General features: G+C 38.6%; 2 protein-coding genes, 1 non-coding gene and 1 pseudogene across 5 annotated transcripts; all 4 read left to right on the forward strand.

The window, feature by feature from the left end:
• The first annotated feature begins 139,275 nt into the window (after window positions 1–139,275).
• Window positions 139,276–695,647, forward strand: SAMD12 (sterile alpha motif domain containing 12). Of its 3 annotated transcripts, none has more exons than XM_044005137.1 (5): window positions 139,276–139,429; window positions 207,267–207,445; window positions 373,513–373,642; window positions 481,152–481,292; window positions 686,748–695,647. In XM_044005137.1, the coding sequence occupies exons 1-5, from the start codon at window positions 139,417–139,419 to the stop codon at window positions 686,768–686,770; spliced, it is 486 nt and encodes a 161-aa protein (XP_043861072.1). In that variant the 5' UTR covers window positions 139,276–139,416; the 3' UTR covers window positions 686,771–695,647. The 3 variants fall into 3 exon arrangements, with proteins under 3 accessions (XP_043861072.1, XP_043861062.1, XP_043861080.1); XM_044005127.1 differs by lacking the exon at window positions 686,748–695,647 and adding an exon at window positions 483,910–483,969; XM_044005145.1 differs by lacking the exon at window positions 686,748–695,647 and adding an exon at window positions 483,910–483,969 and having other exon boundaries at window positions 373,513–373,612.
• Window positions 695,648–765,925: 70,278 nt separating this feature from the next.
• Window positions 765,926–766,031, forward strand: LOC122737676. The gene has a single exon (XR_006354482.1). It is a non-coding gene; the product is annotated as a U6 spliceosomal RNA (small nuclear RNA).
• Window positions 766,032–781,409: 15,378 nt separating this feature from the next.
• EXT1 (exostosin glycosyltransferase 1) lies at window positions 781,410–1,144,202 on the forward strand. Its single transcript, XM_044004472.1, has 11 exons — window positions 781,410–782,371; window positions 1,093,449–1,093,542; window positions 1,097,813–1,097,920; window positions 1,106,022–1,106,141; window positions 1,115,573–1,115,705; window positions 1,118,278–1,118,396; window positions 1,120,416–1,120,511; window positions 1,124,773–1,124,862; window positions 1,131,350–1,131,510; window positions 1,133,112–1,133,283; window positions 1,143,618–1,144,202. The coding sequence occupies exons 1-11, from the start codon at window positions 781,410–781,412 to the stop codon at window positions 1,143,801–1,143,803; spliced, it is 2,241 nt and encodes a 746-aa protein (XP_043860407.1). The 3' UTR covers window positions 1,143,804–1,144,202.
• LOC122736744 lies at window positions 1,004,442–1,005,248 on the forward strand (annotated as a pseudogene).
• Window positions 1,144,203–1,153,433: the final 9,231 nt, after the last annotated feature.

The following is a 1,153,433-nucleotide window of genomic DNA, read 5'->3' on the forward strand; positions in this document are numbered from 1 at the left end:
ATATGATTGTACATATATAACCTATACCAGATTGCTTGCTGTCTTGGGAAGGGGGGAGGAAAGAGAAGGAAGGAGAAAGATTTGGAACTAGAAATCTTATAAAAACAAATGCTGAAAACTATCTCTACATGTAACCAGAAATAATAAAATACTTTTATTTTTTAAAATAATTTTTATAAGATTTATAAAGCATTCTTGCAAATGTTATATCATTTTATCCTCATGACAATACTGGGAGGTAGGTACTATTATGGAATGCATTTTACATATGAGGAAGAGACAAGGAGGGTTAAGTGACTTGTTCAGGGTCATACTTTTAAGTTTCTGAGGCTGGATTTGTATTCAGGTCTTCCTGACTATAGGTCACATGTTCTGTACATTATACCATCTAACTGACATTATTATTGGTAGTCTTAATAATTAAATAATTATTATACTTAATAATTTAATAATAATTAACATTTCTATAGTACTTCAAGGATTGAAAAAGTGAAAAAAACAGTTTGTCAGAAAGTAGGTTTAGACCAGAACCCTATACTATATAAGCTCTCAATAGTTACACTATCTTAATATATAAGGTTGCATCTTTTAAAATGTTAAAGAAAAAAGATGCAGTCACTGGAGGAAGGGAGGGGAGGGATGGAGAAAAATGTGTAACTAGAAATCATATCAAAACAAATGTTGAAAATTATCTCTAAATGTAACTGGAAAATAATAAAATATTTATATGGGAAAAAAGATGCAGTAGCTTCTACAACTATAAATAGTCGGAAGATTCTTAACTAAAGTTGGAACAGAAGTGATCATAACAAACAAAACAGACTTTTTTATTATATTAAATTAAAAAACACTTTCATGAAAAAATCTATTTTAAAAGAAAAAGAAGAAAAATCATTTAGCATCAGAATTTTGAATCAAATATCACTGATGAAAGTCTGATATGGAAATATATAGGACATTATAACAATTATATAGGGCAGATCTATTCCCCACTAGATCAGTGATTAACGGTTATGAACTCTCTCTTTTGCTGAGGAAGCATATAATAGTGTACACTACACCAAGAGACTGGAGACCTAGATTAAAAAAACACACACCGATTGCCATTTATTAGCCTTGTACTCCAGCAAGTCATTTATCCATTCTGAACCTCAACTTACTTATCCGTAAAAAGGGAAAATAGTAGCTGGATTGCAAGTTCAGATGGTTTATTTGAGAAAGATTGTTTTATAAATCCTAATACACTGTACAATTTGAATTCTTAATGGCCTGGGAACATGGGTATTGTCCCTCCCCTTCCAATATTTATAATACATTTCTGAGGCTTAGCTGAGCCTCACAGAAATTTGCAGAGCTCCTATAAACACTGTTTATCCTGGAGCTTTGTATTATCTCCGTACTTACAGTAAATATTTCCTGGCTTTTCTTTACCCCCTATTAGTAGGCATGTGCTCAGGAAATAAACTCATTTTAATATTGCACAAAGTCAAACATAAATAAGAAAGATTTGCTACTTCTAAAAAAGTCATAAAATGTAATGTAATATAAAATATAAAGCCAAATGTAGTCAATTTGGGGGTTATTTGGTCTTTCAAATTATACACATGATTGTTCCCTTCCAATAGCATTGGTGAGTAAACTATACAGTACAAGAAAGAATTTCTCACAATCACATTTGATTATCCCAAAAAGGAAGGTGATTAAGATTATAGGATTAGAGATTTAGGGTAGAAAGTTCCTTAAAGATGATCATTTTATAGGTGAGGTCCAAAGAGGTAGTCATTTACCCAAGGTCACCCATATGGGAAGTAGCAAAGATGGGATTTAAATTGAGTTCTTGGGTCCTGACTTCAAATCCATTGTTCTTTTAAGCATGCCCCCATTGAGGGGAAAGGGCATCAATTTAAAACAGTCTCAATTGTGTAGCTTGGTGGAAAGAGCAATTTGGGATTGAGATTCTAAAGACCTGGTTCAAATCTCAGCTGTTTCTGACTATGTATGGGAGCTTGGTCAACTCACTTTTACCCATTTATGTCTCAGTTTCCTATAAAATGAGGATGTTAGATTGAAAAACCTATAAATATCTTCTAGCTATAATCCTTATGAGTCTGGCTATTTTTGGCTACCTGGACAAAAGCAATATTCTGCTTTAATTTTGAATAATGGATCTAAATCCAAATGCTACCAGACCAATACTGTTGGAAGAACCTTTCTTAAGTATTTAATAAGTAAGTTATTTATTTTCAAAGAAACCTCTCCTCATTTTATTGCTTTATGAGACTTGAACACAAGCAAAATCTGCTGCGGCCAGGGGTTGAAGGTGGGGAGCTGTTTTATAGCAATTCACACTTTGACACCTTTGACTAGTGTGGATCCAAACATTGTTTCAATTGCCTCATTTATAATACTACTACTAATAAAAGCTACCATTTATGTAGTACTTACTATGTGCCAGGAATTGTGCTAAGAGCTTGTAATTATTATAATTGTAGTTATTATCTCATTATCCCCAAGCAACCCTGGGAAATAGGTCCTATTGTTATCCCCATTTTAGAGAAAACAGGAAAACAGAAGTTAAGTGACTTGCCTAGGGTCACACGGCTAGTAAGTATCTTGGTCCATATTTGAATTCAGATCTTTAAGTCTCCAGGCCCAGTACTCTATCCACTGTACCACCTTCATGTTTATGCCTACATAAAGCTTGATAAGGAAGGATGGTTAGACTTATTATGTTTAACTCAGGAGGAGGAACTGGGATCAATGCTTGGAAGTTGGAAAGAAGCATATTTAAGCTTAAATTCAAGGGGAAAAAACTCCCTAATGATTAGAGTTATTCCAAAATGAAATGGAATGCCTAGGGAGGCAGTAGGGTTCCTCTCATTCAAACAGGTGCTGAATAACCACTTGCTGGCTTCACCACACAGGAGGATCTTTATTAAAAATGTGTTAAACTCTAGAGTTCCTGATCTTGTGACTACAAAGCCCTCTCTTATCACATTTTACATTTTCCCCTCTTAACAGTCCCGCGAGGAAGCCAGTTGAAGTCAAACTTCATAGTACAAATGAGGTAATCCAGATTCAGCAAGGTTAAATGATTTCTCTGGTGTCACACAGCGAGTAAGTAGTAGGTTTGGAATTTGAATTAGTACCTTTTGCTTCTGCATCTAGCGTTTTCCCTGTTATGCTACGGGGTCTCAAATATGCATGGGATCATAACCCTTACCATTAGGACTACACAATAGTTAATAGTAGTAGATGCTGGATATGGAGAGTAGTAACTAATCAAAGCAATTGTAAAAACTTAATACAAAACTATAAAGTATTAGATAAGAGTCAAATAATGTCAGATACATTTCACTGCATTTTATAAGCATAAAGTAATAAGACATAACAGAAGCACCAATAAAGATACCAATCCAGTTTGGGGAAAACAGGAATTACAGAGATCACTCTTTCAAGGATCCCTAGAGGACAGCAAAGGTGAAGGAAAGATTATATGATTACTACAGGCTCAGTAAAAATGAATTCCTACCCCTCCCCTACATTTAAAAAAATATGGTCAAGTGAAACAGAACTAGAAGAGACAGATGTGACTAAAATCAAAAGAAGGGATGGGAAGATAAAAAGGGAAATTAACCAGAGACTGAGAAATCTAAGATCCCCAGGGAAGCTGGTCACCTTATGAAGCTCTGTCAATATTTGGTCTTCAAATGAAATGTGGATTTGAAGAATGAAATTGGGAATGTGACTAAATTTAAAGGGAGAAGACTATTCCCGCCCAGGTAAAAAGTCTTTATGTGTGAAAAGCACCTCAGGCTGAGTTAACAAAGAAAGTGAAATGCAGACCCTGACATCAGGGTGCCTCCTTTATTGTAGCCTTGCATTCTGACTTTTGTCTTTGCCCCTGGGTTTCTATGACTCTAGAAGAGAGAGTGAAGCTGATGACTTTGCGCAGTTTCTTGCCTCACTTAAATCCAGTCATGGGCAGGTCACGACATCACCTCATGATGTCATCAAACAAACAAAAACCAAGCCTTGCAGGTAAATGCCCCCAATTTATTAACCCCTAAATTACTTAGACTATATGCCCTTCCTCCCCCACCTCAGCCATAGAGCCTGTTACTACTTAAATGCTCCAGAAAATGCTTTATTTTATAAGTGTGGGTGTCAGTGAGGCAGATTCTATCCTGTTAGTGGTTTCATAGATAATTTCATGAATTGTTGCCACTATAAATCTCTATCTATATCACCTATATCTATATCCATATCTGCATAGGCATGGATATGAATATAGATATAGATGATATAAATTATATAGCTACAGATATAAGAAAAGAGGGAGGAGAGAGACAGAGACAGAGAGACCTCATGACCAACCTCATGGTAGCATCCCTCTTTCTGCTTAGCTTATGAGTATTTTGTTTTCAGTTTTTCTTCTTCACTTATTGTGAAGTAGCCACATAGTATAGTGGAAAACATCCTAGGTTGGGCATCAGAAGACCCCCCCCCCCAGGTCAAATCTCATCTCCAGCATTTACTAGCTCTCTCATAGAAGCAAGCCGCTTAAAATACCTGAATGTCAGTATCTTCCTCAGAAATAAAAATAGCTGTAGTGTCTCCAATGCAGGTTTATTCTGAGGATCAGCTGAAGTAATATATGTTAAATGCTTTGCAAGGCTTTAAAAAGTGCTTCATGAAAGTCATCTGATTAGATAGGTAATAGATAGATAGATGATAGATTAATGACAGATATATGTGTGTGTGTGTGTGTGTATATATATATATAATATATATATATATATAAAATCTCCTTCTACTATGAACCCCATGAGGGCAGGGACCATACTTAAACTACTCAGCTTCCAAGGTTTCTTCTAGTTATAAATCTGCGATTTACAGTTCGTATTTCCACCAGCATCATGTGAGAGGTAAGAGGATCTGCTTGCACTCAAGAGATCTTAATGAATATTTGGTGAATTAATTCATGATTCCATTAATGAAGGCAGTCCTTAGAGAACTGCCCGTAGTCCATTACCAAGCCTATATTCTAATCCATTCAAGTTTAATAGAACCTGAGCCACTTTGTGTGCTATTGGTACAGCCTTCCCATGCTAAGGTAAGTCATCATAATAAGACTTTGATAGAGGCCAGTTGAGATTATAGTTTCAAATTCAAACAAATAGACATTTTCCCCTGCCACTGGACCACTTTAAGTAAATTGGTTTTGGCTAATGTAAATCTGTTGTAGTGGTTCATATAGGTATGTTCCATGCTAGATTATCTCAGAAGATACATCCAATGTTAATACACCACGAATCTTTAAATAAATATATATATATATATATGGAATATTATAGATTAAGCCTCCCACCTCAAAACCAAACAACCATAGCAGGAACTAAGCTGGTCAGCCTTATGAGCAAAGGTCTTGGACAATATAGGTGATATTTTCTTTATTTCTATTTTTATTATTTTCATTCTCCCTTTTTTTCTCTTTTTCTTCCCTCCACAGTGATAAAAGGACTTAGGCATTACAGTGAAAGGTACTCTCCATCTCTGAAGATGGATGAATACAGAGCCATACCTATCTAGGAATATTTCACCTGTGGCAAAAACAATCAAGTGGAGTTGAGGTGAGAGAATAGCCATTTTGCAAAGAGGGGGTTGGGGCATACCACAGGAACAGGAACTTGACAGTGGAACAATGGAAGCTGTGCCCCGTTTAAGCATGGGCCAGGGGACAGATGTTAAGTGAGGTGCAAGGATGGCAGGGGAAGGGATGGGAATAAGGATTTAATATAGTGCTTACTATGTCCCAGGCACCGTGCTGGGTACTTTACAAATATCTCAGTTGATTTTCATAAAAACCCTGCAATGTAGGTGCCATTATCATCTCTATTTTAAGATTGAGGAAATTGAGGAAAACAGAGGCTAAATGACCTGTCCAGAATCATACAGCTAATAAGTGTCTGAGGTCAGATTTGAAGTCATCTTCCTGAGCTTCAGGCCCAGGGTTCCATCTACTTCATCATTTAGCTGTGTCAGGAAAGTAGTAATCACCACAGGAAAGGAATATGCCCCCCTTAAGAAAGAAACACACCAAATCAGGGAAGAAATAGGCCCTAGTGGATGTTGGCACCCTGGGACAAAGCCTTGTTCATTTCATATTAGTTACAGTTTTGAATGAGTGTGTCTGAGCTTTAGACAAATGGCAACAAAGATAGTTTTCATGAAGCTCTGACTTTTATTTAGACTCTGCTCTCTCCTTCAAATCATGTTAGTTCTAGCTTTTGGTTTATAGATTTTATGTTTGGTATTCAAGGTTAACTTCCCACTTGATTAGACATGAACCAGTATTAACAGGAGCATGTGCCACTGTGGAAATGAGATGCTACACTGTGTTTGGTCTTAAAAGTCAAGAACCTGAAAGTTAACTAGATGATCCAATCTTGTTTTAAATTAGCCGCATTAAAATAAATTAAATGATCTTTCCCTTTTATGTTACAAAATATAAAAATGTCATACTTTGTAATTTGAGGATGATTGTCCTCATTTCATGCAGGAGATGGCATTGCCTCTCTAATTACTTTATCAATATTATCCCAGACCAACAGATGGAAGTTCAGGCAATTAAGAAGGAATGAGTGTGTTCTGTACTTATCATGTTTCTTTCATAAGCCTGAATATTGGAAGCCCTTTTGTTCTACATAAAAGGAAAGCAGAGAAAGTGCCAGGAAATTCCAAAGAAAAACAAGAACCATGTCTAGATCTTGAGACAATTTGGCTTGGGGAAAGAAGGGAAGACAAATGCTAATACTATGCATTCTTTTGCCACCCCCTAGAAGACTATAAGCTCTTCGAAGGTAGGGACTACTTCATTTTTGTGTTGACATACCCCAGAACTCAAATATTTGTTGATCTCTTGATTATTAGTGCATTCCTGTGCAGCATGGCACACATTGGAGAAGATACTTACCTAATCTATGACTCCATTTCCACACATAGAAAATGAGGATACAAATATTAACCACTTACCCACTGGAAAATTTTAAAAATTAACACTTAGAGTAAATATCATCCACTATTTGCTGTGTTCCATGTGTAGAGATCAATGTACTGGGAAATTAAAAGTTTCCAAGAAAGTATCAGGCATAATTCCAGATCTAAAGTCGTTTGTGACCTTAAAAGATAGCACTTAAACATTCTCATGTGAAAAATACATTCTTACATGCAAAAATTGGTTGTTACCACTACTTACAACATGTATCTTAGTGTCACTTCTTTCCTTTTCATGTCTCCATCAATGTAGGTATCATTTGTAGGATTATAAAAGGAAAAGGAAAGGAGGGAAAAGGAAGGGAGGGAAGGAGGAGGGAAAGAAGGCCAGAGAAGGGAACAGAGAGGAGGGAGAGGGAGGGATCTAATCCATCCCAGAGGCCTGGAGACTTAACAACAATAGCTTCCTGGTATGTTAGTTTTAATCACTATGGTTCATCAAAATAATATATCTATGTATATATGATGCTATTTTCAGGGGATGTGGGAGGATCCCTTTCCTTCTTGCTTTATAAAAGCATAGCATGAGATACTATGGGAAGAGTTAAAATGAGGAAGAACAGGGTTCAAATACTGCATCTGATACATACTTTTTCATGACTTGTGAGGTGATGGTCATTGAGAGATTGAGGGGTTTGGACATTAGTTGTGATGATGTCTTATTGTGGGAGCAGGAGAGCTGAAACCCATTTTTCCCGTTTCCAAAGCCAGTTCTCTATTCATTAGGGAGCATAGCCCATCTATTATTCATTTTGGGGTAAAATTATCTTTTACCTTAGAAAAATGAATATTTATCAAATATCCTCTCATCTTCCTTTTTTGTTTTATTAAGACTAAAAGAATGCATAAGCCCAAAGGGAAGTGTAAAATAAAATTTTAAGTGCTTAAGACAAATCATCACTAATTGCTTAATAGAGCCATAAAAAGAGGTCCCTGAAGCAAAAATGCATCATGCATTTACCTGTGTATGAGGAGAGAGAGGGAGAGAGAGAGAGAGAGAGAGAGAGAGAGAGAGAGAGAGAGAGAGAACCAAAATTTTGTAAAGTAAATTATTCTTCAGGAAGGCAGGAGAACCCATTTTCCTTTTCTCTCATTACAGCATAGTATGTTTTTCTTTGTGACAGGGAGCTGGTGAGGGCAGTAATGATATGGCTATATGCCATGGAGAGAGCTTGGGAAAGGGAGAACATGGCCTTACTATGTTTATAAGAGGCAAGATAGACCAATAAAAATTGAAAAATATAATCCAAAGAGTCCAGGTGTTTCCAAATGTCCCAAGGCCTGCAGCAGTACAGATAACACATCTGGATTTTTTGACAGTTTTTCCCCATATTTTTTTGTGGGGGGAGGAGGGGTTCATCTGAATAGATGGTATTCTTCAGATCTAGCTAAGAATACCCAAACAAGAATAAAATAGAATACATAATACTCACCTAGAAAGAGTAAAGGTTGATAACATCATATTTTTCTGTATTTCTATTCTTTATTCCATTCTCTTATATTTCAAATGTTTAAAAGTTTCACCACTAAAACAGCAAGCTAGGCCACATAGGAAAAAGACAAAAGGAAACAGTGGGAAGGCATTACACCCTGAAAGATGAAAAGCCAGGGGAACACATTTGCTTTCAAAAGTTTAAATAGAGGCTTGTTGAAGTTAGAATCCCCTGAACTGACAAATTTCTTAGATCATTTTACAGATGATTTTCCAAGCACCAGCCTTTGCATTTCTGCTAATGATGATAAACGGTTGCCGCAGGACAGGCAGCCATGGCTTTCCTGGGCATAAAGGTTTATCAGACTTATCCCAGAACAACAGATGGCAATTAAGGGACTGTGGGCATGTGCTGATCTGTATCACACTCACAGGTGGGCCCCCCAGCTGTGTTGTTTCTATGTGACATGCATACCTGATTAAAGGTGTTTCTTCCTTGAGGCCAGGTATCTTAAGGAAAATGGAAGGACACAATGTCATAAACAGCTAAAAGAAAATTTTTGAAAAGAGAAGGGATGTCCCTATTCATAAATACAAGCTGACAATACATTTCCCAATACCTAATACCCCCAGAAAGCCTATAGAAATGATGCTGGTCTCTAAACTCTCTAATACAAGTGGGGGGGGGTGATGTTCAAGAACTTCTTTTGGTCAAATGTAATCCTCCATTCTTTGAAGCATACACAAAATGTTCCATGCATACAGTCAGATGAGTGAGACTGAGGCAGGAAGGGGAATGACGGATCCTTTTCATTACCACACCAGCACATAGGGAAAGGATAATCCAAAAAGCCACCATGACAAGATCAAAGCTTTAGGATTACAGGTCAATGCAGAAAAGTGGTAAGTTCCCCCATTTAGTATTGATATTCTGATTTAAATTTCTTCACCTATGTATCGTCTTCCCAGTAATCTGGGAGGATCAAATGAGCTAATAATTATAAAGCACTCAGCACAGTACCTGGCATATAGTAAGTACTGTATTAATGTTAGTTATTATTGTTATTATTAATTATCATCCAATCTCCTTGGATTTTGGTGATCCAAAAATATCCAGGTACCAATCGATTCTGTCATTTTTTCACTTATCTTTTGATAAGCATCACCTTTGCTCTTGACCCCAAGGCAGGACTGTCATATGGAGAACATTGTTCTGTTTGGCTCCAGAGTATGGAAACAGGGGCATGGTTGGGAGTTGCAATGAGATAACTTTAGACTTGATGTCAGAAACAACATCTTCAAACAATTAGAGATGTCCAAAAGTATAATGGGATGCCTCAAGGGATAGTAGGATCCCCCTTCTTAAAGTTCTTCAAGCAGAGACTGAATGACTACTTACCTGTGTTAGAGTGGAAAATTATTTTGAGTACAGATTAGTTTCAACAGCCCAACTTGTGTTTGCCAATGACCAGATTCTAGCCTTGCCTATGGGGATGTGAAGCAGGAGTCTTCACTTTCCTTTATTTTTTCCTTATTCCCCCATCTGATCATCTCATTTATCTCACTTTTCCTTTTGTCTTATCTTCCTTTTCACATCCCTTCCTTTTCTGCTTCCTCTTCCCCATTTCCAAAGTAAAAAGGAGAATACAGGGAAAGGAAGTACATACTCAGGATTGATGGAGATGACCCCGCTCAAGCTTTAAGGATAGCTTTGTATGTTGGATGCTGGATATTCTCTCCTCTCTGGGTATTCATGAAGTTGAATTTTATCTTTTGGTTGACCTCCTACTTGTTTGATTACTCCTTTTAATTCTTCATTGCTGTATTAACATCTACATTCTACTCTTTAAATCAGAGTATACATCAATTATCTGTCCTGATCTCTCTCCCTCATCTACTCCCTCTCATTGATGTCATCAGTCCATCAACATACATTTATTAAGTTTCTGCTTTGTGTCAGGCATTGTGCTATACTCTGAGTCTATCAGAACAAAAAGCAAAGCAGTTCCTAATCTCAAGGTGTTTACATTCTAATAGAGAGATAATATACATTTGTGTAGGTACATATACACAATATAACTTCAGGGGGAAAGCACTAGGAGAAAGGGAAAAGGGACACCAAGAAAGACCACATGCAGAAGGTGGCACTTGAACCAGAGAACTGAAGCAAATCAGTTACCATCAATTAAATGATCAGTTCTCTCTTGTTGACTCACAGATCTATATATCTAGCCTTGGTGTTTCTTCTGAGCTCTACTTCTATATCAACAATTACCTATTAGGTCTTGTGAAGTGGACACTCCATGAACATCTCAAATTTACAATATCTAAAACCAGAACTTATTATCTTTGAGGTGGCTTTGCAAAGACCAAACATGAAAGAAGTTGCTCGTTGGTTTCATTCATTTGAATCACCTTCTGACAGGATATTGGGAAGATGGCGACACTATGAAGCAGGAGGTGGTGACAATTCCAAATCTACAGTGTAGGATATTCCATAGCACTGCAAGTTCTTTCCTTGGGGCAAAGTAGTATTCATAGAAAATCTCCTCTCCATAAATACTCCTGACAGAAAAACCCTGTTAGTTTTCATACTAATGAAAAGTGAGGTTTAAATTTCTTTCTACTGTTCAATAGAGCTCCTATTGCTACACACATCAAGATGGGAAGTTCTGCTTTCCTGCCAGAAAAATGCATATATGTCTGTTCCATTCCCTCTTCCTGACATTCATGAAATATCATAATAGAATTGTGGTCTCTGCTACAAAAATTAAAAATAATTAGTGTAGGATGGAATGGTTCTCAGCCCCAAGAAACTAGAGGACTAAGGCACTTTGCTTTTTGGAGAAGAGACTCCTCAGTATTTGATATTATCTAGGTTTCTCAATGTAAAGATCACCTAAGAGCCATTTGAGAAAAGGACACCAGTTTTTCCTAGGAGGTTATAAGAACCTCTGTTGCCTCCCTAACTCAATCAACAAGGAACCACTGAGGAAGCTCAAATATCGTCATCCAGGTGGTCAAAGTAAGGTCTGCAGTAAAAGCTGAAATTCCTTTTTCCTACCAATAAAATATTTAAATATCAACCAGATTGCCAACTTCCCAAGCATTTATTTCCCCACCATGAATTAGTGCCATTCTCCAAACCTTGAATGGCACACCATGTATAATCTCCTTGCTCATTTCTCTCAATTACTTGTTCTTGAACCTCCCCAAGCCCTATAAAAACCCACCAGGTTTTACCAGTTTGGGTGCCTCTTTTGACTGGAACTCCATCAGGACCTGACCTGAGTCCACCTTCCTTGACTACCCCTTATATTGTGAATATATCCCCAGAATAAAGGCTGCTTTCTTTACTTTCTGCTGGCTCCCATCTCATACTATGCACTGTCTTAAGGTGCTCTTCATCCTCACTCAAATTACATCAAGGCAGTTGTGAATGATAATTAACCTTAGAGTCTGCTTAACATTTCCTTCAGTTTAATAAATTTGGGCTTGTTTAGCCAGAAAATGGGAGAATTTAAGGAGGCATGGAAATGTTCTTCTATGGTCCAGCTTGGTCATAACGGGCAGAACCAGGAACAACATTTATAGTTGCAAAGAGGCAAACTTCAAAACCTCCATTTAAAGAGCAGGCCAAGGACAGGCAGCATCTCATTTCTCACCAGCTACACTGCTTTTGGATTTCTTTGTACTCCTTTCTCATGCCCTTACTGAGTATCTTCTCCCATGACACCCCAATTTTTTTTTGGTGAGGCAATTGGGGTTAAGTGACTTGCCCAGGGTCACACAGCTAGTAAGTGTTAAGTGTCTGGGGCCGGATTTGAACTCAGGTACTCCTGAATCCAGGGCTGGTGCTCTATCCACTGTGCCACCTAGCTGCCCTGACACCCCAATTTTTAAGCTTTCATTTGTGTGTTGTCTTCCCTCATTGAACTGTGAGCTCCATGAGGGCAGGGACTATCTATTTTTATTTGTATCCTCAGTGCTTAGCACAGTGCCTGGAACATAGTACCTGATAAATAAATGTTTATTGTCCAAATAAAGCACTGAATAAAGGGAATCAAGGGAATGAGTTAGAGAAAAACTTCTAGCAAGATAAAAATTCATATCTAAGATTTTCTACTCTCTATTGTCACCTCAAAATAGCAAAGAATAACAAGAAAGAAGGGAAAGGAAAAAATAATCATGAGGAAAATAAAACATTCATCAGAGAGCTTTCCAAACTAGATCCTATTTCAATGAAAAAAAATTACAATGTAAAAAAAGTGAGATGAAACACCCAGAAGAGGGAAATAAAATAGTCAGTCAAGAAACATCTATTAAGCACCCACTTTATGCCATAATAATATAACTATTTGTCATTATAATACTGCGACACCCAGCACTCCAGAAGTGGGACATACATTAGATTCTCCAAATGGGTTTAAAAGGTCAATAAAGAGAAGAAAAGAAGTAACAAAAATGGAAAGTAGGACAGAAATTGCCATCCTCAAAAAAAGAATTTTAAAAGACACGTGAAAACAAACTTTTTAGAACAAATACTAAGAAATCTAACTAAAGAAATGGACACTCTAAAAAAGAGTTTGCAGTTTCAGAACTGAAAAATGCAGAGATGAGAAAAAAAGAATGCTAAAATATTTTTAAATGGCATATTGGAAGGATAATAAAATTTCTACAAACCAAAGTATTTGACCTTGAAGACCCAATGCTATGAGATAATGAGAATTATTGGTGTCCCATACAAGCATTCTTAAATATATCTGTGATCTCATTCATTTGAAATTTCCTCAAAAGCTAAACTAAACCATGATGTCTCTCCTTAATGACCCTCATCTATGTTCTCTCATAATTTTGCCTTAGCAGTTTGGATGAAGCAAGGATGTCCATTATCACCTCTATTATTCAATATTACAATATAAAAATGAGCTATGACAATAAAACAAGAAAAATAAATTGAAGGAATAATAATAGGCAACAAAGACATAAACCATCACTCTTTGTAGAACATATAATTATGTACTTAGAAAATTCTAGATAATCAATTAAAAACTAGTTGGAAACAATTCACAACTTTAGTAAAATTTCAGGATAAATAAACCCACTTAAACCATCATCGTTTCTATATATTACCAAAAATGTCCTTGCAAGAAAAGAGGGAAAGAGAAAAATATAAAGTAGTTGAGAATCTATCTGCCAAGACACAATTACAAAAATACATTTCACACAAAGACAGATCTAAACAATTAGAGAAATATTAATTGCTCATGAAAAAAATATGAAATAAGGCTGACTAGCAGTACTAGATTTCAAACTATTTTACAAACAGTAAGAGCAGAGTTTTTGACCAAACCAAAGTTAGAAAGGATCAGAGGAAGTAAAATGAATAATTTTAATTACATGAAAAAAAATTTAAGTTCTGAACAAACAAAACTGATGCAGCCAAAGTTAAAATGAAAGCAGGAAACTGGGAAATAATTTTTACAGCAATTTTCTCTAATAAAGGCCTCATTTCTCAAATGTCTAGAGAATTGAGCCAAATTTATAAAAATTAAATATGAGCCATTACCCAATTTTAAATGGTCAAAGGATATGAATAAGTTTTCAGAAGAAGAAAACAAAGTTATTAGTAATAACATAAAAATGCTCTAAATCACTATGTATTAAAGAAATGCAAATTAATACAACTCTGAAGCACCACTTCAAACTTATCAGATTGCTAATGACAAAGAAATGGATGAATATTAAAGAGGACATCAAAAAATAGGGACACTAAAGCACTGCTGGTGAAATTGTAAACTAGTCCAACCATTCTGGAAAATAATTTTTAGCTATGCCCACAAGACTGTCCATAACCTTTGACTCAGCAATATCACCTCTAGTTCTGTACCCTAAAGAGATCAAAGGAAAAGAAAAAAAGACCCATATGTTCAAAAATATTTTCAGCCATTGTTTTTGTAGTGGCAAAGAATTAGAAATTGAGGAGATGCTCATCAATTTAGGAATGACTGGATATATTGTGGTATATGATTGTGAAGGTGTACAATTGTGCTATAAGAAATAATGAGAGGGATCATTTCAGAAAAACCTGGGAAGCCTTATATGAACTGATGCAAGGGAAAATGAGCAGAATCAGAAGAACATTGTACATAGTAACAGCAATATCATAACAGTGATAAACAAGACAATATTCCAAGACAATTTCAAAGGACCCATGCAGAAAAATGCTATCCACTTCCAGAGGGAGAACTGATGAACTCTGAGTGCAGATTGAAACATACTTTTTCACACTTTCTGCATGTTTATTTCACTTTTCTTTGTAACATGACTAATGTGAAAATAATTTTGCATGATTTCCCATGTATAATTTTATTTTATTTTTAAGTGCCTGAGGCTGGATTTGAACTCAAGTCCTCCTGACTCCAGGGCTGGTGCTCTACCCACTGCACCATCTAGCTGCCCCTCCCATGTATAATTTATATCATATTGTTTGCTTTCTCAATGGATGGAGGAGGGAACGAATTGGAAACTCAAAATTTTTTAAATGAATGTCAATCCTGTTCTTCTTGGCTATTTCTTGCAGTTTGCTGACACCTACTAAGTTTCTTTTTCCATTGATTGCTGTGTAATATGTATTTTTTTAATTCTTTGGAATTTGTCTTATTCCATATATTGCTATCCTACAGCAACACTGATGGGAAACTAGATTTTTTTTAATAGACCTTTCTTTTCATAGAAAACTTGTGGTCATTGAAGGAGACTTATAAATTCCTAAAGGCAATTCAGCCTACACTCCTCCTATAGTTTAACTCTAGAACTAATTTCTTGTCCCTGTCTATTGTCTGACAAGATATATGTTGATGAACAAGTTCTATAGATTGTCTATACAATCATGGGAAAATGCTGTCATTGAAATCAGAAAAATGGATTCATATTCTAGCTTTGCCACTTACAATGAATGTGATCTTGGTCAAGTCAACAGCTCTCTGGACTCTATATGTAAAATGTATATACGTAAAATGAGGGAGTTAGGCTAAATGGCTTCTAAGGTCCCTTCTAGCTATAAATCCATGATCCTATGTTGCAACATGGGCAATAGAAGAAGATATTCTTTATCCACTTATTCTTTTTTTGTTCCAAGTCAAACACCTTTGTGATTATAAATATCTTCCAGGAGGCTGCACAGTCTTCCAAGACTTAATTACTTAATGCAATCATCACAATGTTATCCATAAAAAAAAAATTACCTGGAGGACCTCATTAGTCATAGGGAATTCCTCTTTAACTTACACTCTCTCCTGAATCTCCTCTATCACATTGATGAACGCCTTTGGAGAACACACATCTCTGTATTTCATGTTTTACCTTGTGTTTATAAAAGGTTCATTAGAAAGTGTTATTTCTGTTGTCCCATCTTTCAGTGAATTTTAAATGACTCTGATGTATGACTGACAGATACCTTATTATAAAAGAGCCTGAATGGCAATGTTTTGCTCTTCTAAATCTGATAGCTTTTCACAAACAATAACTAATAAACACAGTGGGATCTTATATTCTCAACATCCTTCAGTCAATTGTGAAATGGTAAAAGATCAAACATCATAATTCATAAAATTATGCAAAGAAATTGCCTAGTAGTATTAGAGAGGACAAAATACATATTGAATCCATAGAATTAAATCCATAGAATAAAAGGTGGAGTATCCCCAAATTTGACTCCCAAAGTCCCAAAGCTATACCATTAAAGAAAGACTTGGAAACCACCAGGAAGTGTACCTTCACATAACAAGAGACAGCAGTCTTAACTGTCTAAAACTATTCATAGGCCCCAAGAAATGAAGGAATAGCTTAGAGTATGACATCCTGAAAAACAAAAGAAAATCAGTTTACATACCAAAATAGCATATTCCTTAAAGGGGAGCTCAACTGTCAGAGAAAAAAAAAAGATGAATTTATAGTAGGATTGAGGACTTTTAATTTTGATTTCCTTAGTTCCTACTAATAGAAAGTTAGGGAAGGTAAACAAATCCATATAGCATAAAAAGACCAAACAAATAGATCTGTCTGTATGCTGGAAGATGGAAACAAGACTATAATTTTTCAGGAGCCTCAACTTGTCTGAGAGTTGTTAAGAGAAAAAAAGAAAGAATATTTATGGGGCAAATTGACAAAGGAATTCAAATGAGAATATTCTGAAGAAGGAAAGAAGGGTGCAGGAGGGTAGGAAGAATAAACAGGAAGGAGTAACAACTTGGAAGATGTCCTTACTGAAGGGAAAATAACCCTGAAACAAAGAACAAAGGCATCATCTATATTTGGTCATTGCCTTGAAAATTGTTTCTGTGTCTTGGGGACCAGCATCCATTTTTTTCTCCAGAACAGTAGCATAATAATACAATAAATGTACAATGTATGCCGACCTGGTCCCTATGCCATACTTCTTCATCTCCACCTTCTGCTATACCGATGAGAAAAGAAAAAGTAATAATAACAAAATAACTTACATTTTAGAGCACTTTATGATTTATAGAGGACTTCAGAGAGTATATTCCTTTTGATCCTCACAATCCTATGAAAAATCACATATATATGCATACATACGTATAGAAGGATTATTAATATCACCAATTACTATGGTTACCAGAAACCTCTCTACAACACTCAATTCACACAGTTGCGTTTCTAAATTTTAGATTATTGGGCCAGACTTGATGTCAGTGTGAGATTCGCAGAAAGATTTTCTCCTTTTCTCCTGCCCCACCCTCCTGCATGTGATATAACTTAAATATTAGTTACAATACCCAGCTAAGTCCAAGTGAAGATCTTTCATAGGTGCTGACAGGATTTAGAAGTGCCAATATTAAAAGGTTTAAGTCCTTATCAAGGTCAATGATCAGAGTCATTTATGAAATTCCTGTTAACAGTTTTCAATGGTTTGCTTTTCAAGACATGAAAATTAATGTCCATAATTTATTTTATGGTCTCATAGGGAGGGGATGAGAAAGAGAGAATAAAAACACCTACTCTATCCATAAAGGTGTAGCAGGAATTGATCTAGTCAATGGAAATTCAGAATAGAATTAATGCTAGTCAGAAGTATGGAGAAAAAAAATGAAAGATAAAGAGTTTTCACAAATCTACCAAGGGAGAAATATAGACTCTACAGAAAATAAGCCTGCTAATAATGAAGATGGGGCACTAAATTATTATGGCTCTAAACTTGGCTGAGCAATCGTACTCATTTTTCAAACCGTGTTTACCAAGTCAAATTAGAAAAATAAATTTGCACAATAAGAAAGTAATGGAGACATTGCAAAAATAACTATTGGCAAAATGCAGGTGAGGGAATACTTAGAATTAATGGGAACATAAACAATTTGGTCTGGATGATATGCATCCTAAGCTAATAAGGGAATTAGCAAGTGTCTACTGAATTGGTTATAATTGTTTTCAAACATAGCACTCAAGACATATTATAAGATTAGTAGAAAAGCAGATGTGGTATCATTCTTCAGAGAAAGTAAGAAGGCTGAGCCCAGCTATTGTAATTCAGGAACACTGCCTTGGTAAAATAATGAAAGAAATATAGTAAGATGGAAAATCTTTAAACACAATGGGATCATATACAAAAGATAAGATGGGTTTATAAAGAAAATATTCTATCAGACGGAAATAATAGATTTTTGCCAATAAATTAGAAAATCAATGGTTTGAGGAAATGAAGTAGATGCTTTATAATTGGCCTTTGGTGAAGCCTATGACACAAACTCATAAAATTATATTTGTTAAACTGATCCATATTGGTTTAGAGAGTAGCATAGTCATCTAGGTTCATGTAACTTAGAGTGTGGGACCTTGAGTCAGGAACAGTCAGCTTCAAATCCACCTCCTCAGACACTTAGGATCATCAAGTCACTTAATTTCTCTCCTCCTCATCTGCAAAAGGAAATAATTGGTACCTATTGCATTTGCCTCATAGGGTTTTTGTGAAGCTCCAGTGAAATAATGTATATCAAGCACCTTGTGACCTTTGAAGCGCTATGTAAATGACAATTATCTTTATTACACATAAAATTAAAGAAAAATGCCTAGAAGAGACATGAGTTTGACCATGCTACCCCACCTCCACCCAATAGTTTACTCAATAGTTCTGGTGGTTTGCTATGACATTCAGGATCTAATTTTGAAAGCACGCTATTTTACTTTAAAGCCCATCATAATCTGCCTCCTTTCCACCCTTCCTGTTTTCTTACACTTTACTCTCCTCCCTATACTCTGTGATTTGGCTACACCGGTCTGCTTGGTCTTCCTTGAACATAATATTCCATCTCTGATTTGCAGTCTTTTCATTGGCCGTTTGGAATGGCTCCCCCTTCACCTCCTCCTCCTGGTTTCTCTGACTTTCCTCAAAACTCAGTTCAAATCCCACCTTCTACAAGAGGCCTTTGAGGCCTCTCCAGGGCTACTGCTCTTATATATACATAGCTAACTGCATAGTGCATCCTCCATTTGAAGGTGAGTTTCTCAAGGGCAGAAAGTATATTTTTGTCTTTCTTTGTATCTCCAGATCTTAGCACTCAGCATGGCATAAACCAATGGCTTAATAAATGCGTGTTAATTGACTGATTGATAGAAGTTAGGATTTATTTTGCTTTTTCAGAATATGCCTGTGACCTTGTGGGGTCTCTGGAAAAAAGATTGCCTCTCCCAGAGGTAGACTTCTACATCCATTTTTAACCATCTGGGTAAATCAAGTACAAGTACATTGAATGGAGGTTGGAAAAAATAAAGTACTTTAGATGAAAGAAAGACATGTAAAATATGTCAGTCTGCTGCTACTGAGAATTTCTATTTTAATAGAAGTTCAGCTTAAACATCAGCTTCTACATGTACTCTGTCCCCTGCCCCCATCCCCAACAGCTTCTGTCTTCTGTCCCCCACCAAGTAAACTTTGGCTTTTTATTTTTGGCATATATGTTGTATATACTTATATTGTATGTCTCCACTGAGAGACATTAGGACAGAGGCTGTTGGTCTTTGTATTCCCAACATCTAACACAACACTTGGCATATACTAAAAGTCACTTTAGACACTATCCAGTCCAACCCTCGCATTGCAAATGAAGAAGCTGAGATAATAGGGGATTAATAGTCAGCGATTAACAAATGTTTTGTCATTTTTGTTCAGTTGTTTCAGTCATGTCCAGCTCTTCATGACACCATTTTGGGGCTTCTTGGCAAAGATACTGGAGTGGTTTACCACTTCCTTCCCCAGCTCATTTTACAGATAAGTAACTGAGGCAAACAGGGTTCAATGACTTCCCAAGGTCACACAGCTTCTAAGTGTCTGAGGCCAGATTTGAACTTGGTAAGATGAGTCTCCTTGACTCTAGGCCTAGCACTCTACCCATTGCACCACCTAGACTATTAACTTATTGATTCTGTCCATTTCAGTAAGTCACCTTAGGCAGAATGCTATTATATATGATGAGCAGAGGTGAGCCCAACCCAACATCCCTAGGCCAATTGAAAGCCAATTGATAAAAATTATCTTCAAAGATACTTTAAACAATATACACAATAAGTAAAATAAAACAATAACCACTAAGCAATCAACAGTGAACGTTATGAAATTATAATGACCAAACTTAGAAGCATCTCAATAGCATTTTTGCAGAGGTAGGGACCCATGACTATGAAACAGTGAGAATCAGGGTGCCAACCCTCCTACTGAGAAAGACATTGTGAGAACCAGGGCAGTGTCACCCTGAGGAGAACCGCCTGTAAGTCATGTCAATCAATGCTACCAGCCAATTTGTTTGGAGCTGTGTGTGGGGACTGCCTCCTCTTGCTATCCCTCAGGGAGCTTCAGCTGGAGGAGAATGGGGGATCTTTCTTTTTGGTTGGAAGTCCCGGCAGAATCATGAGGGTAGCTAGGCTTCTTCTTTCTGAACTCTATGTGTTCCTCCTCTCTCTTTTGCTAACTTCTAAATACTTTAATAAATACCTAATGCCCAAAGACTGGTGCTATAAGCTTCTAATTTAAGGTGACCACACATTAGATTTTGGTCACATGGTTAGATTTTAAATATCACAAAACACCGCATAAAATGTCAGATTTCTTCAGTGTTGGTTAATTTTAAGAAACTGGCTTTTTTCCCTGTCTTTCTTTCTATTCCTTGTTATAAAGTATTTCTACAGGGGGCAGGGGGAGGGAAGGAGGATGAGAGAGATATTTTGGAAATGATATCTGATCCTCTTTAAAAAAAAAATAGATTGTTGTTATCCTGGGCAAGTCACTTAACCCCAATTGCCTCACACAAATAAAAATTGATTGTTGGAGGCAGCTAGGTGGCACAGTGGATAAAGCACCAGCCCTGGATTCAGGAGGACCTAAATTCAAATCCAGACTCAGACACTTGACACTTACTAACTGTGTGACCCTGGACAAGTCACTTAACCCTCATTGCCCCTGCAAAAAATTAATTAATTAAAAAGTAAAAAGTAAAAAAAATAGATTGCTGATAAAAATTTATTTTAAAAAGCAGCAAACACAAAAGAAGCCAGTTTAGGAGTGGCCAAAGGCCTAGGAAGACCACCAGATGGGGACGGTGCCCTGTAAATTATATTTACAAAAGGTATGATGGAATAATCAGTGATCATAAATTGCATCATGGATGGGAAAATGTTATCACTAACTTTGACAGGCATCATCCCCAAGGATTGGAGAAAATGGAAGACAGATTGAAGACGATCCACATTAGTAAGCTATTAATGCCATCTATGTGCAAACTATAGCATGAAATGGCCAGATGGACTCCCCAGCAATGTGGACCTGGAGCAGAGCCAATCCTGCAGCATTGATGAAATAAGGCTGAGCCAGAAACAGCAACACACCCTTCCAAGAAATGAATACAGCTGCTGACCAGCCCACAGGCCACCCCGCCCCCCCATTCCCTAGGCAAAATATATGATTCATGAGTAGAACTTAACAGACACACCTCTATGGGCATATAAAGCTCTTAATTGTATCACTTTCAAAGGGAAAAAGAGAATATTTAGAGTTGAAGGACTCACAGATGAGAAAAGTAAGTCCTAGGGAGATCGAAATGACTTGTCCACAATCACACAGGTTATAAATGGCAGATCTAGGATTCAAACCCAGGTGTTATGATTCCAAATCTTGAACCTTTTCCACTGGATCATTTTGTCTCTCAAATTAAGGAACATCCATTGGAAGCTTCAGTTAACCGGAACAATTTTTCTGCTATACATTTTTAGAGTTGGATATTCTCTCTCTCTCTCTCTCTCTCTCTCTCTCTCTCTCTCTCTCTCTCTCACACACACACACACACACACACACACACACACACACACACACACACACACACTCACAAAATCAACATGATTTTTTTTAAATACAGACATACAAAGTTAATATCAGGAATAGATCATTCACTCTAACTTCTAGTGTATATTATTAATGGATTTAATCTTCCTAAAACTCCTTTTTTCTCATTATGTCTCTCCCCTATATTGCTTATCATAATTGAACTTCAATCTATGTTTTCAGTATTACTTTCACTACCTTCCTATATGAACCTTCATCCTTAGTTTGATGAGTGTATAATCACTCTCCACGCAAAGAAGTTTTGCATTTTCCACACTCTATGCATTTTGCTTATGTGACTTTCCTCCCCAGGCCACCTATAATAACCCTCATGACCACCACTACCATTTTATGCCTATCCAGCCAATTCTTCTAAGTTTTGCCCAAAGTCCTCCTTTTCTAATTACCCCTGTCTAATGTGAATTCTTCTTCCTTTGAAAACTTAAATCACATACTATCTGCCACACTTGTTTGTCATATTTCATCTATGGCTTTGTATCACTAGTACCATTTTGGCAATTTAGCTTGTCTGAGACACGCACAGTGAATGATGGAAAGGCTCACCATCCAATGGCTACCACCAGGTGTTGAAGGTCTGGGTCCAGATGAACCAGGAAATAGATGAAGAACACAATATTGTCCATGTTCTCTTCAGCCCCTCTTCTGTTTCTATAATAGTAGCAGTGTAGCACAAAAAGAGGGAGAGGGTACTAAGAATTCCACTTCCTTGATAATCTACATATATTCAACTATGTGTCACTACACAATGAAAATCATCTAGCTGCTAAGTGGATATACTAACCTATGAGGCTAATAACAAAAATAGCTAACATTTTTATGACTCTGTAAGGTTTGTAAAGCAATTTTTATATATTGGGTCATTTCATGCTCATGACAACCCTATAAGGTAGGTGCTACAGGTGTTTCCCCAGTTTACTAATGAAGAAGCTGAGCTTCAGAGAAATTAAGTGACTTAACCATTAGTCACACAGCTAGTAAAGCTTTCAGACAGAATTAGAATTCAGGTCCTAGGAAGATCTAGTTCAGAGAACAAATGATAGTGTAACTTTTTTACTAGAATATAGCCTTCATGAAGGGGATCTCTATGAAAGGTCTACAAAGGTAGATTATATTTATTTTTAGAACACCTCACATCTACCCAAATGTTTACAGTGAGAATAGATATGGGTGGGGTGATCAGAACAAGGGACTTTAGAGACCACCACATCATATCCATGTCCTTACAACACTGGGATTATCACATGACCAGAATCATTCTCCCTGCCAAAGTTACCCCCTAGCTCACCCAATTCAGGAAGGGTATCTCTAAATATGATCCCCATACATATTTATCACATCTTTTTGTTTCCAGACCCAAGAAGGAAAAGCCAAATGCTTGACTTTTAAGAAGATTGATTCAGAACAACTCAAAGACTAAATGCAAATTCTTATATAATGTAAGGAAACAGTCCATGTTAGGAAGCCACATATTGGTCTAATAAACATTTTGTGCTGATTATATACATTCCATTCTTTGCCTCTTTCTCTCACCTTAAAATTTGCTGTGCACATGATATCTTTTTACCTTTTTGCTACTTTAATATCTGAAATAATAAGTCTAACATCTTAAATCATATTCCATGAATGCTTAGTCATTTGTATTTTATCAAAGGCAAATGGAAACAACTGAGAGGTTTTGAGCTGGTGAATGACAAGGACAAATCTATGCCTTATAAAGATCACTTTGGCATCTATGTCTTTGACAAGACTGAATAAGGGAAAGAGGAAAGAGTAGTGGATATCAATTAGGTGGTTATAATAATAGTCTAGGCCAGAGATGACTAGAGCGTGATCTAGGGTGATGGCTTAGTGCATAAAGAGAAGATGAGGGGATAGATGAGAGATAAGGAGGGTAGAATCAACAAGGAAATTAATAGGATGTGGGACTGATGGAAAAAGGCTAAAGGATGTTGCTAAAGTTATGAATCTGCATAACTGGGAGCAGTGTTTTAACAAGATACTGACTCAAAAATGGGAAATTTGGACAAAATAAAGATATGAATGCTAGCAATGTTTTTTAGAGAATTTTAACTCAAGTCAAATGCTTGGCATACCAAGGAGGCTAAAAGAACTCAGAAAATTTCTTATCTAGGAATCATTTAATATTTTTCCTAGTGAGAGCTACATCCAAGAACAGCATCCATTAAGAGTTCAAGTATGTTTGCAAAATATTACTGAACATGATAATGGAAGATTGTGTTATCATCTCCACCAAATATTGAAAAATAGTATGATCAAAATAAGCATGCAAAGATCTTGGTATTATATTCATTGAGCCATATCACTGCAAGACAATTTGAAGTTGAAATAGGAAGCAGAATAGTAAACAGATGTAAATGGATTTTAAAATTAAAATGCAACTAGTATTTATTGAATGACTCCTTATACAAAGAATGGTTCTTTTTATTGGGAGAGATACAAAGTTGGTTTGAGACACAACTTACTCTAAAGAAGCTTAGATTCTGGGGAGAGGGAATGATAAAACAGAGAATAAGTACAATATTGCCTTGTTACATGACAAAGTATTGTATAAACTCGGGGGGGGGGGGAATTTGTTACCAACCAAAGATGAAGAAAGAAATCAGAGTAGGAGTTGGCATTTGAGTTGGGATTTAAAGGGCAAATAGTAATTCATTGGGGGAAGAGAATTAGAGAAGGGAATTTCAGGTGTAGAGAACAACTCTAGATCTCTAGAATACCAAGCTGAGGACAGAAACATGATGTAGACTGTCAGCTCTTCTTGTGTTGCCTTTTTACTGGAGTCTTTTCCTTTCATCATTGTGAAGCAGGGTTGACATCTTCCGTCTTATCTTGAAGTTGGAAACCAAAAGCACCTGAAGCAACTGCAGAAACCAAAGAGACTGAAGAAACTGATTAGAATGAAAGAGTAAAGAAATTGAAGAGACTGAAGCTTCATCATGTAGGCACAGAGCATTGATCTCACCAATGGAGGAAGAATCTCATATCAGTAGGCTTTGGGAATCATGTTTATATATATATATGCTAAGGTTACAAAATATTTTACAAATATCTTATTTTATCCTTAAAACAACTCTAAAATGTGCATGACACATGATAAGTGCCTCATAAATATTTACTGACTATACATATCAAATGCATTATAGTTGGTTGTATATAATTATTTGTATATTGTCTCTTCCATTAGATTTTGAATTCTACAAAGACATGAACTGTATTCTAACTTTACTTGTATTCCCAGTATATAGCATAGGGCCTGGCATGTACTAGGTACTTAATAAATGTTTACTGACTGGTCGAAATAAATGGATTGCCACAATCTTAAAAGTCCTTGCAAATAGTATTCATTAAATCAAAGAGGAAAATTCCAATAGATCTTTTAAAAAATCCAATACTATTACAGAAAGGAAGGAAGAAAGGAAGGAAAGAAGGAAGGAAGGAAGGAAAGAGGAAGGGAGGGAGGGAGAAATAAAGAAAGTAAAGAGATATCAGCAACTACAAAAATGTATTTCTACATCTTAATCTCAATAAATTATTAATGAGGATGGTCTGTTCTTGCATCAAGGGTATCCTTGATTAAAATATGAGAAGGTGATAGATGTGTTTTTACAGATGAATTTCTACAATAGACCACATCTTCACAGTTATCAATTGAGTAAGAAATGTAGAGAAAATAAATTTCATTCTAGTTTCTGTTCATAATAAAAAGTACCAGTCTTGCTAATGAAAAATATGGCTTTATGCAGACTCCTTAAACATGCATCTCTTATACCATTAAAATTATACAATATTGTTTGATGAATTCACCATGGAGAGCTTTAGTCAAAACTACACTTGTTAAAATTAAGTGAGAGCTAAGGTAGAGAGATATGGGATGGTGAAGGGCCCCAGCTGATCATGGTTAGAGGTGACCAAATAGAAACATTACTAGGACTTTTTGTGCCTGGAGCAAACACAACAATCCACAACCAGAGCAAGTGGCTAGAAAACAACCTCAATGTGTGTATTATAGAGGGAAGGGAAGTACAGAGGACACAGACTTTTCAAGAAAGGAACATTATGACTCTGCTAATGAGGAGGCCATCCATAGGAAAAGGAAATATCATTTAGTCACTTCCTATTTTGAATAATCATTTTTCTCTTATTTTTGTATATAAATACACACACACACACACACACACACACACATATATATGTTTTGTTTTGTGGGGCAATGAGGGTTAAGTGACTTGCCCAGGGTCACAGAGCTAGTAAGTGTCAAGTGTCTGAAGCCAGATTTGAACTCAGGTCCTCCTGAATCCAGGGCTGGTGCTTTATCCATTATGCCACTTAGCTGCCCCCCTGATATATATATATATATAATTTTTTTGCAGGGCAATGAGGATTAAGTGACTTTCCCAAGGTCACACAGCTAGTAAGTGTCAAGTGTCTGAATCCAGATTTGAACTCAGGTCCTCCTGAATCCAGGGCCACCATACCACGTAGCTGCCCCCCCTTACTGATATATTTTGACATCACCCTCATTTCCAAATATGTCTTTCTCCCTCCTACACAAATTGAGCCTATCCTCATGGGAAAGATTTTTGTTTAATTAAAAAATAGTTCAGTAAAATCAACCAACATATCAATTGTATAACAACATCTAACAATATATACAACATTCTGAATCCCTAACTCCCCACTTCTGAAAAAGAGAAGAGGTATATTTTCCCAACTCATTTTGAGTCCAAGCCTTGTCATTAAAATTATTCAGTTAATTAATTATATCTGATGACCAAGGTTAAGATCAGTTGTTTCTTCACACTTAGCATACAAGTAGCGTGATTATTAGGCAGTGGAAATGGAGTAATAACCCTTTAGCAAACAGATAGATGATTTGAAGGAAACAACTTAAAGAGATCTTAAAACCAACTTTTCATCCTCTCTAAAAAACCTTTAAATTTCATAGAATGATAAGCCTAGAGCTAGAAGGGACCTTAAAGATCATCCATTCCCCTCATCTTACAATTGAGGAAACTTGACTCTGGATTCAGGAGGACCTGAGTTCAAATCCAGCCTCAGACACTTGACACTTACTAGCTGTGTAATCCTGGGCAAGTCATTTAACCGACATTGCTCCACCAAGAAAGAAAGAAAAAAAGAAAGAAAGAAAGAAAGAAAGAAAGAAAGAAAGAAAGAAAGAAAGAAAGAAAGAAAGAAAGAAAGAAAGAAAGGAAAAAAAGAAAAGAAAAAAAGAAAAGAAAAAAAGAAATAGAAATGTGATCTTCAGTGATATGGCTTGATTGGGCGTATATGAGGTTAGGAAGGTAACATCAAGTCCTAGTTTCATCACTCTAGATGAGGGAGAAAGGAGTTTCTCAGTCCTTCCCAGGTGTACCCTGGTTCTATACTCTTCTACTTAAAGGACAGTAGACCTGTCCCAGGGGAAGCTGTGGCAGGTCAGAATCTCATTATGATGGGTTAGATTTTGGAAAACATGTTTGTACACTCACTAATTCCCCCTACTTTTCCCATGCAACATTGAAGGGATTAACTCAACAGAGTACCAGAATCAGGCATCCCTTCCCACCTGTAGGCTCCACTGAAACTCAGAGACCACTAACTATAATCTCCACATTCTCTTCCCTTTATCTGGGGGAGTGGATGGATATTAGTTTGAATCATATCTGGGATGCTGTGCAGTGCTTTCAGAGAACCCAAGTAGGTCAGCACCACAAAAGACCAATTTTTAATTCTCCCAGTGATGATGTATTGCTTTGAATCATGGAGCACCACTATCTCAGAAAAATCATAATCACAGATGCCCTGAAAGCCAATAGAAAAATATCAGTAGATAGAAATAGGTTACCACATATTACCAACAGTTACTTGTGTGTGTGAAGTTGTATAAAATATGTCAAGGCTACGTATGACTCTAAAGTGGGTTGGGCCAACATGAGGGATGGTCAGTCTGAGTTCTGCTCTGGTATCTACAACATCTACATATACTTATGTGTGTATGTTTATATATGTATATGTATATACACACAAACATATATATACATACATAATGTATATATTTTATGTATGCAAAATATTGTGTGTATGTGGACTAGTAATGGCCCAGTGGATACAGTAGATGACCTTGACCTTTCTAAATTAAGATCTTGCTCAGGTCTCAGTTTGTGTGAGGCAATAAAAGATGGCCCCATTTACCATCACAGAACTATCAGTTTGGAAGGAGAAGACCCTTAGAGTTTCTGGCAAGAATAATAACAATTGCTATCTACACTAATTCTAAGCCATCAAAACCTAAACAATGAACCATGGAAGCTTGGGTTGGGGGCTATAGATAATTGGCTATGCAAAGAGAGAGCCAAAATGATTCAAGAAATTATAAATGGAAACTGTACAAGACAAAAAAAAATTTTCCTAGCTTTTTGAAAAAGAAAAAAATAGTATGTAAATAAATAGAAATTAATTTTTTAAAAAATTATACACCAAACCTCAAAATGTCTTACAAAATATAAGTTCAAATCTGACCTCAGACACTTAGTAGGTATGTGACCCTGGGTAAGTCACTTAACCCTGTTTGCCTCAGTTCCTCATATATAAAATAAGCTGGAGAAGGAAATGGCAAACCACTCCAGTGTCTGGCCATTTCCTTCTCCAGCTCATTTTATATATGAGTCATGAAGAGTTGTAGAAGAGTTGTACACAAATGAAACGACTAAACTAGTCATATTTTATGTTGTCTCCCATGCTAGAATATAAGATCCTTGAGAACAGGGACTGTTTTAGTCTTTGTTTCTCCAACACTTAGCCTAGTGTCTGGTAAGTACTTTGAAAATGCTTGCTGACATGTTATAATGCCCTTCAATCCCTCTCTCTCAACAGAGCTAATTTGGTACCATTGTTTCTGTGTCTCTTAATTCTAACCCGAGCTAGGGGTGGTGCTCCATATTCCCAACAGAAAACGGGGACTAATCCAAGATGAGTATTAAGATGTCCCTTATCTGCTCTCAGGGCTGAGTTCTACTGTGAGCTCTCTAGAATACAGTAAAAATATCATATCTAGAGTTAGAGGACCCGGGTTCAAATCTCACCTCCAATGTCATGGACTTCAGTTTCCTCGTCTGTAAAATCAGTTGTTTGGACCAGATGGCTTCCAAAGTCCCTTCAAATTCGAGATTTATAAGGTTTTTGATTACAGATGAGCTGCTCTACTAAATGAGTAACAAAACCCTATCGAAAATAGGATCACTAATCTCAAGCTCAAAGGGGCCAGAGAGGCACTCTAATCCAACCCCTTTATTTTAGCAATAAGGAGAGGGAAGCCTGGATAAGTTAAATAAATTGCAGCATGTCACACAAATATTAAGCATACAAAGCAGCAATTTGAATCAAACTTTCCTTACTCCAAGACCTAGAATCTTTCTTCTATATCACCTTAATCACAGTACGTTGTCCATGATCCTGTTCTGTTTACAGGTTTGCATTGTTGACATTTTTTAAAACTATTTAATCTATTGAATTAATCTATTTAATCTATTAATTTTCATCTATTGTGTACAACTTGCTATTCCTTTTACATATATAATAAAATTTTCATGTCAATGTCTTTTTTTTCCTTTTTTTCTCCCCTCTCCCTCCAAATCCAGGGCAGTTAACCATCCCTTTTACTGCCAAATCAACTAGCCTCTGACCACAAGGCCCTATAACATCTTCAGTCATCAAAGAAAGAAAGGTTCTAGTCGTGTATAATCTAATCGCATTTAAGAGCGATTTTCAACAGTAAATGTCAAAAATCTTAGGGATCTCATAAACACAAAGTTAAATTAACCAGAAGCCTTCTGTTTCTCAAGGTTCATTAGCAAGGTTTTATTGTAGCAGCCTGATAATTTGTGTACTTTTCAAAGCAATAACTGAACCAGTGAGAGAGTTTGCTCTCCCAGTCCTGTCCTAAGCAATCCCATTCATTCCAGCCAAGAAGTTTGATTCAGAGCATTATGAGTAGAAGGGAGACAAAGTCTGGGAGAAGAGGTTTCAGAAGGGGATTCATATTGCCCTGCCTGTTCAACTGAAAAGCCCAGTCTCTGCTTTAGACATGAAATCAGGAACTGATTGGAAAAACACTTTGTGCTGGGGTGTAACTGAGCTCTTCTCTCCTACCAGTTAGGGGGCTTATTGCAGGAGAGTATAAACCTTTCACTGGGAATTAACAGTTGGAAAAAGTCAAGGAAAAAAGTGTTTTCAAACAGTATGATGTGAAAATCAGACCCAATCTTTGGTTTTAATATGGAAAAAAAGAGAGAGAAAGAGTAGATGCCTTTCAGGGGAAAAATATGTATTTAACACGTGGAAAAGACACGAATAAAAAAGTGAATTACTTTTTTTATTATCGAGATGATGCCTGTAGTTTTCATTTAAATCTTCAGTAGGCCACTGAGGAAGGGCCTCACTACCAGGACACATTTTTTTTTCCACTCTACAATTCAGCTCTTATCTGTGCCTCTGCTTTCTTTAATGGAGAACTTAAACAGGTCTCTGCTAATGGCTTTTCTCTTATAAACTTAAAAAAACCCTTCAGCAGTCTTCACTCATTCCAGTGTTAAAGATTCTCATTTTCTATGAAATTGGAGATCAGGCATTTTTATATTTACTCTCAATATAGTTGGAGTTATACCAGCATGAACTTAGGCCTGAAATAATTAAAATTGGGGAGCTTCATAATAGGAAGTACCAGTATCTAAATCAAGCAAAGACCCCTCTCTATGGCTCCAAGCCCAGGGTAAATTATCCATACTGTAAGAAGAACCCAGCTCCTTTTAAACTTGTAAGAAACAATTTTGTCTTTGTAAGAGTTTTATAACTACAACTGATAGCCCATAAACAGACTGTCCCTAAACAGTTCCCATGGCAACAGGACATAATATATGTGTCCATTAAATTGAGAAATGTAATGAAGTGTAATAAAATATGCTTTAGGAAAAAATAGGCTTCTCAGCATATTTTTATTAATTAAAATATCACATAGAGCATTTTTCATGTATATATTCCTGACAGCAAATAAAAGTCTTACAACAGATTAACTATGGCTCTGGAGTTCCATCCAATATTAATTGGAACAAAATAGGAGAGGCATTTTCACAGAGAAAATGTTTTGACTAGTGGCCCCTAAGTGATTAATGAGCAAAGAGTTATATCCTTTATTTGCCGAACTGTGTATACAGCATTGCAAATACCACCAGCCACTCTAGTCTTGGGATAGGAAATCACAGGGTTAGGGATAAACTGGACAATAGATGTCATCCTCAAGCCTCTGCAAGGAAGGGCAGGTGAGGGCTAAGGTCAAACAGGTATTCTTGTGTTCAGGTTGGCCACTCATATTTTTGCTTGCTCATCTGAGCAACAGTTGTCACTTCCACCAAGAGGGAAGCCTAGTAATAAAAATGCAGTTGGAGCTGGTGCCTACTTATTAAAGAGATTAATTAATTAATCCAGTGAAAACACTGGATCTGGAGTCAAAGGATTTGGGTTTAAATCTTGGCTCTTCCACTTACTACCTGATATAGAGGTTTCAACCTCTTTAGGTCACTGTTTCCTTATCTGTAAAATGAGGGGTTTGGTCAAGATATCTTTTATGCAGGGGCAGCTAGGTGGCGCAGTGGATAGAGCACTTGCCCTGGAATCGGGAGGACCTGAGTTCAAATCCTGCCTCAGACGCTTAACACTTACTAGCTGTGTGACCCTGGGCAAGTCACTTAACCCCAATTGCCTCACCAAAAAAAAAAAAAAAACTGTCTTTTATGCTCTTTTTAAGATCCTCATTTATAAGCCATTGGATTCCTGAACAACCCAGGCATACCAAGGTACCGGTTTACTTTCCACAAGTCCAACCCCTGGGCAGGCCTGAGATATCTTAATATGACATCAGAGGAAAACCCAAAGTATTAACTAAAGAAGCTTCTTACTTTGTTTTTTTAATCATAAAAGTATTTTATATTTTTCCAGTTACATGTAAAGATAGTTTTCAACATTTGTTTTTGTAATATTTTTAGTTCCAAATTTCTCAGGATCATGTCTTTTTTTAAAAAAACTAAATTAGGGGTGGGGGCAGCTAGGTGGTACAGTGGATAAAGCACCAGCCCTGGATTCAGGAGGACCTGAGTCCAAGTACGGCCTCAGACACTAGACACTTACTAGCTGTGTGACCCTAGAAAAGTCACTTAACCCCTATTACCTTAAACATCCAGGGCCATCACCAGTTTTGATATGTATCTTGCCATTGGACCCAGATGGCTCTGGAGGAGAGAGTGAGGTTGGTGACCTTGCACAGACCTCCTTCACTTAAATCCAATTCTGGGCAAGTCATGACATTACCTCCTGACATCATGGTTCTCTAAGAATGAAGGACAAACAATAACAATAACCAGTGTGGAATGAAAACCAGCATCTGAATCTAACAGATATATTGGGAAATGCTTGAGAAAAATACTTTATAGCACCTGCTCTACAAAATGTCCAGGTAGCTAGGTGGTATAGTGGATAAAGGACCAGGCCTGGAATGTAGAGAACTCGGGTTCAAATACAGTCTCAGACACTTAAGAACTATGCGACCTTGGGCCAGGCACTTACCCCTGTTTGCCTCAGTTCCTTGTCTATAAAGGAAAATGGAGAAGGAAATGGCAAACCCCTGCAGTATCTTTGCCAATAAAACCATTACCAGGTCAGGAAGAGTCAGACACAACTGAAAACAACTAAACAACAACCACTACAAATTATAGAACAATGTAGGGGAAAGAGTATTAAATTGAAAGACAATTCAATTCAATTAAGCACCCTCCATGTCAGGGACTCAGGGATAAAAATCAAACTGTGCCTGTCCTCAAGGAGTTTATATTCTACTAAAGTTCAGAGATCATGGTTTCAGTCTTAGCTTAGCCCTTTACTTGGTGTGACCTTGACAAGGCATTTGGATCCTCTGGATCTTAGATTCTTCATTTGTAAATTGAGGGAGCTGGAAAAGATGATTGCTGGGCCTTCTTGACAGAACCAAAAGCATCTTGGGGAAATCTGCAAGTGTACAGAAGCTACCCTTCCAATCAGTTTGCTTCTCATCTGTTGGCTCATAAAGCTTCTGAGAGTAAGGGTCTCCAAAAGTTAAGGTAAGGGTGGAAAATGGAAAACAGTGGCAAAGAGTGGAAGGGGTGGATGGGGGATAAGCCCAGGGTTAGGAGACCTGGGTTCAAGTACCATTTCTAGTATGTCTTATATGATTTTTGATCATGATGAAATAACATTCACATGGTACTTTACAATTTACAAAATGCTTTACAAATATTACCACATTTTATTCTCACAAACAACCTATTATGATCCCCATTTTTACAAATGAGAAAACTGAGGTAGGCATTGACTGGGTCACAGAGTTAATAAGTGTCTGAGGCTGGAGTTGAACTCAGGTCTTTCTGCATCCAAGTCTAATGCTCCATCCACTGTACCTCCCAGATGCATCTGATGAGTCTATTGACTTCTAGGAGCTTCTAATTACCTATCTATAAAATATCTAGATGATCTGAAGGGCTCTTCCAGCTTTAGTATCCTATACTTTCATATAAAATGGCAGGAGCAGAAAAATAATAACCCGCTTACAGATTACTTTTCTGATCACAATACTATAAGGCAGGCAAGACAGATATTATTATTCCCATTTTAGAAATGAAGAAACTGAGAGCCAAAGACATTAGTTAACATAGCTACTAAACAGCTGATCCAGGACTTGGGTAAAGGCTCCTGATTCCACGTCTAACAAACTTTGTACTATACCAGTCTTATAGCTGACGAATCTTGTGCTCCAGCTGGAACTCTAGACCCATTTGGTGAGGATGTCTGCTTCCCTTGACCACAATGACTCAATCAAATATCTTTTGGAGTGTGGGGAGGAGAACTTGGGTCTTCATGCATTAAAGTCCTGTGGGGATATGATATGTGCTTTGCAATATCTGAAGGGCTTTCATGTGGAATAGTTATTAGACTAGTCCTGTCCAGCCCCTGAGGAAAGAACTAGAAATAATGAATGGGCAGAACCTACAAAGAAGTAAATTTAGGCCTGCAAAGAGGATAAACTTCCTAACAACTAGAGCTATCCATAAGGGGGTAGCCCCAGAAGATAGTGACTGACCCTTTACTACAGATCTTCAAGCAGGGTTTGAATGACCATTTGCTAGGTATATTTTAGTAGGGATTCTTTTGCAAACATATATTGGACTAGCTGGTTGTTAAAGTCTCTTCCAATTCAGGAAGTCTGTGAACCTTTGAAAGAAAAAGACCCCTAAGAATTATTCCAAAGAATCATTTTGCAGGTGCATTCGTGCAAATTCTCAAATATTTTGTGCAGACATCTATGTTTCACTGAGTGTACAGACAGACGCCAAAGTATAACAAGGAGGGGTTTCACCCCAGGGTAACAGAGTTTATACTTCCTCTCCCATCATACCACACCCAAGGTGAGTTCTTCCTGGCCTGCCCAGACCTGTTCCCCACCTCCCCCTCCCAGTAATGAGTGACCTTCCCAGGAACCTCCACTCTCCCAAATGAATGGCCTCGGGTGACAAAACTGTTAGTTACAGCTCTGATAGACTCATACATATCATCATCCTTTATACTCAGTTAATTATGTGTATATTCTCATTTTGCCTATGGACAAATGGAGCTGAAAACATTCGCTGGTACCTCAGAGCCCTTTGGATAAGGGCAGAATCTACTGTTGGCTACATCCACTATTTGCATTGCTACCTCCCTGATTTCTGTATTACATGTGTGATAGAACAAACAAAAGATACAAAAGGAAAGATACAGGCAAGTGATGTGGTCCTGTAAACACTTTATCTATAATAGATTCCAAACCTAGGGCCATTGCTGTGATAGATTATCATTGCCTCTTTATTCCAAGAGCAAAGAATCCTAACTTTGGATTTAGACTGACCTTCTTTTAATTATGCATTAAATTCTCAACAAGGTGACCCTCATGGGCATAGAATACACAATTATTTTTCATTTTTCTCTAATTAAACTAAATGACATTCCATTTAGATTATATTTTATTAACACTTTTAAAATCCCTTAAACTAATGGAAGTTTTTGTCCTTGAATATAGCTTCCTTTCAATAAGTTAGTAATTTGCCATTCAGCAATTTGAGTGTTTGATTAATTAGTGACCAGTCCTGAGATTGCTCTTTGTAACCACATCTGAACCCTGATTCATTAATAAACCTAAGCTCAGCATCAAAATCGCAAAATAGAATTTGCTGTCAGATAAGGAAAGAGAATTTTTTTCTTCAGGAAGATGATTACATGACAATTGCCAGGGAAAACTTCAGTGCTACCAGTGAATCTTGGAAAATTCTAGTGTCCCTTTCAATTGGGCCCTTGGGATTCCTTTGCTAGTTTTCAAAGGATACTTGACTCACAATGAACATCTGTTTGGCTTTTTATACTGCTGTAGAATGAGTACTGAACACAAGTACTGATGATACTAACAGAGAAAAGGCACTAGTTAGAGAAGGCATTTTAAAAAATTCTTAGCAGCCATGTTTTGTTCTCCACCTGAGTCCTAAACCATGAAAGTGGCTGAAGCAGGTGCTGTAAAGCACTTAGACCCTAGTCCGACATCAAAGATGCCAAGGTCATCCACTGAATGCCGGGCCATCACCAGGCATCTTGGCTTTTGTCCTGCTCCTGGATGTCTATGACTCTAGAAGAGAGAGTGAGGCTGATGAATTTATGCAACTCTGCCTTACTAAAATCCAATTCATGTGTAAGAAAAGACATCACCTTCTCATTGGTACTCTTTGATAATAAGGATGAGGGGCAGCTAGGTGGCACAGTAGATAGAGCACCGTCCCTGGATTCAGGAGGACCTGAGTTCAAATCCGGTCTCAGACACCTAACACTTACTAGCTGTGTGACCCTGGGCAAGTCACTTAACCCCAACTGCCTCACCAAGAAAAGAAAAGAAAAGAAAAGAAAAGAAAAGAAAAGAAAAGAAAAGAAAAGAAAAGAAAAGAAAGGATGAATGACAACAACAACAATAACTCCAATACTTCAAGACATGAGGGTGACCCTGGGTTCTCAAAAGCAAACACTTCCAAGTACTGCCAAGCAAGAAAGCCTCCTAAGTAGGGTTGTGGCAAAATACTATGCCCTCTCCAAGGACAAGCCTAGCTAATCAATCAATCATCAGACACTTATTAAGGACCTGCTATGTGTGAGAAATAGTAGGACTGTTGCTAGAGATAAAAGCACAAAACAAGAAGCATGCCATGCCTGACCCTGAGGTGTTTACATTCTTCCAGGGAAATATTTTTTATAAATAAGCATAAAATATACTTATACAAATATATATATACATATAAATAAAATATACAAAATATAGGGACAAGAGATAGTAACTAGATGAGTAATTTCACTGATATAGAATTCCCAGACAAAGAAAATCCTTCTACCAATGCAGGTTGGAATATTTTTGCAATTCATCATCTTAGACAGTTGCCTCAAAGTACAGCCTCTAAACTTTTTGATTGTTCACAACTACCAATACAAAATTTTGAACATATTTCCTATCAGTACAATGTTTTGAGTGCACACCTCTAATATGTATATATTCATTTGTAAAGTATAAACAACAGCAATAATACACAGGTACTATAGAACAACAATTGTGCATAGTACAAAAATTATATAAAAACAAACAAACAAATTAGATAAAGATGAAATTATATTTGATCTTTTAATCCTATGTGATCCATTGGGAAGCCACTGGAATTGACTGAGTAATGGAGTGAAATGGTTAGACTTGCACGTTAGGAAAATCCCTTTGGTAGCTATGTTCTGAAAAAATTGAAGAAGGAGGAAACTTGAAGCAGGGAGATTAATTAAGAGACTATTGCAGTAGCCTAAGTTAGAGTGATAAGAAGTAGAATGATGAGGATAAATGTGAGAGATTTAGTGGTCAAACTGACAAAATATGGCAACTATGTATATTTGGCAAATATGTCAGCTGCCTATATGTGTGTGTGTGTGTGTGTTTGTGTGTGTACATACCCAATATATACATATATATGGAAAATGAGGAGTCAAAAATTGTGAGACTCTGAGTGACTGGATGGATGATGGTATCTTCAAAAGTAATAGTACAAGGGCAGCTAGGTGGCACAGTGGATAAAGCACCAGCCCAGGATTCAGGAGCACCTGAGTTCAAATCTGGCCTCAGACACTGTGTCAGACACTGTGTGACCCTGGACAAGTCACTTAACCCTCATTGACTCACAAAAAAATTAATAGTGCTTAATTTTTTTAATTTAAAATTTTTTAATTTTTAAAACTTAAAATTTTAATTTTTTTTTAAAAAAGTAATAGTGCTTAGCAGACTATCTGGTACATAGTAGGTGCTTAATAAATGTTTATTGAATTGGATTAGTAGAGAAATTTGAAAGAAGGGTGGATTTAGCAGAAAATATAAGGTAATAATAATATCTCAATTTAAATCACAATCCATTGCTCCCTATTTTTATTCCTTGTGACTCATTCTATCCTGATATCTAGTCCACATATGGGGAACTTAGGAACTTGTACAAAAGAGAGAGAGAAATAACAAGTAGAATACTAAATGAACAGGGGTATGTGTGGTTATATTAAAAAACAAGCCTCACAATTGACCAGCATAGATGCCATTCCCTCTTGCTACCCTCTGATTGGTTGACTACATGCCTTCTGGGGTCAAGTAATGGTCCCCACTTTCGTTTTGTTTTGTTTTTTGTTTGTTTGTTTGTTTTTTTGTGGGGCAATGAGGGTTAAGTGACTTGCCCAGGGTCACACAGCTAGTAAGTGTAAAGTGTCTGAGGCCGGATTTGAACTCAGGTACTCCTGAATCCAGGGCCGGTGCTTTATCCACTGCGCCATCTAGCTGCCCCTGGTCCCCACTTTCAAGTCCAATGTCCTAGAGCACCAAGAGATTTAGTCACTTGGCAAGGATCATACAGACAGCATGGATCTTAGGAAATATTGGAACTGAGGTCTTATTAGTGCCAAGGATGTGTCTCAATATAATTAATATACTGCCTCTCATGCAAAAATAAATACATGTAATTATTGAGAAGGGGGCATATGAAGCTGAAGAAAGAAGCAGAAGGGGACGTTTAAGATACTAGTCTTAAAGGAAATCAGAGATTCCAAGAGCAAATGTGAGGTAAGAGTGGATAGCCAATACAAATGCAAAAAGGTGGAGTGTCTTGTGTGATTAAAAACTAAGAGGGATAATTTTGTCACTGAGTATGAAAAGTGGAATAAGGCTGAAAAGATAGGTTTGGGACAGGTTGTGAAATACTTTTTTAAAAAAATTTTTAAATGAAGCTAAGTGTGGATGGACTCATTGGAAATAGTTTGACTGCCAAGTAATTAACCCTTTAGTTGTGGCAACTCATAAAACAAATAAAAGTAATAATGTATGACCTTCAGCAGAGCTATAAATATCACTAGGCAATCAGGTCTATGTCCTAGAATGCCAACTTGGAATGGGAATATTTCCTCCCTTGTAACACCAATATCTAGAAGGGGCATGCTTTCTCCCTGAATTAATCATGGTGGGGACCAAGTTCACTAGAGGACCACAAAATAGAGGATAACCACAGGAAGAAAGTACTTCCTTACTCTACTCTCCCCCCACTCCACCTCAAGCTACTGGCCTAGTGAGAAGAAGCAGATCTTCTCCATGTAGAGGATTTCAGGGCACCATTATCCAAAGATAATACAGCCATTACACTCCTTTCCCATAGTACCTCATTAACCACATTTAACATAAATATATGAGGCAGAGACAATATGGAGGAGTAAAGGCAAAGACTCTCTTGAACTCTCCCAAATTCCCCTCCAAACAACGTTAAAATATTACCTCAAAATGGATTCTGGAAAGGCAGAACACAGAAAAGGACAGGGGAAAGCAATCCTCAAGCCAAAGACAACTTTGAAGGTCAACAGGAAATCACCACTGATCAGAGGAATACAAATTTAAATAACTCTAAGGTTCTACCTCACACCTATCAGATTGGCTAATATGCCAGAAAAGGAAAATGATGGTGAAAAGGATGTGGGGAAAATTGGGATTAATGTACTGTACATGGAGTTGTGAACTGATCCAACCCTTCTGGGGAGCAATTTGGAACTACACCCAAAAGGCTATAAAGCTTTGAATACCCTTTGTTCCAGAAATACTACTTATAGGTCTGTATCCCAAAGAGATTTTTTTTAATATAAAAAGGATCTATATGTAAAAGCATGTTTATAGCAACTTAGCTCTTTTTGTGGTGGAAAAAAAATTGGAGATGGAAGGGAAACCCATTAATTGAGGAATAGATTCAAGATAATTCTGAAGTATTTATAATGAAAAATGCTATCCAACTACAAAGGAAGAATTAGTGGAGTCTGAATATAGATCAAAGCATACTATTTTTTTAACTTTCTTTATTTTTTCATGTTTTTTCTGTTTCTTTTGACAACATGACTAATATGGAAATATGTCTTACATGACTATCCATGCATAACCTATACCAAATTGCTTGCCATATCAGGTAGTGGTAAGAGAAGAAAGAAGAGAGAATTTGGAACTCAGTTTTTTAAAAAATGTTAAAAATTGTTTTTACACATAATAGGAAAAAATAAAATATTAGAAATGTGGAAGTAGAACAAAAAAATGAATACATGACAAAGACCACATGACAGAGCCTGTAGTGGAAGAAGCAGACAAATATCATGAAGTACTTGTCAAGACCCTCCAAACCAAGTCAGGGTGTGTCTTAGTACCCAGGAATTTCAAGACAAAGTTGGGTACAGGGAAGGTAATGCAATGGAAACAGCAAAGGATTTGGAGTCAGAAGACCTAAATTCAGATCCCAACTCTTTAATATGTGGTGACTCAAATACAGTGCTCTTGAACACCCTTATTTCTTATTGAATACAATGTAAAATATTTAGCTTGTAAAATTACATTCATCCCAATAACATCTCCTGTCATTGCAAATGTAGAGCACGTAGTTTAGCACTATTTCCCATCAATAAGTAAGTGGGCAGTAAGAATTTTCTTGATATTTTGAGCAGGATGATCTAGATAAAACACACATGGGGAAAAGGGGAGCTTAACATTTATTAATAAAGTTCTAGTGGCAAATATTGAAAAACAGATATATAGACAAAGAGAGCAGAATATTAGCTTTGACATGTAATATTTAAGGGCAGAAAGTTATTATTAATATTTATATATCTAATATGTACAATCTGGGATTCTTTGATTGCTTTCTGGCCTGCAAGAGAGAATCATTTTTTTCTCTTGTTAATGTGAGGATAGGCATGACCACCATCCAAACAATGGTAGTCAAAAGGAGGGGGCCCCTAAGGTCAGTGGGTCAATCAACCAGCATTTATTAAGCTCTTAATGTGAGCCTGGCACTGGGCTGGTCAAAGGCATTTCCAGCCTTTATAAAGGTTTTCTTGTTTGTTTTGTTTTGTTGTGTTGTGTTTTTTGTTTTTGTTTTCATTTTTGGTGGGGCAATGAGGGTTAAGTGATTTGCCCAAGGTCACACAGCTGGTAAGTGTCAAGTGTCTGAGGCCAAACTTGAACTGAGGTCCTCCTGAATCCAGGGCTGGTGCTTTATCTACTGTGCCACCTAGCTGCCCCCCTGCCCCCATTTATAAAGTTTTTTTCTTGGGGAATGTAAAGACCCCGGTTTCCTTTAATCCCTCTCCAGACCCTCTTTATTTTATTACCTAAAGTACCAAGTATTTGGTCAGTGTGGATATTGGCTCTACCAATACAGACCCCAATTGAGTCACACTTTCTTAGGAAGCTGTGAGTTCCTGCAGGTGAAAAATATCCAGCAGCTGCAGGTCCACTTTCTAGTGAAGAATCATTTTAAGTTTAGCTTAAAGGACCAGGCTTAGGTCCTTGCAACTTGCTACTTGCCAATCACACTCAGCATTTTTGACTTGGTAGAACTTATCAGAGCTTACAGGGTACTGACAAAGATTTTCAGAATGATAATGATAGTTTAGCACTTTAAGATTTGCAAGACATTTGGGCAAATATTTTGTTTTCTTCTCCAAAAAATGCTGAGAGGTAGGTGGTATTATTAGCTTTGTTTTACAGACGAGGAAATTGAGGCTAGAAGTTAAGTGACTTGCCCAGGATTACACAGCTACTAAGTGTCTGAGGTGGGATTTGAACCGAGATCTGTCCTGATTCAGGTCTAGTGGCATATCTACCTCACTAGCTGGCTGCCTATATGACCTATGTTTATATGTCATGAAGAGAAGTGAGATCATAGTAGACCTTTAGTAAAGGCAAGAGTTTATCACAAACAGGTAGACAGATCATGATGCAAAAATGTCTTGAAATACTGCACCAAAAAAATGGCAAATAGAAACACAGGAGAGCTTATATGAAGTGATATAGAGTCAAGTAATATGAACCAGGAAAAGAATATACACACTGGCAATATGATATCATAGACAGAATGAACACCAAAATGAAATTGAACATTATACAATTAATATTAATCAGCATTGGCCCCATAAGAGAGAAGAGAAAATGTTATCTCTTCCCTTTCACTGAAGAGCTATGGAATCATGGGGGGAGGGGGGGGGGACAAGGTGGAACAGTGGATAGAACACTGGCCCTGGAGTCAGGATGACCTGAGTTCAAATTCAGCCTCAGATACTTGACACTTACTAGCTGTGTGACCCTGGGCAAGTTGTTTAACTCCAATTGCCTCAAACATCCAGGGTTGTCCAGATGGCTCTGGAGGAGAGAGAAAGGTTGGTTACCTTTCACAGCCCTCCCTCACTTAATCCAATTAAGTGCAAGTCATGACATCACCCTGATGTCATGGTCCTCTTCAAGAATGAAGGACATATAGCTCTAACTGCTTACATGAATAAAAAAAGAGAAAGAGGAGATCAATGAATTGGCCATGCAACTTAAAAAGCTAGAAAAAGAACAAATTAGAAATCCCCAATTAAATACAAAATTAGAAATCCTGAAAATTAAAGGAGAAATTAATAAAATTGAAAGCAAAAAAACTATAGAATTAATCAATAAAACTAAGAGCTGGTTTTATGAAAAAACAATAAAACAGATAAACCACTGGTTAATTTGATTTAAAAAAAGGAAGAAGAAAACCTAATTATCAATATCAAAAATGAAAAGGGTGATCTTACCACCAATGAAGTGGAAATTAAAGCAATAATTAGGAACTATTTTCCCCAAATGTATGCCAATAAATTTAACAATCTAAATGAAATAGATAAATATTCACAAAAATAAAACTCCCCAGGTTAACTAAAGAGGAAATAAAATCCTTAAATAAGTCTATATTAGAAAAAGAAATTGAAAAAGCCATTAATGAACTCCCTAAGAAAAAATCCCCAGGGCCAGATGGGTTTACAGGTGAATTCTACCAAACATTTAAAGAACAATTAATTCCAATATTATACAAATTATTTGGAAAAATAGGTGAAGGAGTTCTACCAAATTTGTTTTATGACACAAATATGGTGGTGATACCAAAACCAGGCAAAGCAAAAACAGAGAAAGAAAATTATAGAACAATTTTCCTAATGAATATTGATGCAAAAATCTTAAATAAGATATTAGCAAGGAGATTACAGCAAGTGATCACCAGGATAATACTATGACCAGGTGGGATTTCTACCAGGAATGCAGGGCTGGTTCAACATTAGGAAAACTATGAACATAATCAACCACATCAAAAAGAAAACTAACCAAAATCTTATGATCATCTCAATAGACGCAGAGAATGATTTTGACAAAATACAGCACCTATTCCTAATAAAAACACTAGAGAGTTTAGGAATAGGTGAAGCTTTCCTTAAAATAACAAGCAGTATCTAGCTAAAACCATCCGCAAGCATTATATGTAATGGAGATAAGTTAGAGGCCTTCCCAATAAGATCAGGGATGAAACAGGGATTTCCATTATCACCTCTATTATTTAATATTGTACTAGAAATGTTAGCTTTAGCAACAAGAGAAGAAAAAGGAATTAAAGGAATCAGAATAGGCAAGGAGGAAACAAAACTATCACTCTTTGAAGATGAAATGATGGTGTGATGTTTAAAATCTAAACTGTGGTCGCCTTAAATCAGAAGCTTCAGCTCCAGTCTAGCCTAGAGTTCCAGCCTGGTTGGGTTCTTCCTGAAGTCCTCCTCCACGAGCCTGCTTTAATCAGGAACACCCTTCCCAAGCTGTTTGTGGAAGCTTTTTTATAGGTCTGGAACAGAGGCGGTCCTTACACACTGCTTCAAGGTGATTGGTTGGCATCATCCAAATCCATTGTCTTTGAAGGTGTTCTCAAGTTGAGTTCACAGTCTAGTTTCTGAGAACAATACCTTCTTAAGGGATAGCCAGGTGTGATTACAATCCAATTAACTTGAAGTAGGCTTAATCAGCAGTCAATCACTCTCACTTAATTCAATCAGTATAGATTAATCTCCAGGTGGGTCTTTGAGTATCTGCTAAATCCCATTATTTCATCACAATGGTATACCTAGAGAATCCTAGAGAATCAACTCAAAAATTACTTGAAACAATTAACAACTTTAGCAAAGTAGCAGGATATAAAATAAATCCACATAAATCATCAGCATTTCTATACATAACCAACAAAGTCCAGCAGCAAGAGATAGAAAGAGAAATTTCATTTAAAGTAACGGTAGACAATATAAAATACTTGGGAGTCTACTTGCCAAGACAAACCCAGGAACTATAGGAACACAATTACAAAACACTTTTCACACAAATCAAATCAGATCTAAATAATTGGAAAGATATCAATTACTCATGGATAGGCAGAGCTAACATAATAAAAATGACAAGTCTACCTGAATTAGTATACTTATTCAGTACCATACCAATCAGACTACCTAAACATTATTTTATAGAGCTAGAAAAAATAATAACAAAATTCATCTGGAAAAACAAAAAGTCAAGAATATCAAGGGAAATAATGAAAAAAAAAATGCAGAGGGGGTGGCTAGGTGGTGCAGTGGATAGAGCACTGGCCCTGGATTCAGGAGTGCCTGAGTTCAAATCTGGCCTCAGACACTTAACACTTACTAGCTGTGTGACCCTGGGCAAGTCACTTAACCCCCATTGCCCTGCAAAAAAAAAAATGCACAGGAAAGTGCGTTAACTGTACCAAATCTGGAGCTCTACTATAAAGTGGCAGTCATCAAAACTATCTGGTACTGGCTAAGAAAGAGAGTAGAAGAACAATGGAATAACCTAGGCACAGGAGACACAGTAGTAAATGACATTAGCAATGTACTGTTTGATAAACCCAACGACCCCAGCTTATGGGATAGGAATTCAGTATTTGACAAAACCTGGTGGGAAAACTGGAAGATAGTATGGCAGAAATTAGGCAAAGACCAACATCTGACACCTTATACTAAAATAAGGTCAAAATGGGTACATAATTTAGACATGAGGTGATACCATAGGTAAATTAGGAGAAGAAGGAATAGTCTACCTTTCAGATCTTTGGAAAGGAGAGCAGTTTATGACCAAACAAGAGATAGAGAATTTTATGAAATGCAAAATGGATGATTTTAATTACATTAAATTAAAAAGGTTTTGTACAAACAGAAGCAATGCATCCAAAATTAGAAGAGAAGCAGAAAGCTGGGAAACAATTTTTATGGCCAGTACTTATGATAAAGACCTCATTTCTAAAATATATAGGGAACTAAATCAAATTTATAAGAATCCAAGTCATTCCCCAATTGAGAAATAGTCAACAGGCAGTTTTCTGATGAAGAAATCAAAGCTATCTTATTGCCATATGAAAAAATGCTCTAAATCACTACTGATTAGAGAGATGCAAATTAAAACAACTCTGAGGTACCACCTGACACCTATGAGATTGGCTAATATGACAAAAAAGGAAAATAATAAATGTTGGAGAAGCTGTGGAAAAATTGGAACACTAATACATTGTTGGTGGAACTGGTCCAACCATTCTGGAGAGCAATTTGGAATTATGCCCAAAGGGCTATAAAGCTGTGTATACACTTTGACCCAGCAATACCACTTTTGGATCTTTTTCCCAAAGAGATCATAAAAAAGGGAAAAGGACCTACATGTACAAAAATATTTATAGCTGCTCTTTTTGTGGTGGCAAGGAATTGGAAATTGAGGGGATGTCCATCAATTGGGGAATAGCTGAACAAGTTGTGGCATATGAATATAATGGAATTCTATTGTGCTGTAAGAAACGATGAGTGGGAGGAGTTCAGAGAAAGCTGGAAGGACTTGCATGATCTGATGATGAGTGAGATGAGCAGAACCAGAAGAACATTATACACAGTATCATCAACATTATGTGTTGATCAGCTGTGATAGACTGGATTCTTCTCACCAATCCAATGATACAAGAAAGTTCCAAAGGACTCATGATGGAAAAGTCCAAATCCAGAAAAAAGGAACTGTGGAATATGGATGCTGATTGGACCATACTATTTCTTTTGATTTTGGTGCTGTTGGTTTTCTGTTTTGAAGTTTTTCCTTTTTGCTCTGATTCTTCTCTTATAACATGACTAATGTAGAAATATGTTTAATGTTATTATGTATATATAACCTATATCAGATTACCTGATGTCTAGGGGAGGGAGGGGGGAAGGGAGGGGAGGGAGGGAGAAAAATTTGAAATTGGAACTCATATAAAAAAATGTTGAAAACTATTTCTACATGTAACTGGAAAATAATAAAATAACTTTATTAAACAAAAAGAATGAAGGACAAACAACAACAAAAAATGGGACTATGGGTATGAAATGCCCTATATGATATTAGCCACAATTAATATGTTGGTTTTGATAAACTGTTAAAGTTTTTCATGTTTTCATCTTTCTTACAAGAGCAGATTCACTGGGAGGAAGGTGTTTAGTCAGAAATGAATATAATATGAAATCTTAAAATAACATCTTACTCCCTGGGATAAATTTAACAACAGGGCCCCAAGAACATGATGGGAATGAGATCCCTGGGGCCTAGAGAACCTTCTAGTTACTTTGAAGATGTGCTTCTCTCCTACTTGCCTTGCACTTGGAAAATGCTCAAGGCAAAGAAGTTAAAAATATCACACTAACATATCTTGAAGGCTTTCAGTTAGACAACATTTCCTAACCAAGCTGGTCTTGGCTAACAACCACCTGGAAAGCAGGAACCTCCATAAGACCTTCTCTTACTCCTCCATACTTATTTAAATATGACCTACTTTACTGATCATGATCCTGTCTATCAATTGTCAATCCTAATCGTTCCTTATCAATGATATCCTTGAGAGTAGAGCCAAAATGGCAGAGCAATGAAGCACTCAGCTGAGCTCTCCTGACATGTCCCTCCAAACAACTTTAAAATAATGGTTCAAACCGAATTCTGGAGTGACAGAGCCAGCAAAAGATCAGAGACATTCTTCCAGCCAAAGACAATATAGGAGGTCAGAAAGAGAGATTTGTGACCCAGAGGAGGATACTGATTTGGAGCTCATGTGGATGAAACACCATTCAGTGAGACTAAACTGTGGTGAAAGAAGCAGGAGAAGAGCTCTCAGGTCAGAGATGGTAAGGGGATCTGGCAACTACTCAGAAAGAGATTACAGGGTACCCTTGTACTAGCATTGGATGCAGGACCAGATGCTGTCTGTCAACTCCTATTTTCTAGATCATAGTTCCCTCTTTGATCAAGAGGGAGTGGAAGTCTTGAAGGGCAGTTTCACTTTTGGTCCCAAGGATCAGGGACCCTGAGGAACATTGTTGTTTCTGGTATCAAGGGAAGAAGGGCCCTGAGGGGTAGTATTATTTGCAATCCTAAGGGATCAAGGGCCCTTCCTAATAAAGGACCAGAATGAAGATCAAGAGAACAGTGACTGGGGCAACTAGGTGGCACAGTGGATAGAGCACTGGCCCTGGATTCAGGAGGACCTGAGTTCAAATCCTGCCTCACACACTTAACAATTACTAGCTGTGTGACCCTGGGCAAGTCACTTAATCCCAATTGCCTCACCAAAGAGAGAGAGAAAGAGAGAGAGAGAGAGAGAGAGAGAGAGAGAGAGAGAGAGAGAGAGAGAGAGAGAGAGCGCAGTGACCACAGCTCTCCCCACATTGCATCACTCTGGAAACACCCAAAACTTCTGAATCTCCAGAACTAGCTCTGAAAGCAACAGTGCAAAAAAGCATGAAGCTTGAGAGAGAGCCCCTACACACACACACACACACACACACACACACACACACACACACACACACACACACACACACATATGTGCACGGGAATATAAGCCCACTTTAACAATTAAGAAATATAGTGGGAAAGTGAGCAAACAAGCAAACAAAAATAACCTGATCATAAAAAAAGGTGACAGGGAAGGTGAAGATAAAAACTCAGAAGAAGATAATGAAGCTACAAGCAAAGAAAGGCTCAAAACGTGAACTGGAGAAAAGCCTAACAAGAATCCCTGGAAGAACTTTTTCCTTTCCAAAGTCTCTTTGGGATACAAACCTAGTAATTCTAGTGCTGAGTCAAAGGGTATGTACAGTTTTATAGCCCTTTGGGCATAGTTTCAAGTTGTTCTCCAGAATGGTTTGACTAGTTCACAACTCCACCAAAAATGCATTACTGTACCAATTTTTCTATATCCCCTCCATCATTTGTTGTTTTCCTTTTCTGTCATGTCAGCCAATCTGAAAGGTGTGAGGCCATACCTCAGAATTGTTTTAATTTTAACTTCTCTGAACAGTAGTCATTTAGAGCATTTTGGGGTGATGTCTTTTTTTTTTTAGTGAGGCAATTGGGGTTAAGTGACTTGCCCAGGGTCACACAGCTAGTAAGTGTGTGTTAAGTGTCTGAGGCCAGATTTGAACTCAGGTACTCCTGACTCCAGGGCCAGTGCTCCATCCACTGCACCACCTAGCTGCCCCCTATTTAGAGCATTTTTAATATGATTATTGACAATTTTGATTCCTTCTTCTGAAAATTGCCTATTTATCTCCCTTTACCATTTATCAAATGGGAATGTCTCTTATTTTTAAAAGTTTGACTCAGTTCTACATATATTTGAGAAATAAGGACTTTTTCAGAAAAATTTTTTGCAAATGTTTCCTCAAGTTTCCCATTTTCCTTGTAATTTGGGGTGCATTAGTTTTGTTTGTACAAAAGCTTTTTTAAATTTCACATAATCAAAATTTTTTTTTTACCTTCCATGATGCCTTATCAAGCCTAGTCTTACAAGAACAAATTACCATAATGATAGGTGACCTCATCTGACATCCCTGGGGAAGTCAGAGAGATCTGTGGGAATGCTATCCTCTTTAGTTCAGTAGAAGGCCTAACATTTAAACTTGCCTAAAAGAGTTGTGGTAAAATAATGGAACTTGGCAGACACCCAGGGTTCCAACTTAATTGACTTAGTAGTGTTTTGGCAAATTATGTACTGAAACCCATTTGAAATGGCCTGATGTTCTACCATTGGCATTATTCTATCTATGCAGTAGACCAAGAGGAGAACTTCATATTTCTCCTTATGAGATGCTTTTTGGCCACCCTCCTATCCAGGCCAAAACTTTTTCCCCAGTTTATACATCACTGGTGGGAGGCTATACTTCTGTTGCCTCCTATACACAAGAATTACAAACTAGGCTATGTGAACTCCATGAGGCGATTTTGGCACACAGACCATCTCAAACACAGACAAGAAACTACTAATTTTATGCTCAATCATAAAAAAGACTTTAAGCCTTTTAGAGGGATGATATTCCCTTTGAAAAATATGTTGCCAACTTAAAAAAACCTAGTACCTATGGGGACAACGATATGATTGTAGCCTTTGCAAAACATAACCAATTGAATGTAATCATTCATCAGTTGAATAAACCCCTATGGCAAATTTGTGGTACAGACAAAGCCAATGCTAAAGAACTTCATATTTTCTACCATAAAAAAAAACATTATGACAGCATTAGAGGAATCAATGATAATTCGGAAACCCCTGCTACTTTGGGATGCAGAGAATTGGGGAACCAGTTTTAAAATGTGGTATACCCCAAACTCTAGCAATATAAGTTCTTACCGGGGGGGGGCAGCTAGGTGGCGCAGTGGATAAAGCACCGGCCTTGGATTCAGGAGTACCTGGGTTCAAATCCAGCCTCAGACACTTGACACTTACTAGCTGTGTAACCCTGGGCAAGTCACTTAACCCCCATTGCCCTGCAAAAAAAAAAAAAAATATATATATATATATATATATATATATATATATATATATATATATATATAAGTTCTTACCTTTAACAAGATTTTCCTTCTATAGGTAAACCACTAAGAGCACATGGCTCTGCTTTCTGGCCTACTTCAACCTCCCCCAGTCCTTCCCTTTCCCCTACTTAACTCTTGTTCCTTAAAGCCATCTCTTTTTTGTTTTTTGAAAGCCATTGAAAAGGCCCGGAATTCACCACATATTTAAGTTTTCTCATGAACACAAATAAGTACTTAGCAAAACTTTTGATTTTTTGTTTTTGTTTTTATTTTGTTTTTGACTTTTGTTTCTTTTGATTTCTTTTTAACTCAATTTTGTAAACTGAATGAATTTCAAGGACATTTTAAGTATATACCATTCAGCTCTGATGACTTCAAAATTCTATTACTTTGACTGGGCTAAGGATATAGATGGGGTCATTGGGCCTCAGAAACTGAAGCTATCACAATTTTTTTTGAAAGAACCATGGGTTTTTCTGAGTTTTTAAATAGGATTATGTTTTTTTAAAAAAGGGTTATTGAACCCTACTGCTTAGTTTATAAAGCAACCAATGAATGTATTGAGGCTTGCTGATTGAGGTTTTATTTCTTTTTGATAAATTGGTTATCACTTCAAGTATCTTTTTGATAGATTATCACTTCAAGTATCTATTATTGTCATACTAGATAGAGAATTCATGTACAAAGTGATGTGGTTTACTTGCTCAAAGAAGATTATGTAATAATGTTGAATATTATCAGCCATTTACATTCATTTATCATTTATATGTCATTGTGACTATGTATACTGTGGATATGGTTTGGAATTATTGTATATATTACATGTCCTGAGTTATGCAGCATAACACTAATTTTTACCATCATATTGTCTTTGGTGAAATTAATATGAGATTTATGAATTATGGAAACTTATTTCAGAGCCTAATCGCTCTTACAATGAGCTTGATGCAGGCCCTAGAGAAAATATATGTACAACAGAAGAAGAGACAGGTACACATAAGATGCCTTGATAGAGGCTGAGAGAACAGCCAAATACATTCAGGAAGTCCATAGTTTGCTTATGATGGAGACTCTGTAGACCACAATTGCTGGATATAGTCCAGTTTCTTTCTCTCTCTCTCCAAAAATGTCCTGGTGTCATGGAAGCTCCAATACATGCGCCTGGTTTAACTTAACTTAGTTTCCTTTTTCTTTCACTCAGTCTGATGGCATGGTCACAATCCATCTACCTGGAGCCTATCACAATTATTGGATATCTCAGAACCATGAGATGTGGTATGGTAACATTTCCATAACATTTTCAGGTATCAACACGGACACATTACTAAATTTGGCCTTCATCCAGACACATGGTGCTAAGAAGTGTTAGAGATTGCATGATGCCACAACTCTGTATTGCATATGGGTATAAGTATCCTCCAAAAGGGGGGAATGTAATATGCTGTATATATCAAGTTTAAATATGAGTTATATTTTGAAGAACTCTCACTGTTTAATTTGATCAACAATGCTATACTGAGGATTAGTAAAAATCCAGCAGTTCAACAGCTAAAGAAGTAAGAGAGTCCAGAGACAACCAGAGTCCAGAGCAGAGTGCAGTTTCTCTGATGACATCTCAACACTCAAGGAAGACAAGATTTCAAAGACTTTAAATGAACAGTTTTGTTTTTCTCCTTCTGTTATTATATACACCATCTGTAGTATGTATTCTCTGCAGAGGCCCTCCCTCTGTAGACATTGTCAAAGCTTGGGTTCATGAGGGACTGCCCCTCTGGACAAAATTTCCCCTTTTTCCCTTTCCTATATTGTTAGTAACATATTGTTTGTTAGCATAGGGTATTACATTCTGTAATTTTTTACTGTTTCATCAAGGAAACACTCCATGTGTTCCTCAAAGAAACAAAGGGGGCAATGTGGTAAAATAATGAAACTTGGCAGACTCAGATGTCTGACTTGATTGACTTAGTTGAGTGTGAATTAGGTGTGAATGAGAAACTAGTAAGTACCCACTTAAGACAATTAGATTTTTAGCCACCTAGTTTAAACTTGGCCAACCCTAAGAAAGAGTGTCCTCAGAGGCTGTGGACTGCGTCCTCAACAGGGAATCAGTCTCAACCACACTACTTGAAGGACCTCCCCTTTGGGGGGGGGGAGGGAGAAAAAGGTAGAAAAAGGGACCCCCAACAGGAAGTGGCACACACTCTCTCGCACTCTCACTCTGGCCTTGGAGGAGCATTTGGAGAGAATTAGAGACTGGCTGCTGACTCCCATAGAAATTACGGAACCCTTGTGGTGAGTTAAATCCAGCCCTTTGAATTAGCTGAGCTGAAAGTGAGTCTGGGTTTTGAGACAGCCCTTGCTAGAGCCAGGGAGATTATATATTTTCCTTTTTCCCTATTCCCTTGTCCTTAACTTTATTAATTTCACCTTTGCTGTGTATTTTATTCCCATTAAGTAAAACCTGATTTGTTTGTGGAAAAGAGACTGTTAATCTCCTTTCTTATTGGCCTGGGAGAAATAACTAAAAAAAGGCAGTTTGGAGGGGAGGAAACTTTGAACCTAGAGGTCCCTCATTATTTTCTGAACCCCAATATTATGGTAAACCACCCAATTAACTCTCCCCATATTAAATTTGGCCCCTACAGGGGGTAAAACTTTTGTTTTCTACGTGGTCATTAAAAAGTGTGTAATTACATAGGTACAAATAAATTTTGTGACGGCAAAGCATTAGAAACTGAGCATCAATTGAGGAATGGCTGAATATGTTATGTTATTTGACTCTTATAGAATACTACTGTACTATAAGAAATGATGAAAGGGAAGGTTTCAGAGAAACCTAAGAAGGCTTATGTGAACTGTAGCAATTAAAAAGTTCAAGAGACATAATTTCTGGGTAATTAAATCTTTTATTAATAATGTCAACATTTTAATAAAAAGATGGTAGTTTGAAGGTCTCTCATAGATCAAAGACAATCATGGCAGTAGGCTCATGGCTTATATGCCCATTGGGAGAGGGGTGTTTTCAAGGGTGGCAATCAACTTTGATTGGTTAACAATAAAAGAATGAATATAACAACGAGAAGTTGAACTTATACAAATGAACTTTGATTATGTCATTTACTTCTAAGTTACCCCTAGCTTTGGGCAATCTATTCAAAGAATTTATGTTTACCAAAATATGAGTAGAGCACAATAGCTTCCCCACATGGGTGGGGTGCAAATAAAAAAGTTAGTCCAATCTCATTATCAGCAATGTCCTTCAAGAGACTTAACTTTTGAAATCAGGACTTTAGAAAAAAGGGGGGAACTCTGAATCTCCCCAAACAATTGGTTATTAATAATAATTCCCTAAGAATTGATGCAAAGTGAAGTGAATAGAATCAGATAAATAACTTATACAATAACCACAGTATTATAAAGACAATCTTTGAAAGACTTCATAATTGATCAACATAATAATCAACCACAATTGGAGAGAAATCATGATGAGACATACTACCCCCCTCCTGATAGAAAGTTGATTGAGTGAAAATGGAAACATATTTAGGGGAGACTATGGTAAAAACAGAAGTTTTAGCTTAATCATTTGAGAGTTGAGCGCATGCTACTGAAGTGGCTTTTGAAGGACCGCCCTTTTGGGGAGGAGACCACGATGAAAGGCGGTGCGCCTGCTGCTGCCCTGAGAGCTGGCCAAGCACGCTGTACTTCCAAGATGCCAACTTAAAACTGAGTGTGGAATGGAAGTTCTTGCTCACTCTGGCTTCTCAGCTTAGTGGTGGCAGCTTAGCCGTGGAGGCACACGTGTTTAGCAGTGGTTGGCTCTGTTTCTCGGCCTGGCAGGCAGTTTTGAGATTCGGTGAGTTTTATAATGGAATATAGACTAAGCTTAGATCTAAGATTATTCATTTTTATTTCTACTTTCCTTTTTCCCTAATTGGTATCACCTTTTTGTTATCTAATTAACTCCCAAACAATAAAAGCTAATCCCTTACTGATTAAAGCTCAGAGACTTCTTTTTCTTAGTGGTCTGGGAGATATAAAAGGGAAAAGTTAAAGGGGGAGTTTAATGCTCTTATATCCAATTTTAAATCTCATAAGACATAGACAATGAGGGAGTTTGTTTTACTTGACTCTACATGTTTGTAATGGTAAAAAAAAGTGGTAAGTTCACTCAATCAAATCAATCCATATGATTTCTAATTTTCTCTTAGAAGAAGCATCTTGTGGCATGATGTAGTGGAATGTGTACCTGAGTCAGAAGGCTCGGGATGTAGTTGTGATTTTGCAATTAGTTGGCTATGTGACCTGAAGCAGTCACTTGATTTCCCAAGCCTTCGGTTTCTTTATTGACTCAATCATTTACCAGACTTCTCCTCCCTGACAACTGCCTTCCTGTCCAGAAGAAAATTCCACCCTAAGACTCCACTTTCCTGATTGATGACTGACTCAATGGGACCAATGTTTCTGAAATGACTCTAGCCTAGTTTTACCTCATTTATGCTTCGACTCACTTTCCAGACTTCTCCTCCTCCTCCTCCTCCTCCTTACTTTCTGACTTTCCCCTGCACTCATTCCCTTTCCAGGTCCTTTTTATTCACTTTCCTTCTCCATTAGAAGATATGTTTCTTAGTGGTTGGGATTATTTTGTTTGCTGTTTTTTATCTCCTGCTTAGAAGAGTGCCTAGCATATAATAAGCACTTAAAGCTCTAGCCATCAGCAAACTGAGAATAATATTTTTTTCAATAAAAAATATTTTTATTTAAAGTTTTGAGTTCCAAATTCATTTCCTCCTTCCCTCCCCCCTCCTTGAGATGGTAAGCAATCAGATAAAGGTTACACATGTGCAATTATGTAAAACATTGCCATATTAGTCATTTTGTATAAGAAAATTTGAATAAAAGAAAAAATGAACAAAAGTGAAAAATAGCATGCTTCAGTTTTTGTTCAGTCCATACCAGTTCTTTCTTTGGAGGTGGATAGTATGCTTTATCATTAGTCCTTTGTGGTTATGTTGGATCATTATATTGCTAAGAACAGTTAAGTCATTCACAGAGCTTCATCAAACAATATTGCTGTCACTGTGCACAATGTTCTCGTGGTTCTGCTCACTTCACTATAGATCTGTTCATATAAGTCTTTCCTGGCCTTTCTGAACTCATCCCGTTTGTCATTTCTTTCAGCACAATAGTATCCCATCACAATCGCAAACACAGTTTATTTAGCCATTGGACTTGATTTGATGGACATCCCTTTGATTTCCAATTCTTAGCCAACACAAAAACAAGCTGCTATAAATATTTTTATACAAATAGGTCTTTGAGGAAATGTGCAGGAATTTTTCAGATGAAGAAATCAAAGCTATCTATTATCATATGAAAAATCCTCTAAATCACTATTGATTAGAGAAATGCAAATTAAAACATCTCTGCGGTACCAGCTCACCCATATCATATTGGCTAATATGATTGAAAGGAAAATAATAAATGTTGGAGAAATTGTGGGAAAATTGAAACATTAAAGCATTGTTGGTGAAGTTGTGAACTGATCCAGCCATTCTAGAGAGCAGTTTGGAACTATGCCCAAAGGGCTATGGGACTATGCATACCCTTTGACCCATAACTAGGTCTATATCCCAAAGATACCATAAAAAAGGGAAAAGGACTGACATGTACAAAAATATTTATAGCAGCTCTCTTTGTGGTGGCAAAGAAATAGAAGTCAAGAGAATGTCCATCAACTGGGGAATGGCTGAACAAGTTGTGGTATGTGATTATCGTGGAATACTATTGTGCTATAAGAAATGATGAGCAAGCAGATTTCAGAAAAACCTGGAAAGATTTAAGTGGACTGATACTGAGTGAAGTGAACAGAACCAGAAGAACATTTTACACAGTAACAGCAACATTGTGCAATGATCAGCCATGATAGACTTAGCTCTTCTCAGCAGTGCAATGATTAAAGACAATTCCAAAGAATGCATGATGGAAAATGTTCTCCATATCCAGAAAAAAGAACTGTGGGTTCTGAATGCAGATTTAACCATACTGTTTCTATTTTTGTTTTTGTTTGTTTTTTTTCCTTTTTTGAGGTTTTCCCCTTTTTTCTGATTCTTCTTTCACAATATAACTAATGCAGAAATATGTTTAATGTGATTGTACATATATAACCTATATCGGATTGTTTTCTGTCTTGAAGAGGGGGGAGGGAAAGGAGGGAGGGAGAAAAATCTGGAACTAAAAATCTTATGAAGACAAATGTTGAAAACCATCTTTACATGCAATTGGAAAATAATAAAATACTTTTATGATTTTAAAAAATACAAATAGGTCTTCAAGAATAATAATTATAATACCCGCTCTACTTACTTCATAGAGTTGTTATGAATGTTAATAGTAATAGTAAGAACAACTCACATTTCTATAGTACTTGCAGGTTTTCCCTCACCACAATCATGTAAAGTAATTCAAAGATTACCTTCATTTTACAGACAAGGAAACTGAAGCTCAGAGCTTGTCCATGATGTCCAAGGTGGGATATAAGTCAGGTGAACCTGGTCCAATTCTAGCCTTCTTTCTGCAAGGCCATACTACAATAATGTACATCAAATGCTTTGAAAACTGTAACATATTTTACAAAAATGTAAGGTATTAAAACTGGAAGTAGACTAAATCTGTCAACTAACCACTGTTCAACACAGTATATGAAAACTCCATGTAAAGAATTTTTCTTTAAATTCATATTTATAAAAAAATCAAAGTTAGGACTTTGAATGTATAGGCATTTACTAAATTAGAAGAGACTGAGCAGACTTCATATCCAATAAGAAGAATGGGAAATACTAGAAATAGTAAAAGTGGCAAATTATTTGTAGTATATTCAATAGAAAGCAGCAGACTATGTTTGAGAGGTTGAGAAGTGTTGGTTGACAAAGATGGCTTTTAAAACATAAATCAAACTAGGGAGAATATATCTCATAAGCTCCAGATATTTCCCAAGCAGTAATGTCAGCTAAAAGTTTTTAAAATATACATTTTAATTGCTAATAACTATATATTTCAGACTAACAGAAAACATGAAAGCTGAATATAAGCTCAGAAATAATTTTGCATCTCATCCTTGAAATTGAAAAAGTTTGTGATAAGGTACCCACACTATTTATCTCTATTGTTAAAGAGGGTCCAATTTCAAGCTGATTATCTAATATCAGCTATCTGATCTAAGCATCACAATCTCTTTTTTCTAATCCAATTTCCTTTGTATTTGCATTTCTAATGGCTGCTTTGATTAAGGAACTAAGGATAGAGATGATAATGCTTCATAATTACGTATCTGGGCTAGAAGTTTGGCTTTTATTGTTATATACTATTCAGAGACCCAGATCACAAATCTAGATAATATGCAAAATTACAAATTATATTATTGATATGTTAGAGGATTACTGAATTAGGCAAAAGTTCACATTTTGTCCATGCCCAATGCTTGCTAGTCAGTAAAATTTCTTAAATAAAAGCTTCAGTAGACTACAATGAGTCCAGTTCATTGAGTTATATAAGAATTTGGGCAAACAGTTACAAAGTTACCAAAAGATACATTTAATGAAATATACTATATGATTTCAACATGGATCCAGTGAACTTAAATTCTCTAAGAGAAAGCAAGTATCTCAAGGAAGTATTAAAAAAAACCTAAAAATTACAGTCTGAATAATCTGCTGGAAGTACTATGGATATGGGGGTGGGGGTAGCAGAATCTATTAAAGGCTTTCCTGATTTTTTTTTCCATTTGTTTTAAATTAATACTTCCAGACAATATTGAGACACTGAAAGTGAAGGGAAAAAACTGAGCTGCTTCTACTCTCAAAACTGTATATCAGAACCATGATTTGGATATTTCAGGGGACAAAATAACTCAGGGCTTGAAGCATCTGTTTAATTCCAGCTTTACTCTGCTCATGCAGAAATAGTCTTTGAATCTCATCAACTGAAAGCTCATGTTGACCATAAAACAAAACAAACAAATAAACAAAAACAAAAAACAAAAACCTTAATACTAATCAAAATTTAACCCTTGACTATTAATCATTTGAAAGGTCTGTGATTTCGTCAATTTGATGCACTGATCACAACCTCTTTACATCTCAGTAGATAGTTTCATAGTTGTTGCTCTGACCCCTCCAAAATGACATTATTTGTTGGTCATCCTTGTAGTGATGAACCACCGTATGTTTAACTGGGTAAAAATAGGTCCAGAGTCCACTAAGTCCATGGCCAAGTGGAGTCAAAAGACCTAAATTCAAATCCTGCCTATAGCACATACTGACTATGTGATCATGGGTGAATCAATCTCCCTGAACCTGTGAATTCTCATTTATAATATAATGAGGTTGGGTGGCATTTGATATCACTCTAGATTTATTCAATTTTTTGCACTCTTTTTTGTTTGTTTGTGAAACAATTGGGGTTAAGTGACTTGCCCAGGGTCACACAGCTAGTAAGTGTCAAGTGTCTGAGGCCAGATTTGAACTCAGGTCCTCCTGAATCCAGGGCCGGTGCTTTATCCACTGCACCACCTAGCTGCCGATATCACTCTAGACATGCTAGCAATAACAAGAAGAAAAGAAAAAAAGAAGCTGTGAGAGTAAGCATAGGCAAAGAAGAAACAAAATCCCCACCTTTTGTAGATGACATGATGGTTTACTTAGAGAACATAAGATATTCAACTAAAATAATTAAAATACATTCAGTAAACTAACAGAACATATATAAAGTCATAAAAACCATTAGCTCTTTTGTATGTTGCTAGCAAAACTCAGAAGAAAAAAATTTTTTAAAAAAAGAAATTTCAGTCAATTTAGCTACAGAATGCATATAAAGCATCTGGGAATTCAGCTTCCAAGATACACAAAGGAATTATATGAATACACATACATAATACCCTTTGAAGAAATAGAAACAGACCACTAAAATTAGATATTAATGGCAATGTGGCTCTATAATTAAAATGACATTGCATCAATTTACAGATTTAGAACTCTACCAATCAAACTATCAAAGAGTTACTTTATAAAGGTAGAAAACAATTTTTAAAAATCATCTAGAGGAACAATAAGTCAATAGTTTCAAGGGTAATTTTACAAAAAGGTGGGAAGGAAATGATGGAAAGGAAGGAGGCCTATCAGTAGCAGACCTCAAACTATACCTTTAACACTTAACCCAATTATTACATTCTGCAGAAATTCTTTCCCAGTCCCTCTCACCCACCTCTATTAATCCCCTTCCTTTGATATTCCCTTCCATTTTCACTGTCCATAACTTGTATGCACCTAATTATTTGCATATTGTCCACCCTATTAGAATGTGAGCTCATTGAGGACAGGGACAGTGATTAACTTTCTATCAGTATGTGGGAGGCATAATTCCCCTCTCTTTAACCTGGACTGTGAGGAATGGGATAGAGGTATTTGTTTTTGTTCTGTATCATTTCCTTCTCAGTTTTAGGTGCTATGTGGAAATTGATACCCACCAGATTGGAAATTCAAAGTCATGGCAACCTTAGCATCAGGATTGCAGGCAGGATGTTATAGCCAGCCAGCCCAGCAGGAAAGTCTAGAGAAACCAGGATGCCTGATAGTCAAGCCAGACATGGGGAGGTGGGGTGAGAAGGAATAGTAGATTTGGAAGTAGAACTATGCTCTTAAGGAACTGAACTAAAAACTATCAACCTAATGACCCATGCCCTGTGAGGTGGTACAGAGGGCAGAGGAATTATGCTTCCCACATATTGGGAGCGTAAGTTTGTATATTGGTGATTATAGCTTTAAAGTAAATATTTCTTTGGAAAACGTAATCTTCTGTTAGTAGCTAAATGGAAAAGGGCTTCAATGTGTAGGGACATGCACCTACAATTGGGGAACTACTCCTACACTTGAGAGAACACCCCTGGTGGAAGATCTACACACCCAAAAGTCCCCTAAGAGTACCGAAGAACCCTGGGGCCTTAATACAGTGGGAGATAATAATAATAATAAATGCAAATGAGAATTCCAAAGATCCAAATCATACCTATGAGATTGGCAAAGATGATAAAAAATGGAACATTTAAGATCTTAGATGTTTTTTAGGAGGATAGGCAAATTTAATGTACTGTTGATGGAGCTGTAAAGTGAGTGATTCATCAATTTTAAGAATCAATTTGATGAAAGCATACAAAAAAAATTACTAACAAATACATGCCCTTTCACCCAACGATACCACTACTAGGCTTATGCTCCAAAAAGATGAAAGAAAGGGAGCAAGGACTCCTTTGGACAAAAATATTTATAGCAACATTGTTTGTTGTACATAAGAGCTGGAAATGAAATTTTATGCCCACCAATTAGAAATAGCTGAACAATTTATGGTATATGTATATAATGGAATATTAATGAACTATAAGACATGATAGAAGATTGTTGTTCATCCTTCATTTCTGAAGAGGACCAATGACATCATGGGTGATGTTTTGACTTGCATGTGAATTGGACTTTGGTGAGGTAGAGTTATACAAAGTCACCAACCTCACTCTCTCCCGCTGTGTCATTGAAGTCCAACGGCAGGACAAAAGTCAAGATGACCGGTGATGGCCCAGGATATAGTTGACAACCTTGCCATCTTCAACTCCTGACCAAGCTCTAAGCTCTTCACAATGCCATGATCTTTGGAACAAATTGTTCTTATCCACCCATTCCACCAGGGAAAGTCTTTACATGCTTGAGGCAGACAACATCCTGACTCACCTGTAGGTTTGAGGCCTGTTGGTTACCCTCAATCTGTTTTCAGCTGTCTGCTGAAACAGTTCTTACCAAGGTGTAGCCACTGTGCATGCTACAGCTTCTTGGAGTCATAGGAGTTGGGTGAAGATGAATACCAAACCTGGATGAGCAGCCCAGAAAAGGGCTTGACAAGATATAGGTACAGAAAAACCTGGGATATCTTGAATGACCTGATACGGACCGTGTAAGCAAAAATAGGAAATCAGTTTATACAGTGACTGTTGTTCAATTGTTCCCAACTCTTCATGACCCCATTTGGGGTTTTCTTGGCAAAAATACTGGAGTAGTTTACCATTTCCTTCTTCAGCCCATTTTATAAATGAGGAAACTGAGGTAAAGTGCCTGAAGTGACTTGCCTGGGGTCACACAGTTAGCAAGTCTTTGAGGCCAGATTTGAACTCAGGAGGATGAGTATTCCTGACTTCAGTCCTGTCACTCCATTCACTGTACTACCTAGCTGCCTTATAGAGTGATGACAATATTGTAATAATCAACATATAAGAAACAGCATGAACTCAAGTTGACAATTAAGTTTTGATATATAAGAGCCATGGTGATTATATCAGAATCCCATGCAACAAACCACACTGTCTCCATTATTGGAACAAACTACTTTTTTTGTTTGCATCTCTGTTAATAGCTAAAATTTATATAATACTATAAGGTTTGTAAAGCATTTTTTCTATGTTATCTTTTATAATATATTGCAACATTGTCCTTATAAACACTGTCAGAGACTGACAGGATCTTCCAGCAACAATCAATCAACCAGTAATCACTGAATACCTATTCCCAAGCCACAATATTACAAACCACAGTTGTCTTCATTTAAATGCTATAACTGAGAGGTAAATGATTCTGCCAACATAGAATGCCTTAGAAAATGACTCAAGACCTTAAAAACAACCCAACTGAAGCATCATGTGTCTTACAGGAGTATTAAAAACCTTCTGCCAACCACTGCCATGTTATAACTTGGAGTTCAAGTAAATGCATTTTCCTGCCTCTGGATTCCTTTGGTAGCAGGGCAAACCACACCCAATGTGAAATTCAATTCCTTGCTTAGGGAGGTGAATTTCTGGGACCAGGCCAAAGGGAGGGTGGAGAAATTAAGTGCAGTCTGAGTCCTGCTCCTCCAGGCTAAAACCAGACATAAAAGTAAGCAAAACTAGCAGGATCAGAGGCAGCTTTACTTGGAGACACAACTAGTTTGGGCTAGTTCTGTTTCTGGGGCTTAGGGCAAGATAAAGAACCTCACAAGTCACAAGATTTCTGTTTCATTGTTCTTTGGGTAGATTCATTTTTCTCAGTATACCTGGATATACACAGTGTCTATCCTTATTATTATTTTTTTTGGTTGTTGTTACTCCAAACCTATGGGTTCATCCATGTAGGGATCTCTGAGCACAGAAATTCCTTTCACCATTAGAGATGAGCAACTCATACCAACATCTAAGTTTCTTGGTACATGAAGAGGTTAATGTACTTAGCAACCATCATCCACATATTGTATTATATTATGTTTTATTGAATTATGTTATATCATATAATATTCTTATGTTATATTATGTTAATTATAGTCTGACACAGAAAATGAGCTTAAATCTTCCTGACTCCAACCAAGGTAAAGTCTCCATTACACACCGCCTCTTGTCTATCCATACTATAGGTACATAACATATATTTGTATATTTCTCTGTGTGTTAAATATATTTTATGTGTGTATAACAGAGAGAGTAAAAATCTGGCCTTAGAGTCAAAACTTGGGTTCAAGTGTTTGTTTCTGATACTTATTGTCTTGGCTTGGTGGCTCCTGACAAGACACTTAAATCATCAGTGCTTCAGGAAATTCTCTAACACTATAAAGTGTAGAAAAGGTGATAACTTACACAGATAAAATAACTTCCAGGAGTTCCCTACATTGATAAATCATAAGAATGATTTTTAAAATGATATCTATGCCGGGGCAGCTAGGTGGCGCAGTAGATAAAGCACTGGCCCTGGAGTCAGGAGTACCTGAGTTCAAATCTGGCCTCAGACACTTAACACTTACTAGCTGTGTGACCCTGGGCAAGTCACTTAACCCCCATTGCCTCACTAAAAAAAAAAAAATTAAATTAAATTAAATTAAATTAAATTAAATTAAAAAATTATATCTATGCCTATATTTGTTACAGAAGAGATTTTTTGTTACAATTTTTGTCATGCAAATAAAAAAAGGCTCTTCCTCTCCCACTGCCCCCACCCCACCCCCCATAGTCCCTATTGGGGTTTATTGAGAAAAGCATTCAAACTATCCTATTCTTTTCATCTTCCTCCAAGTCATTAGGCCATCTGAAAGAGCTATAGTGGCATGAATAATTAAACTTGGGAAAGTTTCCTTTCACAGTGCCTGGTTCCTCTGCATTCCCATAATTTTCTGTGTCTCCAACTATGCTGAACACTCATTTAGAATCATCCATTTACTCCAAAGCTGACTGGCTCTGAGACCTTTTCTCACCCTAATTTTCCATCAAATTCAATCAGCAGTCAATAAATGTGGATGTGCCATCAGGAGACATCTGGAAGAAGTGGACAAATGCACTCTTACATTGATGGACACACAGAGTTGATTAACTGAAAGTTCTGATTAGAACAATGTTCAAAACCATTTTGTTGTTATGCAAGTGAGTTTACCCTCTGACTTTTTTCCTTTTAATTCATTTGAGATTTCAAAGATGAGATCAGATAAGCAGTCAGCTTCTTATATCCTCAAGGAAGCAAAGCAAGGTCACCATGCATATTTTACGGTTGAGAATCAAAGTAATACATGGAATATTTTTTGCCTAAATATGATGAACAATAATCAACATTTATACAACCCTTTAACATTTGCAAAGCACTTTATAATACACTCTCATTCAAATTTCACAGCAACTCTGTGAAATTTATACTACATGTATTATCATTCCTGGGCTAAGAGAAGCTGTGACTTAGTGGTGACAAGGCCAGTAAGTGTCAGAGGCAGGATTCAAACCCAGGGCTTCCTAATTCAGGTGTTGAGGACTCCATCCAGTATACCACACTGGCTCCCTGAACTTTGTTGGCTTTTCTTGACTCTGTGAATTCTGAGAATTCAAATCCTTTTGAACACAGAGGTTGAGAAACTTCAGCAGAAATGTGAAGCAACCAACCCAAGCACCTGAGGCACTGGACATTCTGCTCTGTGGCTGTGACATATATGTTTCTCCTAGCTTATCATTTGGACAGCATAAAAGCTTAAGCTGAGCATCTAAAAGTGTAGCAAGAATGGGACATCTGAGAGCAATCATATTTTTTCTAAGTTGGCATCACCTCCACGTGAACATGCAACAAACCTATATATTCCTGACTCCATGACATTGAAACAATTACAATGTTCCCCGTTAGGAATCACTTTAGTCTTCCTAAAATCCTTATTCATCAAGACCTGTGTAGAGTAGTATTTCTACATTGGTGCAGTCAAAAGGATCCCTGAACACTACAGATTGACTTAGAAAACTACACATTAACGTTATCTATCCTGTATAGTATGATTATTATTTATTTTGCTAAACATTTCCCAATTACATTTTAATCTGGGCCAGAACCACACTTGGGAGTTTTGCGCAGACCCTGAGTTTGACACCTCTTCTCTAAGTCATCTCTGATACCTTGCAATGGCTTCAAGGATGCTTGTGAATTTTTTTAAATTTTAAAACAAATTTCATTGATGCAATTTGTGTTTGTATCATTGCTGTTTCCAAATGTGACTGTGACCTGTACTACCTCCCTAACTCCTTCCATTAGAACATTTTAAAAGGAATTTTTTCATTATTCTTAATAAACATGAACATTTCCATATGCAAAGAATAGGAAAAGAATAAAATGCACACAACTTGGCTTTGTGTGTATATGTTTTATTTTAATAAACCAAAAAAAAATTAAAGTTGTTTTATCAGTGGAGTCCTTCTACTCATAAATCCTTGACAGAAAGATTGATATACATTCAGCAATGTATTGAAGCTAGTTTTTACTGATTTGAAGATTTGGCTGTTAAATGTTCAATGTGAGGATTTATACCTCAGAAATTAGTAAATGCTACAAACCAGAGTTTGATTTATCATTTTGTTAATTGTTTGGACTTAAGTGATCAAGAAAATGTTAATAATGAAAATGAAATTTTGAAAACCATCCTCTATACATATTTCCAGAGATCTAGTTGTTAAATATTGACCAGTATATCCATGATGCATCTATCCATTACATATTCTCTTCCATTGAGTCCAGCTTGTGACAGAAGCACATGGAGTATTTAGGGAGGAAGGGGACACCCAGCTGGCCAGCCATATAAACTGAATCAACCCTGACAATTAAAAGTAATAGGTATCACAGTCAGATTATTCTCACATGACAAATTCAAGGAGAAGGAACATAGTGTAGTGGATAGAGTACTGACCATGAAGACTTAGGTTCAAGTCTTACCTCTGACACATACTGGTTGTGTGACCCTGAGCCCCTCGGCAAGTCATTTAATGTTAAGGTACTTTAGGCACCTCTTTTTGACTGTTATTTATAGAGAAGGTGACAACCTTCATTGGCAGAGGAAGTTTCCTCCTTTGGTCATTTTCTACTGATGAAATCACTTTCAGTTTCTATCTGAAAATAAATGCAATAAGATGGTTCCACCCTTATTCTACTTGTCTCTGTCTCCCTCTGAACTCCCTTCTGTTCTCTTATGTGCATTTAAAAACAATGGTCTATTGGCATTCTTTACTTTCTTTTCTTTTCTTTTCTCTCTCTCTCTCTCTCTCTCTCTCTCTCTCTCTCTCTCTCTCTCTCTCTCTTCTTCCCTCTCTCTTCTATCACTATCACTGGCTCCTTTGTTTCCTCCAAACCAGTGAAGCAAATAAAATCCACTAATTGACCATGACTGAACATATATCTCATTCTTCATAAAAAAATATAATAATCTGTCCCTTTTAGAATACTGTACAACTTTTTCCACTGAAGTATTTTCACAATTTCCCCAAAACTTCAACTGTTTATTTAATTGGGAAAAGCTGAATTCTAAAAGAGGTAAATTGAATGACTTACCTCTTTTATGAATGGTCAGAATTTTCTATAGCCTTCAGTCTTGTGTGGAAGGGGGAGAAAAAGGCAAAAGAAAAATCATGGAATCTCAAAGTTGAAAAGGACACCCAAGGCCATCCTGTCCAACCCATACATGAAAAAGCATCTACTATACAACTTATCCCAAAATATCCAGACTTTGCTGGAAAATCTTCAAGTAAAGGGAAGCCACTATGTGGGAGGGAACCCATTGTACCATTAGGATGATTTTTTTTTCTAACATTATGTTTTCAAGTTATCTCACTGTAACTTCTATTCATTAGTCTTAGCTCAATTCTGCCCTCTGCAGAGAAGCCGTGCAAACCAAATATCGCCTATTTTTCAAGTGACAGCCCTTAAAATAATTGAAGGTACCCATCATGCTTCACCCCTTTGAGACTTTTCTTCTCCAGTTAGTTATATGTCTAGTTCCTTCAACAGATCCTCATATGGCAAGAATATTGCAAGCTCTTCACCATTCTCTCTCCCTATTTCTGAACATTTGCCAGCTTAATACTGAAAAGAGATTAGGGGAAACTGAAGAGTGTGAGCAACTGAGCTCTAGACTATCTTTTTTATACTTTAGAAATCAATAAACTAATTGAGCAAAGAAAGCACAAACAATATGCCCCTTTTAGAGGACTTATATTGTTTAACTGGGCTTAATCCAATTATATGAGTCTTTACATCACCATTTAAGCATTTCTTTGGACATTTTGGAGTTAGTGAGGTATGGTGAATGAAGTGTTGGACTTAGAGTCAGGAAGGCCTATGGGTTTTATTCCATGTCATAATTTGCTAGATATGTGACATAGAGAGAGACAGAGACAGAGCGACAGAGAGAGAGAGAGAGAGAGAGAAACATTTGTGTACTTACTATGTGGTAGGCACTGTGCTAAGTGATGGGAATACAAATAAAAGTAAAAAAGACAGTCACTACCTCCAAGAAGCTTACATTCTAAAGAGAAAAGACAACATCTAAATGGAATGTGGACAGGGAGAGAACAAGGAGGGAGCAAGGCAGCAAAATTGAGTCAGGAGTGGATTAAGAATGAAATGAGCATGTATGGCTTGGTCACTTCTTGAAATGATATTCACCAGATACTCACCAATCAGAGGAAGGCAGAGCAGAGGCATCTCTAAGGGAAAAACACCACTGGCTAGAAGGAAAAGTCCAGAGTCAAGGGTAGAGTTATTTTCCTTCACCTGCTCTGCTTGGTTTTGATTCCATTAATATCATGGCTCCTCCAGGATAAGCTCATCAACATGCAGATTGACTCACCTTTGTCATTCAACATCTTAGCACCTACAGTTGCCTCTCCCCTCTGATTGGAGGGGATGGGGGCAGGTAGAGCAATATACTCCTCCCAAAGCCTTCCTTTATAGAAGACTCAGAACTTTCCAGGTAACTTCATTTTCCATAAGTAGCTATGCTTGGTTTCAACTCTACAAATATCATGCCCTCCCTCTAGCACCTGCTTACCCCCATTTTTCAGCTTCCTTTTTTTTTGCAGGACAATAGGGGTTAATTGACTTGCCCAGGGTCACACAGCTAGTAAGTGTCAAGTGTCTGAGGCTGGATTTGAACTCAGGTACTCCTGAATCATGGGCCAGTACTTTATCCACTGTACCACCTAGCTGCCCCCTCAGCTTCCTTTTTTATATTGTCTTCCCCCTTAAATTGTAAGCTCCTTGAAGGCATGAATTGTCTTTCCTTTTCTTGTTTTTATCCCTAATACTTAGTATAGTGAACAGCAGATGTAGTAGATGTTTAATAAATGTTTATCAACTGACTTACATAAATGAAGTGAGCATGGATAGCCCAGGCACTTTCTTAAATGGTGTCCAGATCAGAGACTTACCAAGAGAAGACAAAACTGACAAATCACTCAATCTCTCTGGGCCTTAATTGTCTCATCAAACTTAGTTTCAATTGCCTCTACAATCCCTTCTAGTTCTAATATATGTAATCTTATGAGCCTATGACCATAGAAATTACTTAAGGTGACAGCTAGGTGGTTCAGTGGATAAAGCACCAGCCCTGGATTCAAAAGGACCTGAGTTCAAATTGGCACTTAGTAGCTGTGTGACCCTGGGCAAGTCACTTAACCTCAATTGCCTCACAAAAAAGAAAAGAAAGAGAGAGAGAGAGAGAAAAAGAAAGAAAGAGAGAAAGAAAGAGAGAAAGAGAGAGAGAGAAAGAAAGAGAGAAAGAAAGAGAGAAAGAAAGAGAGAAAGAAAGAAAGAAAGAAAGAAAGAAAGAAAGAAAGAAAGAAAGAAAGAAAGAAAGAAAGAAAGAAAGAAAGAAAGAAAGAAAGAAAGAAAGAAAGAAAGAAAGAGAAAAAAGTAATCACAAATATAACAAGGTTCACCTGCAGTGAAGTCGCTAATGGAATAACCTCAGGCATCTGTGCTTGACCTTGTGCTCTTTCCCATTCTTAGCAATGACATGGAAAAAGGCAAAGATGGAATGCTTGTCAAATGATAAAGCTAGGAAAGATAGATAGATAAGATCTTCTTCTGCATTTCCCCACTTCCTCAATGTCACTATATTTTTGTCAAAGTAGTGCCATTCATCCATTCTCCTAAGTGTACAACCTCAGTCATCCTTCCACCTTCATTAAGTGAATAATGAAAAAGCATACATCCTTCCTGCTCCGCCCCCCAACCAATCAGTTGCAGGTCTTGTTGATTTGCTTTCTACATCTCTCATATCCATCCCCTTTTCTCTGCTCCCGTGGCAATTGCCTTCATTACCCTCATACCCCTGGATTACTCTTGATTGATTTCCTTGCCTTCAGTCTTTCTCCTCTTCAGTCCATTCTCCACACATCTGCCAAATTGATTTTCACGGATCTAACCATGTTATTCTCTGGCAAGCTTCACTGGCTCCCTATTGCCTCTAAGATTAAATATGAACTCATCTATTTGTCATTTCACAATCTGCCTCCAGTTTCACAAAAATATAAGCCACCTCTGCCATCCCTGCTCCTCATGGACTCTATGTTTCAACTAAACCGTACCCTTTGCAATTGCACAAACACACTGTTCCATTTCCCATTCTCACGCCTTTGCTTATGTCTGTAATGCTCACACTATTGTCACTGACTTTTGATCTTCTTGGCTCCCTTCAAGGCTTCTCCCAGGTGCTGAAGGCCTTTCCTATTTCCCCACTTGGTGCTCTCTCTCTAGCCTCTTCTCCCACCACATTAATTACTCTGTATTCTGTTTGCATTCATTTGGTATTTCCTTATCTGTTTATATATTGCCCCCCCCACCTCCCTGTTAAAATGTAAGCCCCTCAAGAGCTGAAACAAACACATGTGACTTAGTCTTCTGAGTACCTACCACAGTTCCTGGTACTTAGCTGGTTACTAAAAATGCTTTTTGTATTATAATTGTTAGTTATGGGTTGAACTAGATAGGTCCCTTAAAAGTGTGAAATTCTGTGATTCTCCAATCTAGCACTCAAAACTTTTATAATATCCTTATCTTTCCAACCTCAACAGAAAACTTCAGAGCCAAAAAATCAGAGATATTTTCTGTCTCCAACATATATCATGGTCATTTTCCCCTCTATTCCCTTCACACATAGTATTCCTTATGCCTTTGTTTCTCTCTGTCTCTGTGGTTTTCTCTTTCTCTGTCTCTGTCTGTCTTTGTCCCAGTCCCTATCTCTGTTTCTGTGTCTCTGTTTCTCTCTGTCTCTGTCTCTGTCTGTCTTTGTCCCAGTCTCTATCTCTGTTTCTGTGTCTCTGTTTCTCTCTGTCTCTGTCTCTGTCTGTCTTTGTCCCAGTCTCTATCTCTGTTTCTGTGTCTCTGTTTCTCTCTGTCTCTGTCTCTCTCTTTTTCTTTCTCTGTTTCTCTCTCTCTCCCATTCGATTCTCTTTCCCTTCACTTATCCAAATTCTTCCCATCCCTCAAGGCCCATATCCAATCCCAAGTCCTTCACAAAAACTCTGTTGATGATTCCTGCTCACACTGATTGTACTTGTCTCTGATCTATAATAGCACTTGTCAGCTATATCATCCATCTTAGCACCTGGATATGTGCTCAATGATTTCTATTATATTCACATGTGAAAAATCTCATTTCTCCAATAACATTGTAAGCCCCTTAGGGTACATGAAATCTGATTTGGTGAATAAGTATATATTGCACCTGTGTTCACCTCCCCCCCTTCCCCTTCCGACACCATGTGAATCCTGCAGAAAAAGAAACCTTGGGTTCAAGGTATTCTATGAGTGTTTATTTACTCGAAACCAAGATCGTAGTTCTTAAGTCCCTATAGATATGCTTAGGGCAACTAGAAGGGGCTGTGGTTACAGTGCCAGGTCTGGGGTCAGGAAGATTCATCTTCTTGAATTCAAATATGGCCTCAGATACCTAATTTACTAGTTGTGTGACTGTGGACAAGTCACTTTTCCACAGTTTCTTTTCCACAGTTCCCTCATCCATAAAATGAGCCAGAGAAGGAAATGGCAAACCATTACCTTAGCTTTGCCAAGAAAATCCCAAATGGTGTCATGAAGAATTAGACATGACTAAAATGACTACACAACAAATAGATAACACTTAGTTCTATGATTCAGTCATTGGGCATTATTAGCTCAAAGGAAAGGCTTTTTTCTTTGCAGGGCAATGGAGGTTAAATGACTTGCCCAGGGTCACATGGAAAGGAAAGACTTTTAATGAAATAGCATATTAATTACTCAAATAATCAATAAGTATATATTAAGCATTTGTTATGTGCTGACCACTGTGCCTGGTGCTGGAAAGACAAATTTTTAAAAAGAGGGGCAGCTAGGTGGTGCAGTAGATAAAGCACCAGCCCTGGATTCATGAGAACCTGAGTTCGAATCTGACCTCAGACACTTGACACTTACTAGCTGTGTGACCCTGGGCAAGTCACTTAACCCTCATTGCCCCTCCCCCCAAAATATTAAAAAATAATTAAAATGAGACATTCTTTGCCCCAAGGAGCTTACATTGTATTAGAGGAGACAACAGCTACATAAATAAGCATAGTAAGAAAAGTAAGTCTTCCTCCTATTCCTAACACAAAACTTCTCATAAATCCACACCATCTGTGGGGAAGAGTAGACACATGTAAGGGAAACTCATGAACATGTAGGGAATAAGTGTTTCCAGGATAACTCTGGAAGGGCGCACACACAGAGTAGACATGTTTGACTAAGACATAGATCCATGGAGAGGTAGGTATTTAAGAAAGGTGTGTACAGAACAACTTGTGTCCCTATTGCTTCAAAGCCATAAATATCTCCTGATGATGCAATCACGCTGCTACCACAAGGCCTGCCACTGCTGGTCTTGAGTAGAATGTAGTCTATGCAAAATATGTAATTGCTGTTGGTCAAGTAGTCCCTACTAGAAATTACTCTGTGCATTTTTCCCTTGTCCAACTCCTGAGAGTGTTCCACTGTCTCTTATGTTCAGTGCTGGTCACCATGAGACCCTGGGAATTAGATTGTAGAGTTTCTGTTTCTATCATCTGTCTTCATCTGGTGTTCTCACCTAGAAACTGCCACTTCCCCATTAGAAGAGTGGGTTCTGCTCTCTTTTTAGCTTAAAGCTCAGAAGTGTTTTGCTACAACTCTTTTAAAAAGGCAGGTCCTCTCATACCCAGTCATTAGAATGGGGAACAAAATCCTAAGTATTTTTTCTCCCCAAAGAAGGTCTGTTATTAGAACCTTGGCTGAAATAGGCAGTTCTATAATAGGTTTTCTCATCTCAGTTTATAAGACATAATAGACCCAGCTAAATTGAGCCTAAACTCTAACATCTATTTTTTAACCTTAAATTCTTTCTCCCAAAGGGAAGTTTATCAGAAACTTCACTCAGACTTACGGTTGATGATGTTTTGTGCCTCTCTACTTAAGTCTTGATTACCCAATTATATCATAATAGTTACCAGTTTAGAGCAGGGTTCTTAAGGTAACTGGAGCTCAAGGGCTCTGTGGATATATTTCAAAGAGGCTATGAACTTGGAATTTTCAAAACTTCAATAACTATATTTCACTATGATTGTTTTCCTTTGTAATCCCATGTATTTTATTTTATGCATTGAAAACTTTCTTCTGAGAATGGGTAGACAGTAGAAAGGAGTCCATGACACAAACAAAGGTTACAGAACCTATTTTAGAGGCTGCTCATCTTACAAACCACCATACTGGTTTCTGTGATCAAGGTAGCTAGAATTTCTACAGAGGAAAACAACCAGAATAGCAATGGTCCTCAAGTTCATGCCACACCAAGATTAGTGGTGGGATCTGTGGGTGTTAAGCCTGGAGAAAATTTAGGGAATACAAGATCATTACCTTCAAATATTCTGACTAGAATGAAAATTAGAAGTATTCTTCCAAGTGACAGAAAACAAAACTAGAAATAATATGTTAATATCTGTCAATCAATAAGCATTGATTAAGTTCTTATTATATACCAGGCACTATGCTAAATACAAATGAACAAATTTAGACTTGAAGCAAAAACTTATTTATAATTAGAGCTATTCTAAAAGTAGTGGGCTGGTGAAGGCTCTTAAGGAAAGGCTGGATGACTTCTGGCTGGGTATCTTGCAGATGGGATTTTTTTTCCAGGTATAGGTTGAACTAGATAGCCTCTAGGTACTTTCCAACCCTGACATTCTGTGATTTTTGAAAAGAATGTTCTTTTAAGCAAACATTCCCCTTGTTTCTTATTTTCATTCTTAATTTGCTTGGTGAACTATTTAAAATAATAATATAACAAACTTAATAGAGAACTTTAAAATTTCTTTTTTTTGTTTGTTTTTTTGTGAGGCAATTGGGGTTAAGTGACTTGCCCAGGGTCACACAGCTAGTAAGTGTTAAGTGTCTGAGGCTGGATTTGAACTCAGGTCCTCCTGACTCCAGGGCCGGTGCTCTATCCACTGTGCCACCTAGCCGCCCCACTTTAAAATTTCTTATTGCACCTTCATATATTTTCCATGTAATTTGATCCTTACAAGAACCTCACAAGGTAAATAAATACTATGGGCATTATTATCCCCATTTTGCAGATAAGTAAATAGAGGTTGAAAGAGGTTAAATCACTTTCCCATGGTCATGTGAGAAAATAATTAAGAGAATTAATAATTAAGGGTGGTTAAATCAAGACCACACCTGGCCGGCCCTGAGTGGGGTGTTGTTCTCAGAGGCTGTGGACTATGACATCAACACAAGACCCCCCTCAAGTCCAGTGAACCAATGGATTTGGATGACACTAACCAATCAGCTTGAAACAGTGTGTAAGGACTGCCTCTCCTCTGGACCTATAAAAAGTTTCCACATGCAGTTTGCTCTAGGAATTCAGGGCTGAAGAAGCAGGCTAGTGGTGGAGGACTTGAGAAAGAACCAGACCAGTCTGAAATTCTAGGCTAGATAGGCCTTCTCTTAACTTTATGAACTTGGCACGTTCTATTTTTACTAATATCTGGTATGCTTTAATAAATGCTTAATGCCCAAAGACTGATGCTAAAGCTTCTAATTTAAGGCAACCACACATTTAGTTTTAAACCTCACAGTTATAATGGCTAAACCATGGGAACAGAACTTGAACCTGTATCTTTTTGGCTCAATATCCAGCATTCTTTCCTCTAGTATACTGACTTTAAACTTTCACATCATATGTTTTAGGGGACTACATTATGAAAGTTTTGTTATATATCCATGAGCACACATGCATACACACACACACACACACACGTGTGCACGCACATTTTTATATAAGAAGCTATGGCTTGTTTTCCCTAGCCTCCATCCCTGAATGTACTTGTTATGATTGAGTTATGCAGAATTCTCCCTTTATTAACCCCAGAACCAAATCATGAGCCTTGATTAGGGTTCCTGGAGGTCCAACAACTAGCCAGAAGGGAACTCACCTTTTTATATGCTGTGTGGCATAAATATATGAGATAAACTGGCAGCATGGGCACAAAAGAAGTTAAATATTAATGATCTCTCTAGCCCAAAGACATTTGGGTTAAGTTTAGAAATTTGAAGTGGGTTCTAACACTGGGCAAAATCCATTAGCCCATCCCTGATTTAGAGTTTATAGATTTTCTTCTTCCAAGGATCTGTAATATAGATATCTCAATTAAAGCCTCTTGGGGAAATCTGCAATAAACTGCACAGAATGTTAGGAATCCAAATGGGAAATTCCTAACTCCTTAATTAAAGTTGCAGGGATAATGGGTTCTACATGAAGCAGATTCATAAAAACAGAGTAACAATCACAGATTTACAGCCGGACAGCAGATACTCGTCACCCTCTGAGTGATCGCTGAGAATGGAGTTTGTTAAGTCTGAATGATGGCAATGCCTACGACTGGAAAAATGCATGCATAAAATATCGGATGCCATGCGCACTTAGAATACCCAGCTGAATAATAAAGATTGCTTCTTTTAAAGGTTATAAATTAAGATTGTTGCCCTTAGAATGAATTACAAATTAACACTTTCTTTAGAAAAAAGAAGCTAAGAATGTTTTGAGTACTCCTGTCTCATACAGGAAAAGTATATGTTTCATCTTAAGATTTTGCTTATTTAACTCCCTTTAAGAGGCCTGCACCACATGCCCAAAGCTACTATAAAAATGAAGGGAAAATGCTACCAACCTATCAAATAGGTGAAAAGGATTTAATTATTATAGTCTCAGCCAAGCCACTTCTCTAGGCCCTTTGAATCAATGGGCAGGTTTACCAGTGTTCAAAGCACCTTTATTTCTTTTTATTTTAAGAAAGTCAAGGTATCACGCTCTTATACAGTAAATATTTCCTTGATACCTACCCTGAAGACATAGCTCTGCCTCCAAGCCAGAAAGTGCGGGCAGAAAAAATTTTCAAAGCATTTGGAGGTACATTTTCATTAGGAAACTTGGGGATTCGAGCTCATAACTCACACCTCCACTAATAGGAGGTCCTTGGGTACAATAAATCACTCCCCTGCATGGAGGGATAGCCTATCGTGTTGTTGGAAGGGAATCTAATGAATTTCAGTTCCCCCAAGTTGTCAGGTTTGCTGTAATACTTAGCCTTTGCAAATTACTTTCTCCCCTCCGATGGATATCAGTCTGCAGTTTATATTTTCCAGAAATCTGGTTTTTGCACCTAATGGTCTGTTCACTTGAGTGATTGCCAAGTTTATCCAAGAGTCAATTGGCTTTGGCTTCATCACCTCCTGGCCAGAGCATTTTTCTTTGATGATTCTTCTCATAAAGGGAAAAATTCATCTTATTTGCTGCCCACTTAAAAGACACTCTGTGGTTAATTAGAGCTTAAAAGATCTACTTGCTTTAAAAGTTAGTATCCTTTAAGGGCACTTGGGATTCCTCCCAGAGTTCTTTTGAAAATCCAATAAGATAGTGCATGAAAAGTCCTTTGTAAAATATAATAGAACCATATAAATGCTAGCTATTATTTTTAATAATTGTCTATTCTTTTATTCAATTACCATTTTTTACGTATGAGAGGTAGAATAGTGGAGAGAGAATAGATCTCAAAGCCAGAAAGAACAGAATTCAAGTTCTAGCTCTGACAAAGACTGATTGTGGGACAGTGAACATGTTCCTGAACCTTTCAGTACTCTCTCTAAACAGCTCTCTAAAACTAAGCCTGCAGAGAAGGCATCTACTTCTATTGATAGTTTCCTCACCTGAGTATTCCATATACCTGTATTCTAGATATTCTAGAAAGTAATACTGTTCCTCTTACTTTTCTTCTAGTGTGGTATTTTTAATGCTTTTCTGTTGTAACTCTAGTATAACTGTTTTCTGCTAGTTCCAATTTGTTTACAAAAATGCAGTTAAGCCACCTTGGTTTCATTCCATATGAGCATTACAAATGACAAAATGTCAAACTTCACAAAATTATGATCTTATCTTTAATAATGTGCCACTAATGCTTCAGTTGTTGTCTTTACCATATTAAAGGAAAATTCTGAAATAAAAATCAAATAAATTGGGGAAAAATATCCCAAGTGTAGTCATCTATAAGCCAAGCACTCTGCTAGGTTCAGAGAGTACAAAGACAAAGCATTGTCCTTGCCGTTAAGGATTTTAAAGGATATTTAGAGAAAGCATCCTAGATATGCACACACACACACACACACACACACACACACACACACACAAATAAAAGATACATATACCACAGATATAAAGTAATTTCCAGGGAAAGGTTACTAACAACTAATGGAGATCATAATAGATTTCCTGTAGAAGTTGGCTCTTGACCTGAGAGTTGAAGGAGGCTAGGAACTCTACAAGGAAGAGGTGAGGAAAGAGTGTATTCTAGGCCTGAGGTGCAGCATCTGCAGAGGTACAGAGATGTAATGCCATGTATATAATGAGCAACAAATGATCTAAAATTTATCTGGACTTTAGAGTGTGTGAAGGAGAGTATATATGAAATAAGTCTGCAAAGACAGGAGGCAGCAAGATTGTGAAGGGTTTTAAAAGCTAAACAGAGGAGTCTGTACTTTCTGAAATGTCAATAGCCAGCCTCCAAAGCAAGGGAATGACATGGTCAGACCTGTGCTTTATTTGTCAACTAATTAATAATAAATAGCCATTATTATTCGTGCTCTTCTGACATCTCTGAAAGGCAGTCTGGCCCGGTGGATAGAATGCAGGTCTCAGAGTAACGAAGACCTGAGTTCAAGCCCCTCTCATACATATTAGCTGCACAAAAATGAATAAGTATATCAGTTTGTCCTTGGCCCAGGCAACTCTATAAGATTGTAAGTTATATACAAGTCTGTAAGCTATCTTCAAGTCAATCTGCATTGATAGAGGAAATGTTTACATCGGAGATTGCCTATACTGATAAAATCTGTTATGGACCCTCCCCCCAAACATCGAAACAAACCCAAGCCCTAACAACTTTATGCTGGCTACCTGCTTGGTACTATAGGAATATAATAAGGAGCTGTAACATCCATTCCTTCAGGGAGCTTAATATCACTGAGAAGATAAGGTACATATGAAACAACATGAGACTATATAGGGTTATTTTGTTTTGTAATAAAACTATTTGTGAGTTTCTCTTATCTCCCCCCAGAAGATTTCATCTCTGCTCTCTAGTTTCCTTCAACCTTCTACAAGAAGTCTTGCCTTCCCTTTGTGGATTATTTTCAATTTATCTTGTATGTAGCTTTCTTGTACATAGTTATTTTCCCGATTAGATTGTGAGCTTCTTGTGAGCAAGGACTGTCTTTTGCCTTTCTTTGCATTTCTAGCATTTAGCATAATGCCAGGAACATGGTAGGCACTTAATAAATGTTTACTGATTGACTGACTAGCCAGAGGCTGTGTTTTCCTTCACTATCCAAACCCTGACAGAACTAATGCAGAGAGTTATCAATAATGGTACTCAATAATATTATTTCAGGACAAGGGAGACATCAGTCTGGAATGTAATAGTAAAAAGTTTTCGGAAAGAGAGGCTTGTGATACAGAACCCTGAAGTTGGTGAGACATTTTCCTTCATTTAACAGGATTAGCTCTCCAAGGCACAGCCTCTACTCAGAAGCTGGCTAGGCATTAACCCACCGGATCTCCATGTTATGCCTACAATTCACAGAGATGCCACCAGGTGGCACAGTGGTGCCTGATTCCCTTAGCAGCTCTATTCCTAGGTAAGCATAACAAAGGCCTAAGTGAAAACATAAAATCCAGATAATATTTATTTTCAATATTTATATGTAAAAATTATCTTTTTTAAAATGGAAGGATTCAATTTACTTCCTAATTACTATTTAATTATCCATATGTGTGTGCATGTTTATATAACATTTGAGTAAGATTAAAAGGGATGGAATATGTAGGTCTAAAAAGTGCTGCCAACTCTCCAAAATGCTTTAAATCGTGTCTTAATTGAACTGTGGCTTTCTTTTTGACTTTGAGGAAGGTTTTTAACCCCATTGAAGTTTATAAAGTGTTTTTGGCCTGTCTACCAACCCTGCTTCTTGAAACTTTAGTGTAAAAAACCCTTAGACATTTTCTCCCATTTCTACATTTACTTGTCCATAAAATGGTTCCTTGGGTCAACCAGGGTTCATTGCTCATTAATTCATTTCAAAGAAGTTCTCAACTCCACCCTCCCCTTGACACATATTCACATACCCACATAGATACCCCCTTTTATACTCCCTATTTTTTGGTCTTTCCTAGGTCAATATCAGAGGGGGGGGGAAGCCAGAAATATGACACTATTCTTTTCTTTCCCCAGTTTAAGACTTTATAACTCTTCCCTTTCAACCAGGATAGGGTTATCTGAGTAACTAATTTACCAAAGGAGTAGATCTCATAGTTACATCTTTAACCAATTTGCTCTTCTGGTTTCCCCTCCTTTCTAATCAAAAGGATATGGATATGGAGAAGGAGAAGGATAAGGAGATACACACACACACACACACACACACACACACACACACACACATTGTATACCTATATACATTGTATACATATATATATATATATATACACACACACACACATTGTGTGTGTGTGTGTGTATGTATGAAAGGTATTTTTAAAATTAAAGTGTATTTTTTAGTCTTTTTTCCTCAAAATCAAACAGCTTTTTACGGGGAGTTTGTCCTTAAAAATTTTTTTCTCCATTTTTAAAAGAGTTCATACGGTGATTTCCTCATATGTTAACATTGTTCAGATAGGTTAAAAGCACATTCTAGCTCTAAATCACTAGTGATTAGAGAGATGCAAATTAAAACAACTCTGAGGTACCACCTGACACCTATCAGATTGGCCGATATGACAAAAAAGGAAAATAATAAATGTTGGAGAAGCTGCGGAAAAATTGGAACACTAATGCATTGTTGGTGGGGCTGTGAACTGATCCAACCAATCTGGAGAGCAATTTGGAATTATGCCCAAATAGCTATAAAGCTATGCATACCCTTTGATTCAGCAATACCATTTTTGGGTCTTTTTCCCAAAGAGATCATAAAAAAGGGAAAAGGACCTACATGTACAAAAATATTTATAGCTGCTCTTTTTGTCATGGCAAGGAATTGGAAGGTGAGGGGATCCCCATCAATTGAGGAATGGCTGAACAAGTTGTGGTATTTGAATGTATTGGAATTCTATTGTGCTGTAAGAAACAATGAGCAGGAGGAGTTCAGAGAAACCTAGAAGGACTTGCATGAACTGATGATGAGTGAGATGAGCAGAACCAGAAGAACATTGTACACAGTATCATCAACATTGTGTGTTGATTAACTGTGATGGACTAGATTCTTCTCACCAATGCAGTGGTACAGAAGAGTTCCAGGGGACTCATGATGGAAGAGGATCTCCAAATCCAGAAAAAAAAAACTGTGGAATAGAGATGCTGATTGAACCATACTATTTCTTTTGGTTTTGGTGCTGTTGTTTTTCTATTTTAAGGTTTTTCCTCATTGCTCTGATTCTTCTCTTATAATATGACTAATGCAGAAATACGCTTAATGTCACATATATATAACCTATATCAGATTACCTGCTGTCTAGGAGAGGGGGGAGTGAGGGGAGGAGGGAGGGAGAAAAATTTGAAAGTGGAAATCTTATGAAGATAGATGTTGAAAACTATCTCTACATGTAACTGGAATTAACTGGAAAATAATAAAATACTTTTATTTTTAAAAAGAGCATTCAATGTGATGAGAATAACATAAATAAAAACTATGAAGGAGGAAATGAGGAAGTGTTGTACAGTGTAAAGAATTAATTGTTATGCGGAGAATGTAAAGAAATCTACTAGGTTAATCAACTCCTAGTTGACTTGCCAAAAACTGTGGGGACCAATTTTTAATTGGGGAGTGTTAGCTAAGCGGCTCGCTGCAATACTGGGGCAAGGAAGGAGACTGGCAGCCTCCCTCAAAACAGAACAAGATTTATTTTAGCAAGAACGAACTTAAAAAAAACACACAAACAGGATCAGTAGCATCAAGGGAAAGGAAATAAAATGAGGAAAGGGAAATTATACAACCTCAAAAGATACCACTGCCCAGAAATCAGCTGAGAATACCCAGCAGAAGGCCTGTCACTTTCCAGCGTCCAGCTAGAATGCCCAATTCTCCTCCCCCAATCCCAGAAACACCCCACACAGCCCCAGCCAATGGGATGGCTACTCTGACAGTCATATGACTGCCCTCACTAGGTTTCCAATCATTATAATTTTGTCAGGCCCATGTAGGCAGCGAGTGATGATGACGTGAGGTGCCAGAGCCATGGCAATGGCTACAACCAGTGGGTGGAGCACTGTGAGGTTTGAGGAGTCCCACCCCAGGCCAGTGTGCTCAGAGGCATAAAAACCTCAAATAACAATTCATTCTTTACAACAGGTATAGCCATTTAAATGCTTGATGAATGAACAAATGAAATAAAATTGGGTAGGGTCTATGTTGTGGTCACCTATGCCTAATGCTAGGCTGAAGGGATGAAGGGATGAATAAGAAGGGATGTAGCTATCACCTATAAGACCTTAGGCAATTCACTTAGTTTCTTTGGACATCCATTTCTATACTTATAAAATGAGAGAGAGGGATTAGATCATCTCTAAATTTCCTTCCAGCTTTAATCCTAAATTCTTATTTCAGACTCTAGAGGGATATAGTCAGTGATCAGAAAGTATTGATGAACCTCAATCGCCAGTAGCAGCTCTGTTCTCCTGATCTCTATTCCTTAGTCTCTATACTCAGTTCAATCCTATTAAATCCTCCTGAACAGAAGCACTAGTCCCCTTTCTGTCCCAGTAAAATGGTCCTAATGCCATAGTTCTTTTAAGGAAACACCCAAAGTTATTTTCTGAGAAGAAGAAGAAAAAAAAAAGAACTAGAAGCAACGGATAACAGTTGTAAAGAAGTAAACCAAGACTTGGTTTAAAGAAATTCTCCTAACAATTAGGACAATCCTAAAGGGAAATAGCTCCCTCTCATTGTAGGTCATCAAGCAAAGGGTGGTTGATTACTTGTTGGGTATGTTGTGAAAGGAACAACAAGTATGAGTTCAAGTATGAATTGGTTGAAATGGCCACTGATAGTCCCTCTAGTTCTAATACTTTGGAATTCTGTGATCTTCATAACAGACACGTGTCCTAATGAGATCTATACATAAATGAAACTATTTAGCAGCAGTGTCAAAGACAGATTTCAGTGGGAGATGGGAAACCAGTTAGGAGGCTGTTCCAGGTGGTAATGAGGGCTTCCCCTAGAATGGTGGTAGTGGAAAGAGAAAAGAGGACATCCATGCGAGAGATATTTCAGAAGTAGAATTGATGGACAAGTGAAGTTGAGAACAAAGGTAACAATGAGATTTTGAGTCTGGGTGACTAAGTATCTTTACAGAAATAAGGAAGTCAGGAGTCTTTGGGGGGAGTCCATAGAGAAGATGATAAGTTCTATTTCTGATGAGAAAGGTTTTGGTTGATTCCAGGAATCAAGCAGAAATATGTGAGAACATAAGATAGTAAAAGAAAAACAATAATCACAACAATGATTAATAATAGCAATAGCTAGCATTTCTATCATATTTTAGGGATGGCAAGTCACTTATAGATGTTATCTCATTGGATGCAAGTAAATAGTATCTGGGTCTGATCAGAATGGAGAGGTGAGAAAAGGAAATGACTAGAAATTCGTTTTCTTCTGATGAACTTATCATACATAGTATCTGAGAGAAGCTGGTATTTGCATTATGGTAACAACTGCTATTCCAAGATCAAAGGTACCAGCTAAATTAGCTTCAGATGTTGAGAAAAGGCAAGAGAGTGTCTCAGACAACCATCATAAATAAAGATCTGCTTTAGAGCCCACTGAATCAGAGGACCAGGGACAGAAACTTCTTTTACAGCGAACAGATGTGGCACATAGGCAGAGTATTAAAACAATTACCTATGTGAGTTACCAGCATGAATGGCCAAGGATAGAATTTCTCAGTTTTATCAAGTATAGAGGGTGAGGGGGAGAGTCCAATGACATGCAGATATTGCTGTATTGGTGTTGTACCACCACCAAATAACAGGTAGGAGGGCATGGCATTCAGATTGGTCTTTCCCCTAGAGGAGAAGATCCCAAGCCTTGGGGAATGCCTTTCTACTTTCTAGATTACTGTGTTACTAAAAAGTCAAGGAGGAGGGGCAGCTAGGTGGTACAGTGGGTAGAGCACTCGCCTTGGAGTCAGGAAGACCTGAGTTCAAATCCGGCCTCAGACACTTGATATTTACTAGCTGTGTGACCCTGGGAAAGTCACTTAACCCCAATTGCCTCACCAAAAAAAAGGGGGGGGAGGGGGAGTGATTCGTCAAGGAGAAAATAAAGAGCCAAGGAAGTGGATTGTGTCCTGAAGTTAAAGGGTAAGAAAATGTGACACAGAAGAAGCCAGGGAACCACAGAAGTAAGTTGCTTAATATCTCAGTTTCCCAGTTTCTTCCTCTATAAAACAAGGCCAGTTAGCTGGTGTAGGTAGATAGAGGGCCAGGTCTGAAGTCAGGAAAACTCATCTTCCTGTATTCAAATCTGGCCTCAAATACTTACTAACAATGTGACCCTGAGCAAGTCACTTCACCCTTTTGCCTCAGTTTCCTCATCTATAAAATGAGTTGGAGAAGGAAATGGAAAACCACTCAGGTATCTTTGCCAAGAAAACCCCCAAACTGAGTTACAAAGAGTCAAATACACTGAACAACAAAAACAAGGGCATTAGATTTAATGAACTCTCTGGCCCTTCCTGACTTTAGTTTTTTCTGACTTTTAACATTTGATAAGTCCAACATTTTAAGTAGAAAACGAAAATAAGAAGTTTACTGTGGAATGTCAGAGGCAGAAAAGAGGCATAAGATGGAGATGAATTGGCATAAGAGGTGGACAAGAGGATGTGTAAAAAGCGTCCCAGGGCATTTTACGGGGAACATTTTGTCCGTCCTTCTGTTCCCACTTGTGATTCTAAAACAAGAGATTCCACTTAAATCTTAAATTCGCATCTGTAGTTCTGTATTTCTAATGGCACTAGGGAGGCCTCTGGAAATTGCATGAATTCCCCAAGAAGAATGGCAGGAGTTTACACAGCATCTGAGCCAGTGATACTTCTGGAATTGGAACAAACCCATAACTTCAGGATCTTCTGTCATAAGGATCAGGACCTAAGATAGAATTTACTTATTTTTTCATCCCCACAGAGTTTTCCTAATAAATATTTTAAATCAATTTTATTGATAAAGCTATTTATGTATTGTATAGTGTTTGTTTTTAGATTCACAAATTATAATGTCTCTCCTGTGAACAACAGCAGCAGCCATAGTAGTATGCAGCTATATGGCACAGTGAATACAGTGTCAAGCCTGGAGTCAGGAGGACTCATCTTCCTGAGTTCAAATCCAGCTCTAGACACTTACTAGTTCTGTGACCCTGGGCAAGTCACTTAACCCTGTTTGCTTCAGTTTCCTCATCTGTAAAATGAGCTTGACAAGGGAGTAGCCAACCATTCCAGTATCTTCGCCAAGAAAACCCCAAATTGGGTCACAAAGAGTTGGACATAACTTAAACAAAAGCAATAAAAGCAGTAGTAGTGATGGTGGTGGTGGTGATGGTAGGAGTGGTAGTAGTAGTAGTAGTAATAGGAGTAGGAGTAGGAGCAGCACCAACAGCAGCAGCAATAATAGTAGCAGCAGTACTAACAATAGTAGAGATTAGCTTGTTAGCTATTATTGTAGTAGGAGGAAGAAAAGAAGCAACAGCAGTTACATCTTTTACAAACATTATCTTATTTGATCCTTACAACAACCCTGAAAGGTAAGTGCTATTATTATCATCCTCATTTTAAAATTGAGAAAACTGAGGCAGACAGAGGTTAAATGATTTTCCCAAGGTCACACAGCTAGTAAGTGTCTTTGAATGGATTCGAACTCAAGTCTTCCTGACTCCAGTCTCAGTGTTCAGAGAGTGTTTACTCCCATCAATAAGTACTCACTTAACAAGTGTTTATTAGGTATCTTCTACGTGCCAGGCACTGTGCTAGGCACTGGGGACAGAAAGACAAAATAAAACAGTCCCTACCCTTAAGGAGTTTATATTCTAATAGGGGAGACAATATACACACATATAAGTCTGCATAATGTATATAAAACTTCCTGGGGACAGCTAAGTGGCGCAGTGGATAAAGCACTGGCCCTGGATTCAAGAAGACTTGAGTTCAAATTCAGTCTCAGACACTTGACTCATACTAGCTGTGTGACCCTGGGAAAGTCACTTAACCCTCATTGCCCCACCAAAAACAAAACAAAACAAAGTCTTTTAACAACCTTTGGAGAGAAAAAAAAAACAGGCATGGAAAAGTTGCCTTCCTTATTAAAGAAAGAGGCAGCTTTAATATTGGGACTGCCAATCTGGAAGTACCTCTGAAAAGTAAACCCCACCAGTGGTACTTACTGTCTGTGTGATCTTAGATAGATCACTTAAGTCCTCTGTGCCTTGATTTCCTCATCTGCAAAATGAAGGAGTTGGACTACATGACCCATAAAGCCCTTTTCAACTTCAGATCTATGACTTTATTATCTGTATATAATGCAACCTGTACTACTAAAGTTTGAAAGATAAGAGGAGTGTCTTTCTTTTTTCTGTAGAGCACGGAGTATTTCAGGATTGGCCCAAGAAATGAAAAGGAACTGAAAGCTTTGTGTGGTGCTAACTCTGAGGAAAATCCCTAAAAAACAGAGGTCATTCAGACAAAGAAGGGTTATAAAAGATGAAAGCCTAGGTTCATATGTTTGCTTGTAAGACCAGTGACTCTCAAATCTTTTATTTTTCTCAATCTATATGTACTGATTTGGAGGAGCAGCAGAAAAGGCAATATCCTGCTGTCTTAGAATAGGCATTTGATTCAGAGTCAGAAGGCCTGCCACTAACTACCTGTTTGACCTTGTTTGACCTATTTGATGTATTTAACTTATCTGAGCCTCATTTTCCTCACCTGTAAAAAAAAAAAAATGGATGTTACACTAGATAATCTCTGTAATATATTTCAACTCTAAAACCTATGATTTTGTGAAATTATTATGGGCTCTCCAACTGGGAACTGGGCTGGCGAGAGCCCCCATATTAATAGGAGAGAGGCAGTGAGAAACCAGTAGGGGGAGTCATTGAGCCAAAACCTGGTTCTTATTGTGAAATATAAATGATGGTGGTTGAGGGGAGGGAGATGTTGTAAGGGACTGGAGGAAGGCTAGAAGCTCTGAAAGATAATGGGGTCACCAGACAATTCCAAAAGAAAAGTCCGTGGGTATTAAAATGGCACTTCAGGAAATAGTCTTCAAGATCCTCTTCCATCAGGAGGTATTATTTGTCTCCTACTAAACTTCTTCCATCAGCTCCAGCAGTATTTTTTCTTCTTTGGTTTTCATAATAAAGAAACAGGCACATTAATTTTTAAAGCTGGGAAATGATAGGGCAAAGACTCTGTAAACTGCTGAAATGTTAATCACACAAAGGCCCCCAAAGCAATTTTAGCTCCTGATTCGTCATGCATATGCATGACAATGGGGGCTGTCCTCAGAGCAACAGCCACTGATGTGGCCTGCTGCTTGCCAAAGGACTCGATGCAGCAGTCAAAATACCCCCTCTTTGTAGTTCTGTAGAAGGGGCCGTGAGCAAGAAGCCTCGCATGTAACTAACAGAGGCATTAAGGTCCATCTCAGACAAACTAAGGAGTTGATCCTATCTCCCAGGGTACTCTGAGTAAGGTATAAGGCAAGGTAGTAGTCAAGTCCCACCAAGTCATGTCAACAGAAGCTGTGCTAAATTCTGAGAATACACAATGAATAAATAAATAAATACATACATACATACATAAATAGATAGATAAACACATACATACATACTTACTTACATAAAACAGTGCCTGCTCTCTAGGAGCTTACATTCTTTTTTTTTTTTGGTGGGGCAATTGGGATTAAGTGACTTGCCCAGGGTCACACAGCTAGTATTAGGTGTCTGAGACTGGATTTGAACTCAGGTCCTCCTGAATCCAGGGCCGGTGCTCTATCCACTGTGCCACCTAGCTGCCCCAGGAGCTTACATTCTAATAGAGGTCTCCATCAATTGGAAGTTTGTTCCAGGGTCTGGGATAGAATCATCAAGCAATGAACAAAAATTTATTAAGTATGTAATAAATGCCAGGCACTGTGCCAAGATTTAAGTACTCCTTCAAAGACTCAGTGGATAAAGAGGCCAGGAAAAATTCTTTGAGGAATTAATCTCCCTATGGGATTTAAAAGTTCAGACTAACAATCTACAAACAGAAATCAAATGAATGAAGAAAGCCTATTCTCCAGACCAGGACAGTAGACTTGGATATAATTTGGTTAGTTCATTAATACATCTCTTTTAAAAAAAAATTTGGGGCAGCTAGGTGGCGCAGTGGATAAGGCACCAGCTTTGGATTCAGGAGGACCTGAGTTCAAACCCAGCCTCAGATACTTACTAGCTGTGTGACCCTGGGCAAGTCACTTAACCCCCATTGCCCTGAAAAAAGAAAAGAAAAACAAAAAAAAAAACTTATTTTATTTTTAATTTTTGGGATAAAACATTTCTATAACACAGTATAATAAAAAGGTGATTGCACATGAAACTGCAAGTCTATTATGTACAACTTGCTATGCCTTTAAAATATATAATAAAGTTATCCTATAAATTTCTTTTTTTCTCCTTTTTTCTTTCCCTCCCTCCCCCCATCCTATTATCAATGCCTATCTCTTGGCCAGCCAATGCAGATGGGCAATGAGCTTGGCCCAGAACTGAATAGGAGGAGGAAAGATGATTAGGTTGGATTTGGGAAGTTACAAAGTAGTTTTAAGGCTGCCAAGATTCTCCCTAAAACAAAGACTCATATTTTTAACACAAATATCCTTCAGGTGAAGTTATATGACTGCATGTCAGATGGCATCTTCAAATTTCCTAGTAATCAAAATGCAAGTGACATAAAAAGCTATCCTTCATAAAACATTTGAGCAAGAAAGGAAGTCAGCGGGTCATGTAACAAGAGAAAGAGATAACAGATGGACAGTGCTACTCTGGTACTCAGGGAATTATTTGGCTTCAAATTGTATGGAGGATTTAAGAAAGGACCTGGTCAAGAGTGCCAAAGATGACAAGGCGCTAAGATCTTCAGTAGCTTGGTTTGGGACCTGTACCAATGTGGTGCATACCAATATCAATCAAATCAAAGCTCAACTGAGAATCTGTGCTTGAACTTTCATCTTCATTTAAATATATGCTCTCTACATTCAGTCAAGAAATATTTGAAGTGCTTACTATGTGCCAGGTACTCTGTTAAGTTCTAGGGATACAAAGAAAGGCTTAAAATAATCCCTACCCTGAAGGAACTCACATTTTAATGGGGAGATAACATATAAGGAACGAGGCACATAAATGATCTATGCAGAGTCAATGGAAGATTGTTGTTGTTCCTTGTCCTGTGTTCTCAAAGAGGATCGTGACAGATCTCATGACTTGCAATGAATTGGATTTAAGTGACACAAGGCTGTGCAAAGTCACCAGCCTCACTTTCTCCTCTAGAGCCATCTGTGCTCAGTGGCAAGATATATGTTGGAACAACTGGAGATGGCCCTGGATGTTTGAGGCAATCAGAGTTAAGTGGCTTGCCCAGGGTCGAATACCTAGTAAGGGTCAAGTGTCTGAAGTCGGATTTAAACTCAGGTCCTCCTGACTCCAAGGTCAGTGCTCTACCTACTGTGCCACCGGGCTGTAATGGAAGATAATCAGAGGGGAAGGACTCCTATAGTACCTTGACTTGATCTCTCTTACCTTGATGCAGTCAAATAGACCTTCTTCCATATCTGGAATGTTCTTCCTTCATATCCTCACCAACTGAAATCCTTCAAGACACAATGGTACTAGTAACATCTGCAGCATCTGTTCCCTAAAGCCTTTCCTGATTGCCTCAGCTAGAAGTACACTCTCCCTCTTCATTTTTCATGGCATTTGGGACTTCTCCATTGCACTTACTGCATTCTGTCCTTTATCAGGTTTCTCTGTACATGAACATTCTCCTATTTGTCATCACATACCCCACTCTCCTTAGATTATTAATTCTTTGAGGGCAGAGACAGTGGCACTTTCTTTATTTGCTTTCTCAGCATCTAACAGTGTTTTTTCACAGTACAGATGATTAATGAATACTGGATTTTATTGATTTGAATTGAATTGGATTAAAAATAATGCTAACTTGAAGGTGCTCATAAAAGGTCATTTGGGAGACATCATGGATTAATATGCTTTTGTGCCCTGTATGTATAGACATTTAGAATTAGAAGAAACCTTAAGAACCATATAGTGTGATGTCTTCATTTTGCATATGATGACACTATGGTCCAGGGAGATATGGGATTGCCCATATACATAACTAGTTGAAACATGGATGATCAGAGTGCTCAAGTAAACTACTTAATGGTTATGAAGACACTTTCAAGTAACATACAGACCACCAATCATATTGATCAATCCCAGAGTCTAGTAATCACACCTGAGATTGTCAATAGCTCCTGTATGAGTAGTTTCATAATGGGCAATTTTTCCAATCAGGACGAGTGGCATAAGATGGATTGGGTCAAGTAACATTCCTTCAAGTGCAGCTACGTCAGCCCTAGCATGCGGTAAATAGGGTTGTTGTTGTTGTTGTTGTCGTCATCCTGGAAAAGGACCATGACATCAGGAAGTGTTGTCATGACTTTCAGTGTATTGGATTTAAGTGAAGGAGGGCTGTCCAAACTCACTCTTTCCTCCAGAGTCATATGGGTACGGTGACAAGATATATATATATATATATATATATCAGGACAACTGGAGATGGCCCTAGACGTTTAAGGCAGTTGGGATTAAGTGACTTGCCCAGAGTCACACAGCTAGTCGGTGTCTGAGGTGAGATTTGAACTCAGGTCCTCTTGACTCTAGGGTCAATGCTCTATCCACTGTACCACCTAGCTGCCCTGGTAAGTAGGGTCATTTGGAAAAGAACTCACAGTGATATGTGATCACTATGCTTCATCTGGTAGCTTCCCATTTTAACTAATTATTCTTGCTATTTTCTAAGTTATTGTTACTATGTCGCCAAAGGATTGCAAGTGTCATAGGTGCCTTCTAAATTTTGACACCCTGCTGCAGAGCCCTACTGTCACTGCCCTAGTTATGGCTATAGTGTAATCAACAATATCATCTGTGTTACATTGTAAGTTACACTTACATTGTGCTAATGTACTCTGTAGTGGACTACAATCATGCCTTTCTCAGATCTATTCTTTCCTGCTATGTTGAGAAAGACTGTAATTATGCTCAGTCCTTTGCTTGTTTTATAGCTATGTACTGACATAGTGAGAGTATCCACAATATAAATGTCTATGGGGCATTGTTTGCCTTTGTATAAACACATTGTCTGGAATCTACCAGCCACATGTCTTGGTGATTTATCAGAATTAGTCCATTTAGGAAATAGTGTTTTGTGCAACTGGGCTCTATTCTGTTTGGTTTTTTGTGGACTCTGTTATTGTCAGGTAGTTTAAACTGAGCTCCTATTTCTTTTTTAAAATGAAATAATTCTTGGCCCTCAGTCAATCCTTATCCTAGAAACCCTAAATTCTCCTCTTTATTAGACTTAAAGGCTAAATAATGAATAGTATTTCTTCATCATAGTTTTCCTTTTCACTGACATCCCACCTAATCTCACCCTACATAATCTAATGTCCTTATTGCTGGGAATTGAACAAATCTTGTAAAAGGTGGAATATTTTATGGCCCTGAAATGGTAGTGCATAATGGGAAAAAATTAATCTTGTATTTCTTCCTTTGGTCACCAATTCTTTTTTGGGGGGGGGCAGGGCAATGAGGGTTAAGTGACTTGCCCAGGGTCACACAGCTAGTCAGTGTCAAGTGTCTGAGGCCGGATTTGAACTCAGTTCCTCCTGAATCCAGGGCTGGTACTTTATCCACTGTGCCACCTAACTGCCCTGACCAATTCTTAATATCAACATAGGGATGCCTTCAGTACCTCAATTCCTCTACTCATAAAATGGTGATTTAAATGATTCCTAAAATGGAGGGATCTCAGAGAAGCAGTCAGGGAACTAGAATTGGCATCGAGAAGAACTAGGTTTAAATCTTGCCTCAAACATATATTAAGTTGTGTCACCCTAGAAAATTCATTTAACATGCCTGTGCCTCAGTTTCCTTATCTGTAAAATGAAAGGATTAGACTCAGTAGCTTCAGGTCCCTTCCAGCTCTCAATCTATATCCAAGATCCCATGAAGTAATTCTCAAATAATCAGGGGAAAGGTCAAAGATAATGAACTATGACAGCAACCTCTGGTTTACCCTTTAAGATGGGTCTCATTACTTTAGAGTATAATAACAGCAAAAATAGTAAAGATACCTAATAAGCATATAGCATTTTGAAGTTTACAAAGTGCTTTACAATGTTATTTCCCTTTATCGTTACAACAACTCTGGGAGGAAGGCACTATTAATATCTTCATTTTACAGAGGAGAAAATGAAACAGAGGTTAAGTGACTTGACCAGGGTCACATGGCGGCAGCGGCTGCTGCTGCTGCTACTACTACTACTACAACTACTACTACTACTACTACTACTACTACTACTACTACTACTACTACTACCACCACCACCACCATTACTACTACTACCACTGCTACTATTAATACTAATACTAATAATAACTAACATTTGAATCTAAACTTATTGCCAGACACTGTGCTAAGTGTTTTACAATCATTATCTCATTTGATCCTCAAACAACCCTGGCAAGTAGGTGCTATTTTTGTACCCATCTTACAGATGAAGAAATGGAGGCAAATAGAGGTTAAGTGCCCAATATCACACAGCTAGGAAGCACCAGAGGCCATTTGAACTTGTATCTTCCTGACTCCTGGTCCATTGCTCTTTCTACTACATCACCTAGCTGTCTCAAAATACAAAACCATAAAACAATAAATGACATGAGAAGTAAAGATTAAGTGACTTTAGACATGATTTATATCAATGTGAATTGTCTAGGGACCCTTCTAGCTTTGCCCTCTTGAAGCTAGCTTTTGTCCTCACCCCTAGGAGTTCTAATACTACATAGCAAATGGGACAGGCCAGTTACTCAGAAATGCCTGACCTAACAAGTGAGCTCTCCCTTCTTGCCAACAGACTTTGAAGATTTCCTGTGGAATTCAGGGAAACTTTCAATGACCCACTTTGAGTTGAATCTACCAACCAATGGCTCCACCATCTTGAACAAGGGAAAAGTTCCTTGCTGTTTATGTTGATACCTTCCATATGCTAAAGTAAACCTACATGGAATGGGACTAGTTATCCTTGATAACTTCCTTCTGTAGAGGAATTAGCAAGACTGGTCCAGCCCTGAAGACACTGTGCTACGTGTTGGAGCTACAAAGACAAAAAGGAAATAATACAGTCACCTGGGTAGAACAGTGACTAAAACAACAGGCTTAGATTCAAGACCTCAGATACTTAACCAGCAGCATGAGCCTGGGCAAGTCAAGAAATAATCTCTCTCAGAACCAGCAGATCCAGGCAGTGTGATTGAAACAAAGGTGTTGTCTCTACACAGATCTTAGCATTTGTGTGGTTAATTTGATTCCTTGATTTGACTCCCATGCCCGTAAGTTACATTCATTCAGTGACCATATCTGAGAATGAAATGCTACAGAAAGGTTTGTAAGTCATTCATATGACTTTCGATCTCCCTCTCCCCAACACCATCATCCCCTGACAAGGGCCCTGACCTTGTTAACGAAGACAAAGAATAAGAATTGAATGCTCTGCTGTGATTATAAGGTCTTCAATGACTTTATGTTTTGGTATTGTTTACCCTCTCTTCTAATGCTTGACTTGTAGTAAAGCCGTAGTTTCACCTATCTTGGGAGGGGGAGGAGAAAGAGAGAGAATCTGATTTGAATTAGGGAGGAAGATGAGTGAAAGACAATGTTTCAGACCAGCCAAGGGCCTTTCAAGTATAGAGTTATATCATTTGGGTTGTGAAACAGTCCTGCTCTTTTCCAGTGATTCATGAGCGCAGTCTTTCAAAACCTGCTAGATTGGAGGTTAGTAGTTTGTCTCAGTGACATTTTGATCTACTAGTGGTTCCCTGGCCAACCTGTCACCTTGGTAAAGACCATCCTCCAGCACCAGCACCAGAATTACCAGTTAATGAAGTGGAGAAATTGTCCATTTAAGTAAGAGAAGTCTGAATTCTGGAATCATAAAATGAGCTGTTGGGGGAGTATACATGAACCTATAAAAGATAGAAATGACATTGCGGGGCAGGGGAGGGCAGAGAAGGACAGGAGAAAATCAGGAACCTTCAATATATCTCACAGATCCCTAAATAATTTGTAATATAATCAAGTAAATACCCTAAGACTCCAGGGCAGTTAGTTGGCACAATGGATAGAGCACTGGCCCTGAGGTTGGGAGGACCTGAGTTAAAATCTTACCTCAGACACTTACTAACTGTGTGAACCTGTGCAAGTCACTTAATCCCAATTGCATCAAAACATCCAGGGTCAAATCTAGTCATCCTAATATATATCTTGACACTGGACCCAGATGTTTCTGGAGGAGAGAGTGATGTTGGTCACCTTGCATGGCCCTCCCTCACTTAAATCCAGTTCAGTGGATAACATCACCCCAATGTCATGGTTCTCTTTGAGAATGAAGGGCAAACAACAACCCTAAGATTCTATAATCACTCAAATAGTAGAAACTACTATTGGGACCTGAATTGGCAATTCACAAGATACTAAACCTTTGCAATAAAATCACAGGACCCCAAACTTTTGTAATACAAGCAAGTTAATGTCCTAATACTCTATAATGCACTCAAATAGGAGAAAGTATTAATAGGGACCTGAAATGGCAATTCACCCCCTCTCCTGTACTAAGGCATCTAATCCATCAAAAGCCATCCACAAGGGGAAAATGTCTCTAATGTGACAATAATGACTGCCTTTCCCACAGCTGCCAACTTCTTCCCCACCTCCAAAAAGCCCAAATCAAAAAACAAAAACAAACAAAAAAAACAAACACCCTAAACTTTTCTCCGTGTATATTTTTTGAAGAATCTAACAGCAGCTAAAGAAATTCTACAGCCTGCCAGCAGCCAAGACAGCTTTTGAGGCTTGGCACCATCCCTTGGAAGGGATCCAGCAGCCCGTAGTGGTCCAGGCAGACCATTAAACCTGAAACTCCTCCAGTATAACTTTAAACTAGTGGCAGATAAGGTGGATGTGTTTTCCCTCCATCTGGCTCGACTTTTCCATTGTATATGTTCCAGGGTGTCACAATCAGCAATAAGATTAGGCCTTCTATAGCTCCTCCAACATTAGTAAGCTTAAAGATGCATATTCCCAGATGTAGCCCACCATTCAAACAGTAAAGACTATTTGGCTTTTGATACAGGTTCTACAGACCCCTTGAGGCAGCTCGATGAGCACGACTATGACAGTGCCATTACAGCTCAAAGCAGGACAAATGAGGATATTTAACATAGCGTATGCCCTTGAAGTAGAATCCTATTGGCTGCCTCGCTTCCAGCATGATGTCAGCCTGTATTTCTGACCCTGAGGGAAATCTACACTTTATGAAGGATTCCCCATTCTGTCTCCTGCACAGCTAAGAAGAAGATATTCAGTGATTCCTGGTTGCTTTGTACTGATCATGCTCCAATTGGTGCCCTATCTAATCTTTTAAGATAAAAGTCTTTTTTTTTTTTTTTTTGGTGAGGCAATTAGAGTTAAGTGACTTGCCCAAGGTCACACAGCTAGTAAGTAAAAGTCTTTTTTAAGGATGGGCATCTTCAAGCAGTGGCTGAACAACCATTTGTCTGTTATAGGATAGGGGTGATTCCTTTCCTGAATAGGTGATGGAAAATTCAATGAATGAGGTTCCTTCCAAAACTCAGATTCTGTGAAGCCGTGATGCTGGCTTTCTTGATGTTCCTCACACGTGTCATTCCATCTTTTGTCTCCCTCCTCATATCCACCCCTTAGAATCCCTAGGTTGTTTTTGTTTTCCAAACTCACTGTGTGAGGCTTTTCCAGACCCTCAAATCCTCTGCCTTACTATAATGCTCTCCCCATAAACATACACTTATTTTGTTTATAATTGCATGTGTAGATATTGTGTTTCCCTATAGCTTTTAATCTCCTTGGTGCCTGTCACAAAATAAGGGCTTGTTGATTCATTGAGTGTTGATTCATTTATTCTTGCAATTGCTTCCTTCTTCTGGCTCCTTTAAAATGGTGTATACTAACACAGAATTCAGACTGTCCTCCTCTCATCCTTTAGCCTCATTACACAGCTTGCCTATCTCCTTTCCCATCTCACATGATCCCAATGTCTTTTACAACTTTTCTCATTCACAAGTAACTATTGGTCATAAGCTTCAAAGTAATTATAGGGGGCAGCTAGGTGGCACAGTGGATAAAGCACTGGCCCTGGATTCAGGAGGACCTCAGTTCAAATACGGCCTTAGACACTTGACATATACTAGCTGTGTGACCCTGGGCAAGTCAGTTAGCCCTCATTGCCCTGCAAAAAAAAGAAAGAAAAGAAAAGAAAAAAGTAATTCTAGACTCTGGATATTTGTTTGTTTGTTTTTACTTTCCCTTTGGGTCATCTGCAATCTTCAATTCTTTTGAGACCATGATGTTCTATAACTCATTATTATATCAATCAACAAGCACTTGCTAAGTGCCAGGCACTATGCCAAGGGCCAGGGATATAAATAAGGGCAAAAAATAGTCCCTGCCCTCAAGGATCTTACATTCCAATATAAAGAAAGAGGTAAATGCAAATGAGGCAGTGTGTAAAGAAAGCCAAACTCAAAATCAGGAAGACCTGGATTCAGAGCTTGCCTCTTATATATGCACCTCTGTGACCTTGAGTAAATCACCCAACCTCTTTAATAGTCCAGGAAATGCTTTAGAATTACAGAGAAGGGGCCAATCTCTATATTCATAGAGAGAGTTTTCTTCCACAGAAGTGTTTGATACCAAGGAAATCATAGGGACAGTCCCTATGATTCACATTTGTTGTTGTTCTTCATTCTCCAAGAGGATCAAAATGACATCAGCATGTTGATGTCAAGGTACAGTGTGTCTGATTGTGTCTGATCAGACCAATATGAACTTGGAAGCCTCTCCCACAGACAAGGCACAGATAGTGCATATGAACACTTGGGGTGGTGATGATTCTTAGCTTGTACATCTCGCATTTCTTTTGAGCTATTGCAGTGCTGCTATGTTCATAGAGCGGCCTTTTCTGATACAAGTGTGGCATGCTGGGAGGTCCTTTGCCAGTATCTCCTATTTTCCAAAGTTATTCAGAGAGAGTCATAAAGCATCCTTGTCCTTGTCTTTCACCTACAAGGTATGCAGAGACTAGAAGGAAGGTAACCTTAGAGAGGAAGGCACTAGGAACTGACAGGGGTAAGGAGGTAGTGCCAGGATATAACTCCTACAGAAGGGGGTGTTTGAATTTAGACTTGAAGGAAATCAGAGATTTTAGGAAGTGGAGGCACAGAAATGAGAGGGAGCATAGTATAAGGAAGGAGACCAGTTTGCCTGGGCTTTAGGGTACTTGGAGGGAGCTAATAATATACAAAAAGACTAGAAAGCAAAGAATAGATAATATTGAGATGGGCTTTAAGTGTTAAATGAAGGAATTTATACTTTTTCCAACAAGTAATAGGGAGCCACTAATGATTATAGACTTCGTGTGGGAGAGGGTAACAAACATACACTTTCTTCCCCTCCCCCTCCCACCAATTAACAAGCATTTATTTTCTCTCCCTTCCACCTCCCCCATCCCTGTTGGAAAAAAGAAAATCAAATCCCCCTTAACAAATATGCATGGTTAGCAAAACAAATCACCACACTGGCTATGTGGGAATTTGTTAGACCTCTGTGGAGAGCAGATGAGAATTGCAGAGATTTCAAGGTAGGTAGATCATATAAAAGGCTGTTGTAATAGTCTAAAATCAGGGAAATGGGGATTTGAACTAGAATAATGGCTGTGCCTAGAGAGAATAGGACAGATATGAGAGACATTTGGAAGGCAAGAAACCACAAGATTTGGCAAGTACTTGTGTAAATGGGGCAAGTGAAAGTGAAAAGTTGAAGGTAATACTGAGGATCCAAAGCTCAGTGACTGGAAGGATGGTGTGATGCCCTCAGTAGTAATAGGGAATTTCAGAAAAGGGGTAGGTTTGGGGGAAGAACTGAGTTCAAAACCTGCCTCTGATACATGCTAGTTGTTGGACCATAAGCAAAGCATTTAACATACCAATAATCTCTGATGTCTCTCTAAGACTATACATTACAGAGATGTGCTTCATCTGCATAAGTGGAGGAAGTTTTCACACCAGGAATTCTCACATTAATGAAGTCACAAGTCTGCCCACCCCTCTAAAACAAACAATTGAACAAATGATAAAGGCAATGTCATTAGATTTTTTTTAAAGTAATTTTAGTTACATGAAATTGAAAACGTATTACACTAAATATCAATCCAACATGGACAGGAAGGAAAACATTCAATTGGAAAAATGTCTTTTGTGTCAAATATCTCTGACAATGGCATGATATTCAAGATAAATAGAAAGTTAACATAGATATAAATAGATACAGATAGAGAAAACCTTAAGTCATCCCCCAATGAATTGTTGTTTGTCCTTCATTATTGAAGAGGACCATGACATTGGGGTAATGTCATGACTTGCACTGAATTGAATTTAAGTGAGGGAGGGCTATGCAAAGTCACCAACCTCACTCTCTCCTCCAGAGTCATCTGGGTCCAGTGGCAAGATATACATCAGGATGACTGGAGGTGGCCCCAGATGTTTAAGGCAATTGTGGTTAAGTGACTTGCCCAGGGTCACACAGATAGTCTGAGGTGAAGTTTGAATTCTGGTCCTCATGACTCCTGGTCCAGTATTTTATTCACTTTGCCACCTAGGTCAAAGTATATCAATACATGGGTCTTTAAAATAAAAAACAAACTATTAACTTATGAAAGATTGCTCCAAATCATGAATAATAAATGAAATGGAAATCAAAACAATTCTGAGGTTTCACCTCACATCCAGCAAAGGATCAAAGATGACAAAAAGCTGGGAAGTCTATATTGGAAGATTTTTAGAAAGAAGGGCATTTGAACACAGTCTTGATGTATCTGTGAAGAAGTCCAATCAATCTAAAAAGAAATTTAGGATTCTGCTGGAAAAGAAAAAATGAATATAATTACTATGCCCTCTAATCACCAAGATCCCACTGCTAGGCATAAACCCCAAAGAGGTCAAAAACAAAAAGCTCTTGTATATACCAAGTGCTTTTTGTTTTGGTGTAAGAAACTTTCCGGTGAGAAAACTCCTGCCAATTCAAGTTGGTACCTTCTCTGCAAATTATAGTCTTAAAGAATTGCCTGAGAGCTCACAACTAGGTCAGAGTCATGTAGCTGATATGTATTAATTACTATGATTCTCTGTCTCTCTAGAGTAGTACAGAACTTGAAATTAAGTGTTAGTCCATCAATTGGGGAATGTCTAAACATATTCTGGTATATGGATATAATGGAAAATTACCATGTTATAAAGAAAATTGAACATGAAGAATATGGCAAAGAATGGGATGATTTATATGAACTGATGAAAAGTGAATTAAGGAGAAACAGATATATATGTGCATATATACATACAAACATATATATGCATGATGACTACAACAATGTAAATGGGGGAAAAATAAAATGAAAATGAAATGAAATGATCATAATCAAGATTTGTCTCCAAAGAAATAGGGGACTATGATATTCTAGTGAGTTTTAATAAACTGATTTTTTCCTCTTTTATATATATATATATATATTATATAATAAGGGATGACTCTTGAAGGGAGAGGAAAACATTATGTTGGACAATGATATTAAAATAAAAGATATTAATAATTTTAAAAAGACAGATTTTAAAAATTTTTCATTGGGGGCAGCTAGGTGGCACAGTGGATAGAGCACTGGCCCTGGATTCAGGAGGTTTTGAGTTCAAATCCAGCCTCAGACACTTATGTCTTACTAGCTGTGCAACCCTAGGCAAGTCACTTAACCCTCATTGCCTTGCAAAAAGAAAGAAAAAAGATTTCATGAGTTCCTAAGAGTATAAGCTTGTGTCATACACTCACTCTCTTGGTTTGACTAAAGAATGCCTAACTCCCTCCACCTCTCTCACCCCACCAGGTAGCAGCAGCAAAAACCCCAGAGATCAGAGATGTTAGAAACCTGAAAGAGAAGGCAAACGTAATGCAAAATAGTGAATCAAGTTGGGGACAGAAACAGGAGATGAAGTGTCCAGTGCTTGGGAGGAGGGTGGCGTGGAAACTGTGGTTATTGTTATTGGTGGTGGTGGTGGTCCTTTGTTTTTGAACCAGTGACATCACAGGTGATGTCTTGAATTGGGTGTGAATTGGATTTAAATGAGACAAAGTTGGGGAAAGTTGTCAACCTCATTCTCCCAGTCATCGAAATCCAGCATCAATATAAAAGTCGAAATGACTGGCAATTGCCCAGCATGCAGTGGATGATCTTAGTGTCTTCAATGTCAGATTAAGCTCTAAGCTTGGCTGGACCCTGGAAGAAGATACCAAAATAGACCCTCCAGCCTACTAATGTCAGGGTTTTTTTTCCTAGTGACTAGGCTGGCAGTGAATGCTTTGGTGAGTAGAGGGACTAATTAATGAGAAATCAGGAGGGAGCAGGCTGTAGAGACTCTCATGAGAGGGTAGTGGATACACCTAATTATATTAGAAGCAGTATGGAAGACTTAAGGATAGGCAAGGTTTATGCTTTGTCCTTAAAAACCTAGGTCTTCATTCTCTTTGTTCTGGCAGGGAAGCAGCTACACTTTACTTCCATTTCTTTTCTAGTGGACACATGAGAAGTATATCTGATTATATTCTCTGATGGATGAAGGTTTCCTCTCCTTAGAAGGTTGGCTAGTCTCAGGTCAAGGCATGCCCAACTTGGCTTAGTACAGATGTTTATGATCTCATCCTCTCTTTTTTACAGGAAAAAAAAGTGTATGCCCTTTTTGTTGCTAATAAGTCAGAAAATACAGGCATAGAGTTTTAATATATAGCATCGCAAATGAACCTGTCACTTGTATGTTTTTATCTTTAAGAATATTGTTATTATATTCTCAACTTAAAGGAGTCTTTTAAAAATGGATTTGCAAATTGGTTTTGAGCCAGCTATTTTCCTAAAAGTTCATGTGCTTGCAAGTCCCCATTAAATCTTTCTCTTTCTCTATTAAGAAAAGTTGTCTTTGACTGAGCAAGGTTCAGAGAGAGTCCTACATATTTATCTGACATGTTTTTTGTCCAAACTTGTCATTTCATGAGAGGTAGTATTGTTTAGAGGCTAGAGCACCATTCTTAGAGTCAGGAAGATGTAGTTTCAAGTCAAGCCTCTGAGTCATATTAGCTGTGTGACCACGTAAAATTATTTAACCTCTCATAGGTTCATACATTTATAGCTAGAAAGAACCATACTATCCATATAGTCTAATCCCCTCATTTTATAAGTAAGGAAACTGAAGCCTAGAAAAGATGAGGGACTTCTGCAAGGTCACATGAGGAGTAAGTGACAGAAAATTTCAACCCAGGTCTTCTGATTCTAAGTCTTTCTTATTTTAATTTTTAATTTATGGAATAAAACAAACATTTCCATAACACAGTATAATAAAAAGGATGATTGCCCATGGAACTGAAAATCCATTATGTACAATTTGCTATTCCTTTTAAATATGTAATAAAGTTATCATGTAAATTTCTTTTTTCTGCTCTGTCCACAGAATCACACTGCCTTCCTCTCAGTTCCCCAGGCAATTCTCTAAGACTATAAATAACTATAAAATGAGGAGATTGGGCTGCACGGCCTCTTAAGGCCTTTTCAATGTGAATGATTTGATGTTCAGCATTAGTGGACAGAGTTTCCATACCAGGATGAAACAAGTCAGTCAGTCAACTGGCATTTATTAAGCACCTAATATGTGCCAGGCACTGTGCTAACATATAAAGATAGACAAGAAACAGTCCCTGATCTCAAGGAGCTCACAGTCTAATAGAGGATACAACATGCAAACAACTATGCACAAAAAGACACATATATAGACATCCATGTTGGGTACACACATGCATATTGTAAATTGAAGAAAATCTTTTAGGGAAGGCACTAAGATTAAGGAGGACTGGAAAATGCTTTCTATGGAAGATAGAAAGAATTTTAGCTGAGATTTGAAGGAAACCTGGAAATCTGGAATTAGAGATGAGATGTGAGAACATGAGGGACTGCCAGTGAAAACAGAGTTGGGACAGGACATGTCTTTAGCAAAGAAGAGCAAGGAGGTCAGTGTCACTGGAAATTATATTATTAGACATAAAGAAAACAACATTGCTAAGCAGGGAAAAGAGCCAAAAAAAATTAAGCAGATTAGTTAATTCTCTGGTATCTTGCTTTTAAGTTGTTTGGAAATAGTAAAAGTCCTGGTATTAACTTATGGTGCTGGTCTATACCATTAAACTTGATTTCTATTTATTCATGGCAATGTTCAAAAACACATTATTAAAGGCCTGGGATTCTGAACAGCAGGGAGAAGAAGTGAGGGCCACAGAACCTATTAGGTGGTTCTTTCTTGATGATGACCTTGAGTAATGATTTGCTATCATATTAAAAAAGAGTCTTCTTAGGGTCAGATCACCTATTGTCTTTATCATGCTTTGGATTTATATCCCTAGCACCGAACAGTGCTGGGCACATAGTAGGCACTTATATGAGCTTGTTGACTGATTGATTGAACATAATCTTCCCTATGGTAAATGTATTATATAACATCCCCCTCCCCCAAGCTTCAGCATTTTCATTAAAACTACAAATGACAGGGGAATAACTTTCAAATACTACATTTTTTAAACCATGGGACTCACTGACAGAAATATGAAGGTCAGAAGAGGAAGCACAAGGCAACTCTGTGCTGATGGGTTTTTTTTAGGATAAAAGGGATATCTTGTGTACCCTTGAATTCTTTTAAGCCCAGATCTATTCTAAATCATCTCGTTTAAGGTGTTGCCTTTCCTTACTCCTTTGACTTTGTCAGGCATTAAGATTAAGTCTTATATCATGCCTTCAAGTTTGTGAAGATAGTAATCTGTCATAAGCACCTGTGGTTCTTGGAATAATTTTCACTGAAATACTTTTTGCAGAACTTTGTTCTCTATGAAAGGGTTTCTTTTCCCCATTTCTTGACATACCTGGTTAGATTTTCCTTGCATTTGATATCTCTGACCATATAGCCCCAAGTCCATTCCTTTCCCTTTAAAAGCAACAAAATTCATATATCACACTTTTTACTCTAACCAAGACTTTAGGTTTCTTTAAAAAAAAAACTGTTCAGGTTACCTACATTACATTCAGCAGCACTCCATCAATAGCAACCTTCAAGTTGAGATTTCTTGACCACTTGTTGGGCATGTGGTAAAGACAATTTCACTTGGGTATGGGTTGGATTAGATAACCTCTGAGGTTTTCCAATTGAATTTCTCTGATTCTGTAATCTAAGACCCATTATACTCAAGGACAAGTCCATCAAAGAAAAATAATATTCCATTCTATGGGATGGCTATTGTCAGCTATCTTCAGTATACACACAGAGTTTTTAGTTCTGTAGACATCACTTCCAGAAAGCTCCATATCCTTGTGGCCCAATCACCTTCACAGGCAGGGCAAACATGGCATCTTGAGATTCAGGATAATTTCTAGGGTTGACCATAGTAAAAATTATGAAATAGTTTGGGTTTTTTGTATTCTTTGTCCCTTTTTACTAGCTCCACATACTCAGAACTCCCTATCCCCATGCCCCTTACCCCCTTTCTAGTTTGCTAGGTAGTCATTTTGTATAAACTAATAAAAAAGGTTTTAGTGATCTGTGCATACTCAGACTACCTACTTATTAGAGCAAAGAATCCTTACTTGAGGTCCATGGACCTTTTTGTTTGTTTTTTTAATCGATATTAGTATTTCAATATAATTGGTTTCCTTTGTAATCTTATGAATTTTATTTCTGTGCATTTAAAAACTTCATTCAAGAAAGGGATCCATAGATTCAACCAAAGGGATCAATGATATAAACAAGGTTAGAAACTTTTATTTTAGGCCCAAAATCATAATTAATACAAAACCAAAAGAATAATAAAAACCCACGGTTGAAACAAATCAAACCTGACCTATATAAATAAGTATTTGATGCTGGAAAATGGGGAACAGATGATTATGGCAAATTTATATAGAAATTTAAATGATGTAAAATAATTGTCATAATAAAGATTCCAAAAGAGCCTAAAAGCTGTCTTAGTTAGAAAACATTTGATCTACTTGCTAAGTACAAAGATATGGAAGTCAAAGAAAATACTAGTTTAAAATATAAATGTATATATTTATATATTTTTATAAAGAGGAGTAGATTATGAATAGTGATATAACATAAAAAATGAAAATAGTGGAATTTAAAACATTTTTTAAAAATCTTATGAGAGACCCAACAAGGCAAAAACATACTAAGTATTTAAAGATAAAAGTGGAAGAAAAACAACCAAAAAAAGAGGTTTGTTTTTTAAAATCGGCAAAGATTTTTGTTTTGTTTTGTTTTTGTGGGGCAATGAGAGTTAAGTGACTTGCCCACGGTCACACAGCTAGTAAATGTCAAGTGTCTGAGGCTGGATTTGAACTCAGGTCCTCCTGAATCCAGGGTCAGTGCTTTTATCCACTGTGCCACTTAGCTGCCCCCAGCAAAGATTTTTATAAAGAACTCTTTTCAGGAAAGGAAAAGAAAAATACTAAAAAATATCAAACATAAAAAGAGACACACAAGGAAGAGCATTTACAGGAGAGGGGGAAATGGGAGCAAAGGCAGACAACATTACTCACACCCAAATTGGTTCAAAGAGGGAAAATAGAGAGATAGATAGGTAAATAGATATTTCCAATACTTCTTCTAAAAATAAGTGCCCAAGGCCTATATACTCTGCAAAGTTTGAGATAATGGCAATTCTAAATACTCAGCAATAATAATATCATTTATTTTATATAATTTTTAATAAATATAATAATATTTTATAATCATATGGTATTATCACTGACGGAAAATATCTGAGGACTAGGCTGTTTATTCAAATTGAGTTCCTGACATAAGAATAGGAAATTAAATTCACAACAGAAACTGCGACGTGATGTTATTTGACTTGCTCAGTTACATAGTGGATAAATTTCATGTCAAGGACTCAAATCCAGGTCTTCTTTTTTTTTAATAAATATTTTGTATTTAAAAAAATAAATAAATAAAGAACTCTTTTCACTATCAAGGCAGGTAACATACATATTGGAACTGAAGTATAGTATTACATTCCTATATGTGCTTCTGGAGGAAGTAAAATTTACATTGAAGAAAACAGAGATGGGAAAAACAGCTAGACTAGACCAAGTATATACAAAGGGATCTATTTCATAGGTGATGCAATTTTGAGGATATTAATATAATTTGATTCTCAACTTAACCTACAGAGAGGAAGAAACCAGAAGCATAGAAGGCAGTATTGGACCTTGTCATTCCCTAACCCCCACAAAAAAAGGACAAAGAGGATATCAATAACTATCAACCTATGAGCCTAAAGTTTATTTTATATTTTTTGTTTTGATATCAACTACATTTCCCGATATAGCTATTTGCTGTCTCAGATTCATACCTTAGACAAAAAATTTAAAAGGGAGGGAAAAAGTTTAACAAAATTAATGAACACATCAATCAAATCTCATCTCTGCAAAGAAGGGAGGAAGGGACCTTCTCATATTTCTTATTTGTGGCCAGATTTGGTCATTATAATTTCCCAGCACTGTTTCATTTGGTTTGCTTTTGTTATTTTCCTTAATATTTATATAGTTGTAGTCCTTGCACACATTGTTATTCTGCTTCTGTGTAATCTACTTTATGTAAAGTTTTATGGGAATGATCTAAACATGCACTGATGTATACCTTGATGACAACATTAGGAAAGACAGGCAAATATTCACAAGTGATATGCCATAGGACACCTTAATCTTTCTCTCTACTCACTTGAAAATTGTTGTCAATGCAGAACTCCAACGTGTTTGCTGTTTATTGGTTATAAGGGAAGCTAGGAGGCAGTTTATAAAGTACTAGGCCTAGAGTTAAGAACATCTAAGTTCAAATCTAGTTTTACACACTTATATTTCTAGGCTGTTTGACTCTTTTTGCTTCAGTTTCCTCAGCTATAAAATGAGAATAATAATAGCACCTCTCTCCCAAGATTTTTGTGAAGATTAACTGATTTATTTTGATCATTGTTTTGATTTTTCAGTCTTAATAGCATTTTATTTTTTCCAGTCACATGTAAAAATAGTTTTCAACATTTGGGTTTTTGTTTTTTGGGTTTTTTTGTGAGGCAATTGGGGTTGAGTGACTTGCCCAGGGTCACACAGCTAAGTGTCAAGCGTCTGAATCCGGATTTGAACTCAGGTCCTCCTGAATCCAGGGCCGGTGCTTTATCCATTGCACCACCTAGCTGCCCCTCAACATTTGTTTTTATAAGACTTTGAGTTCCAAATTTTTCTCCCTCCCTCCCTTCCCTCCCTTCCCTCCCCCTCCCCAAGACAGAAAGCAATCTGAAATATATATGTATAATCATATTAAATGCATTTTTCCATTAGTCATGCTGTGAAATAAGAATCAGAACAAAAGAGAAAAACCTCAAAAAGAGTAGAAATAGGGGCAGCTAGGTGGTGCAGTAGATAAAGCACTGGCCCGGGATTCAGGACCACCTGAGTTCAAATCCAGCCTCAGACACTTGACACTTAACTAGCTGTGTTACCCTGGGCAAGTAACTTAACCCTCATTGCCCTGCAAAAACAAAACAAAACAAAAAAGTAGAAACAGTAAGGTTCAATCTGCATTCAGATGCCTCAGTTCTTTTTTCTGGATGTGGAGAACATTTTCCATCTTGAGTCCTTTGGAATTGTCTTGGATGATTATATTGATAAGACCTACGTCTCTCACAATTGATCATCACACAACGTTGCTGTTACTGTGTACGATGTTCTCCTGGTTCTGCTCACTTCACTAAGCATCAGTCCACTTAAGTCTTTCCGTGTTTTTCTGAAATCTGCCTGCTCATCATTTCTTATAGCACAAGAGTATTCCATTACATTCATATACCACAACTTGTTCAGCCATTCCCCAACTAATTGGCATTCCCTCGATTTCCAATGCTTTGCCACCACAAAAAGAGCTGCTATAAATATTTTTGTACATGTGGGTACAAAAATGGTCTCTCTGGGATACAGATCTAGGAGTGGTATTACTGGGTCAAAGTGTATGCACAGCCCCATAGCCCTTTGGGCATAGTTCCAAATTGCTCTCCAGAATGGTGGGGTCAGTTCACAGCTCCACCAACAATGCATTAGTGTTCCGATTTTTCCACAACTTCTCCAACATTTATTCTTTTCCTTTTTTATCATATTAGCCAATCGGATAGGGGTGAAGTGGTAACTCAGAGTTATTTGCATTTCTTTAATCAATAGTGATTTGGAGCATTTTTTCATATGACAATAGATAGCTTTGATTTCTTCATCTGAAAACTGCCTATTCATATCCTTTAACCATTTCTCAATTGGAGAATCAGTTGCATTCTTATAAATTTGATTTAGTTCCCATTATATTTTAGAAAGAAGGCCTTTATCAGAAATACTGGCTGTAAAAGTTGTTTCCCAGCTTTCTGCTTTTCTTCTAATATTGGCTGCATTGCTTCTGTTTGTATAAAACCTTTTTCATTGAAATTAATCAAAATGATCCATTTTGCATTTCAAAATATTATCTATTTCTTGTTTGGTCATAAACTGCTCTCCTTTCCATAGATCTGAGAGGTAAATCTTTCCTTCCTCTCCTAATTTGCCTATAGTATCACCCTTTATGTCTAAATCATGTACCCATTTTGACCTTGTTTAGGTATATGGTGTAAGATGTTGGTCTATGCCTAGTTTCTGCCATACTATCTTCCAGTTCCCCAGCCAGTTTTGTCAAATAGTGAGTTCTTATGCCAGAAGTTGTAGTCTTTGGATTTATCAAACAGTAGATTATTATAGTCATTTACTGCTGTGTGTCCTGTGCCTAGCCTATTCGACTCATCCACCACTTTGATGACTGCCACTTTACAGTGTAGCTTTAGATTTGGTATGGCTAGCTCACTTTCCTGAGCATTTTTTCATTAGTTTCCTTGATATTCTTGACCTTTTGTTCTTCCAGATGAATTTTGTTATTATTTTTTCTAGTTCTATAAAATAATTTCAGGTAGTGTGAGAAAATAATGAGTTTTTGGAGAGGCTACCCCACTTGAGGGAGCCTTGGCTGACCTCTTTTAAGGCCAGCCCAGAGTCAATAGAATTGCAAAAGAAATGTAGTTTGACCTTCAGGACTACCTAAAGGAAGTTTACTCACCTAAATGACCACCAATCATGCCAACCAATGGATTTGAATGTTATTGGCCAATTATTTTGGATCAATGTACTGTGACACACCTCTACCTGAGAGAGGATAAAAACTCTTGGGGCGAGAGGCAGTCCTCTTCTCTCCCCCTCACCTCTTTTCTCTCCCCTGCTCTTCTCACTATGCCTCTCCCCATCCTGGGATTTTATGCTGAGCCTGGGATGCAGGCAGAGGCAGCCACGTGGTCCCCACTCTCTCACTTTTCTATCTAGGTATGTCGGACTTCTGAACTCTAATTCTGAGCAATGTGTTCTCTCTCTTTACTAATATTTAATATATTTTAATAAATGCTTAATGACCAAAACTGGTACTATAGCCTCTAACTTATAAGTAGCAATATATTAGAAACCCCAGCTAAGTTCCCTAAAACTTAGAACAGAGATAGGCATCCCCATTTATTTTCAAATGACACAGTAGTCTGATTGGTATGGCATTGAATAAATAAATCAATTTAGGTAGAAGTGTCATTTTTATTATATTAGCTCGACCAATCCATCAATGAATAATATTTTTCCAATTATTTAGATCTGAGTTTATTTGTGTGAAAAATGTTTTGTGATTGTGTTCATATAGTTCCTGGGTTTGTGTTGGCTGGTAGACTCCCAAATATTTTATATTGTCTACCATTATTTAAAATGAAATAACTCTTTCTATCTCTTGCCACTGAGATTTATTGGCCATGTATAGAAATTCTGATGATTTATGTGGATTTACTTTACATCCTGCAACTTTACTAAAGTTGTTGTTTCAATTAGTTTTTTAGCTGATTGTCTAGGATTCTCTAAATATTCCATCAGATCAACTACAAAGAATGATAGTTTTGTTTCTTCCTTGCCTATTCTAATTCCTTCAATTCCTTTTTCTTCTCATACCTAAAGCTAACATTTCTAGTATAATATTAAATAATGGAGGTGATAATAGACATCCCTCTTTCAACCCTGATCTTATTGGGAATGCCTCTAACTTATCCCCATTACATATATTTGCTGATGGTTTGGGGGTAGATACTGCTTATAATTTCAAGAAAAGTTTCATTTATTCCTATGTTCTCTAGTGGGTTTTTGTTTGTTTTTTGCTGGGCAATGAGGGTTAAGTGACTTGCCCAGGGTGACACAGCTAGTAAGTGTCAAGTGTCTGAGGTCACATTGGAACTCAGGTCCTCCTGAATCCAGGGCCAGTGCTTTACCACTGGGCCACCTAGCTGCCTGTCAAGTGTTTTTTGTGGGTTTTTTGAGGCAATTGGGGTTAAGAGACTTGCCCAGGGTCACACAACTAGTAAGTGTTAAGTGTCTGAGGTCAGATTTGAACTCAGGCCCTCCTGACTCCAGGGCTATTGCTCTATCCACTGCACCACCTAGCTGCACCCCCCTCAAGTGTTTTTTTTTCTTTTTCTTTTTCTTTTTTTTTTGGTGAGGCAATTGGGGTGAAGTGACTTGCCCAGGGTCACACAGCTAGTAAGTGTTAAGTGTCTGAGGCTGGATTTGAACTCAGGTCCTCCTGAATCCAGGACTGGTGTTCTATCCACTGCAGCACCTAGCTGCCCCTCAAGTGTTTTTAATAGGAATAAGTGCTGTATTTTGTTAAAAGATTTTTCTACATCTATTGAGATAATCATATGATTTTGGTTAACTTTGTTATTGATGTGGTGATTATATTGATAGTTTTCCTAATGTTGAACCAGCCCTGAATTCTTGGTATAAATCCTACCTCAGAATAGTGTATTATCCTGGTGATAAATTGCTGTAATCTCCTTGCTAATATTTTATTTTATTCATTAGGGAAATTTGTCTATAATTTTCTTTCTCTGTTTTGACTCTTCCTGGTATAGGTATCAACACCATATATGTGTCATAAAAGGAATTTGGTAGAACTCCTTTTTCACCTATTTTTCCAAACAATTTATATAGTATTAGAAATAATTGTTCTTTAAATGTTTGGTAGAATTTACTTGTAAATCCATCTGGCTCTGGAGATTTTTTTCTTAGGGAGTTCATTGATGGCTTGTTCAATTTCTTTTTCTAAAATGGGACTAGTCAAGTCTTCAGTTTCCCCTTCTCTTAATCTGGGCAATATTTATTTTTGGAAATATTCACCCATTTCCCTTAGAGAGTCAAATTTACTGGCATACAGTTGGGCAAAATAGCCAGTAATTATTTCTTTCATATCCACTTTATTGGTGGTGAATTCACCTCTTTCATTTTTGATACTGATAATTTGGTTTTCTCCTTTTTTTGTTAAAATCAAATTAACCAAAGGTTAATTTTCATAAAAACATTTCTTGGCTTAATTTATTAAATCCTATAGTTTTCTTACTTTCAATTTCATTAATCTCTCCATTATTTCCAGAATTTAATATTTAGTAGGGGATTTTAATTTTATTCTTTTTCTAGCATTTAATATTTTCTTTTTTTTTTATTCTTTTGATTCTGTTTGCCTAGTGTCTCATGGAGTCATTAGCTTCCATCTGCCCAATTCTAATTTTTAAGGCATTATTTTCTTCTGTAAGCTTGTATACCTCCTTTTCCATTTGGCTGATTTTTTTTTCACATTTGGTCAAATGTATTTTTTAAGGAATTGTTTTCTTCTGTCAGTTTTTGTGCTTCCTTTTCTAAGCTATTGACTCTTTCATAATGTTCTTGTGTAACTCTCATTTCTCTAATTTCTTTTCCCATTTTTTCTACCTCTCTCATTTTTTTTTTGAGCTTCAGAGTTCTTTATCTTGGGGAATACCTAAATCCCAGAGAGGCACTGATTTTTAAAATCCTTTTTGACCTCTTCCAAGAATGATTTTTTGTTTTGAGACAAATTTATCTTCCTCCTTGAGGCTTCTCACTTGGCATTTTGACAGTATTGTCCACATATGTGTTTTGGTCTTCCCTGTCACCATAGAGGTTCTCTATGGTAAGGGTCCTTTTCTGTTTCTCACTCATATTTTACCCTATTTTGTGACTTTTATATTTGAGATCTATTCCTGGGGCACAGGGACCACTGTTGCAAGCTTCTTGTGCTGGGGGATAGGAGCCTGGTCAATGGCTTTCTGCTCTGAGACCTCTGTGGTTTGTGGATTCCTTACCACTCTGGACTTGCTCCCTCTGCTGGGATGGCTTGACCCAGTTGTGACTGTCCTATGGGTGGTTCTCTAGCTGGCAGTTTGCCCTCTCAGCAGGGCCTGGGGCTGTTGTGCCACCAACTTGCTGAGCCAGAACCAATGAGTCTCAGCTGCTGATCTGTGCTGTGGCCAACAGTCTCCTGCTAATTTACCCAGACAATCTCCAGGCTATGCTGAGCTGCAATGCACTCCCCTTTTGACCCAGTGAGACAGACCTTTCCTGAAGTCTTCTAAATTATATCAAGTTGGAAAATTTTATCTCTCTCTGTCTTTTTGTAGGTTCTGTAGCTGCAGAATCCATTTAGAGGCTTGATTTAATGTTGTTTCTGAGGGAAACTCAGGATAGCTCAAGGAACTTCCTGGCTTCTCTCTACCACCTTGATTCCACCTGTAATGATTGGAATGACACCACCTACTGGAGACTTGCTGTGGAGAGCTCCACCATGAGGAAAATGCCTCAGAGGCATTGTGGCTTTTCCTTGGCGTCAGGAAATGACGCTTGCTCATGGGTGCTGTCTATCAAGTCTACCAGCCAATCAACTGGAGGAGCCTCCTATGGTCTGGGAGGAGACAGGAAGGAGGAAAGGGAGCCTGCGCAGAGAGCGCTGGCCTTTTTGGCTTCCGGACTTGATGGTGGTGGCGGCAGAGGACTTCACAGGAAATTTGAGGAAAGATAGGAATGCCAGGCTGTTAGAATTCTGTTCTCAATCTTTTTCTTTCTATTTTCCAATAAACCCTTAAAAACCTAAACTCGTTTTATCAGTGATTTTTAGTCAGTTTCCCCCAAACTGGGGGAACACATTAGAATCCACATTTAGAATCTTAAATTACACAGTTTGGCGACCACGAAGAGGAAAACCGAACGTTCATCTTCTGATCTTCTGATTGGGTAAGATTTCCCCTCCCTTGTCCCCTTAAATTGGAAAGAACTACCAAGTATAGGCTATTTTAAATTTCAAATGGATCTTTTAAACACCCTAAGTACCCCTTTTCTAGCTTTACCTTCACTAATCAAAGATGTTGGCCAGCTTGAACTTGAATATATTTTTATTACTCTTTGTGGTTTTGTGGGGCTTTTTGGTGTGGTATGGAGAATTTGGCATGTCCTAGATAATGTTAGAATAAAGATGATTCCCTGGGATTCCCCATTAGGAAAGCTACTTATGAATTGGAATGAGGGAAAACTTAGACTAAATACAACCATGACCAGAGGAGAGCTTATCAGACTGTGTTTTATGTGGCATGAGGAATTACAGGAAGAATGGCCCAAATATGGGTCATTTGATCCCCAAACATTGAGGCATTTGCAAAGAACCCTAAGTAGATGTCCACCTGAACATTTACGTTATTGGAAAATCTGGGCCAGAGCAAGTGAAAATTATCATACTAAAAATATAAAACGAGGAAAATCCAGGCCCCAGTTTACATCTGAGTCTGCCACCCAAACTGAAACGATAGACTGGCAGACAGACATGGCCTGCCTAACCAAAACGCCCAACAGAACAACTAAATCCAAGGCCATTCAGACTGAAATTCCAAATGACCCAACTCTTATTCCCTCACCCTCTACTTCCTCCATGCCAAACAAACAAATAAAGAAAGAAAGAAATGATTCCCCTGTAGAGGAGACAGAGAAAGTAAAAATTTTTCCCCTTCAAGAGATCCTCGCCCATGGTCAAAAAGGTACTATACGTAAGCTCAGACAATACACACCTTTTACACCCAAGGATTTGGCTTTATGGGGACAAAGCACTCCTAAATTTGATGAAGATCCCACAGCAGTTATCAGGCAGTTTAGAGCAATTTTTAGAGCATATCAGCCCACTTGGAATGATGTTACTGACCTTATGGAAATAATATTGTCCCCAGGAGAAAGAGCAGATATAGTAGCTGCAGCAAACAGCCTGGAAGCCACGGGAAAGGTTGATATTGGGTGGCCTATTCAAGACCCTGACTGGGACCCCAATAACCCTGAGCATTTTGATATGTTGAAAGATGCAAGGGAAACATTGCTGAAGGCAATGGAATCCTGTATTAGAAAGACTGATAACTGGCAAAAATTTATAGATATAGTTCAGGGACCTGATGAGAGACAGGTATATGTAAGTCCATGGTTTGCTTATGATGGTGACTATGTAGAGCACAATTACTAGGCACAGTCCAGTATTCATCCTCTCTCCCTCCTAATTTAACCTAATTTAACTGAACTTAATTATCTTTTTATCTCACTCAGTTGAACTCACCTGTGGCCTAGCACAATCACTGGCTGTCTCGGAACCATGAGATATGGTATGATAACCTTTCCATAACATTTTCAGGTGTCATGAACACATACTAAATTTGGCTTTGATCCAGACACATGGTGGTAAAAAGTGTTACACATTGCATAACTACCTCAACCCTCTATTACAAGTCTAACCATATAAAGGAAGGAATGTAATGGAATTTATTAATTTGATCATTGACAATGCTATGCTAAGGTTTAGTAAAAATACAGCAATTCAAACAGTTAAAGAAGAGAATCCAGCTTTCCAGACCAGAGTCCAGAATCCAGTTTTCCAGACCAGAATCCAGTTTCCTCCTGATGACATCTTACCACTTCAAGAAGACAAGAGAACTCAGAGACTTTATATGAACTGTTTTGCTTCGTTAGTTTTTACTATCTCCTTTCTGTTATAATATACATCATCTGTAACATGTACCCTCTGCAGAGGCCCTCCCTTTGCAAGACTAATGTCAAAGCGTCGGTTCATGAGGACAAAAAAAAAAATCGCCCCTCTGGACAAAACTTTCCTCTCTTCCTTTTCTATATTATTGTTCACATATTATTAGTTAGCAATAGTTATTATATTCTTTTTACTGTTCCGTCAAGGAAACATTTTGTTTCTTGAGGAACAACAGGGGGGACTGTAATGATTGGAATGACGCCACCTACTGGAGACTTGCTGTGGAGAGCTCCACCATGAGGAAAATGCCTCAGAGGCATTGTGGCTTTTCCTTGGCGTCAGGAAATGACGCTTGCTCATGGGTGCTGTCTATCAAGTCTACCAGCCAATCAACTGGAGGAGCCTCCTATGGTCTGGGAGGAGATAGGAAGGAGGAAAGGGAGCCTGCGCAGAGAGCGCTGGCCTTTTTGGCTTCCGGACTTGATGGTGGTGGCGGCAGAGGACTTCACAGGAAATTTGAGGAAAGATAGGAATGCCAGGCTGTTAGAATTCTGTTCTCAATCTTTTTCTTTCTATTTTCCAATAAACCCTTAAAAACCTAAACTCGTTTTATCAGTGATTTTTAGTCAGTTTCCCCCAAACTGGGGGAACACATTAGAATCCACATTTAGAATCTTAAATTGCACACACCTCAACTGTGATATTTTTAAAGCACTTAGCATGGTGACTAGCTCATAGCAGGTACTTAATACATACTCGCCTCCTTCCCCTATAAAGAAATTGACGTGATGTATCAAAATATCACTTTAAAGTCATTTCTTTAGCAAGATGTCTGCCATGTCTCCAAAGACAAAATGTGTAATATTTCTTAAGGGCAGCAAGGTAGTGCAGTAGACAGAACACTGGTCCTGAAGTTGGCAGGGCCTGAGTTCAAATCTCACCTTAGATACTTGCTATCTGTGTGATCCTAGGCAAGTCACTTAATCCCAGTTGCCTTAAACAGCCAGGGCCATCTCCAGTTATCTTGATATCTATCTTGCCACTGAACCCAGATGGCTCTGGAGGAGAGAGAAAGGTTGGTGATTTTGCATGGTTCTCCCTAAATTAAAGCCAATTCCTTGCAAGTCATGACATCACCCCAATGTCATGGTCGTCTTCAAGAATGAAGGACAAACAACAACAATATAAGATTCTTAAAGAATATATCATCATAGGGGCAGCTAGGTGGCACAGTGGATAAAGCACCAGCCCTGGATTCAGGAGGACCTGAGTTCAAATCTGGCCTCAGACAGTTGACACTTACTAGCTGTGTGACCCTGGGCAAGTCACTTAACCCTCACTGCCCTGCAATATATATATGTCTGTGCGTATATAATCAGAAACAATCTTGCTGAATGATCCTATAACAGTTAATATCAATCAAATCATAAAAAAGAGAAACATGTTTACTCAAAATATTGAATATCATGGAGGAAATCCAACATAAAGTCTACCTTGAAAAAGCATACTTTAGAGATGAGAAGTTCTTTCGGATACTCATTATTACAGGTAGCATTGTTTTGATTTCATCTAGCTAAAAGAACAATGCAGAGCCTAATAAATGAGATCCATAATCACTTCAAAAAATTGGGCCTACCTATCCACATGGGAAAATACAAGTAGATGAAGAATGCACATTATTAAGATGATGATATTCATTCGGTTGGAAGGGCAACCTATAGAGCTTATCCATTAATGTGGGAATATTGGACAAATACTATATAAGTTAAATGAATTGGGCACAGAATTGAGCAGGAAGAGAACAGGCTAAATTGCTTTAGGAAATTACAAAGTTATCTAAGTACTTCAAGCCTCTATTTGAACCAATGGCCCATTCTTTCTTTCTTTCTTTCTTTCTTTCTTTCTCTCTTTCTTTCTTTCTTTCTTTCTTTCTTTCTTTCTTTTTTTTGTGGGGAAATGGGGATTAAGTGACTTGCCCAGGGTCACACAGCCAGTAAGTGTCAAGTGTCTGAGGCCGGATTTGAACTTAGGAATTCCTGAATCCAGGGCCGGTGCTTTATCCACTGCGCCACCTAGCCGAACCCCCTTACTTTCAATACTAACATTCTTCTAGTGACATTGTACTGCTCTGAGTCTTGGAACACTCAAATCTTTGAAGAATACTAGTTGAGCATCATCCTCTGAAGGAAAAGGCTAGTGGTTGACCTAAGCAGATTGCAAAACATTGCCAACAAAAAGTTTAAAAGCCTTTGTAAAAAAGATGTCATCAAAAAAAAAAATGTTTGGCACCATGTGCTCCCTTGATATCATGGGTCCTTTCAGTCAGTCAAGAAGCATTTATGAAGCACTTATACCATGAGGCACTGTGCTAAGTACTAGGGATACAAATGCAAGTTTAAAAAAAACAAACCTTTCCCTGAAGGAGCTTACATTCTCGTAGGAGAAGACAACACCTAAAAGAAACCTGAAAAGAAGTGGGGCATGGTAACAAGTCTGGAGAAGAATGAGAAATGAGTCCCCTTCCACAAAAATACAATTGGCTGGGACAGCTAGGTGGCACAGTGGATAGAGCACCAGCCCTGGATTCAGGAGGACCTGAGTTCAAATCTGACCTCAAACACTTGACACTTACTAGCTGTGTAACCCTGGGCAAGTCACTTAACCCCAGTTGCCTCACCAAAGAACAAAAAAACAAAACAAAACAAAAAATACAATTGGCTTTTGGGTATAGGACAGTTTTTTGCTCTGACACTGAAACTTCATAAGACACAAGGGATTCAGGACATGCATGAATAAATATAGAAAGAAACAAGCATCAAATAATCCATTATTATTGTCATACTCTCTCCTAACCTTAGAAAGTAGTTTTATATGATAAAGAAACAAACTTTCTCATTATCTTAGATCTGCACTATTCATTCAATTCATAGCAATTAACTTCATGTGTTATAGGAGAAATATCTCCTTTCTACATTTATGTTATGGGCAATTGCACCAAATATATATTTACCACAATGTAGAAATTATGCACATAAAAAACAAGGTTTGATTATTATGCTTTAGCATACATTCAGGCCGCAGAGAAAACTTAATAATAAGTTTCTGACAAGGCTTCTTACAGGCAAAATTGAGTCAGTGACAAAGAAATAATTATTTTGAGTATTGCATTTTTGTACTTTCTTAGGCCATAAAAGTTAAAGAGAAGATAGAACCATAATCCCATACTTCCTTCAATGTCATAAAAGTTGGACAAACGGAGTTAAGCAGAGGTATAATTTCATACATCCCCTAAGGAAACAAACCTCATCAAGCAAACTGTATAGGTAAACTAAGTGAATTTATAGATTAAGCTAAATTTAGAGGATTCACAAATAGACTAATTGAAGAGTAGGTTTTATATGTTGCCAAGGAGTTGGGGACAGTTGGGATTCTAACTCTGGATTCTTGTCTAAGAAATATCTAAGACTCTTTTTTTAAGTGAGGTAATTGAGGTTAAGTGACTTGCCCAGGGTCACACAGCTAGTAAGTGTTAAGTATCTGAGGCCAGATTTGAACTTGGGTACTCCTGACTCCAGAGCCGATGCTCTATCCACTGTGCCACCTAGCTGCCCCAAAATATCTAAGACTCTTAAATAAATTTTCAGATCCCTTTTTTTTAGGTGAGGTTAACATTAAAATAGATTCCTAGCTAACCAAAAATTGTAGGAGATATGGCCCTGAGTCCCAACTAATAAAGGGAAATCAAAAATTCCTGTAACAGTTGGTAAGCAAGTTGTAGATCTCTTGGAAAATAATGGCATAGCTTTAGTTCTTCAGCTATAGGATGATGCAGTTGCTGATCTTTTTCTCCCCCGAGAAACATGCCATAATGGACATCTCCCTCCATGCAGTGGGTGCCCGATGTTTGCTTTCAGGAGGTATTAAAAGAAAGATTAAACATTCAATATCACTCAATTCTAGAAATGTTTATCCTCAGGATTATTAATCATTGGCTTGTGATCAGAAAAGAACAAAAAATGGCAGAAGAAAAGAACCAGATATTTTGAGGTCTGAGAACTTCTAGTTTCAGGCTTACTTCTGGGCAACCGAATCTCTCACTGGCATGTTTTTCTGATTTAAGTTACCATTCCTGACGGTTTCATGGAATAGTGGTTACTGAGGAGGATAATGAAAGAAATCCGTTCTTCCATTTTAGGAAATCCAAGAGAAAAAAAAACTTAAAAATAGAGAAGGGTCTAAAAGAGTAAAGCTTTTCCTGAGTTAATTCTTACAGACTATGAAAGAAGGATTCTTCTGAAATATTTCATCTACTTTTACTCTATCACCAATAATCAAGGCATCCCCCTGTTAGGAAAACTCATCTTCCAGGAGGCATGAAGAGGCAATTTCACACCAAATCATTCATCTTTGAGGCAGTCCTAATTACCAAGGATTACTTCTCCCCTCAAAAAAGGAGCCAACAGGCATCTCCATTTAGTTCCATGAAAGATACCCCTATCTAACAAAGACCTGTACCCTGTAATCTCATCAAATGCATAGGGGAAAGTCATTAACTTGATCAGGTATTTTTATGGTCACCCATGCCATACAAGAGAAAATGAAGAATACTTTTAGCAAATTGGTTGGAATCTGTGAATTTAACATTAAGGAGGGCATGGATAAGATTGGCATAGAATGGGTAAGCGTGTATGGTTTGAGATAGTCATCACTGAAGGGAATAACTGCATTGAGGAAATCATAGATCAGTTGGAATATTGGAACAAATATTCTCTTTTAAAAATTTAATTTTATTGGGGTTTTTTGAGGGGCAATTGGGGTTGTGACTTGCCCAGGGTCACACAGATAGTAAGTGTCAAGGGTCTGAGGCCGGATTTGATCTCAGGTCCTCCTGAATCCAGGGGCGGTGCTCTATCCACTGCACCACCTAGCTGCCCCACAAATATTCTTTTAATTACAAAATAAGAAAATGATACTTTTCATATTGCTGTTTTTTAAGGAAGTGGTTGGATTTTTGTTATAAATTTAGTATATGACAATGTCTTTGGGGGCAAAATGAATAAATATCAAAACATTAGAACAAATATTGAATATCCTTAAATTCTTCTTCTAATATTTTAAGATATGAATGTATTTCTTATTAATGTTTCACAGGTGCTATTCACATTAGATATTTGCCGTGGATGTAAGTATGACTTTGAGTGAGATTTACACATTCTTTCCCAGATTTTCAAGTATTAATAAGGGCTCATTGAATACCAACAATATATTTATGGTTTCTAAGATATAGATGGTGAAATAATTCCAGTACTCCTTGGTCTTCACAAAGAAAAGAGAATTCTCCACAACCTTTTCTAGGATCAGTTGTATAACTAAATTGGACCCCTCACAGTGAACATATCCAACACTCTGAATATCCTTTGGACAAGCTGTAGTCAGTAGAGGCTATCACCTACCCCTTGGTAATTATCCTTGCTTTCTCTCAGGCCAGACTGATCCATATTCACCCTGAACCCTTCTCCACATTACAATATGCCCAACCCATGAAGAAAGGTCAGAATCTCCAAAAAAGCCCTGCTCTTAGGCTTAGTTGTGCTGAGGTATCTAACCCTAGGTTCTGAGAATATAAGTCCTGGCAGAATCTACCAAGATAAAAAGGCTTCAAACATAACCTTGACAACAGATTTTGTCTACTTTCCAAGATTCAGCCAAAGTGTCTGGAGGTTCATGCCTAGAGGATTTGGCCAGTATTTTGACATTTAAGGAACAAAATGGCCCTCAGCCCAGGACAAATAACTTCTGCTTCAATAGTGATGATGACAGGCAGTCAACAAGCATTTATTAATTGCTTACTATGTCCAGGTGCTGTGCTAAGCACCAGTGTTGTTGTTTATCCTTTGTTTTCAAAGAAGACCAATGACATAAAAAATGAGAGATGTTTTGACTTATGGATGAATTGGATTTAAGTGAGCAGAGCGGCGAAAAGTCATCAGCCTCACTCCCTCTCACAGTCATCAAAATCTACTGGCAAGATGAAAGTCAAGATGCCTGGAAACAGCCCAGGATGCAGTGGATGAACTTGGCATCTTCAATATCTTACTAAGTCATAAGTGTTCCATAGCACCTGTGTAATTTGATGGCCATTGAAACAGATTGTTCTCATCTGCCCATTCCGTCAGGGAAGTCTTCATATGTTTGGGGTAGACATCCCCCTAACTCACCAAAAACCTCAACCTGGTTTAGCCCATCTGTGGATATGGTTTATTAGGGTGTGGATGTTCCTTCTTGGAGCCACAGGTGAGAGTTCAGTGAAAGCTAGATACCAAAGGTGAATGAGCAGCCCTGAAAAAGGCTTGGCAAGCTTTCCCACCAGAGGCGCTAGTCCTCATTTAAAAACCCATACACTAAGAACTATTGATACAAAGAAAGACAAAACCAGCTCCTGCCCTCAAGGAGCTTAAATTCGAATGGTAGAGGGGGCAGCTAGGTGGCACAGTAGATAAAGCACTGGCCCTGGATTCAGGAGGACCTGAGTTCAAATCTGGCCTCAGACATTTGACGCTTACCAGCTGTGTGACCTCAGGCAAGTCACTTAACCCTCATTGCCCTGCAAAAAAAAAAAAAACCTTCAAAAATAGCATTGAGTAAAATTTGAATGGTAGAGAAACCATGAGAAACAATTATGTACGTACAACATATTTATGTGTTTGTTTTATAACCTATATATATTCCTATTTAGCCAATTATATATATATATATATATTCTATTTTTACATATCCCATATATATCCATATTTTTCAAATTTGAGAATTTGTTAGGAACAGAAAAATTGCCACATAAAATGATACCGTTTCATTACAATCTCTATCTTGTCTCTTGATCACTATACTACAAAATAGCATTGTCAGGGTCCAAGATAAAATGGTATCTACTCTCAACTTCCGCTGCTTCAATCACATATTATAAATTTATCCTTGAGGTAGCTAACATGAACAAACACACAAAGCTAACTAAGTTAGATTCTCTTTTTACCAGATTAGAAATTCTAATCCAGTTCATGCTTTTTACCAGCACTTCAATCATTCAGAATCTGCTTCTGAATATACATATGGGGTATACATACATACATAGATACACATATGCCCAATTTAATTAACATATACATATGTGTGTGTGGTAGATCTAATCACTGAGGGCAGAGTGACAGAAAAAGGAGAAAGGATGCTAAGGATCTCACAGTTCTTAGGCCAGCTACAGAAATGAGTATAACTGTTGGCACTATTAATGTTTAATTGCTATATAACAACCAGTGAGGGGATATACTATCCTGGAAACCTAACCACAGTGACATATACATTCTCACAATAAGTGAAAGAAGAAATCATAAAGAAGTTGTACCTAAATGTACCTCAGAGAGGTGAATAAAGGAATTGTGGGTTGGAGGAGGTGATATCAGGAACATCATTTCATGGAATGCTTTACTGTCTCATGTTATTCACCTTATCGTGATGGGCAATGTGGCAGCTTTCTTGTAGAGAGACCATGACACAGACTACAGTCTAGGAAGTTACTTACTTGGAAGACTAAAAGATGTGTATCTTGGGAAGTGATATTATTCTACTCAGCCACGACTAGAGCAAGTTCTAGAATGGGTAGAGTAAATGTGTCTTACAAAAGACATAAAAGTCATGGTCTCCCACTGCATTCAGGGTCATTGTTAGTTGTCTTGACTTTTGTCTTGCCACTGAACCCAGATGGCTCTGGAGGAGAGGGTGAGGCTGGTGACTTTGCACAGCCCTACTTCACTTAAATCCATTTCATGGAAAGTCAACACCTCACCCTTCTGATGTCATTGGTCCTCTCTGAAAACCTAGCTTTGAAAACATAGAACAAACAGCAGCAGAAATGACAACAACAAGATACAGTACCTGGAGACCAAAATAGAAATGAATTTTTGGATAAAACCTTGTATTGTTAATTATACTACCAGTGGATCACTCACCTCTGGCTTATGTCCTAGTTGTCAAACTGTGCTGCTCTTACCACTGAGTCAGGACTCCTGGAATCTGGGGAGGCTGTTTGTCTGGAAGTAAGGATCTACAATGAAAAAATTGTCATACAGTATGGTTTAGGATTAAGAAATGAAAGGTCTATAGACATTTTGAACCCTCACATTTGTATTTCATGAATACTTTATTTAAAAAGAGAATCAGAGGACAGTGGACCTGTCAAGCACTCAAGATGGCCATAAAGAATGGGTGGAAGCAACTATATCTAAAAACAGATACAACTGGTCATAGGTGTGGAAGTCATTTTGAAATCAGTTGTCTATGTGCAGTTAGATCATTGACCATTTAGAGCAAAGGTCAAAGTCAATATTGAATTAGTAAAAAGAATAAAGATGAGAAGACACTATATGTGATTACAAATACTCAAGCATGAGCTATTTAAATAAGCTATCAACTTTGAAAAATGGGAAATAGAAAAAAATGGAAATATTGACATTAACTATCATGGACTATAATGGATCAGCATGGTATATCTGATAGATTGGTGGATTTACAGTTAGGAATTGAACTTTGCCTCTGATACTTAATAGGTGTATCACCATGGGCAAGTTAATTCAACTCTCTGAATCTCATTTTTTTCAACTGCAAATGGAGACAATAATACCTACAGGATCCACCTTATAGAGAGTTGTTCTGACGTTCAAAAATGAATAATGTATCTAAAATTCTTTGAAAAATTTAAAGTGCTTCAAAAATGCAAGTTGTTGTCATCATATTCACTTCACCATTTCATAGGGAATTTTAATCAGTACAAACTAGTGGTCACAAAAAGATGTCAAAAATAATGCTAAAATTGCGTTGGTTAGCAATTACTTGACCTTTTTCTAAGAAGATAGACATGGTAGCCAAGGTTAACAGCATAAGCTTATTTGAAAACCATGGAAATGATGTAATCAAAGATCTTAAACAATATGATCTAACACTGTAAAAAGAAGTTGATGGAAAAATAAACCTAGAAGGAGTCAAATAATCCTAAGAACATTTGTAGATGGTATGTGAATATAATTGTCAACATAAATTTATTAAACACATTTTACATACCAGTCACTGGGCTAAGCCCTGGAGATAAAAAGAAAAGTTAACACATTGCCTTCCCTTGAGAAACATATATCTAATGGGAAAGACAATGGATAAGTCACTAGGTGCATATAAGATACATACAGAGTAAATGGAAGGTATTCAGCAAAAAATGATTAATGTAAGGAATTTTTAAAAGGAAACATTTGTATGAACTTAAAATGAAATTTTTAAAAAACAGAACAAAATACATAGTGACTCATAAAGTAAAGTAAAGGAACATTAAAAGGAACTGAGCTCTAAGTAATTGTAAAATATAATCTTGGTTCTGAAGAAAAGATAACCAAATTTATATCCCTCTTCTTGGCAGAGATGCAGAGGACTTCAGGGGAAAATGTTACATACACAATAAGAAAAAGTCAATGCACAAGTTATTTTTGCTTTATGCATTTTCTTCGTTATAATGGAGGACTACATTGTAGAGTAGAGTAGGGGCACAGAATATCCAGAAATTATAGGAATGTAAAAGTGAAAGGCATCATTAAAACTCATTAAACATACATACAGACACACAGAGATTGTCATAGAAGAAACTGGAAGCATAACAACAAATGGATATGAAATTGAACATGTCTGATGAAAACCTAATCTAATCAACAAGAGTAGAACCAATGCATTTGGATTCCATCACTCTAATACCTGTTGTACTTTGCAAATATGCTTTATGTGAAGTGTTTGCTAATGTCCTTTAGAAAAGATGAAGTATGAAAATATGGTTGGACCTGGATAAACATAAACAGGAGAAATTTGTGGGAAAAGCAAAATAACTTTCAAGACATCTCAAAGAAGAGGATTCCGGGGGCAACTAGGTGGCACAGTGGATAAAACACCAGCACTGGATTCAGGAGAACCTAAGTTCAAATCCGGCCTCAGACTCTTGGCACTTACTAGCTGTGTGACCCTGAGCAAGTCACTTAACCCTCATTATCCCACAAAAAAAAAAAAGAAGAAGAGGATTCCCCAAAAAAATAAAGCAAATTGTGGACAGGATTATTATAAATAATAAGAAGAATTATGACTGAGAAGGTATTAGCAACTACCAATTTAGCTTCTCAAGTATAAATTTTTGAAATCATCTATGCAAATATCAATGATATTGATAGTGAAAATATTAACAAAAGTAGGCTTGCAGGGAATTTTCTGAAGCATACTATATATTTCTAGACATACAATTATCTGAGAGATATTGAAGGGAAAAAAATCTTTCTTATACTGTGATTCTATATAGCCCTAATCTCTTTTCCATCTATTCTCTCTCCTTCTTCTCCTTCTCCTCCTTCTCCTTCTCCTTCTCCTTCTCCTTCTTCTTCTTCTTCTTCTTCTTCTTCTTCTTCTTCTTCTTCTTCATCTTTATGTAGGTGATTCCCATATCTATCTAGCCCTATTCTCTCTTCTGAACTACTCTGTCATCCTGAAATTTCCTTTGGACATGTCCAACTGGATGTCCTATAGACATTTCAAACTCAACATATCCAAAACAAGAACTAATAATCTTTCCCCCAAAACTATCCTTCAGCCAAACTTCTCTATTATTGTTAAGCCAACCACTATCCTCCCAGAATCCAGATTCATAAAGTAATTCTCATCCTCAGCTTCTCACACAGCCTACATATTTGACTCATAACCAAATTATGTCATTTTGACTACACAACATCTCATGTATATGTTCCCTTCCCTCCACTCCGACAGTCATCAACTTAGTTCATGCCTTCATCAGCCCTCACCAGGACTATTGTAATAGGCTTCTAATTGTCTCCCCTACTTAAAGTTATTTTATTAAAGCATATATCTGACTATGTCACCATCCTATCCAATAAACCATAGTGCAGGTATTTAAAAAAAACATTTTTATGCCAGGAACTCTTTTCTTAATTTTGGTGAAGCCTATGAGCCCCCTTTCAGAATAATATTTTTTTCTTAAAAAAATTGAAAGAAATGCTAAATATCAGTTAGAGAAAACAAAAAAATGTAAGATTTTCTCCTATCCAAGTTCACAGACCCCCTGAAATCTCTCCACAGACCCCTTCAGGGTTCATGGACCCCAGGATTAAAATATCCATAAACTTTTGACTCCCAGTAACCTCCAGAATGGAGTATAGTCTTGCTTAACATTTAAAACTTTTATAATTACACAAATTAAAAATAAAGGACCTATAAAGAAAGATGCTATCTGCATCCAGAGAAAGAACTGATAAATAAAATTATGTATAGAATAATTTTACATATATTTGTGTCTAATGGTAGCCATCTCTAAAGTGGGGGGTGGCAGGAACAAAAACGAAATTTCAATGATGACTTTGTTTTAAATTTGGAGTGGATAGCAAGTTGTAGATGGTAGATTTGCAATTTCATATACAACCATCTTTTTCATTGTACTGTGTTATGGAAATGATTGTTTTGTTTCATGAATTGAACATAGGATGTTGTGAGCATAAAATGTAAAGTATATTAATTTATAATTTCACTAGGCAAAACAGTGACTTTCTTTGCTATATCCAGATGAGAAGAGTCTAGTAGTTATATACAATTGTACCCAGATAAGCACACTTTTAAAACTCTACTGTAGAAGTTGGCAGAGAGAAGCCAGGAAGTTGCCTGAGCTCCACTGAGTTTCCCTCAGGAAAGAAATGAACAACAAAATATTAAATCAAGCCTCTAAACAGATTCTGGAGCTACACAACTTACAAAAAGACAGTGAGACACAATGTTCCAACTTGAGATAATTTAGAAGACTTCAGGAAAGATCTGTCTCAATTGGTTGAAAAGGGAGTGCAGCACAGCTCAGCACAGCACTGAGGGTGCCTGGACAAGTCAACAGGAGGCTCTTGGCCACAACATAGATCAGTAGCTAAGTCCCCTTGGTCCAGGCTCAGCAAGCTGGTGGCACAGCAAGCCAGTTGTGAGACCTGCCAGCCCCAGCTTGAGAGGGCAAACTGCCAGCTAGAGAACCACCCACAGGACAGACACAGCTGAGTCAAGCACAGGGAACAAGCCCAGGGTGGTGAGGAATCCACAAGCCACAGAGGCCTCAAAGCAGAAAGCCAATGACCATGACCTTATCTCCCAGCACAAGAAGCTTGTGACAATGTCCCCTGTGCCCCAGGAGTAGATCTCATATTGAAAAGTTACTAAAAAGGCTAAAATATGAGTAAGAAACATAAAAGGACTCTCACCATAGAGAACTTCTGTGGTGATAGGGAAGACCAAAACACAAACTCAGATGAGGACAACACTTTCAAAATGTCCACATGTGAAGCTTCAAGGGGGGAAGATGAATTGGTCTCAGGACCAAAAAGCCTTCTTGGAAGAGCTCAAAAAGAATTTTAAAAATCAAATAAGAGAGGCAGGAAAAAATGGGAAAAGAAATGAGAGAAATGAGAGTTACATAAGAAAATTATGAAAAAAAAAGAGTCAACAGCTTAAAAAAAGGAAGCACAAAAAATGAATGAAGAAAACAATTCCTTTAAAAATACATTGGCCTAATGAGGGAAAAATTGGCCAAATGGAAAAGGAAGTACAAAAGCTTATAGAAGAAAATAATGCCTTAAAAATTAGATTAGGCGGATGGAAGCCAATGACTTCATGAGACATCAGGAATCAGTCAAACAGAATCAAAAGAGTTAAAAAATAGAAGAAAATGTGAAATGCCTCATCAGAAAGACAACTGACCCAGAAAATAGATCCAGGAGAGATAATTTAAGAATTATTGGACTACCTGAAAGCCATGATCAAAAAAACAGTCTAGACACCATATCCCAGGAAATTATCCAAAAGAATTGCTCTGATATTGTAAAATCAGAGGATAAAATAATCATTAAAAGAATATACCAATCATCTCCTGAAAGAGATTCCAAAAAGAAAATTCCAAGGAGCATTGTGGCCAAATCCCAGAATTATCAGGTGAAGGGGAAAATATAGAAAACAGCCAGAAATAATTTAAACATCATGGAGCCACAGTCAGAATTTTAAAGGACTTGGCAGCTTCAACATTAAAGGATCAAAAGGATTGGAATATGATATTCTGGAAGACAAAGGAGCTTGGACTGCAACCAAGAATCAACTACCCAGTAAAATTGATCATTATCTTTCAGGGGAAAAGATGGACATTCAATGAAATAGGGGACTTTCAAGGTTTCCTGATGAAAAGACCAGAACAGAACAGAAAATTTGATCTTCAAACACAAGACTCAAGGGAAGTATAAAAATGTAAGCAGGAAAAAAGTTATTCAATAAGGTTAAACTATTTACATCCCTACATGGGAAGATAATACTCATAACTCTGAGGATCTTTAGCTCTAGTTGGGCAGATAGAATGAATATACATAGAGGATATAGGTATACACTGACTTTGATGTGATGATATATAGAAAATTAAGGGGAGAAAAATGAGTATACAGGGAGAAGAGGATAGGGGAGATGGAATGGGGTAAATTATATCACATGAAGAGGCACAAAATCCCTATTAATAGAGGGAAAGAAGAGAGGGATAAGTATTGTTTCAACCTTACTCTCATTGGATTTAGTTCAAAGAGAGAATAAATATACACCAATTTGGATAAAGAAATTTAGCTTACCCTTTAGGAAAGTAGAAGGGTAAGGGGAAAGGAGAGACACTAACAGAAGGGAGGGCAGAATCAGGGGAAGAAAGGGAAAAGAAAAGGGAGAGAGCTAATAAAAGGGTGGGGAGATTGAGGGAGGCAGGGGTCAGAAACAAAAATGCTGCTGAGGAGGAACAGGATGAAAGAAGTGGTGCAGTGGATAGAGCACCGGCCCTGGAGTCAGGAGTACCTGAGTTCAAATCCGGCCTCAGACACTTAACGCTTACTAGCTGTGTGACCCTGGGCAAGTCACTTTACCCCAATTGCCTCACTTAAAAAAAATAGAAAAAAAAGAAAATACACAGTTGATAATCATAACTGTGAATGTGAATGGGATAAACTCTCCCATAAAACAGAAACAAATAGCAGAGTAGATTAAAAAACAAAAATCCTACAATATGTTGTTTACAAGGAACACATTGGTAGCAGAGAGATACACACAGAGTAAACATAAAAAGTTGGAACAGAATATATCATACTTCAGCTGGCATCCAAAAAGCATGGGTAGCAATCCTTATCTCAGACAAAGCAAAAGCAAAAACAGATCTAATTAAAAGAGATAAGGAAGGAAACAAAATCTTGCTAAAAGGTGCCATAGATTGAATAATATCAACACTAAACATATATGCATCAAGTGCTATAGCATCCAAATTCTTAGAGAAGTTAAATTAGTTATATGAGTAAATAGACAATAAAACTACACTAATGGGGGATATTAACTTTTCCCTCTCAGAACAAGATAAATCTGAACACAAAATAAATAAGAAAGATTTTAAAGTGGTAAATAGAATTTTAGAAAAGTTAGATATGCTAGATCTCTGGAGAAAACTGAATGGGGATAGAAAGGAATATAACTTTTGCTCACTGATACGTGGCACATTAAGTCACAAAAACCTCACAGTCAAATGTGGAAAGGCAGAAATAGTTAATGCATCTTTTTCTGATCATGATACAATAAAAATAATGTGTAATAAATGGCTATGGAAAAAGAGAATATAAGTTAATTGGAAACTAAATAATCTCATCCTAAAGAATGAGTTGGTCAGACAACAAATCATAGAAATTACCAATAACTTCATCAAAGAAAATGACAATAATGAGACAACATACCAAAACTTATGAGATGCAGCCAAAGCAGTTCTTAGGGGAAATTTTATATCTTTAAATGCTTGCATGAATAAAATAGAGAAAGAGGAGATCAATGAATTGGACTTCCAACTAAGAAAGCTATAAAAAGAATAAATTAAAAATCCTCAATTAAATACTAAATTAGAAATAATGAAAATCAAAGGAGAAATTAATACATTGTAAAGTAAGGAAATGATAGCATTAAGAAATAAAACTAAGAATAGGAATGAAAAATCAATAAAATAGATAAACCTTTGGTTAATTTGATTAAAAAAAGAAAAAAAAACAAATTACCAGTATCAAAAATGAAAGGGGTGAATTCACCACCAATGAAGTAGAAATTAAAGCAACAATTAGGAGCTATTTTGACCAACTGTATGCCAGTAAATTTGACAATCTAAAGGAAATGGATAGATATTTACAAAAATATAAATTATTCAGATTAAGAAAAGAGGAAATAAAAGACCTGAATAACTCTGTTTTAGAAAAAGAAATTGAACAAGTCATCAATGAACTCCCTAAGAAAAAATTTCCAGGACCAGATGGATTTACTACCAAATTCTACCAAACATTTAAAAACAATTAATTCCAATACTATATAAATCATTTGGGAAAATGGGTGAAAGAGTTCTACCAAATTCCTTTTATGACACATATATGGTGTTGATACCTAAACCAGGCAGAGACAAAATAGAAAAAAAAATTATAAACCAATTTCCCTAATGAATATCGATGCAAATATTTCAGATAAAATATTAGCAAGGTGATTACAGCAATTTATCACCAGAATAATATACTATTCTGAGGTGGGATTTATGGCAGGAATTCAGGGCTGGTTCAACATTAGGAAAACTATCAATATAATCAACCACATAAGTAACAAAGCTTACCAAAATCATGATTATCTCAATAGATGCATAAAAAGCTTTTGACAAAATACAGCTCTCATTCCTATTGAAAACACTAGAGAGCATAGGAATAAATGGAGCTTTCCTTAAAATGATAAGCAGTATTTGCCTAAAACCATCAGCAAACATTATATATAATGGGGATAAGTTAGAGGCATTCCCAATAAGAGCAGGGTTGAAACAGGGATGCCCATTATCACCTCTATTATTTAATATTGTACTAGAAATGTTGGCTTTAGGGATAAGAGAAGAAAAAGGAATGGAAGGAATTAGAATAGGCAAGGATGAAATAAAACTATTACTCTTTGTAGATGATATAATGGTATACTTAGAGAATCCTAGAGAATCAACTAAAAAACTTGAAACAACTTTAGCAAAGTTGCAGGATATAAAATAAAACAACATAAATCATCAATATTTCTATACATGACCAAGAAGAGATAGAAAGAGAAATGCTATTTAAAATAACTGTAGACAATATAAAATATCTGGGAGTCTACTGCCAAGACAAATACAGGAACTATATGAAAAAAATTACAAAACACTTTTCATACAAATTAAATCAGATCTAAATAATTGGAAAAATATCAATTGCTCATGCATAGGCTGAGCTAATATAATAAAATGACAATTCTACCTAAATTAATTTACTTATTCAGTGCCATACTAATCAGATTACCTAAAATTATTTTATAGAGCTAGAAAAAATAATAACAAAATTCATTTGGAAGAACAAAAGGTCAAGAATATCAAGGGAACTAATGAAAAATAAAATGCACTGAAAAATGGCCTAACCATACCAAATCTAAAGCTACACTGTAAAGTGGCAGTCATCAAAACTATTTGGTACTGGCTAAGAAATAGAGTAGTGGATCAATAGAATAGATTAAGGACAGGAGACACAGTAGTAATTGACTATAGTAATCTACTGTTTGATAAACCCAAAGACTCTAGCTTCTGGGATAAGAGCTCACTATTTGACAAAAGTTGCTGGGAAAACTGGAAGATAGTATGGCAGAAACTAGGCATAGATCAACATCTTATACCATATACTTAAACAAGGTCAAAATGGGTATATGATTTAGACATAAAGGCTGATACCATAGGCAAATTAGGAGAGGAAAGAATAGTTTACTTCTCAGATCTATGGAAAAGAGAAGAATTTATGACCAAAGGAGAGATATATAATATTGTGTAAAGAATTGTTATTTGAGGTTTTTATGACCCCATCTTTTGGCTAGAATTAAAAAAAAAAAAAAATCCTTGATGTGCGAACTGGCTGTGTCGTCACCACTCCCCTACGCCTACATGAGCCTGGCAAAATTATAATGATTGAAAGCCTAGTGAGGGAAGTCATGTGACTATCATAGTGGCCAGCCAATTGGCTGGGGAGAATTCGCCAGCTGGAAGCGAGAAGGTGACAGGAGTGCTGCTGTGTACTCTCAGCAGATTCCTGGGTGGTGGTGTTATTCAGGTTGCATAATTTATCTTTCCCCATTTTATTTCTTTTCACTTGATCCTACTGATCCTGTTCGTGGGTTTTTTTTTTTTAAGTTCATTCTTGTTAAATAAATCCTGCTCTGTTTTGAGGGAGGCTGCCAGTCTCCTTCCTTGCCCCAATGTTGCGGTGAGCTGCTTAGCTAGCACTCCCCAATTAAAAATTGGTCCCCACAATTGTGAAATGCAAAATGGATCATTTTTATTACATTAAATTAAAAAGGGGTTGTGCAAACAGAAGCAATCTAGCCAAAATTAGAAGGAAAGGAGAAAGCTGGGAAACAATTTTTACAGACAATATTTCTGATAAAGGCCTCATTTCTAAAATACATAGGGAGCTAAATCAAATTTTTAAGAATGTAACTCATTCCCCAATTGAGAAATGGTCAAAGAATATGAACAGACAGTTTTCAGATGAAGAAGTCAAAGCTTTCTATTCATATGAAAAAAATGTGGTAAATCACTATTCTTTTTTTTTTTGGCGGGGCAATGGGGGTTAAGTGACTTGCCCAGGGTCACACAGCTAGTAAGTGTCAAGTGTCTGAGGTCGGATTTGAACTCAGGATCTCCTGAATCCAGGGCCGGTGCTTTATCCACTGCGCCATCTAGCTGCCCCGTAAATCACTATTGATTAGAGAATTACAAATTAAAACAACTCTGAGGTACAACCTCACACCTATCAGCTGGGCTAATATGACAAAAAAAAAAAAAGGAAAATAATAAATGTTGTTGGAGAGGCTGTGGAAAAATGCATTGTTGGTGGAATTGTGAACTGATCCAAACATTCTGGAGAGCAATTTGGAACTATGCCATGAATGCCCTTTGACCCAATAATACCACTATATCTCAAAAAGATCATAAAAAAGAGAAAAGGACCCACATGTATAAAAAATATTTATAGCAGCTCTCTTTGTGGTGGCAAAGAATTGGAAATCAAGGGTATGCCCATCAATTGGGGAATGGCTGAACAAGTTGTGGTATATTAATGTAATGGAACATTATTGTGCTGTAAGAAATAATGAGCAGGCAGATTTCAGAAAAACCTGGAACAACTTAAGTGGACTGATGCTAAGTGAAGTGAGCAGAACCAGGAGAACATTGTACACAGTATCAACAACATGGTGTGTTAATCAACTGTGATAGACTTAGCTCTTCTCAGCAATACAATGATCCAAGAAAGGACTCATGATGTAAAATGCTCTTCGCATCCAAAAAAACCACAAAAAACACAAAAAACAAAACGTGAACTGTGGAATCAGAATGCAGATTGAACCATACTGTTTCTACTTTTTTTTGTTTTTTTCCTTTTCTTCTGATTCTTCTTTCACAACATGACTAATTCAGAAATATGTTTAATGTGATTGCACATATATAACCTATATCAGATTGCTTTCTGTCTTGGGGAGGGGGGAGGGAAGGGAGGAAGAAAAATTTTGAACTCAAAATCTTATTAAATAAATGTTGAAAACTCTTTCCATGTAACTGGAAAAAATAAAATAGTTTTAAGATTGAAAAAAAAAGTCTATTGTAAGTGATTTCACTTAAACTCCATCAAACAAAAAGCTTGATTTATAGCTAGGGAATAGCTGTCTTTCTGGTATAATTTGACAAGTGTCACAAATAAATAAATCAGTATTTCTACAACACTAGAGTTAGATTTTCATCCTACTATACATTTTCCTTGGGATGGAGCATTGACATTCACCTTATATACTTTATAAATCAGTCAAAAAGTTTGTCCATATCTTTTATTCATAGACTTTAGAGTAGGAAAGAACCTTAGAGATCATCTAATCTAACTCCTTCATTTTACAGAAGAGGAGATTGAGGTCCAAAGAGGTTGTGTCTTGCCCATGGTAACACAACTATGAGGCAATAGAGCTGGGGCTTCTAATCCCAAATCCAGTTCTCTTTACATTTGACCCCAATGGATCTCTGTTTCGGTCTGGTTATGTAGGTAGCAATTTCAAACAACCAGACCTACCATTGTAAGTTGTCCATGACTGTTTATGATTGCAAGTTTCATGGTCACCATGCTATGAAAAGTTGTTGCAAATATATCACAGAGAAGCAGCACCACAGAGGTCTCTAAAGTTTGCTCCAAAATGCCCTTTTGAGTCTCAAAATAATCCCTTATTATTTCTAACAACAGCACAGTCAACCCCGCTGGAAGGCTACATTTCTACCCCTAGGACAGCTCAATGCAACAAAGCAATGTTCTCACACCAGTGTGGTAAGGCACCACTCAAACCAATTTAAGATCATTCTGTTACTAGCATGACATGAAATCAAACTGTGCTTGTTTGCTCCTGGTATTTCTTGTACCAATTTGCAAAATGGCACTTGAAGTTCATGGAGCCATCATCCTGAAATATGTCCAGGTTTGTGGGGTATGGTTTTCTTTTTGGAAGTCATTTAACATAAATCATTTCAGTCTTAAGGCTACTGTAACTTAATGCATTTAATAGAAAATGATATTGTCTACTTTTTCAACAGACCATTATGCTTCTTCTTGACTCAGAATAAAGAGACAATCCTGAACCATAGAAAATATATTTTTCTCTAATACAGCACAACCCTGTTATGACCCAGCTTATTATCACATAGATTTGAATAGCCTACTGATGGAACTACATCCCCTGAAACATAATAACTTTATTCAACAGAAGCCTTACAAAACATGGCTATTCATTCCCCCCCTCTTTTTTCAGTAATAGAAATAGTTTGAGAGAGAGAGAGAGAGAGAGAGAGAGAGAGAGAGAGAGAGAGAGAGAGAGAGAGAGAGAGAGAGAGAGAGAGATTCTATTTTAGAGGATTGAAGTGCTTTGGTATGAACTCCCTCTATTGATTTCTTCTTTCATTCCTCAAAATTTCTCAGAATCATCATGTTCTCACTCCTTATTCTCTTTGGCTACAGAAGAAATAATGTGCCTATACCTCACTAAATCTAATCCTTTATACCTATATCACTAGTTCACATCCTACCACTTCTTTAGGGTCAGTATACTCCCAACAGTGGCTTTTCCAAAACTCTTCTCAGTTTACCTTTTGTACTTTCCCTCTCATCAGAGAGCCTGGTTTCCAACTTACTAAGAAAACAGAGTATCCATTATAAGTTGCTACTGCACTCTTGTTTTACCCTTTAGAGTCCTTCTGTATCATTCTCTATTCTTTTCTCTCTAAATACAGATGCAGTCTCTGAACAAGAGGTAGCCTTTCTCCTTGCCAAAGCCAAATCCACTACTTTTGTTCTTGATCCCACTCTTACCCCTGCTTTCTAGGAGCTTGGCCTATAATCATTTCATGTCTTTCTGTCATCTTCAACCTCTTCTCATCCATTTACTCCTTCCCTTCTACCTACAAATATATCCATTCTTAAGTAACCTTCACTTGATACTATAATTCCCTCATATTAATATGTGATATCTCTTCTCCTTTTCAGTCAAATTCCTAGAAAGGATCATTTCTGCTTGGTTGTCTTTATTTCTGTACCTTCTACTCATTTTTAATTTCCTTGCAATCAGACTAATGAGTCTACTACCACTGGACTGAAATTTTTCTCATCTGGGTTTCTAATGTTTTTTTTAACTGATAAACTCAATGACCATTTGTAGTCCTCTTTCTATTTGATATCTCTTGCATCTTTTAACACTTGACCAACCCATCTTCCTTGATGTTCTTCCCCACTTTGGCTTCAATGATACTCTGCTCTTTTGACTCTCATCCTTTCTACTGACTGGCCACTCTTCAGTCTACTTTGCTAGATAAAAATCTTCCACCTACTAACTCTAAGCTCTGTCCTGAGTCCTCTTTTCTTCCCTGTACTCTCTTTTAATGATCTCACCAGCTCCCATGAGCATAATTACTATATCTATAGGAATCATTTCCAAGTCTATATATTCAGTCCTGATCTCTTTCCTTATCTCAAGTCCTAATCTCTCAACTGCCTGCTAGACATTGCTATCTTTCTATCCCTGCTGGTCATTGCTTTCTGTCATAAGTATCTTAAATTCAACATGTGCAAAAGATAACTCAAAATTTTCCTAAAGCCCATCCCCCTATCCAAGTTTCCCTATTCCTTCTGAGTACCACAATTCTTTTAGTCACCCTGGTTCTTAACTTGGGAGTCATTGTGTACTCTTGCAGTCCTCTCGCTTCCCCATAACTAGTCAGTTGCCAAATCCTCTTAATCCTTCCTACACATCTCTTACAACAGCCCTCTTCTCTCTAATCTGTGGGAGACCAGATTTGAATTCAGAACTTCCTGACTCCCTTCCTGTGTCCCTTAGCTAATTGCTTCTTTTCTTTAGTGACTTAAAAAGGAATATTATGGGAAACTTCCTTTGATTTACCTAGTTGGTAATGACCTTTCCCTTTAGACTTCATATAACATGTTGTTTTTTCTTTCACTTATCTTATCTATTTCAGCTATCTGGGTTTATATCTTACTATACAATAGACCATGAGTTTCTTTGAGAACCAGAATAGTGCCTTATATAAACATTTTTTCTTCCCTGTTGCCCAAGACAACTTATTGAACAAAACAGAGGCTTAATAAATATTGTGTTTTAGGCTTTGCTCTTGCTCTTCAGTAGTTTTCAATATAGTGGGAGTGACTTGAACACAGATAAGCATACACACATTAGAAAAGGCAATGTGAATGAGCAAAGTAGATGAATTTTGAGGGGAGCATGGAGATGACTTCCACCTAAGAGTAAATGGCATCTGAAAGACAAGAAGGACTTTAATAGGTAAGGATGGTGATTGGAAAGGGATAACGGAGTAGGGAGATTGGATTATTGCATAGGAGGAAGGCATTGGGGGTGAATTTGAGTTTGGTCCAGCTTAAACTAGTGACTGAAAAAAAGTAACTAACTTGAGATGAGGCTGGAAAGGGAAGTTGGAGGCTAGTTAGGAGAGTGTTGAATATCAGACAGCTTTCAAATTTATTCAGTAATAAAATGGATTGTAAATGAAATTTTTTCCCCTATATTTCTTTTCTTTTCTTTTTTGCAGGGCAGTTGGGGTTAAGTTACTTGCCCAGGGTCACACAGCTAGTAAGTGTCAAGTGACTGAGGCTGGATTTGAACTCAGGTCCTCCTGAATCCAAGGCCGGTGCTCTATCCACTGCGTCACCTAGCTGTCCCTAAATGAAATTTTTGAAAGAGCTGAAACAATAACAGCTCATATATATATATATATATATATATATATGTGTGTGTGTGTGTGTGTGTGTGTGTATATGTATGTATATATGTATCATATTATCTACAAAAGGCATTACAAAACCTCTCTGGGGTAGGCAGTATATCTTCCAACTTAGTATCTCCCCAGAAGTGCTCAACACACAGAAGGTGCTTTAGAAAGGTATTTTTTTAATTAATTTTTACTATTATTTCACAAAGTAAGAAACTGAGGCTCAGATAGATTAGATGATTGGTTCAGGGTCATATAATGAATAAAGATCAAGACTTGTGCTAAAAACTCGGGCTTCTAGATTTTAATTATAGACATCTGCTATTTCTTTTCATATTGCCTAACTCTTGTTTGCTCCATAGATAATCTTACAGCTGTTTTCTTTTGCATTTACTTTTCATTCAGCCCCTTTTTTCTTACCCCTTTGTGACTTTTCATGTAGTGCATGTTGTGGGCCAAGCCTAAATTTGGCCTGGCCTAACAGGTCCAAGGTTTTTCTTGTTTAAAACTCAGTAGGCAACTATGAACCATAATAATGCAATTAAATTACTTTGTTCTTGCAAAATCAACTAAATCAATTGGGTACCTATGATGGGCATTTATTTTTTTTAAGTAAGGGGTACACTTGGCCCCATACTGATGAATTCCCTCTACTTCTAGTTACTGAAAGAAAAGCAACAAGAGAGGGGGCGAAATATTTTATAGAGATAGGTTTGAGATTGAATTTATTCTCCTCAAGAAGACCCCCTTTCCCACTCTTTTGACCAGCTTTCTTAAAATGGGATTAGCCATTTCTTTTGGTTGAAGCTCCCTACCACAATAGTGTCATGCCCTAGTACTCTGGGTCTTTACCACCAGACCATCTAATAAGCCTGTGCAGATCAAAAAAAAAATAAAAGAGTAACATATCAGGATAGCCCCATTAGCTGGTCCGATAAAGTGAACTGTCTACATGTAGAGGAGTTCTGGAGATTATGGGAAGGTGATCATCCTGACCACCATATTACATAGGCAGAAGGCAATGATATTCTCTCCCCATAATAAACTTTGAATATGGCTCTTATAACATGATGTACAAGAAGAGGATTGATAAATAGCTTACAAAGGTGTTAGTAAAATTGTATACTACAGTCAGTATCAGAGTAGTAGGGGCCCTGCTGTCCCACCAAAATTTTGAACATCCCAGAAAACCTGTACCTAACTTCATCAGTTTCCACCCCACCTACTTTTTCACAGATGCACAAGTCTTTAATACACAAGTCCTGGCTTGAGGGATCATCAGAATTCAGAGGGCCAAGGTTTTCCCAAAGTTCTGGCTTTTTTAAACTGCTGGATCTTTGGGGGACTTGGAGGCCATATGCCCAAGTTACTGTGGCATGGACAGAAAGTGGGATTCCAAACATATAAAGAACTTCATAGGAGAGCCCTGGTTTCTGTTGGAGGTTCTAGGGTCTAAACCACCAATGGAAGAATTATCTTTGCTTAGGTAGAGGTGGGTAAAAGACTCCACCCCCCCTGCTTTAGTTTTAACTATGGTGACTGATTAGGGGCAGTATATTGTAGTCATGGAGCTCTTGAGAGTCTTTACTTATCCAAATACTTTACAATAGCTTGTATTATTGTGGGTAGAACCTTTCTTGGGAGTTTCTGAACCATGCTATGCAGTTAATATTAAATACTATCGTTCTGATCAGATGTCAACATTTTTTGACTCTCTCAACCCATAACTTAAAGGAAGTATGTCTACGTGAACTTTGTTAAAAGTCAGGGTCACTATAAATCCTGCCAGACATTCAGAAAAATTACATCTCTGGAAAGCTAGCTAATTCAGAACAAAAAGGCAATCTCATGGCCCTAAGTGAAGAGAACCTGAGAGACTTCTGCAAACATCCAGGGATTTAGGATATCATGGGTTCTTGGGATCTGGGATAGCTTTCTGAGGATGGCTATCTTCATGTAGTCAAGGAATGACCCTAATATTTCTACAGACCTGAATGTGGAACTACTAAGGCCAGTGGATTTTTGGCTCTCCCTTCTCAGGATGAACATTATCTTATTCAGGCTGTCACATCTGTGGGACCACGATTTATGCCCAGAAGTGCATCTTTCTGATCCTATCAATTAGGATTTTATTATGAACCAAACTATGGTGGCCAGTATTTGGTCCATGACACCTTGATAGTGGAATACAGATTTGAAGGAGAAAACAAGGATGGATAGAAATATAGAACTGTCAAAAACAGCTGAGGTGAGAAAAAGAAAAACCCAGGTTCCATCCTTACAGAAAAGGACAATGGTTATGCCATTGCTACTAGTTTCAGTTTCTCTTTAGTGTATTGGATCAGGGAGATCACTCCCAATATTTGGAATCTATGACCCATAGGAGAAGACATCCCTCCTATAAGTGTTTAGGTGGGATGAAGACACTGATATTTGGGACTAAGTGTCCCCATCATAACTGTGCACCATCATTGCATGGGATTTTGGTTTTCCACAAATGTTGGATTCAGATCTTAGCCGGATATGCTAAAACTTTAAATAACCAAATGAATAATTAAAAAAAAACCAATATCTAGGGAAAGAGATTTTTCTTCTCTAGTAATGATAACAAAGGAGGTTAGAATACTTGCTTAATGAAATGAGGTGGGAATACGCATCTTTAATAACCTTGTGTGGCCAGGAAAGAATGTGGATGGTACCTGGAGATTAATAATAGTCTACAGTGAGTGGAATAAAGTTGTTACACCCATTTTTGCCGCTTTTCTTTATCTTTCCAGTGTGGTTCAATGAACCAGATAGTTCAGGCCTCAGGTGAGTTTTATGGAATTATTGATTTTGCCAGTGCTTTCTTTTCCATAGCACTCAGAAGGCAATTCAAACTCAGTAAAATGTTCTTACCATCAGGCCAATCCTTTTATATTTCAAGCCACTAGGCCTGAAAAGCATCAGGTGGGGCTAAGGCAAGGGCAGGAAAGAGGATGGATTGTCTGTGGCCACAACATCGCCATGGCCCTAGGAGTCAGCTCAAACTTCCCCCTATAGAGCAGGACAGGTAAGGAGGTAGATCTGGATGGATTTTTTTAGGACTAAGAATCTTTATTAGCTGCTCATAATTTGGATGATGGCAACAGGAAACACACCCTGGAAGCTTCTCTCCACTCTCATAACAAAACTTGTGGATTGATCTGTTTTTGTATGTTGAATGCTCCTCTGCTACTCAGCCCTCCCTCTAATCTAGGAATAGAGAATAAAGGGGTTGAGTGTTGTCATGGTGACTTAATAGTTAAAAAATACATTTAAAAGGATTCAGATTTGTTCTCTTCTACTATCACTTGCCCATATCAGTTTACCACTTCTACACAACAAAAGGAGGTACAAAGTCATTATTGTTATTACTACAATTAATAAATCATTAGAGAATAAAATAATGGAAAAGGACCTTTGAGATCCAGAAATTTGGACTACATCTGCCTGTAGTCAGAGGACTTGGGTTCCAATCCTGACTTTGCTAACCACTAGTGGCCTTTGTGACCTTGGGCAAATCATTTTACTTCCCCAGGCCTCCATCTCCTTAAATTTTCTGTAAAATAAGCTGGAGATGTCCTAGATAATCTCTAACATTTGTTCCAACCACAATTTTTTGATCCCATCATATTTTATTCATTATTCCAGAGTACAACCCAAATGATTACTTCTCCCTCCCCCAGAGTGATTTTTCTTTGTAGGGAGTCACCTTTACCAGTTCAGTTGGTGAAAAATTATAATTGACCCATCAAGCCTTTGATAAGCATTTTCTGTGTGTCAGGCACTATGCCAGATACTGGGAATACAAAACAAAACAGAACAAAAAATAGTTCTTGTCCTCAAGAAGCTTACATTCTATGATGGGAAGGAAATATATATATATATATATATATATACATATATATATATACACATATTCATAAATATACTGTGTACATCCATGTGTGTTTATATAGTTATGAAAAATTTTCAACTTCACTACGATTTGGGGGATATCATGCATATAAAATCTAATACACATATATATGTGTATATGCATACAATTATATATTATCACACAATATATACACATATACACACATGTGTGTAGATATACCTACATGTATTATGGGATTACATACATATGTATGAATGCACACAAAGTAACTAGCAATTTGGGGGCACAGGCATTGGGAACAGCCTACGCAAAAGCAGGGAGATAGAAGATGGAATCTAATGTGTGGGGAACAGCAAGAAGGCCAGTTTGACTGGACCACAGAATGTGTTAAAGCATAATAAACCTCCAACTACTTGGCTGGCCTAATATGTGTGTGTGTGTGTGTATACACATATATATGTATACACACATGTATACATATACACACATTATATACATGCATACGTATACATTATATACATTATATATATTTGGTTGTTGAAATTCTGCAGGAATTTCGCACCTTCACAACCTCTCTGGCTGGAGGTCCCTAGGCTGGGTTTGCTTCCAGGCCTCAGACGTCCTTGCAATGCACAATAAAAGGGTAACTTTGCTTTGGCCCCATTTGGTGCAACCATTTCACAACTGACATTGGAGGTCAGGCATCAAACAGGATGCCCTGCTCTTTGAAGCCAAGGGTCTCTGGGTTAGCTTGGAGGAGGTGGAGGAAGGTCAGGTCGAGAGCTTAGGAGACAACGCGGGATGAGTAAATTGTGGAATGACACACAGCTATCATAAAAGCTAGGAGCCTCCCGCCCCTAACACCAGACCCTTGCCCTCGTACCTGTCCCCTTCTAATTTGACAGGGAAGTTCTCAATCACTAATCCCTACTCCAAATCGCTTGCTAAACCCTGAAGCATTGCATTTCGGGAAGTGTAGTTCTGATCACAGCCCAGGGTTCCAGGTCCTCCTCTCCAGTTCCTGGGGATGCACTCCACTGCCTAGCCCAGTCCGCACCCCGAGCCGACTCTGAAAGCGGGGAAAGGGAGGTGCAACAGCGCGCTCAGAGGGTGGATTCTGGGGGCATTTGCTGGGGCTGAGAGAGGGGGAAGGGAGACTACATTTCCCAGACTGCTCGGTTTGTGCAGGGAGTCGGCTCCTCCAGTTTGCGTGAGGGCTGCAGGTTGATCTTGGTTGCAGATGAGCGCAGAATTTATAAGCGAGAGCAAGTGAAGTGGGGGGGGAGTCCTGGGCAGGAGAAGTACCCAGGCCAGGCGAATTATGCATACGTTAGGCAAACACTGAGAGAATGGCTGTGGAAGGTAAGAGACATCTAAGTCCTATTTCCTGCAGCAGCAGCAGCAACAGCTGCATCGACACGCGCACCCCAATGCACCCACTGATGAGGATTGAGGGGATCGTAGGGGGAAGGGAGAGGGATGAGATGGGAAGGAAGGTGAGGGGGAGGGAATGGAGTTCTGCCGCCTCCTTCTCCTCACCTGGGCCACTCAGGAGAAGACATTGGGGTTATCACTCGGGAGAGGTAGCCCAGAGGGGCGACGGTGTGCAAAGGAATTAAGGTCTGGAGGTGGGGAGAGGATAAAAATCCCATTATGCAAATTGTTACACCGGGAATTGGAGGGAAGCCTTAGCTATCCGGCCCGAAGTGCCAGCCCCCACATTGATCTTCTTGGCCCTCCCCAGCCTCCCCTGGCCGGCCACTGGGTGGGTGATGAGCCCTTTTCGTGCCCCCACGTGGGGAGGGGGACCCTTGCCAGGTGCGTCATCCCCCCAGTGCTCGGGATCTCGGATTGCGATTGGGCTGGAAACCCCTCCCTCCGACGCTGGGCTCAGAGCTGGGCGCGCAGGAGCAGCTGCGGCGCCTGTGCTGGGGGCGGAGAGGTGTCACTACACCTGTCTCCCTAGTTCCCGCAGCCGCACTCGGGCTCTTGGGAAAGTTTGTGGGAACGGAATTCGTGCGGGGTGTGGGGCTGCGGGGGAACCACTCGAATCCCTCTAAAGTGCTGGCGGGGTGGGGATGGTAGTGATTCTATCTTTTTTCCTTTTGGCATTTGGATCTCCGTACCCAGTTTCCGAGTTTTGTTTGGCAATTATATCTGTAAATTACAGCATCCACTGAGCTTCCTGGTTGGAGGCATGGCTGGGGATGCGAATATTTGACTTGTAGGGTTACAAGGCCTGGGGTCATAAGAGCATAGATCTAGGTTAGAAAGCTCCTTAGAAGCTATCCAGTACAGATGAGGAAATTAAAACCTGTAGTGACTTGGCCAAGGTCTCAAAACTAGTTAAGTGGCGCACTTAGTTTTTGAACTTGGTTCCTAGCACTCTCAAGTTCAGCAGGGCGGTTTTTTGAGTCCAAATCCAGTGCTCTGGCTGTAAGATTCCTTTACCAGATACTTACAAAAATTAGGGGTTAATGATGAACCCCATTAATATTTATGATGTCAAATTGTGTAATGAGTGTTGTCAGTCAGGAAATGATTACGTGATAATGACTAAAGGTAGCATTCACATTCTCATATCTACAGAATAACTTATGGTATAGAAGGGCTGCACTGGTCTGAAGCCTTTCCCAGGCATCAAGGGCAAGGGAGAAGGCAACACCCCAGCAGTAGAACTGGGCTCAATGCCACCGGGAAATGAGTCTATTCCTTGTGGGCAAGAGACAAGGATCTATCTCTGAGGGCCTCTTTCTTTTGGAATGGAAAGGAAGATGACTACTCCAACTTAAACATTAACTTCGTCCTCCTAATAGTTCTTATTCCCAGCAGCCAGGTGCTTACCTTCTGCTTGTCAACCTTTTGAACAGGAAACATTTATTTCCCATTTACTATCCATCCATTGTCACCAACTTCTATAGTAATGTACATTTTTACCCACGCATGTTTGTATCTATATCTCAATAATGCAATAAATTAATACTAATTAAATGCCTACCATGTATCAGGCACTGTGCTAAGCACTGGGGATACAATAGAGGCAAAAGACAGTCCTTGCCCTCAAGGAGCTTACAATCTAATGGGGAGCTTCCAATCTAACCTGCAAACAAATATATACAAAGCAAGCTACATACACGGGATACAGAGGAAATAACAGAGGGAAGATAGTTGAATTAAAAAGGGATGGGAGGGGGCAGCTAAGTGGTGCAGTGGATAGAGCACCAGCCCTGGAGTCAGGAGTACCTGAGTTCAAATCCAGCCTCAGGCACTTAACACTTACTAGCTGTGTGACTGTGGGCAAGTCACTTAACCCCAATTGCCTCTTTAAAAAAAAAAATAGGGATGGGAAAGCCTTCCGGGAAAATCAGGGATTTTAGTTGGGCCTTAAAGTAAACCATGGAGATCAGTAGGCAGAGTGGAGGAAGGGGAACATTCCAGGCCTGGAGGGAGGGCCAGAGAAAATGTCTGGAAGCAAGAGATGGAGTGTCTTGATTGTGGAACAGCCAGGAGTCCACTGTGATGTAATGGGGAGTAAAAAGCCTTAGAAGGTAGAAGGGACTATGTTATGTTGGGCTTCGAATGCCCAAAAGAGCATTTTGTATTTTGTTCTGAAAACATTAGGGAGTCACTGGTTTTTGTTTGTTTTTGGTGGGGTGACCTGATCACACCTGCACTTTAGGAAAATCACTTTAGTGACTGAATGGAAGTTGGATTGGAGTGGGGAGTGACTTCAGGGAACCCTGTTTCCCCCATCTCTCTCTCTCTCTCTCTCTCTCTCTCTCTCTCTCTCTCTCTCTCTCTCTCTCTCTCTCTCTCTCTCTCTCTCTCTCTCTCTCTCTCTCTCTCTCTTGCTCTCTCTCTCTTTCTCTCTTATATCTATCTTCTACTGAATTCCTATTCTTATACCCCATGAGATCACGGAAACCACTCTGGATTCTTGAATTACAGTGCAAACTCTGTCAGATTCTACATGCTGGGAACACTTCAAATGAGGCCCTGGCCTAGCTGACTTCATAATAGCTTGTATTCCTAAAGATTAGACGGTAAGGGATGCAAAGCCATTCAGATGAGGTGTAGAGACAAGGGTTGCAATTGGTGTCAGTTGGAATAGGATGAGAATTGGACTTATGATTTCTCTGTTAAAGGGAACTCCTGAAGAAGGAAACTCTCTCTACCAATGAAGGTTGGCATATTCTCTTCAATTTCTTTCTTTTTTTTTTTTGTAAGGCAACTGGGGTTAAGTGACTTGCCCAAGATCACACAGCTAGTAAGTGTTAAGTGTCTGAGGCTGGATTTGAACTCAGGTACTCCTGACTTCAGGGCTGGTGCTCTATCCACTGTGCCATCTAGCTGCCTCCAATTTCTTTCTTAGTTACCTAGAAAAATGGTAAGTTAAGGGATTTACTTAGAATCTCATGATCAGTATTTGGGAAAGGTAATACTTAAACCCAGGTCTTGCTGGTTTTGAGGCATCACCTGTCCATCTACTACTTATGAGAAAGAGAGTGGATCATAGGAATATAAATGTAAGGGTAGAAGGAACCCAAGAAGCCTTATAGTCTAGTGGTGTCAAACTCAAATAGAAACAGATCCCTGCAGGGACATATGTCTGAAAACCAGGAACTGATGTTATGTTGCATTTCCTGTGTTTTGTTAAACATTTCCCAGTTATATTTTAATCTGGTTCTAGCTACCCCTCCTCATTTTATAGAGAACTCAAGCTGAAGGAAGTTAACTGACTTGTCCAAGATCTCACAGGTCATGCATGGGATTTGACTCCAACGTTGGTGCCCTTTCCCCCATTGAAGTTCTCCTCTGTGTCTCATCTTGGCTTTTAAGTGATGTTAGATACTCAAAGACCATCTATGCTATGCTACCAAGTTAGAAAATCTTGTATACATCTGGTAACATCAGTCTATCTAAGTCTGAAGAGGCTCATGGTCATGTTGGCCAAAGGGTAAGGAAATGTGGAGCCACAGTTAGTCTTAGAGACCATCAACTAAGTCACAAAAGGGTTACTGGGTTTGTAAAGAGAATACCCACATTGTGAACAGAGATCTTTGACATACGGGAGCCAGTATGTTTGTGTGTGTGTATACACACAAATATATACATACATATATAGTATATATTAACATATAGTATATAATATGTATGCAAAATTGGTCATGATTCCCTTCTTATAGTTTTCCTCTCTTAGTGAAGCAAGATTTTTACCCAAACAAGAGGTTGGACCCAAGCACACTTAAAAGGAAGTAGGAGGGCTTTTTAAAAGGAGCCAGTTAGTTTTCAGTTAGTATCATCCCTTGTCACCCAAGTTGTTTGGGGTTTCTACATTTCTCAATTTCACTTAGGTGGCATTTGAGGAATTTGAAGGAAAGAAAGTTAAGAGGTAAGCCATTTGTTCTCCTCTAGAGGAATTGGTTCTCCTTTTAACATTTTGTTGCAGTTTCCTAGAAGAAACACAGTGGTGTATGGAAGACCTGGGTTCTGCCTCTGCCACGTTTGTTATGTTACCCTGGGAAAATCTTTTAACACCACACTGTGGTTTGTCATTCTCTTAAGACTCTCAAGTAACATATGAGTTATAGAGATCTGCCTCAATTTCCACATTTGGAATTTCTCATATAGACAATCACAAGCTTGGGGCACCTCCTCTCCCCCAAAAAACAAATCCCCAAAGAATATCTTTTGGATGTAGAAAACTTTGTCATAGGGACAAGAATTTGAAGTAGAGTAAAACTTAGAAAAACATTTTTTGTACTTCACTAATTCAGAATACCTAAAAATGTTTTAGCACATTAAAAAGGGGTTGCCAAGACAATGTAAAGTGTAAACAAAATTTTGAGGGAGATGAGATGTTTTGAGAGAAAGTTTGTTCTCAAGCATTACATATGTATTTATTTTTGGGGAAAAATAATATGTTTTGTTTTATATCACTTTTATTTTCCATTATACTATTATCCCCTGCCATAACCAGAGAAACATCCCTTATGCTAAAGAATAAAAAAGAGGTAGTAAAGGCTATAGCCTACATTTCAATTAGGAATGACAGTGTATGTAGTGTTTTACACCCATGATGCCCCCACCTTTTCAAAGAATGGAAAAAGGTGCATTTCTCTTCTTTTTTGTGACCAATCTTGATCATCATAATTACATAATATTCGGTTTTTATTATTATTGTTCTTTCTGTGTATATTATAGTAATAATGTGGGTACTGTTTTATCATGGTGCTGTTTACTTTGTATCAGTTCATATAAGTCTTCTCATGTTTCTCTGTATAAGAAATGATTGGTATTATTATTACAGATTTCTTCCCTATATTCAACAAAATGTATCTCTAGGTCCTTTTGGTGGGAAAACTTTGTTATGCTATTCCAGTTAGCATATATACTTACTTCAAAGTGATAAAGTTTCATTTCTTCTATTCTTTTTCTCTTTATCTATTTATTTATTTACTAGTTCTGACCAACTTTCCTCTCCTAATTCATATGAATTAGTGAGGTTTTACTGTATAGATATCATGGCTTCTAAGTAAATTTGATAATATAGCCTTTTGGGGCTTACAGAATTGCCCTGTATTATGTTTTTAGGTAGGATGGTGACAAATTGGAGTATCCTAGAGGAAGATAACCAGCTTGGTGGGGGAATTTGGTTGTGCCATATGAGGATCAGTTGAAGTTCTTGGGACTGTTGAGACTAGAGAAGAGATACTCAGTCCAAGTATTTGAAGGCTTGTCAGGTTAGAGTTGTTATGTTTGACCCCCCCAGAGGAGAATTAGGAGCAGTGGGTGGAGGTTGCTTAAAATTTGATGTCAGTTGAAATTCCCTAACAATTAAAATTATCTTAAGGTAGAGAGGGCTGCTTGGGAGAACTTGCTAGAAAGCTTTAAGCAAAGGCTAGATAACCACTTATTGGAGATATTACAAATCTCCCCATTGGTCGAGTCCAAAATAATATATCTTATTATGTATCTTGAGTCATCACTTCTCTGTCAGGAGGTGGGCAGCATACTTCATCACTGGTCCTTTGGAATTGTAGTTGGTCATTGGATTCTAAGAATTCAGATATCCTTCAAAGCTGTTTTTCTTTATAATGTTGCCATTGTATAAATTGTTCTTTTGATTCTGCTCACTTTTCTCTACATCAGTTCATATGAGTTTTTTTTTTTTCTGGAAAAATATCTTTCATCATGCCTTATGACAAAATAATATTCCAATAATGTATATACCACAATTTGCATATTACTAATTGATAGGCACCTTCAGTTTCAGTTCTTTGTTTTTCTATTTAACCAATTCAATTTTCAAATGTATTTGTAATTTCATTGATTTGGGTATCCCCTGCAATGATGCAGATGATAACCCATGTATTTCCTTAAGCTCATGCCAAAGAATCTACCATATGTACCATGGGACTTCTTACACTGCAAGCATCCCAATGTAGCATTTAAGCTGAGTATCTGTTATCCCTTGCTCTTCTTTTTTTGATCATCCATTTCCTTGATGACAGCCTTTTCTCCTGATCTTCTTTGAAGTTCCTTATGTTGCAGCCTGTTCACACCTATTATGTGCCTCTCAACTGTCCTTTGTGCGACATTATTTTTAATTCCCTGGATATTATAGTGTTCTATGGCATAGTCATATGTGTCTTTGTTTATGGGAGAATTGGGGGATTGTTCAGAAAATTTTGCAGTTTCCTGAAGGCAACTCAATTCACTGCTTTGTTTAATTTTAGTCCAACTCAGTATCCATTTGTGCAGATTGATAAATAGGTGGATACAGATGAACAACCTATAGAGTACATCTGTCTAACTTCATCATAAATATAGACAATTGACATCTTTCATCCACTTGGTGTTTTACTTGAATAGTTAGACCAGATTTGCTTTTGAGTGGCTTGAAACAAATAAAACAATCAGAGGTATAATCAGTATTTAGTATATTATAGGGTTTTGAGATAGCAGTAAGCTGATGAAGTATGATGTTTAGATATTAAATACCCCAATAAAAAGAAGGAAGGGGGGAAAGTTCTAAGGATATTTGAATGTAGAGTCAGGATTAGTAAGAGGAATGATTGTGAAACTGTTTAGACCAAGGAGCAGGATGGACTGTGTAGGCTGGTGGTAAGAGATACTACGGAAAAGTGCTGAAAGTAGGTGAAAACTGCAAATCATAGATGTCAAAACCATTCTTGATGTGCAATGGGTCTGGTCACCCAAAATTTGGAAACAAAATGGTAGGTAACATGTTGTTTATGTTTGTCTGCATCTAGTAGATTGTAAGTCCCTTAAGGGCAGGGACTCTGGTTATCCTCTGTATCCCTAGCATCCAAAAGACACCCATACAAGTGATTTTCACGGAAGAGGAGAAACTCTCAGTTCCTTATCCTTTTCTTTACCTTAGAGCAGAGATGGTCAACTTTTTGTCTCAGGGCCAAATTACCTTCTTAAAGATTACTGAAGACCTCTCAAAGAGCTTTCGTGGATTACATCTATAGATATTTACTATATTAGAAATTGAAATATCTTGGTATTATTATGAAAATATGAAAATAATTTTGATACCATGGCCTTCCTGAAAAGGTCTTTGGTAGTCCCAGGACTACACTTTGAAAGCCAGTGTCCCAGAGTTTTGCCTGTTAAGTATAAAAATGGAATGAAGTAGTCAGGATGAGATTAGTTTGAGGATTCAGTCATAGGATGGGAGGTGATTGTGCAAAGAGGAATTTGGGTCATAAGCTTTGTGGCTGGATTTGGAAAATTAGAGGACAGGTGCTGTCCATTTATCCCAAGGTAAAAGCTCCAATTCGGTTAGATGATGGGGGACCCTGAACATCAGTGTCTCATATGCATTTCATCTAGAAAGTGTGTGTGTGTGTGTGTGTGTGTGTGTGTGTGTGTGTGTGTCACACATATATCCACAAATTTTCTGCCAACATCTCCCCTCTGTCTGACCCATAGTAACACTTGGCTATATTCATAAAGATCCATTTTGTGTGTGTGTGTGTGTGCAAGCTCAGAAAAAGGTCTATTAAAAATAATAACTTTTTAAAATAAATTGTTCTCAATATCTCTTTTGGGGGGGGCAGGGCAATGAGGGTTAAATGACTTGCCTAGGGTCACACAGCTAGTAATTGTCAAGTGTCTGAGGCCAGGTGAGCCCTGACTCTAGGGCTGGTGCTTTATCCACTGTATCACCTAGCTGCCCCCAATATCTGCTATTTTTACATTGCCTAGCATTCCCCTCTAACTTACTTCTCCTGTCCTTCCTGAGTCATGCCTTGTAATAAAGGTGTTTTTTGTTTTGTTTTTAAGAAAGAGAAAGAAGAGGGAAAAAAATCAGCATGGCTAATCAATCATTGAAAAAAAAATCTGTGGTTTTGCACAATGTTGCATACCTTTCCACCCTTCCCTCAAAGTCAGCAAAGAACTTGGGGGAGATGTCTTCTCCTATCTCTTCTCTGGGGTCTGGTGAAAGGGTTATTTATTAATGGGAGGGAGGAGATTCATTTAGTATTTTATTTAGGTCCTTCTCCTTCCTTATCTTTGGAATTCCTACTAATCTTTTCAAAGCCCAACTCAAAGGCCTTCTCTGATTTCTACCTCCACCCAACCTAATACAGTACTTTGTTTTTACACCTCTCTAATGTGCTTATTTTGGAGTATTTGTGTATTCTAGTTATCAGTGTTTGTATCTTGCCCCCCCACTAAGTAGTAAGTAAGCTCCATGAATGAGGACTGAAGCCAAGTCTTAATCAAAGCTTAACTTTGTGTCTTCCCTAGCACCTAGCCCAGTGCTTTTGTAAGCATCTAATAAATATATAATACATATTTGTTCAATTAATCAATTGATCTAACTTTTAGAAGTTTTCTGTAAAGAACTCTGAAGAAATATGAGAGATAGAAAGGAGGGGGTTGGATTAGATAGTCTTTGAAGTTCTTCCCAGCTCTAAGTCCTATAGTTGGTAAGTCAGACCATTCTTAAAATCATGGCACAAGCCAAACTCTCTTGCTTCCTGATGCCAAAGTATGCCATTGACTGATGAGAACACACAATTTGGAGGAAGGTGGCTTCTCTTATTAAAGCACTATCACTTGGGGAATTGGATTTAGCAGAGGAGAATGATATGCCCATCTTATTTTGATTGACTTCTTTATTTTGGAGGAGAGATACCCCAGAATGGCGGGTAAAATTTTACATAATCATTTTGTGGTATATTTGAGAGGAATAGCAAGTTGTGCATAGTAATTGGTAGTTTCATGCACAGTTGTCTTTTTTGTTGTGCTACGTTATGGAAATGCTTGTTTTATTCCATAAATTAAAATAAAATTTAAAAAATAAGATGAGAATGTATATTTTTAAGCTACTTTTGAATTTACTCATTCATTTCTACTTAGGGGGAAAGGGCATGTTTTCTCCTTGACCTTTTTATGATTGTTCCTACACATTAAACACACATTCTTAAATGAAAAAAAAAATCTTTCTTGCTCTCTTCAAGATAAGTTCTGAAAACCACCCTTGATACCTCTCATCAGTTCCAGTTGGGTGCTGCTTAAGCTCTTCCCAAGGCCACATTTCTTCCCATCTGGATGCCGCCTTTGTAAAACTACAGGTGCCAATGCTGAAGCTTAATTGTTATTCAGACTGGCTTTCCCACCATGTTCTGGTGTGTAATGCAGTAGTGACACCCTCTTTAGCCTGTGCAGCATGGAGATGAAAGCAAACCTGGCTATATTTAGTCTGATTTTTCTAAAGTGTGGGTGCCAGATGATTCCAGTACAGCCCACTTCAACAAGTGAAAGCCAGCTCAGGCAGAGCAGTCATTTGAAGGGATCCTCTCTTCCTCTCTGCCTTTAAGACACACTCTTAGAGATGGGCCAAGAGAGAACACTTCAGTTGTGAGCTGGTGGTGGGGGTGGGGGATGTTATCCCTTTCCTCCCCTTTTATTGCTCTTCTTTTGTAACAATGGAAGGTATCTTCAGCTATTTGTCAAGAATGTACACATGGGTTACATTGTTTAACACGCAACCGGGGCTTGGAAGGCCTCTTACAGAACTTACTTTGTCTTTCTCAATGAGTTTATGCTCTAAAAGTGAAGATAGGACAGGCCTATAGAAAAATATGAATTCAAGCATTAGAAAAATGAAAGAAAGGAGGAGAGTGAAAACTATGCTAGCATATTAGAGAGTGGGTGGAGTTAATGGGGTTGGGGGGAGGGGTGGTGTGAAACATGCTGGTCTTTAAAGAGGCTTTTCCAGTACCAAGTGGTATAGTGTGAAGATCACTACACTTGAAGTCAGGAGGTGCCTAGTTTTCACTCTTGTGAAGCTTACTAGTTGTATGGCCCTAGGCAAGTTACATAACTTCCTTCTTCCTCAGCCTTCTCATTTGTGTTCCAGATTACATTTTCCTAAGTAAGCTTCTTAGGGGCAGGGACTTTTGCTTTTTGTTTATGTGTTCTTTGGTTTGGTACATAGTAGGTACTTAATAAATGCTTATTGGTGAAGTAGAGATTATAATATCTAAAACCTCACGGAATTCTTATAGGAATAATGAGATAATATACACAGACACAAATATTACTGTTTACATACACACAGGTACCTATGTCTACATATACTATGTATGTATGTATGTGCATATTTATGTATGTATTTTACAGAGAGATCACACGAGGCAAACACTCACATGGAGGTTGGATACAAGGACACTCTCAGTATTTCTCTGAAGAACTTTGGAATTGATTGAATGACATGGGACATGTTGGCACAGGACTGCCCAGCATGGCATGCCCTCATCAGAGAAGGTGCTATGCCCTATGAAAGCAGAATTGAAGTAGCTCAAAAGAAATTCAAGATAAGCAAATTTAGAGATCCCACCCCAAGGGTTCATATGACCTATTAGTGCCCAACCTGTGCTGAGAATTCCAAGCTCATACTGGTCTGATTAGGCACAATCAGACACACTGTAACTTGACTCTAACATAGTGATGTCATTTTGGTTGTCTTTGATAATGAAGGACAACAAACATATATAGATGTGTGTATGTATATGTGCATGTATATGTATGTATATATCGTACACACGTAAATAGCTAGCTAACTAGATATAGATAGATACACAGAGATATATACATATATACACACACACACACACGTGTTCATGGTGCTTTGTAAACTTTCAAGTGTTATATAAATGTCTTTGTCATTACATATTATGTACGTGGGACATTTGGAAAGAGACAGGGTCAAGTCAAAAGAGACTGGGTTTAGTGTTAGCTTCAGTAGCAGACAAGACTTGGATCTCCTATTCCCGTAAGACATGGGTACATACTTTTAAGGGTGGTAAGAATTTTCTGAAGAATTTGAATAAAATGCAACTTTGTTTCTAGTATATTTAAAATCTTTTGGTGCTAAGGGAAAGAAACCTATCTGGACTCTTTCTAGCCCTAGGTGAATCAGAGATAATATCACATAGCTTATCTTTTTTTCATCAACTTGAAGAGAACAGCAAGGCCTTAGTGATAAGAGTGCTAGACCTGAAGTCAAAAGCCTTGAGTTCAAATATCACCTCTGTCACTCACTAGTTGTGTGACCATGGGGGAATCACAATGTCTCCTAACTTTAGTTCTTTTCCTGTGTAAAATTAAGGAGTTGTTCTTTATTGTTTCTAAAGACCATTCTAGTTTTTATCTATGACCTTCATTTTCAGCATATGGTGTTGGACTCTGATTTATGAACATGAAGTTGCTGCCCCAAAGACAGCAGGACACATGTTTTCTTTTTCTTTTTTTTTGGTGGGGGGGGCATTAAGTATTCATCAAAGCATAGCAAATATTAGTAAAGAGAGCACACATGACTCTGAGAGATAAGAAAGCCTAGCTTGGAAAGAGAAGAGAGCAAAATGGACACTTCCTGTGTCCTTGAGTGTCCCAGGGCCAAGAGAGAGCTTGAGAGAGTGTGTGTGAGCAAAAGCTTCCTGCAGATGGGGAGGAGAGGCAGTCCTTCCACACTGCTCAAAGCCAATTGGCTAGCATCACTCAAATCCACTGGTTCCCTTGACTTGAGGGTGGTCCTTGAGCAGTACATGCTGAGGGGAAAAAGCCTTCAGACAGGTATGGTTTTTAGTGAGGTAACTTCTATTGTCTGTATTCACAGTCCAAAGTCCAACTACATTTCCTTTGAAATTCTTCTGACTCTGGGCTGGCCTTAAGAAAGGTCTGGCCAGGCTTTCTGGGTCTCATAGAACCCCATTATTTTCTCACAGAACAAATCACTCAACTTCTCTGGGCCTCAGTTTCCTTATCTGTAAAATGAGGGGGATGACCTGTAAGGTCCCTTTTAGCTCTAGACCTATGAGCCTATGCCTATTAAGATTTTAATAAATTTTAGGAATCCTAATTTTCCGCAATGTCTCCATAGCATCTTGTACTTTCTATCTCTTCCTCCTCCTCTTCTCCTCCTCCTCTTCCAGTAAATTCTTCTTTGACTCTGCTCCCTCAGATTCTGAGGACACATGTTTTCTTTTGTGTTTTTTTTTTTTTTACTCAGTCCTGGTAATCGAAACACATTATCTTAACTCACATCCTTCGTGATTAATGTCATAAATTTGCACTTGGCTTCACAGGGCTAATTGACATCTCTGCTAGAATGCTGAATGGCTCTGTCTTTAGATCTGTCTTGGTAAACCTTTTTAATTAATTGAATTTAAAAAATATAAGTATGGGCTGTCCCCAAAGTCTTAGTACAATTAAAAAAACTTTAATAGCATATGCTATGGGCCATACTATGAGGCCCTAGGGATACCAGGTCTTGCCCTTAGGGAGCTTACATTTCCCTCATAGAGAAATAACATGCATGCAGATACGTAAATTCAAAATAGATAAAAAGTAGCAAAACCTGAGCTCCCTTCTTTAAGAAACTTGCATAACAAATGAAGCTAGCCTGAATAGTGGATATACTGGATGATAAAGCTCAACATTAGTCAGACCCTGAGTCAATCATCTGCTAAAGCCCTACTCTCATTGTAAGGCAGAAGCAACTCTTGCTTTGCCACAGCCTTACAAGGCTTGGTAGGGCCTCCTATGCTGGGAAAGGCTCTGAGTAATGCATGGTGATGGGTTGTTTCTGTCAGAGGTCCAGTCTAACTAAGTTAGGAAGGCTTTATGCCAGAAAAAATTGATTTTCTCTTTGACCATGGCAATTCACAAAGAACTACCTACTCACTAAGGCAGGGAGAGGTAGTGATCTGTGTTGGGGGTGGGAAGTCTCCATACCACTGAAATCATGAACCCTTCAAAGAATGTGAGTCAAGCTCAGCATGAGTTGGCAGCATGATATGGCAGTCAAATGAGCTAATTAATGTTGGCTTGAGCTTCATTAATGGAAGTATGGTGTGTCCAGAGAAAAGGAGGCAATGGTGTCATGGTACCCACATGTGGTGGATTGTCTCTTCTTAGGTTGGACACATTTCCTTAGCATCATTGTCATATTTCTATGGATACTTGTCAATGTCTTCTTTTTTTTTTTTTTCAAATGTGGCAGTCCCAAGCATTGGTGAAAAGACATGGAAATGTTTAACATGGGGGAGGGGGAGATTTGGGGTGAGAGTGACATGGTTGAGATTTTTAGGTATTTGAAGGGCTCCCATCATAAGAATCCATTTTTTTCTGCTTCGCTTTGGAAGGTAGAAAATGGAGCAACTAAATTCATTAAGAATCTATTGAATCGGGGTAGCTAGGTGGCACAGTGGATAGAGCATCATCCCTGGATTCAGGAGGACCTGAGTTCAAATCTGGCCTCAGACACTTGATACTTACCAGTTGTGTGACCCTGGGCAAATCACTTAACCCTCATTGCTCTGCCCTCAATAAATAAATACACAAATGAATGAATGAATGAATGAATAAATGAAAAATTGAGAAAAAAAAAGAATCCATTAAATCCCTACTTTGTGCCAAGCACTGGGCTAGGAGCTTGGGACAGAAAGACAAAAACCAAAACAGTCTCTGTCCCTCAAGTAGCATATATTCTACTGGTGGTGAAGGTGGAGTAGGTGACAACATGTACATTCAAAATAAAAATAATTTTGGAAGCAGAGGTGATGGGAGAACTAACAAATGGAAGAATCATGAAGGACTTCTTATAGAATACAGCATGTGAGCTTGAAGGAACTGGGATTTCCTCCGATGATAGCTGGTGTTGATGGAATGTCTCCTAGCAGGTAGGCGAGTTAGGCTAGTACATTGTGCAGGAGGGGGAATAATATGTAAGTTACTCTGTAAAGATTATTTGGAATCATATTGAGACAGCTAAGTGGCACAGTAAAGAGAATGTTGGACTTGGAGTCAAGAAGACCCATGGAAGTGCTGAAACTTCTGGAGCAGGGTATAGTACTTTCCCTTGACCTTTGCTTTAGGGATATCAATTTGGCATATGGGTAGAAGATGGCTTAGAGAGGGGTCTGGATAAAACATGATGAGGGCTGGAATTAGGGAGGTTATGATATAAAAGAACGGAAGGGGATGGATTCAAGAGGTGTTGCAGAGATAGAATCAACTGGGTTTGACAACTAATTGGGGACAGGAGGCAGTAAATGAGAATAAAGAATCAAAGAGGATCTCTAGGTTCTGAACCAGTGTCACTGGAAGAGTGGTGACCCCTTTTTTAGAAATAAAGATGTTAACAAGGTGGGAAGGTTAAGGGGCAAAAGATATACACTTCTGTTTTGAACATGTTGAAGTTGAGAAGTGATTGGGGATTTCTAGTTAGAAATGGGGTTTGCTAGGTGGTGCAATGGATAGAACACTAGGCTTGGAATCAGAAAGACTCATCTTCATGAGTTCAAATGTGACCTCAGACATTTATTATTTCTGTGACCCTGGGCAAGTCACTTAACCCTGTTTACCTCAGTTTTCTCATGTGTAAAATGAGTCGGAGAGGGCAATGACAAAACACTCCAGTGTCTTTGGCAAGAAAACTCCAAATGGGGTCGTGATGAATTGGATATGGGTTGTATGTAAATGTTTTTAGTATCATATACATAAAGATGGTAGCTGAATCTATGGAATTTACTGACAAGAACACCAAGAACGGCACCATAGAGAAAGAGGTAAAAAGGGGGTCTAGGAAAGCACCTTGGTGTAGTTCCACAAATAGAGGGCTGGATGTTCTTGAAGATCCAGCAAAGGATCCTGAGAAGCATTGCTTAGGTAGATAATAGGAGAACCAGGAGAGAGCAATGTTACAAATACCTAGGGAAGGGAGAGTTATGTTTAGCAGTGGCTTTATTTGTTTGTTTGTTTATTTATTTATTTGGGCCAGGGCAAGGAGGGTTAAGTGACCTGCCCAGGGTCACACAGCTAGTAAATGTCAAGTGTTTGAGGTCAGATTTGACCTCAGGTCCTCCTGAATCCAGGGCTGGTGCTTTATCCACTGCACCATCTAGCTGCCCCCTAGCAGTGGCTTTATAAAGAAAAACAAAGGATCCCCACCTTCAAATAAATGAAAGCTGGAAAGTTGAAGGACGAGGAGAAAGGGAAGGTTATGCCGGAGAAGAGTTGGAGCAGAAATGTTATGGAGGTCGAATTGAGTTGGAGGTGAAGTGAAAATCCCTGGGGCTTATCCTGAAACAGTGCCTTGGGCAAAGGAATCACCAGTCTGGAGACCTGGCTTTCAGGGTGGAGAGTTCTCCAAGATTTAGAAAGTGGCTTAGAGGACAGGTTAGTTCTACAGTATCCAATGTTATAGAGAGGTCAAGAGTGATAACTGAGAAAAAGTCATTGTAAAATTTTGCAGTAAAGAGATTTTCAATGACTTTAGAGAGGTTTTAGTTTAATGGTGAGGAAGCCAGATTTCAAAGGATTGAAAAATAAGTGTAAGTGGAGAAAATGGAGGGAGTTAAGTATAGGCAACTTTTTCTCCTGGTGAGTTTGACTGTGAAAGAGAGGAGAGAGATTGGACAATAGCTTGAAGAGACTGGGATTAAGTAAAGATTTCTGAAGGATGAAAGAGGTCTTGGAATACTTTAAGGTAGCAAAGAGAGCCAGTGGATATGGAGAGAGATTAAAAATTAGGAAGAGGGAGTGAATAAAAGATCAAGGTCTTGGAGGACATAGGAGGGTAGGGGATGGAATTGAGGGCACAAGTATAGGGGTTACCTCAGGAAGAAGAAAGGCCACCCACTTTTTGAAGCTGGAAAGAATTGATCACAATATCGAGGGCATTTGTGTTGCAGAATCATGATGAAGAGGGAGCTAATGATAAAGGGTCATCACCTGATCAGCCTAGTAAGCCTCTAGTTCAAAGATAGTAAGGTCTTCAGACCTCTGAAGTGTATGAGATCCTTCTTTTGTCAGGTGGAAAGGTGAAGGAGGCTGAAATTGAGCTTCAGGCTCTGCTACTTCTTTCTCTCCCATCCAATAAATTCCTTCTCAGAGGTTAGCTGTAAGTCTTTCTCCTCTTCACTTGCACACATTTCTTAGGGCTGAATCAGCCTCATTTTTCTTATCTGGAAAATGGTTATAATAAGAACACCTATATCACAGGGTTCCTTTGAGGATCAAATGAGATAACAAATGCAAAATAAGCCTTAAAGTACTATAAAATGTAAGGGTTTTTTTTTTTCAGTAAAGTATGAGGTAAAGTACTCCAGAGAGAGGGCAAGAGAAGGGAATGGTGTAGATGGCTTTGAGGAGATATAAGTGAATTTAGGACAAATGCCTTAGGGAATCTGACAGACTCAGTCAGGAAAGAATAAATATAATTGATGTGCCAGAGGGAAGATTAAATAACATAAATTTCTAGTTGGCTCAATTAACACAGTCATGTGACTTCTATCAGTGTTCAGCTGTACCTGAGTAGGATCAAAGATGGTGGGTGTTGGAGGCAATACAGGATTAGGATTTCTTGTTCTCTTTGGACAAAGGGGCAAGAAATTCAAGAACATAGCATAAAAGAACTCAGAACCATAGGGTCAAGATTTTGAAGGGAGGAAAATTAAACCAGAGCACGTCATGGGTTGGCATGGGAGGGGGTAAATGGAGTGATAGGAAGTTAAAGTGATGACAGAGACCAGTTTTAGTAGGGAGGAATGAGGTTCAGGGAGACGTGGAAGGATAGGAGGTTATGGTTAGAGGAATTTTTGCATGGTGATGGAACATTGGTGAGTTTAATACTTACTGTGTGTGGATGAAGTAGAGTGAAGGTATAGGTACTGGGAGTTGAGGAGGTTGATAAATTGGGATGCAAGAGTATTTGAAGGGATATAAGTGTGTAAATAGAAGTCCCTAGATGATAAGATCAGGAGTTGGGGTGGAGAGGAAGCCAGTGAGCTAGATACTAAATGCCTTGAAAAAGTAGGAGTCACCTGGGGACTAGTAGAGAACACAATCTGGATGGAGTTAACTTCAAAGGAGGAGAGGTTACTGAGTGATGGTAACAGGGAAAGGTTTCGAGAAGTAAAAGTGAGGAGCAAGAAGCATGCTTATTTATTTTCTTGTTGTAGTCTGTTGGGGGTTGGGCTTAGTACATGCAGTACTAGAGAGGATGGCCAAGGATTGGATACAGTGTCTTCTGGAGGTAGCCAGGACTACAGGGTTACACAATGATGAAAGACACATGGAAAGAAAAGGTTTGGTTTGAGGGAAAGTGGATGAATCTTGTATAAAAGTAGATTGCATCTCAAATAAGAAAAGTTCCTAACTTCCTAACCATTAGAACTATTTAATAATAATAATAATAATATAGCACTAACTATGTGCAAGGCATAGTGCCAGGTGCTTCAAATTATTGTTTCATTTGTTCCTCATCACAACCTTGGGAGGTACCCTTGGGAGGGATATGGTGAATTCCTCTGCACTAGAGGTGTTTGAGTAGAAATTGTATTTGCATTTGAGGAGCCATTTGAAAGATATCATTTGGGTACAATTTTGATTAGTCCATTCAGACTTCTGTAACCTCTCAGATTTCTTCCAACTTTTGAGATTCTAGTTTTTGACAAGTAAAATTAACTAGCACGTTGTAATCAGCTTACCTCAGCAAAACTACAATGGCTCTGTAATATCTATTATCCATGTGGATATTCTCTCCAAGATGTGGTTTACAACTCATCTGTGCCTGCCCATTTCTTGTTACTCTAGTAAAATCCTTCCATAAATCTGCCACGGGGGAGGGGGGGGTTGGGGGAGAAGGGGGGGGGCTGCCAAATAGACTGAGGATCTTCTCTGAGATTTCCTGATGTCATGTGAAGCAATGGAGGAAGTAGGCAATTTTGCTACGCAGCTGACACATTTTTCTTTTGGTCCTCTAGCTCTCTGATAATATTATTTATGTCAGTTCTCCTGTCCTTTTCCTTATTTATAATGTGTTTAGGCTTCTCACACCCACCACACACATCTCTGTTGCTTTTTGGATAACCCTTACTGTCATTTCTCTGGAGGCTGTGGTATTCCATGGCTCACAGTCAAGAAGAATCACTGGGAAAATATTAGTGTTAAGAAGGCAGGAAGAAGCTTGTTTCAGGCAGGCAGAAACTTGGAGTCATTAAAAGAACTCATTGTCTTTTTCCAGAAATCTATACCTCCTCCTGATTCTCCTACTTTTGTCCAGTATACCACAATTCTTCCAGCCATCCAGATAAAAAAATCTAGGAGGTCTCCTACTACTATATTTTTACTGTCTATTTTCTCCTGGAACTCATTTAACTTTTCCTTCAAGAATTTAGATGCTAGGCTACTTGGCACATATATGTTCACTATTGATAATACTTCATTGTCCATAATATCTTTTGGCAAAAGCCTGATTATTCCCTGGCTATCTCTTCTAATTAGATATATTTTGGCTTTTGCTTTGTCTGAGATCATGATTGCTACCCTTACCTTTTTTTTTTTTTTTACTTCAGCTGAAGCATGACTGATTCTGCTCTAACCCTTTATTTTAACTTTGTGTGTGTTTTTATATATCAAGTGTGTTGCATATTGTTGGATTCTAGTTTTCAATCCATTCTGCTATATACTTCTGTTTTCTAGGTGAGTTTATGCCATTTACATTCACAATTATTATTGCTGTGTATTTTCCTCCATCTTAATTTCTTCTATTTATCCTTCTCTGTCCCCACCTCAAAAATCTTTTTAGCATTTAATCATAGCCTCCCTTAATCTACCTTCGCTCTTACCACTACCCCCACTTACACACACACACACACACACACACACACACACACACACCCCTCTTAGCTTGTTTACCTTCTGTTTCCCTGTTGGGTAAGGTGAATTTATCTGTGTGTATGTATGTATGTATGTATGTATGTATGTATGTATGTATGTATGTATGTGTATAAATATGTGCACATATACATATATGTATTTCCATTTTTGAACCAGTTCAGATGAGAGTGAGGTTTATGAGTTGCCTAAAAATCCCTCCCATTTCTCCCACCATTGTAAAAATTCTTCCTTATATGTCTCTTTTATGTGAGATAATTTCCTACATTTTCCTTTCCCTTCCTCCCTCTCCTAGTGAACCCTTCCATTTGTTTTTTTTAGTTCATTCCAATAGACTCACACCCATGCTCTCTGTCTATGTGGATTCCTCTCTCCCCTAGTAATACATTCTTAGGAGTTATATGTATCATCTTTTCATGTAGGAACATATTTTTGTTTAACTTTATTAAGTCCCTTATGATTTATTCTTTCATGTTTACCTTTTTATGCTTCTCTCAAGTCTTGTGTTTGAATGTGAAATTTTCTATTCAACTCTGGTCTTTTCTTTAGAAATGCTTGAAAGTCATCTATTTCATTAAATGTCAATTTACTCCTGAAGGATTATACTCAGTTTTTCTATGTAGGGTATTCTTGGTTGTATTCTAAGCTCCTTTGTCTTCTGGAATATTGTATTCTAAGCCCCCCACTTCTCTATAGTTGTATTTGATAAACTTTGTATGATACTGAATTGTATCTTTCTGGATGTTTGCCATATTTTCTTCTTGACCTGGGAACTCTGGAATTTACTATAATATTCCTGGGAGTTAAATCTTCTCTCAGGATGCAATTGGTGAATTCTTTTGATCTCTGTTTTGCCCTCTGGTTCTAGGTTGTTGCTCTTTAGATTTTTTTTGAAATATAAAGTCTAGACCCTTTTTTATTGTGGTTTTCAGGTAGTCCAGAATTCTTAAATTATCTCTCCTCAATCTATTTTCCAGGTCAATTAGCTCTGCATATAGTGGACCAGCTCTATACATAATGGGCACTTCAAAAATAATGATAACCTGATGACTTTTAAGATGACTTTTAATCCTGGGATTATCAAAAAAGTTTTGCTCTAAAAAGCTTTGACAAAATGCAGCACCCATTCCTATTGAAAACACTAGAGAGCATAGGAATAAATGGAGTTTACCTTAAAATGATAAGTAATATTTATCTACAACCATCAGCCAACATTATTTGTAATGGGAATAAGCTAGAAGCCTTCCCAATGAAATCAGGGATGAAGCAAGGATTCTCATTATCACCTCTATTTTTAAATATTGTGCTAGATACATTAGCTATAGCAATAAGAGAACAAAAAGAAATGAACGGAATTAGAAAAGGTAATGAGGAAACAAAACTATCAAATGATATGATGTTATACTTAGAAAATCTTAGAGAATCAATTAAAAAACTACTTATAATTAACAACTTCAGCAAAGTTGCAGGATAAAAAATAAACCCACACAAATCATCAGCATTTCTATATATTACCAACAAAGTCCAGCTGCAAAAGAAAGAGAAATTCCATTTAAAATAACTGTAGACAATATGAAATACTTGGGAGTCTACCCACCTAGACAAACCCAGGAACTATATGAACACAATTATAAAAGCCCTCACATAAATAAAGTTAAATCTAAACAGTTGGAAAAATATTAATTGCTCATGGGTAGGCTGAACCAATATAATAAAAAAGACAATCCTACCTAAATTAATCTATCTATTTAGTATCATACCAAATTATCAAAAATTATTTTATAGATCTAGAAAAAATAATGACAAAATTAATTTGGAAAAAAAAAGCTCAAGGATATCAAAGGAATCAATAAAGATGCAAAAGAAGTTGGTCTAGCCATACCAGATGTAAGGGGTTAAAATTCTAGCTAGTCTGTCAAAAATATCTAATGAGTGGTCACCAGTAAATTACAAGCTTTAGCAAGAGTTAGACTTTAAAGCATTTATTAAGGAGAATAAGAATTTGGTGAAGAGAGAGAAAAGGCCTAGATTCATCTATCTATCAAAGGGAAAAAGAGCGAGAGCACCAGCCTTGCCCCCTCTTCCTCCCACAAGCAAACATCACTTCCTGACGGCAAAGGAAAGCCACATGTCTTGCCCTCAGGCTCCTTCTCCTCATGGCAGAGCTTTCCTACAGTAAGTCTCCAGCAGGCAGCATCATTCCAATCATTACACAGATCTCAAACTGTATTATAAAATGGTAATTACAAAAAAAAAAAATCTGGTACTGACTGGCAAATACAGTGGTGGATCAGTGGACCAGAACAGGTATGAATTGTACTAGAGTAAATGACTAAACTAATATATAATAAGCCCAAAGATCAAAGCTTTTGGAACAAAAATTCATTATTTGACAAAAACTGCTGAGAAAACTGGCAAACAGTATGGCAGAAACTAGGTATAGATCAACATCTCATGCAATATACTAAAATAAAGTCAAAATGGATACATGGTTTATATATATAAGATGATACCATAAGCAAATTAAGAGAGCATGGAATAGTTTATCTGTCATATTTATGTATAAGGAAATAATTTAGGACCAAAGAAGATATAGAAAGCAGTATAAAAAATAAAATAGATAATTTTGATTATATAAAATTTAAAATATTTTGCACAAACAAAATCAATGCAACCAAAATTATGAGGAAAGCAAAAAGTTGGGAAAAATTTTTTGTAGCAAATACCTTTGATAAAGGCCTCAGTATTCAACTATATAGAGAACTGAGTCAAATTTATAAAAATACAAGGCATTTCCCAATTGATAAATGGTCAAAGGATATGAACAGGCAATTTTCAGACCAAAGCTATCTATATTCATATAAAAAAGTACTCAATCACTATTGATTAGAGAAATGTAAATTAAAACAATTCAGGTATCACTTCATACTGATCAGAGAGCCTAATATGACTATCCATATATATATATATATATATATATATATATATATATGTATATATATATATATGTATATATATATATACACACACACACACACACACACACATACACACATACACACACACATATGTATATATATAAAATGTTGGAGTGGATGTGGGAAAACTAGGACACTAATCCACTGCTGGAGTTGTGAACTGATCCAACCCTTCTGTGAAACTATGCCCAAAGGGCTATAAAACTGCATACTCTTTGATCTAGCAATTCCACTGCTAGGTTTATATCCTAAAGACATCCAAAAAAGAGAAAAAAGGACCTATTTGTACAAAAATATTTATAGTAGCTCTTTTTGTAGTGGCTAAGAATTGGAAGTCAACGGTTTGCCCATCAGTTGGGGAATGGTTAAACAAGCCATTAAACAAGCCATAAACAAGTATATGATTGTGATGAAATATTATTGTGTTATAAAAAATGACAAGCAGCATGATTTAAAAAAATATTGGAAAGACTTAAATGAACTGATATATAGTGAAGTGAATAGAACCTGGAGAATATTGTACACAGTAACAGCAATATTGTTTGATAAAGAATTATGAATGACAGTTACTCTCAGCAATACAATGATCCAAGACAATCTCAAAGGATTAATGATGAAGCATACTATCCTCCTCCAGAGAAAGAACTAATTTTGATTGAACAGAGACTGAAGAATGCTGTTTTTCACTTTCTTTCATTTTTCTTCTTTTATTCATCTTCTTATACAAAATGACTAATATGGAAATATTTTACTTAATTGTATGTGTATAACCTATATCTGCTTACCACCTCAGGGGATGGGGGTGGGGGGAGGAATAGAATTTGGAAATCAAAATTTTCAATAAAATATTTATTTAAAAAGTTTTCCTCTAATCTTTTCATATATATAGGTGCTCTGTTTTTCAAAGCTTCCCATCACAACTTTCTCTTATTGTAGAAACACACTCTGATTTGTTACTCTATGAAAACTGAATGGTATTTGCTACCAGGTACAGTTTCTCTATATTGTATTGTATTGTATTGTATTGTATTGTATTGTATTGTATTGTATTGTATTGTATTGTATTGTATTGTATTGTATTGCATTGTATTGCATTGCATTGCATTGCATTGCATTGCATTGCATTATATTATATTATATTATATTATATTATATTATATTATATTATATTATATTATATTATATTATATTATATTATATTATTACCTTGGGTGACTGCATTACCTTTCCCTTATGTTTCTTTTTTCTTCAAAAAGGCAAGTACTCATATGAAGATACCATATTAATATGTTATTTTTTACTCATATTTTGGCATGAATTGTTTTATCATATGCTTCTCTATATGACAACAAGGCTTCCAGGGAATAGAATAGAAGGAGGTATCTATCTATCTATCTGTCTCTGTTTCTATCTCTATCATCTATCTCATCTATCTCTATATCCTCTATCTCCATAACATCTAGAGCTATATCTGTCTATATAGGTTTTTTCTCATTTAATTTATTTATTTGGAATTTTTCTCCACCTTACATGTAAAAACAAATTTTAACACCAATTTTTATAACTTTGTGTGTAATAAATCTCTAATAAGAGAATTTCAGACACTGTGGCAGGTAGGTTAATAAGGGGGATATTTTGGATGCTGTGTGGGAGTAGGGAAGGAGAAAGATTCCTAGAATTTCTCAAATAACACCAGATAGACAACCCTTCCTCCTACTATGCTGAAAGGAAACACTGCCCTGCCTATCACCATCCCCTAAAGCAACCAACCCTAAAAAGTTATGCTATTCTTCCTTCTCTACACCACCTCATGTGTAAAATGGGGATAATAATAGTACTGACTCTACAGAGTTGTTGTAAGGATCAAATAAGATAACATTTGTAAAGTGCTCAAGCACAGTGCCTGACATAGTAAAGGCTTACTAAATGTTTATTAATCTAAAATCTAAATCTAATAGAGAAATCTGTCTGACCAGAGTAGAATTTAAGAATTTAAATTTCTGATTTGTAGCTTCTAAGGTTTTTCTCAGTTATAAATCCTTTCATCATTGCAGATCTACCAGTAAGGAATGGGGTTGGTAGAATAAAAGTACCTTAAGGGAAGAGGGGCAGTTTTATTTTTATTCTCAAAGCTTAACACAGAGCCTGGCGTATATTGGGTGCTTCATAAATGTTTGCTAAATTTAGAATTAATCTAGTTGGATTGGAAAAAGATGCCTTGAGGCTGATACAGCATCTTGGAGGAAGTGGCAATAATTTAGGTATGACACAATGAAAGCCTAGACTATATGGCTACAATGCAGAGTATATGGAACAAATTTAAGAGAGATTTCAAAGAAGAAATGACAGGATGCGAAATAACAGATTGCCCCCATTGTGCTTTGCTAATGCGGTATAATGGAAAGAATATTGCGTTTGGATTCAGAGGACTTAGATTCAACTCCAAGTTCTTACTCTTTTTAGCTGTGTTCCCTTTGGCTTATCACTTTTCTCCCACTGTCTCTTGGTCCAGAAAATGGCAATAATACCAGTTGAAGGGTTGTTGTGAAGTTCAAATGAGAAAATTGCTGTATAGGCCTTTACAGATTCTAAAGCGCTGTGTTATTTTGTCTTCTTCTTATTGCACTGATCAGTGATCTAACTTTTGTTTATGTCACACCTAGTTGAATCCACTTAATGTCCACTGATCTTACTTCCACCGCAGATTAGGAGATTTGAAATGTGCTCTGGAGGCAGTGGACCTTAGCTGCCTTCAGGGGTTGTTCAGCACTTGGGAAACCAGTGTTGCTGTGAATTAGCTCTTTCAATTAGAACTTCCCTTATTAACCTCTCAATTTATGTCAGTTCAGTTTAATATGGACACTGCTCACAAAAGCAGGGGACTACTCTGATACCTTAATAAAGGCCACTGTTGTTATTTGAGCATAACATTTTGGATCTGAAGAGAGCAGGGGCAAATGAGGTCTGGGACAGAATCTGTGAATTGAACATTGCTCCTTAGTAGATCCCTCTGTGGTCTGGCTTACTGGTTTGCTTAGGGCCAGGGTCCCCTGCCAGTAAGTCTGGATCTACCAGTATGTTTTAATGGTTTCAGTTATAGATCACTATCCGTGATCTGCCAGGATGTTTATTGGAAGCTAGTGCCTGATTCAGTTAGGGCCTTGCCAATAGCCCATTCCCCCACTGCAATTCACTAATTCCCCCCACTTCTAGTGGTTTTCTCTTTCCCTGGATTTGAGCATAGGAAGAAAGGAAAATGAGGCTGAAAGTTTTATTTGGAATTTAGGAAAGAGCTATTTCAATATAATCATGGAAGGGACTTTCAGGGTCGTCTAAGTGCAACGCCTCTCATTTTATGGATGAGGAAAGAGACCCAGAGGGGCTAAGTGAATTGTCTAGCATCATATAGGTAATAAATATCGTTGACTAAGTTTACTAGATTCAGAAAAAAGTGATTAGCTTTCTACTTAAAGAAGAGCCTTCTCCAACTCATTTCTGTTAACTCTCAAAGTGCTTTTATGTTTCATAGAGTGCTGCATTTATTTCTAAGCTGCATTTGAGATGAAAGATCCAGTCCTATGTCCTCTGAACTCAAATTTTGCTGTGATACATCATGCCCTACAGACTATATCTAGAATAGTTGCTATGCATGATCTGTTTTTTAAGCTAGTACCTTAACATTATTTCTCCTGCATGTCTACAAACATTTGTTTCTTCATTTTAAGATTGAAAGGAGCAGGTCATGTGTTGGTATTTGGCTGTCTCTGTGCGCATGTGTTTCTTTTGAAGAAGCAGCTGTTCTTTTGATCTCTCAGCTATTATATTTTCTAATAGCCAGAGGAGTTAGCCAAGATTCTTCTCCATATCTTTCTTCTGATAGGGTTGACTTATGCAAGTTACTGGAGATTTTTGCCTATGAGTCCCATATGTAGACCTAGGGTTAGAGTGGAAGTGGTGGGTGTAGAGAAGGAAGAATAGCATAACTTTTTAGGGTTGGTTGCTTTAGGGGATGTTGATAGGCAGGGCAGTGTTTCCTTTCAGCATAGTAGGAGGAAGGGTTGTCTACCTGGTGTGATTTGAGAAATTCTAGGAATCTTTCTCCTTCCCTACTCCCACACAGCATCCAAAATATCCCCCTTATTAACCTACCTGCCACAGTGTCTGAAATTCTCTTATTAGAGATTTATTACCTTGGATGACTGCATTACCTTTCCCTTGTTTCTTTTTTCTTCAAAAAGGTAAGTACTCATATGAAGATACCATATTAATATGTTATTTTTTACTCAAATTTTGGCATGAATTGTTTTATCATATGCTTCTCTATATGACAACAAGGCTTCCAGGGAATAGAATAGAAGGAGGTATCTATCTATCTATCTATCTCTGTTTCTATCTCTATCATCTATCTCATCTATCTCTATATCCTCTATCTCTATAACATCTAGAGCTATATCTGTCTATATAGGTTTTTTCTCATTTAATTTATTTATTTGGAATTTTTCTCCACCTTAAATGTAAAAACAAATTTTAACACCAATTTTTATAACTTTGTGTTCCAAATTCTCTTCCTCCCTCCCTACACCTCCCTTAAGAACTCAAGCAATTTAACATAAGCTATACATGTGCAGTTGTACAAAACATATCATACAAAAAAACCCTTTAAAAATAGGAATTAACAACAACAAAATATACTTCCATCTGTATTCAGATACCATCAGTTCTTTCTCTATAGATGAATTGCATTTTTTTCATAAGTCCTTCAGAGTTGTCTTGGATCATGGCACCACTGAAAATAACTTAAGTCATTCTCAGCAGATCATCCTATAATATTGCTGTTATTTTGTATATCATACATTTCACTTTGCTTCAGCTCATGTAAGTCTTTCCAGGTTTTTTTCCAGTAGCATCCTGCTCATGTTTTTTTTAAATAGTAGACTACATTTATATAGTACTTTAAAGGGAGATTTCCTTACAAAACACCCATGAGGTTGATTATTGCAACAACAATAATAGCCAACATCTAGATATTACCTTATACCTGACAAAGAATTTTCTTCATAATAGCCCAGCAAAGTAAGTACCATCATCATCATCATCCTATCTATATAGTTTTTATATTACCTTCCTTTCCAAATATGCCCCCTCCTTCTACTTTGTTCAGGAAGATAGCCCTTGTAATAAAAAAAAAAACAGCAAAACTAATAAATTGACTTGGTGTGATAATATATGCAAAATTTCATACTCATAATCCCCCATTCTTCTAAATAAGGGATGGAACTATATTTTCTTTGTACTTTGCCTGTTACCTAGTAGATACTTCATAAATACCTGTTGATTTGAGTTATTTTGCCCAAGTTTGGTCATTGTAATTACAGAGTATTCAGGGGTTGTTTTGTTTGTTTTATACATTTATATTGTTATTCTCATTCTATTATATTGTTTTCATAGTTCTGCTTACTTCACTTAATTCATGTGTCTTTCCATGTTTTTCTGAATTCTTCATGTTCATCCATTTTCATGGCTCGGTATGATTACAGTATATAATTAAGTACCATAATTTGTTTAGCCTTTTCCTATAATTGAGACTCTCTTTTATTTCCAGTTATTTAATACTACAAAAAGCCTTGGTATGAATATTTTGACATATATGAGACCTCTGTTTTTTTTTGACCAATTAAGGATGTGGTCACAGCTTTGAGTTGCCTGGATCATAGGGCATAGACATCATAGTCACTTTCTTAGTAGAATTCCAAGTTGTTTTCTGAAAGGACTGTACTAGTTCACAGGGAAGGTGGGAATTTTGTCTGTGGGGAGAATTTTGATTTTGAAAAATTGCTCAGATTCAGAAACATGCTGCAAGTAAGAGACTGCCAGCTGAGATCAGAGTGTGAGGTCCCTCTGTCCCTAGAAGTTGGGGTACAGCTACAGGGAAGAGAGGGGTAGAGGACAGCACTAAAGACAAAATTCACTCACCCTTTGGTCTAGGGGAGGTACATGTCAACCTCTGTCTACTGCCCCATACCTACTTTCATGGTGCTTCCCATGATTAGCTTGGGGAATGTCAGGGGAGGCGGCGTTAAGAGATTCACCTCTCACTGACTGACAGAGAGAAAGTAAGGTGCTGGGTATGCTCAGAAAAGTTGGCTTTGCCTGATCTGCTTTGTGGCCAGGATTTCCAAAGGAAGACACACAATGATCGGTAGCTTTGGTGTAAACATGAACAATGGATTCAATATGAGGAGTGGTTGTAATAACTTTAATTTAGGATCATAGGCTTTATTACTAGAAGGAGTGTTAGATTTAACCTCTTTCAACTACCCACTCCCCCTCTTATTGTACAGTATCACACAGATAGTAAGAAGCAGGGATTTCAGCCTCAGTACTCTCATAACAAATTGTTTTCTCTTTTTCCTAAAATACTTCTCTTTCTCAGGTATTCTTTTTGTTTTCTTTTTTTCAGAGTACCCTCAGTCATCAATTGATCCTCATAACAACCTTATGAGATAGGTGAGTCAGGAAGGAAAGCAATCAATAAACATTAGTAGTACGTGCCAGGCTCTCAGGTAAACACAAGGGATAAAAAGAAAGAGAAGATGGCCTGCCCTCCTGGGCCCTTCCCTCAAATGGGGGCCTCAGGAGGAACTCACCTAGGGAAAAAGGGCACCAAAGGGGTGGAGGGATGTTCCAGAGTGAGGAGGCCCCAAGGAAAGAGGGATTTTCCATGGAAAGTCCCAAAGGACAAAAGGATATTTAAGGACTGGAAGGCCACAGGGTACAAAGGTGCTAAATTCTGGGGAAAGTTCCACAATTAGAATACAGGTAACAAATGATAGGGAAGTCCTAAGAGTCAGAAACAGAGCTAGGAGGGGAATAATTCCCTTTTGAAAATAGATAACATTATATAGCACTTTGAGGTTTGCAAAGCACTTTATACGTATGTAGACACAAAGGTCATACTTTATTACAAGTCACAGAACTAGTTAATGATAGAGCTGGGATTAAAACTCGGGTTTCCTGATTCTTAGTTCATTCTTATTCTTACTTTCTATAATTCTTGCTGTGCTGTTGCTTTTGAATAGAATACCTACATTTTGAGATGAACATCTGGAACCCTAGGTGACCAAGCTGTAACTGGGCTTTGTCATTAAAGGAAGCAAGAACTCTAGGTTTTGCTTTTGTCTAAAGCTATGCCCTGCACGGTGATACAGAGCATTGTACAGGCAGCATCCTATTTGTTGCTGATTGATTGACTAGCCATTTTGAAAATCTACAGAAGAGTAAGAACTGATGTTTATCACAATGACAAAGATAAAATGCCTCTGAATAACTCTTTAAAAACCACACAATTTAGTTGTAGTGTTGTATTTTTTATTTAATTTTGAGAATCTAGTAGCCCACTAGGGTACACATGAAAATCCTCACCTAAACAATTATTCCAATACTGTGCCCAAAGAAGTATGGGGCTGTGCATACCCTTTGACTAATATCACTACTAGATCTATATCCCAAAGAGATCATAAAAAAGGGACCAGGACCCACATGTACAAAAATATTTATAGCAACTCTCTTTGTGGTGCCAAAGAATTGGAAATCCAGAGCATGCCTATCAATTGGGGAATGGCTGAACAAGTTGTGGTGTGTGAATGTAATGAAATACTATTGTGCTCTAAGAAATGATGAGTAAGCAGATTTCAGAAAAACCTGGAAAGATTTACATGAAATGATGCTGACTGAAGTGAGAGGAACCAGGAGAACTTTGTAGGCAGTAACAGCAACACTGTGTGATGATCAACTGTAATAGACTTAAATCTTCTTGTAAATACAATGATCCAAGAAAGGACTCATGATGGAAAATACTTTCCACATCCAGAAAAAAGGATTGTGGAATCTGAATGCAGGTTCACTTTTTTTTCTTTTTTGAGGTTTTCTCCCCCTTTTTTATTCTTCTTTCATAACATGACTAATGCAGAAATATGTTTAATGTGATTGCACATATATAACCTATATCAGATTGCTTTCTGTCTTGGGGAGGAGGGAGGGATAGGAGGGAGGGAGAAAAATTTGGAACTCAAAATCTTATAAAACAAATGCTGAAAACTATCTTTACATGTAACTGGAAAAAAAATATTTATAAGATTGAAAAAAATGGAAGTGAATAACTCAAAAAATCCAAACAATTATTCGTGTTACCCTCTTTCTAACTATGCTATATAATAGAGAGTTTGCTTATATAAGTAGTCATGAGATTTTATTCTACATCTAAGTATGGCATGGTAGAAAGAAGGCTGGTTTCAGAGTCAGGGGTTCTGGGTTCAAATTTTGGCTTTGCCCCACATAGATAGCTAGTTCTATAACTTTAGACATGCTATTTTATTTCTCTGTGTCTCAGTTGCCTCATCTGTAAAGTGAGTACTTTGTATTTTATGACCCCTAAGGTCTCTTTAAGCTGATTTAATGACCCTATCATTCTCCCACTTTAGCCATCTAATTTGTTTATGCATGTACATTTAGGGAGGCTGGTTATGAATTACTAACGAACTATTGTAAAGTCATCTTCTTTATGGAATTTTTTGAGATCTTCATGTTGCAAGGCATAATTAGAAGTATCAGTTATTCTAATTGGGCCAAGGAGATAGTAATGAAATGTCACCAGCCATCTGTTGACCTGCAATGAGCTTTTTGGATGGGGTTGATAGGGAACACACCTATTTGCCTAGAAACTTTGGACCCATATATTGCATTAAAGGGCCTAATTTAAGAACCTTTTCTTGTTTACTGTCTTATGGTGACATCCCCATCTGCTCTTTTCTGCTGGCTACATCTGCGTAACATGGAGGGGAGAAATGCCTTGATGGCTCACCCACTACTGTCTCCCTCCCACTCCCTTCACCCACTCTCAGATCTTCCCCTTTCTACTGGCTTCTTCTTATCATGGTGGTGATGGGGACACTGACATTGAGGGCAGAGCTGATCTTTCTGGGTGAGCCATCTGTCAGACTGCCTAGGCTGCAGATGGTGCAAGGATCATCAGTGACAAATTCTATCAAAACCAGTCCCCATCCACTGCAGACTCCCACTCTTAGGGAGGGGGAAATGAGTCAGTGACTCCATATGAAGGACCCTAAAGAAAAGTCAGGAAAATATAGCTAGATAGCAGATTTTCTTTGAAAAATAATCCATTTTGAGATTGCAGTATTCCCCTAGACCTGCTAACACCTCTTCAAGTGCTAAACCACAAGGAACTTAAATCTTCACACAATCAGATATTGGTTAAATTGCTTTTATGAGATGAGTGAAATTCAGTGTTCTTGAGTTTTATTCTAATTTTTGGATTGTACATTTTAGGAAGGACTTTGACAGCCTGACATGAGACCAGGGGAATATTACCAGGGTAGTGGGAGGATTAGAACCTTTGCCATACAAATAGTAGTTGAAAGAACAGGGAAAATTTAATGTTTGGACAGAGAAGACTTGGGTTGGGGAAAGACTTAAGCAAACTACCACTGTTTTCTAATATTTAAAGGATTTCATGTAGAAAAGAGATTAGATTTATTCTGTTTGGTCATAGAGAACAAACCTAGGCCCAATGAATAGCAGCTATAAAAAGGCAGAACAATATGAAGATGAACTATCTACCAATTTGTCCAAAAATGAAATGAGCTCACTGTGATATAAATTCCCAAGCAATGGATGTTCAGGAGGAAACTGGATGATCATTCATGTGAGTTTCCTCTTTTCCACAGTTCTATACCTCAACATCACCCTTAGCCCCATTGATTCTTTCTTTATTTCAGTCTCAAAAAAAAAAAGGTTTGCTCTTCTTCTTGTCAAACCTAACCCTATTATTCAAACCCTTTATCCCATTCCCTCCTGTTTCCCCTGAGAATCAACACCCATCTCTTCCTACAAAGATGGCCAGATATAACCTATCCTTAAAAAATGGTCACTTGACTCTACAGTCCACTCAATCTTATATCTCTCCTTTCCCAGGCAAACTCTAGAAAAAAAAAATCTGTCTATACTTATTGCTTCTATTTTCTAACCTATTCACTTCTCATTTTCCTTGCAGTCTGACTTTTATCTTTACTATGTGACTGAAATTGCTCCTTCTAAGATCACTAATGATCCCTTCATTACTAAATCATATGTCTTTTCTCATTTTGAATCACTTGACACTGTTGACCATCTCATCCTCCTGAATGCTCCCTCATATATGGGTGTGGTTTTGTTGTTGTTGGGTGACACTGATCACTTTTGGTTTTCCTCCCATCTCTCTGACTTCTCAATCTCTTTTCCAGGCTTATCAAGCTATATCTCCCCCTTTCTCATGTAAAGAATTAATTGCTATTTGAGGTTTTTATGCCTCAGCGCGCACTGGCCTGGGGCTCCCCAAACCACACAGTGCTCCACCCATTGGATGTAGCTGTTGCCAGGGCTCTGGCACCTCACTTCATCACCACTTTCCCACGCCTATGTGGGCCTGGCAAAATTATAATGATTGGAAGCCTAGTGAGGGCAGTCATGTGACTGTCAGAGCAGCCATCCCATTGCCTGGGGCTGTGTGGGGTGTTTCTAGGTTTGGGGGAGGAGAATTGGGCATTCTAGGTGGAAGCTGGAAAGCGACAGGCCTTCTGCTGTGTATTTTCAGCTTATTCCTGGGCGGTGGTATTTTTTCAGGTATTATAATTTCCCTTTCCCCATTTTATTTCCTTTCCCTTGATCCTACTGATCCTGTTTGTGTTTTTTTAAAGTTCGTTCTTGTTAAAATAAATCTTGTTCTGTTTTGAGGGAGGTTGCTGGTCTCCTTCCTTGCCCCAATATTGCGGGGAGCCGCTTAGCTGGCACTCCCCAATTAAAAATTGGTCCCCACACTCAACTTCATATGATGTCATCCCTCAACTGAAATGACTCTCTCTTTAAAGTTACCAATGATCTCTTAATTTCTAGATCTGATGGTGATATTTTCTGAGTCCTCATCCTTCTTGACCTTTGTTCTTCATTTGAGAGTGTACACCACTCTGTCCTTCTCATACTCTTTCTCCTCTGGGTTTTCATGACATTATCTCTTCGAGCTTCACCTACTACCTGACTGCTCCTTCTCAGTCTCCTTTGTTGGATCATCGTTCACATCATGCCCCATAAATGTGGGTATTCCCAAAGATCTGCTAGGGCCTTCTTATCTTCTTCTACAGTGTCTCTTCGTAGCCTGATCAGGTCCCACAAGTTTAATGATCATCTTTATTCTCTAACTCAAATTCTTTATGTCTAGCCTCAGTCTCTCCTTTGAGCTTCAGTATCTCATCACCAATTGTTATTGGATGTATCAACCTGGCAGCGAACTGATGCAATGGATAGAGTACTGTGCTTAAAATCAAGAAATCTTCATGAATAAATCCAGCCTCAGACATTTACTAGCTATGTACTCTATCCATTGCACACTCTAGTATCTTTTTGTTTGTTTGTTTGATTTTTGCTTCTTGTGGGGCAATGAGGGTTAAGTGACTTGCCCAGGGTCACAGAGCCAGTAAGTGTCAAGTGTCTGAGGCCAGATTTGAACTCAGGCCCTCCCAAATCTAGGGCTGGTGCTTTATCCACTGTGCTACCTAGTTGCCCCTCACACTCTAGTATGTTTGCCAAGAAAACCCCAAATGGGGTCATAGAAAGTCAGACATGACAGAAAGCTACTAAACGACAACAATTTCAACCTGGATGTCCCAGAGGCATTTTAATTCAACGTGTTCAAAATTAAGCTCATTGTCTTTCCTCCCAAATCCTTCCCTCTTACAAATTTCCCTATGTCTGTTGAAGATCCCCCCCATCCTTCCAGTTTTCTAGGTTCATATCAATGACATTGTCCTGAGATTTTTCACTCCCTCATCCTTCCCATATAATCATTTACCAAATCTTGAAGCTTCTTCCTTCACAACATCTCTTAAAATTGACTCTACATTCACATTGCTACCATCTTTGTTTAGACCATTATTACCTTGCCTAGATTATTACAACAGCCTTCTAATTGATCTTTCTACCACAAACCTCTCATCACTCCTGTCCATCCAAGCCACTTTGCTGCCAAAGTATTCTTCTTTAAGTGCAGATTTGACCATATGACTCCTATACCCAGTCAAAAGCTGTGACTTCCTCTTGCCTCTAAGATAAACTTAATTCAATAAATAATCAATAAACATTTATTAAGCACCTACTGTGTTCCTGGCACTGTGCTAAATGCTTGGGATACAAAAAGAGGCAAAAAAACAGCCCTTGCCTTTAAGAAGCTTAGATGTAGGAGTCAACATGCAAATATACACAAGGCAATCTATGCACAGGATAAGTACAAAATAATTAACAAAGGCAAGATACTTTGCCTCAATGTATCTTTCTGGCCTTATTGGACATGACTCTCCCTGTTACACTTGGAGATCCAGCCAAACTGGCCTTCTCTCTGTTCTCACATATAGTACTTCATTTCCCATATCTGTGCCTTTGCATTGGATATTCTAAATGCCCAGAATGCACTCCTTTCCTGCCTTTGTCTCAAAGAGCACCTCTCTTTTAAAATGCAGCTCTGATGCCAACTTTAGCATGAAACTTTTTCTTATCCTCCCAATTGTTAGTGCCTTCCCTCCTACACTACTTTATATTTAATTTGTAGATATTTGTAGTTGTTCATTTTATATTTATAGTGTATAAATTAATATGTGTACTTGTGACCTTCACTGGAATGTAAACTTCTTGTAAGTATGGATTATTTCATTCTTTGTAATTGTATTCCCAGCTTCTAGCGCAGTGCCTGGCAGATAGTGGCCAAATAATTATTGGCTGATTATATTTATACTTATCTTTATATATGTTCTTTTTGCCCACTACAATATAGTTACTTGGGGTCAAGGACTATTTTTATTTTTGTCTTTGTATTTATTACCCAGGATATACCACATAGTAAATGCATAATAAAGGCTTGTTGAATTAAAAGTTGAAGAGATGATTAATGTTTCAGATAAGGGGTGACCTAGTTCTCTCTTAAATTCTCTAACAGTGGAATTCTATAATCTTAAAAGGAAGTTTTATACAAGAACAGAAATTTGTCTAGGCAATACTAATGGCTTCTTCCCACTATCTATTAGGACTTTAATGACATTCTGAGCAAGGAAGATTCTGCATCATAGGTGAGAAAATATAAATTATAGAATTAGCTCTAGAAGGGTTTTGGATCTGAGAGTGAGGTCTGAAACCCTGATATATCCCAAACTTATGGTGATATTGTTCAAAGTTAGTTCAGCATTCAGTAAGCATTTTTAAAAATATTAATTTATTTTTATTTTTAATTTATGAACTAAAACAAGCATTTCCACAAACATAGAATAAAAAAAAAGATGATTGCACATGAAATGGCAAATCTGTTATGTACAACTTGCTATTCCTTTTAAATATAAAATAAAATTTTCATGTAAATTTTTTTCTTTTTTTCTTCCCTCCCTTCTTCCCCCTCCCTCGAGATTCAATAAGCATTTATTAAGCACCTGCTTTGTGCCAAGCGCTGTGCTAATTTACACTTAGGATATAAAGAAAAAAGTGAAATAGTCCCTGCCCATGAACAGCTTACATTCTACTCAGGGGCTAGAAGAAGGAAGAAGCAACATGACACCGATAAATAAATTCAAATTATATATGTGTGTGTGTGTGTGTGTGTGTGTATTTATATATATTGAGCTCAAGAGGATACAAAAGGATGTTAGCTACTGAGGGGATTAAGGAAGACCTTGTGTACTTGAACTAAGTTTTGAAGGAAATTAGGGGCACCAAAGAACTGAGGTAAAGAGGAATAGCCAGGCTTTCTGTCTAGGCAAAAGCATGGAGACAGAAGAGACTGTGCCATGTATAGCACAGCAAGTAGACCAGTTAGGCTCAAAGAATATAATATCATTTTTGAAAGAAGTTGGAGTTAGATTGGAGAACCTTGAAATAACAGAAGAGTTTTTGTTTTTATCCTAGAAACAACCGGAGGTATCTTAAGCTTCTTAAGCAGGGAAGTGACTGACATGGTCAGATCTATGATCTATAAATACCAATTTTGTAGTTGAAATGAGAAATTTGATGTTATACCATTAATTAACATGGCAGATTTCCTGTGACTTTAAAAAAAATTTTTTTTGGTTGCTATTAGAAGTGGATCATGGTTTATATTAGTTATAGCTCATGTCTGTGATTTGTTCTTTGAATCCATGGGGTTAAACAAATAGTGACTCAATCAGTTCTTGATCTATAGGACTTGCCATATAGTTTTGAATAGACAATATTTAAATGAGAAAGTAAATAATTCTTAGTCCTCAGAGCAGTCAGCTGAAAAATACATTTCATGAATACTTAAAAATTATTTTGCGATGGAAAACTTCCAAAATATTTGTATATGTATATAAGGTATATGCTTATGATATTTGTGTATACATACATAAATTCACAATACATGCAATACATAATCCAGACCTGTCATTTCATCAGTATAGGTCATTCCCTCCAGGGATACTTCTTTGTTGAGAACTCCCAAAGCTAAAACTTCCACTTGTGCAGACTGGCAACTTGGCAATGACTTAAGAGCACTGAAAGATAAGTGACTTGTCCATGGTCATATGAATGGCAAGTATAAGAAGCAGGATTTAAGTGCAATTTTTCCTCTTCACAAGGTGGACCTTCTACTGATCATGCCACAGTTTCTCTTTAGTGGTATAGAGATAGAACATGGGAAGCTACCTTTTCTTAAAGTATGTGACTGTTCTTGAAACAGTTTCTGGTATTCAGCATTCTTTTTAGCACATATATTGTGGTTAAAGGTAACAGCATATACAATTTGGTTATGTAAGATTTTTAATATATAGTAAATATTTATTGAGAGTATTGATAAATCCTGGGAAGACAGATGGTATGCTGTAATAAAAAGGTCTCTGAACTAGGAATACGCAAAATTTTGAGATCTATTCCTGCTTTTGCCCATTGAACTAGACTAGCTGTCATTGTCAGGTAAGTCCCTGATTTACCTCTCTAGATATGAGTTTCTTCGTCTGCAAAATGAGGAGGGTAAAGTGGATGAAAGGTATGCTTTTCCAGCTCTAACAATCTATGATTCTAAAATGAAGGTCTGAGAATTAAAGTTTTCCCCCAGTTTTTGGCTTTCCTCATAATTTTGGTTGCATTGGTTTTGTTTGTGCATAAAACTTTTAATTGTATATAATCGAAATCATCTATTTTACATTTTGTAATTCTGTCTATATTTTCTTTGGTCCTATATTCTTTCCTTTTCCATTGTTCTGACAGATAAACTATTCCTTGCTCTCCCAATTTTCTTATGGTATTACCATTTATGTGTAAATTTTGTTCCCATTTTTGACCTTATCTTGGTATATGGTGCGAGATGTTGTTTGAATATATACTAAAGCATGCTAAGAAAAAAATGTGGTTTACAGGTTTTAGGAAAACCAAGGGAGCAGGCATTGGCTATTGAGATGGAGGCAAGATGGAGAGTTGGGAGATAAATCAGCATAATTAACCAAAGGAGTAGTAAAACAGTAAGAGCATAGAGGGTACTAACAAGTGAATTTTACATAACATGGATATGCAAAAGTAGATATTCAAGCAAAAGAGTGATATGCTGGATGCCACAACTATATGGAGAACTTTGGATAGCAAGTCTTTGATCAGTCATAATGACAGGCATATGACTAACTAATGTGTTTGAGGAAGTGATATTTATTACAAATCACGCATGCTTCTGTTTCATCTATAACCTCACACACAAATTTTGATGAACATCTATTCCCTTCAGCCTGTGTGGTCCACTTTTATGGTCCTTCTTAAAACTCAGTTTTGATGAATGAGGACTTTGAATGGTAACTTTCCTGATCTGGCTCATTTTGCCCTCACCTTTTTTGAAATAGGGAACTTCTCAATTCAAATTAGATCTAAATATTAAGTTGCTCACCAGGAAAAGAATAGCATTGATAAGAGTAAAGCATTTAATTCATTTAAAAACAAATAATTACAATATTCTATAGTACACAATCCCCACTCCCCTCCTTTTTTTCCCACTACCCCAGCAAGCAATTTGGGAAACAAGCTTTTCTCTCATACCATTGGCAATCAAATGAGGGCAAAATGTAATCAAGGTACTATCAGCCTGATTGTGCTCCTCAGACAGGTCTTGGATTGGCTTGATGTCAATAAAGAGCCAAGTGTTTCTTTCTAGTTGCCTCAGAGTAGCTCCTTACATGTGGCAGCAGTTCACCAAGATGTCTCATCTTCTTTGCTTCATGTCAACTCCATTAGTAACAACACTACTAATACTGGGCTTATTCCCTCCGAGATTCTTCTTTTGTTCCCTTTGTCAGAAATCCAGCCATGCCTTCCATTTTTTCCATCCTCCCACCTTCTCAGATATCATCAAACTATGCACAGGTACCCATGTCTTGTGGTAATTGGAGTTCTTAATTTTCTTTCAATGAATATTCATGCTCTAGGCCAAAAGTTCTTAATTTGGGTTCCATGAATTTGTCTTTTTAGTGTGTGTGTGTGTGTGTGAGGCAGTTGGGGTTAAGTGACTTGACCAGGGTGACACAGCTAGGTGTTAAGTGTCTGAGATCAGATTTGAACTCAGATCCTCCTGAATCCAAGGTCAGTGCTCTATTCACTGCGCCACCTAGCTGCCCTCTAAAAAAAATTTCTGTACTTTAGTGTACTTTAATATATTTCAATATAATTTTAAAAAATCCTATGTATTTAATTTTATTCATTTAAAATATTCTGAAGAGGGTCCATAGGTATCATTAGATTGCTAGAGGGGTCCATTGCACAAAAAATAGTTAGGGACCCCTGCTGTAAGCCCAGAAATCCTTAGAAATGTAGCTCTTTACCCCACCTCACTCACAAAAACCATAGGATCATAGATTTCAAGCTGAAGGGAAACTTTTGAATCATCTAGTTCAACCATCTCTACTGTTGAAATAAGTAGTCTAAGCATTAATATCCTCATTGTATAAATGAGAAAAAATGCCCAATTTCATGTGATTACAGAGTAGAAATTGGACTTGTCACCTAGGCTTCCTGATTCCAAATCTAGCGTTCTTTCAGCTACATTCATGAGTCATAGAAATAGTCTTGCTGTGCCTCAGCATCTCCATTTAATTCAACACACAATCATTAGATGTCTATTATGTGGATGAAACTGTGCTAATTACTAGTGATACTTAAAAAACAATAGTCCCTTGGCCTCAAGGAGCTTACCCCAACCCCCACACTGGGCAATACAAATAATGTGTAGACAGACAAATCAATACAATGAGTGTGTGTGTATAACATACCTATATGTATGCATAGATAATGCATACCTGTATATATTACATACCTGTATACATTACACATATGTACATGCATGCATATGTTACTTATGTGTTTATTTTATTTTTTTTTTCCCCAGTGACAGAGCAGTCACAGCTGAGGGGATCAGGAAGGGTCTCAGATGGGTACTTCTTAGATTTTCTGAGTGAGCACACAAAGGCACCTTTCCTTCTTCGGTTTGTGTTCCTCTACAGCTCACTACTTAAGGGGACTGACTGATTTAGAAATGTAAATTGGGCCAGTTTCCTTGTTTTGGATGCTACCTCCTATCCTATCTTGCTTCTAAGAATTCTACCATTTTAAGTCAGGAAGGTGTGAAAGTCACGACCTACCTCAAAGGACCAAGAAATTAGTGTTATCAAACATTTCAGTAGTAATGCAGAGTCCTGTAAAGTCTGGGTAATGACTTTTTGTTAGTTCTATCACATTTACATGTGGTTAAAAGTAATTATCTCCCATTGTTAATACAAATGGGAAAATGGAGGACAATGAAGCCCTATAGTGCATGCATGAGCTCAGATTAAATGGCTTCTGAGTTTGGGTTTTGATGTTGGATCTTGGTTTTCACATTTGTAAAGTGAGGGAATGATGATAATACATTTTTAAAAAAAGAGAGAGATGGAGTTAGATTCAATGTTTGAGGTCCCTCAGAAATAAGTTTTCATAATAGAACAATAAAATACTGAGAAGTGAATGATGTCTGAGATTAGAATTATCCATGGATATTAATTCTTATCTTATTTTTTCTTGCCAAGAATTTCAGCTGTGCCTTAAAAGATTTTCTAATTCTTAGCAGAATTTTCTCTTCAACCTAACATTTGAGCCACTTCTAAGCATAAGGTAATAAGATTATTATATCTCCTATTAGCTTATACTTTTGTAGAGTACTCAGATAAATGGTGGGTTGAATTCTGAAAATTCTGAGGTGATGGGAACATTATGCCAACAGCACTTGGGTTTGGAGTCAGCAGGATTGAGTACAATTTACCCATCCTACCTTTTACCTGTTTGATCTTAGTCTGTTGGCTCAGCCTTTCTGGACTTCAATTTCCTTATCTGTAAAATGAAGTTGTACTAGATCAGGAATTCTTAACTTGGAATTCATGGACCCTCAATGAGTCTGTAGATATATTTCTGGGCCCTATTAACTTGAGGAAAGATACATCTTTATTTTCACTACTCTTTGGTTTCCTTTGTAATCTTATTTTATTTTATGCATTTCAAAATGCTATTCTGAGGTTTCCATTGACAGTTCAATAGACTTTCAAAGGTGTCCATGACCCAAAAAAAGCCAAGAATTTCTGGACTAGATAATTGGCAATTTCCCTTTGAGCTCAAAATCCAGTGATGTATGCCTGGGTGTTAACTAGGGGTAAAGAAGAGAAGAATTTCACATTTTTTGTGTCAAACCTAAGCATGAGAATCTTGCTAAGGAGAAGCTAAGAGATTTTCAATGATGTCCAAAGCTTTCTGAATGATCTTCTTGCAGGCTAAGGAACTTTTTCTTTTTTGGCAGGGCAATGAGGGTTAAGTGACTTGCCCAGGGTCATACAGATAGTAAGTATCAAATGTCTGAGGCTGTATTTGAACTCAGGTCCTCCTGAATCCAGGGCCGGTGCTTTATAAACTGTGTCACCTAGATGCCCCCTAAGGAAAGGATGCTCACTTTACTTAATATTTGAAAACATGCTGTTGCAGAGGCAGCTTGGTATTTGGGAAAGGGCTCTTGATGTACAGTCAGAAAACTCACCTTTGAATCCTAGCTCTTTCACTGACTACCTATAATACCTGGAGCAAGTCACAACCTCTCCAGGTCTCGGTTTCATTTCATATAAAATAAAGACATTAGATGGATAATCTTTGAAGTCTGGATCAGAAGAGCAGCAAAATGGGAAGAAAAAAAAGAGAAGTCAAGTCAGATAGGGGAAAGTAAATAATAGCAAGCTTTTAATTATCTCTGGTAAAGGGAGATGGGATTAATGTATGTAGGTGAACACTACAGATAAACCTTTGAGATCCAGCCAAACTGGCTTTCTCCCAAACTGCCTTAGATTTATATACTTTGTAATTATTTTCTTTCTATTTATTCTGCTTATACTTATATATGTGCTTGTTTTCTCCCCTGTTAGATTGTAAGTAGAAGTTGTTTCATTCTAATATTTTATTCCCAGCACCTAACACAATGCCTGGCCCAGGGCCTGTGCTTAAATAAATGTTAGTTGATTGATTGAAACCAAGCTACCTGTGTGATTGGGGGCAGCTAGTCAATTAATCTGTTTCTTCTTCTTTAAAGTGGGGATAATGATACCTGTAGTACATATCTCACAAGGTTGTAATGAAAATTGAATGAGATAAGGTATGTAAAGTGCTTTGCCAACCTTAGGGCACTATATAAATGTCAGCCATTATTATTATTTGCAGTTCCTTCCAGTTCTAAATCCCATAATCTTAGGAGAGGGGTCCAAACTGCTATAACTATTTCTATGGACTGGTAAATATTATAGGATGCTTTAGCCATGTGGTCTTTTCTTCTCGTGTTAGAGATAGTGAGGAAAAAAGCAAAGAACTGAAAGGGGAGAGAGCTACATCCTAGTCTTGGTTCTGTAGCTGACTTACTGGGTGACCAGGGGCAGGCATGTCATTTAGTTTTTCAGCCTGAATTTGCAAAGATACCCTGATTGGATTATCTGTGTGGGGCCCATTTATCTTGGTAAATCCAGTCCTCCTTTATCAGAGACATTCAAAAGTCAGCTGTACTTTACAGGTGTATTTATTTTCCCTTCCCGTATGTCTGATCAGAGTTTTGTACTTTAGATTTTTCTTACTTTTTCCATTTTTTCTAAACTTCATTAAAGTTATAACAGTTGTTGTTTACAATGTTTAAATGGCAATCATATTGGGAGCTGACTGAAAGCATCTTTAGAAATAATTTCCAGCAGTATATATGAATTTCTAATCTTTTACAGTAGATTTCTGAAGAACTTTTTTGGCCTATTTTTGTTATGTACAACAGCCAAGAAGATCTAGTCCAATATGGAAACTGTTAAAATATTTTAGAAGCATTTTCTAATTTGAAAACACAAGTATGAAAATAAATCCCATCTCCAATTATTTTGCTACTTTTTAACTTAGTACTGGTTGTCTTTGGTTGCCTTTTGAAAATAGAAGTTTTGCATTTATGAGGTTAAGAGAGCTGCAGGATATTGATGGCATTAGTCCCAACATTCCTTCACTTATGTTTCCTACCAGCATTCAGTAATGGGACTTGTGGGTGGAAACGCTGAATACTGTTTGGTATTTCTAAGGCTTCAACAAAGCAGCGACTGTCCATTGAGCAGAAGCACTATGCTAATAGTCCTTGGGCAACTAAAAAAAGAGTATAAAACACAGACAGGTATAGTAGGTAGAGTGCTGGGCCTGGAGTCAGGAAGATTTGAGCTCAAATCTAACATAAGACACTTACTGTGTGACCCTGGGCAAATCATTTAATATCTGTTTGCCTCAGTTTCCTCATCTGTAAATAATGTGGACAATGATAGCATCTACCCTGCAGAGTTTTCAGCCTGAGTGCAGGAGAAGGTTTCTATTGAGGACACTATACACAAACCTGGAAAAGTAAGGCCAGATTATGGAGGGCCTCAAATGCCAGACTGAATTGCTTGAATTTGGGACTATTCAGTTTGGAGTTGGAAGGGACCTTTGATATCATCTAATACAACCATGCCATTGCAGGGCTGAGGAAACTGAGATCCAGAAAGACCAGATGATTTACTCATGGTCATACAGGTGGAAGAACTGGTATTTGAAGCCTAGTCTTCTGCTTTGGGGAGCAGTTAGGTATACAGTAGATAGAGCACCAAGCCTGGGGTCAGGAAGACCCTGAGTTCAAATATGGCCTCGGAACCTTCTAGCTGTGTGACCTTGGGCAAGTCTGTTTACCTCAGTTTCCTCATCTGCTAAATGAGCTGCAGAAGGAAATGGCAAACCACTCTAGCATCTTTACCAAGAAAACCCCAAATGGGATCATGAAAAGTTGTACATAACTAAACAACAAGCATGTTTATTAATAGTAAAAATATGTTTTTGTTGTTGTCTTTTGGTTTTTTACATCATCATAATTTTTCCCAGTGCCCCTCCCCTTCCCAGAGAGCCATCTGATATAGCAAACATTATTTTTAAAGGAAACAAAAGGGGAAAAATAAGTAACACTGATCAGTCAATAAAAAAATCTGAAAATATTTGCAATGTACAATGTTTATCAACCTCTGACCTCTGCAAATAGATGAGGTGGGACTGTCTTTTCATAACTCTTCCTTTGAGCCACGTTTGTTTTTTTTGCTTACCATAGACATAGATAAAAATTGCTTTATCTCTTACACATAATTCCTATTTTAGAAAGGTTTGAGGAGTCATGAAGATGGGAGAAAATATCTAGTCTTTTATCTTTTTGTTCACAGGACCTGCAAGTCTCCAATGCCTTTACTACAATTTACTCCAGTACTCCACCCCTTGCTACAAGATCTGAAAAGCTTTTCTAGAGTTCCTATACAACTTTTGTGGTTTTTTTGTGAGGCAATTGGCGTTAAGTGACTTGCCCAGGGTCACACAGCTAGTAAGTATTAAGTGTCTGAGGCCGGATTTGAACTCAGGTACTCCTGACTCCAGGGCTGGTGCTCTATCCACTGCGCCACCTAGCTGCCCCTCCTACACAACTTTTAAACCATAGCTTTAGTCATACAGTTAATTAAAAAGTATAGCTGACCCAAGAGTCTGCTGTGTTTTGTCATTCAGTCAATTAGCGTTTATTAAATACCAATTTTCTGGCAAAGGGGACAGAAAGACATTAGGAAAGCAGCCCTTGCCCTTACAGTGCTTACATTGTTGATTATAATAAACATTTGACTTGGTCGAACAAAATGCAGTCTTGAGGGAACTTTCTCTAATAAAGAGTCTCCAATATATAGGTTAAGATAATATATCTAATATAACTTATATAATATATAGGTTAATAGAATATCTCTGATAGACACAGTCATGGCAATAACATTGTTCAATGATCCTTTGAGTATCCATATCGAATGAGGTATAAAACTGCTTCTTAGAGGTATTTTCCACTGTCATGGAAGATAATGTACATAAGATAAAATAAAGAAAGCCTATTAACTAGAATATGTTCTACAATTGGATAGATTGTACAATAAGTTACTTATCAGTACCTCTATCTAGGACAGTCACTGAAGATGGTAAGTGGGGCCAAAATGGGACAGGAGAAGGAAATAATAATAATAATAATAATAATAATAATAATAATAATAAGAAGAAGAAGAAGAAGAAGTAGCATTTTTATAATGTTTACTATGAATGAGATAGTATGCTAATCATTTTATAATAAGGATTATCTCATTTGATCCTCACAACTACCCTGGGAGGTACATGTTATTATTATCTCCTTTTTTAAGATGAACAAACTGAGGCAAACAAGTTAAATGACTTGTTTGGGGTCACATAGCTAGTATATGTCTGAGGCTGGATTTGAACTCAGGTATTCCTGATTCTAGGCTCAGACTTCTATACAGTCTGCCAGTAGAAGAAAATCTTGCTGAATTTCATTTGGCTTATAATGGAGCACTTTGAACAGTTGGAATCCACTTGTTAACATGTCCCCAGAATTCTTTTTTGAGTATTTTCCTGAGGATCTTCTCTGGTTGTGGATCATGGAATCCCATATTCTATGAAAAATCAAAATAGTGGAAGACACAGAGGGCAGTAAAGAAATTCATAGAATATTAAAGATGACTATAGTGTATTGCCCAGGTTGAAATTTTGGCACAAATGATGACATACAGTATATGTATGATTGGAAAGAGAAGTGAGCCAGTCATGTAGTAAGAATAAGGTATGACAGATGGATAGCCAGATTGCTTCAGTGATGCCCAGAGAATGGTGTTAAAAGACATAAAGGAAAACATTTTCAGTGGATCTTCTGTGGAAAGTTTATAGGAAGACATGGATAATTTATACTCCTTAGGCATAGACTTTTTTTCCTTTTATCTTTGTATCCTGAATGTAATGCCTAATACAGTGAAGGCTTTTAATAAATGCTTGCTTGTGGAATGAATGACAATAGTCTTCCTAGATAAGAAGCCATAGGTTGCGATCTTCATCAGTTGAAGTGGTACCCATATTGATGGTCCTATTGACTTTTTGAAATGTACTTTATCTGGCTTTTCCCTTTGCCTCAATCACTTTCTTCCGCATAGTATAATTATGTGTTTATTGTTATTGTTCATCCTTCATTCTCAAAGAGGACCAGTGACATCAGGAAGGTGATATCTTGACTTCTAAGTGAATTGGATTTAAGTGAGGCAGGGCTGTGCAGTCAATAGCCTCATTCTCTCCTTCAGAAACATTAGAATCCAGTGGGAATACATAGTTCAGGATGACTGGCGATGGCCATGATGTAGTGGGGGACCATGGCTTTTTAAGCTAAGGTCTTTCCCAGGTCTCAGTTTGTCTGAGGCAACACCCATTCAGTGATTAAAGACTAGGTGAGAACTGAGGTAAAAGGTGGCCTTGTTTGCCTTCACAAAAGAATCAGTCTGGGAGGGGAAGACCCTCACAATTTCTGGCCAGAATATAAATAATTGCTATTTATGCTCAATAATTATGTATATGCATTTCATAGTACCCCCATCTCCTAGAAAGCAAACTTCTTGAACGTAGGAAAGACATCATGCTTTATCTTTGTAAGACGCACTCAATAAACACTTTGTTGAGTTGAATGGAACCAAGGTAGCAAAGCTTGGGTGATAATTTTTGTTTCTACATAAATTCTGTATGCTGCTATAGTCCTATAGCTTTTTCTTATTGTGCCATGGGCTGGCAGTGAAGAAAGCATTGAACTGGGAATCTAGATAGATTTACCACTGTTTATCAGTGCAAATGAGGGGGAAGTTAATCATTTCAGGTCTTAGTTTCATCAAATGAGTTGGTGGGTATGAGAGGGTGAATAGAGAGTCATTCAGTTTTTTTTTTTGAAACCTAAAAATTTGATTCCCCATTGAAATTATTAGTAATCTGCTAATTTTTGTAATCTAAAAACAAAACATAAATAAAACTTTTTAGAAGCTACATATAAGAAGACTAAATTATATAGGTATATACATATATGTCTATATATGAAATTATTAGAGTTTAGAAGGAAATGGAAATGAGTAGGATAGTTTTGAAAGTTATATATTAAATTTATTAAGACGATATTTAAAATGTACAAAATAGCATCATATATAATCTTTTTTGTGTGCTGCTTTGTATATGGACATGATATTTTGTGTTCAGTTCAGAATTAGAAAAAACTTTAAAAAAAAAAGAAATCATAGACCTTTAGCACTTATGATGTAATCTTCTTGGGTCTGTTTAATCTTGGAGCTGGAAAATAACAGCTTGATTTGTTTCCCTGGATTTTCTGGGGAGGAAAAGGGCAGGATTATTTAATGACTCAACAGCTTTATTTTCTCAGAGATGATTTTAACAAAAAGCCCCACTAAGTCACTTTAAGATACACATAAAGAGGCAAAAGGTATTTGATTAGAAAAATAAAAGTTCTTCATTTGACCGTAATGAGACTGAAATATAACCCCAAATGACTAAGATCTGATGGGGGAAAAGGGAAAAAAGTATTACTCCTCTAGAATATTAGTTTGCCTCTTGAAATATAATGAAATATGTGTTGGAGGAGATTCCCAGCATTTTTAGGGCAAGCCATGAATCTCTCTCTTTGGTTATTTACTGGTACAGAAGATGCTAACATGAGCATAGCAGTCAAAAGAACTTTTGCTTTATGCAGATCCCTGTTTTCTTGTTTTCCACTGCACCTTTTTTGTTTGTTTATTTCTTACAAGGTTGTTGCATATTTGAAGAAGTCTCTGTTTTGTTCCTTTCTTTACTTTGCCTCAGTTTGCCAAAATTGCTTAGAATAGCCATCTTTTTGGGGGGGAGGGAGTATGGTGGGGCGTCAAGGAAAGGTCTGGGCTATGTATATACTTTTAAAGCAATCCTCTATGTTCTTTTCCCACTTTACTTTCCAGTTTGAGTCTGAATATTCTAGTTTTCAGATTTGGACATAAAGCAGCTATGTAATCTTATGTAAGGGGAATGTGATACAGTGTAGAATCAATCACTGGACCTGGGGTCAAGAGGCTAGGGTCAAAATCAGTCTCTCTAGCATTTTGATGAATGATGATTCCTTTAATTTCTTTTGCTTCCCATTTCCTGGGAATAATACTTGTGGATGTTTTGGGAGAGAAGTCCCCTGTAAACCTTTAAAACATCAAGTCAATAGTCAATTGTCAATAAATAGTTATTGAGTGCCTGTTACATGCCAGGCACTGTGCTAAGGACAGAAAAAAGGCAAAAGACAGTCCTTGCCCTGAAGGAGCTCACAGTCTAATAGGGAAAGAAAACACACAAAACCAAAGTGGAATATGAAGGATTGGGGCAAAGTGGGGTTTATGATGAAGTCTTGTAACTAAGTTGACATTGATGAGGTGACTGCCTTGGACTCCTTAAATGGAGGATCTGGAAGGAACGGTTCAATGTCCACCCTCCACCCTCTTCCATCAGAGAGTGGGAGGGGCCCCAGGGTCAAGGAGTACTAAGGAGATGTGTTTCAAAGTTGATGTCATCTTGTAGGATGATAAGTTTCTAGAGATCATGAAGTCCAACTATCAGTATTATTACTTGTCTTAGAAATGAATGGGAATGGGAGAGAAAAAGGTTTATTGTGTTAGGGTTAACTATCCATCATAATGACAGAAAAAAATTACAAGGTCTTTTGATATAGGTTGTAGTATATTTTATTTTGATAACATCTCTGCCACCATGTTCTTTTTTGTGTGTTTTAGTGATGCCTTTTTCCCCCAGTCCAATCATATCTTGATATTTGACTCCCTCACCTCCTCTGCAACACTCACTTATAACAAAGAGAAATAATTAAGCAAAACCAATAGACCCAGCAGCTGTGCCTGTCAGTATATACAACATTCTATGCCCTTAGACCTCTGTCACTCTGCTGAGAGGAGGGAATGTTATTTTATCATGTGCTTTTCCAGTAACAAAATTGGTCATTATGTTAAGACGTGCTGGTTGTTCTCTCTGCCTCAAGTCCCTCCACTTAGTTGCCATTGACCTTTCCAAAGCTCAGGTATGATGACCATGTCATCCCCCTACTCAGTGAACTTAAATTACTTCCTATTATGTCTAGGATCAAATATAAAATCCTCTGATTCAGTCCCTTCTTGCCTTTCTAGTCTCCTTTTATTTTCCTCCCCTCTATGTACTCTCTGGTTCAGTGACAGTAGCCTCCTTGCTGCTCCTCACAGATGATACACCATCTTTCAACTGTGTATTTTCTTCCTTCCTTCCTTCCTTCCTTCCTTCCTTCCTTCCTTCCTTCCTTCCTTCCTTCCTTCCTTCCTTCCTTCCTTCCTTCCTTCCTTCCTTTCTTTCTTTCTTCCTTTCTTCCTTTCTTCCTTTCTTCCTTTCTTCCTTTCTTCCTTTCTTCCTTTCTTCCTTTCTTCCTTTCTTCCTTCCTTTCTTTCTTTCTTTCTTTCTTTCTTTCTTTCTTTCTTTCTTTCTTTCTTTCTTTCTTTCTTTCTTTCTTTCTTTCTTTCTTTCTTTCTTTCTTTCTTTCTTTCTTTCTTTCTTTCTTTCTTTCTTTCTTTCTTTCTTTCTTGGTGGGGCAATGAGGGTTAAGTGACTTGCCCAGGGTCACACAGTTAGTAAGTGTCAAGTGTCTGAGGTAAAATTTGAACTTTGTCCTCCTGAGTCCAGGGCCATTGCTTTATTCACTATGCCACCTAGCTACCCCTGCAACGGTGTATTTTCACTGGCTATCCCCCATGCCTGGAATAATGCGCTTCTTGTCTTCATATCTTGGCTTCCATCAAATCTCAGTTGCAGTCCTATCTTCTGTAAGAAACTTTTTGAGATATCTACTCCCAACTCAGTGCTCTTGTACATATAGAGTTGTTTGTAGATTGTCTCCCCCATGAGAATGTGAGCTTCGTGAGAGCAGGGACTGTGTTTTTGCCTTTCATTTTATCCACAGTGCTTAGCATAGTATCTGGTACACAATAAGCATTTAAATGCTTGATGATGACTTGCCTCCATTTTCTTCATTATTGATATAATACAGCTAATATTTATGAGTTGTAAGGATTGTGTGTAATCTTTCTCTTCAGTATTAAAATTGAAGGCCAGAGTCTGAACATTGTTTTTGTATCTTGGACAAGGTGGGCAAATATTAACTCATATGTCTCTGAGGCTTTAAACTTTCATTATACTACAAAACATATGCCTATATACCATGAAAGACAGAATCTTGTTGACAAAAATACAGTCAATCCTCAACATCCATATGTTTAACTTTCCCAGCTTCAAGTATTTGTGTGATTTTATTAGTAACCTCATTTTCACTTTCCCATTAGCGACTAAGTATATTTCTGGCTATGCCCAGTAGACAACAAAATGAAAGGCTATCCTACTAGGTGCTTCACTGGTCTTGTTCACCCTACTGTTGTAAAGAAGCCCTCTATGCATTCTTCTTGCATATTTCATTTTTTGCCTTTAAGATTTGAGTTTTGTGTTACAATTATGCCCTCAAAGCACAGTGCAAGTACTTTAGGCTCTAAGCTCAAGTGTGCAAAGTCAGTGATGCAGCTATTTAAGAAAACAAAGGTGTTAGATAAATTTCGTCCTGGAATGTCTGCAAGTGCTGTCAGCTATGAATTTGGTGTTAACAGATCAACCACTTGTTATATCTGCAAAAAAGAGAAAAGCACATCTGATACTGTTTATTTCATGTGTGATAAAAATGAATATTTTTCTGAAATCAATTTTTAAAATTGAGCTGTTAGTACAAAAGGTCACAGAATTCTAGGGAATTACTAGTGAGAAAAATGTTTCACATGTTACCAATTTTATTCTGTATACTGCATTTTTTATAAATTATTTCATGGTTACTGTGTTAGGGAAAGTATGTATCAGAATTAATGTTTTATCATAAAGAATTATATGCAGAAAAGTATATTTTCAGTGATAACTTGCAAAAGATTATAGTGTTTGGTGGTCACAAGAACTTAATTTCTTATTTCCCATAGGTTCAATGTATTAACATTAATGTTTCTATTTTTGTGACATTTAGTAGGAATATTACCCCTACAAAAGTTGAGGATTGACTCTATATACATTTGTGGAGCCCTTCTATGAGTCATATGCCTGACAGTCATAGCTGCTTATTTTATCTACTTATTTGAGTCAGTTTTATTTTATATTAACTAATAATATTTAGAATCCTAGGATTTTAATCAGTCAATCAATAAACATTTATGATATGCCTTCCGTGTCAGGCACTGTGCTAAAGTGCTCAGAATACAAAAAGAGGCAAACACCGTCCCTGTTTTCAAGGATTATATAGTCTTATAGGGGAGATAACAAACAAATATATGCAAAAAAGTTATATAAGGGGAAAATAGGAAATAATCAATAGAAGGAAGACATTAGAATTAAGAGGGATTGGGAAAGGCTTCCTGTAGACGGTAGAATTTTAGTTGGAACTTAGAGGAAGCCATAGTTTTACAGCTGGAATGGACCTCAAATGCTGTGTAATCCAACCCCCTCATTTTAGAGATGAGGCAATTTAGTCCCATGTGTGAAGGGCTAAAATTCTAGCTTGTCTGTCTAAACTATCTAATGAGTGGTCGCCAATAAATTATAAGCTTTAGCAAGAGTTTAGACTTTTAAGCATTTATTAAGGAGAATAAGAATTTGGTGAAGAAAGAGAGAAAGGCCTACATTCATCTATCTTGGGGAGCTACAGTTCTCCTGCTCTGCTCTCCATGAGAGTCCTGGCGAAAGAGAGCTAGAGAGCCTGCCTTGCTCCTTCTTCCTCCCACAAGCAAATGTCACTTCCTGACACCAAAGAAAAGCCACATGGCTTGCCCTCAGGCGCCTTCTCCTCGTGGCAGAGCTTTCTTACAGTAGCTCTCCAGGAGGTGGCATCATTCCAATAGTTACACATGGAAATTGTCATTTGTCCAAGGTCATACAGGTATATAGGTGTGTATATGTGTGTGTATACACACATATATGTACACATATATACACATGCTCACATATATACACATATTCATATAGACACATTTTATTTAATTATTTATACACATATATATGTGTGTGTCTGTGTACATCTATTTATCTGTCTATAATCTATCTATCAAATGTCAGAAGCCAATTATGAAACCAAATCTTCTAACTCAAGATCCAGTCGTCTCTCTCTTTTTTTTTTTTTCCCCCAATACCATCCTCTGTCTTCTGTTGTTCTCTCAATTAAAGGAAAGGTCAACAGCAGCAAGGCTATATGCCTTGATCACCCAAAGGAAAGGGAGAATATAGGCTGCAGGCAGGAATAAAAGGCCTGGGAACCCCACTGTTCAGCCTTCTTTTGGATCATCTCAAGGAAACCAAATAAGTATAGAGCTTCTGGTTAGTCTGTTTTAGTTAATGACTGTTGAGTAATGTCAAGCTATCTCTCTAGGTGGTAAAATCCTAGTCTGGCTTTTACTTCCTTATAACGACGTTATGAATTGAATCCAGCTTTAGCCCAACAAGCTCATCTCTTATTGAGAATAGCCTATATTTCCACTGAGGCTCTGAAGTCATCTTATCCTGCTGGGGCTTAATTGCTATCGATATTTTGTTTTAAAAATAAAAAAGCATGCTAATGATAAATCGTAGTGAGAATCATTGAAAAAGAACCTTGCTTTTTAAATATTGATATCTTTTATTTTTTAAATCACCAAGATTTCTTTAAAGAGCCTTTCTCTTCTTCCTTCCAGAAAGCCATCCAATATCCCCACCTCCCCCACTCCCCCAAAAAAAAGAAAAAAGAGGAAAAAAAGTCAGGAAAACAAATCAACTCACCTCAAAAGTCTGAAAATATATGTAATATTCCACACCCATAGACCTACAACCTTTGCAAAGGAGAGGCATGGTAGTATCTTCTCTTATCTCTTCTTTGGAGCCATGCTAGGGCCAGGTAGATGTCACAGTGGATAGCTTGTTAGACCTGGATCTGAGTTCAAATGCAGCCTCCGATATGTGTGATCATAGACAAGTCAGTTTTCTCATTTGTAAAATGGGGATATACTAGGATTTACCTTCCAGGTTTGTTGTGCAGATCAAATGAGATAGAAATTATAAAGTGTTTAGCAGAATGCTTGACACATGGTAAGTGCAATATAAATGTTGGCTATTATTCTTATCTATTATTTTGCTTGTTCTTTGTAATTGTACATTTTGTCTTGATTATTGTGTGTGTGTGTGTGTGTGTGTGTATTCTTAAGCCAGCAATATACATTCTTTGGAGAATTTGGTACCCAGACCTTGTTTGCTGAGGAAGACTATAATAAAATTTTTTTTTTACATTTCCGTGTGTTAAAAAAATCATATGTATACATGTGTGTATATACATATATACGCATATATCTTTATCTATACACAAAAATACATATAGCCACATACACACACACACACACACACACACACACACATATATATATATATATAAACATATCTTTTTGCACAGTGAGACACTGGGAATGCATCCATCTCAAATGGCATTTCAAGAAATGCTAAAAGGAGCACACTGATACTGGGAATTTTCCCTGTTTAATTTTTAAAATAGCAATATCTGTGAGATTCATTCAGTCTTAACTCCTTCATTTCAAAGAACTCAAAATTAGGGGCATTAAAATTTAATTAAACATGAAAGCCTCAGCATTTCAGGTAAATGCCATAGGGACTAACTGAGTTAGAAATGCCTGCTTGAGCAGGAAGAAGCCCAGAAATCTTCTAAAAGGAGAGCCTGGGTGCATGGGAATGGCCCTTAAGCTGATAGTCCCTTATATTGGGTAAATAACTGTCCTCAGTATAAGAAAGGATGATAATGAAAAAGAATGAATATAAACAAACAGGTTATCATTTATAGGACAAGCCCAGAGTTGAAGGTCATTGTATCAAACAGGTCACTTAAAATTTTTCTGACTTGTAAAGGTTAGAAATATGAAGTTACTAGTGCTGTGTGTGTGTTAAAAAGCCTGCATTTGTGTCACTTCTTAATTTAATGGAGAGTGCTTTAAGGGCAAAAGGGAGGTATTGATGATGGAGAAATGGAGGATTAAAATATATGTGTGTGAAGAATAAGACTACGTGTACAGAAAATCAAAAACCTTTTTTTCTCGTGTTTATAGATATTTTACATTTTGAGCACAAGATATTTACATCCAGAGAAAATCTTCCATCTGATTTATGAGCAGATATTTCTAAGAATGGGAAGCATGGTTTCTAGCTAGCTGTATTTTTTCTGTACTTCTTAAAAGTGGATAGAAACCCACATTTTCAGTGGTAGTTTTTAAAAATATATATATTTTAACTGTCTTCTTATGCCTTTTCAGTAGGTGCCTCTATGGAGAGGGGGTTAAAGTTTAGTTTTAAGGAGAGTTTCCCTTGTTTGGCAAAAAAGGACTGGGTACCAAGTTCTTTCCAGCACAGTTTTTGACAGTGGTAGATAATTCCTTTCATTCTTTCCAACACACATACATTCCTTAAACCTGGGGAGAAATGAGAGAAATTCTTCCAGTGTGGTAGGCCGCATGAGCATGTCAAATTCAGTCTATAGGGGGCTGCTATTTCTCTTCCCCTCCTCTCCTTCCCTCTCCCTGCTCCATGTCCTCACCTTTTTAGACTTCTGGTGTCCCCATAGATCTATAACTATAAATGTATGGAAAGACAGTATTTCCATTTATCTTAACAAGGACAACATTTATTGTATGCCTACTATACTCAAGGAGAATACACACACAAAAAAGCTGGAATTGTCCTTCCCTTAATATATTAATAGGGGCAGCAAGGTAGCCAGGTGAATAGAGTGCTGGGCCAGGAGTCAGGAATACTTGTCTTCCAGAGTTCAAATCTGGTCTCAGACATTTTCTTGCTGTGTGACCCAGGGTAAGTCACTTAACCTTGTTTTCCTCAGTTTCCTCATCTGTAAAATGAGTTGGAAAGGGCAAATCATTGCAGTGTCTTTGCTAAGAAAACCCCAAATGGGGTAATGAAGAGTCAGACACGACTGAAAAATGACTGAACAACAGCAGCAAAAATGACTGGAAAAAGAGCCACAGGAAGAAAGGTTGTTTGACTGATAGTGACAAACTAACTTTCTGAAAGTGGGATTGAGGATAATAATGATAGTTATGATGCTGAGGAAATTAATAACAATAATAATAATAATAATATTTACTATGTGCCAAGCACTGTGCTTTACAAATGTTATCTCATTTGATCCTCACAACCTCACAACAACCCTAGGCATAATTATTATCTCCATTTTATAGGTGAGGAAACTAAGGTAAATAGAAGTTAAGTGATTTGCTTAGAGTAGCACAGGTACTGGGTATCTGAGGCCAGATTTGAACTCATGATCATAGTCTCAGTGCTCTATCCACTGTACCACCTAGCTTTCATGTAAATTTAATGTCTATATCACCTTTTATCCCAGAGCTTTGGGGTACAAGGTACAGTAAGGAGGGTAAGCATGGAAGAATGAGCATGTAGGGCAAGAGAGAGTGTCCAAGGATGCAGTGTCTTTTGGGGAGAGCCAGTTTTTTATCAGTATAAGATGGAAAGAACACAAAGTAAAGAAATCTAGGATAAAGGGACATAGCACAATTCAGCAGAGGTTCTACAGAGCATACTGGAATGTGGTGGTGGTGGTAGATATGGACTGTGGACAGAAGATTCGGATACTATAAATAGGGAGGGAAGAAGATTTTTGCACCAGTAGAGGTAGACTCTTGGTCACTGGATAAGGAGAGAATGACAGCTAGGAATTTGTCCTCCATAGGATAAGGAATAGCCAATTGATGGGGGCTCCAGTAGTATATGTGGGCATTTCTAAAGCTTCTTTGCAACATGGACTCCTTTGACAGCCTGATAAAGTCTATGAACCCATTCTCACAATAATGTTTCAAAATTAATAAAACAAAACACATGGGATTACAAAGGAAATCAAAGCTTAGTAAAAATAAATAAAGATATAGATGGAAGGAATATGAGAGGAGGAGGTCACGAATGAAGGAATGGTTGTTAATTTTAGAAACAAGATTTCCTGATGGCACAGTTGGAGGGGTGGGTAAAGATGGAGGAGTACATGGATAGAGTTGGTTTAAAGAGAATTGGGATGGGGCAGCTAGGTGGCACAGTGGATAAAGTACCAGCCCTGGATTCAGGAGGACCTGAGTTCAAATTTGACCTCAGACACTTGACACTTTTTGGTGAGTTTTATACGGAATATAGACTAAGCCTAGACTTAAGACGATTTGTATTGTATTTCTACTTTCCTATCCTTCTAATCAATATCACCTTGTGACTACCATACAATAAAAGCTCTATCTAGAAAACCAGAAGCTTCTTCCATTTACTAGTCTGGGAGATAAATTAAGGGAAAGGTTAAGTAGGGTAGATTTATGACCTAATATCCAATTTTAATCTCACACACTTACTAGCTGTATGACCCTGAGCAAGTCATTTAACCCTCATTGCCCCACAAAAAAAAGAATCGGGATGACAAATCAGGAGGCTGGGGTTGGGGATAACTGACTTCTTGGAAGTTAGTGACTAAGTAATATAGGAATAGTGGGGAAAAGGTGATAGGATTGTGCTAGCCATAGAACAGTAATGGGTGACAGATGAATTATAAGGATCACAGTTTACTCAGGATTTTGTTATGGAACAAAGGTCAGTGGCACTAGGCCTTAGTCATATTGCCTGCTCCTATAGACTTGGTGGGGGTTGGGGACATGATGTTGCAAAAGCCAGCCAAGGGTCTGGTGGAAGGGTGTCCTGAGGTCTCGTTCAGTTCTGTGGTCTTGGTGCAATTAGCTCAACGTTATCCTATCACCTCACCATCTGCACAACTGGTTTTTTGTTATGCATAGCTTTGACTGTCTGAGAGAGCCTACAAAGCCCTTCTCCAAATAATGTTTGTTGCTTATAATCATAATTAAATTGTTGCCTACATTCATAAATTTTAGTTAGATGTTAGTTAAAATAAAGATGTATTTTTTTCCATCTAACCTACTGATGCTTTGGGTGTCTGTGGCTACCGAGTTAAGAATCTCTGATTTGTAGTCCAACTTCATTTTAGAGATAAGTGGATTGAGGCCCAGAAAGGTTTAGTGAGTGCATACCAGGTAGCGAACTGAACTTTGAACCCTCAGACATCTATTCCAGGTAATGAAGAAGAGAAATTCTCTAACAAACCTGACAAGATCCTTCAAATCAAATTGCTATATACCTTGATAGTCCCAAATCAGGGGAAGAGCATGGAGGAAAATATATTGGAAACTATGTTTGGGGGTTTAGAAGTAAGAGATGCTAAAAGCTTGTAGTCACTGGCTTTGCGTCTTCATATTATGAATACTTTCTTTCCTGAACTAAATCGAACTATGACAGAAAATGAAATTGATTATGCCTACAGACAGGAAAGACTGGTTTCCGACAGGTAATTTCAGAATCGGCAGTTTGTGTGCAATCAGACTACTGGTGGTTAGAAGCAAAGGTCAGCCATTGAATCATCTTATCAAGTTGAGATACATGGCAGCCAAGGGCCAATGCAAGATTTCAAGTTAGGAAGTCCTGTATTCTTCCCCAGTCTATGAATTTTCCTGGCTGCGATGAACAAATCACTTAATTTCTCTGAACTTTGGATTCCTTAGGGGACTTGGATCTGATGACCTGTATGTTCCCAGTCTAAACCCAAGATCCTAAATTCCTCCGAAGACTGATTAAGAGTACAGATATTATGTTGAAACTGGTCAGGGCAAGCCAAAATATTCTAGGTGTTCAGGACAGGGAGATCTGTATGTGTTAGACTAGTTAAGAAAGCCATTGTAGTAGAAATGGATCTTGAACTAGTAACTTGAGTGGTAGCTTGTCAAAGAGTGTGGAATGGGGAAAAAAAGGATTCCATGAGGTTATGTAAAAATAATCATTGTATCTCTGGGTGATTGTGAGGAGACTACCTGACTTGAAAGTTCATGTTAGGGAATAGTGAAACGTAAATTTGTCTAGGTAGAGGAATAGGACAGTTGATAGAACACTTGAATGTCAGCCTGAGAAGATTAGACTTGATTAGACAGGCAATAATAGGGAGCTAGTCTGGGTTTTAAAAGGATATGATGAAAAGCTTTAATTTTTCTAAAGTAAACACAGGTAAAGCTTTATCATATTCTTATAAGCCTTGTTAGTAATATTCAGTGAAGTTGAGGTACAGGTATGATAATTTTCTGTAGCAGAGATCAATAACCACTCACTGCTGTGAAAAAATAGAGCATATTGGTGCTTGACCTCTTGGTGCCTGTGCCATCAGTCTAGCAAAAATCCTAGTCTTTTGCATTCACAACTTCTATCCCAAGGTCATAGATTCTTTTTTCCCTTAGAAGCACATTGTTTTTTCCTCTTGGGCAGCAGCAGGAGCCTTGTGAAAGGCATTTCATTATTTAAATGCTATATGTTTCTTGGGCATGACCTGACATTGGGGCAAAAAGATTGGCACTATCCATTCTAGGAGTCTTTGGTCCCCTCTAGAGGGTCTCTGGGATGTTCTGGCCAATGACATATAGGGAAATGGGTGGGAGCAGGGTTCTTGTACTGTGAATTTGTCTAATTATTTTGACTTCTGTTTCTGACAAAATTCTAGAACACTTTATATTATGTAAAGAGTATTTTAAATAAAATACGAATTACATGTAAAATTTTAATTACATGTAAAGATAGTTTTCAACATTCATTTTTAAAAGATTATGAGTTCCAAATTTTTCTTCCTCCTCCCTCCCCACCTTCTTCCTAAAAGGGTAAGCAATTTGATATCGGTACTATATGTGGAATCATACAAAACATATTTCCATATTAGTCATATTATGAAAGAAGAAACAGAACAAAAGGGAAAAACCATAAAAACCCAAACCAAAAATAAGTGAAAGTAGTATGCTTTGATCTGAATTCAGGCTCCATAGTTCTTTCTCTGATAAGGATAGCATTTTTGATCATGAGTCCTTTGAAATTGTTTTGGATCATTGGATTGCTGAGAAGATCTAAGTTATTCATAGTTGATCATCCCACAATGTTGCTATTACTATGTACAATATTTTCCTGGTTCTTCTCACTTCACGCAGCATCAGTTCATGTAAGTCTTTCTAGGTTTTTCTGAAACTATCCTGCTCATCATTTCTTATAGGACAATAGTATTACATTATTCAGTCAATCCCCAATTGATGGGCATTCCCTCAATATGCAATTATTTGCCACCACAAAAAGAGCTGCTATAAATATTTTTGTACATGTGGGTCCTTTTCCCTTTTTTATGATTTCTTTGGGATACAGACCTAATAATGGTATTGCTGGGTCAAAGGGTATGCACAGTTTGATTGCCCTTTGGACATAGTTACAAATTACTCTCCAGAATGGTTGGATCAGTTCTGGAACACTTTATAAACAATGTGGTTTGTAAGCATATAGAAAAGGAATCAGTGCTATATAAAAGACAGTATGGTTCTATGTGCTACAGATTATGACAGGGCAAACTAAACTTCCTCTTTTCCTCCTTCCCTCCCTCCCTCCTTCCTTTTATTTAGCTCAGGCTAGAAGTCCAATGACTACTCATTAGCCTAATCCTATGGGAATTTTGAGCTGCTCCATTTCCAATCTGGGCTTTTGGACTGCTTTATGGAGTTTGGCACCATCCTCTCCCCCCACCCCCTACTCCCCACTCCTCCTACTGGCAGTGGGTGCTATATTGGTACTTGACGTAGTGTGGATATTTGATTGGTTTAGCCCACTATAGTTCAGGGCTCCTCTGCTCAAGAAATGAGCCATATCCTCCCTGATAGTAGAGATTATAGGCAGGTGCCATCATACCTAGCTCATATCTTTCTTTTATTCATTTGTTCTCGACAAAGTAACTAGATTGGGTGATGTCAACCTAAGTTACTGAAACCTCAGCAAATCGTTTGATATTCTGAAATAATTTGGCAGGAAGACTGATGCACTAGAAAATGCTTAATTTGGAGTCAGGGAAATCCCAGGATTGCCACCTATGTGAACTTGGTCAGGTCATTTAACTTAATCTCTAAATGGCTGTAAAGTGTAAAATGAGAGAATTGGAGTAGATGAACTTCTAAAATTTTTTCCCAGTTCTAAATCTGTGACTTTATGATCCTTCTATCCTTAGGAAAAAAGATGAAGAAATATGAAATATGTAACATATTACAGTTGGGTATATTTGAAATTAGATGACTGACTAGACCCCCCACACACACAAACACACCAAAATCAGCCCATTAATGTGGTCAGTGTCATCTGTGAGGCAGGTGCCTAGTGGGGTTCCCAAGGGATTACATGGTCCTGTACTTTTTAACATTTTTATTGTTGATTTGGATGAAACCATAGATGAAATACTTATCAAATTTGTAGATGACATGAAATTATGAGTGATGAATAACATAATAGATGACAACATAGATTGAAAATAAAGCTTAAGATTTTAGAACAATGGGCTAAAGCTAAAAATATAAAATTTAATAGGAATAAAGGTAAAGTTCTGCACTCAGGCTCAAAAAGTCAACTTCAAAATTGAAACATGGGGTAGTCCTAACTAGACAGATGTCCCTGTGGAATAGGTCTGTCACATTATAGATGCTTTAATAGATTCTTGTTGATTGATTGAAAATTTTGGTGAACTACAAGCTCAATGTGAGACAATTCATGGCAGCCGAAAATGTTGATGCACCGCAGCCTAGAAGAGGAAAGTCATAGGGTCCTTAACAAGGGAAGTAATAATTCTTTTAAATTATCTTGTGGTCAGGGCTCTTGTAGTGTAGTGTGTTTATTTTGCTGTGCCACATTTTGGAAAAGATGCTTATGGTAGAGCATTTCCAGAAGAGGGCGTCTAGGATGCTAAGAGTACTGGAATATTTATCTTCCAAGGGGCAGATGGGGATGTTCAGGCATGATTAGTCTAGAGAAGACTTAAAAGGAATATGATAGCTGGCATTTGAAGGGTTTTTATATAAAAGACATGAAAATTAGTTTTCTTCTACATGACCACCTGAGGGGCAGGTAGAGCAGGGAGCAAAGGGTTTAAGATAAGAAAAATATGTCCTTAATTTGAAAAAAAATCATGTTGAACCGTATAAACATTTTCTTGTACAAAGGTGGCTTGGAAATGGGGGTGCTAAATGAAGCCATAGAACTGTTATAGGATCGTTTAAAGCTACAAGGGTGCTTAGAAGCTGCCAAGTCCAACCCCCTTATTTACAAATGAAGAAACTAAAACTGAAAAAAGTTAAATGACTATTCTGGGGACATAGAATTATTGTTTCTAGGGCAGGATTTGAACTCGTCTTCTTGACTCTTAAGACCAGCATTTTATTGACAATGTTCAATTGAGAGACCTAACTAACCCGATTGTACGTGTATGCACATTCATAAATCTATATATGTATGTATGTATCTATCTATCATCTATCCATTTATGTATGTCTCTGTCTGTGTGTATTTCAAAATGGTAAATATGAACATTACCCTGCGTCTCTGTCTCCAGAGAGGACAATTTCTGTGAAAAAATCTTCCTGACAACAAGCATTATCCAAAAGTAGAATGACATGCCTCTGAGATTACCTTTTAAATTTCTTAATTTATTTTATTTTTAATTTATGGAATAAACAAACATTTCCTTAACATAGTATAATTTTTAAAAGATGATTGCACATGAAACTTCAAGTCTATTATGTACAATTTGTTATTCTTTTAAAATATATAATAAAGTTATCATGTAAATTTCTTTTTTTCATTCCTTCCCCACCCTCCACCCTAGAGAAAGCTACCATTGGATACAAATATGTGTGTATGTAAACCATTCTATACATCCTTCTATTTATCATTTCTTTTTCTGGATTCAGATAGCATCTTCCTTCATATGTACTTTGTAGTTAATTTGGCTGTTTATAATAGTCAATAGGACTTAGTTGCTCAAAGCTGATATCTTCCTTTAAAAGAGTCTGTAAGGCAACATGTTATTCTAGCATTGTGTGTGTATGTATTCTTTTTGAAGGACAGTACTAGGAATATTAGGCCTTGTGTGGGACATGACACTTGAGCTGAATATCAAAGTAAACAAAAAATTATGAGGCTGATGTGAAGAACTTTATTCCAGATATGGGGAATAGTGTATACAAAGGCTTGAAGGTAGAATATGGAATACTACTTACAGGAAGCTGTAAGTTGGCTAGTTTGGTGGGAATTGCACCTCTGGAAGGTGAATAATGAGAAATAATTATAGAAGGATAGACTGGAGCCTTCAGAAAAGGACTTCAAATGCCAAATAAAGGAGTTCTTATTTAGAGGCAACAGTAAAATCCCTAAAGCTTCTTGAGTAAGGCAGTGGTATGATTTTTGTATTCCCGGCAATTAGCATAGTGCCGGGCACATAAGTGCTTAATAAATAATTGCTTGACTGAGCATCCGTCAGAATCAAGCCTTGGGGAATTCTCAGAATCAAACCTTGGGAAATTCCCAGAGCCTGGGTTTAGAACATGAATGAGAATACCGCAAAGAAAACTGAGAAAGAGTGGTTGGACAATTAGGATGACAACCAAGAGAAAAGTCACAAAAACCTAGGGAGGGGAGAGAATAGGGAGTAATTAACCATGTCAGATGAGGTGGGTGGGGAGGAGATAGGAATCAATCAATCAATCAATCAATCAATCAGCATGTATTAAGTGCTTATTATGTGTCAAGCATGAAAACTGAGAAAATATCAACAGATTTCACAATTAACAACTCATTGATAACCTTAGAGAGGACAGTTTCAGTTATGAAACAGGAAGCCAGATTACAAAGTAGAATTTCCCAACCTGTAGGATTTACCTCTTCCTCAACCCACTTCCATGATAAGGTGGAGTGTCAAGAGTGCTCAAAGTAATGGTAAAAACCATTGGATAGTTTTATGTACAACTCCTACATAAATACATCTTACTCTGATAATTTTTTTCCAAACATAGGTTAAAATCAATAAAGGCAAGAATAATGGGGAGAATTCATTCCAATTGAGAGTGAATGCTGGACAATATTCATAGTTTTCAAAGGGGATCAGATGTCAGATGTAGAATTTTTTTTTGTTGTTGTTTTTTTTGGTTTGTTTTTTTGGTTTGTTTTTGCAGGCTATGAGGGTTAAGTGACTTGCCCAGAGTCACACAGCTAGTAAGTGTCAAGTGTCTGAGGCTGGATTTGAACTCAGGTACTCCTAAATCCAGGGCCGGTGCTTTAACCACTGCGCCGTCTAGCTGCCCCCCAGATGTAGAATTTTAAAATAGTCATGATCTGCCACCATCAATATAGGTTCATGAGATAGATGAAGCCTGTTGTTGCATTTGAAAATGCAGTCAGGAAACTTAAGTGGTTTTTGCATAAAAGTTAAAAGTATCATAATATCTGTTATCATTTTTGGTAAATTTATAATAAACTGTTTTCTCAAAATACCTAACGTTTGAAATATTTTTATAACTAGATAGCAATTTTAGGTAATTATTTGAAATTTTCAACAATTAAATTTATATAATGTCTTAATTTTTATTGCCTAGTTTTTAAAGTGAAATATCCATTCATGATACATAAATATATTACCTGTTTGAAGAGAAAATTTACTAGAGCAGCTAAAATTAGTATAAATAAAGGGAATGGAGGATGTTTAAGTCATAGAACAACAAAAAGTCAAAGTAAAATTCTCAAATCCCCAAAATAAAATCTGATTTCTTTATTGATGGGATTCATAAGACCTGTTATTGATGGAGAGAGAACATCATTATGTTTGCTGTGTGTCAGTACTTTAGCTACAGACAGTGTGAAATCTAGTAAATTGAAAAGATGTCTTAAATGTGTACATGCAGAATATATTGACAAATTAAAATAATTTTCCAGAGTAAATTAGATGCTTTCAATAAGCAAAACAAATAAAAAACTCCACTATATGCATGACATTAAAAGAGTTGCTTACATTGCATAAGGGTGCTAACAAAATTACTAAGTATAAAAAGCCTCATCTAATAGGAGAACTATGAGTGCTACCTTCAGCTGTAAGGTCAGAACAATGCTGGCTAAATCACTTGCAGGACAACTGTGAATGGTTCTGTTCACTGGTAAGATGGTGAAAAGGAAAATTACCTATATGTCTAATGACTTTTGTAATCAAATAATTAAGAAGCAAATCTTTCAATTTTTGCATTACAATTTAGGGCAGCTAGGTGGCTCAGTGGATAGACTGCCAGCCTGAGAGTCAGAAATATGAGTTTTGCTCAGTTCAAATCTGGCCTCAGACATTTGGGCAGGTCACTTAACCCTGTTTCCCTCAGTTCTTCATCTTAAAATGAGCTGAGAAGGAAATGGGGAACCATTTCAGTATCTTTGCCAAGAAAACTCTAAATGGGGTCGTGAAGAGTTGAACAGTACTGAACAACAACAAAAGTATGAAGGTGGTTAGAGATATTATTACTTATGCTGTTAATACTAATGTTGAGAATTTTTTTTAACTTTGCAAACTTGTTGATAACAATGCCACAACTTTTTCAATGAAAATTATATAATGCGGTAAAATTCTATTGGATTCTGTACTGAAAGAGGCCAGTTAATGTCCAGATGAAATATGTCTATACGGGGGCAGCTAGGTGGCGCAGTGGATAAAGCACTGGCTCTGGATTCAGGAGGACCTGAGTTCAAATCCTACCTCAGATACTTGACACTTACTAGCTGTGTGACCCTGGGCAAGTCACTTAACCTTCTCTGCCCCGCAGCAAAAAAAAAAAAAAAAGAACAAGAAATATGTCTATACATGCTAGTTAAAAATATAGCTTCTCTTAGTAATTTGGGCACATTTAATGCTTCATAATTGTCTGCATCAAGAAATATGAGGAGTAACGTATTTTTTCAAGTTACTACAAGAATAATGAACTACATAAAAAAATCAATCCATAAAAGGAAGGCTCTTTGCAAAATTGTGTAATGATATGAGGAAAGAACAGAGGCCACATTTAGTATTGTGAAGCACAATGTCTTTCTCATGCCAAAGTATGTTAAATAATCAATAAGTCAATAAACACTTATTAAGTATATACTATATGCCAGGTGGTGTGCTAAGCTCTGGAACATAAAGAGAGTCAAAAGGCAATCTCTGCCCTCAAGGAGCTCACAACCTAAGAGGGGAGACAACAAGCAAACAGATATGTACAAACAAGCTATATGCAAAATAAATACAAAATGGAGAGAGAGGACACATGAAAGAAGAGTGGTAGAGAAAGACTTCTTGTAGAAAATGGGATGGTCGTTGGGACTTAAAGGAATCCAGGGAAACCAGGGAATTCAAATAAGGAAGGGCAACATTCCAAGAATGTGGACCAGCCACAGAAAATGCCGAGAGTTAAGAGATGGAATTTTTTATTTGTGGAGCAGCAAGGAGGCCAGCGTCACTGGATATTGTTGTTCAGTCATATCCGACTCTTTGTGACCCTAGCTGGGATTTTCGTGGCAGAGATACTGGAGCGGTTTGCCATTTCCTTCTCCAGTTCATTTTACAGATGAGGAAACTGAAACAAACAAGGGTTAAGTGACTTGCCCACAGTCACAGAACTAGTAAGTTCCTGAGGTTAGATTTGGACTCAGGAAGAGGGGTCTTCCTGCCTCCAGGCCTGGCAATCTATCCATTGTGCCACCTATCTGCCTGACCTAGCATAGTACCTGGAATATAATAAATAATTGATTCCCAGAATCTGGATTGATAGAGCCCTGGGATGTTGAGTGCACTGAGAGGCATGACCCATAGCCTCAGTAATCTTTCCAAGGTACCACTGTGATCATGTTTTTCTTCTAATTAACATTCACTGGCTACCTGTTGCCTACCAAATGAAGTATAAACTCTACACCTTGGAATTTAAGGCCTTCTATAGTCCAGCCTAATTGTTACCTCTCCTTTTCAATAAGTCAACCAACAAGCATTTCTTTTTCTTTTCTTTTTTTTTTTTTTCGGTAGGGCAATGAGGGTTAAGTGACTTTTGCCCAGGGTCGCACAGCTAGTGAGAGTTAAGTGTCTGAGGCTGGTTTTGAACTTAGGTCCTCCTGAATCCAGGTCCAGTGCTTTATCCACTGGGCCACCTAGCTGCCCCCAACAAGCATTTCTTAAGGAGCTGATATGTGCCGGGTATTCTGCTAGGTAGTCACTGGGGATATAAAGATAAAAGTAAAAACAGTTCCTGCCATCATGCAGCTTAAAATCTAAACATTAGAGATAACCCATCCATCTGTGGATAAATGCAGACATTTTCAATATAGATATTGGATGACTTGGAGGGGAAAGAACTAGCAGAAGGGAAGGGAAGAAATCAGGAAAGGCCTCATGTAGAAGGTGCCTTTTTTTTACAATTAGTATTTTATTTTTTTCAATGACATATAAAGACAATTTTAACATTCATTTTTCAAAATTTTGAGTTCCAAATTTTCTCTGTTTCCCCTCTCAATCCCCCTCCCTAAAACAGTAAGAAATTTTATATTTGCAATCATGTAAACATATTTCCATATTAGTCATGTTGTGAGAGAAGAAACAGATCAAAAGAAAAAAACATGAAAAAATAAAGTAAAAATAATATGTTTTGGTCTTCATTCAGACTACATCAGTTCTTTCTCTGAATGTTGATAGCATTTTCTAGCATGAGCCCTTTGGAATTGTCTTGGATCATTGTATTGCTGAGAAGAGCTAAGTTATTCATGGTCGATCATCCCACAATGTTGCTATTACTATGTACGATATTCTCCCAGTTCTGCTCACTTCACTCAGCATCAGTTCATGTAAATCTTTCCAGTTTTTTTTCTGAAACCATCCTGCTCATCATTTCTTATACCACAACTTGTTCAACCATTCCCCACAATTTATGGGCATTCCCTCAATTTGCAATTCTTTGCCAACACAAAAAGAGCTGCTATAAATATTTTTGTACATGTGGGTCCTTTTCCCTTTTTATGATCTGTTTGGGATACAGACATAGTAGTGGTATTACTGTGTCAAAGGGTATGTACAGTCCCACAACTCTTTGAGCATAGTTCCAAATTGTTCTCCAGAATGGTTAAATAAGTTCACAACTCTAAAGAAGGTGACTCAAACTCAATATTGAAAGATAGTTGGGATCCCAAGGGATAGAGGTGAGAAGGAAGTGCATTCCAAGTGTGGGGTACAGTCTGAGAAAATGCACAGTGACAGAGATTGAGTCTTTTGAGTTTGAGGAATAGTAAGGAGATAAATTTATCAGAATTAGTGTGGATAACAGAGTACTTATGTATAATAAACATGGAAAGAGGCTGGGATCAGGTTGTTAAAGTCTTTAAATCCTGAAGAGAGAACTTTAATTTGATTTTGAAGGGAATAGAAAGCCAATGAAGTTCATTGAATAGGGGGAGTGAGATCCTGGAGCATTCTCTCTGTTTTTGTGTTGACTTTGCTCCCAGTCACCAGCATATTGACCGGTCTTTCCACATCCCCAGTTTCATCCATTTAAGTCTTGAGACAGATGTTAACTCCTCCAAGAAGTCTTTCCTGGCCCTGCCCTTCTGCCATCCCCATTTGCCCCTCTCCATCTCTTAGAACATTTGTCTTACATGTCTTTTTTTGGGGTTTTTTGCACTTATTCCACTTCCCTTTCCATCATAGTCATGGATTTCTGGTCCCTCCTCACTTCACATTCTATTATAAACTTCTGGAGAAAAGGATCTGTCATATTGTAGCTTTAGAGCCAGAAGGGATCGCAGATACCATCATTCAACCTCTCCTCATTTAGAGCTGAGGACATGGAGGCCCAAAGAGATTAAGTGACTTGCCCTTTGTCAGACAGCTAGGATTTGAACTGAGGTCTTCTGACTCTAAAATGCATCATTCTTTCTCCTTTGCTACATGTGGCCGTGCTCATCATTTATCCCAGATCTTTTCATGCAGTAGATACTTAATATGGACTCGTCTAATTGAATGGGTTACGCTGGAATGAAAAGCTGAGTTTTTGTCCAGGCTAGGAAAGAAATGAACATTTCATAATTCCAAAATAAGGGCAGAGGGGGAAATGCCCTAACAGTTAGAACAGTCCGTAATAGTAATGACTTGCTTTGAGATTCCATCTCGTTAGTCTGCAAGCAGAGCCTGGGTGGCCGCTTGTTAGGTAGTCTGTAGAGAGTATTCCTCTTCCGAAATAAGTGGGACAAATGGCCTTTAAAGTCCTCTAAAAAGCCTCTGTTATGCCAGGTATGCTTAAAGTTTATGCCAAGTACAGTTTCTTAGGTTCTTTTAGCTTCTCAGCTCCCACCTGGGCACCTTCCGGCTGCTGCTGCTTGATGAAACGCTCTTTGTCTCTAGAGACTCTCCTGATATGATTCGTTTACTGAGCTATATCTGTCATTTTTCCTCCCAGCTATCCATTGCAGTCTGAATCCAAATGGTATTGATCACTCTGTCCATGCAGAAGGTATTAACCAGCAAATTGAAGGTGAAGGCATTGAATCTCAAGCCGTTAAGAACAAAACTACCCAGAAGTCACCTGACCTGAAAGAAACACCCAAACGACAACAGATTGAGGCAGAAGCATCTAAGGTAAGGAATAATCCAACTTACTGAGGTAGTTCATCAACTGCAGTTTTCTAAAACATGTATGTCAGTTCAGCAGTAGGGAAGGACAATTGGAATGTTGACAAGCTAGTATCTTGTTTGGGTGTTATTATGAAAGATAGTTCTCTTTATAGTTCGATGATTAGCCTACATTTGCAATATTTTTGTTCAAAAAGCATTTTATTTACATTATCTCATTTGATCCTTATAACAGACCCTGTGAGGTAGGTAAATGCAAGCATCCCATTTTAAGGATGAAGAAACTGAAAGGTTTAGTGATTTACTGAAGGTCATACTGTTTACAAATGGCAGAAGTGGAACAAGTGTTCATTCTTTAAAAACAAATATTTTATTACAATACAATAAAAACAAATAGTATTTGCCTTTTATATATTATTATCATTTACTGAGATATATATACATATATATATACATACTTATGTATGCAAATATATACACATATATCTATATCTATTTATATCTATCTATCTATCCATCTATCACCTTCCCACCCCATTGTTCTTTTTCTTTTAACAACAACCTGAGAAGCAAAACTGGCTAACTGACCAACTAAACAATTGCTACTAACAGCATATTGCCACATTCTGCCCCTGTAACCCTTCACTTTTCTTCCAAGAGGAGGGAAATATATTTCATCATCTATTTTCTTGGACAGGATTGGTCATTGCAATTAATTTGAGTTTATCTGATTTATAGAGGTTTTCTATTTACAGTATTGGGCAGTGTGCATAATATTCTCCTAATTATTCTCTTTCCTGATTATGCTTCAGTTTGTCCTTTAGTATTCTTTCCATGAGACCTTTGATTCATTGATCAGTTTAAAATACTATACCTTGATTGTAAGTAATACGAAAATGTTGACCAAAGGTGGAGTTTGACTAGGAAGTAGTAAGGAATTTAAACATTTATGTTAATTCAAATACTTTATCATTTAATAATAGGAATCAGTAAAAGTTGAAAATCAAACAATAACTGGCATATTGTTTGATTTGAATGTGCCATTGTATTATAATGGAGACTTAGACAAGTAGGCCCTGGTTAATTTTTGAGTTTAGATATAGATCCAGTGAAACCTACTTGAAGGATGCTGTTTGAGAGTTTGAGAGAAAAATAGGACTTGTAAGGTCAAACGATCCTTGAACAAAGGAAGCATCCAGACAGGCTATACTTCAGCATTATTTCTGTCAGTTTTCCACAGTAGCCATGGCTCTGTAAAGAACCTAATTGTCTCTCTGAAATAATTGAAGCTGTTGGTAGGATGTAAAGATAAACATCCCAACTTCTGGGTACTCATTCTCAAACAGATCTGTGATCTCACTGATTAAGGAATTCCTTTCAATAATGTATGTGATAATCTATCTGTGCCTGACCATCCTTTGTGAATCTCACCTGTGTTCTCCTAAAAGTTCCCCACAGGAGCCAACCAACATGCTGGGAACCTTTTTTTTTTCCATTTCTCTCAACATTGCAGTGGTCCCTGTGAACACTTTGGCTATCCACCCTTACCATATGCCTAGTCCATCTTCTTATTCTGTCAAACTGAATGATAATATCCTTTACTTTTGCTCTTCTTTGGAGTTCCTCATTGGTTACATGTTGCACCCTGCTCACACCTACCATGGGCCTTTCTACTTCCCCCTGTGCAGTACTACTCTTTAGTACTTTGGAGGAAGTGGTATCTGAAGTCTTCCTGCTGTAAAAAAACCCCAGTAAAATCTTTGTATTAAAAGGCTAGACCTTTGCTGCTATGGAGAGGTTGAAGTTAGTAAATGTGCTTTTTCAGTTGCCCAAAAGCAATCCAACCTACTCTCTTCATTTTCAACTCTGGGTCCATCTATTTTATTTGTCCCAGAAAAAAACAACATACTATTGGAAAAGCTCTATAGGGTGTTAGTGATGATAAATTGCTACAGTCTAGCCTTGATTATTTTCATGTGGATTATCACAAGGGATTAGAATCTACAGAATGATTTTTTGCCTATCTGGATAGCTTCTTCAGAAGAGATAATATTTGTAAAGCTGTTTGCACAATGCCTAGCACACAGGTGATATAAATGCTTATTCCTCTCTCTGTCTCTTCTTGGTCACCTTTTCCCCATTGTCAGTTGGTATCATTTGGTCAATTGAACAGATAAGCTAATGATTAGTATTTGTGTAGATAGAGAACAAAAATCAGAAGGTCATTCTGCTGCCAAATTAATTTATTGAGTTGACAGTTTTCCAAACCTAACAAATTATTTTTGTATCCGTAATTGTTTTGAGATATTAGCACTAATATTCAAGTGTATTAGCTTTGATAATTGAAAATGGGCTATATTAAAATTTTAGTTTCTCGTTCATAAGAAATGGAACTGGCTAGCCAATAGGAGTAGATAGTCATACATGATACCTTAGATGTAAAAAAAAATGAGCAATATAAGATATTAGCTAGTGGTCCTTCAAGTTTTTTTAAGCAGAGTACAATATAAAAGCCTTGCCTCCCTCCTTCTTTCAAAATTTTTGTGGCATAAAGAATTAATCACGTTTTAATATAATAGGACTTATAATCTTCTTTTACTTAAGAGCCTTTTGCCACGAGGAAGATGGATGGCGTTTTGTCCAAATGGCATCTTTAAGATGAGCAGCTAAAATAGATTAAAATGATAATGGATGAATAAATTAGCTATTGATTAATTCTTCATTTTTATAATCCCATTCTAAAATTAAATGTATTCACATTACTAGTAGTTTTATTAGTAGCCAGAAATTTGATTGAGGTTTGATATGATGTTATTTATAAATTATTGAATACTTTCTATGTGGTTGCTATGTTAAATTTTTCTTAAATTTGATATTTAGACAGTGTTTTTGTTTTCCAGGTACTTTCATGTTCATTCTGTTTAAATTGAAGCTCACTTAGAATTTAGTAGACTTTTATCCAGAAGCAAAAATATTGGTACCAAACTTTTTTCATGATGTACATAAACTAGAAAAATCCTCTCAGAAAATGATTCCATCATGCCCTCCAGGATGGAGAAAGTAATTTTTAATACTGCCTGAAATTCCAAGGTAGTTTTTATTAGAAGACCTAACTAGGGGGGGGGGGCAGCTAGGTGGCGCAGTGGATAAAGCACCGGCCCTGGATTCAGGAGGACCTGAGTTTAAATCCGGCCTGAGACACTTGACACTTACTAGCTATGTGACCCTCCCTGGTCAAGTCACTTGACCCCAATTGCTTCACCAAAAAACCAAAACCAAAACAGAACAAAAAACAGAAGACCTAACTAGAACTCACAGCAGAAAGCATAAACTTCCCACCTCTGTTGAATTTGTGTATGGTTACTACAGTCAAGGATGCTCAGGTTAATATAAGGAACATCACATTTTGGACGCTGAGAAGTATACATGTGCCAGTTAATACGCTATATGAGCAGATCCTATGCCAAGGTCAATATGGACTTACTTTGTTCTTGGACTTGGTACATCTTAAATCTTTTTTTTTTTTCTTTTGTATATATACCACTTTCAGGGTAGTTTGTAACCTTAATAAATAACTAATTCTCAAGTGATATAAGTTGAGCTGACTTGAGCAGCTATAAACTTGCCTAGAGATCATTTAAATAAAGTTTCTGGCCATCAATTTGTATGTTTTAAAATTGCTTTATGCTTTCTGGGCTAGAAAGTAATTTTAGTTCCCTTAACCTCATGTCAGTGCTCAAAGGAATAGAGTCCAATCCTAATAAAATTTAAGAAGCATCATGGTATAATGGAAAATGCACTGAATTTGGTGTCAGAAAGTATGTTTTTCAATGACAGTAAGTCACTAAGTCCTTCTGGACCTCATTTTCTTCAACTATAATTTTCCTAAATCAATGATAAATGTAAGTATTCTACATCTTTGAAAGCACAAGATGACTTAGGGCATATAGTGGATATAAGATTGATCAAATCAAGAGCTCTGAATTTGGATCTGAGTGTATCACACTAGCTGTGTCACTCAGGATAAATTACTTAATCTCCCTTATCCTCAGTTTCCTGATAAATGGGGATAATAGTAGCACCTACTTCACAGGATTGTTGTGAAAATAAGATAATACAGTGCTTAGCAAATTTTAAAATGCTATTCAATGGGGCAGCTAGGTGGCTCAGTGGATAGAGCACTGGCCCTGGATTCAGGAGGACCCGAGTTCAAATGTGGCCTCAGATCCTTGACACTTCCTAGCTATGTGACCCTGGGCAAGTCACTTAACCCCAACTGCCTCACCAAAAAAAAAAATGCTATTCAATGTTTAGTTGTTGGTATTATTGTTATAATTTGCCATTCATGAAATTATTGATAAGGTAGTTATAACCTCCCTTTCTTCAAGTCCGTCATCTGTAAATTGAGGAGGTTGCAATTGAGGAAGGAAATTGAGGAAGGAAAATCATGAGAGTCTTCATAGGACTTGACTTGAGCCTTGAACATGTAAGATTCATAAGGGAAAAAGGGAGGATAAAAGGCATCCCAGCTTGGTACAGTATATGCAAAGGCAAGAAGATGAGAATTTTCAAGGCAATTTTTAGGAATGGTGAAGAAACCCTTCTGTGTAACAGGAGTTACTGCCAGTGGAGGATCTTGAGTGTCAGGCTTAAGAATTGTTCTAACTCTTTTTGTCTTCTTGGGAATGTGATTGGTTGTACAACTTCCCTTTCTAAATGGAGTCTAAGCGCACAATTATCTAGTCCCATAAGTGGTTTTGCTGAAGGTTCTTGTGATTGAGACTTGAGTTGGGAAATTGAATCGAGTTCTGCTCTGGAGCCATAGATTGAGTGTTCATTTATATGAACACACAGCAGAGCTCCTCTGCATATTTCCCAACATGCAAAAGTGATTGTTAGTTAATAATACTCACTTTCTCCATTATGTTTCTGTGTTTTTCGAAGCCCATGAATATTATAGAGAAGGAAGTGGTGGTGAAGGTGAAGTCAATGGGTTATGTGTGTGCCTGCCTTTGAATGTGGACACTTGTGCCTATTTGACCCAAATAGTGCAAATAGTAACATGTAGGTATAGTACAAAGAATCTCATTACTTATTGAAAAAGAAACCTAGATCCTAAGCCACTATTGTTAAGCTAAGAACTAAGTAACTATGTAGCCAAAGGAGGTCATTACAGTTTTGCAGGAATGTTTTTATTTTCTCAAATAAAAGCAGGTAATTTCTTATTTTATTCATTTAGGGAAAATGTGGTGATGCGAATAATGTTTAAAACAGTAGATAATTAAGCAATTTTAGTTTGAGCTGCCTTTTCTAACTCTTTGGGAACATTTTTAATTAGCATTAATTAAACATTCTTAATTAGCCTCATCCTGAATTTAAATTATATGGATATGATTGCAGGGATTGGAGGATAAAGCAGCCTGGGATAAGAGTTTTGCCATAGATAATCCACATAGGGATAATTGAGAGTTGACTGCAAGGAAGCTCGTCTGTGCCTACCTTTATTTTCTCAGGTATCATTCCCTTGTGTTACAAATAGCTGGAGCCTTAGGGATGTACTCTTAGACAAAAGTTTAACTAGCACATTCTGACACTATATTTAATCATTGGCTCTCCACTCAAGCCACTGGACCAACCTCGCCAGGCCCAACCAATGATTCCTATTGATTGTCCACAGCTATACAGAGAACAGAATTTCCCACCCAGGTAGGACATCTTTTCATGAGACCAGATCAGCTCATATGATCCATAGAGAAGAGATTTAAAAACTCATACAGAAGGTAGACAAGAACAGGGTTCTAGGTGTTATAAAGACTTTCACCTTTTGCCATCTTTCTTTTTTTAAAAATAATTTTTATTAAAATATTTTGCTTTTATATACTTAAATCTCCTGCTTTCCCTTTTCCACAGAGCCATCTTTTATAATAATAATTTTTAAAGGAAAAGAGAAAAATATAATTAGGAAAACTTATTAATATGTAGGAGGAAATCCTAAAATATATTCAGTGTTCCCAACTTGTAAGCCTCCCACCTCTACAAAGGAGTGAGAATATTGTCATCTCATATTTCTTCTTTAGGGGTATGCCTTGTAATTTTACAATATTCATTTTTCAATTGTTTTATTATTGTTCTTTTCTTCATTTATGTTGCTTTAGTTGTGCATGTTTCTTTTGCTTGGCTTTGCTATGTAAGTCTTTTCCATTTTTCTCTATATTTATCATATTCAATATTTCTTTTAGCAAGGTAACATTAAATTGTATTCCTATGCTAAAATTTATTGAACCATTCCTCAATTGGTGGAATTCTATCTTGTTTCCAGATTTATGCTACCACAAAAAGTGGTAAATATTTTGATGTACATGAGGAAAAGTGATATTTTTCTTTTTTTAACTTTTACAATGTATATTTACTTAAAATATATGAGCAAGGGGGCAGCTAGGTGGTGCAGTGGATAAAACACCGGCCCTGGATTCAGGAGGACCTGAATTCAAATCCAGTCTCAGACACTTGACACTTACTAGCTGTGTGACCCTGGGCAAGTCACTTAACCCTCATTTCCCTGCAAAAACAAACAAATAAACAAATAAATAAGATATATGAGCAAGGAAAAAAGTACAAATATGTGGGGCAGGTAGGTAGCACAGTGGATAAAGTACCAGGCTTGGATTCAGGAGGACCTAAATTCAAATTCAGCCTCAGACACTTGACACTTACTAGCTGTGTGACCCTAGGCAAGTCACTTAACCCTCATTGCCCGCCCCCCCCCAAAAAAAAGTACAAATATTTTCCCCCATGCCTTTGGTGTATACTCTCTCCCATCTCATCTTGGTCCTTGGGGAGAGTTGGGTCACCATTAGCCCATCATCTATATAACATTGTTTCCCATCCTTGTTGCTACATAAATCCTTGTCTCAGTGACTTCTGGTCTGGTTCCTAAAGGTCACTCCTTACTTCTTGGGGCATTAATGCTAGACTTGCTGCAAAATTCACCATGGACTCCATTTCTCAGCTTCTTGAAGGCTCACTCTCCTAACCTTTTGAAATCTGAAGCCTCCAAAATCTGAGCCTACAGATAGAGCTCTTTTACTTAGAACAAGTGGTAAGGCAGACAAAAGAACTTAGAGTCATTCTTGTGGGGGCACGTAGTCTTGGACCTCTCCCTTTATAGCATCTTCTTTTACACTGTCAGTAAAGGAGTGAAACTGCAAGCACCCCAAAATGCAAAATGGTCGACATGCATTCTTTCACCAAATGAGCATAGCTTCTGGTGTGCAAGGCCTCATAACACCAGTAGCCAGTTCAAATTTTGATATTAGCTTTTTTTGTGCCATGGACCCTTTTAACAGTGGCTCAAAACCTATGAATTCCTTCTTAGAATTAGTGCAATTAGTTAAATGCTGATAGTAAAATACATAAACTTGCCATGTAAATGAATTATAAAATGTTAAAAATATAAAATAGTAAAGATCATAGATTCCAGGTTAAGAACCTCTGATCTATAGATGATAGATAGACAGACAGACAGACGGACAGATGGATGATGGATTTGTTAAGTTCTATCTATATGCTAAAGGGCCACCAGGTCACCATGGCATGTATGGCTATGACACACTAGGCTGGTGGTCACCTGGAAAGGCTCCACCTGCCCCTATTCCTTTCATAGTAGGGCTCTATGTTTTTACTGTTCTTGTTCTAGCAACTATGACAGTGGCCTTTGTTACCTCACCATTTAGGGCAGGCAAGTGTGGCTTCTACAGCATAACTGCAGTCTTTTTGTTTCTCTTGTGCTATTCTTGCTTCTGAGGTAGGCATTGCTTACACTACCTGCAGGGTATCCTGTTTAGTCTCTGACACTTATCTTGTATCTATGGCTGGCAGTTTATAATAGTGAATAGGAGACATTAGCCTAGTTACTTTCTATATGTCCTGGGGTAAAGCATTTAACATTTCTGAGTTGCCTGTAAAATGGAGACACTCATGTTTGCCTGACTTCATTCATGGGGTTGTTGGGAGAACCAGATATAATAATGCATGCAAAAGTGTTTTTAAAAGTGCACCAAGTGTTTGCTAAATTAGATTAAGCCAGAATTAAGAAGAGATTAATGTAAATTCAGAGTCAAAGGAATAGGAGCTTAGGTGAAAAGTTGGGAAAATGCAATTTGACCTTGATTGGATTAGATTGCTCCACTGATTTCAGGAAGATTCTAGGGAAATTTGAGGTTAGCATGATCTAATTCTTGGCTATGTGTAACCCTCAGCTTTGGGATTGATCATGTTCCCTTCTGTCCACCCAATATAATGTCACCAAAGAGATGAAAGAATATAATGTATGAAAACTGTAATGAGCACATACTTTGTTAGAACCATCAGGGGAATAAGAACAGAATGCTGGCAAAAAGAGCCACGGTAGAATGACTTCACGCTGTGTGCATTCCAGGGCCCAAGTGTTTGAACATCAAGCACTGTGACAGATTTAGTAAGACAATACAGTAAACCCAATTTCTTTTTTTAAAGAGATGCATTGATGAACTACAGTATTAGGCTATAAACGGTATCATAAGTAGAAAAGGATAGCTTTGCTTCAAAAGCCTCCAAATGGTCCTTTTACATCTAAAATCCATCTAAGCTAGATTCTCCATTTTACAGGTGACAAAATCAAGGCCCAGAGAGATTGTATCCTGCCAAGGATGAAAGAGATAGTATAAGAGCCCAGAAAAAACCTGATTCGTGGATAGGTGGTACAATGGATAGAGTACTGGACTGGAGTCAGGAAGACCTGACTTCAAATCTAGCCTCAGACAATTGTCTGGATTGCTTAAAAAAAAAAAATCTGTTTGCCTCAGTTTCCTTGTTTGTAAAATGGGGATAATAATATCATTTATCTCCCATGGTTGGTGTGAGAATCAAATGAGATAATTGTAAAATGTTTAACACAGTACCTGGCACATTGTAAATACTATATAAAAGTTAGCTATTATCATTAATCTTATTTTTTCTACCATACCATACTAAGGAGTTTTCTTTACTTGGGATTGTTTTTCTGATGTCTCTTTTTCCTGGGTTTTCCCTGATACCTGGAAGGCATTCCATACTTACCACTATCTTTTAGGATTTATAGTTTCTTTCAGATTTCAAATCAGTTGCCAGCTCCTGCATGCCCCAAGATGTTAGTGCTTCCTATTGTCCCAAAATATGCTTCCTTTGGCTCTGTATGTTTTTACCCATACATATGTTGTCTTCCCTATAGAAAGTAGGCTTCTTGAGGACAGGGACAGTTTCATTTCTTTGCTGTTTGTATCACTCATGCTTAGCACATAGTAGGTGCTAAACGGATGCATGTCATTTGATTGTTAGAGTTGTGGGTGAAAATACAGTTTTTACAGAATAAAATAAGAAAATGATCTGTCAAGTAAGGAAGTATAACCAATATTATTTAAAGGAAAGTTGGCTGCCAGAAACTTCAGATCATTAAAAATCATCCCAAAGGGCCAGTTAGCTAATTATTTTCTCTTTCATTTTACCTTTAAGTCCCTGAATGAGAACAGATTTTACTTTTATGTGGGGTTTTTGCCAAGGTTTTGTAGCTTGAAGGAGAAAAAGAGTTCTAGACCCCTGTATTACCCAGAAAGATTTATAGATGTTATATCGTTACTGAGTTGTAGTCAAATTTGTCTTATTGATGCAATTAGATGAGAGTATATATGATAACTGTGGGGTTAGTGGAAAGAGCACTGGGCTGGGGGAAGCTAGGTGGCACAATGGATAAAGAAAGCATCGGCCCTGGATTCAGGAGGAGCTGAGTTCAAATCTGGCCATAGACACTTGATACTTACTAGCTGTGTGACCCTGAGCAAGTCACTTAACCCTCATTGTTCCACAAAAAAAAAGAAAAAAAAAGAACGAACACTGGGTTTTGAATTCAGAAGACGTGGGTCCAAGTGCTATATCTGCTAAATCTCTGGTCCTTGATTTCCTCTTCTGCAAAATCAGGGGGTTGGGTTAGTTAATCTGATCTCTAAGGTTCCTCATAGCCTGAACAGTCTCTGATTCTGGGAGTTCCTAGACCTATGCACATGCTAGTCATTTTGGTTGTTCAATTATGTCTGACTCTTTGTGATCTCACTTAGGGTTTTCTTAGCAAAGATGCTGGAGTAATTTGCCATTTTCTTCTCCAGCTCATTTTACAGATGAGGAAATTGAGGCAAACAGGGTTAAGTGACTTACCCAGGGTCACATAGCTATTAAATGTATGAGTCCAGATTTGAACTCAGGGAAATGAGTCTTCCTGACTCCAAGCCTGGTGCTAAATCTACTACACCACCTAACTACTAGTCATTTAATACACTTAATACAAATGATATGACTACATTACTACACTCCTGACTCTCCTCAGGGACTTTATCTACAAGAGCCCCTCAATGGGTACCTTGATTCCTTTCCTCCCTCTGCCCTATCCAGCTTCCTTTTATGTGTTACCTTCCCTCATTAGAAACTAATCTTTTTTTTGTTTTGTTTTGTTTTGTTTTGTTTTGTTTTGTTTTGTTTTGCGGGGCAATGAGGATTAAGTGACTTGCCAGGGTCACACAGCTAGTAAGTATCTAAGGCTAGATTTGAACTTAGGTCCTTCTGAGTTCAGAACTGTTACTTTATCCACTGTGCCACCTATCTGCCCCCTAGAAACTAATCTTCTTGAGGGTAGGGTCTGTTATTCTTTGTGCTTATATTTGTATTCACAGTACATCACAAAATAAAATGGTAAACATTTAGCAAATGTATATTGATCTGACTTTACTACCTTTTCTGTTATTTAAGATAAGAGTTCTTAACCTTGGATCCATGAATCCCCATTGAGATCCATGAAGGATGACAAAAATATTTGATAATTGTATTTCAGTCTAATTGATATATTTTATTTTATGCATTTAAAAATCATTATTCTGAGAAGAGGTGCATAGGCTTTATCATATTGACAAATGGGGCCATGACACAAGAAAGGTTAAGAATCCTTCTGTAGAAGAAATATCACTAGATTTGGTGTCTGAAGAACCAGGTTTAAATATTGGGTTTCTAATTTATGATCCATGTGATCTTGGGCAAGTCACTTTAACCCTATGGGCTTCAGTTCCCTTATTTACAGAATGGGAAGGGTGAGTGTGTGTGTGTGTGTGTGTGTGTGTGTGTGTGTGTGTGTGACTGGATTGCATGATCCATGGGCTCCATTTCATATCTGAATCCTATTAGCCTATCACCTTCACTTAACCTTATATTCAACTCAAGTAAATTGTATTCTCAGGGTTCAGGAAAAGAAGGAAAGTAGCTTTATTCCTTAACAAGGCTACGGACCTTCAACTCAAAACATATTAATGATTTAATATGTTACTTAAATATGATCCCAATGTACCAAAAATTGTGACTTTGTTTTTTCTAGGTCTGACAATTTGGAGATGATATTCAAATGGCAATTTTCAGTTTTATAGCCTCCTTTTTTTTTCTTTTTATATTTATATACAATCTAACAGCTTAGTTATTAAATGTTTTAAATGTAACAAACTGGAATCTTCTATTTTAGTAGTGATCTCTGGCTCCAGTTCAACTCAGCAAATGTGAATCAGGTGCCTTATGGGCACAGAGCACTAAGATAGATGTTGGGAGCTACAGAGTTTATATAAGGCGTGATCCTTGCTGTCCTAGACTATAATGATGACAATAGTTGACAATTATATACAGTTTGAAGGTTTACAAAATGCTTTTGATATATTATCCCATGTAGCCTAGTGGGAAGATATTACCAATTGATAACTAAAATACATTTTTCCCCTTGAACTTGAGCTGTGATTTCAGAGGTATGAGGAGCCTCTCTTTTTTTCATACATATACACAGTTGCTTTGAAGCTCATTCAGAGAGTTGGCTGGGAGCACTGAGAAATGATATGACTTACCCAGGGTCAAACAGCCAATGTATATCAGAAGCAAGCTCTCTATATAGTCTGCCATGCTGTCTTTTTCCCATACCAAATAATAGGCGTATGAGAGAGGTGAAAAACAGTGATTCCAAGTACCATAGCACTGGGAGGAGTTTACCAATCATTTGGGGTATGAATCAGCCAACACTTTATAGAAAAGGCAAAATTTGCCTAGGCCTTCAAGCAAATTGGAGGAAACAGAATGTCTCAAGTATGGAGAACAGCCTCAGCCAAGGAAGAAATGCTTATTAAGTGCTTACCATGTGCCCAGCCCAATGCTAGTTAGGTGCGGGTGGGGTGGGGGGTGGATATAGAGACAAAAATGAAAGTATCCTGGAATTTATGTTCTAAGGGCGGGGGTGGGATGGCAGGGCACCGACAAATGAAAACTTATATAAGATACATACAAAGTAGATAGAAAAGTGTAAAGCACAGGGACCAAGAAAGGCCTTCTGAAGAAGGCAGAACTTTTGGTGAATGATAAAAGGAAGCCATGATCATAAAATGTAGTGGTGAGGGAAAACAACATTCCAGGGAGGGCAGGACCCAAGGGCAAAGAGGCAGAAAAGAGAGATAACATACTATGTGTGAAGACCAGCAGAAAGACCAGTTTGTCTAGACTAAACATTTTGGAGGGGAGTGGATGTGATTGCCAAGGGCAGGAGTACATAGTGAGGAAAGGGCCAAGGACAGAGCCTTGATGATCACTCACAAGAGAAAGGAGCCTCTGGCAGAGAAGGAGTGGTTAGTGAAGTAGGGGGTGAACCAGAAACAGAGGGGGGGTGGGGAGCAGTCAGTAATGTAAAAATCTTTAAAGAAGTCAAGGAAGGGGCAGCTAGGTGGCACAGTGAATAAAGTACCAGCTCTGGATTCAGGAGGACCTGAGCTCAAATCTGGCCTCAGACACTTGACACTAACTAGCTGTGTGACCCTGGGCAAGTCACTTAACCCTTATTGTCCTGCAAAAAAAAGAAGAAGAAGGAGAAGGAGAAGGAGAAGGAGAAGGAGAAGGAGTAGTTCTCGTCGTCATCGTCGTCAAGGAAGATAGGGCCAAAAAGAGCCCTCAATTTGTTCATTAGGTTATTGCACTTGATAGGTCATTTTGAGAGCATGATTTCAATATTGTGGTAGCAATGGAGGTCAGATTGCTAGAGTATTGAGGAGAAAATGAATAGTGAGTAAGTAAAAGCAATGGGCATAAATTAATTTTTTTTCAAGCATTTTGACAATGAAGAGGAAGAGAGAGAGAGATGAGGTTTGCACCTGGATGGGATGGAAGGGTTTTTTGTTGGTTGTTGTTTTGGTTTAGGGGGTGGGGAGAGACTTGAACAAAGCTCTCTCCACCATGCCACGTAGTAGGAGTGAAGTATCTAGAGGGAGTGAGTGGACAGCAGCATCCAAACTATAAACTGCTATAGGAAGATGAAAATTGAGAAAAGACCATCAGATTTAACAATTAAGGAATTTTCAGTAACCTTGGATACGACAGTTTCTGCAGAGTGGTAGGGCAGCAAGCCAGAATACCAGGGGTTGAGAAGTATGTGGGTGGTGAGGCAGTCAAGGCAGAGAGTATAGCTAAATATTTCCAGGAGCTTGACTGTAAAAAGAAGGGCACATCTAAAGAGAGAGGAAAAAATGACATTGTCAAGAAAAGGCTTTAAAAACCCAATAGACCTGATTATGTTTATTGGCAGGAAGAAGCAGCCAGAAGATGGGGAGACAGAGACAGAGAGACAGAGAGAGAGAGAGAGAGAGAGAGAGAGAGAGAGAGAGAGAGAGAGAGAGAGAGAGAGAGAGAGAGAGAGAAACAGAGAGACAGAAAAAAGAGAGAGAAACAGAAACAGAAACAGAGAGAGGAGGGGAAGAGAAGGGAAGGGAAGGGAAGGGAAGGGAAGGGAAGGGAAGGGAAGGGAAGGGAAGGGAAGGGAAGGGAAGGGAAGGGAAGGGAAGGGAAGGGAAGGGAAGGGAAGGGAAGGGAAGGGAAGGGAAGGGAAGGGAAGGGAAGGGAAGGGAAGGGAAGGGAAGGGAAGGGAAGGGAAGGGAAGGGAAGGGAAGGAAAGGAAAGGAAAGGAAAGGAAAGGAAAGGAAAGGAAAGGAAAGGAAAGGAAAGGAAAGGAAAGGAAAGGAAAGGAAAGGAAAGGAAAGGAAAGGAAAGGAAAGGAAAGGAAAGGGGGCAAACTCTTACAGGAGACAAAGGGAGTTGGTATCAAGGGTGCAATTAGAGGGGTTGACTTTGACTAGGAAAAGACATTTATCTTCCTCATAGGCTGGAGCAGAATAAGAGAATAAGTGAGGCTATAGGAAGGATTTTGAAGGGCAGAATTTGAGAGAGAAAGGAACTCACCTTGAACAGTCTGTATTTTCTTAATAAATGAGGAGGTAAGGTCATTTTTTGAGATAGAGATGGTGAAGTGATATTGGGAGTTTGAGAAGAAAAAATTTGAGACAGCCTCTGAGGGGCATATTATAGAGAATCAATTAAGGAATAAAAAAATATTTCTTTATGGTAGACAAAACTGAACTGAGTTTTGTAAACCCAATACTTTGTGATCCCAGAATGTAATACCTGACCCACAACCAAAACTCAAATATAGATTTATTGTACTATCCTTGTACTCTCCCAAAAGGGAGAATACTCACAGTCTCTAGAAATTAACCTTTCTCCTTCTGGTGGGTCCAACCTTGCACAAAATTATGTTAATTATACTCTAGTAAGGACTTTAATCTGTTCTCTTTATTGTGCCTCTCTCTAGAATTTTTTCAGCTCTCTCTGTCCCTACTTTCCATTTGAAAGGTCAAGTCTAAGATGTTGCTCAGGTAGCTGATTTCTTTGAGTATAAGGACACAAAAAGAGAATGGAAAGAAGAGATTTAGGATAAAGGGAAATTTAATTATAGAATGTGTGGGTAGGAGTACAGAGGTCAAAATGGAGAGGTCCATGGTGGGTGGGAGCAGTCAGCAACACAAGAATCTTTGAAGAAGAATTAGAGTAATGGATATCATTAAATAAATGTGTGATAAACAAAAAGATGATGGGTTTGGCTAATCATGTAGTAAGAGCAAGGAATAATTTAGGAGTAATCTATGTGCTCTATTGTTATCCTTGGAATATCAAGAGGAAGTGAGGAGGGAAGACCCATGTTGATGAGATCACAGACTCATTTGACTATTTGAGTGAGAAGGGGCTAGTACATTGGTAGCAGAACAGGGCCACTGCTATTAAGGATAAGTGCTTTTGTGGACAGACCTACTCTGAAAATCCAGTGGTAAAAGTAATCATTTCTTGCTTATTGTGGGTTGTACTGTATATTCCCCAAAGGCACGTGCCTTCTCTATTCAACTCTGCAGAAGGTGAGGCTGAATCCTGTACAAAGATGTGTATGTAACAAATACTTTTGGAGGGTAATGTGATTCTTTTGCTTGTTAGCAGATGGAAACACTAGTTCAGTTCTGAACTACTCTAGCAAAATTAAGCTGGTGTTTGAAGGCTTTTAAGTTCTTCCCTCGCAGCAACCAATGCCATACAGTCAGTATCAGAAAATACCTTTGTGCTTACCTCCCTCATGCTTGTTTTGTGTTTGAAATTGGCAGCAATTAGCTGCGCGAGCTACCATCTCATTTTGATGATGCCTTTTCCCTTTCATATGGCTTGCCTTCTTTCCTACTAAGTAGCGCTGAATGCTTGTGTCTGTAACCGGTCTAAATTGTAGGACTTTCAAAGTTTGGGAGGGACTTTGTTTTCCTGCATCAGTGTATTCGTGGTGTTGAGATCCACTTGAATAATTATTCTGTTTTGGAGAAGCTGACCTATTTTTTTTCTCAATAGAATGCAAATAACAGAGCCTGTATTCCATCATTTTACACATTAGCCTTCTGAAAATGGAGCATTTCTCCTTGGATTGATTCCCCTCCCTTCACATGGCTAATATAGATCAGCAACAACTAGTATTTTGGAACAATAAAGGTGTTTATAGCCCTGCTGATTGTCGTAGTTTTATGAGTCATATCCTTGTGCTAGGCTGGGGAGAAGAACCCAAGACTAGAAGGTTACAACTATTTATTGGCAAGTAGACTTGTGTGCATTGAAGACAAATCATGGGAGAGGGAGGGTGGGGAAAGAGTATTACATTTTATTGCTGGAAGGGACTTTAGGGAGCAATGCAGTATAGTGGAAAGATCACTGGCTTTGGAGTCAGATGACCTGGGTCCTAATTAATCAGTGGTCTTGCTAAAGTGCTACCTACCTTTGTTTCTTGGAGGAGCACAAATATACTCATATGCTGTTGGAGGAACTAGGAAATGGTCTGCCTTGGGAAACTATTTGGAATCATTTAAGAGATCTCCAAGGAGGTGAAACATAGAAAGAAAGAAGTGCCATATACTCCAAAATACTCATGGTAGCACTTTTGTGGTAACAGAGTTGGAAACAAAGTGGAGAATGGCAAAACAAATTATGGTTCATGAATACAATGGAACTCTATTAAACCACAATAAACAAGGATTTTGAAAAATTCAATGAGACATGGAATTACTTGTCTGGAATAATACAGAATGAAGTAAACAGAACCAGGAAAATAATATATACAACAGCCACAAAAATATACATGAAATAAATTACCGTATTGTTATAATGACTAATCTTGGTCCTAGAGAAGTCCTGTACGAATCTCTCACTTCCCTACCTTTGAGAGATGGGGTTGGGGCTGGGCTTATGGGTGTGGGATGTTGCATACTCTGTCAAAAGAAAAAGAAAGGGGCAGTATGTGGCACAGTAGATAAAGCAATGGCCCTGGATTCAGGAGGATCTGAGTTCAAATCTGGCCTCAGACACTTGACGTGTACTAGCTGTGTGACCCTGGGCAAGTCACTTAACTCTCATTGCCCCACAAAAATAAAATAAAATAAATTTAAAAAAAAAGAAAAAGAGGGGGCAGCTAGGTGGCACAGTAGATAAAGGAATGGCCCTGGATTCAGGAGGATCTGAGTTCAAATCCAGCCTCAGACGCTTAACACTTACTATCTGTGTGACCTTGGGCAAGTCCTTTAACCCCAATTGCCTCACCAAAAAAAAAAAAAAAAAAAAAAAAAGAAAAAAATCACTATGTGACCAGCCATTTGGTAAAGTGTCTCTAAGTAGTTAGCTAGGTTGCTTGTCAGGAAAATAGACTCAGTCTAATATTAGAGCTATTCTTAAATCCTTTTTGGTGTTCTAGAAGCTGCTAGGGTGTAGGTTTCACTAGCATAGTCTTCCAGAATCTAGGGTTAGCTAGGGTTAGTATGATAAAACAGCAAAATAAGAGTTGGAGGTTTTACTTTATGTTAAGCCTAAATTTGTCTTTTTACAATTTTCACCCATCATTCCTAGTTCTGACTTCTGGGGCTAAACATAACATGGTCAGTCTATCTTCTACTTGCTAGGACTTCCAGTACTTGAATACTGCTCTCTTCTCTCTCCTATGGCTTCTTTCTCCAGGTTAAATATTCTGAGTTCCTTCAACAAATACTCCTATGTTTTTCTGGTAGCTAAGAATTGGAAATCAAGGGGATACCTATCACTTAGGGAATGGGTGAACAAGTTGTGGTATATGGTGGTGATGGAATATTATTGTGCTATAAGAAATGACAAGCAGGATGATTTCAGAAAAAACCTGTAAAGACTTACATGAATTGATGTAAAATGAAATGAGCAGAACCAGGAGAACATTGTACATAGTAACAGCAACATTGTACAATGAACAACTGTGAATGACAACCTTTCTCAGCAATGCAGTGATCTGAGACAATCCCAAAGGATTCATGCTGAAACATGCTATCTGCCTCCAGAAAAATAACTGATGATGTCTACAGATTGAACCATACTATATTTACTTTCTTTATTTTCTTCATATTTTCTTATAAAAATTAATAACATGGAAATGTTTTTTAAAAATTATAAATGTATCTTATTATTTTCCAGTTACATGTAGAGATAGTTTTCAATATTTGTTTTTATAAGATTTCTAGTTTCAAATTTTTCTCCCTCCCTCCCCAAGACAGCAAGTAATCTGATATAGGTTATATATGTACAATCACATTAAACATGAAATGTTTTATATGACAGTACATGTATACCCTATATTGTATTGCTTACTGTCTAAGGGAGGTGGGAGGAGAGAGGGGAAGTGAGGGAGCAATGGAATTTGGAACTCAAGACTTTAAAAAAACCCAAATATTAAAAATAGTTTTAAGATATAAATTGAGGGAAATATTATTATTAAAAAACCCCAATACTCCTATGATGTGATCTGAAAGTGCTTCATCATCCTAGCAGTCTTAGTTGGATTTTTTTGAGTTTATCAATGATTTCCCTAAAATGAGATTTGTGGAACTTGAAATGTGGTCCGACCAGGATGAGGGGTACAGCAGTATTATCATCTTCCTAGTCTTGGACATTGTGGATCTCTTAATGTAGTCTAAAATTATAATACCTTCTTTCTTGCCATATCACACAATCTTTCATATTGAACTTGCAGTTCACCAAAGTTTCCATGTTTTTTTCAGTCATTGGTGCCCAGCTACACCTCCCCTCCATTTTGTACCTGTGGTGTTAATATTTTTTCAGGCCAGGGGTATGAATCCTGTTTATCCCTATCATTAGATTCTGCCTATTATCTGGATTCTGACTCTATTATCTAAGGTATTAGCTAACCTTTCCTGTGGGCAGCTATATGGCACAGTAGATAGGGTGCTGGGCCTGGAGTCATCTTGATTTCAAATCTGGCCTCAGACACTTATGGGCCATATGCCCCTGAGCAAGTCCCCTAACCCTGTTTATCTCAGTTTCCTCATCTGTAAAATGAGCTGGAGAAGGAAAGGGCAAACCACTCCAGTATCTTTGCCAAGAAAACCCCAAATGGCATTATAAAACATCAAACACAACTGAAAGGACTGAACAACAACAACAGTCCTTTCCAGCATCTGTAAATTTGATAATCATAGCTTTATCTAAATTACTGGTAACAGTGTTAACTAGCACAAGGTCCAACACAGATTCCTGGAGTACTCCACAAAAGACCTGCACAACCTTTTCAGTCTGACTGTTCAATCAGTTTTAAAATTAGCAGTGCATCTTTACCTTTTCCAAAAAGAATAGTGAAAAATTCTAACAAAAGCATTTCTAAATTCTAGGCAAATGATTAAACTAGTAGCTATAGGGAATACTGTAAATCTTAACCTGAAATAAAAAGGGAAATGAGGTTAGTTTTATCTAATCCATCCTTGATGGAATCATTCTGTTTCTTTGTGATCATTGCTTCCTATTCTATATATCTAGTAACCATCTTTTTTATTAATATATCCTAGGATTTTTAGTAATCAAAATTAAGTTCCCTGGACTAGCATTTAACCATTCCATTCTCCTTTTATTGAAAATTGGAATCATATTTCCCCCTTTCCAAACCTGTGGTTCCTTTCCCATTTTCTGTAATCTTTAAAAGATAACAAATAATTCTTTCGGCAGTCATGCCAGCCAGTTCTGTCTTGATGTATTAAGGGCAACTGAATGCTCTCTTACTTTCTTCCTACTTATCTTGGAAACCTGCTTTCCGTTAGCCATTCTTGTTCTTCCCAGTCAAAAGGATAATTTTTCTTGAGAGAGAAAACCAAAACAATAAAAGATTTGAATAGTCCTGCCTTCTCCCCTGTGTACATTATAATCATGCCTCCCCTCCCCACCCCCAATCCCCAAACAATAGCCCTATTCAGGGCTATGCTGGAGCCAGTACTGAACCAATTATTATATTTCCAGCATTGAGCATTTACACCTCAGCAATCAGCAAACACTACAAATCAAGGCATAACTTATTGTTTTGTTGATCGTCTAGACTTAAGAAAGCCATAGAGAAAATGTTAATAATGCAAATTAAACTTAAAAGTGTGTTTGTACATTTCTTTTATAAAGCCATTTGTTAAACATTTACTAACACACCCTTCTTTGATTCTACTCTTTTCCCAGAATAGCATAGAACAAAGCTAGACAAAACCCTTTGGTTGTCCTCAGCCTTCCTCAACAGTGACAGTTCATTTTGACATTACGGAAACTATTATCACACATTTATGCCATACTTTTATCCTCTGTGACCTCCCCTTGCTTCCATAGTTTATATGGAACTGTTACGAATTTAAGTTAGTTTCCTACATCCACACTGGTCTTTTTAGACAACACTCCCCTTTTTCCTATTTATTGGAATTGTTTCTCTTTGTATTTTAAGAATTTAATTCTTGAGACCTTCTCATCCTTCCACAGCTAATTCACCTTGTAGAATTTTAAGCCATGAGATGCTACTGTTCCTTTCTCAGAACCTTTTGAAATCTCTCACAAAGTATTGAATGCATGCCCACACCATGTTCTCTTCTTTTTAAAAAATCTATTTATTTATTTATTTTTGGGCGGGGCAATGGGGGTTAAGTGACTTGCCCAGGGTCACACAACTAGTGTCAAGTGTCTGAGGCTAGATTTGAACTCAGGTACTCCTGAATTCAGGGCCAGTGCTTTATCCACTGCGCCACCTAGCTGCCCTATGTTCTCTTCTTTTTGTTCTAATTTGTTTTTGTAACATTTTTACTCTAATAACTTGTCCCAACTCATATGCAGAAATTTGACTTTTAAATGATTACCACACTGGTATCTAGTTGTCCATAGACATTTATTGGATTAAATTGTTAAAATATCATTTTAGTTATAAGATTGGGTATTTATCACATCCAGGGCCATCTAACTATCTTCTTGAACAAAATATCCATAATTTATAAGTATGAGGCTTTCCTACAAAGTCTGTAATCCTCTAAACTCTGTAATTTCTTATTCTTGAACTGTATTTTCCAATTTTTTTTTGCTACCTCTCCTATGCCCATCTTTGCATTAAAGTCATCAAACGTTAAAGAGTATGTGTATGCATGTGTGGATAATATATGGAATTAGCAGTAAAAAAAATGGATTTTTAACTTCCTCATGCTCTGCAGAATGTATTGGCACATAAGCTTTAATTATCTTCATTTATCTTCATGACACAGCACTGCAGTACAAGATGACCAAGGGTCCCATGAAATGTTTTTGTTTTAGGATAATGATAAAGCACACCCCACCAAATCCTTTATTTGTATCTCTAAGAACTTGTGAGGTAGTCTTCTATTTCCTAGGAACTAGGGGGAATACAATGATAAGCCTTATGAAGTTATAGGTAAGGAGCAAGATATTAAGTAAAATGTGGTATAATATAAAAGAATACACTACACCTACATTATAGAAGTGCAGCACGTTTCTGAGATTAGTCAGCAAAACACAATGTTGCTGACTTGAACATGTCTATGACAAGCTAAGTCTTCAGCCATTAGTGTCGGGACTGGGAGTGAGAAAAGGAGGAATTTGGTGTAATCACTGTGGAGAATGATATGTAGGGTAGATAATTTACATTTGTAATGTTTTATATTCTTTACATTGATTTCCTTAGAATAACTGTGAAACAGGCAGTTCAAACATTATTATGCCACTTTTACAGATGAGAAGATCTTGCACCCAGAGAGGGTGTCCTGCCTTGCCTGGCATCACACAGATAGGAAGCATTAGATTCTGGACTTTAATTCTCACGTTCTTTTGATTCAGTCAGTCAGTCAAGAAAAAATATATTGAACACCTACTATGTTCCCAGAATTGTGCTAAGTGCTGAGAATACAATGAAAAGCCAAAGACAGCTTGTTATTAAAGAAGCCCCAGTCTAATGGGAGAGAAAACAAATATATACAGACAAGCTACATCCAGCATAAATTTGGAGATAATCAACAGAGGAAAGGCACTAGAATTAAGGGTGATCAGGAAAGGCTTCCTGTAGAAGGTCGGAATTTTATCTGGTACGTGAAAGAAGTCAAGAGGAAGAGAACACTAGGTATGGAAGACAGCCAATGAAAACACTCAGAGTTGAGAGAGAGAATATCTTGCGTGAAGAACAGCAAGAAGGCCAGTGTTGCTAGATTCCAGGGTATGTAAGACAACTATAAAGCATGGAAAGGCAGGTTGTGAAGGCCTTTGAACACCAGATAAAAGATTTTATTTTTGGTAGGGTGGGTCAGAGGTAGCCACTGGAGTTTATTGAGTAAGGAGGTGACGTGGTCAGACCTGTGCTTTAAGAAGATCACTTTGGAGCATAATCAGGAGAACATCATACACAGTAACAGCAACATTGTGCAGTGATCAGCTCTGATGGACTTAGCAATACAATGATCCAAGACAATTCCAAAAGAATTATGATAGTACTTTCTCTCCACATTCAGAGAAAGAACTATGATGTCTGTATGTAGATCAAGGCATGCTATTTTCACTTTTTTTTTCTTTTTTTGTCGTTCTTTCCTTTTGTTTTGATTTTTTCTTTCACAAGATGACTAATGTGGAAATATGTTTAATGTGATTGTACATGTATAACATATCAGATTTCTTGCTGTCTTAGGAAGGAGGAAGGAAGGAAGGGAAGGTAGAGAAAAATTTGGAACTCAAAATCTTACAAAAATGATGTTGAAAACTATCTTTATATGTAATTGGGAAAAAATAAAATACTATTAAGTGGAAAAAGAACACTTGGTATCTACACTGAATCACTCCTTAGTGCAGAATTCCTTAATGTCATCCTTAGTAGACAAAAGTTTACTAAATTAAAGATTATTTTATTCTAGTGTTTAAAAAAAGATTGCTTCAGCACCTCAGCAGAAGATGAACTGGAGTGAGGAGAGACTTGAAGCAGGGAGACCAACCAGCAGGTTATCGCAGTAGTCAAGGCATAAAGTAATGAAGGCTTGCACTAGAAAAGAAGGGGGTGGGGGCAGCTAGATGGTGCAGTGGATAGAGCATTGGCCCTGGATTCAGGAGTACCTGAGTTCAAATCCGGCCTCAGACACTTAACACTTACTAGCTGTGTGACCCTGGGCAAGTCACTTAACCCCAATTGCCTCACTTAAAAAAAAAGAAGAAGAAAGAAAAGAAGGGGGTGTATCTTGACAGTTGTAGCAAAGGTAAAAGCAACAGGTTTTTGTAATGGATTGGATATAGGGAGGGTGAAAGAGAGTTGGGGATGATACTTAGTATGTAAGCTTGGGTGACTAGGAGGTTAACAGTACCCTCAATAGTAATAGAAAGTTAGGAACAGGGGAGTTCTTTGGGGGTTAAGATAATGGGTTCAGTTTTGAAGATGTTGAATTTAAGATGGTTTCAAGGCATTCAATTCAAGATGCATAAATGGCCATTGGAGAAGCAAAACCAGAGGTTAGCAAAGAGGTTAAAGCTGGTTAAGTAGATTTGAAAATCATTGGCATAGAGATCATGACTGAATCCATGGGAATTTATGAGATCACCAAGTGAAATATCATAAAGGAAATGAGAAAAGAACCCAAGGTAGAGCCCTGTGGGACACTTATGGTTAGGAGGCATTACCTGGGTGAGTATCCAATCAAAGAAGACTGAGAAGAAGTGATCACATAGGTAGGAGGAGAATTAGGAGAGAGGAGAATAGCAAGGAAAAGACTTAGATGAGCAGTGTCAAATGCTGGAGAGCTATCAAGAAGGATGAGGATTGAGAACAATTAAGAGATCATTAGTAACTCCTGAGAATAGTTTCAGCTGAAGGATGAGGCCAGAAGCCAGACTGTAGAAAATTGAGAGAGTGAGAAATGGAGGCACCGGTTGTGTTTAGCTCCCAAAGGGAGGAGAGAGATGGGAAGACAGCTAGGAGGATGAATGGATCAAGTTGGGTATTTTTGAGGATGGAGGAGATTTGGTCATATTCATAGGCAGTAGGGAAGCAGTCAGTAGAAAAGGAAAGATTAAAAATAAGTAAGAGTAGGGATGATGGAAGGAGCAGTCTGCTGGAGAAGACCAGATGACATGTTATCATTTGTGCATTTAGAGGGCTTTGCCTTGATAAAAGAGAAAGACCACCTCATTATGTGAGTCAGGGGTGAAGGAGAGAGTGACAGAAGGCATCTGGAAGATGTGAGATGATGAGGAGGGATACAGCTTTAATTTTTTCAATGAAATAGGAGGTAAGGCAAAAATCTTGTTTCTGTATTCTTTCTGCCACACCACACTGCCTTTCGCATATTATGCTGCAAGAGTCAAATACAGGAAACTGAATGATAACCCCACTGATTACAACCCATGAAGCCAAAGTAATGATGATGATGATTAAGAAGAGCATTTATAGAGTGTTTTAAGGTTTGCAGTGTCTTAGCATACATTCTCATTTGACCCTTTTGACAGCCCTGTGAAATAAGTGCTATAGATACTATTCCCGTTTTTACAGATGAGTTCGAGAGTGGTTAAGTGACTTATCCATGGCTACATATCTAGCAAGTACATGAGGATGAATTTGAACCCAGATCTTCCAGACTTTTTGTTCAGCGTCCTATCCATTCAGAATGGGCTGGTTGAGGGAAAGATAAAAAGTTCAGTTTGAAACTATTGAGTTTTAAGTGGTGGAAGGACATATATAAATGAATGGGTGCTGTCTGAAGCTGAGACTGTAGCTCTGTAGACTGGGAGAGAGAATTAGGGGAAAGAAACAGCTTTTTAATTCATCTGCATAGATATTGTAGTTGAAGCAATGGGATTAAATAAGATGCAGAGTGGCAGCAGCACAGCTAGGTAGTGCAATTTATAGAGTGCTGGGCATGGAGTTAGAAGTTGATGTTCAGTTATGTCCTACTCTTCATCATCCCATTTAGGGTTTTCTTGGCAAAGATTCTGGAGTGGCTTGTCATTTCTTTCTCCAGCTTCTTTTATAGATGAGTTCCTCATCTGAGGCAAATAGGGTTCAATAACTTGTCTAGGCTCATCTTCATAGTCTTCCTAATTCAGTAAGGAAGACCTAAGTTCAAATCTGGCCTCAGACACTTTAACTGTGTGACCCTGGGCAAGTCTAGGATTTGATCTGGGTTCAAATGTTGAACTGTTATTTTATGTGACCTTAAGCTAGTTATTTAACATCCCTGGGCCTCAGTTTCCTCCTGTGTAAAATGAAGAAGTGGGACTAGATGAACTCCAGGGTCCCCTCCAGCCATAAGCCTATGAACTTACCTATATGCCAAGGCAGAGACTATAGAGAATAAAGCCCAGGATAGAACCTGGGGAAGCATCCACATATAAAAACCCTGTAGAAGAGAACCAGTGCAGTAGAGAGACCAAAAAGCTTCAGGTGCCAGTAGGAGACCCCGAAGAACTGTTACCTCTGAAGCTATAAGTCCACAAAAGTCACTGGATTTAAAACTGGAAGGGATCTCAATTTATTAATTAGAAAATCGAGGCTCAGGGACATTAGGTGATTTGTCCACTGTCACATCGGTAGTAATGAATGGCAGAAGCATGATTGCATCCTGGACCCTCCGACTCCATCTACAGTGAAACCCTACTGGTATGGGTTCACATGACAAGCTAGCCCACTTCTCTTCTATTATTTTTCATTGTAAAGACAGATAATTTCCTTTCTGAAGCTAGTCTTAGAGCTAAATCATTTGCTTATCAGTCACTCTGACCTTCTCCCTTTGTCACATGTTTCTCCCAGGGGATGTGTTTCCTTGTCTGTTGTCTGTTGGATAGGAAGTCACCTGCTCTAAGTTTTACAGCTACCAAAGCATGATTCATGAATTAGACAGTCTCATGAGCCATAAACTCCACTCCCAACACACCTACTATTTCTTCTTTCTCTAAATCATGTAAGGGATAGCTGGTTAACATTTTCCTTTTTATTGAATGGAATAATGTCTTAAGTGTTAATGTCACATCTTCTCATACATAAGTAAGCACTAATTCTTATCGTGAATTAACCCTGTAGAGATATACCACAGATATGTCTTTTTATGTAGAAATTCAGTATACAAAGATAATTGGTATTATAAAATGACCATACCCTGGATCTGATTTGCTATACATTCTTGGACTGACTAACTTTTTGGAATTTTCAGATTGAATGAATATAGACTAGTATATTCAATGTGGTCCTTATTCCCCTTTCTATTCCAAATAAGGTCCGTCACTTTATTTCTTTTTGTTAATTCAGACTATTAGTTTTTGAAACAATAAACTATTTTAAAAGAAACAAAGTGAGAGCCCACATCCTCATACTATTGCCTGTGAAAATTTTTGCCTGATTGTTATATCATTTAATATAATTAATTTATATCAAACAGGCAAAGAATAGACTTATACATATGTGTATAAATCTGTATTATCTGTATACAAATATATGTAGAGAAAGAAAGGAAGAGAGAAGAGAAGAAGAAAGGAAAGGAGGGGAGAAGAGAGTAAAGAATAGAAAAGTTAAGAGGGGAAGAGAAGAGAGAAGAGAAGAAAAACAGGGTTAAATAGCTAACCTTGGAGTCAAAGACTAGGTCAGAGACCTGCTTCTGATGGGTACTGGATATATGATCCTGGGTAAACCACTTAACCTCTCATTGCCCCAGGAAAATCTGTAAGACTGTAGATTAGAGATCTTGCTGTGAGACTGAATTTCTTGAGACCGATTTGTATCCTTAGAGCTTAGCACATTGCCTGGCATATTACTAAATGCTTAATGAATTGATGGGTGTAATGGTTAGCATCAATGGTGGGAATTTCTCTCTGTATACCAATGAAATCACAGGTACTGTTATTTATTTATTTATTTATTTATTTATTTATTTAAGTGAGGCAATTGGGGTTAAGTGACTTGCCCAGGGTCTCATAGCTAGTAAGTGTTAAGTGTCTGAGACTGGATTTGAACTAAGGTACTCCTGACTCCAGGGCCGGTGCTTTATCCACTGCACCACCTAGCTGCCCCAGGTACTGTTATTTAAAAAATTACATTGGGGGCAGCTAAGTGGCACAGTGGATAAAGAGCAGTGGTTCTGGATTCAGGAGGGCCTGAGTTCAAATCCGGCCTCAGACACTTGACCCTCATGGCCCTGTAAAACAAACAAACAAACAAACAAACAAAACCCCCCCAAAATCCCCCAAAATTATATTAGAAAGAGGTTTCATAAAAGCTGTATTGTGAAATTTTGATCAGTTTTTGTTTCCTCTAAATATTTAAACTATTGCAATGGAGTAATACATTTTGAAATTAGTTTCACACAGAGGGCAATGGAGAGTCAATCAACAGACATTTATTAAGTGCCTACTATGGGCCAGGCACTCTGCTAAGCATTAGAGTTATGAAGAAAGGCAAGACAATTCTTTCTCTCAAGGAGCTCACAGTCTGATAGATACATAACAAATGTGAAAAAGCTCCAACAGATAACAAATAAAGAACTGGAGTAAGGAATTCATTAGGAAAAGCCATCTTTTTTTTACAAACAAACAAAAAAACCCCAAAAAACAACAATGTGCTTATTGCATAGTTAGAGCAAGGTATGGTTAACCTGAGTATTTTCTAGTGGCATACTTACAATATTACAAGAGTTCTAGGAAGGTCCCAACATGTTGGTTGTATCACTTGTGGGAGACTTAGGAGGATGAGAATCACATAGCATATAGGTAAGCATGAATAGGTTGTTATCTGTATCACTATAATGAAATCTAAATTAGTGAGATCAGTTAGGTAATAAGAATTTAGTAGTAAGCACCTGGTATATGCCAGGTATATGTTAACTGGAGATCCAAAGAAAGGCAAAATCACAGTCTCTGCTCTCAAGAACCCGGATCTATTTGAGTATATCAATTATATCAAGAATAATAAAAGCTATCTTGATTTATGAATAATACTTTGTTTTTAGTTTACAGGTCAACATTTTTTCCCCTGAGAAGTAGAATTTTCGGGGCAGCTAGGTGGCGCAGTGGATAAAGCACCGGCCCTGGATTCAGGAGTACCTGAGTTCAAATCCAGCCTCAGACACTTGACACTTACTAGCTGTGTGACCCTGGGCAAATCACTTAGCCCCCTTGCCCCTCGCAAAAAAAAAAAAAAGAAAGAAGTAGAATTTTCTTTAAAATTTTTTTTATTCTTAAGTATGATTTTTTTGTGTCCTACAGGCAAAGTTTTGAAGGCATAGCTGAAATTCAGACTGGCTACCATCATTATCTGAGGTCTAGTTAGAAGAATTTAGAAGCCCAGCAAATAATAGCTTTAAGGTTTGCAACGTACTTTCCTCGTGGTAACCCCATAAGGATTAGTAGGATGAGTGTTTTTAGAGTCACAGGGTCATGTATTTGGAACTGATGGGGACTTTAGAGGACAACTAATCCAACCTCTTCATGTTAGAGTTGAGGAAGCTGAATTCCAGAGAGGTTAAGTGCTTTGTCGCTGGGTCACACAGGTAAGAAGCAGAAGATCTGGGATTCAGACTCAAATATAGTATTCTTTTCACTGTACTTCCTTGTCCCTATTTTTCAGGTGAGGAAACTAAAGCTAAGAGAAATTGTGATTTTCCTAGTGGCACAGAATAGCCAGACCTTGAGTCCAGGATCTTTTGATCCCATGTCTAGTACATTTTTTGTTGACACCTTAGTTTCTTATGCCTGCCACGTGCAAGAAGAACAAGAGAGCATGATTTTATCACCTGTCTCTCGGAAATGTACTAGTAAATGACAGTTATTCTGAAATTCAACCAAACTTTATTATTTGGAAGGCACCTGAGGGACAAGATATGCAAAGAAAAGTCATACATGGCCCTTTTTCAAGGAAACACAGGATAGACATTCATTATATCTCAAGAGATGAAACAACACAATGATTTGACCATTTCAAAATGTCAGTAAGGATGTGTGAATTCTATTTTTTTCAGATGATAATTTGAGTATAAAATGTATACCCAGGCAAACAAAAGAAAGCATTTTTTAAAAAATCCACTAGACAAGGTATGCCCAAACCAACCAGACATTCTCAGCGGGTTCTGGGATGAGTATTGTGACAAGTAAAAATATGACAGACATGCTATCTGGGAAATGTAATCATTTTTTTAATATGCTCAGAGGGTTGTTAATAAAATGAGGTCTATGGCCATCTCTCTCAGACCAAAGACCTCTTCCTTGTAGTTGGGTTTTGATTCTTATACCCTTTCTACTATAGGAGGTCCATCATATAACAATCAAATTTATTTGGTTAAAATCATTCAGATCTAATTGGTTGACATGATTTGGAGGTGAATTATATTAAGATGGAGTCAGGGATACAGACTTAAGAAAAGGTGACATCAGGAAGAAGTATAGAGACCCTCACCCAAGTTGACAGTTGCACAGTGGTTCCCACTAGAACTGGTTCACACAGACCAAATCTCATCAGTACAGTCCTTCAGCTTATTTAGACAAAAGAATCTGTTTCCATCTAAGGCTCCTTTTGTTAGCTTTGGTTTGGGTTGGGTTTGACCTAGATGAGATTTGATGAAATCTCTCAAGAAGATTTTGCCTTTGAGGGGGGGGATAAAGGACTTGAGAAAGGAAGGGAGATCACCGGGTCCCCCAAGATACCAATTATTAATAATTAATTCTCACAGTATAGTTGCTTAATGAAGTGCTAAAATTCAAACCTGAATATTAGCTCTTCAGAGTTCTATAGCCAGGACAGTCAGCTTGATGCAGTGGGAAGGTGCCTTTATTTGGAATCAGAGGATCTAAATTCTAATCCAGCTGTGTTACTTCCTGTGTGTTCTTGGGCAAGAAGTTACTTCACCTCTTATCAAAAAGACAAGTGGATTTGACTAAATGGTCTTTAATATCAATCAACCAACCAACAACCATTTATTAAAGCCCAACCATGGGTTAGGCACTAGGGATACAAGACAAATCCAAAAAAGGTTCCTATCCTTAAATAACTTTCCAGCTTACAAATATTGTGATGCTATGAATATCTTGGTAAATTGTGCTTCAAAAGCCTGGAGGAAAAAACAAAAACACTTCACACTAGACATCATCTGGAAGTTTCTCACAGATCAACACCATCTTATCACCATTTCTCTGGGACCAAAGGGGATAGGCTTCAGATCATGGAACATCAAGGTTCCTGGAAACATTCATGACTCCTTTTATATTGTGCTATATAATGGATGCATTTTAATAATGAAATTTCCCCAGTGTCTGGTAAGTAATTGTGCCACAATTTTACAGAGGAATAAACTGATTTTTTCTTAATACCAATTACATGCAGGGTACTGTGCTAGACACTAGTGATAGAAAGAAGGAAAGAAAAAAGAACAAAATTCCCTGTCCTCAAGGAAAGTGGTGGGGAAACAAAATTCACAATTGCATAAATGTCAATGGGAATTCCTAGTCTTAATGTTGTGCCCTTCTCAAGTAACCAAGTGCCACTATTATTTTCTTGTTATGCATTCTGTTTATGTGTGTGCAATATTAGGCCAATTGCAGCAGAACATCACTAATGACTGAGAGACGGATTAGAAATCAGTAAATGTGGTAGATTAGTACTTATGCCAAAAAAGTAATTAAAAATCAATGTAATAAGCAAGGAGTTAACAAAAAAGCCAAGGCTCCAGCTGTATCAATTAAGCTGCTTTATGATACAATGAGAAGCAGGCATCATTTGTGACTGGTATGTCACCTAACAGTGTAATAAATGTTTTCTGATGCTTTATTTGCTGGTTTTGGAAACATGATGATGGCCCCAGCATAACTGAGCATTTCAGGACTGACTTCATTGCAATGCTTTTCATTGAGGACCTGTGAAGTCAGGATTTGCTGAGTTTCATGCTAAGTGGAGGAGAGAGCTTGGATCTTGCTGTATAAATCTTATGAAGCTTTTAACATTTTTGAATATTGATTTCATTGTCTTGTTGGGCTATAAGAACCTATCCACTTGATTAGTTAAAAAATAAACCAATTAGAAACCAACAAATTTTCATGTATGCATTTATGAGTTAATGTGGAAGAAGTCAACCCTCATGCATGTAGAAGCAAGTACTGAGAATTATTGGGTGACTAGTTTCTTTTCTTTTTTTCAATAAAGTTAGGGTTGGGGCTGGGAATGGCATTGCATTCAGAAATCAATTATCTCCCTGTTTACTGGCACAGATTCAAGTGAAGAGACAGACTTAAAACTGTGAGAAGGGGGGTGGATATTGTAGTTTTATTAGTGATTTGAACAAAACATAGGATGGAAAGATAAATAACACCAGGAAAAGAATTTGTAATCAGAAAAGGAAGAATATTTAAATGGAAGTTAATTTAAATTACAGCTAGTAAGAAACTGGAAGGGCATCTAGCTCCTCTCCTCATCAAAGACATTCATGGGAAGTGACCATCAGTTTTATCAAGCATCAACCTAAAACCTGAAATGAGAAGGGATTCATTGCCTTGGGAAGCAATTTGGTCCATTTTTTTCAGCAACTCTAATTATTAGAAAGTCACCTGACCCTATTCCTGCATTCTGCATCCATGTAGCATATTGATAGTTCTGATAATTATTGATACCTATCTCATTCCCCCTTCCTCCCCTTCTTCCAGTTTCCCCTTCACCTAGCTGAAAATATCCATTTTCTTCGACTATTTATTCTTTCAGTTCAGTCATGACAATCAATTTCATTATGGCTTTACTCATCATATCCCTTTGACATCCTTGACCATAACATACCTCCCTCACCACCACTATCCCATATCTATTGCCTTTCCCTATTCAAATTTAAGATCCATTAGGACAGGAACTATCCTATCTTTTTATCCCAAAAGGTTAGCAGTGCCTGGTGTATAGTAAGGATTTAATAAATATTTTTCATTATTCTTTCCCTAAAAATTCAATTTTATTTTCATTTATGAATTTTCTCTTTCCCACCCCTCTTCTACCCATTGAGAAGGCAAAAAATCCCAGAACTTTTACAAATATGTGTCGTCAAGCCAAAAAAATTTCCACATTAGGCATATCTAAAAAAAAAAGAAAATGAAAATATACTTCATTCTGCCCTCTGATTTCATCAGCTCTATCTGAACATGGCTATCATGTTTAATCATGAGTCTTTTCAATTTATTATTTCAGCCCTGCCCGACTTTTTGTGACCACATTTGGGGTTTTCATGGCAAAGATACTGGAGTGGTTTTGCCATTTCCTTCTCCAGCCCATTTAATAGATGAGGAACTGAGGTAAACAGGTTTAAGTGATTTTCCCAGAGTCAGGCAGTTAGTAAGTTTCTAAGGACAGATTTAAACCCATGTCCTCCTGACTCTAGGGCCAGCATTCTATCTACTGTGCTACTTAGCTGCCTTTTGAATTTGTAGGTGGTCATTGTGTTGATCAGAGCTTCTTAGTCTTTCCAAGTCATTCATTCATTTTGATAAGCAAAAGCTACTACTATGTGCCAGGCATTGGGCTTTGGGGATACAAGGACAATTTAAAAAAATTATATCCTGGGAGCAGCTAGGTGGCACAGTGGATAAAGCACCAGCCCTGGATTCAGGAGTACCTGAGTTCAAATCCGTCCTCAGACACTTGATATTTACTAGCTGTGTGACCCTGGGCAAATCACTTAACCCTCATTGTCCTGCCAAATATATATATATATATATATATATTTTTTTTTTTTCTTTAGGGTTTTCCTTTCCATTGGACTCACATGAAATGATTTAGAAGCTTCTTATTCAGGGAGAATGCTTATAGATTGTACCAGCTTGTCAATATCCATACTCTTCTTAAAATGTACTCAACACTGACCACAGTACTTTAGATGTGGTCTTACCAGGACACTGAAAGTGTCACATTCCTTGCTCTCCACCAAGTATTCTTATTAATGTAGCTGACAACTATATTAGTTTGTTTTGACTGCCATTGCACTAGTGAATCATTCTGAATTTGTAGTCCACTTTAACCCCGCCCCCACTCTGCTATTCTGACAATAATAAGAGTTATATTATTTAGAGCATGTAACATGATAGTGACACTTGGACCTGGTCAGATCATATTTCGAGCAATGAATTCAGTTGTGAGATGCCACAATTTAAGAAGATCATGAACAAGCTGTGGTACCTCTAGAAGAGGGTAACTAGGATGGTGAGAGGATTAGAAAAACATGCTACATAATGATTGATTTTTTAAAAATGGGTGTTGGTTGACATAGAAAGGGAAGAGGTAGGGGAGGATAAGAGAGCTATTTTTAAGCATTTGACCTGTTCTCTTTTGGAAAAGGGATTAGACTTGTTCCATTTGATCCTGGGGCTAGATGTTTTTTGGTATAGGTAGAAAGGTACAAAGAGTAAGATTTCAGTGTGATATCAGGATAGAATCCTTAATAAGCAGAGCTCTTTGAAGTAAGAGACCATCATATTTTTATCTCCAGTGCCAAACAATGATTGTTGACTTATTGAAAAGTAAACTAGATTGCCCCAGGAGTTGTGTTGGGTTTCTTATTCCTTGAAATATTAAAGCAGACAGTGAATGACCACTTGCCAGTGCAAATTTTAGGGCATAACATGGCTGGATCTAGGTTAGTCCCTAAGATCTTAGATTCTGTAACTCTAAGTCTTTTTCACTAGAACTATTGTCTAACCATGTGTATTGGAAATTTATTGGAGATTATACCCACATCTACTATCTTGATTAAAACGTTGGGTGAAAGAGATGAATACAGCCTTGAGGAAAACCAATAATAAATTTTCTTGATGAGATATTCAGTGTTTTGTAATAATTAATAATAATAATAATAATAAGTTACAGAAGGGTTAACTGAGGAGCCCAGAGTTTCTGGTTAATGTATAAGGGAATAGTAGGAACTGAACCCCATTAGCTACACTGTAGGTTGCAAAAATTTTAGCACTTCTTAAAAATCTTGCAATATATAGCTTAATTGCTAGAATTATATATCAGAAGCTCACTATCTTTCATGGACTAACAGACAAGAAATCCACATACATCCATATTACTAGTGGTTTGCCTCAAGTATATGTCTTCATCTGTTTTATTCAACATTTTTATCTATGATATGGATGAAAACATTTACCACTGACATGAATCTAGGGGTAATAGGTAACACAATGGACCTGAAAAGGTACTACAAATATAGATTTTAAAATAGCATAAAGACATCAACCAATAAACTGTACTAGAATTAGAATATTATCTCAGACTGAATTGTGCCTATCATCACCTGGACACAACAATGACCCATAAAAAGTTAAAAACAAGACTTTTAATAGATGTTTAGATAATCTCCAAGCTCTGGAGATAAGAAGCTTTCAAAATATAGAGACCTGGCAAGGAGATTAAAATTTTTAGAACAAGATGACGGTGCATAGCAGCTCTGTTGTCTTATTTGCTTCTGGAGTTGTATGGAAAATGGTTTCAGTGAACCTGCAGAGGGCTTATATTCTGATTCTTTTTTAAACTGAAAAAACAATTATTTTATCTGTTTGTACAATAGTATGTAGAATGTTAAATAGAAAAGAATAATAGCAAGAAAGAGACTTGTGTGAGGATCATTTCTAGCTAAACCATTGCAAAAAAATGAGAATGAGATGATGATGAGCATGACAAATAAGAGCTAAAGTTTTATATATAGTGCTTTAAAATGTACAAAATGCTTTTAAATATTATCTCCTTTGGTCCTCACAAAACCTTTATTTTATCCACACTATTCATATTTTATCTCAGTTTTTAGGTGAAGAAATTGAGGCTCAAAGTTTAAGTTAAATTACTTGATTATTCATACAGCAAGTATCAGGGGGTGAATTAGAACTCAGGTCTCTGAGGACTCCAAGTGCAGTCTTTTTGGCCATAGCATGCTTTCTCTCATCTGCATATTAAGTGAGGTAGAGCATGAATGGATGTAAGAGGGACCTTAATTTAGAGAGGAACACAGAAAATCAAAATGTTGGTTATTTTCTACCTTGTCCTCTTATTTCTCTTCTTTGGGAATTACCCCCAATGTTAGATTCATGAAAACACTTGGTGTGGGTTAATGATTATATGTGTGCAAAAGGGAGCTCGGGGAGGTAAGGAGAGGAGGGAGTGGATTCTTCCACTGATAAAGGTGAATAACTGATCTGCAATTTGTAGTCTTAGGTAGGGCAAGGTTCTTAAACTGAGGTCCATGAGCTTGATTTTCTATTTTGATTACTGTATTTCAATATGATTAGTTCCTTCTATAATCCTACATACTTTATTATATAAATTTAAAGCATTGCAAGAATGGGGTACATAAACTGCAACAGATTTCCCATTATACAAAAAGATTAAGAATTACTCTTGGAGATTTGTCTGGGAACTAATAGGTTAAGTAAGTTGCCTAGTATCATACAGTTTATTTACACAGGAGGTAAGACTTGAATCCAGCTCTTCCTCATTCTAAGGGTAACTTTCCATCCACTATGTCTGCCTGTATCTTATGAAATTACTATGTATGGGAATTCTATGTGTGGGAATTTGAATAATGGTTCATAAGATCTCCCCCAAAGATCCCCAGATGATTTTCTTTCTGCTTAATGTTCTACATACTATTACACAAGTGGAAAAAACAACTGCTTTTTTTTCAATTAAAAAGACAGATTAAAATGTGAACCCCTCTCTAGACTCATGGAAAACATCTTCCATGTAACTCCAGCAGCAGACAAATATAATATAAAGTTAAAAATTAAAAAATATATACCAGAGAAGTGAGCATGCAACAAAAAAAGACCATAAAAAGTTACTATGCTGACAGGGAAGATCCAGATACAAACTGAAAAGAAAAAATATGTCAATATAAATACAAGTAAAGCTTCAAAGAAAAAAAAATGTGAATTGGACAAGAGCCAACAAGAATTCCTGGAAGAGCTCAAAAAAGATTTAAAAATTAAATAAGAGGGGCAGCTAGGTGGTGCAATGGATAGAGCACTGGCCCTGGAGTCAGGAGTACCTGAGTTCAGATCTGGCCTCAGACACTTAACACTTACTAGCTGTGTGACCCTGGGCAAGTCACTTGACCCCAATTGCCTCACTATAAAAAAAAAATTAAATAAGACAGGTAGAGGAAAAATTGGCAAAAGAAATGAGAGTGATAAAAGAAAATTATGAAGATAATTAACAGTTTGGTAAAAGAGACACAAAAATACTGAAGAAAATAAATCCTTACCAAAACCTGAATTGGACACATGGTTTAAAAACAAAGGCACAAAATTCACTGAAGTAATGAACTTAAAAAGCAGAATTGGCCAAATGGAAAAAGAGGAACAAAAGCTCACTGAAGAAAATAATGCTTTAAAAATTAGAATTGGGCAAGTGGAAGGTAATGAATGACTCCATGAGACATTAGGAAACAATAAAACAAAGTCAAAAGAATGAAAAAATAGGGAAAAAAGAAGAAAAACAACTGACCTGAAAAATAGATCAAGGAAAAATAATTTAATAATTATTAGACTACCTGAAAGCCATGATCAAAAAAAAAAAAGCCTAGACATATTTTTTGAAAAATCATCAGGGGAAACTCCTCCTATCCTAGAACCAGAAAGTAAAATAGAAATAGGAAGATTCCAGCAATAACCTCCTGGAAGAAATCCCAAAATGAAAACTTCCTGGAATATTATAGCCAAATTCCAGAGCCCCCAGGTCAAGGAAAATGTATTGCAAGTAGCCAGAAAGAAACAATTCAGATATTGTGGAACCACAGTCAGGATTACACCTTCCATATTAAAGGATCAAAGGAGTTACAGTATTCTGGAAGACAAAGGAACTAGGATTATAATTAAGAATAATTTACCCAGCAAAACTGAGTGTAAATCTTCCAGGGGTAAAATGTATATTTAATGAAATAAAGCTCTTTCAAGCATTCTAGATGAAAAGACCAGAGCTGAATAGAAAATTTGATTTGATTACTCAAGAGAGGCATAAAAACATAAACAGGAAATATGACCCATAAGGAATTCAGTAAGGTTAAACTGTTTACATTCCTATATGGGAATATGACATTTGTAATTGCTAAGAAAATTTTCTTTATTACAGCATTTCAAAGGAGTATACATAAACAGAGGGCATGAGTGTGAGTAGAGTTTGATGAGATGATTTAAAAAATAAAATTGAGGGGTGAGAAAGAAGGATAAACTGGGAAAAGGAGAGAAAAAAGGAAGAATGGAGAAAATTATCTCACATAAAAGGGTAAAAAAGGAAGATCTTTTTTAGTGAAAGGAAAAATGGAGGGGTGGTGGCAGGAAATGTTGGAACATTACTCTCATCGGAATTGGCTCAAAGAGGGAATAATAAATATACCCAGTTATATATAGAAATCTATCTTACCCTACAGGCAAGTAGGAGGGGAAGGGGATAAAAGGAAGGGATAGCTGATAGATATGGTGGATTAGGGGAGGCAGTGATCAAAAGTAAATCAAACTTTTGAGGAAGAACAAGGTAAAGAGAGTAAGGAGGATAAACAGGGGAAAAATAGTATGGAGGGAAATACACAGTAATCATAATTTCAAATGTTAAATGGGATGAATTTACCCATAAAACAGAAGTGGATAGCATGATGGATTAAAAACCAGAATCCAACAATATGTTGTTTATAAGAAGCATGCTTGAAGCAGAGAGAGATACACAGAGTAAAGAGTGACAATAAGGGGCTGGAGTAGAATCTATTATGCTTCAGCTTAGGTTAAAAAAAAAAAGTAGGGGGGCAGCTAGGTGGCTCAGTGGATAAAGCACCAGTCCTGGGTTCAGAACGACTTGAGTTCAAATCCAACCTCAGACACTTGACACTAGCTGTGTGACCTTGGGCAAGTCACTTAACTCTCATTGCCTTGCAAAACAAAAAAGTGTCCCCCCAAAAAGTAGGGGCTTTAATCATGATCTCAAAGTGAAAGTGAAAATAAACCTAATTAAAAGAGATAGGGGCAGCTAGGTGGTGCAGTGGATAGAGTACTGGCCCTGGAGTCAGAAGTACCTGAGTTCCAATCTGGCCTCAGACACTTAACACTTAACACTTACTAGCTGTGTGACCCTGGGCAAGTCACTTAACCCCAATTGCCTCACTAAAAAACACAACAAAAAAAGAGAGAGATAAATAAGCACAGAAACTGCATTTTCTTAAAATGTACCATAGGCAATGAAATAATGTATACACTAAAATTCTATGCACCAAATGGCATAGAATCCAAATTCTTAAAGAAAAAGCTAAATAATTTACAGGCAGAAATGAATGGTGAGATTATACTTAACTTTTGACTCTCAGGACTAGATAAATTTAACATAAAATGAATAAGAAAGAAATTAAGGATATAAAAAAACCTTTAGAAATTTTATATATGATAGACCTCTGGAGAAAATTGAATAAGAATAGAAAGGAGTATGTCTTTTTCTCAGCTATGCATGGCACCTTCACAAAAATAGACCATGTATTAGGTCATTAAAAAACTAACGACAAAATGCAGAAAAGCAGAAATATTAAATTCACCCTTTTCAGGTGACAATGCAATAGCAATTACATTTAATAAAGGGCCATAGAAGTATAGATTAAAAAATGATTGGAAACTAAATAATCTAATCCTAAAGAATGAGTGGGTCAAAAAACAAATCATAAAACAATTTCATATAAATAATTTTATTAAAGAGAATGAAAACAATGAGCAGACATACCAAAATTTATGAGACATAGCTAAAATAGTATTAGATATCTATAAGTGTTTATATTAATAATAGAGAGAAAGAGCAGTTTAATGAATTGGCCATGCAATCTTTAAAAAGTGGAAAAAATATAAAATTAAAAATCCCCAATTAAACACTGAATTGGAAATCCTAAAAATGAAAGGAAAGAATACTAAAATTGAAAGTAAGAGAACCATTGAACTAATAAATAAAATTAAGAGCTGATTTCAAGAAAAAAAAATCCCAATAAGATAGATAAACCACTGTGTAGTTTGAAGGGGGAAAAAAAGAAAGAAGAAAGCAAAATCACCAGTATCAAAAATGGAAAGGGTACATTCACCACCAATTAAAAGGAAATCAAAGCTATTACTAGAAGCTATTTTGCCCAATTATATGCCAATAAATCTAACAATCTAAGTGAAAATGGATGATTATTTACAAAAATATAAATTACCCACATTAAAAGAAGAGGACATAGAATACTTAAATGACTCTATCTTAGAAAAAGAATTAGAAAAATCTATGAATGAGCTCCCTAAGAAAAAATCCCCAGGACCAGATGGATTCACAAGTGAATTCCATGAAACACTTAAAATACAATTAAATTCCAATATTATATAAACTATATGGAAAAGGCAAAGAAAGAGTCCTATGAAATTGCTTCTGCAATACAAATATGGTGCTGATACCTAAACCAGAAAGAGCAAAAACAGAGAAAGAAAACTGTATAAAAATTTCTTTAATGAATATTAATGCAAAAATCTAAATAAAACACTAGTAAGGAAATTATAGCAATATACCACAAGGATCACATATTATGATCAAATGTGATTTATTATAGCAAGAATGCAGGACTTATTCAATATTATGAAAACTATCAGTATAATTGACCATGTAAATAACCAAAACAACAAAAATCATATGATTATCTCAATAGATACAGTAAAAGCTTTTAACAACATACAACACATTCCAATAAAAGCACTAGGAAGCATAGGAATAAATGGAGCTTTCCTTAAAATGATAAGTAGTATCTATCTAAAACATTATCTGTGATGGGGTTAAGCCAGAAACCTTTCCAGTAAAATCAGGGGTGCAGGAAGCATATCCATTATCACCACTATTATTCAATATTGTATTAGAAATGCTGGCAATAGCAATAACACAAGAAACAGAAATTGAAGGAATTAGAATAGGAAACAAAACTTCCCTTCTTTGCAGATGATATGATGGCATGCATAGAGAATTCTAGAGAATCAACTAAAACACTTGTTTAAGCAATTACCCACTTTAGCAAAGTTGTAGGATACAAAATAAACCTACATAAATCATCATCATTTCTATATATTACCAACAAAGTCCAGCAGGAAGAGAGAAAAATTCCACTTAAAATAACCTCAGACAATATAAAGTATCCAGGAGTCTACCTGTGAACACAAACCCAGGAACTTCATGAACACAATTATAAAACACTTTTCGCATAAATAATGTCAGATCTAACAATTGGAAAAATATTAATTGCTCATGGGTATACCAAGCCAATGTAATAAAAATGTCAAATCTTCCTAAATTAGTACTTATTCAGTGCCATACTAATCAAACTACCAAAAAATTATTTTATAGAGCTAGAAAAAATAGTAACAAAATTTGTTTAGAAGAATAAAAGGTCAAGAATATCAAGGGAATAAATGAAAAAAAATGTGGAAGAAGGTGGCCTTGCAACTGTATTACAAAGCAGTGATCATTAAAGGAATCTGGTACTGGCTCAGAAATAGAGTAGTAGATGGGTGGGGGGGTAGGAATAGATTACATATATAATACACAGTACTTGGTGACTGTGGCTATATATAGTGTGATAAACCCTAAGGTCCAAGCTTTTGGGACAAGAACTCACTATTTGACAAAAATTGCTGGGAAAATTAGAAAGTTGTTTGGCAAAAACTAGATATAAACCAACACCCCCAATATATGAAGATAATATCAAAATGGATACTTGATTTTGACATAAAGAGTTCTTTCATAAACAAATTAGATGAGTATAGAAAAATTTTACCTGTCGGATCTATGAATAAGGGATGAATTTATGACCAAACAAGAGAACATTATATAAAATAAATCATTTTGTTTACATTAAATTAAAAAGTTTTTGCTCAAAACCAGTACATCCAAGATTAAAAGGAAAGTAGGAAGCCAGGAAAAAAGAATTTTACCCCCAAATTTCTGTAATTTCTCAAATATATAAAGAACTAATTTGAATTTGTAAGACTGTAATTCATTCCTTAATTGATATGTAGTCAAAGGATATAAACATGAAATTTTTAGGAGAAGAAATTAAACCTACATATATAGTCATATAAAAATGCTCTAGATCACTATTTATTAGAGAAGTGGAAATTAAAACATCTCTGAGGTGCCACCTTACTTTTATCAGGTTGGCTAATAGAGATAGAAAAAGAAAAATGACAAATGTTGATGGAGTTATGAACTGATCCCACCATTTTGGAGAGCACTTTGGAAATATGCCCAAAGAGCTATAAAACTATGCATACCCTTTCACCAGAGCTGTCACTATTAAGTCTTTATCTCAAAGAGATAAAAGGGAAAGGAAAAGGATCCACATGTACAAAAATATTTATAGCATTTCTTTTTGTGATGGCTAAGAATTGGAAATTGAAAGGATGCGCATCAATTGAGGAATGGCTGAAAAAGTTATGGTGTATGATTGTGATGGAATAATATTTTAGTATAAGAAATGAGCAGGATAGTGTCAGAAAAACTTGGGAAGATTTGTATGAACTGGGAACTAAGAGAACAGTGTACATGGTAACAGCAATATTAAGTCGTCTGTTTTCTTCTGCAATGTGGTTAATATGGAAATGTGTTTTATATAACTTCACATGTGTAATTTATATCAATTGCTTGCCTTCTCAAGGAGGAAGGGAAGGAAAGAATGGGAAAAACAAATATTATTTTTACATGTAATTGAGAAACATTTAATGAAATAAATAAAAATATATTGAGGGGGAAAGTGTTGTTCCTAAGTTTTTATAGTTCATTGTTGTGTCTGGGTGATGATGGGCAACAATTCAATTTGAGATAATGTTCTGGTGACAGTACAGTTTATGGGTTAAATTCTTTGGTATATTTTAAAATCTGTATTTGTAGCACCTGTTTATATGCCATGTGTTACCCATCACTCCTAGCTTCAGGTCACTGGCAAATTTAATGGATGTGCCTTCACTGTTCTCTAGCACTAGAAGGTATCTCAGAAGCCACTGGGTTCAATATCCTCATTTTCTGTTCAGTCGCTCAGTCTTGTCTAACTCTTTGTGAGCCCACAAACCATAGCACTCCAGGCTTTTCTGTACTCCCCTATCTCTCAAAGTCTGTCCAAGTTAATGTTCATTGTTTCCTTATCTATCTATCTCTTCTTCTGTCCTCTTTTATTTTGCTTTCAATCTTTTCCAACATCAGGGTCTTTTGCAGTGAGTTCCATCTTCTCATTATGTGGCCAGAGTATGTAAGTCTTGACTTCAGTATTTGATCTCCCAGTGAATAGTCTGAATGAATTTCTTTAAGTATTGACTGATTTGATTTGCTTGCTGTGCAAGGGACTCTCAAAAGTCTTCTGCGGCACTACAATTCAAAAGCATCTAGCATTTAATGTAGTCTTTTAAGGTTTGCGGAGCGCTTTACAAATATCTCATTTGAGCCTCACAGCAATCATATGAGTTAGGTCCGATTATTATCCCCATTTACAGAGAAGGAAACTGAGGCAAAGAGATTTTAGTGACTTGCCCAGGGTCACACAGCTATTAAGTGTCTGAGGCTGAATTTGAACTCTTCCCAACTTTAGGTCTGGCATCAGATATTTAGTTGCTGTGTGACTCTTGGCAAGTCACTTAACTGTCTTTGTCTCAGTTTTCTCATCTGTAAAATGAGCTGGAGCAGGAAATGACAAACCACTCCAGTATTTTTGTCAAGAAAACCCCAAATGGGGTCATGAAGAGTTGGATATGACTGAACAACAACAACAACAGAATATAATAATAGAATAGAATTTAATAGAGGTAAACCCAGCATCCAGGAGAATTTGAGGAATGAAAGCTCACTTCTTAGATAAAATACATTCAATCTCAGTATGGGTATTTAAGGTCCTCTGAAATCCGATGCCCATTTATTTCTGGCTTAATTGGACATTACTTTCTTGTTGTCCACTGTGTGTTCCAAGCAAGTTGGACTTCTTTCTGTTCCATGAACATAGCACCTCTCACCTCCCTGTTTTATTGACACCTATCTCCAATTCTTGGAATGCCCTCTCCCACTTCTGAAGCCACTGTACCACCTGTTTTTAACCTTTTTTATGTGTACTGTGGATGCCTTTGGAAATCTGGTGAAGCCTATGGACCCATAAAGAGTTATGATTAGATGTTCTTGCTTTGGGAGCAGGGATGAAACAACCATGACTAAGAAAAACCTGCAAGGATTATGTTGGAGCAGCTCTACTCCTTTCTTACCTCCCCAGTCTTTTTACAACTTGGTCCTCTACATGTATCTACAATCCAATGACTTGGGCCTCCTTGCTGTTCATGGCCTGTAAGACCCCATCTCTCAACTCTGGCCATTTTCACTCACTGTCCCCCAAGTCTAGAACTCTCTCCTTATCACTGCCTCCAGGCTTTCCTGGCTTCTATCAAGTCTTAGCCAAAGACCTACCTTTTGCAAGAAGCCTTTCCCAATCCCCATTAATCTTCCTTCTCACTGAGGTTACCTCCAATTTACTATATGTACACATGTATTTCTGTATATGTACATATATACTCAAAGAAGATATATGTATATATTCATGCAAACAAGATATATGTTATATGTGTGTATATGTGTACAAGCAACATAGATATATGTGTAGGTATATATTAAATATACATACATATACATCTATCTTGTTTATACATTGTTTCCTTGCTGCCTCCCCCTACTAGACTGTAAGCTCCGTGAGAGCAGGTATTTATTTATTCATTTATTTGTTGATTCATTCCTTTGTGTATTCATTTGCCTTTCCTTGTATCCTAGTGCTTAGGACTATGCCTGGCACATAATAAGTGCATAATAATTGCTTGTTGATGTGACTTTTTTGCCATTTTCCTTCAAGAAAGAGATTCAGGAAAGCAAAGGGGAAACATTTACTGTGATCTTGGGATGAAGGAAAGGTTGGTTCCTTAATTATGTGCCTGTGATTGATTATATGCTCCCTGGTCAACTGCCATAAAAAAACCGACACAGCCTTCTGTTCCATTCCAATAGCCAAGATCTTCCCGGGCTCGGTGCCCTCAAAGGGTATGGAATGCATTCCTCCTGTCGCATGCCAGCCATGCTGTAGCTGTGCTGGGGCTGATGTTATCACCTTGCCCAGCAAAGCCATCCAAAACCCATTTTACATGTTGAGCTGCTTTAAATAGGGGGCTTGAAGACTAATTCAGCATTTTAATGCCAATTGCTTGATTTATATGAAAAAAAATCCTTTGTAGAAACATCACATTTCGATTAAGAGGGATTACGGCTTTAAATGTGAAATGCTTTATAGGACTAATTTATTGCTTCACTGCTGTCAGTCCCTCCGAGCATATTCGTTCATCTGTTCCACTGACAGCCAGCCAGATTTTTGTTCTCTTCCACTCCCAGCGTACCTCATCTGGACTTGTAGCTTACTTAGGGGTTGAGAGACAGTTTGCCAGTGAGCATGGCATGGAGTCCAGGAGTGGGATTGCTTTTAGTCAGTATGGAATTGGTAGAAGCACACAGGGGGTCCTGTAGAGTTCCTACAGAAGAAATATTAAGAGCCTCTCTTGGAATAAGGTGAAAGGGCATCACAAGAGGATGGCAGCTTGGTATTATAGAAAGATCACTGGGCTCAGAGGCAAACTCTTCTCTGCATCTGCTGCTCTGTCTGGTTTCATCTCCACTGAATAAGAAAGAAGCTTCTTCCAGTCTAAACTTATCACCTGTGATCTCATCACTATGCTTCTAACTCAAGCCTTGACTGACACCTTCGTATCAAACTCTTCCCAATAGCTTCCTTTATTTGTTTTCTAGTCCTTTTCAATCAGGACTCTTCATAACCTCATCTGGGGTTTTCTTGGCAGAGATACTGGAGTGGTTTGCCATTTCCTTCTCTAGTCCATTTTATAGATGAGGAAACTGAAGCAGACAGGGTTAATTGACTTGCCCAGGGTCACATGGCTAGTGTCTGAGGTTAGATTTGAACTCAGATCTTCTTGGCTGTAAACCAGGTGCTTTATCCACTGCACCTTCTAGCTGGCCTTTAGAGAAAGCATAAACTGGACTTTAGGACTCATTGTACTATGTATCTTCTGCTCTGCCTTGTTCTAACTCCATGGAACAGGATACCCTCTGTGCCAATACTCTCTCATATCTCTACCTCACCCACTTTCTTACCTTCTTTTATGTGTTCTCTTCCCCTCCCCCCACATTAGATTGTATGCTCTTTGAGGGCAGGGACTGTCTTTCTTCTTGTTACTTGTATGCCTAAAACAGAGTATGTATTTAACAAAACTTATTGGACTAGATTGGATTGGTCTTCTAACCTTGGTAAAGTGAATTGATTCCTCTGAATCTTGATTTGCTCACATGCAAAATGGGTCTGGTAATACTTGTGCTCTCTCCGTCACGAGACTCAAATGAGATGATACACTAGAAAGCACTTTGCACCTGTAGGGCTTATAAATCCCTTTTCACCCTGTAGAATGAAAGTGCTAGAGTAACTCTTAATACCAAGGCTCTCCAAGCTTGAAAAGCCTAAAGATCCTCACCCCTGGTCTGTCCTGGGGTAATACATTGTGAGGCGGGGACGTACAGCACTGGGCTAAGAAAGCCTAAAACAACGAAGAAGTAGGGATTCTTACCTCGTTATGACTAGGCAGCACAGAAGCTTGAGCACCGGGCCTGGAATCAAGAAGGCCAGAGTTCACCTACAGCCTCAGACACTTATTAGCTGTGTGACACTGGGTAAGTTATCTAACCTCTATCTCCCTCGGTTTCTACACCTGTAAAAGGTGGATAATAGTAATACCTACCTTGCAATGTTCTTTTGAGGATCAAATGAAATAATTTTTGGAAAGTACTTTGGAAACTTTAAGGTATCATATAAAAATCACCATCATCATTATTGCCTGTGAAGGCACGTTGTTGATCTCCCTGTTTTTAGTTACTGCCCTTAGATAAATCAGTTTGTTGTGAGGAAACACTAGCTGAGAATTGCAGTCTGCTAAAGTTACATGAGCTGTCTTGGGAGATAGTAGGCTTCCTTTCACCAGAGATTTTTAAGCATGGGCTGAGTTGCTATTTGCAGGAATGTTAGAGGTGGGATTGCTTCTCAGGGGCAGGTTGGACAAGGTGATGTCTGAGCTCCTTTCCAATATTGAGATTCTCTAATTCTATGGTCAAACTATGTTCTGCCATGTTTCTCATTTTAGTTTTCCTCCAAATCCATATTCTTCTTTTTGATTATTTATCGGTTTTCTGCCTCTTTTGTAAGTGTTCCTCTTTCTCTGATCTTTCCTATAACCATGGGTGGGGAGGATGGAAGAAAGAACAAGGAGCTAAGGACTATGGTTATGTATTCTTATCTTTCCTCTTCCAGTTTCCCCACACCCACAACTTCCCTACATCTTTGGAAGCTTAGCAGTCCTCATTTGAAAATTCTACAGACCTAACAGGGTCACAGGATGTAGAAAGAAGCAAAATAAGCAAGAGATTCCCCCCTTCCCCCCGCCTATTACTAGATCTTTCTATCTTAATTTTGGCTGTTTCATAATTAATGGATTTATACAAGCCTAGGGCTCAGCTCATATGAATGCATCATTTGTTCTAGTCCCAACTTGACTCTTGGTAAGTCTTTGCCATTATATTCAACTCTTTGTTTATTCACAAGGGACTTACCCATCATTGGTTTTGAACCCTAACAACTTTCTAACTAGGTTTCCTTCAGAGAATACTGAGACTTCTACCTACTGGTCATAGCTCTTCCATCTGAAGCAGTACCAAGTGAACTATCTGGTCATTAGTGGTTTCTAGTATATGAACCTTCCTCTCAATCCTGCCCTACCCCCTTTCTAGAGGTCTTTCTTGGAGAGAGGCCTTCCTGTAGCTATAGAAGAAGAAAAGGAGGTTAATTATTTCTCATAACCTTATACTTGATTTGGCCAATATGGAGCTCAAATAGACTTGCTGAAAAGAAGAGGTAGAAAGATGAGGTCAATTTAGCAATCAGTCTTGGAATGTGCTTACTGGTCTTTGGTAGGAATATTGGAGGACTGTAGCTCCTACCATTCCTGCTGGATGCTATTTGTAAAAAAATCCACAAAAGAAAATGATTAGTCTGTGAGTAAGCATTTAAGTGCCTACTATTTTTTTCTTTTTTTGCAGTACAATGAGCGTTAAATGACTTGCCCAGGGTCACAAAGCTAGTAAGTGTCAAGTGTCTAAGGCTGGATTTGAACTCAGGTGCTACTGAATCTAGGGCTGGTGCTTTATCCACTGCACTACCTAGCTGCCCCGTAAGTGCCTACTATTTATGAAGCTTGTGTTAAGCACTGAAGATACTAAGAAGGCCAAAAAAGTCCCTGCCCTCAAGGAGTTTACAGATTAATGGGGGAGGGGGAAGGGGGGAACAACATATAAATAATTAGATACATACAAAATACCTACAGAATAGATGGGAAGTGGGGGCAGCTAGGTGGCTAAGTGGATAGAGCACCAGTCCTGGATTCAGGAGGACCTGAGTTCAAATCCAGCCTCAGACACTCAATACTTACTAGCTGTGTGACCCTGGGCAAGTCACTTAACTCCAATTGCCTCACACACAAAAAAAGAATAAATGGAAAGTAATGAGATAGGGAGGCTCTCGCAGGGACCAGGAAAGGCCTGCAGAAGGTAATATTTGAGCTATGTTGAAGGAATCCAGCAGTCACTAGAAGCCAACATTGCCTTCATTAAGAACAGGCCCTAGTACACAAACTTCCTTTTGACTCATAAACTAGGGGAATATTGTAGATATAGTTTACTTTAAATTTCAGCAAAACATTTCATATTTCACACTCTCCTTTGTAGCCAAGATGGTGAGTTGGGGCTATATAATAGTGCAGCTGGATAGATTCTGATTGAAAGACTAGAATTTGGAGGGAGGTCTGTAGTACAGAACCCCAGGGAGCTTTTCTGGCCTACCGTGGGCCACATCTCATTTTAATCAATGCCTTGAACAAAATCAGATATGGCATACTCATCAAATTTAAAGCTATCACAAAGCTGGGAGAAGGGGATTAGAGCAAGAATCAACAAAATCTTCCTTGAGCACCAAATCCAGCCTCTCCCTGCTTTTGTCTTCTGTTAAGAATGTTTTTTTTTATATTTTAAAATACAATAAAACTTTATTTAGAAATGTAAAAAACAAGCAAACAAACAAAAACCATCCGTAGCACTCTGGATGGACAAGGACAAACCAGCCCCTTGGATTACAGAGCCAGGATGCAAATAGAAATTGACATGGTTGAACAATGAGCTACACCTAGCGAAATGAAATGTAACTGGGCTAAATGTAAAGTTCTACATGGGTTGCAGCACTTCACTAGAATGAAAAAGGGGAAGCATAGTTAGACTATAATTTGTCTGAAGAAAAGATGTGAAGGGTTTAGGAGACGCTAGCTCAATGTGAGTTGACATAGTAAATTAGTAAAACATAGCAGTTAAAAAAACCTAATGTGATTTTAGGCTACATTAAGTGAGGTATAGAGTCTGGGATCAGGTAGATTTTATTTCTGTTGTAGTGTATCCTGTCCAAATCCAGGCCATTTCTGGAACATTGTATTTGGAAGAATTTGGGTGTACTTAGCCTAGAGGAAAGAAGGGAAAGGGATTGTCTTACTCTTTGTCTAAAATGACTGAACTTGTTCTGTTTAGCTCCAGATGACAGAGCCAAGAACAATGAGTGAAAGTTTCAGAAAAGCTAATGTGACTTTGTTAACAATTCCAGGATTTGGGGCAGCTAGGTGGTGCAGTGGATAAAGCACCGGCCCTGAATTCAAGAGGACCTGAGTTCAAATCCAGCCTCAGACACTTGACACTTACTAGCTGTGTGACCCTGGACAAGTCACTTAATGCTTGTTGCCCTGCAAAAACAAACAAAAAAAGCAATTCCAGCCATCCCAAAGGGGCATAATTGCCATGACTGGTAGTGGATTCCCTCTACAGAGGGATTCTCCTTTTGAAGTAAGGGTTGGGTGGCTGCTTGTTAGGTTGGATTAAATGGGCATGTCACATTTTAACCTATTTTGTCCTTTATGTGACATGCCTTTGGAGGTGGTGGGGTCCCCTTAATTAGGGGTCATTGGAAAATGCTCAATAACCATTTGTTGGATGTGTTGTAGTAGAGATTCTCTTCATGCATGAGTTGGACTCAATGGCCACAGAGTTATCTTCCAATACTAAAATTCCGTCATTCATTTTTTTTTGTCTCCCATCTGTCATCAAACCCTGTCATTTCTTCCTTTGCAATGACTCTCCATAGGTATACTCACTGATTAACTGAATTCTTATTTTTTTGTAAAGAAATTTGATGCTATGAGAAAATTGGATCTGAGACAAAAATGGATTGGGTAGGAGAAAACAAGAATAAGGGCATCTGGGTATGATTGGAGGTTGTATTGGAAAGAAGTCCCTCCAAGTATGAACAAATCTAAATTTGGTTTGAGCTTCATCCTAATACTTTCCTTTGGTCCACTAAAGGATGAATGAAGCAGTATCAAATTCTTATGTCCAGATATGTCCAAGAGACACTGCATTCCTAGAGACCATGGCTATTGAAGGTGACCTGAAACATTTATTGGCTGTGTGACCGTGGATATGTCATTTAACCACACTTCTATCCCTCGGTTTACTGACCTGTAGAGTAAGAAAATTGGACTTGGTGACATTTAAGATCCCTTCTAGCTCTAATATAAACAGATAAGTAATTTAAAAAACATATTAAAAAGAAATTCAGGGGGCAGCTAGGTGACGCAGTGGATAAAGCATTGGCCTTAGATTCAGGAGGGCCTGAATTCAAATCCAGCCTTAGACACTTGACACTTACTAGCTGTGTGACCCTGGGCAAGTCACTTAACCCTCATTGCCCCGCAAAAATTTTTAAAAAAAAGAAATACAAAGAAATTATGAGCTCAATAATTTAGAAAAACTTAGAAAGACTTAAATGAAATAATGAAAAACAAAATAAGCAGAACCAAAAGAACATTGTATTCAGTAACAGTAATATTGTTTTAAGAATGACTTTCGGGGCAGCTAGGTGGGGCAGTGGATAAAGCACTGGCCCTGGATTCAGGACACCTGAGTTCAAAGCCAGCCTCAGACACTTGACACTTACTGGCTATGTGACCCTGGGCAAGTCACTTAACCCCCATTGCCCCACAAAAAAAAAAAAAGAATGACTTTGATCAAATAAGTTATTTTGTCCATTCTAAATACCTAAATTAACTATAATGGACATATGAAGAAAGATACCATCTGCATTCAGAGAAAGAACTGATAAATGGAAGTATGTATAGAATAAATTTACATATATACACATACATACATACATACATACACAAATAGGGATGTGTATATACACACACTCACACACTGCTATTTGTTTTGAATGTTAGCAATCTCTAGGGTGGGGCTGGGGAGAGAAGAAGAAAAAAAGAAAAAAATTACATTATATTTTTGTTGCATATTTGATACTAATAGCAAGTTGTGCATAGTAGATTTGCAGTTTCATGTAAATCATCTTTTTTATTATGAAAATGCTTCTTTTATTCCATAAATTAAAAATAAAATTTAAATTTAAAAATACAAGTTGAAGAAGATACGAGAGAACACTAAGATCTAAGGGGCCTTATGTAGCAAGTATCATCTGAACAATCCTGAAGAGAACTTGGGACTCCAAGAAGTAGAAGGGAATGAGGAAGAGATTCCAAAGGTTTGAGGGACAGCTTATGCAAAGGTGCAGAGGAATTTCTTATATAGGGAATAATAGGTAGATGAGTTTGGTTGGAGTGTAGAATGGGTGAAGGGCAGTAATGTGAAATCAGTCCAGACAGATAGATTGAAACTAGAGTGTTATTGCTTTAAAGGCTGCCACTGAAGCTTTTTGAGCAAGGGGGTTAAATCTGTGCTTTAAGAGCATCCATTTGATGACTATATATCATAGACAATGGTTAAGGGGAGAGATTTGAGGGAAGGAAAACATAAAGAAGGTGTTCCAGTAGTCCAGTTAAGAGGTGATAAGCTGTGGTGGTGGCCATTTGACTGGTAGAGAGCACACAGATGGAAAAGATGTGGAGGTAGAATCAAATCCTGACAACTGCTTGGATTTTAGAGGTGAGGGATAGTAATGAAGTATGGGTGGCTCTAATTTGACAAAGCTGCATGACTAGAAGGATGATGGTGGGCACTCAACAGAAATAAGGAAGTTTGAAGAAGAGATGAGATAATGAATTCAGTTTTAAACATTTTGAGTTTGAGAAACCCAGGGGGAGACACCACCTACAAGGCAGTCTGTGTTGTGGGACTGGGTCTAGAAAGTGAAAGCAAGGGAGAGACAGAGACATTGGAGGGGAGGGGAGGGGAGGGGAGGGGAGGGGAGGGGAGGGGAGGGGAGGGAAGGGAAGGGAAGGGAAGGGAAGGGAAGGGAAGGGAAGGGAAGGGAAGGGAAGGGAAGGGAAGGGAAGGGAAGGGAAGGGAAGGGAAGGGAAGGGAAGGGAAGGGAAGGGAAGGGAAGAGAAAAGCAGGGTATGTTGTTTGGGGAGTTATAATATGATGTAATTGTCTTTCATAATTCTGTTATCTTATGTATGGCTCAGAACACATCTATAATATTAAATTCTGGGTGACACACGTTAAGATGGTTTGTAGATGGGCAGCTAGGTGGCGCAGTGGATAAAGTACCGGCCCTGGATTCAGGACCTGAGTTCAAATCCGGCTTCAGACACTGGACACTTACTAGCTGTGTGACCTTGGGCAAGTCACTTAACCCTCATTGCCCCACCAAAAAAAAAAAAAGATGGGTTGTAGATGGATGCATCCAGAGGGAAGTGTGGTGAGGGAGCTTGAAGCCATGTCTTTATGAGGATTAAAGGAATGGGGATATTTCACCTAGAGAAGATAAGTGTGGGAAGAGGCATTACTGGTTTCAAATATTTATGGTGTTGTACAATCTAAGAGAAAGAATGACTTCATTCTGAGTACTTGCAAAAGGCAGAAGGAGGATTAGATGAAAGATATAGAGAAATATGTTTTTGCTCATTATAAAGCAGAGCTTATCAATTAGTTGTCTTAAAATAGCATGGGCTTGATAATCAACTTTGGGGTTGTTGTTGCTAGGTGTATTCAAGTGGAGACCAGACAACTGTATATTTGAGATATTATGGAGGAGATTCACTTGTTATATAGAGGTTTGGGCTTGATGATCTGCAGAGTTCTCACACAGATCTCACGATTTTCTAAATTTTATTTTAGTCATCTGTGAGCTACTGAAGGTTTCTGGTCAGGGAAGGGAGTGATAGGATCAAGCTTATATTTTAGGAATATTTGTCTAGTGCTCATGAAAGGCAGCCTGGAATGATACATAGAGAACTGGCCTTGGAGTCAAGAGGACCTGGGTTCAAGTTTCACCTTACATTGGGTTAATCATTTAACCTCTCAGTGCATCACACAGCTCTCTTAAGAGTACGGAGAGTGTCATTGGCATTAGTAAAGAGAGTTTGAGAATTTCCTCATTAGGAGCTCCATGCACTGATTAAGTCACAGGCCCTATTCTCTGACCATCCTTCTTCCCCAAAATAGTTGTCACAGTTTGAAGAAGGGAGAACATGGCAGCAGAAAGATTTATTAGGTGGTTATCACAATAAGCAAGGCATAGAGTAACAAACTAATGTAGCAGTAGTAGGAAAAGAGAGAAAGGAATATGAAGCCAGAAATAGGAAGAAAGAATTACCAGTATTTTCTTACCCATTGTATATGAGTAGAGTTGGGAAGAGATGAAGAGCTAAAAATGACTGAGATTTTTTTGAGCCTCGGTGGTTGAAAAATGATGACATCACTAACAGAAATAGGCAAACCAGGAAGGGGAGTTGGTCTGGGGAAGATGAGAGCAATGAAGGAGAAAAGGAGTCAGTGCCTTCTTCAAATTAGAAATTTTTGGCAGATATTGGGTGCTGAGCCTCGTGTGGGATATATTTGCAGTTTTTAGCAGATGGAAAAATGGAGACCCAGGTGGCAAGCAGGTAGTTACATTCTCCAAACCTGTATAGGAGAGGTATGCCTCTCATGGGGAATTCATTTATCCCAATGGAAATAAATGAATGTTATTAAATGATATTTACAAGTGTATTCCCATCACTTAAACTAGTTTAGGCTTGGAAATTAACTTTCAGTTTTATCTATTCAGCAACTTAATAAAGAAGTAATTTCATTTTTAAAAGTGCCATAAAATTATCCTAAATTGCTCTCTAGTTACCTAGTAGGAGAAGTAGGACAAACTCCTAATTTTTCCTTATGGTTTGCTCAAACCTAACTAGGTAGAAAGAGAGATAAATAATCATATTCTTTACCTTACCCTCAGTAATAGAGCATGGACTGGAAGTCAGGAACCCTGGATTTGAATCTTATCTTTACAGTGTCAGGTTTAGGTGGGATCAGATTTGGGTTAGGGATAGTATAAGATAATGAGTTATGGGGCAGCTAGGTGGCACAGTGGATAAAGCACTGGCCCTGGATTCAGGAGGACCTGAGCTCAAATCTGGCCTCAGACACATGACACTTACTGGCTGTGTGACCCTGGGCAAGTCACTTAACCCTCATTGCCCTGCAAAAAAAAAACCCAAAAAACAAAAACAAAACAAAACAAGATAATGAGTTATGTTTTAGACATCTTGACTTTGAGATGCATATAGTACATCCCAGTCCAACATACAGTTCATGATGCTGTACTACGGTTTAGGCAACATCACTATTCTAGAGCTTACGTGTAGATGGCTTCTTTCATTCCTCTGATCACAAGTCTTCAATAGCTTCTTGTTCTCAGGATTTTACTTTAATTTTATTTTAATATTAATTTTTATCACACATTTGTTTTCCCTTAATTTCAAAATATGACCAATACTCTTCCATTTCCAGCAAGACATTTTCTGGGTGCTCTTTGACTAATGAAATCGCAGGTCCTGATTTTATTGCTATCCTTATGCTTTTACTCTACTGTGTCAGGCAAGGTATTGTTTTTGATACACTGCAGCCTCTTTATGCCCACCAAACTTCTCTACATTGCTTTTTGAGTTATTTAGTTTTGATTTTTCAGAGATATGGTATTCCATAATTCTCCCCCAGACATAGAGCACTATCAAAAGTATTTTGGTCTTAAAAATATGAGGTTTTGCTCCATAATTTCACAGATACAATCCAATTAATTTTCTTCCTCCTATTAAATTCTGGGCTCCAAGGTCCTCTCCAGCTTTAGAGCTATTATCCAGTCAGCTTATGACCATGACTTGTTTGATATTGATAATCACGCAAGTGAGCTTAATTTAAAATACATGATCTTAACGTATAATCTTGCATGGGAGACATTGCAGGACAGTTCTTAAAGCTGCAATTTGCTCTACTGAATCAAATGTTGTTTTTTTTTTTAAGTAATCAACAAATAATAAATGAGATGGGACCTTTTATTCTCCATATCTTTTAGTCAGTTGGGTGACTATAAAGATACTGTGAAAAAAATAATTTTTAAAATGGCCATTTCCTTCTCATTTTCATCTAGGCTACTCTTGATGTGTTTGTACACTATTTTAATAAATATTTTATAGAGATGAGAAATGAAACATATGGGTCAAGAGTTATTGATATCCTTTCCATTGCCTCTAAGAAAGACTAATAATATTTCCTTCTCTACCATTTAACAGAAATGTTCAGAGTCTCAGGACAGCCATGGTAGAAACAGGGATTCAACCTTCTCTTCTACCAAAAGTGACCACTAGTGACCATCTTTTTAGCACCAGTGTTCTGGTGATGGCCATGAATCATGGAGCACTGTGATCTCAGAATAAACATGACTTGTGGAAGTCAAAAAGAGTTGGAATAACGCATCAAGTGTTTTAAGTAGTCTGTAGAATAATGATATCAGACTTTAAGAAAGAAGCCTAAATATTGATTTGGAAAAGCTCAAATTAACATTATCTATGTTGTGTTGTATTTTTTTTTGTTAAGCATTTCCTATTTACATTTTAATCTGGTTCAAGCTCTCATCACCAACCATGACTTGTACCTGAGAAGTTACTTAAATCATTTACAATCAGTATGTGTCACAGGCAGATGAGATCATAGCTTCATTGGTGTGGGCAGTACTTCCAGGTGTAGATAACTCATTCATGGCTTCCTATCTTATGTAATTCTATTCCCTATCTTTCCATAATACTCTACCTTTAGGCTGTGGAAGCCTGAGTAAATCACTTATCTTACAGTGTCCCTAGGCACTTAATCTTTAGTAACTTGTAGAGCAGTCAATCTTTCAAAAAGCAGTTATTAATCACTGGATGATGGACTTATTTCCTTTTCTAGCTATATCCACTGGAGATGATGTATCAACATATGTCAGCATTATGGCATGATGACCAAAAAAACTAATTATGATCTTGGACAGCAATAAGACAGACATAGCATAGACAGGCATAGGAATGTGACTGTCCCATAGTACTCTGCCCTTGAGACTTCACCTGGAATTTTGTGGTAACTTCTGGGCTTTACAATTGAAGATGTTCATTGATAAACTGGAGACTGTTCAGAGATGGTGAAGGGATATGTCATGAGGATCAGTAGAGGAATTAAGTATATTTAGCTTGAAGAAGAAAAGATTCAGAGGTTGCTTAACCATTTCCAAGTATTTTAATGGCTCTCCTATGGAAGAAAAATTAGACTTACTCTGACCTCAGATGTCAGAATCAGGAGCAAAAGTAGGAGTTACAAAGAGGCAAACTTAGGCTGTATATCCGGCATACTTCTTAACTATTAGAGCTGTCCAAAAGTAGAATGACCTCCCTTAGGAGGTGTTGGATTGTCTCTACCTTTGAAATCTTCGAGCTAAAGGTAGATGATTGCTTGTTGCTGTATTATAATGGAGATCACTTTTGGTTGGACTAGATAGCTTCTAATGTACTTACCAATTCTCAAATCTTGTGATTCTCTGTTTCAATGAACCTGGGTAAATAACTTAATCTCTCAGTAGGCTAGGCAATTGCCTGAGACTACAAGATGCAGAGAAAGGTTGCAGCTTGCTTGAGTAGAGGGAGTTTTTGCATCTGGGAATTCCCTATGCTAATAAAATCTCAGTTTCTGTCCCTTTCCCTTTAGAAATGCCACAAAAAGTAAGTGTCCCCACCTGAAAGGCTAGATATATGTCATGAAGTGAGATTAGCTATTGGGGTTTTTTTCAATCATTAATTTTGACTGAAGAGCAAAATGTATTTTTCTTATGAAAAAGTGAATGTTTAAGTCGAGAAAAGGAATTTATATAGAGAAGATTTGGTGATTTCATTTTGTATGTCACACTCCATATCAATCAAGCTCTCTTGTTGCAAAAAGGCAAGTATCACAGTTGATAGTTTGGCAAAACAGTTCACAAGCACAGATGTCTGGGCGTTCAAACACCATGTAACCAAAATCTGCATACTTCCCTCACCCCCACCCCTTTCCATTTATTCCTATTAAAATCCTTTCCATCCATCTTGGCACAGCTAAAGTGCCAAGTCTTTGCAAGAATCCCTTTTCTGAAGCTTCTACTAATCAGAGCTCTTGTATCATTGTATGCCTCTCCTTTTCACTTAATGTATTTTAATTTTTATATTACAGCTCTTTGGCTATGTGTTTACTTGGCTTGTTTTACCCCAACTAGATTGTAAGCTGCTTGAGGCCAGGGACACTGAACTCATTGCATCCTCATTTACTATTCCAATGTATGCCTAGAATTGACTAGGGATTATCTAATAAGGTGGGAAGGAGCTCATCCCCAGAATGTGAGTGAACAGGTGATTGATATTTTGGGCCAATGTAACCCCCGAAGTAGACATAACATAAAACTGACCTTGACCCTGTGCAAGTCCCTTTTGCTTCCTTGATAGGAGAGTGGTAGGAGAGGACAAAACATGCTAAGAATAAGATAGTTCTTAGAGCCTTTATTTTTATTTTTAAAAATTCAACAAAAGTATTTAAGCATTTACTAAGCAAAATAGAGCTCAGAGCCAATGAACAATGTTACTTTTTTACTCACTTTCAACCTAATGGAGTGCCGAACACTGAATTGTTTCTATGATAGTGCTGTCTTTCTCAGACCCTTTGTAAATAACCAATTAATTAAGTGGTTTTTGTTTTTTGGAATGTGGAATGAAAGTGTTCAGAGTTGTGGGGTTTTTAGATGTAGGGAATTCCTAGTGAGTCTATATCAATTCTTACCTTCATCGGTGATTTTCTTAAAGTGCATGTCTGACTGTGTCACCTTCCTCCCCCCTTCTCAGTGAACTCCAATGGCTCCCTATTACATCGTGGATCAAATATGAAATCCAGTTCTGTACTTAAAGCCCTTCATAACTTATCCTGTCCCCTTCCACATACTCCTAGATCTAGCACACTGGCTCCCTTGCTGTTCAGGGAGGACTGGCACCTTTGATGTTAGGGTTTGCTGAGCCCTTTTAGGGCTGCCCACACACCTTTGGTGTCCACCTGTCATCTGTGACTCTATGAAGCTGTAGCTTGTGCAGCGGCCACACTGAGATAAAATTGTCTCAGCAGACAGGCTAAACTAGATTGAGGGTAACTGACCTCCAACCTGTCAGGGAGTTGGGGGGATGTCTAAGGATATAAAGGCGTCCCCCAGCAGAATGGGCAAACGAGAACAATTTGTTCAAACAGCCATTAAAGCAGCTTCAGAAGGTGCTGTGGAGCACTTAGAGCTTGGTCAGACACTGAAGATGCATCCTGGGTCATTGCCAGTGGTCCTGACTTTTGTCCTGCCGCTGAACTTTGCTGACTCTGGGAGAGCGAGACTGATGGCTTTATGAAACTCGATCTCACTTCCATCTACTTCAAAAGCAAGTCAAGGCATCACCCTGTGATGTCATTGGTCTTCTTTGAAAATGAAGGATGAACAACATCTCTTCATTTCAATCGTTCATTTTCTCTGGCTCCCCTTCATCCCTGGAATGTTCTCCCTTCTCCCACCTCCTGGCTTCTCTGGATTACTTGGCTTCCTTCAAGTTCTAGCTAAAATCCCATCTTCTACAAAAAGCCTTTCCCAGTCAATCCCTCATAACTCTAGTGCCTTTCTCTCTGTGGATGATTACCTATTCAGCCTGTATATGGTTCCTTGGTACATAGTTGTGGTCTCCCCTATCAGAATGTAAGTTCTTTTAGGACAGGGACTGTGTCTTCTCCTTCTTAGTATGGCCAGCTCATCACAGTACCTACTTGGCACATAGGAGGTGATTAATAAATGTGCTTTGATTGATTGACTGCTCTAAAAGTTAGTCTGAAGTTTAAGTGCCAAGGGACACCATAACATAAGTGATATACTCAGGCTCCCATAGGCAGTATATGTGAGAGGAAGGACATGAATCCTTGGTTTTATGAATCCAAGCCCAGCCTCGTGGCCACCACAGCACACTGACTCTCAAATGTTGGAACTCTTAAGAGTTCAATCTATACAATAATCTATATATTAACATAAAACTATGGGATCATAAATTTAAGGGTGGGAGGTGCTTTTATGATCCCCTAGTCCAGGGATGTCAAACTCCTGGTAAGTGTAACCCAAGCCAGATTAAAACATAATTGGGGAGAGGGGGGCAGCTAGGTGGCTCGGTGGATAGAGCACCGGCCCTGGAGTCAGGAGGACTTGAATTCAAATCTGGCCTCAGACACTTGACACTTACTAGCTATGTGACCCTGGGCAAGTTACTTAACCCTCACTGCCCCACAAAAAAAACCACGCAAAAAACCAAAAACCAAACAAAACATAATTGGGAATTTTTTAACAAAATATATAAAAATACAATACAACATAGATAATGTTTATTCATGGTTTTCAAAGTCAATATGCCACTCTCAGGGGTTTGTTTCCCTTTGAGTTTGATACCATTGATCAGCTCTAGTCCCCTCACTTTTTAGATATAGAAACTAAGGCCGTGATCCATAAAACCATTGGCCAGAGTCTCACAGGTAATCAGTAGAAGAAGCCAGGATTTGAGCTTATGTTCTCTGACTCCAAATCTGATTCTTTAATTAATATAATGAAGAGTAACAACTGATACTTCTCCAGTCCCTAGTATAATGCTTATATATGTCTATTTTATTTGACAGTCTATATAGTCATTCAATATATTTCTCATTAATATTTAAAGAATAACTCTTGATATGCAATTATATTTCTCATTAGTAGCATATTAAATCAATTGATAGAATGTCATATAAAATAATCCCAGACTCCTATGCTTTTAATGTACTCTCCTAGCAACAACGCTGTAAGGTAGGCAAGGCAATTGTTACACCTCCATTTTTCAGATAAAGAATCTGGGGCTCACAGCGGGTATGTAATTTGGCAGGGGTCATATAACAAGTAGCCAAGCTAGAATGGGAATCCTGGTATCCAGACTCCAAGGCCCAGAACTATTTTCAATACTTTTCAGACATTCCATCATATTACTTTTAATAAGCAAACTCGGTCTAATGACGAATGTGTTGACATATGCCTGAGAACTGAACCAAATCCAAGTTGAAATCTTTGCTATAAATGAAACCAGAAGGCATTAAGTAGTTGCACTCCTATGTATGGATAGCATTCTTGTTCTTCTTGGGCCACTGTAAAAAGAAGAAGTTGGTTTCATCATTTGCTCAAGGTCAGTAAAATATTATTTCATGAGGTATTCAGTCATTGGATATTGAAATGATAGTGATGAGTGTAAGCAAATAGATCATCATGAAAATGCAGTAAGTATGTCTTCTGGACCAGGATCTTTTGTAAAGGAAGAAGTAAAGTGATTTTTACACAGAATTTAGCTAGCTACTCTGTGTGCAATCAATATTTGCATAAATATTTGAAAGATAGCACATCTTCCTCCTTATGGCAGAGGTAAAGGTAAAAGTGAATGAAAAACAGACCTGATTCTTACATGCACCTGGTGGCAGCTCTTTAATTATGTGTATATGTGTATTTGCATACATCTACGAATAACTAAACTTCCCTCCTGATCTATATAAATAGGATAGGCATAGAGGATGGACAATAAGCCGGGCCCAGAATTCATTAAGTAGTTCTCAGGTTGGGACACATTTAGTGCAATATTTTCAAGAATTTCAAATTGTCCACCAACACAAAGCCCATTTGATCAGCTAGGTGACCCAATGGATAGAGCATTAAACATGGAGTTAGGTGGGACTTAGTTCAAATCCAGCTTCGAAGACTTTCTAATTTGTGCGAATGAGATATCTCTAAAGTACTTTGTAAGCCTTAAAGCATCATATAAATACTAGTAATTATTATTTTTCTCCTTGTTACTAACACTGATGTTCTCTTGTTTATGGTGAATCAAAATAAAAGGTGGGGCGGCTAGGTGGCGCAGTGGATAAAGCACCGGCCCTGGATTCCAGAGTTCCTGAGTTCAAATCCGGCCTCAGACACCTGACACTTACTGGCTGTGTGACCCTGGGCAAGTCACTTAACCCCCATTGCCCCGCAAAAATCAATTAATTAATTAATTAATTAATTAAATTAAAATTTAAAAAATAAAAATAAAAAATAAAAGGTAAGCCAAAAGACAATGGAAAAGTTTAGGGTGTGTGAAAGTAGACTGTAGCATGTTACCAGGGATGATTTATCCAGTTTCAGTGACACCTAAAGTAATCCTGAGAACCTGTATGAACCTAGAAAAAGGAAGTTAGCCATTTGGGTGGTGAGGTATTCCAAAAGGCTAGAGGAAGATTCTAGTAAATTAAGAGGCTTCTCTGTGTAAGACCTTTGGAAAATCATGGATAAGAATCACATAAGAAGAGAGATCTTGGAGGGATTGCAATCTACACTCATGAAAGAAATAGTGAAATGAATTAGATCAAACATCCTTAAATATGACTCCACCTTTTTGCATCTATCTGTTTTCCATATTAATATATTCCACAGAGATTACTAGCTCTCAAAATGCTTAGGATACCTAGGGGATTCTTGTATGTTTCATGTAGAAGTTGTAACTTGAACCCCATTCTGGAGGAAAGCTGGTTGTTGGGGGGAGCCCAGTCATAGAAAAGGGAGTGGTGATTAAAGCCTATTTAGGATGCCAGGGACTTTAGCTTGGAAGAATGTAGGGCATGGGAGAACCAGCTAGGAGCAAAGCAGGACTCTTTGGAATGTATTTGTACGTGTTTTGTATCATAGATTATACAATCAGTGCTTAGAAGAGACCTTAAGGATCATCTAGTGCAGCTCCTTCTTTTAATGGATGGGGAAAATGAGGAAAAGAGATGTGCAATGACTTGCCTAAGGTCACACAGATAGGTGAGTTTTGAACCCAGGCTTTTAGATTCCAAATATAGTACTTTTCCCCAAGATTAGTCAGTGAAGACCTAGAAATACTAATATTTCACTAGAATTAAACAAAGGTGTCTCTTCCTTCTCACTTATATCTTAATCCTCCTTTAAGAAGAAGGGTAGGTGCTAGGGACAGTCAGTTTGGACTGTTGAATTAAATTTGTTTAACATCCTTAATAGGTCAGCTAGGTTACAGAGGATAAAGGGCTGGGCCTAGAGTTGGGGAGACTCATCTTCCTGAGCTCAAATCTGGCCTCAGACACTTAGTAGCTGTGTGACCCTGGGCAAGTCACTTCACCCTGTTTGCCTCAGTTTCCTCATCTGTAAAATGAGCTGGAGAATGAAATGGCAAACCACTCCAGTGTCTTTGTCAAGAAAAGCCCAAAAGGGGTCAGGAATCGTCAAAAATGACTGAATAACAACAACAGCAAAACACCCATTAATTTATTTACCTAATGAAGGATCTGTTTTTTCCCTTATGTCCTAAAAGTGTGGATAGGGCTTTAGAGAGAAATATCATTTCCCAATATTTTTAGTTTTACTATAAAAGTAGATTTTAAATATGCTTCCACAATAAATGTGCTTCCACAGTATGATTTAGTCTCTTAATTCTTATATTCAACTAGGTTGTACCTTGGTAGACAGCAGGGAAAATGACTGATAATTTATTCTTGTATTCCCCAAAGGAGCAAGTATTATACCTATCAAATATTAGCCCCTCAAATATTGATTGATTTAAAATACTTCTTCATTTAGCTGCTTCTTAATCTAGTACTAAGAATTTGGGCATTTGGGAATGTTTTTGTTCAGAACATCCTGTTTCCACTTTGTCGCATCTGGTTTTTGTACTGAAGCTTTTAAAATTCTTCCTTTTGGGGAATTTGTGAAGCTTTGGAGACTTCTCTGGTTTCTCAGCTTTTAAACTTTCACTAAAAGATCTCTTAAGCCTCTCTAGGCACCTGATAAACCTGCTGAGATGGCTCTCAGTCTCATCTCCAAGGTGTTATGTTAGATGTATTTGTCTGCCACAGTAAGCTCTTTAGAACCATATGCCTTCCAGAGCTCTCCCTGGGTTATCTTCTTGTGTATCAGGAATTGAGTCTAAGTACAGCTATTCAGATTGTGACTTTTCTTGCAAAGTTTTTCCCAGGTAAGTCCTATCTTCCCGTTTTGTTAGATCTCTACTATTACTGTACTGCATCAAGAGTTTTCATTTTATTCTATTTTGTCCTTTTCATATCTATGCTTATTTGACAAAACCACTTATAATACAAAGGGGAATGTCTCTTTTCTTTCAAAAAGCCTTATATTGATATATTTGGTTTTTAACATCACCCACATTTATCAATGTGTTCGTCTCCTCCCTACCATTTAGAGAGGTCACTATTTTTTATAATTAGAAAGAAAAAATAAAGTCCAAAAAACTGGTGTGTGTGTGTGTGTGTAAGTATGTAATGTTAGGTGGGATGAAAATCCTTTACCTTAGCAATGAAAGTGGTGGAGATGGCCTCTGATATTTCTTCTTTGAGATCATGCTTTGTCATTATAATCCTGTCTGTTTCTTTTATTTCACTTTCCATCAGTTTGTATAAGTCTTCCTATATTTCTCTGTGTTTATCATATCCATCATCTTATAGTGCAGTAATAGTTCATTGTGTGAATTTCCTGAACTTCCTTGGGTTCTCCCCAGAGACTAGGGATCATATTATATTACCAGCTCTTCAGTTTGTTCCCATCAGAGAATAGGGACATGATGCAAATCATGTCCCATTCAATGGCATTCAACAAACAGTTCTTAAAACACTGATTATCAAAATTATTATTAAATCAGAAATACTATATTAATTATAAAAAATTATTAAAATATATAATTCATTATTCAAGGTTTTGGGTAGGGGTATGAATGTAAATAAGACATGGTCTCTAGGCTCAAGGAGACAAATCTAAAAGGATAATTAGACATGTATATAGATAAGTTCTCACCCCCAATAGCCATCAATATGAGCTATACATTTAACTAATCAGTCAAGTCCTGATTTGACACCCTGTCTTCCTCACCTTATACTTGGAGCTGGGGATGAGGAGGAAGGAATACAAGAAAAATAGATGATGCCCTTGACTACCGTCTCCTCGTGGATCCATTCTTCTGTCTGGGTTTTGATGACCTTGAACTCTATTGGTTCTCCTTCCTGAATGACCACACCTTACTCTCCTTTTCTGAATTAGCATTCATGTCATCTCCCTAACTGTGAGAGTACTTCAATGCATTGCTCCTAGTCTTTTACTCTTTACGAACAACTTTAGTATCTCTCATGCTTTTAATTATAATATTTTTAATAAACATTTTTATTTAAAGCTTTGAGTTCCAATTTTTTATCCCTCCATCTCTCCCCTGTCCCTTCCCTGAGGTGATAAGCAATAAGATATAGGTTTTACATGTGCAATTATGTAAAACATTACCATATTAGTTATTTTGTATAAGAAAACTTAAATGAAAGAAAAAAGTGAAAAGATAGTGTGCTTCAGTCTGTGTTCAATCAATATCAGTTCTTTTTTTGTAGGTGAATAGTATGCTTCATCATTCATCCTTTGGGATTGTCTTGAATCATTGTATTGCTGAGAATAGTTGTCATTCACAGTTCTTCATTGAACGATATTGCTGTCACTATTCTCCTGGTTCTGCTCACTTTATTATACATCAGTTCAATTAAGTCCTTCCTGGCCTTTCCAAAATCATCCTGCTTGTGATTTCTTATAGCACAATAATATTCCATTATAATTATATACCAGAGATTATTTAGCCATTCCCCATTTGATAGGCATTCCTTTGATTTCCACTTCTTAGCCACCACAAAAAGAGCTGCTATAAATATTTTGTACAAATAGGTCTTTTTATGATTTTGCGGATGTATTTGGTATATAAACCTAGCACTGGTATTGTTGGATCAAAGGGTATGCGCAATTTGATAGCCCTTTAGGCATAGTTCCAAATTGCTCTTCAGAATAATTGGATCTGTTCACAACATCACCAACAATGGATGAACATCCCAGTTTTTTCATATCCACTCCAGCATCTAATACTTTCCCTTTTTTGTTATATTATCCACTCTTATAGGTGTGAGGTGGTACCTCAGAGTTGTTTTAATGTGCATTTCTCTGATTAATAGTAATTTAGAGCATTTTTTGTATGACTGTACGTAACTTTGATTTCTTTGTCTTAAAACCATCTTTTCATATCATTGGCCATTTATCAATTGAGAAATGACTTGTATCTTTTGTAAATTTGACTCAATTCTCTATATATTTGTGAAAGAAGGCCTTTATTGGAGCAGCTAGGTGGCGTAGTGGATAAAGCACTGGCCCTGGATTCAGGAGAACTTGAGTTCAAATCCAACTTCAGACACTTGACACTTACTAGCTGTGTGACCCTGGGCAAGTCACTTAACCCTCATCGCCCCACAAAAACAAAAACGAAAGAAGACCTTTATCAGTAATACTAGTTACAAAAAATCTTTCCCAGTTTTCTGATTTCCTTATAATCTTGTTTGCATTGATTTTGTTTGTACAAAGCATTTTAAATTTTATATAATCAAAACTATCTATTTTATATCTTCTTTTGTCCTAAATTCTGAACCTGTCCACAAATCTGACATAAATCTATTCCATTGTCTATTTCTTTTTTTTTTTTTTTACATTTTTGTTTGCTTTTTTGTTTTTTGTTGGGGTAATGAGGGTTAAGTGATTTGCCCAGGGTCACATAGCTAGTACATTCTCTCTTAATTTGCTTATGTTATCACCCTTTGTATGTAAATCATATACCCATTTTTATTCTTTTTTTAGTATATGGTGTGAGATATTGGTCTATACCTAATTTCTGCCATACTATTTCCCAGTTTTCCTAGCAGTTTCAGCCAAATAATGAATTTTTGTTCAAAAGCTTGGATCTTTGGGTTTATCATCTACTAGATTACTAGAATAATTCACTATAGTGTAATTCATAATTATTTTATTCCACTGATCCACCACTTTATTTCTTAGCCAATACCAGATTGTTTTGATAATTAGTGATTTATAATACACTTTGAGATCTGGTAGGGATAGACCACCTTCCTTCAGATTTTTCCCCTCAATTCCTTTTTTTATCCTTGAGCTTTTGTTCTTCCAGATGAGTTTTGTTAGTGTCAAATGCATAGGGTCAGATTTGAACTCATGTCCTCCTGAATTCAGGGCCAGTACTTTATCCACTGCACCACCCAGCTGTCCCAAAATCTATCACTTTTACCTCCACAACCTCTCCTGTATATCTCCTCTTCTTCATTTGCACAGCCTTCACTTTTGTTTGGGCCCTCATCAGTTCTTGCATGGATTATTGAATAGCCTCTTAATTTCACTTCTTTTCTCCAGTCCACTCTCCACAAATCTACCAAAGTGATTTCCCCCCATTCAATAGATTTCAATGACTTTTCTGTTTGCCATTTAAAGCTCTCCAAAATCTGATCCCTCCTTGCTTTCCCAACCTTATTATACCTTATTTGTCTTCAATCACTCCACAGTCCAGTCAAATTGATCTTATTTCTCCCACATGATACTCTATCTTCCATCACCAAGCCCTCATGCATACTGTCCCCTATTCTTGGAATTCTCTGCCTCTTAGAAATCCTAGTTTCTTTCTCAGCCCAGGTCAAATGCCACTTTCTACCCAAGGCCCCTTTTATTCCTCCCAGCTGCATTTAACCTAGTGTTTGTTTTGTATATGTGTTTGTGTACATATTATAGAATAATAACCTAAAGAATATAACCTCCTTGAGAACAGGCATGGTTTCATTTTTGTTTTTATATCACCTAGGAACCCAGCACTGTGCCTGGAACACAGGGGTCACTTAATAAATGGTTATTGATGGCTTGATAATTGTGTCAACAAGAAAATTACCTTTGACACACTAAAATAACAGACTAAGATTAATATATAATTAAGTCGTGCTAAGTTATGTGGCATATATACTCTAACCATTTTAAGTAATCAAAGAAGGAGAAGAGTGGGAACATAGATTTAAAGCTGGAATGGACCTTAGAAGTCATCTAGCCTTATCCCCTCATTTTATGTGTGAGAAAATACATTGGGGGGCAACTAGGTGGTACAGTGAGTGGATAAAGCACCAGCTCTGGATACAGGCAGACCTGAGTTCAAATTCGATCTCAGATGCTTGGTACTTATTAGCTGTGTCACCCTGGGAAAGTCCCTAAACCCTCTTTGCCCTGCAAAAAAAAGAAAAAAGGAAATGGGAAAATACATCATCAAGAGAGGTCAAGTTACTATACCAATGTCACACAGGAAGTAAATAGTAAAAAAGGATCTGAATCTAGGCCCTCTGCTCAGAATCCATCTTTCCTGCCATTGTGAAACTCAATGGAATAAATAGTAAGGAAACTGGATCTTGAAGGAAGGGTGAGATTTGGATGTGAATAATGCAAATCCTATTTGCTTTTCTTCCTTACCAGTTAATTCCAGGTAGCTTTAATTGTATCCTTTAATCCAGAGCATAATTAGCTGGGTTTTTTTTTTTTTAGTGCTTAATCACAAATCTAGCTGAACTACTTTAAATCTCCTAGACATAATGTCTCTTATCCAGCCTCTTCTCCATTAGGTACTAAAACTCTCTGAGTCCATTATTGCCCTGTCAAATCTCTACCCAGCTTGTTTATGCATGGCTCTCTGAATGGATCCCAGTATCTTCTTTCAAGGGGGGTCATTGTGCTCTTTCCTTTCCTTTTGTATTCTGCCCCTCTTTAGGGCTGGACCTTAGAATTATTACCCTCCAAGCTTCCCTGTCACCCCCAGCCAAGGCAAGGACATCATTTACAAGTGATACAGTTATCTATATATTTATGTATCTGTCTCTGTATAGCTGTATCCATGCATCCATCTATGTATGTGTGTATGTATGTGTGTATGTATGTATGTATCTATTTCTATATATTTACAGTTCATAGACCTCAGGGTAGGAACCCCAGCTAAAACTCATTTTCTATTATCTCTAGATTCAGAGTGGGAAAGACTTTGAAGTGAAAAGGATTTCATTTTACAGATGATGAAATTCTGTCCTAAAGAGGTTAGTTGCCTTTTTCAAAAATCAGAAATAATTGATAATGGTGGGATTGGAGCCCTCTTTCCACTTCCCCACTTTTCTCATTAAAAGGAAGAACAAAGAGTTTCCTCTCCAATCAGTTGTGCCCCAACACATTGGTGTCCATAGTGTCAGGTACAAGGAGGTTGGGTTTTTTTTTTTTTGGGGGGGGGGGGTTGGGTTTTTTTTAATAAAGCACCATGACCTGCCAAGATAAATTTCATCAGTCAGACACTGCCAATGGAAGAGAGGTGGTGCAGTACAATTCCCATGCTGTTTTGGGTTGGGCCTGAGTTAGGTCAATCCCCTGGTAGTTTATGCTGGATAGAGGAACAAAATGACACTTGTAGGTCATTCAACAGTGAACAAAAGGGAATTTCCTTAGTCAAAGCTACAGGATAGGCCTCTTGAGTGGATTCACCTGCCCTTCGTTTGCCACAGCCAAGCATCAGAGTACACCTGGAGTCTTTCTGTGGCTTTTGTACTTAGGTGACCAGGAAGTGATGTCAACAGCCTGATCTTTTAGTCCCCTGAGAAAATCGAGTCTTAAAGTTAGTTTCAGTATTTTTAAGGGAAGAAAACCAAAACATTGACTTGAATGAGAGCAGAAGTTGGGATATGATCCTACCACAGACTCCATTGGATTTTCTTAGGGGATGCTGCAGTGGAAGGAAGGAAGGAAGGAAGGAAGGAAGGAAGGAAGGAAGGAAGGAAGGAAGGAAGGAAGGAAGGAAGGAAGGAAGGAAGGAAGGAAGGAAGGAAGGAAGGAAGGAAGGAAGGAAGGAAGGAAGGAAGGAAGGAAGGAAGGAAGGAAGGAAGGAAGGAAGGAAGGAAGGAAGGAAGGAAGGAAGGAAGGAAGGAAGGAAGGAAGGAAGGAAGGAAGGAAGGAAGGAAGGAAGGAAGGAAGGAAGGAAGGAAGGATTTCCAAATTCTACTAAAATATAAGATAATCCACAGTCTCCAGGCATCTTCTTCTTGCACATACTATAATTCAGTCTGTGCCTTTGTCTGTGATTACCCTCCTAAGCGCAGCAGTACTGATAAAGTTTCAAAGAATGAGCGATAAGAGTTTACTGTTTGCCTTCATAGGACAATTGTGCTTGCTTCTCTTTGCTTGCATCAACAACAGATGCTCACAGAACATCTTGTTTGAAGAGAAGACTATACTAAGGGTCTGGGCTAAAGATTTTTAGGGCACAGCCCCTGCCCTTGAGGACCTTGCATATATTCTAGTTGGAGAGTCAGAAACATACCAAAGATTATAAATAATAACAGGTAGCATCAGCACCAAGTGAATGGTATAGACAGCTGACAATGGAACAATTTGTAAAGTGTAATAAAAACTGCAGAGAAGCATCTACACATGGCCCCATTGCAGAGAGCTATTAAGAGCGGGTGTTGTTTTATTTGGGGTCTTTGGTTTGGGCTCCAGAACATTCTTGAGTCCCCTGCTTCATTCTTTAGTGAGTGTAAGCCTAGCTGGACCAGCTCCCTCCTCTTCACTAGTGATGCTTGTCATGGGATAGGTTCTGTGCCAGCCAACTGAGCCTCAAGTTGTCCCTTGAGAAAGTGTCAAGCTGAGGCAGCCTCAGCTTCATTGCAGCTAGTTAGTACTGAATAAGTAATGATATTCTATTCCTGGCCTTCTTGTTCCTCTCTCCAGTCTGATCCAAGTTAGGAGTGAGTGGATTTTTGGCAGGTATGTGTGAAGATGATCAGTAATGCCAGGCTTCATCCGTGATTGTCTCTAAAGTATTGCAACAGCTATGAGTGACATTTTGAGTCTGTTTGCACTGAAGGATAGTAATGTTTTAAAGCTAAATGTATTATCCTTGTCTTCATTGTCCAGGAAGACATATTTTCTTGGCTTGGATTGTACTATAATGAATTTGGATCATATTTATCAATCAGTATGTGTTTATTGAGTGCCTACTATGTGCAAGAGGCTACAGGCTTTACAAATATATATATATATATATATATATATATATATATATATAAAATGCAGTAATTGGCTATAAAAAGTTTATCATTCAGCTGGGAAGATAAAACATTAGCACATGGAAAGGAAATAGGGGCATTTTATAAATTCCAAAAGAATGCTATAAACAAAGAAAATGCATTGTCTAGAATTGAACATAATACTCCAAAGATGCAGTCCCTCAGGTCTTTGTGAGCCTAGCACAGTGCTTGGCACATAGAAGGCATTTAAGAAATGCTTTTAAATGACTGGTCAAAGTAGCTATGCCTCTCAATGGTAGAGACTAATCATAATCTTTGACTGATCAATGGAGCCCAAAATTGCAGTAACTTTTTTAGCTATAATATCATGCTCTGTATCCAGTAGACAAGGGCAGCTAGGTGCCAAAGTGCACTGGGCTGGAGTCAGGAAGACTTGAGTTCAAATCCAACCTCAGATACTTACTGGCTGTGTAACCTTGGCCAAGTCATTTAACCTCTTCCCACATCAGTTTCCCCAAATGTAAAATGGGGATAATAATAGCACCTGCTTCCCAGGGTTGTTGTGAAGCTAAAATGAGATAATATTTATAAAATGCTGGCATGTGATAGATATTAAATAAATGCTCATTTCCTTCTTTCAAGGGTATTGGAGGAGATACCCCTCCCGCCAATAAGGTTTATTCCCAGATTTTTTTTGGGGGGGGGCAAATGAGGGTTACATGACTTGTCCAGGGTCACATAACTAGTAAGTATCAAGTGTCTGAGGCCGGATTTGAACTCAGGTCCTCCTGAATTCATGGCCAGTGCTTTATCCACCGCACCACCTAGTTGCCCCTTATTCCTAGATTTTTGAGAAAATGTCAGAAAATATTATCTTGTAAAATTGAGGTTAAGAAGAAAGAGCATGTATAGAACAGATGAAAGACATCAGGAGACAAGGGGTAGACTTACCCTCCCTTGGTTCAAGGGGGAAGGAATGGTATCCCATGTCAACAAGTCTTTAAAGGTTTTGTGGCCCCAGAGCCAATCAAAAACATTTTGTATGGTAAGAATATCTCACCTATATGTTGTAGCATCTTTTCGCTTTAACTAGGCCAACTCTTTTCAGGCATAAGATAGCCTATGAATTAGATGTACATCTAAAGAATATGTTTTATAAAGCTAGGTAAAATTACATTTTCAGCTTGAGAAAAATTAAATATCAGGCTGACCTCTAAGGACTGAAGCAGACTGGAACATTGTGTGTTTTAATAAGTAGAGAGTGAAACAAAATCCATCCTGTGGGTGTGTGTAAAATCTGTTTACACCATAATATTTTCTCATAGTTTTATCTTGGGATAGCTGGCTCAGAACTGTTTACTTATGCCCCCAGGAGCAAAAAATATGATCTCCGTGAGTAAAGGAAAATTTAAACTGCCATTTCTATTATCAAATTAAATTTTTTAAATGGCATATTTGATGATGCTTTCTTCTGTGTTCCCTCATATTACTAATCAAGGTGATCATGTGCCTCTGTTTGCATCTAATCTGGATAATTTTTTAAATGTATTTAATCTGAACTTTTAGAAGGACTTTTTAAAAGGCCATAGCAAATCCTAGAAAATGGATTGCCCCTATTTCCCTTGACACAATTTTTTTCAAGTTCCCTTGGAAAGAAATTATGTTAAAAGCTCTGCTCTACTAATGCATTGTGATTATCTATCCCTGACTATTATATCACCATCCCCAGATGTGGGCATTTGATTTTAATGTAGTTTGGGACTAGAGTTCCCAAGTTAGTTCAGAACATGGTAATGAGTCTAAAACATGGAGAAAGTGCCTCTTTCTCCTCCCTGAAGTCATATAGATGCCATTTGCAAATTAACTGAAAGTGGTTTGGGAAGCTTTTGAAGAAGGTTTATGATGATGTATCTCTATCTCTATCTCTATATGTATCATTGCCTTATATTCCCCAATAATATATTCAATAAATATTAAGTCATTGACAGTCTCTGTATGTGTAGACCTACATATATAAAGATATATGTATATGAATACATATATCACATTTGTATAATACATATACATGCATCCATATACATATATTTATGTATATAGAGTTAGTCATTAAACAAATATTTATTGAATTTCACTGCATGTTAAATGCTATGAGGGGTAGGTGCAATGTTTACTGCCTTCAAGGAGCTTATAATCTTCCTTGGAAGATAGATAAATATATAAATGATTCAATAACCTTTAGCTAGCACAGTGACCCTAAAAAGAGTCTCTTCTAATCCAGTTTCAGAAGATAAGATAACATGTACTGGGAGAAACCACATAGAGTAATTCAAACCTGGAAAATAGATTCTACATATAATCGTGCTGGGGAAATCAAGACAATTAGACAATTTTGTTTAATTCAAGAAACCAACAATAATTCTTATTTATTTAATACTTTAAAATTTATAAACCCCTTTTTTCACAGCATCCCTAGTGGATAAGTAAACTCTTATTAAATGTCTAATGAATGCAAATCAGTATGCCAGGCTGGGAGGGAAGGGGTTAGGTTTAAATATAAATATGACACATTTCCTATTCTCAAGGGATATAAATGGGGGAGGGGGAGAGGAGAAAGGACATGTATACAGATAATTACAGTATAAGAGAGAATGAGCTAAGTACAAAGAACAAAGGACAAACTCCAGAAGGTATTTTAAGTACTGGAGTCACATGATCAGAGGAGTCCACTTAAAACTGTATATGGGCAGCATTGTTGCTGTTCTTTGTCCTTCATTCTCAAAGAGGACCATGACAGATTTCATGACTAGCAATGAATTGGATTTAAGTGAGGAAGGACTGTGCAAAGTCATCAACCTTACTTTCTCCTCCAGAGCCATCTGGGTCCAATGGCAAGATATGTTATTAGGATGATAGGAGATCAATCTCCAGGTGTTTTAAGGCAATTGGGTTAGGTGACTTGCCCAGGGTCATACAGCTGGTAAGGTCAGATTTGAACTCAGGTCCTCCCAACTTCAAGACCAGTGTTCTATCCGCTGCGCAACCTGGCTATTTGGGGAGCATGTTGAAGGTTGGATTGGTAGGGGTGTGGACTAGAGGTAAGAAGAAGAAAACACAATATCTCAAATTGGGAGGCACCTCCTGAGGGTTATCTAATCCAACTCATACCTGACAAACAATTATAGCATCATAGATTTAGAACTGAAAGGATACCCTAGAAACCTTATAGCTTAAACACACTCATTTCACAGATTGGGAATCTGATTCTCAGCGACAATTTCCATAACATTTTTTAAAGCTCTTAAATTCTCCCCAAAGTCTTCTCTTCTCTAGACGTTGATCCTTGTATGGTCTGATCAAAAGGCTCCTCACCATCCTAGTTACTCTCCTGTGGACATTCTCTCCAACTTATCAATATGCTTCATAAAATGTAACTCCAAGATTATGTAGGAGTACTTAACAACACTGCAGATAGGTTTTGACCAGGTTAAAGTGTAATAGGACCATAGCCTCTTTCATTCTAAGATGTCACTATCTCAATGCCTCTTTAAATGAAGCTTAAGATAGCTGTAAGTGTGAGGTACCAGTGGAATGAATAGGGTAGGGGCAGCTAGGTGGCGCAGTGGATAGAACACCAGCCCTGGATTCAGGAGAACCTGAGTTCAAATCCGACCTCAGACACTTGACACTTACTAGCTGTGTGACCCTGGGCAAGTCACTTAACCCCAACTGCCTCATCAAAAAAAGGGGGGGGGAAGGAATGAATAGGGTATCAATCAGTTATCTCTCATTCTTGACAGGTGAACAGCCTGTCTTTTTTTTATCAATCTATCTTTGAAAAAAACTTTATACCACTTATTCTTTTAATTTTATTATTATTTTGGGGGGAGCAGGGCAATGAGGGTTAAGTGACTTGCCCAGGATCACACAGCCAGTAAGTGTCAAGTGTCTGAGGTCTAATTTGAACTCAGGTCCTCCTGAGTCCAGGGCCAGTGCTTTATCTACTGTGCTACCTAGCTGCCCCCTACACTGCTTATTCTTAATAATTTCTTGTTTTAATGTACTGCAGCCTATTCAAGCCAGCCATATGCTTCTCTATTGTCCTTTGCATCATCTTTTATTCTAGATATTAAGAGACTGTTTAATGCGTCTCAGCTGTACAACACCACTGGAAGAATATTACTGTTAACAAAAGATGGGCTCATGTTTCAGGGAGAAGCTGGGGATCATTGAGGGAATATTTCAGTTTCCCAAATGCCATTCAGGCAGTTCTCCTTCTGTCTAATTCTGAGCCCAACTCACGGTCCATTTTCAGTATTTAATACATACACGTATTTATACACACTGATAGACAAACTTCTTTATAGATTCTTCTTCTAATTGCTTATCATAGTTGAGGAAATAATCTCTAAAACCAGGACTATGACCTTTTTGATAGTGGCAATAGTGGACTGATATCATGAAGTGTGTTTGAGAGCTTGTTTTCAACTTAAGCACACCTACCCTATCCCTTGAAACACCTTCAATTGGTTCCCTTCTTTCACTGTGCAAACTGTCCCTTTTTTTTTGGTTTTGTTTGTTTGTTTGTTTGAGGGGCAATGAGGGTTAAGTGACTTGCCCAGGGTCACACAGCTAGTAAGTGTCAAGTGTCTAAGTCTGGATTTGAACTCCTCCTGAATCTAGGACTGGTGCTTTATCCACTGCACCACCATCACTGTGCAGGCTCTCAATTTCTCTCCTGGGCTGTCTACTGGATCCTTCCCTTTTCTAGCAAACCCATCCTCTTTCCCTATGGCAGGCACTTCTTGGAGAATGAGCTCAGAACTCCTAGATAGCAACTGTTGAATATTAGCCCTCTTTACCCTCATGTTACCCTTGTGAACAAGCAAAGGAGATATGGGCTTAGTAATATTACACTTAGTTGAATTTTGAACTACATGAATGAGCAGACCCAAAGAATAGTCATAAATGGGTTTAATGATGCTCTTGTTATGGATGACATTGTTTTGTGTCAAGACACAGAACAGTTCAGAGCCTTGTTAATGATAACATTTAGGCATACTTCATTTACAAAATTCTCCTGATCTACTAGCTCCTTTTTCAAAAAAAAGGAAGTAAAGTCAGCCTGGTAGAACCTGTTCTTGATAAAGCATGTTGGCTCTTGGGAATTACGATTTCCTTTTATAAAATGCTTATAGATCATTTCTTTAGTAATAAGTTCTTGAGTTTTTTTGAGAATCGAAGTCAAGCTTGTCAGATTCAATTATCAAGACTCTATCATTTTTCCTTTTATGAAAATCAGGACATTCGTCCTGCAATCTTGTGGACCTAATCCAAACACTATTATGGAGGTTATTGTAATACTTTAGATGAGAAAGGGCTTGAATTGGAGTAGTTACTGTAAAAGATGGTGCATATGAGAGGCTATGGAGGCAGAAACCACAGGAATTGGCAGATAAATTAATTTTCCTTCTCTCTTATTCACACATCTGAAGATGACTTGAAGGTTCTGAGCTTAAGTGATTAGGAGGGTGGTACTGACAGCAATAAAAATAGAACAGTTAGGTGTTTAGTGGGGGATAAGCATAGAGTTATTGACATGCCAAGTTTGTGGTTCTGGCCAGATATCCAGATGATAGTATTTGGTGAGTAGTTGGAAATATAAGACTGGATCTCTGGGAAGAATTTGGAGGTGTATTTATAGATTTTAAAGTCATGTCAAAAGTAGTCATTGATCATATGGCATTATATGAGATTACAAAAGGGGAGGGTATAAATAAACAGAGAAGAGGGCCTAGGACAGAATCTTGGGGAACATTTATATCTCAAGTTCAGGAGTAAGATAACCATTATCATAATTACCATCATCATGGTTAATATTTACATAGATTTGCAAACTGCTTTACAGATATTTCATTTGATCATGGATTTCATTTGATTGTTAATTAAGATAACATGACTGCAGTGTCACATAAGACATGGAAAGACTGGACATTAAGACATAGGGGGTGGTCTTTAATGTTGGATTTAATGGGATAGTAAAGGATGACGAAAACAGAAGAGAAAAAACAACCAACAATTGGCAAAAAGGAAGTCATTATTGACTTTGGAGAAAGCTACTTGAGGACAATGTAAGGAAGAAAATCATATCAAAAAAGGTTAAAGAGTGATAGGCCATGAAGAAAAGTGATAGTAATGAGCAGAGACTACTTTCTAGATGTTTGGCAGTGAAGAGGAACTTGCTCTCATTGGAGGTAGTGTACTATTATGGGAAAAACAATTGATCATGGTTTCATATGTGGTAGGTTCAAGTCCCAGCTTTAACATTTAACTGACTGTTACAAACTAGTGTGAAGGTGCTTTGGGGGCAGCTAGATGGCGCAGTAGATAGAGCACCGGCCCTGGAGTCAGGAGTACCTGAGTTCAAATCTGGCCTCAGACACTTAACACTTACTAGCTGTGTGACCCTGGGCAAGTCACTTAACCCCAACTGCCTCACTAAAAAAAAAAAAAAAAAAAAAAAAAAAAAAAAAAAAAAAAAAGGAGGTGCTTTGTAAAACTTAAAGACAGCTTTGTAAACCTGAGCTATCCTTAATGGCTGTAGAGCAAAACATCATTTATGGGTTTGGTAAGGTTCAGTTCAGATTTTTATTATGTGATTTTTAGTATTATGAAGGCCTAAGTATGTTTGTAGACTGAAGAGAAGGAGTTGGTAGAGAGGAAGCAATTGAAGATATGAGGAAGTGGGGATGTTTGATAGAGGAAAGTCACAGAGTGTGGGAGATCAAGGACACAGGTAGCAAAGATCTTGTTGGAAAGGAAGAGGACTACCTTGTTTTCATTCAGAGACTCTTTCTTTTAGTCTCAGAAGAAATGTAATATTTTAGAGGAGTGGGGGAGAGGAAATTTCTGATGAATGAATGTAATCTTCTCAGTGTACTAGGAAGTCAGATCATTTGCAGAGAGTTTTGGGGGAGTGAGAAGAATGGAGGTGGCATTTACATAAAGAAGAGAATGTTTAGAATTACTGTTGTGGAGAAATGTGAGAGAACCCACAAGAGGGAAGGGAGAAAACATCCTTAAGCTCACTGGCTATGACATCCAAGTATGGGTTTGCCAAAAAGTGAGGCAAGTCTGAGGGAATGGCACTTAATTATCTGGGAAGAGAGAGATGCTTAATAAATTTGCAGTCATACCACTTATCATTATTACCACCCCTGAAGACAGAAAATGTTGATAGAGACTTGCAGCAGGTGTGGATGAACTTTTACTTGCATATTGAGGGTAGGATGAACTGAAGGTCACACTTTCATTTCAGCCACATGTGTACATACTGTTAGCAACACTCTCAGGAAGGGCATTGTCAAATGCACAGTAGGATGATATATAAATATAGAATGAGTATGAAAGGTAAAGCCAAGAATGGAAGAATAATTGGAAATGAACACTTATCTTTCAATAAGAGATATGATTACAAATGCACCATCTTTCAGTCCAGCTGATGGGATCCTAATACAAAAGCATTCATGGGACAAAGAGACAGCCTTCAAGGGGATGGAAACCCTATGCTTAGTTAACTGAGCTCAGAGAAGGGATGAGGAAAATTATACTCCCTCCTCTCCTGCCTTGTGTTAAAGTAGCTTAGTGCAAAGAGAGGATCAAGGGAAATATGATGGACAGAGTGTGCTGGGGAGAGATAACAGCTGGGTGATGGATGTTTAGAAATGAATGACAGAAATCAGACAGGACAACAAATACAGTAGAGTGGAGAAAAACAGTACAATTTCTGGATCAGCATGCAAGATGTTGATAGTCTAGGGTAAAAGAGCAAGAATGAAGAAGGTGTGCTCAAACAGAGTGACAAGATGAAAAGGAGAAGACAAATTCCCATTTTTAAAGAGCTTACAACACCCCCAGCCCCCCAAAAGGCAATGCTCACACAATCCAGCAAACCTTTTGCGTCCAAGCAAATACAGATTGAAGAGGCTGATGGTGGCTCTGTGCTACATAATAGGTTTACCCTTGTCCTAATTATTTTTTATGGATCGCTACCCAGAATGGATATAAAAACGAATGACTTTAACCTTTCTCTGAGGCTGATTGGAATTTTACTATCTTTTTACTTTTCCCCCTTTCCAGATCAGTGGGAAAAAGTTTGTATAAGACACAATAAATTGAGCCACTGTGACCTTTTGGTATTTGTCTAAAAGAAAAATATAAGTGATAGTCCTTGGATGTCTTATTGATGAGTCTATCAGCAGAGAAATGTAAGCCACCTGACTTATTGACTACATTTTGTGTGCGTCATACCTTTTTTAACTTAGCGTTTCACCATTTAAATACTATCTCCTCACAAATGGTTTGTAAATTTTCAGAAATTGTTAATTCATTCAAATTTGCCTGACTAAACATGTCAGTTTCCAGTTTCCCTAGAGCATTTCACTTTTAAACTGTTAAAATATAAGAGTGCTCTTCTCCCCACCCCACCCCCAACCCCATCTCCCTCCTGATTCTGTGTAGAAAAATCCATTCATTGCCTGTTAAGGTGCTTATCTTTACTCCATCAGTTGTAATGGTCTAGTTTCCAAATATTTTCCCAGTAATGAAGTTACCATTGCACAGATTCCAATTATAGGAATGATCAGCAAGGATTCTTAAAGGCTATAACTGCCTATGTTACTTGAGATTTTAGAAACAAGAATATGATTTTCTAATGCCCGAAAGATACACTTCTCCCTTAAAAAGTAGGTGTCAAAGTAGGTGGTGCAGTGGATAAAGCACCGGCTCTGGATTCAGGAGGACCTGAGTTCAAATTTGGCCTCAGACACTTGACACTTACTAGCTGTATGACCCTGGGCAAGTCACTTAGCCCTCATTGCCCTGAAAAAAAAAATAGGTGTCAAGAAAGTTGCTGCAATAGTATGCATTTTGTTCTTTAGTTTCTAGTTGTCACTTGAGGTAATAAATTAAAGCATTCCAGGAATGTATTTATTTGAAAAAATAAACTAGAAGAAAGACATAATGATAATAGAGCCATTTCCCCACCCCTGGGCCCATTCATCTCCTCTCTCCCTTCCCCAGAGTAATATCTAGTGTGGAGACTTAGGAAACTATTTCTTATCACTGACAATTATCTAAAATTATCAGTAATCATACAAGAACCAATTATAACTCATTGAAGCACCAACATAATTATTACTCTGTATTCAACACTGTGAACTTAAAGTTACCGTACTAGCTGGGATATTAAAGAGACTTTGTGTTGGCTTTATTAGCAAATTTATTTGTAATTGACAGTCTAGCTGTTGAACTTTTTTTTTTTTAGTTTTGATTATTAAAATGACATCTTGGGGGCAGCTAGGTGGCGCAGTGGATAAAGCACTGGCTCTGGATTCAGGAGGACCTGAGTTCAAATCCAGCCTCAGACACTTGACACTTACTAGCTATGTGACCCTGGACAAGTCACTTAACCCCCATTGTCCTTGGAAAACACACACACACACACACACACACACACACACACACAAAATGAAATCTTGGCTATTAAAGACTATGACAAAAATGTTTAGGCAGACTGCACTTTTCAATTAATGATTTATTAAATGTCATATATGATAGATACTGAGGATATAAAAAAAAACTCCCTTGCCCTCAGGAAACTTGTATTCTACTGTAGAGATATAAAAAATATACAATTTATTCCAGTAAATCAGGAACAAAGCAAATCACATTTTCCCATAGAAGGAAATTTAGAGTTTTGACTGAAGATACCAGATCAGGAAAATGATGGGTATAATCAATAACATACATAAAAGCTACCAACTCTAAAACACTATAATAATTTAAAATAACAAAGTTATGCTCTAAGTTATTTAAAATAGCCATAAATGCTAAGCACATTGATTATATAGATGACTCCATTGTACTCTAAAGTGTGCTCAGATGTAGCATGACCTGGAGGGTCAATGCGATATTTCTAATTACTTTGAACTCTTTTCTTTTGGAAGAATATATACACACATACATGCATGTATGGATATACACATATATACACATGTGTATGTGTGTATATATATATGTATACATTTATGTGTATGTGTCCTTGGATACTTAATTCTTTTCATGCTATCAGAGTAAAGAAATTGCTCTTTCTTTTTGCTCTGATGTAATTCTAGGTAGATTACATTGGTTCTTATGGAATACATTTTGTTTTTTTAAAGATAAATTTTAATCTCTTTTGTTTTTAAACAACCTAAAATTTCCCCTGTATTCCTCCCTCTTCTCAAGAGGTTACCAGAGCCATCCCTTATAACAAAGTTTTTTTCTTTAAAGAAAAAGAGGAAGAGAAAAAAATCAGCAAAACTAATCAATAAATTGGAAAAAAAAAAAAGTCTGACAATATGTAGTGTTACACACCTGTGTTCCTGTTCCCTTCCTTCCCCTACCTCTGCAAAGATTAGGAGTGTGCTTTCTCATAAATCTTAATTGGGATTAATGGAACCAGTTTGGGGTTCCTTGTAATTTGGAATTTTTATTTTGGGTTGTTTTGTTGGGTTTTCACCTGATTACATTGCTATAGTCAATGTATATACTGGTTTTGGCTCTGTTTATTTCACTTTGCATCAGTTCATAAAATTCCACACTTCTCTATAGTCATCATATTCATAATTTCTTGGAGCAGAGTGATTCCATTACATTCATATACAAGCAAGTGTATAGTATACACATATACCACATTCATATACCATTACATTTATTTAGCTGCTCCTCAAATGCTGGGCATCAATTTTGTTTCTAGATCTTTCCTTATATAAAAAGTGCTACTATGAATAATTCGTTGTATATGGAGGCTTTCTTTTTATTAATGAAGTCTTTGAGGTTTATATCTATCAGTAGGTCAAAGAAAATATACATTTTATCCTCTATTTGCATATTTCCAAACTGCTTTTCAAAATTAATTCACAGCTCAACCAACAATGTATTAGTGTGCTTTTCTTTCCACAACCACTTATGTATATCATCAAAGTACCATACCTAAAACTTGATGCCTCTCTTAACCATTACTAGAATGCCAATTCCTTCATGTTCAATATAAATCAGTCTCCTTTGAATTGACTATCAGTCTGGTCCCACTCATCACTGTCTTTCTCCACTATGTGACATGTTTTCTGCCTTGATTTGTCACCACAGAACCTCAGAGTTGGAAGAGGACTTGAGGCCATGTAATCCAACCTATCCCTAAAAAAAGATCCCCATTACAACTCACCCAACAAGTAGTCATCTCGTCTTTGGTTTTGCAAACTGCTTGGATACTCATAAAACTCATAAAATTCCTGTGAGGTAGATGCTATTGTTATCTACACTTTACAGTTGAGGAAACTGAGACTGAGACACACAGCTGGTGAGTAACCGAAACAGGATTTAAACCCATGTTTTCCTGACTCTAGGTTTAGACCTCTATCCTCTCTATCCCCCTAAACTGCCTATCTCCCAAGAAAGACCTTTCCTCTCTTTGACTTTCTAATAATTTGAATTATCGGAAAGTTTTTCCTGATATCAGGTAAGTCTAAATTTGCCTATTTGCCATTTTTACCTTATGTATTTTGTTGTTGTTGTTGTTGTTGTTGTTCTGCCCCTTGAGGTCAAACAAGGCAAGGCTGATTCCTTTTCTACCTGATAGCTTTACAACTACTCTAATTCCCTTCACCTTTGGGTCCTCCAGGTTAACTCTACCTAATTCCTCCAACTAACTCTTCTATGGTTTGGATCGTAGTCCAAGTCATCCTCATTTTGGATAGCTTTCCTCTTTATGCTCTCCTGTTTATCAATATCCTTTTATAAATGTAGTGCCAAGAACCAAACATAGACCTTTTCTTCTGCTTTTCTTAGCACAACTCAATATATCATCTTTTAAAATCTGCCATATTGACTTTTGCCAAACAGTACCAAGCACTGAAATAGTGGTGTGAATTAAGTGGTTTTGTAATAAAGCAGCAGCACAGTTCAACAGGCAATTAACCAAGCATCTATTAAATATCTACTATTTAGTAGGTCCTAAAAGAGAAATAATCCCAAGTCTCAAGTCTACATTCTACTGCTACTGCTTGTATGGGTAACATTTAATAGCCTACCACTAAAGGAATTCTCACAAACTCTCAGATTTGGTGGAGAAACCAAGACACTCACAAATTGCCTCAACCAGCTACAATTATTTTAAATTTAAAAACCCCATCTGTTTTCAAGTGACAACAGCAATTGTTCTATTTATGCAGATATGAATGAGGGTTGGGTGGATGGGGGAACAAACCTATCAGTAATCATAGCTAAAATTTACATAGTGCTTGAATTATTTTGCAAATTAACTAACAATTTACTAAAGAAAGATGGTTATATTTATTTCCATTCTGCAGATATGGTTATTATGAAAGAGAACTTTAAGAATGGGTAAAACACATAATTCATTTAGCAAGCACTTAGAGTTTATATAGTACTGTATTTGAAGCTTTGGGAGGCTATAACACAACTCTAAAATATTTAATGTTCTACTTTAGCGATGCTTATTGTGAGCTCTTAGAATACTATTCTATTGCAACTTCCAGATGCTAGGAGGTACCAAGTGTTAGGTGATTTGATGGACCCTTTGAGGAAACATAGTATCTGGATAAACTGGGCATGCTAAGGCAATGTCCTTTGGGAAAAAAAGTAAAACTTCTTTATTTGTAAACCAGTGACTAATTTAGTGATTTAAATGAATAAAAATAGTTAGGAAAAATAGCTGTGTTAAATTGGATCTTTATTAAGCATAGACTCATCTAATTTAAGCTAATTGGTTTGAAGACAGATTTTCTATCAAATGGTGGTCCTGTCAGTCAATGCTATTTGCTCACTGACTCTGTCAAGAACTGTCACATTCTTGACAGGATTCTAGCAGCTTTCATACTGTCTCTTATTTGCCCAACACTCATTTTCTTCTGACCTAGTTAAGGTTTAAGTGGTTTAATTAGCCCAAGAATATTTTCAACTAAAATTAGCCTTGAGCTGAGAGTTGTTCCCATACTGTGTCATATTTTCTTCTCAGGCCCATTTGAAATTTGTTCTGTCTCTTAGCGGTTCAGTCACAATGCCTATTGAGAGGTATCCTTAGGTAGCTAATCTGTAACTAGTTGTGTGACCCTAAGTAAGTTACTAAACCTACTTGGGTATCATTTTCTTTTGTAAAATATGAAGGTTGGACTGGGGCTCTTTACCTGCTCTAAGTCTTGTGATCCATTATAGGCCACTGAATAGTAAAAGGAAGAGGCAGTAGCCATTCATGGGGGGTAGGATTCAATTCCATAGACATTTATATGACTTCCTACTATATATGTGCAAGACCTTGTAAAAGAAAAATAAAACCATCTCTGCCTTCAAAGAGTTGACATTGTATTGGAGTATATGTCGTGTACATGTATTAGTGTATACACATTCCTTGCTTTCTAGGGAGCATGCCTGGAATATAGCAAGTTCCCAATAGACTTACTTACTTGAATGACCGTGGATGGGAAAGAAGAATAAATATATCAGAAGTGGGGAAACTAGAGAACTGTAATTCTGGGGAATATTTCCTCAAAAGAGCATGTGCTGGGGAGAAGTGATATAAGCAAGAAGCAAAGTCTTATCCAATCAAGTATTGAACAGGTGCTAATTGAATAGGTAATAGATGTTATGCTAGGTACTTGGTGGGATACAAAGAAATATGTAATTTCTTTTCCTCTAGAAGGTTACAGTCTAGTTAGAAAAATGAGGCCCATACACATAAGAAAACAACAGTACATGGCATTATACTATGTTACTGAGTGATATGCTTAGTGAGTGCTGTATGAAAAAGGAAAGGTTACTTTGGGCCAGGCAATTAAAGAAATGTTTAATGTAGATCTGGAAAAGGACTAGTCCTGCCCTTCACTGTGCAGGTGAGGAAAGGGAGGCCCTGAAAAGTAAAGAAGTTCTCCCAAAGTCACACAGGTACTAAGTAGGATTGCTAAAACTCACAGTCAGGTGCTTTGACTCCACATGAAGTGGAATGAGTATCAATAAAACAAACACACAGTGGATTTTTTATTCTGTTTTTAAACGGATATTTTCTTTTTTAAATAATATTTTATTTTAACCCAATTAGATGTAAAAGTCAATTTTTAACTTTTTTTTTTAAGTTGTGAGTTCCAAACTCTATGCTTCCCTCCTCCCTGAGATGGCAAAGAATTTGATATAGTTTAAACATGTGAAATCATGTAAAATATTTCCATATTAGTCATTTTGTGCAAGAAAATTTGAATGAAAAGAAAGAGAAAATAGTATGTCTTGGTCTGTATTTAGACCTGTATTCATTTTTTTCCCTGGAAGCGGATGCCATTTTTCATCATAAGTCCTTTGAGATTATCCTTGGTCATACTGCTGAGAATAGCTAAGTCATTCACAGTTGTTCAGTGTAAAATATTTCTCTACTGTGAACAATGTTCTCCTGTTTCTGCTCACTTCACTTTGTATCAGCTCATATAAACTTTCCAAGTTTTTTCTGAAATCATCCTGCTTGTCATTTCTTATAGCACAATAGTATTTCATCACAATCATTACCACAGGGGCAACTAGGTGGCACAGTGGATAGAGCACAGGCCCTGGAGTCAGGAGTACCTGAGTTCAAATCTGACCTCAGACACTTAACACTTACTAGTTGTGTGACCCTGGGCAAGTCACTTAACCCCAATTGCCTCACTAAAAAAAAAACCCAAAACCCCAAAACAACAAAAAAAACATAATCATATACCACAACTTGTTCAACCATTCCCCAGTTGACAGGCATCCTCTCAATTTCCAATTCTTAGCTATCACAAAAAGACCCGCTATAAATATTTTTGTACAAATAGATTCTTTCTTTCCTTTTGAAAAAAATCTCTTTGGGATATAGACATAGCAGTGGTAGTTGGATCAAAGAGTATGCAGGGTTTTATACCCCTTTGGACATAGATCCACATGGCTCTGCAGAGTGGTTGGATTAGTTCACAGCTCCACCAGCAGTGCATTAGTGTCCCAGTTTTCCCATATTACCTCCAAGATTTGTAATTTCCTTTTTCTCTTATATTAGCCAATCTGATGCATATGTGGTACCTCAGAGTTGTTTAATTTGCATTTCTCTAAACAAAATGATTTAGAGCATTTTTTCATGTGACTATAGCTAGCTTTGGTTTCTTTGTCTGAAAACTGCCTATTCATATCCTTTGAACATTTATTTTTATTTTTATAAATTTGACTCACATCTCTATATATTTGAGAAATGAGACTTTTCTCAGAGATAGTTGCTTTAAAATGCTTTCCCAGTTTTCTGTTTCCCTTCTAATTTTGATTGCATTGATTTTGTTTGTGCAAAAACTTTTAAATTTTATATAATCAAAATGATCAATTTTACATTTTGTAATGCCTTATATATCCTGTTTGGTCTTAAATTCTTTCCTTGTTTATAGATATCAAAAGTAAACTATTGTATGCTCTCCTAATTTGATTATGACATCACCTTTTATGTCTAAGTCATGTACCCATTTTGACTTTTTTGACTCTTATTCTTGATACTTTTCAGACAATTGTATCTTTATAAGGATGTGATTTGTTATACCATAAAATTTATAATCAGTCAATCAGCAAACATTTATTAGGCACATGCTATGTCTCAGGCTATGGAGTTCCTTTGAGAGGAGATGGATTGGTGAAAAAAAATTGTGTCTCAGTAAAGGCAGAAAAAAAGATACAGGATAAAAGTGAAAGGGAGAGGATTGGAGGAGAAAAAGTAGAGCTGAGGAAAGGGGAGGAAAGAGTAAGAAAAGAGACTTACTGCAAACCAGCTAGGTATCTTTACTGAAGATTTATACTGATGTGGGGGGAAATGCTCTGCCAGTTATAGAAATGAAACATGGAATAGAAAAGAAAACATTTACTCTTGAACTTTAGAACACAAACAAACAAAAATAACAGCATATTCTGTAATTCATATTGAAAAAATAACAAAAAAAACAATCTCGCAAATTTCAACTTTTTGAAAATTACAACTCATAATGCAGCATATTTAAAATTTACTCATTAGATGTAATTGCTTTTTTAATTGGCATGAGATCATACTACTTGAAAATTAAAAGGAAATAGACATTTTTTAAAATAAATTATGCCTTTTATAACATTCTTATAGGCCATTTAAATTTTTGTCATTATAAATAAGAATGTCTATATATGGATAAAATAAAGTTGTGCACCACATGTATATATAGTTGAGAATTATATTAAAATATAATTATACTTTGTCCTTCACAAATAACTAGTAGTTAGCTGGATATTTTATAATTGAATTTTATAATTTTTCTTTGAAATTCACTAATTTTATAACGAATATCTGAAACAATAAAGCAAATAATAATACAAGAAATATACAAGAATACCATACAAGAAAAACAAACAAACAAAAATTTCCCTATAGTTGGACTCCAGGATCCCACTAAAATGGCTGAGCCTAAATTTGTGCCAAATTCCTCACTCTGCTTGGCCTCTGTCCTGGGCTCTGAGATAGAAATGCAAAGAATAAATATCTAAAATAGTATGTCCCTACTCTCAAAGAGCTTGCTTTCTATAGGGGAGAAAACGTACTTAGAAATATACAGGATAACAACAAAATGAATAGTTCACAGTGATAGAGGGAAGATGGGGAAATACAGCACTTGCAGTGAGGGAGACCAGGAAGGATGATGCTTGAGCTGTGTCTTAAGGTAAAAGAATTCTGTGGATCAGAGGTGAGAAAGGAGTACATTTTCAGGACTAGGAGCTGGCTAGTGCAAAGGCATGGATATATGAGAGATGGCGTGTCCTGGGTGAGGAGCAGAAGGAAGGCAAGTGTGGCTGGATCATTGAGTGAGAGAAGGGGAGTAAGGTTTTTTAAAGTTTGACTGTTCCTTTTTCATACTTTCAACAAGGAAGCCTTCAATGGATGTGAAGAATAATCTCATTAAAAAATTTATAGCTAGAAAAGTAGATTTTATTCCTAATGAGAAAAGCACTTATTTTTCATCATCCTGATGGAGAATTATTCCCAATTTTTTTCCAGTACATCATTTTGGACCAGAAGACAAAACCAAAAATCTAACTCTTTGCGCATCTATGTGTGTGTACTCTAGCATTGTTCTCTTTCTATAACAAGGAAAAAACAAATTGAGCTGTGTATTTTGGTAAAATACTAGAAAGCAAAAAGACAGAGGCTTTATAGGTGATTTGAAGTACAGAGCATGAAGATTCCATTACATTAAAGATAAATGAATTGGAATTGCCCATATTCCAATGGTTCATAGTTCCCTCTTTTGAGAATGTAGGGAAGCTAGGTGGCATAGTAGATAGAGTGTCATATCTGGAGCCAGGAATACTTGAGTCTTCCTAACATATATATATATATATATATATATATATATATATATATATATATATATACACACATACACACACACACACATATATATGTATGTATATGTATATATACACCTATACCTATATATACATATATAATGTATGTGCATTTATAAATGCTTATAACACAAAAAACATATATGTGTATACACACACAGAGCCACTATTGTAATAACTTGTTAGTGAGTCTACCTGCCTCATGTTTCTTCCCACTCCAATCCATCCTCTATTTAGCCACTAAAGTGATTTTCCTAAAGTACAGGTCTGGTCATGTCACACGCTGCTTCCCCCTCCCGACTTCACCTTACTAGTCTACAATGACTCCCTATTGCTTCCAGTAGCAAATACCAAGTGCTGTTTGGCATCAAAGCCTCTCACAACCTTGCCCTTCCTACCTTTCCAATCTTTTTTTATATATTACAACCTGACATGTACTCTTTCATCCAGTGGTACTGTTATGGTACGATTGACACACAAAATACTCAGCCAGGTACTCGAGGTGGAGAGAGAGAGAGAGAGTTTATTACACGAGGGCTCAAAGGGGGTTTCAAGCCTCCATCAGTGGGCCCTGTGTCTTGTAACCCACCTGGTTATATACAAAAAGAGTAGGCATGGTATAGTGGCAAGTTTATCAAATGAAGATGAGGTCAGTTATTCACCAAACAAGGATGCATAGTGGTGCCTAGTGGTTTAGTCATCATTACAGGAATACATAAGAATGAGGTCAGTAGTTAATGGGGGCCTGTCCTTGCAGCTGGGGTACCTCAAGGCCAGAGCCTGGTTGAGACAGACAAGGTCAGAGGCTATGTGTGATTTTCTACATCAGTACTGACCTCCTGCCTGTTCCATGAACAAGACACTCCATCTCTTGGCTGTGGGCATTCTCTCTGGCTATCCCTCATGCCTAGAATGCTCTGCCTTTTCCACTCTGATTACTGACCTCCATGGCTTTCTTTAAGTCACAACGGAAATCCCACCTTTTTCAGGAAGACTTTCCCAACCACTCTTTTTTAAAGTAATAAACATTTTTATTTATAGTTTGGGGTTCCAATTTTTATCCCTCATTCCCTCACTCCCTTCCCCCTTCCCTGAAGCAGTAAGCAATCAGATATAGGTTATGCATGTACGATTATGTAAAACATTAACATATTAGTCATTTTGTATAAGAAAACTTGAGGGGGCAGCTAGATGGTATAGTGGATAGAGCACTGGCCCTGGAGTCAGGAGTACCTGAGTTCAAATCCGGCCTCAGACACTTAACATTTACTAACTGTGTGACCCTGGGCAAGTCACTTAAAAAAAAAAAAACTTGAATAAAAGAAAAAAATGAAGGAAAATGAAAATTGCATACTTCAGTCTGTGTTCCATCAATATCAATTCTTTCTTTGGAGGTGGATAGTATGTTTCATCAATAATCCTTTGGGATTGTTTTAGATCATTGTATTGCTGAGAATAGTTCACAGTTCTTCATCAAATAATATTATTCTCTCTGCGCACAATGTTCACTTGGTTCTGCTCACTTCACTATATATCAGTTCATACAAGTCTTTCCAGACCTTTCTGAAATCATCCTGCTGGTCATTTCTTATAGCACAATAATATTCTATCATCATCATATACCGTAGCTTGTTTAGCTATTCCCCAGTTGATGGGCATTCCTTTGATTTCTTAATTCTAGTGCCTTCCCTCAATTAATTATTTCCTGTTTATCCTTTATATAGTAGCTTTGTTGCTTTTGTTTAGTCATCTCACTTTTTGTGACCTCATTTGAAATTTTCTTGGCAAAGATACTGGAGTAATTTGCCATTTCTTTCTTCAGTTCATTTTATAGATAAGGAAACTGAGGCAAATAGATTTAAGTGACTTGCCAAGGATCACACAGCTAATCATATGAAGCCAGATTTGAACTCAGGAAGATGAGTCTTCCTGACTCCAGGCCCAGCACTCTATCCACTGTGTCACCTAGCTTTCCATGTAGTAGTCTGCTTTGTTTATATTTGTTTGCATGTTTTCTTCCTCATTAGATGGTAGGCTCCTCAAGGGTAGCAACAAGCACCTCTTTTTTTATCCCTAGCACTTAGCACAGTGCTTGGCACATAATAGGTGCTTAATAATTTTTTCTTACACACAAATTTTTATCACTTTACAAATCTTTAAGTGCTATGTAACTGCAAAGTATTTTTATTATTCCCAGTCAGACCAACAGGTCTTGGCAAGATATAATCGGGTTACATAATATTAAAAGCTCTTTAGGTGGTGCTCCATTTCCTTTAAAGGGTAGGCATGACCATCTGACTAACATAACTCAATTTAAGGAGTACATAATGGTTTATAGCCCTGGGTTTGGAATCAGTAGAGACATGGGCTTGAATTCTGGCTCAGACAGTAGCTCTATCAGTTTTGGTGAGCTATGAGTGATGATACTACCAGGGATTTGAAAATTGAAGACAGTGTTGTATTGTTGACCTGTTTAATTACAGGGTCAGCTCTGGGAAGGAAGGTAAGTAAACCTAGAGTACAGGTGATGGCCTGGGAGACCACCAAGTGATGGAGCAGACTGGAGGTTAAGGTGAAAACAAAGAATAAGTTTAGGAAGAGAGAATCACATTATTTAGAGAGACCTCATTTTCTGGCCAGTGCTGATCAGAGGAGATCCCATTCCTTCCTCCCTTCCCTCCTCCCTATGCTTTAGTTCCTGGGATCAGTGATTTCATAGATTGTGATTAACAGAAGAGTCTGGATTTTTTTTTAAAGTAAAGATTATTTCATATAGAGAGGCTTAGATGTTTCATCGAATTTAGGTTCATATTCATCCTTGGTGTGTGCTTAAAAAATAATATTTATTTATTTATAATCTCTTCTAAACTGGTGACAGATTCATCCCTGCCCCGTGCTTACAAAAATACCTACAATTTTCAAAAACCTCAAGATGGAAATAGTCTTTTATCTCAATATGTTCTATGGAAATAAAAGAATAAAAGCTGTACCCCACCCGCATTCAGAAGCCTAAATCCTGAATTGGTTCTGTCTTGGTGTCTATTAGAGTCTCCACAAATCAGACAAAAAAGCACAATGCAGAGCACCTTTTCCCCCCCAGTCCTGTTGATTTCATGTTGTATAACATGGGGCAGTATTTTAAATTGTATCTCAGCGTGTTACTTTTTGAAAAAGTTATAGAAGCCTGAAAATGGAGGCTTTCAAAGAGAAAGGGCCTCTTCAGCCAGAACTATAGAACTGCTTAGAGCAATGCCTTAATAGTTGACCTAGCAGAGGTTCAGCTCACATTGTTCTGAAGTTTGCATTATCAAATCCACCCAGATTTTCCAATCCACAAAATGCCTATTCATGCACTTTTCTTAATGTTGAGAGCTTTCTAAATTTGTCAATTGACCTGCTAGACATTGCATATTATGTTACCTAAAATAACACTGTAAACCATGATAAAAGTGGAATTGTCAAATCACCTGCAGTTTTTTAATGGTTTTCTCTTTCATATGAACATTTCAATTTCAATTGCTGTCAGTTGCTCTAAATAAGAATCGATCTTTTCTTCCCCCATCTACCCCCCCATCCCCATCACTCTGAGTGCTTTCCAGGGAAGGAGCTAAATTAGATTAATCTCCAGAGCTCTGAGTTTTTATATTTATTTATTTATAATCTTTTCTAATTTGGTGAATCCATTCAGCTAAACCAGCCTTTTGTTCACAGCTCAGTTCTCCCTCTACAATTCTACTCTAGTTATCAGTTATGATGGGAGATGTTTTATTAGGATTTTAGGAAATGCTTCCTGAAGAAGAAAAGAATATTCCAAACATTTGATTACTGACACAATCTGTTTAAAGTTATAAAAATGCGTGTAACTTAAAATTTTCAAAGAAATTTAAGTTGTACCCATTTTTCCCCATTAGGTATAAAGTAACCAAGTGTTTGTTCCTTGCACAGAAGTGGATAATAGGATAAAAGGTATAGAATTGGAGAGGACCTTAGAGAATATCCATTTTGACCCCTTCCTTTAACATATGAGATTACTGAGGTTGAAAGTGGTAAAGTGACTTGCCTAGAGTCATGCAGCTGATAATGTTGTTTGTTGTTTGTTCTTTGTTCTGGAAGAGAACCATGACATTGGGAGGTGATGTCATGACTTGCAATGAATTGGATTTAAGTGAGGGAGGGCTGTGCAGAGTCTTCAGCCTCACTCTCTCCTCCAGAGCCATCTGGGTCCAGTGGCAAGATACATACACACACACACACACACACACACACACACACACACACACACACACATATGCCTTTTCTTCCTTTTTATCTGAGAATGTATAATGCGTAATAGAGCCAGGCTGCAATATCAGAGTCAGTGATTAGGTATTACTAATGAATTCTGGATCTTAACCTGAAAATCCATTAAATTAAGTTCATTTGGTTCTATGAAATAAATCATGACACGGATTTAAAAATTAGTAAACCAAGAATCAAGTAAAAGTTGTTTATGTTTACAGTCTATCTTTCTATAAAAATGGTAAGAATATTAACCAACTGCCTAAGGAAATTTTTTTAATACCTGCTGATTGATTGTAAAGTAATTATTCAAAGTAACTAATAAATCACTGAAAAGATAAAGGAATATATAAGTATTAGGACAACCAATAAATTGCTCCCTGTGATTATACAATTTCTAGCGATTATATAATTACCATGACTATATAATTCCTAATCACACTATGTAAAATTTGGAAGCAACCCTGAAGTCAGTCAGATAGGTGTTACAGTGTGTCAGGTTTGGAATCAGGAAGATCTGAGTTCAAATCAAGACTCAGACACTAGCTGTGTGACTCTCAACAAGTCACTTAACCTCTATCTGCCTCAGTTTCCTCATGTGTAAAATGGGGATAATACCACCTACCTCCAAAGATTGTTGTGAGGATCAAATGATCCTGCGTCCTTTCTTCTTTAGGCTAAACTCCCCCACTTGTTTTAAATGGCCCTTATATTGTATGGTCTTCAATTCCCTTACCATCTTGGTCCCTCTTTTCTGCATACTTCAAAGCTTGTCAATGCTATCTCTTAAGAACATAAAACACATCTTATTCAAGGAATAAACTCCCAGTTATCCCAGTTTTCTTTGAACAGATACTTGACTTCAGCTGAAATCTCAGAAAACCATATTCAGTAATCCAATACAACCTTCTTGAAGAGAGGGACTGTTTCATTCTTTTCTTTTGTGTGTCCCCCACACCTAGCATAATGTTCTGCTTAATAAATATTTGCTGAATCGAATAGTTGATGATGGAGTGAAGGAAATAACAACTCTTGACTGACATGATGGTACTCCTTTGAACACAGTAGGTGCCTGATAAGTGCTTATTGAAGAAAAAAATTATATTTTTCTAGCACTTTCCCCCCCTTATTATTAAAGACCCACTGCCAGTAATGGAAATAATCGCTTCAGGTTTCTTAATTTCCCTTCAAAATGCATTGCTGGTAGGTGAGCTTATTTTCTGATATTAAATCAAATGTCAGTGCATGATACAGAGCCATTTACTTGTAAGAAATCTCACCAAATAACATTAATGGATTTATTTTAAATTGTTGTTTGTAAAATGAAAGCAAGCTCCAAATAATTACACAAAATTGTTTTTTAATGTTTGAATAATTTTTTGATCATTAGAAGCCACCAAGCTCTTTAATACTGAGGTGGAACCATCAGTTGAACATAACAGATTGTTACCTTGATTTAAAATATATATATATATATACACACACACACACACACACACACATATGCAGCCATGGTTATTGCTTTTTGTAGTTATATATTTCTTGTCACATAAATGCCTTAACTATAACAAATATGCTATTTTGACTTGAATATATAAGTGGTAAGGAAAATATTCTTTTATTATACTTCAGGCAACCCTAGAACCAAACTAATGAACTGGAACTTCATTATGGTGGGCCAATTTAATTTAATAAACATTTATTTAAATGACTACTTTTTTCCAAACATTGTGCAAGGCACTGGGATATAAAGATCCATACAAAACAATCTTGACCTCAAGGAGCATATATTCCAATGGGAGGATAAAACATATATTCAAATATATAAATACAAAACATTTTTACGGGGAGAGGATTTACCAAAGCACTGAGGGGATTAGAAATGGTCCTATGCAGAAAGGAGTGCCTTAAGTGATTCTTCAAGGGAGCTGCAGCATCCATGAAGGTCACTGGTCAGGAGAGAGAACATATAGACATAGGGGATGGCCTAGGCAAAACATGCTAGGGGAAGATTTAATGCTGTGTATGGGGCAATAGCATGGGTAAGTTTAGCTACCACTGTATTATGAGGGAGTAGTGAAGTAAAGAGCAGGCAGTGTATAAAGTGCTAGGCCTGGAGTCATGAAGACCTGAGTTCAAATGTGGTCTCAGACACTAGTTTTGTGACCCTGGGCAAGTAATTTAAGCTCTGTTTGCCTCAATCCACTGGAGAAGGAAATGGCACACCACTCTACTGTCTTTGCCAAGAAAACCCCATAGACACTATTGGTATGCTATAGTCCATGAGGTTTCAAAGAGCTGGACAAGACAGAACAGCAACAGTTAAGTGAAACAAGCCCAGAAAAGTAGACTGGAGCCAATTTGCAAAAGTTTTTAAATTTCAAAAATATTTGTATTTTTGAGAGGTGGTAGAGAACCACTGTAGCTTCTTAGTAGGGGAGTGATATGGCCAAATATGTGCTTTCAAAATATAAAATTTGCAGTTGTCTAGACGATTAATTGGAGAGACTGAAATGGGTTTTGGAAAATATGGAATTTACTGGCCTTCTCCCCCACTTAGCACAAATGTTCTCTAAATGGGTGGTGGTGTTGTTTTTGGTAAGTGGTTATAGCAGAGGAATGAAAGGAAAACCAAGCACAAAACTTGCATATTTGGACACAAATTAATTGGGATGAAATTTGGAGGTCTAGTCAACTGATCATTCATTTTGAATGAGAGTGAACATGACTGCTGAGGAATGAATCTATGAGTTCTTCCCACGTGGGATCTGTCTGTCCAGGTATTGAGGATTCCTGATTTCAGGCCTGCTGCTGATTCCACTAGAATAAATACTGACAGCTGGGGCACAGGGTCTCAAAGATTATAACATTCTGAAAACAGAGGGGAGGTAGGTCCCTAATTGAGTGCCCCAGAGATCTGTCCCCAGCTCTGGTCTGTTCTATTTTTATCTTTTGTTCAGATAAAAGCATAGATAATTTTTTGTCAAATTTGCAGATGACACAAACCTAGAGGAAAGAATAATGCATTTGCTTCCTTAGGATTCTGTGTTTCTCTACCATTCTCTCTTTTTTTCAAAAATCAATAGCAGTACTATATTCAAATTCACAAGTCCTTTCATTCATTACTCTTAGATGTAGTTTATACTGGGCCTAGTGAACTGAACTCATTAAGGGCAGCTTGATGTTCTCTTTTTATTTCCTCAGTTATCTTCAATTCAGCTCAACCAACAAGTTGGTCACTTATTTCACACTGAACAGGAACCCTGTGTTATAGCATTGCCCACAAGAAGTTTCATCTTTCCCCCATTTTACATCTAGATGTTTTGAAAAATTAGTCTATGTCCAACAGCTAGATTTCCTGACAATCTATTTGCTCCTCAAATGCTTGAAGTCCATTCCCTTTACTGAAAGTTTTCTTCACCAGTAACTTATTTGCCAAGCCCCATGGACAAATCTATTTTCATCTTCCTTGATCTCTCTATAGCTTTTTACACTGTTGATCAAACCCTTCTAGATCTTCTCCCTTGGCTTCTCTAACAGGACACTTTGCTAATTCTTCTATGTTTTAAGGTACTCCTATGGCTCTTTCTCTTCCATGCTGCACTTGGCATTGACAAAAGTTCTGTTCTTTGATCTCTTCTTTCTCCACCATCTTTCCATTAACAATCTTTTCCTCTCCCAGGACTTCTAAGGCTATAAATATGACTTCCAAATCCTTAGTTATCTCCCATTGCCCAGATCAGCATTTTGAGATAAATTTTCCTGTGTCCTAACAAGTATCTTAAACTTAAAATTCCCAAAACCAAATGAAGTTCATCTATATCCTCCCTTTTGTCAGTGACACAGTTATCCTCAGTGTCATCTTTGGTCTCTCTTCCTCACCTCCTACATGGAATAATTTGCCAATTCCTATAGATTATACCTCTATAGTGTTTCTCAAATCCATCTCCTTCTCAAACCAACTATAATCCAAGTTCTCATCACCACTATATTACAATAACATCCTAATGAATGCCATGTGTCCTGTCTGCGCCCATCCAATCTCTCTGCCAACATATCTTGTTCCCAGATTTAAGCAAATTTTACCATATTATTCAGAAGTCTTTATAGTAGCCTCCATTCTCTGCTCAAGAAATCCTAAACTCCCTAACCTGGCATTCAGAAACAATCCCAGCCTATCAGTACTTAACCTTTGTAATATTATCTCACATTCTGCCCCATGTCATACTTCAAGTTGTAGCCAAACTGGATTACTTATGGGCTCCTCTACATGTTCCATACTTTCTTGCCTTGATGTTTTTCCCTTCATATTCTCATAGAGTCATCTATACTGGGAATGCCTGTCTCCTCCAACATCCCCAGCCATATCTCCTAGTACTTTACCTTCAAGATCCAGCTCCCTCTTTTCCACTCAGCCTTTCCCAAGCCTTGCAGTTAAATATATTTTCTCCTTTAGATTTTGCATAGCAACATTATATCACTTTATAGACATATTCTATTTTATAATACAGTTTATTTAGATAAATGTCCTCTGCCCCTTCCAAGCATGAAACTCTTTGAGGACAGGGGCCAGGTCTTTCTTTTGTTTTATATTTTCATATCTCCCCATTCTTAACAGTATGCTTATACATAGTAAGAGCTTAATAAATTGTTAAACTTCTGCCATTGAAGTATTTGCTTTAGAACTTTGTAGGGGCAGAAACTGTCATATAGTTTTAATTTTACAGTCATTCCCATGTTATCATGTAAAAGCTAGGAAATAGTATATATTTTTGTCCACATAGTAATTGTTTGCAGAAGCTTTTAGTGGACTGTGGTTTTTATTATCTCCGTTCTACCCACCATTCCCTTTAGTATGCTCTATTTTCCTTCCTTGTACCTCTCTAGCCTGTGTTCAGTGATATCATTAACAGTTGCAGGATCACAAAATTTTAGAGTTGCAAGGATTCTCAGAGGTCATGTAATACAATGCATTCTGAAAAAGACCCTGCCACAGTATACTTAACAAGTGCTCATCTAACCTCTGCTTAAAGGGGACATTGCTCATTATATGCGAAAGTATCCCATTCTACATTTGGGTAGCTCTAATTGGTAGCAATTGTTTCTTGGCATCAAGTCTAAATTCGCCACTTTGCAGTGTTTGTGTATTACACCTGATTCTTTCTCCTGGGCCCCAACAGTGCAAATTTAATAATATTTCCATGAAAGAACCCCTCCAGTACTTGTATATACTGTAGCTCTCATGTCTACTCCTGAATCTTCTCTTACCAGACTAAACATAAAATCAAGACACTCCTTTCACTATCCTAGTTGCCCACCAAACCATTCTCTCCAGTTCATCAGCATCCATTCCAAAAAGTAATACTTGTGACTTTACACTATCCTGTCATATGTAGAGTCAAGTTGCTGAAATCCAATCCTATGTGCAAATCCCCATTAACTCAATTTATCAAATCTGAATTGAATACTTTTATTTTACCTGACCCATGCTAAAAACTAAGGGAGGGTTGCAAAGTCATTTGATTTTGGAGTTGGGAAAGACCCTAGATATTCTCTAGTTCAAGCCTCTCATTTTAAAGTCTCAACCATTGTTCATATCCTCCAGGATCTTGCATTAGGCTAACAAGATAAGCAAGCATGAAACAATATCAGAGAGTGTATCATTAAAGGAAAGATTAGTGTGGGATGGAAAAGGCAAGGAAGGTTTTTTGTTTGTTTTTTGAGATTTGGAACTTGAACTGGACCTTCTGGATTATTTCTATTATTGGCAGCGTATCTTTAATAGTAAGGGGGGATACGTACTACAAAGATATAATTTTATTTCTTCAATAAGCACTTATCAGGCACCTACTGTGTTCATAGGAGTACCTCCGTGCTAGTCAAGAGTTGTTATTTCCTTCACTCCACCATCAACTGTTCATTTCAACAAATATTTCTTTATATGGATGGGATTTAGAGAAGAAGACTGCAATTCCAGGCTATTAGGAATACATTGAGCAGCACTGCTGCAAAAACTATTTGAAATTTTTCCCAAGGGAAATAGGTGTCTTACACAATCCCTTTCCATTCTCCTCACTTATTCAAATATTTCTTTGGTTCTGAACTTCAATAAAACTATTGAAATGAAATACTATGTTATGGTACCACCATGCTTGGATTTTTAATGGCAGTGAAAAATCAGTGCATGATGGATACTCTTCCATTCATAAGACTTACCTGGATCATCTGAACAAAGGAGGGCAGAGGAGGACAAGTTGTTTAGGGTTTTTTGGTGATGCTTCTCACATTCACCCTTTGGCAACAGGAGTCAGTAGACAAGATGATAACAAATACCATAACAATGATTGAATTATTTTTAAACCTATACATGTAAATTAGCTAGAAGTCTAGGCAAACAAGAAGATTCTTTTTCTCCCATAACCAACTTAGTTGTTTTTGTGGGGTTTTTTCCAATTTTCACAACTTATAGGAGGAAAATATATGTTCAATTAAAGATTTACACTTTGATTAGAATTTTTAAAGCAATTCTAATGCATGCCTACTTTTATAAAGAAGTTCATGGAATCTTTTCCCGGTGTGGAAGACTAGGACTTTCCATTTCTCTTGGTGGAAACCTAGTATACATGAATGAATTATAAAGTTATTAAGAACTCTATAAGTATTGTGCTAAGTGCTGAGGATCCTATAAAAGCACGGCAATCCCCGTTCTCATGGAGCTTATATTCTAACTTGGAAAACAACATTTGGGGGAGTGTTAGCCTTTGATTCCCATTTTGGGTCTAAGAAATCACAAAAATTACTAATGGAAGAGTAGGCACATCTGTGGGTACAGGGAGTAGTATTATAAATATGATGCTATGAGCTGGAGGAACTTGAATGACAATTGATCAACCATGGGAAACCGCTGTAATTTGGGGGGGGGGCAGGGCAATGAAGATTAAGTACCTAGAACATAGCATGCATTTAATGAATGTTTATACCTTCTCTCTCCTTTTTTCCCTTCATCTATGAAATAGAGGTCATAATACTTGTTCTGCCTACCAGATGGTTGTGAAGTGGGGCTACAGAAAATATTTTCCAAACCTTATAATCATATATAGATATTAATTGTTGTTATTATTGCCACTGTTGTTGCTAGATAACCAACGGTAAAGCTGACTTGGTAGATTCTATTTCTGCCCTCTAGGGGGCGGGTTGATACTCCAGAGCCTGACATGGGGATATACTTTCATTTGGCAGTGGTGTTAAGTCAAGGGAATGGAAACAACATAGAACAGTGGAAGATTGGTGAGATTTCTACCACACAGTCAAACTTGGAGTCAGAAGACTTGGGTTTGAATCCCACATCTACTATTTACTATTTGGATAACCTCAAACAAGTCAGTTGACTTCTAGAGACCTCAATTTCATCACTGTGAAAATGAGCATGTTGGACGAAATAATCTCTATGATCTTTTCCTGTTGTAATATTTGAGTAATATAGAGGAGTGATACCCTCTTATATTTTTTGATTCCCCAAGAGATCTCCTATTGTCCGTAAATGTTATAGCATACCATTATGCACTATTTTCGACTCTGTGTCATCCCCCATTAGGCTATAAGCTCCATGAGAGAAGAACTATTTACTTAAACTCTTAATTCATGTTTGAATGAATAAATGAATAAATCTAGAGTCATTGTGAAATTCACAAAGCAAAATCAATGAATTTGAATCTAAGGACTATATGTACTAATTATTGACATTTTGAGGAGAGAAAAATGAATATTCTGGAACCAGTAATAAAATATCTCAATTTAGGAAAAAAACAACTGTGGGATTCCTTACTTTGAGAATGACCACAGACTTGAATACTCTTCAAGGATAGGCTTTATTCCTATCCTAGCATTCCCAAAGGAGTTGCATTATTTTCTGTCACAAATCAGTGACCTACATTGTGCTTCATTTAAACCAAATCATTGCCCCAACACCCATATCTCCTCTTTTAACATTCTAGTTATTCATCAACACTGACAGTCACTCTTAATACAATCATATAAAATGATATTTTTCATTAATTGCCTCATAACTGTTCAGTATAAGCTTAAATATGCAGATTAAGTACTAGGTTAGCTGCTTAGACCATTGGTGAATCTTTCTATTTCCAGCTGAATTTATTATATATATATACATATATATATATATACACATATATACATATTTTTATTTTTTTGTGGTGGTGGTGGATTAACATTTGGTATGCTGGGTATATTCAGGCCTATTTTTCAACTGAACTGCATTGAGGAATAGTACCTTAACCTGATGAGTATTGGAATTTTAAGACATTGAATCATGACTCACATCATTCTTTCTTCAGGGTCTCGGTGAATTTGGGAAACCAGTAATAAATAAATAAATAAAGTTCTTGCTTTGAGTCAATAAATCAATGTCTGTCATCAACTAAGAGCAGGATATGGGCTTCCATATACATTAGATTAGAAAAAAGATATTTATATGAGAGCTCAAAATAATTCACCCAAGCAAATAAAATAATTCAATCTATCAAGTATTTACTGAGCTCCTGAGTGGTGACCAATGTGGTATCATTCCCATGATAGGATCATAGAAATACAAAAGAATTATAAAGCATTGTTTCTGGTCCTCTTATTGAGGAGACAGGACTCACACACATGAAACAATAAGAATAACAGAAAATAGTATTTATGACAGTTGTATTAAATGAAGTAGATGAGGTAGGACATACTTATCCCAGAGAACAGCCTGAACAAAGGTGTTAATGTACATGATATTTTCAACTTAACTAAGCTTAAGATTTAAGTACCTGGTATTTCTTCCAAGGGACCCATCAACAAGCCTAAAATTGTGCCCATTTTCCTCATGGTTATGGTCCTTTGAGTTTCTTTTATTCCCTCATCTTTCTTTCTTCCTTCCCTGAACAGAGGGAATAGAAAAGATGTCTAGATCTGTGGGTTTTAACATGATGGAGGATGTTGTAGATGGATTTCAGGGAGGCTATGAAATTGGATAAAAAAATTGTATCTTTATTTTCACCAACCTCTAACTAAAATTTAGTATCTCCTATAATTTAAAAACATTATTCTGAGGGAGTTTGGTGACTGGCAAAAAGGTCAATGACACACAAAAGCTTGAGAACTATCAGTCTAGATGAAGGAAAAATAGCATTTTGTGAACTTTGGTCTCTTTTTGCTGCTGATGAGTTCATGTATGGGAAAGTGGCAGATGTATGATCCCTAATCTTTAAGTAATTATCTAAAATATGAAAACCAAATCTCAGGATGAGCTTTTTTTTCCTCCTTGGTCTTACTGAGATGGAGCCGATTAGCATCTTAAATAGCAAAGTTACCTGACTCTTGTGTCTAAGTAGCCCCAAAATATTAACTTATGCTAATAACCCCCTTCACATATAATATGCTTCCCCCCATCCAAATAAGTAAACATCTTTTAAATTTTTCAAAGATGTCCCTTGATGTCGCCGAAGAGAAGGCATTTATTGTGCCATGCAGAGTGTTATTTTTTTACCTGAGAAGACACTCTCCCTTTCTCTTTACCTATGGAGATTCCAGGTTACTTAGGAATGAGCAGAATCCCTACATCAAGGCCCTGTCTTCTGACTTCAGGCTTCTACCAGTCCTGAACTTTTTCTGTAATCATGCCAGACAGTTAACTCATGTGACTGCCTTTTAACAAGGCTAACAAAAGGAAAAGAAAACATTAGAAAGCCCATAAAACAGAAACCATAACAGCTGTACATAGCATGGAAGGACATTATGAGCTAAAAATGTTTTAAATTAGTCTTTAATGTGAAATTCAAAGGCATTATAAATCCATCACATGAATAGGGTTGTAATTTCTCATCGATAGAAAGAAGGACTTCCTAATAGGAAGGGTTTTTAAGTAGCCAAATGGTTCACTAAAGGAGGTTTGTCAAATTCTTCTTCCTTACCCCCCCCCGCCCCCTGCGAGGTTTTTAAGGGGAAGAAGCACATCTGTCTTAGATGTTTTAGGTGAAACCTACTGGGAGGCAGAGGAATAACAATGAATTCATTTCCTTGGTAGGTCATGTTTCTGTGATTTTGCCTAGTTACCTCTATTCCTCTTTGAGGGTTGCCTTGGGTGCCATATGGTATGTTAGCAATTTAATGGATTGTGCGTGAAGAATGACTCCATTGTTTAAGGTCCTGCTCAAATGCCATGCCTTACATGAAGCCTTCCTTGACTATTCCAGTCTGTATGGATCCCTTCTTCCTCCAAATTCCTTTAGTTCTTATTGCCTGGCCCTTAATCACAATAGAGTCCCTTGTTGGTATTTAATCTATTGCAAACTCTTTGGTTGCTGAATTTGGGATTTGGAAGACCTGGGTTCTAATCCCACGTCATACCTTTACTAGCTGTGTGACTTTGATTAAGTTATTAGACCCCATCTAAGCCTCAGTTTTTCCATCTCTAAAATTAAAATAATGCCTAGAGTACTGCCCTCAGGGGTGGCTAGGTGGTACAGTGGAGAGAGTACTGGACCTGAAGTCGGGAAGAGTCATCTTTATGAGTTCAATTCTGGCCTCAGACACTGATGAGTTAGTTGTATGAGTGACCATAGGTACTATTGCTCAGTTTCCTCATCTCTAAAATGAACTGGACAAGGAAATGACAAACCACTCCAGTATCTTTGCCAATAAATCCCCAAATGAGGTCATGAAGAGTTGGACAAGACTGTAAAACAACTGACTAACAATAACACTGACATTAAGGGGTTGTTGTAAGTTTGAAATGAGACAATATATGCAAGACGCTCTGAAAACTTTGAAGCACTATATAAATATAAATTGCTGTAACTAAATCTCTGTTCCCTCCCCACCTTGTCCCCCTAGTACTCTAGGACAGTGCTATGTATACTAGATAGTCAATTAATGTTTATTGGTTAATCTTCTAAGTGATGATAGAAGATCACCAAAGGGAAGCTTGATGGATCTTAGAATGATTATTCTGGCTCTTCTATAGAACTTCTAAGGCCACTGCATCACCAGTTTTCCCTGTGTTGCAGATGGGAAAAGTTGATCTTCTGATTTGCAACTGTTCCTGTTGCTTTCTAGTTCTATCACATCAGCATCACTGTCCCCTTTCTCTATTCGCTGTGACACAGATTCACAACTTCCAAGTGAGCCTTGATCATACGTTTCTTTGCTGCTTATTGGAAGCTGGGCTGGATTTCCTTATGACCATTCCACATCAGCTTAGCATTTCATACTGAGTATTCAGGGGTATTATGTTTGACTGGTTGCATTTCTGTATCTCATTGTGGGTAAATCTGCCATATTCAATATTGTTCATTAATGATCCTTTTAATCAGTGTAGCTAAGAGTATCTCTGGAAGGTCTTAATCTCTTACCTAACTAGAAAGGAGGTAGAGACCCAGAAGCACATTGGTCTACTCTATATCTGTCAGTTTCCCAAAGAACATGGTTAGTCTTCCTGCTTCTGTTTTCTACCTCTTTGTCAATCCATACAGTACTGAGCAGTACTCAGTAAGTTTTTAGCCCTGTATTAAAGGGAAAATCATCAGCTATCTTTGTCTAGGATTTCCCTCTGTAGACCAATTTATCACATGACTTAATTCTTCTTCATGCTTATTCTAAGTCCTTGGTATGGACACTGTCTGCTTATTCATTATCCTTTGCGTGTCTTCTTACATGCTCTTTTTATGAACACAGTCATCAGCATGCAGAAACTCCTAAATGACTGTTTTGAGGACTTTTGATTATTATCCTTGTAGCCCTGTTGAGATGAAAGAATTTCCCAGAGGTCTAGAAGGATAGATGCTTCTGAGTCCCATATTATGTACTTGAGCACAGCTGTATAGAATGGATTGAATAAAACTGGACCTATTATGAAACCTCACTTCCTTAACAACAGAAAATGAGTTGCTGTCCAATTCAGCACATTATTAACTCGATTGTGATCAACCATGCTATCTTTATATTGAAGAACTCAAAACATCAAACCTGTTTAGTATACTTCAATCCCTAGACATTTTCTCACTAGATACACTTTTTTTCATATGCATACTTCCTCACCCCTTCTCTCTGTCTCTCTGTGTCTCTCTCCTCTCTCTCCTCTCTCTTCTCTCCTCTCTCTTCTCTCTTCTCTCTTCTCTCTCCTCTCCTCTCTCCCTCTCCCTCTCCCTCTTCCCCCACCATTTTCTGTGCCTGGAACCATAATGGAAAAAATACTACTATTACTACTGGAAACAGTGTGTCCATATACTCCCTTATGTCTCCACTTATCATCCCTATAACTTTCCAAACCAAATCATCCCTACTTGGTTACTACTCCCCTATATGTATTATCTTCCCTGTTAAAAATAAAAACTCCTTCAAAGCAATGGCTCTCTTTCCTTTTGTACTTCTATTCCTATCACCTAGAACAAAGCTTATCCCATAGTAATTCCTTAATAAATCCTTCATTCATTCATTTTCCATATGCCAGACAATGTACAGAACTGACTTAATGGTGAAGAGAGCAGTTTGTTCTCAGCATTCCTCATGCCCATTTAAAATATCTTTTTTCATTTCTTCCTCCCATCCTAACTCCAAGTTTAGCTAACAATAATCCATCCAATCTTCTCAGCAGTATGCTAAGTACTGGGGATTTAACTATACGGTCTTTTATATACATTATCTCCATTGGTTCCCACAACAAATCTGTAAGCTATAGTCATTTTAAAAAAATTAGACCTGTAATTTCCTTGGGGTAGGGAAGCCTTGGTGAGGGATTTCCTATACCAGTGAAGATCAAACAGCATCTTCTTTGGGCACTCAGACCATCTGGGAAAACTCTAAGGAGCTAAGTGGTACAATAGATAAAGTGATAGGCCTAGAGTCAGAAAGATATGAGTTCATATCCAGCCTCAGACTCTTGCTTGGTTGTATGACACTGGCCAAGTCACTTAACCCTGTTTGCCTCAATTTCCTCATCTGTAAAGTGAGCTGGAGAAGAAAATAGCAAACTATTCCTGTACCTTGGCCAAGAAAACCCCAAATAAAGACAAAAAGAGTCAGAGACAGCTAAAACAAATGAACAACAAAACAATGGAGAGGGGGAATGAACATAGAATAATAACCTCTGTCTGCCTGTTTCCTCAAATGTAAAATGGAGATAAAAATAGTAAGTAGGGGCAGCTAGGTGGTGCAGTGCATAGAGCACCAGCCCTGGAGTCAGGAGGACCTGAGTTCAAATCCAGCCTCAGACACTTAACACTTACTAGCTATGTGACTTTGGGCAAGTCACTTAACCCTCATTGCCCAACCAAAAAAAAAATTAAAATTAAAATTAAAAACAACAACAAAAAAAATAGTCAGTGAGTAAACATTTATTAAGTACCTACTATGTGTCAGGCACTGTGCTAAGTGCTGAGGATACAAAAAAAAATGCCAAGGACGTTTCTTGCCTTTAAGGAACTCACAAACCAATGGGAGAGAGAACAAGCAAACAAATATGTACAAATAAGCTACACACCAGATAAATAGGGAGTAATTAACAGGGAGAAAACACTAGAATGGAAAGGGGCTGTCAAAGACTTCTTTTAATAATGCTTAACCTCCTAAGGTTGCTTTGAGGATTAAAGGCGGTAATATTGTAAAGGACTTAGAATAGTACATGGCACATAGGTACTTAAATTCATGTTTCCTTCCCTCTCTTCCCCCAATAGTCTTAGCCTGGTGCACAGAAAATTTAAGTAACATTCTCAGGTACATGAAGTAAGTATGTGTCAGAGAAGAGACTTGACACCAAGTTTTTCTGACTCTAAGGCTGGCTCTCCATCCATTATACCATGGTACCTCTCTATTGTGGATATTATTATACCACTACCACTACCACCACCATCACCATCATTCTGTAGATGAGAAAGTTGAAGCTTAGAAATGTTAAATGATATATGGTCACACAGCTAGAAAGTGTCAGAGCCAGGAATTGAACCCAGGTCTCCACTTTCCACTCTTTCATACTGCCTTACATGCCATGAAAGGAAGAAGAATCTCTAATGCCATAATTTAAAGCAGTGGCACCTGTATTCAAGAGATATTTGGGGACACCAGCACCTTCTTTGCTCCCATCAGATTACATCATAATAAGCAGGTTGGTTGGTGGTTGTCCTTCATTCTGCAAGAGGACCAAAGTGACATCACTTTGTTGGGGTCAATGAATAGCATGTCCAACTGCGGCTGGTCAGACCAGTTAAAGCTTAAAAGGTCTACCACAGGTTGGGCACAAATAGTTCATGTGAACATTTGGAGTGGAAATTGTTCTAAATTTGTACATCTGTTGTTTCTTTTGAGCTACTGAACTTCTGCTTTGCTCATAGAGCACAGTACCTTCTTTGACTTGGGCACACCATCCTGAATGGACTTATGCCAGTGTCTCCAATGTCACACAATTTACACCTTGAGGGTGTCCTTGTTTCACTGTCTGACCTCCATGTGAGTGTTTGCCTTGTGTGCGTGTGTTCTCTGTAAAATAGTCTTTTAGACTATCTATGTGTATTGTCAGCCCATCATGAAGTTTTGAATATTGTCCAGACCACTTGATGCCATTCATCTTCCTTTTATCTCCTTTCTACAGAACACAATTACACCTTTTGTGCCAGGTTAGACAATAAGCTCACTTTGTAATCCCACTGGTGCATAGTTGGACATATAGTTAGAGTAGCTCACTGAGACCACCGTGGCCAGGAGCTTACCATGAATGATATCTACGTCCCAAATCAGTAGCTGAGACATAGTCCGAAGTTCTATTGGTGATCTACCTTTCTGATTGTTGGTCTTGTGTCAAGATAATGGAATGTGATAGATGAGATTTAGCAGATACTCAGGGGCCCACCTGGAGACTGGTTTAAACTGATCGAATTGGATAAGGCAAGTGACTGCTGACTTGGATTACTGGCTTACTTCCTTTTGAACTTTACATCGAGACCACCTTTGGATCCAGTGAACCAATGAATTTGAATGACACTAGCCAATCAACTTGAAGAACTTCCTATTTCTGGGAGGGGAACATGAAGCGGGAAGCAGATGCTGGAGAGAGAGTTTTGCACTTTTTGGTGCGAGAGATGGGTATGGTGGCAGAGGACTTCATAAGTGGAAGCTTAGGAAGGTTAGGATTGTCCGGTTATAGGGAATCTGTTCTCAGTCTTTCTCTTTCTTTTACTATCTTTCAATAAACCCTTAAAAAACCTAAACTTGTTTATCGGTGATTTTAGTCAGTTTTCCCCCCAAATTGGGGGGACAGATTAGAACCCACATTTAGAATTTTAAATTACACAGTTTCTTGCTCCTTTTCCAATCTGTGTGTAGCATCTCTCATCCATATGCCCTTGCTCTGACCTCTTGTATTCCTAGATGAAGTATGGCAGCCTGACCACATACAGCTTGCTGTGTTCTAGAGCCGGACTCTGGATTTGTACATCTGCTTGATACCAGTTCACATCTCTGGTGGGTTCTCACAACATTGCTGCAACGTGGCAATATGAATATTATTACCTTTATTTTATAAATGAAGAAGCTGAAGTTCATAAATGGGAAGTGGTATGCCCCAAGTTCCCAGAGCCAGTAAGCATTACTGGTACAATTTAAACCTAGGGCCCTTCCTTGACTCCAAATTCAATACTCTTTCCAGTTTCCCACCTTGAGTTTTTTCCCCTTTGAAACTTGACTCCTACTTGTATTCTTTGCACAAGAGTTTGGTGGTTTTGATTCTGGATTGTATCTTTTTCCTGGATATAACTGCTTAGGAAGGACCAGTCATTCTGCTTTCTGAATTTTAGCATACAATCGAACGCTTCAATTGTGCTAGTAAGGTAGTGTTTTTAGTTGCTTAGATTAAATATGCTTTGGTGGTATTGTCAGACTTTCTTTTTTTTAAAGAATTATCCTCATGACCTTGTGCAAGTGCATCTATTCTCTCAGATTCTTAGAAGAGAGGAGACTTCTAAGTCTCCTTTTAGCTCCAAATCTATGATCCCTTTCTAGGGCAGTATTGAACCCTAGAACACAGTGGTAGGTTTTGGTTGTTATATAAATTTGGCCTCCCCCCAGGGGCAGCTAGGTGGCACAGTGGATAAGGCACTGGGCCTGGAATCAGGATAGACCTGAATTCAAATCCAGCCTCAGATACTTACTAGCTGTGTGGTCCTAGGAAAGTCACTTAACCCTGTTTCCTTCAATTCCTCATCTGTAAAATAAGCTGGCGAAGGAAATGTCCCTAATATCTTTGCCAAGAAAACCCCAAATGGGGGTCACAAAGAGCTGGACACAACTGAAATGATTCAACAACCACAGCCTATCAGTAAGAATGCTCAGGTGGAATTCTCAAAGTTTGAAGTTTTGTCTGCCACAGCCGTTTTGTATCCACTTGTTTTTATTGGTTAATCTTTTCCAGTTTTATTATCAAAGTTCTCAGTTGTATGAAGTGCTCCTCTCTGTATCATGTATAGGGGTTACTGCATTTTAAGTAATTAAACAAAAATGACTAATGATATGAATGAGTAGATATTACAATCACTAGACTCTTTTAAAACAGGAATAAAGCAAGCTGTGCAGTAACCATTAAATAATTTGTGGAAGGGAAATTCACTAGATGGCAATCTTGTTCTCGGTATGGCAGAAGTTGAGTGATTGACAGAAGTTTCTCATTTGTTCAAACAAATTGTAAATGACCACATTAGAAGACACAAGCAGAGTAATAAATGTAGAGAGTGATTTAAGACTGGGTTCTTATAATGCCAGTCTCTTTCAATTTACAAATCTAAGTAGTATGTTTCTCCATAAAAAGTACATGTTAATGCAAAATAGTGTCTCCTTAAAATGACAAGTGGTATGAATTACTGAGATAGGCCTGGTGGCTTGTTTTTAAATTAAAAAAATTTTTTTTTTTACCTCAAACATATCCATTTGTTGCTCTAATGGGAACAAATAACAGGTATGCTTTCTGATGTGATTATTTATTAAAAATCATTTTGTTTAATAGTCATATGCTGATTCTATATATTTTATTCATGAGAAAAATCGACTGAAGCTAGTATGATTATATTTGCACCTCAATTTTTAGATTGAGATGGATAACAGGAATTGGATCCTTTAAAAATACTTTTTGTATCTGTCCATTTAATTGCAAATATAAGTGAATATAAAATATGTTTGCTTTCTCTTTGTTGCTTCTCTGGGCATATAACACTTTGAACACTTACTTTGACATTAGTAGCAATAGAGCGAAATTCAGTACAAGGCAGATTCTTGGGAGGGGAGTTACTGAAGCAGCAAAACTATCTATTTGGGGGGGGGGTTTGGTTTTGGTTTTTTGCAGGGCAATGGGGGTTATGTGACTTGCCCAGGGTCACACAGCTAGTAAGTGTCAAATGTCCGAGGCCAGATTTGAACTCAGGTCCTCCGGAATCCAAAGCCAGTGCTTTATCCACTGTGCCACCTAGCTGCCCAAAACTATCTATTTTAATGTGGTCTGATTTACGGCAAGTAGGTAGCACGATGGATAGAGCAGGAACCTGGAATCGGGAAGAAATGAGTTCAAATCCATCCTCTGACACTTACTATGTGACCCTGACCAATCACCTTAATCTCTGTTAACCTCAGTTTCCTCCTCTGTACAATGGAGATAATAATAGCACCTACCTCCTAGAATTGTAAGGACCAAATGAGTTAATAATTGTAAAGTGCTTAACACAGTGCCTGGCACATAGTAAGTGCTGCTGTTATTGTGGTTGTGGTGGTTGTTTATTGTTGTTGTTGTCGTTGTTTGTTGTTACCTCCTAGGGGTTGCTGGAAGGATAAAATGAGATCATGTCTGTAAACCCTTTGAAAGCCTTAAATCATGACATAAATGCTAGATTTTATTATTTATTCTGGGTGAAGGGATCATCAGTGGCTTTTGAGGAGATTTCTCCAGGAAGAGAAGGGAGCTGATAAGGAGGTGGGAAAGAAACCCAGGGAATGTATTCAGGACCTATTAGAGAAGAATACAAGGCTAAAATATGCTATACTGAATGTAATCGTTTGGGGAAAATCCATAGTACTGACAGTTAAGGCTCTGAGTGAGTAAGGAATGGGAGAAAGAGGAGTCAAAATTAATTGAAATTACCAGAGAGAAGGCTTCCTGGAGAAGGTGGTTATTCAGTCATTTTAGTCGTGTCTGACTCTTCATGACTTCATTTGGGGTTTTCTTGGCAAAGATACTGGAGTGGTTTGCTGTTTCCTGAGACAGACAGGGTTCAATGACTTAGCCAGTGTCCCATAGCTAGTAAGTATTTGAGGCTAGATTTGAACTCAGGAAGATGGGTGTTCCTGGCTCTGAGTCTGGTGTTCTATCCACTTTGCCACCTAACTGTATTCAGGGAGGACTAGCACCTCTAGGGTGAGGGCTTGCCAAGCCCTTTTCAGGGCTGCTCATCTACCTTTCATGTCCACCTGTCACACAACTCTAACCTGTGGCTCCCAGAAGCTCTAGCCCGTGAGGAACATGATGGAGGAGTCAGGAGTACAACCTAGTGAGAAATGAAGAGATGGCTGGCCTCTGCTGGGAGGACCATACCACAATCAGAGGGAGTGATTACAAGAGCTTAGGGTACCTCCAGAAAGGGAATTCCTGGGCCAGCCTGATCTTCCAGGATGAAGAATTTCTGCCACATGATGGAAGAGTTTGGAGTGTTGCCTGATGAGAAGTGAGTTGCCATTAAGCCATTAAGGACTATGTTTTGGGTCTAGTAATCAGTTCCAAATCCATCAAACTATTCCATCATCTTCTTAAATTAAAACAACAAACACAACAACTACAACAACAACACCCTAGGTCCCAGTCCCATTTATTTGACTTGTCTATGTGCCTTTGGGCAAATTACCTTCCCATTCTAGCTTCAGCTTGCTTATCTATGAAAAGATACGTTTGTGCTAAATGATCCCCATTTTCCTTCTTACCTCCCCAAGCCAGAAAAAAAAAAAAATTCTCTCACTTAGGTAACACATATCACTTTGCATTTCATGAATTCACTTGCCAAGTTCTGCATTTCAATCAACATGTATTCTTTTGTATTGTACTTATTTGTGCTTTATACCCCTACATTTGCTTGAAAACTCCATACATCTAGGACTGTCTTATTTAATCTTCATATTTCCTCTAATACCTAGAAGCATCCTGTATACAATAAGCACTTAATACGTGTTTGTTGAATTTAATTCTCCTAGAGGACAAGGTAAATGTCATACACTTCATGTCTGTTCCAGTGCTTGGCAGTGAGCTTGGCACATGCTTGACATGGAAGGCTAAGCAAAGAATCATCTAGTACAGCTCTTCCAGCAAGGTGGAAGACCTCCAAACCTTATTATCCATCTGCTGTGTCCTAAGGTCTTCTAGCCCTTAATATGTCTTCGTTGCCGTACTTCCCTTACCCCTAGGTGCTGACATCTGACCGACAGATGCATCCTTAAAATCCATGGGTTTTGCCACTTGTTCTGTTGCCCCACACCTCCAACTTCTGGGCCTTTCCATCTACCACAATAGCTAATAATTAATATTTATATAGGCAGCTAGGGGGTGTGGTGAATAGAGAGCACTGGGCTGGGAAGACTCATCTTTCTGAGTTAAAACCTGGCCTCCGACTCTTACTATCTGTGTGACCCTGGACAAGTCACTTCACCCTGTATGCTTCTATTCCTCAGTCTCTCAATGAGCTGGAGAAGGAAATGGCAAACCATGTTCCAGTATCTCTGCCAAGAAAACCCCAAATGGGGTCACAAAGAGTCTGATACAACTAATACTGAATAATAACTGAAAGGACCTAACAAGAAAAATATTTGGCTCTTTAAGGTTTGCAAAGTGCTTTTCAAATCTTATCTCATTTGATTCTTACAATACAATACATGTTGATTGAGCACTTACTATACACCAGGTACTGTGATAAGCACTGAAGATACAAATAGGAAAAAGAAAGATAACCTCTGCCTTCAAGGAATTTACAAACTCCCTGGGGAAGACATCCACTAAAGGAAACTAAAAAGGGATAGGAGAGTGCCAGGGAACACCCAGCATGCATGATGAAAAGAGTTTAACCCAAGCAGAGTAGCTGGAGGCAAATAAAGGGATGGGTGAGATTTTGAGCCCTCTATAAAGGGAGTTAGTTATGGGAGGAGTTTTTTGTTCCAGCCTCCAATCACAGGGGTGGGAGCAACTGAGGGTACAGTAAGATATGAGTAACTAAGCTGAAGCAATCTCCATGGTAATGACTTAGTCCTCACAACAACCTTGGGAGAAAGGTGCTATTATTATCCCCATTTTACAGATAAGAAAACCAAGGCAGACAAAAGTTAAGTGACCTGCCCAGAATCACACAACTAGTATATGTGAGACCATATTTGAACTCAGTTCTTCCTTAGTCCAGGTCCAGTGTTCTATTCACTGTTACAGGCATCATGCAGTTGAATCTTCCTATATGTGTTTTCCCTAATTAGAGTCTGAATTCCTTAACAGCATGGACTGTTTCCCTTTTCTGTTTATATCACCAGTGTTTCACACAGGACTTAGCACATATTAAGTGCTTAATACATTATTTTTTTCATTCACTGGTACTTACTAAATACTTGTTGAATAGAAGTGAATGGAATGCTGCCTTTATTGCTGCTAAGAGGACCTGGGTATCACTTTACCTTGACTTGAACCATCCTATTTCTTGCCAGATGTTTTTCTCTCCCCAGCTGCTCTTTTCCATCTGTATAAAGAACAACTAAATTGCTTCAGCCCAAAGTCACACTAAATACAAATTCATCTCTCTTCACTGTTTTTTTTTTAAAGATTGGTTTGATGTTGTCCACTGTGTTGGCTGGATCCTCTCTAAAGGATTTATGGGAAAACTTGACCAAAAATGACACAAGATAAAAAGGGGTTAGGAAATTGTGACCTGCACCTGTGAAATCATAGGTTTACCAAAGTACCATCCATCAAGTAGGTACTATATATTGTTTTTAGTGATGGGCTTTGACCTATTTTGGATCTGAATATGAACCTGACAGTATATCTGTGCCTTAGTTCTAGAAGGCAGACACACTGACAGGAGCAGAGCATAACATTCCAGATAGGAAATAGAAACTATCCCCTAAGCAGTGATGCTATTGAACCTTCCTTTCATAAAAACTTAAGTCTTCAAGTTCTATCACAAGTGTGAAAAAGGAGCCTTCAACTACTATGCTGTAGGAAACTGTGTTACCACAACAGTTAAGTGTCACAGCAACTCAACTAGCTAAATGTCAAATGACAAAACCACCTCCCTGGTAATGAGGACCCTGAGAATGGAGAGGCAGGATCATGGAACATCAGATCCAATGGCAGGGCCAGTGAGTATCCAAGAGATGACAACCACTGTCACCAGCAGCTGTCACCTAGGAGAGAATCAGAGTCACAGCCTTTCATTTCTTCCCTTCACTTATCTACAAGGTTTGTTACATTGTGGTGGAAGGAAATTAGATTGAGCTGCCTTGATTCTCTTTCCACAAAGCCCTGTCATCTGTTCCTTGTGTCTTCAGGCTGATTGATGATTTTGCTCTAGTATCTTCCCAGGCATCACAGTTAAGCCAACTGTCTCAAAAGAGTTGTCCTTTTTTTTCTTTTTCATTTCTTACAAAAGAATGGAATCTTTTCCTTAATGGGCACACCCTGGTGGGAGACAATGTGTTGGGTAAGCAACCATGCCAATTATCTGGGGCTCAGAGGAATTAATTGCTCAGGTAGGCAGTATACTCAGTATATTCGCTACAATTTATTAAATGAATGCAGTGACGTGGTTTTCTTTCAAGTGTTTCCTTAAATGCCGAGCTGTGAATCTCAGTTGTTGAGTGAAATGACTCTTGGGTGTTGAATGAAACTAGTGAAACTCAATTGACCACTGAGCCATCCATCACAATTTTATCTGATTAGTCAAAGCCCAGATCACATTTTCCACCTTCCCATGAAGGTGTGCCAGTTAATATCAGTCAGAAGTGACCTTGTACTCCTCTAGTTCATATAGTGCATATTATCTATACCAGTCATAAGACACGTACTATGTGTTAGGTTGTGTTAGTTATTTTAAAAAAACAATATCCTATAAACTTTTTGAGGACAAGAGTTGACATTTCATGTTGCACACTGCCTAGCTGGGAGCTGGCATTATGTAAGTGGTTATTGAATTAAAGGAATAGAGGAGGGATGTGCCAAAATGATAATGTGTTTTCTGGCATAAAACAAAATGATAACTATTGTCAAAGGTTTGTGGGGGGTTTTCCTGCCTGTTCATTCTTTGTAGTATCCTCTGTAATGGCATTATTCAATTCAATAAGCATTTATTAAGTGCTTACTATATTCTTGGCATTGGGAATACAAAGACAAAAATGAAAGTCTCTGTTCTCACAGATTTTATATTCTATTTGAGGGAGGCAACATGGACAGAGATAAATAAATATAAAGTAATTTGGGGATGATGGAGAATAGAGGGCAGAGGAAACCAAGAAATCTCTTGTGTAGAAGGTAGCACTTGAACTGAACCTGGAAGAGAGTTAAGGGTCCCAAGAATAAACATGGAGAATGGGAATTCCCCTGTTTTTTTTCCTTTGGTGCCATTAAGTATTTCAGGGGAGTCACTGCTTCAGGAATTTTCTTATATGATTATAATACAAGTAAAAGTATATTTAATCTGACATCTTACTCTTCGTTTTGGTGGTTTGTGATTAACAGAAATTTGTCTGAAGTAGCATATCAAGAAATATTCATCTTTTGACTTAAATCTTCAGAATTCAAGGTGGCACAGTGGATAGAATGCTGAACCTGGAGTTAGGAAGACCTGACTTTGGATCCAGTCTCAGATATTCACTAACTATGTGATCCTGGGCAAGCCACTTAACCTCTGTTTGCCTTAAGCCACTGAAGAAGGAAATGGCAAAGCACTCCAGTATCTTTGGGGGGGGGGGGGAAGACCATAGGGAGTCATGAAGAGTCAGACAATGACTGAATAACAAACTGAAATTTCTCTGAAGTAGCATATCAGGAAATCTTCATCTTTTGGCTTATATGTTCAGAACTGCTCCTTTCTCCACCAACAAAGACAGGGAATGTTACACAGTTCCCTGCTACGATTACATATTAAGTAATTGAATGATTCAAACACCAATTTGAGGTATACATGATACTCATAATAGCTAATTACTCAGAATAAGGGACCGGTCAGAATTTATCAGTAATTAGCTATTCATTATAATTTTAAAAAATTGCTGTAGTTAGCACATGCAAGAAAAATCTGATCTATGAAACACCACTGATACCAAAAGACTATCTTTTAGAAAACATAGTTATTAAATAAGTAATTTCATTTGAGTAATACTATACATAAATGTTTGAGTGTTTGTAGCCTTTCATTCATAACTCAAAGATTCATTATAAAATTAATGCATCAGTCTTCAAAATAGCCCTTTGCATGGTGAGCTGTTTTTCATTATGCTGGATTGATACAAATTTGAGTTGAAAGTAATTTTACAAGGGCTGAATCCAATAAGCTACCATTTCCCCAAATCACTTCACTCTAGAAAATTTTAGAGCTTGAGACAGCATATGGATGCCCTAAGTGATAGTCAGTTCCGTGTTCATATTGGGTTGGAGGTGGGGAGAGGATATGACTTTTTTAAAAATCCAAGAAATAAAGAGAAATTGCAGAAATTTTGGAGCCAATTAGAAGAAATTAAAACTATTTTTATCCCCTTCAAATTGTTGCACATGATCAAATTTGTTAAGATTTAACATTTTTTGAGAGGACATAACAACAACAATAACAGTCACTCATGTAGCACTTAACAGTTTAGAAGCATTTTAGGCACATCTTATTTGAGTCTCACAGCAGCCCTATGAAGCAGCTACTACATTCCTATTATCTCTATTTTACAGATGAAACAATAGGCTGAGAAATTTGAAGTGGCTTGCTTAGCACTACACTGTTATACTTTTCAAAGTGGAATTTGAATATAGGTCTTTCTGACTTTATAGGTCTAGCATTCAGTCTGCCACATCTCAAAAGTATGGCTAGCTTTCAAAATTCCCTTCCCCCTTCAAAAAACCCATCAATATTCTATTGAAAATTTTAAGAGAAAACTAAATAGTTATTTAATTATTAAATTCTCTGTGCCTCAGTTTGCTCATCTGTAAAATGAGGGTGTGGTATTTTATGATCTCTAAGGTTGTTTATACCTCTAAATCCTATGGCTGGATATTTATTTATAGTCTACTTTGTGTGGAACATCATGTTGCTGCTATTAAGGGTATCAAATAGAGACAGTACCTGCTCTGAAGAGCAACTAGGTGGCACAGTGGTTAGAATGCCAAGTCTAGAGTCAGGAAGACTTATCTTCATGAGTTTAAATCTGACCTCAGACACTGACTAGCTGTGTGACCCTGGGGAAGTCACTTAACCCTGAGCTAGAGGAGGAAATGGCAAACCACTTCATTATCTTTGTCAAGAAAACTCTAAATGGGGACATGAAGAGTCAGACATGACTTTAAAAAAAATGACAAAATCATCAACAACAAACTTGCTGTCAATTAGGTTGTGATTTAGTTAGAGTGTAAACAATATGCTAGTTATTTTAAAGAAAAGCAGTGATATTTGTCATAGTTGGCATAGATAATAAAGTCACCCGAAAGCGTGATTACTTCTGGGTGGAGTGACTAGAAAGGCCATAAGGAGAAGGTAGCAGGTGACCAGGCCCATGGTGATCCTAGAGCAGTAGCTTAACGATTGGAATGACGCCACCTGCTGGAGACTTACTGTACAAGAGTTCCATCCATGAAACAAAGGTCTTTGAGGGCAAGACCAGGAGTCTTTTCTTTGGCGTCATGCGGGCTAGTGGGAGGAAGAAGGAAGAGACTGGTACTCTTTCTCTTTTTCTTTCCTTGGGACTCTGGTGGAGAGCGGAGCTAGAAATGCGCTCTCCCTTTAATAGATAGGAATCTAGGCCTTTTCTTCTCTCTTTACCAAATTCTTATTCTCCTTAATAAGTGCTTAAAAGTCTAACTCTTGCTAAAGCTTATAATTGATTGGCGACCACGCATTAGATATTTTAGAGAGACTAGCTAGAATTTTAGCCCTTAACAGTAGAAATGACGCTGTTTCCGAAATTAGAAGACTTGTGTCCAACTCCTACATCTGTGTGACCATAGTCATGTCATGTCACATCTGTGTGACCATAGTCATGTCATGTCACATCTGTGTGACCATAGTCATGTCATGTCACATCTGTGTGACCATAGTCATGTCATGTCACATCTGTATGACCATAGTCATGTCATGTCACATCTGTGTGACCATAGTCATGTCATGTCACATCTGTGTGACCATAGTCATGTCATGTCACATCTGTGTGACCATAGTCATGTCATGTCATATCTGTGGACCTTGGTTTCCTCAGTTGTAAAATGGCAAGATTGAACAAGGTGGCCTCTGAGGTAAATTCTAACTCTAGATATGTGATCTTTAATGAATAAGTAAGGATCCCTTAGGTAGACTGGGAGTTTTTGTTGTTGTTCAATCAATTCAGTCGTATCCAACTTTTTGTGACCCCATTCGGGTTTTTCTTGGCAGAGATAGTGAAGTGGTTTGCCATTGCCTTCTCCAGCTCATTTTACAGTTGAGGAAACAAGGTTGAGTAACTTGCCCAAGGTCACATAGCTAGTGCCTCAGATCAGATTTGAACTCAGGTCCTCCTAACTCCAGACTCAGCACTCTCTCAAGGGCAGTGTAATTCCAGATGGACACTAGCTTGAGGAAAGGCATAGAGCCAAGACAACACAGGGTACGTTTTTGCAGACAGAATGTATAATTAAACAATCTTATTTAAGAGTAAATTAATGGGGGCTGTGTCAACCATATTCCTTCATTGTTTTGTATTATTGGTTTTACTTGATGGGTAATGATACACTGAAAGTCAGGACACCTTGCCTTCTCTTCTCAGCTCGGTTTCCATCTGCCTGTTCCTTACTGTGCCCCCCCTTTCCTCCTCTGCAGAATAAGGATAATACTGCTTGTCATGGATAACATGCATAAACTTTTGAGTTTCTTTCATGAAATGAATGTTCAAATGAACGGGAGGTGGTAGAGTTATCGGGGCTTAGAAGTAAGGATAACATTGAGAGTCTCACAGTGCACAGTAGTATTAAGGATATCAAAACTGAACTTTTGGTTTCTCACCTAATTTCCAAAGTTCTGAGTGCTTCATTTTAGTACCTGGCCCAAAGGAATTTTGTGAAGCTGTACAAGTAATTCTAGTGTGTTAGAGCTACATGTAGGCATTTCCCATTGCTGGCAGATGTTTGAGAGCAGGACCAATGGGCTGAAGTTACAGGGAAGGTAATTTTGACCCAGTATAAGGAAGATCTTCCTCATAACAACATCCCAGAACCATAGGATATCAGGGTTGGAAGGGTCTTCCAATTCTATTTTTTTCTTCCTTTTTTTAAAAGTAAGGACATTTTCCTATCTCTAATTTGGTACTGCCTCTTTTATTTTCCATGGTCTTTTCAAGATCATTGACAGAACTTCAGCAGTCCTAAGGCCAGTTCTTCCTATAGCCAAAGTCCCTCTTGGCCAGGTTATTAGAACTTCTCAAGGACAACTGGATAGTCTCTTATAGAAACTTCTTACTTGTCTTGAATATCAACTCACTGTACTCTTCCTTCCAGTGACACCTGCTTCCTGGTTGCTTTGCAAACAAGACACTCCATCTTGCAGCTGCAGGAATGTTCTTTGGCTGTCCACCTTGCCTGAAATGCTTTCCCTCTTCATCTCTGCCTCCTGGCTTTTTTAAGTCCCAACTAAAATGGCACCCTCTATAGGAAGCCTTTCTCAAACCCTCTTAATTCCAGTGCCTTCCCTCTGGTAATTATCCCTTACTTATCCTGTACATAGTTTGTGCATTTGTTTACTGGTTGTCTTTCCCATTAGATCATAAGCTCCCTGAGGGAGAAGGATTGTCTTTTGCCTCTTTTTGTGTCCATAGAACTTGGCACAGTGACTGGCACATAATAGGCTCTTAATAAATGTTTATTGACTGACCAACTGTTAGTCATTTTTGTAATAACTTTTCTAGTCCAAAGGACATTCTTGGCAGAGGCAACAAAAGCAAAATAAGAATCAAATAATTGTGCCTTCTCTCTGTTGTCAATTATTATCTACCAAAATTATTCTTTTGATCCTTTTCTTTCCCCAATACAGCTAAAATAATAATGGTTAACACCTAGATAGCACTTTCAGGTTAGCAAAGCAATTTATAAATATTATCTCATTTGATCCTTATAACAACCCTGAGAGGTGGGTGCTGTTATTATACCTATTTTAGAGGTCATAAAACTGGGGCAAACAGAGGGTAAGTAGCTTGCCCAGGGTCACACTAGGAAGCTTCCAAAGAAGATTTGAACTCAGGATTTCTTAAGTCCAAGCCCAGAGCTATATATGCACTGCACTACTTAGCTGCCTCAAACAAATACAAAACCTCTTTTGTTGTCCTTAACTTTCCTTTTCAGCTTCAGTCCACTTCAAGTTTAGCAGTTCTACCACTATTTGTATAGGACCATTCTAGGCTTTCATTAGTTCCCTCTTTTCTACATGTTAAAAACAAAAAAAAAACAAACTTAAGTTGATTGACAAGGTCTCTCTATTCATCCACATTGGTCTCTTCAGACAACTCCCATTTTCCCTTCTTCATTTGAACTGATTTCCTTTGTGCTTTTAGAATTTCATTATTGAGTTTCCATCCCCTTCTGAACTTTATAGAATTTTGATTCATTAGATCTGTTCTAAGTCATATTCAAATATTTATTAAGTATTCTCTATATTCAATGCATTTCGTATGTATAAACAAAAATGAAACATCCTCTTCCCTCAAATAGCTTACCTTCTGTAAGGATAATAGGAATGCAAATAAGTACATGCAAAGTCACCTCTTGGGGGAGGGGGTGCAAGCAACTAGGGGGATGAAGAGATGCCTCCTGTATGAGGTACCTGAAGAGAACCTTGAAGGAGCTAGGGATTAGAACAGGTGGAGAGGAAGAAGGAATGTATGCCAGGCATTTGATGGCAAAAATACAGAAATGGGGACTAACAAGAAGGCCAGTTTGGTTGGAACATAACAGTGTGTGAAGGAGGGTAATAAGCCTGGAAATAAAGCCAGAGGATGAGAGACTTTAAATAACAAACAAAGGAGTCTGGTTTTTATCCCAAGGGTGATTGTGGGCCATTGAAGCTTCTTGAGTAGGGGAGTGACATGGTCAGAATTGTATTTTCAGTTAATCATTTTGATGATTAGGCAGGAAGATTGGAAGAGGAAGAGACTGGAGACAAAGACTCCGTAAGAAACTATTGTAATATTCTAGGCCAGGGCTTCTTAAATTTTATCCACTGGTCACCCCTTTTAGTCCAAGAAATTTTTATGTGACTCTGGGTATATTGATATATTAAATAAGTACACATAACCTTTTATTATTGCCAAAATTTTTACAACCCACATTCAGTTATGTGACCCCATATGGAGTTGCGATCCACAGGTTAAGAACCTAGGGTCTAGGTAAGAGGTGGTAAAGGTCTGAGCTATAGTGGTGACATTGGGAGTGGATGCAAGAAATATCAGGGAGGGATAATCAATAAGATCTGTCATCTGATTTATATTAAAAGGAGAATGAATAGGTGAAGGTGATTCTAAGATTGCTAACCTGGATGTCTTGAATGCAATAGAAATTTAAGAAAAGGAGCAAGTTTTGGGAAAAGATAATAGTAAGTTTTTTTAGACATGTTGAATTACCTATAGGACCCCCAGGTGGAAATATCTACTAGGTGGATAAGAAATGAGTTCAGGCAGAAGACTATGGTTTTATATAAAAATTTGAGAATCATCTTCATTGATAAGAGAAATAAATTCATTGGAATTGATAAGGGTGCTTAAGACAGAGTGTAGATAACTCTTTGATAGCAGCTTCCTCTAAATCTAATGTATATATCAGACTCTGAACAATTTTCTATTATTTTTCTATCATAGCTTCTTGGAGGGAGTAGTTCCTTTTGCCCCAAATTACTATCATTTTCTTCCTAGCAACCAGTTCTTCCTTGTTAGTGAAAATCAGATCAAGAATAATATTTTCCTGTGAAGGAGAGAATTATCATTAATGTAAATGATTAACTGCTCTTTGTGTGTGTGTGTGTGTGTGTGTGTGTGTGAGAGAGAGAGAGAGAGAGAGAGAGAGAAAGCATGTGCTCATGTGCTAGCCAACACATGTTTAGATAACAAGTCCTCCATCTTTTCTATATAATGCTTCAGGCTTGTGATGTTTCTTAAAATTCTCATTGATTTCTTCTTTCTACCCAGGTTGTTTGTAGTATATCCTGATGACAGAATGCTTTCTGTCTCTTTTTCCCTCCATTATTCTTCACTCAAATACTCTCCACCATGATCCCCCCTCCCAGTCTGGTTCTTACATTTCATTACCTGACTCAATGCTCTCAATATAAAATGTTATTTTATGCTTCCCCACTTTTCCTTGCCTAATTTTTACCATTCTATTCCCTTTGAATAAGGCATATACATCCAGACCCATAATCCATTAATGGTTTTTCAGTTCCCTAAACCTCAGGGATACATCTGAGGTCAATAGTGCCCCCTCATGTTTGTCCCTGCTGTTGGCCAAGGCCATATGGCTAATAAATAGCAGGGCTATAGTTAAAACTCAGGTGTGCTCCAATTCCCATTCAGTACTCTTTGAATTGTAGTAGTTGTCTGGGATAAAACTGCTCTGAGACCTCAGTGAGTCATTTCTGACAGATGCAATTAACTTGACCATCTAGAAGTTTCAATACACTTGCCATTCAGTAGCCCTTTTAATTGGACATGGACCTTAATGTCACATTGTTATCATAGCTTGTTCTCCAGCCTTTTAAAGGCATGCTAACCCTCTAAAATATATGTTCTTCTGCTTTGTCTTTTAGCTTGCCATAGACAGCATGCTACAGAGTTTGGTTATGAGAAATAACATCTACATAGCATTTTGCTGGTGGAGGTTGACATACAATCTCGATTTTCTCCAGATATACTGGCAGTCCAGTTCTGACTGCTGCTACAAAATGACCCATCATCTCTTACATGCCATCTAGCAAAATGGAATGACTGTTTCAAGAATGTTTTGATTATTCTTATGATCTGTTGATTTGAAAGCATTTTATCTCATGCTTGTTGCTACATGCATTACTGTGTCCTTGAGCTTAGTTATATAAAATGGATTAAGAACTGGACCCAGTGTGGAACTAAACCTCAGAAAAAATAGTGATGGCTAATGATTTGGGTAACAGCTTAGCAACAAGCATAATTTGTTATTCCCTCATGGAGTGAGGGGAGCCTACCAAAGGAGAGAGAAATTGGTTAGGTATTCCTGGGTCTGATGTTTGACTTGTTGCTGATGTCTGACATTCTTGAAAGATAAGTGAATACAGTGTACAGGTCTTAATGTTCCTTGTATTTCACTAGATCCTCTCTGCTGAAAAGCTTAGGTCATCTTACTCATATCTAGGCTGGCAAGCTTAGTGTAGAAGCAGGCACACACCTTCTAATTGACTCTGGATCAGATATCCTTAGAGAAAAAGACCAGTTATCTAGCAATTTTGTGAAGACAAAACTGTACTGACAAAGGGATAAGAGAAGAGGGAATCAAGTTAAAAAGTTGAAAGGTAGTATAGAAGTAGACACGCAACTAGGAAATGGATACAAATGGTAGATGTGTTTGAAAATTTGTGTCCTATAAAAGAACATTGCATTAGGAAAACCCAGCATTCGTAGTTCCCAAGAGCCTGGTATTCTCTTTGTGATTCTTAGTAGAAACCATTGATTACCGAAAAGGATTGTGAAGCAATCCAATTAAGTGAGCAAAGAATTACATGTCAAGTGTTACTGTCTTTATTTGCTTATGTCAAGTGGAGTCAGAGACCTTCTGGTGATCAACAAAGCAAGTGCAAAGTAGTTGATTAATTTCCTTTAACTTTTTTTTTGTCAAAATTTGTAGGCAGAGAATCCAATTTTCAGTTTAATTTCTTTTCTTGACTTTTGTGTCCCATTGTCCTCCTTCTAGCTTTCCATTATTGTTAGCCAGATTATGCAGTAGCATCACCTTGCCTGAATGTGAGGTTAATAACAATCATCTCTAGATGTCTTCCATCTTGCCTTTGTTTAAGTAGCTTGAGAGAGTCTATAAAAGAATGGTCAGTTACAGAGTTGAATGTATATTTAGCCTAAAGAAACTCCAAACATTCCTGGAAAAGTGCATGATTCTTTTGTGTTTGACCCTTGGTCTTAGTGGATCATAGGAGTTAGAGGTGGGAGGAACCTGAAAAATATTCTTGGCCAACCTCTCCATTTTATTTTTATGTCAATTTTATCGATGCCTTTTTAAACATTACTACCTTATCTGTGATCTCCAATGAATGCAAGGGCATTCCTCTTATAATAAAGAAAAATAATTAAATAAAACACTATATATAACACACCTTGATGATAATATATGCAATACTGGGCCCTCATGGTCCTATGTCTCCTTGCTGAGAGGAAGGGAAGATATGTGCTATTATCTATTTTCTGGGACATTATTGGTATGGTAAAAATTATTTGTGGTAAAGATTAATATCGAAAGCTTTAGCTGAATCATTTGGGAGGGCCCACACCTGGCCCACCCAGAGATTGCGCATGCTACTGAGCAGCTTTTGAAGGACCTCCCCTTTTTGGGGAGGAAAACACCAGAACTCCCCTTTTGGGGGAGGAAAAATTGAACTCAACCTGAAAGGACTGAACTTCTGGTAGGAGGGGTGTGTTCAAAAGTTTGCACTCTTTGGGCCTGGCAATCACTCTGGTGGTGTTCGGGGACCTGGCGGAGGCACGTGTTTTGCTCTGTTTCAGGTGACTGCTGAGTAACTGTAGACTGACCAGGGGTTGATGAGTTTTATGAAGGAAAATCCTAAATTCCTTTTAACTAGTTTAATTGGGAATGCTTTGGGATTGCATAGGCTAAGCTTAGAGTTAAGACTATCTATCTGTATTTCTACTTCCTTATTTCCTTAATTGGTTTCACCTTTGTGGTTTAATTAATTCCCAAGTAATAAAACCTGATTCTTTATGAACTAAAGCTCAGAGGCTCCTTTTCTTAATGGCCTGGGAGGAATATATAAAAAGGAAAGTTCAAAGGCGAGATTAAACCTAAAAGAGTCCCTCATATTTCTGGGACCCCAATACTAAGGAAAGTCACCCTAATAATGCTCCGTATATCAAATGTTGGCCCTCACATTGGTTTTTCAGTAATTCAGAGTTTGACTTCCTCTTGATGATCTTTGTATTTTCATTTTTATTGACATATTGATTGTTCTGGTTCTGCTTACTTCACATTGTATAAGCTCACATAGGTTTTTCCATCTTTCTCTGAATTCTTCATATTTGCCATTCCTTATGGCACAATAATATTATTACATTGAGATGCCATACTGTGGGCTCTACGTTGTTTCCAATTAATTTTTTTTTGCTAGCACAAAAGTGCTATCTATAAATGTTTTTGTATATATTGGATTTTGTTTTTAGCTTTGATCTCCTTAGTAACCTTTTGCAGATAAGAAAACTGAAGCCCAGGGGCAGCTAGGTGGTGGAGTGGATGGAGCACTGGCCCTGGAGTCAGGAGTACCTGGGTTCAGATCTAGCCTCAGACACTTAACACTTGCTAGCTGTGTGACCCTGGGCAAGTCACTTGACCCCAATTGCCTCACAAAAAAAAAAAAAGAAAAGAAAAAAAGAAAACTGAAGCCCAGATAGGGGAAGTGATTTTGTTAATGGTCACACAGGTAGCAAGTAGTAAAATTGGTATCTGAGAGTGCTCTAGGTCCTCTGATTCCATGACAGCCCTCTTTCTCTAGGCTTTCCTTTTATCTAGCTCAAGCTCACCTCACTAGGAGCTGGAGAGATGATAATGAGCATGTTTTAATTGTTCACCTCCAACACTAATATCTTTACTTTCCTCAGTTTTAAACTTTTTCATGCCCAGAGAATGGTTGTCCTAAGCATCTTATTTATCTTTTTGTTTTGTTTTGTTTTTTAAAATGCAACTTGTTATTTCCTAATTTTTTTCAAGTTGGCTTTTTTCATAGAAAGGGGGCTTATTTACATATTTTATTAATTATCAAGCATTTACATTCTCTCTCTGAGTCTCTCTTCCAACTTAAAAAAAAAGAAAAAGAAAAAAACCCTTGTTAATAATAAACATAGTCAAGGAAAACTACTTTTCACAATGAACATGTAAAAAAATTTTGTCTCATTATGAATGTCCATCAATTTTTTGTCAAAAGGTCAATAACAATCTTCATCATTGGTCCTCTATAATTATGGTTGATCATTGAATTGTTTTTTAAATGGTCTTTTTAATTTAAATTTTTATTAATTAATACAAGTTCTTTTCTCTCCTATCTACCTCCCCTCCTCAATAAGGAAAAAAAGAAGTTAAGGAAAAAAGAAAACCCTTTTAATAAATAGGCATAGTGAAACAAACCAAATTCTCACATTGGCCAATTGTCATCTATCACTTTTCTTGTCAAGAGGTAGGTAGCATATTTCATTATGAGTCCTCTGAAATTTGATTGGTCATTGTATTGATCCAAGTTAAGTCTTTCAGAGTTGTTGTATAAATGGTTCCCTGGATCTAAGCAATTTCTTTTTTGCATCAAGTCATACAAATCTTCTCAGGTTTCTCTGAAACTATTGACTTCATCCTTTCTTACAGCACAAATTATGATATCCAGACATCATAATTCAGAACTCACAATTTGTTTAGTTATCTTACAACTGTTACTTCCCTTGGTTTTTGGTATTCTTGTTTGTTTTGCTTTTGCACCACTACAAAAGGGTCTCTATAAATATTTTTGTACTTATAAGAAAATTCCCTCTTTCATTGATCTCTCTTTGGTATAGAGCTAGTAGCGGTATTACTGAGTCTAAAATTATGTACGTACAGAAAAATTCACAGTTCCAAGAGTAGTGTGATGTGCCTGTTTTCCCTCAGGCCCACTAATATTTATCTTTTTTTTTCTTTTTTGTCAACTTTGTCAATTCAATGAGTATTTGGGGGGGGGCAGGGCAGTGAGGGTTAAGTGACTTGCCCAGGGTCACACAGCTAGTAAGTGTCAAGTGTCTGAGTTCGGATTTGAACTCAGGTCCTCCTGAATCCAGGGCCAGTGCTTTATCCACTGCGCCACCTAGCTGCCCCCTAATCCAATGAATATTGATAGTGATTTGGAGCATTTTTTCAAATGGCTATCACTTATATTTCTTTCCTTTAGAACTGCCACTTGATATCTCGTGATGATTAACCAATTTGAGAATGACTCTCATTCTTTAAAATGTGTATCAGTTCCTTAAGAATTTTGGAAATTAGACCTTTATCAGACAAAGTTGTTGCAAAGATTTTTTTTTCTCCAGTTAATTCTTTCCCTTTGAATCTTATTTGCATCAAATGTGTTTGTGTTAAACCTTTTTGATTTCATGTAGCCAAAATGTTCTTTTTTAACTTCTATGACAAAAACTGCTAAGAAAACTGGCAAAAACTAGGTACAGACCACCACCATATACCATATACATTATAAGGTCCAAATGGTTACATGATTTTAATATAAATTCTCAAATCACAAATAGATTATGGGAACAAGAAAGAAATTATTCATCAGATCTATGGATAGGGATTGAGTTCATGATCAGAGGCAATTAAGATAACCAAATCAATTCTCTGTGTTTGCATTTTTTCACCCTTAAAATGAGGTGATGACCTCTTGATTGTGTACTTCCTGTGGTCACTAATTTTGTTTCCTGCCAATAATTTTATACCAGTGATATATTTGTTGAATTTTTTGTAGCTGTTTCAGGCCTTGTTGGCCTTCTCCTGATACCAATATCACACTCTTGCTTTGACTCCTGTCACCCTGCTCTCAACAAACAGCCTATAACCATTCCCCCCCACCAATGCCTGTGGATCCTTTACCTTCATACTAGGAGTTTCAGGTGCATTTCTTCTCCTTCCCCTGTAATCAGGATGTTTCTAATGTTTAATTGGACTGGCATAGGGCATAGAGAGCCAGCCTGAGCATCAGAAAGATCTGGATTCAAGTTCCTCCCTGTCCCAGTTTTATAATACATGGACTGTGTGAACCTGGGCAAATTACATAATCTCCTTAAATCCAGCCTCTGACCCTTACTATTGTGCAACCTTGGGCAAGTCACTTAACTTTTCTAGACCTCATTCTCCCCAGATATAAAATGAAGGAGTTGGACTTTGTGAGGCTGACTTAACTACATCTTAAAACTTCTTTTAGTTCAAGTTTCAGGTACTCTACAAAAAGTTTGCTGCCTTAACAATTCTGCTCAGTATACATTCTGTAGGTTAAATTTACTTAAACTAATAATGCAAGGACACTAACAGTCTACTAGAGAAACAGGATGTACAAATACAGATTTGATCTAAATACATGCACATGAAACAAAGGCCTTACACCGAGTATTAGCAATGTATGAACCACATCCTTTCTAAGGGTTATGGATTACTTGGCTACGGATATGATTCAGAACCAACTCATGGTTAGGCTCTCTCCCTTATGCTTTTTCTTCTCCATTTTTCACATTTCCCATAGATCCAGATGATGGCTTTTTAATTTTTTCTGTTCCCACCTATGCTTTCCTGTAGCCAGGTCTCCTTTTAAGGCAGTGCCTACAGGGCATCTGGTTGCCTCCTTGGAGACTACTTCCAGCTTTCCAAAACAGTTTTGTATCTGTCATCTCACATCTTCATAACTGTGAGCTCTGTAGTTATGTTGACAAATAAAGAATTAATTAGGGGTGCAGAAATCTCAGTAATTTAGGACCTGGGAGCTAAAATATTCTCAATTCAAGCAAACATTAGATTAAGTACAGACTGTATGGATGGCACCGTGATAAGGGCTGGAGGATACAGAAACAAAAAGTAATATTGCCTGCCCATAAGGATTCGAGTTTACAGTATATAGACAAGTTAAATGCAAGGTGATTTTAGGAGGGAAGGAATGTTAATTAGGGGAATCCAACAGTTTAAATATGTTTTTACAGTATTCCTGATTTGAGGATCCATGTCCCCACAGTCAGGACATCTCAGAAACCTACTCCCCTTCTGAAATATAGCTCTGCTAATCTCTCTGAAGATCTAAGCCCCTCTCTGAGCCTCAAATCTATTTGTAAGATGTTACTTTTTGCTTAACCACGGGCTTGGAAAGCTCCCAGGTAAATGTAGGAGATGTTTCGCTTTCAAATGTCAGGCCCCACTGAGGGCCCTTCACTTGACAAAGTTTATACTTTTGATTTCTCTAAGATGATAAGTTGCAGAATGGATGCCAGCCTGTGTTAGTAGAGGAAGTTTCTTTTTCCCCCGAGTTCCCAACATCAGTTAATTCACAGACCTAATCCTGTCTCTACTTAGCTGTGTGTGTGTGTGTGTGTGTGTGTGTGTCTGTTATTCCTTCTGTGGAAAGAAAACTCTTTGGAAATGAGGACCTATAATGTGCTGTGCACATAGTAGGCACTTTATAAATTTTTGTTGCTTAATTAAAAGTCCCATTCTGGGAGAGAGGAGAGACCTTGGCCTACCAAGGGTCAAAAAACATTAGGAGACCAGAGACCTTCATCAAAGAACACCACTTCCTATCCCTTTATCCCCATTCATGTCAGCCTCATCCCTCCAGTGTCCCTATTCCTTTCTTACTTAGCCTTCATTATTCCCTTTGGAAAGCCTAGTTCTTACATTAATAGAACTCTGTTGTACCACATGCACACCCCAACCCCTAGTTACTTTGCATATCTGGTGGGGTGTATGGGGTATTCTGGGAGGACTAGAACCTCTGCTGTGAGGGCTTGCTGAGCCCTTTCCAGGGCTGCTTTCTACCTTTGGTGTCCACCTGGCTCCCAACTCTCAGGCTCCCAGAAACCATAGTGCATGTGCAGTGGCCATACTCCATTAAAACTATCTTGGCAGATGGGCTAAACCAGGTTGAAGGTAATCAATAGGTGTCCAATCTATCAGTGAGTTAGAGGGATGTCTACCCCAAGCAGGTGAAGACTTCCCCCAACAGAATGGGCAGATGAGAACAATTTGTTCCAGTGGCCACGAAGGTGGCTAAAATAGTCACGTGAACCACTTTAGAGCATGGTCAGACATGGAAGATGCCAAGGTCATCCAGTACATCTTGGGACCTGACTTTTGTCTTGTCTCTGGACTTCAATGACTGGAAAAGAGAGTGAGGCTGACAACTGGACAACTCTGCCCCGATTAAATCCAATTAATGTGCAAGTCAAGACATCACCCCGTGATGTCACTGGTCCTCTTCAGAGAGGAACCACAACATATATTTGGTATCTGAGTGTCAGTGTAGCAAAGGGCTAGAATGTTAACCTTGAAGCCAGGAAGAGCTGAATTTCAATCCTGCCTCTGACACATACTGGTTTGTGTTTCCCCATAGGGCAAGTCATTTAATATCTCAGTGCTTCAGGAAAGATGCTAATATGCATTGGTGGAGAGAGTTCCTTCACTAAAACACTTCCTATACCAGTTATCAAAAATGTCTTGGGGGCAGCTAGGTGGTGCAGTGGATAAAGCACCGGCCCTGGATTCAGGAGTACCTGAGTTCAAATCCGGCCTCAGACACTTACTAGCTGTGTGACCCTGGGCAAGTCACTTAACCCTCATTGCCCTGCAAAAATTAAAAAAAAAAGATATTAAAAAATGTCTTACCAGTGGACCCAGATGGCTCTGGTGGAGAGAGTAAGGCTGATGACTTTGCACAGCCTTGCCTTACTTAAATCCAATTCACTTGCAAGTCAAGATATCACCTTCCTGATGTCATTAGTCCTTTTTCAGAATAAAGGACAAATAACAACAATCCCAATACCAGTGAAATCACAGTCCCAATAGGGATATTGCTATACAAAGTCCCAAAAGTCTTAGTGCAGTTTTAGGCTTTATTAGCTTAAAACTCTTTCTGGTATTTATGTATATGTGTACATGTTACACCACACTGCCCTCCATCCCCTACCCTCAATGCCCAATAGAATGTGTGTTCCTTCTGAGCAGGAACTGTTTCATTTTGTCTTTGCACCCCAGCACCTAACACAGTGTGTGGCACATAGTAGGTGCTTCATGAATTCTTATTGAATTGAATCACAGCCATGGAATGCATGTTGTAAAGTGACAACTCCTTTGCCTGATCCTTCTGACCTTAGACTTCTGGGCCTGGCCAGTTTTGCCTGTTCTCTTGATACTTTCCTTTGCCCTGTCAATATTGTTCTACCTTCTATCTTCCTAATTTCCATTAACACTGCTGGCTTCCTACTGTCCAATCGTAACACAGCTTGGATGGGAACTTCCAGTCTACTCTTCTTGTTCTGCTCAGTGCAGAACGGTGATGTGGGGGAGCAGAGAGGGAGGGGAACCAACCTGCTTAAGGAGATTGTATTCTTCTAGGGAGATACAACACACTAAGAGAGAGGTAAATACAGAATACATACCCAAATAAATGCACAGTGAGTAGGAGAGATCAAGTCAACCAACATCTAGTTAAGTGCCTCCCATGTGCCAGGCACTGTACAAACACTGGTAACCCAATAACTGGAGGTAGAGAGCTGGGCTTTCCAAGACATGAAGAAAAAGAACGTTCTAGGCATGGGAAACAACCTTCATAAAGGCACATAAAAACTGAAAGGAAGTTACAGAATATAGTTAGATAGGGACCCAAGAACTGCTGTGAATTTGTATGACAGAGTTGGGGAGTGGTCTTAGAAGCAGTTGGTGGCACAGTGGATAGAGCTCTGGGGCTGGAGTCAGGAGGACAAGAGGTAAAATCTGACCTCAAATAGTTATTAGCTGTGTGATTCTGGACAAGTCACTTCACCTTTGTCTGCCTCAGTTTCCTCAACTGTAAAATGGGGATAATAATAGCACCTACTTTATAGAGCTGTCCTGAGGATTAAGTGAGATGATATTTGTAAAAGCACTTGGCACAAAATAGACGGTTAAGTAAATGTTCGTTCCTTTCCTTTCCCTCCCTTTCTTAGTCCTGTGATCTAATTAGGCCATCTGGCTTAGTTGTGACCTCCATCTCAGACACAGAGACCTCTGGGCAATGGGAAGCAATGGGACTGCTGGAAGTAGAGAGGAAAAGGAAGGGACTTAGGAAGTCTGGTCTGGGGGAATGCATTTATAAAAATAAGTTAGCTAGATAATACCAAATATGGCAGAAAAGAAAAGACAAGAGATTAGGGGAGAAAGGGAAAGAGACCCTAGACAAATTCTGGTGTGTTTACATGGTATCATTGTTGGTTTTGACTGCCATCATTTTTCTTTGATCTTTTCTAACTCTGGAAGTTTTCATCTGATTAAACAAAGTCCTGGTGTTTTAATCCCACATTGTCTTCACTTTGGTTCTCCTGATGATTGTCCTTCAAACATCCTGATCTAATTCCTTTCTGGGCTTTAGGGAAGCCAAGTCTCTGTTCAGGTCTGTGTCACATCCTGAAGCTGCCTCCCTTCTTTGTTTTGCTGGTAACAGCCCTCTTTCCTGCCTGGGCAGGATGAAGAGTGTCTCTCTGTCTTCGGCATTGCATGTATATGATGTCACAGTGCCTTCTCTCAGCTGTTTTTCATCCATACTCTCAGCTATCTCCTGGTGAATGACTCAGCAAACTGACTTTTTAAAAGTAGGAATAGTATTTTATAATAGAAATCTTTCAAAGGCAATTCCATGAACTCACCATGCATGAGAGTGATGATGTGATAATGATGATAATTCATACTTTATAATGTTTTAAGGTTTGCAAGCATAGAAATCGGAGACATAAATGCTTCCCAGAGTTCACTCAAAATGTCCTGATATAAGGGAGCAAACCTTAGGTCAGGGAGTTCTGTGAACTGTGAAGATCCAGGAAAAGAAAGGGTGTATGTAAGTCTCTAATGACTCCAAATGCTTTACCTTTGGGGGAAGGGCCTCAGTCACAGGGAAGTGCTATAAATATAGGTTTGTTGTGGAGGTGGGTGCATCCACCTTGATTGTCACAGATGTGAGTTTGTGTGTGTGTGTGTGTGTGTGTGTGTGTTGTATATTTTCTGCCTGCTAAAACAGAGCATTTCTTGTATTACAAGAGAGGAAAAAATACAGAGGAAACTTGGCATGATGGAAGACTTGATGGAACTGAAGTCAGAACTGGATTTGAATCTTGCCTTGGACATTTGTGAAGTATGCAACAATAGTGAAGTTCTTTGTGCCTCAGTTTCTTCATCCATTAAATGAGGATAATAATTCCTGTAGTGCTTACCTCACAAGCATACTATGAAGCTCAAAGGAGATAACATATGTCAAATATACTTTAAACCTTAAAGCTCCATATAGATGCAATATATTATTATTAACCTTTTCTGGAGGTTGTTGGGCAGATGACCCAGAAATCCCTTTAACCACATGAAAGGAGCTCATTAGCTTCTCCCTTGAGCTGTTTCTAATGATTGTCTTCATTGTAGACTCAGATAGTCTCACAAGGACTTGATGTTGCTCTCCCAAGCATGTTCTGCCCTAATCACTAGGCGATCTAGTACTTAAATCAAGCGATTTCAGTTGCTTAGTTCTGAGACTATTTATTATAAGACCATGGTACACCTCTCCTACTGCCTTCCCCATCTGAACAACTCAATGTAAGAACTAGAGTCTATTTATGAAATAGATTCCATTAAGACTTAATATACTTGGGGCAGCTAGGTGGTGCAGTGGATAAAGCATGGGCCTTGGATTCAGGAGTACCCGAGTTCAAATCCAGCCTCAGACACTTGACACTTACTAGCTATGTGACCCTGGGCAAGTCACTTAACCCCCATTGCCCCGCAAAAAAAAAAAGACTTTATATACTTTCTGATGCAAATCAAAACAATTTTGGGGTACTACCTTATACCTATTAGATTGGATAATAGGAGAGCAGGGGGAGATGACAAATAGTGTAGGGGATATGGGGAAAATGAGACAATGTGTTGTTGGTGGAGTTGTGAACTGATTCAACCATTCTATAGAGCAATTTGGAACTATGCCCAAAGGGCTATGAAACTATGCATACTCTTTGACCTAGCAATCTTACTACTACGTCTGTATCCAAAACGAGATTAAAAAACAAAAAGAAGGTACAGCTAGGTGGCACAGTGCATAAAGCATGAGCCCTGAATTCAGGAGGAACTGAGTTCAAATCCAGCCTCAGAAGCTTGATACTTACTATCTGTGTGACCCTGGGCAAGTCACTTAACCCTCATTTCCCTGCAAAAAAAAAAAAAAAGAAATGAAATGAAAAGAAAAAGGACCTATATGTACAAAAAAATATTTATATCAGCTTTTTTCTGGTGTCAAAGAATTATAAATTGAGGGGATGCCCATCAATTGTGGTATGTGAATATGATAGGATACTATTGTGCCATAAGAAATGATGAGTAGGGTGCTTTCAGGAAAACCCAGACCTTACGTGAACTGAGACAAAGTGAAATGTACTGTGTACAAAGTAACAGCAATATTGTAAGATCAGCTGTGACTGACTTAGCTCTTCTCAGGAATACAATGCTCCAAGACTACTCAGAGGGACTTATGATGAAAAATGCTACCCATCCCCAGAAAACAAACTGATGATGTCCAAATACAGATAGAAGCATAATCGTTTTAACGTTATTTTGCTTGAGTTTTTTAATCAGTTTTCTTTGACAACATGACTAATATGAAAGTGTTTTGCATGACTACACATGTATAACATATTGAATTGCTTGCTTTCTCAAAGGGCTGTGGGGAGGGAAGAAGGGAGAGAATTTGGAACACAAATTTTTAAAAATGGATGTAAGAATTGTTTTTCCATGTAATTGAGGAAAAATGCTAAATAAATTAAAAAAAAAAAGACTTGGATAAAGCACCAGCCCTGGATTCAGGAGGACCTCAGTTCAAATTCAGCCACACACACACACACACACACACACACACACACACACACACAGACTGGCTATACTTTTTTTTTTTGTAGGGCAATGAGGGTTAAGTGACTTGCCCAGGGTCACACAGCTATAAGTGTCAAGCACCATCTAGCTGTCCCCCTATACTTTCTAATGTACTTCCTTCTACATTGTTTTGTTTTGTTTTTTCTTACAGGAATAGCTAACTACTAGTGAATCTGGTGGTCTGATAATTGTCTGATAAGCAGATGCATACAGTGAGCTAGGCAGTAGTGATGCAAGATAACAAAACAAAGAGCCTGTCCTTAAGAAGGTTATTTAGTGGGCACATCACTTAACCATTCTGCACCTCAGGTTCCTTCTCCATAATAAATAAATAAATGAATGAATGAATGAATGAATGAATGAATGAATGAATGAATGAATGAATAAAATAAGGGAGTTAGACTAGATGGCCTCTAAACTCCCTTACCAGCATAGATCTTTGATCATATTATTAATTACTAATTGCAAAAGATAGGCCAACACAAAATGCCATAAAATTTAAGTAAACAGAAATGACTTTCACTTTGGTGAGGGATGAAGACATAAGAGAAGGCTTTGTGGAAGAAGTGGTACTTCATATTACCCCTTATCATAAACTTAATCTTACAGCCAGACTGGGCAATTAACTGATCTTCTACCTTTGTCCACCCTCTTCATCTCCAGGAATCTCAGAATCCTTAGCTTCCTTCAGAGGTGAGTGAAGTTGTCACCTCCTCCTTTAACCCTTCCTTATAATCCCCTTTCACTGGTAGTGTTCCTTATTTCATTCATTTTCCTTTTACCAAAATTTACTCATTCACTTATTTGGTTGCTTGTTTGCTTATTTATTTGTTTTGATGTCATATCATTTTCCTCAGCCCCTCTCCAACCCATCCCTATTCCCCTAGAATAAAAGCATCTTCAGTATCCCTAGCAGCTATCACAGTGCTTTCTACATATGTAGTGATTGCTTAAGAAATGTATTTAATTTAATTCAGCAAGTGAAGAAGACAATGGGAGATCCCAGGCACAGGGGATTTAGATGTAGTTCATTTTGGTTGGATTATTGAAAAAGTAAGGAAATATTAGTAGGAAATAAGCCTGACCCAGGCTAGGTTCTATAACCAGATTGTAGAATGGCAGAATAATCAGTAGGCAGGATCATCCAAAATGATATTTGACCTGTTTGCCATTAATAGAGGAGGAAATGGGCAAATTATTCATTATTCTTAGTGATTTTATATATATATAGAGAGAGAGAAAGGGAATGTGGTAGAATGGGTAGAAAATTGATCTTGGAGTTAGACATCTGAATTCAAGTCCTAGACATGACTCTTACTGGTTGTGGGATGATAGTAAATCACTTCCTTATTTAAGCCTCAGTTTCTCATTTCTAAAATAAGGAAAATAATACCGGCAATACCTGTCTTTCAAGGTGTACTTTGTAAAGTTTATAATTTGATTGAGGGCTGTTATTATTATTTAGAGTTATATTTATACTGTTTTGTTAAAAAAACATGACTTAGTATTCTATTGGTCTGTTCTTCAATTTCTTTATATTATCAGAGGACAAAATTTCCCATTATCTTTCTTATTTCAATGTTCCCAAAGTTACCTACTTCATTGCATTGAAAATGTCTGACCATTGTTTCAAGAAACTAGTAAAAGTTAGTTATGTCTTGGACTTGAATTCATATGTCTAATTCCTAGACCAATAATCTACCCATTGGGCCATACTTTCTCTCTTTAAAGAAAGTGTGAGTGGCGCCATTATTGTCTCAGGCTAACAATCTTGGACTCATTTTTTATTCCTACAATCCTATCAATTCTTTTTTTTTTAATTATAAAAGTATTTTATTATTTTCCAGTTTCATGTAAAGATAGTTTTCAACATTTGTTTTTATAGGATTTCTAGTTTCAAATTTTTCTCCCTCCCTCCCCTCCCTTCCCCCCTCCCCAAGACAGCAAGTAATCTGATATAGTCCTATCAATTATAAACATTCAATCTTTTCCACAGTTCTCCCTTCTGACCCATTCACTTTCTACTACCTACCACCACCCTAGTTAAGGTCCTTTTCACTCCTTTCCTAGACTACTCAAGTAACTTCTACATAGGTCTTCTGGTCGCCATTCTTTCCTCACTCAAATTCGTACAACACTATATGTGAATCCTCCTGAATGAACATATCTGATACAGTCATATGCCTTCTTAAAAACGTTTAGTCACTTTCTGATCCTATCATTCATTGAATTTTAAATAAGTGTATTTGTGTATCTATGTAGGCATATAACTTTATATATCTTAGCCTGACGTTCAAGATCCTCTGCAATCTGACTCCATTTTACCTTTTAGCTTTATTTCAAATCATTCTCCACCATATGCCCTATATGCTAGACAAACTGATCCACTCTCTAGTCCTCGAAGGCATGATACTCTTTCCCATAGTCATTCCACTGATCATGCCGAGTCTTATCCCTAGAATGCTCTTTCTAACTTCCACCCTTTGTTTCTACTACTTGAAATCATATCTGTCTTTCAGGATCTAGTTTAGATTTAATCTATCTTGATGATACAATAAATAAGGCCTTAGGTGTGGAATGAAGATGTCAGTTAAGATTTTTTCCTCAGATGCTTACTGGCTATTTGACCCTGGGCAAGTTACTCAACTTCCCTGTGCCTCAGTTTGCTCAACTGTACAATGAGGGTGTTGACCTCTAAAATCCCTCCTGGCTCTAAATCTATCATCTTGTGGTTTTCAATAGAGCTTTTTCAGATTCCTCCTTGTAATATCTAGAAATAACCCATTCTTTGTGTGGTATTTTTGTGTATGTTGCTTACCTTGTCTTAACTTGTAAGCCCCTTGAGAGCAGCTTATTCATGTTTGGATCTTCCTCTGCACCTAGCACAGGGTTGTCTAGAAGTCATTCATTAAGTTGGTTGAATTTTTTTTTTTTTTAAGTGAGGCAATTGGGGTTAAGTGACTTGCCCAGGGTCACACAGCTAGTAAGTGTTAAGTGTCTGAGGCCGGATTTGAACTCAGGTACTCCTGACTCCAGGGCCGGGGTTCTATCCACTGCGCCACCTAGCCACCCCTTTATTTTATTTTTTTTTTAGTGAGGCAATTGGGGTTAAGTGACTTGCCCAGGGTCACACAGCTAGTGTTAAGTGTCTGAGGCCGGATTTGAACTCAGGTGCTCCTGACTCCAGGGCCGGTGCTTTATCCACTGCGCCACCTAGCTGCCCCAAGTTGGTTGAATTTAATAAATTATTTCTTGTCAAATTTAGGTTTGGTGTAGAAATCAAATCTGATGATGAAAACCATTATGCTAGGCTCTACGGAAAAACTAAAACTAAAACAAAACTGTGCCCATTACTCTGAACAAAAGAAGAGTAAGCCAGGCCTCTTTTGCCCCTCTGAAAATAAGTAGCAACTCTAAAGGAATAATATCTCCAGATGTGCAGATAATACCGAATTGCAATTTTTAAAAACATTAGAGATAAAAGAGAACCAACACGAATCAGCCCAAAGAAAGTGACACATATGGGACAGAAATAAAGCCAGATACATCAGGGAGGATCTCAATTTAATGCCACACAGCTGGGACTAATAGGATAAAGCCCTTATATTTATGGCATAATATTTACCTCCTGCTCAGATCAGGATATTCTTGGAAAGAAAACCTTTGATTGTGTACGATATGTTACGTAAAGATTTCTCTGGAACTAAATTATTGTTTCTTGGCTTCATCTCTGTCTTCTTCCCCCTCTCCTACCATTTTTTGATACTGTGGTCTTGTGCTGTCGTCTGTGCTCCTTTTACTCTTTACCTATTTTGCCCCTCCCCCTTTTTTTGCTCTATTGGTGGGGGGGAGAGGGATCAAATAAGTGATAAGATCATTAGCTGAAGATGGATGATATGATAATTGTGGGCAACAGAGAAAAGGCAGCTAAAGCTGCTCAAATATTTTTCTTCCATTTTCTTTGGCAAGAAGAATGATGTTTGAAGTAGGACGGAAAAAAAAGTGGCCCATGGGAAGTTACCACTCAAGATTATTATATAAGGAGGTAGTAATCTCTAGGTATTGAGATACAACATGTGATCACTGGGCCACTGCTAGTGAGATAAAGGTTGTTGTTAATGTCGTTGTTTGATGTTTGTCCTTGGTTCTCAAAGAGGACCAATGACATTTCAAGGAAGATGTCTTGAATTGGATTTAAGGGAGGCAGAGCTGGGCAAAGTCTTCATCCTCACTCTCTTTTTCAGAGTCATCAAAATCCAGTGTCAAGGCAAAGGTCAAGACTTGAAGGAGTACCACAGGACTGGAGAAGGAAAAATATTTTGATTTTTTAAAAAAGGGCGGGGTAGAAGGGAAAGAAGTCCATTACTTATAGGTCAGTGAGCTTTACTTGAATTCCTGGCAGACATTTGAAGTAATAGCTAGTGAAAAAAAACCTAGAAGAGGAAATAGTCTTCATGAAGAGCCAGAGTGGCTTCATCAATAATAGGAGATGACCACCTTATTAAACTGGTAGGTCAGAGGAGTGTTGTAGGTATAATCTGCCTAGATTTGAGCAAGACACTTGATACAGATCTCATGCTATTCTCATGGAAGTGATGGAGATACTTGAACCAGATGCTAGTGTAATTAGAGGCATTGAGGAAGTGCAATGGATATAAGTATCAGGACATGGAGACAGGAAGACCTGAGTTCAAATGTGGCCTTAGATAATTACTAGATGTCAGATGCTAGGCTAGTCACTTAGTCTCTGCTTGCCTCGAGTTCCTCATCTGTGAAATGTTGATAATAATATCACCTAACCCCCAGGGTTGTTGTGAAGATAAAATGAAATATGATATTTGTACTTCGCAAAGTTTATAATACAATATAAATGTAAATACAAATATTGTTATTATTATGAACTGATTGGATGATAATATTTAAAGGATGGTCATTACTCATCTGATGTCAATTTTGAAGGAATTCTATATGATAAGATTTACAAAGCTCTTGATAGCTTCCAACATTGGGCTAAGTAAGATAAAATTTAGTACATATAAATTTGAGATCTTATGCTCACATTCAAAAATTGAATTTGAAAGAAAAAATGGAGGGTCACGGTTAGACAACAGTTGATCTAAACAGATCTGGGACCTTTTTTTGGTGGATTGTGGTTCAAAAAAAGGTGATGCAATATTGGGCCCCATTAAGATAGACTTAGTTTCTAGAAATAAGGATGTGATAGTAACACCATATTCTGCCATGGTCATACCCCATAGAGTATGCTGTATACAGCTCCAAGAATCCCAGGTTAAGCTGAACAGCATCTAAAGGAATGAGATCAGGAGGAAGAAGGGCCTTGAGTCCATACCATGTTAGTATTGGTTGAAGGACCTGGATATATTTAAGTTGTCAAGTATCAGAAGGGTTGGCATGTAGAAGTATGGTTGTCATTGTTCTGTTTCACTCTTGAGATGTGTACTAGGGCTATGATTGGATACTGCAGAGACAAATATAGGCTTGCACTCAGGAAAAAACAAATTCCTCTTAGAACTGTTGAAAGGTGAAATGGGGCTGCCTCAGGAGTTTGTGGTTTTTTCCTCATTGAAAGACTTAAATCAAAGGCTAGATGGACATTTATTAGACATATGGTGGGGTGTTGGTTTTCTTTTCTTTTTTCTTTTTGGCAGGGAGAGGGGAGGTATGGGTTGGATTAGACAGTCATTGAGGCCCTTTCCAATTGTGAAATTCTGTGATTCTGTGCCTTAATATTTTTTCCAAGACACAGGAAATCTGGAGTCAGAAGACATCTTAGCAATCACTTAGGCTAACCTCTGCATTTTATAGGGAAAACTGAGACCTAGACAGATAAAGTTACTTGCCCAAGGTACCATGGTTAAGTTCTGATTGTCAGAGTCAATGCATTTCAGTCTTGGTCTTCCAGTTCCAGTGCTATTCCTACTTTGCCATTCTGTTTTTCTCACATATAATGTGCCAACATGGTCTAGACCCTGTCTCCATCCCCAACCCATCAAGACCTTTCCCTTCTTTCTTCATTTTTGGCTTTTGTTTGTTTTGTTTTGTTTTTGCGGACAGTGAGGGTTAAGTGACTTGCCCATGGTCACACAGCTAGTTAAGTGTCAAGTGTCTGAGGCTGGATTTGAACTCAGGTCCTCCTGAATCCAGGGCCGGTGCTTTATCCACTGTGCCACCTAGTTGCCCCCCTTCATTTTGTTAAAGTTGAGATTCTTAACTGTCATTTTATTTGATGCCTGATGCATCAAGCTCTTCAATGTGTGGTGCTTTCCATTGGCAGTCTTTAAATATTGGCAATAAATTCAAAAAGGAACATGAACCATTAATGCTGAGTGATTACAAGGGCTGATAATAGGTTGCCTTTTAGATGTTAGAATTCAGGTCAGATTAGATGTTGTATTATCACCATGGGAAAATTCATCTATATGTACAGAAGCATTTAGTTCACACTCCATGAAGCATCACAATTTGTAATTTTTATTTTTATTCTTTTACTCAGATCCCTATGTTTTTTGTTGTGTTCAAAGTGTTTATAACTAGCTATACCATATTTTCTATATCTCTACATATACAGAGAGTTTTAATGACTAGTTTTGATGGGAAACTATATGAGGGAATCAGTTGGTCCACAAAACAACTGCTAAATTATACAAATTCTTATCATTATGCTGAAATCTGTGTTCTAGTCTCTTTTTCATTATGGTGATGTAGATGATTATACTTGAAAAGTTGTTTTTTTTTCCTATGAAACTTTGCAGGGTTAAGTAGGGTCCAGTTTTTCTGCAGATTTAAAATCTATGCATGCTCCCAGGCACAGAATAGACATCTGCATTTATTAATAATTGTTTGCTTGTTTTGAGTGCCGTTTAAATAATTTGAATTATAATATGCAGAATCATTTTTTCCTGCTTCCAGCATTGCCCTCCTCTCCAGTCTTTTGTCATTTCAGAGTACAGTAGTCTTGTTTAAAGTGGAAGATAAATAAAAATGTGGAAATGTGGGCGAATATGTTAACCCTGGAAATTGGAAAGTTTTGTAAATAGCACCTGTAAAGCTGATGTGTCGGGTTGTAAATCATTGTTCAACACTTCTCCCTGATTTTTAGATTCAAAACAGACCTTAAATATCAATATTATTCTAGAAAACAGAGGTCCATCGCTCCATAATATACAAGTTTATGAATTTAATTTCTTTTTATAAAATATATTTTGGAGGTGGAGATTTAACTACTGTTTGCTTTGAACAATGGGGCAAACAGAGCATGAAATTAAACGTCAGGCACATTAAATCTGTAGATTTTAAACTTTTTATGGTCACTTTTCAGAGTAGCAGCAACTTGAAAACTAGTTTCAGTCTCTAGAAAGACTTAAGGAATGAAACAAATTTGATGACTAGATATAATATGATTGAAAGTATAGCTGGAAAAACTGGTACGCACTGCTTGCTGTGTGAAAGATTTTTGCTGCTTCATAATCAATAAGCCTAAATAAACTGCAACGAGGGGCCCTGCTGTTGGAGAAAAGGTATTGGAGAGTAATGTAATGGAGGAACCGAGAATCAGTGGAAAATTAGTTTGGAATCCTTTTCTGTGCTTTTCTTTAAAATCATGGTGGGAAGAACAGGAATTTCAGTGTACTAGGTGCTTAGATCTATCTACCCTTTGTGTAGCTTGGGTATTTTCAGTGTTAAAATTACACATTTTCAAGCCAAAGAAGTCAAGAAATGTAAAAGTTAAGTCTGATCCTTCAGCCTTCCCTTGTACCTGTTTGGAATACCAAATGGCTCTGGGATCAGAATTGGACCCAGAATAGAAATGGAAAATAATGTGTATGTGAAGATAGAGGGTGAGGATTTTTAATTTAACTCCCTGGCTATGTTCAAGGGGAAATGGAAATGGAATAAAAAATGAATGGAGAAACTTATTAAAGGGGAATAAACAGGCAGTAGAGAGGATAAAAATATGAAAGAATATTTTAGATGGTATTTTGGCGGGCAGGGGGGCATGATTTGGTAAGTACAGAAATTGCATTCTGTATATCTTCTATATGTATTCATTCCTTCATTATGGATTATAGGGTGGTATGTACATCAGGGGAAGATTTTTCTTATTTTGGGTTTGTTAATCACTCATATAGGATCCTAGATTAACTTTCAAAATCCCAACTCTTGAAAACAAGGAAGACTGCTCTGTTGAAATATGAGTTTCTATTTATGGAGAACTATACTTCCTAGACAAAATCACTCAGCTTCATGGACCTAAGTTTAAAAAATGGGGAAGGAAAGAGTTTGAACTCCAAATGTTCTTCTCTTGACTGAGGGTGTGTGTGTGTGTGTGTGTGTGTGTGTGTGTGTGTGTGTGTGTGTGTGTGTGTGAGAGAGAGAGAGAGAGAGAGAGAGAGAGAGAGAAAGAGAGAGAGAGAGAGAGAGAGAGAGAGAGAGAGAGAGAGAGAGAGTGAGAGAGAGAGAGAGAGAGTTTTGGGTGACTTCAGGGTAAGGAAAGGGGTAGATTAGGACTTCAGCTTTGTTGCATTGGGCATTTAGTTATTGATAGAAAACTAGAGGAAAGCTAAAATTTCCCTGTAATTAATTTTTTTTTTCAGGGCAATGAGGGTTAAGTGACTTGCCCATGGTCACACAGCTAGTAAGTGTCAAGTTTCTGAGGCTGTATTTGAACTCAGGTCCTCTTGAATCCAAGGCCAGTGCTTTTTTCACTGCGCCACCTAGTTTCCCCTGTAATTAATATTGATTCTCCATACTGTTTGTGACTGGCAGTTGCTGAGCCTAGAAAATATTGGCATTGTTCTGAGTATTTAGAAAAGAAAAAAAACAGCAGAGACCATCAGGCAGGATTGAATATGTCTCTCTCTGTGGCTATGGCTTAATTAGGTCTTTTGATTTAACTCTATAATCCTAAAGGTAATTTTAAAAAAAAACAACACAAATTAAACTTTATTCTTCCCCTCTCCCACCTACCTCCTATATTTGAATGTATCTAAAATGAATTGGTGTTCCACAATTGTGAATATATTGATCAATGAAAATAATAGATTGTGACTCAGTATATGATGTTAGAGGCAAATAAAGGAATTTGTTGATAATAATGATAATCATCCATCAATAAGCATGTATTAGATACCTTCTATATGCCAGGCACTGCGCTAAGCTCTTGGGATGCGAAAGAGGTAAAAGATAGTTCCTGCCCTCAGGGAGCTTATGATCTAATGGAAGAGACAACATGCAAACATAGGCAAAGCCAGCAACACACATGTATGTACACGCGCACGCAGGACAAATAGGAAATAATTATAAGAAGGAAAATACTGAAATTTTGACAGGTTAGGCTTCTTGTTGAATGTGGAATTTTAGTTAGCATTTAAAGGAAGCCAGAAAGGTCAGTAGGTGGAGTAGAGAAGGGAGCACATTCTGGACATGGAGAATAGCCAGAGAAAATGCCCAGAACTGAGAGACTGAGCGTCTTGTTTGTGGAACAGCCAAGAGGCCAGTGTCCCTGGATCAAAGATTATGTGTCATAGAGTAGGGTATAAGAAGTCTGGAAAGGTAGGAGAGGTCTAGGTTATGAAGTACTTTTTGTTGTTGGTGGTGGTAGTGGTGGGTTTTTTGTTGTTGTTGTTGTTGTTAGGCAATTGGGGTTAAGTGACTTGCCCAGGGTCACACAGCTAGTAAGTGTCAAATGTTTGAGGCCAGATTTGAACTCAGGTACTCCTGACTCCAGGGCTGGTGCTCTATCCACTGTGCCACCTAGCTGCCCCTGAAGGACTTTGAATGTTAAGCAGAGCATTTTATATTTGCTCCTGGAAGCAATAGGAAGCCACTGGAGTTTATTGAGTTGGGGATGAATGGAGAATAGATTTAGAGTGGGGAGAAATTTAAGGCTGACAGACTCACCAGCAGACTATTGCAGTAATCCAGGGATAAGATAATGAAGGGGTGGCAAGGTCAGAGGAGATAAGGATTCAAAAGATGTTGCAAAGGCGAAATTTGCTGGTCTTGGCAACAGCTTAGATATGGGGGTGGAGGGGTGAGTATTAGTAAGAACAGGATGACTTCTAGTTTACAAGCCTGAGGAACTTGGGATAATTGTGTTGTCCTTTGCAAATTGTTAAGGTAGGATAAGGGGGAGAGTTTCGGAAGAAGGATAACAAGTTCTTTTTTGGACATAGTGAGTTTAAGATGTCTACTGGACATTCAGTTCCAGATATCTGAAAAGTAGTTGGAGATGTGAGATTGGAGGTCAGCAAAGAGATTGGAGCGGCAAAGGTAGATTTGAGAATCATCGCCATCAGAGCTGATGAGATCATCAAGTGAAGTAGTATAGAGGGAGAAGGGAAGAAGGCTCAGGACAGAACCCTGAGGGACACCTACAGTTAGAAGTGATCTGAAAGAGGATCCAGCAAAGCAAACAGAGGAGAGATCAGATATGTAGAAGGAAAACCAAGAGACAATGGCGCCCCAAAAACCTAGAGAGAAGAAAGTATCCAGGAGGAAAGAGTTCTGTCAGAGGGTACAGAGAGGTCAAGGAGAATGAGGATTAGAAAAAACCATTGTATTTGGCAACTAAGAGATAATTAGTAAGTTTGTTAAGAGTAGGTTCTGTGGAATGATGTGGTCAGAACCCAGATTATAAAGGGTTAAGAGAGTTGAGAGGAGAGAAAGTAGAGGCACCTATTATAGATGGCCTCTTTTAGGAGTTTGGCTGCAAAGGGCAGAAGAGATATAGGGCAATAGTTAGCAGGGATGGAAGGATCAAATAAGGGATATTCCAGAATAGGGGAGATATGGGCATGTTTGTAGGCAGTAGGAAATGAGCCAGTAGTCAGAGAGAGAATGAAAAAAGAAGTGAAAGAGTAGTGATGACAGAGGCAATCTGTTGGAGGAGATGAGATGGAATTAGACCATTTAAATAAGAGAGGGTAGCCTTGGTAAGAAGTAAGGCCACTTCATTGTGTGAAACAGGGATGAAAGAGGAGAAAGTGGCAGAAGGCATCTGAGTGTTAGGAGATGGGGAAGAGGGGAGAAGAGGGAGTTCATGGTTGATAGCTTCAATTTTTCTATAAAATATGAGCCAAGGTTCTCAGCTATAAAGTAGGCATAGTCATTATTCCCATTTAAAAAAAAAAAACAGTCTGAGAATTTAGGTGACTTGCCCAAAGTCACTGGTCTTCCTTTCTCTCAGTTTATCATTCCACCTACTCTGCCTCTTTGTAGGAAAGTGAAGGTTGCCCATCACCATTATGTTACTTTCAATCTCTAAATCATTTGGTGGGTACTATTACTTAAACTCCTAGAGCCTTGCTTCATCACCAAGACTGCTGTCTCTATTGAGGAAAAGAAGAGTAGCAAGAGAGTCTTGAGAAGAGGATATCATGAAGAATCTCCTCTCCCTTTCTTTCTTCATAACAACTCCTACCTACAACCCAACCTCTTATTAATATGAATTATTTATAGAGGCTTTTGAGGCTGTGTCTGCATGGTATTAGCAAAATTTTAAAAGGAATTTTTGCTATTACCTTGTGATTTTACATCACCATTATTTCTGGGTGTCTCCTCACCTCTCCAATTGTACCTAGCACCCCTCTCAAGAGGAAGGGGCTCTGTTGCATTATCTATCTGTTCCCCAGATCTCCCTCAGCTTTTTTTTCAGTTACTCAGTTTGATTTCCTTTTAGTAAAGATCTTTCATTTATATTCTCCTAGTCATTGTGTATATTGTTCAGGTTCTGCTTACTTCATTGAATTATTGAATTGAATGAAATGTTCTTTTTGACTTTTCATAGACCAAAGCAGTGGTTCTCAGATCCCATTATTGATTTAAGTCATGCTGTTCTTAGAGGAATGACTTCATCTATCACTGTGTCCCTTGACTGGTTAGCCAGCTTCTCCTTTCTCCATCAGTCCCTCAAAAAGCAATCCCTGAGCAACAAATCTATGTGATCATCTGTACGCTGTGGACTGAAGGAAATGCAAAAGGAGTGATAATACATGAACTTTGTGAAATGGATCATTTCAGAAGAAACTGAGATGACCGTTTTGAACTGATACTAAGGGAAGTGAGGGTAATGAGAGAAACAATTCATACAGTGAGAATGTCATAGAAGAAAAAATAACTTTGAAAGATTTTAGAACTTTGATCAATGCAATGCTAAAGTAGGAGCCAAAAACAATGAAGATGAAACAAACCACTCACTTCCTGATTGAGAGATGATGAGCTTAAAATGAAGGAAAAAAAGATTTTTGAGGCACGGCTAACATGAAGATGGGTTTTGCTGGACTATGTAGATATGTTTTAAGAGATTTTTAAAAATTATAAATTGGTGCTAGGGAAGAGGCAGATTAATTTTTAAAATACTTGTTACTTGCAAAAGAAAAGTGATTTTTGTCCTGAAGTAGCTTACAGTCTAATTCAGTAGATGGAACACATGTGAAACAACTAAAGAGCAATTATGTGCAGAACCTGGTGATATTTATGTGAAAATGGTGTTCAGAGAAGAGAGAAATGAATGATTCTCTGGGATTCTCTAAGTATACCATCATATCATCTGCAAAGAGTGATAGTTTTGTTTCTTCCTTGCCTGTTCTAATTCCTCCCATTCCTTTTTCATCTTTTATTGCTAAAGTAAACATTTCTAGTACAATACTGAATAATAGAGTTGCTAATGAACATCCCTGTTTCATCCCTGTTCTTATTGGAAATGCTTCTAACATCCCTATTACATATAATGCTTGCTGATGGTTTCAGATAGATATTACTTATCATTTTAAGGAAAGTTCCATTTATTCCTATGCGCTCTAGTGTTTTTAATAGGAATGGGTGCTGTATTTTGTCAAAAGCCTTTTCTGTATCTATTGACAACAACAACAATTTTTTTGGTGAGGCAATTGGGGTTAAGGGACTTGCCCAGGGTCACACAGATAGTTAAGTGTCAAGTGTCTGAGGCTGGATTTGAACTCAGGTCCTCCTGAATCCAGGGCCGGTGCTTTATCCACTGTGCCACCTAACTGCCCCTTCTGTATCTATTGAGATAAGCATAGGATTTTTGTTAGTTTGCTATTGATGTGGTTGATTATGTTGATAGTTTTCCTAATGTTGAACCAGCCCTACATTCCTGGTATAAATTCTACCTGGTCATGGTGTATTATCCTGGTAATTAATTGCTGTTATCTCCTTGCTAATATTTTATTTAAAATTTTTGCATCAATATTCATCAGGTAAATTGGACTATAATTTTCTTTCTCTGTTTTGGCTCCTCCTGGTTTTGGTATCAATACCATATTTGTGTCATAAAAAGAACAGAAATGAATTTGGATGGGGTGAACAAATAAAACCACTTGGAAAAGTTAGTGCTTAAACTGGGTCTTGATGAATGGGTAGGATTTATAATAGAGTGGATGAAAATGGGCTTTGTAAACAAGAGGAATAGCATAAATCACAGAATTTCAGAGTTGGAAGAGAGCTTAGGGGCCATCTATTCCAACCTGTATCTGAGTAAGAATCCCTTCTACAACCTCTCACACAGAGTTATCCAGACTGTACTTGAAAAACTTCAGTGAGAAAAGAACACTACCTCCCAAGATAGCCCATTCCATTTGGGGCTAGCTATTTTATTGGGAAATTACTTTTTCCCTTTGTTGAGCTCAATTCTGCCTGTCTACTACTTTAATCCATTGTTCCTAGTTCTGACTTCTTGGTTTTAACAGAGTAAGTCTACTCTCTCTTCCATAGGAGAGCCCTGTACTTATCATATCCTCTTCCTTTTTGTCTTCTCCAGCTAAACAGCCCCAGTTCTTCACTTTTATGGCATGATATCAAGGCCCTTTATCATCCTACTTACCCTTCTTTGGGATCTTTCCAGATAATTAATGGTCTTTCTGAATTGTGGCTCTGAACCCAATACCTTAGTTGTGGTATGATCAGGGCAGACCCAAAGGACTATCACCTTTTATATTCTAGCTTATGCTTCTCTTACTGCAGTCTAAGTTTGCATTAACCATTTTTTGGACATCACACCATTGTGTTGATTCATATTAAGTTTTCAGCCTACTAAATCTTTTAGATAGTTCTCATATATGCTGTTGTCTAGCCATGCTCCTTTTAGCCTATGCTGGTATATTTTTAAAATGTAAGGACAGGACTTTATTTTTTTATAATTCATTTATATTTTTTTAAAAAGTCTGAGTGCAAGACCATATAGCAGAGGAAACACATTAAGATTAGATGTGGTATTCAAGAGATGATGAGAAAACCTGCTTTAGTGGATTGCAGGGTGAATTGGAGAGTTGAGTTACTATTAGACTGGACTTATGATTTCAGTGATACAAGGTACTCTAGGTAAGGAAACTCCCTTTAACAATGCAGGTTGGCACCTGCTCTGTACACAATTTATAATCTCAAAGACTTGTTTGAAGATATGTCAGTCAGGACTTGAACCCTGCTCAGTTTTAAAACTATCTATTTAATATACCACCACTCTCCAAAATGCAACAGCCTCTTGCTGCATGTTGAAAGGCTTGCCAAACTAAGTGGTTTGAACTTTCAACTTGGTGACTATTTTCAGGGAACATATTAAACTGTTTTGCACTTTCTTTATGGTCTCTAAAATGAACATATTGCTGGATTCTGCTTTGGACACATTAGCCATCTTTTAAGATATTGCTGCTTCTAGGGGGAAGCTAGGTGGCGCAGTGAATAAAGCACTGGCCTTGGATTCAGGAGGACCTGAGTTCAAATTCAGCCTCAGACACTTGACACTTAACTATCTGTGTGACCCTGGGCAAGTCATTTAACCCTTATTTCCCCACCCAAAAAAAAAAAAAGATATTGCTGCTTCTGGTTTACATGAAGCATCTATTTATTAAGCAAGAGGCCCTGAGTAATGACTGTGAAATATAGGAGGTAAGTGAGTAAAATAAAGAAGTCATCAGTCAACCTTGCTTTTCTGATATGAACTCAGAAATGTTGCAGGGTTAAGTGGGCAGGGGATTGATTCATAATCCTGAGAGGGCACTATCATTATGTTCCCAAATGATATACCTCACATCTCTAAACCTATTTTTCTTCACTGTGGATTGGAATTAGTAGGATGCCTGCTCTTTACAAAGGTGTTACAAGAAAGAATAAAGTTGTCTGGGAACCATTTGGAGATTCTCCAAAGGAAGGTACCGTAGATATTTGGATAGAATTCTCTGGAACATTATTGCCTTTGTTAATTGCCTATATCTCTTAGAGATATGTGCTGAGATTTGTGCGTGAGTCAGAGCACTCTGTGAGTGTCTGTGTGTATGTATTTATTTATGATTTGCAAACATTTTCATCTCCTTGTAGCATGAGCACCCCTGGGTTGAGTGATGGGTTTTTCTTCTGTATTTGGTTGGTAATGACATAAAAAATAGTGTGATTTCCCCCTCCCCACTCCTATACATTCTCTTTGACAGATTGAATAATGCAGCCTGATAGGCAGGACTAGCAAGCCTTGATCACCAATGCCATCCATAGTGCCAGAGATATCCTGTTTCCGGTTGGCTGCCTGTGCATAGCTGTATTTCTCCTCTACCAGGGCTTATTGTTAGAAACCATGACTTGTCACCCAGTGCAGTTGGGAGGTGCCAGCCCCTACCAGAGCGGTGTGCAGTTACCCTTATTGCAATGCATGAACAGTTGAGCTTCCCCATTGCGTCAATGCCCTTTATAAATAGTCCTCCCTGGTGCCTGCTGGTCTTAGGCTCTATTGTTTGCATGGATATTAGGAAGCCTTGTGTATGACTCTGCCTGCATTAGAATCAAGCAGCTTGCTCTTTCACTTCTCAGGGGTTCTTGGTAGGCACCTTGTAATGTTTTTGGATGGAGGAAATCAGAAGGGACACACAGCTGTATCTGAGTTCAACCTAATGATGTAAGAGGAGGGTAAACTTTGAGATTCACCCAGGAACCAATGACAACAGCATGTTATTATGGATAAACACATTTGCTTTTGTGTGCTTACAGCCCAGCCTGAGGAAGAAGCAGGATCTGCTGCTTCTCATTTCCTCCATCTTAGCTCTTCCCCAGTGCCTAACCCATGCTTTTTGATTGTTTCTCCCTCTTTCTTTTCTACCACCCCTGCTTTTCCTTCCTCTATCATTTTTCTAATTTCCTCCCATCCTTTCTTCTAGTTTTCTCCCCATTCTTTCTTTCCCTCAGATGAGGTTGCTTAAACAACTAATGTTTACTCTCAATCTTTTCATTTTTACACACTTCTTACTTAGTCATCCCCATCCCATATATCCAGTCATATTGGAACAGTCCAAAGATGGAGAATGGCTGGGGCCTCTCACAAAATGGCTACCATAAGCAGCAACTCACCAGTCAGGGAAATAAGCCTTGTGGCAGAGGCTTCTCTAGGTAAGCAAATCTTCTAGGAAGGAGGTAAAGCCGTCCAGAGATCATGCTGAGCTAGGAATTAAATAATCATGGCTGGAACTCCTCAGGAAATGGCCATCCTGGCAAGGGACTCACCACTCAGGAAAATATCCTAAGTGTAGGTAGGCAAGGCTGGTGGTGAGTAGGTAGAACAGTCATTATTAGGTAACAAAATTTCCATTTCTATAAGTATTTAAATTGAATTAGACTACCCATTAAGGGTGGGTATTCTAAGTTAGTTTTTATTCCATGAACCCCTTTAACACCCACGAAAAATGTGCTGTGAACTCCTGGGATGATCGTATATACTACTTGAAATATTCTTTAGAGTTATTTACTGCTTAAAATACCATTAAAGATTTTTTTTAGCACTAACCCCTTGGACTATTGTTGCAATGCCCTAAGGGTTTTGCCAACCACTAGATGAAAATCACTGCATTAAGGGATTATGAACATAAGATTCATATTTTTAGAAGTGTTCTTCCAACTTTGAAATGTGCTGTATGTGTAGTCATGTGAAATCTGGGTTTGAATCCTGTTTTTGACACTAGCTATGTGATCTTGGACAAATGACTTAATCTCAAAGTCTTACTTACCTTATCTGTAAAATTAAGATGGTGGTATCTTCAATACCTACCTCATAGGGTGGTTGTGAGAATCAGTGAGATGGTATAGCCAAAGCATTATATGAATTTCATCTTTTATTACTTTCCTTATTACTTAAAAGAAAAAAAAAGATAGTCTCCAAGAAAAAGCATAAATTCACTAAGAACAAGTTGTATTAAAATGTCCATCCCTTTTATTGATAAAGTTAATAAACTAATGGGCTAGGAGGATGCTATAGACTTAATATATCTGGCTTTAATCAAGGCATTTAACAAAATTTTTGTGATATCCTCAAGGATGAGATAGAGAAATGAGTTATGAATGATAGTGCAGTTAGGCAGATTTGGTGCCTAGTTGAGTAATGGTTCAGTGTCAATTTGGAGAAGTCTCTAGTGACATACTACAGTAGTCTGTCCTTGGTCTTGTCCTTCTCATCATTTATATTAACAAGTTGAATAATGGCAAGATTATTAAGTTTTCATAAGATAAAGCTAAGAAGGAAAGCTAATTCATTGGATGACGGAATAAGAATAGAACATTTTCTCAGGAAGGTAGATTGAAACTAACATAATTATATTTAGCAAAAATTAGTGTAAAATCCTACTTAGATTTAGAAAATGACTTGCATAAAAATAGAGTGGAAAACACCTGGATTTCAGGTATTTATGTCAGAAAGATCTGATGCTTTTAGCAGACCACAAAATCAGTATTTACCAACAACATAATATGATTTTGGGCAGCAAGGGGTGGGGACCTAAAGCTGACTTATACTATTATGGAAATAGAGTGTTCAGACCATGCATGGGTCAGACATCATCTAAGTTATCTGTACAGTTTTGGTTGTCACTTCTCAAATATTATTGAGAACTTAGGGTGATCAGTATTGACTGCCTTGAAAAGTAAAGTAGCCTGTTTCACTGGAAGCACTCAAACAGATGTTGAGTGGCTATCTGAATGGGCCATAGTAAAAGATGTAGTGCACCTATGTTGGAAGGAAAGTTTGACTGCATGACCTCTTAAGTTACTTTCCACTTCTTAAGAATTTATGATTTAGGGGCAGCTAGGTGGCACAGTGAATAGAGCATGGCCCTGGAGTCAGGAGTACCTAAGTTCAAATCAGGCCTCAGACACTTAACACTAGCTGTGTGACCCTGGGCAAGTCACTTAACCTCAATTGCCTCACTAAAAAAAAAAAAAAAAAAGAATTTATGATTTGGTAGTGACAGGCTAAAATTCTATGCATCCAACACTGATGCAATACATCCCATAGTTAATTTCACCTTATCCTTTCTATCCATGAATACTTACAGGTTATTTTAAGCTTTTGTTTTGTTTATTTTTGTTATGGGGAAATCTGATGGGTTTGGGGTAGAGGTTCTTAGGAATTCCTCTTTAAAGAATTACTCCCTCTTGCACATAAATCCAATTAGAGTAAAATAATAGTTTATTTAGGTACTAGGGAAAGAAAACCAAGAGAGAAATCCTTGGACTTCTTCTCATGGGGAGAAGGCATGACACAGAGGCATAGTTTTCTGAGATACCTATCTCCCTGAGTAGGATACCAGCAAATCCTTTTATAGAGGACTGATGGAGATGATTATCTGACTGTGGAAAGTGCCTTTATTGGAAGAGGACCATCCCCCACTGGTGGTGGCTGTGGAAGATGGGTGAGGGGTAGCTCTGGATCTCTCAAGCCATCTCTCTCCCCCTCAAGGCACAAAGGCAGCGGCCACACCTAATCTTATCTCCCCAGGGGTGGGAGAGATTGGAATGAAGGGTGATGGTCCTGGAGCTAACTCAGTCCTGATCTGGTGCCACTTATCTCTTTAGGTTTGTCTGTCCTTTGGTTTAGTTTCTCAAGGAGAAGGTTGATTTACCCCAGAAAACTTCTGGGGTACCTGGCCCATTCAAATGAGGTACCCTGGCCCATAACATTCCCCACTTTTCTATATATAAGGAAAAGGGGCAAAGATTCTTTTTCTGTAATTGCTTCATCCTGAGCAGGGTTGAAGAAATCACAAGGGGGGAAGGGTTGAAGGGGGGAAGTGGGGAAGACATGATCTTGAGAGTTCAAGGAGATATGAGGTCCAGAGGGTGGAAGAAGATGTATAGGCACCTGCTGTAGCTACCATGGGGTTGGAGCCTTGAACCTAGATGGAACAGACTTAAACAAAACTTTAAAAGAGTCCCGGGCAAAAGAATCAAAAAGGACTTAAGGTGATAAGAGTGCATGTCAAATAAGTCATGCTTAAGGTATTTCTGATTCAGTTTTAAAAAGCATAATAGCAGACAAATGAAAAAGCCAGATTCTTATACTAGAATTTCTATATCTGCATCTCACTGTCATCCAGATATGAGAAATTGCTTTTCCACTATAGTTGATACTATTGTTCACCAATTTATACATTACAAATAATTCCCATCTTGGGTCTACAGTTGGAACTGCTGTAGTTCCAGGAACCCCGGTTCAATTTCCAACCTGCAAGTATTCATCATCCACTTGTACAACCAGGTTCCAAATCTGTTTTTTTTTCCTCATCAGGGGTACAACATCTAACAAAAATAATTTTTAAATCAGTTCAGGAAAAATCAAACTTCATTACCACAGACATAAAGCCGTCTATGAACTTTGTGGGGTTCTGTGAGTAACACCTCAATTTCTCTTTAATCTGAGACAAATTGTTCATGGAAAAGGGAACATTTATTAGAGTTGTACCCTCCCCAATGGGAAATTCCCATAATGGAAGCAGGGGAGCAGTGGAAGTTGCTGGTAGGAACCTGGGTGAAATGGGTTGGGGAGGGAACAAGGGGGCTGATGGAATAGGTATAGTCACCTGCAGAGAGTCAAGTAGAGGTGGAGTCAGAGTATCGGGTGGAGGAGCCAGGGTAGTTTGTGGAGTGAGTGGGAGAGGGGTAGTAGTCTGTTGAGTGGGTGGGGGAGGGGTAAAGGGAACTGGGGGAATGGGCATAGGCAACTGCAGATTAGGGAAAGCAGATGAGAGCGGCTGCTGAATGGAAAAAATAGAAGAATAAGGAACGTACTGGAGCCCCCAGATTGTGACAGGGGTATAGCTGTGAGGAGTACAGCTGGATGGATTGTGGAGACAGCTGTTGGGTGGGGCAAATAGAAGAGTACTTACATCCACTCCAAGTGTGGCAGGAGCTCAGCTGTGGAGGGCACAGAAGATTGGTTCTGAGATCAGCCAGTGGGCAAAGAAAAGTCCAAGTCATAAAGTGGTATGACAGTGGTTGACTCATAGTTACGGAAGCAGGTGGGGAAGAAGGAGTGAAGGGAGGAATAGGCAAGGAATGAGGCTGAGGAACAGGAGGGGATGGGGTCCCAAAAGAGGAGGGTGTATCAGAAAGATTAACTAATCACTTTCTGTGATTTCCTAACAGCAGGAGAGAGTCATTTAAGAAATCATTGAGGGGGGCAGCTAGGTGGCACAGTGGATAGAGCACTGGCCCTGGAGTCAGGAATACCTGAGTTCAAATCTGGCCTCAGACATTTGACCCTTACTAGCTGTGTGACACTGGGAAAGTCACTTAACCCTCATGCCCCCCCCCCAAAAAAAAGAAAAGAAATCATTGAGGTCCTGTGAAGAAGGCTTCTTAGGGTTATCAATAGCCTCCTTAGGCTTGAATAGTTTTGCCTGGTGGATTAAGGTCATAAAGGCTAGTACATATGGAACTTCTGTCCATCTCCCTTCACTCCTGCAAAACCAGTCCAAGTGCAAAATCATATAATAGTTAAAAGTTCCATGTAAAGGAAAATTTTCTTGGGATTCCATCTGATATTTTGGCCAAACAGTGTAACAATAATAAATCATGCATTTCTTTTTCAAATTTGTAAATTCTATTTTAGTCCAATCTCTTAGGATGGACCCCAGAGGTGAACCTTTCAGAACACTCCCTTTCTGCCCCATAGCTGTACACAGATATTGTCCTGTCTAAGAAGAATGGTCTGAACATGGTTCAGACTTTAGGCTGAGCTTTCTTAAGGGAGGGAGATGCTGGCTGTCGATCTCATGGAAGAGCCAAGTGCTGGAAAGGGATAGACACACAAATACAAAAGGTCTTACACAGAAACATGGAGTCTGAGGGTACAAGCATGGTTTGGACATCTGGCTGAACTTTTGGCGAGGGAGGAAGACCCAGGCTGCTTATCGCTGTCAGGTGTAAAAGCTGACCGCCTCTACCTCTCCGTGACTCAAATGAGAGGTCAAGTCAGGTGGGAGAGGGTGAAAAGAAACCCAAAAGGGAGGTCCCTACCTTCAAGTTTTGTTTGCCAAGAGGAAAGAGGAATTTCCCATACCCTGCAACATTCGGCACCAATTATGTTATGGGGGAAATGGGTAGGGGGTTGGAATAGGGACTCTTAGGAATTCCTCTTTGTATGTAAAGAAATTTTACCATATCATTCTCCCATATAAAACAGGATGACCTGAGATTCTCCTTCAGAGTATGAGAGTAAACAGTGACAGGATCTAGGAGTTCCAGAGCTTCAGAAATTCATAGAATTTGGTGATTGGAAGAACCTTATTGGCCATCTAGTTCAACCCACACTTGAAAAAAGAAATCCCTCTACAACATATGTGATAAAAGGTCATAAGACTTTGCTTGAAGACCTCCACTGAAGGGAATCCCACTATCTTCCAAAGCAGTCCATTCGCTTTTTAAAAAATAAATATTTTTTATTTTAATCTATGAAATAAAAAAGCATTTCCATAATACAGTGAATAAAAAAGGTGATTTCACATGAAACAGCAAATCTATTATGCACAAATTGCTATTCCATTTAATAATAAAATTGTTATTTATTTTTTTTCCTTTTTTCCTTCCATCCCTTCCCATCCTAGAGAAGGCTACCATCAGATACAAATATGTGTGTGTGTGTGTGTGTGTGTGTGTGCGTGCGTGTGTGTGCGTGTGTGCGTGTGTGTGCGTGTGTGTGTGTGTGTGTGTGTGTGTGTGTATAAAATCATTCTATTCATACTTCTGTTATCAGTTCTTTCTCTGGATACAGTTAGCATCTTCCTTGATAGGTCTTTTGTAGTTAATTTGGATATTTATAATAGTCAAAAGAACTTATTTGATCAAAGTTGTTCTTAAAACAATATTGCTGTTATTGTATACAACTTTCTCTTAGATCTGCTCTTTTTGCTCTTTATTATTTAATGCAAGCCTATCCATGTTTTTCTATAATCAACAAGCTGATCATTTCTTATTGTAGTATTCCATCATGATCATAGACCACAAATTGTTCAGCTATTCCCCAATTGATGGGCATCCCTGCAATTTTTGGTTCTTTGCCACCACAAAGAGAGCTGCTATAAATATTTTAGAACGTGTAGCTTCTTTTCCTTTTTTCCCTAATCATCTTTGGAAATAGAACTGTGTGCAACATAATGGTGGGTAGAGTGCTAAATTTAGAATCAGGAAATTCTAGGTTCAAATCCTACTTCAGACACTTATTAGCAGTGTAACCCTTAGCAAGTGACTTAATGTCTCTCAACCTCAGTTTTCTCATCTGTAAAATGGGCAAAATAATGCCACCTATACCCAGAAATGTTGTGAGGATCAAATGAGATCATATGCATTAAATGTTTTACAAACTATAAAGCACCATATGTTTGAGAATTGTTGTTATAATATAGCTCTAATTGTTGGGAAATTTTCCCTTTGCATTTAGCCCAAATTTCCCTCTTTGTAACTTTCTTGGCTGCCATATATTGGTAATGTCTTTTGAGCTTGTGGTCCACTAAAAACCCCAGTTTCCCCCCAACCCCCCACATGTCAGTTTGGGCCTGTTTAAAGGAGAATTGTCTACTAGTGCTTACTCACTAGTGATATCAAAGGCTTCCTATCTTAACCAGGAGGGGACTAGTCTCACTAACGTAGAGTGTGCAGAATCCTCCTTTAATACTGAAACAGTGATTGTTTAAGCTGGGTGCCGTGGTCCGACAACACACCTAATTCCCCTTGGAAGAATTAAGAAATAACCTGCATTTTACTACCTAGAAACTTTCTAGAAGGAATCTTTGGGATGAAACAGAGGATTCTCTTATTCTTTATTTTGAGAGGTGAAATACAAGGATTGTTGAGTTTCCCAGGAGGTTTCTTATCCAAATCCCAAGGAAATCATTAGAATTTGGACCTTGTGGGGTTTGTGAGTTACAAGATCCAGTTGAACAGAAGGGCATATTAGCATTTGTGAATTAATTTGAATTGATTCCATGAAAAAACATCTCTTTATAGGAGAAAACTTTTCTCCCTCCTTTGTTTCCTCCAATGTCTCAAAATGCCCTCATTCTGGGCTGATAAGCACCATTAAGGGATGTAGAGATAGACATTAACATCTGTTTCTTTGTGTGTTTTTTCCCCCTTTCTCCTAACCTTGAATAAGATGACACAATGGAAGACAGTAAAAGAGAGGACTGGGAAGTAAGCAAAGGCCATTGCAGAATGGTAAGGGAAGAACTAGGCAATGCTTGGAGTTTTCAAATACATGCTAATAATGAGATGCTGAAAACATGTTTACCACTCTCTGAGATTTGGCCATAAAAGCCCTCCTTTCCTCTAATAGTACATGGATGCAGTGCTTGTCGGCCTCCCGTAGTATACTCAATTCAGGGAATAATGAGGGAAGGCTCAGCTAAGATTCTGTCATACCTTTGGGGACCTAAAATAGACATGTTCCTCCACTTCAAGAAAAATCCAGGTCATTATAGGAAAAGTTAGACTTTCAAAACATTGAGTAATGAGTGAACATTTTCTTTAAAAAAGAATTTTTGACTCTTAAAATGATTCAGCCACAGTTTTCTTTAAGTATCACATTTCCTTCTTTCCTTTTAGTTTGTTTACAGGTTCTGAGTAACTTGAGACAAAAATCTGGACCAGGAAACTTAGATAGAAGCAATAGGAGACACTGCCTAGTTTTGACTAATGAGAAAGAGAAGGAAAAAGCATGTCAAAATTATAATGGGAAACAGGAAATGTCCTGAATTTGACAAAGTTCATTTTTCACACCTCTCCCCAATAATGCATCTAACCGTCCTGGACAGAGTTAAAAAGCCTTAGCATCTCATTTGTGGCTTTAATGCCAGGAGGGTACAACAACCAGTTCTGAGAGGAAATGCCTGAGATTTTGCTCTGTATCACAGCACATTGGCCTTGAGATAATAAAGAGATTGTCTGTGCTGTAGTCTCTCTGCGGACATTAAAAAACAAATGCCCTGTTTCCCATGTTTTAAATCACGAGAATGATGTGGTATACATGTACGTGGGAAAGAGGAATGAGGCAGATGGAAAGTCACTGGCAACAGTTCCTCTTTCTAACATTTTTTTCTGGTATTAGCATGTCCTTGGGCAGTTTGAACTTTTCTTCCTATTTCATTGTTTAAAGTCGTTGTGAAATGGTGCATCTGTTTGTTTTGGTTTTGGCTTCTACTCAAGGGGGGAAAAGACTCACAGACAATTCTAAATGCAAGTGGAAGAAAGAATTTGAAATTCCATCCCTTCCCCTTTTGAAATGGACTGAAGAATAGTTTTCTGACCTTGGGGAGAGGGGAATAAGGCTGTGATGTGGTAAATCTTTGTATTATAATTTTCAATCTACCTAGTATGAGACAAACAAATGCACTGTGTTTGTGTATGTGTGTATATATATTTGTGTGTGTGTATGGGTGAGCATTTCCAAGGTATCTAGCTTCTGCTGATGGAGTCCTGGGACAAAACAATATTTAAGTTATGAAGATATTATGGTAGGTTAACTTTGTTGGGAGATGTACTAGTGGTAGATCAAGAAATTTCTTCTCATTTATAGTCAGGTCGCTAAAGCACCATCTCAGGGAATGAGAGGGGAAAGGGGAGGATTGGAATACAGTGGTTTTCATAGTCACTTTCAGGGGAACAGAGTGGACACTGGCTACTGTAACCAACCATGAAAGAAGTAAACCGGGTAAATTCAAGACACTGTGGCTCTCAGTAGCTTAGTAACTTTTCCTCAGTTGTGGACTGGGACATTCTGAGAATTTATAAGATGTAAATGAGAAAATTTCAATGTCACATTGTTTCTGATTTAAAATATTAAACATGAAGTTATGAATATCAATCAGTGTGGCATAAAGGAAGGAAACAACCTTGGACCAGGAAGTGAGGTACCCTGGTTCAAGTCCCAGGTCATCCACTAACCAGTTGCATGACCTTGGTCAATCAATAACATTTACTAAGTGTTTACTATGTGCCAAGCCCTATGCACAGCAAAGAGGATACAAAAAAAAGGTAAACGACTGACCCTCTACACAGTCTAATGAGGGAGACAGCATGCAGACAACTCTGTGCAAAGAAGACATAACATATACAAATGTGTATGTGACATACAGACACATGTCTAAATATATAATCTGTGTATACACATTACATATAATAGGCATGTTTGACATGTCATATACAACATATATGTGTGTGTACATAGGATAACTCTGGGAGAAATCAACAGAGGGAAAGCACTGGAATTAAGCGGGATTGGGACCTTGGGCCAAGTCACTTAATGTCTCCTCCCCATTCCTCCATCCTCGGTAAAATGCATAGGTTGATTCAGATGATTGCTTAACCTCCTTCCAGTACTAATATTTTCTGATTGATTCAAAAATACTTTTCACATATGGTGACTTTTATTAATGAAAATAGTCTCAATTTCATTTGTTTTGCTCCAATATTTTCCCAAGTTCTATTTTATTTCAAGAGTATTTGATGTTTCCAGAACCCATCAGAAAAGCACTTAAAGTATCAGTAAATCCTATCAGGATATTTTGATACTGGACAGACCAAATTAATTTAGGAAGTGATGGCCTAGTAAATAGCAATATAGTCTGAATGTGTTAGGAAAGCACTAGGAACTTTGATTAAACTAGCTAAGAATGGCAAAGATTAATACGATTGAAGCTAAATAGTCATATTTTAGCTAAGAAGGGCAGAGTGTCCTTTTTTGGAGACATAAAAGGTATCCCCTCCCTTTCTTTTATTCTATTTGTACTGCTTGATTTAATAAGTAAATGAACTGATTTCTGTTTTGTTACTTTAATAATTTAGCAGATCCCAGGACCTCATCAATATATACATTCCCTCTATCTTTGCATATTATACTTGATCCGGGAGGTAACAGAGAACCACTGGAGTTTATTGAATAGGGGTGACATGGTCAGACTCGTACTTTGGGAAAATCACTTTGGTAGCTGAGTAAAGGATGGACTGGGGTGGGGAGAGGCTTGAGGCACAGTAACAATGGCCCAGGTTGGGGGTACCAAATGCCTGCCTACAAGCTACCTCTTATATGATACCTTTCCTGATTATCCCTACTCTCCATCCCAGAGTCTTCCCCATAATTTTTCTTATCTTATATTATCCATATATATATGTATATGTATATATATACACACACACATATACATACATATCTTTACATATAATATACCTACAAATATGTGTGTGTATGTATATATATACACACACACACACACACACACATATATGATGTATATAGAACCTTTGTTTCTCCTGATAGAATATAATCTCCTTAAAGACAGACTTATTTTTTTCATAGGATATAGAAGTAAAGCTTAAAGGGCACTTTGAAAGCACATAGTCCAGCCTGAGAATGAGGAAATTTCCAAATGAGGTAATTAAGGCCCAGAGAATTTAAGAGACTTGCCAAGGTTACCCAAATATTATATAGGAGGAACTTTGATTCCCAATCTGGCACTCTTTCCACTGGACTACAGTATACTCTGCTTGGCACATAGTAGGTGCCTAATAAATGTTTGTGTATTGATTGATCTGGGTGGCTATTTTCCTGAGAGCTCTTTATTATGATTGTTATTGTTATTGTCAGCATTATTATACTCCGCACTGAAGGATTATGATATGTAACACCTTATACCTACTCCGCTGCCAGCAGGCAATAAACAACAACACCTTGAGGTAAGGGCATAGTCTGGATGAGATCTTTGAGGATTTACTACCACTTATAGAAAAACCGAAAAGCATCGAAATTCAACTATAGAACATATATCTCCCATACTCCTAGTTTGGAGGAAACCTGAGGATGACCTATAGTTATTGGGAATAGCTAAGGTATAGTATAAACATTATTACTATTGTTCCTAGAAGACTCCATAAAAGGGGCTTTTCTTACTCCAGGTTCCTATACCAACTGAAGAAGTCTGTGTGGGACACTGCTGTAGCTTCCACTGCTACTGGTGGTATGGCAAATTCCACCCCCTTGAAGTTTCCTAAGAATTGCCATATTCCTGCTCCAGGCCCTCTCAGAAGTCTGCCCCTTTCCCAAAACCTTGAGGATAGAAAAGACCCCTTTCTCAAACAGCTTATACTCTTTTTTTGCATCTACCTTCCTACTTGTACACAGATACCTCTGGGGATGTTATTCTTTCCTACAAAGGATTCTCCAAATCAATCAATCAATCAATCAACCAACATTTATTAAGGCCTACTATGTGCCAGGCACTGTGCTATTCTCTGAGGATACAAAAAGAGATAAAAGATAGTTCCTGCCCTTAAAGAGCTTAAAATCAAGTGGGGGAGACAACAAGCAAAAAAAATATAGACAAAGCAAGCTATATACTGGATAAATAGGTTATAATTCAGAAGGTTTAGAGTCAAATGCTTGATGTTCTTCCTCTCCATAGAGTCATATCATCCAACTCTCACCTGTGGCTTCATGTAGCTGTAGCATGCCCAGTGGCCACACCCTGGTAAACTGTCTCAGCAGATGGGCTAAGCCAGGTTGAGGGGTAGCCTACAGGTTTTAAAAATTTTGATGCAATAGGGGGATGCCTCTTTCAAGCATATGAAGACTTCTCCTGGCAGAATGTGTGGATGAGAACAGTTTGGTCCAAAGGTCATGAAGGCAGCTGAAGTCAGTCATACTGACCTTTGTCTTCCCACTGGACTTCAATGACTCTGAAAGAAAGAGTAAGGCTTATGCCTTTGTGCAGTTCTGCCTCGCTTAAACCCAACTCACTCACAAGTCAAGACATTACTCATCACATCTTGATATCATTGGTCCTCTTCGAAAACAAAGGATGAACAACGTCATCTTAAAGAGCTTTGCTTTACAATTGAGCGAGGGACTGTCCTAGCAGAAGAATGAGAGGAGAGAGGGAATGAAAGAGTGTCATTTGAAATTACCTCTCAAGTGCAAAAAAATCCAACTTACCATGTTTGCCATTCTAAATTTTCCCACTTACCTGAGGCTTTTTTTTTAGATTTCTAAAAGGATTATACTTTTGCTATGGTATACTAAATCCATTCATTTATTCCTTCAACATTTAGTAAGCATCTCTTAAACTTAGAACACTGTATGAGATACAGGGGATCAACATAGCACTTAAATGAGTTGTGGCTCTTGCCCTCATGGGGCACAAACATTATTAAGAGAATAAGATAAACACAAATAACTATAATATATAATATCATGTAATAAGTGCCTTAGAGAGGTGCTGAACAAAGCTAGCTAAAAGCCAAAGGATCAGGGTAGTATTGATAGGATATAAGAGATGAGTTTATCTAAGAGGTGGCATTAGAGTTGAGTTTTAAAAGAAAAGCAGGAAATTAGGAGGCAAAGAGAGGGAGGGAAGATATTCATGATACAGAGAATAGAGTCAGCAAAGACAAGGGGAAAAGCAAAGAATGCATTCAGGGGCATGGAGTCGTCCAATCGACAAATATAGAGGAGTGATAAAGACTGATATAATATTAGGCTGGAAAAATACCATAATATTGTAGATGGCCTTCAATGCCAGGTACAAGGGTTCAGGCTGTTTTTGTTACACAGTGAAAAGGCTAGTTATTGGTGGTGGTTGTAGTGGTGGGTTTTTTGTTGTTGCTATTGTTGTTTTTGTTTTGTGTATGTGTTTTGGTTGGGTTTTTGAAAGTAGGTCTCTCTATCTCCCTATCTTGCCCAGCAGCCACTTATGAGTCCAGTCCTACTGTTAGTCAGTATAAAAGTCTTGACCTGTTCTGTTTGTCCCTTCTCAGGCATCCTGATGATCCCTTTCTACCTGGGGCCCACCATATTGGTATGTAATTCAATGTGGACACCCTGTCAAGAATAGCCCTGCAGCATCTTAAGACTAGAGTTGAAGTGATCCACCATCCTGAACTTACTTGGTAGCAGGGATTATAAGTGTGCCCTGTAATTATAGGTCCCTCACAACTGGCTCCATTAAAGATTTTTGAGCAGAAGAATAAAATAACTAATATATTAGAAAATAAGTCTAATGATGAAATTAAGAATAGATTGAAGGAGAAAGAAAATAGAGCTTGGGAGACTTTTTTACGAGACTATAATAATACTTGAATAAGGTGGTAACAAGAGATTATTATGAAGGTATTCTGTTATAAAGGTATTCATAGTAGTAATAGAAAGGAGGGAACATTTATGGAAATAGCAAGCAAAAGGTCTTCGTGAATGCTTAGATATGAGTTGTGAGGAAGAGTCAAAAATATCACCATGGTTTCAAACATGGGAAGCTGTGAATGGTTGTACCAATAATAGAAATGGAAAAGTCTGAATAATGGCAAATATTGATACAGTGCATTAAGGTTTGAAGAGTACTTTATGTAGGTTATTTTATTTGCCATACAAATTTACAGAAAACAGGTTTACAGGGGGAAATAACCCAATGAGTTTAAGGTCACAGAACTAGAAGGGACCTCAGAAGCCATTTAGTGTAGTGTTCACTTTAAGGTAACAGTGGAACATCCAGATGTAGATGCCTTATAATTATTTGAAAACCCAGTTATAGAGAAGCCAAGACTAAGAATGAAGATATTAAAGGTGATATTTGAAACTGTGGGGACTAATTCTTTACAAAACCTAGGGAATTAATGAGATTGCAAAGGGAGAAGAGTAGAAGTCCAAGGACAGATCATTCACTTTAAGAGATCGGGAATGAAGCTGAGGAGCTGTTAGCAAAGTAGAAAGAGGATCTAAAGAGTGTGGTGAGGATTGAAATCAAAGGAAGAGAGGGAATATAGTAGGAGGAAATGGTCAATGGTGGCAAATGCTATACCAAGTTTGATAGAAAAGGGAGCTTAAAATTGTAGTTGGTAATTAGAATTTTTGGAAAGATCATATATCTATGACACTGATTTGAAACTGCAAAATACTATTTAAATAGGCCATATAAGCATATATCATTCAGCGCTTGTAGTCAGGAGAACAGACTATTTTACAAAGCTATGATTATATTAAATGATGAACCAAATCACCAGCTTTTAAAGCTGATCTTGATTATGAAGAACTGCTTGTTATATCAAGGGGAAATATCCAATAGAATGAATTGCTGTTAGAAATTTTAGACTGTGAACTCCTCAAGAACAAGGACTGGGTTTTTTTTTCTAGCACTTAGCACAATGCCTGCTACACAGTAGGCAGTTAATAAATGTTTCTTGAGTGACTACTAAAACTATATAAATTATTCATGTAACTTGTCAGGATTTCTCCAGTGAAATTTTCTTTTAACGACTCATCATGGCATAGAGGTGAACTCCCTATCCCTTGGCTCCAGAAGACCAAGACAGTGGAATGCAAGTTCTGACAGGTGCTAAAAATCTGGAAAGGCTTTGGGTAGAGACCTGGTAATGGACTTAGTATAGGGTGTAAGTATAGAAAGACTCAGCACCAGAAGGTAAGCTATAAGATGATTAATTTTTCAGTCATGGCAATTCATAAAGAGTATCCACCAGGGCATGCATGGGGTTGTGATCTGCATCAAGGGAAGGAATACCCCTACCAGCAAGATCATCTATCTTTTGTGGTATTGAAGAAGTCAGTTTTATTATTACCAGTCATAACAAAAAAGCTCTCCTGTAGGTTGTGAGGGGGCCAATCAAATGCTTGGCAAGTTTTGCACTAAGCAAGATAATGAACTAAGTACCAATCCCTTCTTCCATCAGGCTAGTGTTGAAACTTGGGGAAAAAAATGTTTCTCATTTATCATACACACACTCCAAGACGACTTGATAAATAGACTGTTTCACAGGGCTTGGATTGCACTAGAACACAAAACTGCACTGTTTTTCAGCAAACACTGAATACCGTTGGCCAAATAACTCCAGTAATCAGGAACTTCATGCCACAGTTGCTTCTTTTTATTTATTTACTTATTTACTTATTTTTTGCGGGGCAATGGGGGTTAAGTGAATTGCCCAGGGTCACACAGCTAGTAAGTGTCAAGTGTCTGAGGTCGGATTTGAACTCAGGTACTCCTGAATCCAGGGCCGGTGCTTTATCCACTGTGCCATCTAGCTGCCCCCCCCCCCCCGTTCCTTCTTAAGGCATTGAAATGGGGGTTTGGGGGTCGGGGCTAAAAAATTTCTTATTGACTTGGAAAAAAGTGGGCATTTCTGGGAATTATCTGGGGATTTGGGTCAGTGCTAAATCTTGTTCAGGGTACATTGGAGGTCATTAATAGCAGGAAAGTCTGGGCTACAACCCTAACCTTTGAAGATAACACAATGGAGGGAAATTTGCTTTTCCATAAAGCCTCTTTGAATGACTGTAATCAGGAGAATTGTGAGTTGGGTAGATGGTCTTACTAAAGCCATGTGTCTTGTTATTAGATCCAACAAACATTTTACAAAATGATCAATAAAAATATAATTGGTATTAATGCTTGCAAAGGAATTTACCCACAGTAATTTATACTTCACATATAGAGGTATTGTGGATATGGCATTGGACTTAGAGAGTCAAGAAAATGGGGGCTCAGGTCCAACCTCAGACTAATTGTTGACCCTGAGCAAAACACTTCACCTCTCCATGTCTCAGTTTCCTAATCTGTAAACTAGGAGGAGGAGGTAGATTCAATGGTCTCTAAGATGCCTTCGAGTTCTAAATCTATAATCCTCTGATTATATCAATTAAGGTTTCATTTGATTGTGCAATTGTCTCTCCTTCCTGGAAGGCTATGAACTAGGGATAAACTAAAGACAGCCTGTGAACACCCTTGCCCATCCTCTTCCAGGCTGGGGTTTGAACCAAGTGACTTTACTACCTTGTTACATATCTAGAATGTACTCCTTTCGACGTCTCTGCCTATCAAAGTCCTTTGAGATCCTGATAAGGTTTCACTTCCTCCTTCCAAGGAAGGAAACCTCTCCTAATTTTCTCAGATATAAGTGATTTCTCTCTCTCTTCCTTACCTTCCCCAGCTCCACCTCTCTAATTTTGAATTGCTAGCACCTTCATGTAGTGAAACATGGATGGATTTGGAGTCAAATACTCAGCTTTGAAACTTACTGCCTTGGTGACCTGGGCAAGTCATTTTACCCTTTTCAGGACTCAGTTTCTTAATCTTTAAAAGGAAGGTGTCAAATCAAACCATTCCTATGATCATTTGCACTTAGCACAATCTGCTTTGCATCAGACTCATTTGTCTACTGCTTTTAGATTGTAAGCTCCCTATAGGCAGGCATCCTGCCATTTTCCTACGTGTTTTACATCCTTGCACACATTAGATACTTATTCCATGTTGAGTTGAATTGAATGGGAGAGGTAAGGTGGTGGTGTGGCAGAAATACTGGCTTCCATGTAAGATCAGTGTTGAATTTTGCCTTGCTGCTTCTTATCTGGGTGACCTTGGAGAAGTCACTTCATGTGTATGGTTCTCAGTTTTACCAACTGTAAAATGTAGGTCTTAGACTAGATCATCTCAAAAGCCCATCGCAGCTTTATAGACTCTAAACCAATGAATTAATGGATTAGAATTAAATTTCATTGCATGGCAGTGCCTTTCAAAGCAGGGTGCTGGTTTTAATGGGTTTTCTTTTTCCTCTCTGTGTTTACAGTCTGGCACAGTGAAGCTGTCAAAACCAGTGGCTCTGTGGACCCAGCAGGATGTCTGCAAATGGCTGAAGAAACATTGTCCAAATCAGTATCAGATCTACAGTGAGTCATTCAAACAGCATGACATAACTGGTAAAGTATGCAGTATCCAAAATATTTTATGTTTTTTCATTCGCCGGAGGACTTTTCCCCCTACCTTTTCTTAAAGTAGCGCCTTCTTTCTACCCTTCTGTGATGAGCTTACTTTAGTGGGATTCGAAATGTTTTAGGTAGGTGGGCTAAGGCCAAATGATAAGCAACTTTGCTCTGGTTGTAGCTAGCCATTAGTATTTGTCACTTTCCAAGGCAAGGGGTTTGAGAAATCCAGGAACAAATAAGTATGCTGAGGCTGGAGAGAGGGCAGAAAGAATTTGGATGCACAGCTGAGAGGAGTTGGGAGCTTCTCAATCCTGTTTATTGCTTGTTACTTTAGGACAATGCCTTGAATGCTTTTACCCCTGAGTAAGACTATTAGTACTAACCTAGCACCATATTGATGTTAGTGAGATTAAAATGAAAATCTTCAGGATGCTTTAGAGGCATGAATCATGGTCCTCTGTAATCATTCATTTAAGCATCACTATATGGAGCTAATGTTTTTAAATTTCCTATTTTATTTTAATTTTCTTTCCTACTTATCAACTATCAACTGTAAAAAATTCATTATTATATCTAATCTAATCTGGAAATATTATATAACTGGAATTATGAAAAATTATAAGTTTACAAACATTATAATTGGGCTGTAAGTCCTGCCGCGGTCACCATTCAAATGTAAGAATATTTTATTAACTAGCCTAATTTGGGGTGACTAATCTGGGGATGACTAATCTGGGGACTTTTGACTGTTGGCTATCTGTCTATCAACTTAGCATGGGCCGTTTATAAAGTTCCACCACACTGCTTCACTCCCAAAATTGATAAGCAAAATATTAAGAAGCCTCTTAACTAAATAATCAAAGCAGAGTTTATTTATGAGATACTATTTAAAATTAAGAATACAGGGAGGGGGCAGCTAGGTGGTGCAGTGGGATAAAGCACCGGCCCTGGATTCAGGAGGACCTGAGTTCAAATCCGGTCTCAGACACTTGACACTAGCTGTGTGACCCAGGGCAAGTCACTTAACCCTCATTGCTCCACCAAAAAAAAAAGAATGGCTCCTACTTAAAAGTAGATAAATCACAACATTAAAAAAAAAAAGTGTTTTTAAAAAAAAAAAGAATACAGGGAAATAAAATGTACAACCTGACTGCATTCCCGGGCCAGGGCCGGGTGTCTCTTTCCACCTGCTGGGCCTGGAACTTTTTTTAATTCAATAAGGGTCATAGCCGCCTCTTGCCTTATCCTGTCAGCCCCCTTGAGTCTAACCCCCAGGTCTATATATATATATCTTTCTTTTCTCCGCTCAAATCTCGGGGCTTTTTTTGCACCCCCACAGACCAAGCTAATCTGCCAGTCAGGGCTGCGGCTGGGGCTGGGGGGACGCTTGGGCATCATGTGTCTCAGCACAGGCTACGCCAGAGCCCCGGCCTGGATGAGCCCAGGATCTCTCAGATAGCTCCACTCAGGGTAGAGGAAGCTAGGGCTCCCTCCCCCCAGCTGTCTGACCTGGAGTCTTGTACAGCCCAGGGGGCTTTTTGGCTCAGTTGAAGCAGAGGGGGAGGGGCACCAGCACCTCCCACATAGAAAAGACCCTGAAGGCCTAAGGCTTTCTAATCTCAGCCTAAAGGTAGGGTCTCCAAATCAAAATAAATTTCCACACAAGTCCTAAATAAGGCTTTTGCTCTTTCATCCTCACCCTCATTGTTTGCACTTTCCCCCTGAAATTACTTTCCATATTTTTTGTATTTACTTCCATGTTATGTGACTTCCTTCCAGGGCAATGGAAGCTTCTTTGAGGCAGGTTCTGGGTGTGTGTGTGTGTGTGTGTGTGTGTGTGTGTGTGTGTGTGTGTGTGTGTGTTTATCCCTAGTGAAACTGTCAAGGGACATAGTAGATGGAGCATTGGATCTGGATTCAGAAAGTCCTGAGTTCAAATCAGACCTCAAAGACTTACTACCTGTGTGACCCTGAGCAAGCCTGCCTCAGTTTCCTCATCTATAATATGGGGATAATATTAGCATCCACCTCCCAGGGTTGTTGTGAGGATAAAATAATTTTAGTAAAGCACTTTACAAATATTAAGGTACTTAAAATACTATTTATTATTATTATTATTATTGCTTAGCACTATTCTTCATGCATTAAGAGATTTTAAGAAATGTCTATCAAATTGAATTGGGCATTTTGAAGCAAATTCATTGTTAGTGTGATACATTTCTTATCAGTGTGACAAGTAGTCATAGGAGTCCCCAGCCTAGTGGTTATTGTCTATAGAATCTGTTATTATGTAATTATTATATTCAAACATTTCTAAGGGTGATCCTTAATAAAAGTAAGCCACCCCACTTAGTGGGCCTATCAGTAGAACGGGGAGAAAGCCAGAGCAGAAAAGTATTTATAGTTACCTGGGGAGGGGTATTTGGTGTCACATCTCAACCACTGACTTGGGAGCAAGGGCAGGGTTACTGGAAGACACAAGTTCAGAGCCCAAATTGAAAACCCAACTTAGAAAGATCTCACATCTTGGGAGCATCAAGGTAACAAACTTTCTTCTGGGTCATGCTTTCTTTGGAAAAGTTATAGCCCTGAATAGACCACATCTGGTGTATTGTATTCAGTCCTGGGTGCCACAAAATGGGAATCAATGAGCTGGAGAGTGTCCAGTGGTGAAGGAACTTGTGTTCTCATGTGAAGATCAGCTGAAGGAACTCAGCACATTTGGCATGAAGAAGAGAAGACTTGGTGGTATATAGGGGGGAATGGCAGGGTTTGTTTTTTTCTCCATGTATTTAAAGGACTGTCATGCAAAAGGAATTAAGCTGCTTTTATTTGGGCTCCAGAGGGAAGAACCAAAAGTAATTTGCAGAAAGCAAATATAGGTTTGATATCAGGAAAACTTCCTCCTAGTTAGGGCTATCCAAAAATGAATGGGGGCAGCTATGTGGTGCAGTGGATAAAGCACCGGCTTTGGATTCAGGAGGACCTGAGTTCAAATTCAGTTTCAGACGCTTGACACTTACTAGCTGTGTGACCCTGGGCAAGTCACTTAACCCTCATTGCCCTGCAAAAACAAAACAAAACAAAACAAAACAAAACAAAACAAAACAAACCCCAATACTCTAAGATTGGGTTATATAAAAACGAATGGGCAGCCTCAGGAGGTGGTGAGTTCCTGAATGTTGATGGCCTTCAGGCAGAGGTTGGATGATCACTTGAGTATATTATGCTGGGCATTCTTTTCAGATGTGACAGAGATTCTGTGGCATCTAAAGTCAATTCTAACTCTGGAATTCTTTGTGACTATGAAAGAAAGTGATCTTTACATCATTTTAGGGAAGTAGATGAAAGAGGCCATTTTACCTCAAAAGGTAGAGCTAATTACTAAAATCTTGCTGGGGGATTTGCTTCATTCAGAAGAGCCAGAATAGAGAAGAGTCACTGGGGGAGGGGGAAATCTCCATAAATGGGTAAGGGAGGAAGGCAGGATGTACATAATTCAAGGAGAAATCCTAGATATCTATATAGGAATGGGCCTTTGCTCTTCATGGAGTTAGAGGACCAAGACATGAATTTTCCAGCTCGATAGCCAGAGAATTGAAGGTGAGGGAGACAAATATGTTTGGGTTTTTTCAGGCTTAAAGCCTTTTGGGAACAGATGATTTCTTTAACAAATACCTCTCTCTTCACATGGCTAATCCAGAAAACTAACAAGTAGAGTTCCCATAGGAAAGGTGTACTGATGGCAGTGCTGATTGGGGTAATTCTGTAAGTAAGGTCAGGGACTTTCTCTTTCCTGAGTTAGGGATGATGCCTCCGGATTAGAAGGTTGCAACCATTTCTCTTGCCTACAGTGAAGACAAACCATAGAGATAAAAACAGAAGGATAACGTTTTATTTTAGGAAGGGACCTTAGAGAGTAGCATGGCATGAAAAAACTAGAAATACGTTTTAGAGTTGGAAGACTTGAATTTTCAGGATGCCACTCTCTCCTGGTTCTCCTCCTACTTATCTGACCTTCCTTGGTCTCCTTTGCTGGATCCTTACCCACTGACTGTGGGTGTCCCACAGGGCTCTGTCCTGGGCACATGTCTCTTCTCTCTATTTGTATTACTTCTCATTACCCCCTATGGATTTAATTATCATCTCTGTGCTAATGATTCTCAGATATAACTATTCTGCCTTAACCTCCCCACTGACCTCTAGTCTCACATCTACAACTGGCCTTCAGACATCTCAAACTAGATGTCCAGGAGACACCCTAAACTCAACATGTGCAAAACTGAATTCATTATTTCCCTCTAAAATCAGCCCCCTTTCAATCTTCCCTATTTTATTTAAGGTACCACCATCCTCCCAGTCCCTCAGGATGGCAACCTAGGTGTTCTCCTCAACTCCTTACTATCTCTTACTTGCCCATATCCAATCTGTTGCCAAGGCCTGATGATTTCACCTTGGCAACTTCTCTTGAATATGTCCCCTTCTCTTCTCTGATACTGCAACCACTTTTGTTCAGGCCTTCATGCCCTCATGCCTAGACTACTGCAATAGCCTACTGGTTGGTCTTCCTGTCCTAAGTCTCTCCCCTCTACAGTCTACCTTCTATTCAGCCACCAAAGTTATTTTCCTAAAGTTCTGGTCCAACCATGTCACCTCCATACTCAGTAAATCCAGTGACTCCCTATCACTTCAAAGATCAAATAAACAATCCTCTATTTGATGGCATTCAAAGCCCTTAATTACCCCCTACCCACCTTTCCAGTCATGTCTCTGCTTCAGGTATTTTCACTGGTTGTCTCTTATACCTGGAATGTTCTTCCCTCCTCATCTCTACCACCTGGCTTCTCTGACTTCCTTTAAGTCTCTACTAAAATCTCACCTTCTCCAAGAAGCTTTTCTCAGTCTCTCCTAGTTCTAGTGCCTTCTCTCTGTAATTTCTTTTCTATATTCCTGTATGTAGCTTGTTTGTATATGTATGTTTGTTTATGGAATACTCCGTTAGATTGTGAGCTCCTCAGTAGCCGGGACTGTCTTTTTTCTTCCTTTGTATCCTTAAATTTTAACACAATGTGGCATGGATTCTAAATAATACTCTGCTTAAAAGAAAAAGAAAATCAACTCGCTATTTATGTTAGAGGGGTTGTAGAAAGACAGGCACAATAAAAGAGTGTTGGTGGAGTTTAGAATTTTTCCATCCATTTTATTTTTGTTTATTTTTGTGGGGTAATGAGGGTTAAGTGACTTGCCCAGGGTCACACAGCTAGTAAGTGTCAAGTGTCTGAGGCCAGATTTGAACTCAAGTCCTCCTGAATCTAGGGCTGGTGCTTTATCCACTGTGCCCGCTAGCTGCCCCTGTTCCATCCATCTTAGAAAACAATTCAGAATTATTCAAGCAAAAAAGACCTTTGGAGCAAGAAATATGTGTTAAGCATATACTCCAAGTCTTATTCCTAGTATAAGGCATGGAAGAAAAATGTTGGGAATAAGAGAATACTAAGAAATGTGAGAAAGTAATTATTAATAATGGATTTCTTGGGGGGACCCAAGAACCCAGTTTTAGTTGGGTTTCTCTCTCCCCCACATTTCAGAGGGTTCAATTCTCAGGAGGAAGTTTTAATCCTGTTCAGGGTGAACAACAGAAATAGAGAATCAAATTTTTGACTAGCTCAGTGAACTGATGGGATTAAGCTACACCTATCTGCCCTTCTCAGGGTCTCTCACATTAGCCATGAGATCATGATGGAGCTCATTTTAATATGGACCATTCTCAAGTCATGTCAACCATTGGAATTGAATGATGCTAGACAATTAGCTTTGATCAGTGTATAGTTACCTCTATCAAAAGAAGATAAAAGCTAGTAACACATGAGGCTCCCGGTCTTCACCATATTGGATCCTGAGCCAAGAGCTCAGGAAGGCTGTTGGTTAGTGAGAACTCTCCTCTTAGGACAGGGTAGTCTCTTAAGCCATGTGCTCTCTCTCTTTCTTAGAGATATGGCACTGGGGTGGGGGGGTCTGCTTGTGTCAAATGCCATGCAGTCAGTACTCTTTTAATATTTAATATTAATTAATAAAAAATTATTACTGCCAAAATGGGTGCAATAGCTATTATAAAATTAACAATTAATATATAAGTAGCAAATAATCTTAGAAAACCCATCCTAGTCCCACAATAATTTAGCAATCACAATTAACCAAACCACAGAACACAGAAAGAAGGCCTAGTTCCTTACTTTGCCTAGACCATGATTATTTAGACTCTACAATTTATAAACATCCACTTTAAATTTGTTATTATAATATCCATGTGAGAGGAAGTATGGCATAATGAATAGACTCTGACTACCTCTAACCGAAACTAGCTACGTGATTCTGAGCAAGTTATATAAACTCTCAGTGTCCCAGCCAACTTTTTCAGGCTATAAATTACAGAATAGTATCTGATCCATTTTGGGAGAGGGAGTTTCCTATATCAATAAAATCACAGATTCAAACATTTTTGTGTTGTCTCATAGGACTTTAAAGTTGAAGAGCAATGATATGTTCCAGTACAACCCCATTCTTTCCCAGATGAGAAAACTGAGTCAGAGGCAAGTTAAGTGATTTGCCCATTGTCAGGAAGTAAGTGGCAGAGTTGGGAATCACAACAGGCGGTGTGTAGTAACAACCCTTAAAAATCTAATAAAATGTTTGTGTGCTGTTTCTTGAGATCAGGATAAGAAAGGAAACTAACTGAATCATTATCTCCTCAAGGTTGAGCTAGAGGTAGAGAATGTAATTCAGTGAGAAGAGAGTGGTGGCAACTAAAAAAAAACAATGACAAAACCTAGAACACACAAACATTAGGAGGGTACTAGAGAGCCAACTTTAATGATCTTTACTGTGGAGGAAAAAGAATGAGGTCATCAGGGCTTGCCTTTAGTTTCTTCACCTGTAAAATGAAGATAATAAGATTTTTCAATGATCAACAGACATTAAACATCTACTATGAGCTGAACACTGTTTAAAGTGTTGAGGTTAAAAACAATAGCAAAAAATGAAATATACTCTTCTCTCAAGGAGTTTACATTCTATTGGGGGAAAACAACATGTACATATATAATTACATAAAGAATAAATGCAAAATAAATATAAGGTAGTTAAATATCAGATAGGAAGGGGCAAAGCCCTGACATTTCCAGAGAGGCTTAGTGTATAAGATAGTGACAGAACAGTATCTTGAAGAAAGTGAGAGATGCATGGAGGTTGAGGGGAAGAAAAGAGGGGATTCCCAAATGGGAAGTGGCCAGTGAAAAGACATAGGGAAAGGATATGGAGGGCAAAGTGTGGAGAACAGAAATAAGGCTCATTTGACCTACATAAGCCTGGAAACATCCTTTGGATCCACGTTGTGGGGTACTTGAAAATTCAAATGGAGGAATTTGTATGTGATCTTAGAAGCAATAGGAAGTCAAGTTACAGACACACATGTTATATAATATATATATATGTATATATATACATATATATAATATGTGTGTATATAGTATAATAATATGTGTATATTATATATACATAATATATGTGTGTGTATAAAACAATATATAGAAATACATAAATATATATGTGTGTATTTACATACGTACATCCATGCATGGAAGCCACAAACAAGAGAATTAATGAAATTAAACAGAAATTAACAGATAAAAATAAAATTTAAGAACAAATCTATCTAGGAACATGTCTAAATAAGCAATTGATATAGCTATAGGACCAAATAACATAGTTGAAGGAAAAATGTATAACTTTTAGATTAATCGGTATGCCAGATGATACAAATTTTTAAAAATTAAATATGATATTCAAAGACCTATTGGAAGAAAAATTTTCCAGAATGGAGAAGACAGGTGATGCTCTACCAGTAGAGAAAATGCAGGGGAAAACAGCAAAGGAAAATTAGTAAATACTATTTTACAAGGCAAAATTTTTACATGCTTGAAGAAAAACAAAAAAGTTACATTGTTTAAGATACCAATTAGATTAACTTCAAAGTCTTTTAAAACAACAAAGGAGAAACACTGGAGTTGAATAAAAATATATGAAAATGTTAAAAGAATTGGACCCCTCAATTATATGCCCCTAGACATGATCAAACCAATTGAAAACAGAATTCTTTTCAAATACATACACAACCTGAAAGAGTTTATCAACAAATACCCACAATGAAATAGGCTCATAAGCACTAAATAAAGAAATCCAAATTAATTAAATTATCTGTAATTGCCAAAAATAAATCCTACAATTAATTATATTTGTGTTTATATACAGTCATGTACATACATATCACACATATCAGATCTGCCTTTGTAGTGTTTTCTCAGCTGCTGTTTTATCTACCAATCATATTAGAAATGTGGTCCATATATACACCCATATTTCCTAAAAACACTAAAAATTTGCTTAACAAAGATGAAAAACAAAAGGAAAAAGCAGGCAGTTTCAAATGCAAAATTTTCTCTCTCCCTCCTTTTTCTCACTCTCATTTCTCCTTTCTATTAAAGACTTTTTGTTGGTAAATATGGATATTATTTTAGCATTTTTGCTCTTTCATGTTGATCATAATATGTGTTTTTTCCTAAAGAAAGCTTGATTTCTTTTACCCTTAAAAGTTTACATACTTTAGTCATATATATTAGTAATATATATTAATATATTCATAGATGTGAATAAGATACAAGCTATGCATGTATGTGAATTATATATGAATGATATACACTAATACATTCAATATATGAATAAGGTATATAAACTGAATGTTAACCAAAATACTTAAACTACTATTCCAATGCAAATGTGTATACAAAAGGGTAAAGAACACCAAAAATACATATACATTTACTAACAAAAAAAAGGCTGGATGAGAGAACAAAACAAAAGAAACAAGGAGGAAATTACAGGAAGAGAAAGAGCTGGTAATAGAAAAGCAAAACTTCTATCTATAATAAAAAGGGAATGAAAACTCATGGAAGTATAAGATACAGTTGTCTAGGGGCAGCTAGGTGGCACAGTGGATAAAGCACTAGCCCTCGATTCAGGAGGACCCAAGTTCAAAGCTGGCCTCAGACACTTAACACTTACTATCTGTTTGACCCTGGGCAAGTCATTTAACCCCCACTGCCTCTCAAAAAAAAGATAGAGTTGTCTAGATAAACATAATTATAACATTTTTATTTGCTACTGTTAATAGATAAAATAGTTGTAGAATATGAAGATGTGTTTTATTCCCTCTGTTTCATACCAAGAACAATGATTGACTGAAAACCAGGTAAATTCATTGCTTATAACAATAAATGTGAATTGTCTTCTTTCAATTGAAATAAAGGAAGATATAGAGGAAGGTATTTTCTTACAGAAATCACATTTGATGTAAAATATATAGTTAGATTAATATTTAGGTTTGTCTAAAATATTTCACATTAACTGCAAGTTCAGAAAAAGTGGAGTGACACTATTGGTATCTACTAAAGTTAAATTTATATTAGAAATAAAATTGAGCAAGACAAGCAAGGGTTTAACACAGTGGTAAAAGAAAAAATACCATTATGTAAGTTTGCAATTTATAGTCACTTAATTACTTGGGGGGAGGGGAGGGGCGTAAATCAGGGTTAAGTGACTTGCCCAAGGTTACACAGCTAGTAAACGTTTAAGCTCAAATTTGAACTCAGGTTCTCCTGACTTCAGGGCCAGTTGCTTTATCCACTGTGCTACCTAGTTGCACCATGGTCACTTAATTTAGCAATTAAATTAACAACAAAAGTGATCATTGATAGAAAAAATAGACAAAGCCATCATCATATTTAGAAAACTCAACCCTTCATTCTCAAAATGGCATCTCAAAAAGATTATTAATGAAGAAATAATCTATTTAAACTGCATAGTAAGTTGGATTTAATAGTTAGACTAGATAGAACTAAGTGAAAGAATCAGAAAATGTGCATCCTTTTATAATACAGATGAAATGCTCACAAAAACTGATCACATATCAACTTATAGAGAATCTCTTCTTCGATTCCAAGTGGCAGAAATTATACATATTTTGTGTTTAGACCATGATGCAGTGAAATAAGATTTATGTAACAATAACATTAGCAAAAGGTGCACAACTACATGTAGACCTAAAAAAAATATTTACAATAACAATACGTATTTTTTAAATAGCATCAATACCTTTGGGATGCAAATAAAGCTGTTCTTAGAAGAAAAAATATATTACTAAGTGACTCCATAAGTGGAAGAACAATAGGTGATCTGCACTGATATAGGGAATTAATTCATCAGCAGTAAACAACACCACTGAATCCCAAGTCCAGACCCTCCTACACCAAATAGCGCTAATCAGATGAATATCTCATCCCATAGATATGTTTTTTTCTTCCATAATGCAGACCATGACCCATCCATACTTATCCAGCCAAATACCAAACATGTCCTCCCATTGAATTATCATAGAGGATACACAAAATGTGTTATTGGTCTCCTTTGAGGTCTCTTCACATCATTAGAGTACAAATGAATAACAGCAGTTGTGCACTGGTTATCCATTACCCTCTGCCCATAGCCAGCCTGTTTTTCAATTTTATCCTTTCCTTCCCTCCCTCCCTCCTTCCTTCCTTCCTTCCTTCCTCTTTCTTTCAGTCATTTCCACCGATTCTCCTTCATAATTCCTTGCTCATAATGTGTTGTGGGCTGCTTAGTCCAACCATGTGCCTCTAAATTATCCTTTGGGTAATCCTCAAATTTACTTCTTCATGATCCATGGCCACACAATATCAATGGAAGAATATTGGTATTTTTAAAAGACATGTTTTTGTTTTAGAGAAAAATGGGAGTATTAAAAGAAACTTTTCACCATTAAGAACAATGAAGCCTCCACATTTAACTTCTTAGGATCATATCTCAGCTACTATTATATAAATAGTAGAAATTTTACTGAAGAGAAGTTGGGCAAAGCAGCGGAATTAGACTGAGTAAGCATAGAGGAGGTCTATTATGAAGGTGGCATAATTTTTAATGCATTGAAAAATCAATTCTCATGAGATATAGAAGAGGAAAATACCAAAGACATGGGTGAAGGGGGTAATTAGGTTTTATTATGACCAAAAAAATGCAATAAGCAAGTATGCCATAAATACAGACCCATATGCTTACTTTCTCATGTATCTAAAATTTTATTAGAATAATCTACATACAGAAAAATTACATTCTTGAAAGGCATTAGAATGGAAAAGGCAAATGAAATACTTATATAAAAATAAGGGAAAATAAATGAATTAAACTTGTTATCTAAAAATACTATAAAAGGAAAAAAGCAATAATGCAAAGGAAAGTTTAAAAAATAAATTGTTATTGTAAAAGCAAATATAGAGTAAAAAGTAAAATAATAAAATTTATATTAAAACCTGTATGTTTTTAAAGGCCAATAAAATTTGCAAACCTTCAGCAAATTCTTTCCCAAAAAGAGGAAAGAAAAAACACAAATTTTCAAAATCACAAATGAAAAAGCAGTTATCATATAAAACACAAAAGTAATCAAGAATACAATTAGTAAATTCTAACCACAACCATATACAGATAGACTTTAAAGGAAATAGATGCATATTTAAAAGAGTCTAAATTTCTCTGATATAACAATAAAAGAACAATTTAAACAAACCAGTTGTAGCAGAAAAAAATAAGTCATCAAAATATTACCCTATTAAAAGAAAAATAAATTTCTGCCTGGAAAATTTCACATTGGAGTTCTCTCATTTTCCAGTAACAAATAATGCAAAGATTATTCACAAATAGAGAAAAGATCAGCCATTCCCCAGTACCAGTTACAATGCAAATATGGTGTTGATTTTAAAACCAAATAGAGATAATACTAAAAAGTAAAATTGCAGACCAAATTTGCTAATGGATATAGTTGCAAAACCCCGTATTTTAAGAAAACTATTCTCAATATGCAAGGTTTATACCAGGTATGCAAATCTAGTTCAACTTTCACCATCAATATAATTTTTATAGGAAGCATAATTTAATGAAAACAGTTTTTGGCCTTCTAGTCAAGAAGATCTGATTTCAAATCCTGAACAAGACCTATAAGCTCAGTGACGCTAGATAAGTTACTTATACTCACTGAGCCTGTTTATACCTTTATAAAAATCAGGATAGTAATAGCAAGTATCTCAAAGGGTAGTTTGAGGAACCAAAATGAGATAATTAAAGCACTTGCAAACCTTAAAGTGTCTTACAAATGTGAACTACTATTATTAGAAAACACATCAATGACATTACTCTTAAAAGTTTTTTTCAATAGATACAGTCTTTGATAAAACCCAACATTTATTCACTCATAAAAACAATAAAAAGAATAGGTATGGAAGGATTTTTTTCTTCTCAGAATAGCACATTTCTATCTGGTCAAGAGTCAATATGATATGCTATATAGAAACATTAGAAGCCTTCCCATTAAATACAGGTACAAAGCAAGAATGTCAGTTCTCACTACATTATTTGAGGAGCATAAATTAAGAGCTAGAACAAACGAGAGAATTATCTAGTCCAATCCCCTCCTTTTGTAGATAAGGAAACAGGTTCTAGAAGGTTTCCTGACTTAGCCAAGGTCACACAGGGAATGTGTCAAAGGTAGGATTCCTGTGACTCTAGAGATAGTATTCTTTTCACTATCCCATGCTTCTACCCTGTATAGTAGTAGAAATTCTAGAAATTGCAATAATATAGTAAAATGTATTAGAAGAATTTGTGTTAGAAATAAGATAGTTTACAATACCATTATTTGCAGATGACATAAGTGTATGTATGCCTCAACCAAAAAAGAATTAGAGAAAATAAATTCATCAAGGTTCAGTGATGCATATTTAACCCTAAATAACAACTCACAATCTTTTTTTTTCTTCCTACCAGTAAAGATAAATAAAACTTAATAAAAATATGACCCATTTTCAATAATTAAAACTACCAACTAATGACTTACTTGATAATATGAAAGATTGTTATAAGAAGAAATATAAAACTTAAATGACCAAAGTAACTATACATGTTAAAATGGCTTTGTTTTTCTTGTCTTCTTAATGAAGGGGAGATGAGAAGGAGATTCTTAAAAACTGGGGGGGGGGGAATACAATTGAATTTAAACAACCAAATATACTTGTGTGTCAATTTTATGGGAAAGGCATTTAGACCCACATCTTAAACCATGTGCTCCAGTGAATACCAGTTATATAACGTATTTTTAAAAAGCATTAAAAAAAGAAAAGATGGAAGAAAATGGAGTACAGTGTGTATTTTCGGGTATACAAAAGATTTTTTTAATTATGAAAATAAAGCAATTATTAGGAAAAGATTAGTGAACTTTACTACTTTAAAACTAAATTGATATAACAAAACTAATATTGTAAAAGAAGAAAAATAACAGATTGAAAAACTATTTGCAGTAAAAATGAAAGATTTTTAAATGACATCTAAAAAATATAAGGAAATATTAACTAGTCAACTAATAGTTCCCAGTCCACAATGGATATATGATTGAAGAATATTTAGAAAGAGTTTTAAAGAGGAGTCATAATTGTTAGTAATCGATTTTAAGATGCTCAACCTGACCATTAATCTAAGAGAGGCTCATTAAAACAATTTTGAGGCACCCACATTACACCTGTCAAAATGACCAAAAAAATGATTAAAGTCAAAGAGACTAATTGTTGTCAAGGTTTAGAAAAACAGGCAGAGTTGTTCTTTAATGGTAGAATTGCAAATTCATAGATTTTTTTTTAATATGGTATAATCTGGAAGCACACAGTGAAAGCTACAAAAATAATTATATCCTGTGACCCAATAACTCCATTGTCAGGCATATGCCCTGGAAATGTTAGCTACTTTAAGCACACTCATATCAGATCAGATCAGATAGGATCTCAGATAATATAGCATAGCATACCATATCATACCATATTTTATCTCATCATATACCATATCAAATATTACATATCATATAATATCTGCATGTCTGTTTATATAGGTATATACATATATGTTCAGAATTTTTATAGCAGTTTATGTAATTTTTAAAAATAAAAGGAATTTAAATATTCAACATTAGGAAAATGAACAAATTGAGGTACATCAATGCTATGGAATATTATAATATAATTAGGAGAAATACAAAGCAACCTGAAAATACTTCTATGACATGAGACAAACTGGGGGGAAAAGAATCAGAAGAATTGAATACACACCACCAGTGGTCTTGGTAAATATTTAACAACTGGCTTTCTGAATTTATTTGTTTATCACATACTTTTAACTTAAATCTCCATTTTTTTCTCTATCACTTCCTTAAGTCCAGACAGTAATAAACAAATCAAGCCCCAATTGGTAGTGTTTACCTATTTCGAAGGTGTAAATGCTTATGCTGAAAATTTAACAATCAGGTCTGGAGAAGCAGTTCAAGCTGGCTCCAGCACACTCCTACACTCTGCTTTCATAGGAAGTAAACTAAATGAAAATAAATGTAGAAAAAATTCTAACAGAGACCTACAGGGAAAGACTAAGAAGGTATTGTCACATTTTATGCATTAAAATTCATTAGGATCATAGATTTAGAGATAGAAGGGATATCAGAGGCCATTGAGTCCATTGTCTTCATTTTACTCTAAGGTTAAGTGACTTGCAGAAAGTCCCACAGAAACATTAGCTATGGGAATTTTAAATTAGATCATCTGATTCTAGATCCATTGTGTTCTTTTCACTGTACCACAATTTCTCTAATTTGAATGTGTGGCATAATGACTAGTGAAGCACAACTATTTGTATTGAAGTTCTATGTTAAGTTTCTAAGAAAATTTTTTTTGGGGGGGAAGAAGCAATCTATGACTTAGCTAGAATTGGGAATCCTGCTAATGAGGAAATTTCCTATGACTATGCAGATGACCACCTCTTCTACAGCTTACAACATGATATGGTCTTAGAGCCTTGCTTGCCTCACTGGGAGATTATGTGATTTCTGTAATGCAGCATAGCTAGTTTATGCCAGTGTCTAGACTTGGATTCAGGCATTCCTCTCACCTTCCTGGCTCTTTAGCCATTGTGCTACTTTGTTGTTGTGCCATTTCAGTCATATCTGACTCTGTGACCCCTTTGGGGGTTTTCTTGGCAAAGATACTGAAGTGGTTTGCCATTTCCTTCTGCAGCTCATTTTACAGATGAGGAACTGAGACAAATAAGCTTAAATGACTTGCCCAGGGTCACACAGGTAATAAGTGTATGAGGCTAAATTTGAACTCATGAAGATGATTCTTCCTGATTACAAGCCTAGTGCTATATTCACTGTGCCACCTAGCTGTCCCATCCATTATGCTACACTGCCTCTCAAAAAAAAAAAAGAAAGAAAAGAAATATTTGATAAAAATTAATAAGGTATATATTGATTAAACTTGGAAGGTCTTTACAAATAATGTCTCAGTCTCTATCCTCTAGAACCAATGATGGTGCATAAGCTAGTTATTTTCTTGTTCTTCATGTAGATGCTTTTCATGAGCACAGTAATATGAAATTACCTAGTATCCCATGAGATGATGTTTTTGATTGTCTTCAGGCCATGAAAAAAGCAAATCTGTGAGTTCATTTGACTTTTCAAAGAAAACCTGTGAGTCTCATCTTTAAAAGAAGAGACAGACTAGATGGCGTCTAAGATCCCTTTCGGCTCTGGAGATATTATCCTGTGATCTTCCTATTTGGCTGACACTTAATTTGTCTGCTGTATTTCATTTAGGAGAAGGATTCTTTTATAATATTACAATTTGTTTGTTTATTTCTACAAGTATTTATCTCCTCTCCCTCCCACTACCATCTCCTCCCACCCCCTCAAATGAAAAGTAAAATCCTCATAACAACATTCATGGTCCCAGAAAAACAAATTCTCACTTTGTACATGCTCATAAATATACATCTCTTTTTGTATTTTAAGTTCATCATCTCTCTGAGAAAAAGTGGGTAACGTTTCATCTTTAGTCCTTTGGACTAGTGGTTTTTCATTGCATTGGACAGAGTTCTAAAGTCTTTCACTCTTGTTTTTCTCTATAATGTCATTGTATAAATTGTCCCCCTAGTTCTGCTCACTTCACTTACCATGAGTTCATAAAGTTTTCACAGTTTCTTCTGAAATTGTCCATTTCATCATTTCTTAAAGTACAATAATACTGTAATGTGTTTAGCCATTCCCCTACAAGAGAGCATTCACCTCGTTTCTAGTTTGGGGCTATTAGGAAAATAATTCCTATAAATGTTTTTGTTCAAATGATTCCTTTTCCTCTTTCTTTAATCTCTTCGGGGTAGAAGCTTCATAGTGATAGAGATGGATCAAAGACTATATGTACTCCAGTAACTGTGTTCATAGTTCCAACTTGTTTTCCGAAATGATTAGACAAATTCTGATTAGAAAAGGGACTCTTAACGAGGTTCTTAAATGAAATTTTAAAACATTATTGTGTGAAGGAGTCCCTAGGCTTCACCCAGCTGCCAAAGGGGAAGAAAAAGCAAGGATATCAATATTAGTATGAATTCAGTTCATAACATTGATATGTTTGGATGTCAGTTCATTGATCCTTGAGCAAGTTTATTTAGAGTACCAATAGGTAATGCTGATCATCTAAAAACTGTGACTCTAAACATAATCTGCTTCTTTTTCCTTTGCCACTGCTTCTACAAAAGCAGTAGGGAGCACCCACGGTCATTTTGTATTTTCCTTTGTTTCATGAGTAATGATGGCCAAATAATTTATCACATAATAACAAACCTAGTAAAATGAGCTTTTGGATTATTAGCAAGAGACCTAAGAAGTATATATCTTCTGTCACTGAGCTCTGGAAGACTTTCCTGTGCCATACAGCCTGTCAGAGCTTCCTTTTTTGGGGGGGGGGGGAAGGGCAGGGCAATGAGGGTTAAGTAACTTGTCCAGGGTCACAGAGTAAGTGCCGAGTGTCATTTGAACTCATGTCCTCCTGAATTCAGGGCTGGTGCTTTATCCACTCGTCACCTGGCTGCCCCTGGAACTTGATTTTTGATGGTTTAGTCTCTGAAAAATCAGGATCACCTCTATACTAAAATGAGACCTTGGAAGAGAAGGGAATTTTGTGAAAACCCACTTCATCATTTGCAAGAAAAATCATTTTTGTCCTGTACTTTAAAAAAAATATTTTCAGCATGAATGAGTATTGTATTTTATCAATTGTATGTATTTATATGTGTATATATAACCCTATTTAAATCAAAGCTGTTGTTACAATTTTAATGCTGATTGTTTTCATAATAACAATAGCTAACATTTATAGAGCATTTTAAGGTTTGCAAAACCCTTGACCTGAATTATCTCATTTAGTCTTCATGTCAATCTTGGAAGGTAAGGTGCTGTAAAGCTTAGCGGTCCTGTTCTACATGAAGCCTTTCCTTTTTCCCATAATTGTTTGGACCTCTTCCTCCCAAACTAACTTGTATTTAAATACTTTGTATGCGCTTGTATTTGTTAACTTAATATTTATGCTGTCTGTATATGTGTATGTATGTATATATACTATATTGATATGTTTAACACTTGTCTCCCTCATTAGGATGTAATCTCATTATAAGTAGGGCTTGTTGCATTTCTTGTACTTGTATCATCTTGCACAGTGCCAGGTACATAGTAAATACTTGATGATTGATTGATTAATTGATTGAGACAAGTGAAAACTTAGGCAGATAAGTTACTTGCTCAGGGTCACACAGCTGATGACTGTGCATGTCTGTAATAAGATTTGAATCTTTGTCTTGCTAATTTCCAGGTCCAGCATTTTACCCACTGTCATAGTGCTTCTCAAGTAGCAAGAATGGCCCTAGTGTAGGTAACGGTGTTGTTGGTCTTATAAAGGTGGATTTATGATCCAGCTGCCTATCCAAAGGAGAAATTAGGTTTTCAACCTCTACCACCAGTCCTTTTAATGAACTGAGCCAATGTCTCTTCACCTTGCATACTTTCCTTCATGTCAGCTCTGTAAAATATGCAAATGCCATGAGGTCAGATTTCTAGCAGTCCTCTTTGAAGTTTGACCTTAACCCAGAACCCAAATAAAGATCTAATATGGACTTTTCTCAGTAGTCCCTGTGATATTGACTAGCATTTTCTGTAATTTGGTCAAGCCAGATTTTTATACATTGCTCCCTTATAAGAATCACTGTTCTCTTCCATGTTTCTTTTTGCATAAAGTGCTGATCTAGCTTCAGAAAATATTGAACAAAAATGTTCCTAGTATAAACTCTACTTAAGCACAATGCATTTATATTGTAGTATAAATATATCTTGAAATATATGTAATGATAAATAAGAATGTGTAATTTTAAATATAGAACTACATGCTTTAATATATAATATAATACATAGCTTTGTTCTATTTGCTGTTCCACTTTTGGACAGCTCTAATCATTGCGAAGTTTTTTTCCCTATATTGGAAGAAAAATCTTACTCTCTCTACAGCTTTTACCTGATATGTTTAGTTCTGGTCTAAATAATAAAAAGCCATATCTGGCCTGGAATAAAAAGTCATATCCCTCCTCTTATTATGGTTTTTTAAATGCCTAAAGAAAACTATCATGTCCTTCCTAAACCTCTTCTCTGAATTAAACATTCTCATTTTCTTCAATTAATCCTCATAAAAGCACAGCCTCCATCCTACTAGCATTGATATTTATTCAGTACGGTCTCTTGCTCTCTGATTCCAAAGACAGCTTCAGATGTACGACGCTATTTATCGATCTTCAAAGTTTCTTAAAAAGCAACACTTAGAATTGTTGACAGTTTCCATCTGTCCAGAAGGCACTTGTCAGCTGCTTTGAATCAGAAGAAAACTCACCATTTTTTTCACCTGCAAAATTAGCTCTTAAAGAGGGAATAGGATGAGTAGCACAGCTGAGAAGCATTCACATTTACATATTTAAATCACTTGGTTTAGGTTTAAAATTGTTTATTTTTTTTTCTTATGTTTAATTTGGTTGGTGAAGTTGCAATAAAAATTCTGATGAAGTGACTGTTTGAAGCCCAGGTCCAAGAATGCAGGCAACTTTCATATTCCCTTTCATGTACAGTTTTGAATCTTTTCAGGTTTGATGAAACCTCACTCTCTTGCTGTGCCTAGAATTCTTCCTGTGTTCTCTAACGAGTCATCTAACCTCTGCTTCATCTCCTCCATCTGTAAAGTGCTCTTTTATACCTGCTGGCTTTAAAGAACTGTTTGTGGGGATGAAGAAAATTCTTGGAATGGCATAAAAAAGAGGATTTTGAGTGTCTAGATTTTAAACACACATGCATCTCCGTGTAACAATTTGAATTATAGCAGGAGGATCCATGAATCTACATTACCTGATGCTTATAGCCTGCATGATGACAATGTTAATTTTTTTTTTCCTTGACCCATCTTCTCTAAATGAGGGTCAAACTGACCCAATTTTGAGAGCAATGATTCCAATTCTAAAGTCTCCCCTTGGCCGGCCTCATTCCACTTCTTGAGATTTCTCTTATTCAGCTGAAATTGATCCAGCTGAATATTTTTTCCAGGCTTCCTTTTTTTTTCAAATTTTAAAGAATAATAACAATATCTTTGTCTTTTTTAGGCTATTAGAATAGAACTTTGCATACCAGCTACCATTGTTCCCTTTAGTGATGATTTCTCTGAGCAGTTTTATTACTTGAAATTTCTGTCATATTCTTCCAAACCTTTTAATAGTTTTAGAGTTCCCCATAGTGCCCAATGGGCTGCATCCTTAACAAGAAACAAAAAGAAAGGGGATTATTATTGTATGTGCTTTACCAAGGGAAACAATGATTAGCATCACCCAATAGAGCCAAATAAAGCTCTGACATATTGAACTACTGTTGTGCATTTTCGACTCATTTTAGAGTCTTTGCAACTTCTTCACCTGGAATACTCTGCTCAGTTCACCAGTATCTTTGCATTTGGTTAGATGTGTTTTTGTGTAAATGACTTACTTTACTGAACTTTAGTGATAGCCTTTTTTTGATATAGTAATACCTCATTTATCCTGCATTACTGGAAAATGAAGCAAGTCATATAAGTGAATTTTCAGTCAATTGAAATTTACTACCAAGTTACTATAAATGCATTTTAACCATTTTAGTGAAAATTTTTACTAAACTTTATTGTACTATTTGTGTATGTATCTTATATGGATGGATACGTGTAAATGCTGTTTCCCTTGTTAAAAATATAAGCTCATTGAGGGCAGGGACTGTTTCAATTTTTCTTTTTTTCCACGTAGTCCCTGATACATGAAATATAATGGATGTGTAGTAAATAAATGTGTGCTTATTAATTGACTGGCCTCTAAACTACTTCTCAGAATAAAAGTTGAATCTAGAGACCTAGAGCCTGTCTACTTTAGCTCATCTATGAACAAGAAGCCTATCTATTATGTCCCCAACAAATTTCCATTCAACTTTTGTTTGTAGAATTCCAACAATGGGGAATCTTCTGCTTCCTACACTTACTTATCTACTAGACTTTGAACAGCTATAACTTTCTAATTTTTCTGAATATAGCATGTCCATGGGATCAGAGCAAGATATGAGACAAAATTTATTTCCAAAAGTCAGTAATTCAGGAGCACCTAGGTGGCACAGTGGATAAAGCACTGGCCCCTGGATTCAGGAGGACCTGAGTTCAAATCCAGCCTCAGACACTTGACACTTGCTAGCTGTGTGACCCTGGGCAAGTCACTTAACCCTCATTGCCCTGTGCAAAAAAGCAAAACAAAACAAAAGTCAATAATTCCACAAATTCATTTTCCTACTTCTGATCTCTGGGACCAAACAAAATAAATCAAATCCCTTTGATGAAAGGCCTATTAATACATGAACAAAACTATCATGTAGTATCTAGGTCTCTTCTTCAAGCTAAACATTCTCATTTCTTTCATTTTCTCCAGTCTTCTCATGACTCTCCTGCATTGCTCTCAATTCTCTTTCCATTCCGTCCTCTCTTTCTCTACATCTTCGTTCTCTCTCTCTTACTTTCTCTTCGAAGTCCCTTTTGAGAGCTTCCATGACCTGACACCAGTTCATATTTTTCTTGGAAGCTTTGGATGTTGGAGCTTTGACCCTGTTATTATCTTCTACTTCTGAGGATGTATTGTGGTCTACCTTTCCCCCAAAGAAGTTTTCGATGGTCTTCTGCTTTCTCTGCCTACTCATGCTGGCTTACTATTTCTTGGCTTTTTACTCCTTCTTAGAGTGTAGCGCTGCTTCCAGGACATACTGTTAGTGCTACAACGTGACCCAGGGGATGATTGGGCTTCTTCTCAGCCAGCCTGGCTTGTGAGTAATCACAGCTGCTTTCTCTTTGAACCGGAAAGAGAAGTCTGATTGAACTCTGATTCTCTATGGTCAGAAGTTTGGCGTGGTTTTGCCCCTCCCCCACTGGGCCACCACCACTTGATTCAGCCCACTGGTTCAGACCCTGGGCGCTTTGCCCCAACTCCAGTAGATACTGCCTCCGCTTCACCCCAGCCTATCGTCGAACCCCCTCACCTGTCCGTAATCGGAGCCTCAGAAGCTTCTGGTGCTGAAGACTCTGACATGCACTGGAAGCAGTGTCCCCGGCTGGGTCCAGACTGCGCGCTGAGCTGTTCAGCCTGATCAGTAGGTGATCGGAATTGCCCTCTTTTGCGGAGAAATAGTCCCACTCTGTTCTTATGTGCATTAGGCTGTTCTGGGTTTTGATTTTTTTACCGCATTATTTGGGCGTGAATGGATGGGTTTATCTGGAGCCTCTCCTCCGCCATCTTGGCTCCACCCCCAGAATTTCTCCAGTCTTCTCACCTTTCTAATCACCCTATTCTGAACATGCATCAGTTTGTCTGTCTTTCCTAAAATATAGTGCCCAGAACCAGTAATACCCTTAGATCTGGGGACTACACCCCATGCCTCAGGAGTCCCCACACTTTGGAAGACCCCATTTATCATTGACATAAAAATTATTGGATGGGGGTGGGAGATGAGGGGAAGGAGCCCTCTCTCTTCCCCAGAACTTTGAGTCTGGGCTGGACCAATTCTCTAAAATGTTTCTGAGCTTGGAAGATAGGTGCCATTATTATCCACATTACAATGAAGAAACTGAAGATGAAAAAGGTTAAGTGATTTGCTCAGGATCACATAGTCTATAAGTGTTAGAGGAAAGATTCAAACATAGGACTTCCTGACTCCAAGCCCAACCTTCCCTCCATTATGTCACATAGACTAGACACCTCAATCACTCTTTGAAACCACAGAAATAGTAAATTTGGATTTGGAAACACTTTTTTATTCTCTGTTGCTTCATAGTGGAGGGCTGGAAGGAGTGTGTATCGTCTTCAAGAAGATCAATTTCTGCTCAATGTAAGGAGCTGTTGAGAGGCAAATTGACTTAGAGCAACCCAGACCTTGACACATGCCAGCTATGTGACCTTGGACTAGTCATTTAAATTCTGTGTCCTAAGCTAATGTTCTCAAAACTATTTTGACAGTGTACCCCTCTCAGTAAATATATATATATATATATATATTTGTATATATATATAAATTATAAACATGTACTACTATGCTAATATATTATGAACGACAAAAATAGCCATAAAAAGAGATAAAGGTGAAATAAACCATTTGAATTTTTAATGGTACAAAAACCTTTTGTTTCCTCTAAAATATTGATTTTTAGTGAGGGCAATGTGATTAAATATGTCTTGTCATTTAAAAAAACTCTGTGTCCTGTGTATGAAAAAATATTTTAGTGATTAATTATTTAGTTGATATGATTTATGTAGTTAACCAAGCTTGTGTTTTTTTTTTAGCTTTTTTATTGAAAGATGCACAAGACAACAAACAATAGGCCTTATCAGTGAAAGTTTTTATACTAATCAAAGTTATCACTTTTAGGATAGGAACTGAATGTGTAAGTTGATTGGTATAGGGAACAGAAAGGTGAGGAAATTCTCTCTACCAATTCAGGCCTTCATCTTTTCTGCAATTTATAGACTTAGAAAATTACCTAGCACACAAGGCAATATTGACTTGGCCAGGGTCATATAATCTTTATGTATCGGAGGCAGGACTTGTAACTTGTAACTACGCCATACTATGTCTCATAATTTTTATACTGTTTTTTCTATGATTTCTTTGGTCAAGTTATTTATTCTGTACTTTGTTTAAAATCACATATTGTTACTATTACATGTTGTAGACATAACTAATTTTATACAATTATATTCCAGCTAGGCAGAACTAGAAACTCTTCTCTCTATATATCTGCTGTCTCTTGCCTCTGTATTGTTATGTGATATGTCTCCCAAGCCTGGAATGTACTCATTCATCTCAATACTTTAAAAGTCTTCTCCCTCAGGATTCAGCTGAAGTGCAATCTCTTCTGTGATTCTCAGAGCCCTATGTTGTCTACCACCTAAACTTCTTATAAGCTCTACTTTTCTTGTATCTCAGCTTCATACTGTCATTACCTAACCCATTATCTGTGTTCATGTGATAAATTATAAATTCCATGAGGGCAGGGATTGTATCTTTCTCTCTGTAATGTCAGTGTCTAATTGGTGAATGTGTATTAAGAGTCAGGGACTGTCCTAGGTACTAAACAAAAATGATACTAAAACAAAAGTGAGACCATCCCTGTGCTCAAGGCACTTACATGCTACTAAGAGGAAGCAACATATTCACAGATGGAAAGATACAATTCCTATACATACATACACACACACACACAACATGGTTATTTGGGATTAAAACTGAGGATGTCACAAACGGCCTCTAGAGGGAGGTGATATTTGAACTAAGGCTTTACATGTACTAAATTCAAGGTGAAAGTCAAGAGGGAGAGAATTCTAGGCAAAGGTACCAAGAATGGAGATGAAATATCATATATTATATTGTAGCTTGAGAACAATGATCTCTAAATGTTGATATAAGTAGCACATCCTCTATTTTCTGAGTAGTAAACTGCTTTTGATGTGTCCAGTATTTGCTTTTTAGAATTTCTAATATGACCTGCATTGACTAGTTAAAATTTCTGGGTACTTTACCTGAATTCTTGAAATAAATCATTCTTCAAATTTGTTTTAAAAGATAATAAAATCATTAATGTCATGACTATCACTCCCAAAAATTTAAAAATACTCCCATCTAATGAGGGATCAATTAACAGTTGCTATCAAAGTACACATACAGGCTAAATCAGCATATTGTGTGAGATACTGTCTTCTGTTATGTAACATTATGTTATAGGCTGGATAGTTTATGTATGCATAGAAGAGAATATTTTAAGGTTATGCTTTTTGTGTGGGTGTTTATTTAGACTGTCTTAAACAAAAATATCCAAACAGGTATACTATAATTTTAATATGAAATATTGCTTTAGGCTTGTGTCAATAATTGAAAAGTTTGTCTGAGGCTGGATTTGAACTCAGGTCCTCCTGAATCCAGGGCCAGTGCTTTATCCACTGCGCCACCTAGCTGCCCCCTTGATATTGCTTTTATTCCTTTCATTTCCTACCTTTTATCATATTTATCTTTAAATTTCTTGCAATTCTCAATTAGAAGTTCTTTAAGGACAGAAATTATATTGTTTTTCACCTTTATTTACCCAGAATCTAACATACTGCCTTGGCATTAGTAGGCATGTAACAAATATTTATTTAACTGTTTGCTATTTAACTGTTTATTTAACAAGTTTGTTGACTTGGTGGATGGTGGTATGAGTGAGACTAGGAATAACCATTACTCAAAAACTATAATGATGAATCAGTAGACAGTTAGAAGAAGGTTCCAGTATAGGCAGTGGGAGGGATTCTGGACAGAGGATGGTGCACCAGTATTCTTAGACATGTCATCTTATCTATGATCTCACCAACATTGGTGCTACCCCCAATAATATAAGTTGTAAACATCCTACACTTTTTCATCCTATTTAATTCTTCTTGTCTGTGTCTTCTTATCTACCCACTAAAATGAGTCTTTTTTAAACAAATATTTCTCTGTTATCAGTATAGCATTTGAGATGCCCATTTGTTTTGCATAATTCTTGACACATGACTATCCCATCTCTTTGTCAGTTCACTTACTTCTTTGATTTATTTTATGGCATTTCTCTTACCCAAGTCACTACTGGTAAGATCTTGCAGCCTACTTATCACCAATGTGCTTTCTATTTATCTCTGGGTTACCTATAATTTTGATTTGTCCAAGACATTGATGTTATATTATACACAATCTTATACCAATCATAAGTGATATAGTTTGTGTTAATTTTGCTTTTTGAAGTATTAAACGGCTTAATAACATATAAAACGGGGTACATGGATGTTCAGGGAGGACCAGTACCTCTGTTTCGAAGGCTTGCCAAGTCCTTTTCAGGGCTTCTCATCCACCAGGCACTCAACTATCACCCATGGCTCCAAGAAAGCTGTGGCATGTACAGTGGTCACTCCCTGAAAACCATCTCAGCAGACAGGCAAAACCAGGTTGAGAGTAACTGATGGCCCACAAACCCATTAGTGAATTGGACAGGGATAGGGTATCTAGCCAAGCATGTGAGAACTTCCCCCAGTGGAATGGGTAGATGAGAAAAGCTTATTCCAGTGGCCATGAAGACAACTGAAGTAGGCACTGAGTTTCGTCAGACATTGAAGATGCCATGACCATCCACTGCATCCATCCTGGGCCATCACCAGTCATCCTGACTTTTTTCTTTCCACTGACCTTCAATAGCTGGGAGAGAGAGTGAGGCAGATGACATTGTGCAACTCTGCCTCACTTAAATCCAATCTACGCACAAGTCATGATATCACATTTTTATGTCATTGTCCCTCTTTGAAAACAAAGAACAAACAACAATAATCATATAAATTATTGTATACTTTCCCAAATCCACCCCATTCTCCTCCAATTTGGGTCCCAACTCATTTTCCATTTTTACTTACTGTTCTAGATGTAGATAGATAGTTATAGGGATAAATAGATGGGTCGATAGATGAATATATATAGAAGGGCAGTGGGGAGACAAAGATTAGATTTGTGATTTCATTAGTATATGGAACTCCACATGAGGGAACTTTCTCTACTGATATAGATTACCTTCTCCACAACTTATCATCTTAGATTTTCTTAGCGTAGTGAGAGGTTAAGTGACTTGTCCAGGGTTACACAGTCAGTATGTTTCAGAGGCAGAACCCAGATCTTTCTAATTTAGGAGCAAGATCCCTTTCTTCTATATCATGCTGCCTCTTGTGTATGTGCCCGTGGATGTACAACAATAGGTTTACTTAGTGTGCTGCCTTCCTGTAAAATTACATGTCCAGTTGTGGACAACCCTGCAAATTGGTGAGGTATACCATCGGAAATGTCTGGTGTCAGGAAGTAGATAGTAGTCCACACTGACACGAGTCACACCTGACTGTAGGTAATGGGCTACCTTGGTAAAGGGGCATGGTTTTAATGGTAGCAGCATCACTGTAAAAGGCACAGTAGCAGAATCAAGACAGGAACTCAATGACTGGAACCAGGGAATCAGAAGTTTTTTTCACAATGAAAAAAACCCTTAATTCCTATTATTGAGGTACTACAGTGGTGTAGGAACCGGAATAAAGGTAATGGTGTTTAAAGGGGGCAGTGCTTAGCAATAGTGTTTAGGGAGCCGATTTATTCTAGGAATTGGGATATAAAGCCACACCTACACTTAGAATGACTATGATTCAGAGTGGAGGAACTTGGGTAACACAAAGCCATAGTACTTGCTGTGGATCTTAATCTTGTCTGACAGGAGTCCATTAATCAGCTTTCTTTAGGGTAAAGTAATTTAGCCAGTATAATCCAACAAACATTAATTAGGTTCCTCTGTGCCCAAAGGTCTATAGAACTGTGCATACCCTTTGATCCAGCAATAACACTGCTAGGTTTATATCCCAAAGACATCCCCCAAAAGAGTGAAAAGACCTATTTGTACAAAAATATTTATAGCAACTCTTTTTGTAGTGGCTAAGAATTGGAAATCAAAGGAATGCCCATCAATTGGGGAATGGCTAAACAAGCTGTGGTATATAATAATGATAGAATATTATTGTGCTATATGAAATTTCTTTTATTCAGATTTTCTTATACAAAATTACTAATATGGCAATCTTTTACATAATTGCACATGTATGACCTATATCTAATTGCTTACTGCCTCAGGGAGAGGGGAAAGAGAGGAGGGAAGGAGGGACAAATTTTGAAACTCAAAACTTTAAATAAAGGACTATGTACTGGAAAAAGTCTATAATAAATTCAACATGAAATATAAAAAAATTGGGTTCCTACTGAGTACAGAGAAATGAAGTGGTTACCAAAGGAAAGGCATTTTATAGAATGCTACAATTATCTTCCATATCACATTTTTCATGTCTATTGTGATAACATAAGACTTTGTCAAATGCCTTGTTAAAATCCATACTCACTTTGTCTATGGCATTCCTCTGATGTACCAGTCTAAAATTCCATCAATGGGAGGAATTCAGTTAGTTTGGAATGCCTTTTTAAGTGAGTTTGTGACCACCCCTTTTCCACTTTATGGTCCATAAACTATTAATCTGTTAATTCATTCCAAAATTTTGCAAGAAATTTATATTAACTTCACAAGAAAGCTTCTAGAGTTCACCTCACCTTCCTTCCCCCCACCCTTTTTTAGAAATTTGGGGAATTTGTGCATCTCCAGTCCCAAAGACTTATCTCATTTTTCATTACTTCCCAAAGATGATTGACAAAGCTTGAACAGTCACATGTGTGAATCTTTCAATACCATGGAACGTGACTCATCTGGTCCTAACAACAAAGTAGGTTAGTGTTCTCTTCCTTTCCATCTTCCTTCCTTGTTTTATCTGCTGTCTTGGGCTCCAATTCCCTGTTCAATTTTTGTTTTATGCCTTCATGTTTAAAGATCGTGCTCCATGCTGGAGAAATAGAAGCTGAAATCTGGGTGCAAACCACTAACCTGCCAAAATCTTCACTAATTAAACACAGCCATACTATCCTGGCTCTCCACCAATTTCTGCACATTTCCCACCCATCCCCCCATGCCATCTATTATGTTAAAAATACCATTTAACCCCTGCAGTGCTTTTGTCCTTTGCTCTGTCTTCTTTGGATCCAAACATAGATTTTTAAAGCCTTTTCTGCTGTTCTTTGTCCCCACTCTGTCTTCTTTTTATTCTGAATTTTTACAAAAAACACCAAATAAAGCCAGCATTTCATTTTACAATGTGAACCAGTAGGAAAGGATTGTATATAAAACTGTGAATCTCTGTTATATAGATCCTGCCTTTCTTTTAAGTATGTAATAAATTCAACATGTAACTTTCAAAGTTCTCCTGCTTGCCTGTGATTCCTCTGGTTCTACTTTTTTCTTACTTTTTTTCTCTGTTTGGAATTCTAACTTTCCTCCTTCCACCCACTCTCTGCCACAATGGAGAAAAAAGGGAAAAGGGAAGAAAGGAAGGAAGGAAGGAAGGAAGGAAGGAAGGAAGGAAGGAAGGAAGGAAGGAAGGAAGGAAGGAAGGAAGGAAGGAAGGAAGGAAGGAAGGAAGGAAGGAAGGAAGGAAGGAAGGAAAAAAAACACTTGTAACAAAAGTTCAGTCAGGCAAAATACATTCTCACGTTAGTCAGGTCAAAAATATATTTCTCATTCTATACCTAGAGTTTATCAATTCTGTCAGGTGGTGGACAGCATGTTTCATCTTCAGTTCTTTAGAGTTATGGTTGGTCAAGACAGCATCTTTTAGTCACTATAATTACGCAGTATTCAGAGTTGTTGTTTTCTTTAGTTCTTTCCATTTACATTATTATCATTATTGTGATACTGTTTTCCTAATGCTATTTACTGACTTGGATTCGTGGGTCTGAAAATTTATGTCTTCCCATACTTCTCTATATTCTTTACATTTGTCATTTATTAAAACACAATAATATTCACTTACATTTATGTACCACAACTTGTTGAGCCACTCCTTAATTGGTATCTCCTATCTATCTTGTGCTGTCTTGACTTTTAGAGTCTTTGAGTGGAACAGTGGAAAGCACACTGATTCAGACACTTAATGACTATGTGATCATGAGTGTACCACTCACTCTTAAAGCCTCAGTTTCCTTACCTATAAACTAGGGATAAATAAAATTGCACTATTTACCTCACAGACTTGTTCTGAGGAAAGAATTTTGCAAACCTTAAGTACTATCACAAAATATATTTGTCACTTTCTTTCCTCTAAACGTTTTGAAATCAACTTTCTTAAAGTCCAGCATAGATGGTTGTGCCTGCCTAGAATTCTATTCTTTCATTATTCTGTAATATTCTGAGAAATAATTATTTTTTTTCAGTTTGGACACTCTTTCCACTGATGTAATTCACAACCCCTCTATGCCTCATTATAATGGCTTCCATAGACTTCAAAGCACAGAAGGACCTCCAGGTTATAAGGCATTAGAGGAGGAATTTAGTAGAGGAAATACATCAATATTTTGAGGATCTGTAATTTCATCAGCATGAGTACTTCCCTCCAATGACCCAAATGGATAATTCTGAAATTTAGTAGGTAGTCCATGACTGAAAAATTTATTACCCTCTAACCAACCTGATGATGAGCCCCTGTGAGCTTTGCAAGGCTGTTCCTTTGACAGTAGACAAACGGTCCATTGCTAGTGACATGCTTGAAGCTGTTTCATCTTAGTATGACCTACACCCATATATAACTGTCTTTATACCTGGGTCAAACGTGAGATATTGAGAAGGGAGCTTGCCTGAGGTATCTCTACTGGGGGGAGAGGAAGCACATTCTAGGACATCTCAAGGTTTCTCTATGCTTCTGAAGTACTATATGCTATTTGGGGGAAGGGGAAGAGTAAACCAGGAAACCTAGGGGTATGTCAAAGGGGAGAAGAAAGCCCCACATCCTGGTGTGGCAGATTACAAAGGTATTAGTGCCCTCTCAGTTTTAGCACCTGAAGCAAAGCCCTAGTTGTCTGTCCTAGTGATGGCTTTGGTAGGATTTACCAGAGCTTTCATTCCACTAGCACAACTTGTGAGAATATATGATCCCCTCCACACTACAAGAAACTGTTTTGAGTCCTAAAATAACACAATCACTTTTTCTCAAGGTTTTTGTTTCACCAATATTACCATTCAGTTCTTCCTCATTGGACAGAATTTCTCCAGATTCACAATTTCTCTTGTTGCTTCTTCTGACTTCTAAGAAATGAAATTATTAGCAAAACGAAACAAACAAAAATCAAACAAACCAGATTAATCATAATATCAGTCGCAATGTCTTTTAAAAGGATAAGATTTCTAATAGATGTCCAAATAGTTGGAGTGTTCCATCACTGCAGTATTTTTCTTCCATGTCTCTCTCTCACACACACACACACACACACACACACACACACATTTTGTTTAGGTGAGAGGTCTTTTGACTACCCCCTTCCCAATAAGATGATTTCTATCTTCTTCTCTTTCTGTCTTCACGCATGTGCTCTCCATTGTTCTCCATGCTTAGTTGTTCATAGATTTCTATGCAGATGTACAGTAAGCCTTCACCTTTAGTACCTTTAACCTGCTCTTTCCCTTCTTTTGTTTCAGTATTTTGTGACATCCATTTAAGAAAGATGTAGCTGTATTAAAAATATTCATGCTGGATTTTTAGTGGACTCCTGCTTCTCCAAACTAACCTATTATTATAAATAAGTTTAGCCAATAACATTCATAGACATCTTGTGTTATGCTTCATAACAAGTACTATGTTGGATATTGTAAAGTACAAAAGAAAATATAGCCCCTGCCCTCAGGGAGCTTATTTCAGAGTCACATTCTTCCTATGGGCTAACAGATTGAGAACTGAGAAGGACCTCACCTAGTCCAACCTCTTCATTTTACAAATGAAGAAGCTGAAGTCTTGAAAACTTAAGTGATTTAGCCAAGGTCACATAGATAGTAAGAGATAAAGGCAGGATCTCATCAAATTTCTAAGATCTTTTAGAGTGATGACCTAGAGTAGAAACCTCTTGAGATCTGACTCTGAGCATCATTTTTTTTTCACTGTGCATATGTGGTTTTCTCTTCTTTATATTTCTACTGCACAACCTTTGTTCCCTTGTGAAGATGTCATGTGGGACTAAATCAAATATCTGACTGAAGTGTAGAGACGCTAAATGCCTTGCTTCCTTTAGACACTAAGCTTTTTATCCTATCAAAGAAATTAAAGCTGTTGAGCATGATCTGTTTTGATAAATCCATGTTGTCTACTATTTATCTCTAGTTTCCATTCAATTCTTGCCTTTCTGATGGCTTTATTAATTGTTCTGTCAGTTTTCTTTGTTTGTTGCCAGAGTCAGACTAGTGATGTAGATTGCTCTCTCTTGCTCTCTCTTGCTCTCTCTCTCTCTCTCTCTCTCTCTCTCTCTCTCTCTCTCGCTCTGTGTGTGTGTGTATGTGTGTCTCCCATCTTTCTCTGTCTCTGTCTGCCTTTCTCTCCCCCACCTCCATCATTTCTTCCTTCCATCCTCCCTCCCTCTCTCATCTAGGCATGTAGGTAGATAAAATATTGGGATTGGTGTCAAGAAGACCTGAGTTCAAATCCTGCCTTATACTAGCTTTGGGAGCTTGGCAAGTCATTTACTCTCTCTCTCATATTCAGTTTCCTAATGTGTAAAATGAGAGGGTTGGATTTTGTCACCTTCTAAATCTTCCTTCCACTTCAAAATCTATTGTCCTGTGGCAAACAGGTGCTACCCCCCCCCATTTCCAGTCCTCAGTAGCCTCATTTCTCTTTCTGGACTTTTCTGCTAAGGTTGATGAGGTTTATAAAGATGCTTTTTGTTATCCAATTGAAAATGGGTTGCTTTTGGATGACACCAGCAAGTTGCATCAATGATCCCCTTTCTTCTTAATTTGACCCACCATATTGATCCTGCTCTGTGTCTTCCTTGACTACCAGGCTGCTGGTGGCATGTATTTGCTGAGACAGTAAGTTAGGGCCCTCATAATTTGGAGTTATTTAAAGATTTTCATGGCACATTTTAATTTTTTTTGCTGGAGTAAGACTGGCTTCACGTTCTTGACCAGATTCCAGTTTAGGTGATAGCCTTCTGCCTTCCTTGATCGCTGTTGTGATTTCATTTAGATATGGTGGGTGTTTGTTTTTAACATTTAAGCATAAACATTGAGGCAATGTAACTGTATGACTTAAGCAACTGCTACATTTCATCCCAGATAAGGTGTATTTTCTTGATGGACAAACTGAGTCCTGGAAAGAACTTGTATAACAGTTTATTAGTGCTGTTACCCAAGACACAAACTCCTCCAGGTTTTTAATCTGCTTACAAAAATTTCTACCAGCTGGTCTTATCCTTAGGTACTGATGATGACTGTAGATATCTTTCCATCAGACAACAAATATTTATTGGGTGCCTTCTGTGTGCAAGCCCCTGTTCTAGGTAATGAGGATATAAATAGATGTGAGTTATGGTCCCTGTCCCCTGGTAGTTTATAGTCTAATTGCCTCAAAGTAACACATCTTGAATCTGAAAGAGGAAGACAGAAGATAATGCCCACTGCAGTTCAAGGCAGAGAAAGATTACTATACTCTGGAGTTTGGAAGAAGGGTATACTTTACATAAGTAAAGAATTGTTTATAATGGCATTAAAGGTAGAGACTCTGGCATAAGAAAAGGCATGGGGTTAGAATTGTATCCAATATGTTTGGGGATTAACAAGGTAAGCCAGAGCATATCATTCCTGGTAGTGAGTAGTGGAAGATGAGGAGAGTTAAGGTCAGGCTAAGATGCCAGAATCTTTGAGTTAGAAGAGATTTTGGACCAACCTCTTCCCACAATCAGGAATAACCTTTGTAGTATCCCCAGTGAGTGGCCATCCAGCCTCCTCATGGATAATTAGTACTTCACAGAGCATCCCATTTCATCTTTGGAGAGTTCTAAAAGCTAAGAAGTTCCATAAATTGAGTAAAAATCTGCCAGCCTAAAGTTCTGCCCATTAATTGTGGCTCCTTTCCTCAGGCCTTTTCTGCCTTTTATGACCTGTGTGACCTTGAACATGTGACCTGGCTCCACTGGGCTTCACTTTCCTCATTAGACATTAAAAACAGCACAAAATGTCTTCTTGCTTTTCCATATAATGTGCCCTTCCACCTGCCATTCCAAGGTTTTCTCCTATGTGAGTTAAGCATTCTTTGGCCTTTCAAACATACCTCATGTGACATGGAATCATGGTCAACATATGTACACACACCCACCCCCTCCCCACACACACACACACATACACACATACACACCACACTTTTTGTACAATTATATCCTTCTCTCTCTGCCTGGGCATTGTGCTTCTTGTCTCAAGTAAATGGGCATGTGTTTCCCCATGACTGATTTATAGATTATTCAGTCAATTCAGTGATGGACTTTTTTTTTTTTTTTAGTGAGGCAATTGTGGTTAAGTGACTTGCCCAGGGTCACACAGCTAGTAAGTGTTAAGTGTCTGAGGTCAGATTTGAACTCAGGTCCTCCTGACTCCAGGGCTGGTGCTCTATCCACTGCGCCACCTATCTGCCCCAATGGACTATTTTTTGTTGTTGTTGTTCTACAGTTATTCTGTAACATGGATTGCCTTCATTTTGTAAGGTTAGGTTTGCAAGCCTCACAGTCAAGTAGCTGATTATTTTTTGTTCCCAATGAATTGGCCTGTCATTACACCTATGACCAGGCAATCAGTGATTATGTGGTCCATGGGTTCAAAGGCAAGGCATATGGCTTCATCTGATATTCAGGTCCAGACTCTAAATTTGTCATTCAGAATTTTGTTCGATAAAATTAGAACTCATTAGTATAACAGTAAAGTGAATTTATATGAACAAGTTTTAGTTTTAGGGCTTGGGGGTTTTTTGTCTTAAGAAAACAAATATCATTGTATAGTCTAATACATTCATTCAATTTGATTCAATAAATGCATTAAATGAGAATAATAATTTTAATAACTAACTAATAATAATAATATTAACAGCTATTATATAGTTCTTTAAGGTTTGCAAAGAACCTTATAAATATTACCTCATTTGATCCTCACAACAATCCTGAGAGGTAGGTGCTATTATTATTTCTAGTTTACAGATAAGGAAACAGAGGTACAGAGAGGTCTTGTGACTTGCCCAGGGTTACACAGCTAAATAAGTGGACAGGTGTCCCTGACTAAAGGTCCAGTGCTTTTTCCACTGTGCCACCTAACTGCCTACTATGTGCAAAGCAGCATTTTTAACACAATACAAAGAGGAACTCCCTGACCTTGAGAAGGTTACAGTTTAACTGGGGCAAGGTGGGAAACAGAACAGGCTCTGAATATAGCAAAGCAGACAGCAATGTGGTTCAGTGGAAGAAGTGAAGGATTTAAAATCAGAGGTTCAGGCTTAACCTAATTCTGCCTTTTATGACCCATGTGACCTGGAACTTGTGGCCTGACCCCACTGGGCTTCACTTTCCTCATCTGAAAAATAAAAGGGCTTGAGACTAGATGACCTCTCCAGCCCCTTTTAGCTCTAAACCTCTGATCTGATGAAAGTTAAAAGTGCTAAGCAGATTTACCAAGAAAATGTTATCAGAAATTTGAGAAGGGAAAAAGAACATTCAGCTGGTAGGATTAAGGAAGCTTTCCAAGAGGAGCTTGCCCCTAAATTGGGCTCTGAAGGAAAGGAGGAATTATTTAGTAACCCTTAATTAGGATCAATCCCTATTTAATCTAAGCCTAGTTTTAGCCCTGTAATCTTGAGTCATCTGCATCTTTATAAATGGCTGATGACTTACATCAAAAACCCTTTCCGGGTTTTGTGTATGGCTCTGGAGGTTCTGTACCTAAACTAGGTAGGAAAAACCTTGTAGTCACTTCTCCCCACCGCCAGGCTTCCCTCCATCAAAGTTACCAGTAGACTGCTCATCTTTCTTGGTAGAGAATGCTAATTTTATTCAACTCTTCCTCTCTTTCCTCACCCACATGGAGTCAGCTGTCAAAGCCTGTCAGTTATTCTCCACTGTATCTGTTGACTGCATTCTCTATTCTCTGCCACAGCCCAAGTATAAGGCCTTATTACCTCTCACCCACCTGGGCTACCTTAACAACCTCCCAAATACTTTCCTTTCCTCTAGTCTTTCCCCTCTCCAATCTATCCTTCCCATAGCTGCCAAATTAATCTTCCTTGCCTAGGGTCGCACAGCTAGTGTGTGTCAGGCAAAACTAGAACCCAGGTCTTTCAGATTCTGAGACCATATCTCTATCTACTCTACCTCATTTTCTGTCTCTTTCTCCAGAGATAGATATGGAAATGCATACATATATCCTAAAATTGCACTAAGTCTTCTCCGTCTTGGTGGGCATGTATTTACAGGTGAAGGCTTTTATATATATATATATATATATATATATATATATATATATATATATATATATATATATATATATATATATATATATATATATATATATATATATATATATATATATATATATATAAGCTTTGCTAGTTTAAGGATGCATTAAGACTTTTGGGACATTGTATGCAGGTGTATATTTTTGTATATTTATGTGTATCTGTGTTTACCTAAGTTCCATGAGGTCAAGGCCCTTGTCTTAATTATCTTTGTATATCTCCCAGCACCTACCACAGAGTTTTTCTCATAGTAGGTGTTAAAAAAAATGCTTTGTAAACTGTAAAGGATTGCTAGGATACCTATAAATCTATGAAAGTGAGCTCTCTTTATATGCAGGACTATCTTCATTATTTCTTAGTGTGTGTTTGTGTGGGGGGTTAAATATCATGCCCTTTTCTGCCCCCCTCAAATAGCCAAGATGGTGAAGCATAAGAGACAGGGCCAAGGTGGTATAACAGAGGCAGCAACTTTTTCCAACATTCCTCCCCAAATATTTCCAACATTCCTCTACAAATAATTTTTTCACCTCAGATTGAATTTTGGAGTGGCAGAGCCCACAAGAGATCAGGGTGAGACATTTTTTCCACCCTACAACAACTTAGGAGGTTGGCAGGAGAGGTCTGTGACACCAAGGTCAGGGCTGGCCTGGAGCACACACCCCAGCAGCACCAACAGTAGGCCTTGGATATAATTGCAATAGCAGCAGGATCAGTTCTGGGAGCTTTCAGCCCAGGGATAGTAAGGGATTCAGACAACCGGTCAGAAAGAGATTACAGGGGACCATGAGCTGACACTTAACAACAGGATCAGGAGCTGTTTGGCAACTCTATTGCCCATACTCAGTCCTGGGTGGCAGTTCTAGGGTGCAGGGGTGCACTTGTAGTGGGTCACAAGGGAGCAGGGGCCCTGGTCACAGTTCCAGGACCAAGAGGAATGCTAGTACCTGTGACTACAGAGGAGACTAGATGTCCTTCTTGAGTAAAGACCAAAGCAAAATCTAGGAGAGCAGTGACTATACCTATCCCAGGATCACATGATTTTGAAAGCACTGAAAATTTGTAGACCCCCAGAACTAGCTCTAAAATCAATAGCACAAAAAAGCCTAAAGCTTGGGACAGCCCCTTTGTAACCCAAAGTGAGCAGAGTCCAACTTTAATATAAAGTTGCAGGTCAAGAAATAGGCTGGGAAAATGAGCAGACACCAAAAAGAAAAGAACTCCGGGGTGGGTGGGGGGGAGCCAAGATGGTGGGGGGGAGCCAAGATGGCGGAGGAGAGACATTAAACGCACAGAGCTCTTGATACAATTACCCAAAAAACTGCAATAAAAGAACCCCTGGAGCAGAAAAACCCACACAAATATGGGCTGAGATTATTTTCCAGCCATAGACAGATTAAAGGGGTCCATGCTGGGCTGCCAATAAAGTTCAACCCCACAATCACACCAACAGAGAACCCAGGTATGCCTCACTAGAGGAATTTACCCCTGAGCCTCTGAATTAGCTGCAGCACCAGCGCCTTCTGGAACTGAGCTTGCTGTCAGGTGAGAGGGCTGAATGGCTGACCAGGGGGTGGGGGAATTGCAGGGGTGTAAGCAGGACCTAGGGAGGAATTTGCCTATACTACCCCAGTGGGGAACCAGGAAGAAATCCTGAGCAACGGGAGGCCCAGGTGGGGGAGGGGCATAAGCTTGTCAAAGCTAAAAACCACAGCACAGAAAGCTTTACTGGTTGGTTAATTAGTAAGTTGGCTTGAGGTTATCTTCAGACCAGAGAACAAGCCAGGTGAGAGAAAAACCTGCCCTCCCTTAAACTGAAACACCTGGGACCCTCTGGAGCTTGGGACAGTGTAGCCCCAGTGGGGAGTTAAAAATAAAGTAAAAGACTGCAAGATGAGCAAGCAAAGAAAGTTGAGAATTATAGAAAGTTTCTTCTGCAACAAGGAAGATCAAGGTGCACCCTCAGAAGAGGATAACAACCTCTGAGCCCCTACATCCAAAGCTTCCAAGAAAAATATGAATTGGTCTCAGGCCTTGGAAGTGCTCAAAAGGGACTTTGAAGAGAAAGTAGGAGAGATAGAAGGAAGATTTAGAGAGATGGAGGAAAGAATGGAAAGAGAAATGAGAGCGATGCAGGAAAGTCATGAGAAAAAAATCAACAGTTTGAAAAGTCAAATGGAAAAGGAGATTTAAAAAAACTGTCTGAAGAAAATAATTGCCTAACAATTAAGATTGAACAAATGGAAGATAGTTACTTTATGAGAAACCAAGACATAGTAAAGCAAATCCAATTGAATGAAAAAATAGAGGGCAATGTGAAATATCTCCTTGGAAAAACAGCTGACATGGAAAATAAATTCAGGAGAGATAATTTGAAAATCATTGGACTACCTGAAAACCAGGACCAAAATAAGAGTTTACACAGCATCTTCCAAGAGATTATCAGGGAAAATTGCCCTGATATTCTAGAAGCAGAAGGCAAAATAGAAATTGAAAGATTTTACCAATCACCTCCAGAAAGAGATCCCAAAAGGAAAACTTCCAGGAATATTATAGCCAAATTCCAGAGCTCCCAGATCAAGAAGAAAATATTGCAAGCAACTAGAAAAAAAAAGGAATTCAAATACTGTGGAGCTCCAATAAGGATAAAACAAGATCTAGCAGTGTAAAGTTGCTATCTAGCTATACTGTCTAAAAAATGTAATTAGTGGTCACCAATAAATTTGAAGCTTTAGCAGGAGTCTAGATTTTTAAGCATTTATTAAGGAGAATAAGAATTTGGTAAAGAGAGAGAGAGAGAGAGGCCTAGATTCATCTATCTATCAAAGGGAGAGCACGTTTTAGCTCCACTCTCCATGAGAGTCCAGATGAAAGACAGCGTGAGAGAGCCAGCCTCAACCCTTCTTCCTCCCACAAGCAAACATCACTTCCTGACACCAAAGAAAAGCCACATGGTTTGCCCTCAGATGCCTTCTCCTCATGGCGGAGCTTTCCTACAGTAAGTCTCCAGCAGGTGGCATCAGTCCAATCATTACAATAGCATCTACATTAAAGGACAGGAGGGCATGGAATATGATATTCCAGAGGGCTAAGGAACTGGGACTACAGCCTAGAATCACATACCCAGCAAAACTGACTATAATCTTTCAGAGGAAAAAAAATGGGATTTCAATGAAAAAGAGGACTTTCAAGCATTTGTGATGAAAAGACCTGAATTGAATAGAAAATTTGACTTTCAAATACAAGACCCTGGAGAAGCATAAAAAGGTAAACAGGAAAAAGAAATCATGAAGGACATTAAAAGGTTAAACTGTTTATATTCTTACATGAAAAGATAATACTTTCAACTCATAAGAACTTTCTCAGTAAGGAATACACAGGTCTGAACTGAATATGAAGGGATGATATCTGTAAATCATTTATTTTTTGTCTATCCTTTTCCTTTGTGTGGCAAACAAGGTAGGGTGTCTACTTAGACAATAGGTGCCAGAGGTAGAATTTGAATCTAGAACCTCTGCTTCCAGAACCAATCGTCTGTCTGTTACACCATTTTATCTCCCCTGGACAAAAATAAATCATGAATAACTACAAAGTAAAATAACATTCTCTAAGTGCATTAGAGAAAAGGTTTTCAATTGCTATTCTGACTTTCTTGGAGCTCTCTCCTTTTTCTGATTAATACTTTTGCTGGGCGTTGTATGAAACAGCAATTAAGTTCAATCATCCAGAGTTCAATCCTTCTTCAATCATTCTCTTAGTAACCATCAAAGCTATGATCAGATATAGCTGCTTTCTGTGACAAAACTGAGAGCTACACAAATGTCAGACTGTTTTCTAAAAGGTACAGTATCTCCTTTCGAACAAGCCATTTTAAACTAATAGTTTTCACAGAATTTATCCAAACTTTAAACAGAAACACAAAGTCATTTCCCCACAGTTAGCTAAACCGTTTACCAATCAAGCCTTATGGGGATGTCTTCTGGTATTTGTTTCTCTTCTTGGTGATGTTTGCACTTAACTTTAAAGATTTCATTCCTATTGATAAATGGACCTTGATTGGACCTTTCCATTCTTCTTACTGCTGACTGATTCTCTAGTTTTTCATAATTTTAAGTGATTCTATTTTCTTGAAAAGCAGGGTTATCTGCATTGTTGTTTTGTGGGGGAAACCCCATTTTGCTCTTATGGTACTTGGCCTTTGGGTTTGTACCAGGAGCTGGCTGGCTCCTTTGTTATGCACACTTCCCACACTTGGAGCCCTTCCGAATCCCACATTGCCACAGGGCAAGTCTTCTCAAGGATGTTTTGGCAGGTTTGAGTCTGGAACAGTGCCCAAAGACAAACTAGCAATTGTGATGTCCTCATCCTAACATTCTTTGACTTGAAGTAAAACTGGAGACTTAGGTTTTATTCTGTTGGGTAGAGAAGAATTTCATTTACCTGCAGACACTTGTATTTTGGGACGCTGGAGAGATTAGGAGGCATGAGAACTAACTGTGTCATAGCATAAGGAAGAAATACCCCAGCCTGCATTCAACCCTCACTTTTCAATTGCCTCCTTTAAACTATTGCCCTAACTACAATTTTGTGGTATTAGCCATTATAGTCATTGTTGTCATGATGATTATAACACTTTGCTGTATTTGGTTGTCCTGAATTTTAATTTGTTAGACCTCTTGACAAATTAGTTCTTAAAATATATTTTTGACATGCTGACATACAACGGATTTAGAGCTAGAAGGGACCTTACAGGTCAACTAATCCAAACCCCTCATTTAATGGATGAGGAAACTGAGGTCTAGAGAGGTTAAGTAGCTAGACCAAAATCACACAGTTAATGAATGGTAGAGATCAGAGTTGAACCCACACCATATGTCTAAGAATTGAGTGTTCTTGTCCCTATTCCTTGCTTATGTCCTATAATCCCCTAACTATGATAGGCATTTGATTAAATGAAGTCAATGACTAGAGCACAATGGATGGCTAAAGCATAGATGCATCCTAGTGTTGTGGCAAAACCCTAGGCTAGAAATGGAGAGAACTGTACTAAAATCTGGGATCCATCATATAAAAAGTAATAAAAAATAAAACAATATAATAATATATAAAATAATAAGTACAAATCTTGGGTGATTAACCTCTCTAAGATTAAATTACTTTATCTCTAACAAGAGAACAATAATAATATACCCCTCACAGAGTTGTTTTTAGGGAAGTACTTTTTAACTAAGGGCAACCAGGTGTCATAGTGGATACAGTGCTGGGCCTGAGGGCAGGAAGAGTCATCTTTGGGAGTTTAAATCTGGCCTCAGACTCTTACCAGCTGTGTGACCACAGACAAGTCATTTAACCCTTGTTTGCCTCAGTTTCCTCATCTTTAAAATGAGCTGGGGAAGGAAATGGCAAACTACTCCAGTATCTTTGCCAAGAAAAACCCCAAATGAAGTCACAAAGAGTCAGATACAACTGAAAATAACTGAACAAACTTTTTAACCAACTGTAAGGCATAGTAAATATGAGCTGTGATAACTTCACTAGGAGAAATTGATGTAACAGTATAAGTAAGCTTGGGCAAAGCAGTCATGAGGATCGGGGATAAGACTTACCTTTATGTCATTCTTGCAACTGTCAACAGTATTAGACTAGGATAGACACTCCCATGCATCAGTCCCAAATCTTTCAAAGGGATTATTTAGTAAGCATAAATTATTTGATATCCATGATCCACATGTAGCTAAGGGCGGTACACTCCTGTAAGAATCACCTGACATTCAGGCTTAACAAAATGCTACCCAACAGACATCTACCAGTGATTATACTCTAGGCTGTAATTACTGATGGGTATCAAGAAGGAACAGTGGCAGTAGACTCCTGATACTGTTGATTATTAGATCATAGCTTTAGAGCTAGAAAAGAATGACCTTAGAGTCTAAACCTCTGAACCTTTTGTAGATGAAGAAAACAAGTTAAGGGACTTGGCCAGGATCATTTAGGAAAAAAGCGGCAGATCTGAGATCCAGAGCTAGGTCTTTTGACCCCAAATCCAACATTTTGCCCACTAGAGAACTGGAGCTATTATTGGACCTACAGTCTTCATTTCTTGGTTAGCAGCTCATGACTGGCCTGAGGGAACCACAATGCCTCCTCCACTATGGAAGCAATGGGTTCTACCTCTTCTTTTATTTCACAGATGAGTATGTTGTGGCTCTCTGTGATTCTCACTGTCTATCTGTGATCTGGAAGAGTAGAAAAATCAGGGGGTCTTCTGCTTTTCCCTGAGGGAGGTTGTGGAATAGAAGCAGAATTTTACCCTGAGTCAGAGAGATCACAATGGGAATGTACCTGCGAAGATAATAAAATCCTTAAGAACTTATTCAGAGATATTTGTTTTCCCCTCAGCTAAGAAACTATAAAAAGACACAGTAGCTGATAAACAGAAGAATCAGAGAAGTGATATGTCCCAAAAAAGGGCATAGACCTATACAAAAATGCAGGAACCTGAGAATGGAGATGTGGTAGGGAGCAGGTGTTAAAGATTAAAGGGGAGAGAGAAACCAAAGTGATGTGGTTGTGGGAGTGTCTGCTGCATACCAACAAGCCTAGAAAACAGGAATAAGCATTTCTCATGTGGATTACAAAGCTAACACCAAGGCAGAATATAATAATTGAGCTTCAATCATCCTGACATCCATTAAGTTAATTTTCATAAAAAGTAAGAATTAAAAATTCTTAACTTGACTTACTGACATACCTCAGAATATAGAGATAGCATGGAAGCACCTTGACAGTGGGGATTATTTCATTCTTTTTGTTTATTTCATCAGACCTTAGCATGATGCTTGGCATTTACTAAATACTTACTTAATATTACCCATTCACCTTCTGACAGAAAGGGAATGGATTCAGAGTGCCTATTTGCAGATCAAGAGATAGATAGATAGGTGGGTAGATGGGTGTGTATATATATATATATACTCACATACATGCATACATACATATTTATTTTGGATGTGCCCAATATAGGAATTTCTTTTCCATAACTTTCTATCTTTGTTAAGATGATTGTTTTTGTTTTTAATGGGATGGAGAGGGAGAGAAAGTAGATTTTTGTCATCTAAAAAATAAAATAAAATCAGATAGCTAACTGATGGAATCAATAGGACTTGCCCACTAATTAGATATGAGAGTCAAGAGCAAGTAAGGTCTCTAGGATGACAATGAAGTTGTAAACCTGAGTGACTAAAAGGATGGTAGTGTCAACAGAAGGAGGGAATTTTGGTAAAAGAACTGACTTAGGAGAGAAAATTATGATTTCTGGTTTGGGTTTGTTGAGTATGAGTTACCCACGTGTTATCCAGGTTAATATTACAAAACTGAATCTCTGGAGAGAGATAAAGGTTAAATATGTAGATTGGAGATCAATTTGCTTACAAATTATGATTGAATCCTTGAGAGAAAAAAGTAAAGAGGACCTAAGACAGAGCCTAAGGGGACACCCATCATTGGACCTTGGGGCATGAATAAGGAGCCAACAAAGGAGACTGTTCTCTCTGTTTCTCCTTTTCTGGTTGGACCATTTCTTCTTGGTGTCACAAAAACCCAAGGAGGAGAGAAGATCCAGGAGGTGCAGGAAGTTGTAAGTAGTGTCAAAAGCTGAAGAGATGCCAGGAAGGATGAGGACTGAGAAAAGACTGTCAGAATAAAAAATGAAGAGAAAATGATGGGAACCTTGAGATAGAATGATGGTGTTTCTTTAATTGTTCACGATAATAAAGGAAGAGAATGCTATACATAGTCAGTAGTTAAATAGTTATAATCAGGTCTGTATGCAAGATATTTTGTTCAATTTAATTGGGACCCCAGAAATAGACCATATACTCTTTTAAAATAGGAATGATGTCTTATCTTTTGTATCTTCCCCACACAAAAGACACTAGTCCCTCACATGTTTTATGCATTTAGTAAATGTTGAATGAATGATTTGTTAAATGGTACCAAACTGGTAGTGTGGTAGAGAGCCTTCCAGCTGTGACCCAGATGTCAACAAATAGGTCAGTGCCCCCAAATGCTTAGTGTGGTTTTGGCTGTTTTTATAGAAAAGGGGAAGACTGCTAAAGAGGATTAAGAGACTCTCAAAATGAATTTCTGATAGTCTATTAAAATCAGAATAATCTTTTTTTCACATTCATATAAGTGAATTGACATTTTAATTCATTCAATGAATACCTGTTAAGCAACTCCCAAGTACATGATGAAAGATGAGAGATGATATGGCATATTAGACAGAGGGCAGGCCTTAGGAAAAAGAAGTGAATTTAAGTCCTACCTCCAACACACATAGGCTATATAACCCTAGGCAAGACTCTTAAGATCTCAGTTTCCCAGGCAATTCTGTAAAGCAATATGTTGCAAAGACAATTCCTGTCTTCATTGATAGAGGAAGTTACTAAGAAACTTTTTTTTGTGCCTCAAATGTCTTATCAATAAAATTAAAATGGTGGCCAAATATGTGTGTGTGTGTGTGTGTGTGTGTGTGTGTGTGTGTGTGTATACATATATATGTATACACACAAGATCCTATTGTCAATGCTGGGATATAATGACTCAAGATGACATGCTCCCTCTTCTCATGACATTTAGCTTCTTTTTGATAAATTGTTGGATTGTAGGAGAAATTCATGCCTCGGGTGAGGATTGGAATAGATGAGCAGTAAGGGCCCTTCCAGATTCACAGAATTTCAGCGTTGGAAGAAACCTCAGAAACTTGCTTGTCCAAGTTGTAATCAAATAGCCCACCGGACAACTGTTCTTCCATGCTTTGCTTGAAGACCTTTATGAGGAGGAACCCAGAACTTCCCAAATCAGTCCCTTTCTCTTTTAGATCTCTCTCATCATTTGGAAGACTTTACTTTATGTGAGAGCCACATCAGCTTCTCTCTCTGCTGCCCACTGGGATTAAGTAGAATAAGTATACATGAAAACCCTTCAGATGTTGGATGATAGTTCTCCTATCCTCGCCAAATTTTCTCTTATCTAGATAAAACATCCCTGGTTACTTCAACTGATCTGCCATGATCTTGCCGGTCAGGCAACAAACATTCATTAAGCATTTACTCTATTCCAAGCTTTGTACTAAATGCTGGGGATACAAAGAAAGGCAAAACTGTTCTTTGTCCTGAATGAGTTCACTTTCTAATGGGTGTGGGGGAGGCAAACGAAAAATGACTAAGAACATGAGAAATTACATATAGAGTAGATGGGATGAAGTCTCAGAGGGAGGGGCATTAGTACCTGGGGGGAGGGGGACCGGGAAAGACCTTTCACTAAAGTAATAATGTAATATGTATATAGTACTTTAAATTTTGCTTTACGTGCATGATCTTATTTGAGCCTCAGGACACCTTCCTGAAATAGATACTTGTGAGTATTATCCCCGTTTAACAGATGAAGAAACTACAGCTCAGAGGGTTGATTTGCCAGTGGTCATAATAATTGTCAGTCAATATTTAAACCAAAGTTATTCTGACTCTAGGACTCGTGGTCCTTCTACCACACCAATCTACATCTCCTTCCAGTCTGTACTCCAACAATCTCCTGTTCCTATTCAATTGAAAAAAGAGCCTTCTTAAGAAAATACATAGTAATAATTTGGTCTTTCTATTGTGTTGTATTTAGTTACCAAATAAAAATAACTACAGATCTATGAGTACAGATGATGCTGGTCTAAAATTATCCTGTCATTAACTTAAAACATATATATAATATTGTTCAGCATATCAGTGACCCATGCTTATAGATAATACTCCTGAATATGAAGAATTCTTTGACAAGAAAAAAAGTTATGTATTTACTAAAAACTAAAGCAGGCAGAGGTGAAGCCCCCAAATTCCCCAGTAATGAACCAGATTAAAACATAATTGGGAATTGTTTAACACAATGAAAAATACAATACAACATAGATAATGTCAATTTGTGGTTTTCTAAGTCAATATGGGGTCTACTGGGATCTGTTTATATTTGAGTTTGAGACCACTGTGGTACGAAGCTAAACTTGGAGTCAAGGTTCAAATCCTACGTCAGACATATACTAGCCATGGGCCCTTTGGCAAATTACTCAATCTAGTAAACCTCAGACAGTTCTCAGACCATAAATTATAGGTCGGTTGCAATTTTGGTGGTAACAAGAAACTTTGTTTGGGGGAAGGGAAATCAGAGGATCCTTGACCTAGAGCTAAAAGAAACCTCAGGGGTTATCTATCTCACCCAACAAATGAGGAAACTGAGGCCCTTGAGATTAGCTGGATTACCCAAGATAACACTAGCAATAAGCCCCAAATGTTTGATTTGAACCCAGTTCCTCTAACTCCAAAGCCACTGCTCTTTCAATTGTGCCATTCTGCCTCTCATTTGGATTAATAGGTCATTGACCTGTGATTTTGTAAGTGTGGAAACTTCCTTCAACACCCCAGATCATAATCCATGTATAATTGATAGTCTGAGAGAAATGTTGAGTGGCTTGCCTATGAGCCCCAAGCCCAATAAGTGTTAAGAGTAGGATTTGAATCCTGACTCTGGCCTGGCACTTTATCTACTAGACTACAATGCCTCTTTCTTGTGGATCTTATTGGCTTATAAAATATACGACTCATATATTTTCCTACGAATATTGGCAAAACATGTTCATCTTCTTTGAAATGGTGGTTAATTTTAAGCTTTCTAAAAGACTATCAGAAAATTCAATCATTTGTGAACCTTTACAGTGGAAAATCTGAGATATCTGTGAGGATGAAGCCACTTCTTTGGTTGTTTGGTTTGTCTGTTTGCCTATCTCCCCTAAGGCTCCACTAAAAAGTAAGTCACAACTTTTCTTAAATTCATTAAACTTTAAGTGGTTTTCAACAGTGGTTGGTACCCAGTGGGTAACAACATAAAACAGGAGTTAGGATATTTGAATTCCTTAGGGAAGGAAAAAAATCTGTGAGCAGTTTAAAGGTCACATGTTGAGACAGTATCATTCTTTACAAACCTTTAAGGACAAAGGGAGATGTAGCTTTGGCTGAAAGACAAACCTGCTACCTTGAATACTCTTGACTCCAAATCAATGCCTAAACAGAAATGATTCCCTCTGACAAACTAATTCCTTTCAGCATGTGAAAGAAAAGAACACGTAGCATCTTGAATTTCTGAATCAGCTTCTTGCAACCTCTGTGACATTGAGCAAATCACTTCATCAGTGTAAAGTGGGTGTCACCATAAAATGACTTGGGAATAGATCTCTTCCATCTGTAGTGCATAGAGTCCTGGATTTAGGTGGATTCTGGAAGACCTGAATTCAAATCCTTCCTTAAATAAATTATAAGCTCTATGACCCAGAGAAAGTGAGTGAATTCCTCTCAGCTTCTGTTCCTTCAGCTATATAATGGGAAGAATGATATCACCTACCTCACAGGATTGTAAGGATCTAATTCGATAATGGTTGTAAAGTGCTTTGCAAATTTTCAAACACTATGAATGTTAGGTATAACCGATACCACCACCACCACCACCACTATGACTGCTAACTACTGTTTTGGCATATCTTTTACATCTGCCTTTCTCCCTGACCAAGGCTGCTGCCTGGTTTGAGGCAAAATGGTAACCAGATCAAGAAAAAGCAGCATTGATGCTTTGTCTTAAGATTAGTTTGACTTTGCTTGCTTGAATTGATGACTGGTACAGAGACAAAATGTAGAAAGACAGATACTTGTTTAAGTAGGCAGTTGATATTCTGAGGATTCTCCTAGAAATGAAGGGTGGGGAAACTTCTTAAAGACAAATTTAGTTGTTTTTTCTTCCCATTCCAGTAAAGGAAAATTTTCGTCATTGAATGCCACCATATGTCTGGTTTTGACCCTTGTGGTCAGGAGGCTTAGCACAATTCTTTTTGATCTTTACTTCTTACTCAGAACTGTTAGTATTCCACCCTTAGTAGAACATTTTGACACCAGTCTTGAAGACAGTACATTGAGTAACTTAGAGCCAAAGATGATATGTGTTCCATAGCATGCATTAATATAGCTCATTAAGATTATTTAACTACTGCAGCTGTTGTTCACCAAGAGAATCTGTTGCCCTTAATTGGGAATGGGAGGGGAGAGAGAGGAAAATTATATTCAAACACTATTTCTGAGATAATTAGCAAAATATCAGGGACAGATGGACTAGAAATAATGGAAAAAACGTGTGTTTTGCTGGCATTACTTTTGTATCATAAATTCGACCCAGTTATGGAAAAATGTTTGTTGTATTTTGGTAAAACTACCATCTTCAATGGGTCATTTCTTAATTTTTTATTGTCTCAGGGGCTGGCTATCTACACCACTAATTCCTGTAATTCCTAGCTCCCTTTTTTTTTCTTTTTTGGGGCAATGGAGGTTAAGTGACTTGCCCAAGGTCACACAGCTAGTAAGTGTCAAGTGTGGGAGGCCAGATTTGAACTCAGGTACTCCTGAATCTAGGGCCGGTGCTTTATCCACTGTACCACCTAGCTGCCCCATCCTAGCTCCCTTTAAGATTCAGCTTAAATGCCATTGCCTTTAGAAGACCTTTACTGATTCCTCCCAGTAGTGCCTCTCCCATTATGGTGTATTTATTTTCTATAGATCCTACATTTTAAAAAAATCTAAGAACATGTTGTATCTCCCTAATAGGATGTAAACTACTTGAGGGCAGGAATTTTCTCAATTTTTTATTTGTACTTCCAGCACCTATCATAATGCCTAATATATGGTAGATACTTTAGACATGCTATTGATTAATCAGATTGAACCTATTTTCAGCTTTTGAAAGTATGTTATTCCTCTACTAGCAGCAAATGTTTGCAGTGTTCCATTATTTCTTAGCACCTTCACAAAGCACTGGGCAGAAAAACAAAGGGCAACTTTAGCCAGGACATGTTGTGCTTTGCTGGCCTTGATGCTGTGGTTCTCTTGTGATTTCATCAAGAGAGGTATTCCTTCCACTGGTAGAGATCACAACCCTTCTGTGCCTTCTCATCCTTGTGTGATTCTCTTCCATGATCTTCCAAGCAGAACTCCCCCATGGAGGATCCATTCAGTGCGATGTAGCCACCATATGCACTCTTTCTGTTTTTGCATGGCTTCTCATGTGCAAGTCTCAATAGATAATATGCTTTCATCTGCTTATACCTGCTGGGCATCTTTCCTTTGCCCTATCACCTGAAATGATGATTCTTCCAAGATCATGGTGTTCCATTATTTGTAGCCATAGATCTTCAGTGTACAAATATTAGTGTTAAATATATGAGGTTTTCAGCAATTAGCAGTTTTAGGATCCCTAAAACAAAACAAAACAAAACAAAACAAAACAAAACAAAACAAAACAAAACAAAACAAAACGTAATGCCCTAAATTTAGTCAAGCTCAATCTCTATCACCTACTTAATTGTAGGTCCAGCTCACTGTCAATCAGTATTCCCTTTGTATACATTCCAAACATACATACATATATGTTGCCTCCATGTTAGAACATAAGCTACTTGAGAGCAGAAAATATTTCACTATTGCATTGTTTCCCTAATGCTTAGCATGGTTCCTGCCACATATTAAGTGCTTTACAATGATCACTCATTCATTGATGGTAATATCTCTCTTATGCCTACATATGTATGTATATGTATACACCCACATATATGAACTACCTGAGGAATTATCAGTCTAACTGTATTTCATATTCTAGAAAATAGGCATTTGCATTCATTTTTTAACAATGTAAAAAATTAAACCAATTTTAACCATTATAGCTTTCACTGAGAAGGCTATGTTGTATATTTATGTATATGTAATCTGCATATGGGAATGTCGGGAGTTTCTGGCCATTAAAGAGATCCTCCTGTTTGGATTCTATAGAGGACATTCTGCAGGCCATTGGCAAATGTGTCACTTGAACATACATCTCCCCATTTTATTCCCTGCTAGATGTTAGTACTCAGATGATATTTGATCTCAGTTTTTTCTCTGGTCATGTCTGTCATAGAATCTTGCATTATAATAGTATGCAGAATGTGTGGAAGGCATTTAGGGTGGTACAGTGATAGAACACCGAACTTGGAATCAGGAAGACTCATTTTCATGAGTTTAAATCTGGCCTCAGTTATTTATTAGCTGTGTGACCCTGGGCAAGTCACTTAACCTCTGTTTGCTTTAACCTACTAGACAAAGAAATGGCAAATCACTTTAGTATCTTTGCCAAGAAAACCCCAAATGGAGTCATGAAGAGTCAGATATGACTGAAAAATGACTGAACAACCAAGTACATATAAGATACCCCATTTGAAGGAAGACTTTAAAAGGGCAGTTTTTTTCTAGTGAATCATATTTTTTAAAATTAACAAACAATAGATACAAATAATAGAATACCTCTCACTTAGGTGTAACTGAAGGGATTTGCTGTAGGAAAATCAGAGGTAAAATGTTACATGTTCCGTTTTCATGTTTTCATTTCATCCACAAGACCCTCAATGAATACATAGACAATTCTTATAAAGACTTTCAGGAAAACAAGCACATCTAAGAGACCAGTATTCAAAATGACTACAACAACACACATAAATAAATCATTAAAAGGAGGTTGAACTCTTAAGTCATGGGAAAAGATTAATATAAGTTCTGGAGAATCATTTAACTCACCTCCATCCCCATGATGGAGATATAGAGGACTCCTAGCACAGAAATGTCTCTATTGTCAGACATAGCCTCTGTATTGGATATTTCTGCTTAGTTGATTTTTTTCTTCCAAGGAAGGGTTCCATCTGGAGAGATGTTGGGAAATGACTGATAAAAAGACAACTTATCAAGAAAATTTATTTTTAAAAAAATTATGAAGATAGGAGGCATGTAGCTTTTGGGTAGTTTCTATTTCTAAGTAAAACTAATGTGTGACCTTTTCCATTCTTTTAGAATATCCTCCTCTTCTTTTTGAGATTATCTTAAATATTGATCTTTGAATACCTTTAAAATGGTCACTCTGAGCTCAGATTTCTTCTTTACCTCCTCTGAAATTATACTCTGGTGCTTCACCATGATGTGGAAATGACACTGAGTTCTCAAAATTTATCCATATCCAACTTAAAGATAAAGGTAGTACTTGATGAAACATGGCTACATTTTTTGAAAACCTGATGGAATTATGAGGGAGAAATTATTATACCCCCCTTTTTTTGAACTCTTGGTTTCAGATCAAGTTAGAGATGTCCTCTCAAAAAGCATCTATTTTCTTTATCCTGTCTTGTAACTTAGTGTATTGACTTTGACCTTTGCTCTCACCAGTTGGTAATCTTTTTGCCCCAAAACAGCTGTTTTTAAATGATTGGCTACATTTAGAACCAGTCTTTGCCTGTCCCAGTTCCTTTTTAAAAAATAATAATAATATTGTTAGGTTCTTGCCACATCCAGTGCCTTGTGATTCTTTTATTGCAGACAGTATTTATGACATAAACATGATGCTTCTAAATAGTCTGCAAGTTTTTCTCCTCTTTTGTTTCTTGCTCCCAAATGATACTTTCCAAAGTCATTTTCACCTCCCTTTCCTCGACCCTCCTTTATAGTGACATTATCTAACATCAAAGTATATGTTGTATATGTTGATCTAGTCTGGAGAATTTTATCACTCAGATTTTCTACTTTTTCTACTTTATGCTCTGGAATGGATATTGACACAGAAGGTACAGTTTTCTATCTCTATGATGATCCATTTGTTCATGCTTATCATGAATAGTGAAGATGGCCAAGTATCCTTGAAATAATATTTTTGTTGCTGGTGAGTACCCACTAAAACCAATTTTTCCCAGCTCCTTTATTTATCTTCTTTGTGGTGAACTTTTGAGTCATTCTTCCATTTAGTAGTAACTTTCTTTGTGCCCTCTGGATTCATTTATAGCAAGAATTTTGATATGGATATGATTGATTTCCTCTAGTTAATAGTCATCTTGTTGGTTGTTGGGAGGTCATTAGGTAGTGTAGTGGACACAGTATTGGATATGGAGTTGGAATCCTACCTCAGATACTTACCAGCTGTTACTTGACCTCTGTTTACCTCAGCTTCCTCATCTGTAAAATGGGGATGATAATAGCACCTACTTCATAGGCTTATTATGAATATCAAATGAGACAATGTGTGTAAAGCATTTCACTAATGGAAAAACACATTATTGTGAGCTCTTATTAAATGAAGCACTGAGTATCAACAATTAAATTTCTGTTTATAGATGATCTAATACCTGCATGATTTTTTAATACTCTGCTCTCTTTTTTACTACAGTTCTACCATGGATATAAAAGGAATCCACAAAAACCAAACCAAACAAAACAAAATTTTAAAAAACTTATGGGCTATTTTGTATTGATGTTCATTTTGTACGTAATTATGGTCAAAAACTTCAATTCTTGGTGTCCTCTGATAAAGAACTGCCACACTTAGGTTGGTATTCACATATACAGCACACAGTCTATTATTGCCTGGCATATACCCCAAGGATTTCCAACCTGATAGAACCTTCCAGAGTTGGCATCATCTATGAGAGACCAGAGTTATCTTAACATCAAGGCAAGGCATAAACGGAAGACTTAAGTTATTTCAAAGTTTTAACAAGGGAGTAAATCATTTTAGAATTTTTATTGAACTCCTGATCAAAATGCATGACAACAATGAAGCAAGCATTCTATGAGACATTCCATGAGGAAGCCCAGTGCCTGAACTTGAAGGGACAGGGCTCTAACATGGGGCAGAATAGAGAGGAAGAAAAGAGGAAATTGAGAGGAGATATAATGGAATGTATAGTCTTGATAATTTGGGTCCTACTTATTTCAAATTTGAAAATATTTAGCCATAGCATAATTTTTATTGAATAAAAAAAGAAACTCACTCTGTCTTTGTCCATCTCTCTTTCTCTATTCCCCACCTCAGTGAGACCTACAATTTCATTGTTAAAGGGAACTCACATTGAGAAATTTTGACTATCAATGCAAGTTGGCATCTGCTCATGAATTTATTCTCTTCAGAGAGTTCCTGTAGACTTTGTGAAGTTAGGTGACTTGCCAAGGGTCACACAACTTGTATGTATCAGAGGGAAGACTTGAATCTGTGCCTTCCTAAATCCTAGGCCAGCTCTCTCTTCACTATGACATGTTATGTTTGTTAATAAAATTGAATTATTATATGGTTAATATATACATATGCATGTATGTGTATATATACATGTGTGTATGTATGCATGCATACATATATATACATTCATGTTCATGCACACACATATATAGCTAGAGTTGTACAAAGACATACCATCTCTGAGCTAAGTATTGTGGGAGTGAAATGTACTTATGATGTAGTTTTTCAGGTAACTGGGAAGAATTGGAACCAGTTAAATGAGATTCTTGGATTATCAGTTTATTTCCCTTATCTACATTAGCATGTCTAAAAAAGAGCCTGGGATAATTTAATAGGTAGCAGAGCAGACAGTGTACCTGACTTGGAATCAGGAAGAGCTAAGTTCAAATCCTACCTTAGATACCTACTGACTTTGTGATCCTGTGAAAGTCACTTAAAAGAAAATAACTTCTGTGTGACTCATTTTCCTCATCTATAAAATGTGTATTATAAAAGAGTACGTTCCTCACAGTGTTATGAGGCCTATGTGAAATAATATGTGTAAAGCAGTTTTTAAACCTTAAAGTTACATATATATGCATATATGTGTGTCTATATATGTATATACATATAGATATATATTCCAGTTATTATAATGAAGTCCATTTATATGAAATAATAAACTACTGAGAAGCTTAATTTTCCTACACAGAAATGAATGCCTTCAAACTGGAACTCTGGCAGCTGCTTTTAGTCCAACAAGATGAATGTTATTTTAGATTAAACCAAATACTTGGTGATTCTTCTTAAGCTTAAAGCTTCTTTCGTTGCAACTGGGTCCCCAGAGAGAATCAGAGACATCCTCCTCAAGAGATAATATCATGGTTTTTCCCTTGTCAGATTCTGAGTAATGTAGAAGGAAAAATAATTAATTTGCTTTGGCCTAGATTTCTTCCCTGGTTTGATTAATTGCTCATTATCATTATTTTATGGTTTAAATTATTATTTTATTTTGAGTTAGACATTAGCTGTCATTTCAAACAAAATCATTCTATGTGGTGTTGTTGGGTTTTTTATCTCTCTGTTCAGTGTTGTATTTATGAGATTGATATTCCATTCAGAAGCATGTCCCCTTAATTCCTTTTCAGTTGGAACTATTAAATTGTTAGTGTCTTCAAGTTTCGCAAACCGAGCTGAAAGAAAACCCTGTTCTTCCATTACCAAGGAGCACTGAGGTTAGTTGTTAAGGGTGTTCAGGGGAAATATTCTGAAGTTCTTTTTAAAGGAAAAGTTCAGTTGTGGTGAAACCACCCCAGATAAATGAGAGCATTTAGGAAACTTCAGTGGGAGGTCCAACTAAATCATGTGACATCCAGAGAGCCTTGAGTACTCAGGGCCTGTCAGTTGAAAGAGGGCTCCTACACTCTCCCCTCCCCCTGTCCCTAGCAAAGGTCAGATAAATCCTGACATATGTGTTTCAGCTCTGGCATGTGGAATGTTCCCAGGAGGTTTTGCTGGTTGACTTATGTGGGAAGACTGGACAGTTGTCTCTAAAGATGCCTTTGGTTTTAAGGACTGCTGGCCAAAAAAAAAAAAAATAGTTAAACACAACATGCTTGTGCTTAGGGAGACTAATAGACTAATATTTGGAAAGTCCAGGGAGGAAGATTCCAAATTTCTTTCATTCTCTCAGAAAATATGCTTTGGGGCATAGTCAACACTAACAAATAACTTTACTTACCAAGTTTTAATAAAGTAAATTCTTTTTTTGTTCATTCTAATGAATTGAATTGTTCTACTCTGTCCATTAATGAAGGGTTAACTAATTGAACTAATACGTTCCAAAGCTGGAAATATGCATTTTTTTCTGATGTCTTTGTAGGTCAAAACACAATTAGATACCCACCTGGGGAGGAGGTATCATCACAATTATATTGGTATTTGATACAGTTAATGTCTACCTTTGTGAGGCAGGTAGGTGGTGTAATGAATAGAAATTTAAATCCTATCTCAGACACTTATTTAGGTGGGTGACCCTGGGCAAGTTCCTTGGGCCCTCTCAACTTCAGTATCCTTATCTACAAAGTTGGGGAGGAAGTTAAAATAACATGTATTTTACTGAATCAAATGTGATAATGTATGTAAAACAGATTGAAAACCTTAAAATTCTATAAGTGCTAGCTATCATCATCATCATTAATTAATTAATGTTATCTGCTTCCCAGTAAAGTCTCTGAAAACAGAAGCATTCTAGGAAAGGTGTGTGACTTTGAGCAAGTCATTTCATGTCCCTGGGCCTCATTTTCTTTCTCACCTACAAACCGAAGAGTTTGGATGAGATAATCTTTAAGGGTCCCTTCAGCTCCACATTTCTGGCATGATTCCTACAAAGGTATCAAAACAATCATATCTCTTAAATTAATATCCTTTCTCTGGCAGGAGTTCACTTACAAGTCCTATAAAGCCAAGATGCATATCATCTTTGTTCTTTGTTCCCCTTTGAGATTGCTCAATGGACAATGGCTCTTGCTTGAGAAATAGAGTGAGAATGTCAATGTTTTCTAGTTTGAGTTTCTACATAATCTTCTACATAATTCTACATAGTTATAGAATTAAGTGATGCTAGTTGAATCCACAAAATACATTTATATACAGTCTTCACTGGAGATATTTGGGAACAGGACAACAGACTTGAAATCAATTGACCCGGATTCCAACCACATTTCTGTTACTTTCTTCCTGCAGTATATCACATGTGGTAGACATGAATAAGCTAAATAGAAGAACCAAGGAAGAACTATGCCATGTAGCAAGAATAAGGAATAATTTATGGAAAAGTCTTGTGATACATTGGTGCCTAGGCAACATCAAGAGATATAAGTGATGGTCTTCAGTACTTTGTACATTAAGTCTATGTAGGATTTTTTAAAATAATAAACATTTTATTTGAAGTTTTGCATTCCAAAATTTATACCTCCTTCACTCTCCCTTCTTCGAGTCAGTAAGCAATAAGTTATGGATGTGCAATTATATAAGACATTACCATGTTAGTCATTTTGTCCTGTGTAGGATTTGTGGGTAAGAATCCCCCAGGATATAAGGGTGTGGATGGGTGCATCATTAGAGAGAAAGATCATGTAGATATAGCCCTAGACCTATCAAAGAAGTATGGAACTGACCTTCTGTAAATCCTTTTTCTCTTCCTGCACCTCAGTTTCCTCATTTGTAAAGTGAGACAGTCGGATTGGAAGATGACTAGAAATCTCTTCCACCTCTAATGTGCTATGATTTGGAGCAGAAGCTTTAGAGCATTTTTTTCCAGATTCAGTGTTGTAATTATTTTTAGCTCCTCCAGGGGGAGCATTCACATAAGCTAAATGCCTGTGAATTGAGGCTTTTGGTGGGCAAGGTCTCCATTTCCATCCACATTCTGGTTTTATGCTAGTGGGATCCACTTTATGCTCTTTCTTTTTCATTTTATATGAGAGGAGCATTTAAGTATGGGAAGATATGTCAGTCACCTAATTAAAATCTTTTTTAGAAGCCTATCAGATCTTAATTGGTTATATTAATCAGCCTTGTTTATAGGTAGTTTGCTTTGTCAAATGTGAATAGTCTTTGTCTAGGGTTTGTGAAACTTCCCCCTCTAGGCCAAGCAAGTAAAGAATGTCAGGCCCTAGACATGCAATTTTAATTAGAACATTTTTCATGAGCAAGAGAATTAACTCTTTGGTACTGATCCATGTGTGTTCACCTCATTGTTTGTGGTTAATATGATCAACTCAGTCCAGCCATTTAATATCCTTCAAGAGAAGTTTGTTCTGCTATTAAGAGAAAACTGCTTCAGTGATGGAATACATCCTCACAGACATTTTTAATTTCTGGAACTACTCCTCTGTGTGTAATGAAAGGTTTGAGATTAATGCTCTATAGCAGGAAAGGCCCCCAGAAACCATCTAGTACAACCCAATCATTTTACAAATGAGGAAATTGAGGCACAGGGTGGTAAAGTGATTTGCCCAGGGCCACATATCACTGAGAGGCAGGATTTGGATTCAGATTTTCTGACTTTAAATCCAGGACTCTGTACTTTACCATAGGGAAGCTAGGTGGCGCAGTACATAGAGCACAGGGCCTAGCAAGACTCATCTTCATGAGTTCAAATCCAGCTTCAGACATCTTACTAATTGTGTGACCCTGGGCAAGTCACTTAATCCTGTTTGTCTTAGTTTCTTCATCTGTAAAATGAACTGGAGAAGGAAGTGGCAAACCACTACAGCAACTTTGCCAAGAAAACCCCAAATATGGTCACAAAGTGTCAGACACAACTGAAATGACTCAACAACTTTACCATCTTGCCACTAAAGTCTCTTGCATCTCCAACATTCTACATTTCTGTGAAAAGAGGAATGCTGGTATATATGAGGATTCTGTCAGAGATAGCCTTCCTAAAAATCATAAGGAGCCCAAATCGATCATTTTATTGATTCTTCTTTATGCCTCTGATATTGATATGTGTAGGGAGGGTAAAGGAAAGAGGAAGGTCTTTTTTGACCTATTGCATGCTTATTAACACTGTTATTGTCTAGTTCAAAAAATTTAAGATGTATTTTTCACCATAATCTAAGGATTTTGTTGTTATTACCCCTGGATTTATTAGCTTTATGTGGGTTTCAATTCCTGCTCTAATACTCAAAGCCACAAAGCATATTTTATAGCTTTCACTGAAGATACTTGGGAACAAATCACTGGATTTGGAACCAGTAGTCTTGGGTTCCAAATACATCTCTGTTACTTTCTTGGGCAAATGGCCTATAGAGTCAAACCTCACTTTCTTCATCTGTAAAATCGGAATAATAATTCATATACTATCTACTTCATAGGATTGAAGAAAATTATATGTAAATAATTACTATGTAAATTTATTATCACAACTATGAAATTCTTAATGTCTAATTATTTCTTTTGTTAGTCCATTCCTAGACCTATCTAATTTCCCTTTTTGATAGGGTGAGTATACTGGTAGATGAGGAATAAGCCCTGAAGATAAATAGCATTTGAAAGGGGGAAAAAATAAGAATCTCATATTTTTGAGGACAAGATGGAGAAATGTGGACTAGATGAGCGTATAGTCAAATGGATTCAGATCTGGTTGAATGATGACCTCAAATGGTATTGATTTAGATTAAGCTGGAACAAGATCTCTAATAGTATCTCTCAGAATTCAGTTCTCAGTGTTGTTCTCTTCAGCTTCTGTTAGGGCCAAATTTTAATTGGGGAGTGTTAGTTAGGTAGCTCGCTGTAATATTGGGGTAAGGAAGACTCTTTAAAAAAAAAATGAAACAGGGTTTATTAACAAGAATGAATTTAAGGGGGCAGCTAGGTGGCGAAGTGGATAGAGCACCGGCCCTGGATTCAGGAGTACCTGAGTTCAAATCTGACCTCAGACCCTTAACACATACTGGCTGAGTGACCCTGGGCAAGTCACTTAACCCCAATTGCATCACTTTAAAAAAAAAAAAAGAATGAATTTAAAACACAAGTAAGATTAGTAGAACTAGGAACAAGGGAAAAAGGGGAAAGGAGAAGGAAAATAATACGATGTGAAATCACACCAACTGGACTCAGCTGTTCCCAAAGAGCAAAACGGCTGCACCCTGTCTGTCTCCCTCTCACACGCCAGAATGGTGAATCTCCTCCCTTTTCCTTACCAGAAACCCCCTCTCTCACAGGAAACAGGGTGGCCACACACACACACACACACACACACACACACACACACACACACACACACACACACGCGCGCGCGCGCGATTGGCTGGCAGCACTGATTGACAGAATTAACAGATGGTTGTAGAATGGCCAGCCTCCCAGCTTCCGCATGCCGAAAATCACCAGACTGCCCTCACCTGGCTTCCCATCATTATAATTTGGCCAGGCCCACATAGGCATCAAGCACGAGGTGGATGGAAGCCCGCAGAGGCCCAGCATCTGAGTCCCGGCTGGGGCTTCTAATTTTAGCCAAAAGATGGAGGTCATAGAAACCTCAAATCACAATTAATTCTTTATACTTTATAGCCAAAACCTTGAATTAAAACATTGATGGTGGTGGTGATTCCATCTACCATGGAAGCCTTCCCCTAGAGCCAAGACACTGTCATCATAAAGAAGAAACAGGCCCTCCCTTTGATGTGCTAAACTTCTGAAGAGACAAAGACAATTTGGAAAACAACCAGTAGTAGCAGGAAACAAGCCTTTCTGAAAAATTCAATGAAAATATACCTGGTACTCTTATTTTCAAACCAAGAATGGAGCAGTTCTATTCTTGGGGTTTGACTTTATGAAGCAAAGTTATAAGTGAGTTGTATAAATTAAATTTTTTAAAAAGATGCTACATATTGGCAAATTTATATTTTAAATGAATAAGTAGTTACTTAATGTCATATTGATTGATTGTAAAGCTGAGAGAAATAGCCGATGTGTTGGGTGATAAAATGAGTATCCAAAAAGATGTAGACAGGTTGTATGGATGGGACTTGGGCCTAACAGAATAAAAAAGTAATGAAATGTAATAATAAGAAATTTAAATGTCTTATCCCCAAAGCTAACCTCATCTCAGGCTGAATTAAGCTGAGGATCCAGAATGAGGGAGGTGAGTGAGAGTTGCATTTTGCTATGTCCTTGGAGGTCTACCTAGAGAGCTCCATTTTGGGTACCGTGTTTTAAGGAGAGCATTGGCAAGTTGGAACACATTCAAAGGAATATAACCAGTATCATGTAACAAAAAAAGAGAGTATCCCATTTACCAGTAGTTTGAGGAATTAGAGATATTTTGCCTAGAGAAAACTTAGGGGAAAATATTATAGAATTTTAGAGAATACACTTGTTCTCTTTGGCTCCAGAAGAAAGACTAGGAATAATGAAGAGATGTTACATAGTCACAGATATTGGCCCAATGTTTGTTTTTTAATTAAAAAAAACAACTTCTAATAATTAGAACTATAGAGAAATTGAATTATTTTCAAAGAGAATAACTACTACTGTTATTACTACTGATGCTGCTGTTGCTACTCATACTACTACTACTACTAATAATAATAATAACTGCTAATGATTTTTTCCAATTCTTTTTTTCAGTCATGTTCAACTTTTTGTTACCCCATCTGGGTTTTTTATTTTGTTTTGTTTTTTTTGTCAAAGATACTGGAGTGGTTTGCCATTTCCTTCTCCAGCTCATTTTACAGTTGCCAAAACTGAAGCAAACAGGGTTAAGTGATTTCTTCAGGGTCACACAAGTAATAAGTGTCTGAGAGAAGGTTTGAACTCCAAGCCTGGCATTCTATCCACTGCACCACCTAGTTGCTTAATATGCATGCATTCTCTCATTTGAGCTTCTTTACTATTCTGTTACTAGGAGTTTTGAGGTAGAAGTTGGATCAACAAGTTGTTGGAAATGTGGTAGAGCAGCGGTGTCAAAATCAAATAGAAACAGATCCATTAACATTATGTTGTATTGGATTTTTATTTATTTTGTGAAGCATTTCCCAATTACGTTTTAATCTAGTTAAGGCCAGCACAAGAGAGTTTTCAGTCTGCTTATGGCCAGAGAGTTTGACTTTTGTATTGTGTAGAGGAAAGGCCTATTCTGATAGTTTATGAAATAGCTCTGAAGGGCAAAATTGGGGCTACTACTTAGAAGTTATAGGGAACTTTATTTGGGTTAAATTCTAGGAAGATCAATTAGAGATGGACAAAAATGAAACAGCTTACCTTATGCAATAGTTGGTTCTGTTGTTGGAATGCTTAGACAGAAACTCAATGACCCCTACTTCGTGTTTTAGAAATGATTCCTGTTTTGGATAAGGATTGGGACAATGACCTCTGGGGTCCCTTCCAATTGTATAATTCTATTTCCCAAGATCCAACTTCTCTGTGGAAAAAGAATATGTAAAACTGATAACGAAGATGGAATATGATGATTATGATAGCGATTCTGGGAATTCAAGGATCTCTTCCTGAAAAATACATTTTGGGGGGGGGGCGATGATTCTTTGATTGAACATCTCTAAATACAGTTGGAGAATTTCCATGGAGAATAAATATTTGCAAACCCTTTATGTAAGCATGCTCTCACCAAACACCTGGTAAATGTTGCATAGTCTATTAATGACTTGCAAAATCCTCAGGTTGGGAAATACTATGTCATTAAGATCAGTCATTTGGCAGATAGTCAAGCATGACAGCAATTGTTTAATATCTCTTTACCCACAAGGGCTCTGATTCATTGAAAACATAGATTTCAGCATATTACCTTCCCACCCTCTGACCCTACACCAAATTGCTCAGTGACTTTTCCCAGATTTCTTCTATTTTTTTTTCCAAAATGGAGAAGCCTTTCAATTTCTGCCTTAAATTTGATGCTATCAATCCATCCATCAGGGATGTCTTATAAATTTTAGGCTATAAGAACTAGCCTTGTTCATTCACTTGTTCATTTATTTCATTCAGTAATTTTTCAGTGTCTATTATATATAAAATGTGGTAAATTCCATGCAAATTATTCAGTCTCTTCCCCACCTCTAAAAGAGCTTAAATAATGTCATAGAAAAAGGAGAGGTCCCCACCAAAAATGGATAAAATGCTTTGAACAAATAAAAAGGCATTTACCATTTGCAAAGCAGTGTTCTAAGCTCTGAAAATACAAAGAGAAGAAATATGTCTTTCCTCCCAAGCTTTCAAGTAGTTCACCTTCTAATAGGGGGAGATAATGCGTATGGGACGGTACAGGTACAGGAAAGATGGAACGTTTCAATGGTCCTTAGGTTGCTGCAGCAAAGCCGATATTAAGTCCTGGTGGTCTAGTGGGCAAGAAGTCCAGTTTGGTAGAGGTATGGAGGAAAAATAAGGCTAATATATAAATTCATCATCTTTCCTTTTAATTCAAATAAAACTATATCTGTTTCTGGTATCAAACCATTTGACAATGTCAGAGACTTTGGTGATGGTTCACAGGAAGCTATGGTTGTTTGGGAGGGAAGGACTATAGCACTGGCAGAAGCAGTTAGTGGGTTACATTTCCTCAGGTTCCTCCCTTAAATGATGGCATTAGAGACCAGACTGGAAAGAGAGCTAGTGGTCTAGGGGACACCTCTGTTCTCAGTACTCTTAAGCTAGGCATCTTTGGATGTCTATGGGGAGGTAATGGTGTTCAAGGCTGGTGTGGCCTGATTGGTTCATACTGCCGCTGACTCCTGTCTGTCCTTAAAGTTTTTGCTGCTTCCCCTTGGCAGGCTGATCTATCAGTCAGAGGCAGTTGGTCATTTAAGGCAGAATAAATTATCTATCAATGTTAGACATAGCACATTCATACAAATGGGTTGTCGATACAGTTATAAGTGTTAGAGACAGCTAGGTGGCACAATGGATAGAACACTGGGCCTAGAGTCAAGAATACTTGAGTTCAAATCCAGCCAAAAACGCTTACTAGTTATGCATCTCTAAGCAAATCACATAACCCCTGACTGCCTCAGTTTCCTCACCTGTAAAATGAAGATAATAATACCACTTACCTCCCAGAGCTGTTGTGAGGATCGCATGAGATAATATTTGTAAAGTGCTTTGCACAGTGCCTGGCACATAAGAAGGAGGAAGAGGAGAAAATGAAGAAGAATTTATATAGCACTTACTATGTGCCAAGCATTGGGCTAAACACTTTTTCAGTTATCTCATTCGATCCTCACAACAACCTTGGGATGTAGGTGCTATCATTATCCCCATTTTACAGAAAAGGAAATGGAGAGAAACAAGCACGAAGTGACTTGTCCAAGATCATAGAGCAAGTAAGTGTCTGAGGCTGGATTTGAATTCAAGTCTTCCTAACTCCAGGCCCAGTTCTCTATCCACAGCACCACCTAGCTGCCCCTGAGGAGGGATATTTTTACACTTCAGTTTCCTCATCTGTAAAGTGAAGTTGTTGAACTGGATGATCTAGTCATGTTTCTCCTTTGCTCAAAAAATTTGAATAACTCCCTGTTAACTGTTGTTGTTGTTTTGTGGGGCAATGTGGATTAAGTGACTTGCCCCAGGGTCACACAGTTAGTGTCAAGTGTCTGAGGCCGGATTTTAATTCAGGTCCTCCTGAATCCAGGGCTGGTGTTCTATCCATTGTGCCACCTAGCTGCCCCCCTATTACCTTTAAAGATAAAAGGCAAATGCCATTTTTCAAAATCATACCTTCTCCATTATTTGGCCCACTGCTTTGTATATAGATGCTTAATAAATGTTTGGACTAACTTGAATTGATCCGAATCCCACTTGTAGCAACCCTGAAAGTAGATTTGAGAGCTAGGATTGCATCTTCTCTTTTCAGAGGTTCCTAATGTCAGTAGCTCACATTTTTATAAAAGGCTTTATAGGGAGACAAGGAGAGATGTGTAACATTTGGGGTTCACAGAGTATTTACCATGTTCTGAATGCTACAGAGAAAAAAGAGAGGTAATGTCATTTGGAATTTCCTTATTAAGAATGATTCAGGCTTCCACAATTATAAAATGCTTTGCATTATGAAATTAGATCCTCACAATTATCCTGTGAGGAGGGAAATGCAATTTATTTGTGTGTTTTTTGTATTTGACAGGAGAAAACGTAGATTCTTAGAGATTGTCATTTAGCCTAAGATCATGTGGCTTCTTGTTCAGTCATTTGTTCAGTCATTTTTTTCAACTACATCTGACTTTTTGTGACCCTATTTGGATTTTTCTTGGCAAAAGTACTGGAGTAGTTTGCCATTTCCTTTTCCAGGTCATTTTACAGAGGAGGAAACTGAGTCAAATATGATTAAGTGACTTGCCCAAGGTCATCCAGCTAGTAAGTGTCTTAGGAAGGATTTGAACTCAAGTCTTCCTGATTCTACGCCCAATACCTACTATACCGCAATAAGAAACAAATCCAGGACTTTATTGAGGTGTCAGTACTCTTCCTACTTCTGTATTCCAAGTAACTAGTTCACTACTTTTCAGGGCTAAATGACAAAGTTTATGGTTTTAATTGTACTGGACCAATAAGATTGATAGACATTTGATTATCTGCTTAGGCTTGAAATATCTAATTTCATTAATTATCCAAAGTCTCATGAGATTTTCTTTGACTAAAGAAATAAAAGGAAAAAATAACTAAATCTCTGAAATTCCCACATAGCAGGCCCATGGAACTTTATCAAAGTACAGTGGAGAGACTGGAATTTATTTTCTTCACTAAAACAAATTCCCTTTGGAGAATGATTCACAAATAATAGTAGTACATAGCTAAAGATTGGCAACATTTTTTCTGTTCCACACCCCTCCTTACCCTCTGTTGATTACTTCTGATATCTTTGGCACTGTGCTTCCTAATATTGTCATAAATCTTAGTTTCTGGTTGTTGGGTTTTTCCCCAAAAAACATTAGCTTAGTCAAATTAGTATAATCATCATTATTAGTTTCATTCATTTAAAAAAGGAAAAGAAAAGGAGGGTACAGAAATTTTAATGCTCTTAATTAAGATCACTCCATGAGTCAGTAAGCAGACCTGGATTTAAAATTCAAACTCTCATTTAAGAACCTGTACCTAAATTTCTTTATTCCTCTCTGCTTTTCTGATCTTTGCTTCATATAGTAGGGAGCCCTTGATTGTTCCATGAGCGACTGTTTTCCAAACTGCAAAGATTCAGAGTTCTGAAAGGTGTGAGACACTGTGCTGACCACCTTCTCAAAATAAGTTCTTCCAGATGCAACTTTGGTATGACAAAAGCTTTTTATTGCATTCTCATGAGGATGGGCACCCACAGTAAAAACAATAGGTGAGGGGAAGTGTTAAAAGTGCACAGCCCTTATTTATCCTAAGCCTTAACATGGCAAGTCTCTCCCCCAAGTCACCATAGATTGATTAACTCAGGTTCACAATCTTCCCAGAAGAGTTCTAACTAAATTGTCCTTGATTCGTTACCGCTCCCAACCACATACACCTTCATGCAATGCATGATCAAAAATGGAGTAGAGATTTAAGCATAGGCAGGTAAGTTAATATTAACAAGTCTATTTATCAAGCACAGTAGTGACTAGGTTTGAATTTTCACCTCCTTTTACTAGAATACCTTCGAGAGTCAGTCCAATCTGGTTTTTACCAGTTCTCCCTCTAACCTTGAAAAGCTTTCTTTTCTCAAATTCTTGAGTTGATGTAATTCATTACATAATATGGCCTTGCTATTCCTTATGTGAGCATGCTTCTCCTCACTGAGAAGAGTCTACTACTTCAACAGGTTGTTACTGTATCTCACAAAGGAAAAAGGAAATAAAGTGGGGGGAAGTCTAGTGAAGAATGAAGTTTTAGGGAATAAAGTCCATAGTTTAAAAAATATATTAGACTGGGGCAGCTAGGTGGTACAGTGGATAAAGCACCAGCCCTGGATTCAGGAGGACTTGAGTTCAAATCTGGCCTCAGACATTTGACACTTACTATATGTGTGACCCTTGCAAGTCATTTAACTGTCATTGCCCTGCTCCCCGCCCCCTAAAAAAACATTGGTAAAGAACCATTAGGTAGATAGATAGATAGATAGATATAGATAGATATAGATATGTATGTATATTATAGACTTATGAATATAGGTAGATAATAATGATATTAGCTTAAGTTTGTAAAAACTCTACAGTATGTAAAGCATTTTTACATAGACTATTTCTTCTATTTCTTTTAGGGGGTCAACAAGCATTTATTTATTTATTTGTTTGTTTCTTTGTTTATTTAACAGCATTCATTTTCATAAGATTTAGAGTTCCAAATTTTTCTCCCTCCCTCCCTCCCTTTCCACCCCCCTCCACAAGACAGCAACCAGGTTATATATGTACAGTACCATCCACAAGTGCTCATTTTATCAGTTCTTTCTATGGGAGTAGATAGTATGCTTCATCCCTTGGGATTGTCTTGGATTGTTGTATTGCTGAGAGTAGTTAAGTCATTCACAATTGCTCATCAAGCAATAATGCTGTCGCTATGCACAATGTCCTCCCAGTTCTGCTCACTTCACTATACATCAGTTCATATGAGTCTTTCCAGGTTTTTCTGGGATCATCCTGTTTGTCATTTAGTATAGCACAATACCATTCCACTACAATCATATGGCACAGCTTCTTCAGTCATTCCTCAATTGATGGACATTCCCTTGATCTGCAATTCTTAGCTGCCAAAAAGAGTTGCTATAACTATTTTTTGTACAATTTTTCCCACTTTCTCTTTTTCATAATTACTATTTGTTAACTGTTTTCCTCCATCCTATTCCCTTCCCCATGATATTTACTCTATTATCCATCTTCTTTCATCTTATCCCTCTTCAAAAGCGATTTGCTTCTTTCTGTCCCCTCCCCCAATCTGCCCTCCCTTCTTTTGCCCCTCTCTCTTTAACCCCTTCCCCTCCTATTTTCCTGCAGGGTTAGTTAGATTACTCCACCCAATTAAATATGCATGTTATTCCCTCCTTGAGCCAATTCTGATGAGATTGAGGTCTTTGAGCCAATTCTGATGAGTGTTAGGCTCATTTACTGGCCAGATTAAATAGATTATTCCACCCAATTGGGTGTGTGTTAATTCCTTCTTGGGTCAACTCTGATGAGTTTAAGGTCTTTGAGACTTTTCTGATGAGTATAAAATTCATTTACTGCTCTGTTCCTCCCCCATCTCTTCCCCCAATCCATAAGCCCTTTCGTGTTTCTTTCATGAACAATTTCACCCCATGCCACCTCCCCCAGTGCATTCCCCTCACCCCTCAATTTAATCCTAAAGATGTCATGGGGCAGTTAGGTGACACAGTGGATAAAGCATCCACCCTGGATCCAGGGGGATCCCAGTCAAAACCCAGTCTCAGACATAAGACAGTCACCCACTGTACTACCCCAGGTATGTCCTCCAACTCCATTTTTTTATGGTTCTCTAGGGTCTTGTATTTGAAAGTCAAATTTTTCATTCAGTTCAGGTCTTTTCATCACAAATACCTGAAAGTCCTCTTTTTCATTGAAGTCCCATTTTTTTCCTCTGAAAGATTATGTTCAGTTTTGCTGGATACGTGATTCTTGGTTGTAATCCCAATTCCTTTGCCCTATGGAATACCATATTACATGCCCTCTGTTCCTTTAATGTAGAAGCTGATAGATCTTGTGCTATCCAAACTGGGGCTCCATAGTACTTGAATTCTTTCTTTTGTCAGCTTGCAATATTTTCTCCTTGACCTGAGAGCTCTGGAATTTGGCTATAATATTCCTAGGAGTCTTCTTTTGGGGATCTCTTTCAGGAGGTAATTGATGGATTCTTTCAATTTCTATTTTAGCTGCTTCTTCTAGAATTTCAGGGCAATTTTCCCTGAGAATATCTTGGAAGATGATGCCTAAGCTCTTTCCTTGTTCATGGTTTTCAGGCAGACCAATAATTTTCAAATTATCACTCCTCGACCTATTTTCCAAGTCAGCAGTTTTTCCCAGAAGATATTTCACATTGCCCTCTATTTTTTTATTCATTTGGATTTTGCTTTATTGTGTCTTGATTTCTCATAAAGTCACTGGCTTCCATTTGTTCAATCCTAATTCTTAGGCAATTATTTTCATCAGAGAGCTTTTGTACCTCCTTTTCCATTTGGCCAATTTGACTTTTCAAGCTGTTGACTTTTTTCTCATGTCTTTCCTGCATCACCCTCATTTCTCTTTCCATTTTTTCCTCTACCTCTCTAACTTTATCTTCAAAGTCCTTTTTGAGCACCTCTATGGCCTGAGACCAATTCATATTTTTCTTGGAAGCTTTAGATATAGGGGACCTGATATTGACATCTTCCTATGACGGTGTATCTCAATCTTCCTTGTTACTGAAGAAACTTTCTATGGTCCTCACCTTTCTCTGTCTGCTCATCTTGCCTTTCTTTTACTTGACTTTGAGCTCCTTAAAGTGGGGCACTGTTTCCAGGCTGCAGTATCCTAAGCTTCAGAAGTCCCAGGTAGTATGATTTAAGGAGAATCAGGTTCTTCCCTCGCCTGGCCTGTTCCCTGGTCCATGGATGACCCCAGACCAACTTGCTAATCAACCAGCTTTGTGTGCTGTGGTTGTTAGCTCCAAGGAGCCTGTGCTCCTCCCCCACCTGGGCCACTGCTACTCAAACCTACCTCCTGGTTCCTAGCATGGGTAAAAAACCCAAGTTCTGCTTCAGCACCAGCATAGACCCCTGTAGTCTCCCCCTGCCCAGGGCTCAGCCCACTCACCAGACTGTGAGCTTAGTTCCAGACGACAATGGTGCTTCAGCTGATTCAGAGGCTCTGGGGGTTTCCTTCTCTGGTGAGGCCTTCCTGGGACTAGATCTGTGTCAGGGTGACTGTGGGGTTGGGCTCCACTCCTGTCTCAGCATAGCAGCTCCCTCCTGACCTTCCAAGCCATTCTTGGTTAGAAGATGATTTCAGCACATTCTTCTGTGGGCTTTGCTGCTCCAGGCATTTTCCTATGGCGTTATTTTGATGGTTTTTGGAGCGATCGTGTCATGAGTTTGAGAGCTCACTGCCTTTCCTCCGCCATCTTGGCTCTGCCCCAGAAATCCACAGTTGGACTATTTCATTTGATCCCTATGACAACCCTTTCAGGTAGTCACAGACAGTAGCATTATTTCCATTTTGTAGAATGAAGAAATACAGGTCATCACATAGGATTTCCTTCTACCCACCCCAAAATGTGAGTGATTAAGGAGTTCCTCATATTTTCATAAGTACTTGAAGCCTTTCTACAAACATATGCTTAGCATTTCTAGTTATCATATAGAAAAAGCATGAAGTTCCCTATCACCATCCTCCTCACCCCCACAAAATGTAATATCACCTTTTTGTGACTTCCTTTCCGCTCTAGGGCTATTCTCATCATTCACCTTAATCAGATTTCACCTGGGTATTGTACAAGAAAGCAGTTTTGGTGCCTATGGGGGAAAACAGAGAAACAAGGAAAAGCAGACACATATATAATACGATTTGCCCTAAGCCCACAGACTTTGAGGAATAACTACTGTCTCGATAGTAGAGTATATCTGTGTGTGTGTGTGTACATATATACACATACAACATATCTGTACATACATTTATATAGATACACATATACACACATATACATATATTTCTCCTTTTAAAAGTATTCTCCAAATGTAATCCAAAACAAATATTTAGATACAGTTTAATATATTACAAAATCTCAGCATTGAAGGGGATGTTAAAGTCTAATTCCTGCTCCCTTTCTAAAGAATTCCTGACAAGTTGTCATCTATCCTCACCCAAAACACATAGAGCAGTGGATATTCAATCAATACTTGGTGAATTAGCCCATCCCATTGTTGAACAGATCATAGTTAGAAAAGTCTTCCTTGTATTGAGCCAGTCTCCCTTTGACCTCCATGAGCTGACATTCTATATGTTTTAAGAGGAAAGTATTCCCAACCTCAAGAAGTCCTCAAACTTTGCTTATGGTTCAGTGAAAAAAAAAAAAATTTACATTTGACCCTAGTGGAAATTGGGGGAAGGGTGGAGGGAAGAATGAGCTGACCCATATTTTTTTTCAATGTTGCATATTTCAGTAATTAAATTCAACAACTGTATGCAGAATGCATGTGCCATACCAGGTACTGTGCTAATCACTAAGGAAGGTACTGAGGTAAATATGAGAGGATCTATATACTCTGGGCATTTATATTCTATTGTGGGAGATAGGATCATTATAATACAAAGTAGAATATGCTATATTTCACATGACTCCTACATACAATCTGTTGTCTAGCTAAAATGGTCTTATTGGGCTCTCTTATACATGATATTCCATGTCTCAGCTCCATACGTTTGCCCAGTCTCTCTGCTGGGCTTAAAATTCATCCACCTCTTAGAATTCTGAAAGCTCAGTAAAAGCACCACCTTCTTTTTAAAAATTTTTTTATTTTATTTTTAATTTGTGGAATAAAATAAGCATTTCCATAACATAGTATAAGAAAAAAGATAATTGCACATGACACTGCAAATGTATTATATACAACTTGTTATTCCTTTTAAATGTATAATAAAATTATCATGTAAATTTTCAAATGTCTTTTTTTTCCTTTTTATCCCCTTCCCTCCCCTAAAGGCTACCGTTAGACACAAATGTGTGTGTATTTAAATATATGTAAAATCATTCTGTACATATTTCTATTTATCAGTTCTATTTATCAAGCACTACCTTCTAATGTTCTCTGCCTTTTCTTTCTTAGTACTTTTGTGGGAGGTTGGGGGTCTTCTCAGGGCAACTTTCCTGATTCTCTCCCCTCCCAAACAGCTGCTAGTGCTTCCCCCTCATAGTAATTATAATACTTTATATTTACTTTGTAAACATAGGAGGAAGCCTACTTCACACAATAGGTGGACCTTTGTAATAATATAATGGAAGACATGGAAGAAAATAAAATTACATTCTAAAAGAATTTGGGCACATTTTTGAAAGACAGTCATATATGGTATCCTAGTTTAAGTGGTACTGAGTCTCATCATAAATTAAAATCAAAGATATAGAAATAAACTTGATTTCAGGAAAACTTCCTAAGAATTAGGACTATCCAAAAGTAAAATGAGTTGCCTCAGGAAGTAGTGAGTGCCTCTTCCCCTCATTGGAGGTCTACCATCAAAGTTGGGTTGGCAGCTCATCGGGTTTGTTGTAATGGAGATTGTTTTTCAGATATGGGTTGCACTCGATAGCCACTGAAATCCCTTCCACTCCAGTACTCTGTGATTCTGTGAGTAGAGTTTCTTGCAGCACATTTCTTTAGGGTAAAGAATCCTGGGATGGATGGGTCAAGGTTCTGACCCAGGATGGCAGCTTCCATCTCTCTGTTTGGCAGGCATGGACAGAGCAGATAGACAGCATATATAGTTTCATATTATAAAGACAACCTAGCTCTAATGAAATAGCACTCATCCTCACTGCAGTGAAGAATTTTCATATTGACCCTCCTGGGTATAGCTTTCTTTTTGTTGTTGTTGTTCTTTTTTCTTTCTTTCTTTTTTTTTAATGGGGCAATAAGGGTTAAGTGACTTGCCCAGGGTCACACAACTAGTAAATGTCAAGTGTCTGAGGCCGGATTTGAACTTAGGTCCTCCTGACTCCAGAACTGGTCCTTTATCCACTGCACCACCTAGCTGCCCCCTCTGCATATAGCTTTTTATAAGCTGACAACTGTTTTTCAGAGATCTGAAGACTATCTTCAAACTAGGCTGGTGAAGCTGAATCCTTATCTCCTGAGATCTCTTCCTTCAGTTTTATTCTATTCCATGCTTTTAAGTAAATGAAATCTATATCTGTCCCAACTGATATGTATTGAAATCATCAGCTCTAGAGCTGGAAGAGATTATTGAATCTACACTGCATTTTGCAAATCAGAAAACTGAGGCCCATAGAACTTAAGTGACTTGCCTAAGGTCACATAGATACTCAATATCAGAGTTACAATTCGAATGTAGGTCCATCTGACTTCAAATCCACTGGTCTTTTTACTACTCCTCTGAGGCTGGATATTAATCTTTTAAACTTTTTTATTGATTTATCATTGGCTTCATGTAAGCACAGATTATGGTTTTGTAAGGTCTCATTCCTCAATTTGAAAAATAATTTATTGTGAAGCATCTCACAGCAAGTCAATCTTTGTTTAACTGAGACCAATCAAGTTGTGACTTGCTTTATGCTCACAAACACTATTTCTTTGAGTTAGTTCAGTTGGAACAGCCACTTGTGTGAAATGATCAGTTGCTGTTAAATCCTTAGAATCATTTCAGGCTTGCCTATATTTTTTAAAAAGGCATTTATTGATGAGCATGAAGCAAGATACAAAATTCCATGCACTAGCAAATATTAGCTCTAATGTTTGTATAGAAAAATACTCACTCTCCAGATAAACTTTGTACCTGATTCACACCACAGGGCACATGAGTATTGACCGTTGATAAATTTCACAGAATGTTCGCCATGTTCACTTTGATTCATTGGACTGTGGCCTCTGTCTTCTCTCCCTCAGAAGTTGCCAGTATCAACAAGGCGTTGGTGTTAACTTTTTCCATTTTCCCAGAAAAACTACATTGTTTGCTTAAGATGATCCTGCCCTATGGCAAAGTAAAAAACAAAAAAAATTCTGAAGTTTTAGGCTGAATCTGGTTAATATTGGCATTATATAAATACAGGATTCTTTTAGTCCTTATTTTTAATATTTCTTCCACAAGAATATGCTATGTTCTAGCACTGCTTTTTGTTAGAAAAACAGGACAGAAAATTTCTCAGGGTAAAATGACATCCCACAGATGAAAGGTTGGGCTTTTATGCACATTCTCCATCCTTTGACTTCTCTGCCTTTGTAGGCTAAGATATTACTTTTCTAAAAATCGAAGCTCTCTACACTGGTTTTTTTCCAGAATGGATCTTGTACATGACTTGCATTTTCATCTCAAATTTTCAAATAGTTTCCTCTCCTAGATGTTTCGGTATGATTTCTCCTTTTGGTACTTCTCTACATCTTACAAATTTCTCTCCGGTATTTTGATCTATAAAGACTTTGCTTTGATTAAAGGCCCTGCTCTCTAACTGCTCTCTTTGAGTCCCTCCATTCCAGCAAGAGATTGTAGGCACTTTGGGTGACCCTACATCTCTGGCATATTAAATCTATGTGTCAGATACATGCACTTCCTTTGATAGATGACCTAATAGGCCTTTTCCATCTCTAATTTCAATGGTTTTCTATAATACTAAATTATTTCTTTCTGTAGGCATGTGATTTTCATCTCCACTCTCAACTTCTCTCAGTTACTTACAGCTTCATAATTAAATGCAGTGAGTTGTTTGGAGTCTAATCTGGGAAGCATGTGCTGTTTGCCCATTGAATGGAGATGGGAATGGAGAGTCATAAATCAGACTTTCAAGCCTAAAATATAATTTATTATGAACAAATAAAGGAAATATTACTTATGCACAAGAAGGGCTTACTTTTATCTTAGAGTTGGATTGACAAGCCATGAGGCTATGTGAATAAAAGGACAGAAATACGGGGAGGTGGGGGGGAGGGAGGGAGAGGGGGAGGGAAGGGGAGAAGAGAGAAGAGACACACAGAAGAGGAGAGGGAGGGGACACTATAAGAGAGAGGGGGGAGGAAGAGAGAGGGAAGGAGGGAGAAGAAGAGAGGGAGGGAGGGGGGAGAGAGAGAGAGAGAGAGAGAGAGAGAGAGAGAGAGAGAGAGCATTTATTAAATACTTGATATGTGCCAGGAACTGTGCTAAGCATTGGGAATACAAATGCCAGCAAAAAGAATGACAGCATCTGCCCCCAAAGAGCATGGTGGGAAGATAATACGTAAAAGTTAACTGAAAAACTGGAAAAGGAAGAGAACAAAGGGCAAGATGATAAAGCCATCTGGGGATTAATGGGCTGAGCCAGTTTTGAAGTGAGCATGGCTGTGGATGTGGCTACTTCCTCAAATGGAGGTTCCGGGGGATGAACACCACTATGAGAAGACTTTTGAGGTGGAGGCACAGCCTGGGTACTTCCTCAAATGGAAATTGGTTCCAGGGTAAAGGCAGAGTATTCAGCATCTTCAAAAGTTCTTACTGTGAAGCCAAAAAAAAAAAAAAATCATCAGATGACTAAGAAAGTCCCCTCTCAAGTTGGTCATTATTTGAAGAAAGTCAAATAATGTTCTCTCCCTTTTCTTTTAGTCCTTTTGTGGGGAAGTGGGTGTTTCTTCAGGGGAAGTGTTTCTCCCTTTTTGTGGGGGGAGGGCACTCTGGATACAATGCAAATCCTTAGGTTCACTCAGTCACATGAAGTAGGGCTCATGCAAGGCCATAATTAGTTCAGGACAACCAGGACTTTGGCCCAGGGTACCAACTTCTTTGGGGAGTTGGTGGGACATTTCATCTAGTGAGGAAATAGTGCCCCCCCAAGATTCTGCCATCTTCCTCTTACCACATAGCCAACTTGTTCTCCCATATGCCTGCACTTATATCAATCGATCCTCTGGGATACCATCATTGCCTCCTCCCCACCTGATTCTGCTTAAGACACAGTGATTCCTAGTTGTGGCTCTAGGTGCTAGGAATAAAGAAATCTCGTATACCTAAATACAAGTGGAATTCTAAATAGCCAGAAAGAGAGTCATTTCAGTAAAGGAGAATGATGTTTCCTTGTGATTTCAGGAACTTTGTTTTTAGTTTAAATACACATGTAGAGGGGTGTGCTAGTTGAGGGAAAACCACATATAAAAAAAATTAAAATTTTCCAAATGAGGGGTTGTTGAGTCCCATTACCGAAAGGTTCATTCCTTTATTTTTAAAAAAAGGGGGGGGGAGCCAAGATGGCAGAGAGGAAGCAGCAAGCTGCCTGAGCTCTCCTTCTGTTCCCTGAAAACGAACATTAAATCAAGCCTCTGGACGGATTCTGAAACTACAGAACCTGCAAAGAGACAGAGAGACACAGTCCTCCAACCAGAGATAATTTAGAAGACTTCAGGAAAAGGTCGGTCTGACTCGGGCAAAAGGGAGGTCCAGCGCAGGGCAGCAACCCAGCACCGAGGGGGTCGGGGCAAGTCAGCAGGAGCTGTGGGCCACAGCTGGACAACTGAGGCTCCCGGAACCTGGTTCAAAAATCTGGTGGCCAAGAAGGACAGTGGAAAAACCTACCTGCACCGGCCGGGAGGGAGACGAACGGGTCAGGCGGGATCAGACGCCGGGGTCTGGCGCCTGGCTGGCCGAGCGCAATCAGACAGGAAGTGCAGGGCGGGGGATCCCCACACACCATAAAGGCCTCAGAGTAAAAGCCCGGTCACACAGCACCTATACCCCTGCACAAGAAGCCCAAAACAGGGACCCTGGTGCCCCCAGAGCAGACCTCAACTTAAAGAATAAATAAATAAGCTGCAATAATGAGTAAGAAGCAAAAAAGAGCCCTCTCCATTGAGAGCTTCTGTATCAATAGGGAAGAAGCCAACACAAACTCAGATGAGGACAATAGCCTCAAATTGTCTACATCTGAAGCCTCACAAGGGAAGGTGAATTGGTCGCAAGAACAAAAAGCCTTCCTGGAAGAGCTCAAAAAGGATTTTAAAAATCAATTGCAAGAGGTAGAAGAAAAAATGGGGAGAGAAATGAAAGCAAAACAAAAAAACTATGAAAAAAGAATCAGCAGCTTGGAAAAGGAAGCTGAAGAAAACAAAGCCTTAAAAAACTCATTTGGCCAAATGGAAAAAAAGGTGCATAATCTCACTGAAGAAAACAATACCTTAAAAAATTCACTTAGCCAAATGGAAAAAAAGGTGCATAATCTCACTGAAGAAAACAATGCCTTAAAAATTAAAGTGGGACAGTTGGAAGATAAGGAATCCATGAGACACCAGGAATCAGTCAAGCAGAATAAAAAAAAAATGAAAAAATAGAAGAAGATGTGAAATACCTCATTGGAAAGACAACTGATCTGGAAAACAGATCGAGGAGAAACAATTTGAGAATCATTGGACTGCCAGAAAGCCATGACCAGAAAAAGAATCTAGACACCATACTCCAGGAAATTATTAAGGAGAACTGCCCTGATATCATAGAATCAGAGGATAAAATCATCATTGAAAGAATCCACCGATCACCTCCTGAAAGAGACCCCAAAAGGAAAACTCCAAGGAATATTGTAGCCAAATTCCAGAATTATCAGGTAAAGGAGAAAATACTCCAAGCAGCCAGAAAGAAGCAATTTAAATATCATGGATCCACAGTCAGGATTCCTCAGGACTTGGCCGCTTCAACATTAAAGGACCGCAAGGCTTGGAATATGATATTCTGGAAGGCAAAGGAGCTTGGATTGCAGCCGAGAATCTATTACCCAGCAAAAATGTGCATTTTCTTTCAGGGGAAAAGATGGACATTTAATGACATTGGGGACTTTCAATCTTTCCTGGTGAAAAGACCAAAACTGAATAGAAAATTCGATCTCAACATACAAGACTCAAGAGAAGTTTAAAAAGGTAAACAGAGGGGAAAAAAAAAGTTACCCTATTAGGTTAAACTGTTTATATCCCTAAACAGGAAGATAATACTCATAACTCTTAAGAACTGTAAATGTATTTGGGCAGAGAGAAGGACTTTATGTAGAGGGTATAAATATAAATTGTCTTTGATGTGATGATACAAAAGAATTAAGGGGTTAAAAAGGGAGTCTATGGGGAGGAGAGGAAAGGGGAGGTGGAATGGGATGAATTATATCATATGAAGAGGTGGAAAAAACCTATTACAATAGAGGGAAAGAAAGGAGGGGGGAACATTGTTTCAACCCTATTCTCATTAGATTTGACTCAAAGAGGGAATAACATATATGTTCATTGGGATAAAGAAACAACTCATTCTTTAGGGAAACAAAAGGGGAAGGGAAAGGGGGGACTGATAGAAGGGAGGACAAAAGCAAGGGAGAAAAGGGTAAAGAAAAGAGAGGGGGGTGATAAAAAGGGAGGGCAGATCAGGGGAGGCAGGGGTAAGAAGTAAAACGTCGGTGAGGAGGAATAGGGTGAAAGAAGGGGGGAAAAGTACAAAGGGGATAAATAGAATGGAGGGGAATAGACAGTCAGTAATAATAACTGTGAATGTGAATGGGATGAACTCTGCTATAAAATGGAAGCGAATTGCAGAGTGGATTAAAAACCAGAACCCTACAATATGCTGTTTACAAGAAATACATTTGAAGCAGAGAGATACACACAGAGTAAAGGTAAAAGGCTGGAGCAGAATATATTATGCCTCAGCTAAAGTAAAAAAGGCAGGGGTAGCAATCCTTATCTCAGACAAAGTGCAGGCAAAAATAGATCTCATTAAAAGAGATAAGGAAGGAAATTACATCTTACTTAAAGGTACTATAGATAATGAAGTAATATCAATATTAAATATGTATGCGCCAAGTGGTATAGCATCCAAGTTCTTAGAGGAGAAGTTAAATGAGTTACAAGAGGAATTAGACAGTAATACTATACTAGTGGGGGATCTGAATCTCCCCCTCTCAGAATTAGATAAATCTAGCCAAAAAATAAATAAGAAAGAAGTGAAAGAGGTGAATAGATTACTAGAAAAGTTAGACATGATAGATGTCTGGAGAAAATTGAATGGGGATAGAAAGGAATATACCTTTTTCTCAGCAGTACATGGCACATTTTCAAAAATTGACCATGTATTAGGGCACAAAAACATCATAGTCAAATGTAGAAAGGCAGAAATAGTAAATGCATCCTTCTCAGATCATGATGCAATAAAAATTACATGTAAGAAAGAGCCAGGGAAAAGTAGAATGAAAATCAATTGGAAACTAAATAATTTCATTCTAAAGAATGAATGGGCCAAACAAGAAATCATAGAAACAATCAATAACTTTATCCAAGAGAATGACAATAATGAGACAACATACCAAAATCTATGGGATGCAGCCAAAGCAGTGCTTAGGGGAAAATTTATAGCTCTAAATGCTTACATGAATAAGAAAGAGAAAGAGGAGATTAATGAATTGGGCATGCAACTTAAAAAGCTAGAAAAAGAACAAATTAGAAATCCCCAATTAGACACTAAATTAGAGATTCTGAAAATTAAAGGAGAAATTAATAAGACTGAAAGCAAAAAAACTATAGAATTAATCAATAAAACTAAGAGCTGGTTTTATGAAAAAAACAATAAAATAGATAAAATATTGGTTAATTTGATTAAAAAAAAGAAAGAAGAAAACCAAATTACCAGCATCAAAAATGAAAAGGATGATGTTACCACCAATGAAGTGGAAATTAAAGCAATAATTAGGAAATATTTTGCCCAACTGTATGCCAATAAATTTGACAATCTAAATGAAATGGATGAATATTTACAAAAATACAAACTGCCCAGGTTAACTGAAGAGGAAATAAAATCCTTAAGTAAACCCATATTAGAAAAAGAAATTGAACTCCCTAAGAAATAAGGTAAATGAACTCCCTAAGAAAAAATCCCCAGGGCCAGATGGGTTTACGGGTGAATTTTACCAAACATTTAAAGAACAATTAATTCCAATATTATACAAATTATTTGGAAAAATAGGTGAAGAAGGAGTTCTACCAAATTCTTTTTATGACACAAATATGGTGGTGATACCAAAACCAGACAAAGCAAAAACAGAGAAAGAAAATTATAGACCAATTTCCCTAATGAATATTGATGCTAAAATCTTAAATAAGATATTAGCAAGGAGATTACAGCAAGTGATCACCAGGATAATACACTATGACCAGGTGGGATTTATACCAGGAATGCAGGGCTGGTTCAGCATTAGGAAAACTATTAACATAATCAACCACATCAGTAAGAAAACCAACCAAAATCATATGATTATCTCAATAGATGCAGAGAAAGCTTTTGACAGTACAGCACCCATTCCTAATAAAAACACTAGAGAGTTTAGGAATAGGGGGAGCTTTCCTTAGAATAATAAACAGTATCTACCTAAAGCCATCAGCAAGTATTATATGCAATGGAGATAAATTAGAGGCCTTCCCAATAAGATCAGGGGTGAAACAGGGATGTCCATTATCACCCATATTATTTAATATTGTCCTAGAAATGTTAGCTTTAGCAATCAGAGAAGAGAAAGGAATTAAAGGAATTAGAATAGGCAAGAAGGAAACAAAACTATCACTCTTTGCAGATGATATGATGGTATACTTAAGGAATCCTCGAGAATCAAGTCAAAAATTACTTGAAACAATTGACAACTTTAGCAAAGTAGCAGGATATAAAATAAATCCACATAAATCATCAGCATTTCTATACATGACCAACAAAGTCCAGCAGCAAGAGATAGAAAGAGAAATTCCATTTAAAGTAACGGTAGATAATATAAAATACTTGGGAGTCTATTTGCCAAGACAAACCCAGGAACTCTATGAACACAACTACCAAACACTCTTCACACAAATCAAATCAGATCTAAATAATTGGAAAGATATCAATTGCTCATGGATAGGCAGAGCTAATATAGTAAAAATGACAATACTGCCTAAATTAATTTACTTATTCAGTGCCATACCAATCAGACTACCTAAAATTTATTTTATACAGCTAGAAAAAATAATAACAAAATTCATCTGGAAAAACAAAAAATCAAGAATATCCAGGGAAATAATGAAAAAAAATTCACAGGAAGGTGGGTTAGCGGTACCAAACCTGGAGCTTTACTATAAAGCGGCAGTCATCAAAACTATCTGGTACTGGCTAAAAAATAGAGTGGTAGATCAATGGAATAGGCTAGGCTCAGGAAATGCAGTAGTAAATGACACTAGTAATGTAGTGTTTGATAAACCCAAAGACTCCAGCTTCTGGGATAGGAACTCAGTATTTGACAAAAACTGCTGGGAAAACTGGAAGATAGTATGGCAGAAATTAGGCATAGACCAACATCTTACACCTTATACTAAAATAAGGTCAAAATGGATACATGATTTAGACATAAGAGCTGATACCATAGGTAAATTAGGAGAGAAAGGAATAGTGTACCTATCAGATCTTTGGAAAGGAGAACAGTTTATGACCAAACAAGAGAGAGAGTATATTATAAAATGCAAAATGGATGACTTTGATTATATTAAATTAAAAAATTTTTGTACAAACAGAAGCAATGCGTCCAAAATTGGAAGGGAGGCAGAAAACTGGGAAACAATTTTTGAGGCCAGTGCTTCTGATAAAGGCCTCATCTCTAAAATATATAGGGAATTAAATCAAATTTATAAGAATCCAAGTCATTCCCCAATTGAGAAATGGTTGAAGGATATTAACAGACAGTTTTCTGATGAAGAAACCAAAGCTATCTATTCCCATATGAAAAAATGCTCTAAATCTCTAATGATTAGAGAGATGCAAATTAAAACAACTCTGAGGTACCACCTGACACCTATCAGATTGGCTAAAATGACAAAAAAGGAAGATAATAAATGTTGGAGAGGCTGTGGGAAAATTGGAACACTAATGTATTGTTGGTGGAGCTGTGAGCTGATCCAACCATTCTGGAGAGCAATTTGGAATTATGCCCAAAGGGCAATAAAGCTGTGCATACCCTTTGACCCAGCAATTCCACTTTTAAGTCTTTTGCCCAAAGAAATCATGGAAGGGGGAAAGGGACCCACATGTACAAAAATATTTATAGCTGCTCTTTACGTGGTAGCAAGGAATTGGAAGTTGAGGGGGTGCCCATCAATTGGGGAATGGCTGGACAAGTTGTGGTATATGAATACAATGGAATACTATTGTGCTGTAAGAAATGATGAGCAGGAAGAGTTCAGAGAAACCTGGAGGGTCTTACGTGAGCTGATGATGAGTGAGATGAGCAGAACCAGAAGAACATTGTACACAGTATCATCAACATTGAGTGTTGACCTACTGTGATGGACTATATTCTTCTCACCAATGCAATGGTACAGAAGAGTTCCAGGGAACTCATGATAGAAGAGGATCTCCAAATCCAAGAAAAAAAAAGAAAGAAAGAACTGTGGAGTATAGATGCTGATTGAACCATATTATTTCTTTTGTTTTGGGTGCTGTTGTTTTTTTTTTCTATTTTGAGGTTTTGTATCACTGCTCTGATTTTTTCTCTTGTAACAGGATTAATGCAGAAATAGGATTAATATTATTATGTGTATTAAAAAAAAAAAGGGTGGGGGAACGGCTAGGTGGTGCAGTGGATAGAGCACCGGCCCTGGAGTCAGGAGGACCTGAGTTCAAATAGGGCCTCAGACACTTAACACTTACTAGCTGTGTGACCTGGGGCAAGTCATTTAAGCCCAATTGACTCACTAAAAAAAAAAGGGGGGGGGAGGATTCAATGCAGCATACCTTTAGAAAGAACACTCCTGGGAAGGGAGGGAGAAAAATATGAAATTGGAAAGCTTGTATAAACAAAAGTTGAGAACTATCTTTACATGTAACGGGAAAAAAATAAAATACTTTATGAATGAAAAAAAAAAGAAAGAACACTCCCCTAGTGCATTTTAAATGTTACTATTTATAAAACTTTGATTTACAGGAAAACATCTATTACTTAAAAATGAGGTGTGTCTGTATATTAAATAGTGCAATATGATATTTTTCCAGCAAATTTACTTTACTAATTATGTTTTGTATAAGCAATATTAAAGTTCATTTCCATTTCCTGTGTATACAGAAACTGAGAGTGGAAGGAAGTGACCTGAAAACATACCAAATGTCTGGGGAAAGCCAGCTAGGGAAATCTTTTCAGTAGCCATCGAGCATGTATAGACTGTATATTTATCAGTCAGTCAGGGACAAACCTCTAGTTAAAAAGACATCCCAGAGAATGGTGGTTCGTGCCATGTAGTAAAAAGAGAACATTCCAAGAGACTTATGTGTCTTAGACAGTTGCCTGCTATACTAAGATGTGTAGTTGCCCATGCTTCCAAAGAAAATATGTGCCATAGGCAAGTCTTTGAACCTGCAAACCCACTCTATCCAATATCTCCTGCTGCTTTTCTGAGGTATTATTATTTTTGCTTAGTTTTTTGTTTCATTTTGTCATTTGTTTGCTTGCTTGCTTGTTTGTTTTGCCAGAGGTATGATTTCATCAGTAGAAGAGAAAGCCAGTTGAAGCGTTCCCCTCTCCAAAGGTAGATCAGCACCTGCTCTGCAACATGTGGTCTTATTTTCCTGGGGCACTAAGAGGTTAAGTCCTTATTCTGTATCCCACCATCAGTACATGGCAGACAGGAGTCTTCCTAACTGGAGACCAAGTCTCTATCCTCTATACCCCTGCTTCTCCATGATTGTCATTATTTATGATAATGATAGTGATTAATTCAGCAAGCATTTGTCAAGTGCATATTATGTGCCAAGCATTGTGCTAAATACTGAGAGTACAAATGCAGACAGAGAGATAGTTCCTGGCCTCAAGGAGTTTACATTTGAATATATTTAACATAAAAGGATATTTAAAAGTGGGATATGGGCTAGGGAACAAGTACCCACTTGAGGGACAGGGTAGAAAAAAATACAGAGTCTGGAGAGAAGCCCCAAGAGGAGTGAAGATATGGATGCTTCGGTGTTTTCCTTAAAATGAAGTTGTGGGGGGGCAGCTAGGTGGCAGAGTGGATAAAGCACCGACACTGAGTTCAGGAGGACCTGAGTTCAAATCCGACCTCAGACACTTGACACTAGCTGTGTGACCCTGGGCAAGTCACTTAACCCTCACTGCCCTGCAAAAACAACAACAACAACAAGTAGTAAGCTTGTTTTCTCATCCAAAAGAGTTCACCTGTCCAGTGAAATCACAGGCGTGGTCCCTACCCATTATAGAAGTATAGAGGCTAGGTAGAACACTAAGATGGAATCCAGAAGATTTCAGTTATTAGATATATACTCTTTGCATGACCCTGATCATGTTACTTAACTACTCTTAGCTTCAGTTTCCTCATCTGTAAAATAAGGAGAATAATAGTAACTAAGTCGTGGAGATGTGAGGCTCACAGGAAATCACACCACTTTGTAACACTCAAATCACTATATTAATGTTGTTGTTGTATCACTTGTATGTATGTTGCATCTCCCTCTTAGTTAATTGGTTGAGGACATTTTCTACTAAATTCCCTTTTATATACTCCTGGGTCTAATAAAGTGCTTTAATTATGAGAGCATAATAACTGTTTATTAAGTTAAGTTGAAGAAAAGAAGCACAAGAAGACCTCTAAACCTAAAGTAATAGCAGATAGGAAAGACTCCTTTAATTCATCTTGTAAAAGATTCCCTCCAGTTTGTTCTAGCTGTTTTTTTATCTTAGACACTATAATCAATAATGTTTATTATAACCCATAATAAATTATCACAATAAAATATAGAAGCATTGGGTATAAGGTGCAAAGAATCAAATTTAAATTTGGTCCCAGGAAAAAAAAACACAAAACTACTTAACAAGTAGAATTATCCAAAAATGAACTTTAACACCCTGGGAAGGAATGGGCTACAATTCACTGGAAGCCTTCAAGGGAATACTGAATGACTTACTACTTGTCAATATGCTATAAAAGAGATAACAGATTCTCCTTGAGGTAGAGGTTGGATTTGATCATTCCAGCTCTACCATCTTGTGATTCTGCAAAATCCATTTGCGTTTCATCAGCATGCTTAAATCTTCAGTAACGACCTTCCAACTCAAACCTCCCATACCACTTTGTATTTCTAAGTTTCTATTGCTTTCATCATATAAAATTGTTTATAAGTTAATGTCTCACCGCCCCCTTCTACTCTAGAAGCTCCTTGAGGGTAGGGACAATGTTTTGTCTCAACATTATCTCTCTTTTATTTCTTCAAGATTAAATATTCCCCTCCTATCACAGACCTATACATACTATAATCATCTAACAGAAGTCTGTTGATTTATTGATTCACTAATTGATCATTTTTTCTAGAGAAAAGTTGCCATGCTGAAAATTGCTGCCAGTGAGGGAATATATAGTTTTGGCTCCAGGAGATGCTTGCCCTGTTCTTACTGTTGTTTATTTCCTGCTTTTAGTAACATTAAATATGAGTATCCTATTTGAATGTTCAGTCTCCTCTGTTTTAGTTAAGTTAAAAAGCTTATTTTTACTTTCCCTTTTAAAGTTCTACTTGGGGAGAAAGTATTTATCATATTTTGGAGGGTGTCTATATGTGAGGAAAGAATTATCCTTCTTTTCAAAGTCCAAATGGAGTAAAGCAAGGTAAATTTCCATGATTTGAGAAGCCTCCAGTTTTTTTAACCACTTGACACAAAAGAGTGAAGACTGGTGGTGCCGTTTCACCAATCATTTTCATTTCCTTAGTTATGAGATCCTTTAAGTGAATTGCCACTTCAAAGTGTAGTAATTGTGTGTGTTTATGAATTTTCTTCTCTGTTACATGGAAATTCTTACTTGCATTATGGTTTACCTCCTCACTATGATGAGCTCTCAGAACATACAATGTTGTTGATTAGTCCAACTCATTTAGTGTGGGTTGAAAGCAAACTTTTCAGAATAGCTCATCTCCAGCACATCCTGCTAATTTCTGATATTTAACTTTGTCAGAAAATGAGCTTAGGTTTACCCTCACTCCCCCCACCCCCAGCCACCTAGCACAAGAAAATAGCCGTTTTTACTATCCATCAGTGGCACTACCATCCCTGTTTACATGATCACAATCTTGAAGGAATTTTATGCTTTTAGCTTTTTACCTCCATCATGCATAACCAAGTCCATAGTGCTTTTGTTTTGGTCTGGTTTCTTACTCCACAGTAACTGTCAAACCATCATTTCCTTTCGGTTTTAAGTTGGCATTTAAAACCTTTCACAGTCTGGCCTCACACTACCTTTCCAGACTTATTATGTATTACTTCTCCTAATAGACCCTATAATACAGCCAAAGCAGTCCTACTTACAACCATATATGATACTCTCACCTCCATGCCTTTGAAAAGGTTGCCACCCATTCTTAGAATACCTTATCTTCTCACCTCATTCAATCAATAAAATATGCCTCTTCCTTGGAGAATCTCTACCTTCCTTCAAACTATGCTTCCTACGTGACACTTTTCCCAATCTCCCACCAACCATGTTAATGCCTCCTTCAAAAAAAATTTCTTTCTGCTTGCCTTGTATTTACTTGATGCATATTTTATACTTATTTATATGTGTTCATGTTGTTTCCCTCAATCAAATGTAAGCTTCTTATGGCCAGAGACTGTTTCTTTTTTGTCTTTGTAGCCTAGCACAGGACTTGGCACATGTTAGGCATTTAATAAGTATTTAATTGATTGAGTCTTGACAGCCAGAGCTTTAGTCCTATTGTAAACCCTTTTCTTATTCTACAAGGTTCCTGAGGTAAAAGCACTTTACCGTCTTTAAAACTACACATACATGATTTGATATTATAATTTTTGTTTTTCTATCCTTATCTCAGGATTATTATGACAGCATCATATCTGATCATCCTGACTATAATTTCTCCTTCCAGTGTTCCGACATTAAACAATTTGGATTTGTTGTCAATTGTATTAAGTCTGAAAGATAGGATTAGAGCTGAAATGGGGCAGAAAAATCTGCTGGTCTGGTTCCTCATTTTTTCCCACAAATATTAAGTGACTCATCCAACATCACACCAATAGCAAGTATCACGGCTGAGATTCAAATCCAGGTGCTCTGACAATAACTCTTTTCCTCTCTGCTGTACTATGATATTTCTTGTCCAAGCATTCCAGAATCTCCAGCAATAAGGTTACTCCATTTACCCCAAATGCTCCCTCTCTGCTTCAACTAAACTAAGAGGCTCATTGCACCCTACCTGCATAATATAGACATTAGACATAGACCCTCTGTTGAGCTTTAGAACTTATTTCTAAAGCTCTGGAGATAAAATTTTGCCCTGACAAATTTGCAACTAGCTGAAAGCCTATCTAGAGGATCTTTTAAAGGGAAAATCATACCTGACGCAAAAAATACTACCATTTCTTATGACACTGACTTTAGAAGACTTTTGACTATAAAAAGAGGGGAAGTTTTTGTTGTAGGTCTGAGAGAATACCAGATATTGGGGGGGGGGGCAGTTTCCAATTTTCTCTCTCCCTCCTCCCTCCATCATTGAGAAGTCAAGAAAAACAAGACCCATTACAAATAGAATATAGGTAGGCAAAATTAGTTTCCACATTACCTATCTTCCAAACGAAAAGGAGGAAGAGAAGAAAGAGGAGGAGGGAAAGGAAGGAATGGAGGGAGGGAGGGAGGAAGGAAGGAAGGGAGGGAGGGAAGGAGGGAGGCAGGGAGGGAAGGAGGGAGGCAGAGATGGAGGGAGGGGGAAGAAAAGGAAATATGTTTTAATCTGTACTCTGAGTCAATCATCTCCCTAGCTGGGGGTGGATAACATGTTTCATCTTGAGTCCTTTGGAATTGTGGTTGGTCATGGCATTGATCAGTTCTTAAGTCTTTCAAAGTTGTTTGTCTTTTTGATATTGTTATTGTATATATTGTTCTTCTTATTCTGCTCAATTCACTTTGCATCAGGACATGCAAGTCTTCCCAAACTTTTCTAAAACCATCCTCTTCAACAGTTCTAATAGTATAATATTATTCCATCATATTCATATATCATAACTTGTTCATGCTTATCCTTTTCCCAGTAGATGGGCATTCCCTTAGTTTCCAGTTCTTTGCCACTACAAATAGGACTGCTATAAATATTGTACTTATGAGTCCTTTTCTCTTTAATTTCTTTGGGGTATAGACCTAATAGATGAATTGTTGAATCAGAGGGTATGCACAGTTTAATAGCTTTTTGGCCATAGTTCCAAATGGCTTTCCAGAATGGTTGGATTAGTTCACAATTCCACCAGTAATGCATTAATATTTCTGTTTTCCCACAGCTCCTCCAGCGTTTATCACTTTCCGGTTGTCATCTTAGCCAACCGAATGAGTATGAGGCAGCACCTCAGAGTTGTTTTAATTTTCATTGCTCTAATTGCTGGTGATTTACAACATTTTTTCATACATCTATTAATAGTTTATACCAGATATTTAGTTAAGTAGTAATTAATAGCTGTGAAGAGAAGGTACCAATCTGAATTTTTAAATTTCTTTAAATCTTAATTCATCATATCTTTTATTTCTATTCAGTCTTGCTTAATATATATTTATACTATCACTTCAATGAAAAAGTATATTATTAGAAGAGAGATAGCTATGGTATAGTAGATAGAAAGCTAACTATGGAGCATAGAAGACCTGTTTTCAAGTCCTTCATCTTGATTCACACTTGCTGTGTGATTCTGAGAAAGTCTTTTTTTTTTTTTGGTGAGGCAATTGGAGTTAAGTGACTTGCCCAAGGTCACACAGCTAGTTAAGTGTCAAGTGTCTGAGGTTGGATTTGAACTCAGGTCCTCCTGAATCCAGGGCCAGTGCTTTATCCACTGCACCACCTAGCTGCCCCTGAGCAAGTCTTTTAACCACTGAGTAATCTAAGCTAGTCTTTAAGGCTATAAGAGAATGTGTCTGCCTGCATTGTTAGGAGGTTTTTCATGTGGGAATTTACTGTATCAATGAAATCATTGAAATTACAATGAAATCATTGTAATTCTCTGACTGCTACAACTTAGCTCTTGCAGTTCATGCTAATTCTATATATGTTTATATGTATGTATATACATATACACGTACTTAAGCACATGAATATACAAATATGTGTATCTGCATGTGGATATATCTATACACTCACAGGCATATGTGTATACCTACATATGCCTGTATATATTTGTGCATGTACATATATGTATTGTGTACATACACTATGTAATCATGCTTGCCATTTGCCCACTTTTTAGCTAGTCTATGTGCCTTCTTTAACCCCCCCCCAAAAAAAACCCTGATTTACTGGTCAGATTAAGGCATATTACTAATATCGTGATTCCAAACTGTTTTGGAATTGTAACACCTTGTATTTGTTTGATTTACTAACACCCACTTTTCCCCAGTCACCAGAAATACAATATGGTGTTTATTTATGTTTAGCTAAAGTTAATTAGAATTCATTTTGTTTTAAATTTTTGCCTTTGAGATAATTGCAATAACCTTACTGTGATACTAGAATGAATCCATGATTTTGCTTGGTTTGGTTATTCCTTCCATTCATGAATCTTACCTAAATCTTCTCATCCTTTATAATCCTTATTCATGATTTTCTATAAATCTTCCACAGAAGATTACAACCAATGCATGACTGATTTTCCAATTCTTTTTTTCATGTCTCTTAAGTACCAGTGTAGTCCTTGTGTTATTCATCTGCTAACTTTACTTTGCACTTGACCAACCCACCTCCTTTTCCAGTAATACTTTCTCCCCAATGTCCTGCTTTAAAAAGATGCCAAAGAATCATGCAGTCACTTTATTGGGTCTCAAAGTCAAAACTAGGAATCACTGAGTGGTGTGCTCAGATTGCATTAATTTACTGGGGGGGGGGGGGGGGACGCGCTGCTAGGTGGTGCAGTGGATAAAACAATGACCCTGGATTCAGGAGGACCTGAGTTCAAATTCAGCCTCAGACACTTGACACTTACTAGCTGTGTGACCCTGGGCAAATCACTTAACCCTCATTGCCCCACCAAAAAAAAAAAATTATGCTCATGTTGCTGTATAAATGTATTAAGTTATTTTCACATCTACATGATCTATCTCTTCAATTGAATTATATCCTTATCCCTTCCACATCGTGACTTTCCATATCTCAGTTTCAATATGTCATGGGTCAGCATAAGGAATGAAATGGGAATTATGGGGAACTTCTCAGAAGTCACAGATGACACGCAAAGGCCAGCAGATGACACAGAAAAAGTTTAGAAATTCCAAAATTGATAAAATGTATGTATAGTATTATATAATATCAACATATTTTATATTTTAATAATACCGTGATAATTCAGACTTCTTCTCTGGTACAAAGGGAGGGCCAAAAAATTTTACACAGATTTTCCAGATTGAGTTGATGCCATGCCCCTAGCTCCCACCATGTAGAAGGGATAGATGTTATCTCATCCATATTCCCTCTCCTTGTGTCTTATCCCATGACCCCAAGTGAGAGCTCTGCATACAGATTGCGCTAAAAAAAACACTGCCAGTTAACCAAAGTTTTCTCTATATGCCCATTGCCAATCAGTAAACATGTATTAAGTTCCTACTATGTGCTAAATGCTGAGGATACAAAAAAAAAATACAATCCTTGCCCTCAGGTAGCTCACAATCCAGTTGTGACAGAATACCCCTCTGAGGCCAAGAATAGTTCTCATGCTGACCTCAGAGTTCTTAGCACAAAATATTACATCACTTCTCAATGTCTCCCTGCCATAATAAAACTGGAAAACCAGATATCTACCTTCTAGGGTATTAGAGTTTTCTTGGAAACTTCTGGTCCACATAAAGACTTTGTGTCCTTAAATTCACTTGAAAAACCAATGGTGTTTTTATTTTAATTAGTTTAGAGAATGACTGGCAAAAATAAATAAAACAAAATGACTATATAAAGGACCAAGAAACTGTAATAGGCCCAAGGATACAGAGAAACTTTTTTTTTTTTTTTGGAAATACCCACAAGTCTCTGCCTTCAAAGAAGCTCATGGGCATATGCAAATAATTATAATAAAAAGTAGAGTGTGATTGGGACAGATAATGGACCCAGAAAGAGTAGTCTAGAAAAATAATTGAACAGGGCAGAACACTTTTAGATTGGGCCTGGAGTGGCCTAATAAGTATTCATGGATGAGATTACATTTTAGAAAAGAAAGAAGGATTTTAGTACACAGAGATAATTGATTTTTAAAGCAAATAAATCTACTATTGGAATCATAAGACAGAAAATTTTAGAGAACACAGAACTCCCTGAGGTGGAGAAACACATGGAAAACATTTTTTAAAATACTGATTTCATTTTGGAATTTTTCTGACTTATTGGCTGTTTTAGGAGTCATTGATTCAATTGAAATCTTGTGTGGAAACCAGCTTATCCAGCCTTTAATCTTGTCAACATATGAACTCTATCTCTGTTTGGCTGTTGTGCTCATGAGTAGGATAACTGGGGAGAGGAAATTTAGCAATAGCATGTAATGTGCTTCTCTGTAATTAATAAAACAAGAAGACACCTCATGCCTGCTGGGCTGCCCACCTAGTGACATTAGATTAACAGGAAATAGAAAAACAGCAATGCACCCAGTCACTAACAAATAAAATCAAAGGTATTTCAATGCTTGGTCTACCCTTCAAAAGCAGAAAAGACCAAAAAGGTTGTTTGTGGTATCATAAATCTTTGAGATATAGCCTATATTATATTAGTGTCAGATTTTGTTTATAAACTATGTGCTCAGTGATTCAAGAGAAGAGATTATTGGACGTTTCCAGTGGCTTAAAGAAGAACACAATAACAAAGAAGCCTTTTTAAAACAAATTTCTGTTGTTTCTTAGCCAGGAAGTATCTTGGTAAATGTACATACAGCAAGGGACATGGATTTTTAGACGGTATTTAACCTTTAATTTACTGATTAAGAGTTGTATCATCCTGGGGCAGCTAGGTGGCGCAGTGGATAGAGTACCGGCCCTGGATTCGGGAGGACCTGAGTTCAAAACCAACCTCAGACACTTAACGCTTGCTAGCTGTGTGACCCTGGGCAAATCACTTAACCCCAATTGCCTTACCCAAAAACAAACAAAAAAAGAGTTGTCTAGTCCTTCCAGAGAGGGCTAAGAAATGTTCAGAACCACATTTTCAGTCCATTGGAAAAGTGCTATAATATGATTTCTTTCTGAATTTATATTTCATGTGGGAATCCACATTATTACTATTTCCTCCTATTAACATGATCAGCTCCTGGAATATTTTCAGCCAATAATCTCAACTTATCTAACAGTCTTTTACCCAAGATTTGTAAAGAATCAATGCATCTATTCCCACCAGGGCAGCAAATAACTGACTTGGAACTACAGAATAATTTACATTAACCCCTTTTCTTCATGCTGAAAAAAAAAAGTGCTTCAGTGAAAGGATAATCATTTCTAAAGGGGATCAAGTGAGTACCCAAGTGTTGGCTCCTTTGAAATGCTGTCAGGTAAGAGAAAATAGAGATACATTGGTTTTGGAAGACTCCTCAGGCATCCTTGCCAGGAATTGCAATAATGAACTGGCTGACCTTGCAGTCCTTTCTAGGTCTTGTGTTTGGTGATCTGCTGGTATCTTTAGACCTCCAGACTTCATGCTAGAAATTCCCAAACAAGATGGATCTTTAGCTCATGTTCAGAATACAATTAACAGGAAAGCCAGGAGGGAATAATTTCCTCCTAAAATTCTCTGATTTATCTGTTAGTTTTATTCAATTCATTAAAAAAAATATGTATGAAATACCTTCTATTTACAAGATACTGTGCTAAATTCAAGATATACCAAAAAAAATAGATCCTTCCCTCAAGTTGCTGACAGTCTACTAGAGGGGTACTATGAAGTGAAATTTACCTGATTACCAGCCTCCCACATTCCATGCTGCCCTTGTCTCTGTTCCATTGGAAAGGATGGTAGAGATAAGTAAATACAAGGTCATTTGAGGAGGGGTTGAGCACAGACAACCAGAGGAAAGGGGAAATTAGGGAAGGCTTCATATAGGAGGTAACACCTGAGTAGAGCTGGGAAAGAACAGAACAAGTCTGAGAGATGGGAGATGAGGGAGGAATGTATTCTTGACATGGGAATTGGTGTATCCAATGCAAAGTAGCAGGAGATTGCATGACAGATTTGGGGGAAGAATGAGGCTGAAATGGAATAAGGTAAAATAATACTGGACAGGAAAGTGGATGCCAGATTGTGGAGCACCTTAAGTACTAGGCTGAGGTGATTTTATTTTATCCCAGAGGCAAAGGGCACCTAAAAGAAGGTTTCTGAACTAAGAAATGGTCAGTCAGATCCTTCCTGCACTTAAGGAGATTATTTTTGACAGCTGTATATAAAAGATGGATTGGAGAAGGAAGAGACCAGAAATGGGGAAAGCAATCAGGAGACTATTAAAATTTTTAGAAAATATTTTAGACTAAGCATAGCCCTGAAAAAGAATTGAGAAAATGCAACTCTGTCCATTCCTCCTTTGCAGGTGGTAGATTATGGGACCAGAACCTTACCTTGAGGCAGCTAGGTGGACCTGAAGTCAGGAAGCCTGAATTGAAATTCAACCTCAAATACTAACTAGCTGTGTGACCTGGAGGAAGTCACTTAACCTCTGCCTCAGTTTCCTCATCTGTAAAATGGAGGTAATAATAGCACCTGCCTCACAGGTTAGTTGTAAAGATAAAATGAGAAAATATTTATAAAGTCTTTGCAAATTTTAATGCGCTGTATAAATGCTGGCTATTATTGATATGACAATGTCAGACTCAATTGATGTGTTAGTGAGTTTTACTGAAGTGCTTTTCTTTTTTTTCCTCTCTTTTATTCTTTGTTAATAATAAATATACTTAGTATTTATGTAGTGGTTTAAGGTTTGCAAAAAGGCTTTACAAATATTATCTCATTTTAGTCTTCACAAAAACCATAGGAGGTAGGTGCTATTATTATCTCCATCTTACAGGTGAGGAAACTGAGGCAAACAAATTAATTGATGTGCCCAGGGTAATTAATTAGTGAACGATGGCAGATTTGAACTTGGAGCTTCCTGACTTCAGATTCAATGCTTTATTCACTGTACTATCTAGTTGTCTCACCTTACCCCAGCCCTCCTTGTTCTTGGAGGATTGCTCTCTGGGCTAACAAAAAAGGGGAAAGATGTGTTTGGAAAGGAAGGTAATGAAAGAAGAAAACATGTCAATATTTTTAAGAAACTGGAACAAAATTCCAAACTCCTTTTACCTCTCTGTAATAGGTTTTTCCTGTTTCTTCTCCCCTTATTTATCAGAAAATTGGGGTGGGTAAGGATGACTGTAGTAGAAGGCTGAGAAGATGAAATAAAATTACTGGAGTGAGTGAAAAAGATATCCACTGCAGGGACAACTTCAAAAGAGAGGCTAGGGGAACAGTTTCAGCCCCATGGCCTCTGCCCCACTAGACTGAATGAGAAACTGGATGTTTGTCCCTTTATATTCCTGATTATGCTTACAGAATCTGAGATTTGGAAGAGACTTCAAATGCTGTCTCCTTTAACCTAAGCCTGAGGAGGAATTCTTTCTACAGCATCTCTTCCAAGTGGTCATTCAACCTCTAGTGAGAGAGAAGCCCCTGCCTCCCAAGGCAACCCATTCAACATTTAAATAGCTCTCCTTAGTAGGATGAGGTTTTTTTTCCCCTTAAATAAAACTTAAATCTATGTGTCTGGACCTTCCAAGTGTCACTTCTTGTTTCCCTCTCTAGGGCCAAGCAGAACAATCTAATCCTCCTTCTATGTGGCAGTCTTTCTAATACCTGAATAAGCCTTAAAATCTCTCTCTCCCTCCCTCCCTCCCTCCCTCCCTCCCTCCCTCCCTCCCCCTCTCTCTCCCTTTTTCCCTCTCTCTCCTCCCTCCCTCTCTCTTTCGCTTCCTCTCCCTGTCCTCCTTCCCCATCTTTCCCTATCCTTCTTCCTTCCCCCCTCTCCTTCTCTCTCCCTCCCCCTCTTTTCCTTCTTCCCACCTCTCTCTCCCTCCTTCCTTCCCCCACCCCTACTTTATCAATACTGTGTATGTCTGTGTGGTCCCCACCAGAGAAATAGTGTTTTGCCAGATTCGACTTCCTACATTTGCCGCCATACTTCTATTATAATTTCCAACCAATGGTAAAGCCAATATTATAATAATATTCAGGTTCTGGGTTCATGTGTAAGAGAAGAATTTTGTTTTGTTTTTAATGTAATAGTCAGTGAAAATACTTCATAAATCTACTTTAATGCTTAAGCTTAAAATCAGAGCCAAGCCCCAGTCTCCTGGAATTATTTTCAAAGCAACAAGTGTGTACTGCCAATGAGCAGATTCCTATCCATCTTTATTTTTCTTGAACTGACCTCACTTTTTCCACCTTTGTTTAGCCATCCAGATCAGCAACTCCTTTAGCCCTGAGTATATCACTACTGAGGCTAACTAAGCAGGTCAGGCACCTGGCCACAACCAGAGGGAAAAAAATGGAGATGCCATTGAATAGCCAGTATTGGATAGGGTGTGTAATGTAGAGCATTGTTGTCAAACTCAAATAGAAATGGGGTTCCCTGTGAGCCATATATATATATATACTCAGAAAATCACACATCAGCACTATCTATATTCTCTTGTATTTTTATTTATTTTGTTAAGTATTTACCACATTTTTATCTGGTTTGGGTTATGTTGGGGATGTTGCAGGATGCATAGGGCTGTGTGTTTGACAATTCTGGTATAGTAGACACTGGGTTTGACTTGAAATGAGGAAGCCTCAGGTTCAAATCCCACTTCTGAAACTTACCAGCTATGCAGATACAAGCAATCACATCAACTCCCCCCAGCCAGTTTCTTCATCTGTAAAAATGTTATGTAACCCAAGCCTTAAATGGATAGTTATGGGACTGTATGCTTATTGCACTGTGCCTGCGTGAGGGGCTGGCCAGAGTTAGTGAGATAGGTAGAGAAGAGAAATCAGCCTCTTCAGGTTCTTGAATTTTGTTGGGCTATTCTGGCTTTTGGTTTGAGAGAGAAGATGGATGGTGCCCACCCTACTTCAGGTTGCTGAAGGGACAAAAAGACTGATTAGAAGCCAATCTGAGAGAGAGGAGTTGGAAATCTTCATTATATTCCTGTTCCCAGGTTGCTACACTAGAGTCTTTGGAGATTTTCCCTTTTAGGTTAGATCTGGGGCTTTCTATGTCAATTAAGCTGTGTTATCTTGCTTCCATTGGGAGGACTTCTTCAGTCTATATTGTCTGATATATATTCTCATATGTATACTTGTTCAGATTTCTGTTTTGCTATTGATGTGGATAAATAGGTTTCTTTACTACTTGCTATATTCAACTGCCATTTAGTGGGAAGGGAGTCAAGATATAAAGTTTGAGATCCTCCTTTCAAAAATGACAAATGATAGAAGGGATGTGGTAAGAATAATAGGTACACTAATGAACTATTGGTGGAGTTGTGAACTCATCCAAATATTCTGGAGAACAATTTGAAACTATACATGAAGGGCTATTAAAGATAAAAGAAAAAGGACTTATGTGTACAAAAATATTTGTAGCAACTCTTTTTGTAGTGACAAATAATTGAAATTTTAGGGGATGTCCATCAAGTGCGGAATGACTGAACAAGCTTTGGTGTATGATTGTGATGGTATACAATTTTGTGCTAAGAAATGACCAGTGGGATGGTTTCAGAAAAACGTGGGAAAACTTATATGAACTAATGCAAAGTGAAGTGAGCAGAAACAGAACATTGTACATAGTAAAACAGCCACTATTAAAGACTTAATACTCCAAGACAATTCTAAAGGACTCATGATGAAAAATGACATCAACATCTAGAGAGAGAACTGATGAACTCTGCAGTTTGAAGAATTATTTTTTTCACTTTATTGTTCTTGCCTTTTTTTTGCAACATGGCTAATATGGAAATGTTTTGCATGACTTCATATGTATAATCAATATCATATTGCTTGCCTTCTCAGTGAGGGGGAGAGAATTTGAAACTCAACATTTTTTCAAATGAATGTTAAAATAATTTTTTTTAAATAAAACTAAAAAAGTTTTTAAAAATGTTATAAATGGAAAAAGAGAGATATCCCCTTTCTTCATTAAGAAATGGTGATCAGGGGCAGCTTGGTGGCACAGTGGATAGAGCACCAGCCCTGAAGTCAGGACTACCTGAGTTCAAATCCGGCCTCAGATATTTAACACTTACTTAGCTGTGTGACCCTGGGCAAGTCACTTAACCCCAATTGCCTCACTAAAAAAAAAAAAAAAAGAAATGGTGATCAGGGAGCCAAGATGGCGGAGGAAAAGCAGTGAGCTCCCAAACTCATGACATGATCGCTCCAAAAAACATCCAAATAGCTCCATAGGACAATGCCTGGAGCAGCAAAACTCACAGAAGAATGTGCTGAAATCATTTTCTAACCAAGAACAGCTTGGAAGGTCAGAAGGAGGGAGTTGCTATGCTGAGACAGGAATGGAGCCCAACCCCACAGTCACCCTGACACAGATCTAGTCCCAGGAAGGCCTCACCAGAAAAACAAATCCCCAGAGCCTCTGAATCAGCTGAAGCACCAGTGTTATCTGGAACTAAGCTCACAGTCTTGTGAGTGGGCTGAGCCCTGGGCAGGGGGTAGACTACAGGGGTCTATGCTGGTGCTAAGGCAGAACTTAGATTTTACACCCCTGCTGAGAATCAGGAGGTAGGTTCGAGTAGCAGTGGCCCAGGTGGGGGAGGGACACAGGCTCGTCGGAACTAACAACCACAACACACAAAACTGGTTGATTGGCAAGTTGGTCTGGGGTCATCTAGGACCAGGAAACAGGCCAGGCAAGGGGAGAACCTGATTCTCCTTAAATCATACCACCTGGGACTTCTTAAGCTTGGGATACTGCAGCCTGGAAACAGTGCCCCACTTTAAGGAGCTAAAAGTCTAGTAAAAGAAAGGCAAAATGAGCAGACAGAGAAAGGTGAGGACCATATAAAGTTTCTTCAATAACAAGGAAGACCAAGGGGCACCCTCAGAGGAAGATGTCAACATCAGGGCCCCTATATCTAAAGCTTCCAAGAAAAATATGAATTGGTCTCAGGCCATAGAGGTGCTCAAAAAGGACTTTGAAAATAAAGTCAGGGGGCAGCTAGGTGGTGCAGTAGATAGAGCACCGGCCCTGGAGTCAAGAGTACCTGAGTTCAAATCTGGCCTCAGACACTTAACACTTACTAGCTGTGTGACCCTGGGCAAGTCACTTAACCTCAATTGCCTCACTAAAAAAAAAAAGAAAGAAAAGAAAAGAAAGTCAGAGAGGTAGAAGAAAAAATGGAAAAAGAAATGAGGGTGATGCAGGAAAGACATGAGAAAAAAGTCAACAGCTTGAAAAGTTAAATTGGCCAAATGGAAAAGGAGGTACAAAAGCTCTCTCATGAAAATAATCGCCTAAGAATTAGGACTGAACAAATGGAAGCCAGTGATTTTATGAGAAACCAAGACACAATAAAGCAAATCCAAATGAATAAAAAAATAGAGGGCAATGTGAAATATCTTCTGGGAAAAACTGCTGACCTGGAAAATAGGTCCAGGAGAGATAATTTGAAAATTATTGGTCTACTTGAAAACCATGATCAAGGAAAGAGCTTAGACACCATCTTCCAAGATATTCTCAGGGAAAATTGCCCTGAAATTCTAGAAGAAGAAGATAAAATAGAAATTGAAAGAATCCACCGATCATCTCCAGAAAGAGATCCCAAAAGAAAAACTCCTAGGAATATTATAGCCAAATTCCAGAGCTCTCAGGTCAAGGAGAAAATATTGCAAGCTGCCAAAAAGAAAGAATTCAAGTACTATGGAGCCCCAGTCAGGATAGCACAAGATCTAGCAGCTTCTACATTAAAGAACCAGAGGGCATGGAATATGATATTCCAAAGGGCAAAGGAAATGGGATTACAACCAAGAATCACCTACCCAGCAAAACTCAGCATTATCTTTCAGCAGAAAAAATGGGACTTTAATGAAAAAGAAGACTTTCAGATATTTGTGATGAACAGACCTGAACTGAATGGCAAATTTGACTTTCAAACACAAGACCCTAGAGAATGATAAAAAATTGGAGCTGGGGGACATACCTGGGGTTGTACAGTAGGCGATTGTCTTCTGTCTGAGGCCGGGTTTTGGCTGGGATCCCCCTGGGTCCAGGGGTGATGCTTTGTCCACTGTGTCACTTAGCTAGGTGATGACATCTTTAGGGTTAAATTGAGGGGTGAAGGGAATTCACTGGGGGAGGGGGAAGGGCAGAAGTGAAATCCTACATGAAAGTAACAGGAAAAGGCTTATGGAGTGGGGGAAGAGATAGGAGAGGAGCAGGGCAGTAAATTAATTTTACACTCATCAGAAAATGCTCAAAGACCTTAAACTCCTCAGAGCTGCCTCAAGGAGGGACTAACAGACACACCCAACTGGGTGGAGTAATCTATTTAATCTGGGCAGTAAATGAGCCTAACACTCATCAAAATTGGCTCAAAGGCCTTAATCTCATCAGAATTGGCTAAAGGAGGGAATAATGCACACACTCAATTAGGTGGAGTAATCTCTCTAACCCTGCAGGAAAATAGGAGGGGAAGGGGGTAAAGAGAGAGGGGCAAAAGAAGGAAGGGCAGAGTGGGAGAGGGGACAGACAGAAGCAAATCCATTTTGAAGAGTGATAGGATGAAAGAAGATGGATAATAGGATAAATATCATGGGGAAAGGAATAGTATGTAAGGAAAACAGTTAACAATAGTAATCATGAAAAAGAGAAAAGGGGGAAAAATTGTACAAAAAATATTTATAGCAACTCTTGGTGGAGGCTAAGAATTGAGAATCAAGGGAATGTCCATCAATTGAGGAATGATGGAAAAAGCTGTAATATATGATTGTAGTGGAATGGTCTTGTGCTACAAGAAATGACAAACAGGATAATCCCGGAAAAACCTGGAAAGACTGATATATACTGAAGTGAGCAGAGCTGGGAGGACATTGTGCGTAGTGACAGCAGTGTTGTTCAATGAGCAATTGTGAATGACTTAACTACTCTCAGCAGTGCAGTGATCAAAGACAATACCAAGGAACTAATGATGAAGCTTACTTTGCACCCCTATAGAAAGAACTGATAAGAAGAACACTTGATTGTGATCTTGTGGAGGGGGGAGGAAAGGGAAGGAGGGAGAAAAATTTGGAACTCTAAATCTTATGAAAATAAATGTTGAAAACTACCTTTACATGTAACTGGAAAATAAAATAAATGCTTGTTGCTGAAAAAAAAAAAAAGAAAGAAAGAAATGGTGATCAGGGGCAGCTAGGTGGCAGAGTGGATAAAGCACCTGGATTCAGAAGGACCTGTGTTCAAATCCAGCCTCAGACACTTGACACTCACTAGCTGTATGACCCTGGGCATGTCACAGAACCTTCATTGTCCTGCAAAAAAAAAAAAAAGAGAAAAGAAAAGAAGAAAAGAAAAAGAAAGAAATGCTGATCAGCAGCCATTCTGGAGAGAAGTTTGGAACTATGTCCAAAGGGCTATAAAACTGTGCATACCCTTTGGCCCAGCAATACCACTATTAGGTCTTTTTCCCAGGGAGATCATGGAAAAGTGAAAAGGACCCACATGTACAAAAATATTTATAGCTTCTCTTTTTGTGGTGGCAAGGAATTGGAAATTGAGCAGACGCCCATCGATTGGGGCATGGTTGACCAAGTTGTGGTATATGAATGTAATGGAATAATATTGTGCTGTAAGAAATGATGAGCACGCAGATTTCAGAGAAACCTAGAAGGACTTGCATGAACTGATGATGAGTGAGATGAGCAGAACCAGGAGAATACTACACACAGTATCAACAACATTATGTGTTGATCAACTGTGATAGACTTGATTCTTCTCAGTAATACAATGGTCCAAGGTAGTTTCAAAAGACTCATGATGGAAAATGTTCTCCAAATCCAGAAAAAAAAAAAGAACTGTGGAATCTAGATGCATATCAAACCATACTATTTCTATTGGGTTTGTTGTTGTTTTTCTTTTTTGAGGTTTTTCCTTTTTGCTCTGATTCTTCTCTCATAACATGACTAATGCAGAAATATGTTTAATGTGATTATACATACATAACCTATATCTGATTATTTGCTGTCTTGAGGGGGGAGGGAGGGAGAAAATTTTAAAACTAGAAATCTTATAAAAACAAATATTGAAAATGATCTCTAAATGTGACTGGACAATGATAAAATATTTATATGAAAAAAAAAAGAAATGGTGATCAGTGGTTTAGCTTGAACCTAAAAATTACATCCCCTAGACAATCATATTTAAGGAAACAGATAGATAATAGATAAGATACCAATTGTCTCCCTTCCTGCAAGACACACTTTGAGACAGCACCAAACCCCATGCTACAAGTGGGGACAGCCTCTCTACATTTATGGTCATTTTAGTGCCCTCCACACAGGGTTGTTGTGATATACAAATGAGTTGTTTGTAAAGTCCTTTACAAACTTTAAAGTGCCATCTAAATGTCATTTGCTGTAATTGTTATTCATTGGTGCAGGAACTCCCAGGTGAGGAGACTCCTATGGTCAGTGCAGGTGATTCTATTCTCTGCAACTTAAAGTCTCAGAAAGTTGCCTCAGAGCATTGAAAGGACTTGAGGAGAGTCACATAGCCAGTATGAATGTGTCAGAGGTGAGACTAAACTGTAAGCCATTCAAAACTGTCTAGGTCTTCACAGCTTTTCAGCCTACTCCTTATCTGCTATGCCAACTCTTAGGAATGATAGTAGATATATTTTGTACCAACTGCGTGTAAAAAAAAAATCACATAAGGAAATTGCAAAAATAAGTATTACTTTCTCCCCTATTAGGGAGTTTACAATCTAGTAAGATTAATGACACACTTAGTAAAGGCTTAAAGCACAATAAATGCATAATAATGCTTGACTGACCTATTGAGTGTATGAAAACCTACAGCCAGAAGGGCCTTCTGGAGGCCATCCAGGTCACTGATGCTCTTTGCTTCATCCTAGTGGTTCTCAGAATCAGATCTTCAAGATTTTTCCAAAGGGTAACAAACTGGGCTCTAGCAAAATATGACTATACATCTACTTTGTTATAGATTAATAAAATAAATGGGATATTTATATTCCCTTTGAGCTTTTTCCTTACCTGGAAAACTTTTCCTTCTCATTCTACCTAATGAATTTCTCCCCTTTCTTCCAGGACCAGCCCAAGATTCATTTCTTTGAGGAAGCTTTCTCTAACTAATCAGCCCAATCCTTAATTGATCTCCTTGTTCTCTGAATTTATAAAATGCTCAAGGTCCATACCATGCAATTTAGAACTTAATCCAAATCTCATTTTTTCCCAAATGTATTAGTGTTATCTCCTGCTTAATAAACTGTGAGCTTCCTGAGGACAGGAACTACATCTTAAGCTTTCTTTATGTCCATTACCACATTTAGCACAGTGCAAAATAATTACTTGTTGATTTGATATCATTTTCCAGATATCTACTTCAATAATAGCCCTTTTTTTCTTATCCCCCACCTCGATTCATTTTGGTGACTTTTGTAGTACTAAGCAGGAGTATAGTAAGGTAGTTGTCTATGGGGTAGGGAACTCTACCCCATCATCACCAAAGTTGTCTATTAACCAAATATGAGAACTGCTAGGAATAATTTTCTTCTTGAAGTCTCCAGTTGGCAGTCCCATAACTTCTCCTTGGCCTAACCCATAAGCTCCCAACAATTTTTGTTCCATGAGCTCCTTTCAACAGCAAAAACAGAAAATGTTATATAATTTAATGTGACTCATGATGATATTCTTTGTAATTATTTACTGTTTTAATATTTAAATTTTTTGTGGGTCAATGAGAGTTAAATGACTTGTCCAGGATCACACAGCTAGTAAGTGTCAAGTGTCTGAGGTCAGATTTGAACTCAGGTCCTCCTGACTCCAGGGCCAGTGCTTTATCCACTGTGCCACCTAGCTGCCCCTGCGATTATTTACTTTGTAAGGTACCATTAAAGAATTTTTAGCTCAAACCCATCGAACCATCATCCATTTAATAATCCAAATAACAATTAACTTATTATTGTTAGAACCTAGCAAATAATATATTAAGAGGACTCAAGAGGATCCATAATGTATTAAAAATCCTTAATCACAATGCACCTCAGTTTTTCCAACTATAAAATGGGAAGAATAAGGATTTCTACAATCATGAAACCTGAATAAAGAATTTTGGCGCATGTGAAATGTACATTGATAGCAGAAATAGTTCCATGTAGATCTGTAAAATGTGTACAGATACACAGGTACATTTGTCATTCAGTCATTTCTTAGTCATGTCTGACTCTTTCTGACCCCATTTAGGGTTTTCTTGGCAAAGATACTAGAGTGGTTTGACATTTCCTTCTCCAGCTCATTTTACACATGAGGAACTGAGGCAGGGTCACACAGCTAGCAAGTGTCTGAGGATGAACTTGAATTCATAAAGATGAGTTTTCCCATATACAGGGATATTTCTGATATGCTCTGCCTATTAATGTGTTTCTTAATACTGCTGACCAACCTCTGCTGATTGATATGGCCACAGTGATCAGTCACCTGATTATTCTTGCATGAAGGAAATGTATTTGTGAGATGACTGAGTTTGGGATACAGTTTAGGGTCCTGGAATGTAGTAAAGTTAACTGGCCTATACAAGGATCAAACCTTGATCTCATTAGCCCCATGTTCTAGCCCAGTGAACTAACCAGGCTCTCTGTATAATAGAGGTCATGGGTCTGACCTGAATTGCAGCAGCCACCTGTGGGAGTAGAATGTCCAAACTATGAAATAATGCATGCTAACAGTTCAGAAAAGAAAGGGGAAGGAAGGCTTTGTAACATTAAAATGGCAAAGGGAATTGAGATTATCCAGTGGTGGAGATGCTTTTTCAAACAGTATTGGAAAACTTGGAACATAAATTACATCCATTTCTTATTTATTCAGTCCTCTTCTTTGAGAAGTACACAAATCCCAATGATTATTAACAGTAGTAGGAGTAGAAGTAGGAGTAGTAGTAGTAGTATAATGCTGCTAACTCGAATTTATATATAGCACTTTGAAGTTTACAAAGCACTTTACATATATTATCTCATTTGATCCTCACAGTAACCCAGTGAGGTAAGTGCTGTTATTATCCCTATTTTGAACATAAGGAAACTGAGGTTTAGCTAAGTCAAATGACTTGCCTGTTGTTGTTCAGTCATGTCTGACTCTTCATGGCCCCATTTGGCATTTTCTTGGCAAAGATACTAGAGTCGTTTGCCATTTCTTTCTCCAGTTCATTTAATAGATGAAGAAACTGAGGCAAATGGGGTAAAGTGACTTGCCCAAGGTCATGCTATTGGTATGTGTCTGAGACCATACTTGAACTCAGGAAGATGAGTCTTTCTGACTCTAGGCCTGGCACTCTATCCACTGTGCTACCTACCTGCCCTTATGACTTGCCTAGGGACAATCAGTAAGTGTCTGACTTCAGATTCAAACTCAGGTCTCCTGGTGCGAAATAAGTTAATCACTCTCCCCAGCATTACCTTATCTCTTCATTCCTCTTCCATTTGACCAGTTCATTGCTTAATGTTATATCTACTAGAGCCTAAGGATAGAAATGGAGTTCACATCAGTAATCTTACCCCAAAAAAAGTTCTTATCAAAGGTTTAATTGAAGGAGGATACTAATATTGGCCAAATTAGGATTTTCTTTACAATCCATGACTTTCACAGACATTTTGATGTATTGTTGGAGCCATGAAACCATTCCAGATATCAATTTGGAAATATGCAAGAAAAATAACTAAACTGTCTATACCCTTTGACATAGCATATACCCCAAAGTCAAAGACAAACAGAATCAGAATCAAATATTTGTAGCAGCTTTTTAAAATATAAATTTTCATTTATATTTTCTGTTTCCTACATCACAAGTATCCCATGTATCCTTCCCTTTCCCTCTTCCAGAGAACCATCCCATATGACAAATAATATTTTTGGAGAAGAAAAGGAGAGGGTAAGAGGGAGTCAGCACAGCTAATTGATAAATGTGCGATGTGGAACACCTGTAGACCTTCAACCTTCCCGAAGGGGTAGGTTGGGGGTATATTCTCATATTTCTTCGAGTCCCATTTGATCTTTATAATTTTGCTACATTTACATTTTTTTACATTATTGGTTTTCTTTCTAATTAATATCTAAAGCTTCCAAGAAAAATATGAATTGGTCTCAGGCCATAGAGGTGCTCAAAAAGTACTTTCAAAATAAAGTTAGAGAGGTAGAGGGAAAAATGGAAAGAGAAATGAGGGTAATACAGGAAAGACATGAGAAAAAAGTCAGTAGCTTGAAAAGTCAAATTGGCCAAAAGGAAAAGGGGGTACAAAAGCTCTCTGACGAAAATAATTGCCTAAGAATTAGGATTGAACAAATGGAAGCTAGTGACTTTATGAGAAACCAAGACACAATAAAGCAAATATAAATGAATAAAAAATAGAGGGCAATGTGAAATACCTTCTTGGAAAAATTGCATAGACCCCATGTAGTCTCCCCCCTGCCAAGGGCTCAGCCCTCTCACCAGACTGTGAGCTTAGTTCCAGACAACCCCGGTGCTTCAGCTGATTCAGAGACTCTGGTTGGTCTCCTTCTCTGGTGAGTCCCTTTACTCAAAGGAACAGTCATCAGTGGAACTCCCTCCCACCTCCAAAGTAAGACCTCCTTCCTTTCTCCCTCCTTTTCAAACTTTTCCCTTTCTTTCTCAGCCTCTCCTGTGTAGGGCCTTCTCTTTTTACAACTGCAGAGGTCACTTCTCATTTCTAGCCCTTGATTTAACCTTGTTATATCATTCACTCCTCTCTGTCCTCCCCTTTTCTGTACTTCCCATGTTCTAATGCCATTCCACAAAGGAAGCATTCATCTGGAATAGGGGTGTTGCCAAGTTCTGTCCAGAGTACCCCCTGTCTGCCTCTTCATTGTTACCTCTACCAGATTTCCACCTTCATCCCAGGCCCCTTTTGCTCATTTAGAAAGAAGTCTCTTACTGATCCATTAGTCACTCTGTTGCTGTTTCTGTCTGCATTTATTCATACCTCCTGAGTTTCTGTTCTTTGGAGTGTTTGAAAGGCAAATAATCTCACCATTCTTGTTTTCTTTCTAAAAATGTTTCAAAATCTTCATTATTATTGAAAGTCCAGCTTTTGCCCTATATTCTTAAGCTCCAATTTGCAGGATAGATCACCCTGAGTGCCATTGCTCTTCAGAATGCTTTATTTCATCCCCTCTTCCTTTTTTCTGGTGGGTGTAGAATAGTCTTGAAGTATTCAAATATCCTTTCTTTTGCATTTGAAGATGTTTTTCCTGATGACTTTCAGAAGTTCATGTTTCTGAAATGAATTGTTAAATTTAACCACTATGTGTCTTGGAGTTTGCAACCTTGGGTTTTATTTTAGAGATCTTTGAATTCTTCCAATTGGAATTTCATTTTCTATGTTTAAAAGTTCTAGACAGTTTTCTTTTATTATTCCTTTTTTTGTGGGGCAATAAGGGTTAAGTGACTTGCCCAGGGTCACACAGGCAGTAAGTGTCAAGTGTCTGAGGCTGGATTTGAACTCAGGTCCTCCTGAATCCAGGGCCGGTGTTTTATCCACTGCACCACTTAGCTGACCCCCCTATTATTCCCTTTTTACCTGTCATGTTCTTCTGGACAACCAGTGATCCTTTTTTGTCTGCCCACCCTGTGTTCAAGTTCAGTATGTTTTGCTTGCATAGTGAGGATATTTTCTTTTACTAATACTACTTTTTGCTTCTCATTTTGTGTTGTCATTCAGTCCTGTATATTTACATTCTCTTCTCTCTTTTGTTTCCTTGCTAAGGCCTGCCATTGAAGATTTAAGTTTTTCTACCTGCTCACTAATTTTGTTGTGTACAACATAAATTCTGTCCACAAAATTCTCACTTCTTATTTAAACCACTCTGGAATAGTGTGTTGTGGTTGCATGTTCTCCTGAAATTTCACAGGTTCTCTGTTTCCTGTTGGATCATTCACCCCTCGTTTTTTTTGGCAGTATTACTTCATAGATGCCTGAACTCAGCTACCTGTTGTTACTGTTATTCCTGTTCATTTATCTGTTTATGTTCAAGAGTTTTAAATTTTCTTCTCAGAATTTTTAGTTCTTTCAGTCTCTCCTACCCCCTTGCTTTTCTTATCACTCCATTTCTGACTTCCCTCTTTTCTGATTATGGGGTGTGGGGATTTTTGGGGGGGAGGGTGGATCTCAAAGTATCTCAGCCTCCTCCCATAATGGAAATATCATGATTCATCAGACTACTTCTGTGTCCCAGGAAACTTTTGAGTGATCAGAACTGGTTCCAGCTGGATGCTATGCTTTTCCCTCAGGCTTGGTAGAGGGTTACCTAGCTCCCTACATGCACAGCCTCCTGTCCTGATGACCTATCCCACTTCCTTTCTTCCTCAAGTCTCTGGCCCAGCAACAGGAAAGCCTGCTTTTCCTTGGGTGACAGTTCTTGACAGGCTTTTACTCATGAAGTGCTGTCATCAACCTGGTTGTCAAGGCCTGAGCAAAATTCTGCAGCCTGGAGTCATGGCCTCTATGGCACTAGAAAGAGGGAAAGGGAACAGGGTGCAGTGGTGAGTTTTGATGGAAGCCAGTGTCATGTCCTTGGGTCTGCTAGTGAAGCCTTGTGGCTATTGGTGTGGGGGAGAAGGGCTGAGTAAGCTTCGGGTTAATTACCATAAGTTCCTAGTTTTTTACCTTCTTTTGGATTGGGGGAGGGGGGTTGTCCCAAACTACTGAAATAGCTGAAATTGCTTTATCTTTGATGCACAGTTTCTATTTTGGAGAAGTCTGAGAAGTTGGGGAGATCAGAGGCAATGTTTAGTCCACCATTTTGTTGTTCATGCAACCCAGAAGTCAGCAGCACTGTTTTGGGTTGCAAAAAACTAGAAACAAAGTAGGTGCCCATCAATTAGTGAATAGCTAAGCAAACTATGGTATATAAATGTGATGGAATATTAATGTGTAATAAAAAATGATGAACAACCTGGGAAGATAAATCGGTAAAGAATCAAATAAGCAGAAGCAAAAGGACAATATATAAAATGACTTCAGCACTATAAATGAAAAGATTAAAAACAAGTCACGGGGCAGCTAGGTGGCACAGTAGATAGAGCACTGGCCCTGGATTCAGGAGGACCTGAGTTCAAATCCGGCCTCAGACACTTAACACTTACTAGCTGTGTGACTCTGGGCAAGTCACTTAACCCCAATTGCCTCACACACAAAAACAAACAAACAAAAAAACAAACAAAAACAAGTCACACTGTGACTAAATGAAAAGCCAGTGAATCTCCTGGTGAACAAATCTTTTCTCTCAGGACAGAGAAGTGAGAGACTACAGGGGCAGAATATTGTACATGCTTTGTATCTTATATTTATTTTAATTCTTTTTCTTTGTCAAAAGGTAGAGGTTTGATTGACAAAGGGCATCAATAACATGTTTTGGGGGGGTTTTTTGTAGCTTTCCAGCAGGAACAACTAATACTGAAGGAGTTAGAGGAAGATAGGCATATTAGGGCCTTGTTGTTTGAGCTTTAAATTAGTATGACCATTTTGGAAAGCAATTACAGTGACTAAAACATTGATTCAAAGATTATGTTACTAAGCTTATACCCAAAAGACGTCTTTGTTTAGAATAGAGTCTACATATACACCCAAATATTTATAGCATTGTATTTTGTGATAGCAAAGAATTGGAAACAAATTAGATACTTATAGACTGGTGAATAGCCGAATAAAATGTGGCACATGCATGTAATGGGAAAATATGATGAATACTGAGAAGTATGAAAAGATTTACATGAACTGATGCAGAGTGAAGTAAACAGAACCAAGAAAACAATATATTCAATAAATACAATGTAAATGGAAAGATTCAACCACAATCAAAAGTGAATGTTTCAAAATTACAAAGAGTAAGCATGTCACCAAAGAATAGGTATTAGCAGACTATGTCACCCCACTCTTTTACAAAGATGGAAGGTTCATGGCTATAGAATATTGCATATATTTTCATACTTTTTATATGTATTTATTGATTTTGCTTTTTTTTCTCTCTTTTAGTTACATAGAATAGCCCTCTGGGAAGAAAAAAGAGGAGGGATACTTAGAGAACTTTTGATGACAAAAGCAAAAAGCTATCAGTAATATATATATATATATATATATATATATATATATATATATATATATATATATATATATATATATATGTCCACTATCCAGGCTTCCTATCCTCCTCTTTCCAAGAGTAAGAGAGATGACTTTATTTTACATTTCCTTTATGACAGTAAGAATTTCTCTCCTAACAAAACCCAAAATCCAGGACCCCAGGCAGTGGCTTGATTAGTCTAAAGTAATAAACAGATGTTTGTGAATATCTTTTAGTGACTATTGTTTGTTTTCTTTTTCCCAACACTCCAGGACGGGCACTGCTGAGACTCACTGACAAAAAGCTGGAACGAATGGGGATCGCCCAGGAGAACCTCCGACAGCACATCTTGCAGCAGGTGCTTCAGCTGAAGGTTAGAGAAGAAGTCAGGAACCTTCAGTTACTCACACAAGGTACTACATTATTTCCTACTGGATGACTCGAAGAAAGGGAAGGATTAGTAAATAAGAGTGTATTTCCAAAGATCCAAAAATGAGAGATCCTTTTGCTCCCTACTAAGGGATCCTTCACAAAGACCTTCAATATGATATCAAAGAACTTCTGAAAAGTCTTTTTTTTTAAATAAAATTAGGTGAAAGCCTCTCTGTAGAAAGGTAGGGAGGTGGAAGAGTATGGTTATAGAATGTCACATATATTGTCAGATGTGGTGGCTGTGTCTGTCAGCCTCCTTAAGGATTCTTTTTTGCTATAAGGAAGTAAGTATTCTGTGTGTGGGGAGAATATAAGGAAATTATTATGATTTTTTTAAAATCCATAAAGAAAACTTCAAGAAAGTAGTCACTGATCACTAAAAGAAAAATGAGATAAATAAATGGAGTCATCTTAGTCTAACCAGCTAATCTGAAAAGCTACTGGGAGCCATGTCATTTCATCATTTATGTACTATTTTTGCTTTATTTCTTTGGTGTGGATAACTTTTGTTGTAAGAGCTCCCATTGTCTTGGAGACTATGCCTGGGGCACAAAGACATTAAGTGACTTCCCTATAATCACACAGGTAGTGTGGGTCAGAGGTGAAACTTAAACACATCTTTCTGACTTCAAGGTCAATCCTCTCTCCATTGTGGCAAGCTGGTATATACACAAAGTAGACATGGAGTGTTTTACTTATTGTTGCAAGAGAAGAGAAGTAGGAAGAAGGCATTTTAGAAGTCTTTGTTGCTTTGAAAACAGTAGAAAAAAACCCTGTTAAGTCTCTGAAATGGAAAGTCTTTTTTAAAAAAAATAGATATCAAGAAAGACCTGTATGTCAATTTCATGTCATACTCAAGAGGAATCCTTAATAGCTTCAATAGTTGTAGTACATTTAAGACCCCTATAACTGTAGGGTTGGTTCAAACTAAAGCTGAAATGTAGACAATACCCTATATTATGCTTCAACATTAAAAAGAAAAGAAAGAAAGATATATTTCCCTCCATGCAGGATGCAGACTGGTAGCCTCACCCAAGTGCATCAACCACATATTGCTCTGACTTTTTGTTTTATTTTAATGGCCATTTTGTGTCATTTCAAATGAAGAGATAATAATAAAATGTGTTTGGAGAGCACTGGGTGCGTTTTTCAATCTGAAAAATATTGTGACTGGCTAAGCTATGTCCGTAATGGTATTAGAGAAAACTAGGTCAGCCAAGTCTCGTGGTACACTGAGATTAACTCAATAATAATCCATCTCCCTAGAAGAAAGCTAGCTGCCTGGATGATAACTGTTCTATAGGGATGTGTTTATGAGTCAGGTAATCTGAGAATTGTTTCACTCATTTGATCTGAACTGCGTAGGCATTTTGTTCCTAGTGATATTGCTAATGGAGTCATAGGTGGTGTTACATACACTGTGTGATTTAAGAATGGCCACTAGAAAGTTTACCCAGGCCCTTCTTGGGTTTGCACGTAAGAGGCACTTTGTAAAGACTTGGTGAACAATGTTGAATCAAGTGTCTAAAGAATTTTTGTTTTCCTTCTATAAGAGAAAATCAATTTTATTTTATTTAGTCCCAGCTATAGAGGAGGCACTGTGTAAACAATTTGGGGCAGCGTTAAACATGCATATTGGAGAAGGAAATGAGATTAGCAACATTCATTGAGCACACTGCAGGAACCCTTTTTGGTCTGAAGTTACTTTCTATATACCTGGGAGGTTTCCTTTATAAAACTCATATTTATAGTATCACTTGCCGTAGATACAGTTTCCCAGGTTATTGCTAGAACCTTTTAGACTCCATATAATTCTCCTTTTGAAATGGTGATGCCAAAGTTCAACATCCTTATTTTGTTTGTTAATATCTTTGATTTGGAAAAGCTAAGTCTTTTTAATAACAACAACAACAATAGCAATAGCGATACCTAGCACAGTGTATGGTACATAGTAAATTCTGAATAACTGTATTGCCATTCATTCATGTAATAATAATAATTAGTTACACTCATGCTCTACAAAAAAAAGTTTTGCTCACTTTCTCCCCCATTAAAATGCATGGGGGGCAGCTAGGTGGCACAGTGGATAGAGCACCGGCCCTGGAGTCAGGAGTACCTGAGTTCAAATCTGGCCTCAGACACTTAACACTTACTAGCTGTGTGACCCTGGGCAAGTCACTTAACCCCAACTGCCTCACCAAAGAAAAAAAAATGCATGGGGGGCGGCTAGGTGGCACAGTGGATAAAGAACTAGCCCTGGATTCAGGAGGAGCTGAGTTAAAATCTGGTCTCAGACACTTGACAGTTACTAGCTGTGTGACCCTGGGCAAATCATTTAACCCTCATTGCCCTGCACCAAAGAAAAATACATAGACATGCTTTTAATTTTCTTTGTATCCCTTGCAGTTAGTACAGTACTATGACAAATAGTAATAGCTTAATTAATATTTGTTGGATGATTGATTGATTAAATGAATAACTTACACTTATGTATGTAGCATGCTCTTCAAGGTTTTCAAAATTATTTACATACAGTATTTTATTTGAGCCTAACAACAAACTTATGAGTTAAGTACTCTTATTATTCCCATTTTACAGATGAGGAAACAGCCATTCAGAAGTGAACAGATTGGGGCAGCTAAGTGGCGCAGTGGATAAAGCACCAGTCCTGGATTCAGGAGGACCTGAGTTCAAATCCAGCCTCAGACACTTGACACTTACTAGCTGTGTGAACCTGGGCAAGTCACTTAACCCTCATTGCTCCAGAAAAAAAAAAGAAAAAAAAGGGAAAAAAAAAAGAAGTGAACAGATTTGCCTAGGGTCACACACTTAATGACCATCCCCTTAGAACATAAGATACCTTGAATTGAGGTATGCTGTATGCAATCATTACCATTGCTTCTATATTCTCTCTCTCAACAATTTATAAATATGTAAAATGTGTATTATATATTGATATCATATCATATTATATAATAGAGATATGATATAGATATAAAATATATAAATAAGAGCTTTCATATATAGAGACAGAGACAGAGAGATGAAAGCTGTATCCTGCTTCCTTTTTAGGGTGGGAGGAAGGACAGAGATTGATTTCAATGATAGAAGGACTTCTGACTAAAGAAGCTTCTACCAATGTATCAATGTAATGTTGTGTAACCATCTTGAGAGTTACCTTGAGCACTGAAAGGTTAAGTGACTTGCCCAAAATCACATAGCCCGTACATGTCAGAGGCAGATCTTTATTCTAGCTCTTACCTGATTCCAAGATCAGTCTTCTCTATCCACTATTCCATGTTGCCTCTCTCAAACTTTTACATATCAATATAGAAACATATTTCATATCAAGGAGCCTTGAAAAAATGCTGGGCCTTAGTAAATTACCCTTTTTTACAAACTTTAAATTGTGTCAAAATAATAAACAGACTTAAAGGCAACAAATAGCCGTAAAATATTTAGGGTGTTGATTTGGAGTTGAACACCTTGGAGTTTAATTCCCCTGACTGAATGAATATTTACGTGATATGAAAATTAAAGGGGTTGATATGTGAACATCGATAATGAATATTTGATTTTTCATTTCCATGCACCCTAATCAGCAGAAATATTACACGAAATAAGTACAAAGGTTTCTGAATGTCACCTAGTTGTCAAATGAAATCTAAATTCCCTGCAAATCCCAAATTCAACTCTCTTGGAAAGCCCAAATAATTCATTGTTAATGTGAAGTATCTTCCATCTCCCTCAATCAGTTACAATTCTGACATTTATCTGCTGGAGGATCTTTAGTGGTGCCCCCATTGTTTACCGAATAAAGCAAAGAGTCCTCAATTTAATATTCTAGAACCTCAGCTGGGCAGCCCTGATCTTTCCAGCTTTACGTTTTCTTTGCTGATTATGCAGACTCATCTCTACTTTTCTTACAGTTGCAGAGGATGAGGTAGGTAGTTCTCTCTTTCTCCAATCTAACCTTTCCACATATGTCTCTGGTCCCATTCCTTCCCATCTCCTTCAGGACTTTGCTCCATTGATCTCTCCCTGTCAGATGGAGCCTTCTTCCTAACCTGAAAAAGTGCTCTGGTTTCTCTATCACTAAAACAACATCAACAGAAACCCTTCCACTGACCCTGAATCACAGTTCCACCTTGACAACTGCCTCCTGAACATCTCCATTTGAATGTTTTCCTGGCATCTGAAACTCAATATGTCCCAAAATAAACTCATCATTTCCCTCTCCCCCCCCCCTTTAAAAACTGGCCTCTCTGAATATAACTTTCCTATTTCTGTTAAAAACAACAACCTCTTTCTATCAACCTTGCCTGAATTCTTGGTCAAGTTTCATTCTTCCTTCTAATTCGCTCTTGTTAGAGCCCCCCCCCCCCCGCCCTCAAAATTACTGTGTATTTACTCTGTATATATTTTGCATAAACCTCTCTGTTACTTTTTCCAGCATAATATAAACTCCTTGAGGTCAAGGACGATTTGAGTTTTGTCTTTGTATGCTCAGTGCCTGGCACATGCACATTTAATAAATATTGATTATTTGATGTTCAGTCGTTTGCCTGCAGGTGTCTCTCCTGTTTACTCACACTACCACTACCATAATTAATTGCCTCATCACCCCTTACCTGGATTATCCACATACCCTTGTAACTACTTTTTCTGCCCCTAGCTTCTACCTTATTACATAATTCCATTCTTGGTACAACTTCCAAGCTGATCTGAATTCACAGCTCTGGACATATTATTCTTCTGCTCAGAAGCCCTCAGTTGTCCTCCATCCACTCTAGGATCAAATATAAACTGCTTAGCCTAGCAAGCAAAACCATAAACAGTATGGTTTCTGTATACTTTCCAGTCTTGTATTTGTTTTTTGTTTTTTTTAGGGGGGTTTCGGTTTTTGTGTTTTGTTTGTTTTTGGTTTTGGTTTTTGGGGTTTTTTTGTGGGGCAATGAGGGTTAAGTGACTTTCTTTACCAGGGTTATACAGATGAAAATGTCAAGTGTCTGGGGCAGCTAGGTGGCACAGTGGATAGAGAACCAGCCCTGAATTCAGGAGGACCTGAGTTCAAATCCGGCCTCAGACACTTCACACTTACTAGCTGTGTGACCCTGGGCAAGTCACTTAACCTCAATTGCCTCATTAAAAAAAAAAAAACCACCAAGAAAATGTCAAGTGTCTGAGGCCAGATTTGAACTCAGATCTTCCTGAATCCAGGGCTAGTGCTTTATCCACCTACCTGCCCCTACCTTGCAGTCTTAAGAAAAACATTCCTCAGAAGACAACAATGATGTGAAAACAGCTAGAAACAAAGCCTCAAAGGACAATGTTGATTGAACCCAAGCCCAACAATTCCTTAAAGAGTTAAAGAAATAAATAAGTGTGGTAAAGGAAAAATAGCAAAAAGAAATAAGAATGATGCAAGAAAATTATGAAGATAATTAGCAGCTTTATAAAAGAAAGAAAAAATTACTAAAGAAAATAATACCTAAAAAACAGAATTTGGCCTAATGGTAAAAGAGGCATGAAAATTCACTGTGACATATGATTGGATTGGAATACTATTGTCCTATAAGAAATGATGAACAGAATGGTTTTAGAAAAACCTGGGAAGACTTATATGAACAAATGCAAAGTAAAGTGAGCAGAACCAGGAGAATATTGTACACAATAACAGCAATATTGTTAAGAATGATCAACTATGTGGGGGCAGCTAGGTGGCACAGTGGATAAAGCACCCACCCTGGATTCAGGAGGACCTGAGTTCAAATCCAGCCTCAGACACTTGACACTTACTAGCTGTGTGACCCTGGGCAAGTCACTTAACCCTCATTGCCCTGCTTTAAAAAAAAAAAAATGCTCAACTGTGAAAGCCTTAGCTATTCTGATCAATACAAGGATCCAAGACAATTCCAAAGGACTCATGATGAAAAAAAAAAAATGTTATCCTCCTCCAGAGAAAGAACTGAGGAACTCCGAGAGCAAACTAAAATAAAATTTTCTCAGTTTCAAAAAAAAAAAATCCACTAGCAACCGACAACAGCAACAACCCTGTGAAGTAGGCAATGTGATATTACTCCCATAGCTAATAAATGGTGGAACCAGGATTTGAACCCGTGCCATATAATTTCACATCGAATGTCATTTGCACTGTATCACAGTTCCCTTCCAAGTGCATAGCCAGCCACCTTGGTATTCCAGAGCTTGAGCATCACATTTTATGCCAGATATTTTTCTAGCTGATGTTTAGCAGCTTCTAAAAATTCAATCCACTCTCCGAGGAAAATAATTTTTCTCTGATTGTATCAATTCTGCTATTCAACAGACTTTTAATTGTGTGCCTACTATGCCCAAGGCACTAGGGACACAAAGGCAAAAACAACAACAACAAAAGAGTTGCTCACCGTCAGGAGCTCACATTTACTTGGGAATCCAACACACAAAGAGATCAGTAAATTCGATATAATTTAAGGAGGAAGAAAACACTCGTGATTTCGGGGGAATTGGAAAAGGCTTAGGTACAGGAAGGAACACCTGAGCTGAGTCTTGAAGGAAACTAAGGATTTTAGGAGGTAGAAGTGAAGAGGGAATCCATTCTAGACATGGGAGCAGATGACTGAATGGCGACCAAGTTCAGGTTACAGCAAGGAGACCAGGCCTGAAGAAGAAGAATGTTAAATAAATGTGGAAACCAGATTGTGTTAGGCTTCAGATACCAGGCTAAAAATTTTGTTTAGTTTTGTTTTTCTAGAAACCATAGGGAACTATTGAAGTTTCTTGAGCTGAGGCAGGGGGGGGGAGGGGGGAGGGGGGGGAAACATGGTCAGACTTGTGCATTAGAAAGATGCTAAGGATAGTCAAAAGTACATGCTAAAAATTCTTTAGAGTTAATTATAAAATATAATCTCTGCAAATATCTTGAGCACTTAAGTCGCTTAACCTTGTTTGCCTCAGTTTCCCCATCTGTAAAATGATCTGGAGAAGGAAGCAGCAAACCACTCCAGTATCTTTGCCAAGAAAACCCCAAATGGGGTCACAAAGAATCAGACACAACTGAAATAATACAACATTTCAAAATCAGTCTACGTTGCTTTAAGGTGACATAACACATGAACAATCAAAGTCAGCTAGAGATGCAATCCTAAACAGTTTGGGAGACCACTTGGTATATCTAATTAAACCTGCTCATCTGTATCATCTCTCTAGGATTATCTTTTTTTTTAAATAATGTTCAGGGGCAGCTAGCTGGCACAGTGGGTAGAGCACCAACCCTGGATTCAGGAGGACCTAAGTTCAAATCCGACCTCAGACACTTAACAATTACTGGCTGTGTGACCCTAGGCAAGTCACTTAACCCCAATTGCCTTACCAAAAAAATAAACACATAAAATAATATTCAAATCTCCTGTTTTGAATAAGTATTTCTCAGGCTTTAGATCAAGATTCCAAGTGTAATTGTAGTTCTGAGATGATCACAGAGACCAGCCCAGCAGCCTTCCAAACATCTGATTGGCTTTGGAAGTAGTGGTTTGTTACTTGTAGAAACAAGATGAAAGACTGCTTCCTTTGTCTTGTATTTCAGAGTTTAAAAGGGAATTCAAAGATCAAAATCATGAACCCATCTTCTGACATTCCCAGTAAGTGATAATCTAGCCTTTGCTTAATCCAAAGAGGTCATTAGTCTCTTTGCTAACCTCTAGTGAAAAAGTTCATTCTTCTCTAAGGTAGCCTGTTCCACCTTCAGTATGTCTCATTGCTAAGAAGTTATTCCTTGAATACAGCTGAAATCACTTTCTTTATAGCTAGGCGGAATAAGTTTAATCTCTTTCTCTCTCATACAAGAAATTTTTTTAAATTGCTGTAATCAGACCCACATCTCGGTCTTCTTTTGTGATCACTGAACAGCTTCAGCAATTTGCATACGACATGGTAATCCATGTATAACATTCAATCAGTAAACATTTATTAAATGCTTACTATGTACCAGGTACTGTGCTAAGTGCTGGGGATACAAAAGGAGGCAAAAGACAGTCCCTGCCCTCAAGGAGCTTACAATCTAATGGGAGATACAACAAACAAATGTATATAAAGCAAATTATATACAGGATAAATAGGAAATAATTTAGAGGTTTTAGAGTAAAAACCTTCATTGTCTTCCTCTGGATATATGCCATCTTGTCCATTGTCTCTCTGAAATTTGATGACCAGAACTGGACACCATATTACAGATAAGGGCAAAGAACAGTCCTGTCATTCACCTCACCCTGGATATGATTTTTCTATTTCTTAAGTCTGAGGTCACTTGAGCCTTTGTGTCTGCCATATCACATGATGTGGGAAAATGGACAGAGCATGTGGCTAGTTAGTGGCATGTCTAGGACTAGATCTCAGGACTCCCAAGTCTTAATCCGGTGTTCTTCCTACTCTATGGTGATAAACAAAAAAAAAGAAAGAAAGAAAGAAGGGAACTACTCATATATGCCTTTAGTCTTGTTGTATATTTCTACCTCCACTCTGGTTTTCCAACTTCTCCAACTGCTCTTACTGACATTTGTAAGTGTCATGATCAATACTTGCCCTTATCTTAGTATTCTTCCCTTCGGTCCCAGTATTATTTCCTATAGTCTTGCTTTTATGGTGCCTTCTGGATTGTGGCTCCCCATCAGCCTTTTTCTTGTTCTTTTGTTTTCCTTTCACAATGGAAAGGTATATATTCGGCATCCTTGCTGGTGTGAGCAATTCTCTTGGCAGCTTTGCAGGGTGAGGGAGCTGCTTTGGCAGATAGCTGCAGATATCTCTTGGGGAAAACTGCTCAGTACAGGAAACATGATTATTATACTTCTCCCTTAATCTTGATTTATAAGAGACAGAAAACATGCCTTAGATAATGGCATGACAATGGTACAAAGCTATTTTTGGATTTTTCCTAGTCCATCTTAAGAGAGAAAAATGCTTTAAATGTACTTACTGAGAGAGAGGCACTATGTATTTAAGGAGCATTGTTACCTTATTGACAATGAACGATATCTGTAGATGGATTGAGGGACTTTCTCCATATGTACTTACCATTATGTAGTAGAGGTAGAAACTATGATATTTTTTCCAAGACAAACTGTGTATTAAGTAATTATATATGTATAAATCTAAACTTTATCTTATTTTGGTTTTGGTTTTGGTTTTGGTTTTTTTTGTGGGGCAATGGGGGTTAAGTGACTTGCCCAGGGTCACATAGCTAGTAAGTGTCAAGTGTCTGAGGCCAGATTTGAACTCAGGTCCTCCTGAATCCAAGGCCAGTGCTTTATCCACTGTGCCACCTAGCTGCCCCTAAATCTAAACTTTAAAACAAACAAAAAGGAATATGCTTATTCTTAGATTACCATGATTTAAAAAAAAGGAATGGCATCCAGTAAGCAAAACTGCTCCAATGATAGTCTTACAATGTTGGCAGCAATCCAGGAAGGTTTCTAGCACTATTGTTGAACCTCCAGAAGAACTTCTGGGGAGAACATGGATAGGCAAGCACTATGGATAGCTTATTTCCTGAATCATTGAAAGGAATTCCCAAATCAGCGAGATCACAAATGCATTTGTGGGGCCACTGATGTTATTAATAATTATATCAATAATTGATTTAAATACTATATTGCTTACTATTCTAATTAATCATATAATCAATCATTAATAGTCCTACAATAATCATGGATATGTTACCTCACAGATGCAAATATTTGTTCCAATTATACAAGTCACAATTTATACATGTCTACCTATCTTCTGTGACTATTGTCCAAGTCTTTCCACAAATTGACCAAAAGGTTCCATCCAAAAGCAGGGAGAGACTTTCTCCCCATCACAAGAAACCAGATAGTTCATTAGTAATCTCTCACCCTCCCTCCATCTCCTTTTTGTTTGTTTGTTTGTTGGTTGGTTTTGGTTTTGGGTTTGGGGTTTTTTTGGTGTTTTTTTTTTGGTGGGGTAATGAGGGTTAAGTGACTTGCCCAAGGTCACACAGCTAGTAAGTGTCAAGTGGCTGAGGCCGGATTTGTACTCAGGTCCTCCTGACTCTAGGGCCAGTGTTCTATCCACTGAGCCACCTAGCTGCCCCCACTCCATCTTCTTTTACTAGTATACTTTTCTTAAAGCTTGAAAATGAAGAGGTCATTAGGTTCTTTGCTAACCTCAGAAGGACTTTGAAAACTCTATTCCTTCCCTCTCCTTCCCCTGTACTTTGAGGTGTTCTGGACCGATAGTTTCCACTCCCTATAATGCAAAAGAAGTCAGCTACCTTCTTGATGGTAGCATTAACAATCTTATATAACAATAATTATGACATTTAGGTTTATATAGCACTTTATATACTTTATTTTTTTAACATTTTGAAAAGATCTTCATGATCGATGGCCACTGCAGTAGAGAAAGAAATGGTACCCAGGATACTTCTTTACAGCACCATCTGTGGCTGCAGATATTTGAATGATGTAATAAGAGTTGGAGGAAAGCACACATCACAAAATGATGCTGCTTTTTTGTCAGAGGATTCCTCCAAGTGGTGAATGTGCCAGATGAAGGCAGCTCATATTATTCTGTAAGTCATTACAAGCAAAAACATTTCTTGGCATTTTACCATTGGCAAATTCCTTTGTAATCACTGGATCCGGATATGGGGAGAAGTATGTGTGCATTGTTAACCAGAGGCAATTACAGTTTATTAAAAGTCAGGATCCCCAGCCCCCCCAAGGACTATGTCAGCAAAATCCAAACATAGATGTAGTTTGTTAGTATTCAGTTACTTCACAATGAGGGCCTTCGTGACCCTCTGTCTTTTGGAATAACGTTCCAAAAACACAACATAGTTCTCCCTTTCCAGAACAACTTCTTCAAGCTACTGCAGTGGAGTAAGAACCTTAATGCAGTCATCTACCTCACTGAAGAATCCCTTAGCTTCAGCATTCATAAAGTTGAAAAGGGACTACAGAGTCTAAGCCTCTGCCTTCAGGCAAGGCAATGTAGGGTACAATTATGTAGCTGGCTCTGCCATGTACCTCTGTGACTCTTTTGACCTCAGTTTCCTCATCTTTAAATGAGGTGTAGGGGTCAAATTTAATATGTGGAGAGTTAATTGGGTGGCTTGCCGTAATATTGGGGTTCAGAAAATAATAAGAGACCTCTAGGTCCAAACTTCCTCCCCTCTGAACTGCCTTTTTAGTTATTTCTCCCAGGCCAATAAGAAAGGAGCTTAACAGCCCTTTTTCCACAAACGAATCAGGTTTTATTAATGGGAATAAAAGACACAGCAAAGGTGAAATTAATAAAGTCAAGGACAAGGCAATAGGGAAAGAGGAAAATGGATAACCCCCCACCCCAAATCTAACAAAAACCTATACAATCACCAAACTCACTTCCAGCTCAGCTAATTCAAAGGGCTGGATTTAACTCACCACCAGGGGTCTGTAATTTCTGTGGGAGTCAGCAGCCAGTCTCTAGTCTGAGGCCAGAGAGAGAGAGGAAGTGTCAGTTACTTCCTGTTGGGGTCCCCTTTTCTACCTTTTTCTCCTTCCCCCGAAGGGGAGGTCCTTCAAGTAGTGTGGCTGAGACTGGTTCCCTGTTGATGACGCAGTCCACAGCCTCTGAGGACACTCCTTCTCAGGGTTGGGAAAGTTTAAACTAGGTGGCTAAAAATCTAATTGTCTTAAGTGGGTATTTAGTAGTTTCTCATTCACACCCAATTCAAACACTACTAAATCAATCAAGTTGAACTCCTGGGCATCTGCCAAATTCCATTACTTTACCACATTTCCCCCTTTGTTTCTTTGAAGAACACAGAGTGTTTCCTTAATGAAACAGTAAAAAAAAACAATATAATACCCTATGCTAACAAACAATATGTTAATAACAATATAGGAAAGGGAGAACATAGCCTTGGAGCTCATTTCCATCTCTGTCTGTTATCCTATAATCCCACTATTCTGAGTTGTCCTCTCTGGAGCCAAGTAGGAGAAATCTAGTCTGTCTTCCACATGGAAACCCTTCATATACCTGAAGATAGCTCATTTTCCCCAAGTCTTCTCTTCTCCTCTCTAAACATCCCTAGTTCCATCAAGCTGTCCTTATATGTCTTCAACTTGAAGACCTACCATATCCCTCCTCTGGCTGCTCTCTAGCTTATCAATGTCATTCCTGAAATGTGGCACCCAGAACCAAACAGAATATTATTCCACATTGAGTCTGAACCAGGGCATTGTTCATGGAACTGTCATCTCTCTTGTGGTGGACACTGTGCTGCTATTAACATTTCCTTCCCTTTCTTAGTTGCCATATCACAATATTTATTTCTACTGAGGCAGCTAAATTTAATCCCACTAAAATCCACAGATCTTATCCAGATAAACTGCAAGGCTCACAACATCTCCCCATCTTGTACTTATGAAGCTGATTGCCCAAACCCAAGTATTAGACTTTACATTTATCTCTGTCAAATTACTCCTAAGAGATCCAACTCAATGTTCTAGCTTGTTCCATTCCTTTAGAAAACTCCCTCTCTACACCTCAACCCCAAACACCCTCTTATCACTTCTCATTATACTGGACAAGAGATTGGTGCTTATCCTGATTGAGTCTCCTCTTTGTTCTATTTAACTGTGAGCTCTAACTCTACAATCTTGTGGAATTATAGATTTTTAGAGCTAGAAAGAATCTTAGAGGTCAACTATTCTCATCCCCCAAGGTTACAGTGAAGAAAACTGAAACCCAGGAAGATTACTTTATTTGCCCAACATTACAGTACAGTGGCAAAAATGAAACCAGAACTTCTTTCTCTTGTCTCCCAAATAGTTCCCTGAACTCACCATTAGTAATAATTGATGAGATTGGAATACTGGTTTCCATTCATAGGCTCACAGATCTAGCCAGAGCAGGAAGAAACCTCAGTTGTTGTTTAGTCGTTTTTCAGTCATACCTGACTCTTCATTACCACATCTGGAATTTTCTTGGCAGAGATAATGGAGTGGTTTGCCATTTCCTTCTCCAGCTCATTTTACAAATGAGGAAACTGAGGCAAACAAGGTTAAGTGACTTGCCCAGGGTCACACAGCTGGTAACTGTCTGAGGCCAGATTTGAATTCAAGAAGATGGGTCTTCCTTGCTCCAGGCCAGGCAGTCTATCCACTGCACCATTTAGCTGCCTAGGAAGGAACCTCAGAGATCATTTAATTTAGGGTCTTCTCATTTTACAGATCAGGAAACTGAGGGCCAGGATGGTTAAGTGACTTCAGAAGATCAAAGATTTAGAGGTCATACAAGCCAAAACAACCACTACCCATTTTACAGATGAGAAAACTGAGTCTCTGGAATGCTCAGGGTCACATAGCTAATAAATACCTAAGGGAAAATTTTAAGTCAGGTCTTTCTGAATCTAGTATTCTATCCATTGTACTACCTAAAGTCCCAAAGGTAATAAACATCAGAGGTGGGATTTGACCCAGGTCATTGAAGTAAATCTAAATTAAAGTTAAGTGAACTTTAACATTCCATCAAAATTCTGTCTCTACATATACTCAAGCTTTGTAAAATTTGGGATAAATCAATTACTCAAGAAACATTTGTGAAGATCCTACTGTGGGCTAAACATTCCAAATATAAAGACAAAAATGAAATAGTCTCTACCCACAGGGAGCTTACATTCCATTAGGAAAGATAACATGTGTATAAAATATATGCCTAATAAACAAATACCATGATTTTCCAGCATCATACAACTTACTGGGATGCATAAGAAACATAAGAACCTGCTGTTCCTACTGCTTGGTTTCAAAAAGGCACTTGACCCATGGAAGGTGTGAAATATTGAAGTGTCCATGGCATATTAACTCAGAACCTAATCACTGATTTAATAGACCAGCATTTTCTGTATTTTTTCCAGTAAAATGTTTTGCTGGCAATCTGAGAGAAAACATCTAGTGATACTTAATTTCCTAGAACTAAACTTATGAGGAAGGAAACTGTGAAACATTTGGGATTTTCTATCACACAGTCATCTGTCTGGCCACATTGTTTACAGTTATTCCCTAAGTCAAATCATTTAATTTTCTAGACTTCCATCTAGAAAATCGTAGCATCAGTATTACATGTTTTTTAACTTTTTTCTTTCATTGTATTAGGCTTATTCTCATGTTAATTTCATTTTTCGTGCAGTGACATTTAAGAGCTAGGATGATGTAGGAGGTAGAGAACTCACCATGGAGACAGGAAGTTTAGGGTTCAGATTTGGGGTTCTGACACACACTAGTTCTGTGGCTCTTTGGGAAAGTCATTTAATCTCTCGTTATGCTCTAGCAACTCTCTAAGATTATTTTATCATGTTTGTATCCCAAGTGCCTAGCAGAGAGCTTTGGAATAATTGCTTAATAAATGCTGACTGATTGAGATAATAGCAGAGGAAGTCTTCACACTTATGAAATCACAGGCTCAGAACTCTTCTCCTTTCTCCTGCCCCTCAAAAATATTTTTATTTTTATGGTAGGAAGGGAATAGTCAAATGTTACCAAGATGTTTTGGTCACCTTTCTCCTTCAACAATATCGACTTGGGTCTTTCTCTTCTATTAACATCTTATGCTTTTAGCTATTCAGGGACTGTTGGAAAGAACTTTGAAAATTCTACCCTTTGCTTCCAGTAGTTCTAGCCTGACAGTTTCCTTCCCTTTTGATGCTAAAAAATTAATCATGACCATTCCTAAATGTTTCCTGAATGTGAGAGTATACTACTGTATTTTTTTCTGGGTAATTAATCATTTTATTAATCATGCTAACAATAATTAATAAAAGGGGTCAGTGTCAACCTCAAATGCCAAAGATCCCTCACGGAACCCATTCAATGCTTATATGCCCTTAGAAGAGTAGGTTTTCCTAAAGGCTTTGGTAGCAGAGCTTAAGTTAAAAAATGGACCCTAACATTTATTTCCTATGAGACTTTGAGCCTGTCACTTCCACTCCCTGGGTCTCATTTTCCTGGGGGTCAGGAGGAGGCAAGGGCTGGCCAGGTACCCTCTGAGATCCAATCTAGCTCTAGACATCAATTAGTGTATTCCCTAAATCTGACTTCTTTCCAGAGGGCCTTATGAATTGCTTCTGAACAGTTTTCAAATGTGATGATAGGTGATGATAAGGGATAGGTAGCATCATAAAAAAATGTAGGTCACAATCTTTGATCTGTGATTCATGTTCTACCCACACCATTTGGGACTGTGTGCACATGCTATGGGCTTAGGATATTTGAACCAAATGTCCCTATTTGATCTTCTTCTGGCTGGAGATGTATGAAATTCTTATTTTTTATAACCTTAAAATGATTGTGTATATATATTTTGTTGCCACGAGTATTCTAATTCCATCAACTCTTTAAACCTTCAAAACCAATTTCTCAATAGGTATCTGTTAAACACCTACTATGTGCCAGGCACTGTAAGCCCTGGTGGTACAAAGAAATACGAAAGTAAGTCGAGAATCTCACTTTCTGATGGTGGAGACAGTATGGAAATAACTATGTAGGAACATCTTTATAAGATACCTTGGAGATAATCACACGGGGAAAGTACTAGCATTAAGGGAGATCAGGAAAAGTTTCCTATAGAAGGTAGAATTTTATCTGGGACTTTAAGAAAGCCAGGAAGGCCAGGAGACAGAGACAGCATCCTTCCTATGAAGATTCCTTTAGAGGCCCTATCACTTTATTTGCCAGTTTGATAACAGAAGTTTAAGTTGTGTCATATTCATCATAAAATTGCTTCACAATCCAGCTTAATACTCAAAGTCTGCTCTTGCCAAATCATATGAAGTTGGGTTGGTGGGTTTTTTTTTTCTGAACTGATGCTTGAGAACTAGCCCTCACATCTTTCTGACGATGTATTGCTTCCCTTTACAAACTCTGTGTTCCCATTACTGCCAATCTAGACTCTTTGCTGTCCCTCAAACACAACATGAAACCTCAGTTTCCTTATCTGTAAAATGGATGTGTTGGAGCAGATGGCTTCTGCTATCCCTTCCAGCTCTAGATCTCTGATCCTACCAATAACTATGACCGCTCTTCCCTATACATTTGCAGAGACTATCCCCCATGCCTGGAATGTATCCTCTGTTTCCTTCACCTCTTGGATTCCAAGGTTTCCTTCAAAGCTTAGCTCAAAGGCCACATTATGTTTTTGGTTTTGTTTTTTTAGTGAGGCAATTGGGGTTAAGTGACTTGCCCAGGGTCACACAGCTAGTAAGTGTTAAGTGTCTGAGGCCGGATTTGAACTCAGGTCCTCCTGACTCCAGGGCCGGTGCTCTATCCACTGCGCCACCTAGCTGCCCCTTTTTTGTTTTTGTTTTCAAAGGCCACATTATGGAAAGATTTTTCCTTTCATTTAATTTCTACATATTTTGCATTTGCTTGTGTTGACATGTAAGCCCCTTGAGGGAAGGCAGTACATTGATTCTTGTTTTCATCTCTATATTCTCACTGCTAGTCGTTAAGTCAATAAGCATTTATAAACACTTATTGTGTGTCCCAGACTGAGTATACAAAGAAAAGGAAAAAAAGAACCAGTCCCTGCCTAAAAGGACCTCACAGTCTAAGGGGGAGGACAACATGCAAATATGTACAAACAAAATATACACAGGAAAAAAGTGGAAATAATCTCAGAGAGGAGTCACTAGCATTGAGGACTTGATTCTTCCAGAAGATGGAATTTTAGCTAAGATCTGAAGAAAGTAGAGGATCTAAGAAGCAGAGATGAGAAGGGAGGGCATTCTAGGCCTGGGGGGCGTGCAGTAAGTGAAGATGCCCAGGGTCTTGTGTGAGGAACAGCAAGGAGGTCAGATGATGGCTGTTACCCATATCTGAGCACTTACTATTATCAATGCCCCTTTTCCAACAGTCTGCATATGATTTGGGAATGATCCCATCAAAAGTGGTCCTTGGGGCAGCTAGGTGGCACAGTGGATAGAGCACCAGCCCTGGATTCAGGAGGACCTGAGTTCAAATGTGGCCTCAGACACTTAACACTTACTAGTTGTGTGACCCTAGGCAAGTCACTTAACACCAATTGCCTCACCAAAAAAAAAAAAAGAGTGGTCCTTGTCCATTGGTTTCCAGATGCCTTTTTAGTGTATGACTTTTATGTCATTTATCATCATGTTGTGGATAGCTTCCTTGAAAACCCACACATTCTGTTTAGTTGCACCAGTCTCTGCTGAACTGGCCAACACAAAGCTGACTTTTTGCACTGAAGTGTCCTTCGATACTAATGGAGGTTGACTCCTTTTGTCTTCACAGTTCAAGCCCTCTGATGGTCTTCCTGTAGACTAGTACAGTGTAAAAATTCTATAGGGTCTTTCTCTTGCATCATCTTTGGGCTACCCTGAGTGACTGGATGCTTAAATGCTTTTGATGAAGAAATTATTTCAGAGTTTTCCCACAAGTGGCCTGGCTTCTTTCTTCACAATGAGTCAATTTCCTGTAGCTTAGACTTTGTCTCATTAAAGTATTTCCTGTGCAGTACGTGAAGTATGCTTCCCAGAAAGCATATTCCATAGGAACATAGGATTTCAGAGCTGAATGGGACCTAAGAGATCATGGAGTCCACACTCCCAATTTAAAAACTAAGGAAACTGGTGCTCTAAAGTTAAAATTACATGCCCAAGGACACACAGGTAGAAAAACCTCTGATATCGAGGATTCAGTTTCCAGTGCGTAGCCTGTCATAAATAATTGATAATGGTTAATGATTATGATAAATCATTAGTTTCATTAGACCTAAATATTGTTACATATGGAAGCCTATGTAAGATCCAAGGAAGGTTTTAGCCTTTTGAAGAGGGATCTGTAGCCTAGATATTACAGTATTAAAACTAAAAATGGAATAACACCTGACAGAAACTAGTCTCCTGCCCGCTAGGATAACCTTTCATAGATTCAAAAAGACTTGACTAACTCAGGCTCTATTCAGGTCATTTTATCAGTGTAACTAGCCCTTCTACTCTCCGCCAAACCAAAGCTTAGCAAAGGTGATTTAGATATAAACATCCTGCTGATTCTGCCTTTGCGACATCTATCATATATACTTCCTTTTTTCCTCTAACACTGTCACCACCCTAATTTAATCCCAATCTCCTCATGCCTAGATTACTGCAATAGCCTTCTATTTGGGTCTCTCTTCTTTAAATCTCTCCCCAGTCCGATTCTAAACTTGATCATCGTAAAGTGAAGATCTGACTGACCATGTCATCCCTCTACTCTATATATCACAGTGGCTCCCTATTACCCCCAGGATTAGACATAAAATCTTATGTTTGGATTTTAAAGCCCTTTGTAATTCAGCCCCCTTCTACCTTTAGAGTCTTACCTTCTTTCCTCTGTATTCTCAAATTCAGGAAGACTGGCTTTCTTGCTGCCCCTGTCAAGTGACACTCCATCTTCCCATGGTACATTTTTCAATGGCTATTTTCCATGCCTGAAATTCTCTCCCTCCTCATCTCTGTCTCCTGGCTCCCTTCAAGTACAACTTGAAATCCTATCTTCTCAAAGAAGCACTTCCTAATTCCCCTTGATGCCTCCTCTCTGTGTGATCTTCTCCAATTTGATGCAAATAATTTTGTTTGTACTTGGTCATTTGTATTTTGTCTCGCTCTTCAGATTGTGAGCTTCGTGAGGGCAAGGATTGTTCTTGGCCTTCCTTGTTATCCCTAGAATTTAGCGTAATGCTCAGCACATATTAGGCACTGAATAAATGCTTGTTAATTTGACAGAGGGCCCAAAGTGGGATAGCTCTGATGGAAAATCAAAGGAGACGATTTATACTCTATTTTCCTTACTTTGCAGGAACAAAGACAGAGCTGTCTCTCTGCTTCCTGCAGCAAATACTCAAATCATTTTGGTAATAGAAAAATTAAGGGGAACATGGGGGAAGAAAATGAAAATAATGATCCAAGGTCTGTCAAAAGCCATTTTGGGGGGAGATATATTAGAAAGTTCCATGGGTCAAATTAAGATAGGCAAAATCATCCTGTTAACATCTACATGGCCTCCAGAGCTAGGCATTCTTAAAAACCATTACCCCCTCCCCCTGGAAAAGGTCAAGTGTATCAAACCCTCCCCAAAACTACTGATTTATCATAAAGCTTCTCTTCTCTTAAAGAGAGGTTTTTCATTCACATAGGGTTCTTGTTGTAATGTCCTTTTAAAAATTAATGTTGCAGTATATTCAAATAAAAGTTTACTCCTAATAGCTTTCATGCTTCATATGATACAACCCTTCTCATTTGTTCAAGTCAAACTCTGAGAGGCAGGGCAGAGAGAATATGGAGATGTCCTGAGTTGCATTAAACCACCCCAATATCTGGCTACTAAGGAATAAAACGCTTGTGTTTTGTTTCTTTAAATCTCCAGACTTGACATCATTCCCCAAGCAGAGATGCTGGCTTTGAGTTTCCTGAAGCACCCAAACAAATTGAACCATCTTAATCCTGTCAGATCAATAGGTGAATTTTGCCAGTTGCCATCTTAATTGATTTAATTGAAATTGATTCAGCACAAATGAGTGCACAGGAAAGTATCATGGGTGACCTCCAGGGTTTATGGCGATGATTGACTTTATCTGAGTTGATGTAACTTTGGTTTGCACGCCTAAGTGGTCATTATTTTCAAAGTTATATTGGAAGGGTAAAAATGGCAGGGAGGCAGTGTAATACAGGAAAAGGAATTGGTGGAAAAGTCAAAAGACCTGGGTTGAAATCCCAGCTCTGCTTCTGACTACCTGTGTGATTTTAAATAAATCACTAAACTCTTGACCTCAATTTCTTCACCTATAAAATAAGATTGCATTATCTTCAAAGTCAAAACCCATTATAATAAACCTTAGTAAATGTAAAGGAGATATCCAAGTTTTTACATTATCCTGAAGTTTTGCCATATCAAATATTATGTGATTGAGTGGACTCTCAGCTGGAACTTGGAAATCTTTTTAAAAATACATAAACATCTTCATTGTAATATCATTTAGTCTTATAGAATTTGACCTAACCTGAGAGGTGTATATATTAGTATCTCTTTCTTGATGCTCACTGCCCTCTAAACTATATGTTATGTCTACATATCAAACACCAAACAAGACTAGAGAAAAGCAATTAGAAGATTTCTCAATTTTGGACCTGTTCTTTCATCAAAAGACAGTTATTTCTCTTATTAATCAATCCACAAGCATTTATTAAACATCTGCTTTGTGCTGTGCACTATATAAGCCAGTGAAAATACAAAAGCAGTTTTAATCCCAGTATACTATATGTATAACTTTAAATAAAAATACTTTTGAATCTCACGAGTATGGTTGAGTTTTACACTTACCCTTTCATTTATCAAGTTTCCATATGCTTTCCTTTCATAACAGAGACTTGGCCTCGTCGTATTTGACACCTATAATCAACTCACAAGTTTGTTTAATTTAAGAATATCTCAAAGGACCAAGTAAATTGCTGTGTCAGTTGACACATCTGGTCCTTCTAATATTAACAAATTAATATCCTTTCCATTGAGAGTATAAACAAACCCCTGATTAATGAACATACTAACTATTCTGTGTAGAGGGCATCTATTCTATGTTTTATATATCACATATTATATGTGTGTGTATTATCCATCACTACAACTTTTGGTGTTTTGCCCATTGTGCAGAGTCTCATCTTAGCAAAATGGAGGTCTCCTTTCACCTTTAAGAAATTCTGACTCATAATAGTTGTATTAGTTTTAGGATTAATTCAAAAGCTAGATTTTCATCCTTTCCTAACCTCCTTCAGGTTTATTCAACAGGTACTTGGGGGCACCTGCTATGTTCTCAGAACTGTATTGATACAATGAAATGCTGTAGAAGTTGTGGAGAATACAAAAGAAACAAATTATAGTCCCTGCCCTTAGATTCCTTATGGTATTTGGGTCAGCTAGGTGGTGAAATGGATAAAGCACCAGCCCTGGATTCAGGAGGACCTGAGTTCAAATCCAGCCTCAGACACTTGACATTTACTAGCTGTGTGACCCTATGCAAGTCACTTAACCACCATTGCCCTGCAAAAAAAAAAAAAAAAGAAAAGAAAAGAAAAGATTCCTTATGGTATCAGTGGGGAAACATGATTTTCACACATGTGAAAAATATACCATTTTAACCTGAATATTTCCAGAATAACTGTCTTCAAAATGATCTTAATGGCCAGCAGCTTTTTGTAGGAGCTCATTACCTGGGATTTGGAGGGGATATAACTCTGAACCTAACATGATTTAAATAATCTTCCCTCCTCTCATCATTTATAGGACTTCTAAACATCATATTCTAATTGTAACTGTTTTACATACACCCCCTTCACTCACATTATATTTTAAGAGAGGCAATGAGGCATATAGTGGGTAGAGGACAGGCTTTAATCTCAAACAGATCTGAGTTCAAGTCTACAAACACACACACACACACACACACACACATATCTATATGCAACCTCACACACAAGTCTCCCTCATTAGAACATAACCTTCTTTAGGGTGGAAAATGTTTACCCTTCCTGTTTGTATCCCCAGCACCAAGGATAGGGCCTTGCACATAGTTGGTGCTTAATTAGTGCTGATTAGTTCACTGGAGGAATCTAAAATAAAAAACAGCACTAAGCATCAGGGGCCAATGTAAACAAGGATTTTGATGTTTTTTTCCCTTAAAACTGGCTAACTTGTCCATGAGGATTACTCAAAAACTAAATGTCTCTATAGTATCAGCAATCCAGGATTAATTAACATTATTCTGTAAGGACTTTTAACATGTGCCAGTTCTCAGGATGTCTATTCTGCCTTCCCAGAAGATAAGAATGAATTGGGTAAATTCTTGCTTCAAGGCTTTCCCAGGAACAAAATGTTCTTCCACAACAATTCCCTGCCCTTTATAAGGGGAGGAAATGGGCATTTAAACCCATCTGGAATACAGCTGCGGAACCTGGTTGTTTTGGCCTCTGCAAGCTAGTACTGTCTGGTGACCTCATGGCCATGGATAGATATGAACTTAGCAATCACCCAATATAGCCAAGTCCCTGTAGGTAAAGGAACAGTACTTGCAATATGGTGCTATCAAACTGAGTCTGGGGAAAATATGATGGAATATACTTCTGCAAGGCCTTATTCATTACATTGAAAGGCTCACTGCCAAAAACTCTGGCATGGAGGACATTGGGAGCTACCATTTCAGCAACCCAAGGGTCTATCTGTTCCCTTAAAACAGGAACTAGATAGGCTCTTATTTTGAAACAAATAATCTCTTTGTTCTTTCCTTTTCGCTAGAACAAGAGCTAAAATTGCTATGGCTTGGTAATCTCCGTTGTTAGGCTAAGTATGCTTGAGAGTCAATGAGCCCCATGGGTTACCCCAGCACAGGGAGTCAGAAACCTGGAAGTATTCAGGTTTCCTCTACATTAAAATGGTTATTGCTAGACATGACCTGATATGAGTATAAAAATAATTCAGTAATTACTACATGCTCTTCAAGAAGCCAATATTAGTAATGTACTATGTTTAGCCATCAAAGAATGCAGTCTTTCAGTTTTAGATGTTGAGAGTGCAGTCAGACATGGAAATTACCCAGGGTCTAAGTAGGAGGACATCTCATTAACAAGTCAACAGGGTAGGGAAAACACCAAGGAATAAGAGCAAGAGGACTGGATTTTGTGCCTGGACTGGATTGTGTGCCTTATAGTACAATGACCAGTTTGTGAAGGTGTCTCTCCTAGCATGAGTTTAATGACCTTTAATGACCCCCCACTTATGAAAAGCCATCATCAAGTAGAAGTCTATGTTTTGTAATCTGTGAACTAAGATCTAAATATCTAGGTGGTGCAGTGCATAGTGTGCCAGACCTAGAGTCAGGAAGATGAGTTTAAATCCAGCCTGACATTTCACAGCTGTGTGACCCTAGGCAAGTCACTTAACTTCAGTTTGCCTCAGATTCCTCATGTGTAAAATGGGAATAAATCCACCTACCTCCCACCAAGGTTGTGGTGCAGATCAAATTAGAAAATAATCATATAGCACCTAACATGAATGTTAGCTATTATTCTTATTCTTATCTTTATCTTTATATGCCCAGTAAGCATCTGAAACCAGCAAGCCAGCATGAGGAATTAATTGTACAAGATAAGAAAGCTTTATAACTTCCATTGAATTGCCTCTGACCTAATCGAGTCCTTTTGTCAGCCAACATCTTAGCGAATTATTTTCCCATGTCCGAGGACAACTTTTCATTTTCTGTGAACAAGTCCAAAGGATGAGGTAGGAGAGCTTCTCTATATTGCTATAAATCTGTGTACTTTGGGTGCTTTGATTGGATCAGGGTGTGGAGACTGTTTGAGGATCACTCCTAATATTTTAGACAAGTTCTTTCCCAGTGCTGTGGGTGGCCAGGTTTTAGGAGTTAGAGGTTTTTCATTGTTATGAATGAGATCACAGAGACTTTGCCTGGGAATGGGTAGGTAGGGGAAGGAGATAAAAAACAAAAGAAATGGTGGGAACAACACGGGGTTTGTACTTAATAGCTAGCTTCAAATAAATGAAAGTCTATCATTTGGAAGCGGTTTGGCTGTTTAGTCCAGGAAAATTTAACTTCAGTATGACCAAAAAAATCCTAATCATTTGTTGTTCGGTCATTTCAATCATGTCTGATTCTTCCTGACCACATTTGGAATTTTCTTGACAAAGATGCTAGAGTGGTTTGTCATTTCCTTCTCCAGATCATTTTACAGATGAGGAAACTGAGGCAAACAGGGTGAAGTGATTTGCCCAGAGTCAAATAGTGAATTAGTTTTTCAGTCTGGATTTGAACTTAGGTCCTCCTGAATCTAGAGCCAGCATTCTGTCCATTGTACTACCTAATCATTAGCACTGTCCAAAAATAGAATGGGCTATAAGAGCTCTTCAAGCAAAGATCAGATGATCACTTGACCACATGGTATCGAGAAGATTGCATTCAGATATGTATGATCTGCATTCAATCACTGTCCTAGAGGAAGCCCTTCAAACTTTGAGATACTCTGATTCTAGAAACCATAGTCACAAAATCCTAGATTCTCATTGAAAGGGACCTTAGAGGCTACCACTCCAACCCTCTCATTTTAGAGAAAAGCAGTAAGTCCCACAGAAGTTAAGAGACTTGCACAAAGTCCTAAAGCTAGGAAGGGGCATGGCTAGAATCTGAATCTGGGTCCTCTGGCTCCAAATCCAGTACTTTTCTATTACATAATGGTGGTCCTTACCATTGTGGAGTTATCAGTCTAGTTAAGAGACAAACCTGTTTAGTTCACCTGTATCCTTCCTGGTAAAATGGATGAAGCTATCATAATTTTATAGTGTTGGGCTTTTTTTTTTTCTGAAACTTTACATAGATATCTCCAGGGCACTGTTGATCTTAGCTTTAGAGGTGGATGGAACTTAGAGACCAACGCCTTAGTGCAACACTTTTCTTTTCTTTCTTTTTTTTTTTTTTTACGGGCAATGGGGTTAAGTGACTTGCCCAGGGTCACACAGCTAGTAAGTGTTAAGTGTCTGAGGCCGGATTTGAACTCAGGAACTCCTGAATCCAGGGCCGGTGCTTTATCCACTGCGCCACCTAGCCTCCCCAACACTTTTCTTTTACTAAATTCCAAATGAGGAACTGACAACAATAAAATAAAGCCAGTTCACAGATTTTCTCCCTCCTTTCTTCTCTCTCTCTCCTTCCCTCCCTCCTTTCCTGCTTTCCTCCTTTTCTTCCTTTCCTTCTTTCTCTCTCCTTAGTCTCCTATCTGATTGTCTGATCCTTCTCAGTCTCCTTTCCTGGTTCTTCATCATGCTCAGTAACTCTCCCCTATACCCTCTTCTCTTTAGACCATTTGTTGATCTCTTCAACTCTCATGAGTTAGATTATCATCTCTATGGAGATGATTTCAAAATCACTATGTCTAGTCCTAGTCTCATTTAAGCTAAAGTCACCAACTGCCTTTTGTAGTTCTTGGAATGGTTAACACAGAGACTTCTTGAACTCAACATGTCCCTAACAGAACTTATTACCCCTCCCCAAATCCCTCCCCTTTCCCCCAACTTCCCTATTACTACCTAGGACAATCAGTGTCAACCTTTACTTCTCAATCCCTCTTACTTACATGTCCTCATACATTACCAAATCTTGCCATTTCTATCTCTGTGACGTTCTAGTAGGTTTTCCAGTCTCTCTACTCAGACACCACCCTAGTTCAGACCTTTATCACCTTTCAACTAGATTATTACCTTCTAACTGTTCTTCCTGGGACAGCTAGGTGGTACAGTGGGTAGAGCACAGGGCCTAGAGTCAGGAAGTTTCATCTTCATGAGTTCAAATTTGGTCTCAGACACTTGCTGTGTGACCCTCAACAAGTTAACAACTTAATATTGCTTCAGTTTCCTCATCTGTAAAATGAGATGGAAAAGGAAATCGCAAGCCACTCCAGTATTTAGCAAAAAAAACCCTAAAAACCCCCACACACAGGTTCATTAAGAGTCAGACATGACTGAAAACTATATGAAGAGTCAGACATAAACCAAATGGGGTCATGAAGTGTCAGACATGACTGAAAACTACATGAAGAGTCAGACATGACCCAAATGGGCTCATGAAGAGTCAGACATGACTGAAAATGACTAAACAACAATAAGAACTGGTCTTCCTGCCTCAAGTCTATTCCTACAACACAGATGCCAAGGTGACTTTTCTAAAACAGTGGTCTCACTACACCTCCCCCTGCTCCTGTGAATCAGAGAGCTCCAGTGACTCATTCTTATCTCTGGGACAAAATATAAAATGCTCTCTTTGGTCATGTTAGGCCTTCCACAACTTTCCAGTCTTCTTACACTTTGTTCCTCTTCATATACCCTATGATGCAACTATACCTGCTTCTTGCTCTTCCTCACACAACATATTTCATCTTTCATCTCTAGGCCTTTGCACTTCCTGTCCCTCCATATCTTTCCCTCTTCACATTCATCTCTTATTTCTTTGGCCTCCTTCAAGACTCAGGTCAAATTTCACATTCTACAGGGTATCCACTCCCTTCTCCCTGTGCCTTCTCCTCTCAGATAACCTTTCCTCTCTCCTCTGTGTATGTTATTATTTACATATGGTTTCCCTCATTAGAATGTATTTCCTTCAAAGACAGGTACAGTCTTTACCTTTCTCTGTATCGCCAGCACCTAGGACAGTATCTGACAAATGGTGGGTGCTTAATAAGTACTTGTTGACTGATCCGACTGACTGGATAGTTTGACTGAACTCTTATGCTTAATTGAAGATGTCATTTAGGAGGCTCTGCATGTTTTGGGGCTTCCTGTCATCTGCATATAGGACCTCACCATTCATAAGGAAACTTCCAACTGGACTCTACACCAAACCTGAATCCATGAGAGAGGTAACTATGTTGGCCAAACATGTATCTCCCTGTTTTATGCCTCACTCATTATTAATAATCAGAATCAAAGTGATCTCTGTTGTTACATCTTTTTAAGGAATCTTGAAAGATTCATTAGCATTACCATTCAACAATCACCCAACCTTGATGAGCGCTTGTAAAACTGAATTATTGCCAATGGCTTGATAACCTCTCACATCGCTTCATTGTTTTAATAAATCCCCACCTTGTGCCTGCCATTCTTTTTTGACCTCCAGCTGCTATCGTAATTATGAATTCTCAGACCACTGCTCCCATCGCACCCCCTTCCCTATTCTCCGAGGCCATTGTTCTTGCTCTAAGTAGGAGTGGCTCCAGTCTTCTAATAACTATCCGAGTTCTGCTCATTGTTCAGATATATTTTCCCAGGTATATTTGATGCATGCACAGGAACCAGCAGTCCAGACCAAGAAAACAAAACTCACCTCCCACCTCACCCCTGCTATTTTTCCATGTTTGCCCTCTTATAGCAAAGGTGCCTTGATGGCAATGAGGATAAGGTGGAGTTTTAGTAGCGGTTTTGTCCTTGACAAGAAAGAGAGAATTACATTATTATATGACAGTTTCATAGGCATTGTCATTAAGGTGGGAGCATCCAAAAGAAGCCAAGGAAGGAGTCAGAACACAGTAATAATGCCAAAGATAGCAGAAGCAAGGAAGTCGTGTGGGAGGTGATGCAGGCAGAGAAGAAAGTAGGTGTTTCCCTCAGAGAAGATGGCTGTTTCTGTATATTTATTAAGGAGCTGCTGTGTTCTAGCCTAGGCTTCCTATTGCATCTGCTTTTATGAAACATACATCCTGAAAGTAGGCAGGTCCTTTTTTCAGGTAGCCAAGATTCTGAATCATGTCTCATTGTGGGAGTTGTCTTTACTTTGGTGCCTAAGTATAGTCATTCTATATAGATACCCTGCTTTTAAAAAAAATCAATAATAGAAAAATTGAGATAAGGAACAGCCCAATTGCTAAATGAATTCCTGTTCGACCCATGTACATGTGACAAGTTTAAGATTATCTGAAGAAGCTGTTTATCTAACTTCTTCACTTAGCACTTTCACAGATTACGAAGTTCCGGTTCATTTTTTTTTTCCTTATTTCAAGTGTTTGGACACACAGTTACATATATATGAACACATATACATAATATATGACAGTCCTGCTTTTTCAGAGATGACATTCCTTACTTTTCATATATCTTGATGAAAGATTGGCCCATTATATAGGGCATTCCTCAAGTGAAGATAGTTGGGGTGAAATGTGCTTAGGCATAATTTTAAAATTAGCTTCTTCTTGATCACAGCCTGTCATTTTTCAATTTGGCATTTTCCCCCAATTTTTGTTTTCTTCTATATAGTCCATCAGTATATTAGCATTGTGAGTATTCTAAAAAAAATGTCCTTTTTAGATGCCTTCTCTCAGGCTTAGTGATATTTATTGGACTTAATAGAAGATTCTTCAGTCCAAGAGTTCTTAATCTTTTCTGTGTCCTAGACACCAGTGGCAATCTGGTAAAGACTATGAACACCTCAGAATATCACTTTTAAATATATAAGATTACAAAGGAAACCAATTATAATGAAATATAGTTCCCAAAATAGAAAATAGTTTTTAAAAAACATGTTCACAGACCCCATGTTAAGAATCCCTGATTCATCTTGTCTCTTTTTATGGTAAATATCCAACCTCAATTCTGGGATCCAGTGTAGATTATGATCTGCCTATAGGCAACCCTGCACATTAAGCTGGTCTTAAAGTTCCCCAGAGCTTTTCCATAGAACTCTCCCCATAGACCAATCTCTCCCACATTACTCTCAACCTCTCCTCCTTCTGTCCTATACCAGGCCAGTTTGGGCTCCCTGAACACACTATTTTTGGCTCCTATGCTAACTCCCCAAGTTTTAAAACCATTATGAGCACTTGTCATGGAGATCTCTGCTATACTATGACCCTTGGACATGGTTTTTTGCTCCAGGACAAAAGAATAGCAAAGCAGACTGACCTGATCCCTTCCAACCTGCAGTCTCCCCACTAGTCTTCTTAAGTTTTAATAAAATGGGGGGCAGCTAGGTGGCACAGTGAATAAAGCACCAGCCCTGGTTTTAGGAGGACCTGAGTTCAAATCTGGCTTCAGACACTTGACTTGTACTAGCTATGTGATCCTGGACTTAACTTAACCCTCACTGCCCCGCCAAAAAAAAAAAAAAGTTTTTATAAAATGAGGCCTGGCGAAGTAACTCCAGAGTTGTGTCATCAGTGGTGGTATTATCAGGAGAACTCAGACTGGGTTTTATTTCATTCTTTCTGTCTAGGCCAGATAAATAAAACTCTACTGAACAAGCACAGGTGACCAGTATAATTTTACTTTCCTTCTGGAAAGACTGATTTGGGAGGGAGAAGAAGAAAGTAAGGCCTCAGGCACAAATAGTTGCTATCTCTTAAATTCTTCCCTTTTTAATCTTATATATTCAGTCTAAGTAAGTGAGGGTGCTGTGTGGGTGCTCATGTGTGTGTGTGTGTGTTTGTTCTTTGAACTGAAAACAGCCCATTGAGGCGATTGGGTAGCCGCTTTGAACATTGCTTGCTGAGCTCATGAACTTGCATTACAATACGTGTACTTTCCTTGGGCTCATTTACAGAGAAAACAAAGACAAAAGATTTCCATAAAGGCATCAAAACCATGGAGAGACCCCCTGTAGCGTACAGGGTACTGAATGATGGGAATGAGCCTTGAAAGAATCTTATTTTCTCCTTGCTTTGTACCCTGTTCCTTATGCTTGGCATTCCTTTGGGACTGCCTGGTCCCACTTTACACCTGTGACAGTTGCCAAAAGTTATATTTATGTATCCTCTTCCGTGGGAGGAGAACTTCCTCTTTCCTCCCCAGAGCCAAACTCTGCCTTTTGAGTTTATAGCCTAGGCTGTCCTGTCCTGTTCCCCTTTGACCTCATTCTAAATGCCCATGTTGACCTTTTTCTAGATAACAGACAGTCTTAATCTGAGATCCACAAGTAGGTTAGGAATTGACTTTGCTGCCCAGAGAACTTACCATTTGCCCTCATTCTGTGCTCTAGAAGCAGACTGGTCCCCTGGCTGTTCCCTGAATGCACCATGTTCATAGCCTTGTTCCATATACCTTCAGCCAGGTTTCCCCCATCCCCATTTGCAATATTTCCTCTGCCTTATCTTCACCCTGGAATCACAAAACAAGAGAGAATAAAATCATTTGGCTGAATTATTTATTCTGTGCATCTCTGTCCTTCCCAGGTTGCAGAATTAGCCACAATCCCTTCTGGTCAGCGCTTATGTTCTAAGCAGCTGCGATACCTAAGGTTCCACACAGACACCAACATTTTACTGTAAGACGTGTAAAATGGCCCACTTTTAATCAACCAACATAAATGAGCTTTTAGTGCTTCCCCATTCCCCTCCCCAAACCCCACCCCCGGCCCATTCCTCTTTCTGCTCCTCAAGTATATTTGGCAAAGCATGTCTACTAGTTTTTTGTCTTGTTTTGTTTCTACTCGATAATTGAGGACTTTAGTGAGGTCAGGAAGAGGGGAAGCAAAGAGATTTATGTTACATCTAAAATAAGTGGCACTTTATCCTTTACTTCACCACCTATATTTTGGTTCTGTATCAATATATTGATTCTATCAAAATTCTACAGAATTTTAATTGAAATACAGTTGGTGTTTGAAAGGCTTCTTTAAAGCATCATAGAAATGACCGTGTCCCTCATTGATTTGTTACTTTTTTATTTGTTTGACTTTATTGTCTGTAATGTGCTATTAAAAAACCTTGAGATTATCATCCATGGGTATAAAGGGCAGATGTTCTCTTGCCATTGCCCAGCTGTTTTGTGCTTTTAAACCCAGACAAACCTAAGCCAGCAGGTAGAGATGATCTTTCTGAAAAAGGAAAGACAGGTTGGCAAAATCTCCCATGGAAAGGTGAAGACCTCCTCCTTAATTAGAGTGGAAGTTTTTCAGCATCTTAACATTTTGAGGAGAAAATGTCATCTTCATCCAGAAACGTCTCTTTCTTCCTTAAAAAAAGGGAAAATAGATTGCATTTTAGTAAGAGCCCTGAGTCATCTCAACATTGTAGTCCAAAGGAAACCTGGCCTCACTATCTTGCTAATTGGATAAAAATGTAAACAGTAAATTAAGGATATGATTAAAAATTAAAGAGCTACTACAGAAACTATCAATAGTAAGTGCTTATTAACTTACATATAACACTGTGCTGAAATGTCAGCTTCAAGCTCTCTGCCGAATTTGATTTGGTTTGCACAGATGAGTTTCCTAAAATGGTAGAAGCTCCCTTTTTGTAAACAGAGCTCTCTAGCTAATTGCTGTTTCTGTCCTTTTCAGTTTCATGGACATAGTCTTTAGAAACCAAAGATTAGCTGGGCAGCAGCCCTAAGCAGGGATGAGCATTATGTATGTAATCTACTGCCCCTGGTGCTTTCAGTACATTAAGTCTGCAATATTATGGCCCAAGACTTGAGTCTTTAGATCAGACTTTGCATTATTAAGTGAATAAAAACTTTATTACCTAACCTGTAGGAGGTGGCTAGAAGGTGGAATGAGGTTAAAAAAAGCATGTCAAGACTACATGCTTGGTCTCCCTGGTTCCAAGCCAGAGTCTGATATCAAGCAGTGCCTTTGTCAATATTATTGTTACCTATTTTCCCCAGGGAAGGATTTAATGGACAAGCGAAGATTATATAAAAATCAGCTTAGGTATATGCTTTCTTGATAACCTGTAAGCATCTGGCAAACACCGATCTGTTTACTTTGTATAGATTGACCTTTTGCTATGAGTTGCAAATTATTTGGAATGGTGTTTCTGATCAAATTTCTAAAACATAAGAGGGAATCCTAAGAACAGTCTCTGTTTGCCCTTAACATTAATCAGTTCATTTATTTACTCATTTATTCAATCATTCAACAAATACTTGTTGGGTACCAATTTTAGATAGATAGATAGAAATATATGGATAGGTAGAGATGTGGATAGGCAGATAGATGGGGATAAATAGGCAGATAGATTAGATAGATAGATAGATGAATGGATGGATGGATGGATAGATAGATAGATAGATAGATAGATAGATAGATAGATAGATAGATAGATAGATAGATAGATAGAAATAAGAGCCTATCTGAGTTTGTCATCGATAGTGAGTGAATGAATGAATGAACATTTATTAAGCACCAACTCTATTCCAGGAACTATAGCTATGAATACAAAAGTGAGACAATCTGTCCTCAAGGATTTTGTATTCTAATAGATAGGAAAGTGATAGGGAAGGAAGTTATAAGAATTGTCAGTAGAGACATGTGGCAGTTATGGTAGTAGTGATTTGATTAGAGAAGCATGCACTTGAATAACTATAATATAGTATAATATGAGTGTAAGATGAGTGCTGGGGGGAATTTGAGGAGGGATGGCACTTAAGGATAGTTCCCAGGCCACCCATATCTTTATTATTCTCTGGGCTCTACTTCTAACACTCTGGACTTCCTTCTCCATATTCCCATGCACCTACATGGGTGCTTTTTCCCCACCTCAACCTCTTGTTTTTCAATTGTCTTTCCCCCACAGAAGGTAGGTGTCTTAAGAGTAAGGGCTGTCTGCTTGTATTTGTATTTCCAATACTTAGCACACTGCCTAGCACATAGTCAGAGCTCAATAAATGTTTGTTGACTTGATTTGGCTTGACTTAATTAGAGGCTATATACAGTGGGATAGAGAAAATCCTCAATTATTTTATTTTATTTTATTTTTTAAGTGAGGCAATTGGGGTTAAGTGACTTGCCCAGGGTCACACAGCTAGTAAGTGTTAAGTGTCTGAGGCCAGATTTGAACTCAGGTACTCCTGACTCCAGGGGCAGTGCTCTATCCACTGCGCCACCTAGCTGCCCCAAGAATTTTTTTAAATGTTTCATGAGCTGACTGTCTCTTCTCCCTCACTCTCATCTACCTCCTTTTTCAGTCAAACAATGCCCTTGATGAAACTAGCAGCCTCTTTACTAGTAAACCTGTGGTAAGCATAACACATAGTGAGTATTGCTGCTAATGGTCAGAATAACATTCATATAGTGCTTTAGAATTTTCAAAGCCCTTTACCTACATTCTTTCATTTGAGTATTACAACTACTCTCTGAGGAAATAACCACCTGTATTATTATCCCCATTTTACAGATAAAGAAACTGAGGCTTAAAGAGATTAAATGACCTGCCCCAAAATACCCAGCTAATAAGTTGCTGAAGGCACAATTTGAACCCAGAAGACTCTTAAGTCTAGCATATTATGTACTGTCATATTGCCTCTCCAAAAGAATATTGATAGATATGTGATAAAAGATTGTTTAAGCAAAGGTTTTTCTTTCATAGTATTGGACATGAATTACTATATGTATCCTTTGTGGCAGAGAAAATGAAGGAAGCTTACTAACCACCAGTTCACAGTGCCTAGCATAATAATTTGTATACAGTAGGTGCTCAATAATAATTCACTTAATACATTATTTAAAGACATCTTCACAGCACTGAGGGTCTATCATAGGGCCAACCTAGAGGAAAAGAGAAAGGCAAGTTTCGTAGAGGTCATCTTGTATGGTTCATGCTCAACACAACAATAAAGAAGGGAGAGACCTTAAAATGCTAGTTGAAGACTTGTAGAGACCTAAGCAAGTTTCAAAAAGGAAGTAGGCACTTTGTCATCAGGATTCCTTCAGGTAAGAAGATAACCCTGTTCAGGAGTCATTTCCTGCATATTCAGTAGTTCAGCTGTCTGGCTTCTACATATTTAGTCTCTTTTCTATTCCTAAATGCCAATTTCCTATATATACTGCATATTCTATGAAATGAATACATCTATCATATGTAAAAGCAGACACCCTCAATTCTCATTTTAAGTCCATCTTTTTTTTTTTTCTCCTCAGTGGAGAGAGTCTTCAGGCTAAGAATAATACTTGTAAGGTGGAAGGTGAAATAACCATTTGTATCTAACTGCAGGTGCATGTCCAAAGCCTTTTCAAAAATGTATGGGATCATGTGCACAAATGCTTCCCTTTTATCCCTTATCTTCCATTTTTGTACCAACAGTCTTAATTTTTCCATCATCCTTACTTCTTTGTAGCATGCCTTTTTTCCCAACAAGAAAATGTTCCTCTAAACTCCATTTAAAATGGCCTTAACTCTCCCTTAACAATTTCTCTACTCTTGACCACTTTGGAGAGAAAGATTGTAGTGATAGAACCATATAATTTATGGGGAACTTAGGAATCACCACCTTCTGGTGGGACCACACCTAAACCAGAATGGACCTGCTCTGAATGCTCTTAGGAAGAGATTCTTCATTGTCCATTGGTAAAATATTCCAAGGATGAACAATTTTTTATTGTAAGAAAAGGCCTCCTCTTATATGTGAATTTCTCATGCTATAGTTCTCTCATTTTTTTCTCTCTTTCTGTCCTCAGGGCAAAAAATAACTATTAAGTGTCCCAACATGGAGAGTGCCAGAGTTTGGAGTGATTGTGAGGGGTACAGTCCAGGAATAAATTACAAAAACACACATTAGGAACTCTACCTTTAAAGCAGCTAGATAAGTTTTTAAAAATTATTTTGTGGGGGGCAGCTAGGTGGCGCATTGGATAGAACACTGGCCCTGGAGTCAGGAGTACCTGAGTTCAAATCCAGCCTCAGACACTTAACACTTACTAGCTGTGTGACTCTGGGCAAGTCACTTAACCCCAATTGCCTCACTAAAAAAATAAATTAAAAAAAATAAAAATAAAAATTATTTTGTGGTCAGTTTGGGGGTATGAGAACATTAAGAATTTCATTAAAAAATAGTACTTTACTAGGAACCATTTGGCATTTATATTAAGCTTAGTACGTGGAATGGTCAGTGGATTTGGAATTAGAGGACCCAAGGTCAAAACTTGCTCTGCTCTCTTAACACCTCGGTAACTTTAGGTAAGTCAGTTAACTTCTATGGATCAGATGTGAGAAGGTAATAAAAATCTACATCAATGAAAGCTTTTGCTGTAATTAAATGTAGGGGTGGTTAGAGAATAGCAGACAAATTCATACTGCTCAACAGATGATTACAATTTGTTGCTGCTGCTGAGTCATTTCGGTCACCTCTAATTCTTCATGACCCCAGTTGGGATTTTCCTGGTGAAGATACTGGCATGATTTCCCATTTCTTTCTCCAGTTCATTTTAGGGATAAGGAAATGTGAGGCAAACAGAGGTGAGTGACTTGCCCAAGGTCACACAGCTAGTAAGTGTCTGAGGTCAAATTTGACCTCAGGAAGATGTCTTCCTGACTCTTGGCCCTCTGCTCTCTTCTCTGTGCCCCCTACTGATTATAAGAGCAACTACCATTGGTAGAGTATTTTAAAGGAAATTTTAACTCAGAAAGCTTAAGTGAATGACTTTCTCAGGGTTATACAGGTACTAAATGGTGGAACCAGCACTCAACCCACATCTTCTGACCCAAAGATCAGTGCTCTTTTTGCTTTACCAGATGTTTAACAACTCCTGAGTTAGGTGGTAACAATAGGGAGTCTGCTTATTCCATTCATAGGAAGCACCAAATCAGACAGAGGCAATTTCTTTGGAGAAACAGATTTAAAATATTTACCATACCATGAAAGAAATGAGCTAATACGATGAGATAGAACCAATTTTACATAAATATGGCAGAAAATGATCCAGGGTCCTGCCTCTACACTACTAAAGGAGCCAACAATATGATATAGTAGCTAGATGACCAAACATGTTTTTTAAGCATGCTTTATTTTCGTTTTATTTTTAATAGCATTTTTTTTCAAATTACATGTAAGCTTTCAACATTCTTTTTTTTTATAAGACTTTGAGTTCCAAATCTTTTTCTTCCTTCTCTCCCCTCCTGCCTCCCCAAAACAAGCAGTCTGATATAGGTTATACATATGCAATCATGTTAAACATATTTACATATTAGGATGGCCAAACATGTTATAGAAATTTCAATAACTGCCCATTGAAGCTGTATGTTGCTCTTTCTTCTCTATTTAGCCCTGGTTAGGGCTTTTTTTAGTCACAACTTACTTAAGATATTGAAAATTTGGACAGGGTCTAGAGATGAACAATAAACATTACTACAGTTTGGGAAATAGTATTCATGAAAAATACTAAGTGAATTAGGTTTGTTTAGCTCTAAAAAGAGATGGCTGCTGGATAATTTTTAGGAATTTTCAAAGGGCACACTATGGGTAATGAAGACTAAGTTTCTTCAGTTTTCCCTTAAGACAGAAGAGTTGAGAAGAGGCTAAAAATAGCAGCAATTGGGATTTAAGTTAAACATTGGAAAGAGCTTCCAGAATATAAAAGTTGTAAGCTTAGAAATACTGTGGTGTCTTCTTTTATATGCTTTTAATATTGTATAGCTAATACAATAAATAGGATTTAGAGAAGGGATTCTTAATGTGGGGTCAGTAAACTCGCTTTTTGTTTTAAAATTTATTTTTAAATAATAGTTTTCTTTGTCATCCTATATATTTTTATGCATTTAAAAACTACTCTAAGAAGGGGTCCACAGGTTTTTATCAGATTGCCCAAGATGTCTATGATACAAAAATGGTTAAGAACCCATGATTTTGAGCTAGAAGGAACCATAAAGAATATCCTTTCATTTTATATATGAGAAAACTAAATGTGAGAAAAGTTCATTGACTTAGGGCAGTCACCCAAGAGGTAAATGGCGATTAGGATTTGAACCCAGGTCTTCTAACCCCAATTACAGTGCTTTTTGCATTTCACCACCCTGCTTATTACAGGGCTGAATTCAGTTCTTCCTGGATATTAGAGAACTAGATACTGAGATCTCAGTAAATCTAATGATTTCTTTAATCTAACAGAATACAGCCATATCCGACATTCAACTGACTTGTTTTTTAGACAAGATACTTGCTTTTTTTTCCTTATTTCCAGATTTTTTTTAAAAAAGGAATGAATATTTTATGTTTATTTTGTAAGGGATGGGTATATATGGATTAATATCTATCGGTGATTCCTAATTCCTTTTCCAAGGCACAATTGACAGGTGTGACACCAACATTAAATAATTGTGAATAGCTTCCATAACATAAGTTATCACTTAGAGGAGAATATGGAGCATATTCAAGTTAACAAATGCTCATTATTCTAAGTGCTATCAAAACTCTCCTATGTTTCTATATCACGATGTGTTGGTGACCCTGGATTCTAGAAGGTCATCCTAGCAGCAGATTTTAGAAGTATCTACTAAGCTGGAAAGGCCTTAAGTATGGACCTGGTGATGGACTGCTTGTCTGTTGTCCAGGATCATTTAGAAGAGGCTCATCGGCTGGTTGATGCCAGAGAGAAGAATGTTGTAGCTTAACAACTCCTAACAACTATCTACTAAGATATAAAGAAGTTATAATATATGTCAATAAATGTAGTGCCTACACCAGTAAAATTCTAGATACTTAAAAGATTGAAGAATAATATGCAAGATCCCATGCTAAGTGCTGGAAGGAAGGGAGGAAAGAAGGAAGGAAGGAAGGAAGGAAGGAAGGAAGGAAGGAAGGAAGGAAGGAAGGAAGGAAGGAAGGAAGGAAGGAAGGAAGGAAGGAAGGAAGGAAGGAAGGAAGGAAGGAAAGAAGGAAGGAAGGAAGGAAGGAAGGAAGGAAGGAAGGAAGGAAGGAAGGAAGGAAGGAAGGAAGGAAGGAAGGAACGAAGGAAGGAACGAAGGAAGGAAGGAAGGAAGGAAGGGAGGGAGGGAGGGAGGGAGGGAGGAAGGAAGGAAGGTGAAGATAGCATGCTTAAGTCTGTATTCTGACAATATTTTTTTTGGTGGGGCAATGGGGGTTAAGTGACTTGCCCAGGGTCACACAGCTAGTAAGTGTAAAGTGTCTGATGTTGAATTTGAACTCAGGTACTCCTGAATCCAGGGCCGGTGCTTTATCCACTGTGCTACCTAGCTGCCCCTTGTATTCTGACAATATTAATTCTTCCTCTGGAGACTGATACTATGTTTCATCATGAGTCCTTTGAAATTGGCTTGGGTCATTGTATTGTTGATAATAGGTAAGTCATTCACAGTTCTTCTTTGTATAGTATTGCTATTACTGTATACAACATTCTCCTGGTTCTGCTCACTTCAGTTTGCATAAGTTCATGTAAATTTTTCCAGGTTTTTCTGAAATCATCCTGCTTGTCATTTCTTATAGCACAATAATAGGGAAATATAATATTAAGAAATGTCTCCTGGGGCAGCTAGGTGGCACAGTGGATAGAGCACTGGCCCTGGAGTCAGGAGTACCTGAGTTCAAATTCGGCCTCAGACACTTAACACTTACTAGCTGTGTGACCCTGGGCAAGTGACTTAACCCCAATTGCCTCACTAAAAAAAAAGAAAAGAAAAGAAAAGAAAAGAAAAGAAAAGAAAAGAAAAGAAATGTCTCCTACCTTCAAGGCACTTGCAGGAAAACAGAGCAATGACTCACTACAGAATGGGTCAAGATAAGTACCAGTTCTTTTTCCTTGAATCAAGGGGAGATAGGTAGTAAGAGGGACCCTTGTGTTGGCATATAATAAGAAAGTATAATGAAGAAGTATAACAGACTACAACACTGTTCTGAATCTCCTAAGATTACATTTCACAGAAATAAATGTAAAATCTTACTCAGGTTCATAAAATCAATTTTACTAAGTAGAAAATGGAGGAATCATGGTTAGGTAGCAGATTTTTTTGCATTTCTTTAAAAATTTTTGGTTCCAAATTATTTCTCTTCCTCCAGTCCCTTTCCACCCACTGAGAAGGCAACCAATATGCTATCCATTATACATGTGAAGTCATGCAAAACATATTTCCTTGAAAGTTGTTAATCTGGACAAGATCTGATAGTTTTTCATTGAGTTCAAGCTTATCATCCATATGATATGCCATCCAAGAAAGGTAATGCAATGTTAGGTTGCATTAAGAAAGGCAGTATCCATGTACTGTGTTCTCCTGGTTCTACTCACTTCACTCAGCATCAGTTCATGTGAGTCCTTCCAGGATTTTCTAAAATCTGCCTGCTCATCATTTCTTATAGCACAATAGTATTCCATTACATTCATATACCACAACTTGTTCAGCCATTCCCCAATTGATGGGCATTCCCTCAATTTTCAATTCTTTGCCAACACACACACACACACACACACACACACACACACACACATAACCCTTCTATAAATATTTTTGTACATGTAGGTCCTTTTCCCTTTTTTAAATAATCTTCGGGATAGAGACCTAGTAGTGGTATTGCTGAATCAAAGAGTATGCATAGTTTTATAGCCCTTTGGACATGGTTCAAAATTGCTCTCCAGAACAACTGGATGAGTTCACAACTCCACCAACAATGCATTAGTGTCCCAATTTTCCCACATGTTCTCCAACATTTATTATTTTCCTTTTCTGTCATGTTAGCTAATCTGATATGTGTGAAGTGGTAACTCAGAGTTATTTTAATTTGCATTTCTCTAATCAATAGTGACTTAGTGCATTTTATATGAATATAGATAGCTTTGATTTCTTCATCTGAAAACCTCCTATTCATATCCTTTGACTGTGTATCATTTGGAAAATGACTCACATTCTTATAAATATGACTCAGTTCTCTATATATTTTTTAAATGAGGCTTTCATCAGAGACACTGACTGTAAAAATTGTTTCCTAGCTTTCTGCTTTCCTTCTAATCTTAGTTGCATTGGTTTTGTTTGTTCAAAAACTTTTTAGTTTAATATAATAAAAAATTATGCATTTTGCATTTCAAAAAAAAAAGAAAAAAGGCAGCATTCAACAAAAAGTAGATGACAGTCCCATTTACTGTCCCCTGGTCAAACAACAGGTGGAATATTGGGTTTGGTTCTGGGTCCAACGTTTGAGAAAGGACATTGATAAGATAGAGAGCACCTAGATAGAGTCATCTGGGATGTTGAAGGACCTTGAGTTTATGCCACATGAGGACTGGCTTGTTTGTTGTTGTTTGTCCTTCATTCTTGAAGAAGACAATGACATCAGAGTGATGTCATGACTTACACTGAATTGGATTTAAGTGAGGGAGGGCTATGCAAGGTCACCAGCCTCACTCTCTCCTCCAGAGCCATCTGCGTTCAGTGGCTAGATATGTATCAGGATGGCTGGAGATAACCCTGGATGTTTAAGGCAACTGAGGGTAAGTGACTTGCCCAGGACCACACAGCTAGTCAATGTATAAGGTGAAATTTGAACTCAGATCCTCTTGACCCCAGGGCCAGTGCTCTATCTATTGTACCACCTACCTGTCCTAGGACTGGCTAATAGAAGCAGGGATATTTATCAGGAAAAGACAAGACTTAGAAGAAAATGATTTATCTTCAAGTATTTGTAGGGCTTTCCTGGAGAAAAAAGATTAGTCTTTGTTGCTTGATCATAGAAGGTAAAAGTAGGAGCAATGGGTAGATGTTGCAGAGAAAAATTTCAACTTGATATAAAGAAAAATTTCATAGCAAAAAAGGCTCCTTTCTGGAAATATTGAGTTCCCTGCCACTGGAGGTATTCAAGAAAAGACTGGACATCTACTTGGCACAAGAAGGTAGTCTTTATCAAGTAGATGGCCTCTGACATTGTGTGATTCTGAAAGAGGGGGAAGTAGAGTTAACCCCAGCTAAAGTCTTCATTTTTGTTCTCATTTGGCTGGATGGGGAGTGCTATAGAATAGGTAAGGAGCTGGGAGTGTAGTGGTCATAAAGTCCTTGCAGGTAGGCAGGTAGTGCCTCTATAAAAAGCAAAAAGATTTTTTTAAAATATGGTTTTGGCCTTACCTCCCAGTGCTACCTTCATGAGAGGCAACTGGAGATGTTAGTTTAGAGAGGAAGAAGTTTGCATTAAACTATCCAGAAATAACTATTGCTCCAGCACTTATCCATTCATCCTTAGATGACAAAATCCCTCTATTGATCCTATGGACAAGAGTAAAGGTAAAAAAAAAAAAAGTAGAGCAAGGCCCAAGAGCTCCAAATAACAAATAAATATCTAACATTTGTATAATGCTTACTACATGCCAGGCACTGTGCTTAAGCACTTTACAATCATATCTCATTTGGTTCTGGGAGGTAGGTGGTATTAATTTGCCCCTTTTACAGATCAGAAAACTGAAGTAAACAGAGGTTAAGTAACTTGCCCAAGGTCCCACAGCTAATAAAGTATCTGAGATCAGATTTGAACTTAGGTCTTCCTGACTCCAGACCAAACACTCTATCCACTGAGTCACCTAGCTGCCCCTAGAAGCAAAAGCAGCAGATCCCAAACTGCCTTGTGATGAGCTAGAGATCAACATCAATCACTGAATCCAGAGATGTTTATTAAGTGCATATTATGTGCCAGGCATTATGCTAAGGATACAAAAAGAGGCAAAAAATGGTCCCTGCCCTCAAGAAGCATGCATTCTGATGGAACTAAGAACAAGATCATCATACATCAGACCTAACCGAACCAGGGATCTATTGGAGACTCATTGAGTATGACCTCAGCAAAAACAGGGAGCAATGTGGGCACACTTATAAAAATGATTGGTGTATTGAGTAAATAAAACACAGCCACCTGTGCAACTTGTTTTAGAAAAGGAAAAGAGAAAAGCTCAATGCTTGAAACAAGTTGAATAACCCATCACCAGATGCCAGGTTCTACCATAGCACTTATACTAGTCAATTCCTAGCCTCAAACAGGTGAGTTGTTCTTTCACTTTCAGACACAGTCTTGTTCACCAGCAGAGTCGGCAAACATGCAAGAGGGATTTTTAGAAGTAGAATTAAGGTAAATGCATGGATACATTAGCTGTGACTAGTGAAGAGAGGGATTGATTGACCCATAGAGTTATTCTTTAGCCAAAAGATAGTTGGGAAGTATTTATCTACACAGATTACCTAATAAATGATGGCTAAGTAGTTTTACAGTTGTATTGTGCAGCTTGACTGCTTAATAATTAGGCTGCTCAGACAGATGAAAATATGTCATGTTCTGTATCCACATAGATGAATGAAAATGGACTTGACGATCCTTAAAAGTCATTCTTGGCATTCTCGACTTTTTAGATTGAAGATTTGTCTAGGGAATGACAAATGCCAGAGCCCTGGTGCAAAGCATATCGATCTTGCCATAGCCGATCCCAGCCAATCAAACCCAGATGCCCTTTTGCCAGTAAGTGGCTGGTGGCAACAAACCTTGAGAACTCTTTAAGTATCTTTTAGGAGCTAAAAAGATGTACTATATGTGCAGGTGAATGCTTATTTCCTTTCAAAAAACACCTTACTTTTTGATCTATATCTTATGACTATACATTGGAGCTTTTACAACGTATTAAGGATTGTTTTAGGTTTCAGCAATCTCAAAATCGATTTTTTGACACTGTTTTTCCCCATCCCTGGGAGACAAATGGTTATTTTCTAACCCCTGGCAGTGAGGAGGCAATCTGCTGGTTAACACTGGAGAAATGAAGAGGCAATTTGAATTGCTTTGGTCTCTGGCTTTGGATATATTATCAGTAGGTTGGTTTTAAAAAAGAAATGCCTAAAACCCCTTGCTCCTCTTAAATCAATTATGGCCAAACACATATAAATCCACCTTTTGCATTTCCTATGTAATTCCAAATCAGTGGCTCCAGCTTTAACAACAAACCATCACAGAACAAGTTATTCATCTGTACAGGCGAAGGGTCATTTGTGTGCCTGCCGCAGTGCACTCTGATGTTACTTTATTGAAAAGACCAAAATAGCGACTTTCTAGTTGTTTTCCAGGTTTGATTTGCTTCTCTGTAAATTTGATATAAAGATGGTTATGTTAAGCTAATTACACCTTAGCTTTTTATTTTCTGCTACTAAGTGGAATCACGTAAAAGGTAATTCTACCCCCAGAAGAATGGAACATTTGACCACAATTACCATTTTTACATTAGACAAAGCACCTTGCTGTCTGTTACAGAAAGTGATTTATTAGTGCACACACCATGGCCGTGCAGTGTCTAACTAGCCACTAAGACATGGACAGTCACACAGTGCACTGCCTACAGAATCAAATTATATTTGACATCCAGTACAAGTCCCAAGATACCTTAATGTAACACCTTAATGCCTCGTTGGGAAGGAGGGAGGGGTAGAGAAAGCCCACCGAAATAAGAATCCTAGCTCAGATTTTCAGCTCTAAACTCCTCATATTTTGGCAGTCTTGAATGGTTTGAAACAGCCATTTTTCCTCATGTTTCAAGGGCTTAGCACCCACCTAAGCATATGCAGCAAGACCCCTTACAAGGTCAAACTTTAAGGGGATCTCAAGTAGATTCTGATCAGAGAGATGTCTTTGGCATAAAAATAAACCAAACCCTCCACTACAAACTAGGTGAATGTGTCCTCAGGAGATAGGGCTCCTCTGGGGTGATGATTTGATGCAAAGCAAGCCCTTAGGGAACTTTAACTCCTACATATTCCTGATGGGAAAACTGAGCTGTTCTTTCACTTTTTGATACCACCTTGTATGCCAACAGGGAATTGGCAGTGAAATAGTTAATTCATCTCCCAGCTATATTTTTTTTTGTAAAAACCAATTTGATACCGTGTAGCAGGGTGCTGTTATTGAAAAATTGAAGCACCAGGTGTGATTAAATAAGATCACACATTTCATTCTTTCTTTAATTTCACATTTCTCTTCAGCAGCTGTATCCCTGAGCTTTCCTTAGAGTAAGGAAGCACCTTGTGGTGTGGCATGTGATTTTTTTTAAGCCTGCCCATTACAGTGATGGCAAAATGTTTTCTAAGTAAGATACCTCATTGGACTGGTGTGAATAAAACCAGTTTTTTTTTTCTCCAAATTATTCAGTATTTGAGGGCCTAGATATATTAATCTGTTTTTGTAAAAGCTAAGACCTACTACTTAGACATTGTCTTTGAAGCTGTTTTTAAAGAGAAGTGTAATCAAAGGTATAGGGTATGAGTAGAAACAAAATAGCAAAAATAAATAGTAAATTATTTGTTTACTCTTCTTTCCCTTATTTCTGATTCTCCAGTCTCCTCTCTTCCCTGAAACCATGCCCATAAAATAGTTCAAAAATCTTAAAAACATATTTTAATATCAAACATTGATGATGCTACTAGGAAGGGGGAAAGAGGGGAAGAGGGGGAGAGGTAAGAGAAAAAGCATTTATTAAGCACCTACTATGCTCCAAGAACTTTGCTAAGTACTTTACAAATATTATCTCATTTGATCCCCCACAACAACCTTGATAAGTAGGAACTATTTTTGTGCCTATTTTTGCATTTGAGGAAACAGGCAAACAGAGGTTAAATAAATTGTCCAGGGCCTCACAGTAAGTGTCTGAAGCTGGATTTGAACTCAGTTCTTCCTGTCTTCAGGCGAAGCACTCTATTCACTTGGATCATCAGCTGGAAAAAAACAGGACGAGGAGCCTAAAGACCTGAGTTCTAAACCTGACTCTACCCCCAAACTAGTCAGCTGCAGAACCTTGCTCAGAGCTTTTAGCCTCCTTGGGCCCCAGCTTTTTCATCTCTTAAATGAGAGATTTAGATCGAATGATCCCCATGGTCCCTTCTTGATCTAGCATCCTCTGATTCTACCTGACCTCCTCTGTAGAGTCTGTTTAGAGTCTGCCAAGAAGCACAGATTTAGACTCCAGTGACCTGGCCTCACGGCATTGTGAAATAGGAGAGTTACTTTGTCTTATCACTTCTCTGTCAGTAAGAGCCACCTGAGATGCATCCTCTGAAGTGAAGGAAGACAGAAAGTGGCTGACCCTGCTCAGCCTTTCTTTGTGTTCTCACCTTGTAGCCAGGATTCATTGTACATAATAATGCAGCATCCCCTGGATGTTACAGAACTACTCCATATTCTCTTGAAAAGCCTTGTGCCAGCATCCCTCCAGCCTTTAGAAAGAAAATGGTAAACTGATGATCATCTTCCCCTCCCCATCCCCCACCTCCATTAAAGTTAGATTGTGAAATCATCCTGTTTTACTCTATTACAAGCCACTGACTGTGGGCTTTTTTTTTTTTTTACGATACACCCACTTTGGGGGGAAGGAAAGGGTTCAGACCTATGATTTCATCATGTTGGAAACATCCTGATTGGAAACCCTTTTGGAAAAATGAAATTAAATCCACAGAAAAGCTATTATGATTTTCTTATTCCTGTGAATACTTAATGAGAGTAGCCAAGTCAATAAATCAGGGACCAGGCAGGAGCTTCCTATATGCCAAGATACAAAGATAAAATGAAAAATCCCTGCCCTCAAGGAGCTTAAATTCTATAAGAGTAAACAATACATACACATACAAGTACATAGAAAATAAATAGAAAGTAATGGAGAAGAGGGCAGAGATACTATTAGAGAGTACTGGGGTGGGGGGGGGGGCGCCACAGGGCCAGGGAGGCAGGAAAGACCTTTCATAGGAAATGGTAGTTGAACTTGGCTTTGAGGGTATCCAGAGATTCTAACAAATAGGGAAGGGGGAGTACATTTCAGGCAGGAGAAAGGAAAGAAATAGAATACAAGACAGCATATGCAAAAGCATCCAAAAATCAGTGCTTTCCTTGCAGGGTATACATTAAAAATAAAATCTAGTTTGAAGAAGAATCAGCTTGAAAAAAAAGATAATATCCAAAAGATGGGTTTTGTCTCACTCAAGAGAATCAGTGGAAATTTTTAATAAACAAGCACTTTGCCGGGCTGGGTTCACTACTTGTCGATCCCTGTTCTTGGGGACCATTTGTTGTATTTTAAGAGCAGAAGAAACTTCTTAATCTGATTGCCTGTGTCACTGTCCCTCTCTCTCAGGTTTTATATTCATATGGTGCTTTAAACATTTCGATGCTTTTTTCTATACCTTGATTAAATTAACCCTCACAAAACCCTTGTGGAATAAATGGAGCAGGTATTAGAAACCTCATTTATCAGGGAAAGAAATTGATGCTCACAAAGGCTAAGGAAATGCTTTGCTTAAGCCAGTTAATAGGAAAGGCTCCTTCCAGTAAAACACATTACCTCAGGGCGGCTAGGTGGCGCAGTGGATAAAGCACTGGCCCTGGATTCAGGAGTACCTGAGTTCAAATCTGGCCTCAGACACTTGACACTTACTAGCTGTGTGACCCTGGGCAAGTCACTTAACCCCCATTGCCCCACAAAAAAAAAAAATTTAATTACCTAGAAACAGAATGATGGAACAACTAGGGATGGGACCTACTTGTGCCAGTTTTCCAGATATAATCCTGCCAAGAGAATGAAGTAGAGCTAATACAGGTATACCTCAGAGATACTGCAGGTTCAGTTCTAGACCATGGCAATAAAGCCAATATCACAATAAAGCAAGTCACATGAATTGTTTGGTTTCTCAATGCATATAAAAGTTATGTTTATACCATACTGTAGTCTACTAAGTGTTCAATAGTATTATGTCTAAAAAATCAATGTACATACTTTAATTAAAAAATAATTTATTTCAAAATAATGCTAACCATCATCTGAGCCTTCAGTGAGTCATAATCCGTTTGATGGTGGAGAGTCTTACCTCGATGTTGATGGCTGCTGACTGATCAGGGTGGTGGTTGCTGAAGATTGGGGTAGCTGTGGCAGTTTTTTAAAATAAGACAACAATGAAGTTTGCCTCACAGATTGACTTCTTTCACTTGAACACTTAGAGGCCATTGTAGGGTTATTGTGTCTCAGGGAATAGGAACTCCCAAGGAGAGGGAGAAAGACGGGAATAGCTGGTCAGTGGAGCAGTGAGAACATATACAACACTTATCAATTAAATTCTCCATCTTATATGGATTTGTGGTGCCCCAAAATGATTACAATAGTAATACCAAAGATCACTGATCACAGATAACCATAACATATAATAATAATGAAAGAGTTTGAAATATTGAGAGAATTACCAAAATGTGACACAGACATACAATGTGATCAAATGCTGTTGGAAAAAATGGCTCCAACAGGCTTGCTGGACCTCCCTTGATCTGAACTTTTATTTTTGGTTTGTTTATACCTGTGATTCCATCAATAAAGGAGATACCACTCTAATAGTATCTTTCTAATAAATAAACAACTATTCTGCAAAGGCTTTTGGAGTTGCCTGAGGCATTGTGAGATGACAGAACCTTGCCCAGGGTCACATAAGCAATGTGTTACGAAGGCAGAATTTGAATCTAGATCTTTCAGATTCTGAGGCTTACCCTTTATCCACTACACAACAATGCCTGTCATTAGGAAAACGATGTTTCTATTCATATAGACTGAGACTGCAGCTGCAACCCATGGTCAGTTCATATTGAACATTGGTCAAGGACAATCCTCAGCTTGTATTACTTGAGCTAGTTTTCCTCCATTCTTTACTAATGCAATTGATGTTTTTAACTGAAATGCAGAACTTTACATTTATCCTGGCTAAATTCCATCTTCGAATCATAGTGTTTTGGGTAAAAAAACCTGTTTACAATTAAGGGTACAAGTCAGTAAAGGGTTTCATTACATCCAGACTTACAAGCCAAGACTAAGAGAAGAATCAGTTGGCAATCAAGTAAGGAATCTCTATGGAGAAGTAAGGCTTGGGAATATGTAGTGTTGGATGCTGGTTCTTTACAGAATGGTGAAAACAAAAAAAAGTCTGGTTCACACCCAGTCAGCCACTGGCCTTGAGAACCATTTGTTATATTTTATGGTGAGGGCAGAAACTTCTTAATCTCATCCATCACTGGCCTCAGAGATGCAAGCAAGACAAGGCAGACTCTACTTATCTTTTGGTTTTTCTTAAATGAAGCCTGCCGTACAGAAATACACAACCCCTGGGGTTAGATATAGCTCACCCAATTCGTCTGACCTGGAGGCTTCTTCTAAAAGTGGCATTGCTCATGTCAGGAAAAAGAAAATACGGTGCCACCTCCTCTCTACCTTCCCAATGGGATCATAAATTTAGAACTGGAAAGGTTGTTGGATGTCCTTTATTCCTATCACTTCATTTTAGAGATGAGGAAATTAAGACTGTAATGTACTCCTATTCTTCTTTGTTCAAAATGGCTCTGATGACCTGAATTTTGCTTCAGCCTCAAAGAGGCCAGGGGTTAGATAGAGATAAATATAAATGTTTATGAAGGCAGAGCACCAAAACCCTGCTTCTTTGTTAGGAATCTTCCCAGCTGGGGACTAGGAAAAATTCTGCTTATAATCCTGACTTTGTTTAATAGAAACTCCCCAAAGCAGGAGAGGACAGAATCACATGAGCTTGAGGTACCATTATATTGCCCCAGGTGTAAAATCTGATAGGAGAATAGGGTGTTATACCAGCCTGAAATAAGAAAAGTTGAAGAAAGAGTTCCTTCCACTTTGTTGCTTGCATGCTAACTGGGGAAGTGAGACTAACCTATAGGGAAAAGTGAGGCCAAAACTGTCATTGGTTCCCTAATAGATGAGAGGAAGAAAAGATCAGTCCATATCTAAATTGTCTAGAAAGGCTTCTTGGAGAAATCAAGATATAAGAAAGCTGCCTTGAAGTATTTGGATGAACAGAGAAGAGGGTGTACAAAACCTAAACTCCTACTTACATTGCATGAATTGCAATAGAAAGACAATTTAATAGGGAATTGGAGGGTCCAAATTCAAATCCTGGGACTGCTATTTCAAAATACTTTTGTAGCTACAATCAGTATTTATTAAGCACCTGCTATGAGCCAAACACTGTGCTAAGTACTGGAGGATGAGAAAGAGACCAAAACCAAGATCCTCTCTGCCCTCACGAGGAGCTTGCAATTTTTAATGAGGGAGACAGCATGCAAAGTAAGCTATATACAGGTTAAATAGGAAATAATTAACAGAGGGTAATAGAATTAAGAGGGATTGGGGGGCAGCTAGGTGGCGCAGTGAATAGAGCACCAGCCCTGGAGTCAGGAGAACCTGAGTTCAAATCTGGCCTCAGACACTTAACACTTAACTAGCTGTGTGACCCTGGGCAAGTCACTTAACCCCAATTGCCTCACTAAAAAAAAAAAAAAAAAAAAAAAAAAAAAAAAGGGATTGGGAAAAGTTTCCTGTAAAAGATAAGATTTTAATTGGGACTTAAAAGAAGGTAGGGGGGAAGCTAGGTGGTGCAGTGGATAGAGCACTGACCCTGGAGTCAGGAGGACCTGAGTTCAAATCCAGCCTCAGACATGTAACACTTACTAGCTGTGTGACCTTGGACAAGTCACTTAACCCCAATTGCCTCACTAAAAAAAAAAAAAAAAAAAAGGGATTGGGAAAAGTTTCCTGTAAAAGATAAGATTTTAATTGGGACTTAAAAGAAGGTAGGGGGGAAGCTAGGTGGTGCAGTGGATAGAGCACTGACCCTGGAGTCAGGAGGACCTGAGTTCAAATCCAGCCTCAGACATGTAACACTTACTAGCTGTGTGACCTTGGACAAGTCACTTAACCCCAATTGCCTCACTTAAAAAAAAAAAAAAAAGAAGAAGAAGCTAGGGGAATTAGTAGGCAGAGATGAGGAGGGAGAGAATTCCAGACATGAAGGAGGGCCAGAGAAAATGCCCAGAACCTAAAGGGTTTGTTCAGGAGGACACTGTCACTGGATCAAAGAATACATGGTAGAGAGTAAGGTGTAGGAAGATTGAGAAGGCAGGAGGAGGTTAGGTTATCAAGGATTTTGAATGTCAAACAGAGCATTTTGCATTTGATCCTAGAGGCAATAGGGAGATCACTGGAGTTTATTGAACAGGGAGATGACATGGTTGGACTTGTGCTTTAGGAAAATCACTTAGGTGGCTAAATGGAGGATGGATTAGATTGGGGAGAAACTGGAGGAAGACAGGCTCACAGGCAAACTATTGTTTGAGGTAATGAGGCCCTGCCCTAGAGTAGTGGCAGTGTCAAAGGAGAGAAAAAGAGGCATATTTGAGAGATGTCACTAAGGTGATGTCAACAGTCCTTAGCCAAATTGGATTGGGCAGGGGAGAGATGGGGTGAATGACTCCTTCAAGCCTGAGAGACTGGAAGATGTTGTTGCCTTCTATGGTAATGAGGAAGGTGGAAGAAGAGAGGGTTTAGGGAAAAAGATAATTCTGTTTTGGATGTGTTTAATTTAAGATGGCTACTGGACATCCATTTGAGATATCTGAAAGACAGTTAGAGATGAGGGAGTGGAAGTCACCAGAGAGGTTAGGGAAGAAAAGATAGATTTGAGAATCATCCGCTTTAGACATGATAATTAAATACATGGAAGCTGATGAGATCACCAAGTGAAGTGGTCTACACCTCGCTTGCTTCTTCTGTAAAATAAAGGAGTTGGATTCAACGAATTCCTTCTAGCTCTACTTCTCTGACCTTTGACCAGAAGCTCCTATTAATTTAATTTAATTTGCACTCCACTGTAGATGACTTTGTAAATTGTCTAATCCCTTTGAGCCTATCTCTCTAAAGTTCTTTACAACTGGCAATTCTGTGATGGTAAGTTTTGTGAGGACAAATGCCCTAGTGTTGTTTCTTTTGTAGAGAATGCCACATTCTATAAAAACTGAAATCTTTGATAGGGCATCCAGGAAGGGAGTAGAAGAAAATTAGTATGAAAAACCTAATAGTACTACTTAATCGTAAGCAGTAGAGACAAAAGGAGAAAAGGGATTGGTCATCTGGAACTTCAGATTAATCCATTTGTATTATTATATTCTGCATAAAATAGAAGCTAAGTATCTTAACATTTTTAAAAGATTTTTTTTTAGTTTCAAAAAAGGGGGGTCTATTTTCTTTTATAGTTTCATTAGTAGTAAATTCCCATGATCCTATATAAGGGTTAACACAGATTGAATTTTGTTCCATAGATTTTATGTATTAAATTATTTTAGTAGATACAGACAGGAAAAGTATATTGGAAACCATTAGGAATGTGTCTTTTACTACCAGATAATTTAAAATGGATGAGAAGAGCGGAAGCTTGAGTAGGGACATGTAAAGACATTTGGAACCACTCTGCCCTTCATGACTTAGCAAGATTAAAGGCAAAAATCACCCCCTTAAAAATGTTCATCTTTAATGTGCCTTTAGTACAAGTTCTTCATCCTGGACCCTTTATCAGAATGTGTTTCCATCACCAGCCCTCCACCACAGAAAATTTTCAAAAAGAAACAGAAATTCACAGAGTAAATGGAATATAGTGGGAAGGACACTGCCCTGGATGTCAAGAAGCCTAGATTTGTCCCTTCTCTGCCTATCACTGACTGAATTAACCTTGGGCAAATCACTTAACCCCTCAGAAACTGTCTCTTCATCTGTAAAATGAGGAGATTGGATTAGATGACCCCCAATACACTTCCTTTGTTCCTAGATCCTACATCCTGTGTTTTATGGTCATATTTGAAGGTGCCAACAACAAAAATTTCATAAGACATTGAGGGCAGTATTTGTTCTTCATGTTGTTGAACATGTTGTAAACATCTCCAAAGAAATGTTTAAAACCTGGAAATTGAGTAGATTCTGTCATGGGAGATAATGTCTTCTCAGAGGTGCTAATGTGACTTTCCTCAGTCAGTACCCTCTCAGTTCTAAGCAGAGTTCTTTGGCCCCACTGAAGTCATCAGTATAGAACCTACTGAGTTGTCCCAGATGGTCCTAGGGTTGACATGTTTTGTCCAGAAACAAGAGCTTGGTTTTAATTTCTGAGTACTTGATGTTTCAATATTGTGGGCTTTCAGTATAATAATCACCGCAGATGAAGGATTGGGAAGAAAGGAAGAGAGGGGAAGCTGGCAAGCCTCACATTAAATTCCTGGCTTACAACAGGAGCCTGTCACTTCATTTGCTCTTTTAATCTTGCCCAATTGGAGAAAGTTAGTTGGCTACAAAGAGTTTGGGGGGAGCTATTCAAGGATAAATGAAAGAAACCGAGAATTCTTTCTCCCATCGTGTAAATTAGCCAATTACCATCAGATTATCTAATTTTCTTCCTTACTAGTCTCACACCTGCATGCTATCAATATTTTGAACCAAAATATAGATGTAGACATAAATTGGCCTGGAATCTACAAGCATTTCAAGTGCATATACATGAATAGAATATATTTTTAAAACTTAAAGTACAGAGACTTCCTAATGTGGCTCTTACAGATCATAGGATTATATATTAAGAACTGGAAAGGACTTTAGATCCAATTCCTTCATTTTACAGATGAGGAAAGTGAGTCACAGGGATGTTAATTGATTTGTACAGGGTTACGCAAGTAAGCATCCGAAGCAAGCTCCAAATTGTTGGTTTAATATCTACTTGGAGAGAACAATCTCTCACTCTGAGAGTTGTGAGAGATAATCCACTTTACCTGAATGTAAACTTTCAATTCTGATTTTCCTGGTTGTTTCCCCACCAGGTCAACATAATTGTTTTTGGAGGAGACATAGTTTCTCTTGGTAGCTGTGGGTTTCTATTAAGGGCTCCATCATTTACCTTAGTAATGAACAAAGACAAGTCCATTTTCCAAGGCCTGGTCTACATGTGTCCCATGAAGCATTAGATTTAGAAGTATCAGGCTTTATTGTGGTAACAAGGCCATTCTTCTTTCCTTTTTCTTCTTTCATTTCCCATTTATTTAAACCTTGTGTCTGATTAGCAAAACCCTGCATTTGGTTTCCTTCTGAAAGGCTGCCGCATTTTTGTAAGCTATTGAAAGGATGGAGATACTCTGTACTAACAGCAGCTCACATTTCTCTGGTGCTTTAAGATTCGGTTTCTCATCACAGTAACTATGTAACGTAGTATTATTGTCACTTTTTCACAAATGGGAAACCAAGGTCCCAGACTTGACCAAGATCACTTTGCAAGGAAGCATTGGAAGTCAGATTTGAGCCCATGTGCCCCGATTCTAGTCTGGCAGTATTATTTGCTATACATTTCTGTCTTTCATGCAGCTTGCTCCTTTCTCCCATCCTCCCTGTACACTGTTTGTGAATAAGGCCAAGCTAGGCACATTATTGATGCAGATGAAACTTACCTTCACTGAGACATAACTGATAGATTGTTATAAGGCCTCTTAGAATGTGTTGGCTTAGATTTATGAGTTATAATATCATATGTTATTGCCTAGACTAATTTAAAAACATATTGGATATCTTTTGTTTTTACATCTGCTTCATTTCTAAATATATGCCTCACCTGTCTCCTATAGAAGAACCATTCCCTATGACAAGGAATAAAAAGAAAGGAAAAAACTGTTCAGAAAAACTAACCAGCACATCAGCCATGCTAAAGTGTACCCATATCCATCATTCCCCCACTGTAAGAGAGGGCATGATTCGGTTTTTTGGGTTTTTAAAAATAGTAATACATTTAATGTGGCAGCTAGATGGTGTAGTAGATAAAGCACTGGCCCTGGATTCAGGAGGACCTGAGTTCAAATCTGGCCTCAGACACTTGACACTTACTAGCTGTGTGACCCGGGGCAAGTCACTTAACTCTCATTGCCCCACAAAATAAATGAATAAATGAATGGATAGATAAATAAATGGATGGATGAATGAATAGATGAATATATAAATAGTAATAGATTTGGAATTAAAGCACCTTGGTTAAATCTAAGCTCTGGTATTTATTCCCTGAATCACCTTGACTAAATCAGGTAAAATTGAAGAGGTTGGACTGGAAAGGTTTTATTGTCTCTTCCAACTCTGAATCTTTTAAATCTTATGATTCTGTGATCTCTGTAAAAAAAGAAGCACTTTTTGTAGACTTCCAACTTCTTCTGGCACTTTATCTAACATTTCTCTCTGCCCCCAGAAAGCATCACACACATAGTAGGCACTCACTAAATACTAATACTTGGTGACTGGCCTTAATAAGAAAGTATTAGCTTTCTTCAGTTAGAGCACTAAGCATTGCCAAGCAGTGATGGCAATTGAGATAATTTCTATAATTGGACTACACATGACTGTTGTTCAGGAGGCAGTGTGCTACAAGTAAGATTGGGTTTGTAGTTAGAGACCCTGAGTTCCCATGCTGGCTCTGTTGTGTGCTACCTCTGTGGTCTTGGACTCATCACTGAACCTTAGTCTCTTCTATAAAATGCAGGATCTTGACTAAATGAACTCCAAGGGCTTTTCCTACTTTGGATTCTGTGGTTTTTTTACTCTATGTGACTGAGGAATGGTGGTCCTATCAGCAGTATGAGGATAGAAGGAGCAAGTTTGGGGGAGAAGATGATGAGTTTAGTTTTGAACAGGTTGTGTTTGAAGTTCCAACAAGACTGTTAGACGTCGTTTCAAATTCAAAGTTTAGGCCCAGATATATAGAAGTCATTTACATAGAGGTGATATTTGAATCCATGGAAGTAAATGAGATCACTAAGGGAGGACATAAAGAGAAAAGAAAGCATAGGAAAATTTCTCAGGTGATAACAAAATCATGGAGAATAAAACAATGTTCAGACAGGCAGTAGGAGACTGAGAGGAGAGCAATGTCATGGAAGTAAAGGGAACAGAAAGTATCTAGGATGAGGGGGTTGTCAATATAATAAATAGTAACTCATATGCATACAACACTTTTCAGTTTTCTAAAACTCCTTACAACAGCTCTGAGTGGTGGGTACACTGTGAGCTCCCAGAGAACAGGGACTATTTTTGTTTGTCTTTGCATCTCCAGCACTTAGCCCAGTACCTACCACATAGAAAACATTTAATAAATGCCTGTTGTTGCTGCTGCTCCTACTGCTGCTGTTAGGTAGTATTTTATTATTACCTCCATTGTACAGATGAGAAAACTAAACTTCTTAGGAATAAAGTGACTTCTCCAGGGTCACAAAGCTCAAATGTCTCTGAGTTAAGATTTAAACTCGAATACATCTTCCTCAGGTTCCAATAAGAAACGGCAGTATAGAGCAAGGTATCACCTAATAATTGAGCTATCATAGTCAATAAATTTTGAGTTTCAGAACAAAAAAATATATATTTAAACTCTTTAAGTCCAGTATTCTTTCTACTAAATTACAGTGCCTCTTAGTGTTTAATGCTGAAGGTCAAGGAGGATGAGAATTTTTTAAAGGTCATTGGATTTAGCCATTTAAATGATCATTTGTGACCCTTGAGAGAGAGATTTCTTTAAAATCAGTGATTATATATATATACATACACAAATACACATACATACATATATACACATATACCATATGTATGTGTGTATATATAGTTAATATAGACATATGTGTATGTATGTGTGTATATATATATATGTATGTATGTATTTGTGTCTAATGGTAACCATCTCTAGGTCAGGGGGTGGGAAGAAACAAAAAGGGAAAAAAGAAATTTACATGACAAATTTATCATATATTTAAAAGGAATAACAAGTTATATATAATAGATTTACAGTTTCATGTGGAGTCATCTTTTTATTATTCTACAGTTATTGTAATGCTTGTTTTGTTCCATAAATTTAAAATGAAATTGTAAAAATTATTTAAAAAATAAATTCCATTATTCTAAACATTAAAAAAAAACTGTTTTTGGAACAAGCTGCTTTATTATCAGATTCTTCATCTCTCCTCCTACAAACTTCAAAATTGCACTATATCTTCACCTATCCTCTCTCTTATTTTCTCCAGTCTCAGAGAGAGGTGGATCTTCTCTTTGGTTCTTGTTGTTTCTGGAAATCTAACCCCTCCTGCTTCCTTTGGAGATTGGACCATTTATCTTCCTCACAACCCTTCTATTCCTGCCCATCCTCTCATCTTTACCTTCCCCCTAAATAATTGCTCCTTCCATGATGTCTAGGAACATGGACCATCTTTTATACTTAAAAGATTTCATTTGACCTTGGCCATCTTCTCAAGCTATCATCTGATACAGCTCTCTCTTTCACTACTAAACTTCTGGAGAAAGTAATCTATACTTGCTGTTTCTACTTTATCACCACCCACTCACTAACCAAACCATTAGAATCAGTCAGCCATTAAGCATTTATTAAACACTTACTATATATCAGACACTGTAGTAAGCACTGGGATACAAAGAAAGACCAAAACAAAACAACCCAACAGTCCCTGCCCATGTGGAGCTTACATTGCAATGGCAGAGACAACAGGCAAACAATTGTGCAGACAAGTTACATGGGAAAGGACCAGGAGCTTCTGGCAGAAGGTGGTATTTGAATTGAGACTTGAAGGAACTCAGGCAGCAAGAAACCAAGGTGAGCAGGGAGAGAATTTAGGCATGAGGGATAGTGAAAAAAGCTGAGAGATAGAGTGTTATGTGAGTGCAACAGCAAGGCATTGTCATTGGACCATAAAATAGGTAGAATGGATTGGAGTATACATGTACAATATAATTTTTTTCTATTATAATATGTTATGGAAATGCTTGTTTTATTTCTTGAGTTCAGAATAAAATAAAGAAAGAAAGAAGGCTGGGATAGTAGGAGGTGAGGTTGTGCCAAGCTTTAAAAACCAAACAAAGAATTTTATATTTGATCCTGGAGATGATAGGAAGTCACTGGATTTTATTAAATGTCGGGGGGGGGGGGGGACGGTGACATGGTTAGACCTGCATTTGGGACAGTCACTTTGACTGCTGAGTGGATGACAGATCGAAGTAGGCAGACACTTGAAGGAAGAGGCTAATAAAAGTTCAGGTGTGAGGCAATGGGGACCTGAACAAGAGTAGCAGCTACGTGATTGGGGAGAAGGAGACATAGAAGAGAAAGTGTCAAGTTAGAAATGACAAGACATAGTAACAGACTGGATATATGGAGTAGGTGTGAGGAAGGACTTGAGGATGACAGCAAGATTGGGAAACTATCATTAAAGGGAAGAGGGTGGTACCTTTGACAGGACTGAGTGAATTTGGAAAACAAGGGTTTTTTTGTGGAAAGATAGTACATTTTCAGAGAGAATGAATTTGAGATCCTAGGACTTTCAGTTTGAGATGTTTAAAGGCAGTTGGGGATATGGCACTAGATCCTAGGACTACTGGGGCGAGGGATCATAGGATATTCATGATGGCAAAGTAAAAAGCAAAATGATGACTTGGCTCTAGAGCCTCAATGGGATATGAAGCTTGGTCTGGATGGGCTGGGTTAGGATTGGCTAGAGACAGTGAACTATGTAAGTTTGGGCTCACTAATGTACCAGTTAATACAATGAGCCCCAGAGCAGGAGGTTTAAACCTTAATGCAATAAGTCTCCCATGCATTTTCTCCAGAAATCTCGTGGCCTAGAGGATGCAGCAGCATATTGGATGACAAGAAGATGGACAGGTAGACAGCTGAATGGAATATAAAACATAGTCTGGATGATCTGTTCTGGGCATGGTTAGATATACAGTAGTGAACTATGTGAGGCAGTATCAGTCCCAGTAGAATGAACTACTTGCAACTTTAATTACAATGGAGCCACCACCCTTGAATTCTATTATCATAGAATTCAGTATGCTACATGAAGAAGTCGGAATGTCACCAAAGAAAATAAAAATATGAAGAGTATCTGGACTAGATCAAGTATACACACAATAGATCTATGCAGAAGTAGCCACAACTTTGAGATCATTGAAGTGTTGATTCTCAAAAGAGCTGAAAGATTGGAAGAAAACAAATATTGTGGAGGAGTGGGTTGGGGAAGGAACCATATCCCTTATAACCAAAGAGGGGCAAATGTCATTTGAAATAATAATAATTACTACCACTCCATATTCCTACTTTTCCATCTTATTAAAATATTCATATGAATAATCTTGATAAAGATATGAAAGGAGAAATGATGGGTTTGGGAAAATTATTTTCTATGGAAGATCAAATTTTTATAGTAATGAAAATGACTAAAAGGTAGAGAACATAAAAGATTCTATTATATTTGTTTGCTAAGTATGAACTTGCACTTGATTTGGCAGAGCAAATTACTACCTTAAAGTTTATTTTCCTATAAGATATCTCAAGCATATGTCAAAGTCATACAAGATTTTTCTGAAAGATGTAACAATAGAGATAAATTTGTTCGATGACCCTCTGCTTATTAAGAGCAAAAGCAAAGCAGAAATCAAGGAGTTGTATGCTTGTTAAAGATATTTGCCCCTGCCATAGAGAATGCCCAGTGCAGAGACCAAATGGAAGATAGATTCCCTATAAATAGTGAGTTGTTTTAGATGTTTATCTGTAAATGACATTATGGGTGATTGCATCAAACCCTGGAAAATGTTTTTTTGTTTAGTCATTTTCAATCATGTCTGACTCTTTGTGATCCCATTTGGACTTTTCTTGGCAGACACTGGATTGGTTTGCCATTCCCTTCTCTAGCTCATTTTATGGATGAGGAAACTGAGGCAAATAGAAGTTAAGTGTCCCAGAGTCACACGGCAAATAAGTATCTGAGGCCAGAAAATGGTACAGCTTCCTAAATGGTAACTTTTAAAAGTTTGTCTTGACTGTCTATACAGGAAAAAAACAAGTGAATTATAATCATCTACTTCTAGGCTATGATAGAGCCAATAACTTTATAGATACCATTCATCTTTGTATATGTGTCTTATGCAGATGTTGCAAATGGACAGTATTCTGGGCCCAGAATTGAAGAAGAGGGAGTGAGCAGGCTCTCTTACTTTTGGAAAAGCATGAAATATTTTAAATGACCCAAAGTCTTCCTAAAGCACAGTGCTAGCTTTTTAACATCACTATTATTTGTGAGAAGCAGCACAGGGAATGATGCTCTCAGAACTAAGTGGACCTGGTTTCAAGTCCTACTTCTGATACTTCCTGACTATGTGACCTTAGACAAGTCACTTGGCCTCTTAGTGCTTTAGGCAACTGTCTAAAACTGTAAATTGCAGAAAAGGGTCCCACTTGCATCAGTAGAAGTTTTCTCATCTGAGAGTTCCCTATGCTAATGAAATCACAAGCCCGAACTCTATCCTTAATATCCTAGGGACAGTGTATGACTGCAAGTTATGGACAGCCACAGTTGTTATAAAAACAGCAACAAAAACAACAAAAACAAAGCAAAGCTATGGGTGACCTTCAGGTCAACATAAAAGGCTCACAGTAGGAAGAGGATGCAACTTTTTAGCTATAAAGAATTGCCCCGAAGGGGCATGAAAGATATCAACAAACAAATGGGTGATTGAAAAAATGCCTGCTCCATCATGTTGTGATAGTCTAGGGGTCCCACTAGTGTCTATGCAATATCCCAAGCTGTAGGAAATAGCCACCAGGACATTTTGTTGTTTGGTCATTTCAGTCATGTCCTATTCTTTGTGACCCTAATTGTAGTTTCCTTTTTTTGTATTTTAACATTTTTATTTAAAGTTTTGAGTTCCAAATTCTATCCCTCCCTCACTCCAGCCCCCCCCCCTTCTGAACGAGCAAGCAATCAGATATAGGTTATACATCATGCAATTATGTAAAACATTGCTATGTTGGCCATTTTGTATGAGAAGACTCAAATAAAAGGAAAAAATGAAAAAGAAAGAAAGAAAGAAAGAAAGAAAGAAAGAAAGAAAGAAAGAAAGAAAGAAAGAAAGAGAAAGAAAGCACGTTTGATTCTGTGTTCAAACAATATCAATTCTTTCTCTGGAGGTGAATAGTGTGCTTCATTATTAGTCCTTGGGGCTTGTCTTGGATCCTTGTATTGCTGAGAATAGCTAAGTCACTCACAGTTCTTCATAGAACAATATTGCTGTTGCTGTGTACGCCATTCTCCTGGTTCTGTTTACTTCACTATGCATTAGTTCTTTCCAGGACTTTCTGAAATCATCATGCTTGTCATTTCTTAAAGCACAATAATATTTCCATTACAATCATATACCACAGCTTGTTTAGCCATTCCCCAATTGATGGGTGTTCCTTTGAGTTCCAATTCTTAGCCACCACAAGAAGAGCTGCTATAAATATTTTTGTACAAATAGGTCCTTTTCCCTTTTTTGGATGTCTTTGGGATATAGTCCTAACATTGGTATCGTTGAATCCAAGGGTATGTACAGTTTTATAGCCCTTTGGGTATAATTCCAAATTGCTCTCCAGGATGATTGGATCAGTCCACAACTCTGCCAACAGTGCATTAGTGTCCCAGTTTTCCCACATCCCCTCCCACATATTTTCCTTTTTTGTCATATTAGCCAATCTGATAGTTCAGAAGTGGTACCACAGAATTATTGTAATTTGCATTTACATTTGGAATTTTCTTGACAGAGATGCTGAAGTGATTTGCCATTTCCTTCTCCAACTCCTTTTACAGATGAGGAACTGAGGCAGAGTTAAGTGACTTGCCCAGGATCATGCAGCTAGATTGTGTCTAAGGCTAGACTTGAACTCAAGAAGATGAGAATATCAAAACGATGTAGTCAGACCACCACACCACCAAGTTCCTCCACCAGTGCATTAAATACTGGATTTATGATGGGATCAGGATAAGAGTCTCCAGGTGAGGTGTTCAGGGGTGGCAGACTGTACCTCTGGAGGGAATACTTATATCAGTAAGATCACAGAACTATTAAAAGTATTAAAGGATGGTCCTGAATCACAGAGGTAAGAGGACTAGTAGATGAGAATTCACTAGCCAGGGAGCAGAAGGAAAGCCAGGGAGCAAGAAAAACTTGTAGACTAAATCTGCCCCAAAAGTCTGTTTATGAGGTTAAAGTTGCCTCTGCCAGGGAGATGGTGCCCTGGCATGGAGGTATCTCACTTGATGACATAGAAGGAGAGATCTAAGTCATAATGGTCAGGAAGATCTCTATTTGATCAAGCTAATTTAAAGCTCTGGACTTAAGAGTCAGGAGAACATGTCATATCAGCCACATACTAGTTGTGTGATACTGGACAAGTCACTGAACTTCTCAGCCTAAGTTTCCTCATCTGTAAAATGGGAATAATAATCGCACCTACTTCCCAGAGTGGTTGTGAGGATCAAATGAGATCCCAAGCTAATAGAGCTTAATGCTATGCTAAGACTTTGGGGACAACCTGTATTATCTTAAGCTATTACACTTCATTACAGCTATAGTTATATACCTTTTAAGCTATTTACCTAAAACTATTAAAGTTTAAGACTACTAATTTTTGGGACATCCTGTATATTTAAAACACATTGCAAACATTAAAGGGTTATAAAAAGGCTAGCCCTCATCATTATTTTCATTATTATTATTAATAAAAGGAATGTCTCAGAAGAAGCCCAAACAGTAGAGCCCCAAGAAAAGGAAAGGTTTGAGGTGATGGAGAAGGGGAAACAGAAACACAGTAGAAGAGATAACCAGTAAGGTTCTTTGGTGAAAGAGTCTTCTATCAATGCTGCTTCTGGATCAAACCTCCAAAATCAAGTACTGTGATTTATCCACAGTAAAATGGATAATATTTTGTTGCCTTTGATTTGCAAGAGACAAAATATATAGGATAATGGAGGAGAAGGTAGCATCAAAGAACTCTCCAAGGTTTAAAGCCTGAATGACTGGGAGAATGGTAGTGTCATTTCTATAGATGGCAGACTTGGGAATGGGAGCTGGCAGAGGCAGAAATGGTGAATTCCATCTCGTTTGTGCAAGATGACAGTCAACTATCAAAGGGGCAGTAGCTAGTAGGCAGTTGGAGAAATGAGCTTGGAGCTCAGCACAGCAGACCAGAATGAAAATATAGAGGTGCAGTGAAACCATGAAGGTGGTTAAATTGTCTAAGGGAAAGTAGAGCAAAAAGTGGGGAGCAGAAAAGTGAAGAGAGATCCTTACTGAAGTTCAGGGATATTCAGTTAAGAAGCATTTATTAAGTACTTCCTTTCTGCCAAGTACTGTGCTAAATGCTGGGGATACAACAAAAAGCAGAAATCCATTCTCTGTCCTCAAGAAGCTTACAGTCTAGCAGAGAAGACAACATACAATCAGGTATGGATGTAAGAAGAGCAATAAAAAGGAACAAAGACAGAGCAGATCCCCTGAGAAGCTGGATTGGAACTGAAGCCAGATAGTAGATTTGGAGCATACTTTAAACCTAAGGTTTAAGTTTTGATTTTGGTCACTAGACCTCCTGTAATTTTTACCTAAACTTCTGGACTGAATCTAGCACTAACTAGCCTTCTTTGGAGTCCTCAAAACTAGAGATGATCCAGGACCTGAATAGTGCCCACAGCCCTTCTCCTTGCTATCTATACATAGCCATAGTACCAATCTGTGAACCATTGCCAAGATCTGGCAGCCTCCTCCCCAGATTTCTCCAGGCTGCATTGGCTCTGGTGCCATGACATTACCTTGATGTATTTCTCCCTACCTAATAGGCATTCAGCAAATATCAGAAAGATGTCTCAGGGTAGAAGGAAAAATCAGAACTTAGCAGCAGTACAGTCAGAGCAGATGTAATGAAGTGTAAAATATGCTATTCCCATCCAGTATGCCATGCTGCTTTAATTTACAGAATATATAATTATATAGCATTAAAATTCTAGTACATCGGTCTTGTGGCAAAAACTGAAATGAGAACAGACAAATGTGTTCAATCTGCTTCTATGACAATTACTGTAATGGCGATGGGGATTGGTGTAAACTCCTAACTGTTCTCATTATTCTAAGATTGCAATCTTAGAGTCCTCTCATTCCATGCTCCACCACCCTGAATCTCTGTTTGGGTCACAGTCAGATCTACCTTATGCCAGGAGTGTGGAAATGTAGGAAGTCACTGAAGGACCTTTGATCTCTTCACTGAACCTAATTCTTGAGTGAAGGCTTTGATAGACATATTAACTCATCCACTGACCATCTTGTGAATTTTATTTCAAAGTGATGATATGGAATTTATTATTATTCTAGGGAAATTCTGATCCACTTACTCTCATGTTGTATACTTAGCAGGTAATAGAACCAAAGTCTACTTACCCTCTGGAGTAAACTTTTTGAGTGAGTTTATAAGGAATCAGTCTATCACTCTTTTTTCATTTATTCTGTGGTCCTATTATCATGTAACTGGTGAACCTTGAATTTAGTCTTCCTTTTTAAAAAAAGCCAGAAATTACTCAAAATTTCTTTCATTCTTTCACTTGTCATTCAACAAATAATTAATGAGTACCCACTATGTTCCTGAGTACTATGAAGGCTACAAAGACAAATAAAACAAATTTCTTGCCTTAGAATCTAGGCATTCACAGTCTAGCTTAGGTATTCTTAACTTCTTTTGTGATCTGTACTCTTTTCACAAGCTGGTGAAACCATGTATCCCTTCTCCAACGAATGTTTTTAAATGCATAAAATAAAATACATAGGATTATAAAGGAAACTAATTATTTTGACATACAGTTATCAGAACATATATATATATATATATATATATATATATATATATATATATATATATTTAAACTTTTTTAAAGTTCATGGGCCCCAGATTAAGAATTCCTTATCTAGTAGGTGAAAAAAGTTAAGAGTTAGAGGCAGGAGAAATTATCTTTTCATGAAATTAGAATTCTTTATCAGTTCTCTTATCCCTTCAAAGCACAGATATCTACATGAAATTTTTCCTGCTATCCCTAGTAGCAACTGCCTTCCACTAAAACAATTATCTTATGTTCGTTTTACATGTAATTATATATGTTCATGTTATCTTCATGATGCCCTCTTTCCATGAATATAACTTCCTTGAGGACAGGTACAGATTAATTTTTATATTTGGACTCAGATCCTTGAACACAGTGCTTGGCACAGGAGTTGCTTAACAAATGTTTGTAGATTAATCGGTTGATTGATCTGTGATCTTATTTAGACACAATTAGGTGGCACAGTAGATAAAGCACTAGGTCTGGAGTCAGGAAATTGTTGTTCAGTCATTTTTCAGTCATATCTGACTTTTCATGATCCTATTTGGGATTTTCTTGGCAGAGATTCTGGAGTAGTTTGCCAATTTCTTTCTCCAGCTCATTTTACAAATGAGGAAACTGAAGTAAACAGGGTTAAGTGACTTGCTCAATGTCACACAGTTAATAAGTGTCTTGAAGTCAGATTTTAATTCAGGAAGATGAGTCTTCCAAATTCCAGGCCCAGGGCTCTATCCACTGTACCACCCAGCTGCCCAAAGACAGAAAGACCTGAGTTCAAATCCAGCCTCAGACACTTATAGGCTGGATAAGACATTTAACCTCTTTCCTATTTCCTTAATTGCAAAATGGAAATAAGAGCACCTGCTTCCCAGGGGTGTTGTGAGGATCAAATGAGCCTGGAACTTAGAAGATGTTTAAAGGCTTGTTTATTTTTTTCATTCTATGCATTCGTGGTGTAAAGCACAATCTAAATAATTCACATCATCTGCAATGTTTTGGTCCTTGTCCTTCCATGAATCCTCCAGGGAGAACATAGCTAGCAAAAGCAGAGTCCTTCCTCTAGGTCTTTTGATCTTTCATTGATACCATTGTCACATCCAAGTTGTTTATCTGTTATTCCTCACCCTTAGCACATAACAATCCTACTTCCCTTTCCAGTCATATAAATGCACGAGCATCTTTGACGCAGCTTCTTGATCAAATATCATTGTCAATAATAAATGCTTGTTAAATTGAACTGAATCACACAGAATTGAATCAGTGATTCCATCTATTTGAATTTACTATGAATCTTTCCATTTCCCTTGTGCCACCTTTGATTTTGATTCTTTGGAGATCATAGAGTTCTATGATCTGCAACTAAATATCATCAACAACAAAATACTGTTGTTAAAGAGATGAGCTTTTGTTGTCAGGGGGCAACTTGGTGTCATTAAAAGTGCTGTGCAATTTCCCAAATGCAATCCAGCTTGCTTGGCCTCCTCCTAGTCAAACTTAATATTTGTCCATGTTTAATTGGCCCAGTAATACATAGCGCTGATGGTTAATGCTGATATCCTCATAGTGTTCTCACTGTTTTCTTCCTCTGGTGTCTATGTGCCTCTTCTGGCGCAGCCTTTCGAGGTTCCTCCTAGAGATGTACACGTTCCCAGATGACAATTGTCACTATATATTGTTACAGTCCATGAGCTCTGCAAAATGTCATCCTTAGTACATTAATTGTCTGAATCACAAAGCTATGGTTGTAGTTTGTGCTGATTGGATTCCTATTGCCTGGCTCATTGTTCACTAAATACCTGAGTGTCTATAACGCTGGGAGATTTATTTCAAATTCTCATATGCCTAGACCCAAATGACCTGTTAAATTGTTGTCATTGTTGATGTTGTTATGGTGATGACAATGATCATGAGTTGTTTAGTTGATATGTATGTATGCCTTACTTCTTTTCAGAAAATACTTTATAAAGGAATCACAAGTTTTGGAAGGGAAGGATACTTTCTTTATCTATAGAATTAGGAGTTCACCATAAGTGATTTTTAATGGCATTTCCAGTTCTGGGATTATACCCATAACCCCAAACACACTTGAACATGGACAGGGAAGGGAATAAACATTTATATCATGTTTACTGTGTGCCAGGTACTGTGCTAAGCCCTTTTGTTGTTTTACAAATACTATGTCATTTGATTTTTACAACTCTGTATAGTAGGGTACTAATATCCCCATTTTAGAGTTCAGGAAATTGAGGCAGAGGTTAAGTGACTTACCCAGGGTTACACAGTTAGTAATTCAGGTCTTCCTGACTCCAGGTCCAGTGCTCTATCCACTGTACTACAAGCAGATGAGAGGGAAAATTATAGGCTAATAAGAGACACATGAGAAATTGAAGGGGGGAGAATGAAAAGAACTTGGTAGAAATAAAGATGGGTGATGTAGAAGATCTGGGTTTAGGTGAGTTAAGAAAAACTGTTAGAAATGTTATATGAGGGCAGCTAGGTGGTGCAGTGAATAAAGCACCAGCCCTGTATTCAGGAGGACCTGAGTTCAAATTCAGCCTCAGACACTTGACACTTAACTAGCTGTGTGACCCTGGGCAAGTCACTTAACTCTCATTGCCTTGTGAAAAAAAAAAATAGACATGTTATATGAAATCTGTAACTAAGAGCTAGCAGCGGAGTACTTAGGGTTTGCAAGTCCACCAATTTTTGGTCTAGAGTTATGCATGTTGTGGAACCAAGTAGCTTGCTAATAAAGCAAGATCTATTCAATTATCTCTCTTCTGAAGTTGAAAGTAGAATAAAAGTGTTATTTAATGATTTAGGATCCTTCGTGGAGGAGATGGGACTTGAGGAGGATATGAGGAATGAGAGTACTTAATTTGTTAGACAATGGTGATGAAGGAGGAAGATCTGGTGACCAAATATTGGCAACAAAAAACAATGAAGAGTCTAAGGGGGGAAAATGAAGCCCTCTCTGTTTTCCAAAATGGTAACATCCCCCACCCTGTTGGAAAGTGAGGGTTTAGGTAAGGGGAGTTTAAAATTAGCATTTATAAATATAAAATGTCAAGTGCAAAATATTTCAATATTTAAGTTATAAATAACAAAGTGGGAGATTTCAAAAATGGGATAGGTAAAGCTGAATGGCATCTACATAAAATCAGCAAATGAAGTATTATAAATAGGTATTAATCAATCATCAATCAATCAATAAGCACTTATTAAGTGGCTACTACATGCCAAATAGATACCCATTGGAGATTAGGTGATATCAATAAAAGAATGGATAAAAAAAATAAAAGTAAAAATCCAGAAAGACCTCCAAAGGATTGTGCCCAGGGGAAAAGAAACTAAGCACCTTGCTAAGAGAAAGTTACTTGGAAACTGTAGCTGGAGGAAGTGAATGGAAGGAGAAGATGCTCATCCATTTTAGCTACAAAGGTCAAGAAGAACAAGAATTTATAAAGGGTTTTTGCTTTCTCAGAAAAAAAAAGTCATTGGAGGCCTCAATGAAAGCAATTTTTATGAAGTGAAGACTAGAAATTCTGAACAAGAGTGGGATGAGGAGAGCAGGCTTCTCTGTTCCTCTACCCCATTTGCTGGCTCAACAGAAGCAGTAAACAAACCCTATTCCCAGAACTATGCTGACAACATTGATGATGGCGGTGCACAAATTAGGAGGTAAACAAAAAACCATGTTAATTTCAAGCTCCATTAGAAACACAGGCAGGAAAAAAAAATCAACGTCTGCCAAATAGAAAAGGTCAAAATCGGTGGGGAAACAAACTTTTCTTTTTGAGCTCCTAAGAGACTATTGCTAACAATGAAACGTTTTTGTTCTTTCCTTCCTTCCTTTTTTCTTTCTTTCTTCCCTCATTCTCTCCTTCCCTTTTCTCCCTTTTTTCTTCCTTTATTTCTCCCTTCCTTTCCTTTCTTTTTCCCTTCTTTTTTCTTTCTTCTTTTCCTTCTTTCTTTCTTTCTTATTTTCTTGCTTTCTCTTTTTTTTAAATTTTTTTCCATGAGTCATAGAGTTCTTATTGATGTTCCTGGAGAGTATGTGTTTGGAGGAAAGGACCTTACAGTTTATTTTCATCTTATTGTATTTTTCAGGAAAAAGAAAAATATATTCAGTAAGTAACTGGTATATGGCAAAAGTGCTGCATCTTAGAACTGTTGTGTTTTTTTATTATTTTGCTGCTTGCATATAAGGTTTTTTTATGGTCCTCCAATAATGTTTATAACCTTGGCATGACGCACATGAAATATCTTTCCTTTGAAGACCATAACACACACATTCTCTTGACATTCTGCTGACATAGCTTAGTCTTGTCTAAGAGATCTCAGGTCCTTTTAATCCCTGTGTAAAATGTGTTATCCACCCCAGATCAAGTCTGTGAAATGCACATATGTCCTCTCATTTGCTTATATTGTACCAGATGATGCTCAAGTGAAAACAGATAGCGGCCCTTCATGAATTCCTTTTTATGTCATGATGGTAGATATTCTTAGTCTTTGATGGTGAGCGTTCATCTGTAAATTTAAGACCATATGAATTAACTTAGTTTCCTTCTGCCTGTGTTCTGTTAGCCATGATTATATAGTGCTTCATTATTCTGTACTTCTGTATCCCCTGAGATACTTATCACAGTAGACTCACTCATTCAATACATAAAGCATCAATATGTAGCAATGCAGAAGCAATATGTCAAAATGGATGGAGGGCTAGCCCCGGATTCAGGAAGATTTGGTCCTGCCTTTAAAATATAGGTGCTGTGTGATCATGAATGAGGTCTTAGGCAACTCTCAAAGATTTTAAAGTTACACATGAGTTAATGATCTGTCTTCACTGACAGAGGAAATTTCCACACCAGAGAATTCCCTATACTGATGAAATCACAGGTCAAGACCCTCATCCCACTACCACAGGAGAAAAAAAAGAGTTATAATTCAAAAAAGAAAAAGAAAAACATTTTACTGGGAATCAAGAGACTTCATTTATACTCTTGATTCAGCCATTAGTGAGCTGGTGACCTTAGGGAAGTTCCCTAAACTCTCTGGTCTCGGTTAGGTGAATGGATAATTTCTAAGGTCCCTTCCAGCTCTCAATTCTATGTCTATGAAGACTTAAATGATTTTTTTTTAAACAACCTTGAAGCTTTAATTCCACAGTCCACATTAAAATTGTTGAGGACCAAAGAAGTGAAAGGATTTGCTAAAATATGAAGGTTGAATTCCAAAGGTAGTAAATAATAGCTTATGTCATTTATTGCCTTGCATTATTTACTGATGTTTCACATGTGTATTCCCTGGTTCCTGATCAATTCCATCAGCTTGTGGCGGATAAGGCCTGTGCCTTAACATTTCTATCTACCCCAGTGCCTATGACTGTGTATGTACATCAGAGATATACATTAACTACTTACTGAATGAAGGAATAAACTGAGCCACTGTGAAGGTTCTTCGATTCTGAATCTTCTTTCTCATCCAGGTTAATAATATTGGTTTTCTTCCTTATGGATATTGTGCAATTTATATGTATTTTTATTTTTCCCTTCCAATCCTCTCCCCACTCTTCACTGATCCTTTAGAGACCTAAATTCTATAAAATATTATGAATATTTATATATGCAAAAGATGTATCTGTAGATTTCTTTTTTCTTTGGTCATTGTGCTAACTTTTATATCCTCTCATTCTGCAGGATAGTTTCCATATGGAAGAGAGGGAGAACAAACATATATTTATTAAGTGAATACTATGTGCCAGGCACTGTGCCAGGCATGGCAGATTTAACACACTCACATATGAGATCATTTCTACCCTCAAGGAGCTTATATTCAAATAAGGAAGACAGCACTTATATAGGGGAATGGGAGCCATGGAAAGGAGTTTGGGTTTAAACAGTCACAGGACTGGTGAGTGAAAGCATAGATTATTATGCCCCTTCCAATAGCAATGGTAAAAATCATTTGTCTACTGTTCCCAGAACAAGAGGTAGAAAATGGGAAAGGGTAGGGGCAGCTAGGTGGCATAGTAGATAAAACACTGGCCCTAGAGTCAGGAGGACCTGATTTCAAATATGGCCTCAGACATTTGACACTTACTACTCGTGTGACCTAGGGCAAGTCACTCAATCCTGATTGCCTAATGAGGAGAAGGAGGAGGAGGAGGAGATGATGATGATGATGAAGATGAAGATGAAGATGATGGGGGGCGCAGCTAGGTGGCACAGTGGATAAAACACCACTCCTGGATTCAGGAGGACCTGAGTTCAAATCCAGCCTCAGACACTTGATAAGTACTAGCTGTGTGACCCTGGGCAAGTCACTTAACCCTTATTGCCCCACCATAAAAGAAGATGATGATGATGATGAAGGAGGAGGAGGAGAAGAAGAAGAAAGAGAGAGAGAGAGAGAGAGAGAGAGAGAGAGAGAGAGAGAGAGAGAGAGAGTTAAAGGGAGAAAGGAGATGACCTGAACAGTGGCAGGTGGCAAGATAGCAAAGTGACCGGGTAGGCCCTGTTTTGGTTTTCTTAAAGGTGACTTTATAGCACGGTCTGGGGCATATTCGAATTGGTGGTTTAGGTAAATTCATACTCATTTACTAATGAAAACAGTTCAGCACCTGAATATAATATTTTATCTTTTCTTCATCATTCATGTCTATATTTGTAAATGCTTACTAGTTCCTCTGACTCAGGCCAGGCCTGTATCTTTTCAAGCTTGGAGTAAAGAAGGCCTGAATCCAAACTACCTCATACACTTACCAGCTTTGTGACCCTGGACAAGTCATTTAAATTCTTTCAACTTCAATTTCTTTCTCTGTAAAATGAGTGAGTTGAACTCAGTGGCTTCTAAGGACCTCCTGGCTCTAAATCTATGATCCTATGATCTTTATGCTATTAATTCCAAAATCTGTCTTTCTACTTCTACCCCATCTACCAAGCTACAGAACCCCTGATCCAACTGCCTACCTTAATGTCCCTCTAGTACCTCATATTGAATACGTCCCAAACCAACCTTCTTAGCTTACCATCTTAGCCTGTTCCTCCTTCCATTTTTCCTTTTTTTTTCAGTGACACCGCCATTTTCCTAATCTCCCACATTTGAACCCATTGCAATACATTCAATTATTCCCTCTTTTTACCTCTTCTGTATTCCCCCTTCTGAGAGGCTATATCGATTATTCTTTATTTCCTCCCAGGAGCTGAAGACAAAATTGTACCTGATGCATTTCAAGTTCACTGCTGGGTTTGTAGATTATTGGGAATACTGCCTTTTTTAAAAAAAGATAGATTAGGGGGTGGCTAGGTGGCGCAGTGGATAAAGCACCGGCCCTGGATTCAGGAGTACCTGAGTTCAAATCCGGCCTCAGACACTTGACACTTACTAGCTGTGTGACCCTGGGAAAGTCACTTAACCCCCATTGCCCTGCCCCCCCAAAAAAATAATAATAATAAAAAAGATAGATTAACCAAAAAGGTCTAACCCCCATTACTAGAAGGCCAGCTCTTCATTCTAGTCATGTGGCTATTGCTTCCCCCTTTTCTAAGATTTGCTATTTTGACTAGAGCTGAAAGGATAGCAGGGTGGTACATAAGTATGCCCTTACACATCATCATCATAATAACTAACAGTTATCTAGCACTACATGCCAGGCACTATGTTAAGCAATTTACAATTATTATTTCATTTGATCCTCACAAAACCCCCTATAGGTAGGTGCTATTATTATCCCCATTTCAGAGATGAGGAAACTGGGACAGAGGTTAAGTGACCTGCCCAGAGCCACATAGCTAGTAAGTATTTGAGGCCAAATTCAAACTCAGACTTTCCTGACTCCAGAACAAGCACTCTATGCACAGTTTGGCCTAGCTGCATTTTATATTTATGTTGTATTTCTTTTGTAGATTCTGATATTAGTATCTGTTTCCTCCACTGATAAAATATAAGCCCTTTAAGGCCAGCAATTGTTTTACTTTGTCTTTGTATCCCTGGTCCCTACCACAATGCCTGACATATCACTGGTGTTTAATAAATCCTTATTGATTGATTGCTTGATTACTCCAAATAATTATGTACCAATCAACAATTACACTATTACAGCTAAGTATACTCCCAATGCCTTACATAGCTTTTTTGTTCAGCTACTCTAATTAAAAAACATATTTGTATATTATTTTGCATGATAGTTTATGTTTGGGCATGACCTCCATAAGAGTCATTCATCAAGGCTTCTCGTTGGCATGAAGGCAACCTACATTTCTTGAAGGCTTTGTCAGCAGAACAGAAGCTCTGAAGAGCCTACAAAGATGGGACAAGTCCTGATCACAGGCCCAGTGATGGACCCTGTGTCTGTTGATCAAGGGTCAGTCTTGCTAAGCTTGGATCATTTTTACCTAAGCAATTACCCAAGATCCTCTGCTAAATTTTTGAGTATCTGCTGCCATTCCATTGGGTCTAAACTGAACCTCTAGAGACCATAATTGGACTTAACTAAACTACTTAGCTCTACAGTCTTTGGAACCATTTTCTGCCCCATTTCTGGGCCAGATACCCTTTCTTCCCCCCCCCCCCCCCCGCCATATACACATATGTACATGCACACACACATAATGTACACTCATTCACAGACCTCTTATTCAGAGAACCATAATAAAGTTAACATTCCTATTGCCAAAAAAAAAAAATCCACCACATTCCTATTGTCCACTACCATAAGGAAATGTAGGTGATGTTTTTTTAAAAAGGTATCAGTTGGGGGGGAGCTAGGTGGCACAGTGGATAAAACACCAGCCCTGGATTCAGGAGGACCTGAGTTCAAAGCCAGCCTCAGACACTTGACACTTACTAGCTGGGTGACCCTGGGCAAGTTGCTTAATCCTCATTTCCCTGAAAAAAGAAAAAAAAGTATCAGTGAAAATGTATTTTTTAAAAACTAAGTTGTTGAGTTATAATCTACATCAATGGAGAGAGGCTCCTCAATGATGAAATCACAAATGCTAAGCCCTGGGGTGTATGTGTGTGAGTGAGTGTGTGTATGCATATGTCTGTGGGTATATGTATGTGTGTATGTGTGTACAAAACTGTATATTTGTTTTAAACTAGACCCGTGATTTCAATAGTATATAAAACTCCCAGTAAAGAAACTCCTTCTACCAATGAAGATGAGTACTTGTACAGCTTTAGAGAGTTGTTTGGGACACTGAAAAGTTAAATGACTTGCCCAGGGTGACAGAGCCAATATAACAAAGATTTGGAAAGATATCATCTATGTCCCCTTGGACTATATAATAGGGGAATAGGATACCAAAAGGGTACTCTAATATTAAATTATTTATGATAAATACCGAAGAGAGGTACTACCAAATGGTCCATGAGATTTTGTAGGTAAAGAACATATGTCAGTGGTGCATCTAATTAACGAGATACTGAGTCCCTTCAATGCAGGGGCCATTTTGCATGCTTCTTTCTCATCACCCATAGTGGTGTGAGGCACTGGACTCCTATTGAATGAATATTTTCTACTGCTTTTATTAGGCCATGGATCTGACTTTTGTTTAGGGATGATATTTCCAGCATTCCATTTCATCATCTAGGACACATTTCATATGCAATGATTGCTAAAAGAAATAGCTTTAGGAGGGGCTCTGACAGGTTTTTTGAATTGGCTTAATTTCACAATAGGTAACTAGAGGATCATTTAGAACATTAAGTGTGTGCCTACTGCAAAGCATCATTAAGATTTGTAATTGAGGGAAAATTCAGTCAGCATATACAGCTTTACAGGACCTCCCTGCATCTAGACCCGTATAGGAAGGGCACTGAGCTCACCAAAACATGGTAGCATGAGTTACCAACCAGCAGCTGCTCAGACAAGAAAAAATATATTTTAGGATTTGACATTGTAATTTAGCAGATTAAAGACATCATCTAGCTCTCCTTCCATACTTCATTGTTATGTTGTACTTAATTGAAGATAAATTGAAAATGCATCAATACTAGGAAAACTGTCTTCCTGGGGTTTCGTTCATTTAGTGTCTCGTTGCCCTTTATGTTCTGCGTTCCCAATTTTCAAGTCAAAGTGGGAAAAAAAATCTTTTCCCTCTCATTGCCAGCTCAAGCTGTGTTCACTCTCCCGCTCCCATAATCACTAGTAATAAAGATCCTGCCGTCAGAACTTTGCTGACAATACCGTTGACAATACATGAGGCTGAATAGAATGTGCACGGTCGTCCGTAGCTATAATAGCTCCACAAGCCCTAAAAGTAGTAAAAATTTCCTTTAACCAGATGTGACTGCTTAGATGCAGCCAGACACCCAGAGAGCAGATGTTCCAAGGAAGAAGGCGCAATGTGTCACTTTTCCTTCCCTAACTACATTGGATTATTTTTTTTCTTCCTTTGCTGCCTAATGAATGACAACCTTGGCACCATGAAGTGCATACTTTGTAGATTTCCCACAGGGGTCTTTTTGTCTTTTCCCTTATTTATATATCCTTTCATTAAAAATCTAAGTTCCGGTCTATCTTTCCCTTCAGTCAGCCTTACAAATATGGTTTTTGTGTGTTGGACTATTCATAAATTATTAATGTCACATTGGAAAAGGCTTTCAGAAACCAGCCTTCCTGACGTGTAACTAATAATATTTTCAGCAAAGCTTCAGGGTGCAGAGATGCTCGAAGCTTCCCTTCTAAAGTAAACTGGCGAAGCTTTTCCTCCTTGGGTGAAACAATTAACTTCACGTTTCATTTGCAGATGGGATGATGGCATGCATTTAAGCTGATGATGTCTGTCAAAATGGTGTCAGTCTTTTCAACCTGCTTAGCTGGGGTAAGGGTTGAGATTGTTTGAGGAGCACCAAGCCTTTGGGATAGAATTCAAAGATTTTTTTACTCATCAGGAAAGAAGGTGGCATTCCCAGCTGTCAAACTGGAAGGAAGTGCTTTTTTTTTTTCTTTCTGACTTATGAATGCAGACTCTCCATTGATGCCCTCAGATGTCAGGTGGCACTTCAGTGCTGAATGTGTATTTCCCCTAAACTAACCTGATGGGTAGAGAGCCTTGTGCATGAATTATGTGCTAATCAGGCCTCAAAAATAGATATGAAGTGCATAGACATGTAAATGGGTAGGATGATGGGAGTATTCATCATCCCTAAAATGGGTGTCCGCAAATGTTCCACTCCTATTGATGGACATATGAGAAATTTACGCTGCCTTCAGTCTGGGAAACTAGAGGGTATCTATTTTAGCAAAGTCCTGAGAAACTTAGCATTCTGCATTTATTTTCCCTTCTGACAGTTCTGTTTATTAGTTACTAGGAGTGCCATCTCAAATGTAGAAATGCACATCAAAATGGATCTGTGATCTCATCCCTGCAGGTCGTCCAATGATGACCCCTTGTATGGGTCTTTCCCTGAATTCTCCACTGAAACTTCACCAGATATGCTTCTTTGTTTGCTCCTGACATCACAGGGAAATGAGTCTATCCACTGACTATGAGTCCTTTATTATAAGAATAGTAAAGAGCAGCATAGCCAAACAGATCTAGCAGAAATTGGAAGTCAGGGGACCAAACCTCCAAATCCCACAAAATTCCCATGACTCCTTAACCCAACTTGATAAACTGGATTTCTTAGCTTGTGAGAAGAATAATGAGCTAGCTAGCATATATGGGGAAAAGGTGCTTTGAGATCTTTGTAGAAAGAGCCTCACAATCATCTCTGTTTTCTGCCTACAAATTAGCAAGTGGTCCACTATGGGTTTTGAAATTCACATTCACCTCACTCTTCTTATGTGGTTAGGAAGGTAAGCCTGTGGGGGGAAAAATATACAAGAAAGCCCCAAAATGACTTGGATTATCTACTATTTTAAATTCCATTGACATGTATAATCACAAGTAGCAGTACTACTGCCTTTAAAGCATCCAAGGATCTCAAAGCATATTTTGTTAAGTTTAGCAAATCAACAAAATATGGGTGGTCTATGTCAATTTAATCTAAACAATATAATTTAAAGTGGTTTTTATATTGAGCCTATTTCAGATGGCTCACCATGTGGCATTTTCCTCCTTTTATATACAGTCATGTGGAGGCACAAATGGAGAGATACATTTGCATCTTCAAAAAACTGCTATGAATTTTTTTAGTTGTTATACCATTCATTCCTCTACATACCTGCCCCCACACTACTGCCATTGAACTCCCTCTTATACCTCCTTCACAAGAAAAAATAAAAACAAGTAAAAACAATTGACATAGCAACCACATTGAATAGAATATGCCAAATTTTCCAACTGTAACTCACCCACCCTCTGCCATGCCTCTATTAAGAGAGAGATGTTTCATCATCTATTCTCCAAACCCTATATTAAACATTACAACTAATCGGTGTTGTTCTGTCTCTTAATGTTGTTTTCATTTACATTATCGTCATCATAATGTACATTGTTCTCCTGGTCCTGCTTTCTTCACTCTGCATCAGTTCATACATGTCCTTCTATGTTTCTCTGATTTCTACATATTTTTCATTATTTAGAGTGAAATAGTAAGGCATCTAGATGGTGCAGTAGATAGAATGCTAGGCCTGGAGTCCAGAAGATCTGAGTTCAAATCCAGGCTCAGGAACTTACCAGCTGTGTGATCCTTAACAAATCACTTAACACTATTTGCCTCAGTTTCCTTTTCTGTAAAATGTTGAACTGGAGAAGGAAGTAGCAAGAAAACCCCCAAAAGGGGTCATGAAGAGTCCAACATATATGAAATGACTAAACAATAAAGCGGGAAATAGTATTCTCTTTATATGTTTAATGGCTTAATGTCCTATTCAACCATTCCCTAATAGATATAGGCCCCTACTTTGTTCTGTTTTGCTTTGTTTTTGCTATCACAGAAAGTTTTTATGAATAATTTGAGATATGAAGCCATTTTTTCAGTTTTTACTTTCTTTCTTGGGTCCCTGGGCCTACAAAGAATTCTGTGACTTTCCTTATACAGTGACAAATTGTTTTCTTAGAATGGTTATACCAGTTTTATAACTCTACCAATGATGTCTTGATGTATCTGTCTTCCCATGGCCCATCCACTATTGACTCTATCTTTTATCATTTTTCTACTTTGAAAGATGAAAAATTGAACCTCATAGTTCTTTAGTTTGCCTTTTTCTTATTACTCATAATCTGGAGCAATCTTTTATGTGATTATTGATAGTTTGTGATTCTTTTAAAAACAGTTTGTTCTTATCCTTTGACCACTCACCTATTAGGGAATGACTCTTGGTCTTATTTATTTATATTAAGTTCCCATATGTCTTTGATATCACAATTATTCAGAAGTATTTGATGCTAAATTTTTTCCCATTCATCAGTTTCTCTTCTTATTCTAGCTACACTGATTTCATTAAGCAGAATCATTTTCATTGTCATCAGAATTCTCTTCTATTTCAGAATCACCTCTATCCTTTGTTTGGCTAAGGATTTCCCTTTTAATCATAGTTGTAAAAGGTACCTCCTTCTATCATCTTCTAATTTTTTAAACAATGTGACCTTTTATATTCAGGTCACCTTTCCATGTGCCTATTTTATAGTGTATACAAGTGACCTTCACAGGACAAGAACCATTACTAATCTATGGCTCTGTGCCTAGAAACTTACCAGCCTTCTAGTCTGTTGTTTTATACTGACCTAATGCTACTGTTAGCAACTTTAGAAGTCTTGTTTCAAGACAATAAAAAGAGACAATCACTTCAGTATTTCCTGTGTGTCCATATACATCTTATTCCTCTGGTTAAAAACAAAACAAAACAAAACCTTGTGGATCACTGATAAAATTCTGGACATCGTGATTTTTCTGGGACTAAAATGGCAACTGCTGATGTGAAAATGCCAGGAAGTTAGTAAATATTTCCCTTCCCAACTGTGGACATAGGGAAATAAGGACTCTGAGACATCAAGCAGTGACTGGAAACTTGCCTGATTTGCTTTCATTTAAAGACAGCAGAACATAATTAGACCATAAGGGGAATTCTGTTTTCCATCCCCAAGGGTGTATGATTAGTAAGTGATTTTCCATGTCACTCTTGTTTTCTACTTCCTGAATTTCCCCCACCATTGGAAAGACTTGTTTCTGAAAAGGACTAGTAGAATAGCAGTATCTAGGAGACTGAGCCAAATTACCAACCAAAGGAATTTTTCTGGCTTTCATTTCCATCTCCCAGATCCATGGGGTATCTCAGTTTTGCGTGGGGGCTTTTTACCCTTTCATTTCACATATCCTAAACAACACAGTGATAGAACTTTCTCTGTGCTTTTTTTTAAATCTAAAAAATCAGGCCGTGTTAGAGTCCCAGACAAGGGAATCACTTCGATATAGATATAAAGTATGATATCCACCCCTCTAAAATCCAGATTTTCACTGTATTAGGAATGGTACACAATTAAATTCAAATACACACATTAAGCCAGCATTTCAGTTAAGCTACTTATTAAAACAATTAGTCCAGTGAAGCACTGAATGAATAAGCCTAGCAAATGGAGGCTCAGTTAAAATGCTCTCTATAGATATAGGTAAAATTGAATGGAAAGCTACCTGAAAACTTTGCTTTTAGTAAAGAGAAACTTCTCCCAGTTGAAAGTCCAATGATAGCAGAAGAGGAATGAAAGAATTTTCATCTTTAACACAATGTATTTGTTGAGTGTTAGAGAAGGTTCAAAGAACCTCAGAGACTACCAAGTACAAACCCTACATTAAGCAGAGACTCAAATTGCGGACCAAAGATGATGACATTCATTGATCATGATGATGATAAATAACTAAAATTTAGATAGCACCTACTGTGTGCCTGGTACTATGCTAAGTGTTTGGCAATTATTATCCCATTTGATCCTCACAAACCTGGGGAAGCAGGCGCCATTCTTATGCCGGTTTTATAGGTGGAGAAATCAGGGCAAACATTCAATGATTTGACCCATGTCTCACAGCTAGTGTAAGAATCTGAGGGATTTGAACTCAGATCTTCTGGGGCTCTATCCACTGGGCCACCTAGCTGCCTCTGAATGACTCTGCCAAGGATATCCAGCCAATTTGTATCAAAGCTGACATTAGACCTCAGGTTTCCTGACTGCATATCTAGTCATTGTTCTTTCTATAACACCATGATGCTTCCTTTACCAACATGAGTTATTGGATAAGGACTGAACCTGTGATTTCATTGATTTAGGTATCCCCCAATGAAGATCTTTCTCTACCATTGCAGATCAACACCTTCTCTTCAACTTAAGAGTCGTAGGAGTTGTCTAAAGGACTGAAAGATTGTGTCATTCCCCTGAGATCATATGACCATTATTGAACCTAGACCTATTTAGTTCTAAATGCAGGACCTGAGTTCAAATCCAGCCTCAGACACTTACTAGCTGTGTGACCCTGGGCAAGTCACTTAACCCCACTGCCTCCAAAAAATAAAAATTAAAAAAAAAAGGCAGCTCTCTATCCTCTTCACCAGAGCTATCAAACATGATGCCTTCATATAATACCCCAACACACAATGCCCACCCCTGTCCCCAATAATGGAAGAAATACTCCTAGTAGGACTGAACTAGATTAACATATAATTGGTTGGGGCAGCTAGGTGGTGCAGTGGATAGAGCACCGGCCCTGGAGTCAGGAGTACCTAAGTTCAAATCCGGCCTCAGACACTTAACACTTACTAGCTGTGTGACCCTGGGCAAGTCACTTAACCCCAATTGCCTCACTAAAAAAAACCAACAACAACAACATATAATTGGTAGATATTTAAGAAAATAAATACAAGTACAATAGAACAAAGATAATGTTATATGGGACTAGGTGGCTCAGTAGAGATTAGGACCTAAAGTAAGGAAGACTTGAGTTCAAATTTGGTCCTTACTAGCTGTGTGACTGTGGGCAAGTCATGTAACCCTGCTTGCCTTAGTTTTCTCATCTGTAAAATGAGCTGGAGAAAGAATTGGCAAACCACTACTGTATCTTTGCCAAGAAAACTCCAAAGGGGGGGGGGTCACATCACAAAGAACTGGGCACAAGTGAAATGACTAAATAGCAACAATAATGTTAATATGTGGTTTTCTAAGTTGCCCATGGGGATCCTTATGTATGGATTTAGTGGCCCCTATTTCTATCTGAGTTTGACCCCACTGATCTATACCATGTTGCCTCTAGGAATTGTTGACTATTGTCTAATTTAAGGGCTTATAAGTATGCCTGTGTTCTACCAAAGTGTTAAAATATCACTGCATTGTCCCATACCCATCTTTTCCCTTTGAAATAGTCAAGTCGTGCTAGTTTGGCAAGTAATTTCTTGTAGGGAACATGCTTACCTCCAAGCACTGAAGAAACCAAGTAGAAGACCACTGCATGATAGTCCCCAGTAAGACTGTATTGACTAGTGTTATGTTCCACAACTGACTGAGAAGTCTTGTGCTACCATTTTCCTAGGTTTCTAGTCAGTCAATCAGGCAGTAAACACTTATGAAGCACCTACTATGTGAATGACACTGTGCTAAATGCTGGAGATACAAAGAAAGCCAAAAGACAGTCTCTGGCCTCAAGGAGATTACATTCTAATGGGGAAAGACAGCATCCAAAAAGAAGCTGAAATAAGGCAAGGAGGGAAGGTACCTTTAGCAGAGAAGCCCAAAGAAGGGAAGCTGTCTTGGGAGCTCTCCTTCAATGGAGATGCTAGGAGGAGCTCTCTGCAGAGGCACTCCCTGTTTGGCCTCCATTCTTGGCACCATTTGAGACTGTTACTTAGACTTGTCTGTTCTGGTGCAAAAAGCATTAGATTTAGAATCAGGAAATTTCTGGGCTGAGGTCTCAGCTCTGATACTTACATGTGTGACTTTGAGCATGGCATTTAAAATTTCTGGGTCTCAGTTTCCTTGAGAGGTTGGCACTAAATGTGCTCTACAAGCCTTTCCAGGTCTACAGTCTATGAACCTATTAATTAATGAGCAATTTAATTGATAAAGGCTTGCAAGGTTAGAAGTCAACTAGTTTTTCCTATTTGATTCTCTGTGAAAATTGTTCCCTGAGCCCTAATCTAAAAAATAAAAAAAAAGTTTGTTTTAATAAAGAGGTCTGATAGAGAGCAGTGTTGCACAATACAAAAAGGGGCCCAATTTGGAGTCAAAATGCCCAGGGTCAAATCCTGGTTATGCCTTTACTTCCCTATGTGACCATAAATAAATCACTTACCTGTCTCTGGGCCTCACTTGTGTCATATGTAAAATGAAGGGACTAGATTAGATGTGCTCTAACATCCCTTACAGCTATAGATCTATGATCATGTTTTCCTATGAGTTAAAGTAAGTCAAGATTCTTATGTTAAGTAAGCTGTTTTATTTGTTCACTTTGTCATTACCAACACAGGTGGTATCTAGTCCTATTGTCTCTGTACCATTGGATAACTATCTCAGTTTGGAATAAGTACCGAATCATGCCCATTTAGGAGTTTAGGGAAATCAATCATGTGTTTGTTTCCCAGGAAAGTGTTGTAAGTGGTTAAGTATCACAGAAGCAATAACCAGGCACAGAGAGGTACAGCCAAAACAAGACAGCAAATCAGTCATTACTATACACACTCACGGTCATGCTAACAAGAATTCCCGACTGCCAGTCTCCCTACCTGAGGAGACAACATCGAATTAATTGCCCCTCCCTCCTCATCCTGAGCTTCTGAACATGCAACAGACAAATGCATGGAAAAGTCATCATGGACAATTGAAACGCTTTGGAGAATACGTGCCTGTCAGCCCCACGGTGCAATCCCACTCGTTCCTATCGTTCAGATTGTATCTGGAAGGAAAAATGTTTAACTGCCTGCCATTTTGAGATGCTGTTGCCAGAGAAGCTCTATCTCGCTGCTGCTTTAGGGGGACATTAACATGATCTAGTGGTGTCTCTTTTTCAACCTATCAATTAGGAAAAGAGCAGGGGGTAGATGTAATTTATTAGACAGGCCCAAGACGGATAGCCCTGGAAAATCTCATCTAGGCAAGAGCGATTGGATTTGCCAGGACGCCAAAGTTTGCCCCGTGAAATCCACAGAAGTCTTGACAAGGTTTGGCTGGCTTACTCTGCTAAATGAAACCACCGTGGCTACTGTCATAAGGTGATTCATAAAGTGTATAAATCTTAACTGTGGGGGTGGAGAAGATGAATTGAGGCACATGCATATCCAAAATCAAATGAAATCACACCAGAGCCACCAGTCAGTACTTCTTGGTGTTGCTCAGACAAAATGATGCCTTCTTGGTTGGAGAAATACAACAAGGAGGCCTTGGCAAAGCACTGGCTGTGGACTCCAAAGGGCATAATTTGAGTTCTAGGCTAACTAATTGAAGGATCCTAGGTTTAGAGTTGGAATAATAATATCAGTGGCATTCATGGAGGGAGAAAAGCCTTCTCACAACAGCCTTCTAACTGGCACAATACGTATTGGTATCAGAATAATGATTTTATTTATGGAAGGAACTCTCAGTGAGAAAACTCACTCTACCAATACAGACTGATATCCAGCCTGCAGTTTATAGGCTTAGAGAGTGGTCTGGGGCACTAAGAAGTTAAGTGACTTGCTCAGGTTCTCACAGTCAGAAGCCTGACCTAAACCTAGCCCTTTTTAACAGAGAAGGCCATTCTTATCTACTAAAATACTAAAGATAAAATTATTCTTCTTTCCCCCCCCCCTCAACCCCTCCATCTCCCCACATACACACTAATAGATGACGGAATTGAGACTCACTGAGATAAAGCAACTTGCCTAAGGCCATATGACTTTTAAATGTTAGATCCTACATGTAAACCCAGATCTCTTCTGTCTCCAGGCCCACCAGTTACTCATTCTACTACTCTATGCTATGCTTTGAGGTCTCTAAGGAATAGATCTTAAAGACCATCCCCGCATTTTATAATGTGGTCCAGAAAAATTATGTGACTTACTTGCTTCATATCCTTACTCAGTTTCAACTTCCATAAAATGAAGCTGATAAGATTTCTACCACCTACCAATTCACAGATTGCAATGATCAGTTGCTATCATACGTCAATTGCTTTGTAATTTTTTTTTGGAAAAAATATTTTATTTAGAACAAGCAGTGACAGCATTGGGGTGAGGAACACAATGGGTGCAGGTGAAAGTGTCATAAGCATCTGATAGATAAGACACGTCTCTTTCCATCCTAAGGACAAGTTGTTTTGTAACAGAGTCTCTTACCTTCAGGTTAGAATGGAAAAAGACATCAGTTTAGGTGGAAGTTTTGATTAGAAATAAAAATGTGTTGAGTTTTTTTATATTAAAGTCACATTTGTCCCATCCTCCCAAAATTAAACCTTTATTTTTACCCCCCACAAAAAGTTAAACAAAAAAACTAATATAGTGACTGACTGACAATATAACATTCTGTTTCTATCATCCCTACATCTCTATGCCAAGGGGAGGGAAGTCTATTTTACTATCTGTTCTCTGGGACTAAGATTGATTATTATAGTCACTTAGTTACTACTCTTTTATTTGGCATTATTATAGCCATTAGGAATATTGTCGTCCTATATCTGCCTATCTCACTCTGCATCAGTTCATATAAATTTTCCCATATTTCTCTGGATTCCTTGTATTTAGAATGTCTTTCATTGACATTCACATGTAACAAAAGCTATCATTTATATTGATGTTGTTTGTCCTTCATTATTGAAGAGGACCATGACATCAGGTTGATGTCCTGACTTATACTGAATTGGACTTAAAAGAGGGAGGGCTGTGCAAGGTCACCAAACTCACTGTCTCCTCCAGAGCCATCTGGGTCCAGTGTCAAAATAGTTATCAGGATGATTGGAAATGGCCCCAGATGTTTTTTCAAGGCTGTTGGTGTTAAGTGACTTGCCCAGGGTGACACAGCTAGTAAGTGTCTGAAATGAGATTTTAACTCAAGCCCTCTTGACTCCAGGAACAATTTATATGTTGTTTTCTTATTTGATCCTCACAACCCTGTGAGTTAGGTGCTATTCTTTCTTATCCCCACTTTATTGATAAGGAAGGGAACTGAGTCTGGAAAAGAGTAAATTACATTTTTGTTGAAAAGTAGTTTAGAAAAGATTAGGCTATGTCATACATTTGGTATCTGAGGCAGGATTCAAACTCAGATCTTCCTGACTCCCAGTTTAGCACTCTGTTTACATACTTTGATACCACAAAAAGTGCTGCTTTGAATATTTTGGCATATATCAAATCATTCTGTCTGTAGCCTCCTTGGACTATATTCCTAATAATGGGAGTCACTGGATCAAAGGTTTTGTGACTTTTCTTGCATAATAGCTAGTTGTTTTCTAGAATGGTTGAATCAATTCATAGTTCCATCAATATATCCTTTCAGGCAACACCTCCAACATAATCTGCTTCCATTTTTTTGTCATCCTTACCACTTTGTTAAGTGTAAGGTAAAAACATCAGAGTTGCTTTAATTTTCATTTATCTTATTATTAGTTATTCAAAGCATGATTTAATGTGGTCATTTGTAGCTTACCAGTCTTGCTTAGAAATCTGTTCATATCATTTGTCCATTTTTATAGTAGGTTGAGTGCTTTATAATTACAAAACACTGTACTGGCTATTATTTTCAGAACTTCTTCAACCAATACTGCCATTTTCTTTTTTTAATGACCTATAAGGCATACTTGGCTTTATTTTTAATATTTCTATCACAAAAGACCCGAACAGGTGCTAGAATGGATATATGAATTCCAGAACCAGGTCTGTTTCTATAGTAATCATATCACACTCCTGCTCAAACACCTTCAATGGCTCCCTACTTAGTGCCTGCTGAATAAAAATATAAATTCCTTTGCCTTCATCTAGAGGCCCCTGATATTTATAGACTCCCATGTTAATGGAGCTGAGAAATTATTGATTCAGCTTTCCTCAAAGCTGCTCTTGAATTCTGCTAGTAATAATATAAGTAGGGTTGGTAGTTTTCAGAGTAATTAGAACCCTAGAGCAAATAAACACCAAATGAGTTCTCTTTGAAGTTATTTTTTCCCTTACTAAATAGCTCTGTTCGGCTATAATTATATAGCAGTCATTATAAAATTAAAAATCATTTTAAGTGAATGGATGCTTTCTTAAAAAACATTTGTTTCTTACTAATTATTGTCAACTAATTGCAGTTTAAGCTAGTTTCCAAGAAGTCTGAAATCACTGTATTAGTGTCACAGGTCCTAGATTTATCAAAGTTTTATCTCCTAAGGGGAGTAAGGGAAGCCAGCAGATTTCGCCTCTGCAGGATCTCCTCTTCTCCACTCTTGATAACTGCAATTTTTACCTGGGCTACTATTTAAAGGTAACAGTTTGGGGGCATCTAGGTGGCGCAGTGGATAGAGCACCGGCCCTGGAGTCAGGAGGACCTGAGTTCAAATGCGGTCTCAGACACTTACTAGCTGTGTAACCCTGGGCAAGTCAGTTAACCCCAATTGCCTCACTAAAAATAATAATAATAATAAAAGTACCCATTTGAACTGGTCTTCCTGTCTCTGGCCCTTCTCCCTAAACTTTCCTTCATACCAATGCTCAGGTCTAATACTGTACCAATACACAAGTGAAATGAAAAGATCCTAGATCTAAAGAGCTGGAGACCATCTTAGCCCAACTTGCTTACTTTACAGATGAGAAAACTGAGACCCAAATAGGTAATTAAGTTGCCCAAGGTTATCCAGGTAGGGTTTGAACCTGGGTCCTCTTTGTATGCAGCACAATTCTTGGAACATAGTAGATGTTTAATAAATGCTTATTGACTGACTGACTGACCAGTGCCAATGCTAGTGGTCTTTTCACTGTAATCATGTTACTCTTCTCAAGATCCTTCAGTAACTCACTATTCACTGCATACTAAACAAAATACAAATTAACTAGCCTGATATTCAAGGCACTTGAAATATAGTTCTAATCTACTTTTCCATTTTTAACTTGTAGTATGTCCATGGTATACTGGAAAGAGTCCTGGGTTCAAATTCTGACACTGACAGGTTTTGTGATTTGACTAGCCTCTTTGTGTTTCATCATTTTCATCTGGAAAGCAAGGAGATAGAACTTAATGACCCCTGAGTCCAAATTCCATGATTCTCAATGCATCTTATGAGCATCTTCACCCACTTTATGTTCAGGCCGAGCTAGACTAGTCACTGCCTTTTAATATTATCCTCTCAATTTCCCAACTCCATGCATTTTTTCACATTGCTTCTCATGCCTAGGGGGGTGGAAATCACCTAACCTCTCTGCCTCTTGAAATGTTAAGTATGGTTCAAGTACCACATCTTCCATGAAGTAGTGTTGTGGTGGGGTTTTTTCCAATAATTCAACCTGAAATGACTTCTTTCTAAACTCTGATGACTTGATGGTTGACATCCTATGTGCATTTAAGCATTTGTATTTGTATTGTAAACCCTTCTGGATTAAAAGTTCCTGGAAGCCAAGGCCTGGGACCCAGCAATAAAAGTACTTTTTAAATGTGTCCTTAACTTAGTCAAGGTTACAGTACTAATAAGCAGCCTAACCTAAGGACAGAAGGAAGATCAGATCTTCATAACTCTGATCCTGCCTAGGGGACAAATAGAACAAGTTCTTTTTATATAAATTTTCTTATATAAACTTGACTTTGGGCAGAAAAAAAAAAGAATGTATAGCTAGTGGTTAGGGAACTGGGCTCATAGATTTGTGCAGTGTTTATCCACAGATCTCACTCTATAGTATCTTGACATATTATGCCACCAAATATTGAATACCAGAGCCTCAAAACAGAGATTAGAGCTAGAGAAGACCTACGAGGTCAGCCAGTTCATCTGTCTGCCCGAAGAAGACTGTCCCCTTTGATTTATTTTTTAGTGATGTCACCTGTCCGGTTTCCAACAACAGAGGAAATGAGGTTTCTTTCCCTTGTCAGGTGAGACTCCCCTAATGCCTATCTCCTAGAAAACAATAATACAACAGATGATAATTCCATCCCCAGTGGTTACATGGCAGTTTTCTTTACTGCATTTAATTCACTACTTGTTCACAGAGCTGATGTTCCTTTTTCCTTCTGGAGTTATAGAAAGAGACAAGAGACCAATAGTGCCTTTAACTAAGGGCAAAAGAAAGAGGGAAGTGACAAGTATGGCAAAGTCCACATCCATTTATTACTTCAAATCAATAACTTATACATCTGATGTTGCAAAAATACGCTTAACAAAGGGATGGGTCTATTCTTGTTCCCTTCCATGTGGAGATAGAGAAGATCCCGTGGCTGAAACTGATATTATCAGGTCATCTGGTCCAGTACTCTACTTCTAAGTAGTGATTTCCCCAAATTGTAGAAGATGAATGGTTGGCTAATTGTTTTCTGTTTCTGAAGGAAGTCCTAGTACCCTAGAACCTACCTTCAGCTTCATAATTAGATGAACCTGTCCAGAGGAGATAATAATGTATGTATGCCATAAAACCAGATAAACTCATTTGGAATTACTGTTCTCTCTTCATTCCTTCTCAGGAGGCCAAGAAAGTCTATTCTTTTTAAAATGACCTTCAATAGGAAGTTTGGCAGCCTTTACAGTTTACCTATGGGGTTCCCTGCCCCCCACCCACCCATTTTCTAGGCCAAAAAAAAAAATCATTTCTCAGATGACTCCTTTTCCAGAAAACAAGTTCACATACTTTCCATGTGGCACAGTTGACCAGAATGAATGCCAGAGTGTATGGGTAAGGCCAAGACTTGTTTGAGGGGCCAGATGTGACCATTACAGCTAGTGATTGGCAAAAGCCTAAGTCTCTGAGGACTACCCTAAGGAATTAGAAATGTCTCCCACTTATCCAAACCACACCTCCAATCCAATATGACAATTGTCTATTAAGGCAAGCCTGAAGCAGACCCTGACCACAAAGAACGTGGTGGAGAGTAGGGGGCACTGCTCAACTACTATAGCAAGAGCAGTTCCCTTTTGTGCTCTTGAGCCAACCCAGCTAAGCATCTCCATGTGCTCATTTTTGCTTCTCTTATCTTTCTTCACTGTGACTAGGTAATATAGTACTTAGAGCACTAGACCTGGATTCTGGAAAGCCGGAGTCCAAATTCAGGCTCAGGTAGTTATTCTTCAGTTTCCTCATCTGTAAAATGGGGGTGATAATAATATCATGTACCTCCTGAGGTTGTTGTGAGGATCAAATGAGATGATAACTCTGAACTCGCTTAATGCCTGGCCCATATGAAGCACTACAGAAAATGTTAGCAATATTATGCTCCTCCAACCTGAAATCCTTTCTCTCCTGAACTCCTTCTATCCTTCAGGCCCAGAGCAAGTTTCTTCTTCTTCCATGAAACCATCTTTATTACTGCTGCCATCACTGATCCCTTCCCCCTTTGAATTCCCTCTCATATTTAGAGTTAGGTAACGGTTCTTCTAAGTATCTGCCTCTTAGTTTTGTCTCCATCCTAAACTAGGTTCCACAGATACCCTAATAGCACCTAGTAGCCCAGTGAAGGACACATAGTAGGTACTCAACAACTACTCATTCATTCCATTGAACAAGCATCTATTAAGGGCCTACTATGTGAAAGACACTAACTAGGATTACTCGGAGTCAAGTGAAGGGGAGAAAAAAAAAACAGTTCCTTCTCTCAAGGAGTTCATAATGGAGGAAAAGAAGGGGAGAGGGAAAAACTGATATAGATAAGAAATGTGCCAGAGAGGGTCACGTTTGTAGCAGGAATAGAAACAAATATTTGTTGAAACTAATACTGGCCGCTTGCTAGGAGAAGGTAATATCCTTCACCGTGCAATTCAAAGGCCTCCAAGAAAGGGTGCTATAGTTTTCCCTCATATAAATCAGAGTTCGTTGTCAAAAACCAAGCCCAGCTGGGAGGACATGTGAGTATTCCGCAGGCAGCCTTTCTGGGAGCCTGGGCTTATTTGTCTTCTTGGTGTGACCCGCTGGAATTTGTATTATTTCTCTATTGACTCTATGTCAGAAGTTTTGTAGCTGGTTTTGCCCGAAGTCTAATTTTGGTTTCATTGGTGTGCATAAAGAGAGGACAGAAACCACCATTTCATATAAAAAAGGGAAATAAATCACTGCAGAGGAGCTTTTGCTGGTGGAGTTGTATACTGCATGATTAAAAAAAAAAGTTTCCACATTTATCTGCATGATTTCCTCGCCTTTTTTCTCATAGTCACCCTAACAACAGAGGGAGCAAAGGGAGCAAGGAGCTGTGCAAACATCTAGGACTTAGGCTGCTGCCACTCTCCAAAAGCTTCATTAATCTTTGAGATTCTCACCCCCATTTACTAAAGAACAGTGACTCACAGCGAGTTACACAATAAGCAGGGGCAAAGTTAATTGGAATTTAGAGGAACATTTATTTCTCCCTTTCAGCAATCTCTCAATGCTTAGAGCAAAGGATCCCATTGGTGTGGGAAAGGGAAGGAGGTGATTTGCAAGTGATTGAAAGGGGGTGTTTACTTTTAGGATTTCCTTTCATTTAGGACCGAAGTCCTTTGGCAAAGGGACCAGACAGCTACAACAGACCCATTTTACTGCTGTTCTCTCTCTATAAGATTGGAAGTAAGTATATTGGGAGATCTGAGAGAGCTGCATTCTTTATCTGAGGATAGATTTGGTGATACAGGTTGAAATAAGTAAGGAGGGAAGTGAGAGATAACAATGATTTGCCACTAAGTTGCTGTGTGACTTCAGGCAAAGCAGAAAGCTTCTCTGGACCTAAGTTTCCCCATATCTAAAATAAAGGGATTGGATTAGATAATCTCCACCTATAAAAACCCTTTGGCTTTTTTATATTGAGCCAGTCTATGCGTCAGTTTCTACACCTGTCAAAGAGAAGTAATAATGTCTACCATACCTACTTAACTTGGTCTTTGTGAACATCATATTCACTCAATAAGTATTTATTATGAACTTGCTCTGTGCAAAGTACCTCTCTGTGTTGGGCTCTTGGAATAGAGGGACCAAAAAGAAACAGTTAAGAGGCTTATGTTATTCTGAGGGATGTAACATGTAAACACATAAATAAATAGAAAACAGGCAAAGTCATTTAGAAAGGATTGGGGTGTGGCTCTAACAAGAGGAAAGATCAGGAAGGGCCAGATGTACCAGTGATGATGAGAGTTAAGGTGGTCTAAGGTGAAGGAGAGCAAGAAGAGCCTCCTAGACATGGGGAACACTGTGTGCAAAGGCAAGAGAAGTGGGAGGTGCCATGTTCCATAAGATGAATAAAGGACAGGCAAGATGGGGATCCTTGTGAGTCAAGTAAAGCAGATATTATGCCCATTCTACATTTGGAGAAATTGAGACTCAGGTGTGTGAAAGTATTTTGCACAGAATCAAGTATTGTTATTTGATAATACACCGAGGGGTAGGGAATACCCTACTTTTTTGTTCCTTTTTTTTTTTTTTGGTTGAAGATTCATAATTTAATCCTATGTTGCCTGGACTTAGGGCTTGGCCCTTGTACATTTGGCTGAGGATACATTCCAATTATGAAGATTCTTTATATCTAGAGTGCCTCCCTACCAAAGTGCTTCCATCATTGCACATATATTTCATATATACATACAGTTAAGGAAGCAAGGTGATGGAATAGATAGAGTGTCCGGCCTCATCAAATCTGACCTCAGATATTTACCTGCCTTATGACTCTGGGCAAGTCACTTCACCCTGTTTGCCTCAGTTTCCTGGTCAGTAAAATGAGGTGAAGAAGGAAATGGCAAACCACTCCAGTATCTTTGCCGAGAAAACCCCAAAAGGGATCACAAAGAATCTGGACATGACAAACAAACACAAGAGCAACAAAAATGGATACAATTGAAATAAGGCTCAGCAAGTAAAGGAGAGAATAATACTTCATCAGTATACTCGGGGTAGGTCCTGGATGCCTTGCACATACAGTCTTCTCCGCTGTGACATAAATATTCGATCTTGCTTTCCTTTTGTGTTTGGCTACTGCCCTAAGGCTTATTTTAGATGATCATTCCTGTCATTTGTATTTTTTCTTCAAAATTTTGAAGCCAAGGGACATATCCCCAGCTTTAGGGAACAGCTGGATTTTGGATTGTTAAATTCCACTGGAAGAGTCCAGGCAGTCTTTTACATATTTGCGTTGAGTAATGAAAAAGAATTCACCCCATGATTAATCACAATCATATTTTCCATGGAACTAAAACCTAAGAATAAAACTTGCCATGGTCAGTTTAATGAAAAGAGCACGGGAGGCATTAGAAAACTGGGATTCAAGTCCCAGTGGTACCGCTCTGTGTTCTCATGAAAATTACTTAATTCAACTCAATGCAACAAATATTTATTAAGCACTTCCTGTGTGCAAGGCACTATACCGACAATCAGCACTTATTATTATTGTCAGTGCTTGGGGTACAAGGAACTGAAACAGTCTCTTCCCTCTCAGAGATTATATTCTATCAGAAGAGAACAATCTGTGCTTGTGTGTGTTGACTTTTTTTTTTAATCAGACCTGTGAATTAATCAATAGAGGAGCTGCCAGTGAAGATCTCCCTCCTTCTACCAGTGTAAATAAGCACTTGTTCTGTAACATACATGAAATAAATATATGGTCACTTCAGTAAAGAAGAAAATGCAGTAGAGAGATATTAGCAGATAAGTGGATGCAGAAGTGGCTCGTGTCAGTCCTGGAGATACAAAGACAAAAAACAAAACAAACAAAAAAGAATTCCAGCTTTCCCTCAAGAAGCTGACATTCTCTAAGCCTCAGCTTCCTCATTTATCACCTGAGGATAATGATACCTGCACTAGCCTACCTTATAGGGTGTGTAATGTCTTTGAACCATAAGATATTCTGGAAGTATGTTATCTTATTAGATTTTTTTCTAATAAGAAATCAAGTTTTAGGTTGTAACAACTACTTCCTTGTCTCTGAATTACATAGGTTCAGAGAAGCAGTCAGGGAATGTTTGTGATATGCTAAATTATTGTCATGAAATGAAAAGTCCATTTTTGACTAAGAATATAGACCTTGTGGTATAGTTTCTATGGGCGTTTGCTTTTAAAATTCCTTGTTCAGCTGCTGTGCTGGAGAAAAAAATGTTATGGCTGCTGGTTTTGTTGTTTATCTGGGCACTAACACAGTGCAAACTCCACAGATGCTCCCTGTCCCCTCAGGAAGGACAGAAGATGGCACTGTGCCAATGGAGGGAAGATTCAAAGGTCAATTCCCCATAACAATAAGCTCCCACACACAAAAAGCCTAGAACTGCTTACTGAAGAGGGACTCACCCCTGTGGGACACACACGTGTGCCTTTGTTTATGTGTGTTTATGTCTGTGTTCTCATGCTCACCAGCCTGTTTTGCTTAACTATATCCCCATGGCTGCCATTTTATCTGGCCCTGTGGGATGGGCACTTAGACCAAAGGGGTAAAAATCTCCAGGGGCTGCTCAGAAACATGGGATGCATCATACATGACAGGGATATAAGAGCAAAAAGCCATGATGAAACTTTTTTTTTAATAAAACTTGAAAGAACAAAAAGGAAGGTATAACATGCCCTTCATAGCGCCAGAGCTAGCAACCATATAGAAGACAATCTTGTTCAGATCGTCTGTGGGCACTATCTACTTATTCTCCATGAGACTGCACCCTGGCAGTATCCATCACAAGGAATGCAGGAGCAAATGAACATCTTGCCTGCATCTGTCAGTGAAGGCAAGACTGAATGCCGGGCCACAATTTGAAACAATGAATTCAGATGGGCGATAGCAAAAGGTGATTCAAATCAATGTTACAAACAAAACAAGGGGCTGATGTTTGCACCGCTTCCTTCAGAATTATTTCTTATTAATGTTCATTATAATCATCAATGAGAAGATGGTAATGATTGAACACTGACTAATTTTGGAATGTGCCAGGGAGCACTCCCCATTGGGCCTAGTTTTCCAGTGAAATAGAAAGCATGGAAGTTTTTTTCTTTTGTTTTCTTGTTTTTTCTCCAACATCTCCCCACAACCCTTTCCTCTCCCCATTTTATTCTCCCCCTCCCAAACCCCAGCTCCTTGCAGTCCCTCCATGTGTATTCAATTTCCACTATAGGACAAAGAGTATGGTCAGCATAAGGCCTGAACAAACAGCTGATTGCAATTTCACATATTTAAGGAAAACTGTTGTTATCCTTTCCACCACAGCAAAGGGGAATCATCAAGAGTGAGACATTTATGAGCTTCAGGAACACTTGGCACTCATCTTCCTTTTTACATAGGAGGCTTAAGTGAGTCCCAGATGCAGATGTGCTCTTGGTTTGTGTTCAATTTCAAATATCTTAGGAAAATGACATGAGGTTGTGTAATTTCTTCCCAAACACTCCTGATCATGTAAACACACCCATTTCATTTTTTGAACCAGAGCTAGAGACTCTTGTGAATACCATAATATTGCACTCATACACACACACATTTATTTATCTTTTTTTTTATCTTGGGGACCCAAAACCTTTAGAAAGACCACCAAAAATGGAACTTGTCACAATTGACAAGGTTTATGTATCCCCAGGAGGCTGTGGAATGTACTTAAGAGATTTGCAAATATATAAAAGACAAAGACTTCAAGGATACATCATTTAGCCAGTGTGGGTCCTTCCCCCACCATAAAACATCAGAAGGCCCTGATCTCCAGCACTTGCTTCATCTGAACAATCCATCATGTGATGGCCAGCCCTCCATACATCTACCAAAGTAATTTTCTTAAAGGGAAGGTCTAACCATGTCAGTCCCCTACTAAATAAACTCCAGTGGTTCCCAGTTATTTCAAGAAGCAAATATATAACTCTGTTTTGCATTTAAAGGCCTTCTCAACCAGGCTTCAATCTACCTTCCCTGCCATATTGAAACTTATTATAGGGGGGCGGCTAGGTGGCGCAGTGGATAAAGCACCGGCCCTGAATTCAGGAGTACCTGAGTTCAAATCCGGTCTCAGATACTTGACACTTACTAGCTGTGTGACCCTGGGCAAGTCACTTTACCCCCATTGCCCCGCAAAAAAAAAAAAAAAAAAAAAAAAGAGAAACTTATTATATATACTGTAGCCTCTCCATGCACACTATGGTCTATACAAACTGACTCTTTTACTGTACCATGAGTATAGTAGTCAATCATTAGCCCCACAACTTGGTGTGAACTGTCCCCTATACCTGGAATGTGTTCTTTCCTTAACTCTATTTCTTAGAATATATCATTTCCTTTAAGCCAAAACTTCTTAAACTGTAGGTTACGACCCCATGTGGGGTTGCATAACTGAATTTGGGGGATACAAAAAATATGGCAACATTAAAAGATTATATGTATCTACTTTATATACCTATATACCTAAAGGCATGTAAAAATTTCTTGGGTTAAAAGGGGTCATAAGTAGAAAAAGTTTAAGCCCTGCTTTAAGCCTCTGCCCAACTGTCACATTCTCCATAAAGCCCTTCCTGATCCCCCAGCCAATAGTGCCTCCCCCCAAAAATTACCTTTATTTTGAATATTGCTTGAAAGTTGAGTTGACCTGGGTTCAAACCCCACCTCCACCATATTCTATCTGTGCGACTAAGTTGTTTAACCTCTCAAAGTCCCAGACAACTCCCTAAGACTATAAGTTGCAGAACAGGTACTAATGTTTTTGTAAGAGTCAAATGAAATAAAGTGATTTGCAGACCTTAAAGCACTATATAAATGAGATGAGGATGAGAATGGTATGACCCTAGGAAAATCACTTCACCTCTCTGGGCCTCAGTTTCCTCATCTGTGAAATGATCGGGGTGGACTCAATGCCCTCTAAGATCTCCTATAGCCCTAAATCTTTGATTCTGTTGTCCCTTTCCTCCTCCATGACCCTGCTCCATGGCCAGATGATCCTTCCTCAGGGAAAGCACTACCATGTCAATCACCTCACAAAAAGAAAAGAAGCCTTCAAGTCATGACACCCCTCCTCATTGTCCTCTGTTCTACATATTTGCTCTGTGACTAAATCCCATCTTTGATTTCCTTCAAAACAACTGCCAAACGTGTCCTTTCTTCTCCTCTCCCACATCATAGCATGTATCCAAGCTCTGTTTCTCTTCTACTTTACACCACCTCCTCAACGCCACACTCCCTAATGCCAGCACTGACCCTTCCTTCCTCTTGATCTCAGCACTGTTGCTAAGGTTGTCTTTTTTCCCCATTCAAAGCTGATAAACTCCTTTGGGATGACATGTTGGCTTTCTATTGCATAAAGTTCTGGTCTAAGATTATTCCATCTACCTCAAATACATTGCTCAGAACACCCTTGAGGACCTGATTTCCCAAGTTTCCTGCTCTCTGGGCCATCCACTCAGAATTAGGCTAATTAGTTTAATATCTCTCTTGTGCAGTCACTCCAGGCAACTCCCAGTTTTCTCTCCAGCAACACTATAGAACTCCAGTGATCTTCTCCTCTCCCAACCCCCCAAAGCTCCCTCCTTTCTATTGATCTTTATCTCATCCTCTCTTAGGAAGTTTCCAAATCAGTAGATCACAGAAAAAATACAAAGTTCATACATCTTGTGCTTGCCAGACTCTCTAGTCCAACAACTTCACTTTATAGTTGAAGAAACTAGTGACATGACTTCATGGAGATCACACCCAGTTAGTAAAAGGAAAAGCCAAGACTTGAAACTTTGTTCTCTAGTTTCAAATTCATTAGTCTTTATACCACAATCCATTCCAGTCCAATTCAATAAGCATTTATTAACCACTTTCTATGACCAAGGCACTGTGCTAGGAGCTAGCTGATACAAAGAGGAGAGAAGGAGGGTAAGAGACACAGACACAGACACAGAGAGAGACAAAGAGAGACAGACAGAGAAGAGGGGGAGAGGGGGAAGAGAAGAGAGAGACAGAGAGAGAGGGAGAGAGAGGAAGAGGGAGAGGGAGGGAGAGGGAGAGATAGCATTAACCACCTCTTCAGTGAAAGGGTCTGAATGAAAGGAAAAAACAAACTGGGAAAGAGCTGAGTTTTCTTTTTCTTAATTTGCCTCTAAATACAAAGGGGAAGTATAACCCTTTTGTTGTTGTTGTTGTTGTTTACAATGCATATAATTTCCACTACTTACTGATGGGAACTCTTTGAAGCCATTTTTGGCTTCTTAATGAATAATAATCATAATGACGACTTACATTTATATAAAGTTAGTGAAGCATTTTTGTTACAACAGGCCTGTAAGGTAGGCAATAAGAGTATTACAACTCTCATTTTACAGGTGAGGAAACGGAGACTCAAAGTTAAGTGATTTGTCTAGGAGTGCACAACTGGTTACTGTCTCTAGTGATCTTTGGTTTAAGTTCTGTTTTGCTTAAACTGAAAACCCTTTGACTCTTCATTTTCTCCGTGTTCCACTGATGAGTTTTCTTCTTGGGCTGAACATGAAACAAATATTGTATCTTATCTACTCACTCCCCTTCTTTATCTCCCACTTTGTCCGTTGCTCCTTTGGTTTATGTTCTCTCTGTAGTATGGAGGGTGTGTTTCCATGTTGTCTGTCTTGGATTATAGGATCTAGTGCTTTCAGGGTGTGGGGAGGGAGTGTATGAGCACTCTCTGTTCCATATAAAATAATAATAATAATAATAATAGTAATAGTAGCTAATATTTATATAGAACTTACTCTGTGCCAGGCACTGTGCTAAGTACTTTATAAATATTATCTCACTTGATACTCACAATATAGGTGTTATTTTTATCCCTATTTTTCAGATGAGGAAACTGAGGCAAACAGGTTAAGTAACTTGCCCAGGATCACACAGTTAATAATTTAGTTAGGAAGTATCTGAGACAGGATTTAAACTTGGGCCTTTCTAACTCTAGGTCAAGCACTCAATCCATTCTACCACCTGGATCATTCCCTCTCCCTTTTAAATTTAAACAGCTATGTTCTACAGGATATAAATATGGCCAAAAGGTTTTTGTTATAAAGCATATATTCACGGGGGCAGCTAGGTGGCACAGTGGATAAAGCACCAGCTCTGGATTCAGGAGGACCTGAGTTCAAATCCGGCCTCAGACACTTACATTTCCTAGCTATGTGACCTTGGGCAAGTCACTTAACCCCTCATTGCCCTGCCAAAAAACAAAACAAAACAAAAGATATATTCACTGTATCTTCCCCCTTTATATATATATATATATATATATATATATATATATATATATATAGGATATATATATCCTATTCTGACCCTACAATTCACCCTTTATATCTAAAATAATTTTATCTTCAAAAATCCCCATTTCTTCCTCTTATAGATTTCTTCCTCTAATAAAGAAGTTCTTCACTTCAATTCCATGAACTTGTTTTGGGGTTTTTTTATATTTTATTTTTAATTTATGGAATAAAACAAGCATTTCTATAAGATAGTATAATTAAAAAGATGATTATGGGGGCAGCTAGGTGGAGCATTGGATAAATTACCAGCCCTGAATTCAGGAGGACCTGAGTTCAAATATAACACTTGACACTTGACACTTTCTAGCTGCGTGACCCTGGGCAAGTCACTTAACCCTCGTTGCCCTGAAAAAAAAACAAAAACAAAAAAAGATGAGTGCATATGAAACTGCAAATCTGTTATGTACAGCTTGCTATTCCTTTTAAATATATAATAAAGGTATCACTTAAATTTCTTTTTTTTCTTTTTTCCCCTCCCTCCCCCTGCCCTAGAAATGGCTACAATTGGGTTCTTTAATATTGATTTTCCTTTGAAATACGTATTTTATTTTAAGTATTTAGAAACATTAATCAGTAAAAGTGTCCATTAGGCTTCACCTGATTGCCTTAAGGAGTTCATGACATAAAAAAGATTGAGAACCCCTACCCTCTTTCTAAATTTTTCTTCTCTGTGCCCTTTATATTCTCTTTTAAAATTATATTCAAGCTTTTCCTCTTCCTTCTTTATTTTGCTAATACTTCCAAATGATACTCCTTCCTTCCACCCTAGCAGAAACCTATCTTGTCCCAAAGAAGTAGTTAAATAAAACAAATGCTCATGTTGACCAGACTTGACCATACCTTATTCCACACCTGTGCTCCCAGTTGAATGGTCCCTGTATTGGTCAGAGTATTGATGTCTTTCAGTCGTGCTTCTTTTTGCTGCTGCTGACTTAGGTCATTGTACACATTATTCCCTTGCCTCTACTTGTTTCACTCTTCATCAGTTCATTTGTCTTTCCACATTTCTCCATATTCTTAATATTTATCCTTTCTATAGCCATTTTTGTTTTGTTCTTTGCATCTTGAACAGGTTGCCAAATTAAGAGTGTCTTTTAAAGGAAGGAAGTGATTTTTTAAAAACAGCCAACTGCCCTTTAGGAATCTGCACTCTAAACATGACCAATGTATAGGATGAGAATAGGGTTTTTTTTCTTTTTTTTGGTATTGATACTATTGATAACATTAATGTCTATTCAGGAAAGAGAAAGGAAGCAGGTTAGTTCTGGGATTTCTATGCCAAAGGAAATCCCATAAACATAACAGAAATGAGATCAGTTGCTGGGTTTCATTATGTTCTTCTTTTGCCCATTTTTAGATGGTCATGTGGCATCTGTGGTCCCCCTTGATCTCCAGCTCTGACATTCTCTAATCCTATGATCAACTGTCTCAGGAGATTTCAGCAGATGTTATAAAATGTGGGTCTTAAATCTAAACTTTTGTGGATTCAGTCTTTAGCAGTGAAAATTTTAAAAAATATTTCAGGAGTTTTGTAATAAGATTTGTTAATAACAGCTGAGGATAGCAGAGCAGCTTTATGCATGCAAGAGGGGGAGACAGAAGACAATTCTGTAATGGGTTGATCCCTGCACGAGTTCTGGGGCCAGTAGAGGAAAGCAAGGTCTAATCTGAATGTAAGATCTTATAGCCATCCTCTCACATTCTATTTCCTATTGATTATAGCTACACAGGAGCATGGTACAAATTGTTGATTAGCTCAGGCTATTATACTTTGGGATTTGGGACCACAGAGCAGCAGTGGTCTCTCAAGGAAATAATATAGTGCTGAAGAGCAGTAGTTTCACTACTGAAGGTGTAAGGGAATCACCGTAGGCAAAAGAGGACTTATTTTCTTCATGGGTAAGTAAAGAATGGTTGATTTTTGTTGTATTTGTATCCTTTGTTTTAGAAGAGTGACATCACAGGTGATGTCTTGACTTGCCTGTGAATTGGACTGAATTGACGCAGAGCTGCACAGAGTTGTCAACCTCACTTTCTCTTCCTGAGTCATCAATGTCCAAAACAAAATAAAGTCCAAGACAAAAGCCAGGATGGCTGGCAATGGCCCAGGATGCAGTGGATAACCTGGATGTCTTTCATGTCTGACCAAGCTCTGAGCACTCCTCTGGACCTGCTTCAGTCGCCTTCATGGCCTTTGGGACGAACTGTTCTCATCTGCCCATTCTACTGACGGAGATCTTTACATGCTTAGGGCGGACACCCCCCTCATTCACCCACAGGTTTGAGGCTGTCAGTTACCCTCAACCTGGTTTAGCCCATCTGTCAAGACACCTTTACTGGGGTGTAGCCTCTGTGCATGCTATTGTTGTCTTGTCCTTCACTCTTGAGGAGGACCATGACAGATGTCATGACTTGCAATGAATTGGATTTAAGTGAGGAAGGGCTGTGCAAAATCACCAGCCTCACTTTCTCTTCCAGAGCCATCTGGGTCCAGTGGCAAGATGTATTATGAGGACAAGTAGAGATAGACCTGGATGTTTAAGGCAATTGGGGTTAAGTGACTTGCCCAGGGTCACACAGCTAATAAGTGTCTAAAGTCAGATTTGAACTCAGGTCTTCCCAACTTAGGGCCAGTACTCTATCCAGTACACTACTTAGCTGCCCTCTTCTTGAAGCTACAGGTGAGAATTGGGTGACATTTTTTTACTTGCTGCCTTGTACCAAGTGAATTCAATTATTATCATCACTTGTACTAAGGATGGATAAGACCAGATGTGTGATTTTATGGCTCCTCTACCAATACAGGTTGGTATTTTTTCTACAACCTACAGTGCTAGGGAATGACCTGGGGCAGAGGTGTGAAGCATGTGACAGGCTGGGGGTGGGGGGTGGACAACAATTCCAAGTTCTAGCACCAGATTAAAGCAATTGGGAAACAGTTAATAAAATAGGGGAAAACACAATAAAACATAGATAATATTATATTTTTAAGAACAAGCCAATATGCAGCCTGTAGGGATCCTTATGTACAATTTAGTAGCTCCCATTTCAAAGTTTGATGCCACTGTCTGAGAGCACTGAGAGGTTAAGGGGCTTGTCCTCAATATATGTCAGAGGTGGTACTTCAGCCTGAGTCTTCCTAACACTGAAGCCATCTCTTTATCCACTCTGCCACACCACCTTTCTATAGAGATTTGGCTGGCTTTCTTGAACCACATGAAGAACTCAAGAAAACAAAAGAATATAATGTGAATGGTTTCTGGGAAAGAGAGAGAAACAGAGAGAGACAGAGACAGAGAGAGAAGAAGGAGGATGAAGAGGAAGAGAGGAGGACAGGAGGGGAAGGAAGGAAAGAGAAAGAGGGAGGGAGAGAAAGAAAGAAAGAAAGAAAGAAAGAAAGAAAGAAAGAAAGAAAGAAAGAAAGAGAATAAGGAAGGAAGGAAGGAAGGAAGGAAGGGAGGAAGGAAGGAAGGAAGGAAGGAAGGAAGGAAGGAAGGAAGGAAGGAAGGAAGGAAGGAAGGAAGGAAGGAAGGAAGGAAGGAAGGAAGTTCTCCTTTCCCTGTAGCTTTGTTATTTCTGCCAAAATAGCACTTCCATGTGTTGCTGAAGGGCTGCCCTTGAAATGATGTTCCCCAGTTTAGAAACAAAAGCCACATAGATGTGTCCTTTACAAAACTTCTTGTTCTTAATTGGTTTTGTTCAGACGTAACTTCTTGGTGAATGTTCTGGGGTCATTCCATGACTTTATAGATTATGTAAATTTCTCCCCATGTCATCGCTTTTCACAGGACTAGGAAAGCTCTCCAGAAGTCAGAGTCCCCCTAACCCTCAGGCAAAACTCCATTTAAACAATCCCAGAAATAGCATTTTATTTTATCTATTTTTTTAATAAAAGAAGAAAGTTGCACAGAGGGAAATGTCACCCCTTTCTCTGACCTTACAGGACACAGTAGAGTGATGGTGTCAGAAACAGCTTTAGGATATGAATCCAAAGACGTTGTGCCAGCTCCCTTGCTTTGTGGCAAGGACGCAAATTCTCCTCCTTTACATCTTGACTAAAGCAGAATTGGTTCTGTGTCTGCCCCTCCTGACTTCTATTATGTTAGCTCCATTGGGGCTTTTTTTGGACTCTTTGACAACATTGTTCTCTCAGGTTGGCTTTTAAGGCATGTTTCTTCTCCCCTCCTGGACTCCTGAGCTTCCAACTTCAGGTTGCAAAAAAGTGCACTCAACTGTACTTCTTGCCTTTCTCAAATAAATTAATTTTAAAAAGCTTAATTATACCCAATTTGCTTTGCATTTTCAGGCCTGCCATATGGCATCAATGGATGTCTAGTGAAAACGTATTGAATAACTCATAAAACCTACATAAAGATGTCAAAAGCCTGAAATTGAAGGCAAATCCTTTTTGAGAAATGGCCTTCCCAATTAGCCACCTGGAGCTGTCTGGCCAACTCCTAATCAATTAGCCCGTTGTGGACATTTTGAAGATGTACATGTCATAAGGAGAATAGGGGATATTTAGCAAGTGTGGGAGCAATGATAGTGCCAGTATACCTGGTTTCTGTATGTTCTCATTATGAAAATGCCTTCCCTTGCAATACATTTCCACTCCCTCAGGTAATCACCCTAGGAAGTCACAGAGAAACATTACCCCATTCCTGCTAGTTATAGGTAATAAAAACTTCAATGACCCTGTAAGGAAGTAATATATTGGAGGCCATAGGAAGGCGTTTACAGAATTAACCTTAGCCTCTTTAGGTGGTTCCTTCCTTTCTATAAGACTTTGGCTGGACTCAGAAGTCTACATCTTATTTTGCTTGTCAGACACATACATTCCAATCATAGTTCCCTTTTCCATAAATCCTCTTTTCAGATAGGACTAGCAAAGGAAGAAGCCAATGCAGGAAACCAAACATATATCTGAATCTCTGGAGCTCTAATGCATTCTTAACAGTAGTTCCTGCACTTTCTTCTCCCCCGCCCCTTCACCGGCTTTCTTCCCCACTCCCCACTCCCCACTCCCCCCTCCTACATACCTCCTTTTTGTTTCCAGTACTCCTGTATTTCCCCCTGTTTTATGTATATTAAACAACTATAGACAATAAGCAATGATTGGTTACCATAAAGACTATATGCTGCACCACCAAAAAGAGATGTTTTGTGGAAATATTTTCCCAGAATTATACTCTAATTTGTATTACCTTTGCCTCAGATATCTATATTCATTGACAACAAAAAAGATTGAAAGGGAAGGGGAAGGAGAGATCATTAGAAGAAGTAAGAGAAAAGGAAAGCAATTATAATCATCAAGTTTGGCCTTGAGGATTAGCTAAGAAATTGTACCACTCTCCCATCTTGGCAGTGGTGAAGGATTATGGGTGTACTTATAGACTTGGTTGATATATAGTTAGTTTTGCTCAACTAAGTTCTCTCTGTGTCTTTCTTTTTCCCTCTCTCTGTTTCTCTCCCCCCTCTCTCTGTCTCCCTCTGTCTCTCTTTCTCTCTCTCTTCTTCCTGCCCTCCCCCCTCTCTAATCTTCCTTCCCTCCTTTCTTTTCCTTTTTCTCCATCCCTTCCCCTCCCTACCCTCTCATTCTTTGGTACAAGAGATGGCTCTCTTATAAAGGAAGGGGGAAGAAATAACACATGGAAATGGAGGTAATATGAAAATAAAAGTTATCGATAAAAGCCTTTTAAAAATAAGGAGAGCTAGATTGAGAGCATCCACTTTTAATTGTTTAATTAAATTGAAATGTAGAGAGAAACCAATATGGACAAATAAATTTTATAGTAGAAGATCAATCAACAAAAGCTCATTAAGCACTTACTATGTGCCAGTGTTACTGAGTAAATGATGATGAATACACCTATCTGGGTAACTCAGAACAGGATTCTCTTCTGAAACTCAAGTAGGCTAGGTGTCTTGAAGAGCTGTATTTTCTAAAGAGAGGATATATTAAGCTAAATTTAGCAGATATATACCCTAAGAAGCACCTAATTTGCAACTCGAGCCAACAAATTTATTAAACAACTACTGTGTGTGATGGACTTTACTGAACATTGGAAATACAAAGAAAGATAGAACACAGACGAAGTACGGTTGATGCTGGGGAAAGTGTACTGATCCTAGAGTCAGAGTACCGGGGTTCAAATGCAGCTTTGGTTATTATTACCTTACTTCCCTGATCTTGGATATATGAGTTAATTTCCCTAAGCCTCAGTCTCCTCAACTGTAAAATGATAGTTTGATTTAGGTGATCTCTGAAGTCCTTTCTAACTCTAGATGGACGGTCCTATGTCACATTCTCCACCCTCAAGGAACTAATAATCCAAGGTGGGAAGGAGGAAAGGAAATGGGTGGTAGAGAGGGTAAGTTCATAAGAATAATATAAGGAAAATTAAGAAAAATATGAAGGAGGAGTGGGGGGAGGGGGAAATTAAGAAGTTTGAGGAAGAAGAGATCAGTTTTTCCTGGAAGAGGAGTTGGCAGAAGAGGTAACAATTTAGAGTCCATACCTTAAAGGAAATTAGTCCAATGGATAGATGGTAGGACCTATTTTAGGCATATGATGCTGTGTGAATAAAAGCATAGAGAGAAGAGAGCAGGAGAGAGAAAGGAGATAGGAAGCAGTCTTATTATCCTGGATATATGTGATATATGTGGAAGGGAAAGGGAGTGGGCTGCATAGTATGATCTAAGGATGACAGATAAAGTAAGAAAGAGGCTGGTTAGAGAGACTTTGAGTGCCAGGTAGGAATTTCTCTTTTATTAGAGAGAATATTCAGGTCAGGTCAGATTTTTGAGTAGAGAAGTTGCAGGATTGTAGCAGCATATTAAGAAAATTATTCAGCCAGAGGTGAAGATAGATTAAAGAAGAAATAAACCAGAGGCAGGAAAAAAGTCATTACAATTGTTGATACCCCATGCACACCCTCTGTTTGGCGATGACATGGATCTCAACATGTTCATTGGCATCCTGGTCATTTTTATAAGTCTTAAGATAAGGAGAGGGCATCAGCACATGAACAGAGGGAGTAGCAATGATTTCAAACAGACATGTATGTATATAGTCAACAAGTCAAGTCAAAAAGAATTTGCTAAGTGTCCACTGTGTGCCAGGCACTGTGTATAATAACTCTTTCCTCAAGCCTGTGAGGTAAGAAGTACAAGTGTTATCATTCTTCTTTTACTGTTGAGGAAGTTGGGGCTCAGAGAGGTTAGGCAACTTGCCCAGGATCACACAGATAATAAGTCTCAAAGCTGAGATTCCAACCTAGATCTTTCTTCTTAACCTGTTTCTTCAATGAAATAACTTGGATTATTTCAGAAAAGAGCTGCCTTCCCTGAGCAAGCTTCATTCGGTACATCTATCAGACTTATTGTATCATGCGTACACCCTGCTGAGGCAGAAGCGGCTGCTGTCTCAGATGAAACCAAATAGTCTGACCTGGTGCCACCATTCCAGCATGAGGGGAGGGACATTATTTCCCACTGATGTCTCTATGGTTCATAGAATGTTTCTTTGCAGTGTTGCATCTGCTCCCATCTCAATCATCCCCTTCCACTTAAATGTCAAAATCTGCATCCTTCTGCCCTTCTCATCTCCCCTGCTCTGTGTCATCTATTGTAATATCCTAGATTTATGGTAATGGTGAAAGAGGAAGTCAAGATTGTAAGATCATAGATCAAAGGGTTTGCTTTCTACTTGGATAGACCATTTTCACAGATAATTAGATACAAGATATATACAAAATAAATAAAAGCAATATCCCTGAGGGGTAAGAATTATGAACTAGGGGAAATCATACAAGGACTTTTGAAGGAGGTGGTATTTGAGCCACTCCTTCAAGGGAACTATCAACTCCAAGAGTCGGAGGTGAAGAAGAAGAGCATTCAAAGGCCTGAGGAGAAGCCCATCACAGGCACAGATGCAAGAGAGAGAATGTGGTATAGAATAACTAGGATTCATGCAATTAAGCTGGTTTGGCTGGAAGGTAGAGTGAAGAGGAGTCATGTACAGCGGATTGTGAAGAGCTTTCAATGCCCAACAGAGGAATTTGTATTTTGTCATGGGATTCATGGAGAAACACCAAAGAATCTTGAGCAGAAGTGTGACATGGTCAGACCGGTACTTTGAGCATATCAATTAAGCACCTGTGAGGAGGATAGAATGAAGAAGGTGATAACAAGAGGTCGCCAGGGCCCAAAGTGACATGGTGACATCGAAGTGGAGAGAAGGGGACAGATGCATGAGATATTGTAGAAGTAAAATCAATAATACAGCAACTGATTGAATATGAAGGAAGAAGTAAAGAGGACCTCAGACTGTGAATATGGGTGACTGGAAGGATAATGGTACCTTCAACAGAAATAAGGAAGTTAGAAGGAAGGATGGATTTGGGAAGGGAGAGAGAGAATAAGTTCAGTTTGGGACTTGATGAGTTTAAATGCTCATGGACATCCAGTGGAGCTGTCCAGCAGGCAGTGAAAATGTGGGATTCAATTTTAGGAGAGAGATAAGGGATAGATATATAAACCTGGGAGCCATCTGCCTAGAAATGACAAAGGAACTCATGAAGACTGATGAAATAACTGAGAGAGCAGTTGTAGAGATAGGGCTTGGTAATATACCCACAGTTAGAAAGGGCATGGACGATGAAAGTTGAGGAAGAGCTAGACAAATAGAAGAACCAAGAAATCTGACAGAAGATAGAGTCTCCAGGGGAACCAAGCAATTAACAGTGTCATATGCTGCAGAGAGGTCAAAAAAAATGAGGATAGCAGAGGCCACTGAATTGGCAATTAAGAGAACAGGAGTAACTTTGGAGAGATGAGAGGAGAGAGAAGGGAGAAAGAGAGCTGAGAAGAAGAGAAAAGAGAAAGAGAGTGTGCCTGAGGAGAGAAGAAGAGATGGAATCAAGGGCATAAAGAAATGGACTGGCCTTGAGGGAACAATGGAGAATGATGTTGAAGGGTTTTGAGTCGTAGAGTGAGGGGAAGAGGGAGCTCATTACAGCCTCTATCTCCCTGTAAGTTATAAATTAGGACGCTTAATGGGAGAATAGTTTGAAACAGGTAGGAAGTTTGGAGAGAGACAAGGTTTAGGGGCCAATTATCAAAGAGTAAAAGGATTGCCTTGTGGGGAGTAAAGGCCCAGAGAGATAAAATAAATTTGTAGACCACCTAGTTAGCATAATTTTGTTATTTTCTCTAGTACTGTTCAGCATATGAGTAGGAGCAGTTGAATCAAATTGTAAGAGTTATCTAGGGTTAAGAATTGACAAGGCATGGTGACTGATTGGCCAAGGGGGCAATGGATGTCAAGATAAAGGACAGTATAAATTTGAGCTGATCATCCTTAAGGGAAAAGACTAGGAAGAGAGAAAAGAGAAGCCAGAGTTGGGGCGTTCTTTGGGAGAACACTTAAAAAAAAGAAGGAATTGTAGGGCATGGAGAAGATGAAGCATAATATCAGGAAGAGGGAGCCATTGGTAGAGATGGAATGATAGGTGGCTATGAAGAAGGTGGTCAGAGGAAATTCAGAGTCCTTGATCATAGATATGGAACCCTTCTTTGTAATGGAAAGATCCAGGGTGCACATCTTTTTTGTGTGGTTGAGGGGTAATGAATTTGTAGTTCATGAACATTTCCATGAATAGCTAGAAGCAGTGCCCTGACTTTGGAATGAACAGATGTAACTTTATATCCAGACGCTCCTGGAATGTTTTACCTACTTTTCTCCTCTCCCCTCTGCTACCACTCTTATCTCTCTCTACAAAGACATGCTTCTATATCTCCCTTAAAGCTTCTTATTGATTTACATTTCTCTCAACAAATTCTTTTTCTGAATTCTTTGTTAGTAGCCTGGCAACAGAACGTCAAAGAAGAAAATCAAATGCATTAACCATACTCTTGTCATGGCCAACCAAGGGACACCCAGTTTTTGTCCCTGTAAGAAATGAATTTACTAACTAGATGAGATGGGGTGGAGCAGAAAAAATATAATGAGATGATCATATTTTAGGACACTTCTTCCCCAAAGTCCATTTGACTTTTCCAGTGATAGCCTCAGGGTTGTTCAATCTTCTTGATGGTTTTTACCTTGATAACTGCATATTCCAAGTAAGTGTGTGTCTTTCTGGGTATGTAAAAAGCATTTTAAAAACTCATTCCATAGACTGTAAGTTTCTTGAGGGCAGGAAATGTTCTGTAGTTTGTCACTGTATTCACACTGGCACAGTGCCTAGCATGTAGTAAGTAGGTACTCTATGTGGTTGTAGAATTCAAGACTCCAGGGACCCAAAGGCAAAAACAAAAACAATATTTGTATTCATGAGTGTCAGGGGAATACGATGTGTACAAAGTAAGATAAGCAAATAGAAAATACTTACAAAATACAAAGGTTTGTTGTTATTGCTGTTGGTTTTGGGGGATGGAGGGAGAAAGAAGCATAAACATCTGGAAAGTCTACCTGAAGGTGGCTTCCTGTTAAGTCCAGCCCTAAAGGGAGTCTAGGATTCCTGGAGAGAAGAGGGTATTCCAGGCATGGGAGAGAGGGGGCAGTTGGAGAGACTGAAAAGGCCACAGACTTGGAAGGGGTGGGATAGAATATTGTATACGAATAATAGCAAATAAGTAGATCTGTTTAGCTGCAACATAAAGCAAAAACAGGGTGGGCATTCAATATAGTTTGAATTCACAAGCAAAGGTATTTATATTTGATAATAGGGAAATACTAAAGCTTTTTTGAAAAAGAGAATGACACTTTTAGTCTTGTACTTAGAGAATATTAATTTGGCAACTTCAAGGATAATAGATTCAAGACAGGAGAAACTGAAGATCAATTAGGAAACATTATATCCCTGTAGTACAGGCAAGAGACAATGACCTCAAACACCATTTTCTGTACGAGGCCTTCTCCAGTCTTCTATTCCTTCTACCTACTCTGCATTTCTCTATATGTACCAATTTTTAGGTGCATTATGGCTCCAATTAGAATGTGAGCTCTTTGAGGGCAGAGGTTTTTTTCTCCTTTTTTCTTTTTGTTTGTATCCCCATTATTTAGCACAGTCCCTAAAACATAGTCAAAGACTTAGCCAATACTTTCTGATTGATTGATCGATTTAATTAAGATGACATTTGTAGGACTGGTATGTAATGCTGTGTAGGTGAAACTTGTGAACCTGGTTGCCTGGAATGTTAGTGGTGACTTCAACAGAAATTGTCAAATTCAGTCATATTTTTAATTCACATTTATGTCATGTCTTAAGGTTTACAAATGTCGTTACTCACATGCAAGAGAGGTAGTACAGGGGCAGCTAGATGGCGTAGTAGATAGAACACCGGCCTTGGATTCAGGAGTACCTGAGTTCAAATCCGGCCTCAGACACTTAACACTTACTAGTTGTGTGACCCTGGGCACACTTAACCCCAATTGCCTTACCAAAAAAAAAAAAAAGAGGTAGTACAAGTATTATTGCCATCAGTAGAGATGATGGGAAAAGGCAGACACTGTTTGGCTTTTGTACTCGCATTTCTAGCATTGAACTGCATAGTAGGTGATTAATAAATGTCTGTCCATTGATTAAGTGGTTAAGGAGCAGTGATGTAGTAGAGACTTCCAAGGATGACTCTACCACTGATTCTCTTTATGACCACGAACCCAAACTTCACCAAATTTCAGTGTTTGACCAGATCTCAGGATCCATTTATAGCAACTTCACAAGTTTACTTGACCCTCATAATCTATTGGTATCCTAAGATGTCAAGAAAAAGTCAAATGACACATTGTATGGACCCCCTCTGGGGACCTTCTGAGAAGAAATGGACAGATGTTGTTCCAAATGGACAGGTACAGAAAGTTTGCACCTAGGTCTCTGAAGGGAATATCCACGTCATTGAGATCTCAGATTTATTTGAGTATTCCTGTTGATTATGGGGCAGATAAAATAGTACCTATCTATAGACCAACAACCCTCCAAGTGAACAAGTGAAGTTGCCAGGGAGGAGAAAAGGATCCCTGAGGTGTGTGGAGCAAAAGATAAAAATTTCAGAGAGCTCTGCCACCAAGGTAGTGCGTAGAATATGCTAATCTTTCATGTCACAGATAAAGAAAGGACCTTAGAGTCTGGGAACAAAGACAAGGTAGACGTGCCACCAGTTTTCTGTGCCTCTTCAGTTTTCTTTTAAGATCATAGATTGGGAACGAACTGACATTCAGGCATATAAAACATATTGGCTTTTTTCCTCCTCGATTAAAAACATTTGTTTTTTTCACCAGCCAGGAAGAAGGGTCCAGACAATAGCAGTAGCACCTCAGTTATCTACAAACAGCTTGCTTGTCTAGATGATAAAGTTATTTCTGTGTTTACAGCTAGAAAAAAACTCCCTCTTTGCCAACATAAAGTACCTTGTACTGGGTATATTAACTGCCTACTGGGCAAGTTCAAAGTCAAGCCTTTCATTTCAAAAGGGTATGAGGCACTCTACAAAGAAAGCCGAGGACCAGTAGTGGGACTGCAGGAATGGAATGGCATGTCATGGAATGCATTTTCCATAGCTATTTGTGTTCAGATTTTGTCTAGGGGTAGAGACCTGCCAAATAATGCAGGGACCCGCGCTGTCTTTCCACCCTCGCCTATGTACTCCCCCCAAAAGAAAGAATGGATTGGGTTCCTCCCTTGGTCCTTAAAGTCTAGATTCCTACTCCCCAACCTCTAGGTCATCGCTGATTTCGACTTGGCCTGGCAAACCAATTCTATCCCCAGACCTTACAACAAACTAGACAGAATTTCAGAAATGAAACAGAACAATTTTTCCAGCTTTGACTTAGTCTGTTTGGTGAAATTACATTTGGTTGCATAGTAGAAATAATGTGTAACTTGGAGTGAGAAGGGTCAGAATCCAAATCCTGCCCGAGCCACTTATTAGCTGTGTGAGCCTGGGCAAAAGTACTTACACTCTCCAGGCTTTCATTTCTTCAGGGAGTTGAAGTTGATGACCTCAAAGGTCCCTTCCATCTCTAAATCTATGATCCTATGAATCCATCTATTGTGACTTTACAAGTACACAGGGGATAGTCAATCATATAAATGTAAGACCTTTTTAAAACTAGCATTGCATATTTATAGATTGAAAAATCACTAAGCAGAAAAGATTTCTGTATTATCTCTTAAGTTATGTGTCTTCTTAGTTCTGATGTCACTTGTTAATTGGCCAGGGTTAATGACATTCTTTTATTACAAGAGCATTTGACCATTTACCTAGTCAAAAATCCCTGATTTAGGCACTGTCTTCATTGATGCAAATAACTGCCCCTTTATGACTTAGTAAATGGTCTTGGGGAGCTGATTGGAAGGCTGGAAGGGACCCAGTTTAATCCTATATATATATTTCCTGACATGGCTATTCTTAAGAGTGCCAGGAGAGGGAGGGTTGAGGTCTGTAGCCTCTGGTCTACTGAGAACAGTACAGAAATTAGGAGCAGCTCCTTTGGAATCTAAGAATCCTTTGTGCTTTGAGGATTTGGGATTCATAAAAGGTGGAAATAATGAATGCTCTAGGAGGCTTTCCCCTGCCATTGGTGAATGTCAGAGGCCCTGAGACCATTTTTTTATGCACTCAGATTCTAGTGTCGCCTTAGACTCTTACTGTCAGTAGGAACCAAGGTTACTACTCTGTTCTTTGTTGAGACTGAGATTGCCAAAAAGCTATGTACTCTCTGGAGTACTGTGAGCCCCTTGAAGCATGAGAGTTGGACATTTTTTAGGAGTAATCTTTTGTTCAAGTAAAAATTCCCAATTTAAAATGCATTTGCCTTTAAATTATCTGTACAGGGGCAACTAGGTGGCGCAGTGGATAAAGCACCAGCCCTGGAGTCAGGAGTACCTGAGTTCAAATCCGGCCTCAGACACTTGACACTACTAGCTGTGTGACTCTGGGCAAGTCACTTAACCCCCATTGCCCCACCAAAAAAAAAAAATTATCTGAACAACCTCCAGTGCGTCCTTTTGGGAATTCTACCTCCTTTTCTTTCCCAGTTCAGTACACCTGAAAAAATGATTGGCATAGAGAGGTACCTTATAAAGTTATAAATATAGATGGAATACACAGAGAGGTATTTTTTTTTAAAGAAATACATATATGGGTGTATATATATATATGTGTGTGTGTGTGTGTGTGTGTGTGTATATAATTTTTAGCAACTGACAAATGTTAGATAGATAGATAGATAGACAGACAGACAGACCTCAGTACTTTTGCACTTTTAGAGACTGAGACATAGAAATAAATATAGACATCTGTCCCTAAAAGTACAGTGCCTGGCATATTTGTTGTTGTTCAGTCATTTCAGTTGTGTCCAACTCTTTGTGATCCCATTTGGGGTTTTCTTAACAAAGATGCTGGAGTAGTTTAGCATTTCCTTCTCCAGCTTATTCTCCAGAGGAGTAGTCCAAGAGAAGAAGAGTTCTACTAGGTTGGTGGCTGTGTGAGTGTAGGTAAAGGGATATATCTGAGAGATATTATCAATGCAGAAACAAGTTTTGGTAACCAATTTCATATATAAGGTGAGTGAGAATGAGGAATCAAGAATGACCCCAAAGTTGCAACCCTGGATGATGAGGTGATCGTGTAATGTATGATAAATGACTGATGCCTAGAAATCATTGAATAGTACTTGAATATGTATGAAAACTAAGGTGCATTTTGGGGTTAAATAAGCTTTTATGGATAGCCTGGGAAACCTAACTGCCATCTGCTAGCATTATTTCTATAGGAAATTGTTAAATTAAATCATAGAATTATAAAGTTGTAAGGGACCTTTGAGACCATCTGGTCCAACCTATAACCAAAACATGAATCTCATGAATGATGTTCCCGACTAGTGTTTGCAAACCTCTTCTCAAAGACCTTTTCTTCAATGACAGGGAACTTTACTGATGGCCAAGGCAAGTTGGCATGCCTCCATTAACTGTCACTATTTAGGTCTAATTAGTCAATCAAAATCCACCTAACTATTCCAACTTATATCCTGAGAGAGTTTATCAAATGCTAAAATACATGTATACTATGTCTATTGCCCATATATAATCTGACGTTTGAGTAGCTCATATTTTTTCTAAAAAAAAAAAAAAAAGAAAAGAAATGAGGGAAGTAAAGCATGAGCTGTTCTTAATAAACCCATGAATTTGATGGTGTTGAAGATTTCATAGGTTCACACATTTAAAACTTGAAAGGACCTCAATTATTATCTAGTCCAACACCCTCGTTTATATATGAAAAAACTGTGGCCCCAACTGTTGCCTAAAGTCATTCTAAAAATGGCAGTGTTAGGATTTGAACCCAGATCCATTGTTTCCAAAGCCATTGCTCTTTCCACTGTATCAAGAGGAATTGTGATCACTTTTCTCACTGTGAGTAAAGGCATCAATGGGTTATCAACATATGCCTTAGGATGAGAACAATGACCTACCAAACACAATGGCTTTATAATTTAGGGAATTGTTCCCTGTGTGTTTGTGTATGCACATATACACATACATATACACCCAATAGGTATCAAGGATAACAATAGCATAATGCCTAGCTAACAGTAGATGCTTAATAAATGTTAATTGATTTCTATTTTCATAGTTCTGTATGTCTCTAAAGTTCTTTCAAATACATGTTCTCATTTGATTCTTAAAACGCTGTGGTGGGGGAGCACCGGTCCTGGATTTAGGAGGACCTGAGTTCAAATCTGGCCTCAGACACTTGACACTTACTAGCTGTGTGACCCTGGACAAGTCACTTAACCCCCATTGCCCCGGGAAAAAAAAACCCTGTGGTGTTTGCAGGGCAGTTGATACTTTCCATTTTACAGATGAAGAAACCAAATCAAATAGGAGGCTGAGTGACCAATCAAGGTCTCAAAGCTACTTAAGTGGCTAAGTCAGAACTAGAATGTAGATCTGTTGACCTTTTAATCTATCATCTTTAACATTATACCATGGTGCATCAAAAAAAATTAGGCCAATGTATGATACTTTGAAGAATTTTGTATTTTTTCCTTAGATTCTAGGCCTTTGGATTCTGTTTGTTTTTGCCTTTAAATCTTTGGTATTTTTCCCTTAGACACTGAGCCTCCATTATATTTAATTGTCCAACCTATCTACTAGTTTGAAGGTAACTCATTAAATTTATTAGTGCAGTTTAAAGCCCGTGTGAGTATCCAGATACCAAAGCTTTCAGAAACAAAGATTACAAACTACATAGTTAATAGTAGGAGTGAGAGAACCATGGAGGAGAGGCTATTTGGAAAATATTGAGGCAAACCAGCAAGAACACAATTCATGATCTATAGTCACTTAAAGCAAGAAGAAGTGGTGAGAAAAACTGAAGGAAGAGTGGAAACCATAGAAAGAAATTTGGAAATAAATTTTAAAGAAAATGAATCTATGATGGGAGAGAGATGGTGTTGTACAAAGCCATAAAGAGAGGCCATAGAAAACTGATATGAATGGAAATGAGCAAAACCAGCAAGTGATTACAACTTAAATGAGATGGGGCAGCTAGGTGGTGCAGTAGATAAAGCACTGGCCCTGGATTCAGGAGGACCTGAGTTCAAATCCAGCCTCAGACAATTGACACTTACTAGCTATGTGGCCATGCGCAAGTCATTTAACCCTCATTGCCCTGCCAAAAAAAAAAAAAAAAAAAGACATAGTAGGTTTACAACTTAAATGAGTAGAATGCTAATCTGAATAGTTTTAATAAACAATCTTGGTCCTTGCAAATCGATAGTAAACCAGGACTTTGTATCTCTTAGTAGAAAAGCAGGGGACCAGAGGGACAGGCTGTTCCATGCGTTATAATAGTAATCACTGATTGCTGCTGCTGTTGCTGGTGGTGGTGGTTGGTTGTCTCTGTTGTTGTTTTAGCTGTTCTTTGTTACAAAGAAGGGTTCAATTATGGCTTGAGAAGGTGGGAAGTAGGGAAGGGATGTCAAATCCAGGAATAACTGTAATAACTTTTAAAAAGGCATCAGTAAAGCATTTTAAGGCCATAGAAACCTAGGAGAAATGGAGAACAGAAAGAAAAGCCAAATACAAGCTATACTGAGCAAGCATCTTGTCTTAAGTTGTTTTATGGAAAATATGATAAATGGTATTGCAAGGAAATGTGCACATGTTTATAAATGGCTCCTTCATGAGATGTAACTGCGTAGGAAGCATATGGACTCACAAGACTTGTTTGTGATGTGAGAAGTCAGGGAATCATGTGGGGGAGGGGGGAGCAAGAGTTGAGTATAAAGGAATTGGAAACAACTTAGATGTGTGTTATTAATTGAGGCGCTGAAGTAGCTCAAGATAGCAAGATAGATGATGACAAAGGAGATAGTATTGAAGATCACTTACTCCTTGGAAACATAGGTCATTGTTGCTTTCCTGACAAGAGTCATAATCTCTATAACTTTCTAATTTCCAACAGGGAAGCCAAAGTCCTGATAAAGGGGATTCTGAAGATGGACTCTTACATCACTGCCATTTGTATCCTTGTCTCTAGGGCCCTGTTGGCCTTTTGCATCAAAGACCCCAGTATTTAGAGCTTATAATTCTACTAGAAAAATTCAATTTGCACTGAAACTTGACATATGAGAATTCAATTCAGAATTCTTTTTTTTCAAGTTTGACATTGAATTTATTTTTTAAGTATTTTATTATTTTCCAGTTACATATAAAAATAGTTTTCAACATTTGTTTCCACAGGATTTCTAATTCCAAATTTTTTCTCCCACCCTCCCTTCCCTCCCTTCTCCCCAAGACAGGAAGCAGTCTGATATAGGTTGTATATGTACAATCACATTAAACATTTCTACATTAGTCATCTTGTGAAAGAAAAATCAGAGCACAAGGGAAAAACCCCAAAAAAGAAGGAAAAAAACTGTCCAAAAGTAGAAACAGTATGGTTCAATCTGCATTCATCATTCACAGTTCTTTTTTCTGGATGTCGAGAACATTTTCTATCATGAGTTCTTTGAAACTGTTTTGGATCATTGCACTGCTAAAAAGAGCCAAGTCTATCCCCATTGTTCATCACACTATGTTGCCATTACTGTTAACAATTACATTGAATATTAAAACATTTGATGATTTCTCAATTTTTTCTCCCAGAAAAGACTATCAGATTTTGAATGCATCAGATCAGATACATTTTAGCCATGGATCACCCAATCTAGTGGAGTCACAAACAAGACTAATACTTAAGGAGTGAGCCACTGTATTCAATTCTGGCTCTTTTCTTTAAGCTTTGGTTTCTTATAGATCATCCTCAAATTTGCCACAGATGGTTTCCGCAATATTGGAGCCTTTTCCTTTTAGAAATTATACTTTAACCTCTGGTTGATAAAGATCAGTAGAAATTTGTAAGGCAGGGAAACGTTCTATACCAATAGACTTTTTTTTTTTTTTGAGAAAATTAATTTGTCAGGGTGTGTGGGATAAATGAACAAAGGAAAGACTGGAATCAAGGTCTCCCTCATCCTTAAAAAATCTTCACTTGACCCTAAATCTCCTTATGCTGTTATCCTCTATCTCTGCTTTCATCTTTCCAAACCCTCTTTCATGGCAATGTCAACAGGTCCCTCTGTTTTAAGACATTTCCAACTGATGTCCCATTATCATTTTCCCCCCTAATCCACCCCTTCTTATGACTTTCCTATTTCTGTTAAAGGCACCACCATTCTTCTAGTTACCCAGATTCTCAACCTTGGAAGTATCTCTGGATTTTTTCTACCTCATCCCCCATATATAATCAGTTGCCATCTTGTTGATTCTCCCTTCTGAATACATCTTACATCTGTCTCCTCTCCCCTCACATAGCCATCAAGCCAGTTCAGGCCCTCATCAGATATTACCTGGACTATTTGCTCTCCCTGACTTGTTTTATATCCTCTAATCTTCCCCCAGTCCCAGCTTCTCTGACATCTACACAGCTGTCAAATTGATATTTGGAGGAAGAGGGGACTGGATCAGACCATGCCATTTCCTTGCTCCAAAAGCTCCAGTTATTCCTTATTGCCACTAATATAAAATACAAGCATGCAGGGTTAGCTTTGAAAATCCTTCATAATCCAGCTACAGCCTGCCTATGAAAGTAAAAGAGAAGAAAGGAAAGGGAATGAGAAGAAATAAGAAGAGAAGAAGGGAGAAAAGAAAAGAAGAAAGGAGGGGAGAGGGAAGGAGAGGAAGGGAGAAAAAAGAAGAGAAGGGAGAAAAGAAAAGAGGAAAAGAGAAGAGAGACGAGAGGGAGATAAGAAAGAGGAGGAAAGGAAATGAGGGAAAAAGAGAGGAGAGGAACAGATCAGAGAGGAGAGTAGGGTAAGAGATCTAATGGATTACAGTAGTACAGGACCCAGTCTCTGCCTTCAAGAAGTTTATTATCTATTTTGATGATTCAGTTAGATATGGTAAACTTATTCTGCATCCACTTAGTTGTAACAAATTGTGCTAGGTGCTAAGTAAGCAAAGATCTTATAAAACATAATTTCAGACCTTAAGAAATTTAAAATGTAGGAAAGAAGAATAAAAAACACACAGAAGGGGGCAGCTAGATGGTACAGTGGATAGAGCACCAGCCCTGGAGTCAGGAGTGCCTGAGTTCAAATCCGACCTCAGACACTTAACATTTACTAGCTGTGTGACCCTGGGCAAGTCACTTAACCCCAATTGCCTCACTAAAAAAAAACACCACACACACAGATAACCATAAGAGATTTGAGAAGGAAAGGATCACTGTGCCTGGGGAGACCAGAGAAGTGTTTAATCCTAAAAGGACTCATTTATGCTCCATGCTTCTGCTTCCTCCACACCTCTGAACCTCAAGCCTTTGCAGTCTGGCTTCTGACTCAATCATTATAGGGACTACTCGATCCAGTTGCCTTTCCACAGAATTTCAAGATTTATGAGATACCTCAGTGACCATCTGATCCAACTAGTAGCCTTCCAAAGAAATCTATGCTACGACACAGACAATAAGTAATTTTTCAGCCTCTGCTTAGAGACATCTAAGCAAAGGAGAATCTACCACCTTCTAAGGTGCAGTTCTCCTTGGGGATAAATCTAAATGATAGGACTTCTTTCCTGACATCAACCCTAAAATTGCTTTGCCACTTAGACCTGGTTTTCCCACTTGTTCCTTCTAAGCCAGCCTCTGAAGGCAAAACGAACAAATTTAATCCCTTTTCCACATGATAGCCCTCAAAATACTTGAGCACTCTGGGGAGTATATTGATCTTTCTGTCCAATAAAAACCTCAGCTTTTTTTCTCAGACCTGGAAACTTCCTTCCAACTTGACATTGGACCATTAATGACGACTTCTCCTGGAGGGACAGCTAGATGGCTTGGTGGATAGAGCACTGGGCCTTTTTTTCACACAAATAGCTTGAGATATTTTAATCAGATTTTTTTTTGTCAATCTTAATAGTATTTTTTCTAGTTACATATAAAGACAGTTCTATAACTGTTTTATTTTTCCTGCTTGACCACCAATCCTTTGCTTATTCACTTTAAAGACTCTACCCATCCCCTAACCACAGGTGTTTCTCAAGGTTTTATCTCTCCTTCACCCTCTTTTCCCTCTATATCCTCTCTCTTAATAATCTCTTGTATTATCCTATGAATTCTATTGACATTTCCTCTCAGTTGATTCCTAAAGGTCTTTTATATCATTGGCTGCCACTTGTTCATCTCTACCCAGCACCTAAAACTCAAGTATTCTCTCTGTTGTCTCCCCTGTTACAATTTAGGCAGGGAATGTCTGGTTTTATTTGTATTCTCAGCACTTAGAACAATGTTTGGCATCTAGTAAACACTTAATCAATGCTTTTTCATTCATTCTTATAAAAATACAGCTCATTGTCTTTCCCCTAAACTGGTCCACTCTCCTGACATCGTTATCTCTGTAATTGGCACCACCAATTTCTCTCCACTCAGGCTTGAAATCTTGGCACCATCTTGATTCTTCCTTCTCTCTTATACCCCACAGATAGTCAACTGATAAATCCTGCCAGCTTTACCTCTACAACATCTCTTGCTTCAGTCCCATTCTCTTTGCAAAAATAGCCACCACTTGGCAAGGAATTGGAAATTGAGGGGATGCCCATCAATTGGAGAATGGCTGAATAAGTTGTGGTATATGAATGTAATGAAATACTATTGTGCTGTAAGAAACGATGAGCATCGGGCAGCTAGGTGGCGCAATGGATAGAGCACCGGCCCTGGAGTCAGGAGTACCTGAGTTCAAATCCGGCCTCAGACACTTAACATTTACTAGCTGTGTGACCCTGGGCAAGTCACTTAACCCCAATTGCCTCACTAAAACAAAAACAAACAACAAGAAACGATGAGCAGGAGGAGTTCAGAGAAACCTGGAAGGACTTGCATGAACTGATGATGAGTGAAATGAGCAGAACCAGAAGAACATTATACACAGTATCAACAACATTGTGTGTTGATCAACTGTAATAGACTTGACTCTTCTCATAAATACAATGGTCCAAGATAGTTCCAAAGGACTCATGATGGAAAATGCTCTCCAAATCCAGAAAAAAAGAACTGTGGCATCTAGATGCAGATTGAACCATACTATTTCTTTTTTTGTTAGTTTTTCTTTTTTGAGGTTTTTACCTTTTGTTCTTATTCTTCTTTCACAGCATGACCAATGCAGAAGTATGTTTAATGTGATTGTACATATATAACTAATATCAGATTGCTTGCTATCTTGGGAAGGGGGGAGAGAGAGGAGAAAAATTTGGAACTAGAAATCTTATAAAAACAAATGTCAAAAACTATCTCTACATGTAACTAGAAAATAATAAAATACTTTTATGATTAAAAAAAAATAGCCACTACCACAACCACCTCCCAGTTCAGGCTTTCATACCTCTCACCCAGACTGTGGCAGTAGCCTCCTACTTGGTCTCCCTGTTTTCAACCTCCTCTCTTCACACAGCTGCCAAAAGAGTTTTCCTGAGGCATAGACCTAACCATGGCAGTCCTCTGATCAAGGATCATCACTGGCTTCCTCTTACCTTTGAGTAATATCATAGAAACTCCCCAGCAGCCTCTTTAACATCCTCCACAATTTGTCTCCAACCTACCTTTGCGGGCTCACTTCACACTTCTCCCCTTCTCACACTCCAATTCCCAAACAACCTGATCTACTCTCCATACCCAGGACTTGGCTGTCCACTGTTTCCATGCCTTTCCCCAGGCTGTTTCCCATGCCTGGCATGTACTCCTTCCCCACTGCCATTACTTAGCATCTTTATTTTCCTTCAAAACAAAACTCAGGTGATGCTTCCCTCAGAAAACCTTATCACAATTCTTTGTGGGGTTTACTTCCTCAAATTATCTTGTATGATTTATCTTTGTTCATATTGCATCTCTCCCACCCCCATTATGATAAAAATCTCTTGAGGGTGAGGACTCCACTCATCTTGAACTTCCAATCACTAGCACCTAGCACAGTACCTTGCAATATAGGATGTACTTAATAAACATTGAATTGTTGGGCTGATTTCAGTTAGTAACCCCATTGGCTCCCAACTCTTTTGTTCTATTTATAGTTAGGTGAGCCTGGGACCACCTGTCCATGGAGACTCCTGTGTCTTCCATCTCAAACTATTGACATTGTCTTTGATATCCTGGCCTAGTATAATGCAGTAGACTTGAAGTCAGAACAACCGGGTTTAAGACCCAGCTTCATTTCTTACCTGTAACTGTGGTAAACTAATCTTATTTCTCTGTGCCTCAATTTGTCCATCTGTAAAACGGGAGTAATTATACCTGCACTTAATGCTTGCGTTTTTGTGAGGAAATCATTATGCGTGCCTACCTTGATCTCCCAAACTCCAAATTATTTCCAGCTAGACCCAGTTTTTTCAGTCCTTTACTCACTGTCATTTACTAAGGATACAGTAAACAATGTAAAATAATGCATAGAGGTGAACATGGGAAAAAAAAGTTCATTGGATTTGATGATAAGCTTGTTCTATTCCATAAATTTAAAATAAAATAAAATTTTTAAGTAGTGGAAAAATAAAGAAAGAATTAGAAAAGAAGAAGGGAGGAGGAGAAAGAGGAGGAAGAGGAAGAAGTCATTAGTAACCTTGGAGAGGCCCTCACTCTTTCAATATAAAATATTTTGTACTCAGAATGACCAAATCCTTCCCTCCAGCTCTGGCACCTTACATTGGATATATTATTTATCTGGCAAAGGCGAAAACTATAAAAAATGTATTCAGGGGCAGCTAGGTGGCACAGTGGATAGAGCACTGGCCCTGGAGTCAGACGTACCTGAGTTCAAATCTGGCCTCAGACACTTAACATTTACCAGCTGTGTGACCCTGGGCAAGTCACTTAACCCCAATTGCCTCACTAAAAAAAAAAAAAAAAGAAGAAACAAAACAAAACAAAAAATTTATTCAGACAGGTAATTTTGTTCTCCTTTGGCACAACATTTCCACATGATAGCCCTGAGAGAAGTCCGAAGCTACTGACCAGTCTCTAAGCATCTTCAGGCATTTGGCAACCTTCTGTCTTCTGCTTTTCCTGGGCCTTTGACATTGATCTCTTAAAATTAACATGTGGAAGAAGATGTAATTACAACCACACAATTCTGCAAAGAACTAGGTTAGGAAAAAAAAAAAAACTTGTGAAGGATTAGCAATGACTAAATCTATAGATATAGAAATGTAAACCTTAAGCATTACCCTCAGCAAGACTCAGGCATAGACTATGAAAGCTGTAGAGAGAAGAATGGAAAATGAAGCATAAGATATTTATAATTGAAGTACATCTCCCCCTGGGGATTCTATCACAACTTGATTTTTTTTAATGAAAATTCAGTCAACTGAATATTTAACTCCCCAAAGGAAAATACTCAGTTGTCGATTACACTCTCTGTGTGAAGAAACTCAATCTTAAAATGAAACCTAGTTTTGAATAATTACCACCTTGCTTTTGATCACTACTATATAATATCATTTTAAAGGATCCCTCTTTGGCTACTCTGGGTAGACAGTTTTTTATGGATAGTTTTCATTCTGGCCTTTTTACCCAATGGACAGCAAGTAGAATGTGATGCAATTTTTGTTTAACATTAAGTACAGAATTTTATATTTATCCTTATTAAATTTCTTCTCATTAACTTTGCCTGTCATTCTAGCCTTTTGAGATCTTTTTGGATCCTTATTCTAATATATAGATCTTCTCTTTAATTGCCCTGTTGGAGACTCTCCCTTTTGTTTCTGGGACCAGTGGTGCAGAACCACTTTAAAGATTAAATTTCCCTTTACAGGAAGAAAGGGCATACCCACAGACAGGCCCTGGCTTTAGGGATGAAGGTCTTGTACTGCAAGCAGCTAGGGAGGGCTTCTGGAGCTCATAGTGAGTGACAGAACACAAAAAGACCCACCCGACACAACTCAAACAAGAAAATTGGAAAGGCAATGCTATGTTGGCGGCCCTCTTTTGAAAACAGAAAATAGTCTTATTTGTATACAAAGCAGGACCATGTCTTGTGTGGCTGCCACTGTATCCCTGCTGTCAGTCAGGGCCTAGGAAGACTTGTTTGCTGATGGCCTGGAGTCAGAGAAAGCAGAATGGCTGTCTTTGTCATCCCCCAAAAGAAAAATTTGTCTAAATAAAGTTTAATTGCTTTTTTTTTTTGCTTTCAATTACCTTTAGTGGTATATCTTTATATATCTAAATACCAAGTAATACTTTTGGTTTCTATGACTCCAGCATATTTCAAAGCCTCTGGGCATGTTTACACAAGGGCTAGACAATTAAGTGGCTGGCTAGCACACCCAGGACTGCTTTTCCCACCTACACAGGCTGTCTTTCCTTGGTTATCAAGGAAATTCCTGACTAAACAGATTGGCAGAACCTCTTGCCCTGAAGGCTGGCACACTCAGTCTCTGTTGAGTCAAAGGGGAAAGAGAATTATGCAGAGGAATATACTGGATTGAAAACACCCTTTTCTTCCCCTTCCTCTCATACCTCACTGATATGGCCACACACAGTGGGGCCAGCAGGGAGATCAACTATATTCGAGTAGTCCATAGGATCAAGGCTATCTGGAAAAGAAGACCCTCTTTGAATTGTCTATGGAAACCAACAGAAAGCTATTCTAAGCTCAGGAGCCATATTTTCCAAATGGAAAAAGGGAGAGTCATAGATTATTAAAATTAGAAAGGGATTTAAAAGTTACATAGTCTAGCTTCCTGCTAGAAATAAGAATCCCTTTTACCATTCCTTAGATCTGAAATGCCTTCCTTTCCCACTTCCCTCTCCATCTTTGTCTATTGAAATCCTATCCATCCTTCAAAGTTCACCTCCTCCATGAAACCTTTCCCTTCTCCAACCTCTCCTAACTCATTCTATTTATGTACTTATCTCAATCTCTTTTGTATTGTAGTTATTGTATTCCTCCTATTGTCATCCAAATCCTCAGGGACCCTGTCTTATTTATCTTTTGTTTTTAATCTCCTTCAGAAGTAACACAGAGTAGGAGCTTTATAAGTATTCTAATGAATCTGTTAAGTGTAAGCCATCCCCTACCTGAAGAGGCAGTGTGGTCCAGTGGAAAGAGCCCTAGCTTTGGGATCAGAGTTCCTGGCTTCCAAATTCAGTTTTTTGGTTTTTTGTTTTGTTTTGTTTTTCAGGGCAATGGGGGTTAAGTGACTTGCCCAGGGTCACACAGCTAATAAGTGTCAAGTGTCTGAGGCCGGATTTGAACTCAGGTCCTCCTGAATCCAGAGCTGGTACTTTATCCACTGTGCCACCTAGCTGCCCCCCAAATTCAGTTTTGATACTAACTACCTCTTAACCTCCCCGGGCTTCAGGAAGGGGTTGAACTCAATGGCTTCTATGGGCCCTTCCAGCTCACCTCTGTAATCCTACAGTACAGCAGAACTATTATAGGGAATCCTCAAAGCCATTCAGAGTAGCCTATTCAAATAGAAATAGCCTCTTCTCCATGATTAAACATCCCTACTTCCTTCATCTCTATGTCACATGAGAAGGTTCAGAGTCCCCTCACTGTCCTGGTGGCCATCCTCTGCTCATTCTTCAGTCTGTCAGTGTCTCTCAGAAGATACAGTGCCCAGACCCAAATACTGTATTCTAGCTATGGTCTGATTGGAGCAAAGTCAAGCAAGTCATTTCCCCTCTTCTGGACCCTATACTTTTATCCATGCAACCTAGGACCATAATTCCTTTTTTAATTGCCTAGTATAGTGTTAGAGAGCTAGGTGGTGCAGTGGATAGAGTGCAGGGCCTGGAGTCAGGAAGACCTGAGTTCAAATTTGATCTTGTGTAATTACTATCTGTGTGATCCTGGGCAAGTCACTTAACCCTGTTTACCTCAGGCTCCTCATATATAAAATGAGCTGGAGAAGGAAATGGCAAACCACTCCAATTATCCTTGCCAAGAAAACACCAAATGGGGTCACGGAAGAGTTGGATGCAACTGAAAAACGACTGAAGTTCCCTATCAGGCTTGCAGTCCACAAAGACCCCCAAGTATTTTTTTTTCCTTAAAAGAAGGACTCTCGGGGACAGCTAGGTGGCACAGTGGATAAAGCACAGGCCCTGGATTTAGGATGACCTGAGTTCAAATCTGGCCTCAGACACTTGACATTTACTATCTGTGTGGCCCTGGGCAAGTCACTTAACCCTCATTGCCCCAGAAAAAAAAAAAAAAGATTCTCTAGCCACATCTTCACTTTACTTGTGTGCTTTTGAATTTTTTAAGCCCATATATGGGACTTTACAATTTATTCCAATTCAATTTCATCTCATTAGCTTCAGCCCACCATACAATACAAAATGACAAACATTCATTACCTGCCAGGCAAGATCTTTTTGGATCTTGAATATGTCTTCCCACACATTAGTAATCCCTCCTAGCTTCATGTTATTTTCAAATTGGATTAGTATCCACTGCTCCACCCAGAGGCTTGCTCCTATGCCAAGTAAACTTTCACCTAAGTCTTTGAGAGAAATGCTCAGGGCCAGCTTGTGGCTCTCCAGGATGTTTTCCTCCCCTAATAGTCATTAAACCTCTGCTGACCACAGAATGCAACCAATGCCCTTCAGTTTACACATCTAGACTCAGAGTCTGGTCACCCAATAGGAATGGTGAAAAGCATGACCATGATGACTCCTTTGGGCCATGAGGAAATCACATAATGTGCCCATTTTAAAAATTGTTATGCCTTGTTCTGTTGCACTTTATAATTTGAAAGCGGGACTCGGGATTAAGTTTTCCTGTTTGGGGCTTACTCATTAGACCCCCATATCCCCATCTGGTGCTCTCTGTCATGCCATTCTGCTCAAAGCGTCAGCTTGGGTCTTGGGGACAGACATTGGTGAGTGACCTTGAAATATGTTCATTCTGGCTTCGCTTGTCCAGATGCTTATATGAAAATTGGAGTTGTTTGGAATAGGAAGGATAATCATCCTCAGTGAACCGTGTGCTTTCAATGCTGCAGTCATAAAGAACCTCGAAGATTTAGAGGGCAGAATGCCCACATGCCAGGGTCAGGGAGATGCAGGGCTTCTGTGGGCAACATCCTTCTAGCTCCACCTGCTCATTTGACAGTGGAGGAAACAGAGGCTCAGACTGGTGAATTGACTTGATCCAGATCCCACAGCCAGTTGTAGCTCCGTATTCAGATCTTTCCCCCCATTCCTCACTCCCTGGACTTTCACCTACTCCCTAGCAAGTATTGTTTCCTCACCTTCTAATTCCCCTTTATGTGTTGTCTTGCAAATAAAACATTATGTGTATAACATTCCTTTCTTTTTTAAGAGGCAAACAGGGTTAAGTGACTTGCCCAGGATCACACTGCTAGTAAGAATCTGAGGCTGGATTTGAATTCAGGTCCTCCTGACTCCAGGGCTGGTACTTTATCCACTACCCACCTTTTTGCCCCCAAATTCCTTTCAAATGTAAGCTCCTCAAGGGAAGGGACTGCCTTTTTTCTTCTTTTTTGTACGTAGCATGGAGTCTGGAATATAGTAAGCATTGATAAGTATTTTGTCTGTCTTCCCTTCTGCAAAATAAAGCAGCATTGTTTAGTGAAAAGATACCTAAACTGGAATCCAGGAAACCTGTGTTAGAGTCCTGAGCATCTCTCAGAGTTCATTTCCTCATCTATAAAGTGGGCATATTAATCCTTGCAGTATCCACTTCCCAGGATGGTGGTGAGGAAAGTACTTTGTAAACCTCAAGACTTGTATAAATGTGAGTTGTTATATTGTCCTCCAGTTCTCATTTTGCTCATGTGTAAAATGAGGACATTGAGCTAAGATGATTTATTTTTTTTAAATCCCTTCTACCTCTTAATATTCTTTTAGTCTGTGTGTTTGAAAGAAATCCTTTGTGGCCTGATGGGCCCTGGGAGTGGATAGAAGACAAGTGGGAGTCCTTTAAAACTTCTTCAAGTGTCGATAAACTTGAAATGAAGGTAGTTAGCAGTGCAGATGTGAAGTTACCTCTGACTTACAGTAAATAGGATAAGCAAAACAATTAGCCTATAAGAATGTATTTATGAGAGATGCAGGCCCTGAGAATGGAATTTTGATGACTTTGAAAGCCAACAGAGCTTATTCCTAATTGGGTCTGTTTTTTATTCAACATGGTTCAAGTTTAACCTAATCATTTTAATGTCCCATAAGACCCCCTTCTAAATGTGAATAGGTCAGTCTATTTGTAGATAGATGCCTCTGTCTGCTAATGAGCAAAGTTCCACATATAGATATGGGGAAAATGCTAGTTGCATAATATCTATTAAGTGATACATGTCTGCTATGGAGAATCTCTGGATCCAAGAGGATTCAGGGAGTCCACGGGACTTCTCATACCCTGGTGACCTGCTTGTATTATGGAGCTATGCTAAGGAAGCTCTAGCCTGGGAAGAGTATTTCAGGCCTATGATATAAGAACAAAGGGCACAGAAATGAGATAGGACAGAACTAGAATGGGGAATGGAGAAGAGTCCAATTTAGCTACAATGGTGCGCAGTATATAAAGGGAAGTAATATCTAAGACTGGAAATTAGAGAGAGAGAGGTGGGGGGAGGAAATTTAGGTTGGAACCAGATTGTGGAAGGCCTTGAATGCCAGAACAAGTATATATACCATGTGGCCATAGATCAGGAAAGTGAGACTTAAAAGGGTCTCACTCCCAAAGGCTCTCCCAGCTAATTGGAACCAGAACTTCTCGTTTCTTGTCTCCTAATTCTAGGCTGTTTCTATTTCAGCCTCTGCTCTCCAATAATTAAACCACATATCTCATTTGTTCCTCCCAACAGCACTGTTTGATAGTTGGTTATCAGTATTATTTCCCATTTTACAGATGAGACAGAATCTCAGAGAGATGAAGTGACTGTGCCTTTAAACCATCACTTCAGTGGTAGAGCCTGGACTGAATATCCAGGTCTTCTAGCTTCAACTTCTAGCAGGGTCACCACCATGTTATTATACTTAGTTTAAAAAAAAAAAAATCTCAATATTTATCCAATCAAGTCATACTGGGACAGCAGCATATCCATTCAGTTGATAATCCTTGAACATGAATAGCCACTCAGGAATAAAGGCAAGCTAATAACTTATTTACCTTAACCAAGTACCACTTTCATGAGTTGGTTTATTTTTTTTGAAGTGTATATCTAAGTTACCACAGCATTTTTAGGAGGATGTTTACAGGTTTCTTCCTTGGAACACTGTGATCATATTTTAATTGGCTTTTATTTACTCTCCTCACCATGTTCTCAGAAGGCCAAGGCAAGACTTCACTGACAGTAAAGAAGGAGGCAGGGGGAAGTGTTTTCTCAATGCAGGTTTAACAATGGCCAAGGTCTCTGTCCCTCCCCTCCACCCCCAAGGTCACTGTTTATGTGACCAAGAAATAATAGAACCGTTGTGGAAATATTCCCTGTGGAAATGACTCTCTGTTGTTCCTGTATTATTAGTAGGAACTTGGAAAAATAGCTATTGGTGAAGGAAAAAGAATGAATCATGTAGAGATCTGCTATATTTGGAATATATCCAAAGTACATGCCGTGGAGAGGTTACAAGTCATGATGTATGGTCCATTGGTGATCCATAAGCCTGGGGATGGAATATCATTGCAGTTCCCTCTACTCCCTGGCTCCCTCCTGCTCCAGCTAAACAAACTTCCTCCCAAACCCTACTGTTCCATCCTCTCCCTCCCACCTCTTCACCTTCCTCTGTCCCATCCGTTTGGTCTGAAACAGCCTCCCCCTACCTCCATTTCCCTTCTGCTAAACAAGGTCTACTCATTAGAAAAATTATAATAGTTCCCCTTTACATAAGCTTTTACAATTTACAAAGCACTTCCCTCCAGTTAACCCCCATGGCATATATGGGGAGTGCAAGGTTTACCATCCCCATTTCACAGATGAGGGAACAGAAGCTCAGAAAAATGAAGCGGGGTTTAACAGTTAATTGGGATCAGGGGCTCAGAGGTTTAGAACTGTGAGAGACTTTACAGGCTATCTAATCCAGTCCCCTCATTTTATGGATGAGGGACTGAGACACAGAAAGGTTATACAGGTAAGAAAGCAGCAGAACCGAGACCTTAGACCACAATCCTAGGTCCCCAGACTCAAGTTCAGTGTGCAAACCACTGTACACAGGTGGCTCAGAGCCCAACCTCTCTAGGAACAAAGCCAGAATATTGATTCTTTTCAAATAGTTTTCTATCGGAAGCTCTTTAGTTTTTTTAGTATTTTTTTTTCTAAAAAAATTTTTTTTAAGGTTTTTCTTTTGTTTGGTTTTGGTTTTGGTGGGGTAATAGGGGTTAAGTGACTTGCCCAGGGTCACACAGCTAGTGTCAAGTGTCTGAGGCCAGATTTGAACTCAGGTACTCCTGAATCCAGGGCCAGTGCTTTATCCACTGCACTGCGTAGCTGCCCCCAGCATTTTATTTTTTAAAAAAGAAGGAAAGATCTGTGAGTTCATCCTGTTTCATTAACCAATAAGTTCATGAATTCAATTCATTCCAACAAACCCTAATCAATATGCCTATGAGGCATATTGTAGTCCCTGGGAATATGCACTTGGAAGGCAATAAAACCCTTGTCCTCAAAGAGCTTATGGTCTTAGGGAATGATAATAATGTTATTCAGTTGTTTTTCAATTATGTCCAATTCTTTGTGACCCCATTTGGGGTTTTCTTGGCAAAGATAACGGAGTGTTTTGCCATTTCCTTCTCTGGCTCATTTTACAAATGAGGAAACTGAGGCAAACAGAGTTAAGGAATTTGTCTAGGGTCACACAGTTAGTATATCTGAGGCCAGACTGGAATTCATGAAGATGACTTTTTCTGACTCTGGTCCTGGCACTCCATCCACTGCGCCACCTGGCTGCTCCAAATAATAATAATAATAATAGTAGCCATTATTCTAGTACATGAAGATTTACAAAGCACCTTACCTTAAATGCATTATTACACTTGATCTTACCCAAGAAACATTGGGACATGATAGATGTACTGTTGAACTTGGAGTCAGGAAGATCTAGTTTCACATCTACCTCTAATATTTGCTTATGAACAAGTCTTTTATTGTCTTTGAGCCTCGATTTCCTCATCTGCAAAATAGAAATAATACCTGTAGTTCCTACCTTACAGGGTCATTATGAGGATCAAATGGGATAATATATATAAGGTGCTCTGCAAAACTTTAAAATGCTATACAAATATTAGTTATGATTATTTTTTATCATAGCCCCCTTCCCTCTGTGAGCTTTATGAACCCATCAAAGGTAAACTTGTGATGCTACATGTGAGTGGAAAGCAGTGACCCCTGACTGACTAAGATTTTTTCTGGGAAAGAGAAATAGAAAGAGGAGACAGGGCAAGATGGCATAAGATACAGACCTTGAATGATGAAGAGGAGGTTGCACACTTATCCCCTGGAATCATAGGCATGTGGGGGAAAAGCTGATGCCCAAAATATCCCTGTGTGATATAATTCTCTCCCTGGTTGAGCTCACATGTTCTCTTGCTCTCCAATCACAGAGGCCCCTAAATCTTGAGTATTCTACTATCTAAATTACTCTGTATGAATTTCCCAATTCCTCTTTTACATGCTTTGATAAATGTTTGCTCTCTATCTGTAATTGTCTTTTGTGTTATGGCCACGTGGTGGGAGGAGAAGCTAAGCCAGCCAAGTTTAAACTGTTACCCCACAGGTCTGGGGCAGAACTACTTCCCACTTCTTCCCCAACCCCAACACACATACATACACCCAGTACCCCCACTTGGCAGAGGTAGGCATGAGCAAAAAGACTTTTAGAGTGACTAATGAAAGTGGCTTTTATGCAGAATCCCAAAAGAATCATACTACTAATCTTCAAATATCAGATGTCTAATATAATGCCATCCCAGTACCCCTCTTGATGATAGAAGAAAAGTCAGGGAATAAGCACCCTGCCACTACTTTCTTCCTTTTACCCACAAAGGTAGAACTCAAATCTCCCCTAGCACACAGAATAAGGCATCTCTATATCTGTCTGTCCATCTATCTGGACACATATAAATATCCCTATTCCATATGGTTCACTCAGTATTTGTTACCTTAATTATTATACTAGTTGTGTGACCTTGGGCAAGTTATATACTATCTCTCAGCCTTGCTGTCCTTTTCCATAAAATGAGGTGTTTAAACTAGATGATCTCCAAGGGCCTTTCTAACTCCAAATCTATAAACTTGTAAATAAGCATGAAACAACATGATTAGGGCAAAGGAGAATTAAGGACAAGAAGATCTCTTACAAGGGCAGCTAGGTGGCACAGTGGATAGAGCACCGGCCCTGGAGTCAGGAGGACCTGAGTTCAAATCCAGCCTCAGACACTTAACACTTACTAGCTGTGTGACCCTGGGCAAGTCACTTGACTCCAATTGCCTCACTTAAAAAAAACAATTAAAAGATAATCTCTTTCAGCTGAGGGGAGGGAAGGTGCAGAGAGGAAACGGGAGGTTTTTTGCAAAAAGTAGCAAGGAGCTGGGTCTGGAAGAGAGAGAAGCATTTTAGTAGATAGGGCCGAGCGATGAAGGGAGCATCTTCTAGAGAGACATTAAAGATATAACATCTCTTGCAAATGTATTGAGTTATGGAAATTGATGACTAGCTCAGGGTAACCCCAGTAGTTACTGTTGGTTGGATCAGAGTACATCCAGCCAAAGAGAATGGGATAAAGCAGGAAAGTGATGTTGCAGCCAGATTGAAGGAGATCCTTAAAAGCCAAATTTAAAAAGTGTGTAAATACAAAGCATGTAAATAAGGAACCCACCCCCCCAAGGCTATTAAAAAAACCCACTGCAGGTTTTTGAGGAGGGGACTTGACAGCTGTGAGAAAGAACACTTGGAGACTGGTATCGGTAAGAGGTGATAAGGGCCTGGACTAAGCTAGTGGTGGTCACAACTTGACTAAGGTGGAGGGGTCAGTTGTGAGAGGTTTTTGGAGGTAAAATCAATGAGAGTTGATAGCTGATTAGGTATTAAAGATAAGGGATGGGGGAAAGCCAAAGATAAGTAGAAAGTTTTGAGATTAGGTGACTGGGAGCACAGTAATTCATGACCTGAACTAGGCTAGTAAGGAGAAAGATTGGATTCCAAGGAAGTGAGAGTCATAAACAGGATGGAGTCAGCAGTTTTAAATGTGACAGAAAGGGGGGCGGCTAGATAGCACAGTGGATAAAGCACCAGCCCTGGATTCCGGAGTACCTGAGTTCAAATCCGGCCTCAGACACTTGACACTTACTAGCTGTGTGACCCTGGGCCAGTCACTTAACCCCCATTGCCCCACCAAAAAAAATAAATTTTTTTAAATTTAATTAATTAAATGTGACAGAAAGGTTAAAAATGATGAGGACCTAGTAAAAGTCATTGGATTTATCAATAATAGGCTATTGATGGTCTTTTAGAGAGCATTTTCAGGACAGTTGATAGGGTCAAATTGGGGAAAAGCTAGAAGTGAGGAAGAAGGGGCAAATACTTTTCTAGTAGCTTAACCACAGAAAGGAGGAGAAATACGAAATGACTTGAGGGGGAAGAGGGTCAAGAGAAAGTTCTTGGTTTTATTGGTGGTCTTTTATTTTGTTTTTTCTTTCAAAATCCAGGAAAAACCTTGAGGATTTTCATGGCCTAGAGAGGAGAGCCAGCAGAATGGGAAATCAGACATAGATCTAGAGAGGGGGATCTAGTCTAGACCTTCGTTTTCCAGAAAAAAAAGGAAACTGGGGCCCAGAAAGGTTAAGTGACTTTTCTTCAAGGTCAAAGAGATAGGAAGTGGCAGAGACAGAATGGGTGAAAGGTGATTCAGATGAGCTGCCTCAGGGAAAGTACAGGTCTTTAAGCAAAGGCCAGGTGCATAAGTGTGGAGAATTGTAAAGGAGATTATTGTTCAGGCAGTTAAAACTCCCTGACATTCCTTCATACTTCAAGGTTCTATGATGGAGAAAGAATGGGACAGAGGAATTACTGATGAAATGAGGTCATATAGGAGATAGGAGGAGTTGACAGGGAGTGTCTCTGGCTGGGAAGAGGATACCCTGTATCCTCTGAGATTAGAGAGAAGGAAAGAAAAAGTGAGGGAAAACAATGGGTAAAGGAGAGAGTAAAAAATGGGTGAATAGGTAGGTTTCAGGGTACAGAGAGGGGAAATGAGGAAGCTCATAATGGATGGTCTTCATCTTCTCAGTGAAGTAGGATACCCCTGGTATCAGAGAATTCCCTCTGACATGAAGACTCCAGTACAATTTTTGAGGTTTGATAGTATCAATTTGTAGTAAATCCAAACTATACCATTTCATTACTTCTCCAAAAGTATTTAGAGAATCAGGAGTAGGAGCAGATAAAGTAGATGTTGGAAGTAACCATGGGCTGAGAATTTAGCAAGATAGGAAAATGAAAATAGCAAAAAGTTTTTTGGGAGGAGAATAAATGCAATGCAGAAGTGGTGAACTGGACAGACTTGACCCTTGTATGTAATGTGAGTGAAGGGGAGTGAGGTGAAAAGATAGGTGATTTTGATCAGGGAGAAGACTGAGGAGGTAATGGGAGTTGAGGCTGATGAACCTCCTCAGGCAGAGTGTTAGAAGGATCATCAGTATGAATACAGAAGTCACCAGAGGAGGAGGTAACATTTAGGGTAGAAAAACAGACCCTAAGTGAGGTGCTGAAGTCATTGGGGAAAGTGGGAGTTGACAGATAACAATGGCAAAGATCTAGACAGTGAAATTAACTAAGAATGAATAACCCTTATGAAAATACAACCTGATATCATTCTGGGAGGTTTAAAATCAATAAAAGTGAGATGGTTAAGTTATGGTAATAGGGTAAAGGTTTGAAAGAGGCCTTGGTGAACAATGAGTATGTCATCTCCTCTTCCTCATCCTGAGGGTCATTAGGGTAAAGGTCTGAGGATCAGAAATGAGAGGAGCAGCCAGCAGTAGCAAAGATAGCCAGAAATTTGGTATTGTCTGAGTAGAAATGAAACCGAGTAGAACTGAAACCAAGCTTCAGTTAGTACCCAGAGGAAGAATATAGAAGTAGAAGAGGTTAAAGATAATGGGACCCTTTATTCTGCATATATGTGTGTATGTGTGTATGCATGTATGTGTCTCTGTGTGTATGTATGTGTATATGTATATTTTGTTGAATCTTCCCTATTTGAATGTAAACTCCATGAAGGAAAGCCTAGTTTTTCCTTTTTGTGGTGTCCATAGCACTTAGTGCAATATCTGTCACATAGGAAGGGGCAGAGACTGGACCCATTATTTCATTTGCATGGGGAACTCTTAGTTGTGGAAATTCCCTCTTCCAATGCAAGTCAGTACCTTCTCTACAGTGTATGGTCTTAAGGATTTGCTTCGAGCACTCATAGGTCAGACAGCTAATCAACCAGTATGTGCCAGAGGCAGGACATAAACCTTGGTCATCCTGGTTCCAAGGCCAGCTTTCTATCCATTATGCCATGCTACGTGACACATAGTAAAACTTAATAAACATTTATTGATCGGTTGATCAATAAATCGATTGAATAGGCAGAGGTCCCAGAGAGCACGTTGGAGGAAGAGAGCAGATAAAAATAGGGACTAGGGAAGAACAGGGCTAAGCTGGATTCTGAAAAATATACTCAGAAAGGAACAGGGGAAAGGGGGTTTTACCTAATGCTTCAAAATGACAGAGATTAAAGCATCACTCAACCACCTCTCCTTTATTGATTGTAAACCTTACAGAATGATATCAGGGTGAGTTATTATAAAGATTATTCATTCCATCTGTTAAGATTGGCAGGAGAAGTATCATGAATGCAAAAAGTTGTCAAATAAATCAGTCCCAAGGTTCTAAGTAGAATGTTAGTGTGATAGAGCCTTCCTGGATCCCTTGAATCTCTGACTTGATTGCATTGGAAAAAGGCCATTGGTTATGGTAGTATGAAGAAGCTGAAGGCAAAAGGGGGCTTTAAAAGGTGAAGGCAGCCCTCTGTCTTTTGAATGTCTCCTGTAATGTCTAGTACATCGTAAGGACTCAATAAGTAATTAGTTGAGTAAATCTAGTAATCGGTCAAGTTTTTTTGTACAAAATGACTAAAATGAAAGTGTTTTACATGATTGCACATGTATAACCTATTTCTGATTGCTTACCATCTCGGGGTGGGGAGAGGAGAGCGAGGTAGAAATAAAATTTGAAACTTAAAACTTTAAAATAAAACCTACTGTTTAAAATTGTTTTAAGGGGTAGCTAGGTGGCACAGTAGATAAAGCACCAGCCCTGGATTCAGGAGGACCTTAGTTCAAATCTGACCTCAGACACTTGACATTTCCTAGCTGTGTGACCCTGGGCAAGTCACTTAACCCTCACTGCCCCCCCCAAAAAATTTGTTTTAATATGTAATTGGGCAAAATTATACCTATATGTGTTTATATGTCACACATATTACATACATATATGTATATGTATTTATGTGTGTGTAAGCATGTGTATGTATGTTAAAATGCTAGACAACCTGGGGAGAAAATCTTGTAATTGTCAGTCCTTCAAAAAACAGTATTATATCACCAAAGCTCCTCTGGAGATAGAATTAGTCAAGTAGAGACTAAGCAGATAAAGTACCTTGAGGTTGCATAGCTATGAAACTTAAAATCCTATGACATTCCAAGATTCTCTGTCTCCTATATATCACTGAATCTAAATTATACTACTATTTAACATATCAATAATTCAACCTTATATGGCTTTACAGTTTTAAAAGTGTTTTTATGCCATTGAGGTACCATAAGTAGTACATATAAATATTATATCCATTTTGCAGATGAAAAAACTGAACCTCATACAGGTGAAAGGGATTCCTAGACTAGAATGACTCTAAGAGCATCTAACTATTGGAAATTGTTATTAATAGACTGAAAAGCAGGGAGTGACTCTGCGATTTCACTGACACAGGAAACTCCTATGTGAAGAAACTCACTCTACCAATGCAGCTTGGTGCTTTCTCTGTAACTTTTTTTTTAAGGGAGTAAGGGTTAAATTAACTTTCCCAGGGTCTCACAACTAGTAAGTATCTGAGGTCAAATTTGAACTCAGGTCCTCCTGAATACAGGTCTGGTGCTCTATCCACTGTGCCACCTAGCTGCCCCCTGTAACTTAACATCTTAAAGAGCTACTACCTAAAGCATTGAAAGGTTAAATGGCTTTCCCTGGCTCCCACAGATAATAATATGTCAGAGTTGGGTTTTCCTGGCTCCAAGGCTGGCTCTTTATCTACAAAGCCTTTCTCTCTCTTGTAATTATTGTTATTATTAACATTAATAAAGAAATAACAAGGATAATTTTAAATGGCATAGCTGTCATATCCCATCTCACTTAGTCTGCTTACAGTAGCAGAAGTTAGTTCTAAGTTGTCTATCCATGTGAATATCATCATCATGTAAAAGTATAAGAGAACCATTCAAAAGGGAGCTATCTGGAGGAATCACCCTTCCACCAAAAATACTGATATCCTAGGAATGAAACAATACGGGTGTTATATCAGTACAGATCTAAGTGGGAAAATGTAAAGATATTTTTAGACATCTCTTGTGAGCTCCATGATTTGGGTGAAGGAGACTGTTTTGTTTTATTTTTATGTAGTTTGGTATTAGTTTTGGTCTGGATCTGTGTTTCAACTGGTGTGGAGAGTTATTGGCAAATAATCTATAACTTGTCTGTAACAAAGTCTTAGTTGCCCAAGGCACCATGAGATTTAATGTCTTGCCTGAAGTCACATAGGTAGTATGTGTTACAGGTAGAGCTTGAACCCAGGGGTTTCTAATGCCAAAGCCAGCCCTCTGACCATTGTGGGAAATATAAATAGCTCCTGCCTCCTCACTCTCTATTCTAAGTAATAAATAGCACAGGGCTCCTGTAGGTGTGGTCCTTGCTTCTAATCAGTTAGATTTATTTGGTCATTATAAAAAATAGGAACACAGTGCCCCAATAAATCATTTTCCCTGTCTTCTTACCAAGAATCTCATTTATATGGGTGTTAGTTTTAGAGGGGATTTTTTTTTTGATACAACCTCAGTTCAAAGACCAGCTCTCTGAAAGATAAGCCTTTCCATTTCATAATAAGCCAGACTTTAATAAACAAAACAAAACAAAAAGTCATCTAGGTTTACCATAACAAGGATTGACTGAAAAAACAGGGAATGAATAGCTAGAGGGTGGAGACAATGAGAAGCAATGGATGGAAATTATAGGGAAGGATTTGCCACTTAATATGAGGAAGAATTTCTTTAAAATGTACTGGTACATTCTTCAATACTAGAGCAGTTCAAGTGGAGGCTGTTAGAGGTTTTATAGAGAAGGTTCATGGTTCAATATAGATTGGACTAGGTTCCTTCTAAGACTTAAAAGTTGTATACATGCAAATTTATAAGATGATGTTTATAATTTTGGAATGAAAAACTGCAAAAGTACACTTGGTTTGTATGCTTTCTTATGTGCCCATATCCACTGGTGTGCTGGTAAATGTTTAACAACTAGCTCTCAAAAAATAAATATTTGATGCACTTTTAAGTGTAATCTGCATTATTAACATGGTCTCCATCATTTTCTGAAATCTAAATAATCAACAAAACAACAATTAAAGCCCTGATTTGTAGCATTTGCCAATTTCCAAGGTGTAAGTGGCCACACTGAAGATTTAGCAGTCAGCTCACTAGAGCCAACGCACACCTCCATACCACTGGAGCTGTGTATAGTAAGCAATGAACCAGCTCTTTTTCTGAGCAAGAACTAATAACCAGGATAAGCCGGACTCTTCAATTCTACAAGCGAAAGACTGGGTGTCCTTTCTCCCACCCACTCCAAGGAATGATAGAAAGCTAATTCACCTTTCCTGAAAACAGTTTAGCACCACAGAGTAATTACTAACTGCCGATTCCTCATAGCAGAGCATTAAGGAAAGCTGATTGTTCTCCTTTGTAGATGTTATGATATGACAATAACACCATTGTCCTATGTAGCCTTGCTACTTTTCGAAGTGAATGGAAAAGCAAGCTTGGCAGGTGGTATCCCCACTTTATTGATGAGGAAACTGAGGCCCAACTGTGTCTCGGGTCACAAAGCTCAGGAATGACAGAGTCAGGAATAGAGCCTAGATATTCTTACACTAGGTGCCTGAGTGCCTCCTTGGCATTCCCATCACATCACATCATATGTTTAACAGGTAAGAAATACCAATAGACTGTCAATTAACTAGACAAATACTTCAAGGAAAAAAGACATCATTAAAATCCACTTGTCGTTCTAAGATCACTTTAGTGATTAGTGTCAACTCATCTCCATGCTTCCTACTAATTTTTTTTTATTATTCAGAGCAGCTCAAAAACAGTAAATTAAATGACTAAACTTTTATTTTATGTTCTTTAACCTGAACTACTAGCTGATAAAGGTGTTATGGAGCAGGACAATGAGAGAGGGGGCATATTGCCAAGCAGAAAGAACTGGAGTTGGCTCTTCACAGATTAGATAACCCAACCCATTCTAATCGAGAGCTAGTTAGTAACCAAGTATGGATCTTGAATGTGGCAGCCATACCAGGATTTGCAAAGGCAGAGGAGAGGCAAGGTAAAAATAAATGTTGTAATGGAAAGAGCACAGCATTTGGAGCTTTCATACTGAAGTTCAAAGCCCATCTCTTTGAGCAAATGACAACCTGCTGAGCCCTCATCTGCAGATTGAGAGGCTGGGGCCAGATGATCTCTTAGGGTCCTTTTATTTCTTTTTTTTTAAATATTTTTTATTCTTAATTTTTAAAAACAAATAAAATTATATTTATCAAATAAAAGTAGAGCAGAAGGAGAGGGTTGTGTATGAAATAGTGAATCTTCTGTATTCTGCTTGGTTTTTTTTTTCCTGTAAATTATATAATAAATTCATCATGTAAGCTCAAATTTGGAATTTTGCTTGTGTTTCCTTCTGGCCTTTCTTGTGTTCTCTATTGTGCCTTTTGAAAAAGGCTTCAGGGGACAGCTAGGTGGTGCAGTGGATAGAGCATTGCCCTGGATTCAGGAGTACCCGAGTTCAAATCTAGCCTCAGACACTTGACACTTACTAGCTATGTGACCCTGGGCAAGTCACCTAACCCCCATTGCCCTGCAAAACAAACAAACAAACAAACAAACAAAGAGGCTTCCGTGATTCTCCTTTCTTTCTTTCTTTCTTCCTTTCTGACTTTCTGACTTTCTTTCTTTCTTCTTTTCTTCCTTTCTTTTTTTTTGTTTTTTTTTGCGGGGCAATGGGGGTTAAGTGACTTGCCCAGGTTCACACAGCTAGTAAGTGTCTAGTGTCTGAGGCTGGATTTGAACTCAGGTACGCCTGACTCCAGGGCTGGTGCATTATCCACTGTGCCACCTAGCCGCCCCCCTTTTCTTCTTTTTTACAATTTTTATAACTGGTTTTCTCTCCTCCCCACTCATCCACTATTTAAAAACAAACAAAACCCTTATTAAAATAGATTAACATTTATCATAAACATATTTATATAAATATATGTTTATATACATATATGTGCCTAGTCAAGCAAAATAAATCCCCATACTGGCCACATCCTAAAATTTACCTTTCATTTTGTGAATCCATCACCTTTCAGTGAGGAGGTAGGTAGCATTTTTTTTTTCAGGTCAATGAGGGTTAAGTGACTTGCCCAGGGTCACAAAGCTAGTAAGGGTCAAGTGTCTGAGGCCGGATTTGAAACTCAGCTCCTCCTGAATCCAGGGCCGGTGCTTTATCTACTGCACCACCTAGCTGCCCCTGGGAGGTAGCATTTATTAAGTACTTACCATGGGGGCAGCTAGGTGTCACAGTGGATAGAGCACCGGCCCTGGATTCAGGAGGAGCTGAGTTCAAATCCAGCCTCAGACACTTGACCCTTACTAGCTTTGTGACCCTGGGCAAGTCACTTAACCCTCATTGCCCCACCAAAAAAAAAAAAAAAAAAGGAGTTTATTGTGGGCAAAGCACTACGAAGTCAGAAAGAACAACAAAAGGGTCCCTGCTCTCAAGGGTCTCTCATTCTAACCAGGGAAACAATGCATAGAGGAGGTTTCAGCTTCAAGTCAAATAAAGAGATACCACGGTTCTTAGCAGGCAAGTGGCAGTGTATTTTCTTTAAAAATCATTTACATTAATAAAACTCTGTTCCTGATTTTAAGCCATTTGATGTCACCAAGGATTTTGGTGTTCAGAACTATCTTCTCAAGGTCTTCAGTAGCTGTGGGTGCTGAGGAGGTAGGAGCTATAGCACCTACAGAAGTAGTTGTAAGGTCAGATCTCCATAGGGGTTGCTTCTAAGAAAGATAGCCATCGGAACTCTTCTCAAAGCAGAGCTGGTGTTCTTGGGGGTGGGGAGTGGGTAGGAGAAGACTGATTCCATGGGCTCTTGGGCTTGTGACCGTTGCTAACAGTTGGCGATTGGTATTGTAAGTATTGTATCCCCCTCAGTGATGGTTGTAGGAACAATAATGGAAGTACAAGTGCACTACAATTCCCAAGGTTCTTGGATTCAGGGTCCTATCCTGTCTCCATCAGGATCTGAGAAAAGTTGGTGGTTGAGGTGATGGTTATCAGTCCTTTGAACCTGTGATTGGTTATTGTGTTGATTGGCATTCTTAAGTCTTTCAGAGTTTTTTTTTTTAATTTATTACAGTAGTATTGTTATTATATGACTTGTTCTCTGGTTCACTCATTGTACTCCACATCAGTTCATAAAAGGCTCCATGTGTTTTTCTGAAACCATCCCTTTCATCATTTCTTTCTTTCTTTTATTTTTTTTTTAGTGAGGCAATTGAGGTTAAGTGACTTGCCCAGGGTCACACAGCTAGTAAGTGTTAAGTGTCTGAGACTAAATTTGAACTCAAGTCCTCCTGACTCCAGGGCCGGTGCTCTATCCACTGGGCCACCTAGCTGCCCCCCTTTCATCATTTCTTATGGCCCAATAATAATCCATTATGTTCTTATACTATACATCTAATACCATAACGTGTTTAGCTATTTCCCAATTTGTGGATACCCCTTTAGTTTCCAATTCTTTTTATGACAAAAAGAACTACTATAAATATTTTTCTTACATATAGATCCTTTTCTTCTTTCTTTAATCTCTTTGGGAAGTATGTCTTAATAGTGCTACCAGGGGGCAGCTAGGTGGCGCAGTGGATAAAGCACAGACCTTGGATTCAGGAGGACCTGAGTTCAAATCCAGATTCAGACACTTGACATTTACTAGCTGTGTGACCCTGGGCAAGTCACTTAACCCTCATTGCCGGACCAAAAAAAAAAATTGCTACCACTAGGCCAAAGGTATGCAGCTCTCACTGATTTGTCTTCCAGAATGGATAGTCTAGTTCATAGCTCATAGTACATTAGTGTTCTTTTTCCAGCAGTACCTCTAACAATTTCAGGCAGGTGGGGCTCATTAGCCTTGGCAGGCAACCTGCCTAGGGGAAGGAAACCCTGATTTTAAACCTCCGCTGCCTAGCGGCTATACCTATATATGGGAAAGGCTTTGGGAATTAACCCCGAGGAAAAAATCAGGATCTGGAGTCCCTTAGGCAGTTGGATGTTGGACATCACATCCCTCTGGCAACTCCTGCAGAGGCACTGGTGCCAAACTGTACTGGCTCTGCCTCTCCTTTGGATCCACCAATGTCACAGAGAGGGAAAACCTGCTGCATGGGCAACAGCTTGTTTTCCATACTGATCCACCCAGGCCAGCGCCCTGGAGAGGACACTCCAGCTACTCCTTATAGGGCAGCAGTTACCGGTTATAAGTCACTCAGGAACTGCGGCTCCTGTATCAGACTGCACAAGTGGCTCTTCAGGGCACTGATCCATGATCGTCTGTGACTGGTGGAGGCCTACTACCTCTAACAATTACAATTTTCCTTTCTTTGTTATCTTTGCCAATATGATGGATAACAATTTATGACTGTGTTAATTTGTATTTCTCTAATTATTAGTGTTGTGGATTTTTTTTTAATATGGCCCTTTATAGCTTGGATCTGTTACTTTGTTTATATTCAGCATTTATCTATTAGGGAATAGCTCTTGTTCTCTTATATATTTGAATCAGTTCCTTATATAATCAAATTCCACATAGATCCTCTTATTCAGTTAGGCCTATTCTGTCTTTTCTAGACTGCAATTTGACAGTGCAGTCCATCCCTCCCCAGAGGAAAAGAGAAGATGAGGTGGTAGGCAAACAAAATGGAGATATAATTCAAAATGAATCACTGAGAACAGAAAAGAATAAGTCTCAGGCAGGTTTGCTTTAAACAGGATGAAGATCCATTTATTTTATTGAAAAATTGTTTTTGTTTTTTGGGGGGAGGGGCAGGGCAATGAGAGTTAAGTGACTTGCCCAGGGTCACACAGCTAGTAAGTGCAAGTGTCTGAGGCTGGATTTGAACTCAGGTCCTCCTGAATCCAGGGTTGGTGCTTTATCCACTGCGCTACCTACCTGTCCCCAAAAATTTGTTTTTAAGATAAACCATGTATGTTTCTCTAAAAATGAATGGACACATTTTAATTTTGTTTTAAAAGGAAACTAATAAAATTATTCTTTTTATTAAAAATAATAATAATCAAATTGTCCATTTCATCTTCAGGGATCTTCTCTACCGCTATTTGGTCATGAACTCTTACCCAGTTCATAGCTGAGAAAGCTTTTTCCTTCATTGCCCTATATATGTTGTGACCCTTTACTTCTAAGTCATCTATACATTTGGGATTTATAGTATATAGTGTGAAATGCTGTCTAGTTTTCCCAGAAGTTTTTGTCAGATAATGATTTCTTATCCTAGAAGATATGGGGGTCTTCTGGTTTATCAAGGACTATTTTACTCTATTCATTGGCTTCTGTTTGCTGTTTACCTAATCTCTTCCACTGAATGACCTATTTTGTTTTAATTAGTATGAACTCATTTTGGTAATTACTGCTATGTGGTATATTACAGATCTGTCACTGTGAGACCTTCTTTCTTCTCATTTTTTAAAATATTTCCCTTGAGATTCTTCACCATTTTTCTCCATTCAATAATTTGTTATGATTTTATAGCTCTATAAAGTAATCCTTTCACATAATTTGATTAGCATGTCGCTGAATAAGCCAATTAATTTAACTATCATTGTTAGTTTTGTTGTATTGCCATGGCCCAACCATGAGTGATTAATATTTGTCCAATTATAAGTCTATCTTTATTTCTTTAAAAAGCACTTTCTAGGGGCAGCTAGGTGGCACAGTGGATAATGTACCGGGCCTGGATTCAGGAGGACCTGAGTTCAAATGTGGCCTCAGACACTTGATACTTACTAGCCGTGTGACTCTGAGCAAGTCACTTAACCCCAATTGCCTCACCCAAAAAAAAAAAAAAAAAAGCACTTTCTACTTATTCATATAGTTGCTATGTGTGTATTGGTAGGTAGACACCTATTTTTTTTTACATTCTCTAATTATTTTAAAAGGAATTTCTTCCTGCTGAGTTTTGCTGGTAATATCGAGAAATACTGTTGATTTATATAGGTTTATTTTATATCCTGAAACTTTGTTGAAGTTATTGTTTCAATTAATTTTAGTTGACTCTTCAGAGCTCTCTAAATATACTTCTATATAATCTACAAAAAAGCAATAGTTTTATTTCTTATTTGTCTATGCTAATTGCCCCCATTTTTTTCTTGTCCTATGGCTATAACCAGCATTTCTAGAACTATATTAAATAATAATGGTGATGATGAGAATCTGTGCTTTACCCCTGGTGTTATTGGAAAGGCCTACAGCCTTTATCTATTACATATAATGTTGTTTTTTTTCATAGAGGTATTTTTTACCATATAAGGGAACATTTATTCATATATTCTTTTGTATTTTTAACCAAAAATGGTATTCCATTTTGGAAAAAATCTTTTTTATATATATATACTGATATGAATATGTCATTTTTACTATTTTGGCATTAATATAGCCTATTATATGTATAGTTTTCCTTCTTTTGAACCAATCCTCCATTCATAAATATGTATACTTTTCTTCCTTACCTCTGTCTCTTCCTAGTTTAAGTGCCAACATCATATTTGTAAAGAAGGAATTTAGAGCATCCCTTTTCCTGTTTTGCAAACAATTCATGTAATATTTGACATTGTTCTTCAAATGCTTGATAGAATTAATTCTGTTAATATGGACATTTTCTATTTTTGTAAACTAACTATTTCATCTACATTTTCACTTTTTTGGCATATAATTGAGCAAAATGTTTTTTCTTTATTCTTTTGTTCTGAATTCTTTTAATTTTTACTGACAGTTTGATCTATAATTTCCTATACAATCTTTTTCTATTACACTGCTTATATGGAAATGTCCATTTTATTTGGTGTCATTAGGTTCATAATTAAACAAATAAATTAATTAATTAAAATTTAAGCACATTATCATTCTAGATCCCCTTTCAAGTGTTAAAATGGATTTTCTTATCTAGTTTTCTCTTGATTCCTTTGTTTGCTTTTCAAAGTTCTCAGCAGCTCTTGTCCTTTCATCCCCTCTTCCATTAAAGATCCAATTTTTTCCCCTTCAGGATTATAGTTATTTTTGCAAGGTGAGTTATCCATGGTTTTATCTTTAAAATAATATATTCCAAGATCTCTTCTCTTTTATAATGGAAACCACCAGGTCTTCTGTGATTCTGATTGTGGTTCCTTGGTAGTTAAACTATTTCTTTCTGGATGCTTGCAGTATTTATTCTTTGACTTCGAACCCCTAGATTTTTATTATGACATTTCTAGGACTTTTTTTTTCAAAAGTTACCTATAGATTTTTTCTATTTTCACTTTGTCCTTTGGTTCAAAAAAAGCTGGGCTGTTTTACTTTATGATTGCTCAAAATGTGGTATTCATGCTTTCTTTTTAGTTATGGTTTAGAAGTAGCATTATTCTTAGACTCCTTGACTTTTTTATTTAAATGCATTTTTTCTATTATTCTATTTATGTTTTTCCCATTCAACCTCTAATTTTAATAAAAAGGAAAAAAAGAAAAAAAAATCTAGTACATTGACTTGTTTTCCAGGTCAGTTGTTTTTTTTTAAAGCAGGGCAATGAGGTTTAAGTGACTTGCCCAGGGTCACACAGCTAGTAAGTGTCAAGTGTTTGAGGTCAGATTTGAACTCAAGTCTTCCTGAATCAAGGGCCGGTGCTTTATCCACTGCGACACCTAGCTGCCCCCAGGTCAGTTGTTTTTAAAAGAGGATGTCTTATATTGTATTCTATTTTATTTCAATCCTTTGATTTTATCCTAGTATTTTTTGTTTTCTCGTGAAGTCATTGATTTCTTTGGTTCATTCTAATTTTCAGGGAGTCTGTTTCTTAGGTAAGGTTTAATTATTAATTCTCCTTCAACTCTTTTCTTTATAGCTTTTCTTTTGTTTATAATATCTTGCTTTATTTTTCCAAGTACTTTTATAGTCTTTGTAACTGAAGCTCTACTTTTATTTATTATGATCTTACTCTCTTCTTCTGGGTTTTCCTATTAGATGATTCTTAACTCCTAATATATATAATTCATGGTATTTTCTGGTTTCTTCTCTTTCCTTATATCTTTAGCTTCCATTCTGGATTTGGGATTAAGTTCCAGGAGTAGACTCTTTCCTCACCCCCACATACTTAGACAATGTGAGTCCTCTTTCATTTTGACCTCCTTTTTCTGGGTTCCTACTCTTGTCTTCCATTTCCTGTGCTATATCTTAAATGAGAGCACTCATAGACTTCAGTGTACCTAGTCAGAGAACTGTGATTTTTCTGACTCTGATAAGAGCATTGGGTGATCTTTTGTCCTTCCTGAGATATACTTGAGGGTAACCAAGGGGTTCTCAAACTAGTTGCTGAGTTAGGAGGGTATATGTTCCAAGCATGTGAAGACTTCCCCTGGTGGAATGGGAAGATGAGAACAATTTATTCCAATGGCCATGAATGTGTCTGAATCAGGCATTATGGAGCACTTAGAGCTGGGGTAGCAATAGAAGATGACAAAGTCACCCATTCCATCCTAAGCCATCACCATTTGTCTTGACTTTTGTCTTTGATGGACTTCCTTGACTCTGGAAGAGAGAATGAGGCCAATAACTTCACACAACCCTGCCTTACTTAAATCCAATTTATGCACCAGTCAAAAGACATCACCAGGTGGTGTCATTTAGGTCCTCTTTGAAATGAAGGACAACAACCATCCCTCCTGAAACTTCCTTTATCAGAGCAGTACTTTTTCTTTGTCTCCTGGGGCTTCTCAAGTCAGAGCACTTCTATGATGTACCATTTCCTTTCCAGGTTTTCACTGTCAGGGTGTTTCTGAACCAGCCCTGGTTAGACTATATAGTGGTCTTGCCTCTGTGGGATGAGATTAGAGTGAAATTGGTTGGAAATTGATCAACTATGATCTTTAAAAAAAAAAAAAACAGTTCTAAGAACTAAAAAACTCTTGAAGGAGACTACCTACTCCAAATCTCTCCTTCTACAAATGAGGAATTTGAACATCAGAGAGGTTAAGTTATGTAGCCAAGGTCACACAGGTGTAAAATTTTGGAAGTATAATTTGGACCTACAACTTCTAACTCCACAATAAGTGTACTTTGTACTATACCATCCTGCCTTCATGAAGTCAGATACCAAAAAATACTCTGGTAGTTGAGAATTTAGGTGGACTTAAAACCCAAGTGGTATGGCTACCGATTGTGAGGTTGACTTTACCCTTTCAGTCTGTATCATCAAATGACAGTTTCTAGAAAATTCTGAAAGGGGAAAAGAAAAAGAAAATTGGGGACTTACAATGAGAACATGGTCATTCTCATAAAATATAGGTACTGAATGTCTTTGTGTTTTTATGCTCCCATGAAAAATGAAAACAGCTTCTATCCAGAGAAATGGGAAGTGTCCTTTGGGGAGGTGTTGATTTATCTCTTTGAACTCCATTGTGAGAAACAAGTTTCCTTAATGAGTCTGGTTCTAAATGTGCTGATTGCAGATGAATTACAGATTTCGCGATGAGCCTACTCAAATAACTCGTTCTTTAAAAACCTGAATTTGGATGATGGAGAGAACAGGATCTGAAAACATTGCCATAACACAAACCTAGGAACTACAGAGAATGTTCATAGGCAACAGAAAGAGTAAAATTCCCAATCTCAGCCCAGTTAGAAAACTTCCTCCCTGAAAAGAAGTTGGGAGTTTACCTTGACCTCTAAAAAAAGTCCCATTTGGCTGGACCATCAATTGAATTAATTTTTGCCAAGTAAAAGAATAAATGAGAGGGGAGGGTCAAGGAGCTCTTTATAAATGAAGAATGCTGCCCGCCTATTGGCTCCTGGCAAAGGAAAAGCTATTGGGTAATGATGAGCTCATGGCTCAATTTAATTAAGTCTTCCATATTGGCATTTAGTTGACAAGGAGAGAAGACTTAGGTCTGTTGTTGGCTAGAGTTTCTGGAACTTCAGGTGTCCTTCAGCATCACCAGTCAAGTGCAGGTCAACCTTGAATGAACTGTCTACTGTGAGCAAGCAAACCAACCTCATAAATGGCTCATTTTTCTTATTCCAGTCGAGCAGAGTTTACACTTCATACTTAAAACATCCATATTTCAAAGAGATGGCGAGTGAGCCGTGGAAGTTTTATCATCCTCAAGTAAAATAATTATGAGTTTTATGGCTGAAACATAGAGCTTGAGGTCAGCTATTCAGTGCTACAGCACCTGTATCCCATTCTATAATATAAAGCAATTGAGTCTTTTTCATATGTCCAATTCTATATCCTCAGCAGGATTTCTCATGAGAAAGAACATGGTATAGTGGATAGAGTACTAAATTTAGAGTCAAAAAAACCTGGGTTCAAAACAGAACTCAGATCTTTACTGAGTAAGGTACTACCTTCCCCTAAAGGGAAAACCTTTGAGCCTCAGTTTTCCTTCTGTAAAATTAACAGATTTATATCTAAGTTCCATGATTATATGCAGACTGGAAGAGTTAGCTCCTGAAGAATCTGGATAATGATTAATATTTATATAGTGTATTAAGGTTAATAGAATACTTACAGCAAACCTGGGAAATGCATTAGTGTCAGTAATTTTATTCAGGTTTTAGAGATGAAAAAACAGAAATTCAGAGAGGTTTAAGTGATATATCAAAGATAAAAAGTAGTTAAAGCCAAAACTGAAACCCTAATCTTCTGAAACCCAATTCCAAGGTCAGCCAGTGTTCTTTGTATACTGCAATAGTCAAGAAACCTACTAGTTTTACTTACTGCATATATTCTAAATTCCAAGGAAAACTTGTTTTTTAAATAAAGTTTATTTTTAAATATATTTTATCTCCCCCATTACATATTAAAACAATTTTTAACATTTGGGTTTTTTTTTGTTTTGACTTTCAAATTCTATTCCTCCATCCCTCCCCTCTCCCTGAAATGGTAAGCAATCAGATATAGGTTATACCTGTGCAATCATGTTAAACATTTCCATTTGAGTCATTTTGTATGAGAAGACACAAATAAAGGGAAATGAATGAAAGAAAGTGAAAACTAGCATGCTTCGGTCTATATTCAAATAATATCAGGCGTTTTTTCTTTCCTTCTGGAGGCAGATAAGATGATTCATCATTAGTCCTTTAGGATTGTCTTGGACCATTGTATTGCTGAGAATAGCTAAGTCACTCACAGTTCTTCATAGAACAAATATTGCTGTTACTGTGTACACAATATTTTCCTGGTTCTGCTCAATTCATTATACATTAGTTCATATAAGTCTTTCCATGCCTTTCTGAAGTAATCCTACTTGTCATTTCATAGAGCACAATAATATTTTATTGCAGTCATATACCACAGCTTGTTTAGCCATTCCCCAATTGATGGGCATCCCTTTGATTTCCAGTTCTTAGCCACCATAAAAAGAACTGCTATAAATATTTTTTTACAGATAGATCCTTTTTTCTTTTTTTGATGTCTTTGCAATATAGACCTAGTATTGCTAGATCAAATGGTATACACAGTTTTATAATCCTTTGGGCATAGTTCCAAATTGTTCTTCAGAACTATTGTGTCAGTTCACAACTCCACCTCCAACATCCATCATTTTTCTTTTTTATCATATTAGCCAATCTGATGGGTATGAGGTAGTACCTCAGAATTGTTTTGATTTGCATTTCCCTAATCAATAGTGATTTAGAACATTTTAATGACTCTAGATAGCTCTGATTTCTTTATCTGAAAACTGCCTGTTCATATCTTTTGACCATAAAATTTTATTTTTTAAGCAACAAAAGTTTGCCTTCTCTCCCTCTCACCCCTTACCACCTCCACCACCCCAAGAAAGAGAGAAAGAAAGAAAAAAGAAAGAGAAGGAAGGAAGGAAGGAAGGAAGGAAGGAAGGAAGGAAGGAAGGAAGGAAGGAAGGAAGGAAGGAAGGAAGGAAGGAAGGAAGAAGAAAGAAAGAAAGAAAGAAAGAAAGAAAGAAAGAAAGAAAGAAAGAAAGAAAGAAAGAAAGAAAGAAAGAAAGAAGGAAGGAAAGGAAAAAGGGAAGGGAAGGGAAGGGAAGGGAAGGGAAGGGAAGGGAAGGGAAGGGAAGGGAAGGGAAGGGAAGGGAAGGGAAGGGAAGGGAAGGGAAGGGAAGGGAAGGGAAGGGAAGGGAAGGGAAGTGTTAAGGCTAAAATTCTAGCTAGTCTCTCTAAAATATCTAATGAGTGGTCGCCAATAAATTATAAGCTTTAGCAAGAGTTAGACTTTTAAGCATTTATTAAGGAGAATAAGAATTTGGTAAAGAGAGAGAGAAAGACCTAGATTCCTATCTATTAAAGGGAGAGCACATTTCTAGCTCCGCTCTCCACCAGAGTCCAGAGGAAAGAGCCCCAGAGTCAGCCCAGTCTCTTCCTTCCTCCTCCCACTAGTCCGCGTCACTTCCTCCCGCCAAAGAAAAGACTCCTGGTCTTGCCCTCAAAGACCTTCCCTTCATGGGCAGAACTCTTCTACAGTAAGTCTCCAGCAGGTGGCGTCATTCCAATCGTTACAGAAGGGAAGGGAAGGGAAGGGAAGGGAAGGGAAGGGAAGGGAAGGGAAGGGAAGGGAAGGGAAGGGAAGGGAAGGGAAGGGAAGGGAAGGGAAGGGAAGGGAAGGGAAGGGAAGGGAAGGGAAGGGAAGGGAAGGGAAGGGAAGGGAAGGGAAGGGAAGGGAAGGGAAGGAAAAAGGAAAGGGGAAAGGAAAGAATCAATCTCTTGTGAACATGAATAGTCAAGCAAAACGAATTCTTGCATTGGTCATGTCCAAAAGAATATGTCTCACTCTGACTTTATTACTTCTTTCAAGAGGTAGATAGCATGTTTAGACATGAGTCCCCTGGAGTTGGTCACTATATTTATTAGAATTCCTAGGACTATCATAGTTGTCTTTTCTATGTTGTTGTCACTATGTTAGCCATTCTCTTAATTCTTCTTACCTCACTCTACATAAGTTCATAAAAGTCTTCCCAGGTTTCTTTGAAACTATCCTGTTTATCATTTCTTAGAGCACAATAATATTCTATCACACTTATTTACCATAGTTTATTCCACCATGCCCTAGTTTATGAGTACCCCCCTTCGTTTTCTAATTGTAAGGAATTAATTGTGATTTGGGGTTTCTGTGACCCGATCTTTGGCTAAAATTAGAAACCCTGGCACTCACCCATGCACACTGACCTCACGCTGGACACCTGCATGCCTACATGGGCCTGGCCAAATTATAATGGGGACAGCCAGGTGACTTTAGCATCCAGAAGCTGGCTGGCTTGCAGCTATAGAACCGCCTGTTAGTTTTGTCAATCAAATTTGCCAGCCAATTAGGTTGGGGCTGGGTGTGTGGACAGCCCTGTTTTCCAGTTTTGCAGAGGTTTTCTGGAGGAAGCCAGGGAGGAGAGAGCTTACTCCTGCACATGGGAGAGAGGGAGAGACACTGTGGTGTGGTGGTGAGTTTGTCTATCCCCTTTTTCATTGTCCCTAGCTTTATTAACTTCACCTGTGTTGCAGATTTGTTCCCATTAATAAAACCTGTTGTTTTTTTTAAGAGGCTGGTAATCTCCTTTCTTACCCCAATATTATGGCAAGCTGCCCAATTAACTCTCCCCATACTAAATTTAACCTTTACATAATTCTTTGCCACCACAGAAAGGGCTGTAATAAATATTTTTGTGCATACTTACTTAAAGTTTGTTTTGCTTAAGACTACTCCCTCCCTTCAATCTATCTACTTTATTATTTTTCTCCTTTTCTCCTTTTATTCTTTCTCCTTTTTTCTCCCTTTTACCCTTTCCCTGCTATTTCCATGTTGTATGAAATATATTTCTGTACCCAACTGTGTGTATGTGTATTTTTCCCTCCTTTGATCAGTTTAGATGAGAGTGTTAACCACTCCTCCTCCCATGCTCCTTGCTTGTATAGATAGCTACTTATATACCTCAGTTACGTGAGATCATTTTATCTATCCTTCTTATCCCTTTCTCCTCTCCTACCCCAACAAGTGTATTCCTCTTTCCGTCTCTTCCCAGTCTTCTTTTAAGATCGACAGAACATAATAGAACCACTATCAAGGCCTATGACCAATTAGAATCCCTCCATGATCCCTAAAGATGATAGGATTCTAAAGGGGCACATGGATCATATCCCCTTATTAGAATATAAACAGTTTATCTTTGTGTATTTTCTCATGATGGTTCATTCATGTTTATCTTTTTGTATTTTTTTTACTCCCATATTTACATTTCTGAATTTCACTGCAACTTTGTTTTTTTAATTAGGAATGTTCAGAAGGCCTTTATTTCATTAAAGGTTCATTTTACTCACAAATTCACACACACACACACACACACACACACACACACACACATACACACACACACACCTGTAGGATTATACATAGGTTTTTTTCAGGTTAATCATGCTTGTTTGTAAGTCCATATCCTTTTCTTTAGGGAACAGGGCATTCCAAGCTCTCTGTCACTTAATACTTGTATCTCTGAAATAGTGTGTTATACTTTGGCTCCTTTTTATATAAATTCTTCCTTTCTAGCTGTTTGCAGTATCTTTTTCTTGACTTAGAAACTCTAGATTTTGTCTATTATGCTCCTGGGAGCTTTAATTTTGAGGTATTTTTCAGAGCCTGGCCAGTGGATTCTTTCTGTTTCCACTTTGCTTTCTGGTTCTAAAAGATTTGAGCAGTTTTCTTTTATGATTTTTTTGAAATCTGATGTCAAGGCTCTTCTCTTTTTGTTGATGGCTTTCAAGTAGTCCAATGATTCTTAAATTATCCCTCTTTAGTATAGATTCCAGGTCAGTTTTTTGGCTCTGAAATACATTACATTGTTTTTTACTCCTATATTTACATTTCAGAATTTCGCTGCAACTTTGGTTTTTTCATCAGGAATGTTCAGAAGGCTTTTATTTCATTAAAGGTTCATTTTACTCACAAATTCACATACACATACACACCCCTGTAGGATTACATTTTTTACTTTGTCTTAATATTTCTTGTCATCTTCTAAATTCTATTTGGTCCCTTCTAGTTTTGAAGGAGTTAGTTAGTTGCTCGGGTAAGGTTTTTACCTGTTATGCTAAACCATTAATTCCCTTTCTAATTGTTTCTTTTATAGATCACACTTTTATTTTTTCTTCTACTTCTATCACTTATTTTATAAACATTTTCTACTCTTATTTTTTAACTCCTGTTCATCATTTCCAAGAATTCTAGTTGAACTTGTGTTCTACCTACATTTTTCTTTGGAGATTTGCTTGTAGGTGTTTGGAAATCATCCTCTTCTCTTCTGAGTTTATGTCTTGAGTGTCCTAATCCCCAGAATAGTCTTTTATGGTGGCATTCTGTTTTTGTTTGCTCACTTTTCCAGCTTACATCCTGACTTCAACTTGATATTAGAGCTGGGCTCCGTGTTTTTCTGGGTGGAATATCTGGACTGACCTTGCCACTTCTTTCTTGGAGTACTGATTGTTCAGTTATTCCAGGGCCTCAGGGACAGCTCAGGCTGAAGAATGGCAAGCTTTTAATGCCCCAAAATGGCCTGGCTCAGGAGAAAGTTCCAGGAGACTGCTGCTGGATTTTCCCACTATCAGACAGCTGGAATACTGCTAGTTCAGACTGACAGAGATGCAAGTTTCCTTTTAGTCTGAGATTCCTGTCCTGGTTATTCTCTTTTTTTTTTTTTTAAGTGAGGCAATTGGGGTTAAGTGACTTGCCCAAGATCACACAGCTAGTAAGTGTTAAGTGTCTGAGGTCGGATTTGAACTCAGGTACTCCTGACTCCAGGGCCGGTGCTCTATCCACTGTGCCACCTAGCTGCCCCCTGTCCTGGTTATTCTGCAGGCTTCAGACTTGGTTGGAAGCTGGAACTGAGACCCTGCTCCTCCTCAGGTCAGAACCATATAGCTTCTGCTGACTTCTGAATCTGTTCCTTGTTCATTTCACAGTGCAATACCATTCACAGTGACACCTAGCTATTTAAAGACAGTAAATGGAGTATCATGCATTGATAACAGTGGAGCACACAGGCTGTGCATCATTTATCCTTCATGCACACCACATCATCGGCTCACCTTTTCCAGACATACATCTCTCTGATGACATACTTTATGTTGGTTCTTCTGTGTAATATATGATTGCTGATGTGCTACAGACTACTCATGCACATCAAGTGCCTCTCTGGTGCCCTTCCATGACTCTCCATTTGAATTCCACTGGGACAATGCTATGCTTTAACTCACAAGGTATTCCATGGCTGAAATTTGCAAAGGTAAAATTCTGAAAGGACCAGTGTGGTACATGGCAGCCTCCCCCTCCCACCCTGGGCCAACATGCCCAAAACATGGACCTTAACTAAGCTTGCCCAGGGCTCAGACAAAGTCTACCTTAGTTATTTTTGGTCCTAGGTTTTTTTTTGTTTTGTTTTTTTGTTTTGTTTTGGGGGGGGGGTTTAGGTGGGGCAATGGGGGTTAAGTGACTTGCCCAGGGTCACACAGCTAATAAGTGTCAAGTATCTGAGGCCAGATTTGAACTCAGATCCTTCTGAATCCAGGGGCATGCTTTATCTACTGTGCCACCTAGCTGCCCCCTTTAATTTTATTTTAATCAACCGGCTGTTATGGTGTTGTTTTTGTTTTTCTCTCTCCATCTCAAAAAAAACACCTCTTTTTCTCCCAATGGAAACCAATAAAATCTTTCCATTCAATCCTAAACTACATCATTTTGTTGTTCAGTCATTTTCAGTTGTATTTGACTCTTTGTGACTTCGTTTGGGGTTTTCTTGGCAAAGATACTGGAATAGTTTAGCATTCCCTTCTCCAGCCCACTTTACAGATGAAGAAACTAAGACAAGCAGGGTTAAGTGACTTGCCATGGGTCCTAGTGTCTGAGGCTGAATTTGAACTCAAGAGGATGAGTCTTCCTGACTTCAGGTCAGGCACTTTGACTATTGCTTCACCTAGCCACCCCCATATTGCATCACCAGAAGATTAATATTATCTGTTTACCTTTCATAGGTAAATCCTGCAACACCCTTCCCAAAAACCCACCTTTCAATTCAGCGTGCATGATCTTTCTAGACAACCAGAGAGGGGGGAAAAAAAAAGCAGCCGAGGCAAGGCATCTCCCACAATTACATATGTAATAATCCACCATTTTACATTTATTTCATCAGTAACAGTTCACTGAGAACACCCATAATCTTAGATCCCGTAATCAGCCATTTCAGAATTGCCCCATCCTAAATTTAGGCTTAGTACTTTGTAATTTAGCTGGAGAGCCTCGTTGTTGAATGCTGCTCTTTCATGGTCTAGGGAAAGTGCCACTATTTGTGCTGTACTTAATTCTTATTATTTAGAGAGTTGAGCCAGGCACTGCCGTGTTTAATAATGCATTGTATCATCACCATAATGATGGGACTGCCCATTGCTGTTGGCTCGCCTGGCCAGCCGTAGGACACCCGCGTAAATGAGATGTTTCATCTCAGTGGGGCTTTTCTGCTTAAATATTTTAATAAAATAAATAGTGTAGCAGTGTGGGAGTAGTAAGGAAAATACATTGAAATGGTGAAGTGAGCAGTATTTCTCTATACCAAGTGGGAAAGGCATTTGAATCCTTTCTGGAAGAAAGATATTAAAAAAAAAAAATCTATGTAAGAGATAGACAGACAGACCAAATGGAAAGCTAGTGAGAGCACTGAAGGATGTAAAAAGACAGGAAAGTTTTATTTACTTGTTACATAAGTGAGATATTATGCTAGCCATAAAATTGAGTGACTTGGGTTTTATTTTTTCCCTCCCATTTGATTGTTCAAATATGACCACAACAACTGATAATGGAATGAGTTTCATTCTGCATTCTCAAAGACTTAAGAAGTTATTCCAATTTCTGCTGCTAAGATCCTCTTCACTTTGAAGTGAGATTCCCTTTTGATTGCCTAGTGGAAATTTTGTGATTCTTTCTTTATTGAAAAAAAAAGTTTAAAACCATGGCTGTCCAGATAACATTTTTCATACAGATTGGGGACAACCAGGTTTAAAGTAAGACTGGACTATATATCACATATTTACTATCAGATCAACCTTTTAAAAAGAGAATTTTTCTGTGAGGATTTAGAAGGATTGATGTAAAATGGCAGTGTGATTTAAACTTTATTTGACTAATATTGTCTGATTACCAAAAAGAGAATATGTCTTTACAATTTAAATATTGTTCAATTACATATAACTGGAAAGTCACCAAAAAACAAAACTTGTTAAGCCCTTTTAAGCAAGCAGAGATGATGCATTGTTACCTAGAAAAAAGTTCTAAAATCCTTTCCTAAAAATTAGAAGGAAATCATCATTTTATAATGTTTTTATAGAATAAAAGAATTTCAGAGTTGAAAGAGACCTCAGTGATCTTGTAGTCTAACTCACACCTGAAAAAGAATCCCTTCTGCAACAAACCCAACAACTAGTCATCCAATTTTTTTATTTTTTTGCGAGGCAATGAGGGTTAAGTGACTTGCCCAGGGTCTCACAGCTGGTAAGTGTTAAGTGTCTGAGGCTGGATTTGAACTCAGGTCCTCCTGAATCCAGGGCCAGTGCTTTATCCACTGCGCCACCTACCTGCCCCCATCCACCCAATTTCTGTGATGCCAGGGTTGTGCTGCTTAAATGTTTAACAACCAGCCCTAGGTGGAGGGAGGATATACAAAACATTTTTAAGTGTAATTTGCATCATTAACATTTCTTCATCACTTTCTTAAGTCTAGACAATCAACAAAACAACAAATCCAGTCCTGATTTGTAGCATTTGCCAATTTAGAAGGTATAAATGCTCACCCTAACAATTTTTTTTAATTTTTTAGTGAGGCAGTTGGGGGTTAAGTGACTTGCCCAGGGTCACACAGCTAGCAAGTGTTAAGTGTCTGAGGCCGGATTTGAACTCAGGTACTCCTGACTCCAGGGCTAGTGCTCTATCCACTGTGCCACCCAGCTGCCCCTCACTCTAACAATTTAATAATTGGCTTTCCCTGAACTCTGTAAGATGGCTCCAGCAAACTTTGATTACCTCACTCCTTCTGAAACATATGCCTCTCTTAATGAAGCTAATGTTTGTATTAGATTTCTTTTTTATTTCTGTTACCTTTTTTTTTTTTTTTAGTGATGCAATTGTGGTTAAGTGACTTGCCCAGGGTCACACAGCTAGTAAGTGTTAAGTGTCTGAGGCCGGATTTGAACTCGGGTACTCTTGACTCCAGGGCCGGTGCTCTATCCACTGCGCCATCTAGCTGCCCCTCTGTGTTACCTTTTGATGCCTATCTTGAACTTCTAACAATAAAATCTCTAGATTTTTTTCATAGTTAGTATTGCCCAGCCATCACTCCCTCATTATGTAATTTTGAAGTTAATTCTCTGAACTCAAGTGTAAAACTTGAAATTCATCCAATCCAACAAGAACTTTATTAAGTGCCTGCTATGTGTGAGACACCATGCTGGGTGTTGGTAATATGAAGAGTATGAAGATAAAATACAACATAATCTCTGCCCATAAGGGGATTACATTTCTACCACTGCATTCATTAGATTATATCTTTTTTTTTTAATTTCACCCATCATTCAACCGTGTAGAAATTATTTTGGATCTCATCTCATCAATTTGAAAGTTCCCTCCAATGATACCAATCACAATCTATACATGTCTGCCCCCTGGGTAACTCCCATTTTCACATCATCTTCCAGCTTGACAAACATGCTTTCTATAGTTTCATCCAAGTCACTTAAACAACTGAAGACTTAGCACAGGACCTTAGGGTATTCTACTGGAGACCTCCCTCCATAATGAAATCAATCCATTAGTGACTTCTCATTGAACCTATAAAGATTGGAATGACACCACCTGCTGGGGACTTACTGTAGGAAAGCTCCACCATGAGAAGAAGGTCTCTGAGGGCAAGACCATGAGTCTTTTCTTTGGCATCAGGAAGTGACATTTGCTTGTGGGAGGAAGAAGGGGGAGGCTAGCGCTCTGACTCTCACTCTTTCCTGAGGACTCCAGTGGAGAAGGGAGCTAGAAATGTGCTCTCCCTTTAATAGATAGATGAATCTAGGCCTTTCTCTTCACCAAATTCTTATTCTCCTTAATAAATGCTTTAAAAAGTCTAACTCTTGCTAAAGCTTATAATTTATTGGCAACCACTCATTAGATTTTAAACAGACTAGCTAGAGTACTACAAAATATAAACTTGGTCACATGACTATAAAAAGCTTTTAAAAATATTCTTTTTTTTAAAAAAAGCTAAGTATAAAACACAATCTCAAAGAAAACTTTTTTTTTTGAAAAAAGAAAACTTTTACAAAATAATACTTCTAGAATCAATTTACACTTGCCATGGCAATCAATTTGCCAGGAAAATGCTTTATAGAGTTTGATCAAATAATCAGTTGAGAGAAAAAATAACAAAAACAAACAACTCAGAATATGGGAGCACAATACTTCTAGAATTAATATTGTATTATGAAATCAAAACCATCTTACAATGTTTCAAAATAGAGATAGATGAATGAATAGAAGAAAATACACATGAAAGAATAAAAGACAATGAAATTCAAATTAGGGAAATCTAAATGAACATGAACTTAACATTAATAAGAGTCACTTCGTGACACCAAAGAAAAGACGCATGGTCTTGCCCTCAGAGACCTTCTCCTCATGGTGGAGCTTTCCTACAGTAAGTCTCCAGCAGGTGGCGTCATTCCAATCATTACAATTCCAAATTCAAGTTATTATGTTGAAAAGTCTTGCTGTAAAGAAACATGTCCTAACATTAGAGCTAAGACTGAAATGGGTTTCATTTGAGATAACGGGTTCACTTCCGTGGAGTTCTTCCAGTTGAAGATAATGTTTATCCTAATATTGTGGAATGTATTCTTGTTCACGTGTGGGTTGAACAGGAAAGCCTCCAAAATCCCTTCCAACTTTGAGATTCTGTGATTCTGATGTGTAGTACTTGAATTTCAGGAACAAGAGTTCAAACTTTTTTTTTTCTTTTCTTTTTTTTAGTGAGGCAATTGGGGTTAAGTGACTTGCCCAGGGTCACACAGCTAGTAAGTGTTAAGTGTCTGAGGCCGGATTTGAACTCAGGTACTCCTGACTCCAGGGCCGGTGCTCTATCCACTGCGCCACCTAGCTGCCCCAAGAGTTCAAACTTTGATAGACAATGGGGAGCTGCTCAAAAAATTTGAGTGCTATCATGAGAACATTTCACTAGGAAGATTATTAGTGAAGAGAAAGATGCATTAGAGATACTATAGACTAAAAACAGGAAGACTGATTAGGAAAGGATTACAATAGACTTGGTTTAAAAAAGATAATGACTTCATCTAGAGTGTTTACAATGGAAGTAGAGAGTGGGAACGGATTTTTAAAAAGATTTCAGAAATACAAATTGACAGGTTTTGACAATCAGATTTTGAGGCTGAAGGGAAAGAAAGAACTTGTGTGAGCAGAAGAATAGTACAATCAACAAAATGAGAAAAATTGGGAGGAAGAGTTAAGTTTTAGAGAAATGTTGTGTTCAGTTTTAGACATATTGAGCATGAGATGCTGGTGGACCATATAGATAGAGATATCTGACATGGAGTTGAAAATATAACTTGGGGAAGAAGTATAATTTTGTTAGCATAGAGAATACCTGTATGTGTGTACATACATATATATATTTTTGTTGTTGTTGTTTATATGTATTTTATATATACCAGGTCTGTGTATATATGTTTGTATGTGTGTATGCATGTATATATGTATGTTCATATATCTATACACACATGCATATACATACATACACAACTATATACATATATATGTATGTATGCAGGTGGAAGCAACCAGATTCATGAGAGAATGAATACATTTAACTCAATGTTTAACTTAGACTGAAAGACTTTTTGCAAAGACAAATGATTAACAGACACTGTAATTTGGCTAAGGGTGAGCAACTACTGTGTGTTCATTCCTGGAAGTGGAGACCAATTCACCTCAGTCCTGGCTTGTTCCTTTCCTTTACTGGAGGCTACCAAGTGAACTTTGCTGCATTGTCCTTCAGAGGGCTCAGCTCTCCATTGCGAAATACATTGAGACTAAAACATTCCATTAGCTCATGTCCTTTGCTCAATTTAAACCAAGAATCCCTTGCATGCAGAGTCATAACCCAGAATTCTGGAACCTGAGCAGGACTGGTTTAAGGGGAATGGGGAAAGAGATAGTTTATCCCATTTCAATGCAATCATACTGAGAAAGAGGATAGCCAACTCCCAGTGGAAAATGGTGACCCAGGAAAGGGCTCAAACAGGAAAGCACAAAGAACTGGGTGTAGTTGAACTAGTAATTTAGATCTGGCAGGGAGACCTGTGAAATTCAACTCCTCCCCAGAAGTCTTCTACAGGCTCTCACTGTAAATAACTGCAACATTAGATATAAAAGCTGAAAAATTGGAGTTTTAACTGAAGAAAATTCTGTATTTTCTAGAAATTAAATTTTTCATCAGAGAAGCTATTTAAGGCATTCAACCACATTAAATTTAACAATAGCTGCCAAATCCTAGAAGCAATTTATAGGGGTGTTTAAAAAAAGAACTAAAAAAATACTTTAAGCCTTTCCTGAATTCCACTAATTTCAAAAGAAGGAAAATATGATTCTCTAGGAAAGAAAAAAAAATGGACATTGCTCTCTAATGTGGAACATACACCCAGCCAAGCTACAATGCACAGGAGATTAAAACACTCTGCTCCATTTCTTTCTGCTGTTATTAAAGTTTGCAAATCAAGCCTCAGGTTCTTAGTGGCAGGCCTTCAGGATTCTGTCTCAAGTATAGTCATGCCAGGACATTTTCCTTAGGTTACACCTTCCAGTGCCTATAAGCCCACCACACAAACCGCCCCAGCAATGTGGACCTCTTCCAGCATGGGCTGGTGACACACGAGGAGCCAACACCCTTTGTATTGAATTCTCCTGAAAATAACTGTTCCAAGAATGACTAAATCAAAACTAGCTTCCTCTTTCTTTTTCCCCTCCCTCATACTCTGGCCTGTGTTGGCTAGGCCTTTCACATAATTGTCAGGTCAGAAAAAAAGGAGAGAGAGGGAGAGAAAAAAGGAGACAGACGGACAGAAAAGTCTTATAACACACATCTCAGGAACCCGTGTCTTCACTCTGAGGTTTCCACACCCAGTTTCAGCCATTTCATTTATGCCTGACTCTTTGCGACCCCATCTGGGCTTTTCTTGGCAAATATACTGGAATGGTTTGCCATTTTACAGACAAGGAAACTGAGGCAAACAGGATTAAGTGACTCATCCAGGGTCACACAGCTAGTAAGTAAGTGTCTGAGGCCAGATTTGAACTCAGAAAGATGAGTCTTCCTAATTCCAGGCCCAGCACTCTTGCCATTGAGCCATCTAACTGCCTGCCACCCACACCCCAAGACTAGTTAGCAATGACAAAAATATTATTTCTCAATCATTGTGACAGGGGCTCTTAATTGGAGGGCCATCAACTTGTTTTTAAAATATTTTTGATAACTGTATTTCAATATAATTAGTTTCCTTTGTAATCCTATGTATTTTATTTTATGCATACATTATTCTAAGAAGTTCATCACATACACACACACACACACACACACACACACACACACAGATTAAGAACCCCTACCATATGGTGTGATGCTAGTCTGGCAAAAGAAATCAGGCAAACTTGAGAGGAAAAGGGAACCCCCATCATCTGCTTCAAGGCAATACTAGGGAAGCACTGCAAAGGCAGGCCATAGACAGAGGGTACCCAACAGTCTGATTTGATCTGGATTCTCTGAAACTTACTCTGGAAAGAACCCTAGTAGATAAGGAAACCAGCCCATGCCCAGTTCCTCCAGAGGAAGTTCTATGAGCCAAACCAGACATCCAGAAAGCCTGGGAGGGGCAGCTAGGTGGCACAGTGGATAAAACACCGGCCCTGGATTCAGGACGACCTGAGTTCAAATCTGGCTTCAGACACTTGACATTTACTAGCTGTGTGACCCTGGGCAAGTCACTTAACCCTCATTGCTTGGCCAAAAAAACAAAAACAAAACAGAAAGCCTGGGAGCAAAAGACTCAAGGCAGCTTTATACCAAGTCATCCTAACTCTAAAATCAAACTTCTCAGCCTGACCCTACCCCCAAACATCAGATGGCCTTCCGAGGCAAATAGAAATCTCCAAGATCTCCAGTATTTATGTAATAGCTTTCCCAGGAAGTCCTGTTTCAAACAGAATACCACCCCCACAGCCCCCTTTCCCCCCACCCCTAGGCAAAAGGGTTGTCTTCTTGTACTAGGCTAAGAGAAAGATATCAAACCCAACTCCACTTTTTTAGAAGAAGAAACTGAGGCCTTTTTTTTTTTTCTAAAATGTAGCCACACAGGTTAAATGACTAGGCCATCATCACATTAGTTATAAGTAACCAAGCCAAGATTTGGACCTCTTTTCTAAATCCAGTGCTCTTCCCAACATGACACCCTGCTATATTTCTGCAGTATCAAAGCCTTTAGGGACTTGAACCACCTCATCCTTTATAAGGAGATCATTTAATTTGACTTTTCACGATCAGGTAGGGGTCGTATTACTGTTCATAGTGAGTTATTTCTGCACACTTTGCTATCATAGACAGGTAGGTGTCATAGTTTTCCTGACTTGGATTCAGGATAAACTAGATTTTGAATTCTGCCTCCAACACTCTCTAGCTGTGTTACCAAGTCACTTAACCTCTCTGTGCCTCAGTTCCCTCATCTGTAAAAGAAAAGATTTAGACTTCTTAGCCTCTACAATCACTTTCATTTTTAATTCTATTATCTCTGATCTTATGAAATGATCAATAATCACAGGCTAGGGGCGGGGAGAAATCCAGGAGTCTTCTGATTCTGAGTCCAATATTTGAAAATATGAAAATGTTTGTGCTGAATTTTTTTAAAAGGAAATGATACAAAAAGCAGGTTCTCAGGACCCAGCTGTGCTAGAGAACTTAGGTGAGAATCTTTGTCAGGGGGCATGAACTCCATTAAAGCTACTGGCCTAGGCTCTAGGGAATGTTAGGCCATCAGTAAGTTTTTGCTCGATGCTGACAATTTGCCAGACACCATGCTAAGCATGGGAGATAGATACAAATGTTGTGCATATCTACTCCTTGACTGTCTCTCCCAAAGATAGGCCAGGGTAACCCTGGAGTCCTGAGGAGTTTGGAGTTTATCTTCTCTAATGCTATCTGCTAAAGCCCCCACAAGTTGTGTTTCTCCCACTGTTAGTACCAATGACTAGTGCCCAAATGACTATTTAATATCAATTAGTTTTCACAAAGGAAGAAAATGTATAGTTTCAAAGATATAGCTGGAACAAAAACACTAACAAAGCTTTAGAGGTACACTCAGTCTTATCCAACCTTGGTCATTGAGCTTAGTCTTAGCACAATTTCTATACAGCTTCAGTTCCACCAATGGGTTAATTCCCAAATGTGACATCATTGCCAAATGAAAGTTTGTCTCAGCTATTGCTAGGCTGGATCCTGAAGGTCATTCCCAATGATCACTCCATGTTCCTTGGTTTCACTGTTGCTGGATTGGCTGCATACCCAAAGGCTCACTCTCCAGACCTTTCGGAATTCACAGGGTCAGAGCACCTTAGATGGATCTTTCCCTAAAATTTTTACTGGGACCACATATTATCCTCGGTGGATTTACAGCATTATCTCTCACCAAATGTTGTCAGCAAAGTTATCAAACTTAGAGCAGAGCCTCCAAAGAGAAAATAGTCAAGGCTCTGGACACTGGAGGTTTTTGAAGGTATTGCCCACCCCAGCTTCCCAGATTATCAGAAGGGCTTCTGATAACCATATAGCTTGCAGACCAGAACCATCAACAGGACCCACTTGGAAGCATACTTTTCAGGCTTCTCCATGTGCAGAGATTCACCATTGCAAAGCTCTCTGTACATATGTTTGTCCCCATTACATAAAAAATGGCAAAATGATTATCCTTTTCCTCAAAGAGGTCATATTTTAATGGGGAAAACAACATATAATTAAGCATGTGTGTATGCATGCATGCATTTCTCTGTGTGTGTGTGTGTGATATCTGGTTCCTAGGCATTCTGTATATTTCTTTTTATATATGAATATATTACATATACACATAAATGCATATATGCATATACATATATAAGTATATACATCCATCCTACAGGTACATGTGTGTAATATATATGTAAACGTATATGTGTGTAAATGTGTATATATGTATATATAACACACATGTATATAGACATATCCAGAAAATTTAGGAACCAGAAACTCAAAGCTGCTTTATATCAATGAGTTAATCTAAATGAAACACACACACATACACACACCATCCACAGACACTGAATAAATAGAATGTAATATCAGAAGGAAGATATTAACAGTGTATGGGGAAAGGGGTTAAAGATTAAAAGTGGTTTCATGCAGAAAGTAGGACTTGAACTGAGTGTTTTATTTGTTTTTATAATTTTTATTAATTTTAAATTTTAATACAAAATGAGAAAAGAAAAAATAACATTTCCACATACACAACAGAACATAATAGAGAATTCAATATAAAACAATAAATTTCCATTTCTCAAAAACATATGTAATAAATCCTACACATTGTTTTCAAAGCAACCCAACTTTTCTTTGCTTCCTTCTAGGTTTTCTTTTCCTCTCTGCTGTGTACTTTTTATATTTTTCCCCTCTCTCCTCCACCACCCTGGAGAAGGATACAAGTAAACACGAATATATATGTATATACATATGTATCTATAAACATACACATACACATACACACATATACATATATGTAAGCTCACACTATGCATATTTCTAGTTGTCAGTTCTTTCTCTGGAGGTAGATAGCATCTTCATTTGTAGGTCCAAGTCTTTCCATGTTTTCCTAAATCAGCCAGATCATCATTTCTTATATCACAGCAATATTCTATCACGGTCATATCCAATCAAGAAATTGTCTGTGAAAATCCTTTTCCATTTTTCTGCTTTCCTTCTAATCTTGGCTACAGTAGTTTTATTTATACAAGAAATTTTTAGTTTAAAATAATCAAAAAAAAATCTTCTTGTATAACGTGACTAATGCAGAAATATGTTTAATGTTATATATATATAACCTATATCAGACTACCTGCTGTCTAGGGGAGAGAGGGAGGGAGAAAAAATTGAAATTGGAAATCTTATCTAAACAAATGTTGAAAACTAAAATAAATAAATAAAATTTAAAAAATAAAATAAAATAAAATTATCAAAATTATCAGTTTTATACTTTAATAGTTCTCTTGCCTTATAATATAGTTTAAGGTTTCTTACTGCTGAATCTTCTTCCTTTATATTTTTTTCTTAGTTTCTTTAAAATTCTTGACCTTTTGTTCCTCCAAATGAATTTTATTTTTTTTCTAACTCAATACAATAATTTTAGTAATTTAATTGGGATGACATTGAATAAATAGAATAGTTAGATAAAATTGTCATTTTGTATTATATTTGCTTTACCTACCCGTGAACAATGAATATTCCTCCAGTTATTTAAATGTGACTTTATTTGTATAGTGTTTTATATTTATGTTCATGTAGCTCCTGTATCTATTTTGGCAGATATACTCTCTGGTATTTTATACTGTGTAGTTATTTTAAATGGTCTAAAACAATATTAAATAATATTGGTGACACATAGTGTAGTTTCCCTGTTTTTCTCTTTTAATTAAATCTGTTTTAGCTTTAACTTTGACATTATGATCACTACCCCCTCCTATTTTACATAATAAATGCCCCTCCAGCCCTTTATTTTTATCTCTGTATGTATCTCTCATTTTTCTTGTGCTTCCTGAAAGCAATACATTGTTAAATTCATATTTTTAATCCATTCTGCTATCTGTTTCGATTTTATGGGTAAATTCATCCCATTCACATTCTAAATTATAATTACTTGTTGTATATTTCCTTCCTTCCTATGTTTTCTCCCTATCCTTCTTGTGCTATTTACCCTATCCCTCCTCACTATTCTAATTTACTTCTACCCACTACCCTTTCCTCCAAATTCCTTAATCTACCCACCCCTCTGAGTCCCTCCCTTATCCTCTCTCCCCACACTCCAGCTTAATCTACCTATCTTTATAATAGTTTCTCCCTTATCCACTCTCCCTCCTAATTCTTAATCTACACACCCTTCTAAAAGTCCCTCCCTTATCTTATCCTTTTGCCATCTTATTTCTTTCTAAAATTAAAAGACTTTTATACCCTTCTGGATATATGTGTTGTTCCTTCTTTAACCCATTTCTGATGAGAATAAGATTCCAGTACTACCCACCCTCCTCCTCACTTGCTTCTTCTGTATCAATTCTTCCTTTCATGTCTCATTTGTATGAGATAATTACTCCTTTCTTTCTCTACACAGCTTTATTTTATTTTTTTGTAGAACCACCCTACCATACACAGCTCAGCTCAGGCCTTTCTTTCAAACCCAAAAAATGATGACAGTCGTAAACATACTGATAACATTTTCACATATAAGAAGTAAACCTTTCATTTTATTGAGTCCTTTATAATTCATCTTTAATGTTTACTTAAATTTGTCCTGGATCTTATATGTCAAATTTTACATTAAGTTCAACTGTTTTTGTCACAAATATCTGAAAGTCTTTCAGTTTGTTAGATGTCCATTTTTTTTTTTATTCAGGATTATATTTAACGTTGCTACGTAAATTGCCCTTGGTCATAACCCTAGCTGTTTTGCTCTATGAAATATGGCATTCTAAGACATATGGTCCTTCAATGTGGTAGCTGCTAAGTCTTGTGTAATCCTTATTTGTAATTCCACAATATTTAAATTGATTTTTTTTCTTATTTCTTGCAGTATTTTCTCTTTAACCTAGGAACTTTGAAACTTGACTATAATATTCCTGTAAGTTTTCTTCCTGGGATCCCTTTCAGTTGGTGATTGGTAGATTTTGTTCCTATTTCTGCTTTGCTTTCTTATTCTAGAACTCTAGAACTTCAGGGAAATTTTCTTCTTCTTCTTCTTCTTTTTTTTGGGTGGGGCATTGAGGGTTAAGTGACTTGTCCAGGGTCACACAGCTAGTAAGTGTCAAATGTTTGAGGCCAGATTTGAACTCAGGTCCTCCTGAATCCAGGGCTGGTGCTTTATCCACTGTGCCACCTTGCTGCCCCGAAATTTTCTTTAATTATTTCTTGTAATATTGTATCAAGATGAGGCAGTGGATGGCACAGTGGATAGAGCACCAGCCCTGGAGTCAGGAGGACCTGAGTTCGGGTCTGGCCTCAGACACTTAACACTTACTAGCTGTGTGACCCTGGACAAGTCACTTAACCCCAATTGCCTCACTAAAATATATATATATATATATAGTATCAAGATTCTTTTTTTGATCATACTTTTCAGGTAGTCTAACTATTCTTATATTGTTTCTCCTCAATCTGTTCTCCAGATCAGTTGTTTTTCTGATGAGATGTTTCACATTTTCATTCTTTTGATTTTGTTTTATTATTTCTCAGTGTCTTATAATGTCATTAGCTTCCTCTTGTCCAATTAAGTTCTTTCAAGAACTCCTTTTGGACTTGTGACCATTTTACATTTCTCATTGAAAAAGGAGTGGCTTTTTTTAGCTCCACTATCTTCCTCTGAATATGAACCCAGATTTTCTCTATCCTCGTAGTAGCTATCTATGGTTGGGTTCTTTCTCCTTTGCTTACTTATTTTGATTTTGATATTGTTTAATTTTGTTTTTAACTATTATTATAATCGAGTTCTAGTCCCAAGATGTGAGGAATGATGCTCTAAGCTTCAGGTCCTTCTTACTGGTATTTTCAGAGCTCTGTCCTGGGCCCAACCTTGGGCACTCTTCTCCACCCCTAAGCCATAGCTTGGGCCTCCAGCTACGTTGATTCACAAATGCCCTTGCTCCCTGTGGTCCCTCTGATGGCTACAAACTTTGACTGTCCTCTCTAGCCTGAAACTAAAACCAGGGACTTGGCTCTCCTGCAGATGCCCGCAGTCAGCGGGGTCCAACCCCTCTTCTGCTATCACACTCACCAAACCAGTGCTAGCTCCTTCTCCCCCAGAGCCATAGCCTGGAACCATGTCTATCAGCACAGCTGTGCTTGGTGTCCCTTCAATCTGCTCCTCAGCTGTCCAAATGAGACACTGTCTGATGGGAAAGCAACTGAGGCCGAAGCTACCTCCCAACTCATCTGCCCCCAGGACCTGTTGGTTATTGATTTAGGACAGTCAGCCTGGAGGTGTTTGTACTTCACTCAGGGCAAACCTCCATCCCTGGGGTCTTTCCTGAGGTCTTCTCAAGTTGTCTTAGGAAGACACCTGCTTTACCCCAACTTTTGTTTATTTTGCTATTTACATTCGCTTTGAGGTAATGTTCTGTGGGTGTTTTTTAGAGGAAATTTGCAGAGCCTATGGTTTTCTGACCTACTCTGCCATCTTCCCCGAATGCTCTCCTGAATGAGTCTTAAAGCAAGCCAGGGAAAAAATGTATTCCAGTATGGAGGGCAGCCAGTTCAAAGTCACTGACTCAGGAGATGTGAGGAAAATGAAGTGGGTCAATGAATCTCGATGAAAGAGTGAGTGTACAATGTCAGAAGATTGGAAAGGAAGGAAGGGGGCATGGTTTTAGAGGGCTTTAAATGTTCAGCAGAGGATTTCATATTTTAATCTGGAGAAGATGGAGTCACTAGAGTTTATTGGGATAGGAGAGGTGCAAAAGACATGACCAAAAGACATGGTCAAACTTGTACTTAAGGAAAATTCCTTTGGCAGCTGAGTAGAAGGTGGCTTGAAGTAGGGAGAGACTGAGTTAGGAAGACTATTTCAGTCGTCCAGGCAAAAGATGATGACAACTTCTATTAGGGTAGTGGTTGCGTGAGTTGAGAGACTGAGATACATCCTAGGGTTATTGTAAAGAAGAAATGGCAAAATTTGGCAACAGGTTGTGTATGTCAGGAGAATGAGAATAAGAAGTCAAAGGTGACAGGTTGAAAGTTGGATGACTGAAAAAACTGTGTCCTTGACAATTTAGAAAAGTTGGGGAGATGAAAGGGTTTGGGGGAAAAGATGAGTTATAAACATCTTGAGTTTTAGACTCTTAGAAGACATCCATATTAAGATATCCAAAAGACAGTTGATGATATATGACTGAAGCTCAGGAGAGAGACTAGGACTGGATATGTGGATCTGGGAGTTATCTGTGTAGAAATTGTAATGGAACCTGTGGGAGTTAATGAGACTACCAAGAAAGATAGTATAGAAGAAGAAGAGGGTCCAGGATTGACCCTTGTAGGGCACTCATAGTTAATGGACATGACTTAAGTAAATCTCCAGCAGGGGAAACTGTGGTGTGGTCAGACGTTAGAAGAAAAACCAGGAGAGAGTAGTGTCATGAAATCCTAGAGATAAAAGTATCCAAGAGAGCATGGTCAATGATGTTTAAGATTGCAGAAAAGTCAAGAGGGATAAGATTGAGAACTGACCATTATTTTCCAAATTATGATATCATTGGTAACTTTGGAGAAAGGAGTTTCCACTGAATAATGAGTGCAGAATCCAGAATGCAGAGGTTTTAGAAGGGATGAGAAGAGATGAACTAGTGACTCCTAGGGCAGACAGTTTTTTTCAGTAAGTTTAGCTGAAAAGAAAGGAGACATATAGTATGATAGCTACTAGGAATATTGGATCAAGGAAGGGTTTTTAAGGATCAGATAGACATAGGAATGCTTGTAGGCAACAGGGAAGGAGCTAAAATAGATACAGATTGAAAATTGAAGAGAGGGTAAGGATGGTAGTAAAGGAAATCTGCTGGAAAAAATAGGATAAGATCAAAGGAGTATGTGTGTATATGCATATATGTGTATATAGACATACATATATATGATCATATATACACATATATTTATGGAGGGTTTTTCCTTAGTAGAAGAAGGGCCAGCACTTCATGTAGGACAGGAATGAAGGAGAAGATAGTGAGAGAAGCTATCTGAGCAATTTGAGAAAAGGAGTGAGAACTGCAAAATTTACTGAGAACTGATTCCCCACCCAGTCCCCTCTTTCCCAGGCACGTGAATTGCCTGGGGCTGACTGTCTGGTCATTTCCAGACTCTTGATGGACTTATGGACCTTCCCCCAAGCAACTTATCCTCTCCCAATGTTCCCTACCTTACTCTCTGGACTTTATGTTATTATGTAAAAAGGGTCCACCTGCATTAAGTAGTTTCTACTCAGAGTCAGTAACACCTATACTTTACTTAGGAACAGTTCTATTATTTCTTTTGTCAAAGGTTCATTTACATTAATTAGCTATATGTCCCTCTGGAGCAATCTTTTGGTTCCCTTTTGGTTCTGTTACCCCATTAAAACCCTGTCCTCTGTTCCCATCTTTGCATATTCCTAGTTTCTGTGCTTTGAGATACCACGAGCTATAGTTCCGCTGCCCCGATTAAAGACCTTATTTCTCCTATATTGGTTGTTTCCTTAATTTCCTGGTTAACAGGAGCATGGAAGAAGAGGAAACTCTGGGAAAATGGCCCCAATTTTTCCAGTGAATTCTGAGTTCCTTAGCTGAAGGAATATTATGGAAAGCTCAAGGGATGATGAAAGAGTTTGGCATAGTCTCTGTGGAGAATGGGATGACCAGTCAATGAGGGAAGAAGAGGACAGCTGCTTGTATTACAGAATATAATCTATAGGCAATATCATTTTGCTGGTTTTTTTTCCTCCAGCAGCATGTGAATAAGGGGCAAAGGAGGCAAATGGTGGGATTGTATAAAGAAGAATCTCAGTTCACAGTGGAATAAGATTCAAGTTCAAATGCTGAACCAGAATCTTTGTACTCCAAGAATCATGTCTAGTCTGATGGCAGCCAAAGTTTTTCACCATGCCTAACAGATGTAGATGACTAAATTGCTATCCTTACCAAGTGGCTGATCACTCACTTTCTACCTAAGTTAGTTCTTTATACACCATTTATCTGACAGGGACCTGTAATGTTAAAGGGTCAGATTTAAAATTTGTGTTACCTAGATTGAATGTGTGACCCTGAGGAAGTCACTTCACCTCTGTTTGCCTCAGTTTCCTCATCTGTAAAATGAGGGTAATAATAGAAACTGCCCTCTCAGGGTTATAGTGATGACCAAATGAGATAATAATTGTAAAGCATTTAGCACGGTGCCTGGCATATAGTCAACATATAAATGTTAGCTATTAGCTATTAAAGAATCTCTACCTGTGGAGTAAATAAGGGCTATTACTCTCTTCACAGCCTCTTTAAATGGTCCATTTAAAAGGAAGCTTAGCCCATGACTGTCAAAAAGAGAAATTTTAAAAGTATGGTGAGGGAGAAGTGAGGGTGGAACTTTGGGTTGGTGAGTTCCACTAGGTTTTTTTTTGTTGTTGTTTTTTTTCCCACTAGTTTTTTAAGCCAAATTTTTAGCTATCTGCCACACTAGAATTTTTTGTTGTTGTTAGTGAAAAACCTGGATGAGTAAATGAAATAATGCATATGAAAGTGATTTGAATGTTCCACAGGAAAAGCACCATATTTATCAAATGCCATAGTAATTATAGTAATAGTGGAAGGGTAAAGGAAGGTCAGTTACTCCTGCTACTTTCATCTCCTGATGATTCCACACCCCCTGAAGGCCCAGTGGAGCCATTCACCTGGAATCTTGGGCTACTGAAACCCACCACAGTGAATGCTTGTGTTCTTTGTAGCCATTTGGAAAGCCCAGAGGCTACACTAGCCCATAATCAAGCAGGGGCAATTAGGCCCCTTAAGAATTCATCTGAATCCCTTAATTTGTTCTTTGGGCTAGTAAGCATAACTTCTTATTCAAGAACTCCAAAAAGACTTTTTCTCCTTTTAATGGAAAGAACACTGACTCTATGCAGGAATTTTTAACCTTTGTTCTGTCTTGAACCCCATTTTTACATGAATAAAATACATAGAATTACAAAGAAAACCAACTATGTTGAAATAAAGTTGTCATTTTCTTCCCATTTGAGTTCACAGAAACCCCTGAATTAATATTCACAAATAACCCATGTTAAGAACCCCTGCTCAGGAGTCAAAGAATCTGGGTTCAAAGCATACCTCTGATACTTACTATGTATGTAACTTTGGGTAAGACACTTATCTTTCCAAGATCTCAGTTTCCTCATCTCTAAAATTAGGGAATGGGACTAGAGCACCTCTGAGATTCCTTCCAGTTCTAAATCTACAATTTTGTGGGCCTATAATTCCAATCATTTCCTAATTAGTAATTACTAGGGTTGATGAGCCATTGGAGAAGAAGGGCACAGACTCTCCTTTTTCTTAAACCTATCCCAAATTCCCCCTGGGAAATAGTAGCTTCCACAAGCACTTGCAAAACTGTTTTTCTCTTCAGAAGCCAAGGAGAGTAGAGGTAGGGCCCAAGAACAGCCAAAGCAGGTGTTCTTCCTTCCGCTCTCATAAATATCCCATTCTCTATGAGTCATGAAAACCTATAGAGAGTGGTCGTCCATAGTTTCCTTCCTATTAAAAAAAATTATTGATGCCTTTTATCATTATAACACAGTCATTTCCTGATATATCTACCTCCCATGGGGATCCCCTCCCTCCACAGCCATCCCCAGTAACAAAAGGGAAAACTGTACAACAAAGTGAGCCACACTGATAGCAGATATTACCACCTAAAACTATAGTACCGCCCACCTCCCTGCCAAAAGATGTATGTTTCATCACCTTTCTGTAAGATCCTGAATACTTATTACAGGAAGCTGCCTTTTGGTCTTGCTTATGCTTACATTACTGCAGGAAGAGTAATAGGGGCTCAACCTGAGATTTCACATGTATAGGCCACTGCCAGGGCAGGAGACTCCCCCTAGCAAAGAAGGTAAGTTCCTTCTCCGCAACTCACAGTCTTAGAGATTTGCCTAGATGACAGAGAGGTTAAGTGAATTAATTGCCCAGAGTCAGAGACAGAATTTGAACAAAAGGTCTTCTTTACTTCAAGCCTGGCTCACCATGCATTACTGCATGATACTTCTCATTGTTGTTTTCATTATTGTTCTGGTTCTATTTCCTTTGCTTTCTATCACATATAAGTCTTCCCATATTTCTCTGAGTTCCTCATGTTCTATCTTCTGAGTGGGCTGGAGTCATATTCATTGTTTGTTATGGCAGAGTCATATTCCATTGGATCATATACCAAAATTGTTTAATCTTTATCCAATCAATGGGAATGTACTTTGTTTACAATTTTCTTTGATACTACAGAAAAGTGTTGCTATGAATATTTTGGTATACCTAAAGCCTTTCTTTTTGCCTTCTCCCTTAGAACATAAACTTTGGGGGCAGCTAGGTGGCACAGTGGATAGAGCACTGGCCCTGGAGTCAGGAGGACCTGAGTTCAAATCCAGCCTCAGACACTTAACAATTACTAGCTGTGTGACCCTGAGCAAGTCACTTAACCCCCAATTGCTTCACAAAAAAAAAAAAAGAACATAAACTTCTTTGGGGGGGGGGGGCGGGGCAATGAGAGTTAAGTGACTTGCCCAGGGTCACACAGCTAGTTAGTGTCAAATGTCAAACTCAGGTCCTCCTGAATCCAGGGCCAGTGTTTTATCTACTGTACCACCTCGCTGCCCCCAGAATATAAACTTTTTAACAGAGGATTGTAGAAAGAAGTTCTGAAAGGGACACAGATAAGCAGGGAAGTGCTGCAACTATAATACTAAATTTGAATCATACCCCAAAACTCTATATGAAGTATGGGAAACAGAGTAGCTTACAGTTTCATATATAAACCTCTCTTTTGTTTTTCATTGTGTATTAGAAGTTCATTTTTGCTGTTTAAGTTAATGAGAAAGAGAGAGCGCATAAGCTCTTTCAGAACAGGAACCATTTTGTTTTTGTTTTTGTGTCCTCAGTGTCAAGTGTTATGACTGTCACATAGAAAGTGCTAAATAATTACTTGTTGACTGATTATCTTTGAACTTCTCAGGACATTTATTCAATAAAGAGAGAAATGAATCAAAGGATATGAACAGCTTACTAGCTTTTCTTGTGTAATTCCAAATTGCCTTCCTCAACACTTGGAAATTGGTCCAAGAATTTTCCTGACCAATTCACTGATCTACCAATAGTATATTTGCATTTCTGTCTTCCCCCAATCTATCCAGGACTTACTCTCTTCATCTTTTATCTTTGTCACTCTGAGAGATAGGAGGTTAAAACCTCAAAGTCGTTTAATTTCCATTTATTCTATGATTTAGGTCAGTCTTTTATGTTGTCATTGATAGTTTGCATTTCTTCTTTTGAAAAATGCTTGGTCACATCCTTTGAAACCACTTATATATTTCTCCCATAGTTTTCTTACAGTCCAATTTCCCTCCCTTAGAAAGAAACTTGGGCATGATTATTCAGTAGCATCAGCCTTAGTATGTTCAGAGACTGATGAGGGAAAAAGAGTAGGATAAGTCAGTTCAAGTAATTTCAGGTTTCTGTTTTGAAAAATCATCTTGTATGAAGGTGATTTTAATATCTTCCATAAATATCCCAGGAAAAGAAAAGATGCTTCATAAATCCATCAGACCATTTAATCAATTTCTCTCTTTACATTCCACTATCCTTTTGTGTAGCTGCAGTTGAAGAAACTTTTATAGATGACCAATGATAATGTCATCACATAAAGATTAATGGAAACAGATTTAAACCCTAAATGTTGTCAAGTTCCAGAAATACTGTTTGCTCAACAGTAAGCTGCATCAAAGAACTTAAACATTTCACACTGAGGTCAGCAATTTTGCAAATGCCAAAGAGAAATTCATACCTCTGCCAACAACAATCTACTTCTGACAGTAGAGAGTCAAATCTTTTGACATTAATAATCAAAGACGGTGATTTTCCCCTTGTCTGGTGCCTTGTTCTCAAAAGTCTCAGTGCCTAGGAATTTTTTGTTGTCCTCATAAGCTGACGAGTGAAATTCTTGATGGGGTGAGAGAGAGAGAGAGAGAGAGAGAGAGAGAGAGAGAGAGAGATTGAGAGAGAGAGAGAGAGAGATAGAGAGAGAGAGAGAGAGAGAGAGAGAGTGTGTGTGTGTGTGTGTGTGTGTGTGTGTGTGTGTGTAAAATATAGGCTCAAATTGCTTATAGACTTTTCTTTTATTTTTGAAATTTAAATAACTACAACCTACATTGAGTCCACTTTTATACATAGAATCTTATTCAATTCTCACAACAGCCTCACAACAGTCCTGTTTAATATGTATGGCAGGTGGTATTATCCCAGTTTTATAGATGAGGAATATCTCATTTTTAGAGTTATACTTTGGGTTAATGCCTATATTTTGTATCCTGGTTGAAAACTTTTAGCATTTTCAGAATCTTGGAGTTAAAATGAAACTTAGAGATTATTTAGTTCAACTTACCTTCCATCCCATGCATGGATTCCCACCATAATATGCCTGACAATTCAGCCTCTGGTTGAATACTTCCAATGACCACAAGCGAACAGCATATTTGGACAACTAATTGTTAGGGATTGGTTTTTTTCCTTTATATTGAGCCACATGTATGCCTAGAAGGAAAGAAGGTTGGTAGCCACATAATATCAATAGATCTATAGAAAAGCCAAGGCATTTGGGGTTGAGGATTGAGAGGAAGAAATTGATGAGGATCACAAAAAATGAGGAGTCAACAAGTATGTATTAAGCATACTATCCTCAAGGATCTAAAGGTCAAATCAAGGTCTAAAGGAGGAGACTCTTACAAAGAACAATGTACAAATAAAATATAAACAGGATAAATCGAAGATAATATCACAGGGAAGACACTAAGAGAAGGTACAGCAGGATTGTAATTTTTACTGTTGAAGGGTATACCCACATCAATAACATCATGTTGTTCAATTGTTTTCAGTTGTATCTGGTTTTTCATGACCTCTTTTGGGGTTTTCTTGGCAGAGACATTGGAATGGATTGCAATTTCCTTCTCCAGTTCATTTTACCAATGAGAAAACTGAGACAAACAAGGTTAAATTACTTACCCAGGGTCACACAACTTGTAAGTATCTGAGACCAAATTTGAACTCAGATCTTCCTGACTGCAGGCCTAGTGTTCTATCCACTATGCCACCAAGCTGCCCCAGTAGCATCATAGAGGCATCCAAACATTGAACCAAAATTTTCCTCCCTTCTATTCATTGCACCTAGTTGTGACCTTTTATGCTACACAGACTTTTTCTTCTTCCATGATTTTCCTTCATTGTTTATACTCCTCAAATCTTATGTCCACTGGTTTTCTGGTTTCCTGATTTTAGGGACAAAAATATTCTTCCGTTAAAAAAAAAAAGTAGGATCATCCCACTCTGACAAAGAGAAAAAAAAATGACATGAAGGGGGGACTAAATGACTTGCTAAAGGCCTCACTATGTATGATTTAGCAATAAAATTCAGATATCTTGACTATTAGTCCAGTTTTCTGTCTAAAACCCAAACTCACATAGGTTTTATTATATAATAAAGCTGATAAATATTTACACATCCATTCCTATGCACATTATTATTTTTGTATTACATGAAAGAACTTGGTCAAAAGAAATGGTTTTACTGAATAATTTGAAAAGCTCAACTTTTTCATCCTGCTAAGAATCAATGTTCATGTCTCTTATTGAGAATTGGAATAAGTCTTTTGCAAAAGAGTCAACTGATACATATGTCTCCCTATCAAGAATGATGATACTAATAATATTATATTCGTAATTTTTTTAAAGTTTGCTAAGTATTTTGCATACAGAATTTTATTTGAACCTCACTAGTGGCCTCTGAACAATATATGATAGTTAGTAGTCTCCCCAATTTATAGATGACAAAACTGTGGTTCATAGAGGTTCATCAAATTGACCAAAGAACTGGAACCCAGGTTTTCAGTCTTCCAGTACAGGGTTCTTTTCAGCAGACTGCCATCTCCCTGAACAGAGTGAACTGGTATTGACTGAGTTGGAAGGTCTTGGAATCCTTCTCAGAAGTGGATTACCTCATAGCTCCCGTGGACAAGATTTTTGTTATGCATTTATTTATTGGTGGCTTATAGCCCAAACACCTACAGTTGTGATGTTATCAGCTCTTGAGTGCTAAGTAGGGCTGAGCCCTCACCAATTGGGTCAGAGACTTCCAGGGAAAATGCAGGTGTTACAGGAAGCAGTGAGGGTGTGCCTCAGGGGTGGAATTCAGACTCTGAGTCAGACTTTGAATGCCTGGGCCAGCTTTGTAACGGGGGCCAGATTTTGGCTGAGCCATAAAGCTAAAGTATTAGAAAAGGAAGAAATGAGAGGGGAATGTAGCTTTAGGCATTCTGGTGTTTAGGAAGGATGATTTGCTTTCAATGGAATGAAAAATATCCAGTCCTGGTCAAGAATAGGAAACTATTGAAGTGAGCTATAATGTCAATGTAATCTGCACAAAAATGTCCCTAATTACCAGCAATAAGACCGTCATTCTGTCCTCCATTCATGAAAACAACTAAACTGATCTGGCTATAGGATGTGTTGAGTTCATCCCATTTAGTACATTTTTGTTAAGCAACTACTATGTATAAGGCATTTTTCAACCTTCAAGTTGAGTGATAGATCTATAGTAAGCCTTCTAGAGTCTTAGATTAACAGAATCCTCAGAATAATATAGCAGGCTTTGGCTAGATCTCATCCATGGCTGTGAAATGGAATCTTTTCTGTTCAATGTAAATTGTCTTCCATGGCAATTACATCACTGACCCTTGTCTTATGCTCTAATCAACCAATCAGTAAACACTTGTTGAAGATCCACTATGTGCTCAAAGCAGAGAGACAGGCAGACATAGTTTGGGCCCTCAGGAAACTTACCTTAAATGGGGGGGGGGGGAGGAATACAAAAATTAGTATATGATCCATGTAATATAAATATATGCAAAATAAACACAAGGGAAAATTTCCTGAAGGGAGGGGTGATTGAGGAGAAGAATAGCACTAGCAGAGTGTAAAGAGTAAAGTGTGGTGCTTGAACTGAGCTTTGAAGAGAGATAGGGATTCTAAGAGACATAAGCAAGAAGGGGGAAGAGTATTGAAATCATGAGACACAGTCAATTTAAAGACATAGAAACTAAAAGGGGAATGTTGTGTGAGGGAAAGAAAAGATGGTCCCATTTGACTGGACCACAAGGTCCAAGATTAAGGGGAATATCACTCTCTAGAATGGTAGGCTGTGAAGGGATTTAACATGCCAAATAGAAGAGTCAGTATTTTATCTCATTGGAAATCAATAGTAGCTAGAACTTCATGAACAAGAAAGTGACATGGTCACACCTGTGTTTTGGCAATATTATTTTGATCAGATCACTGCAATAATCACCTAGAGTGTTTGACGTTGTTGATCACCCTCTTCCACTTAGTACTCTCTCTTCTATCTAGGTTTTCATGACATTATTCTCTCCTGGTTGTCCTCCTCCTACCTGTCTGACCACTCATTCCCAGGGTCCTTGGCTGGATCCTTATCCAAGTTATGCCCATTTACTGTGGATATTCCCCAAGGCTATCTTAGGACCTCCTCTCTTCTCCCACTCTTTTCACTTGGTTGATCTCATCAGCTTGCATGGATTCAATTATTGTCTCTTTGTCTCTATGCAGATGATTATCAGCTCTATTTGCCCAGCCCTAACCTCTGTCCAGACTTCTGTTCTCAAATCTACAACTCCTTATTGGAGGTATCAAAGTGGATATACTATAGACTTAGTTCTTAAATTCAGCATATAGATGATTGAACTCATTATCTTTTCCCTCACCGTTCTCCCAGTTACCCAGGCTCACAATCTAGGTACCATCCTGGACTCCTCATTCTCTCCCAGACCCCTATAGCCAATTAGTTTCCAAGTCCTACTATTTCTACTTCCATAACTTCTCTCATATATGCCCTCTTCTCTCCTCTGACACAGCCGCCATTCTAGGACAGGCTCTCATCACCTCATTTCTAGACTATTGCAATAGACCCACTGGTTGGTCTCCCTGCCTTACATCTCTTTCCCACTCCAGTCCATCTATTACTCAGTCATCAAATTGATCCTCCTAAACTACAAGTCTGACCATGTCACCTGCCTCAATAAATTCAATATAGAATTCTCTGTTTGACTTTTAAAGCCCTTCATAACCTAGTCCCTTCCTACTGTTATGGGGGAAATGGGGTATGAGGTTTGGGGTTAGGGGTTGGGGTTCTTAGGAATTCCTCTTTAAAGAATTACATCCTCTTACACACAAAAGCAGTTAGAATAAGATGGTAGTTTATTCAGGGGCAAGGGAAGGGAAGGGAAGGGAAGGGAAGGGAAGGGAAGGGAAGGGAAGGGAAGGGAAGGGAAGGGAAGGGAAGGGAAGGGAAGGGAAGGGAAGGGAAGGGAAGGGAAGGGAAGGGAAGGGAAGGGAAGGGAAGGGAAGGGAAGGGAAGGGAAGGGAAGGGAAGGGAAACCAAGAGAAATCCTTAGACTTCTCTTGGGGAGAAAGGCACAAAGCACGTGGCTCTGAGGTACCAATCTCCTCGAGCAGGAGACTGGCAGGTACTTTTATAGAGGACTGATGGGGAGAGAGGGTGACCATTTGACTGTGGAAAGTTCCTTTAGTGAGGGAGGACCATCCCCCACTGGTGGTGGCTAGAAGAATTAGGTGAGGGCTGGCTATGGATCTCTCAAGCCATCTCTCTCTTCAGGACACAGAGGCCATAGCCACACCCAAAGTTATCTCCCCAGGGGTAAGGGAGATCAGAATGAAGGGTGGAGGTCGGGAAGATAGCTCAGTCCAATCTGGTTCCACTTATCTCTCTAGGTGTATCTGTCCTCTGGTTTAGTTTCTCAAGATTCCTTGGTGTGCCCCAGAGAACTTCTGGGGTACTCTGCACCCTCAACACTACCTTGACCTTCTTCTTATACTTTATACCAGCGCACATACTCATAAATGTGATGATACTGGCCTCCTTGCTGTCCCTTGCACATGACACTGTGGAACTCTCTCCCTCATCATTTGTCTTTTTATTTCCCTAGATTTCTTCAAGTCTCAGCTAAAGTCCCACCTTCTACAAAAAGCTTTTCCCAGTGTGAGGGCCAAAATTTTATATACAGAGCATTATTTGGGTGACTCGCCTTAATATTGGGGTCCTGGAAATAATGAGAGACTTTTTAGGTTCACCCTTCCCTCTGAACTGCCCTTTTTAGATATTTCTCCCAGGCCAATAAGAAGGAAACCTTTAAGCTTTAATTCACAAAAGGATCAGATTTTATTACTCGGGAATTAATTAAACAACAAGGGTAAAACTAATAAAAATCAAAGATAAGGAAATAGGAAAAAAAGAAATACAGATAAATACTCTTAACTCTATACTTAACCTATGCAATACCCAGATCATTTCCAATTAAGCTAGCTCAAAGGAATTTAGGGTTTTCCTTAATTAACTCACCAAAACCTGGACAATCTACAGTTGCTTGTGCCACTGGGACAGCAGAAGCCAGAGAGAGAGCGCATTCGGAAGAACCTAGCATCAGAAGAACCCTCCGCTTCCCTTCAGGGAGTGTTCAATCTTTCCTCCTCCAAAAGGGGAGGTTCTTCAAAAAACTGCCTATGGAGAGTTCTCCTTCTGACCTCAGTAATATACATAACTTCAGGGTGGGCCAGGTGTGACCCCTCCCAAATGAGTCAGCTAAAAACTGCAATAATAATTTTATCATAAATAATTTTTACCACACCAGGATTTCTTTTTTTTTGCAGGGCAATGGGGGTTAAGTGACTTGCCCAGGGTCACGAAGCTAGTAAGTGTCAAGTGTCTGAGGCCGGATTTAAACTCAGGTACTCCTGAATCCAGGGCCGGTGCTTTATCCACTGCGCCACCTAGCTGCCCCCTTCACACCGGGATTTCTTAATCTTAGTGCCTTCCCTTTGACTTTTTCCCAATTGATCCTGTATCTCCACCATTAGACTGTGTGCTCCTTAAGAAGATGTTGTTCTCAAAAAAAAAAAACTCAGGAGAACCTGAGTTCAAATCTGGCCTCAGACACTTGACACTTATTAGCTATATGACCCTGGGCAAGTCACCTAACCCACATTGCCCCGCAAAAAAAAAAAATGGGGGGGGGATATAGAATTTTTGATTTTGATTTAGAACTGGAATGGCATGATAGTGGTAATCTTGTTTTACAGATGAAGAAAATAAAGCCAAGAGAGGTGAAGTGATGAGTTTAAGGTTATATAAATAAATAATAAATCACAGATTGAAATTCAGGTCCCCTGACTCCAAATTCAGTGATGTTTCATAGGGAAGAAAGGATCAAAGCCAGGTCATCTGGGAGGGTAAACATGAGGGTAGGTTAATGTTGCCCAAAGTCTGACATTCAAAGCAATATGAGGTTGCTCATCTTTGCCTCTATTAAGGAAGTCAGAGAGGAAATGGAGAGGACTGTTCAGGTGTACAGAAAAAGAGGAAGGTTAACATACAATAAAAACTTGTTACTTACATTCAAATATAACATGGGTCTAAGTCATTTTGCCTGAAATGTGTGAACACTTTGTTTTGTTTTATTTTGTTTTTAATCAGTGACAGAGATGTTAGGCCTATCATATCCATGATCATTCCACTCTGCTGAATATAGCCTTTTTTTCTCTGATTTTTTTAGTTGATGCATTTTTGTTCTGACATAACAGACAGTTCCTGAGAGACACTCAAATAACCACCCCCCACACATATACACACATACAAAATACATTGCTTGAAAACAGTTAAGCAGAAATGCATAATAGCATGATCCCAATTGATGGTACATGTCACTTTCCCCTTTTGTAGTTTACCAGTGATTAATGAAAAGGGAGGCTGCATGCTTTAATTTTGACATTATAAGCAGGTATATTTTGTTCTTATGATTCTTCTTACTTCAGTCTGCTTCACTTCATACAGGCCTTCCCATGTTATGCTAAATCCTTCACATTTCTCTTTCCTTATGGCAAAAACAATATTTCATGGAATTTATATACCATCATCCATTCATTTTCTAATTATTGGGCATATCTTTTGTTTCCAGCATTTTTATCACAAATAATGATTCTATAAATACTTGCTTTTCTTGCTTTTATTTACCTCCTTAGGGTTTATAAACCAAGGAATGGAACCTCTGTGTCAGAGGGTATGAAAAATGTAGATACTGGTCTTCCAAAATTCAACTGATTTTTCCAAAAAGTTTAGAACAGTTCATTCCACCAATGGTAATTTCTTGTTTCTGTCTTTCTACAGCCAGTTCAACACTGAGTTTTCTTATTTTTTGCCTTATTTGCTCAGTTGTTGGTGTGATCTTCTTCTGCTAACATAGATCTAGATAAGACCTCAAAAGCCATCCAATCCAATTTCCTCCTTTTACAGATGAGGAAACTGAAGCCCGGAAAGGTTAAAGGTTACTGGTCCAATGTCATCAAGTAAGAAGCATCAGAAGTAGAATTAGAACCCAGCCCCTTCGACTCCAGAACTACTCTCCTCCCTGCACTACAGCCAGCCATATCCTGAGCTGTCCAGGGTGTGGTAACACTATTCCACAGTATGAATTTCTTTATGAAATGACATCCCTGTCATCTGCAGGCAAATCATAAGGGAATTATGATTTCATGAGGGCCACAACTTTAAAGAAACAACAAGCAACAGCTATTTGTATTGCATTCACTGCCAAGCTTACTTAAGTTACTTTCCAGCCTCACCAAGTTTCCAAATTAAATTAAACTTCAATTTTCCAATATCTATACATATGTTAGATAACTAATTAGAAAGACAAAAGAAACATTTGCTGATGTTTTACTGTTTCTTTACATGTTTTTTCTCTGTACAGCATACTATGGTACACAGTAATGTTGCTTCTTTCCCTAGAGACTGTTCTGTTGAGGATATGTGCCTACCTAAGTCACACTTTACATTCAGACAGTAAATAAACATCAATTAACCACCTCCTATACACCAGGCAGTAGGCTAAGTGCTAGGGATGCAAAAAGAGACCAAAAACAGTCCTTACACTCAAGAAGCTCAAAATCTATTGGTTCTTCAGAAATTGTATTGTTGTTCAGCTGTGTCTGACTCTTCATGACCCCACTTGGTAGTTTCTTGGCAAAAATACCAGAGTGCTTTGCCATTTCCTTCTCCTGCCCATTTTACAGATGAGGAAACTGAAGCAAACAGGGTGAAGTGACTTGTCCAGAGTCACCCAGCTCTTAAGTGTCTGAGACTGGATTTGAACTCGGGTCTTCCTGACTCCAGGTCTAGGGCTCTTCAGAAATAGCCAGCCCAAGGCCTAGCACAGGAGGGAAGAGGAACAACAATGCTAAATGTGCCTGAGGGCTACAGTGACATTTCAGTCAACCAGGATTATGCTGCCTCGTGGGAATTTTCTGCCCAGATGACAGGACTGATTCTGTTCTCTCTTATTCTGTCCAGAAAAGAATCCGCACTTTGATGGGATTTCATTCCTAGTAAACTGTGTTTCAAAGGATTAGTCTTCATTGGAATTTTCCTAGGGATCAGATCCAGGTGTACAGAATGACTTATCAGGATGCCGCTGGCATTTCTTTATAATTTTACATTAAAAATGTGCTGTCTATCCTTAAGCAATTTCCAGTCAACATTTTGCTGCTATGAACATTGTCCTTTTCTGGTTTCCCTTTGCTTATTCTTCTCCCCATCCACCAGAATTGACCTACTTCTCTTACTAGTAAGACTTAGTAAGAAAGGAAATACCCAGAGTCAGGAGAAATTCAAGAATTCCATTCAGTAAACATGTATTAAGCAACTTACTATATGCAAATCACTGGGCTAAGCCTCAGGTTGCAAAGACAAAAAAAAAAAAAAGTAGTCCTTCCTCCAGAGAAAAGTTCACCCATCAGAGCCCTTAGTTACAGGGGCAAAATAAAGTGGGTGGCCAGATGCTCTTGAAAAGGGTGTTCTCCATACCAGGAATTACCTTCCTCCTCACCTCCACCTCCCAGAATCCCTAGCTTGCTTCAAAGCAGCCTTTACACCCCATCCCGCCCCCAGATTACTATGCATTTACTTGGAGATATTTTGCATATACTTATTGTACTTGTGTTTTTCCCTCCAATGGAAAGAGAGCCTCCAAACAACTGGGCCATATTTGTTTTTTATCCCCAACATCTCTGTTGTGCCTTGTGCAAGTAGGTACTTAATAAATGTTTATTGACTTGCAATGAGTTGCGTTTTGATCTACATTCCTCTATTTACAAGTCCTGGAACTGTGAGCTAGTCCCTTAATTTCTTTGAATCTCAATTTACTTACACAGGGAGCCTGAGATTTTTCACGGGCCAAAATACACCAAAGCAATGAAGGTTTGCTGCTATATTTTGGCCTGCAAAAGTCTCTGCCTCCCTACACTCATAAGTAAAATAAAGATGTTGGCACTATTTACAATCTCGGCAGTTGTGACCTCCCTCTTTTGGGCAAGGCCCCAGAAGGGGGAATTAGTGAATTCTAAATGACCCTCCAGTCCCACCTTGAGGGGCAGCTACTGTAGGATGAGCACCACACTGGGAACCAGAAGACCTGGGTTCTGTGCTAGGTTCTAGCCCTGCTTCCTTTAATGTTCTAGAATAAGTCCGGCACGGAGAAGCAATGAGGATTAATGAGATGATGTCTGCAAAGGGCTTGGAGGTCATGGGAGATCATTACTGTCTCTTTAGTTTCTGAAATGTAAGCCTCCTTTAAAATAACAAGGAGCAGAAGAGACCCGGGACCTTCTCCATGCCCTTCCACTGCCCTAGGGCTCAGTGCTTCCTTACTGTGAGCATTATGTCTGAAAAAATCAGAGCAAAGTTGTCACAGCAATGACTCTCCTTATTTTATCCACCCTAACTCATAATATGGAGGCAGCTGGCTATCCCCTCTCTCTACCAGACCACAGTAGCATGAAACATGGACTGCAACAGTCACCAAAAATAATACTACTAATAATAATTCTTGGGGGCTATGACTTTAAAGTGGATTCAACCATTTCCCCCCAGCTCCTTTGTGATGTAACCCCAGCAGCTTCCCTCTGAAGGCTCCTGTGAGGAATAGCTCATTAAAAAAATTAAAAAAACTTTTTAAAGCTTATGTTTACAAGGGGCCACATAAATGCCAAATAATCATATTGAATTCTCTGAAACGAGAATAATTTGAAAGAAGCCATCTAGCATGGGAACTGTGCTGCTGGCAAATTCACCCCCAACTGTTATTTTAAGGCCCAACCTGAAACAGTCTTTGGCACATGGGGTGGGGGTGGGAGTTAGATTTCTAAGATCCCATTCCTAACTGGCTTCTCCCTCCCCCTTCCTACCTCCTTGGTGCCCATGCCAGAACTTAACCCTGGTATGACAGTGGCAATGCTAAGGTGGGATTCCCTCCCATATGGGCTGGACCTCTCCCAGATACCCTTCTCCAATTCTTTTGGGGCAAGAGAGATGAGCTTTCCTTTCGTTTCTCCTAAAGAAAGGGCCCCAAACCATTTTTGTGTGTCATAGACTCCTTTGCCAGTCTAGTGAAGTCTATGGATCGCTACATAGAACAATATTTTAAAATACATAGTAATGCTAACAATCATCATAATAGTAGTTAAAATTTATATGCCGCTTTAAAGTTTGCAAAGAACTTTATAAATATTATCTCATTTGATTTTCACACCAACCCTGGGAGGTAAGTAATATTTTCATCCCTACTTCACAGATAAAGAAACTGAAGCACCTAGCAGTTAGATTTGAACTCAGGACAGCCTGACTCCAGGTCCAAAACCATATACCCTCCACCACCTAACTGCCTCATAAAATTAAAAAATAAAAAAACAGAGGCAAGGTCCAGTTAGGTGAGAGATTTCTATCCACCCCAGTGGAAAGCCTGAACTCATTATATCACCTATCGATAGGATGGCTCTATCTATCTATCTATCTATCTATCTATCTATCTATCTATCTATCTATCTATCTATCTGTCTGTCTGTCTGTCTGTCTGTCTGTCTGTCTGTCTGTCTATCTATCTATCTATCTATCAGTCTGTCTATCTATCATCTATCTGTCTGTCTATCTGTCTGTCTGTCTATGTATCTATCTCTCTACCTAGCTATCTATCTATCCACCACTTTATCTATCTACCTATGTGTGTGCATATGTATACATACATATATACATATGTACATATATGCGTGTGTATGTATATATGTATATATATTTTGGGAGAAGTGAGAACATTCTTCAGAAGAACATTCAGCATTACTTGTTTAGAGCTTCACTGCCTATTTGGCAAGGGTTGTTAACATTTGTATATGCTATACTATATACCCTTGGCAGTTTGGGAAAGCCTATGGATGCCTCAGAATAATGATTTTAATTGCCTAAAGTAAAATACATAAGATTACAAAGAAATTTAATTATACTAAAATACAATTGTAAATGTTTTTTAGAAAACAAGTTCTTACACCTCAGGTTGAGAACCCCTGATCTAGAGAAGACAGAGAGAACTTGAAGTTGGCTCTGGAGGTGTAGAAGTTCCCTAGCCATCTCTGTCCAGAGGAGAATAATTCACCCATGGAAGCATTAGGTTATATACCAACTCCATGTTGTTAGGGAACTGAGAGGTGCCTCTTCAGGCCTAGGATTCAGGAGGCCATATCCAGGTTTGGACAAAAAATTAGAAGGGCTAACCATGAGGTATGATAGAAAAATAGTAGCTTGAGAATTAAAATATCCCATACGAAGTAAGTTGTTTGAGGGCAGGAAATATGCCGGGATTTTTTGTTTGTCTGTTTTGTTTTGTTTTGGTCTCTGCATCCCCAGCACCTCACACAGTGTCTAGCATCACACTTGACACTCAATAAATATTTGCTGAATTTTTGAAAGTAATGTTCCTGGCTGCATCACTAAATTAGTTGTATGAGTTTGGGCAGTCAATCAACAAACATTTATAAAACACTCTGTATGTCCCAGGCACTCTGCTAAGCACAAGGGATACAGAGAAGCAGCAAAAAAAAGTCCCTCCCCTCACAGATCTACCTTCTAATGTGCATATGCCCATGGTAGACATGTGGCTCCCTTCCTGCTCCCTAAGCCTTCAGAGAACACTTTTCGATCAAGAATAGTGTCATTTACACCACTATCACCAATTTATACCCCACTTTAACTTCCAAGTTGCTTCGACAGATTTTATCCTAATAGCAATCCAGGTAGAACAGGTGTTGTTAACATCTGATGAAGGGAGAAACTGAGACTCAGAAAAGGTTACTGATTCAGAGTGAGAAATGAGATAAAAAGGTAGGTGGCCTGTTAAATATTAGTCTGTTGCTGTTTTAATGAGAAAAAAAGAGATGGATGAATGATACTAATGTGAGCTCACATTTATGTAAATGCTTTATGGTTTACAACTACCCTATGAGGAACATATAAGATAAATTCAGAGTAAATGGCAGGTAATCTTAGAGAGTGAGCTGTGGAAACCTAGAGTGGCTTCCTGGAAGAGGTGGAGCTTGAGCTGAGTCTTAAGGAAGCCAGCGATTTTACTTTAGGCCAAGGCAAGTCACTTAGAACCTTTGGATCATGATGACCCCATCTGTAATATGAGGGAGTTGTACTTAAATGACACCACCACCACCCCCCCCCCCGAGACTTTTACACATGTTCTTATCCAAAGGGTGGAGAAGAAATCCCATAGCAACTTTTGACTTGACTTTCTGCTAGCTAGTCTGTGTGATTAAAGTGGAATTACTCAACCTAAGATCATAAAATTTAGAGCTGGAAGGACCTTAGAAATTGTCTCATTCAAACTCCCCCATTTAAAAAAAATTAATAAATAAGGAATCTGGAACCTAGAGAGTTGAAATTACTTTCTTGAGATCACACAGGTCAATAATAATAATATCAATGATGACGAAGCTAGCATTTATGTAGCAATTTAAGCTTTGTAAACCACTTTAAATATGTTATCACTTCATCTGATCCTCACAGCAACCCTGGGAGGTAGATCCTATTATGATCTTCATTTTACCATGAGAATTAGAAAGGATAAGAAATGAGTCCAGGTCTTCCTCTTCCAAATAAATACATTACTATTTTCCCTACATGACACTAACCCTCCATTATTCCTATCTAGACCTGTTTCCTCATCTATAAGACAGGGATGATAATAATTATGCCACCTGACCTCACTAGGTTGCTGTAAATTATAAAGCATATACATAAACGTGAGCATATGTCAATATTATAAATTCATCTCCACTTTCTCATATGTAACATAAAATAGCACTGACCTAGGATTTAGCACACATCCTTTATTACCTTGGCTCTGTAAATAATTAACCTTTTCTGAATCTCAGTTTCCCCATTCAGAAAATGCTCATAATAATACCTGCTCCACCTGCTTCCCCTGGGTTGCAGTTAGGAAGTTTGGAACAGTTTGGAAGTTCAAGTGTGGCACAAATGGGAGGTATTGGTGAGAGTGGTGTTAATGAACGATTCTTAACTGAAAAGTGATTGCTAAGGAGCCGGGGCAACAGAGAGGGAGTTCACTTGCCTTCCAGGGACATGAGTGTCTCACTAACTTGTCCTTGACAATTTGGGGTAAAGAGAGAGCTGTAGGATTTTACAAAGCCTGCATGAGCCCATCTGCGGAGCCTTCCCCTCTGTACAGTTTTGAAGATGAGAGTGGGGAGCTCTACTAAGCAAGAGATAAATAACGAATAAACCCTGCAGCTTTGCATGCTGTATAATTTTAAATGTCATAGCCTCAAACATCTGGGCTATATTACCTGAAGTCCCATTAAACCTTCAGCTCCATAACTCTGCATCAAGCTTGGTAAACTATAGGCTCCCAGTGGTGGCCACCAGCCAACTTAAGCAATTAATCACTGGGGTCCCCAAGCAGGTTTGCAATTCATGCCAAGTTGATTCTTTGAGGGGGAACCTCGTATACAAAAGAAATAGCCCCATCCACAGTTTCATAGCAGCTTGCTTTGTACCTTTGCCAACACGGAGAAATTATCTGTTATCATTAAGACATCCAAGCCTTGTAACTTTTTCCTCAATGGAAATTAGTAAGCACCAGCTTTGGGAGGATTCCCCAAACCTCATTAACTGACTCCTGAACGAAGGCTAGCTAATCCAGTACAGACAAAAGTAAGTCCCACCCTCAGAAATTTTTCTGGGGAGTTCCATTTAAACTGAGTCTTTTTTTTTTTAATTCTCTGGAAAGTATGAGTAATTTCTTTTCCCCCTGTTCTAACTGAAAGGACAAGAATCCACAGTAAGTCTTGGAAGTTGTCTTCTGTCTGTCTTCTGATTCCTGAAAGAAATACCCCAGGAACAAAAGAATTCTCTTCTCATGAGTCCGGGGTACATAGTTTTACCAGCTCAGAGAGGTTTATGTAAACGAGATAATCTTTTGCACTTCATGATGTTTATAAAGCTTCTTCTCATTATCATTTAAGGAGCACAAAGCAGAAGGCTGAGGGTATGACTAAGATGGGCAATAGATGGTAAAATACAGCTTCCCTGGATTAAATTTAAGATAAATAACTTGCCACACATAAACACACACACACACACATACACAGACAGAGACAGAGAGGGAGCACACCAAGGAAAGTTTTAATTGAGGGGACAAGTTTTTAGGCTTCGCTTTTTCCTCTCTTTCTGAGCCCTGCTCTATTATGAAATTCATTTTTATCATCATCATTATACATCACTATTTATTCAGCTTACAGTGTCCTGGACATTGAACCAAACAAAAGATAGCCTTGCTTTTGAAGGCCTTGCACAAGGCATACGAGATAGGTATGTCTGTTTGCATGCCTGTTCCTTCTTTTGTGCAGATAGTAGAAAACATAATTCCCAGGGAATCATTAAAAAGCTTTAAAGGAAATGAATCTTAACTGTTTTCCAGTAGAAGAGAAAAGGTATTGGTATTAGCCAATGAGGAGGACTTGAGCAAAAGGCAGCCATTTGAACTGTTGATGCCGTGTCTTTCTCTGTCTACTTGTTCCACTAATCATTCCTTCTCTTTCATCTCCAATCTCTTATTCTCTGTCTTGCCTCCTACTTTTTCTTTCTGTCTCTCTGTGTCTGTCTGTCCCTGTCCCTGTGTCTCTCTATTTCTGTGTCTCTTTTTTCTCCCTCTCTCTTTCTCTCCCTCCTTCCCTTCCTCCTTCCCTCCTTGCCCCCCCTCCCTCCTCCCTTCAACCCCTTCCCCCATTGGCTTCTTTCCCTCTGCTATCCTAACCTAAAACCTTTCTCTTGATCCTACTATCCCTTCCAACTATTATCCTATATCTCTCCTTCCATTTACTGATAAATTATGAAAAAGGAGGAAAAAAGAAAGTAGGCTACATTCACTGACTTTGCTTCTTCACCACCCACTGATTCCTCAGCCATCTGTAATCTGGCTCGAATCCCCAGTATTCTGCAGAAACTTTCCTCTGCAAGGTCAACCATGGCCTTGTAATTACCAAACCCACTGGCTTTTCCCCAGTCATTTTCCCTGAACTTTCTTCAGCATTTGATAGTGCTAGTCATTCCCTCCTTGATACTCTCTCTCCTCCTGTGGGTATATTATCACTGCTTCCTTTTGGGTCTAACTGCCTGAACATTGCTTTACTGGTTCTTCTATCTCCTCCCATCTGTTCACAACATCTATGGTGCATTTGTGTGTTCTCACAGAACCAGCATCCTACTATACTGTAAATGAATGAAGCATTTATTAAACACTTACTTTGTGGAAAGACCTGTGCTAGCTGGAGATATAAACAGAAAAATGAGACAGTCCCCTCTCTTAAGAAGCTCCACATTGCAACTGAGAAGATTTTCAGCTATCCCATGGTCCTTACAGTACAGTGGCAAAGCAGATGGATAATGCTTCTTATTTAATGCCATATCTACTGATAAAATCATATCCCTTTCTGAAGTTGAGCCATCAAACAGTGCCTAAGGACTTTTATTGCAAGAATTTTCCTTTCTGGGTCTTCAATAACTATGAATGTAAAACCTACAGCCCAAGTTGTCATCTCCAAAATGATAGTCAAGCACACTAAGCTAAAATTACTGATATTCCAAAGGTTTTGGGGTTCATGGTCTCAGGCTATTTCCATCAGAATCTAAGGGGAGATAGTGATCAAGGTCATGGTGATAGTAGTGGTAGTTTGATTTACCTGGCACACACTGACTCCTGTCTCATCTCAACCTGGCCCCCTCCTACTTTTCCACAGTCTTTACCCTCTTCTAGTCACTCAACAATCCAGCTAATTCACCTGTAAAATTAGAAGGCTGAAGTAGATGATCTAAGGTCTCTTCCATCTTGAAAGTGCTAAGTGATATTAGACAATGACCTCTAACTCAGATTTCACATTTGTTTTAAATTTATAACACTGATCTCCTTGAATTGTTACTAAAGTTTTGTTTCTTTTAACAAAGGCTTACAAATCTGATTATGTGTTCTCCCAAACAAAACAATAAAGAGAAATGAATAATAATATGTCTTAGAGTTGGGGGGAGGTTTGAAACCCTTAATCTTAGAAATCAGAAACAGAGAATGAGAAAAATGAAGACTTTATGCATAAAAATCTACTAATCTGCCAAGAAAATTAACTTTGGGATGGTATAAGGGGTTTCTAGTTCACTGAATTAAACTTTAAAATCTATTAAGATATTACCTCATAAGAGTCAGCCTTATATGGTCAAATAGAGGGAACATTGCCCTAGGGATTCCGGAATTGCCTAATGGTGAGTGTCTCAGATATTTTAATAATTTCAAAATGTTGACTTATTCACTGGAATAGAATTCTCTTCCCTTTGTCCAGTGTATAGCAGGGCAGCTGAAATTACCTCTGACTAATTGGTTATACAAATGACTCCCTACTGAGAGCATCTGGCCTTATATATTTCTTCTTGTTAAGATGTATAATCTCCTCCTCATATGGTATGGGTTGGGTGGTGTATTATTATAACCAAGCAAATCTTCTACCTGAGCTATAGGAAGTCTTACTATTTTCCAGAAAATGCCCTTGCACAGATCTCAAATCTGTGTTATCTCTACATAGAGACTCATCAAAAATGTTGATACCATTCAGAGATTTTCTCACCTAGAATCTCTGGTCCAGATTTCCTCATTAGAGGAATGCCATGGGGTTCACACAAGGATCTTCCCACATCCTTTAAGGCCCAGCCGAAGTCCTATCTCCTCCCTGTAGCCTTTGCTGATGACACAGAAATAATGTCGATCTTATCTGGACTCTAATAGTTATTAATCTATATTTATCTTTTTGCTACATTCATATACTCATGCATTTTTGCTAGTTCTTCCTCACAAGGACATCTTAAGATCTCCTATTTTTCTCTACAAACACAATACTTATACTGTAATTAAGCACATAATAGGTGAACAATAAATACTTGTTGATTAACCAGTCTAAAATTTAGGCAGTCAACAAGCATTTATTAAGGTCTTTCTATGTGCCAGGCACTAAGTGTTAGGATTATAAGAAATACAGTCCCTGGTCTTAAGAAGCACATATTCTCTAATGGGTAAATGGTCTGGGTAAATACCAATGGGTAAATAAGGTATCTGCTAGGTACATACAAGGTAGAGAGGAGAAAATCTCAGAGGGGAATACAGTAGCAGCTGGGGGGAAGCAGGCAGAACCTCCTGCTGAGACAGGATCTGAGCCAAGTCTGGAAGGAAGGAAGGGAAGCCAGGGTGTAGAGGTGAAGGAGAGCATCCCAGATATGAGGGACAGCTAGTGCTAAGGTATGAAAAAGGGAGGTGGAATGGCATGTGTGAGGGACCACAATGAGGCCAAAGTAGCTGGATTGCCGAGTGCGTGGAGGGGTGTAGTGTAGTCAAGTTGGTAAGAAGGATCTGCTTTAAACACTATACTTAAAGTTCAGCACTTCAAAGAACTGTCATACTCTCCACACTGATGCAGCTCACATGTCCCCAACAGACCCTTAGCTGAAAGTTATCATTAAAGCCATTCATATTCATATAAAGTCTCATATTCCAGAACCTGTTCTTGGCTGCCAGGGATTTAGGGTCACTGCCACTCATGCCACGGTGCAGAGGGACATCACATTTACCTCACTAGAAAAATGAATCTGATTACTCTGGGGTTAAAGTAAAACTTTGGCCATAGTTTGGGCACTTTGGATTTTTAAACCGCAAGTGGACTAGCCACCTTTGTATTCTATTCTATTTTTTTTTTTTTTTGGCAGGGCAATGAGGGTTAAGTGACTTGCCCAGGATCACACAGCTAGTAAATGACAAGTATCTGAGGCTGGATTTGAACTCAGGTCCTCCTGAATCCAGGGCCAGTGCTTTATCCACTGCACCACCTAGCTGCCTCCATATTCTAGTATTTTTTTTAAATGTTTTATTTTATCCTGAACTTAAGAAATTAAAAAAGCATTTCCATAACATAGTAGGATAGAAAAATAAAAAGATGATTGCACATGAAAGTTCAAATCTATTATGTACTATTTGTTATTCCTTTTAAATATATATTAAAGTTATCATGCAAATTTCTTTTTTCCCCCTTTTTTCAATCCCTCCCCACCCCCATCCTAGAAATGGCTACCATTAGACATAAATGTGTACGTTATGTAAATCATTCTGTACATACTTCTATTTATCAGTGCTTTCTCTGGATGCAGATATCATCTTCCCTCATATGTCCTTTGTAGTTAATTTGGGTATTTATAATAGTCAAAATGATTTAGTCATTCAGAGTTGTTCTTAAAGCAATATTGTTACTGTATATAGTATACTATATATTTGCTACGAAAAATGATAAGGTCAATGACATTAGAAAAACATGGGTAGATACACAAAATAACAAAGAACGAAATTAATAGAACCAAGAAAATGTTGTATGCAGTATTGTAGTATTTTATAATCTATCAATTTATATCTTAAAAGTTTGATGTGCGTGGACTATGGGTAAAGTTAGCTTGTGGCTTTCCTGTCTTATGCTGCCAAACTAGCGAACAGCCTAGATCCTAAAAATACTTCTAAAATACTGACATCCTGATTTATTTCCAAAGCAAGTCTATCCTTATCTTTGGAATATAAACTCCTTAAGAGTAAGGATTTTTTTTTTTGTATTTGCATCCCTAGCACCTAAGAAGTATTTTAAATGCTTAGTGATTGGACATCATGATAAATATTAAAAACAAAGTCTTGCGTATAGTAAAAAAAATAAAATTGTTGGATGTAGAGTTAAGGGACGTGGGTTTCAATCTTATATCTGCCACTTAGTACCTACAGACCTTGGTGAAATTGCTTAACTTTGTTGGGCCTCAGTTTCTTCCTGTTAGATGAGAGGGTTGAACTAGATAGCCTACAAAGGTCCTTCCAGATTTTAAAATAGGGTCTTATAAGATTAGAATCTATAGATCCAGAGCTAAAAATGTAGGCTTCCAATTCAATGCTAGAGTAGCCTGTAAATTTCAAACAGGTCCATAGGTATAACATCTGCTGCCTTTATTACCATCCTGCTTATAGTTGTGGACTCTGTAATCACATAATCAAGGATTCCCACCAATTCTTTGATCATACCATCACAGAACAGAGAGACTCCAGCACTCGGGAAAAGATAATGGCATGAAGACTGAGAGAACCAAGCGAGTCACCCTCTATATATCTGCTATGAGGTTGGTAGCAGGGTTCAGTTTTATTTGAGTCTAAGTCCTCCCTCAGCCCCATCCTGGTTTATCTCCTATCTAATTCCATATCTATTAATTCATTAATTTAGCTTGCTTGTCCAAATGTCACTTTGATTCATAGAGCTATATGTTGTATCTTTTTTAAACTAAAAATGATTTATTACCAGGTTCTAATTACATTAAATATAAAAGAAAATGAATAAGAGATGAGTTGAAGAGGATAGTTGTATAGAAAATGGAACGTCTCTCTTATAAAGACAAGGAGCACTGTGGTTTCTTGTTATTTTGTAGCTGATTTTTTAAAATAATATCTTAGCACAGTAGAGAGAGAGCATACCTTAGGGCCAAGAAGACGCAGGTTCCATTCCTATCTCACTGAAGTCCATGTGTGACCCTGGACCAAGTCAGTTAAACTCTCAGTACTTAAGAAACAGCTCTAAGTGGCAGAGGAGCTAATCTACACTAGTAGAGTTTCCCCTTCTGAGAATTTCCTATACAAATTAAATAACAAGGTCTAATTCCTATTTGTATCATCTTAGATAAGGGGAGTGGTTCTCAAAGTGTGGGCCAAGGACCCCTAGAGATCTCTAAGACCCTTTCGAGGGCTCTGAGAAGTCAAAATTATTTTCATAATTAAAGACATTTTAATTTCCAATATAATAACTATCACATAAATAAAAACTCTTTGGAAAGTCATCAATAATTTTTAAGAGCTGATACCAAATAGTTTGAGAACCTTTGCACCAGGGTATGTGAGAACAAAGAAGCTGTCACCCTCCAGCCACGGAAAAGATGAAGATTTGAGAAGTCTGAAATATCAGTGTAATAGTAACATTCACTAAACTAGGCTGTTTCTCCAGATTTATAGCATCTTCTCTTCAGGGCTCACTAAGCTGTTGATGAACATCCCACCAGCCTTCATAGCTCCCTGAAGGGAAGGTAGATAGCCAGCATTATTCCTGACTTTGCTGATGGGACCCAGAGAGCTAACTTTTCGACCCTCAGACTTATTGGCTAGGCTATACCTCAAGCTTTCAAAATGTGCTTCTCAAAAACGATGTAAATTTTTATAGCCAGCCATGTATCATTTGAGGCCTACCCCTGTGACCTAAAACTCCAGTTGCTTGACAGACTGTTGAACACTAAGGATACCTCCCTCCCATCCTTCTCAATAGAATGCACAGAGCTGCTCCTACAAAGTGGAAAGGTCTATCTTTGTTTGGACCCTACGGGCTGATGATGAGTCCACACCATATTTCTTTCTTCTTCCCAAAAGACACCAGTTCAGCACTATGCTGGACTGAAAAGGAAAGTAGCAAAGCTGGAAACTGAGCTCTAGATTTCATCCTCAGCCCGATGTGAGGTTGGCTTCTGTCCTAAAAATGAGCATCTTCCTGCCTTTCAAGTATTCTAGTATTGCCTTTGATTATACTAAACTGTCCCTTACTTCTTTTTTAATTAGAAGCTGGGTGATGCAGTGGATAGAGTCCTAGTCTTATATTCAGGAATATATGAGCACAAAAATGGCCTCAGATGCTTGTTAGCTGTGTGATCCCAGACAAGTCATATAACCTCTCTCAGTCTTAGTTTTCTCATGTGTATAAAAAAGATAATAATAACACCTACCTCCCAGAATTGTTGTGAGGCTCCAATGAGATCATATATACAAAGTGTTTGGCAAACCTCAAACTGCTATATAAATGCTAGCTATTATAGGCATACCTCAGAGATATTGCAGGTTCAGTTCCAGACTACTGCAATAAAGCGAATATCATACTAAAGTGAGTCACACGAATTTTTTGTTTTCCCGGTGCATATAAAAGTTATGTTTACACCATACTGTAGTCCATTAACTGCGTAGTAGTATTGTCTAAAGAAAAACAATGTACATACCTTAATTTTTAAAAATCTTTATTACTAAGAAATCCCAGCCATCATCTGTGCTTTCAGTGAGTCTATTCTTTTTGCTGGGGGAGGGTCTTACCTCAACGTGAATGGCTGCTGATCTATCAGGATGGATGCTGCAGAAGGCTGGGATGGCTGTGGGAATTTCTAAAAATCAGACAACCATGAAGTTTGCTCATCAATTGACTCTTCCTTTCATGAAAGATTTCTTGTAGCATGCCATGCTGTTTGATAGCATTTTACCCACAGTAGACCTTCTTTCAGAATTGGAGTCCATCCTCTCAAACCCCATTGCTGCTTTATCAGTTTATGTAATATTCTTTAATAATATTGTGTCTCGGGGATAAAGAGGCCAAGAAGAGGGGAGTGGGGAGAGCTGCTCATTCGATGGAGCAGTCAGAACACATACAACATTTATAGATTACATTTGCCATCTTTTTTGGGCAGAGTTCATGGAGCCCCAAAACAATTACAATAGTAACTTCAAAGATCACTGATCACAGATCACCATAACAGATATCAGAGTAATGAAAAAGTTTGAAATATTGCGAGAATTAGCAAAATGAGACACAGAGCGATGATGTAAGCCTGTGCTGCTGGGGAAATGGTACCTGGGGACTTCTTTGAAGCAAAGTTGCCACAAACCTTCCATTTTTTTGTTTTAAAAAAAATGCAATGATCTGATTGTGAAGCACAATAAAGCAAAGCTCAGTAAAATGAGGTCTGCCTGTATTATCTGGAGAAGCCCAGAGATAGCAATGACTCTTTTTTTTTTTTTTTTTGGTGAGGCAATTGGGGTTAAGTGACTTGCACAGGGTCACACAGCTAATAAGTGTTAAGTGTCTGAGGCCTGATTTGAATTCAGGTCCTCCTGAATCCAGGGCTGGTGCTCTATCCACTGTGCCACCTAGCTGCCCCAATAGCGATTACTCTTGATGTTACTGTGGCTAACATTTTGTTGACTTCACAAATATTTATTAAATGTGTTTTATGTAAATGTTGGGGACGAGGGAAAAGAAATCGGTTTATAAACATAGATATAGATTTATGGATATCTGGGTTCAAGTATGATCTTTGACACAGCCTGGCTGTGTGACCCTGGGCACGTCATTTAACCTGTCAGTGCCTCCAGGTAATTTTCTAAGTCCCTAAATTGCACAGGTGTCAAAATGCATTCTTTTTGCTCCTCACAGTTCAAACAATATATATTGGACCAGTGATTTCGTAAATAAAGGGAGTTCCCAGTAAGGAACTTCCTAGAATAAGGAAGACTCTTTGTAGCCTCCATTGTTGTTTATAGTCTCTGAAAGTTACCTGGAACACAGAAGGGTTAATATATAAAAGACTGGATCCCTGTCTCTGTGGATCTTATTTTGTTGTTCAATCATTTTTCAGAAATGTCTGACTCTTTATGACACTGTTTGGGGTTTTCTTGGCAAAGATACAGGAATGGTTTGCCATTTCCTTCTCTAGCTCATTTCTTACAGATGAGGAAACTGAGGCCAACAGGGTAAAGTGACTTGCCCAGGGTAATACAGCTAGTGCATATCTGAGACCACATTTGAATTTGGGAAGATGAGTCCTCCTAGCTTCAGACCAAGCATTCCATCCACTGCACCACCTAGCTGCCCAGTGGGTCTTATAGTCCTTCTAACAGAAAGAACACTTGATTTAACGTCGAGAGACCTGGGTTTCAATCCTGACTCTACGTACCAGTTTACAAGTTAAATAACCCTGAGACAGGTCTTGTAACTCCTTTGACTCCCAGTTTCCTCCTCAGCAAACTGAGAGGAATACAATGTCACTGCCTGCTTCCCTGTGTTATTGTAGGGAAATTACTTCTATCACCATATAATATGAGTTGGTCGTGGTAGAAGTAGTAGGAGCAGCAGCAGCAACAGCAGTAAGAGCCATTGTCAACATTGTTGTCATCGTCTTCATTGTCGTAGTGGTAGTAGTAGTAGTAGTAGTAGTAGTAGTAGTAGTAGTAGTAGTAGTAGTAGTAGTAGTAGTAGTAGTAAAAACAATGGATGTACTACAAAGCTACTTCCCAAAAGTGCTTTGTGAGATTCAGATTGGAAGATCGTTAGCTACCTGGGGGATCAAGAAAGGCTTTGGGGTACAAGCAGAATCAAGGGGGCAAAAATTCAGTTCATATAGTAGAAGACAGTTCTAACAAAAACAAAGGCATGAAGGAGGGAGAGCCCAGGGCAGGTCCAGAGGAGAAGGGTACAGATTGGCCGAAGTGTTGAGTCCATGGAGGCTTCAGGAAAATGATCTGTTGAAGGAAACACCTGGCCTCCAAGAATTCTGCTTTCTGTTTGGGGTTCCCTCAAATTACATTATTCAGAACAGGAGTGCTTAACCTTTTTTTTTTGCACCATGGACCCTTTACATTCTGGTAAAGATGATGGAAACCTCTGGACCAACTGAGCTACATAAAGAACTCTGCATATACAAGTGCTACTTACTGTTAAGGGCTAAAATTCTAGCTAAACTGTCTAAAATATCTAATGAGTGGTCGCCAATAAATCATAAGCTTTAGCAAGAGTTAGACTTTTAAGCATTTATTAAGGAGAATAAGAATTTTGGTAAAGAGAGAGAAAGGCCTAGATTCCTATCTATTAAAGGGAGAGCACATTTCTAGCTCCGCTCTCCACCAGAGTCCAAAAAAAAAAAAGAGAGCGAGACTGAGCGCCAGTCTCTTCCTTCCTCCTCCCACTAGCCCGCGTCACTTCCTTTTCCAAAGAAAAGACTCCTGGTCTTGCCCTCAAAGACCTTCGCTTCATGGGTGGAACTCTTCTACAGTAAGTCTCCAGCAGGTGGCGTCATTCCAATCGTTACATTACTTATCATTATTTATTATGGGAGCCCTCTTCAGAATAACATTTTTAAATCCATATGTAACGCTGCTTACTCTGGCCCACTTTGCCCACATTTTCTGGAGGCCAGGCCTGTTAACATTTCACCTCTCCTCCAGGGGTCTCTAGTCCCCTTAAATGGAGATGCATCTATTCTCAGCCATTGACTCAAACCCCCCAATAATTGTGTTTCCTCAATTTTAGAGGGTTTTCTAAATCCCAATTCCATTTAATCATGTGATAGTCAGAGTGGCTTTTACAAAGGAATATTTGCCTCAAATGCAGCTAAATGATGCAGTGGATAGAGTACTGGCCTTGGAATCAGGAAGCTTCATCTTCATGAGTTCAAATCTGACCTCAGCTACTTACTAGTTGTGTGATCCTAAGCGAGTCACTTCACCCAGTTTGCCTCATCTGTAAAAGGAAACAGCAAACCACTATAGTATCTTTGCCAAGAAAACCCCAAAATGGGGTCACAAAGAGTCAGACAGAACTGAAATGATTGGACAACAATAGCAAGAACATACAAGTGTGCGCATGCGCACATGCACACACGCGCACACACACACACACACACACACACACACACACACACATCCAACACCTGGGGAACATGATCCTCCCCTTACACCACATCAGTGTCAGAGGAATGAAGGGTGATTAGATTCACATCTTGATTCAAGTCCTACATAACAGTCCCACAAAGTTCCAGAGAACCTGATGAGTGCCAGCACCCTGGCTTCTCAGAACTTCCATGAGGTGCTGGCAACGACATCAAGTATAGAATCCTGCCCCCATGGTAGCCACAGCTCTTGCTCCCAGGTCCAGAAACTCTACTACCAGTGCCTAAAACTGAAAAGGACAAACAAAACAAATCAAAACTCCATACGTACTTATCAAGCCAAGGCAAAAAAATCAAAATACTCATCAATGGAAGCATTGGACTGGTGATAGGAGTGATTGAATCCATGCAAGGAATAGCCAGAAATGCTGGGTTCTCCTTATAAAAAACAAAAAACAAAAAACTGAACAGGGCAGCTAGGTGGCGCAGTGGATAGAGCACTGGTCCTGGATTCAGGAGGACCTGAGTTCAAATCCAGCCTCAGACACTTGACCCTTACTGGCTGTGTGACCCTGGGCAAGTCACTTAACCCCAATTGCCTCACCAAAAAAAAACCTCTGCACCTCCAGTCTCCATATAGTATGGAGGCTATTTGGACAGTGTTTATACCAAAAAACTGAAACAAAAAGATTTTCATATTCAAGTGGGCCAAGAGCTGTTTCTGAGGGAATCATCTACATTCAGAGTAACTGGTCGTCAATAACTGCCTGCTGCAATTCCATCAAAATATTCTTCTCCCACATGTGATAAAATGAATACATCCACCTATAACAAGGCCAAGGAGCCAGAATTAAGCAGCTTTTAGAACAAAACATAATGAAAGCAGAGATAAATGTGGAGAATGGATCCCTTCATGCTATTCAACAAACATTTATAAAGCACCTGGGTGTTAATTTGGTGCTCTTGCTATTCTTGTAGCAGTCAAGCTTTATCCCTAAATATAGATTTCTCCTCGAATCTGTGGAAGTTGTTCCCCCTCTGATCTCCCAGGGGATACTTAGGGCACCTCTTCTTCTAGCCTTATCCAAACTCCCTTCAGTGCTGGGCCCATTGTAAATAACATGCAGACTCTCTGTGACTCCGTCGGGTTTTTCTTGGAAGAGATACTGGAGTGGTTTGTCACTTCCTTCTCCAGCTCATTTTACAGATGAGGAAACAGAAGCAAACAAGGTTAAATGACTTGCCCAGGGTCACACAGCTGGCAAGTGTCTGAGGCAGGATTTGAACTTGTCTTCCTGACTCTAGACTGGGCACTCTATCCTCTGCACCACCCATGACTGACAGAACTGACACAGCCTATAAGAACTCAAAGTCACACAGCACATGTAGGAATTTATTTTACTTGTCAATACAGAATTGCTACAAAGGTTTTGTTTTTCTCTAACATCCCTTCCTCCCATGAAGTGAGAACAGAGAGAAATTAATTTTTTGTTCATTGGAACAAAAATTTAAAATTTTCTATAAGAAAAAAATCTGGGAATACTATTGTGCTGTAAGAAATGATGAGCAGGAGGAGTTCAGAGAAACCTGGAGGGTCTTGCATGGGCTGATGATGAGTGAGATGAGCAGAACCAGAAGAACATTGTACACAGTATCATCAACACTGAGTGTTGATCTACTGTGATGGACTATATTCTTCTCACCAATGCAATGGTACAGAAGAGTTCCAGGGAACTCATGTTAGAAGAGGATCTCCAAATCCAAGAAAAAAAAAAAAAGAACTGTGGAGTATAGATGCTAAATGAACCATACTATTTCTTTTGTTTTTGGTGCTATTGTTTTGTCTATTTTGAGGATTTTCATCATTGCTCTGATTTTTCTCTTATAACATGACTAATGCAGAAATAGGATTAATGTTATTATATGTATGTATATATATACATATACATACATACATACATATATATATATATATATATATATATAAAACCTATATCAGATTACCTGCTGTCTAGGGGAGGGGGGGAGGGAGGGGAGGGAGGGAGAAAAATCTGAAATTGGAAAGCTTGTATAAACAAAAGTTGAGAACTATCTTTACATGTAACGGGAAAAAAATAAAATACTTTATTAATTAAAAAAAAAGAAAAAAATCTGAAGAACTCATGGTTACATAAAAGCCAGGAAGAAGAACCGAGTATTTTCAACTCAGGAAACATGTTTCTTGAGTTGAAAATACTCAGCACATGGTAGAGCAGATAGTGATCTGGCTTCCAGGTCAAAAGGACCTAAATTCAAGTTTCTGTCTCTGACACATGCTGACTGTGTAATCCTGGGCAAATCCCTTAAGCCGACACAGTGCCAAGGGCAGATAATGTGTAGGTCTGGGTTGATGGAAGGGCATTTCCTCATTGAGAGTTTTCCATACCAATATTATCAGAGGAACAGCCCAAAAAGCAGTTCTTAAGTGTACTTTACATGTTGAATGCTATGCAAGGCTTTGGGGACACAAAATCAAAAATGAAACAGCCCTTTTTTTCAAGGACCTGGCATTTTATTAGGGGAAATGACAGATAAGTAAATATAAAGTATGTAAAAAGTTATTTGGTGGTGGTGGTGGTGGTTGTTTGTTCGTTTGGTTTTTAATAATTTAATCAGTATAGAGAGAACCTGATCATTGGGGCTCCCTCTAAAAATGCAAATCAGCACTTGCTTTGTATTTCATTGCAGAAGTTCTTAACTTGGCATCACAAACTTTAAAAATATATATATATACATATATATATATGTATATATATATATATATATATTTACAACTATTTCACTATGCCTGATTTTCTTTGTAACCTTACATATTTTGTTTTATACATTTAAAAACATCATCTCAAGCATACCTTAGGCTTCACCAGATAGCCAGAGAGGTCCATGAATCCCTGACGATGATGATGGTGATGGTGATGATGATTGGGTCATTGAATGGTCAGCTTCCTGCACCCACATTCCTATCCCCACTCCCACCCCAAGCCAGCTGTTTGTTCTTAGAAACAGAATCCTATCTGTGGTATCAGAAGTTCATGATGATAGCTAACATTAATATGGTACTTAACATATGCCATGCACTATGCTAAGTGCCTTACAATTATCTCATTTGATCCTCACAACAACCCTGGGTGATAAGTATTATTATTATCCCCATTTTACAGATGAGGAAACTGAGGCAAATGGATGTTAAATGACTTGACCAGGGTCACACAGCTCATATGTACCTGAGTTTAGATTTGAGATACTTCTTTCTAAATACAAAGTCATTTTCTGGAGAGAGTAATAACAACTGGCGAAATTGAGAAAGGCCTCTCATGGAGGAGGTGATATTTCAGCTGAGCCTTGAAGGAAACTAGGGATTCTAAGGGTGAAGGTAAGAAAGAAGAGCATTCTAGCCACTGGGAACAGATAGACTGTGGAAAGACACAAAGACTGAAGATAGAAATATCACCTACAAGAAACAAGTGGGCCAGTTTGGCAAAAACTTAAGGGTGAAGGGGGCAGCTAGGTGGTGCAGTAGATAAAACACCGGCCCTGGGGTCAAGAGGACCTGAGTTCAAATCTGACCTCAGACACTTGACACTTACTAGCTGTGTGACCCTGAGCAAGTCACTTAACCCTCATTGCCCCGCCAAAAAAAAAAAAAAAAAACAGATGGGAAGAAATTTGAGAAATGGAAGGAATCCTCCTGAAATTATAGCAAAAGGGTACCCACCTATTGCATCATTGTAGGAATAAGGCCTCCCTTGTGACAAAGTATTACTGTCTGACTGTGGAAAGAAGCCATTAGAAGTTCTGAATCATTACTGTTGCTATCTAGTAAGCTCCTTTTGGGTTCTTCTATTATGGACCTGTCATATGTAAGGCAGAAAAGCTCTCTAGCTATTCAGCTCCATAAAGTAGACTAGCAAGACCCAACTGGTCCATTGGTATGATGATCATCCGAGTGCCTGGGGGGGGGGGGCTCATCAAAACCTAAGGAGAAATGCTCTGCAATGGACCACAGAGAAAAAAGTACTTAACACATTGCCAAGTGTGCCTTGGTTGGGTTCAGGTAATATGAAAAGAAGATTTGATCCTTCCTAACATTTTCTTTAATTTTTAAAAACTAGCCTAGACAAGAAATGATGTTACAAATGATCCCTCAAATCCTTAAACCAGTAAGGTGATAGTATTACACAATGACATGATGCCTTTTATATATACATATATATGCATATATACACACGCACACACACATATATATACACATATACATATATACACATATTTCTTTTTTAAATTTATTAACATCCATTTTTAAAATTTTTGAGTTACAAATTCTTTCCTTCCCCCACCCATTAAGAAGGCAAACAATAAAATATCAGTTATATATATGTAGTCACGTAAAACATATTTCCATGTTATCCATGTTATGTTTTTTTAAAGCAAGAAAAATAAAGAAAATTTTTTAAAGTGTGCTTCAGTCTGCACTTAGTTCATCAGTTCTCTCTCTTTGGAGGGGTATAGCATTTTTCATCATGGATCCTTTGGAACTAAGTCTTTCACAAGTAATCACTGTTATTGCTGTTACTGTGTTCTCCTGGTCCTGCTTGCTTCATTCTGCATTAGTTCATATAGGTCTTCCCAAGTTTTTCTGATACAATTCTGTTCATCATTTCTTATATCACACATCAGAATCATATACCACAACTTGCTCAGCTATTGCCCAGTTAATAGGCATCCCCTTAATTTCCAGTTCTTTCATGATACCTCTTTTAGAGAAAACCCCAGTTAACCTTTTTTCAGCATGAGCTGTTTCCATGTAGTCCATCCCCTAAGAAGTCTCAGTCATAGGGCCAGTTATGTCAGGATGACTGGCCAGCACCTCATCCTGAAGGGAACTTCTGATACCACAGACAGGATTCTGTTTCCAAGAACCAAACAGCTGACTAGGGGTGTTGAATGCTCCATGGCCCAATCAGCAGCTGAATAGGTTCTCCATCCCCACAATTTGCCAAATTTCCACAGGACCCAGGAAGACCCAGGACACTCTGCCACAGCCCAGTGCAAAGATGTTACTGTGACTTTAGGAGATTCATTTCTACTTTCAGCCACCTCATCTAACAGAACCACTCTTCCAGCATTGTGCAACACACACAAAACACAACAAAACACAGCATGATGTTCCAGAGTCATTGGGAAGAGTTTAAATGATGTGTTGTTTAGAAACATTTCAATACAAAGATGGTTAAAATTCTACGAGTTATTTTGCTTTGAGAAGGTGAATCCTTAACCATCCAGAAAACTATACTATTTATGAAAACACATCCTGAGGGTCCTAGACAGCCACAGTTTGATTCATTTTTTAAAAAGAGTTTGTTAAGCATAGTCTTTGTACAAGGTCTTTTTATTTATTGCTGGGAATAAAGATGTTGTAATATTGTTTTATTTTTATTATTATTATTATTATTTGGTGCAGGGCAATGAGGGTTAAGTGACTTGCCCAGGGTCACACAGCTAGTAAGCATCAAGTGTCTGAGGCCAGATTTGAACTCGAGTCCTCCTGAATCCAGGGCTGGTGCTTTATCCACAGTGCCACCTAGCTGCCCGTGTATATTGTTTTAAATTGTGCTTTTCTTATGTCTTGTGTGAGTCTTGATTTTTCAACTGTTTCTCAAGGACAGAGATTATATTATGTCTTGGGTTTTATTTTGGGTTTTTTTCTGTCACCCCCAGAATGTGTAGCCTAAGTCTAAGCATGCAATTGATGATCAATCTGACTAATCATAAAGAAAAACCAAGAATTCTAAGAAATGCCACCCAAATAGAAGCATGGAATCCCTTCCCTTTGTTAAGAATAAAAAGTGATCATTTTACTATCGGCATGTGCCCCAAGAAGGTCAAAAGCAGAAAGAGAGGGTTGCCACATATCTACCAGAATAGTCATGACAGCACTATTCGTGGTAGCAAAGAACCAAAAACAAAGTAGGTGCCCATTAATTTGGAAGTAGTAGGACAAACTGTAATTGATGCATTAATGAAATATTAGTGGACAGAAATAAACAATGATTGGATTTAATCACTGTCTATGCTGAAGACTCTCCAATCTACCTACCTCGAATCCTGCCCCAAACTTTCGGCTCACCTCCATCTCTTATCTCCAACTTCCTTTCAGACATTTAAAATTAGATGTCTGATAGACATCCTAAACTCAATATGACCAAAATGGAATTCGTTGTCTTTCCCTCTAAACCCTTCCCCTCTCCTATCTTCCCTATTACTGTCGAAGGTAACACCATCCTTCTAGTCCCCTCGACTCTCAACCCAAGAGTCATCCTGGATTCCTCACTATCTCTCATCCCCCATATTCAAGCTATTGCCAAGGCCTGTCAATGTCACCTTGCTACATCTCTTGAATATGCCCCCCTTCTCTCTGACATTGCTACCTCCCTGGTACAGGCCCTCATCAACACATGCCTAGATTATTACAGTAGCCTTTTCATGAGTCTGCCTGCCTCAAGTCTCCCCCATTCCATTCCATCTTCCATTCAGCTGCTAGAGAATTTCCTAAAGTACAGGTCTGATCATGTCTCTTCTCAATAAACTCCAGTATTTCCTAATCTGTGATCAAATACAAAAATGCTCTGTCTGGCATTCAAAGCCCTTTCATAAGCTAGTCCCTCCTACCTTTCCAGTTTTCTTATACCTTACTCCCCTGCACATACTCTGAGATCCAGTGACACTGTCCTAGCTATTCCTCAAACAAGATCCTCCATCTCTCAGCTCTAAGCATTTTCTCTGGCTGTCCACCATGCCTACAATGGTATCTCTCCTCCATTTTGCCTACTGACCACCCTGGCTTCCTTTAAGTCCCAACTAAAATTCCATCTTTTACTTGAAGGCTTCAGCAACCCCTCATAATTCTAATGCCTTCCCTCTCTTAACTGTTCCTATTTATCCTACATTAAGCTGGCTATGCATACATGTGTTTGCACTCTGTCTTCCCCATTAAATTGTAAGCTCCCTGAGGGAAGGGACTGTCTTTTGTCTCTTTATATCCTCAGCACTTAGCACAGTGCCTGGTACATAGTAGGTGCTTCATAAACGTTTATTGATCGATTGCTAAGGAATCAGAGAAACAAAAAAAAAAGATGCGTATGAGCTGATACAAAGTGAAAACAGGAGAACAGTATGCACAATGACAACACAATTTAAATGAAAAGCACACTAAAAGGAAGCAGAAGTAACTGGGAAGATTTTTGTGGTCCAAGAGAAAAGACAATTACACCTTCCTTCCTCTCAGCGAGGCAGGTAGGGGAGTACAAGGACAGAATGTGGCATTCACCAGCAGATGTTGCCACTTTATGGTTGTTTCTGTTATGGTTTGTTTCAGAGAATTCTGTTGGGCTTTAGTGAGGAAAGTTCATAAATGACAGGGGTCTAAAAACAAAAGGTATCAAATAGGTGCTTTAAAAAATGAATTAAAAGTTACATGTTGTATGACTAAAATGATTGATAACCAAAGTAGCAATGACTATCAGGGCAAGCTGACGAGCTCTGTCAGGAGGCTTCTTTTCTTCTACTTGTCTGTATCTCTGGAGGGTTTTCCTCTGAATGACAGTATCTGCCCTCTGGTAGGAACACCCAATTAAACTGTGCACAGAAACACATCTGCACCTCTTGCCCCAATCTGATCTCCTTCCAATAGATTTATTAATGGAAAGAATCACAGGATCGGATGTGACTCACAGGGTTGAGCTAGTCCATCCCCCTGCTTCCAGGGAGGGCAGCCTCCATCCCCTCAGTAAGATGGGTATCCCCCCTGTTCTTATGTCTCTCCGGGGAAGATTTTGTAGACAGCCTCTGTCAGAGCTCCCATTCTAGCATTGAGCTGCCTTCACTTGGGGCTCAAGGCACCTGTGTTTGAACAGGAGAACAACAATATTTTACATGCTGGAAATGTGCAGGTTTATACCAGGTGAAGTAAATGACTTTCCTGATTTTTGTTCTTTCATTTCTTTTACAGCCTCAACAGAGGGTTCTCCATAATCATGATTAGCCTCTAAAGCTGCTGTCCTGCCAGTTGATATGAAAGTGGCCTCTCCCTCATGAAAAGTCGAAAAACAGCAGTGCCACAAGACGACCTTGGAGAATTGAAAGATTAACTGAGCTCCAACCACTCAGTCAAGATGATGGGTTTGGGAAAATCCTGGTTTGCCATGGATTTAAAATGTGGCACATCATCTCCAGTGCTAATTTGTTCCAAGTGGTCATTGACAGACCATTAGCTGGGAAATTGCTTCCAGTCTCCATCACTGTGCATAACTTGAGTTCCCTTTGGGGAACTCTCTGTGCCCTTCACTAGAAGTCCCATTTTAGCATGGCAACTACTGGATTCTTTTATTATGTATGCAGATGGCATGATGTTTTAGGAACCATTACAACAGTTCTGCAATCTCAGTGGAAATGTTCACAATATTACACCCCCGATAGGAATGTAAACATGTCTCGTATCTGTTAGTTATGCCGTCTAAAGGTATTCCGTTCAACTATTAAGCACTTTATAGGTGAGCTCTACACAGAAGAATTAGCACGTTCTGTATATGTGAAGAAAAAAAAAACTCAAGGTGTTTTTTTTTTCTTTTTTTCCCCAAAATCTTGTTCTATCTTTAGGCTGAAATTGTCCAAGACAAACTCCACTATTTACATATCCTTCGTGGTTTGTGGTATCTGGGTGTAAATATGGTTGTGGTACTGTTAGATTTCATCTCATAACATGTTATTGAACAACTGTCTTGATTCAAGCCAGGAAGAGATGAGCATGAGGGTAAGAGATGGACCATGGTGATTATAAGACATTACCTATGATTTTCTTATACCTAGATGCCCTCATATTGCCCACAAATATAAACATCCTTATTTTTCCATTGTGCCGCTATCAGCTTTCTTCTAATCAATAGAAGCAGAGATCTTGAAAACAAGGAGACAGATTCTATTTTCATCAGCAACCTTGGCTTAGTGAGTAGTGAAGTCAAGAGAATTTGGTCATATCATGGCTCTTGCTTGCTACAAAATGTTATGAAAAGAGTCATAGTTTTGTGATCTCGGTGGAAATGTTCTCAATATTATATCCTGAATAAAATATAAACGTGTTTTGTGACATGTTATGAGCCTAACAGACTCATAGCATCATAGGTAGAACCTTCTAAGGCAAAAAATACAAAGCAAATGGCCAAACTGTATCCCACAAGAAGGAAATGAGTCAGTCCCCACTAGGATTTCTTTTCCCATAGATGACTTCTAAGCATCCGCAGTTAGTTCTCTTTTTGCTATTTTACCTTCAATATTTTGGGGGAATTTTTTAGTTGTATTTGAACAAAACCCAGTGCTTTCTATCCTCAGTCCTTCTTGGAGTATCAGAGCCTACATGGACCAATCCTACTTAATTGTTCCAAATTTGTTTTCTGAAACCCAACACCACTATTTAACCTGAGTCGAGGCCAGGAAAATTTATCTCCAGGGGTCTTCACCATCCCAGGGCCTCGTTTATGAAGCCTAGAAAGTGACTTCTTTAAAACCACATGTAATAACTTGCAATTGACTGGGTTCTTCCCCAAGTGTAGCATTTAGCCGTATCTTCAGACCCACAGGCTCCATCTAGTTGACCATCTTCCCAAGTCTTTGAAAGGGTTTGAGCTCATTGTGCTTCTCTTGAAACCTCCCAGAAAAGGGGAAGGAGATTCTTTGCAAACCAGTGAGTCAGAGGGAAGGATGGATAAACATAAGTTTATCAAGAGAGTGCTAGAGAAAAAAGCCTATTAAGGAATAATCCCCAAGAGTCTGTAGGGACTCTTTCTGTACCACCCTAATCATTCCCCACCTATTCCCCAAATAAATGCCAAGAGAGGAAAGTATCAATGCAGCCCAAAAGGGGCTTGTTGGAGTAGCTTCGAAAAAAGCTGACTTGAAATTTTTTTGTTGGTTTTTTTGTTTTGTTTTTTAGTGAGGCAATTGGGGTTAAGTGACTTGCCCAGGGTCATACAGCTAGTAAGTATTAAGTGTCTGAGCCCGGATTTGAACTCAGGTACTCCTGACTCCAGGGCCAGTACTCTATCCACTGTGCCACCTAGCTGCCCCCTTGACTTGAAATCTTTATTCTTTACTCTAGGGTAACCAAACTTGGGCTGATCAGCCCCTTATAATTCCAGGCCTTTAACAGTACCCCTATTCCTCTTCCCCAGCTGTTACCATTGAGTCATGCAAGTAGGACTGATTCACTTCAATCTGCTTTACCTTCTCCTGCTGCTTTTCCTATTGATTCTTGGTATAATTCCAACCCCAATTTTTCCCCCTCTGGGGAGCACAGCCAATATTCCTGCCATGCCTCTGGTCCTTTGCACATGGTGGTCCAATCAATAGCCACCAAATCTAAGGCACCATGGTACATCAGCCACAATGGTGAGACTCGGTAGAAAAATCCATCCATTCCATCCATGCCTTATTCCAAGCTCTTCCCATTCCCAGTTTTCATCTTACTTCCTATTCTGTGTTTCATGTCCTTATGATAAATACCAGTCATACCACCTTTCCCCAGCCCCACTCCATCCCACCCATACAGGTATATATATCCATATGTTGGGTAGGATATAACAATAAAGCACAGGATTTGGACTCCACATAGTCCTCTCAAAGAACGCCTGCCAGGTTCTGGAAACATCGTGGCAATCTGGTGCCCATAGAGCCTCTCCTGGAATCCCTGAGAAAACTGTCTACTAGCTACCATATTTGGTCACTTGCTTCTGTCTCATGGAACAAATTAAAGGATATTGACATATTGTCTAACCCTTTGGCTTTGAGGAAGTGCAGTCTGAACATCGAGATAAGTCCATTTCCCAGATTAAAGTCTTATTGTGGCTACTTGGAATAAACAAAGGAAAAAAAATGTGCAAGAATATAAATGCCCATAAATCCATTAAGGAAATAAACAAGCCTTCTTCTTTTGCTTTTTTTTTTAAGTCTCCCAACTTGTTTCAAGTCAAAAGGGCTCGTTAGAGTCCTGTTGAGTTGACATTTGTCAGAAGACAGTTAACCAAGAGAAGGACTCCAGATAGCTTTTCTAAACATGTATTAGTGCCTGGCACATATCCTTCACTGAAATAGCTGAACTACTATTTTTCAGATAGTTGTTTTGTTTCAGTGATTCCCAGAGATGGTTGGAAAGCATAGCACTATAAATTCAAGGACAGCTTTGAGTGTGAAATGGATCTAGTGGAAGCAACATTGAATTTGGAGACAGAGGACCTAGGTTCAAAACCTGCCTCTGTCACCTGGATGACATTAGGGCAATTATTTTTCCTCTCAAGGGCCTCAGGGCCTCATCTGTAAAAAAAGGGAGTTGAAGTAGATGGCCTCTAAAGTCCCTTCCAGCTTCAAATCTATGTACCTATGGCCCTACCTTGGGTCTCTTTGGTGGCAGGAGTGTGTGTGGGGAGGGGGACAGGGGCTGAGCGTGCATAGATTAATCATGGCATCCTCCCCTAAATGGTAAGCATTCTTCCTTGAGTATCATGTGTGGAGTGACCCTTCCAAGAAATTTAGAAAGGGAGAGGGAGAAGAAAGAGACAGAGACAGAGAGACAGACAGAGAGAGAGAGAGAGAGAGGGGGGGGCAGAGAGAAATGAACATTGGTCTTTGTTAGAATTTGGGGAGAATATGGGGCAGGGGAGGCAGGGTGAAAGTAGTATGTTGTTGAAATACTTTAAAACTTTAAACATTCACTTTTCTATTTTCTCAAAGCCTACCCCATATCTTCCTATGAACAAGCAGACACACACCCACCACCTTAGAGGAAAATATAGTCTTGAGAATGAATAGGCATGAATAATTATTAGGAGCTCTAGGGTGCCAAAAAGAGATTTGGGAAAGAGAGGAGATTAGCTAACTTTCACTAAGGAATAGAATTTAAATTTAAAAGGTTGCATCATTTTATGAAAATACCCTGGGGTTCTCAGACCTCAGAGATTCCCTCTACACGTCCTACAAGGATCTCAGAATTCTCCTAAAGGCCAACAAGGACAGACTAGACAATTATGAGTATGCAGTAGAGTTTTCACAGCAAAGACATTTCTAACTCACTAACCCACTGATACAATCCAACCTTCTTTAGTTTCCCAGCAAATACTGAAATATGCTTTAACATCCAGGAGGACAAGGAATATCGACCTTATTTGAGAAAATATGCCAAAGAGGAAAACTTCTAATGGACTTCCCCACCCACACCCCATTACCTAGTAGTGCTTTTTTTTTGCTTTTTTTTTTTTTTTTGGTCTGCAAATGTCATTATAATTGATTTGGTGAAGAACAATAAAGTCTCACAGAAGAGAAATTTGCAAGATCCCTGTTAGTTCTTCAGCTCTGATAATCCCCCTGTTTCCAAGTACATTAGGAAGCTCATTCTGCACAGTGTTTTCCTCTATATTCTTTAGAGTAATTTTGTTACTTGACAACTAGACTTAAAGCTTTTGTAGATCTAAAAAAAAAATCTAATCTTTGAAAATGACATAAATTTTCTTTATTCCCTAAAGTCTCTTTTTATTCACCCCTTCCCAAACCCACAGCATATTCCCACCCCATCCCCTTTCTTTCTACTTCTCTCTCTCTCTTTTTCATGGTGCTGTGGGTAGGTTTCAATTATTTGATAAAGAATTCAAAGAGAAAAAGAAAAAAAAACATGCATGGAGTCATCATTCTTTGCCCCCATCCAGATAAATAACAGCTTCTTGAGTTTGATGCGGGAGGAGCTTGATGACCACACCATTGTGGTGCATTGGCTTCCATCTCTGGAACTTGACTTTGAATCAATCAATCAACAAGTAGTTATTAAGCCAGAGTTAGACACTAGAGTAGGCTCTGGGTATACAAGTACAAAGAATGAAACAATCCCTACTCATAATCAAAGGACCCTAATAAAAGTGGAGAGGGCCAGGAAGTGTTTCAACTACATTTCAAGTACAGATAGCTCATACTTTCTTAATCCCCTTACCTCTGCCACATCTAGATGTCCTCCTGTCACCACAGAAATTTCATGAACTCAGTTTTACAAAACAACATTATCTCTGGCTCCCCAGAACAGCCTGAAGGCAAGGGAGGACAGCATCTCCATTATTTTTCTTATGCTCCTTATTCTCCAGAGGGAAGTAAGGGGAGACTTTTACAAGCCTCATGCTCAGCTTTTTTCAAAAGTTGTAACTTGCTGGAGCCCTTGATAACTAGTGCAAAGTAGATGTTTCCACTGAGATTCTAATTCAGGTGTTTGGAAGGAATGATGTGTTTGCTCCCTTACTGGGTCTTTACTATGACCATCTCCTTGACTCAAAAACTTCTGAGACATGAGTAGTGTGACTTGGGAGAAACTTAAAAGGGAAGTGCTCTTCAGGTACTTACAGGATTCGATCCTCCTGCTCTCAAGGAGAATGACTGCCAAATGACTTGAGAATGAGAATGGTTGAGGTAAGGCAGAAGATGGGATGGTTTGTAAAAGACTTGATTGAAATGGGATTTCACTGGTCATGAAATAGTATACTACTGTTGAGGTACCAGTTCATTTTTATTTTCATTAGTTATTGGTAATTAATTGAAATAGTAACAAATTGTAGAGAGTAACTCCCCCCCCTCCATATTTCTAAGCCTTTTAAAATTTCACTCATTAGGATCAAAAGAAATAGTTGCTGATTTCAAGCAGTTTTCCTAGGCTTTAACATAATGAAGCAAAGCTTAAGGGCTGAGCCAGTGGTTTCTATCACAATACAAATCTCTTTTCAGTATATGGAAAGAGGGGGGAAGGGGGGAGAGAATCTTTAGATTTTATTTTTAGAGTGACTTAACTACCTTTCTTGATTTCCTTGAGGAGACTAAATAAAAGTCTAATTATGTGACATAACCTTAGTTTGGGACAGGAGATGCCTCAGGAAGCTCATGGGTTGAGCTTATCAGGCTATCCATTTTCCACTCCTGTCCCTTCTCTCAAATAGTTTGGCCCCCTCCCTTCTTCTGTCTCCTTCAAAGATGTTAGCCTGTTTCAGCTAAAGACATTAGCACTGGTGAGGAAAGACATGCGTGCACGCACATGCACATACACACACACACACACACACACACTTGTAGATCCCACTTCAGTTTAATTTAAATTTTATAGAAGTGATATGCTGCTGTAGTCAGTGAGATCTGGACACTTACATCAACTCCCAGTGATTATTCTTTGCCACAATTAATATTTGGATTTTTTTTTAATTTACACTGAAACAAAAAGAAAACTATGTTCTGGACTTCCTGAAGTCTCATGGGTAGTATTTGCCAATTTTCACTTTCATAGCTCATGCAGTAAGCATTTAAATGCAAGGCCTCAATGGTTTTCTCAACATGCCTGAAAGTAGTTTTGAAATACATAGCTCAATTCCTGCTCATATTTTAAAAAGCAACTGTTTTAGGGGTGGAGACATCAAAAGGAATGTAAATTGATCCTTAGCGAACATTGTCACTTTGGGTTTTGGTTTGGTTTGGTTTTCCATTCTTATTCAACTCTTACCCTAAACCAAAAAGGATTGGAGGTTGACCCTCTTGGAGTTGCTATTAATCCTAACCGGGAAGCCCAGCCAGAAGCAGTGGGTTCCAGTTGCTTTAATTCATGCTTAGGAGATTTTAAAAACCTCTTGGGGTTTCTGGATGATTCCACCACTACTAGTCTCCCTTCCTCCACCAAGAGAAAAAACTGCCCTTACAAGGTTATAGGAGCCACAGCCGTGGTTTGGCTAGTGGAGGCAACTAACATTGCAGAGAGCTGAATAATGCTGGGAGCTTGACTCGTGCAGGCTTGGAGCCACATCCCACATCCCAACTGTAATTCTCTCAAGAACTACACTTCCATTGAAGTGAGACCTGAGCCCAGGTCTCATTGAATTGAATTCTGCTGAAAATCATCCTAGCACCTCTAATCATGCAACTGAAGACATGTTAAAGCAATTCCCAGTTAGTTCAACTACTTAATATCATTAGCCTCTATATTAAATAGCTTTACACAAAATTTTAGAAGAGATCGCTCTCATAGTAAAGCTGCATATTAGCAATAAAGAGCACCTGAGAAGAGACAGTATCCATCCATTGTGGTTTCTGTGCTTAGGTTTATTCTTAGAACTTTGTGGGGGGGACAGCATAGCTAAGAGAAATGGAAAGAATATATTGTGAAACCAGGAACACCAAGTTAGGGATCCAAAGACCTAGGGGTCCAATCCCAGCTCCATCTTTTATTGTTAAACCTTAGGCAAATAGCTTAGACTCCCTATCCTCATCATGAGAAGAGGAAAGAGACCTGCCCTTCCCAATTAGTGGGGTTTTCATTTTCATTAGGACCAAATGAGACAATATATGAATATTGTATGTAGTGTGATCAAAATATAAGGTATTATCAACAGTGTGATCTGGGTCAGAAACTCCATGAAGATAGAATTTCATGAAACACAATGCCTGGTTCTCCTACTTTATGCCTTGTGATCCCCACCTACCATCTTGATCACATCACCACCCTTTGAGGCTTAAACCAGAAAAGAAAGTAGTGATCAGCATAACCCACAATTATCTCATTTGCCAAATGATATCCGTACTGTCCTGTGGATCCCAAAGACCAAGGCAATCATCTGTCATCCTGACTCCATTTCCCAATTCACTGAGCACTCTAGTGAGCTAGCCAGCCAAAGGAGAGAGCTTTGAGTTTGGCTTTCAGACAGGCATAGGTTTTCAATCCCTGTGTTGCTGAAGAGAAGAGGAAGTGTGCAGCTGACAAATGGAGGGTAAGGAACCAGATCATTCTGTCCTGAATTCTGACCATTAGTCACTGTCTAGTAGTGTGGGTTCTGATAGAGGAAGAGAAGATCACACAATGTGACCTGATTTGCAGACTAGGGAAGGCTTATTGTAATATCAGAAGCAAACCAGTGAATACTGCTCACTCCCTCTTTGGTAAACTGCATGCCTGTGCTTGTGTGCAGGAGCACACATTGTCAGCTAGGTTTAGTAAGTGTACTTTGTAACACCATAGCCCTGTCTAGGTCATAGACCTTTTTCACAGCTTCTGTAAGTATCCCATAAGCCAGCACCTGCATCAGCTTCCTGAGAAGGGTTTGATATACAGGCATTTTCTTTTTTCCTCACCCACAGTTGTGTTTCCTCCCTTTACACCATAGCACTAAGTTTCTGTAGACATCCAAATAGAGTGATAACATCGAGTGCCTTTCTTATGGGCATATACTGCATTCCTCTGGGAACCCCAGAGGCAAAAATGTACAGAAAACCTTATTTTTCCCAAATATGAGAATAATTGCACATGATTTTAACCTGTCTATTTCCATATTTAAGTGGCTGTCAACATGTAAATGCCCATTGATTCACTGTCTATTTTTATTTTTATTTTTTTTTGCTTTTCTAATTGTTTTCAAATGTCTTTAGGAAGAGTTGATGGGGAGGCAGGCATTCTTTTTAAATTGAGTTTAATGAAAATTCTCAAAGTTTGTTGTTTCTTCTCTGGTGTCCGTGGGCATGATCTCTAGCAGGCTTGGAAATCTGCTTCATTGTTTTGTATACTTGACAATTTTGTATTCCGCATTATTTGACTTCATATGTGCATGGCAATGTATTAAAACACAAAATTTTTATTACAGTGTAAAAAGTGTTTCATTTCTGATTTTGAACAAATATCCTTGGAAAAATGACATTAAAATTTTCATTTATGTTTTCTTCAGATCATCGGCTTTTCAGAAGAAAAAAGAAAAGTTACTGCATTTCTCTTTCTCTGTGTTAGTTAATGATGCAATTCATGATGGAAAATTGTCCTCAATTATACTGTGTTTCCTGCAGAAATAATACATGTGAAATGAATCTGTGGCCTCACTCCAGTTCCTCCTAACACACAGACTTCTCCAGCACAACCAGCATAATCGGCATGAGCTTGAAAATCTTGGTTATGGGACTAGATCGTGGGAGAAAGAACCTCACCAAGCTTTAGACTTGGAGGGTGGAGAGAGGCTGAGGGAGAACAAGGGAGGAACTTTCTGGGTTGAGATTAAGTCTTCAAGCCAAAATCTGCCGTTCCTTCCATGTTAATGACAAGACCATAGGGCAGCTAGATGGTTCAGTGAATCAAGCACTGGCCTTGAAATTGGAAAGACCTAAATTCAAATCTCACCTCAGACACTAGCTGTGCAGCCCTGAGCAAGTCACTTAACCCCAATTGCCTTAAACATCTGGGGCCCTCTTGCAGTCATCCTAATATATATCTTGCCACTGGACCCAGATGTCTCTGGAGGAGAGAGCAAGGTTGGTGACTGCTCAGCCTTCCCTCACTCAGATCCAATTCAGTGCAAGTCATGACATCACCCAGAGGTCATGGTCCTCTTTGAGAATGAAGGATAAACAACAGTGACAAGGAAGATGATGAGACCCAGAACAATAGTGAATATCTACCATTTTAAGGTCTGCAAAGACTTTACACTTATTATCTCATTTGATCCTCCCAACAAACATATGAGGTAGAGCAATTATTATTCCTGTTCCACAGATGAGGAAACTGAGCCTGAAGGAAGCTAAGTCATTTCCCAGGTTCACACAGCTAGTAAGTGTCTGCATCTGGATTAGAACTCAGGTGTTGCTAACTCCAGTTCCAACACTATCCATTGTGCCACCCAACTGGCCCCCAAACTACCACTCTTCTTCCTCTAAGGTCAGTACAAAATGTGAACTCCATTTGACAAGTAAAGAAATGGAGACCCTCAAGAATAACAGTTGCCTGCCCAAGATTAGATACCAACTCTAGGAGAAACATCATTAGAAGCCAGTGATCAAGCTTGAAAATAGCCTAGCCCCATGTCCTACATCTCAGAATTCCAGACTTCCTGACACATTCACAAGTAACTTTACAACAACAATTCCTGAGTCATTTTCCAAACCGGAAGCAGTGGGTCAGTGACAGGGGTGGGGTGTGAGGAAAGAACCCCCAAAATATTGATACTTTACATAAAAATGACAGTATCAAAAATGAAATTATGGAAAGTTACACTGTTTTGTAAATCAAAGGGCTAGAGAAAGCTCACCTATTATTATTGCTATTTAAGAGAAATAAAAATTTTGTAGACCACCTGAGTAAAAGCCTGTAGGACAGTGCTGGACATGACCACTGAAACACTTTTATCAGAGTAAACCTCCAGAGCATTCATATCTCTGAGCAATCGATCAACAAGCATTTATTAAGCAACTACTATGTGTTGAGCATCTATAAGCAATGTATATACAAATACATATACAAAATAAATCAACAGCACAGTGAATCAGAGTCAGGGTGTATTAAGCAACTTTCCTGGGTGAGGAGCAGTATGGCATAGAGATTTAGAAGTCATTTAGACTGTTAGCACCTCTCTCCTGTATATATCCATATCCCTCAAATGTAGGTGTATATACATATCTGGATAAACTAGGCTTCCGGTTTCCTTTCACTATTTTGAATGGTCTTTGAAAAATCAAGAAAGATATTTAGACAAAGCAATCATACTCTTCATCTTTGTACAAAGAGCAAATACTGATTTCCTCAGGAATTTAGCATCTAACTTCTGGAAAAGGTCAAATACACCCACTAGTACTCCCTTCTCCTTCTGTGGCTCATTCTAGAACATTTTCCATACAGTGGTAGGAAAATGAAAAGAAGAGAATGAAAGGAAAAATAGGAAGCAAACCACAAACTTAGGACAGAAAATAAGTTACAAGTGATTGTACTTTCTTGTGAAAAAGTGATGGGGCATAGAGAGGAAGAGGTGAAAAATGATCAGTAAAGGTGGGCTCTGATACTGGATTAAGATCAGTACCTGCCTTTTTTAATAGGAAGAGTGAGGTGTACTTTGAGAGGCACTCTATGTGATTTGGAGAAGTTAAGTGGCACAGTGAATAGAGCATCAGGCCTGGAGTCAGGAAGATCTGAGTTCAAATCTGACCTCTGACACTTACTAGCTATCTGACCCTGGGCAAGTCACTTTACCTTGTTTGCTTCAGTTTCCTCATCTGTAAAACAAGCTGGAGAAGGAAATGGCAAACCACTCAAGTATCTTGCCAAGAAACCTTCCCATATACACACCAAAAAAGCTGGGGGCGGGGGGGGGTGGTCATGAAGAGTTGGACAGACTGGAAATGACTGAACAACTACTACTACTACTACTTTTTACTATTATTATTTCCAAAGTCCTCTGTTAAAATACAGAGTCCTGGGGGCAGCTAGGTGGCGCAATGGATAAGGCACTAGCCTTGGATTCAGGAGGACCTGAGTTCAAACCCAGCCTCAGACACTTACTAGCTGTGTGACCCTGGGCAAGTCACTTAAACCCCATTGCCCTGCAAAAAAAAAAAAAAAATTGAGTCCTGAGACAGCTAACACCATAAACCTACCTGCAAGTGCCTTAGGAGAGGTCATATCCAGCAATAAGGGACTGAGGAAATAGCAAGGAAAACAGTCCTTTGCCTGTGGGCTTCCCACCTTAAGAATAGGATCAAAGACTCTAAAGCTAGGAAGGACGTTAAAGGAGATCTAGTCCCATATGCTTATTTTACAGATGTGAACACTCAGGGCCCAGAGAGGTTGAGTGACTTGTCCAAAGACACACAATTAAGTTAGTAAGTGCAAAAGTCAGAATTTGGACATAGGTACTGTGCCTTCAAATTCAGTTTACTTTCCACTTCATATTGTTTTTAAAAGGAAAGTCAGTGACCTGAGGAAGCAGAAAAAATAAATAAATAAACAAAAAGGCCAAGGAGCCCAGGAAGCAGAGTACCAATGACAAACACCTTACTTAACGTTTTGCTGAAGGTCAGTCATCCTGTTAAAATTAATACTTTAACATACTTTCCTCTTTCTGGCACAAATTGGTTAGCAGTTCTAGAGATAATCGTTGGAATCGCATATTGTACTTGTTTTTTGTGATTTAATCATTTTCAGTCTTGTCCAATTCTTTGTGACCCCCTTTTTGGAAGAACTGGGGAAGTTTCTTGACAAAGATACTGAAATGGTTTGCCATTTCCTTCCCCAACTCATTTTGCACATGAGAAAACTGAGGCAAACTGGCTTAAATGATTAGTACAAGGTCACACAGCTAGTGTCTGAAGCTGAATTTGAACTCAGGTCTTCCTGACTCCAGGACTGGCTTCTATCCACTGAGCCACTTAGCTACCTATCATACTTGTTACTCCCTACTTAAAAAAAAAAAAAAACAACAACCAATTCTCCACACAATATACATTTCCTATTTTGGTTTCTAATGGTAATCAAGCATAAATTGGGTAGGAAAATAGAAAAATTCAATGTCAGAATAGAACTCTTGGCTTTCCCATCACAAAAAAAGACCATATTCTCCATCTTTTATTGTTCCAAGTGTTTTGGTAATAGACACCTTACTAGGAAAACAACTTTGACTTAAATTTGAACATCCATGAAGTTAATAAAGGTGTGTACTTCACTAGGACAGTTAATTCACTATTTCTATGCAGATGGTAACCTTAAATGAGAAGCCAGCCCCTCATTTTATAGGTAAGAAAACTGAGGGTGGGACAAGTTAAATCGCCTGCCTAATGTCCACCAGACAGTAAGTAGTAAAGCCAAGAGTCAATCCAAATTGTAGAGGATACCCCAGAGGCTCAGTAATAGAATCTCCTCATTTAACATATAAGGAAAATGTAGTCCAGGGAGATGAAATACTTGATCATGGTTAACATGGGATTTGAACCTGGGTCTTCTGCCTTCAGTGAAAGTGGGAAGTGGGAGAATTTCCCACTCTATCACATTTTATTCCATTACTCCAGTTATTTAAAGTGAGGGTCTACCAGCAAGAAGAGATGTTGATTTCTCACTGTCTAAAAAGCAAATCTCTCTTTAAGGACAAAAAAAAAAAGCATAGGAGTCAAGGGAGCCAAGAGAGAAGCTCATATAGACATAGTATGGAAAAATAGTAAGCCATATCAAACTTGACATTTTCAGTGTTTGTCTGCTGGCAGCAGCTGGCTCAGACACACAGGATGAGGCCCTTCCTTGCCCATAAGGACAAGAAAAGGTGGAATCCAGCACCGCCCTTTGGAAGGTTTTTCAAAGACTCCCAAGAGAATTTAACATTCCAATCATCAGTGTGTATGTGTGTATCTGTGTGTGTGTGTGTGTGTGTGTGTGCGTGCGTGCGTGCGCGCTGGGTTAAAACAGACAGTGGGCACTTACAAGGCCTGGGTTCTGTTTCTGTCAAGTTCACTTGCTCTTTGACCTCCCACATGACAGATCAATACATGTCTCTGCTTTCCCTCTGTATTTGTTTACAATTCGCTCTGAGACTGGGTGAATAATGTTGCTACATAGCAAATAAGATGTTATTGTTCTGTCTCTAAGATATTCATTATTTGTTGTTGTTTGGACCTGTTTGGGGTTTTGTTTTTTGAAAGAATGGGAGATGTCTCAAGAGAAATCTTCTGGAATGGTAGGGAATAATGGCCCATTAGCAAGTACAGAATATAACTCAATGAAGAGATTCTTTTTTTACCAGTGTTCAAAAATATAGATGGAAATGAATTGACCCTCAAATAGAGATAGTACTCTTCTGAGCTGTCAAGAAATAGCATAAATCTGGTTCTACCACAGCCTTTCCACAGAACTTTAGATAACTATCTGAAGTCTCCTCCTTCATCTGTAAGGTAGTGATGTAAAGAGATCTGGAAGGAATAGACAGCCAGGAATTGAATATAAATTAGGATAAGAATGTAAACTTTCTCATGGCTACAGTGGAAGAATCTAGGGAATCTATTATCTTCAGGGACAGTATGTGTACAGGTATGTGCAAGTGTGTGTGGCTATCTGCTTGTGTGTCACTATAAAGTGTAGATGGAAAGCAGACCTTGGAACCAGAAAGACCTGGGATTGAGTCCCCTGTCTCTGACACATACTGACTGTGTGAACCTGGGTCAATCATTTAACCTGGTGATGCTCTAGGCTAGAAGCCTAGGAGATGCAGAAGAGGTGCTGACTTTCATTTATAGATGGAGTTTCTTCATCCAGTAGCTCCTTATGCTCACTAATGAAATTATGTCCACTTCCTATCCTATCCATGGAACAGTTTTCCTACAGAAAGTCTCTTTTGCCGTTGGTGAAAAGGAAGACAAATAGAACTTTTCTCTCAGGCATTGATGCTTATATATGCTTTGGGGGCGGGGGGGGGGAGTGGTATTCATATATTTTCTCCAAATTGACCCTTTCAATTTTCTATAAACTATATCATGGCAAGCATTTTTTTTTTGCCATTCCTGTTAAAATTTTAAATGTGGCCTTTTTAAAAAACTCTTGCTTTGACCAGCTGAGTTTTGTGTGAATATTTCTAATAGTGAAAAGTCAAATGCATATGATCTATCCTCAGGTGGAACTGGTCTCTGGTTTGTAACCTTAAGGGGTGAGAAAGGTTGTTTTTCCCCCTTCTGAATATACTCATGCCGCTGTGAGAGGCCCTCGCTCTTCCCAGTGATTATATTCATGAGAGTGAAATCTTTATAATTACCAAATTATTGGGCCTATGGTTGGATCTTCCCACCCCTTAGCACTCAGAACACAGCCACACATCCTTCAAATGTCACTGTTGGGAGAACTTTAAAACTATACTTTTACAATTCCAAAAGACTCATGATGGAAAATGCTCCCCACATCCAGAAAAAGAACTATGGAATCTGAATGCAGATCAAAGCATACTATTTTCATTTTTGTTGTTGTTGTTGTGTTTCTTCTTTCTTGTGGTTTTCCCTTTTGTTCTGATTTTTCTCTTACAAATGGCTAATGTGGAAATATGTTCAACATGATTGTACTTTTTAACTTATATCAGATTGCTTGTTGTCAGGGGGAGGGAGTGTGGCAATATTCAAGCTATGCTTCCACAACACAGCTTTCTTGTAGTCTTTGGCTATATTGACACGGCTTCCTGTTCACCTAAAGGTCTACCCATAGGGTGCTGGGCACTTCAGATTTGGTGAATATCCCCAAACGATGCAATTTCACTTTACGTGGCCTATGAACCAGACATGTTTCCAAATGGAGCTGGAAAGGAGAGAAAGCAGCAATTCTACCCGAGTTAAGTATTGCTGTATTCTTATTGAATGCCCTTCGTATGTTAAGGGTAAGTGAGCCTCCTAACTTTTCAATGATCTACAAGTGCCTCATTTCATTCCAGTATTGAACCTGAACTAACAGGATACAGCCCTATCAGGTCCGCTCTCAACATCTTCTTAAGTGAAGTTATCTAAAAAAATTCAATTTGAGGACATTTTTCACACTCTTTGTTGCCAGGTGACAATAATTGTTAGTTATACCTTTGAACTCAGCCAAGTTATACAACGTCCAGTTTTATTTTTTGCATCAACACCCCAAAGCAGGTTGGGCTGCTTGTTTCTAGCAACAATCAATCAAACAAATAACAAAGTATTATTGAACACTCCCTATGTTCATGCCATTCCTAATTGCTATGTAGGCCACAAGGATGCATAAGATGCTGACTTGGGCCTTAAAAAGCTTATACCCCAGATGGGGAATTCAAGGACAGATACACACAAAGTTAGATGACAAATCAAGACAGCACATGCTAAGGGCCCATGTGTAACAAATAAGGAGATGGATGGTTGTTCTGATTAGAGGCCAGTGTATAGAACACTGGACCTGAAGGAGAAAGATTTGAGTTCCAATCTGACCTCAGATACTTATTAGCTGTATGGCCCTGGGCAGTCACAGTTTTCTCACCTGTAAAGTGGAGATAGAAATATAAGGAGCACCTGTCTCCCAAGGGTTGCCGTGAGGATAAAATAAGATATTTGCAAAGAGCTTTGCAACCTTAAATCATTATATAAATGCTGTCTTTTGTTGTTACTCTATTCTATTCTATTATTATGTTGTCATTCCCACACCCTGAAATAGCTCATTGAAGATATATGTCCATGCATTTTCCCCCAAAAGAATGTAAATGGTAAATTCCTTCTTTGACTGAAGGCACCATTTCCCATTTGTATTTGGATCCCAGGCACCCAGCAAAGTACCTGGTATACCAGGTACTTAATAAATACTTGTCAATATTAATTAATTCCAACAATTAATACAAAATATTAATTAATCTTGTATCTAGGAAGGGAGACTGGTGTGACATAGGCCAGCCACTTGCTCAAATTTCAGGCACAATTTTTTTGGAAACCCCTTGGAATTGTCTAAGAGCTTTCCTTGAACGGAGCCCAAATCTGCCTCTCAGCAAGTTACACTCCTTTCACCGAGGCCAGTCTTCAGAGCCATGCAGAACGAACTATATCAAACTATATTCTAGCTTCACCCACCACCTTCCTCCACTGCTTCTTTTTTTTTTTTTTTAGTGAGGCAATTGGGGTTAAGCGACTTGCCCAGGGTCACACAGCTAGTAAGTGTTAAGTGTCTGCAGCAGGATTTGAACTTAGGTACTCCTGACTCCAGGGCCGGTGCCCTATCCACTGCGCCACCTAGCTGCCCCCCTCCACTATTTCTTTAAAGACAACAGTTCCATTACAAGGGATGGCCTGGTAACTCTGAAATTGCAGACCAAAATTCTTCCAAACTTGTAAACAATGGGTAGGTCTGGCCTGGATCAATACTTGGATGACTGGTAGAAATCTGAAAAGAAATTTCAGGCATTGCAGGAATAGCATTGTTCATTCAGTGGGCTGCCCTTCTGCCTCAGTCAGTCCTGCACCTTGAAGTGAGGGTGACAGGAGAGAGAGCAGGGAAGAGGGAAAGGCGTTAGGGGGCATGATACCTCTGATGCAAGGGACAGAAAGCCAAACTCCTGAGGGCCGGTGCTTATTAAAAATCCAATAGTACTTTCAAGCTAGAGCAGTATATCTCCTGGGCCAGGGCCAACTTAGGTAATTACATTCTCAGCCAAATCTTCAATCAGCTCCAGTTTACTCAAACAACCTTTTAGGCTCTGACTCCTATAGAATGCACTTGAAGCTAAATAAATAAAATGATGGAAATAGCAACTAGATTTTTTAAAAAAATACTCTATGGAAAATAAGTATAAAGCTTACATTCAATGCTCTTTGGGGATTTCTTTTTTTGGTGATGGGTTTCAGTGCTGTGGCTCCCCTAGAGGATACAATTAAATTGATCAGTCTGGTTGTTTTGAAAAGAACTAGAATTCTTTCCAGCTAGAAAGAATTTGCAAAGTGTATATAAGATGATAAGGCAACTTAGGTAGTACAGTGGACAGAACGCTGGGCCTGGAGTCAGGAAGCGTTATCTTCCTGAGTTCAAATCCAGCCATTTACTAGCTGTGTGACCCTGGGCAAATCACTTAGCCCTGTTTGCCTCAGTTTCCTCATCTGTAAAATGAGTAAGAGAAGGAAATAAACCATGCCAGTATCTTTGCCAAGAAACTCCAAACAGGGTCACAAAAAGACAGACATGACTGAACAATGATAACAACAAAATATAAGATGACAATTTTTAAAAGAAGCATTCAGAATAGACCCAAATGGGGGCCACTAGGTGGTGCAGTGGATAGAGAACTGGCCCTTGAAGTTGGAAGGATCTGAGTTCAAATCTTACCTCAGACACTTACTAGCTGTGTGACCCTGGCAAGTCACTTAACACCCCACAATTGCCTTAAACATCAGGCACCATTTCCAGTTGTCCTGATATATATTTAGCCACTGGACCCAGATGACTCTGGAGGAGAGAGTTAGATTGGTGACTTTGCACAGCCCTCCCTCACTTAAATCCAATTCACTGCAAGTCATGACATCACCTCCTGATGTCACGGTCCTCTTTGAGAACAAAGGACCAATAACAACAACAACATGTACAAAAATGTTTATAGCAGTATTATTGGTGATAACAGAAAGCAAGGAACAAGAAGTCCCCAATGATTAGAGATTAGCCACATGGTTCATAAGTCAAATCCAAAAGCATCTATTAAGTACTTAGTATGTGCCAGACACTATACTAAGTGCTTGAGGGTACAGGAAAAAATAGTCCCTGCCCTCAAGGAGCTCACATTCTAATGGAGGAGATATTTAATAACTAGGCACATACAACAGACCTGCAGAGCAGATGGAAGGTAATCTCAGAAAGGAACTAGGGTTGCGGGGAAGCGGGAAAACTGTGAAGTTACCCAGCAGAAGAGAGGATTTGAGCTGAATCTTGCTAAGAAGTAGAATTGAAGAGGAAGAGCATGTCAGGCTTGAGGAGAGCCTGTGCAAAGGCAAGAGAGATGGCAGATGGAATAAACAGGCTAGTGTTACTGAATCGTAGAATGCAAAGAGAGAAGTAAAGTGTTAGACACTGGGAAGGTGTCATTGTTCTTTTTTTTTCAGTTGTTTCAATTATGTTCACCTCTTCTTGATCCTATTTGGTGTTTTCTTGATAGTGTGATGATTAAAATTAAATGTATGGGTTGCCTATCCCTGTCCCAAGTGTACAGAAAATTAGCTGGAGTTTCTAATATATTTGTTATTTAGAAATTAGAGGCTACTGCAACAGTTTTGGGCATTAAGCATTTATTAAAGTATATTAGATATTAGTAAAGAGAGAACACGTGCCTCTGAAAGATAGGAAAGCTTAGCTAGGATCTACAGGACAGAGAAGAGAAAAAGAGCCGCCTTCACCTACTAGTCTCAGGACAAAAAGAGGAAGTTTCTGTGCCTGTCAAAGCAGAAGCTATCTACAGGTCCAGAAGAGAGGTGGTGCCTACACACCGTTCCAAGCTAATTGACTGGTAGCATTCAAGTCCATTGATTCATTGGACTTAAGAGTAGTCCTGTGTTGAGGTCAAAGTCCACAGTCCCAGAGAGTACACCCTTTTCAGAGTCAGACAGGTGTGGTTTCAATCATGTCAACTTCAAGTATGTTAATCAGCGAAGTCAGTCAATTCTTAGTCAATCCAATCAGTCCAAATCAATCCCAGCTGGGGCCTTTGGAAGTTGGCACAGCCCATTATTTTCTTACAACAGAGATCCTGGAGTGGTTTGCTACTTCCTTCTGCAGCTCATTTTACCAATGAGGAAAATGAGGCAGAGTTAAGTGACTAGCCCAGGGTCACACCACTAGTAAGCGCCTGAGGCCAGATTTGAACTTTCTCATTCCAAGCCTTGTGCTCTATTCACTGTACTATGTAGATGCCCCCTGGATAGGCAGGGAAGGGACATGTTATCAATAGATGATATATAAGAATGTAATAGACTATTATTTTACCATAAGGAATAATGGATAGGAAGAATTGAGGGAAACAGAAAAACTTGTATGAAGCAATGTGGAGTGAAAAAAACCAAAGAATACTTACAATTTCTACAGCATTGCAAGGATAGCCTGCATTTATATTGCGCTTAAGGTCTGCAAAGCACTCTACAAATATTATCTCATTTGATCCTCATGACAAGCAGGAAAAAGTTAGATGTTCTTATTATCCCCATTTTACAAATGAGGAAACTGAAGCAAACAATAGCATATGAGGCTGGATTTGAATTCAGGTCTTTCTGACTCCAGGTCTAGTCTGTACCACCTAGCTGCCTAAAAAAGAAAACGTGGCAAAAAAATACTGTTAATTATAATAAACATTTAAGGATACACCCTTCCGGATTTGCATGAACTGATGATGAGTGAGATGAGCAGAACCAGAAGAACATTATACACAGTATCATTAACATTGTGTATTGATCAACTGTGATGGACTGGATTCTTCTCATCAATGTAGTGGTACAGGAGAGTTCCAGGAGACTCATGATGGAAAAGGCTCTCCAAATCCAGAAAAAATAAAAAAGAACTATGGAATATGGATGCTGATCGAACCATACTATTTCTTTTGTTTTTGGTGCTGTTGTTTTTCTATTTTGAAGTTTTTCCTTTATTGCTCTGATTCTTCTCTTATAGCATGACTAATGCAGAAATATGTTTAATGTTATGCATGTGTATATATATATATAGTAATGATTGGAATGATGCCACTTGCTGGAGACTTACTGTAGAAAAGCTCCACAATGATGTGGTCTTTGAGGGCAAGACCATGCATCTTTTCTTTGGCGTCAGGAAGTGACCTTTACTTGTGGGAAGGAGAAGGGGGAGCCTGGCGTTCTGACTCGTGCTCTTTTCCTGTGGACTCTGGCAGAGAGCGGAGCTAGAAATGCACTCTCCCTTTAATAGATAGATGAATGTAGGCCTTTCTCTCTCTCTTTACCAAATTCTTATTCTCCTTAACAAATGCTTAAAAGTCTAACTCTTGCTAAAGCTTATAATTTATTGGCAACCACTCATTAGATATTTTAGATAGACTAGCTAGAATTTTAGCCTTAACTATATATATACATATATATATATAACCTATATCGGATTGCCTGCTGTCTGGGGATGGGGGGGAGGGAGGGGAAGGAGGGAGAAAAATTTGAAATTGGAAATCTTATGTAAACAAATGCTGAGAGCTATCTCTACATGTAACTGGGAAATAATAAAATACTTTTATATATATAAAAAAAAGGATACACCCTTCCTTTCTGTTAATGATTTTAAAGTTTACTATCAATGTACTCTGTAAAGGGATTTACTTACCTGAAGGTTTGAGGAAATGTTTCATGTCAAAGAAAAATAATCTCAATAAATGGTTAAAATTGAAAAGTCAGTCAATAAGCATTTGTTAAGCACCTTTTATGAGCCAGACCCTGTGCTAAGGCTTGGAGATAAAAAATAGGCAAAAGACAGTAGCTACTACCACCTCACACCTATCCAATTAGCTAATATGGCAAAAAAGAAAAATAATAAATGTTGGAGAAGCTGTGGAAATTTGGAACACTAATGCATTATTGGTGGAGCTGTGAACTAATCCAACCATTCTGAAGAGCAATTTGGAACTATGCCCAAAATGCTATAAAGTTGTGCATGCCCTTTGACCCAGCAATATCACTATTAGGTCTTTTTCCCAAAGAGATCATAGAAAAGGGAAAAGGACCCACATGTACAAAAAATATTTATAGATGCTCTCTTTGTGGTGGCAAGGAATTGGAAATTGAGGGGATGCCCATCAATTGGGGAATGGCTGAACAAGTTGTGGTATATGAATGTAATAGAGTACTATTGTGCTATAAGAAACAATGAGCAGGTGGATTTCAGAGAAACCTGGAAGGACTTACATGAACTAATGCTGAGTGAGGTGAGCAGAACCAGGAGAACATTGTACGTGGTATCAACAACATTGTGTGTTGATCAACTGTGATAGACCCTTCTCAGCAATACAATGGTCTAAGATAGTTCCAAAGGACTCATGATGGAAAATGCTCTCCACATCCAGAAAAAAAGATGCAGATTGAACTGTCATGAAAGGATTATGGGCCCCGGTCACCCCAACAATTCTCTGGGGGGTTCAAGGAACCTTTTCCTTGAAACCTCAGGGGTTTTCCCTTGAAATCAAGTAGGCCTCTCCTTGAACACAATCAAGGACACACACACTCACCTAACGGAGATAAGCGGCACAGATTGAACTGAGCATGCTCCAGGACCAACACCCCACATTCCAGTCCTCCTAAGCATCTGGATGAGGTAATCCAGGAGAAGACCACCTGGAACCGCCCATCAGCAGACTGCTTAGACCCATCAGGACAAAGTTGACACCCACCACCAGATCTCTCACGAGGGATTCTTCCTACCACAGCGCAACTGGGGAACACCACCAGCCCCTCACCCAATAAGAGACTCTTACCCACCCCCCATCTAAACCCTATAAAATGGCACCCCACAAGTCAGTTGGGGGGGAAAGCGTTTTGTTCTGACAAAACCTTCCTCCCGGCCGGTTTCTCTTGTACCCCAATAAACCTGTTCTCTTATTCCTGATTAGGTCTTGTGCGAGAGTGTAATTCTTTACAGAGGAATCCTAAGGACCCACCTGCTTTCTCCTATCGGTTTCCCCATATCAGAACCATACTATTTCTACTCTTTTTGGTTTTTTTTTTTTTGAGGTTTTTCCCTTTTGTTCTGATTCTTCTTTCACAGCATGACTAATGCAGAAGTATGTTTAATGTGATTGTACATATATAACCTATATCAGATTGCTTGCTATTTTGGGGAAGGGGGAGGGAGGGAGAAAAATTTGAAACTATCAATCTTATAAAAACAAATGTTGAAAACACTTCATGTAACTAGAAAAAAATAAAACACTTTTTTAAAAAAATACTTTTATGATAAACAAAAAGACAGTATTTACCCTTTAGGAGCTCACAATCTAATTGGGGAGAAAATAAGCTAACAAATACATACAAAGTATATACAAGATAACAGGAAAAAGAGGGAAGGCACTAGAATTAACAGGGATTGTGGAAGCCTTCCAGTAAAAGGTACAATTTTAACTGGGTCTTGGAGAAAGTTAGGAAGTAGAGATAAGAAGAGAGGGCAGTCAAGGTATGGGGGACAGCAAGAGAAAATAATTTTTGTAGGGATATGGAGTATCTTGTTTGAGGAACAGCAAAGAGGCCAGTGTCAATGGATTGAAGAGTATTTAAGATATCAAACTAAAAAGGAGTTGGGGGTGGGACAGAGGAGGTTGTGAAGGGCTTTGAATTCCAGAGGATTTTATATTTGATCCTGGAGGTGATAGGGAAAACCACTGGAGTTTACTGAAGGCAAGGGGTGATGGGAGGGGTTTATGGTTGGACCTGTGTTTAAGGAAGATAACTTTGACAGCTGAGTGGAGAATAGAAACAAAAATTTAAAAGGTGTCCATATACTTAGCTTCTTTTACTTCCCAATTCAAATGAAATTTATTTTACTACTAGAGTGTGCAACTATTCCCTTGCTGGATTTTTTCCCCCTTAGAAGCAGAATGTTCTGCTTTTAATTAGAACTAAATTATATTAGGAACATAACAATAATATCATTCTTCCTCTTCAAAGTGCTACAAGAATTGCTCATATGATTTCTTGCAGACCCATTGTAAGCGAAGGAACTTTAGCAAGCAATATTCAAGTAGCTTACTTGATGGAAAAGATGTATTCCTGAAAAGGTGTCTGTAAAGCAATTTTCTGTAAATCAAACCCGATTTTCCCACTGACGTACATCATCAAACTAAAGCAGCATTTTCAACAGGGCTAAAAAAGTGGCCTGAAAACATAATAAACAACCGCACGTACACACACCCAAAAAACCCTTTTAAAACCACGTGATTTAAGAAATTAAAGAGAAAATTATAATTTTCTGGTAAAATAATAATAATGCTCAAAATGAGAACCACAGAGCAAATCCTATATGGAAACTTAAATTATTCTGCCAGAAACTGCATTCCTTTGTGTTTAGATCCGTGAGCAATTTGTCCAGCTTGCCTGATTCCCCCCCCCAAAAAGTCTAGAATTCTGTCTTATTTCAAAGTAAATATTAGCATTTAAAATCCCAAACTTCTGTGGATTGCTTCTAAAAAGGCTTATCTTCTATGATCTTTTAACTCATTAACAAATTATATGCTGGTTTTGCCTTTGATGGTTTTATTTGCACACTAATGTAACTGGGGAGGTTCTTTGCCCAGAGGATAAGTTTATCTTTATACATATTTAAATCAATTAAGGATGTATTCATTAAGTCCTACTGTGTACAGAGCACCGTGCTGGAGGTCAAGATGATAAATAAAATCTTCTCTGACCTCAAGGAATTCCCCATTCAATGTCAACTCTAGAAAGAGAGGAACTCTCCTTTCTGTCTTTTCATCCCCAACACCTAGTCACTTAATAAATGCTCATTGATTGCTGTGAACCATAATTGAATAAGCAGTATCTAGAGAATTTCTTTTTTCCCTTTAAGTGCAGATATATGGAGTACTATAATATTTCATTGCTTCTGTGATCTCAGTGATTTAGACATTCCCTTCAGCTGTACGAGATCAAAAGCCATGCTTACATTCTCAACCTTGATGCTTCTTGTGAGAGCAATTATTTTACTATGATATTAATCACAAATTATTAAATTAGGATCCAAGTGTCATGGGGTGCAGAGCACCCCAGAAGTTCTCTGGGGCACATCAAGGAACCTTCTCCTTGAGAAACTAAACCAGAGGACAGATAACGCCTAGAGAGAAAAACTGAACCAAATCGGACAGAGCTAGCTTCGGATTCCTACCCTTCATTCTGGTCTCCCTTACCCTGGGGAGATAAATTTGGGTGTGGCTTCGGCCTTTGTGTCCTGTAGCCACCCCTCACCCAATTCCCCCAGCTACCCCCAGTGGGGGATGGTCCTCCCTCACTAAAGGAACTTTTCACGGGCAGATGGTCCACCCCCAACAGTCCTCTATAAAAGTACCTTCCAGTCTCCTGTTCGAGGAGATTTGGTACCTCTGAGCCATGTGCTTTGTGCTAATCTCCCCATGAGAAGTCCAAGGATTTCTTTCATGGTTTCCCTCCCCCCACCCTTCCCTTCCCTTACTCCTAAATAAACTACCACCTTATTCTAACTACTTTTGTGTGCAAGAGGGTCTAATTCTTTAAAGAGGAATTCCTAAGAACCCCAACCCCTAACCAAACCCGTACCCCATTTTCCCCCATATCACAAGCTTTTCTCCTTTATTTCTCCGTTTAAGTCCCAGCCCCTGTAAAAAGTCAGTCTCTAAAGGACATGACTGATTGATGAGATTGTCAAAGCCCTCAAGGAACAAGTCCTTCAATCTTGACCCAGACCCCACCCTACTAGGAGACCTGTTTATAGTGTAAACAGAATTCCAGTCTGGACTGGTTCTTACCCTGAAGAGAAGAACCCTTGCCCTTGTACCCATCCATTAAAGTTCATGGTGATCCAGATCCTGAAGGAGAAAACCAACCAGAGTGGTCTGGATGGAGGTGGATTCCCTTGTCCAGGCACCCGAATTTCATAATCAAGCCATATTCTCAACAGGAGGAGGTGAAGACTTCTGGCCTACTGCCTCATTCAATGTCCACCAATCAGGGTTGATTTTCAGTTGTCAAGGGAATTCCCTTTCAAGGATTAGTTAAAGCTTTCAAGCTCTCCATATCTTTTGTCTCTGGTTAGCAAGAGAAACCATTCATCATCAATTCATTGATTATTAGCTAACCTAATTAATAAATGGATTATTAATTGCCCAGAAATTCTGTCTCTCAGGGTTTTTCATTTGTCACACTTATCCATGTTCTTCTATTGATAACCTATAGAAAATCTATCCAAAATGCTTATGACCTTCTACTGAATCTATTTTTTTAATTTTGTGAACACTTGACCATACTAAACATTTCATCAGTTCTTCCTGGCCCTTTTTCAACCTCATGTCTCCTCATTGCTGTGTCCCTTCCCCTATTTCTTGTACATAGGTCATGATTAGAAATATACTGCCTTGCAACTTGTGCTCACCATGTATCCTCTCATTGCCCTTTGGATCAAGAATAAAGTAAAGAAACTGGAACTCACCTGAATGTTATGGGATATAGCTAAAATAAACACAGGGGAAAGACCTCCCAGCCAGCTGTCCAAGTAACACAATAATTTCAGAATGACCATGGTCCAATTATTGGAATGAGTCCAGTATCTGATATGCTTTTACAAAAACAAAAAACAAAAAAACAAACCAAAAAAAATCCCCTACCACTAAATACATATATATGTACATATATGTATGTGTATATAAAACTATATATGTATATATAAAAATCGATATATAAAGATACCTATCTATCTATCTATATATGAATATGTGTGTGTGTGTGCGCGCACGCGGATAAAGACCACCATACCTGGTGGTCTATACCTATAATCCCTGATACTGGAGAAGCTAAAATTGAAAATTTTAATTTTTAATTTTAAAATTTTAAAATTGAAGGAGTTCTGAGCTATAGTAGGACTAAAGTTAACTGGGTGTCTGCCCTAAGTCCAATATCAATATGGTGAGCCCCTATCCTTTTACTTTCTTTTTTTTGGGGGGGGGGGGAGGGCAATGAGGGTTAAGTGACTTGCCCAAGGTAAGCCAGTAAGTGTCAAGTGTCTGAGGCTGGATTCGAACTCAGGTACTCCTGAATCCAGAGCCAGTGCTTTATCTACTGTGCCACCTAGCTGCCCCGTGAGCCCCTATCCTAAGGAAGGAGTAACCTGGACCAGGTTGAAAAGGGAGCAGCTCAAAGCTTCTGTGTAGATCAGCAAGGGGAATTCCAGCTTACAAAAGATGGGGAGATCCAGTCTAAAATATTTAACTTAATTTAATTTAAAAATAAAAATATGAAAGATCAATCCAACTTATTTTTGTATGACTTACATTGAATCAGATTTCTTCCCTACTTTGCCACTAGATTCATGGTTTGATATTAACAGCTTTGTGCATCAGTCCCCACCTGTAAAATGTGGATAATAGTGCTTATTTATTTATAAAGTTCTTTGAGGTTCTGGGATGAAAGGATCTTTTAAAGTGCAAAGCATTAATTTTGTGTGACAGAGCAATCTACCGGAAATCCACAGGAAGACTTATAAAATTACGTCTTTGCTCATCTCTTTTCAGGTTCCTTTATAGCTGTACCCAATTCCAAAAGGAGACTCAGGCCAGCGGCAGGGATGAAATATCAGAACTAATAAAGCAACCACATGGTATAAAATCCTGGAGCCGTTCCAATCTACTAGTCCTTGTGGGAAGTAAGATATACATTCCTAGACGTAAAAATGATCAGTACAACTTTGAAAAATGAATTCATTGGAGCACAATGCTTTACATCTATGTAAAGAGATAACTATATATAGAATCTGGTGTAGCCATTTTTGACCAGGACAGTCAAAGGAACAGATAGCAATAGTCAATCATTTTAAGTAACTAGACCACAAGAGAAACATGTGCCAGTTGCTAGGTGATGCCTTTCAATCTATCATTTTAGGGAATAAATATAAGATGAAGCTATGAGAAGAGAAGCTATTCATAGCTAAGACTCAAACTCAAAAGGCTATTATTTATTTCGTGAAACTGAAATGTGATGAAGTTGAGAAACTCAACTTGCCAACTCCCTCGGGCTAAGATGTTACCCAAGGCGACTTTACTCTAAGGGCAAATCCAAATATTTTGATAACAATGATTTGAATAATGAGAACCTGGGCTAAGGACAGAAGTAAGAAGAGAAGCATGATTCTTCTGCATCATTTATAAGTATATTTGAAACCATGAGATTGAAGGGAAAAAGTCCTGTCGTGACACTCAGCTGGCTACTGGTAGAGAAAAGGTTAAACATCCCATATCAACCAATTAGCAAGTGTTTATTGATAGACTACTGTGTGCCTAGAAGTGTTCTAGACACTTGGGGAACACAGGAGATATATAAGTAAAATCCTCTCTCTGCCTTAGAATCATGGATTTAAAGTTGTAAAGGACCTTGGAGGTTATCTATTCTCATCTCCTAATTTTACAAATGAGGAAACTGGGACCCAGAAAGAGTAAGTGATTTTCCAAAGCTTATACAGCTAATAAGTGACATATTTGAACTAAGGTTCCATTGGATTGTAAACTCCTTGAGGGCAGGGATTATCTTTTTCCTCTTTATTCATCACCAGCATTTAGCATAGTAGGCACTTAATAAATGTTAACTTCAGTTGAGAATTCTTTCTACTGCATCACAATGTCCAGTTAATGAGACAAAAGTAACAAACACAAAGCAGAAAAAGGCAGTGTAGTTCTGATATTGCCCTATTAAACCAGGAGTTTCTTGGGAACAAGAATCATGTTTTAACAAAACTTTGCATCTCTCCCAAGGCCTACTACAGTCCTCTGGCTAGCCTGTGCTTAAGCAATGTTTATTGCTTAACTGAACATGTTTTTGGTGCCATATAGAACACTTGTTTTCTATAGTAGCTTCTAATTGAATTGAATTGAATTTGGATGAATTGAATTGAATTGTATTGAACTGAATACTAGGCCTTGAACTGAGAGAAGCTATCAATGTGGTTAAAGTAGTTAAGAGGTGAACTAGGCCTAGGAGGATTTGGAGGGGGTGAGAGGAGGAGGTACATATTTTGAGCACTCGATTTTTTTCACGATCATAAAAACAATATGTTGGGCTTCTTTGTTTCCAAGATAACCTCAATACATTTTTATGGTTTTTCTCCTGACACTATGCCTTGCTTTATTAAAAAACAGAATGTGGATGAAGTTTCCAGGCCAAGGTGACACAATTTTTATTGCTCTAGGAGGACACAACACACTGGCCTCATCATGCCCTCGCCGGCAACTCTAAGCTGAGGCTGAGACTGTCGGATATGACTCCAAGGGATGGGAGAAAGCAGGATCCCAGAGATGGCAGAAACAGGAACCAAGAGACAGAGAATACCTATGAATGCATCCAAGAGGGTTCACGTTTCAGCACAAACCCATGCTTAGTTCTCATAGTGAAGTAGGCAAAAATTTGTCTTCAATCCCCTCTTACTCTCCATCCCCTATTTCAGTGCCCAATGCTCTTGAGATGCCCCTTGGCACCTCAGGGTCCTCCGCCTTAGGGATAAATACCTGGAGTTTGTGATCTACCTTTCATATGTATTAAGATCTACTCTAAGTAAATATATAGCTTTCTATAAATTAATTCATGCTCAGGTATTAATGGTGTATGTAGACTTAATATGTTATCTTGGGGATAAACTGTATTTTAATAGGTCTAAACTTAAAGGAATAAATAATTTCTAATAGGGGGACCTCATTCAGCAGGGAAAAGCTAATGGTAGTGATGGGGAGGGGTCTTTGAGAGGAAGAGGACCTTTCTGGAACCTACTGAAAATACATTTAAAGAGACAAGGTCTGGCCAAATGGTTTGTTCAGAGGATCTGTTTTATATTGAATACAACCTGCATACTTAGCCAGAAAGTCTCAAAATGTGACTGAGGAAAATGAAGGAAGGTCACTACTAAGGAAAAAGGGAAACTGGAATAGTGAAGAGCCTTGAATCAGTGTCATATGAGGATTAATTGGAATGGTGAATCTAAAAGGGGTTGGGGGGGTGGGGAACTTAGGGAAGACAGTAATAAGTGCCTTAAATACTTGAAAGGCTCTCGTGTGGAAGAAGAATTAACCTAGCTCTGGTTGGCCCCAGAGGTTACAACTAGGAGCAGTGGTAGAAGTTGTTATAAGGGGGGGCAGCTAGGTGGCATAGTGGATAAAGCACTGGCCTTGGATTCAGGAGTTACCTGAGTTCAAATCCAGCCTCAGACACGTGGCATTTACTAGCTGTGTGACCCTGAGCAAGTCACTTAACCCCCATTGCCCCGCAAAAAAAAAAAAAAAAAAAAAAAAATTGTTGTAAGACAGAGTTAGGCTTGACATAGAGGAAAAACTGGCTAATGATTAGAGCTCTCCCAAAATCGAATGGGCTGTCCCCAGAAGAGTGAGCTCCTCTTCACTGGAGGCCTTTAAGCAAAAGCTGGATGTCTCCTTGTCAAGTATGTTTTAGACAGGGTCATTTTTTCAGGGATGTTTGGCCTAAATGGCCTCTCAGGCACTTTCAAGCTTGGAAATTCTGTGATTCAGGGGAAAGAAGGGAGAGGTAGATGATGTATTAGCCTGGGACAGAGGAAAAGATGATAGGATAAAAAGGCAACTCATCAACTATCAATTCATTGCAGACATAAATTTGCTTTTTTTTAGACAACTATGGTCCAGGGTAGAGAATTAAAGAGCTCAGGTAATCAATCAATCAATCAATCAATCAATGAGCATTAATTAAGCATTTACTCTGTGCCAGGAACTGTGATAAGAACTGAGGATACCCCTCACAAAAGGTGGGAGGTGGAAAAAGGAAAAACTGCAGTCAAGGTTTTTGCAATCTAATGCGGTAGACAATATGAATATACGTAAGTGATACAAGATACAGATAGGAGGGGCAGCTAGGTAGCTCAGTGGATAGAGCACTGGCCCTGGAGTCAGGAGTACCTGAGTTCAAATCCGGATTCAGACACTTAACACTTACTAGCTGAGTGACCCTGGGCAAGTCACTTTACCCCAATTGCCTCACTAAAAAAAAGCAAAAAACAAACAAAAAACAAAAAGATACAGATAGGGTAGGTCCACCTACTTTAGTCACTTCAGCGTGGATGTCACTAGAATCTGGAGAGACTGGAAAAGGTCTCTTAAAGAAGGTGACTTTTTTTTGAGGGGCAATGGGGGTTAAGTGACTTGCCCAAGGTCACACAGCCAGTAAGTGTCAAGTGTCTGGAGCCGGATTTGAACTCAGGTCCTCCTGAATCCAGGGCCAGTGCTTTATCCACTGCGCCACCTAGCTGCCCCCCCAAGAAGGTGACATTTGAACGGATCCTTGAAGGAAGCCAGTGATTTTAAGAGGCAGAGGTGAGAAGGGAGTATATTTCAGGCACAGAAGATAGCCAACAATCAGCTGGACCAAATGGCTAGACCAAAGAATGCCTGGAGGGGAGTAAAATGTAAAAAGATTGAAAAGGTTGTGGGTTTGTGAAGAGCCTTAAATGCTAAGCAGAAGACTTTATTATATTTGATCCCTGATGTAAGAAGAAGAAACTGGAGTTAATTGAGTGGGAGGGTGGGGATGGATTTGGTTAGAACTATGTGGAATAAAGAATCTGAAGCATGTGCAGACCTCATCAGTTTGCTAAAAGGGCATTTTCCACATGATCCATGAAGAAGATGCTTCCTGGAAAATCATATATGTACATTTTGCTTGGCTTACCAGGGGTTGGGAGGAGCCTTTTCCCATCGACTCCATAACCAGAACCATCTATTCAGCATCTTCAAAATGACCCATCACCATTATCTGTTACTGTTACCACAATCCAGGCAGAAGGAATTTGACAACTCCTTCATGAATGTCTTCCTGTGATAAGACCATTTGGTTGGAGGGGAGAAGAAAGAACCCACTGATCACCTCCTTGAAGAAACTTCAAAAGAAAAAGTCCTAAGAATTTCATGGCCAAAATTCTAATGGGGGAGAAGAAACAAGTATCCCATTAGTACCTTAATATCTTCCAAAGGTACTGAGGGAGTTAAATATGAAAAATAAGACCTTGGAGTGAATTGGTTCTGTTCTGAGGGTTTAAAGAGAAGGAGAAGAAATGAATATACTTCTTTAGAAAAAAGGAAGTAGAGGATGGAACTGGCTATTCCTCATAAATGGGATATGTGAAAGAAAGTATGTGGGAAAAAAAAGTCTGCAAATATGGAGGAAAGGGCAAAGGAGAGTAGGTATCAATCAGATGAATTTCACTTCTATGAACTGAACAAAGAAGGGTTGTACAAACACCCAGAAGGTTTGGTGTAGAAATATACTATACTCCATGAGGAAACAAGCTAAGATAGGAAAAGTTAAAAAGTAGGAAAATACCAAGGAGGGAGTAGTCACAAACAAAACCAACTTCCTGATCCTAGAAGGGAGAGTAAAAGAGAAAAAAGAAAAGCAAGAACTAGACTCTACAGGGATGCCTATCTATCAGTTGGGAAATGGCTGAACTAATTGTGGTATATGGACATAATATAATATTATTGTGCTTTGAGAAATGTCAAAAGAGACAATCCAGAGAATTTTGGCTAGTGAGAACTAATGTAGAATGAAATGAATAGACCTAGAAGAAGAAGAATTTATACTAGGACAATGACATTCTAAAGAAAAAGAAGTGTGAGAAAGATTCAAGAATTCTGACTGGTGCAAAGTCACTAACTATTTCTCAAGAGGACCTATTACCAAACAAATGGCCCACAAAGCAGATTCAAGGTGTAGAAAGAAGCTTACATTTTTAGACATAGTCAGCGTGTAGTTTGTTTTGATTGACTATGCTTATTTGCTTCAAATTTTTTTGTTGTTTTTTACATTTTTTTCTTGATATTTTGATTGGGAGAATTGGGAAAAAGAGGTGGTTAGCAATTGTTATGTCTCCAAAAAGTGAGACATAGAAACATTCTCTCAGGGTACAGGAGAAAAGAGAAGACAGTTCAGAACAAAGCACAGATATTTTGAAAATAATATGTGCGATTTACTATGTGTTTTAAAAATAATAATTTATTTTCCTCAATCACAGTAGATAAAGCACCAGCCTTGGATTTAGGAGGATCTGAGTTCAAATCCAGCCTCAGACACTTGACACTTAACTAGCTGTGTGACCCTGGGCAAGTCACTTAACCCTCATTGTCCCGCAAAAAATTAAAAAAGAAAATTTAAAAAAAAACCAACTTTAACATTTGTTTTTTTTTTTAATTTTTAGTTTTAAGTTCCAAATTCTATCCTTCCCCTCCCCTCTTTCTGAAATGGTAAGAAATCTGATAGACCATATACTTTTTTAAAAAGCAAGTGGTATGCATAAAGATTCACTATTTTATTTAGAATCCTCTTTTTGTGTTCTGCTCTTTATATGGAAATGTTTATATTTTTTAAATTTTAATTCAAACTCAAAAGAGAAAATTCAAAAGAAAGAATACAGAACTAGGAAATCAAATTTAAATTAAAATTTTTTTTAAATGAACAGATTCTCATCTATAAAGAATAATATTAACACTGTCCCTACAGAATCACAGAGTATCTCAACTGGAAGGAACCATCAAGACAACCCCATATCTGAATGAGAAGGCCTTCTCCAACAGACCAGATGACTGGCATTTTCCACATGATCCATGAAGAAGATGCTTCCTGGAAAATCATATATGTACATTTTGCTTGGCTTACCAGGGGTTGGGAGGAGCCTTTTCCCATTGACTCCATAACTAGAACCATCTATTCAGCATCTTCAAAATGACCCATCACCATTATCTGTTATTTGGCATGAAGCCCTCCAGTAAGGGGGAACCCCCTCATCTACAAAGGAAGACCATTCCATTTCTGTATAGTTCTAATAGTTAGCAAGTTTTTCTCTGTATTGTGGTGAGTAAAACTGTATGTGATCTCCCTATTTCTGTCCCAAGTATAGGAAAAATTAGCTGGGGTTCATCATATGTTTGTTACTTAGAAATTAGAGGCTACTGCACCAGTTTGTGGGCATTAAGCATTTATTAAAGTATATTAAATATTAGTAAAGATAGCACACATGACTCTGAAAGATAGGAAAGCCTAGCTAGGAAATAGAAGAGAGAGAAGAGAGAAAATGGGGAACCCTACTGGGCTACATCTGCTCTCACCAAGTTCCCTGACCCAAAGAGAGCGAGTGTCTGTGCCAGCTTGCTGAGGGCAGGAGCAGAGCCCGCTCATACACATTGTTCAAAGCTGATTGGCTAGCATCACTCAAATCTATTGGTTCATTGGATTTGAGGGTGGTTGTCTTGTGGAGGTCAGAGCCCAGAGAACAGATCCTCTGGCAGGAACAAGGCTTCTAAGTAGATGTGGTTTTGAATGAGGTAACTTCCTGACTCTGGGCTGACTTTAAGAAAGGTCAGGCCCTGCTCTCTCAGCAGGGCTCCTGGGAGTCCCCAAACCCCTATTATTAATAATTTTCTCACAGTATCAAGCCTAAATTTGTCTCTTTGCAATTTCAATATATTGTTCAATATATTGTTCCATCTGTCTTCTGAGGCCAGGCTGACCAAATGTAGTCTCTTCTACATCAAAGCCCTTCTAATGCTAAGAAAACTGTCATGTGCCCTGGCTCCCAAGCCTTCCTTTTTCTCCAATTGAATAACCCCTGTTCCTTCAACTATTCCTCAGAGAGTACCGTCCTTGAGGCTTTGTATTATCCTTATTGCTCTCCTTTGCATATTCAGCAACTTATCAGAGTCCTTCCTAAAAATGTGAGGCTCAGAAATAAGCAGTCCTCCAGATGCCATTTGACCAGGGTAAAAGACAGAAGGACTATCACCCCCTCCCTAGCCAAGACATTATGTCACTTTTCATGCAGCTTATGGTCATATTAGTGGTTTGGGTTCACATATCATTGCTGGGAGAGGCATACTATTCCAGTATCTTTACCAAGAAAACCCCAGATGGGGTCATGAAGAGTCAGACACCATTGAAACAACTGAACAACAATCCCACTGTTGATGTTAGGGGGCAGCTAGGTAGCAAGGTAGATTGAGTTTTGGGTCCTGGAGTCAGGAAGACTCATCTTTCTGAATTCAAATCTAGCTTCAGACACTAACTGTGTGAACCTAGGCAAGTAACAGCTCTGCTTGCCTCAGTTTCCTCATCTATAAAAATGAAGTAGAGGGGCAGCTAGGAGCACAGTGGATAAAGCACTAGCCCTGGATTCAGGAGGACCTGAGTTCAAATCCGGCCTCAAATACTTGACACTTACTGACTGTGTGACCAAGGGAAAGTCACTTAACCCACAGTGCAGCTCAAAAAACAAACAAAAAAATGAGCCAGAGATGGAAATGACAAACCACTCCAATATCTTTGCCAAAAAACTCCAAATGCAGTCCCAAAGAGTCAGACATAATTGAAATGACTGAACAACAACAATTCACACCTGACATATTCATTTTGCAATCCACTAAAACCTCTGAAGTATTTATCAGACTATTTTTTCACTTATCTGGATTTTTTTTAAAGTGCAAAGCTTTACATTTATCCTTAGTAATTTCATCTCATTAGATTCCACTCAAAATGGAAACTGGTGGGGATCCTTCTGGATGCTGCTTCTTCTGAGCAAAGGCACTATTAGCTGATTGGCTTAGCTTTGTGCACTTGGAAAATGGCCATCTATGTCTCTATCCAAGTAGCTGATAAACATGTTAAATAGCATAGGGCTGAGTAAGAATAGATCCCTTGAGCTTATCACATTCTTCTAAGTTGATATGAAATGATTATTAATTACATGCCCTTTAGGTCTGGCCAATTCTAAGTCCACCTAATCCAGACCTGTGATTTCATTGGTATAAGGAGGTCCTAGTAAGAAACTTCTGCCAAAGCAGGTCAAGTATGTTCTCAACGACTAGAGATAAAGAGAGTTGCCTGGTTCATTGAGCCATGAAGTGACTTGTTCTTGTCACTTGTCAAGTGACTTGACATTCATTATACTTTGTTTTCTTTTGGCAAGGTAACTGGGGTTAAGTGACTTGCCCAGGGTCACCAAGCTAGTGTCAAGTATCTGAGGCCAGATTTGAACTCAGGTCCTCCTGACTCCAGGGCCAGTGCTCTATCTACCTACATGCCCCAGTCAATATACTTTAAAGATGAGACTTGAACCCACCTCTTCCTGACTCTGAAACCTGTTCTATGCCATGCTGCCTCTCTCTAAAGCCACCTAATTATACTACTAGAGGTCCACATTCACAAGAACAATAAGATAACCATAGGCACAGAATACTGTATTCCATATACACCCAGCCGCTTTGTTGGTCAGTTTTTGCTTCACTTTATTACAAGGATGGGTTCAGTAGATAGGATGTATAGATTAGGAACTGATTTATGGATGTTTTTTTAAACCTCCATTTTTAAAAACTGAAAGGATAACACAAAAGACTTTGCAAAATACTTACTTAAAGCTAGACAATCTGTATCTAAAATATTCCCCTGATCTACTGGTCTAGTAACTGCCAAAAAGGAAATAGGCTATTTGGACATGACCTATTTTTTTTATGCCAGAGGTTTATGATCACCACTTCCTTTTTTTGGATGTTCACTAATAATCATATTAACAATAGTTCTTAGAATTTTGCCAGGATTTGAAGTTGAGGTCGCTTGACCTCTAGATTACAGATTCTATTCTCTTCCCCTTTCTGAAAATTTGGACATTTGTTCCTCTTCTAGCTTGGAGCCAGAACTCTAACTAGGGAGGGACTGTTAAGACTATTACGACTCTACTCCTGGGCACCAGCATCTGAGGCATGTCCTTGGACCCCATGGCATTCTTTTGGTCATTGTCCCTGTACTTTGTGGACTTTGACTGGTCTGACACTACAAGAAGTCACAAAGGTCGCACAACTCTACTGTCCCATAGGTGTTCCCTTAACTACTATCTTTAACTTCCTAGGACTTCCTCCCAGGGGTTGCTTGGAATAACTAACTCAGCTGAGATAGATTTTCCTCTGCCCCTACCTACAACAACTCAACTAAATTTGCCTTGGGCAGCAAACTTTCTAGTTAAGGCATTTCCTCCTAGTTCCAGAGTCCAAGAACCTGAGTTCAAATCCCACATGCTCTTGTATGACCTTGGACAAGACACTGAAGCAGGCTGAGCCTCAGTTTCCTTGTCTATAAAATAAAATGTTCAAACTAGATGGGCATTGAGGCTTTCTTTCATTTCTAGGTTACAATGACAATATCTGTGATTTCCCCCACTCTCTCATTCTACTTCCCTCACAGAAGTCTGATCATCAAACTCATTCCAGGGGCTTATCCTAGAGAGACTTCTGTTCTCTAAGATAAAATAGAAATACTTCATTTTGTATTTAAAGCCCTTTACAACCTGACCCTAACCTACCTTTCTAGTCTTATGATATATATCATTCTACTTCAGGTCCTCAATATTCCAAGAAAACTGGCTTTCATATTATTTTTCAGACAGCACTCCATCTATTCTCTCTATGCCTTTGTTGTCCTCTTGCCTAAAATAAACTCCCTCATCACCTTTGACTTTTAGAATTCCTAGTTTCCTTCAAGACTCATTTCCAAACACTTGACACTCACTAGCTGTGTGACCTTGGGCAAGTCAAACCCCATTGCCCCACCAAAACAAACAAACAAAAAACCAGCCACCAACCAACCTACCAACCAACCAACAAACAAAACCTCATTTCAAGAAGCACCTTCTACATGAAGCCTTCCTTGCCTGCCTCCTGACCCCACTCCTAGGTCCTACTGCCCTCCCTCCCAGAGCACTCCATATCTTCTTTTTTGTTGTTTAGACATATCAGTCATATCCGAACTTGTTACCCCACCCTATCCCCAATTTGGGGTTTCTTGGCAAAGATACTGGAATAGTTTTACAGACAAGCAAAGTGAGGCAATTAGGGTTAAGTGACTCATCCAGAGTCACACAGCTAGTAAGTGTCTGAGGCCAGATTTGAACTTAGGAAGATGAGTCTTCTTGACTCCATGGCTCCTTCATTTTGCCACCAAGTAGTACATGTGCTTTGAGGTATTTTTTCAGGAACATGGAAGGATTTCTGATGATTCTTCATTAAGATCTAAGGTTCTAGGGGGCAGCTAGGTGGCACAGTGGATAAAGCACTGGCCTTGGATTCAGGAGGACCTGAGTTCAAATTCAGCCTCAGACACTTGGCGCTTAACTAGCCAAGTGACCCTGGGCAAGTCACTTAACCCTCATTGCCCTGCAAAAAAAAAAAAAAAAAAGGATCTGAGGTCCTTCCCAGCCCATTGGATTTTAGGATACCATGATATAGTCAGATTGGGCTGTATTATAAATATGTAGATAGACTGATGAGATGATTGAATAATACTTCCCCACTATAGTAGGAGAACATAGAGAGTTTGTACAGTGAGGAGACATGTACCGTTCCTATGCAGGTGTTTCCAAAGGTGCTTAATTTTTAGTGGACTAACAAGGGGGTGGAGAGTGCTGATGGTGAAAGGCTCCTTTACCAAACAGAAGATATGGGGAAATGGTTGAGCTGTGGCCAACAAATAGGATCGTGTTGTACTAAGGACTTATCTGTGTTTATTTCCCATTAGGTTTTGCCTTCTGTTGTAAGTTGAGACTGAATCTGGCTGGTTCCCTGGTAATTTAAGTCTGATATTAGAATGAAACAAGACACTCACAGGTCACATCCAACAGTTAAGAAAAAGAGGCTTACTTATTCACAGCATGGAAAAGATATTTAACAAGTATACAGAACTGAGATCAGGAAACCAGTCAATAGAACAGGGTGTGGTGAATCCCCCTTCAACTTTGGAACACCCTCCAGGTCTGAAAGGCCCTGGATCCACAGCGGGCCTTTTTATTCCCTTAGGGACCAGGAAGTCATATCAATATGGCCAGAAAGATGTAACCAGATTGAACTTAACCTCTAAATGTTCTTTACCTTTTTGAGAAGAAGTAGCTTAACCTGCATGGTACCAAAGAGAACTCTGGTAGATATCACTTCTACCTCTACCGATGTTCTGAACTAGTACAAAACACACACACACACCACACCACACCCACACACCACACACACACAGACACGCGGAGTCTAATCATTAAAAACAACACTCCATGCCCTGACCTACATTGAGTGAGCCATTGTATCTCACTTTACATCTTGGGTTTTTCTAACCGCCTCTGAGGAACAAAAGAAGTAACAACCTCATCCTCCCACCCATAAAAAAAGGCATTTGCAGCTTAAACAAGTTATTTGAAAGACATTAGGCTATGAGTTAGTATTTTTTTAGGCCAAGTATCCACCTGATAAATCTGATGTTATCTACTGTGATAAGGGCTTTGTTCTATGTTGGCTTAGGAAATCATTTTTATTTTTGCTATGTAAAGCTCAATGAATGAGATTGATCTCAATAGGATTTGGTGTGGTCAGAAAGCTGTAAGGTTATTGATGAGTAGTATAAGAAAGAGGTAAGGAAAAAAATTCTGGACTGGAGACCAGAAAACCTGGGTTCTCCTCCTGGCTCTGTTATTATTAAACACCTGTATGATCTTTGGCAGGTCACTTACCCTCTACAAATCTCAGTTTCCTCATCTGTCAAAAGGGCCAATCTTACTTTAACATGCAAGGTTGCTGTGAGGAGATTTGTAAATGTTATGTAAAGATGAAAACACTAACTGTATTATTATTATCATTTCTTCCTCTCTCTGGGCCTGTTCTTCTGCATTAAAATGAAGGATTTAAACTAAATGATTTCTAAAGGGAGTCTTAGTTTTGAAATTATCAATTAAAATTCAACAAACATTATTAAATTCCTACTCTGAGTAAGGCACTGTACTAGGCACTGGGGATAGACAAGGAGCTTACATTCTGCTGGGCAGATACAACTTGTGCATGTGCATGTGCGTGTGAGTGTGTGTGTGTGTGTATGTGTATAATGTGTATGTGTGTATATATATGTGTGTGTGTGTGTGTGTGTGTGTGTGTGTGTGTGTGTGTGTGTGTGTATGTATATAATACAGTCCAATCTGACTATATCTGACTAAAATCCTATGGGCTGGGAAGAACCTTAGATCTTAACAAAGAATCATCAGAAATCCTTCAATACATACACGTTCATACATACACATATACAATCATTCAAAAAGGAGAGAACAATGTATTAGAGGACCTTTTCACCATTCCTTCTAGTATCCAATTGAAAAAAAAAAGTATTGATTGGAGCTCCTACCTGACAAGCCCCCAAATAAGTTATATTTATGAGGTGAATGTGTTACAAGATGAAAAGCAGCCTGATCATACCTAAGAATATTGCTCTTATCTGTGTACACAGTGGAGAAACTTTATGTTATTCAATTTGGTGGGATTAGCAAAGGAATGAGAAGGGGATATAAACAACTTTAAAAATCAAGATTTTAAAAAACCAAGTTGCTTCAGTTCACCCACCTCAGCATGTGCGGCCACTGCTGGTTCGGACACGTACTGTTCTCTTTTAATTATTTATCTTCCTAGTCTCTGGCTAAGACTGAGAAATGTGCTGGAATGTGTTTTGGAAAGGTAATGAAGTCTCTGCAGTAGGAAACTTCTCTGTGTCTTGCTCTTTGACAAAATAGCGAGACCCATAAGATCCCTATACGTTGCCCTACCAGGCCCCTGTGGTTAGGGTTGAGATAGGGAAGTCACTCAATACGTCAGTGGTTCCAGGATAGATGTCCCTGGTCTGTGGCAACTTGGGAGAATGTAGCCTTCCCCTCACTCCCTTCCTATTTTCTTCTGCCTGGAATAAAATAGCTCTAGGGTTCAATGGAGAGGTTTGGGGTCATGGCAGCAACCTCCTAATATGGTGGAAATGAGTCACTCTAACATAGAGGTTGAGCTGAATTTTTATGCAGAAAGATTCAGGGCCAAGTTTCCTGTGTAAGGGGATTGCTGTCCCTCTTCTCTGCAGAAGCTGCAATAAACAAACAGCAGAGATTTTCCTTTGCTCGCCATTTCAGCAGCTGCTAATGGGTGGGAGACCAGCCCAGCTCCTTTTTCCCAGTCACCCCAGCTGGCCTGGCATCTGAGAGGATCTCTGGACAGTCAGCTGCTGCTCTGAGCGAGAAATGGGAATTGGAAGGATCTCTGCCCATCAATGATAGCTTAAACAGCAGTGGCAAGTAGAAAGCTGGTGAAGGAGGATATAAACTATACATACGGTAGAAAACAACAACAATACCACCACACAATACATGTTTATCGGAGTATCTATCTATTGGCTAAGACAAGCTTAGAGAAAGCTGGTCACTTGGCTATTTGTTCTTTTCATCAACAACCATTGATTAAGCAATTTGACCATTAAGCTATATAGTAGAGGATAAAAGTTTTAGGTCAAGTATCCTCTCAGAAGTTTACTGTTGTAACTGTTAAAAATATGAGGGTTTCTGGGTAATTTATTCATTTTATTAATAGGCTGGCAGATTATTAATAAAAAGTTGGTCGATGACCATCTCTCTCGGACCAAAGACCCCTAATGGGTGGGGTCATAAGCTTATATGCCCTTCCAAAAGGAGCTCCTGAGGGATGCCTAATCATTTCTGATTGGTCAATTTAATTTGGAGGTTGGCTTTATTAAAATGAAGGGGTAGGGGCAGCTGGATGGCGCAGTGGATAGAGCACTGGCCCTGGAGTCAGGAGTACCTGAGTTCAAATCCGGCCTCAGACACTTAACACTTACTAGCTGTGTGACCCTGGGCAAGTCACTTAACCCCAATTGCCTCACTAAAAAAAAATAAAAAATTAAAATTAAAAAAAAAATGAAGGGGTAATACCAGACTACTCCCAGCCTTGAGCTAACTACCCAAAAAATGCATATACTCTTTCAAATAGACAAGCCGAATAACCTTTTATTGGAGGAGAGGACTAAACCAAATGGTCTGTCTCCACTTTTTTTTTTTTGCGGGACAATGAGGATTAAGTGACTTGCCCAAGGTAACACAGATAAGTAAGTGTCAAGTGTCTGAGACTGAATTTTGAACTCACGATCCTACTGAATCCAGGACTGGTGCTTTTATCCACTGTGCCACCGAGCTTGCCACCCAAAAGATCTATCTCCTTAACAGGAATACATGGGAATCTTCCCCAGGCCAAAATTTTACGGACCTAACCAGAATTAAGAAGGGTCCATCTTATCTTATCAAGATTCCTAGAGGTTTGTACCCTGACCAGGACTAAGGAGAGTTGACTTTATCTTATCACGAAGGACTTTGGAATGGGGGAAGTCAGGACTGGGGAAATCAGGACTGAATCACAAGACATTGGTTACTACTGCCCTGGCATTTAAATCAACCCCAGTTTGAGAGAAGATTTTTTTTTTTTAGTGAGGCAATTGGGGTTAAGTGACTTGCCCAGGGTCACACAGCTAGTAAGTGTTAAGTGTCAGATGCGGATCTGAACTCAGGTCCTCCTGACTCCAGGGCCGGTGCTCTATCCACTTGCGCCACCTAGCTGCCCTGAGAGAAGATTTTATTTTGAAACATCCACTTAAACACCATGATATATGATGACTCAGGAATGGGCTTGAGGTTTCTGGGTCAAATGGCACTCCTATAGTTAACCTAAATCCCCTAAATGACCACTGAACAAAATCTGTCTTAGAGGGTAGAAGGAATAGCAATTATAACACCCATGAAAAATGCTCAGGTCCTGGCATCAGGAGCCTCGGATGCACCCTGCTTTAGGCAAAAGACTGAAGGGATTGTTGAAGGTTGATGAGGTTTAGAGATGAGTAAATTGACCCAGAGCCAAGTTCTTATACAAGGGAAAATCAGGATCCAAGCATCCCAGTCACATAAATTATGATTAATCATCTTTTTTTCATATTCAACAAAAGAAGTCAGATGTTTAATACTGAATGAATCTCATTATCTTTAATCTCTAAAATCACACTGAAATGACTGGGGTTGATTTCAGTTGGAGTTTTTTTTCAGTCAGATAGATGCAGAAACAATATTAAGATGGAGGAAGGAAGGAAATAAGCATTTATGAAGTATATATTCTGTGCCAAGTGCTTTACAAATATGATGTCATTTGATCCTCATGAGGAACTTGAGGAGGTAGGTACTATTATTCCTCCTTTTACAGTTGAGGAATTGAAGAAGACAGAGGTTAGGTGATTTGCCCAGAGTCACACAGCTAGTAAGTAGCTGAGGTTGGATTTGAACTCAAGTCTTCATGACTCCAGGCCCAGTGTTCTATCACTACATCTAAGTTAGCTGGTAGTGGCATATTGGGGGGAAAATCCACTGGATCAAGAGTCAGAAAATATGGGTTCTAGTTCTGGCCATGATACTAATTCACTGTGACTTTGCTCAATTCTCTGGACCTTGGCTTCCTTATCAATAAAAGAGATGTTGGATTGCCTAGTCTTTAAGATTCCTCTAGTCTTTTAATCTTTAGTTCTTGAATGGGTTTGTAATATTGTCAATGTGATTATTCCCTCCAACAGTGCAAATTACTGTCTTCCCTTGTTTTCTGTCCAAGTGAAAATTATTGCCAAAGTGTTCCATAAGTCCTCCACAGGTGATAAACTGACATACTTAAGGGTATATATAATCTAGAATCTCTTAACAATTACATGGAGATAAGGCAACTGGGTTGGCACAGTGAGTAGAGCACTGGCCTTGGATTCCAGGAGGGCCCTGAGTTCAAATCTGGCCTCAGACACTTGACACTTACTAGCTATGTGACCCTGAGCAAGTCTTTAACCCCAATTGCTCACCCTCCCCAAAAATAAAATTACAATTGAGACCAGTTCAATAATACAAATGGCTGACCATTTGTTTCCCCTCACTATATGACTTATCAACTTGGTTTTTTGGCCATATATGTGTTTGAAGATACCTTTGTACTGCTTTTTGCACAAAATTCATCATTGGTAATATAGGGCAACCTATTTCTACCCACCATACATGGTTCCACTTACTTTTATATGAATCACAATTCTGATTCCTCAGAGATTATAATATTTCATGGTTCACAAAGATATGGTATCAATGGAAGGATGTTGATGATTTTTAAAATCCTGAAGTTTTGTTTCAGGAGGAAACTTGTTATCATTGAAAGCATAGTTTCCCAAAATACAATCCTATACTCCCTCTTTCTGTTCCTCAATTCTGAGCCTAACTCATTGTCCATCTGCAGAATTTGTCTAAGATAAATACTGATGGACAAGTTCAATGACTTTTTTTATCCAACTATATGTCTGTTCCTTTATCCATTTCCTTTTTTTTTTTTCCAGAATCAACATCTTTTTGAAGCATTTCAGATTCAAGTGGTTTTATTTGAAGGAACTTCTTCCAGTCTTTACTTTATTGTCTCATTTGTGGATATCGACTTTTGCTCTACCAAATTAATATTCTCACCCTACATTGACAGCAGATTCAGAAATCACTGCCTCATTAATAAAGGAAATAATTTCCCTGTTTAGATTGAATTTTTTTTTGAAATGTAACATAGTGCTTGTCTTGTCTAGCACCTCTAATTTTTCTTCTTGAAGAATATATGTTTAAACTTTATGTGTAGCCTTTGTCTTCTTTTCTTTTTATTCACCCCTATTTTCCATAATTCAGTTAGATGAATAATCTATAGAGCTTCTGAGACAGATAGCACAAATGAACAATGAGTTGGGCCCTGGATTAAACAGATGGTGAAGAATACTTTCAGGAAATGGTAAAGCTCCTTTAATGACCCCAAACTTCTTCCAGAAACAAGGGTCCGTCTTTTTTTTTTTTTCTGATCAAGTAACAGGGCTAAAGCAAGAACTATGTGCCAGGTGTTGTTCTAGATACCAGAGACCTTAGGGAGTTTACATTCTATCAGGTGTGTACCTTCAGCTCTCATTTGACAAGAAGAAGGAGTGTGTATCTCTGTAGGATGTATCCCACGTGAGATACAGCATTGGCTTATACCTGCAGTGGCATGAGGTGCACGGTGGCTACCAGTAAGGGAAACAGGACCTAATTTCAGCGCTTATATGAGATGATAGGTTCACAAGTTTTGACCTGGAATGGACTCTCATTTTATAGATAAGGAATTTCTTTTTTTTGGGGGGGGGTGAGGCAATGGGGGTTAAGTGACTTGCCCAGGGTCACACAGCTAGTAAGTGTCAAGTGTCTGAGGCTGGATTTGAACTCAGGTACTCCTGAATCCAGGGCCAGTGCTTTATCCACTGCGCCACCTAGCCGCTCCACAGATAAGGAATTTAAAAGGCCCATTTTCAAAATGTTAGTGTAATGGGGGACAGGCCAAGTCCAGCCCTTATCTGTACATGCAGCGTGTTTCATGCATTCTGCCTCCCTATGAAAAGAGGTGATGGAGCCTGTTTCTGGAAAGGCAGGATGGCATCCAATAGAAAGGTCCTGCTCTTAGATTCAGAACTTGATCAAGTATGATTTTCAGGATGCTAAGCACATGGTGAAGAGAGAAACTTACTGGCTGCTGAGCCAAAATTGGTATACATGCAAAAGGCACTAAGTGGCCAAAATGAGCCTCTCTCTTTTCTCCCTGGCTGTGTTTGAGTGAATGAGGCATGTTCTAAGACCTCTGTATGAGAAGTGGCCTCAGGCCCTCCTCACCCCAGGGCTGACATATAGACTATGAACATAAGACTCTGTTCTTTGCCTCTTTGCACTTGATTGTTCTTGCTTTCCGGTGAGCGATTATTGGGAAAAGCTACGACCCTGTGAGTTTCAAAAGGTCAGAATGTGGAACCACCAGAGGTCTGGGAGGTAGAGTCCATGGCAGAGTTTGTAGCTATCCAGGCCCAGTTCACCAGCAAAGACCTGGAACGCCATTCAGCAGTGAAGCAAACCCATAGAGATGTTCCTAGACCCTACAAACAAGGGAATAACTTTCTCCATTAGATATGCCAAATTCAAAAATGAACTTGATGGGGCAAATGTTTGTTGTAGCTTCTGTAAATGTGAACTAACTCTACCCTTATCCCCTTGTTGAGGGTCATAAAGGGGAAAGTGTGATTCCAGATGTTAAGACAAGAAAAGGAAATCAGCATTTATAAAGTGCCTACTATGTTCCAGGCACTAGGCTAAGTGCTTTACAAAGGAGTCTCCTTTGACCCTCATAACAACCCTGAGAAGTAAGTGCTATTATAATTCCTATTTTACAGTTGAGGAAACTGAGGCAGACAGAGGTTAAATTACTTCCTCAGAGTCACACAGCTAGTAATATCTGAGCCTGGATTTGAATTTAGGTCTTCCTGACACCAGGCCCAGTCCTCTAGCCATTGAGACTCTTGCTTAGGTGAAATCTTCTTGCTATAACATCTCAGTAAATATCCCTATGTAAAAGCTAATAGATAGTAACTGGTTAAAAAATACTAGGATGCTGGGGCAGCTAGGTGGCACAGTGGATAAAGCACCAGGCCTGGATTCAGGAGAATCTGAGTTCAAATCCGGTCTCAGACACTTGACACTTACTAGCTGTGTGATCCTTATTGCCCCACAAAAAAATATAAAATTAAGTTAAATTTTAAAACACTAGGATACTAATAATGCTGAAAATTTAATAGAATAAAAATGGGGGCAGCTAGGTGGCACAGTGGATAAAGCACTGATCTTGGATTCAGGAGGACCTGAGTTCAAATCCAGTCTCAGACACTTGACACTTACTAGCTGCGTGACCCTGGGCAAGTCACTTAACCCTAATTGCACCGCAAAAAAAAAAAAAAAAGAATAATTCATTTGAGACAAAAATTGACTTCATAAATACAAGATAAAGTAGGTATAGCTAGACAACTCGAAACAGGAACTCAAACATTGAGTATTAAAGAAAGATGCCCCCAACATCTCAGGGGTACCCATAGAAACCTGAGAGGATGGAAATACAGTCTTGGTCCAGGGGGACCTTACTCATCAATGTGAGAATGGGATCTAGGATATGAAAGATGACAGTTCTCAAAGGCTATCCTAGTATTCTGTTAATGTTCTTGTATGACTGCTACACATGGAATACAACAGCATCTCAAGAACTAAAAATGATGATCATACAAAGGACAATGGTGAAGCACATTGTGAGTGTAAGCTAGTCACAACATATAACAAATGAGGAACTACCAGGAAGAACAGGAGGTAATGGAGGCATTTTGACAGAAAAAAAGAAAGGGTTGGTTACCAAAGATAAATGGAAAGTTTATGTGCTCTAATGGAATAGTAACAGTGTTAAGAGAAAGTAACATGCTGGGTGGACCCTCTGTGGTGAACTTTTGGGATAACATGAAAAAATCCTATAGGAAGAGAAGGCATGGATGGTTTGAAATCTCTGTCAGAGAAGAGAACATCCAAATTGATCAGAAACCAAATCCATTTGGATATTTGAGAAACCTATTTCCCAGCATTGTGTTTCAGCTGGGGTTTTATTTTTATTTTATTATGCCCACCTTTGCATCAAGTCACTGAATAGTGAAAGGATATGTCAATTGCAATCGTAAGATCTTAAACAGTTTTTTGTCAGATTTCTCCTCTTTGGCAACAGATGGTGGTATTTAAGTTCCATTTATCTTCAAGGATGATCTTTTTTGAGAATGCTCATCACAAGAGCTGTCAGATAAAGTGACCAAGGTATCCCATTCAATGACGATCTTTGATGTCTTCAAATTCATAATAAAGAAACGCAACGTCGGTTACCTTTCCAAGAAAAACCTGTGAACCTTCCTTCCATTTAGGGCTTCAAAACTTCCTTTTTACGTTGGTTTCATTATAGGGGCACAAATGGTTAATATTGAGGTGATTTGGGGAGTTCCGCCAGGTAATGGCATCCTTTTTGATTCGTTGGTCAATGAACAATGGATCTCTGACAATATACAATAATTAATGAAGGTTTAGAAATTTTAAAAAGCTCTAGGATTCTTAGTACGCTTCTTCCCTCTTTTTGTCTACTCTGATACCTTTACTGTGCAGAAAAAGACCCTGTTTAGAACACTTAATCAATTAAATAATAAATCATGAATCCAAGGAATGAAGATAAAGACATGACACCACGTCTTGCCAAAGACTTAAAATGCATAATGAGACATATATTTTTTGATATAGTCAGATGGGGAATTAATTTGCTGGACTATATATGTTTGTTGTGAGAGTCTTATTTTTTCATTTTTAAAAAGTGTTCAATGAGTGAAATGAGAGGAAGATTATATTATTATTTTTTAAATTGGGGCAGCTAGGTGGCACAGTGGATAAAGCACCGGGCCCTGGATTCAGGAGTAGCCTGAGTTTCAAATCCGGCCTCAGACACTTAACACGTACTAGCTGTGTGACCCTGGGGGCAAGTCACTTAAACCCCAATTGCCCTGCAAAAAAAAATTAATAAATGCTTATAAAAATAAACAACATTTTTAACAGAAAGAAAATATATGTTTCCCCCTTATTTCATCTGAGGCACAGGATTGAGCTCCATTTCATATTTTTCTTTCTCTTAAGGTTGCCATGGCCAAAGAATTCATCAAACAGCTACCTACTGGTGAGAAACTCTATATCTAGGATTCATGGGATTTTCTCTACAAAAATATGAAGGCTGTCCCCTTGGCCTTCTACTCTCAAGGTTAAACAGTCCTAACTCATTTAACTTTTCCCCAGAAGTTCTGATTGTTATTTCTTAAATTATTTTTGTTTTTCTCTGGTCCCTTGTCCATATCATACATAGATGAAAACTGGACACAATTCTCTAATAGTTGCCTTTAAAATAAATTCTATTGATATCTTTGGGTTTTATATCACCTAAATTCTCCTCTAAAACGTATTCTTTCCTCTTCCCAGAGAACCATAGCATATTTAAAAAAAAAAGATTAAAAAGGAGAAAAAAAAGAAGAGGAAAATCCAGCAAAACTAACCAGTACATCCAAAAACCTTTTAATACAACCACACCCACAAAAAAATATTCCTTATCCATGGACTCCCCCTACCTCCATCTCTGCAAAAGACTGTGGGGAGGAGTCTTCTCATCCATTTCTAATAATTGTTACCTAATGTTGAGTATATAAAATGTCCTTCTAAGATCTTGTGTATCTGAGTCTATCTCAGACTTCCCAGCACCATGCTAACATTCATGGCAATTAATTTCTAAAATACCTTTGTCTTGATTTTATGGAAAACAGGAATCCATCCTCATAATTTTTTTGTCCAGACCTTAGTTTTTTTAATGTAGGAAACTCTCAGTAAATTAATTCTCTCTACCAATACACAGCAGCAACTGATCTGCAAATTATAGTCTGAAAGAACTGTTCAGGGCACTAGGAACTTAAATTATTTGCCCAGAAGCATTCAACTAGTATGTTTCGGAAGCAGAATGTCATGGCCAACCCTCTCTCCACTCGTCCATACTACCTCTCTCATTAGTTATTACTGTTATTCATTACTACCATTATTATGCTAGGGCTTCGGTGGGGGTGGGGTGGGGATATATTCCATCTTAGCAGGGAAAGCATGCTCCTTCTGTACACTATTATTACAATCTTTCTACAATAGTGATTTAGGAACAGCAGATAAGAGGGAGCAGACAGGTTGGAAATGAATTTAGGCTCAAACCCTAATCCAACTATCTTGTGCTTTTATATCTTTTTTAGAGAAATGAAATGTCTCACTGAAGTCTCTCATAAAGCAGCAAGGCATCATGACATAGCAGGAAAGCTGCCCCTGGAGTCAGTAGGCCTGAGTTTAAATCCTTTCTCTAATTCTTGCTAGCTATGAGACCATGGTCAAGACACTTAACCTTTTAAAGTTTCAATGTTTTTGTCTATAAAATGGGGATAACACTGGTATGACCTACCTCATGAGGTTGTTTTGAAGAAAGCATTTTGTTTTCCTTAAAGCAATATATAAATGTGAGATATTGTTACTTTCCATTAATTCATGACTGACATTGTAATTTAGCCTAAACAGACCTAACATTTAAATTTCCCCCAGAAGTTCTGGTTTTTATTTCTTAAATAATTTCTTTGACTTTCCTCTGGCCCCTTTTCTACTTCATGTATATAGGGAAGCAGAACTGGAGAGTGGAAAAATCATTGACTTTGGAGACAGAAGTTTTGGGCTCAAATCCCACTGAGATATTTTGCTACATCATATACCTTAGGTGAGTTACTTTCCCTGGGCTGCAGTTTTCTCATTTGTAAAATGAAGGGATTGAATTAGTTGGTCTCAGATCCCTTCCAGCTCTACATATGGTCCTAGGATGTCACTGACAAGGGCAGAAATGCACATTAAATTGATTGCAAAATTTTTAATAAATAAGGCTTGAATTTGTGGCTAATAATTTGGCAATGCTGGGAATTGCATTCCAAGAGGGTTTGTAGCATCTTTGAATTTTGGAGCACTTACTTAACTCTCAAGTTTTTCTTGCTTAACTTACTCTAACCTTATTCTTCCCCATTTCATAAGAATTTCTCCTTTGGTTGTGAACCTTCCAATCCCATGATCAATTTCTTAGAATTTAGGAGCTTCCTTCTTTTTATTTGTTATATATTTACAATATGTAACAGCAAGGTTATCCAGAAAATGTTACTAATGGGTGCTACTGTCCAACATGTGATGACATTTGGACCTGGAGTTAAGAAACCTGGGTTCAAGGTCCATCTCTTTGGATCTTTAGACATATACTATATCCCTCTGGCTTCATTCTCATCTTTAAAATGAGAGCACTAGACCAGATGATCTCCAAAGTCTCTTACTTCTTTTTTTTTTTTTTTTTAGTGAGACAATTGGGGTTAAGTGACTTGCCCAGGGTCACACAGCTAGTAAGTGTTAAGTGTCTGAGGCTGGATTTGAATTCAGGTACTCCTGACTCCAGGGCCGGTGCTCTATCCACTGCGCCACCTAGCTGTCCCCAAAGTCTCTTACTTCTTAAAAAATGCCATTACTATAATTTTATGTTCCAATTTGAACAGGTTTTATATTTAAGGATTATATTCTGTCCTGTTCAGTTACTTTTCAGTCACATCTGACTCTACACTCCCCATTTGGAGATTTCTTGGCAAAGATACTGGAGTAGTTTGTCATTGCCTTCTCCAGCTTGTTTTACAGATAAGGAAACTGAGGCAAATAGAATGAAGTGACTTGCCCAGGGTCACATAGTAAGTACCTGAGGCTGGATTTGAATCCATGAAGATGAGCTCCTGATTCCAGACCCAGTGCTCTTATCTACCCTGCACCACCTATCTGTCCTATTTAAGGACTTAAATTCTATAAAATCAGTCAATCAACAAGTATTCATTAATAATAATTATTGTGACTATAGCCAGTGTTTCTATAATACTTGAAGTTCCATAGAGTGCTTTTATAAATATTATCTCATTTGATCCTCACAGCTGCCTTTTTTTGTATGTTAACTCTCCTATCAGTGAACCAACAAGCATCTATGAAGCAATTACCGTGTACCAACAATTATGCTAAACACTCAGGATAAAAAGAAAGGCAACAACCTTATCCTCACTCTCAAGGAGTTCACATTATAATGGAGGGAACAACATATAATAAATAGGTACATGCAAGATATCTAGAGAGGGGGTGGAAAACCCTAGTAGCTTTGGCAGGACAGCAGGGCAGATGACTAGGTAAGCCCCTCTGCAGATGGTGGGCTTTAAGCTAAGTCCTAAAGAAATCCAGGGATCCAGGTGGAGGTAAAGAAGAGCATTCCAGATATGAGAGAGAGTCAATTGCAGAAGCATAGAGTCAGAAGACAGGGTGTCCTATGTGAGAAACACTGAACAGACTCATGTAGCTATATTGTAGAATATGTGAAAGGGGAAAAAGCATAAGAAGACTGGAAAGATCAAAAGGGGGTGGGTTGTGAAGAGCCTTAAATACCAAACAAAGGACTTTATATTTGATCCTTTCAGTAACAAGGAACAGCTGGAGTTTGTTGACCTGAGGCTGGATTGGAGTGGGAGACTAGAGTCAAGGAGACTGATTAGAAGGCTATTCTAACGATGAGGGCCTGAACAAGTGTAGCAACTGAGTAAGTACAGAGAAAGGGACATATTCGAGATATGCAGATACACGTAAGCAGAAACAAGAGATCTGGTAATGAATTGAATGTGGGGAATAAGAATGAGTAGTTAAGGATAATACTAAGATGGTAAGGCTAGGCAACTGAGAGGCTGGTAGTTAGAAAAGAGGAAGTTGGGAGGGGATTGAGGAAGAAGATAATGAGTTCTGTTTTAGACATGTTGGCTTTGAGACGCCAATGGGAGATCCAGTTTGAGATGTCTAATACAGTTCGTAATCTTAGTTAACCTCAGTTATTCCCAATGTTGTGAGAATCAAATGAGATGATATTTTTAAAGTGATAGTGCCTGGCAAATATTAAGTGCTAATGCATGCTAGTTATTGTCATTATTAGCTCAGGAAAGAAACTACAGTTGGATATACAGATCTGGAAATCATCTGCTTAGAGATAATAATAATTGAACCCATGGGAACTGATGAGATCACCAAGTGAAATAGACTAGGAACAAAAGAGAAAAGGGCCCTGGAGAGAGCCTGAAGGGCAGGGGTGGGGTGGAGTGGGGTGTGGGGACACACACAGTTAATGAGCTTAACATAGATGAAGAAAACTGAGGGGTGGTCACCTGGGTAAGACGCTAACCCCACAGAAAGCAATGTCACCAGAGAGAGAGAGAGAGAGACAGAGAGAGAGAGAGAGAGAGAGAGAGAGAGAGAGAGAGAGAGAGAGAGAGAGAGGTATCCAGGAGGATCCAGTGATTAACAGAGTCAAATGCTGTAGAGGTCAAGTGGAGGAGGATTGAGAAAAAGACCATTAGATCTGTTAATTAAAAGTTCATTGTTCACTTTGGAGAGAGAAATTTCAGTAGAATGATGAGGCCAGAAGTCAAATTGCAGAGGGTTTAGAAGAGTGTGAGGAAAGGAAGTATAAGCACTTTGTTTAGACAGCTTTTTCAAGAGGGGAGGAGCTATGGAATGGTAAATAATGGGAGTGGACAAGTGAGGGTTTTGGTTAGGAATGGGGGAGATGGGGGAATATGTGTAGGCAGCATGGCAAGAGGCAGTCAATGGGGACAGATTGGGGAACAGAGAAAGGGATGATAATGGGGACAGTCTGCTGGAGAGGATGGAAAAGGATTGGATCAAAGGTGCATATAGAGGCATTGACCTTAGCAAGGAGAGGGGCCACCCTCTAAAATGAATTGTTGCCCTACTTTATTAATTCTCTTAAAAGTGTGATTCACTTAAAATGAGGCCTACCTGTGCTCTCAGATTAGAGCTCAACAGAACCAGTTGAAAGACAGATAAGAATATATGTTTCCTATCCAAGGAGACAGTTGAGCCTATACTACCAGTATTTTAGGATGTATGGAGAGCTTTGAATACTCATGGTTTTGTTACATATTATATATGGCTTCCCCCTACAAGGGAAGAGGGAAGAGAATAAGCAATTATATAGTGCCTACTATGTGCCATGCACTGTGCTAAGCACTTTTTACAAATATGATCTCATTTGAGCCCTGCTACAACCATGTAGGCTACTCATTATTATTATCCCCATTTTTATAGTTGAGGAAAGCAAGAAAATAGGATAAATGACTTGCTAGCAAGTATCAGGGGCAGCTAGGTGGCTCAGTGGATAGAGCACCGGCCCTGGAGTCAGGAGGACCTGAGTTCAAATCTGACCTCAGACACTTAACACTTACTAGCTGTGTGACCCTAGGCAAGTCACTTAACCCCAATTGCCTCACAAAAAGAGAGAGAGAGAGAGAGAGAGAGAGAGAGAGAGAGCTAGCAAGTATCAGAGGTCATATTTGAACTCAGGTCTTCTTGACTTTGGCCTAGCACTTTATCCATTGCACTGCCAGTTCAAACCACAAAGTTAATGAAAGAAAGAAAGAAAATTGGAATCACAGAATTTTAGAGCTCAAAGGGAACTTAAGAATCGTTTAATCCCATCTGATCACAACACAGGTGAAGAAACGGAGACCTAGAGATATAGGAGAATTTGCCCAAGGTCACATAACTAGTTAGTAATAGAGCTAGATGTTCATTCCCCCACAGCTGGGAACTGCTTTCACATAGTATTTTTTCCATTAGGAAAAAAAAATGAGTTTTAGGTTTTAGTTCCCCATAAATGGGTTTAAAACAGGTCACCTAAACTGTGCTTCCAACAGACCTCTAGTACCCACCATTGCAATCGGAGCATTATTAGAAATGGAAGGACTCCACAGATTATTTAGTTCATCTCTGTCCACCCCCTCCTCCTTGTAAGGGGCTAAAATTCTAGCTAGTCTGTCTAAAATATCTAATGAGTGGTCACCAATAAATTATAAGCTTTAGCAAGAGTTAGACTTTTAAGCATTTATCAAGGAGAATAAGAATTTGGTGAAGAGAGAGAGAAAGGCCTAGATTCATCTATCTATCAAAGGGAAAGTGCATTTTTAGCTCCACTCTCCACCAGAGTCCTGACGAGGGAGAGAGCCAGCCTCACCCCCTCTTCTTCCCACAAGTTTAACGTAACTTCCTGACGCCAAAGAAAAGCCGCATGGCTTGCCCTCAGATGCCTTCTCCTCATGACGGAGCTTTCCTACAGTAAGTCTCCAGCAGGGGGCATCATTCCAATTGTTACATCTTCCCACACTACCCACCCATTCCCCATTTTAAAGACCAGAAAAGAGAAGTGGCTTGTTCCAAAGTTCCCAAAGCTGCCAAGCAGCAATGCCTGGACTTAAATTAGGGCTTCCTGTCAGTCCAGGTGCATGTTCTTTTTGTCCACAGGATCTGCTTCTTATATGTGATGCTATCTCTTCCTTTTCCAACATGTCTGAGGGTTTTGCAATAGGCCTTGACTAATTGCTTATGATGGATTATCAATCAGCCCAAAGAATCTGGGCTCCAGGAAGATTGTGTCTAAACTTGTCTTTCTAGCATGTTTTCCTTTCCTTCTCTACTCCCTCTTTCCTGGTAGTGACTGTATGACCCAACAGTATGACTGAATGATGACTTTTAAGCACGCTAAATGTGCTTTTCGGGGAGTACAAAACTGCTCATTTTACTGATGCCTCATTCATTTCCATATCAACCTAACAGCCAACAAATACTTATTTAGCTCCTATTACATCTAAAGCACCATGCTGGACAATGTAAGATACACAAGAGAGGAGAGGACACACTCAAGTCCTGTCCTCAGAGACCTTCCATTCCAGCTGGGAAACAAAAATATACATGTGTAAAAGGAACTGAAGTCATAAGGTAGCATATGCTCAACTGCATTGTGACCTGAACAAAGAGGGATAAGGAAGGGATAGTTCAGGAAGCTTCACAAAAGTGACAGGTTTTAAAAAAATTTTTTTAATTAAAAAAAAAAGTGACAGGTTTAACTAGAGTCTTTTTTTTTTCTTTTTTTGTGAGGCAATTGGGGTTAAGTGACTTGCCCAGGGTCACACAGCTACTAAGTGTTAAGTGTCTGAGGCCGGATTTGAACTCAGGTACTCCTGACTCCAGGGCCGGTGCTCTATCCACTGCGCCACCTAGCTGCCCCTTAAACTAGAGTCTTTTTTTTTTTTTTGGATGAGGCAATTGGGGTTAAGTGACTTGCCCAGGGTCACACAGCTAGTAAGTGTCTGACGCCGGATTTGAACTCAGGTACTCCTGAATCCAGGGCCGGTACTTATCCACTGCGCCATCTAGCTGCCCCCTAAACTAGAGTCTTAATGGATGGAAAGTAGCCAATCAACTAGTAAGTGCCTACAATATGCCAGGCACTGTACTAAGTACTGGGATACAAAGAAGGGCAAAAGATAGTTCCTGGTCTCAAGGAGGGGAGGGATTAAGCATCTATACGGTGACTACTATATGCCAGGAATTGTGGTAATAACTTTTTATGAATATTACCTCATTTGATCCTGATATCAACCCTAGGAGGTAGGTGCTATTAAAACCCCCATTTTACAGTTGAAGAAACTGAGGTAGATAGAGGTTAAGATGATTTGTTTGGGATCACATAGCTAGTGTCTGAGGCTGCATTTGAATTCAGGTCTCCATGACTCTAGGTCTATGCTTTGTGCCACCAACTGCTTTTTAGGCAGGAGTTTCCAGTTTAAAAGGAAGAAACTAGATTTTTACAGCAGAAGGCATTGTAGGAGGGCAGAAACAGGGTAAATAGTCATAGAGGTGAGATGCTTCTTTTACAGAAGTAAAAAGATTTCGTTTAAAATTGCCACATGGCTACATGGAAAAGCAGCGTCCAGTCTGCATCCTAGAGCCGCTGATGGCCTGGTACAAGAGCTTGACAATTGGTGGCATCTGATCCAGTGGTAACATGTTTTTGACTGTTCCCCGCCCCCATCAGCAAACATTCATGTGGCATTTTACACATATCACCTCATCTGTGCCTTACAACAACTCTGTGGATTAGGCAGGAAGAAGTAAACTCACAGAGGTAATGTAACTTACTCAGGATCCTATATCCAAATAGTGGAGGAAAGGACCAGAATGAAGCCTTCTGCCTCCTAATCCAATGCTCTCCTAACTGGGCTCCCACTACTTCCCTTCAGGTCCTATGGAGACTTTGGATAGGCTTTTATTAAGCATTGCCTATGTGACAGGCACTGGGGAAAAATGAAACCATGCCAGCCTGCCTTCAAGGAACTTACATTCCATTAAGGAAGATAACATGTCTTTATGGAAATATATACAGAATAAAGTCAATTTAGTTTTAATTTAATTTTAATATCTGCTTTTCTCTTGTTTCTTAGGCCTCAATTCTACCTTTCTCCCTGTAGTCTCCCCCATCAGAATGTGAGCTACTTAAAAGCAAGAACCATCTTGCTTTTCTATATGTATTTCCAGTTATTAAGCAATTTGGGGGGGGGGGCAGGGCAATGGCAGTTAAGTGACTTGCCCAGGATCACACAGCTAGTAAGTGTCAAGTGTCTGAGACTGGATTTGAACTCAGGTCCTCCTGAATCCAGGACCGATGCTTTATCCACTGTGCTACCAAGCTGCCTCCTTTTTTTTACTTTTAATAATAACCATTTTTATTTAAAGTTTTGAGTTCCAAATTTTATCCCTCCTTCTCTCCCTCCCCTCCTGCCTCCCTGAGGCAGTAAACAATCAGATATAGGTTATACATGTGCAGTTATGTAAAACATTACCACATTAGTCATTTTATACAAGAATACTTGAATAAAAGAAAAAAAATGAAAAATAGCATGCTTCAATCTTTGTTCCATCAATATCAGTTCTTTCTTTGGAGGTAGATAGTATACTTCATCATTAATCCTTTGGGATTGTCTTGGGTCATTGTATTGCTGAGAATAGTTAAATCATTCACAGTTCTTCATCAAACAATATTGCTGTCTCTGTGCACAATGTACTCCTGGTTCTACTCATTTCACTATACATCAGTTCATACAAGTCTTCACAGGCCTTTCTGAAATCATCCTACTTGTCATTTCTTATAGCACTATAATATTCCAACACAATCACATACTACAACTTGTTTAGCCATTCCCCAATAGATGGGCATTCCTTTGATTTCCAATTCTTAGCCGCCACAAAAAGAGCTGCTATAAATATTTTTGTACAAATAGGTCTTTTTCTCTTTTGGGGCATGTCTTTGGGATATAAACCTAGCAGTGGTTTTGCTGGATCAAAGGGTCCATCTCCCTTTGAGCCATGTTCAGGCTACCCCATACATCTGCAAGGTTATCAAGTTCAGGTTGCCAAACCATCTCTGTTCCACCCTTCAAAAAATGGCTCCCTCCCTCCTACCTTGTCTGGCTGTGACATTCCCATTACTCTTCCCTACTTACTTCCCATTCTCCAAATGCATTTGAGATCAGCATGGCTGCCTTTCCTTGAGGGTTTTTAACAGTCCTATTAGTTCACTGAGGTTGCTGTATTCTAGGAATTACTGAAGGGAAGTGGACCCTAGATGGAATGCCTGGAATTTTCAACACTATGCAACCCCCGCTCCAATCTGCAAGCTTTCTCACTTCCATGTGGGTCTTCATGGCAAGTCCAAACTTCTCCCTGAGGAGCCTCGAGACCTGTTTTCCTTGTTGCTACCATTTACTCTCAATCTATGCCTTCTGGTCATGAGGTTCATCAGTCACTGTGGTTTCAGCTGGAATAGAAAGGAGACCAGATTTCCAGCATGGCTTCACATCTGTATTTCTTTGTTTTGGCACACTTTTTATTAACAACTGTGGCTCCAAAGCATTTCTCATTGGCCCAAGATGATAAGAAGGAGGGTAACAGCCTCAAATACAGTCCACGATCATGAGCTTCTGGAAAATGGAATCTGAGCTATTAGGTGGGGAGAAGGTATAGGATGTCATTTTACTTGGTACGTGGGAACTAATATCAATTCTCATCAATCCAATTGATCTCATAAGAAATTATTAAGCTCTTGCTATATGCAAAGCCCTGAGAATAAAAAGACAAAATGAGAAACAGTCCCTGCCCTCAAGGAGCTTATATTCTATAGGCAAAGTGAAAAATTATATATGTAATTATATGAAGACATGAGCTCTATGTACTGGGTGGATCAGGAAAGGTATCTGAGAGGAAGGGGGACCTTCACTGAATTTTGAAGGGAGCGAGGAATTCTATGAAGGTGAGGTAAGGTAAGTGTATAGTCTTGACATGAGAGATAGCTTGTACAAAGGAAGAGATATGGAAGTTGGGAAGTTTAAGAAATAGCAAGTAGTTAAATTTGGATAGAATTTGTAGTGGATAAAGGAAAGTAATATGAAAAAAGTTTGGAAAAGTTGTTCTAGAGCCAGATTGTAAAGGGTATAGCAGTGCCGAGATGAAGAGCTGGTATTTTGATGTAGAACAGGGATTCTCAACTTGGGATGTATAAGCCTTTAAAAATATTTGGATGACTACATTTTAATGTAATTGGTTTCCTTTGTAATCCTGTGTGTTTTATTTCACATATTTAAAAACATGATTCTGAGAAGGGATCTATTGGCCTCACCAGATTACCAAATTGGTCCATAATACAAAAAAGGTTAAGGGACTTGTGTCCTCCAGGCAAGTTAGAAGCAATGTATAATCTTGAACAGGGGCAGACTTACACTTTAGGAATATTATTTTGGTAGTTTGGTGGAGGATTGGAATAAAGAAGTAGAAAAACTGGAATTAGAATAATTGAATATGAAAATTGAAAGTGTCCACATGGCCATCTAGTCTGACCCATACCTGATAGGAATTCCCACTATATAATACCCAGGATATCATTTAGAAGATTATTGTGGTAATCCAAGAAAGAGATTGTGAAGAACTGACCCGTTGGTCATTTTGGCTATATCTTTAGAGAGGAGCCAGATGCAAGATAAGCTATAAAGTTAGAATTAACAAGACTTGACAACCGATTGGGATATGGAAGCTGAGGAAGAGGGAAGAGTCAAGGATGGCACTAAGTTTTTAAAACTGAAAAGGGCAGTGGTAGGTTTAACAAAAATAGAGAAGTTATGGGGAAACAGTTTTAGAGGTGAAGATAGTGACTTCCATTTTGTACATGTGAGTTTTAGAGATCTGCAAGAGACACAGCTGTTGTTGTTCAGCCATGTCCAACTCTCCATGACCCCGTTTGGGGTTTTCTTGGCAAAAATACTGGAGCCATTTTCCATTTCCTTCTCCAGCTCATTTTACAGATCAGGAAACTGAGGCAAATAGGCTTAAATGATTTGTCCAGGGTCACATAGGTAGTGTGTGAGGCCAGATTTGAACTCAGAAAGATGAGTCTTCCTGACTTCAAGTCTGGCATTCTATCTACAGTACCATCTAGCTGCCCAAGACACACAGGAGGAGATGTCAAACAAGCATTTGTTACCTGGAGCTCAGAAGAAAAACTCGGGCTAGAAATATAGTTTGGGGTGTCATGGTTAATTGAACTCAAGAGAGTTTATGAGAGTACCAGAAAAAAAAAGAATGTAGAGAGAGGAGATGGTCTAGGATAGACTTTTAAAATATACCCATAGTTAGAGGATAATACATAGAGGATCCAGAAGAGGAGACTGAGTAGTTGGAAGAGAACTAAAGAGAACAGGTAGGAAAAGAGCAGAAAGAGATATGTTATAAATACTCAGCAAAGAGAGAGTATCCAGGAAGAAGTAGGTATCCAATGATGTCAAATGCTAATGTGAGGTCAAGAAGGATAAGGAATGAAGAAAAATATCAAATTAAGCAATTAAGAGAAACTGCTAACTTTTGAGGAAGTAGCTTTAGTTGAGTGATGAGAACAGAATCCAGATTTCAAAGAGCTGAGAAGAAAATGTGGAGAGAGAGAGAGTGGGGTATATAGAAATCTAGAACAATGCAGGAAATAGCGATAAGACCACTGGATTCAGAAGACCTTGGTTCTGTTCCTAGCTCTACCACTAATTAGTTGTGGGATCCTGGACATGGAATTAGGGTGATGAGGAAGGAAGAAAAGAAGAGAGGAGAGGACAGGGCAGGATAGAAGACCAAGGACAGTTTGTTAAACACTTGCATTAAGGTGTCAAAAGAGGATGTGAAGACTGAAGGCGAAAGAATGGTGAAAAAAAGTGGAAATGGAAACAAAAGAGAGTATTGTCTCTCAAACTGAGAGAGAAGAGAGCATCAAGTGAGAGGATAGGGGCAGGAGTCTAAAAAGCTCCATTTAGGTTAAAAACAAAAAGACAAGAAATGGAAAAAAAAAAGCTATTGTATTTGTGATCTTAAAGGGAAGAGTTTCAGTAGAGTGATAGTCACAGAAACTTGACTGCAAGGTCCTAAAGTAGATAGAAGAGAATGGGCAGATAGAGGAATTAGCCTTAGTATTAGGACATAATTTCTTTTATGACCACAGGGCAAATAGAGAGAAATAGTGATGATACTGAAAAATGTTGTTAGAATAAAAAAGGAGACTGTCTTAATGCAGACTTGGGAAGGGTCAGATACCCAAATTCCATACACAAAAATATGAAGAACACACAACAATGAAGCAAACTTGCTTTATTGAGGGTTAGCCCCATTATCAAGGCATTGGTAGAGAAAAGGAATAATATGGGTGAAATATAGGGAGGAAGGACAGCTAGGTGGCTAAGTGGATAGAGCACTTTCCCTGGATTCTGGAGGACCTCAATTCAAATCTGGCCTCAGACACTTGACACTTACTAGCTGTGTGACCCTGGGCAAATCACTTAACCCTCATTGCCCCAGGGGAAAAAAAAGACATAGAATGAGAAAAATGGGGGAGAGTTGAGAAGTAGAGAGAGAGGAGTGAGAGAAAGGACTTCTTTTCCTTTTCCTGCTTAGCTCCTTGGATTTCCCATCTCATAAACAAAGCACAAAGGTAGAGTGCAAAGAATGGTGGATTTGGAGTCAGAAGGCCTCAGTTCAAATCTTGGTCCTGACTCTTAATAACTGTGTGACTTTAATAACAATAGCTAACATTTATTATTATTATTATTAATATTTTATAATTATTATCTCATTTGATCATCACAACCACCCTGGGAGGAAGGTAATATTATTTATTCCTGCTTTACCGATGAGGAAACTGAGGCAAATAGGAGTTAAATGACTTGCCTAGGGTCACACAGCTCATAAGATAGGCACATCACTTCACCTCCCTGGACTCAGTTTCCTCTTTTGTAAAATAAACAGTTTGAAGTAGATGGTCTCTAAAGTCCTTTTGAGTTCCAAATCTATGATCCTATGAACTCCATCTTGATCCAGGATGGATTGGTGCTTAACCTCCCAAATTGCAATTTAGACTATGGTATTTTTCTCCAAGACAATTCTTTTGTTCAAATTCTGTTAATTAATCATTGTTACCAGTGCCAATTCAATCCAACAAATGTGTTTTAAATGCTTTCCAGTGCTAGACTTTGGGAATATGAAAACAAAATATTACCTATCCTCAAGGAACTTAGATTCTATCTATAAAAACACCACATATATGTATAAGTAAACACAAAATATGCATAATGGAAAACAAGGACATAGGGGTGGCACACTTGAAGCATTAGTCTGGTATGAACCTTACTTGATGAAGCCATGCTGACTCTTTGTATCTACTGCTTCCCTTTCTAAATGTTTGTCAACCATCTCTTGAATGATATGCTCTATAATTTTCCTAGTAATCAAAGTCAAGCTCACTGACCTATGTATAGCATGTTGGCTCTAATCTCTTTTCTTTTCCTTACTTTCCCTTTCCTTCTTTTCTTTCATCCTTCACAATGTGTCCCCAGTTTATATTTCCAAGCTAATCATGCATTGTTCCTGCTCATGTATTATACACTCTAGCCAAGTTGCCCTATTTTTTGTTCCTGCTGCACAATATTCAATTTCCCAATTTCATGTCTTTGTAAAGTTATTCTCCAAAGTTAGAATGCTCTCCTGCCTCACATGTACCTTTTAGAATCCTTACCTTCTTTCAAAACTTAACTCGTGTCACCTCCCAAATGTAGGCTTTTCTGATTCCTCCAGCTGATAGTGGAGGCAGAGACAAATCAAAGTTAGAGCCCTGAAATTAATGTTGATGGTTGCTTGGAGAAGAAGAGATGACAGGTTAACAGGAGAGGAAATAAGTTTTAGCTATGCTTTGGGGGCTTAATCTGAGGAAAGATGAGACAGAAATAGAGATTCTAGTGAGATCACAAGACCTTCCTCAAACCTTGTATAATAGCATTTTTATACTCATTCTCCAGGGGAAACTAAGACACAAATTTAGAAGAATACAGTGGTGTTAAAACAGTTACAAGCAAATACTCAAAGGAAAAAAATGCAAATTGGACACATCCAAGACAAAAAATTTGGAAAAACTAAACAAAGAGATAAACACAGACACACACACAAAGATTTCAAAAATCAAATAAGAGTGGTAAAGGGGAAATTAGGAAAAGAAATGAGAGTAATGTAAGAAAATTATTATAAGAGAATTGATAGATTTGTAAAAAGAGGCACAAAAATACTGAAGAAAATAAGACCTTAAAAAAAAAAAAACAATTGGCCAAATAGTAAAAGAGGCATAAAACTTCATTGATGAAAAGAACTCCTTAAAAAACAGAATTGGTCATCTGGAAAAAGAAGTATAAAAGCTCACTGAAGAAAAAAAACTCAAAAATTTGAATTGAGCAAATGGAAGCTAATGATTCCATAGGACATTAAGAAAAAAACAAGGTCAAAAGAATGAAAAAATAGAGGAAAATGTGAAATATCTTATCCAAAAAATAAACAAAAAACCAAACTGACCTGAACAATAGAATGAGGTAAGATAATTTAAGACTGCCTGGACTACATAAAAGTCATGATTTTTAAAAAAGTCTAGACATCATAGTTCAAGAAATTATTAAGGAAAATTACCCCAATTCCTCAGAATCAGGTATAAAAATAAAAAATGAAAGAATGCACTCATTAACTCCTGAAAGAGATCCGAAAACGAAAACTCCAAGAATATTATAGCCAAATTCCAGAGCTCTGAGGTGTAACGATTGGAATGACGCCACCTGCTGGATACTTACTGTAGAAGAGTTCTGCCCATGAAGCGAAGGTCTTTGAGGGCAAGACCAGGCATCAGGAAGTGACGCGGACGAGTGGGAGGAGGAAGGAAGAGACTGGCGCTCGGTCTCAGGCTCTTTCCTGAGGACGCTGGCGGAGAAGGGAGCTAGAAATGTGCTCTCCCTTTAATAGATAGGAATCTAGGCCTTTCTCTCTCTCTTTACCAAATTCTTATTCTCCTTAATAAATGCTTAAAAGTCTAACTCTTGCTAAAGCTTATAATTTATTGGTGACCACTCATTAAATATTTTAGACAGACTAGCTAGAATTTTAGCCCTTAACAGATGGCTGACCACGAAGAGGAAAGCTAAACCTCAGTCTTCTTCTGATCTTCTGGTTGGGTAAGAAATTTCCCCTCCCTCTCCCTTTAACTGCTAAGTACTGGTGTACTGGCTGTGTTTTCCTTTAAATTTTTTCGAATGGACCTTTAAAACTCCCTAATTATCCTATTTTTGATTTTGGTCTGTTTAACCAGACAAATGGGAGATAAGATCATGTTAATGCTTTGTTTTTGTGGATTTTCTATTTTTCTTTTTATTTTTGTTAGAAGAGCCAGCAACTTACTCACACAAGGAAATATCTCTCCCTCTCCCAACCATGCTTTTTCAGAGAAACCTGAAGAGATTCCTGCAGCTTTTCCCAGTTCTAACAGTAATTGTTGCTCTAATTTTGCATGCCTGGAGGCAATGACCCACCCTCTAGAAGCTTTTAATCCCCTAGCACCTGGAGGCAAAGTGGGGGAAGAGGAATCCAGACCTGAGTTCAAAATCAAGTGTGATTCAAATTGTGCTGGTCCCTCCCCTCCTCTCCAGACCCCCACCCTCTACTCCTCCCATGGCCAAACCCATTGCTTCCCAGGCCTGGGAAGTCCAGAGAACTGATGCGCATGCTCAACTTTCTCTAACTACATTTGCAGCTTCAGGCTCAGCCCTTCCCCAGCCTGGCTGTGCTTCTGAGACAACCTTAGAAAACCCTTTAAATTCCAGATATGCTCATTTTGTTCATAATTTTGCTAACCTGCTTTTGTCTTTAATTAGTAATCTTATAAAGCATTTGTATGGTGAAAAGACTGACAGACAATATAGAGGGGTTAAAGAAGAAAAACTTAAGCTGAATAAGAATGACAATCATCAACATAGTTCAAGACTCCGCTTCTTTTGCCATGGAAGGGTATATATTTTACAGAAATGTAGAAGTAAACAGCAAGATATTGATATGAGTATTGGGGATTTTAGATACCGGAATCAAAAGTGTTCTGAATTCACTCAGAGTAATAGTATCAGTTCAGAGGTTACATAGGATTTCTATGCTATTACATATACATTTTGAAATTAATGGTATGGGTTTATTTTTATAGAGATTTTCATGCTTTTGAGATTGTGTCTTATACTTAGTTTTTAAAACAAGGAGAATATTTGTAAAAGCTTTTTAGTCATGTGATCAAGTTTATATTTTATAATACTCTTATTAATATTAAGTTCATGCTCATTTAGATTTCCCTAGTTTGAATTTCATTGTCTTTTATTGTTCCATGTGTATTTTCTCTATTTATTCATCTCTAATTTTGAAACATTGCAAGATGGTTTTGATTTCATAATACAATGTTAATTCTAGGAGTATTGTGCTCCCATATTCTGAGTTGTTTGTTTTTGTTATTTTTTCTCAACTGATTATTTGATCAAACTCTTTGAAGCATTTCCCTGGCAAATTGGTTGCCATGGCAAGTGTAAAGAAGTATTATCTGTTAAGGGCTAAAATTCTAGCTAGTCTGTCTAAAATATTTAATGAGTGGTCACCAATAAATTATAAGCTTTAGCAAGAGTTAGACTTTTAAGCATTTATTAAGGAGAATAAGAATTTGGTAAAGAGAGAGAGAAAGGCCTAGATTCCTATCTATTAAAGGGAGAGCACATTTCTAGCTCCCTTCTCCGCCAGCGTCCTCAGGAAAGAGCCTGAGACCGAGCGCCAGTCTCTTCCTTCCTCCTCCCACTCGTCCGCGTCACTTCCTGATGCCTGGTCTTGCCCTCAAAGACCTTCGCTTCATGGGCAGAACTCTTCTACAGTAAGTATCCAGCAGGTGGCGTCATTCCAATCGTTACAGTGGTTGAGGAGAAGATATTACAAACAGCCATAAAGAATCTATTAAAATACCATGGATCCACAGTCAGGATCACACAAGATTTAATATCCACCATGAAAAAGAAGTGGAGGCTTACAATATGATTTTCTAGAAGATAGAGAAACTAGTATAAAATAAGAATAATCTACCTAGCAAAACTGAGCATAATCTTTCATAGGAATAAATGGACATTTAATGAAATAGAACACTTTCAAGAATTCCTGATGAAAAGACCAGAGCTGAATAGAAAATATGACATTCACATATGAGACTCAAAAGAAGTATAAAATGATAAACATGAAAGAGAAATCATAAAGGACTTGATAAAATAAATCTTGATAAAATTACTCTTATTTGGGAAGATGATACATGTAACTCTTAAGAACTTTATTATTATTAGGGCAGTTAGAAAGAGTCTACATAGACAGAAGGCATGAATATATGTTGATTATGTCAAGATGATCTAAAAAAAATGGAGGGGTGAGAAAGAGGGCTGCTCTGGGAGAAGGGATAAGGGAAAGGAAGAATGGGGACAATTATCTCACATAAAAAAGGTACACAAGGAAAAGTTTTTTGCAGTAGAGGGGAAATGGAGAGGGTGGGCAATGATTGAATCTCACTCTCATCTGAACTTGTTCAAAGTGGGAAGAATACACAAACACAGCCACACATACCTACACACACACACACACACACACACACACACACACACACACACACACACACAACTACAGAGCAGGGAAGTAGGAAGGGAAGGGGATAAGAAAATGAGGAGGGTGGATTAAGGAAGGCAGTGGTTACAAGCAAAACAGATCTTTGAGGAGGGATAGGGTTAAAAAATAAGAGAATGAGAACAATAAACAGAAGAAAATAGTTTGGAAAGGTACACACAGTAGTCATAACTAAGAATGTAAATAAGATATACTCACTCCTATAACAGAAGATATCAAAATGGATTAGAAACCAGATTTCAACAATATGTTGTTTATAAGAAACACACTAGAAATAGGAAAGAGACCCATCAAGTTAAAATAAAGGGCTGAAGCAGTTGATTTTTTTTTAAAAAAGGGCACAGGTAGTAATCATGATCTCAGACAAAGAAAAAGCAAATTGATTGAATTAAAAGAGATAATCAGGGAAACTACATTTTGCTAAAAATTACCTAGACAATGAAATGTTATCAATACTGAAAAAACCAAATAACAAATCATTCAAATTCTTAAAGAAAAAGTTAAATGAGTTGCAGGAAAAATAGACAGTAAAACTTTACTAGTATGGGATCTCAACTTATCCCTCTGAGAACTAGATAAATCTAACCATAAAATAAATAAGAAAGAAGTTAAGGAGATGAATAGAGTTTTAGAAAAGTTGGATGTGCTAAACCTCTGTAGAAAATTGAATGGGAATAGAAAAGATTATACATTTTTCTCAGCTGCACAAGTCAGGTTCACAATAACTGACCATATATTGGGGCATAAACATTTCACAGATGCAGAAAAGCAGAAATTTAAAATGTACCCTTTTTGGACACTCATATGATTAACATCCAATAAAGAGTCAAAGAAGCATAGATTAAAAATTAATTGGAAATTAAATTATCTAATCCAAAAGAATAAGTAAAAGAACACATCATATAAACAATAAATCATTTCAATAAAGACAATAGCAACAATGAGACAACATACCAAAATGTGTAAGATGCAGCCAAAGCAATACTTAGGGGGAGGTTTATATCTCCAAATCCTTACATAAACATAAAAGAGAAAGAGCAGATTAAGGAATCAGGCACTCAACTAAAAAAAAAAATAAGCTAAGAAAAGAAAAAACTAAAAATCTCCAATTAAATAACAATTTGGAAATCCTGAAAATCAAAAGAAATAATAAAACTGAAAGTAAAAAACCCATTAAACTAATAAACCTCAGGACTAGTTTTATTGGGAAAAAACAATATAATAGATAAATGACTGGTTAATTTGATTAAAAAAGAAAGAAGAAACAAAATTACCAGTTTCAAAAATGAAAAGGGTAAATTCAGCACCAATGAAGATGAAATTAAAGCAATTATTAGGAGCTATTTTGCCCAATTATATCCCAATAAAACTGACAATATAAGTAAAATGGATGAATATTTACAAAAATACAAATTGCCCAGCTTAACAGAAGAGAAAAACAGAACATTTAAATAACCCTATCTTAGTAAAAAAAAAAATTGAACATGCTATGAATGAGCTCCTTAAGAAAAAATCCCCAGGTCAGGTGGATTTACAAGCAAATTCTACAAAACATTTAAATTCTACCAAACAATATGAAAAAAAAATAGGTTAAGAAGTAATCCTAAAAAAATATTTTTTTAAAGAAGTAATCCTACTAAATTCTTTCTACAACACAACTATGGTTTTGATACCTAAACCATGGAGAGCAAAAACAGAAAAAGAAAAGTATAAACAAAGTTCCATAATAAATATTTATGCAAAATTAAAATAAAATACTAGTAAAGAGACTATAGCAATACATCACAAAGTTCATACAATATGACCAGATAGGATTTATACCAGGAATGCAAGCCTGATTCAATAGTAGGAAACCTGTAAGCACAATTGACCATATCAATAATAAAAATCATATGATTGATTATATGAATAGATTCAGAAAAAGCATTTGACAAAATACAATCTCCCTATTCTAGAAAGTATAGGGAGAAATGGAGCTTTTCTCTTTTTTTTTAGTGAGGCAATTGGGGCTAAGTGACTTGCCCAGGGTCACACAGCCAGTAAGTGTTAAGTGTCTGAGGCCGGATTTGAACTCAGGTCCTCCTGACTCCAGGGCCAGCACTCTATCCACTGCACCACCTAGCTGCCCCTGAAGCTTTTCTTGAAATGTTTAGTAGTCTCTCTCTAAAACCAAGCATACACAAGTATTATCTATAATGGGGATAAACAAGAAGCCTCAGTAAGATTAGGGGTGAAGCAAAAAAGTTCATTATTACCACTATTATTCAATATTGTACTAGAAATGCTAACTAGAGCAATAAGATAAGAAAAAGAAATTAAAGAAATAAGAATAGGCAACGAGACAAGAAAGCTATCACTCTTTATGGATGATAAGATAATATACTTAGAGAACCCTGAAGAATAAACTAAAAACTAGTTGAAACAATGAACAGCTTTAGCAAAGTTGAAGGATGTAAAAATAAGTCCACATAAATCATCAGCATTCATATATATATATATATATATATATATATATATATATATATATATATATATTACCAACAAAACCCAGCAGGAAAAGATAGAAAGAGAAATTCCACTTAAAATAACTGCAGACAATATAAAATACTTGGGAGTCTACCTGCCAAGACAAACTCAGGAGCTACATGAATACAATTATAAAAAGCTTTTCACATAAATAGACAGACCTAAATATTCATTGCTCATGGGTAGACCAAGCCAATATAATAAAATGACAATTCTACCTAAGTTAAGTTACTTATTCAGTGCCATACCAACTAAACTGCCAGAGAATTATTTTATAGAGCTAGAAAAAAAAATTAATCTGGAAGAACAAAATGTTGAGAATATCAAAGGAATCGATGAAAAATGTGGAAGGAAGGTAGCCTAGAAGTACCAAATTTCAAACTATATTACAAAGTGGTAATCATCAAAACAACCTGATGATTTCTAAGAAGTAGACCAATGGAACAGTGAAATAAATGATGTATACAATATATAGTAGTAAATGATCAAAGTAATTGAGTTTCTGATAAAACCAAAGATCCAAGGTTTTGGAACAAGAACTCACTATTATCAAAATTAATGGAAAACTGGTAAGCAATTTGGCAGAAACTAGACAATAGACTAACATCATATAGCATATACCAAGTTAAAGTCAAAATGGCTACATGATTTAGACATAAAGGGTGACAGCAAGTTAGGGGAGCATAGAAAAAAAAATTCTATCAGATGTATGGAAAAGGGAAGAGTTTATGACCAAAAAAATGCTCAGGAAAGTGGGAAAAAATTGTATAGCAAATTTCTCTGGAGCTGAGTCAAATTTATAAAAAATAAGTATCATTCCCCAATTGATAAATGGTGAAAGGATATGAATAGGCAGTTTTCAGAAGAAGGAATCAAAGCCATCAATAATCATATGACAAAAATGATCTAAATCAGTATTGCTTAGAGAAATGCACATTAAAACAGCTCTGAGATACCACCTCACATACATCAAATTGGTTAACATGACAGAAAAGAAAAAGAATAATTGCTGGAGGTACCATGGAAAAAATATGTACACTAATGCACTATTGATGTCATTGTGAACTGGTCCACCTACTCTGGAAAACAATTTGGAACTATGCCCTAAAAGCTATAAGACTATTTAAAACCCTTTGACCCAGCAATATCACTACTAGGTCTGTAACCTAAAGAGACAGAAAAAAAGGACCTATATGTGCAAAAATATTTGTATCGGCTCTGTTTGTGGAAATTGAAAGGAGGCCTATCAATTGGGGAATAGTTGAACAAGTTGTGGTATATGATTGTGATAGAATACTATTGTGCCATAAGAAATGATGAACAGGATGATTTCAGAAAAACCTGGAAAAACATATAAACTGATGCAAAGTGAAATGAGCAGAACCAAGAGAACATTGAACACAGTAACAAACATGACATTGTAAAAATGGTCATGAGTGAAAGATTTAGCTATTCGGATCATTACAATGATCCAAGACAATTTCAAAGGACTCCTGGAAAAATGCTATCTACCTCCAGAGAATGAACTAAAGAAATCTGGAGAGCAGATTTAAAGACTGTTGTTCCTCACTTTGTTTATTTTTCTTGCTATTTTAGTTTAATTTATTTTTGCAGAAGATAGATAATCTAAGGTAAATATGTTTTTCAAGACTTAACATATATTGTTTGCCTTCTCAGTAGGTAGGGGAGATGCAGAGAATTTGGAACTGAATTTTTTTTAAATGAAAGTTAAAACATTTCAAAAAAGAAAAATTCTAAAGTCATTCAATCAAAATAGTAGAAGGAAGGATGGAGGAGAAGAAGGAAGGAAGGAAGAGGAAGGAAGGAAGGAAGGAGGAAGGAAGGAAGGAAGGAAGGAAGGAAGGAAGGAAGGATGGAAGGAAGGAGGAAGGAAGGAAGGAAGGAAGGAAGGAAGGAAAGAACTGAGCAAGACCATATGGAAAGTACAATGCGTACAGACTTTGTTATAGCTCAGGTCTCTTGTAGGGGAAAGGGAAACTAAGCATTACTGGTCTAAATAGGGATTAAAAGTGCCTGGGACTCATAAGGGCTAAGAAAGAATTCTGTCATAGGCTTCAAAAATGCTTGATCCCATCTCAAGGTGCAAGGGCTTCGGGTGAAAGTAGCTTTTTTCTCCTTGAATTGTCTGAGATAATTGCTTCAATTCTCCATTCCACTTTGCTAGTGGAAACCAGGACACTTAAAAGTGCTATTACTGAGTGGCCCTACTTAAGAGAGATACTATTGAAAGTCACACTGCATTTAAACTGACTGTCTTGGCTTGATAGTCAATAAAGAGGGAAACTAGAATGGCTTGACTTTCCCAGGTTACCCCTTGGGAGTGTGCAAGGTGCTTTCCAATATTTTGTTGGTAGAGTAAAGTACAGAAATGAAACCCAGAGCCACCAGTTCATCCCGAAGGCTCTGCCTTTTCATTAGTAGAAAAACAGTCACATTCTTCCTCCTTCCCTCCACCAAAAGTAGGCTAGCATAAACCAAAGTCAATTTCTTATAATTAGGTAACCTCAGTACCAACCAATTATATTCTGGGACATGAGAAACAGCTGTTGCAACACTGAAGCTCGAACAGTTTCATCTCAGCTATTTAAGGGGATAAAAGAGCCAATATTTTCATTCCCATGTGATATTATCAAGACATGATAAACAACCAAGGCTATAGTATTAATTACATTAATTTGGAGAGGAGAGAGACCACTTTAATTGCTCCAAGCTGGAGAATCATTTTTTATGGGCAAACAATCATTCCATAAATTCACATTTGAGAGCATACTTTGTCTTTTTGATCGTCAACAAACTTCTAAAAGAAAATACACATGTGTGTATACATATATATATGTATGTATATATTTGTGTATATTATGTATATGTACATATTTTTAAGGTATACTCCAGTGAGAGAAATGTCCATCGCCATATTGGAATTAGCTGTGTGGTGCTTTCCCAGATACTAGAGGAAAATGTAGTAAAGGGAATACATGGCTCCAACAATCAAAGATTCATGATCTAAAAAGTGAAGTCCCTTTTCTTGTTAGAGAGATAGTGGACTATGGGTGGAAAATGGTATTTACATTCTCAAGTAGTCAGTGTATCAGTTAGTTGTGCTTAACTGTTGGTTTTTGTTTGTTTGTTTCCATAAGGGAAGGTTCTTCTGAGTAAACTCAGAAGCCAGAGAACTTGTATTCCCAATGAACCTATAATGGGACATACTTTCATCCTCTGGCAAAGAGGATAGGGATGGTGACAAACAAAAAAAACCATCTCAAACATTATCAATCTCATTCACTGTCCTGGTCATTTTTTCCTTAACTGTTTTTGTTGTTGTTACAAAGGAAGGTTCAACTGAGAGCAGAGGAGTGTATCCTGAAGTGAAAGCTATATGAAAACAAAAGATAAGCATAGAACTCACTAAAATCAGCAGAAATAAAATATGGAAAGGGGCTTTTTTTAGGGGGATGGAGTGGTATCAGATAATGACTGATACTTTTTTAAAAAGCAAAGCATCAATGAGACATTTTAGGGGGTAAAGGGAGTAGGAATGACACAATTGAGCATTAGCTCATATACAATATACTTAAGAGTATATATTTGGGGGCAGCTAGGTGGCACAGTTGATAGAGCACCGGCCCTGGAGTCAGGAGGACCTGAGTTCAAATCCGGCCTCAGACACTTAACACTTACTAGCTGTGTGACCCTGGGCAAGTCACTTAACCCCAATTGCCTCACCAAAAAAAAAAAAAAAGAGTATATACTTGAACACAATATCCAGCTCATAGAATATATTGGGTATTATGATATTGACTATATATCATATTATAGTTTAATCAAAGATGATGAAATTTTGACAATAGCATTAATTGTTCAGAAATACAGTAAAATATATTTGGAAAAATTATCTATATCCAAGGGCTCTTGCTTCCAAAAAAAGAAAAAGAAACTCCAAATTTCCTGAACCATGAGTGTTTCTTCTAGGAATAACACATTTGAGTGAATGAAGTCCTGCATCTTCCATATTGTTTTTTTCTGACTTTCCCAGTTCTCATTAGCCCCACTGCAGCACAGATTCCTCAGGACATGCTCCCCTGGATATCTGCTTTTCCTGATTTCTAACTACTGCTTACCTGATTCTTGTGATTAAACAAGTTAGAAAGGAATCAAAGGACAAGTTGGGCAGAGGCCTGAGGCAGGAGCAGTGCTGAAGATGGGAGTGAGGACGGATAGAAGAGCTTACATGTATATGTAATAGAAGTGGATAGGAACCTAGCAGATTATCTAGGCTAGCACTATGAATTTATAGATGAAGAAATTAAGATCCAGAGACATTAACTCACTTGTCCAACTTCATACCCAAGGTAGTGGCAGAGGAGAGAAGTGCAAAACCAAGATTTTTGGATTTATGCCATACTACCTCTAAGTGGCATAGGAGCCAGCTGGGTAGAATCAAGTCTATAAACTGACTTATTGGTCAAAACAGCCTTTGTTAGTTGTAGGCAACAGGAAAGTCTATAGGTACTAACTGAAATCCTTCAAAAAGGAGAATTAGCGTTCCAAAGTTAAACATACAAAGATGGGGGAAGCAAGGTGGTACAGTGGATAAAGCACTGGCCCTGGATTCAGGAGGACCTAAGTTCAAATCCAGCCTCAGACACTTAACACTTACTAGCTGTGTGACCCTGGACAAGTCACATAACCCTCATTGCCTCACCCCCCCCCCAAAAAAAATACAAAGATGTAAGTTGGTATATGATATTTATAAGATCATAGACTTTAGAACTTACTAAAGGGAGGTTAAAAGGTCATCTGGTCCAACTACCTCCTTTGACCAGTAAAGAAACTGAAGTCAGTCAAATATCAGTGACTTGGTGGCACAGTGGATAAAGCACTGGCCCCTGGATTCAGGAGAACCTGAGTTCAAATTTGACCTCAGACACTTGACACTTACTAGCTGTGTGACCCTGAGCAAGTCACTTAACCTTCATTGCCCTGCCCTACCAAAAATTATCAGTGACTTGCCCAGGGTCACATGGGTAATAAATGATAAGGGCTGGCATTCAAACCCAGGACCTCTGATTCCAAATTCAATACATTTTTTTTCTGTGCAATTTAAATGAACACACTAACAGATCTTCTGTAAACCCCATTATTTATTAGCTCCCCCCCACCAGCTTTGGCAGAGACTGTCTTTTGCCTCTTTTTATAGCCCTGGTGCTTAGCACATAGTAGGCACTTAATACATGTTTTAATTGGTTGATATTGAAAAATAATAGCTAACATTTATATAGACTTATGTGGCAGGTACTGTGCTAAGTGCTTTACAATTATTATCTGATTATCCTCACAGCAACCTTGGGAAATAGGTGTTGTTATTATCCCTATTCTTAACAAATGAGGAAATTGAGGCAAATAAAAGTTAAGTGACTTGTCCAGAGTCACATAGCTAGTAAGTATATGAGGCTAGATTATGAACTCGGGTTTTTTGACACCAGGACTGGTACTCTATCCACAGCACCCACCTAGCTACTTCTAGGATGAAGAATCCTCAAAAGGATATCTACTTTATTTTTCAATTTGATCGGTGATAGTTTTACATAGAGCCTGAATATTTACAAAGTCTTCATACAGAAGGGTTTGTTTGGGTCAGCCAAATCAGCTGGCTGAAGTTAAGGGAAGTGAATCCTTGCTTGCAGCTTGACAGTATTTCACTATGGAAGGGAGCACTTGCCATTAACACACATGGATAGGGCTGAGGACACCTCCAAGGGCTGGGTATATTCATACTTAATTGAGAATGAATTAAACATTATCTGAATTGTCTCAACCTAACCAGAGGCAGCTAGGTGATTGCAGCCCATAGAGTGCCTAGAGTCAGGAAGACTTCAGTACAAATTTAGCCTTGGATACTTTACTAGCGATGTGACTCTGGGCAAGTCATTTAAACTAATGTCGGTCTGTTTCCATCAACTGTTAAATGGGGATAATAATAACATCACCTACCTCCCAAGATTGTTATTGAGGATCAAATGAGATATTGTTGAAGAAAAGAAAAAAAAACACTTAGAACAGTACCTGGGACTAAATACACTCTCTATAAATGCTTATTCCTTCCTCTTCCCCTATTGTGGATGGGAGATGCACTTTTGTACTGGGCCTAGAAAAAGAGATCCTGAAAGCCATTTTAACCTTAGGGAGATCCTGTTAGGATTGAGCACAGACATGAGAATTGCAGCAGAACTAAGAGGTCACCTAAGCTACAGTGGGAGATGGGGGGAGGGAGGAAGAAATGAGGAAGAGGGGAAAGGGCCCTTGAGAGAAAGCCTATACACTACCTAGCCTGCTTCAAAAGAACTATAATAAAAGTCATGGAAAGGCTGAGGCAGGAGCATATAACATTTACATGTATCCATGGTACCTGTGAGATGGTAGCAAGAAGTCATGGCAGAGCCATTCAATCATGTGGTCCCCTGAGAGAGGATGGAGCGACATGACACTGGCTCCTACAAAGAGGAAGGGGTCTTCTTGGACATTGCGGATCTCCTGTAGAGTTCTAGAATCTCACCTTCTGGACAGAGGAAAGAGTTCTTGGAGAGAAGATCAAGGATGAGCTCCATATGCTGAGACTAGATGCAGTCACCACACAGATTTGCACTTTGACATCCTGCCTTTATTATAAGTTATTCAAACAGTACAGCTCCAAATGGAAGGAGGTTGCTTCTTCAGCAGCTCCAAGTTCATTTTTCCTTCTGAATGAGGTGTCAAAACTCATATGAGAGTGGTGTGATGCTGGAGACCTCTATAGGTTTCTGGGATAAAGGTGGGACCCAATGGGAAAATCAAAAGGTTCCTTTTTTTTTTAGCAACCCCAATTTCATTCCCTGTGGGAAAGGAGTTCAAGTCATTGGGTAGCACTATGAATCTGGAGGATAAAACATGAGGGAGAAAGTGATATTTACTAGACAGGAAGAATTGTACTGATTGTTTTAAAAATGAGCTACCATAAATACTTTGGGATTTTTTTGCATTCTGTTGGTAGAATAAAATATTGACTATACTGTACTCGATATGCATTGTTACTATGAATGCTTGCAAGGTAATTGGACCCCCTTTAATTACATCTGTGAAGGCCTAAATACAAGTTATATTTTGAGATTCCCAAAAGAAACTTGGTAGGTTAGAGCAAAAAAGATCAAAGAAATGTGATGTGGGGATGTAGCCCCAATATTGGGTTTTAGTCTATATAAATCTGGAGCTTGAGATTTAGGGTGAAGGTTATACATGCATTATATTGATATGTTCCTTACTGTAACACTGAACTGAATCCTACAGGGATTACTTCTTCCATTTTGGGGATGAAGAAATTGAGCATCAGAAAGATTGTGACTTGTACAGAATCCCCTGGCTAGTAAATAAAATGGGCAGAATTCAAACTCAACTCTCTCAGCTACTTTCTTTGTATTCCCCGGGGCATAGCACAGCACTGGGCAGTATTGAATACATAGTAGACACTTAATAAATGTTTATTGATTGAATTACTAAAAGTCCAACACACATTCCACTTTGCCACATTTGTCTTTCTTCAAGGATGTACACACCTAACCAATCCTGGAGAAATTGAGCAGCAATTGTTTATAAAGCACCTATTAAGTGCAAAGCATGCAAGACACTGGGAGAGGTGCAAAGATAATTATGATGTGGTTCTTCTCTTCATGGACATCACAGTCTATTAAGAGAGATACATACATAAATATGTAATTATTATATAATAACTATAAAGCAGTATACGGAAAAGCCTCTAACCTAATTTTACAACCTCCAGAGAAGCAGATGTGAGAATATCTCTGCTAACCTGTAAAAATGTTTAGCCTTTACTATTAATTCAAAGGACTAACAAGAGGAACATTTATTGGATACCACTTATTCAGGACTGTAAGTCATTGTACAAGGCATGTAGGAAGACATCGACAGTTGATTCCTGTCATCAAGGAGCTGTAGTTTAGACTATAAAGTATACATCTAACTCCCTACCACTGTAGTTTGAAGGGTAAAAAGGAAAGTGATAATGAGAACTAGAATTTATACATCACTTTGGGGTTTACAAAACAATTTTCATATATTATCTCATTTGATTCTCACAAAAAAACTTGAGAAATAGGTACTATTATTTACTCCCATTTTGCAGATGAAGAAACTATGCCTGAAAGAGATGAAGTGATTTCCCAGATCCACACAGCTAGTAAGTATTTGAGACATGATTCAAGCCTTGGGTCTGCCTTACTCCAAGTCCAGTATTGTATCCTGAGTATATGCCACTGTGATGCCTTACACAATTCTCTGAACCATAAAAGAAAGTGGTCATCAAGAGCACTAAGAACTTGTGATTGTAATGTTACTATATGGTTTTCAGGCTCCAAAACTGTTAGAAAGGCAACTAGGTAGGAGCATTTCAGAGAAATCTAGAAGGACTTACATGAACTGATGCTAAGTAAGAGGAGCAGAACCAGGAAAACATTGTCCATAGTAACAGCAATATTGTGTGATAATCAACTCTGATAGACTTGGCTCTTCTCAGCAATTCAATGATCCAAAATAATTTCAAAGAACTCATGATGGAAAATGTTCTCCACATCCAGAAAAAAGAACTGTGGATTATGAATGCAGATTGAACCATACTGTTTCTGCTTTTGAGCTGGTTTTTTTCCTTCTTTTCTGAGGTTTTCTCCTTGTGCTCTGATTCTTCTCTCACAAATATGACTAATGCAGAAATATGTTAATGTGATTGTACATATATAACCTATATCAGATTGCTTTCTGTTTTGGGGAAGGGGGAGGGAAGGAAGGAGGGGGAGAAAAAATTGGAACTAAAAATCTATGAAAAACAAATGTTGAAAATTATCCTTACATGTAACTGGAAAATAATAAAATACTTTTATAAATTTTTTTTTAAAAGGCAACTAGGTGTGTAGTGGATAGAGTACTAGGCTTGGAATTAGGAAGACTTCTCTTCCTGAGTTCAAATCCAGCCTCAGACATTTACTAGCTGTGTGACCCTGGTCAAGTCACTTTATCCTGTTTGTCTCAGTTTCTTTATCTTCTGGAGAAGGAAATGGCAAACCACTCCAGTATCTTTGCCAAGAAAAGCCCTGAATGGCATCACAGAGTTGGACATGACTGAACGACAATAGTAATAGTCTGACATTTCTCTTTTTCTGTGAATTAGATTCATTTCTGAAACGAGATTAATGCAAACCAAATTTTGGTGCATTAAGTTTTTTTCCTATTGACATGCATTACCATTTCAAGGATTTCTTTTCAATCCAGAGTTAATTGTCAGTTGGCAGTGGTTTCTAATACTTAAGTTTTTAAAGTTTTCCTTTTAGGCCTCTAGCCTTTCTGTCAAGTAGTTAATGATCTGTAAACCAACATTGTAAGTGCAATGAAGAAGTTCACTCTATAAGGAACCTTTTGTAAGACCAAGATGTTTTTCTTTAATGTCTTATAATCATCCTTCATTTGTCCTGTTCTAGATTTCCACAAATTAGTTTCTCTTAAAATTGGATCCTACTCATGTGGCATCTTAGATTTGTCTCAGTTTCCTTTCTCTGGAAATCTGGGTTGCGAGGAAAATGCCAATAAGTGCCTTACAGCATAGGCAATAGTAAGAGGAGGTTAAGATGACATGTAAGTAACATATCATACAGAAGGTGCCATGATGCTGAAAGGCCACTTGGGGATTGGGTTGAAGGAACCAAAAATGTTGAGCCCAGAGAAGAGAAAACTTGATGGGGAGGAAGAGGTGATATGTTTTTGGTCACTGTAATATAATGTTGCTCTTTTCAATTCAATTTCAATTCAATTCAAGTAAAATCTTTGATGTATCCTAATTGAGAACTGGGTCTGCTTATCAAGGCAACTTTTTGAGGACGGTTGTAGGGGAGGTGTAGGATGAATGCATTCATGATTTCTTCTTTGGTGTAGGGACACTCCATGTGTGCCTGTGAAACTCCCTCTACCAATGCAATGAGGAAATTCCACTTATGAAACTGTTTTGCAATTTTAATCATAGAAAGTTCCTTGGGAGCATTAAAAAGTTAAGTAACTCCCCCAGAGTCATACGGTAAGAGTTTTGAAGCTAGATCATCTTGATTAGAGACTGGTCCTTTATGCTGCCTCTCCAAGGCAATTTAGTCAATGTAATATTAATGCACTAATTTAAAGCCTTTATCGTGTTAACATATTTATATTTTTCTCCAAATTGACTTATGAGAAATGGTAGAAATAGTCTGAATTTTAACAAGATTATTTCTACCAGTGATCTAAAACACATTTTCCTCGATGTCTCATCAAGGAAGGGCTGGTGGAAACAACAGGCTAGCCAGAGACATAAACAGTGTAGTGGTTACACTGGCTAAACGTCAACACAGAATAGTTATTTAGAGGTGTGAAAGATATAAAGAAATCAGGATGCAATTGGGTGCTTTATTTACGGGTAGGAGGTGAAAGGTACAGTGTGCTTGCATAAGAAATTTTTGAAGATCACATGGAAGAAGAAGACATAATTTTTCTTGACATGCTAACATTTCACTAAGAACATATATTTAGTAACATTTGCCTCTCTGCACATTGAACAGCTGCTCAGCTCCAACAAACTCTCTTTCTCTTGGACAGGGAAATGGAACTACACAACATATTAACTTCCATTAGATTTCCATTCCAGAGATGGGTTCAACATCCAAGACATCCCATTAATCCACAATAGGTAATGGGACTGGATCAGCAGCTACTCTTTGGATGAAAGAGTCAGTGGGCCAATGAAGGAGACCAACTAATTAGAGCTGGAAAACAATGTGTTTTTTTTTTCTATAAGATGGAAGTGATGTCCTCTTAGCATAAGAACGATGCCATATTTAGTGTTTGAATTTTTAAAAAAAGAAAGAAAAAGAAACCAAAAAAATAGAATAGGCTAAGCCAAGTTTAAGCAAAGTCTATCAAGTGCAAGTGTAACCAAGAGGCTTTCTGAAGGTGAATGCAAAGATGGGTACCTCTCTGGTAATCCTAACAGAGTTATTAACACTTTTGGTCTGTGTCCTCACTTTCTTTTATTCATTTTTGACTGAGATGAGAGTTGGGAGTAGAAAGTGGAATCATGAGAAGAGGTGAGGAAAGATGGTTGGTGAATATGTTGGATATAGGATATAAGGAATATCTGAAGGATCAGTTACCAAGATTATTGTATCTTATGTTTTGTATTTCATGCTTGCTTCAGCAACACATATGCTAAAATTGGAATGATACAGAGAAGACTAGAATAACCCCTATGCAAGGATTGACACGCAAATTCATGAAGCATATCTCATGTATACATTTAATAATGTATTTCATGTCTATTCTAATTCATTCCATTCATATAGCTACCACCTTACTTTATCATCTCTTACCTGAACTATTGAAATGGCCTTTTATTTGGCTTCTCTATATCCAGTCTTTTCACTCTCTCCTCTGCCAATCCATCTTCCATGCAAATGGATATTCCAAAAACACAAGTCTTACCTGCTCAAATAGCTTAAGGAGATCCCTATTGCCTCTAGGATAAAATGCAAGTCCCGCTGTGCAATAGTAATAATATCTAGCATTTATGTAGTGCTCACCATGTGCCAGGAACTGTGCTAAGGGCCTTATGAATATATCATTTAGATCCTCACAAAAACCTTCGGTGGTAGATTTTACATTTTAGAGTTGAGGAAACCAAGACAATAGATGGTTCAATGACATGTCCAAGGTCACACAGCATAGTAGTATCAGAAGTCACATTTTGAACTCCAGTCCATTGTTCTTGTCACAGGGCCACCCAACTACCTCACTTTGGCATCTAAAGCTCTTTACGGCCTGCCTTCAACCCATTTTTTTTTTTGGTGGGACAAATGAGGGTTAAGTGACTTCCCAAGGTCACACAGCTAAGTGTCAAGTGTCTAAGGCTGGATTTGAACTCAGGTCCTCCTAAATCCAAGGCCAGTGCTTTGTCCAATTGTACCACCTAGCTGCCCCCAACCTATTTTTTTGTTTTTGTTTTGTTTTGCAGGGCAATGGGGGTATAATGATTGGAATGACGCCACCTGCTGGAGACTTACTGTAGAAGAGTTCCGCCCATGAAGCAAAGGTCTTTGAGGGCAAGACCAGGAGTCTTTTCTTTGGCGTCAGGAAGTGACGCGGGCTAGTGGGAGGAGAAGGAAGAGACTGGCGCTCGTACCTCAGGCTCTTTCCTTTGGACTCTGGTGGAGAGCGGAGCTAGAAATGTGCTCTCCCCTTTAATAGATAGGAATCTAGGCCTTTCTCTCTCTTTACCAAATTCTTATTCTCCTTAATAAATGCTTAAAAGTCTAACTCTTGCTAAAGCTTATAATTTATTGGCGACCACTCATTAGATATTTTAGACAGTTAGCTAGAATTTTAGCCCTTAAACAGGGGTTAAAGTGACTTGCTCAGGGTCACACAGCTAGTAAGTGTCAAGTGTCTGAGGCCGAATTTGAACTCAGGTACTCCTGAATCCAGGTGCCGGTGCTTTATTCCACTGTGCTAACTAGCCGCCCCCCCCCCCCAACCTATTTTTTAAAAATGATTTTATATTACTTCCCCTTATACATCCAATGTGTTAGTCACACCAATCTATCTTCCTGGTTTGAAACCATGCCTTCCATTGCTGTGCTTTAGCATAGGCCAACCCTCATCCCCCTCCCACTATGCCTATGTTTGGAATCCCTAGCTCCATAAAGACTTTCTCTCAAGATCAACCTCCCTCAAGAAGCTTCCCTGATTCCTCCAATTGTTTGTGCCCTCCTGCCCCAAATTACTTTGCATTTACCACACATATATTTTGTGTTGACTTATCTGTGTACGTGTTGTTTCCTCCACCAAATAAAATATAAGTTCTTTGAACTAATTAATTTTAGGGGGATGACTGAAGAAACTAAAGATAGAATCATAGTAAAATCATAGATTTAGAGCGAGAGAGAGAGAGAGAGAGAGAGAGAGAGAGAGAGAGAGAGAAGAATCTTTTTTTTTTTTTTGGTGGGGCAATTGGGGTTAAGTGACTTGGCCAGGGTCACATAGCTAGTAAGTGTTAAGTGTCCTGAGGCTGGATTTGAACTCAGGTACTCCTGAATCCAGGACCAGTGCTCTATCCACTGCTCCCATCTAGCTGCCCCTGAGAAGAATCTTTCAACTTTGTCACCATCCCAGTGTCCCACCAAGTTTACAACTTCCTCTGTGGGACAAAAATATCCAAAAATACCTACACATATTCAAAAAAAATACATGAAAGGTGTTTTCCCCAACAGCATGATAAAAAATTAGTCTTTCTCCCTCCTAATGCCAATCCCAACTGCTTCTCCCAGTTATCCAGGTCAGAAGTGGCCTATAAAATATACCCTTTCCAAGCAGCAGATGGAAGATGGAAGGAGCAAGACCTGCTGAAATGTCAGTCTAAATAACTCAGTCATCCCTTAATAGCTCTATGAGACAAAGTTGCTGAATAAATACAGATCAGTGGAAACCAACTCATTTTACCTTTAAGGACTATGGAAGGAGGGGATGCCATCTTATTAAGTAAAACTCTAAGTAAGATTGAGCCAAGAGGGGTCAACATCTGGTTATTAAAGGGGCTCAAACCAAGCAGGGAGATTTTAGAGAAAATTCTCCAGGACCACTCCATTCCTCTGTATGGGACATAGCCAAGTAGCCAGTTAAGGCCTACACCAGTGACTCCCATTTGCTTGGAACTAGCCTGTTCAGTTCAGTAGAAATGTGCTACTGGGTACATTTTCCTACTGGGTACTCCCATTGGTATATGACTTACTAAGCCATGAAAACAGGTTTGGGTGGTCTCTTCCTAATCCTCAAAAGGATTAGCGGTCACCTCATCAATCCACCATATAATTTACTGCAATTGGCAGTTCCTGTTGTGAGGAATCCCAAGACCAGACAAGCCAAGAGGGGTTACAGGTCAGAGCAGAGTGAAGTGGAATAGCTGCTCAAGAAGGGTGGGGAGAAGGAAGCTTGCAGCAAGGCCAAGCCAAACCTGTAAGGTGCCTGGAGCAACCTCCAGCTGTGAGTTCCCCTTAGGAACAGGTTGCCACATGTTTTAAAGAACAAGAAAGGCACCAAGTTTCTCTAGTCAAACATGTCTGAAGACTCTGTACATTTCCCTTGTCCTGAGGAATCATTTAGCCCTCAGAAGTGTTGGCCATGTTTGGGTGTCCCTTACGGCCACAGAAGTAAAGAGATCGGGGAGAGGAGTAGTTGATCATAACCACAGATATCTTCTGCTTAAGGCCTGATCTTTCAAGGCTTATTGATGGCCAAAATACTCAATCAACATAGCATTTAGAGCTGACCTAAGAGATCATCTCATCCTAGCCTTTATTTCAAAGATGAAGAAAAGACTGGACTCCAGGAGAAGTGAACATGAATTGTCCAAGAGTAACACATACAGGGAGTGGCAGAGCTGTGGTCCTAATTCAGGTCAATCAAACAATCAGCTAACCTCTATAAGCATCTCTGATGGGCTGATGAGCATTTTTCTAGGCACTGGGAATACAAATACAAATGTGAGACAGTCCCTACCCTCACAGAGGGTACAGTCTAACTGGGAGAAACACTATCTTCTTAGATAAGTAAATATAAATGTATACAAAGTCAAATCAAGCACGCTTTTTCAATATAGCACACAGGCATTAAAAAATGTTTAATCTTGGGGTGGCTAGGTGGCACAGTGGATAAAGCACCGGCCCTGGATTCAGTTCTTGAGTTCAAATCCGGCCTCAGACACTTGACATTTACTAGCTGTGTACCCCTGGCAAGTCACTTAATCCCCATTGCCCTGCAAAAAAAAAAAAAGTTAATCATTCACAAGTTCATGGATTTAAAGATAGAAGAAACATGTATGGCTTATGTATGTTATGTGTAGATGCATACATATATGTATATGGTAGCTAGGTGGTATAGAATGTTGGAGCTGGAGTCAAAAAGACCCGAGTTTGAATCTTGCCTCAGATTCTTACTAGCAGTGTGACCCTGGCTAAGTCACTTAACCTCTCCCAGCCTTAGTATAAGTTTAAATAACATGGGGATGATAATAGGACTTACTTTACAAGTGTTCTGAAGATCAAATGAGGAAACATTTAAAGTGTTTTACAAACCTTAAAATGCTCTACAAATTCTAGTTATTATTGTTATTATGTTGATATATATTCATATACATATACATAAAATATGCTTCCTCTCTCTTAGCAAGACAGATGGGGAACTACCAGACAGGAAAACTGTAACACATCATTATCCATAGATTCTGTATTAGATGTTTTTACTTAATTAGGGTTTTTTGTTTGTTTGTTTGTTTGTTTTGTCGCAAGGAAGGATCCAGTCTGGAGCTAGAGATAGAAAATAGCTATTTTTAAAATTAAAAAAAATCAATAAATGTAAAAAGTGTTTTACATAGATAACATATACACATATGCACACTATATCATGCATAGTGTAGGAATTTGAAATGTTTTATTTTAGTACCCTTGCACATTTCTATATTCATGCATGTAACCTACTTCATATTCTTTTATGGTAGAGGGCACATATTTCTAGACTCACGTGTCTGGCACGCGAAGGAATTCCATTGCATAGTGAAGTCTGCTATTTCAAAATGGTTGGGCAATGCTGTAATAATAGCACCTGATCTACCTTTTCCGATTCATTATATGCTGTTCCCCTTCTGACACTTTATGGTTCAGCCAAACTGGCCTTCTTACTTTCTTCCTCACACAAGACACTCCGATGGTCTTTGTATTTCCATGCCCAAAATGCTATCCCTCACCACCCCTGGTGCTTTGAATCTCTACTTTCTTTAAAATCTTAGATCAAGGACCACCATTTACATGATCCCAAATGCAAATGTTTTCCCTTAAATACCTTGAATCAATTTTTGTGTTTATTCTCTGCATACTTAAATATGTGCATGTTGACTTCCCTGATGGAATGTAAATTCTTTGAGAGCAGATATTGTTTCATTATGGTCTTTCTATTCCCAGATTCTAGCACATGAGGCCTGGCACATAGTAAATGCATAATAAATCCTGTTTGATTGGTGGGTGGGGTAAGATTCATCTGAACCTCTTCAGCTTTTCTTAGATGATTCAGAAGTCCCCTCAGATCTTACAGCTTTTCAGAGCATCATCATTAACAAGAGTTACCTATTGTACTTTGGAAATATAAATGCACAAACACAATAACCAATCTTGATTCCAGATGATGAAATTGTGGCTTCCCTCTTCTTATTATAAAGTAGTATAGAATAAAGTACCTGCTTTGTTAGACATGGACACTAATTAGTTTTACTTTGGTTAATTGTTTTTCTTTATTTCAAGAGAGGGGTTTCTTTTAAAGGTGATATTAGGAAAGGTCAAAGAGGTGAAAAAATTAAGAAAACATTTTTAAAAGAAAAAAACTGGGCAGCTAGATGGAGCAGTGGTTAAAGCACCGGCCCCTGAATTTAGGGGTACCTGAGTTCAAATCCAGCCTCAGATACTTGACACTTACTAGCTGTGTGACCCTGGGCAAGTCACTTAAACCCCCATTGCCTGCAAAAAAAAAAAGAAAAAAAAAAGAAAAAAAAGAAAAAAACTGAAAATACATGGATACATAGCAGTTAATTGCAATTTCTGGCTTTTAATAGTTTTATGTAAGAAGAGTAGGAGATAGTGGGAAAGGCTAATTTAGGAATTCTGGTTTCAATTCATGACTTCATCATTGACAATTATTAAATACTTTCTTCTTTCACTTTATACCACCAATGAGGGAAAGGGTCCTTACAAATCTCAGGTTGGTCGAGTGGGTCTTCTATATGTTCCACTAGAGGGCAGTCCATTTGTTCAAGATTCCATGTTTCTCATCGTTTTCCCAGCCTGGCTTCTAAACAATTGCCTTCTGCCAGCCAATGTCACTCCTTATTTGCAGTTGTGGAAGGGCATTTTTTTTTAATTGGGGAGGTATCACTGAGTTCTTATTTCTACATTCTTTCAGTAGCTTCATCTATGAGATCAACTCTATCAAAAACAGATGGCTAAAACATAGCATAAGAGAGCATTAGTAGATCAGGTACTAGACTTTGAGTCATAAAATAGATTCTCAGATAATATATACTTCAAATATATATGGTGTTAAGCTATACTTACTTTTACTATTGGCTCACTGTGTGACCAAGATAAAATTACTTCAGTTTTCTATTCTTCTGTTGCTGCATCTCTAATATAGGAAAGAAATGAGATAGTATATATAGAGGCCTTTGACAACCTTAAAGCACTATAGAAATGTAAGTTATTATCATTATTTTTGCTACATCATCATTTTTCAAATAAATTCAGATAGAAACAGATCTGGGAGAAGGGTTTTTTAGTTTGTTGTTTGTTTTTTGTGGGGCAGTGGGGATTAAGTGACTTGCCCAGGGTCACACAGCTAGTAAGTGTCAAGTGTCTGAGACCGGATTTGAACTCAGGTACTCCTGAATCCAGGGCTGGTGCTTTATCCACTGCGCCACCTAGCCGCCCCCAGAAGTTTTGCTATATTGTTTTATATTTAATATTGCTATTGCACGGTAGATGTAATGAATATCATAATGTAATAATAAGTACTTAGATAAAATTTATTATTATTGTCATTGTTTATTATTATATCCCTGAAAATTCTATCTCATAATCCATGTTGTGAGCAAAGTACAATGACCAAATAAAGGAGCACCAATCAAGCTGATGTACAATGGTAACTCTGTGTGTCTTACAACCACCATGTTGATTGTGAGGAATTGTACGGAACCCAATTAACATCCCATGATGACAAAATATTGAACAAATGGACTGCCCTCTAGTGGAAAGACCTACTCTACCAAATAAGGATTAATGTGGATTCTTTCTCCCTATGTATGTGGGTGGGATAAGTGAGAGAAGAAAGTGATTTACAATTACCAATAATAAAGTCATGAATCAAACCAGAATTCCTGAATCAGCCTTCACCACTAACTCCCAATCTTTTTATATGGTACTATCAACATAATACTATTGCCTCTGTTTCTATAAACAGATCTTGATGACAGCCATTTTTCCATTAACAATATTGTTGTTATTATTATTACTATCACTCCCTTTTCCTACCCTTTTCACAGGGATATTTCAAGGAATGGATTATACTACATTACATATCAATAAGTTCCTCAGAAATCAAAGATGTGTGATCTGTCATAGAATCTAAAGGGGATCTTAGAGAATCCTTTAGACCCACTCCATTTTATAGATGAGGAAACTGAAACCCAGAGAAGGAAGTGACTTGGGCATGGTCACGCAGCTTCTTAGGATTGGAATCTAGATCACCACAGAGAGAAACCTCCACTGTATCAGACTGTCTTGGAATTCTGGGACAGTTTAGATTCTGTCTTGCCTGAGATAAATGAAACCATTGCTAATTTGGTATATTTTGGTAGAGATGGTGGTGGTTGTATCAGACCTGGAAATTAAATATACTACCCCCATCTGTTTCTTCTCTCTTTTTCAACCTGTTTAGTCTTTCTTTCTCCCCTGCTTTCCATAATGCTCTAACTTCCTTCCTTGCTGATGGTATCTTCCACCCTTATTTCCTTAGCCTTTTTTCCAAGTCAGCTTTTCTACTTACAGAATCATGGATTTTAGATGTAAAAGAGACCGTAAACATCATCTTGTCCAGTTCTTAGTTTTACAGATAAGGACACTGAGTCCCAGAGTGTAAAGCGATAAAGTTCAAAGTCAAACAGAATCTCAGTTGCCATAATGGACAGCAAGCAGGCCTCCTAACTTCTAGCTTTCTTTGCACAGACCCCATGATACTTCTTTTCTTTGCCCCTTTCCACCTTCTACAGGCTTCTCCCCATACCACTCTTCTTACTTCTTTCCAATTGTCTTTGGCTCAAAGTTTCTTCGTCACCTATTTGCCTTGCCATGACTAGGCCTAAAATAAAGGACATTGAACAGTCTGAGCCAGTGCTGTAAAGCACCCGTGAATTAGGATGCCTGTGACACCCTCTGTGAGTAATTATGTCTGTGTCACTGTTAGTATGCATGTATGAGCATGTGTGCTCGTGTTACAGTATTTCCATATGAGTACATCCTAATATTGTGCAAGATTTTTTTTTGGGGGGGGTGTCATGAAAGGGAGTGGAAAAGGAGATGGGGACAAGTATTACCACTCAGAAAATAAATTGCAAAAGTTTGCCTCCCCTTCTAACAGTAAGAATTGCTTTAGCATCTTTGCTGGTGTTATATGAGTGTTCCTCACACATTTAGTTTTTTAAAAAACAAAATCCTTGGATATTCTTACACTTACTAACAACTCCCTTTGGCTTTATAGATCACAGGGTCGAAGAAGTGACTTCTGGGATTTTAAAAGACTGCCTTTTTGCTCTCATTTTCCTGATCAGTAACAGTACTTCCACAAATAAGAAACTCAGCTTTACGTTTGAAGTCCTATCATCCCTTTTCCCTTACTCTTACTTTGAGGTCAAGGGGGTAGAAAGAAGAAGAATTGTGAATTCCAATTGGATGACCAAATAGAAACATGGTTCTATTGTTTTGAGCATAAGCTATGAACTCCTCTGCTTGGCATTTAAAGCCATTCACAATGTGGTATATCAGACTTACTTTCCCTTCATACATTCTACAAGCCAAAGTGGTCTGGAATCTGTTTCCAAACTTTTAAACTCTGCACAAGCTGTCTTTGACTCCCTGATTGTACTCTCTCCTAACCTCTATCACTCAGAATATTTATCTTTCTTTAAGGTTCATCTCAAATTCGACTTCCAAGAAGAGAAGACTAAGTTCTTCCCAACTGGTAATGCCTTACCCCACTCCTGAAATTCCTTTGTAAATATCTGTCTGTCTATCTATTTATCTATTTATCTATCTATCTATCTATCTATCTATCTATCTATCTATCTATCTATCTATCTATCTATCATCTATCTATCTACCTATCTATCTATCTACCTATCTATCCATACATACATACATCCGTTTACTTATCTGTGTACCTGTTGTTTGCCTCAACAGAATGTAAGTTCTTTGAGTTAATTTTTCTTTTTGTATCCCTAGTGCCTGGCACATAGTAGGTGCTCAATAAATGCTTGTGAATAAATTAATGGAAAGTGGGAATTGACTATATTGGTCAGTTATACTGAGTGATAGGGGTGTATAAGACAAGAGGTAGTAAGGCATAGTGAGAAGAACCTTGGGCTGTGATTCTGGGAGCCTGGTTTCTAGTCTTTGTTGTTATAAACTTTATGTAATATCCTCAGCATGTCACTTAGTGACATGACTCTGAGTCTCATTTCCCCTAAATTGTCCCCATTTCCCACCTTCCCTATTACTATAGACATCAACACCATATTTCCATTCTCTCAGGCTCAGAACCTAAAAGTCTTCTTGGATTCCTTCCTATCTCTCCTCCTACTCCCCTAGATCCAATCTTTAATCTTTTGCAGAGGCCTATACATCTCACCTTTGCAACATTTCTCCAATATATGTTCCTTCTCTCCTGTGATACTGTGACACCATGGCTAATGCAGGCCCTCATCACTTCATGTATGGACTAATGCAATAGTCTGTTAGTGGGTCTGCCTGCCTCAAGACTCTCCCCACTCCAACCATCCTCCATTCAGCCACTAAAGTGATTTTTGTAAAGCACTGCTCGAATCATGTCACCCCCCCCCCCCATTTTATAAACTTCCCTGGCTCTCTATTACCTTCAGGATCAAATACAAAATGCTCCCTGGCTTTCAGAGCCTTTCATAACTCAGCCCCTCTTACCTTTCCAGTCTTCTTACATTTGACCCACTGACACATATTCTTCAACACATATTCTTCCATCCACTGACACTGACCTCCTCAGTGTTCCATGAACAAGACACTATCTCTTGGCTCCAGGCATTTTCTCTGACAGTCTTTTATGCCTGGAATGCTCTTCCTCCTCCCTTCCACCTATTGACCTCTTGCTTCCTCTAAGTCTTAACTAATATCCCATCTTTTACTGGAAGGCTTCCCCAATCCCTCTTTTTTTTTTTTTTTGGGTGAGGCAATTGGGGTTAAGTGACTTGCCTAGGGTCACATAGCCAGTAAGTGTTAAGTGACTGAAGTCAGATTTGAACTCAGGTACTCCTGACTCCAGGGCAGTGCTCTATCCACTGCGCCACCTAGCTGCCCCCCCAATCCCTCTTAATTCTAGTGCCTTCCTCTGTTAGCTATTTCCAATTATATCCTCTATATAGTTTGCTTTGTATTTCTGTGTTTGTATGTTGTCTCCTTCATTCCATTGTAAGCTTCATAAGGGCAACAGCTGTCTTTTGCCTCTTTTATACCCCCAGCACTTAGCACAAAGCCTGACACACAGTAGGTTCCTTGTAAATGTTTATTGGTTGACTGATTCCTCATCTGCAAAATGAGAACTTGAACCAGGTGAAATCTGAAGTCTTTTAGTACTCAAGAACTGTGTTCTTTAGACATAGACTGTATAATACAGGAAAAGGAGAAAGGACATCGCCAATGTAAAACTGCAACATTGCGTTCTCTAATGGAGTTATCCAGGATTGGCTGAAGGATGTGGTTTAATATCCTGTGCCTATGTCTAAGCCAGAGGTTCTTAACCTAGGGTCCATGAACTGTAATTCAATATAATTGATGTCCTTTGCAATCGGCACTCAATGTATTTGATTTTAGGTACTACAAAACTTTATTCTGAGAAGAGGTCCACTGCTTTCATCAGACTGCCAAGGGCACCAGGACAGAGGTTAAGAACCTGTTGCCTAAACTAACAGCACAGAGGAGCTCTGGATTGGAGAATGGTGGTGGGGGAAGGGGAGTAGGCTCTGGGGCAGGGCAATAGAGAACTGTTCGCATGTGGCTTCATCTCTTGCAATGCAGTCATTGGGCTTAGAAGATGACTAGGTCATGATTCCTATCCCAGGGGCTCTTCAAGCCTTGGAGGAGGGGTGGGAATGGAGTCAGAGCCAAAAAAGATATCTCATTCTGGGTGTGTCAGAACTAGGCACAGTTTTCTTTTTCTCTTGCCTATTAAAACAAAACTAAAAAAAAAAAATCCCCAACAACTCTGAACCCTATTTTAAATTTTCCACTCCAACCCTTTCACCCTGTCCTGTTAAAACCATGCCCTGCTTCCGCTCTGCTAGGATTGTTAGTGCCTGAGGGAAAATGGAAAGTGTCTGCCCCTCACAGACAGTCACTCCCATAATAAACAATCACTAAACAGTTTGCTGCCCTAGGCAACTGCCTGGCCAGCTAGCTTTGGACCTTCAGCTTTCCACTGGGGAAAAGGGTGAGAGATTTTGCTCAGCAAAGTATATAATTCAGTCTTGGAGGCCAGCTGACTTGGCTCCCTTTTTAGATCTTTTTACCAGGGGCACTTTTCTTCCTTTTTTCTTTCTGTTATGGGGGAGATGGGGTACGGGTTTGGGTTAGGCATTGGGGTTCTTAGGAATTCCTCTTTAAAGAATTACACCCTCTTGCACACAAAAGCAGTTAGAATAAGATGGTAGTTTATTTAGGGGCAAGGGAAGGGAAGGGAGGGGGAAGAAGGAAACCATGAAAGAAATCCTTGGACTTCTCATGGGGAGATAGGTATGGAACAAAGCACGTGGCTCTGAGGTACCAATCTCCTAGAGCAGGAGACTGGCAGGTACTTTTATAGGGGACTGATGGGAGTGACCATCTGCCTGTGGAAAGTTCCTTTAGTGAGGGAGGACCATCCCCCATTGGTGGTGGCTAGAGGGAGTTGGGTGAGGGGGTGCCTATGGATCTCTCAAGCCATCTCTCTCTTCTGGACACAAAGGCCGAAGCCATACCCAAATTTATCTCCCCAGGGGTAAGGGAGACCAGAATGAAGGGTGAGATCCCGAAGCTAGCTCAGTCCAATTTGGTTCCGCTTATCTCTCTAGGTGTATCTGTCCTCTGGTTTAGTTTCTCTAGGAGAAGATTCCTCAATGTGCCCCAGAGAACTTCTGGGCAACTTTGGACCCACAACATTTCCTTCCTTCCTTCCCACAAGGCTCTTGGAAGTTATGTTCTCTATAGAAAGGAGAACTTGATGTTGTGAATGGAGTGTTGGAGCTAGTCAAGAGGACCTGGTTTTGAATTTCAGCTCATGTGGGAGTCATGTGAGTTTAGGAAAAGTTATTTGGCCTTAGTTTCCTAGTTTGTAAAAGCCGGCCTTTGGGGCAGCTAGGTGGCACAGTGGATAAAGTACTGACCCTGGATTCAGGAGTACCTGAGTTCAAATCTGGCCTCAGGCACTTGACATAAACTAGCTGTGTGACCCTGGACAAGTCACTCAATCCCCATTGCCCCGCAAAAATACCCCCTAAAACCCCAACAAACCAGCCTTTGGACTAGATAGTATTTAAGGTTCCTTTCAATTTTAAATCTATGCTTTCCTTTGCTTTCCTATTCATCACCTGATGGGCACTATTAAGGTGTAATTATAAGGTATAACCATTAAACATCAGTAAAATTTAAAAGAATATGCCAACAAGCATCATTTATACAAGTGGTCATTTCCTCTCCCAATATTCATTGTGCTTTCTTGTTCCCAAATATTTTGGTTAGAAATTCCCAGAAAAGTATTAATATCAATTCATTCTACAAATTCTTGTCATTTAAAGGAATAAGAAAGGTAGCAGAGGACAGGGCAATAAGATCAATTTTGGCAGGATAATCCTTATTGCCTGTTTTATCCATTCACAGTGGCAGGATCTATTTTATGGGGGGATATTTTCCCTAACTGTAGGCCAAACTCTTTATAAAAGAAGCTTTACTACAGAGGGTGCATTGGCAAGAGCCCTAGATATGTTATCAAGGACCTGGTTTCAAATCTTTCCTATCTGCTGCAGACTTTGGCAAAGCACTTAGCCTCTTGGTGCCCTCCCCCTCCTGACCCCCCTTTAGATTTATGTGTGATCTTTCCCTATTAAAAAGTAAGCTCCTAGGGGCAGCTAGGTGGCACAGTGGATAGAACACCGGCCCTGGAGTCAGGAGTACCTGAGTTCAAATCCGGCCTCAGACACTTACACTGTAAACTAGCTGTGTGACCCTGGGCAAGTCACTTAACCCCAAATTGCCTCACTAAAAAAAAAATTAAAAAAAAAAGTAAGCTCCTAGAGGGTGGGAACTGCCTTGCTTGCTTGTTAGTATCTCCATATCTCAGAACAGTTCCTGATACATAATAAGTACTTAATACATTATTTTTTCATTCCTTCCTCAGTTTCCTCTTTTATAAAAGCGAAGGACTTGGATTCAATATCACTGATTCTTTCCATTTCAAGTTCCTATGCTCCTAAATGGTCAGGCAGTTCTGTGTGCTTATAGGCCATGCATTCATTTATTAAAACACTTACCAAAAGTTAGGCACTCTGCTAGAAGCTGGGGGGAATAGTAATAAGTAGTAGATAACATATTATAGCTAGCTTGTGCCAGACACTGTTCTAAGTGCTTTACAATCATTCTTTGGTCCTTATGACAACCCTGGAAGGAGGTAGGTGCTATCGTATCCCTTTTTTACAGGTGAGGAAACTGAGGCAGACGTTAAGTGACTTGTCCAGGGTCACACAGTTAGTGAGTCCTGATTTGAACTCAGGTCTTCTGACTTCAGGTCTGGAGCTCTCTCCCCTGGAAAAAGGCACACTCAAAAAACCCCAAACAAAAATAGTGCCAGTCCCTGCTCTCAAGGAACCTGCATTTTATTGGTGGACATAAATATTGTTGAACTCAATAAGTAGGGCACAGAAATATAAGTTTTTTGTTTGGTTGGTTTTTTACTTTGGGTGGGGAAGAGAGGGGAGTAGAGTGTCAAATGAAGCTCTTTTGAATTTTTCCTCTTTTCTTTGGGGATCTGAATCCCTGAAAGAAAGCAGATGAAGTGAAGGGGTAGTAGCCAGAGACGGTGATTGAGGACATAGAGCACGGGAAAAAACTGGGCCTCTTTGACATGTGTGCATGCACACGATTGCTGCAAGTAACGAGGAGGTGGGGAGACACCTCTCTGGACCGCGGCATCGGAAGAACCGCTTTTTAATTTCATTTTCTCAACTGCCTCCTGCGTTAGAGATTGAGCTTCCCATCGCTTGCTCCACAAGAGTCTTTCTTAGAAATTAAACAATAATAATAATAATAATAATAATAAAAACCCAAACCCCTGCCATATCTTGGAGGCAGGCGGTGCTGGCAATTTTTTAAGGTCGATCAAAACAGCAGGAGATGCGACGGCTGGGGGCCAAGGCTAGGGCTGGCGTCGATACCCTCGGATCTTCTTGAGTGCCTTTCTCCCTTCCCGCCTCCCGTACTCCCCCCATCTTTCCCCGCGTTCCTCTTGGGGGCGCTGGTTCTCTTGCTCCGCAGGAAGGAAAAAGGAGCTGCGGGGCGAGCCAGCGGGCCGCGCAAGCGGCCGCCAACGGCAGGGAACGCATGTTGCGCGAATGTCGGCACCGAGACCCACCGCCCGATGGGGCAGCGTCAGGATGGAGTGTCGTCCATTCTCCCCAAAGCCCCGCATCCTCTTAAAGGGACACCCCTACATCTCCTCCTTTCTCCTACCCTCCCACTCCTTCCCCGCCTAGTCCCTGACTGCAGCGAGGTCCCCGCCGGCTGGGGGGTTATGAATGGGTGCAGCGGAAGCACCGCCCACCCCGGACGTGACGCTTGGCCAATGGCAGAGCCGGCTGCGTGGATAGATGAGGTCAGCGCTGTCGTGTCGGGAATGGAATGTGTAAGTGTAACATTCAGAACCGGGTAACATTCGGCGATCGAACTCCGCGATCGGCAACGTTCGAACGGGGTTGGGGGGGGGGTGGGGGGCGGCCAGGGAACCTCGCCGGGGTTTGCAGCTCGGTGCAGAGACTGACTAGGGGGAGGAGGTGCCGCCGCCGCCACCTCCGACGCCGCCGCTGCTCGTGTTGCTGCTGCTGCTGCTGCCGCCGCCGCCGCCGCCGCCGTCGCTGCCGCTGCTGCTGCTCTGTCCCGGGGGCCATTCACAGAGATCGGAGGAGTAAACACCACCAGAGTCTCGGAGCCGCTGCAGAAGGGAATCCAGAGAAATGCAGGGATTTGTAAGGTTACGGCGCTCGAGCTGGAAGATGTAATTCTCTGTATGAGCCGGTTGGGATCTGCTGACTTGTTGGAAGCCGGAGTGCTTTGCATGAGTGTGTTGATGAGTGAAGTTACTGCACCGGTGCTCCTTTTCAACACTACCGAGGGGAATTCTGGAGGCGAGGAAATCACTTAGTCTTGCCATTGATTGGGTATCGGGAGCTTTTTTTCCCCCCCTTCTTCTCCCCCCCCCTCTTTTTTTTTTCCTCCCTTCTTTCCTCCGTCTTGTTGCATGCAAGAAAAATTACAGTCCTTGGCTGCCCATACCGGGTGCGAATTATTCGGCTACACTCTCCCGTCTATTGTGCAACCCAAAGATGAAAGACAGAAGGGGAGAAAGTTAAAGAAATCGCCCACATGCGCTGGATCAGTCCACGGCTTTGGGAAAGGAATAAAGAGAAGGTGGTAGAAGAGAGTTTGAAGTCTTTACAGGCGGGAAGATGGCGGACTGGAGCTGAAAGTGTTGATTGGGAAACTTGGGTGATTCTTGTGTTTATTTACAATTATCTTGACCCAGGCAGGACACATGCAGGCCAAAAAACGCTATTTCATCCTGCTCTCAGCTGGTACTTGTCTCGTCCTTTTGTTTTATTTCGGAGGCTTGCAGTTTAGGGCATCCAGAAACCAAAGCAGGAGAGAGGAGCACAGTAGTAGGAATGGCTTGCACCACACTAGTCCGGATCATTTTTGGCCCCAGTTCCCGGACGCTTTGCGCCCTTTCATTCCTTGGGATCAATTGGAAAACGAAGATGACAATGTGCCCATTTCCCCTAAGCAGAAGCGAGACGGTAATTCCAGCATCTACAAAGGCAAGAGGTGTCGCATGGAGTCCTGCTTCGATTTCACCCTTTGCAAGAAAAACGGCTTCAAAGTCTACGTCTACCCGCAGCAGAAAGGGGAGAAAATCGCAGAAAGTTACCAAAATATTCTAGCGGCCATCGAGGGCTCCAGGTTTTACACTTCTGATCCCAGCCAGGCGTGCCTGTTTGTCCTGAGCTTGGATACTTTAGACAGAGACCAATTGTCACCTCAGTATGTGCACAATTTGAAATCAAAAGTGCAGAGTCTCCACTTGTGGAACAATGGTAGAAATCATTTAATTTTTAATTTATATTCTGGCACCTGGCCTGACTACACCGAAGATGTGGGGTTTGACATTGGCCAGGCAATGCTGGCCAAAGCCAGCATCAGTACTGAAAACTTCAGACCTAATTTTGATGTTTCTATTCCCCTCTTTTCTAAGGATCATCCCAGGACAGGAGGGGAGAAGGGATTTTTGAGGTTTAACACTATCCCTCCTCTCAGGAAGTACATGTTGGTATTCAAGGGGAAAAGGTACCTGACAGGGATTGGGTCAGACACCAGGAATGCCTTATATCACGTCCATAACGGTGAGGATGTGGTCCTCTTAACCACCTGCAAGCATGGCAAAGACTGGCAAAAGCACAAGGACTCTCGTTGTGACAAAGACAACACAGAATACGAAAAGTAAGTGCCCCACTCTGGTCCTTTCTAGTCAGCAGCCTTGACTGCTTTCACTATACAGGTGTTCAGGAGGCAGGGATGGTGAAAGGGGCGGGGTGAGGAGTCAGGGAAAACTCGTAGGTTCCCACCCTCCCCTTCAGATATTAGTTTCAAAAGCAGGGGGTGTGTTTTGTTTTGTTTGCCTGTTATCTATACAGTAAGTTACATAGTCCAGTGGAAGGGGTTCTTGCCATCCCTTTAGGGAATTGGTTACCTTTCAGCTCTCTCCTTTGTGGAGGAGGGTGATGGTGGCTTCTCATTTGGAAACTGTTTGCCCTTCAGCTGTTCTGAGTGTGGAGATGCTGGATCTGATAGGAGGGAGCGGTGGAGATTCTGTGATCCTAGCTTCTCTCTTTAACTACAGACTGGAGCAGAGGAGATGCTTGCTTGGGGGGGGGGGGGCTTGATAGCCCAAGATTGATTCATTGTGTGTCCTTATGGTGAGGACTTCTTCAGGTTAACTGCTTCTATTGGTTTTGTTGACCTTTATGTCACAGTCCCTGAAGTTTCCTCAATCCTCAAGCTTTCTGTTATCATGCAAGAGCCTTGCTTGGTTTTTTGGAGGTAGAAGGGGGGTGCTTATTTTGGTCATGAAATATGTCCACACATTTCTTTGCCTTTCTCATATTGAAATTTTGAGCACTGTTCTGATGGGGATCAGTACTCTTATGTGGTCCTGTCGTTTCTCTTGCAAGAATAATCCGCAAGGCAGTGAAAACACCATTGATAATTTTGACTTCCTAGTCTCTATTGTCTTATTCTATTTGTATCTATACCATTGTGTACTTTGTATCAGCTGTGTGACTACAAGGAGAGGATGATGAGGCTGATGAGGATGGTGATGAGGACGGCTACCCTGCTGTGTTGATACAAGTTTTACCCAGTTGTTAAGTAACTTGGGCCAGTTACTTTGTCCTCCTAAATTAGTAACTGATACACTTTATTTTATTTTACAAAATGAAGTTTGCAAATATCTTCCCTCCCTCTTACTCCCCTGATCAGTAGCTCACTTTTAAACAAGTCACATTAACTGCTGGTGGGTCATCATAGCTGAAGAGTTAGCAAGATCTGGTTATAGTGCATTTCCACAGAGTACCAGTTAAGAAACCAGAGCAGCCTTGTTCTACCAAGAGCCTGCGAACCCAAGCTGAAAATGAAAGAGGACCTGCCAGAGCTTGGCAGAGTTTGAAACTGAATTATGGAATGCAGTGTCGGGGAAACCCCAACCCCTCCAAGAAGCTGATAGGGGAGGGGAGCAAAAAGGGAGGGAGGGGGAGGGAAAGAACACTGAAAACTGCAGGGATATCACTGTTCACTAAGATGTCTAGACCTGGTTTCTCTCTCTAGGATTTCCTTGTTTTTTTGATGAGAATCACTGGTTGTGGGAATTAAGTGAGATAAACCAAGTGTACTTGCAGTTTTTACTGAATTGGGGAGGGGGGAAGAATGGAATATCAACCCTCTTCTCCTTTTACCTTCCAAGATTGGGGAAATCATGATAATAAGGGGATGGTTATTACTTCTGATTTAAAAAACTAGTTTTAATAATGCTTAAAGATTAAGTACATTTAAAATAAGTTTGTTTTCCTCATGAAAGAAACTATAACTTAAACTGTCTCAGGAAGGGATTGCTTTGTTTATTCCACATTTAAATTAACCTATTCCTGTGGGTTTTTTGTACAAGAAAATGCTCCTAGCCTTTCAGGAATTTTCTTTGTTGGCTCTTGGTGGAGTAATCGGAGATGAAGTCTAACCTTTCAGTGTCTTCTAAGGCAATCTTATTGAATTCTGTAGGAGGAGCATGGTGCTTTTTTATTCTTTTAAATGAGGAATTTCACCTTAGGAAATCTGAATTCCATAGTTCACCAGGTTGTGTGTGTGTGTGTGTGTGTGTGTGTGTGTGTGTATGTATGTATGTATAATTCAATGATAGAACCACATCCTTTGCTCTCAAAGAAAAAGACTAAATTACTTCCTCCTCAGCTATAATGTAAGAGACTCTGGAGCATTTCAGCACTGGAGGAATGCTTAGGAAGGAGAAAGGGGTGTGTTCCCTTAAAACTCTAGTTTTGCTCATTTCCTTTTACCAGCATTGGTTCTTCTTGAATCAGACTGAGAGATCAGTACTGAGACCCAAACTCTTGTGAGAAGTGTTATGATGTCTTTTATTTATTTATTTTTTTTAAGTGAGGCTATTGGGGTTAAGTGACTTGCCCAGGGTCACACAGCTAGTAAGTGTTAAGTGTCTGAGGTCGGATTTGAACTCAGGTACTCCTGACTCCAGGGCCTGTGCTCTTTCTACTGTGCCACCTAGCCGCCCTATGATATCTTTTAAAGACTACCAGGTGTCAGGACCTGGGGGATCTGTTCTCATCTGAAAGATGATGGCCCCTCTGGTATCAATGCAGAGTCCTATTGAATTCTGACTCAGGGACACTTCTCATTGGTAGCAACTGGAATTTCTTGGTATTTCTTTTGAGTGCCATCTAGTCCTAATCTTGCATAATTTGTAAGCTCTACTGATCATTTACATTTGTTACTGGGGTAGTACAGTAGAAGCTTTACTTCTCTCCCAGTGGATTTTCTAAAGTGTGTGCCTCTGGAAAAATGGTGTTTTCCTGGCAGTGATGCCATTTACGTCTGATGACTTGTAAATGTTTAATGAGTAAGGAAGATGTCAAAAAATGCTCCTGTTTGGCCCCTGGCAGAATTATTATTATTGACTTTATTGAACAAACAAAGCTACTGTATTCTTTATTTATTGATGTGAAATAAAATGTCCACCTTTAAGAAATGAATTTTATATATGTGAAATGGTGTCCATCCATGCAGAACTATCCAAGTAAAATTCATTTCTCTTGGGATGATGGGAAAGGAGGTGTTATGAGCTGGTGGAATCAGTGATCTAGAAGGTTTTGCTTTAGCACTGACGGGGTATGTGACCTCTAGTCAGTCACATCAACCAAGCCTGATTTTGACTGGGTTGTGGAAAGGGTGGTATAATACCTCCCTCCAATAGGGCTCTGGGGATTCATTTGATAATGGCTATAAAAGCCCATGGATCTTCAGATCAATTTTCATTATACCTTTTTAATAGGCATATATGAAAGTAGGCCTCAACTTTACTTATTCACCTTTCAGCCTTATATCAGCTCTTCTTTAAAGCTGATAGCTACAATGTACAGTCATTAGGCTTTAGACTTAAAACTGGTGTTGTCAAATTAGGAAATTATGGAAAACATATCCATTGAGGGAAAAGAATTAATCTTTAATGAAGTTTTGGTGCTTAGACAATGCTCAGCACCAAATCTGGATTTCTTTTGAATTCTACCCTCTTATTAATAATAATAATTATTAATTATTATTAATAATTGGTTATTGAAAGTCAAGAAAATGAAGGAAGATTGTTCTTGTATAAAGGCACTTTTTTGGCTCAAACATACAGAGTTATATTAAAACATCCATCTGTATGACACATATCTAATTAATTTTCATTAGTTATATGCCTCAGCAGATAAAGTTGATAAAGGCTAAAATAAATTATGAAAAGCCTAGTCACTACAACATAATGAGGATTTAGGGTAGTCATTTCAATATTGCATCCTTTAAGTTTATGTATCTTATCAAAATTGTCTTTGCATGAGCTTGCTGTAGCTAGAATGTTCACAAGACTAATTGTTACTGGATCATTTTGGTCTGGCTAACTGTGAGTTCATTTGCCCATCTAGGGACCAATCACACCAACCATCAAATCATTTCCTAATAAGTTTTTCATTAAGTAATTATTGTTCAACTTAAAAAAATGCCAATTCATTCATTTTTTTCAACTTTAAAGAAGTCTGAATAGTTTTTGTTTTAAAATCCTTCCACTGTAAAAAAAAAAAATCAGCAGCGGTGCTTCTATTAGCTATTCTTAGCTGAAGAGCTTGACATACCACTTGATTTAACTCTAAAGGAAATTAGATCAATGCACACAGTGCCTCTCAGGGGTGTAGCAGCTTTGCACTGACAGGTACCCTATGAAGCCCACTTACGAACTGCCCTGGCCAGAGCTCACATGCTAGAGTCAAGGAGAGAATGGCTTGTGACTGTGCTTCTAGATGTTCCATTAAGGGCTATCCCAGGGGAACCAAGCGATTGTGATGGATGGAAGAGAGGGCTCAATAAGTTTCAATTCCATACCTCTAGTACCTTGGTTGCCTTATTGGCCTAGGAGTGCTGTTAGCCCCAGCATTAATCAAAAAGCATTTATTAAACACCCTACTATGAGTCAGGCACCATGCTCAGTGCTGGACATAGAAAGACAAAAATGAAGCAGTTCCTGCCCTCAGGGGGCTTTCATTTTGTCAGAGGAAGCCACAAGTATACATGTAAGTAAGTGCATATAAAATATGTAAAAATAAAGACAGGATTATTTGGTGGGAGGAGACTAGTTAGTGTCAGTACTTGGGGTGTCAAAAATGACTTTGGTTGAAGTGAACTTGAACTAAACTTTGGAGGAAGATTCAGAAGTGTTTATTAGGAGTCAGTCCATTCCAAGCACTGGATAAAAACACAGATACAGGAGATGAAATGTTCTGTGAGGAATAAGAAAAGGGCTGTACTCTAAAATGTATGTAAAAGGGAGTGATCTATAGTAAGCCTGGATTCATCCATTCTCTCTCTTTCTCTATATACATACATACACACACACACATATATACACGTATAATCTTAGTTTATCCTTAAAATAACCTTGTAAAATAGTTACTAAAAGTACTGTTACTCCAATTGTACAGATGAAGAAACTGAGGCTTGGTGATGAGGTTTATTCTCAGTGACAGAACTAGTAAGTGTAGGAAGCTGACTTAGAAACTGGGTCTCTAATGAGTCAAATCCTGTGCTTTCTTTACTACCCTAGGCTGACTATCTACTTGTGGATATTGATAATCTTGAACGATTAAAAAAAAAAGGCCAAGTTATATATTGCTTTATATTGTGAGCTACTTGACATCAGAGACTATCTTTTACACCTTTTTATACCCCCAGCTCTTAGCACCATCCCTGGCATGTAGTAGGCAGTTAACAAATAATTATTGATGGGATGATTTATCTTCTGTTCAAGAAGGCAAAGAAGTGCATAATACAGCGTGGAAAGACGAGTCTAAAATGGTTAAAATAAGAGATTAAAGAAGTAACACCTCAGTTTTTTAGAAAATGAGACTTTTCTTATTACCTGGGGATTCTGAGTGGCAGAGGTTTTACTGTAGTTGTCTTTAGCATCTTAATTTGCTGCAGACTCAATTAGGTTTCAGTGATATTCTGCCATCAGAAGAGCCTGAAGTTAATTTGAAAAAAATGAAAAAAGATGAAGGAAAAAAAAAGAAAAATGTATTTACATGAGGAGTCAGTGGGCAGTGTTGTAGAGTGTGACTTTTACTAAAGAATTCAGAAAGCTAAATTAGGAGTCATTATATCCTTCTAGACGGGGGTTTTGCAGCCTTTCCAAAGTGGCATGTTTACTTATGCTCTTTCTTTTGGGGAGAATTTGTTAGGGGCAATGGGAAGGAATATAATCATCTCCAGATGAATAAACCTGTTGGCATACATAGGTGCTTTGGGATATATCCCAGGGGATATATTTTCTAAGCTTTTGGGGTTCAAGTGGTCTAAAATACCCTGGCTTTGGAACTGATAGTTGGAAAGGGGGGTGGGGAGGATAAAGCACTCTTATCACCTTCTCTTCAGTGATCAGGGCATTCTCCTAACTGAAGAATCAGTTCAAAGTGTTCCCCAAGTTGTAAATTTGGAGGATTTTGCTCACTTTCTACATCTGTTATATCTAAATTTTTGTCAACTGATTTTCAAGCAAAATCTCACTATCCAGCGGAACATGGAACTTAATTGGACTCTATTTGAAATTAGTTCAATTAAAAAGACTGAACATAGTACCTGACAGATAGTGTTTAATAAATGCTTCTTGGTTGATATACATGTTCTCTTCTCCTCTCCATCTTCCAGATAGATGGGGGAAACTCATGATAGAATACTTTCTGTTAAGATTTTCTTCTGATGACTCTGAGCTAGCCTAGCTCTGCTAGTACTACTTGCTTTGTGGTTCTTACTAAATTGTATAGGGTTTAGGGGCAGCTAGATGGCGCAGTGGATAAAGCACCGGCCCTGGATTCAGGAGTACCTGAGTTCAAATCCGGCCTCAGACACTTGACACTTACTAGCTGTGTGACCCTGGGCAAGTCACTTAACCCCAATTGCCTCACCAAAAATAAATAAATAAATAAATAAATAAATAAAATGTATAGGCTTTAAATACTGAGCGCTTGGATTGTGACAGGAGGCAGCTAGGGCCAGCACTACTCAGGATTAAGTTTATTGCCAGAAGGTTGGCTTAGAAGGAGCTGGAATTTTCGGACCCAGAAAATTATGAAAAGTGTCTGCTAAGGTGTTGGAGGAGTTTGTGATCTTCTTCAAAAGAGGAACTATCTACTTGCTGTTCCTTATCCCATCTCCTGTTTTCCCTTTGCATGGGATATCTGTCCCCCATCTCTAGAATCTACTCGATCCTCTTTGTCACCTCTTACATCTCAAAATTTCTCTCAGAACTTAGTTTAAGAAGCAGCTAGGTGGCACAGTGGATAGAGCACTGGCCCTAGATTCAAGAGGACCTGAGTTCAAATCCGACCTCAGACACTTAACACTTACTAGCTGTGTGACCTTGGGCAAGTCACTTAACCCCAATTGTCCCCCCCCCAATCCCCCCCCAACTTTAGTTTAAGCATCATCTTCTACATGTAGCCTTTCTTAATGTCTCCCAGAGCTGTTAGTACTTACCCCTGACCCCCCCCAATGGATTTATTTTGTATGAGTGTATATTTGGTATATATGTATGCGCTTTCTTCTGTAATAGAATTGGTTAATTCATTTTTGTGTTTGTATCCCTAACACCTGGGATACAATAGGGGCTTAATAAGTACTTTTTATTTTTTATTTGCCTGTGAAAACAGAATTCCTTATTAGAGTATGTAGCATATTGAAACAAATGTGGGGGATGTGTGTGCAGAGGGGTGCAGGGTTTTTCCCCCAAGTAACTTGTAGTGATAACATATCATAATTAGCTGACCTTTTAGTTCCTAAATCTTGATTCAGGTGATCTCATGGCACTTGATTATTTTTAGATGATGTTTTATGGTTACAGAGCTAAGTGAAACCATTTCCCCAAATTATTTGAATCCGTTAAATCTGAAAATATAATGAGAAAGAATCTAATCTAATATAAAAGTGCTTTTTCTTTATTGAGAGGGAGAGGATAAATATTTCTTGAAAGTATCATTTCTCATATAGGTCACATTAAAATTCACACTGCATTAAATAAGGCCTGCAATAAATTGGCACCTTGGGTGATAACTGCATCTTTAAATATGAAAGTGTAATTTGAGGAACTTATGAAGAATGAGCAGCCAGTTTCCTTGATTCACATAATGACAATGTGGGCAACATTTTTATTTACATGGGAGAAGCACATTAAAAGTTTTCTTTTTATATTAACATAAGCCTTGAGTGCCTTATTACTTTGTAACATCAATAAAGCAATTAGATCTTTTGGTATCCTTTCTAAGTTAAAATGGTGAAAAAGACTTAAATACGTAATGGAACTCAGGTTTCCGTTAAAAAATAAAATACTAACAAATAAAGCCCATTTAGATAAAGTGTCAAATTAGATTCCAGAAGTTAATAATAATAGAAATGCATTTGTATAGTACTTAACAATTTTTTTTAAAAGTGCTTTCATATAATGAGAGGAACCAGCAGGATAGTATGGTTAAAAGAGTGCTGACTTTGGAGACAAAAAGCCTCCTGAGTTCAAAACTTGCCTGTGATGCTTACTGCTGGTAAGACCTTGGGCAAGTCCCTTAACCTCCCTTTGTCTCACTTTCCTCATCAGCAAAATGGGGATAGAGATTGTACTAGGCCATCTCCAAGGTCTCTTTAAGCTCTAGGTTTAGATTCTCTGAGCTCTTTTGATACTTAAAGCCCCTTCATAAGGTAGATACTGGGCAACTAGATAGAGTTCTGGGCCTGGAGTCAGGAACACCTGAGTTCAAATCCTACCTCAGACACTTATTAGCTGGGTGACCCTGGGCAAGTTACTTAACTCTGTTTGCCTCAGTTTCCTCATCTGTAAGAATGAGACTGGAGAAAGAAATGGCAAACCACTCTAGTGTCTTTGTCAAGAAAACACCAAATAGGGTCATGGAGACTCAGACATGACTTAAAACTGAACAGCAACAGGGTAGATATTACCAATATTGTAACCTTCCTGAACTTCCCTTTACTATTTTGAAAAATGGAGATTGGGAGAGCAAGGAAAGCCCATTTATTAATTTCTTAGCATTGATCTCATCAGCTGGCTTTTCTTGCTGTGCAATTATGTGTGATCTCATCACTGACTGCTGTGATCACAGAAACTGCTAGGTACTGAAGTGGATGGATTGTGTGGACCTGGAGTCAGGAAGACCTGAATTCAAATCCAGCCTCAGGCACTTAATAGCTATGTGATCTTGGACGAGTCACTTTAACTCAGTCTTCCTTGGTTTCCTCATCCTTAAAATGGTGGTAATGATAGAACCTACAGCCCAGGTTTGTTGTGAGGATAAAATGAAAAGTTTATATAGCACTTTGAAAACCTTAAAGTTCCCTATACATGTTAGCTATTGCTATTAGCCATTATTATCTAGTTTTCATTTACAAGGGAAGCTGGTGTATTAATCCTAAAAGACTTGAGTAGAAGAAAATTTTCCCCTAAAGCTAGAAGTCAGTCTTTTTTGGATCCTTCCAGGGCTCTTTTCCACAATTCCACCCTTAGAGGATTAGCTCAAGTACCTGCCACCTCCTGCAAGAAGTCAGTCATGATTTCCCAAATTACTTTATGATTTGTATTTCATTTTCAATCTATAGGTTAGCCAATCCCCTCTCCTTCCCCCAGTTTAATGTTTGGTCCTCCAAAGCCAAGACTTCTTTTTTTTTTTTCCATTGAATTCTCAGTGCTTAGCATATAACCAGCACTTAATTAATTAGAATTATTCAACATAGATTGTTGAACCTGAAGGGAATCCCAGCTATCTACCTGCTTAGTTTTAATTTTGTTGTTGAGTCGTTTCAGTTGTATCTGACTCTTCAAAATTACATTTGAGGTTTTCTTGGCAAAGATACTGGAGTGGTTTGCCATTTCCTTTTCTAGCTCATTTTAGAGATGAGGAAACTGAGGCAAGCAGGATTAAGTGACTTGGCCAGGCTAGTAAACGTGTCTGAAGCCAGATTTGTACTCATGAAGATAAGTCTTCCTGATTTCAAGCTCTGTGCTCTATCCACTGTACCACCTAGCTGCCCCTATTTACAGCCCAGGGATTTTAAGTGACTTGCCAAAGGTTATAGAGGTAGAAATTTGAGCTCAGTCTTTCCTTACCTTATGTCCACTATATATTAGCTACTATCCCATGCTAGGTTGTTGTAATGAAAATGCTTTGTTTCTGATATTATGTACAGCCAACTCCCTTAATTTTCAGCTTTGGAAATTAAACCAAAGGAGGTTAAGTGACTTACCCAAAGTCACACAGGTAAATAAATTCTGGTGTTCTTTTCATTATATCTTGCTGCCTGAAAGTATCGCCTAGGGAATTATTGCATAAACAACCTAGATTCTCAGTTCTGAAAATTGTTCACCTATGTATAAATTACTGCTTTGTATTTTTACAGCATTCTTTGGTTACTTAAAAATGGCCATTTCTCAGTGAATGAAGTTGGGCAATAGTATTTGGTTTTATTTATGCCTCTTGGAAAAAAAAATAAACCCACACCACTGAATAGTAACAGATGTGTCTCTACAACCATCTAAAATGATTTTCTAGGAGAAACCTTCTTGGAATATGGAAGATAAAAGTCTATTTTATTCCTCAGTAATTTGAGTAGTAAAGTAAGTGATCACATCAGGCATGGACACTTATCAAATCATGATGAGATGACTATGAATAACTTTCTACTTTGAACAATTTACATGGCTATTAACAATTGATGGCTTTTCTAGTAGGCCAGCATTATCTGTGGTAGCAGGACCTGGTCCTGTGTACTTTTGCTGCATATTAAGTTCAGGTGATATTCTCTTATCGTGGGCGATAACATTCTAATAGCAGCCAAGGTGAAAGTTAAGGTGGAATTTTAAGATGTTATTTTCAAGGCCAAAGACTGTTCATACAATTGTAACCAATATTTTCATTATTTCTCCCAAGGGGCACGGATTCAGGCATGTACAAACATATTATAAGATATTTTCTCTAATACTCACCTTCATACCAAATTCAGATGTCGTCTGAATCATAACAGATACAGTCAAGTCCTATGGTAACGTGGCTCATAATTATTAGGCAACACTACAGGTCAGTTTCTCCCCAAAAGCATAGCCATATGTAATAAAAGCCTTATCTGGAGGGATTATAGCTCTTAGCGTTGTCTGTCCCCTTTATATCAGGATCGTGATTTCTGTAGACAAGTAAAGTGGTCCTTTCTCCCCACCCCTGTCTTATTTCAAATTTCAAGCACATTTATATAATAGGTTCATCTTTTTTAGGAACATTCCTTCTTTCTTTTATCATAAAATTATTTTATTATTTTCCAGTTACATGTAAAGATAGTTTTCAGCATTTGTTTTTATAAGATTTTAAGTTTCATATTTATCTCCTTCCCTCCCCCCTCCCCAAGACAGAAAGCAATCTGATATAGGCTATACACATGCACAATCACATCAGACATATTTCTGCATTTGTTATGATGTGAAAGAAGAATCAGAGCAAAAGGGGAAAACCTCAAAAAAAGAAAAAAACAGCAAAAAAATAGAAAGCATACGTTTCAGTCTGCATTCAGATTCCACAGTTCTTTTTTCTGGGTGTGGAGAGCATTTCCCATCATGAGTCCTTTGGAATTTTCTTGGATCATTGTATGGCTGAGAAGAGCTATGCCTATCACAGTTTGTCATTGCACAATGTTGCTGTTACTGTGTACAGTATTCTGGTTTGCTCACTTCACTCAGCATCAATCCACTTAAGTTCTAGGAACATTCCTAAGGCAGGTATCTGGTATTTTATTCTCTTGGGAATCATGCCTCTCTTTTGCAGGGGTTTATAATCTGGGGTCCCTAAACGTGTCTTTAAAAAAAATTTTTTTTTGATAACTGTATTTTAACACAATTGTATTCCTTTGTAATTCTGTGTATTTTATTTTGCACCTTTAAAAGCATCGTTCTGAGAAGAGGACCATAGATTTTGCCTGACTGACAAAGAGTTCCATGACAGAAAAAAAAGTTAAGAACATCTGCTTTATTGTCAGAGGATGCCATGTTGCTTTTCCCCTACTCTTCCTTGTAGAGAATTAAAAAAACATCTCTTCCCTTTCCTATGGTAAAATCACCTTTATTTCAAATACCAAGCTGACCTGTAGATTCAAGTAATGGTGAGATAAAATACTGTATTGTATTTCTAATTAATTCATTTAATTAGATTAGATGAATTAATTGGATTTCCTGACATGTCTTTAGAGGTGTATAATATTCATTTTTGGAATTCCCATTGTGCTCTGGCCTGGCAGTGCCTGGGTTTGCTCATATTCAGGACATGGTGTAAGACCTATTATTTGAAACCTGTCATTTTAGTTTCCCTCTGGGGTCATAAAAATGGTCTAGTGATTTTTTTAGATAGCAGAGTGTAAATCACCTGGCCATTTGGCATGCCCTACAGCCCAGGGTGTACACTGGTTATCACTATTATCAACCAAAAGCATTTATTATGCATCTCTCTTGGTCCTATATAGAACTATTTAGTCCTTGCCCTGGAAAAGCTTATATATACCAAACAGGTTGACTGGGAGAGAGGGCTGCTCCTTAGTCTTTCTCTACCCTAGCTCCCATCAAGCCTACATTATTTTTGTGCCTCATATCACTTGAGATCATACTAAGAGTCTAGGTTTGAGAAAGACCTGTAGGAAACTTTTCATCCTTCTGTCTTAGAGCAGTGGTGTCAAACTGTTATAGAGAGGGCAGCCACTAATCCATGCATCTGGTTCCCTGTGGGTAGCATATTGGCTTAGATTTTAAAATGTAATATTATCTACATTCTTTTGTTTTCATTTATTTTGTTCAATATTTCCCAATTACCTTTGAATCTGGTTTAGGGCTTGGGAGTGTTATGGGCCTCATATGGGTGATGCAGTGGATAGAACCTTGGTCCTAGAGTCAAGAAGTGAATTAAAATTCAGTCTGAGACAATTACTGTGTGACCCTGGACAAGTTATTTAACCTTTGCCTCTGTTTTCTCAGCTGTAAAATGGGGGTAATAGTGGCACCAACCTTGCAGGGCTGTTGTGAGGATCTTATGTAAAGTGCTTAGTACTTAACACAGTGCATGGCACATAGTAGGACCTATATAAAAGCTTATTCCTTTCCCCCTGGCCACATGTTTGACACCTCTGTTTAAGAGGGTAGTTTCAGTCCTTAGAACTCTTTATAGGGGGCAGCTAGGTGGTACAGTGGATAAAGCACTGGTCCTGGATTCAGGAGGACCTGAGTTCAAATCTGGCCTCAGACACTTGACACTTACTAGCTGTGTGACCCTGGGCAAGTCACTTAACCCTCATTGCCCGGCCCCCCCTTTTCTTCCCCCCTCCCCCCCAAAAAAAGGAAAAGAAAAGAAAGATGGAACTCTTATAGTCCCCTTAGCCTATCCTGGTCCAACAACTATTCCAGAAACCTCAGGCTATTGTTGTCCTGAGTTCCTTAGGTCAAGATCAGCAAGCATTTATTAGGCACCTACTATTTATTAGACACCACTAAGAGCTAGAGATAAAAAGAAAGGTAAAAACATGGCAACTACCCTCAAGGAGCTCACATTCTAATGTACACACAACTATGTATATACAAGATACATATAGTGTAAATAGGAAAGAAGGCTTTAGCAGTGGGGGAGATCAAGAATGGCCTCCTGCTGAACCTAAGATTTGAGTTTAATCATAAAGGAAACCAGGGGGGTGGAGGTGAGGAGGATTCATAATGACTTTGCTGTAGTAGTAGTCATCGTAGTAGTGGTGGTGGTGTTCACACTTCTGAAATAGTATGGGCAAAATAACAGAGAAAAAAATTATAATCATAATGGTTTATGACACGTTATGTCGGCATGTTGGGATATCCAAAAGAGGTTAGTATATTGATTTGTATTTTATTGTTTTGGGAAAAAATGGTGAGGACTATTTGTTTTTTATTTGAGTTGAAATGAAGACACAAGTTAAACACATTTTACCACCCTCCCATAATCGGAAAAACCTTAAAGTTATTGGAACCCACCCATATTTCCAGTCTAGGTAGGTGAGAGAAGAGGCCCCTATGCTGTAGCTTGGAACATCAAGATGACATGGTGGCTGAAGTTGAGAAAATAACTCTTTACAGATAAAGTGTAGCCCCATACTCGCCTCCCCCCCCCCCCCCACCTCTGATGAATGGGAACAAATGGGCACCACTACTAACTTTGTGAACCATAATATTAGGGTCATTCTTTTCATCTACAGTGGAGCATGGCCGGGAGAGAAAGTTCATTCAAGCTAGGAAATCATCACTGCTTTGCAATAAATTTGGCGACTTAGCTGTTCCACTGATAAGTAGGCTTCCAGGTCTCGCCTCTTTGTAATCATCTCTTTAAGGTTGTTTTTGGCACGGGTACACTTAATGTCTACTCCAACTTGTATAGGGCCTAAGGTAGCTTAAATTCCAGGCCAGCTAAGACACAGTTGCCTTTGTAGGCTGGCTTCCCTTAGGCAAAGAGGCAAGCAGAAGGCAATGGACTTATGGAAAAATAGCAACTCGAGAGAAAACTACCCAGACCACAGTTAAACAGAAGGCACTTAATTAACCTTTGGTTATGATGATAGGATCCTAGGTTTAGGGCTGGAAGCGACTGTAGAGTTTTCTGGTCCTAATCCCTTTATATTATGCATGAAAAAATGGAGGCCCACCTTGGTTAAGGTCATGTAGTTACTAAGCATCAGAAGCAGGATTTGAACCCCAGATCCTTTGACTGCAGAGCCAGTGCTCTTTCCATTGTAGACCCAAAGGAATGGCAGAAGGAGGAGGCCACACTTTAAATTACAGTTAAAACTTCACTCAAGGGAGGCAGCTCGTTGGTACAGGGGATAAAGCACCAGCCCTGGATTCAAGAAGGCTGAGTTCAAATCCAATCTCAGACACTTGACACTTACTAGCTGTGTGACCCAGGGCCAAGTACTTAATCCCAATTGCCTCCCCTAAAAAAAAAATGCAAACATTTAGGGGGCAGCTACGTAGCACAGTGGATAAGCACTGGCCCTGGATTCAGGAGTACCTGAGTTCAAATCGGCCTCAGACACTTGACACTTACTGGCTGTGTGTCCCTGGGCAAGTCACTTAACCCCATTGCCCTGCAAAAAACCACCCAAAACCCAAAAACCAAAAAACCTTCACTCAAACATTTCTCGTTTTTCACGTCTTTTGTAGTAGATTATCAATACATCATAACTTCCTTCATTAGCTTAGCATAGTGCCTGGACAAATAGTAAGCACTCCTTAACTAAAAAAACAACAACCATTCATCGGTGGTTTAAAAATAAAAAAAAAAACCCAAAAAAACACCGGACCTACTTTTATACAGTGTAAGGACAATTTCACAAGACTGTTTAGGTGAGTAATATTAACAGTGGTAGACTGCCATGGTGCTATAAATACCTCTATGATTTTTTTTCTTTTTTTTTTTAAGTGAGGCAATTGGGGTTAAGTGACTTGCCCCAGGGTCACAGAGCTAGTAAGTGTTAAGTGTCTGAGGCCAGATTTGAACTCGGGTACTCCTGACTCCAGGGCCAGTGCTCTATCTACCTAGCTGCCCCTCCCCCCCCGACTTTTAAGGTTACTTGACTTGGTCATCAATGTTCCATATTATAGATAAGGAGACTGAGACTCAGAAGTTGTGAATTGTCAGATATAAATTACGGGAAGCAAGCATCAAATTTAACACTTCTTCTGACTTGAAGTCTAGTGAGCCTCTCCTTTCATCAATACTGGGATATGGACTCCTTTATTTAATTGCATTTGGGTGCCATCTCCTTGAGGGTAGGGGACTATATCACTTTGGTCTTTTGTACCCCTAGCACCTAATACAGTGTCTGGTATATAGTTGACACTCAATACACATTTATTGCATCCATCTTTGCATGTGTGGTGTTTAAAATCTAACTGTGGGTCCTAATCTGCCCCCTCCCCCAGTTTTGGTGTGGGGGGGGGGAGCTGGCTAAAAACACTGATAAATTCAGCAGAGTTTAGGCTTTTAAGGATTTATTAAAGTGTTTTAGAAGTTAGTGAAGAGAGAGTTGGTATAGCCAGAGAGAAGCCCTTGCTTTTCCTAACAGACCATATGAAGTCCCTTACCATGCCAAAGTCCTGGCTGAAAGGGGAGCAAGGGCTTCTGTTCTCCATCTCCCACCACCAAGCTAGTTCCTAATGAAAAGAAGCCTATTCACCGAGTGATCCTCACCTTCTACTTCCTGTCTACCTCCCAAAAGGGGAGGTCCCTTCAAGCTGATTGGTTGAGGGTCATCAGTAGTCCACAGCCTCTGAGAACAACACCCCACTCAGGACCAGCCCAAGCAGGGTCTCAATTTAATAATTCTTAAGTAGGTACTCAGTCAGTTTCTCAGTCTCACCCCCAATTCAAACAATTCCAAATCAATCTTCCCGTTGGAGCCCCTGGGTGCCTGCCAAATCCCATTATTTTATCCTACACGGTTTAACTCAGAGACTAAATTTTTCCCCCTCCCCTCACAACCCCCCATTCTTATCACTTGCCTTAAGCATACTCTGTTTTTTCTTGTTGGGCTTCAGGTTCAAACTTCCCTCTTTGCAGCTTTCTGAACCCTGACCTGATGAGTTTCCCCTGGATACTATCACGACAGCTCATTAACCAGTCAAATCTGTAAGCCTCTTCCCAACACCATTGCCTATTTCTTGGCTGGCCAATCTCCAGTTAGTTTCTGATTTCTCACTGCTTCTCTAACTGGGATCAGATCATCTCACTCTGCTTCTGCTTTTTCTAAAATTTCCTTTTTTTCATCATCCCCTCACCCCCACTTCCACCCAATAGGCTTACACTTCCTGCCTTGTGGCTTGGTAATGCCCACATTGTACAGTTCCATGTCAGCCCAGTCCTGGACACTGCAAAAAGTAGTATTTCCAAATCCTCCCTTAATGTTGTTTTTCTTGTCTATCATACAAAACAATAGTTAAAATAGAGTGACCTCTGGTGGAATGTATTATAGAAACAGCCTTCTGAATTGAAGATTAGAACCGGGTATGATGTATGTATGGTGCATCTGATTCCCTTCTTCCACTATCATTTCTTAGTATACCTTAAATTAGTGGGTTTTAAAAAAATTTGTTAATTATAAGTTTTTCTTCTTTGTTCCTCTGTACCCTCAGTCCCCAGCTGTCTGCCTAAAAAGTATGTATAAATGAGAGATTTGTAATAGAATGTTATGTGTGAATATGAGCCTAGCATTGGATTGTCCAAGGCCCAGCTTAAGTTCAGAGAAACTTCAGAAAGTTGATGACTTTTTTTATGCTTTCAAAATGGCATCTCACCAAGATCATCAAACTAAAGTGGCTTCGTCATAGTTGTTGAAGGTGTGACTATGCCAAGGAAACAGAACTTTCAAAGACTTAAATGAGGTTCTTTCCTGAGTTTCTCTTAAGGCTGAATTTTCAAGAAAATAATTAGTTTCATTCCTTTTCCTGCTGTTACAACCCCCTTCCAACAAGAGCCAGCTAACCAACCAATCATATTTTAAAAACAATTCAGGCAACTATGTGGCTCAGTACTCTGAACACAGGACTTGGAGTCAGGAAGATATGTGTTTGAATCTTTCCTCAGACACTTCTGTCTGTGTGACCATGAGTAAGCCATTAAAACTCTCTGTGTCTCAGTTTCATCATCTCTAAAAGAAGGATAATATTAGCACTTACCTCACAGGGTTGTTGTAAATAATCAAATAAGTTAACACATATTATTATTGTTATTGGTTTTATTATTACTATTGCCTTTTAGGGCTATTCCTATCCCCCCCCCTCCCCCAGGGCAATGAGGGTTAAGTGACTTGCCAGGGGTCACACAGCTATTAAGTGTCAAGTGTCTGAGGTAGGATTTGAACTCAGGTCCTCCTGAATCCAGGGCGCCAGTGCTTTATCTACTGTGCCACCTAGCTGCCCCTATTCCTATTCTTAGGTTAGTTGTAGAATGACTTTTTATTTTCTTTGTATAAAAGTATAAAAATTTATGAAAGCAGTTTTTCATAACAAAACTATAAGCTTCTTCCCCTTTTCCACCTTTTTACCATCAAGGCCCTTTTTTTTTTTCCTTTTTAAATAAGTGTGTATTCTAGCCAACGATTTTGTGTATAATTTAAGTAAAGGTCCATTCTGAGATAACCTAATGACTCTTATCTAGAATAGTAAAGTTTTGAGAGTTATAATAGTGAAGATCATGCTGTTCAGGAAGATGTATAGGTATGAGAACTATGCGGTTAATGTTATCAACTTGGAGCCGGGTTGCCACAGGCTTGAATCCCACCTTACTAGCTGGGTGTCACTGTGGGCAAGTCTTTTAGACCGCCCCATGCCTCAGTTTTCTAATCTGTAAAATGGGGCAAAGGGTTGATTTGAAGATCAAATGAATCTATATAGAAAATGCCTTTGCAAGTTTTAAATCAGGGGTTCTTAGTTTTATCTGTGTCCATGGAGCCCTTTTGGCAGCCTGGTGAAAGCTGTGGATGCCTCAGAAAAATGTTTTTAAATGCATAAATAAATACTATGATTACAAAAGAAATATTATACTAAAATAAGTTATAATATATGTGTATACACACCATATCCATATACTACACACATATAACACCTACACACTTATATATATAAATACATATTTCTAAAAAGTTCACAGGCTGAGGTTAAGAACCTCTTCTTTCAGGAATATGTAAATGTCAGTTATTATCTACCATCTAAGCTGCTTTACATTTATTACTATGGGTGGTTTTAAAGTGTCCTACATTTTATCTTTTCACAGTAGGTTTTGAGTTCATATCCCAACTGACCCATGATATCAAGGTCTTAAGGCTAGGGTGATAATTGGATCTTATTATGATATGATAAAAGGAAACAAGGGAAGAGAAAGAGATGTGTCATTCTTTCCATTGTGGTATTCAAATGCTGCATGTTGAATTTCCTTGATCTGATAATAACTGACAGTTTAACAGATAGGATTTATTTCTTTAGGGTCCGTGAGGAACCTGGTAAATATTAGGCCGGCCTGCTCTCTGCTCCGTGTATCTTTCCTTCTCTCTCCCCTTCCCCTTTATTTTTCTGGAATGCACAACTCTATTAATCAGATCCCAGACACTCTTGACACTCCTTCCTGTGTTAAACTGTTTTCAGATCCAGTCTGATTCATGCCAGAAATCACTTTGCATTTTTCTGATATGGCAGAAATGTACTCATTCATTCCATGTGAACCACTTGCCCAAATGGCTTAGAGAGAGTCAGATCTCATTTAACAAGGGGGAGCTGCTACAATCTGACAGGTTTAACACAGGTGCTGTTAAAAGCACATTGATTTTTTTTCCCCTCTTCTCTCCAGGTTTTAGATTTCCATGAAAATTGGCATTAATTTCCCCCAAAATGAAATCTGTAAATGACCTTGAGTAAGAAGAGCATCAGCTCAAGCTAATTTCAGCTCCTAAGTAATAAGCATATGAGTGCTGTCTCTTGCAGGGTGGCTCTAAGGAGATGGGGTATTCAGCAGTTACAGTTCGATACATTTACTTTCTACTGCTGGTTTCAAAACAGTATTAATTTTTATGTGCTCATTGTGCATTGTGTTTAATTAAAAGCAGTTCTGTTCAACAAAGGCACTTGTAGAATATTTTTCCCCCTGAAATGAATAAAACAAACAGGCATCTGGTATTTGTTTGTATAGCACAATCCCCCATAAATGAAGAGTAATAAAACATAATTATCTATAAAAGCTGAGAATGGGTTGTTTCTACCTTGTTTTGAAATCGACTCGAGGATAAAGGATTCCTTTGCAAATTAAACAACAACAACAAAAATATTCCAAACTCCTTTTCCTACTATTTGTATGGACATTATTCTAAATTCTCTTTGCTTGGGTGAATGGGTGGTTGCTGTGTAAGGGCCCTTTCTCGCGGATGGTATTGATGGTAAAACTTTTCCAAAGCTTTATTGTCTAGGTAATGGACTTCAGAGAGAAGCAAAATACTTCCTATTCTGTGTGCCTTTCGATTATGTAGCACTCCACTCTCCTCCTGAACTATGGATCTGCCCAAGATATTGTTGAAAGTTGAGTTCCTATAGCCTCGAGATCACAGGTTTAGAGCTGGAAAGTTCCTTCGAGATCATATGGCCCAACTTGCTCATCTTACAGAGGCTGAAACTGAGGACCGAGGAGATGATTAATAAATGCTTGTTGAATGAGTGAAGGAAAGAAGTAAGGTGATCTTTAAGGGGTTATTGCTAACAAAAAATTGCTTACTGGCTAAAATATGTGCTTATGATTTCCCATCTGGGCTTTGTCCTATGAATTGTGGAATGTTCTCCTCTCACTAAGTAATTTAATGCCTGTACAGAAGAGAAATTATTATGCAGTGGGGGCCCTGCTATCTGATTCTTCAGCCATGTTTATGGTCCTAGAAGTGAATATTCCCAAGACTGGCTTCTTTGTTTTCATTTGGTACTGGGCATGTTATTTGAAGTGCTGATCGGGTCCTGTCCTGGGAGGTTGGATGTCCACTGCTGCTAGAACAGAAGCAGCAGCCACAGAATCGTGTAGCAGCACCGTATTTCCTAATGACGGTTTTATATGTTTGGGTGATGTTGCAGGGCCTGGTATATGAGATCTAGCTTTTTCTTCCAAATCAAAGCACAGGCATTTTACCAGGGAAGAGGAGCTTGAGAATCACACTATGGATACACTATGAAAAAAAATTAGGTCCCCAAGCAAGTAGTTTTCTTATGCTTTATAGCATAACGACTGCTGACAGGAACTGGTAGTAACACATATATACCATTTTTATCCACTTTATCCAGAGTGGGAGTTTCTAATTAAAGAGTCATAGTCCGTTTTTGACATAATTTGTTTAGGGGGTAGGAACGGTGAAACATTATGGGATTCCCATTTATTTTTATTTATTTTATTTTTATTTCATTCATTATTTATTTATTTATTATATTTTTATTTATTTTGTTAAATGGGTAAAAGAAACTTTTGATTATTTGTTATCTATTCCCCATGTTAACACTTGCTAACAATTTGACTATGGATAAACTAAGTCATTTGACCCTGAGGCCACAGTTTCCTCTTCTGTAAAATGTGGGTAGGGAGCAGCTAGGTGGTACAATGAATAAAGCGCTGGGCCTAGAGTCAGGAAGATCTGAGTTCAAATCCAGCCTCAGACATTTATTAGCTGTGTGACCCAGGGCAAGTCACTTAACCTTGTTTGTCTCAGTTTCCTCATTTATTAAATAAGCTGGAGAAGGAAATGGCAAAGCACTCCAATATTTTTGCCAAGAAAACCCCAAATGAGGTCATGAAGAGTCAGACACTATTGAATGACTTAACAACAAAAGCTAAGTCATTTGACCTTGGGGTCACAGTTTTGTCTTCTGTAAAATGTGGGTAATATACCTATAGCAGCCTTACGGGGCCTCATGGGCATGTAAAACTTGAAACTTTCTTTATGTTACTGAATATTTATAATTGAAGTAATAATTTGCCTTAAAAATATAAGGCAGAATATAAGACTCATTACTGATGTGATGTGGTTACTAGTTCTTTTTCCAGAAAGAGTCTGTTGGGTCAGGCTGTCATTCTGCTTATTTATTTATTTGTTTGTTTGTTTGTTTATTTATTTTTTTTAGTGAGGCAATTGTGACTTGCCTAGGGTCACACAGCTAGTTAAGTGTTAAGTGTCTGAGGCCGGATTTGAACTCAGGTACTCCTGACTCCAGGGCCAGTGCTCTATCCACTGTGCCACCTAGCTGCCCCTCATTCTGCTTATTTAAAATGGCATTTTTGAAGGATGTAGAATCAGTTATCTAGAGGTAGAAGGTACTTTAAGGGCAACTTAGTATAGTTACTTCATTTTACCGAAAATGAAACTGAGGCCCAAAGATGTTAAATGATTAATCTGGCTAAGGTTATACAAATAATAAGTGACAGAGTGGGATTTGAACTGACTTCTTGCTCTAAATACAGAATCAATAACTTAGGAGTTTTGTTTTTGTTTTTAATAAGAGGAAGTCTGTGGATGTGTAGTAAGTCCTTGAGAAATCAGAGTGTTTCCCTGTGTGAAAATCAGTCCGTATTAAGAAAGCCATGGATCAAATAACATCATACCCCAATGGCATTACACCTGATGCTCAGATTAGAGAATATTTACAGTGTAGACCAATGGTCTCAAACTCAGATAGAAACGGGGGCAATAGAACTATACATAAGGATCCCCAAGGGCCACCAAGGTTATAGACTTTGTTTTAAACTGTAACATTGTCTATGTTTTATTATATTTTTATTTATTTTGTTAAATATTTCCCAATTACATTTTAATTTGGTTTTTGTTACTCTCAGGAGTGTTGTGGGCTACGCTGGCTAGGTGTTTGACCCCTTTGGTATAGATTCTTTGTTGCTAGAATCATAGGCTTAAAGATTTAGAGCTAGAAGGGACAATATAGACTGTCTAGTCCAAGCCCCTTCATTTTTCCATACGAGAAAATGGAGTCCAGACAAGTTTAAATAACTTGCCTGGAGTCAAATAGGTAATATGTAGCAGAATCCAGACCTTAACTTAGATCTTTTGCTTCCAAATACAGTGCTTTTTGTGCTATACCATACCAGATAAAGTAACAGTAACAGTAACAGTAACAGTAACAGTAACAGTAACAGTAACAGTAACAGTAGTAGTAGTAGTAGTTGCAGCAATAGCAATAGTAATAAAAGCTAGCATTTATGTAGCTCTTTAAGGTTTGCAAAATGCTTTACATTTGTTAAATCATTACATCCTTACAACAACCTGTAAGGTAGGTGCACTTATTTCCCCCATTTTATAGATGAGGAACCTGAGGCTCAGAGAGGTTAAATCTCTCTGTAATTCCAAAAGACTGTATGTGTCTGAGGTAGGATTCAGACATAGGTCTTCCTAACTCCAAGTCCAGTGCTCTGTCCACTGCACCATGCTGCTTTTCAAAGTAATGGAAAATACCTGGTTCTGTTAAAAAGATTTGCTCCCATACCTTAGGACTTTTAAACATAATTTTATCTAGATGAAAAAAAAATCAAGATAGTGCCAGAAAATATTGCTAGTTCTGTCTGTTTTTTTTAAAGCTCATGTTCTTTGAGATAAATATGTTATATATTTGTGAGTTCATAGTATTTATTAAGAAAGCCAAAATGTATGAGCTGCTTAATAGTTTTTTCTTATTTATAAGTTGGATTCATCAAAGAATTTTTATTTTATTAATTTGCTCTCAATATTATTTTTTTTTTCAAAATTTTTTTTTTATTTTTTAGTGAGGCAATTGGGGTTAAGTGACTTGCCCAGGATCACACAAGTAGTAAGTGTTAAGTGTTTGAGGCTGGATTTGAACTCAGGTCCTCCTGAATCCAAGGCCAGTGCTTTATCCACTGTGCCACCTAGCTGCCCCCCTCAACATTCTTTTTTTTTGTTGTTGTTTTGTTTTGTTTTGTTTTTTTGCAGGGCAATGAGGGTTAAGTGACTTGCCTAGGGTCACACAGCTAGTTAAGTGTCAAGTGTCTGTGGCTGGATTTGAACTCAGGTCCTCCTGAATCCAAGGCCAGTGCTTTATCTATTGTCAATATTCTTTTAAAATAGATGATCTTTATGGTTACATAGATAGGAAATTTGTGGCCTGTGAAAACAGGACTGCCAGAAGGCTAGGCAACTAAAATTCTAAAAACACTAGCAATGTATCTGGGGTCCTGAGTGCCTTGAGAATAGCCTGGGATTCAGGAATCCTAGGTTCAAATCTTATTTCTGCTACATACTGACTTTATGACCATGAGTAAATCAATTAACTTCAATGCCCCAAGAACCTGCCTTGAGATGAAGTTGTGGAATCCAGCTTCAACATTGTAGGCTAAGATTTACATCACTGAACTGCTCCATTTAACACTTACACAACTTTGCATGCAAAGGTTCTCTCTTTCTCCTTCCTTCTTTCTCTCTCCCTCTCTCTCTCCTTCTTTCTCTTCTCTCTCCCTTTTTTCTTTTCTTTCTCTTCCTCCTCCTCTTTGCCTCCTTCTGTTCCCCCTTTTCTTCCTCTCCCCTTTTCTCTTTACCCCTTCCTCTCTCTCCTTCTCTCTCTCTCTCTCTCATTAAATTTTTTTTTTTTTTTTGCGGGGCAATGAGGGTTTAAGTGACTTGCTTAGCAAGTAAGTGTCAAGTGTCTGAGGTCATATTTGAACCCAGGTCCTTCTGAATCCAGGGCCAGTGCTTTATCCACTGCGCCACCTGGCTGCCCCCCCTGTCTCTCTTTGTCTCTCTCTCCTCTTCAGTCCTTGGCACATTGTAAGTGCTTAATAAATACTTGTTCCTTTGCTTTGTTGCTTACCTCTCTCTGTCTCTCCTCTCCTACTTCCCTGTTCCCTTTCCCACTCTGTACTTGAAATCACTTGATCTCTTTCTAGACATCATGTCCTAGTAAACAGTCACACAATTCTTTAGAGTTTCTTGGATGAGAGATGATAGCTGTGTTATAAAGGTAAGCATGAAAATGCCCAATCCAATTTATAACAACAGTCACTCAAATTTATAGAATGCTTAGAGGTTTTCAGAAAGCTTGCCTCACGGTAACTCAATGAAGTGGGTAGTGCAGCTATTATCTTGTCTATTTCACAGATGAGACAGTTGAGGCACAGAGATCCGAAATAATTTACATAGGGGTTAAGTAAAAGCCGAGACTTGAACTTGTGTCTCTTGAGTATAAGACCAGTGTTCTTTATCTTACATCATATTGTTCCTTATACTCACTTGGTTTTCCCAACTATTATTCCCAAAGGACTGATTTATTTGTTTTAAACTTAAGACTGGTGTCCTCTTAGGGCTCTTAGCTTCTTCACTTTCCCAGACTCAGTCTTGTCCCAGAGTATGATCAGGCATTCTCTGACAAACTATAAGATTTTTGCCTCCATAAATTAGTGAGCAAAGTAAAATCTGCTACCAGTTCATGCCATAGTCTTGTACTTGAAATATTAGATTGCCCTATACTGAAGTTATGAGGCTTGGGTCAGGAAGTCATTCACTGGGCAGGACCAGAATAACTATGTAGAATCCCAGAGATGGAAGAAACTTCAAGGACCATATAATCCAGCTGAGTCAGTTTTGACTGATGTGGCATATATATATATTTTTTTATCACAGAGGGGAATCATTATATTATGGCTAGTTTTAAAAAACATTTAAAAAATATCTTTCTAATGTAATATTTTTCTAATAGAAAAAAAATGTTTAATTTTGAGCAGAGGAGCTGAGTTCAAATTCTGATTTTCCTAGTTACTTCCTTTATGACTTTGGGGAAATCACTTCCCATGAACCAAATCACATCTGAGGTGCTTTCTAGCTCAAAAACTATGGTTCTTATATCTATTGCAAGTGGTCAGTAGTCTACCCTTTGAAGATCTGCAGTATTGGGATACTTGCTTAGTTCCTAAGGTGCCCATTTTACTTTTAGACAGCTGTAGTTGTTAAGTTGCAGACGCCTCGGTGGTATAGTGGATAGAGTACCCAGGCTTAAAGTCAGGAAGAGTCATCTTCCTGAATTTAAATCTGGCCTTAAACACTTACTGTTTGGCCCTGGGCAAATCACTTCACCCTTTTTTGCCTCAGTTTCCTCAACTGTAAAATGAGCCGGAGAAGAAAATAGCAAACTATTCCATTATCTTTGCCAAGAAAACCCAAATTGGGTCATGAAGAGTCAGACACAACTGTAATGACTGAACAACAAAATTGTTAAGTTTTTCTTTATATTTAGGTGCCATTTGCTGCTCTGTAACTTTAATTCTGTCCTTACTCTTTTTTGGACTATGCTTTCTTATTGACACTGTAATGGCCAATCACAAGATCTTAGAATTAGGGTTAGGCAAGCACAGTGTTTAATATTCATCTTCTTGTCAATCTCCCTCCACCCCCATAAACCTGTTTTCTGTTGATGGTTCACTCTGCCCAATTACTCAGGCCCTAAATCCTTTTACTACCCTCCTCCCTCATCCCCACCATTCCTATATCGAGTCAGTGGTCAAATTCTATAGATTCTCTCTCTATGTAGCATGTCCATGTATGTATGTCCATGTAGTATGGCATCTTCTCTTCACACACTCACACGACGTCACTTGAAATGGTCTCCGGGCTTCCCTCTCCCATTAGTCCTTTGGCCTAGTTTGGTCTTATCACATCTTCTGCAAAAAACCCAAACAAAACACACCAAATCAACAACCCTTCAGTAGGCCTGTAGTAGTAGGCCAAATTGCTTGGCTGTTGCTGAAGGTCCCCCCATAGGCTGTTCCAATATATTTTTTCCAGACATATTTTCACATTACTTCACTTAACTCACTTTATGTTTCAGCTAACGTGCACTACTAAGCCAGCTGATTAGCTGAATTCATTTTGGCACCCTTCACATCATGGTCTTTTTAGGCTGCTTCTCCCTGGCCTAAGTCTTGAGCCTTGAACCATTTGCTTTCCTTTATCTCTACATTGTGAAAATCCTTTTTTCCTTTATGACTCCATTTAGGTACCACCTCCTACAAGATGTTTTCCCTGATTTCCTTCCCCTTCCACCTATGCTTCCTTCCTTCAATTTTCTTCCCTCCCCCCCCCACCCTCATCTCTTTTTTGCTCATGTCATGTTCCACTGTCTATCACAACTTATTTTTGTGTATTCATGTTCTCTTCATAGATTGTAAGTGCCTGACACATAGTAGGCCAATAATAAACTTGAGCTGAATAGAAGCTATTGTAGGCTGAAATAAATGCATACATAATGATGTGGTCCCAGGGGAAGTACCTGGCAATTTTATTGGCACCTTGTCTCAGGAAGGAAGCTTGGGTTAGAAAATAAATACAGTTGGGGCAGCTAGGTGGCGCAGTGGATAGAGCACCAGCCCTGGAGTCATGAGTACCTGAGTTCAAATCCGACCTCAGACACTTAACACTTACTAGCTCTGTGACCCTGGGCAAGCCACTTAACCCAATTGCCTCACTAAAAAAGAAAAGAAAGAAAAAGAAAAGAAAAGAAAAGAAAAGAAATACAGTTAAGGCTAATCATTGTTGAATATGGGTCAGGTACTCTGACTGATGTCAATAGTAGGGGCAAAATCATAGGTAGCAAAAAAAATGGTATGGCACCCCCAAATTCTATATGTGTAAGGAATGCTTTTTTTTTTTGTAGAATGCTCTTAGTTAATTTAGAATTTGGTTAAGTAAAAGTATAAAGATTTCTGTAAGAATTTTGTTCATGAATGTTACTAATATTATGTGTTATATTCCCTTCCCCCCATTTAACATCTCTTTCTTGAATCTGCTTTATAAACTGTAGAGTTTTATTGAGCATAAAATATATCACAAAACATTATCCTGTTGATATGTGGGAAAATTGACTTAAAGGGATGTTAAATGATCAGAACTGGTCCCCTTTTTCTAGTCCCCTGGATTCCTTTCCTAGTGTTTAGACTTATTTCCATGTATTTTTTTTTCTTCCTTTTTTTTTGGCGGGGCAATGGGGATTAAGTGACTTGCCTAGCGTCACACAGCTAGTAAGTGTCAAGTGTCTGAGGTTGGATTTGAACTCAGGTCCTCCCTGAATCCAGGGTCGGTGCTTTATCCAGTGCGCCACCTAGCTGCCCCCATGTATTTTTTCTAATGTCAATTTTCCATGAACTGGAAAATATCTCCCGGTTCTTAATAAATTGGGAAAATTTGACTATAAAGAACTCCTTGAAATGAATTGGGAGTGTGGTGAAGGAGGGAGAAGGTTAGTAGATGTCACCCTCTTAGAAAAAATTCAAACTTTCTTAACTTGTCAGCTCAGCACAGGGCTGCATATGTTATTAACCACATTGATGCCTTGGGCTGTATAATCTGTCCTAGGACTTTTTTTCTCCCTTATTATACAAAACATTGAGGTCCTGCATTTCTTTAATTAGCCTATCGCTTCCTTGCAGAAAGAGACTGAGTTTGTATCCTTGTTTATGGTGCTTGATTTTACTCTAAAATGTTTTAATAATGATTGCTTACTTCTTCTGAGCTTCCAGTTGATGCATTGTTTGGGAAAGCTTGCAGACCAACCTAGACAAATCTTAGTGGGAAAACAAACCAATGTTCCTGAAATAATAACCAGGCCAAATGGTTTCAAGCTGTAATCTAAAGTTTCCACTAATCACTCCTGACCTCTGATTATAAGAGTGAGGGTGAGGGGGGTTTTTTTTGGTGGGGAGAACAAAAGCACTTCCTTGTGGGGACAATGAGAAGCTGGAGATCGGTGACTATTGCCTGGCTGTGTTGTGTTATTAAGCACGATACAGAGTGTTGGAATAAATTTACTCCCCTAGCTGCAGACCTTTGTAGGACATTCACTATTTTTTAATGCATTTTGCTATTTTTGTCATAGCTTATGTTGGAGAGAGGGGGTTGATGGAATGAAGCCTGTTTGCATGAAGCTACAGCTGCCTCCATCTGAGTTCATTGGTAGACACCAGTGCTGGCTTATTGACTTGGTAATGTTTCTTCACCCTTGGATTACAAAAGCAACTCTCTCCTTTTCATACAATTAATCACATTTCTTTTTCTGAGAACACTCCCCGCCCGCCCCCCCTTTCTGGCGTTAAATGCTATAATTTAATATGCCTAAGTAATACCTAGCTAAAATCCCGTAATTTTTTGTTTTCTGTTCTCAGCTTTTGTACTAGTCTTAAGAGGAAGACAAGTAGAGCAGGGACTGTGCAGAAGGTGGTGAAAATTGAGCAGGGGGTAATTCCTCTGGGGCTGGAGGAGGAGATAGTTATTACATTAATACTGGGAGGAGTTCAGAAGCCAATACTACTGTACAATTAAATAGGGTTGTTAAGAGCATGACTGAGTCAATTCATTAAAGACAGTGGAGGTTTCTAGTGTCCCCTTTCTACTTCCTGCTCTTGGGAGACCACATATGGATGGAAAAAAAAAGACCTGGGAGGAGGAGGGAAGGGGAGAGGGGAGACACCAAGGTTACTTATTCGGAAGGTATCTTTTTACTTTCCTCTTTTTTGGCCACTGTTTCCAGGGTGGAGAATCCTTCCCTAAAAATTATCAATATGACCAATATGCAAAAATTACTCTCTGAAGGGAAAATGATGCAGGCTGGCCCACCTCACTCTGTGGGTTTTATATAAAGAGCTTCCTGTTTGGGGAGTCATAAAAGGTTAAAGGTAAGAAGGGACCCTTAGAAGTCAAATTGCCCAAACTCCCTCATTTTATAGAAAAAGACTCAGAGGATCTACATGACTTCCTAGAGGTCCCATAGCTGGCTACTGGCAGAGTCAGACTTGGAAACCGGGTCTCCCACCTTTAACTAGTGCTATTTTTGCTATCCTTTCCTAGTTTAGGGCTGGAGAGGATCTTAGAAGTCAACCCAGCCATTTCTCCAGATTGAGAAGACTGAGGTCAAAAGAAGTTAAGTGCCTTGACCAAGGACACTGCCATTTGAATTTGGGTCCTTTGATTTCAAATCTAGTGTTTCCTTTCCACAAAGCATCTCTATCCCTACTTTCCTCCTCCAACATTGCCTTTTGATAGTGCTTGGAATACCCATTCTAAATTAGAGTTAGCATAATTCAATTGTGGAAGTGGTACTTAGAAATATGAAGTGGTACTATAAAATATTTAGTCTAATCCCACACTTTATATGGTGGGAAAGAGCTCTGACTGTTTCTGAAAATCTGGGTTCTAGTCTGGCCTTCACCAAAGTGTCCTGTACAGTGTCCTGTAGTGGATGAATTCAGGATAAACCTGTGTTTGAATCCCTGCCTCAGATATTTATTAAGCTTTGTGACCCTGGTCAAGTCATTTAACTTCACTTCAAGCTTCTTCATCTATAAAACTGGGATTATAATAGCATTTCTTTTACAAAGTTGGTAGGATAAAAAGAGATCATGAATTGTAAAATGGTTTGCAAAAATGAAAGTGCTAAATATGATAGTTATTTTGTTGTTGTTAGTAATGTTTTTTTTTATCTCCTGTAAGTACCAATGTGTACTTCCAACCTCATTTTTGCCACCCACTCTGAATTTCTGTCCCCCTATATTGGAAGGTAACTTTCTCCCACATATATGACATTTCATCCAAGTGGATACTCCTCCCCTGACCTTTTTATCCCTGTGAGAGTCTTCCCCATATCTCCATATGTTAAAGTCTTCCACTTCCTCTGATACCTAGGTCAGACGTTACCACCATAGTAGTGAAGCCTTCCTCAGACCTCTTGAGCCAAAAATGGTCTCCCTCTCCCCATAGTTTTTCTTAGAAGCAGGCTAACTTCCTTGATACATCCTACTTGAATCTTGGTTTACAATTTGTATCCCCTTGTTATAAATTGTTACTTTTCATCCTCATATCCCCCAGCATCTAGCATGGTGCCTTTCAAATTGTAGACATTTAATAAAGGTTTGTTGAATTCATCTGTGTCTCAGTTGCCTGATTTGTAAAAAGGGGATACTAAAAAGTGTTATCTACCAGTTTTATGGGGATGGGGGTCATTTTCAAGGCCATTCCCCTACGACTCTCATACAATGACATAAATTAAAGGTTTTTTGTCATTATTACTAAATAAGTGCAATCAGTATTAAGCTTCCATGATCTGGTGATCAAAGTAATGCAAAGGAAAAATAATTTTGAAAGACTTCAGGACTTCAGAAAGCTAAAGATGAAACATACTTCCCACCTCTTGGCAGAGAGGTAATAGACTAGAGGCGCTGAATGAAACATATATTTTCTGACAGGGACAATGTGTGAATTTGTTTTGGTTGACTATACTTATGATTATATAGAAAGGAACCTGTTTGCTGGGTGTGTGTGTGTGTGTGTGTGTGTGTGTGTGTGTGTGTGTGTGTGTGTGAATTGAAAGAAAAGAGCATCAATTAAATATTCACAGAAGAGAAAAGAAGGAACTTCAGAAGGGGACAGAGACAATCAGGGCAGTGTTGGCACTTTCATGTATATAAAAAACCCAGACCGTGTTTAGCAAGCTCACAATTTAGCGTTCAATGCTCTTTCCTATTCTTTGTATGTTGAATACAACAAGCACCTTAAGAAAGGACCATGGGGCTATTCTAACTGACTTGTAGCTGAAACCTTCCATATGTGTGTCTCCCTCTTTAGAGTGTGAGTTCCTAGAGACCTAGGAGTGTCTTCATTTTGTTGTTGTTGTTGTTTGTATCCCATAGTACTCCACACATAGTAAGTGCTTACTAAATGCTTTAGTCATTCATTTAAATGTGTTAATATTGGTGAAGTTCAGAAGGGAAAAAAGAAAGCAGAAAAGATTTTCTGTGCTCCAGCCTCTTTGATGAGGGGATTCTCTAATCTGAAGGCATTTCTTTGCCAGGGTTCTCTGAGGAGAACAACCTCCAGAGAAAAATTAATAAGTTTTGATTATCCCCAAGGTCTTGCAGAATACCATTTAAAAATCAAATGATATAAAAGGACAAGTATTTAATTAAAACCAACCTAACTCAAAGACTAATGTTTTAGTCTCCATCAGACCCTCTTCAAGGGAAATTGAGTTCTTTTTGCTGATGGCTGGTTCAATTTACATGGAAGTAAAGAAAAATAGAATTATTTACTTAGGTCATCCATAATCTCCCAAAGGGAAAATAGTCCTGAATATAAGTAACAGTGGCAGTTATTAGGAGCCTTGGTTTTTAAATAATATGCATCCCTTACATTCCTTGAAGGGAACAGGAATTAGATCAGACTCCAGGACCTTCTTATATTGTCTTGTCAGCAAGGTCGTGTTGGTCAGATCAACAAATCAAGAAGCAAGACAAATTTAAATAGTGAGGAATATTTCCTCCTCCCCCCCCAAGTCTTTTTCTTCTCTGCCTTTGGACATGCATCTCTGTCTTCCTCTACAGTGACCTCTGAAGTATCCAGGAAAGCAAATCTTTTAAGAAACACAACCATATGTGCTTGGTTTTCCATATGCAAATTAAAGTTTCTCTACAGCAGGGTGTTATTACTCCTTGTTTCTGCTCAAACTAACTTACAGTGTATTTTGCCTACATCTATCAATGAGCCTTTGTTCAGCTACTTAAAAACAAAACAAAAATGAAACCTTAAACATTTTTTTAATGCCAGGTGGGGTTTTGAAAATATGATGTTGAATTCAGTTGCATAAATTGGTCTTGTTCAACTTTGAGCAGTTGGCCCTTTTAGAATTTTGAGTAAGTTTTATTGTAGCTCTCTTCCCCTCTGACCCATCAGGCTCCAACCCAAATGTCAGTGGAATGCATGGAGTTCTTTGTGTTTGGGGAAAATGTTTCTCCCAAGAGTGTTTCCCCTTGGTGATAACATGGGTATGTTGTCACCTGTCTGAATAGACCCTTAAGGAAAGTACTCAAACACCATCATGTTTAACAATTGCCACTGGACAAACCTCTAAAAATGTAATACCTTGCACTAGGAAATTTGGAAAAGGGTTTTCCCAGGTGGAATCCTTACATGTCATAATGCTGAGCAGTTGTGACCTTTAAACTCATTGTGTCTTTAACATCAAAAGGATTTTTTTTTTTTCATACTATCAAAAAATACTTCAGCAAAGTAATAATTACACATGATATAAAGAGCAACTATTACTGGGTTTGTGAATAGAAAGTGAGTGGCTTTTTATTTGGTGTGTTTTGTTGGACACGAGTTTTGGGAGCTTTTTTTTTTTAAAAGAAAAACTGTGACAGTAGTTTAGTATATGATTTTTCATATCTTAATTTTTTCCTTTAGAAGATTTGAATTTGACCACATACCATTTTTTTTTTGCCTTTGAAAAGATTGCTTTGAAACAAAACAAATTTTCCAGCTTGCTGACTATCTGAACGGTTAATCTTAGTATCTGAATATATGAACATCTTAAACATGAAAGCTCTTTTTCATTTTAACTCAAACATTTTAGAAACTTATACTGCATATTATGCAGGTTTGGGCTATGAAATTTTGCTCTAAATATTTCGACTTATTTCGACTTCTTGCTTTTATCAGTAAGGTGTAAATTATATATGGAGGTGTTCTGAATTGTTAAGTATAGACTCCTGTTAAGGGCTAAAATTCTAGCTAGTCTGTCTAAAATATCTAATGAGTGGTCGCCAATAAATTATAAGCTTTAGCAAGAGTTAGGCTTTTAAGCATTTATTAAGGAGAATAAGAATTTGGTAAAGAAAAAGAAAGGCCTAGATTCTATCTATTAAAGGGAGAGCACATTTCTAGCTCCGCTCTCCGCCAGAGTCCAAAAGGAAGAGAGCCTCCGTCTCCTCCTTCCTCCTCCCACTAGTCCGCGTCACTTCCTGATACCAAAGACTCCTGGTCTTGCCCTCAAGACCTTCGCTTCATGGGCAGAACTCTTCTACAGTTAGTATCCAGCAGGTGGCGTTATTCCAATCGTTACAGTCCCCCTGTTGTTCCTCAAGAAACAAAATGTTTCCTTGACGGAACAGTAAAAAGAATATAATAACTATTGCTAACTAATAATATGTGAACAACAATATAGAAAAGGAAGAGAGTGGAAGGATATATATTTTACAGAAATGTAGAAGTAAGCAGCAAGGTATTGATATGAGTATTGGGGATTTTAGATATCGGAATCAAAAGTGTTCTGAATTACATCAGAGTAATTGTATCAGTTCAGAGGTTACATAGGATTTCTATGCTATTACATCTACATTTTGAAATTAATGGTAATGGGTTTATTTTCATAGAGATTTCATGCTTTTGAGATTGTGTCTTATACTTAGTTTTTAAAACAAGGAGAATATTTGTAAAAGCTTTTTATAGTCATGTGATCAAGTTTATATTTTATAATACTCTTATTAATATTAAGTTCACATTCATTTAGTCCTAGTTTGAATTTCATTGTTTTTTATTGTTCCATGTGTATTTTCTTCTATTCGTTTATCTATCTAATTTTGAAAAAATTGCAAGATGGTTTTGATTTCATATACAATGTTAATTCTAGGAGTATTGTGCTCCATATTCTGAGTTGTTTGTTTTTGTTTTTCTCAACTGATTATTTGATCAAACTCTTTAAAGCATTTCCTTGGCAGATTGGTTGCCATGGCAAGTGTAAATTGATTCTAGAAGTATTATTTTTGATAAGCACATTCCAAAAAAAAAAAAAAGAGGGGAACATTTGTTAAAAAGTTTTCTTTTTTCAAAAAAAAGTTTTCTTTTGAGATTCTGTTAAGGGCTAAAATTCTAGCTAGTCTGTCTAAAATATCTAATGAGTGGTCGCCAATAAATTATAAGCTTTAGCAAGAGTTAGGCTTTTAAGCATTTATTAAGGAGAATAAGATTTGGTAAAGAAAAAGAAAGGCCCTAGATTCCTATCTATTAAAGGGAGAGCACATTTCTAGCTCCGCTCTCCGCCAGAGTCCAAAAGGAAGAGAGCCTCCGTCTCCTACCTTCCTCCTCCCACTAGTCCGCGTCACTTCCTGATACCAAAGACTCCTGGTCTTGCCCTCAAAGACCTTCGCTTCATGGGCAGAACTCTTCTACAGTTAGTATCCAGCAGGTGGCGTTATTCCAATGTTACACTCCATTGGGGCAAGGTTTTCAAAATGCTAAATCTGTTACTGAGAATTTGACCATTCCCCCCCCCCCCCAACTCCCCCCAACCACATACACTCCATGTTCTCAGAATTTCTGCACCTGGTCATCTGCACTAAATTGGATTTTTATATGGATTGATAATGATTTCTATGGAGTTACCCTATTCAGGTTTAAATAGTGGAATACTGAGATACCAGTCGTCCTCCTTCTGCTATGATACAGATTTGCTCTATTTTTAATCAGTAGAATACTTATAACTCTTGGACAAGGTGTTGATGTATTTAGGGCACAATATGAAGAATCTGCTCTCCAAGGAACTGCTCTTGGGTTAAACCTTCACTATAACACATGGGACTTGATTTTTCACAAAATTCAATATTTAAGTGTCAAATGATTCTGTTAATTAAAATATGTGAATATACAGTACAACACAATACAATACATTTCTGAGTGCAGGTCTTGTCTTACTTCTACCCACATTCCACCTTTGCAGACTACCTGCTTTGCCTATTTAATAGTGTAACAAGATTGAGACTTGGAAGAATCTTAGAGGTCTTGTGCATCAACCTTTTCATTTGGAGGCCCTAGAACTGCCCTATATAGAGAGTTAAATTAGATTGTCAGATGTGTGTGTATGTTTATGTAAAGATTTTTTAAAAATGAAACTTTGTAACTTGAATGTCATACCACATCTGAAGTGTTCAGTTTTGGGTGCCACATTTTAGAAAGGCTGTTGACAGTAGAGGAGGTGGAAGAAGGGGGCAAGCAAGATAATTTGTGGTCTTGAAATCATGTTGTATGAAGACTGGTTGAAGGATATTTAGCAGGGTCCAAGAGAAGAGTTGAGAGACAAAATCGGGTAGGGGAAGGGAATAAATATTTATATAGCACATACTATGTGCTAGGCACTTTGCTAAGCACTTTTACAAATAGTATCTCATTTGATTCTCACAGTAACTCTGGGAAGTAGGTGTTATATTTTCCCTTTTTTCAGTTGAGTCAATTGAGACAAAGAAGTTAAGTGAGTTACTCAAGACCACACAGCTAAGCTAATAAGTGTCTGAGGCTGGATTTGAACTTGAGTCTTCCTGACTCTAGATCTGGCTCTCTATCCACTGTGCTACCTAGGTGTCTCTAGAGACTAGCTATCTTCATGTTATTGATGGGTTGTGTGTTGAAGAACCATTAAACTTTCATTCTGATTATGGAGAGGAAAACAAGTGCAGGCAATTTAAGGGGGATGGATTTTGTCTCAATTTAAGGGGGATGGATTTTGTCTTAATTTAAGGAAGGTCCTCCCTAAGGATAATTCTCATATTCTCTCTCTCTCTCTCTCTCTCTCTCTCTCTCTCTCTCTCTCTCTCTCTCTCTCTCTCTCTCACACACACACACACACACACACACACAAATAAAAAAAAAGAGGTTAAGTGACTTTTCTAGGGTCACACAGTAGGTATCTGAAACTGGATTTGAATTCAAGTCTTCCTGACTCCAGGCCCAGTGTTTTATCCACTGAGACACCTACCTGCCTAGGCCTAAAGAGGTTAGACTTCCATGTCATACAGAGGGTTGGGCTGAAAACTTCTGGGTTTCATTGAACTTTGAAAATCTGTGATTTTATGAAATCAGATTCTGAAAGATGAATATATGGATTATATATGTTAAATTATAGTTGTATAGCATAATTCCTTTCTTAGCTTAAACATGCTAAAATTCACTTTGATAGTATTGAGATTCGTCTTAAACTGCTATATTTTAAGAGAGACAGAATGAATTCACTAGTGTTACTGTATTTGGTCTTAGCAGAGACATCAAATATGGAATAGCAACTTATCTATTGGTCATGGCCTCATAAGTCCAAAGAGGGTTCCTGCCTACCTCATGTGTACTTGGCTAGGTGAAGTCCCCAGAAAAGGTGTCTCAAGTCATTGCTTTAATGATTAATCTGTTAAGAAACATTAAGCTACCTATGTGCCAAGCACTGTATTGGGCAATAGTGATGAAAAGACAAAAACTAAACAGTCTCTGCCTTCAAGGAGCTTACTTCTATTTGAGACAAATAAATACAAGAGTGTACCAATTTGAGTTCATGCCTCCCCTTCCCCCCCCAGGGCTTTGGGGGTTAAGTGAATTGCCCAGGGTCACACAGCTAGTAAAGAGTTCATGCCTTTTTTATATAAACCTGAGTTATTTTCTTGGGATTGACCTTAAATAGGAGTTACACAGCTTCTATTGGTCTGAAGAGAGGAGGTGAGACAGGGTAGATGGGGGAGTTAATTGTGTTCTCTGGAGTGGGGAGACCTGTGTAGCAACACTAACCTTCTAGGGAACCAACCATGTGGTCCAGGGATAGGGATGATGGAAACAGCTGAAGATCTTTGGCCTTAGTGACTAGTCCAGGAGATTCAGGAACAAGAGTGTAGAAACCAAGACATTCTGAATCAAGAGGAGGAGCTGAGTTTCTGTTTCTAGGTGGAAATTGTGTGAGACAGAATGGAGGAATTGAGGTATGGAGGCACAATGAAGAGTAGCAAACCCCTGTTCGCCTTCCTTGATGTTTATAAGTCATGTTGTTGGTGGAGGGAGATGGGAGTTGACTCTCTTTCTAGGGAACCTGACTTTTTAACTCTTTCAGGGGTGTGGATAAGTGCAATGGCTATATAGGCTCATGGGGAAAGAGGAGTTGGTTACCCAGTTGGGTTCTTGTCACTCTCTAAGAACATCATTTTTTTTTCTCTTATAGGGAACTAAATTTGCCCAGAGCATTTCCATAAGCCTGAGATGGGGGGCAGGGGGACTGAATAAAGCTTAGGCTGATCTTAAGAAAGCATTCTGAATATTTCTGGGTTTTAGTGTGAATCCTCAATGCGTTTGGTCTGGTTAAATGAAACATCAACTGTATTTGAGTGTGAGACCAGAAATTCTGCAATGGACTACTTAAGCAAAAATTTAAAAACCACATCCAATCAGTTATCACTTTGGTGTCTGACTTCAAACTTCTTGCTAGAGTTTTAATTTGTTTTGGGACTGGACCTCACTTTAGAAAGGAAGGACCTGGCTTCCTTCAAGACCACTCAAACCCCACCTTTGGCTACAGGCCTTTCCCTGTCCCCCCACTTCCAATCGCTGGTGCCTCCCTGCTGAGAGCATCTCCCATTTACAGTATCTCTGTTTCTGTGCATTATTTGCATGACATCTTGCCTACTAGAATGTGAACTTGAGAGGAGGGACTATATTTTGTAGCTTTTCTTTTCTTTTTTCTTTCTTCTGTGCTTAGCACACTGCCTGGTACCTAGTAAGTGCTTACTAAATATTAATTGCCTGGCTGATTAATGTGGAGATTCCCTCCACTGGTGGAGCCAGTTCATCTGTAATTTTAAATCTTTGAGAGTTATCTGGGGACACTGGGAGATTGTGATTTGCCAATCGTTACAGTGGTATAGTAAGAGCTGAAACACAATTCATATTCAAGGATTCTAACTCCAAATCTAGGCTTTCCCCTGCCCTCTACCCCTGGACCCCCATCATCTTCCATTTCTAATATGTGCAGGAGGTGGGATTTTAACCCAAAGTCTTCTGGACTCTGAGATGGGTCCTCAGTCCATTAAGTCAGCAGCTTCTTATGCTAATTTAATTTTCGATCTCTCTCTCTCTCTCTTTTTTTTTTTTTGGCAGGGCAATGAGGGTTAAGTGACTTGCCCAGGGCATACAGCTAGTAAGTGTCAAGTGTCTGAGGCTGGATTTGAACTAATTTAATCTTTCTTTCTTTCTTTCTTTCTTTCTTTCTTTCTTTCTTTCTTTCTTTCTTTCTTTCTTTCTTTCTTTCTTTCTTTCTTTCTGTGAAGCAATTGGGGTTAAGTGACTTGCCCAGGGTCACACAGCTAGTAAGTGTCAATGTCTGAGGCCAGATTTGAACTCAGGTACTCCCGACTCCAGGGCCGGTGCTCTATCCACTGGGCCACCTAGCTGCCCCTAATTTAATTTTGTCAATTGTGACTTTCATAGGCTAAAGATCATCTAGCCTACCCCCCTATTTTTTTTTTTGCAGATGAGGAAACTGAGGCTGATGGAGGTTAAGCAATTAGTACAATTTCACACAGCTAGAAAGTGGCAGATCTGGGATATTCCCAGGTCGTCAAACTCCAAATATAGTGCTGTTCAATTACACTATCTTTCATTGCTTTGCAAAGCAAAGGCGAAAACCATTAAAAAGGTTTTAATTTTCATTGGAGACCAAAGGGAATGTTTTAATTTTAATCCTGATGGGCTCATAACTGTGCTAGTACAAAGCATAAAGATATTAGGAACCCAAAGTAATACAGAAATAAAAAAAATATACATGCATAAAATGTATGTATACATACACACCTATTATGTATACATGAAATATTTTATTTCATTAGCTAGTGAAACATGTTGCTGCTAGTTAAAATGATGAAATTACTCCAACCTTTGCTTTATTCCTCAGTAGGGCACAGTTAGATTGCATGACATTCAGGTCCTACACTCTAGTTATTTTGGTTTTATGAGAATTTTGACTTTTATATTCTGGGTTTAAATTCTGCCATGTGCAATATTTGTAACCATAGGGTCATTTTACCTCTCTGAACCTCAGTTTGTTCATCTGTAAAGTGGTATAGCAATGCTTGTAGTATTTACCTGTGAAAACTCAAGTGAAATTTATAAATTGCCTTCCACACTTTATTGCTATATACATGTCCCAAATTCTTTTGTTATTCTTAGCATCACAGATTTAGCGTTACAAGTCACCTCATGAGAAGCATCTCCCATTTATAGGGGCCCATATCATGTTATAAATGGTGAAACAGAAGTCCACAGAGGAGAAATTATCAGTCTAAGCTATTGAATACAAGAGTTGGCATTGGGACCTAGGTACTTTGGCACCAAATCCAGGACTTTATCACACTGTATTGCATGGTCTTGTTCAGATACAGATTAGACTAGATGGCAGCCCAGGTCTTTTTCAACTCAAATTCTGTAATTTACAATCCCCGACCCCCACATAGCACTTTGTTTGGTACCTTTGTAATGCACTTACTTTGTAATATTGCCTATTATAGTGATGGATTTCACTAGGGAGTGGCTTCTGTTCTTTAGACTTGATATCTTTTACAAACAACCTCACAGTCCTTCTGCACACAGTAGGCATTTGTTTTATTTTTGTGATTCGCATCATTTTTTGCTGTTAACACTTGGGAACCTCATTATGCTTGATTTTTGCATTGCAAATACTGAGGGCTTGAGAACTTTGCCATATTTAGACTAAAACATGAGAACATTGGTTCTATTTTGTGAGAATCTGGCAGCAGTAATGTGTTTGAATCTTGACTTGTGGAATCCTTCCCTACAAATAACTTTCTTTTTTAACCTGTTAAGCTCAGCCTCCAGGGTTGGACCAGAGCTTAGTGTGTGGGGTTGGAAGAATACTTACAGACAGACTTTAAAATGCCTGAGGCAGGAAGCTAAGCACCTACTTTTTCCGCGTAAAGCTGGGTCTTGGAATTCCTTGCATATTACCTTGAAAGCATATCTCTTTTTTTTTTTTTAACCTGCCAACAATTCTGGGCTTTGTAGGAAACTTGTGTGTATATTTTCATTCAAAATAAAGTAAATTGGCTTGAACTTAAATTTAACTGTCTGGGCTCAGTTCTCTGTATGTGTTTTTGAATAGAATTTTAAATTAAAAGGGAGATTTATGGAAATTTCCTTTGCTTTTATTTATTTTTTGATAATTAAGAGGGAAGGAAAATAACATTTCCCTTCTCCACCCTCATAATTAGATATTCCTTAAGCAATTCAGTTGTATGTACTAGACAGCTTTATTTACATCAATGGGCAAATGATCAATCCTATTCTAAGCTCTGGGACCAAAATTAAATGACAGTTAGAAAAATGGATCTGTGAGTTCACTGGTGCAAGAAATTCCCTCTCCCTGTACAGATAGGTTCTCTAACTTATAGACCCTAGGGGTACTGAGAGGGTAAATGATTTGCCCATAGTCGCACAGGAATTGTTTAAACTGAGGCTGGATTTGAACTCAGTTCTAAGTCCAGGTTTCTATACATTATACCATTCTCTCTCTCTAATTGACTAATTAATTGTGTTTTTGAATAACTGTAACCATACCGTAAGTGCGTGCGTGTGTGTGTGTGTGTGTGTGTATGTGTGCGTTTTAAAAACATACTCGTGTACATAGAGGAACCCTAGTCCTTCAATATGTTAAACTGGACATTGGAAGCCGACAAAACAAATCTCTCTAGAATTAGTCTGTACAGTGTTATGATAATGACATTGCTGCAGAAAATGGAGCAGATTGGAAATCTAATTAGGAAAGCAAATTTTGAATTTGAAACCTTATTAAAGGTGGCATATTACATATTAGGCAGCTAAGTTAGGTGTCTTTGTATAACCTTTGAGACCTGAGACCACAAGTAATGATAAGAATGTTGACCTTGGCTGCACACCACTCAGGATCTCAGATTCCATGTTTTCCATGAGGGTCAAAATTCACCAGTTGCTTTTTGGAATGACTTCCCTGGTTTAGTTCAGGACTCTGCTGTTTGAGGATTCTAACATGGGGAATGCAGGAAGAGAGAAGAATTCTGTCCTTTAAACCCAAGTTTGGTGGTTTTTCTTTGTATGTCTTCCTTGTACATTTTTCATAATAACCCTCTCCCCCACCCCCGTCCACCAGAACTCACTTCCTTTGTTCCTGAGTAATAGTTAACAGACAACATCCTATCACTAGAAACAAAATGTGCAATGCTGCTAAGAGAACACTTTGCAAACATGCAATCCTTATACTTCTTGAAGCAATTCTAGCTCCTCCCCATACTTTTTCGGGGGTCAGGAAAGAGTTAAAACTGAAATCTCTCCATTATGCTCGGCGAATCTCAGTCAGCATGTCCAGCTCTGTAGAAGGGATCTGGCCTGTCATTTATGAGTTTTAAGAGAACTGGAATCCTCCTCCTCCTCCTCCTCCTCCTCCTCCTCCTCCTCCTCCTCCTCCTCCTCCTCCTCTCCTCCTCCTCCTCCTCCTCCTCCTCCTCTCTTCTTCTTCTTCTCTCTCTCTCTCTCTCTCTCTCCTCTCTCTCTCTCTCTCTCTCTCTTCTCTCTCCCTCTCTCTTTTTTTCCCCAGAACCCCAGCATGCCAGAAGTCTAGCAAGAGGTGTGGGGATTTTCCCCCTGGCTTTTGGTGCCTTGATTCAGAGGCTGAACCTCTGCTGGGCTTGGTATGGAGTCCATAAAATTAGTGACTTTCCATTTAAGAGTTCATATTGTAATTAACCAAAAGGTTGGGGCTGTTCCTGAAGTTTTTTTTGTTTTGTTTTGCTGTGGGGCTCATTATTTAAGCTTATGACACACCCTCAGACCTCAGATCTATGCCCTACTTCAGATGACTGGCCCCAAAGCACTGAGTCTTAATGCATGTCTGTAACCATGGCCTCGGGTTCTGGAGAAGTTTTTAGGAAGGGGTTCCGGCCTTTTAGGGAATAGCCTAGCTAATTGTTAAAAACTCACCCTTTGGCTGGTCTCGGCCTTAATTGAAACGATGAAGTCTATGGCTACAGACACACTTATTACAACTGTCTGACCATAGTATCTATCCTCTTATCTTATTCTCCCCCCTCCCCTCCCTTAGCCCCATTTAGGAGCCTGGCTCTGAATTTGCCCCCCCCAAAGCATGCTCTAACCCTCACTGTCCTTTTGCATTTAACAAAGTAGTTTAGGGATTTTATGTGCTTTCCATTAGCCCTCACCCCAAGCTGCTGTCAAGAATAATTAATGTGGAGAGCAGTTGTTTTCCTTTACTCCTTTCTTTCTTTTAAAAAAAAACAAAAAAACCAAACAGAACAAAAAACTCTAACCCCTCTGTCGCCTTTGATAAATGTAAATATCTCAGCCCCTCACCCTTTGGCCTTCCAAGAAAGCAACACTTGGCTCACCTCATTACAAAGTCCCGACCCCATCAGTGCTTTCCCTCTCCCTCCCCTTCCCCTTTTTCACCCCCTTCTCCCATTCTTTTTTTTTTTTTTAATGTTTTTCAGCTGTAGCTGTGAGAAAGTTTGCCCTTATACCATTGTGGGCTTGCTCTTTCTTCCACTCCCACCCCCTCCTTCTGTAACTTGGCAACGGCCTACGTGTGCATGTTTTCCCCCTTCCCTCCTTTTCTCTTCTCTTCCCTTCCCCCTACTTTCTCCTCTCCACCTCCCCCTTCTCTACCAGCTGGACCAATCAGTGTTGCCCTTCCTGACAGGATTTGCGTTTGAACTTCACTCCTGCACAATAGCTGCCCAGGGACTTTGCTGGGGCTCCTTCAAGATGAATTCTTGACACTTCATGGGTCGTTGGCCCCTTTCTATCTCCAACAGGAAAAAGTGGAATGTCTGGAAGAGAGAATGACTTTTGAAGGCCCTGAAAGATTTACTGCATTTGGGGCAACCTCTGAACTTTGTATTTTTGCTGTAGATAATTCGTTCTTCCTGTTGCTCACCTATAGCTCCTCTCATTCTCTTCTTTCCATCTATCCAACGTGATTTAGTTACTCAGTTGTCTCATCTTTCCATCTGTTTTGATTCCTGTTTTGGCCTAGTATAGTGAAATCATGGAGGTGAGAAGAGAAGGAACAGAATTATTTGGAGGTGGCTCTCACCTAAATAGAAAGGCTCTATTCCAGAGTTCATAGTATCATAGATTTCAAGACAGAAGAGGCTGTAAAAGTCATATAGACCAACCTACTCACTTTATATTTGAAGAAACTGAGGCTGAGAGAGGATGTGATTTAGGAAGCTGTTGTTCGGTTGTTTCAGTTGTGTTTGACTCTTCATGAGCCCATTTGAGGTTTTCTTGGCAAAGATACTGGGGTGCTTTCCCATTTCCTTTTCCAGATCATTTACAGATGAGAGGAGACTGCTGAAGTGACTTGCCCAGGGTCACACAGCTAGTAAGTATCTGAGGCCAGATTTGAACTCATAAAGATGTCTTTCTAATTCAAGCCATTGTGCCACCTAGCTAGCTCAGGAAGACTTGAGCTCAAATCTAGCCTTGACATTCAAGGGCTAAAATCACTTGGTGGTAAGTGAGCCTCAATTTGATCTAACTTTTTCTTTATAAGCACTAGGAGCTGCCTGACTTGTAATACTAATCTATTTTAGCTTTAGGTAAGCATTGCTACTTCCAAACTGTTAGCAACTTCCAAATTGTTAGCAAGTCAGCTGAAAGAAGTGAAAAGGCTTATAGTTGGCACTTGTGAATGAAGTTTGACACATCTCTGCTATATGGACAGCAACATATGCAGTCGGCTCCCAAACTCTAGGGTAAACTAATTATTCAGGTGGCTTTAAGTCTCATCCAATTACATCTCTGTAATGAGGGCTTTCACTATAAATATTAATTGATGTCAAGTCAACAAGTATTTATTAAGAGCCTGAACACTGATGGAGAAAAAGGCTAGGGGTGCAGTGGGGATGACAGTGATGGAATCCTATATTCATTTTCAATTTCTAATACAAAACTGGCTGTATTTATTCCTGAGCAGTTTAGCATCTTGGAAAGACAGGACTTAGATTCATGAAAGAATTGGAGACTATTTGAACAAATAATCTTATTGTTCAAAAAGTGTCTTTTTTTTTTAACAGTGTTTTTTCCCCCAAAAAAGTTCCTTTTGTGTGGAAGGTACTGTATGCATCAATGATAAGTATGATAAGATGAGAAAGTAATCTCACATTTTAATTTCCCATGTTGTCTTTAGAGCCCCAGTAACAATAGTAATGATAACAATAACTAACATTTACATAGTGCTTTAAAGTTTACTAACATTTTTTATACATTAGCTCATTTGAGCCTCACTACAACCCTGACAGAAGGTGCTATTATCCTCATTTTACAGATGAATAAACTGAGACCTGAAAGGTTAAGTAACTTACTTGCTTGGGGTTACACAATCTAAGGCAGGATTTGAACCTAGATTTTCCTGACTTGCTGAGTTCAGGACTCTATCCACTGCATCACTTAGCTATCTTTCTTAACTGATCTCCCTTTGTCTAACTCTGATTTAGGAATCTAAATCATTAATAATAATAATGGTTCTACCCCTAAATCAATTCCCAAAGTGATTAAGATCATGGAACTCTGCTTCCTTTAATACTTTCCTGTCTTTTGAAAGTGAGTGGTTGTGTAAGTAACTTTAAAAGGGTCTCTTCCTCTTCCTTTAAGTTTCCTAGGAGTTATTATACCTGGGATGGGTGATGAGAGAGAGGTAAGCAATTCTTTAATCCTGAGAGGTCTTTTTGTAAAAATTTCTATTTGTTTTTTTATTATATTTATGTTAAATATAATCAAATTAGATTGTATTATAATACAATTAAGTTATATTGTATAATTGCTATAATAGAATTAAGTTACATTATATCATACACTAAATGGATTTATTTAGATAATCTGATATTAGATCTTGGTAGAATGTGGTTCAATTCAGCAGTTGCTCTGTGCTAGTCATTGTGGGCTAGGTTATGGGGATTAAAAGTTTACATTCTACTGGGGCAAATAATTTTTAAAAATTGAATCATAGAAATGTGTCTCTGTATCAGCCTGATTGAGTGCCTGGAACACCAAGGGTTCTGACCTCTTAAAATGGTCTCTAGAGTCAAGAGGAAGCCTTTTTTCTCCCTTTTTTGTTATGCTTTAGTGGTGGATGTCTTGGGAAATGGGGAATCCTAGCATCCCCCACACCGTTCTAACCCTGATTATATGCATATGTTTGTATGTATATAAACATACATACACATGTGTAGGTATGTGCATATGTGCAAACACATATATATAGGCATGCATATGTATATATGTGTGTATAATTACAACTTTTGGTGCTATTGCTTTTGCCTTCTATCCTAGATAATATTACACAGCATCAGAACATCACAGTATCAGGAGAAACAAAGAACTATGTAATTTTATCCTATATTAATACAGAGTGTCACAGATGGTACTATCATTAGATGTCAATCTATAAAAGTGGCCCATGAGACTGGGCTCTGGCACAATTATTTATTCTTCAATTATTTATTCAGTCCTTTAAGATGGGAATGCTGACAGAATGCACTGCCTCCCATTTTCAGATCTTGACTGAGTCATTTACAAACTGAAGTAGCTTTTTACTGACACCATTTTTATTTATTTAAGTCCTATTTTTGCAATTCAAGTGTACTGCACCCACAAAGATGACTGTTATGGGAGAGCATTTTGTTCATAAAAGCTCTGAACAGTTTCAAAACAAACACATTAATATTCTATCTATAAAGGTCAGGTCAGAATATAGGATTTATTATTTATTTTTCCCTTGCTCAGGAGAACATTAAAAATCATAGTTTAATAGTGATATTTTACAACCAGACACAAACATTTTGATATAATGTCTTTCTTGATGGTTGGGGCAGGTTTCTCCTGAGAATCTTCTCCCTGCAGGAGAACACATGAGTCCTTTGAATTCTGTCTGCATGAGGAAAATTAACCCATCGTCAGCTGCAGAGGGACTGATTGCAAACAGCTACTGCTCATCTGCCTTTTGTTTCTAAACCACTAAAATTGGCACAGCATCTTTTGGTGATCCAGTGATTGCAATACATTGTGTTTTACTTGTTTAATAAGTTACTGTTCCCTTTAGTAGAAGAGGCAGTGGGGATGAAGTAGATAGAGAGCCCAGTCTTAAAACCAGGAAGACTGATGATCTGTATGGACCCTGGACAAATCACTTAACCTCCTCAGTGCTTTAGGAAACTAAGACTGTAATTAAAGAGAAGGTTGCCAACCTGCATTGGTAGAGGGAGGTTTTTTTTTTTTTTGCTTGCTACTAGTAATACCTTTCTACCATTGAGGACTTTTCACATAGCAGGCTTTTTTTTTTTTCTCCCTCAAGGAAGGATATATGTTTTTGGTGTTTTTTTTTTTGGCTGGGCAATGAGATTAAGTGACTTGCCTAGGGTCACACAGCTATTAATGTCAAGTAGTGTCTGAGGTCACATTTGAACTCAGTCCTCCTGAATCCAGGGCTAGTGCTTTATCACTGAGCCACCTAGCTGCCCCCTAAATATGTCTTTCTTATCCTGTGCTCGTATATATACACACACCCTAAAAAAGTTTTGTATGTCTTTGTTTAATTCAAAGGTGGGTGTGGGATAAAGAACTCTACATATGTATTTAAAAGAATGGTCATCCTATATTAGAATGTACTTTCCTTGAGAAAAGAGACTATTTGTTATACATTTAACATACATATGTGGGCACACCCTGTCCACATAAGAGATTTATAATCGTCTCTTGAAATTCTTGAGATTAATACTAATTAATTTTTATAACTAAAAACAATTAAGTTTAAACAATTAAAAAAACGCTATGCTATTGGAAACTCTAAAATGTTTTGGAATGACAATGTTAACCAGAGTAATAATAATACTTATCCAGGGGGCTATGGTGATAAAGTTTTTATAAAGCTTTCATAGTCCTGGGAATAAAATATTCTTCTAGTATTACAAACATAGAACATTTTTTTTTGTAGATATGTAATAAAATTGTAACATCTGACAATTGTTAAAACCCAAAATGGCTCTCATAGCTAATACAGTATTACAAGATACTGTAACATCACAGCAGAGTATGAAGCTGGTAGATAGATGGCTAACCGTGCTGCCTTCCCACCCCCAACCTCCTTTTAATCATGGCACAAGGGGGTTTTGGGAAACAATTTTGCTGTCCGTACATGTTTCCTGTAAGATGCTAGACATTTCCCTGCTCTTCTCATGTAGACACATACTACTATCTTGCTTCTGCATATATGCAAACAAATTTCATTGTAACTTGTTTCTTGACACTAGTTTAAAAAAATTAAGTCAAAAGGCAACAGGCTATATTCCCTCATGATGAACTATAGGATAGAGAACTAGATTTGTGATATCTTGGTATAAGAGCAAGAAGTGAGGAGCCTAATCTCACCAGGTGCAGGTCATTAATGTTTGTTTCTGCTGCCACCTATATTATAGTTGCCTAGAGCACAAAAAGGTTGAATGACTTGTCCAGGGTAACACAGTCAATATTTGACAGTCGTCTTCCTACATTTTTGGTGGGGCTCTCTATGCACTACTTGAGTGGAGTTTTAAACTATTATTAAACTATGAACAGATTGTTATTTGGGTCAGTCAGTCAACAAGCATTTGTTAAGTGACTACTACATGCTAGGCACTGTGCTAAGGAGCTGGAATAAAAAAACCTCCACAAATGAAACAAAAACTAAAAAAAGAAAAAAGGAAGTTGATGCTCTCAAGGAGCTCACTGTTCAATGGGGAAGACACCATGCAGACAACGATGTACACACAGATATATGTGTGTTATTATCAACAGAAGGAAGTTACTAGCATTAAGGAGAGCTGGAGGGCTTCCTTTAGAAGGTGAGATTTTAAGTGGGATTTGAGGAAACAGGGAAAGCAAGAGACTGAGTTGGGGAGTGAAAAATTCCAGGCATAGCGTGAGAACCCAGTAAAAACCATTATTAAAACACTGCACATTGACAAAGATACAATGACAGGATCATCAAGCATACAAAAAGTTGCTACACTACAGTGATAGCATATGGCAACAGGACAAAATAAGGATGTATAGATGCCCATTGTTTTGTGTAAATTCTTTTCGTGGAACTCAGAATCAGAGTTTGAAAGAGACCTCAGAGGATATCTAGTCTAAAGGCCAAAGCTATGAATCTTGGCCACAATCTGTGAGTATCACACAATTGTTGTTCATTGGTCAGTCCAGGCCCTTTATCCTCCACTATCTCTTGAAGTCTGTCCAAGCCCTCTTCATTACTCTCATGACACTGTTTATCCAACTCATTCTCTGCCATACCCTTTTCCTTTTTGCCTTCAATCTTTCCCAACATCAGCAGCTTTTCCAGAGGAGTCCTTTCTTCTCATCATATGGCCACAGTATTTAAGCTATATCTTCATCACACATGATAGGAACTGTAAGTTTGAAAACCACTCTTGCCTTCCTCGATATATTCCCAAAGTCTTCTCTTCTCAAAGCTATTTCTTCAAGGAACCACCCTTCAAGCTTGTCTGGTTCCTCCAGAATGGCTTTCCTGGCTCATATTCCCCATAAGATGTAGCAGCACATCTGTCTTCGCCAGTTTGGATCATCAACACATCGAAAAAACTGAGGACAAAGAAAAAGAGTTTTTGGACCACTGTGATCACTGAAATGCCTATCTGTAATTCTATAAAAGGAAAAAGAAAATGTTTCTTCTGCTTGAATTGGACTAGAGATTTTTGTAGCACATCTTAGCATTTGTGTGTGTGTGTGTGTGTGTGTGTGTGTGTGGCAGGCTATGATATCTTGGATCTCTTTTTTTTTTTTGGGTGAGGCATTTGGGGTTAAGTGACTTGCCCAGGGTCACACAGCTAGTAAGTGTTAAGTGTCTGAGGCCAGATTTGAACTCAGGTACTCCTGACTCCAGGGCCCGTGCTCTGTCCACTGCATCACCTAGCTGCCCCAGGCTATGATATCTTAAAAGATGTTAGTGTAAACCAGGGGTTTGTAACCTGGGGCCTGTGAACTTAAAAAAAAAATCATATTAACTATCTTTCTGTGTAATTGTGTGTTGTTTGTTTCTTTTTCTCTTGGTAATCCCATGTATTTTGTTGTATAGTATTTTAAACTATTATTCTGAGAAGGGGTTATAGGCTATACCAGCCTGCTGGTGGAGTTCATCCCACACACAGGTTAAGAACCCTTTTTCTGGACTCTTTATCTTTAATAGTCCTGAACTGTAGGGGGAAGCTAGGTGTCCGCAGTGGATAAAGCACCAGCCTTGGATTCAGGAGGACCTGAATTCAAATCTGGCCTCAAACACTTGACACTTGCTAGCTGTGTGACCCTGGGCAAGTCACTTAACTCCCATTGCCCCATCCCCCCCAAATAGTACTGTACTGTGTAAACTTCTGAAACACATGGACAAAAGCAGGTGTGATGTGATTGCTTTTCGGGATACTTTTAGATTTCAGAAGTGTATCTGTAACAAGGAACTTTGTTAAATTGCAAGGAAGAACCTGATTTTTAAGTTGCTTCATGTGAAATTGCTTTCAGCACTTTGTCCTGCTAGATATTGCCATGATTTGGGGTTTTATTGCTTCAGACAATTAAAAGGAGGTCTGATTGCATAGAATTAGGAGATGGAAACCCTAAATCGACTCTATTCCCTTCATTTAATAACGAGGGCACGCAGAGGCAGGATTGAAATTCAAGACTCCTGCCTTTCAGCTTTTTCTTTCACACCAGTCATCTTCTTATTAAGTGTTCCTTTCTGATTTTGAGCCAGAAACCTTCTTCTCTATGCAAGGTGAATGTGATGACTTCTGCTTGTCTTTTTCAATTAAAAAAAATCGATTAGTTATTGGCAATGTATAAAGTATGGAATTTGTGAACGTCAGAAAGCTAGTAAGAAGTTAACAAAAGTGGCAGGGAGGGAAGTTAGGGAGAAGAAAAGGATACCAGGACATGACTGTGATCTTAATAGAAAAAAGGCACCAATAAGCTTTTTCTTTTTTTTTTTTTTAAATGAACAAAAGTAGCCTCTGACAAGATAAAATCTCTGGCTTTAATATTTACTTTCTGAGAATCTAAAGTAATTACTTTTAGGCCTGCCCAGATCCTATCTTGCTAGTTTGTTTGCTTTGTAATTCCTGTAATTGGGGGATAATTTTCATAATTTCTAATCAGTATTGATCTCTTTGCTACTTTGGTCTTTAGTGGGGGCAGATTAAAGCCTGGCCAATATTTGTCAGAGAGAGTACTTAGTGAGGAAGGCATAAAAAGTTCATGAAGTGAAAGCAAAAGCATAGGATTCTGTAGCCAAAGAACCAAGACCACCCCTTGAGGAAAGAGAAATGAATCCTGAACACAAACCAAACCAAATCAGTTAGCATGGTTACTATCTTTTTCTTATTTCTCCTAGAACCTTAACCACGTATGTAGTAGAATTCTTTCAAAGATTGTTATTGTTTTTTGAATTGAGTATTGTTTCAGAATAGAGGTGATCCAGACCTCTCTTTTTCTTCCCACAGAATTTCAAAGCTTTGATGTTGAATGGATTTTCTTTTAATTTATTAAAATGCCTAGAAAAATTTAAAATAAATTACACTACCCTTCTCTTTAGTGGCAGCTGATGTGTAGAAAACACACACACACACACACACACACACGCACATATCACTTTTCCTTTTCTGATTTAAAGGGAGAGGGGAGAGGAAGAGGATCCTGGGCATTTTCCACCACTTTGTGAAATGTTGATGGCCATGGTTATTTGGATCTCTTTGGTACCATGCAGCAACTCATTTAATCAGTCTTTTTTGTGTCTACTTTGAGAGACTTTTTATGAGTTGGAAGGCACAGCCCTTTCAAAGAGTATGGCTAGAGGCTTATTAAAAATTGAATGAGGTCATGATTGGGTGTATAGCTCTCATTTATATAGCATTTTACCATTTATAAAGAACGTTCCTCATAACAACACTGTGGAGTAGATATGAGATGTGTTCTCTCCATTTTACAGATGAGGAAATTGAGGCCGAGGGTTAGATGACTTGACTTGCCCAAGTGGTATAGCTAGATAGTGGAATAGCTAGGACTACAATTCAGATTCCCAAGTTCAGTGCCTTTCTTTCCAATCTGATTATTCTTTTTAATTAATTAATAAGGAAGAGATGGCATATTGGTTAGAAAGTCCTACCTTGGAGTCAGGAAAACCCAGATTCAAGTCTTGCCTTTGACACATGCTGGCTTTGTGATCAGAGCATACTGTAGGCAAGTCAGTCTTTCAGTGATCTGAAACAGTTAGAAATGGCAGCTCTTGTGCTAGTCTGAATTGGAAGAGGGAGATTTCTCAATGGGAGGTCCCTACATCAATGAAATGACAGGTCCAGTTAAAACAAAACCAGAACAGTCATGAAGAAGGCATAGGGATATATGGATTATAGGGGTCAAGATTTACCTCCTAGCTGAAAACCTGATTACTAAAATTCTTTTGAATTTGTCCTGGTAGCCATAACTGGATCGTATTTAAAAAGGACAGTAAAAAGAGTTACTATTGGATTGTCAGCTAGGTTAGAGTTTTGAAGCTTTGGCTTGGTTAAACTAACCCCTCACTGTTCTCACAGAGAAGTAAAGCAATTAATTTCAAGCCAAAAGAGAGTAAAGCAACAGCATGTGGTAGGAACACCAGGGAGTGCCGTGGTCATAAAATCTAAACATTTTGAACACGGCCTCAACAGAATTGCATGAATGGTCATTTAAGACTTTAGAAAAGCATAAGAAATTGCCTTCACACTTCTTGGTTGGGAGAAGGGAAATAACTAAGTTGATGTTTTAAAGGAACATTCCACAACATTCATCTCAAAGTTTTCACTAAACGAATGGACCCTGAAAATATGGAACAGGGAAAAGGCTGAACAATAAGTATTTCTCTGAATGCATGCATAGTGATTTTGTAGATACTCACACTTTTGTTTTAAAGAGACTTGATTTTTTTTTCTAAAACTATCAATCCCTACTGCCTTGTAGCTGTTTAAAAAAAAAATGTGTTTAACACCTAATTTGTGCTGTCATGCATAGATAAAATACAGACATTACAGTAACCCACTTTTCCTCCCCCTTTTCATAGTAGCAATGGACTGCCAAAATGTGTTTCCTTTGCATTTTCCATTCATGGTAGAGGTTTGAGCTATTCACTCCTGCTTGGAATATCAAAGGGGGCAAATCCAGGAGGAAGTTGGTCTCACAAATTGTCCCCCCCCCTTTTTGGGGGGGGAGGTTACTTTTGAATTTGTTAGTACTTTAGTGGTGATAGATACTTTTTTGTAGTTAAAGAAGAAAGAGTATCATGCTAAGGTGTACTTGGCAGTAAAAATACAATGGATTAGGCAAGAGAAATACAGTATTTTAAATGTGAACAAGTGCTCTGAGTAGGACATGCTAAGTTATTCCCCACCTTAGATGGTTGTTGTGAGACTCAAAATCAAATGAGATAATGCATGTGAAAGCACTTTGGTAAACTGCAAAGCACTCCAGCTCTAAGACGCTGGATTTCTATCTGAATTCAGACATGAACTGGAAAGGACTATGTGGGAGGCAGGAAATACATGAAATAGATTGTAGAAAAGAAGTCACAGCATAAATGTCAGATGTCTTCTGTTCATTTTAGAAAATGAATGAATGGTAGAGAGGTGACAGGTTGGAATCTTTAAAAAATCAGGTTCTGAGATTTCCTGAATTAGTTTGCTTCCTGAGCTTTTCTGAGGGATTTTTTTTCCTTGCATAAAAAAACAAATGACAGGGGCAGCTAGGTGGCTCAGTGGATAAAGCACTGGCCCAGGATTCAGGACAACCTGAGTTCAAATCTAGCCGCAGATACTTGACACTTACTACCTGTATGACCCTGGGCAAGTCACTTAACCCTCATTGCCCCGCCCCCCACCCCCCAAATGACAATGATTGAGTGTTTATTTCTTTTTCTTTCAAGGCAATGAAAACATTTAAAAAATCATCATAACTTTTCTTTTCCTTGTTTTCCCACCAATAAAATCTGAATAACACTGTGCCATAGTTGTATCTTAGCATGCTCAGGGAGTTACAAGGATCACCTAGGGTGGCTGAAAATGGGACCACAAGCCATTGTGAAGTGTTTACTCTGTGCAAGGTGCTGGAAGATGGAAAAGTGAAACAAAACCTTCGTTTGCCTGCAAGGACAGCACATTTAAGGCAATGCCATCTTTATATATATATATATATATATATATATATATATATATATATATAGAGAGAGAGAGAGGAGAGAAGAGAGAGAGAGAGAGGAGAGAGAAATAAATAGGTAATTTTGTCAGCTAGGGGCTGGTGGCATAGGAATATGAGCTGCTGAAGGAATCAGGAAAAGGTTTTCCTTATGATCAGTGACACTGGGCCTGAGCTTTGACCAAAGCTCAGGAAATCATTAGTGGAAGATCCAGACTTAATTCCCATTTACTTCTTGGTTTCTTACTACAAACTAATATATGCTCTTCGTCAGTCAAAAGGTACAAACTCCAAAAATCATCCCAAATGAACAATCTTGGAGATACTTTGGTATTTGGATTTATCTCTAAGATTGCTCATTTTGCATGATTTTCTCTCAATTTTTGATTCGCAAATTATATCAATAGGAAGGCAGGTTTAATTGTCCACTTAAGGCAAGAGGATATTTTGGACGTTGTTTTGTTTGGACATTTAGGCCCCAAAGGGTACCTTAGACTCATCTGGTCTCTCCTCTTCATTACTCTCTCCTTTTTATTTCACAGATTAGGAAACTAAGGTCCAGAGAAGAAAATCTATAATATAATATATTGTTTTTGTATCTTCCCTGTAGCTATTCTTAATATATAGTAGGTGCTTAATACTTGCTGACTGATTGTTAATGCTTATTGATGTTGACTTGCTCAAGGTTGTGTAGGTTGTGAACAGAAGAGCTAAGATTTGAAACTGAGGTCCTTTGTATCTTCCTGTGTGGTTCTGTACTATAAATTCTATGAAATAAAAGTCAAAGAAGCCAGAAGAAAGTGCTTGGCCTCTGTCAACTTACTTTGTATCCAAAATACACATAGCTTTTATGTTTTGTTTGTTTTTTGTGAGGCAATTGGGGTTAAGTGACTTGCTCAGGGTCACACAGCTCGTGTTAAGTGTCTGAGGCTGGATTTGAGCTCAGGTCCTCCTGAATCTAGGGCTTGGTGCTCTATCCATTGCGCCACCTAGCTGCCCCCCACACATAGCTTTTAAACCAAAGATAAAATGAACTGAGAAATAGAGGCAAGGCCCTCAACTCACAAGCACAAGTAATCTATTTGATGATACCTTCCTGCCCCTGGAACCTTCTATCATTATTTTGGAGGCAGTTACTGCCATGTACACACTGCTTATGCTTATCTCCATCCATCCTACCAGAACTATTCTATAGCCACCTCTCCTGAAGCCCCCATGATGAGAAAGGAATATAGAAGAAATCACAAACAAAGTTGGGGAGTTGGAAAGCCCCATATATCTGTGTTTGGGGAACAGAGAATAAGGATGAGTAGGAGCATTAGAATTCTTGGTATGTGGGAGTCAAATTTGAGGGGCTAGGAGAGGTTGGCTGGGACTAGCTTGGTATGGGATCTTGACTGCTAGACTAAGGAATTGATGTTTTGGCTTTGTGACTTTGGGGAAGGTTTTTTTGAACCAGGAGAGTGGTACAAAATGATTCTTTGAGAGCATTAGACAAACATCCTTCTTGACAGAATGGACTGAGAAGTGGGAGGGAGTAGACAGTAGAGACTAGTGAAGCAAGAAGTTCAGGTTAGGAAGTTTTGTTTGAGCTATTGTGGTAGTTTTATGGTGAGTTCCTAAGGGTCTCAACTAGGGCCCTGGCCCTGACATTAGGGGATAGAAAAAGAAAGGGTGGTTGTAAAAGATTACATTGCTGATCTGGAATACATACAGACACACACACATACACACGAACACATTCATTCATTCATTCATTTTTTTATTTATATGTAGCAGAGGGACTACCAATAATTGTAATTTTTCTGAGACAAGAAGAGTTGGTCACTCACTTTTAGAAACTTTGTGTTCCAGCTGGGAAAATTCTCTCCTGCCTTTAACAAACAAGTTGGGGTTTCCAGGGCACAGACACTGCACACATTTATGGAGCTTTATTTAATAGTTGGGACTCAATCTCCTCTCTGAGCCCACTGTTTTCCTTTATCCATATTTCACTTAGTGGGTTGTTTTGTTTTGTTTTGTTTTCTTGGGGGGTGGGGGGAAGGAAGAACAAAATATGTGTCTGCAAATAACATTCCCTAGAGGAATTTTCATTTTTGAAACCATTTCAGTGTGCTTTGAAATTTCCTTTTTGGTGTAAAGAAAGGGAAAGGCAGACATTACCCCAGATGACAGGGGAGCTGAGGTGTGAATAACAGCGCTGCTGTGCACAGACTTAGACTTTCACATACAGTAGCTGAGCTGGGTGGTGGTGAGCTTGTTCGAGGACGTGTTGGTGCAGCCCCTACATTGCCTAAGGTTACAACACCTTTTAATTATGGCTCCTTTGAAACAAGGGCAGAGCTGCTTCATGACCTAGAAAAAATATCCATGGTAATGAAACTAAAGTTTGAAGGGGCCATGATGGGTAAATTCAGTGGCCACTCCTCAACCACAGAGTTACCTCTTTGGATAATCTTTGTAAGATGGATCAACTGTAGACACTTCTGTAGCATTCTAAACACAGTTACCACTTGAGACCAAATCTAGTGAGTTATGAACCAATTCCCAGAGTCCTTTGCCTAGCCAGGTAGTGAATGAACTTATTGGTGATTGGCTAAATCCAGGAAAAGTAATTTCTCATTTTGGATAAGTACTATACTCACAAGATAATTTATTCCTTATTACTCACCCTAAGAGGTATTGATTGGGTTCCTCCCATTTATTAAGCTCTTTATACTTTCTTTCCCCACTGGAAGGTGTGGCAAAGCCTTAGGGAGTGAAAGTATTCCAAGGATATACCTCATGGGATCAAAGATTTGATGCTTGAAGGGACCTTATAGACCACTGAGTCCAACTCCTTCGTTTTAAACAAGTCCAAACATATTAAGTTGACTTGTCCAGTTGACACATGGTTAGTGTCACAAGGTAGGATTAAAACTAAAGTCTTCTGACTTTAAAATCCCAGAATTTTATCTACTAGGCTGCCTAAAACTTTACTGGGTTGTTGTAAAGCCTTTGGAAACCTTGGTGGGTTTTTTTTTTTAAACCTGGAGTCTTGTGAACTGAAAAAAAAAATCTGAATTTTGATATAATTGGTATCCTTTGTAATACAATATATTTTTATTTCATGTATTTAAAAACATTATTCTGTTAATTGGCTTCACCAAGCTGCTAAAGGTGTCCAATAACACACACACACACACACACACACACACACACACACACACACACACACACACAACCCTTGTCTTAAAGGAAGAATATATTTATAGGAAGAGTAGCAATGGCATAGTAGGCAGAAGGCCAACCATAGTGGGGAAGATCTGGGTTAGAATACAAATCCTACCTCTGACACATATCAGCTGTGTGACCATGGACAAATTAATAGAGAATAATGGAAAGAGTGTTGGATTGAAAGTAAAAAAGACCAGGGCTCAAATACTGACTTCTTCGGTGTTTATTTGGACAAATCTTTGAGTGTTTGGGGGCCTTTGTTTCCTCAACTATAAAATGAGATTAGATAATTTGGCTGGGCCTTTCCCATTCTTAAGTCTAACTTGCTAGGTTATTTAGGGCTCTAGGCAACTCTCTAAAGTGATTTGCTAATTATTATGGGGAGAGGGATTTTTTTTTCTCCCTCTATAGATGAAATTACAGTTTCGGAAAGAAAGAAAAAAGTCTTGTAAAATGTGAGGAAAGGGGGACTTAGCTGGGAGTGATCTTAGAAGTTAAAAACAAAGACAGGGCAGCTAGGTGGATGCACTGGCCCTGGAGTCAGGAGTACCTGAGTTCAAATCTGGCCTCAGACGATTGACACTTACTAGCTGTATGACCCTGGGCCAGTCACTTAACCCCAATTGCCTCACCAACAAAAACAAAAACAAAAAGAAACAAAAAACCCCAAAGACAAATTAATAAAAGTTCTTCCATTCAAAAATAGCATGGAAATTATTATAGTTCTTTAGGGGTATGTTATAGGTGGGCCTTTATTGTATTATCCAATTATATCTAGCACCCCTAAAATGGTTGCATCTTTCTAACACCAATATTATTTTGATGTTGCTCTATGGCTGAGTCATAGAATGCTCTAGTTGTGAAGAATTGAAGTTGAGATTGCCCAAAGGCCAACAGAGGGGTGCAATGGTGGGTGTGAGCAAGCATCAGCACATTACAAATGGGGTGTCATGCAAGTAATAGGGAGTAAAGGAGAGATGTATGGTCAGAAAAAAAAGAAAGACTGGTCACATGATGAGACTGAAGGATGATTAGCATAAAGCCCTTGTGTTCCAGTGGAATCTGCAATGTCCAGTGAGCTTGAGAAAAATCCCTATGATGATAAATAGGACCCCTCATGGATGAAGTACTGGAGGACATGATCAAGAGTTACATAGATCGATTGAGATTGGTGGTGTTGGATGGAATACCCAAAGCAATTCAATCACAGTTCTGTTGAAGTTAGAGTGTAAGATACGCACAAAAATGCATATCTATATATGTACGTATGTATTCATATTCTAATGCTCTCACTTTTTAGGTGATGGAATGGTATACATTAGTGTGCTAGTAGTATGTGTGGGTTAGATATACTGTCACAAGAGGTTGGAGTAGTCTGTTTTTTGATTCAGTAATTTAGTCTATCCCTATGCTTATCCAATGCATCATATACAGGTAGACTAATGACTACAGTGGGGAAGACTCAATAATATGAAACAGATGGAAAGGTCAAGATGATAGTGGGAAACCACTTCCTCTCATTTGCCTGATAAGTCAATAAGATGCCTATGCCCCATACCATGGGCTTTAGTTTAGCCAGCTGTGGGAGTCTCCCCAACCCCCTGAAATCCAACCACCCACACTGCCTGAGACTGATGTTTACAATTCTATAATTAGAACTTTGGTTAGAGCCAAACAAAGGCTTCCCCTGTGAAAATGCAAATAGCCTTGAGAAGAACCCACATTAAAGCTTATCAGTTATGTACATTGGACTGACATAAGATGATTTTATAAAATAATTGTATAAAATGATTTCTTGTGAATGGGAGTGGTGGTGGTGGTGGGTGTGTTTTCTTTCCTGAGAATAGAGGTGTGGATGTTTGTATTTGTGGTCATCATTTACTCACAGCATAGCCTACATTCACTTTTTTTTTTTTTAGGGCAATGAGGGTTAAGTGACTTGCGCGGGGTCACACAGCTAGGAAGTGTCACGTGTTTGAGGCCGGATTTGAACTCAGGTCCTCCAGAATCTAGTGCCAGTGCTTTATCCACTGTGCCACCTAGCTGCCCCACCTACATTCACTTTTATATAGTTCTCTACTGATTATCATAGTTTATAGATTTATATGGATATAATATATTAAATGTTGCACATTGTTATATAGCTACAAACAAGATACACATGTATGCGCATATGAGAACAGATCATAAGTTTAGAACTGGAAGGGCCCTTGGATCATTTCGTTGAACTCACTTATTTTATAGAAAAGGAAACTGAGATCCCAAAGGAATAAATGACTTAGGTAAGGTCATACAGGTGGTACATGGTACAGCTGGAATTTGATGATTATTTACATGTAATATGTAATACATATAAAAATGCAAGAAGTTTGCATTATGTCCATGTTTTTGACAGAGCAATTTTGTGGGTCACGTAACACACAAGAATCCTCTTCAGAAAATAGCTATTTTGGATGTATGAACATTTTGAATTAATGGACCCCAAAGACCACATTGATCTGAATATCCTTATGTTGAGATCTCTTTGAAAGGGAGAAACATATAGGTACATACTAAAAAAAAAATGCCAATTACAGACAACATTTAGTATTTAATCTGAACCAGATATGGAGAATGAAGTATAGTTTCTCTTCGGGCCAGTATATATCATTCTGAGGCAAATATTAATGTAAAAGACTTGGGGGGGAAAAGAGGGCTTAATCCAAGATCCTGGAGATCCCTAGGGTGACTAAGGGCTTTGAAAGGGCTGTTGAAATTTCTATTTACAAATAAATTCTAAATCTCCAAATTCTCTTGGGCTGTCTGGAAAAGCATTTCTAAGTTGCCAGAGGCAAAAAAGTTACAGTATCTTTTCAGTTCACACCTGAAACTGTTAACCTTTTTTTTTTTTTTAAACTTTCTACCACATTAGGAAGAACATTGGTAGAATGAGTAATCGTTTTCAGAGGTCTGTGAATGTAGAACTGGAAAGAATCTTGGAGATCATCATCTAGGATGGTTATCTATCAAGTGGCCCCCTAGGTTGTCTTACTCCAAATCCAGCACTTTTTCTACTGTACTAACATGTGTGTGTGCATACACATGCACATACATGCACATATACATATATTTGTATACTTTTAAACTACACTCAACTTTTAAATATTTTAAAAATGATCCTTTACAATTTTTTGTTCCCGTTTTTTTCTTTTTATATCATATTCATTTTTTTCCTGCCCCCACCCCTTCTCTACCCAGAATGCCACCGCTTGTCACAAAGGATAGAAAAAGAGGGGGGAAAATCCCCTTCCAGCACATCAACTAAGTCTGACAATATATTCATTGTTCTACATACAAATACTCCCCATACCCACTAAAAGAGATATATTTTTTCATTTCCTTTTCAGGGGTCAATTTTAGGCATTACAATTACAGGGTTTCATTTTTTTGTTGTTGTTCTTTCAGTTTACATTTTGTTGAGTTTATATTGTATTCCTGGTTCTGCTTACTTCATTTTGCCCCAGTTTATATATGTCTTCCCATGATTCTTTGTATTCTTCATACTTATGTAGAACTTTAAATTCAACAGGCATTTATCAGGTACCTTCCAAGTGTAAAGTAGTATGCTAGATGCTGGTGATTGATACAGACAAAAGCAATCCTAGCATTGGTGGTGGGAGCGGGGCAGATAGGGGAATGGGGGGAGTGTTGGGGTGGGTGCGTTTATACAACATGAACTAGATGAGTAAATATAGCAAAGAAGGAGCATTAACAGACAGGGGAAGAGGGATCAAAGTCCTTCCATTTGAGCAATCCTTTGATGTAGGTGATATTAAGTATTCTTTTTTCCTGTTTTACAGATGAGGAGAGTGAGCTTTAGAAAGGTGAAGTGACTATATCAGACCATTAGTAAGGATTGGAGATGGGATTCAAATAGCCAGGCTCCCAACTGGAGCTTGATTCTTGTCATCATTACTCAAGTGGAATAGTTCTTCTTTAGGACTATTTTTAAAGATTGTACTGAAAATGAAAAGCTATTGGACTCAAAGCAACTAATCCTTTGACAGGGGTGTGGGTTGGGTGGGGAGTGGGATAAGAAGGTAGAGTTTACCTGGAGCCTTCTGTTGACATTTTTCTCTGCCCTGTTTTCATATGGCTCCACAAGACTTATGGCTCAGACCCAATCTTCCTAGAGAAAGTGTAAGAGAAGTCTAGTCTACCCACTCCCTTGATCTACCTCCAGAATAAACACCATCCATATATTCCTTCCTTAATTTACTGCTCTAATGTTGAATGATGGTCATTAGTTTTGTTTGTGGATCAGCATTGCTTCCTGCTGCTCTTAAATGGTTTGGTAGGAGTTGGGACCTTTTCTGTTGAAGGAAAGGTATGAGTTATATAGTATGAGCTCTCAGCCAAGACTGCTTAAACTTTTCCTTAAAAAGGGGGAATAGTAGAGAACTCCTGGTGAAGGGAGAGAGTGGTCTGGATAAGAACAGTGGTCCCCTACAAAGGAATTGGAGTCAAGTACCCTTGGGTTTTAATACCAGCTTGACTTCGGTAGACTTCCCTGTGTATGATGGAATAAGCAAACTTTGAGTCATGTATACTTTTATTGTAAAGGACGGGACCCTCCAGGGCTGCTGTTATTCTCTGTCTCTATTCAAGGGCCTAGTTTCAGGAAACTAAATTGTGGAGTCTTGTAGAAGTACATATCTTGACCTTCCCTGCACTTAACTCTTCTTACACAGGGATCATATCATTCAAAGCTAGAAGGGACATTAGAGCTTGACTAGACCAATCACCTTATTCATTGATTATAAATTGAGGCCCAGAGATTAGATGGTTTGTCCAAGGACAGATAAACCAAAAGATTTAGTTATTTGTGTACATGTCTAATCCCCACTACTAGATTGTAAAATAAAGGGAAGAACTGTGTAGCTTTTCATCTTTGTAGTTCTAGCACTGTGCCTTGCACACAGTAGCTGTTTAATAAATACTTATGTTAATTGAATTGGAAAGTATTTGGGAATAGCATCTGGGAGGTGAATATCTGTAAGGGGGTATTCTCATGCAACTTACTAGGATGAGTCACCCCTCCTCCACTCTAGGAAAATGTCTGCCAAGCCCACCAAGCACACCTTCCTCAGCCAAGACTGGAAACACACGCAAAGTTTACCTTCAGGCTCTTTACTTGTCTGGTATTCTAAGCAGCCCTTTAATTTTTCTGATTTTTTAAAATAGGTTAATGAATCATGGTTATAATCTTAGTGATGGAAGGGATTTTAGATGCTTTCTGGTCTGACCTACCACATGATGTAGGAATCCACTCTTGACATTTTTGGTATGTGATCATCCAACCTTAATTAGTTGGCCTTAAAAGGGTAGAAGTGGCATAAGATCATATTTGGGCCTCATCTAAGGGGAAAAAACAAGAAACCAAAACAGACCTCCTTCCAGATGTGGAGGTGGATTCGATTAAAATAGAGGCCGTTGAGCAAAGACTAGATAATCCCTTGCTGGGTATGTTGCAGAGGAACATTTTGCTGTTCAGGTACTGGTTGTATTAGATGGCTCGGAGTTCTGGTCCATCTTGAAGATTCTGTGATTTACTTTCAGTTAATACTGTGAATCAAAAAAGGTATTTCTTTTTTGACCATGGCCACCTTTCCCTAGCATCTATTTGTGCATGTATAACTCAAAAGTATACATATTGGTAAATATTAGGGACCAGAAATATTATAAAGTGACTTGAATAAATTGTGAGCATAGCACCTGTCCAGCTGGTGAAAGAAACCCTTCCTGGAATATTATTCTTGGAAACTAGTCAATTGCTAATAAGTTCATTTACTTCCTCCATCTTCTCCCAAGTGAGCTAGTGAGTGATTCCCTGGGCGTTGTTAATAAGATTAGGTCTCAAGTGGTGTGGTGCTTCCTAGTTAAGATGTTATGGTGTTTCCTCACTCATTCTGCCCCAGTTTAACCATCTATGTGATGCTGCTGTGATTTTACATCAGTTATTTCAGGTAACAAGATCATAGGGAAAATCACCAAAATAAATTCTACCCCTTGAAGTAATGAGAATCTCGTCTTTCAAAGCCCTAATCAAGTCTACTACTTTTCTTGTAATAGGTCAAATTCTACAAATACAAGACAGTAAATTATGTTATTTGTCCCTCTCCATTGATGGTAAAAGTCAAAATAGCAATGCCTGGAGGAGAAGAAAAGAACGTGTAATTTCATGACCTGATAAAGATGATTTTGGAAGGGAATAATGAGGGTAGGAGAATGTTAGAGAGATAGATAGGTTTGTAATTTTGTGCAGGAGCCCTAAATCCTAGATAGGGATAAGGATAGGGACTAGATATTTCCTCCCTCCAGGGTGTTTTCTGCAGTTTTTAATCTTAGTCCCTTGGCTAGAGTTTCGTGGACTTGTTTGGGGCAAAGTAGCCAAAAGCCTAGATAATTTAATACGTATCTGATCTGTCAATCTACAAGCTTTTGTCTACTGTGAGATAGGTGCTTGGGAGACAAAGGAAAAAAAAAGATTCCCAATCAGTCCATGCCCTGAAGGAGTTCACATTCTAATGTGGGGAGACAACTTGTACATACATAAACATACACCTAAAACCATTATGGGGTTTGTTTTGGGAAAGGACGGTTTTCACTACTCTATCAAGAAAGGATTTTAGATTGAGAGCTGGAAACCCTCTTGGAGGTCATCTAAGCCAACCCTCTCCTTTTACAGAGAAAACAAACACTTAGATAAAAGAGTGGGGACTTGTCCAGTAGTTAGTAGGAGTCAAGATTTGAACTCAGGCCTTCTGACTGCTAATCCAGAATCTTTTTTAGTTGTACAATGATATCTTCATGGTAGACTTCATGTAGAACATAAAACTTGAACCAACTCTTGAAAGAAGTAAGGGATTCACTGAGCCTGGAGGTGGAAAAAGAGTGCCTAGCACTGCAAGTAGGTGTAAACTTGGGTCCATTTGGGGCTATCAATTAGTAGATACTGGGGTTAGAAAGAAAGAAAGGGAAAAAACAACAACAAAGGAATAGTCCTTGCCCCCAGGGACCTTACTGTGATGGTTAATAGCTTTGGAATTGAGTGGAGAAAAGGCTCTCTTGGGATTGGCCTGGCTCAAGAATGCTTTGTGTGGGAGAGACCTGAACTGGAATTTTAAAAGATTTAAAAGTGGACTCTTTAAACAGTGGGTACCCATGGGGGAGAAAACCCGCCCCAACAAAACTCTGAAACTAGAGTCTGAGGCCTTGTATTCAAAGACTGCTTTCTCACCTATTGCCTCTCAGATTGATCTTGGGCAAGGTGCAGAAGTGCCCTGGTTCTCCTTTTCCTTATCTATAAAATGAGAGGGGTCTCTGGCTTTCTAAATTGTTAGGATGCTACTTAGTATCATTGTGACTTTGGACCAGTCCCTTCACTCCTTCAGATTTCAGTTTCCTCATCTGTAAAATGGGGTTGGCCAAAATTACTTTGTTCAGTTTCCTTCTAATTTTAAATCTATGAAGCACATAGGAAAGGAGAGAAAGAGACCATTTAAGAGAAAGGAGTAATGTACAAGTGGGAATGCATAAATTTGGATTGGGATGGGTAAGAGGTCAGAACCATGAGTTGGAAGAGTTGGAATCTTCCCCAATTGAGTCTTTTTGGAAGGTGTTTTCTTTTCCTGGTCAGTAGAGAGAAGGGAACTAACTCTATGGGTGATGTGGAATTAGAGCAATATAATTGAAACTTAATTATTTGCTTAAAGAAAATCACTTTGCCCCTTAAAAAATAACATAGTGGGGCGGCTAGGTGGCACAGTGGATAAAGCACTGGCCCTGGATTCATGAGTTCCTGAGTTCAAATCCGGCCTCAGACACTTGACACTTACTGGCTGTGTGACCTTGGGCAAGTTACTTAACCCCCATTGCCCCGCAAAAAACAAACAAAACAAACAAACAAAAACAACAACATAGTGCAGAGGAAAAAAAAGTAAGTTTTTTTTTTTAATCTATTAGCCCCTTGAGTATATTATTAAAGTACTCACCTCTCCAAAAGACTGGTTAAAAAATTAGTCTGAAAATAGGGCATTGAAGGATAAATGCAGAAATTGGAGCTTTGTCCCTAAGGTTGATTCTTCTTTTCAGAACCCACTAAGAAATCCCTAGTGCTATTATGTGGGAGTTAAAACTCCTTGAGCAGTATAGAAAAATGATATTGAAGATATGAAGTGGCTGTTACTGAACTGATGGCTGAGTCTTGTATAGTAACTTTGAGGGCATTTTTTTTTTCCTTACCTGAGCAAATTTCCATCTTCTCAGCATTGAAGAATGACCATTCCAAACACAAAAAGGAGACCGTATAAGAATTCACAATTAGCCTTGTGATTTATATCTGATATTTCACATGCATGGCTTCCAACCTCTAGAACCTGCATACCCCTTTTTAAATGAGATTTTTTTTTTTTTTTTGGTGTGTGTGTACTTTTTATGGAATGAGGGGATTAGGGAGTTCTTCGAGGAATATTATTCAACTTGTGGTGATTATTTGAAGTTTCCCAACATGAATGCTACCCTGGCTGGAGCTAGAACTGGTATAGCTTGATGGCAGTGATGAATAGGATGGCCTGTCTAGGTCACAGTGGGTAGTTATTGTCATGGCCTCTCCATTTCAATGAATAATTCCTAGGGAGCCCATTGCTCAAGATTCTCTTGCAGATTCCTCAGATTCCAAACAATCAATGAGATGACCTAGCTCTGTCCCCCCCTTCCCCCCCCCCCCCCAGGTAGATTATTGAAAAATTCTTGAGTTGTTCCCACAATTGACCAAGGACCTCATAAACAAAGGCCACTTAATAGAATTCTCTTCTGATATAAACTTTCTGTCTTCAACCAACCTAAACAAGCTAAAATAGCTGGGGAGGATCATTTGAAATAGGCAGTTTTAGCAGCAGTTGCTTTCTACCCAAAGCTTGTGTTTTGGCTTCCAAAAACAGAGCAGACTTTTGGTGTGTTGTGTTTAGGGAGTAATGAGGGTCAGTTGCGGGGTAACTTGAGAGTGATTGAAAATTTCCTCAACGATCCAGCTTTGTCTCATTAAACTCTAGTTTGAAACGAAGTAACTTTCCTATAGCTGTTTGAGGGGAAAAATTAATTTTGTGTGTAGGTGATCCTGGGTCCTTTCGAAGCAGCTAGGTAATACAGAGTATTGCATTCGAGGCAATGAGGTAGTGTAGTGGCTACAGTGTTGGGCCTGGAGTCAGAAAGAACTGAGTTTGAATCCGGATCCAGATACTTACTAGCTTTGAGACCTTGGGTAAGTCATTTAACCTCTCTGTGCCTCAGTTTCCCCAACTATAAAATGGAGATAAAAATCTCTTAGGGTTGTTCCCTTTCCGATTAGACCCCAGGGAAGAAATGCAGTGATAGTAATGCACTTCAGTGTATTTATCTGTAGTCTTGCCAATCTGGGTATTCCCTTCACCAACTAAGGCTACCCAATCACTCCTGTACATCCTATGCACCTCTTGTCCATAGGTTCTCGGAACTCTTTGATGGGGGATCCACCTGGGGTGCCCAAGATCTTCCTCCGAGTTTAGCTAAATGTTAAGGTAAAGGTCTTGATTTCTCTAACTAATCCAGTTCTCTCCCCTCAGCCGACAGTGTTCTTTTCTAGTGTGAAAATCTCATGCTCCTGTGAGGCCTTCTCTCTTCAGAAAGCATGCTGTGTGACGATCCCTTTTCCCAAAGGCCAATGACAAGGCAATGTCTCGCTCCAAAATGCTGTTCCACACTCTATATAAGGAATGTATAACAGAAAATAGCAGGCTGGTCATGTGGAGAAATAAAGCCAGAAGAGACAGTATATTTTCAGGAGCAATTTAGTGCATGATTGATCTTTTTGATACTGTGAGTGTAGTGTTTATAGCTGACTAGATTCACCAGCAACAACCAGCTTGTACTGTGTGTTTGGGGAAAAATGTGGGGAAAAATAAATTGATTAGCTTTTTTTTTTTAAGTAAAATTTATACTCCCCTTAGTAAATCAGCCTGTCAAAGTTAACTCAGGAAAACATTTATAATATGAATTCCCATGCTTATATTCTAGCTGGTGCTTTCTGCCAATACACTTCAAATCTTCCAAACCTCTTGGAATTTTAGTTGGTTTTATTTTATAGGAACATTGATCACAGACTCAGAACCGGAAGGGACCTCAGGGGATATCCTTTTCATCTTATACTTGAATATCCTGTGGCCAAAGATTATCAACTGATTTGTCCTTGGTCACACAGGTAGCAAGTGTTAAAGGCAAGATTTGAACCCTGGTTCTCTCTCTCCCAAGGCAGTGTTCTTTCCAATATACCAAATCAACAGTTTGTCCCATTTATGCAAAATTACAACCTAGATGCATCCAAAAATCACATAGCATATACATATTTTTTTTAAAAAATTGATTTGACATCAAATTTGTATTTTGACATGTAAACTCAGTTAACTTATAACAACACAATATTAAGCCAATAATTTTGAACAGCTTTTTTTTGTTTGTTTGTTTTGTTTTGTGGGACAATGAGGGTTAAGTGACTTGCCTAGGATCACACAACTAATACTCATCAAGTATCTGAGGCTGCATTTGAACTCAGGTCTTCCTGAATCCAGGGCCAGTGCTTTATCCACTGTGACACCTAGCTGTCCCCTGAACAGTTTTTTATCTTATTTATTTGGAAGAGGGACTTTAACTGTTAACTCACCTGGTTTTGTCTGGCATATGAATATTTTCCTTAAGCAGTTTTTAAAATTTCCTGCAGGATCCACTTTTCAAAGTTTTATTTTTATCCCCCTTAGTTTAATTTGTCTAAGAGAATCAATCAATCATGTTTTTTATCTTAGTTATTTGGAAGAGGGATTTTAACTGTTAACTCACCTAGTTTTGTCTGGCATATGAATATTTTCCTTAAGAAGTTTTTTAAATTTCCTACAAGATCCACTTTTCAAAGTTTTATTTTTATCCCCCTCAGTTTAATTTGTCTAAGATAATCAATCATTACGTATTTATTGGGGGGCAGCTTGGTGGCTCAGTGGATAAAGCACCAGCCCTGGATTCAGGAGGACCTTAGTTCAAATCCGATCAAATCGGACACTTGACACTTACTAGCTGCGTGACCCTGGGCAAGTCACTTAACTCTTATTGCCTGCCCCCCCCCCCCCAAAGACATTTATTAAGGGCTTACTATGCCAAGTACAGTAATAGTGTGGTAAGGACTCAGAAAAAGGCAGAGAGGCAAAAAACTAGTTACTGTTCTCAAGAAGCAGCTTTCATATTAATGGAAGGAGAGGAGAAAATGGGTAGATTAAAACAGACACAATAGTTGTAGAGGGAGGCAACCAGAGGGGAAACTAAAGAGAAACCCCTTGGTAGAACATAAACCTGGAAAGGGCTTGATCTACTCCAAATGCAAGGTATTTCTACTCAGTATAATGTGTCCCTGTGTGACTGAGATAGTGAGGGAACGCTTTGTAGTCATGTGACCTGTGCCAGCTACCAGTTTACATTTTTGATTAGTTAGCATGCTTCCTGTTAAGTAGTTGTGGTTGCCTTCTGAAGTGTGTGTGCACAGGCCAAAACCAAATAATAATAATGATAAAACCCAACAAAACTAAACCACTTTTCTTCAGAAGATGAAGATTCAGGGGCAGAATAGCCTTCCTGATTCTCATAAAGAGGAGAAAATATCCATTCCAAATTAAGTTGTCTCTCTCTCTCTCTCTCTCTCCCTCTCCCTCTCCCTCCCTCCCTCCCTCTCTCCCTCCCTCCCTCTCTCCCTCTCTCCCTTCCTTCCCCTCTCCTCCCCTCCTTCCTTTTTTTTCTTTAAAAGCTGGCAACCAGCATCTTCATAAGATGGATATTTAGCCAGTGCTAGGGCTTCGAATGGTACACTTATGACTTCCTGACTCACTTTCCCTTTGCATTTTCCTTGGGACCATCAGTCATTAGTTGCCTTGCTGGCCAGCAACTTTCTTTGAGGTCCTGAGCTCACTTGTTTGAATCTGTCCTTGGTACAGTAAAAAAAAAAGAGTTATTTATTGTTGTTTGTAGACAGCCACTAAAATAGTTTTAAACCAATCTACATTATACTGGGGTTGATTAACTTGGGATAACCCTACTGTTAGTGTTTTGTTACATGTCTGGCTATAAATATGAGTATCAAAATCTTGCCCATTTACATATCATTTTTTGCTTGTCAAAAATAATTCAGTAATATGAGCTGTCATTTATAAAGTTTTGTTTGTTTGTTTTTGCTTTTTGCGGGCCAATGAAGACTAAGTGACTTGCCCAGGGTCACACAGCTAGTCAAGTGTCAAGTGTCTGTGGTCATATTTGAACTCAGGTCTTCCTGAATCCAGGGCTGGTGCTTTATCTACTGCGCCATCTACCTGCCTCCTATAAAGTGTTTTAAGGTGGGCAAAGCAATTGACATTCACTACTTCTGAGAATAATTGTTGTTTTTTGTCCCCATTTTAAAGATGAGGAAACTGAGGCTCAGAAGGATTAAGTGACTTTCCAGGTTGACATATAATTAGTGAGATTCCGAGGTAGGATTTGAAACTAGATCTTTCTTACTTCAACCCTTTTCATTATTCAAGAGTTATCAACCATACAGCTCATGCCCACATACCTACAACTCTTCTGGGTACATCAGAATCAGATTAAAATATAATTGGGACACATTTAACAAAATAAATAAAAATACAAAAGAACATTGATAATGTTAATATGTGGTTTTCTAAGTCAATACAAAGCTGGCAGGGATCCTTATGGTTTCTATTTGAGTTTGACACAGTGTATGGTACCATGTTGCTTTTCTAATAATAGGCATTTTTTAAAAGTGAGGCAGTTGGGGTTAAGTGACTTGCCCAGGGTCACACAGCTAGTAAGTGTTAAGTGTCTGAGGCCAGATTTGAACTCAGGTCCTCCTGACTCCAGGGCTGGTGCTCTAACCACTGCGCCACCTAGCTGCCCCAATAATAGGCATTTTTAACCTTTTTTGTGTGTGTCATGGACCCCTTTGGCAGTCTGGTGAAGCCAAGAGACCCCTTCTCAGAATAACATTTTTTTAAGTACATAAAAAAATAGAATTTGGAAGGCAGCCAATTCATGAAGTACATTATCAATATTAAAAAAAAAATACAAGTTGATGGATGCTAGGTTAGGAATTCCTGCAGTTTAATGCCTTTGAAGGAAGATCTGTGGATTCAGTCCTGGATTTAGAAGACTGGGCTTAAAGTCAGAAAGAACTGGGTTCAAATCCTGCTTCTGACAACTATTAGTGGTAAGAACATGGGTCAGTGATTTACCTATTCTGAGCCTCAATTTCCCCATCTAGAAAATAAGGGAATTAGACTAGAATGCACCCTGAAGTTCATTCTAACTCTAAATATAGCATCCCTCCTGTTATTTTTCCTTTGTTCTCAAAGAAGACCATGATATTGGGAGGTGATATCATGACTTGTAGTGAATTGGATTTAAGTGGGCTGTGCTATGATCTCTGATCCATGATCCCTCCTATAACATCTCTGATAGCTGGTCATGGGCTCCTGTCTCTGCTTTAAGAAGTAATTAATTTAGAATTGTCTTTTCTGAATGAGAGGATGACTGTTTCTTGGGTTGAGGTGGGGAGGGGAAAGGGAGAGGGAATCCTTATTGTTGATGCTCGCTGTGCTTTGTAATTATTTTCTAGAAGGTAGTTGGCTGCTGGTTGAGTGCTTTTAGGCAACTGATTTTTGCAGCTTACCATTGGACAAGCAATATTCTGTCCATAGGTCTTTGTTAAGAAGGGGTTGTGCAAAGGAAAAGTGTGGCTTCCAGGGAAGGGAGGATATTTGGAATAATCAAAGAACAAACTAGTATCAGATTTAACTGAATGGATCTAATCAATTACTGATGGTTAATTTATACATGTATATTTACTAGAGTTACATATACATACATTACATATGCATTAGAAAAATTACATATACTTTTTTTTTTTTTTAGTGAGGCAATTGGAGTTAAGTGACTTGCCCAGGGTCACACAGCTAGTAAGTGTTAAGTGTCTGAGGCTGGATTTGAACTCAGGTACTCCTGAATCCAGGGCCGGTGCTCTATCCACTGCGCCATCTAGCTGCCCCTACATATACTTTTTTAACTTTACACTAATTTACACATATGGCAATAGTCTCAGACTTAACAAATCCTGAGTTTTGGTGGCAGATATCTTTTGTGTTCCAATATTGTGAATGTTTTTCTCTTAGTATGAGCTATGTACTTTAAGAAAACTTGTTCATAAGGCCTTTCTGTGGATGGTTCAAATGGGTTCTTCTAACATGTCCATTTAATCAGTCTTTAAAGAAACAATATATCTGAGTCTTGAAATAAAGAGAAATATACATATGTATGTGTATGTGTATATGTATATGCATATGCAAATGTATATGTGTGTGTGTACATACATATGTATCTGAGGACAGCTAAGTGGTGGGATGGATGGAGTGCTAGACCTGGAGTCAGGAACATTCATCTTCCTGAATTCAATACAGTCTCAGATAGTCAGCTGTGTGACCCTGGGCAAGTTGTTTAAGTATTTTTTGCCTCAGTTTCCTCATTTGTAAAATGAGCTGGAGAAGGAAATGGCAAACCATTCCAGTATCTTTATTGATAAAGCCTCAAATGGGATCACAAAAAGTCCAACTGACTGAAAAAAAGGACAATGTATATTATATTTTTACAGACATATGATGTTTGTGTATATCTATATAGATAGATATAGATATAGATATACACATGCAGGGAGAGAGAGAGAGAGAGGATATGAAGAGTAAATTTAAAACAAAGCAAAAAATCACCAATTGAAAAAACTTGGGGGCAGCTAGGTGGCGCAGTGGATAAAGGACCAGCCCTGGATTCAGGAGGACCTAAATTAAAAAATCTGGCCTCAGACACTTGACACTTACTAGCTGTGTGACCCTGGGCAAGTCACTTAACCCTTATTGCCCCGCAAAAAAAAAAAAAGAAAAAAAGAAAAAAAAAGAAAAAACTTGAGGGTAGAGGAAGACACAAGTTCAAATCTGTTCTCAGATACTCACTAGCTGTGTGACCCTGGGCAAATTACTTAACCTCTGCTTGCCTAATCCAATGGAGAAAGAAATGGGAAACCATTCCAGTGTCTTTGCCAAGAAAACCCCATATAAGGTCACAAAAAGTCGGGAACTACTGAAAGAACAGCAACAAAGAGAAATAGAGAAGCTGATAACATTGCATGTTAGTTTTTTTACATTGCATCATGCATAGGATTAAATCATTTATAGGAAGGTTTTGTCCTGTGGGATGATTGCTGGGTGTTCCACCAGAAATGGAAGATTTCTCTTCTACAGCATGTTCATTTTATTTATTTATTAGATAATTGATAACTAGAGAGTCAGACTATGATGGCTTTGTCTCTCAGCCCTGCCTTCCCCCTCTTGTTTTTAATGTTTCCCAGTATTTTTTTAAAAATGCAAACAGCACGTTAGCTTTCCCTTTACAATAAAGTAGGTGAGCTGCAATATGTATTATGAGCTTCAGTAATGGATATCAGTGTTAAAAGTGATGCTGATTCATGGGAGCAGCTTCTTGGACCCTAACCCATTTGTACCTGGTATGCTTTTATGGATAAGCAGTTCCCCTCCACTGTGTGTGTGTGTGTGTGTGTGTGTGTGTGTGTGTGTGTGTGATTAGTAGAGGAGGAGCCAGACTTGAGTGAAAGTTAGGTAACCTATCCCTTAAACTTTCAATTTGAACCGAAGATTTAGAGACTCCCCCTCCCCACATACTTCTTCAAAGAAAAGATCATCCAGCACCAAAAGAAGTCCAAAGCAGGGATCCTCATTGTATTTTGTGTGATTTTTGCTGAGTTAAAAATTATCTATATATGCATAAATATTAATTATATTAATATAAATATATTTTCTATATCCGCCAAAAGATCACTAATTGCATTGGTGTGATTATTTATTCATTTGATTATAGATCATCATCATCATCATCAAACTGACACCTGTGAATTTAAAACACTTTATAGAAAAAAAATTAAAAAAAAAAAAGAGAAAAAAAGCTACTTTATATAGTGTGTCCCGAAATTCTTAGTGCAGTTTCCAGCTCCTGGAGCTTAAAACTGCACTAAGACTTCTTGGGATACCCTGTATAAAGTGCTTTATGCTTTACACAATCCCATTTGAGCCTCACAACGCCACTGTAGGCAGATACTACAGGGATGATTATCTCCATTTTACAAAGGAGGAAACCCATACTTTTAGAAGATAAAAGATGGGCCCATGGTTATGGAGCTAGTTAGCTCTAGGCAGGGTTGGGGTTTTTTTGTTTGTTTGTTTTGTTTGTTTTTTTGTGAGGCAATTGGGGTTAAGTGACTTGCCCAGGGTCACACAGCTAGCAAGTGTCAAGTGTCTGAGGCCGGATCTGAACTCAGGTACTCCTGAATCCAGGGCAGGTGCTCTATCCATTGTGCCACCTAGCTGCCCCTAGGCAGGGGTTTTAAATCTAGGGCTCTATCGTATTGACTACACTGTCTCATCAGTCTCAGTAGACATTACATGAGTTGCTTCAACTTTTAAAAAAAGTGCTGGAGGCCAAACTTTGGCTGCTACCCCCCTCCCAACTTATCCACAATAGTCCTCAGATGACGATCTGTTCCTGTGTTTAACATTTATCCTCCAATTCTTTTTAGATTTCAGCCCTTTCAGGGCTTTAAGAACTGAGGGTGCATTGCTTTAATGACGCATTTTGAAGTCTTTCTATACCTTCTCATCTCCTGTCATATCTTTCCATAAATTTTCCAAAGAGAATCCTTTCATGACATAGCAGAGGAGCATTTCTCTGTCTCTGTCTCTGTCTCTGTCTCTTTCCCCCCCTCCTTCCTTTCTCTCTCTTCCCTCCCATTCTCTCCCTTTCCCTTCCCTTCCTCTCTTTTTCTTCTTTCTTCCTTCTTTTCCCTCCTTCCCCTTTCTCTCTCACCACTTATACATTTATCTCATTCTTGTTATGCAACTAATCCATCTCCTCTTCCAGTCCTACCTATAAGTGATGTCTCTCATGCCCAAGTTAGCTTTGACAATATGCTATCACCTCTTTACACCCACCATGAGTCTTTTCCATTGCCTTTTGAACTGTTGGTAATTTTGATTGTTTATAGCTGATGATTAACAAAATATAGCATTGCTAGGAGATTGTCCATGTTAGAATTAGGCTTTTGCAGCAGCAGGTACTTTATGACTTTTCAAAGCTATGAATAATTTTCTAAATGTGTTCTAGTCCTATAGCACCACCCCCTCAATTTAAAATTCAGTTTATTGTCAGTTTTAGCACTGGTCCAAGATTATATGTTGATAGATTGATTTGATTGGGCAATACATGTTTTTTATCCACTTTGCTTTTTAGTATGGATGGTTAAATCAGTCTCTTTCCTGATACTGTATATTTCATAGGTTTTGGACTGTTCTTGAGCTTAGTGGAATTAATATAATGTCATTTGCAGATGGAACATTTGGGGGAACTTTGGCATTGATAGAGAATCCTTTTATTAGGACCCTACCCTGGACACGGTGCATAACATTGGTGAACCCTTTATGTAAGTTCACCTAAGATTGAACTTTAGCTTAAAAAAAAAAAAATCACTATCTTCCCCTATGTATACCATATAATTTTCTAGCAATAGCTTGCTATTCCTTTGCATTATGGGTTGTCCCTTCTCCAACTCTCTCTAGAGGCCCCCTTATAACAATAACAACAAAATCTGGGTGCTAATTTAGCATAGTATTTCTTTCTTTCTTGAAAGTCATCTTCAGGGAAGCCCGATAACTGTCACTTTCTGCAGATAAACTACATAGACCCCCTGAGGGTTTTCTATTTATGGATTCCTCTGGAGATACTGCCTTTCTCCATTCCACATTCTGCTCAAGGAGTATATTCATGGGTTTTCTCCTGCTGTGCTTCAGTCTTCATCACAAGATCTGTAGTATTCCTATGCTTATGCAGTTTCTATATGTTGGAGGTAATAGGGCGTGTCTTTAGTAGACCTAGCCTTAACTGTTTCAAGAACCCAGAAGACAGGGTCACAGTGCCATTACTGAACTGTCTCCTCTGTTGTTTTCCTTCCCACAGTCTAGAGAAGTGTAAGGGCACAATTTGGATAGATACTCAAGAAATGGTTGAAGTTGTTGGAATGGGCCATTCTGTTTGCTCCAGGCTTTCAGGTGCCCTAGGTCGGAGTATGCTGGACTTGGATTTAGGAAGTTCAAATCCATCCTTGGATGCTTTCCAGCTGTGTGATCCTGGGCAAGTCACTTAACCTTTACCTCAATTTCCTCATCTGTAAAATGGGGATAATAATAGCACCTACCTCCCAGGGTTGTGGTGAGTATAGCATGAGATAAGATTTATAATGCCCTTAGCACTGTGTCTGGGACATGCTAAAGTGTTTAATAAATGCTTGCTTTCTTTATTCCTTTCATATCCCAGTATACATTTATTATTTCACATTTTTAGGAAACGTAAGCCGTTTACTTTTTGCAAAAGTGTGATTGGAATCATAGAATTTAGGGTTGATTTTAGAGGTCATCTGGTACAAACGCCACTTTATATAGACAGGTATTCCAGTGGGTAGAAGTCAAAAAGACTTGAGTTCAAACTCTGCTTCAGAATCACATACCAGCTATGTGACATCGGACAAGTTACGTATCTTCTCATAGTCTTATTTTCCTCATTTGTCAAATGGTGCTATTATTAATAGCACATAACTTATTAAGAGTAGCAAATGAGATTGTATGTGTAAGGTTTGCAAAACCTTCAGAATGCTGTATAAATGCTTATTAGCATTAGACTACAAAACTCGAATCTTAGTGGTTAAGTGACTTGCCCAAAGTCACACAGGTAGTAGATGTAGAAGACTGGTCCTCCTAGTCTGGGCTGTTTTCCATAGTGCTATGATGTCATTTACAGGAACACCTGTGATTTGTCAGGGTACTGTTCTTCTAGGGGAGAATTCAGTTGTGCTATATCAGAATTTTTTTTGGGAGGGGTATTGTGGGGTATTGGAAGATAAAAAAATTAATGTGAAAAGAGGCCATCTTTTCCTCACCTGAACTTCTATTGTAATGATTCTCTGTACTGTTCACTTGTTATTTATTTGCTACCTTTTATTTGTTCATCTGTGAATGTGTGGAAGGTTGTTAACCTCTAAAGTAATGATACTGAAACCAGTTCAGCCTTCAATAATTGTCTCTCGGTTATTTAGTCAGTTTTATACACATTTCCCCATTTGATCCTTATTGCTACCCTGTTTGGTAGGTGCTGTTATTATTCCCATTTTACAAATAAGAAAACTGTGACTGAGAATTTAAGTGACTTTCCCAGAGTCACACAGCTAGTAAGTGCTTGAGTCAAGAAGTTATACCTTGTATATTTCTTGTTTCTCTGATTAGATTTTTCAGTTCCTTGGAGAGCAGAAATTATGTCTGTATTATTTCTCATTTCCTTCTTTCCTTCCCACCCTCCACTTACCCCCATGGTTCATAGGCTAGTGCCCTATAACAGTCATTTACTAACTGCTGAGTGATTTGCTGTCATAAGACAATTAATTTGGAGCTCCCGAATTGTATAAAGGTGTGTTTTTTAGATAACAGAAGGATTCAAGGAAAGTGGCTCTTGTTCCAGTTAAGTGTTATTCCAAACATTTGATTTTCCTTAAACTGGTATCTACCACAGTAGAGAATACCCTGGTGGTTGGTTATTTAGCATTTATGAGTCACTGTGTGGTCTTCTCTGCCCCCCTTAGAATGCAAGCTCTTTGAGGGTAGGGACTGCCTTTCATTGGATCCCCAGAACTTACCTTTAGCACCTAGTAAGCATTTAATAAACACTTGTCGATTGATTAACTGACCAATCACCAAGAATCGCTTTGAACAAAATCAAATGTTTTCAATCATACATATCTGGAATGAGAGCCTTCTTCCCTGTAATTTGTCAGTGTAGTGTAAAGTGATTTGCTGCAAATGATGATTTGGAAAAAAAAAAAAAGGGAACTGGTTGTTCTCATTTAAATTTCATTGAATGATCATGATTCAAAAGCTTTTTGGATGAAAAGGAAGAGTGGAGTAATACAAAGAATACTGGATATGGAAATGGAGGTTGTTTTTCAGTCATTTTAGGCCCAGTGCTCTATTCACTGTTCCACTTAGCTGCCACATGAGTTGTAGGACCTGGATTCAAATCCTGGCTCATCTCTTTATTGCCTCTTGTAACCTAAGGCAAATCACTTACCCTTTCTGGACCTCAGTTTCTTCATGTGTGTAGCAGAAAGGTGATCTCGAAGGTCTTTTTCTAGCTCTCAATTTTGGGATAATCAGGAGTGTTTTGTATGCCTGCTGATGAGGCCTGAGACTCAATGTTGCTGGCTTGAGACCTTATGTGACCTAGGGAATTTATTCCCTTATTGTCTTTGGACCTCTGTGCTGCAGTGGATAGAGTGCTGGGCCTGGAGTCAGGGAGAGCTGAGTTCAAATCCAGCCTCAGATACTTATTAGCTGATCGACCCAAGGCTAGTCACTTTACGCTGTTTGCCTCAATTTCCTCTATGACCTGGAGAAGTAAATGTCAAAAAAAAAAAAAAAAAAAACCCAAACAAAACCAAAACCAAAAAACTCCACTGTCTCTGCCAAGAAAACCCCAAATGGGGTCTCTAGGAGTCAGACATAATTGAAATGACTGAATTAACCCATCTCTTCACTGTGATGATGAAGCTATGATTTGTTAAAAGAAAACAAATGGGGAAAGAAAGGTCCTAGAATTTTTGCTCAATCTTTTTGAGTACCAGGGAGGGAGGAGATTGATTGAGTTGCACATGATCTCTTGCCTGTTAGGCTTGCAGTCCAACTTCAGGCAAGTTGACAATACATGACAATAAAAGAAGTAGAGGAAATATTATGGAGGTGAAGGTGAGTTAATAAATAATTGAAAGATTGGCCCCTTTGCTTCCTCACTGGACTTGTGATTTTTCTGGCATAGGGAATGAGAAAAACACTCTCTGATTGCAGGTCAGCATCTTTTCTTAAATTATTGTTTTAGAGAGTTATCAGTATACTGAGGTTAGATGATTTGCATAGGGTCACAGAGCCAATATGTATCAGGAGTGGGACTTGAACCCACTTCTTCTTATCTGAGTTCCCTAGAGCATTAAGAGGTTAAGTGATTTGTCCAGTCACACCGCCAAAGCACAGGTCTTGAACCTATGTCTTTCTGACTCAGAGTGCACTCTCTCTCCAATGTGTCATGCACCCTTTAAGAAATGAAAATAGTTATTTAAAAGATAGTTTCAAAAATTGACTTTAGAAGCAGATTTTTAAAAAAATCAAACTTAGGCTTTGCATATGTATACCTATCCCTTGGGCATCCCATCTCTGGTGAACTAGGACACCGTTGTAGCAAGAGAGAAATGGGATAGGTGTCTGTGCAAGACTGTGGTTTGTGGTCTGCTAATGAGGCCAGCTGGCTTTTTTGAACTGTAATAGTGATTTGCTGAAAATGATGGTTTAGAAAAAAAAAATCAGCTTCCCTCCATTAATGAGAAGGAAGGGTCTAGAGGTCAAACAGTGTGCCTTTCTACTTCCCATTTGTGATTTTTATAAGCCAGAAAGGCACTTCATTAAGTAGCATTTTAGCCTCAGCAGTACTTACTTTCCTTGCCTTCCCCCCTACCCCCACCTCATCCTTCCTTGTGCTTTCACTACATTTTTCAAGCTTAGCCACTGTTGCAAACAGTTGGAATCACTAACTGGGCCTTAGTGCAAGTGCTATTTTCTTCCTTTATGTTTTACTAGTTTAGCTTTAAAACAAAAAACAAAAAAAACAAAAAAAAAGGAAAACGTTAAGTTTGTCCCAGTTCACTGTTCCTGTAGTCAGCCCAGACTAAAGGAATGGCTAAAACCTCTTTGCCCTCAGTGATAATTCATGTGGACCCTCAGGGCCTGGGACTGAAAAGGTTTCATCAGCATTTTCACAGAAAGACCTAATTTTTAATGGTTTTAAACTGGTCATACCTTTTGAAACCCTCAGAATTGCTTTTTTTTTTTTTAACTTCAGGTTGAACTAATCAAATCCTCTTGATAAAGAGGAGGAATTGGGAGAAAAAACCGTTTGGATGTACAACCTGTTATGACCTCTCATACTTTATGGGAAAAGAATGTCTAATTCTGAGCACAATGAAACCACGTGTCTCAAATGAAAATTTTTGTCACTTACCACTAAAATTCAGTGCTCCCCCCTGCCCCAAATCAATCCCCCTTTCTCTTTTCCTCTGCATTTGGATGTTTGGCTAGAAATCCAAAAGCCTGATTTGTTAGCTTTCTCAAAGTCTCTATGCTGTAAATTTATCATGCAAGGAGTTCTTTGACCCCTAATTCCCTCCCTCCTCCCCAATCACAAATAGGAGGCAGTGTGGTGCTCTGGAAAGAGCACTGGATTTGGGTTCTTCTTAGAGAATCAGGAAACCTTTTTGTTGTTGTTCAGTCATTTCAGTCACATCCTACTCTTTGTGACCCCATTTGGGGTTTTCTTGGCAAATATACCAGAGTGTTTTACCGTTTCCTTCTTCAGCTTATTTTAGAGATGAGGAAACTGAGGCAAACAGGATTAAAGGACTTGTCCAGGGTCTGATGCCTGATTTGAACTCGGGTCTTCCTGACTTCAGAGCTCTCTCTCCACTGTACCACCCAGCTGCCCAAGGAAACCTTATCTGGCCTTAAGTCCCAGCTCTGCAGAAGACCTTAGCTCAAATCCTGTTACTGATGCTTTGTGATTTGGGGCAAATTACTTAAGCTCTCTGGGCCTCAATTTCTTTATCTGTAAAATGCTGGAGGGTTGGATTAGATAGTCTCTGAGGTCCCTTCCAACTTTCAATGTATGGTCATATGGTTTGTGTTCACCTGCATTTAGGACTGTTTCTGTGAAAAAATGTGTTCAAGGTCAGGATGCCAAGAGTGAGTTCCAGCTGGGTGACTTCACGTTTGGGTCAGGGTAAAGGAGGCAAGAGGGAAGCTACTGGTTCAGTGGATAGAACATTGGACATGGAATCCACTTCAGATATTTACTAGCTGTGTAACCCTGGGAAAGCCATTTCACCCTGTTTGCCTCAGTTTTTACATCTCTAAAACGAGCTGGAGAAGGAAATGGCAAATCACTCCAGCATCTCTGCCAAGAAAACCCCATATGGGGTCAGGAAAGGTCAGATGTGACAGAAATGACTCAACAACAAAAAGGAGGCAAGGGCCCTGCTGGGGATGTGGGAAGACTGACAGGAAGCTGGGATGGTGGATCTTTTATTGCAGATGTGAGGCTCTGCAGGGAAAGAAAGGTAGAAGTTTCTGCTATGCTAGAGCCCCGCACCAGCTTTGGCTTCCTGGGTTACCTTGGGATACAGAGGTGTGGAGTCATAGGCAGCAACAACTGTTTATTTGTATGGGCTGGTCATTTGTAAACTGAGCATCTGAAAAATAAGGGACTAGTTGTACTCATTTAACTGTCATTGAATTATTATGGTTCAAAAGTCTGGCACCAATATGGTGAACCTCTGCAAGGAGAGAGAGAGAGAGAGAGAGAGAGAGAGAGAGAGAGAGAGAGAGAGAGAGAGAGAGAGAGAGAGAGAGCGAGCGCACGCGAGAGCCTCTAGGCTGCCAATGGAGGGGTGAACTAACCCAGGTCAGAAAAACAAGGCAGATTAAAAAGCCATGTTGATCCCAATTGGAATCAGCCTGTGTACAGATGCTGTAAATTTCCCATGGAGGTGAGATAGGGTGACTTGGCCCCTAAACCAACCAAGCAACCAAACAAATAAATGAATGAATAATTAGGTGGATGAATAAAACAAATGAAATTCTGTGATCTTTGTTATAATGTTATTGATGACACTTCATGTTTAAATGGTACTTTGTGCTTATACTGAAACATGTAAGTTTTGTAGCCATTACCTGAGCCTGCATCATCTCATTGGAGCCTATGAAGGTGTGATGGAGACCTCTAACATTGCCCCACATCATTAGCAGCAAAAGACTTAGGTCACACTGTTTATGCATAAAAATGATTTTTATCTACGATTTATGCTGACAGGAAGTCGAGTACTTTTTTTTTTTTTTTTTTTAGTGAGGCAATTGGGGTTAAGTGACTTGCCCAGGGTCACACAGCTAGTAAGTGTTAAGTGTCTGAGGCTGGATTTGAACTCAGGTACTCCTGACTCCAGGGCCAGTGCTCTATCCACTGCGCCACCTAGCTGCCCCAAGTTGAGTACTTTTAAAAATCACATTTATATAGCAGTTGACGTTTACAAGATTCCTTCTTCATAACAATTCTGTGAAGTAGGTTGTACACACATTTCCTCATTTTTATAAATAAGAAAACAGAGGCCCTGATGGTTAAGTATAAGAGGCTGAATACTTATTCCTCACACCAATGGTGCCTGGGATAGTGTTGGGCTGTGCTAGTGCTTGTAGTTGAACAAATCAATTGAGTTCCATTCTCAAATTGTGGGAAATGAGTGGTTTTTATGAGTAGGTTGACAAAACTGTTTGAAAGATGTAGTCCCAATAAACAGGCAGAGTTTTAGAGAAACATTTCTGTTGACCATAAGAGAAGCCGAGAGAGAGGCAGTGTTGCTTAGTGGAAAGACCCCTGGATTTGGAATCATGAGCTGTCTCTCACCAGGAGTAAATCAATTAAACTTTGTGGGCCTCAGTTACCTCATCTAGAAATTAAGGGATTTGAACTTGGTGGTATTTAAGATTCCTTCCATCTCTAAATTTCTCCTATGAGATGAGTCTTTCAGGAAGTCAGGGACTCGTGATTGTAGTTTGAAGCTTTGTATGAAATTATAAGGTGTGGCATGCATTTTGTTTGTTTGGCTTTCTGAGATAGGTCACTTTTATCTCCTTTGGCCTCAGTTTCCTTGTCAGTAAAATGAAGGAATTAGTCCTCTGAGGTCCCTTCTAGCTCTAAAATCTATGATCCTATGATTCTATGAATAGGGTTTAAAATTTTTTTTTTTAACACAGTGGGGAAGAGATTGTTGAGAGAGAAATTCATGAAGGTTATAGAGCTCACATTTGAGTTTTTAAAATCTCAGTTTATCTTCTCTTGACAAAAAGGTGGAAAATTTCTGAAGAAATTAGCTGAACACATTTTGTTTTGTTTTTAAGAGATTCCTGGATGTAGGATGTCTGTTAATTAGGGAAAATGTCTGCAAAATTTAGATTATCCAATACAGTTTTCTCCCATCTGCATGGAAATCTTGTCCATGCTTTGAGGGTATGGCCATTAAAGACTCCGTCATAAAATGGCTGTTGGTACTAGTTTTATTGGTTTAGTGTTGAGGAACTAGTGAGGTTGGTTTGTTCATTTTTTCTAGTTGGTGCTTTTCAGTCAGGTTTCTATGACCGTTCTAACCTTCTAATCTTCATGTGACTTCAAGAGGAATTTTGTTTTCAGAATACATTTTTTTTTAATTAGTGAGGCAATTGGGGTTAAGTGACTTGCCCAGGGTCACACAGCTAGTAAGTGTTAAGTGTCTGAGGCTGGATTTGAACCCAGGTACTCCTGACTCCAGGGCTGGTGCTCTATCCACTGCGCCACCTAGCTGCCCCTCAGAATACATTTTTAATTTTTTAAACTTTCTCTAAACAGGCTATGTTAGCTTCAAGTAGCAGATGTAAGATCATGGATGCAATTTGATACTAGCTTAGGAATTTAAAATTTGAAAAGCAACCTTATCATTTTCTTAAGCTGATTTAGGCATTGCAGTGTGTTGGGTATAAATTCTGGCATAAATGCTTCGTTTTTGCATAAAATATTTTCATAGTATCTAATAATAATTTAGTACTCAGCAAATGCATATTCCATGCGTTCCTATGTGAACTTATTATTTTGAGTGTTGGCCTTTTAGGTATAAATCACACATTCTTCAACTATACTGTGAGGACGATTTGTTTCTGCCTTTCAGATCATAACTAATATTCATACAGTGCTTTAGGCTTTGCAAACCATATGCATATATTATCTTATTTGATCCTCACAACTCTTGGAGGTAGTAATAATAATAATAATAGTAATAACTAGCATTTATATAGCACTTTATAAACATTCTCATTTGATCCTCACCATAACCCTGGGAGGCAGGGACTATTGTTATTTTTATTTTATAGATGATGAAGTTGAGACTGGGGAGTTTAAGTAACTTGCCTGGAGCCACACAGCCAGTAAATAAATGTCTGAGACAGGATTCTAACTCAGGTCTTCCTGACTCCAGGCCCTGAGTAGTTAGGTGTTATCTCCATTTTACACATGAGTAAACTGAGGTTGAGAGGTCATGCAGCTAGTAGGTATGAGGAAGGATTGGAACCCAGATCATATCTATTTTTGCTTGGAATCATAGCATCATAGATTGAGATAAGGTAAGGACCTAGAGATTGGTGAATGAAAGAAGTATTCATTAAGTTCTTGCAAAGTATCTAGCACTACACCAAGCACTGGGGACACAAAAGCTAATGCAGAATCTGTTCCTGCCCTCTTTTTTTTGGTGGGGCAGTGAGGGTTAAGTGACTTGCCCAGGGTCACACAGCTAGTTACTGGGAAAGTTACTGGGATGACCAGTGACTTTTCAAATCCCAAAGTCAGGCCTGGAGTCAGGAATCTTCCTGAGTTCAAATCTGTCTTCAGACACTTACCAGGTGTGTAACTCTGGGCAAGTCTCTTAACCCTATTTGTCTCAGATTATTCATCTGTTTTAAAAAAAAATGAGCTGGAGAAGGAAATGGCAAACCCCTCCACTATCTTTGCTAAGAAAACCCCAAATGGGCTCACAAAGAGTTGGACATGACTGAGACAATTGAACAACAACAAATGAGCCATAGAGAGAAGAAGGGAACAAACATTTTCAAGTGTCTACGATGTGCCAGGCACTGTGCTAAGCACTTTGCAAATATTTTCTCATTTGATCACAGGGGAGTAGGTTGACACAGTAGGAATGGTAGTATACAGAAAAGGTCATTTAGTCCAACCCTGTCATTTTATATATGAGGAAACTCAAGCTATGATTGTTAAGTGACTTGCCCAATATGACTAACTATGCCCAAGTGACTAAAACAAATGGGATTTGAACTCTGGACACTGACTCCAAAGTTGAGTGCTATTTCCACTGGATCTTACTACCTGCTTAGAAAGTGAGGAAAAGGAAGTCCAGTCTATGGTTGAGTTGGGCCTCATACTCCAGGTCTTCTTTTTCCCAGTTGACTATCCTTCCCATCAAGCCAAATTGTCCGTCTCTTCCTTCCTTCCTTCCTTCCTTCCTTCCTTCCTTCCTTCCTTCCTTCCTTCCTTCCTTCCTTCCTTCCTTCCTTCCTTCCTTCCTTCCTTCCTTCCTTCCTTCCTTCCTTCCTTCCTTCCTTCCTTCCTTCCTTCCTTCCTCCCTCCCTCCCTCCCTCCCTCCCTCCCTCCCTCCCTCCCTCCCTCCCTCTTTCCCTCTCTCTCCCAATGTTTGCTATAGACCCCCCATCAGAGAGCATGTAAGTGCATGCCAAGGTACCGCTAGTGACAAATGATTCTTTTCCTTGCCTAGTCGGTGACCATGGTAAAGCATTGTCCTATGTCCCCTTCATTGGGTGTGTTTCCCAGTAGTTGCCAGAGAGGTAGTCTCTCTGCCTGGAGTCAACAGCAGGTGAGAAATAGCCAAGTGATAGCACATGGCACAATATTAAAAGTCATCCGATTTGTAAGGGGGGGAATGAGGTCGTGTCGCATTAATATCTTTATGATCTAAGGACTCTTTTGCTTCTCCATCATTGTCAAACCGGCTGGTCTTTCTGTTTCTATAAATGTAGCTTCAAATAAACAGCCGACATTCCAGTTCTCTGAGATGTTATCTGCTTTATCACTCACTCCTCTGGAAAGGGAGAAGGTCTACTTTGTAGAGGTTCCAGAGAAACATGGTCTTAAGATAGCTGCAAGGAAGTGTTTGAAACCACACATGTGCTTGTGATTCTAGTAACCAAGGAAACATGCCCATGACACAGGGTGTCTCATTAACACGCACACACAGAAACAAACACCCCCCCCCCAATATAGTGAAGAATGAAAGAGGGGAAAAAAGAAAAACAAAGTTATTGTGTTGGGATGGGATGCTTTATAAAGGACTTGGGCATTTTTGCTGTACTGGTAGTGAGGAAGGCTTTCCAGAGAAACTATAATGTAAACTGTTAGGCCAGTATCTGGTTGAGTTGATGAGTGATTGCCTCTTAAAATACACTCAGAAGAAGAAACAGTCACTCTATGGTTTAAAGGTTCTACACTGTTTCTTTTTCTTCATTTTTGCTCTGTTTTTGATATTTATACCTCCCAGTCAATCTGAAGCCTCATGCCAACCTTTCATAACCTAACTTGCAGCTAGAAAAATTTGCATGTGTATTTCGATTGTATTCATCCAGGCCTGGTCTAGGCTCTGCTCATGCCACTCTCTATGAGAAACCTTCCCTGGTGCCTCTAGTTGTTAGTGTTTTCTCTGTCCTCAAATTATCTCATTTTTAAACTTTACTCAAATTATGTTGTCTCTCTTCCCAATCCCCGACGATGCAAGTGAGCTCTTTTGAGCAGCTAGCCAGGAGCTTTGCTTTTAGTAGGCATTTAATAAATGCTTGTTGAATTGAATTAAATTAAATTGAGTCATACAAATTAACATAGGCCTTGGGCCTTAAACAAACTAGTCTGATCCTAAAAGAAATCAGACTAATTATTCAGTCTAATACAATAATAAAGCTGAGCTATATTTTACAATGTTCCCTTTCCTGTTGGTTTTCGTTGTCATTTGACAGTCAGCCAGTCACCCAAAGACATCTGGAAGAAGTCTTTTGCCAATCTCTCTTAATTCTGGTGCCTTCCCTTTGAGATTATTTCCAATTTACCCTGTATATCTCCTGTTGGACTCATCGAAAGCAGGGGTTGGGTTTTTTGCCTTTCTTTATGTCCCCAGCACTTAACACGTTACTCAGCACATAGTAGGTACTTAATGTAATGCTTGTTGACTTGTTTGCATCCAAAGTTGCCAGATTCCTATCAGAATTCAGCCCTAGGTCACCTTTTTTCTTCTGAGGCAGCTTAGTATAATGCTACTCAGTGTCTCTGTAACCCTGAGCAAGTCATCCTCAGCCCTCAGCTTTCTGATTTCTAAAATGAAGGGGAGTGGACTAGTGGCCTCTGAGATCTCTTTCGTTTTTATTTCTGTGATTTCTGAATTAACAAGAAATATTACAAGTCTATTGCTATAACTGAGCATTTATTCAGTGTCAGAAAATATGAGGGTAGTGTAAACCCATTGTGCTATATCAAAGGGTCAAAACAACCAGTCCGAGATGGTGCTGGCCTCTATTGGAAGATGAAATTTTGTGAACTAGGCAAACATTTGAATGACTTTAATTTTTTTTTGTATTGTCTGAAAAGATATCTTATACCATCTCTTCATCTACTACACAAAGTTCTAAAATATTAAGGCAAGTTTGAAAAAGATAGTTAATTAAAAAGCAAAAAAAAAAAAGTCAGAGCCCCAGGTTATTGTCAAAAATTCACAGTAGAGAATGCATGCACAACCAAGAAGTAGCCTTTGACTGGGCTAAGTTTGGATTGTGCATGCATGAATTAAAAGAGCCAATTTGGGGGGAGGGCGGGGCAATGAGGGTTAAGTGACTTGCTCAGGGTCACACAGCTACTAAGTGTCAAGTGTCTGAGGCCGGATTTGAACTCAGGTCCTTCTGAATCCAGGGCCAGTGCTTTATCCACTGTACCACCTAGCTGCCCCTAAAAGAGCCAATTTAAAGTATAGTAATAAAACTTAAGTGGAGGAGGGGTACCAGCAAAGAATAATATTTCAAATGGATGTAGTGACATTAGCCTTAGATCTTTGAGAACAGACTATCTTTTTGCCCTTCTTTGTGCCTCCAGGGTTTGGCACTTAATAGGTGCTTACTTTAAAAATGTTTGTTGACTAACTGTATCTTGTATCACCTTTATTTCCTAATATATTCTTCTCCCTCTCCCACCCAGAGGGCCATCCCTCCAAACAAAGAATAAAAGATAAAGCAAGACCAGTCTATCAGCCAGGTGAAGCAACATGTGCTATAACCTCCATAGTGGAAAAAAGGGAGGAAAGTACCTTCTCCTAGATCTTCTTCAGGGCCAAGCTTGATTATTATAATTACAGTTTTCAGCTTTGGTTTTGGTCCTTTCCACTCTTTCCTTTTACACACTTGTCATTGTTTATATTGTTTTCTTGGTTTGCTTATTTCAGTTGGCATCAGTTCTCATAAGTCTTCCCCAACCACCTTTTATTCTTCACATTTATTGTTTTATGATCCATTAATATTCCATTATATGCATGTACTACAACTTGTTGAGCTATTCCCCAATTGATGGGCATAGACTTTGCCTCTGGTTCTTTGCTACTACAAAAAAGCAGTACCGTAAATTTATTTGTCCATATGGGATCTTTCTTTATCTCTGACCTCCTTTAAGGTCTGTGTCTTTTGCTTACTTTTCTACATTTACAACAAACTGGAAAAAGAAGTTGTTTGTTGAGTGTTTTGAGCGACCTTTTCTGGCAAGAGATACTTTTCAAGATTGGGTGGCAACTGCCTTTCAAATGGCAAACATTTAAAATTTGCAATGGATTTTACAATTCATTATCTTCTTAGATGCTCTTACCAGCCCTATGAGATTGGTGCATTTTATAGATGAAGAAACTGAGGCTAAGGGAGACTAAATGATTGGTTCGGTGTCACATACCTAATAAATCCAAGGTAGGAATTGAGTTCAGATCTTCCTCTTTCCAAGTCTAGCTCTCCATCAAATACACTCAATTGGCAGTGCCTTTAGACAGCTTGTGCCAGTGATGGTGCTGATAGTGGACACGTTAATGTAAGTGAATGAGATTTGAATAGCAAAGAACAGAACATGGGGAGATGCCAAGTATAGAAATACTCTCCTGAGGATTTATGAGAAGCTGTCCTTCTGATTTCCCCAGCTCATTTCCCAGGAATATAACAGTGCTTAACAGTTTCCAAAAAGTGCTTGTGTGTGGCAAGAGGAAGAGTTAGTGAAACAGAGAGATTCCCAGAAGCCATTTTTAGACCTTACATGTATAGAGGATACTAAATAATAACTTACTGAAATCTTAAAAGTTGATGCTGGGAATCACCAAAGGATGGGATCGTGAACTGAGACTTAAGTCAATTCTAATCTTACCTAGAAACATGTTGACTACTTTCAGCTTTGTAAGCAAAGTGATGGTTGAATTAAGTGAACTGAATGTTAAGAATCTAAGTGTGCAGGCATGCTTTCAAATAAAAAAAAAATGCTTTCTAGAAACTGAAGTGAGTACATAGAGAACCCTCTATTTTTTCTCTTTCAGCTATGAATTTTGGATCTAGGCTAGGGTATTCTTGAATAGGAGAATACTTGCACCTGGGTAGTTTAATTATTGTTTATATGGTATGAACACTTTTCTTTTCCCTGAATGCTATTATATATTTGTCAGTCACCTGTTACTTTTCCTATTTTCTCCCATCTCAGCAGCTTGTGTCTACCTGAACCCACTACCCTTTGAGAGAGAGGGCACTTTTATAATTGGGCTTTCAATGCCAGGTGTCTAGTAACAGATCTTCTCTATGCAATTTTACTTGTATGAACTGCTCTGTGAGTTTTTGGTTTCTTTGGTTTCTTTGTTGTCTCCTCATTTTTTTCCTTCTCCCGCACCTCTTTCTCCTGCTTCTTGTTGCTGTGGTCTGCAAATGGCAGAGGTTAGATCAAGATCCTTTCCAGTTCCAAATCAATAATACTGTCATTCCTTAAATATAGCAGGCTTAGGTAATCATAATCCTAGCTAACATGGTGTTTTCAGGTTTGCAGAATGCTTTCCATAATATTGAATTACTCAATCCTCAACAAAAACCTTGTGACATAGATGCTAATTATAATCCCCATTTTATAGATGAGCAGAGAGAGAGAGAGAGAGAGAGAGAGAGAGAGAGAGAGAGAGAGAGAGAGAGAGAGAGATTGATTGATTAAGTTACTTGCCCAAGGTCACACACAACTAGGTATTATCTTAGATGGGATTTGAATTCTTCACTCTAGCACTGTCCACTTTACTACCTTGCTGCACAATAAAACCACAGAGTGGCATGATGGGGTGTTGGGGGTAGGTATGAGTTACCTGCAATTGGGGCAAGTCCCAAGAACAGCCTCTTAGTGGGGTTGCCCTATTTTTTAACCATCATACAATCCCTCACCAAAACTTCTTGTGCTTTCAGCTTCCTTTTCTTTGGCTCTAATTACTGTTGGTCTTGGTGGTCCACCCTTTTCCCTTTGCAGTCCCAAACGAAGCCACATCTTCTTTCTCTCCATGCCTTCTGTACTTGCTCTCAGGCTCCTGTAACCGGTGGCCTCCTCAGTCCATTGTTGGTGGAGGAACTCATACTGCTTGATTTCTCACTTCCTTTTCCGGTCTCAAGCCACAGTTTCCTCAAGTCTTCTTAAATCTTCACAACTCTGCCCCTGGTGAAAGTCCCATCTGCTTTGCAGGGATTCACAACTCTTATCTGTATGTGAAAGACACTGCATTTTCTATCTGGGAAGTCCCTACTGGCTCATTATTGATTTACTTTCTTTTAGGACCTTGGAAATGATCTCGAGCAACTCTTTTGCTTTATAGATTTTAAACAAACAGGGCAGCAAGAAAAGTGGAGACCTTGCTATACTGGAATGAATTGAAGAAACTGATCTTTATCTATGACTCTATATCTTCTCTCTCCAATCCCTTCTTCCACCCTTTGACCCTTACACACCCTAGTGAAATTGTTCTCTCTCAAACATCAACAATGATAAGGTAACCTGAAGCCATGGAAAAGAGCACACTAACTTTGGAGCTATAAGGGTTTAGATCCTGACTCTAGTACTTATTAACTCTGTGATCATGAACAGGGTTTCTCAAAATCTCAGTTTCTTCAACTACAAAGTAAAGGGATTGTATTAGATGGTTTCTGAGGTTCCTTCTAGCTCTAAGTCTTTGTCCCTCAGCACTAGAGATGTTCAATTTGTAGAAGAGATAACAAGGAGGAATGCAATAACTGTTTTCAAGTTAGGACAGTCTTTTGGAAGACCAGCCTTATTCTGCTCAGCATGAGAGGAAGAGGGTCATATTTTTGGCTCATTACTTGGGGGAGGGGACCTTCCCAATAATTAGAGTTGCCCTAAAGTAGACTAATCTTTGAGCAGTCCTGGGTTCCCACTTATCCTAGAGGCATCTAAGTAGCAGGGTAGGTAAGAACTGGGGACTTGGATTCAGAAAGACCTAAACTCAAATCCTTCTCTGATATTTTTTTTCATCTGCAAAATGGGTTTTTGTGAGGATCAGATGGAGTAAAATGCTTTGCAAAATCTAAGCTCCATATAAATGCTGGCTATCATCACCCATCTGGACTCTTAAAAGGGGCCATGAATGAACACCTGTTGGGGTGTCATAAAAGAACAATGATGAATATAATTTATAAAGTGCTTTAAGGTTTAAAAGAAGCTTTTTACTAATGTTGTCTCATTTGATTCCCCTTCTTATGCAGACTAGACTAAAGAAAGTCTTCCTAATACAGTTAATGTAGAATAGGCCGTTTTAAGATGTGGCAAATTCCCTCCTTCTTGGAAGGCTTTAGGCAGAAGTTGGAGGAGTTGTCCCCTTTGTTAGAATGGAGATGAGTTGGGTCAATGAGGAGGTCCCTTACCACTCTCAAACTGTGATTCTGTGAAACGACCTCTACAGTACTTTATGGTATCAATATTACTAGTGTGCTCAGCTAGGAACCTAAAAAACTTTAAAGCACATTCTATGAATATAGGAAATATATTTTAGCTATTTCTTTGCTGTAAAGTCAATGAACACATCGTTTTATGCTTCCCTTGCTTTTTCTTTTCTTTTTTCCTTTCCACCCCTACATAGTTGCTTTATTTGCTTCATTAACAGTTGCTTCATTTACATGGGGGAAAATGTTAAACTATATACCGTGATCTCTTTTGGGAACACTGGGGGAAAAGCCTTGGCTTTCTAACATACCTGCCTAATATCAACAGACTCTTCTCTGTGAAAAAACGTAGCATCTGTGGCAAATGGATGGTATTGTCATTTGGGCTTGAATGTAAAAAAACACCCCCCCACACTTTAAAAAAAATTGTGTTAGAATTTCCCCCAGAGAATGGCTTCATTCATCAAAGTTTGCTTATTTTCGATAGTCTCACACTTAACTTGTAATTGAACCTTTAAGAAGTGGCCAGATAGAGCTTCACTCTTAGCCTGGAGTAGCCCTAGGGCCACCCTGATAGTTCTGGGACCAAAGCAACAATTAAATGGGTCTCACCCCACCCCCTTTCATTAATGTCTTCCCTCTGTTGATTAGCTCTGGTTTATCCTGCCCTCGTTTTGTTTGTATATAGTTATTTATATTTTGTTTTCTCTATTAGACTGCTAATTCCTTGAGAGTAGGGACTCTTTTGCCTTCTTTTGTATCCATTGCTTAGCACAGTGGCTAGAGCACTGACCATGGAATGAGGAGGACCTGAGTTAAAATCTCATCTCAGATACTAGCTGTGACCCTAGGCAAGTCAGTTAACTCCAATTGCCTTAAAAACAAACATCCAGGGCCATCTCCAGCCTCCATGATGTCTATCTTGCCACTGGACCCCAGATGGCTCTGGAGGAAAGGGTGATCTTGCACAGCCCTCCCTCACTAGAATCCAATTAAGTGCAAGTCATGACAACACCTGATGTCACCGTCCTCTTCAGGAACAAGAAGAAGCCTGGTGCAGAGTAGACACTTAGTAAATGTTTATTGACTGGCTACTATCATCTCACAGCTATCCCGATCTGATTGTGGGTGTGCTTTGCTTTAGGCTTTGTTCTCACCTCTGGGATCTTCAGACTTTCCAATGTAACCATGCTTCTTTCTTCTCTCATGTCTTGGGGACTTAGTAAAGGTTCCCTTGGCCTTTTCTAATTTATGGTTGAGAGAATTGGATCCAGATGGGTAGGTAGAAAGGCCTGCCCTTGTTTTAATTTTTGTTTGTTTTGAAGTTTCTTGAAAGTATAATCCTGCATGGCGGTTGCAGTTCCTTTTTTGTTAAAGGTTTTTTTCCCCCCATTTAAAACAGCCTGATGTGGTGCTGAGAACGATTACCCTGAAAACCTGGATTTTCCAGCCTGAATGCTAGTGAACTGGAATTAAGATTGGATTTGAGATGCAAGGACCTGGCCCTAACCGTCTCTGTGTCCTTGAACAAGTTACTTAACCCTTCTGGGTTTCAGTTTTTCCTTATTTGTAAAATAAAAGGATTGGACTACTTTTAAAAAAAAATGAGGGGGCAGCTAGGTGGTACAGTAGATAGAGCATTGGCCCTGGATCTGGGAGAACCTGAGTTCAAATCCAGCCTCAGACACTTGATACTTATTAGCTGTGTGACCCTGGGCAAGTCACTTAACCCTAATTGCCCTGCAAAAAAAAATGAGGACAAATTTCATTTATATAGTTTTTTTAAGGTTTATAAAGCACTTTAAATATATTACCATATTTGATTATCAAAATAACCTTGTGCTCTAGGTATTCCCAGCATTTTAAAGATGAGATCACAGGTTCTGGAAGGTAAATAAACAGCCCTTGGTCCCACAGCTAGTCTTTGTCAAGGGCGGGATTTGATCCCAGGTTTCTCCTGACTCTTAAGCTGAGCACATTTCTATGATGCTTCTCAGTTAAGGGAATGGTTTCAGTCTTCTGGAAATGAATTCTCCAAAGAATATGAAACCGAGCAATTGCAAATGGTCCATGTTCAGTCATATACTTTTCAGTCATTGGATACTAATAGTAGAGGTACTATAATAATATACGTATATATTACATGTATATACACATACATGTTTCAATTCTTACTTTCCTCATAGAGCACAGCACCTTCTTTGATGGGGCCATGTTATGCTGGGTGGTCCTGTGCCAGTGACTGTAGGGCCCTTGATAAGTCACTTAACCTATGGCCAGTAGGCTTCAGAGGCAGGATTTCAACCTAGGTCTTCCTGACTCTGCGGGCACTATATACACACAGTGCAGAGTGGTTGCTATTTGCATTGGTAGAATCAGTTTCCTCACAGGGAGTTCTTTACATAGATGAAAATCACACAATTCCAAGCTCCTTCCCTTTCTTCTCCACAAATGAGGAAAATAAATCTTACAGACAGAATAACCGAATGCAAGTTTGAAATCAATGCTAAGAAACGAGTTTCCTGATTCCAAATTTGGTGCTCTTTCCAGGACCCTGTGCTGTCCGTGGTTTGCAAGCTGAACTTATCTGAATGTGCAAGCTGATGGATTGTCCAAAGATGTTGGAATTCCTGAATCCAACCGTACTGGCCATACTGTAAATTAACATAGCTTTCTAAACACAGCTCACAAAAGCCTCTGTTCTGGAACTCTCTCAGCTTTATAGGCAAGGAAAAGTGCAGAATTGTTAAGTAGCTAGCCTCAACTAACAACTGTATTCATGGCAAAGATTATTTGATTTGGAATCCGGACATTTCTCCTTGCTCTATCATTTATAAGCATGGGACATGGGTGCAATTGTTGTACCTTTGTGAATCTTAATTTTCCCATCTGCAACAGGAGAATTACAATATTTACAGGGTTGTTTTGAGTATCAATTGAAATAAAGTATATAAGAAAGTGGAGAGACAGTGTGGTGTAATAAAGATTTGGAGACGGAAGACGTAGGTTCAAATTCTTGCTCTGCTCCTCACTACCTATGTCACCTTGGGCTTATCAACCTCTCTGCCTCAGTTTTCTCATCTGTATAACAAGGGCATGAGTAGGTGATCGCTAAAGTCCCTTTTCACACTGTCTTTCATCTTTTTTTTTTTTGTGAGGCAGTTGGGGTTAAGTGACTTGCCCAGGGCTACACAGCTAGTAAGTGTTAAGTGTCTGAGGCCGGATTTGAAGTCAGGTACTCCTGACTCCAGGGCCGGTGCTCTGTCCACTGCGCCACCTAGCTGCCCCTAAAAGGAATAGTACAGGCCACAACAATCCTTTTATAAATGTAAAGGAGCTTATTATTTTAAAGCCATAATGTGGAGACAGACTTGTTTAGGGTAATTTGTTTTTTTTAAACAAAAGTTTATGTAGTGTGGAAACCAGTGGGGGAGTTGAAAGAGAACAAACAAACAAAAAAAGACGATATGGAGCCTAGGCAGTGTTGCTTTTTTTCCCCCTTTAATCATGACATAATGTTCCAGTGAATTTATTTAAATAATAGTAAGCCTTTCATCTTGGGAATCTGGTGAAATAAACAAAAGTGTTTAGGTCGTTGGCTGCTTCTCTGGCCACTCTGATGATGGTAGGGGATGCTGAATTAGTGCTTATGAATATGCAACCTTTTTTATTGTTGTTGGAAACTTATGGATCTCAGGACATCACAGGAATGTTCTACTACTTGAAACTGTCTCCTTTGCTTCATTTCCAGATGGAGAATTCTATACTTCTGAGTGGAAAATAGTGATTCATTATCCTAAGAGTCTTCTGCCTTTACCTTTACTGAAGTCCTTTGGGGACAGTGTTGAAAATAGGGTGTCCCATCCCTTTTCTTTCCCCATGCTACTTTCCCCTTTCCTTTTTTCCCTTTTCCTTTTCCCACTCTCTTTGATTTTCTCTATTTCCTTTTCCTTTTTCCTTTCCTCTCCTCTCAATCTCCTCTCCTCTCTTCTTTTTATTCCTTTCTTTTATCACCCAAAGCTTTGACCCCCATTTCTTTGTTGGAATTTGTTTAGCAATATTGCTGCCTGTAAACCCTTCTGCATCAAAGACTGATGTGCCCATATGATTTATGGCAGTGATTGTCAGTAACTTTTGAAGCCCATCCAATTTCAACAGTCAGGCTTCTCCTTCTTGTCACATAGCACATTTGATGAATTTTCATGATCAGTTGACATGCTTCATAATTGTCAAGACTTTGATTGAGATGGTATTTCTGAGAAATTGTGAGGAAAGAAAAAAAATTGCCCTCCACCCCCACCTCACACCTGTCTGGAAGAACTGTTTTGTATGACTTCCACTTTCTGAACATTTTAACGAGATTGAGTGACTTTTTGCTGACCTTGTGCTTCTTTCTCCTCTCACTTTAAAACAGTCTTTACTTTGCATTTAGTAGGTTGTTTTGTTTTGAGGCGTTTAGCTTTTTTTTTTCCCCTTGGTTTAATTCAAAGGTGTTAGAAGCTATATTTTTTCCAGGTTGATGTTTTAAGAGAAAGAATCTATAACTCTCTTCCTTCAGTAATCTCAGATTACTCCTGCAACAAGAATTTGTGGCACGTGTGGAAAGATATCAAGACCAAACTTATAACTGAATAAGGACGAAAGACCCTATTGTGTGCCAGGTACTGTTTTTGGTGTGGAGCTTAGGGGGAAAAGTTCCTATCTTCTTTCTTCCTATTATTTTTTTTTTGATAGTTTAGTATTTCATTATTTTCCAGTTACATATAAGAATAGTTTTCACCATTTGTTTTCATAGTATTTTTAGTTCCAAATTTTTCTCCCACTCTCCCTTCCCTCCCTCCTCCCCAAAACAGAAAGAAATCTAATATAGGTTATATATGTGCAATCACATGAAACATTTTTGCAGTAGTCATATTGTGAAAGAAGAGTCAGAACACAAGGGAAAAATCTCAAAAAAGAAGGAAAAAAGAAAAAAAAAACAGCCCAAAATTATAAACAGTATGGTTCAATCTGCATTCATAAACCACTGTTCTTTTTTCTGGATGTTGAGAACATTTTCTATCATGAAGCTCTTTGAAATTGTTTTGGACCATTGCATTGCTAAAAAGAGCCAAATCTATCACCATTGTTCATCACACAATGTTTCTGTTACTGTGTACAATGTTCTCCTGGTTCTGCTCCTCTCAGTCAGTATCAGTTCATGTAAGTCCTTCCAGGTTTCTCTGAATTCCTTCTGCTCATCATTACTTTTCACATTGACTTTTTAAAACTTTGTGTTCTAAATTTTCTTCCTCCCTCCCTCCTCATCCCTCTCTATGAAATCCAGCAATTCAATATGTCAGACATGTGCATTTCTGTAAAACATTTCATTATTCAGATTGTGAAAGAAAATAGACAAAATATCTTTAGAAAGAGGAGCTAACAAATATAATTATACTTCAATCTGTATTCAGATACAACCAGTTCTTTCTCTGTTGATGGTTTGCAGTTTTCATATGTCCTTCTGATATCATCCTGCTCATCATTTCTTTTACCATTGCTATTGCTAACTGTATTACCTTCCATCTTATTCCCTCCCCTTAATATTGACTCTATTTTCTATCTTCCTTCACCTTATCCCTCCTTGAAAGTCTTTTGCTTTTTACTGCCCCCTCCCCAGTCTGCCCTTCCTTCCTTTGCCTCTCCCCCCACCCATCTCTTTCCCCTCCCACTTTGCCTCAGGGCACAATATATTACTATACCCACTTGAGTATGTACGTTATTCCCTCTTTGAGTCAGTTCTAATGAGAGTAGGGTTCACTCACTCCCCTGCTCCTTCCCCATCTTCCCCTCCACTCCATAAGCTTTTTCTTGTTTCTTTTATGTGAGCTACTTTTCCCCAGTCCACCTCTCCCTTTCCTTTTCTTCCAGTGCATTCCCCTTACCCCTTAACTTTATTTTGAATATGTCATCATGTGTTAGGTGACAGTGGACAAAGCACCAGCCCTGGACCCAGAAGGCCCCAGGCCATATCCAGCCCCAGACATAAGCCACCCTACCCTGTTTGCCCCACAAAAAACAAGGATAAACAAAAAATAAATGCTTTACAGATATCATTCCTTCATATTCAATTCACACCTGTGTCCTCAGTCCACGTATATTCCTTTCAGCTGCCCTAATCCTGAGAAAGATCTTATGAGTTAGAAGTATTATCTTCCCATATAGGAATGTAAACAGTTTAATCTTTAATATTCCTCATGATTTCTTTTTCCTGTGTACGTTTTTATGCTTCCCTAGGGTCTTGTATTTGGAAGTCAAATTTTCTATTCAGTGCAGGTCTTTTCATCACAAATGCCTGAAAGTCCTCTTTTTCATTGAAGTCCCATTTTTTCCCCCTGAAAGATTATACAAGTTTTGTTGGGTAGGTGATTTTTGGCTATAGTCCCAGTTCCTTTGCTTTCTGGAATATCATATTCCATGCCCTCTGGTCCTTTAATGTAGATGCTGCTATATCTTGTGTTATCCTTACTGTAGCTCCACAGTATTTGAATTCCTTTTTTTCTAGCTGTTTGCAATATTTTCTCCTTGAACTGGGAGCTCTGAAATTTGGCTATATAATTCCTGGAAGTTTTCCTTTTGGCATCTCTTTCAGGAGGTGATCAGTGAATTCTTTCAATTTCTATTTTACCTTCTGCTTCTAGAGTAGCAGGGCAATATTTCCCTGATAATTTCTTGGAAGATGATGTCTAAACTCTTATTTTGTTCATGGTTTTCAGGGAGTCCAATGATTTTCAAATTATCTCTCCTGGATTTTTTTCCTGAGGAGATATTTCATATTGCCCTTTATTTTTTTATTCATTTGGATTTGCTTTACTATGTCTGGTTTCTTTTTTTTTTTTTTTAGTGAGGCAATCAGGGTTAAGTGAGTTGCCCAGGGTCACACAGCTAGTAAGTGTTAAGTGTCTGAGGCCGGATTTGAACTCAGGTACTCCTGACTCCAGGGCCAGTGCTCTATTCACTGCGCCACTTAGCTGCCCCATGTCTTGGTTTCTCATAAAGTCACTAGCTTCCATTTGTTCAATCCGAATTCTTAGATAACTATTTTCTTCTGAGAGCTTTTGTATCTCTTTTCCCATTTGGCTTTTCAAGCTGTCGACTTTTTCTCATGACTCTCCTGCATTGCACTCATTTCTCTTTCCATTCTTTCCTCCATCTCTTTAAATCTTCCTTCTATCTCTCCTTTCTCTTCAGATTCCCTTTTGAGTGATTCCCTAGCCTGAGACCAATTCATATTTTTCTTGGAAGCTTTGAATGTTGGAGCTTTGACTTTGTTATTATCTTCTTCTGAGTCTGTATTCTGGTCTACTTCACCCCCCAAAAAGATTTCTATAGTCTGCTGCTTTCTTTGCCTACTCATCTCAACCCAGAAGCAGATACCTGATTGAAATCAGACTCTCTGTGGTCGGAAGCTTGGCGTTCCTGTGCCCTTCCCCCACTGGGCTGCCACCACTCGATTCAGTCCACTGGTTCAGAACCAGGGTGCTTTGCCCCAACTCCAACAGAGACTGCTGCCACTTCACCCTGGACAACTGCCGAACACTCTCACTAGTCTGCGAGCCGAACCTCGGCAGAGGCCACTGGTGCTGAAGACTCTGAGGTGCTGGAGGTGTGGTCTGTTCCTGGCCATGTGCTGAGCTCCTTTCTCAGTCCAATTAGCAGGTAATCCCAGTTGCTGTCTTTGGCTGGAAAATAGTCTTACTCTGTTCTTATGTGAGTTAGGCTGCTCTGGGTTTTTTTTTTTTTAATGGCATTATTTGGGAGTGAATGGATGGGTTTATTGGGAGCTTGAGGGAATCACAACCTTTCCTCTGCCATCTTGGCTCCACCCCCCTTCTTCCCATTATTTTAATACCAGGTATATTCTTAGAATTTGTGTATGCGTGTTTGTGTGTTCACCTTTGTGAGTATGTGTGTTTGTCGTGGATTCCTTTGGAAGTCTAGTGAAGCACCTATGAATCCCTTTGCAAAATAATGTTTTTTAAATGCATAAAATACAATACATAGGATCATAGAGGCAGACAGTCATTGAAATAGTTCATATAGATACATTTATTGAAATAGTTATCTATAGATCTATCTATCTATCAAGCTGTCTGTCTAATATAGATTCACAGAACCCCAGTTAGAAACCTTTGGGAAAACTCCCAAGGTCTTTGAAAGCTCCTAGAAGTTAATAAAGGCCAACACTTCTTTGGAGAATTCTTTTTTCCCCTCTCTTCTCATATTGGTCTTTAGATATGGCAGCCAGAAATGACATCATAATGGGCATCTTGGACTAGAAAATGAGGTGAGCATTTGATATAACTAGAATTGTGATATTAGGCAACTTACTTTAGCTTCATCTAGCATCAGTTTCCTGATCTTATTTTTTTTTTCTAGCCTGTATTTTCCTATTCCTAATTTCATTTGACAGTTTCAGGGCTATCTGCAGTTAGCATTCAAACTAGAAGAGGAAACCATTTAATAGAGTTTTCAGTTCAACTTAAGGTCGAAGTGTCCTTATTCCTTTTGGATGATGTCACTGGTCTCCATTTTTCATGATTTTAGGATTTGGAGGAATTAAGAATGGTACATACTATTTTCTTATATGACTCCAAATAATGTTTGCAAAGTCACCTTGAATTTTTTTTTTTATCAGTCTTCTTGTGCTTGATTTCCCTGTAAATTAGCTTCCCTTTTGTTGTTGTTTTTTCTGTAGCTCAAATAATCTAGCACGGACAGGTGTAATCTCCTGGAATTCTTGGTTTTATATGTAACTCAATTCAAGCATCACTTTTGTATGTGAAGCCTTTACAGATTTCCTTAGTTAATACCCTCCGTAATATTTATCTTATGAATACTCTATACATAGCTGAGAGGAAGGCGTTGTCTCAATTTTTCTATTTGCTCCCCCAGCATTTAGCACAGTGCTTTTCACCAAATCACATTTTTCATCCGTTTATTTCCTACTTTGGAGAAGAAGCATTTTTGATGTTGGAAGATTCAGAGACTCCTGGTGTATTCCTTTCTAAACCCCTAGTACATGGCTTCAAATATTAAGGGCACCATTTGTCCGAAAATTAGGTCAAATTTAGTACAGACTACATCATATGAGGCAAAAGGAAGCCTGCCCAGTGGTGATTTTTGTGGGCAAGTATTCTCTTGGTCAGTCAGAACCGCTGCTCTTCCAATGGCATTTCTTTAGTGTCCAGGCAGCTTTTCAATTCAGTGTGACAATAAAAAGTATTTTTTATTTGGTGTTGCCATTTCTTAAAAGTCAGCCATCATTAAATGTTGTCAAAAAAAGGTCTTGGCTGATAAAGAATATAAAGCTAAAAATGCTTGCTTTACACACACATGCAATCTTATATGAATGTGGATTCCTTTCAAAAATGATTTTCAATGAGAGTTAAGTGACTTATCTCAGGGTCACACAGCTAGTAAGTGTAAAGTGTCTGATGTTGAATTTGAACTCAGGTACTCCTGAATCCAGGGCCAGTGCTTTATCCACTGTGCCACCTAGCTGCCCCCTTGAAAGTATTTTTTACTTTGGAAATTTACCTCCAGTGTTATTAACCAGGCAAGTAATTAAAAGATAGGAGTAGTAGAACAGAGTGATACTAAATAGAAATAGTTGAGATTTTGTTGGGTTTTTATTCTTTCATTATAGATGGGTGATTTCATCTGTGTAGAGAACTCCCGGTATGAAAATTCCCTCCACTAGTGCAGCTCAGCATTTTATCTGTAAGTTAGAGTTTTTGAGAGTTTAAGTGACTTAACTTTGGCCACATAACTAGCATGTGTCAGAGGCAGGGTTTAAACCCAGAACTTCCTTCCCTCTTTCCATTATGCTGTCTTTCTTGTTATATCTAGAACATTTTAATTGTTTCTTCTATGAAAGAATTGCTTTCCAGGAATTAAAGTGACCTGGCTACAGAACCTTTTATTTACTTTTTGACTGGGTTATAATACCAAACAGAAGAGCCTCATTTAAATCCTCTAATCCCCTGTCCCTCTTTCCCTTGATTCATTAGACTTCGGAAGTTCTCAAATGTCAGAATAGTTCTCGGTGCCAAGATTTATGGTATGAATGTGCATGTGTTGAAAATACTTAGCAGCTTACTTGACTCTGATTCCCTTTCTCTCCACTCTTTCCATCTTCAGCTCCATTATAATTTACAGGGCTTTTTTTTTCTTTTTGAAGTATGTAGTGCAGTCATTTGGTTTCTTACTTTTCCCCCTTCTTGTTCCATTAAGCATCAAAAGTGTTGACCAGCATAAAAGAACAAGGAACTTTATTTGACTTTGTTAGGTTAACCCAAAGGATCTCCGATTCATAGATTTAAAACTGAAAATGATCTTCAAGAACATCTAGATCAGGAATGTTTGACCTGGGCGTCCACGAACAAATTTCAGGCAATCCATGAACTGAATTGGAAGAAAAAAAAATACATCTTTATTTTCATTAACCTTTGACTGAAATTTAGGATTTTCTTTAATTATGAATGTAGGCAACAAACCAACAGCGGCATTAGCAGGACCTGTGACTTTGTCACCAAGAGAAATCACAGATATTTTCTCATCACATTCCAGTTGTCGAAGCTATTTAAATTTTTTTTTTTTTAATGCTTAGCTCATTACTGCTTCAAAACTACTGTTGTTACTAGACTTGCCACTAGCTAGATTGCACGTGATCTTAGTTTCCCTTTCTATGGGGGACTGTGTGAAGAGGTTAGTCACCTTTCGGGCCATTCTGAGCCTATTAGTTATTCAGCCACAAAACCATGAAGTTGCATTTTCTCATACTGATAATCCAGATAGCTCAGCTGAGAATTGTTTTATTATAATTGGTTTTCTTTTCTATACTATGTGTTTTATTTTATGCATTGAAAACAATTATTCTGAGAAGATGTTTATAAGGTTTCATTAAAAAAAAATTAAGGACCCCTGATCTAGACTAACCCTTTCATTTTGCAGATGAGTAGACAGATTTGGGAATGCATAGTTGATCCTTTTTTTTTTTTTTTTTTTTTTTTTGCTGGGCAATGGGGGTTAAGTGACTTGCCCAGGGTCACACAGCTAGTAAGTGTCAAGTGTCTGAGGCCGGATTTGAACTCAGGTACTCCTGACTTCAGGGCCGGTGCTCTATCCACTGTGATATCTAGCTGCCCCCATAGTTGATCCTTAAAGGAAATAGGGTATCAATATCTAAAGTAGATGATCCCCTCAATGTTGACAATATCTTATAGCCTTTAAAAGCTATTCCTTTTAGGGGCAGCTAGGTGGTGCAGTGGATAGAGCACAGGCCCTGGATTCAGGAGAACCTGAGTTCAAATTCGGCCTCAGACACTTAACACTTACTAGCTGTGTGACCCTGGGCAAGTCACTTAACCCCAATTGCCTCACAAAAAAAAAAAGAAAGAAAAAAGAAAGTTATTCCTTTTTAAAAAGTTTTACTCACAGTTATTACTATTTCTTATCAGAGGTTTTTAAGGATCTCCCCCCTTCGCCCACTCCCTACCCATTTATAAAGGTAATTGGTTTAGGGCCTTGGGTATTGAAAGCAGGGGCACACCTGATTGCTTTTTTTGAATTTCAAAGTGCACCTGAAGGTGTCTTTTTGAGCTCTGGGGCCATATACAGAATGTTAATATTTATAAGCACACTCCCTCCTCCTGCATCCCCTGCCCCCTGCTTTTCCCCACCCCTCCTTCCAACAATCTTAAGTGAAGGGTAATTCATTTAATTCCAACCTGTCTGGATAAGTTAAGCATATATGATGAAAATAAGTGATGTACCAGGGCCTAAAGGGCAAAATCTTCTAAGCCTCGTGCTCTGTCACACTAAGAGAGAAATGATATTTTATATATAAAGATTTGTCATGGAATATGCCATGTTCTTGGCTCTCAGCTTTCCAAACTCCCCTTTTTTGTCATTCAGATTCTTTGAGATGAATTTTTTTGTTTGGTTGGTTTTTTGGTGAGGCAGTTGGGGTTAAGTTACTTGCTCAGGGTCACACAGCTAGTAAGGGTCAAGGGTCTGAGGTTGGATTCGAACCCAGGTCCTCCTGACTCCAGGGCTGGTGCTCTATCCACTGTGCCACCTAGCTGCCCCCATTCAAATTCTCTGAAACTCTACCTTAGCCATAAAGCTTTCCAAGATGGCAGCAAAGGAGGTGATTCTTCCTTTCTACAACTCCCTTTTCCCTTACACACTGTTTCTTGCTCCTACTCCCTGGCCCCATATTCTCATCTGTTACTCTCACAGATTGTGATACCAGATACCTCTCCTGTGTTACTGCTTTTTGTGTAATATGAATCGTGTTAAATTGTATTTCTGTGACTGTATTTTCACAATAATCCCCAGGGGCTAATTTGCCTGAAAATTTTAAATGGGGAAATTAAATTACTTCATTTTCAATAATCCCCTGGGTTTTAAATTTTTAAATAGAACAACTTGTGTAGAACCTGAATCTTCACTTACCTACCACATTAGGCTGAGGAGGACATCTCAGATGCTAATGGGGGACAGAAGGAAAATGCTCTTTCCTGACCTCCTACTTCTTGACTTGTTTCCAGTTTTTGATACTGTTGATGGACAGCTCCTCCTGGATATTTTCTCCTCTCTGTTTACATGACACAGTTCTCTTGTGGTTCTCCTACCTGTTGAATGCTCCTTCTCAGCTTCCTTTACTGGATCTTCTTGTCAGTACTACTAACCATAGGTCTCCCCTCACTAGACTACTCAACACTTCTAGAGTCTGTGCAGGACAAAGACAGAAATACGGCAGTTTCGAGAAGGATCTTAGATAAATTTGAGGAAGTTCAGTCCACAACATCTTTTCAGTTGGGAGAAAGGGCTATTTTAGCTTTATCTCTAGCCATTGAGGATGTTGTCAGAGAAGGAAACTGCTAAGATATGAAATCCACACTCTGGTTCATTCTCCATGCAGCTGCCAGTGATTTTTCCTAAAAGCACAGGACTGACCATATCAACTTCCTATTTTTTAAGGCCAGTGGTTTTCTATTACCCTCAGCATCCAATCCTTCAAAGTGCTTCTTAACCTGGCTCTTCCCTACCATTACAGCCTTCTTTTACTTCCCTCACCCTTCACCTACTCTATGATACAGCTACACTACTTTGCTTGCTACAATTCATGGTCCACTTTTTTTTTTAATTTTTAGTGAGGCAATTGGGGTTAAGTGACTTGCCCAGGGTCACACAGCTAGTAAGTGTTAAGTGTCTGAGGTTGGATTTGAACTCAGGTACTCCTGATGCCAGGGCCGGTGCTCTGTCCACTGCGCCACCTAGCTGCTCCCACTTTTGTTTCTTAAATATCCACAATCTGTTTTAATTCACCCGGGTCAATCTATCTCTCCATCTCTATGCCTTTTGTACTGACTGCCTCCATGCCTGAAATGCATTTCTTCTTCACCTCTGCTTCTTCCTTTAAGCCTCAGCTCAAATCTCTCTCAAAGCTTCTGCAGGAGGCCTTTCCCAGTTCCCCTAGCTGCTAGTGTTTTATCTTCAACCTACTCTATCTAATAAGCACCTGTTTATTAACTTGTCTCCTCTTTGAGCAGGAGTGCTTCTTTAAAAGGCAGGGACTCTTGGCCCCTTCTTTTGTGGTTAATTCTCTGCTTGCAAATGACTTTTTAAAAAATGCCAATTATTTCCTCTCTCTCTCTCTCTCTCTCTCTCTCTCTCTCTCTCTCTCTCTCTCTCTCTCTCTCTCTCTCTCTCTCACACACACACACACCACACACACACACACACAAACACACACACAGAAGTATATATATATACCTGTCTGTCTTTATGTATACTCTCTCCCCCAATTCCTGTCTGACTCTATCTACCTACATTCTCTCTCTCTTTTCCCCTAATATCTATATATGTCTATCTACACACTCTCTCCCTAATATCTCTCTCCATTCTCTTTTCATGTGCTATTCCCCCCGCCCCAAGTAGGATTTAGGAACCCAGAGTAAGGAAACCCCCTTTGCCAGTAAACGTCAATACTTACCTTGCAACTGAAAAATCTTTGTGTTTCCTAGGGCACTGAGAGGTTACACAATGTATCCCAGATAACTTAGCCAAAATATGTCAAAAGTAGGACTTCAACCCAGGTCTTCTTGACTCTGAGACCATTTCCTTGTCCATTTATGTGAGACTATTTAAGAGGCCTCTCAATGACTGTTATTGTTGAGTTGTTTCAGTCATGTCTGACTCTCTGTTACCTCCATTTGGGGTTTTCTTGGCAAAGATGCTGGAGTGGTTTATTGTTCCTTTCTTCAGATCATTTTACAGAGGAGGAAATTGAGGCAAACAGGGTTAAGTGACTTGCCCAGGAGTCACATAGCTACTAAGTGTCTGAGGGCAGATTTGAACTCAAATCTTCTTGACTCTAGGCCCAGTTCTCTATCAACTTTACCACCTAGCTGCTCATCAGTGACTGTACCAGATGTAAAATAGTGTACTAGGTGCATGACTGGCCTGCAAAAAAGTAATGTTTTTTTTTTTCACTTTATAGTGTAAATAGCTTATCATCTAGTCTTTTGCCAAGAAATTTTATTTTAGAATTAACCAGTGACCACTAATAAATAATTTACTTTCCCCTTTATTTTTATTTTTCAAAGTTATTCTGTACAATCAAGACTTTATACATAAGTAACATACAAAATATACTTTATGGTATAAGACATATAGCAATTTATCACTGAAGTTAAGCTAAGCCACATAGAAGTATTTTAACTTTACTTGCCAGTAAGTTCCCAGTATTAATCTTTCAGTTACAGTCTTGAAATAACTTCAAACTCTTGAATCTTCCCTTAATACCAAAGGGCATAGTATAAGTATAGGGATTAGATCTGTGATGTCACTGGTATATGGAACTCCTGGTAAGGAAAATTCCTCTATGAATGCAGATCCCTTTTCTGTCTTAGTCTAAGCATCCAGAATCCAGTCCTCCAAAGTGTTCCATTTGTGTCCCCATCCTGGGAACATAAGTTGTCTGAGGAGAATTACCCCCTTTTGGTATCATGATTATCTGTTGGAGCTTATACTCCTTTGTGAATATATTTTTTCTTGTTATTTACCTTGTGATTTTACCTAATTGAATGTCACTTTCCTTGAAAAAATAAGCCAAAGAATAAGCATAAACAAAACATGAATTTATAGGCTTAGGGAGTTGTCGGAAGTACTGAACCTTGTCCAAGGTCACACACCTACTGTGTTTTAGAGGTGGAACTCAGATGGTTTCAAGGTTGGCCTTCCATCCTTTATGCCATCCCACCTTTCTCCAAGAGGCATATGCTGTGTTTTAAACAAAGTATACTGTTTTGAGGCAAGTGTTAGGTATGGGGTGTGTGTACATGTGTAATGCTGTGTAGCTGAATATTTGACAAAGCTTTCTATTTACCCCTTTGATCAGATAATGGAGTCAGATATTGTTTTATGGATGGTTATAATAGAGTTTGATAGTGTGATTTAGAAAATACAATTAAAAAGAATTCTTGCTCTATTTGATGTCTTTAAAAATATCTTTGCCTCATAGTAGAGATATACATCAATAAATAAATCCAGAATTGAAGTATAGCCAAGAAGTTAAATGGAGAAAGAGAGGGAGGGAGAGGGGAGGAGAGGGAGGGAGAGGGGAGGAGAGAGAGAGAGAGAGAGAGAGAGAGAGAGAGAGAGAGAGAGAGAGAGAGAGAGAGAGAGAGAGAGAGAGAGAGAGAGAGAGAGAGAGAGAGAGAGAGAGAGAGAGAGAAGTCCTCAGAGAAGTCAGGATGGAAGTATAGACAGACTCTTTGGTAATATAGTAAACTGACAACCATCTATGGTAATGGGAACAGGGAGAATGTGGATTTTAATCTATTCCCTGATGGCCTAAAACTATATTTTACCAAACTCCTTCCCCACCAAACCCTTTTATTTTTTATCACCGAGGTGGAAGGAACCAATGTAGTTCAGTTTGTACCTGAACTGCCATTTATTATTATCTGACAAGCCTTTTCTTGACCTCCAGTGAGGGAAAATGCACTACTTCTCAAGGAAACCCATTTTCAATTTTGGACTGTTCCACTTGTTAGGAAGTTTTTCTTTTCTTCAAGCCTCAATCTGCCTCATTTTAACCTCAGTCATTATTTCATGTGTTGTATCTTGTGGCCAAGTAGAACAGATCAAATTACTCTTCCATATAATATCCTTTCAGCTACTTAAACATGGTCTTACCACCCCTCCATGCCCCTGGGCCTGCACTTCTCTAAGGTAAGCATCCTCACTCAGTTCCTTCAATAAATCGTCCTGTGTCATGACCTCTGGCCTATCACCATCCTGGAATTCAGTGTTTTTTTTCTTAAACTATGGTACCCAGAACTGAATAGTGTATTCTAGGTGTATTCTGACTAGAACAGATTACAGGTGATTTATGGATTTAGTCTTATGTCATACATTGCAGCAGCAGCCTAATATTTCATTAGGTTTTTTTGGCTCCTTTGCTGTGCTCTTGACTCAACATGACCTTGCGGGCAGGCCATTAAAACCCCAAGTTCACTTTCAGATGAACTATATTCTGGCCATGCCTACCTCATCTTGAGCTTGCAAAGTTGAAGTTTTATATTCCGATACAAAATATGAAATTTAATAGGAATAAATGTACTTTTATTAGATTCAGCCCAGCATTCTAGGCAACTGATTTCAACACCCTCCCCCAAGCCTTTTATCTAGTATGTTAGCTATAGCTCCCAGCTTTGTGTTATCTGCAAGTTTGAAAAACATGACATTCTATGCTTTCATTCAAATCATTAATAAAAATGTTAAACAGTACAGGACCAAGGTCATGATTACTAATAATTAAAAAAAAAACAACAACCTTCCTTTGCTACTTTCTGAAGTTTGCTAAAATGGTTCAAAGTCCAGCACCTAGGGAGAGGAGGAAGGAGACACAAGATGTAAATGACTTACAGACAGGATAATTCAAGCTGAGGCTGAGCATCATTTAATAACATGAAAATGTTTGCTTTTATATAGCGCTTGAAGGTTTGCAAAGCATTTTGTTGTATCCTTACAACAACCCTGAGGGTTAAGTAGGTACTATTCTTACTCCCGTGTTATAGCTGAGGAATGGTTAAGTAATTTGCTCAGGGTCACAATGATAGTTAGGTTTCAGAAGTGGATCTGAACTAAGGTCTTCCTGACTCCCTGTCCCCTGCTCCACCTACTTCACCGCATAGCTGCTGTCATTTATATAGTGCTTTTCAAGCTACCCTCTTTAGCCTCCCAGAAGCACTTACCACATAGTAAGCTCCTAATACATTCTTTTCACTTGTTGACCTTAGAAGTTGTGGAAGTAGGGGCAGCTAGGTGGCGCAGTGGATAGAGCACCAGCCCTGGAGTCAGCAGTACCTGAGTTCAAATCCGGCCTCAGACACTTAACACTTACTAGCTGTGTGACCCTGGGCAAGTCACTTAACCCCAATTGCCTCACTTTAAAAAAAAAAAAGAAGTTGTGGAAGTCCAAGATTATAAACTGTGGTTTGTCTAATGTTATAATATTATGTTAGAGTATTGAATTAGGACTCAGAGAAGCACTGAAAGATTGGGATCTTTGGAATCATTATCCACTCCCTCTTATTTTATATTTAAGGTAATTAAGACTTTTAGAGGTTATTAGAATTTATCCAAGCTCACATTGTTTTTTGTTTTTGTTTTGTTTTTGTTTTTGCAGGGCAATGAGGGTTAAGTGACTTGCCTAGGGTCACACAGCTAGTAAGTGTCAAGTGTCTGAGGCCGGATTTGAACTCAGGTCCTCCTGAATCCAGGGCCGGTGCTTTATCTACTGTGCCACCTAGCTGCCCCCATGCCATCTAGCTGTCCCCCAAGCTCACATTGTTAAAGAGGGAAGGAAAACTGACCCAAGGATCTACTTCTTGTTCTATTATGCCATGTTGCTAATTCTGGGATTACAGTTGTATATTGCCACCATGCCCTGTGAAGGGACATGAGAAGTGAATTTGTAGGGTGATAGATTTAGAGGACGGTGGATAAAGTGCCGGACCTGGAGTCAGAAAGACTCATCTTCCTGAGTTCAAATCTGGCCTCAGAAACTTACTGTGACCCTGGGCAAGTCACTTAACTCTGTCTGTCTCAGTTTCCTCATCTATAAACTGAGCTGGAGAAGAAAATGCCAAACCACTCCAGTAACTTTGGCAGGAAAATCCCCAATGAGGTCACAGAGTTGGACATGATTGAAACCACTCAACAAGAAAGATTTAGAGCTAAAGGATTTTGCTATTTAGAAATGGAGGGTATTGTAGAGATCATGTAACTCGACATAATTTTTACCAATTTGGAAACTGAGACCAAATGACTTTCAACAAAATTAAGGAAATATTTATTAAACATCTTCTAAGGCTGCTAGGTGGCACAGTGAAGAGAATGCAGGGCTTGGAGTCCAGAAATCCTGAGTTCAAATCCTGATTCAGACAACAATCCTTAAGGATTTCTTGGATGAAGCAGCTATTTGAAGTGTTGAGACCGCTTTCTTGGCCAATAATTATATACACACATGTATATATGTTCATGTACACAGACGTGTATATGTATAAACACATGTGTATATGTGTGTATGTATGCATCCCTCATCTCTTTTCTCCTATCCCACTAAACCTTGTTCCCACTTTCTAATTGGATAGAGAAAGAACATCAGTTAAAGGAAGAAATGCAAAGGTTTCTTACATGAAAGAAGTTCAGGTGTTGGAAGTCATTGCCATCAAACAATCCTGTGTGTATTTCTTTAAGAAATTTCTCTGCTGCTGGCGCTCCTGGCACCTAGCACATTGATCACTTTTTACAGCCTTTGCCATGATAGGTGCAGTAGTGGCTTTTTTTATTGAACCATAGATTGCAGCACTATAAAACACGCCCATTCCGAGGAGTAATGAAGGCCATTTTTAATTGCACCCGAGAAGCAGGGCACTATTACTAAATTATACCTGTATCTCCATGGGTAGGAAGAGAGGAGAGGGGAAATAAGTGTGATATTGTGTTCTCTTTGCTATTTGAAGTTGTCGGATACATACATGCACTTTTTCCTTTCTGGAAAGCTAAAATGAATTTAGAGTGTGCAATCTTACCTCTGACACACTAGCTGTGTGACCCTAGACAAAACACTTAACCTCTCAGCACCTCAGTTTCCTTATCTGTAAAATGAGGGTGTTGGACCAGATGACCTCCAAGATCTTATATACTTAAATTGGAACTTTAATCTCTTTGAACCATATCATGGGAGTCAGGATTTCCCAATACCCAATTAAATAGAAGGACCCAGGAAATGAAGAGTTTAATAATCAAATGTCATTCTCTTTCAAGGTCCTTCCTTGTATGTGTAGGTAAGAGTACTTCCTCCCCTGAAACTTATCACATCTCCTCATTGATTTGGGGGATAGGAACATGTCACTCTCACCAAAAAATCCAAAGAAACCTGGAGTAGTAGCTTCCTGGTCTCTCTTTGCCATCTTTGTTTTCCAACTCTCTTGGACAGTTTAGTTCAAACATTCATTATCTGTTTGAGACAAATGCAACAACAAGCTTATTCCCGCCCTCAAGGGACATAGAGTCTACTGTGGGGAATACCATATGGACAGATAAGCAAATGCTAAGTACATGTATAAGTATTTATATATCTGTGTTTCACACAATTTATTGGGTGTATGTGTATTCACAACCCACCCTTCCCGAATAAATATAAAATGAATGTGGGGGCAGGAAGAGGGTGTTCATAACTGAGCGGATAGGCCTCTGAAAGGGATAACACTTGAAGTGAGTCTTGTAAGGGCCAACCATTCTAGGTGGGGGTAGTGTGGGGGTGGTTGTCTCTACAAAGGATAGGAGTGAGAGATGGGATGTCTCTTGTGGGGAACAGTAAATTAGGTCAGGTTGACCAGAACATAAAATGCTTGAAGGATAGTAAAGTGTATTCTTCATGGAAAGGTATGCTGGAGACAGAACACACACACACACACACACACACACACACACACACACACACACACACACACACACACACAGGTATGTACTCCCCACACACCAGTCTGTGGCTGGGCCTGATTTCAGAACAGTTCCAGCTTCGAATAGGATGTGTCAGAGCTTGTACTCTGTTCTTTTGGCCCTTGGAGAATCCATCATTTTTACTTAAGGATGCAACATGGAAGCAAGATTTTAGCAGAGGGGGTATGTGTATGTATATGTGTGTGTGTGGGCATATTGTCTTTCTGACATTTTCATGATCATTTTTGACAGGCAGTTGGAGTGTAGAAATTGACCCCAGCAGTAGCAGCAGCAGCAGCAACAACAAAATAACCCTCTGCTATTAACTAAACTAATTTCCTTTGTGACATTTCAGTGAAGCAGTCTGATAAATGGTAGCACTGTCAGCCAATATGTGGAAAATCCAGAGAGGGCACTCCTTCTTGTTTGACTGTTGCAGTCTTCCTACTTTCCTTCTTTCTTTCTTTCTTTCTTTCTTTCTTTCTTTCTTTCTTTCTTTCTTTCTTTCTTTCTTTCTTTCTTTCTTTCTTTCTTTCTTTCTTTCTTTCTTTCTTTCTTTCTTTCTTTCTTCCTTTCTTCCTTTCTTCCTTTCTTCCTTTCTTCCTTTCTTCCTTTCTTCCTTTCTTCCTTTCTTCCTTTCTTCCTTTCTTCCTTTCTTCCTTTCTTCCTTTCTTCCTTTCTTCCTTTCTTCCTTTCTTCCTTTCTTCCTTTCTTCCTTTCTTCCTTTCTTCCTTTCTTCCTTTCTTCCTTTCTTCCTTTCTTCCTTTCTTTCTTTCTTTCCTTCCTTCCTTCCTTCCTTCCTTCCTTCCTTCCTTCCTTCCTTCCTTCCTTCCTTCCTTCCTTCCTTCCTTCCTTCCTTCCTTCCTTCCTTCCTTCCTTCCTTCCTTCCTTCTTTCTTTCTTTCTTTCTTTCTTTCTTTCTTTCTTTCTTTCTTTCTTTCTTTCTTTCTTTCTTTCTTTCTTTCTTTCTTTCTTTCTTTCTTTCTTTCTTTCTTTCTTTCTTTCTTTCTTTCTTTCTTTCTTTCTCTTTCCACCCCTCCATCCCCCTTTGGCAGATCAGAGCTAAATCCAGATGCCTTAAATGTCAGGTGGTTTAAACATGTGTGTACATGATAGTGCAATAGGCTGTGTAGAGCCATTTAAGTTGAAAACAGTTTCCTAGCCCTCAATTAAGTTCCTCATGGTCCTGAATTATGTTGCTTTAAATTAAGATCTTGAAGATTGGAGTCCCTTTGATAATTTGAAAAGCCATATTGGGCTATAATGAGGAATGTAATCTTCCAATTATGATGTATTTTATCTGATACCAGTTTTGTTCCTTGAATTGCTGTCCCGTTTTTGTGCATGGTTGATAGTTGGCTTCAGAATCTGTGGTTAGAGGATGTCTGGATGCCTTCTAAGTGTGTCTGCCAAAGAGGTAAGGGGAGATATGAATGAAGAAGTAGAGCCAGAACTCTTGAGTCTTAGGCCTGGCTCTTACACTCGCTTCCTCTGGGACCTGGGGTAAATCTGGTCACCTGGGTTTAAGAGACATAAAATAACCTATTTCATATAAAAGAGGTTTAGAAAAGATGAAAGCTTTTGGAATTGGGATCTATTGTTTAAAGCTAATTAGAGTTCTATTATTAACCTAGGCCAGCCAGCACATGCTCCTTATAATCAAATCAGTGTACAAAGATGGGATATTGGAATTCAGCAAACATTTATAAGCATTCACTATATGCAAGGCACTGTGAAGAGGAGAGAGATTTCACTTCGTCATGACTTAGTGGCTCCACATTTAGTCTAACCGGATCAAATGCAGCATAAACAATGTTTATCCCTCCTTATTATCCCCAATCCAAACTGCCTTTCAGGACTGAGCTCAGATATCTCATCTAGGAAATCTTGTGATAGTTTCTTCTTCTGAAATAGGAGAAATCCCTTTTCAGAAATGAGCTTTTCTTATTCAGACCCTTGGAACTATTTGTATTTTATGTTATATATGTATGTGTGTATGAATATATACATGTATACATATAATTATTAGTTTCCATATTTGCCAGTGTCATTCTTCTTCCTCAGTCATAAGCTATACGAGATCAGGTAACATCTTAATTCTCTGCTTTACCCATTGTTAAGTGCTTTTTCGGTCATAATCCTGCTCTTTGTGACCCCATTTGGGGTTTTCTCAGCAAAGATACTGGAGAGGTTTGCCATTTCCTCCTCCCGTTCATTTTACAGATGAGGAAATTGAGACAGACAGGGTAAAGTGACTTGCCCATGGTCACACAGCTAGGAAGTGTCTGAGGCCAGATTTAAACCTCAGGAAGATGTTTTCCTGACTCCAGGCCTGGCCCTCTAGCTATTCGTCACCTAGCTGCCCAGACCCATCTTAGTTTCTTCAATGATCATTGAATGAAATTAGTTCATTTAGTGGAGGAATCAGCAGACATTAAAAGCTCATGATTATTAAGGATTTACTATGTACCAGGCATTGTGTTAAATGATGAAGATACATAGGAAAAAAACCAACCAAACAACCAAACAAAAAACCCAGTTCATGCCCTTATGAAGCTTCCATTCTAGATGAGCACATACTGTATATAATATATAAGACATAATATATGTGTGTATCTACATCTACATCCATATCTATCTATGGCTATAGCTTATATCAATACAGAGTAGAAAGAAGGTAACTCTAGGAGGAGGGGAACAAATAATTAGGCAAATGGGAGGTGGGACTGGGAAATGTGGTTGGAATAGATGGTTGATGAAGTTCCTTCCCATTCACATAATCGATGATTCTGGCATCCAGTGATAAGATGGAAAGTAGCTCCTTTTGGGAGACCATTTAATACTCTATCCTGCCCTCAAGTAATAGTGTACTTTTAAGTCTGGAACAGAGGATGCTAAATCCTACTTTTAAGAATAACTTGAGGGGGTGACTCAGTGGATAAAGCACTGGCCCTGGATTCAGAAGGACCTGAGTTCAAATCCAGCCTCAAACAAGTGACACTTACTAGCTGTGTGACCCTGGGCTAGTCACTTAACCCTCATTGCCCCACAAATAAACAAACAAAAACCCCCCAAACAAGAGTAACTTGTGAAGGTGAAGATTGTTTCCCATATTTCGTAAATTCAGAATTTGTTCTTGATTCAAATGGTTCTTGTAAGAAGAAACTCCAGGAAAAACTTCTATTTTGTGAGGAGGTATCCCCAGTGCATCTTTATCTCTTCCGATGAGTAGATATAGTCTTTCCACTAATGTGCATATAGTTCTGAAACACTATTTAGGTAACCCCCTGTCTCTTTTTCCAGATTTTTGTACTACCATGGGAGACCTTGATTTATTATTTATTATTTATTAGTATTGTTAGTGGCATTTGTTTAAGAACTAGTTTCTCTTCCTAATTTTATTCTGCTTTCTTTGGGTTAGCATTTCATTGCTGAACCTTCTGGTTGGTATATTCTAATAGATCTATGTTCTCATTGTGTCAGAAGGCCACTCCAACAAGTGGAGATGGTAGTAACCTGTCCAAAATTTGCCTGTCTCCTCTATGTCTTGCCACAAATTCATTAGATGGGACTCACGAATTGTGCTTTTTGCTGTCACCTTGGTGGAGCATTTGGCTGCCCACCTGTTACATCTTGTCCTGATCACATCACCATCTTCCTATCACAAAATTCCTTGATGACCTCTTTCTCTCCTGTTGTTTGAAATTCTTTAGTGTTTATATTTCATAACCTGCTCGTGTCATTGGCCTCTGTGTGATAACCAGTTTTAATTCTTTGGTGACCACTATATTCCCTGTCTTGCTGCCATTTATGTTTCTAGGTAGCTATTTGCATATTGCCTCCCCCATTAATTTGTGAGATCCCTGAAAGCAAGGACCGTCTTTTATCTTTCCTTGTATCCCTAGTGTTTGGCACAATGCCTGGCACATGGTAGGTGCTTAATAGATGTCTGTTGACTGAGCTGATATTGGTATTAAAAAGTCAGGCCTCGTTGGCATAACCGAGGGCAAAAAGTAACCTTGATGTCGGAATCTGCAAAGACATGTTCAACCCTAACTTACTTACATTTTAAAATATTTATCTTATTTTTGAAACCTTTTTTTTAAACATCGCATTTCCAAAAGTATCCCTTCCTCCCAAATTCATTTCCAATTAAACCACAATCACCTTTTTTGTTGATATAAGCAATACTCCACATTCATAGGTCATCTTTTCAACAAAGGGCAGGAGGTGAATTTTCTTAAAATCTCTTCTCCAGGACCAAGTTATGCTCTGTTCAGTTTGTGTGTGTGTGTGTGTGTGTGTGTGTGTGTGTGTGTGTGTGTGTGTGTGTGTCCTTTGTTTATCTTGTCAAACCTTCATTTAGAGAAATGTGGTACCTTTGGCATTTTGTTGTTTTGAACCATGGGTGTCAGGGTCATTGTCCCCACTGAATAACTTTCTCTGGGGAGAAATAACATCCCTGTAAAAAGAAAAGGAGAGCCTACATCCAGGATCCTCAGAAAAGCTTATTTCTGGGGAATTGTCCAAAAATACTCGGTGCAGCTTCCTGATCCTTGGTCCATTATTGAGCAGATGCAGTGGCCAGTGATAGTGGGGCCCTTAAGCAGCTTACTGATCCAGCAGTTTAAAGAATGTTTACTGGCCGCCCGAGCATTACTTCTGGTTGCCTGTCTTAATTCATTTTAGATTAATCTGTCTTGTAGTTCGAAGGAAAATGAATTGAGTCACTAACTTCAAGAGTTATGTAAAATCTGTACAGTGCTAAATAATTGAATGGGGTTTTATGTACGGTCCTGAAATTGGAATGTCAATTTGACGCAAATTCTCCAAAACAGTGTTAGATGAGCTGATCCTTTCCTCCTATAAAAGCTTTGAAACTTATGTTCCTGTATTACTCTAGAGTTCAACAAGCCCATTCACCTCCCTTGAAGAATATTCTGGGCCTAATATTTTCCTGCAGATATTAACTATGGAGGTGGCCCAGTGCATGGGTAATAATATGGTATAGTTTAAAAATGGGTGAGGGGAAGTGCTGGATTCAGAGTGAGAGGCCTAGGTTCAGATGCTAGTTGTGCTTCTTATTACTTGTATGACCTTAGGCAAGTTATTTAATACAGGATCATACCATCCAATTCTGGGCCTTGAATGGGGATTTCATAGTGGAGGGGGGGCGGGGGAAGCTGATGTATGTGGTTTTTTCCCTTTCTTTTGTTTTCATCACAACCAAGTGGAAGACCCAGTTGAATAAATGTTTTAGGTATTATGCCCAACAGAGGAAAAGAAATTAAATTGATCAATTAAACAACATTTATTAAGTGCCTACTATGTGCCAGGAACTGTGCTAAGTGATGGGGATGCAAGAAGAAACAAAAGACAGTTCTTGCCCTCAAGGAGCTTACAATCCAATGGAGGAGACTACAGACATATAAATATATACAGACCAAGCTATATTAGGATAAGTAGGAGATAATTAACAAAAGGAAGGCCCTGGAATTAAGGGGGTTAAGAAAGGCTTCCTATAGGAGGTGAGATTTTAGTTGGACCTTAAAAGAATCCAGGGAGGTCAGTAGTTGGATCAGAGGAGGGAAGGTGCCAGAGAAAATTGAGGAAAGGAAGACTTCATTCTCCTGATTCTCCTTTCTGTGTTGTACTGGAATCCTGAAGGCACTGTTGTTTCATGATGGAGGTCCTGAGTTTTAATTCCAGATCACCTACTAAGGAGCAACCAGTTTTTTGGCTTAATGTCTTTAGGTTTCAGTTTCCTTATCAGTATAACAGGAATAAGATGACCACACTCATGCCTCATGGGCTTCTTAGCAAAGTACTTTGTAAACCTTTTATTGTTTATTGTTTTTTGGGGTAGTGGGGGTTAAGTGACTTGCCCAGGGTCACACAGCTAGTAATCAAATAGTAAGCATCAAGTGTCTAAGACCAGATTTGAACTCTGGTCCTCTTGAAACCAGGGCCAGTGCTTTATCCACTGCGACACCTATCTGCCCCCCACTTTGTAAACTTTAAAGCACTATCTGCATGCTGATTAACTCATCTGTCAGATGAAGGTGATGGGATTGGTCCTGAGTGGATGAGTAGAGGGATGGGAAGGTAGGAAAAATAGGAATATTCATTAATTTGAATGGCATCTTTAAACAACCAAATAAACCTCTCCCACCTCATATCATATGTATCATATGTCTCCTTCCTCCTTCCTTATGGTGCCCATTTATAATATATGGACTCTCTATAGACACACATGTATGTGTAAACTGCATGTGTGCACACATGTACACATGCATGTGTGTGCACACACATATACGTAGGACTGCCAGTCAGACCCTATGTGTTAAAAGAAATGGAAGACTGCAGAAATAGCTACTACATTCCATTGTCCTGTTTTAGCTGTTCCTTAAAACACCCTTCCCATTTCCTACCACTTGTGCTCTAATCATGCTCTTTTTCACCCTCTCCTGCCCTTTAGTACAGGCAAAAGCTGGCCTTCTAATCTAGGATTTAGGCTTCTATCTAAAGGGAGCATCTAGGTCAATGTGGATTTGTCCTAGAAACCCCTCTATAACATAACAGGGTACTAATAACCATAGGATCTCCCATACCAGGTTATAATAATATTCAAATGAATATCAAATGTAGAGGAAGTGCTTTATAAACCTTATATTATATAAATGTGAGATCTTTTTAGCAAAGAGCACTGGCTTTAGAGTCAAGACCTGAGTTCAAATCTCACCTTGGGTTTTTATTTCCCATATTACCCTGGGCAACTTCACCTCCCCAGTTCTCAATTTTCTCATCTATAAAATGAGAAAGGTTGGACTAAGATGACCACTGAGGTCCCTTCCAGCTCCATAGCTGGAATCCTATAAGCCTAGAATTATTATTTTATCACCTGTGTTGTATGAATAGTAGGTATCTGTTTCTAAAATAGACTGAGAAATGGGGGGCAGCTAGGTGGCACAGTGAATAAAGCACCAGCCCTGGATTCAGGAGGACCTGAGTTCACATCTGGCTTCAGACACTTGACACTAGCTGTGTGACCCTGGGCAAGTCACTTAACCCTCATTGCCTCACAAAAAACCAAACCAAAACAAAACAAAAAGACAAAAAACAAAAAAATAGACTGAGAAATGAAGTGACTTTGCCAGAGTCACAAAATTAAATATGCATCCTGAGAGTAAGGATTCACTATGCCCAAGCTGCCTAGACAAGTTAGTTACTTTTTGTGTCCCTCAGTTTCCTCTCTTAAAATGAGGAAATTGGATTGGGTGATTTTTAGGATCCTCCCCAGCACTAATAATGATATGATCCCCGGTAAATTATTATTATTTTTATTACTATTATCATCACCTCATCTTTTTGTTTGGTGGAATTCAGAAGGAAATAATTACAAGGAAAACAACTTCTTATTCTTTCATGGTTAATGTTTGGCCATTCATTTTACAGATGGACAACATAATCATTTTACATAATTGAATGGGAATGTTCGAATGGAAGCTTTTTCCTGTAGTAGACTCACTGAAAGCATATTCAGGCATGATAGAGTTGATAGATATCACTTCTTGTTCCCATATGCTTTTGATTTCTGCAGTGGGCTTTTCATTTCATGAAGTTTGGATGATAAGAGCATTAAGTATGGAGACATGTATTAAAAAGGTTGAGTTAAATTTTGGTGGGACAGTGTTCTCTTCAGGTGATCATAGGTAATAGTTTTGTGTAATGTTTCTCCAATTCCATTATGGTTTCTATGTTGAATTTTCCAGTATATATTAGGGCTTATATTTTTAACAAGGGGAATTTGTCATTTGTTTGTGAAGGATTGTAAGCTTTGGGTATATAATTATGGCCACCTAACCATAGCTTTTGTTTGTTTGTTTTGTTTTTGTTTTGATTTTTTTTGCGGGGCAATGGGGGTTAAGTGACTTGCCCAGGGTCACACAGCTAGTAAGTGTCAAGTGTCTGAGGCCAGATTTGAACTCAGGTACTCCTGAATCCAGGGCCAGTGTTTTATCCACTGCGCCACCTAGCTGCCCCCCTAACCATAGCTTTTACAAGTATTCAGTAGTGTTAAATATTTGCAGCTTGAAGTGCTAGGACATGCAGTTTCTATTATTTCCTTGACAACCCTACATTAATTAATAAGTCCATCTCCTTGAGAGTGATTTTTGTGAGTAGTGTTTTTTATAGCTATGATCAGATTTTGTATTACTTCCATGAACTCTTCCATTTCTGTAAATTTGCACACCTCAGTCATTGGATCTATATAGATGTCTTTGTAGCCATATCGGTGGCTGAGTTTATTTGGATATTACCCAAGTATTTATTAAATACCTACTATATGCGAAGCACTGTGCTAAATGCTGGGGATATAAACAAAGGTTGAAAACAGCCTCTCAGAACTCACAGTCCAATGCTGTGATATCTTGGGCAAGTTATTTAATCTTTCAGTGCTCCACCCCTAACCCTTGCCAGGCAACTCTCTAAGACTGTTAATTTCAGGGCAGTTATATGCCTGTATTGGTAAAAGGAGTTTTCTTCTGAGGAGTTCCCTGCATCAGTTCAATCACAGGACTGGACTGATAATATTATTATTGGTTGGTGTGATAATATGTATGATGATGATGACGACAACGATGATGTCATTCTTCATGACATTGGACCACATCAACCTTTTCTCCCTGAAGATATCTCTACTATGTAGTCTCTCTTCTTTCTTCCCTGCTTTGGCCTCTTGATATAAAAGTACTACTAGAGTCTGTTTACAGAATAGACTTGGGTTACACTACAGAAAAGCCTTCAGTTACCAGACTGTCTGATTAGAGTGTTACTGTAAACCTTGGCACTGGGAGACCATGTCACGGAAAGTAGCCTGGAGGAAAGAGAGAAACTCAAGTCTGAGGTGGGTAAGGTGAAACAGGATAAGATGTGAGCTGAGAAAATACTTAAAAATTTTATGAGGCTACATGTAGGCAGTGATAACACAGGGAAGCTACTTTACAACTAGTGGGAATTGATGACTGCCATTCATGCTAATGGGAAGTACATGGCTACACACACCCCAGTTTACAATGAAAATATGCCCTAGAAGGCCTCCTATGCTTATGTTTGTACTAGTTGCTTAAAAAGCTACTCCTTTTAAACAGGTGAGATGGATTATCTTTGGAAGTTAGCATAATACATTCAAGGTAGCTTCAGTCAACTTTGTAACACTTGGAGTTGGACTCCTTCCCAGTTTCTGGTCAAGGGGTGTGTGTGTGTGTGTGTGTGTGTGTGTGAGAGAGAGAGAGAGAGAGAGAGAGAGAGAAAGGAATTGAAGGGGACACCTGGAGTAACCCCCACATCTAAGCAGAAATCCCAGATACAATAAAACACCCTTAACCCTTGCCATTATAACTATTCAAGAGGAAAAGGAAGGGAATAAATGCCTGCTATGTGCCATGCTCTGTGCTAAGCAGTTTAGAAATATTATCTCATTTAATCCTTGCAACAACCCTGGGAGGCAGATACTATTATTTTTCCCATTTCACAAATGAGGAAATTTGAGTCAGACAGGGGTGACTTGATTTGCCAAGAGTCACACAGTATCTGAGGTTGACTTTCAACTCAGGTCTGCAGGCCCAATGATCTAACCATTGGGCCACCAGCTGCCTCTTGTTTTATTCTTTTTGTGTCCAAGCGGGTTCCCTCTTTCTTTTCATGTCTGCCTTTCAAATACTTGAAGCTCAGTATCCCCAAGGTTTTCTCTTCTATAGATTAACCGTCTCTGGTTCTTTCAGCTGCTCCTTGTATGACCTAGTGGTGTGTAGTCCTCTCTCTGTTCTGGTTGTTGTCCTCTGGATGGACTGGCATTTGGGAAAGGGAAGGGGAGGAGAAATTTGGAGAATCGAAACCACTCCTGAACTCTTAACTCCAAAACATTTATCTTCTGCTAGGAAATGAAGAAAACTGAAGGTCAAAGCTTAGTGTGACTTGTGGCCTCTTGTGCTGCCTCTGTTCACATTGACCTTTGCTCTTGGATTTGGACTGGATTACCTTCCTATTTACCCACCCTGGGCTTCTTTCCCCAACCCCCCATGGGAACAGACACACTCTTACTGTCTGTTTCTCTTTCATTCTCTCTCAAATTCTATCACACAGCCATAGCTAGAAATTCCGGGCTCCTAGAGATTCTGGGCTCCTAAGCAAAAATTTGCTAATTAGCTAAATAAAGTACTAGCAATTCAGGAGTGCAGTTTGCCATTATGGCAAGGGGAAAAAAGAGGCAGCTGGCAAAGGGTGAGGTGGGGGGGCATGTCGGGAAGAGCTTTTCTCTTTAACTTCACCTTGATTTCTTTCACTTCTGAATTCTCCCATTTTGAAGAACCATATGACTAACCTTCCAGAAGTTAAAAGGGGAACTGTATATGCACATGATCTGTATGAAAGTGCTTGACCTGATCATAGAGAGAATTAGCTAAAATGCAAATGTATTTTTTTTTTAGGAATTCTAAATAACTGATAATATGTTGTAATTTTTACCCCCTTTAGTGAATTAATGAATCTTTTGACAATCTCACCCCAGTGAGGTGGTTTACAGCCAGAATGAGTTAGTGGATAGGACACTGGACTGGGAATCAGAAAGATTTTGGTTCAAATCCTCCCTAAACTTCATAGTTGAGAGACCCTAGGTAAATTATTTAACCTTCTTGGGCCTGTTTCCTCATCTTTAAAATGAAGAGTTTGGATTCAGGGGTACTGGATGGTCCCTTTTAGCTTTAAACCTAGGTTCCTAGGATACTTTTGCCTCTGTTTCTCCAAACCTTCTGTTGCCTCCATGGATGGGAGCCTAATCCCATTGCCTTTGATCCCCTTTATTCTCTCAAACATTTCATTTACCAAAGAATGTAGTTCCCTCTGAATCTAGAAAACAATCTCCTGTGGGTAAAGAGCCAAAGCAAATAAACTTTCTTGCTCTGCAAAGTTGGCATTGGACACCCTCACCAGTGAACAAGAAATAACAGTGGACTCAAATAGGATCATGGAACAATGAAGTTGAATGTCTTGATGCAACTGCAAAAAATGTATTTCACCAGACCAATTTAGAGAGCCCATTAAAGAATTAATGTTGGAAATATAAATTGGACACCATAACTGTCTAACCATTAGGGTATCAAATTTTTTTCCTTTAAAATTTCTGCTGCATAGAAATCCCTCCAGAGAATTCATAAATAAAATAATGTTGGGTAAAAATTATTTTTCTAGAAGGGCAAGGGAGTTGATTTATTTCTGTGTGTTGGAGTCTGTCAGACTAACTCCCACTGACAGGGTAAGGGGCATCAAGGACCCTTGTCAATGCTTTGCTTCTCTAGATCTTACTAGGAAGAGTAAGATTGGGTGGCCTGTGAAGTTAATTAGAGTGAAGATGAAGAATGCTTCAAAGTAGAGACAGGAAAGGTGGAGGGGACCCCATTGTTAATGTTGTTCAGAATTCATTTGAAGCTGGTAAACAAAATTTATAGAAGACTTAGTGCATGCAGAGCATGGGGCTTATTAGAAACCGTGTAAAGGGTGAGGAAAAAGGTGGGAGCCGTAGGGAAATTGATTTGATAGAGTAAACCCTTGACCTTCCTAGAACCTACTGTGCAGTTCAAGAGCTGGCTTATACAATCCTGAAATAGCAGTATTATTTAAACTGGATTCATACAGGGTTGTAAGGGAGGAGTGATTAGATCAGAGACTGCTTTCTGAAAGAGGGCAGTTTGGATCCTTGTCAGCTGGGGTCAGACCTCAAGAGCAACGTGCTTAGGTAACAACACATCAGATGTGATGAGGTTGAGGTGGCCATGCTTCCCTGAAACAGCTCTCTGCCTTTTTAGCTTGTTGATTGATGATAGATGCTTGATAAATGCAGAAATTTTCTTGCTCGATAAGCCAAGAGGAAAGAAAGGTAGAATTAATTCCCATTATGGGTATTCAAAAGAGTCACTTCTCTTCTACCATTGTTGTTGTGGCCATCACTGCCACACAGTGGAAGGAGATCTCAAATGAGTCAGAAAACATGAATTTTAGTTGTGGATCTGTAGAACAAATATGGGGGCTAACAATGTTAGGAGGAAGCAAGAGGGAGGAAAACAGTGATGGAGAGAAGTGGCAGATGTCCAAGTAAGTTCATTCCAGAGGTTGGGCTTCTCTCTCTATCACTGTGCAATCACTTGTTAACACAATGGAATGCCGAGCAATGTTGGTCCTTATGTCTAGAATTCAGTGTTCAGAGCACTCTATCCTCCCCACCCCCAAACTTCCCCTAGATCTAATAAAATGTCACAAACCCAGGAAATTCCTCTGGCTAGACTCTCTTTTACAAACTACCCCCTACGTGGCCAAAATGAATTTTTTTCTAAATTCCTTAAACAACACCCACATAGACTCAGTTTTCGAATGTCCTGTTAATTATCAACAGCATTATTATTTTATAGCCAGGTGAAAGTCTGTAGTTGAGTTTCGAGAATAAGAGGAAACGATATTTTGTCACAGTCTAAGAAATTCCTAGCTAGGAAATATAATGTGGCCTGCTTTGGGCAATCAGTGCCTACTAGCGTTGCCTGATGTGTGATAAGATAGAACAATAGAGTGTTTGAGATGAAAAGTACTATAAGCTAGTTCTGGAGAGTCTAGTTAATTTACAAAGTCTTAATTCTATGCCACAAGTTTTTTTTTAAGGCAGTGCCCGCATAGGGTTTAGTGAGACATGGAGTTGGAATAAGACACAGTCCTTGTACTCATGCACCTGACCACCTAGAAGACTAGTGGGACATAATAAGCAAAGAACAACAGCAGTAATAATAATTATAATGCTTAAAGATTTGTGAAATGATTTACTGACATGATATCATTTGATCCTTCTGATTCTGTATAGGTAGGTGCTCTTATTATTCCCATTTTCCAGATAAAGAAATTAAGGCTGACAAAAGTTAAGCGACTTGCCCATGGGCACACAGCTAGTGAGTGTCTAAGGTGGAATTTGAACTCAAGTCCTCCTGACTCCAAGTCTAGCTTTCTCTTCAGTATACCACACTGCTTCCTTACAACCCTTGTTGGTAGCAGGGCTAGACCCAGATGTCTTCTGACTAGCTAGTATTTCTAACTACCACTCCATATTTCTAAGCACTACTATGACCATAGACCATTGCAGAAAGATGATGGAAAATAACAATTGAATAATTCAATAATTCAGCTTGGATATTTTCAGATTGGATTCTTTCTTTCTTTCTTTCTTTCTTTCTTTCTTTCTTTCTTTCTTTCTTTCTTTCTTTCTTTCTTTCTTTCTTTCTTTCTTTCTTTCTTTCTTTCTTTCTTTCTTTCTTTCTTTCTTTCTTTCTTTCTTTCTTTCTTTTCTTGGTGAGGCAATTGGGGTTAAGTGACTTGCCCAGGGTCACATAGCTAGTAAGTGTCAAATGTCTGAGGCTGGATTTGAACTCAGGTCTTCCTGAATCCAGGGCAGGTGCTCTAGTATCATCAGAAGACATTGTGGCATCTTATGGCCATTGAGGACAATCAATTGCAAGTAGACTCCTGGAGCTGGAAGGTACCTTAGAGATCATTCCACCCCCATTCCCCCCCCCCAAAAAAAAAGCCCTGGATTAAGCTTTTCGTGGGAAGGCATGCAGATGTAATTATCCTGCAAGCTTGGGACCCCTATAATTGGTTTGGAATTCAAATTTACTTTAGAAGTTATCAGAGGACTTCAACTAATCCACAATTTATAGCATCTGTATCATCCAACTTAACCTTTGACTTCTCTCAGAGGAAGGTGGTCAGGGACTACTCCGGAAAATCATCCCAGGCTATTCCTACATTGATTAGAGGTATATAATCATGGAAGATCATGCTTTCATTTAAAAAAAAAAAGTATACATGTGACTTTTTATGAGATGGGGGGGGGGTGTGAGTAATGGGAGAAGGAGGAGGGGGGAAAAGGTCATAAGTATTCATGGAAGAATTTCCCAGACACTTGGACTGAATTCAGTAGCAAGAGACCTCAAGTACACGTTATTCAGACACAACAACAAAAAATGATGGCTTAAAACCCCCCATATTTTGAGTTATCCTTTGCATTCTTAAGCTCAATTCTGATGTTTGTTGTGGTTATGAAAGCCAGTTCTTCCCAGATAAGGGATTGGAGTAGTCCAGACCAAAAGGAATGTGGATTGAAAACTAGCCACTTCTTCAGTGGGACATTCCTCTCCTCGTTGCCTGGATTGAAATAGCATAGAGGATTAAGTTCCCATGGTCCACTACAGATTCATTCACTTGCTTTAACATATTCCTTTTGTAGCGATGAAGAAACCATTTTAAGGTGGAGATGTAAAGAAACGGAGTTTTTCCCCTGTTTTGGTTGTCTTATTTTTTTATACTATAGTTTCTTCCTAGTAATGACCCCTCCACCCAAAGTTTCACCCTGACAGAACCCTTCTTTGTAACAAATAAATACAGTTGAATATCATAAATTACACTATTCCTATATGAAGAAGGGAGGAGAAAATGTGTCTCCCTTTCTTCCTTCTTTTCAGAGGTGGGAGACTATGGTTGTGGAAATTCTGTATATCCTGTAAGACCATGTCTATATGTTGATTAGTTTTGGTAAACTGTTTTTTTTTTTTTTTCTTCTTTGCTAAAAGGGATGGCTCTGGGGGTAGGGATGGGAAGTTGGGGTATAAATGGAAATTAAAGTGATATAGAAAAAAGAGCTCTGGAAAAATTCAAAAAGAAAAAAAAGGGGAAAAAAAAAGGAATGCCTTGTTCCATACCTATAGTCCTCCTCCTCACCACCATCTGGCGTCTATAGTGCCAAACTTTGGGTCGTTTTGAGGATAAAATGAGATTAATGTCTATAACATGCTTAGAAAACCTTAAAGCACTGTAAAATTATCACTTGCTGCTGATGTTATTGTAGAATAGGGACTGGCACTCTTACTGGTATTAGGAAACTCCTCATTGAGGAATGTTTTGTCTCTTACTGATGCAGGTGGGCATATTTTCTGCAATTTAAAGTCTTTAGACTTGCCCAGAGAACTGAGGGGTTAAGTGGCTTGCCGAGGGTCATGTGTCAAAGATGGCATTTGAAGCCAAATTTTCCTTGCCCAAAGGCCAGCTTTCTATCCACTATGCAACGTCTGCCTCTTGAGGGTTTTTATTAGGAAAGGTTAAATGCTATTAGCAGTGTATTTGGTACAAATGACTCGGAAATTTAAATCTATGTTTTCAGCCCTAAAAGGTAGCATCTTATTATTTTAAAACAAACCAGTGAAGCGCAAAATACAAATTCTGGAGCTAGGAAAGGATGATTGCTGTTGATTTATCATTCCCTGTAGCATTCCTTTTAAAAATGGAGGTTGCCACGACTCCAGAAGACCTACAATGATGAATGCTACCCACCTCCTGCCAGGGTGGTGATAGGACCACAGGTCCAGAAGGAGATGTGCATTTGCTGACATGGCCAGCTGTTTTGCTTGACTCTAATTATTCTTTTTTTTTTTTTTTTTGAGGGGCAATGGGGGTTAAGTGACTTGCCCAGGGTCACACAGCTAGTAAGTGTTAAGTGTCTGAGGCCAGATTTGAACTCAGGTCCTCCTGAATCCAGGGCCGGTGCTTTATCCATTGCGCCACCTAGCTACCCCCTAATTATTCTTTAAAAGGGAGGGTTCAGAACATTCGGGAGAGGGGAAAGAGCAGGGTGTGGCAGGTTCCTAGTAGACTAGAATAGCGTCCTAGGGAAAAAAAAAAAGCAAAGAATTAGTAATAGCATGGAAACATTTTTAAAATGTGCAAAAGAGAACAGAAGGAAGTTCCCAGGGAGATACAGACTGGATAACTTTGAAGCAAACATTTTGAATTTATGATACATTTTATTTTATTTTTTGGGGTGGGGCAATTGGGGTGAAGTGACTTGCCCAGGGTCACACATCTCATAAGTGTCAAGTGTCTGAGGCTGGATTTGAACTCAGGTTCTCCTGAATTTGGGACTGGTGATTTATGCACAGCGCCACCTAGCTGCCCCCTACATTTAAAAAATGTTAGCTAGTATATGCACACATACACACATGTATGTATCAGTCAATATCAAGAAATTGATATGACCATAGATAGCTTTGATATCTTCATCTGAAAACTGTCTGTTCATATCCTTTGATCATTTATCGATTGGGGACCTGTATATATTTTAAATGTAGGTTGCACATTGCATTGCTTTCTGAAGAATACTTGTGGGCCAGTCCTTTACATCTCCCTTTCTCAATCCTGAAATGGTTTGTTTCCTTACTCTGGTTGAGAATCTAGCCTGTAGGTTTTTTTTTTTTTTAATTTCTTTTTTTTTTTTTTGGTGAGGCAATTGGGGTTAAGTGACTTGCCCAGGGTCACACAGCTAGTAAGTGTTAAGTGTCCGAGGCCAGATTTGAACTCAGGTACTCCTGACTCCAGGGCCAGTGCTCTATCCACTGCGCCACCTAGCTGCCCCTTTTTTTTTGTTTTTCAACTGTAGCTGCTAACTTTAGCCTTCCCCACACTCTAGATTCAAACCAAATTGGCTCATTTGAATCATCTAGGATGCACAGTGGTTAGATTACTGAGACGAGTCAGGCAGAACTGAGTTCAAATTTGTCCTCAAACACTTAATAGTTGAATGACTCTGGACAAGTCACTAAACCTCTCTAAACCTTTATCTGCCTCAGTTTCCTCCACTGTAAAATGAAGCTAATTATAAATTGCACCTCCCAGAGCTGTTGTGAGTATCAAATGAGGTAAAGCTCTGAGCACAGTGGCTGGGCATAGTAGGCACTTAATCAATGCTTATTCCTTCTTTTCTCTCTTGCTGCTCCTCCAATTTGTCATTCACCTCCTGTCTCTGGCCTATAGTCTGTTTCCTATACCCTGAACATCTGTCCTCTGTATCTTAGAATTCTTTCTCGCTTAGTTCAGGTTCCCCTTCCTACAAGAAGCCTTCTCTGGTACCCCTAGTTGTTAGTATTCTCTCCCTCTGCAACCTATCTTGTATCTCATTATATGTTGTATCCCTCAGGTAATGTAAGCTTCTTAAGGAACTTAAAAAAACTTTGTATCTCTAGCATCTGGCATATAGTATAGTGGCTTGATCAATCAACAATATTTATTAAATGTCTACTCTGTGTCAGACACTCTGCTAGGTAATGAGAATACAAACACTGAAGTGAGACAGCCCCCAAGGAACTTGGAGGGGGGTGCAATACAGCATGTTCACAGATAACTAAATATGTGATTTAGGCAAAATAAATACAAATGCTTGTTGAATTGAATTGTCCTCCATCAAGTCCATCTGTTTCTATGTAGCCGTCTGGTATGGGAAAACTTAATGTGTTCTGCCACAAATGGTGATGCTCGTGAACACCCCCCCAAATATAAATGGTGTAATCGAAAGGACAGAAGAGGCTTCTCTTCTTTGAATTGTTTCCTTTGAGTGGTCCACATTTCCCTTTCAGTCCCCACTCTGACACACTGAGTCCAGGACAATCCTTACTAAACTGCCGGGAAGTTCAGATGAAGCCAGAATGGGATGGGTTCTCTGGTAATGCCAGGAGTTGGGTAAAGAGTCTAGATGAAATGGAGGGACACAGAAATGGAGACCATTGTCATGGTTGTAGTGGAGAGAGGGTGTAATTCAGTCTTGGCCAATGGTCCATCATCTAATGACTACATATTTTAATGAAATCTGAAGACCCCAAACATATTGAAATTTCCCTATAACATGAGCCTTTTTGAGAAGAATATTTATTGATATAATAGAACTGCGATTTTATCCAAATGTGTGCACTCTTTCCAGCTTTGCTGATTGTAATCTATCCATGCCTTCATATCCCTTGTCCATATTCTTCCATAAATTCTTCCCAGGGAGTACACCCTTTGTGGTGGGTGACTTTTCTCTGCATCTTGATATTGTGTGAAGATGAATTGAGCAATACTTATTATATTCTGTATAGTTGTTTATGGATGAGACTTATGATTTCATTGATGTAGGGAACTCCAGGAAAGGAAATCACTAAAAAATGTAGATGGGCACCTGTTCTGCAACTTATAGCTCTAGAGTTATAGGATTTAAAGCCAAAAGAGACTTGATAGTCTAGGTTATCTAGGGGTTAAAAACCTAGGGCTCATGAACTTTTAAAAAAAAATTTTTTTTTCATAATTTTCACTATAATTGGGTTTGTTTTATCCTATGTATTTTATGTTATGCATTTAAAAGCATCATTTTGAAAAGGAGTCCTTAGATGTGTCATAGACTGCCAAAGAGTTGCCTGGGCTGCTGAGACATTTAGTGACTAGACCAGAGTTCCCCTAGACAGTATGCGTCATAGTTGGGATTTGAACTCAGGTCTCTTTTGACTTCCTGGCTGGTTCTCTAAGAAGTATCCAGTACAATCTTTATTATGCTATATCATATTACATGTGTTTTATTTCATTATGGTACATTTGATCAGCTCTCCAAAGGGATTATAGTTGGGCAGTGTATAATGAAGGATTTCTACCACTTGGGATTCTGGGCAATTGAATAGTAAGTGTCCATTTAAAGTAACTTTTTCAAGTGCCCTGTGAATCTCCCCTTTGTGCATTTGCTGAGGGAACAACACTGGTCACTGTTGGCTGCTTTTTGTTGCCTATTCCCTGATTCTCTGTTTTTTAAGTTACCCTTTTGAATGAGGGAAAAGCGCAAGACAACTTCACTATTGTAAAACCTGACTTTATTGGAAAAGATCCAAAATATTCAGAGCTGTGGGTTAAACTCTGAACTTGGAACCATTTCTCATAAGTTTCAGGTAATGGGTAATTATTATAGTGATTGGAATTCAGAAGTCATGTGTTTGAACCCTAATTCTGTGTCTTATTAATAATTAACTAGCATTTATATATCCTTTTGAAGTTGGCAAAACCCCTTACATATGTAATCTGATATACCACATATATATACACACATATATACACACACACACATTTATATACTATGTCTATATCTTTATATCCATCTGTCTATCATCTGTCTGTCTGTCTGTCTACCTACCTACCTACTTACCTAATCATCCTTACAAAAACCCTGTGAAGTAGGTGATATTATCCCTATTTAACAGATGAAGAAAATGAACCTGAGAGAGATTAAGTGACTTACCAAGAGCTTCCTTCCTTCCTTCCTTCCTTCCTTCCTTCCTTCCTTCCTTCCTTCCTTCCTTCCTTCCTTCCTTCCTTCCTTCCTTCCTTCCTTCCTTCCTTCCTTCCTTCCTTCCTTCCTTCCTTCCTTCCTTCCTTCCTTCCCTCCCTCCCTCCCTCCCTCCCTCCCTCCCTCCCTCCCTCCCTCCCTCCCTCCCTCCTTCCTTCCTTCCTTCCTTCCTTCCTTCCTTCCTTCCTTCCTTCCTTCCTTCCTTCCTTCCTTCCTTCCTTCCTTCCTTCCTTCCTTCCTTCCTTCCTTCCTTCCTTCCTTCCTTCCTTCCTTCCTTCCAATGCAATGCAACGAATTACTCAGTTCATCCCTTCTCTGTAATGGTGTGGTATAGTATGTTCTCCCTCTCTAGCCACAGCTTAGTGTGGCTGATAATGCGAATCTTGAAGTTCGGGAGACCTGTGCTGAGCCCCTGATATTTAGTAACTATATGTCTGTGGACAAGTCACTCAGCCTCTCAAGGGCTTGATTCTCACATCTGTAAAATGAGCATCATCCTGTCTGTATTATCTACCTGTAGGAGTGTGAGGCTCTCATTGAAGACTTTACATGTACTATATAAATCTCAGTTGCTATAGCATGTTAGTCTTTGGGGATGGAAATGACCCAGGAATTATCCGGTCTAACTTCTTCATTTTACAGATGAGAAACTGAGGCCCAGAGTTTGTTACTTAACCAAGTTCATATAACTAATAAGCAGCAGATCTAGAATTTGAGCCCCAGTCCTTTGATTCCAAATCTGGTAATATTTTTATTATGCGATGATGCTTCCATTATATGTGTATATAGAAATATATATATATATATATATATGTATGTATATATATGTATATACATACAAACATATACACACACTTCTGCAAATGTACGTATTTCCTATATTTATTCACATATATGTCATTTGTATACTGATGTTTACTGCTTGTATGACTTTGGGAAAGTCATTTATCCTCCTTGGGCCTCAGTTTCCCTGTCAGTAAAATGAACAGGTTGACTAAGAATGGTCAATGAGTTCCTTTGCAACTTGAAATTTGTATAGACCTCTGATCCTTTGGTTCACTTTGGACTAAGAAATCAAGTTTGTGAATGAAAATTAATTTTCTCCTGGACTAACATCCCCAGCCAGTGTGAAAGTGATAGGCTTCCCTTTAAGTTATCTTTTACATGGAGCCGTCTTTCTAGTGTGAAAGGAGGTTTCTATTTCAAGCAGGTTAACACATTAGTAAGAGTTCATTGTTTATTATCTTGAGTCTTTGGACAAACAGGCCAGAATAATGCATGGCCACCCCCTGTGGAGTTTATGGCTTGCCTGACTTGTTTATCTGGTGGACAAGTATTGGAGGAAAGCAGGGTGGTAATAGAAATTTCCGGTGCTTTCCCCTTTATTCTATAGCTTCAGGCATCAGTCCCAGGGATTGAGTGTTGAAATGATGATAGGCTCAAAAGAAAGCCGGCCCCCCCCCCATTTTGTCACATTGCCCACCCTAATTCTCTCATACTAATAAGAGGAGAAAACTGCAGTATCTCTCTTTTCCATTTCCTTCTTCGTTGAATTGCCAAAATGATGATCCTGAAACCTGTTTCTGAAACTGTCACTCCCTTCTCCCCAAACTGGTAGCAGCTTCTTACTGTTTAGAAGTGAAAAGGCAAATATTTTAGTATAGCTTATGTTTATATTGTGCTTCCTATTGTTGACAAAGCACTTTGCTCATAGTGGCCTTGTGAAATAGGTGTTAGATTTATTGTTATTCTCATTTTAAAGATAATAATGATAATATTAATAATAACTAGTGGGCAGATAGATGACAAAGGGGATAGAGCATGGGCCTTAGAGACAGGAAGATCAGAGTTCAGATCCTCAGCCAGGTGGATGATGCTGGACAAATTGTTGAAACTCTTATCTAATTCTTTCCACTACACTGTGCTATAATCTGACTCCCACCCAGCTTTCTATCTTTGCATTTTTTCTTGTCTTGACATTCTATCCAGGCTGGATTATGTCTCCTAATCTTGACTTTCAGTCTCTTGCCTCGACGCTCATGCCTGGAAGATACTCTCTTTTCTCTGCTTTGTGAAATCCTGGTCTTTCTTCAAGGCTCAGGTCTGGTGCTTTGTGGAGTCTTCCTGGTGGTGTTGCCTCTTTCTTCACATGTTTCTAGAGCACTTTGAATATCCATCACTCTCTACCTTGTTTATGTATACATAGTCCATTTGTTTGTATGTAAGTGTATACCCATACACATATATGTTTATCTATACATATATGTCATATGTGTTTTTATCTTTTTAGTAGGAAGTCCTCTTCTTGAAGGTAGGGACTGTTATATTTCATTTTTGTCTTTGTGTACACTTTCTCATACAGTGGTCTCGACCAGTGCTTTCACTGTTGGAGGGGGCACACCTACCATGGGATACTGGCAACTGCTTTACAATTAAGACAATCTATCTAAGAGAGTTGTATGACCTACTGAGAGGCTGTGATTTGCTCAGCATCACCAGGCCAATAATTGTCAGAGATGAGATTTGAACCCTCTTTTTCCTGACTTTGATGTGGTTGGCTTTCTGTCTTCTGAAACAGGCTACCTTTCACCTTTTACCTAGGAGGCATTAAATAATTTGTTGAATGAACTTTTCAAAGCTTCTTCTGAAATCTCTCTTTTGATGTGGGTCATTTTAGGTAACTTCTCTTTTTCTGGCAAGAGAAATACCTTATGTGCTTCCCCAATCAATCAGATGGTTAGAGGTCGGGCTTTTCCCCATTAGTAATTGATGCTAAAACTTTACTGGGCGTGCCGAGCAAGAGAGGCCTGCCAGTGGCCAACCAATCATTCTTTCTGATAGTGGCTCTGGTTCCATGTGGTGCCTATGTAGACACTGGTAGAGAGGGCAGTTCTATCTCCTTGAAAACCTAAAGCCCAAGGGAACATCAAGGATGAATTGTGAATTAGTTGTCTCTCACTGGGGCATGCATGTTGACTCAGAGCTTCCCACATTTGGTATTGGCTATCCTAAACATAAGCTAAGAGAGGAACAAAAGACACTCTTTACATGTGATTGAAATAGAAAACAAATATTGATTGGGACCCCTACTAAGGAGTTGAGCTTGAGTGGACTAGGCTCAGATGTTTAAATGTGCTTGGGGATGGGGACCAAGAAACCTGTTAATTGTTTGTGCTGGTTGTGTAGAATAAAAGCTCCCATCTATTTTCTGGATAGTTTAAATCAAGAATTCCAATAAGGGTGAAAGGTTAAGGAGTCATAGGGGGAGGAGTAATGTGATAAGATAAAGTGATGGGAAAGTCAAAGCTTGGGAAAATGTGTAATTTTTGAGGAGTGTTGTCTCAGTTATTTTGATTATATATGGTACTTTAAAAATCCAGCTTCTCTCTCCCCTGTTCTGCATTACATTTTATGGAACCCTATTTATTTCCCAACCAAGCACGAAATCCATTTATTTGAAAATGAAAACAGAAACAGCTGATGTTCCATGGTGCTCAGATTCTGAATTCAGACCTGTCAGCTGAGTGTTCTTATTACACTGGTGGAAAAATGCTGGCTTTACCTCATTGCATCTGACTGTTGACTTAAGTTAGAAATATCTCAGTCACTGCCACATGTACAAGGTACTGTCAAATGAACATTTTCTGTAACAAATTTAGGCTTGCTGGCTCCATATCTTGAGATTTGCTGAAATTGTTGCACTAGGGATTTGCCTAGATTGAGCTGGTCATTATGATTTAATATGGGGTTTCTAAACTCCTATTTAGAATTTTATTTTTAAAAGGGTTTAAGAAAAAAGTATTTTTAGATATTCTGGGATTTGCTTCCTTTTCTAGAATATACTTCTAGAATATGTTTCTAGAAATTTTGAAGACAGGGACACAAATTTAGAAATTTTTCCAACTTTACCTGAATGTTTAGTTATGAGTCAGTAATTTCTTTAATCTCTATTGATGACAGTGGGACCAACCTAGAATTTAGACTATAAGGTTACACTCCAGGATACTCTCTAGTTCTATTTATTCCCCTATAAACATAATAATCACCAACACAAAATTTCCAGATACAAAGAACTGGGAAGAATATCACATAAGGCACTGTGAACTTTTACTACTTAAAATTTTACTACTTAAATTAAAATATATATATATATCTTTATCTTTATACACACATATTTATTCATATTTAACAAGGTGGTAACAACATTATTCTATTTGTGCCTCCTTCTATGCTTACTTTTTTCTCCTGTTTTAAAAAATATTTTATTGATCCTCCCCCCCACCCCATATCTTATCCGCTATTCTACTATATTATACTTATCCTACTAACTTCCTACCCCAAGCAGAAGCGCTCTCTCTCTCTCTCTCTCTCTCTCTCTCTCTCTCTCTCTCTCTCTCTCTCTCTGTTTAAACAAATAAGTATAGTCAAACAAAACAAATCAACACACTGGCCAAGTCTGAAAATGCATGTCTGATTCTGTGCCTCCGATCCATCTTTTCTCTGCCAAGTGGGAGGCATTTTTCATCATTGTTCTTCTGAAATCATGATTGGTCGATGCTTTGGTCAGCTCTGTGGTCTTGACATTTTCCAGGTCTGAGTATATGATACCATGGGTGCCAAAAGATCATATATCTCAAACGAAGAGTGAGGATTGATGAAATATGTTGCCAGAAATGTTTTCAGATGCTACTTAGTTAATGTCTGTGAATCCAGAGGCTTTTTTTTTTCTGTAGCTTTTGATTTCAACCTTTCCTTTCCTTTCCTTTCCTTTCCTTTCCTTTCCTTTCCTTTCCTTTCCTTTCCTTTCCTTTCCTTTCCTTTCCTTTCCTTTCCTTTCCTTTCCTTTCCTTTCCTTTCCTTTCCTTTCCTTTCCTTTCCTTTCCTTTCCTTTCCTTTCCTTTCCTTTCCTTTCCTTTCCTTTCCTTTCCTTTCCTTTCCTTTCCTTTCCTTTCCTTTCCTTTCCTTTCCTTTCCTTTCCTTTCCTTTCCTTTCCTTTCCTTTCCTTTCCTTTCCTTTCCTTTCCTTTCCTTTCCTTTCCTTTCCTTTCCTTTCCTTTCCTTTCCTTTCCTTCCTTCCTTCCTTCCTTCCTTCCTTCCTTCCTTCCTTCCTTCCTTCCTTCCTTTCTTTCAGCAATAAGGGTTAAGTGACTTGCCCAGGGTCACATAGCTAGTAAGTATCAAGTGTCTGAAGCTGGATTTGAACTCTGGTCCTCCTGAATCCAGAGCCAGTGCTTTATCCACTGAGATACCTAGCTGCCCCCAAACCAAGATTCAGCATTATCCCTTTTGGGGGGGGCGGCAATGAGGGTTAAGGGAATTGCCCAAGGTCACACAGCTAGTAAGTGCCAAGTGTCTGAGACCGGATTTGAACTCTGGTGCTCCTGAATCCAGGCTTGGTGCTTTATCTACTGCTGCACCTAGCTGCCTCCTCAACCTGGTTTTTAAAGCTCCCTCCTCAGATGCAGACCAATCCTTCCTCTGAAACTTACTGGTTTCATGCCTCCCAGAGGCTGTGACTCATTGCTAGTCCCAGAAAGCTAGCATTTGTTAGTGGTAGAATTTGAACTCAGGTCTTCCTGTTTCCTTGGATTGGATCTCTATCCAATGTCATACTGCCTTCTATCCATAGGTTGACTGCCTAATCTAGCCTTGAATATTGGGATTTCAGCCTTTTCTTTAATTTACATAAGCTTTATACCCTTTTGCCAATAAAGAATATGATTTAACAACTTGTATTGATCTCTCCCTCTGCACTCTTTATAGACCTGACTAGACTTCCCACTCTATCCTACTTTATTTTGTCTTTCCCGTGGGCTTTATGTGCCTAAATGTTTCAGCTACATTCTAAGGGTCTTACTTGTTTCCCCCACTTGCTCAGCACATGACTATATAGAGAGCATCCAGAGAATGACAAAATATGTGAGTATTTTTTCCCCTAAAGAAAGAAGAAAAAAGCCAGAGGCTACTCTCAGACCTCCCCTTCTGCTCTGCAGTGGTCTTTCATGTTTTTAATCGCTTCCTCAGATAGGGAAATATCAGTATTTCTTCTTTTGTCTGTCATGATATAGAGATGTGTTTATGTGTCTACCCATGGGTCCCCATTCCCCAAGTTTTTTCTGACTTTACCCACTGGCAGGAGAGGGACAGAACAGATTGTAGCTCCCCCATTCATTTAATCATGGTGACTTAAAGAAATAAAAAAGGGGAAAAAAAGATGCAAAGAAAATTGCCCCTTCCCTCCAAGTCCCCATTTCTAATGGTTCAACAAGTTATCTGCAGAAAACATCTGTCTCCCAAGGAGTCCCTGTAATTTAGTTGCTGAACTCGTTATGTACCCCCCTGGTAGCAAGGAAGAGTTTTTACCATGGAACAGAAGTGAAAGCAGCAAGATGCTGTCTGGGAACTGAAATATTGAGTTTTGTGAGATGACAGTCAAAGGCGCAAAGCTGGTGTTTTTCTGCTTGACGGTGTCACCGTTGTGGTAGCAAGAAAGAATTCGGTGAAGAAGAAAGTCACAGATACTGAGGTCTACAGCTGTCTGTTCTCATGTCATCCAGACTTCTCCATCCTCATTGTTATTACAGCCTTTGTACCATGGACTGAGAACCATCTTAACTTCCTCTCCTTAGAGTGGTTATCTAGCCTGTGCTGATTATCTTGTCATAAGACAAAGGGGCTGCAAAGGAGGTGTGGGTGAGCAGTGTCAACAGAGCCTCTGCAGGGAGCTGGAAGCTAGGAAGGCCCGGGGAGGAAGCTCGGTGCTAATGTATGAGGCCTATAAGCCTCTTCTTTGTTAAAAAGATTCATGGGCCTCCCAGGAGTAGAGTAATCAGGGCTAGGAGAAGATGTTGGGCCAAGCCTTTGTATCGGTATATCCATCTGCTTCCAAAATTTTAGCTAGTCTAAAAGAGGAGGTCCCGGGGAGGTTTACTTTAACAAATATTTGCTCTCCCTAATTATGTGCCCAGAAGCAGATCTCCTGAATGTTTAATGCAACCCTTAATATTTACAATAGCAGAAGGAAGAGTTTATAATGTACATGACAGGCTTCTGAAGTTGCAGTCATGATTTTTTTAAGATAACACTTGCCTGTCTTAGAGCCCCGAAGTATTATTCACCTGAGCTTCTGGTCCCATTAATGTGAGGCAGGAGTTAAATCAGTCATGTGGTGGTTGTGAAATATGATAGGTGAGGCTTTCAGTTTTGCCAAAAGTTTTGTACTGGGAATAGCTTCTAGCAGGAGTGTGGATGGTGGGAGCTCAGAATGTATAACTGTCACTGTATTCATGGGGTCTTCTTTCCTTGCTTGATTTGAGTGGCTGGCTCGAATCCCTGACATCTTACCTTCTGATGACCCATGGAATAGGAGAAAAAGCAAAGGCAATGGAACCAGAGGACTTGGGTTTTAATCTGATCTCTGACTATCTGAGTGACCTGGGGCAAGTCAATCTACCTCTTCAGGTCTCACTTTTCCTCAGGGTTGGACTAGATGACACCTAAGGTTCCTTCTAGCTCTTCACATTTATGAGCTGGTATTTGTTTTTTGGTTTTGCTTTTATTTCTTGGTTTGTTTTTCAGCAGTCTCTCAAGATAAGTCGAGAGAGAGAGAGAGAGAGAGAGAGAGAGAGAGAGAGAGAGAGAGAGAGAGAGAGAGAAAGAGGGAGGGAGGGAGGGAGGGAGGGAGGGATGGATGGTCTGTTTTAGGTTTGAGAGAGAAAAGTGTTTTATCTCCTGCACTGGATACATGAAACACCATTAGCCCTAAACGGGGTCAGCCTCAAGGGGATGATTGTGCCGTCTTTATATCTGTGAATCTGGAGCCATAATAGCTGGCCCCCATTTTTCTCAAGGCTGTGAGGAGAGTTGGGTTAGCATGGCCAAAGAATATGTCATCAGTTGACCAGCCTACCAGTGATGAGCCCTGCTGCTTTTTGCTAGTTTGGTCCTAGAAAAGCATGTTACCCAGTGATACCACCAGTAGGTCTATACCCAAAAGAGAGCAAAGAAAGAGGAGAAGGTCCTTTATGTACAAAAATATATGTGGTAGCCCTTTTTTTGGTGGTGAAAAACTGGAAACTAATAGAAAAGCAATCAATTGGGGAAGAGCCGAATAAGTTGTGATGCTTGAATTTGATGGAGTATTATTGTGCTGTAAGAAATGAAGAAATAGATGATTACAAAAAGCCATGGAAAGACTTTTGTGAACTGATGGAGATTGAAATGAGTAGAACGAAGAGAATAATTTATACAAAAACAACAACACCGTTAAAATAAATAATTTTGAAAGCTGTAAGGATGATGGCCCGTACAAAGGCCATTCATGATTCCAGAGGATCAAAGATAACACATCCTATTCATGACAGAGAAGTGATGAATTTTAGGGCACAGAATGATACCTTTATGTGTGTACATACAGCCATTAAGGAAATTTGTTTTGCTTGATTATGCATATGTTACAAGAAATTTGTTTTTCTTTTTCTTTTTTTTTCTCCTATGGGGATTGGAGGGAGAAAAAAATAGATTTGTTAATTTAAAAAAACAGATGTGAAATATGTCAGATGAGGTCACTGTATTATTAGTTTTCCTTATCTGTTTTACTTTATTATAAGAGACCTCTCATAGAATGGGAATAATATTTAAATATCTATGATGTCAAAACAAAAAAATCAATAAAACTTAAAAAAACAAAAAAAAAACCAAAAAAAAGCAGCTGTAGTCTGTTGAGAGGAGCTACTCATAACCTTTCCAGCATGGTAACATGAAATTATTTCTAAGTCAGAAATTGCTTGAAATTGTACTCCCCTTACATAGCCTGTGGGATTTTGGAGTCACTTTTATGCCACAGTGCAGCATTAAAGTGGGACTTTGGGGGGAGAGAGTTCAGAGTTAATTAGATACTACTGGGCAATTTAGAACCTTGGAAAGAATACTGGATTTGGAGCCGGAGAACCTGGTTTCTAATGCTCTTCTGCCTTTAATATGTCCCTTAGTCCATAGTGCTTCACAGGCACTGGGGAAGATGTAAAGGGTTAATGAGCAGTTTGTTGGTTGGGGAAGTATTCTTTTAAGGTTGATTGGCTTCAGCATACATGTAGCTCTTTATCTCTTAGACTGGAATGATTCACGATGTCATCTGGGTGCTCAGAAGCCCAGCCTTTTCTTCCTGTCCAACTTTATTGTCAAGGTTCTGGTTTGATAGATGCTGAACGGGTGCCCAGTAGTCGGGTGGTCTGGGTTGTATGGAATTTGGTTAGAATTAAGTCAGTTGTTCCTCATCTGTGGTCTTGAAGCAAAATTGCTCTGCCTGTGTTTATTATTATTGTTCTCAAGGGCAATGGAAAATAATATACTTAAAAAACAAACAAACAAAAAACCCAACGTTGCACCAAGCTATTAAATTCCATACTCTTTCATTTGTGTCTGTGTTTTTGTTCTGATTTATGACTTAAAAATGGATGATGACGTCTAATGAACTCTCTGGGTGGCGGAACAGCTTTTCCATGCAGGGTATGTCATCTGTTGTTCTTGCTGGGCTTTGACACAAAAATGGTAAAATATTAACACCTCAACCCAGCTTGCTGCTTTTCATCTTGAATTAACATATTAAAGGCTTACCTATGGCTGTGGAGTTTGGGGGAGCTCAGCGTATGACTGAGTATTGTGTGGCCAGACTGTGTGTGCATGACATACTGTTTATCCCCAAGTTTACTACTTCAAAGTGATGTGAGATTCAAACAATCAATAAGCATTTAAAAGCACCTAATGTGTTCTAGGCACTGAGGAAACAAAAACAAAAATGGAACAGTCTCTTCTTTCAAGGGACTTACATGCTTTTGGAGAAAGGGAAAAAGGAAGGAAGGAAGGAAAGAAGGAAAGAAGTTAGGAAGGAAAGAAGGAAAGAAAGAAAAAAGGAAAAAGGAAGGAAAGGTACAAGCGTTTATTAAGAGCCTATTTTGTGTCAGGCACTATTATACTTTATGTTATTATAAATATTATCTCCTTTGATTCTTGGAACATAGATGCTGCTATTATCTTCATTTTATGGTTGAGGAAACTGAGGCAGAATGAGGGTTAAGTGACTGGCCTAGGATCCTATAGCCAGTGTGAAGTCAGATTTGAACTTAGATCTTTCTGATTCCATTCCTGGCCCTCTATCCACTGTACCACCTGCCTTCCTGGAAGAACCAACATGAACATATATAAACAAATAAAAGAAGTAATTTAGGGAGAGTTGGGGGAAGTGTTGAACATTGAAGGAAGCCCTGGATTCTAAGAGGAGAAAGTCAGTCAACAAGAATTTATTGTGTTTATTATTGGCCAGATACTATGCTCAACTCTGGGGATGTAAAGATGGGTAACACCACATGCATACAGCATGTCTCACATATAAGATCTATGCAGTGTAAGTGGAAAGTAATTGTAGAGGGAAGACACTAACACTACCCTGTGTTTGGGGGTACAGAGCCCTTCATAATCTGCTCTCCCGTTACTTATTCAGTATTATACTTTACGCGTCCTCCCATCCCATACCCCGTCTTCAATCCAGAGACACAGACCTTGATGTTCCTCAGACAAGACCCTCCATGTCCCAACTCCATACATTTTCACCGGCTGCCTGGAATTTTCCCCCCTCCTCCCTCCTTCCTTTAAATTCCAGCTACCCTCTCTTCCCTTTCTGTAAAGAGCTTTTTCCATTCCACCTTAATGCAAGTACCTTCACTCTTTTGATTATCTCCACTTTATCCTGCATATATTTGTACATAGATTTTGTATATACATATATATGTTTGTACATAGTTGTTTCCATGTTATCTCCACTATTAGAAATCCTCCGGGTTAGGGACTGCTATTTGCTTTTCTTTTATGTCCAGAGCTTAACACAGTGCCTGGCACATACCATAGTAGGACCTTTAATAAATGCTTGCTGGTTTGACTCGATTAGCATCAGTGGGTAGAGGGAAGAAGGTGAGCAGCAAGAGACCTCCTGCAGAAGTGGAATTTGAACTGAGTCTTAAAGATAGGAGGCAAAGGTAAGGAGGGAGAACATTTTGAAGATGGGGGATAGATAGAAGAAGGCTCTGTGAGGAATAGTAGGACCAGTTGAGCTGGACTATAGATTCATGAAGAGGAGAAATGTAGATTTGCAGTTTCATGTACAATTACCTTTTTTTATTATACTATATTATGGAAATGCTTGTTTTGTTCCACAATTTTAAAATAAAATAATTTTTAAAAAATCTATAGCCAGGCTAGAAAGATAGGCTGGATCCAGATGACAAAGGACTTTAAATGCCAACTTAATGAGAGCTAGTCTATATGTAGTATTTTAATATTTGCAAAGCACTTTACCTATGTTGTCTCATTTTGTCCTCACATCAAAAATGTGAGTTAGATGCTATCATTATCCCCATTTTACAGATGAGGAAACTGAGACTGAGGTTAAGTAATCTGGCCAAGGTCCGAGCTAACCAGGAAAAGTCAAAGTTAAACTCCCCTCCCCACCCCATTCCAAATCCAACACTCTTTCCCCTTTGTTGCCTTGCTGACAAAGGAATGAGCACTTCTCATCATGAATCAGGGGGGGAAATACCTTTCCATATATAATAATAATAAGGATACTAACAATAACATAATAGCCGGCATTTATGCAGCTTTATGCCTTCCAAACCACTTTATAGACACCATTTCATTTGATTTTTAAAATTTGATCTTTCCAGCTGCCCTGTGAGGAAAGTGCTAGTTATTATCTCCAATTTATAGGTGAGGAAATGGAGGCCAAGAAATATTAAACGACTTGCTCAGAGATATCCACTCAGTAATTCTTTAAGGCAGGATTTGAACCCTTGATCTTTCTGACACCAAGACAAGCTCCATCCATAGGCTATGCTGCCCTTCTCTGTAAATGCCCCCTCCCCCCTTCCTGTCTTTGATTTGGATAAACAAGAGCCTGTCTCTGGGTGTCTTGGTGAACCACAGTGACAAAACAACTTCTTTCAGGATTCTACTACGTTATTGTTAGATTTTTCGGTGCCAACTAGGCCAGTGTGTCACATTGGAAGTGACCGTGGCTATTATTACTGCCGGGAGACCTGCCTGCTGAATTTAGAATCAGAGGGATTGGGTTTGACTCCGAACTGCCTTTTGCTCCCTGTGGGACCTTACACTACTTAGACTATGGGCCTCTTCCATCTGTTTCCTCATCTGTAAAATGAGGGGCCTGCATTGGTATCTTCAATTTAAAAATTAGTATTATAGTGGTGTAACTGAAAGTGACAAAACTGAGTATGGTGCAGGGAGCAGAGCTGTTGAGTTAAACTTCCCCATAGGTAAAATAGGGCAGTGGGGGAAAGCCCACTATTTGCCCACCTCCTCCCCAGACATGCCTTTCCACTCACAACTTCGGTTGCCATGATCTTGATCTGGAAGTGGTTACAGCCTCTTACTGGTCTTGAGTTTGCTTCTTTTGTGTTTCTGGGTGAAAGGTTGTACTTTTTTTTTAAATTTTATTTTTTAAATACTATATCTAGTTAGTCTTCCATTTATGTAAAGCAGAAAAGCCCAGGATTTGGCTCAGACTCTGCCCCACTGTAGCCAGAAAACTCAGTGTAGACAGAGCCCAAGTCATTTCAAATGACTTTGTTTCTGAAGCTGCAAATGATTGCTGTGGTCCAAGCAATGAGGACCAGAAGAGAAAACCAAGTCAAGTCAGCCAATATTTAGGAAGTGTTACATTTCAGACACTGATATTCTGGTGAGGGGAGAATGGGGGGTGCCGTAGAGAAAAGCAAAGCTAGTGCCTGTCCTCAAGAAGCTTACTTTTTAACCTGAGAGACAATAGTCAGGGAGAGGGTCGGGTTTGGAAGGGGGATCGTATATGCAGATGAATAAGTGCAAAATACAGATAAGAGAGGGGAGGGCAGTAACAATAGGGAGGATTACTATTGGGTCTTTGAAGGTGACAGGACTTGAGGAAGTCACTTTTTTTTTCCCTTCAGGGCAATGAGGGTTAAGTGACTTGCCCAGGGTCACACAGCTAGTAAGTGTCAAGTGTCTGAGGTTGGATTTGAACTTAGGTCCTCCTGAATCCAGGGCTGGTGCTTTATCCACTGCGTCACCTAGCTGCCCCCCAGAAGTCACTCTTGAAAGAAACTAGGGATTCTTGGAGATGGAATTGGTAGGTGAGAGAGAGAGAGAAACAGACAGACAGACACACATTCGGGATACCAAGGCAAAAGAAGGTCCCTACTTTCAAGAAGTTCACAGTCTAATGGATGACTCCCCAGAAATGTTCTCCTTAGTCCTAAAACACCAACAATTTCCTTTTTCTTCTTAGTACTTCCAATTCAGAGCCCAAGGAAAATTGCCCACCAAAATGTTGGTACCAGCCCCAGCAGGTTTGAAGATAAAAATCACCTCATTCCATCCAAAGTACTTTCTTGCTTCATGTCCTCATCTCTTCTAATTCCCTTCTGGTGTTAGCAGAAGGTAGCTCAGGAATCACTCAAAGTAGAAAGCTGTTAATATATAAATGCTTCAGATCCTTAGATAAGTTTGCTATTTGGCAGAAAATGTCTACAGACATTTCCACTTTTAATCCAAGTCCTGAGACTGAAAAGTGATGCTTTTAACCTAACCCAACCCCCCCCCACCCCATATTCTCTCTCTCTCTCTCTCTCTCTCTCTCTCTCTCTCTCTCTCTCTCTCTCTCTCTCTCTCTCTCTCTCTCTCCTTCCCTCCCCCTTTCTCTTTCCCTGTCTCTCAAGCCTGAGCATCATGGTCAGATTAGAGGGCCAGTTCCTAATCTTGTTAAACAAAGGAAATTTCAAAACCCAATTCTGTTGTACATTGGACATTGCAAAATTCTGACATGCATTTGTGACAAGTTCAAGATTTAAGATTATAGTTGTTCTCTGACCCTACTCTAAGAAAGAGTGTCGGATTTGCAGCTGGATGATCTAGGTTTCTGTAACATCTCTGCTACTTTTTGTCTTGAACAATGAAATTCACATCCCTTACACACAGCAGAATTGTGGTGTGGTGAGTGTCTGAGCATACTACCAGGGTCCCTTCTGTCTCTGTTCCTATTACTACTTCTGTGTAGCTGGCATACAGTTTAAAGACTTTTCTCATTTGTCCACTCTCCTCAAACCCATTTAAATTCCCTGGCCCACATGCAGAAAATAGACTGTTGGGGCAGCTAGGTGGCACTGTGGATAGAGCACTGGCCCTGGAGTCAGGAGTACCTCAGTTCAAATCCAGCCTCAGACCCTTAAGACTTACTAGCTGTGTGACCCTGGGCAAGTCACTTAATCTCAATTGCCTCACTAAAAAAAGGAAAAAAGAAGAAAATAGACTGTTGACCAACATCAAACTTTATGCATGAATTGCATTTGGTCATGAAGTTGGTTGTTGTTTTCAAGGATAGGCACTGACAAAAACTGAAAAGATATTGTGTGAGTATATATGCCATGAATGTCTTTTAAAGTAAGTGATAAATTGCTTGGCATAGGTTTTATTTTTATTCCAGAGGTGGTGATCTTTAAAAAGAAGAGTAAAGGCAATGGGGACATTGGGAAGGAGATGAAGAAAATAACAGAATCAGTCAACAATCCGCATGAGACTGTGAAACTCTGAGACTTTCAGTTCAACTATTAAACTTCTCAATGATTTTCTTAGATCCTACTTTTTATGGTGAATTTTTATGTGAATTCTTTTAAAAGTGGGAAAAGAGGGACAATGGGGCAGTAGAGAAGGAGCAGAAAAGAAAGTTCAGTCCAGTTATTTACCTCATATATATTATTTTCTTGTGGGGAAGCTTGGCCTACGGGTTTATTGAAATGGAAAACTCCCAGAGTAGAAAGCCAAGTCCTTCCTCAGATACAGATTGGCAAGTCTGTAATTTAGATAGTTGCTTAGGGGAAGCTCGATGGCACAGTGGATAGAGCATTGGACTTGGAGTCAGGAAGACTCATCTTCCTGAGTTCAAATCTGGCCTTAGCTATGTGACCCTGGGCAAGTCACTTAACTCTGCTTGCCTCAATTTCCTCAATCTATGAAATGAGCTAGAGAAGGAAATGGCAAAACACTCCAGGATCTTTGCCAAGAAAGCCCCAGATGGGGTCATAAAAGAGTTGGACACAATTGAAACAACTAAACAGCCACCACCATTTGAGGTCACTGAGGGACTAAGGGATTTGGTTGAGTCACACAGACAGACCACCATGTGTTTGAGGTTGCACTTGGATGAACCCAGTTCTTCTTGGACATCAGCTAGCTCTCGCTCTGTTAAATCACACTGTATTTAGGGTGCTGTAAATATTTCTTTTAATCAAGGAAAGGAAGTTCTATGAAGTTGAAGGGGTATTGAATGGGGAGTCAAAAGACCTAGGTTCCCCCGCTAAATAGATAAATAAATAAATAAATGGAAAGGGAGGGGCAGCTAAGTGGTGCAGTGGATAAAGCACTGGCTCTGGATTCAGGAGGACCTGAGTTCAAATCCAGCCTCAGAGAGCACTTGACTTACTAGCTGTGTGACCCTGGGCAAGTCACTTAACCCTCATTGCCCTGCCCCCCCCCCAAAAAAAAGACCTAGGTTCCAGTATTAGGTTGTTTCCTCTCTATGGCCTCAGCTTTTTCATTTGAGAAAGTCAGTGGTTGGCCAACATCAAGTCAAAGGTTCCTTTCAAGTCTTAATCTTTGATGCTGTGTTTTTCCCATTGTACCATGCTTCCATTCTTCCTACCCTCACCTTCCTACTCTCAAGAACTTTATAGTCTCATGAGTATATGGGTGACAGGGTGGAGGCAGAGGGGTATAGGATGTGGATAAGTGGATATGATGCAAGGTGGAACGTGATATGGGGGGAAAAAGAAGAGGGAAGTTGAGGAAGGAGAGCTCACTTTCAGCTGGAAAGGACAGAACCTAGGAGACTTCATGGAAAAGGTGGGACCTGAAATGGAACCGCCAGGGAATGATGTCAGTGGGTAGAGATGCAGAGGGAGTAAGTTCCAGGCTGATGGTCTGCGGGAATGCACAGAGGTAGATCCAAGCAGGAAGAAATTAGAGAACACCTAGGAGTTTTGGCATGAACCCAGAGTACATGAATGAGAGGAATATGAAATAAAACTGTAAAGACAGAGGCTCTAGAGCGCCTAAAGTGCTTGGGGAAATCCAATAGCAGGGCAGGCCTATGCATTAGGAAGATTATTAGGATACTTGTGTGAAGGGGGAATGAGAGGGCAGAAGGATGAAAGCAGGGAGCCCAGATGTGGCAATAGGCATTACACAATAGATGTCCATAAAATGTTTATTAAGCATTTACTCTGTGTATCAGGCACTATGGTAAGCACTGGAGATACCAATACAAGTACCTGCCCTCGAGGAACTTACATTCTAAAAGGGAGCTGGAATGGGGGAGGCGGGGAGTGGGTGAGCATGACATAGAACAGGCTGGGAAGTGGTGTGGAGGCCTGGGCTTTAGCAAGATAAGGCAAAAGCAGACTTCTTAGAGCTGGGAAACAGAAGTAATGAATGCTTGACCTAGCATGGTGGAGAGCAGGGGCAAATGGAAGAGGGATCTTGGCAACATCAAGGCCCCTACCCTCAAGGAGTTCATTCTAAAGGGAGAAGACAACATACCGTTTTCTTCATCTAAGCTATAGACAGTGGAAATGGGAGACTGTCTCAGAGGGAAGTCACAAGCAGTAAGAGGTGCCTTGGGCAGCTAAATGGTACAGTCAGGAAGACCTGAGTTCAAATTCAGCATCAGACACGTATTAGCTGTGCGACCCTGGACAAGCCCTTTAACCCTGTTTGCCTCAATTTCCTCATCTTTAAAATGAGCTAGAGAAGGAAATGGCAAACCACTCCAGTATCTCTGCCAAGAAAAGCTCCCAAAAGGGGTCACGAACAGTCAGACATGACTGAAAATAAAAACAACAACAAAATTGAGGCCCAGTGAGGTTAAGTTTCTTGTGCAAGGTCATACAGGTACTAAGTGTCAGAGACAGGATTTGAACTGATGCCCTTAGTCTCCAGACCAGTGCTGGACCATCCTTGGACATTTCTTCAGCCTAGTTTGCAGGTGTCCATTTTCCTATAGAGTACTCTAGCTATCATGCCGTGATCAGATTGTTAATGAGAGAAAGAAGGGGATGCCTTAGCCAACCATTTATATATTTATTCCAGAATTCCAACAGAACAAAAAAGGATGAATTAAAAGCTCAGAAATCTTTGAAGTCAGGGCTCAAAATTTCATTTTCTGTGACACCCTTGTTTAAGTTAAAGTATTTGCTTATAGGGCAGGGGAAGACAAAAGATGGCTTTTACGGAAAAGCAAATTGGCAGGTATTTGAATCTCTTGGATTGCTGTCTGAGTTCAACCTAAAGACCAAGTGTTGTGAGATTCTGAGATGAGTATGTGTTGGTCCTGTGGGGTTATTTGATGTATTCAAATGGGTTGTGTGCTCAGGAAGCAGAATGGTCAGATGGAAAAAGGACTGGATTTAGAGACCAAATGTTGCCTTGGTCCCTGTTCAACAAGGACACTGGCTTGGGCAAGTCATTTAATCTCCCGAAGCCTCAGTTTCCTCATCAATAAATGAGGCAAATTGGACAAGATAACTTCCAGGGTCCCTTCCAGCTTTGTGTGCTTAGGTGTGCGTCAGAGAGATTCCAGACATTTTTTGCTTGGAAGGGTAAAAACCCCACCACCTAAACTTTCAGGTCATAACATCTTGTTATGTTATTATTTATTTTCCCTATGATTAAATTTATTATTTATGCAGAATATTTAAATATTCATTGTCAGATGTTATATGGAATTTTGTCTTATAATGGCCTCTGCAGGTCCCCCTTTACATGCTAGATGTCACTTACCCATTCATTAACCACATAAACTCCCTGTTTGCCATGCCTGAGATCTTCCAGCTTACTTCTTTTTTTTTTTTTTTAAGTGAGGCAATTGGGGTTAAGTGACTTGCCCAGGGTCACACAGCTAGTAAGTGTTAAGTGTCTGAGGCCGGATTTGAACTCAGGTACTCCTGACTCCAGGGCTGGTGCTCTATCTACTGCGCCACCTAGCTGACCCTCCAGCTTACTTCTTTCCCTTCCTTCCTCATCCTTTAAATACTTGGGAAACATACCCAATTTACGTGTTGATCCAAGATGTTAGGAGAAATAGGAAGACAGAAAGTCACTCTGTTACTACTGACCCCCAAGCTTCAAAATATAATAATAAATATTTGTAAAGCACTTTAAGATGGTGAATTGCTTAACACCGATACTCTTTGTCTTTTCATTGGCAGGCTCCCATGCCTCAAATACTCTTCATCTTCTGGCTTCTTTTAAAATCCAATCAATCAATTAAATGGTCACTAAACATATATTAAGGACCAGGCACTGTGCCAAGTTTTGGGGATACAGAAAGAGGCAAAAGATACTTCCTGTCCTCAAGGAGCTTACAGTCTAATAATTGTGAAGTCCTGCCTTCTGCAGGGAGCCTTTCCCGGATCCTCCACAGCTTGTCCCTTTTCTCTGATATGAACTGCCATTTACAGTATATAAATCACACACACACACACACACACACACACACACACACACACACACATACATATACATATTTGCATATTGCCTTTAGAATGGGAGCACCTTAAGGACCCTGGTGATGGTTCTGCCTTTCTCCATATCCAGAGCAATTAGCACAGGATCAGACTCATAGTAAGCACTTAATAATGAATTGACTAACTGATGGAAAGGTTCCTTCCAACTCTAGGTGTACCAGTCTTGGATTGAAAATAGTTCAATAACAACAACAACAATAATAATAATAACAACTATTAAACTCTTTTTGGATGTAGCCAGAAAAGGAGGTAGCTGAGGCCTATAGAGAGATAAAAGGGATAAAAAGCAGTCCCCTTAAGATTTGTTAAGGAGCCAGATTAAATACTCCAAATCACTGAGCAATTCTCTATAGATGACTTACTGAAAGGCTTGGATGGGTCCTACGATTCTAAGATTCAAGGCAAGATTGCTTTAACGGCCTGCTTGGCACAGAGTAGGTCCTTAATAAATGCTTATTGACTGACTGACAGACTGAGAATTTCTGGTACTTTAGAAGTACACATTAACTTGAAAACAATTGGAATGTTAATGGCCGAGCACTCTCATCCATTCATTAAAGCTGGTCCCCAAGGAGCTATACCAAGAAGCATGTAGTTAGTAGCCTAGTTCCAGTTGCTGTATGCACTTAAAAGAAATAAAACTTCTCTTCTTTTACAAAATTTTTCATTCAGACTGGCCTAACCCTCCCCGTTTCTGCAATTACAAAGAAATAATATGGTTGTGATGTGCTTGCACACTAGGAGAAGGAATGTTAGTTTGATTCACATCATAACATTACTCCCCTACCTTGGAACAGGATTATCATAAAGACCAAAAGAATAATTCGGATACATAATACAGAACTAGGCAAAGAGTATAAGTATAATACATAGCTATTGAAAAAGGAGGAAGGAATGACAACGAATCACAGAACAGAAATAGCTAGAAGAGACTTTAAGCAACACGGACTCCATTATCTTCCATTTTATAGAGAAGGAAATTGAGGCCCGAAGAAAGTGAATTGCTCAAAGTCAAATAGCCAGTAATCAAGTTAGGTTTACAGACCAGGTTTGCTAATTCCTAGTATACTTCTTTACAGTATAACATTTCTACTATACTATATCCAGTATACCATTTCTGGCATAATTCTTTCCAGTATACCATGCTCCTTTTAAAGATAGTGAAATGGTACAGTGGATAGGCCTGGAGTTAAGGAAGACTTGGGTTCAAATTCAGCCTTAGAAACTGGCTTTGTGATGGTGGGCAACTTAACCTCTGGCTCAGTTTCTTCATCTATATAATGGGGATAATAATAACACCCCACAGGATTGTTATGGGGATCAAGCACTGAAGCAGTTTATTAAGTGACTGCTGTGTGCCTTGCATCGTGCAAATTGCTAGGAATACAAAAAGAGGAAAAAGACAGTATCAAATGTCAGTATTTGTAATGTGTTTAGCACAGTGCTTGACACATAGAAAGCACTTAATAAATGCTTGTTTCTCCCTTCCTAAAACATTCTTGCTGACTTCATCTGACTTTACAAACCTTTAGTTCTGTATAAAGGTTAGTTACCATTATTATCACAATTATTAACTATGGTTACAAGAGTCACCCAATTAGCACCTCACCCAGCACCTAGGCACTTGGGCCACATTTCCATTCACCTCTCCCCTCCTGTAAGAGGCCTCAAGGCCGATCAAGGGGCCTCAGGTCATAGCAACTGTAGTACAAAATGTTCAAAAGCAAAGTTTAACCTTTAACCTTCCTCTGCCTCAGTTTCCTCTCCCTCTTCCACCTACTGCACAGCATTGTTGTGAGAATCAAATGAGATAGTTAGAACTCTAATTTTATTATTTTAACTGTGATTTCATCTGCATAGATATTTCCAGTGAGGAACTCACTTTACCAATGCAGATCTCTGTACCTTCGATGGAATTTAAGTCTTAGTTGCCTGGCATCAACTGAGAGATTATCACTTGTGCCAGTATATGTTAGAATCAGGACTTGGAACCAGGTCTTCCTAACTTAGAGAATAGTTATCTAATCACTAATAATACTGAACTTTCATAGCACTCTTTTAATAGTAACAATTTAGTATTATTATGATTACTAATAGATGAGAATGGCTCATATTTATGAAGCTTCTTAATGTTCACAAAGAACTTTACATGCATCTCATTTGTTAGACAGGCACTATTGTGATCATCTCTATTTTACAGATGAGGAAACTGAGGCTGAGAGAGAGGTTATACAAGTCCAGTATCCTCTCCATTATTGCATAGTGTTTTCACATTCAGAATGTATCTTACATTTGTATTTGAATATGGTTTTATACCCCTTGTGACTCACCTTGCTATCCCTGTGAAATTCTCCACCAAAGTTCCCTGTCCCGGCCACCACTCCCCTATGTGTCTCTCCCTACTAGGACATGAACTCCGTGAGGGAGGAGACTATCTTTGCTTATAGATTTGTAACCCCAGGGTTTAGAACAGTGCTTGTCACATAGTAATCACTTAATAAATGTTTGGGTTGTATTTTTTTTTCCTCATTCATTTCCATTCGCTCAATTGTAAATTTCAACTTGAGCATAGGAATTGTCCAGCCTGGTTAGCCCTTCTTAAGCTCTGAGCACATAAAAGGGGTAAGGTCTGGCTCTATGATTTCATTAGCATAGGAAACCAACTCCTAGGTGAGAAAGCTTGTTCAATCAATGCAGTTCTGTATTTTCTTTGCTATTTATGGTCTCAGAGAGGTGCCCAGGACAATGAGAGGTTGGGTGATTTACCCAGGGTCACACAACCGATGTTTTTCAGATGTGAGACTTGAGCCCAGATTTCCTTGATATTAAGGACAGCTCTCTGCCCCTCCAGAATTCATAGCACATAATAAATATTTATTGAATTAAATTGGATTAGTAGGGTTTGAATTAATGTCTTCTTCATTATGTTTTTTAAAAGCCTTTAATTTCTCATGCAAGAAAAAAGCCTCTGTTAGCATTTACGCATGTATAAAATTTGGTGGGTATGGAGGGAAATTTTAAAACGGTTTTGGCTAAATGTCTCTTCAGTCACTGAGAACACAAAGCATCTTCCTAGAAGCAGCTTTATATGGCCCTGGGTAAAGAAGAAATGTCTGTCTTTTTCATGAAGGACAACTGGTAATAATAATAAGGAAAGCAGACAACTGGTCCCTCTGCCTTGTTGTGCTATCCTCGGCAGGGAGCCACCCTCTCAGCATGAATGTATGTTTGTACTGGCTCTATGGAGGCCCCCCAGTTTGGCTTGCTTGTTTATTACTAGCTAGAGGACACTAAGCCCTGTTCTAACTCCACTGATCATACTGTGTGCTGAGAAGCCAGACTGAACTTTTTCATGAAAAACTTACATTAGAGAATAAAAAAACAAAAGAAAAACACACCCCACCCAAGCAAATGACCCTATTTAATTAAAGATCATGTGGGTTAAAGTACTGGGGAGTGGGTTAAAATCATAGATGATGGAGAAATGTGTAGTTAATGTAGTTCTCTGGTTAATTTTCCAAGGAGGCTTTCTCTTTACTAAGCTTTATGTCCATCGGTAAAGAGTCCCTACTGATGAAAGCCAGGAGAGGAAATAGGATAAGCTATAGTGTGAAAGATTTATAGAGAGGTTTCCCATGGTTTTGCGAGTTACGAACCTAGCTTGTAGAGAGAGATGAAATGACAATGTGTGAATGAATGGAAAAAGCATTCATTAAACACTTACTGTGTACACTGTGATGAATATTTAAGAAAAGCTGTTTGAGGCTAGCTTTTCCTGAAGGTTTGAGATGTAGAGAAGTATGGAAGGTAAAACTGAGGGGTTACCTTAAATAAGATACCTCCTAGGGACTATGAACTGATAATAGGAAGACTGGATGTGAGATTATAAAATCCTTCAGAGTAGAGAGTGGGTTTCCTTTTTGTTGTCGTTGAGGAAGGGGATTTTATTTTTGAGGGGTTTGGATAATTTACTTTAGTGCTTATTGTAATACTCTAGAGCTGGAATAATCTGATTCCATCTAGTCCAATACCCTCATTTTACAGATAAGGAAATTAACATCTGGAGAGGTTAAGTGACTTGCCCAGGGTCACACATATGGTAGGTCTCAGAGGCAAGATTTGAACCATTTTTATGAGTACAAAGCCAGTACTTTTGCTTCTCTGCCACATTTTTCTCCTGAAAGATTATTTAGAGTAGGAATCTTTAACCTCTCTGCTTGTGTGTGAGTGAGGGACCTCTTTGCCAGTTAGAATAATTTATTTTTTATAATGCATAAAATTAGCTGGATTTTTAGCTAGAGGATCATGGTATTTAAAACTGAAAAGGACTTTAGAATTCATCTAGCCTAACCCTTTATGAGAATGAGAAAACCAGAACCCAGGGAAGATATGGCACCCTATCAACATTATAACTTTTTAGGCTAACAATTACTTAAATAATTTTAAACATAAGGTTGTTTGATAAAGTTTGCAAGGTCATTCTAGGTGATTTGTCTTCTCCCCCCAACCCCCTCAGAGAATCCTATTTTGATTCTGTTGGCTATTTTCTCAATCTCTCTTCCACCCCCTCTCCCTTTTGTCTATATCATTATCTCTGCCCTTCACTGGTGTGAGTTCCTGAGACCGTTGATTTGATAGAGTCAGTGACAATATCTCATGCTCTGGTGCAATTCTGTTAAAGGGCATCTTGCAATCAGTGGATGTTGATGTGAAGCTTTGACCCTTTTTGGATTAATAAAACGCTTCCAGCTATTTTAGACAGGAAACCAGCGTCCTTTGCACGGCAGGGGGTGCTTGCATTAAAACTGGGCTACTTTTTGCTTAGTGTCTACAAACTTTACATGAAAGCCTCCATTGCTAATTCACCTTCGCAAACATCTGTGTTAACTCACAGAGCTTTGGGAGAGCTGGGAGATGAATAGGGGGAAGACTGGGCAGAAATAAACTGAACTGTAGTGTGGTTTAAATGGCATTTTCCTCCCTTGCTTTTGTTAGAGTGATCCAAATAAACAGGACTTTATATATGTATTTCCCTGAAGCACTTTGGTTCTCTTACATAGGTTTGGGAAGATCAAAAGAGCTGGCTTATCTATTCAAAGGAAAAGATTAGGAGCCAAGCTACAGAACTTTTTATTTATTTATTTATTTGTTTGGCAAGATAATACATATACCATAAACTGTTTTGCCTGGTCTAGTTTGAAAAAAAAAAGATGAAAAAAACCCAACTCTCTTTTAATCAGTATTATTGACTGTTAATGAGAAACAAAACTACTATGAATGACCTTAGGTGTTCTCTGTCTCTGCTCTCCTTTTCTTTCCCATTTCTGTAATGATTTGGTCATCTTTTCTGCTTGAGGTCTCATGATATAAAACTGTAAGAGCCCCCAAAATTGGCTTTCAAAAAATGCCAATTTGTGATCAGTAATCAAAAAAGAAAATGGGCCCAAATGGGCCCAAATGATCCTCTACTCTCCTTTAACCCACATTACTCAGGGATGTAGTTTGGGTTTGATGTGCTGCTCTGGCCAATCGGGTTTGATTTTGTCATCCATTTAGAAGTCTTTATAGTGTGATGGGAAAAGTACTGGATAGATGTGGACTCAGAAGACCTGGCTTTGAGTACTAGCTCTCTCACCCACTTGGTGAGTAGTTTTTGTAGCAATAATGATAAGTTCTTTGAGCCCCAGCTTTCTCATCTGTACAATGGGAATAATGCCTATACTGGGCTGAAAGGAGGATCAAATGAGTTCGTGTATGGGCAAGCACTTTGTAAACTGAAGTTCTATGCAGAGGTTTTATCATTTTCATCACCACCACCACCATCATCACCGCAAAATAAAATACTTAAAGTTCATCCAAAGAGCAGTGGAAAAGGATATATGGTGGATGTGATTAGATTCTGTTTGCCAACCAAGAATAGCACAAGAGAAGCAGTAAAAAGTCTTGGGAAAAGCATGTGAACGGTTTGTGTGATTGTGTGGACTTAGGCAAATTGCTTTAACTTTTTTGGCCTTAGTGGCCTCATCATTAAAATTGAGAGGATCTCTCTTTGTGCTGCCTTCTTTCTGTACAATTCTCTTTCTTTTGGTAGGAATTGCCTTTCCATTCTGTTTTTTCTGGGCTGCCAAATTCAGTCAGGTTTTCTGGCTTCCCTGGTACCAGGATAAGGGACCTAGGGCAGGGACAAAATGGTACCTGAGCACCACTCTAGTCAATAAACACTTTGTAAGCGCCTACTATATACCAGGCACTGTGCTAAGCACTGCTGAGCTTTAGGAGTTAATTGTGGAAATATATCCCAGTTTGAGGGGGTGGCCATTGATGAAAGCATCCCTTATGTTCAATTTCATGATATTGTAGGGAATGTAATGGTGCAGCTTTAGTGTAGTCCCATATTTATTTCAGAGCACATTTAAGGCATTAAAATGCATGAAAATAAGGAAAATATGTTCCTGCAATGAATGTTCAAGGAGTCTTTTTGCGCTGAAGTCATTAACAGAAACTTTTCAATTAAAGTGTTTTACTAAACCAATTTTCTTAACACCTGCTTCATAGTTTTTTTTTTTCTAATTGGTAGTTGATGTGGTCACTGACAGTGCCCCCTTATAATTCTGCTACTCTGGGGAATATGGGTGCTCACCCGTAGCCACCTTAGTTAGGTTGGGGGGAGGAAGGGATTATGACAAATCTTCAAGTGATCAAAATTTCATTGGTGATCAGTAATGGTTATTAATGTTCACACTGGCATTCTTAGACAGTGTCATTAACAATGGAGTTGCAGAAATCTGTGCCTGTGCTGCAAGGTACTGAAATTCTTGTACTCAGCACCAATGGGGTGGAGAGGTCAGGATGGAGAGAAATAAGGTGTATTTAAAAAACAACAACACTAAAACCCCAATCCCTCAAATCTATGGATTTTTTTTTTGTGGAGTGGGGGGGAAGAAATTGACTACTAATATTTAGAGAGTCCAGTGTGACCCCCATATTTTTCCATGCTCATTCTCCCTCTGTTGTTTAGTTGGAAAAGGGGTCCTCATTTCCCTGTTACCCCCTTATTCCCCTCTTGTTTTGTACATACATTATCTATCTATATCTTCTGTCCCAGGTTCTGTCTCTGCCTCAGTAAATTTCTTTATGAACTGCCATTTGTTATAAAATAACACAAAACATGTGGTAAGCTAGCAGCAACAAAACAAAAACACTCAGTCCTTTAGTTAGGTTTGCTTCCTACATGTTTAAAATAAAAGTATAAGTGTATAAAATATGGTGCTGATGGTAAGATCAAAATCAGCTGTAACATTTGGAGGAGGACCTTTCTCTTATACCAGATACTCCCTGGTCTGAAATATTTTTTCTTTTTCTTTTTTAATTCTGAACTTAAGACACACCCCATAAAATGGATATTTCTATGTACATAGTAGAATAGAAAAGGAAGATTATATATGAAACTTCATGTGTCTTTATTATGGACAACTTGTTTTTAAGTATCTAAGAAATTCAAGCTGTAACTTTCAAAGCTGTCCTGCTTGATTGTGCTTCTCTCTGGTCTTCCTTCTGGAATATTTTGTATCTGAAATTGGCTTTGTAATTTCTCATTTAGTAATCCTTCACCCATGATATTCCGTCTACTCGGCAACTTCACAGTTATAGAATCTCTGTGCTGGGAGGGACATGAAATATCATCTACTAGCTCATCCATCCCACTTGGATGTGGTTATAGTATGAAGAACACCTGGAGATAGGGGACTTCTCTGTCTCTGGGTGACTCTGGGCAAATCATATCACCTTGCCTTCTGTGTTCTCATCTCTAAAATGGGTATCATAATAATAATTATAATTTACTATCTATTTAATAGGCTTGGTGGAAGGGAGGAGAAAGGGAGAAAGAGAAAAGAAAGAAGAAAATGAGGGAGCAAAGGAAAGAAACAAATATTTATTATGAACCTACCAAGTGCTAGCTACTGTGCTAAGCACTTCACAAATATTATCACATTTGATTCTGTCAACAGTCTTGGGAGGTAGGTGTTATTATTATCCTATTTTAAGGTTGGGAAAACTGAGGCAAACAGAGGTTAAGTGACTGTCCTAGGATCACAGGGTCACGTGGGTAGTTAAGTATGAGAGTCAGGATGTGAACTTGGGTCTTCCTGACTCCAGGCCCAGTACAGTACTCTCTATCCACTGTGGCATTTTATAAAGTGCTTTGTAAATGAAAAACCTCTCTGACAGTGTAAATTGTTATTATTTCACAAATCCCCTTTCCTAATCTTTTAAGCATCTTTAGAGAAGCATCCAGTACTAGGAAACTTCTGAGTTTTCAAAGCACCTTTTAAAGAGAGAAGTCTGGAAATGTACATAATAATTTGGTAAAGTTCTAACCTTACAATGTAAGAATTGTTATTTAAGGGGCAGCTAGGTGGCACAGTGGATAGAGCACTGGCCCTGGATTCAGGAGGACCTGAGTTCAAATCCAGCCCCAGACACTTAACACTTACTAGCTGTGTGACCCTGGGCAAGTCACTTAACTCCAATTGCTTCAGCCCCCCCCCCCAAAAAGGAATTGTTATTTATAATAGCTTATATTTTATAGAAATCTTTACATTTTACAAAGTTTTACATCATTTAATCAACCCAGCTAATCAGTAGACATTAGGGCCAGACCTAGGTTTTCATTATGATGGGGCAACTCCCAGTGTGGAAACATTTTCCATTGATAGAGATCAATAAATCATCTGTGACAGTTATATGGGGGAGATGAGAATTAAGTGATTTGTCCAGGGTTACAGAGCTATCATGTGAGAGGTTGGACTTTGATGTATGTCCTTCTGAAGCTTTGTGGAGTAGGGATTATGATTCCCATTTAGCATATGAAGAAACTGAGGCTTTAAAAAGAGGGGGTCACAAAATGACTTGACATAGGCTACATAGCAAATCAGTGCAGGAGCCAGAACTCCACCTTGGGTTAATAGAAACCTAATAGAGTTACTTCATTAAAACCCAAAGGGAGAAATGAGCCAGGTCTTTCTGATTCTGAGTCCAGTCCTCTTCACTTTCCTGAATTAGTATTATACTGAAGTTTCTACATGTTACATTTCTTTCTTAACAAGCTCTATATGGCCTCTTGTCTGTTAAGAGTGTCAGATGCTGTCCACTTATACTGATCATTAGTTAGTCATTCACTGACCTTATTTTTTGGTGCTTTATTTTCCTTGCTGTGGTGTGTTATTACAAACCTTGCTCTTGTTTAGGGGGTCACTTTATTCTCAACCTAATGTTCAAAATATGTATGATACATAGCAAAATGGAGAATTAATTGTGTTCAGGTTGTTCAATGTCCAGCAGTCACAAAAGTGGGGCCCTCACTTGCTTCTGGATTCAGTTCACAAACAACACAAGAAATCCAGTCTAATTACTTCACAGGCACCTCGTTTTTTATCACAAATAGTTTTTTCCATCTTCTTTATTCACAAAATTTTCCTCCTGATGGCTTTGACCAGTTCCAGAAATCAACTCCAAAAGATAATGTTTGGCTTCTACCAAGGCTGTTCAGAAAATCTTTTGATCAACATCAGTTGGCTACTTTAAGGAGGTGGTCACTTTTTTGGGATGTATTAGTTTTAGTATGCTTAGGGAAAAAAAGATAATATTATTTAAACAATAGCAACACTTAAAATTTTTGATTACATTACATTACTGCAAACACTCAAACCTCTTTACAAAGTACTCTCTCTGAGAAGCAGATTATCGATTATTAACAGAAAGGAGAAAAGCATCCTTTGACTTTGGCAACATGGTACTAAGGTGGATAATTGTATTTGACTGGTTGTGGCTGTCACAGTGACATTAGCTTCTACACCTCTTTATATGATAACCACTAAAGTGCCCAGCTAAATAATTTTATGTCCAGGTTTATATATTCCTTGTCTGTTGAACCAGACAGGCAAAAGTCTTATTTAACAGCAAGATAGTTCTATTCCCTGCACTACCACTTATGAGTGGTGTGACCTTGGACTTTTATGCTATTGTCATCCTTGTATCCTGTGAAATTTGAATAATTCTCTATAGCTTTAATTATAACAGCTTGTTTTCATAGTTAATGATAGAAGTTGGTTCTTGGCTTCCCTGCCCTTATCACTTGTTCCAGGCTTAGAGCAATCCCTCCCCGTTTCTAACACTTCCTTTGCCATAAATTACTCTCTTTAATTTGTATGTTTTCTGTGTACTTATGTGTCTCCATTTTGCCTAACCAAGCTCCTGAACCCCTAATAAAATGTAAGCCTCTTAAAGGCAGGAATCTTTTATTTTTCTTTCTGTATCTCTAGTGACTCTCCTTCTGCCTGGTAAATAGTAGATGCTTAATAAATGTCTGATCTTAGAACTGACATCACATAAAGCAAGCATGTCTTCTTTTTCATTCCCTTGATAGTCCAGTCTTCTTCTTCTTTTTTTTTTTTTTTGCTCTGACATTCTGTTTGTGGGTGATGTACCTATGAAAAATATTTATGCCTGTAAAAGAACCGTGGCAATACCACAATGGAGAAAAGACTTTCCCCATCTTCAGAGGCTTATTCTCTGCTCCAGTAGGCATGGCATTGTCATCAAGCTGCATCCCTGGACATCCGCCTTAAGGGGAAGTCAGCACTTACAAGGTGATATATAGATATATGAACTCAAAACAAAACAAAGGAAAGCAAAAAACAAACTGACCATCATTCAGCTGTAATGTGTGTGTGTGTGTGTGTGTGTGTGTGTATGTATGTGTGTGATCTACCCACAGCAAAATCAGACCTACAATTCAGTAGACATTTCATAGCATCTGAGAACATTAAATATGAGAGTGAGCACTTAGTTTCAGGCTATACAGGTTGTTCTAAAAGTTTTAGTGCAGTTTTAAAGTGTTGGTAACTTAGAGTTAAAATGAATATTATTGAATCCAATTATTAAATTAATAAAAAAGAACTAGATTATAATACCTTAAATTTATTAAAGCTTAAAATTGAACTGAAACTTTTGGGACATTCTATATTAGGAGAAGAGTGTATTTATTAGATCCCTGATGTTACTTAATTAGTCCTGGGCTTTCTATGGTGTAACTCAGTTCAGAAAACATTATGTATGTGCTAAGCATTGTGCTAAGTGCTGGAGACAAAGCCAAAAGTGAATTATTTCCCACCCTTAAGGAGTTTTATGTTCTATTGGATATAATGTGGTTATTAGAAAACACCTTAAATCTCCTACTTGACTTTTAAAAAAAAAGATTTCTGGATGACTCAGATAATAATTGTATACTCATAGTAGCCAGTAAGATAGGTTCCAATATAATTCCCATTTTACAGATGAAACAGGTGGAAAGATGAAATGACTTGCCTTGGGTCACAAAGCTAGTGTCTGAGACAACATTGAAATGCCAGTCTTCTACCCCCAAATCCACTGTTCTCTTTCCTATCTACCTGCCTCAGGTCCTTCTTTATATATGGAAAATGGACTTTATGTTACCACAACTGGTTGGCAATCTCAAGAGGACAGAGTACTGGTCTTTAGGGATCCGCTAAAAGTAATTATTGCCTCAAAAGCATACTAAATTTCTGTTGGATTTCATTGTACCACTAAGAATGCAGTGGCAATTGTTCACATGAGAGTTTACGTTTTTCAAACCAAAGAATGAACCTTAAATTTACTTAAAATTGGGGGTGGCTAGATAGCACAGTGGATAAAGCACCAGCCCTGGATTCAGGAGTACCTGAGTTCAAATCCGGCCTCGGACACTTGACACTTACTAGCTGTGTGACCCTTGGCAAGTCACTTAACCCGCATTGCCCCGCCCCCCCCCCCCAAATTACTTAAAATTAATGATAGGATCACATCTAAACCAGCCTTTCAACTTATAGGTACAGAAACTAAAATTGATCCAGAAATTAAAAATGACTTATTCATGGTGAAACATTTACTAAGTGGCAGAAGCCTGTTGAGAATATCCATTCTTCTGGTATAAGGCAGCTCTGTTCTGAGTAGTGGATAGGGTTCTGTGAGTTCAAATCTGGCTTCATATCCTTAACAACTGTATGATCTGGGCAAGGCACTTACTTAACTGCTATCTACCTCAGTTTCCTCAACTGTAAAATGGTGATGATAATAATAGCACCTACCTCCTGGGGTTGTAGTGAGGCTCAAATTAGATAACATTTGTAAAGTGCTTAACATAGTGCCCAGCACATAGTAGGTACTTAATAAATTCATGTTCCTTTCTTCTCTTCTGATCTCATGCAAGATCAGAAAGATGTAGAAGAATTGGGGAGGAGGTGGGGAGTAGAGTAATGTAGAGGAAAATGGGAAAATTAAATGTTGAGCAAAATCAGGTCCAGTTTAGACTTAAATCTCTATCTGATGCCCTGGTCAGGTCTTATTTTCCCTGAATCTAAGAGAGGTTCACCAAGGGGAAAAGTTCTAGGTATTACACTACATTTTCTACCAACAATGTTTTTTTTGCTTGGGGAAAAAAAAAAGGCACTTATAGTATAATGAAGTTACTCCCCTGACACCTCCTCACCTCTTCATGCTATGTGAGCAAGAGTGGTTTTATATTTCCTCCTTTAACAATTGACCTTTCTTACATCTCCCTATTACGTACTAATTTTATTTGCTTCGAGCACCCTTGCTATTTATTTGCTCTTCAAGCAGAAAACACTGAATATTTCTCAACAACTTTTACTGCTCTGGAAAATAAATTGGCAGGCATTCGAAAGCACTGCAAAGGGCACCCTGGCCTCAGCTACTCCTGTCTGCAAATCCAGGAGCCTATTTCACTGCTAAGCTCTATTTCATTTTTCTGTTTATGTTGTCACTCGTTATGAATTGTCCTCTCGGTGATTCTGAATGGGTTGGCATGGGCCTTGAGAATAAAGGGAGTGAAGAGGGAGAAAGCAGAGGAAAGGAGGATTGCTTTTGAAAAAATTCGAACGCAGACAATTATATAAGCATCTATAATTTACCAAGTTGCAATTAATTCATTCAAAAGCATGTTTGTTCTGTGGGTCTGGCAGAACACTTTTTTTTTTCAGGCTGTCCATCAACAATATTAATTTGAATGTCTTTGGCATTTGATTGCAGTTAAATCATTAGTAATCATGAACAGTTTATAAACTTTGAATTGAATCTTCATAATACATAAGACTCAGAGAAAAGTCTTTCCTGAATATAAATTGATGGCTTCTATATGGCATCCTCAAAATTCTGTTGTCCTTTAACTGAGAAAATGGCAGTATCATATGATTTAGAGTGGAAGGGGATTTCAGAAGTCATCTAATCCAATCCCATTCTTTTTTTTATGGGGGGCAGTGTTGGAGAGTGGACCCAGACTTATGATTTCACTGGTATAAGGAAGGTTCCTCCATGGGGAAACCATTCTGTACCTGTGCTGCTCAGCAAACATTTTGTCTTAGAGAGTTATTTGGGGGCATGAGAGGTTAAATTAACACATGAGGAAACTGAGGCCCAGAGAGGTGACCCTACCTTTCCGAGGTCACATGGGTAGTAAACAGCATTGTGAGGTCCTCCCCTCCCCCCACCCCGGTAAATCCTCTGCTTGATTTCTTGGGCCACATCACTTTGTTATTAAACCATACTGCTGGTTCACTGTAGTTATATGTCTAAGAATTTTTAGCAAGCAAGCCACCAATATTACTGTTTAAGTCTTTACCTCCCGCTGAGCTGAAAGGTTTTTGCCAAAGTTTCTAGAGTAACATAGCTTCAGGAACCTGCCTTAAGTGGTTGTTGTGCCAGTCCCTTCTCAAATAGGAAAATCAGTAACATCTGTTCATTCACAAAAAGGCCCTGAAGAATGACTAGACATGCAGCTGCACATGTGAAATATCTGAGATCTAAAATGTAGTCCCCTCCTCTTGGAGGGTCTGGATGGTAATCCTTGGGGGGATGAGTTCCTCTCTGTCACCGTTCAAATTGAGCAGCGATGAATGAACAATGAGAGAGAAGAGATGGCAGCTCCCAACAGAGTGAGTCAATAACAACCTCAAAGAGATGCTCCACCAGTCTGTTTTAGTCAGATGGGCTCAAGTAGGTCACCGTCATAGGCTCATTTCATTTTAGAGTTGGATAGGCCCTTCGAGATCCTTATTTTGCAGAAGAAGATGTGGAGGTTAAATGACTTGCTGAAGGCTTTCTGGTAGTTAGTGCTGCAGGACTTCTGCCTCTCAATCTAGTGCTCTTTCCAATCTGCCCCTGCTGGCTGCCTCTACTTATTTAAATCAGATAATCAAGGAATTCTGGATCCAGCCAATGAAGTGTATATTTCCCAGTTGTATCATAAAAAAAATATTGCGTTTCAGGTCCTTTGAGGCACTCCTAATTTATACTCTGATCTTAATGTGGGGGAAAAATGCAGTCATTTTTCTTTTCCCTTTGTGGTTTAGGGTTTACTCAGTAGGTAGAAATCTTTTTTAGTAAGCTCTTTCATTGTTACTTTCTTCCCATCTTCCCACTTCTCCCTCTCCATTCTCCTTTTTTCTTTATGCCCTTTTCATTCTCTCCTCCCTCCTTTCTCTCACTCATATACTACACACAGTTTGCTTGTCGAGAGGTTAGAGGAAGCATGAATACTTGATGTGACATTTTCATACATTTTCCAGAATTTAAAGAATCTTGCAGTATTGTCCATAAACACAGTTAAGTAGAGCACCTGTACAGACTGACTCAAGTGCCTGCCACGTAAAAGGTAGAAAATGAAGGTGACAGGGATTCATAAATAGTTTTTGCTACAAAATGATTTGATGAACAGCAGCTCTCAAACTCTTAGGCTCTCTTCTTAGCTTTTAGGATTGCCTAAAATCAAACATCTGTGGTCATTGTTCAGTACCATAGACCTAGGAGGTATAAGAGACAGAACTGAATCTGGATTGATCAGCTTACTCTAGAAGTTGCTTCAAAAGTTAAATTCCACATATCAGCTCATCTTTTTGTTGTGTGCTTATTGTTGATTTATTTTTTTCAGTCATATCCGACTCTTTGTGACCTTGTTGGGGGTTTTCTTGGCAAAGATCATCTGTATTATAGTGTCATTTCGTTAAACATTTCCCCATTATGTTTTGATTTGGTTTGGGTCCCCATTGTTTACATGGCGGACATGTGTGGTCTAGGTCAAACCATTCATTTTAAAACTGAGGAAACTGAGACCTAGGGAAGTACAGTGGTTTGCCCTAATGTTATCTGGTAGTAAGTGAGAGAATGAGATTGAAGTCAGGTCATATGATCCAAATCCAGTTCTTATTCCACTGTCCTTGCTGCCTTGCCCATCCTTTACTTTTTCTACCATACTGTCAAAAGTCAAACAGCATACATATTGTTGGGAACAATGGGGGACATTGTTGGCTTCAGGGTCAGTTAGATGTGTGTCTGGAATACTCTTTTTCCAATACTGATGATAGGTTCCACTGAATACTAGCCACACAGCCTCAGCCATGTTTGCTCATAAAACATACTAGAGTCAGCTGTCTGGCCTGCCAAGACAAAGTCACAGCCTTTCACATCAGCACTCTCTCCCTTTCTTTGGGAAAACTGGTTCTCATCTCTCTGGGGTGTGTTTGTTTTGTGTGTGCATGTGTATGTAAGAGAGAGATAAGAACCAGGTATGTGTGTGTGTGTGTGTGTGTGTATGTATGTATGTATGTATGTATGTATTGCATATTCGTGCATGTGTGTATACAAACGTACATGCACTATAGGTACATGCAGTATCACAGTCTTTTTTTTTTTTTTTTGTGAGGCAATTGGGATTAAGTGACTTGCCCAGGGTCATACAGCTAGTAAGTGTTAAATGTCTGAGGCCGGATTTGAACTCAGGTACTCCTGAATCCAGGGCCAGTGCTTTATCCACTGCGCCATCTAGCTGCCCCCACAGTCATTTTTAGAAATAACTTACCCCTAAATCAACCTTAAATCTGTTCTCTCCCGTGACATGAGAAACACTGAAGCCAAATGGACAAAGCAGCTAACACCAATAATGCCTACAGTAACCTGGTTACTTCTCCACCTCTCAGCTGAGAGGAGGGAGGTATTGTCTCCAGCTTTTTTTACTGTCGCACTTATTACATATGTTGTTCTTATAGTTAGGTCTATTTACCTCTGCACCAATTCATGCATATCTTCTTAGTTTTCTCTGAATTCTTCATCATCAGTCTTTTTTTTACCACACAGTAATGTTCACTTATATTCATATCCAACAGATCGTTCATCCATTTTAGGGTTTATGGGTGTCCCCTTAGGTTCCAGTTCAAAATGACTCAGTTTTGGAATAATTCTTATCCTTGAGGCTTATGAGGAACAGGAAACATGATTCCATCTATTCCAGGCCAAATGGAAAGGCTTGGAAGGACCTGAAGAGAATTACGGCAGGGGCCATGAGTTGTTTTTATTGACTCCTTTTCTTATTTCCTCAGGCATTTGAATTCATTGAGTTTACTTTGGGGACTCAAATTAACTTTCACCTTGCCAGGGTCACCCTTAGGTATAGTGTGCACAGCTATAATCATCTTCCTTTCCTACAATTTCTTCTTTTCATGCTTTTCTCTGCTGGGCTCTTCAAAGGATTATTTACGAAGACCTTTATGGTGTGTTATGATTTAATCAGATCGGGTTTGAATTTCCCTAGATGTGTTAATTATCATTGGCACACAAGTGCAACAGAGAAGCGAAAATGGTTTTCATTTGGGTGGGTTGAGGGTTTGTTTAAAATGCACTTAGTGCTATTAGGATGAAATCAAAATACAGTGCATGGCAATTATGCATGAAATAAAAGATTACCTGCCCCTTAAGTATCCAGTTTTTCTGATAACATTGCAATAAAGTCTTGACAGAAAATTGGTTTCTCAATTGCTGTGAAGGCCTTCACTTAAAGGAAAAGTCAGTTATATATACACCAGTTTTTAAAAATGAAAAAGAGAGTACAGAAAGGGAGGGGGGAGAGAAATTACCTTTCTTATCTGAGTAGTCAGTGGAAAGTTCTATGCATGTTTTAAAAATTAGTTGCCAGCCCTTTCCCCATCAGCTAATCATTCAACAAACATAGTGCCTACTATGTGCTAGGCTAAGTATTAGGGGTACAAAGAATTCCCCCCTCCCCCAAAAAAAACAACGTTTGCCATTGCATAGCAGTAGAAATTTTTTCGTATCTAATTAGACAAGGTGAAGTCCCAAACCACATTTGAAAAACACAATTCCTTAGAATGATCATGCTCAAGGAAAAGACTGCTGCACTTTTGTCTTTGTATTGCCAGTGTTTAGTACAGTGTCTGCTAAATAGTAAGAACTTAATGTTTGCCGGTCAGTCAACAAGCATCTATTAAGGATTTACAGTGTGCCAGGAACCGTGCTAAGTCCTAGAGATCCAAAGGCTTTTTTTTCCTTCAATTCCTGCTCACATTCTAATGTTTTGTTTTTTTTTTTAAGTGAGGCAATTGGGGTTAAGTGACTTGCCCAGGGTCACACAGCTAGTAAGTGTCAAGTGTCTGAGGCCGGATTTGAACTCAGGTACTCCTGACTCCAGGGCCGGTGCTCTATCCACTGCTCCACCTAGCTGCCCCACCTGCCCACATTCTAATGGGAGAGAGACCATGCAAATAACTCTGTGTGTGTGTGTGTGTGTGTGTGTGTATTATACACACACACACACACACACACACACACATATACAATCTAAGTGGAAGGGACTATCAGTGGGAAGCTACTAGCAATGGAGGAAGTGTTAGTGGGGAGGCTGATGACTGAAAATATGCTCCAGCAGAAGGTGGGATTTGATCTGAATCTTGAAGAGAATCAAGAGGTTTGATTACATATTTGATTAATTGGATTTTTTCATCGAACCTTTACAAACAAGACATATTTTAGTATCTTGGCTTCAAGGTGTGAGGAGATCATGGTTTGGGGAGGGGATGTTGCACCATGGAAGGGAAAAGAGGATGATGGCATGTGTCATTTCTGACAGGGCTGCTGTCTCTTTATAAGAAATATGTCGTGTGGATTTTCAGCATCACCCCATTTGCTCTTCATCGGTCTACTTCATTCCCTCCCCATTTGGCAAGAGATTAAGTCATAAAACAGTTCTGTTCTTGGTCGTTTGGCTAATTAAATAAGTGATTCCTGGGAACATTTGACTTTCATGGACTTCATTTTACCAAAAGAGAATTGTCTTTCTCTGTTCTCTCTATAAAGTAAAGTTTTGACTCAAAACATCACCGTCTTTGTCTATAATCATGTTACATTTAATAATGGTGCCTCAAATGGAATTAAAGACTTGATGCGGGGGCCATTATTGCATATTTTCTTTGGAGGTTAGACATATTCAGTAGCAAAAATCTACTCATTTCCAATTTTAAGGGGAAAAAGCCCCATATTTTTCAGTACTCTAGTGGATAATAGTATAATTTAAATAGCACAGTGCTTGGCATATAGTAGATATTTAATAGGGCAGCACAGTTGCACAGTGGATAGAATACTGGGCCTGAAGATTTCGTCTTCCTGAGTTCAGATTCAGTCTCAGACACTTACTGGCTGGGTTGCTGAGCAAGTCACATAACCCTGTTTTCCTCAGTTTCCTCATCTATAAAATGAGTTGGAGAAGGAAGTGGCAAACCACTCTAGTATCTTTGCCAAGAAAACCCTAAAAGGGGTCATGACTGCAAAAGACTTAACAACAACAGACACTTAATAAATGCTAGTTGCCTGACTGATTGGGCATTCCTAGTAATGATTCATTATTAAAATTTTTTTTAAAAGGTTCATATTTAATAAGATTAACTAGGGTGGGGCTGTTGAAAGGGGAAGGAGGTAATAGGAATCAGAGAAAAAGGCTTTATGGCAGCATTTAAATTGCTACATAAATGTCACTTATGATTGTCAAAAATCTAGCTACAAAAATCAAGCTTCTTTGTGCTATACAATTTGTACTAGGCCTGATGTTGAATCTCACAAATTCAATTAGTTAAACAAATACAAATAATAAATTCCACCTGAGAATGTCAACTTTAGTTTAATGGTCTTGGGAGGGAACATTCAGACAGTGAGTGAAAAAACTGTGTCACATTGTCAGTCTCCTGATGTTGAGAGGAGAAACTTGGATGGGCTACCTTGATGGAGTTCCAGTTTGTAATTGAGCAGTGATAATCAGGACATATGTGCTATTGAATATTTGTATTCTGATGGTGTTGGCTAATACCTGGGACTGTGGCCATTCTGTAATCTAATTCTAATTCATTTTTTATGGCTGAGATTAAAGAAAAAATGTATAGCCTAACTTAAACCATGCAAAAATTTTGGCCTTTATCTTACAATTAAAAAATTCTATGATAATGCAATTATGGAATTATGTTTGCATTATGTTCTCTGTTTTTGTGATTACCTTCAGGAAACATTGGCAAAACAAATCAAGCACATCCCTAACCCTAAACTCAGCCTGAGAAGTTCCTTCTCTTTGTGGGTGATGGGCAACAAGCCAGAAAGCCAGAGGTTAACAGCTCATTCATTCCCTTGCTAGCAATAGTAACCCTGCTAAAGGCAAGATTGACTCTGGCTGTCATCCATCCTCCCAAATGGATTTCTGAAATCTTACAGGTGGTGGCTTTTCTTTTAGTGAGTATTTTGAAGATGAGGAGTTAAACTCTGAGGTAAAACACATTGTACAGACCTTATTTTAGAAACGGAACTAACTGCATTTGACTTTCACTTAGTTTATTGAATTATTCTTGTGATAGCTAGTCTTCTTTCCATCTGTCTAACCAAGTTGAATGGTTATTTAGGGAATAGCGTTTAGCAGCCATCCCTGGGTATTCTTTATGTATCTTTTAAAATAACTACAGTAAATATGAAATGGAACTCCATTGAATCAAGCACTTTGATCACTGAGAAAGTCCTTGTTGTTGTTCAGTCATGTCTGACTTTTCATGATCCCATGGACCATAGGATGCCAAACCCTTCTATCCTCCACTCTCTCTTGAAGTCTAAGTTCATGTTCATTGTTCCTGTAATCCTATTTATCCATCTCATCTTTTGCCGTCTGTTCCCTTTTCCTTTTGCCTTCAATCTTTCCTAACATCAAGGTCTTTTCTAAGGAGTCCTAGCTGCTCATTATGTGACCAAAGTATTTAAGTTTCAGCTTCACTATCTGACCTTCCAGTGAATAACCTGAATTAATTTAAGTATTGACTGATTTGATCTCCTCACTGTCCAAGGAACTCTCAAAAGTCTTCTCCAGCACCACAATTGGAAAGCACTGATTCTTCAGGGCTCAGCTTTCCTTATAGTCCCAACTCTTACAACTATATTTTACTACTGGAAAAAACATAGCTTTGACTATACAGACCTTTGTTGGAAAGGTGATGTCTCTGCTTTTTAGTATGCTCTCTAGATAGCCCCAAATGTACTATATTATTTAGCATAGATATTGCAAACTTTAAACCAGGAATTCTTTATCTAAGGGTCATGGATGGATTTCAAGGGGGTCCTTGAACTTGTAGGAGAGAAAAAAGTCATTTTTACTTTCACTAACTTTCACTTTCCTTTTAAATGTCATATATTCTATTCTCGTGTGTATACATTTTATATATATATATATATATACACACATATATATATATATATATATAGAGAGAGAGAGAGAGAGAGACAGAGAGACAGAGAGAGACAGAGAGACAGAGACAGAGACAGAGAGAGACAGACAGAAAGACAGAGACAGAGATATCTGAGGGAGAGGGGGTGTTGTGAGAATCGGGAAAGACCTCATGGAGAGTAGCACTTAAATTTCCAAGCACTTTAAAAACACTTCCTTACAAAGGGCAATATACTAATTAAAATCTTTCTATTTATTGAAACAGATCCCTTAAGGATTTCTCTAAGCCACGTTATGAATGCACATTAGGCTAAGTTGACTTACAGTTGGTTATTAAAAGTAACACTTGCATTCATCTTAAATTTCTATAATTCAGAACTTTCACCAGTTTAAGCTAGCTCCCAAATTAGCCAATTTGTCAGGGTCTTTTTCTTTTCTTTTCCTTTTACATTTATACATAAAATCCATTAACTTGCCTTACACCAATAGCTTTATAGGTAGCAAAACAAATCTGCATGTGGGACAGTGGTGATGCTCTTGGGAGGATGGTCATGTAGAGAAGTGAAAGTGGCATGTTGGCATCCATATCCATAATGGAGATGACCTACAGACCATTCCTGTTTTTCAAAATGGTATATTCCTGGAAACTGTAATGGAAAAGATCAGTGGAAAATAGATTCTATTTTCCTATATAGCCACAGTGTTAGTCGGTAGGGACCTTCTTTTGCCATTATATGCCATTTTGGCATTATATGGTTTTCTTGTCATTTTTGGAAAGTGAAAGGCTGACTAGGCTTAAACAGTGGCCTGAAGGAAACTTAGGGCTTTGACAATTAAAACTGATTAATTAGCTTTATGGGGGTACTGATTTGGGGGCCATAAGATACAGATGAGTGAATTTGGGTATGGGGCGGAGGAACCAACCTTTTTCTTTCTGGTGTTCAAAACTGCTTGCTAATGTTAGAATTACAACAAAGAAATCTAATACTCAGGATAAGCACCACAAAATACGTCCCGAAATAAAGTTTCTAAAGGAAATTTCAGTTGGGGGCAAGGGAGAGACCCCAAACACTGCTAGGCTTCTGCTGGGGGAGGGACCATGGTTGGTTGAGCCAGGGAATATATCATCTGGCAGTGAGGAGGAGAGAAGGCATACCATCTGGTGGGCTCTTATTTTTAGTTATTTTTTTTTGCTAATTAGGTGCTAAGGTCAGTTGTTTCTAACTCCTGGAGGAGTACGAGCACTGTCAGTGTCTTTGCTACCCTGTTTTAATTGCAGCTCTGGTTAACATGTTGTGGCTCCTAATCAAAAACAATGAAAAGGAAAGAATGGCTATGTTTTCAGAATATCATCTTACTGTTTTAATCCTTGAATTTGTCATTGTAGAGAGAGGTACATTCCTCTCACAGCTTTCTGAATACTTTCTCAGGAAAGCACAATATCATAGGCCTTTTTAGACTGTAAAGATGGATTTTTATTTGCATTATCTATAAAATATTGATGCATTCCATTTTATACAATATCTCAGGCATACTAGGTATAGGCAATACAAAGGCAAAAACCAAAATTGTTCTTTCCCTCAAGGGGCTTACATTTTCTGGAACTTTTCTTAATTTTTAAGGCCCAAAATTTAAACATTTCAGTTTTAAACTAATTTTTCAATTTTCTTATTACATTTTGTGCCTGAATAAGGCATCTTGTACAAAAAACCCTATACATAAATAATTCATCTCAAAATGAGGAAATCTGTTGATGCTTTCATTCCACCATTGTTCCTCCCAATCTAATTTCATTTATTGTCTCCTGTGGGGGAAAAAAATATCAATAATATCATTTTGATTTACATGATTGAAAATTGGCCTAGACCATGAAGTATGAAGTTCTCCTGGAGTTTCAAACATGCTGCTTACTTTATCACCTGAAATTATCCTCATATCAAAAAGATATTTTTCTTCCTCGACTTTTCATTGTCATGCCGTCAGAAACAAACAAATCAGTGATACTAAAACCTGATCATAGGTCATCAGTGTCTTCCACAGTGTTAAGTTGTAATTTTCCTCTCCCCCGCCACAGCATCTGGATAACATACAGTGATCTATCCAATTTCATAGGATTTCATGCTGAGAGGGATCTCTTAAATACTTGAGGCTGTTCCTTAAAACCTTCCAGTTCTAGGGAACTCAGAAACCAAAAGAGGATTTTATTGGCATATTTAATTTTAGGCATCCCATGCAGAGGAACTCAGACCACAAGTGGAAATTACTGTTAGACTCTGTACTAGTGGTTTCTGATGTCCTTCCTCTCCTACCCTTTAAGTAGGTGTGAGTTTAACAGCAGCCTGTATTTCTGTGATGCCAACTATGTAGTTGTTTGTAGAATGCCCTCAGAGATTGAGAAATGAGGTTTCTGTCTTCCCTCTCTACCAGAATATTTCCCCATACACAACTTCCTTTGGGAGATGTAGCTTCCTTCCTGTGGGAAAGAATAGCCATTCTTGAATAACTTCAATGACATAATGGTAGCCTTTTCTTGATGCCCAGAGTAGCTGCTTATTAGGGAATGCCCCTAAAACTCCTTCTGTCACATTCAGATGTGGGGACCTTTCAGCTAATGGGCTCGACCTCTTCTCACCAGGATCAAGATCATTTGTTGTTGTTGGTTTTTTTTTTTTTGGGGTGAGGCAGTTGGGGTTAAGTGACTTGCCTAGGATCACACAGCTAGTAGGTGTCAAGTGTGTGAGGCCAATTTGAACTCAGGTTCTCCTGACTCCAGGGCTGGTGCTCCTGCCACCTATATACCCCCGGGATCAAAATCATTTGTAAAAATTTTTCTCATCGCCAAATGAGATAATTTTTGTAAAGTGCTTAGCGCATTGCTTATATAAATCTATAGAAAATGCTTATTCCCTTCCCTATTTGTAAAGTGCAGTAATTGAAAATCTGAGAGTAGAGCTTCTCATCCTGTTCCTTGTAATATTAAGCAGGACCAAAAACTGCACTGAGGTATTGCCCCCACATTGCCCCCATTTAGGGGTGCAGGAGGCCCCAGTTGGAAATCTCTAAGTTCTTATCTACTCACTCCCACATTATTGTGTGCCCTGCAATTCTCTAGAAAGTTTTCTTTCATATAAAATTTCTGCATATGTCCCAGGTATTAGAATACCTTCAGAACAGTGCCCCATACCTGTGCCTTTTGCAGCTCTCTAGATTTAGACTGGTTGGAGTTGAATTTTATGAACTGAACCCCACACATTTCCTGTAAACATCCTTTTCTTGGTATGCTCGCTCTCCTGGGTACCTGGGATCTTTTTCTGAGAGTGTCTAACGGCCTTGTGCTGTCTTCTGATTCTTTTACCCCTTTAGTAGTGTTTAAGTTGAGGGTAGAGGTTGGATCTTTGCCTGTCTGCCTGTCTGTCTGCCTTTCTGTCTGTCTTTCTGTCTCTCTCCCTGTCTCTCTCCAGTGCCTAAGTGTCATCCATATAGTGGGCTTCTATTAAATGTTGTTGGATTGGATTTCATGTTTTGTAGTAAGAACTTGAGTTTTTTTATCATTTCCCTTTTTATTTATTGTTGACTGCCTCTATGACCTTAGGCTAGTTTTCTACTCTCCTCCAACCTTGGTTTCCTTATATATAAAATGAGGGTTAAGCTGCATCTGTCCTCTATGTTGCTATGCTCCTTTTCAATTTGATCTGTAAACATTTTAAAGAAACTTTAAGAGGAAAAGCTGTGGTATGACTTGCTAATGGAATCAAAGTGTGTGACCTCTTTCCCCACCATCTCCAACAAATTAGGCATCCATTTCTTTCTTTGCTAGTCTTGTTTTTCACCTCTGTATTTAGAAAGAGCTGACACTAATAGCTGGTTAAATAGGATAAAATCATTCCAGCATCTAATCCTGATAGCTTTATCTTTACAGAGGTCTGCATGTAATTATAATGAACCACATTTCAACAGAAATAGTTAAGTATCTTAAACAGATGAGATCTGTTCTTATTCATATTTGGAAACTTTTTTTGAACCCCCAACTGCCAATGAGACTTTTTTTTTTTTGCAGTCTTCCCTCCCCATCAAATATAAAGATTATGGTATTAGTCTAAAGTACATTCCCTCACAGTGGCCTCAAACATGTGGATGTCTAAGCAGCCTTCTCAGGGGTGTTCTTAATATAGTTTTTTGTTTGTTTGTTTTTAGGCAATTGGGGTTAAGTGACTTGCCCAGGGTCACACAGCTAGTAAATGTCAAGTGTCTGAGGTCGGATTTGAACTCAGGTTCTGTTAAGGGCTAAAATGCTAGCTAGTCTGTCTAAAATATCTAATGAGTGGTCGCCAATAAATTATAAGCTTTAGCAAAAGTTAGACTTTTAAGCATTTATTAAGGAGAATAAGAATTTGGTAAAGAGAGAGAGAGGTCTACATTCATTTATCTATTAAAGGGAGAGCGCACTTCTAGCTCCCTTCTCCACCGGAGTCCTCAGGAAAAAGCCCGAGACAGGGCACCAGTCTCTTCCTTCTTCCTCCCACTAGCCAGCGTCACTTCCTGACGCCAAAGAAAAGACTCCTGGTCTTGCCCTCAAAGACCTTCGCTTCATGGGCGGAACTCTTTTACAGTAATTCTCCAGCAGGTGGCGTCATTCCAATCATTACAGTACTCCAGAATCCAGGGCTGGTGCTTTAACCACTGTGCCATCTAGCTACCCCCACGATAAATCTATATCGTCTTCTTCTTGGTTTTTTTTTTTTTTTTTTTGGTAGGGCAGTGAGGGTTAAGTGACTTGCCCAGGGTCACACAGCTACTGTCAAGTGTCTGAGACTGGATTTCAACTCAGGTCCTCCTGAATCCAAGGCCAGTACTTTATCCACTGCACCACCTAGCTGCCTCTTAATTTAGTTTTAAAAACACATTAAGGGGTAGCTAGGTGGCGCAGTGGAGAGAGTACAGGCCCTGGATTCAGGAGGACCTGAGTTCAAATGCAGTGTCAGACACTTAACACTTACTAGCCGTGTGACCCTGGGTAAGTTACTTAACCCAATTGCCTCACCAAAACAAAACAAAACACATTAAGAGAAACTGACTCTGATTAAAATGCACTATGATCCATTTCTGTCTCCTCCTTCCCTAAATCTTATTCTGTTCCTTTATGATGGGATTTAGGTGACTTTGGGTTATGAGAGGCGTTGCTTTTTTTTTCCTTTTTTTTTTTTGGTGAGGCAATTGGGGTTAAGTGACTTGCCCAGGGTCACACAGCTAGTGTTAAGTGTCTGAGGCCGGATTTGAACTCAGGTACTCCTGACTCCAGGGCTGTGCTCTATCCACTGGGCCACCTAGCTGCCCCAGAGGCTTTGCTTTTGAAATGGAAACATTTATTATGTACTGGTGAAGAAATACAAAAACAAGAGATTCCCTGCCCTCAAGGAACTTATTGGAAGGAATTTCAGTCTGAGCCCAGCAACTGTGACAGAGTATGTGTACCATCAGAGCTCCAAAATGGGAGAAGGCCCATTGCCAGCTGGCTGCCCATTAGGTAATAAATGCCTTTGACCACTGGAACTGTTGGGGACCTACTACAAATGGGTCTGGGATGTCTGTCATTGCTGGAGGGAATACCCATATGTATGAAATCACACATCCATGAAGTATTGTGGTTTAGTGGCTACCCACTGAGGCTGTCACCCTAGCAATTTAAGCTGCCATCTTTTCATTCCATGACTAAGCTACAATGCGCTCAGTTGGATCATGGAATCTTCCAACTGAAGAGGACTTTGAGGGTCATCTAGTCTAATCCCTTCATTTTACAGATGAGAAACCTGTAAGCAAATTCTAGAGAGATGAAATGAGTGCCTGAAGGTAATGCAACAAATTAGTGGCAGAGCTGGGTTCCAAACCCTGGTCTCCTGATTCCAGTTCAGTGTTCTTACCACTAGTACCACAGATAAATACCTACAAGGTAAGAACAAACAAAAACAAGCCCTCCCCAAAGCCCTTTATAATGTGGAGGAGAAAAGCCCTGGATCTTGCCATACAAGGAGTTATTAGATGTTTAAAGCAGGATCTGGGTTGAAGTTGACCACTGCAAAGTTAAAAACACATGGTTTCTTCAGATCATTTACTCAGTGGCATTGTGTATCTCATTGAAATGATTTTAGTTTAGTCAGTGGTTAAGTATTTAACCCATTGCTCTGCTCTCTCAGCCTATAAATCAGCTGGAGGAGATAGTCATGGAATGCTCTCCAAAAAAATGAAGAAAGTAGATTCTCTGCTTTTAATATTTCTTTGGTTTCAACTCTGGTGTGCTTGGGGCCAATCATGTTTGTGTGTGTGTGTGTTGTACACTGTGTTGTCAGAGAGGCATGGAGCAAGGAGAATGTGCAGTGGAATGATTTTTCTATATCAAATGGCTCAACTTAAATAGGAAATTTTAACTCTCTGGTCTTTAAAAGCCTGGAAAAGCAGATTAGTCTGCTTCAAATCTTTTTTGTTTGTTTTGTTTGTTTTTTGACATGCTTCAAATCTATCACTTCATTTACCAAGGTAGAAATGCTTATAAAATCATGGCATGTCATTTGCGAATATATTTTCCAAATCTGAAATGGTAGTAGCTTCTCCTACATCCTTTTTACTCCCTTTCTCTTATCGAAAAGATCTAGTTTATATATTTTTAAAAAATCTTAGTATTTGGTTAAATTCAACAAATGTCTCTTAATTATCTACTGTGTATAGTATAGCATACTAGGTAATGGGAATATAATACAAAGGTGAATAACAAGACACCCTTCAAGGATCATGTAATCTAATAAAGCTCCCAGTTATAGAAAAATGGGGAAATTTTAATGATGGAAAGGAAAGTGCTAGATAATCTACAGGCACAAAAATTGTATAATTCTACAGCTGCATGGGACTTTTAGAAACCATTTAACCCAGTGGTTCTCAAAGTGTGATCTGTGGACCCTTGGGGGCGGGTCATTGAGATAAAAATTATTTTCATAATGTGAAGATTTTAAATATCCAATATAACAAATATTAAGAGATAACCCACATAAACAAAAGCACTTTTGGTGAGCCCTCAATAATTTTTAAGAGTCTAAAGGGGTCCTGAGTGCAAAAAGTTTTAGAATTGATTATCTAATCTGACCCCGTTATGTAAATGTGGTGGCAAGAGTCCTGGAGTTGGAACCACAAGACCTCAGTTTTCAGTCAGTCAATTGCCAAGTATTTATTAAGGACCTTCTAAATGCCAGAGACAATGGTGGGTGCTAGAATACTTTGGGCAAGTCACTCAACCTCTGCCTCAATTTCCCACAACAACCCTGAGAAGTAGGTCCTATTATCCTTATTTTACAGATGAGGAAATTGAGGCAAAGGTTGAGTGACTTGCCCAAGGTCATGCTGTTGGTAAATGTCTGGGGCGAGATTTGAACTCAGGTCTTCCTGATTCCCAACCCAGTTCTGTATTCACTTCATTACCTAGCTGCCTCAAAGAGCCAATGACTCCCAAACAAAAGAGAATATGTGCCCCATCCCCTTTAATTTGTGTATGTTTTGTATTTATTTTGTATTCTGTTGTTCTGTGCAATAGAAGATAAACTCTGTGGGGAGGTGACATGGTAATTTTTGTGTTTCCATAGTACCTAGCACACTGCTTATAATAGGCATTTAATAAATGCTTTTTGAATTGAATGGAATTAAGACTCAAAAAACCCATTTAAATCATGCAATTCATTCTGGACTTTTTCTCATGGCTACATGTTTTATTTCATTTAAGATCTTTTAAATTTTTAATTTTTTTCCCCAAATAATTTATCTATTTTCTCTCTCTCGTACCCCATTGTCATTGTGGGGGGCAAAAAGAAAGCCCTTTTAACAACTATACACAGTCTGGCAAAATAAATTCCCATACTGGCCATATTCAATCTATCTATATCCATATCTATCTCTCTATCTATTTCTTATTCTGCACCTTTGGTCTCTCTGCTCCTGGTCAGGAGCATACATCATCATTGTCTTTTGGAATCATTGTTAGTTATTGCTCATTTAAGATCATAAAAGTACTAACACTTCCTGAGAGGATCTTGACCTTTGCTAGAGGTAGAACAAGGAGCCAGTAAGCAGGGTAAGTTATTGTGAATAATCTGCAGAGTTGATAATATACAGACCAATAATGGAAAACTAATCTTCCCATTAGTGAGCACTTTGAGGTCATACAGGGGCCCCTATACTTGTCATAAATACTTCCTATGGGAGGTGACAACACAGATAAAGGTAAGAACAGAGGACTTGAGTGCACAGCCCATCTGGATTAAAGGTAGCCCCTGGTGTAAGATGTAGGTGTTTCATGCACCACCTAACCTGGGGATTGTACTCGCTTAACTAGAAGTCAGATGAGATAATTCCACAAAGCACAGTAGATGAAAGAGAACTAATGGCAGCGACTAGGTAGCAAATCTGGTTTGAGTTTGCTGTACAGGGAAACCACACACAGATACCTCAGCAAAGGGATCCTTCTTTTCCAAGCCAATCTGAAATAGCAGGGATGCCTTCAGTTCCAGCTGGTTTCTAGGAGAAGTAAGGCAACCCACACTATTGGGTTATAAGGAAAAATAGTACACAGTGCTTGATCAAGGTCCTAGGATCATTTAGAACTGGAGGAGACATTGAGCCTACCCTTCTTGTTTCACAGTTGAGGAAGCGGAGGCCCAGAGAGGGAAAATACTTCCCAGCATCACAGTTTCTCAAGTGGGAATTGAACCCAGTTCTTCCTGCCTCAGCCTGAGTGACCCTGGCTAAGTCACTCAGCCTTAGTTTTCTCTTTTTTCTTTTCTTTTCTTTTCTTTTCTTTTCTTTTCTTTTCTTTTCTTTTCTTTTCTTTTCTTTTCTTTTCTTTTCTTTTCTTTTCTTTTCTTTATTTCTTTATTTTTTTTTTGCAGGGCAGTGGGGCTTAAGTGACTTGCCCAAGGTCACACAGCTAGTAAGTGTCAAGTGTCTGAGGCTGGATTTGAACTCAGGAACTCCTGAATCCAGGGCCAGTGCTCTATCCACTGTGCCACCTAGCCATCCAGCCTTAGTTTTCTCAACTTAAAAATGGAGATGTTTAATTCATAGGGTTGTTCATCAAACTGCCATTGTGTTCACAGCACAACAAATGGTTAAGAATCCCTTAGCTTGGGGCAGTTAGATGGCGCAATGGATAGAGCACCAGCCCTGGATTCAGGAGTACCTGAGTTCAAATCCGGCCTCAGACACTTAACACTTACTAGCTGTGTGACCCTGGGCAAGTCACTTAAACCCAATTGCCTTACTAAAAAAAAAAATGATTTTTAGGGGCGGCTAGATGGCGCAGTGGATAAAGCACTGGCCCTGGATTCAGGAGTTCATGAGTTCAAATCCGGACTCAGACACTTGACACTCACTAGCTGTGTGACCCTGGGCAAGTCACTTAACCCCCATAGCCCTGCGGAAAAACCAAACCAAACCAAACCAAACCAAACCAAACCAAACCAAACCAAACCAAACAAACAAACAAACAAACAAAAGAATCCCTTAGCTTATACTCTACATAATGGGTGGGACACTTACCAGAAACAGATATGTTTTTGGTCAAAGAATGAACATATTTTATTGATTTTTGATGCCCTTTATGAGATTTCCATTAGATTTGCCCAGTCCCTCACTAAGTTACCTTGTAGGTATGTTAGCCATATCCAGAATGGTTTGGTGCTGTTAGATTCAGAATCCTAATGTAAAGAAAAGAGCACAAATTAGAATATCAGGCTTAAGGTGAATCATAATAGCTCTTTGCAGTACTAAGTTAACTCACCTGAAATGCTTGCCCAATATTGGAAGAAACCCAACATTCTACTACTACTGAGAGAACCTAAAATCAGAAAAATCATTTCAAGTACACCCCTCAGAAGAGTAGAAGAGATCAGTAAAACCACGAGTGAGATTTCAGAGGCCAAATTTTGCCTCTGTTGTTATGGTTGAGGTGACCCAAGGTATTTGTTACCTGAATTTGCCTTGTAATAGGAATCAGAGTGCCATGAACCCTCTCATTTCATAAATAAGGAAACCTTGGCCTGGAAGGAGAAGTGAACCTCCCTGGACCCTTGACTTTCTACCTCTTGCTCTTACTCTAGAAACAATAATCAAATCAGTAGTAGCATGGCCCCTGGAAAGGGTATGACAATTTACTACCACTCAAAATCTGAGAGGCTACCTAAGCCAGAACTCCCTTCCCCGGCCACCATTAACCTCTATGCTCTATATCCCCTTTTTAGAATATAAGCTTCTTGAGAGCATAGACTAGCTTGTTTTTGTATTTGTTTTCCTGCTTCTTGGCACATTCTAGTTAATGAATTATTTGTAGGAGAACATTGAGACAGACAAGTGTCAGGGCTGGGATTTGACCTCAGGTATTTGATTCTAAGGCAGCTAAAATGGAACAGTGGATAGAGTGTAGTATCTGGAATCAGGAAGACTCATCTTTGTGAATTCATATCCAGACATTTATTAGTTGTGTGACCCTGGGCAAGTCACTTAACCATGTTTGCCTAAGTTTCCTTATCTGTAATGGCAAACCACTACAGTTATCTTTGCCAAGAAAACCCCAAAATGGGGTCACAAAGAGTCGGAGATGACTTCTACAATTGAACAACAGTAGCACTTTGAATCTAAAACCAGAGTTCTTTCCATTGTACTCTACTTCCTCATCTGAAACTATGAAAATATGCACAAAAGAATTGCTATCCTAAATTAATAAATAAACAAATGGATGGGTAAGTAGATAGATAGATATGCACAACTTCCTTATGTGGGATTGATATCCTGTTTTCAGTTGTTCTTAATCTTATGCCAAATCGTCGGTAAAGGTCTTAACCTGGAGTCTGTAAAATTTAAAATAATTAAATATATATATATGCATATCTCTATATATCTATCTCTATATCTCTATATATCTCTATATCTCTATCTATATCTTGTGATAAAATAATGGAAATTGGCAGATGCCCAGCGGTCCCACCTGAATGATCTAGTACTGTTTGGGAAACCAGCTAGGGATGATTGGATATGGGGCACACCTGGCCTGCCCTGAGTGACATATGCTGCTGATGTCAGTAGGGGAACCACTCTCCGACATCCAGCTTGAAAGACCTCCCCTTTTGGAGGAGAGAGAGTAAAAAGTAGAAAAGGGAACACTCGCTGAGGGGAGCTCATCTTTCCTATTAGTGAGCTTCTGGGAGCAGACTGCTGAGAGGCTGCACAGCTGTTTCCTATTGAAACTACAGACCCCAGGTGGTGAGTTAATAAAAATGGGCCCAGCTCTTTTAATTAGCTGAGCTGGAAGTAAGTTTGGGGATTGTGTCAATTTTTGCTAGAGCTAGGAAGCTTATCCATTTTTCTTTTTCCCTATTTCTCTTGTCCTTGACTTAATTAATTTTACTTTTGCTGTATATTTTATTCCTATTAATAAAACCTGATTTGTTTGTGGAAAAGAAGCTGTTAAACTCCTTTCTTATTGGCCTTGGAGAAATAACTAAAAAGGCAGTTTGGAAGGGAGGAAACTTTGGACTTAGAGGCCCCTCATTTTCTGAACCCCAATATTATGGCGAACTACCCAATTAACTCTCCCCATATTAAATTTGGCCCCTACAATCTATATCTATAGCCATATCCATATCCATATCTATCTACATCTGTATATCTATATCTATATCTGTATCTGTATCATCTGTATCTACATCTAAACTGTTTCAATAAAATTGCTTTCCTTTGCAATCCTATGTATTTTATCTTATGCATTTAAAATATTATTCTGAGTATATGGATTTTAGCAGACTGCCAGAAGGGTCCATGGTACAAAAAAAATGTTAAGAAACCCGATATAAATGCCCAAAGGCCATTGAGCCATAGGGACAGTTTAAAATTATGTTAAAGTTGAGATTGGAAATCAGAAGCCATGGTTCCTAGGCTCAGCTCTGATCAAATAAAACTCTGGCCTTACATAAGTCAGGTAACCTTCTTTGACTTCCATGATTCCATCTTTTAACATGCTGTCTGAAGTAAATTTCTTCCCAGCTATAATTGATTTTCTGTTTATTAACAATGATTGTTGTCAAAAGGTTAAATTTATTTTCTTTATATTTCATTTCTTTCACTGAAATCCCAACCTGATACTCTGTTTGGTTGTGGAAGCAGCCCTGGGTACATGAAAATGATGCTTGCAGTGGATAAGCTCTGCTATGCTCTACCAAGCTGGAGAAGCTTTTAAGTAGGACCTGTTACTAACCTGTTGTGTTAGTTGTCAGAGGACCAGCCCAGCCAAATTCAGAGAGCTCAGCTCCACCAGTTTGGTGGTGAAGTTGTAACTTTTTTTCTTGTCCCCCCAAACTCAAGGAGACCAATTACTTTAGGCCTAAAGAAATTATGATAAAAATCCAGATCTTTTGAAATATTATAGAAATGCTCTGCTTGGGAAGTCATAATGGTGTACCTGGTATATTTTACAGATTTCTATCCCTTCAAACCTCTATTGGCTCCCTAGAAAACAACATGCTACATATCAAGAAAGTAAAGTACAGAATTCCCATAATTTTTTTTTCTTTTTTTTTTTTAGTGAGGCAATTGGGGTTAAGTGACTTGCCTAGGGTCACACAGCTAGTAAGTGTTAAGTGTCTGAGGCCGGATTTGAACTCGGGTACTCCTGACTCCAGGGCCGGTGCTCTATCCACTGCGCCATCTAGCTGCCCCCCATAATTTTCTAAAGACCACATAAAAAAATAATCTTGTTGGCTTTGAAGCAGGGAGTGAAGTGTGCCCATGATCAGTTTCTAATTATTTCAGTTGGACATTGATTTAATTTGCTTTCTATCTCAGTGAAGGTTCAAAATACTGTGAGGTACCTGAAGAAGCACAATGAATAATGAGGCCTTTGTTTCAAAGGAAAAGAACCAATGGAAGTGCCCATTCTTTTGTCATCTTTGAGCAAAGACTGAATATTCCTTTTACTTTCTCTACCTCTGCTGGTAGATTAAATTGAAAATCAACTTCTTTAATTAACAAGCTATGTTTAGTCCATTTCCAAAAAGGGTCTGCCTGGTTAACTTGGAAGCATTCAAATTGAACTTGAATAAAACTCCTGAACATTATTCACATGAAATAAATCACTGCATGGGATAGTTTTTAGAGTGGTGGCCCAAAGCTCGCTTCTAACATTTTTTGTATGACCCAGAGAAAGATACTTAACTTATGCATACCTCAAGCAACTCTCTAGACCCAGGGGTTTTTATCTTGGGGTCAAAAACTTTTTTTCTGTTTTAAATACCTATGTGTATTTCAATATGGGCAGCTAGGTGGTACAGTAGATAGAGTGCTGGGCCTAAACTCAAGAAGACATATCTTCCTGAGTTCAAATCTGTTCTCAGATACTTACTAGCTGTGTGACCCTGGACAAGTTACTTAATCCTCTTTGCTTTAATTTCCTCATCTGTAAAATGATCTAGAGAAGGAAAGGGAAAATTACTACAGTATCTTTACCAAGAAAACTCCAAATGGGGTCACAAAGAATTGGACACGACTGAAAAACAACTGAACAACAACAACAATTTCAATATAATTGGCTGTCTTTGTGATTCTGTATATTGTATGTGTTTAATAACTTTATTTTGAGAAGGGGTCCATGGCTTCATTGGTCTGACAAAGGGTCCAGGACAAGAAGAAGATTAAGTACCTCTGCTCTAAGACTTATTTAATTGGTATAAATTTTCTGTTTCTGGAGTTTCCCTGCACTGGTAAGACCACAGATACTTTGATTATTCACACATTCATAAGACATTTACTTAATGATCCATTGGAAAAACAATCCTTTGCCTATTCTGCTCTTTCTTCCAACTCCTTTCTTCTAATGGCTTTAGGCCCAACGCAGTCAGGCTAAGCTCATCAAACCTAGAATACCGCCGGTGTGCCAACGGCTTCTCATTTTGGTGAGATCAGGAAGGCTCTCCCTCTTTATTTTATATGGCAACTTTCCTCTAGCTATGACCTTGGCAAAGAGAAGTTTGCATTGTTGTGTATTTCAAGAGCAAAATGAATTGGAACATGAACTGGCACCATCTTTCTTGGAAAAATGAGGAACAGCAAGAATTATCCGACAAAACCCAGAATCTATGCGTATTCAATACAATGGCCAATGTCAAGGATAAATTCAACCCTTGAGACAAGTCCATTTCATGTGAATTCTCTGGCTGGTGTGGAGCTTTATGCCTACTTTTAGGAGCTCTCTACTAAGCTTTGCAGTGCTACTCTGCTAACTCATTGGGAAGGCTATTCTCTCCTACACATTTTCCCCTAAGTCAGTATGGCACTACATCTTGTCACCAGTTTTCAATTCTTATGACTTAGACAGATATTTTCCTTTTGTATTCTTAGACACACAACACCACATTTTTACTTAAGTTCTAAAGATGTAACATCTGTTAGCTCAATCCTCAGATTTTATGATTTTTTAAAAAATGACTCAAGAACAAGTCGGGCTGAATTTTGCTTTTCACAAATAGAAGAATTACTCCATTCCCAATCCTCTGAGCCTTCCCAAGCTTACAGATTATTCTACTTTGATATGTATTCTTTCTTTTATTGAGTATTAGTGTCAGAATTAGTGGAAATTAACCACCAAGGTCACCTTTGCTTAACTTCCTTTTAATTTAAGTACCACAATAGTCTTTTTCCAGTTTAACATCTAGCCATTCTGTGAAATATATACATATACATACATACACACTCACATATATATGTATATAATGCACATTATATATATATTCAGTACATTCAAACACACACAGTATCCCAAAAGTTTGACTGTGTGTGTATATGATATATAATAGAATAAAATACAATCACACACTCAGTTTCAGTCATTTCAGCCCAACTCTTCTTGGCAAATAGTAGTTTTACATTTTCTTCTCTAGCTCATTATACAGATGGGGAAACTGAGGCAAACAGACAAGTGACTTGTCCAGAGTCACACAGCCATTAAGTGTCTGAGGCCAGCTTTGAACTCAGAAAGATGAGTCTTCCTGATTTCAGGCCTGGCACATTATCCACTGTGCCACCTAGATGCCCACAAATGCACATATAAAATGTGTCCAGGGTCACACAGATCGTAAGTGTCTGAGGCAGGATTTTTAGCCATGTTCTTGTGATTCCAAGTACAATGCTTTATACACTATACTAATCCTTTAATAACTTAGAATGTACATCTATCTCCGTCAATTTGCATGTTCCTAAATTTCTTCAAATATTCTTCCCACATGCTTTTTGTCTTGCTCATTGTACCAGGTGTCATCTCTTCCCTTAACCAAGTTGGATTTTTTTTCCCTGTATGTGTTGAGCTTCAAAACAGTCTACTTCTTCTTCCCATCTCTCACCTCTACCAACCATGCCACATGCCTGCTTCTAGAGCAGCTTAATCTAATGTATGAACTGAGCTGAGGAATGTGTGTGTGTATGAGAACAATATGGTGCAGGCATTTGATATAATGGAAACACAACTGGTCCAGGAGGTAGAGAATCCAAGTTTGATTCAGATTCGGCTCTTCCTGACTGTGTCACACATTCTTTTAGCCGTACCATATAGCTGCCTAAGTCCTTAAGCCTAAATCTGCCCTTCTGCAAGCTTCCACACAATGTCCTAGTTTCCCTCTCAGAGGCAGAACAAGTCCAATCCTTTTCACAAAAGAAAAATTCTTCAGATATCTGAAGATGGTTATTATTTTTTTTTAATCTTCCCAAAGTCTTTTCCTCTCTAGGACAAACATCAGACTTTGTGTGGCATGGACTGCAGTCCTCTAACCATCTTGGCTGCCTTCTTCTGGACACATCTGAGCTTGTCAGAATCCTTCCTGAAATGGACTTCTTAAAAATGAACATGGTACTTACGTACTGTGGTCTGACCAGGACTCAACACAGTGGGGATATGACTTTTTCCATCTTAGACACTAGCTAGAAGACGTAGCGTCAGTTTTCAAGCTTAACTATTTGGTACCTGGCTAACTTGGGCAAGTTATTTAAAATTATTTTGGCTTCAGTTTTCTCTTATTATGTGAAAGAGGGACAAGGAATTTTTATTTTGTGATGCAGAAGGAAGAACTGAAAGCAGTGAATGGGAGTTGTTAAAACTTAAATCCAGGGGGCAGCTAGGTGGCACAGTGGATAGAACACTGGCCCTGGAGTCAGGAGTACCTGAGCTCAAATCCGGCCTCAGACACTTAACACTTAGTAGCTGTGTGAACCTGGGCAAGTCACTTAATCCCAATTGCCTCACTAAAATCAAATTAAAAAAAATTAAATCCAGCTTTAAATCCAGTTTTAGGTTTGATGAAGGGCAAAAAAACCCAAAATCATAAAATTTCCTAACAAAATTATCTGCTCCAAAACCAAATGGGCTTCCTAGGGAGGAAGTACATTTTCCTTTACTAAGTACCAGTCTTGAAGCAAAGTCTAGATGACCATTTATTAGGGACACCTGATCTGGGATGGAGTAGATGATCTTCTAGGACCTGAAAAACTTATCCATTCTGTAATATGTAAGATCAGGCTGTTGTACTCAGTGATCTCAGAATTCGCATCCAGTTCTAAATTCTATGAGCCAATGAAACTACATTGATTCAAAGATGTTTAGGGGGAACAAAAGGCTACCACAGTTAAGGTATTCAATGTTAGAAAATTTCATGGGCATTTCCCTTTGTCATTTTCCTCTGAGACCTAGGGATTAGGATTTGGAGTGTGAAACCCCAATATATTTGATCCTACCTCTCCAAATAGAAAAAATTCAAATAGGATTGCTATTGTGTAGCCTGAAAAGAAAAATAGATATCTGCCCTCTTGAGTCTTGATCAGAGTTGATAGTCACTGAGATGCAAAATATTAAAAGTAAAGATTCTAAGATCTTTCATTCTAATACACAGAGAAACTCCCAGCATTTCTAAGATACAAATAAAGAGGATGCCAGGCTGGAGAGTTACAAAAATATATAGCTAAAATAACAAGTATTAAAACTTCTTCTGAGGTTCTTTCTTCATTAGCATGCCCATTGTATATAACCATCTCCTGATTATAGCCAGTTTGAGGAAGAAAGCCAACTCTGTGAGCTTTGGGCAGCTTTTCCTGGTTCCAAGAAGCCCAATAAAGAACAGTGAATAAAAGAAGATACCCAAGATGCGGTAAAGGCACTACAGCAGGCCTCTGAATGCCCCTTCCTTCTTGACTAATTCTGACTTGTGCTGCCCTTGTTACCTAGTCAGTTTAATAGGTCATTACAATGGGTCATGATTGGCTCTATGACTACCATTTAAGGTCATTACAAAAATGATCTTTTGGCTAGAAAATCATGGAGTCTTTCCTTATAATTCACATTCTCCCCCCTCAAATCCTCTAGCTTATGCGAATTAATATAAGGCATATTTATTAAGAACCTATTATGACATATTGAATTGCTTGACTTCATAGGGAAGGCTGAGGAGGAAGGGAGGATGAAAATTTAGAACACAGATTTAGCTCAAAGACCATAATCTCATCAGAGTAGGCTCAAGGAGGGAATAACATACACACCCAAATGGGAGGAGTAATTTATCTAACCCTACAGGAAAGTTTTGAGGAGGAATAGAGTAAAAGAAGATAGAAAATAGAGTAGATATCATGGGAAGGGAATAGGATGGAGGGAAATGCTGGGCTATTGTGAAGAAAATTCTTTGTCAAGTTTAAGGTACTATATAAAAGTTATGATGAACAGGATGCTATCAGAAAAACCTAGAAAGACCTACATGAACTGAAGCAGAGTAAAATGTACTGTATACAAAATAACAGCAATAGGATAAGATGATCTGCTGGGAAGCACGTGGTTATTTCCAGCAATACAATGATCCAATTTAACTCTGAAGGACTTATGAAAATTGTAATCTATCTACAGAGAAAGAACTGATGGTATCTGAAAACAGATTGAAGCATTTTTTTTTCAGTTCCTTAATCTGAAGTTTTGTTTTTATCTGTTTTCTCTCACAACCTAGCTAATGTGGACATGTTTTCCATGACTACTCATGTATAACTTTATATTGAATTGCTTGAGTTCTTGGGGGCGGGGGTGGGGTGGGGTGGGAATCGAGGGAGGAAGAGAAGTTGGAACACAAAGTTTAAAAAAAATTGATGTCAAAATTTGTTTTTACATGTAATTTGGAAAATAACATTCTAAACAGAGAAAAAGAGAACCTATTATGTGCTTAGTTAGGTACTTAATTAGGTACTTAATAAATGAGATACTTAATAAATGTTTGTTGAATTGTTACTGCTGTATAGCCAGTTTTCGGAAAGCCTGTTTCCTCCCCTCCGTGCCCCACCAACCTTCTCTGTGTCTACCATTAATATGAAATTAAGCTGTTCCCATCAGCAGTGGTTTAAACAGGCATCACAGTGGGACAGAGGAGTCCAGTGGGACAGAGGTCACAGTTTCAGTCCACTGGATTTTGGCATTGGTGCATTCCATCATCATAGTCACATCATAGATTGCACCTCAACAAGCTATTACAGTACAGCTGTATGCGTTATGAACTCCCAATACTCATGCAATTCAAAGGACATGACCATCGGAGGGTAGAATAAGTCATTTATCTTTATATTCAAAAGATATAGAGGGAAGGGAAGTTAGCCAGTAGAAACAGCGTTGCCTTAAAAATTTTAAATAAAGTAACTTAAGAATATAATGCAGTGTTCACAGCAGAAGAGGGGGGAAATCATAACCTAAAAAAAAAGATATTAGGAGATGAAGAATGAGAATTTTGGATTAACTCTGTGGTGAAACCGAGATAATAGCTGCCCACACAACACCACTTTGGGCTAATTGTTTGGAGTTTTTGTTGTTGTTGTTGTTTTTTGTTTTTGTTTTTAGTGAGGTAATTGGGGTTAAGTGACTTGCCCAGGGTCACACAGCTAGTATGTGTTAAGTGTCTGAGGCCGGATTTGAACTCAGGTACTCCTGACTCTGGGGCCGGTGCTCTATCCTCTGTGCTACCTAGCTGCCCCCTGGGCTAATTGTTTATGCTCTTTTAAAAAATAACAATCTCACACACACACACACACACACACACACACACACACACACACACACACACCTCTCTTCCCTTACACAACCAAAACCAAAAGCACAAAATTGGCTGATAGAAGACTTGCAGTTGACAGAGGATATATGATGCTTCACTTGTAGTCCACTACTTCTTTCATCAGAAAGTAAGGAATTCTATTCCAGTATCATTTGGAACCCATATTAGTCATTGCTTCTGCTTTGGTTTTTCTGTTTCTGTTTAGTGTATCATTTTCTTATTTTTATTTGTTCTTCTTGATTCTCCTTTTAGACTTGAAGGTGCCTGAAGAGAGTAATTGTTATTCTCTTTCTATCTCCCAGCAGCCATTTTTAATAGCACAGGTTTCACTCAATAAGAATTGTTGAGTAAAGGGGTGATTAGTACACTCATATTTTATAAGCCTCACTGACTGCAGGTTTGATAACTTTCAACCTGTCAGGGAATAGTTAGGGACTAGGAGAATACTGACCTATGAATACTATTCTGCCATTATTACAATGACATATAAAGTCAGATCCATTAGGTTGCATGGGGGAAAAAGTGTAATAATGTCCATGAATTAAATGATGATTTGTGTGCCTTGTGACAGCTCTTAGTGCTAAATCTAATTGTCAAAATAGAAAAGAACCAAGCTTAATTAATATTAAAATTTCCCAAGCCTTCTGAAACCATAAAGACAGTGGCATCCCCTATAACAATGGCTGCTCATTTTAATTGACTTTGGGCAATTGAAAGTGTGTCCTAAGTGTCTGAAATCTAAACTGAAGTCCAAAATTCTAGGTCTAGTACACCATCTATTTCTGCTAAGATCTGTGAGAGTAGAGAAGACATTGAATATTTTCCCCCTGTTTTCTTGTCAAAATTCATTAGTATTGCCTTGTTGATGTGGGTGAGGCACATATACCTAGCATTAGGGGTGCCCTTCCCTCAAAATCCTAAGTAGAATTATTAACTTAGGAATGGTTGTCCTTGTTACATGTAAGAACGGATCTCTGGTTTAGACATTGGGAGGTTTTATAAGACATCTTGGCTCAAGTAGCAGTAATACTTTTACAAGCTTCTGCAGAGCATGTCCCATAAATGTCTTGAAACTCCCAACCTCCTCCAACCTCCTTCCAAATCTTCATTCTCTCCATTTCTAAATTCTGATGAAGGAGTAGATGAATAAAGAAGAATGAGAATCCTTGGAGATATTCCCAATGTAGAACCTGAAGAATGCAGTTTTCTCCCCCCATTTCTCCCCCACCCCTAATATAAATTTCACTTTCTCAAAAGAGAGTGGTGGAAAGTCCCCTGATCAATGCCAGATGGCAAAGAGGGCTCATCATAAAGTCCCACATGGAAACATGAAAAGTTAATAATTAAGGATGCCCCCCCACCCCAATCCTCTTCTGGAACAATGCCTGTTGTATTCTGAAACAGCCTGCGAGCCTGCACATGGTACTTCTGGCAAGGGTCGAAGCCATTTGTAGAAAATATGTTTCTGTCTCTCCCCTTGAGATTCCAAGGTACATGCTGGGTCCTATACTGTAGGTTATTTGGCTCCCTGGGTGATTCTCAGCACGCCTTGGCCTGTCCATGCCTTTTGTGTAACTGGCTGCAGGATTGGGCCCCAGAGGGCCAAGGGATTAGTCCTCTGGAGCTTTTATATAGTACTTAGAGTTCACTAAAAAGTGCCTTGCAATCACTTTTTATTGGTTCTGATTAACAGCCTCAATCACCCATGTAAGATGAAAAATCATTATTCCAATATTAATGCAGATGGGGAAAGTGAGGTAGAAAGAGATGAAGACAGAACCTATTAGCATGAGCTCAAATTAAAACAACCTCCAAATTTGGGGTTTGATGTTGGAATTGAATTTCCTCATTTGTGCAATAAAGGTGTTGGGGTTAGATAATACTTATGGTCCCCCAGAAACATAGTATCATGAAATATTTATGAGCAGTTGAGAAGTGAAAGGTTTTTGGTTGTTTTTTTTTTTTTAAATTCTTCGTAGAGGTTACATAACGTTAGAGACTAGGATTACCTATGGATACTAACTCTGATTTCTTTTTTAAAAAATAAATATTTTATTAATATGTAATGCTTTAAACAAAAATATAAAGCAAAAAGATAGTAATTCTTACTTTATTTTTCTGTCACCAAGAATTTTATCTGTAACCTTAATTACCTTTTCTAATTAGCAGCCATGGAGAGTCCTGTGTAACCCAACATCTGAGCCATATTTTCAAACATGAGTTGAAAATATTTCATTTGGTACTAGAAGCAAGAATACGATCTTTGAATCCTCTTAGCAGGTCATATGTATTGTGGTATAAAGAGGTACAGATAGGGGAAAAGTTGAATTCTGGGCTATTAGAGGTGATGGGAAGGAACACCCTATCAAAATCACTAGACTTTTGGTATAAGAAAAGCTGGGTTTTGAAACCTAATGACTATTTATGTGACCTTGACTTGGCACAAGACATTTTCCCTTTCTAAGATTTCGTTTTTGAGGGTTGGGGAGAAAGAAGAAGGAGAGGGAGAAAAGTTTTGCAAATAGAGTCCTAAGTAAGAATGATTTCCCTATCCCTTACTGTTCCCCTGTTTCCCTCCCCCACTCCCCTAATACATCAATCAAATCCTCTGTTCCTTTAAGATATAGCTCAAGTACTGTCTTCTCTAAGAAGTTTTTTCTGGTTTGACCCAACTACGAATTCCCTCTCTCTCAGACTACCTTATATTTAACCACTTTATTTATATATGTATTTTATGATGTGCATATTTTTCTGTTATTTATTTCCCTTGTGAATAGAGATTAAAAAATTTCCTCACTAGATTGGTTGTGAGTTGATTTTTTTTTTCCTTCTCAGTTAAAACAATTTCTATAGGCTGCTCAGTCATGTTGGATTTGTCAGTATTAAGACAAGTACTTCTAGGAGAAACTGTTGATCTTGTTGCATACTTAATTCAGTTGTTAGAAAAATGAATAGATTCTTCTCATTTTGGCTGAAATACATAAAGTGTCTGTTTTCTTGGAGTTAATTATGAAGTGATATCAGTGAGGCCCAGAGAAGTTAGAGACTCCTTATTTCACACAGATTGGTGCTGCTGTTGTTTGTCCTTCATTCTCAAAGAGGACCATGACATCAGGAGGTGATGTCATGATTTCCAGTGAATTGGATTTAAGTGAGGCAGTGTTGTGCAAAGTCACCAGCCTCACTTTCTCTTTTAGAGCCATGTGGGTCCAGTGGCAAGAGACATATCAGGTCAACTAGAGATGGCCCTGGATGTTTGAGGTAATCAGGATTAAGTGACTTGTCCAGGATCACACAGCTAGTGTCAAGTGTCTGAGACCAAATTTGAATTCAGGGCCTCCTGACTCCAGGGCCAGTGCCTTATCCTCTGTGCCACCTATGTCACACGGATAGTGGAAGACTTGGATCTAGAATCCTGGTCTCTCAACTTCCAGTTCAGTGGTCTTCCCATTACAGTACTCTGTTATATAAAGGTGATATTTGAGGTTTGTGGCATGTGAGTGTAATTAATTAACTATATATATATATATATATATATGTATGTATACATATATGTACATATATAATAAATACTTTGCAAACCTTAAATCATTTTGTAAACAAACATTATTCCATTTTCTTATTTTTTTTTAGGGCAATGGGGCTTAAGTGACTTGCCCAAGGTCACACAGCTAGTAAGTGTCAAGTGTCTGAGGCTGGATTTGAACTCAGGAACTCCTGAATCCAGGGCTGGTGCTTTATCTACTGCGCCACCTAGCCGCCCCTCATTTTCTTATTTTTTATTTTTAAAGTAAATTAATGGAATGTTTACCTTCAATTGAACAAGGTCAGGAGCTATGGAATATAAGAATTTAATAACTGTTAAACTGATAGCCTTGGTTGCTGTTAGCCAAATAGCATATGGTTGACATGAATGGTCTATATTATATTTCCAACAAAAAAAAAATTAGATCAGAGAGGTAGCATAAAGGATACTATTAGAGAGATTTGTGACTGGATAAGGAAGTTGGTTAAGTCATGTATCCCGAGCCAAGGGATGACTGATGGACAGCAGACAGATTCCATTGGTTTCCATGCCAGTGTCAAGAGATTTAGAAGAAAGCCCGCAGCATGTTGGATTAATCCCCTATGGGAGGATACAGAGGAAGACCAAGGCAGGAGTCATGGAAGATGGGTAGGCTTAGATGGATTGAGATCTGGAGAATCCATTCAGGGATGCAAAGGTGGATAGCAACTTTTTGTTTATTTAAGAAAAGATGTAATTTATTTTAAGTTTTGATGGGTACCGCATGGTCTTTCATTAAGTGAAAACATCTGGCAGGCCCTATTCTCACATCAGAAGATTGAAGGCTGGCTAAACTCCATGCTCTGGGTTAGCGTGAATTTCTTTTTTTGGGTTGCACATTGTCCATAGTTTCCTTTGTATCTTGGCATAGTGTCCTTTCTTGGTTGTAGACACCGATACCCTGCCGTGCTTTATTTGCTGTGATGAATGACAAGGTTTTCATTTCACTGGTTCAGAGTTCATAGAGATAGATTGGACCTCAGAGACCTTCTAGTCCAACCTCTTCCTTTAAGGTTGAGACACCTGAGGGTCAAGGGACATTAAATGACTTGCTGAAAGTCAGATCTGTAGTAAGTGGAAGAGTTTGGATTTGAACCCAAATCATCTGACTACAAATTAATAATGGAGCTTATGCAACTATTCACTTTTCATTCATCTCCCAGCTTTAGCATGTTGAAATGTTTTAAGTTGACTGATGAAATGAAGACTTTTTCATTAAGGGCAAAAAGAAAACTTCAAATGAATTGTTTTAATATTGTAAAACAAAACAAACCAATAACCATGGCGTAGTAGAAATAATTTTTTTCCAGAAAAATCAGAAAACCCGGGCTCAAGTCCTGATTCTAGCACTTACTACTTTGGAGACTTATAAGCAAGTCATTTAGGCAGCTCAGTAGCGCTGGCAATCAGGAAGACCAGACTTTAAATTCTGCCTAAGACACTGACTATGTAGTCCTAGACAAATAAATTAACTTGTCAGCCTCAGTTTCTTTATCTGAAAAATGAGGATAATAACACCTATTTCAGAGAATTGTCATAAGGATCAAATGATACATGTAAAGTATTTTGCAAACTTTGAAGCCTTATGTAAATGTTCTCTATTATTAGTTAACTTACCTGAGCCTCAGTTTCCTCATGTAAAATGGGGATGATCATACTTTTACTACCTACTTCACAGCATTGTTATGAGAAAAGCATTTTGCAAACCTAAGCTTTATGTAAATTGTGTGTATGTGTGTGTGTGTGTGTGCAATGGATTTATAATATATGTGTGGCTCACATTAATGTATGTTAAAAGTCCTTGAGCAGTTACAGAATAGTTAAGGATTAAAAGTTCTCACCAACAAAGACCATGCTGTTACTACTACTTAAGTAAGATACTTAGTATTTTCAAATTTTTATATTAGTATCTTCTGCTTTTACGTTGCCTTCATCTCTGAATATCCTTCTGCCCAATGAGACATTGTTTGTACCAAAGAATAAAAAAAGAGAATGAAGAAACAAGAAAGCAATTATGTAAAACTAGCCAATACATCAACTGAATCTGATTATGTAGTATGCTATGTTCCACACATACCATTCCCCACCTCTCCATTGAAAGGAGGGTAAGACATTTTGTCATCTTGTAGATGTTTTTATTTTTCACCTCCCACCTTTTTGACTGGCAGGTGTATCTACACATAAATTAGGAATATGGAAAGGAGGCCATTGGAAAACTCTTTGGTGTATCCATTATGGGAAGGCTGTCCTCAAGCCCTTGGGTGTTGTTATAGTCCAGGAAGTTGAGAACTCACAAAGGTTTAGCCTTATCAGCACTGGCACTGAGGGCAAGCAACAATCTTTGATTGTAGATTGTACAAGTCCAATAGTGTGCCTCCAGAAATAGGAGGCTGATTACTCAGCTACAGGAAGTAAGTGTTGTAATCAGGCAGGGTTAATAAACTACATATCATGAGCCTCTGTGTGTGTGTGTGTGTGTGTGTGTGTGTGTGTGTGTGTGTGTGTGTGTGTGCGCGCAGGCACCCACTCCTTTTTACGGAATCCACTGCTCACTAGGACACAGATGACACAAGAGCAATTTTCTTTCCTCTTAGATTTAAACAAATGAGTTGAGCCTCTGAAACCTGCTGAATGTAGAGGGAAAACCCTACAGCCTTTATTGTTTATGAGCCGCTAATGAGGAAACAGTTTGACAAGAGCTGGCTTTGTCCTGTGGCTTCTGGCCACCTGCCAATTTATATGCTTGCTGAGACCATGTGCATACAGCAGGGCTGAGGAACTAGGAGGGGGCACAGCTAGGAAACAAAGTCAGTCAGACTTAATAAATCAGAGAGATTCAGGAAGATTCCAATGGAATTGAACCCAGGCCAGCTGTTCAAGCCCCACCATGCATGCGTGTGTGTGTGTGTGTGTGTGTGTGTGTGTGTGTGTGTGTGTGTAAATTGACATTTTAATGATTTGATTAGTTGAACTATAGATACTTATGTTGTACATGTGCCTTTGGTTATATTAAATATAGTATAAATCTGATGCATTAAGATGCCTTTGCTATAGAGAGTTATATCACAGGGTAAATTTTGCCCCAGATGCCCCCGGTAATCTGGTGGAATCTCTGTAAAGAAGGAGCTGTTTAATGAATAAAGCTGTTAATCATATTATATACACATAGACACTCAGGGAAAAAAGCCAAATGAAAACCAAATTAAATTAAAAGCACAAAAAATCAACCAGGATTTTAAATTAGACACGTGGGATACATTAAAGTGAGGGGGAGGGTCCTGATAATAGAAGATACAGTATCTTTTTTTCCCCTTCTTTCCCTTGGCTTCTCTCTTTCCAGTGACGAGTAAGTCAGAGAATCACATTTCCAATGCTTCTTTGTGATTCCCATCATTATTTAAGCCCTTCCTCTTTGGCTGTCCTTGCATGGCTCTCTGATTTCCCTTCCAAAAGGGAAGGTCATGGAGATCAGCCCTGGCCAAACAATAACCATGCTCTGTTATATCCAGTCTTCCCTCTGATTTCTGGTCAAGTGAATACTGATTGTGGGTCTGAGCCAACAAGCAGCTATAGCATTAGATAGGGAAGGGCTATAAACCTTGAAAGGTTGTGAAGGAGAAGAAAGAACTTGATTTGGATACAGAGAACTTCTCTTCAAATCCCACCTTTCTTGCCTACTACTTTTGTTATCTTGGGCAAATCTCTTTACTTCTCTGGGCCTCAGTTTCTTTATCTACAAAAGGAGGGGGTTAAATGAGATGTTCTCTGTGGCTCCTTCCAACCTTACCTTTAGGAAGCTGATGTGGTCACTGGCCAAGGGTCTTTAAGTACAGATAATATTCTAAACTCACTCTCTCTCTCTCTCTCTCTCGCTCTCGCTCTCTCTCTCGCTCTCGCTCTCGCTCTCGCTCTCGCTCTCACTCTCGCGCTCGCTCTCGCTCACTCTCTCTTGCTTGCTCTCGCTCTCTCTCGCTCTTTCTTGCTCTCGCTCTCGCGCTCTCGCGCTCTCTCTCTCTCTCTCTCTCTCTCTCTCTCTCTCTCTCTCTCTCTCTCTCTCCTTTTCCTTCTCATCCCAGCCAAAAAGAAAAAAAAAAGATTGTAGTCTTTATATTGTGGAACCAAAAAAATGTGGAAGAGAATAGCTGATTGGTGTTTGGTCTCTTGTGCTAGCCTGGAAATACAGATTTCAGATGCTCCCTTTGTTGCTGAAGTAAGGAAGAGCTTATAGATTTCTGAAATACAAAACTGAATGTTCTAATTTGTGGAAGATATGACTTCCAGGGACAACATCCTGAAAACTGTCTCAGATGAGAAAGGTCTCAAGACTCTTAGCTAAACTCATTAAGTTGTGTGATACAGAGCCCAAAAAGAGAATTACTTTTGATCCAGTTCAGGAAATTCATTAAGCAAGCAAGGTATGAAAGATAAAGTGATAGAAATGATAGCATCCCTGCCTCTCAAAGAGCTAATGTCCAGTTGGTTGGTGGGAGTGGGCGATAATCTTCATCAAGCACACAGATGAACATAACAACAGCAACAGCAGCAATAGCTGGCATTAAATAGTTATGGTATTAATAATAATAAATATATAATATTAATAATTAATTTTAATAATAACAGTTAAGCCTTAAGGTTTACAAAGTGTTTTACAAATATCTCATTTATCCTTACAACAGCTCTGGGAGGTGGGTAGCTATTATTATTCTCATTTATAATGAGGAAACTGAGGCAGACAAAGACTGTGACTTGCCCAGGGTCTGAGGATGGATTTGAATGCAGGTCTTCCTGATTCCAGATTCAGTAATTTAGTATGCTACCTAATTGGCTCTTTCACACACATACATACACACATGTGTGTATATATGTATATATACACATATATATTCAGAGAGCTGAAAATAGATAATATATATGTGTTATATATGTATATGTTTGTGTATATACCATGCACATGCATATACATGTACACTCACATTTCTTTATAGTTTGGGTACATTGCCATGATACTTGGGGGCCCTTCATTGATGAAATCCTTGAATCCCAGATGGCTGCCTTCCTTAAGAATCACTGTGTTTAAATCCTTGGCTACCTATAGCCCCAAACCCAAAATTAAATGCTCAGAGGTCTCTTTTGATATATATAAGTACATAGGTTTTCAATATTGGTTAAGAGAGCACCTTGGGAAACATTTTTGAATGCACATTTAAGACATAAATATGGCTTTTGACACATTGATTACATTTGCTGCCTGTTGACATCCCAAATTTTGTTTGATAATTTAATTTTTAGGGAGTAATGTGACAAGATTAGCCTTTAGGTTCCCACAGCAAAGGTAATTTCAGTAGCAGCAGAAACTGTTTGTACGTTGGGCTGTTTTTGCTCGGAAGATCATGTCCTGGGCAACCTCCCCACCCTCTGTCAGTCAGATATGTGTCTTTAAATGCACAGGTGTGCTCTATTCTGGAAAATGTTGCAAAGCATGTTGTCAGGTATTGAAATGCAAACCTGTTGGAGGGAGAGGTTACAGACCACAATGGGCACGGGTGATAACTTCTGTATAGACTCTGAGGGAGGAGGTTTACTGGCGAGATCACAAGCAGGCTTCCATAGCAGGAGCAGGAGGTGATAGGAAGGTACCATGACACCATGGTAGCAATGATATGGGGTATGGCCCGGTGTTAATGAGCCCCGATATCCAGTGGCAAGAGTTTAGACTTCCCTATGTTTGAAAAATTGGGAGTCAGAACATAAATCTAAAGGGGGATCATGTGGTTGAAATACCATTTGGTAGGGAGGGGATAGGGATGCCCCCTAATAGTGGCATGTAAGATGATGAGTTGAATGGGAGAGATACTCAAGGCAAGGAGGCTTAGATCAGGGCTTCTTAAACTTTTTTCACTCACGACCCCTTTTTGCCTGAGAAATTTTTGTGCTTGTTTGGCCAGGTAGGTAGGTATACAAAATAGTTATACATAACCTTTTACTGTTGCCACATTTTTTCATAACCCCCATATTCAGTTATGTGACCTTATATGGGTTTGTGACACACAGTTTAAGAAGCTAGGGTCTAGACTAAGACTTTGGCCAGAACTTGTCCTTCAGATTTCCTTTGAATATAAATAAGGAAGGGGACAGACATGGATTTTCAGCTTTTCTGTAGCAAGATGTTAAAAGAATGGGGCATCATTAGATCACTTTGGATGTCTCTCTGTCCTGATAGGTCCTATGAAGGCAAAAATAGTAAGTTGGCTCTAAGAGATTGAGGAGTGTTAGCTGAGGTGGGAACCATAGAAGTCTAATTTTAAAAACAAGCTCTTAGTGTTTTAAAAATGTGGTGTGAGCTCACTTTTTAAAGTTCGCACTGCCTATTCGATTTGTTTGTTTTAAAAGGAGACATTGTGAATGTATTTCATGGGTTTGAGGTGATGTGCCTTGAGGAATTAGAAAACACAAGCATCGTCAAATATAACAATCACAATAATATTGATATTAATAATGAAGATGATGATTAGAAATAATAATAATAATTGCATCAATTTATATCGTGTTTTAAACTTTGCAAAGTGCTTTACCTGTATTATCTAATTTGATTTAATGCCTATTATGAGATGCTCCATAATACGGTGGGCAAAGCACTAGATTAGGAGTTTAGAGACCTCTTATTTCCTGCATATGACTATCAACAAGTTATTGAACTTTTCTAAGTCTTGGTTTCCTCATCTCTATAATGAGGACCTTATTTAGTTCACAAGTTATTAGGCTGTAATGAGTGAATGCAAGTGAATGGTTTGGCAAACTTTAAAGTGTCATATAAAACTCATCATTGTTATCTTTTTTGATAGGATTCAGATAGAAGTGTTCCTGGAATAAGTCATTATCTCACTGTTCTTTATATTCAGTGTTTTCATCATAGGATCATAGATTTAGACCTAGAAGGGATTTTAGAGACATTTGAATCCAACTCCATCATTTAACCATGGAGAAAATAGAGGCCGCAGAGGTTGAGTGACTTGCCCAAGGCCACACAGCTAGTGAGTGTCTAAGGTTAGCTATAAACCATGGTCTTCCTTAATCTAAGCCCAGCACTGTATCCATTATACCATGGTACTGGGGTGTTTGGGGTGTTCAGGAACACTATCATCTCTGGTGTGAGGGCTTGCCAAGCCCTTTTCAGGGCTGCTCATCCATCTTTGGTGTCCACCTGATTCACCCAATTCTCACTTATAGCTCCAAGAAGCTCTGGCATGAGCAGTAGCCACCCTCCAGTAAAACCATCTCAGTAGGCAGGCTAAACCAGATTGAGAGTAACCAACAGGCCTCATACCTGTCAGTGAGTTAGGGGGATGTCTACCCAAAGCATGTGAAGTCTTCCTCCAGGGGAATGGGTGAATGGGAACAGTTTGTTCCAACAGCCATGAGGGCAGCTGAGGCAGGCACTGTGGAGTTGCTTAGAGCTTGTCCAGACAGTGACCAAAGTCCCCCATTGCATTCAGGGCCATTGCCAGACATCCTAACTTTTGTCTTGCCAGTGGACTTCAATGACTGGAAGAGGGAGTGAGGCTGAAGACTTTGTTCAACTCTGTCTCACTTAAATCCGATCCATGCACGTCAAGATATCCCCTGGGATGCCATTGGTCTTCTTTGAAAACAAAGGTCCAACAACAACACTGTGGTACCATAAATGACATTATTATTGTTATTAGTCATTTGAGTGATCTTTCTTGCATAAATGACCATCTCTCAGAGCCTCATTTTCTCCATTTGTAAAATGAGATGGTTGGACTAAATGATGTCCAAGGTCTCCCCTAGCTCTGCATTCTATATTATATAGGTATTTGTGATAGAGGCTTAAGACTGAATATCTTCCCTCTTACAGCTTAAAAATCTATTTGGAGAGGCAGGATGTTTACCCAAGAAGATAAATAATACATAGTGGTTAGCACATCTAAACTGGCAAGGCAATAATAGTACAGACAGCAAATGCTTTAATTTAAAAACTAAGAGCAACAGGCCCTGGAAATTCTCTGCATGGCCCACTCTCTCATTTCTCACTGTTATTTCTTTTTCATCTTGCCTGCATTGCTAAATCTCATTTGAATGTATTTCTTAATGTATGTTTGTAGGCATGTAGAGAATTATCCAAATATGAATCACCTTGATACCTAAAGTAATGTCTCTGAAAAACTTACTTATCAAAATGTGAAAAATAATGTGCAGGGGCAGCTAAGTGGCTTAGTGGATAGGGTGCTGGGCCTGGAATCAGGATGACCCCACTTCAAATTTGACCTCAGACACTTCCTAGCTGTGTGACCCTGGGCAAGTCAGTTAAACCTGATTGCCTCAGTTTTCTTGTCTGTAAAATGAGCTGGAGAAGGAAATGGTAAACCACTCCAGTATCTTTGCCAAGAAAACCCCAATGGAGTCATCAAGAGTCAGACATGACTGAAAAATTACTCAACAACAACAAAGTATTGTAAAACGGATGGACACTGCCAGGGCCTCTCATTCTCCTCCATTCTACATTTAGAAAGATCATAAGATAGGGAAAAACAAACCTGTCCTATGTTTTCCATCATGAATCTGCCAACTTTTCTATTCCAAGTAAAGGAGCAGATGATAGTGTGATACATCTAGTATCTGTGATTTCTTGGGTGAAGGGAAGAGTTCCCTTCTACTAATGAGTCAGATGGGCAGCAACTTCTAAGCTGTTTCAGATATACTCATTATAGTTGGTGCATGTTGACATCCCAAGTTTGTTTTTGGTTTTGTTTTGTTGGGTTTTTTTGGTTAACTGAAAATATTAAAAGGAACATACAGGAAAGCTAGGTGGTGCAATGGATAAAGCACTGGCCCTGGATTCAGGAGTACCTGAGTTCAAATGGATTTGAACTCAAACACGACACTTACTAGCTGTGAGACCCTGGGCAAGTCACTTAACCCTCATTGCCCTGTTCCCCCCCCCAAAAAAAAAAAAAGTAACACAAGATTGCCAAAACCCAATTCATTTATCCAATGATAAATTATTTTTCTTGCCTTTGGCTTTTTTTCCTTCTTTGAAACTGATTAATCCTCCTTTAGGGCTGCCAGTCTGTGAGTTTTCTCTTGAGGTTTCTAACAGCATCACCCATTTTGTGACCCTTGGACTCACCAAGTAGGCAGACAATGAGACTATCTACATATTGAGACTTGCATTCACATAACTGATCATGATTTGGACAAATAACTTGTCTGGATTTCCCCCAAATTTCCCTTTAAATACCACTTCCTTGTTAAATGATCCATCCTTTTTCCTGTACAGGGTAATAGGAGCTTTTTGGGCAATGGGAAAGGTGGCATTCCCAAAGAACTATTTGGGAGTAAATGGGAACATTGAAACTTGTGTTCCTAACTACCCACCCATTTGTCTCCCTGGTTTTTTAAGGGTCTTTCAATGAATTTTGAGTTATTCCTTTATTGCTCATATTTTTACTTGCTTTCTAGAATAACTTAGAATTTCTGAGTTTAAAGGGATTTCCTTTTAGTTCATGCAATACCAGAACAGGAATCTTTTTAATACCCATGCCAACAAGTGGTCATCCAGCTTTTGCTTGAAGATTTCCTGGGAATGGGGGTGGGGTGGGAGAAGTGTTTCATAACAATTAGTTGCTCTCTGCTATAAGCTTATTTGGAAACTATGGAGAACCTACAGCTGGGAGTGATATTATCCTGACAGCAGAAAACAATTGCCATGAGCAGAAGTAACCTGATAGCCTATTTTAATCAGTCTGCTTCCTAGCTATTTTGGCACTGGGCATAGGGTTGTTCACAAGAGTATGAAAGCAGCTTTGGTAGAGTGGGAAAACGACTGGATTTTGAGTGGGAGACCTGGGTTCCCTAGGGTTGTTGTAAAGCTCAAATGAGAATTTGTGATTGACAAAGTGCTTTGCAAATCTTTAAGCATTCATTGATTAAAGCTCCATTTACATTACATACTTTATGAATTGCACAGCACTTTTTACAATGCAACTATTATGTAGGAAGTGAGTGTATTGTGATCATTATCTTACAGATGTGGAAGCTGTAGCTCAGATCCTATGTCTAAGAAAAGGATAGAACTGGGAGTTCAGCCCATGCCTTTTAATGCCAATCTAGTGCTCCTTCATCTATTCCAACTTACCTTTTAAGATCTTTGCTGTTTTTAGTGTTGTTTAGTCCATCTCATCTATACTCCCACCAAGTCACTTAACAACTCTGTTTGCCTCAGTTCATCTGTAAAATGAGGATAATGATAGCTGTTGTGTCTGGTAATACTTGCAAAGTGCTTAGAACTTTGCCTGGCACATTTTATTGTTGTTTTTCAGTCATTTTTTCAATTATGTCTGACTCTTTGTGACCTTATATGGGTTTTCTTGGCAAAGATTTCCTTCTCCAACTTATTTTACAGCTGAGGAAATTGAGACAAACAGGGTTATGTGACTTGCCCAGGGTCACACAGCTGGTAAGTGTCTGAGGCCAAATTTGAACTCAGGAAGATGAGTCTTCCTGACCTCAGACCCAGTACTCTGTTTACTATGTCACTTAGCTGCCCACGCTTGGCACATTGTAAACACCTTAATGATGGTGGTGGTGGTGGTGATGGTGATGATGATAAATTGTTTAGAAACAAAGCACAGGCCTAGTAATTCAGTTGTCTAGGTTTTTTTTTTAATAGATCAATTTAACACTCAGAATTTACCCTATCAGGATAAGAAAGAAAGAAAGGCAGCCTTGTATCAAAATATTCATAGCAGCACTTCTTTATGGAAACAAAAAAGTGGAAGTTGACTCATCGTTTAAGGAATGGCTGAAAAAATTGCATTGTATGAATGTCATGACATTATTATGCCATTGGAAAGAACAGGTAAGAAATTCAGAGAAACTTGATAAGATTTGTAGGAACTGATGTAGAATGAAATCAGCAGAACCAGGAACACTATATATGTGACAGGAATAGAAACTTGTAACCATTGAAGCAGTCAATTTCAGTTTACTCTTAATGACTTGATTTGTTCTAGGAGAACTGATAGTGAACTGTGTCTCCCTGAAATGTATATACCCAATGAGGTATATACTTTCAGACATGGTTACTATGTTGTTTGATTTGGGGCTAGATGTTTTTACTTGTTTTAAGAGACTTGTCTTTGTTTAGTTTGGGTAGGGCACTGGAGGTTGAAGAGTTTTTCATACACTGGTATAAAAACAAAAGGCATCAGTAATTTAAAAAATAAATTACACTGGTCTTTCAAAAGATCCACGGGTTGATTCTATCATCTGCCTAAAAATCAAACCCAAATCCTTTGTGCACCAAACTACCTTGATCATTCCTTTTAAAGCAAACAAAAACCTAAAACAAAACAAAGATTGAATGACATGAGGTACACACTAAGAATCTTGCAAAGGTGAAGGAGAGGGGGCAGCTAGATGGCGCAGTGGATAAAGCACCGGCTCTGGAGGCAGGAGTACCTGAGTTCAAATCTGGCCTCAGACACTTGACACTTTGTGAGGGAAAAATCCATCCTCTTCTCAATAATTCTCAGGAACTCAGCAGCGAGGTGACAAAGGCTTTATTTTCTTCTCATAAGAAGGAAGCACCCTAGTGTACAGCTAGTGGGTTCCCTGAAAGGGGGCTCTCAGGCCCTGTTTTATACCCTAGTCCCTAACGCGAATGGACCTTCCCCTTTTTCATGACTGGTTGGGGTTACAATCTATGCCCAAAAACTAGCTAATCGGAACACAGTAGTCCCACCCCTCTTCCTTGTATGGGCATAACTCAGGAGTGGTCCTTATACTTCCTTATATGGACAGAACTCTGGAGAGGACCTAATTGAGACCAGGGCTCCTTGAACCATGTGACCTTGCTAACCTGAGGGGGAGGAGGGGATCTGAGACCTCTGTCCTACAAACAGGTCAGGGGAGTATGACTGACTGTTATATCCACATTGAGAGGAGACAACTACCCATTTCTCACACACTTACTAGCTGTGTGACTGTGGGCAAGTCACTTAGCCCCCATTGCCCTGCAAAAAAAAAAAAAAGTGAAGGAGAGAATTGGGTGATGTATCTTGTATATTTCAGCCCCTAGTGGTCTAGTGAAGATAATTCCTACTTTGAAAGCCTACAAAATTCAGCCTCCAAACCAGCACCTAAATTGAGTTTAGTATGGTCCCCCATCTGTTCCCCTCCTCTGCATCACATAGAAAAAAGGAGGAGGAGGACATGGACATGTACATAGATGTATTTCCACATTTCTTAGAAGAGAAAGATAGGCAGAAGAAGAAATATCACAGTGGTAGATTTGAGAGATTTTGAGGACCATTAAATAAACTTTTAGAGCAGATTTTGGGCTGTATGTTTATATATTCAAATCCCCATTCAGATATTTGTATATTTGAATATATAGGTATATAAAAGGATGCTGTCTTTTACTGCTTGATTTTATTTGTCAAATGTAATACATACTCCCAGTGGCAAAGGAAAAGAGTGCTAGGCTATGAAAAGTTCAGAGAACAGAGTTCTAGTGTAAGCTCTGCCATTAATTATCTGGATGAGTCACTTAACCTCTCTTGTCAGTCTCTTCATGTGTAAAATGAGGAAGGATAGCCAGCCTGAGTGTTGTCTAAGTCCTATGATCACTATAGTTAAAGATATTTTAATTGCCCATGTGACAATTAAGAATATGCAATACAATTTGGATCAGACTAATCATAGGAGTTGGTGGAGAACTCTCAAGTCTAGACTATAATAGTCTAGTAACCCACCTCTTAGCCTTTGTCACTTGGTTAGTTGGACTGCTGAGATGGACAGTGAGTTAGTTATTTATAAACTGAAGAGGAAAATGCTAAGAGTCTTTAACAGCCTATTCTTTGGAGGACTTGGATAACATTATAACATTTTTGGTCATTTCTTTATATGAACTTGGCCCATATCAGAAGTTTAAGATTCCACAGTACTTTATAATTATATCATTAAAAGATAACAATCTCTCTCTCTCTCTCTCTCTCTCTCTCTCTCTCTCTCTCTCTCTCTCTCTCTCTCTCTCCCTCCCTCCCTCCCTCCCTCCCTCCCTCACACACACACACACACACACACACACACACAGGTTAATAGTCATTCATTGGTTGTTCTGGAAACTCATAACTTCCAACTGAACACATTTTCAATCCATCCTCGGATTCAGTAGTCTAGTGACAACTGTTGGCCAGCTACTGGTTGCATTTTGAGAAGGAATCCCTATTTTATGCAGTTTGTAGAAACTGGGATCAGTACTTTGATTAAGCTTTTAAAGTTAACTATTTTGTAACACCCTACAATTCAGCTTGGGTTGAAAGAAATTAATAATCTCTGTATTTTCTTTTTGGATTCAGTGCCCGAGTAGGATATTTGTGTTAAGTTGGGACTTTGTGGAAGAGTAGCCAGGCTAAGAATACCCAGGGGTGCAATTTATGGAGAACAATGGATCAATTCACAGTGTTTTAATCAATTTATCTTATGTGGGTGGAGGTTAGTGTGGGATGATGGATCCAGAGCTGCACTTACCTTCAGGAAGACACAGGAACACCTTAGTCTTTTTGTGCTTATTAGATGTGTGACTTTTGCCAATTCTCAGGTAGTCATAAGTTAGAGAAGATTGCAATACCAAATTGGGAGTTCACCTACATAATCACAGGCCTTCGACTTATTTATATCTAAAATACGTAATAATTTTGCCTTTTTTACTTCGTTTGGACCAGACTTTATGATTTCATCAGTATAGGGAACTCTCTATGAGAATGTTCCCTTTACCTATGAAGCTCATCCCCTGCTCTGCACATTATATAGTCTATTAGAGTTGTTTGAGGCAATGAGAGGGTAAGGAACTTGTTCGAGGCCATACAAATACATCGTGAATTATTGACAGCCTCAAAGATTGAGTAGATGATGAGTTACATTGGTTGCACATTTAGGAAGCATCCAAGCCCAGCACTTTTTATCCTGTAAAATGGACTATTTAGGCATTACCAAGAGAAGTAAGAAACCTGAATCACACACTAGTATAAACAGTGCTTATCTTTAAAATAATTTCGTTATCTAAACAAATACCTTTGTGTCTATTCGGAGAGCAAATGGGGACGTGAAGGTTGCCTTTACTTTCTGAATTTTGGAGACCTAATCTGGTCTCTCAGGTACTTAAAACTCACATGGTGATAAATTTTCCTTCCTCTCTTTTTAACCTTGTTCCAGTTCAAAATGGACAAGACTGAAACTGACTAGATCTCCTATTTCTTCTATCTGTTTAGGCTTGTAGTGATAATTATTTCCCTCTGAAGTGTATGATGTAACACATAAGGCCAGTGGGAGGTCAGTGTGAGCCACATAGCACAGTAATTACTGGCAACTTTTGATTACTTTGGTGCTCGGAAGGATTGAAAGATATTGCATAAAGGTGTAAATAGATAATTTCCTTTTAGCCTCTGTTAGCAGTGCAAGCCAAAGGGATCTCTTTTCACTTAGCATCATTCAGGTTCATTTTACAGTAGCCTTGACAATTTACTGCAGTGTTGCTCAGCAAATACAAAGCATATAGCCCATTCACCATCATTTAGATAGAAGATTGATGCATATTCTCCATCTTTAGAAAGAAAATTGATGCATATTTTTTGCATTCCCTAGCACAAAGTCATGCACATAGCAGCCGTGCAATGTGGATTGAATCACTGAATGAATGGTGAATTTTCCAGGACCCTTGCTTCCTTTCCAGCCATCTTCCTGTACTCCTTGCTTTTCTCCAATTTATCGACACCTCATCTGAAGAGTGGTCAGGGAAAAGAGGTGAAACTTAAATCAACCAGTTTTCCTAATGATTAGCACCCTTAATAAAAATAATGATGAGAGAGGCAGCTCTAATTATTGGATAAAATATAACCAGAAGCTTCCGTAGTAACAAGGTGTTCATTGAAAACACTGGGGGAAAAAAGGAAAACATTGGGAATTGCTTCATCGGAAATAAATGGATGAAGCGTTTATTAAGTATTTATGTACCCAGCACAGGGCTCACTGCTAAGATACAAATTCCAGCAAGCGCAAGACAACCCCTGCCTTCAAGGAGGGCAATGCAATCTCCTCAAGGAGATTCTATTCAAATGGGGTAAGATAACACAAAAGGGAACCTAGACAAGGTAGTGGTGGTAGCATTATATGGAGACAACCCAGAAGTCTTGGAGCCCCAGTCCTAGGTAAAGTGAGGCAAAATCACACGTGAGAGTCCAGCGTTCCAGTGTGGGTAGAGGAGTGAGGGAGATGAGGGATGATGAGTAGGGTTGCAAGCATGGTATGGAAATAGCCAGGAAGCATGGATTTAGAATTGTAAGGTACTTTAAAGTTTATCTCCCCACCCCCAGCATTGTATTGGTGAAGGAACTAAGACCCATATTTTGCCCAAGATTAATCATATAGGTGTCAAAATCAGGCTGAGTCAATCAGTCAGTCTATATTATGTGCCTGTTACATGCAGGGCACTGGGAATACAAAAGGGAATTGGAGACCTGTAATCTCACTGATACAGGGAACTCCCAGGAAAGGAAACTCTGTCAGTTCAGATCATTAACTTCTTTGCACCTTACAGAGTTGTCTAGTGCTTTGAGAGGTTAAGTGCCTTGCTCAGGGTCACACAGCCAACATGTATCAGAGGCCTATTTTGAACCCAGGTCGTTCTGGCTCCAACACAACTCTATCCATCATGCTACTATGTTGGTTGCCTCTGTAGTCATACAGTACAAAGATAAACATGAAGCTTTCTGCCCTTGGCGAGGTTGCATTTTTTATAAAAGGATTGGAGAAGACAACCTGTATATATGTAAGCATATGCCAAATATAATCAAAATAAGTATGAGTTAATTTTTGAAGGAAAGGTACCAATAGCTTGGAAGTGAGGTGGGGGGCTGGTGAGGAGGAAATGAAAGAAAAACTCACTTGTAGAAGGTAGCACTTGAGCTGAGCTTTGGAAGAAAGTAGATTCTCAGATACAAGGATCTGAACCTAGGTCTTTTGACCTAGGTGTGTTTTATAATAGCATGCTGTCTCTTCAATTTGAGTGCTCTTGCATTTGTTTGGTGTTGGACAGCGTGAGAATTGGTTTGGCACCCCCTACTGGAGAGATACTGTAGGGAAGCTCCACCATGAGGAGAAAGCATGTGATTTAGAGACCATGTGACTTTAGTGTCTGGAAGTTACATCTATAGAACCACCTGTGGGACTTCTCAATCAGAGCTACTAGTCAATTAGCTTGGACCTGTGTGGGGACAGCCCTGTTTCCTGTTGGAGAGGAGGCTTCTGGGAGGAGGAAGGAGTGAGTGGGCTCCCTTTCACCAGGGACTTCAGTTTGAGTGGAGCTGAGATGCTGGCTCCTTGAGATAGATAGATGAAGGAATCTTGGCCTCTTTCTCCTCACCAAATTCTTATGCTCCTTAATAAATACTTAAAAGTCTAAACTCTTGCCAAAGCTTATAATTTTTGGTGACCACTCATTAGATTTTTAGACAGTCTAGCTAGAATTTTAGCCCCTTACAACAGTTTTCCTAGTAATTGCTAACTATGATAAAAGGAGCCAAGAGACAGTCATGGTATATGTTGTTTCATTTTCAGTCATGTCCAACTCTTCATGACCCCATTTGAGGTTTTCTTGGCAGATACTGGAGTGGTTTGACATTTCCTTTTCCAGTTCATTTTGCAAATGAGGAAACAGGCAAACAGGGTTAAGTGACTTGCCCAGCTAGTGTGAATGAGGCCAAATTTAAACTAAGGAAGATGAGCCTTCCTCACTCTAGGCCTGTTGCTCTGTCCACTGGGGCACCTAGGGCCCCAAGCCATGGTATATACAGATGCACAATATCTGCTTGAACTGAATTTATCCATATTTTTCCTATAACAAGGTCAAGAGTTAAGAATATTTCTAAGTGAAGCCCCACCTAAAAGTCCCCCTTCGTTTTATACAGAGGTGATATAGGACACAGAACCCACTTCATGGCTTTGTGTTGGACTGCTTTCCTTCTGTGAAGTTGTAGAATTTCCAGATCATAGATTTAGAGCTGGAAGGGAACCTCAGAAGTCACCTAGTCTAAGCCCCTCCTCATTTTTGCAGGTGGAGATATTTAGGGCCAGAGAGATTCCCTTGCTCAAGGTCACTTTGGTATTAAGTGGCAAAGCAGGGATTTGAACCAGGTTCTTTGGATTCAAGCATTCTTTCCACTGTCTCATCCTTCTTTTAATCATCAATACAGTGAACATTTATGATTCCAGAAGATCAATATGATGAAACATGCTCTCTGTTAGAGAGAAGTGATGGATTTAGTGTGTGGAATGAGGCATGCTTTTCTATTTATAAAATCATTGGGGAGAATTTGTTTTGTTTGACTATGCATACTTATGACAAAAAGTATTATTTTTATGTTTCCCCCCAATGGGTTGGGGGGGATTGGAAGAAGAGAAAATATATTTCTGTTTATTTTTTAATATAAAGAGAGGTGTGTGTGTGTGTGTGTGTGTGTGTGTGTGTGTGTGTGTGTGTGATACAGATTTGAGATATTGCATGAACTTTCAGATTAGGTCACTCTATTTTTACCTTGTTACAATAGACCTCTCATGAAATGGGAGTAATCTGTAAATATGTATAATTTTAAAACAAGAGCAATAAAACTGAAAGAAAAAAAAGATAGAATCTTTAGTAATAACAACAACAACAACAACCAGCATTTATATAGTGCCTAAGGTTTACAAAGCATTTTATAAATTTTTTCTCTCTTGATCCTTACTAAAACCTTGTAAAGTAAGTGACCCCATTTTACAGATGAGGAAATTAAAGTAAAGCTCAGAGATAAGTGACTTGTTCAGAGTCAAATAGCTAGTAAATGTTTGAGGCATGATTCAAACTCTGGTCTTCTAAAGCAAGTTGCTAGGTTTCTCTGTCATTAGTGCAGGGAGATAGATTTCTGGCAGATTGAAGGGTTTTCTTCCCCTTCATTATGAAGAAGTGAGTGCCCTCTAAAAGTGCAGGAGGGACAGTGGTCCTGAGAGCAGTAGTAGAGAATTTCATGAAGGCCCTTGTCTCTTGCTTTGCCAGTCGACATAGCCTCTAGACCAAAGGGCCTCAGCTCTTCTAATAGCAGAGTCCAGCTGAAAATGACCCATATCAAGTTCCTCCTTGAACTAAAGAAAGAATTTAAGGAAGGTTTCTGTAACTGGGGACCACATAAGATTATCAAGGTCCAGGAGTTTGGTTCATAATTTCGTTTCTCCTGGTGTCCATGTTCTCCATGGGGCCACCATATTGCTTTACAGTGTTGACTATAGCATATGTTGGCACCCAGGATAATTGTTATGGATGTATGCTACCATTCTCAGTTTGCTTTTCTGTTTTCTCTCTCTTCTTCCCCTCCACTGTTATATGTGCACAGACATATAAATATGATGTGTATAAATAACACATTCGGCTCTCTTAAGGAAAGTAGAATTCATTCCCACACAACCAGCATGTGGCAAGAGGGATCATTTTCTTTACTGTATCTTGGCATGATTTTAGGGTGTTACATTAATAATATTTTGACCAGATTGCATCAAAAGTGGGTGTTTCCCGAGAGGAACTTCCACCAAAATGATTTAATACTTCATGTATGTTAGGAAGATGACTAGGGCACTAATAGGTTAAGTTATATGCCCAAGGTCAGTTGGCAAGTATTTGGCAGAGGGTAGAGCTGAACTCAAGATCTTAACTCTAGGGACATCTATCTACTATGCTATGTTGTCTCTGAGTTATCATCATTACTACCAACACCACTGCCATTATCATTACACAAATATTCATATAGGAAGGATCTGTGATTTCTACACTATGAGAGAACTCTCGGTGTAGGAGCTCCTTCTACCAATGAAGAGCACAGCCCCTACTTAGTAGATAAGTTCTGATGAATTGCTGAAGGCATGTAGTGTCAACAAGCATTTATTAAGCACCCACTATATATCAGGAAGATGGCTCATTGGTTAGAGTGCTGGGTCCAAAGTAAGGAAGACCCAACTTCAAATGCTCTCTCAGGTACTTACTAGCTGTGTGATTGTGGGCAAGTCATTTAACCTGTATTTGCCTTAATCCACTGGAGAAGGAAAAGCACTCCGGCATCTTTGCCAAAAAAACACCATGGGGTCATGAAGACTCAGACCCGACTGAAAAACAACAAACGTTGCAGGTACTAGGCTAAGCAACTGGGACACAATGGCAAAACAACCTTTGCTAATTCCCAGTGTCTACACAGTCTAATGGGGGAGGCAACATGGGAAATAACTATGTTTAAATGAAATATAGAGAGGAATAAGTTTGAGATAATCAATAGCAATGGGGACTAGCATTAAGGGGATTAAGAAAAGGCTTCTTGTAGGTTAAGTAACTTGTTGATGGTCCCACCAGAAGTAGGGATTTGAAACCAGATTCTGTTGACCCTAAGCTAGCACTCTGTAGACTTTGCTATTCTCTTTCTCATAATCATGATAGTATTAGACATTTATATAGTGTGTTAGAATTGACAGTCCTTTGCCCCCATCCCCTTTGAGTCTCACAAAGGCTATTACTAATTCCACCCAACAGATGAATAATGTGAGGCTCACAGATGTTATGATTTGCCCAAAGTCACATGGCTAGGAAGTACTAGAGGCAGGATTTGAATCCAGATCTTCCCGACTCCAAGTATGGAGCTTTCTGAGTCAAGATGCACCCGACTGCTGCTTTTTTGTTGTCAGAGGTAAAAACCTCAAGTAAAGGATAGATAGCAACTGGTTACTTTTCTTCTCTCAGGAGATGACAGAATCCTCAACATGTCTTATTAACTATACCTTCCAGGGGTCGTGTGAGGCAGAATGAATAATATTTGTAAGATGTTTCAGAATCCTCAGATGAAACATACCCAGTGCTGTTATTTATTATTAAAATAGTGGGGGCTCCTGGGAAAGTTGTATCCTAGGAGTTAATGAATTCAGCTTGAGGAGCTACAGGCTCTTGGCTTTACCTCAGGCCCTTAACCTAGATAGTTATTACTCTCAGGAAATGCCGTTCCCACCAGGATATTACTATTATAAACTATGAACCTGTTTTTAAAATATAGAAAGAAAAAATTGCCATTTTAGGTGGTGAAAAGGTAAAAGCTGATCTGTTACCATGGATTCAGTGTTTTACATGGTTCCAAGTCTGTTTCTTTTCTTGGACCACGGACCTTAGCAATCTAAGGGGAATGTGTGCCCAGAGACTCAGTCTAGGGAGGAAATCACAATTCCTGTACTGAAAAAAGTGGTCTGTGAGGCCAGGGAATCTCTTACAATCATAGACCCTTCAAACTGAGGGGGACCTCAGAGATAATATTCTAGCCCAACCCCTTCACCTTATGGATCAGGAAACTTTGACCCAGAGAGTTGAAGTAGCCTGGATCATAGGCTTATGGATTTTGTGCAGGAGGGAACCTTATAGGCCATCTAATTAGTAAATCAACAAGCATTTATTATTAAGTATTTACTATGTGTCAGATGCTGTGCTTAATGCTAGGGGTACAAAGAAAGAAAAATAAACATCCCACCCTCAAGGAGTTTACAGTTTACTTGGGGAGATGACATTCAGAAAATTATACCTGTTGATGGAAGTTAATCTTTCCCCTCATTTTACCAGTTAGGAAACTGAGACCTAACAATATGAAATAAATGGGAGCAAAGGATCATGGATTTGGTGATAAAATAAATATTAGCGGTTATCTAGGCCAAACCCCCTCATTTTGCTTGCAGTTCAATGTTCTTTGCAATTCATTGGCATGGTGTCCTTGATTTTGCCCATATTATCATCTTGGGCAAGTTATTCAATTTCTCCATGTCTGTTTCCTCCTCCCTAAAATAGAGATAATAATGCTGACCTATTTCTGCAGGCTATAGGGAAGAGTAATTAATGAATGATTGTGAAACCATTTTGAAAGTATAAAGTATTCTGGAAACACTAACTGCAGTAACCCATAGGAAGGTAGTAGTTGGGGCTAAACTTTCTAGTAGGTTTGTTATAATGATTATTTCTTGTATTGTTATCTTTGCTAAGTAAATGTGTTGCCCACTGTTTAATGATTATGTAATAAAATACCCCACTGTAATGCATATGCTCCAAGGGGAACAGTTAAATTAGATGTAGGAACCATAACTTTAAATTGCCAAACATCTGTGCAATTAAAACCTCACCTTTCCTGTTTTTCCTTAGTCTTGTTTAATTTTAGTATCTTTCTTTTTTTAAAAATTCACTGCTTGCCCCCTCTCCAGACTCTGGACCTGGTTTATGTTAACGTTAGCCAGTTGGGTATGACCAGATAAAAAGAAAAACCCCCAGAGAATTGGGAGAATAAGCAGAAATTTAGAACTTCCTGGAATATTGTAAACCCAGTAACTAGACAATTCCTCTCTCTGTGTTGTATAATAGAATACAGCTTATATCTTTGCTGGATGATACTTTGTATGGATATTTCACTTCATTGAACCTCACAGTAATGCTGGTAATGTAGGCTGAGGCCTATTGCATTATTTCCATTTTTCAGATATGGAAAACTGAGATGCAGAGAGATTATGCTTTGCCAGGTTCACACTGGTAAACAAGTGATGGAGATGAGACTCCAGCCTAGAGCCTTTTTACTAGTGATTGAGCATTACTTTCTGCACTGCCAAGTTTTACCTACGTGTTATTATGAAGCAGCCTTAATTCAACTTTGATGTTCAGTATTAGAACTGTGATCTTTTCTTTATGGGAGATAGCAAGGAAACAAGGATTTAGTACCTACTCTGTGTCAGGCACTAAGCTAAGCTCTCTACTGCTATTATCTTAATTTGAGTCTTATAACAACCTAAAAGTTAGGTGCTATTATGATGCCCATTTTACATTTGAGGAAACCGAGGCAGGCAGAAGTTAAGTGATTCACCCAGGGTCACATACTAGTGTCTGAAGCTGAATTTGAACTCGTCTTCCTGTCTCCACAGATCCAATACTCCTTTCCACCCTCTCCACCTAGTTACCTCAATTTCAACCACAGAAAGCCTCAGTCTCTATGTCCTATTCTATCAGAAAGTTTATATTCTGTGTGAATTTGGATAGAGGGCCCAAAGAACATTAATGTTGGTCAGCTTTATTTTGGGGCAACTCTTCCTTCCAACTATTCTCTGTGCCTTGGGGAGAATAAGATTTCCCACCATACATTGGAATATACAAATACTTTTTACCAACCCAGATCAAAATTTCTTCATTCCTGCCAAACATGTACAATTTTGGTCACTGATTTTCCATACATCTTCCATAGGAAGGGACCTTTCTTGCCTTTTATTGATGTCTCAGGAATACAAATGTACCACCAGGGTCTCCAACTGGTGTGTCATTCTCAAGTGATGATTTGTCTATGTCTCTAGGCATAAATGTTTTTCTTTATGGAAATTATTAAAAGTGGTTGGAGCAGCTAGGTGGTGCAGTGGATAGAGCACCGGCCCTGGAGTCAGGAGTACCTGAGTTCAGGTCCCCTCAGACACTTAACACACACTTACTAGCTGTGACCCTGGGCAAGTCACTTAACCCCAGTTGCCTCACTAAAAAAGAAAAAACAAAAACAAAACAAAACAAAACAAAAAAAAGTGGTTATTGGTGTTTCAACATATACAAGTTTATAAGCTACGTTTTAGACATATACACACATACTTGTGTACATACATATTGACTAACCTTTATTTCACACTATCAGGTTTGCAAAGCACTTTCCAAGTTTTTTCATTTTTCCACACATAATCCTTTGAATTAGCTGCTATTATTATCCCCATTTGACAGATGATTAAAAATTGAATCAAGAGGTTAAATGACTTACCCAGGGTCACATAGCTAGCAAGTGTCTGAGAGAGGACTTGGTCTTCTTGACTTTAAGCTTGTGCCACCTCTCTGCTGTATGCACGTTTGTATGTTATTTATGTGTGTATGTTTGTATGTGTGTACATATGCGTATGCATGCATACATGCTAGGTAGCACAGTGAATAAGTGGCACTGGGCTTGGAGTCAGGAAGACTTGAATTCAAAGCTGGCCTCAGACACTAGCTGTGTGACCACAGACAAGTCACAATTCTGCTTGACTCAGTTTTCTCATCTGTAAAATGAGCTGGAAAAAGAAATGGTAAACTGTTCCAGTGTCTCTTCCAAGAAAACCCCAAAAAGGCGTCCCAGAGTCAGACACAACTGAAACAATTAAACAGCTACTACAGCATATATGTATGTGTGTATGTAGCTATCTAGATATTTGTATATATTAACACTTAAATTCTAAAATGTTTAAAAGAAGTATGTTGTCAGTGGAAGATTGCCCCCAAAGTACTTTTATATCATATTATTCCTTGAAAAAAAATCTTTTCCTCTCTCTCTCTCTCTTCTTCCCTCTTTTGCTGCCTCTTTGTATTGGTAATTACCAGAGCAAGAAAATAAACATCATTTTAAATGTACCTTTGTCTATATTCCAGCAAACTTGGTTGTAAAATGTTTCTTTTTTAAAACATGATTTTAAGAGCATTTAACTAAAATATGAAATTCTTTTTTTAAAATCAAATCCTTATTTTTAATTTGCACAGTCAATTTTAACTCTCTCCCCCAAGTCCCTGCCAGTTTTAATTACTCATACTTGTCACTTCCCCAAACTCTGTTGCTGAGGAAGAAAAGACATCGATCTTCACGATTATAATTCTATTTAAGAAAAGCATTGGCCACGCACCTCCTGAGTAATGACTGAGTGAATTTGTATGAGTGTGCGTGTATGCATATATGTATGTATATATGTATGAGTGTGTGCTCGTGCTGTTGCTGTGTGTGGGCCCTGGAGACTGATATCAGAAATACTATGACCTGAAAATGCACTCGACTTAAAAACACTTCTAGTAGGCGAGAGGAGGAAACATTTGCAGCATGGAATTATCGGGTCCCATTACCACCCAGGTGTCAAGGAAATGAAGCTTTTCTATTACAAGATGGCAGTAAATCACATGAACGAGATGACAGCCTCATTAACATGGGCAATGGTATCATAATTTATGTATAAATAACTTTTCTGTGTCAAGCCTTAGTATCATTAAGACCTTCCAGGGTAGCTTCATTTTTATTTAAAATAATACTAATAATAATACCATAAAGCAATTTTGTTAAAATAAATCCACAGAAGACAATGGAAGCAACAGTGACATTATGGGTTCAAACTAGTTCTAACATGCCACAGCATTTCTAGTTTCTTTTCTGAATTATTTTTTAGTTCAGTCCTTTGAAAATCTGAGGCTCCGATATTCCCTTAACTAATGTGGTGCCTTCCACATTTTAGCAGACAGCCTTTAAGAGTGACCATCTCCCTTCTACCCCAATCATCACTTGATGTCCAAGCTTTTGATAATGAGGCCTTCTGAACTTGTCTAGCCTGGTCCTCAAATAACAGATGCATATTACGTCATTGAGTTTACCCTCCAAGTCTTTCAAGGTTAATAGAACCCACCAGCACATACATTCTGGTGGCAAAGGCTCAGAAAACCCATATTCATCTCTAGACAGGAGTGAGTTGGAGCCAGCTTGAACTGACTCAGAAGAGGCAATTGTTAAATTATCAGTGTGAGTTTTTACTCCTTGGAAATTGGCAAATTCTACAAATCAGGCTTCGATTTGTTGTTTTCTTGGTTGTTTTGATTTAAGAAAGTGATGGAGAAAATATCAGTAAGGCAGATTATAGTTCAAAGTGGATCTTGGGTACTTTCCCCCCCTTTAACATCATACCCCTGCCTCCAGGTCTTGGAAAGACCACTGCATTAAGAATCAGAGCCCTTAAGATTGATATCCCAGGTTTGCTACTTTCTATGTGTTTGGTATTACCAGTAAGTAATTTTGTTTCTCTAGAGTTCAGTTTCACTCCCTGTAGAGTGAGGGAGGGGCTCAGATTTGATGTCCGTTATGGTCTCATCCAGCTGTAAATCTATAAGCAATGAGGCACCTGAGGAAAACTATTTTTTTTTAATTTCATTTTATTGTTTTAATTAATAAGAGTTTATGTTCTCTACCAATCTTCTACCCCATATAAATTTAAAAAATAAAAATAAAAACTTCTAACAAATATGCATTATCATGCAAAACACATTCCTACATTTCCAGGAAGATGATGGAAAAGAATTATTCTTAATACAAAATTGAGCATCAGTAATTTGAACAAAAATACAGAAATTTAATTAATACAAAATCGAGCACTTAAAGTCCTATATCCAATATAAGGAATTGTTTGACCAATTCATAAAGAAAGAGTAAGGGAAGAGAGAATTAAGAGACTAAGATATCAGATACAAGAGTGATTTGCAAAGTAGAAGGTGCTGCACAAAGAGAAGTTACCTCAGTTGTTTTCTCTACCCTCTGATTTGCTCTGTCTCCTTTATTAAGTTACTTTTCCTCTTTTTTTTTTTGAATGATTCCATTTTTCTGTCATCAAAGCTAGTTAAGCTGTACTCGATCTAATTGAGGCTGTTGTATAAACTGTCAAAAATCAATTCAAAGAGCAAAAAGACTGAGCAGCTGCTAACCATTACTCATCATAGTAAAAATAGCCAAGTGGGAGAGTTACCAGTTACCAACTACTGTGGCACCTCCATCCATGCCTGTACACCTCCTCTCTTCATTAAGCTGTCTACCAAGAATACTTTAAAGCAGAGGTTGTTGCTTTTGGGGGGTGGGCGGATTCTGGGAATGCCTGTGACTTCTCCTCAAAACAATATTTTTAAATATATAAAATAAAGAGCATAGAATTACAAAGGAATTCAACCACATTGAAACATTAAAAAAAATCAAGTTCATGGACTCTCAGTTAAGAATCCCTACTCTAAAGGACCGCAACTCTCACCTTTGGCCTAATAGAGAATTGGGATCTACCTTGGTCTCAGAAGGTATTACCAGTAGGTGCTGAATGCCTTTGGCTTATATTATGCTCTAATGGATAAGCCACTGGATACCCACTACAAGGACACTAGTATCTCTTGGTAGCAGTGACTCATATGAGCCGATCAGATTAAACACTTGTAAGCCACAGCTGTTTGTCAGGAAAGGTTAAGGGCTTGGATCCTCACTTTCTTCTAGTTGGGTGTGTGGCTAAGAGAGACCCCAAGCTATTGCCACCAGGAGCAGTTCAGCCCAGATCCCCAGGGATAGCTTGGAACCTTTCAAAGGGATTGCAAACCACCCAACCCCACCCAGAGTTCACACAGATCAACCATAAGAATCAACCCAAGCACATCTATGGCAATTCCAGATTAGTAAAGGTCTATTGGTGCCATTAGTTTCACTTTGTGTCCACAGGTGGGGAGATGTTAGAAACTTCTAGGGTCTTGTAGAAAGAGAGGACAAAGGTTCTTTGGGGCCTCAGTTCCTTCATCTATAAAAAGAGGGAGTTGGACCAGGTGACCTGTAAGGCCCCTTTCAACTCTTTGTCTTGAATCTTATGAGGCCTGTATGTACCAGTTCCTCTAGAGATGCTTTGAGGGTGGGCCATTTTGTTTGCTTATACCAGTAGGTCCACCACCCCTTTTCTCCCTCCAATTCAGTGATGATCATCATTGACATTTATATAGGACTTTATCATCTGCACAGTACTTTACAACATTACCCCCTTTTGAGTTAACAACAACCACATGAGGTATAAGTACTACATAATCATATTTATTTTGTAGATGAAGCCATTGAGATTATATGGTTAAATGACTTCATAGGAACCTTGATAAAGAGATGGAAGGACCCTCATCTAGCTCAACCCCCTCAGTTTTACATATGAAAAGACCTCGACCAGCATTTTAAAAGAACTTGTCACTAGGCTAGGTAGTGGAAATACAGAAACAAAAGAAACCTTTCCTACAGTCAAGGAGTTTACTGATTATTTAAAAAATAAAATAAAATTCAGAAATCAGCAGTCCAGACTTGGACTTTTTTCTGGGAAGGAATTTTTCTAAAGATTGAACTTGGCTCTTGGAAAGTGATTGTTAAATGCTTCCTCATGGTCGTGATGTAAACTGACAGATGATTCAGTTGTTAGGTGGCAGGATACAGTCTAGCTACACAGACCCTTTAAAATTTTTCTGTTCTTTGGATGCTAAAAGCACATTTCTTAGAATATTCACATGGAGTGGAGGACTTAGGAGGTCTGGATTCTAGTCCTTTCTCTGACAGTAATTAGCTGTATGAGTTTGGGCTAGTTCCCTACCTTTGGGCTGTGGTTTCCCTATCTGAAATCAGTTAAGCAACAAACATTTATTAAATTCTTATTAGATGCCAGGTGCTGTGTTAAACTCTGGGCATATGGAGGCAACAGTTCCCTCTCTTCCCCTCTCCCCCTCCCCAGTCCCCATCTCCTCTCTAGTTTCTTTTTCTTTTTCTTTTTTTTTTTGGTAGGGAACTTTTTGTATGATAATTTCTCTCCACTGAAACAGATCCACAGCCTGTATTTTACAACCTTATAGGGTTTCTGAGACTCAAGAGGTTAGGTGACTGGCCCTATGGTTGCAGTGTCAGAGTCAGAACTTGAACCCAGATCATCCTGACTCTGAGAACAGTCCTCTATGTTATCCCTCCTCTTAACAGTCAAGGCTATAAGTTATTGAGTGATACTAAAGAGATCCCAATGAGACTTCTCTAGTGCTGGCAAAGGATAAAATGCCATACTGTATGCTGTGGTGTACATAGGGCTATAGAGGGGAGAAAAGATGCCAATTCCAGTTCCTGTCTCATCGCTTTATCCCTTAGATCCTGGTGCAGCTGTAAGCCAGACACTTAATTGCCGTGAACTTTCTATCCTTTATCAGCCCCACAGCCCCATCATCTTTCCCCTGATGGCCTAGAAATACATGTTATTTCTAGGAACTTTTCAGTTCTGCTTTTCATTTGGAGCATTAGTTTAGAAAAAAAGTCAGTTAGCATGCCTGGCCCTGGGCTTTTTCTGAAGCATGTGTTATAAAGGGATGTCCTAAGGAAGAATGAGTTTGATGTAACTAATCACTTAAGGTTTTTCTAAAGACATTTGATAAGTGTAAAGCATTAGTATTATTGTTTTTACTACTCCCCCAACCTTGAATAATAATGATAAACTGAATTGAGTAACTATTGTGTTGATCTTAGATGTGATGATACGTTTAGGACTTTAGGGGGAAAAAAGTTTACTCTCCAAGTTTAACTCTCCAGTTGTCTAAAGAATGGTGCTGTATGATCAAGGCTCTAGGATAAATCCTAATGATCTCTTGTGCTTTGTTCTTTCTATGCCCACAGACCTTAATCTGACCTTTAACCTTAGCAGCCATCCTGCAAATGAATTCCATTAGTTACAGGGGGTTCTGGGAAAGAGTGTGGATGAATCAGCACAAATCTATCACTACTATCAGAGAAGCAGCACAAAATATGTGCTGCATGCTAGGGTCAGAAGAAAAATTTTTATATATGAAATACAACACACTGTACTGCTATTGATAGCTTCTTCTAGAATAAAATATAGTAAGCAATCTCAGCTGGTTAGATATCAAAGAAACCTTAGAAATTGTCTAATATAACTTATTCACTTGACAGGTGAAGAAACTGAGGCTCAGAAAAATGTAGTGGCTTACTCAGGTTCCCGTAGCTAGTACGTGGCAGAGCCAGACCTTGATCCTAGATTCTAGGATGTTCAGTCTCATGCCGTCCTCTACTCTGTTCTGCCTCACATTCATGCCATTCGCTGTGACTGATTCTAAACATTATCATTTCTTCAACATTCATAGGTCACATTAATGGGTTGTTTCCTCTCTGATAGAAGATGGGACTCTGAACAACAGATTAGCCAGAAAATCTCAGCTTAAGTGTCCTGCCAATAAATCAATACCTATGATTTTCCTTCATCTTGTATCCCAGAAATATCACAACCTCTTGAAACCTATAACCAGATTTAAGGCACTGTTTGGAATATTGTTTATTGAAGTCTGTAACTCATAAGCCCCCATTTAGTGTTCCCCTTTAACAGATCAAACCAGATGACACATGAATTCAAAAGGTAAAAAGTATTTTATGAAATAGGTTTGTAAAGTAGTAACAAGAAATTAAACCAAGCAGCAAACTTTCCCAGAATGTATACCTACAATGTGGGAGGGAGATCTCATGCTTCCCCAATAAATAGGGAGAAAAGGCTCGGTCAGGTTAACTCATGGTACTGGAGCTGGAAGCTGATCTTCCTAATCAGTTTTCTGTCGTTTTCAGCTTGGCAAGGTTAGAAACGACAGTTTACCTTGGGCATTCACAGTACTGGAGGTAGTAGCTCATTTAATGGGAAAAGGAGTGACTCTAGAGTTGGATGACCTGGATTCAGATCCCACCTTAGTGCTTTTGTGACCTTGGCAAAGTCATTGAATCTCTTCGAACCTCAGTTTCCTCATCTGTAAAATAAGGGGTTGAATTGGATGTCCTTAAATCCCTTTAAGCTCTAGGTTCATACCTATCATGGATCCTAGTCATTGTCAGAGTTCAAACCAGATTCTAGAGTTCAAGAATCTTGTATCAGTTATATACACATTTTCCTTCAGACTCTCCATTCAATTACTATTCCTTACTCCAGTTGCCACCCTAGTCCTCTCTGCTTCCTACCCTCTGCAAGGTCTCAAAACAGAGCTACTACTTTTCCTAGTCTCTCATTTCTAACTGTCTTTGCTGTACTGACTCTGGTCTTCCCCACATCCACCCTGAAAAGTAAAGTCTCCATTATCTCACCAGCTTTTATTTGTGAGATTGACCAAAGACTCTCTTCTCAAACTTCATGTACTGAAGACTAGCCACAGGCATCTGGGACATGTACTCCAGAGATTCTCTCTTAATAAGGAAAGCTTTTATGTCCCCAAGGCATTGTGGGGGGTATAGAGAGTCCCCTTGCATCTCCTTTCTCTTTAGCTTCCTTTCTTTTGACCCTCTTGAGTCAGTAGGCTGTCAGTGGCAGAGGCAGGAAGCATGGTCCAGGCTTGTGGATGGCTGTGGCAACAATCCAAAGCTTTTATGGTTCTCTACTTCTTTCTCATTTTGATTAATTTTCACTCTCAGAGGACTTTCCTAACAGATATTCAGTGAAATCAGAGCCTCAGTCTTCCTAGATTCCCAGGCCATAGATAAACAGGTCTCAGAAAGGGGGGGGGGGGTGCTGTTAGATAGTGGGAAACACCCTGGTTCTAATTATTCTCTCTCTACAGGGAGCTTCTTTATCACCACCCCCCAGCCCCCAGCCCCAGTTTATCTTGGACCTCAAATAGACTTTTTCATATGCCTTTACATGTAAGATCAAGCAGTCTCTTGTGAAACAGATAACTTCTGCTTGTCTTTCAGAATCTGCCTGTGGAATTAAGTTCTTAGTCAGAGACACCACTCCTTAGAGGAATGGGAAAGCAGATAACTGACATTGTAGGGGAAATCTATTAATCCTTTTCCCTTCCCTGGTTCACTTGTAAGTGACTAAGGGGTAAGGAATGAGGCACATCATTTAAATTTATCAACATTCCTTTAAGATGACCAAGACCAGTCACTTTCAGGCCACTTATATCTTAAAATTTCTGACTTTTCTCCATTCTGCTGAGTTAGTTGAGAAAAGTGAATGCAGCCTCTAATTACTAGTTGTGGAAACTGAAATGTAATAATATTTTGACCAAAACCTGAAGAAATTTAGACTTAGAATATTAGCAGTTGATAGGACCTCAAGAGATCATGTGACCATTCTCTACCATGGGCTACACTGATTGAAGATCATACAACTCGAGTGGAAAAACAATAGCAACTGAGTAGCAAAGAAACTATGTCCATGTAACAGATTTCCTGCAACAAATGCTTTGAGGGGCTTTAGAAAGTATATGAATATGACAGTGTGGAAATAAAATGCAAAATGAAATTTGGGATTTACTTACCACCCACAGTAGACTAGGAAATGCCCTGTACTTTACTGCTTGCCAGTTTAACTTGCATAGAACAAAAATTTATTAGAAAATCTGGTTATTACCAAGATGCAACAGAACATGGCCTCATTGTCATTGCACCAGACACCAATCCATGTTGCTACAAACATTTAAGGAGAAGATGACAGCTGAAACTTTGGTACTAGTGCCGGTTTTTATGTGAATGCCACTGAAGAACCTTAGAAAACCAGTCATTAGGATGTACTCATATAATAGATGAGCTGCCTTAGCTGACAAATGCCAATTTTCCAGCTGACCCAGAGAAGATTTCTATTTTTGACCATTCTGTGGGAGGCCAGGGAACTCTGATTTGTGTTTTAAAGAATCCCAGAAAATACAAATCTGTGTCAGCATTTTCTCCAATCTGCAATCTAGTGCTCTGTCCTTTGGAAGAAAAGGACTTCAGTGGATATGTGGGATCAGATCAAAGTCAATGGGAAGCACATGATGCTGCTCATCTTGTGAAGTCTTATCCGAATTCTCATTTGGACATATTAATTGATGAAGGCAAAGAACTGTTCCTTAAAGATGGGCAATTACTTCCTGACAACTTTATAGCTACCTACGTGGAATGGAAAATTCCAGTTGTTTTTAGATTGCAAGAGAGATGTGATCAAATGATCACATCAGATATCATGCAAAATATATGAATGTGTAAAGCTTCATGTGAGTAATCTCACCATTATAAAAATCACTATGTAAGCAGAACTTTTGAAAAAAATAGGATTATACATCAAAAATAACTGCACGTGAACATTCACTCCCAATTTTTATCAAAGACTGACCACCTTCTGAATTAATAGATAAAATTAAGTAATCTGATTCCTTTTTTCACTGTATCCTGATAAAAAGGCTTGTCATAGCTTAGACTTCATTTGAAATCCTTGTTAAATTAAGTTTAAAAGATCACAGAATATGTAAATGATCATAGTTGATTGTAAAGGATACAGGGATTCAAATGTACTTGGAGACATAACATTCAGTTGTTGGTCATTGGGTGTATCAGTTCTTAGAGATCTAAATTATGGAATTGTTTCTCAATAACTGAATAAAAGAGACAATGCAGAAAAGAAAAGGAATGATCATATGATCCACCCGCTTCATTTTCTAGTTGAAGAAAGTGAGACCCAGAGAAAGAGAGAAGCCAAGTGATTTGCCCCAATATCACTCAACCATTAAGAGGCAAAACTAACAGGCTTATGATATTTGGAATGCTCCGTGGAATAGTTGAACCCCAAAAGGCCAATCAGTCGATCAACAAGTAATTATTAAGACACTATGATAGGGGATGCAAAACAGAATTAAAAAAAAAAACAGCTCAAAAGAAGGGCACTGAGATATTAATTGACTTGCCCCTGGTAACTCAGCTAGTAAGTATCAAAGTTAGAACTTGAACCCAGGTTTTCAAAAACAAGGATAGGAAAACAGAAGTGTAGCACTTCCTTCCCTTAAGGAGCTTATATTCTATCAGGAAAAAAACAGCATGTACATATGTACTATGTACAAGATTAGAACATATACATAATAAATACAAAGTAGTTTTCCCATGGATGACACCAACAACTATAGGAGCCTAGGAAAAACCTCTTATAGAATATGACAAAAGAGAAGCTGTGGAAAAATTGCAACACTACTGGCATTGTTGGTGGAGCTGTGAACTGATCCAACCATTCTGGAGAGCAATTTGGAACTATTCCCAAAGGGCTATAAAGCTGTGTAATATCACTATTAGGTCTTTTTCCCGAAGAGATCATAGAAAAGGGAAAAGGACCCACATGTACAAAAATATTTATAGCTGGTCTTTTTGTGGTGGCAAGGACTTGGAAATTGAGGGGATGCCCATCAATTGGGGAATGGCTGAACAAGTTGTGGTATATGAATGTAATTGAATATTATTGTGCTGTAAGAAACGATGAGCAGGAGTAGTTCAGAGAAACCTGAAAGGACTTACATGAACTGATGCTGAGTGAGATGAGCAGAACCAGGAGAACATTGTACACAGTATCAACACCATTGTGTGTTGATCAACTGTGATAGACTTGACTCTTCTCAGCAATATAATGGTCCAAGATGGTTCCAAAGGACTCATGATAGAAAATGCTCTCCAAATCCAGAAAAAAAGAACTGAGGAATCTTGATGCAGATTGAACCATACTGTTTATACTTTTTTGAGGTTTTCCCTTTTTGCTCTGATTCTTCTTTCACAGCATGACTAATGCAGAAATATGTTTAATGCGATTGTACATATATAACCTATATCAGATTGCTGGCTGTCTGGGGGAGGGAGGGGAGGGAGGGAGAAAAATTTGAAGCTAGAAATCTTATAAAAACAAACGTTGAAAACTGTCTCTACATGTAACTGGAAAATAATAAATTACTTTTATGATAAAAAATATGATAAGAGCTGGTTCTGAAGGAAATGAGGAATTATAAAAGGGAAAAATAAGGAGGCTATGCCTATGTCCCTGCTTGGCCTTGGGACCCTAGTGAGCTTCTCTGAGCCTCAATATCTTAATTTGTAAAATTGGGATGATGGTGGTGGTTGTGGTGATGATAGCAGCATTTGTATAACCCTTTAAAGTTTGCAAAACACTACTTTTAGTTCAGTTGATTCTTACAGAAACCCTGTGAGGTAGGTCCTATTATTATTCCCATTTTTCAGCTGAGGAAAGTGAGACTGAGAGGTTCAGGGACTTGCCTAGGATCACACAACTCTTAAGTGTGTGAGGCAGGTTCAAACTCAGGTCTTCTTGATTCAGTCCACCCCAGCTGCCCAATAATCCCTTCCTCGTGGTAATATAATAACAATAACAAAATGGTATTTCTGTGACACTTTATGGTTTGCAAAGAGCTTTACGTGTTCAACTGAACTTCACAGAAGCCCCGAAAATAGAACAGGTATTATGCCCATTTTACAAATGAGTGAACTGAGGCTCTGAGAGAGGCAGTGTGGTTTCGATTGGTGGCAGGGCATCGCCTTAGGATGAGCCTTTGGTTCACAACCCTGAACCTGGGTACTTTAAGCCATTCTTCTGACTGTAACAGATTCTCTTCCCTCCTCCTTCTACCTCCCCCTCCCCACTTTTGACTCCTGAGCCTACTAGAAAGAGGCAGATAATTGAGAAAGACAAAACATTTCAAAGGCATTTCAACAAAGGTCCCCCTGGCAATCATGCCCAGGTTTGATTTGTCTTCCCTGAGACTACCTTTCTCTTTCTCCCTCCCCCTTTCACTTTAGACCTGTTATGGGACACCCATTTCTAAAACAGTAGGAGTCGAATTAGATTCTTTAGAGGATAATAAAGTGCTGGGGTTTAAAAATACTGTTCCCTTCACTTTCAACAGCTCCATTATTATTCCATTGTCACTAGAGGAGCCATTCACTGGCTGTAAAAGAGGCTTTGCCTCCAGATCAAAAGAGAGGAAATGCAGGATTGCTGCTGGGGGCTCTCTCTTCCTGACAAGGGCGTTTTCATTCTCCTGCTTAGGTTTTTCTCCCCTACTCTAGTCCAGGGTTGGTTGTTAGATCTACTTTGGATTGGAAGGGGACCCATCCCTTTGATATGACTATAGCTATTGAAGTGTTTTTAGAACTTCCCCTTTTAAAGAACATATTTTTTAAAGAATTTTTTTTTGGTCATCTTCCAATGTATTTTAACATAGAATTATAGATTTAAGGCTTGAAGGGAACTTTGAGGTCATCTGGTTCGACCCTTTCATTTTTTTTTTTAAAGATGCTTTTTGTTTTATATCACATACATTTCCAGACATACCCTTCCTCCTCTCCCATGCCCAGTGAGCTTTCTCTCATGAAAAGAATTAAAAAAAAAAAGTTCAGCAAAACCAACCAATGAATAACCCAAGTCTGACAGTATTTACAACGTTTCACAGCACTAGATTTCCCCCTGCCCTTCCCTTAGGATCAAGTTTAGAGAGGGACCCTGGAGAACATCACGTCCAACCCCCTCATTTTATAGTTGAGGAAACTGAGGCCAAGAGAGTAGGTACCTTATCCAACATCACACAGCTAGCAAATGTCTGAGGCATCACTTAAACACAGCTCTTCCTGACTTGCAGGCCCAATCCTCCATCCATTGTGCCACCTAGCAAAAGGAGAGAGATTCATTTTCTCATCTCTTCAAAGCTTGGTCATCAGAATTACACAGTGTTCAATTGCATTTGCTCTTTCCCTTTTTTTCTTTACTTTTCTTTTCTTTTTTTTTTTCAGGGCACTGAGGGTTAAGTGGCTTTCCCAGGGTCACACAGTTAGTGAGTATCAAGTGTCTGAGGTCGGATTTGAACTCAAGTCCTCCTGAATCCAGGGCTGGTGCTTTATCTGCTGCACCACCTAGCTGCCTCTTTGATCTTTCCATTTACATTGTATATATTCTTTTCTTAGTTCTGCTTATTTTATACTAAAGCAGTTCATATAAGCATTTCCATGAGTCTCTAAATTCCTTATATTTGTCATTTTATGACAGAATGATAACTTATTTTAAAAATTATTTTATTTTATTAAATATTTCCCAATTGCACATAAAAAAATTAGCAATCTTTTAAAAATCATTTTTGTGTTCCAAATTATCTCCCTTCCTCCCTCCTGCCCCTCCCCCTGGCTTGAAAAGGCAAGCATTTGATTTCGGTTATACATATGAGGTCATGCCAAACATATTTCTGTATTAGCCACATTGAAAAACCACAATAAAAATAAAGAAAAAATTTTAAGGTATGCTTCAGTCTGCATTCAGAGTTCAACAGTTCTCTCTATGAAGGTGGATAGCATTTCTCATCATGGGTATGTTGAAAATGTCTTGGATCATTGTCTTTCTTGATCAGGGTAGCTGTCTTTCACAGTTGATCATCCTTATAATATTCCTGTCATTGCATACAGTATTTACTGGGTTCTGCTCACTTTACTTTGCATGAGTTTATATAAGTCTTTTCAGGTTTCTCTGAAACCACCTTGCTGGTCATTTCTTATAGCATAATAGTATAACATCACAATCATATAATATAGCTTGTTCAGATATCCCCCAATTGATGGGCCTCCCCTCAGTTTCCAATTCTTTGCCACCACATAAAAGCTGGTATAATTTTTTGTACATTTAGATCCTTTTCATTTTCCTTTCATCTCTTTGGGATACAGAGTTATAGTAGTGATATTGCTGGGTCAAAAGGTATGCACCGTTTGATAGCCCTTTGGGCATACTTCCAAATTGGTCTTGAGAATGGTTGGACTAGTTCACAACTCCACTAACAGTGCATCAATGTCTCCATTTTTCCACATGCCATTCAGCATTTGTTACTTTACTTTTCTGTCATGTTAGCCAATCTGGTAGGTGTGAGGTGGTATCTTAGAGTTGTTTTAATTGGCATTTCTCTAATCATTGGTGATTTCGGACATTTTTTCATGTGACACTAACTTTGATTTCTTCTTCTGAAAACTGCTTATTCATATCCTTTGACTATTTATCAACTGGGGGAATAGGTCTTATTTTTATAAATTTGACTCAGTCCCCTACATATTTGAGAAATGAGGCATTTATCAAGGTCTTTGTAACTTGTTGCAATCCCCCCCCCCCCGCCCATTTCTTGTTTTCCTTCTAATTTTGACTATATTGGTTTTGTTTGTGCAAAAGCTTTTTTAATTTCATGTAATCAAAAGCATCTCTTCTGCTTCCCATAATCTCCTCTATCTTGTTTGGTCATAAAGTCTTCCTTTATCCGTAGATCTGACAGGTACATTTTTCTATGCTCCCCTGGTTTACTTATGACATTATTCTTTATGTCTAAATCACTTATCCCACAGAATAGAAATTTCATTAGGTTCATGTTCTGTAATTTGTTAAACCATTTTCAAATCACTGGGCACCTACTTTATTTGCAAGTTTTGCTACCAACAAAATTTTACAGATGTGGAAAATAAGGTCCAAAGGGAGACACTTTTGTGAAGTAAAAATTGAACAAAAGATTTTCATGAGAAAAGTTATGACTTTGCCATATAAATTCATTCAAACCTAAGAATTTGCTTCAGTGAAAGGGTGTAAGGGAGACACCTCTGTGGTTTTTAGGTTGTTGGAACCCCTGACAGATCTCAGACTGAATCATACAAGAATCAAATTGAATTTCAGAATTAGAAATAACCTCAGTGGCTAGATCCTTTCTATATTGTTTCCTGGAAGAAACATCAGCCTGTAACAGGGTGTTTTTTTGGAAGCTCAAGCAAGTAAACATAGCTTCTTTACTGTGTTTTCCCAGAATTGTTTCTGATGTCATTGTTATCATCACCAACATCCAGAAATACTAGTTGAGTCCCTGCTATGGGTGTGACAGATAGATAGGAGAGCAGGCTCCTGGAGGGGCAAGGAAAAACAAGCCTATATTACATGTATATACACATACTTCAGAAATCTGATTTCTGATTTCCTCTGGGTAGTTATTCTAGTACCTGTGCAGATTGCAGTGTCCCTTCATCCCAGTAGAAAGTCTTGGTGAATTGCTGTAATTGACACCTTCAGTCACTGCCCAAGTCCTAGTAATAAGAGTATCAGAACTTAGCTTTGCTGGTTATGGGTGCTGCTTGGTAGGACCTGCTCTCATGCATAACCTTTGAGAAGTGATGGTGATCTTCTGAAGTGGATTTTAAAGGAGGCATAGGAACTATAGAATCACTTATAGATGGGTTTATGGAGTGCATCTTCACAGTAACTATCTGTCTTACCTTAACCAAGTCCCTTCTCTATGGGCCTATTTCGTGACCTGTAAAATTCAGCAGAACTAGGTGACTTCTGAAGGGCAGCTAAGTGGCTTGGAAACTGGAAGACTTCTCTTCCTGAGTTCAGATCTGGCTTCAGACATTTAGCAGCTTTATGACCCTGGGCAAGTCACTTGACCCTATTTGCTTCTGTTTCCTCATCTATAAAATAAGCTGGAGAAGAAAATGGCAAACCACTCTAGTCTCTCTGCTGAGAAAAAGCCAAAAAATGGCTACAAAGTTTGATATGACTGAAACATCTGAACAGCAACAACAAAAATATGACTTCTGAGGTTTCTTTCAGTTTTGATTATTCTTTTATGAACCTGTGAATAACTTTTGATATAGGTAATGTATGACTTTTGTTCTTACAAATGAGGAAACTGAGCCACAGCTACTAGATGATGGCTTTATTATTTTCAAAGATTCAACAAAATTATTTACTAAGGTGAAGGAAAGCACTAGAGTACATTGGCCTAAGTGATTTTTACTTCTGCTTATACTATAATTTCAGAGCAAATATATTTTAGTAGTTGAAAAATGGTTCTCTAAGTAGGTTAACACTTTCCTTGTAATCATGTCTACAGTATCCATTTACTTTAGCAAGCTCCCTTTTCTATAGATAATGCAACAGGTTCATTTGGATCCTGAATTGGGAAAAGTTCTTATTTGTAGATTGAGCTAGTTACAAGAGAGCGAAACAAGTCTTTACTAGGAGTTTTAAACAGCTGGATTGGGGGCAGCTAGGTGGCACAGTGGATAAAGCACCGGCCCTGGATTCAGGAGGATCTGAGTTCGAATCCAGCCTCAGACACTTGACACTTAACTGGCTGTGTGACCCTGGGCAAGTCACTTAACCCCCATTGCCCCGCAAAATAAATAAACAAACAAACAAACAAATACATAAACACATAAATAAATAAATAAACAAACAGCTGGGTCACAAATTTGAACATGTGTTATTGTATATTGCTTTGGAATGACTATATTGTATATTTTATAAGGAGTGGACTTAATACCTTGATATATGAAGTTCTCTGATGAGAAAACTATCTTTACTAATGCATGTGGATACCTTCCCTGCAACTTAGCCTCAGAGAATTACCTAGAGCCCTGAGAGGTTATGGAATAGCCTAGGTACATACAGCCAATGTGTGTTAGAGGCCATTCTTGAATCCAAGTCTTCCCTTCTACTAGGTCAGCTCTGCCCCCTACACCAAAGCTATGCCTGTTTATTTGTCTGTCTCTTTATCTCCTGATGTTAATTTTTTAGTGAACTAAATTTTTTATGAACTTTTTATGATTTAATTCTATTATGATCTTGATATACATAATGAAATATGAACATTTCTATATACAAACAAGGACAAAAAGAGGATTGTATATGAAACTACAAACTGGTACATTAGTGCTAACACTGTCTTGCTTATTGTTCTTTCTCTGAACTTCTATCCTTTGTATTTTTAAAATTTTTAAGGTGTTTAATTAGCATTTGTTCTCTTTTTTTTACATCAAAAATCGAATCCCCCTCCAAAATCTGATTATATAGTATATTTAACATTTATTAAAATTATATATATATATGTATACATGTATATAATTTAATCATCCTAACACTTAGGGTAGAAATAATTACTAATCTTCAGAAAGAACTTTAAATTTTATAATTTTTTGCTCTCTCACAACAATGAGGTAGCTAATGACAGTATTATTATTCTCATTTTGCAGATGCAGAAATTGAGGCTCAGGGAGTTCTCATTTCTTACCAAGATGCCACTACTAGTAACTGACAGAACCGGAATCAGAAAGACTGTAGTAGAGAACTTTGATTGCATTCATCTTACGTTACTGCAGGAGGAAGAGTAGAGATTCAGAGAAGCAGATTTCAGCTTCCTATCATGAATTTTTCTTGTTCTTGTTTAGTCATTTTCAGTTGTGTCCAAATCTTCATGACCCTATTTGGGGTTTTCTTGGCAAAGACACTGGAATGGTTTGTCATTTCCTTCTCCAGTTCATTTTATAGATGAGGAAACGGAGGCAAACACGATTAAGTGACTTGCCTAGGGTCACACAGGTAGTTAGTATCTGAGTTCATATTTGAACTGGGGTGGTCCTGAATTGGGGCCTGGCACTCTTTCCACTGCGCCACCTAGCTGCTCATATTTATCATGCATTAGACCTGTTTGAAAAGTGAAATATGCAGTGTCTCCGGTAGTAGTCTTCTCCCTGCCTGGAGGTCTTTAATTAGAGTCTGGTTAAACTTGTTAAGAATGTTGAAATAGGGATTCATGTTAAGGTTTAGGTTGGACAAGATGGTGTCTGGGGGTGCTTCCAACTCTGAGATTCAACAGTGAGACATTATATTAATTCATCCTTAGGCACAATTGCAACCTCCATTAGTCAAATGACTAGTGAACACATGAAACGGGATGATCCACATCCAGAATAGCCCCTTTTCAAGTATTCTTCTTATTATGGGATTAGCAGCTAACAATGCTTCTTATCTTAATTGTCACTAAATCTCTTATTCTGGGATCAGAGTACAGGAATAAGTAGCTACAAAATTGCTATTTAATAATGATGACGGTGATAATGATAGCTAGCATTTATATAACATTTAGGAGACAACTAGGTGGTATAGTGGATAGAGTGCTGGTCCTGGAGTTTGGAAGACTCATCTTCCTGAGTTCAAATCTGGCCTCAGATATTTACTAGTTGTATGATCTTGGGTAAGTCACTTAACCTTGTTTGCCTTCATTTCCTCATCAGTAAAATGAGTTGGAGAAGGAAATAGCAAACCACTCCAAGTATCTCTGCCCAGAAACCCTCAGACATTTAAGGTTTGTAAAGCACATAAATTTATTAACTCATTTGACTTCACAGCCCTATGAGGTAGATGCTATTATTATTCCCATTTTATAAATGAGGAAACTGAGATTGAGGGAGATTAAGAGGCAGCCTGGGGGTACAGTGGGTAGATATTGGCCCTGGTGTCAGGAAGTCCCGAGTTCAAATTTGGCCCTAAACACTTACTAGATGTATGACCGATGGCAAGCCACTTAATCCCTGTTTACTTCAGTTTCTTTGTATGTGAAATGGAGATAATATTTATTCCTACTTCTGAGGGTTGTGGAAGGTATTAAATGAGAAAATAATTGTGAAGCACTTAGCACAGTACCATAGGAAATGCTATATAAATGTTAGTTGTTATTGTTGCTGTTGTTGATGGTGAGGAGGAGGAGGACGACAATGATGAAGTAGTGACTGGCCCAGGGTCAAACAGCTAGTTAAGTGTGTGTCAGAATTGGAACTCAGGTCTTCCAGACTTACTCTTTCATTCATTCCACCTAGCTGCCCATCTCAAGGCAGTAATCTCACTTGTTTAGGACATTGTTGAAGGAGGGGGGCGGGAGACCTTTGAAATGAACAACAATTGTTTTTTTGTTGTTGTTGTTTGGTTGGGTTTTTTTTGGTGAGGCAGTTGGGGTTAAGTGACTTGCCCAGGGTCACACCGCTAGTAAGTGTTAAGTGTCTGAGTCTGGATTTGAACTCAGGTCCTCCTGAATCCAGGGCCAGTGCTCTATCCACTGCGCCACCTAGCTGACCCTAACAATTATTTTTAAAACAAATAAGATGATGATTTTTTTCTTAATGTCATTTTACTCAGCATGTTCTGTATAAGTACCTAATGCCATTTTTTGACCATGTTTTATGCTGCTCAGAAATGAAAAGGTTTCTGGTATCCTCCAATAGGCATTTGGCCAATATTAGCTAGTACTGATTCCTATCAATACTAGCAAGTTCTTATCTATTGTCATCTACCCATATCATTGGAAGATGCCATGTTTTATGATGACTGTAATTTCATACAAGTAATCCTTGCCTTTCAGTCTGTTTTGTTTTTTGATATCAGTTTTGGAGGTAAAGAATTGGTGATGAGATGTTTGGGTAAAAGCTGTTTACCTGTTAAAAGGGAGCAGACCGAGGCACAGACAGCCTGCCCCTGTACACAGAATAATGAATGAGGGAGTCTTATTTTATGTAATTTTTTTTTCACTGACCTGTGATCCTTGCCTTCAAAGCGTTTACAATTTAGTCAGAGCAGAAAGAGGATCCCTAAATGCTCATATGCTGTTAAATTTTGGTAAAACCATTTTCTCCCCTATTAACTTTATTATTATGAGGTAGCCAGGTGATATAGTAGATAGAGCAGTGAGCCTGGAGTCAATTAGGAGTATCTACATTCAAATCCAACCTCAGATATTTATTAGTTATATGACCTTGGGCAAGATACTTAATCTTTGTCTCAGTGTCCTAAGCTATAAAAAGGAAGGATATTCTAATAGCGCTTAGTACAGTGCCTAGCATATGGTAAACAATATGTTAATAGTAATTATTATTGTTGTCAACAATATTGTCAATTATATTATAGTTTTATATTATATAGAAATATGCTACATGTTATATGTAAACATAGTTATATATATTTAAATATAAATATACAATATTATAATATTCAATAACAAATAATATTGTTCATTGTTGAAGCTTTAGCATCTAGTTTCTTAAACTGAGCCCTAACTGTCTGAAGATCTAATGAAAAATGAGTCAGATTTGTGTGTGTGTGCTCTAATTAATAATAATTTTAAAAATTAACCTCAGTTCATTCACAGTTTTTGTCATTCTGAAGATCATAGAGCAGCAGCTAATATCTCATACACACCTTTTAAACAGGTATAAATAAGGCTTAAGCAAGGGAATAATTCACCTAAGAATCTGTCTCTGTGTCAAAAGTTCACCCACTGTTAAGGATCCTTTTAAAATTTGAAAGGATCTCTTTGGTGGTGACTCTCATTCCCTATTTTTTTTTCTTTCCTTTCTTTCCTAGTCAGTGGTTAGCCTTGACAGTGCTAACATGTTAAGATTTGTCGTGTGTGTGTGTGTGTGTGCACGCGCGTGCATGTATGTATAAACGCACATACATTTGTCCTGTATGTGTGTGTATCAGTCTAGAGTTTTCTCCTACTTAAGCTGCATGTAACTTGATATCTTGTTAGAGACTGGAAATCTGTAGTGAGCTTTCTGCGCCCCCCCCCCCCAATATTGGTGAATATGGGACAAAGATGGAGACTTTCTAAAGAATGGCAATTAGTCTTTAGAGCACAGGGATCAGTCCTTGGAAGGTGAATATGATTATGACATTGTTTCCCTAGATTTTCAGGAATCCAGTAGGGCCCATAATTAAACAGGAGAATGAGAGCTCAGGACTGAATTGTCTTTTTGTGAAACAGCAAAAGTCCTTTAATGATACAAACTTCTCCTTGAAAGAAAAACCTGTCTTTTAAAGAAATGTTTGTTTTTTCTACACTGCCTAGATTTTGTCCTATGTCCCTGATCCCCCTTTCAGAAAGTTATTAGTTGTAATAGTGTTTTTTCATAAGAAAGAAAAAGAGGAACAAGATTTTGTTGTTGTTGTAAAACCAGCCAACACATTAAAAAAAAAATCTGAAATGATATGCAATGTTTCACTGGATTGTCTAAGGAGGCATGAACTGGTCCAGCTAGGACCTGAGTGAGACTGGGCATATGAGTTAACCCATGAAGTTCCAGCCTGGATTAGGATAGAACTGATTTTAAATCAGTTTTTTTAAAAAATGAAGAAGGTGTAAAGGGAGAAGGAGAAAGAGAAGAGCAAGGGGAAGGAGAAGAGGAGGAAGAAGAAAAAAAGGGAAAAAAATACATGATATTACATATTTAAAAAGAATAGATGTACCTAATAGGTTTACAGTTTCATGTGCAATCATCTTTTTATTATACTCTGTTATGGAAGTGCTTGTTTTGTTCCACAAATGAGAAATAAAATACATTTTAAAAAGAAAAAGCAGCAGCAGAAGAAGACAATGACCCTCTAAAAGACTGAAAGTTAATGTCTTGGCTGAGGGTATCTTGACTGTCCTCATGCACTGCAAATTAAGGGGATAAGTTTATATCAGGAAGTGTATACAGCTTCCAGAATTGGAACGGCTGCTTTTGCGGATGATGGGAGACATTGGGGAAAGAGAGGAAGTAGAAGTAGATGTCTGACTTTTTGCTTTTCCTCATCATTGCATTGTGTCCAGTGATGTTTCCGCAGGTAATTGTAGCTGTTGGGGGGTTATGGATCACCATTTACCTTTTATTGGCAGTACAATTCTGTGAGCTTTTGAGCAAACTATTGTAACAATACAATATTCACTGTTTCTTGGCTGATAAAATAATGATACCAAACAGTGACCCTGGCTACCAGTGTGATCCAGCTTTGCCAGCCTGACCCTCTTCTAGCTCAAGATCAGAGAGCACAGCCTGCATTTCAATAAGTCTAAGGTGCATCTCTTAGATAGACTATAGCTCCCTTAGGGAGCCTGGTTGACCTCTTTCCCTACTAACCCAGTGGGCTCATTCTCTAAGCAGGGTTAAAGGAAGTGGTTGCTTGGGTTGGGCTAGAGTTAGCTTCTGTGACCACAGAATCCTCTGCTAACAGCCTTCCCCTTTATGTCAGACCCCAAAGGAACCTTCCAGGGTTTTGGATTATGACAAACGAGTTAGAGACACACAGTATAGATGAACAAAGGGAAGATGAAGAAAAGAGAGAGCCTGCAGTGTATAACAGGCTCCTCAGCATACTCTTCTTCCAGTTATGGACCACTTCAGATTCTAGAGGGATCAGGTCAAAGGCATGTGCACTAAGGTGTCAAGTGAATTCTGCCAGGGGCATCAATTTGCCTGAGTCAAAAACAGTCTTCTCAAAATTTTTGGAGCACTTCAGATTCCTCCTTTATCCCTTTAATATTCCACCTTGTATCATACTCATTTGTATCCACTGTCTACCTTAGGTTTTAGATCATAGAGCACAAGCTGCTGATGGAGTGTCAGCCCTGGCAGGCCCTACTCCTTGGGAAGGGTTTCCAGTACAAGCCCTGGCAGCAGTTTTCCTGAAAACCACTGTACCTGTTTTAGAGAGCCCTGTATCCAGAGGTTTGACCACAGGGACATAATTTTGGCCTGAGCAGTCCATGAAAACAATATCTTAAGGCACAAAAGTTCCCGTCTTCATTGGTAGAAGGAGTTTCCATACTAATGGATAGGGATAAGACTTTTAACTGCCTAAATTTGTGGGATTATTGTAAAGGACAAATGAAAAAATGTATATATAGAACTTTATAATCATAAAGTGCTATATTTAAATGTAAGCTTACTTACCTTTTTATAACTGACAATAATGTGGGGTTTTAATGATTTTAAAATGCTTTAAAATCATTAGCCATTTGATCCACAGAACCACCTTGGAATTCAGAAGCTATAGATAATATGCCTATTTTATGAATGACAGTACTGAAACTTGGGGGGGGGGGGATGAATGACCTCTGTTCACATGACTTTTAAGCCACAGAAGCAGGATTTGAACCCAGCTCTCCCTACTTTTAGTCTTTTTTTTTTTTTAATTATTGGAGGAGATAGGCTGGGTTTTTCTAAAACATTGCTACTTATATATTAATGGCTATATAACAATGGCTATTGCACCTGTTTTGGCAGTAAGTATTTATTATTAAAGTATTGACCAAGTGACATTTAACACAAGCAGGAGGAAAGCCTCAGCGCCATATTTCTGAGAGAGAGAGAGAGAGAGAGAGAGAGAGAGAGAGAGAGAGAGAGAGAGCGAGCAAGCATATGTCTTACCAGCCTCCCCTATCCTAAGAGGAGAGTGCTCACCAACTGACAGCTTAACTGAGCCAAGAGTGAATTCCAAGATGGCCACTGCCAGGAGTCTTCAGTGATCCTCTTTTGATAGAGGCAGTTTGCTATCCTCTGCTCAAAGCTAATTGGTTAGTATCATTCAATTCCATTGGTTGGCATGACTTGGGGGTGGTCCATATTAAAATGAGCTCTACCAGATGACCTTGTAGCCTAATAGGAGAGAGGAGCAAAGGCAAAATCCAGATATGTGTGGCTTGATTCCATTGGCTCAATTTGCTAAAATGAGAGAGTCTATATCTCCATTTCTATTGTACTTTTGGGCTCTCTCTGAGATTAGAACTTTCTCAAGAACTGACCTTTCTGAAGTGAGAGGGAGAGAGCCAACTCAAATTGGGTCCCCAAGAAATTCATTATTAATAATTATTTTCTCACACTTATATATTCATCTTCATCATCATTAGCCCTAGCATTTATATATCACTTTAGGGTTTGCAAAATACTTTGTTATCTCTTTGGATCCTTACCACAACCCTGGGTGGTAGATGCTACATACCCCATTTTATAGATGAGGAAACTGAGACACATAGAAGTTAAATGACTTGCCCAGGGTCACCTAGCTAAAAAAAACACAAACCATCTGAGGCAGAATTTGAAAGGCATGCTTTCTACTCTCTCACAGTGCCTGAAACTCTTATTATACTCATTTAAATACACATGATTTGTTTTAAGTGCAATTAGATTCTTGTCCTTTTGTAAGTATGGTGGGCCCTGTACAGAATTTTTAAAGCTGACAGTCTTAACAATAAAGGAAATGGACTTTCTCTGCATTTTTAGTCAGGGTCTTCTGAAGCTCTCTAATGCTTACTCATGGCCTAGAAGTGACTCAAGTTCCCCATGGCTATGCTAGTCATAGGTGACCTATGGCAGATCCTCTCTAGCTGGAAATAATAGTAATGGTTATCATAATAGCTGAAGGCATTTATATACTACTTTAAAGTTGGCAAAGTGCTTTTATAGACATTATCTCCATTGAATCACTGGAGGGTGGAAAAGGTTTAAGTAATAAACTCATTTATTTGAGATCCAAGAAAGCTCAATCAATCAATAAGCATTTATTGTTATTGTTTTTATTATCATCATCTATTATTATTAGCTATTATGATTGCTGCTACTACTAATAATGTTTCGCATCCACATAGTGCTTTAGGATTTCCAAAATGCTTTCCATCTGTTATCCCTCTTGAGTGAGCTTATGGTGCCTCATGTTTGCCACACAAGTTCTGAGATATGAATCCCCAAGTTGGCTGATTGGGGGTGAGTTGTTTTGTTGTTGTTTTTTATCACAGTTCTCTACTAAGTTGTGAGGAGGTTATGTCAGTGGTGGGAGTAACCGCAGCAACGAAATTATAGATCCTTGAAGTGGAAATAGAAGAAATTAATGGTGTGTAGTCACCAGGTGACTGACTATTCAAAGGGAATAGTGTGCTGCACAGCTTGTCTAAGTGACAAAAATCCAATTTCTGCCCTTTGGGGCAAGGGATTTGAAGACAGTTCACAGGTTTTGGTGACATTGACATAGGAAGCTTTTGAGAATATTATTATTTTTTTTTATTTTAATGAGAATTTTTGTGCTCTGTAACAATTGGAGTGATGCCACCTGCTGGAAACTTACTGTAGTAAAGCTCCACCATGAGGAGAAGGCCTCTGAGGGCAAGGCCATGCGGCTTTTCTTTGGCGTCAGGAAGTGACGTTTGCTTGTGGGAGGAAGAAGGGGTGAGGCTGTCGCTTTGACTCTCTCTTTCACCAGGACTCTGTGGAGAGCGGAGGAGAATGGTAGCTCCCTGAGATAGATGAATCTAGGCCTTTCTCTCTCTCTTTACCAAATCCTTATTCTCCTTAATAAATGCTTAAAAGCCTAAACTATTGCTAAAGCTTATAATTTATTGGTGACCACTCATTAGATATTTTAGACAGACTATGTGCTATGAGGCACATAGCAGGAAAGACAATACTTTGGCAGAACATGTTTTTTGATGATGACTTTGTACTCTGGAAAGCATTCACCAAGTTTGAAATGGATAGGTTTCAAATCCACAGGGAACAAAAATAACGTGATGAAATCATGTTGACCGGCTTTTGTTTTAGACCAAGCCTAAGAAATTCAGGGAATGGCATCCTATGACCTATTCCATAATGGTGCAGTGTTTCTAAGTTGGGTGCTTTGAGGAGGGACAGTGTATCTGTGACCTGGAGATAGTTATAATGATTGGCTAATTCTCAGTCATGGAATGTGAGAGCTGGTTAAGGAGATTGGAGACCCAATTGGAGACTCCAAAATTGGAGTCCCAATCATAGAATTTAAAGCTAGGGGGCAGTAGGGGGCTGGGGAACCTAGAAATCAACCAGGGTGGTAAAGCCTATGTATTTCTTCCCAGAGTGTTTGGAAATGCATAAAATAAGACTTAAAGGCTTACAAAAGAAACCAAAATTATATCAAATGGCAGCCATTGAATTGTTCATTTGTTTTAAAATTCCTAGACCTCAGGTTCCAAAGCTCTGATCTAGTCCAACCTCTCCCATTTTATGTATGAGAAGACTAAGTTCTAGGGAGGTGATAGTCTGTGTAGTGACACACACCTTTTAGCTACTTACAGTATCTGTAAGTACCTTTGAGATTCCAAGGCCAGATAAGAACTTAGAAAAAGTTATGGGCCTCTTTCCTTGTTCTCACAAAGATAGGCATTTATTGAGAGCTTTAAAATGTGTCAACCACCTTACCCCTGTTCCAGGTGTTTTCATTCCCTTTTTGCAGATGAACAAACTGAAATTTAGGGCCGCTAGGTGACTCAGTGGATAAAGCTCAGGTCCAGGAGTCAGAAAAACTCATCTTCCTCAGCTCAAATGAGGCCTCAGACACTTACTAGCTGTGTGACTCAGGGCAAATCTCTTAACCCTGTTTGTAAGTCTCATCAGTAAAATGAACTGGAGAGGGGGGCAGCTAGGCGGCGCAGTGGATAGAGCACCGGCCCTGGAGTCAGGAGTACCTGAGTTCAAATCTGGCCTCAGACACTTAACACTTACTAGCTGTGTGACCCTGGGCAAGTCACTTAACCCCAATTGTCTCACTAAAAAAAAAAAAAAAATGAACTGGAGAAGGAAATGACCAACCACTCCACTCTCTTTGTCAAGAAAATCCCAAATGGGGTCAAGGAAGAGTTGGGCACAGCTGAAATGATTGAACAACAGCAACAACCAAAAACTAAAACTGAGAAAGGATAAGTGTCAGCTAGCTAGCAAATATTAACAGCAGGATTGGAACTCAAGGCATCTTTATTCCAAGTCTAGCACTCTAGCCACCAGCCACAAAGCCACCTCTTGAATGAAAAGTAAGCCCCTTTGCTCCTGGCTCTCTCCCTTCTTCAGCTGAAAGGGAAAAGAAAAGTGAAATCATTTGAAGAGGTCTTATACAGCTGACGAGCTTTTGTTCTCTATCTAAAATGTGTTTCATGGAACACAACACTGAAGACGGCCTTTGAGTTGCATTGCTTTGCTTTCTACCTCCTCCCCCATTTAGACTGGATTAATAGACTTCTGTAGCTGGAGACCACAAGCTGCTTCAGAACTCCTGCTCTTTAAACCAGTGGGAACCCATCTGATCCTCTTGAAAGCTACTTTATAAGAGAAGCTGTTGTCCCATGAACATGTTAGCAAGCTGTCATTGTTACTTTGTCAGCACGCTCATTGCAGAGCATCTGCAAACGAGTTTTGAGTCTTCCTAATTATTCATACACACATTTTTTTTTCTCTCCTTTTTTTCTCCTCTCACCACCAAAACAAGAAGGAACCTCACTTGGTGTTGGGCTTGAAAGAGTAAAAAAAACAATAGTGAGAATGAACAGGTTTGGGATTTCTTGGGGGAAGGGGGAGGAGAAGAAAAAAAAATCTAAATGCTTTGTTTCAAAAATAGGGTGTTTTTCTATTATTATTGTTGTTGTTCTTGTTGTCATTGAAGCCTCGGAGACATCTGTTTAGAATAAATGCCTGACAGATTGCATTTCTACCAATTTCAGTAATAAAAACCCATCTGAAAAGCTAGACTTTCCAGTGTTGGTAAATATGAATATAGCTTGTACAATTGTCAGTTTAAGATAATTTCTCTTTTTGGATGGGAGAATACACATTTGATCTTGATAAACGTTTCTTTGGAAGCCCAGTTTCCCTTCCAGTGTAAGTGGGTGCCTATCACAACAGCATGAAGGCAGTCAAAGAGATATGGCAGCTAGTGACCTTTGATTGAAAATATATTGTTGGGCTAACACTGAAAGCTCTGTTATCATTCATTTCTGGCCTTCCCTGCTGCCATGCGCCCCCCCCAGTTGAGATTTGGGGGAGAGAGAGAGAGAGAGAGAGAGAGAGGGGGTAGAGAAAAGAAATATTCCCTACAGTTTTAACAAAACCAATCAGGACTGTCTTAGCTACAGTTTTTCCCACTCATTTCAGACCTGATTGGTATCATTATCCCAGCTCAGGAAAGCAGTGTTCATTCATTCATTTTTTTCCCCTCTTTCTGCTGCAGTCTGAGTTTAGTAGCTAATGCAGAAACCATTGACCATAAATAAATTGTGTCGAGATCCAAGCAGCATTTGAAATCTTTGCTTGTATTTTCTCAGTTCCTTCTGCATTGCATTCAACTTAGCCTAGAAATGCTTTTCAGGATGTTTAATGCCCCGCCTTCATTAAGCTTCACACTCTGGATAGAGTTCAACTAGTCACTGAAGTGTAATTAAGATTATAGGATCATAGATTTAGGGCTATGAGGGACTTTAGAGGTTGTCTAGTCTACTTCATTCATCATTCAAATGAGGAAACTGATAGGACTCATAGATAATAAGTAACAGAGCTAGGATTTGAACACAGATCCTCTTCAAAATTGCTGAGAGGTGGCTTAAAAATGCGTGTTTTTTTATCTCAATAAAGCAATTATGAAAACAGTATGGTAGATACAAAGAATTATGGAACAGGGACTTGGTTCTTATTATAGCTCTGTGACGTACTGGATGAATAACCTCTAGTTCCACATTGGATTAAACTGTCCTTAAAGTCTCTTCCTAATTAGATCACTCAACAAGTCACTTTGTCAAAAAATGTATACAAAGTGAGACTTTATTCAGTATACTCTAGGCCTTAAGTTCTGGTTCCTTCTGATTTAGGCAATGTGCAAAATGGAAAGTAAAAAAAGCACACTAACTCCCATCTCCATATTTTTTGCTTTAACTATCCCTGATACCTGGAATACTCTGCCTCAACACTGTCTCTTAGAATTCCTAGTTTCTTTCCAGACTTTTCCACGCATCGCCTTCTACATCATTGTTCGGTTATTTCAGTCGTGTCTGACTCTTTGTGACCCCATTTGGGGTTTTCTTGGGAAAGATCCTGGAATGGTTTGTCATTTTCTTCTCCAAGTCACTCAATAGAAGAGGAAATTGAGGGAAACAAAGGTTAAGTGACTTGCCCATGAGGCTGTATTTGAACTCTGGTCCTCCAGACTCCAGGGCTGGTAACACTGTGCCACCTAGCTGCCTTGTACTTCCTTCAAATATGTGTTTACCTACTTTTGTGTTGTCTTTTCTTTTAGAATATAAACTCTTTGTGGGCAAGAACTATTTTTTTGCCTTTGTGTCCCCAGTGCCTGACACATCCTAAGCACTTAATAAATGCTTGTTTATTCATCCATTGCCAATGAAATATTATTATAGTGGATCCAGTGACCCTTTTCCTCCTTAAACAACTTGCCTCCATCCTTCAAATACTATACAGGGTGTTCCATTAGTAATTTTTGGTGCAGTTTTAAACTTTATAGCTTGAAACTGCACCAAGACTTATGGGACACGGTTATATGTTTAGTCTCCACTTAATTTATGGAGGAGGTGAAATCTCAGCCAGTGACAGAGTCAATACAAGAACCAAGTTGTTCTCAATTCTTGTCCTCCCAGAGCCAAAACAGGAAGATCCCTCAGTCAGAAGAGCAACCAAACCAGTTAGATGTCATTTACATGGGAGACCCACCATTACTTAGGTGTGTGCCGAGTCATATTTGTAATTAGCACTTACCGAGAGAACGTCATACCTCCTGTATGACCTCTTGAACTGAGTGTGATATGTATTCTAGCATATAAATGAGAATTCTGAAAGAGCTGCATATTGTTCAGGAAAGAGCTATGTGCGGCTGGTTTGAGGCTCTCTGGTAAAGGCAAAATGCACTCACTGATGAAATGAAGTTTTAATTGGTTGCTTTGGCATGATCATGCAGAAATAACTACCCTTCCAGTCTTATTTCATGGTACTCCTCTTCCTATGGTTGTCATTCCAGTCAAATCAGCCAGCTAGCTTTTTCCCCTATACTTTGTGCAAGTGGTCCCTCGTGTTGGGATTGCCTTCTGTTCTTACCTCCACCCTTAGGCTACCTATGTTGCTTCTAAGCATGGTTCAGGTGCCACCTGCTATGCAAGACTTTTTCTGGTTCCTTTCCCCTAACCCCCATTTATTGATATTTTCTTCATCTAGAAATAACTTTGTGTCTACTTTGAATTTATTTGTGTCCATATTTTTACTCCCCATTCTCCCTTGGTAAGCATGCCTTTGCACAGCTCTGCTTTGCTTTAATCCTATTCACTCTCAAGTCAAGACATCACTCTCATCATGTCATTGGTCCTGTTCAAGAATGAAGGGTGAACAACAATTTGAGAATAGGGAATGTTTCATTTTTATCTTTGTATCCCTACCATTTAACATATATTCCTTGTATTTGGCAGGGATTTTATAAACTCTTTGTTGAATGAATGCTATCTTTAGCCTGGTACTCTTTCCACTACAAAGGCATTTTCAGTCTCACATCATAGTAACACTGTGCGCTGAGACAGGGCATGGTAGAAAGAGCACTGGGCTGAAAGTCAGAACATTATGGTTGTAATGTTGACTCTGCTACCATTTTACTCTGTGACCTCAGGCCTTCTAACCTCTCTGGATCTGAGCGGCTTCATCTATAAAAATGAAATGATTGAACTAGATTCTCAAGGTCCCTTGTAGCTCAGATGTTCTATGATCTATAACAGTGAGTAATGCAGTGGATGGGGTGTTGAATTTAGAGGTACAGTACTGTGGGTTGTACCCTGCTTCTGATGCTTTCTACCTCTGTGTTCTTGTGCAAATCACTTTATGTCTCTGGGCCTCATTTTTATCATCTATGAAATGAGAAGATCTGGACTTGATCAGAAGTTCTTAATAAGGGATCCATGAATTTTTCTTGTTAATGTTTTTAATATTTAATATATTTGCATTACTATTTTGACACTTTGATAATTGGGTTTCAGTATATTTTGATTCCTTTGTAGTCCTATGTATTTTATTTTATGCATTTAAAAACATTGTTCTGAGAAGGGATCCAGAGGTTTCACTAGATTGCCATATGGTTTCATGGTACAAAATGTTAAGAACCCTGCAAGGGATACTTAAATATCTTATCATCAAGTAGACATTATGGGGAGTTTTGAAGGAAACATTAGGCAAACAAAGGGAGAGAAATTGAACATAAAAGAAAAGAATTGATCATTCTCCTTCATGGATGAAACCTTCTGCCTTAGCATAGGTCAGGCAAAAATGAGCCCATTGCCCTCAGGAGAGCTCATTTTAAATTAGAGACTCCATTTGTTTTAATGCTCCAAAAAGTAATCTGTCATCACAATTTAAGAACAGAGCACTGTGCCTTGCAGTCAGTTGTGTTCAAGTTCATGTTTGTTGAATTGAAGAAGACTTGGAAGAAGCAATATGGTGCTGAAGTTACATCCCAAATTTGCTCTTCACCTGTGGTCCTAAATACCAAAGCACCATTTGATTACAGTATTTTTCTCTTGGTTTCTATTTTATCGATTTTTTTTGGGGGGGGGAGGGGAATTGGCATGGAGAAGGGAGAGAAAAGGGAAGTGGGGTAGCAAAAGTGTCTGTTGAAATGAAGCCCTTGTAGAAACTAGTTTTTAATCTGGATGATTGCTTGCTAATGCATGCAGTTCAGAGTTTGGCAGAAGAGAAAAAAATTGCAGGATTAATGCCCGGTAGCCTAATTCCCTGATACTTTTTAAAAAGGCCAGCTTGCCAGCTGGCTATTACTCCTCCTTACCCCCCACCCCACCCCCATCTAATTTGTATTTTTAACAGATTTTTAGTGCTTTCCAGGACCTTCAACTCTAGGGTGGACTAGACCAAGCAAAAGTTAGGCAAATATGTTGGAGAAGCGCATATGTAAATGAGTATATAAAGTTGAACAGTATGCAAAATTCCAAATGGGGAAAAAACAAATATTAGATGGTGGCTTTGTGTAACACCAAAGGAAATTCTCTTTCCAAAAAGTATTTAAAGACATCTTTTACAGGTGGTGGCTTCTCAGTTTATTTAAAGTAATATTTAATTATAAGAATGTCATTTGCACGTTTTTCAGCATTGTATCCATTCTAGAAAGCAATGGATAGAAGAATGAATATATATACATTTATATACACACGTGTGTACATATACATATATGTTATATGTTTGCTAGATGTGTTAGCCTTTCAGATCTGGGTTTGTGCCATCCAGGTTTATGTCACTTGGGGTGGAATCGAGGCTATAGTATTTAGGAAGGAGAGAGTGTATGAGCTGCTAAAGCAAATGAGAATATGATTAGTGTTTCCAGCCTGAAACCTTTGAAGTGGATCAGTAGGAAAAGAAGAAAAACATCTAGGCCTGAGAGAACAGACCACTTCTTGTTGCCTAGGATATTTGGTGAGACTTTGATATATCAGTCCTTATTAGTAATGGGCACATATTCTCATTATTTTCAACAATCTGCATGATTATAATAAGGTAATTCACTACAGGCAAACTTCCTGTACCATTAGACCCAGGGCCAGTGTAATGATTTGTCAAGTCTTGAAAAGGGTGCTTTTCTATTTGGTTTTTCATACTTAACATTACTTAAAAGTTCTGGCTCTACATTTAAGGGGCTACAATTTGGCAAGCATTTATTAAACGCCAAACTGAAAACCAATCTCTGCTTTCTCCTAGGTTACACGGAGTGATGTGGGTGGTAGTGGGGGAATGTGGACTGAGACCATGATCTGTGATTTTATTTCCAAAGATTCCATCTATAAACTCCTTTTCTTCCACTCATAGATGAAGGTCTCTAGTAGAAATCACCACAAGTTGCTATGGGACTCCCAGGGCTTTCCCCCACCCTACTTGGTATCCCACACATTGCTGTTGTTGGGGCTGAGCCTAAGCAAACCATGATGTTATCTCTGTACTAGATGTAACTTCACACCCATCTTAGGTTTACAACTCCTTTGATCCTGCCTTCTAGGATTACTCCTGTCTAGTGGATTTGTTCATCATTGGGGGGGGGGGGGAGGGTTTGCAAGGGCTTTCAAGATGGTCCTTTACTTTATTTTTTACCAGTGAATAATTTATCAGAGATCCATCTAGTTCTGTTCTCATATCAACTCATCTCCATGCTTATATGTAGCACCTTCATCCATCCATCCACCCATTTGCTTCTTCTCTTTTCCTCTAATTCCCTCTTCTGCACAGCCTCTCCCAATTCTCAACCCCCTCTCCCCCAGTTCAGTGGGGATCTGCAATTAAGCAGGGCATTGTATTGTAGATGGGCAATGAATGTCAGAGTGTGTTCCTTACAGCACATTTAATTTACAGGAGCCTGAAGCAGCCCAGGGCTGACTAATCAGAAGTGACACTGGCAGAAGCTGTAGGGGCCGCCCAACACACTCGACTTTCTCTGCAATGAAAAGGCCTCCAGTGGTGGGTGAATGGGAGGAAATGGTTAGAAGGGAGCAGAGTCCCCAGGGAAGGGTGGGATTTATTTGGAGTGACTGCTCGTAAGTGACTTTTGATTGATTCTCGACAGGGACAGATTTCTCTGGAATTAAAACATTAAAAAAAAAAAAAGCCCAACATACACCGAGCCACCGATGTCATAAATACTGGAAGGAATCCGGCTTCCTCTTTTGGTTTTCCCTTGGAATGACTGATGCTGTCATTTTTGACAACGATAGGAAACAGAAGGCATCCAGGACACTGCTGGCCTCTAGAAATAATAAAAGCTCCCATTTACCATATCACTGTAGGATTTAAAATGTGCTTTGCTGATAGGATCTCATTTGGTCCTCACAACAACCCTGTGGAGGTAGCTACTACACGTTTTATCCCTCTCCATTTTATAGAGGAAGAAACTGAAGCCTCGAGAGGCCTATTTGTTCAAGGTCCTACTGTTATTGAACAATGAGCCAGCACTAAAACCCAAGTCCTCTGACTCCAGAGCCAGCGTGTTTTCCTCTAGTTAATCTCCGGCATTGATGATGTCCCAATGAGGAAATTATACCTGGGCACGGGCAGTAAAGCTTGCCATTTGGTGCCGCTTCCCATTAAACAGGTTAGTGTGGCATCACAAGTGACCAGGGATTACCAGGGGGCTCAGGTGTCAGTGTTTGCAGGGAATTAGTTCAACAGTCTGCTGGAGTGCAAATGTACTGACTGACTTTATGGGGCTCTATCAGAGGTCAGCCTGGGTGTTTCCTGCCTCACTGCCCAAACTCCATTCTCGCCCAGGAAACCTCAAAGGATTCCAAAGGCCTGTCTCTTCCTGGATGCTGTTCTCTCTGTAAGCTTACCATATGGTCTTGGCATGGAATGGGTTTGTGTCACCCTGCAGTTTTGGAAACTGTGACTTTGGCTATTTGGGAAGAGTTTTGCTTCCATTCAAATGCTATAGTGTTGTGTCTTTTAGCTAAAAAAAAAAAGCTTTCATTCTTGGGCAGTTTATCTGGGAAATGATGCTGTTTAAGAAACAAAAAAATCATTGCTTATAATATCTCACTGATTAGGTGAAGCAACCTGTTTTAGATATGAGGTATGAATTTTTTCCCCCTGAAGACAAAGCTTACAGTAATTTATTAAATGTAATATGATGATAGGATCATAGATTCAGAGGGACTTCAGAAGTCATATTTTACAAGTAGGGAAATTGAGTCCCAGAGAAGTTAAGTGATCTATACAAGGTAACTCAGCTAGTGAGGGCAGAGCAAAGATTTGAACCCATATCTTCTGTGTTCAGTATTGTCTGAGTATGATTTTATGTAGCATATTACTTCCAAACAATGTCTGAATAGCTGACTTGGTTTCCAAATATCATTTAAAAGGGAAAGGTAAACAGTTTAGAGAGAATAGCAGAAGGATCCTTTGCACAAAGGTAGGACATTTACACCTACTCTAAATTGTGGGGATTTATGATATGTTGCTCCCATCTGCCTTCTTCATTATGTTTCATTTTGGTCTAAATTCTAGCTTCACACAAATAGAACCTTAGAAAATGACAGCATCAAATTGTTCGTGCCCCTTGACCAGTAAGCTATTAGAAGTATACCCCAGGGAGGTCATACACATGTCCATACATAGACACATCTGTATGCACACATAATGCAAACACATGTACATGCACATAGGTATATATATGTACATGCATTATTTGTACATGTGTATATATGTGTATTGCATAGATAGATGTACCCTGCAGAAAAATAGCAGCATTTTTTCTTTCTTTTTTTCTTTTCTTTTCTTCTTCTTCTTTTTTTTTTTTTTTGCAGGGCAATGAGGGTAAAGTTACTTGCCCAGGGTCACACAGCTAGTGAGTGTCAAATGTCTCAGGCCGGATTTGAACTCAGGTCCTTCTGAATCCAGGGCCGGTGCTTTATCCACTGCACCACCTAGCTGCCCCCTATTCTTTTTTCTTTTCTTTTCTTTTTCTTTTCTCTTTTTAACATAGCATCATTTTGTAATAAATAGCAGCAAAGGGGAGACACAGGAGTTTTCCATTGATAGTGGAGTAGCTGAGTAAATTGTGGTATCTGAATATAAATATGAGGAATTTAGAGGAAATGGGAAGAATTATATTAATGAATATAAAGGAAAAAGAAACACAAAAACAGTATATGCAAGGACTATGGTGATGTGAATGAAAGTGCTAAAAGACAGCTAAACTCAAAATTCATTTGCAATAACCAGTCTTGGTCCTGGGGAACACATGGTGAAATGTTTCCTGCTTTGGGGTTGACAGATGTGCAGGGGACCTGTGGGTCTAGAATGTTTTGTACTCTATCAGGTAAAACTCCTTTTGCTTAACCTGCTGTTCTTTGTTTCAAAGCAAATTTCAGTGGGGTATGAGGATGGATGACTACCTTGTGAAAAACAAAAGGCATCAGTATAACTTTAAAATTACTTACTATGGCAGTTTTTGAAAATTAGCACACTAGAGACTTGTCTTAAATTCCATGGAAATTCCTCATTGAGGGCTAAGATGGCTTTTGAACTAGTGTGATACGTTTAGAGATCAGTTTCTCTAGAAAAAAAATCTGAAAGTTTTAGGAGATAGCAAGCTAGAAATGTGATAAGATAACCAAAAATATATAAATAAACATGCCGTCTTTGTTCTGCATGGAGAACTTCAGCATCCAAGATTAAAGATGTGAGAGATGCTCACAGAAGGAATGGGTGTCAGTCGAAAAGAAGCAGATTTATGCATTTTCTCTGATTTTTTTTTTGGGGGGGGGGTGTCAGGGCAGTGAGGGTTAAGTGACTTGCCCAAGGTCACACAGCTAGTAAGTGTCAAGTGTCTGAGGCTGGATTTGAACTCAGGTCCCCCTGAATCCAAGACCAGTGCTTTATCCACTGTGCCACCTAGCTGCCCCCTATACATCTTAATGATTTGAATTGTCTAGAAGTGAAATGACCTCTTTCAGATTTCCTATTTGGAGGTTTTTGAGCAGAGAGGTTAGATGACCATTTGTCAGGTAATTATTCCTTTTTGGTTATGAGTTGGAGTAGATGGCTGCTGAGGTCCCTCCTAACTCTCAAATTTTGTGATTCTGCAAAAGGTTGATCCCAGAAAGAGAGCAGACTGGGAGTCTGAAGCCCTAGCCAGACAATCAGAGGTGTCACCTCCTATTTTTGAACCTTTCTTTAAAGAAAAAAAAATATCAAACTAATTTTTTCCAATGAATAAAAAGCTATTTTTTTCTTCCTCCCACCCTCCATGGGGGGGGGCACCTTGTAACAAATATACATAGGCAGAAAAACAACAACAAATCCTTTCATTGGCCATGTCCAAAAAAGTATTTGTCCCATTCTGTCCCCAGAGTCCATCACTTCTCTGTTGGGAAATGAAGAAGCCCTTTCTAAGAAGGGCTTGCTTGCTTGTGGCTTCTTTTTCTCATTCCTGCCTATGAATATCCCTTCATCCTTGGGCTCCTGGGAGATGAATCAGTGAAAACACCAATACATTTGTTATGACTTCGAATGGACTGATGCTGTGGGACTTCTCTAGTCTGAGTTTATATGAGAAGAGCTTTTAAATAATGTTGAATCAAGAGAGATGATTGTGATCGCCCCACTGTGTCTTCTTGACTCGGAGCATTTTCTCCTCAAGGGCATTTAAAACAAAGGAGTATAGCTTTCAGATTTGTAAACTGCCACCTTATTATCCTATTAGTCAATTACAGCTGTTGAGGAACAGGAGTAAGTGACAGTGTGGCAGATTACAGCAATTTATTTGCTGTTCTCCTGGTCTTGTTCGGCATATCATCAGGCTGTTTAAATTTAATGATAGGGCTTTTGCATGTGTTTTAGTGCAGTTAAAGTTGTAATCAAAATGTTTAGGAAAACCCCTACTGACCCACATAAATACTCCCTTCTTCAGTGTTGCTTTTAATGCCTTGTTGTAATCTTTATTAGCAAAGCTGACTCACTAATTAGTCGAAGCAACCTATTTTAGACATGAGGTGGGGTGGGGGTTGCCTGCATAGGAAGTGCAGAGTGTATTTCGGTTAGACTTTATCTGGTATTGCTTCCAGATGAGATTTAGCCTTTAAGACTGTCTGTTATCAAAGAGGTACAGACATGCATTACCAGAGGAAGTTTACTCACTAGGAAGTTCCCTACACCTGTGAAATCACAGGTCCCTCCCTATCATCCCTATCCTAAGTGAATGGAGTAGATGTGGCTGGTGAAAGGGGCAGGCAGGGAGAAAGCACAAAGCCACATTCTTCTGATTCCAGATAAGTGTAAAAATGTGGAATGTGTGTATGTATATGTATATGTGTAGACACAGATAAGTGTACATATGTGTTCTTACGTACACACATACATCCACAGTTGCCTTCATACAGAATCTATGTGAAGACAAGGTAGGATAGAGCACTAGAACTTGGAGTCAGGAAAAACTGGGTTCAAACACTGCCTTAAAAACCTAATGCCTAGGCAAGCCCCAGAGCCTCACTTTGCTTATCTTTATTAGAGGATGAGGAAATTCTTTCTGCCCCACATCTGACCCATGCTGAATATGGGACCCTGGGCTAGTCATTTAACCTCTCAGTGCTTTAGGCCAGGGCTTCTTAAAAATTTTCCATTCAACCCACTTTCTCCCAAGAAATTTTTACAAGACTCTGGGTATATAGGTATATAAAATAGGTATACATAACCTTTTACTGTTGCCAAATTTTTCTTGACCAGATATGGGGTTTGACCCACAGTTTAAGAAGCTAGGTTCTAGGCAATCCTCTTAGACTAGACAAGTTGTAGAGAAAGTGCTGACCTACATTGGCAGAAGGGGCTTCCTCAGCTGGGAGTTCCCTATGCCAATGAAATAATAGGTCCCGTTCCCATCTCTACCCCTGAATCGAGGATAATAAAAGCACCTACTTCTTGAGGGCTGTTGTAAAGACCAAATGAGACAATATAATATATCAGTTGAAGTCCTGTTGTGTGATGTGCCTATAAGGAAGGGTGAGGTGAGAGCTTGGGTTATATTGCCCAGGGTTTCAAGCCTATAGGATGAACTCTAGCTTTCTCTCCATAAACATTTATTGGTCACCTATTGTATATATAAGACATTGTTTTGTGTGCCAGCAGGGATGCTGCTCTAAATCCATCATCTTGTTGATGTTGATATTGCCTTCAGTGTTCAAATGACAACTGACCCATGCCTGTCCACCCAACACAGCTCTTGTCCATATGTTGGCCATATGGGGCACAGCCAATGTGCTAATGACATGCTCCAAATCCTTTTGACTTTGCAAGGATACCAGTGGAGTGCACAGGTGGCCCATTGGCTGTCCCTTGCCCATTTTTTTTTATTATACCTTTCTGGATGGCATTTTTTGAGGCCCGTTCACCTTTGTGCCTCATTATATGCCTTGTGTTGCATCCTACTTGCTACTTCCATGGGGTTTCCATTTTCCTTTAGATAGATAAAAAGAAGTAAAAGTATATACCTTTGAGGTGTTGGCAATATAAGATACATTTTTAAAACACAGTATGTTAGCATATGATAAATGATTAATTAGATAATCAATGCTACAGGAATTCAGCAGAGGGAAGGTATCATTGTGGGTTGGGCCAATCAGGAAAGATTTGGAGGAGGAACAGGGACATATACTGGTCATGAAGAAAAGATAAGGTGTGGAGAAGCAGAGAAGAGGACATCCCAGTTAGGTAGACTCATAATAACAGAATTATGATGACAATGATAATATTAATTAATTAATATTATTAATATTATTTTTGTTAATGATGATAGCTAGGCTTTATATGTGCACACATTATCTCATTTGATCCTCACAACCACCCAGGGAGGTAGATGCTATAATTATCCTCATTTTACAGATGAGGAAACTGAGGTTGAGAGGTTGTGACTTGTTGAGGATTACATAGCTTGTAAGTATCTGAGGTAGCATTTGAAATCAGGTCTTCCAGACTCCAGACTTTGAACCACTGAGCCATCTAACTGCCCAACTTGACATTATAGTCAAGAAACTCTATAAACTTTAAAAAGAGGGATTCCGTATTATATGGGTGATTGAAAAAGACCCAGTAAAAGATTTCTTATTTTTCACTGGCTTGATGAATAAGTAGCCTGCATTGGAATATAGGATTGTTTTAGTTATACTGTATGTTGTGAAGGCCTTTGGTTTTCTACCATATGAAAAGAGCCAGATTACTTTATCCAGTCTATTTCCCAGGCTGTTAAGCATCCAGTAGTGAAAGTCTGAAAAGTACACCTGTCTCTGTCTCCAGGGTTCATGAATCTATATGAGTATAATTGTATTATTTAATCTATTATTATATCATCCATTATTTTTATTATCATCATAATCTCTAGACTGTTCATTGTGGCATAACTTGTTCACTCCTACAAAGATGTCCATGTATATTGTCACCAAGCTTTTAGATTGGTTTTAAGTGTGATGGTTTTGCTGAGAATTTTTTTTTAAGGTTTTTAATGGAATCTTAAAAGTAAAATGTAAGCATTATGTCCATCTGCTATCATTTTCTTCATAGTGGTGCTTATGGTCATCAGATTTATCATAAATAAACAGGGAAATATACATCTGAGGTGCCTTCAGGGTAACAGAGAATTTCTTTAGTCAACTTCAACTGTTTCTGAGCACCTTGGATGTGTTTTATATGATGATAAGGAATTTCAGATCTGGACCAATGCCTTGACTAGGGTGGGAGACTCCTGCTGTGGAAACTCCCTTTTCTAACATAATTTTATGATTTATGGTCTTAGACCATTTCCTAGGGGAGTCGGAGCACTTGGTGGCTGGCCTACAAACATATGTATCAGAAGCAGGGCTTGAACTCAGGACTTTCCTACTTGCAGGCTGACAGTCTGTCCTCTGCCATGTTGCTAAGGAGTTATGAGTGTATTAAGGGAAGTCCTTATTGGTACATTGGAAAACTGAATGAGTTGCCTTGGCTTAAAAAAAAAAAAAGACTGGCAAATGGCCAACACAGTGCTTTAAGGTTTTCGAAATGCTTGATTATGACACCTCATTTGAGCCTCTTAGCCTGAGTTCACTACCAGAGCAGAGATGTTATTGCCCTTATATCAGTGAGGGAAATGGATGCTTAGAGAATTGAGGTGATTTGCCTGTGGTCACACAATAAATAAACGTGGGAGAAGGGATTTGGGTTTAGGTCTCTTAGATTCCAAGTCTAGCCTTTCAGGTATAATCTGACATTACAAATTAAGAAGTAGCGGGGAATAGAATAAATCAAGATAGGCTTTTGGCAAATTAGTAGCTCTGTTTACACACTGGAAAGGCTGTTATTTTCATAAGGTGGGAGACAATCGTTCAGCATGGGCTACATTATTAACAGTATCCAAGTTGGCTTAAGGTAGCTATCTAATGAAAAGCATTTGTTAATGGTAAAAACAAAACAAAACAAAACCCCGCTTTTCTTCTCATTGAAGTTTGCCTAATTTAGCAGCGTCAGTAGTAATATTTATGGTGCCTACATTAAATCCCCTTCATTCCTCTTAAGTTTTATTACATACCATATACCAAAGTGGAGTTGAAAATAATTGTTTCAAAAAAAAAAAAAAGAAAATAATTGTATCCATTTTGGAACTAGAGGAAAGGAAAGAGCAACCAGCCAGCTGTCAGCTTGAACACAGTACAGGGTGGGGATGGGAGATGGGGAGCCCAGAATTAGTAGGATGTCTTGCACAAAGTTGGCGACTCCAAATGGAGCTACTTGTTCATGATCCAAGCCAACACTTGTTATTCAAAAGCTCCCTGCCCCATTAGGCCCTTTTCATTTGCAGGAAACAGTGTAACTTTTGTTTGGAGTATGATGGCCATTGGCATGGGACCCAGTCAATTTGGTGATCTCATGGATACATATATCATCTCCATGCTTTTGCCCAGGTTGTCCCCCATGCCTGTAATCGACTTCCTCCTCACTTTTGCCTCTTAAAATGCCTAATTTCTTTCAAAACTCAATCATCACCTTCTACATGAGAATCCCCATCCCAGATAATAGTATTTCCTTACACCTCACAAAAAGCTACCTTATAATTATGTATTTGTTTTGAATGTATCTTTCATATGCTGAAACATATGCATGTTGTCTCTCCCACCAAATATGTTTCTTGAGGTCCTTCCTTCCTTCCTTCCTTCCTTCCTTCCTTCCTTCCTTCCTTCCTTCCTTCCTTCCTTCCTTCCTTCCTTCCTTCCTTCCTTCCTTCCTTCCTTCCTTATTTTTGCTTAGCATCTGGTACATAGTAGACTTATTTAAATTAACTTATTTCTCTAGGCAGATGAATCCCAGTTCTATACAATCAACCTTAATCTGTCTTTTGAAAGCCAGTTATGAATTGGTGCTTCCCTGTGTTAATTTGTATTTACTGAGGACATAGGGAAGCACCAATTCATACTTACTTATTTGTACTTACTCTTGTTCAGTAGAATGTAAGCAAGACCTGTATTCTTTTTTTAATCTTTCTATCCACAGTGCCTGGTATGTAGTAGACACTGCACCCCCAGCATCTAACACAGGGCCTGGCACATAGTAGGTACTTAACAATCTTTTTTGAATTGCATGACATGACCACTGTGTGCTAAGTATTGCTATTACGCTTTAGGTTAGGACAAGAGTTCAGAACAGCATAAAGCTGGTCCACTCTTTATCATATCCAAGAGTACCTGGGTACTGAAAGCCCAACATCCCTTCATTATAAGGCAATTGAATCCATATGCCAGTCTCACAGCAAGGCCCTCCCAGAAGGGTGGGGATTTGACAAGACTGGGGTGGGGGCAGGGCAGGCACAGATCCTGTTCACAAAGAGCTTGATCTAGTTGAGAGACACCAACTTCCCCTCCCAACAAAGACTGGAGGAAGATGCAGGAGCAGGAGAAAACAGGGGTGAGCCAGGAGATGAGAGGGAGTTAGTTGACTTCTTCATAGTATAGTCACTAAGGAAACTTACACAAGTGAACACATTGTATTTCTTCAGAAAGAGTGAATGATTTTAGAATGTGTGGGGGGAGGAAGAGGAGGAGGCAGGCCTGGAGGCATAGCATTGTCTCTTAAGAGAAATCTGTGGGGTGTTTTTTACCTTCTCCTGTCATCTGTGACTCGTGCCTGTGGCAGCTCAGTGACATTCATGCTCATAACTGTGCCTCAAACCTGATGTAGCATGTGCTGAGATCTTCCCCTTTCTTCCTCCTTGCCCCCCTCACCATTACTTTCTTATTCTCCCATTACCAGAATGATTTCTCTCTCCTCACCTTTACCTCTTGCATCTTTAGGGCTCTTTAAAACAGAGGTTCTTCGTCTCTTAGCTTATCTCTCTCCTACCCTCCTCAGAGAACTTTGTATTTACTTATATATGGGCAACTAGGTGCTGCAGTGGACAGAATGCTAGGCCAGGAGTCAGGGAGACTCATCTTCCTGAGTTCAAATATGGCCTCAGACACTTAGTAGCTGTGTGACCTGTAACCCTGTTTACCTCAGTTTCCTCATCTGAAAAAAAATGAGCTGGAGAAGGAAATGGCAAACCACTCCAGTATCTTTGTCAAGAAAACCACAAATTGGGTCACAAAGAGTGGGGTGTGAGTGAAATGATGAACAACAACATACTTGTATATGTTATATCCCAGTTTGAATGTCAGCTCCAGGAAAATGCAAAATAAAAAAATAGATAAAGAAATGCTTATTTACTGACTCATTAATTACTCCATTAGGACAGGGAAGGGCCTGTTTCATTTTTTGCCTTTTTGTCTCCAAAGCCTTGTACAGGGTCTTGTACAATCTAAATTCTTAATATGGGCTTAAGGAATTAGTGCCCCCTTTAGCCCTGGTGCCCTCCCTTTTTTTCTCACAATAGGGCAAATTCTTATGAGAGGGGAAAAAGCTCTTTATGCATTAAGAAAAATCATTTTATATGTGAACAATATTTACTATTAAGCTTATAAATCTCTGGTGAGCTTCCACCTAAGGTGTTTACATAAAGAGTTCAAGGGACATAGTGGATAGAGTTCTGGGCTTGGAGTCAAGAAGACTAAATTCAAATCCAGCCAGCTGTGTGGCCCTGGTCAAGTCACTTAATCAGTGCCTGCCTCAGTTTCCTCACTGCAAAACTGGAATAATAAAAGCACCTAGCTCTCTGGGCTGTTGTGGGGATTAGATGAGATAATATTTGTAAAGTGCTTAGCACATGATAGACACTTAATGCTTATTTCCTTCTTTCCTTCACATACACACATGCACATACAGTGTTTAATAGGTTCACATTATTGATGCCTGTGCCTGCTGACTTTTAAAAAACTTGTATCATTGGAATTGTTGGCAAGTATTCACTGCAAGACTATTAAGATGACTTTTTCTATGTAGCTTGGGGGAAGGAGGGGACTTAAAAAAAAAAACAAACAGCCATAGCCATCTCTACTATGAATCCTTGAAGGCTGTGTTGGGTATATATCTCATCTCCACTTGACAGTAGTAAAATTTTGTAGTGGTTGTGGTGTGGCTTTTTTTGGCCTTTTTTCCCCTCATATGTGTGTAGACATATACATATTTGAAATAGACTAGTATTTACACTGTGGGCGGGTGTGGGTGTCCACCAGCCCTGTCTGAAGGGGGAAATTGTTCTAGCCTTCCATTTTGATCCATTTAAGCGAAAGCTGATTAGCACTTGGAAAAGTGAATATAAATCGTTGGACTAATCAAGGGAAATTGAGCCCCGGTTGTTACTTCTGTGAGCCAGGGAAAAGAATGAACTTAATGGAAGGCTTCTTTTTAATCAATCAAGAGACTTGGAGTGAGCTCTAAAACTCCAAACTCTTGGAAAGTGTTTGTTTAATAAAGCAACACAGCATGTGGACATTTAGGTGCTAGGGACTGTCCAGATAGCTTAATTTCCATGGGGCAGGCAGGGGGGAAGAAAATTCCGTGTTCTGTTTCCTGCTTGCCATTAAGGAAAATGTTGGGATTATGGCCCTGCAGTAATTAGGCAGCCTTGGATTTCCAGAGGATGTGTTTGTCTGTCTTTTTGCCTGCATGGTGTTCGTTCATCCTTGGGAGTGTGGTGTTTGCTGATCGCCTTAGCTCACTTAGCAGCAGATCAAGAGAGTGTTCTCCATTGCCTTCCCTGCCCCCTGGCTGTGTAAGAAAGGGGAACTGCATTAGCTCCATTAATGGTGCATAACCGACTTGACCTTTTTATGAATAATAGTAGCTAGAATTTATATTTTATGTTTTAAGATTAACAAAGCACTATAGAAGTGGCATCTCATTTGATCCATATCACAACTATGAGAGGTAGCTGCTGTTGGAATCCTGTTTTACAGATGAGGAAACTGATCCCCACCCCCTACCCCCAGTTGGCAAATGCTCATTTCTCACATAATCTCCCTATATGACTCCCCTCTCCCACTGTATTATTTTCTATGTTTTGTGACTTATAGTTTCATATCTTTGTCTTGCTCCTCTTAATAGTTTACACTCTCCGTAAATGAGAGAGGTTGAGTTACTTGCTCAGCTAATACACAGTTTACACAGCTAATAAGCACCTGAGGTAGGATTAAAATTCAAGTCTTTCTGGCTCCAATCCAGAAATCTATCCACTGCTCTACCTAATAGGCATGCTAGAAAACCAGTTGTTTCCAAGTATTTCATAGACTTAGAATGAAGAATAAGATATATGCATGTATGTGTGTACATTTGTAACATAATACACACACACACATATACATATGCTGTATATAGATCTCTGTCCTATTTTATTAATCTGTTTCTCTGTCTCATTCTTTATCCAGTCTATGAAATACTTGTTGTTCATTCATGTCCAACTCTTTATGACTCCATGGGCCATAGGTATAGGAGGGTTTTCTTAGCAAAGATACCGGAATGGTTTGTGATTTCCTTTTCCAGTGGAATAAGACAAAGAGAGGTGAAGTGACTTGCCCAAGCATATACATGTATGTGCACATATATACATACACACATAGATGTATGTGTATATCTATTTATAGATATGTATATACACATATATATGAATATAAAGTGAGCCAAAGAGATCAACTTCCCCAGGGATACATATATACATGTGTACTTGCATGTATGTGTGTGTACACGTACACATTGTTACATTATATGTGAAACGCATGTATGTCTGTGGCACATGTGTGTGAGGACACACACACACACATATTGTGACCCAAGGAGAATGGTGAAATACCTAAGATCGATTGTGTAGCACTGACATCTCAATTATTTCATCTTAGTCCAAAATCAAGGGTGCTTTTTGTACAGTGCCATGCCACCACTACCTTTCTTTAAAGTTCTGTTCTTCTTCCTTTTTGGGGGGGGGGTGCTGCTGGCTACTCTCATAATAGTTTCTGTACTGTCTTTCCCTCCTATATATGCAAAGACTGATTCCAGGAAAGAACATTCAAGGAATAGGATAGTGGATTATGTTTAAGTGTGAAAACATTTAAATTGATTTCAGAGCAGAACCTTGTAATTTGACCAGATGGTCATCTCTCAGTCACATATTAACCTTTATTTATACAAGTTTAAAACCTCATGGGTCACTCTCCTGCTTTCTGAATTCCTTTGAAAAGGAGAAGGGATGACCCTCTCTTCTCCCACCCACCCCCCAATTAGCTGTGTGGATATTTGCATATACTGTCATATATGGAAATGTTTTAATTTTTTTTCCCCTTAAAAATATTTGTAACCAGAAAGGGCTGACTGGCAAGGGTGTGTGTGTGTGTGTGTGTGTGTGTGTGTGTGTGTGTGTTTGTGTGTGTAGGAATATATTATTGAAATAAATATGATTTTTTAAAAAATGCATCAGTAAAAAAGAACAAAAGAAAAGTGATTTCTCTCTTCTACCCCCCCCCCAAAGAAACCCAAATAGATTTAAAAAAAAAATAACATTTTAAAATAAGTCATAAGCTGTTTGGTCTGGGTGTGGAATTCCCAGATGTGAAAGTAGAATCAGATTTCCACCTTTCTGATATGACAGCATTGACTAGCTACTTTTATGCAATTCAGATTTTCTTTAAAAAAAAAAAAAAAAGAATATTCCAAATGGACTTCAGTTCATCTGCTAAAGCTGTCAGAATGATATCTAGCCTTATATTACAACTGATCTGTGGTCTCTGAAGAGGCAATTGGACATGTAGCTTGCATAGCTTGCTAGTATTCCAGATCTATCTTTCTTGCATATGTGTGCATTCTGGGAAACAGATCCAGTGGAAGGTATTATTCGTTTATAGTGTCTTCCTTAGTATTCCCAGATTGGCTTGTTGACTGCTATGAAGGCAGTAGGATGATCCTAGTGATTGGTGAAGCTAGAAAGGGAACTAATATCCCTACATGTGCTTTTATGAAAGATCCAGAAAGCTCAAGAGGCAGACTTGATTAAATTCTTTTGAGCCTTAGCTTCTCAGAATTGCTGACATATGTTGATAGTGTTTCAACAACTTGGGTAAGTCCCTGCTATTTGTTCTTATAGCAAAGACCAAGGGAGATAGGATAAGCAGAGTTGAACAATAATGATTCACATTTCTTCAGGCTTATAAAGCTCTTTCCTCACAACGGCACCCATGCATGGAAAGATGATAGATATATAGATTGCTGTCTCCATTTTTCGGGTAAAAAAACTGAGGCACAGATCAGCCAAGAGACTTAATCAAGGGGTCCCATACAGTTGCTAGACAGTTACGAAGCTGGGATTCAAATCTGCTCAATTTCAGATATTTCCACTTTCTTATTCAATGTCTTACTTAGAAAGAAACTGTTCTTTAAATTATCTGGAAATGTGTGAAAATCTGAAACTATCTTATTTGGAAATAGGATTTTTTTTTTCCTAGAACAGGGGTTCCGAAATTGGGGTCTATGAATGGCTTTTTAAAAGTGTTTTGATAATTGTATTTCAATATATTTAGTTTCCTTTGGAATCCTATGTATTTCATTTTCTGCATCTTCACCAGATTTTCCCAAAGTGGTTCACAGCACACAAAAAGTTTAAGAATCCCTGCTATATGAGCTGCTTCGGTGAGACAAAAATTATAAAGAAAAGGAATACTTTCCCAACTTGACCAGGAGAAAATGTTGAACATAGTTTATGCTTCTACAATAGCAGAGGTTCTAGGCCATTTACTGAATAGATCTCTCTTTTTACAAAAAATTATGACTTCTTAATAATAGGCAAATTCAATGAAACCCTGTGACAAGGGGACTGAATTTCCTCCTTTATCACGAGTTAAAATGTGCTGTACATAGTGCGAGTATTTTAGCCCATGAATCCAGCAAATTTACTGTTATGTTGTGTTGTGACATGTAGTGCTGTATCGTGGTGATGTGATGTGATGTGATGTGATGTGATTTTTCTTCTGTTTTGTAACTAATAGTTTGTATGTGTTTGTCTTGGTCCCTCGAACATTTCGGAAGCTTCTTAAGGGCCCTTATGTGAATGTCAGTCCTGCTAGAGAGCTTTCCACGATTCCCTGTAGACTTTCCAGTAAAAGACAAACTCTTTAATCTGCCGTCTCAGGCTTTCCTGATTCTGCCTCCTTTCTAGGCTCATTTCATCACATTCTCCTTTATGTATTTTATGTTATCAGTGGACTTGGTTAGTGACTATTTTTTGAACTTGACGTGCCCATGTCCAAAGATGGAGTGTCCCCCTTCCCCAGCTCCCAACTTTCAGAATCAGCCCATGCATCACCATCTCTTCTAGGATGGCTTCCTTTGATTCCTTCTTCACCTCAGACTTCAGATAAAAAAATACAATAACAACTAGCATTTTATTTATATAACACTTTTAAAGTTTATAAAAAGCTATACGTGTTACCTCATTGGATCCTCCCAACAAACTGGTAAGGTAGGAGCTATTATTTTACAGATAAGGAAACTGAGGCTAAGAGATAAAGAGACTTACCCAAAGCCACAAAGCTAGCTAGTTAAGTACCTGAGGTTGCATTTAAAGTCAAGTCTTGACTATTGGTCCATTGTTCTTATCCCCTGTGCCACATGAACCAGACAATCCTTTCCTCGTCAAATTTTACTAGCACACTTAGTCTGGCTTTCTCTCTTTTCCCCATCATTCTATATGGCATATTAAACTTATTTGCCTAAGGGGGCAATATCCCCTCCAATAGAATATACATTTCTTGAAGACTGGAATTACCCTTATTTTTTCCCTTTATCCACAGTATGAAAAAAACAACAACAACAACAGTGTCTTGCACATAACATATATTCTTTGAATGGAATTAACAAATACTTCTTCTGAGCACCCAGCATGGTGTCAGACACACAGAGCAGGTGTTGGTTGCATTACATTGAATGCTCCAGAGGATCTGAATTGAACTCTGGTGTAGCTGAACTCCTGGAACACCAGCAAGGTAACCATGGTTGAGGTCACCACAGGACTCTTTTATAATATTTATAATCTAAAGCTGATCAGGAAATATCATGGTACCATGTCTTTGTTTAGTAGAGGGATGGTATTGATGTGTGATATGAAATGAAAGGAGACCAGGCAAAAAGCAAGATCCCCCACCTGCTGTTTCTATGAGAATAACAGCAACAACAAAAATACCCCACTAATGCTTCACCAGGTTTAAGGTTTCTTTACAGATTTTCCCACAGCTTTCTTAATAGGCTTAAGTAATCATGGAAGCGTTAAGTGTCAGGAGTTTCCCGTTAGGTTTATCACAAATTGAATTCTTAATACTATTGCTTGGGGGGAAAATGGGTTATAGGGATATATTTTATCCTCCTCCCCTTTTATTGATGTTTTTTTATTTTATACTACAGTGATTGCCCCACAGAGCATACCCTCCAGCACTAAATACCCTTTGTAACAAAGCAGAACCAAAGTGCATGTAGAGTTCTACTCCCATTGTCCTCCACCTCTCTGCTGAGAAGGAGTAGGTATGTTTATTTATCTGTCCAAGATAAATAAGCTATTTCATGGGTATTTTTCATGACAAGGTAGCGAAGTAGAATATTAGAAGTAAATATGTGGTGTTCTTCTCAGCAACAGGAGTTGTTGATTTGTCCAGTAGGAAAGGCTTTGTGTATTTCCTCTTTATATAGTTCATCATCACCTCAACTAGAGAATTACAGTCAAGCTTCAGAACATGGGAATGTGTATTGGCTAACTGATGTTTTCCTTTTCATTTCAAAACAAGTACATGACTTGAATTGTAAAGTAGCTGGTGATGTGAGTTCCCTTTAGAGTTCCCCAATATGTTCTTTTGCAGAAATATAGGTGAGTGATTGCCACACTACAAATCAGACATCTGCATTGGGGCAAGCCTCAGTTCCATAACCACATATGCAATTGGCTAATGTTTTTTCAGGTCAACTTGCTTCTCAGCTGAGTAGTCTCTCCAGCGGAGGAAAACCAGCCTGTTTAATAAATCTAGTACTTAATCACATTCCAAGGAAGATATTGAATGTGAAGTAGAAATATTTTTGTCAGTCATGTTACCTTCAGTTAACACAGTGGTTGGTATATAGTAAGCATTTAATAAATGCTTCTTGACTTGACATATATAGGATTATAGGATCATGAAATGTCAAAGTAAGAAAGATGCCTTTAGAGACCATCTGGTCCAACCTCTTTTTTATAGATGAGGAAATCAAGCCATAGAGAGTCATATCAAGTTATGGGTAAAGCTCAACCTAAAAGTCCAGGAATTAGGTTAAATGATATGACTCTCATCTTATGGATAGGGATAAGCATTTATTAAGTACCTTCTGTGTGCCAGGTACTGTGCTAGTTACTGTGAATGCGAAGGCATAATGAGAGTTTCTGACTTTTAAGAAGTTTTTATATCTCTCTGGCATGCTGTGGATGTAATTGGTCTGTGATTTTCATCAATGATGGGGACCTCTAAGTGCCTAGTATTGCTCATCACTGTCTGGTCTTTATTAATATTAGACAAATGCATGATTAATGTATGGTTAATCTCAATGTGTACATTAGGGTAAAATTGTTGTCTTTCTTTTAAAAACTCTGATCTTAGTTTATAATAGATTTATCTTAGTATTGGGTACATAATATTTGTTATTCATTGGAAGTGACTTTTAACCTTGGAAAAAGAGGTGTTTGTACAGATGCTCCCGTAACCCCAATGGCAGATCCAATTCTATCAAGACCTAGTGATTGTGTGTTGGAACAGAAAGCTCCAGGGATATGGAGCAAAGTTCAACCTAACCCCTATTCCCACTCTGCCTCAGGTGAACCTGGAATGTTCTACTGCTTTCACTCTGACTACTGACCTTTCTGGCTTCCTTTAAGTCCCAATTAAAATCCTACCTCCAGGTCAGCTAGGTGGCACAGTGGATAAAGCACTGGCCTTGGATTCAGGAGGACCTGAGTTCAAATCCAGCCTCAGACACTTGACACTAGCTGTGTGACCCTGGGCAAGTCACTTAACCCTCACTGCCCTACCCCCCCCCCAAAAAAAAATCCTACCTCCTACAAGAAGCCTTCCCCAACCTCTCTTAATTCCTTTTCTCTGTTAATTATTTATTTATCTTGTATATAGCTTACTTTTTGTTTGTTTGTTTGCATGTTGTCTCCTATTAGAGTAAGTTTCTTGAGGGTAGGGACTACATATTGTGTGGTACATAGCAGGCAATTAATAAATATTTATTGAATCAAATGGAATAGACTTCCTGAAGCTGCCCCTTGACTGCAGTAAACCTCGTATGGTGAATCTAAACATTCTGGATAGCCCAGAACCATCTATTAAGTGATTGGGGAGAGGTGAAAGGGGAATTATCTTCTTCCCTCTCGATTTCATGTTTCTCAGAAGAAGTCATCAGATACTCCTTAAATCTCATTTTCTCTTCAGTGGATTCCCCTCCGCACCTGCTCTTTCTGAAGGCTAGAGACCTCATGAGTGAAACGCAAATCCTCAAATTGACTGAATTTCTATAGTATTATAGAAGCATCATTGCCAACTATTACAATAACTGAAAATCAGCATCCTAAAATTCTAATCCCTGATATGATCTGATGCTGGTATGGCTGAATACTTATGTCTGTTACTCAGCATGTTGCTAAGAAACCGAAAGGCCTAAAATGCCCTTTTGAATTGCTAAGGTATTTCTTTCCAGTATTCTAATTCTTTTTAATTGGTGCAGAGTGAAAAGTCAAGAAGTTTGTGTTAAATCAGCCTTTCTCTCACTTTTCTTTTTAAAAGACATTTTTCTTCACTAAGATGGTGTGACAGCGTCCTATAGGTATCAGAATTTCCAGATATAGCCATCCATACTGTTATTCCAACTCTGGCTCTGGATACCATAATCAGTGAGCAAATCAACACATTTACTCCCAGAAAGTATATCATTCAGTTGTCCTATAGCTCCACTTACCATTCTTTTGATCTCTTAGATCAAGATACCTTTCCTGATTCCCACTGCCCTGTGTGTTTGGTTTTTTCCTCAGGAAGGATATATACTTTTGGGGGGGGGGGGAGGGCTGGGCAATGAGGGTTAAGTGACTTGCCCAGGGTCACACAGCTAGTAAGTGTCAAGTGTCTGAGGTAGTATTTGAATTCAGGTCCTCCTGAATCCAGGGTCAGTGCTTTATCCACTCTGACACCTAGCTGCCCCCTAGGATATATGCTTCTTAAGGGCAGGGACTGTCTTGATTTTTGTATTTGTAATCTCCAGCCCTTAGCACAGTGCCTGGCATATATTATAGTAAGAACTTACTACATACCTTTTCGTTCATTGGTTTCATCAATTTAAAAAAATTAATTTCATTCATTATTTCTTGGGTTTCTCTTGATGGAGGGGAGGAAAGAAGTACTTGTTGAGGGAAAACTTTTTTATTAAGAGCATTGAAATTTGAATTCCTGTGAGTCCTTTACAGAATCAGTGTGGCATTGTTTATTCAGTTGGCCTTGGGACCAAGAACATGACCCATGACAAATACTGGCTTTGTGGACCTGGACAAATCACTTAACTTCCCAGTGTCCTAGACAACCCTCTAAGACTATAAATTACAGAGAAAATGTCAGTGCATTTAGTAAAGGGAGTTTCCTATATCAGTGTGAAAACAAGTTTCCCAAGACTTTCTGGCTCATTTTGCTTCACTCATCTTATGTTCTTCCCTTCCTTTATTCTGGGATAAGGATTATGACATAAAAAGGAGTGACTTCCTTTCCAAAATGGACCAGTCAGCTCAAATCAGGGAAGACTAAAAAGTAAGTAATTATAAGTGTGCTGATCTAGTCATGCATATACGTGACTACAAGAGGGAGATACTTATGTAGGGTCTGTGATTTTTGTCAATGATAGGGACTTTCTAGCATTAGTCACTCAGTCAATACACATTTATTAAGTGCCTCTATACACCAGGCCCTATGCTGGCTACAAAGGCAAAATACACTCTGCTTCCAGAGTGCTCACACTCGAATGGGAGGAGGGGGATGGGAGACAACGTGAAAATGTACAAACAAGGCATAGACAAATTAATTGGGAAATAACAGAGTTGAGGCATTAGAATTAAGGTGGATCAGGAAAGAGTTCCGCCAGAAGATGGGATTTTAGCTGAGACCAGAGAAGCCAGGTGGCAGAAATGAAGAAAGAGTGGATTCTAGGCATGGGGGACAACCCTAAAGTTGCGAGATGGAGTGTCTTGTGTAAGAAACAGCAGTGAGGCCAGTGTCACTGGACTGCAGCATATGTAGGGGTGGGAACTGGGGGGATGGAACACCAACACATTCTATAACCTCTGTATGACTTAGTAGGTAAATTGTAGGGAGATGCTTGAGACCTATGGAGGTTAAATGATTTCCCTAGGTGCAGCTGCTATCAGATGCAGAAACTGAACCCAAGATTTCTTATTCAATGCCTGGGTCTTTTTTTCAACAACACACTGTATCTACATGGATAGGGAAAAGAATATGCATACATCCATGTGTATGTCTTAGAACTGCATATCGAGGGGATTTTGACATTTCTGGCTATGTAGGGCAAGTGTGAAATCTAACTTTCCTTCATAGCCCTTGTCTCTTTTGTGACATACAGTATATAGATATATATTAGACACATAAGAAACACTTGTCAAAATTAATGCATGAATGCTTCTGTTGTATGTAAGAATGGAGGAAAGATCCCACTTGACCACAAAGGAGGAATATCCTATTATTGCTGAGATGACTACTACTACTTGATATTATCCAGCCCTTTCCTGAACCTCTCTCTGACCTCTCCTGACTTTTCTAAGAAAAGCTTATTCTTTTGTAGATGTAAACCTGACTCTACTCAATTTTATAGAGATGACTTTTCATTTAAAGCCATGGCTAGGGAGAAGTAACGGTGGTAATGACCTGACTTTTGGTTAGTACTTTACACATACAATCTCCCATCAGCCCAACAATAAAGCTGTGAAGGACCTAGCTACTACAGGCATTTTAATTCTCATTTTATAGATGAGAAAACTGAGACTCCAAGAGGTCAAATGGTTTTCCCAGAGTCATACAGCTAGTAAGTGTCGGTGGGATTTGGACCTAATGTTCCTGTTTCCAAGTACAGCACCCTAACTGCCTCTCGGGATTCTGTGATTCTTTTTTTGTTTGTTTTTTGGGTTTTTTTTTTAGTGAGGCAATTGGGGTTAAGTGACTTGTCCAGGGTCACACAGCTAGTAAGTGTTAAGTGTCTGAGGCTGGATTTGAACTCAGGTACTCCTGACTCCAGGGCCGGTGATCTATCCACTGCGCCACCTAGCTGCCCCTATAATAAACTCTACATATTACTTTCTTCTTCTTCTTCTTCTTCTTCTTCTTCTTCTTTTTTTTTTTTTTTGGTGAGGCAATTGGGGTTAAGTGACTTGCCCAGGGTCACACAGCTAGTAAGTGTGAAGTGTCTGAGGCTGGATTTGAACTCAGGTTCTCCTGTGATTTTGTGATTCTTAATGGAAGTGCACACTTTAGACATTGGGACTCCTACTTAGTTGTATTAAAAGGCCATCAAAATCCCATGATGAAGGGGTAAAAATGTCAAGCAAACAAAAGATAGTCCAGAGGCTTGACCTCTATTTATGATATCGGTTATTTAAAGAATTAAAAGTCTGGACATTGCTCTACCTGTAACATTGGACTGTTCAATTCTCTAATGGTTTCCGCTAACAGATGAACTAGATTAGAAAACAGAGCTGATGCCTTGATCTGCAGCTCCATAGGCCTTCCATGGCATTGTTTTAAGTCGCGCTATTGTATTTCCACAGACGGATGGCATTCACTCATTTCCTCTGCTCTGTCATTCTTAGTCTGGCTCTAAGCATCATTACTGTAAGATTTCCCACTGAGAAAATTTCAACATGAAGAGGTTTTCTGATCTCTTTAAGAGAAAATGGCTAAAAATAGACCTTGTGGGAACAGTTTTCCACTTCAAGAACAAAATCCTGCAAAAATGTTTTAATGCAGATTTGGGACCTAATTATTTTTTCTCACCTCTTCTTAGCTGTAGTTTTGCTACAGTGGGAACCACAAGTCTGAGCTTTGCAGACTTTTGCCAGCAAGAAAAAAAAAATTCCCCCTTAAGGTTTTGTTTTGAGGTGAATAAAGCTTTGCTTTCCCTCTCCTACCCGTGCCTGCCCCTCCTAGTTTCAGGGCAGTCGAGTCCACATTGAAGGCCTGTATCTGTCCCTCATTAAGTCAGTGACCTTCCCTTATGAGGTTAGGAAAGAACTGGCTGTTTCAGCTTCACTGGCCACAGGTTAGTGCAAACATTGAAGTCTCTGTGCTGGGCAGAGGTGAAGAATCTAAAAGGAGAACAAAGTCACAAAAGAGAGCCTGTAATTAAGATATAGGGTTTTGGAGATGCTCAGTCATTAGGTCTGCTTAAATTGGTCCTCTGTAATGTTCTCAGATTCTTGGTTAGCTGCAAGGCGTGTCATGTCGTGTGTGTGTGTGTGTGTGTGTGTGTGTGGTGCGTATGTGTGTATTTGTGTGTGTGTATATATATATATATATATCTCACATATTTTTATATGAGAGAGAGATTGAGATTGAAGGAAGATTTCTGATATCCAGTATCCTCTTTTAAATTTCTCCTATTTTTCTTGACCATTGTCTTGAATTTCTTTGAACAGTTGATTTGAGAATTTCATCATTATTGGCAGCAATCTATTTTATAAAATGATGTATGGTTATTAGTTGAATGTGCTCTTCTCCTTCCTTCCTCTTCTCATACATCCCTGTTTGCTTTTGACAGGGAAGGGGGTCCTGCATACCTGGAATGCACTTGCTTCTCTCCCACATGCCTGAGAATCTCTTTTTACCTTCAAGGTTCAATTCACTTCAAGCTCCATCATTTACAAGAAGCATATACTAATCCCCAGAAGTTCATGACCTCTTCCCCTAATCTCCTTGTATATATTTTGTAAGTGATGCCCCAGAAGCATTAGTGCAAATTTAAGCTTTGATAGCTCAAACCTTTTGGAGCTCTTAGGTGATGCAGGAGAGAAAAAGGACCAGGCCTGGGATCAGGCTCATCTTCTGGAGTTCAAATCTGGCCTCAGACACTGTATGACCCTGAGCAAGTCACTTTACTGTCTTTGTCCCTCATCTGTAAAATGAACTGTAGAAGGAAACATCGAACTGCTCCATTATCTCTCCCAAGAGACCCCCAAATCTTTGTATCTTTAGTATTCTAGCACAGTGCTTGTTATCAAGGTGGTGCTTAGTAAATGCTTGTTGATTGATCACATTCTAACTGTAAATTTGAGGAACGTAAGGTAATGAGGAGTGCTATGACGATGGTGTTCAGGCATTTTCAGTCATGTCCGACTCTTCCTGACCCCATTTTGGGGGTTTTCTTGGCAGAGGTAATAGGCAAACAGGGTTAAGTGACTTGTCCAGGGTCACACAGTGAGTGTCTCAGGATAGATTTGAACTCAGGAATATGAGTCTTCCTGAGTCCAGACCTTGCACTCTATCCACTGTACCACCTCACTGCCCCAATGTGACCATGAATATATAAATATTTTAGAGCTAAAATGCATATGCAGGTTTCCAGGTTCCCAGACCAGCTTCAGTTAGGCACTATTGCTCTCTCCCCCAACCAGTGACACCCACCAGAAAAGAGGTTATTTTTAAGAAGCAGAAAATAAACTTTCTCTTAATAGCAAGAGGTAGAATAGAACTGGGCCTCCAAATGTCATTATGTTCTATCACGCCAGACTGTGTGTGTGTGTCTTTGTAATTGAGCTTCAGGATCCAATGTTGCATAAGTTCTAGCAGTCTTTCTAGAGCATTCTAGTTAGTGGTCTGTCAACTGGGGATAACAACAACAACAATGGTGGTGGTGACATATGTAGCAGTTTAAGGTTTGTAAAGCATAGTAAGGTTTGTAAAATCCTTTAAATACATCATCTCATTTGACCTTTATAACCCTGGAAGGTAGGGAGTATAGTCATTTTGTTGTTGCTGTTCAGTTGTTTCAGTCTTGTCTGACTCTTTGTGACCCCATTTGGGGTTTTCTTGGCAAAGATACTAGAGTGGTTTGCCCTTTCCTTCTCCAGCTCATTTTCAAATGAGGAAACTGAGGCAAACAGGGTGAAGTGACTTCCCCAGGGTCACACAGCTAGTAAGTGTCTGAAGCTGGATTTGAACTCAGGTCTTCCTGACTCCAGTTAAAGTGCTCTATCCACTGTGCCATGAACCACCCTAGTACAGTCATTACTATCCCCCTTTAACAGGTAAGATGATTGAGGCTCAGAGAGTGCTTTACGGATGACCATTTGTCTAATAAATGTTGAATATGTGGGATCCAGGCCCATGTTTCTCCTGACTCCAAGTAAAAAGAGTCCCAGATATAAAGAGGTAGGATCATTGATTTTGAGTTGGAAGACAATAGAGCCTAACCTCATTTGCAGATGAAGAAACTGAGGCCAGAGTGTGACTTAGGTGCCTAGAGTCACACAGCTAGGAAACAGCTGAGGCAAGATTTAAAACTGGTCTTCTTGTTTTTAAACCAAGTGTTTTCTCCCTTATATCATGTAACTCAGTTTCTTCCATTTAGCTGCATGAACTTGGGCAAGCTGCTTTATTTATTTTTTTCTTTTTTCTTGAGCTTCTGTTTAGAGTTGTCATCTATGAAATGGGCTTGGTCATCTATGTCCCTTTCAACTCTAGGGATCAGTTCTCTTTTAATTACTTTAAGATGGACATTTCACTTAGATGCTAATGGTCTACATAACAGCTGCTAATTTAATTTCTCTTTTGACCATGAAGTATGATCTTTTCCATGTCGGGGAAGTTGGGGGAGGTCTGGGCAGTGGAAAAGTCTCAGCCAAAATGGCAGTTATTGAGTGGAATAAATTTAGGGAATCAAAGTTAATTTGAGTTGAAAGGGACCAAAAAAGGGCATCTAATCCAACCCCCTATTAAGAGAAGGTTTATTTTCTGCTTCTTAAAAATAACCTCTTTTCTGTTGGTTGGGACTAAGTTAATTCAACCACTCTGTAGTAAGAACCAAAGTAAAAGAAGAGGCCTTCTAACGTCTTTTCCATTGTCCTTCTCTGGTTGTCCTAGAGCGTACAAGGTACTTATTGGGGACTGAACCCAGTAAGCTAAAGGAAATTCAGAAGCACAAGAGTAAGGCTAGTTGGAATGGTCAGTGGGGAGAACCAAAAGATTAAGAAGCAACAGCATCTATTTGAAAGTTTGTTCACTGCCTTCCTTCAGATCAAGAGTTTTCCCCATATACAACCTTTCCAACCTTTCCATTGTTTTCCTACTACTTTTCCCCTCTTCTTCTCCCAGGACCCTCCTCCATTCCACTCAACTCTTACCCTATTCCTCTCATTAAGGTGAAATTGGAAAATTGTTTGTTGTTGGTACCAATGTAAATTAAGTGCACTTAGGAAAAGGCAGAACTTGGCTAAATGCTATCTTTCTAGAATCGAGACTAAATTTCACATTGTGAATTCTTTCTCCATCCAGACTGGTCTGCTATCTCATTCCTGGGGATGACATTCCAAATCTTCCACTTCTGTATCTTTCCCCAGCCTCTTCCCCAATGCCTGGAATGGCTCCCCACCTGCCTCTTAGAATGCCTAGCCAAGGCAAAGCTCAAATACTTCATACTTTGAAGCCTTTTCACATTCTTCCCCCCAATCCCATGCTACCAGCTAATAGCAGCTCCCCTCCTAATTTGTTTAGCATTTATTTTGTCTAGGCATTGTTTTTATCTCTGTATGCTCTGCCTCCCTCTTCTCCCTCTTCTCCTAAAAGAATGTAAGCTTCTGGAGGAAAGGGATTCCTTTTTTTCCCCTTTTCTTTTTCTTTTCATTGTATCCCTAATACAGTGTGTGGCCCATAGTAGGCACGTAGGCAAATTGAATTGCTTATTGGATGGAGCAGGTTGACATGTGGAATTAACTAAAGGATTCTGAAACCATAGCAGTCATTTTGAGAAAAAAAGAGACAGGAAAGGTCACTGAGGTGCTAATGTATCCTTACAGATTGTGGTCAGTAGAAGTGCTTATATTTGGAGTTTGGGACCTTGGATTCAAATTCTGACTCTCTACTACTGACTTGGGCAAAGTATTTAAACCTCTTTTTTTTTTTTTTTTGTGGGGCAATGAGGGTTAAGTGACTTTCCCAGGGTCACATGGACTAGTTAGTGTCAAGTTTCTGAGGCTGGATTTGAACTCAGGTCCTCCTGAATCCAGGGCCAGTGCTTTATCTACTGCACCACCTAGCTGCCCCTATATTTAAACCTCTTTAAGCCTAAATTCTCTCATCTGTAAAATGAGGAAGTTTGCATAGGGTGACCTCTAAGGCCTCTAAGCAACCCAAGATGATCATTCTATGGTTCTTAATCAGCGCATCAACAGCCAAGTCCCTTGACCTCTATGATTCTCAGTTTCTCAATCAAATGAGAGAATTTATGTACTTTGCACATCTGTAAGCACTCTATAAATGTTCCCCCTACTGGATCAACTAAAATGGCTTGCCTCTAGGAGAAAATGGAAACTCCTCTGTTAAGCTTGCTATCCAAAACCTTGCCCCAACCTAATTTTGCAGCCTCACTGGACATTACACTCCCTTCTTCACTTTTCAATCCAGCCAAACTGTCTTTATTGCTGTTCCTTACACGTGACATTCTATTTACTGTATCCCTGTCATCATAATAGCTGTTTCCCATGCCTCAGCTCTGCCTCATAGAATCCTTCTTTTCCTGTAGTGCACAGCTCAAGCACCATCTTCTGTGTGGAACCACCCCCAACTGCCAGTGCCCTCCCTCCCCAATTACCTTGTTTTTAACTGAGGGGTGTGTGTGTGGGGGGGTGTACACAAAATGTGGAGTGTGTGTCTTTTACTCATTTTTTAGTTAGGCTGTCTATGCATATATGTGTGTGCATACTCATATTTTCACCTACAAATTAGGTGGTTATCCTTTCATAATTCATTTCTCAAGGTTGGAAAACAGTATAATCCTGTTTAAGTGTGAGTTATCATTAGTATTCTTTCCTTAAAATGCATCTAGGAAAGGAGAGGTTTCACGGCCTGTTTTGATAAGTGCATTTAAAAGTCTCATAATGCTTTTTAAAAAAAAATTCTTTAGTTATTCTTTTTGGCATCATTGTCATTTCCCTATGACTCCCCTACCACATTACAAAGTTGAATTAAGCAAAACAAATGGATTCATTTGACAGTGGTTGACAATTCATGCCCCATTCTAGGCATGTAATGTGTCCTCTCCCTGGCAAGAGTTGGGAGACTTTTCATCAAGTGTTGAAGAACTTGGATTACTTCTGGTTTCTTTTGCTCTCCATTGTTTCATTTGATCTTTCTCTCTAACATTGACCTCACCTGAAAGACAGAATGTCCACTGGCCCCATGCTAACAGCCATTATCTCTTCTCTCTTGAAATAAGAGGAGTTAGAACACTCCTAATTTACTGGGAGAAGTTTAGAAAACGAACTAGGGCAAGACGACACGGTGCCTTAGAATGCAGTGACTTATTTCTGTTATCTGACAGTCAGGAAGATTGAGAAGGAATATATTTACTAATGTCACCAGTCACCAGTATTGGAATCAATTTGCATTGGAGACCTTTTAAAGCTGATGTTGTCAGCAAAGTGCTAACTTTATTTACAGGGCCAAGTAGGCACAAAGTAAGAGAAGTATCAGCTCCTGTGTTACTATCTGGGGAATCAGCATATTCTGTCTTTTTTCCCTTCTTTAAAGGCAAGATGTTGGCATAGAATAAATAAGCTCAGCATGTTTAAGAAACCAATTCCTTTATCAGATTCAACCCAACATGAATATTCATTTTCATTTTTGTATTTGCATCTCTAGTCCTGGTATACAGTAGGTGTATAATAAATACTTGTTGAATTGCATTTATACAGTGATCATAAATTAATTCTCATGGGAAGGGTTAGGATAGAGGGAGAGGAACAGATCCTCTTTATGTAGATATTTGGCTCATTTTTGGAGGAGAATGAATTGTTTAAAAATAAGAAATATTAGTTTGGAAGAAGCCACTCTAGAGCCACTCTGAGCATTTATTAAGTGGCTACTGGGTGCCAGATTAAAGAAAACTACACTTGAAGAGTGGGAGCTAGGTGTTTAAGTTGATAGAACGCTGGGGTTGATGTCAAGAAGACTCATCTTCTAGAGATCAAACCCAGCCTCAGACACTTAGCAGCTTTATGACCCTGGGCAAGTCACTTAACCCTGTTTGCCTCAGTTTCCTCATCTGTAAAATGAGCTGGAGAAGGAAGTGGCAAACCACTCCAGTCTCTCTGCCAAGAAAATGCCAAATGAGGTCATGAAGAGTTGGACACAACTGAAATAACTGAAGAACAACAACAGCAACTTGAAAAGAGCTTCTCTTCTTCCAGGTATAGAGGAAGGAATGCTAGATTTGGGATCAGAAGCCTTAGATTTAAGTCCAAGCTCTGGCACATATAACTTGTGACCATGGTCAAGTCATATGACCTCTCTAGGCATGTTTTTTAACCTGCAAATTCAAAGGCTTGAATTGGGCAATATTTCAAGTCCCTTCTGACATTTTATGATTCTGACTTGGGATCAACTTGTGAGGTCAAGAAGCGGATTGTGTGAAGGAGAATTTTAGCCAGAATCCCTTCATGCCCCCCCCCAGCCCTGTTTTTCCATCTGTATCTTAGACAACCACCTGATGCATACAGAATTTTAAAAAATATATTCCTTAGGGTTTTTACTCTTATGGATGTAATGGAAAACATTTTTTGTTATTAAATCTACATGAGTAACTAGTAATACAAAGTAGAATATATAAATAGTTCAGTGGCTAATTTTAGCAATAAAATTTATGTATATATACTATTTAGCAGATGAAACAAAAACTTTATTCCATCCTTCAGCACTCTGGCTATTTTTTTCTCTTTCCTGTTCCCCTCTACTAAAATATAGAGAATCATACCATTCAAGGGTCACAGAATCCCAGGGTTGAAAGTGACCCCCAAAACTATCCATCCCAAGCTATGCCTGAAGGAGAGTACCCTCTACAACAGAGCTGACAAAAGAATTGTACAACTCATCCTTTTTTGAAAACCTCTTGAGCCATCGCACTCCACTTTGAAGCACTTCTCCTCTTGGGAAACTTTTCCCCATACTTCAAGCCTGAATTTTCCCTTGTGCAACTGCAACTCACTGATCCTAGATCTGCTTTCCAACGCAAAAGATATAAAGTGTAACTCTTCTTCCTGGGAAGTCTTTCAAGTATTTGAAAAAGTCCATTCTCCTTAATTCTTGATTCTTGTCTGGCATAGCTCTGATCAATAGCCATTTAAAAATATGGCAACCAGGGGGCAGCTAGGTGGTGCACTGGCTCTGTACTCAGGAGTACCTGAGTTCAAATCTGGCCTCAGACACTTAACACTTACTAGCTGTGTGACCCTATGGCAACCAGAACCAAACATAATAATACTCCAGGTGCAGTGTAACCCAGACAGAATACAGCAGAACCAAAACCTTTATAGTTCTTGTCACTGCTTCTAATGGTCCTCAGTCAAGAATTTATATGGGGGGGGGGCAGGGAGCAGCTAGGTGGTACAGTGGATAAAGCACCAGCCCTGGATTCAGGAGGACCCGAGTTCAAATTCAGCCTCAGACACTTGACACTTACTAGCTGTGTGACCCTGGGTAAGTCACTTAACCCTCATTGCCCCCCCCAAAAAAATTTATATAGAGAGGTCTAGATTAAAGGTTCTGTGAGAACTATGAGACCCCTTCTTCAGACTGGAAGACCTTTTTTCAAATCCTGACTCAAAACATTTGCCAGCTATATGATCCTGGGCAAGTCTCTTAACTTTTACCTGCCTCAGTTTCCTCATCTTTAAAATAGAGATAATAATAGCACCCACCTCTGAGAAGTTTTGTAAGGACAAAAAATTATAATAAGCATAAAGCACTTTACAAACCGTAACACACTCTATTATCTTTACTATCAAACCTGAGAATGAATCCACTCTCCAGAATTCCTTCACTATTCCCTCCTTATGCCAGCCTTGGGTTTTTTTTTTTTAATTGTCCCTCCTTATGTTCGTTAGATGTTTTGAGGGTGGAGAAAGGGATACATTGAATATTAGAATTACAAACATATTCATTGTATAATAGCAACATGTCAGAAGGGGGGATGTTTTTTCCCTTTTGTTAAATCTAACACCATTTAATTGTCTACCAATAATGAGAAAATCAGCTTTTCTCCTTAATGCTGCATAATTATTAAGTATCTAAACACGTCAAGAAGGAGTATGTTAAAATCCATACACCTTATTTTTAGGTGCCAAACTATTTATAGGAGTCCTCATCATAAATTATGTAATCTCTCCCTAATAGCTGACAGAATTATTCCCAGCTGTTATCTGTTCCCATACAGTCACTGAGCTGGATAAAATGTTGCAATGTAGCAATTAAGGACCACCTTTTTTTTAATGTACAAGTACAGTAAATTGCAAGTTGATTGTCTGAATAAACAGTGTTACCTACTGAGGTTGCTTTGTTTTAGAACAGAGATCTGCCTACAACTAAATAGCTTACAGTAATTCTCAGCATAGCATCATGTGTTAATTTCTGCATGGTACCAGTGTCTTCATCCTGAACCAATGACAACTGATTAGGGAAAGTAGTCATTTTCTCAGATTCCTCTGTTCTGACTTCATGTCCTGAACCCCATCCATTCTGTTGGGAAAATGGTCATGTATGACTTGTTGTGACCCCATTTTGGAGATTTTCTTGGCAAAGATACTGGAGTGGTTTGCCATTTTCTTCTTCAGCTCATTTGACAGATGAAGAAACTGAAGCAGAGAGCGTTAAGTGACTTGCCCAGGGTCACACAGCTAGTGAGTATCTGAGGCTAGATTTGAACTCATGTTGGTGAGTCTTCCTGATTCCAGACTTGGCACTCTATCCACTGTGCCATTTAGCTGCCCCTGAAGTCACATCACCTGCATTCTAATTGTGACTATGCCACTTACATCCTGTGGGACCTTGGGCAAGTTGTATAGCCTTGGTTTCCTTAGCTCTAAAATAAAGGAGTTCAAATAAATGACAACCTTTCCAGCTTTAAACCTATGAAATACAAGTTTATTTTTCTAAATTATACGTTTTTCTTGCATTTATACTTCTCTTTTCTGAAAGACAAGTTTATTCCCTTTCCCTCCTATGGAGGCTTCATTAAGTCAGGCTGACCACACTATATAAGAGCACTTCTTTTCTCAGGTTTTGTAACCATTGGTGTATCAATGAAGTCCTGCTCCCGTGTACTGCATATGGTTCACTGTCAGATAATTGAACACTAAGAAAATCTGCCTTGAATAAATTAGAATATATTTGCAAATTAATTGGTTAATTAGATTTTAGACATCTCTGGGGGACAGGGCTGAAACAGATGTGAGCAAAAGCCACTCACATAGCTGGGAATAAGTGTTTCTTACAGTTTTCTGAAAGAAGAGAGATCCCACTACTTTATTACCCTGCTAATGCCATGATGGGAGAATATGGATGTTTACCCACAACATGGCGGAATTGGATGTCTGCTCCAGAGATTGCTGGAAGGATATGCCCAGAACTTGCCTTATTTATGTTCTGCAAATGACTGTGTTATAAAATGAGCAAAGCCTGCATTAGAGTTGATTTCTTCTTGATTGTGTCTAAAAGTATCCGAGAAACCATATGGAACCATTTTAAATTAAATACTAGAATATTAGCTGATGCTCTCAGCTGTTTCAGCAGGACACTGACAAGGCATGAGAAAAGGCAGTATGTTTCATTTCCACAAACATTTATTAAGCACCTCCCATGTGCAAAGCATTCAGCTAAGCCCTGGAGATACTTAGATTATCATGTATATGTTTATTTGTTTATCTATATTCCCACAATAGAATGAAAACCCCTTGAGGGCAAGGACTTTTTTTTTTTGGAGAGGGGTCTCTATATCCTATATAAAGCATATTATCTTATACATTGTAGGGATAGATAAAGTATTTATTAAGTGCTTTTTATCTGTGGTGAACTGTGATAAACACAGTATACAAATTCAAGCTAGTAAATCAATTCCTGCCCTGAAGGGTTCTCCTGTCTAATAGGGGAAAACTACAAATAAAGACAAACTAAAAGATGAGGAATATCCATTCAGTGGTAAGACTGCTGGTGAAGAGGTAGAAATCTTGTAGTGAGGAAAGTGTAAAATGGCCAGAGCCCCTGCTGAAATCATAGTCCAGACAGAGTCACCAATCAGGAAAATGGAGTGTCAGAGAAGAGGGGAGGGGTGTGTGTGTGTGTGTGTGTGTGTGTGTGTGAATGTGGCTGGTGTAAATTCTTGGCTGAGGACCATTAGAAGCAGTGACCAGAACTGCAAAGGTTCTGGTACTGCTATATTCTGGACCTATATGTTCATTGGTGGGAAAAGTTCCTTGGTTAGGAAATTCCCTCCACCAATACAGATTAACACCTTCAGTGAAATTCACTAGTTGCCTAGATTACTGGTGTGAAAGTGAAATAGAAAAAAGAAAGGCTGGGGCAGCTAGGTGGTGCAGTGGATAGAGCACCGGCCCTGGATTCAGGAGTACCTGAGTTCAAATCCGGCCTCAGACACTTAACACTTACTAGCTGTGTGACCCTGGGCAAGTCACTTAACCCCCATTGCCCTGCAAAAAAAGAAAAAAAGAAAAGACCTTGTACATCAGCATTTTCTAATCTGGGCGGCTAGGTGGCGCAGTGGATAGAGCACCGGCCCTGGAGTCAGGAGTACCTGAGTTCAAATCCAGCCTCACTTAACACTAGCTGTGTGACCCTGGGCAAGTCACTTAACCCCAATTGCCTCACTTAAAAAAAAAACCCATCAAGTACAACCCCTTTCATTTTACATTTATCGGGAAACTGAGCCATTGAGAGGTTAAATGACTTTTCCAAGGTCACACAGTTAATAAATGTCGGGGGGGGGGCAGTTAGATGGTGCAGTGGATAGAACACTGGCCCTGGATTCAGGAGTACCTGAGTTCAAATCCAGCCTCAGACACTTACCACTTACTAGCTGTGTGACCCTGGGCAAGTCACTTAACCCCAATTGCCTCACCAAAAAAGAGGAAAAAAAAATAAATGTCTAAGGTGGGTTATGATCCCTGGTCTTTTTTATTTGAAATCTAGAGGCCTCTCTCCTGTACCATATTGCCTCTTGTCAAGGAAGGCACAAATCTTGGAAGTCCTGAAGGAAGCACAAAGCAGGCTTGCTACTGAAAGGAAATTGTTAGGGTATCTAAGATCTCTTGAACCCTATTTAAATTAGTTTTTGGCAGGGTGAGAGGTAGAGGAGGAAGGTAGATGGCAGAGGGGGTACTTCTGTGCAATTAAAAATCTGCTTCAGATAAATTGCATGTGACTATGCCATGGTTATTCTTTGGCATTGTGAGTATCCTCACTGCTGTTGGACTAAGTACAGACTGCTGAACTTCGAGATGACCAGGATTTGGAAAGAAATGTCATCCTAGGAAAAACATATAAATATGAAAGGTGGTCCTATCCTCCATCATCCATCATTTTTATTTGGTGCCCAATGAATACCTCTCAGTAAATCAGCTGCTAAAATAAAAGATACTTGTCTGGTGCCAAGCCTTGTGCTGTCATAGATGCTCAGTAAATACCTGTTAAATTTTACTGAATACTCAGAGCCTAGAAAAACAAAATGATTGTCTTTTTTACAGAATTTCTCATGGGAATGATTTTTATGGGGCTGTTTTTCCTTTCACCCTGAGATTCAGGCAAAGTCTGCCATGCCACAGTTTTGAGGTTGAATTGAATAAGTGAGTAATCCCAGAAGTAATCCCAAAGTCAATTTAGTAGCAATTTGGCCATCATCAGTTTAATTAATTTAGTTTTAATGTGCTATGTCACATTTTAAATTATTTTTTAAAAAATTATTGGGGTCAAAGCCTCTTCAAACTTAGGGGAGAAAGGGTTTTTGTTTGAAATTGAACTGTTATTCAAATTTTAAGGTTGTTATTGGTTGTAATAGTGGTTGTGGTACCACTTCAAATTATTCAGATGGCATCTTATATGTAATACATTGCATCTTCTCCCCCACTCCACCCCCCCACTCCTAGTGCCCATCCTAAAAATCTTTCAAGAAGAGGGAATGCTTCATAATGGTTGGAAAGCTGGACTTGGAATCAGAAAGCCCTGGGTTCAATCCTACCTTTAACACATATTTACTCTGTGGCCGTGGGAATGTCACATAACTTCTCAGTGTGCCAGGCCACTCTCCCAAGAGTAAGTTGCAGCAAGTTGTTAATAATCACAGGTGAACAGTTTCCATGCCAATGAAATCATAGGTCCAGGCCCCCCCCCCCCAAAAAAAAAACACTGGGTATTGAATCTGAAGACCTTGATTCAAATCTGGATCTGACAATATGATCTTTGACAAGTCTGATGCCTTATCTGAGGCTCATTGTTCTCATTTGTAAAATAGGAATACTTTCAATGCCTAATGCAGAAGGTGGTTATGTAGTTAAGAGAAAAACACTTTGTAAATTATAAAACCCCACATAAATTTGAGCTATTATTATTTTTAGTTTGGTATTCTTTTATACCCATTATTGGTTTGGGAGATTTTTCTTTTTTTACGATGGATAAGGAAATTTCTTTTGTTTTGTTTTTAGTGTAAAGGGGGTGGGAAGCAAACTTTTATATGTAGGAATGAAACTTAAATGTTTTCTAAATCCCTGTGGAATCTCTTTTGAATTGGGGAAAGTAAGCAAACAATTTTTATGAGGCCAAGAATGGCTTGTTAGCATTTGTTCAGGATTGTAGACCAAGAATATTCAGAAACTTAAGTGCTGTTCACTTTTGTTGCTTAGGGTCATGATTCAGATGCTGTAAAAATGAAGTATTTAGCTGGAGGTTCACCTTTTTCCTAGGCTGGTAACAATCAGCAGCAGCCAAATGCTGATTGACCCAGATAAATTTATGGGATTGGTGTGTGTGTGTGTGTGTGTGTGTGTGTGTGTGTGTGTGTGTGTGTGTGTGTGTGTGTGTGTGTGTGTGGTGTTTTGTTTGTTTTTTGGGGTTTTTTGTTTGTTTTGGTTTGGTTTTGTTTGTTGGTTTGGTTTTTGGTTTATTTTGGTCTTGAGGGGGAGGGTTGCAGAAACAATCCCAAGTTTTGTTTTGAGTGAGGACGACATGGACATTTTGAACCATTCCAAATTCTTCTTGTAATTGAGAGCACCAGAACTCTTGGGACAAGAAAATTCCCACACATATGTCTTATATTCAGCCCACTTAGCAGCTAACCCATTAGTCAGATCTGGCCATGGAAGCAAAGACTTGAATATCATGAATATCATGCTATTGTTTCTGTTGTAAACCACCTGTCTTGAAGAAACAGAAGTAACTGCTGTCCATGGGTAATACAAGACATTATGCTACTGAGGATCATTAGAAAGCCCTAGAATCTCCATTTCATCTATTATCTTTTCTTTACACTTCTGTCCAGAGATGGGAGAATAAGATTATTTTCATTCAAAGTTTCAACCTGTCTGTACTTATCAAGTGTTACTATATCAGAGATTTTGTCTGTTTCTTTCTGTTTGCTGAGTAGATGAATCTACTTTTTTTTTTTTTTTTGGAGAACATCATTTGATTCTAGGCATTCACATGAGTAATAAAGTTATGAAATAGCCCAGATTACGAAGGAAAAGGAATGAGTTGTATTGAAGATGGTGGGTCAAAGCTAGAGAGAAAGGCCCCAAAGAAGGGTTAAGGATCCCTAGGGATCAGGTAATAGGATATATAGCCCTTTACCTCTCTGTTGCTAGTTCAAATCCAGCCAGGTTCATAGTGATTGAAAATCATTATTCTCCAACAGCTGTTTGGTGGAGTGTATGGAATGAATTTGTAATCCCAGTCCAATTCCTAATGGGCAGGTGGCCATTTCACACAAGCCACCATGACGGTTGCCTCTAATTCGCAGCCTATGCAGAGAAGCCCAAAATTGACTTGCCCATGGAGACCCAAGACATTTCCTTCTACACGCTCCCTCCTTTCAGTTCCCCCTCCCCTTGTCTGCCCTACGGATACCCAGCAGAAACTTAGGCTGCCACCTGCCCCTGTTCTGGATATCTTATGCATAAATAGCCTGCCTCTCCCTGATATGGTTTCCTAGGCTATACATTTTCTCCCACTTAAAAAACCAATTTTGGGAAAAAGAGGCAGGAGAAGGCAGGGCCACACTGACACAACACTGGTCCAAGGACTTCTCAGGGATGCTTATGTTTTCAGAGTTGGTTTCCTGGCCAAATGTAATTGGAACTGAAGTGGTCTGTGACCAAAGAAAATATCACTTAGGTTTTTGAATGACTAGGGAAAAAATGAAGCCCTAGAAGATGGATACAACCTAAAAAATACTTTTATGGGGGGAAAAAAATTACCGGCCAACAAAAATGTAAAATTTTATGTATATAAAATGGTTCTTGTTGTTGTTGTTTATTGTTTCCAACTCTTTGTAAGGCCATTTGCTGTTTTCTTGGCAAAGATCCTGGATTTGTATGCTGTTTCCTTCTCCAACTCATTTACAGATGAGAAAACTGAGGCAAGCAGGGCTAAGTGACTTTACCCAGCTAGTAAGTGTCTGAGGCTGGAGTTTTAATTCAGGTCTTCCTGACCCTAGGCCTAGCACTCTATCCACTGTGTCACCTAGCTGCCCATGTAAAATATATGTATATATAAATGTTCTACTAACTGGTCAGTAGCTACTACTCATCAAGTGCTGGGGCATACTCAGGGGATAAAATAAGTTTCTCTAACTTTACATGATGACTGTTTTTCTAGGGATTCAGGGAAGGCGGTAAATCGAGGAATGCCTCTTTATACTTGTCTTTTGTTGTTCAGTAATTTCAGTTGTGTCTGTTCCCATTTGGGGTTTTCTTGGCAAAGATACTAGAGTGGTTTGCCATTTCCATCTCCAACTCATTTTACAGATCAGGAAACCAGGAAGATAGAATTCAGTGACTTGCCCAGGGTCACACAGCTAGTAAGTGTCTGAGGCTGGATTTAAACTCAGGTCTTCCTGACTCCAGGCCTGGCACTCTATCCACTGTGCTACCTAGATGCCCTTATACTTGTATAACACTTGACAGTTCATGGGCTCCCAAGATTTGGAGTTAGAAGAAATCATAGGATCATTATCCTATCCCCCCTCATTTTACAGGTCTCCCATAGATGATTTCTTTGGATGCTCACAGAAGGTGAGCAGGTGGGTAGGGTAGGAGAGTTCTAAGTGACTTGTTCATGGTGAAATGAATCTTAACTTAAAAGATACCTGAAATGAATCCTTTTATAAAGTGAAGAATTCTTTCATAATCCACAGTTCAAATTAACTCCCCTCTTATTAAGAGATGGTACAGGCCTGTAACACATCTTTGCAGAGATTGGGATAAAGGTGTGCAATGTCTCATGCTCTCATTTAATTGATGTATTGGTAAGTTTTGCCAAACTGATGCTCTCCTCTTCCCCCCCCCCACCCTTTATTCTTTGTTAAATAGAAGGGATGGGTAGGGTAAGTGTGTATGGGGAAGATATGCTTGAAAATGGAGATGATGTAAAAACACAAAATATCAATAAAAATTTAATATGATGGGAGAAAATCAGCATTGCAGGGAGTTCTGTTCCTGTTCTATCATGTTATCTTGGTATTTATTATTCTTTAAAACAGTAAGTTAGAATAAGTATTTATTTGACCATATTTAGAATAAGACTAATTCTTTGTAGAGGTAGCATGATATAATGGGATAGAAGACCCTATGCTCTAGCTCTTAATTAGACACAAATTTAGGTGTTTGACCTTGGGCAAGTCACTTTATCTCTTAGTGTCCCCAGGTAACTCTACAAGTCTGTTACACATAAGTTGCTGATATGCATCAGCTGGTAGAATTTACCCAGGAGGTATTCTCCACACTAATGAAATCAAAGGTCTGAACCCATAAGTCTAACTTTTTATATGCTTAGACTTTTGTAGATCAGGTTTTGCACGAGGGAGGCCCACCTGGAAGAGCAAACTTTAATGGCCATTCTAAAAATCTATTAGGAAATAATATGGGAAGGATTGGTGTAGAGAATTTCTTCCACTGGGGCAATCCATGAGTAATCCATAAGTCCCAAAGAGTTAAGTTACCTAAGGAACATAATTAAGTAACTTGCCTAGGGTCACACAATAAATGTGTGGAATTTGAACTTCAAGCACAGTACTTTATCTATTCCACTTCAGGAAATGATATTACATGGAAATGGCATTCTCCTGACTACACCCTTGGCCTTTTGATAGAAAGAGGTAGAATATAGATTTGTAATGAACCATATATTTTCAGGCATGGTTAATGGGTTGGTTTATTTTGTATAGCAGCTAGGTAGCTCAATGCACTGGGCCAGGAATTGGCGAGATCTAATTTCAAATCTGGCCTCAGACACTTGCTTTGTGACCTGGGCAAGTCACTTAACCCTGTTTGCCTCCATTTCCTCATCTGTAAAATGAACTGGAGAAGGAAATGGCAAATCCCTCCAGTATCTTTGCCAAGAAAACTCCAAATATGTGAAGAAAAATGACTGAATATGCTTGTGTCAAAGGAAGGTTCTATCAGAAGAGGAGAATAATTGGGAAGGAGGGGAAAACATCAATAAAACTATTTTTTTTTCTTTAAAGAAAAGACATTCTTGTACAGAAACATACTGAGATAAATTGATGTGGCATAATTCTGCCTGAATATTTGAGAGACTATCTGAATTTTTAGACACCAAGAATGTCTGGCTATTTACAGGATTTACAGGAACAGAACCATTACCTGTAGGTAGCACTAATGCCTAAAGCCTCATTCCATGCCAAACTTTTGGGGGAGTTTTGGCAGGAATAGATGGTTTTCACATTGCACTGTGGCATCCTTCCCTCTCAGAAGAATATGGCGTGTGTGAAATGATCCACTCTAATCAAAACCAGGAAAGATGAAGTACATACAATGAGAGAGTGTGAAAGTTAATGAACTATTTAGCAGACTCCAGTCATGTCCAAATGAACCTCCTTAAGAGATCTGTTTGGTTCAATCTGTCAACAAGCATTCTTTAAGTGCCTACTATGGGCTAGACACTGAGGAGGCAAAGGAAAATTAGAGAAGCTGTCCCTGGCCATTTTAACAGAGGCTACATAGGCACATGCTAAATTACTGCTGCTGCCACAATTGCCACTACAGCGACAACTACAAACTAACCTAGCCCCTTCCTGTTTTCCCAGTCTTCTTCAAGATTACCCATCCTTACCCCCCAAATACTCTGGAATCCAGTGACCCTGAGCTCCTTGCTGTTCCTGGAACAAGACACCCCATCTGCCAATTCCATATATTTGCACTGACTGACTCCCCTTCCTCTCCCTTTCCCCCGTGGCTGGAATGCTGTTATTCCTCTGAGCCTCTGGTTTCCCAAATTTCCCAATCCCTCTTAATGCTAGTGCCTACCTTCCACAGATCATCTTAAATTTAACCTGTATATATCTTGCTTGGCCATAGTTATTTGCATAGTAGACTGTGAGCTTCTAGAAAGCAGAGACTTTTTGGCTTTTTTTAGCCGGGGTGTGGGGAGGGGAAAGGAAGAGGCTTTCTTTGTATCACTAGTGCTTAATAAAATCCCTGACACAAAGTAGGCAGTTTATAAATGCTTGTTCACTTAATGGCTGCTGCTATGTCTGGGTATCAAGATGAAGGCGATGTGGTAATAGATTTCTGTTTCTGGGCTCTTGTGTGCAAAAAGGATTTAGTCTAAGAGCACTAAGGGAACATTACAAAGCTTAGGAGAAAATATGAAAGGAGACATAAAAAGCAGCCACATGGCCTCCCCACTTGCAAGCTGGGAAAGGACAGGTGATGATAATATGGATTAATTATACCAGGTGTGTATGTGGAAAAGCACATTCAGCATACCTCACACATGCATGTCATCATATCCATCCATCCCCTTTCTGCCCAATTAACAAAAAGGATCTTCCACTTTTAAGATGGATGACTTAGAGGCAGTAAATTCATAGACTAGATTGACCAGGACAAGGGAGAAACCCGATCATAGGTGTCCTGTACCTCTAAAAATCACCATGCTCTTATGCACCCTCTCCCCCCTTCCCTACAGTGTCAAGATGTGACTCTCCTCCTTGCCAGATGGAAGTACCACTTCTGCCCCCACTCCCCAAGCTCTACCCATCAATTCTATTTCCCTTCTTACCTGTTCTTACTAAATCCTTCTCTAATTAAACAATCAACGAGCACTTAAATGCCTATTATGTAGTGAGGGTACAAAAACTAAAGTGTAACAAACAGTTCCTGTCCTCAAGGCACTTACAATCTAATGGACATTAATAACATGTACACACAAATGAGTATAAAAATGTATGCAGAGTAAATCTGAGGAGGCATTGTCAGCTAGAGGGAGAGGGAAAGGTCTCATATAGGAGCTTTGAAGGAAACTAGATGGCACAGTGAATAGAGTCAGGGTTGGATCAGAAAGATTCATCTTCCTGAGTTCAAATCTGACCTCAGACACTTACTAGCTGTGTCACTTCACCCTGTTTGCCTCAGTTTCCTCATCTGTAAAATGAGCTGGAGAAGGAAATGAAAAACCACTGCAATATCTCTGCCAAGAAAACCCCAGATGAGGTCATGAAGAGTGAGACATGACTGAAAAATGACTGAACAACAGCAAAAACAAAGAGATTCTAAGGGGCAAATGGGAGGAGGCAAAGTGTTCCAGGCATAGAAACAAGCAGATGGAAAACCATGTAAGGGTAACAGCAAGAACACTGGTTTGGCTGGTGCAGAGATTGTTGCATGAAGGGCATCCATACACAATAAACCCGAAAAGGTAGGCTGGAGTCACATTGTTCACTTAGGTTTAAATGGTGAACAGAGCAATTTCAATTTTATCATAGAAGCAATAGGGAGGCAGTGGAGATTCTTGAGTGGGGCAGTGACTTGGTCAGTTCTGCACTTTAGAGATATCACTTGGGCATCTATGTTGGGGTGAGTTGGATAAGGGGAGAAATTGAATACAGGGAGTCTGATTAGATTATTGCAATAGTCAAGGTGAGAGGTGATGAGCAGCTGAACTAGCATTGTGGCCTTTTAAGTGGAGAGAAAAAGGGGATATGTGAGATGTTGTGGATAGAGAATCTCCAATATGGTAAAGAATTACAAGATAACTGTACCTTGACCCAACATAGTGAAATCATATTGGTCCTCTTTGAGAACAAAGGACAACAACTAATACACATACACACATGTACATATAATATACACATATGTACACACACATACATGTATACATATACATATACACAGTTAGGTGGCCCAGTGGATAGAGGACTGACCTAGAGGCAGGAAGACTCATCTTCCTGAGTTCAGATCTATCTTCAGGCACTTAATAGCTGTGTGACCCTGGTCAGTCACTTGACCCTGTTTGCCTCAGTTTCCTCATCTGTAAAATGAGCTGAAGAAGAAGAAAATGTAAAAGCAATCCAGTATCTCTGCCAAGAGAATGCCAAATGGAGTCATGAAGGACACTACTGAACAACAACAGTACACATACAGTGTATTGCAAACTTTAAACCCCTATAAATGTGATTTATGTATTGTTATGATTAATGATATAACAGCATTTTACAGGTAGCAAGCACTTAACAAATTTTGTGGCCTAGAATCAGCTCTTTAGGGAAGCAGTAGAAAATGTGGAATTGCAGAACACATACAAAGCTGAGTGACTTTGTTCAGATCTTTAATTAAAGCTTCTTATCTACTGTCCTCATGCTGTCTCTTTCTATGCCCATAATTCTGAAGATGATTCTAAGAGAACATTTTATATAGTTTGACAAAAAACAAAAAAACCGAAAACCACTAAACCCTTTTTTTAAAAAAAAATATGGGAGTAGGTTGTCTGTAGGCACATATCACCTTTGCCTCTTACTTTTCTTGGCTTCATTCAAGAGTGGCTCCAGGGACAACTAGGTGGTGAAGTGGATAAAGCACTGGCCCTGTATTCAGGAGGACCTGAGTTCAAATTTGGCCTCAGGCATTTGACACTTACTAGCTGTGTGACCCTGGGCAAGTCACTTAACCCTCTTTGCCCTGAAAAAAAAAAGGAGTGGCTCCAATCCCACCTTCTCCAAGAGACTTAGCATGTAGGGAATGTTGATTTGTTTACTGATTGTTTGATTTTGTAGGGTAGGAGGTTCCACCAAAGCTCTAGACTGATTCCTTATGGCTTTTGAAGTGACCCTGGGTTCTCAAAGTCTGTACCAGTGAAACCAAGCTCTAGTAAGTCTTGCCAAAATGGACTTGGCATTTGGAACCAGTCTGACTGTATATTTGTCATCCAATGAGCATCTAAGTTCAGATAAGCTTATCACCAGAAAATGACCAGTTGGTGACCAGTTGCCCTCACCAGGCATAAAAACTCATGAAGTTTATTTAACTAAGATATGGATCTGTATTGGTGCCAAGCCAAAACTAGAGCTGGGCAGCCAGAGCTTTGCACCGAAGTGCACTTGTGGTTTTTTTCAGCTGAACTTAGCATCTAGTAAAGCAATCACAGTCATTTAAAAATAGGAAGCTCTAAGAACTTTGTTCCTGTCCCCCACCCTCCACCTCCCCCCCCACCCTCCACCAACATTCAGTGCTGCTTGCCCAAGGGCAAAATATTGCTCATTATAGCTCTGCCTGCACCACTGAAATCACAGTTTATATATTGAAGTAAATAGTGTGAGAGATAGGGGGCTGCTTCAACTCTGTTATTAAGCATGCTTCAGTTCCTGAGAGTTTAAACCATTATTCCCCCATTCTCAATACTCGGGAGATTAAATCCTTTTTTTTCAGTGTGTGATGATATTAACCCATTCTGGCAAGCAATGGGTTAACTGGTTGTAGGAACAGTTAAGTCAACATGCAGAGCAGCTTCATTAAACAAATGGATGCAGGTAGTGAAATTCTGTGGGTGATATGGTAAATTCCCACAGATGATGGTTTCTCACATGCCTATATCAAATGCCATTGTGTTGTACAGGGCTCTTTAAGTTACTGAGTCTTTCAGCTGCCAATATCAGCCAGAGTTGCTGACATGTCTGAAGTGTGATCTGAGAGAGGCTGAAGGAGGAAGGAGTCAGTATCTGCAACCATCTGGAACCTGGGAGAGCAAGCACAGGGAGAACATCTGCTTGAAAGTTTGTGGAGATAGATAGCACTCTAATTTACTATTCTTTGGGGAGCTGGTGCAAGAAACCCAGGCTCATCTGGAAGCTGCAAAATGCCCATGTAAGCCAACACAGGGGTGTGTTCAGTCTACTTCGTTATTATGACATATGATAATTCAGCTTCCCCCTATAGGAGATGTCAATTTGCAGATTGCTTTATATGTGCTACTTCTATCACCTCTCTCTACAGAAAACAGATGCAATAGGGATGGCTGTTTTATCAAACTTTCTTGTACAACTTTGAATATATTAATATTAAGTGTTCCCCTCCTTGTTGCATGCATGTGCAACAAATATTGGTGTGCTTGCTTTCACTTAAATGTGCCCTGGCCATTCCTTTTTCAAAGACTTGGCACAGATAGGATTCCAAGTTAGAGGGACCAGCTAGTCTAACACCTCTCATTTTATAGGTAAGGAATTCTAGGCCCAGGGTCATCAAACAGAGCTAATGCTGGAAGGGACCTCAGAAGGCATCTAGTTCAAATACTTCATTTTACAGATAAGGAAACTGAGGCCCAGGGAGTTAAGTAACTTGCCAAACTCACATGGGTCCCAAGTGTTGGAGGTAGGATTTGAACCTAAGGTCTTTGACTCCAGGGCTCTTTACATCCACTGCACCATATTTTCTCCCACATCTACCAAGATAACCCCACTTCATTTTTCAATAGCTCCACTTGTTATATTTTTCTTTGCATCAAGCTGAAATCTGCCGCTATACAACTTCCACTCATTACAACACCCCTTCTTGCCCATATATCCCTGACCTTTTCTCCCTTGGCTTTTAACTGTTTAAAGCATAAGCATCCTTCGAGTGTCAAATCAAATCCCAGGTCTCCCATGAAAGCCTTCTCTGTGTGTTTCATTCCACAGTGATCTTTCTTCCCATCATTCCATAGCACTTCTACTACCTTTCCAATTCATGACAGATGAACTGGGTACCATCTATCTCTGCCTTGCAACATGTTATATTGTTGTCCTTGATTATTATTATTAAGTCTTGCATTGCTGAACTTTTCATGCATATACCTCATCTCTCCCTGAATAGACTGCAGGCTATTATTATTTGAGGGACGGACTTGTATGTCATTTACCAGAAAAGAAAATGAGGCAGTTTGTATTTCCCACATTAGTAGGTGTCCAATATGTATTTGTTGAATGACTAAGTAAATGAATGATTGAATTGGCCTTAAAACCCTACTATAACCAGCAATATGAGGGGTATTCACAGTGCTTATAATGACATTTTGCTTAAGTCAATACAATTCATAAAATGAACATACTGTATTTGTATTCCTAACACAATGATTGGGACATAGTAAGTGCTTAAAAATATTTTTCATTCATTCATTTATTCACTCATTCATTTATTATTTTTTATTTTTTTCATTCATTTATTCTTTCATGCTATTAGAAATTGTATGGCAGAAAGAAAACTGTCATAAGATTTAGTTCTCGTTCTCTCTCTCTCTCTCTCTCTCTCTCTCTCTCTCTCTCTCTCTCTCTCTCTCTCTCTCTCTCTCTCTCTCTTTCTCTCTCTCTCTCCCATTTACTAGCTATTTGACTTTGGACCAAACCACTTAAATCTTTGTAGGCCTCAGTTTCTATTCTTTCAAATGAGTGGTTAGATCATTAAGGTCCTTTCCAAATGGAACTTCTCAACTGGGATAATTTAAGATATTTTGCAAAGCTAAGTGCTATATAAATGTCAATGGTTGTTGTTGTTGTTGCTGCTGCTGCAAGCAATACTACTTGACACTAGGAAATCATTTTACCAGTGTACCAAACCTAGAGATGAAATGGAGCTGGTAGCTATTACCTTTCTCCACTCCAGCCAAATTGGCCTGTTTGTTGTTCCACGAACTCAGATTTTCATCTTCCACTTCCAGGTGTTTGCTCAGGCTGCCTGAAACACTTTTTTTTTTACCTCTCATCTTTTAGAATCTTTGACCTCCCTTAGGCTTCCTCTTGTTTGCCATCTTTCTCAATCTCCTTTGACAGCGTTCTTTCCCTCTTCAAATTATCTTCTGTTTATTCATCTGAGCTCAGGATAACCCCAGCACTGCCCCCAAGAATGTAAGCTCCTTGAAGACATGGATTATTTCTCATTTTATCCTTTGTTCCGTAGTGCCTACTAACACCGTACTTTGCCCCACAGTGGCTGCTTAGTGCATGCTTATCTAATTGTATTTTTTCAGTAGGTAAGAAAAAAGTAGTGTTTTGCCTATAGCAGATAATTTCTTCTCCCCACCTTCCCTAATCTCCATCTTAAACTTCAAATCTTGGGCATTGAAGAATTTTGTTTAGGTGACTTGAAGTAGAAAAGTGAGGGGAGTTGAAGAGTAATTTGTCCTTGGTGACAAAACCTAGGTTTCTTCTTGAATCTAAAAATCAAACAGGTTTCTGGGTATTTTCAGCCCCTGAGAGTGACTGCTGTGTGCATAGGGCTCAAAAGAAACAAGATTATTTGCTGGAGGAAATTCATTTTGTCTAGATCAACAAACCACTGTTCCAATTTTAACTAAGGTTTATAAGATGCCTACTGTGTGATGACACTGTGCTGGGCATGGGAGATTTAAAGATTTAAAACAAAAGAAAAACAGACTAGCCTGAGCTGTCGGGAAGTTTGTAGACAAATTAAAATTGTTCAACATATACAAGATGCGGCAATGCATGGTGGGTAGAGAGCTGTCCTCAGAAACAGCTAGGCTTGGGTTCAAGTCTTTCCTCTGATACATACTGGCTTTGGGACCCTGGATACCTCACTTGGCATCGCAGTGCTATACCTAGATAACACCCTAAAATTATAATTTTCAGAGGAGGTTTCTATTTCCATTGTGAGAAGTAGACTCTTTATCCAGAGAGTTCCCTATATGAAGGAAAATACAGGTACTGTCCCTGCCACTATAGCATGTATTGGGGAGGGGGGAATATATACATATACATGCACACATATAAATATACATATATGTACACACAACACATACACCCATATATGTGTATGTATACCCACACACATATACACATACATGTGGCAAAATAGCATCCAGGGACAACAGTGAGAACTTGACAAAATGCTGGGTGGGGTGGGTGGAATTTTAAGAGTAAATCAGGGGCAGCTAGGTGACACAGTGGATAGAGCACCGGCCCTGGAGTCAGGAGTACCTGAGTTCAAATCCGGCCTCAGACACTTAACACGTACTAGGTGTGTGACCCTGGGAAAGTCACTTAACCCCAATTGCCTCACAAAAAAAAAAATTAAAAAAAAAGAGTAAGTCACATCTGGGGTTGGGGTGAATCATGAAAATTGTATATGGAGTTCTCCATACTGCTGTTTGTCTTGACTGTCTTTTACTTGTAATCCCAGTTAGTTTTACTCCTTTCCTTGTCCCTGTCTTTGGCAGCTTCTGTTGTTGGAATAAGTCAAAAGCAGTGCTCCAAGCAAGCTTTCATTTCTCAATACGCATTGATACACAAATAATAATTCTTCAGCATGGATCAGTGGAAAGTATACTGGACTTAAAGCCAGAGGACCTGGATTATAATCCTGATTCTGTTGCTTAATACTGTTAAGGGCTAAAATTCTAGCTAGTCTGTCTAAAATATCTAATGAGTGGTCGCCAATAAATTATAAGCTTTAGCAAGAGTTAGACTTTTAAGCATTTATTAAGGAAAAGAAGAATTTGGTAAAGAGAGAGAGAAAGGCCTAGATTCCTATCTATTAAAGGGAGAGCACATTTCTAGCTCCGCTCTCCACCAGAGTCCAAAGGCAAGAGCGCGAGACTGAGCGCCAGTCTCTTCCTTCCTCCTCCCACTAGCCCGCGTCACTTCCTGACTCCTGGTCTTGCCCTCAAAGACCTTCCCTTCATGGGCAGAACTCTTCTACAGTAAGTATCCAGCAGGTGGCGTCATTCCAATCATTACAATACCTTTGGGACCTTGGCCATTCACTTCATCTCTGAGGGAAAGCTGGATAACACAGTGGATAGAACACTGGCCCTGAAGTTGGGAAAACCTAAATTCAAATCTCACCTCAGATATTTACTAGCTCAGGGCAAGTCACTTAACCCTGTTTGCCTCAAACATCCAGGCCATCTTCAAGTTGTGCTGTTCTGTATCTTATCAATGGATGGACCCAGATGGCTCTGGAGGAGAGCGTGAGGCTGGTGACTTTGCACAGCCCTTCACTGCAAGTGATGACATAATTCTGTTGTTATGGTCCTCTTTGAGAACTAAGGACAAAAACAACATAATCTCTGAGGGTCCGAGTCGTCTCATTTTTAAATGTGGAGGTCAGACTAGACTTCTGAGGTCCTTTCCAGATCTAAATGGATGATGTGGTGGGATCACGCGGTGGTTGTGAGGAAAGTACCTCATGAGGGCTATGCCACTTGTGAGCATTTCCTGTCTCCTGCTAGGGAATTGTGAAATCTAGAATTCAGTAGTGTTCAACAAGTTGCTCAGGCAGTCTTTTGGAGGGAGTAAATCCCTTCTTCTATCTCTCCTCATTATTATCTTTAATGAAAATATCTGGAGGTTTTAAAAAAGTGAATATATCTGGAAGACTAAAAATATTACATTGATACCTCTTGGTTTTACATCATAGTCATTTTTGGATGCATTTTCTCTGTCCCAGAACTGAATCATCCCATATAGCCAAGGGGAAAAGTTAAGGGGGAAAAAAAGCAAATGTACAGTACATTGACCAGGTCTGACTATCTACATTGTCCAGCTCTGGGAGACCCCAGCCTCTAAAGCATTTAAGTTTTGTCAACTAAGTGTGGAGGAAGAGAATTCTAGAATTTAGGGAAAGAATGAGGCAGCCTTGTGGGGTAGTGAAGAAAGCAGTTGCATTTGGAACCAGGAGAGCTGGATTCAGTTCCTAGCTCTGTCATGTATCACTTATATGATCTTGGGCAAGTTACTTAACCTGTGCCCCAGTTTCCTAATCTGTACATTGAGGGGTTTCTTCTAGATGCGCTCCAAGGTTCCTTCCATCTTTTAGCTATTTATTATCCTAAAATGTTTGTTTTGTTTTGAGAGAGCAGTCTAGGTATCTTCTCCAAAGCTCTCCAGCAGGGGGCTAAAAGGAAGAGAAGTCTACCAAACCATCTGAGGGGTGGATGATTCCTCAGATCACACATAAGTAAAGGGAGGGAGGCTCATAGTCCAAGACTTGCCATGTGGATGTGCCCCATCTACTGGTTGAATTGAATGACTACAGCTACAGGTAGATAAATTCTTAATTACATTTAATGTAATAATACTACTTGCTAACCTTCCATAAGAACCTTTGAGATGATACCAGGTAACCACTGCATATTACTACCCTGTCTATGCAAATAAACCCTGTGACTTTCACTTGCCAAGAAGACATGTTCAATTTCATTTGTCCGAAGAATTGTTTGAAAGTATACCTGGATATTGGCTCTCAGATTCTTAAGTGTGTAGTTTGATGTCCAAAGTTTCATGCCATCCCAATAGCTAAGTAATTAGAGTATACCCCATACTTGTGAGTTTCTGAAGTCGAGTGTGATGAAGGGCATTTGAACCCTAAGACCTCTGTGATGTCTCTTGTTCTCAGTTTCACTGAAATACTGAGAAGTCTCCCCCATTTTTGCTCTACTCTCCTTATCATTCCACTGCTTGTCCTTAATTTTAGCAAGTCTGATGAAATCTTGCTGCCTCAGGGAAAAAAAAAAGATTTCACTTGCCTACTAGGCTCAATAAATAATTCGGAGACAATGGAATTTGTTGGTTTCTTTAAAGAAACATAATTATTTTAAAACGACAAAGTGGTCCCTTTGTGGATGAATGTTTCATGTTCTTGATACTTTGTCTGAATACCTTGGTGTAAATAATGCATCAGCTTGCCAGCACATTTAGTACTAGATACCCGGCAAGATTGGTGTGCTGAGGGCTCGGTGGGTATCTCTTGTGACATTGTGAAGCTCAGTCACTGCATTCTGAATTTGAGATGCATATGTTTATATTCTGGGGATTTAGGTTTCGTGAATGCATTGCTGACAGACTCTAAGAAAGAAATGATTGGCAGAGAAAGGAGAATGAGTTTAAGATTGCACTCTTTGCCAGTTTACATCAGGGTTTTGTTCATCCACTCAGCATCCCCCTCCAGAAAAGGAAAACAAAAATGACATTAAGGTTGGATTTTAAATGCTTTCTTAGTAACATAGTTGAAGTAAGTTGTTGCTGGGTTCTTCCCATCCAGTGCCTTTTTAAAGTTCACTCTCAGTCAAGTTGGATTAGCATAGCTTTCTTTGCATCCCTATCAACTAGCACAGTGACTGGCACTTGGTAGTCTCTTAATAAGTGACTGTAGAATTGAATTGAATAAGGGCATATTTCTCTTTGTTTAAGCAAAAAGCTCAGTCTTTTTATAAAATTGAAAGTAAATTACTTTAAAACAGAAGTTCTCAATCTGAGGTTCACAGACACATCCCCCAAGAAACTATTGATTAAGAATCCCTGCTTTAAAAGAATAATGATAGTAAAACGGGCAACAAAAAACATTTAAAAAGCAGTAACAAAAAAGAATAACCCTTCTGATGCTTAAGATAATTGAATACATGTCGTTAAAGAGAGTTGTCCCTATGATCTTTAGAATTTGGACTATTCAAAGGCAATCTCAGCAATAACTTGCCTGTTCACCAATTCAGGTGACCTCCTTTTTTTCCTTCACGGTGTTATAAAGCATGACCATATAAATGTCAGTGTTACTTTTCATACAACTTGTTAATTTATGGCAATACAATGGCACATCCAAATCTTTTAACAATGTATCATAGTCAGAAATATCACACCCAGAGTTACCTCCAACAATAAGTGACAACTCCTAAGTTCCTCAGTTCTGGAAACATAACCCCACAGTTCAGCTCTCTCAGAATGACAGTCTCTCAAGAATTCTCTATAAAATATCTTCACAGCTTAGTTTTTCTATAGGAATTAGATTCAGTCACTCAGGTAAGAAGTTCTTAGTAATTTCTCTCTTATTTTCAAACAGTCTTTCTCCAGCTATGACAATTAACAGGCTCTCCAGAATGATAGTTAAAATGTTTTCTCATAGACATCTCAGAGATAACAAGTTAAAATTAAACTCTCTTTCATTTATTCTTTTTTTGTTTGTTTGTTTGGGTTTTTTTTGTTTTTTTTTTTTTGTTTTGAGGGGCAATGGGGGTTAAGTGACTTGCTCGGGGTCACACAGCTAGTAAGTGTCAAGTGTCTGAGGCAGAATTTGAACTCAGGTCCTCCTGAATCCAGGGCCAGTGCTTTATCCACTGCGCCACCTAGCCGCCCCTTCTTTCATTTATTCTTAAAGATACAGTAACAGTATACATAGTCCCTTGAGAGGAGCTATTGAAATGCTGTGTTTTGAACCTTACGCATCTTACTTCTCTGTTACTTAATTCCTCAGTAGCTTTTGGTGTCCAGGGGGCATATAAACCACACTATCCCAACAAGCTGCCCCAAACCCCACACATACATATGCAAAGTTCTTGAGTTTTGCTCATTTAAGAATGTGCTTCTTAGATAGAAAGCAATTTTTTCTTCCTGGAATTTGTTTTAAAGAAATGGATCTAGGGTCTTGTACAGTGGAATGAGTGTAGAGTTGGGGAAAAGGACATCCCTTCAAATTCTGGGTCTCTACCACTTATAACCAGTGTCACTCTGGCCAATGCCTTTAGTTTCTTGGGGCCTACATTCCTTATCTGTAAAATGAAGAAATTGGACTAGGTAATTTACAATATTCATTCTTACTCTGTCTATGATGCTATGAAATTTTTTGTTGCATGCTTTTTATCATTCTCCTTATTGCAATTATTTTCACTAAAACCCTCCTCCATTATCTCATTGTGGCATGGATATGAACTGAGGTCTTCTAAGACTATGCTAGTGGAATATAAATTCTGACAAGGCCTATCTAGTTTGGACAATGGACTGCATATCTGTTGTCCAAGGACTGACCTACCTAGGTTTATAGAGACTTATCATCAAAAGATTGTCCCCTCAGGATAAATTTTGGCCACACCTTCTATCAGACAGGATAGGTGGCTCAGTGGACAAAATGCCAGAACAGGAGACAGGAAGACCTGAATTCAAATATAGCAAGTCACTCAATTTCTGTTTGCCTCAGTTTCTTCAATTGTAAAATGGGGCTATAATAATAGCACCCACATCCCAGGGTTGTTGTGAGGATAAAATGAGATAATATTTGTGAAGGGCTTAGCACAGTACTTGACTCATAGTAGATACTATCCAAATGTTAGCTATTATCATTATTACTAAAGTACAGAACCATTACAATTTCTGACCATTGAGGAAATTACCGAAGCTAGTGAAATTCTGAGTTCTTAAAATAACCCAGCTAAAGCACAACCAGCAGTGCCAGTGAGGTAGCATGGTAAATAAGATATTTGTTATGCTGAGCTGAAAGTTTCTGAGGCTGTCCCATAATCCTAAAATTAGAATAAGAAGCAAAGAAGTGCAAAGGGCATCTTTATTTTGTAAATGCCACTTATGGATTTTCTTTTATTCAGGACTCCTAAGCCAAATTAATACATGAATAACTGAAAGTCCTCCATTGGGCCTTCTCCCTTTAGCTGCTGTTGAAGACATCAAGAAAACCTCTGCTCTGTAACAGAAGGAAAGACACCTGTGTGCAGAGATTTCCTGAACCATGTTCCCTGGGTGGCCAGGAGTGTCCCAGCAGTCAGGAGATGGGGTAGAGCAGATGGCAGGTGTTAATGGCTGCCACTCTCCAGCTTTGCATTATTCCCAGCAAGGGGCCCAGTTCCCTAAAATTGCCATGTGGGGGGAAAAAAAAGAGCTGTTTATTCTTTTTCCCCCCCTTCTCTAAATTGTTTTCAAGCTGGACTGCCTCTTTCTCAAATTCAGCAGCATTAATGAAAGTGCATGGCATTTCCCAACATTGTACTATCTTGCCATTAGAGACAGTCTGTGGGCTAAAGTGCATTCAAGCTTCATGGTGCTTTTAGGGAGTTTGGGGATTTGGTTTTTAATTACTGTGAAAATATGATTATTTAAAGAATCAATGATTATTCCCCAGAGCTGGGGACTGAATTGCACCTTGAAAATGTACTCAAAAGTGTTGAGAAGTGAATTGCCATAATGTACATCTTGCTCTGGCTAGGAACAGATGAATGAATGAATGAATGAATGAATGATCTGATTGCTTTGTCTAGAACAGGAGGAAAAGTAAAGATACATGCCTGGTGGTAGGGCAGATGGCAAGATAGCCTTGGCAGACAAGCCCTAGAATATAGTGGGGACTTCTAGATGTGATCCATAACCACTCAAGCATTTAGCCTAATTATCCACACAGGAAAGTCCATGTGGATAAAGAATAACTATATCATGACATGCAGTCAAAGGGACAACCCATGAAGCTTATCTATGAGTATGCTGGTTTTGATCATATGCTGTAAATAGACAATGAAATGAGCCCAAAATTCAACAGAATTTACAGGAGTACTGTGAAATGCCTTTGGGAAATTGGAAAGCTCTTACTCCCAAACTTCTCCCTAGAAGGAAGCTTCATTGTTTTAATATTAACATTCTACTAGTGTTGTTGTATAACTGGAAGTCATGAAATATCACAGTTTCTGGAGAATTTAAAATGAGCCTCTCTCAGATGACAAAGGAAAGGTTCATGGTGGGTGGGAACAGATTGCAACACCTAACATAAGGCATACTATGAAGAAGAGTGGAGTAAAGAATATTATCAAAGAAATAGATGATCAAAAAAATTAATGAGCTGGTCATGTGATAAGGCACCGGAATAATTCATAGGTGCCTTGTGTCCTCTACTATTAGCCTCACAATGTCAAGAAAGTTTTTCAGCACATTGGGTAGACCAGTTATGGCAAACTTATTGGAAAAACAACGACAGAATAAGCAGAGATAGCAGAGTTGTGATATGCACTGTTGTATGGAACATCCATTTAAATTTGGAGTCAAGAGAAGATAAGCATTTATATAGCTCCTACTATGTGCCAGGTGCTATGCTAAGTGCTTTACAAATATTGTCTGATTTGTTCCTCAAAATGAGGCACTCTTATTATCCCCATTTTATAGTTGAGGAAATTAAGGCAAACAGAAGTTGTGTCTTGTCACATGACTAATAATTGTCTGAAGCTAGATTTGAACTTATGTCTTCCTGACTCCAGGCCCAGCACTCTATCTACTGAGCCACCTCGTTGTCTAAGAAAGGCAAAGGTGCTTTAACCAAGAGCTATTCTGTAGTTTCTACCCCCATCTCCACCTAGAACCAAACTTCTTGAGTCTTTCTCCTCTTGCCTTCGTTCTCTTTAGAAGGCACTGAGCTCATATTTTAGACCCAAGATAAACAAGTTTTCAATGATAAAGATAATTCCTCCTTCAACTTTCCTCATCGTCCACTACATTCAAGTTGAAGCTCTGGATAATAGAGTTTGTTGGTTATGATTTTGCGATATGGGTGGTTTGGAATTATTTTCTAATTCTCTATGGAGTTTAGTGGCCATTCGCTATCTGCAAGAAACACAGTACCTTGCTCTACTCTATTGCTTTTACATGTTGGCATGTTTTGGATGTCTGAAGCCAGGGTCCCCTGGCTGGCTGACTCAATATTAATGAACCAGACTGACTGAAATACTCCAATGACTGCCTCTTGGCACTTGGCAGAAAAATCCTTTTTATGTTAGTTTCAAGGTTGTCAGATATCATTATAGCCAAGTATTAAAAATTTCAAAGAAAGGAGGCAGTGTGTTTGATTTATAGAATAATTATCTAGCTTTAGCTCGAACTTGGCTTTGGTGCTGGTTTTGCAAGCACTTGAAAATTAAATCCATTTTTTATGGCACTACAAGGTATTATCTCACAGCAAATGATAATTAAACACCTGTGAAATCAATTAGCCCTTTAAGCAGGGAAAAAAAAAAGTTTTCCAATTATGTTTTCGCACCTCCAAATCTTTTTCTAATTCCAAAACTAACACTTTGTGGAGAGGGACATGACCTACCAGCCAATGGTATGTTCACTCCCGGTAAAGATCATCCCTCAATTTTGCCCAGCCCAAATCCCAAGGAAGGCATCTTGTGGTAAAGGCAACTTTCCAAGGAAGATGCATTAGCCTTTGGAGATCCCTATTAGGCAGCTATCTGCTTGACACACAGCTGAGCTGTCAGATTCTCTACAAAGGAAGTTACTCACTTTGTGTTTCCAATGCCAAGTTTTACTTGACAGTTTATCCAAAAGCCAAGATACCTTAATGGAAACCAAGCAACAAGACATTCCATGTGACAAAATTGGTCTATCTTTTGGGGCCCTGTAGCCAATAGTTCAGAACCATCTGCATTAGGAATTCATACTCTGAAAATAGGCTGATTGGTTAATAGCTGAAATCTAATATAAAGGAAAACTAGGCAACAGTCTCAAGCTATTTAGCCCAGCAATATCATCTGTGTTTAATAACTGTCCTTGGTAACAATTTAGCTAATCCAGATGCTTCTTCTGGAAAAAGCACTGTATTTCTGAATACCAGAAAAGTAGTGGATGGATTTTGGTTGTGTGCCATGACCATTTTTTGGCTTAAGAGGGGAAAGAAAAGAAAAAAAAGAAAGAAAGAAAACCGTTTCAGGGCTTTTTGAAATCTTCTGCAGGATGTAACTCACCCTGCCACGACAGAACAATCTGTGCCAAGGAGAAATTCTTGCTGCTTCCTCTCTAGAGAGCTTGTAGTGTGATGTCATTCAGGTGTACGTGTTACAGGTGAAGATGGCTTTGGCAGCAGCTATTAAAAGAAAAGGGTCAGCTAATTTCAGTAATATTCAGGGCTAATATGGAATTTAGCACATAGATCATGTAGGATCATGAATTTAGAGCTGCAAGGCTACTTAAAGGTCATCGAATCTAATCTCCTCATTTTCCAGGTATGGAATTGAGGGACAGAGAGGTTAAATAGCTTGCCCTGGGTCTCACAGCTAGTAAATATCTGAGGTGAGATTCGAACTCAGGTCTTCCTGGTTCCAGTTTCATCCATTGCTCTATCTACTATGTTGTTCTGCATGTTGGCTGTCTGGAAGAAACTTGTAGGAACCTGGCCAATAACATAACACCGCCAGCTGAGTCTTTTCGGGCATCCAGTGGATAAAATAGTTAGGGGCAATTATGTGGCCTTCCTGACTCAGGAAAACCAGAGTTCAAATTCTGTCTCAAACATTTATTAGCTGTGTGGCCCTGGGCAAATCACTGAACCTCTGCCCGCCCCAGTTATTACCTCAACGGTAAAGTGGGGATAACAATAGAACCTACATCAAAGGATTTTTTTAAGGATGAAAATCAAATGAGATAATAAATGGAGAATTCCAGCTTAAAAGTCTTCCATAAATATTAGCATAAGATCTCTTAAACAAAGTAGTTGATACCTTTTGTTCAGACTTAACAGATATTTCCCAACAAATACCCAAACAAACCTTTTCTATTAAGTACATACTTGGAACAGTTTGAACAGTTAAGCAAAACTGGATTTAGCGAATTTAGAGTTCAAAGCGACACTAGACAAACTCCTTCTTATTTTACAAGTGAAGAAACAGACCCAGAAAGGGGATATGACTTGTCTAAGGCACCCACCATACTGTATCATTCTCCCAATGATCAATCATCCATCAGAGGCAGCATGGATTCTATAAGGTGAGCTTTACAAATCCAATTTGTTCCCATTTTATAAATGAGGGAGTGCAGGCTCAGAGAGGTGAGACCCATGACCTCATCCCTAGTGAGTGTCAGAAACAGGATTCACACCGAGGTCTTGGATCTCCAAATCAGACATTCTGTCTACTGCAACACAATGTCTTTAATCCTTAGTTAAAAGAGGAGCAAGCAGCAAACTAAGTTTTGTGCTCTTTAGATGCCATCTGTATTCATACGCTTAAAAACCTTTTTTTTGTTGTTTTTGTTTTGGAGGACTGATCTTCTTTCTAAGCCTGCTCGGGAAATTTGGACACTCTTGGCTTATCCAGTTTTTAAAAAAGGCCTTCCCCCCTCTCAGTAGCTAGTCACAGTGGGATTTCATTTGGCAGGTAGGATTCTCCAGTGGTAAAAGAACACAAAAGCATGGTGGGTGGAAATAATCATTTTTATTAAGAATATCTGGAACCTCAAGGTCTGTAATCACTCAATTACAGGGAATAGGGAAAATGCTTAAACTCTAAGCAGGAATGTGAGGTGTATCAGCTTTAGCACAACACCCCAGCCCCACTCTGGTGCTGGTGCCGCCACTCCCCCCCCCCCCCCCCGCGCGCCCCCCCCCCCCCCCCCCCCCCCCCCCCCCCCCCGCCTTCCCATCTCTGTAGTCCTGATACCTACCAGCTTGCAGTGGGCAAGAGAAGAGTGACCTTGGAATTCCAAGCATCCACCTAATCCCAGGGTTGAGTGAAGCTGGCACTGTGAATGTAATGGATCAAGTGGGAAAGCAGTAAAAACATTCTTGTTAGGCCTGGTTGTCTCTTTTTGATCATTTTCCAGAGATCATTTCAATGTTGAAAGCTACAGAAGGGGATGGGGTGGGAATGGACATCTACATCCTTCCTCAACTCCCAGATAAGGGTGAGAGGTAGGTAGGGACCAAGGACCGTTTCAATTAAGAAATAGGGATAGGGACTGAAATTTCATTAGTATGGAGAACTGTGGGTAATGAAATTCTATACCAGGGCAATTCTGTACTTTCTCTCCAATTTATTGTCTTAGAGCTGCCTATTGCAGATGTGGCAAACACAAGGCCATAGACCATACATAGGTAGAAATGAACCAGATTAAAATGTAAATAGGAAATATTCAACCAAATAAGTAAAAATACAATAGAACATAGATACTAAGTGGTTTTCTAAGTCAGTATGCAGTCTTCAGAGATCCTTATGTATGGTTTAGTGACCCCTGTCTCTATTCGAGTTTGACATCTCTGGTCTAGAACCCTGAAAGATTAAGTGGCTTGTCCAAGGTCACACAGCCAGTCTCTCAGAAATGGGAAAACCCCAGGTTTTCCTGCCTCTCACACCAGCTCTATCAACTGCAACCAGTTTTTCCTGACATCAACTGTGAGTAAATTAGAGTTGATTATAAATAGGGCTGTATTGTCTTTATAAACTTTGGCTGCTAGAGGGGAGGATTAGAATCACAATGGGGAAAAATAGGGAAGTCATTGAGCTGCAAATCTTTAAGAGTCTCCAACCAAATCTTGAGCTCTATAGAGAAAGTGAAATGAAAGAAGGACCTACTCCCCCCACCTGAAAACAAAAACACCTCTCCCCTGGTGGGCAGGCTAAATCTAAGCCTCCAAGTGTTCATGGAGCTGGATTAAGCAAATGACTGTACATTTAATTGTAATTTTCCTTTAAACCTACAAAAAGAAAAATCAAGGGTAGGATGTCACATTCTTAATTGGAAGGTGAGGTTTGTATAACTGGATTACTGTATGAATTACTATGGGAGGCAGCATGGTAATATTCCAGCAGAACTCTGATGGCTAAGTGACCTTGGACCTCAGTTTCTTCATCTGTCAAATGAGAGCAGCAGAAATGATCTCCGAGGACCCCTTCAACTCTGAAATACCATGATTCTAAAATTTTCTTGTTTAGAAAAAGTCGGCCTTTTCTCCTTGTCATCTCTTTTTTTTTTTCCCCTTTTTCTACTCTTCTCCTTTTCCCAATCCATGAACACAGACAGGCAACAGAACATGCCGCAAAGGATTAGTGGTCACCCTGAGGAGCTTTTGAGTTTGTGACTGTTTGAAGAAAGAATAAATACACTAGGGCAAGTTTCTGCGATGGCACCATTCCAGGGCTTTTCCTATCTCTAAGAAACAATTTCCTCCTCAGCCCAGACTGTGGTATCCCCATCCTTTTGGAGGACTCGGCATACTTTGGCACACACTTCTAGATCTTGTTGCATGTGGGGCAGCGGGTCTGTGACTGCAGGAAGGGGCCAAGGAAAGGTTAATGGAAAGATAATGACCTCAAGACCTCTTTTCCTAGGGGACAGGGGCTGACCCTTGTGTTTATTACTTTCCAAGTTCTAGTCTTTTTGAAAAAAAAATGTATTGATATCTTTTTAAAATTTTACATCTCTTAGACCCACCTTACCCTCCACTCCCCAGAGATTTGTCACATATTTGCTATCCTTTTTTGGACCCAGTCACATAGCCATTTTGCTTAATTATAATTTGTTGTTGCTGGATAATTGTTTATCTTTTGACCCTAGGTATCTAAACTCATTTTTAATATTTGTGCTTAATTGCTAATGAGAGGGCTTGGGGCTGAAATGTGTTAAAAGTTAGTCTATTTTCTTTTCTTTTCCTTTTTTCTTTTGTTTTTTTTTGGGGGGGCAGACAATGAGGGTTAAGCGACTTGAACAGGGTCACACAGCTAGTAAGTGTCAAGTGTCTGAGGCTGGATTTGAATTCAGGTTCTCCTGAATCCAGGGCTGGTGCTTTATCCACTGTAGCCACCTAGCTGCCCTAAATTAGTCTATTTTCAAACAATCTGATAGTGTGAGACTTGGAGTGAGGAAGATTGGAGTTCAAATCCAGACTCAGACACAAGTTGTGTGACCCTGAGCAAGCTACTTTCTTTTTCTCAGCCTCAGTTTCCTTATCTGTAAGATGAGGGTAATAATAGCTTCTACCTCTCAGGGTTGTTGTGAGTTTTGAATGAGATAAAGGACTTCACAAATCTGAAAGTGTCTTCATCATCATATAAATGCTTGATTTATTGATGGTGATGGTAACAGTTGAATGTCCTCAAGAGTTTTCAGGCTGCCTCCTAGAATGTTGGATGTTTTCTGGGGGTCCTTTTGACTTCCTTTTCAGAATCTATTTAAAGAAATGAATTTTTAAAAAGCATAAAAGTAGAGCATCAGACCTGGGGAGCATAAGAATCCGTAGAATGGTAAAGATAAATGCCTGACTTGATTTAGCAAAGACTGTCTATATTCAGGACACAGAACGTGCTGGGAAGCATTGGGCTGAAGAGGATTACAAAGAAATGAATTTCTAATCCTGGAGCATTACCTGGAGCCTAGGCCCCACTGACAGTAGGCAGAGCTAAAGGCAGACAACCAGCTTTGGGAAGGAGTCACACCACCTCTCAATGGCAAGGACCTTGGGGTTGTGGAGCAAATGGCATCCAGAGAAGCTGTAGCCAATCAGGAGCCTCAGCCACCATGGGAAGGATGGAAGGGAAAGGGAGGCCATGCTCACTTATAAATAAACCCATAAAACCTAGAGTACCTGCCTAGGATAGGACTGGGTAGCTGCTGCTGCTTCTTCTTCTTTCTTCTTCTTCTTCTTCTTCTTCTTCTTCTTCTTCTTCTTCTTCTTCTTCTTCTTCTTCTTCTTCTTCTTCTTCTTCTCTCCTCCTCCTCCTCCTCCTCCTCCTCCTCCTCCTCCTCCTCCTCCTCCTCCTCCTCCTCCTCCTCCTCCTCCTCCTCCTCCTCCTCCTCCTCATTTTGGTGGGATCAATGAGGGTTAAGTTACTTGCCCAGGGTCACACAGCTAGTAAGTGTCAAGTGTCTGAGGACAGATTTGAACTCAGGTCCTCCTGAATCCAAGGCCAATGCTTTATCCACTGTGCCACCTAGCTGCCCCATAAGGAAATTTTCTATTGAGACAGCACCTGCAGCTCAGTATATGGATTGTGGGATACTTGTTTTCAGTAACTTATTTTATGCTTTAATGTGAATGCTAAAGGGAAGCAATCATTGTAGATCAAGGCTTGTTCTTAACCTTTTTGTTTGTAGCCTGGATCCCTTTGGCAGTCTGGTCTATATATAGCCTATGGACCCTTTCTGGGAATAATGTTTTTGAATGCATAAAATAAAACACATTGGAGTACACAGGAAATGTTGATATGTGGTTATCAAAATGTTTGTTAAAAAAGAAATTCATTGACTCTAAGTTAAAAAAAAAATGCCTCTGCTGTAGATAAACGGTTTGTGAGGGTTGGCACTAGAAGGAACAAACAGCTGTTAGGACAACTGGGGCAGAAGATCTCAAGCTTGGGAAGCAAGTTTATAGATCTGCTGGGGGCAGAAGATGCCACTCCTGAGGCATAGATACCACATGGAGCTAGTAGGTGGTCGGAACTCAAAACCAGTTCTATCGACTCTTCCCCTTCATACTATGCTGTGTCTGTATACTATGCTAACACCACTATACACTTAGTCTTTCATAATAAGAAAGCAAGCTTGCTTCTAATAAGAAATTCTTCTACTGTCAGGAGTCTCAGTGTCTGCTGTCATTTTCCTTCTGAGGGCTGGCTCTGCTTTTTCCCCTTGGCTCTGCCCTTGTGAATATTTATTTTTCCACCTCATTCTGTTGGGATTTTTCCCTTCAGCCAGAACAATATTGAAGTTGCTGCAGGCATCATAGCACTCACATTTCTAGGGAGGATTAATTATGTATTATTATGGAGACCCATTTTAAGTGGGGACTCACTAGTATATCATATGCATACAACTTTGGGGGGAGAGAATCGTGTATGAAGGGGGACCTATTTCTGGGTTATGTTCAGGGCCATACAGCTTAATTGCATTAGCCTTTGCAGTCATTTATGAAAACTCTTCTATCCTCTGTGTCGCCACCTGTACAGTGGAGATCTTAATACCCACCTGAAATGGGTAATAAAAATCCTTCATTAATTAAAGCTGCAAGTTCTTTGAGATTACTTACCTCCCTCATCTACTTACCTCCCTGCTAAGACTGTCGTGTGTTAGTTAATTATATATGCTTGTAAGTGGCTTGTGATTTCCAAAGTGATGGTGTCAGATCAGGGGTCAGCCACTTATTCATGAGAGTATGGTTGGGATCTGGGACTTGTTGAAAGTCTGCCCAACTGGCAAAGGACATAAGAAGGGGGCGGAGGAGGACTCCTTGGAGAGCCCATAACTTTCCTAGTAGGTCAGTCAGTTAGTCAATCAGTCATCTAGCTTTTATTAAGTACCTACTATAATGTATCCCACTCTGCTAAACCTTAGAGATACAAAATTTTTTAAAAGTGTGGTCCCTAGTCCCAAAATATTACCCATTCTAATGGGTGAAACAACATGCAAACAACTTTGATAATAGTACCTAGATTTGTGATAAGATCAAATGAGATGACATGCAAAGGGTTTTGCAAATCTCCAGACTCTATGAATATTAGCTATTATTATGTAAGTATAAGATATAGATTGTGTAAAGGGAAAATAATCTCAGAAGGAAAGTACTAGCAGTAGGGCTAGGGTGGGGAAGATGGAAAGACCTCTTAGTAGGTGCTTTTTGAGCTTAGTCTTTAAGAAAGCCAGGGAAGCCCTGAGGTGGAGATAAGGACAAAGGAGAGTCTGTGAAAGAAAGAATGGGAAAAAAAGAATACTGAAGATAGAGAAGCTGCTTATACCACCCCTCTCCCCAATACATTACACCTTTATTTTATACCTCAGTAGTAATTGGACCCAGAAATAGGCATCTCAGTAGACTGACTGGGCACCTAGGACCTAGGTGGCAAAGTAGATAGAGTGCTGGGCTTGGAATCAGGAAGACCAGAGTTCAAATCCAGATGGAGCAGGAAATGGCAAACCACTCTAGTATTTTTGTCAAGAAAACCACGAATGGGCTCACAAAGAATCAGACTCAACCGAATAGCAGCAGGCTGAAGGGAGTAAAGAGAAGTAAGGAAAAACGGTTTACTGACTTCATGATTTCTGGCAAGGACTTGCTGTCTCTACAAACCATATCTGTTCCCTTAAAAATCACTTTGGAGGTATCAAGTAGGGGAAAGGGTGATAGATTTGGATTCAGGAAGAGCTGCATTCAAATCTGGGCCCTGGTGATTACTGGCTGTGTGACCCTAAGCAAGTCACTTAAATTCTCTGAATCTCAGGTAACTCTCTTGATCTATAAATTATAATCCCAACAGACTCTCAGATCTTTGCATTATTGAACATTTAGATTGGCAACCCCTACAATAAGATCCTTTCATATAAAGCAACAACACAAGTGTGGGTATTTGATGAGGAAAAAAAAATGAAAAGACATTACTTGTTTTGCTGAGACTGCAATGGAGGCAAAAATTGCTAGTGTAACTTTTAATCCGCTCCCGATCACCATTAAAAAGTCAGGAGAATAATATGATTGGGTAGGATGACTGACTGCTGAATTTGGAAAGGAATTCACAGTGATTCAGTTCAAATTCCACCTTGGACACTTATTACTTGTGTGACAATGGGCAACTCACTTTACTTCCCTGTACCTCAGTTTCCCCCTAGAGTGAGGGGATGGGACTTCATGGTCTCTGATGTCCCCTTTGTCTCCAGATCTACGTTGCAATGTTCCCCAGTGTAACCATGAAGTAATGATCCCTTTTTAAATTCTCTGTAAGTTCTTTTCTCCTTCCTCTTTCACCCCCACCCTCATTTCCTAAATTCTGAAACTAGCAATTTTGGGACTTGTCGCAGTTGAGAACATTAATGGAGTTTTACATTTTGAGTTGGCTAATGATGGGGATATAGGACCTTCTAGGCTGGTCCCTCAGGGGTTTCTATTTTAAGCATTTATTAAACCTTGCTGTCATGCAATGTACTCTGAAGAGTCTTCGACCTTTCTTTATATTAAAAAAAAAAATACCACACACTCCATTTTAAACTTTTTCCCCCTTTCTCCATAGTTTGTAAAGGTATCCCAGCAAGATCAGGAGTTGAACTAGTTGTCAATTACTGTACCGATGTTTAAGGATAGGAAAAGAAACCATTACCTCTGTAATTTAATATTTTTTATTTAGCTAAATTTGATCCCTCTTAAAAATCTCATTCACTTTGAAGTCTATTTTGTAGTTTAATTAATGCAGCAAGGGTTTTTATTTTACTCTCTGTGGAGATAATCTTAATCCATTCCCAGTGACCTTTTCTTGTGCAAATTAGTTGTACACGCCTGTTTAAGCAAATGGGCCTTTGCAAGATGTCTCTTCCTAATGACGGGTTTATAATTGAAAATTGGCTTACTCCCATATGCCTAGTTTGTGTGAGAATATAAAAATAGATGTGGACTTTAAAAATATAAATGTATACATCAATACCCCCCACCACCACCTAAAACAGGAGAAAAGTATATCCAGTGCCTCTGGGCTATGATTAAATTAGACTATTAAGAGTCAGAAAGTGTGGATGACATAAGTTACCGTCAAAGTAGCACCTGTCTGTAGAACAGTGGAGGCTCTTAAGAAAGGAGAGGAAGGGGGCTGATCTTGATGCTCAGTATACAGTCCCTTTGCAAGATGCAGGCCTTCTACCCTTAATGGGCTTGAGTAAAACTCAGATTACCTCATAATGAACTAGAAACAGTTGAGTTGTTTACTCTAAATGGTTTGGAAGGGATGGGCATAAATGAAAAGGAGATACTTAATCTTGATTAAACTTGACTCCTCAGCATGAGGAAGGAGGTGTCACTCAAAATGTTCTTTTAAAAGCAGATTGTTTGCCTTTTTTATAGCCCCAAATGATTTCTTGCCCCTACTCTTCCCTCCTTCACCTTTTTAGAATCATCTCCTTCCCTTCCTTCTCCATCCTCCTCTCTCCCTGATTCTGAACTGTTCTGCTACAGGATGATTTGCCTTGTGTTGCCGAATGTTCTTAGCTAAATGTAGAGACTTTGGCTCAGAGGCAGGAGCAAATGTTGTTTGTGCTCACTGTGAAGGTTTCTTGAGTTAGTTGTAACTGTTTTTTTTTGGGGGGGGGTATATGTGTAAGGGGTGGCATTCAGGAGAACAAGGCTTGTCTTAGCTTTCACAGGTTTTTGTGGCTTACTGAAATGGCGTTTTAAAAACCAACAGAAAAAAAGAAAAATGGGTAGTGTTGTTGTTGCCTTTTATTTTATTTTATATCGAGAGAAAGGGGGGAATATTTCATTTGCTGTCACAACAAAACTCAACTTCTAAGACACATACACTGGTGCCCAATCTGTTGAAGTGACGGCCACTGGACTTGTGTCAGATGATATTGTTTGCAAAGCACATTATAACTGTTTCATCCAACACAATCTTGAATGTTTGCTGGGCCTGTCACAACCAACTCCCCTCCCTGATAAAGAGAACAGTAAGATCAGAGCTCATGAGTATACTGATTTGGGCTCAATCAACTTGATTCAAGTGTGTAAGTCATTCGATCAAAAAGCATTTATTATGTGGAAGGCTTTGAGGCTACAAATATAAAGAATAAAATAATCCCATTCCCAAGGAGTAGCTTCCATTCGAATGGGTGGGAACAACAGCACATGATAATAATAGCTAATAGCTAACATTTATTTAGTGTTTACTATGAGCCAGGTATTGTGCTAAATACTTTACAATTATTATCTCATTTCATCCTCACAACTCTGGGAAGTAGGCAATATCATTATTCCCATTTCCTAGACAGGAAACTGAGGTAAACAGAGCTTAAGTGACTTGCTAGGGATCACACAGCTAGTAAGTATCTGAGGCAGGATTTGAACTCAGATCTTCCTGAGTCTAGGCCTAGAACTCTATACACCAGACCATCTAGCTAGCATATATGGGTATGTGTGCTCCATCTAATGCCCATCATCCCCTCTTCCCTTGGGTCTTCATTATCTAATTATATATCCTTCTTCTTCTAGGTATGATTATCGAGAAATGCTGCACAATGCCACTTTCTGTCTGGTTCCCCGTGGCCGCAGGCTCGGCTCCTTTAGATTTCTGGAGGCACTGCAGGTAAGAGGCATTCTAAAGATTATTATTAATGCTAATAATACTCATATCACCACCACTACCAAGAGCTCACATTTCTCTAGCCCATTAAGGCTTGCAGAGCATTTTAACAATTGCTAATAATCATGGCTGGGATTTATATAATGTATGCAAAGGTTCACAAACTGCTTACAAGGGTTTGCAAGATGCCTTATATGTGTTCATATTTGATCCTCAGAACAACACTATGAAGTAGACGCTATTATTAGCCCCATTGTATAGTTAAGGAAACTGAGTCTTAAGTGACTTCTCCAGGATCACACAGCTTCTAAATGTCTGAGGCAGGATTCAAATTCAGGTCTTCCCTAACTCCAAGTTCAGGACTCTACCCACTGCTTTACAAAATTATCTCTTTTGATTTTCTTGACACTCCTCTGAGGTTGACACCATTATTAGTCCAGTTTTACAGAAGATCAGAGAGGGTAGGGGGATTTGTATGCTGTCTCCCAAGTGGTAAGTGGCTGTGATTTGAATCTTACTGTTCATTACTACAAGGGAGTACCTAGTCTCCTTCCCCACCCCACCCCACCCCCAATGCTTCTTAGCTTCTCCCTATTCTTTGTCTTCCCCCAGTAGACTGTTAGGGCAGTTAGGTGGCTCAGTGGATAGAGTACCAGACCTGGAGTCAGGAAGACTCATTTTCCTGAGTTCAAATCTGTCCTCAGATACTTACTTGCCTTACTAGCTGCATGACTGAGCAAATCACTTAACCCTGTTTGCTTCAGTTTCCTCATCCATAAAATGAGCAAAGGTACTCCAGTATCTTTGCCAAAAAAAAACCCCAAAAGAAGTCATGAAGAGTCAAGTAGGACTGAGCAACAACAGCAAGTTAGACTAAGCTCGTTAAGGGTAGAGATTGTCTTTATATTTGTATCCCCAGTGCTTAGTGTTTGGTATACAGTGGACACTTAATACATGTTTAGTGACTCTAGTGATTATAAATTCAGTACTCTATTCATTATGTTACACTGCCTTCCAGGTCTTTTTTTTTTTATTAAAATTTGCATTTTGTATTAAGCAAGCAGTCTCACATCCCTTATGCTTTATGTCTTATGCCTAAACGATTTGGGAAATCAAGCTAGATCTGGTGTGTTAAATATTATGCCTAAAAAGAACAGGGAGGATGAGGGATGGGGAGGAGGTGGAGAAGTATGATTTTCCCTGGAGGCTTGCAACTTGTTTCTGTATGATCGTACATACCCATGCGACCACTGCCTTTGGGAGAGGACCCTAAAATAAGTTCTGGAGCTCACGGTGATGTTTTATTTCCCTTGAAGGGGTTGTCCCGGTCATGGTTGAGAGCAAGGGCCAGATCAGTTTGCTGCACTTGCCTGACAAGCATCAGAGCTGGATTCCTCAGGGAGGCTCTGACCTCTGCCAATACCCAAATCCTGCAAGTGGGAAAATAGTTTATTGTTTTCACTCCATAAAAGCAAAATTGTCTATTATATTCCCCACTCAATATGCAATAGGTTCCTCTGAATCCTAAGTGAAAGTGATACTCAGCAGGGTGGATTGGTTCCAGTTGCTTGGTCTAATGCTTTAGTGACTTAGCAGCAAGCAGGCCCCAGGTTTGGGGATTCTCCAATTCCAGTGCCTACATGGGAGAAAACTCCTACAGGGGAAGACTCTTCTTTTCCTGCTGTCCCATCCCCTACAGGACTAAATAATCCTTGATGCATAGGGACAGTTGCCAGTGGGCTCCATTAAAAAGTTTCCACCATGGGGCAGCTAAGTGGCGCAGTGGATAGAACACGGGCCCTGGATTCAGGAGGACCTGAGTTCAAATCTGACCTCAGACACTTAACACTTACTAGCTGTGTGACCCTGGGCAAGTCACTTACCCCCAATTGCCTCACCAAAAAATTTTCTACCATGCTTTGTTAAGGGTCATTTGCTATTCCCCAATGCCCACAGCTCTGAGTTCTTGCATCCCCATCTATGTTTCCTATAGATCTGTACATATCCTTCTCTTCCCTTCTGCCTTGTACTTTCATAGTTACAGCTTCCTACCACACCCAGCCAAAAACTGTTGTCGCTGTTTCTAAAAACAGAACAGTCTCCTTTCCTTCAAAATCTTTAAGATTCCCCTTACCATTCATCAAAGCATACCAAACACAGATATTCTGACAGCCTCTCTATGTCTCCTGAACCTCCCCAGTCTGGGCCTTTCTGTCTTAAATTCCTTAGAGCTGGGCTTTTGTTAATTGTTTAAGATCTTTTCTGTTGTAATGCCATGCATTTCACTGGCAGGATGATATAATGGAAGAAGCCCCCGGATGTGGAGTTAGGAGACCTGCTTTACCCTGGTACTAACTTGAGGTGGATACAGGCAAGTCCATCAAATGACTTGCAGAGCTAGCAGTAGGCAAGTGATTGAATCTGTTTCCTCATCTGCATAGTAGGAATAATAACACTGTCGTTACCTCTTAAGGTGATTATGAAGAAAGTTTGTTGTTATTCAGTCATTTTACTTGTGTCTGACTGGGGGGGGGGGGTTCTTGGGAAATATAGAGGAGTGATTTGCCATTTCCTTCTCCAGCTCATTTTATAGATGAGAAAACTGAGGCAAACAGGGTTAAATGACTTGCCCAGGGTCACACAACTAGCAAGTGTCTGAGGACAGATTTGAACTCAGAAAGATGAGTCTTCCTAACTCTAGGCCTGGCCTTCTATCCACTGTGCCACCTAGCTGCCCCATGAAGAAAGTTTACAATGGCATATAAATATGAGTTGTTATCATTATGGAGGTGAGAACAATTTGGATCACGTAGAAAACATGGTTCTGATTCAGTTGATTTAGAAGGAAAATCATACACCTTCTACTAAATAAGTACAGGGAAAGAAAAGACAGGGCTGTAAGTGAATGGAATGGAATGTTAATGCACCATGAAAAGCAAGAAACACATACATGCTCATGAACATGAAGAAACTGCAAAGAAAAATATAGTATAATACAGAGCCAAAAAAAATTAGAACGAGACATTTTTAAAGAATAAAAAAGCAAAAAAAAAAAAAAAACCAACCAAAACCATCACAATTATTCTGTTAAAATTTATATTTTTAATGAAACATTTAAGTATAGTGTTGTAGTTGGGTTTCTTTTTCCATTCTATTTACTTGATTGTTGGTATTTCTTATGTGAGATTTAAAACTGGATATTAGATCATAAATCTCCCCTCTTTAACCTTTCCCTTAATTTATCTCCCAGATTAGTAAATGGAAGAAGCTTCTGGTTTTCTAGTTAGAGCTTTTATTGTATGGTAGTCACAAGGTGATGTTGATTAGAGGGATAGGAAAGTAGAAATACAATACGAATCGTCTTAAGTCTAAGCTTAGTCTATATTCCGTATGAAACTCGCCAAAAGCCCAAGGCCACCTTTGGGGAGAGAGAAAGACTGTGTCAAGCGAGCCGGGCCGAGTCGAACTCCCGTCACCATCAGTCTGTGCAGACCAGTCAGGAGACCAGCAGAGCAGGAAAAAGCCCCCACTTCCGTTCTCTCCTTGCCTGTTAAGCTCGCACCCCGGAAGTCGAGTGCGTAGCAGGCAGTCTGACATGCGCAGCAGGAGGACTGGCGTGCATAATGACTCATGCCATTGGTCTCCTTCCCGAAAGGGTGGTCCTTAAAAAAAAACTGGCATCTTTCAGTTATCCTAACCAACTGTTAAAAAACTTTCATTTTTTTTTTACCACACTTACAATTGTTAAATTTGTAATTAAGGCAAATTTATAATCAAGTTTTTGTTAGACAAAGAGCAAGCTGTTCTTTGTAGTGTGTGACACTTGGGAGTGGGTCACTTTAACTGGGGTTTGTAGAATTGGGCCAAAGTATTTTATATTCAAGGCTAGTTTTATGCTAAGACTTCAGTGGGGCCAACTTTTCATTGCTTTTAATGAAACTGCTCCATCCTGACCAGTTGTTTCAATGGCAGCAGAAATGATCACGTTCGGAGAAGAGATAGAAATAGGATTTTAAAAGCCCTGTGCAAAACTTCCAGATTATTAAACTGGCTAGTGTAGGCACAACTTTGATTTCTTTTGATAATGCTAAAAGATTTCTTCTCAGACACAGAACTCCTTGGAGTATTAGTCTTTTGAGTCAGGGGTCCAACTGACATAGGAAATGATAATAATTTGATTGGGTATTATTTTTACCTTAATTAAGTATGGACCAGGCTGTGGTGCCTCTTCTTAACCGGGGTGATGATTCTTTTTTTTTTTTTTTTGGCATAGGCTGCCTGCGTCCCGGTGATGCTGAGCAATGGATGGGAGTTACCATTCTCTGAAGTGATTGATTGGAACCAAGCTGCCATCATCGGGGATGAGAGATTGTTATTACAGGTAAGAAAAGGGCTGTGGCCTTCAGCAGATCAGTTGATTATTGCTGCCACCATTCAAAGTTACCAGGAAGATGAATTCAAAAGGTCAGCACTATAAAAGAAATTTTATCATGAGAAAATGGTCTATGTCAATGGTGAATATTAACTCATTTAACAAGGCACCTTTCACTTCCCAGTACAACATCTGTCCTGATCTGGGGAAGAGCTTTTGAAATAGAAAACATCCTGACAAAGAACACCAGTTGGAGGTGGAGATGAGGAGGTTGGAGGGTGGGAGAAAAAAGGGGATGTGGATAATGCCTCCACTTAATACCTCTTACTACATTTATTTGTATATTTTTAATGACACCAGTGGGTTGCTGTGCTCCGTCTCCTCACTCCCCACCTCACATTCCTTTCCATCTTGTTTCTGTTCAGCTCAATGCTAGCTCCCAGAGGAAAAGAAACCTCTGTAAAAAATGAATGAATGTATCCAGGATATCAGGAAAGCCCACATCTCAGTATTAAAAATCCCCTCGAATTTTTTTTATTAAGAGTAAGCAGTCTCACATCCCTCATGCCTTTGCCTAGAAGGTGCCGTCCAAACACTGTGCTCTTGACCGTTGGGCATTTGCAGCATCCTGGTACCAACACTTCTTGAGTGAGTGTCACTATAATGGGTGTTAAAGTTTAATAAGCTTCATGATGAAAGGTGATCCAAGCATCAAACACCATTGTTACAGTGCCAAGTCCAACACGGATCCCAATCACTAGGCTCAACATAGACTTTACCTCCTAAACCTTCCCCCTTCCCCATTTAATTTTTTCCCCCTGACCTTTGTGGTATATTTCTTTTTTCTCCAGCACACGGGCTAGTTTCAGTACAGCTGCTGCTCCCATATTGAATAGCTACTGTGCTGTTGTTAACAATGAGTTGAGAGAGCTGGCTCCGAGCCGGAATGTCTGCTCTGGGAAATGTTTTTGTTATGTTACAATTTTTCATTTCCTGTTTTAGAACAGCTAGGATGTTTTTATTTGCATATTGTCTTGTCACCGTGTCTCCAGGAGAGCTTAAGGCAGCTTCCCTGCATCTATTTTGGTTGGTTCAGTTAGGTTTTGTTACCATACATGACCTTTTTATTAAGACTCCATCTAGTACCATGACTTCCAAAACCACCCTGTCAAATCGGTATTAATTTATCATTTCCCCATACCTGTTTCTGCAGACAAGCAGATTAATAACTAATAGCCAGACACCATTAAAACTGGGAACTCTGTGTCTTTACAGCCAGGCAAAATCATCTTCCTGAGCAAAGAATTTCTCTTGGCAACATGCTGTCAGAGACATGCAAGTATTATAAACACATACACGTTGCTTCTGACATTGAGCCACATGCTGCAAGTTCAGGATAGGCATGGGCATTGAGGCTAGAAGAGCAAATACAGAAGTTGAAAGGTGCCAATAAATTCCCCTTCCTGGCCACATCAGGTGCAGCCTTCTGAGGAATCATGGGTAGTAGGGTGATGGCGAAGTCTTGTTATTCATTTGGAATGATCTGTAGTATCCAATGTGCATTCTGTTTAGTGCTTTCTTATATCTCCATTCTTGGGTTCCACATGATGTTCTTGTAGCGGACATAAAAATTTATTTTCTACTGCTCACCAAAGATCTCTCATTTGAAAGAGTTTCTCTGGTTGTCTTCTCCAAGGTTATTTTCCTTCCAAATGACTCTTGAGGTCTAAGTTACAAAACTAGTTGCCTAAAGTTTGCTTGCCAACGTTTCTGCCTCGCCTGTTGGCTCTGCGTTTTGACTGCTGCTGAGGATGCGGGTGCATGCTTTGGTGAGCATCTGGTTTTGAATATTTGCCAGAAATATTCATCTTCCTTTCTTCTTTTCAATGTGAAACAGCTTCATTTACCTCCCCAAAGAGGAACCAAGAGCCAAAAGAATGTGCCTCTTCCCTCCTCCCTCCCTTTCCCTCCTGGCAGCCACCACCTGTGGAAAGTCAAAGCTGGATTTGTTGATAATGACATGAATAACTTTTTAGGATCAAACAATCAGAAGAGCATCATCATTCCTGCTTTAACCTGGGCCTATGTGGCTAGCTGCTTATTGCACAAAGACACATACCCAAAGAGATACGAGCAAAAAAAAAAAAAAATCAGTTCAATCCCTGTCCCTTAACACTCTCCCCCTCCCCCTATAAGACCTTGAGATGGGAAGACCAGGGAAGAGGGGGGAAAAAAAGATGCCAAAGGTGGAGAATAGGGCTCGAAAAACTACAGAAATTCTAGGCAGCATTGTCTCTAAGCACATGTAAACATGCATAAAGAAAGCACACCAGGATCATGTTTCTTCTTTGGACCAGGCAATACAAGCCCCAAGTGCCAAAGAATAAGTCATCACTGGTGAATTGATGTGCAGGACACTGGGCTGGAAATTATCCTATGTACTTGGATGTGCTAAGTTCTCTGGTATTGTGTAAGCGATTTGCATGATGGTTGAATAAATAAGTGTGTGTGAAGTCTGAAAGGAAATCTGTTACTAATCTGTGACCACATATGTCTTCCCAGTAGGATGTAAGCACCTTATGGGTAGGGACTGTTGGATTTTTGCCTTTTCCCCCACTGTCATCTAGCAGATTATCTTACACAAAGTACATGCTTAGTGAATATTTGTTAGATTTGAATTTGTTACCCATGCCCAAGTAAGGTAAATTAATCCTGGATGGCTTCCTTTGTTAAAAGCTGGGCTTTTCATCCTAGATTCTGAGTAGTTCAATATAACTGGTTTCCTTTGGAAACCAATGTGCTTTATTTTATAAATTTAAAAATATTATTCTGAGAAATGTCCATAGGTTTCACCAGATTGCCAAAGGAGTCCAGAACATGTTAGTCTTGCCCGATTCTTTGTGACCCCTTTTGGGGTTTCTTGGCAGCAATACTGGAGTGGTTTGCCATTTCCTTCTCTAGCTCATTTTATAGATAGAATTTAAGTGACTTGCCCAGGATCACACAGCTAGTGTCTGGGGCCATATTTGAACTCAGGAAAATGAGTCTTCCTGACTCAAGGCCTAGCAATCTATCTACTTCACCACACCTAGCACATAGTAGGCTATTATTTAGTGTTACCTTGATCTAGAAGAGCATAGGCAGGACAGGTATAGAGAGCTGTGTCTAAAAGGCTGAAGGAATCCAAGGAAAAGTTGAAAAGGAATGGGATATGAATAGGACAAAGAGCTGGTCCAAGAAAAACTCAACTGACAGTGTTGTATCTGGAAGAACATCTACACTAAATAAAGAAACCATCAAGGAACTGTCTCCAGGTCTAGTCTCTCATCTGTAAATTTGTTTAATTTGTAAATAGCTTGAACATCTGTAATCTTCACATCCTTTAGTAAAGTGATGACTATTCTACTCAAGAAGATTGGCCTGAATCATTGCTCCTGCAATGACTGTCCCCCTGAGTGGGTGTGTAACAGTTAGAGGGGGAGCTATAGTCATTCTCGAGTCTGATCTTTGAGTAGCCATCAAGAGAGCACACTTGTGGTCATCTCTCTGCAGATCCTTGTGATCACCAAGGTCATCATGTGGTTCCTAGTTCCTTATCAGTATTATTCATCTTCTAGAGGTGGGAAGCAGCAGTTGCTCAAAATTTTATTCCTTGTCTCTGAGAAGATATGGATGTAGATAACAGTAAACATGGAAGTGACCAGTTTACAAATAGGTGAGGCTTGGAGGGGAGATATGTTTATAAGTTGTCAGTTTGGAATTTAGGGCGAATAATTCTATAGAAAGTACTCTATTTTATTTGTTAAATTTCTATTTATTTTATTTTTTAATTTATGAAATAAGACAAATAGGATTGCACACAAAACTGCAAATCTATTATGTACAACTTGCTACTCCTTTTAGATATATAAAATATATAAAAATAAAAGATGGGGGGGAAAGAAAGTATTCTAGCTTTCTTGAGAGACAAATGGAGTTTTTTTTTTCCATGAGCCTACATGGCCAGATTTCAACTTTGACAACTTGTGTCCCCACCTCCCACCCCTTTGCCACAACCACAGTGCTAGCCACCAAATAAAACAGGTATCCTTCCACTTCACAGCCTTGGGCATTCTGGGTAAAGAGAATGTGACAACTTGGTAAATTCTTCTCAGATCCCAGAGACTGAGGGAAGCTCTGCCCTCTCAGCAGCTTGATTGCTCTTTTGTATGAGATCATGGAATCCACAGCTGAGATGGACTCTCAGAGGCCTAGTCTAATCCATGCCTTGAACAGGAGTACTCTTGACACTAGCTATCCTGACAAATTATTATTCCAGCCTCTCTGGCCATTTCCTCTTTACAAGAAAAGAATGCCTCAATGATAAACAGTCTTGAAATCTCCCTCTCTCTTCCCTCTCTCTTCTCTCCACTCTTAGTCATTTCTCTCTCCCTCTTCTTTCTACTCCCTTCTCTCTCCCCCCTCTTTTCCCTTTCTCTTCTTTTCCCTCCCCCTCCCTCTTTTCTCCTCTTTATATGATTTCTTTTTATCATGCATTTAACAATCATCAACACACACAGAAATTTCAACATATGAAGAACAGAAAAGAAGATGTTTATCAAACTCTAAACTTCTGTTGTGTACAGTTTGGTTTTAAAAAAATAAAAAAGGTTACGGAGACTTTAACAAGGTAGTAATAAAACTTTTATTTGTTTCCTCTTTTGAACTTCCTTCCTGGCCCCCCACCCATGTACATTTTATTGTTTTATTGATACTCTTTCCACTTAAAAAAAAAAATTCTATCAGTTGGCACAGTGGATAGAGTGCCCAGCCTGGAGTCAAGGAGACTCATTTTCATGGGTTCAAATCTGGTCTCAGATACTTACTAACTGGGCGACCCTGGGCAAATCACTTAGCCCTGTTTGCCTCAGTTTCCTCTTTTGTAAAAGGAGTTGGAGGAGGAAATGACAAACCAATCCAGTATCTTTGCCAAGAAAACCCCAAATGGGGTCACTAAGAATCAGGTGCCACTGAAACAACTGAACAAGAACACAATCACTGCTAAATCACTCTCCTAGCCTCAGGTAGAAGCCCTACCTTTCTGCAAATAAACATAGTCAAACAAAACACACACAGTGATACATTGGCCATGTATCTGACATTGGTTATGACAGAGGTCTTTACGTCTTCCAGCATCTTAATTATGTCAGCTATATTGGCAGCTTTCTATTCGTCCCTGGTCTAGACAGGAAGAGGACATGGTCCTATATAATAATACTTTCTCAGCACTTGGAAGAGTGCCCCCATTAAACTAGGTGCTAAATAAGCATTAAGCTTGGAACCACCTCTCTAGTTCTTTTGCACCAAGGAAATAAGCTCAGTCCTGTATACCTAGATTAAGAAAATAATTAGAGCAAGCTCTGAGACTAATTGGCTTATACTTGTATATTTTGTTTAGCCCAGCACATATATTCTAACAAATACAATACCCATACCATATCTACCTCCTGAAAAGTTAAGCAAAACTGCCTAAAAGAGTAATGGTGACTTATCAATACATGCTGTGAATTGGACCTAATGTATATACTCATCTCCATTTTATTGTTTTATCAAAATCTGCACATGTGGGAAGTTCTGCATTTGTGCCAGGAAGATACAAACTTCCTTCTCTCTCTTTTTTCAACTTTTGTTAGTATCCTTTGTTTTTACATCATGCATTTTCCAGTGTATCCTTCCTTTCTCCCCTACCTAGAAAAGTGTTGATGACTTTTAAAAGAGAGAGAAGAAAAAATAATTCAACAGAATTAACCGAGATATCCATCAAGTTCCACAGTATATTCAGTGTTCCATATCTGTGGTACCCCACCTCTGAAAAGAAGGGAAGTAGTGCATTGTTATATCCTTTTTGGAGGGGGAGGGGGGTCAAGCTTGGCCATCAGAATTACCCAGCATTCAGTTTTTCTGTCCTTTCCGTTTGTACTGTTGTGTTCATTGACACATTCTTCAACCACTCTTATGGTAATCAGAGTAAGGAAACACAAAGGAGGAAATGACATTAGCAAATATTTATGGGTACAAATATCACTTTGTAGTTTAGTAATTTCTCTGTATCCAGAGACAGAACTGATAGATAGGGTTATGTATAGAATGATATATATATATATATAGTTATATAGCTATATATTTGTATTTATATATTTATTTACTTATGTATAGTGTGTATATGTGTGTGTGTGTGTGTAATGGTAGCCATCTCTAGGGTGAGGGGGGAAGAAGAAAAAAATTACATGATAGCTAATATATATATTTAAAAGGAATACCAAGTTGTATGTAATAGATCTGCAGTTTTATGTGCAATCATCTTTTTCTATTAAACTATGTTATAGAAGTGCTTGTTTTATTCCATAACTCAAAAATAAAATAAGTAAAAAATGTTTTTAAAAAAAGAGAGATAACTATTAATGAGGCTTGCATTCAACACAAATTCTCTCAACCAATACTAGGTGTTTGTGTTTTTTTATTTCATAGTTTCCCAGCTGTATTTGACAGTGGCATCCAAAGTCTTCCCTGCCTTATTTCTATACCTCAGATCAGTTCTTGTATTTTCCATTTTGTGGACTCTGAGGTCTCAAGGGCTCCACAGTGTGCTTGGAGAACAGTCTTTTGGCCTCTCTTTAGGTTCTTTTGTCTCCTACTATAGACAGAGAATCTGAAGACCTGAGGTCATATTCTAGCCCCAGCCCTTATTTAATTGTGTGACCTTGGTTGGACCAAGGCAGCCTCTCTGAGCTTCAGTATCCTCATCTGTAAAATAGTGATATCTGCCCTACTTATGTCAGAGGATTGTTGAGGCTTACATGGGGGAGTGTGTGAAAGTGCTCTGTAGAGAGTGTGAAGAGAAGGGTAAGCTATTACTATTCAAGAAAAAATATTTTGTGAGTTTACATATAATAAAAGGTTACCTGATATAGATCCTTTATAAGAAGACTGACATAGCAATTTCTGCCACAGACATTACTAAGCAGATGGGTCCCAAATTGTATGTGCTGTTTCATCCGAGCCTCTCCAAAGCCCTTTGTACTATGTAGGACAGGAGGTAGTGGCCCCATTTTATGGGTGAGGAAATTGAGGCTCAGGTTAATCAGCATCAAGCCTGGACCCCAGTTTTGCTGGTTCTTAGGCAATAACTCTTTTTATTTCATCATGATTGGTATAAACCTTTCATGTTTACTAGGAGTCTAGTGATAAAGCTTTTCCCATGTTATCTCCCAATTTTATCCCTGAGAATTTACTCTTACACTCTAATATAATTATCCCAGGGAGATCTGTCTCATTTCTTAGATGGACAGACTTTTTATACTTCTAACAGGAGAAAATGAAGGACATTGGGGGGAAGCTAGGTGGCTCAGTAAATTAAACACGGGCCCTGGATTCAGGAGGATCTGAGTTCAAATCTGGCCTCAGACACTTGACACTTACTAGCTGTGTGACCCTAGGCAAGTCACTTAACCCTCATTGCCCTGCAAAAAACCAAACAAACAAACAAACAAAGAAAATGAAAGATGTTAGTTAGCAGCAGGGACAGCCTACTCAGTAATCCATTCTCTTAGCAGCTCTATCATGTGACCAGCGCCCCCCCAAGCCGCCCCCCCCCACACACTATTATTCCATCTTGAAGGTGTCAATTGGATTTTGGACATTAAAGGTAATTAATACTGATTTGTTGTAACTGGAGCCAGGAAGATCACTTATGACACTAACTTTTTGACCACTTGCAAGTCACTTAACCTTATTGAGCCTCAGGTTCCTGTTCTATAAAATGGAAATAATACATGTAGTACCTTCACTACAAGGCTGTAGCAAGGTTCAAATGAAATCATGTACCCAGAGTGCTTTGCAAACATTAAAGCATTATCTAAATACCACTTATTGCTATCCGGTATGTTATTTGGGTGGTTGTATATCTCTGTAGGAGGGACTGATAATACAGATGAATCAATGAGTTGAAATAGAAGTGGGTTCTAAAAACTTACTGTTTTGAGTTGGAAACAGTATCCTAACTCAATTGTGTTAATTTAGTCAAATGATGTTGTTTTCTCTAATAGCTAATTATCTTAACCTTGTGTTGCAGATTCCTTCTACAATCAGGTCTATCCATCAGGATAAAATCCTAGCACTTAGACAACAGACACAGTTCTTGTGGGAGGCTTATTTTTCTTCAGTTGAGAAGATTGTATTAACTACACTAGAGGTGAGTGAAAGCCTTTGGATATTAGTCAGTTCCCTTATGTGCTTTTCTTGCCTTGTGTTTTTCTATTGAACGACCTTGGGTTTGATGACATGTGATTGGTTTCTCAGTGGAATAAACAAAACCTTCTCTTAATTGACAGTGTCACTTCCCTTTCCACCTTCCTCCTTGCCCCCTCTCCCTCCCCTCCTTTCCCCTCCCAGCCTCTACCTTCCCAGCCCAAGGAAGTGTTTCCTTTCCTGTTGAAATCCATACATGAAATTGTACCTGATGAGCAGTGGAAACCACCTAACATAGAAACCAGCTCTGTGTTGAAGCTTTGGGGGGATTTGTGCTTAATGATTGTCTTTCTGTCATTCATGCTCCATGGGATCTTTTCAAAAACCTATTTCCGGAACTCACTCAGAGAAGTTAGCAGCCAAGTGGGGAAAATCCTCATTCTTGCTCCTGTGCCTTCAAACATTCAAAACAGTTTTCTGTGCACTGCGTTCTGGTTGAAGGCTTAATACATTTAGTTTCCTAGACATCTGTGATTCATTTTATATTAGCTACAGTAAAAAGAAAGTCAGAATCATCCCAATCTAGTAAATAAGACAATCAATAATCAGTCAATAATCATTTACTAGGCACTTTCTATGTCCAGGCACTGTGCTAAAATGGGAAGCAAAAATAAATAATAATAATTTTTTTTAAAAAACGCAAAAAATCTGCCCCTGCCTTCAAGGAGCTTACAGTCTAATTGGGGAGAAAACATGGAAAAACACAGACACAGACACACACACACACACACACACACACAGAACAAGCAATATACGAGATAGTAAGATATAATTAACAGAGGGAAGGCACTATAACTAAGAGGAGTTGTTTTATTAATATTTATTAATGTTAAAGAGTCTTAATGGCCAGATGACATCCAGCCGCAAGTTTAACAAAACCATCCATTCTTTCTCCCCACCCCCCCCAAAAGGGGAAAAAAAATCATATATATAGTTCAATTAAATAAACTTTTATTTAAGTACCTACTTTTTTGCAAGGCACTGTACTAGACTCTAGGGATATAAAAACAAAAAAAAATCCCAAACAAAAAGTGATTCCTGCCCTTAGGTACCTACTGGAAGGTGATATAAATGTATATCAGCCATATAAAAGTAAAATGTATACATAGTTATGAGAGATGACTTCAAAGCCAGGAAGACCTGGTTTCAAGTTTTATCTCTGACACATACTGGTTCTGTTTTTGTTGTTTAGTTGTTTCAGTCTTATCTGACTCTCCATTGACCCCAATTGCAGTTTTCTTGGCAAGATACTGGAGTGGTCTGCCATTTCCTTCTCCACCTCATTTTTACACATGAGGAACCTGAGGCAAACTTGGTTATGTGACATGTCCAGGATCACATAGCTAGTAACTAAGTTTCTGAGGTCAGGCTTGAATGCCTTACGCCAGGGCCAGTGCTATATCCAAGCTGCCCCTGAGTTCTATGTCCCTGAACAAATTACTTTGCCTCTTAGGGTATTTGAGTTGTATAGAAGGTGCTGACCTTCATTAATAGAAGATATTTGCTCACCTGGGAATTCCCTCCATCAGTGGAATCACAGGTAAAACAGTTATCAGCAAAGTGTCAGGAAAGGCCATGTGTAAAAGATACCCCTCAAGCCATGCCCTGAACCACTTTGGGAGTGGAACATGTAGCTGTGGTCTAGCTGATATTAACGTGAAACCCTAAGGCTAAGGAAACTGTAGGATGGATAATTACAGACCACTGATCTGGGGGAAAGCATTGGAAACACTACTTGTGTGGAATAATATAAGAAGAACCTAAAGGGCTCCAGACTTCTAGGAAACTTACTTTGGAAAAGAAAGTCCTTGAAAGTTGTCCCAGGAATTAATGTTCAGTGATGCACTGGAAAAATCTGGGGAAGAGAGGCACGCACTACAGCCACCCTCCTCCTACTCACCTTGTTGCTGTTCCTCCTTCATTCTCGAGGAGGACCAACGAGGCTCTCTCACTAGACCAGACCTTCTGATCTGATCTGCTTTTGCCTGCCCAGACCTAAACATTCATATGCATGCTTATGGTCTCTCCAGAGTCTGTCTACTTCCCATCCTCTCTGACTGAGCAGGCCCATCCTGTTCTATGCCAATTTTTCACTGGCCTATCAGCACGGTCTTCATTTTTTGTTAGGAATTCCCATGAAAGAATTGATTGAACACAACTGGCCTTCTTTCTGTTCCTGAAAATGATATTTCATCTCCCATCCCCATGTCTTTGTAGTCTATTTATCCCTCCTACCCACCCCCCACCCCATGGCTGTAGCATACATATTGGCCACACTTCAGTAAAACCATCTTGGCAGATGGGCTAAACCAGGCTGAGGGTAAACAACAAGCTTCAAACTTATTGGTAAGTTAGGGAGAATGTCTACCCAAGCATGTAAAGACTTTACTCGGTAGAATGGGCAGATGAGAACAATTTGTTCCAGTGGCCACGAAGGCAGCTGAAGCAGGATCTGTGAAATGCTTAGAGCTTTGCCAAACATTGAAGACACCAAGGTCACTTACTGTATCCTGGGCCATCGTCAGTCATCCTGACTTTTGTGTTGCCACTGATCTTCGAGGACTCTGAAAGAGAGAGCAAGGCTGACAACCTGGTGCAACTCTGTCTCATTTAAATCCAGTTCACAACATCACCTATGAAATCACTGGCCCTCTTAGAAAACAAACAATGAGGGGCAGCTAGGTGGCGCAGTGGATAAAGCACTGGCCCTGGATTCAGGAGTACCTGAGTTCAAATCCAGCCTCAGACACTTGACACTTACTAGCTGTGTGACCCTGGGCAAGTCACTTAACCCCCATTGCCCCGCCAAAAAAAAAAAAGAGAAAACAAACAATGAACAAAAACACCTTCCCCCCTCCCCTATGACTGAAATCCACTCCTTCTTCATCTCTGCCCCTTAGTATCAGCTTCCTTTAAAGCTCGGCTCGAACACTTCCTTCTTTTTTTAACCTCTGCTCGCCTCACTTTCCTGAACTGTAAAATGGAGTTAATAGCACCGATCTTACAGATTAATTGCAAGGTTCAAATGATACACTATTTGTGAAGCACTTATTGCAGTGCTTGGAACATAGAATGCCTCAAATAGATGCTTGTTTCCTCCCCATCTCCCCAATTCATAGGGCCTCTCACCATTTATTTAGTTTATTAAACTTCTTGAGGCCAAGGTCTGCGTCATTTTTGTCTTCATATTCCCAGTACCTAGCACAGTATCTGGCTCACAAAAAAGATGCCTATCTGGATCTTGCCAGATACAGTGGGATTTCTAATAGTTCTTACAAGGAAAACTTTCTATTCTCTCCTAAAATTATAATCAATTGGGTTTTCACTTCTATAAAAAAATAAAACAATGAATACTCACATTTTTTATGGATTACAAATGGCTTTCCTCACAGCGTCCCAGTGAGGTAGAGAGTGCAAGTACTACCATTATTCCCATTTAATAGATGAGGAAATTGAAGATCAGATAGTTCAAGGGCCTTGCCTGGTTGTCAGAGAGATACCTCCGTTCATCCTAATGTTCCTTCCCTTAGCTCCTTTCCAAGCTTATCTTCTCATGGCCACAAGGAGAAGACAGCCTTGACTAGGCCTTATGAGAAACTACTCTTTTTGCTTGTGGTCTCATTGCTAGATCATCTTCCTCCCTTATTGAGTTAGCAGTGTTAGCTAAGGTATCTTGATATGCCTGGCAGGTAAAAAAGGTTGTATGTGTTGTGTGGCATCAGAGGAGGGTTTCGAGTCAAAACTGTTTAAATCTGTAGGTTGGCAGTGGAAGTACCTTTCCCTTGGATGGGAGCCATCCATTTCTCTGGGGATGCTTATGTATTCTAAAATATTGGAAAAACTATATACTTCATCTAAATGTACAAGACCTGCCAAATCTCTTCTTGGAGTCCAGAGAAAGGATTGTAATCATTTGGCATCTTAACCAAGTGCTATAAGAAAGGTACTTTTTAGGTTTTCTTTCTTGGTTCAAATCTCATGTTTTTAATTATTTTTCTTCTTATTATTAATAATACTACATTTTAAAAAATTTAGCTGAAACACACGAGTGCAGATTAGGGAGAAAACTGAGTCCTGCACAAATAGAAGTCTGTCTTTTTTTTTTTTAATTAACCTCTTCTGTTCATTATAACACGTAAGCAAAACTCATCTAGCTTAAACCTGGGGGAGTCTTTGAGGCTTGAGGAGTATACATCACCAGAGCTAGAGTTTGAGGAACCAAAAGTGGGCAATTGGAAACTTGTCCCATATACCTGGGCCCCAAAATTCCATAGCCCTAGACTTATTGACCTGACCGTTAGTGGTCCTGAGATATGGAATCTCCTCTCTTGCTTCGTGTTTCTCTACTTTAAGCTAGAGAAAAGGAGGTTCACAGGTCCCCCAGGCATTTGGGCAACAGGGATGTGGACATTCTCCAGGATAGTCTTTTGAATTAATAGAGAACCTGGTTACTAGAGGGCCCCTCTGACCACTCCTACCTCAAAGTTTTTTTATGAATCCTTTGCAGCCAAGACAGCTGCCCTGGTGCCAACTGTTTGTACCCATTAGATCAACTTTCACACTGATTAATGACTGGAACTCCCACGTGTGTTATTTAATGTTAATTTCTTTTTTGTTTTTGTTTTGTTTTGTTTTTTCTGGGCAGTGAGGGTTAAGCGACTTGCCCAGAGTCACACAGCTAGTAAGTGTCAAGTGTCTGAAGCCAGGTTTGAACTCAGGTCCTCCTAAATCCAGGGCTGGTGTTTTATCCACTGTGCCACCTAGTTGCCCCTTAATGATAATTTCTGAAGGAATATTTCTAATTACAGTGAAATCTCTTAAAGTCATTCCTTCAGAGCTCACTTTGTTAGGTTCAAGTTTTGCTGAACTACTCTTGAACAGAGAGGGTGGATGGCCAAATTATACAATACTTAATGGAGATGATTGTAAGGCAGAATTGAAAAAAAAAATGCTTATCTGAAACCAAGATGTGAACCAATGAATCGCAATTAGGTACGAAATGGGTAACATTGAGGATATGTGTTAATGTTATTTAGAAGTGCCTAGTGAGGCACGTTCTTAGTTGGACCTTAATGCAGGAAGGTTGCCTTTTTTTTCCTCCTGGCATCCAAACATTCTTCAGGCATGGGACGTTAAACACAGTGTGCTCTGGTATCTGCTGTTACTGTTGCCTAATATTCACACAATGGTATTTTTAAAAATTCTCATTCAGTGTGATGTAGATACAAGAGTGGCAGATTGCACTGGCATGGAGTAAGCTGACATATGGTGGCCCAGTGTGTGTGAAACTCAACATTGTGTTGGTCAGATGACTGAGTTAGGGGCATACCAAATGACACCATCCTCTCTTCTGTAGGATTTGTCTGTTATTTAAAGAATAGAATGTGGGGACAGAGAAGATAGAGGGGACTGTTAGTTTCATGATTGTGGATTTCATGTGTGAAGCAGCTTCAGAAGCCATCTAATCTAATCCCCTCGTTTTACGGAATATGGGAACTGAGGCCCGGAAAGGTGAATTGATTTGCCTAAGGTCTTGCCATATACAGCAGAGAGGATTTGAATACAGGTTCTCTGACTTCAAATCTAGCTTTTTTCACAGCCTAATCCAAACATCATTAATTTTCTATTTACCATGAGCAAGATGCTATGCTAGGTGCCAAGAGAAAGGAAAGAGAAAAGGAAAGGACAATATAGTTTGTTCCCACAAGGAACTTATATTTTATTTGGAAACACCTGAGTCTTCCAAGTCATATACAGGCACATAAATAAGAAATTGGCATCATCGTTAGCAGAGTCTCTTGGGACCATAAAGGAAAAAAAATGCCATGTGTATTTTTTTATGGGCAAAAATTATCCCAGGCCCAAGGAAAGTGTGTGTACATGCACATGGGCATGGACATGGGCACAAATGAAAAACAATCGAAACAATTGAAAAATCTAATGTTACTATCCATCTGACTTGTGCTATTCATAGGATCATAGATTCATTGCTGTAAGGGAACTCTGGAGGCAGAGTTCAACTGCCTCATTTGACAGATGAGGAAACTAAGGTACACAGTGGTTAAATGATTTGCCCAGGGTCATACAACCACCAAGTGTCTGAGACATGATCTTTCTCACCCCAAGTCCTTTGTCCACTCTATTCCATTAGAACATGAACTCCTTGGGAGCAGGGATCATACTTGCTTTTCTGTGTGACCGTAGCCCCGGGTAGGAGCTTCAAAATATTTATCAGCTGACCAGTTAACCTTGTGCTGTCTTCATCATATTATAGTCTTCTTTTCCAAGATTCCATGATGAGAGCATAAAATGTTTGCTCATCTTTGTGAAGAATATCTAGTTTGTTTGGTCCTTGAAGCCTGAGAGATAACAACCCTGATATGTAATTACGAATGCCATCTGGAACAGTGAGATCTGTGCCACCCAGAAAGTCTATGTGAATGACTTCTCCTTTGTGACATCTCTGGATTTTGTGTCATTTGTATTTTCTGCAAATGATAATTCACTGTGGCTCTTTGTTCAGAATTTCTGTGAGTGACTACATGCCCCTAGATAAGGGAATTTGGGGAGAAGTGGAGTCAAGGACACAGATTGACATCATAAAAGTGCATAGTGGAATCTCTTGGGGTTTGGGATGTATAATTGCAATAAAAAGAATCGATTAAGTAGATAAACAGAACAGCTAGTAACTTAAAACCCCACCCTTTGCCAATATATGTCTGTTGTAATTAAAGAGCAAGCCACAGGATTAACTAAGGTCTCTGAAGAGACCTTGTTTCTTATAAAAGATAAGTATCTAGATGTAACTTGTTGTAACTTCAAATTTCCACGAAATTTGGAATGTTTATCCAAATACATGGATTTAGCCAACTAGTCCAAGAAAAGGGTGAGATACAACACCATCCAACTTAAATAAAGTCATCTTGCTATTCATGTGGACTTCCCTTTTCTCTATCAATAAATGTAAAAACAGGAGGATTTTTGTAGGAGATTTTCCCTAAAGTTGACTGCCAGTCCTTTGAGGTCAGGGACTTGTCCCTGTCATTTGTGTCTTTGCTTACCCAAGTGCCCAGTGTAGTGCTTTGTATGTAGTAGGGGCTTTAAAATGCTTGGTGAATTCAATTCATTTATTAAGATAATTGAAGCTCACTTTATCATGGGACCAGTTAACATGGGGAAATGAGTCAGGGCATTAGTAGCCTTGGAAAATGATGACAGTTTACAGTGGAAGAAGCAGTCAAATGGCTCACTGGGCCTAGAGTCAGAAAGACCAGAGTTCAAATGTGGCCTCAGACATTTACTAACTGTGTGACCCTGAAAAGTGACTTGATCTGTTTGCCTTAATCTACTAGAGAAGAAAATGACAAACCACTCCAGTATCTTTGCTAAAAAAAGCCCATGAATAGTATTGACATGATCAGGTCCACGGTCATGAAGAGTCAGATGAGACTGAACGACTGAACAACATACTTTAAATCACATTGCATTAAACAGGACCTTGAAAGATAAAACAATTTATGTCTGAAACTACAAAGATTCATTTTAAGTTTGCTTTCCCGCCTAAAAACAAAGTACAGATTGCTGAAGCTGTGAGGCATTAAGTTAATTATTTTCCAAATGCCTTACTGTGTAAATGATATAATTATAAAAGTTGGAAAGTCAAGGAGCAGAGACCTCAGAATGAACTAAGTAGGCTTACGGCTGATAAACAATTTTAAATGAAAAACATTTGACTCTAAATGTAGAATCTAATGATCTGCAAGGTCTCAATGTCCAGAAAACCTAATGAAATAGCTTGAATGTTAGTCTTCACACCCCAGGCTCATTGTTTTCTTAGAATGAGAGGAGGTATTCTAAGAAAATGATGCCTCCCTTCTCACAATCAACACCCCTCTGAACTAAAACCTTTGTCTATACCTGCCTGAGACAGGAAATTGGAAGGTGAACAGCCAGATTTCCAGGTTTGTCATTAAATGGGCAAAAAGAGAAGTTGCTTCTAGTATATGTCCTGAGCTCAATATTCATTTAGCCCCCTCTATGCCTTGTAGCCATGTGTGCTTTGACATGGTCCTTTGTAGCACTTTGCTGTAGGCGTTGCCCTTCCTTATGTTGAGGTGTCCGGTCAGGCGTGGAAGAAAGATTAATTTGTGATGAGTATCCTTTATTAAGCCAAAAGAGCAGACAATTAATTTTAGAAGTTATTTGAAAGTAAAAGGAATTTTTGTTAACCAGAAAGGCTTGTCTGTTAACTAGAACAGAGGGAGCAATGTAGTAAAATGGATAGGATGCTAGACTCAGTCTAGAAGACCTGAGTTCAGATGCAGCCTCAGACACTTAACTAGGTTTGTGAAACTTAACCTCTTTCAGACTCAAATTACTTAATCTGTGGAAAAGGGATAATAAAGTACCTACCTCACAGGATTGTAGTAAGGATCCAAAAGGATAATAAAGTGATTTATAAATGCATTGTTATTAGATCTCCCTCAATGTAAACAGCAACAGAAGTAACAAACCATTCAGGTGTCCTTCAGTCTTTGTGATTATCAATGTGGATGACAATCATTATACATCTTCAACCCTTTACCTCTCCGGTACACACTATGGATTTGAACTTAATCTTCCAGGGGGGAAAAAAGGCTGGTGAAGTTACATTGTTCACTGGGTTGGAATACAGAACTGGATTCTAGTGCTGGCTCTTACACTTTTAACAAGACCCTCCCTTCTCTGGTCTCAGTTTTCTTTTCTTTCCTTCCTTCCCTCCTTTCTTTCTTGGCAATGAGGGTTAAGTGACTTGCCCAGGGTCACACAGCTAGGAAGTGTCAAGTGTCTGAGGTTGGATTTGAACTCAGGTCCTCCTGAATCCATGGCTAGTGTTTTATCCATTGTGCCACCTAGCTGCCCCTCTGTTTTCTTTAGCTCTAAAATAATAAGTGGTCCTAGATGGTCTCTGAAATCTCTTCCAACCCTATGATTCTGTGCTTAGGTGAGGAGGTGCCCAACTGAGTCCAGTCCTTGGATTAGAAATGTGTCTATAATTAGCACAAAGACCAGATGTGAAGTCAGAATAGGATCAAAAACTTGAATTTGAATCCTAGTTTAATACTTAAATGACCATGGGCAAATCTTTTCCCCATCTTGGTCTCAATTTTGTCATGGAAAAAAATGAGAAGGTTGCATTTATTAACTTTTTAATTCTATGATTTTTTTCCTGTTATTTTATATTATGCTAAATGTTTAAAGGTATGTTGGGCCTCTTATTGTTTAAAGCCATTATTTGGAAGATTGTGGCCATAGTTTGGTGTTATGTTTAATCTAGTATATGGTCAGTGTCCCTTTTTTTTTTTAAAACCATGGGTTCTGCTTTTTGTTTCACAGATTATTCAGGACAGAATATTCAAGCACATATCACGTAACAGCTTAATATGGAACAAGCATCCTGGAGGGCTGTTTGTACTGCCACAGTATTCATCGTATCTGGGAGATTTCCCTTACTACTATGCTAATCTAGGTAAGTGAGTTATGCTGCAATTCCTTTCACAACTAACATCCAATGGTGGTGCATTTCTTTCTGGGAATGGGTGTGTGGGGATGGTTTCGGCAGTATCGAACCAAATCGTGAAGAAGAGTTGGGTGAGAGCATCTCTAAGGCACCGGACTTGGGATCAGACCTGGGTTCAAATCTTCCTTCGGACACTTACTAGCTGTGTGACTCTCTACTAGTTACTTCATCTCTTGATGCCTCAGTTTCCTCATCTAGAAAATGAGAGGGTTGGACTCAGTGGCCTCTAAAGGCCCTTTTAGCTCTAAAACTCCAATCCTGTGAAATGAGATTCACTCAGATGAATAAATAAGCTTGACTCTGACACTGCAATAACTGTTCATTTGTGACAGTCACTTGTGATAGCAATGTAGGACTGTGGTTTTGTTTTGTTGTTTTTTTATTCCATAATCCCTTTGTTCCCATGACACCTGTACTAAAGAAGAGTGGGCTTAGGAAGAGCTCTCACTTGGAGAAGTGCTAAAAGGGAAGGTAGATTGGAGCATAAAGTGATAATGGAGGTCAAGGTGAATTGGCTGAGTGAAGGGGCCGTGCACAAGAGGCATCCTATGGCCTGGGACAGAGTTTCCTTGGAGGCCTGGAGTCTGAGCAAATCCCTTGGAAATAGCTTCTCTGTCTCTGTCTCTGTCTCTTTCTCTGTTCTTGTTTGTCTGTCTCTGCTTCTTTTCTTCTTGTCCCTCTCTCACTCTTTCTTTCTTTACCCTCTGTCTTTCTCCCCTTCCCTCTGTTCCCTTCTTCTTGTCCCTCTCTCCCTACCTTTCTTCCTGCATCTCTCCTTATGTGCTTCTTCCTCCTTCCCTTCCCTTCCCTTCCCTTCTCCCTCCCTCCCTCCCTCCCTCCTTCCCTCTCCCTTTCCCTCTCCCTCTCTCCCTCCCCCTCCCCCTCCCCCTCTCCCCCCCCCCCTTTCTCTTAGAACCACTCAGGTAACTTCCTCCTTGGAAAGTGATTTAGTCAAGATGACCTGTGCATTGGGTTATATGCATTCCTTATATCTGCCTTTATACCTTACATGTTTAGTAAGAATATAATAATATAATGAGATAGAAATTTAGGAAAAAGCCATTTAGGAAAATAGGATGAGAATATTAACCCTTGATTTAATGAAAACAGTCAGGATGTCTAGGTGGCACAATGGATACAGTGTTGGACCAGGAAGATCTGAGTGTAAATCCTGCTTCAAATGCTTAGTAGCTCTGTGACCCTGGGCAAGTCATTTCTGCTCTCCTCAGTTTCCTCATCTGTTAAATGGGGATATCTCCCTCCCTTAGTTGTTGTAAGGATCAAATGAGATAACACATTTAAAGAACTTCGGGGACAGCTAGGTGGCAAAGTAGATAAAACACTGGCCCTGGATTTAGCAGGACCTGAATTCAAATCTGGCCTCAGACACTTGACACTTGACACTTGACTAGCTGTGTGACCCTGGGCAAGTCACTTAACCCTCCCTGCTCTGCAAAAAACCAAACCAAAACCAAACCAAAACAACACCAAAAACCTTTGAAAACCTTAAAGTGCCATATTAATACTACTACTGCTACTACCACTACTACTACTACTACTACTACTACTACTACTACTACTACTACTACTACTACTACTACATATATTCACAAGAGGGATTAGTTGTTTTAGCAAAATAAATAGAAAATATAATTTATACAATTGTTTTATAGTTACTTTTGTTGCCCTGTGGCAGTACTCTCTCCCTGCCTCTCCACTTTCCAGCTCCTCTTTAATGTGTTATTTTCTCCTATCAGAATGCAAATTCCTTGCACTTAGCAATCATCTAGTTTTCTTGTTTGTGTATTCCCAGCCCCCTAGCATAGTCAAGTGGGTCTGTAAGCAGTTTTTTTAAGTACCTACTATGTGTCTGAAGGTGTGCTAACTACTTGGGGGCGGGGAATAGAAATAAAAGATAGTCCCTGCCCTTAAGGAGCTTACAATCTAATGGGGGAGACAATAAGCTATACAAACTATATACAAGATTAAACAGGAAATCATCAAAAGCTATATACAAGAGAAACAGGAAATAATTAACAGATAAGGCATTAGGAATGTTAAGAGGTGTTGGGAAAAATTTCCCAACTTAAAGGAAGCCAAGAAAGTCACCTTCCATTCCATGATTAGAAAGTTTCTTCAGATAATCCTGAAAGAGGAAGAACAATTATTTAAATTCACACTGAGGTCTAAACTATATCCTTTTCTGAGAATAGGTTTTTATATGGGAAATGGTGTTGGATTCCTGAGAACAGGAACAGGGAAAGAAAGCTAGTTTCTACCAAGTTGATGGAAAGGTATAGTGTAAGGAGGGTAGAGTAACCAAAAATCAAACAAACAAAAACCCCAGCCATTTCCTGGTTAATGAACAACTTTGCCCGGGTGAGACAAAGGAGTCAAAGGAGATATATACCCAAAGGGACAGTTTGCTAGAATGGATCCATGGGGAGATTGGGAGAAGGGCAGGATAATTTTCTATGATTTTTGAGTGCTTTGTTCAGTAGCTCTGTGATTTTCATTTCAGGTTTAAAGCCCCCTTCCAAATTTACTGCAGTCATCCATGCAGTGACCCCCTTGGTCTCTCAATCTCAGCCAGTGTTGAAACTCCTAGTTGCTGCAGCCAAGTCTCAGTACTGTGCCCAGGTGAGTGGGAACATTTGCTAAACAGCATCTGGCTTTTTTAAAAAAAGTCTCTTCCTTTCCAAAAAGACGACCCCACCCCCTATCACACTCCTTCCCAAAACAGATCTTCTTCATGCCTTGTTAATTGCCTTCTCCTTTCAGGCTCTTTATTTGATTTGATATCCCTCTGAGGTCTCTGATGATACCTGGGAAGTCTGGCATGTGTTGTTGGGAGGGTGAGGCGGAACTCTACGGGGAGACACACCAAAGATGAGAAGAATGGTGGTGTCTTTAAATGGTTAGGTAGCAAACACAGAAACAGCAGTGGGAGGAATTGAGGTTCTCAGATAGCATGGGACACCAGACATCATGAGGAAGTTGCTGCTGACCTGATTTCCTTTACTAGCAATAGTGACTGCTAGTAATCTTGTGAGTTTCTAGCACACTTCCTTAAACCTAGAAGGCCCTAAATCAATGTTTATACAGTTGACCAAATAGCCAATTGTCCTAAACATGAAGCATTAGGTAGCCAGATACTAAAATGGACAGAGCTGTAGACTTGGAATCAAAATGACTGGGACTGAGTCCCGGCTTTGGTACTTCCTAGTAATATGGCCTTGGGCAAAGTTACTGCATAATAATAATACTAACAGCTTACATTTATATAGTACTTTTTAATTCTGATGCCATGATAATCTATCTTTCTTACACATAGGTGATTTGGTCATATTACTCTTATTCTTTTTTTTTTTTTTTAGTGAGGCAATTGGGGTTAAGTGACTTGCCCAGGGTCACACAGCTAGTAAGTGTTAAGTGTCTGAGGCCAGATTTGAACTCAGGTACTCCTGACTCCAGGGCCAGTGCTCTATCCACTGTGCCACCTAGCTGCCCCTGCCCCTTACTTTTAAATTCTGACCAAGTATTTTCCTTAACAACCCAAGGAGGTGGGCAGTGCAAATATTATTAGCTCCATTTTACAGATGAGGAAACTAGGCTCAGATTAGTAAAGTGGTTTGTCACTCAGTCACTTCTAATAAACTAATAGGTGCTAGAGACAAGGCCCAAACCTGGGTCTGCTGACTCCCCATCTAGCATTCTTTTCATTAACCCATGCTGAATGAGCCTCAGTTCTCTCATCTACAAAATGATACGTCTCTGAGCTCATAGGCATGAGTTGACCATTTACCCATGTGAGATGCAATCTCCGTATCTGTGATTTAGTATGTGGTCTTGGAGAGTTCATCCCCTTCAACCCAACCTTGATTGGGGTGTGTGTGTGTGGGGGGTATTCCTTGATGAAGTTTACTAATCTGGTCCTCAAAGCACATACAGCCTGCCATTGAGTCTGCACCATTAAGACCTGCCTACCGGGGGCAAGAAGCCAGGGTTACCTCCACACCACAGTAAGGCAACAACATCAGATTTTTAGTGGAGCTTCTGTAAACAATTCGTAAAATAGAACTAATAATAGTGCCTATTTCACATAAGAGCTAGCCTTTCTATAGTGCCTCAGGGTTTGCAAAGCACTCTACAGATATTATCTTGCTTTATCCTCACACCATTCCCATTTTACAGGTGAGGAAACTGAAGTACTTAGCGGAATGAAGCTACTTGCCCAGGATCTGAGGCTAGAAACTGGAGCTTGGGGTTTTTTTTCCTAAATTCAGCCCTGCCATTCTATCCACAGCGCCACCTAGCTGCACTAAAAAAGTGACTTATCTAGAACCAGCTACTGTGAAATCACAGCCTCTCCTTCTCCTTCCCCTCCCCTGCATTATGACCTGAATAGACACCTTTTCTAGAAGAAGATAAACCGTTTCTTTCCATTCTCTCTTGCTCTTGAAATGGCAAGATGCCAAAGGGTTTGTGGATTATCTGCCCCTTCTTTAAAGCCAATGGTAAAGGCTCTCATTCTGCTTTGTGTAGAAATCTCCAGACTTAATTGTCTCCCTCTGTAAGCAAAATGAGGCTTTGTGTCCTAAGCCTGCGTAAGTGCTGGTTTTTATCACAACATCTAATGAACCACTCTCTCCATTTCAGATTATAGTTCTTTGGAATTGTGACAAACCCCTACCGGCCAAACACCGCTGGCCAGCCACTCCCGTGCCTGTCATCGTCATTGAAGGGGAAAGCAAGGTAGGTGGCCTTCAGGAAGAAGGGGGGCGGGGTGCTGCTTAGGGTGAGCTCATGCCATCTTTGCACCTCGGAATTTCTGCTTGGCTTTTTGCTTTCCGTGTCTCCTTGCTCTGTGGCTGCTGTGTGACTAAGCCCTCTCTTCTTAATTAGTCCTATCAACGTTGGTCAGTTTTACCATTCACCCGGAGTGACCATCAGTCAGCACTACAGGTTTTGTTTTGATGCCTTTTCTTTTTACACCATTGTCAGTTCTGGAGTGGCTTGGCGGCACTCCTCCTCCCCTCATTACCGCCCCAGGAATAGAATCCTCCTTAGTAACCCAAAGAGTTGAGTAAATGTGACCTTTTGGGACCATGAATACAACAATCTGCCCTGGTAGTCCCCGACCTCTGGGGCAAAAAAAGAGAGGTATGTTTCATGAATTTACAGGCTTCTTGATCGTGGATTCATGAGATTGGTTCAGGTCAAACATCAAAATGGGATTTACTACTTCTGTTGGTTTAAGAGTTTCATTTATGCCTTCTTCCCAATTCTCTACCTCAGGCCGTCATGATTTTTTTTTTTTGATTTTATTTTTTGCAGGACAATGAGGGTTAAGTGACTTGCCCAGGGTCACACAGCTAGTAAGTGTCAAGTGTCTGAGGCTGGATTTGAACTCAGGTCCTCCTGAATCCAAGGCTAGTGCTTTATCCACTGTGCCACCTAGCTGCCCCCTCCCTCATGATTTTTTGACTGAATATGAACCACATGGTGATTGTTGTCCTTCTACTCAAAGAGGACCAAAATGACATAGTGATATTGGGGTCAGTGTACAGTGGGTCTGCCTGTTGCTGATCAAACCAATACAAGTTCAGAAGGCTCTACCACAGGTCGGGCACAAATAGTCCAAATAAACATTTGGGGTAGAGATGTCTCTAAATCTGTGCATCTCGTGTTTCTTCTGAGCTACTGCAATTCTGCTTTGTTCATGGAGCACAGCACCTTCTTTGAAGTGGGCACGCCATGTTGGATGGTCCTCTGCCAGTGTCTCCCATGTCTCTGAATTGATAAAACAAAAGTTCTTCAGAGAGACCCATAGAATATATAGGTCTTTCATTTCTTCTAACCTCAGTGTGAACTCTTGTCATGTGTGAGTTGTCCGTAAAATAGTCTTTTAGGCAAACGTGGATTTGGCATTTGAATGGTGTGGCCATCCCATCAGAGCTGAGCTCTCTGCAGTAAAGTTTGAATACTTGGCAGTTCAGCCCAAGAGAGGGCCTCTGTGTTCTGTGCCTTATCTTGCCAGGTGATCTTCAGAATATTCCTAAGGCAATTCAAGTAGAAGCTTTTGAAAATATCTAGTGTTGTGCTGACCTCACTGTTGTATGACCACTTGTTGAAAAATGCCTTGTACCCCTTGTCCACTCAGTGGACTCTAGTAATAACTCTATTACTATATTCAAGCCCAGTTTCTTCCCTGGACTCCTCCCTATATTAATAGGCTTTACTATATCATGGATATGATTCTGAACCTGCAAGCAGAAAGACTTAATTTCAAATCCTGCATCAAACTTACTAACTGCATTCCTATGGGCAAATCACTTGGATTCTCTGAACCTCAGTTTCCTGATCCATAAAATGGGGAAAATTCAATGTCTGCTTCACCAGATTGTTGTGAAGCCTAGAGTTGATAATGTATGTAAAATGTATTGGAAACACAGTTGTCATTAGTTTTACCTTTACCTGTCTTTGGACATGTGCACCTTGATCTACCTCAAATTCACCATGTTTAGAACCAAACTCATCATTTTCTCTCTATGTATCCTTTGTCCCACCTTCCCTATTTCCAGCAAGTCACCCATTCTTGAAGTCTCAATCACCTTTGATTCTTCTTCTCCCTCACCCCCCAAGTCCCGTGGTTGCCACTTCCACTTCCAGTGTCTTTCCCACCAGCCCCCTTCTCTTCACTCTGGTTACTTCCAACTTCATCTAGTCTTTCATTGCCTTCATCTAGTCTTTCATCATAACTTTGACTATTGTAATAGCCTCCTAGCTAGTCTTCCTGCCTCCAGCCTCTTCTCTCTCTCTAATCCAGCCTTCATTCTGCTGCCAACGTTATCTTTCCAATGCACATGTCTTATCATGTTATTCCAGGTACAAGGCTCTATGTGTTTCTGTAGGATACAATTCAAAGTTCAAAGGACAGCATTTAATCTTCTACAGATTTTTCCAGTCTTCATTCACATTACTTCTTCCCATACACCATCTTGATCAGTCTTTAGCCTTGATTCCTCATCTGGAAAAAAGATCTGCTTGGACTAGATAAGGTTCCTCTTGGTTCTAAATCTATCAAACTGTTCCAGACAAAGCACCCTTTATAGCTCTTTCCTGATCTCAGCCTCATAGAATCATAAATTTAAACCTGGACCTTAGAGGTCATTGAAGACAACTCCCTCATTTTACAGATGAGGAAACTGAGTCTCCAAGATTAAGTGACAGGATTTGAACACCAAGTCCAGCACCCTGTGCACTGTTGTATGCCTGTGATTATTACACTATCTTCCTACATTCTCACCGATGAATCCCAATGACTGGAATGTATTTTGTCCTTATCTCCACTTGCTTAGGTCCTTCTTTTTCTTTAAGTCCTGGCTAAAGAATAAGCCTGTCCCAAATCCTCACTTTTCCATTCATTCCTCTGCCTCCAGCTAAAGTAATCTCTTCATCTTCCAGTTGGTGTGGACTCTTCCGTGGCCCCTACCTTGTACTGATATGTATACATGCTTTTGTATTCCCTATGTTTACCACAGTGCCCAGCAAATAGCAAGTGCTTAGTAAAGCTTTGTTGTCTGACTCACTGACTCCTTCCAGTTCACCTTTTGGGAAGGTCTTGGTGCCAGAGCCTTTAGAAGGAGCTTAACTGTTACCTGTGCAGCTGTAAGGTGGGAGACGTTGGGGCAGCTAATAGTGCCCTCTGTTGACAAAGCTAAGAAAAGAAAGGAAACTGCATCCTCTGAAACCAGCACTAGGTCAGACAAGAGAGAGATCATGCCCCCTCCCTCTTTCCCGTTCTACAACATGAATGCCTGGCCTTGAATTCAGAATTGATGTGTAGGCAGCTTTGGCTGCAAAATCCTATTTTGAATTTATGGGTCTTGTCTTTTCAGTTTTCCCCCGTAGGCTTAACAAGGGAAAGATCAGAGTACTACTAAGCTGGCAGCTAATGGTTTCTGCCTTAGTCACTGGACATGTAAACAGGATCAGGAGAAATGCTCCAGGCCTGTAATTTCGGACCATTGCATATGTAGTAACGGGGATCTCTTTTTATTTCATTTTGAAAGCTGGGGGGCAAAGGGACCAAAAATCAAAAACAGAGCACTTGATCCAGCTGACCAATGTGCAAGAACAGCCTCTGGAGCTGTGAAAGCTGCAGACACATCCCTTGAGCTCACGGGGAATAGGTTCTGGTGGATTCTTTCTATTCTTTAATGTCATAAGCCCTGCCAAGGGGAGTCATCGAGTAGAAAACTGCTTCTTAGATGATCCTGGTAGGCTGACTAGCCTTTAGTCTAGTTTTAAGTACAACCTGGTCTGCTTTTAGGTTGGCTGAGATGGGTCCATTACTCTTCAGTAGATTATAGGAACTCATTATCTTCATCAGAGGTTGTCACTCTCGTTCTCTCTCGATCTTTCTCAATCTCTCTTGCTCTTTCCTTTGCTTCCATTTCCCACCATATTGGACTTTGAAGCTGCCCTGCTACAAGAGTCCCCAACTATAGTGAGGTTTCAAGACCAGCTACTTTTATCTCTCCTCCTTTGATCAAAGGATACAGAGCTGTTGCCCTAAAGGAAGCTAGGAGATGTTTTGTTTGTTTAATTTGATTCCTAAGAATATGTTCCAAGTGGGTAGCAGTGGAACTAGCGTGAGATTCATAAACAGGCAGCGTATTTAGGAGAGGACGATTGACTCCAAATTCACCTCTAAGGTCTCTTCCAACTCTGAGATTTGAAGATTCTCCAATTCCTGTGGTACAAGGCATAAACTGACTGCCACACTGATGAAAAATGACAGCTCTCCAGTGTTGTGCTGAGAATTGCTCTTTAACAGATACAAACGTTATGATGTGCCTTTGGGGGGAAAAAAGGAAAAATGAAGGCGTAGGCCTGCTAATGAAAGTGTGTGTGTGGGGGGGGGCGGTCCTTCTCTTTTTACCCCCTCCCCCAATGATAGTGGAGCTGAGATTTTTCTCTTAACCCCCTTCTCACTCTGTCCGACCCATAGGTCATGAGCAGTCGCTTTCTACCCTACGACAACATTGTCACAGACGCAGTCCTAAGTCTTGATGAAGACACTGTGCTTTCAACTACTGAGGTGAGTAATGCCCATTATCTCTTTTTCTTTAAAAAGTGTTTTGATGATTTTGATTTTTACCTCACAGTCATTTTCAGGTAGGCCTACTCTCCACCATGAGCCATCCCTTATATCAAAGAAAAGCAGTTAAATGAAACCAGTTGACAAAGTGACTGTCTGACAGTGTATACAGGGTTCTGCACCTACAGTCCCATTCCCCCCCACACACACACCACCACCACCACCAAAAAAAAAAAAAAGTTGGGAGGTATCTCCCATCCTCTGTTTTCCAGGGCCAAGACTGGTCATTATAGTTATTCAGAAGCAAACTCTTCCAAGTGATTGCACTGATCCACCAGGGGTTTCCTGTCACATTCTTTTCCTGACTCAAGAGAGGAGAGAATTTTAATTTAATTTTATTTTTTAGAAATTTCCCACAGTGTCATTTTTCAACATATCATACTTCTGTCAGCGGCCCTGCTACCACCTGCCCCAAGGAGGGCCTTTTTCTCTTTGTTATCACTGTTAATTGGCTCCTCATTTGCATCGCCCAGCCTCCCTTCTCTCTGCCCTCCCCTTGTTTGTTTTTAAATGACACAGCTGTCAGCAGGTGGGCCAAGCTGGGGAGTGGGGTGCTAGAGGGGTCTATTTAGCATTATCTTTTAACCATGCTGTCCAGAGAAAACAGTTCCACCCTTCTCTAATTATCTTAATGTATGTGCGGGTGTGTGCTGTCTCTGTTATGGAACATTATTCCTGGTTCTAAAAACAGTATTTCTGCCTTGGTACAAGTGTTGATTTTCTTTCACCCACACAAGAGCAAATGGTTTCACTTTAAGTCTGAGATGGAGATCCCTGCTCTTTCAGATGTTCAGGTATTTGTGCCAAAAATAAGATTGCACTAAAAGAGAGCATGAGGGGGAAGAGCGAGAAGAAGAAGAAAGATAGATACTGTAGAAAACCAATTTTTACAACTAGGATGAGTATTGATCCCTGAAACCTTTCTTTAAACCATCGGGGAGACCAAAGACAGTTATATAAAAATGCAGTATATTGGAAATGCATTATTAATGGTAGCTGCTAAAAAGCTTAGAGACTTTGCTCCTGGTTCTCCTTTTCCCCTCTCTTCATTTTTCCTCTTCTTTCCTAAGCTTTTCCCTTCTAACTAAACAGTAGCATTTGTTGTCATTCACTCTCCACTCTCCAGTCATCTTCGGTGGATTCTGATGGCCTTTTTTTTTTCTTCCTCAATAAGATTCAGTATTGACTGAGTTTAGGGACCCACCATCTCCTTCTCACAGCCCAATTGATGCTTCCAATTTTCATAAGATGGAGTTGAGCAGACTTCATAGAGGAAAGCTAGAAGAGACTTCCTTCATCTTGATAAAATATTGCTGTTTCTGAGATGAAGAAGGAAGATCTTGAAGCCAGTTGTGTTGGGTATGGGTAAAGTGGGCAACTAAATTTTGGAAGAGGAAAGCATGTATGGAACCCCTGGTATGGTATGGCACACATTACCATTTGGCTACTGCTGCAACTTGGGAACATGGCAGTGTCACAAGTGTGCTGAAAATCCCATTGCTAAAATATGATCAGGAACATTTGATCCCTACCTGCTTCTTTCCACTCCCCAGCCCTCCTATTCACCCTTCCGGGGCACAAGCAGCCCTCCTAGGGTTGGTGTTTTGTGACCCATGATGCAACAACTTTTTGCCTCTGTGATGCATACACGTTTCGTGTCAATTTCTATTCTTAGAGTAACGGTCCCAAGCACTGCGTCGCATGCTGAGAGGGACATTTGTTGTATGTGCAGTAATTAGAAGTCAATGTGGGTTGAAAATGATATGGAGATTTAAGAGGCTGGCAGGCTGGTTTGCTCTTCTTGCTGATAACCAAAGTGGTAATGCTGCTTAAAATGATCTAGTGAAAGGGTTTTTTTCTTTTTCTTTCTTTCTTTCTTTTTTTCTTTTTTTTTTTTTCTGGGGGGGGGGAGCACTTCATATTCCCTTTTTTACGTGACTAGATATTGATTTATTTCCCCCTCACCCAAGGATTTCCAGATTGTTTTAATGTCTCCCCTTAGTACAAGGACAGATATTTATATAGTATGCTAGAAGGGACATTAGACATACTTGGTTTATAGTTATTTACATTAATCTGAGTTGTTCTGAGTGATCTAAAGAAAACAGATGTCAGTTTTTAAGAGAAAGGGCCCTAAGCTGACCTTTGATTCTTTGATGTGCTAATGATCTGGACTGGATCTGAACAATCACAAGAATAACAATTTTATCTGAATTTCTCTTAACTTGCTTTGAAATTACATGAAACAGCTTGGAAATGATAGGAAATCTGTGTGATAAAAATATCCTATTGGGCTTTCCAGTTCTTGCCAATGTATATATTTCCCTTTGGGGGTCATAAATTAGTATTTTTTTTTAAAGTAATAACAGTCGAGGATGTTTCTCTGAAGACGAGCCTGATATAATTTCCTCATCAATCTGGGACCCCAATATTTCAGCGAGTCACCCAATTAACGCTCCATATATTAAATTTCGGCCCTCACAGCCACTTAAATATGAAATACCAGAAACAATGTGGAGGTTGTGACTATGTGATTTAAATACCCCCAAGAGATACCGGCAATTCCCATGATGCCTCTCAATCTGTAGATTCCTAGGGGGAAAAATGGATAGGGTGTTGGGTGTGGAGTCAGAAAGACCTGAATTCATATCTTCCTTAGTGCACTTACCCCTGTGTGACCCCCTTAACCTCAGCCTCAGTTTTCTCATCGGTAAAGCAGGGATAATAATAGCACCTGCCTCCCAGGATTGTTGTGAGGATCAAATGAAAGTATGTATGTATATATGTATATATACACACAACACACATATATGTATATACATCCATATCCGTATAAACATACACATATACATACACATACACCATTAGGTGACAAGTGGATAGAGTGCCAGGCTGAAGTCAGGAAGACTCATCTTCATGAATTCAAATCCAGCCTCCGACACTTAATAGCTATGTGATCCTGGGTAAATCACTTAATCCTCTTTATCTCAGTTTCTTCATTTGTAAAATGAGTTGGAGAAGAAACTGGCAATCCCCTCCAGTATCTTTGCCAAGAAAACCCCAAATGGGGTCACAAAGAGTCAGTCCTAACTGAAACAACTTGAACAGCGCATATATATGTGTGTGTGTGTGTGTGTGTGTGTGTGTGTGTGTGTGTGTGTGTGTGTGTGTATGTATGTATCGAAAGTGTTTTACAAATCTTAGAGCACCATATAAATATTTGTAGTTGTTATTACCCTGTTTTTCTTGGAAGCAGCATTTTATTAGAAGCTATACAAATAAAGCTTTCTTGTTATATTACAGTAGAATTAGACTTTTCACTGAAAGTACAGGATGATGGCCTCCTACTCAGTCCCCCTGCCTCCAGACTACCTCCTCCCAGTCGCCCCTGCATACCATTGCCAGATTAATCTTCTTCATGCACAGTTTTGATCAGGCCAATCTCTTGTTCAAATACCTACAATGGCTCCCTGTTGTTATGGAATAAATCCCAAATGCCTTACCTTGGTTTTTAATGCCTTCCACAGTCTTACTTTAATCTTCTTTTCTAATCTCATCATAATAATAACTACCAACATTCTGTACTACTTTATTCTATATTCTTTATGTACAGTATCTCTTTTTGATTCTTAAAACGACCTCATGAGTTAGGTAGACATGTATTATTGCCCTTATTTTACAGATAGTATGGATCAAAAAGTTTAAGTGACTTGCTCTAGTTCTCACTAACAGTAAATGGGAGAGGGACTTAAATCCAGATTGTCTTATTCTAGATTGTATGTTGTCCATTTAAAATTTTTATGTTTTTCGGTTAAAAAACATCTCTCCCCCCCCACTCCCTTTTAAAAGAAAACAAAACCCTGAAACAAATATGCATGATCAAGCAAAACAAATTCCCACATTGTCCATGTCTTTATGATGTAGTTGTTATTATATAAATTGTACTCTCAGTTTTGCTCACATTGCTTGGCATTACTTCAACTGAGTCTTCTCAACGTTTTTCTGAACCATCCCTTTCATCATTTCTTACTGCATGATAGGATTCCATTTTATTACTATACTGTAATTTGTTCAGGCAGCCTCCAATTGAGGGGCACCCTCTTTCTACTGAAGCATTCTACCCCTACAGAGACATGTGATTTCCGGAACACATTGATGGTCTCTTTTCTGTCCTTGGCTGCATCCATCATTGAAGTCTCCATTACTTGAGGCACATCATTTAATCTGTTTCCTCATATGTAAAACACAGCTGCCCTCCCTGACTAATTTAGAGGGCTCCTAGGAAGATGCAATGAGAGAACAGACATGAAAGTGCTTTTAAACTTCATCTATGACTAGTAGCAATCATTGTTGTTAGCAATAATAATTGAATAATTATTGATATTTAAATATGAATGCTATTTTTACCCAATAAGATTGATTGATGTTCCTAAGGAGAGTCATTATAGCATAGTAGATAGAGACTTGACTTTAAACGTCAGGAAGACCTGGTTTCAGGTACTGCCTTTGATATGATCTGGCAAATCATTTAAACTCTCAGTGCCCCCAGGCACTCATTTAATACTGTAAATTACCAAAAGGCTGCTTACCTGCAAGATCATTGGATTATAGATTGAGAACTGAAAGAGACTTCAGACAGCAATTCAGCTAGCCCTGCCCCCTCATTTTGCAGAGGAGGAAACTAAGGATCTGAGTGATCAATTGACTTGCCCCTTGTCTTAGAGGGATTATGTGACACATCTGAGATTCAAACCTAAGTCTTCTGATTTCAGATCCAGCACATTTTCCATTGTACAACATTATCTCCCATTGATAGAGGTTCTTTCCTTACCAGTAGCTTCCCAGGGAAATCATGGGTTCAGTCCCTCCTCACCTCTAAAACTTTTCTAAACTGCTTCTTCCCCAAAACCTAGTGCTCTGCCCAGTGGGCTCTTAATAAATGTTAGTTTGTATTAACAAATGAGATGCTCTCATCTTTGAGTTTTGAGTCATCATTTTGATGATAATAGAATTGGATTAGTCCTATCGAAAAGAACCGTTCTTTCTGAGGCTCAATCCATTGATTAAAATCTATTCTCTAGACACAACACTTCCAGCAGGCACAGGGAATGCTGGAAAAAAGAAGACCATGCCAGGCTGTGATGTCTGCCCCAGAATATTATGTGGCCAGGATGTAAGATTCACAAATCTTCTAGCGGCTAATTAAGGAGGTAGTTTACTTTGTGTGTTATTTGAAGACATACAGTAAAACCTCTTTGTTTGTGTGTGACCTCTTAGTTAGGAAATATGTAATCATTCTGAAAAGGGGTAGATTGAAATCTGTATATATGTTCAGTCGTTTTTTTCAGCTGTCATCCAATTCTCTGTGACCCCATTTGGGGTTTTCTCGGCAAAGATACTGGAGTGCTTTGCTAGTTCCTTCTCCAGCTCGTTTCACAGATGAGGAAACTGAGGCAAATGGGGTTAGGTGATTTGCTTAGGGTCACGCAGCTAGTAGATGCCTGAGACTGGATTTGAACTCAGGATGATGAGTTTTCCTCACTCTAGGTCCTGGGCTCTATCCACAGCTTTTCACTATTCATGAAGCAAGGATATGTCCAGCATTGCAAGGTGATTTCTGAACACTTTAACATCCAAAATAGAATGTAGCACTTGAGAACCGGGGAAAAAATCCTACCAACCTGGATTTTAAATATTTATTTGCTAGCCACAAATGATTCTTGGAAGCAGGACCACTGCTTAGGAATTCTAATTGACTAGGTTACTATATACTTTTGAAATAATAAAAATGCATTTCCTTTAACAAAACAAAAGTAAATTGGTTTAAATTTGTTTGCTGTATATGTTTTCTAAATTTCACTTTCTTATGCCTCCACCTGCTGTAAACACTGTAATTATCATTCTTGATTATGTCAAATCCACATAGAAATTCTCATATTAGAACTTGCCTTTTTAAAAAAAAATCATCTTTAAAATCTATTTTATTTTGAGTCCATTTATTTGAATTGACTCTGTTTTACTTGGACAGTTATAACCAGAACCACCAGTGTTTGCAAATTTATTTTCATTTATTCAGCAATACCTATATACCTCCTGCAAATTGATAGTCGTGTCCGCCTCCAAGGAGGGGGGGTGGCAATCCAAACCACTGTGGTTCCCCCTGAGCAGGCGGAATTTCTACAAGGACCTGTCTGAATTTCTATTTCTGCTCTGCAATGCTCTGAGCTTCCTTTAACAGAAAACATTAAAATGTGCATAATCACAGGGCAAAATGTCAAGTAGTCAGTTTAATTTACTGATGAATACATGGAATTAATGTTTTGCAACAGTCCCCGGATTTTGCATTCTGAATTAGCGGGGAAGGTAATGTTTTGTTGACACTTGTTAACATTGCTGATTACTTGTTTGGCTTGTGTTTTGCCTGCAGGTGGATTTTGCCTTTACAGTGTGGCAGAGTTTTCCAGAGAGGATTGTAGGGTACCCAGCTCGCAGCCATTTCTGGGATAACACTAAAGAACGGTGGGGTTATACGTCTAAGTGGACTAATGATTATTCCATGGTATTGACAGGAGCTGCTATTTACCACAAGTAAGCAAACCAGATGGGGCTGTCCTGGAATGCTGTGTCAGGTTAGGCTCTGTCTGTAGCCAGAGCTGAAACTTGGCAGTCATGTTCAGATCACTTGTGGGAGTTAATTAGTTAACTTCTTGGCTCAGCTCAGATGGCCTGGCTGCCCTAACTCATATATGGAGAAGCCTCTTAGCATATTGCCTTCTCATTGTCTTAATACAATAATCCCAGCATGCTTGGGGAATGGGTTATCCTGGTTAATTGACTTTATTTTTTTGTTTACTCACAGTTAACTTTATGGTTGCAGCTTTTGTTGTTGGCAGTCTTTTTAAGAGAAGTACAGTAGAAGCCATAAGCTTGTAGATTTGGAGATAGAAGGGACCTAGTCAACCCCCTCCCCCACCAATCTTTTATAAATGAGGGATCAGAGGCCCATAGTGGTTGAAGGACTTGTCCAAGGTCACACTGGTAGTCGTCCAGGCCCTGGTGGTTGCTAGTGCAACCATGTTCAAGTCACTTCAGCCCTGAGAACCTCAGTTTCAACATCTGAACAATGGGGGGACTGATACTTGTACAACCTTCCTCAAAGGGTTCTTCAGAGTGCTTTATTAACCTTCAAGCACTATGTAAATATGAGTTGTTTTAAAGAGAGAAAATAAGTGTTAATTAATATGTTACCCTCTTCTATACTACAGGAGGAAATGCCAGTCATAATTGAGTCTTTGATAACTGAGGATCATTAAGGGCCTTGAGGTTATAACTTCAGATATCATTTGGCAATAGTCATTAGATTATAGGCTATAGTGCTGGAAGGGATTTTTGTGACCATCTGGTTCAACCTCCTCCATTCATCAATATGGAAACTGAGGCCCAGAAAGGTTAAGTCTGGCCAAGGGTCACACAACTTGCAAGTAGCAGATCCAGGATATGACCTGGATCCTCTTACTTCAAATCAAGTCCTTCCATGACACCATCTTGCCTTAGTCCTTTAAGTATACAAAACATAGATGATTCTGTTCTGGGCCACTTGAGCCCAAAATGCTCCCTGAAAGTTTTGGGTTTTTTTCCCTCCAAACAAATTTCTAATGTCACTTTATTTCTCTCTCTTGAAAGTAAAGTTGAGAGGAAAAACTTCTGGTTAATTGAGGAGTCCAGCTTATTCAGTTGCAATCAATCTGAGTTCCACCAAATTGTGTGTTTGAAATATTTGTACTGTGGACCACACGTGGTAGAATAGTATATTCATAGTATCAAGGACAAGGATAGCCATGTAATGGACTTCTTGGGTGAGGGATGCTCTATAGATTGCTATGATTTGGTTTGAATTTAAACTGCATCCGTGGAATCATAAAGCAAGGTCTTTCACAGTTAATAAATAATATGTAAGTTATTCCTCTTGCTGTTTTCAAGTGTTCAGATGTGCTTCCCTAACAGGTTTGACCTGAAAATGTGTTAGCCTGGTGAGCCATCACCCCTATTTTTGATCTGTGACAAGCCAATTATAATGATTTATTTTAGGGTCCAGCTGGCTTCTGTGTCTTTTCTATATGTGCGAATCGCATATCTTCCCATGATGATGTCCCCACATGAACAGCTATTTTTGTCCTTTGGTTTTGTAGATATTATCACTACCTGTACACTCATTATCTGCCAGCCAGCCTGAAGAATATGGTGGACCAGTTGGCCAACTGTGAGGACATTCTGATGAACTTCCTTGTGTCAGCTGTGACGAAACTGCCTCCAATCAAAGTGACCCAGAAAAAACAGTATAAAGAGACAATGATGGGGCAGGTGAGGGTGGCTGGAACTTACTTTGTCTTGTTTATTAACAGAGGGTTTAAATGTTTCCTTAGCTGAAGAACTCTTAAGACTTAACAAGGTCTTGCCAGTTGGAAGATGAAGATAAACAAATTAAACAAGTCCAAACCTAGAGAAGCTAAGGGAGTTTTAAAATTGGAACATATGAGATTAACCCAAAATTTGTGTTTCCTTCCCAACCATATCAAAGAAAAGGGAGAGGAAGGGAAGGGAAGGGAAGGGAAGGGAAGGGAAGGGAAGGGAAGGGAAGGGAAGGGAAGGGAAGGGAAGGGAAGGGAAGGGAAGGGAAGGGAAGGGAAGGGAAGGGAAGGGAAGGGAAGGGAAAATGCTACTTATCATCTGATTTAGGACACAATATGAAGAAGATTTTTAATAACTCCTCCAGAGTTTGTGTAGTCAGCTATTTCAAGATCTGTGTAGTGCAAGAATTAAATTTGTTGAACTTGGAGTCAGGAAGACCTGAATTCAAATCCTGCTTCCAATACTTCCTAGCTTTGTGACCTCAGACAAGTGTCTCATCTTCTCTCATCTCTAAAATGAGGATGTTAGACTAAATGACCTCTAGTATCCCTTACAACTCTAAATTGATGATACTATAATCCTAATTTACATTAATTAATTGTAAACCCTAGGACCAAGATCTCTTCTCAAAGACTCTTGGTGATACAGAGGACTTTGGCATGTTCTACCCAGCTAGAATGCCATCCAGGATGGCCTGAGAACCATACTGGCTGAGAGCAGAGAGGTTCGCTAACACAGCAGCTACAGTATCCTGAATTTCTTTTGTCCACACCAGTGCTCAGAAGTTCCAATTCAACAAGCTTGTATTAAGTGCTTTACTATATGCTGGGTAATATAGCAGGTGTTGGGTAAAAAGACAAAAAACAAACAGTCTCTGTCCTCAAGATATTTACAATCTACTAAGGGAAAACAGGTTGTTATACAGAGAAGGAAATACTACATAAAGATATCTACCAAGTTAAAGATGGAATTTGGTCATTATTAGTGAAGGGAGTGCCTACATGGATTAAGTTACAGGCCCTTGAAATGTTGACATATCATGGCTAGTTAATTTGATCCACAGCTTCTTTAACATAGACTTATGGGTAAATTTTGATTGTGGTTTATCTTTAATTTGGGAACAGGATTGTTAACAATCACAGTAATGTGATTTAGAGATTTAACTCCCTACCTGTAAGTCTCATTTTTTTTTCTTCTTATTCCTTCCCCCCCCCCCAGGGGGAAATGAGGGTTAAGTGACTTGCCCAGGGTCACATAGCTAGTAAGTGTCAAGTGTCTGATGCCAGATTTGAACTCAGGTCCTCCTGAATCCAGGGCTGGTGCTTTATCCACTGCACCACCTAGTTGCCCCCTGTATGTCTCATTTTTAACTCATGCTTGTGATCCTGATTTAGAATATGATAAATTAATGGTCTTCCTTGAAAGCCTTACTCATCCTGGTGCTGAGGTAACCTTCAGCTCTCAAAGATTATGTCAATGGAGCATCTGCTCTCACAGGTCCTATCAGGCAAGAAAGGCTCAGTGGAGTCTGTCCTTGGAGAACCTACCAGAATTTAGGGCTAAGGGGGAAAAACTTCAGCTATAAAGTCTAAGGACCTGGTTTCAGACCCTGCCTCTGCCACCTATTTACTACCTATGTGATTTTTCACATGTAGTCTAACCTTTTTGGCCTTCAGCTTTCTCATCATTAAAGTGAGAAGGGAAGCACATGGCATCTGAGCTGCCTTCCTATTCCACAACTGTGGGCCTATGATTCTCTGAGAATTAATAGAGAAACAGCCACAAGGTGATGAATTATTTTGGCCATGCTAATTCATAAAATGAGGAGAAAATAATAATGACCTTTTAGACATTTTGCCCTTTCTAACTGCCATAATGATGCTGTCTGGGGGATAGGAAAAGGAGATGCATGATGCACAGAGTGAGAATTTGTAACATGTGTCTTAGGAAGGGGAATTCCTTTAGTAAGTAGATCACAGGTCTTACCAATCTAAAATTGTCAATTCTTATCCACGCGCGCACGCGCACGCGCGTGTGTGTGTGTGTGTGTATGAGAGAGAGAGAGAGAGAGACAGAGACAGAGAAACACAAGAGAATGAACTTGAAGGAAGACAAACCTAGATATGCCCAAAAAATAATTTAAAGTTTTATGTTCCAAATTCTTTCCTTCTCTCCTCCCTCCCTGAGCTGGTGAGCAATCTGATATAGGTATACATATGCAATCATGTAAAACATTCCCATATTAGTCATTTTGCAAACACCCTGTTCTTACAGATTATATAGATCAGTCCAGGTAAATCTAGAAACACCTGACTTAGACTTGGTCAATTCAATGAGGCACATTTGAACATCCCATCTTAACACAATTCTATAGCTCTGTCTGGATATCTTGTGGCAGCAAGTAATTGAAAATAACATAAACTATTTCTCTTTTACAACAGCCACAATTTAAGCAAACCTAAAAAATTTCAATTTCTGATTTTTTTTTCATTCACAGAAGGTGCTTTGATAATATCTAATTTTTATTTATTGCATTGTAAACATTTTTTAAAAATGTCCAGGTTGCAAATCATATAACTCTTAGTATATATTTTGTGCCTTTTCTAGTGACTTGCGAAATTTGTCCAATCTAAGAGTGCCAGTTGTGATTATAGTCAATTTTAACACTATTTGGGACCATTTCTGAATTTAGCCAGGCATGTCTAGCTATGCCTACATTCTATATTTGTCATATACAAAAAAAAAAATACTCAACTTTTGTTCATCCAATTTGTCTGTCTTTTTATATATATATATATATTTATATATATATATATATATATATATATATATATATATATATATATATATATATATATATATATATATATTGTGACAACCTAGAATGGTCACCCAGCCTGGTGACCACAAAAGCTTCCTTTTCCTTTCTTTTGTCATCAATTGAAATATTCTTTTTGTCTTCCTCCTCCTTCTCCTATCCCCCTGCTGCCTGGGATTGGTTCCATTACCATATCCCATTCTTACTTTTCCCTCAAGGTCTCTGCCATGGGGGGGGGAAGGGGGGAGGTTAAAGTGCTAGGACTGACAATAGTGAGGAAAGAAATATATTTAATAATAGCTCATATGGAGGGAGGGAGCATCATGGTACAGTGGATAGAGAGCTGGTCCAAGAGTCTTTAGAAGACCTGGATTCATGCCCCACCTCTAACACATAATGGGTGTGAGTCCTGGTCAAATCGCTTAGTCTCTCAATGCACCAGATAGCTTTCTAAGACCAAATCAGATCCAGCCCAAAATTTGTGTAGAAATTTAAGATTTGCAAAACAATTTCCTCTTAAGAACCGTGTGTGTGTGTGTGTATAGAGAGAGATGATATAGATATATAGAAAGAAGATAAGAATACATACATATATATATAAATCACATATATAAGAATCCTATTTATGTGAAATATATATTAATATATGTAAAATTCAGATATATTATTATCCCCATTTTACAGGTAAAGAAACTGAAGCTCAGAGACTTTCCCATGGATACCCACTCAGTGTCAGAGCTTAGATTTGAACTGAGGTCTCTCTTGGCTTGAGTTTCAATGCTTTGACCATTACCCCCAACCCAGTGACTGCTCCTCTCTTCCATGCTGCCACCTCTGGCATAGAGCTTACTTGCATCTGGAAACCAGCAGCTCATTCTCTTTCTCTCCAGGACCCTTTTCCCCACCCTAACTTCTGTTAATGAAATGCTCAGCCCAGCTTGAAGTGGTCCTTCTTTTAAAGGGTAGAAAATATATAATAGTTCATTTATGTAGCACTTTATGGTTTACAAAAAAATTACGCACATTATCTCATTTGATGAATAATACTTTAGAACAGCCCTCTGTATGCCAAAAGACTTGTTTTGTTCCCAAAAAAAGGGATTTATGTGTTTAACGTGTGTGCTTATGCATATGAATGTTGGGGAAGGAATAGCTAGGAGGCAGTCATTTAACCCCCTTTCATAAAAATCCCTTCTAAGAGGAGTTGATTATTATTATTATTATTATTATTATTATTATTATTATTATTATTATTATTATTATTATTATTATTATTATTGTATGTCGTGGATCCCTTTGGCAGTCTTCTTTGGAAGCCTATGAACGCCCTTCCCAGAATAACGTTTTGTTGCCTATATTATAATTGAAGGAAATTCTAAATTTTAGTTAGAGGTTAGTGAAAATAGAGATGTATTTTTTCCCTATCCAAGTTCACAGGCCCACCAAAATCTATCCACTGACACACTTTGGAATCTGTAGATCCCAGCTTTGGAGTCCCTGCCCTAGAAAATACTTTCAAAAAGCTGTGTGGGTATGTCAAGGAAAAAGTAGATAAAAAGCTGTGAGACTGAATTCTAGTCCACATCGAGGCAGGGAGGAGGAAGACCCTGACCAGCAACAAAATATTCATTTTTATATTACAATATAAAATAATGACTGTAGAATCATTGATTTAGAGCTGGCAGTGACCTTGGAGGTGATGATCGAGTCTAACCCCTCCATTTATAGATGACAAAACTGGGATCAAGAGAGGTTAAGTGACTGGCCCAGGGTGGTAGAGCTGACTCAAACTCACTTCTTCCTATCTCCAGTTTCTAATGCTCTGTCACATCTTAAGATGGCACCTCCCTGGCTTCCTTTAAGTCCCAACTAAAATCCCATTTCCTAAAGGAAGCCTCCCCCAATCCCTCTTAATTGAAATGTCTTCCCTCTGTTGATTACTTCCTATCCTGTATACAGCTTGGTTTGTATGTATTTGTTTGTACATTGCCCATAGACCTACCCTTAGATTATAAGATTGAAGGCTAGGAATTATTTTTTTGCCTCTTTTTGTTTCCCAGTGCTTAACCCAGTGCCTAAGCACATAGGTGCTTAATGAATATTTGTCAAATTGAATGAAATACAACCAGCTATCTAGCTCAGGACCAAGAAATATCACCAGGAGTTTAAGATCACAGGATTTTTTTTCAGGGGGTGGGGTGGGGTGTGTGAGGCAATTGGGGTTGAATGACTTGCCTAGGGTCACACAGCTAGTAAGTGTTAAGTGTCTGAGGCCAGATTTGAACTTAGGTCCTCCTGAATCCAGGGCTGGTGCTCTATCCACTGAGTCACCTAGCTGCCCCCATGATCACAGAATTTCTGGCCCCTTTGCTCCTTTCTCCCTTTCTAGAGCCTCTTGCTTCTATCTCTCACTACCTCATGTGGCTCCTAACCCCAGAGTGACCGTGCTTGCCAAGTGATAAGGTTATCCCTTTTCTTATTGTAGACTTAGTGGGATCCCAAATTGGAATTTCAGAATATTTTCCCCTAAGAACATTGTCACAAATTATAGAATCACATTCTAAACCCCAATCTACACTACTATATGCTTCATGAATAGTATAGATTCCGTAAGCTCCGATGGGATGACTAGGAAACATCACCGCCATCTGAAACATCGTGTCTATGGGAAAATTTGTTCTGAATTCCATGCAACTAATTTACACATGAACATTTACAGCACAATCTGTTCATAAATCTGGAACTGCCTCTTAGACGTACACAAAAGTTAGTTTGTTGAATACTTATGTCACTCAGGCAAGGGGAAAGAAACACCACACCTTAAGTTTAGGACCTGGGTTCAAACCCTGCCTCTTATACTTATTATCCAGCTGACCTTGATAAATGTCACATAATGCCTCCAGGTCTCAGTTTTCTCATCTGGCAAACAAAACAGTTATATATTATGGCTTATGAAGTTCCTTCCAGCTTTTAGATCCATGCTCATGACATCTTCCAGAACATAATTTAATTCAATGTAAACTGGGCTCCATTTAAATGGTAACAAGTTTTACTTAGGAAAGAAAGCGCAAACTGCTTTGGATTCATCTAAACCATACAATTAAGGTTTCTTAGGTTTTATATTTGCATAATAAGTATGCACATGGAAATTTGATCATTTATTGATAGAAGAGACTTGTCCTTATTAGGAGACAGTTGTAGGGCTGTTTACAACTGCAAGAACTGTTATTTCTCTTTTGAACTAAGGAAGCCCACTTAGTCTTTATAGCTTTTCTTTGCTTTTTAAATCAGAGTTCTCGAAGCATGGCTAATTCACAGGCATCTTCTAATAAATTCATATTTAAATTCTGCATTTATTGAGCCCTTAATATTTGTAAGGGAGGTGCTAGATTCTTTGCTGTGTTGATTCCACTTCTCTCTACAGGTAAATTGGCATTCACATTGCGGGGGGAGGGGGATGAGGGTTAAGTGACTTGCCCAGGGTCAGACAGCTAGCAAGTATCAAGTGTCTGGGTCTGGATTTGAGCTTAGGTCATCCTGAATTGAGGGCCAGTGTTTTATCCACAACATTCACATTTTTAACAGCATAGACTCTTTGGCTGGTTTGTGAGTGGCCCTAAATGACCTTCTGGAACTGAGTATGGCTCATCTAAGCAACTATAGAGTTATACCAGTGAATGGGTTGGTTTCTAAATAATGATCATGTTATTGTTGTTGTTGTTCAGTTGTTTTTTCAGTTGAGTCTAACTCTTTGTGACTCCACTTGGAGTTTTTCTTGATTGTTTGAAACTGGAGTGGTTTGCCATTTCCTTTATTTCAGCTCATTTGACAGATGAGGAAACTGAGGCAAACAGGATTAAGTGACTTGCCCAGGGTCGCACAGCTAGTAAGTATCTGAGGTCAGATTGGAACTCAGAAATATGAGTCTTCCTGACTCCAGGCCCTGCAGTCTATCTACTATGTCACCTAGCAGCCCCAAAGGCCATGACAGAAGCATAAATCAATGCACATATCTGCCTGTTGACTTATTAGAACAGTTTGAAAAATACCATTAATTAGGCTTTCCTCAAATTCATTTTTTCCAAGAAAACCTTATTTTCAAGAATCTGACCTTGCAGGGGTTGGCAAACAACAGTAGGAGGGCAGATCTGGCCTGCTGTCTCTTTTTGTGAAACTTGTAAACCAAGAATAGTTTTTCATTTTTAACCACAATAAAACTTTATTTAAAAATGTAAAGTCCATTCTTGACTTAAGCACCATCCACAAAATTTGGCATCCTGTGAGCTGTAATTTGCCGATTACTGGCATAGAACAATGAGCACTAAATCTGGAACCGGAAGTCTTAAGTTCAAATTTCACCTGTGAATTTTACTACCTGGGTGACTTTGGCTGAGTCCTTCAACTTTCCTGACCACAATTTCCTCATCTATAAATGAGGAGGAGGTTGGACCAGACAGCCTATGAGGCCCCTTCCGGCTCTTGAGCTATGATCTGATGCCTAATTAGTACTAGGCAGAAGTTCTGTGGAAATTTAAAGCTATTCCCCTAACCCCCTCCCCCTTTTTGAGTACTACAAATCCATCAATCAACAAGAATTTTTAAATGCTACATGTTAAAGAATAGGGATACCAAGAAAAGCAGAAATAATTCCTTCCCCCAGGGAGCTCACATTTAGTTAACCCCAAAAGAAATTGCCATCCTCCCCTCTTCTTCTTAGGTACTTAGAAAGTAAATTAATGAGGACAGCCATCCTTACTACTCATCCACGATCAATAATTCCTATCCTGAGTGGGCAATGACTGTTTGCATAGCTGATTGTGTTTGGTAAAGGTACCGGTGGGGCAGGATAAGTGAAGTGAGAAAGGCAGACATCTTTAGTTTCAGAAAGCAGTGCTTTGAGTACAAGAGCCCCTTAAAAAGAACGTGAAGTCTATGGACAATCTTAGTGGGTGAAAAAAGATAGTTAAAGGCAGCTCAGTAGAGGAACTTAATGGACACCCCTAGCTTAATGAACATTCACCAAAGCTGCCCATTAAACAAATGTTTAAAATGTCTTCTCAGCAGAGGGCATTTGCTAAAAGGAAAAAAAGGTTTCTGATGGGACACAGTGCAAACCTTAAAGAAAATGTGTGGGCTTGGGTTCTTCCACCTACCCTTGTATGGGTATGTACCATACCCAATATGGTAGTTTTCAAATGTTTTGTTGATGGATGTTTTCTTATTTGAAAAAAAAAAAAAAACAACCAGTGAACAAATATACCCCTTACTTCCCTTCAGTCAGCTGAAATAAGGGTGGGCCAAAAGGCTGGGGTTTTTTTTGTTTGTTTGTTTGTTTGTTTGTTTGTTTTTTTGGTGAGGCAATTGACTTGCCCAGGGTCACACAGCTAGCAAGTTTGAAGTGTTTGAGGCCGGATTTGAACTCAGCTACTCCTGACTCCAGGGCTGGTGCTTTATCCACTGCACCACCTAGCTGCCCGAAAGGCATTTTGTTTTAATAACTTTTTGAATTTTTTTTTTCTTAATTTTTTGCTATTTACAAGTTTTGATTTTTCACACATAATATAAATTCACTTCATATATATATATGTACTGCATATGATGCTATGCTATTATAAATGAAAAATAAAGGAGTTATTAAATATTGAAACCCCTTTGTGACTTTTGACTTACTCTGTAGTGACAGTTTTTGTACTCAGTCGCCAAACTGGTGACTTTTAACATCATCCTTATTGTCATCATCACTTAATGTTGAATTAGCATTTTAAAGTTTGCAAAGTGCTTTTATCTATTTGATCCTCACAACAACCCCATGAGACACTATGGTTGTGGGCATCATTTTACAGATGGGAAAACTGAAGATGAAAGGTTAGGTCACTAGGCCAAGGTCACACAGCCAGAGGAAAGATTCAAACTGAGCTCTTCCAGACACTACCTAACTTGCCTTTTCGATTCTGTGAACTATCTTAAAAAGCTTTATAGTTGGGGCATCTAGGTGATAGAGCACCGGCCCTGGAGTCAGGAGGACCTGAGTTCAGATTTAGCCTCAGACACTTGACACTAGCTGTGTGACTCTGGGCAAGTCACTTAACCCCAATTGCCTCACCAAAAAACAAAACAAACAAAAAACCTTTATAGCTTTTAGGCATAAATCAAGGTTGCAGACTAGTTGATGTCAGCATCATGAAAGTTCCATTTAACATTTTAACAACAACAAAACCATTAATTTTTATAAAAGGGTTAGACATGAATTTGGGGATGTGGTGACTCCAGAGTTTAGGATATGGTTAGTAGCATTAACTTTCATTTTATAGCAAAACAAACAGCAGAAGCAACAAAACCTAGAAGCTTCAAGAGGAGAACTCACTTCTTCCAAGCTATCAGACTACGTATTCCAAGCTATCAGAGGAAAATTAGATATTGCGATTGTACTTCTCATCTTTATATGCATTTTGTCTGTGATTGGCACTGTTGACTTCTGGAAGATCAACTGCAGACATGAAAACTTGTGGTTGTGTCTGTTGAGTTCAAGGACAGAGGCCTGGACACTTGGATTTAGTTATTTGACTATGTGCAAATCTCCTAATTCCTTCTGAGATAATATATGTAAAGCTCTTTGCAAACCTTAAAGGGCAATATAAATGATAGCTGTTATATAAGGGAGAGCTTCTTGATAATTAGAGCTATAAAAGTGGGAAGGGCTATTTCCCTCAGAATAGAGATGACCTCTCTCATATGAAGACTTTGAGCACAGGCTAGACGGTCTCTTGTCAAGGTATGTTGTAGAGGGAATTCTTATATTGGTATGGGTTGAATTAGAGAGGCTCAGAGGTCCCTTCTAGCTCAGAAAGTCTAAGCACCTAGGTAGCATAGTGGATAGAGTCCTGATCTTGGAGTCAGGAAGACCTGCATTCAAATCCTGCCCAATAATTGCTAGTATCATGACTCTGGACAAATCACTTAACCTCTATGTATTTCATGTTTCCTATCGGCAAAATAAAGGTGTCAGACTCAATGGCCCCTTGATTCACATTGAATTAGAGTTCTGGTAGAAAATCCAAGTTCAAATCCTACCTTAGATATTTATTAGCTATGTGACCCCAGTAAAGTCATTTAGCCTCTGCCAGCCTCAGGTTCCTCCTCTGTAAATTGGAGATAAACATAGCACCTAATTCCCAGACTGAAATGAGATAATGTATGTCAAATGCTTTGTAAACCTGAAAATACTATATAAATGTAAGCTTTTATTTCAGCTCTTCATCTGCTATCCTGTGGTTTTGTGACTGAGTCAGGAACCCAAACCAGAATGTCCCCCCACCCCCACACTCACCCACCAGTACACTTCCGTCAGACTCTTAAATAGCTGGTGTTACCCCATATCCATGTCAACTCCTTAATAATAACCTCATTTCTTGGTCTGTGTAAAGTCACTCAGTTATCTCACCCCTTCCTCTCCTCTTCTTTCCTCCAGACTTCTCGGGCTTCTCGTTGGGCTGACCCAGACCACTTTGCCCAGAGACAGAGCTGCATGAATACGTTTGCCAGCTGGTTTGGCTACATGCCGCTGAGCCATTCTCAGATGAGGCTCGACCCCGTCCTCTTTAAAGACCAGGTCTCCATCTTGAGGAAGAAATACCGAGACATTGAGCGACTTTGAGAAGGAAGTCCTGCCAAGTGGGGGGAGGGGAAGGGAGAAAGGACTGGGGTCAAGCTGCTCTCTCTTCCCAGTGCAGATCCGCTGACACGCGGAGCTAGACTGTGCCAAGTAACAGAAAACACACACACACACACACACAACACAACACAACACAACGCAACACAACAAAAAACTTAGACAAACAGAACTAAACGGCCAAGGGGAGACGGACTCCCTGCTCCTGGGATTGATTGCACTGGACTGCAAACTCACCTCACAGGCTTCTGTGTCCCAAGACTAGGTTGTGTACAGTTTAATTATGGAACATTAAATAATTATTTTTGAAATGATTGCTATGCAGGTTTAAACTTTTTTAATGATCAAAACTATTAAAAATCAGAGTTCTTTCTTTAATCAAAATTGTGTTGGTCGTGAATATTTCGAGGCTGCTTTTTTATTTTATCTATAAACCTCACTCCCATTAGTTAGGCTGTTTTCTTTGCAGAATTAAAGGCTCAGACACCATAGAAAACAAAACAAATGCTATGCTCGGAGTAAAAAAGAATTCCAAACAACTGCTGAGTATAAGGAAGAAAAATATTAAATAATAAATTTTACTCATAAAAATGTGTATTTGTAGGTTGGATTTTCAAATTAATATTCAATTATTTCTCCAAAATATCAATGCTTGGAGATGAGAGTACAGCAACTTTTGATGGATCAGCCATAATCAAGACCTATATGTGTCTCAAGTAACAAAATAATATAAGCTTGGTGAACAACAGCAAAACACCATGGGAAATGAATGTTTACATAAAGAGGCATCTGAGCCAAACAAGCAGCATATGAATAATGCAAGAATAACTTATACCCAACAGAAACCTGATGTCAAATGGAATGAGTTAGACTCAATAATGAATGGTTGACCTGTGTATGATGGTGGCAGACAGTGGCTATGATTGGAGACCTCATTGGAGCAAGTTTCTCGGGGCTGCACAGAGAAGAAAAGGAAGTCTTTCAACAAAGGAGGCTCCATAGCATTTGGGAAAATCCTTAGGCTTCAGAAATTCTTCCTTTCAAGAGAGGATTCCAAAAGTCGTGTACCATGTTTAACAAGGGAAATAGCAGTGATAGTGGGCATGTCCACCCTGGTAGGACCCCATTCCTATTTCTTCTGTGTTTTAGACAGCAGGAGTGGCAATTTGTCCAGTCATTTCGAGCAAGAATGTAGCAAATAGCATAATGAACAAATGTGCATGGTATTATTTTATTTTAAAATCTCTTGAAAAGTGATTCATGCTCTATTCAAGTTGATGGAGTGTTAAAACAAAAGAATTTTTGTAGTTGCAAATACTTCCTTCAGCTCCTTTTTACTGTAGCTTTTTGTGGGAGAAAAAAGTTCTCCATGATTCCATCTTAAAAGATGGAGACTTAAGTTTTCAAGCATTTAATTTCTTGAGTTTGCAAGATGAAAAGGTGGTCACAATGGGGAACTGCATTGTCTGGTTCCTCCAAATAAGCATATTTTAGAAGGGAGCCTTTTGATAGGCTATTGAATAAGCAATAAGCACTCTAGTTGTGCAGGGTATTTTTCCCCTTTATCCCTCTTGCATGTTTATGGGAGCTCTTTCCAATTTTGGTTTAGAAGAAAATTCCCTCGTGGAGATATGTGGAAATCACTTAGAAAGTCTGGCTTAAATCAGAAAAGGCTGTAAAAATCTAGCAGTCCTCAACTCATTTCTCTTTGTTAAGCACCTGGGAGACAAAAGAGAGCCGAGAGCTGACAGTTTTCTAGCCTAATTCCCTAATTCTGCAGAAGATACAGAACCCAGAGTAGATGAGGGATTAGCCCAGGGCCTCACATTTATGACATAGTTGAGACTAGGACACCAGGTCTCCTTCACTGAAACGTTAATTTCTGAGATATTGGAAAGTCACTTAGGCCTCAGTTTCTTCATCTGTAAAATGGAGGGGGATGGACTAAATGACTTCTTGGGTCCCTTCCAACTTTACATGTATGACTCCCAGGTTCATTGGTCTTTCTACTTCATTACTGACATTAAAATCTTAGATAATATTACTTATAAGAGGAGAGGGCTGAGGGTTAATTAAGACCTTCGAATTACATACTATTGCAGGTATAGAATTGGAAGGGACCTTAAAGGTCACTTAATCCAATGTCATTTTTCAGATAAGAAACAGGCTCAGTGGCATGTCCATAGTCACGAGGCTGGTAAGTTCTTCCCACTTTTTCTTCTTACACCTGCTCGGTGACTCCCAGATCACTAAGCCTCTCTTGTTAGGTTTTTTTTTTTGGTGTTTTTTTTTTTTTCCCAGGTCAATGAGAGTTAAGTGACTTGCCCAGGGTCACACAGCTAGTGAGTGCCGAGTGTCTGAGGCTGGATTTGAACTCAGGTCCTCCTGAGTCCAGGGTCAGTGCTTTATCCACTGCACTACCTAGCTGCCCCCTAAGCCTCTCTTTATCTACCTGGACTCAACATTGGTAGGCTCAGGGTCATCATGACCTATATCTGTACAGGATGAGACTTAATTACACTGTATTTATATTTTCAACAAAAGATGGTTCATAGGTGTAAGGCTGGATAAGTAGCATAGTGGATGGGTAGGATACTAAATTTGGAGTCTCAAGAACACCTGAGTTCAAATCCCACTTCAGACACAACTAGTTCTATGTGACTCTGGACAAGTTGCTTAACTCCTCTCTGTCCATTGCCTCATCTGTAAAATGGAGCAGTTGAATGTGATTTAGGACCTCCCCTTCAGCCCTAAATCTTTGCCCTTCTGGCTGTTTCTTTATTCAAGCTATCTACAGTCATAGTGTTTTTGCCATTTGAGCTACAGTTCTCAAGGATTGCTATGTCAATTAAGTGTAACAATCATTATCCCTCAAATTGTTTTCTTTGGCTTTTGTCAAATTATGTGTGAATTGGTTTCCAGTTTCTGTTTTTCCCTCACACTACCCTTTCTTCTCCATATAAATTCAGTATGTTCCTCCAGACCTGAGCCAGCTTGGATCCATTTATGTTGGCTTTCAGGCTTTCAAAGCTACAGCCCTGACGTGTGAGTTGTTCGGGGATTTGGCTTACCTACCACAATGCTAATGGGAGGGATGAAGTCTTTAAAAGTAAGCTCTACAGGCAAGACAATAATTACAAATCAGAACAGATTTCCTGCATGCTGTTTTAAAATAATTTTATTGACATATTTTGTTTTTACCCCATCTCTGTTTCCTATCATATTCCTGCCCCCATTTATCCCAGAGAGCCATCCCTTATAATGAAGTGTGAAGAAAGAAAATCCTGCAGAACTAATGATTTAAAAAGACTGATTTGTGTGCAGCCTTCTACACCCCCTGATTCCCCGATTCTGGAAAGGATCAAGGAGGGTGAATGTGGAGAAAAGTGTTGTCTCTTTGGTCAATCAAATTCCAGTTTTCAGATTCATTTGTTTTAGAGTTATTGTCCTTTCCACTCACATTGTTGTAGCCATTGTCTATATACTTTTTCTTGGTTCTGCTTTCTTCACTGTGCATCAGTTCATATGAGTCTGAGTCATGATTGTTATTTCTTATAGCATTGTAATGTTCCAATGCATCGATGTTTAGTCATTCCTCAGTTAAAGAGCATTTACTTTATTTGTTGTTCTTTGCTACCCCCAAAAGTGCTACTTTAAATATTTGGGGGTATATAGATTCTTTTCTTTATTGACCTTTCTGGAAAATTTACCAAGCAGCCTCAATGTACCTTTTGAAAAACACTTTAAGATTATTAGTGGTTTGAATATCACATCTGCCTGTGAGTAAGTCTTTTTGCAGCAACAACAACAAAAAAAAAATATTTGTTCTTCCATGTGGATGAAATCATACGAACACTGGCCAGCTGCTAATAGGACACTTTCCTTTGCAGTCCCTATGGAGGGAGATAAAGGAAGAGAACAGGAAAATGTCAACCTCGACTGAGATTCCATTAGAAAAGTGTTGTTTTTCATTGCAACACCTTTCTAAAGTGTAAGATTGCCATAGGAGGGGTGAGGATTTCTCTTTTAGCTATATTTGACAGTAGCCAACTTCTATGGACATGTGACATTGAGTTCATCAGTAGTCAACTTTGAAAAATTATGCAGCAATTAGGTTCTGTATTAGGTTGATACTTCTAGAGGTCTAAAACTGATGATTCTAAAGGTTACTAGGTAGGTGATCCTACCTTTGCATATTAAGGATGCTTAAGAAGTGGAATTCTGATTTGCCAGGAGGCTGTGAAGCCCTCTGAGCTTGAGTCTTGGGTGTGCATCTTAATTTTCTACTGCTGCAAATGATTATCTAAGAAAGATCAATTCTTATTTCCTCCTTCACTTTTTCTTTGGAAAAAAAAATTAATTCTTGTTTTTGTTAAGCAAAAATAACGTTATATTAGCCTTGATTTTGCAGGTGCTGGAATGCCTGATGACTTGAAGGAATATTAAGCATTTGGCCTTTGGTAAAGGTTACTGAACCTTAAATTAATTGGGGGGGTGGGGGATGAATGAATATGAATAGACCTATACACTATTAAAAAAACAAGCCATCTGGGTTTTTTTTTTTTCTTAAGAACTGATGAAATTTTAATCCAACCTACTTAGAGGGTTGATGAGACTAGGAGGTGGAGGGAAGGCTGCTAGGTTAGAATTTGAATGAGACTTGCTGGACAAGACTGAATTACTGATGTGATAGTAGAGGCAGACTGTTTGGGATTCTCTTCAATCCCAGATCCCTGGGGGTTGACTACCTGCTGGAGTATGACTCACTTCCTTCCCATTAAAAAAATATCATTATTATTATTATGATTTCTTTCTTCCCCACAAGTAAAAATGTTTCTGTTTTGTCATGGTTGTGTTATTAGCATGCAGTTACCTCATTGGTAACTTGTTTAGAAGACCTGTGGATTGAAATCTGTTCAGGTGACGTTATAGCTCCTGAGGTAGGCTTGCCAAAGGCCATATTCTTTCACAGCTGATTCCCTTTCTTTAAGCTTGTTCAATAGGAAAAAAAATTATTTTCAATTCAATGTTTAAGGGATGTATTGAGCTGTATTGGCGGGAGGGATTGGTGGGCGTGTGAGCACAGATGTGATATGGAACTTGAATGAATAGGGAATGGATTATTCACATACTCTGAGAATCCCCACTTGAATAAAAGGGTGGAGGTGAAATGTGAATCATAGCTTAAGCACTAAGACATTGAGAACTGGTAAGAATGTTAAAAGGTATCTCATCAAACCCCCTCATTTTACAAATGAGGAAACTGAGATTCAAGGAAATGTAGTGGTTTAGTTACAGTCACATACCTAGTTAGTTGCAGAGCCTCGGTGGCTGATCCTATGGGATTCCAGGACAAGATCCCAGGTTTCCAGTCCCTTCCACGCTACCCCTAAGTCACAATATTATCCCATCAATTCAGCAATGATGGCAAAACGCTTTGGAAAGTTTCAGCTCATACACCACCTCTTATGGGAAGCCTTTCCCGATCTACCTAGAAGTAAGTTCTCACTCTTGACTATATGTGTGTGTGTATGCATGTATGCATGCATGTATATGTGTGTATATGTATTCATGTATGCATGTGTAGATGTATGTGTGTATAGGTGTGTAGGTGTATAGGTGTACGTATATATGTATGTATACACACATGTGTGTATACACACACATAAAACCTTGGGCAGCTAGGCGGAGTCAGGAAGATCTGAGTTCAAATCCAACCTCAGACACTTACTGTCTATGCCATGTTGGGCAAGTCACTTAACTTCTGTCTGGCTCAGTTTCCCCAACCATAAAATGGGGATGATAATAGCACCTACCTTATTTGGTTGTTGTGAGGATGAAATAATATATCTGTAAAGCTCTTAGTACAGTGCCTTGTACATTTCTTAGAGCACTGGACCTGGAATCAGGAAGACAAGTTCAAATCTGCCCTCAGACACTTAATAGTTGTATGACTTGATCTCTTTTTGCCTCAGTTCCCTCATCTGTATTGATATTGTGGTCCTGCTCATTTCACTCAGCATCAATTCAAGTAAGTCTTTCCAGGTTTTTCTGAAATCTGCCTGCCTATCATTTCTTACAGCACAATAGTATTCCATTACATTCATATACCACAACTTGTTCAGCCATACCCCAATTGATGGGCCTCCCCTCAATTACCAAGTCTTTGTCACCACAAAAACCTGCTCATCATTTCTTACAACACAATAGTATCCCATCACAATCATATGCAGACACTTTATGGCTATATGATGTCAGGCAAGACACTTAATCTTTTTCATTCTCAGTTTTCTCGTTTGTAAAATGGGGATAAATAACACCTCCCTCTCATGTGAATGCCACCCTCTCACAGTTGTTATGGGAATCAAATAAATAATATACATGAAGCACTTTACAAACCTTAAAGTACTATATAAATGTCAACAATCATTAATGTGGAATTTATTTGTTGTGAGGTCATTTTTCTCTTGCTGGTTTTTAAAAATTTTATTTTATTTTCTGAACTTTAACAAACATCAGATAAAAACGAGCATTTCCATATACAAACTAGAAGAGAAAAAGAGGATTACACGTGCATCTGGGAATCTCTATTACTCTGGTACACTTGTAAAATGGGAGTGATGATAGCAACCAAGAGTTACATTCCAGAAGATAGTGTTTAAATGAATGAGGTGATGAGCCATGTGGTGCTTCCAAATCTTCAGAGCAAGACTGCTTGATAATGGTAAGACAATATGCTTTTCATTCTCAGCTTTTATCCCAGATCATCTCCTAATAGCTGGCCAGAACCCAGGATCTTGCTGTTTCTAAGCCATTCTCATTCTGAAGGCAGATCCTATATATACCCTTACCCTGAAATGTCTATTTTAAATATTCTTTCTCTCTAATGTGCTTTTTTTTTTTCAGTGAGGCAATTGGGGTTAAGTGACTTGCCCAGGGTCACACTGCTAGTAAGTGTTAAGTGTCTGAGGCCGGATTTGAACTCAGGTCCTCCTGACTCCAGGGCCGGTGCTCTATCCACTGTGCCACCTACCTACCCTCTAATGTGCTTTTAAAGAAATATTTTCAGTGAACTTGTTGGAAGTCCAAATATGGTCCCAAGCCTCCTTAAGTTCTGAATGAGTAGAAAGTCATATGACCTCATGATTCCAATCAACTCTTGTTCTTTTAAAAAAGATTTTATTACAAATGTGATCCTCAATAAATGGAAATATTTCAACATACAAAGAAAAACAAACAAAAAAGAGGATACTATATCAAATAATCCTTCTATTAAATGTATATTAAATTTAGCAAGGTAGAAACAAAATTGCTCTGCTTCCACCCCTTTCTGCAATTCCTATTATCTATTAACATTAAATGATGATCTCTTCCAAGAAGAAGTAATCATGGGTATCGATGACATAAGGCTGAATGAGTGGTATGTATTTTTTCCCCTAGCTCTGAAATTCATAAGGAAAACAACCTGTTTTGAATTCTCACTTGAAATATATTTCAGGTAGTTCAGTATGAAAATGAACTCTCTGTGTTCATTTTCCCCTATCTGATGGTTCGAAAGTAAATCAAAGCCTAAAATATGCACATAGTAAAGTGAAAACCATTTAACCAAGTTGGATATTCCACTACAGGCTGAACCACAAGCCCCCACTCCCACCCCTCCCCACTTCTTAAAATTAGTTTGAAATGGGCTTTGAAATGTGTCTTCCATCAAAGTAATCCAGACCAACTTGTTTTCAAGTTTTAGGAAAGAGAGGTGGGGGTATGAGCATAGCTATAGCCATTCTCTGAGATATTTCATGTTATCAGTCAGATCCTTTTCACAATGTTTTTTTTTCCCTTTGTTCACTCACTCTAGAGTGATTTTTATGTTTTCACAGCATCCTAGATCTAGAAGTAGAAGGAATCTCTGACATTTTACACAGGAGGAAAATGACTTTCCCCGGGTCATACAGATAATTCAATATCAAAGATTGGGAAGCTGGTCCTTTAACTCAAGAACCAGTTGTTATCTCCACTGTACCTTGTTGCCTTATAATCTCTGACATTCTTTAGTAGGGGCTATCTTGTTGTACCTGACTTAATTTATATTCCACCACATAATTCAGATTCTCCTTTTGAAGGTGCCCCCATCTCCAACTGCCTCTTTTCCCCTTTTGGAATTAACAAGGAGTCTTTTGACTTTTAACAAGGGAATCAAAGACCGGGTAATTTGTATTGACACTTTTTATTCGAATATAAACTTCACTTTCTAAAGTCAGAACCGAAATCACACTAACCAGCTACTATAGACTGTTGCCACCAAACTTCTAAAGCAATAGAGTCCACTGGAATTTTCCTGAGAGGTTATCTAGTTACATGAAAGAGTAGGAGCACAAAGCATATGGCCATCATAATTTACATTACATGCTCTGTTTTTTTTTTTTTTTAAAGATTAGCACCACCCTACCCCTCTATCTTCCCCAGCCTGAGAATACAGTGGCCACTCACAGCATAATCCTACCATGGATCAACATGGGAACTTTGACCCACTGGGTTTCTGAACTTGGCTAGTTTATCACCTTTAGGCAATCAGGTGCATCCTCCCTCCCCAACTCCTGGTGACTCATTCTATTAATTTTGAAGTTTAGTGTGCACACCAGAGTAGTATAGCCCATTGTAGCTCAGAACTCCCTAGCTCAAGAGATCCTCTAACCTTAGCCCCTCCTATAGCAGGGATTACAGGTGTTCATCTTCATGCACTCTCATTCAATTGCTATACATTGATATACTTAGAAAGGACATCCACCAAATACCTTATTTGATGCCTCATTGTGACATGAGTGATTTTAGATTTTTGAAGGTTATGCCAATAGTATACAAAAAGAGACTGGTAGGCCCTTCCAAGTCAGAATGACTAAATTTGGAAAAGTTAAAGGAAGGTTAATTTATTTTTGGCCAGCATAATTCTCAAAGACTCTCTACCCTAAAGACACTCTGTAGCCTTTATTTGATCATACCATTTCCTCATGTTAGCACTAAACACAATACCTGGCACATAGTAGGTCCTTAATAAATGATTGTTCCCTTGACTTGTTGATCACAGCTGTTTTCTAAACTTCTAAAAAAAAGACATTTATACTCATTACCTCTATTTCTTCTCTCACTCCCTTCTCATCCCCTTGAAATCTGGCTTCTGATATTATGTCTCAACTAAAACGATTTTCTAAGTTACTAATAATCCCTTAATTGTCAAATCCAATTGCCCTTTTTCAATTTTCATAATTGACCTTTCTATAGCATTTGACACTATTGTCCAACCTCCTGCTCCAGATAGTCTCTCCTCTCTGACTTTTTAAGATACTGCTTGAAGCAGCTAGATGGTACAACTATTAGAGTGCTGGGTCTGGAATCAGGAAGATCTGAATTCAAATCCAGTTTCAGACACTAGCTGTGTAACTCAGGGAAGATCATTTAACATACAACTGCCTCAGTTTCCTCAACTGTAGAATGGGGATGATATCCCCTACCTCCCAAGGTGGTCATCAGGATCAAATGAAGATAATATTTGTAAAGCACTTAGTACAATGCCTGACACATAGTAGGTAATTAATAAATGCTTGTTTCCTTTCTTCCCGC

The sequence above is a fragment of the Dromiciops gliroides genome, chromosome 1 (genome assembly GCF_019393635.1).
Source record: "Dromiciops gliroides isolate mDroGli1 chromosome 1, mDroGli1.pri, whole genome shotgun sequence".
Taxonomy (NCBI): domain Eukaryota; kingdom Metazoa; phylum Chordata; class Mammalia; order Microbiotheria; family Microbiotheriidae; genus Dromiciops; species Dromiciops gliroides.

What these genes read in the sequence shown, in the direction of transcription:
- SAMD12 (XM_044005127.1), top strand. An exon ending in CAAACAGCATGACATAACTG is followed by an intron (nt 373,643 to 481,151) that starts GTAAAGTATGCA and finishes CCAACACTCCAG; the next exon opens with GACGGGCACTGCTGAGACTC. An exon ending in CCTTCAGTTACTCACACAAG is followed by an intron (nt 481,293 to 483,909) that starts GTACTACATTAT and finishes CCCATTTTACAG; the next exon opens with ATGAGGAAACAGCCATTCAG.
- EXT1 (XM_044004472.1), top strand. Translation starts at nt 781,410, where the DNA reads ATGCAGGCCAAAAAACGCTATTTCATCCTGCTCTCAGCTGGTACTTGT. An exon ending in GACAACACAGAATACGAAAA is followed by an intron (nt 782,372 to 1,093,448) that starts GTAAGTGCCCCA and finishes TTCTTCTTCTAG; the next exon opens with GTATGATTATCGAGAAATGC. An exon ending in CTGTGCTTTCAACTACTGAG is followed by an intron (nt 1,124,863 to 1,131,349) that starts GTGAGTAATGCC and finishes TTTTGCCTGCAG; the next exon opens with GTGGATTTTGCCTTTACAGT.